The 1,153,433-nt window shown below is 41.8% G+C and overlaps 11 protein-coding genes, 1 non-coding gene and 3 pseudogenes across 31 annotated transcripts; 7 read left to right on the forward strand and 8 right to left on the reverse strand.

Annotated features, from left to right (window-relative positions):
- Positions 1 to 31,210: 31,210 nt before the first annotated feature.
- TARS1 (threonyl-tRNA synthetase 1) lies at positions 31,211 to 55,917 on the forward strand. Its single transcript, XM_036847696.1, has 19 exons — positions 31,211 to 31,613; positions 35,277 to 35,357; positions 37,217 to 37,407; positions 40,907 to 41,030; positions 42,918 to 43,039; positions 43,538 to 43,655; positions 44,065 to 44,129; positions 44,214 to 44,292; positions 45,348 to 45,494; positions 46,631 to 46,729; positions 48,065 to 48,231; positions 49,220 to 49,382; positions 49,483 to 49,620; positions 49,982 to 50,059; positions 50,706 to 50,806; positions 50,901 to 51,005; positions 52,560 to 52,632; positions 54,196 to 54,310; positions 54,746 to 55,917. Exons 1-19 carry the CDS (start codon positions 31,596 to 31,598, stop codon positions 54,892 to 54,894), a joined length of 2,133 nt encoding a protein of 710 aa, XP_036703591.1. The 5' UTR covers positions 31,211 to 31,595; the 3' UTR covers positions 54,895 to 55,917.
- Positions 55,918 to 119,237: 63,320 nt separating this feature from the next.
- On the reverse strand, positions 119,238 to 535,019 carry ADAMTS12 (ADAM metallopeptidase with thrombospondin type 1 motif 12). Of its 3 annotated transcripts, XM_036846885.1 has the most exons (24): positions 534,680 to 535,019; positions 519,353 to 519,714; positions 378,474 to 378,624; positions 286,126 to 286,322; positions 285,298 to 285,381; positions 273,254 to 273,378; positions 269,236 to 269,385; positions 263,613 to 263,756; positions 262,875 to 263,019; positions 258,044 to 258,136; positions 256,425 to 256,570; positions 253,602 to 253,771; positions 240,353 to 240,486; positions 233,198 to 233,318; positions 226,504 to 226,748; positions 224,909 to 225,047; positions 204,844 to 204,970; positions 196,846 to 197,056; positions 186,443 to 187,585; positions 178,051 to 178,203; positions 164,222 to 164,398; positions 154,672 to 154,815; positions 144,197 to 144,356; positions 119,238 to 123,019 (listed from the first exon to the last, which is right to left on the reverse strand). In XM_036846885.1, exons 1-24 carry the CDS (start codon positions 534,804 to 534,806, stop codon positions 122,841 to 122,843), a joined length of 4,827 nt encoding a protein of 1,608 aa, XP_036702780.1. In that variant the 5' UTR covers positions 534,807 to 535,019; the 3' UTR covers positions 119,238 to 122,840. The 3 variants fall into 3 exon arrangements, with proteins under 3 accessions (XP_036702780.1, XP_036702782.1, XP_036702781.1); XM_036846887.1 differs by lacking the exons at positions 378,474 to 378,624; positions 519,353 to 519,714; positions 534,680 to 535,019 and adding an exon at positions 375,245 to 375,369; XM_036846886.1 differs by lacking the exons at positions 378,474 to 378,624; positions 519,353 to 519,714; positions 534,680 to 535,019 and adding an exon at positions 364,593 to 365,640.
- Positions 535,020 to 558,914: 23,895 nt separating this feature from the next.
- Positions 558,915 to 564,872, forward strand: RXFP3 (relaxin family peptide receptor 3). Its single transcript, XM_036846075.1, is given in 4 exon segments — positions 558,915 to 559,107; positions 562,903 to 563,138; positions 563,459 to 564,307; positions 564,309 to 564,872. Coding segments are annotated over 4 exon segments (1,842 nt in total).
- Positions 564,873 to 570,612: 5,740 nt separating this feature from the next.
- SLC45A2 (solute carrier family 45 member 2) lies at positions 570,613 to 604,309 on the reverse strand. 3 transcript variants are annotated; one of them, XM_036846866.1, is made up of 7 exons: positions 603,690 to 604,309; positions 601,299 to 601,475; positions 583,867 to 584,192; positions 579,540 to 579,683; positions 578,782 to 578,866; positions 574,199 to 574,413; positions 570,613 to 571,555 (listed from the first exon to the last, which is right to left on the reverse strand). In XM_036846866.1, exons 1-7 carry the CDS (start codon positions 604,072 to 604,074, stop codon positions 571,331 to 571,333), a joined length of 1,557 nt encoding a protein of 518 aa, XP_036702761.1. In that variant the 5' UTR covers positions 604,075 to 604,309; the 3' UTR covers positions 570,613 to 571,330. The 3 variants fall into 3 exon arrangements, with proteins under 3 accessions (XP_036702761.1, XP_036702762.1, XP_036702760.1); XM_036846867.1 differs by having other exon boundaries at positions 578,743 to 578,866; positions 584,107 to 584,192; positions 603,690 to 604,304; XM_036846865.1 differs by having other exon boundaries at positions 571,306 to 571,555; positions 578,743 to 578,866; positions 603,690 to 604,304.
- A 9,051-nt stretch (positions 604,310 to 613,360) lies between these two features.
- Positions 613,361 to 627,704, reverse strand: AMACR (alpha-methylacyl-CoA racemase). Its single transcript, XM_036846868.1, has 5 exons — positions 627,273 to 627,704; positions 624,946 to 625,089; positions 623,421 to 623,581; positions 620,486 to 620,672; positions 613,361 to 613,835 (listed from the first exon to the last, which is right to left on the reverse strand). The coding sequence occupies exons 1-5, from the start codon at positions 627,529 to 627,531 to the stop codon at positions 613,426 to 613,428; spliced, it is 1,161 nt and encodes a 386-aa protein (XP_036702763.1). The 5' UTR covers positions 627,532 to 627,704; the 3' UTR covers positions 613,361 to 613,425.
- An 8,354-nt stretch (positions 627,705 to 636,058) lies between these two features.
- On the reverse strand, positions 636,059 to 660,377 carry C1QTNF3 (C1q and TNF related 3). 4 transcript variants are annotated; one of them, XM_036849397.1, is made up of 6 exons: positions 659,974 to 660,327; positions 654,034 to 654,145; positions 651,784 to 651,938; positions 647,212 to 647,341; positions 639,747 to 639,846; positions 636,059 to 638,187 (listed from the first exon to the last, which is right to left on the reverse strand). In XM_036849397.1, exons 1-6 carry the CDS (start codon positions 660,235 to 660,237, stop codon positions 638,028 to 638,030), a joined length of 921 nt encoding a protein of 306 aa, XP_036705292.1. In that variant the 5' UTR covers positions 660,238 to 660,327; the 3' UTR covers positions 636,059 to 638,027. The 4 variants fall into 4 exon arrangements, 3 of the variants coding, with proteins under 3 accessions (XP_036705292.1, XP_036705293.1, XP_036705291.1); XM_036849398.1 differs by having other exon boundaries at positions 636,137 to 638,187; positions 660,154 to 660,377; XM_036849396.1 differs by having other exon boundaries at positions 636,982 to 638,187; positions 659,935 to 660,377.
- Positions 643,486 to 643,589, forward strand: LOC118893682. The gene has a single exon (XR_005019539.1). It is a non-coding gene; the product is annotated as a U6 spliceosomal RNA (small nuclear RNA).
- Positions 660,378 to 739,786: 79,409 nt separating the features above from the next.
- LOC118892046 lies at positions 739,787 to 742,480 on the reverse strand (annotated as a pseudogene).
- Positions 742,481 to 860,984: 118,504 nt separating this feature from the next.
- On the reverse strand, positions 860,985 to 862,975 carry LOC118893108 (annotated as a pseudogene).
- An 11,817-nt stretch (positions 862,976 to 874,792) lies between these two features.
- RAI14 (retinoic acid induced 14) lies at positions 874,793 to 1,024,699 on the forward strand. 9 transcript variants are annotated; one of them, XM_036845762.1, is made up of 18 exons: positions 874,793 to 874,967; positions 906,694 to 906,776; positions 970,078 to 970,208; positions 990,377 to 990,465; positions 999,408 to 999,472; positions 1,003,865 to 1,003,922; positions 1,004,651 to 1,004,721; positions 1,006,280 to 1,006,386; positions 1,007,022 to 1,007,200; positions 1,007,461 to 1,007,489; positions 1,008,715 to 1,008,801; positions 1,010,155 to 1,010,241; positions 1,012,638 to 1,012,695; positions 1,015,358 to 1,015,476; positions 1,016,136 to 1,017,671; positions 1,018,866 to 1,019,015; positions 1,021,961 to 1,022,026; positions 1,022,832 to 1,024,698. In XM_036845762.1, exons 2-18 carry the CDS (start codon positions 906,741 to 906,743, stop codon positions 1,022,907 to 1,022,909), a joined length of 2,946 nt encoding a protein of 981 aa, XP_036701657.1. In that variant the 5' UTR covers positions 874,793 to 874,967; positions 906,694 to 906,740; the 3' UTR covers positions 1,022,910 to 1,024,698. The 9 variants fall into 9 exon arrangements, with proteins under 9 accessions (XP_036701657.1, XP_036701658.1, XP_036701663.1 ...); XM_036845763.1 differs by having other exon boundaries at positions 874,794 to 874,967; positions 1,012,641 to 1,012,695; XM_036845768.1 differs by lacking the exon at positions 1,008,715 to 1,008,801 and having other exon boundaries at positions 874,832 to 874,967; positions 1,012,641 to 1,012,695; positions 1,022,832 to 1,024,699.
- Positions 1,024,700 to 1,032,278: 7,579 nt separating this feature from the next.
- TTC23L (tetratricopeptide repeat domain 23 like) lies at positions 1,032,279 to 1,090,233 on the forward strand. The gene is made up of 13 exons (XM_036846076.1): positions 1,032,279 to 1,032,538; positions 1,034,025 to 1,034,099; positions 1,034,764 to 1,034,822; positions 1,036,721 to 1,036,818; positions 1,040,898 to 1,040,938; positions 1,041,273 to 1,041,355; positions 1,049,445 to 1,049,601; positions 1,050,981 to 1,051,106; positions 1,061,957 to 1,062,134; positions 1,064,135 to 1,064,243; positions 1,073,105 to 1,073,232; positions 1,081,510 to 1,081,592; positions 1,090,160 to 1,090,233. The coding sequence occupies exons 1-13, from the start codon at positions 1,032,498 to 1,032,500 to the stop codon at positions 1,090,209 to 1,090,211; spliced, it is 1,230 nt and encodes a 409-aa protein (XP_036701971.1). The 5' UTR covers positions 1,032,279 to 1,032,497; the 3' UTR covers positions 1,090,212 to 1,090,233.
- Positions 1,090,234 to 1,090,329: 96 nt separating this feature from the next.
- RAD1 (RAD1 checkpoint DNA exonuclease) lies at positions 1,090,330 to 1,101,303 on the reverse strand. 3 transcript variants are annotated; one of them, XM_036846536.1, is made up of 7 exons: positions 1,101,148 to 1,101,302; positions 1,100,420 to 1,100,685; positions 1,099,424 to 1,099,532; positions 1,097,799 to 1,098,057; positions 1,095,792 to 1,095,890; positions 1,095,408 to 1,095,462; positions 1,090,330 to 1,091,540 (listed from the first exon to the last, which is right to left on the reverse strand). In XM_036846536.1, exons 2-7 carry the CDS (start codon positions 1,100,612 to 1,100,614, stop codon positions 1,091,529 to 1,091,531), a joined length of 729 nt encoding a protein of 242 aa, XP_036702431.1. In that variant the 5' UTR covers positions 1,100,615 to 1,100,685; positions 1,101,148 to 1,101,302; the 3' UTR covers positions 1,090,330 to 1,091,528. The 3 variants fall into 3 exon arrangements, with proteins under 3 accessions (XP_036702431.1, XP_036702430.1, XP_036702429.1); XM_036846534.1 differs by lacking the exon at positions 1,090,330 to 1,091,540 and having other exon boundaries at positions 1,091,555 to 1,095,462; XM_036846535.1 differs by lacking the exons at positions 1,090,330 to 1,091,540; positions 1,095,792 to 1,095,890 and having other exon boundaries at positions 1,091,554 to 1,095,462; positions 1,101,148 to 1,101,303.
- A 3-nt stretch (positions 1,101,304 to 1,101,306) lies between these two features.
- Positions 1,101,307 to 1,109,960, forward strand: BRIX1 (biogenesis of ribosomes BRX1). The gene is made up of 10 exons (XM_036846533.1): positions 1,101,307 to 1,101,579; positions 1,104,109 to 1,104,220; positions 1,105,584 to 1,105,627; positions 1,107,219 to 1,107,289; positions 1,107,428 to 1,107,477; positions 1,107,583 to 1,107,656; positions 1,107,816 to 1,107,866; positions 1,107,993 to 1,108,094; positions 1,109,135 to 1,109,263; positions 1,109,507 to 1,109,960. Exons 1-10 carry the CDS (start codon positions 1,101,421 to 1,101,423, stop codon positions 1,109,774 to 1,109,776), a joined length of 1,062 nt encoding a protein of 353 aa, XP_036702428.1. The 5' UTR covers positions 1,101,307 to 1,101,420; the 3' UTR covers positions 1,109,777 to 1,109,960.
- A 3,257-nt stretch (positions 1,109,961 to 1,113,217) lies between these two features.
- DNAJC21 (DnaJ heat shock protein family (Hsp40) member C21) lies at positions 1,113,218 to 1,145,792 on the forward strand. Of its 3 annotated transcripts, XR_005019350.1 has the most exons (14): positions 1,113,218 to 1,113,479; positions 1,121,179 to 1,121,272; positions 1,125,882 to 1,126,005; positions 1,126,318 to 1,126,440; positions 1,126,816 to 1,127,120; positions 1,128,350 to 1,128,501; positions 1,130,464 to 1,130,551; positions 1,132,740 to 1,132,898; positions 1,133,307 to 1,133,349; positions 1,137,566 to 1,137,738; positions 1,140,555 to 1,140,630; positions 1,141,149 to 1,141,543; positions 1,142,732 to 1,142,817; positions 1,144,505 to 1,145,792. XR_005019350.1 is itself a non-coding variant. In XM_036847769.1 (12 exons), exons 1-12 carry the CDS (start codon positions 1,113,383 to 1,113,385, stop codon positions 1,141,311 to 1,141,313), a joined length of 1,599 nt encoding a protein of 532 aa, XP_036703664.1. In that variant the 5' UTR covers positions 1,113,218 to 1,113,382; the 3' UTR covers positions 1,141,314 to 1,141,630. The 3 variants fall into 3 exon arrangements, 1 of the variants encoding a protein (XP_036703664.1); XR_005019349.1 differs by lacking the exon at positions 1,142,732 to 1,142,817; XM_036847769.1 differs by lacking the exons at positions 1,142,732 to 1,142,817; positions 1,144,505 to 1,145,792 and having other exon boundaries at positions 1,141,149 to 1,141,630.
- LOC118892810 lies at positions 1,123,674 to 1,124,264 on the reverse strand (annotated as a pseudogene).
- Positions 1,145,793 to 1,153,433: the final 7,641 nt, after the last annotated feature.

Below are 1,153,433 nucleotides of genomic sequence, written 5' to 3' on the forward strand. Positions count from 1 at the left end.
GACAGTCCAAAATTTGACATACAGATGATGGAGCCAATAACTAATTGAGATATCTGTTTCTTTAAACCCCAAATCCAGACATTTCCTTTCTGATTCTATCAGTGTTCACACAGTACAAACAACACGAAATGAAAGATCATTTCGTGAAAGATCGCTTACCTTTTTACCCTCCCCCTGAACTTAGGGTGCATCCCTCAGAGAATAGTCCGGGTTCAATGTTGAGTCAACACTTGGCTGGACTGTCTTCTAGTCAGCCCCTCACCATGACCAGAGGGAAATATTCAAATGCTGCAGAAGTCAGCCTTTCTATGATTTAAGACCTTCAGTACATAGTTCTTGAGAGAAAAATCTCATCAGTGACTTCCTTTTTATTATTTCAATGCAAAATGTATTTTTAAACCATTTCTATCTGCTTGATGCCATAAGATCTATAAAAATAAAATACTTGCAATAGAGTTAGGGGTCTAAAATGTGTAAGAGGAACAACTGAGTTTCTCAGCAGCAGAGACAGAGTTTTCACTCTGTAATCCTGGAGGCTGGCCTGATGAGTGGTACTCTGAAAGTGCCTAATGAGTGTGAAATGAATTGAATCAGAGTAAAGAGTAAGTAAGTCAAATATAAGGAGATGAGTGGAACCAAGAAATAAAAGATAGTCTGACGACCAAGTTAGAGAAGGCCTTAGGGATGGGGCAAGCCTGGTCTTGAGGGACAGCTAGGTGCTCAATACAGAGAGGGTATTTTATATCAAGCAAAAAGCAGAAATTAGAAAAATGTGTGTTTTCAGAAGAGGAGAGAATTTTGTAAAAGAAATTGTGAAAGAAAAATCTAGAAAGAGAAGTTTAGGAAGTTTGGGGAAGTTTTCAAATCCCTGGCTAAAGAGTCAGGCCTTTCTTCTATATGCTGAAGAGTCTTTCTAGAAAGCAGAGATGTTGCTACTACCTCTGCACCTCGTAAAAGACTGTCATACCTCTGATAGCCTTCCCATTGTAACTTCAGCCCTACATTTACTACAAGGTATTTTGTAAAATATGTAATAAAAAAACTTTGTCACTAAGGCTAGGAAGCAGATAGGCAGGTGTTTGTGTGTGTGTGTTTACTTAGGAGGGAAGTTTCAGAGTTATTGCAAAGAATCAGAAAATCCATATTCACAAACTGTACTATCTGTAAAATACACAAATAACACCTCACAGATACAAGTATCACTATTTTCAAAATGTATATATATATAAATATTGTTGGTATTAAAAAATATAAATTAGTCTAAACATGTGACAATTAAAATAACTCTTCAGTTATTTCCTCAGTTTGATACAGCTAATATCATGTAAGGCTCTGTGAGTTCTTTGTTATTAGAGAGAAGTCTTCAACCTCAGGAATCTTGAGAACCACTGTACTGAGGAAAATTCTTCAACGTGCGATCTCATGGGTCATCATAATCCCAGTATATGAATACACACATTGTAAAGAAGCAAATTCCCCTTCTCTGAAATTGTCAATGCAGGGATTATCTTTGCAAGAAGAGGTAGCCAGACCTGTCAGCCCCAAATCTTCTAGTTCAGGATTCATCTTCTACTTAAGGAAAGCAGGTAAAGAATAATTGGGTAATTATTGGATAATTGTTGCACAAGTTAATGGGAGACAGAAAAGTGAGAGGGGACATGAGCTCCACCACTGTGACAGGTTGACTGCACTAACGGCCCTGATTTTTCACCTGTCCAGGCCCTATAACTCTGGTCATGTGATTTGCTTTGCCCAATAGGATGTTAGTAGATATGACATATGTAGAGATTTCAAGATCACTTATATGCTTCTGCTTGTTGCTCTTGCCCTCTGCCATGCCATGAGATGGACATGCCTAGGCTAGCATGCTGTAGGATGAGCAAAAAGTGAAACCAAAAAAAATTCCCAGTCATTCCAGCAGAGGTCATCCTCTATCAGCCAATAACCAGCCAAACTCCAGACATGTGAGCAAGCCTAACCAAGACGACAGAGCCACATAGCCATCCCAGAGCCGGCCACAAGAGTGAGACCAGCTAAAATAAGCCAAGTCCAGATGACATTAGCTTTACCCCACAGACTCATGTGCAAAAACAAATGTTTACTATTGTATGTCAATGAGGTTCTGTGGTTGTTTATTATACAGTATTATTGTGGCAACAGATTATTGAAACTACCACTTACCAGTTCTGTAACCATCAGCTACAAAGTGGAGGTGTAAAGGTACTGACTTCAAGGACCGGCACGAGCATTAATTGAGACAATACGCATGAAGTTCTTAACACTGTGTTTAGCACCTAGCCTGTACTCCACAAGTGTTTAACAGTGTATGGAGAGCAAGAAAGTAAGAGTGGGAATGAGAGAGAGAGAGAGAAAGGGAGGCAGGGAGAGAGAATGAATTACTGCTACCCCCATCACTCTGACCTCAAGGGGCATTACTGTTTTTTGACTCAAATGGCATAGCATAGCCAAGATCAAGTTTAAGCATTCAAATAAAACTTTTGCTGCAGGTTCTCAGATCACCAAAGGAAAACAGAGTAATATGACACAAGATAATCTATCTTCCAGAATATCTCCAGCTGTGTCTTCCAAAATATCTTCTGTGGGAGTGTCTCTTGGTGTGCCCCCTCTGACTCCAGATAGAAGTAAAAATCTTTCCTCAGTACTCGGTAAGGCCCTCAAGCCCATCTCAAAGTCCAGGCTCACAAAGAAGCACACTTAAAAGAAGCAGGTGTTGTCTCCCTGTCTACGAGCTGCCTCCGGAAAATTAGGAGAATCAATGTCCGGTCAGAAGAGTGATCCCTTCCACAGATGTTGTACTCAAAGACCCATCCCCCTTTAGAGGGGGACCCCATTACCTAGTCATGGTAGAGTAGCCTTAACAAAACAACCATGTCAGAACACAGTACAATAGTTCATACACCTGTACAAGATGTACAGACAGGCAGGGGGCATTGGGGAGATGAGTCCACAGATAAAAGAGAATACAATGCTCATGGAGCCTTTGTTCATTACATCTTCTACCTGCAATGCCAGGTCCCTTCTCTCCCTCCCATTTCCACTGTTCAAATTCCAGCTGGTACTTCAAGGCCATCTCATATGGTCTTGTCTCTGAAGTTTTCTCTGACTGTCATCCCAGTTCAAACTTCTGTAGGCATTTGTCCATAGAATAATCACATAGAAGAGGGGGAAAATATAATTTTGACAGTCAGAATCCCAGCTATGCCACTCATTCTCAGTAGAACCTTGGGCAAGTTGCTTACTCCATCTGAGTCTCCGTTTCCTCTTCTAAAAATTGAGATGGGGGCTTCCCTGGTAGCACAGTGGCTAAGAATCCACCTGCCAATGCAGGAGACACAGGTTCGAGCTCTGGTCCAGGAAGCTCCCACATGCGCGGAGCAACTAAGCCCACGCGCCACAACTGCTGAGCCTGCACTCTAGAGCCCGTGCTCCACACCAAAGAGAAGCCACCACGATGAGAAGCCCACGCACCGCAACTAAGAGTAGCCCCTGCTCACCGCAACTAGAGAAAGCCCGCGCGCAGCAATGAAGGCCCAACACAGCCAAAAGTAATAAATAAATAAATAAATAAATAAATAAATTTATTGAAAAAAAAATTGAGATGGTAATAGCACCTACCTTGAACAATGAGGAAGTTTTCTGTTAAAGTACTTGGTACAGTCTGGCATATAATAGATATTATTATCATTGAAATAATTATCTTGTAGTATATGGAGTACTAGCATAATATCTGGCACACAGTAGTGAAATATTGTTTTTTTATTATTGAAGCATTTTATAGCCTATATTTTCTACTTTTCCTCTAAGGATTCTTAATTCACACTGAGGACCTCTTTTGTAGTTAGTCACTTACCCATGTTATGAGTCTAAACTCTTGAAGGCACGTTATTCCAAAACATCTTATCTTTGGAGGGCAAAGAAATTTGAGGTATTCATAGTTTAGTGTTATTTGCTCTCTGGTCAGCAATTGCTAACCTCCCTCTTAATGAAAAAAATACCACCCTTAAATGCAAGTCCAGCTGTGCTGCCCTGCAGGGGTAACTGAACTCTTGGAGGGACACGTGGTCTCTTTTTCCATTAGCAACCAGGAAGAATCTAAATTAATGTATCAAATCTCCAGCATTCCCTAGGCAGCCAGACACACAGACAGCCTGGAGAGAGGGACTGTCATTAAACGAGTTGTGACTAAGAAAACAAGAACTTCTTCCCACATTAATAAATATGGCAAATCCCAGACAGCCTGGGTGCCTAGGCTCTGGGCAGAAATTGCTTTAGAATTTTTTTCCCAGTGAGTCATAATTGTCATGGTCCTAACACCTGTCACTAGGAAAAGAAAAAAATCAGTGTAATCACCAGAGCAGTTGCCTCAGGAATGCATTCTTTGAGTAATTTGTTTGGAGGAAGTTCAAGAATGAAAGTGATGGGTTAGTTTCAAATGTAGAGTGACCACAGTTGCCCTAAGTGCTGAGCTCTCTGAATTTAAGGGCAAGGGGGGGGGAGGAAAGAGAAGTTATAGTATTATTAACAGCACAAAATCAAGTTACTGAAGATTCATTCAGTAATGAGTAAAATCAGCTCTGATACCAATCTTTCTAGTCCACATGAAAATATGAAAAAAAAAATTGTTAGATTCCCCAACCAAGCAATTAGTGATGGGGTTGGCCTGATAAAAAGATAAGAATTAATGGCCTAGGGGCTTCCCTGGTGGCGCAGTGGTTGAGAATCTGCCTGCCAATGCAGGGGACACGGGTTCGAGCCCTGGTCTGGGAGGATCCCACATGCCGCGGAGCAACTAGGCCCGTGAGCCATAACTACTGAGCCTGCGCGTCTGGAGCCTGTGCTCTGCAACAGGAGAGGCCACGATAGTGAGAGGCCGGCACACCGCGATGAAGAGTGGCCCCCGCTCGCCGCAACTAGAGAAAGCCCTCGCACAGAAACGAAGACCCAACACAGGCAAAAATAAATAAATAAATAAATAAATAAATAATAATTAAAGGTGCTAAAAAAAAAAAAAGAATTAATGGCCTAAAGAACGATGGTCTGGGATTACACCCACCTTTTAAAATAAAGCCAGATGAAAAGATGACTAAGCAGGGGAAGGGTGTTTAGGTGGTAGGGTAGAGCTTACAGTTGATAGCACACTGCTGGCAATATTATTTTCTTGTTGTCCACGTTATTAAATTCCTTAAAGGTCCCATAGGCCATCTAGATGAAACTAAAACCACAAACCAGTGTAGTCATCTTGTTCCTAGACCACCAACAATGAAATTCCTGTTGCTAATGGTCAATTTCCTTGAAATCATTTTAGCAAATCAAATTCTAATAAAGAACCTCCAGTTTTGATGTTGGTCAGCTTTCAAGCCCTACCCCTCCTACTGCCTCTTTTTGTCCCACACCAGAGCAAGCCATAACAGGGTACACACACTCTCTCCCTTGGCACCAACAGACTATTCAAACCACACAAATGTTGGCCAGAGATAACACTTATCCTGGCCCTATCCCCTAACCCTAATAAAAACCAAAGTTACTTGTCTCTCCTTTCACTCAAACCATTCCACACACGCCTGAGTACCAGGCCTATCCTTTCCCAGGAAGAAAAGACATAAAAGCATACAGATTTGAAAGGAAACATAAAACTGTCTTTATTTGAAGATGGCATGATTATAGAAAATCCTAAGGAATCTACATGAAAGGAACAGGAAGTAATATGTGAGTTTAGCAAACTGGCAGCATACAAAATCAGTAAAAAAATCAATTGTATTTCTATCAACTAGCAGCAATTGTAAATGGAAAATTTTTTTAAATTATCATTTACAGTAATATCAGAACCATAAAATTCTTAGGTATATACCTAACAAAATATATGTCATGACCTGCACATGGAAAACTATAAAGCATTGCTGAGAAAATTTAAAAGACATAAAGAAATTGAGAGATATACATGCTCATGGATCTGAATATTCAATAACTCAATATTGCTAAGATGTCAATTCTTTCTAAATTAATGTATAGATTCAATGAAATCCCAATCAAAAATCCCAGTTGACAAGCTGATCCTCAAATGTATATAGACAAAAAAAAAAAAAATGTATATAGACGTACAAAGGAACTAAACTAGCCAAAATCATTTTGAAAAAAAGAACAAAGTTAATTTCATAACTTACTATAATGCTACAGTAAAAAAGAAAGAATGTTACTGGCATACAGTTAAATATATAGATCAAAGGAACAGAATTAAAAATCTATAACAGATAAATTTATTCTATAAATATAAAGTATATATATACATCCAATTGATTTTCAATCAATTGGATTGAAACAATGTTCCAAGGCAATTCAGTGAGGAAAAGGAAATCTTTCCAACAAACCATGCTGAAATAACTGATTATCAAAAAAGAAAAAAGAAACCTCTCAACTCTTAAATTCTCCACTACGTAAAAATTAACTTGAAATGGATCACAGAACCAAATATAGTTTTAGTAAGAGCTAAAACTATAAAATGTCCAGAAGAAATCATAAAAGAAAAATCTTAGTGACTTTGGTTAGGCAAAGTTTTCTTAAGTTGGATACAAAAAGCACAAAATATTGAAAAATTGAAAAATTGAATCCCATCAAAATTTAAAACTTTTGCTCTTCCAAAGATACTGTTAAGAAAATGAAAAGCCAAGGCTTTTCCACAGGCTATTATATGAAAATATTTGTAAAACATATATCCATTGAAGGACTTTTTGTATTTTTAAAAACCCTTAAAATTCATGAAGAAGAAAACAACAACAACAAAAAGAGCAAATGTTTTGAACAGACACTTCACCAAAGGAGATATATGGGTGGCAAAAGAGTCTCAACATCATTAGTCATCAGGGAAATGTAAATTAAAACCCTAATCGAATACTACCACTCATACTCTAGAACTCTAGAATTTCTAAAATCAAAAAGACTGACAATGCCCAAGGGTTGGCAAGAATGTGGGGCAACTGAAATGCTCATAAATTTGGATTTCTTAAAGAGTTAAGCATACATTTACCATATGACCCAGAAATTAAAATTCTAAATATTTACTCAAGAAAAATGAAAATGCATGCTTACACAAAGACTTGTGCTCATATATTCATAAAAGCTTTCCTCATAATAGCCAAAAGTTGGGAGAAAAAAAAAAATCATCAGATGGGAAATGAAATAAACATATTGTGATATACTCATACCATAGAATACTACTCTGTAATAAAAAGAAACAGACTATGATAAACCCACAATATGGATGTGAATCTCAAAAGCATCATAAGTAAGTAACAGAAGTCAGACCAAAAAACAAACAAACTACATACTGTATGACCTCATTTATATGAAATTCTAGAAAAGGCAGAACTAAAGTGAAAGAAAGCAAGTCAGTGGTTAACAGGAGCCAAGAAACAGGGAGAGGGGATGGACTGCAAATGGACACAAGGGAACTTTCTGAGATGACAGAAATGTTCTCCATCATTCTTACAATGATTGTTACACAGCTGTGCATATTTGTCGGATTTCACCAAGGTGTGCATTTTGTCCCATGAATTCTATTCTAAAGACCTGTTCTAAGGAGAAACCTTTGATATGTGGAATGAGTTTGCCACAGTGGTTATTTATTGCATTTTTTAAAATAATAGCAAAAACTTGGGAATAATGTCCAACTGTAAGGAATTTAATTAAATAAATCACGGTATATTTACAAGATGGATTGCTTTGAAGCTATTAAAAAATGATGGTGTTGTTGAATATTTAATAACACAAAGATATATGGTTACTTTAAGGTAGACAACAAAGCAGTATATCCATAGTCCATTTTATTATCCATTTATGTGATTGTTACATGGGCATGTGAATATATATGAGCCTATACAGATATTTAGATCTCTATATATTATTAGAGAGTTATGCAACATTATATTAACTGTTTGTTTTTTTCATTTTGCTTGTTTTTTAAGTGTCTGATAATGAACATATATTTCCTTTGAGGGAAGAGAAAAAACAAAAGTCACTATTTAAAAAAAATACATGTCTTGCCTTTAAAAGACTTACAGTCTAGGTAGAGAAAGAGACATGTAAATAGCATAATACATGGTAGAATGAAATGAGCACCCATGGAAATATGGGACAATTGGTTGGATCAAGTATACTTTCTAACCAAAGCTGGAACCACTGTTCTCTCCAACATCCAGACAATTACCATGAGGTTCTATCTGAAGCACTGAGCCCACTTTCTTCACTCATGATGATTTTCTCTCAGGGGATCCATGATTCCGGACTGCCACCCTATCCCCTAGCCCAGTGCATCAGACAGGAGTGTCAGTATTTGAACTTCAGTTGTAGACTGAGTGCAAGTTCTATCCCACAACAAGCCAACGATATACTTGGACTCTTGCTGCAGTGTCCTTGAACTGCAGGTCAAGGACAGTTTCTAGAGGTCCTCTGGAAATTCCGTGATAAAAGATGACCTGCTTGGGGAAAAAAGCACTTCTGAAAGGCATCATATGCCCCAATGCCTGGCACACAGTAGGTACTTGGTAATATTTGCTAATTGTTCAGTGGATATATTGAGAATAAAAGCATGGGCTCAAGATTTTATCTTGAGGCTGGTTTTTGCCCTGGCTTAATCAGGGAGGGCTTCCTGAAAGAGCTGTAATTCTTTGGTTTGAAGCAATGTCTGCACACTGCCTCCACCCTTGTTGTGCTCTTACATTTGGGGTAATTCCAGAAACAGAAATGTTTCCTGCTGGCCACTAGGATGCTTTCCATCTCACCAGTTGGGATATTTGTAGACTAAACCTATTTCCAGTGTTTTCTACCAAACTTTCCTGTAGTGCTGAGCAGGGCTGATCAAGTCAAGCAATGAACAGTTTGGTCCAAATTCTTCAACTCTTTTTCAATATTCTAGATTCACTAAAACCCAAAACAATCCTACCTGGAAATTTTGTCTTTCATTTTTCAACCTCAGTGGGTCTTCAACAAACTGAATCCCTGTTGCAGATTGATTTATGCTCTAGTCCATCCAAACTCGACTTCGCCAGAATTAGACTTTGCCTCCTAATTAGAATTAGCGATTCTAGTTAGAAGCCTCCAAAGCCTCGTGCTGAGGAAAGGATAGCAAGGCATTCCAATTTACATTCAGACAAACTAAAAGTGAAAAAATCAAGTGCGGATAGAGACTGTGTAGTATAATAAAATCCAGATCATGAATCTTAATTTATGGTGTAGGAAAATGAATGCTGTGTTAGGAGTGAGAGGCTGAGTCCAAAATCTGCTTTTATGGCCTGATTGATTAAGCAGGTCACTTAAATTTTCTGGGCCTCAGTTTCCCTCTTTCTTGTCTAGGGGAGATGGTTTCTTTTATTTGGGCCACTAAGTTCCCTTTAACTCTAGTATTCTGTGATTTTGTAATGTTCCCTTACAGATGCTTGGGGGAGACAGTCTTTGGCAAGATGCTTTTGCCGTCCCTGCCTTGTCTCATTGCTTGTCAGTGTGTGCAACAACAATAAATAACCCATTGGTTGCAAGAAAAGCACGTATTGGATCAAGCTGGTGTGTCAGCTCTCTGCCTTCTGGAGAGGAAACGGGAGGCTTTGATGTTGTCAGAATGGGATCCACATTTTGACCTGGGGACCCCTCAGTTCCAAGTGGGCCCCATTGCCAAGCAGTATTACGCAAAAATTACCTTCAATGAAAGAAGCATTTCGTACGTCCTTCAAAACTGCCAGAGCTATTTTATTTTAAAAAGAAAGAAAACTATAATCCCAAAGATCAAATCCCTGATCTGGAAATGGAAAAAACAAAAACAAAAAAGAGCCAGAAACCTGCTCTTTGTATACTGTTCCTGTTTAATAGCAGGCAAAGAACAGGCTCAGGGATGCAGCCAGTCTGTCTGTTAATATGGAGCTAAACCAGATTCTTGGTTTATAATGGAGAAAACAGACATGAAACACTGTGTAACCCCACGTGGCACCCAAAGGATTGAGGCCTTTCTCTGCTCAACCCTGGTCTCCAGATCAACCCTTTCTTTGGGCTGGGGCTTTGTGATGGCCTATGTGATTGGTTTCATACAAGATGCAGTGCAATTCCTGTCACATGAGAATTGATACTTCTCTTCTCCTTCCCCAGATGTGCTGTTAAAGATATCCAAAGGCCTACTTTCCTCCACATTCACTTAGCTCCATTAAAGTAGAATAGCATTTTCTGGAATGTGTTCTATGGAACTCTAATCCTGACAAATAAATAAAGTGATACATGTAAATACTAATAAATTTGAGATGTGCTGCATAATGTCGCCTTCTCTTGAGGTCCACTTATAATACCAAAGGCTCTAAGAAGTTCCACACACAATAAATGGTAGTTTGTTACTGGCCAGGGAGAACAAAGACTATCGCACCAAAGGAGTACTTCACTTCTCCGTAAAGATTGTCCGTATTTCCTGATCCCAAACTTCCTTCCTGACTTATCTCTCCTGACTGTTACCATAGAAGACCTTGTACATGAGAGGAATCTATACATGCTTGATTAAATGGATCCATCAGTCTAGAAGTTAGCATCTTCTAAATATCCACACCGTCATTGGCAAATAACAATGGAATGTATGTAAATTCTTAAATCATTAAAAAAAAACAGTACTATACTCAACGCTAAAGTTGGGAAAATGAAAATATTAACACTAAAGGCAGAAGTGCCAAATGTCTCTCCTCTCTTCACTCACTAATTCAATGACAAAAAAACTTGATATCATCACTCTTTCATCTTTAGGTCTGGAAATATGCTTCATATGCATGAAATTTATTTACCATAATTGAACATGACTTCAGGGGGAAATGTCAATTTCAGGAAATTCCCTATAAAGGGATTATATTATTATTATTTTTGTGTTTGTTTGGTTGGCTTTTTTTATATTATTATTTGTGAACAGCATTATGCAGGCTCAATATACAGAGAACTATGGTATTAAAGGCTCAGATGCCAAACTTTGTTAGAATGGTGTTTGTTTTAATTTTATATTCTTGTTATTTAAAAAATACCAAATAAAAGATCCACATAGATGATCAATTTTGAAACAATTTTAGTTCCATAAAATATGCCTAATATTAAAACCAGATTGACAGAATTAGGTCAGTTTTTGGAGGATGGGAGGAACAAGTATTGAGCACTATGGAACAAATATGAATAAGATAAGATCTTTACCCTCATTAGGCCTACCATACAGCAGGGTTTCTCAACCTCAGCACTATTTATATTTTGGAACAAAAAATTCTTTGTTGTAAGAAGCTGTTTTGTGCATTGTGGAATCTTTAATGGTAACCCTTAACCACATCCACTAATGCCAGTAGCACTTCCCTAATTTTGACAATCAAAAATGTCTAGTCATTGTTACATACATCTCATAGGGGATAAAATTGCCCCAGTGGAGAAGTATTGCCATGCAGGAAGAGATCCTTAAAATTGTACAGGGTTTTAGAGTCACCTTTTAACCACCAATTCTCATTTAACAATCCTATTGGATGTAGGAAATGTAGAAAACCTTGGGCTAATTGTAGACTGAGTCCAAAACACAACAGTAAGTGTTTGATATTAATTCCCCTATTCAAAGATGAATAGAATAAAAAGTAAAATATTTGTTCTTTCTGGGGGTTTGAATCAGCCATTAACTATTCATTTAATGAGTTCTTCTTTGCATACAGCACTTAGCTAGGCATGAGGAAGATAGAAGGATCTGATATGGTTCTGCATGCCATTAAAATCTCCTTGAGCTGCAGGAGTAATAGAATTAAATTAAAAGCCATCTTAGAGATGATCTACATACTCTCCTGTTTTTTATATGAGAAAAATAAGACCCAGAAAAGTCAGAAAGGCATTATGACCTAAGGACATCTACCTAGTAAATGAACTTGGGCTAAAACTTTAAGTGTCTTGACTTCCTGGCTTCAGGGAAGGGCCAATCGTATCTTTTCCATGGCCTTGGTGTCAAGCTGGGAATGACATGAGAGGAGACAGAGAGGCAAGACAACATCTGATATGAGCCAGGAACTGAGTTCACACAAGGAAAAATAAAAATAAGATTTGGGATCATTTTCAAAATCATTCTGAGGAATCCCAGACTACCTTCTTTTCTGGGGATCATCCCCACATTTGTTCTTCAATCTTCAACTGTGAATACCCTACTGGCCCAGAGAGGGCCTTTGGGAGCAGCTTTACTAGAGGTGGAAGGCATCCCCAAGTTTTAAGCACCCTTGGAGCTGCCCAGCCCAAAAAGGCATCATCTTTATGATTCAAATTATGAACTCAAAAAATTCTCACACACCAAAGCACCAGCAACAGAAACAATTATTGTGCTTCTAAAACCGCAACTTTCATCACCTCCTTCCCTTTAGTATTTGACCTTGAACACTGAAGTGGACTTGATTCCTTTTGCCTTACACGAGCTAAATTTTCCCTTTGTATCAAGGGATGAGTCTGTCATCAGTGAATGGATTATATAAATCATAAGAAAAGTGAATCTGACTGTATGGTTTTATAAAGTTGAATTAATCCAATACCATAAATAAATAAATAAACAAACCTGAAGCATGAAAATTTCATCAAAACATGAAAAAGATCCATTGACAAGACTTCTTCAGGAAAGAGCTGAGGGAAGTCAGCTCACTAATATTGTCAGCTTCTCAGGAAGATTACTGGGAGAAAAGAGAAAGAGAGAAGCCATACCTCACTCTTTTAGTCCATTAAGCATAGAGGTGATCCTTCTAATGTGTGTGTGCACACATACATGTGGAAAGTGAGAGAGACAGAGAGAGAGAGATTCTGGGATAAAGGAGCGGCATGGATTTCAGAAGGAAAAAATGAAGAAGGTAGCTGGCCTAGCTCAGGTTAAAAAACAAAAATGCAGAGAGGCAAGTACAGCTCCAAATAACCAAGGTAAATAAGGTAGTATCGTCTTTCTCCCACTTTCTCAGGCAAAACAGGCCACTAAGGCATTGAGGTGATTTTGCCCACTCTTCAAGCCTTCTAAACATATTGGCTGAGTACCAACTGTGTAATTCCTTTTCTCTCTTATGACCAAATTTCACTTGTGTGAAAACTTTTGGAGAGGAGAAATCAGGACACACAAATCCAGAGAAGATATCATCGTGCCTGTTTCAGATATTATTCCCAACCTTATGACTGAGTCCAGGGAAGGGGAGACTACAGGCAAAAGCTGTAGGAAATGTTTGTACAGGGACTCCATGAGGTGTGGAGACCTGCTCAGTAAGGCATTGATGCTCTGGGTGACAAAGTGTGGCACAGAGCTGGGAAGCGGGGCTTTCTCTACACCTTTGTGTGAAGCATCCCTCCAGGACTGTGAGAACTTTGGGAAGCATATGGAGACTGCACTCTTTGTGGGTCAACAGCTTCCTCAGAAAGAGTACCAACAGTTGGGACACTGTTGGGGCATGTCTCTCAAGGAGACTTTGTATTTATTGAACACCTCAATAAGTGCTTATGAGCAGCCTCTGTGCCAGTCATTCTTCTACATTCTGAGGATACTGCAAGAAGCAAGGGCAGAAGAAAGCAATCAGAGAAATAGAAGAGCCCATGAGAAATTATTGGAGCTCTTTTGGAATATCCCAGAGGCTCCCAGAGCTGACTAGGGTGAAGTGGAGCAGGAGGGCTACAGTTGAAGGCTGAACTATGCAGATGGGGACACAATCCAGTTAAATTTTGGTTCATATTCTTACTGTGACCCCACTCGTATGTGCACACTAGTGTGTATGCACCGTGTATCCATGCATGGATAAGGGCTGGAAGGAAATATACCAAAATGGTAACAGTTGTTATTTATGGGCAGTAGGATTATGAATATTTTTATATAATTTCATATAATAGGATTATGAATATTTTTATATAGTAGGATTATGAATATTTTTATATAATTTCATATAATAGTGTCTTTTCCAAATGTTCTATGGTGGTTATATATATATATTATTATTATAACCAGAAAAAGAATTTTTTCTTTTGTAAAGGAGGAGGTGGTACTAACCTGTCATTTATTTAATTTGCTTTGGATAGCATGATTCTCTAAGGTAAATTCTGACCATGCTATAATTTTAAAAGAGGTGTCTTTCATGATAAACTTATGAAAACAAGAATTGACAAATTTCTCTGCTGCTTTGTAATTTTTTTTTTCGTATAAACTCTGGTTTAATCTGTGTCAGATGTTCCCTGGGATGGTGCTAGCTAATGAGACCGGCCATGCCCCCATGCAGGGGCCTTACAGCCGTCCTCTGGGGCTGTCCCTTCGGAGTCCTTCCTCCTGTGTCCTCCTTCAGCCAGTAATAATAGTAATAATAGTAACGGTGATGGTTACTGAGCATTTCTCGGGTTGGGGCCTGTACCTACATCCATGAAAACCCTATGACAGTGGGGTCGGGGGGCAGGGACCGTGCACTGCAGGGAAGCCGCTTTCAAATTCTCTGATGATACTCTCAGGTGGACGGGTGTAGGGATGCTGGTTTTGGTTTTTGATTGTCCTTTCTTTCTTTTTTAAAAAATTTTTATTAGAGTGGAGTTGATTTACAACGCTGTGTTTGTTTCAGGTGTACAGCAAAGTGAATCAGTCATACATATACCTGTATCCAGTCTTTTTTTTTTTTTCCCCCCCATATAGGCCATTACAGAGTATTGAGTAGAGTTCCCTGTGCTATACAGCAGGTTCTTATTAGTTATCTATTTTATATATAGTAGTGTGTCTATGTCAATCCCAATCTCCCCATTTATCCCTTCCCCTCTTATCCCCTGGTAACGATAAGTTTGTTTTCTACATCCATGACTCTACTTCTGTTTTGTAAATATGTTCATTTGTACCCTTCTTTTTAGATTCCACATATAAGCGATATCATATGATATTTGTCTTTCTGTGTCTGACTTACTTCACTCAATATGACAATCCCTAGGTCCATCCATGTTGCTGCAAATGGCATTATTTTGTTCCTTTTTATGGCTGAGTAATATTGCATTGTATATATGTACCACATCTTCTTTATCCATTCGTCTGTTGATGGGCATTTAGGTTGTTTCCACGTCCTGGCTATTGTAAATAGTGCTGCAATGAACACTGGGGTGCGTGTTCTTTTCGAATTATGGTTTTCTCAGGGTATATGCCCAGGACTGGGATTTGTAACTAAATGTTTAATCTTATTTCATCTTTTACTCCTTCCAGAAAAGTAAATTTTACCAGAAATGAAAAAGAAGAGGGTAATTACCTCTCTCTGGGAACAATCATAAAAATAAGCTCTGTAATTCCTTGGAAGATATATTCTACATGAATAAGTAGATAATTAATTGAACTCTCCAGATAATTGAAGAATTTAATTACCACATCATTGCCCTGGTGTCTCTATAAAGAGATGAAATTGTTTACATGTGTGCCTTGTTTTATATTCTGTTACCATAAACGTTGAAGTTCTAGTTCATTTGTAAGTAGTTCCCCTTGAAACATCTGGTCTTCAAAAGTTTAATGTTACCTCTAATGTAACCATGTACCTTAATGTTTTATATACATAAATGTTTTATTCTCCTGGAGAACTTTAATTCAATCTAATACCTGATACAATTGATATTCCTTTGTTAGAAAAAAAAAAGCAATGAGAAATTTTATCTAATTTTTTCCCCTTCAGATCTAATTGCAATTTTTTAAAAAATGGCAGATTAATTTTCTTAAAAACAATGCAATGAGACTTTATGCCAACACAAGAAACATGTCTGTGCCAGGATTAGAGAAATGAATATGAAATAGAGATACATAGCAAGCCTGGAAAGGCCAGGCTTGAGTGGGGCACACAAATGGGGACCCCAAAATGTGGAGATTCCTGGAAGTGAGAGACTCTGGAAAGAGAGGTGATGGTGCTGATGTACATTGTTGTCCAAACGAATCACTAATTACTGCTTGATGATGGTTTTAGTGGCAGCTCTGCACCTGAATCACTACTCCCAGAAAATAAACTATAAACGCTGATTTGGTCGAACCCAACCTTCAACAGAGTTCATCCAAGAAGACCTTCAGAGAATTGCCAAGGACATTTACTGTCCACAAAACATGCATGACTCCAATACAAACTCCAGGGCAAACTCGCCAAGCTTCAGAAGCCAGAATGTCTCCATCATAAAGAAAGGATGCTCCAGGCGACCTAGCCATGGAAACATACATACATGGATATGCATGTATACTTTGTTCTGGAAGCCCAGATCTTGGGGTCTGTTTGTGCCCTCCAGACCTAACTGGTCAAGAGTAACCTTTGAAGTGAGGAAGTTCACCTTCCTAGGTCAGGTTCATTGGGAATCTTTGATGTACTACAGACCTTCCTTTGAGCACATGTTTCCTTTCAGAGGCCCTCTGATAAGATCTCCTGGGAAATCTAAAAGAAGAGTTGTGAAGGGCATCACAGATCACAGCCAATGTACAGAAAGTCTTGACAGTTGGTTCTTTCTACTACATTAAAAATATGGGAACTCTCCAGTCAATACTCTGCTGTTTTCTTATTCAGTCCCGGCCTGCGCTGAGAGCCAGGCAGAGCCAGTTGGAAGACATGAGGTATTGGGGAGCTCTCCCCTCCCTGATGGAGATAAACCAACTTGGATTCTCTGTATACTTCTAAGTCTTGCCAGACGAGCTGTTCTGCCTGAGTTAACAGTCCAACAACCTTACTGTAAAAATGCATTCACTTTCCACGTTACAAACACCAGACAGCTAAAAACACAAGCCCTTCAATGACTGTCAAATCGCACAAGAGGATGCGGATGGCATTCATGCTGAATTACAATACAATTCACCATCTTTATGGTATTTGCCAAAGCTTTCTCATTGTTTCTGTTTCTTTTCTTTTTTCTCTTGGGGGGAAAACAGAAATAATATGCTTTGGGTTTTTTTCACTTAAAATGAGGAACTCAGATCTAAGTAAACAGTACATCTTAACACTTCTTCTCTTGCTTTCAGGGGAGAAAAACAAGTGGAAAAATTATTAAATACATTTGGAGAGAAGAAGAATACCTCCCTTGTAAGCTAAAATATGAATGAAACAAATAGAGTTGTATATCTGAAAAAAAATTATTTTGACCCCTATTACCAAAGCTAAACCACAAGAATCATCTGGAAAATATGTTTGGTGGCAAAATATACTATGGCACACACCAGTTGGAGTTATTAAGATTTGGGTCACATTTCCCAGTCTACAGTGATGTAGCCTAGCAGTTCTCTTATGGAAGCTCTCTTAGGTAGGTAAGTCTGTCTTGAGGCTGAGGCAGGTGGATGTGATACCAGCACTCAGCTCTGCCATTTACCAGCTACATGTGTTCTTGTGCAAGTGGATTAACCTCTCTGAGCTTTGGCTTCCTCATTCATAGGCTGATGACAATAATAGTACCTTCCTCGGACTTCCCTGGTGGCGCAGTGGTTAAGAATCCGCCTGCCAATGCAGAGGACACAGGTTCGAGCCCTGGTCCTGGAAGAGCCCACATGCCGTGGAGCAACTAAGCCCCTGCGCCACAACTACTGAGCCCGCGCTCTAGAGCCCACAAGCCACAACTACTGAGCCCATATGCCACAACTACTGAAGCCTGCACGCCTAGAGCCCGTGCTCCACAACAAGAGAAGCCACCGCAATGAGAAGCCCGCGCACCTCAACGAAGACTAACCCCAGCTCGCGGAAACTAGAGAAAGCCTGCTCGCAGCAACGAAGACCCTACGCAGCCAAAAATAAATAAATAAACAAATTAATTAGAAAAAATAGTATCTTCCTCATTAGATATACTAATGTATGTAAAGCAGTCAACACTGTGCCTGGCACATAATAAGTATGCAAGCATGCATTAAACGCAGAGTCAGCGAATTACGGCCTGCAGACCACCAGTTTTAGTACAGTTTTACTGGAACACATTCACACTCATCATTTACATATTGTCTATGACTGCTTTCTGTTTACAACAGCACTGAGTAGTTGCAGCAGAGACCATGTGGTCTGTAAAGCTGAAAATATTTGCTACTTGGCCCTTTCCAGAAAGAGTTTCCAATTCCTGGATGAACAATAAAAAACAACTATTATGATAGTGATAGCTCAATTTTCTTTTCTTTTCTTTCTCTCTCTCTGTGTGTGTGTGTGTGTGTGTGTGTGTGTGTGTGTATATAGAAAGGAACTGACTTTCAAAGAAGTATAGCAACTTACTGAAAATCACCCAGCAAGGTGGTGACGGGGATTCTCTTATCACCATTCCCACCCCATATTCCTTCCTGCGCTTACAGAACCTTAAATGAGGTCATTTCTTTCAGGAAGCATGTTTAGCTTGGGGTCCCATAACACATTTGCTATTTTTTTCAACTGAATCGCTTTCAATTCAAATTGAACTTACTAAAACCAAACATTATCATTTAGGGCTTTGAAGATGATTAAATGTTGTACATAGCTTTGTTCATCCCAAGAACCCTACCCCAAAATATTCTTGATAAAAATTTGGCTCAGACATCCCCCCACTGTGCTTATCGCCCTCTGCGCTCAGTTTGCTTTGAAGTCAGTGAATGCAGAAAATGTCCCCAGGGGGAGTGTTCCCAACTGGAGGCTTGATCTCTGAAAGTAAGTTCAACAAAAGCCTCAGGGTCACTCCAATTATCAAGCCCGCAGGTTAAAAACTGAAGAGTGCAGACAAATTGGCAGTTACAAATTAGGTGTCCAGAAAGACAGTTCAACTGAAAAAAGCATTTTATTTCTACAACCCCCTGGGCTCACGTACTGATAAGCTCTAAAGAGACACTTTTACAAAGTGAATTTGATGTGTAGCTTCGTTCTCTTCACTTCTATCCCCAGAACACCCTTGCTATTAAAATAAAAAGTAGAGTTTGAACTAAATCCTTAAAAAGGGAAAACATATGCAAGTAACTCAAGAGAGAAAAGGTTAATAAACAGGTTTAATAATCCTGCTTACTAAACCCCCTCCATGGGTTTATCACTGAGGTTGAAAAAAGACAGCATCAGAACACACATAAATGGTTTCTCCTGGCCCATTGTGTTGTCTGCCCTTCTACTATGTAACCCTTACAAAGCTACTTTGTTAAAAACAAGAAACTTTTACAAATAGAATTATTTTCTCACCCAGATGTTATGTCGGTTTATTTGCAGAGATACAACGTCTTTCTCTGATCCAAAGATGAACTTCCAAACTATACTAAAAGTCATATAGAATGACAGAACTTAGTGAATTCAAAAATTATGCTTTAGGGTTTGGAGTTGATAAAAAAGAAAAATAGCAACTAGATTTGAACCATTGGAGGTTTTGATGTTAATTTTTTTTTTAATTTTTATTGGAGTATAGTTGATTTACAATGTTGTATTAGTTTCAGGTATACAGCAAGGTGAACCAGTTATACATATACATATATCCACTCTTTTTAGATTCTTTTTCCATATAGGCCATTGCAGAGTATTGAGTAGCTGTTAATTATTTTGACTCTTTAACGTTTTATTCAATTTAAGGTAAATTTATTTTCTTCTTTCCTAAATGGCTCTGGGATTAAGAGCAAGTCTCAGACTTGAGGCAGTATTTTACAGCCAAGTTACAAAAGCCTGACAAACAAAGTTTATAATGGGAACACACAACAACATGACCAGCACTACTATGATGGAATCAAAATATGTGGAAAATTAATTTTTTTCCAGTAATATACAGGAGAATATGAAATTCTCACATTGAAATAAAGCATATTTGCTGGTTATTTACTAGGAATAACCAGTATTTCTATGTTGAGGGAATACAGAAATTCAATCAGCACATGCCTGAAAAATGCGAACACAGGTAATGGCCAACTTGTCTTGCTTCCTCATTGAAACCAAATGGAATTTGCCTACAACAAGCAACTTATATTTTGTGAGTATAAATTCAACAAGCGATTTAAAAAGAGGGAGAAAAAGACTGAAGCCAGACTACATAAAATAGGAAAAACAGCAGAATACCCCAGTTGTCCAACCCAGGGCAGATATAAAATAAAACTGAAAATAGCTTAAGGAAGGTGCTATACAGGTCCTGGTGTTCCTTCATGTTGCATTTGAGCAGGAATAAAAAAAAAAAATGGGGAGAATACAAGATCTGGTCCCTTAGCTTCACAAAGCTCCATCCCAGCTGGAGAGCCATAGTATTACATGCATTCATGAACACAGATGGGTCACACCTCAGTACTGGTTCAGAGTGTCCCCATTTTCCAATCCCTGGCAGAATCTCTCTGATCATTTCTTATCTTTCAGAAAGTAGAAGATCAGTCCTGTTATTTATCACCACAGAGAAGTTAACCCATGGCCCACCCTCCTTTCTGTTCTTCTGTCTTGTTAAATTCTGAGCTCTTCTGTTTTCTCAGCTCATCTCCCCACAGAGAGCTTTTCTTGGGAGGGCATGTGCATTCACTTTTCCTTACTGTCATCGTCTTAACAGCTTACAGTTATGTAGCACTTTCCACTTTCCACACTTTCAAACATCCCATAGTGCCCCTATGCAGCAGTAGTATTATTCTCAATTTACTCAGGAAATGAAACCAGTATTAACAGACTCATTGTTTATATACATGATCCATTCCCAGCCCCATCCCGAAAAAAGGATTTATTATAACTTCTCATTTATAAGCATTACATAAATGACTTTCTCATATAAACAAAACATTCCTTTTGGACACCAAAGCTCCATTTTAACCATTTTGTAAGAAATCCTTCTCAAAAAACTTATATGTCATAAAGGATAGTCAATGCAATTTAACCTTTTCTTGAAGAGCCGAATATAAATGTAAATATCATTATTTTATAATTATGTAATATAGTTTTGTTTCTTTGAGTCTAGCAATTCTCCCCCTTATTCCTTTCAGGCTATCTGCTGTAACTTCCTATTTTAGTGGGCCTGCCTCTTACAGTCCCATTTCTGTTTCAAATACCCTGAAGTCATCTAAACCAAGAATTGGACAACCGTGTTTATTAAAAACTGCATGTCAGATAAGGTTCAAGGAATGACATAGAAATTATTAATAAGTTGATTAATTGTTAATAAGTTTGGTGCAGAGATCTTAAGAAAGCTATTTCACTTTTCAAAGAAAGCCCTTTTCAACTTTTCTATCCAGGACCATGTTAAGAAAGGAAAACCTGAGACGGCCAAAGTCTAACCTTCAGATAAGCTAGGTGGTTGTGAACTTTGATTTCCATTTTCATTCACATCTACCCAGTTTCTTATATCCTCCTGTGAGTTATCTGCCAACAGGTCTCAAAGCAGAGTAGGAATCTATGAACAATATTACTTTTTTGCCCAGTGTTACTGGTACTACATTAAATCACAACAATTTGAACAATTTACTCCAGACCCCCAAAATTACTTTGAATAATTTGAAGAAGAAAAAGAAAAAAAGTCAAAGTTGATAACTGATGCAAAAACATCTTTTCCAAGATTTACTTACTTTAATGAGAGGAAAGTCCACTGGAATAGAAGTCAAGAAATCTAGTTTTAATGCTAACTAGCTATGTGATCTTAGCTAAATCACTTGATTTATCTAGTTCAAATAGTCTATTTTTGTTTTTAATTAACTGACATGATTGAACAACATGAATTTTAAGGTCCCATTCAGCTTCCCATATATCCTGGCATTTAAAATAGGGTTTGATAAGCAAAATCTATGAAGTGTATGACATCTAGTGGCTTCTCAGTTCATGTACATCCTGACTATCCAACAATTCCAATGAAGTCACCATGGATTAGTACAATCTCATACATGCAAATATTTAGAATTTTAAAAGAGCGATCTAGAGGATAATCTAGTTCAACCTCCTCATTTTACACTCATGACAACAGAACAAATAGTCATCATCCTTGCTTAATTAAGGACCCAGAGCTAGAGGTTACCCACAGTCTGTTGACTCTAAATCCAGTGTGTTTGTCTTCTTTATTTTTATGTTCCCCACAAATGCCAGAAAAGGCAAGAAATAGTACCATAAAAGACCAAGAAGGATTTTATTCCTTTATGCAAGATCATGTCAATGAAAAATTAATCAGTTGATCTAAGAAAGAAATGGAAAATTTTATTCAAGCCAAATTGAGGATTTTAACCTGGAACAGCCTCTCAGAAAGCTCCAAAAACTATTTCGGGTGTTAGAAGTCAAAGCACAGTTATAGGGCTTCCCTGGTGGGGCAGTGGTTAAGAATCTGCCTGCCAATGCAGGGGACACGGGTTCAAGCCCTGGTCTGGGAAGATCCCACATGCCGTGGAGCAACAAAGCCCGTGTGCCACAACTACTGAGCCTGCGCTCTAGAGCCCGTGAGCCACAACTACTGAGCCCGTGTGCTACAACTACTGAAGCCCGCGCGCCTATAGCCCGTGCCCTGCAACAAGAGAAGCCATCGCAATGAGAAGCCCGTGCACTGCAACAAAGAGTAGCTCCCGCTCACCGCAACTAGAGAAAGTCTGCATGCAGCAACGAAGACCCAATGCAGCCAAAAATAAATAAATAAAATTTTAAAATTAAAAAAAAAAAATTACCAAAAAAAAAAAAAGCAGTTATATACGTTTTTGAGATGGGGCTATACATTAAATGATGTAGATAGTTTGCACAATCCAAATCTGAAAATACAAAATGGTGGATCATTGTGACCCTTTACAAGATTGTAAGGAGACAGGTTAGGGGGTCCCCTGAGAAAGAGAACTGGAAATGGCTTTCTTGACATAACAGAATCCATTTTGGCCTAAGCCACTTTGTGACCTAAGCCTGGCCACAATGCTTGCCCTTAAACAGGTCAAAGTAATTAATGATTTTAAGGGAGGGAATGCAGAAACTAGGGAGGAGCAGTCAAGAAACAATAGTGCAGCCTTGGGGTGGGGTCCTGGTTCCTCAAAGTATATACATATCTTTGAGTTCTGCAGGAACTAAGACCCCCCACCCAGGTGGAGGATAGAATGATGACTTCAATCAACCTGTGCCCCAATTCTATGCTGAATTCTCCTCTGCTCAAGCCCCTTCGTGAATATACATGTACCCTTAGCTTAAAACTTCCCCAATTTTGCTGTTTGGGAGACGCTGCTTTGGGAGCGATCCCCAGTGTTCTCCTTACTTCCCGCAAATAATAAATCCTTCCTTCTCCTGATCTTTAGCTTTGTTGTGTCTACTGGCTCAACACCCACCAAGAGGAGAACCCAGTTTTCAGGTAACAAGATCAAGAAGGAATATTATCTTTTAAGGAGTTGTTGGTGCTAGGAGAAAGTTGCTCTTTATGGTTGAGCCAGTATTTCTGCCAAAAGGGAGGTTTGGTTGATGCATAATGCAGCTACACAATGCACAGTAGAGGCAAAAGAGGAGGCCAAAGGGCAGAGAAAAACTTTTATGTTTAAATGTTCCTTAACTTGCCTTAGAATATGAGTTTTTATTTCGCCAATCATTATCTGTCATCATACCTGTTAGTGATTATCACACTGTTTTATAATGGTTGTTTACTTGTTTAAATTTCCTCATTAGTCATGAGTTTCATGAGACTAAGAACCCCAGGTCTCACTCATTTTTGTGGCCCCGGTACCTACAGTTATATTGAGCCTATCACTGATGCTAAAATCTATATATTTACTATCTACCTATCATCTATTTATCTACCTACTTATCAATCAAGGATTGGTAACATATTGTCAATATATCCTTTTCAAATGTAGTGAAGAGTGTGTAATTTTATAAAATAAAAATGTAATTGTGTATTACTTGTGTGGCCAAAAAGAAGATAAGTTTATTGGACTGTTTTCCCCACCGTCCATTGGAAAACCATTTATCTTCATTCGGCATCACTTGGGTGGGTCTCCCTTGTCCCCAGAGGAGATTCAGCCCCAGAAGTTCATGACCCAGGCTTGGCCAGTTTGTCTTCCCCATTTTTCTGGGTGTGTCTGTGAGGGTATTTCTGGATAAGAGTAACATTTGAATGAGTAGACTAAAGCAGATTGCGCCTCCCTAATGGAAGTGGGCCTCATCTAATCCATTGAAGATCTGAATAGAATAAAAAAGCTGAGTAAGAGGAAACTCCTCCTGCCTGATTATTTGAGGTGGGACACTGTCTAGTGGAAACTCAATTTCCCACTGATTAACAGGATTAGGCATCCTGGCTAGTACAGTAATGTGGGAAGTTGGGTGGGGCTGGGGAAGTAAAGCTAGATCCCAAATAAGGGGGACCAGATCACTCTGCTTCCAGCTTCACTCCACTACAATCCACTCTCTCTGGTACAGCCAGCGTAACATTCCTAAGACAAATCTGATAGATCTAATCCTTCTTATGTCTCTTCATTGGTCCTGAAAAAAAGTGTAAACTCTCTATACATTGGCCATCATCTCTAAATTCTGCTTCTCTGTCCAGGACCTTTTTTTTTTTTAACCACTACCCCATTTCTACGTGGCCCGTTATAGACACACAATTTTAAACATCTTTTGGTTTGGTTTTGTTGTTTGTCATGTGCTGAGATCACTCTTCACTTGCAAGATTGTCACTCAGTGAAGAAAAATTAGAATTATGATCCTAGTTACACTATACATAAAAAAGAAAACAGGTAAAAGAAGCTATTTATTCTTGAAAACCTTTCTGGAACAACTAACCAATAAATATATGGTAAACACATGCTATGCATTAAACCCTTAGTAAAGGTGCATTGGCTAATCCAGTGACACATAAAACAATGTTTCTGTCTTGAGTTAGCTTTATAAAGAATATGGAGACAATATTTCTAAATATTAAAATAAAAATTAAAAATGATAAAAGAACAAACACTAAGATCAACATAACAACAGGAATGCCTTCATATGCTTTCATGTGATAGTCCGTGATTGCCAGGAAATCACCCAGTGTTGAGGTAATGCAGTTTGGAAGAGTGGAAGAAACATACATTTCGGAGACAAATAGACCTGTGGTCCACTCCTAGCCCTGCTTTTACTAACTCTGTAACTGTGACCAAACCACTTAACCTCCCTAAATCTGTTTCCAAAATGATGAGGTACCATGCAGAATAACTACGGGGATTAAATAAGTTGTTCAAAAGTAGTAGAGATTTCCACCTGGAACACAGATGTTTCAATGTGAAGCACCTAGGCTGGAGCCTCTGGGATGTAAATGACCATCCTACAGCCAGAGGGCCCCTGAATGGTGAGGAACTGGAGAAGTGGTGTTCCTTGAGCTCTGTGCTGAGATAAAAGAAGCAGATCACAGAGCAGGAAAGGACCCAGAAAACACAGGTGAAGGAAGGAGAATATTAGAACACTGCAAAATTGATCACGTGTCTCCCTATTTGCTACCTCTGTCCTCTGTCATTCCCCCATCTACTCTCTACAAAGGCAAATGCAAATGCTTAAAATAAGAAACACTATGGACTTCATTTCAGCGACATACTCGAGAGAGTAGGTGAGAAGAATCCCATCTCACAATCTGTCTCGGAGGAAGAAAAGTCTCTGGAAAGAAAGTAGCTTCTGGCATCTTCAGATAAAAGGGAAGTAAGCTGAGTCCTATGAGCCTGCACAGAAAAAGGGAGAGGTGAGAAACGCTGAAAATGTGGCCCTTAATTGCCATGAGGCACATTCAGGTTCCCAACATCTGATTAACTTCCAAGAGAAATATATGCCCAACATATGCTCTAGACACAAATGGTAACTATGAGGTTTGCTAAGGCCTTATGCTGGGCATGGACAAATGGCAAGATTTAGATGGATCTGAAGGGCTAAGATCATGAGCAAGTAAGCAAAGGCCAGGACACAGAAAAACACTGTCATCTCTCCTGGGGTTCATCTATTTCGCTGGAATTTATGAGGGCAGAGAAGAAACATAAACTGGAAAGTTACTAGGGTGTAAGTTGTGAAAGTTCTTTATTGCTAGGATAAGGACAACCTTTGCTCTAGGCAATGAAAAATCATTGTAAGGTTCTCAGCAAAGAAGAGATATGACAAAACTGAAGATTAATTCAGGGGGAGTTTTTAGGATAGTTCCTAATGAACGTAGAGTAAACCTGAGAGGGTAATTAGCCAGAACATTCATTTCCCCAAACATAATTAACTTTTATAGCCCTTTAGAGTTTGCAAAGGACTTTTCATACATCTAGTTTCATTTTATTCTCCCAACAAGTTCCAGAATCACGTGTTATTCTTATCTCCATTTTATAGCTGAAGAACATGAAGATATCAGACAGGGTCTGTAGGATCTGCCTGAGAGAGTGGCTGCGTCAGTTTTTCCATGCACTAAACATTAGGCTGGGGCATTCTGTCAAGTATTGTCAAAAGGAATAATATTTGCTTTTTATAGTCTTTTTCTGCCTATGTGCAGGATATTAAAGCACAAAGGCAGCTAAGATACACACGGACTATAGAGCACTGCTCTATGGTAGTACTAGGACTAGCTGTAGTTTTAGAACTAGGTCTAGGTATCCAGAGCTAGATCAGCTGTCCCAAATTCCACTCCTCTTTGCATGACTTTTGAACTGTATTTAAGGATAAAAGCCTGGAAGGAGTGACTTTTTTGACTTTTGTGGTTTATCCAGCGATTTCACCACCTATATGATCTTAAGTAGACTCTTGAGAATTAAAAAAAATTTTTTTTAATTAGTATGTGTTATTGACAAAAAGTCAAGGATATAGGCCTTTATTACAAAGACAATATGTTCTTTTGGGGGATTGCAATAGAGAAACAATTCAATTAAATTATTGCAAGCCCAAAGGTGAAGAAGGTAATTAAAATATTAAAAAGACCTGTGTCTGAAGTCTCATTCTCAGGGAAGCAGGTGTTCGTAGGAGACCAAGAGGAAAGAGAGTTGCTTGAAAAATACACTTCAGTTTTAGTGTTGGAAATCCTCAGTGTTACACTGAAAGTAAAATAAGAGAAGACAAGCCGATTAAGCTGCAGAAAGAGAGAGATTCCCTTAAGAAAAAAATTACTATGGTAGAGGCAAGAAGGGAAAAAGTGTATCTTTAAGGAAAGGATAGATAGATAGAAAATGTAGTAACCTCAGAAGGTAGAAGAGAACTAAGATATTCTTCAAAAAAGCAGTAGAAAATGGGGAATGTGTTAGATGTTATTAGGTCAAAACAATGAGATCCACTGAAAGAAAATCTAACAGGATGGGAAGCAAAGCCACTAAACAAACTGGAAAACTCAGAAGAAACCAGGATTCAAACACCACAGAGTGCCCTCTTCAAGGTGTAGATAGGCTTTCTATTTTGGAAGCACCTACTAAAGGTTGACACTGTCATTCAAAATGCCCATAGAACATTTGGACAGTTTTGAAAAGTAAACCAGAAACATTGGTGTAAAATACTCAAAGAGTTAGACAGTGAGTTTCAATTTGACCAAGTAATTATGCTTGTGCCCTGAGTAAACATATGGTTTTATATACATAATGCATATATATATATATGTATATGTATAATAAATCTGCATCAGCAGTATCTTCTTGCTGTGGTCTATAGTGATGTTATATGCTATGAATCTGCATAATGATTGGTATCATCTTCAACAGCATTCACAATTTTAACCATATTTTTCAGATACAAAATGATTTGCAGGATTAATTGCAAAGAAATCAGAAGGGAAAAAATTCATATCAGTAAGGACCATATGTCTGATAGCTCTAAGGATTTCAGACTAAAACATAAGCCAAGATTTATTTGGGAAGCATTATGTCACTCCAAATGTGACTGGTAAGTAACTTTATCATAATAATGAACACCTTATAAGCGGTGTCACATTTTCCAAAGTGCATTGCATGGAACAACTAGTTTTGTCAGATGTTGTTAGAAGTTAAGCACCCTTGCATCCCCTCCCCAACAAAAACCTCCATAAAAACACCCTTTTAGTTCTTTTTAAGTGAAATAGCACCCAGATTCCTTTATAGTAACTGTAAATACTGCCGAATGAATCACAAACACGTTTTGCCTTAGAGATAACACTCATAGCACCTGTCATGCTCAGCATCTCCTTTTAAAGGTGCCCACAGACCATGAGGAAAACAGCTGATCCCTGCAGCACGATGGCTAAACCACACGACCAGCCCCTCAGCCGTTACAGATAAGACCAGGGGAGGCACCCGACCTAAGGAACAACCAATCCATCCATAAGTTGGCCTGTGACTTATGATGATGTGGCTTGGTAATTAGACAACTACTCTGATTCTCCCTAGTAACTTGAACCAGGACATGTGGAATAAATTGGCCAGCTGGTAATAGGAGGAGGAGCAAAAGACAAGACTGACCGAATCTTGTTACTAGCAGAGTACTAGAGTTCAAAGGCACAACTTCCTTATACTACAGAGCACCTCGGATTCTGATCAACCATCAAGTTGCAGTCTTTGCAGCCTTGCATGAGGCCCAATTGTCAATTATTCCTGCAATCCACCTGGCCTGGCTACACAGATGAGATTCTCCTTTCCCTTTCTACTTCATGTAGTTTAAGAATAAATTCCCTATTTGTCACAATCACCAAATGAGTTTCCTTCTTGCAACCAAAAGACCACACCTCCTCATTCTCACTGTAATCAGATTCATTCTTACCTGGTTATGTTCCAGCTGAATGTTTTCCTAAGATGTACTAACAGCAAAGGAGAACTTTCCATGCAATCTTCCATTGTTACACACCCTCTGTACTTCCTTTTTTTTTAATGTTCTTACATGAGTGAATAAGAGATTATAGATCATCTTCAATCTTCTCTAATTCATATTTCTAAAAAGTTGATTATGTGCAATCTTTTATTATTTTTAACATTTTTTGTAGCATAGCTCTTAAATAATTTTGTTCCACTTCTCAAAGCAGAGATGTTGAGAATCACTGTCCTAGAAAGTATGTAGAGTAGTAGGCATAAATTATAACACTGTATGTCAGTCAATATTTTTTTTGTTGGTAAATACAAATAAAGTTACATAAGAGCATGTTGTGCCCTGGATCTGAGATCTGTTGGAAGCTCCCATCATCTTTGCTTAGCCCTTAATGTGCATATGATGAAAGTACCCCTTCCTAACACCAGAGGGCACTGTGCCATCAGGATACTGCCAGCAACTGATTCTTGCAGCTGCTTCTATCAATACATTCCTGCACCACATTCAACCTTTCAGAAAAGCCTTCTGCTTTTTCTTTTTGCCATTCTTAGACCAGGACTGGTTCTGAAGTTACATGAGAACAAGGGGTTAAGAGAGGCTGCTAAAGACCAAGTTTCACAGGGATAAGAACAATCTGCAATTTTTTAGCCATTATTATTCTGCCTCTAGCAAATTCAGTGTCTTGATCTTTCTGGTCCTCATTATTCTCATTTAAAATTAAGATACAATTCCGGCTTCCCTGGTGGCGTAGTGGTTAAGAATCCGCCTGCCAATGCAGGGCACACGGGTTCAAGCCCTGGTCCCGGAACATCCCACATGCCGCGGAGCAACTAAGCCTGTGCGCCACAACTACTGAGCCCACGTGCCACAACTACTGAAGCCTGCGCGCCTAGAGCCAGTGCTCCACAACGAGAAGCCACCACAATGAGAAGCCTGCGCACCGCAACAAAGAGTAGCCCCCCGCTCACCGTAACTAGAGAAAGCCCGCGTGCAGCAGCAAAGACCCAACGCAGCCAAAAATAAATAAGTTGTTTTTAAAAATTTAAAAAGTAATTAAGATACAATTCGGGAAAACATGTCTAATGAGCATAATAAACAGTTTTGCATTAGATGGTAAGACTAGATCCTGTTGATTCTCATTGCAATTTAAATATGGGAAGTAAGATTGGTTTACTTAAGCCTATAAAACTGTGTCTAACTACTGGAACTTCTTAAAGAGAATACCCACCAAGTACTACCAATAATCTACTCTTATTATAAAGCTTCTTCTAAATCTCATTAGTACAGGGGTTTGGGCTTCTTTCTTTCACAATCCAGATTAAGAGGTAGTTTTTCAAGCAAGGATTGTCTCAACACTCATTAATTCCCTCAACATGTATTGAACATCAACTGTGTGCCAGGCTTATATCTGCTAGATGCTGGCAAAAATACACAAGTTGTGCTTTCGTGAAGTTTTCAATCTGAGGCAATAAAATAATTTTTTAATTGTAAAACTGAACTGATAGGTGCTATAAAGAGAGCTCCAGGAAGCTACCAGAATATATAACAGGGAGACTTGCCCCATCTGGTAAGGGTGGTCAAGAAATGGTTCCCCTAAGGAAACGATTCTTGAGATCTAACAACTAAGTATGTGTTAAATATGCAAAAAAGGACGTGGGGCAGGCAGAGATGAGGATGGGGAGAATAATCTCAGCAGGTACAAAAAAATCTGTGGGAGAAGACCTGAAAACTAAGGTCACTAAGGTTCAGTTCGGTGTACGGTGGGGAAGTGAGAAAGCAGGGCAGAGGCCCTCAAAGCCATGACTATTTTTATACTGAAAACCACTTAAGAATTTTAAGCTGGAGGTTGCCATGATCATATTTGTATTTAAAAAGACTATTCTGGTGCCATGTGAAAAATGAACCCAAAGTCAGGTTAGGAGGCTACTGATTATTGAGCTTCGTGGAAGAATGACCCTGAAGGTGGCAAGTTGTCGAGGGCTGATGTTGAGAAAGTAAAATCCACAAAACTTGGTGACGGCGTATTCAAACTATAAACCAGCTCATTGCGCTTCTGATTTCAAATCAGCAACTGTTTTAAATTGGCTGGTAAAACAAATGAAAATAGAGCCATTCGATTACAAACACTGAGACCTCTGCGTAAGAGAATCCCTGGGGTCGGCGTGGTTATTTTCTTAAGCAAAAGTTTCGCTGCATTCTCATGGGCTCTGTGCAAATGCTCCCCGATGCAATATAGATTGGCGGTGGCGTGTACAAAGGAGTGTCCGAGGAAGGGCGCTCGCCCCTGGATCACCAAGGCTTGGGTCTTGGGAACCCTGGACTGCAATAATGAGGGCTCGTTCGATTCACCGCCACCGACTTCGGGGCCCTGAGTAGTCCCCAGAACTCAGCAGTCACACCAGGTCAGGTGACGCCGAAGCAGCAGGGAACTTTGGCCTCTATTCCGGTGTTCATCCCACTGCCAGGGACGGTATTCAGTTTGCCGGAAACTTGCCGGAAGCTCAAGACTTAGCCCCTCTTGTTCGCTACGGTGGCCGAAAAGGCCCTGGAATAATAAGCCGAGTCAGACCAAAGAAGGCGCACGCGCATTGCAGACTTCTGGGATCTGGGGAAGGCCCAATACCTCGCGGGCAGAGAGTGCAGGTTTAGCGTGTGTAGTTTCCTCTCCCGCCCCGCCGCACCCTGATTTCCTAGAAGGGTTGTCGCCCGACAAGCTTGGTTTAGAGAAAGGAGGCCCCGCCATTCCCCGTTGTCGATTAGCTGCCCGTCATCCATCAGGTTAGGAGGCGGAGTTTGGGCGCTTTCCTGTTGCATCAGCTGGTCCCTCCCGGCCACGTGGCGCAAGCGCAGTGTTCCTGGGCGTTCCAACCCACCTCTGCCTGGCGACCACTGTCCTTTCCTCCTGACCGAAGTTTTGGGGTTTAGTTTTCTCTTAGTGGTTTGCCAGTGTCCGAGGAGAAGGCCAGTAGCCCTTGAGGGAAAATGGGAGACGAGAAGTCGGTGAGTGGGTTGAGTGGAGCCTGGTGGCCGGGCTGGGGCCCTCCTGGTACCCGTGTTGCCCAACCGGGGGAGGGAGGGGGTGGAGAAGCCCGAGGCGGGCGATGGAGCTCCCGGACAAGTCAGGACCCCCTTTGGAGAGGAATCTCAAATTGATAAAGCAGGGCGGGGCTTAAGATCGTCTCTGGGTCCATCCTTTTTTTGTAGATGAGGACACTGAGACCTTGAGTGAGTGTCTTGCTCAGAGCCACACAACTAATTAGAAGCCGAGACATAATTAGAATCTAGGGCTTCGGACTCCTAGACTAGGGTCTGTGGCTCACCTTAGTCGGGAAGAATGTTGCAGAGCCTCATTTACTTTTAAAACCACGTACGGGTAAAAAGCCCCAGTTTAAGGAAGGGAAAACCAAGTCATCGAGATCTGCCCAAGTTTAGGGTGGTTTATAATAAATGGTGGAGACCGGATAACCCCAGCTGACAAACTCTAGAAAAGTTACACACTTCCCTGCGTGGTGGTGGAGGCATGCCTTATCCCATTCATAAATGCTCATTTCACCTCTGGACTTTCCCTTTAGTGTCATAATTTGCTTAGGAACATCTTCCCAATCCTCTTCTGTGTACCAACTTTTGGGTTGAAATTTTAGATTGCTTTTACGTAGACATATAATATGTAAACTCGCCCATTTTTGTTTTGTTTTCATTGGAAGTAAAGAACAGTTGCCCATCATGATTTCACTTGTTATAGGAAAGGTGAAATGGGCCTCAGGGTTCCAGAGAGATCCATTTTAACGCCCTGGCTCTGCTATTTACTAGCGATGTACAAATGGGAAATTACTTACTCTCTTTGAGCCGTTGTCCTCATTTGTAAAATGGAGAGGTATTTAGAAGACAAAAAACCTTGATGTTAAGTCTCTTCTTCTTTACCATTATTCCTGTTCATTTAGCAAATATCCATATGACCAGAACCAAAAGCATTTAATCAGAGAAATAGAATTATTTCCCTCTCTTTCTGTTTTAAATCTATACAGACTTGCAATTAATTTTTATCCCTTTTTAAAAAAATTATTTATTTTATTTATTTATTTTTGGCTGCACTGGGTCTTCGTTGCTGTGCACAGGCTTTCTCTAGTTGTGGCGAGCAGGGGCTACTCTTCGTTGCGGTGCGCGGGCTTCTCATTGCGGTGGCTTCTCTTGTTGTGGAGCACTGGCTCTAGGCACGCGGGCTTCAGTAGTTGTGGCACGTGGGCTCAGTAGTTGTGGCTCATGGGCTCTAGAGCACAGGTTCAGCAGTTGTGGCTCACGGGCTTAGCTGCTCCGCAGCATGTGGGATCTTCCCGGACCAGGGCTCAAACCCGGGTCCCCTGCATTGGCAGGTGGATTCTTAACCACCGCGCCACCAGGGAAGTCCCTTTTTACCCTTCTTTTCACCTGTTATATTTGACTAGTTACATTAATCATATAGTATGGTGAAGGCATGCAGGTAATCTTATAATGTTGGTTAGTACTTTACTTGATTAGAATGGACTTAAGGTGTGTTCATTGTTCATCTATTGACTATAAATGAACCTTAAAAGTTCATTAAATCGTGAATTCCGGAGTGGGGGAAGTGTTAGCTCAACATGAAATTTGGAGTCATATTTTTAAAATTTGTTTTGTTTTTTAAATTATACAAGTCATAAGTTTTATGAAATTGAAAACAACAATCAGTATGTCCACAAGGGATAAATGGATAAATAATGGAATGTTATTTGGCAATAAAAAGGAGTGAAATACTGATACTTGTAACATGGATGATCTTGAAATCATTATACTAACTGAAAGAAGCCAGTCACAAAAAACCAATATTGAATGATTCCGCTTATATGAAATGCCCAGAGTAGGCAAAGCTGTAGAGACAGAAAGATTAGTGGCTGCCAAGTGCTGGGGAGAGGGGAGAACAGGGAGTGACTGCTAATGGATACATGGTTTCCTTTTGGGGTGATGAAATTGATCCTGGTGATAGTTGGGCAACTGTCAATGCACTAAAAACCATTGAATTGTATGCTTTATGTGGGTGAATTTTATGGTGCAGAAATATATCTTAATAAAACTTTTTTAAAAATTAAAAAGATCAAAAAAATATATGAAACAAAAGTCCCCCCGTCACATCCCCAGTTCTACCCGCAAAACTCCTTCACTGCTGATGATAACATCCCCCCTTAGAGCTGACCACTGTCAACATCTGGGTGGGTATCTTTTTTTCCTGCCACTTGTAGGTTTTCTGAACCTAGAAGAATCATCTAACTTTTTAAAAATTTAATCTTATCTATAAAATGGGAATAATAATGATTGTCATCTCACAGTGTTTCTGTGAGAATCAGATGTGATTGTGGAGAAACTTTGTAAACTGTAAAACTTTATGTAGTGAAATTTGCATTAGGATGTTTCTATCTGAGCAGTTACAAAGAGGTAAGTAATTTGTTTCTGAGAAGATACTCTTTGGAGTATCCCATAATGTGGTTCCGTGTTTCTCGACCTCAACACTCTTGACACCATGGACTGGATAATTCTTTGTTGTGGGAATCTGTCCTGTGTGTTGTTGGATGGTTAGCAACCTCCCTGGCCTCTACCCACTCTCTGCCAGTTGTACATACCACACCACACCGCCCTCCCCACCTTCCCCCTGCTCCTCACCCCTAGTTGTGACAACTGAAAAGGTTTCCAGATATTGCCAGGTGTCTGCTGGGGGCAAAATTGCTTCTGGTTGAGAACCACTGGTAAGACCAGTTCTTGCCATTGGTTGCCTTTTTGCACAGGACTTACTGTAAAACTTCCTATGACTTCCTGGAATTGAATTGAATTGAATTCTAATTGAAGTCCACATCTTTATGGTAACTTTTAGTGCTTGCTTCTGTCTAAGCCCTCGTCTGTCTTAACTGACAGTGTTTCCTAAAAGGTTTAGTAATTTTCTCTCTCTCTCTCTCTCTCTCTAACATTTCCAACAATAATTTTCTGTGTACACCTAGAAAGAAATTTCCTCCATTCTCAAAATCCAGCCTGTTGAAATCTTCTCCATCCTTTAAAGTCCTTTAAACCCCTAACAGTTACTGGTGTCTTAGCTTATCTGACATCTGATCAGAGTATACAGCTGTGTTCTTTTCTCCTTCAGGAGTTTCTCACATATGTATGCCTTAGTTTCCCCAAAGAGATTAAGTTTGTACATGGTAGGGATTGGGTCTTATGTTTGCTTCTTCTACAGGGTTTAAAAAAAAATACTGTGAGCACAGAGGCTCTGGGTAGTACTTGTGGAATGGATGGATATATATTGCATTAGATTTCTTTTTTTCTGAAAATACTACTGAATAAATTGCATGCTTCTTGTGGCTATATATTTAGTATACGTCCATTTAAACCTGAAGCGAGAGTCATGTGAACAGGTAAAATGAATGAAATTTGAGGACTTGAATGTTATCAAGTAACTCTTCTACTTTTTTAGGGCTTGTCTTTATTGTAAGTTGTTAACTTGTCTTTGACAGTGGTGAAATTTTCTAGTCTTTCAAAATCAGATTTCCACTTTAAAAAAAATAGATGCTAAAATAACATCCTCAAAACTTTTCTGGAGGCAGCATGAATGGGTGTCAAATGAGATTAAAATGTAAAACCTTCATGTCTTTTTTGCTTATTTAGGTAGGTGCCAGTGAGGAGAAACGAAAGGAAGGAGGCAAGAAGAAGAACAAAGAAGGCTCTGGGGATGGAGGTCGAGCAGAGGTAAATGTTTTCAGGGCTCTGTCATCAAAGATTCACAGAGGCAGGGAGCCGTCTCAGACTCATCCTATGCGAGATTCTAATGGTTTTCGTGGGGTTTATAAGATGGCACTAGATGGAAAAATCAGGGAGAAGAATTAGGAAATTCTGAGAGGGGAAGAAAGACTTGCAGTTACTTGTTATTGAAAAAGGAAAACAACTGAAGTATGATTGTAAAATAATCTGTGGGATTAGATATGAAAACAACTGAAGTATGATTGTAAAATAATCTGTGGGATTAGATATTAGAGAGAACAAAAGTTGGTGAAAAGAGGACTGTGGTAATTAGTTGCCAGGTCAAATGCTAGCTGTCTGACCATTTAATTCAATGAGACGTTAAGAGACTTGGTGTTTGGGCTTTTACTGACTACAACAGAAACCAAAGAAAGCCTTGTTCCTTCACCCCATTAGCACTGTTTCCACCTGGACCTGCCACTGGAGTTTGGTTTTAAGCCAGGACAAATCTCCTTGATGCCTCTCAAGTATAGAGAAAAGGCTTTCAGTTCACCAGGCTCACACTAAAAGGAACTGGCATTTCAAGAGTCATCCCAGAATTGACCTGGTTCCTGGGTCTTGCTTTAGGAGGCAGTTAAGCTTGTCTTCCTACTTAGTTTTTGAAGTTGAACTGCTGTGAACCGTGCTTGACTTTTTGCTTTTGTCATTGCAACCGTTTTGTTAGAGACTCTTTAGAAAATGACCAGAATGCAAGACAAAGGAATAGGCTTTTAAGAGGTATGCTATAGCACAGTAAACTGACTTTAAAGAGCTGTTTTTATAAATGTTGCATTGCTAAATTTATAGTGCTTCCACTTAATTTAGGGTAAGTTTGTAGGTGATCAAGAATAACTAAGTGTTGCCGAGAGCCCTGCATAACCACTTCTGTTATGTTTTGTCTATTATATCCCATTGTAATTGTGGGAAATTGTTGATTGTGAATTTCAGAATTTGCAAGTAAGTAAGAAAATGCATATGTTCCCTAATTTCTTTTTTGTACTTTTAATACAAGTAGTACATGCTGTTCTGTTACAGCTTGAGACTTAGCCTGGAAATAGGAAACAAAGGGTATAATTAGAGGACTTTTTTGAATAGAGAATTGTGCATGTGACATGTGGTTGATTATATATGTTTTAAATGATCTGTCTGGAAAAAAGGTGTACAGTGAGATGTCCAAGACCTTTCCTCCTCCTCCGTGCTCCCATCATTTGTGTACTTGTCTTGTTCCCCTTCTAAGGGCAGTGGGCAGGTCTTATTCTTCTCTTGCATCCTCAGAGCCAGGCAGAGAGAGTATCTGCTCCATGAATGTTGAATAAATTAAGTTTGACACTAATTTCTTCTGATCAGGAAGTGCCAAATGGATGTGGAGATAAACTGCAGTAAGATACAGATGGTCATGTGGGTGGGTAGGACTGTAGTGATGTCTGAGTATGTGGGACCAGGTAATGTGCTTTGGCCTGAGGGATTCAGAGCAGGGTTGTAGAATGATAGGCTCTGAGCTTTTAGTTAATTTCTTGATGCTTCTTCATTGAGGATTATGGACCCCTGTGACAATTTAATGAAAAGCCCCCAAAGAGCACCTAAATGACTAAAGAAAGGGAAGGACTGTGGTCGGAGGGAATTATAAAGATATTAAGGCTCTTCCATTTAAAAAATTGAAGGCCAAGAAAAAATATGATTGAAATGAGAAGGAAATTTTGTATAAGGGAAAAACAATAAAAGCACTTACTTCATATAAGATAAACTTTGTTTTTATTATTTCTTCCACTTTTCTAAAAAGGAAAGCAAGTGTGTACTGATCATTTATTTCTTCATTTGTTGTCTTGCAGTTGAATCCTTGGCCTGAATATATTAACATACGTCTTGAGATGTATAATAAACTAAAAGCAGAACACGATTCCATTCTGGCAGAAAAAGAAGAAAAAGATAGCAAGCCAATTAAAGTCACCCTGCCTGATGGTAAACAGTTGGATGCAGAATCCTGGAAAACTACACCATATCAAATTGCTTGTGGAATTAGGTATAAGCTATACCTGTCTTGACCTTCTGTTGTTTGTAACTAAACATTTTTTTTTTTTATCTTGCCAAGTTTTATCCTCATAATATTTTTATGTTCCTGGTCAATGTTTTGATTGTTTAATTTACCTTATTTGGGATTTTTAAAAAATCAAAATAATGTAGAGCTTTATAGTCAAGATTCAAAGTTAATATCTGAAAGAGTCAACTTTGGTCTTATTTTACAAAAGATTTTATATAATTAGTTCTTCTACTTTGATCATAAAATGTCACATAACCAACTAGAGAGTACTTCATCTATTTTGACTAAAAAGTCTCAGTTTTAAAGTTAAAAATGAAGGTAGCTCATCTCAAAATGGGAAAGTTAAGAAACTAATATATGAAATATATTATGAAACTATATATGAAATATATGAAACTAACACATGAAAAAATGTACTATTTTTATAAAGCTAATGTTAAAGCTTTTGTTGGGCTGGGGAGAAGTTATTTCAGGTAACTGAGAATTAGATGCATACTTCGTAATAGAGTAAATGCTTTCCTAATCTAATATGATTGGGATGAATAGTTGGTAAGTTTATCAAAAAAATGATAAAGTTGGGAAGGCATAAATTGATACATGTATCTTCTACCAAGTGTTGGCAAACTGGTCATAGCCTGTTTTTGTACAGCTCAAGAGCTAAGAATCGTTCTTGTGTTTTTAAATGGTTTGAAAAACATAAGACAACTTAAAAAAAAAAATAAGACAACTAAGAATATGCAACAGAAACCATGTATGGCCTGCAGTCTAAAATATTTATATGGCTCTTTACAGAAAAAGTTTGCCAACCGCCATTTAAACATTTTAACTTAAAACGTATATATACATTTATTCACTAATATGTATATAAGGCCAAAGTTTGGGGGGTGGAGTGCTAATTAAACTTTTACATTATCTTAACACACTTGAGAAGCCATCTGAGTGCAGAATCCTTCCAGATTTTTATGTAGTTGTTTCATCCACACCTGACTTGACAATATTTTTTTAGTGACTTCCCTTTATCAAGCCTTCCCAAACATTCAACTTGGTTTGAATGTAATTCAAACCAAGAAACTGTAATTCCCTCATTGTATTACTTATATATTTCTATTTATTTATAGTAATTACATATTGAGCTGAAACAAATGAAATCATGTATGAATTGTCAAAAATGGTTGATGGGCTTCCCTGGTGGCGCAGTGGTTGACAATCTGCCTGCCAATGCAGGGGACATGGGTTCGAGCCCTGGTCTGGGAGGATCCCACATGCCGCGGAGCAACTGGGCCCGTGAGCCACAATTACTGAGCCTGCGCGTCTGGAGCCTGTGCTCCCAACAAGAGAGGCCGTGATAGTGAGAGGCCCGCGCATCGCGATGAAGAGTGGCCCCCGCTTGCCGCAACTAGAGAAAGTGCTCGCACAGAAACGAAGACCCAACACAGCCAAAAATAAAAATTAAATTAAATTAAATTAATAGGAGGATTCTCAGCCATTGGTCACTGGGGATGCTTTAAAAAAAAAAAAAAAAAGGTTGATTATCATCAATTTCATATTGTTGAACCTAAGACATAAAATAACAAGTACATAAACAAATTTGGGAACCATCACAGCTGATTCTTGGTAAGCCTACTATGCAACTGGTGGGAGTCGGAGCAGTTAGGGCCACGAGCTGTGTACTGGTATATGCCCTGGCCTTTTTACAAAAGGAATGGAATGTTGCTGTTAATTTGACAAGTACTTCTACCTAAAGTACTTCTACCTTACTCCAAAGGAAGTAAGAAAGTTGAATGTTAAGCAAGTTTCCATGTGAGATCATAAGTAACTAGATAGACCTTTAAATATCAGTTCAGCCTCTCACTTGAGAGAGAATTTCGCAGGTGAGGTTAAAAGATTCCTCCGTTGTTGCACAATGAGATTGTAGCTGTGTCAGTACTAAACTCCAGGGTCCTGTTAGTGCAAGAACTTTTTCTCTACATGCTACAATATTGTTCTTCAGATTATGTTGTAATTTATCAAGTGGCCAATTGGAAAATAATTTTCTCTTTTTTTGAATTAAAACTTTTATTGCGGTGTAAGTGTCATAACATATTAGTTTGAAAATATTTGAGGTGGGAAACTGCTAGACTATTATAGACTGTCATTTCTCTAGCTGCACATTCACATCTATGATCTGACTAACTTTACTCAATTCTACTTGAGCCACGCAGCTTCCTGAACCTCTCCTAACTTATATCTCTGCTTGCATCCATGCCCATTCTCAACATTTGAAGTGCCATCTCCTCTCCTTTTCTTCCTGTCCAAATCTTTTGATGCTTCATCCCCTCATTACTTTATTTTTTAAAGCCTGTCCAGACTACTCTGACCTGTGCTGCTTTCCCCTCCTCAGAACTACTGCGACTTCTACACTTGGTGGGTCTGACATCTCATCACTTGAGGAGAGAGTTGTCTTTTGTACTGTGTCCTGTATATTTAGATGACATTTTATCCGTATTATAAAATGTTTCATTAAATAGTATTTCACTTCACCTATATATTTGTTATAACTAATATCATCTTAGGCATTTGCAGAATTCTGAGATTAGCATTGCTTCTCAAAGGAAAGATCTGTTATAGATTTCAAGCAGGATAAAAGCAGAGACGTTATTTAGAAGTACCTCCACCCCCCTTTTTTTCCTTTGGAATCGAAATAGCTTGGCTTTATGGAAAAGTAATTTTGGAGAAATGTAAAGATAAACTACTGGAAATTGTTACTGTTTATCACAGTTGCCATGTCTGCTTAAACAAGAAACATTAAATGAGGTCAAATAATAGTGTTCTGAATTTTCAGTATCTTCTAGTTATATTCTTAGGGACTTCTTTGAATTTTGTCACTTTTTCATTTTATTTCAGAAAGATAAATGTACATCTATATATAATATACAGGCATACCTCAGAGATATCGCGGGCTCAGTTCCAGACCACCACGATAAAGCGAGTATCACAGTAAAGCAAGTCACACGAATTTTTTGGTTTCACAGTGTATATAAAAGTTGTTTACACTGTATTGCAGTCTATTAAGTGTGCAGTTGTTTGTCTAAAAAAAAAGTACATGTCTTAATTTAAAAATACTTTATAACTAAAAAATGCTATCATCTGAGCCTTCGGTGAGTCATAGTACTAACATCAGAGATCACTGATCACAGATCGCCATAACAAATACATAATAATAATGAAAAGGTTGGAAATATTGTGAGAATTTACAAAATGTGACACAGAGACACAAAGTGAGCAAATGCTGTTGGAAAAATGGTGCCGATAGGCTTGCTTGATGCAGGGTTGCCACAAAAAAAAAAAAAAATGCAGTATCTTCAGAGTGCAATAAAAGGAGAGATATGCCTGTATATAATGTTTATTTTCCTGTTCTTCTTCTCAAATTAACTGTTGTGCTGCAGAAAATTCTTTTTTAGAGTCTTGTGTTTTTATACATGTGTGTATGTTTTTTAAAAAGTCAAGGCCTGGCTGACAACACTGTTATTGCTAAAGTGAATAAAGTCGTCTGGGACCTAGACCGTCCTCTGGAGGAAGATTGTACCTTGGAGCTTCTCAAGTTTGAGGATGAGGAAGCTCAAGCAGTAAGTTTTTATTCAGATTCACATTTGCAGTCTTTTCCAGCTTATTACTAAAGCCAGTGAGTGGCTAAAGTTGATTGATGTCTCATTGTCATATTTGGAATCTTCATTTTGTCTTTCATGTAGGAAACATAGTAAAAGTGCTTGTCTTATAAAATTAAGAAGTGCACTTATTCAAGTTTATTTTTACTCTAGATACTTCAGTGGGGAAAAAATGCTGGGAATTTTATTAAAAATTGATTAAGCAAGTAAAAATTGTTTTCTACATTATTAGTCAACACTTAATCAAGATGCATATATTTAACAAACTCAAACATGATTTAAAGTTCTCTTCCTATTGGGCAATTGATTTCTGTACTTTTCTTACCTTAAAATGCAGATCTGCTGAAAGCACTGTAAAAATCAATCTGCATTTGATGGCAAAGTTTTCTCCTTATTTCCCCATGATGGAATACCATATAAGAAGAAGTAAAATACGTTGTTTTAGTGACAATGGTTTACTTACGTATGTGAATCAGTGGTTTTCAAATGTATTCTGGAGTCCTTAAGTTTTTTATGAGAATTTAATTTTACTTATTATTTATTTATTTATTTATTGAAGTATAGTTGATTCACAATATTAATTTCAGGTGTACAGTTTTTATGAGAATTTTTAAAATCTTTATTTTGGTACCTTACTAATTAATCTTAAAAACATTGCTTTGGGTATATTCTGTCTCATCTGAATTACCACCTTAAAACCAAGTACTACCTTTTGATTTCAAGGCCCGTATGTTTGTCCTTGGTTTTTTGTTTTTTGTTTTTTTTTTTATATAAATCTGATTTTTTTTAAATTAATTAATTTATTTATTTTTGGCTGTGTTGGGTCTTCGTTTCTATGCGAGGGCTTTCTCCAGTTGCGGCGAGCAGGGGCCACTCTTCATCGCGGTGCGCGGGCCTCTCACTATCACAGCCTGTCTTTTGGAGCACAGGCTCCAGACGCGCAGGCTCAGCAGTTGTGGCTCACGGGCCCAGTTGCTCCACAGCATGTGGGATCTTCCCAGACCAGGGCTCGAACCCGTGTCCCCTGCATTGGCAGGCAGACTCTCAACCACTGTGCCACCAGGGAAGCCCTGTCCTTGGTTTTATAATTGTATTGTAGGGTCAAGTTGTACCATCTTAGTTTTGTTTGGGCCCAATAAGAGAAAAGCAGATATAATTCTTAAGTGATGTTCCACAGCCAAGTAAAGGCCAGAGCATAGCCTTTACTAATTTTGGAGAAATTTAAAGATAAACCACTGGAAATTGTTATCGTTTATCACAGTTGCCATGTCTGCTTAAACAAGAAGCATTAAATGAGGTCAAATAATAGTGTTCTGAATTTTCAGCATCTTCTAGTTTTATTCTTAGGGACTTTTTTGAATTTTGTCACTTTTTCATTTTATTTCAGAAAGATAAATATACATCTATATATAATATACAGGCATACCTCAGAGATAATGCGGGCTCAGTTCCAGACCACCAACTCAGATATTTTGAGTCAGTTCCAGGGATTGACTCAAAAGACCCTGGGGCCATGGCAGTTCATAAGACAGTCACATTGTGAGTGCCTGTTGTTTTCAGGAAACAAAATCCATCCCGTTTAATAATAATGCTAAATTTGTATTTTAATTAGTTTGAAAACAACTAAACCAGATAATTTTTAAGGTACAAATACAATTTAGTAATTAGAATCATTTTAAATTATTTTGGCTCTAAGTAGAATCACACTGCAATCTATAGACTTGTAGATTTAGATTTTCACGTCTTAGGTTTATTTATAATAAACTTTATATGTCTTTCAAAACAAACAAATTAATTTACAGCTTGTATGCCCAGACTCAAACCATCCCATTTTTCTTTGATTTTCAGGTATATTGGCACTCGAGTGCTCACATAATGGGTGAAGCCATGGAAAGAGTCTATGGTGGGTGTTTGTGTTACGGTCCACCAATAGAAAATGGATTCTATTACGACATGTACCTTGAAGAAGGGTAAGTTATGTAACTGGATAAAGAAAAATAAAATCTGAATTACTATGGGTCCATACATTATTTTTAAAGAGTTCTCAATTAAGGAGGAATGATATAAAACTTATTGCTTCATAGTCACCAAGTACTCCCACTAACAAAACTTGAAGTGTTGTAGTAACTCACGAAGTAGTAGAGAGCTCTCTTCTAGATCAATGGAGGTGGAGCCCTAAGCTATGTCGGGAAATAAAATGAAGCTTGGACCTCTCCTGTTCTTTAAACCCAGTTATAAAGTTAGAGGAGTGTTCACTAGTCGGAATGGTCTTCATGATGACCAAGGTCAAAGCCACTGAAAATATGAAAATAGTTTATAAAAAGTGTCTAGTTTAAAATTCTTAATAAATGATGCAGAGGTCTAATTTTTTATATTAAAACCCTTGAAGTATTCTAAAGAAATGTTCCCCCAAGCTGCGGTGTGAGTGGAATGGAATGGAAAGAGATTAATTATATTTTCTTCTTCAGGGGTGTGTCCAGCAACGATTTCTCTTCTTTGGAGGCTTTATGTAAGAAAATCATTAAAGAAAAACAAGCTTTTGAAAGATTAGAAGTTAAGAAGGAAACTTTACTGGAAATGTTTAAGGTAAATTGAACTGTAACATGGCCTCCACTTTTATTTCACTCATTAATGTTACATAAAGTACATTGGGCTCTACTCAATGCTCTGTGGTGACCTAAATGGGAAGGAAATCCAAAAAAAAGGATATACGTATATGTATAGCTGATTCACTTTGCTGTATAGCAGAAACTAACACAACATTGTAAAGCAACTACTCCAATAAAAATTAATTTAAAAAAATAAAGCACATTGGGGCTTAGTGAACTAAGTTCTTTAGAAAAATTTAACAGTTTTTAAATGTTTTTAAAACATGAAATACTGACATTTATATTCATACGGTGCTTAGGTGTACTTTGAATTGTATTTTAGCTATAGTATTTAGAAGTAAAAATTAAAGGATGGTTATTTAAAAAATAATTTTTCCTATTTTCAGTACAACAAGTTCAAATGCAGGATATTGAACGAAAAAGTGAATACTCCAACTACCACAGTCTATAGGTGAGAATATCAAGTGTCATTAAATACCATTGATGTATATGTCATTTTAAGTCTATGTTAAAATTCCTTTTAATTTATCTCTAGGTGTGGCCCCTTGATAGATCTCTGCCGGGGTCCTCATGTCAGACACACTGGCAAAATCAAGACTTTGAAAATACACAAAGTAAGCAATGTAACTTTGAAGGCGCTATATAAACATATTTGTCTACTAAAGATGTATGTTTAAACTTGCATTCATTTCTCTTTTCAGCCATTTTTCTCTTGCATATTTAAGGGTGGATTTTTTTCTCGTGCTGCCTACTGACTGTGGGCACTACGTGTCACTAGCCTTTTTTTTAACTGAAATTCTCTCAAGCAGTGACTGAGTGACTCCACTCGTCACCAGAGCACACGGGGATGGAGATTTGGAGGATTTACAAAATCACAGTCATGGGCCATCGTGGCTCTAAAAGCTTTGAGACTCACTGTAGGAGTGTGTGCCCTTGCCTTTTGTATGTCTAAGGTAGTAATTACCTAAGTTGTTCTTTTTTAACCAAACTAATCCTGCCAGTCAGATTTTTTTTTTCTTTGGCTGGTTGGTTGGTTTTCCATTTTTGCTGAATCATCTTGTGGGAGATGCCCCTGCAGTCAGTCGTGTTCGTGGAGTTGTGGTGTGAGTGGGTCTTGAGGGCTGGGCAATTTCAAGGGCATTAAGCAGCCGGCTTTGTGCTGTGGATTGAGTACAACCACCCTAGCGAGGCCTCAGCAACTGAGATGCTTACTACGTGTGCACTTTTTGTGCCATTTTTCTTGTCATAAGGACTAAATATGAATTTGACTCATGATGTGACTGTGGGAAAAAACGTCTAACTCTTAAAATAAATGAGATATTAAAAAATTTGGGGACTTCCCTGGTGGCGCAGTGGTTAAGAATCTGCCTGCCAATGCAGGGGACACGGGTTTGAGCCCTGGTCCAGGAAGATCCCACATGCCACTGAGCAACTAAGCCTGTGCGCCACAACCACTGAGCCTGTACTCTACAGCCCCCATGCTCCACAACAAGAGAAGCCACCGCAATGAGAAGCCCGTGCACTGCAAGGAAGAGTAGCCCCCGCTCGCCACAACTAGAGAAAGCCTGCGTGCAGCAACGAAGACCCAACGCAGCCAAAATGAATAAATAAATAAATTTATTTTTCAAAAAAATTTGAATATTATCTCATGGTTATTCCTTCTTTTCAGAATTCCTCCACCTACTGGGAAGGCAAGGCAGATATGGAGACTCTGCAGAGAATTTATGGCATTTCATTCCCAGATCCTAAAATGTTGAAAGAATGGGAGAAGTTCCAAGAGGAGGCTAAAAACCGAGATCATAGGAAAATTGGAAGGGTATGTTTAAAAAGAATAATGATGTGTGTAGACTGAGTTTTCTTTATTTTCATTTGAATTGAAATTGTATTACGTACCAGGAATTTACTTCTGCAGAGATGCTGTAGCTTTCAGTAGTTATTGTACTGTCCTGTGAAAGCTGTGAATTACTTATTCATTGTCCACTTTATCTTTCTAGAGTGTGTTCAGTACCGCACAGAAGTTCATTTTGACTACTCCTTTTATTGAGAACAAATGCTGATGACCTACATTTTTCTTTAAAAAAAGTATAGCAGCATAGCAGCATTTCATAGAGCCGGGAGATGCTTTAGAAATCCCCTGGTCTCACTGACTTATTTTAAAGATGTGGAAACTTCAGTCCCAGGAGGATTCATCTGCTTGTTGCCCAAGATGACACAGCAAGTCATTGATGGATTCTGTGGTGTCCTTTTCTTTATTCTTCTACCCCTGAATGTTTTCTAAGCTGGCAGTTAGGTTTGGTAAAAATACTCCCTTCTAGAAGAGTGCTTACTCTGTGCTGGGCGTCAGGTCACGGCTGTTAGGTTGTGAAGCTTGAGCAGGAGGCAGCATCCACTGTCCTGTGCTGCTGACTGCCTGAAATAAGATCCAGCAGGAAGGAGGCCGGCAACAGTTGGTGGGGTCCCTCCCTGAGGACTTGGGCATTTGGTGGGCAAGAAGGTAGGAGGGTGTGCCTCTTTCACCATGACCCAAAGTTAGCCAACTTCTTCTCATCTTCTATTTCATTATCAGTGTCTTTTTCTCAGTCTCCTTCCTGCTGTTCTTACTTTAAAAAAAAAAGAAAAAAAGGGAGGGAGAATCTTTGAGCTTTGAGGAATTAAGACTCTGAAAACCCCTGCTGTGCATAGTAGAAGAGAACTAAGACCCTTGCTCCATGTGACTCTTGGGTAAACTTGACTGGATTCAGGAATGTAACAGTCAGAGAATGTCAGAGAATGTACTTGTGCTAAGTGGTAAAGCACCTGCAACACCAGAAATGTCGACATGTTTTCCTTGATTTGGGAATGGCACCAATTATAATATGAAGCATCATGACCATATTCTAAACTCAAGAACCCTGAAATTTATGTTGATATTATATACATATATAAACTTTCTTTTGCTTTTGTTTTACCCAGGACCAAGAACTGTATTTCTTCCATGAACTCAGCCCTGGAAGTTGCTTTTTCCTGCCGAAGGGAGCCTACATTTATAATACACTTATTGAATTCATCAGGGTAAACCATATTCATTACTTTCTCCTGTAGATTTAAGACATAAGTTGATTTTATTAAATAAGATCTGCCAAAGGGAAAGATAATCTTTTGTTTGAGACGAAACATTTCAAATAATAAATGAAAATGGACGTATTAGGTCTCATAAAATGTTTAAAAAATTCTTTCCCCCTAATACATGATCTTGTCCACATACGTGGGTGTGCACGCACGAGACAAGCTGGTGAGCTTGAAGTGGGGCCTGTAACCCTTTACAACCTTTAACACTGTGGCTTTCTGACCGTTCATTTCTTTTTTTTTTTTTTTTTTTTTTAATTTTATTTATTTATGGCTGTGTTGGGTCTTCGTTTCTGTGCGAGGGCTTTCTCTAGTTGTGGCAAGCGGGGGCCACTCTTCATCGCAGCGCGCAGGCCTCTCACTATCGCGGCCTCTCTTGTTGCGGAGCACAGGCTCCAGACGCGCAGGCTCAGTAATTGTGGCTCACGGGCCCAGTTGCTCCGCGGCATGTGGGATCTTCCCAGACCAGGGCTCGAACCCGTGTCCCCTGCATTGGCAGGCAGATTCTCAACCACTGCGCCACCAGGGAAGCCCTGACCGTTCATTTTTATCTTCCTAGAAAAAGCAAGTTAATCTTTACATTGCTTTTTTTCTTTGTAAACTATGAAGTGTTTCAAGCATACATTTATAGAGAATAATACCACCAACATCTCTGTACTCACCACCTAATTTAACACGTAACTGCATTGGGTTATATTTGCTTCAGATTTTTTAATTGAGGTAAAGTAATACGTATGTAGTAAGGGGGAAAAAACCTCCCCTTTGAGACCCCTTTCTGATCCATTTCCCTCCTTTCCTAGAAGAAACTACTATTTAGAAGTTAGCATGGATGGATCCTTTTTGTCCATGTTATTTTTACATCTACCCCATAAATATGTACCCTAAATTATGTGTTTGTTTGTGTGCTTCAAACTTACATACATGAAGTCTCATTGTGTATCAGTCTGCACTGTGATTTTCATTTTAGATAGGTACCGATCCAGTTTGTTTCCAGTTGTTAAGTATGAGTCTGTCATACAACTACCACAGTGTTCACTTCTTTCCTGGGGGAACTGATGTACTTTCCCGTTCTCCCGTATTACCAGCTGTGCTGCAGTGGTCTCCTTATGTGCATGTGCAGGAGCTTCCTCTCTGGTGTATACCTCCAGGTGGAGCGTCTAGACTATAAGATGTACATCTTGAACTTTACTACATAGTATAAAATTGCTCTTGAAATTTTTACTTCCACCAGAAGTATAAGCATCTATTCCTTACACAGGCATTGTATTTGTTTTCTAACAGAGTGAATATAGGAAACGAGGATTCCAGGAGGTGGTCACCCCAAACATCTACAACAGCCGACTCTGGATGACCTCGGGCCACTGGCAGCACTACAGCGACAACATGTTCTCCTTTGAGGTGGAGAAGGAGCTGTTTGCTCTGAAACCCATGAACTGCCCGGGACACTGGTAATTCTGCAATTTTGAGTTTCTATCAAAGATTTCTTGGCAATCAGTCCTAGATTGTTTTCCCTCCTTTGAAAGTATTTTGTGAAAAACAAATTATGTAATCAGGAGAGTATTTAAATGCATCATCGTTGTGGTGTTGTAACATCTTCTGTGCCCAGCTAGATCCTCAGATCTACAGATATTCAAGAATGGAACTGGGGTAGCAGCAGTGAACAGGCAGGATACAGAACAGGGGAGACTGAATGTGGGGCACAGCAGATTTTTTTTTTTTTTTTTTTTTTAAAGAAACATGTATCAAAATCTACTGCTGATGAATTGACCTCCTTGGAAAATCTTCCTTGCCTTGAGGCCGCTCACTTTCTATCCTTGAAAGTTGGGTGAAGAGCAGCGTGGCGGCAGACTAGGGAGAGCTGTGGCTGTAGGTAGCTGCGTCATCTCTCCTAGCACTGCTCCCAGTAGCAAGACCTCAAGGGCAGAGGGGTGAGACAGAGGAGTCTCCACGAGGGGACTAGCTTGTAGGTCAGGGAACCAAGGTCAAGTTCATTCTGAGTTTTCCCAGATTCTTCAAAGTTTCTGAAGCACTTTCAGACTAAGAGGGAACTGAAGCACTTTTGGGAACAACAAGAAAGTACAGACTTTAGTTTCTGCTGATAGAAATGATTTGTATGTAGCTAAGATTTTCTTTAAACCATGAGCCTTAAAGGCAGTCCTCAAATTAATAGAGATTGAGCTCAAGGCTATGACTCGAGACTTATGGGAATACATTTTTTATTTTCTCTTAGTTACGGATGGTTGTATTATAATTTATTTGCTACTTTATTCATGCAAGTGCTTACATTGTTGTATGAAGCCCAGACTTTGAAAAGTGTTGTTTGTGTGAACAACTAGAACCAGTAGCTTTTTGACAGCCTTCCTTATAGTATTACAGAAGCAGTTGTATTCTTGTGAAATTAGATATCAGTGGATTTTACTCTTCTGTTTTCTTTAGCCTCATGTTTGATCATCGGCCAAGATCCTGGCGAGAGTTGCCTCTGCGAGTAGCTGATTTTGGGGTGCTTCATAGGAATGAGCTGTCGGGAGCGCTCACAGGACTCACTCGGGTGCGAAGATTCCAGCAGGATGACGCTCACATATTCTGTGCCATAGAGCAGGTATGAGACTCTGGGGTGAAACACTTTGAAAAGAAGTGTCACAAAACTTGAGGAAAATTAATTACCGCTGTGTCCCTTTTTTTTTTTTTTTAATTTAAAGATTGAGGATGAAATAAAAGGTTGTTTGGATTTTCTGCGTACAGTATATAGCATATTTGGGTTTTCTTTTAAACTGAACCTGTCTACTCGCCCGGAAAAATTCCTTGGAGATATTGAAGTATGGAATCAAGCCGAGAAAGTAAGTGGTGATTTTCAGCGTGCTTCAATATTACTTGACTGAAATTGGCTTGCGCCATAATGTGAGAAAGCAAAGCCTCTTTAAATGGATAAAAGCAAAAGAAAATTGGAAATGGTTTCTAGGTTTGTATAAGCTAGTGTTTTTTTTCTCTATGATTTTGTATTTCAGAAATGGTTGAATGTTCTTTCAGTCATCAAGCTGTAACCTTTAAAGGGGTTTGTGTATGAGTATGTCTAGGTGGACAAAATGGTAAAACAAAGAATAGTGACGCATGAAAGTAGCTGTAGTATTTTTAGTCTCAAATTAGGCTGGAAGAAGTTGCATTTGAACAAAAGTTAAAATCATTTTGCTTTATCCTTAGCAACTTGAAAACAGTCTGAATGAGTTTGGTGAAAAGTGGGAATTAAATCCTGGAGATGGAGCTTTCTATGGTCCAAAGGTCAGTACCAAAGTCCATTTGAGAGTAATATGTCTTTCATTTTTGGGTGAAGAAGAGATTACTTTAAAATAAGTTTAAAAAAATTCAACCCTATTTCATCTTCAAGAAATTCATGGAAAAGACTCTGACAAGTACAGGTTTCTGGTAACTGACTGTACTGCTGAACTGAATGAATAAGCATTTTCAGAACTCTAATGAAAAACTGATGAACTCAAAAGTGCTAACAAAAGATCAAGATGAAAAAAAAATTAATTACATGGGACTGAGTGAACTGATGAGGATGAGTATAATTTTTGTGACTTTCTGTCTGAATTTAAAAAAAAAAAAAAAAAAAAAATCCCACAAGGACTCAGAGGCAAAGAATATACAAATCAATTTTCACTGCAAAGTAAAGGAGCTGTTACAGTGGAGGATTACTGGACTGAATGTCAATATTATGACATAGTATGAGTGTGTTTCATGTTTGGTAATTGCAATCATTGTTGCTTTTGTTGTGGTCATCCATGTACAATGCTTGGTGTCAGTCTATTTATGTCTTGTAAAAATAAAATACAGTGTGTGTGTGTGTGAATAAAAAAAAAAAACAGCAAAAAAAAAAAAAAAAAAAAAAATTGAACCCTAATACAACCCAATCTTTGCTTCTTAGATTGACATACAGATTAAAGATGCCATTGGTCGGTACCACCAGTGTGCAACAATCCAGCTGGATTTTCAGTTGCCCATTAGATTTAATCTTACTTTTGTAAGGTGAGTTTCTAGTGTCTGCTCTGAATATTCTTCTTCAAGGACATATAAAGGAATATATATATATAATAAAGCAAAACAAATCTTTTCTTTCTAGCCATGATGGTGATGATAAGAAAAGGCCAGTGATTGTCCATAGAGCCATCTTGGGGTCAGTGGAAAGAATGATTGCTATCCTCACTGAAAACTATGGGGGCAAATGGTAATTTTTGTCATTGTTTCCTTCTGTTTTTGTCTGGACCGTGTAAGCTGACTGTCAGAAATGTCTGCTGTCCAATTTAGTTATGTGATGGAAAGGAAGAATGATTCTAGTTGGTGACTTCTAATTAATGATAAGTGTTCACTAAAAAGTAAGGAATCACAATCTAAACCCAAACTTTTTAGCTCTATGAATGTTTGTTATGAGTAATTATTTTTATTTTAGCACTTGATTTGTTTGAATATTATATAAATGCTTTCTAACTAGGAATTATTATTCAGTAAGAAGCTTATTGTTTTGATTGCTTTTCAAGTAACTCTGGGAATTTATAAACTTTGATGTTTTTGTCTGAGTAAACAAGAGTAGGCTTTTAGCAATACTTTGTTCAGTGTTGCTGATCATAATAAACAAGTATTTTAGATGCTTTAGAAGCCAAGGGTTTTTTTTGATTGAAAGTACAGACTCCAAACTGATCACCATTTCTGTGTCCTATTTCTAGAAGCTTATGTTTCTGCTGGCAAGATATAAGCACATGACTTGCATTTTATTTTCTAAGCAGCTTTATCTGGGCCCACATTTTGTAAAGGCAGTTGAAAACAGCACATGGTTATAAAACACCCATTTTGTAGAGCCTGACAGACTACACCGCAGTCATCTCAGTTTCATTTGTAATTTGGTTAGTTCAGACATGGGGTGGGGTGGTGGTGTCATACTTGTAAATGAAATAAGCTAATCTCCTTTTAGTTATATTTCACGAAATCAGATCAAATGTGGGCAACATCCTCTATGCACAGTCTAGAGAATAGGGGGATCCTCAGATAACTGCTCTACGAAACCTGTAGTAGGTGGGGGAAAGCCCACAGTTTGGGTAGAATTTAGTGCCTACTCCAGCCTTTTCCCTAATGCAACAAAACAGCTTGAACATAGAGGAGTGACGAAGAGAAACTCTGGCCTGATGTCTGCAGCATGGGGAGGGGCTGGACACCTGAAATACCTGAAAGGTAGAATTGAGGATGGGGTCACCTTTTAATAAGTAGTGAAAACACACTCATTTTTACCAAGTACCATCACCGGTTATTATCGGTTCCAATTTGTTGAATCCTGCAAAATGGATCTTTAATAAACTGAAGGTACAGTCTTTGTCCCCCAGTGAAGAAAAAGTAATAACACTTGAACAAAATAACTTTTTGGGTAAAATAACTTGAATCACTAAGTGTTTCTTAATCTGTATTAAGCCCTCTAGCAGCAGGCATATGGTGTTCTGTTACCTGATGTGTTGAGTTGTGGGGTGTAGTCCCTGCCCTCTGTTTGCTTTGCTATATCTGCTTAGCAAGACAAATTAAAGACAAGCAAGTTACAGATTTTCCTGATTTAGGGTTAGTTTTCTGCTCCTGAATCTCCCTTTAGTCCTTTTTGGATATTGAAAAAAAGCCAAGTTTTTTAAAGTGGGCCTTGCATGTTTCAGGAAATGGTACTGAAGAGTCAACTAAGAAATGTGCCATCCTTGTTGAGGAAAGTGCCCAAATCCACATTAAATGTTTTTAATTTCTTCTAAAGGCCCTTCTGGCTGTCTCCTCGCCAGGTAATGGTAGTTCCCGTGGGACCAACATGTGATGAATATGCCCAAAAGGTAATCCTTAAGTATGACTTACTTTAAATTTAAGAGCTGTCGTTCAGCTTTTCAAATCTCATAAACTATGTGTATTCTTGGTAAATCATGCTGCTTGCGATATAGAGAAATGTTTCTATTTTCAGTCAGTGGTAAGCCTCAGTAGATCATATTACCTCTTTAATGGTTTTTTATGTGGTTCCATGGTTAGTAGACTTAATTTAGAGAGTGTTTTGTACATACTTGTATTTTTTAGTTTTTAGCATTAGTAAATAGCACATGCCTCAGTATGACATGTAAATTCAAATGCATAGTGCAGTTTAAACTGCTCTTTGACTCAGTAATTTTGCTTTGTTTCTATGCACATTTCTTTAATTTGAAACTTTTTTTCAGGTTAATGGCATGACAGAGCAATGTTTGCCTTACCTACCAAAAAGCTACCTTACTAACAGATGTACAAATATCCATTCATACTTCATACCTTAAAGACTACAACAATCTGTTCTGTTATAGCAACAATTTCATACTAAGGAATTTCAAATTATCAAAAGCTGTGTTATTAAAAAAAGCATTGTTTCATAACTGGCAAAGTAATAAATTGCCTAGTTAAAACAGACAAAAATCTAAGTGTCAACGAATAACATTGTACCATCAAAACCACCATGTTTTCAGGTCATCAGAATAAATTGCACTCGGGTCTCAACTGTCTTTAAGAAATAAATGATCATTAAACCAGCTGATAGGCAAACCATTCAAGATATACTGTGTTCCTATTACTGCACACGGTAGTTTTAGTTAGAAATGATCAGAATCAGCTATGCTCCATGTTTAATGGATTTTACTTTATCGTATTTGCATTAAGAAAGCTCACACAGTAGGAAAAAAGTCTGTATTAGTTAATCACTTTTCAACTGGAGATAGTACTGACTTTCTCCTTTCCATCTGGGGGTGGGGTAGCGTTTAGAATTATGTCGGGTGGATTTTGGTTATATTGAGTGGAGGAGAGGGTGAGCGCTGCTATTGATACTTAATGACTAGAGACCACAGTTGTTAAACAGCCTAAAATTACCAGGCTTCCTCCCCAATTACAGAATAGCTCAACTCACATGTGCAGAGGACTCATGTTAAAAAAAAAAAAAAGACACTGGTGCTTTATTCTTTAAAACAGGTTACAGTTGAGAGTGTAGTCTTATCCTGGCACTCTAATAAACTAAGTAAGAACCCTTCTGAAATTTGCATACTTACAGAATCCCAGGAGGTTCATTGGTTAATGATCATTAAGGCACAACAACCTATTAGTGAAATAAAAATGGTTCATTCAGATCTTTTTGTCATATTAGTGGTAATTGGTTGTCGGATGGAAAATTTAAGCTAGTTTATTTAATTTAATTCACAATTTATCTCTCGAGCAGAGTATATAGTTTTGTAGTTCTAAGTCACAATAATATATGCTTCAGTATATCTATTAACATTCCTTTTTAATGCTGGCATGATTATCCAAATTGTTTGTTAAATAAAATCATTTAAGATCAAAGTATAATTCTGATTTTAGATCTGAAGAATCCTGTATCTCTATTTAAATAGGTACGGCAACAATTCCACGATGCTAAATTCATGGTGGACATTGATCTGGATCCGGGCTGTACATTAAACAAGAAGATCAGAAACGCACAGTTAGCACAGTATAACTTCATCCTAGGTAAGAAAGGAGACTCACCAAAGAAAACCTGCCAAACTTTAGGAAAACTTGAAATGCTGAGACTTAGGCTTAAGAGAACTGCGGTCATCAGTAGTTCTTTCCAGTCCTGATCTCAAACTGTATGCTTGTTCTGTTGCAAAGAAACACTTTGGTTTGAAAAAGAGTAATCCTGAAAGGTTTGTCTAAAAATCTCCCCTTCACCTCCTATTTTTTCATATGGTGAATTTTTATTAAGTTGGCTGGATTAAGTGACTTGGTAAACACAGCAGTTCTAGTCGTTGCAGAATGGTGAGTTGGGGTTTTTTGTTTTGTTTTTTAACGACTAGATTTGGTCACCTGTACATTTTAATGAATCCGAAGCTACAGGGTGGATTTCTGTTCCCATATTCAATAGGAGTCCTTTCACCTAACAAAACTTTGTGGGTTTTGGTTTAGTTGTTGGTGAGAAAGAGAAAACCAGCAGCACTGTCAATATCCGTACCAGAGATAACAAGGTGCACGGAGAACATACTATTTCTGAGACCATCGAGCGGCTCCAGCGGCTCAAGCAGTCCCGCAGCAAACAGGCAGAAGAAGAATTTTAAGGAAGAACTTTGCCCACATTGGCTCAATGGAAAAGAATGATCGTGTCTCCTTAACAGTAACTTTGTACAACTGAAAACATCAGCTTCTACTGACCTTGGAATAGTTTGGCAGAGTCCGCAGAGATGGCTGCAGGATCAACCTTTTTTGACCTAGACAGATTTTAGAAAATATGTATTTGAGGGAGGTAATTAAAAGTGACACAGTAAAGTGATTTTATTCATTAAATTTCTGAGCACTGGAATAAAAACAGGAATGCTCTGATGTAATGTGGAAGAATGTTTTTGTAAATTTAATACAGCTAAAATAAAATTTTTTCAAATTTGATTAATGGAAAAGAAAGATTAGAATTGGATTATGATATAGAAATAAAAACTTTCATTCACGTAAGTTTCAACCGCTCTGTCCCTTGTGTCCATGCAAACCTACCTGGAACAAATTGCGTGATTCAATATTTATCTTTCATCTTTTATAATACAAATGATGTAAGTTGGGTGGAGGGGTAAAATCTGTAGTGTACTGCTGTTCTCAAACTGGGGTATGAACCAGGTGCCTGCTTCTCAGTCATAAGGTGACATCGTGTAGGAATGTCACTTAACGGTTTTGGAATACAAACCTTTTAAAACAAATTAAAACCAACCATGAAGCTAATTTAGAGTAGATTTGCACAAATTTTTAAGAAGAAGGATGAGTCTTCAAAGAAATGCATGCTTCACAGATATAGAGAACAAACTAGTGGTTACCAGTGGGGAGAGGGAACATGGGAGGGGCAATAATAGGGGTAGGGGATTAAGAGGTACAAACTATTAGGTATAAAATTGGCTACAAGGATATATTGTGCAACACAGGGAATATAGCCGACATTCCATAATGAATATAAATGGAGTATAACCTTAAAAATTGTGAATCACTATATTGTACACCTGTAACTTATATGATATTGTACATCAATATAATATAATAGTACAATATAATGTACATCAGCTACACTTCAATAAAAAAAAAGAGAAATGTGTGTTTATGGCAGACTGTTCTGGGCCATAGAATCCTTTATACAAATTCCCTGTTGTCTCATAAAAGATAATTTATGATTTTTTTTTTAAACCATTGAATGGTGTTTGGGAGAACACCACAAAATAAGGAATTTCTTATGTGGATACGTATCAATTCCTCTTTAGTTATTTTAAAAAGACAACATCTTGTCAGTTCGCCAGTAACTCCAGCAGTTTGTTTGCTAGGGTCAACTTCAAAGCAGAGCCCATTTGCATAAATTAATCCTCACTTTAATAAAGGAGATAAGATCTTTAATCATAGGGATTTTTTTTTCCTGAAACTTCATAATTAAGCCTTGCTTATGACTGTCTTATAACTTAGCCTTTGATAGGTTTGTAATTAACTTCTATGCTTATCCTTGGGAAACTAATTTTGTATTTGAACCAGAACTTTGCACTCTCAAGTCATGACACCAAAATTTCTGATTCATTTTAAAACTGTATTTGACTTTTATTTTTTTTTAATTCACAGTATCTTAGTTTGGATTTTTCCTCAGTTTTAAAAAACTCATATTACAGCATTATTTTAAATGGCTTCTGTAATAACATAGTCCAAAGACCAACTACGGTTTATGTAGATTTTTTTAGTACCTATTTTACACTTAAAGCAACAAATGGCTTGTATATTAATAATTTTCTTGAAATATTTGGAGGAGCTTCATAAATCTTACAAAACTTAAGATATAAAAGTATAATAAAGACATAGGTAGGCAGGACTGGGAATCAAAGACTCCTCTTTGTAACTGACACCTTAGCTTCATGCCCACTTCCAGTGGAAGCATAGGGGACCACTCTCTTATCCCATCAAAGCTCTTATGTCTGTAGTTCGCTTTGTTTTCTTTTCCTTCTCTTTTCTGGAGAGCAGAGACTTCTATCGTTGTACTCTTCTGATCTCTTCTGGTATATAATGAAGAATTGACTGAACCCGATTGCTGGGAATTCCCTGGCGGTCCAGTGGTTAAGATTCCATGCTTCCACTGCAGGGGGCACCGGTTTGATCCCTGGTCGGGGAACTAAGATCCCACATGCCCTGCAGTTCGGCCAAAAAGAAAAAAAAAAGAAGTGACAGAACCCAATTGCTATGACTATCAAGAGTTATATGATCTGGTAATGAAATACACAGACAGGAACTATGTGAGAACAATGACATCTGCGAAGACAGATTTTGTCAAGTAAAATAGGTACCAAAAATAAAGTAGGTACCAAGATGTGTAAAACAGGCACCAAAACCACAATCAGGTTAAACCAGAATCTGTAGAGACGTAACATGAAGTCAGGAGTACCGAACAGGCAGGTAAAGATGGTTTAGGCAAGTGAAAGGGCGAAGGGCCTGGGACGGTGAGCTGAGGTCACACCTGAGCCCCTGGTGACCTCGTGTGCCCAGTGCATCCACTTGCTTCACTTCCTCACCTTTATACATCCCCAGACATCTGCGCTGTGACTGCTAGACTGTGTTTCTCAAATTGTACTGGACATGGGAATCAGCAGGATAGAGCGTGAAAATGCACATTCACTCTGTAGGTCTGGGTCCTGGGATCCTGCATCTAATGAGCTCCAAGTTGATGCTGAGCACAGTCTGAGGAGAAGGTAAATCAAATTGTAGTAAAAGGCCTATAAGGAAACCAGCCTATTGTACTTTGGACCCTCATCTGATTCCCATGCTCCCAGGCAACCACTTTAGCCATGCTGGTGTCGGCTTCTGTTCCTGTTTCTAAATACATTACTCTCTGATTCATCACTTTTGGAACCCTTCTTCCTACTTACTGTTTTAGAAGACGTGGATTTTAATTTACACCTGTTTATTTCCTCTCTCCATCCTAATATATCTCAACTGTTTGTTAAATCCATAGTAGGTGTTATTGTTACCATGTCCACAAATATTATGGTCTAATAAATCATATTCTGTGATTACATTTTCCTAGTACAACTTTTTTTTTGGACTTAATTTTTTCTTTCTTTTAAAATGTTTTCCTTGAGTATCTGACTTAAACAGCTCTTTTTTATACCTTTCATTACAGTTTTCCCAAAAGTCAATTTTCTCCCCAGCTTTATTGAAGTATTGACATACATGTAATAAGTTTACGATGTACAGTGTGATCATTTGATACACATAAATATTGCAAAATGATTTACTGCAGTAAAGTTAGTTAACATCTCCATCCCCTCTAATTACCATCCAAAAGTCAAATCTGACAGACAATTCACTAGTTCCATTTATCTTCCAAGACAAGTCTCTTCTAGAATCTTCCAGTGTCCTGCTCATGGCAGCCCTCACCTGGGTCAGCTCCCACCTTCCCTCCATGTTTGATCCTCTTCCCTGGATTCCATGTCTTCCTTTCTCTTTGTTTACTACTTCATGTTGGTGGACAGGATTTTCCAGCTGCTTTTCAAAGAAGGATGCATGAGGTTAGGTATAGAATCCTTGGTTGAAAATAATTTTTTTTCTCAGACTTTGGAAGACATTGCTGTCACTTGCTTCTGCCTTCTAGTGTTTCTCTGAGGAATCCCTTCCAATTCCCAGTCCTTTGTGTGTTACCTGTCACTTTTTTCTATGAAAAGTTTAGATCTCTTTTCTTTAGCCTTATTGTTCTGAAATTTCACGGCGATGGTGTAGGTCTTCTGCCTTCCATCCTGGCGAGCAGCCTTTTCATTCTGGAGATTGGTGCCCTGCAGTTCTGAGAAATGCTTTTTGTGTTGTCTTTGATGGTTTCCTCCCTTACCTCTGTTCCTAATGGGCCTTCTATTATTTAGGTGTTCTACTTTAGGAGAGATTTCCTTAACTTTCTCTTTCCATTATTTCATGTGTGTGTGTGTGTGTGTGTGTGTGTGTGTATGCACAGACTGGAGAACTGTACTGAATTGTGATCTGGTGGGCAGTTTATTTTTCCTTCTGTTCTTAGTGGAATTTCTATCATTTAGGTGATTTACTTTCAGGAGTTCTCCTTAACTTTGTCTTCCCATTCATTCTATTGATTTTTTAAAAAAGGTTTCAACTGTCACTTTTTTAGGTTTCCAGCATTCTTCTTTGTTCTCAGCCTATTCCTTATATAATAACATACTGTAGGGGTTATAAGTTTCTTTAGAATAGTTTCTTCCAATCTCCTTGCAAGGTAAGCCTATGGCTTTTTGGCGTTGCATGCAGGAAGGGTTTGGGAGGGGAAGTCTTATCATTCAGTATGCAGACTGTAACTTAATTCTCCCAATCTCCAGGCAGAACCTCATCCTTGTTCTCCTCAGACCCTGGTGTCCCAGAAGGCTGCAATCTCTCTGATTCTCCAGAGAATAAACCAAACAGTCTTCTGGGAGGTGCAGCATGGAACAATCACCTGACTGCGCAGGTAGGGTTGCAGACAGAGGTCTAACTACTCTTTATGCAGACTTTGAAATAGTACCCTTATATTTAGTCCCCTTTCTTCCATTGTACCCAGTGCCTCTAATTCATGAGACTTCCTGGGTTCTTCAGGGCAAATGATCTTGCTCTTTCTACCCTTTACAGGCATTTAAATTTGACCTTCCTTTTCTCTGCTGCATCATATACCAATGCCCCATTTACCTTCTGTTACCACAAAACTGGGTTCGCCTCTTGATGGGTGTTGAGCCAAAAGACACAACCAAGCCAAAGATCTGGAGAAGGAAGGATTAATTACTTGCAGGAAATAAGGAGAACACTGGGAATCTCTCCCAAAGCAGTATCTCCCCAACAGCAAAATTGGGGAAGTTTTAAGCTAAGGGTACATGCATATTCATGAAGCGGTTTGAGCAGAGGAGAATTCAGCATAGAATTGGGGCAAAGGTTGACAGATTCCAAGCTTTAGTTGAATGAAGTCACGAGGGTCAGAAAATGTCAACATCATCATCCCTTAGGCTCCAGTTGATCTGGTGGTTGAGTGCTCAAGGGGGCTTTAAATTCTGCAAAAATGTGCTTCAGGCTAATCCTTACCATTGAAGCAGAACTGGGATTCTTTACAACTGATTTATTAATCTGTAGATACTATCCTTAAAGCAGACATTCCCCAAATGCAATTATTCCTAAAAAGTTTACTTAAAAGCTCTTATCTCATTTACCTCTCTTTTATTTACTTAAAAGTTTTTGACAGCCAAAAAAAAGGAATTCCCTAATTCCCTGGCTGTCCAGTGGTTAGGATTCCATGATTTCACTGCCGAGGGTGCAGGTTCAATCCCTGTTCAGGGAACTAAGATCCCACAAGCTGCGCAGCGTGGCCAAAAAAAAAAGTTTTTGTCATATTATTATTTTCCTTGCTGGCAAAATTTGTAACAGGAATAATAAGGTCTTATTTGATTTCAGTAAACCTAGGTACAGTAAAAATATTATACTTAATGTTGAGGACTCTGAATTAATCAAACCAACAAGCTTAAGCTAATGTTAGTACCAGGTATTAATTCAATACTGAATATTTCCCAGATCACGTGAACCTGAAATTCATTCTGGCCAGCTTCTTTTATATTTCTTGAGTAAGTGCTTAATTTCCTTTAAGCCAATTAAATAGACCTTTCACAGATTAATTTTGACAACTCCATACATCTACAACACACACATAGATACGTACAAACACACAATCACAGAGACCATGAGTTCTCATTCCAAAATTTCAGCCATGAATCAGGCACAACAATGTAAAACCCATCAGTTACAAAGGAGGTTGGATTCAAGTTGGGTTTCCGGTAGATGGAACAAATTAAGGTCACCTGTCTAGATGACTAAACCCTCTCTACTAATATTTATGGAAAAGACCCCCATAATATATTTGCATTTTAAAAAGCTGGCAGAAATAAGTGTTCCTGGAAAAGTGCAGGTAGAACACTTGCATCTCAGAGGCATAGGAGGAGAAAGGCAAGTTCCTCCTTGGAAAACTTTGTTTCCTGAAGGCCAGAAAAAAGTCTTTTTTCCTCAGTACTTACAAGCCTCTTAAAATAAGTAGGGGCAGTTTGGGGAGTGGTAAAAGCATTGATGGGTTTTCAGATTATTTCTGGAGCCACACCTCTGGTCCCATAAAACTAGATTTGTAAAACAAGGACAGTTCTTTTTTCCGGGTCGTCACCTCAATGAGATCAAAGGACTGACACACCCATTCCCTGTGTTGGAATGCTTTACTCTCCCTCCTTTTGCTTAGCAGAGAAGGTCTCCCCACCAAATTCCTATCAGGCTCCAAATATCAGCTATGGTCAGTTTAGTCAGACTGGTGGCCTTGCATTTTGGTAACCTATTTACAACCACTTTTGGGGGTCACACACCTCAAAAGTGCTGTGTGATCCCAGAAAAATTTCTGGGTTTAAGAAATTCTTCAACTATGGCCCTCAGTTTGGCCTTTGGTCTGAAGAGATTTGCCTACAGCCTCAGGTAGTCCCATTTCCAAAGGTAACTGTTTAGTAGTGTCTTCAGAGTGGGAAGGCAATCAGACAGAAGATCACTAGAATGAGTGCTCAAAGAAGGATAGAGGGGAGCGGTGGTTAAAGTTTTAGGTACCTTTTATACCATTAATCTTTCACTAGCCTTCTACAACAAATCTTTCAATGAGGTTATTTTGGAATTTTGAAGCCCTTTGGGGCTTCTGCATACCAATTAAAATAGGTACAATCGTTTAAAATGAGGTCTCTCTAAAATTTTAAGTTTAGATATCTCTCCAATTCAAAGGATCCTTGGAGTTAGCTCTATAAATATTTTTCCCTGCTAATAAAAGATGAAAATGAAACAGGAGGGAAGGTCAGGGGACAACCTTTAAAAGAATGACATAGTCATAGGACATGACAAAAACTGGTTAAAACCAACTAGGTCCAAGATGGCAGAAGATTCAACTTCCAGTAGAACTTGAGCCTCATTATATGCTCATTGTAATACATTAGCATATGCTAAATGACACATCCACTAGCACCATGACCGTTCTGAGGCCAACTATAAAAGGTCAAGAAGTGGGCGGTGGCCCAATTCCTGGAGATCTCTGCCCCTTCCCCCCGAAATAGTTGGAATAATCCTCCCACTCATTAGCCAATGAAATTACCTAGCCCATAAAAACTAACCACACCATATTTCAGGGCTTCTCGCCTTCTGAGATGGTCCACACTCTGTCTGTGGAGTGTGTATCTCTCTAAAGAAATCCACTTCTTACCTATCACTTTGTCTCTCACTGAATTCTTTCTGAGATGAGACATCAAGAACCTGAGCTTCATTAAATCCTGAGACCAGATGTGCGATCTCAATTAAAAGACCATGGGTTCAAGTCCCAATCTGAATTGCACGGTTTCAAAAACATTTACTACTGCTGTTTCCAGTAGACCCTGCAGGCACAGATCCTGAAGACTGATGGCTTTAACTGTGTGCTCAAAATTGTTTTGGAGTGTCAAAAGAACCCCAGCTTGGCCATTTCAGGGCCTGATTTCCTTTAGTTCCCAATTAAGTACTTGCAAGCATACATAAACCTGGCTGGTATTCCCATAGGTGGCTGTTTGCACCAGAGCTGTTTGGCTTTTGTGGCACAATTTCCGAGTATTAATTTCATAGTTCAATTCAGATATGAGATATCCGAACAACTTTCTGAGGACAGTGTAGTGGATCACACATGTGCTGCTTCTGAGTCTAGCTCCCCAAGGAGGGTTGGTTTGACTTTTATGAGCCTTGGTTTCTCCCAATGACAGCCTAAAACCATCACGGGTGCTCAGAGGCGCTCGGTAATCAGTTTCCATCAAGCCCCCTAGACGAGCACTATTTACTTAGTGGTCATGGTGAGGGTTCCCCTATGGGACCACTGCGCGTTGCGAGGATTGACCCTCAGACACTTCTGCAAGGTCCTCAGTCACCTGAGGATGCTGTGTGGCTGGAAGGAGAAAAATATCCTTTTATTCTTCGGAGCTGAATAATTCAGTCTCTCATTTCACTAGCAAAAGTTTTGTTCAGGCCATATATCAACTCATTTTTTCCCAATTTAAGCCAAATTTAACAAAAACCCGGCCACCTATGTTTCCCTGGGCCTCTTGCCCAGACCCCCTAGGCCTTGCCTAGGAAAAGCACCAGTGCCCCTTAAGATTCCAAGTCTTAAAACCAGCTCAAATAAAATTTTGAGGATCATCCCCCAAACAATAAGATCCAAATATCAGGAGAACTCACCGGAACACCTGAGGAGTACTGAGACGCAGTGGGGCCCAATGGGCCCATTCTGGTACTGAGGGCCAGTTCCAGGTGGACTCCAAGTGTCCTCTGCCAGGTGTCTCTGAGATCCTGCCGACTACACCAAGCATATGTCAATGAAAAATAAATCAGTCGATCTAAGAAAGAAAGAGAAATCTTTATTCAAGCCAAATTTGAGGATTATAACCTAGGAAGAGCATCTCAGAAAAAGCTCCAAGAACTGTTCCACCCATCAGAAGTCAAGGCACAGTTATATAAGTTTTTTGAGACAGAAGCTGTACACGAAATGACATATTATTGACAGTTTACACAATCCAGATCTAAGCACCATGCGACCCCTATCAAGAAGGAATGTTATTTTTAAGGAGTTGTCTTATTAATGGTAGGAGAATGTTGCTTTTTATGGTTGAGCAGGTATTTCCACTGATGGGGGAGATTATGATTGGTCAATGCATAATGCAGACACACAATGCACAGCTGGGGGAGAGAGGAGGCCAAAGGGCAGAGAAGAATTTCTACTTAAATTTTTCTTGTCTCACCATAAATATGAATTTTATTTCACACAAGAAAGAAGTGACTGGACATGGAAGGGAGATGGGATGGGGGTAGTTTTAGGGAATAAGAGGCAGGGATGCTGTGGAATTGAGTACGGAATGACCGAGGGATGGTGCCATCCTAGGAGGTACTGCATAGATAATTGTATTTAGATTCACAGTGACCTGTGTGAAGTGACATTTATATGTTGGCTTTGAAAATACGAAGTCATGTGCTTTCTAGAGGCTCTTAAAGATAATCAATCCGGAAGAGATTTAGGTAAAACAATTTCTTCAAGGTACGACTTCTTGGAGTTTTCAATATCTCAAAGTTCATTATGAGTCTCCAATGATGCCAGAACTTCATTTACACAGGGAAAGCCTGATCTATGAAAATGCACATCTATTTTACCTCTAAGCAGCAGAGGGCAATCTTGCCCTCCTTATGCAGATTGACCTACATTTGACAAGGTTGAGATAAATCAGCTAAAATAACCTTAGCTAGTTGCCCCTTCTCTACAAAGACAGAATTAAATTCTTTCATACAGTCCAGGCAGGGCTTCGAAACCCTCTCCTGATAAAATGTGAGGCAGAGAATACCTGCTTCCTGGACTAGTTTGTTCTCAAGAGGAAGGGGATAGGGCTGATGGGACACAACTGGCTCTTTCTCCTCTATAACTGTCCCCTTAGTTGGGGAGTGGGGAGTGAAGTGAGCTGAAGAGAGGGACCAGGACACTGAGTCTAAATAGGAGAAGGGAATAAACATCCCCTCTTAGAAATTGTTTAGATTCTTATTCCTATTCAAAGATACTCCAGCCAGTGAGAATGCCCAGGTAGATAAGAGAGAATTCACACACGCATATTTTGGCTGCAAAGCTCAAAACTTCAGCCCAGGTCTTTTCTCTGAAATATAAGTGAGACTCTGAATTTTTTTTCTGTAGCCACTATTTTCAAAAAGCATCTACCACTTGGAACCTCAATTATCCTCAATTGACTGCATACACAGAGGCCCAAGGTCTTGGTTTATGTGATCTGGAATGAATAAATTCAGTACACCGACAAGTCTCAGCACCAGCTCATGCACTAAGAGAAGACACAGCACTTATGTGATAAAACCTCCGTCTGTGGCTGATCCTGGGCAATGTGTAAGCTGGACATGGCGGGGGGGTGGTGGGCGGTGGGGGGGAGCGGAACTGAAGGGGAAGGCGGGGGACCTGGGCTCCAAAGTCCAACTAGAAGTGGTCGAAGCCCTTCCCCTCTGCGGGCTTCAGTTTCATTTCCTGCATAAAATGAGAGGTTCGAATATGGTGACATCCTTCCACCTTAACACGAGTTTTATTTTAAATGTACAAAAGGAATAGTTTTTTACTAACGACATGCCTATGTTAAAAAAAAAATCAGCAAAGTGGATGTGATGACATTTCAGATAAAGAATAAAGGTTTGTAGATGGCAGAACGGACAATTACTGTTCTCTATCAAGATTCTTAGCAGAGGGACTTCCCTGCTGGTGCAGTGGTTAAGAATCCGCCTGCCAATGCAGGGGACACGGTTTCGAGCCCTGGTCCAGGAAGATCCCACATGCCGCAGAGCAACTAAGCCCGTGCACCACAACTACTGAGCCTGCGCTCTAGAGCCCATGAGCCACAACTACTGGAGCCCATGAGCCACAACTACTGAAACCCGTGCGCCTAGAGCCCGTGCTCCGCAGCAAAAGAAGCCACCGCAATGAGAAGCCCGCGCGCTGCAAGACACAAGTAGAGAAAGCCCATGCGCAGCAATGAAGACCCAATGCAGCCAAAAAATAACAATAAATAAATTAATTAATTAAAAAACAAAAAAAGTTTCTTAGCAGAAAACAGCAGAACTGGCTCTAGATCTGGTGGAGAAGAGCTCGTTAAAAGATACTAAGTATTTACTTCACAGAACCTCCAGGTAAGGATTGGGGTTGGACGTGGAAACTGTGCAAGAAGGAACAGCCCAGAGGGCAGTGCTGGATTCCTGGTGGAGCCCTTGCTGCAGCCTCCAGAGGACTCCAGCTCACCGCACCTGCGCTGGGGCGGGGCTCCGCCTCGCACCTCCACCAGGGCTGCCTAGTAAAGCTGGGCATCTCTCTGCCATCATCGTCCATTCCCCTCTCTTGGCCAGCTGGATTCTCAGGGTGCCTGCCTCCTTCTTCCCAGTGAAAATCTTGCTCCCTGTGCTCTAGTTTCAAGGGAGGTTGGTAGAGGGCTTTGCCTCAGGGAGGTAACATGCATAAGGGAGTAACTGCCCAGATGTAGGAACAGAACTCAAAAATATTGCATTACCAAAGTGTATAGCAAATGTCCCTGCCCGCTGTTATTATATCATCCTACAGGCAGAAATCCAGGAAACTGAGATTTAATGCATCACTTGATGCATTTGACTTGCTTGTGAATGCCCATACATCATGGGACCAGAGAACCACCCTATGTTAATTTGCCATCACATGATACATAGTTATTTAAAAAATCAATTCTGGGAAGTGAAAGTTGCTACTGTGCTCATGGCTCTGGAAAAGGACGTGTTATGTTAAATGACCCATTGAATACTAATTCAATGTGCAGCTAAATGGAGAGGTTGGTTGAATAAGCTGTCTTAAAGAGGATTTTTGAGGGGAGGAAGAGTAGTTGGGCAGAGGGGTCAGTCAGTTCTTAGGTGTTTGTTTTGCAGTGGTTAGCTCTTTTAACACATTTCAAAATCACCTAGGGTCCTTGTTAAAATCTTAGGCTGATTCCTGACTTAATGAATCGATATCTGGGGAATATCATCTGGAATATACGATGATTATAATGGTGTGAAAACAATACACATTCAGTAGAAACAGTACTTTGAATTTTGAATTTTGATCTTTTCCTGGGCCAGCGATATTTCGTACGATCCTCTCTTGTGATGGGGGCAGCAACAGCCAAAACTCCCAGTCAGCCATGCGATCATGAGGACAAACAACTGATACAACCATTCTGTTTTTCACCTTCAGTACAGTATTCAATAAGTTACATGAGATTTTCAACAATGTATTATAAAACAGGCTTTGTGTTAGATGGTTTTGCCCAACTGTAGGCTAAAGTAAATGTTCTGAGCGCCTTTAAGGTAGCCTAGGCTAAGTTATAATTTTTGGTGGGTTAGGTGTATTAAAAGAATTTTCAACTTATGATATTTTCAACTTACAATGGGTGTATGGGGACGTAACCCTATCGTAAGTTGAGGAAGACCTGTATAGTTTAACAAGCTCCTTAAGTGATTTCTTCCATATACCAAACCTTGAGAACTACTGCTTTACATGGGAAATATAGGTACCTTGAGGAAACAAAGCTTAAAAATTTTAAACTTATTAATTAATTAATATAGCAGTGTACCATTAACACTGTATTATTTTTTCTAGTCTCTGTTGATTTGGTCTAATATCTGCTATTTACGTTGTAGTCTACAAAATCCGAAGTGACAGTGTTTTACTTTTATCAGTACATTTGAATTTCAAATGTCTAAACATTTCCTAGGAGTCCTTAGTCCACATTTTTCTAAGCCAATCAACACAATCATGGCACAGCTTCTTACCTAAGCTTCTAAATCATTGTCTTTGATAGCAGAACTGGAAATAGGGCTTGTTTCCCCTCCTACTGGGCTTTTAGCCTCGAATTGGCATTTATTTTTTGAAATGTAAAAGTCATCCTCCTTCAAGGAAAAATATTCCATCAAATTTTCCCATTAGCTAAGTTTTTGAAGCCAGTACTTCCCAAACTTAATGTGCATCGGAAAAATCTAGAGAGCTGCGGAGTCTGCAAGGCCTCTGACTGAGTGGGTCTGGGATGTGGGTGGGGTCTGCACACTGGGCACTCACCCCAGTGCATGCTGGTGCACGAACCACCCTTCAAACTGCTCGGACTGCCCCAGATCCCCTTGTGATTATCCTTCTGTCATAATCACAGGAGGATAGCTGAATTGTGTAAGACAGTTTCTAATGAGTGAGTCTCAGGCTCAGGAAGAATGCAGAAAAATTGGGGTGATCAAAGTGTTGCATCATGTGTACAGAAATTCCAGGGCTGTGCCCCTGTGTTGGCTGTACCTGCAGAGACGCTGCAGTGACCTGCGGGGGCGACATGGAGCCCAATTGTTCATCATCATTTCTCACCTGTGGGCTGTGCTTGCTGAGGGCAGTGATATGTAACCACCTCTTACCCAGGGCTTTAGGAATTTAATACTTTGCTTATTCCTTTCAACAACCCTGTGAGGAAGGCATTATTTTTATCAGCCTCATTTTAAAAAACTGAAAGTCAAAGAGGTTGTCTTGCCCAAGATCATGGCCTGAAAACCATCACCAGCTACCAGTGAGGAGGGATGAACTCCTTAGGGAGCCTTGGCACATGGCTCTGAGCTCAGGCCACTGGCAGCAAAGCTCAGGTGAGAGCAATTGAGCTGCCCTGAGCAAGCCAGCAGAGCTTCCCCTTACCTGGGAGGGAGATGCGGCCTAGGGTTGACACCTGACCCCTCCTAACAAGGCACTTGCAGGTGTGGGACCTTGGGAATAACCCTCCTCTCCTCCTTTCCCCGAAGGCACGTCATAGGGTCCGAAATCTCTCCAAGGAGTATTTTTTCCCTTTGGATTTAAATAGAGCCCATTTGGTCTTTAAGTGTTATCTGTAAGGTATACCATTTCAAGACCCTGCAAGTACCATTTCCTCTGCAGAAATGGGGACCCAGGATGGCACCCGGCCCATAAGAGGTAGGTACATCCTGAGACTCCCCAGCCTTGAGCTTGTCTGTGGTGGGCTTAAATTTGTGGTGGCTAGTTAAGGTTAGAGGCGCAGGCAGTGGCTATGAAACAGAGGGGTGTTGATGAGTAAGGATAAGGAAAGACAGGTGCCCAGCCTCAAGACAGGGGAGAACTCATTCTAGGTATGCTCTGGGCTGAATTAGAAAGACTACGGAAACTCATGCACCAGCATTCGGGTAAGGCTTCTCTCTCTCCCTCCCTTCCTTTCTTCCTTCTTTCCTGAATAATTTAGTCCAAATATCACTAGGTAGGACTGAGAAAAATTGGGACCACCTATTGTAAGGAGAGGGACAGGACCAGAGCAGGGTGTCAGAGCCTACACGGGGTGAGGGAGGCATTTGTGTGGGTGAAGGAACGAAAGGAGCAGAGGCCCTGCACCCCTGGTAGTCTTGGCAGGGTGAAGAGGGCGTCCGTATTGGGTAGCGGTGGTGACCCAGAACCGGAAGTCAGAGCACAGGGGAGGGGGGGGGGTCAGTGGGAGGTGGGGGGAGGTGGTGGTAGGAGATGGGGGAGGAGCCAACAAGTACATTTATGGAGGAGAGTGGGAGTCAGGGAGTTACAAATATGAAGGGAAACTCAAATCAATCTGCGATACTGCTTTGGAACTGGAGATATCATTGTGGACCCATGATTTTCAGTGTATATAGATAGGTATGAAAATAAATATAACTATGAATGTTCATGTGTACATACCCACACTTACACAGACACCACCTCAAACAAGTGATCCAAAAAAAATTTGTTTTGGTTGCGTCTCATGTCTTGCTGGGTCTTAGTTCCCCGACCGGTGAAAACGCGGAGTCCTAACCACTGGACCGCCAGGGAATTCCCAGGTGATCAAAATTAACATTACTAACAATGGGGCAATTTCAAATGGTGTGCCCCCGATAGGATTCAATGAGAAGATTATATCACTTCTGTGATATTCCTGCCAAAAATCATAACCTGAATCTAATTATGAAAAGTATCAGGCAAATCCAGATTCAGAGACATTCTACAAAGCAACTGGCCTGTAATCTTTGGACGTGTCAAGGCCATAAAAGTCAAAGAAAAACTGATGAATTATTCCAGACAGAAGGAAAATATGATAAGTAGATGCAATGTGTAATTCTAGATTTGATCCTTTTCTATAAAGGACATTACTGGAACAATTGGTGAAACCTGAATGGTGTCTGTGGATTGGATGCTGGATGGGTATCAAACTTGAGTTCCTGACTTTGATGGTTGTTTTGCAGTTATACAGGGGGAGGTCCTTGTTTATGGGAAATATATTGAAGTATTCAGAAGTGATGGGGCATCAGGTCAGCAACTTATTCTCACATGGGTTCAGGAAGAAAAGTTCTTTGCGCTATTATTGAAACTTTTCTGTAAGTTTGAAGTTATTTCCAAAAAAACGATTAAAAGATGTATGTATTTCTTTAAAATTGCTTTTGAGATTTAAGAAGTTCCTCTTAACTTTTTTTTCTCACTGAGGTATAATTTACATGCTAAAAATTCAGCCCTTTGGGTTGTATATATCAATGAGTTTTTGACAAACATATATAGTCATGCAACCACTACGAATATATAGAAACCTTAACTGTGTACGCCTCTGACTTTTAAAACTATTAAGGAATTAGTTGGGCTTTTAGAAACGCTCTAATTTATTTTACAGGTATAAATATTAAACATTTTATTACAATTCCCTTTCAAATATTCAAATATGGAACATGTAATACTAAAATATGTTTGACTTTCTTAAACAGGTTAGAAATCGTATGATAAAACAAGCAAAGGGGCATGGCATGAAATCTGCCCTTCACTGCAGAGAATGTTTGCCTCTCCTGTCCTTTCCCCATCAACGCGGAATTAGTGCAGCATGGGGAGAGGGATGTACCTCTGCCAGGAAAAGCCTCATTGGCAGCAGGGAGAAGCCCTACCCACCTGCCCGTCGGCTCCCCAGGCACCTTCCTCAAGATGCCACTCTCCCCACGGCTAAAAAACACACCTACATGCTCCACTGTGGTCTGCAGGCACTTAACTTCCTTGTCCTCCAGTCAGCTAATGGGCTGTGAGGTACGGGCTAACACTTGCTCAGACACAGCAGAGACCAGCGCTGTGAGCTGGGGCTCAGCTCTCACGGTGGCTTGGAGGGAAGGAGTCAGAAATGGATCATGTTCACTGCAGCTCTATTTACAATAACCAGGACACAGACGCAACCTAAGCGTCCATCGACAGATGAATGGATAAAGAAGAGGTGGCACAGATATACAATGGAATATTACTCAGCCATAAAAAGAAATGAAATTGAGTTATTTGTAGTGAGGTGGATGGACCTAGAGTCTGTCATACAGAGTGAAGTAAGTCAGAAAGAGAAAAACAAATACCGTATGCTAACAAATATATGGAATCTAAAAAAAAAAAAAAGGTTGTGAAGAACCTAGGGGCAGGACAGGAATAAAGACACAGATGTAGAGAATGGACTTGAGGACACGGGGAGGGAGAAGGGTAAGCTGGGACGAAGTGAGAGAGTGGCATAGACATATATACACTACCAAATGTAAAATAGATAGCTAATGGGAAGCAGTCCCATAGCACAGGGAGATCAGCTCGGTGCTTTGTGACCACCTAGAGGGGTGGGATAGGGAGGGTGGGAAGGAGACGCAAGAGGGAGGAGATACAGGGATATATGTATATGTATAGCTGATTCACTTTGTTATAAAGCAGAAACTAACACACCATTGTAAAGCAATTATACTCCAATAAAGATGTTATTTAAAAAAAAAAAGAAAGAAATGGATCACTGAGCATGAGATTCATAAGTTCTTTCCTTAATTCATTGTCTAGCTTCCCCGCCAACATTCTTGCAGCCAGACAGAAAAATTCAACTCGTCACAACTCAGAGGTTCAGGGAAAGGGAGATTATTTTTTCTGTAATTGGAACTTTCTCCTGAGCCCTGTCCTGTGGGATACTAGGCAAAAATTAATTACATCTCCAATCCTGTCTAAAGCGTATTCCCTTTAAGTGGGGTTCAGTTTCCATTAGTTAAAAATGGTCAATCCCTCATATAGCTTCTCTTCCCATCTTTATTATTAAGATTGTGTCTGATTTTGAAGAATATAGCTTACTTGACCTTGTGACTCTGCAGGGAAGTTGGGGTCCCCAGGAAGCCCTAGAGACCTGTGCTGCCCAATAAATCTCCTGGTCTCTGGATGATTTGTCTTTCCTGCTGGGTAACATCTCGGTGGGTATGACTCAGGGTTGTTATTGTTCCATAGGCAGTGCACTCAGAGGTGCTTTCTGGGTGGTCCTATTTCATCTCAGCTCCTGCTGGCACCATGAACAACTAGAGAGCAGGCTAAGACACTCATTTGTCTCCAGCTTCTGCGTTTTGTCCTGCAGGATTTTCTGCAGGACCCCCTTGCCCCAATTAAGACAACTCCTTCTGGCAATTTCCTCAAGACAGACAGGCAGGTATGTCCAGGTCCTGTGCAGCTCCAGTGGACAGGACCATGGACCTGGGATGCTGGGGAAGTGGCTGAACCTCTCTCTCCCTAAGATTCTTCATCCATAACATGAAAATAACAGTAGCTAATGTTAATTGAGCACTTACTATATTTGGCACTCTTCCGTGTTCTTTATAATATACCAGGTAGTTCCCAAGTCAGTACCTCTCAAATTCTCTGAGAATGACTAGTTTCAGAGAAACAAAGAAACAAATGACTAGTTTCTTCTTTAATTTCCAATTTGACACAGAGCAATGTTTTTGCAAAATACAATAAAAATAAATTAATGAAAAGTTACATAGAAAAACACTATAAAACTTGTACATATTGTCCATTGAAAGTTCAAGTGACTAATACAATCATGATTCTATTATTAATATCTTGTTACTTCACAAGCATAACTTCACAAAAAGTTATGAGTAGAATAGTGACTCCCCATATTAAGGGCCTTTATACATACTTTGAATAAATGCTGTATGTGTCAATATTTAGAGTTTGTAATGTGACAAATGAGCTTTCTTTTTGTTTATAAACTCATCGATCTAAGTTTCTCTACTTAACTATACTTTCATATTGATCTAGTTGCAGACTGGTAGCAAGCAATTTGTGGATGGCATTCGTCCATAAAATACTCTTTGTTTTTTGTTTTTGTTTTTGGTTTTTAAGAATTATTATTATTTTTATTGAAGTATAGATGATTTACAATATTGTATTAGTTTCAGGTGTACAGCACAGTGATTCAGTTATACATATATATATATATATATTCTTTTTCAGATTCTTTTCTCTTATAGGTTATTACAAAATATTGAATATAGTTCCCTGTGATATACAGTAGGTCCTTGTTGGTTATCTATTTTATACATAATAGTATGTATATGTTAATCCCAAACTCCTAATTTATTCCTCCCCCCTTTCCCCTTTGGTAACTATAATTTTGTTTTCTATATCTGTGGGTCTATTTCTGTTTTGTAAATAAGTTCATTTGTATCTTTTTTTTTCTTTAGATTGCACATATAAGCGATATCATATGATATTTGTCTTTCTCAGTCTGGCTTACTTCACTTAGTATGATAATCTCTAGGTCCACCCATGTTGCTGTAAATGGCATTATTTAATTCTTTTTTACGGCTGAGTAATATTCCATTGTATATATATACTACATCTTCTTTATCCATTCATCTGTTGATGGACATTTAGGTTGCTTCCGTGTCTTGGCTGTTGTAAATAGTGCTGCAGTGAACATTGGGGTGCATGTATCTTTTCGAATTATAGTTTTGTCTGAGTATCTGCCCAGGAGTGGGATTGTAGGATCATATAGTAACTCTATTTTTAGTTTTTTAAAGAACCTCCATACTGTTCTCCATAGTAGCTGTACCAGTTTACATTCCCACCAACAGTGTAGGAGGGTTCCCATAAAATACACTTTGAAAAGCACTCTTTCATATGTTTTTACATGCATTAACTAATTTAATTATCACAATAAGTCTATGAGGACAATATTATTATTATACAGCTAGTGAATTCATCTAATAAGTGTCAGAGTTTGGGGATCCAGGTTTTGAGACTTCAAGGCCCCTGTTCATACCATGTTGTGAAGGGATGAATGGACGTGCCAGGTAGGTTTTTCTTTCCTGGGTCTTGGAGACCCCTGGTGGAGTGAGCTAATGATCAGTAGTCTGGGGAAACCAGCAAACGAGATGAGGTAGTTAAGGGCATGGGATGGAATTAGAGTGGGCTGGGGTGGTCTCTGCCCTCCAGGACCAATGAAAGTAATGGGCAAAATCAAAGAACCTGTGGTGGGGTCCCAGCTCCTGGTCCTGGGGGTGTGGGGAGGCCCAAGACTAAAGAGGCCCCTGTTGTTCAGTGTTGATTATATCATTCAACCAGAAGATAAGGAGTAAAGCATGCAAAGGATTGCCATTTGTTCTGCAAACCAAATGGCTGATATGGACTGTTGATTGTAGATAGCAGAACAATCGGACTAATTAACCAAATGCAGCTGAAAGAGATGCTTGACCCAGCTCTCCATCCTGCTGCATTCCTCATTTAGAAGGGAGGCTTGGCTCCTAATAAGTCTTTATTTCTAGAAAGTTCTAGAAACTCCCCTTTATAAAGTAAAGTGTTTTAACGGAAAGAGAATAAAATGTTTCCAATACTTTACCTTACTCTTGCAATTTAAATAAGATCTTAAGGATTTGGGAAACATCTTCTCCATGATAAAGCAGATAAAGAGGTAGAGGGTATATTTCCTGACTTGTCTTATCAAAAGGAGTCTGGGTTAGAAACAGGTGATGCTATTCAAGCTGTTCTTGCCAAATGCAGGGAGGTGGAAAGAAACCAAGAGAGGGTACGGTGTGTGTGTGTGTGTGTGTGTATGTTTCTCCACTCTGGGGGCAGCTCTCTGACTTCCTCACCAATAAACTCTGATCCAGCCTGACTCCATAGAAGTAGAGGTGACTGCGAGTCGGCAGTAAGTAATGGGACTATCACTGCGAGTCGGCAGTAAGTAATGGGACTATCACTGCGAGTCGGCAGTAAGTAATGGGACTATCACTGCGAGTCGGCAGTAAGTAATGGGACTATCACTGCGAGTCGGCAGTAAGTAATGGGACTATCACTGCGAGTCGGCAGTAAGTAATGGGACTATCTCATTTACAGAAGACTCTCAACTTACTAGGGGTAGACATGAGAGAAGCCGAGGTTTGAAAATTGGGGGTACAGGTGTCCATCTGAAGTACTGCACCTACAATTTCTCCTCCTCTGTTCCCTGGACAGGTCTTTCTCCAAGACCTAGTATAAGGCCCAGGTCTGGAGTTCCATTTGACAGCACCCCATCCCCATGCCAAGCTACAGAGGAAAAAGAACACACCAGTTTAGCCTAAAACACAGTATGATCACTTGCTTTAAACCCTTTAATGACCCTATCCTTAGGCTAGAGTAAAAATTTCTTTAAAAAAGGTGACAAGGCCCATTGTAATCTCAACCTTTATGGTAGGCAGAATAATGGCCTCCCAAAGCTGTCCGTGTCCTATTCCGAGAGCAACCCGTGAACATGTTAGGTTACATGGCAAAGGGATATTAAGACTGCAGAGAAAAATTAAGGTTGCTCATCAGCTGATACTAATCTAGGGAGAGTATCCTGGGTTATCCAGGTGGGTCCAGTGTAATCACAGGGTCATTACAAGTTGAAGAAGGAAGCAAAAGAAGAGAGTCAGAGGAATGTGATGTGAGAAGAACTTGTCCAGCTGGTGCTGGCTTTGGAGATGGGAAAGGGAACAATGAGCCAACGCACGCAGGCAGCCTCTAGGTGCTGGGAGAAACAAGGAAATCATTTCTCTGCTAGAGCCTCCAGAAGAAACAGCTCTGCCAACACTTTGGTTTTAACCCAGTGAGACCTCAGTTGGACCTCTAACCTACAGAACCGTAAGATAATATGTTTTTCTTGTTTTAAGCCACCGTGTTTGTTGGAGGATTTAAGCTCAGCTTCCAAAGAGGAAAGCCAGCAGTAACTTTCTCTTTTCTTTTTTCTCTTCTGTTGTAGTTCTATCATCAGTTTTGCCTCTCTCAATGCACGGTTAAATGAGAGAAACATCCTAGAGCAGGTTAGCAGGTTCTTTCCAGTACTAGGTGGGAGAGTTATTATGAAAATTATTCAAGATTATGAATGTAAAAGGATTCATTCCAGAATGCCTGTGATACCCAGCAGATCCTATAGGTAAAGCGTAGTTCTATCCATTTAAATGTATTTGCTCTATTGCTCTCTGGAATTGTAAGCCTTGGATGTGGGTCCTGGTTTGAAATGCCTCATGTAGACTGACCTTGGTCAGCGGGGCTGCAGGAAGCAGCCCAGCTGAAAATGATGAAGCTGAAAGGAACGAGGATATGTCCTTATAACAGGCTTAGTAACAGCCCTTTGCTGACAGTTGCAGAAGGGTTTTCAATATGGTGGTAGGACCAGGGAGTATCAGTGGCAGTGCTTTCACTTCTGACTCCCCAGCAGGGATTGCCTTTCCCAAGACAATGGAGTTCTGAGCTCGGCAGTGAGCTGAGCTTTCTTCCCTGCTGTACTGCCCCCAGCTGGCCCCTCAGGGCTTTGTTCCGTTAAAGGGCTGTGTGACCTCAACCTTTCTGTGGCTGAGTCTCCTCTTTTCTCAAAAGGAAGCTAGAACCTCCCTCCCAGAGACCTGAGAGGTTAGCTGTTTGTAGTACCCAGGGAGCAAACGCTGAGGGCTGGGTTGTATGCGATTAAAGTGACGATGATAATGGTTCTATATAATTGATTCAGTCATGTTCTTAGTTACAGTTGTCATGTGCTTCTCTGTTCATATGAGATCTGTTTCTTTTTTTTCTTTTATAATTTTTATTGGAGTATAGTTGATTTACATTGTTGTGTTAGTTTCAGGTGTACAGCAAAGTGAATCAGTTATACATACACATATATCCACTCTTTTAGCTTCCTTCCTCCCTTCCTTCCTTCCTTCTTCCCTTCCTTCCTTCCTTCCTTCCTTCCTTCCTTCCTTCCTTCCTTTCCTTCCTTCCTTCCTTTCTTTCCTCCCTTCCTCCCTTCCTTCCTTCCTCTCTCTCGCAGGATCTTAGTTCCCTGACCAGGGATCGAACCTGTGCCTCCTGAATTGGGAGCACAGAGTCTTAATCACTGGACTGCCAGGGAAGTCCCATAAGTTTGTTTTCTATATCTGTGACTCTGTTTTGTAGATAAGTTTATTTGTACCATTTTTTTTAGAGTCCACATATAAGAGATATCATATGATATTTGTCTTTCTCTGTTTGACTTACTTCACTCAGCATGACAATTTCTAGCTCCATCCATGTTGCTGCAAATGCCATTATTTTGCTCTTTTTTATGGCTGAGTAATATCCCATTGTATATACGTACTTCTGTATCCATTCTTCTGTTGATGGACATTTAGGTTGCTTCCATGTCTTGACTATTATAAATAGTGCTGCAATTAACAGCTCATGCAGCTCAATATCAAAAAAAAAAAAAAAGAAAGAAAGAAACTGTTTCAATAGCAACCTAGATGGAGTGATCAGGGCTTCATCAGCTGTTCATCTACTCATTTACTCAACAAATATTTATGAGCCTGCACTATGTGCCAGGCAGCATTTTGTGCACTGGTGACATGGGAGAGAACAGACAAAGATCTCTGCACTCATAGCATCTACTCTAGTGAGGGATCAGTAATAAACAAAAATAGGACAAGTGCTGTAGAAAAATAAGGCAGGGAAGAGGCTAGAGGATTCCTAGAGAAAAGGATAGTGAGGGAGGCCTCTGTGAGAACTGAGACTTGAACGAAGACCAGAGGATGTGAGGGAGGAAATTATGTGTATATCTGGGGGAAGAGTTCTCAAGGCAGGGGGGCAGCAAGTTCATCACCATCAGTCATTATCTGTTAATCAGAGAATTGTTAATATTACTCCCTATCCTACTCTCTGTACACCAGGGCCAACCACTATCTGGTCAAACGTTCTGGGCTTGGGTCAGTCTCTGTTCCTTAGCTTCCAAAATCTTACATTCACCTGCTCCCCAATGTCTGAAACATTAGATTGAACCATATGAAATTGCCAATATGCAACCATTTTTGACCCACAGAAATGGAAGCTTCACATGGTTCAACCTAATACATTTGGCAAGGTCCCAAGCTGTAATGAAAAGTAAGTGTAAAATACAAGCACCCCAGAAGTGGCTTGGAGGAGGCATTTGATGTATGTTATCTCTCTTCTCTTACACTTTCCTCTCTGAGAAAGTCTGGTGATTTAACTTCTTCCACACAAATGTGTAGGGAGCTGATAGTTGAGCCTTTTCTACAAGCTGGCATTAATGATGGTCGCTCCAACTTTTCCAAGCATGTTTATGCTTTAAAGTTTATGTTCCCTGGGTGGTTGGCCATAGGGAACTCATATACACACCTACCCATGGCGGGCATGGTCTTATCCAACAGGTCAACCAACATCTCAATACAATTGGCTGTAAGGGTTGAACACAACCGCAGGCAGGCAACCCTCCTTCCAGCTGCTTTGTCTCATGTCTCAATTTTTCTCGCTATGGTCCCAGCTAGCTGGGGGGCTGGACCAAAAAGACAGTGCACAGGAGCTGGTGAGAAGAGCTGCCAGTGGATGTTGAACTTCCTCAAGGCTTTAGGTCTGCTCTGATGGCCCTTCAGGACCATTATACACGTACATTGTACCGAGCGAGGCTGACCTCTTCAGGGAGGGCTTCACATTTAGACTTTTGCTGTTTACCCCAAACGCAGTTGAATGTGTGTGTGTATACACCTATTTTTATAAACATTCAAAATTTACAATTTTCATAACTTTGCTTCAACATTCTTTCATTTTTGAAAAATATATTGGAATCCTTAAAAAGTCACTTAGCCTTCTTTAAGACCTTTGTGAAACCCTAGGTCAATTTCACTGACAGGGTCAGGGAAATGAGAAAGTAGAGGACTTCTCTGTGACCCTGGGACCATCTGGATCATTATCACCTGCAAATTCTGGGGCCTTCTCCTGCCTACTGAGTCAGAATCAGTGGGACCGGGGCCAAGGAGCCTACATTTGAAGAAGTTCCCCCTTGTAACTTATACAAACTCCAGTTTGAGAGCGTAGGGCTAGAGAATTGGATGGGTCATTAGACATTGGATTTCCCTAGGAAAGGACTAGGGCTGAGAATGGAAGGAAGTCAAAGACCCTGATGAATCTGGGGCAGTGACTAATGGTGACAGAGATGAGGAGTGGAAGAGTGATGTTAGGTGGATGGCATGACTCTCAAGGAGGAAGTCTCTCCCATGAGTGGCCAAGTAACAATGGATGTATCTTGGGCCCACCAGATTTTCCAGGCCCTTCCCTGGACGTCATCTTGTTGGAGCTCCACAGCTGCGCTGGGAGGTTCTGAGGTAGATCAAATAATATCAGAACCACCTTACCAAAGAGGAAAGGGGTAATAAACACGCCCTCTCCTGTCCTTATCCCGAGCTCCCTCCTTGACGTCCCACTTCTGCTAACACCCAGATGGACACGGCAGATGGGAAACTCCCACATGGTTCTGCTCTTATTTTAATCCCCAAATCCATATACTATGCTTGATGGTGACTTGATACGGAGTTACTGATAGTTTAGCTTCCTAGAGTGAAATGTGGGAGCTATTTGTGAAATCCCAGCAATTTATTAATAATTCAGGATGACCTCTCATCAGGATGAAAATTGGCTTCTTTGTCAAGTGCAGAGGAAGGATAATTGGTGTATTTGAAATAGGCCTTGTCCACATAGCCCCTCTGCCCACTTCTTTTGCTTCTGGGCCTTCTGTGAGTCACATCCTTGACAGTGGGCAGAGCCAGTAGGCAGGACAGAAGGGGAACACACATCAGACTTTGAACTCAAGATACCCTGGGTCTAGCCTACTGATCCCAGCCTGGCAAGTCACAGCCACAACTTAGCCGGTCTTCCTGGGCGGCTTTCAGAAACCCAGGCTTCTGGACTGGAGTGACTCAGCTGCCCGCCGGCCTTGTTGAGGCAATGTTCCCCGCTCACTCAGCTATCCCGTTGTCCAAGAGAAGCCTGGACCTTACCGTTCCCTTTCCTCAAGGGTCTCTGCTCCCAGCTGTGAAATTCCCGTGAACTGCAGTGCTGTGGGCAGCAATGTCCTTAGGCCTGGGCAGCAGGGGCCCCTGGCCTAAGCCTTGACTTCAGAGGGACATGTGACAAACACTGAATCACAAACACTTCTGCCTTTGTGGTCTAGTAAGGACATTTTTAAAAAGTTTTGGAACTAATTAAGTAAGAGTTATCAGAAAGGAATCCTGATGTTTTTTCGGATACCAAATATGTCACTCCAACAGCAACTGGCTGACCTACAGTGTAATTCAATTTTGACACTACTTGGAATTAGCACAGACTCCACAGGTTAAGGGTTCAATCCCACCAGACTGTCCCCACTTCATATGCTAGTCACAAATGGGCTCTGCAGGCACCTGCAATTCTGCCCAGCTGACTACAAATTCAGGGTTTCCCATAACCCCCTCTTCAGGTTCCATAATTCACCAGAATGACTCACAAAGCTCAGGAAAGCACTTTACTTACAATTACAGGTTTATCATAAAGGAGACAAGTCAGGAACAGCCCAATGGAAGAGATGTACAGGGCAAGGTATGGGAGCTGGCACAGAACTTCCATGCCTTCTCCAGGCACGCCACCCTCCCAGCACCTTTCCTTTTTTTTTTTTTTTCTTAATAAATTTATTTATTTTGTTTATTTATTTTTGGCTGCACTGGGTCTTCATTGCTGCAAGTGGGCTTTCTCTAATTGCGGCGAGCGGGGGCTACTCTTTGTCACGATGCGCAGGCTTCTCATTGCGGTGGCTTCTCTTGTTGCGGAGCATGGGCTCTAGGTGCACGGGCTTCAGTAGTTGTGGCTCGTGGGCTCAGTAGTTGTGGCTCGAGGGCTCTAGAGCGCAGGCTCAGTAGCTGTGGCGCACAGGCTTAGTTGCTCTGCGGCATGTGGAATCTTCCCAGACCGGGGCTCGAACCTGTGTCCCCTGCATTGGCAGACAGATTCTTAACCACTGCGCCACCAGGGAAGTCCCCTCCCAACACCTTTCTGTATTCACCAACCCAGAAGCTCTCTGAATCTCGTTGTTCAAGAGTTTTTATAGAAGCGTCTTTATGTAGGTGTGATTGATTAAATCACTGGCCATTGGTGATTGAACTCCATCTGCAGCCCTTCTCTCCTTCCAGGAGGCCAGGGGAATGGAGTTGACAGTTCCTATAATTTTGGACTAGCACCCTGCCTCCCCGCTGAAGCTATCTGGGGGCCTTAGCATGAGTCATCTCATTAGCATAAACTCAAGTAGGGTTGAAAGGGCCTCTTTATGAATAACAAAAGATATCCTATCACTCAGGAAGTTCCACATTTAGGAGCTCTGTGCTAGGAACCGGGGATAAAGACCATATATTCATTTAAAAAAAATTATTATACTACATATATACACACTGGCGTCCCCAGGCCAGAGAAGAATGCGGGTCTGAGAACCTATGAATTCAGGCTAGGGAGGTGAAAATCACAGCCTGGACCCAAGGAAACCAGAGAGAGAGAGAAGCTGCTCTGGCTTAAAGGTGGACACCCCAAGGCACATAGGGAACATCTAGGGGCCCTGGGCACACCTGGTTTCCCATTAAACTGTGTTCCCTCTCTTCTCTCTGCCCTAATGGTGTGGTTTGGGAAGGTGTTTAGAACTGGCTGCAGATTATGAATTGGAAAAGTAAGACACAGGGGATGGGAACCCACCTGTCCTGACCTTCTGGGGAGCTTGATCAGGTCAGTCGCCATAATGAATTTGGGTTCAGTCTTGGGTCTGGGCCGCCAGCGTCTCTGCAGGTAGTGCTGGCCCAGAGATGGCTCATTTAGGCTCTCAGTCATGAGAGTGATCCTGGGGGATTGGGCAGGGCCCAGGACGTAGCTCATTTGATAACTTTTAAACATTTAGACTTTTGGTATGTGGACCTTCAATCGTTCTCTCTCTCCACGAGGCCCCACAAATGCTAGGAGGGAGCCTAAAGCAAGCATCTCTCAGGGCCTAGAATGGGCAGGGAGGACACCAACCTCTTGCCTGATGGACTAACCTTAGGCAGTTTTAGAGAAACTCCGCCATATGCCTCCCTCTCCTGCCTGGGTTGCAGAAGGCGGGGATTAGCACAGACAGGAGGATGGTGCAGATTAATGCAAACACCAGGAGGAAGTACACATCCAGTCCACCCTGAGATGGCCCCGGCTGTGTCCTTGGTCTCCTGCCATGGTCAGTGGGTAGGGCAGGACACTGTGTCTGCATTTCAGCCTCTTTGGCATTCCACTCCTGAATTCTGCTCCTCGACCCAGTACACACACCCATCCACCCACTGTGCTCTCCATTCCAAATGGGCTGCTTTCATGTTCATAAGCATAACCTGGGCATTCTTGCCTCTGCCTCCTCCCCCTCCTCTGTCAAATTCCAACTTTTTTTTTTTTTTCAATTAGTAAGTATTTATTGAGCATCCGCTGGTGTCCCATGAGCAACCTCATGGGCTCCAAAAACAGTGAGCAACCCAGACGGAGAGAGAAGACCAGTATCTGAGACACATTTGGAGAAAATCAAATGTTGATGTGTGGGGCTGGGATTTTAACCTTTTTTTTGTTTGTTTGTTTTTAACATCTTTATTGGAGTATAATTGCTTTACAATGGTGTGTTAGTTTCTGCTTTATAACAAAGTGAATCAGTTATACATATACATATGTTCCCATATCTCTTCCCTCTTGCATCTCCCTCCCTCCCACCCTCCCTATCCCACCCCTCTAGGTGGTCACAAAGCACCGAGCTGATCTCCCTATGCTATGCGGCTGCTTCCCGCTAGCTTTCTATTTTACATTTGGTAGTGTATATATATCCATGCCACTCTCTCACCCTGTTACATCTTACCCCTCCCCCTCCCCATACCTTTAAGTCCATTCTCTATTAGGTCTGTGTCTTTATTCCCATCTTGCCACTAGGTTCTTCATAACCTTTTTTTTTTCCTTAGATTCCATATATATGTGTTAGCATACTGTATTTGTTTTTCTCTTTCTGACTTACTTCACTCTGTATGACAGACTCTAACTCCATCCACCTCACTACAAATACCTCCATTTCATTTCTTTTTATGGCTGAGTAATATTCCATTGTATATATGTGCCACATCTTCTTTATCCATTCATCTGATGATGGACACTTAGGTTGCTTCCATGTCCTGGCTATTGTAAATAGAGCTGCAATGAACATTTTGGTACATGACTCTTTTTGAATTATGGTTTTCTCAGGGTATATGCCCAGTAGTGGGATTGCTGGGTCGTATGGTAGTTCTATTTGTAGTTTTTTAAGGAACCTCCATACTGTTCTCCATAGTGGCTGTATCAATTTACATTCCCACCAACAGTGCAAGAGGGGTCCCTTTTCTCCACACCCTCTCCAGCATTTATTGTTTCTAGATTTTTTGATGATGGCCATTCTGACCAGTGTGAGATGATATCTCATTGTAGTTTTGAGTTGCAATTCTCTAATGATTAATGATGTTGAGCATTCTTTCATATGTCTGTTGGCAATCTGTATATCTTCTTTGGAGAAATGTCTATTTAGGTCTTCTGCCCATTTGTGGATTGTGTTGTTTGTTTTTTTGTTATTGAGCTGCATGAGCTGCTTGTAAATCTTAGAGATTAATCCTTTGTGAGTTGCTTCATTTGCAAATATTTTCTCCCATTCTGATGGTTGTCTTTTGGTCTTGTTTATGGTTTCCTTTGCTGTGCAAAAGCTTTTAAATTTCATTAGGTCCCATTTGTTTATTTGTGTTTTTATTTCCATTTCTCTAGGATCTGGGTCAAAAAGGATCTTGCTGTGATGTATGTCATAGAGTGTTCTGCCTATGTTTTCCTCTAAGAGTTTGATAGTGTCTGGCCTTACATTTAGGTCTTTAATCCATTTTGAGTTTATTTTTGTGTATGGTGTTACAGAGTGTCCTAATTTCATTCTTTTACATGTACCTGTCCAGTTTTCCCAGCACCACTTATTGAAGAGGCTGTCTTTTCTCCAATGTATATGCTTGCCTCCTTTATCAAAGATAAGGTGACCATATGTGCGTGGGTTTATCTCTGGGCTTTCTATCCTGTTCCATTGATCTATGTTTCTGTTATTATGCCAGTACCAAACTGTCTTGATTACTGTAGCTTTGTAATATAGTCTGAAGTCAGCGAGCCTGATTCCTCCTGCTCCATTTTTCATTCTCAAGATTGCTTTGGCTATTCGGGGTCTTTTGTGTTTCCATACAAATTGTGAAATTTTTTGTTCTAGTTCTGTGAAAAATGCCATTGGTAGTTTGATAGGGATTGCATTGAATCTGTAGATTGCTTTGGGTAGTAGAGTCATTTTCACAATGTTGATTCTTCCAATCCAAGAACATGGTATATCTCTATCTATTTGTATCATCTTTAATTTCTTTCGTCAGTGTCTTATAATTTTCTGCATACAGGTCTTTTGTCTCCTTAGGTAGGTTTATTCCTAGATATTTTATTCTTTTTGTTGCAATGGTAAACGGGAGTGTTTTCTTAATTTCACTTTCAGATTTTTCATCATTAGTGTATAGGAATGCAAGAGATTTCTGTGCATTAATTTTGTATCCTGCTACTTTACCAAATTCATTGATTAGCTCTAGTAGTTTTCTGGTAGCATCTTTAGGATTCTCTATGTATAGTATCATGTCATCTGCAAATAGTGACAGCTTTACTTCTTCTTGTCCGATTTGGATTCCTTTTATTTCTTTTTCTTCTCTGATTGCTGTGGCTAACACTTCCAAAACTCTGTTGAATAATAGTGGTGAGAGTGGACAACCTTGTCTTGTTCCTGATCTTAGTGGAAATGGTTTCAGTTTTTCACCATTGAGGACAATGTTGGCTGTGGGTTTGTCATATATGGCCTTTATTATGTTGAGGAAAGTTCCCTCTATGCCTACTTTCTGCAGGGCTTTTATCATAAATGGGTGTTGAATTTTGTTGAATCTTTCTCTGCATCTATTGAGATGATCATATGGTTTTTCTCCTTCAATTTGTTAATATGATGTATCACGTTGATTGATTTGCGTATATTGAAGAATCCTTGCATTCTTGGAATAAACCCCACTTGATCATGGTGTATGATCCTTTTAAGGTGCTGTTGGAATCTGTTTGCTAGTATTTTGTTGAGGATTTTTGCATCTATGTTCATCAGTGATATTGGCCTGTAGTTTTCTTTCTTTGTGACATCTTTGTCTGGTTTTGGTATCAGGGTGATGGTGGCCTCGTAGAATGAGTTGGGGAGTGTTCCTCCCTCTGCAATATTTTGGAAGAGTTTGAGAAGAATAGGTGTTAGCTCTTCTCTAAATGTTTGATAGAATTCGCCCGTGAAGCCATCTGGTCCTGCACTTTTGTTTGTTGGAAGATTTTTAATCCCAGTTTCAATTTCAGTGCTTGTGATTGGTCTGTTCATATTTTCTATTTCTTCCTGGTTCAGTCTCGGCAGGTTGTGCATTTCTAAGAATCTGCCCATTTCTTCCAGGTTGTCCATTTTATTGGCATAGAGTTGCTTGTAGTAATCTCTCATGATCCTTTGTATTTCTGCAGTGTCAGTGGTTACTTCTCCTTTTTCATTTCTAATTCTATTGATTTGAGTCTTCTCCCTTTTTCTCTTGATGAGTCTGGCTAATGGTTTATCAATTTTGTTTATCTTCTCGAAGAATCAGCTTTTAGTTTTATTGATCTTTGCTATTGTCTCCTTCATTTCTTTTTCATTTATTTCTGATCTGATCTTTATGATTTCTTTCCTTCTGCTAGCTTTGGGGTTTTTTTGTTCTTCTTTCTCTAATTGCTTTAGGTGCAGGGTTAGGTTGTTTATTCGAGATGTTTCCTGTTTCTTGATGTAGGCTTGTATTGCTATAAACTTCCCTCTTAGAACTGCTTTTGCTGCATCCCATAGGGTTTGGATCGTCGTGTCTCCATTGTCATTTGTTTCTAGGTATTTTTTGATTTCCCCTTTGATTTCTTCAGTGATCACTTTGTTATTAAGTAGTGTATTGTGTAGCCTCCATGTGTTTGTATTTTTTACAGATCTTTTCCTGTAATTGATATCTAGTCTCATAGCGTTGTGGTCGGAAAAGATACTTGATACGATTTCAATTTTCTTAAATTTACCAAGGCTTGATTTGTGACCCAAGATATGATCTATCCTGGAGAATGTTCCATGAGCACTTGAGAAAAATGTGTATTCTGTTGTTTTTGGGTGGAATGTCCTATAAATATCAATTAAGTCCATCTTGTTTAATGTATCATTTAAAGCTTGTGTTTCCTTATTTATTTTCATTTTGGATGATCTGTCCATTGGTGAAAGTGGGGTGTTAAAGTCCCCTACTATGATTTTGTTGCTGTCGATTTCCCCTTTTATGGCTGTTAGTATTTGCCTTTTGTATTGAGGTGCTCCTATGTTGGGTGCATAAATATACAATTGTTATACCTTCCTCTTGGATCGATCCCTTGATCATTATATAGTGTCCTTCTTTGTCTCTTGTAATAGTCTTTATTTTAAAGTCTATTTTGTCTGATATGAAAATTGCTACTCCAGCTTTCTTTTGATTTCCATTTGCATGGAATATCTTTTTGCATTCCCTCACTTTCAGTCTGTATGTGTCTCTAGGTCTGAAGTGGGTCTCTTGTAGACAGCATATATATGGGTCTTGTTTTTGTATCCATTCAGCCAGCCTGTGTCTTTTGTTGGGAGTATTTAATCCATTTACATTCAAGGTAATTATCGATATGTATGTTCCTATTCCCATTTTCTTAAATGTTTTGGGTTTGTTATTGTAGGTGTTTTCCTTCTCTTGTGTTTCTTGCCTAGAGAAGTTCCTTTAGCATTTGTTGTAAAGCTGGTTTGGTGGTGCTGAACTCTCTCAACTTTTGCTTGTCTGTAAAGGTTTTAATTTCTCCATCACATCTGAATGAGATCCTTGCTGGGTAGAGTAATCTTGGTTGTAGGTTTTTCTCCTTCATCACTTTAAGTATATCCTGCCACTCCCTTCTGGCTTGCAGAGTTTCTGCTGAAAGATCAGATGTTAACCTTATGGGGATTCCCTTGTGTGTTATTTGTTGTTTTTCCCTTGCTGCTTTTAATATGTTTTCTTTGTGTTTAATTTTTGATAGTTTGATTAATATGTGTCTTGGCGTGTTTCTCCTTGGATTTATCCTTTATGGGACTCTCTGTGCTTCCAGGACTTGATTAACTATTTCCTTTCCCATATTAGGGAAGTTTTCAACTATAATCTCTTCAAATATTTTCTCAGTCCCTTTCTTTTTCTCTTCTTCTTCTGGGACCCCTATAATTCAAATGTTAGTGCGTTTAATGTTGTCCCAGAGGTCTCTGAGACTGTCCTCAATTCTTTTCATTCTTTTTTCTTTATTCTGGTCTGCAGTAGTTATTTCCACTATTTTATCTTCCAGGTCACTTATCCGTTCTTCTGCCTCAGTTTTTCTGCTATTGATCCCGTCTAGAGTATTTTTAATTTCATTTATTGTGTTTTTCATCATTGCTTGGTTCCTCTTTAGTTCTTCTATGTCCTTGTTAAATGTTTCTTGCATTTTGTCTATTCTATTTCCAAGATTTTGGATCATCTTTACTATCATTATTCTGAATTCTTTTTCAGGTAGACTGCCTATTTCCTCTTCATTTGTTAGGTCTGGTGTGTTTTGACCCTGCTCCTTCATCTGCTGTGTTTTTTTCTGTGGTCTCATTTTGCTTATCTTACTGTGTTTGGGGTCTCCTTTTCACAGGCTGCACGTTCGTAGTTCCCATTGTTTTTGGTATCTGTCCCCAGTGGCTAAGGTTGTTTCAGTGGGTTGTGTAGGCTTTGTGGTGGAGGGGATTAGTGCCTGTGTTCTGGTGGATGAGGCTGGATCTTGTCTTCCTGGTGGGCATGTCCACATCTGGTGGTGTGTTTTGGGGTGTCTGTGGCCTTATTATGATTTTAGGCAGCCTCTCTGCTAATGGATGGGGCTGTGTTCCTGTCTTGCTAGTTGTTTGGCAAAGGGTGTCCAGCACTGTATCTTGCTGGTTGTTGAGTGAAACTGGGTCTTGATGTTGAGATGGAGATTTCTGAGAGATTTTCGCCGTTTGGTATTACGTGGAGCTGGGAGGTCTCTTGTGGACCAGTGTCCTGAAGTTGGCTCTCCCACCTCAGAGGCACAGCCCAGATGCCTGGCTGGAGCACCAAGAGCCTTTCATCCACACGGCTCAGAATAAAAGGGAGAAAAAATAGAAAGAAAGAAAGAGGATAAAATAAAATAAAATAAAATAAAATAAAGCTATTATAATAAAAAATAAAAAAATTATTAAGAAGAAAATTTATTAAGAAAAATTTAATTTTTTAAAATGAAAAATATGAAAAAGTTATTAAGAAAAATTTTTTTTTAATTTTTAAAAATAGAAAATAAGGAAAAAATTATTAAGAAAAAAATTAAAAACAAACAAACAAACAAACAAAAAACGGATGGACCGAACCCTAGGACAAATGGTGAAAGCAAAGCTATACAGACAAAATCTCACCCAGAAGCATACACATATACACTCACAAAAAAAGGAAAAGGGGAAAATTTAATATATCCTGCTCTCAAAGTCCACCTCCTGAATTTGGGATGATTCGTTATCTATTCAGGTATTCAACAGATGCAGGTACATTAAATTGTTTGTGGAGCTTTAATCCGCTGCTTCTGAGGCTGCTGGGAGAAATTTCCCTTTCTCTTCTTTGTTCGTACAGCTCCCGGGGTTCAGCTTTGGATTTGGACCCGCCTCTGCGTGTAGGTCGCCTGAGGGCATCTGTTCTTTGCTCACACAGGATGGGGTTAAAGGAGCAGCTGCTTCGGGGTCTCTGGCTCACTCAGGCCAGGGGGAGGGAGCGGTACGGAGGAGGCGGGGCGAGCCTGTGCAGCAGAGGCCGGCGTGACATTGCACCAGCCTGAGGCGTGCCGTGCATTCTCCCGGGGAAGTTGTCCCCAGATCACGGGAGCCTGGCAGTGGCGAGCTGCACAGGCTCCCGGGAGGGGAGGTGTGGATAGTGACCTGTGCTCACACACAGGCTTCTTGGTGGCAGCAGTAGCAGCCTTAACGTCTCATGCCCGACTCTGGGGTCCGCGCTGATAGCCGCGGCTTGCGCCCGTCTCTGGAGCTCGTTTAGGCCGCACTCTGAATCTCCTCTCCTTGCGCGCCACGAAACAAAGAGGCAAGAAAAAGTCTCTTGCCTCTTTGGCAGCTGCAGACTTGTTCCCGGACTCCCTCCTGGCTAGCTGTGGTGCGCTAACCCCTTCAGGCTGTGTTCACGCCGCCAACCCCAGTCCTCTCCCTGCGATCCAACCGAAACCCGAGCCTCAGCTCCCAGCCCCGCCCGCCCCAGCAGGGGAGCAGACAAGCCTCTCGGGCTGGTGAGTGCTACTCGGCACCGATCCTCCGTGCGGGAATCTCTCCGCTTTGCCCTCCACACCCCTGTGGCTGCGCTCTCCTCCTTGGTTCCGAGCTTCCCCCCTCTGCCACCTGCAGTCTCCGCCCAAGAAGGGGCTTCCTAGTGTGTAGAAACCTTTCCTCCTTCACAGCTCCCTCCCGCTGGTGCAGGTCCCGTCCCTATTCTTTTGTCTCTGTTATTTCTTTTTTCTTTCGCCCTACCCAAGTACGTGGGGATTTTCTTGCCTTTTGGGAGGTCTGACGTCTTCTGCCAGCGTTCAGTGGGTGTTCTGTAGGAGCAGTTCCACGTGTAGATGTATTTCTAATGTATCTGTGGGAAGGAAGGTTATCTCCACGTCTTACTCTTCCGCCATCTTGCCCAGTCAAATTCCAACTTCTTGACCACACATCTCTCCTATGAATTCATGAACAGAAGAAAAGATGTTCTTAAAAGATGTTTAATGACGGAAGTTATTAAATTCTTACTATATTCCAGGCACTATGTTAAACATTGAAATTCTCAGAACATATTATCCCTACCAGTCACTTGCCAAGTGAAATCAGGAAGAGTAGAGGTTTTGATGTCATAGTGGGTGGTCACACTGGGCCTCAAGAGGTGGCATTTGGGGCAGAGGGATCAGTAATAGTCCAAGGTCTGACCTTCAGTTTAGAAACAGAATTTTACGTGATTTAGAGGTATTGACTTATACTAACCAAACTCACAGGAAATTGATGTATAAACCAAAACGTCAATTTACTATATTTCCAGGAGTACTTTTTCAGATGATGGTGATAGTTGTATAGGGCGATGAATGGTTTTTTTCTTTTGGAAAGTGGTGGAAAACCACATGTGTAGTTTAATCTTTGACTGCCTCCTCTAGGCACTATGAAGAACAACCACTGCTTTTTCCATGTTTCTCCCTCAAGAGATCGATTTATCAATTGGGCCTCAGCTGGCTCTCACAGTTTGGCATAGCTAGGCTGGATTTCCATTTCCAACTCAATGCTTCAGCTAGGAAAATGAACACAGATTTTGTCAGGGTTCCATCAACTCAAACCTAAAGCTAGATACTAGTGAGCCTTTTGCTAGTTAGAAGTGAATAAGCTAAAATAGGAAAAAATTATCATTTTCTTCCAAACATTTTTTTCCCTGAGACATAGGTGACTACTATTCCTTCTTTGCAAGGAAAAGATAGCAGAAGCCAAAACAAATGAACATGGAACAAACACATATTAACAGATGATCCTTCTGCTTCACTCAGACATGTGTACGCATTATGTTTATAGCATGTGTTATAGAGTATGTATTGAATTGATTAACATTCTTAAGACTATTAACCAAAAGTAATAGGTTTAGAATTATTTGGCTAAATCACAGTTCAAATGTTGGAATTAAATATGAATCTTAAATGATATTCTTCTGATAGAGCATGACTGCCAGTGTCTTATCTCCCTGACCACTTCTGATAGTGTATAGCCCAAGACAACTTCTACAGGTGGCCAATCCCATCCACCTTGTGATCTTACTAGTGACGGGAAGAAAGTTGATCAATACTGTCATGTTCCCTTTCCCCTACTACACCCTAAACAAATAGGCTTCTGAAGAGCACTTGTGTTTTGTTCTTGTCTCCTGTCCTCACCCTCCAAGGAGAGTCCTGGCATTGACGAACCCTTGCCTGGGTGTTAATGCTCTCAAGTGAGGGGAGTGGTTAGGTAGACTCAGGCCTGGAGAAGTTGGATGAATAGGGAAGGGCTGGGCCCTCCTGACACTTCCTCCTGTGGGAAGAATTAGTTTGCAAAAGCCTCTCTGAATGTGAAACAACTGGAAAGGAGATGAAAGTACTGTTTTAAACATAGCTGTAGCTTTTAAGTTACACTCCTTCAAGCTCTTTGGGAGAGGCTAGCAGAGTTTGAAATTCCTTTCCACTTGCGTTTGGTGGTGGGACTCTATTCCTTTGAATGAGACACTGAGCAGAGACTGGGTTTCTCAGATGATTTTTCTCCCTGTGGGTGATCTTTCCAAACTGTGATGGCTTGTGATTCTGATTCTCTATGTACTAACTATTCTGCTTAGTGGTGTATTTTGAATTATTCCCTTTTACAGTATTTTACTTTTGAATTTTTCTTCTTAGAAGTTTGGGTTAGCTCTCTGCTGGATGGCAAACTCCTTGAGGGTGGAGACTTGTCTTAATACTTCTTTGAATCGATGAGAGCTTAAAGTACAATGCTGGTTGCATAATGGGAAGTCAATAAAATCTTTAGTGAACAGGTGAATGAATGCAGGAACGAGGGAATTATGTCAAGGCTAGGTTTCCACTGTTTCACTTACAGTCCTACATGACAGGAGGGTAGCTCTTATTCACCGAAGACCCTGGACAATGCTATGCCAAACTAGACATGGCCCAGAGGGTCGTCTGCCATATAACCTGATAGCAGCCCCAGAACACCCTTCTTTGTTTACTTGGCCAGAGTGGATATTTTCTCCTCCTGCTTGGGACCTCAGAGGTCATGAGCAATAGACAAGTAAATGCATCTTGAGGGAAGCTGGCCTTTGGAATTGTCTTATAAAAAAGTATAAATATGAGCCGAGGGATACTGTGGCACAAATGAATAATCAGCAAGATTTCAATTTGGTGAGTATCTTGAAGAAAAAAAAATCCCAACAACGGAGGCCCATAGCTGTACCGCCTTCAATTCTGATCTCCCTGCTCCAAATAATCTGACAATTTAGTTAAAATTGTTCTCAGCATTGTAGCTCCCTAAGTAAGAAGGAAGGAAGAAACGTTTGTCCGTTTGTATCTTCCTTCCTCACCTTCTGAGGTTCAGATGCATCAGGTGCCCATGTCCCAACCACCAGACAAGTGAAGAAATGTTTTCTTTTTCTTTTTTTAACTTTTTGGGTTTATTTATTTATTTATTTATTTTATTTATGGCTGTGTTGGGTCTTCGTTTCTGTGCGAGGGCTTTTCTCTAGTTGCGGCAAGTGGGGGCCACTCTTCATCGCGGTGCGCGGGCCTCTCATTATCGCGGCCTCTCTTGTTGCGGAGCACAGGCTCTAGACACGCAGGCTCAGTAGTTGTGGCTCACGGGCCTAGTTGCTCCACGGCATGTGGGATCTTCCCAGACCAGGGCTTGAACCCGTGTCCCCTGCATTGGCAGGCATATTCTCAACCACTGCGCCACCAGGGAAGCCCAAGAAGAGTTTTCTTAATGCTCTGCTCTTCAGTGGGTCACAAAGGCAATAAAGGACAGTTGGCTCCCCAGCAATACATAACTAATCCACTTCTCAATCCACAAGGGCCAAGGAGAGCTAATTTAACCTCATGCTTCATCAGCTATTCCCTTGTCTGAAATCAAAACCAAATGCAAGACAATCAGCCGAAAACAAATCGCCATTCTGTGCAGCCACAGGTTTAAGCTGGTCCCCTGTGGCTCCACCCATCGGACTCTGTTTGCAATTATTTCCACCGAGTTGGAGAAAGGGGTTCCTGCTTATTATCTGATCAGCATCGTCCTCATCTCCCACTCTAATTGCTCATCCCAAGGGGCTTGCTTTCCTATTGAGACTCGTGTTCCTTTTTTTTTTTTTCCAGAAATTTTATTTTTATTTTAATTTTTAATTTTTAATTTTTAATCAGTCACCAATTTTATACACATCACTGTATACATGTCAATCCCAATCGCCCAATTCAGCACACCACCATCCCCACCCCACCACAGTTTTCCCCCCTTGGTGTCCATAAGTTTGTTCTCTACATCTGTGTCTCAGTTTCTGCCCTGCAAACCGGTTCATCTGTACCATTTTTCTAGGTTCCACATACATGCGTTAATATACGATATTTGTTTTTCTCTTTCTGACTTACTTCACTCTCTATGACAGAGACTCATGTTCCTTTTAAACGAGAAGTGCCAGCTCCGTGAGTGGCCAGGGGGGCACAACTTTTTCTCTTCCTGAAGACAGACCACCAGGGGCAGCCACGCATGACCAGGTCCAGGTTTGTGACCAAGGCGATAAGGATGACCTGGGGCCATGTGGAACTGAGTAGTTTGGCCATGGATGTCTGAGATGAGGCAAAACCAGGAGAGGTTTGGGAAAGGAAGGCAGTTAGGAGGCCAGGAGGACGACCCTTGTCCGGGAAGATGCCTAACGACAGTCTCCAGAGCTGCTTCGTGAAGAGACAGGGAGGGGAGTGGACATGTGAGTTTGTGAGCCTGGCCGCCTGGGTGTGAGGGCGGAGGGCACCCAGGGCTGGGCTTGCTGTCCCCGAATACCTCCTCACTTTGGGTTGATAATACTGCATTCTCTGGATTCCAGAGAGTTCTTGTTATTGTTCCTGTAAGTATTGATAGTTTCTGCAATTAATATTTTGGGATTGGGGTGAGCCTGAGATACAGAACCCCCCGAGGTCTCAGAGTGGGCAGGCCCGGCCATAGCTGGCTGCTAGTGGCCTCATCAGTTTACTGCAGTGGGCTGTGCATGTATGATCATCTTTCTATGTTCCATATCTGAAGAGGTTGGGAAATGCTGTTCTAACCAATCCTTTCCCTGACAGACAAGGGTCAGGCAAAGTGACTTAATCTCAAGGAAACAGGATCTGCTTCTGAAATTTCAGGCATTAAATTTGTGATCAGGAGACTTTCAAAGGGGCTCAGAGATCAGGCAGAGCATCTGGAAAACTAAAGGTCCGAATCCAGGGAGTGTCCAGAGAAATAGTCCAGAGAAATAGGCATGACTCACAAGCAGGAAGATCAGAGCTTGATACCCAGCCATTCATACTCATCCCTGCAACCCTGGACTCTGACCCAACCAAGACCAGACTATGAGAGCAGGTACAATAGATCCTGGTCTGCAGAAGAACCGAGTAGGCACCCTAGGTTCAAATAGAAAACACCAGATCTAATAAGGAGGCCGCACATCCAAAGCCATTGTCCACCATCTTTCTTTGCTATACAATGTTAGGTGCTGCCCTTGTGATCATATTCAGCATCCTTTCATCTCCCAGCATACACACAGTTATCTTAGTTTGGGTTCCCCTACGAGCAGAGCCTGAGACAAGGACTCGGATGAGAGCTGTTTACCCATGAGGTGACCTCAGGAAACAGGTGAGGGAGCAGCAAGAGTGAAACAGGGACAGAGGAAAAGCCAGCCTCAGGGTGTGTTACAGAGGTTGTGCTGTGGGCACCTGGGGCTCAACAATGCCAGGACCTCTGCGAAGCCTGCAGAATCCTCTAGATTTGTGCACTCGGCAGATGGGGGCCAGAACATTTATTCACTACTTTATTCTCCAACTGTTGAGTATTGCCGCCAGCAGTCTTAACTCCCCTGTACCTCAGAGGTGCACGTACATGAGGGCGCTCTGGAGCAGAAAGCAGACCCATGCATGGCACGAGCTTTGAAGCAAGATGACCCTGGGCTCGTATGGAACTGAAGTGGGGCCTTGGGAATGTGACGAGGGCACCAGAGCTGTCTGCTATATCAGTCAAGCAAGGCTAGGTTACAGCAGCTGTTCTTAAAGTGAGATCCCCAAAACTAGCTGCATCAGCATTACTTAGAAACTTATTATTGTTATTAGTTTTATTTATATTATTATTTTTATTTTATTTTTAAAAATTTATTTATTTTATTTATTTATTTTTGATTGCGTTGGGTCTTTGTTGCTGCACACAGGGCTTTCTCTAGTTGCAGTGTGCGGGGGCTACTCTTCATTGCAGTGCACCCGCTTCTCACTGTAGTGGCTTCTCTTGTGGAGCACGGGCTCTAGGCACGAGGGCTCTAGGCTCGTGGGCTTCAGTAGTTGTGGCATGTGGGCTCAATAGTTGTGGCTCTTCGGCTCTAGAGCGCACACTCAGTAGTTGTGGCGCACAGGCTTAGTTGCTCTGCGGCATGTAGGATCTTCCCGGACCAGGGCTCGAACCTGTGTCCCCCACATTGGCAAGTAGATTCTTAACCACTGCACCACGAGGGAAGCCCTATATTATTATTTTTAAAAGAAATTTTATTTTATATTGGAGTGTATTTGATTTACAAAGTTGTGTTAGTTTCAGGTATACAGCAAAGTGATTCAGTTATATATACATCTATTCTTTTTCAGAATCTTTTCCCATTTAGGTTATTACAGATTATTGAATAGAGTTCCCTGTGCTATACAGTAGGTCCTTAGATTATCTATTTTATATATAGTAGTGTGTATATGTTAGTCCCAAACTCATAATTAATCCCTCTGCCTCACCTTTCCTTTGGTAACCATAAGTTTGTTTTTGAAGTCTGTGACTGTTTCTGTTTTGTAAATAAGTTCATTTTTATCATTTTTTAAGATTCCACATATAAGTGGTATCATATGGTATTTGTCTTTATGACTTACATCGCTTAGAATGACAATCTCTAGGTCCATCTATGTTGCTGCAAATGGCATTATTTCATTCCTTTCATGGCTGAGTAATATTCCATTGTACATGTGTACCACATCTCCTTGATCCATTCATTTGATGGACATTTAGGTTGCTTCCATGTCTTGGCTATTGTAAATAGTGTTGCAGTGAACATTGGGGTGCATGTATCTTTTCGAATTATAGTTCTCTCAGGGTATATGCCCAGTAGTGGGATTGCTGGGTCATATGGTAGCTTTATTTTTAGTTTTTTAAGGACTCTCCATACTGTTCTCCATAGTGGCTGTATCAAGTTACATTCCCACCAACAGTGCAAGAGGGTTCCCTTTTTCCACACCCTCTCCAGCATTTATTGTTTGTAGATTTTTTGATGATGGCCATTCTGACTGGTGTGAGGTAATACCTCATTGTAGTTTTGATTTGCATTTCTCTAACCCTCAGCGATTTTGAATATCCTTTCATGTGCCTCTTGGCCATCTGTAGGTGGTCTTTAGAGAAATGTCTCTTTAGATCTTCTGCCCATTTTTTAATTCGGTTTGTTGTTTGTTGTTTTGATATTGAGCTGCATGAGCTCTTTGTATATTTTGGAGATTAATCCCTTGTCAGTTGCTCATTTGAAAATTATTTTCTCCCATGCTGTGGGTTGTCTTTTGTTTTGTTTATGGTTTCCTTTGCTGTGCAAAAGCTTTTAAGTTTAATTGAGTCCCATTTGTTTGTTTTTGTTTTTATTTTCATTATTCTGGATGGTGGATCCAAAGAAATATTGTTGCAATTTATGTCAAAGAGTGTTCTGCCTATGTTTTCCTCTAAGAGTTTTATAGTATCCAGTCTTATATTTAGGTCTTTAATCCATTTTGAGTTTATTTTTGTATATGGTGTTAAAGAATGTTCTAACTTCATTCTTTTACATGTGACTGTCCAGTTTTCCCAGCACCACTTATTGAAGAGACAGTCTTTTCTACATTGTATATTCTTGTCTCCTTTGTCATTGATTAATTGACCATAGGTGTGTGGGTTTGCTTCTGAGCTTTCTAGCCTTCTATCTGCTTCCATTGATATGTAAGTCTGTCTTTGTGCCAGTACCATACTGTTTTTTTTTCTTTTTGGCTGTGCCATGCAGTTTGTGGAATTTTAATTCCCCAACCAGGGGGATTGAACCCAGGTCCTTGGTAGTGAGAGTGTGGAGTCCTAACCACTGGACTGCCAGGGAATTCCCAGTACCATACTGTTTTGATTACTGTAGTTTTAGAGTATAGTCTGAATCAGGGAGCCTGATTCCTCCAGCTCATAGAATGAGTTTGGGTGTATTCCTTCCTCTGCAGTTTTTTGGAATAGTTTCAGAAGGATAGGTGTTCACTCTTCTCTAAATGTTTGAAAGAATTCGCCTGTAAAGCCATCTGACCCTGAACTTTTGTTTGTTGGAAGTTTTTTGTTTTTGTTTTTGTTTTTTAAAGTCACCTACTTTATTTATTTATTTATTTATTTATTTTTGGCTGTGTTGGGTCTTCATTTCTGTGCCAGGGCTTTCTCTAGTTGCGGCGAGCGGGGGTCACTCTTCATCGCGGTGCGCAGGCCTCTCACTGTCACGGCCTCTCTTCTTGCAGAGCACAGGCTCCAGACATGCAGGCTCAGTAGTTGTGGCTCACGGGCCTACTTGCTCTGCGGCATGTGGGATCTTCCCAGACCAGGGCTTGAACCCTTGTCCCCTGCATCGGCAGGCAGATTCTCAACCACTGCGCCACCAGGGAAGCCCTGTTGGAAATTTTAAAATCACAGATTCAATTTCAGTACTTGTGATTGGTCAGTTCATATTTTCTATTTCTTCCTGTTTCAGTCTTGGGAGATTGTACCTTTCTAAGAATTTGCCCATTTCTTCAAGGTTGTCCATTTTATTGACATATAGTTGCTTGTAGTAGTCTCTTATGAGCCTTTGTATTTCTGTGGTATCTGTTGTAACTTCTCCTTTTTCATTTATAATTTTATTGATTTGAGCCCTTTCCCTTTTTTTTGTGATGAGTCTGGCTAAAGGTTTATGAATTTTGTTTATCTTTTCAAAGAACCAGCTTTTAGTTTCATTGATATTTTCTATTGTTTTCTTCATCTCTATTTTATTTATTTCTGCTCTGATCTTTACAGTTTCTTTCCTTCTACTAACTTTGTAATTTGTTTGTTCTTTCTCTAGTTGCTTTAGGTGTAAGGTTAGTTTGAGATTTTTCTTGTTTCCTGGGGTAAGATTGTATTGCTATGAAATTCCCTCTTAGAACTGCTTTTGCTGTATCCCATAGGTTTTGGACTGTTGTTTTTCTTTTCATTTGTCTCTAGGTATTCTGTGATTTCCTCTTTGATTTCTTCAGCGACCCATTTGTTGTTTAGTAGCATATTGTTTGGCCTCCACGTGTTTGTGTTTTTTTTACAGTTTTTTTCTTGTAGTTGATTTTTAATCTCATAGTGTTGTGGTCAGAAAAGATGCTTGATATGATTTCAGTGTTTGTAAATTTACCAGGGCTTGCTTTATGGCCCAGCATGTGATCTATCCTGGAGAATGTTCCATGTTCCCTTGAGAAGAATGTGTATTCTACTGCTATTGGATGGAATGCTCTATAAATATCAATTAAGTTCACCTGGTCTAATGTGTCATTTAAGGCCTGTGTTTCCTTATTGATTTTCTGTCTGGATGATCTGTCCATTGATGAAAGTGGGGTGTTAGTTTACCCCAGTATTATTGTGTTACTGTTGATTTCTCCTTTTATGGCATTTAGTATTTGCCTTATATACTGAGGTGCTCCTATGTTGGGTGCATATATATTTACAAGTGTTATAGCTTCTTCTTGGATTGATCCCTAGATCATTATTCAGTGTCCTCCTTTGTCTCTTGTAACAGTCTTTATTTTAAAGTCTACTTTGTCTCATAGGGGTGTTGATACTACCACTTTCTTTTGATTTCCATTTGTATGGAATAGCTTCTTCCATCCCCTCACTTTCAGTCTGTACGTGCCCCTAGATCTGAAGTGGGTCTCTTGTAGACAGCATATATACGGGTCTTGTTTTTGTGTCCATTCAGCCAGTCTATGTCTTTTGGTTAGAGTATTTAATCCATTTACTTTTAAGGTAATTACCAATATGCATGTTCTTATTGCCATTTTGTTAATTGTTTGGATTTGTTTTAGTAGGTCATTTTTCTTCCCTTCCTCTTTTGTTCTCTTCTCTTGTGATTAGATGACTAACTTTAGTGTTGTGTTTGGATTCCTTTTTCTTTTTTGTGTGTGTATCTATAGTAGATTCTTAGTTGGCAGTTACCATGGGGTTTGATATAGCAGTCTATATATATACAAGATTGTTTTAAGATGCTGGCCTCTTAATTTCAAATGCATTTCCAATATCCTGCATTTCTACTCTCCTCTTCTCATGATTGCTGGGTTTGATATCATATTTGTGTGTGACTGATTTTCTACCTTTACTGTATGTTTGCCTTTACCAGTGAGCTTCCCCATTCGTAATTTTCTTGTTTCTAGTTGTGGCCTTTTGTTTTCCACCTAGAGAACTTCCTTTAGCATTTGTTGCAAAGCTGGTCTAGTGGTGCTGAATTCTCTTAGCTTTTGCTTGTCTGTAAATCTTTTGATTTCTCCATCAAATCTAAATGAGATCCTTGCTGGGTAGAGTATTCCTGGTTATAGGTTTTTTCCTTTCATCACTTTAAATATATGGTGACACTCCCTTCTGGTCTACAGAGTTTCTGCTGAAAAATCAGCAGATAACCTTATGGGAATTCCCTTGAATGCTATTTGTTGCTTTTCCCTAGTTGCTTTTAATAATTTATCTTTGTCTTTAATTTTTGTCAATTTGATTAATATGTGTCTTGGCATGTTCCTCCTTGGGTTTATCTTGTATGGAACTCTCTGTGCTTCCTGGACTTGGGTAACTGTTTCCTTTCCCATGTTAGGGAAGTTTTCAGCTATTATCTCTTCAAATATCTCAGGTCCTTTCTCTCTCTCTTCTCTGTATGGGACCCGTATAATGCAAATGTTGGTGTGTTTAATATTGTGCCAGAAGTCTCGTAAACTGTGTTCATTTCTTTTCATTCTTTTTTCTTTGTTGTGTTCCATGGCAGTGATTTCCACCATTCTGTCTTCCAGCTCACTTATCCATTCTTCTGCCTCATTTATTCTGCTATTGATTCATTCTAGTGTATTTTCATTTCAGTTATTGTATTGTTCAACTCTCTTCTTTATATCTTCTAGCTCTTTGTTAAACATTTCTTATATCATCTTGGTCTGTGCCTCCATTCTTTTTGTGAGATCTTTGATCATCTTTACTATCATTACTCTGAATTCTTTTTTGGGTAGATTGCCTATCTCTACTTCACTTAGTTGTTCTTCTGGGGTTTTATCTTGTTCCTTTGTCTGGAAAATATTTTGTCTAAATTTCTGTGTTTATGATCTTCGTTCTGCAGGCTGCAGGATTGTAGTTCTTCTTGCTTATGATGTCTGCTCCCTGGTGGGTGAGGCTGGTCGAAGAGGCTTGTGCAGACTTCCTGGTGGGAGGGACTGGTGCCTGCCCACTTGTGGGTGGAGCTGGGTCTTGTCCCTCTGGTGGGCAGGGCAATGTCAACTGGTGTATTTAGAGGCAGCTGTGGGCTCAGGCAGACTTTAGGCAGCCTGTCTGCTGATGGGTGGGGCTGTCTTCTGCCCTGTTGGTTGTTTGGCCTGACATGTTCGAGCACTGGAGCCTACAGGCTTGGCTTGGGCCAGGTTTTGTTTTCAAACTGGGCACCTCCAGGAGAGCTCACACCAGTGAGTACTCCCCAGTACCTCCACCACTAGTGTCTTTGTTCCCACAGTGAGCCAACGCCCGCCCCCCAGCTCTCTAGGAGACCCTCCAAGACCAACAGGTATTTCTGGCCCAGGCTTCATTGCTTTTTACCCAGGGTCCCAGTGTACACGAGATCTTGTGTGCACCCACCAAGAGTGGAGTTTCTGTTTTCCCCAGTCCTGTGGAATTCCCACAATCAAGCCCCTCTGGCCTTCAAACCAAATGCTCTGGGGGCTCCTCTCTCTGATGCCAGACACCCAGACTGGGGAGCCTGACATGGGGCTCAGAACTCTCACTCCTGTGAGAGAACCTCTGTGATATAATTAATTTCCAGTTTGTGGTCACCCACCCGGTGGGTATAGGATTCGATTGTATCGCATATGTGCCCCTGCTACCATCTCGTTGTGGCTTCTTCTTTGTCTTTGGATGTAAATTATTTTTGGTAATTTCCTGTCTTGTTTGTTGATGGTTGTTCAGCAGATAGTTGTGATTTTGGTGTTTTCATGAGAGGAGGTGGGCTCAAGTCCTTCTAGTCTACCATATTGTCTTCGACCTCTGGAAACTTATTAGAAATGCAAATTCTTCATTCTGAATCAGAAATTCTGGGGGTGGAGCCCAACAGTACTCCATATGCCTCTTTCTAGTCAATCTCCACCCCCGCCCAAGCCCTATTCTGAATTTTTCCACTGTAAGTTGGTTTTGCCTGTTTTCAAATTTTATTTTAAAAAATTATATAGTATATATTCTTTTGGATAAATCTTCTTGTCTTCAGCATAACCTCTTGAGTTTCTTACATATCATTACTTGTATCCACAGTTCATTCCTTTTTATTGCTGAGTAGTATTCCATTTTATAAATATATCACAGTTCATTTGTCCATTCTGCTGTTGATGGACACCAGATTGTTTCCAGTGTTTTGAATATTTCGAATAAAGCTGTGTGAGCATTCTTATGCAAGCTTTTTTGACTGGTAATGTACTCTTGCAGGTTAATGTTAATAGAATACAACGTGAATACTGTACTCCAACCCTCGTGGTTGTATAATGCATGTTCTGTGGTGATTACTCTAACCTAGTATTTTCTCAGACTTGAGCACATCACAGCCACCTTGTTCTTAGGAACTCCAGACAGCACTGCACTTGGAGACCATTCTAAGGAGTGAAATCACCAATAAAAAGCACTAAAATGTGAAAAACATGGCACTAAATAGACCATGAAACATGTGTGGGTGACTCACATTTTTTGCAGCTTTGTACTTGTCCTAGAGCATGGCTAGTATGGGATTTTGGAGTTAAAAAATACATTTTAAAAAAATAGGCAAATTCGCAAATGTGGAATCTGCAAATAATGAAGTTCTATTGTCTATAAAGCTTGGAACTTGGTGCATGTGGTAGTTTTAAATCAATTATTTGGCACTTTTTTCTTTGAGAGGTTGGTCGATGTCCTCTCCCCTTGAATATGGGAAGGGATCCCTGTGTTGTGAGCTCAATTCCAATTTGTGTAGAGGTGACTCCTGGAGAGTGGGGGGGGGGGCAATGAGTGGGGGCTCAAGCAGAGAAGGAAGTGAAAAATTGCTAAAATCAGGTAGAAGTGTTGGTTAGTGTCAATGTGATTAGGTCATCTATGTCTGCTAACTGGCATTTTTCAAAGTTAGGCTTCTACCCTCCCACAGAGACTGGGAGACAAGTGTTTTATCCTTCCCAATGATTACTTTTCAAAGGAATGGCCTTCAGGTCCTTGACAAAGACACTTCTGGGTTATAGGTGATACATATACATCTCAAAGAGACAGAGGAAGGATTTACATTAGTAAGTTTTTAATAAATGTTCTGAGAAAAGGGAGGTCAGGGGCCTACCTATCCAAGTGTTGGCTGGAACAAATGCTTAATTCTTTTGGCATGCTTGAGCTTTTCCAGACAGGAACTCAGCAGGGGCTGGGTCATCCCAGGGACACGGCCTTAAGCTGCTGGAATCCATGCTAATGTTTTGTCAAGTCTCTTGCTGCAAGGGTTTGGACAGAGTCATTCATGCCAAGTTTTTGCAGTTCTCAACATCATGGAGCAGAGACAAATTATCCCTCTGTGTGCTCTCTGAATCCCTGACCCACAGAATCTGTGAGCACAATAAAGTAGTGGTTTTTCTTACACCACTAAGTTTGGGGGTAGTTTGGGAAACAGCAATAGTACCTGGGACATTTATCTCATCTCGTAGCAGTGACCCCACAGCCTTCTGCCTCTCATCAGTGTAAACAAACCAGCCCAGCTGGTTAAAGGGCCTTGGATGGGTTGCTCATTCCATCCTCAGTCATGGTATAAAGAACACTCAGCAGTTGGCTGCCATGGGTTGAAACAGGAAGAGTACCACTGTTTTGATGGGCATCCTGCCCATGATTAGCTCCAGGGTAGTGTAGGGTGGTGGAGGTGAGGCGGGGAGAGAAAAAGGCAAGTCAGCAGCCAGCAAAGCATTATTGACTGTGCCAGGAAAATTTGGATTAGCAAGTAAAGAGCCCTTGATGGAGAGATTGCAGTGAGGAACTGTGTGGCAGGGGAGGGACAGAAGGTGATGTCCAGTGGCATTTTCACAGTGGCCAGATTGTGAGAAGTCATCATATTACAGAATATCAGAGCAGATCTGACTTCAGAGGGCACTGAATCCAGCCTTAAGCATTTCCACCAAAGAATCCCTGAGGCATGAGAGAGGCCCAGAGGCTTGACTGAAGTGGCCTCCACGATTGAGGAAATGTCCTTGAAGTTTCCTATTTTATGTTAAAAATTATACTCCATATTCCACAACATATATTTTATTTTAAAAATTCTTCCCTTCTCCAAACTTTGTGCCAAATTGATGATTTGGAAACTGCATCATTTTTTTCTGTGCTTTTAACATCCCTTGGACACTTGGACTTAGTTCAACACCCTTGTTTCATCAGTAGAGTCATCCACACATCCATTGGTTCAACTTTACCGGGCGTCCTCCCCGTGTCAGGCATGGCATTAAGAACTGGATGGATGATGATGAATAAGAAATGACTCTTGGGGACTTCCCTGGTAGTCCAGTGGGTAAGACTCTGAGCTCCCAATGCAGGGGGCCCGTGTTCAATCCCTGGTTGGGGAACTAGATCCTGCATGCATGCCACAACTAAGAGTCCACATGCTGCAACTGAATCTGCATGCTGCAACAAAGATCCCACATGCCACAACTAAGACCCAGCACAGCCTAAATAAATAAATAAATAAATATTAAAAAAACAAAAAAGAAATGACTCTCCAATAGGGAGCTGATCATACACTGGGAGAGACAGAAATGGAAGTGAATTATTGCCTGAGACATGACCAATGTCCACAACTTGGTGGTGGCAGAACTGAAAACTAGCAACCAGTTCTTCTGCCCCCAGTTTAGTCAGCTTGCTTCTCACCATACTGCCTCTCCTTCAAACACTGGGAAGACCTCAGAAAGAGGATTAGCATCAGACATTAGTAAAGTAGAAACACTGGGCTCATAGTTTCATCCCCTGGATCCTACACAAGAAAGTATTTTGCAAGGCACATCATGTTTCCCAGTACTGTGGAGTTACAAAGAGTTGCTTGAATGTTTCAGGTGTCTATAATTAATTGATTACTAGCTATGAAGATTAGCTTAGCTCTGTGTGTTGGTTCTGAAAGGATTACCAAGTTCAGCTTCCAGAATAATCTTCCATTTCTCAGTTGCTAAAAGCCCTTCATGTGTTCCACCAACTTAATTACCTTGGCATCAACACATCTTTATTGAGTACTTACTATGCACTAGGCTGTGGGCTATGGGTCTAGGAACAGAAATACCAGACAATAGTGTCCCTCCTCAAAGGGCTGAGTCTAGAGGAGCAGCATGTACGCAATAATATTGTTAGAAGGGTCCTTGCTAGCCTGGGTTTAAGAACACAGTGTTATTGATGGTTGAGTTAGTTTTTCCCTGGTTCTGTTTCTACTTGCTCTGAGGGAATTCCAGTCTCTGTAAATTCATCCCCAGTAGTTCTGGGAGCAACAAGAGAATGTCTCCTGTGGACTAGCTCTCTCTCTCTTTTTTAAAGAAATGTTTTTGAAGTATAGTTGATTTACAATGTTGTATTAATTTCTTCTGTACAGCAAAGTGACTCAGTTATATATCTATATATATATCTATATCTGTATATCTGTATCTGTTCTTTTTCATATTCTTTTCCATGATGGTTTGTCACAGGATATTGAATATAGTTCCCTGTGTTATATAATAGGACCTTGTTGTTTATTCATTCTCTATATAATAGTTTGCCTCTGTTAATCCCAAACTCCCAATCTTTCCCTCCTCTACCCACCTTCCCCCTTGGCAACCACAAGTCTGTTCTTTATATCTGTGAGTCTGTTTCTGTTTTGTAGGTAGGTTGATTTGTGTCATATTTTGGATTTAACATATAAGTGATATCATATGGTATTTGTCTTTCTCTTTCTGACTAACTTCACTTGGTATGATAATCTCTAGGTCCATCCATGTTGTTGCAAATGACATTATTTCATTCTTTTTGATGGCTGAGTAATATTCCATCATAGATATATACCACATCTTCTTTATCCATTCATTTGTCAGTGAACATTTAGGTTGCTTCCATGGCTTGGCTATTGTAAATAGTGCTGCTATGAACATTGGGGTGCATGTATTTTTTCAAATTACAGTTTTGTCTGGGAATATGTCCAGGAGTGGGATTGCTGGATCATATGGCAACTCTATTTTTAGTTTTTTGAGGAACCTCCATACTGTTCTCCATAGTGGCTGCACCAATTTACATTCCCACCAACAGTGTAAGAGGGTTCCCTTTTCTCCACATCCTCTTCAGCATTTGTAGACTTTTTAATGATGACTATTCTGATTGGTGTGAGGTGGTACGTCAATTGTGGTTTTGATTTGCATTTCTCTAATAATTAGTGATACTGAGCATCTTTTCATGTGCCTATTAGCCATCTGTATGTCTTCTTTGGAGAAATGTCTATTTAGGTCTTCTGCCCATTTTTGGATTGGGTTGTTTGTTTTCTTTAATTGTTGAGTTGTATGAGCTGTTTGTATATTTCGTAAATTAAGCCTTTGTCAGTCATATCATTTGCAAATATTTTCTCCCTGTCTGTAAGTGGCTTTTTGTTTTGTTCATGGTTTCCTTTGCTATGCAAAAGCTTATATGTTTGATTAGGTCCCATTTGTTTATTTTTGCTTTTATTTCTATTGCCTTGGGAGACAGACCTAAGAAAACATTTGTACAATTTATGTCAGAGAATGTTTTGCCTATGTTCTCTTCTAAGAGTTTTATGTTTTCTTGCCTTATAGTTAAGTCTTTAACCCATTTTGAGTTTATTTTTGTGTATGGTGTGAGGGTGTATTCTAACTTCATTGATTTACATGAGGTTGTCCAACTTTCCCAATACCACTTGCTGAAGAGACTGTCTTTTCCCCATTATATATTCTTGCCTCCTTTGTTGAAGATTAACCGTCCATAGGTATGTGGGTTTATTTCTGGGTTCTCTATTCTGCTCCATTTATCCATATGTCTGTTTTTGTGCTAATACCATGCTGTTTTGATTACTGTAGTATTGTTTGAAGTCTGGTAGGGTTATCCTCCTGCTTCGTTCTTTTTCCTCAGGATTACTTTGGCAATTCTGGGTCTTTTATAGTTCCATACACATTTTAGTATTATTTGTTCTATTTCTGTGAAAAATGTCATGGGTAATTTAATAGGGATCACATTAAATCTGTAGATTGTCTTGGGTAGTATGGCCATTTTAACAATATTAATTCTTCCAATCCAAGAGCATGGACTATCTTTCCATTTCTTTGAATCATATTTAATTTCCTTTATTAATATTTTGTAGTTCTTGGCATATGTCTTTCACCTCCTTGGTGAGGTTTATTCTTAAGTATTTTATTTTTTTGATGCAATTTAAAAAGGGATTGTTTGTTTACATTACCTTTTGGATATTTCATTGTTAGTGTAAAAAATGCAACCGATTTCTGTATGTTAATCTAGTATCCAGCTACCTTGCTCAATTCGTTTATCAGTTCTAGTAGTTTTTGTGCAGAGTCTTTATGGTTTTCTATATATATTGTTATGTCATCTGCATATAATGACAATATTACCTCTTCCCTACCAATTTGAATACATTTTATTTCTCTTTTTTGTCTGATTGCTGTGGCTAGGACTTCAAATACTATGTCAGAGAGAAGTGGTGAGAGTGGGCATCTTTGTCTTGTTCCAGATTTTAGTGGGAAGGTTTTCAGCTTTTCACCATTGAGTATTATATTGGCTGTGGGTTTGTCATAAATAGCTTTTATTATGTTGAGATATGTTCCCTTTATACCCACTTTCATAAGGGTTTTTATTATGAATGGATGTTGAATTTTGTCAAATGCTTTTTCTGCATCTATTGAGATGATCATGTAGTCTTTGTCCTTTCTTTTGTTAATGTGGTGTATCACATTGATTTGCATATGTTGAACCATCCTTGTGACTCTGGGATGAATACAACTTGGTTGAGGTGTATGACCTTTTTTATGTGTGGTTGACTCGATTTGCTAATATTTTGTTTAGAATTTTTGTGTCTATATTCATCAAAGATATTGGTCTGTAATTTTCTTTTTTGGTAGTGTCTTTGTCTGGTTTTGGTATCATGGTGATGGTGGTTTCATAGAATGTCTTTGGGAATATTCCTTCCTCTTTAATCTTTTGGAAGAGTTTGAGAAGGATCAGAATAAGTTCTTCTTTGTATGTTGGTGGAATTCCCCAGTGAAGCTATCTGACCCTGGACTTTTGTTTGTAGGGAGTTTTGTTTTGTTTTTTTATTACAGATTCTATTCCATTTCTAGTGATTTGTCTGTTCAGGTTACCTATTCTTCTTATTTTTTCAGTTTTGGTGGGCTGTATGTTTCTAGAAAATTGTCCATTTCTTCGAGGTTGTCAAATTTGTTGGCATATAATTGTTCATAGTATTCTATTATGGGTTTTTGTATTTCTGCAGTGTATGTTGTGATTTCTCCCCTTTGAGTTCTTGTTTTGTTTATTTGGGTCTTCTCTCTTTTCTTCGTGGTGAGCCTGGCCAGAGGTTTGTCAATTTTACCGTTTCAAAGAACAAGCTCTTGATTTTATTGACTTTTTTCTATTGTTTTCTGACCTCTATTTTTTATTTCCTCTCTGATCTTTATTATCCCTTTCTTTCTGCTGACTTTAGGTTTTGTTTGTTCTTCTTTTTCTAATTCTTTTAGGTGGTAGGTCAAGTTGTTTATTTGAGATTTTTCTTGTTTCTTAAAGAAGTCCTGTATCACTATGAACTTCCCTCTAAAAACTGCTTTTGCTGCATCCCATAGATTTTGTATGGTTGTGCTTTCATTGTCATTGGCCTCAAGGTATTTTTAAATTTCTTTTTTGATTTCATTGTTGACCCATTGGTTTTTTAGCAGTGTGTTTTTTAGTATCCATGTAATTGTTTTCTTCTCATTTATTTTTCTGTGGTTGTTTTCTATTTTCATGCCATTGTGGTCAGAAAAGATGCTTGAAATAATTTCTATACTCTTAAATTTGTTGAGGCTTGTTTTATGCCCTAGTATGTGGTCAATCCTAGAGAATGTTCCACGAGCGCTTGAAAAGAATGTGTATTCTGCTTTTTTGGATGTAATGTCCTGAAGATATCAATTAAGTCTAACTGTTCTATTGCATCATTTAGGATCTCTGTTGTGTTATTGCTTTTCTGTCTCAAAGATCTGTCCATTGATGTGAGTGGGGTGTTAAAGTCTCCTACTATTATTGTATTCCTGTTGACTTCTCCCTTTATGTCTGTTGGTATTTGTTTTATGTATTTGGGTGCTCCTATGTTGGGTGCATATTTGTTGATGAGTGTAATATCCTCTCCTTGTACTGATCCTTTTATCATTATATAGTGTCCTTCTTTATCTTTCTTTATAGCCTTTGTTTTAAAGTCTATTTTGTCTGATATGAGTATTGTGGCCTTTGCTTTCTTGTCATTTTCATTTGCATGAAATATCTTTTTCCATCCCCTCATTTTTAATCTATGTGTGTCCTTTGCCTTAAAGTGGGTCTCTTGTAGGCAAAATATTGTAGACTCTTGTTTTTATCCAATCTTGCACTCTGTGTCTTTTGATAGGAGTGTTTAGTCCATTGACAGTTAAGGTAATTATAGATAGATGTGTATTTATTGCAGTTTTAAACCTTGTTTTCCTGTTGATTTTATATTTCTTCTTTGTCCCTTTCTTTTTCTTTTTGTTTTTCCTTTTGTGGTTTGATGAGGTTTTTTTGTATTATGCTTATGTTCTTTTCTTTTTGGTTTTTGTGAATCTATTTTATGTTTTTGATTTGTGGTTGCCTTGTTTTTCAAGTATGTTAACCCCTTCCTATGTCTATTTGCTTTAGACTGGTAGTCATATAGGCTCAAACACATTCTAGAAAAAAATCCTACATTTTCTTACCCTCCTCCCCCACATTTTATGATTTTGATGTCCTCTTTTGCATCTTCATGTTCATCATTTTGCTGTTCATTGTGGTTATCATCACTTTCAAAGAAGTTTTTTGATTTTTTTTTAAATCTGTGTACTGGCTTATTTAAGTGATTTACTTTCCATTTATGATGTTCTCTTTCCTATTGATTCTTACTACTTTTCTTTTTTTTTTTTGGAATTTACAAAGGGATAGGTTTATATAGAAACAATGTTAAAAGTATTTACCAAAATTGAAAAAAGGTATATGTCACCAGATAGAAAATAACAAAGTGTCAAGATAGATAAATACAAGTAATTTCAAGGACTTCCAGTAAAGTGTGAAATTGCTAATATCCCCAGTATCCATTCTTCACTTTGTTCTTTTGGTTATAGGACACCTGAGTTTTATCTGGGTTCATTTTCTTAAGTTAATTAAACCAACATGCGTGACAAAAATCAACTTCTATTCTCCATGGGCTTTTTTCTCACTGTTTCCTGATTTTTCTTCTTGTTAGAAGGAATCTTTCAATTGTTCTTTTAGTGAGAATCTGTGTGTACTAAATTCTTTTAACATTTAAATATAAGGAAGTGTTTATTTTCCCCTACTAATAAGTGACAGTTTATCTGGATATAATATTCTAGAATTACAGTAATTTTCCTTCAGCACATTGAAGATTTTATTCCCTTGTAGTTAATATGGGACTCCATTGTCCTAATCTGTGGCCAGGACCCAATGCCTTCAGGGTAATGGGAACCAGCATCTCTTGCAGTTGATGAAGTCTGTTGCCAATCCAACCATTGTTCTTTTTTTCTTCTTTTTTTCTTTTTTTTTTACAAGAGATAAATAAACTGACACAAAGCATTGTACATGGATGACCACAACAAAAGCAACAATGATTGCAATAACCAAACACGAAACACACTCATACTGTGTCATAATATTGACATTTAGTCCAGTAATCCTCCACTGTAACAGCTCCTTTACTTTGCAGTGAAAATTGATTTGTATATTTTTTGCCTCTGAGTCCTTGTGGGATTTTTTTTTTTATTCAAACAGAAAGTCACAAAAATTATAAGCATCCTCATCAGTTCACTCAGTCCCATGTACTTAATTTTTTTTCATCTTGATCTTTTGTTAGCACTTTTATGAATTCATCAGTTTTCCATTAGAGTTCTGAAAATGCTTATTCATTCAGTTCAGCAGTATAGTCAGTTACCAGAAACCTGTACTTGTCAGAGTCTTTTCCATGAATTCCTTGAAGATGAAACCCTTTTATAGGAACACTTTTGCAAAAGCATCAGAGTACACCCAGAACTCTTTGTAAATGACCAAAGAATTAAAAATGACCACGGTTAAAGATTTGATGAAAGTTCATAATAATGCAATTGACAAGGAAATTTATTTATTTCTGAGATATACATTTTAAAGTAATAACTAGAATTATGACTTATGACATTATACAAGAACATAAAACATTTTTAGAAATTTCATGTAATGTCTGAAACATTTATATTAACATATTCCATACAAATAACCCAAAGAAAGTTTAGTATTAGTTGTTTTTTTTGTTTGTTTGTTTGGTTTTTTTATACTGCAGGTTCTTATTAGTCATCAATTTTATACACATCAGTGTATACATGTCGATCTCAATCGCCCAATTCAGCAGACCACCATCCCCACCCCACCGTGGTTTTCCCCGCTTGGTGTCCATATGTTTGTTCTCTATATCTGTGTCTCAACTTCTGCCCTGCAAACTGGTTCATCTGTACCATTTTTCTAGGTTCCACATACATGAGTTAATATACGATATTTGTTTTTCTCTTTCTGACTTACTTCACTCTGTATGACAGTCTCTAGATCCATCCACGTCTCAACAAATGACTCAATTTCGTTCCTTTTCATGGCTGAGTAATATTCCATTGTATATATTACCACATCTTCTTTATCCATTCAGCTGTCGATGGGCATTTAGGTTGCTTCCATGACCTAGCTATTATAAATAGTGCTGCAAGGAACATTGGGGTGCATGTGTCTTTTTTTTTTTTTTAATTTTTGTTTATTTATTTATTTACTTATGGCTGTGTTGGGTCTTCGTTTCTGTGTGAGGGCTTTCTCCAGTTGCAGCAAGCGGGGGCCACTCTTCATCACGGTGCGCGGGCCTCTCACTGTCGCGGCCTCTCTTGTTGCGGAGCACAGGCTCCAGATGCGCAGGCTCAGTAATTGTGGCTCACGGGCTTAGTTGCTCCGCGGCATGTGGGATCTTCCCAGACCAGGGCTTGAACCCGTGTCCCCTGCATTGGCAGGCAGATTCTCAACCACTGTGCCACCAGGGAAGCCCGCATGTGTCTTTTTGAATTATGGTTTTCTCTGGGTATATGCCCAGTAGTGGGATTGCTGGATCATATGGTAATTCTATTTTTAATTTTTAAAGGAACCTCCATACTGTTCTCCATAGTGGCTGTATCAATTTACATTCCCACCAACAGTGCAAGAGGGTTCCCTTTTCTCCACACCCTCTCCAGCATTTGTTGTTTGTAGATTTTCTGATGATGCCCATTCTAACTGGTGTGAGGTGATACCTCATTGTAGTTTTGATTTGCATTTCTCTAATAATTAGTGATGTTGAGCATCTTTTCATGTGCTTCTTGGCCATCTGTATGTCTTCTTTGGAGAAATGTCTATTTAGGTCTTCTGCCCATTTTTGGATTGGGGTGTTTGTTTCCTTAATATTGAGCTGCATGAGTTGTTTATATATTTTGGAGATTAATCCTTTGTCCGTTGATTCATTTGCGAATATTTTCTCCCATTCTGAGGGTTGTCTTTTCGTCTTGTTTAGGGTTTCCTTTGCTGTGCAAAAGCTTGGAAGTTTCATTAGGTCCCATTTGTTTATTTTTGTTTTTATTTCCATTACTCTAGGAGGTGGATCAAAAAAGATCTTGCTGTGATTTATGTCAAAGAGTGTTCTTCCTATGTTTTCCTCTAAGAGTTTTATTGTGTCCGGTCTTACATTTAGGTCTCAAATCCATTTTGAGTTTATTTTTGTGTATGGTGTTAGGGAGTGTTCTAATTTCGTTCTTTTACATGTACCTGTCCAGTTTTCCCAGCACCACTTATTGAAGAGACTGTCTTTTCTCCATTGTATATCTTTGCCTCCTTTGTCATAGAGTAGTTGACCATAGGTGTGTGGGTTTATCTCTGGGCTTTCTATCTTGTCCCATTGATCTATATTTCTGTTTTTGTGCCAGTACGATATTGTCTTGATTACTGTAGTTTTGTAATAGAGTCTGAGGTCAGGAAGTCTGATTCCTCCAGCTCCGTTTTTTTCCCTCAAGACTGCTTTGGCTATTAGCGGTCTTTTGTGTCTCCATACAAATTTTGAGATGATTTGTTCTACTTCCATAAAAAATGCCATTGGTAATTTGACAGGGATTGCATTGACTCTGTAGATTGCTTTGGGTACTATAGTCATTTTCAAAATATTGATTCTTCCAATCCAAGAACATGGTATATCTCTCCATCTGTTGGTATCATCTTTAATTTCTTTCATCAGTGTCTTATAGTTTTCTGCATACAGGTCTTTTGTCTCCCTAGGTAGGTTTATTCCTAGGTATTTTATTCTTTTTGTTGCAATGGTAAATGGGAGTGTTTCCATAATTTTTCTTTCAGATTTTTCATCATTAATGTATAGGAATGCAAGAGATTTCTGTGCATTAATTTTGTATCCTGCAACTTTACCAAATTCATTGATTAACTCTAGTAGTTTTCTGGTGGCATTTTTAGGATTCTCTATGTATAGTATCGTGTCATCTGCAAACAGTGACAGTTTTACTTCTTCTTTTCCAATTTGGATTCCTTTTATTTCTTTTTCTTCTCTGATTGCCGTGGCTAGGACTTCCAAAACTATGTTGAATAATAGTGGTGAGAGTGGACATCCTTGTCTCGTTCCTGATCTTAGAGGAAATGCTTTCAGCTTTTCACCATTGAGGACAATGTTGGCTGTGGGTTTGTCATATATGTCCTTTATTATGTTGAGGAAGGTTCCCTCTATGCCCACTTTCTGGAGAGTTTTTTATCATAAATTGGTGTTGAATTTTGTCAAAAGCTTTTTCTGCATCTATTGAGATGATCATATGGTTTTTATTCTTCAATTTGTTAATATGGTGTGTCACATTGATTGATTTGTGTATATTGAAGAATCCTTGCATCCCTGGGATAAATCCCACTTGATCATGGTGTATGATCCTTTTAACGTGTTGTTGGATTCTGTTTGCTAGTATTTTGTTGAGGATTTTTGCATCTATATTCATCAGTGATATTGGTCTGTAATTTTCTTTTTTTGTATTATCTTTTTCTGGTTTTGGTATCAGGGTGATGGTGGCCTTGTAGAATGAGTTTGGGAGTGTTCCTTCCTCTGCAATTGTTTGGAAGAGTTTGAGAAGGATGGGTGTTAGCTCTTCTCTAAATGTTTGATAGAATTCACCTGTGAAGCCATCTGGTCCTGGACTTTTGTTTGTTGGAAGATTTTTAATGACAGTTTCAATTTCATTACTTGTGATTGGTCTGTTCATATTTTCTATTTCTGGTTCAGTCTTGGAAGGTTATACCTTTCTAAGTATTTGTCCATTTCTTTCAGGTTGTCCATTTTATTGTCATAGAGTTGCTTGTAGTAGTCTCTTAGGATGCTTTGTATTTCTGCGGTGTCTGTTGTAACTTCTCCTTTTTCATTTCTCATTTTATTGATTTGAGTCCTCTCCCTCTTTTTCTTGATGAGTCTGGCTAATGGTTTATCAATTTTGTTTATCTTCTCTAAGAACCAACTTTTAGTTTTATTCATCTTTGCTATTGTTTTCTTTGTTTCTATTTCATTTATTTCTGCTCTGATCTTTATGATTTCTTTCCTTCTGCTAACTTTGGGTTTTGTTTGTTGTTCTTTCTCTAGGTCCTTTAGGTGTAAGGTTAGATTGTTTATTTGAGATTTTTCTTGTTTCTTGAGATAGGCTTGTATAGCTATAAACTTCCCTCTTAGAACTGCTTTTGCTGCATCCCATAGGTTTTGGATCATCCTGTTTTCATTGTCATTTGTCTCTAGGTATTTCTTGATTTCCTCTTTGATTTCTTCAGTGATTTCTTGGTTATTTAGTAACGTATTGTTTAGCCTCCATGTGTTTGTGTTTTTTACGTTTTTTTCCCTGTAATTCATTTCTAATCTCATAGCGTTGTGGTCAGAAAAGATGCTTGATATGATTTCAATTTTCTTAAATTTACTGAGGCTTGATTTGTGACCCAAGACGTGATCTATCCTGGAGAATGTTCCGTGCGCAGAATAAAGTGTAATCTGCTGTTTTTGGGTGGAATGTCCTATAAATATCAATTAAATCTATCTGGTCTATTGTGTCATTTAAAGCTTCTGTTTCCTTATTTGTTTTCATTTTGGATGATCTGTCCATTGGTGTAAGTGAGTTGTTAAAGTCCCCTGCTATTATTGTGTTACTGTCGATTTCCTTCTTTATAGCTGTTAGCAGTTGCCTTATGTATTGAGGTGCTCCTATGTTGGGTGCATATATATTTCTAATTGTTTTATCTTCTTCTTGGATTGATCTCTTGTTCATTATGTAGTGTCCGTCCTTGTCTCTTGTAACATTCTTTATTTTAAAGTCTATTTTATCTGATATGAGTATAGCTACTCCAGCTTTCTTTTGATTTCCATTTGCATGGAATATCTTTTTCCATCCCCTCACTTTCAGTCTGTATGTGTCCCTAGGTCTGAAGTGGGTCTCTTGTATACAGCATATATATGGGTCTTGTTTTTGTATCCATTCAGCAAGCCTGTGTCTTTTGGTTGGAGCATTTAATCCATTCACGTTTAAGGTAATTATTGATATGTATGTTCCTATGACCATTTTCTTAATTGTTTTGGGTTTGTTTTTGCAGATCCTTTTCTTCTCTTGTGTTTCCCTCTTAAAGAAGTTCCTTTAGCATTTGTTGTAAAGCTGGTTTGGTGGTGCTGAATTCTCTTATCCTTTGCTTATCTGTAAACTTTTGGTTCCTCCATTGAATCTGAATGAGATCCTTGCGCCCCTCCTACCGTCTCGTTGTGGCTCCTCCTTTGTCTTTGGATGTGGGGTATCTTTTTTGGTGAGTTCCAGTGTCTTCCTGTTGACAATTATCCAGCATCTAGTTTTGATTCTGATGTTCTCACAAGTGAGAGTGAGAGCACGTCCTTCTTCTCTGCCATCTTGGTTCCTCTACCCTACTTCTTTTCTATTTAGAGAATACCTTTCAATATTTCCTTTAGGATAGGTTTAGTATTGCTGTGTTCTTTTAGTTTTTGCTTGTCTGAATAATTCTTTATCTCTCTTTCTATTCTAAATGATAATTTTGTTGGGTAGAGTATCCTAGGTTGCAGATTTTTCCCTTTCAGGACTTGGAATATGTCTTGCCACTCCCTTCTGGCCTCCAGTATTTCTGTAGAGAAATCAGCTGATAGCCTTATGGGGGATAGCCTTGTAATTAATTCTTTGTTTTTATCTTGCTGCCTTTAGAATCCTTTCTTTATCTTTAACTTTTGCCATTTTTATCATAATATGTCTTGGTGTAGATCTGTTTGGGTTTATCTTGTTTGGGACCCTCTGTGCTTCCTGTATCTGGATATCTGTTTCCTTCTTTAGGTTTGGGAAGTTTTCAGCCATAATTTCTTCAAATACATTTTCAGTCTCCTTTCTCTTTCTTCTCCTTCTGGGATTCCTATTATGTGTAGATTGACATGCTTTATATTATCCCACAGGTCTCTTATACTGCTTTCATTTTTTTAAATTTGGGTTTCTGTCTGCTGTTCTAATTGGGTGATTTCCATTATTCTATCTTCTAGATCACTTATTTGTTCTTCTGCATTATTCATTCTGATATTCATACCCTTTAGTTCAACTTTTATCTCTTCAAATGAATTCTCTAATATTTCTTGGCTCCTCCTTATACTTTCTAGTTCCATTTTACAGTCATCTGCATTTCTGTTGATAGCCTTTCTTAATTCCTTCAGTATTTTCAGTATCTCCTTTTTGAAATTGGTGTCTGTTAGACTGAAGAGGTGTGTTTCATTGTTCTTTCAGGGGAATTCTCTCCATCTTTTAATTGGGAGTGGTTCCTCTGCTTCTTCATTTTACTTATATTTGTCTTGCTCTCTGAGTTTAGGAGAAACAATTATCTACTGTGGTCTTGGAGGGCTATTTTTATGTGGGAATGTTCCTCTGTTACCTGTGTGGGTTTAATATTTTTTTGGTGCGCGGGCTGTTTTTAGTATGGATGCCTGCCACCTCTTTCCTCAGTGTATGCTGGCCGTTATCGCCTTGATATGAGGTGTGACTGGCGTTGTGGTGACCAGAGCTTGCACTGGATATTGAGTGGGGCCTCCTCTTTGCTCTGTGGTTGTCAGTGTCCTGTCAGGGACAGGGTCTGCTCCCTAGTTGTTGGAATAGAAGCCCCCAGATCCATCTTAGGTGTATTTCTGATCTTTGGTGCAAGGTACATGGGATTGGAGCATTCTCACTGGGTGAGGAGCCACTGAGTATGTCTCCACTGGGGCTGTTTACCTGTTAGTGTGCTCTGTTGTGTCACCTTGCACCCATTGTGCAGATTCACAAAGTACACTGCTGTTGGCATTGCCCTCAGCCCCACCTCAACCATGGGTATGCCGGCAGTTGGCCCTCATGCCTCTCAGGCTTTGTTTTCACAAGGCTACTAGCACAGATCCACTGAAGTCAGGTCACAGGACTGCATAGTCGCATACCTGGACCCAGTGTGGGAGATGTGGAGGCAGACTCTGGCCTGGCCCAGTCCCCACATGTACGCATCCACAAAGCCCACAGCTGCTAAGGCCAGACCCGTCCCAACCATGGGAGCATCCGTTGTCTGTTTGGATGTTCTGCAGGCACTGAATTTACAAAGCCGGTGGTGGAGGTGTAAATCCGTGCTTTGCACAGCCATGGCGAGAGATTTCAGCTCTGCTTCCTAAGTCACACAGCCCTTGGGGCTCAGCTGTGATTTCAACCCCACATCTGCACGTGGGCGACCCACTGGTGTCTGGTCCTGGGCTGCCAAGGTGGTGGCCGGAGCATGCAAGCCTGCTCGGGCCGGAGCCTCTCCTGGAGCCCGTGGAGGCAGGGGCCAGCGGGTGGGGTAAGCGGCTGCAATGGTAGCCCCATCCCTCCCTTTGCATGCCACTTAACAGTGTCACTTTGCTTCTATGCTGGCCTGGGCTTCTTCTGCGAACACCCCCGGTTGTGGCGCTCCACACTCTAGCTCCTTCAGGCTGTCTCTGTGCAGCCAGCACCATGCACTAGCTCTCTTTATGTCTTTCCTGCCTCACTGTCTTCCTGTCTTGACACAGCTGTCTGTGGAGATGTTTCCCAGTTGTTGTAGTACCAAAGAGGAAGCTGTGCAGTGATGGTGCCAGAGGCACAGCCATAGCTGGCATTTGGGCAGGAGAAACCCCAGCTGGTGGCTGCCTGATGTCAAGTGCCAGCTGGATTGTGCTGCCTGTTCGGGAATCTCTTGGTATTACCTTGGCCCCAGGTACCATATCCCATCACTGCAGAGTCTGCAGGAACCATCAGTGAGGACCCCTAGTCCTGGCCACATCCCACGAAACGAGCTGGGGGTGAGTCAGGCTGTACCACTAAAATGAAGGAGCCGGGGTGCTGTCCAGTGAGGAAGTGGGCAGTGCTTGGTAGGGGAGTGAGCACAGAAGGCAGGGCCATTCTCTCATTAAATTCTGTGTCTTGCTTTTACACTACTTATTCCAAGTCTTTTCATTATGATCTTAAAATCACATCATCATTTAGAATTTATGGGAAAGGAGCCATTTTTAGATAATGCTTCCCCTCCCATATCTTCCATTCATGCTAACCTTACCTTTCTTACATAGAAACAAAAAGACTCCACTTCCATGGTGGAGGAGTGTTGGGATATCCCTTTGGGATCTTTGATAACCCTGTCAGCCTCCTCCCAGTGCAGGAGGGAGGGCTACTATTAGTGATCGTTTAATGACCATGGATACTTCAATTAACAGAGTTTAATGGGTTAAGTGGTCCATTTCTATCTCCTCTCTCCTCTTTCCCTCTCCCACCCCGTCCCCTCCCCCACATCCCTCTTGAGCCTGAAACCTGTAGGTGTGGAGAAAGCTAGGAAAGCCCTTTTCCATTTGCCTCCAAAATATGCTCCCCAAGCCACCTTCACTATTAGTAAAGCTGTTGTTTCGATCTGGCTGATTATGTCTATTCTGTTTGGTTAGAAACCTCAGTTGGAGGAGGATGATTATTCCAAACCCCGAATAGGTCACTTTTCCGTTTTTGCCACTTTTGGTTTATTCCCTCTGACTCTAGGATTGAACACCTGAACCCCCAGCAGCTGATTCAAGACTCTTTTGGAGCTATGCTCGCTATCCTCTCTCCCCTCTGTCACTGTGATTTTACCAAATTAGTAAGCTTTGAACCCCGATATATATTTTTTCTTCTTTGGAAGTTTTCTGACCCACCTCATCAGTTCTTTGTGAGGTCTGAGTGTTAGGGTAAGCTCAGTTTTACTCAACCCAGCAATCCTGATACTCACTCTAGGGTGATAATTGTTCTAGTGCAGAGCTTTTCACTTCAGAACTATTGACGCTTTGAGCCACATAATTCTTCATTGTGGGGAGAGGTGGTCCTGTAGGAAGTTTACCAGCATCCCTTGGCCTCTGCTCAATAGATGCCAGGAATGCCCTCCAACCCAAAGTTGTGAAAACCAAAAATGTCTCAGACATTGTCAAATGTCTCCTGGGGACAAAACTGTCCCCAGTTAGGGACCACTCTTCTAGACAAAAATGGACACAGTGAAGAAGGAGCAGAGAAATGCCTCGGTCTTTCTGGCAGGGTTAGTTTAGGCTTCTCAGAGAACAGTATTTGAGCTGAGCCTTGCAGGATAAGGGTTGCCTAGTGGTCATAGAAAGAGTTTTCAAGGTAAAAACAGGGAGGTGTGCATGGCCCTTTGTGATTTCTTGACCCAAACCAGATTCCTACCACCCCTGTACATGCCTGAAAATATTCTAGGGATCACCTGTGGATGCCTCGCTCTTCCCGTCTCAATGCTTTTACTCATTCCATGTGAGTGGATTCCATGTCCATATGTCCAAGTTCTACAATTGCTGGTTACACTCACCATGCTGTGAACCGCTTTTGAAAAAGGACTGGATTTCCAAAGCAAATTCCTCTTCATCATTGTTATTACCTTCTCTTAAGCATTATGTCTACACTTTGGATAGATTGAGGGACTAGATTATCCTGTAAGCTGCACTTATGAATACATTGGATCTGGGATTGTGGAAGATTTCAGGCATCACTTCAGATTATCATATGGTGGATTGTGTCAGTTTTTGCACAATCATTCATGAGAAGAGACCTCAGTTCTTCCTCACCTGGGATGCGACTCATCTCATGACATACTGATTTAGGGGTGGAGCAGGAAGGAATGTGCAGGGAGTGGGGCAGGAAGGATTGACAGCATCCTTCTCCAGGTTGCTGAATTCCAGGGTTGCTCTGGTGGGTGGTGGGAGTCTCGCAGTAGGGGTAAATGAATCACATGGGAACATCAGTGAGTTTGGCCATTTATTGATGCCACACAATGGCAGGCTATGGTTACAATCTGGTTTTAAATACTGAGGTACCCACCAAGGTACCCCTTAAGGAGGCTGGGCCTGGCAAAGCAGCAGAGATGCAGAGAGGGCAATGGATGAGGCCGTGTACCACATACAACCACTTTGGAGGACAGTGATAGGTAGAATTGTGCTTCCCCCAACCAGGTTTTTTTTAATGACATAACTTAAAAATAATACTACTAATAATATTTGAACTAGCAATACAACAGAAAAAGAGTAGCATCAAATATGTTGGCTAAGTTTTAGCACCAAACAGTTCATATCACGTGGTCTCTCTCTTGAAAGTGAATTGCTATGCACGGATTCGTTGTCCCAGGGCTTGATCCTGAAGTCAGAAGGGAGAAGAGCTAAGACCTGTAATCTCTGGGGTAGCAATGTGTAGCTTTCAGAGTTTGGAGGATTTTAGCCAACTGATTGGGAAATTATGATCTGAAACAATATAAATCCCTCAACTTGTGTTCTAGAAATGTGATGAAGGTTATCAAAAATATTCACTAAATATCCGAAAGCATCACACTGGGATGACTCCACCAAGTAGAGATGGGTCAGGAGATTGGATGGAGCTGCACTCTTGATTAAGAAAACCAAATATTAAAACGAGTCATTCCTACAAAGGGGCCATTGCTTGTATCACAAAATGATTTCCTGTTTTACAAAAATAGTCACTATTTAGTCTCTTAAAATATTGTTTCCTTGTGGTGTGTTGAATTATGTTTCGATGTTTAAGAATTAAATTAACCTACACCTTTTCAGAGAAGAGCTAACTCTACCACTGGGAGAGGCAACGTAAACCAAATTGGGTTTGAGAACCTTCATGTATTTAAGCACCAGGCCCTGTGGCAGCCTCTCTGATTCATGGTAGATGTGTATCCAGTGTCTCTTGCTATACATCTCAGTTGCTTGTTCAAGGTGGGAAGGAGGCCATGGAAGAAATAAACCAACAACACTACTTCATGTTGGCCTACATGAGCACCAAAAGGATGGTCAGATACCATTTAGGCTCTTGCCTTCAGAGTCTCCCTGTTAATCTGAGGTCCCTCTCTTATTGCAAGCACGGGGACCTGTCAAAACCCTGATGACCCAAAGCTGCATGATTGTCAAGGCAACAACCATGTCAAATGACTCTAGCAGCAAGTGCTGTCTTGATTCTGGGGTCCAGAAGGACAGCTGCTACCCAACTGTCTTACAACACAGCCCCACACAGGAAGTGAATGTCCATGAGGCAGGGTTAGGGGCCAATATTCTGCCTTTGAGAAACTAGAGAAAGGCCTAGAATGGAGCACCTGGACAGACTCTTCCTACATTTCTACCATCTTTCTTTGCCACATGGGTCATAAATAACATTTTGCATATTGGGAAATCTGGCCTAGTTTAGTTTGCTGAGGTCAGTAGGAATCGGAGTTTGTTCCTGAGTTTTGTAAGACTGGTCATATCCAGGTCTCTGATGACATGCATGATCCTAGGATAGCAGAGTACCAGCTTAAGTTAAATCCATCCAACTTACTAAATTAATCTCCCTGAAAGCCTACACTATACTTCAGGGGGTTTTTGAGAACTGCCTCATTAGAAAAAATCAGGTTCTTTTCTACTCACATCACTGACAATGTAAGCATCTTCTTGCTAAAACTTATTTCACCAGAGACTGTCACTGGCCAGCAATGTTTAGATTTAAAGACAGAATACAAGAACATAATTAAATAGAAATAAATTCCCTGGTTTTGGTAAACATTTCTATTCACCTCCTGTTTCTGCTCTATTTCAAATTTCATCCCAACCCCAGTGTTTTATTTTCCACAGGCATTTATCAGAATAATACACAGTAATGGCTTGAAAAAAAAGCGCATAATATAAAAAATTTAAGCTTCTGGTATCCAAGCAATAGAACTGGCGTTGGCCAGCAACACCATTACAAATTTAACAGAAGATGTATGTGGACTTGCCCACTTGTACATCTATCTATATGTTTATATTTGTTGTGCCACCAACTAGACATTAGCACCATTTTTCAATAGCACCATTCTGCTGAATGGATAGATAATTCAAGGGAGAGATGGAATACTGTGCTCCATGGTGAATGTTAACGGTACCTGTGCGTGAGACTGAAGACACACTGCCCATTACGTGAAGGCCACTCTCCTGCCTTCCCCTCTGTCAAGAGCTGATTCTGAGGGCTTCTTCCCCTGGGGGCTCCACACCCCCCATTTTCCACGTTCAGTTCATATAAATACCTCCCCTTACAAACCAGGAAATTCACCTTGAATCTGAGACCACAGCCTACTTTGACTCCTGATGGGTGATGATGGGAACATCCAGAATAAGCATTCTAACTTTCATTTCACTTTTTTGGACTACCTGACTCACCTGTTCACCCCAGAAAACAGGTCCTCAAAAGTAACTATTGGGTGCGCTAGAGAATAGATCAGATTTACCTCACTTTTCAAGTTTTTTTTCTCGAGACTATAAGTTTATACTAAGTTTTTCTATACTTAATACAATTTACCTGGTTCTCGGAAATATTTTAATCTAGAGCTCCATTTTCCAACCTGAGGGTAGGTGGGGGCAGGTTGCAGCTGTGGACCTGGCCGCAGCAGTTGTGGTGTGTAAACCCCTAGTGGTGAAAAGACGTTCACCCTGAAGACTCAGGCAGGGAACACGCTAGAGAAGGGGAAGTCACACAGGAAGACTCATTTGCTCTCCTGCAAAGGAATAGGTATTTGCCAAGGAAGTGGAAAGAACAAAAAGCCCATGTTCTCTTCCTTATACTAGCAAGAAATCGATTTCTGTTCATTTGCTTTTTAAGAGTGTTCATAGAAATTATCCTTAAGTCAGAAATGTCTTCTGTAGAACTAACCTAAATCCCTTAGGTTTACTAAAGCCTACAGTTCCTGCCCATGTCCTCTTCTTCTAGTGTCTCCAGGAAGGAATGGGAGTCTAAACAGCCCAGATGAAGAGTCCATAGGGATTAGGGACAGACTGAGGGTGAAGCCAGTACTTTCTCTTCCTGCCCCAGTTGAACACGGGGTGAAGAAAGCGGTCCCCTGCCGGATGAATTACAAGAATGTTCCTGAAAGCTCTCCCATGACATTTTAAACAGCAGCTGCCCCAAGTAGGGAGACAAAAAAAGGGTGATTTCACCAAGGTAAATTAACAAGATTATTTGTTCCCTGGATAAGTGTGGCTCTGTTTCCTGATACTCTTGAGGTAGTCTGGGAAAAAATCTGGTCTCTCTCTGTTTTTATCTTTAAGGGAGGAACAAAAGACATCATTTCACAGACTTGCCCACCTTGGCACCTTTCCCACGAGCTGATCTCACGAGAGGCCCGATTCTCCTGGATACCTCACCTGCCTATCAGGGAACGGTGAGTATTACAGTCCCATGTCTCCTATGTGGGATGTTTTGTGGCTAAAGAACAGTGGGCTTTGTTTAGTTATGAGCCAAAGTTGAACCTGAAATACACAGAGTAAAACCGCAATGAAGTGGTCCCTGGGCCTAGAACATGTCACGGTCAGCAGGCTGCTGCAGTCTATGGTGGAGGGTGGCTTTCTTCTGGACTTAGGGTACTCTGGGGTTTTTGAGTGGCTGTCGCTTTCTTGGCCTTTGGGTGTGGGCGATGTGTGTCTGGGCACACGAGAGGCAGCACTGAGCCCTCACGGTGGGCACAGAACATTTCTTCATGGTTTTTAGTGTCTGGCAGAAACTGGCTGATAACTTGTCCTTGGTGCAAAGTAAATCTGTGGGAGGAGAAAAAAAATAGGTAAAAAACCAAAGATTATCCTTTTGTAAGTGAATAAGTGCGACTTCTATTAATGGAAGACTTTATGTGTCTCCTGAGAAAAGCTCCATAACAATTCATAACGGTTGACATCCACTGACATTCACTCCTGGGTAGCAATGTTATACATTCCCACCCTTGCCATGGCCACCCGGTGGTGAATACTTCCCCACTCCTGGACTTTGGGTTCAGCCCTCTGACTTGCTTTGGACAATGGGATGTTTGTTAGTGGACATGATCCCTGCAGGGCCTTGGAATGTGAGGGAGGACGAGGCTGCCCTGATGAGCTTCTGCCATCACCGTTAGAAGACTCTGGCTCATGCAGCCACTGGACCAAGGAGGATGAGACACATGGAGCAGACCTAGACCCAACCTACAGCCTGCAGCCGAGGCCAACCACAGCCAAGCTAGATCAGCTGAACTTGAGCTGAGCAAAAAATTCACGCTTGTAGTTTTAAAGCACTGAGTTTAGAGATGCCTTGTTATGCAGGATTGTTATGCAATAGTTGAATGCAATATTTTACATGCATCGCTTCATTGAATCTTCACAGCAGTAACTATCAGGTAAATACAACTGTTCTTTCTATTTTACAAAAGGAGACCTAAAGCCTACAGAAGTTAAGAACTTGCACAATGTTATCCAGCTGATAAGTGGCATAGTCAGATCTGAACATGGGCAGTTTTGACTCTAGCTCATGCTTTTATCAGTCATATCATCCACAGCACCAAGCAGTCACCCCGTCAGCCAACTAACCAATGCTTCCTGAGCAAAGGATATAGATGTATAAAATGTGGTCACTGCCCTCCAGAAATGTACCATGTAGATGAAGGCATAAGACTTGCACAAATAATTCCCAGGGTAAGGATAAAATTAGTTACTTGGGTACTAATCCTTGTTCTACCCTAACTCTGGGCAAGTAAGTTCCTGAATTATTTCGGCCCTCCTTTCCTCATACATGAAACAGGGAATTGGACTATATTTCTCAGGGACCACCCTTGCATATTCTATGGGTGGTACTCAGACTGCACTGGCCCATGTACTCCTGGTCTGGAAGGAATTCAGTAAGGCCCCAATAGCACATTTTTCTTTTATAAAGTGAAATTGTTTCAAACTTTGCTTCAGTGCCTCTCAGAGCTCTGGTTGATCTTCTTTCTCCATTACAGAAAAGATATGAACAGTCCTAAAGAAAAGCTTTTGCCCAAACAGGCTGCTGTCCTTTGTAAATAGAACTGTCAGTAAAAGTAGAAATTGAGGTAATATTCTCTTTACCCAAATCTGTGACAGTATTTTTGCCTCTCCATGCATTTTTCACCTTCAGGTCATGAAGGCAAAAAAATGCTTTTTATCTTCTCAGAACTCATCATTTCCTTGACTGTGCCTTGTATTTTCATGAAGAAATGTCTCCTGTTAGCTGTCAGAATTCCATTTGGTTTGCAAGTGTTAAGTGCACTTGGGAGTAGGTAACATATAATGCTCCTAGAACCCCAAACCTCTTCATTGCTGATTATTTTCTTCTTCAGGCCTCTTCCTAAACATTTCATAAAAAATCAGTGCCCTCTAATCCCCCAGGAAACTTCTGTACATGATCTGACATTTCAGAAAGAGTACACATTTCTGCCAAGTGTTCCTACTGTGGAATAGAAATCTGAGCTCTTCATCTCCCATGTGCCCACCAGAGAAGCAGGTGTTCTCCATGGGGCTGCTGTTCAGAACAAGGCAGGGCTTCCTCCCTAGGCTTCTGGCATTGGGGCAGGGCCCAGCATGGAAGCCTAGGCATCATAGGGCTGCTCTGATTTCTTAGCCAGCCTCTCCTAAATTCCTTATGGATGGTGGACAGAGAAGGTGCATCTGGGGTAGCTCTTTGCCCCACATTCTCCCTGCCATGAGTATGTGAATGCTCTGGGGCTACTACAAGAAAAGAAGACAGAGGAAGTATGAAGGCTTAGCTTCCATTCCTTCTCTCCACAAAGCTTCTTTGGACCACGTTGGACCACATGGATCCCTTCTGTCCCAATCTCCAAACTTGTATTATTATTGTTAACATTTGCTCAAACATGGCACTATGTTCTATCTTGAACTGTTCTGTAAATGGTGTTGAGCCTTTTCTGCTAAAGGCTGAAGTGTGACCGCTCTCTAGGGTGTCTACTGTTCTAAAAAGGCCTCTTAGAGGACCCTAAAGTCTTTAACTTTGTTCTGGGTTGAATTGGATCCTCCAAAGTTTAAGTGTTCCCCCAAAGTTGAAGTCCTAACCATTGGTACCTGTGAATGTGACCTTATTTGGAAATATTTCCTTGCAGATGTAATTATGATGTAAATTAAGATGACTTAATCAACATGATTGTGTCCTTATAGAGAGAGAAGAGCTAGACACACGCAATAAAGAGAAAGCCATGTGACGACACAGACACACAGAGGAAGATGGCCATGTGATGACGGAGGCAGAGATTGGAGTTATGCAGCTACAAGCCAAGGAAAGCCGGTGACTACCAGAAGCTAAGAGACAGGGAGCATGGCCCTACCAAGAACCGTGGTTTTTGGACTTCTTGCCTCCAGAACTGTGAGACTAAATTTCTGTCGTTTTAACAACACAGATAACAATTTCTTAAGCACTTACCACACACTAGGCAATGTGCTTGGCATATGCTATCTCATTTGATCTTCATATAAATTTACTTATACCTATTGTTCTCCCTTTAAAACTGAAGTTCCACAGAGGCTTAATAACTGGCCCAGTGTCTCACAGCTGGAACACAGATGGTGGTGCTGGAATCTGAATGCTGCCTCAGTGCCTCTAAAGCACTGCCACCAAGAAAATGAATATCTTGTGCTGGTTATGGGGAAGGAGGGGCCCACATGGACAGGTCTTCCCTGACTAGAGCAGCTTCATTTGTTCAACCAAGGGCCCCCACTTGTCAGGTCAACATCTACGTGACTGAAAGAGGCTCAGACAAGCCTGGTGTCCTTGCCTGATCTTGGGAACCACTGGATAATGAGCCCAGCTTTTCAGTGGTCCTCAGAGCCCTGGGAACATGTGGGTCCTGGAATCCTCCTGTTTGAAAGTGGGAAACTGGAAGGAAGAGTGGAGGATAGCGGTGACCTATATTGGGAGCCTGTGCTCCAGACCTATGTTTAGCAGCTCATTTAGACAATGACTGGGAGCCCAACATCACGGCAGGGCTTAATTGCACCAGTTCTCGTTATTATTGTGAAACAATGAAGGATGCTGTGTTCATCAGCCAACTGGATCCCAGCTGAAGCACACAATGCTTATAATTGGGGGCAACTTAGGACATCCCAATTTGCCTATGCCTGTTTAATAGAAATCATACTTGGAAATGTAAAGGGACAGTTATAAGCTTGTTGCCCTGCTGTTGGCTATGTCTAGGTTGAAGGGATAATATTTTGCCCACAAAAGTTGGAAAATAATTTCAATGTTGTTGGCAAATACAGTGTCTGTAAGACTTTGGGTTTCGTGAGGCCAGGGAATGTGTCAGACTCATTTCTGTGTCCTCAGTTTTTAGTACTTGCCTGAGACGTATCTTGTGATCAGCAATATTTGCTGAATAAATGAAAGTTCTGTTCATCTGGAAGAATATCTTTCAGTAGGAAGATGCTAAGCTCACCTCTGCCCACAGGCACACCAAAATTACAACTATTTACAGAGCAACTATTGACGTGAAAGAAAGATTGGAAGACTGGCAGAAAAGCTCTTCTACGACTAAAAATATAAAGAAGGAGCCACAACAAGACAGGTAGGAGGGATGGAGATGTGATATAGTCAGGACCCATACCCCTGGGTGGGTGAACCACAAATAGGAGAATAATTACAATTACAGAGGTTCTCCACGAGCGAGGGGCTTGAGCCCCACATCAGGCTCCCAAGCCCAGTGGTCCTGCACTGAGAAGATGAGCCCCCAGAACATTTGGCATAAAGGTCAGTAGGGCTTAATCAGGAGAGCCAAGGGCTATGGGGAATAGAGACTCCACTCCTAAAGGGCACACACAAAATCTCACAGGACCCAGCGCAGAAGCAGTAATTTGAAAGGAGCCTGGGTCAGACCCACCTGCTGATCTTGGAGAGTCTCCTGCAGAGACAAGAGGCAACTAGAGCTCACCCTGGGGACACAGACACTGGTGACAGCTGTTTTGGGAAGCTCGTTCTAGCACGAGGACACTGGTGCTGGCACGCACCATTTTGGAATCCTCCCTCCAACACGAGGACCAGGCTCCAGCCACCAGTCTGTGAGCACTGGTACTGGGATGCCTCAGGCCGAGCAACTAGCCGGGTGGAGACACAGCCCCACTCACCAGCGGGCCTGCTGCCTTAAAACCCCCTGAGCTGCTTTAGGACCTGGCCCTGTCCACCAGAGGGCCTAGGGCCCAGCCCTGTGGGTGCTGAGACTAGCCTCAGGACTCCTGGGCCCTGGAGCCAGAGACCCTGGCTCCACCCACCAGTGGGCAGACACCAGCTCCAGGACCCTCAGGGCCCTGCAGCCAGAAGTCTGAAGACCATGTTTCACCCACCAGTGGGTAGACACAAGCCCCAGGACTACTGAAGCTTGCCATGTCAATACTCCCTGGGCCTGACCATCAGCAGGCTAACATCTGCTCTGAGACACCTTGAGTCCCTCAACCAGCAGTCCCAGGATCTGGCCCCACCTACCAGTGGGTTGACACCAGCTCCGAGACACCTTGTATCTCTCACCAGCAGGCCAGCACCAGCTTTGGGACACCCTGGAACTCACAGCCAGCCATGTCAGGAACCGGCTCTGCAGTCACCCACTCCTGAACCCAGGTCTGCCTACAAGCTGGCTAGGACTACCCAGGGGAATCCCGGGACTCTGCAGCCAGCTATTTCATGCCCTGCCCTGCCCCACCAACTAGCAGTCTCCACACAAGGCAGAGCCTCACACCAACCTAGTAGGAAGCCAGCCACACCTACCAGACCACCCACAGTAGTCAGCCCATCACAAAAAGAAGGACCCATGCAGCCCATGTAGGGGGCACCCCTATAGCATATAGCTCTGGTGACCAGAGGGGAGTATGCGGCTGGGACACACAGGATGTCTCCTACAAAAGGCCACTTCTCCAGGGTGAGAAAACATAATCAACCTACCAAATACATAGAAATAAAAACAGCAAATTAGGGAAAATGAGGCAACAGAGGAATATATCCCAAATGAAGGAATAAGATAAAACCCCAGAAGAACTAAATGAACTGAAGATAGGCAACCTATCCAATAAAGAGTTCAAGGTAATAATTGTAAAGATACTCAAAGAACTTGGGAGAAAAATGGCTGAATACAGTAAGACATTAACAAAGAGAAAGAAACAGAGCTGAAAAATAGAAAAACTGAAATAAAAAATACACTAAAAGGATTAAATAGTAGATTAGATGATACAGAGGAATGGATCAGTGAACTGGAAAGCAGAGTAGTGGAAATAACTGAAGTTGAACAGAAAAAAAAAAGAATTTAAAAAATGAGGACAATTCAGAAACCTCTGTGATATAACATCAAGTGTACTAACATTCACATTATACGGCTCCCAGATGGAGAACAGGAGAGAAATGGGAAGAGGACATATTTGATGATATAATAGCTAAAAACTGCCCTAACCTGGGATAGAAAATAGACAACCAGGACCAGGAAGCATAGAACCCAAAACAGGAACCCAAAGATGATCATACCGACACAATGTAATTAAAATGGCAAAAATTAAAGATAAAGGGAGAAAATTAAAATCAGCAAAGGATGCTGGAGAGGGTGTGGAGAAAAAAGGGAACCCTCCTATATTGTTGGTGGGAATGTAAACTGGTACAGCCACTATGGAGAACAGTATGGAGGTTCCTTAACAAACTAAATATAGAACTACCATATGATCCAGCAATCCCACTCCTGGGCATCTATCTGGAGAAAAGATACATGCACCACAATGTTCACTGCAGCACTGTTTACAATAGCCAGGACATGGAAGCAAGCTAAATGTCCATCAATAGAAGAATGGATAAAGAAGATGTGGTACATATATACAGTGGAATATTACTCAGCCATAAAAAAGAAAAAAATAATGCCATTTGCAGCAACATGAATGGACCCAGAGATTGTCATACTGAGTGAAGAAAGTCAGACAAAGACAAATATCACATGATATCACTCATATGTGGAATCTAAAAAAGGCTACAAATGAACTTATCTACAAAACAGAAATAGAGTTTGGGACTTCCCTGGTGGTCCAGTGGTAAAGAATACACCTTACAATGCAGGGGACAAGGGTTTGATCCCTGGTCAGGGAACTAAGATCCCACATGCCGTGGGGCAACTAAGCCCATGCGCCACAACTACTGAGCTTGCGTGCCTCAACTAGAGAGAGAAAACCTGCACACCACAACTAGAGAGAAGCCTGCACACCACAACAAAAATCCCGCATGCCTCAATGAAGATCCCACGTGCTGCAACTAAGATCCAATGCAGCCAAAAATAAAGTAAAGAATAAAGAAATGTTAAAACAAAACAAAACAGAAATAGAGTTACAGATGTAGAAAATAAACTTATGGTTACTGGGGGGTATGTGGTAGGGAGGGATACATCGGAAGACTGGGATTGACACATACACACTACTACATATAAAATAGGTAACTAATAAGGACCTACTGTATAGCACAGGGAACGCTACTCAATACCCTGTAATGGCCTATATGGGAAAAGAATCTAAGAAAGAGTGGATATATGTATATGTATAACAGATTCAGTTTGCTGTACACCTGAAACTAACACAACACTGTAAATCAACTATACCCCAATAAAAATTTTTTAAAAAATCAGCAAGGGAAAAGCAGCGAGTAGAAAAGAACTCCCATATGGCTATCAGTTGACTCTTCAGCAGAAACTCTGCAGACCAGAAGGGCACAATATATTTCAAGTGATGAAAGGGGAAAATCTACAACTAAGAATACTCTACCTGGCAAAGCTTTCATTTAGATTTGATAGACAGATCAAAAGTTTTACAGACAAGCAAAAGCTAGAAAAATTCAGCACCACCAAACCAGCTTTGCAAGAAATGCTAAAAAGAACTTCTCTAAGTGAAAAAGAAAATGCCACAGTTAGAAATATGAAAATTATAAAAGGAAAATTTAAGTGGTAAAGACAAATATGCAATAAAGGTAATAAATCAACCATGTATAAAGCTAGTAGAAAGATTAAAAGGCAAAAGTAGCAAAATCATCTATATCCACAATAAGTAGTTAAGGGATGTACAAAACAAAAACATAAAATATGTCAAAAACAGTAAACATGGGAGAGGGGAGTAAAAATGCAGGGTTGTTAAAATGCATTTGAACTTAGAGATCAGCAACTTAAAATAATTATATACATATGGCTATATATAAACCTCATGGTAACCACAAACCAAAAATCTATCATAGATACGCAAAAAAGAGAAAGGAATCCAAATATAACACTAAAGATAGTCATCAAATCACAAAAGAAGTGAAGAAAAGAAATGAACAAAAAAGAACTACAAAAACAATTAACAAAATGGCAACAAGTACATATCTATCAATAATTACTTTAAATATAAATGAACTAAATGCTCCAATTAAAAGAAATAGAGTGGCTGAAGGGATACAAATACAAAACCTGTATGCCTATAAGAGACTCACTTCAGATCTAAAGACACAGACTGAAAGTGAGGGGATGGAAAGAGGTATTCCATGAAAATAGAAGTGAAAAGAAAGCCATGGTAGCAATACAGGTATTAGACAAAATAGACCTTAAAACAAAGATTGTAACAAGAGACAAAGAACATTATACAATGATCAAGAAATCAATCCAAGAAGAAGATATAATAAAGGTAAATATATATTCACCCAACATAGGAGCACCTAAATACATAAAGCAAATATTAACAGACATAAAGGGAGAAATTGACAGTAACTCAATAATAGTAGGGGAATTTAACACCATGCATACATCAGCGGGCAGATCATCCAGAAAGAAAATCAGTAAGGAAACACTGGCCTTAAATGGTACATTAAACAAGCTCCCAGAGGAAGCTGATACTACTGGTTCACGGACCACATTAACACAGATTGGAACAGGGTCCAAGGACAAGATGGTGGAGTAGAAGAACCTGAGCTCACCTCCTCTTAAGAAAACACCAAAATCACAACTAACTGTGAACCATCAACAAAAAAGACTGAAACCTACCAAAAAAGATATTCCACTTCCAAAACAAAGAAGAAGCCACCCACAACGAGTTGGTAGAAGGGGTGCATCTGTGATACAATCAAATCTCAAACCTGCTGGGTGGGTGACCCACAAACTGGAAAATAATTATATCACAGAGCTTCTCCCATAGGAGTGAGAGTTCTGAGCCCCATGTCAGGCTTCCCAGTTTGGGGGTTTGGAATTGGCAGGAGGAGCCCCCAGGGTATTTGGCTTTGAAGCCCAGCAGGGCTTGATCGCAGGAACTTCACAGGACTGGGGGAAACAAACTCCACTCTTGGAGGGTGCGCACAAAGTCTTGTGTGCACCAGGACCCAGGGGAAAAAGCAGTGACTTCATAGGCACCAGGGCCAGACCTACCTGCTGGGCTTGGAGGGTCTCCTGGAGAGGTGGGGGGGTGGCTGTGGCTCACTGTGGGGACAAGGACACTGGTGGCGAAGGTACTGGGGAGTACTCATTGGTGTGAGTTGTCCTGGAGGCCCCCATTTTGATGCCAAGACCTGGCCCTACCCATTTAGAGAAGAGTTGACACCTATCCTTCTGAAATTATTTTTAAAAATTTTAGAGGAAGGAACACTCCCAAACTCATTCTATGAGGTCACCATCACCCTGATACCAAAACCAGACAGATATCACACACAAAAAAAGAAAGAAAATTACAGGCCAATACCACCAATAAACAAAGACGCAAAAATCCTCAACAAAATACTAGCAAACTGAATCCAACAATATATTAAAAGGATCATACACCATGATTAAGTGGGATTTATCCCAGGGATGCAAGGGTTTTTCAATATCCACAAATCAATCAGTATGATACACCACATTAACAAAGTGAACAATAAAAACCATATGACTATCTCAATAGATGCAGAAAAAGCTTTTGACAAAATTCAACACCCATTTATGATTTAAAAAACTCTCTGGAAAGTGGGCATAGAGGGAACATACCTCAACATAATAAAGGCCATATATGACAAACCCACAGCTAACATCATATTCAATGGTGAAAAATTTAAGGCATTTCCTCTAAGATCAGGAACAACACAAGGATGTCCACTCTCACCACTTTTATTCAACATCATTTTGGAAGTCCTAGCCACGGCAATCAGAGAAGAAAAATAAATAAAAGGAATTCAAATTGGCAAAGAAGAAGTAAAACTGTCACTGCCTGCAGATGACATAATACTATACATAGAAAATCCTAAAGATGCTACCAGAACACTACTAGAGCTCACCAATGAATTCAGTAAAGTTGCAGGATACAAAATTAATACACAGAAATCTGTTGCATTTATATACACAAAGAAAGAAAGATCAGAAAGAGAAATTAAGGAAACAATCCCATTTACTATTGCATAAAAAAGAATAAAATACCTAGGAATAAACCTACCTAAGGAGGCAAAAGACCTGTACTCTGAAAACTGTAAGATACTTATGAAAAAATCAAAGATGACATAAACAGATGGAAAGATACCATGTTCTTGGAGTGAAGAATCAATATTGTCAAAATGACTATACTACCCAAGGTAATATACAGATTTAATGCAATCCCTATCAAATGACCAATGGCAGTTTTTGCAGATCTAGAACAAAAAACTTAAAATTTGTATGGAAACACAAAAGACCCCAAATAGGCAAAGCAATTTTGAGAAAGAAAAACAGAGCAGGAGGAATCAGGCCCCCTGACTTCAGGCTATACTATAAAGCTACAGTAATCAAAACAGTATCATACTGGCAAAAAGACAGAAATATAGATCAATGGAACAAGATATACAGCCCAGAAATAAACTCACACACCTACAGTCAATTAATCTATAACAAAGGAGGCAAGAATATACAGTGGAGACAAGACTGTATCTTCAGTAAGTGGTGCTGGGAAAACTGGACAGCTACATGTAAAAGAATGAAGTTAGAGAATGTACTAAAACCATACACAAAAGTATACACAAAATGGAATAAAGACCTAAATGTAAGACCAGATACTATAAAACTCTTAGAGGAAAACACAGGCAGAACACTCTTTGACATAAATTGCAGCAATATCCTTTTGGATTCACCCCCTAGAGTAAGAAAAATAAAAACAAAAATAAACAAATGGGACCTAATTAAACTTAAAAGCTTTTGCACCACCAAGAAAACTATAAACAAAAAGACAACTCACAGAATGGGAAAAAATACTTGCAAATGAAGCAATCGACAAAGGATTAATCTCCAAAATATACAAACAACTCATGCAGCTCAATATCAAAAAAACAAAAAACCCAATCAAAAAATGGGCAGATCTAAATAGACATTTCTCCAAAGAAGACATACAGATGGCCAAAAAACACATGAAAAGATGTTCAACATCACTAATTACTAGAGAAATGCAAATCAAAACTATAATGAGGTATCACCTCACACCAGTCAGAACAGCCATCGTCAGAAAGTCTACAAACAGTAAATGCTGGAGAGGGTGTGGAAAAAAGGGAACCCCCTTACACTGTTGGTGGGAATGTAAATTGGTGCAGCCACTATGGAGAACAGTAGGGAGGTTCCTTAAAAACTAAAGATAGAGCTACCATATGATCCTGCAATCCCACTCCTGGGCATATATCTGGAGAAAACCATACTCCAAAAAGATACAGCCACCCCAATATTCATTGCAGTACTATTTACCATAGTCAAGACATGGAAGCAACCTAAATGTCCATCAACAGGTGAATGGATAAAGAAGATGTGGTATATATGTATAATGGAATATTACTCAGCCATAAAAAATAATGAAATAATGCCATTTGCAGCAACATGGATGGACACAGAGATTATCATACTAAGTGCAGTAAGTTAGACAAAGACAAATATCATATGACATCACTTATATGTGGAATATAAAAAACATACAAATGAACTTATTTACAAAGCAGAAACAGACTCACAGAGTTAGAAAACAAACTTACGGTTACCAAAGGCAAAAGGTGGGGGTAAGGGATAAATTAGGAAGTTGGGATTAACATATAGACACTACTATAAATAAAATAGATAATCAACAAGGACCTACTGTATAGCACAGGGAACTCTCCTCAATATTCTGTAATAACCTATATGGGAACAATCTGAAAAAGAATGGATATATGTATATGTATAACTAAATCACCCTGCTGTACACCTGAAACACAACACTGTAAATCAACTATACTCCAATATAAAATAAAAATTAAAAAAAATAAGTATAAGAGCTCTAAAAAAAGATCACTGATCACAGATCACCATAATTTAGTAATAATGAAAAAGCTTATAATATTGTGAGAAGTACCAAAATGTGACTCTGAGATACTAAGTGAGCAAATGCTGTTGGGAAAATGGTGGCAATAGTCTTACTCAACTCAGAGTTGCCACAAACCTTCAATTTATAAAAATGTAATATCAGAGAAGCATAATAAAGTGGCAAACAATAAAAAAAAAGAACACAGCATGGATCAGCTTGACTAGAGAATATGTACTTCACATATGCTCTTTGACTTTGGCAATGGTATCTTGTGATTTAAGGGTTTTCCTTTTGGTTGGCTGGTTTTTCTTCAGATGAACCTATCCTTGATGAAAGTGAAATCTTAATGAAACCTTAATTCAGACACTGCAAATCACAAACACACTCTATGTATGAAAGAAACAGATAAATATCCCCACATTTCTTTCCCAGTTCCAATTACCCATTTCAGTAAAAAACATTTTTCCTTAAAAAAAAATGATACATTAAACCAAATGGAGATACACACACACACACACACACACACACACACACACACACATATATATATATATATACCTTCCATCCAAAAGCAGATAATAAACATTCTTTAAAATGTACATGGAACATTCTACAGGATAGATCACATTATGCCACAAAACAAGTCTCAGTAAATTTAAGATAACTGAAATCATATCAAGCATCTTTTCCAAATACAATATATGAGACTAGAAATCAGCTACAAGAAAAAACTTCAAAAAACACAAACATATGGAGACTAAATAACATTCTGCTAAGCAACCAATGGATCACCGAGGAAATAAAAGAAGAAATCAAAAAATACCTATAGACAGACGAAAACAAAACACAAAGATCCAAAGTCTGTGGGATGCAACAAAAGCAGTTCTAAGAAGGAAATTTTAGCCATACAAGCCTACCTCAGGAAACAAGAAACATCTCAAAAAAAACCCCAACATTACACCTAAAGGAATTAGAAAAAGAAGGACAAACAAAACCCAAAGTTAGAAGGAAAAAGATCATATATATCAGAGCATAAATAAATGGAGACTAATAAAACAATAATAAAGATCAATGAAACTGAGAGCTGGTTCTTTGAAAAGATAAAAAGAGGGCCCAAATCAATAAAATCAGAAGTGAAAAAGAAGTAACAACTGATACCACAGAAATACAAAGGATCATAAGAAATTATATGAACAATTATACACCAATGAAATGGATGACCTAGAAGAAATGGACAAATTTCTAGAAATGTACAATCTCACAAGACTGAATCAGGAAGAAATAGCAAATGTGAATAGACTGATTACCAGTAATGAAAATGAATCAATAATAATAAAAAAAACTCCCAACAAACAAAAGCCTGGAAGCAGATGGCTTCATAGGTGAATTCTACCAAACATTTAGAGAAGAGTAACATGTATCCTCTTCAAACTATTCCAAAAAATTGAGGAGGAAGAAACACTAACAAACTCGTTCCACAAGGCCAGCATTGCCCCGATATCAAAACCAGATAAAGAGATCACAAAAACGAAAATTACAGGCCGATATCATTGATGGACAAATGCAAAAATCCTCAACAAAATATTAGCAAACCAAATTCAACAATACATTCAAAGGAGCATACACCATGATCAAGTGGGATTTATCCCAGGGATACAAGGATGGTTCAGTATTTGCAAATCAATCAATATGATACACCACATTAACAAACTGAAGAATGAAATCATATGATCATCTCAACAGATGCCAAAAAGCTTTTGATAAAATTCAACATCCATTTATGATAAAAAACTCTCCAGAAAGTGGGTTTAGAGGGAACATACTTCAACACAATAAAGCCTATATAATAAGCCCACAGCTAACATCATAGTCAATGGTGAAAAGCTTAGCGCATTTCTTCTAAGATCAGGAAGAACACAAGGATGTCCACTCTCACCACTTTTATTCAGCGTAGTATTGGAAGTCCTAGCCACAACAATCAGAAAAATAAAATAAATCCAAACTGGAAAGGAAGAAGTAAAATTGTCACTGTTTGCAGATGACATGACACTAAACATAGAAAATCCTAAAGATGCTACCAGAAAACTAGTAGAGCTCATCAATGAATTCAGTAAAGTAGCAGGTTACAAAATTAATATACAGAAATCTGTTGCATTTCTATAACAATGAACTATTAGAGAAATTAAGGAAACAATCCCATTTACAACCACATCAGAAGGAATAAAATACCAAGGAATAAATCTAAGGCGGTAAAAGACCAGTACTTGTAAAACTATAAGACAATGATAAAAGAAATTGAAGATGACACAAACAAATGGAAAGATATCTTGTGTTCATGAATTGGAAGAATTAGTATTGTTTAAGTGACTATACTACCTAAGGAAATCTACAGATTCAGTGCAATCCCTATCAAAATACCAATGGCATTTTTCACAGAACTAGAACAAATAATTCTTAAATTTGTACGGAAACACAAAAGACCTCAAATAGGTAAAACAATCTTGAGAAAGAACAAAGGTGGAGGTATCACGTGACCTGATTTCCAACTATACTACAAAGCTATGGTAATCAAAACAGTATAGTACTGGCACAAAAACAGACACACAGTTCAATGGGACAGAATAGAGAGTCCAGAAATGAACCCACTGTTACATGGGCAAATAATCTATGACAAAGCAGTGAAGAATATACAATGGAGAAAAGACATCTTCATCAACAAACAGTGGTGGGAAAACTGGACAGCTACATGGGAAAGAATCAAACTGGACTACTCTCTCACACCATGCACAAAAATAAATTCAAAATGGATTAAAGACTTAAACCTAAGACTGGAAACCATAAAGCCTCTCAAAGAAAACATAGGTAGTATGCTCTTTGACATCGGTCTTAGGAATTTTTTTTGGATCTGTCTGCTTAGGCAAGGGAAATGAAAGCAAAGATAAACAAATGGGAATACATCAAACTAAAAAGTTTTTGCACAGTGAAGGAAAATATCAACAAAATGTAAAGGCTGCCTACTGAATGGGAGAAGAAATTGATATTTGCAAACAGTGTATTTGATAAGGGGTTACTATCCAAAATATACAAAGAACTCATACAACTCAACATCAAAAAACATAAAACCTGATTAAAAAATGGGCAGAGGATCTGAATAGAAATTTTCCAAAGAAGACATACAGATGGCCAACAGGTACATGAAAAGATGCTCAACATCACTTATCAAAAGGGAAATGCAAATCAAAACCACAATGAGATATCATCTCACACCTTTCAGAATGGTTTGCATCAAGAAGACAACAAATAATACACATTGGCCAGGATGTGGAAAAAAGGGAACCCTTGTGCCCTGTTGGTGGGAGTGTACATTGGTGCAGCTACTATGGAAAACAGTATGGAGGTTCCTCAAAAAATTAAAAATATAACTACCATATGATCCAACAATTCCACTCCTGTGTATTATCCAAAGAAAACAAAAACTCTAATTAGAAAAGATATATGCACCTCTATGTTCATTGCAGCACTATTTACACTAGCCAACATATGGAGGCAACCTAAATGCCCATCAATAGATGAATGGATAAAGAAGATGTGGTATATATATACACAATGGAATATTACTCAGCCATGAAAACGAATGACATCTTGCCATTTGCGACAATATGGATGGACCTAGAGGTTATTATGTTAAGTGAAATAACTCAGAGAAAGACAAATACTGCATGGTCTTACTTATTTGTGGAATCTAAAAAACAAAACAAAACAAAAACAGACTAATAGATACAGAGAACAAACAGGTGGTTGCCAGAGGGGTGTGGGGTAGGGGGAGGAAAGATGTAGGTGAGGGAGGTTAAGAGGTACACACTTCAGTTATAAAATTAATGAGTCATGGGTATGAAATGTACAGTGTGGGGAATATAGTCAATAACTATGTAATATCTTTGAATGGTGACAGATGGTAACTCGACTTATCATTGTTATCAGCTTGAAATGTATAGAAATATCAAATCCCTATCTTGTGTGCCAAGAACTAACACAGTGTTGTTATACTTCAAAAACAAACTCAGAAAAATAGATAAAATTTGTGGTTACCAGAGGTGGGTGTAGGGGAGGGGGAAGTGGAGGAAGGCAGTCAAAATATACAAATTTCCAGTTACAATACTAAGGATGTAATATACAACATGATAAATATAATAAGCACTGCTGTACAATATATATGAAAGTTTTTAAGAGTAAATTCTAAGAGTTCTCATCACAAGAAAACAAATTTCTATTTCTTTAATTTAGTATCTAACACAGTAAAGTTATTGTGATAGTCAGTCCCTAATGTATGTAAATCAAATTATTATGCTGTACACCTTAAATTTATACAGTGCTATGTGTCAGTTATATCTCAATAAAACTGGAAGAAAAAATTTTAAGTCTGATGACTCAAATGTTTATTTGTATCAACTTTAAGTACTATCCTTATCACTTTCCTTATTTTTCTACTGCATTCTGTACCCCTCATTCCCCAAATTAAACAACAACAACAACCCAAGAATGGTGTGCATAAGAGTTTTGCTTTTGTTTTTTAATCATCATGAATATAATTCCTAGAAGATAGCTGATATTCAGTAAATATTTCTGGATGAATTTTTTTGACTTTTTAAAAAATTGGGGTATAGTTGCTTTACAATGTTGTGTCAGTTTCTGTTGTATGACGAAGTGAATCAGCTACATGTATACATATATCCCCTCCCTCTTGGACCTCCTTCCCACCCCTCCCTCATCCCATCCATCTAGGTCACTGCAGAGCACCGAGCTGAGCTCCCTGCACTATACAGAAGGTTCCCACTAGCTATCTGTTTTACACATGGCAGTGCACATAGGTCAGTCCCAATCTCCCAATTCATCCCACCCCCACTTTCCCTCCTTGGTGTCCATACATTTGCTCTCTACACCTGTGTCTCTATTTCTGCCTTGCAAACAGGTTCATCTGTACCATTTTTCTAGATTCCACATATATGTGGTAATAGACGATATTTGTTTTTTTCTTTCTGACTTACTTCACTCTGTATGACAGTCTCTAGGTCCAACCGTGTCTCTACAAATGACCCAATTTTGTTCTTTTTTATGGCTGAGTAATAGTCCATTGTGTACATATGTACCACATCTTCTTTATCCATTCATCTGTTGATGGACATTTATGTTGCTTCCATGTCCTGGCTATTGTAAATAGTGCTTCAGTGAACATTGGGGTGCATGTTGCCCTTTTGTTTTTGTTTTTTAATATCTTTATTGGAGTATAATTGCTTTACAATGTTGTTAGTTTCTGCTGTACAACAAAGTGAATCAGCTATATGTACACATATATCCCCATATCTCCTCCCTCTTGAGCCTCTCTCCCACCCTCCCTATCCCACCCCTCTAGGTCATCACAAAGCACTGAGCTGATCTCCCTGTGCTATGCAGCAGCTTCTCACTAGCCATCCATTTTACATTTGGTAGTGTATATATGTCAGTGCTACTCTCTCACTTCGTCCCAGCTTCCCCTACCCTGCTGTGTCCTCAAGTCTGTTCTCTACATCTGCGTCTTTATTCCTGACCTGCCACTAGGTTCATCAGTACCGCTTTTTTAGATTCCATATATGTGTGTTAGCATACAGTATTTGTTTTCCTCTTTCTGACTTGCTTCACTCTGTATGACAGACTCTAAGTCCATCCACCTCATTACAAATAACTCAGTTTCGTTCCTTTTTATGGCTGAGTAATATTCCATTGTATATATGTGCCACATCTTTATCCATTCATCTGTCGATGGACACTTAGGTTGCTTCCATGTCCTGGCTATTGTAAATAGAGCTGCAATGAACATTGTGGTACATGACTCTTTTTGAATTATGGTTTTCTCAGGGTATATGCCCAGTAGTGGGATTGCTGGGTCGTATGGTAGTTCTATTTTTAGTTTTTTAAGGAACCTCCATACTGTTCTCCATAGTGGCTGTATCAATTTACATTTCCACCAACAGGGCAGGAGGATTCCCTTTTCTCCACACCCTCTCCAGCATTTGTTTGTAGATTTTTTTGATGATGGCCATTCTGACTGGTGTGAGGTAATAATACCTCAATGTAGTTTTGATTTGCATTTCTCTAAAAATTAGTGATGTTGAGCATCTTTTCATGTGTTTGTTGGCCATCTGTATGTCTTCTTTGGAGAAATGTCTATTTAGATCTTCCACCCATTTTTTGATTGGGTTGTTTGTTTTATTGATATTGAGCTTCATGAGCTGTTTGTATATTTTGATGTTTTTTTAACCCATATGCTTGGAAAGAGTTCTATAGCCCCCACTATGGAAATAATAGTTCTGATTTAGATTTTAAGTCATTAACAATTTAGACGGCACATAAAGAAAGTAAAATGGCCTGGAGGAAAACAAACCTTACATGAATTCATACCTGATTTTACAAGATGGGTATGGGGGCATGTTTACTGTGATGGCTGGCTGGCTGAGAAGAATCTGGGCATTGAATGGCTTATTTTCAAAGCATTTTAGAGGGTACAGGGGTCAGGGTGGGTGGTTGGCTTTTTTTAAATCAAGGAATTTCTTGCAGCTGCTCTTTCCTATTGTTTCTATATGAGTAAGCATGACTTTGCCTTCGAGAGAAACTTGTAATTACTTTTTGTTGCCCTGATAATTTTTGGTGAGTGGAATTCTTTTTTTTTATTTACATCCATTGTCAGCTAACCATTAGTCGTCATCTCCTCAATGTGAGATTTCAATGTAAAAAATACCAGATATGCATTTAACCCAATTTTGAGGATTGACAATTGTCTTCAACTGTCTTATTGCTGGGCAGTGCAATGTATATATAATTTAAAAATAACCAATAGAGACTTCCCTGGTGGTCCAGTGGTTAAGACTCTGCAATTCCACTGCAGGGGGTACAGGTTCAATCCCTGGTTAGGGAACTAAGATCCCGCATGCCGTGTGGTATGGCCAAAGACAAAAACAAAACAATAACACTAGGCATGGTCAACCAAGACTGTGTTGCTGCCTCAATTATATAAAAACCATCACAGCTTAGAAGGATTCTATACTCTCAGCATTTTAAAAACATGGTACCAAAGAGTGTGATGAGATGACATGAAAGGAAGTGTCCCAAATTGACCCCTTGGTCTAGAACAGGGTGCTTCTCATGAAAAGATGCTCATCACCGCTAATTATTAGAGAAATACAAATCAAAACTACAATGAGGTACCTATAGATTATCATACTAAGTGAAGTAATTCAGAAAGAGAAAGACAAATACCATGTATCACTTATATGTGGATTCTGAAATACGACACCAATGAACCTATCTATGAAACAGAAACAGATTCAAAGACACAGAGAACAGACTTGTGGTTGCCAAGGGGGAGGGGGGATGGGGGAGGGAAGGATTAGGAGTTTGGGATTAGCAGACACAAACTAGTATATATAGAATGGATAAACAACAAGGTCCTACTGCATAGCACAGGGAACTATATTCAATATCCTGTGATAAACCATGATGGTAAAGAATATGAAAAAGAATATGTAAATGTATAACTGAATCACTGCTGTACAGCAGAAATTAATGCAGCATTGTAAATCAACTATACTTCAATTAAATAAAAAAAATAGAACAGGGTGCTTCTCAAACTTTAACATGCATCCAAATCACCTGGGAATCTTGTTTAAATGCAGATTCTGATTCAGTAGGTCTAGGGTGAGGCCTGAGATCCTGCATTTCTAACAAGCTCCCAGGTGATGCCCATGCAGCTAGTCCAGGCACCACACTGAGTAGCAAGAGTCTGGAAGGCTAAAACTTAATAATACCTCTGAAAATGAGCCCTAGGTAGCTCTGTTTGGAGGTTCAAGTAAGGTCAATGATAGCCAGCCTCAAATGCAAGTTGGTCAGAAAGAAGTTGCATGGGATCATCAGACCTGAAGCATTTTCCCCTCAGTGCACTGTGTTCAGGATTTCCAGCCCACACTTCTCTCCTGACCTCTGCACCTGTGTAAAAACCAATCACAGACCACTCCTACCTAAATGATTTATCTGCTCAACAAACATGTCCCAAACAGAATGCATTACCTTTCCCCATTCCCAAACCCACTCCTGGGCTTCGTCTCTCACAGAATGTTAGCTTCATCTACTCAGCTGCCCAAGTCGGAAATCTGGGCTTTGTTCTCCCTCCTCTTTCCCCGGCACAAAGTCCTGTCTGGTGTCTCTTTTAAGTAGCTCTTGAATCCACTCACTTCTCTCTATCTGCGCTTCTGCTGCCTTAGTTCATGCCACATACATCTCCTGCTTGGGGTGCAGTGGTAGTCTCCGAACTGGTTCTTTTCTCTATCTTCCACAGTGCAGCTTGCATGACTTTCTTATCATCACTCCCCTGTTTGGAATACTTCAATGGCTCCCTTCTGCCCTAGGGATAAAGTCCAAACTCATCGGCGTTGCTTCATGAGGCTCTTTATCCTCTAGCTGCAGCTTACCCCTCTAGCCCTACTGTTTCCTAACTCCCCTTGAACTGTGTACTGAATTTAGACTTATATGCCATGACATCATCTTCTTCCTGCTTACTGCAGACACTGAAAGCTGCTCCTGGAACCTCTCCCCTGACCTCTCTACTCATCCTTCACTTTCTCTGGAGGCCTTTCCTCCTCTCCCCAGTTTACATATGATGCCCTTCCCAAGTGCTGTCATAACACCCTTACCGCCCTGATCAGTATCTCACTGGTTGGTGATTTTGTTCCTTGTTTGACATTATGTTTAACACAAAGTAAGTGCCCAGCAAATATCTGTTAAATAAATACATGATTTGTAAATAAACAATCCTTAGGGAAACTCTTCTCAGGATATTAACTCTGACAGCAGTCTCTGTTGAATGCCAGCCCTCAGTGCTTGGAAGGAGGTGAGAAGCAGATTAATAAACAGCAGGATTCACTACCTGTCATCCTTAAGAATCTTTGGAAGAAGACTACCACTGGTAGAGAGCCTTAAATACCTGCAAATCCACTTTCCCTGGGCAGCTGTTGGCCAATGGCTGAAAGGTGTGGGTATGTGAACTCCCAGCTCACTGGCCTCAAGAGCAGACAACTCTGAGATATAACTTTCACCCTGGAGCTTCCCTGTGGGAGCAGGCTGAAGCTAGGAATGTGCCTGAGATGGCAGCCCGGCTGTGCTTCCTTCCTTTTCTGTCTTGTTTCCCTCTCCCTTAGCTATCTTCCCTGGGAGCACTTCCTTAATGAATCCCTTGCACACAAGTTTGCACCTCAGAGTCTGTTTCTACGGAACCTGACCTCAGACAGCAGTGCAAGATTGATAGAAAGGTCCATTCAGTACTTGACTGGGTTCCTGAGAAAGGCTAGAGCATTTCTCAGAAATCTTTGAAAAAATAGAAGTGATTCTCATTTGTGTGGGATGAAGTCAGTGTAAACATGCTTTGAGATAGGAAAATGGATGAGATAATCCCTCAAGGAAATAATGTCGAACTTCACGGAACCCGACAGATGGCTCCCAGGGGAGCTGGCTGGCCTCTTCAGCATTAAGATTCTTAGCTCTGTAAAAGGGGGCTAAAACTACCCACAAATCAAGTCATGCAGGACAACTTATTTATGAAAAGCTCTGTTCCCCTGAGCAAAGCCATTCACCTACCAGCGTTCTTCCTGCAGGCCTGCTGGTTGCATTTTTGGAATTCTGGGGGTCTGGGTTCGTGATCACACAGGCATCGGTCCTGGTCTTCAGTTTTATTGTTCTCTGAGGCAACACAATGGACAGTCCTCTTCTGAAAGCCACCTCCACAGGATGCAGTGCACTGGAAGAGACGGGCACAGGGAGGGAGTCAGAATTCTCCCCCAGGATCACCAGGGGAACTCCAGCATAACTGCTTTAACCCCACGGTTGTCAAATAGGGGCAAGCCATCACCACAAGGCTTTTTGAAGGAGTCATAGAATAAAGGCACTAATAATTTGGAGATGTGAATTTAGGAAGAGTTTATATTACAGATTGTGTGAACTGAATTCGTCTTAATTTACAATTGGGTTCTCTGAAGAATGTGGACAGAGGGTGAACTGCAAGCAAAATAGAAAAAAAATTTCATATCTGGACTCTGGTGCCTCAGCAATCCAGTTTCTCTGAACTGGTTTTGATTTGGGGCTGGGAGTCAGATGTGAGGAGAGGGGACAGAGCTACGAGGAAAGCTGAGAGAAGATCAAAAGGGAAGAGGGAGAGGAAAAGCAACGTGGAATGGAGAGGGAATTTGGAACGGACCTAGCTGTACCATGTGTGGCCTCAAGCCACCTAACAGACAAGATTCATTTAATGTCATGATGTGGCTTCCTGGAAGCAGAAGGGAGAGTCTCTGGCCTGGGAAACCATCCTGGGGATGTAAGAAAATGTGTCTGAATTTACTATATATACATACACTCTTTAAAAAAATTTTTTTATTGTGGTAAAATATATAAAACATAAAATTTACTATTTTAACCATTTTTTCACTCTACAGTTCAGTGCCTTAAATACATTCACATTGTTCTGTAATCATTACCACCATCCATCTCTAGGAGTTTTTCATCTCTCCAAACTGAAACTCTGTACCCCCAACCTACCCTGCCCCAGTCCCTGGCAACCACCATTCTATTTTTTGTCTATTTGACTATTTGAGGTACCTCATATAAGTAGAATCATACAATATTTGTCCTTTTGTGACTTGCTTCTTTCAATTAGCATAATGTCTCCAGGTTTCCTCCATGTTATAGCATGTGTCAGAATTTCCTCTTTAAGGTGGGATAATATTCCATTGTATGTAGATACCACATTTTCTTTATCCTTTCATCTGTTGATGGACATTGGGTTGCTTCCACCTTTTGGCTATAGTGACCCACATATACTCTTATGGTTTACATTCTATTTCATGTTTTACTACTTTTCGCCTCATCTGTCTTATATAATCAAAATCTCCCAGAGGGCAGAAACCAGTTCCTCTTTCTTTGTTCTGCATGGTAAGTAGGTGAGTGCTAAACGCAGCACGACCATTCAGTAAATACCCATTGATTGGCCGAAAAAGACTGCTGCATGGTAAATTATGGAAAAATCTCCAGGCCCTAAATATCCCATTTGCCATTTGAAATATTATTGGTCAACAAGATTACTAGACTTACAAAAATATCCACACTGGACACCACTGAAACTCAGAATACTGTTACCAAACACTGTTTCCCATAAAACTCCAATGTGGGATAAGAGGAGAAACATCAAATTCTTCTTAACATCCACTGCTTTATTTTACTCTACTCTTCATAAAGCCTAGAGCAAGGCGATCAGCATGGAACTTTATGTCTGTTTTATAAATTCAGAAATTACTCTGATTAAACCTAAAGGTAATTTTATTCAGTGAATTCACATCAAATTTTCCATGGATATGGACAAGAGAAAAGTAAGAAAATAACTACTCAACTGATCCTGAGTAAATAAAAGTGTGCAACAGAGGACAGAGGGAAGAACAAGGGAAATTAATCAAGCCAGAATATGATAAAGGGTACTGGAGGCACTGGGCCAGAATTCAGGAGACTTGGGCTTTTTCACTCACTACGCATTGTCCTGGATCTCATTCAACCTCTCTTTTTCTTCCTCTGTAAAACAAGGTTGTTACAGGCAAGAATATACAATGGAGAAAAGACAGCTTCTTCAATAAGTGGTGCTGGGAAAACTGGACAGCTACAAATAAAAGAATGAAATTAGAATACTCCGTAACACCTTGCACAAAAACTCGAAATAGATTGAAGACCTAGATGTAAGACTGGATACTATAAAACTCTTAGAGGAAAACATAGGCAGAACACACTTTGACATAAATCCCTGCAATATCTTTTTGTATCTTCCTCCTAGAGTAATGAAGATAAAGACAAAAATAAACAAATGGTACCTAATCAAACTTAAAAGTTTTTGCACAGCAAAGGAAACCATACACAAAACAAAAGACAACACATAGAATGGGAGAAAATAATTTGCAAACAATGCAACTGACAAGGGATTAGTCTCCAAAATATACAAACAGCTCATGCAGCTCAATATCAAAACAACAAACAACCCCAATCCAAAAATGGGCAGAAGACCTAAATAGACATTTCTTCAACAAAGACATACAGATGGCCCAAAAAACACATGAAAAGATGCTCAACATCACTAATTATTAGAGAAATGCAAATCAAAACTACAGTGAGGGATCACCTCATACCGGTCAGAATGGCCATGATCAAAAAATCTATAAACAATAAATGCTGGAGAGGGTGTGGAGAAAAGGGAACCCTCTTGCACTATTGGTGGGAATGTAAATTGATACAGCCACTATGGAGAACAGTATGGAGGTTCCTTAAAAAACTAAAAATAGAACTACCATATGACCCAGCAATCCCACTACTGGGCATATACCCAGAGAAAACCATAATTCAAACAGACACATGAACCCCAGTGTTCACTGCAGCACTATTTACAATAGCCAGGTCCTGGAAGCAACCTAAATGTCCATCAACAGACGAATGGATAAAGAAGATGTGGTATATATATACGATGGAATATTACTCAGCCATAAAAAAGGAACGAAATTGGGTCGTTTGTAGAGACATGGTTGGACCTAGAGACTGTCATACAGAGTGAAGTAAGTCAGAAAGAGAAAAACAAATATTAATGCATATATGTGGAATCTAGAAAAGTGGTACAAACTGGTTTGCAAGGCAGAAATAGAGACACAGATGTAGAGAGCAAACATATGGGCACCAAGGGGGGAAAGGGCAGGTGGGGACAATTGGGAGATTGGGATTGACATATATACACTAATATGTATAAAATAGATAACTAATGAGAACCTGCTGTATAGCACAGGGAACTCCACTTCGCTGTATATTAGAAACTAACACAACACTGTAAAACAACTATGCCCCAATTAAAAAAAAAAAAGATTAGGTACATATATACAATGGAATATTACTAAGCCATGAAAAAGAACGAAATAATACCACATGGATGGACCTAGAGATTATCATACTAAGTGAAGTAAGTCAGACAGAGAAAGACAAATATCATGATATCACATGTGGAATCTAAAACAGTGATACAAATGAACTTATTTATGAAACAGAAACAGACTCACAGTCTTTGAAAACAAACTTATGGTTACCAAAGGGGAAAGGTTGCGGGGAGGGATAAATTAGGAGCTTGGGAGTAACATATACACACTACTATATATAAAATAGATAGTCAACAAGGACTCACAGGGAACTGTACTCAATATTCTGTAATAACCTATATGGGAAAAGAATCTGAAAAAGAATGGATATATGTGTATGTATAACTGAATCACTTTGCTGGACACCTGAAACTAACACAACATTGTAAATCAATTATACTCCAATATAAAACAAAAATTAAATTAAAAAAACAAAACAAACAAAAAAGATGGAAGAGCTAATTCCAAGCCAAGCACAAAAATAAGCAGAGAGGTCACTGCCCGTGCATTTATTAGCTAATTTAAATAACTTGTGATGGAGAAGATGCATGAATTTGTGTTGTATTAAATTAGAGGATTAAGCAGGAAGCATGGTTACTGATTTGGGTTTTGTTAATTGTGGTAATGCTGTGAGTTTGGGGTTTTAGAGACAAGGTAACTCTCTTAATGCTCAGTTCCACTTCTTTGTATCCAATAAAAATAAGGGATCTTTGTGCAGAACTGAGCACCCAAAATAGGGATGGGGCTTAGTTGGGGCTTAGCTCTAAGCTAAGATTGCTGAGCAACTGAATTGATCGCACCCTACACTGAACTCTGAACTATCCTCTTTCAGTCCTGGATGCTTCTCTTCAGCTTAAACTGCCCTGTTTGGAAAAGTTGATTCCCAGGGCTCAGCAGATGATCAGCAAAGACTCTCTGTGAGAACCTATAAAATAGACACATGAAGACTGGACTCTGTTAGTGCTATCACTCAACCAACATAGATCAAATGAAGAAACCATTTGATGATTTAAAACTGGTACAAACTAATGCAAGCATCTCAACTGAATAATTTTCTTTTTTTAAAAAAATAAATAAATTTATTTATTTATTTAATTTTGGCTGCATTGGGTCTTTGCTGTGTGCAGGCTTTCTCTAGTTGCGGTGAGCAGGGGCTACTCTTTGCTGCGGTGTGCGGGCTTCTCATTGTGGTGGCTTCTCTTGTTGTGGAGCATGGGCTCTAGGCACGTGGGCTTCAGTAGTTGTGGCACACGGGCTCAGTAGTTGTGGCTCGTGGGCTGTAGAGTGCAGGCTCAGTAGTTGTGGTGCACAAGCTTAGTTGCTCCGTGGCATGTGGGCTTTTCCCGGACCAGGGCTCGAACCCGTGTCCCCTGCATTGGCAGGCAGATTCTTAACCACTGTGCCACCAGGGAAGTCCTTTAATAATTTTCTTGCACTTACTATTAATATATGTCAGGCACTGTAAGTACATAGGCAATATCCTTGAGTTCAATTCTTGGAACAATCATGTAAAATAAGATTTGTTTTCAGGTGTTGTAGAATCAGATATTCCTCTCCTCTGACTTTTTTCCTTTTTTCATAGCATTTAATGAAGGACATGGAGACACATGTCCTTCAGTTTTGGAAAATTTTTCTTATATTAATTCTTTGATAATTTCCTCACTTCTATTCCATCTCCATCCTCCCTTTTTTTATTATTATTTTTTTAATTTTTGAACTTTAGTTTATTTTTTTTTTATACAGCAGGTTCTTATTAGTCATCAATTTTATACACATCAGTGTATGCATGTCAATCCCATCCATCCTCCCTTTCTGAAATCTTATTATTTTGATGTTGTGCCTGCTGGCTTGATCCTCTAATTTCCTTATCTTTTATCTCATTTTGTCTTTGTCCTCATTTTCTTGAGAGATTTCTTCACATTATTTTCACAATCTTATGTTTGAATTTTCACTTTTGCTACTCTAAAAATTTCTAAATTCTCCTTATATTCTCCTTATATGCTTTTTATATACCTTTAATAAGAAGCTAGCTCATGGATATAGTCTCTTATTTCTCTAAAGAGACTAATTATATATACTTTATGAGGAGTTCTTTCATTTCTTTCATGGTCTCTATTCCTTGGAGTTCCTTTTGTTCTGTTCATTTTGTTATTTCGTTCTTGGTGTGATAGGTTTTCTCAAATGTCCAGAAATCCTACGCTATCTATGTATATTTAAGATGAGGCACCAATGATCTGACTGGATGTTCCATGGGTGGCAGGTGTTGAGACATGGCTTTATATAAGGTGAGCAGGAAGAGGTCTCTTATGTAGTTTTTTCCTCTTGAGGCTAAGCTGGCCCCCTGCCTTTGTGGAGCTCAGTCGGGGAGGGGGATATCACACTATTTACTGTGTGTATTTTCATCACTTAATCACTGGTGAGACAATTAATCCTTTTGCCCTGATCAACTATGCCTGATTACAAGGTATCAGAGAGAAGACCTCCAGGCTATGGTTGGGATGTAGGAAAATTTCTAAAGATCCAACTGCTTCTCTTACAAACTTTCAACCAACTCCCATTTTCCCTTACCCTCACCTCTGCCTTCAGATGTACCTGGAAATCTCTGCTATAGACAGTTTTTAGCTTTCTCTGACATGCTACTAAGTCAATTGTAAGTTTGGGTATCTACTTTTTTTTAGAAAATAAAAACTTAATTTTTTCAGATTTATAAGATAGTTCCCATTACATATAACATTATGGTCAAGGACTCTACAGCCACAAATGCCCGCAGTCACATAAATATATCCAATCAATGCCTTTTCCTGCTAAATGAGGCATCTGAAGTCCAGAGGGTCACGTTTTGAGTAGAAGTCGTCCTTAATGGGATGGCTCCCATCAGTGCATTAGGAACTAGCCAAGTAACCTTGCTTGCTAGAGCTGTCTGACTCAGAGGAGAGGAACGGACAGATGGCCTGCTGATCAGAGGTGGGACAGAACTAGACTTTCTCTCGTGGTTTAAGATATTTCAAAATCTCAGAATTCAGATTTGGTTTCTACAGCGTATTTGGGGAGTTCCAACTTTTGGATGAAAAAGGAAAACAATTTAGTGGTAAGAAATAGAAGACTGCTTAAGAGGGGTCCTAACTGCCCCCTTCCTGCAGGAGTGAGGAGAGGAAGCCCCCAAGCTCACCGGCCCTTGGCTTAGACCATCGTTCTCCCAAGAAGAGGGAGAGCATGGCTCCGCCCCTCGACTCCTCTCCCCCATGGTTCAGTGGCACTGACACCCATTCAAGGTAGTGAACATCTAGAAGTTCCATATGCTGCAGCTGGAGTTTGCCAATCAGATTCTGCTTGGAGGTTTAATGTGAACAAGTTTGTGTAAACTGCAAACAAGCCGTGGCACAAGTCTCCTGGGGCACTAGCTTTGCTCCCCCAACTTGCAGAGCAGAAGACAGGAATACCCCAAACCAAATAAAAGCCCAAATAGGCATCTAAATCTGGAGCAGACATTCATTCTCCTGGACACCACCAGCTGCCCCAGGTGATGCTAAGGCACAGTCAGTTTTACATTAGAAAGCAAAGCCACCTCTTAAACCCAGGACATAGCTGGCTATCTACTTCTATCTTCCAAAAGTGTATTGACCCCATCCCTTTGTGTTGTCTCCTGTCCTCTTCTCTGTCTTTGTGGGTTTGTGCCACTTTGAGCTGTTTTTTTTTCTTCTTCTGGCTGTTTAATGGAGTTTGGGGAACAGAAGCAAATGTATATATCCGATCCATCCATATGTCTTACTTGAACTCTGGTAACTTCTCCTTTTCGCTTAATAATAGGTAATGAGGTCAAGGACAATCCTAAAGGCTGGCTTGGTAGGTGGAGCCACCTCCATTGCCCCCTATTCTTTGATATGCACAACTGATGAATTAGTAGTACATGGTTCTTCCAAGGAAACTTTAACTCATCTCCACCTCCAAGAGACTGCTACTTCTACCTCCCTCTAAGGAAATTCTGTACTTCTGCTGTTGGAAATTTTTACATCTCAGAAATACAGGTCTACCTCATTCTTAAAAGGGCAGTACTATAATAAATTAATAAATTAACCAGTTCCTCCATCAATGGACATTTAGATTATTTTCAGGAATTGCTATTATAACAAGATGGCAATGAGCATTCTTTATAGTTATCTAGGATTACATCTGGTGGTATATCTGTGGGTTAAATTATTAAAGGTAGAATTACTGGGTCAGATAGTCTGTGGATTTTAAGTTTCTCACTGATTTTAATACTTTCTATTCTAACTTCATACAGATGATTATAACCAAAGAAATGCGCTGGAAATCTGGGTAAAGAAAAACCACACAAAATTTCACAATTTACAACCTCAGTGTTACCTAACACTGACATTACCTGAATGTCAAAATGAGGAGCAGCCTGCATTCTTACAGGAAAATGGGAATGTTTTTGACAATTTCCTCTTCTCAGTGTGTACCCTGAGAGCTTCTGTTTCACACATCATTACTATTGTCATATTTACTGGGATATCATCATCATTCTTGCCAGAAAGAAAACTGCATTATCCAAATTTCCTTTACAACGAATGATAAGGTACTAGAGCCTCGGGGAGTTGACAGTGACACTTAAAAATGTTTATCTGTAGTTTTTAATCTATAGGATTTTGTGCCCCTGAATGGGCCAAAATTTATAGCATTTTCATGACAGTTCAAAGTATATCAAATTTTCTTTTCTGATGGTCACATTTGATTTGATTAGTGATGCTTATAATTGTTACACAGGGCTTCAGGGTATTTATGAAAAGCCTAATCCTGAAACACATCTTTATCTGTTGAGGACAATTTTTTCAGGTTGTGAAATCAAAGATGGATGAGGAAAGTTGGCTTTAGAAATAACTGAACCTCCAATAAATAGGAAATAAAGTATATTTCCAAGGGAGATATTGTAAGATGCTTAAATATAAATTAAATTTTCTTCACATGAAAAATAATACAACTGTATGACATTGTTTTCTGTTGTTCACATGACCCATGGGGGTAGGGTGAAAACTGGTCCTGGACCTGGCAGGCAGCTTAGTAGAATGTATAACCAGAAGCTTGCCCAGATGCCAGAATCTCATTTGGCAATTCATCATGAGTCAGAATTAGATGCCAATGAATATAGGGCATTCATAGAAAATACTATGGGTTCTGTCTAAGGGAATGGTTGATGTCATTCTTCATTGTCTACTAGGCATTTTTTAAGCTATAAAATAGTAAAATATGTATTTTTTATTTGTTGTAGGCTAACTGATTAATGTACAATATTCCTTTAGCAATAATGAGTCATCTTGTTCTTCCTGGACTTGAGTGGGAAGAGACCAATACAACCTTGAGTTGTATGCACCAGCAGGAGCCTTTTTTAAGAGTACATGCCACGGGACTTTCCTGGTGGTGCAGTGGTTAAGAATCCGCTTGCCAATGCAGGGGACAGGGGTTCGAGCCCTGGTCCGGGAAGATCTCACATGCTGCGGAGCAATTAAGCCCGTGCACCACAACTACTGAGCCTGCGCTCTAGAGCCCGTGAGCCACAACTGCTGAGCCCATGTGCCACAACTACTGAAGCCCACGTGCCTAGAGCCTGTGCTCCACAACAAGAGAAGCCACCACAATGAGAAGCCCGCACACCACAATGAAGAATAGCCCCCGCTAGCCGCAACTAGAGAAAGCCCGCGCGCAGCAACAAAGACCCAACGCAGCCAAAAAAAAAAAAAAAAAAGTACAGGCCAGCATTCAAATTGATCATGGCTATGCAGGTATAACTACACAACTATAACAATGACAACTGTTAAGAACATAGCAACCTAAAAATATCTTGGGACATTATGTTTGGTAAAATACTTCATTAGCCTCTGTTATCATTATAACCATCAAAATATACTTAACACAAGAACAAGTTACTTTAAAAAATATTAATAGTTGAGGGGTTAGTGTATCAGATCCTCTTGGCTCACCCGTCTCCCAGCTGTTGGCCTTTGATGGGCCCCAGCTGAGGTGGCAACCAGCTGCATGGAAGCACAACTCCTTGGCCTGAACCTCATGCATGCTCTTGCTGTGTGCCTCTTACCCTGACAATGGATTTTCTTGTTGCCAATGAGACATGAGACACAGTGGGACCTGCCCACACATAAATAACCCAGGACAATGGGGTATGCTACCCATCTAAGGGGAGACTTTTTACACAATCCTGGGAGATAGGAGCCGGTAGATAATCTCCTCTCTTCCTGCCTCTGGACAAACTGCTCCAAGAGACAGTAGTTCAAACAGCTTTTAAAAGATCTTTTGAGAGCAGGCAATCAGTTGCTCTTGACACCAAGCAGTGGTCAGTTAGGAAAAATGGTCAGCCTGGTAATGCACCACCTCATACTTGATTCTCCTTCCCTGCCTCCTTCCTCTTTTCTATCACTCCTGCTTCCCTGACATTGTATTTCCTTATAAAGTATTAGATTTTGCCTCAGCTTTATTTTCTAGAGAACCTAGGATACAATAAGTCAGAGTGATGGAAGAATCTGTCTATGGAAGATTTTTTTTATTTTCAGTGTCACTGATAGTTTTATTTCTACAATAAACTTTGTAAGAATCATAAATCTTTCTCTCATTTACAATTTAACTATTTCATTTGTCCTTCCATCAAACATGCTGGCCATCTAGAAAATTGATAATCTGCAGGCTGACAAGAGACGTGGAATTCACTAAATCATGCTAAGCCTCAAGCTTCAGGGCACATGCAACTCCTATTTGCTCTGCAAAAGGCCAGAGGATCCAAGATGTTAGGACCCCAAATCACTTTTCCTTAGGCTTTGTGCCTCTGGGCTAGTTTTAGGCATTTGATCTTTTCTCTTTTGAAAGTATTTGATCTTTTTCTCTTCTGAACTCAGGACAGTTAACACTGACCACCACGTCAGCCATGGGTCAAGTTTTAGCAGACTTAGAGGTATTAGAGAGCAGAAAAGTAAAATACAGAACTGAAATATATAGAAACACACTTTAAATCAATGGATACATTAAACATTTACAGGGATTATATATGACTTTTAAAATCAAAAGAAAACAAATGCTATTTTAAAAAAATAAACGAAAGAGATTATAACTGACTCTTACCAGGTCCCAGTTCCCAGTGGCCCAGTGACAGCAAGGGTGCCCACTGCAGGGTGCAATGGATGTGGGCCTTTTCGTCCAGTCACACAGGCCTCCTGGACAAATCACTCCTCTCTTCTGAACTCCGCCTCCACATGACCTGGAACACTGGTCCACAACAGGGACAAAGTCAGGTAAAAATCACATGGTGTCATTTTCAGAGATAAAGGGTAGGGACGTGTCTTTTTTCACTGTATCTTCAGTGCCTGACACTGCACCTGGCAGATGTGAATATTCAGTAGATGCTGAATAAATGTTTACTTTATTTAGAAAAAATACTTGACAGTTCATCTCTAGTTCCACACCCTGTATGTCAACCCATTGCCCCCTAATTATTTAGTAAGAGGGTTCTTTCTTCCTTTTTCAGTTTGGAAATAAAAAAATGAATGTTTCAAGTAAGTCTGGAACAAGCATTTTTTTTTTTTACTATGACATATTATTAAGTTACAAAGATATACATGTATATAGTATAAAATATAACCTATCTTTAGGGCAGAAATTCCCATGATTACTGAATATTTCAGGTGGGGATTAAAAAATCAGTTTGGTAATCACTGGTTCAGCATTACTTGAGACAAGGCCTAGCTTATTGCAGTACATCACAAAGTTGGTAGCAACAATTAGGCCCAGCTGTATTAACTCCAAATCTAGGTAGCTTCGTCTAACCACCGAAACATGTTCCTAGTGTCTGTCTGAATTCACAATCATCTGTATTTAGATGTTTTTCATCAAAGTATGCTAGAATAAAGAATTTAGATTGCCAAAACAGCTATTATTAATTTTTAAATAAAGAACTCAAGAAAAGACAGAAAAACTCAAGAGAATTATATTTTCTTTAAATGCTTTTACTATTATTTTTGCTGTGTACACTGTTATTAAGAATATGAGTATCTCTATTGGAATCTGGAACATTTGCACCAGGTTCCTTACAATGACCACTCTGTCATTTCAAATGACAAAGGTGAAACAAGCCCCAGGACTCAGCCCTTCCACCAGCAGGTGAGCTCCAGACCCAGATCCCACAGGGCCCACTGCCACCTGCACTGGAACCTTGCCCCACCCACCAGTGGGCCAACAATAGCTCCAAGATCCCCAGGCCATGCAGCTAGCCATGTTATGAGCTGGCCCTTCCCATCAGCATGCCAGCAGCCACCAGATGAGGCAGGGCCTAGGAATCAACCAGATCAGGAAAAACCCCACCTACCAGAGCTCCTACAGTAGTCGGTCCCATCACAGTAGAAGGGTCCATGCAGCCCACATAGGGGGCACCCCTAGGGCACACAGCTCTAGTGACCAGAGGTGAGTGTGCTGCTGCCCCACTGGACATATCGTACATAAGGCCACTTCTGTAAGACCGGGAAATGTAACCAACCTACCTAACAGATAGAAATACACACAGAGAATTAGGCAAAATTAGGAGTCAGAGGGATATGTTCCAAATGAAGGAACAAAACAAAATCTCAGAAAAAGAACTAAATGAAGTGGAGGTAAGCAATCTACCTTGTAAAGAGTTCAAGGTAAAGATCATAAAAATGCTCAGCAAACTCAGGAGAAGAATAAATGAATAAGGTGAGAATTTCAACAAAGAGTTAGAAAATATAAAGAAGGACCAGACAGAGATAAAGAATACAATAACTGAGATGTAAAGTACATTAGAAAGAATCAACAGTAGATTAGATGATACAGAGGAACATATCAGTGACCTGGAAGAGTAGTGGAAATCACCTAAGCTGAACAGAAAAAAGAAAGAATTTTTAAAAATGAGGATAGTTTAAGAAACCTCTGAGAAATGCAAATCAAAACTACAATGAGGTATCACCTCACACCAGTCAGAATAGCCATCATCAAAAAATCTACAAACAGTAAATGCTTGAGAGGATGTGCAGAAAAGGGAACCCTCTTGCACTGTTGGTGGGAATGTAAATTGATACAGCCACTATGGAGAACAGTATGGAGGTTCTTTAAAAAACTAAAAATAGAACTACCATACGACCCAGCAATTCCACTACTGGGCATATACCCTGAGAAAACCATAATTCAAAAAGAGTCATGTACCACAATGTTCCTTGCAGCTCTCTTTACAATAGCCAGGATAAGGAAGCAACCTAAGTGTCCATCGACAGATGAATGGATAAAGAAGATGTGGCACATATATACAATGGAATATTACTCAGCCATAAAAAGAAACGAAATTGAGTTATTTGTAGTGAGGTGGATGGACCTAGAGTCTGTCATACAGAGTGAAGTAAGTCAGAAAGAGAAAAACAAATACCGTATGCTAACACATATATATGGAATCTAAAAAAAAAAAAAAAATGGTTCCAAAGAACCTGGGGCAGGACAGGAATAAAGATGCAGATGCAGAGAATGGACTTGAGGACATGGGGAGGGAGAAGGGTAAGATGGGATGATGTGAGAGAGTGGCATGGACTTATAAATACTACCAAATGTAAAATAGATAGCTAGTGGGAAGCAGCTGCATAGCACAGGGAGATCAGCTCGGTGCTTTGTGACCACCAAGAGGGGTGGGATAGGGAGGGTGGGAGGGAGATGCAAGAGGGAGGAGATATGGGGATATATGTATATGTATAGTTGATTCACTTTGTTATACAGCAGAAACTAACACACCATTGTAAAGCAATTATACTCCAATAAAGATCTTAAATGAAAAAAAAAGAAAATTACAGACCAATATCACTGATCAACATAGATGCAAAAATTCCCAACAAAATATTAGAAAAAAATATCTAATGATACATTAAAAGGATCATACACCATGATCCAGTGGGATTTATCCCAGGGATAAAAGGATTGTTTTTGATTCAGAATCAATCAATGTGATACACCACATTAACAAACTGAATAAAAATAATCATGATCACATCAATAGATGCAGAAAAAGCTTTTCACAAAATTCAACACCGATTTATAATAAAAACTCTCAACAAAGTGGGTACAGGGAACATACCTCAACGTAATAAAGGCCGTATATGACAAACCTATAGCGAACATCATACTCAACAGTAAAAAGCTGTAACCGGGCTTCCCTGGTGGTGCAGTGGTTGAGAATCCGCCTGCCAATGCAGGGGACACGGGTTTGAGCCCTGGTCTGGGAAGATCCCACATGCTGTGGAGCAACTGGGCCCGTGAGCCACAACTACTGAGCCTGCGCGTCTGGAGCCTGTGCTCCGCAACAAGAGAGGCCGCGATAGTGAGAGGCCCGCACACCGCGATGAAGAGTGGCCCCCGCTTGCTGCAACTAGAGAAAGCCCTCGCACAGAAATGAAGACCCAACACAGCCAAAAATAAATAAATAAATAAATAAATTTATAAAAAATAAAAAAACAAAGTAAAAAGTTTATTCTAAAAGAAAAGCTGTAACCATTTCCCCTAAGATCAGGAATAAGACAAGGATGCCCACTCTTGTCACTTTTATTCAACATAGTATTGGAAGTCCTAGCCACAACAATCAGACAAGAAAATAAGAGGAATCCATATTGGAAAGGAAGAAGTAAAACTGTCACTGTTTGCAGATGACATGATACTATACATAGAAAATCTTAAAGATGCCACCAAAAAACTACTAGAGCTCATCAATGAATTTGATAAAGTTGCAGGATATAAAATAAATATACAGAAATCTGTTGCATTTCTGTAACTAAAAATGAACTAGCAGGAAGAGAAATTAAGGAACAATCCAATTTACAACTGTATCAAAAAGAATAAAATAACAAGGAATAAATCTAACCAAGGAGGTAAAAGACTTGTACTTGGAAAACTATAAGACACTGATGAAAGCAACTGAAGATGACACAAACAACTGGAAAGATACACCGTGCTCATGGGTTGGAAGAATTAATACAGTTAAAATGACTATACTACCTAAGGAAATCTACAGATTCAGTGCAATCCCTATCAAAATACCAATGACATTTTTCACAGAACTAGAACAAATAATTCTTAAATTTGTATGGAAACACAAAAGACCTCGAATAGGCAAAACAATCCTGAGAAAGAAGAAAGGTGGAGGTGTCACATGCCCTGATTTCCAACTATACTACAAGGCTATGGTAATCAAAACAGTATGGTACTGGCACCAAAACAGACACATAGTTCTATGTAACAGGATAGAGAGCCCAGAAATAAACCCATACTTATATGGTCAACTAATCTATGACAAAGGTGGCAAGAATATACAATGGGGACTAGACAGCCTCTTCAGGAAAAGGTGTTGGAAAAACTGGACTACTTTTTCACACCATATACAAAAATAAACTCAAAATGGATTAAAGACTTAAATGTAAGACCTGAAACTATAAAACTTCTTGAAGAAAACATAGGCTGTACATACACTCTTTGACATTGGTTTTAGTAATATATATATATATATATATATATATATATTTTTTTTTTTTTTTGATCTGTCTCTTCAGGCAATGGAAAGAAAAGCAAAAATAAACAAATGGGACTACATCAAACTAAAAAGCTTTTGCACAGTGAAGTAAAATATCAACAAAATGAAAAGGCTGCCTACTGAATGGGAGAAGCTATTTGCAAACAATATATTTGATAAGGGGTTAATATATAAAATATACAAAGAACTCATACAAGTCAACATCAAAAAACATACAACCTGATTAAAAAATGGGCAGAGGACCCAAATAGAAATTTTTCCAAAGAAGACATACAGATGGCAAACAGCAATGTGAAAAGATGCTCAGCATCAATAATCATCAGGGAAATGCAAACCAAAACCACAATAAGTTATCACCTCACAGCTGTCAGAATGGCTAGCATCAAAAAAGACAACAAATAACAAATCTTGGCCAGGATGTGGAGAAAAGGGAACCCCTGTGCCCTGTTGGTGGGAATTGAAATTGGGGTAGTCATTATGGAAAACTGTATGGAGGTTCCTCCAAGAATTAAAAATAGAACTGCCATATGATCCAGCAATTTCACTCTTGGGTATTTACTGAAGAAAACAAACACCAATTCAAAGAGATATATGCACCTCAATGTTCACTGCAACATTATTTACAAAAGAAGATATGGAAGCAATGTAAGTGTCCATTGATAGATGAATGGATAAAGAAGACGTGGTGTGTACATGTACACACACACAAAACGGAATACTACTCAGCCATAAAAAATAAAATCTTGCCACCTAGGACAACATGGATGGATCTAGAAGTGAAATAAGTCAGACAAAGAAAGACAAATACCACATGATCTCACTTACATGTGGAATGTAAAAACAAAACAAACAGACAAAACAAAATGAAAACAGACACATAGATACAGAGAACAAATTCTGGTGTTTGCCAGAAGGTAGATGTGTGGGGTATGGGGGAAAATAGGTGAAGGGGATTAAGAGGTACAAACCTCCTGATGTATAATAAATACGTCATGGGGATGTAATATACAACATAAGGAATATAATCAATAATATTGAAATAACTTATTATGGGGACAGATGGTTACTAGAGTTGTAATGATCATTTCATAATGTATGCAAATGTCAAAGCATCATATAGTACACCTGAAATTTACATATTATTGTATGTCATCTATATTTAAGTTAAAAAAAGAGTCATCAAGACCTGAATTTAGGGTGGATTATTAAGAACAAATAAAATAAACAACCACCACTACAACAACAACAAAATTAAACCTTTCACACTGCCAAGATACATACGCTGCTAGTATCTTTGCTATGCTTGTTATGGGCTAAATTGTGTTCCCCCCAAATTTGTATTTTGAATTCCTAATCCCCCAGTACCTCAGAATGTGATGTATTTGGAGGAAGAGTCTTTAAACAGGTAATGAAGGTAAAATTATGTCATTAGGGAGGGCCCTAACCCATTATGACTGGTGTACTTATAGGAAGAGGAGATTAGGACACAGACACACACGGAGGGAAAACGACAGAAGACAAAGGAGAAGACAGCCATCTACAAACCAAGAAGAGAGGCCTCTGAAGAAACCAATCCTGCCAACACCTTGATCTCAGACTTTTAGCCTCTAGAACTGTGAGAAAAAAATATTTTTGTTGTTTAAGCCAAAAGGCAATAACAGAAACAAAAACAGTGGTGAAACAAGACTTAAAGAAAGGAGACTGATAAAGAAAATTCTGGGGATAAGAGGAGGGGAAAAATATCAGAAGATGCTAAATAGTTCAGTATGTCAAACGGAAGGAATTCTGGTCTAGAAACCAAAATGTAAAATGTAGATGTTTTTATTCTGATTAGTTCTGACAGCCCTAATGGAGAGCATACTTCTACAATGCAATTTTGTTCATCTCCTATTAAAACAGGATTCAGCCTTCCTTCCCCACTACATAAAGCTTTAGAATTAAATTTGTCCATCTTTGGAATAGTGATGTTGATAGGTTTTCTAAGGGTCTGATGAACTGGCTGTAATGCTCACAAAATAAATTTGAGATGACAGGTTGGATTCCTGAAGGGATATAATTCTAAAACATGTCAAGTTTTTGCTCACTAGAATAATTTTCTAAGTTGTATTATCTCATTTTCCTGAGATTTCTAAGAGGAAAGTAGATAATTCACCAAGAATCTTTGAAGAATGCTTTTGAGTACTTGAAAAGTACTTTGAAAGATCTTAGTACTTTGAAAAATCTTAATTATGACATGGTAACAACAACAAAACAATTATGATTGTCAATATCATGCCTATCACGACAGGCACTACATGTGTGATGGTAACCATAGAAAACAGAGAAATTATATACAATTAACATTTTCTGCTCAATAAAAGAACTAATCTATTGTTTTCACGGTATTCCAACATGGATCTTTTCCCACTTATTCACTGTTTTTAACCCTATATGAGGAGGGAAGGAGAGGAATTCCACACTTGGGATCCTGTTGCATACCTACATTTGTGCATATAGATCCAGGGCCACCTGGCCAAGTAACCTCCAGGAAAGGGGGGATAAAGAAGGTATAAACTAGTGGTTCTTAAAGTGTGGTCCCCAAAGCAGCAACTTCAGCATCTCTGGGTACTTGTTAGAAATGTGAAACTTCAGGCCCTACCCCAGACCTCTGAACTGGACACTGTGGGCGTGGGGTCCAGACATCAGTGTGCTGACAAACCCTCCAGGTGATGCTGAAACATGCTAAAGTTTGCTAAAGCTTGAGAACCAGTGGAGACATTTCTACAGTTGAAATGCATCTTCCATTGCAAGTAGTCTGGGCTGGCTGACATTCACTGCAAGGCCCCAGAACATTCCCACGAAGGCATCCATTAGATAGTATGTACAGACAGAGCAGCATCATGATGGCTCAGGGAAAGCACCCAAAGGTGCTCAGTCCCTAAATAGTCCCTCAACATTCCCAGGGAAATGTTCAACCAACTTCAGCATTTTCTGTCTTTACTGCTCCTTCAGAGGGAAGTCTTCCAACTTTGTGGTTTGCTCAGAACAGAGCAATTTAGAAAGGAGGGTGTTGGGAGGCCTTCAGGAAACAGGCTCATGATTGGGCTCCCAGAAGCTACTGAGGAAGCATATAGAATACATCTTTTTCACAACCAGAGAGCATATATGATTGCTCATCTTGGATAACTTGCAAATGCAATTTCTCTGACAAGGCAATCTAAGCGCCTCTGCAAATTCCAGGATTCTGGAAGCTGTCACCAGGCCCAGCAAACATGGAGGCCTAAGTTCAGAGCATGGGAGTAGCAGGTACTTTATGTCCCCCAGAGCTGGACAGGGAAGGAAGCGGAAGAGGGGACAGTGGTGGTTTTTGCCCCAGAAAACACCAGGTATGGGCCCAGGGCCTCAGGAATCAACATGGCTGCTTGACCCAGCAGACAGTAAGAAACTTGAGGGGGCTCAGTCTTCCAGGGTTGAACACTAATTCTGTATCCTACACTTGTGGTTCTCTATCTTCTCTTCCTTGGCATGTGGTAAGTTTCCCCCCAAATACTTATTGACTCACTCTTTCTCCTCAGTTCGCTCTTTGCTTCATGTCCACTGGACTAAATTCTACAGTAGAAAGAGTACAGGCATCAGAGTCAGCCTTAAGCTTGAATTTAATACTCCACCGTTTATTTTCTAGTTGTGTGACCTCATGTACGCTTCTTAACCTCTGAGTCTCAATTTCTTCACCTATAAAACGGAATTAATAAGGCCTACCATCCAGGTTATTGTGATAATTAAAACAAGTATTATAGGTAAATTGTCCAGTGTATGGACACACTCAAAACATGCTGCATTCTTTCTTTCCCTCTTCTTTCCACCATGCATGGGTATAGTTGGGAGTATTTTTTTTTTTTTTTTTAGCTATTGAGGCCAATAGGCAAATGAAATCATTATATCTCACCAAGGAAGAGTAACTTGTTTTCATGTACTGAAGTAGGACAAAGACGCAGCAGAGCCTCAGCCCTCACAAAACAGGATGGACACACACACACACCCTTCTTTTTATTTGTGTAAACGAGGATCTGGGTATTTAACTGAGAGGTGGAACTCTGAAATTAAATACTGTGTGTGGAAAGGATCTGACCATTGCCCCCAGCCCCACTGCAGAAGCCTAAGAGGGGCATGTGATGCTCTGTCCTAAATGCCTCTCATCACAGTGGTACACGTACATCTCCCCAGAGGGACCCCAATTCCCCAGTATATCCATTGAGACTAGGTTGTAATAAACCATTGAGCAGTCACAGTTTAAAGCACACAACATAGCCTTCAAGTTGTTGGACCTGCCCAGCCTCCCCACCTGTCACTGAGCAGGACCCTATGGGGCTTTCCCAGAACAGCCTCGCCCCCTCACTCCATCATGTTCGCCACCTGCCTCTTGTCTATAGAAACACTTTAGCCTCCTAGGCCTTCCCTGATCTCCAAAGAGTAAATTTAATCATCGAGGTGAGAAAACTCAAAAAGGAGAACAGTCAAGCGAGACAAAATAATAACAGTTTAGCTATTAAACAAAGTCAAGGACCTTTAGTTCCTCCTCAAGGACTACAGATAATATTCTGAGCCACATCTTTTGAGCTGTTTTGCAGAGACTGAAACACCCACCAGGTGGAAGAAGTTAACTGTATGGTGCCCACAAGCACGTAGACCTCAGACGGTTGGAACCAGAAGGTTTGTGATGCTGATGATGTTGACTCTCCATTACCGCACCACCAACCAATTGGAAGAATGTCCACAAGCTGATCACAACCTCCCTCCCTCACCCTGTCTTTAAAGACCTTTCCCTGAAAGCCTTTGATGAGTTCAGGCCTTTTAAGCACTAGCTGCCCTGGACTCCTTGCTCGGCGCCCTGCAATAAACACTGCACTTTCCTTCACCACAATCTGGTGTCAGTAGATCGGCTTTACTGTGTATGGACAAGTGACCCAAGTGTGGTTCAGTAACACACCCTGTGGAAGGTGGCTGAATGGAGGCCTGGCACTGGCTTGATACACATGTGGTCTTCCCCAACATCTAGACTCACAAGGTAACACAGAGATTCATGGTTGCCAGGTTGTCCGGATGGGGTACTAGGCGCCGTACCTGGCTCCAAGGCTCCACCTGCCACTCCTCGCAGGGCTCCAGGTTACAGCTCATGCTCAGTGGAGGAGGAGGGCCAGCCAGGAACTGGCAGTGAAATGGCCTCAGGCTCCGGTGGTCCCGGCTGTCCACACACTGAATCTCCCGGATCTGGAAGCCCCCGCTGCAGTTTCTGGAGCACTGTATGGAGAGTGAGAGAAAAGGGGATAACTGAGTCCTTGGCATCAGACCGTCCACGCCCGGATTCCCAGGGATTTCACAAAGCATCACGAAGTTCCAGGCTTCCAGTCACGAAGAGGGGTTAGTAAACTGTCTCCCTCAGAAAGGGAGGCACTTGAGCAGCTCCACAAGAGGGGCCTCCCAATGTCAGAAAATGCAGGTGTGGAAGGGTGAGAACCGGGTGAAAAGTCCAGTTCTGTCACTCACTCATCGTGAGCCCTTGGGCGAGTTGCAGAAACGTTCTGAGCCTCAGCTGTCATATCTGTAAACTGGGATAGTAACCGTTACCTATGGGGCTGTCGCGAAGATTACAGCCGCGGGGGTGGGCTTGGGGTGAGGCTGGCGCAGCATCCTCAGTGGGCGGCCGTTCCCTAAGATGCCTGTGTTCATTCGAGGCAAACGGAACCGCTGTTGGGGGAGCTCTCTGCAAAGCTACAGCCAACTGTCCCTCAGAATCCTGCTGAAAACCCCTTTTCTCCCTGAGTCTGAACGCAGGATGGGTTACCTTGTTTCAAGGAAAGGGCCTCTATAAGGAAAATAAGCTGAATAACTGCTCAATGGTTTGATTCAGGGAGTGGGCCAACCCTATCCTTGCCTCTACTGCCAGGCTTCCCCCTACAGCACCATCGCCCACCATCCTTCCTTCTATAGCCTCCATCACCGAGGGTTTTCTCAGCGCGTGCCTGCAGCAAGCCCTTACAGAGGCCCCTCTCACGCCCCCTACCCTGTGCCTGTACCTTGCGCAGCGGCCCCTGCACCCTGCTCTCAGTAAAGGGCACTGTTCATCCGCAGGCTGCTGATTTCCTTAAGATCATGATAAACACGGCTGAGCCTGGGTCACCTAAAACCAGAGTCTATGTGGCCTATTCTGGAGGACTTCTTTGGTTCACTCTCTGACCTCCTGGATTCTGGAAGCTTCTCCATCCCCCACCTAGTTAGATTTTACTTAATCATAACTTGAGATTCCAAGACTTGGTCTACAGTCTGTGTAGAAAGCTAGTGCCATCAGTTTCCCTTCAGCTCATCTTGCCTGTGCATCCTAGTCTCTCAAGGCCAGTCCTGGCCTGTCCTGTCACTGCCCACACTCAGGTGGGGACCCAAAGTAGGTGGCATGGAGCCTGACCCTTGTGCTCCTCAGCCCCTCTCCCCCAGATTCTCCGTGGATTAACAATATGTCCTGTGGTCCTTGTGTCCCGAGTCTTCCTTCCTCCACCCTTCGCATTACTTGCTACTGCCCTTCCTTTAAATTAGCGTAAATGTCACCTTCTCTGTGAGGCCTTCCTTGAATACCTTCTCCAAAGGATACCTATGCCACTTGTTATTTATCTCAGATCCTTCTTTGTTTCCACCAAAAGAACTTGAAATGTGAAACAACTTTTATTTATTCTGTCCATCCTTTCTATTAAACTATCACTGCCCTGAAGTTGGAAGCCTAACTGCCCTGGTCACCATTATGTCTTGAGCATCTAGCATGGGGCCAGGAGCAGCACAGATGTTCCCCACGGCTTGCTGAATGAATATATGAATTCTGAGAAAAGAGCAACTGGGGGCTCCCAGTGGACTAAAGAGATCTGTGGTCACTGTGGTCGCTATAAAGAGCATCCTTCTTCACCCTCTCAATCCTTCCACTGATGATCTCATTACAGTCTTGGCTGAGAAAATGCACCACCACAAAGGTGTGCCCATTGCTGTAAGGTATATGTTCATCTGGCCCCCTCTCTACATGGTAAAATATAATGCTCTCTTTCTGGCTATGGTGGAATAGTCATAACTGTAGGGCTGTGGATGGTGAAAGAAAATTCCTCAAAACCTTTCAGTAGAGGTATATCCCAAAATACTGATCCCCATTCTTCTGTCACCGGGCAGATGGCACAAGTCACCTGACATCAAACCTTGGGCTGTAACATAGAAGATGTGGGCCCATATGACAAGGGGGCAGATGGATGCTCTAATGCTTCCATAAATCAAGTGTGTTTAGCTTCTCAGAAATAAGCAACACTTGCCAGACAGCCCCCGCAAAAGCAAATTCAAAACTTCATTTGCCTGCCATGCTGTAAGAACACAGAGAACAAAGTAACTTCCAATTTAAAACCAGCCACAGAACAGGAGCTTCTGGGTTGGTGAACACATGGAGGTGCTGGGAGAGTGGTGCGCCTGAAGAAGGCATGGGAACTCTGCTCCCATTCCCCGTGTCTTGCCCTATGCATCCCTTTCATCTGGCTGTTCCTGAGTTATATAATTTTATGACCAACTGCGGATCTACCGTGTAGCTGCCAGGGTCTTGGTGCTCTGGCCGGGTGTCAGGCCTGTGCCTCTGAGGTGGGAGAGCTGAGTTCAGGACATGGGTCCACCAGAGACCTCCCAGCTCCATGTAATATCAAACGGTGAAAGCTCTCCCAGAGATCTCCATCTCAACGCTAAGACCCAGCTCCACTCAACAACCAGCAAACTACAGTGCTGGACACCCTATGCCAAACAACTAGCAAGACAGGAACACAACCCCACCCATTAGCAGAGAGGCTGCCTAAGATCATAATAAGGTCACAGACACCCCAAAACACACCACCAGACATGGTCCTGCCCACCAGAAAGACAAGATCCAGGCTCATCCACCAGAACACAGGCACTAGTCCCCTCCACCAGGAAGCCTACAAAACCCACTGAACCAACCTTAGCCACTGGGGGCAGACACCAAAAACAATGGGAAGTATGAACCCACAGCCTGTGAAAAGGAGACCCCAAACACAGTAAGTTAAGCAAAATGAGAAGACAGAGAAACACAGAGCAGATAAAGGAGCAACGTAAAAACTCACCAGACCAAAGAAAAGAAGAGGAAATAGGCAGTATACCTGAAAAGAATTCAGAATAATGATAGTAAAGATGATCCAAAATCTTGGAAATACAATGGAGAAAATACAAGAAATGTTTAACAAGGACCTAGAAGAACTAAAGAGCAAACAAACAATGATGAACAACACAATAAATGAAATTAAAAATTCTCCAGAAGGAATCAAGAGCAGAATAACTGAGGCAGAAGAACGGATAAGTGACCTGGAAGATAAAATAGTGGAAATAACTACTACAGAGCAGAATAAAGAAAAAAGAATGAAAAGAATTGAGGACAATCTCAGAGACATCAGGGACAGCATTAAATGCATGAACATTCGAATTATAGGGGTCCCAGAAGAAGAAGAGAAAAAGGAACTGAGAAAATATTTGAAGAGATTATGGCTGAAAACTTCCCTAATGTGGGAAAGGAAATAGTCAATCAAGTCCAGGAAGCACAGAGAGTCAATACAGGATAAATCCAAGGAGAAACACGCCAATACACATATTAATCAAACTATCAAAAATTAAATACAAAGAAAAAATATTAAAAGCAGCAAGGGAAAAACAACAAATAACATACAAGGGAATTCCCATAAGCTAACAGCCGATCTTTCAGCAGAAACTCTGCAAACCAGAAGGGAGTGGCAGGACATATTTAAAGTGATGAAAGGGAAAAACCTACAACCAAGATTACTCTACCCAGCAAGGATCTCATTCAGATTTGACGGAAAAAATTAAAACCTTTACAGACAAGCAAAAGTTAAGAGAATTCAGCATCACCAAACCAGCTTTTCAACAAATGCTAAAGGAACTTCTCTAGGCAGGAAACACAAGAGAAGGAACAGAACTACAATAACAAACCCAAAACAATTAGGAAAATGGTAATAGGAACATACATAACGAAAATTACCTGAAGTGTAAATGGGTTAAATGCTCCAACCAACAGACATGGACTGGCTGAATGGATACAAAAACAAGACCCATACATATGCTGTCTACAAGAGACCCACTTCAGACTTAGGGACACATACAGACTGAAAGTGAGGGGACGGAAAAAGATATTCCATGCAAATGGAAATCAAAAGAAAGCTGGAGTAGCAATACTCATATCAGACCAAATAGACTTTAAAATAAAGACTATTACAAGGGACAAAGAAGGACACTGCATAATGATCAAAGGATCAATCCAAGAAGAAGATATAATAATTGTAAATATTTATGCATCCAACATAGGAGTACCTCAATATATAAGGTAAATGCTAAGAGCCATAAAAGGGGAAATCGAGAGTAATACAATCATAGTGGGGACTTTAACACCCCACTTTCACCAATGGACAGATCATCCAAAAGGAAAATACATAAGGAAACACAAGCTTTAAATGAGACATTAAACAAGATGGACTTAATTGATATTTATAGGACTTTCCATCCAAAAACAACCGAATACACTTTCTTCTCAAGTGCTCATGGAACATTCTCCAGGATAGATCATATCTTGGGTCACAAATAAAGCCTTGGTAAATTTAAGGAAATTGAAATCATATCAAGTATCTTTTCCGACTATAACGCTATGAGACTGGATATCAATTACAGGAAAAAATCTGTAAAAAACAAACGGAGGCTAAACAATACACTACTTAATAACCAAGAGATCACTGAAGAAACCAAAGAGGAAATCAAAAAATACCTAGAAACAAATAACAATGAAAACACGATAACCCAAAACCTATGGGATTCAACAAAAGCAGTTCTAAGAGGGAAGTTTATAGCAATAGAATCCTACCTCAAGAAACAAGAACATCTCAAATAAACAATCTAACCTTACACCTAAAGCAATTAGAGAAAGAACAAAAAAAACCCCAAAGTTAGCAGAAGGAAAGAAATCATAAAGATCAGATCAGCAATAAATGAAAAAGAAATGAAGGAAACAATAGCAAAGATCAACAAAACTAAAAGCTGGTTCTTTGAGAAGATAAACAAAATTGATAAACCATTAGCCAGACTCATCAAGAAAAAAAGGGAGAAGACTCAAATCAATAGAATTACAAATGAAAAAGGAGAAGTAACCACTGACACTGCAGAAATACAAAGGATCATGAGAGATTACTACAAGCAACTATGTGACAATAAAATGGACAACCTGGAAGAAATGGACAAATTCTTAGAAAAGCACAACCTTCCAAGACTGAGCCAGGAAGAAGAGAAAATACAAACAGACCAATCACAAGCACTGAAATTGAAACTGTGATTAAAAATCTTCCAACAAACAAAAGCCCAGGACCACATGGCTTCCCAGGTGAATTCTATCAAACATTTAGAGAAGAGCTAACACCTATCCTTCTCAAACTCTTCCAAAATATGGCAGAGGGAGGAACACTCCCAAACTCATTCTACGACGCCACCATCACCCTGATACCAAAACCAGACAAAGATGTCACAAAGAAAGAAAACTACAGGCCAATATCACTAATGAATACAGATGCAAAAATCCTCAACAAAATACTAGCAAACAGAATCCAACAGCACATTAAAAGGATCATACACCATGATCAAGTGGGGTTTATCCCAGGAATGCAAGGATTCTTCAATATATGCAAACCAATCAATGTGATAAACCATATTAACAAATTGGAGAAAAACCATATGATCATCTCATAGATGCAGAAAAAGCTTTTGACAAAATTCAAGAGCCGTTTATGATTAAAAAAAAACCCTCCAGAAAGTAGGCATCGAGGGAACTTACCTCAACATAATAAAGCCCAAATATTACAAAACCACAGCCAACATCATTCTCAATGGTGAAAAACTGAAACCATTTCCTCTAAAATCAGGAACAAGACAAGGATGTCCACTCTCACCACTATTATTCAACATAGTTTTGGAAGTTTTAGCCACAGCAATCAGAGAAGAAAAAGAAATAAATGGAATCCAAATCACAAAAGAAGAAGTAAAGCTGTCACTGTTTGCAGATGACATGATACTATACATAGAGAATCCTAAAGATGCTACCAGAAAACTACTAGAGCTAATCAATGAATTTGGTAAAGTAGCAGGATACAAAATTAATGCACAGAAATCTCTTGCATTCCTATACACTAATTATGAAATATCTGAAAGAGAAATTAAGGAAACACTCCCATTTACCATTGCAAAAAAAGAATAAAATACCTAGGAATATACCCACCTAAGGAGACAAAAGACCTGTATGCAGAAAACTATAAGACACTCATGAAAGAAATTAAAGATGATACAAACAGATGGAGAGATATACCATGTTCTTGGATTGGAAGAATCAACATTGTGAAATGACTCTACTACCCAAAGCAATCAACAGATTCAATGCATCCTTATCAAACGACCCATGGCATTTTTCACAGAACTAGAACGAAAAATTTCACAACTTGTATGGAAACCCAAAGACCCCGAATAGCCAAAGCAATCTTGAGAAAGAAAAACGGAGCTGTAGGAATCAGGCTCCCTGACTTCATACTATACTACAAAGCTACAGTAATCAAGACAGTATGGTACTGGCACAGAAACAGAAATATAGATCAATGGAACAGGATAGAAAGCCCAGAGATAAACCCACACACACATGGTTACCTTATTTTTGGTAAAGGAGGCAAGAATATAAAATGGAGAAAAGACAGTCTCTTCAATAAGTGGTGCCGGGAAAACTGGACAGCTACATGTAAAAGAATGAAATTAAAACACTCCCTAACACCATACACAAAAATAAACTCAAAATGGATTAAAGACCTAAATGTCAGGCCAGAAACTATAAAACTCTAAGAGGAAAACATAGGCAGAACACTCTATGACATAAATCACAGCAAGATCCTTTTTGACCCACCTCCTAGAGAAATGGATATAAAACCAAAAATAAACAAATGGGACCTAATGAAACTTAAAAGCTTTTGCACTGCAAAGGAAACCATAAACAAGACGAAAAGACAAGCCTCAGAATGGGAGAAAACATTTGCAAATGAAGCAACTGACAAAGGATTAACCTCCAAAACTTACAAGCAGCTCATGCAACCCAATATCAAAAAAACAAACCTAATCCAAAAATGGGCAGAAGACCGAAATAGACATTTCTCCAAAGAAGATATACAGATTGCCAACAAACACATGAAAGAATGCTCAACATCACTAACCATTAGAGAAATGCAAATCAAAACTACAATGAGGTATCACCTCACACCAGTCAGAATGGCCATCATCAAAAAATCTACAAACAATAAATGCTGGAGAGGGTGTAGAGAAAAGGGAACCCGCTTGCACTGTTGGTGGGAATGTAAATTGATACAGCCACTATGGAGAACAGTATGGAGGTTCCTTAAAAAACTAAAAATAGAACTATCATACGACCCAGCAATCCCACTACTGGGCATATACCCTGAGAAAACCATAATTCAAAAAGAGTCATGGACCACAGTGTTCATTGCAGCTCTATTTACAATAGCCAGGACATGGAAGCAACCTAAGTGTCCATCGACAGATGAATGGATAAAGAAGATGTGGCACATATATACAATGGAATATTACTCAGCCATAAAAAGAAACGAAATTGAGTTATTTATAGTGAGGTGGATGGACCTAGAGTCTGGCATACAGAGTGAAGTAAGTCAGAAAGAGAAAAACAAATACCGTATGCTAATACATATATATGGTTTATAAAAAAATAAAAGGGTTCTGAAGAACCTAGGGGCAGGACAGGAATAGACACAGATGTAGAGAATGGACTTGAGGACACAGGGAGGGGGAAGGGTAAGATGGGACAAAGTGAGAGAGTGGCATGGACTTATATACACTACCAAATGTAAAACAGCTAGTGGGAAGCAGCCGCACAGCACAGGGAGATCAGCTTGGTGCTTTGTGACCACCTAGAGGGGTGGGATAGGGAGGGTGGGAGGGAGACGCAGAGGGAGGAGATATGGGGATATATGTATATGTATAGTTGATTCATTTTGTTATAAAGCAGAAACTAACACACCTTTATAAAGCAATTATACTCCAATAAAGATGTTAAAAAATAAAATAAAATAAAATCAGCCACAGAACAAATGCAGAAGCATGCTAATAATTTCTACACAAAGCAGTCATTTGTCTGACAAACAGATTTCCAGGAAATAACCCATGGTTAAAACAAGAGGGCTCTTTATTAGGAAGAGGAATTCTCTAAGACATAAGTATACAATGGGGTTTTGTTTTCTTATTTTTCATTTGTTGCTACTATCTGTTATTCCTAGATTTTTCAAATTTGCATTACCTTTTTGTCAAAGAGTACATTCACATTCAGTGGGAAATGAAATTTATTAATATGGTGAAGTAAATAATAAGGGAAGATACTCACTAAATCTGTGACTCTTTTGTTTCATTTTCAGAAGGGCCTCTGATTCAGTTAGCAGGAGTGAAGTGGCAGGATATTAAATCACTCCACTCCAGAAACTGTTTTGCCTTTGTTTGCTGAATGCCAATTATTATATTCATTTTCTTATTGCCCTAAAGGAGGGTCATTTGTATTCTAGTTTTCCTAACCTGGAGTCTGTGGACCAGACTGAGGACAGGAGCCAGACTGAGGAGAATAAAAAGACTGGCTAATGCCCAGTTGTGTCCAAACAGGCCTAACCATTTTCTGGTTCTCACACCAGTTTGTTTAACTGATGTGATCAGCAAACCAGATGGAGTTAGAAAGAAAATTCCTCTTAGCTTACAGGAGCCACTGGCAGAGAGAAAATGAAATCATAACCATTTCTTCCTTGTGTTGTTTCTGATTTATGGAGTCATCCTGATACACTTTCCACGTTAGACTGCTACCAAGTGTTCAGATGAGTATAATGAAGTTAACCAGTGTGGGATTGGGAGGTCAGCAGATTGCATTCAAGTATGACCCTGACACCAAGTGGCTACGTGACTTTACCTGTCTAAGCCTTCGTTTCTCCATCGGTATTAAAAGGAGCATAAGCTGGATGGTTAAATTCTCCCAGCATTCTAGAGTGATATGTGTCTGGGATCACTGGACTTGTATTCTGCTTTGATTTCAGAATACTTTCTTGCTCTCCAAGTACTAAACCAGGATATGGAAATAATTCTTTTCTGCTCCTTTCCTTATGTTAAACAGATTCATAAGACCCTTAAGATCAAATAATTCATTACACAAACTCTGTGTTGAACCGCACCAAAATTCATCTGTCCGTCTTCCCCCCACCCCATTCCCACTTCACTTCCTCCCTGTTATTGGGCACTTAACTATATTCCAGTTTCTGTATCCCAATCTAGCAGAAGGAAGAGGTCACATAATGAGTAGAAGTCGTAAAGATTATATGTCATAAGTCATTCATGATCTAGTGAGGGAACAAATGAGGAGGTGGTCAATTTCACCTGAAGAAGCCAGGCAAGGCTTGAAAAGAGGAGCCAAAGCTTGGGCTGAATCACGTGAGATGAGTAGATGCTCACTCAGCAGGCAAAATAGCGTGGGGGACATTCAAAGTGGGGGTAATGGCATATATGGGCGCAGTGCCATGAAGCAATAAGGCTTGTTCAGGAACATGTCCATCAGAATGCTAGAGTGGAGGGAAGGGGTGGACAAAGAGAGATGGGCAGGGGCCATGATGGAGGGCCTCACGGTCTGGACATCAGTCCTCAGCTAGAGTCGTCTTGGGTTCATGCTTTCTGTGGTCCTAAAGGTTTCCATTTGATTGCTGTTCTTTTCTCTACTTGGGGATTCCTTCATCTAAAACACTTGGGGCTTCCAAGAGTGGGTGACAGTTTAGATGTACAACAAATTATATCAAGAGAAAATAAATGCAGTGATTTTGAGTGTATTATTCACCTTCCAGCTGGTCAGTTTTTGCTTTCTGGGCACAGAAGCTCCCCTATAACGTGCAGTTCTGTTTTGACTTTTGCACATTGGGCTTCGGTGTATTTTTCTGGGAACACATTATGTATGAAAGTCAGGGACAGTATTTAGCAAGACGGGGCTCTTTCCCTATTTTATTCATTTGTAAAAGTTCAGATCTAAAAAAAATGTAGCACTGAATATTATGAAACTCAAGGCCATAAGAAAAGGCTGCCACTTTTATTTTCCAAAAAATGCTACAGGTAATAAGGTCAGCTACTGCTAAAATAAAATTGCAACATTACCTAGATGGGAAGACAGATCATTCCAAGAAAACGTAAAAATCTTTGATTCATTTCAGAAATAATCAAGATCTGTTAGACTTAACTACAAAAAGTTATTATCATTCTAAGAAAGATAATAAAGTTTACAAAACTGCAGGAGGTACAGGCAAAATGTTCAATCAGGAAGTGTGTGAGGCTCTGAGGATGCATAGCTTTGGTGTCAAACCCAGGTGAAGGTTTTTTCAAGTTCATCTTTATCACTTAACTGCATTTCTTCCAGCACAAGAATCACTTTTTTTTCTTATGCAAATTTTAATGTTCTGAAATTGGCATGTGTCTTACAACTGATGTACATATTTATTGTGTAGTGTTTCCTTTCTTTCTGAAAGGCTGTCATTAAATTGATGACCCGTCCCCCAGTTGATGGTTTCTCAGAACTGAGAGTATTAGTACTAGTTGATCATGTGTTAGTGATTTAAACCCTCCAAGCCTTCATTTCCTCAGTGGGAGTTATAAAGAAGGTCGTTTATTGGATAAAAATAAAATTGTTTACCTAAAATTCTTGTGCGGTGTCGGGCACTTGGTGATATTTGGCGAGTGCCAGGATGCAAGGTAGGTCAAGTCCTCCAAAGCTCATGGTTCACCTTGTCTGCTTAGTCCTGGGGAGTGGAGACCTGATGGATGGACAGGACTTACTCCACTGCCACCTTTCCACAACACCCCTGCCCCAAGTCCAGGAAGCCAGAAGTTAGCGAACGCCTGAGAACTACTCCTAACCTTTACCCAGAGCTCAGAGTTTGCCCAAGGCTTCATTTGAATAGTCTTTTACCATTTACAAAGTTGTTGCACACACACTCTTTTGATCTGTACAACTTTATGAGATTAGTAGACGCCGTAGGACCCACTTCATTTCTCAGAGGTGAGAAAACTAAAGCTCCTAAGAGGTTGGAAGAAAGGACCAGCATTCTATGCTGGTGACAAAGTGGAGCTGCCAACCCAGACGTGTCTGATCCCAGGCCCAGTGCTGCTTCCAGGATTCAATTCTGCAGAACTACGTTTTCTCAAGTACACCTCTGGGACAAACTTGAGGACTATGACCTGGGATTTGTTTCAGACAGATCAATGCATGAAGAAGAAGCAAGCCATTCCAAAAAAAACAACTTCTAGACTTTTTAAAGGTAAAGATCTGAATGTACAGGCTCATTGTACTGCCACATGTATGAGAAAATGTCCATAGCAGTTGTATCAGGGCTCTATCATGGAGATGAGTGGTGCTGGAAACAGAAGCCAGTAAAACAGCTACAATTCAGACAGCACACACAGCAGTGGGGAGTTGCTGGTGAGTAACCCGGGGCCTCAGGTGTGATCCCTGCGGGTTCAGGTGAGGCTGCAGAATATTCTTAGTCTTACAAGATTAAAGTGCCTCTGGATCTGGGGTAGTGGTCAGTGGGATAATGCAGAAAGATTCATGATCAAATTAGAATTCTTCCCTCGGAGAAAGTATTTGTGAAAAGGTAAACCATCAAGTTGGCAGAATCTAAACCCTCTGGATATTTAAAGGCAAAACCAGGGGGTCTATTTTCCTACTTTAGGGTTTGGAGGTTGGCCACTGAATAAGTTTAAGAGTCCCGATAGAATAGTGAAACTAAGGAGGCCTTCAAATCTTTCCTAGTGTATGATTTGGACTTTAGACATCCATATGAACTGGTTAATAATGTGGTAGTCAAAAAGCTGTATCATTCAGTCACCAAAATTTAAGATAACATTTAAATCAACATCCCTAGGAAAAATGGAAGTCATGTATTCAATGTCCCCAATGATAGAAAATACAGAAGTCAGGGCAATTGACTATCAGTAGTTAAACAGTGTCTTTGACATAAGGTTTATCTATTATCCTGAGAGAGGAGATATTTTCCTTACTGATAGGAATGGAGTAACTTTGAGGATTTGAGTTTAGATGGGGTGGTTACTACATTCTGGAAGAACTTGGTGATGTGTCAGAGACAGCTTCTACAAAACACCAGGAGTCTACAGGGGTTAATAAATACATCTACAAGCCTCCCAGCCATGAGAGAGAAGAGACCCAGAGACAGACACGGAAGGTATGAGCTGGCAGAGCAGGGCTTTCTTTAGGGGGTCTGACCCCAGAGAAGAGCTACTGGATCTCCCACTCAGGCTTTTATATCAGCTGGAATTCCTAGAATTTTACAGTGGAGGGACCTTTTTAAAAGTGTGAGCTATTTCACACATCTGTCCTTTCTACGAGCCATGAAATTTCCAAGGAAAGGATTAGTCCCAGGGATGGGAAAGTGGAACTTTAGGACTTGGTCAACATTTGGCAAGGTCAGGGATAGAAATGTTGCTTGAGATTCTTCTGGATATGGAAGAGAATTTGTAGCCAGGCATTTAGTCCTTTTTTGATCTTGAGTTTGTTATGAGTTGGAAGAGAAAGAAAAAGGAACCAGCATTTGCTCCGGAAAGAAAAATGGTATGAAAACAGAAAAAGGGAGGTTGGCAGGCATCAACGAAATGCGTGGTGATTTTCTCAGGGAGTTGCACTACTTTCTCTTGCCAAAGACCAGAGCCTTTCTTTGGGAAAAGGGGCCTGATGCAAATAAATGACATTCCACACTCCTGTCTGTCAGAGAAGTCTGCCAGGAGAACTAGAGACGTCCAGTGGGACACCTCATCGTCCTGCTTGTCTGGGGACGGGAGCTTTCTACAAGATGAGGGCGCTAACATCTAGAGGGGACGCCAGCCTCCCCAAACTTCTGGGTAGCTCTTCTCCCTTCTGTGTCAAGGCCATCAAGGGAAACTGGCTCCCCAGAGAGAAGACAGGAGCCTGCAGGGTGTCTTACAGGTGGGTGTGCTTCACAAACAGAAGGTGTATGCATAGCTCATACCTCTCACCCCTGCTGCCAAGCGGCTCCTAACTGCACCTCTGACCAATGTCTCTACGACCTGGCTGCATCTGTATCCCCCAGGGGCTGTCTTAGCCCCATCAGGGTGACAAGCAGGTTGGGCCTGATTGGTGCCCACAAGAACCAAGCCTGACTAATCCTAAAACCTGATAAAGCCTTTCACGAGGGACTATGCAGGCAGCACAGAAAAATGAGTAACCACAGCTAGATTAGCAAGGACAGGAAAATCGCACTTCGAAAAGATCGGTATAGGACATCATACACTTTTAAAGACCAAATGTGTCTTTATGTTTCAGCTTTCTTTTCATTTTGAGTCTGGCAGATTCAATGTTATACTTGCTTTGTGAGCAGCTGCTGAACGATGATTTAATTACACTTGTGCTAACGTATCATTATTAATTATAATGCTACATTTAAGCAATTTAGAAATAGTGTTGCATGCTGGACAAGCCATTAATTACACAAATTAAATTTTCTTTTTCTCTCAGTTTATCTGGTAAGGGAAGACGGGCAGATAAAAACATGTGGGCTACTGAAAACTCTACTTGTTCTCAGGCTACTGTGTAACTTGAAGCAGGCCTATGGTAACACCTGATGTACGCATTCACCAGTTTATCGAAGCAAAGGGCAGAAAGGAGGCAGGAAGGGAGGCAGGAAACCTGCTTTAGCAAATGACGCTCGTAGAAGTCCCTCCCCGCCCCCCTGACGCCCCCAACGCTGCTGAGACTCGTCAGTTACCTTGCTCCAGTTTCCCACTTTCCAGCCAGCGCAGGGACGGAGGTGGCACCTCTTAGCAGGGTCAGGTCTCTGCAGGGCGGCGCAGTCGGAATCCACGTGGGTGCTGCACTGCACGCTCCGCCAGTAGGCCCCCAGGCCACACGTGGTGGAACACTGCCGGGGGGTGGGGGGGAGGAGAGAGAAGATGGAGGCTCAGGGCCGCTTTCTCAGACACACCCCACCCCACCCTGGAGTCGGGGGTCCTCAATCTCGGCTACTCACTAAAACGGCCTGCAGAGCTTTTGAACAAACCAGCGCTGAGGCTCCAACCCCAAACAATCTGAACGCCTGTGGGTAGGGCTCAGGCAGGAGTATTTAAGAAACAAATCCCAGGTGATTCTAATAAGCAGCCAGGCTTGCGAATCCCTGATTTCTCTGTGGGAGGAAAACCCAGTGCAAATGGAGATGTGCTTCCCTTTAAAAAGTATCCTGGTGGAAGGACCTAGAGTCTGTCATACAGAGTGAAGTAAGTCAGAAAGAGAAAAACAAACACCGTATGCTAACACATATATACGGAATCTAAAAGAAAAAAAAAATGGTCATGAAGAACCTAGGGGCAAGACGGGAATAAAGACGCAGACCTACTAGAGAATGGACTTGAGGACACGGGGAGGGGGAGGGGGAAGGGTAAGCTGGAATGAAGAGAGTAGCATGGACATATATACACTACCAAATGTGAAATAGATAGCTAGTGGGAAGCACCCGCAAGGCACAGGGAGATCAGCTCGGTGCTTTGTGACCACCTAGAGGGGTGGGAGAGGGAGGGTGGGAGGGAGGGAGATGCAAGAGGGAAGAGATATGAGAACATATGTATATGTATAACTGATTCACTTTGTTATAAAGCAGAAACTAACACACCATTGTAAAGCAATTATACTCCAATAAAGATGTTAAAAAAAAAAAAAGTATCCTGGTGTGAGGCCTGGGGAAGGGGGTGAGCTGCAGGCACTGCCGCATTTCACCAATGCTGCTCATAGAAAGGGAAGAGCAGAAAATAGCCTCGGTCAACATTTTTTCAATTGGCTCATTTATGGAGGTAAATTCTCCTCCTTAAAATTCTTTAGGATTGGATTTGAATCTCTCATAATTTCCTAGCTTTTTTTCCTCTGTACTATATTATGCGTGTATATATATGATATACATATATATATGAGATAATAACAGCTGAAGTGCATAGATTGATTGCACTAGTGGCCCCATTGTTCACACCCATGCTCTTTTCAATGGACTTCACAGCTCCTCTCATCATATGGTGGAATGTATTTCCCCAGCTGCTGAATCAGGACTGTTCTTGCAACTTTCTTTTGCCAAGAAATTGCAGTGGATGCTGTCGTGCCAGTTCTCAAGAGGCCTTGCTTGTTTTGGTTCTCTCTTGGACCCTTGTCTCTGCCATGAGAATAAAACTGGGCTAGCCTGCTGGAGGATGAGAGATCATGTGAAACCCAGCTGGGTGACCCAGCCGAGCCCATCTCAGACCAGCCAGCCTTCAGCTGACCCTTCAGCAAATGCATGACAAGCCAAGCTGAGGTCAGCTAAGCTCAGCCCGGGTCAGCAGATACTCCTAGCTGACCCAGAAACTCATGGACAAAAATTAATGTTTGCTGAGATATTGTGGTTGGTTGTTATATAGCGTTATTGTGGCAATGGACAACTGATACAACTACACAACAGGTACCTTTCCTATATTTTCTCTAACCTCTGAGACTCAGGATACAATTATAATTCTGCAGCTGACTAATTGTGCAATCTTTTGCAGTTTCCAAACTTCCCTAGCATGTGAAACTGGTGATAACACTAAGACCTCAGTTATTAAGTTGCTGTGAGAACAACAGAGGTAATTCACACACAAAGTGAGTGCTCTACAAATGTTACCTATTAAACATAGCATACCTGCAAGGTCAGCGTTATGAGTCCCACTTTCCAGATTTCCGGGGCCCAGAGAGCTTAGCAGTCATGCTTAAGGTCACACAGACAGTACAATGTTAATTTCACATTACGACATGGAGAAAAACATGACGTTTGCCCCAAACCCAGGACAGGAGCTAGTGAGACCAAATTCCCAGCCTACTGATGACCCTGGTACATCACAAGTGATGTCTACAGTTCTTTGTACCATATTTATGTTGTAAATAAACACATGTCTCTGGAGCTCTGAATCTAGTCCTGTTAGATTCAGATATTGTGAGTAGACATTTGTTTAATTCCTTTTTGACAATTTCTATTTAGACAGCAAATGAGTCCAAAGGTGAAGCTGACAGGAGGATGTCCATGGAAGGCAGTAAGTAAAAGGGGATTCCACTGATTGTCTCTTAAGTTAGTTTCAAATTAGGAGTGCAGTGGGGGGTGGGGGTCAGAGAAGAGAGGGGGACCCTAAGGAGGCAGAAGGGACAACTTGCTTGTTCTGGGAACTTTCTCCCTCGTTACAGCTAGTGACCCTGTGACAACCGATTTACCAGGTCAAGGAGCAGGTTTGGGGGTGTTCAGAACAGGAACTGATGTGCAGGGCTACATCAGAATCCTGCGAAAACTGCTGTGAAAGGCTGTGGAAAATTTTACTGTCACTTCCATTTACAGGACTGCACAGCATACATTTCACTGACTGGCCCAAGGGATCCGACTGAATGAGGAGGCAATTTGATGAGAGGTGATCTTCTGTCAAAATGAGATCCACGCCCATGCATACTGTGAAGCACCTACATTTTCTGTCTTATAAATAGATATCAAAGCCAATGCTTACTGAGTACTTCCTATGTGCCTGACACTCTCCTACACATAGTTATTCCTTTCATCTCATAACAATCTTATGAATCAGGCATCGTCATCATCCTCATTTTAAAGATGAGGAAATGGGTGAAGTGAGAACATACAGTTAGTAAATGATGGAGCCAATACTCAAACCCAGAACATCTGCTTTCTAGATTTATGTCTATTTACAGTGTTAACTCGGTTTTTATATCAATTCTTTAGTAATTTTCAAAATCACAGGTAGTTAGAGGAACATGCTGTGTATGCTGGGGGACATGAACACCCCTTCAACACAGGACAGAAAGGGAGGACACAGAGAGAGAAATTTCAGATCGAATGCTAAGGAACTTTAGAAATGACAATACTTCCAATCTGAAAGAGCAGGAAAGGCTTTATGGAAGAAGAAGCTCAAAGCTTGATACTGAAGAACAGGTAGAACGTAAAAGGACAAAAAGGAGAAAGAGAAGGAAATGCCAGGCAGAGGAAACAGCATAAACAAAGGCATTGAACTGAGACGAGCAGGTTTAGTGGAAACTGAGCAGTTTAGATTTGGTGAAGCTTACGATGGATGAAGTCATAGGAGGTAGTATGTTGAAAGCGGAATTATTCGAGGACCTGAAGGTTGTTGGATATTAGAGTGGATTTTATCTGATATGTAACGGAGAGACATTAATGATTTGTGATCAGGAGTTTGGAATGATTAGAAAATTCCGTTCAGAAGAGTAATATGGCAGTCTTACATCTCTTGTGACGACGTATGGAAAGCATTGGGGAGGAGAGAGAGTGGAAGTGCCCAGACCAGTAAGGGCAAAGGCAAGAGTCCTAACAAGAGTAGTAACCAAGGGTTCTCCATTCTCGACTATTGGGGCACTATTGGTATTTTGGACTTCCCTCAATGTCACAGGACCCTCCTTGTCTTTGGCTCTCAGACACTGAATACTGGTAGCAGCCCCCGTCCCCCATCATTGTAACAGACAAAAGCATCCCTACTCTTTTCCAGCTGCCTCCCACCGTTAGATTGGAAACTCCTGAGCCTAAACTGACAGGAAATGAAGAGGAGATGACAGAAATGATGAGATGACACAGACTTGAAAAACTGTTAGGGTTTTTCTAGTAGGACAAGGGAAGACTGATACCAGTGGTGATCCTGGGGTTCCTAAGGTGTGGTGATTGAGTGGCCAGTGATGCCATTATAGGGAGGGACAATCCTAAAGAAACAACTTCAGATATGGGTAAAATAAAAAATCAGGGGAGAGTGGGAAACTCAAAACCCAAAGTTTTCATTCTGAATCCTGAAACTCTCAGACAATTCTGTGTATTAAACATTTTGTCTCAAAAGATGCATAAAGGGGGCAGGCACCAAGCCCTGTCATGAAGGGGACTCCTGCCAAATGTGGAACTCTGTTCTTGTAATATCCTTGTAGCTTTACAAACCTCTGCAATCTGGGCCAATTCCCCCTTTCCAGCCAAACTGCCTAGAATTAATAGCTCTCAATGGCTCCAGCACGGTTGCCAAATTTTTGGTGAGCTATGATGTATTCAATAAGAGACTTTATTTCTGTCAAAGTCAAAGATATGACATGAGATAGAATTAATTTTTGTATCTTGATCTACTAAAATCAAAATGCGTCCGTTAACCTCTGGGCTCAAACAGTCATCAGGGTTGATAGGTACTTTTATTTAGGTTTAGTTTATTTGGATATAGTAACTTCTCATTAGATCAATTAACAATTAACATGTATTAAATATCCTCAGGACAAAAGCATTAAAACACATTTACATAAGAGTATGGGAAAGGAAACTAATTTCTGGGTCATCCTAAAGCTACTTTTTAATGAAACTTTTGTATGAATTTGTGGACTCAGAAGAGCTGTCCATCTTTATTAACAGCCCTAATGTGGGGACTGTCCCATCTGAGAACTGTGATAGCCTCCGAAAGGGTCTCTCCTTTGGGCTGCACTTTGGTATCTCCTTCCATCTCAATACTATAAATGTTCTCCCCAAAGTCACCAGTGACCTTCTAATTGTAAGATCCATTAGGTCCACTGTCAGTCTTCATGTTCCTAGATGTCTGTGGCACCACATTTCTTGATTTAAGCCTTAAATATTAGACTGTTCCTTACCAGTCTTTCACATGGAATCTCTTTGTCAGCCAGCTCCTTAAAATGTTGGTGTTTTCCAGAGTCCCAACCCTGGACCACTCCTCTTTGCGGCCTACAGGCTGTGCTTGGGTGACCTCATTCACTTCCAAGGTTCTAACTTCTACCTATTGATCATGGCTACCAAATTTTATCTCCAGTTTTCACCTCTCTCAAGAACCTCAGACCCATACACACAAACACCTGCTGGTTATCCTTTGGATATCCCACAGTCCTATCAACTAAACTTGATCTGTAACTGAACTCATCATCCTTCCTTTCTTTGTCTCTTTTGAAACTTACTCTTCCCATACATTGTACTATATCTCAGTTTATAGGAGCATCACCCAACAGACACCCAAGATTCCAACAGAATAGTCATGACAAACTCCTCCTCTCCTCTCTCCTCTCCATACCCCACGTTCAGTTCTTCACAAAGTCCTGCTGATTTTAAGTTCTCAGTGACTCCTGAGTTTACCTTCCCTTCTTCATCCCAAGCATTCTTGTCCTAGTTCTCATTCCTCATCTGGACTACTGCAGTATCCTCCCAACAGGTCAAATCCCTCATCCTCACTGCTTCCAGGATGAGCTACCTAAAACCCACAGTGGGCCGTGTCATTCAGTGGCAGAGACTGCTAGATACTCACTATATTCCTTTTTCCTCTTCTTCCTGGGTGCACAATTAGATTACATTTTCCATCCACCTTGCTGTTTGGTTTAGTCATATGACTGATTTCTAGACAATGGAATGTGAGTAGAATTGATAAGTGCCCCTTCTAGGCTTGGCCCATAAAACCTCCCATGGGAGTGCCTCTGTGCTCTTTTCTCTTTCTGACTGTGACTAGAATGGTGACCCCAGGGCAAATTTGAAGATGGGAGGATGGCAGAGCCATTGTCAGACTGGATTCCCAGCATCATTTTCTACTACCACCACTGCAGACATGGAATCACCTTGTATTATTATGCTGAGTGAGAAATCAAGTTCTGGCGAACCATAACTTGTTTGGCTCTATTTGTTAACAACAGCCTAGCCTCTGTGTGTGTGTGTGATTTCTAATTACGTACACATACTGTACACATGTCATTCATACTTTATTCTGATATTGATCCCATACATATGCCTTTTATCATCTACACTTTCACACTATGTTTGAGCTAGCTTGTATTCTTCTCAAGGCCCACAGTGTCTTTAATGGTAGGTACTTTCAGACTTCATCTCCATTGGCTAATTAACAAAATCCTACAAATTATCTAGTAGCCTCAGTTTCCATAACTTGTTCTCTTTGTCTTTGAGTATGGACACACTGTCCAGACTGCTTTCTTGGATGCAGAACAATAAGCCTATTTATCTGTCCCCACGCTTTTGGAAAGAAAGATACCTTTGGGTGGTACTACTTAAAAGGATATCATTCATAAAACCTAAACAGAACATTTTTATTTCAAAATATCTAGGCTGAACCCACTGCAGTGACCTTATAGGCACCATTTGCCCCTGTGAACTCAAAAGTAACCACGGAGCCCTCAATGTTATTTTAAGTACCTTCTTGTGAACTATGTGATTTTCTCATCTGTCTACCCAGGGTCACCACATAACTGGCATTGTTTTTATGTCATATGACCAAAGAAGAAAGAAAAATAGCAGAAGGTAGAGAGAGTGGTGATGTTTTCTGATTTGCAAAGCAATGGATCATAGGCTATGAAGTCTGTCTGCTTGGGTTCAAATCCCTGCCGTGTCACTCATGAGCGTGTGTGATTCTGGCTAGCTACTTCACCTTTCAGCTCCAGTTTCCTTATCTCTACAATGGGGGCCAATATTACCAATCTCCTTGGGCTGTAGTGAGGATTCACGCATTCACATGAATGCATGTGAATTAGCATAAAATCATGCTATAAAGCATGGCACACATTTTATAGATGTTCATTGCCAACATCCTCCTCATCATTAAGAGCCCACTAGGACTTTCCTAATGGAAAGAAACCTGACTAAAATGTCAGGGATCATGAGACCCACTCCTCTCCTTTTTTTCAACAAATTGGATTACTCTTAAGCATGAAAATCTTTTCTCCTCCTGAACCTGGATTCTTTACTTCCAAATGGGGATAATAAGATGCCCCTCCATTGACAGAAAATGAAATGAATGTGATTTCACTTTAGAAATCAAAGTAAATCAATGTGAAACAGAGTTCAAATGCAAACAAAAAATTTTGGAAGTTTGAATACACCTATTTTTTTTTTGGCCAGTATAGTCAATTTCAGGACCAATGATGCTGATTAATTTACACAAAAGAATTTTATACAGCTAAATTGTTGATTGGTACTGAAATTCACTAGAGAGACAGCAGATAAGAGCAGAAAGATTTAGAAGATTCATCATCCAACTGACATGTCCATAGACAAGTTACTTAACTGTTAAAAATCTTAGTTTTTCTCTACATAAATTGGTATAAACAAGACCCTACCTACTCCCCAGGACTGTCAAAAAGAGAAAATAGTAGACTACATATGGAAGTGGTTTGGAAATTAACATGCTTCATAAATGAAATATATTGTTATTTTATATTAGCTGTTAACACTTCTTTTTAGCTAGAGAGATGAGTCATGCATTGTCATCAAAAATGCTGAATGACATCAACATGTGACTATTTTGCCACAAAGTCCTCTTTTGCATTGTCAAGTTATTTTTAACAAGTTCAAATACTGTGCATTCAAAATTCAAGTGGGTGAGAAATGATTTTGATGCTTCAAAGGATGTAATTAGTTCTAGAAATGGAGAAACAAATATCTAGCCAAATTCCTCAAACCTGAAAACAGGGACCAATGCTTTGTCATCATGTTTATTTCCTTCTTCCTCTATCTTCTAATCCTTTTAATAATCCAAAAAGAATTTTTTTTTAATACAGGCAAACACTGAGTCCAAAAAGAAAAGAAATGCTTGATACAGTGAGCTATAGAATTCTTTTAAAGAAATTTGTCATAGATTTCCATTCCAATTGTGATTGCTTGACAGGTTTAAACCAGAGTCTCAACACTGGTTTTCTGAATGAAATATGAACTCAGGTCCTTCCAGTGGTCCCTCTTCACAGCATCATTACAGTTTGTAGCTGGAAGGGACACTGGAGAGGAGCGGTGATCTACACTAGTTCCACTGTTCTGTAGATCAAAAGCAGGCTCAGAGAGACAGACTGAATTCTCCACTGTCACACAGCTGGCTGACTCAGGTCTCCTGATTTAGTTCTAGGTTCTTTTCACTATATCTCACTACATTTGTTCTCCTTCCCTGGATTTTTTTTTTTTTCTTTCATTTTTGGAGTTAAGGAGGTGAAGAGGGAGGTGAGGGCATGGACCTGTTTGCTTCCCTTTTTTGTACATTAGACTATGTTTTACACAAGTCCATTTTGAAATTTGGAATGCAACACCCCTAGCTAATTTCCATATAGAATCAGGCCTGGGTAAGAAATAGAACTCCTACCTCGCTCCAGTTTCCAACGGTCCAGTACACAGGGCTGCGGCCCGTTGAGAGCTGCTTGTAATCCGAGGCATTCAGCAAAAACCCTTCAGCAATCAGACTTGTTGCATCTTCCTCGGTCAGGACTGGTCCGGAACTCTGTGTTAGATTTGTGTTGCTTGGAAGTTCTCGGGGGTGATGGTATACTGGCTTTTCTGAGTATGCTGGCTGGTGGTCTCCTCCCAGAGGGAGTGGAGTGTCAGCTGGCTTTTCAGTGACCATCCCTTCAGCTCTGGGTGCACCATTTTTGAGAGTGGTGGGCCTTTGGCTGGGCACCAGTCCTTCCGACACTGTGCTGAAGGGTGGCCACAGGGGTGCCCCTCTAAGATAAGGTGTTGGCGGAGGTCCAAGTGGCATTTCTGTACTTCTTTCCACTGGAGCATCACTTCCAGGTACTCTGATCTGGGTCCATGTCACAGAGCTGTTCTCATCTTTGTTCTCAGGTTGTTCACGGTCTTCCCCTGAGCCACTGTGAATCTCCATTTCTGGCTCTTTGGTCAAGGGATTATAAAATGGAGTCACCTGCCATGTCACAGGATTGCTGGAAGTTGACAAATCAGAACCACTCATTGTTGTGACTACCAGGTCTCCCTCTGAGGTGGGACCAGTGTCTGGATTGGAAACATTCTCTTCATTTGGCTGGGTACTCAAAGACCAGGAAGTGAGGATGGGCTGGGAAGTACTTCCAGTGGAAATGACATAATGGGAGTCCAGTTCAGTTTGGGTTGAACTATTCTGCCACTGCTTCCCATCCAGGTCTACTTCTTTGGAGGCTGTGGTAGGACCAGGGCTGTTGATTGTCAGAGCACTTGTGCTCACAGGCCCAGGCACTGTGGGTGTAGTCAGCACCCTAGGACTGGGTGTAGTCAGCACCCTAGGACTAGGTGTAGTTGGAGGGATGGGCTTGAATGGGTCAGTTGTTGGTAGCTTTTTCCCATTGGAAATTGTGCCTTTGTTGGGTTTTAGAATTCTCCGGCTAGATGGGCACTGCTGGAGGCCACATAGAGCTCGGCTATTGGGTTTCCTTGTCACGTCGCAGGGCTCATTGTGGTTCTTGGCACACGTGACACTGCGAATCCGCACTCCGCCACCACAGGAAACAGAACACTGGAAAAGAGAGACGGCTATTAGTCTAGTTTGGTGGAAAGATGTGTTGGTTCTCATGCTAAGGTTTATGGCAAATCAGGACAGGCCCAGTAGAAACTGAACTGTGCAGCTAAAATCGTTCTCTATCTTTGTATATGGTTTCTGTGCAATTTTAGTTTCCCATGGAAATATGTATCTCCGGGAGACCAGCTAAGGCTCAGGACTAACCATTTACCTATCACAAACTGAAAATGCAAACCATGAAATAGTAAAACTGAAGTCTCCCTGGGCTATGACTGTTGGATAGTAGATCCACAAAGAGTGCAATGATTTAAACAGATCACCTAATTTTAAAAAAGAGATAGTAATATTATCTTCCCTAGGGTTTGATGCTATTAAATTAATGTAAACTGTTTACGTATTTTTTGGAATCTATTAATTTCATGATATGAGCCTTTCCCTTTATATCCATATAGCCACATAGCCTCACTCAGGCATCCTAAGCTCCATTTTCTTGCCTGTGTCAGATGGACTCAGATTAAAAGCTAGACAATAACCATACTCACACATGTATACAGATCCAGGACCTTTTATGAAATTTAAAGGTGGGTAGTTAACCAAAGGTGGGGAGATACCATTTCCAAAGAGTTAGGGAGTCCTGTAGCATGGCGCTGATACACACATGGACGCCGTGGCAGGTCCCCCTCCCTAGTGGTCCCTCCAGGCTCTGTAGGGCACAGGCAGCTAGACTGCCTTTGGGGGAAACCTAACAGGACAGTCATTTCTCAGGATTCATGGTAAAGACTATGTCATCAGTCTTAGCAGCTGCAAACCACACATAGTTGCTACATAACACTAAATTTCTTGATATTTTGAAAAAAATCCGTATTTTTACCAAACTGCTCCATTTTTAGCCTTCCTTTCCAATGACATTTTAAGTTATCCGCCAAATACTGGTTCTTGAACATGGACTGTTCAGGAGTCTGTGCTGACTGTTTCACATTCATCTGTCTTACATCTCTGACCCTAAAGTAGCTTTCTTGAAGATGGGGACTACATAATGTTTCCTGGATTTCAAAGGGCTTCACAGCCATTATTCTGTGTGATACCCTGTGAATATGAGCCCTGTGAGATTTATAGGGCTGTGAGATTTACAAGGCTGGAATTATTATTCCATCTCTTACAAGAGAGGAGGAAGCTGACACCCAGGAACCTGCTTGAAAGGCTCTAAGTCAGTGGCAGAGTAAGAATTAGATTAATTCCATGCCCCTCCCCACCGACAAAAAAAAACCCTAGCACAGCACAGTGGAAAGCAGTTTGTCTACTGAATTCACTTATTGACTTAACCAAACTTTTGATGTCTGAAAATTTACCCAAAGGCAGAAACTGTTTCTTATCCATAACTGAATTCCAGGATAGTTCTTGGGATACAATGATCACTTACTACATATTTATTACATGACTGTTCTACTTGGAAAATAATCAGGAATGGGAAAATTCTTCTCCCTGTGAACTTATGCATTTTTCAGCTTGAACTTCTCGCCTTCTCAAGTCCTGTTTTCAATTTCCCCTGTATTGGAAAATAACTTCCCTCTTTACTTTGTTCCAATCCAGCATAATCACTCACTGATGTATGATAGCTCTGTTGAAATCAGCATATTTGAAAAGCAGGAGAGACACGTGAGCACAGAAGACTGTGCAGCTCAGGGAATGTTCAACTGCAGGTTTGGGGTCAACCAATAAAGCTGTGAGTTTAAGATGTCAACAAACACTCAAATGCCCAGTTCTAAGACTGAACTTCCAAGTTCTGATATAATAATATTAATCTTTGGTGGGAACAGTGCTTCATGGACCAAGAAATGCACACTTATTTCCTACCAAATGGAGACTACCAGCTAAAGCTCTCAGATCTCAGTGGTGAGGAAATGGTTTCTTCCAGCACTTTCCACGACTCACTTCACTTTGGAGCCTGGGACAGGCAGGCTGGGGGTATTTATTTTCCTGGTTTACTACAGTATTTCTGCTCTTCTTGTGTATGGAGACACTTGATGCTCCATCCATTTTAGTCATCCTGAGTCACTTCTCCACTTGTTACATTCTGATCCCATCTCCTAGGGTTTTCAAATCTCCACTTTGTAAAAATGTATCAGTCTAACCAAATAATCCTCCATGTATGTCTGAACGTATTTCCACGATGGCAACCTCAGGTAGGCTCTGATCAAGAGGTGATTCATAAATGAGGACCTTGCTAGCACTAACGCCAACTATTCTCAAGCTGCAGCTGTACTCTGCTTTGGGTTTTCTTTCCAAGAAATGTCAGAGTAGACAAAGCTCATAGTAGGAAACTCTTTGATTTTTCTTTTCTTTCCCTTTTTTTTGTTTATTTTGATTTGCAATGCCCCTAATACCCACAGACTTTACTGTACAACTTTACAAGCATTTCTAAAAATCCAAAAATATATGGGTGTGTGCCCTCCACCTCATGTTGAACTATGAAGTAAAAGAGCTATAAAACCTGTAAGAAATAGCTTAAAGCCCTCAATATGCCATTATTAACTCCATGCATGATGCAGGGACTAAGCCTCAGTGCTTCCTCATCTAGAAATTGAAAGTAATACTCACCTTTCCAGGCTGCTGTGAATATTATACAAGAAAACAACCTTAACATAGTACATAATATATAGAAGAAATTGGGAATTGGAAGTTATTATTATCACTGTTATAATATTGATGCTGATAATAACAATAGTAATAGTAATAACAAAGGGCATGGGGGTCCCCAATTTCTGCTATCCTTGTGAAGCACAGACTGACACACGGACCTGTCTTAGGGCATGCTGTGAAGTGAGCAGGTGTCTGAGTAAAGCAGTTGAAGGCACAAGTCTAGAAGACACCTGTAAAGGCCCATATATCCCATGGGTTTATTGCTGGATTTTCTTTTAGATTCAGGTTTCCTAGGACTAATAGATGGATAAGTTTTTTATTTTTAATTTACAAATTACAAGTATTAAATAATCTTATTCACTGTGAACTTGTTCAGCCTAAAAGAATAAAGCAGGAGTAAATAATCACTATCTAGGTGGTTGCTTAATTAAAATACATTAGCTTTTGATCTTTCAAAACAGAAGATTATTCTAGAACAGAAATGCCAAAGTGGCAGCCTAAGGGCTACATGTGGCCCATTGGCATGTATTCTTTGGTCTGCTCAACCTCAAAACAAACAAGCAAACAAACAAAATACAAACACCAAATTAGTGGCCAACATTTAAAAATGAGCAGATGTCATATTAAAACTCCAGGTTTTTAGCTTCTCTTGAAAAAGCAGATGATCTGTAACTATTGCCCCATTCCAAAATGGCAATTCAAAACTTCATGAATGGATACCTGGGTCTGGAAGAGTTTATATGTTTTCCACCTACCATTCATTCCCATCTGCTTTCCTTACTCAGGAGACACGGAATCTTTCAAATAATGGATGGATGCCATTCCTTCACATTGGGCCATATTGTGCCCAGTGAGAGGGTCAGTGTTAACTATCTACCAAGTATATTGGGCCTAAAAACTCAGTTGCCTTTTCTCATAGTCACAGCAAAACAAGCAGTGTTGTTGTGCCTTCAGCCCATGCTTCTTCCAGTACATCTTCCAACTGTGTTTATCTCCTTAGAAGCTGTCAAACCCTTCAGATGAGATAAATGCAGGACACAAAGCCACACTTAGAACTCATCTCAACTGGTAGTTTCAGGATTCTCAAAACCAATTTCCGCTAGGATTATCTTACACCCTTACCTTATAATTTTGAACCTGGTACCAGGCAAATAGCTTGTCAATCTGTTTATGTCCTCCCTGGGAGTTATCTTGCCCTCATTTGCCATCAATCTTAGATTAAGGTCTCTGGGGGGAGCCCACTGAGAAAGAGGTCTGCTGCTAAATTAGTCAACTCTATCCATCCGAGGTGCACTGTGCAGTGGGGGGGACCCCCAGTTGGCTCAGAGCTGTAGTGCTAAGAGAGAGTTTATTCAAAACCACAGTTGAGGTTTCTCAGAGAGCTTGGGCTAAAGGGATGAGCAGGGAAACAGCTAATGCTTTGGGCATAAAAACATTTAATGCATAGTCTCAGGAATTTATAAATGAATGATTGGACCTCATACTAAAACCATTTTGAAAGTAAGCTAAAACCCTTAGGTACCTGTTATTGGCTGAACTGTGTCCCCTCCAAACAAGATATACTAGAGTTCTAACTCTGGCTCACCCTCTTCACTCATACGTCAGAATGTGGTCTTATTTGGAGATGGGGTCTTTACAGAGGTAATCAAGTTAAAATGAGGTCACTAGGTTGGGCCCTAATCCAAACTGACCATTGTCCTCATGGAAAGAGTAAATTTGGATACAGAGACACACATATAGAGACAATGCCACGTGAAGATGAAAGCAGAGATGAAGGTGATGCATCTACAAGCCAAGAAACACCAAAGATTATGAGCAAAGCACTGGGGGTTAGGAGAAAAGCATGGAAAAGATTCTCCCTCACAGCCCCCAGAAGGAGCAAGCTCTGCCCACACACCTTGATCTTGGACTTCTGGTTGCTGTGAATGAAAAATGTTGCCTGCCATATCAGTAAACAAAGGATGTTGCAGCTGTCAAGCCACTACAGCCGGCCGATGGTGAGCCCTGAGGGGACTCAGGATGGGGAAGAATAGGATCCTGGCTGGAGATAGCTGAGGTGCACATCAAAGGCATGCTTTCAATGAGCCTAGACTCCTGCATCTTCCCATACATAGAAAAGTGCTAAATTCCTTAACTTGAGATATCTGGTTTTCTTTAATTAATGGTAATCTTTAGATGTTCCAACTACCTGGTCTTTGTCACAAAAACCCCTATATATGTCAATCCCAGTCTCCCAATTTATCCCTCTCCCTTTCCCCCTTGGTAACCATAAGTTTGTTTTCTACATCTGTGACTCTATTTCTGTTTTGTACAACATTGTAAATCAACTATACTCCAATAAAAATTTAAAAAAAAACACAAAACCCTACATATCCTGGCTCGTCCCTTACCTCTTTGGAGCAGTCCCTCAGAGCTACCTGAGAGGCCGTGTCCCAGGCTTAATGCCTCAGTTTTGTCCACCAAATAAAACATAACTCTCGACTTTTAGGTTGTGCATTATTTTCAGTCAACATTACAAAAATGGTGAGACAATACATTTCTATTGTTTAAGACACCCAGTTTGTAGTACTTTGTTATGGCAGCCCTAGCAAATGAATACAGTACTCTAGATAATTAAAAACAAATCAGACATGATGCAGAGAATCAGCATGGCTCCAAATTGGTTTTCTGTGAGTAGCTGTTTCAGACAAGGGTGCTCACATGTGTTTTCCAGGAAACCTGGCAAAGCATGGGCTGCTGACATCTGGGAAGGACTGAGATGTTGGCACTTGCCGAGGTCCCATGCCAAAAGAGCAGGCGGTCGAGGCTAAAGCATCAGGTGTCCAGCCTCACAAGAGTGTCCTGGACCTTGAATGAATCTAGGAAATACTGAGGGTAAGCGACTCAGAGATGTCTCCTCACCTTCCATGCTCTGTCTCCCTTCAGTTTGCAGGAACTCCTATGGCCTTCACATGAATTTTGTTCGCCTGTTTGTTTTATTTTTCATTTAGCTATAGATAAGCCACTGGCACTTGCTGCAGTGCCTTCTGTTTGAAGAGCCAGGAGAGCTTGTTTGTGAAACATTTAATCTATCTGGTCACTTGTGCAAGCCAACACCCGAGTGAACAGCTTTGCACTTAATACATTCTTAGTAGCTGGGCAAATTAATTGCTTTGTTCATTTGTTTGATTGTGTGCTTTGGTCAGGCACAAAAAGGGTGGATTAAAGATCTTTGCAGACCCTGGGCAGGTCTGCTTTCGGAGGTTCCACCCTACAGCCCATCAAATATATTAAAAAGCATCTCTAGTTTCAAGTGAAATATAATCTCCTTCTGTAAAAACAATTTGAAAGGCTTTTTATTCTTTTGCTTTTGAAAATAAATATTTGGTGAGGCCAACTCATTTAATTTATGAGTGGCTCTCATTTCTCAGCAATCATTACGCAGAGTCTGGAATTCCAGCAAAGTGAGAAAAGCCGATCTACAAATTGTTTCCAAACATAATACATTTTTTATGAATACTGAGAGCTGTCAAATTGTTACATTTTGCAGACTTCTGAGATGCTTTATGCCACAGCGTTCAGAGTAAAAGCGCTGTTGCCTGCCTTCAAACCCTAGCTTCATCACTTGGAGGCTGTGCGACCTTGGACAAGTTTCTAAATATCTCTAATGCCTCAGTTCCTTCACGCATAAAATGGGGCTAATCAGGCCATTGTGAGATACTGTGCTAATACCTATAAAGGTGCTTAATATACATACTAAATGTTTGGTAAATCTTTGCTTTTAATATGTAATTTAATATTGATTTCTGATTTTGCAGTGTCCTTTGCTTTACTGGAACAATACATTAGTTGTTTTCTTTCCCCGCCCCCCCCCCTCAGGTCTCAAACATTTTTGCAGGCTCATGAAAAACTTGCAGGCTCTAAGCCCTGTGCGTACAGCGCTCCCCGCCTAAAATGGCCCTGAGCTCAGGGAGGGAGTTAGATGAAAATGCAGGGGCCACCGATCAATTCTGTCAGGGGACTTGGGTGCCACTGACTGGACAAGACTTGCAAAATTAGAGTAGCGTGGAAAACAGACCCTTGTTTTCTTGCCTGATAATAAAGTTTCTATTTAGTGAATGCTTACTGTTTGCTAGGCACTATGTGAGGGGCTCACATGGATTATCATCAAACCTTACAATAACTCTTGTCTTTCTAAATGAGTAAAGGCTGGGAGAGGTTTAACACTAGCTCAGTTAGGGCTTGCCAGAGCTGGAAAACCTTGACAGGGAAGGGCAGCTCATGGATTTCCCTCTTCTGCTTTCCACCTCGGTCAGCCCAGGGAGGACAATTCTACAGGATTCTAGGAGCCTCACAGTTCTTGGGTCTTTTGACCCAGTTACATTATAGCTTTAGACTCATCCAGAGTGACCCAAATGGCCCAGTACAGACCAAGTGATCAGGTATTGCTGGAACACTACTTTTCATCAATTAATGTTGATCTCAAGACAAAATCCAGACCATAAATACTATGTGTAGCAAGAATCACTACTATATCATCTCTTAAAAAAGTATCCCAGCATAGAATGTCAAAGACATTCAGCATATTTCAGCAAAGCTCATTAGAGGGCTAATGTGTACAGACATTAGCAAGACAGCAAAGGGAAGAAAGGAAGACCCCATTCAATGAATATTTTGATGCTGATTTAACTAAAAGCACCTCTCCTGACGACATCTCTTGAATGAAGGCAGCGGCTCAGCCTCTCTGTGGACGCTGGAAACTGTATTCCATGTCTGCTGTCACTATACTATGCAGTGGCCTCTATTTGGAACAACAGACTTGCGTACTTGTCACATCGTGCCAACTTTTCAGGCCCTTGTTCTCCAATTAGGCACATCATTTTGCTCCCCAGAAACACAAACACAATGAAAAGAATTCCTCAGCCAAATATGTAATTGCAGTCCTTTGAAAATACGTGAAGATTCTGGCAATTAGTAAATTCTACGTGACAAGAATTATTAACTGCTTTGGATGCAGCCAACGCACGTTTGGTAAACAGATTTAATGGACCAGTCACAAGACCCCATTCAGCCTTATTTTGACAACACTGTAATTTACGGCAATCGAGGTTGGCAGTGGACCAACAGGTCAGGCCAGCCACAGGCTGTGACTGTACCTTCCAGGAACAGCAGGGGGGACATTCTGGCCTATTACTGATGTGTGCACACGCATCAGTAACACGCCTGTATTAGGCTGTAGGTATGTTTTCTTTGCGTGTATACCTTTGTCTTTTCTTTCTTGGGGTCCTAGCTCTCCCATTGGATAAGTTCTTACAATAAGGGGACCATATCTTTTTTATTTTCACCCAGGTGCTCCAGAGAATATTCTGTACAGAATTAGAAACTAAATAAACCTAAACTGTGACTATGAGCTAATGAAATAGTTTTGGAAATAAGGTTATCAAAATGGCTGTATTCAAATGAGTGTTTTCTGCTTTCAAATAGTTATCTTCAGAAATGGAACCTTTGCTTATACAAAATTTTGAATTCTTCTTTAGATAATACTTCATAAGCTATGAAAAGCAATTGCATTTATTTATAATCAAGTAGCACTTTAAACACAAAGGTCTTATCCAAATGGATCAGATTACTCCTTTGTCCATCAGACTTAATTCTAATCAACTTTCTGTGGCATTCTCCTGGATCAAATATTCTCCATTTCTCTAAAGGTGAGTCTGAGAGGAATTCCTAAGACTCTGGTCAATGGTAGCATTATTGTGGAAACCATGTGGCTTCCCAAGGAAGCTCATAAGAAGTCAGCATCCATCGACCAATTCTGGCCTGTTGGTTTTACAAAATCATTTATTTTCTAGTCATTCCTTAGGTAACTGACAGAAATATGCATAGGGAAGCAGAGCAAGGCCCCTGGAGACTCCAGCACCCTTGGAGAAAGCAGAGGTCTACTTCTACTACAGACTCTGGGAGCACAAGGCCTGATAGTTCTGGGTCCCATGGTGACCCAAAGAAAATTAAAGCCTGGGAGTCTTTCATGACCTCCTAGCCCATGAATTTCTAATTATATGCAGAGAATTAGATCAGATTAATCTTGGGGAAATGCAACACTATTTGAATTTATGTGGCTAATACTATTACATGTCCTAAACCTTGATCAGGATTGAATAGATGGATGATGTGAGGGGCTTCTCCAAGTGGCAAGTAAACTTACTGTCTATCATGCCAAGTAGAGTGGCCCGCCTTTGGTTTTTTAGTATGAAGCCTAACTACCAGTAAATGTTTGACAAACCAACTCTTGGGGTAGGTGGGGGAGCCCTGATTTGCTACCAATGGTTTAATAATGGGCCAGCAAAAATCCCGAGGATTTTTCAGTTATCTGTCGTGAGTCTGAGCGAGCAAGATCCAGCTCATCCCTGGCGGGTATTTGACCACTGGGCAGGCGAGAGGAAGATTGTGTGAGAATGGAAAACAAGCACGATAGGATACTGGGAGGTGGGAAACGCAGGAAGTAGGCCAGAGGTTATAAACGCTGGCCATTGTGCACTTCTACCCCGGGTCACTTTGGATTAGTTAGTGAAGAGGACTGGGTGGGGGGCTGACGAAGCATGAGTAACGCTGGCCTTCCTTTTGATCCCTGAGCTCACCTCACTCCAGTTGCCCACCGTCCAGTCCGATGGACACGAGATGTCTCTGTTGCAGGAGGTGAGGGTCTTGGGCTTCAGCAGGTGCCGGCAGTCGCGCGCCGGGAGCGCCTGTTCATCAGAGCCCACGGTCCGGATGCACAGCACTGTTCGCTTCTTCTCTCCGTGGGGCCCACATGTCGCCGAACATGCTTCCCACTCCCCTGCCCACCACCTGCAGACACACAGGGACACGTGAGAGAAGATCGCCCGGAGGAGACACACATTCAGTTCAGCCACTGGCAAGAAACTGGGAGCAGACGCTCTGATTACAGAACTGGGAGGTCCCTGAAGATGCTCCATCCCAGCAGAGGGAGCTCTGCGGACAGGGCCACGGCTAGCTTGTCCAATCACAGCTCCGGAAGCCAGCAGACTACTTGGCATAAGTAGATGCTAAGTAATGATGTCTGTAAATGGAAAAAAGAAAAAAAAAAATCCCTCTCTTTTCGGTCAAGAAAACTGAGGTCCAGTTTTCTGTTGTGCAACCTCAGGAAAGTGTAGGCCTTACTCTCCACATATGTTAAATGGATGTAACGACACTGACTTTAGATGAGTGATGTGGATGAAACGAAACAGTTTATGTACAGTGCATAGGACAGAGCCTGACATAATAGAAACTCGATCATTTGTAATTATTGTTCTTTGGACTTCTGCTTTTGACTAAAAGAATCCAATCAGAATCTAAGCCTCCTGGCTCCTAATTGAATGTTTTTCTATTTCAGTGTGAAGCAGGTACTTAAACACTTACAAATTTTCAATTATTTAGGAGATGATCAATCAGGGGCATGGCTTTCATTGCCACCCCTCCCCCATCTCCTTCAGTCTACCTGTTAATATTCTCACTGGTCCCTTTAATAAGAAAGGAGTAGAAAAACAAGAAACTTATGAAATAATTTCGTTTTTTGTCAGCTGTTCTTGATAAGTTGAATAGTTGAAACTGTTGGCTAAATTAATATTCTCGATTCTCTATGGAAAAATGAAGATGTGTGCTCTTTTTCTACGTGTTATCATGGAAGATTGGCTCAAGATTCTAGGATGTGGGTCCAGTGGTTTCACAGAAGTTGCTTTTGAAAGTGGCAAGGAACCCTCTTCGGAGCCCCCTCTTTTCTTCCTTCCCCATCATTGTGCAAATCTTCCTCAACACAAAATACAGAACAGGTGTCTTGACCCAGTGTGGTTTGGGTCCACCTTTGCTACAGATGTATTGTCTGCTTATTCACCCCTCTATGCAGGAATAAAATGGAATATTTGTTTTTCATGGGAAAACAGTACAGCATGTGAATTCCTTCATTCCTGATTTTAAGGAAACCTTCTGACCTTGAGATAGTATTGAATTTTGGAGAAGATTAAACTTTGTACTATTACTTATGTTTACAAAATATTGGATTTATTTAGGTAGAACTTCTTTGATTCTTATACTTTTAATCTCTGGTTAAAAATATTAGAAGAAAATAAAATATTAGAAGAAAGCTCTTCCTCAAGTCTATTATAATCTTCAGTTAATAAGTAAGATTACTTATTTATTCTTTGGTGTTTAACATCTGGCCATCTGGTGTGGACAAAGAGCTAATATTGGAACCATATGATATGACACCAAATAAATGCCCAGTCTCTTATTCTAATTACTCTGTCCTACCTCTGACATTTCTAAGGGAGGCCAGACACACTATCGAATAGATCAAATGCCATTCTGGAAGGGCCTAAATGTGAGCTGACTGAAAGTCTAATTTATCTAGTTACTTGCTACGTACAAGGCTTTCTGCTATGTCACTGCAAAGTGATAACAGACTTCCTTGTTTCTCTTTCTGAAATTTCCTCCACAGTCTCCTGGGGACATCTTGCATATGTTTGTCCCTAGTTTAAAGTGAAACCCATCCTCTTTATTTCCCTGCAAACGTCTTCCAGGCCCAGGACTCAGGAGCTATTGCCAAATTGTTCTCTGTTGTCCATCTCATTGTTTTCAGTGTCTGCCATAATCACACCTCTTCTAGGAGATTTATAACAGAAGACTGTTTACATGCTCTGAGTGATTGGTGAGAAGGACAATATAACACACAAAGAACTCAGCAGGACAAAAGGCCAAGCGCACCCATTTATTCACCCCCAATAAGACAACCTTTCTGGTTTCATCAGCATAGAATCAACAACAACTTAATATGACTTTTTCCATTTTTGCCATTGATTTTTCTCTTGCCAAGAAGTCCATGACACCTGTCAAACCTAACGTACAATTGGATAATTGATCATGCATTGTCTTGGATTTTTTGTTAGTCCCTACAATTAGTCAATCTTATCATTCCAGTTACTTTGTAAAAGTCCTAAGGACTGGGTCTCTATCAGTGATTCTCACTGTATCATCACCTGGAGAGCTTTAAAAAAGTTATCAGTGTTCAGGCCCCATTGCTATATTGGATGGCCAGAATCTCTTGGGCATAGGGCCAAGGTATCAGTGTTTTTTAAGAGTTCTTCGATGACTTTCATATGAAGTCAGGATTAGAAACCACTGGTGTGATACCAAATAAATGGATTTGATTGTTTATCTTTAAATTTTCCTACCAAAAACAATGGACACTGTGGTTTTAGTATGAATTATGTATAAAACAGAAGTGTGTGTGTGTGTGTGTGTGTGTGTTTCGAGACCCTCAAAGAACCTGTAGTTACCCCGGAAAAGTTTACTATAGTTTGGAAATCAAGTACAAAAGATCTGTATCTTCTACCCACACCCATACCAGTGCTTGCTCAGGAAGCTCTGACTACCAATAAACCAATAAGTTACAAAAATTAACTCTTTCTAACCCTAATTACTCAGAAAACTGAAAGTCCTAATCTGAATTTGTTAAACTCTTGCTCAGAATAGTAATTTCCTTAAAAATATCAATTTTTATAATTACTATCTTTGTACTAATCTTTTCCCTAATAGCATTTACGTACATCCCAAAATCCAATTCAATTGGCATTCCACATTCCAACATAACAATCTTTATTACAATATAGGCACTATTGCTTCCTTGATCTTTATACACAGTGTATCCACATTCTCACCGTATCCTGTTCATTCCACCTCATTTTCTCTAGCTTGCTTGCTGTCTCCCATGCACACCATGCTCATTCCTCTCCCACCTCTCATGGACTTTTCCCAGTCTCAGTGACCCCATTCCCTTCATTTAGATTGGTGGTTCTCAACCAATGGAGAGTCCCACAGCCACCTCCCCAGGGGACATTTGGGAATGTCTGAAGACACTTTTGGTTGTCACAGAAGAGGGTGGAGGTGTGCTCTTGGCATCTAGTGGGCAGAGAACAGGGATGCTGCAAAATATCCTACAATGCACAGGACACCCCCCACGGCAAAGAATTATCCAGCCCAGAGTGGCTCTAGTGCTGAGGCTGAGAAACCTGAATTTAAATCACGAGCCATTCTTTTGGCATTGAAACCTACATGCAGCTGCCAGGGTGGAAATAATTTATGGAGTTGGAGAGTTTATGGAGCATTTGGATATGCTGGGCACCATCACAGCTGTAGGCTAGCAGAGCTTTACTTTGCTGTAAACCAAAGTTCAGAGAGAGGTCCATATAAAGAAGAGACTCAAGTGACCTCTTTCTGGAGTCAGATACACTTTCAATACCAAAGAATTTCTTTCTTGACAGGCTATTCCATCCTGGAGTGTGCTGCACAAGACTTTCATTCTGAAAGCCATTGACCATATAACACATATTTCTTTATATATAATATATGTATATATTTTTAAAAATTTTTTAGTTTTAATTTTTTGGCTACGTTGGGTCTTTGCTGCTGTGTGTGGGCTTTCTCTAGTTGCAGGGAGCAGGGGCTACTCTTCGCTGCGGTGCGTGGGCTTCTCATTGCCATGGCTTCTCTTATTGCGGAGCCTGGGCTCTAGGCGCGCAGGCTTCAGTAGTTGCAGCACGCAGGCTCGGTAGTTGTGGCACGCGGACCCCACTAGTTGCGGCATGCGGGCTCTAGGGCGTGCAGGCTTCAGTAGTTGTGGCACGTGGGCTCAGTAGTTGTGGCTCACAGGCTTAGTTGCTCCGTGGCATGTGGGATCTTCCTGGACCAGGGATCGAACCCCTGTCCCCTGCATTGGCAGGAGGATTCTTAACCACTGCACCACCAGGGAAGTTCCCAACACATATTTCTTATGTTTAGATTACCAGAAGCTTTTATTAAATCTTTAAAATCTGTCTTAAGTACCCATTTGGGAAAGAACACAGAATGTCCAAATTGGATGTAGAGACAAATCATTACTGAAGGACAATAAACCAGAAATAAAAGATTAAATCTTGCACATGAAATCATTTTAGGAGGGGGAAATGACAGCTCTGAATGATGGGTATGAACTTCTCAGATAGCATGAAAATTAGGTGATAGAGGAAGATATTGCAACTTGAAATTCATATCCAAGGAAACTACTGGACTAAGCTTTCAAAAACAAATAATATTAACACAGTCATCGACATTTATTATTTATTCTTTAAAAAAGCAAATTAACTTAATTTCCTTTCTTTAATCCCCTTGTGAGTTTGCAGGCATGATTTAGCTTTGAAGTTAGAACTTTCTGCTTGTTTATAACATTTTCATTGTGTTTTAATATGTGAGAAATATTGTAAATTTTGGGAATCTGATTTTACCAAAAGCTGTTCATCCTGAGATCCTGGGCAGCAACAAGGTGTACTAGCACCAGCATAGAATTCTCAGTAGACCAATCTAGGTTCAAATCTAGACTCTACCACTTATTGCTAAGTGACTTGGGAAAATTTTTGTGAAGACTTTAGTGTCCTCATCTGTACAATGACATAAAAGTATCTACCAATCTGGATTGCTAACATGAAAAAATTGTTTGGTAATATGGAAAGGGCTTGAAACAGAATGGGTTCTCAATCCAGAAATCACACTCCTTGGTATTTACCCAAAGGAGCTGAAAACTTTTTGTTCACACAGAAACCTGCATATGGATGTTTACAGTAGCTTTACTCATAATTGCCAAAGCTTGGAAGCAACCAAGACGTCCTTCAGAAAGTGAATGGATATTCCATCCAGACAATGGAATATTATTCACACTAAAAAGCAATGAGCTATCAAGCCATCAAAAGACACGGCAAAACCTTAAATGCATATTACTCAGTGAAAGAAGACAATTTGAAAGGTTATGTACTGTATGATTCCCACTATATGGCATTCTGGAAAAGGCAAAACTATGGAGACAGTAAAAAGATCAGTGGTTGCCAAAGGAGGGAAGTAGAGATGAATAGGCAAAGCACAGAGGATTTTTAGGTAGTGAAAATACTCTGTATGATAACATAGTGATGGGTACATGTCATTATATATTTGTCAAAACCCATAGAATGTACAACACCAACAGTGAGAACCCCATGGTAAACTATAGACTTTGGGTAATTATGATATGTCAATGTAGGTTCATCAATAAAAAAGTAAATAAATAAAGCAAAAGAAAAAAGTAAAAATAGTGGGTTCTTAAAAACTGTTAGTTACCTCTCTACCACCTGGGAATACTAACCACCTCTACCCCCTGACTTTATCATGAATCTTTTGGGAAGCTGAAATGCAATCATAAATAAGAAGGACTTCTGTAAATTAACCATTATGTTGGAATATTTCATGGCATTCTATTTAGCTTATCATATGCTACTTCAGAATGCATTTTCAGAAATTGTACCTGTTATGTGCTGTATTTACTTAACATTTTCAGGAGTCAAATATCTCTAACTAAGTTAGAGAGCCTTATCTATTTCAACAAAAATGAACTGCATAAGAGAAGCACCATAGGTGAATTTGCCAGTTGTTATTTTGATAAAGATTTAGTCCAGATGCATTAAATAAATACAGATTCAGGGAAAAGAACACATATACAATACTAGGACAAATAAATATTAAAAATGAAATTTCAATAAAATTAGCTAGCTGGGGTCAAGTACAGGTACCATAAATTTTAAACATAAATGTATGTATGTATGCATGTAATTTTGTGTGTGTGTGGTGTGTGTATCACATTCAGTATAAAAAAAAAAAAAACAAGGGCATACATTTTACTTTCCAGTTTAAGAAAACCACTACTGGGGGACTTCCTTGGTGGTCCAGTGGTTGAGAATCTGCCTGCCAATGCAGGGGACACGGGTTCAATCCCTAGTCCAGGAAGATCCCACATGCCACAGAGCAACTAAGCCCGTGTGCCACAACTACTAAGCCTGTGCTCTGAAGCCCACGAGCCACAACTACTGAGCCCATGTGCCACAACTACTGAAGCCCACTTGCCTAGAGCCCGTGCTCTGCAGCAAGGGAAGCCACTGCAATGAGAAGCCTGCGCACTGCAACGAAGAGTAGCCCTGGCTCACCGCAAGTAGAGAAAGCCCACGCACAGCAATGAAGACCCAACGCAGCCAAAAATAAATAATAATAATAATAATAAAAATAAATTAATTACAAAGTTAAAAAAAACACAACACCACTATTGGGATCATTAATATCCCTCTCTGAAGGCTGTGCCTTTAGCCTGAGGTCTGAACTGGGTAAATTCAGGCTTGATCTGCTAATTTGATTAGATAAGGCTAGCGATAAGAAACGTTCCTCTTTCCTGGCTCCTTCTTCCCTAAGAAGAATTTATAGAAACTGCGATTACATACAAAACCTAGAGGGGCCAAATCCCGTGCTCAAGTCCCTAGTTCTTCCCAGCAAGAGAGTTACAGGGAAGAGCGGCAGCGAGGTGAGGGGACAGCAGCACCCCTGTCCTGCCTCAGTGGAGGTGGGTCCAGCTCTGGACCTCTCAGCCCGCTTTGTACCTGGAAGAAACCACAGAACTGGAGAGAGAATCAACCTGACTGAGATGAGAACTCCCTGGCCTCTGGGACCTCGCGTTCGAGCCTGTAAGAGACTGACACTGTTTGCCTTAACTGACTTGTCTAGACTCTTCTTTTTGACCTACTTCTCTGGCATTTATCCCATTCTTCCAGCTCTTCTTTAGAATTCAGCCTGTCACGTGGTAGATTGATTATGCCAACTAGCTCCCTCCCCTTAAACTGAACTCTTCTTAATATGTCTTCTTGGGACTGGAGTGGAATCTGCAAGCGAACTACATCCCTGTTTAAGGACAAGAGAGAATGAAGACACTCCCCAGAATTAGTTCTTTCCTTTCCTCTCTCTTTTCTTTCTCTCTCTCTCTCTCTCTCTTTCTTCCTCTCCCCCACCCCTCTTTCTCTCTCTTTCTAACAAAAGCCCCTCATAATAACATCCCAGCTACCTTCTAGAATCTTGAACCAATACGATTAGGAGCAAGTGAATACCTGTATAACATTGGTTCTCAACCAAGGGTGATTGTGCCCCCAGGAGACATTTAGCAAACAATGTTTGGAGACATTTATGGTTGTCACAACCTGGATGGGGAAGATGGAATGCTACAAACATCTAAATAGACGCAGGCCAGGGATGTTGCTAAACATTCTGCAATGCACAGGACAGCCCCCTACAAGAAAGAATTATCCAGCCCCAAATGCAGCAGTGCTGAGTTGGAGAAAGCCTGGTCTGTAAGTCCACTCTTTCAGGCAGCGATCTGAAGGTGTCAGCATGTAATCTGGAAGCTTCTGTTGCACTGGTTGGTAAATGCTCTTGGAAAAGCCAAGCCCAATTAGCTAAAGAATTTTTGGATGATTTACATACCATTCTCTTTAACAGCGCTTTGGGACTTAAGTCTTACCAAATAATTAAACACAGATCACACAAGCTTTGTAAGAAATACTGCTCTCTGGGGAGAAAATGTCCCCTTCACAGCTTGTCACAGTTTCCAACAGCATAGCCACAGAAACCTGTGACAGCTTTCCTGTATTTATTCTAATAACAAAGCCACACAGCCGTCTTGCAGCACCGAGCCCTGGATTACTGTTAAACCAGCCACCACTCTAGGCACACACAGATCTCCAGCTGTTACCGACACTTACCTGGGTGGACAATCCTTTTCATGGCACTTCTTCTGTCTCCCATTGGGTTGTGTTTCTGGGTCACAGAACGTAGCTTTCACCATCCCGCGACCCTTCTTCACGCAATGGGCAGTCTGGCGGCGTATACCTGGGGGTCGGGAAGAACGGTTCACATATATTAAATCCCGAGCCTACATTCTCAGTGTCAGGTGAGGCCCCTGGTCATGCCTACAGCTGATGGGAAGGCTGTCCATAAAGTATTTGGTTTTAATGTAGGGATGAGGAATGGGGACCTGCTATTCTCTCTGCTCATGCTGCAGAAGGCAATGGGTGGAAAAGATCTTGCTTAGGAAGGACCACGGATAATATAGGCAGATTAATATATAGTCTAATATAAAGATTACAATCTAGCTTTGGAGACAAGACTAACATACATATGCCAAAAAAAAAAAAAAACCTGAAAAAAAAGCAAGGTGAGATTTATATAATGAAAGCAGATACCATCACCAGTTGTTATAACACAATCATACATTATTATTTTAATGAAGGAATGGAGGAGTTGGGCGCTTTATATTAGTTGGAGTTCATAAACTCTGAAAGACAGGAATAAAATTCAAAATAATGTTGTGAAGTTTGAGAGGTTATGTTTTTTAAAGTAGAGGGTTTTGATAGCAGGGATTGATACTACTGCTGCTTTCTGAAATCGGGCTGGTAAGTAAGTAAATAAGAGAAGCACACGGGAATGGCCAGGTCCACAGGCAAACAAAGCACATGTGTGGGCTGGATTTGACTTTGGATATATAACAATAGTTAACACATGTGGTACTTGCCTTGCCCAGGGCACTATTTGAAATTGTATATGTGTATGTGTATGTGTGTGTGTGACTACCTATATATGTCCCAAATATATATACATATATGTGTGTGTGTGTGTGTGTGTGTGTGTATAATGTAGTACCTATTATCCATCATGATATATAATGACTGAAACCTCACAACAATTCAATGAAGTCAACACTATCATTACTGCTATTAGACAGAGGAGGAAACGGAGGCACAGTGAAGTCACATAGGTTGAGAAGGGAAAAGAAAGGATCACTGGCTTTGCTAGCAGCTAGGACATCATTAGCAAGAGAACGCAGAGGAGTGGCCAGAACCTCACGGACTAAGAGGTAAAGGGCAGTGAGAAAGAGAGTCATCAGCTCTCCCGAGAGGGCTAATGCTTTTTTCCATGTGAAATGTGAAAGGCTGGGTGAGAAGACTGAAGACGGAGGCCCCAGGGATGGTGCCATCAGTCTGCACGGAGGGGGGCACCCTGAGCTCTCAGGGCATCCAGGCCTTGAGTGGGCTCACTGGTGAAGCCCAGAATTGGAAAGGCCACGAGTGCACCAATAAGCTAGTCACCTCCTCACTTCAGCGCCAATGACCTGGAGGGGCTTCCCCACAACCACAAGGCTGGCGGGACCCGAACTGGGGCAGCTCCCCTACCACCTACCACCTCACACTCCCTCACGTGGACTCCTCCAGTCTCCCGGGCTGGCTCGCATACTCAGACGCCAGAGATTGCATCTCGCCATTTAAAAATGTCAGAGGGAGTTGCAGAACAGTAAGTGAAGCCTTTAAAATGAATCAACGATATTTTATTGTTAAACCAATGCTATTTTATTCTTTTAAAGAGATAGGTAACCTTTCAACCACTCAGGCTTTCTCAACTGATAGACTACGTGTTCTTTTTCTTTTGTCATATAAATAAAGCACTACGAACAGCTGGAAGCAACATTATGAAAGAAACTTTCATGGCACAATGAGTGAGTCATTGTCTGGAAAGACACGAACACCAAGTCTTAGACAATATGAGTGGAGTGGAGACCGAAATGGTTGAAGCCAGGAAAGCTGACATGTATCTGCCATCGTAGAAGAGAAAAAAGAAAAAGCTTAGCTTTTAGAAGTTTCATTAAAACTTTGGGTACTTTGGCAAATTCTTGATGTCAAGAATAAAAGGCAACTGTCAGGTGACTCTCAGAGGTTGGAAACATCCCCAAAAAGCCTTGTTTCTGCGCATGAATAGCAAAGATAAGCACGCTCAGGGCTTGACTCCAGAAGTAGTAGGAGGGCACAGAACATTATAAAAAGTCTCCGCCAGGAAGTTAATAACATTTCATGGGCCAATCTGCTGGACCAGCAGCCAGATGAACAGATGGACGGGCCAGGCAGATACTGCCAAGTGCATGGAGGAAAATTAATAACAACGTGTCAGGGTTTTTCTGTTGGAATTAACGGTCGTGGTGACCACTAACCTTCTATTCTTCTAGCTCTTGAGTTCTCAATTGACAGATACAAAGCTAAGCCCAAACCCTCCAATGAAGGGCTCCAGCTCAGAAGCTTGATTTCTCCCATGTTATAGGAACACAATACCTGGCCAGGTGCTTCTGCCTCTACTTTGATGCTTGTGTGTTCATTTGGTAAAATTTAATCTATAATTTCATTCCTTATCAAATTCTGGTTAAATAAATAAAACAAATAAATAAAATCCAAGGGTCCTGGGTTCTAGTCTCTACTTTTCCTTCTACCCATCACTTGGATAACTGCAGGAAAATGAGAATAATGACATTCAGACTGTTTAAGGGCAGGATGCTGAGTTAGTTGATTTCTGGGAGTGTCTTCCACATTTAAAAATCTATAATCCATGATGGGAAGATAAAGTTTAATCATTGAAAACATTGGCTAATAAGAGGATTCTGGTTAATGTAATTTTACCATTAACTTGGAAAATAGTTTGTTGCAACTGTTGTCAGAAAGTTTCAAAATTATTAGTTCATATTGCCTTAGTAAATGTGAATATGACAAGGTGTATTTTCCAAAGATGGCTGCAACAATAATCTCTCATCTGGCATGTTGTTCTACAACGTGACCATGATATCACTCCATCTCGACACAGAGTCTAGTTACCCTGGCCTGGGACTGAATGCAGAAATGAAGTTGTGTGAGTTCAGAGGCTAGGTCATAAAAGACCATGCAGCTTCTATCCGATTCTTTTGGATCTGTCACTCTCAGGAGCCTCCGCGGCCATGGGGTAAGAAGACTACACCCTTGGAGAGGCCAGGTGTAGGTGCTCCAGTTGACAGTCCCCGATGAGCCATCCAGCCGAGGTGTCAGTCATCTGAGCACAGAAGCCTACAGATGACTCCAGCTCCCAGGCATCTGAGTCATTCTTAGCCATCTAGGTCTTCCTAGGTGAGGTGCCAAACACTGTGAAGCTAAGACATACCATCCCCACTGTATCCTGTCTAAATTTCTGACCAGGAGCATAGTAAAATGATGGTTGTTTTACTATACTAAATTTAGGTTGATACGTTATATAGCAGTAGTAAGTGGAACAGTACTCAATAAACGCTAGCTTTCCTCCTTTCTCAAGTCAAGACCCAGAGCTACCATCCAGCTTGGCTTGCTAGGATACTAGCCACTACTGATTTTATTGACTTTTCATTTCATCCTCTCCTGTGTTACACTTTTTCTGTTTCCACTCCAGATCCCTTCTGCAGCTGCTCGGAACCCTGGGAAGCTGATGCTATAGATTGCTGTGGCTTCCAGTTGGGTTCGGGGAATGGAGGCGCTGTCTCTTAGGATAACTGCTCCTTCTTTTACTTCTTCAGACCTAGGATGGTAGCCTTGTTCCCCCAGTCCTCTACTATTAATGGACAGAGGTAATGAATCATCTTTCTTGGTTTCCCTAAGTCCTACCCACACCTTTGAAAGTAGTCAAGGTATTCCGTTTGGGTGCGCAGGGCACCCTGACTGATAATGTCTCCTTTGCAGTAAAAAAAATCAAACCATCAATCTTGAGTGACATAGTCATTAATTAACTTTGTAAACCAACTGCTGGAATAACAGAATCTTTCTTTGACATAGGATATTGTAATACCTCTTGTGGAGGGGGTTAGAATGAGGTCATCCTATTAAGAGCAGTGATCATGATGTAGCACTGCAAATGCAGAAAGTAGAAGAGCTTAAGGCTGAAAATGTATGACCTTGACATTTCCCTGGAATTCAAAAAAGACAAACGATATTGGCTTTTAATCTGGCTTTGCCTTTGGCCCCTTTCTCTTACACATTGAACACAGCCCCCAAAGAAATTCTAGTTAATTAAGGATACCAATCAATATATTGGCCCAGAACTAAGTTAGCTGCTTATCTAGAAGTATTTACTTGAAAAGGGCATTAAGTGGAAATCAATCACATTCTAAAATATATGACAATCAAATTCAAAATGTTATTTATAGAGGATTCTGAGTTGCTTTCTCCACATAGCAATGAGAGCGTTGCCACGCAGCTGTAAATATTTGGTAAATCTTATTAGATACTAGCAGTGAGAGATCAGTTAAGACCTTTTACTTTTTAAGAATTATCTTCAGGAATTAATCACCAATGCCTAAGAATTTAATCAACCATGCCTGTGTAGTGAAGTCACCATTAAACTCCAAAAGGAGGGGTTTCAGAGAGCTTCCAGGTTGGTGAAGCAGAATGCCTCCATGTGCCACCGTGCTGGGCTCCAAACTCCAAGAGGATTGAAGTTTCTTTGTTCTCGACCTAACGCTATGAATCTCTTCATCTGGCTGTTGGTAACTGTGCTTTAAAATCCTCGGTAATAAACCACTCATCTGCCGCGTGGTTAACAGGGTCTTGGTGCTTCGGCCGGGTGTCAGGCCTGTTCCTCTGAGGTGGCAGAGCCAAGTTCAGGACATTGGTCCACCAGAGACCTCCCAGCTCCACATAGTATCAAATGGCGAAAGCTCTCCCAGAGATCTCCATCTCAGTGCTAAGACCTAGTTCCACTCAACAACAAGGAAGCTACAGTGCTAGACACCCTATGCCAAACAACTAGCAAGACAGGAACACAACCCCACCCATTAGCAGAGAGGCTGCCTAAAATCATAATATGGTCACAGACACCCTAAAACACACCAACAGATGCAGTCCTGCCCACCAGAAATACAAGATCCAGCCTCATCCACCAGAACACAGGCACCAGTCCCCTCCACCAGGAAGCCTACACAACCCACTGAACCAACCTTTGCCACTGGGGGCAGACACCAAAAATAATGGGAAGTACGAACATGCAGCCTGTGAAAAGAAGACTCCAAACACAGTAAGTTAGGCAAAATGAGAAGACAGAGAAACACACAGCAGATGAAGGAGCAAGGTAAAAACCCAGCAGACCAAACAAATGAAGAAGAAATAGGCAGACTACCTGAAAAAGAATTCAGAAAAATGATAGTAAAGATGATCCAAAATCTTGGAAATAGAATGGAGAAAATACAAGAAATGTTTAACAAGGACCCAGAAAAACTAAAGAGCAAACAAACAATGATGAACAACACAATAAATGAAATTAAAAATTCTCTAGAAGGAATCAAGAGCAGAATAACTGAGGCAGAAGAACGGACAAATGACCTGGAAGATAAAAGAGTGGAAATAACTACTACAGAGCAGAATAAAGAAAAAAGAAAGAAAAGAATTGAGGACAGTCTTTGAGACCTCTGAGACAACATTAAACGCAATAACATTCGAATTATAGGAGTTCCAGAAGAAGAAGAGAAAAAGAAAGTGACTGAGAAAATATTTGAAGAGATCATAGTTGAAAACTTCCCTAATATGGGAAAGAAAATAGTCAATCAAGTCCAGGAAGCACAGAGAGTCCATACAGGATAAAACCAAGGAGAAACATGCCAAGACACATATTAATCAAACTATCAAAAATTAAATACAAAGAAAAAATATTAAAATTAGCAAGGGAAAAACAACAAATAACATACAAGGGAATCCCCATAAGGTTAACAGCTGATCTTTTAGCAGAAACTCTGCAAGCCAGAAGGAAGTGGCAAGACATATTTAAAGAGATGAAAGGGAAAAACGTACAACCAAGATTACTCTACCCAGCAAGGATCTCATTCAGATTTGACAGAGAAATTGAAACCTTTACAGACAAGCAAAAGCTAAGAGAATTCAGCACCACCAAACCAGCTTTACAACAAATGCTAAAGGAACTTCTCTAGGCAGGAAACACAAGAGAAGGAAAAGACCTACAATAACAAACCCAAAACAATTAACAAAATGGTAATAGGAACATACATATCGATAATTACCTAAATGTAAATGGATTAAATGCTCCCACCAAAAGACATAGATTGGCTGAATGGATACAAAAACAAGACCCATATATATACTGTCTACAAGTGACCCACTTCAGACCTAGGGACACATACAGACTGAAAGTGAGGGGATGGAAAAAGATATTCCATGCAAATGGAAATCAAAAGAAAGCTGGAGTAGCAATTCTCATATCAGACACAATAGACTTTAAAATAAAAACTATTACAAGAGACAAAGAAGGACACTATATAATGATCAAGGGATCGATCCAAGAAGAAGATATAACAATTGTAAATATTTATGCACCCAACATAGGAGCACCTCAATACATAAGGCAAATGCTAACAGCTATAAAAGGGGAAATTGAGAGTAACACATTCATAGTAGGGGAATTTAACACCCCACTTTCACCAATGGACAGATCACCCAAAATGAAAATAAATAAGGAAACAGAAGCTTTAAATGATACATTAAACAAGATGGACTTAATTGATATTTATAGGACATTCCATCCAAAAACAACCGAATACACTTTCTTCTCAAGTGCTCATGGAACACTCTCCAGGATAGATCATATCTTGGGTCACAAATAAAGCCTTGGTAAATTTAAGAAAACTGAAATGGTATCAAGTATCCTTTCCAACCACAATGCTATGAGGCTAGAGAGCAATTACAGGAAAAAATCTGTAAAAAATACAAACACATGGAGGCTAAACAACACATTACTTAATAACCAAGAAATCACTGAAGAAATCAAAGTGGAAAACAAAAAATACCTAGAAACAAATGACAATGAAAACACGACAACCCAAAACCTATGGGATGCAGCAAAAGCAGTTCTAAGAGGAAAGTTTATAGCAATACAATCCTACCTCAAGAAACAAGAAACATCTCAAATAAACAACCTAACCTTACACCTAGAGCAATTAGAGAAAGAAGAACAAAAAAACCCCAAAGTTAGCAAAAGGAAAGAAACCATAAAGATCAGATCAGAAATAAATGAAAAAGAAATGAAGGAAACAATAGCAAAGATCAATAAAACTAAAAGCTGGTTCTTTGAGAAGATAAACAAAATTGATAAACCATTAGCCAGACTCATCAAGAAAAAAAGGGAGAAGACGCAAATCAATAGAAGTAGAAATGAAAAAGGAGAAGTAACAACTGACACTGCAGAAATACAAAGGATCATGAGAGATTCCAAAGCAACTATATGCCAATAAAATGGAAAACCTGGAAGAAATGGACAAATTCTTAGAAAAGCACAGCCTTTCGAACTGAACCAGGAAGAAATAGAAAATATAAACAGACCAATTACAAGCACTGAAATTGACACTGTGATTAAAAATCTTCCAACAAACAAAAGCCCAGGACCAGATGGCTTCACAGGCGAATTCTATCAAACATTTAGAGAAGAGCTAACACCAATCCTTCTCAAACTCTTCCAAAATATAACAGAGGGAGGAACACTCCGAAACTCATTCTACGAGGCCACCATCACCATGATACCAAAACCAGACAAAGATGCCACAAGAAAGAAAACTACAGGCCAATATCACTGATGAAAATAGATGCAAAAATCCTCAACAAAATACCAGCAAACAGAATCCAACAGCACATTAAAACGATCATACACCATGATCAAGTGGGGTTTATCCCAGGAATGCAAGGATTCTTCAATATATGCAAATCAATCAATGTGATAAACCACATTAACAAATTGATGGAAAAAAACCATATGATCATCTCAATAGATGCAGAAAAAGCTTTCAACAAAATTCAACGCCCATTTATGCTAAATACCCTCCAGAAAGTAGGCATAGAGGGCTCAACACAATAAAGGCCATATATGACAAACCCACAGCCAACATCATTCTCAATGGTGAAAAACTGAAACCATTTCCTCTAAGATCAGGAACAAGACAAGGTTGTCCACTCTCACCACTATTATTCAACATACCTTTGGAAGTTTTAGCCACAGCAGTCAGAGAAGAAAAAGAAATAAAAGGAATCCAAATTGGAAAAGAAGAAGTAAAGCTGTCACTGTTTGCAGATGACATGATACTATACATAAAGAATCCTAAAGATGCTACCAGAAAACTACTAGAGCTAATCAATGAATTTGGTAAAGGAGACGGATACAAAATTAATGCACAGAAATCTCTTGCATTCCTATACACTAATGATGAAAAATCTGAAAGTGAAATTAAGAAAACACTCCCATTTACCATTGCAACAAAAAGCATAAAATACCTAGGAGTAAACCTACCTAAGGAGACAAAAGACCTGTATGCAGAAAACTATTAGACACTGATGAAAGAAATTAAAGATGATACAAACAGATGGCGAGATATACCATGTTCTTGGATTGGAAGAATCAACATTGTGAAAATGATTATACTACCCAAAGCAGTCTACAGATTCAATGCAATCCCTAACAAACTACCAATGGTATTTTTGACAGAAATAGAATAAAAAATTTCACAATTTGTATGGAGACACAAAAGACCCCGAATAGCAAAGCAATCTTGAGAAAGAAAAACTGAGCTGGAGGAATCAGGCTCCCGGACTTCAGACTATACTACAAAGCTACAGTAATCAAGACAGTATGGTACTGGCACAAAAACAGAAATATAGATCAATGGAACAGGATAGAAAGCCCAGAGATAAACACCTGCATATATGGTCACCTTATTTTTTATAAAGGAGGCAAGAATATACAATGGAGAAAAGACAGCCTCTTCAATAAGTGGTGCTGCGAAAACTGGAGAGCTACATGTAAAAGAATGAAATTAGAACACTCCCTAACACCATACACAAAAATAAACTCCAAATGGATTAAAGACCTAAATGAAGGCCAGACACTATAAAACTCTTAGAGGAAAACATAGGCAGAACACTCTATGACATAAATCACAGCAAGATCCTTTTTGACCCACTTCTTAGAGAAATGGAAATAAAAACAAAAATAAACAAATGGGACCTAATGAAACTTAAAAGCTTTTTCACAGCAAAGGAAACCATAAAGAAGATGAAAAGACAACCCTCAGAATGGGAGAAAATATTTGCAAATGAAGCAACTGACAAAGGATTAATCTCCAAGATTTACAAGCAGCTTATGCAGCTCAATAACAAAAAAATGAACAACCCAATCCGAAAATGGGCAGAAGACCTAAATAGACATTTCTCCAAAGAAGATATACAGATTGCCAACAGACACATGAAAGAATGCTCAACATCATTAATCATTAGAGAAATGCAAATCAAAACTACAATGAGATATCATCTCACACCGATCAGAATGGCCATCATCAAAAAATCTAGAAACAATAAATGCTGGAGAGGATGTGGAGGAAAGGGAACACTCTTGCACTGTTGGTGGGAATGTAAATTGATACAGCCACTATGGAGAACAGTATGGAAAAACTACAAATAGAACTACCATACGACCCAGCAATCCCACTACTGGGCATATACCCTGAGAAAACCATAGTTCAAAAAGAGTCATGTACCAAAATGTTCATTGCAGCTCTATTTACAATAGCCAGGACATGGAAGCAACCTAAATGTCCATCGACAGATGAATGGATAAAGAAGATGTGGCACATATATACAATGGAATATTACTCAGCCATAAAAAGAAATGAAATGGAGGTATTTGTAATGAGGTGGATGGAGTTAGAGTCTGTCATACAGAGTGAAGTAAGTCAGAAAGAGAAAAACAAATACAGTATGCTAACACATATATACGGAATCTACGGAAAAAAAAAAAAAGCCATGAAGAACCTAGTGGCAAGACGGGAATAAAGACACAGACCTACTAGAGAATGGACTTGAGGATATGGGGAGGGGGTGGGGTGAGATGTGACAGGGTAAGAGAGTGTCATGGACATATATACACTACCAAATGTAAAATAGATAGCTAGTGGGAAGCAGCCGCATAGCACAGGGAGATCAGCTCGGTGCTTTGTGACCACCTAGAGGGGTGGGGTGGGGAGGGTGGGAGGGAGGGAGATGCAAGAGGGAAGAGATATGGGAACATATTGTATGTGTATAACTGATTCACTTTGTTATAAAGCAGAAGCTAACACACCATTGTAAGGCAATTATACTTCAATAAAGATGTTTAAAAAAAAAAAAAAAGAGTCATATACCACAATGTTCACTGCTGCTCTATTTACAATAGCCAGGACATGGAAGTGACCTAAGTGTCCATCGACAGATGAATGGATAAAGAAGATGTGGCACATAAATACAATGGAATATTACTCAGCCATAAAAAGAAATGAAATTGAGTTATTTGTAGTGAGGTGGATGGACCTAGAGACTGTCATACAGAGTGAAGTAATTCAGAAAGAGAAAAATAAATATTGTATGCTAATACATATATATGGAATCTAAAAAAAAAAAATGGTCTAGTGGCACGACAGGAATAAAGAGGCAGACGTAGAGAATGTACTTGAGGACACAGGGAGGGGGAAGGGTAAGTTGGGACGAAGTGAGAAAGTGGCATGGAATTATACATACTACCAAATATAAAATGGATAGCTGGTGGGAAGCAGCCGCATAGCACAGGGAGATCAGCTCAGTGGTTTGTGACCACCTAGAGCGGTGGGATAGGGAGGGAGAGAGGGAGACGCAAGAGGGAGGCGATATGGGGATATATGTATAGCTGATTCAATTTGTTATAAAGCAGAGACTAACACACCATTGTAAAGCAATTATACTCCAATAAAGATATTAAAAAGAAAAAGAATTATCTTCATATACCCCTGAACCTGATCATCTCAAGTGGAAATTATACCTTGATATAAGAACAAGTAAAGTTTCTTATGTCCAAAACCAAAACGAAATAAAAGTGACATAGCTCATCATATTCTCAATTCAATACTGAGACTGTAAAATAATGGGAGCCTGTTATATGGTTAATTTAGTTCATATAAGATTTTTCTGGCTCAAAAATTCAAGTTAGGAAGGGTATAGAGAAAGCAACTAAAGACAACTTATTGTTATCACCTATGGCAGAAAATGCAGTATTTCCTACTATATCAAAATTTAAGATCAAAGGTACTCAACCACTGAATATTTAATCACATCACCTGAAAGAGATTCAAAGTACTGTATACCTGGTTTTTAAAATACTGACAAATACCAAGATCTCTTTTTATAACCACTTGAGTACAAGTTAAGCAGTATAAGTTAAATTTTACACTAGGACATAATCTGTAATTCTCCTAAAATTGGATATAACATTGATTTTAATAACGTGAGATGATAAAAATTCTATGACTCAATAGAGGGCACTGCCACAATTCCCTTACAATATACAGAAATAACATGTAACTTCATAGAAGATGGGAAGAGTAGGAACTGTATAACCATATATCTTATTGACAATTCCATCCTAAATCTACCAACTTTCAATTTCAGTTCCCACTAAATATTTACTTTGTATTTTCTGGCTCTTTGACCCCCTTCATCTCTGATTTCCTTGATCAATGAGTTCAGATCTATCCTTCATAATGAAGGCTCAGTCAAGAAGAACTTGAGTCCCATCACTGCAAGAGCTCAAACACATTGATTTTATTATCCATTGCTGAAACCCATACTTCTCACAACATTGGTAAGACTCAAAGCCAATAGTTTTTTCCTCCCTGAAATCCCAATGAACTGATTACATACATTGACTGTCATGGTCAGAAAGAAATTATGTAAGAAATACTTAAGAAATGCTCAAACAGGAGCATCGCTGGTGTTTGAAGAATGCTTAATGGAACTAGGTAGGAACCATTTTCAAAATTTACCATGATCAAGAAGTATTCTTTCCTGCTTATAACTCCTCTTCTGCAGCCACTGTGTACAAATCAGGCAAAGCACACACTTAGGGAAAGTCAGAGGCCTGCAACGTCTCACAAAACTCACAGGGTTAACAAGAAAAGCAGACATTCAGCATTTTACAGGGTACACTGAGCAAAGCAAGCCTTCAGAGAAACCAACTGAGAAATCCCCAGCAAGTGCACTAATAGGGAACAAAACTAAGGCCTTGGAAACAGGGGAGGGACTAATCTCTGCTGGCTGCATGTGATAAAAATGGGATGGGATGGGACTAAGACGACCAGTAGAATAAGAGAATATTAGATTAGCCACCTTGGAAAGAATTCCGGTTAAAGGTTCCACATGTAAGGAACTTGGAAGTTGCCACTCTGTTGTAATGACAAGCAAAAAGCTGAACAGACTGAAAAATCAACAATTCTTCTTGGATATGAGAGAGGAAAGGGCACAGGGCAAACTGCTGCTCCCAAGACTGGAGAGACAGACGAGTGAATAGAGGGAGTCAGAACTTCCCAACTTTCCAGAGTAGAGACTCAGAAGCTGACTACCACGGGAACCTGAATTTCGGCAACTTAATATCAGAACCAAACCGTGGATCCAGGATACCCCAAAACAGCAAGTATAATAAATGCCCAAAAAAACCCCCAAAAAAACTACATCTAGGCATATCACTTTCAAATTACAGAAAATCAAAGACAAAGAAAAAGTCCTGAAAGAAGCCAGAGGGAAAAAACACCTTACCTACAGAGGCACAAAGAAAGAACTGCATGTGGCTTCTCAGAACTCACGCAAGCAAGAAGAGAGCAGAGTGAAATATTTAAAGTGTTGAGAGAAAAAAACCCACCAACTTAGAATTCCACACCCTGTGAAATTACCATTCAAAAGTGAAGGAGAAATAATTTCTCAGACAAACAAAAACTGAAGGAATTCGTTGCCAATAGACCTGCAGGAAAGAAATGTTAAAAGAAATTCTTTAGAAAAAAGGAAAATATTAAAAATCAGAAACTTGGATCTATATAAAGAAAGGAAAAACACTAAAGAAGCAATAAATGAAGGTTAAATAAAAACTTCCATTTTTCCTATTCGGAGTTGATCTAACAGAAAACAGTTTGTTCAAAATAATAATACCAATAATGTATTCAATTATTTTGATTATGATGCTTATGTATATATGATATATATGTATATGTGCTTAGGTACACATATAGAAATGAAATGAATGACAAAAATGATACAAGGGACGAGACGCAGGAACCAGGATTATTTTGTTATTATAAGGTACTCATACTGCCTATAATTTTGTTATTATAAAGTACTCATAACACTGAAGTGGTACAGTGTTATCTGAAAGTGGATTGGATTAGCTGTAAACATATATTGCAAACTCTAGGGCAATCACTAAAAAAAAGCAGATTAGCTACTCTGGGCTAAGAGTTTTCATTAGTTCATTAGTGAAGTACAACTGGAAGGTTATCAGGTCTCTACTGTGAATTACTCGTAGTTTATTTTACATATTTATGCATGTGATAAACTATATAATCCTCATTCCATAGCATATGTTTAAATGCATCTCAATAAATCCTATTATTTTTATGAAGTCCTACATATTAAAAAAATCCTCCAGATATTTTTAGAGATCAATATCTGGACTTGGTTGATCCTACCTGACAATTATAGAGGACAAAGTCAGACGGAGTAGCGCCAAGATGAGTGCAATTTTAAAAAGTCAAGGAAGTATCTGACTCTGATTTTCTGTCCTCTAAACATCACTATATGGTCACCCATCAGGATCAGAGTGAAATACGTGCCCTTATTTATTATTCTCACGCTTTATCAAGGATATGTGGACGTATCTCAAATGCACGTGATTATTTTGAGCCTTACTAGGAATACTGTCAGACTCTGTAAGAACTAGTTTCAGTGATGTAAGTATCTGTTCTACATGTATTTATTTCTAATGAACATGATCTAGTTTCTAAGGCAGCTTAGAACAGTTCAAGCAATCTCCAAGAGCTTCGCATGGTCTTTGGAGTTTTCTTTTTGTTTCTTTTAATTGGGGTATAGTTGTTTTACGATGTTGTGTTAGTTTCTACTGTACAGCGAAGTGGAGTTCCTTGTGCTATACAGCAGGTTCTCATTAGTTATCTATTTTATACATGTTAGTGTATATATGTCAGTGGAGTTTTCAGTATTTGCCTTTTCCTATCAGAATGTGACGTTCCTTAAACAAAGGAACAATGACTACGGTCCAAAGAGAATTCAGCCAAGCAGGGTGACGTCCAGGGTGGGGCAGGAGAAAATGTTCCCCCTTTTGTGCAGGCCATTGTTGTGCTTCTACACCAAAAACACAGCACAGAGGAGACAACAGAGCACACAACTGGCAAAGGTTACATTCAGAAGTGATGACCCATTGTCTGACAGTAGTGCCATTGCTGTTTTATAAGACACATGGGAATTCTGGTTAGAATATATTACAACTGACAGATTCCTGAAGTACTAGGGTTGCCATTGGGCAAAACTATGGCTTTTACATTTTTAGGAAAGTGATCTTGAGGTTTTGCCATAATATTTTTTTGTTTAATAAGGACTCCTGAAGCTTCCTATTGAGACCAGCATCTGTGTCAAGCCATTTCTGCAGCTGTTCCTCCACAGATAATCCATTGGTTGCACTTTCATGGTTGATCTTTGGATGGGTGACCGGGGTAAATTTTCTTCAACAAGCCTCTTGTAATGAATGGTAGCACTTGCTATTCCATTCCCTTCCAACCTTTCCCAAGGCACAGCTAGTCCTAAATTCTCCCAGAGTCACCCCAAAGTCATGCCCCACAGATAAGGCAGGAGTGAAAGCAAATATGGTGGAGAGGACAGAAGAATGAACACTAGTGGAGAGAGAGGCCCGTTGCTGGTATACTCTTGAGTCCTCTTTACCTTGGAAAAGCAGGCTGTGGAAAATAAGTGGGCTGGCTTTGATGACAGTTAGCTAAATTTATAATATACTCTTGCCAATTTTTCATATGGATTTCTGCTCTTGAGCAAAGATGATAAAAATTTTTAAATAGTCAAACTAAGGAAATAACATCTTGGTGAATTTTTTTTGAATCATACATTTTATTTTATTTTAAATAACTTTAACTACCTCAGCTGTTAATAAAATAAAAGCAGAAAGAACAGGCTGCCTTTTTTCCAGATTTAATCACAAAATTGTGTCTACAATAATCGACATAACTCGCTTCTTGTCCTTCACCCATCTCATCAAAAATTATTGCATTTTCCCTCAAATTGTATTTTTTGGATTCCTCTGTGAATATACTCATTTTGTCCTCGTTCCTGGAGGCACCTTGGTTTAAATCCATCCTTTAAAAAAGGAGAAGGGGTACATATGTGGAGGCAAAATATTCTCTTGAGGCAAACAGATACAGAGTTGCTAGAAGAAGCTGATTGTAAACACAAGCTGCCTGGTTGGGAAGGGGAGGGCTGTTGATTTAGAGACATGTGACAGCCTTTGGTGGACGGGCACAGGCAAAGCCCCACCGGGCCCTTCTTCCTTGGCAGGGTCAGGACTGAGCCAGCGGAGGTGGAGCTTCGTCTTCCCCTTGGAACTCGTTGTTTCGGTTCTCCTCCAAAAGCCTTCATCCAGATAAGAAGCCAATGACTGATTACATCTTCTTGAATTTATACTTAAGCAGCTCTTTGCTCCAAATGCACAATGTAAATTATATGTAAAGTATAAATTATAAAAGATATTAAATTATAACTATATAAAAAGGGAAGACCAAAATGTCACAATGCTTAAATGTAGGTAAACATCCCGGCAAAAGGGTGAGCAGGACTTAGGTGAAGAGTTTGCCGGGCTCTCAGCCAGAAGCTGTTGGTGGGTGGTGGCCACGTGCACAGCCCCCGTGAAATCTGAGGGCTTTAACTGCTCCACCTGAGATGGGAAGGAGACCACTATCACCACAAACTTCTTAGAGCCTTAACTCTTGTTGACTTTCAGGCCTAGGAAGGTTGCAAAGTAAGGACTCAGCTTCTCATGCGAGCGCTCAGCCAAGCTGCCAGACTGGCTCTGTGATAATTCCTAACGTATTTTCAATGTCACTAGGAGAGGCAATTTTGAACCACCTTAGCAAGTCCTGTCCTGAAATGAGGTCCCACAGTGTGGTCAGGAAAAAACTGCAAGAACTAGAAAGAGTGGGTGCACACAGAGAGAAAAAGGGAGGAAAGGGACAGGAAAGAGAAAAATAAAAGAAACTAGAAGGAAATCACACTCAAATCAAGCCTGTAAATTATTATTCCAAAATCCATAGAGAAATATAATACCAAGAAAGACAACAAAATAATTACAACAGGAGTTCACTCTGGATAAAATAAGTTTGTTAGGACAGTGCTATGGAATGAATGTGACCCCTTAAAATTCATATGTTGAAGCCCTAACCCCCCCAGTGTCATGGTATTTGGAGGTGGCACATTTGGGAGGTAATTACGTCGTGAGGGTAAGGTCCTCATGACGGAACTGATGCCTTTATAGAAAGAAAAAGGGACATAAGATGTGAGGATACAGCGAGAGGGTAGCCATCTACAAGCCAGGAAGAAGATTCTCACTAAGAACTGAATCTGCCAGCACCTTGATCTTGGACTTCCCAGCCTCCAGAACTGTGAGAAATACATGTTTGTTGTTGAAGCTACCCAGCCTATGGTATTTTGTTATAGTAGCCAAACTGACAAAGATAGGCAGTCTGACCTACTTTTTAAAATAAGCATGTTACTTACTGCCTTTGGGCATTTTCACCTGGAAATCTCATAGGCACTTTAATTGAACTCATATCATCATAAACTCCTCTTGGGATCTGTTTCCTGTCACATGTTCCCTGTTTCAGTGAGTGACACTACCATTTAGCCAGTTATGCGAAGGAGAACACTGGGTGTCACCCTTCAACCCTCCCTCACGCACAAACCACTCTCTATCAAAAGATAAATGGAATCAACCATTAAGTTCAGTCTACTACAGCTCCTAAATATCTCCACATTTGCATGATTTTTCCATCCGTACCACCTTAACTTTAGTTCAAGCCACTATTATTACTTCCCTAGACCACTGCCAAGATCTTCTATCTCTTTTCCTTCCCTTCTAGCGTTTCTCCCACATGGAAATAAAACATTGACCCTAGTTAACTCTGGAGGAAAAGGAAAGGGAGTAGAGTTAGGCAGTGCTCTTCAAGTGTATCTGTGCAATTTCTTACTCTTTAAAAATGAAGATTGAAACAAACATGACATAATAAGATCTGATAAAGTTGTGTGGTTGATTTACAGGAGTTTGTTATTGCATTCTCCTATTTGCTGGGACCTTTGCAATATTTTCCAGTGAAAAAGTGTAAAACTAAAATAACACGATAACAAAATAAAATAAAGTAAAATAAAATAAAATGATTGCTACTACTTGTTTGTAACCTTGGGAATCAATGGGAATCAACTGATGGGAATCAATGTGGTAATAAGTTTCTTAACATTTGGTATAAGTATGTTACTTTTTGAACCTAGAAATTCCATCTACAAATTAAAATTTAATGAGATCATTCTTTACATGGGCCCAAAGATGCTCATCAGAGGATGATGATCAATAAGGAACTGGCTGAGGGAATTTTGTTTCATCTCGCCAGTGAAATATAATGTATCCACAAAAATGATAGCTATGGAGACTGAGTAACACATGGAATGGTACCCACGTTATGATGTTAAAGTGAAAACATATGTATATGTACATAAATACATCCATATGCACACAACTATATACATCTATGATGAGAAAAAATAATATCGAAAGGCAATGAAGCAAAGTACCAAAGTGCATGTATGTTAGGGTGGTGACTTTAATTTTTCAGTAACATATTTAACTTAGTTTTATAATATAGAAAGTTTTAACTTAAAGGAAATAAAAATACATCATTGAATGATTCAGTGTTTCAGGCAGTCTTCCATCTTTATATTTAGCAGTGAGTGTCTTATGTGAATATTAGCATTTCATTCTCTATGTCTGAGAGCGTGAAGGTAGCTATGCTGTCATCCTTCTCTGCCAGAATTAAGAGAGCTCACTGCCACTCAAATAGATAGCATGGTTGAAATTCAGGTAAGCACATGGGCACTATGATAACTTCTGTTAAGGTTTAATAACCAGAGTGACATTTGCCCAAGTCAGGCAGAGATGCTCCTGAAGGTTCAGGCTGTATCAAAGCCAAATGCCCGCTGTTTGGTAAGGCTGTTTCACTTCCTTGCTAAATACGAATATATCTTTATGATCACTGCACAAATCAGCCATTTATAATATATTTCCCATGCTCTGAAATACTACACAAGCAATGCAAAGAATTCGGCCCATGCTGAAATAGAAGGGGGGGTGGAATGGATAATCTCGTGTTTCTCTGAGAAGGCCCTGCTCAGGCAGGACTGGCTGAGTTTCTCTCCGTGGTGTCCCGGAACAAATGATTTAAACTTAAAGCTTGAACCAGTACATCATTGCAAAAAAGAGAACAAAAGGGATGCAAAATCGAAAAAGTATTTGTTAACTACAGTCCCGATGACTTCATTTTCCTCCCAACTTCTCCTCAGGGAAATATTTTTCACCAACTTATTTTCTGCTTAAATTGCTTTTGCTTCTCAGCAAAAAGATCCCAGCCCTCCTGGGCAGCAGTGGGAAGAGCAGAGCTGACTCTTACTGATGCCCTTTACGGCTGCTGCCAGATGTGACCTAGACAGATTTCCAGAGGCTTAGGATTTTCAAGATGTCACACATTTTGAAATGAACACATGATTCCTGTGATTTCTAAAAGTGAGCTGTTGGTTTTCTATACTGAAGGAGGGAAAGAAAGAAATTAGTAATACAAAAATTGTTTACAAGGCTGATGGGCCACGACTCAATGTCTGTCCCTGGACCTCTTTCCACGACTACCTCCTGGGGGGTGGGGGTGGGCGGGTGGAAGGAGCAAGTGAACAAATGGAGCAAAGTACACGAGAGGGTAGCCAGGGGGGAGGAGGCTGTGTTCTCCTGACCCCTTCTCTCCATCACTTTGATTCCCTTTGCTATATTGCTGATTCTGGCACTTCAGCCAATAGCTGCCCTAGCTTTATAGGCAGCAGTAACAGTAGAGGCAGAAAGGTCCCGAACAGACTTGGACAGGATCCAAAAGGAGAAAGCGAGGCAGAGTCTACTATTAAAGCTCCCAAATGAGCGAAGAGCCCCAAGTACCAGAACAGCCCCGACCCCTGCCCCCAGAGGCCCCAGAAATGTTCATCTAGCACTGCGGCCACAAGAGTCCACACTCTACAAACACATACTCCTTTACAGTTCCCAGCCTCTCTCTGCAGTGGGATTGTGCCCACAGGGCTGAGGCCAACCAATGAAACATGAGCAGAAGTGGTTTGCGTCACTCCAGGCCAAGGCCGTTATAAGGGCCAGTCTGCCTCTTCAATTTCTCCCTTCCCCTGTGGGGCAATTTCAGATGTCTCAGCTACAAGAGGAAGCAGGGCCATCTAATCTGTGCCAGATTTAGACTGGGTTAAAAATAAACCTTCATTGTGTTCTTAAGATTTTGATTTCTTTGTTACCATAGCAGAACTTGTCCCATCCTGACATACTTGACAGCAAGGAACCTCTCCAATGCTTGATTTATGAGAGAAAACTGTTTTTCTTGTAGCTATGAAAAACTGGTAAATTGGAAACAGAAGAAGAACACTGGGCTAGGAATTAGGAGAGACGGTTATGGTCTGGATTTGGCCGTGATTTAAAGGATACCTCTGGTGGGTGGTTTGACTTTTGTGGTCCTCAGGTCCTCAACCAGAGAAGTTATAAGCCTTTCTGGTCTGCTTTTTTAAAAAAGACATGTAACCCTTTCTGCAAACAAAACCTTTCATGAAGGACAGTATGTAAAACTGATAAAAGAAAAAGTGCCTCTTTCTTTAGATCATGACCAACACATTTACTCCCCATAGAGGCCCCTGGGCCATCTTTGCGGAACCCTGCAGACCTAGGGGCGAGACTGCAAACTGCTGGCTTAAACTTCCTCCATGGCCTATTCTGAAGCTGACGTGGATTCATAGAGAGAGGTGGTGTTCTCACCCGTCCCACACGTTACACTGCACTCTGTCCAGCGGCCATACTGCCAGAAATACACCAGCTTCTCCACGTCATTGTCAAGGCCATCTTTCCGGATTGTGTACTCATACTTGATGCCAGGGTTAGTCACCTGGAATAGAAGCTAAAGGACAAGAGCAGGGTCATGTCAAACTCTGTTGTGACTTTATACTGCAAACCACAGTCCTATAAAAATGCTGTACAATGTCCATCATCTTAAAGTAGTCACGGAGGTGTGCATTGGAATACATACCATTAAATAAATACCTCTACTTCCACCTGCATGTCTATATATGTCTATAGTTAATCTGCTCCTATTCTATTATTTCTTGACTGAATTCTCATGGGAATTCATGGAAGGCCTAATCATACGGGAATTACTCTGAGGGAATGACCAGAGTGTCCTTTCCAACAATAGGCTGGTAGGTCACCTTGTGCCCTTGCGTACTTACTAACTTTGTGGTTATGGGTAAGTTACTTAATCTCTTTGTGCCTTACTTTCCCCATCTACAAAGTGAGGATAATCATAGCATGACTAATAGGGTGCTTTTAAGGGTTAAACAAATAAAAGTAATGTGACTAGATATGATTAGATCGGTGTCTGGCATATAGCTAGCACTCAGTAAACAGTAACTTTTGTTGCCACTGTTGTTGCTTTATGGTGCCCTTCTCTAGCTCTCAGGCTGATTAGTTTTCTTGAAAGCATATATTTCTGGGATTAAAATGGTCATGGGTTTTAGCCAAGGCATAAAATTGGAGACAGAATTTGGGACCTTCCCCTCACTTCCCTCTCCTGCAGGCGATCTACTTACCACATGTTTGTAATGGATTAATCTCACGCTTAGAGGTGGTAGATGGGTTGCTCCACGGGGTGGGCCTATAAGATGTAAGGTCTCCTGACATTTATGGACCATAGCTGTCAAGCACTGACCTCCAGCTTCTGTGAATGCTCTGATCTCTGGCTCTGAAATGACTTCCTTCTAACTTCTGAATATAGTTAGATGTGACCGTCTTGGGCCATCCATCATCCCCAACCTGCCTTGGTCTGCTGGTATAATTACCCCACTCCTTTTCTACAGTTCTTTGCTAGTATGAAAGACAAATCACTTGTGCCTTTGAAGAGCACATGCTACATCTTAACCCCTCTCTCCTCCAAGAGTTTCACGAAGTCAAACCTTTTGCCTGAGGACAACCACATGATAACATGTGAAGGAACCATGTCAGTTCATCACCACTGCTGGAAAGCTGTTTGGAAACTCATGCCAGGCTGACATAGACTGGTAGCACCGCTTTTATACCTGAGGAACACTCACTCTGAAATAAATAGCCTGTCAACCATACTGGAAACTGAATTCAACAGATGATTTTAGGGCCCATGGCACTTCATCACAAGGGTTTTGCCAATTTTAGGCAATAAAGGATTAGCAGCATAAACTAATATCTCACTTCCCTCCCTGTTCCTTGCTAAAAGAAGGTTTAAGCATTCTTAATGAATATCCCCTAGCAAACACCTTGGAAAAGAAAATTAGAAAGATCCTAACTAGTGCACATGTCAGCAGTTCCCTTTGCTTCTGTGTTACCTGGATCCACACTGACTCATTGGTGGGACCTGTGGCCATCAGTTTCTCCAGGTCTCCTTTCCTGTCATATTGAAAGACGGTCCCTGCCAGCTTGTAGTTCCCATTCCACTGGATAATAAATCCTCCATTGAGGTAATATTTTTCAGGGTCTTCACTCCTGATGGCCAGAAAGTTTCCAGCTCCCTCAACCTCCATTACCCGTATGTCCCTGGCTCCTTTTGGAATCAGCCCGATGTCAACATAACCTAAGGAGAGAAGAGAGGCGTGCAAGCTTAGCTGAACACAGTCTGTTTCTGACTCATCATCCATCCTCTTCCCAGGATCTCCATCAGTTAGTGCCCTTGCCTTCCTGCTGGGTGGTTACTGGGACTGGCACATGCACTAATTACGGGGAACTTTAAAAGCTTGGCCAAGAGTAGAATTCTCAGGAGCCTTGTGACTCACTATGTAATCAGTTTTATGAGAGGAGAGGTGAAATAAATGCAGATTGAACACTGAACCTTTTGTGGTTGATCCAGCATTTATTTTTCTGTGATTTTCTGTTAATAGTTCAAAATGATACAGCCCCTAGCCAGCTTCCCATTAGCATTTCTGCTTCTGCATTTGTTGCTGCTATCAGATTAATCTCCCTAAACATTGCAGTGGCTACATCCTTTCGCTCATCCTCATTGCCTGAAAATTAAAGACAGACTCTTAGAAGTAATTTAATCATAGCTTAAATTCATTAAGAGAATTCTGGAGGGAGTCTTGGATTGATTGCCACCTGGCACTCTTGAATACAGCTTGTGATGAGAAACTCAGCTCTGAGCACAGCTTTTTATATTGCTGGACAATTATATTCATTAGAAAGGTTTTTTTTTCACATTTTTTCTTATGTTTTGATGAAATATAAACTTATGTTGTTCTCACGTGTTCTAGCCCAACATTCTGAAAAAGCACAGAGGACAATCTACTTAAAGACCATGATCAATTCTAGCTACAGTCTTATCCTTGCTTATTGGTTGTTATGGTAGGAGACCTACTGGGGAGAAATGGAATGAACACATAATGGCTTCCTCTCTTTGCCAGACTCTAGGCTAAGCCCTTTATGCATTCATCCTGTTTATGCTTCAAAAGAACCATCATCTCATAGCTGTGATAGAATGGAAAGACGCTGGGGATGGCATTGGGCAAGGAGTACTGGGGCATGGGAGTCAGACATCCGATTCTAGTTTCTGCATTGCCACGAATGAGCCCCATGATGTCCATTGACTTATTTAACTTCTTTGAATGTCATCTGCACAATGAAGGACGTTGAATGAGATGAGAGCTTGAATGAGATGATGTCTGACATCCCTCCCAACTCTGCTAATCAATTATTTTGTCCTTTTCTAAGCTAAATTTTCTCTGTTCCTTTACCTTTTCCATACAAAACTTGATTTTAAGACCTTGATCATTTTCCACTGGATATACACTAAGTTTTTTTTTTTGACTAACAAACACACCCTCATCTCTGTCACCTAAAAGTGCCCTGACTACTCTCTTTCCCTCAGACATTAACATAGCATGGGATCCTGGGAGTTAAAACCCATGTCTGGCCAGCAGGAACGATTTACTCAGAAGCTGGGTACAGGCCACAACCTCAGCTCAATTTTTTCAAACTGGCAGCTCCCATCCAAAGGAAGTGAAGTATGGGGCCTGAAGTACTTGATTAAATTCCATTGGGCCCTCACGCACTTGCCTGAGACAGCTGATTGAAACTATTAAGTTACAAGTAGCTCAGGGAAAATATTTAATCACATGTAATTGAGGGTGATGCAATTGTTTAAAATGCCTTTGGAGCATTGCTCCCTGCAGCATAGCAGAGTTTCTCATAGCAGAGCTCACGCATAAAGTCAACTAGCATTAAAGAATATGGCAACCACCATATCCCTTGTTTAAAAACAAACAAATACCAAGCCAAAACAAAAAACAGTGAGAACTGATGAGAAAAAAACCCTAAAGAATTTGCCTTTTATCTTCCACTTAAGAAAATCTAAAATTAGAAATATTTATTTTATATAGATTCTGTCTTATCAAAAGGCAAAGTACATCAAATTTAAAATAAAAGCTTTCATTGAATATAATTGCTGCTTCCGAACAGTTTGTAGAAAGAAGATGTAAACGGAGGCAGATTTAGCCATGAGCAAAAGCAGTACATATTTGTAATATATTTTTGCAAAAGAATACCTAAGAGGAACCCAAAAGATAAAATTGTGGTGTTTGGAGTCGAAAAGAACCATAACATAGCCACCAGACTCCTTTACACATGACAAAATAACCCACAATAGAGAGGAGTATAAAATGAAAAGTAAAAGTTTCCATTTCCCTCCACCCAGAGTCGTATGTCCCAAAGATAATTACAGTTAATAGTTTCTTGCATTCTCTTCCAAAACCTTTCTTTGCATGTATAAACACACATACACATACTTTTTTAAACAAGTGAGATCATACTATGTGAACTATTTTAACTATTGCTTTTTAAATTTAATATACCTTACATATCTTTCCACATTTTTTTTAGCATTTCAACAACTGCCAAAATGACATAAACCCATTTATTTAATCAGCCAACTGTTAATGGGCATTTAGGTGGAAGGGAATGACCATCAATCTCTTTATCTATAAAATGAGGAAACTGAGTTCCCAAGAGAGGAAGAAATCTATGCCACAGCACATGGCCAGACACACACACACACACACACACACACACACACACACACACACACACACACACACACACACACACACACACACACACACACACACACACACACACACCTGTAACCAGGCTTTGCTAACCAACTCCTAATACAGCGTTTTTAATGAAAAAATGTGACTGGTAGAAGAGATGAAAAAAATCCCCTTGAATGTCTCATCCTCATGGGTCTTCTTTACAGAAATGAGAATCATATTAAAAAGTTGTAGGGGGTGAAGGATTATTGAGACATTCATTCTATGTCAAGGTCAGATTTTCAGGGTTGGTAAGAATATCTCCAAAGTATTAAGAACAATGAATATATTCATTCAGTAAATCACTTTTCTTCCATTTTCCTTAGTAAACACGATTCTTTCACACCAGTATTGGGGGAAGTGGAAAACATAATCTTGACCTCAAAGAAGGAGCCTCTAGACCCATGGAGACCACCTGGAGAAACCATCCCATTACTGAGTCTTGAACACCTTGAGCTAAAAGAATATTCAGGGCCTTTGTGGATGGAGCAGAAGACTGGCTTCACTTCTGAAGACATACCATAAGAGTGACAATGGATTATTGGTGCTAATGTGCATCTTATTCAACTATTCTAAAAAAAGGATTTACCCACTGGCATATTTGGTTTCCAGTCTGTCACTTCAGATAAAAATGTGTTTATAAAGAGGTCATACTATTAACCCAGGCAATTTAACTACAACTACCAGCTTGTCTTTTTTTTTTTTACGCTGTCAGTGTGTGGCAAGCAAGACAATCCTCACTGCAGGCCAAGATGCCATGGTTTCTGCGAGGGGGCTCCTGGGAAAGATAGATCCATCTTCTGAAGCCTGGCTTGACAGCAGTGATGCGTTGCTGTCTGGTTCAGATCCAAAACTGCATTTGACCTGCTCACAAATCACAGTGAGGAAGAGCTACGTACAAATACATTTGCCAGGCAGATGTACTGAGAACTAAACTGCTCTGGATTTGGAGTTTTAGCCTCAATTATTTCAAAAGAGGGTTGTAGGGGGCCTGGAATCTTGGAACACACTGTGAGCAACCATAATCCTCTTGCTAGAAACCAGTGGAAACATAGCAGAGGGAATAGACACCGACAGGGGCTTCCTGACCCTAAATGCTTCCTCACAGCCCTGAGCCCTGGAGGTCTTTCAGCTCTTTTGATGGGAAAACTCCCGTGTAAAGTGTCCAGTCACTCTCTCTACCCCTTCCAACCCAAGGTTTCCTGGAAAGCATGACACAGGACAGTCTCCAAGTAAGGTGGTATTTTGGTAAACATGGTTTCAAGAAAGCCATGTCCTCTCTTATCATTATGTCCTCCCTTCTGCCTCTGATTCTGTCTCTGGAATGTTTTCTTATATGATTCTCATCCCCTTTACATGAACTTCTTTAGTCCAGGCCCTTATCTCCTGAACCTGGGTTAATGTTTGGGTTCCCAGCGCTGGGCTCTCCTATTCCGGGCAATTCTGTATGTTGCTGGCAAACCAGTCTTTCTAGGACACTGACCTCCTCACGTCGTTCACCCTCCCTAAAATCTTAGAAAGGTCCCTATTCTCTCTTGAATCTACAGCAAAGAAACTGAACCTTGCGGAACAGCCTAGGAGCAACTTTGAGTCATGAAGCCGTATCATTTCTTCCTAAAAGTGTCTCATGTCCCACCGCCCGGACTTGTATAGACCCTACACCCACACTGCGGCCACAGCCCTCCGACCTGTGCTGTGAGTGTTCTTAATGGGTTCCATTCATTCATGATCATTTTTATTTTGTCACAGAGCCTAGGGAGCCACCAGCAAAAGTCCAGAACATGCCTCATTATGGGATTAAGATGGTAATTTTAGCATAATTTGTAACTGTTGTCAATTCCTAACTCTATATGAATTTAATCTTTTGACCATAAAGATTAGTGGCAGAGCCTAGGGAGCTACAGCCGGAAGAACTAAGCACATAAACACACAGAATCAATAAGTAGATGGGATCCAGGCGGTCAGGTACCTACATAATTCCAGGCAGCTGCTGCTTTTACTCTATTTCAGGAATCTCCTATTCTAAAGATATGGATACTGGCAGCAAGAGTTGAAGAACAGGGACATTCTGTGTCTTTCCTCTGCTTTTTAGATTATAGATTTTTTTTTTAACATGCTGAATTGTAAAAGTAAAAAATTGTATGTGAGGTATATCAGACAGTGGAAATTGAATTAACTTCTTGTGCCAAAAGACTTAAAATTACTATGTGCATCAAATCTACTCAATAGATAAACAAATGTATCATTTAAAATGTAAAATTAAAGGTGAATTTTATATGGTAACTGTTCTAGTTCCATAAAAAGATTTCAAACAAAAATTGAGCACATTCCGGTTGTGATTAAATAAAAGAGGTAGGAATCAAGGCTGGTGGTTTGGGCACTGAGTTAAGTGACACAATTAGTCGTAGGAGAGTTCCAGAATGCTCAGAAAATGTGGTCCCTTGTTCCCAGCATCAAAACAAAGCAGGCCAGTGTGAATAAGACCAGGACTTGATTCAGTGGTCAGAGGGCCTGGCATTGGTGAGGTCTAGAGAAGCCAATTAAGGCCAGAGGAGTCTAGAGTGGTAGTTTTGGGAAGTCAATGGATTAAGTCCAAATTTTGGGGATGTGTGCTAGGGAAAAATAGGTCATTTAATGACCACACCCGATACTCAGGGGCATACTCAGTAACTTCATCCCGGGTGTTAAGCAAGTCTAGAAGGGAGGTGCCCCACTATATCTGACTTCCACCCTAGGCATCGCCCCAGCCCCAGCGTGGGATACTGCCCCATCCCCTCTGGCTCTAGCTGGGTGGCGCACCCTGGCCACCCTATTTCCAGCACCTGCGTTCCTTGGAATTTAGAGAATTAACAACAAGATCCCCCCACCTCCCCAAAGCAGCGCCAAGCAATGACTAATGGGAGCTGGTGTGTACTGTCTCAACGCCTTCCCTCCTGGGCGGGAAAACTTTGGAAGTACAACTTCTACACTGGCTCCTATATAATAACTGGCTTAATGACACTCCCTTTCTGGCTGCCTTCCTTTCTCTGTTTCACTTCCTCCAGTGCCCTACTGGTGTTTCCCAGGATTCTCTGACCTCCAAACAAACGCATGGTACCTGAATTCTTGTCTCAGGGTATTTCTTGGGGAGGAGGGGACGAGGGGGACTAAACTAAGATGCTCTGAGTTGTCTTCATCATCTCCAGGCCTAACTTAGCCTCCTCCCAAGACGCCTTCAGCAACTGCTGGTGCCAAGGGATCATGGGAACTGTCTTTACTGAAGACAGTCTGCAGGGTCACAGCTGATCTGGGATGAGGATGGGCTCTCCATGCCCCGAGGATTATCAGTAGCCCAAAGCTGCACAAGGAAGAAACCTCGAAAAAGGTAATCATGGGAAAGGAGTAGTGCGATGTGAGTAAGGAGGGCATGTTAGGTGGGAGAAGCCACCTGGAGAGCCTTAAGGCACCACTGGCTGGGACCCCCTTACAGGGAGGAACTGGGAATAAGAGCAAATTGAAGCAACCCTGCCTTGCCTCTCCTCTGGTCCTGAAGCTACACCCCGACGCTTCTGCCTTTAAACCCACTGTTGGCTTCTCTGCCCTCAGTTACAGAATTTGCTCCTATGTCTGCATCCTCCTCAGCCAGCTTTTCATCTCTTCTCTCCCACAGGTCTCGGTCCATTGGCCTTCAGCCCTGGATCCTCTCCAGGGATCACACTCTTAAACCTGGTCCTGTGCACAGCCACTAAACCATCTTAGATCCCTAGTGCAACGTGATGCTTCCTGTAATTGCTTAGCATTCAACCCCTTTCCTAAAACTGCCAAGGAACCTTTATCCCTTTGTAGTGAAGGCTATACCCATTTTGAATTCTGTGAAAGTCACAATCTGCTTAAAAAGAGTAGCACTCCATCTTGACCTTCATTCTCAGTCCCCTGCCACTTCAATTATTTATTTGTTTATTACCAGATCCTTCTTTCTGTTGAAACACCTTCTTCACGGTCTGACAGGCTGAGCCATCCCCAAGGCACACACCACAGCGATCCTCCGTGGCGTTGGAATCGATCTCATAGTCACAGCCGACCATCTGCGGGGAAGAGAGGTTGAGGACGAATGACACAGGCAGGAGAGGCCACACCTGCCCTGGGCTTTTGACTCCTCCTTCCCCCCCTTTGCTCTGGATGAGATTGCGGCGGGGGGCAGATACAAGATAAATGTTTCCTCTTCCTGGTGGTGGCCAGAAGAATACCCAAAGCACCCACTGATGGTAAAGGAAATACTTGCTTTGAGCGGAAAGAGGTACACACTGAATGCATCTGCAATTTCCCCTGAATGAGAGGCAGAATTGAACACACTTCCAAAAATGGAACCATGAAAATGTCTTGGAATCATTGTCAGGGGAGCAGCAAATCCCTTTCAGATGTGCAAACCTCATGCCCCCTCCTCTCTAATGAGATTCCCAGGGATGATGGAATGACTCCACCGATACTTAGTTGTTCACTCCCTTTACATTCCTCACTGGGGATATTCTCTCTGGCTCCTGTCTGAACTGGCAGCCCTGGGGGAAAATGTGGCTTCATGCCGAGACCATTCCAGCCCCGTGAGGGATGAGATCTCGGACCTGCAGGCCCATCAGCAGATCCTTTGGAGCCTCCTATGACCCCAGCCCCACCACCTGTCACATGTAGCCGTATCCCAGCCATCCTGACCTCCTTCCCTCCAGCTGCAGAGGAGGAACTGGTCATTTCTCCCCTGAGCCAGGCCTAACCTTGTTCCTGTGCTCTGGACCTGACCACTTCTCAGTGTTCTGTCCACTGGTCCTCCCAAATCATCATCCTTCCCTCTGCACTGGTTCCTTCTCCTCCACCCACCAATACGGCCAAGCCTTTCCCATCCAATTCCCATTCTGGAAAAGGAGAGTAATTAAACTTGGGGTGTTTGGTAGCATCAGATACCAGCGAATCGTTAACACTCAGATGGAAAGTCATGGAAAACACGTGAACTTCCACTGAAGTCCTTTGTTCCTTGCTCTCTTCCACGGCCTATATTCCTTAACCACATTTCAGTGGTAGAAGAAAGAGGAAAAACTACACCATATTATATATATTTTAAAATTTTTATTTATTTATTTTTGGCTGCGTTGGGTCTTTGTTGCTGCATGCAGGCTTTCTCTAGTTGCAGCGAGCGGGGGCTACTCTCCTTTGCAGTGCGCGAGTTTCTCACTGTGGTGGCTTCTCTTGTTGCGGAGCACAGGCTCTAGGCGCGTGGGCTTCAGTAGTTGTGGCTCGTGGGCTCAGCAGTTGTGGCTCACGGGCTCTAGAGTTCAGGCTCAGTAGTTGTGGCACACGGGCTTAGTTGCTCTGCAGCATGTGGGATCTTTCCGGACCAGGGCTTGAACTCGTGTCCCCTGCATTGGCAGGCGGATTCTTAACCACTGTCCTACCAGCGAAGTCCCTACACCATATTATATTAATTGGATTTTTCTTTTCTGTTTGGGAAGAAGAATTGTGCCCAGGTAGTTTTTTCTCTCTCTCAAAGATAATTCCCTTTCTTATTTTAAAGCCACCTCAAATCAACTGAAAGGAAGAACCATTTAGGTCTTTACACCCTCCCTACACCATCTAAAGAGATAATTAAGGCCCACAGACAAAAAATAGCGCCATTACTCAGGTTAACCATGTCTAACTTCCTTTAGATCCAAAGACGGTGCTACTTGACCCAGCTGGGAAAAATAAACTGCTAAGAGATTAAAAAAACTTAACAACGCTAATCACAATGGAAAAGAAAGAAATTGTTTGGATGTGTGCCTTCACTGGTTATAAGCAAAATGCCAACCCGTCACAAGTGATATGTTTACGTCAAGCTTGAGCATCCTCTAATAAGCTGACCTTTACAAATCCTATTCTCAGTGACCGTCATTCCTTCACTGATTTGGAACCAGCCAGGGAAACATACTTTGCAACATACTGAAGTGTTTAAAAAAAATCTCTACCAAGAGGGGATGGATAAAAAATGTGAAGGAAAAAAGAAAGCCAGAAAAACAAATACCTTGAGCCCATCTTTCTCCTCCAGCAATATTTGCCTGCATCCCTGGGGGGCAGGGGCGGGGAAGGAAACACACACACCCCAGTAGGCTGGCCCACGGCATAGCGCGTGGTTCTTGTGGAGACTTCACCCTTCTGTTCCTCCATCAGCTGCGCACAGCACAGTCAACACCGAACTGAGTACATAAACGAAGGCCTAGGATGGCAGAAGTCTGTCCTCCTTGCTATACATAAAATGTAAGGCTCTCAGGGGAAAATGAACAGACATTCCTCTCTTCCACATCCTGTGCTCTGGCAACAGGGCCACAGCAATACTGTCTTTCTGCCTTCAGCCAGATCAGAGGGGCTCTGATCTAGTATGGCTCTCCTCCGACGTGCCTCTAAGGAGGCCAGATAGCCTCCCAACACGCTGCATTTCTTTTTAAAAAAAGAAAATCCCTTTAATTTCCTATCATTATTTCTTTCTTTAAAAAACAGCTTTCTTGGGGGTGTAGCTGATATATAGAATACTACACATATTTAATTTTATAATTTGATGAGTTTGGACTCATACAAACACCTGTGAAACCATTGCCACAATCAAGGCAATAGACATATCTATCAGCTCCAAAAGTTTCCTTGCGTCCCTTTTGTGTATGTGTGTGGTAAGAACACTTACCATGAGACCTACCCTCGTCACAAAATTTTAAGGGCACAATACAGTGTTGTTAACCACAGGCAATACGTTGTACGGCAGAGCTCTAGGACTTATTCATCTTGCATAAATGAAACTTTCTACCCGTCGAACAGCAACTCTCCACTGTTCCCTTGACAACTACCATCCTCTTCTCTGCTTCGATGAGTTAGACTATTTTAGATTCTCATATAAGTGGAATCTTGTAGCATTTATCCTTCTGCGACTGACTTGTTTCACTTAACATAAGGTTCTCCAGGCTCACCCACGTTGTCAAAATGTCAAGATTTCCTTCTTTTTTAAAGTTGAGTAATATTCCATGGTATATATATGCCACATTTTCTTTATCCATTTGTTGATGAACATCTGGGTTGTTTCCATCCGTATCTTGGCTAGTGAATAATGTTGTTATGAACACGGGAGTACAGATGTCACTTCAAGATCCTGATTTCATTCTCTTGGATACATACCCCAGAACTGGCATTGCTGGGTCATATGGTAAAAATTAAATATTTTTAATTTAATTTAAAAATAAATATTTTAATTTAATTAAAATAAATATTTTTAATTTTTTGAGGAATCTCCATACTATTTTCCATAGTGGCTGCACCATTGTACATTCCCACCAACAGTGCACAGGTTTTCAATTTCTCCGTATCCACACCAATACTTGTTATCTTTTGTGTTTTGGTAATAGCCATCCTAACAGGTATGAGGTGATATCTCATGAGTTTCACCTGTATTTCTCTATGTTTAATGATGTTGAGCATCTTTTCATATACCTGTTGGCCATCTGTATATCTTCTTTGGAGAAACATCTATTCAAGTCCTTGGCTCATTTTTAAAATCAGGTTATTTGTATTTCTGCTGTTGAGCTGTAGGAGTTTCTCATACATTTTAGATATTAACCCCTTACTGTATATATGGTTTGCAAATATTGTCCCCCATTCTGTAGGTTGCCTCTTTATTCCGATGACTATTTCCTTTCCCGTGCAGAAGTGTATCATCAATTCTTGACCCTGTCATTTGAACTGAAGAGCATCCTATCTTGAGTATTACTTAGAGAAGTCAGGTCCCAGTCTTCCACTAGGCTTTCAGCCCTACGTGAGTGAATAAGTAATACGTATTCTTACCAATTCTCATTTCTTCCTTATGAGTTTTACTGTTTTACTTAGTAAATTCTCAAGTAACTGAGGACTGAAATACCAACTGGCGCCTTGACCTGATCCACTTAGAATGTCATCATTTCTTTCTACAGTCCCTTGGCAGAGGTAGAGACTGGAAAAATGCCTGGTTCCAAGAGGAGATTCATTCCCAGCTAATGAAACTTTAGTGTGAAGATAATGTCAGTTATGCTTAACTGAGAAGAACAGGTAAATGATATTGTCCTTTAATAAATGGGACAGCAGCAATAATGCTTTCCTCACCATAAGTTTAAGGGCCAAGAGATAGGACCTGGCCTTCTAGAAAGACATCTGGCCCAGAGAAATTGATTTTGGGGTATTCAGTCAATCGCTGAGATGGCCAAAATGGCCTTGAGAGAGAACAAAGAAGGTTCAGGACAGTTTCTGAGAGCAATGAGGAGGGGAGCTAACTTAGGGCAGGTAGGAAGATTGTCAAGTAAGGTTAAGGACTTGGCTGGGGTTGAAGACATTGACTTTGTAAGGGCACAAATTCACAAAGTTGAATTATTATTTTAAGAAGTGTATAGTAGACTGATTGTAAGAACAAAAAATCATTGTGGTTGGGTTGGTCAGAATCAGGGCCGTGAGGAAAGAGGTTGATGGAAGGCTAAGAGGAGAAATCTAGGGGATGGCTGATGTGCTAGTTCAGGGCATCTAGGCTGTTTGGGGAAGAAATGAAGCCAAAGCTTTGCTGACTCGGAGAAAAGGGACGAGTGAAGGAACTGAAAGTCAAAGAACTTGTTACCAAGAGAAAGGGGTGAGCGAGTTGGATGGTTAGCAGCCTGTCTTAAGACAGCAGGTAAGACTGCAGAGCTGGGACAGTTGGAAGAGGGGTGGGAATATCTGCTCATATATTTAAAAGCTTACTGCATGTTGTACTTATGATTAAAAAAGGAAAGGAGAAAATAATTTAACTGTAAATACCACTTTACTTAAAAATCTTAGCCTTGTGTAGATACAGTAAGTAAATGAAATAGTAGAAAAAAAGTCAACAAATAGAAAAAAAGCAGCTTAGGAGTTCAGTACAAGTTAAAAAATTGGGGGAGGGGCACAGACAGATACTTCCTAAAACAAATTCAGTTCTGATCAATGTTCGATAATTTCCTCGACAACAAAATCTGCAAATCTAAGATGCCAAAATGTTGGCAAATATCATAATTTCCAAATAGACAGCTAAGTATATGAGTATAAGCAAATACAAGTATTTATATGAATATAAGCAAATATTTTCATATCCACAAAGAAGATGAATTAGACACATATATATTTTTTTCTGATGGTGTAACTTTTTATTTCAATACACGTTCAATTCCCTTTGAAAAAACTGTGGTAAATGAATAAGAAGACTAACAAAAGCTAGAAAACACTACAATCTGGATCTTTAAATGATAAATTGTATTTAGGCTATTAAGGTAAACTTGATTTGACATATTTTTTTCTGCTTAAAAACTTAACTCAGGGTGGTGTAGACAGAAAGTAATTAAAGGTTCTAAAAGGGCTTAACTGGTTTCCAGAAAGAAAAAGGCAAGCTGAGAGAATTTGGCTTATTCTATTAAGCTGATTTAACTGGTTTCAAGAGAGACACCCAAGACCCCTTATGTTTTGTTCAGAATATCTGTTTTTTCCATCACAAGCTAAAGATACTGTCTCTATGCATGCAAAGGTATCTAGGTCTAAAAGATAATTTTAGCATCACATTCATTTTTTGATGACTAAAGTTCTCAGCCCTAGCAGCATATGGCAATCACCTGAGGAGTTTTAAAAATACCAATGCCCAGGACCCAAATCACAGCTATTCTGAATTAGTAGAGTGGAGATAGAGCCAGGCATCAGTAGGTTTTAAAAGCTCTCCAGCTGATTCTAATAGGCAGCCAGCCCTGAGAACCACTGTATTAAATGGCAATGGGGCTGTTTGGGCCTAAATTAGCTAAATAAACTTTTTCCTGCTCTAGGGAACAGGTCTAACCTAAAATATATTAATTATTTTTGGCTCTTTGTAGCTACAGTGGTAATTAGTGTGTCAGGAAGAGAATTCTGCCTGAGCTCTTTCCAATTTAGAGTCTGATTATGGCTTTTTGTTAGCTCACTCAGTCCTGGGAATCATCATGTTGCCTCCTGTGCCTTGGTCACTACTGGAATAAGTCCATCAGTAACTGCAAGGTGATAAATTCACCTTCGCAGGGTGCTAACAATTTATGGGCAGGAGTTTTCATGGCAACAATTTGGTCCAGTGAAAAAAATTGTGATAATTATTTGCAAAAACAAATAAAATATATTAAGAGTTTATTGTGTGCCAGGGGCTCTGTTAAGGGCTTAACCTATATGACCTTATTTAATCTAAGATATGTTAATATCCCAATTTTATGAAAGAAAACTGAGTCTTAGAAAGATGTATAGAGTTATACAGCTAGGAAATAGTGGTACTGGGTTCATATTCTAGAGCCTGAGCACTAAGCCATTATGCTTTACTAATAGCTAATTGAGTATTTTTATATAGTTTCTTTTTTCACTGATTAAAAACACCTTCTCTTTAAACTGAGATTTATGCCTGAGTGTTGGATCACAAAACTCGTTCGTCAGTTCCTTGCAAAACAGACTGTGAGCAATGGGGATAAATTCTTCAATGTTTGTACACATAAAAGCATTAAAAAATCAGATCTAAGTACTTTATATAAAGGCAGAATTTTTTAATGGAGTCAATGTGAAAAAGTTAAATCGAAATCAGAAGACCTGGTTTATAACTACCTGTCATGCCATCTCTCTTCCTAAGGAGCTCGTGTTGGTGATCAATGGAGAATGAAATGTCAAAATGCTCTGTGAAAAACTCTATACGATTATTAATTTCAGTTTTTCCTCAAATTTAACTAACTCTGTTGGCAAGTAACCAACAAACAATTCAATACCACTGAAATAATCCGAGTTGCCTTTTCCTAGTAATTCCTCCTTTAATTTGGTTCTTCTTCAGCTTGACCCAGCTTCATGCCTAAAATAATACCACAGAGCACATCAACAGATCAAGAAATGAAGACGACAGCAGGAGGACATTCAGTTCCTAACTGTGATTTTGATGAACACTGCAAAGTCTTGTCTCACAGACCATATTAAAAATACCAGACCACATGCAAATACCGCGAAAGCAAAAGATTAGAACATCTGACTTCCCGAATTAATAAAAATCATGGTTTTATAAAGTTGTAGATTAAGGAAACATACCCAATACCTTACATATGCCATTAATACAGACATTTCTGCTGTTGCCGCCTTCAAAGCAAGGGGTACCGTCAGTGACAGCATCCAGCATTTTCTCGGAAAACTGGCCATCTATGGGTCGGCAGTAGAGCTCACAAGGACGTGCTGAAGTGAAAAAGAGACAAGTCCTTGCAAGTTAGCTTTCTAGCTCAGCACCCTTCCCCCAGGATTTTGTACGTATGAATCCCCAAGTGTCATTCATCTGGAGATTCCCATCTTTTACCTGTCTGTGACACATGCTGTCATGCAGGCTTCTTTCTTTTAAAGCGTTTTACAACAAATTAAACTGGGAAGACTGCTTTAAAACGCTATGCCTTTTGTTACAAATGATGAGACCTTTCAATCCAATGTTGAACTGTGCTTATAAAAATAAGGCAGTGAGCATCTGGGGTTAACCTAGAAAATAAGTCATAGCAACCAGTGATGCAGGACTCCAGACAAGTATCCAGACTCCTCACCAAGATAAGAGGGAAAGCTAGAAGACTTGCTAAACTGTATTCCTGGGAGCCCCAGTTCCAACCAAAGAGATAAAGATGGCAGCTTCACTGGGTCAGGCTTCCGGGAAGGATTTTAATTGGTACTGACCAAGCTGACCTCGGCCCCCTGCCTTTCTGCCTTTCACTCTGCCCTCGTGCTGCTTGGGGTACAGCAGTCCTATCGCAACCATGCTGAGATGGCTGAGAGGAAGACAGAAAGAGTATAGCCCCTGGATTTCATGTTATGTGGGAAAAATAAATTCCTGTCCGTTTAAAACAAGGAAGCAAAATTTTTTTTTCTTTTTCTTTTTTTTTTTTGCTACTTGCAGCGAAACTCATTACTAACTGATAATGAGAACAGGTTATATTAAACTTATATCAGTATTTGTTCTGTGTAGGTACTTACACTCAACACTTCATATGCATTTCCCTAATTTTATCTCCACAAGAAAATCCTACATGGAAATTTAAGGTTTTGATCTAATTCTTACGGATATGCTAATAGATTTAGAGAATAAGTAACTTCTTAAACTCAGACTGTACAATAAAGCCAAGAGTTAGCCCTGGCCTGACTCTGCAGACTAAATATTAACCATAGAAACAGAGACTGGGATAGGCCCATTACCCTAAGAACAATGCATTGAGTTTTGAATTTTACCTAAGGTGATGTTCATGTTTTTTAAAAAAATAGATGATTTTCATCTCACACCGGTCAGAATGGCCATCATCAAAAAATCTATAAACAGTAAATGCTGGAGAGGGTGTGGAGAAAAGGGAAACCTCCTGCACTGTTGGTGGGAATGTAAATTGATACAGCCACTATGGAGAACAGTATGGAGCTTCCTTAAAAAACTAAAAATAGAACTACCATACGACCCAGCAATCCCACTACTGGGCATATACCCTGAGAAAACTATAATTCAAAAAGAGTCATGTACCACAATGTTCACTGAAGCACTATTTACAATAGCCAGGACATGGAAGCAACCTAAATGTCCACCCACAGATGAATGGATAAAGAAGATGTGGCACATATATACAATGGAATATTACTCAGCCATAAAAAGAAACGAAATTGAGTTATTTGTAGTGAGGTGGATGGACCTAGAGTGTGTCATACAGAGTGAAGTAAGTCAGAAAGAGAAAAACAAATACCGTATGCTAACACATATATATGGAATCTAAGAAGAAAAAAAAAAAAAAAAGGTCATGAAGTACCTAGGGGCAGGGCAGGAATAAAGACACAGACCTACTAGAGAATGGACTTGAGGATACGGGGAGGGGGAAGGGTAAGCTGTGACAAAGTGAGAGAGTGGCATGGACATATATACACTACCAAATGTAAAATAGATAGCTAGTGGGAAGCAGCCGCATAGCACAGGGAGATCAGCTCGGTGCTTTGTGACCACCTAGAGGGGTGGGATAGGGAGGGAGGGAGACGTAAGAGGGAAGAGATATGGGGATATATGTATATGTATAACTGATTCATTTTGTTATAAAGCAGAAACTAACACACCATTGTAAAGCAATTATACTCCAATAAAGACGTTAAAAAAAAAAATAGATGATTTTATGGCCAAGGAACTCTGGTAGGAGGAGAAGAGCCCCAAAAACTGTTTGTATTATGACAAATGCTAGGTTTATTAAACTTATGTATCTTGCCTTTGGAAATCAATTTTTTAAACATTTAAGCATTCTGACAAAATTATTACGTTTAGTAAACAATTTATAATAAGTTGCAATTCCAAATTTAGTGTCACAGTTCCTAACCATTTTAACTAAAAGACAGAACATAAACGTACAGTAAATAGCAAACATTGCTACATTTAGTCTAGTCTAAAACATCAATGAAGTGGGTTTAATTCATTTTTAACAATTAATTCTATTCCTGTTTTCATACCTTTCTATAGTTATGGTAGAATATATTAATTTTAATGCCTTCTTATGTTTGATGTGTATTTTGATATATTTGGAGATTACAATATTACCTTATCAGAAAGTAAAAACAATACTATTTTAGACCAGCCAAAGTTACAGAGTTTTGGTAATTATTTGACTGATTTTTGGTTGGGTTTTTGGTCAGGACTTCTTGTTTGGTTTTGTTTTTGTTTGTTTGTTTTCCCTCAAGCTGATCTGAGCCTGGTCATTAAACTGGGCTTCTTTTTTAAGTTAAATGTTACTTGTTAAAGCAATAAAACATTTTTAAGTTATGCCTTTTGCTAAGGTTTAGTATTTCTTAAAATCTGGCAAGGAACTGCACACATGCACATCACAAATCTCTTCTGCTCGTGCACGTGCTCCATAGTCCAATCAGACTTCACTTACAAGGCACAAGTTCAGACGTAAAATTATTAAGAGTTTTAAGACAGTGACAACAGAGCATTCAACCAAGTGTGAGGCCCAGGGTGACCGCACGGGACTCACACCCAAGGAGCCCTGCATCTAAATGGATTTTAGAAACTGGATTTTTTAAAATGGTGAAACTCAAATTGCAATCTACTCACAGAACATGAAATGCACCCAAATTTTTCCTTGACCTAAGAAATAATTTTTATCCTTCTTAGCAAGTTTTAGCTTTCGCTTCTAATGATCACTTCGTAAGTTCATTATCCAAAAATGTTGGGCCGCCCTATTTTAGCAGAATTGAAAATTCAGCCTTCGATTCACTGAGTTCATTCAGTTCCCTAAGCTTCCTTTGAGAGGATTAATCAGACAGTGTGAGGGGAGAGTTCACCAGTCCATTTGTTTTAGAGTTTTCACTCAGCTGAAAAAATGGATTGAAAAGCTAGAAGAAAAAAATCACACAAGCCCGACGAAAGGATGTGTCTAGGCAGGTGAGTGTACCTGAGACGGTGAAACACTCAACTCTGTGGATATTATGGAACCGATGAGGTTGGTGTCTGGGAGAGAGACTCTCTGATAGTCGGGTTGACCTTTGAGAACTAAGACCAACCGTTGCTCCTCCTGCCTCTTGGGGCAGGGCCCTGTGTCACAGGGGCACCTAATGACATACCCAGAGCACCAGGAAAGACAGAGAGGTCAGAGGAAAGGGCAGGGAAGCAGGACTTCAGAGTCCACCTTGTAAACTGCTTCAATAGCCCTGAACCTTCAATTCACAGTGGCCGCTTTCGAGCACAGGGTTCCTTCTGGCCTTGGGCACGCCTGTGGGTCATAGGTGTGCAGGCGCCTGGGGGTCATAAGTGTGCAGGCGCTGGGGGTCATAGGTGTGCAGGCGCTGGGGGTCATAGGTGTGCAGGCGCCTGTGGGTCATAGGTGTGCAGGCGCCTGTGGGTCATAGGTGTGCAGGCGCCTGTGGGTCATAAGTGTGCAGGCGCTGGGGGTCATAAGTGTGCAGGCGCTGGGGGTCATAGGTGTGCAGGCGCCTGTGGGTCATAAGTGTGCAGGCGCTGGGGGTCATAGGTGTGCAGGCGCCTGTGGGTCATAAGTGTGCAGGCGCTGGGGGTCATAGGTGTGCAGGCGCCTGTGGGTCATAAGTGTGCAGGCAGCTGTGGGTCATAAGTGTGCAGGCGCCTGTGGGTCATAAGTGTGCAGGCGCTGGGGGTCATAGCTGTGCAGGCGCTGGGGGTCATAGGTGTGCAGGCGCCTGTGGGTCATAGGTGTGCAGGCGCTGGGGGTCATAGGTGTGCAGGCGCTGGGGGTCATAGGTGTGCAGGCGCCTGTGGGTCATAGGTGTGCAGGCGCTGGGGGTCATAGGTGTGCAGGCGCCTGTGGGTCATAAGTGTGCAGGCGCTGGGGGTCATAGGTGTGCAGGCGCTGGGGGTCATAGGTGTGCAGGCGCCTGTGGGTCATAGGTGTGCAGGCGCTGGGGGTCATAGGTGTGCAGGCGCTGGGGGTCATAGGTGTGCAGGCGCTGGGGGTCATAGGTGTGCAGGCGCCTGTGGGTCATAAGTGTGCAGGCGCTGGGGGTCATAAGTGTGCAGGCGCTGGGGGTCATAGGTGTGCAGGCGCCTGTGGGTCATAAGTGTGCAGGCGCTGGGGGTCATAGGTGTGCAGGCGCCTGTGGGTCATAAGTGTGCAGGCGCTGGGGGTCATAGGTGTGCAGGCGCCTGTGGGTCATAAGTGTGCAGGCAGCTGTGGGTCATAAGTGTGCAGGCGCCTGTGGGTCATAAGTGTGCAGGCGCTGGGGGTCATAGCTGTGCAGGCGCTGGGGGTCATAGGTGTGCAGGCGCCTGTGGGTCATAGGTGTGCAGGCGCTGGGGTCATAGGTGTGCAGGCGCTGGGGGTCATAGGTGTGCAGGCGCCTGTGGGTCATAAGTGTGCAGGCGCTGGGGGTCATAGGTGTGCAGGCGCCTGTGGGTCATAAGTGTGCAGGCGCTGGGGGTCATAGGTGTGCAGGCGCTGGGGGTCATAGGTGTGCAGGCGCCTGTGGGTCATAGGTGTGCAGGCGCTGGGGGTCATAGGTGTGCAGGCACTTGGGGTCATAAGTGTGCAGGCACTGGGGGTCATAGGTGTGCAGGCGCCTGTGGGTCATAACTGTGTAGGCGCTGGGGGTCATAGGTGTGCAGGTGCCTGTGGGTCATAAGTGTGCAGGCGCTGGGGGTCATAGGTGTGCAGGCGCCTGTGGGTCATAAGTGTGCAGGCGCCTGTGGGTCATAAGTGTGCAGGCGCTGGGGGTCATAGGTGTGCAGGCGCCTGTGGGTCATAAGTGTGCAGGCGCCTGTGGGTCATAAGTGTGCAGGCGCTGGGGGTCATAGGTGTGCAGGCGCTGGGGGTCATAGGTGTGCAGGCGCCTGTGGGTCATAGGTGTGCAGGCGCTGGGGGTCATAGGTGTGCAGGCGCCTGTGGGTCATAAGTGTGCAGGCGCTGGGGGTCATAGGTGTGCAGGCGCTGGGGGTCATAGGTGTGTGCAGGCGCCTGTGGGTCATAGGTGTGCAGGCGCTGGGGGTCATAGGTGTGCAGGCGCTGGGGGTCATAGGTGTGCAGGCGCCTGTGGGTCATAAGTGTGCAGGCGCTGGGGGTCATAGGTGTGCAGGCGCTGGGGGTCATAGGTGTGCAGGCGCCTGTGGGTCATAAGTGTGCAGGCGCTGGGGGTCATAGGTGTGCAGGCGCTGGGAGTCATAGGTGTGCAGGCGCCTGTGGGTCATAAGTGTGCAGGCGCTGGGGGTCATAGGTGTGCAGGCGCCTGTGGGTCATAGGTGTGCAGGCGCTGGGGCTCACAGCAGCAGGTCTGTGTGCTGCTGTTTTTAGCACAGATTATTTACTAGGTATTCCTAAGACTCCATAGACCACTGTACTTATATTCCCTAGAAATCTGTTTCTTCCTTACTTCAGTTAACCTGTCTAATCTTGAAGGATGTACAAATTCAGTATCACAGAAGCAAGATAAAGGGAAGTCTCAAAATGAGGGCCTCTCCTCATAGAGATGTGTCATGATTATCACAGGGGAAAGGAGACCTTTCCAGTTTTCTTGTTTGAGGGCCAAGGCGTTATTTATAAAATGAATATATGCTTCTTATAAAAATCCAGGTGTATACAATAGAATGAAATAAAAATAAATTCTTCTTAGCCCACCACACTTATTCCTCAGAGGCGAGCGTTGTTAACAGCAGGTTTCCATTTGCACACAAATGGACTCATACTTTGCCAGTTCTGCAACTTTTTGACTCCTGGAGCAGAACACCATGGCATTACGGCTCACCTCATTCCTCTTAGCGACTGCATAGCCTTCCATTATGTAAATGCAACTTAATTCATTTGTCCGTTTCTTCCTGGATAAATAGTTAATTGCTGCAATGAACATCCTTGACCTCTGTCACTAAGGTCAAGGTTCATTTTTATGAATGAGTTGATAGTCTCTTAGGATCAAGTTGATCTCTTTGCCACTTGGTCCAAAGGTTTCTCCCTAACAGTATCAATCATTGCCATGTCAGTTAATTAGTAAACATGGGTTACGAGCCTTTGTTGAGTGTAATGATCTGCTAGTATTCATTAGGAAAGGTTAATGGTAATAACTACCACATTAAAACAACTGTTCTATGCCAGATACCTTATTAGAGGTTTCAGTGTGCTATCCCCTGACAATCCCCTCTGTGCAGAGACCAAGAAGGCCTTGGGCAAGATGTAAGAGTCAGGGCTGGGATCTGAACCCCTGTGCGTCTAACTCCAGCGCTCATGTGAAGGAGAGCCGCCTCCTGTGCTTTTCAGTCTTCGCCAGTGTGTGTCTGGCTCCTCCTTCTCACACTGTGGGCGCCAGTAGCAGCTGATCAATTTGAAGATGACTGGGGTGCCCTTGAGGACATTGCAGTTTGCTTGAGGAGCTTGTAAAATCCATAGTCTTGGAAGCATAGAGCCGGGAGGACCTCAGTAGGCATTGTACCAGCTTTGAACCAGGTTCATAGTCACAGAAAAGGAAAGTCGTGGAACCACGTACTGACCTAGCAGGATATAGAATTCTTTATGCTAAACTGACAAGACAGCGATTATTTAGAAAATGGTAAAACAAAGCATGATATCAGTGCACGATTGATTAGAAATGGCACGATGGAGTAATCTGAAGGAGAAGAGGATATTTCAGGAAAGATTAGTATATGTGTGGGAAAGAGAATTGAGCCAGCTTTTGACTGCTCTGAAAGAAGATTGGAATGATAGAAGCACAGCTTATGGGGTAACTGCAAGGACCTTTAGAATTCACCAGGTCATGATAAGGAGGTGAAATCAGCAACCATAACAACTGTCACTTGTCAAGCACTTACTGTATACCAGGTACCACGCTGAGTGCTTGACATACAGTCTCTGTCTTAATCCTCACTATTAATTACCCTGCAAGGTAGATATTATTATCCCCATTTTTCAGACGAGGAAACTGAGTCACAGAAAGGTTAAGTAACTTAAGGTAATATTAGACTTTCATGAGCTAGAATTTTTACATCTGCTCTCTGTAGAACTAATGGCTCCAGAGGCTAGTGATTCTCACCATATTTAAGACCCATGAAAGATTATTAAAATGGAGTCCAGTGGGTATTCTACCAAGTTTGCTTCTCAGATATAATCCATGAATAAATGCATTGCCTAATAACACGAAGAGTGGTTACTTTAAATATCTCATCAAAGCATTTGTTTTTTGTTAAAAATAATTCTGTGCCTGTAGGTTAGGGGTTAATAGCGTGAGCTCTAAGCTAAACCATCAGCTTCTACTGTACCACTCACACTGTGAGATCTTGGAAAACGTAATCTCTCTGCGCCTAAATTTTCTCTTCTAAATGGGGATAATAAAAGAACTAACATCATAAGGTGGTTGTGATAGTTAAAATGAAATCAGATAACCACTGCAAAGCACAAGAAGATCTGGGAAATAATGTTCAAGTAATACATTGGCTGTTATTTTAACAAAGCTCACTAAATAAACAAGACCAGCAAAAGCCTCTGGGTAGTTTCATCCTTCAGGGAGGGAGTCAAACAGCACAAGCCCAGAGGGAGTAAAACTAAGGCAGACATTGGAACTTCACCATTCTGGAATTCAGTGCAATGCTTGCCTTTGGATGGGGGTTTACTTGCTGTGAGGACCCGTTTTTTACAACCCTGAGAGTGAGCGCCGCCTTAGAATTCACACCCTCAGGCACCAGCCCTCCCCAGCAGGCTGGAACAGGTAATTCCTTTAGAAAAGCTCCAGAATAATTCAGGGCTGCTTCGTCTTTGTGCTTCATGTGTCCAAATAGAAAATCTCAAATCTAAATTCTAAAGCTCAAATCGAAGCTTTTGAAAAAGTGTTTCCCCTGCCTCCATCCTTCTACTTGATGTTTCCTGAAATGATTCCCTGGACTCAGCACACCTGGATGGATGCTCTCATCGCTCCGGGAGCAGAATTGCTCCCAGGTGGCTCCCTGTTCCAGTTCAGGCAGCCACAGAGCTGATCATGCTGCCAGGAGTGACGATTTACAGCAATACTGAATTATGCCTTGTCTCCGGAGTCTGCTGGCCCTTTTCCGGTGGCACTTTGTGATCTCTCCAACTCATTTTAACTTTATTCACTTTCTCAGACAACGTATCCACTGCAGTTTATATAAAATCAGTTGGTATTATTTATTTGCTTTTACCTTTCTCCTTTAAGTTTTAAACAGATGCTTTAGAAATTGTCTCAAGTTCCTCCAGAGTTTCAGTGTTTGAGTTTTACTCTGTTATATTTGTGTAAGTTGTACACTTTTCTTTCTCTACCACATGGATCATTGCATCCTTGAGCAGCCGTACACGCTGGCCTTGCATCTGGGGTCCATCCACGCTGAGGTGGGTCCAAGGCAAACGGCCTTACGGGTGGTCTCATTGAGCCCTCAGCTGGTCACACCACCAAGAAATTAACAGCCCTTCCCCCAGTAAACAGACCCGGAAGAGATCCCAAAAGGATCTTTCTGAAGAGGATATTCTCAAATTTTTCACTTAAAGAGGACAAGACGTAATACTCAAAGAAAATTAACTATTTGAATTCTTATCATATACAGATATTACCTATTACAATTTTTAGGACAATTTATGTTTTAAAAGTTACCTCTTTTTCTGGTTATTCGAAGTACCTACGTATAGATACACATTTTATTAAGTAAATCTTTAGAACGATTCTGTGCAGGAGATCACTCACAAGGGAACAGAAAATTGAACCTTTAGAATGGATTCAGTGCAGGACCCAGCATGATGGGATGGACCACTATGATAAGCAAGGTGGCTTCTGCTTTAGCAAAACAGCAGATCTTTTGTTTCTATGTGGTTGTAAACCTATGTCCAAGGACTTCTTGGACTTGAGGAGAACAAGGGAGAATATTTGTTGGGGTTGGTTTATGATAGTGGCAGTAGTGTTAGTAATGAGGCAGTAGTGTTAGTAAGAGGATGGTGAAGGGGTTGTGAATGGCTTTGGGGTGTCTGCAAACATCATCCTCATTATTCCATCATTTTCCCTCCTGAAGCCACAGATTCCTAGCCTGTGAAATGAGAGGCTTCTGGCTAGAAGATCTCCCAGGTTGCTTCCCGCAATGACACTCTCTTTAAAGGCTGTTTCTTTCTAAACACCAAGTACTCTTGTAATCAACTCTGTGCACGGCGCCCAGGTCCTCCCAGGTGTCCAGTTCCTGGGAGTGCTGCCAGCACTGGCCCTCAGTTGTCACCTTGGCCTAAGAGAGCTTCCTTGCCCAAGGACACTCACTCCTTCCTGGGGCAGACCACACCCAATGTCTGGGCCACGTGGGGCTTCAAGGACTGGTTGCCCCACCTCAACTGCAGCAACTCTGAAGGTCCTTTGAGCTGTAGAGCTTCCCGAGGGGTGGAGAAGCCCTCTGCTGAGACTGTGCTTTGCACCCCAGCTTCTCCCCTTGCCCAACCCCTCTTCCTTGCCTCTCCTTCCGCACCTGTTGAACTTCCCACACGCTAGTGTCTGTCTTAGAGTTTGTTTCCTAGGGAACGCAATTGCAACAATTCCTTACAGATGTCCCTGAAGGATCCTATCCCTCCAGGAGGAGCAGACTGTTGTCTTCTACATATGCTGGAAACCTCACTGGCAGCAAGCACTGATAGGGCTGAAATATTCAGAAGCAACAACTAAAAAATTAGCCTTAATGAGGACTTATTTGGGGGTTCTGAGAAAAACATCCAAAAAGGAAGAGAGATTCCAAGAAAGTGATGGCACCAAGATCAGGTTCTGGCCATTTCCTGATAGATGATGCAGGATGTAAACATATTTCTATTCACATAGGCTAATCAAGTCCCTAGGAATGTAAGTTAGTATAAGTATCTCAGCTTCTTAATCAAACAGACTGTATTCTTCAATTCCAGCTCCATTATATAAGACACTATAACCCAGAATAAGTCACTGTTCTCTCTGAGACTACGTTTCTTCATCTCTGAAGGATGGGGATGGGTGTAAGTGAGAAAATGTATAGCCTCAGCTCTTCACACTGGTGCTTCCATGAATATGATCAAGTGGAGTTTGGATGCCTTTTTTTTTTTTTGCCAGGAGTATTGATAAAGGAAATGCCTATATTGGAAAGTAAGTTGATTTAAATTAGTAGTTTTCAAACCCCTTAGGCAGAAGAATTATTTTTCTTTTATCAAGATCTTGCAAATGAAGCAGATAAAAATCAGGATTTTATTAAGCAGAAATTTTATAAGTTCAAGTATATGATGCTTAAAAATAGTTCAGTGGGATCCAAAGAGACTATTAAGATGAACAGAAAATTTTGAAATCAAGTTTACAGATGGCAGTTACAGACATATGGCAGCAGCACCTAATTTTTTTCTGTGGGTTTTTTTGTTTGTACAGCATTGAAAAATCTTGACTCACACAAACAGCTGTAAATGATAACAGTTTAGAACAACTTGACCTGTAATCTCAGGATATTTCTCAATTAAATTGTGTTGATGGGAGACTTTTATTCTAAGGTCTGTAGAAAACCAAATTAATTTGTGTAAGTTAATGTATTGGTGTTTTTTGATATGTTAAAACTCAATATATACTGTTTTTGAGTGTAAGCATTGTTCTTTATTGCACTTTTAAAAATAGTTTAAATTATTTCTTTTGGAAAATGAAATTATAATAGAATCAAACATTTTTGGAAGCCCTGGAACGGAGTTTGAAAACTATAAGGTTTGATGGAGATTCTATGCTTATTCCAAATGTTTGAATCTATGATTCTTCTTCTGTCATCGGCTACTTAGCAAATTGCCAAAGGTCACTTACTAAGACACTTAACACTGTCTACTGAGTGGGTAGAAAACTCTGCTGTAAGTTAGTTTATCCCCTGGTGGCTTCTAAGGAAAGGCTGGGAGGGTGTAAAGTGCTCAATGCTTGGCACAGATTAAGTGCTCTGCACAGAGCTGTTGTCATGAATGCCACATTGCTGTCACCAGGGATGCCCAGAACTAAGCAAATAGCAGCTCTGTAGGATAGAGTTTGATGGGGGAAAGAAATCAGTGTGTTGGTCAAGATGGTAGTTACTTGGGTTAGCAGGTAAGTCATTATGCTCAAATAATAGCACAGGAGCCTGTAAGAAAACCACTGGGATGGAGAATGGAGGCTTACAGCCCAGGAAGATGGTGAGTTAAGCAGATGGCACTCAACTAAATTCCCTCACATGGTTTATACAGCCTCAGTACAGATGCAAACCGATCACTCCAAAGTGAGTGAAATCTGTGTCTACTTTTATAGCTCTCATTTCTTTAACACCTATTGCTAGGCTATGCAAAAAGTGGGCACACGATAAATGCTTGTAAATCAATGAAAAGTCAAGCTGAACCAAATCTTTTCATTCTAAATCCAGCTACTTGAGCCATCAGAGTCCAGCAGACACAAATTCAACCCTGAATCTGGCTTGTGTGGGGATCCCAAACTAAGCACCTGTCACAACACTGAGGCAGCTATGCCATTTTAGTCCTGGAAGAGTGCTCATTCAGGGTCTATAGTACTACTGACTCAACTAGTTCCAACAAAACAGAATGTCCAAAATACAGGTATAGGTAGTACCAACTGGCTATACCTTTCATAACCATCGGGTTTTTTTTTTTTGCACCCATATGAGTATATACACGAGCTTTCCTGTATTCGAGTGCTTGGATCATAAAGTAAAATTGCACCAAAAACCAAATGACTCACTCCCCTAGAGCATGAATGATGCTAAACAATGGGAGACAAGGAGCAGACGTTGCCCATGACAACCAACAGCCATCAGGGTATTTTGGAGACACAAAGAAGGAAAAGCACTTTTTTTTCCAAAAGCAATTGACTATATCATTTTTCTAACAGTCGAAATATGTAATTTTCATTCATTGACTGACATCTACAAGTCCTCTTCTGTTCTATCCTGCTGCATTTCAGAAACTGAATAATCACAAAAAACGTGGTTACTTTTCACCATCTTGTCTCAAATCTCCTTAACTCAGGAAAATCTTTCTTTCATTCTCTGTTTGAATAACAACAAATAGCAGAGATACTCTTTGAGGCTAATCTATAGCTAACAGTCAATGATTCTTCCTCATTTTCAGGAGAGAATGCGTCACTGGTGCTGATTCAAGGGAATCACTGCCAAAGCTGCTGCTTCATTCTCCAACTCTGTTATGCCCCCATCCTCTGATATGCATCCTGTAGATGCTTGATTTTACTTTTTACCCTTCTTATACTGTTCTATACATTAAAAAATGTTGATTTCTGGCCCAGAGCTGGCTTTTACTCATTTCTGATCAAGTTTCTCATTCATTTTCTACCATCTTGTCTTTCCTTGTGCTTTTCTCCTCTCACTTGGAATTGATGACTCTATTTTGAATGCCTTGTCCTTTCCTTATGCCAAGAGAAAGACTACTCATGCTGAAGAATCATCAACTACTTCCTTGGAAGACTTCTTTGAAATTACTCCAAAACCATAATGATCTTCTTTTCTTAATTTCTGCCAAAATTACATTCGGTTCCACAGGCTCATCAACAAGCACTTTCATCAGTGATTAGTTTCTGAATCCCTACAAGCCCCACTTATTGCTTAGTTGCACCTCAGCTGTTTTGAAGTGAGCCATCATGTTTGATAAACTTCTCTTTTATCTCCAATAGAGCTCAGCATGGAGTTGGAATATTCACCTTCAACATTTACTGATCCACTTAACCAGGTCAGTGTCTCCACCTCCTAAAATATAAAACTCTTGATGGCACAATTCTCTTTTTGTTGAACTTTGCAAGGCACCACAGGTACCCTGACAGATAAATGCTTTCTGATAATGGCTATAGTCTTAGATCTGGAATATACTGTTACAGCTCCTTACCTGGATTAAAAACTGGAAACCAGTGGTAGAATTCATTCTTGTAGGGAACAGTGTCAAACTCACTGCACTGCATCTGCCGAAATGTTGGTGTATCCGGGCGACAGGGGTGAACGTTGCACAAGCGATAGCGTTTTCTTTCTCCAGTGCAGTACTTCCCTCCAAACTTTGGTCTACACATGAAACACACAAACTCTTCTTTAATTTCCTTAAAGGCCAGCATTTTCTGTTAAAAATCCTCTGGCATCCGGCCATGCCCCTTCCTTGCCAAACCATGTCCCTCTCTAGCCTCAAAACTCACCGTTTGAATAAATTCTTCAAATTTCCCACATTTTTTGCTGTTGCCCATGAACATTCAGTCCCAAGTATACAGTTGCCTGTTTTGAAATAGTTTGACCCCATAGTCAATTAGCTGCCTGGTCATCAGTTGTGACTTTAGTTTTGTTTCCTCCTTTTCATTCCCACCATCACCAAACTAGCTCACCCCTTATCTCCATTCCTGTCTGCCCTCTTTTTCCTCATTTAACCTACTGTACACACTCTTCTCTGGCTAATTTTTATGATTGCCTTAATTATTTTAGTTTCCTCTTTACAAATCTTTAATGGCACCCCATGTCCACAGAATCCAGTCCAGCCTCTTGAGCTTGGCATCCAAGGCCCTCATGATACTGACTTACCTCACCTGAACAACTTTTCTTCCCACACTCCTCCTCATTTGCACACTGCTCCCATGATACAGGCTGACTTCTTTGCTTTTATTTTTTCTGTGCCTCTAGATAGATTTCCGCTCTCTTAAGTCTCTAAACATCTACATACTGCCTGTGCTTTAAGGACCAATAAATGCTATCTCCATCTCCATCATGAATTCTTCCTGAATTCCTGCCAGAAGTAATCTCCTTCTCCTCTTAAATGACACTTTATTATCCTACTGTAGGCACTTCCTGCATTAATCACACCCAAAGATAATTCTTTGACCAAGGCAGTTCACATTCATTAACTCCCTGTAGGCGGGACTAAGAATTGTCCTTGAGAGTTGAGGGTAAGCTGGCTTCCTATTTGTGATGATGGAGTGACACTCTATGACTTGGCACCTCTCCAAGTCATGTCCATCCAAGAGCCTTTTGTGAGCCAAGCCCTGCTGGGTTCTCACTAGACAGCTGACCGATACATAACAAGGATACCGTCTCAGCGTTCGTTGGTAATGCACTGACCTGAGTCTGTGACCTGAATCACAGAACTGAATCTGTTACTGTGTTTCCACTGCTATGGTTCTCAGTGAACTTAAGCAAACCAGCTACTGAGATCAGACATGGTCACTCATCCAAGGAGACTCTAAGACAAACTGTAGCCTCTGAGATGGGAGTTGGGACCATTTTTTCCCCCTGAAGCCAAGTTAGAGGATCATCTTTCATTTCCTCAACAAGGATGTTCCTTTTCTGACAACCGCGGATCACTGACCGTCCTCCCAGGAAGGCTACGGACTGGTAGTGGCTGATACAGAACACTGACAATAGGTCCTAGAACAAATCACCTGTGTTTCCTGATCTCTGAAATGGAAATCACTTTTCTGATCACATTGAAACAAACTATAAAATAAAGATATTCTGTAAAGATACTTTTTAAGGGATTTCTGGTTTTGAATTTTTGAAGTCACAGGAACCTTGTATTTAAACAAAAAGGCAAGATTTTAAAACAATTTTGTCCAAATTCCTCAAATGTACACTTACTTATATGCATGGGAGATGGTAAAGATAGCATAATAACTACCATTTACTGACAATTTTATGTAGTAGATATTGTGTTAAACTCTTCATAGATGTTAAGTTATTAACCCCTAGGAGAAATTATATATATATATGTATAGTTTATATGTATATATATATATATATATATATATATATATATATATATATATACACATGCATATAGAAATATATTTATTAATAAAAAGGAGAAGTAAGATTTGGAACTGAGACACTGAGAGAATTATAACCATATTTATCACTTTTAAAAAATGTGACTCTTACTCTTTAATGCAGACTAATGTAAATCTAGGTAAAAGAAGTTCAATACATTTTCTACTTACAGGAGGCATTGTATGTACACTTTCTAAAAATTATACTTGGGAACTAGTATACTGAGAAATAATGAAATTAAGAATGTAATATATATTTGGAAATCAAGGAAATACAAATTTAATTCATATCATTATACAAACTTAAAATATGAAAAAATTAAGTAATTTGATTAAAAAATTGAAAGCCACTTGTGAAATAACGTCTATGGAATCCTTGACAGGCTAATATGGAACTCTAAGGTTTACAAAATCCTAATCTAAAACATTAAAAATAATTATCCTCAAAAAATGTGCCTAGCTATTTAATGAGTCACCTAAGGGAAGAAGAATATTTTTATAAAATTATACATTCATTATGATGGAAAGAAAGCTGCCATCTTATCAGCAAAATTGGGTATAACTAATCTCCACTGATAGAATGGGGTTATTTAGAAGGATTTAATTGTGTAATCTCCTAAAGTCTTTCACATAGATTGTACTTTTAAAAAAATTTTGCTTATTTCTCCAAATGATGGAATCAGCTTACTTACCCAAGTTCTAGTAAGAATCCAGTGCCAAGCCAAAATGAAACAAAGCAAAAAAGAACCACCTTTTTTTTCACACTCTATGAATCTTCCTCCTGGCTCCCTTTCATCTTTGGGAACATATTTGACTTCCTTCAGGAGGCTTGGGGTCACTGAGGTCATGTTATCCACGACTAGTCTCCCAGTGCTCATGGAAGGAAGGGAACTATCTTTGGCTGGACTTACTCAGGGTTGTTGCAGAGCCTCTCTGCACTCTGGGCTCCAGCTCCGCAGGTCCTGGAACAGTGGGACCAGGGTGACCAGCGGCCCCAGCCTCCGGGAATCCTCTCTGGTTTCTTGCCCACTGTGATACACTTGCCAGCCATACACCACTGGAAAGGGAAAAGGCAGGAGATGCATAAGTCAGGAAGGTTCCCATAGTAAGCTGAGTCAGGAAACCTAGCAGTCTAAACCCAGTTCTCCCAGAGCAAGCAGACTTCCTACAAGTCACACATCAGATGTAGCACAAAGAGAGCCTCACAAAAGAATTTCCCCCAAGAGTCTTCGGGTTTTAGAATCAGAGAATTTCAGGAATTAAAGGGAACTTTACAGTGCCTAGTTGCAGTGAATGCAGGAGTGTTACTCAAAGTGTGACTGGCAGATTGCACCCCGGAAGTAAATCAACACACCACTTCCTTCACTGAGAAAGTCTCGCTATGGAAAGCATGTCAGCTGAGTATGCTTAGTAATATAGTTGTTCAGTAACATAATTGATTTACTTTCTGGTGCAAGCTTCTTATCTTGTTGAAGACCATAACAAACATTTTGCAGACTGGCACTGTGATAACACTTCTCTATAGCCTCTATGGGTATTTAATGTTTGCAACAGATAACATCCTCCTGCAAAATGTCCACTCATTGCCAGAAAACACAAGTTGTTAAGAAGCTGAAGTTAGGCATCAAGAAAAATTTCTGCTTTCCTATAACTCTACCCATTGTTTCCAGTTCTGATGTTTCAAGTGGCTCAGGAAAAAGTCCACTCTCTGCCTCTTCAAGGGAATCCTTCAACAACTACCAGTTTAGGAGGGTGAACACAGGAAAAGGGAAACAAGAAATGCAGGTTGGTTGTTAGAAATGGCCACATTTCCTGGAGGATCTGGGCATGTTTCATCTGCTGGTCTTCTCTTTCTCATTATTTCTGGTCACTGTATTCTGATATTCTGAAGTTCTGTAATCTCAGTGATGGGTCATGCCACACTCAAGCTGTGTAAAGACACCCACTAAACACATAAATCCTAGGCCCACAAGGAACCCAAACGGTGTTGTTGAGCAGCACGTACTACCCTGTTCTTAGGTAGTCTGAAGGGTATCTAACATCTCTGAGTTCTTGGGTATATGGCTTTCCTGCTCAGTAAGGTGCGTAGGACTTCAAGAAATGCAATCAGGTCAGATGATGAGAAAGAAGATAACAAGTGGTCTAAATTCAGCATCTTTGGAAAAAAGCCACTGGCTTGTCCTTCCCAATGTTCAATATGGAGGGGGGAAAAAATATCAAAATGAAGGTTGATGATAAGCCCAGCAGATGTTACTGACCACAAACTCCACAGAAATTCATCGGGAAAAGATGGGCCAGATGTTTTATAATTGGAGCGTGGCCCTCTCTCCCTAACTACTTGTTTCCAGTGAAGGCTCAAAAGGAGTCGCGGAAGTGGAATCCTTTCCTTTGGCAAGTCTGACTGCGGGATGATCTGCCTTCACCCAGAGGCAGCTGCTCTCCAGGGCCTTCTCCTCTGCTCTCTCCAAGAACGCTAAGCCCTTCACCCACCACCTTCCTTCCTCAGCCGGACACATCACTGACACGTCACCTTCTTCTCACCACATCGCGTCCCGTCTGCAGCAGCGTCCAGCTTGGAGCGACAAAAGCCTTTCACAGAGCACCACAGTGTCTGGCAAACATTCTGGAAAACAAACATGAGATTGTACTTTTTTTTACTTTCAAAACTTGCACAAAAGCATTTCTACGGTGATGGTAAAATGTACACACACTCACCCACATACCCACAATAAATGCTGCGGTTGTTAGTGAGTAACGTGATGCAAAGTAATCACACAAGAACCCTCAGTTTAAACTTAACTTGGACTTTGTCATCACTCATAAACAGTGGTCTATAGGCCATTCTAGGCAATATGAAAATGGGAGGTAAGACACATTTCCCAAGAGTTGAATTTCTATACGTGTGGCACAGTATCCAGCACTCACTGCCCGTAGGCAGGGCAACTGGTGACAGTAGTCATCAAAGAGCAATCCAGACTGTGATGGAAGGTGACCTGATTACAAACAGCTGGGCAGTTATAACTTGAGACTGCTCATGAAGGAAAGTGAAACTATTCCATCCAGAAAACCTCAGCTTATTTACTTATTACCCAAAATAGCCAGCTTGTCTTAGCTGCCAGGGAGTGAACTGAATATTCCCTCACATTTCTCCTCCTGCAGTATGAACAAGGGAAGGTTGACAAGATTCTTACATAGCATCTGAAATGGCTCAGCTGCTTCCATCCACCTTTTAGTCTTTCTTCTATCCACCCATCTGCCATCATTCCATCTACTTACTGTACTCTATATTCAATATGCTCCTTCATCATAAGATCTTGTATTTTTAACTATTTTAGAAAATTCTTAATTTTTATCTTTCTAAATCTTGCCTCTCCATGATTACAACTTTTGCAACTATTCTCTCCTTTTGCAACTCATAATTAGTGTTGATGGACCTTCCTATTCCGTCCTTCATGTTTCAACTTTACTTTCGTATTTTTTAGCTCTCAATTTTCTTATACATAAAAGTTGAAAAAGCCTGGATTTCTATCAGGAAAAGGCCAGCCTCTCCTCCATCACACAACTCTGAGAAACACTCAAGTGGGATGGGAAGTAATTTTCTCAACTCTAAACTTCAACTGATTGATTTTCTCTTCAGCTCTGGCAAGTCTGCTGTGTAACTCATCCACTAAATTTATAGTCAATCAGGGTATTTTTCATTTCTAGAGGTTGTAATTGTTCTTCACATCTACTTTAAATATATCATATAGTGCTTTTTTTCCCCTTTTCTTATATAAAACCCCTCTTTTATACATCTATTTTATTATCCCTACCTAAAAAATTCAATTATCCAAATCTCTTGAAGGTTTATTGTCTTTCCTCATTTAGTTGAAGATAGACTGTCTTACATTTTTAATTAGGTGCTGAATTGTGAACTCAACTGAACAAAGCTTTATCTATTGGGGTTTTGTGCATCCTTAGCTGAGTGTTGGCTCCTCCAGGGCAGTTTTTCAACCTTTGTTTCTACCAGGCATCCCATGGTATTATCAGGTCAGAAATATTTTCATGTTAATTTTTTTGGCATAGGGGTTCTCAAACCATGCGAGAGTATAAATATGAACTCTAAATTGGCATGAGGCTGGCCCATGGTAGGAAGTTTCGAGTGAGAAAGTTATCCACTAGCATCCTTCCCCCTCAAAACTCAGGCTGAGATAAAAGATGCTTCTCTGTCATCTCCCTTTGTTGGTGGTGGATTTCTTCTAATCTACTCTGTCATGGAGGTGTAGCTCTTAAAGGCTCCCAGCTTCAGGTAGGGGTCTCAGCCCTAACTCACTGTGCTGCTCAAGGTGAACATCTCATTGTCTGTTGCCATTCAGATGTTAAAATCAAAGCCCTTTAGTTATTTGATGCTTATCACTCCTTTTTTGTCCCCCCCCCAGGATATTTTTAAACTTTCTTTTAAATTCATAATGCATTTATAAAGAATGATATTCTGGGTGAGGATACACAAGAACTCTCTGCACTATTTTTGCAGCTTCTTTTGAGATGTAAACTATTTCAAGATAAACAAAAGTTATAATAAAGAAGGATGATGCTACATTCTCTAGTATTTTAGGTTTGTTTTTTTTTTTTAATATTGAAAATGATTAGGTTATCTTGGCTGCAATATGCAGGGATTTGAAGTCTTCATTCACTTATTGATTGAGTGCCTACTATGTGCTAGGTACTACTGAATGTCAGGAATAAAAATTCCCTCAGAAAGCTTACAATATAGTAGGGGAGGGTATAAACAAGTAAGAAGCAACTATAATATAGTCTAGTAAAAGCTTTGTCAAAAAAATACACAGATGTGAACAATAGGATGTGAAGTGATATTTAAGCTCAGACTCAAATGATGAGTAGGAGGGATGGTCCAAAGGAACCAGAGCATGTAAAGTTCTGGAGGTAGTGGAGAACTCAGCATGTACAGGGAATGAGGTTGTTCAGTGTGGATAAACAGAATATAAAAGAAGATTTGACGAGAGATAACCAGAAAAATCCTTACCTCTATAAAACACCTACAATCCTGGAGAAAATATTCTAAATGTTTTAAACACATTCCTGAATTGGTAAGAAAGGGAAATCCTCAGAGGCTAAAAATGTAGGAGAAATTGTTAATCTGAAGATACAAACCTAGTAACTTAGATTTTAGTTTTGATGGTCACTTGGGCACTGGAGAAAATGCCTCACGTCTATGTAGGGCAGGAAGTTGGATTTGATACCTCATATAAGGCCATAACCCCAAAGGACTACCCCCTGACTGAAAGAAACCTTGGAAAACAGCTGGGAAACTTGTCTGTTTTGACTTTAACTCTAGAAGGAGTGGTAAAATGTTACCCCTGAGAGTTTGTATCCATACTGGCCCTGATCTCACTCATGTAGGTAGTCAAACAACATCCAACCAATAATTTATTTTAAATGGACCCAGGGATGGCAGTGAAATTTCTCTCTGAAAGAATGTGCCTGCCATCTAAACCCTAAAGAATAGCCTGACATGAAGTTTCATAACCAAGAGTTCCCAATAAAAGCAGAAATTGACAAAAGGAAATAATACATAATAAGTGAGACCCTGAAGAAACCCCAAATAGGAGAAGCAGACCCACACAGACTCTGGACATCAGAATTGTCCATTATAATTTGCAATTATAAATTGCAAAATAAATGTGTCTTATATGATTAAAGAAGGAGAAGATAATATTGAAAGTCTGAATGAGAAATAAGATCATAAAAAAAGCAGAGAATATCTAGAAAAATAACAAAAGAAACTGTTCCAAGTTAAAAAAAGTACCATATAAATGAGATTAAAAAGTCAATAGACAGGTTAAACAAAGGACTGGACATATCTGAAAAGAGAACTAGTGAGTTGGAAGGGAAAGAGGAAGAGATTACACAAAATGCAGAGATATGAAGAGATGCAAAATATGAAGGAGCGATTTCAAGATACGAAAGATTAGTGATAAAATCCAACATACATATACTTAGAATTCCAGGTTAGAGAGTGGAGGGTTAAAATAATATTTTAAGAGATAAGGCCAGAGAGTGAGAGAGAGGATGAATCCTGAAGCCCCTTTTAAACCATTTTAGAGAATTTGAATTTTACTGTAGGGGCATAGGGAGGCTGTGAAATATTTTAATAAGAGAGGAACACAATCAGATTTCCTTCATAAAGGTCAATTTGGCTGTGTTTTGGAGAGTGGAGCAGAGTTGAGGGGGAGTGGTCAGAGTCTTAGAAAGGAGACCAATCAGGGGACTACTGAAATCATAGGAACAGGTGGACTTTAGGATATTTTGGAGGAAGAATTAGCATAACTTGGCAACCAGTTCGAAGTAAGCTGAGGGATTTTTGCAACAACCTTACCTTCTCTGCTGTCTTGCTTGTTCTGTCTGAGCAGTTACTTCCTCTTCAGCGTTCTCTCTCTATGTCTCTTTTTGTATTTATCTGACTGTATTGATATTTCTCTGTCTGCCTCCCCAACCAGAGAATGAGCTCCTCAAGGTCAGAGAATTTACCTTATTCGTTTTTGAGGTCTCATCTTTTTCACCCTATTCAGTACACAGCACAGAATCTGGCAGGGGTCAGTGAGACCTGTCTTGTTCTTGTCTGTGTATTAACACTGACACTTGCGCACTAAAAGGGATGATTTCAGAGAATAGGCAAGATCCAGATCACAAAGGGATGCCATACAAAGGAGTTGGGACTTTATCCTGTGGTCAGTGAAGACCCTAAGAGCAGAGAAGAGCCACAGTTAGATCTGTGTCTTTTTGAAATAACTTAAGCAAGAGTGTGAAAGAGGGAGAGGTTGGGTAGGAGGTAATTACACTAGTAAGGAGAGGTAATGAGAAACTGAATCAGGAGAACAGTAGTGAGAATGAAGATGACAGGTCAGAGCCACAAATGCCATCAGAGGTTAAATGTCAGGGCTTGACTTATCACTTGGATGTTGAAGAAAATAAAGGAGAAGAATGAATTAGGGATAAATCTTATTCCTACCTTGGCATCTGGAGGTGCTCTTCAATCAGAGAGGAAATTCAGGAAAGGGGGAAACTTTAGGGATTAAGTTGGTTGCTATGGAGTCTGCAGGTGTGAATAACTGTGATTCTTGAAAATCACTGTAGAATTTTCTTTACCACCACCCAGTTGCAAAGGATACCAAGGAGGTGGGTCAAGGAATATAAATGGCCTCAACTTCAATCCTTCTGCCTTACAGACATCTTGCCATGAATAGAAAGTTTCCATTTCTGGATCTTCGGATTTCCAAATATTTCCCTGGCCCTTCCTTTAGCATGATGGATCTCAAGCCCTGCCCATACCCACCAGAGGCACCAATATACCCAACACTTACTTCTACTTCCTGGCAGAAGGTAGCATTGGGGCCATACTGCAGCTGGCATTGGTGATGAACATCATAGATCACTCCGGGGGCAATGACGTTGGACTTCAAGCCTTTCTTTTTGGGGTTGTCATCAAGACAGAACCCCCAGCCTCGGCTGAAAACAAGTTAATAGAAATGAGAGCAGTTGCTTATGATCTCCTCCTAAATGAAAGATTTAGTCTTTCATTCAAGAGAAACTTCCATTCCTCTAGTGTACTCTGTCCTTCAAGACAACTTTATTTCTATCAGGCGCAAGGTGAGAGTTGTCTAAAAGGAAATGCAAATCGCATCTCACACCATTTGTTCAGATGTGATCTAAGAAATACAAGCAGTGGTAAAATGAGAAAATCACCATCTTACCCTAAATGGGGTACAGTGACCACTGACTTGTCCTGACTTGTCCTGGTTGTTCCTGCCAGTCCCCAGGGACTTAACTCACGATCAGGTCATAAAGAGCCACCTTCAGACTGGAGCAAGCTGAAGGGGGGGTGGGGGGAGATGGAGTATTCACCTGGCTGAGGCTGGAGGCAAAACCCACCTAGATCTCAGGGTCAGAGAGCAGCAGTGAGGTCCACCCCTTCTGTTGCCACCCTCATACTGTGACCTGTGAGAGGAACTGAGACTTTTCCGGGCCTCGGGTAGAACTCAAAGTGACTTCCGGTTTACAGAGAGCCAAGTGAGGCTGTCCTGAGATGTGTGGTCACTTACTCCAGGAAGCGGGTGATGTACTCCTTGCTGCACTTGGACCACGTCAGCGGGGTGGGATTGTACTGGAGCTGGCGGGACATGATGGACGGGTGCCTGCCCACAGGCTCACAGTCATTTTCCTTCCCGTCATGCTGGATGCCGAAGCTGCAGGGGGCACAGACACAAGGATATCAAGGAGGCAGGCGTGAAACAAGGAGAAAACCACAGTTTCTCCAAGGTGAAAATAATCCACGGAGAGCCACCTCTGTACAGAAGGCATTTGATTACAAAGCGGGCCTTTGAAGTTGGAGGGGTCTAGCTAATTTTCAACTCAAAAGCACAGGAAACATTTCAGGCACGGCTTTGTTTCAAATATGCAACCCTGGGAGCCATGTGGCTAATTCAAAAACTTCTGTTTGGCAGAAAGCTAAAAGCTTCCAGTTTGGCTTTGGCTTCTATGAGACTAGAGTCGGGGGGCAAATCTTGTGTCCAGCTGCCCTCTTTCTCCTGCTGTAGCAACCGTAGCACAAAAGAGCAAAACCTTCCTCTTCCCTTTTCATCATAATTTAAGGGAGAGCATGAGAGGGGAAGCCTATGGAAGACTTTGTCAAAGGCCACAAGCTTGGAGGGGATGGATTCCTTTCTAGCATTGTTATGAGTCCTCCAACATCACAGACATTAGGGAGACCTTACAGTCCAAGGGTTAAGAGCAGGGTATCTGAAGACAGATGATTTGGATTTGAATTCCAGCTCTGCTACTTAAGGATCTGTGAGTTACTGAAACTTGCTGAGTTTCACTGAGCAGAAAATGGAGTCATCATCAGAGTCCTGGGATGAGATTTGAGTGGAATAAAGTTTGAAAATCACTTAGCAAGGTGCCTGGCATATATATATATGTTGTATAAATGACAGAAATTTTTTATTGCTGTTTTTATCATTGTCTAGCTAGCTTATTTTCCTTCTCTAGATAAGTAAGTTGAGAGTTTGAGATTTGTCAGAAGTCATGAGCTAGTTTGTGGCAAAACTAGGTCTTCTGCAGATCTTTGTGCTTCTAAATCAGTGCTTTTGTCTGTGTCTTGCTCGGTTGGCTCCCTGGCCTCCCACTGCCAGGGATGACCAGGTGAAGCAGCCTTGAAAGGCCCTAAAGTGCTTAACTGACTCCCATGGCAAGGAGGTGCCTGGGAAAAAGGCAGACTGAGAAGTGTCAGTTTATAAGCCAAATCCTCAGGATCACCATCAAGATGACTTCTGAGTCCCCACAAGACCCCTCTCCGCTGGAATCTGCTTATTGGACACTTACAACCTAGAGATGTTGGCTCAACTTTCCAAATCTGAACAGAGGAAAGTATGATGTTTTACTCTGCTAGTGAAATTCAATCCCTCTGACAGAGAAGCTCATATCTAACTTTAATAAAATCTCCTGATCAACATTAGCTACTCTTGCAGAAAATAGTCTTTGGGGGATTTAGGGATTTTCTTGTCTTGTATTATTTTTAATGCATTAAGATGTTACCAACTTACTTACAGACTCTGATCACATTCTACATGAATACAAAACTCACAAAGGAGTCAGAGAATTAATCTACAGAACTCTCACCACCCAACCACAAAGAATTTAATTCAATGGAAGTTGGTTTTTTTTCCCCCTTGAGCAAGCCTTCCCCAGCCTGTTGCAAATCCAGTCCTACCCAGTTCATAAAGTATTCCACAAGTTCACCTGTTCAATAATTAGGAAAAATCCTAAACAAGCATGGTTCTAAAAATATCCATGAATAATTGTTTTTCTAGCATTGGCTATTCCAATAAGACAAGCCATATGGCTGGATCCTATATACTGAGTGGCTTCAAACCTATACTCTAAATACATTAGTTCCCCAAAAGGAACTGATTTTGTTCCCTCTAAAGTTTTTAATTCATTAAAGCATTCCCCTTCCAGCTTTATCACTCCTCTGTGCTCCCATCCAACAAAAGAAAAGCAGTGCTACTAAACAAAGGTCCCTCTGGACATGCCTACTTTCTCTAAATGGGGGGAGCACTCCTGTCACATGGGATCAGTGGGTCCATGAATAATGAGAGACAAGGAAAGCACAAGGGGTCAAAGGGGTGGAAGGTGTTTCCAGGAAGCTACTTTGCAGCAGGTGGGATGAACCTCAAGAGCAGCTTGGAGTAAGGAGCCTACGACAGTCTGAAACAACTAACTGGGCTGTTGGATTAGCCTGCTTTACTACATCTTTGTTTTGTAATTCCTGTTAGATGCATTTATGAAATTATAGACATGAAACAGTAAGCTAAGTCACTGCCTGGGTTTCAGGGTATCACTTGGTGAGACATTCCTTGCCTTTTACTGTTTATTTTATGGTGGAGTAGAACCAGCAGAGAACAAGAATCATCAAAGTATGAATGTGAGCTTTTCTAATGCATTCAGAAAATATCAATTTGGTATATGCAACAAGCAAAGCTCTATAAATGAAATACATGGAATATCACAATCCAGAAGAGTGGGATATATTGGGTGGATATTGCATTTTAAGTGTTCATCTCTATCGTGATATTTTCATTACTTAAAGGAAAAGGATGCTAAGTCTCAGAGAGGTTTTTAACTTTCCTGCTGGAATTCCATCTTCATTTTTGGTAACTCACCTAAGAAGGGATGAGAGCTTAGGTATGGATGATAGATATAATCCAGGCTTCTCATAAACGGAATTTAAAAATTTTTTTTTCTCAGAATAAAAATCAAATTATTTATTTAGGCCATAGCACAAGTTAGTTAACTTCACTTTCTATTTTGCATCCTATGCAATCAGTGATGAAACAACTAAGTTTTCGAGAACGATGGGGTATCTTTGTTATTGAACTATAATGAGTATCTTCTTAGGATAGTAGCTTATTGTATTTTTCTTTTTCCGGGCAGCTGCAGGCCATTTCATTGATCTGCCCAGTGTTTCTCAGTTTGGTCCACAGCTAGTTAGAACTTTACACCTAAAGAAAGAACTAAATACCTCAGAAGCATCTTTAGCTATGAACAAGTTTCTCAGGACACTCCAGGACACTCCTAATGTCTTCTCTTCTTCAGTTTTGTGTCTTACCAAAGCATTTTTTTCTATCACTCAAACTCAAGGTTATATGTCTTCCTTCAACTTTGTCTTTCTTATCAGTGACCCAAAACTTTTCTTTTTGCCATTTAGAAGACAGTGTTCTATTTAGGTCATCTGTACATGGCCCAATACCCCCTTTTAAAAATTAAACTTTTAATTTATTATATTTATATATTAAATTTATATTATTATATCATTATAGATTCAGATGCAAGTTGTAAGAAATAATACAAAGAGGTCCCATGTACCCTTTACCCACTTTCCCCTCATGGTAACATCTTGCAAAACTGTAATACAGTATCACAACTAGGATACTGATGTTGATACAGTCAAGATAGAACATTTTCACCATCACAAGGATTCCTCACGTTGCACTTTATAGCCACACCCACTTCTTTCCCTCCCCCATTCCCTCCTCAAACCCTGGCAGCCATTAATACGTTCTCTATGTAGATAATTTTGTTATTTCAATAATGCTGCGTAAATGGAATCTTACAGTATGTAACCTTTTGGGACTGGCTTTTTTCACTGAGCATAATTGTTCAAAGATTCATCAAGGTCACTGCATGTATCAATAGTTGGTTCCTTTTTCTTGCTGAGTAGTATTCCACAGTATGGATCCACCACATTTTATTTAACCATTCACCATATTGAGTTGAAACAACCCCTGGGTTTCTTCCAGTTTTTGGCTATTAAGATTAAGCCTCTATAAATATTCATGCAGAAACTAAAACAACATTGTAAAGCAATTATACTCCAATAAAGATGTGAAAAAAAAAAATTCATGTATAGGCTTTTTGGTATGAACATAAATCTTCATTTCTCCAGGATAAATGCCCAGGAGTACAACTGCTGGATCATATGGCAGTATTACCACCAGTTTACTTTTTAAAAACTGCCAAATTGAATTAAGTATATAAAGGATCCATTCTTTGGACACAAGTGGTGAGCATTTGAGAATGTCTTCTCCACTTTTCTTTAGCTTGGGCATACCATTGCTGGGAATGTCTTGAGCAATCATAGCAATTGACCTAGTTATATTCACTTGGCATTGCTTGGTCAGCAGATGCCGCTGATACCAATGACTTTATTGGAAGCTACAAGGGACAGTCCTTCCACATATCAGGATTGAGGATGCCTATACATTTGCACATACTAATAATTTTCATTTTGCCAACTTATTATCAACATGCCAACAACTATGGCCTGGTCTTTTCAAGACCTAGCATTCTGTCCTCAATCATTATTTAATCATAAGCAAGTCCCTTAACCTCTTTGTATTTGAATTTTTGATAATTAAGGATACTAGAATATATCACATTTATCTCCCAGGGCTTTTTGGTAAGGATCAAAGACATCACAGTACCTAATTCAACCTACTCATTTCAGAGATAAGGAAATAAGCACAAAGAAGTGAAGGGAATCCTCTAAGGTCATAATACTGGTTGATGGAAAAGCCAGAATAAGCACTCACTTTTCTGAACTCCCAAGCCGATACTCTGGTTTTGTACTTCAGGTAAAAAGTATTTTGAAAAGTTCCAATACTATATGAGAAAAATGGTGGGAAAGCTCAGGCCAGAGAGGCTGGGCCTTGAATAATCCAGTCAACAGGGCTCTTCCTAATCCCACCTCCTTTTCTGGCTGGATCCTCCGAACATGCCCAGTGTTCTGCTTCCTTTTTGGAGGGAGGAGACCCAGGCTGGTGGTTACATAACAGGCAGGGGTATAGTTGAGACATTTACAATGACTCCCCACTCTGAGCTTCCAGTCAGTATGCTGTTCTCTTATTTGTGGTTAATACATACACCGATAAATTAAGTTATGGATAAGCTAAGATCTTTCCTCCATGGGAACTTCTGATACCTAGAGAATCCAGAATCCTCATTATTCCTTTATTCAACCTTTCTGAAACCTGCCTTCAATCAATTCACCTAATCAAATTCACACGTTTGTGCGACAACTTGGACCTTCTGTTAACTGGTGTTTGTCTGCTGGGCTTTCCAAGTTTATAGCAGTTTTCCATTTTTTTCTTTGTTCAGTGTTCTCCTTTAATACATATAAGTAAAATGGGACTAACAATAGTATCTACTTCATAATGTTGTTGAGAGGATTCAGTGACACAATGCAAAGCGTCTGGCATAAAGTAAGGGCACAAAATGTTAAGGTTTATGACTTTTTAGTGATATTAACAATATTACAATTTCATAAGGACTAAATAGGGATTGTTACTCCTGAATTAATCAATTAAGTTAAAGCTTATCTCCTTGTTTCTGCTCGCTTCATTCTAACTCAGAGAACTGCAGTGGCCTCTTTGATTCTGTGATGTCGATGGTACAAGGGGTCAGAGCAGAGAAGACAGTGGAATCTTTGTCATGTGTGATTCCCCATTCCCCCCTTTACAGATGAGGAAGCAGAGATTTAGGAGGGTGATTCTCAAGCCACGATGCAATCAGATTCTCCTGACACCCTGTTTAAGTTTCCCTCCATTCCCTCTACTGATACTGATGCATGAACATGAGGAAGAGATCTCAGTTTCCTTGGCCCTTTACCTGTGTCCAAGCTCATGGGCAATTGTGAAAGCCAAGGGGAGTCCAGAATCTTCATTGATGTTACAACTCCGGTGAGGCTGGCACATTCCCGACAGGTGGGACAGACCCAGAGTCTCACAGGGGCGATTGACACCAGCACAGATGTCTTTTCTGAAAGTAGAGAACAGAGATGAGTAGGTACCCAAAAAAACATCTGGAAAAATAAAACCAAAAACCTCCTGGAAAAAACCTGGGTATTAATTCACATTCAATATGGTCTGTAAAGCATGATTAAAATTGTTCTAATAGTCCATACGAATTAGGGAGCAATTTTGAATTCACTAGAAGTATTCTGATTTCACCACTTGATGATTGAATCTCACTAACACCTGAAAAAGGTAGGAAAATGTGGCAAATGTTTTACTTTGAGTTGCTTTTGCTCTTAATCTCAGGAGGCCAAATTATATTATTTGACCCATAAGGGAAGGATTTGATTGAAAACTGGAATTAATTTGAACTTTTAAATAGGGAAGAGACAACCGTCAGTGGCTGAGGTTTTTTCAAACATGAAACACCTTTTTGGTCATTCTGAGGTCTGTCATCAAAACTCATCTGAGAATTTTTAGTCATTCATGAAAAAGGGAATTGGTCCCATCAACCCATCCAGAGATCAAATTAATGGTCTCTCCAGTTCCATCACCCTAACAATACTGCATATGGGAGGGGATGGACACACAAATAAACACTCCTAGGGTCTTACAAAATACTAGTTACAGCTTTTAAATATAAAAATGTGCTCCTATATCCTAGTAGGGCTCATTTCAATCAGTGATAAGAGTTTTGAAGAGTCGTTAATTAGTCGTATGGTTTTCTTTAGTTCAAGAAGTCTTTGCCAAGAAAGACTAGCACAAATGCCAACAGGGTTCTGAGCTTTAGCTGGTTGCAGACCTTCAGCTCATGGGGTTTGTGTGGGTGCGATTTCTGGCAATAAATGGTCTGCTTTTTGTGTCCATTGGGCCATAGAAAAGGTTCAGGCTCTGAGAACCCCCATAAGTTCTCAGTTCTCCAAGAGGCAATGGCTGGGACAATGGAACAGGAGAAAGCAACTGTCATCTCCCAGCATGCGCAGCAGACGTGAATCCACACCCCTACTAGCAGTGGTAGTTCCGTGTTGGAGAGCTTGATTGGATCATATAGCCCAAGCATTTCAAATAATTTCTGAGTCTATGGGAGGACCGACCAAACACTTTTCCACCCCTACTGCTACATATACTTTTTATTATTTCATTAAAAATAAAAGTCTAGGTCTGCATGGAGCTGCTGGGAAAAGATGAATGATGCTTTTTGGTAATCTACCAACTTTCTGAAAGTGCAGGAAGTTGGATCCCTTAAACAACTGTTCACTGAGTGCCTATTAAGTATCCAGCACTAAAGAAGATAAAAGCAGGTAACAAAAGGATTGTAAGATAGGGGTGGTCTTGCAGGCAAAGAGCTTAAACTCCCCGTAGGAGATCAGCTCCACCTCCACCATGCACTGGGGATAGTAAAAGAGAAAACACGCCTTGGCATGCAGCCACCAGCCCCATTTCACAAGGCGTGTTCACACCAAACCCACCTTCTACTGAATGCACCTCTATAGCGAGCTCTGTTGAAGTGGATCTCAGCATAGTCCTCCAGAGGCAAGTTCAGTCTTATACTTCCCTCCCTTCCTGAGCCTACCTATTTCTTCAGAGCAGAGGTTCTCAACAGGGGTTGATTTTTGTTCCCCGCACCCTCCTAGGGAACATCTGGCAATGTCTGGAGACAGTTTTGGCTGTCACAACTTGGAGGAGGGTGCTACTGGAATCTCATGGATAGAGGCCAGGGATACTGTGTTTTGTTTTGTTTTCTTCTGATATTTATTTATTTATTTTTGGCTACGTTGGGTCTTAGCTGTGGCATGCAGGATCTTTTGTGGCGCGTGGGCTTCTCTCTAGTTGTGGTGCGTGGGCTCCAGAGTGCGTGGGGTCTGTAGCTGTGGCACACAGGTTTAGTTGCCCCATGGCGTGTGGGATCTTAGTTCCCAGACCAGGGATCGAACCCACGTCCCCTGCATTGGAAGGTGGATTCTTAACCACTGGACCACCAGGGAAGCCCCCAGGGATACTGTTAAATACACTTCAATGCACAGCCCCTCACAGCAAAGAATTAGCCAACCCAAAATGTCAATGGTGTTGATATTGAGAAATCCTGCTTCAGAACTTGAAATTCTCTCTACTGTCTAGGAGTTGGTGAGGTTCATAAAAGCTTGAAACCTGACCCCTGTTCTAAGGAAGAAAAATTATCACAGTAAGAAAAAAAGGAGAACAGATCCTTCGTATTCTTACTGGGTAATAGTATGGCTATTGGGGTCAAGCTACCTGGATTTAAGTCTCTACTGTACCTGTTAAAAGCAGTGAGATTTTGGGCAAGTGACATAATTAAGCCTCAGTTTCCCCATCTGTACAATAGGAATGATTGACCGTAATGAACTACCAGGGTTGTTGTGGGGATTAAATGGAATGATGATTGTTCTAACAGATGTAGCATAGGGCCTGGCCCGTATCAAATACTCCCTAAATGCCAACTATCATTAACTCACTGATTTATGCATGTGAGAATGAGAGGAGAAACTATTTCTGCTTTCAGGGAAAGAAAAGAGACGGTGCTGAGACACAGCTGCCAGATGGCCAATGCTGGTCCCATGATCCAGGGTTCTTCCCTACAGCCAGGTCCTGCCTAGACCGAAGTCTTCCCCTGGCCACTTGCCTGGGTCCTCATGTTTCCTGGCTGCCTGCTGGCTCCCCAAAGCCTCTGTGCTTACATTCTACACCCACACCAACCTATTTCCCAGGGGAGCTATGATCAACCCAGGTGTCATAAGACCTAATGAACCTAATGTAATAGGTTTATGCCACGGACTTATTTTGGAACGTATTTGCATTCAACCGAAGTTTTGATACTATCACTCAGAAGAGTGATTCTGATGATTGGAATTTTGGGTCAGGGTAAGACAGAAATTTGGATAAGGTGGGGGCTGACTATCATCCCTTGTGCATAACCTATGCACTGGGATAATCCTGTCAAAGGGACAGATGACAAGCCAAGATGTTCAGGGGCTGCCTGTCCTCCCCAGGGACAACAAACAGACACCCAGGGCCTTTCCACTCATGAGGTTCTCTTCAGCTGGAGGGCCAGGCTGAAGGGCCTCTTCCACTACACATCCCTGGATTTCAGGATGTCTCTGAATCTGCATAGGAATGCCCAGTGAAAACTTACTTTTCCCCCATTAAGAGCTTCATTTGTCTAGATTAAAATAGTGTCTGTTACATAGTAGGTACTCAAAAAATATTTATTCAATCAATGAGCAAACATAGCATTCCAAGAGCCTAGGTTGATCAGGTAAATTCACTAGCTTTTCACAGCTATGAATCCTAGAAGGTCTGATGGTTCTTCTTTAGCACCATAGGGTCTCTCTGTAGTCAGAACAAATAGTATCTTCATGAGAGTAAAAGGGAGAAAGGCACAAGCAAACCACTCTGCCTATTCAGGGGAGGACCTTCTCCCCATATTCTGTCTTCAACATCAGTCAGAGATGGGTTACAAGGAGGACTGATTTCTGTAGAGATAGTTGCAGGTTCTAATTGGAGGAAATTTTTAAAAGAAAACTAAAGGATGAGAAATTCCATGGTTAAGAGTTAAAGGAGCCTTTAATGAGGATCTGCAAAACAAGCTTCCTGATTGTTTATAGAGCTGCACCGAAAAGCCAGTTTTAAAGATGAAATCATCACTGGGATAGGAAAGAGCAGATGCAGTTTATTAACACAGAGAGCTGTGCGCATTTAGCAAGCTTGCTGACTGCTCCCTTACTGGTATGGGAGTCAGGAAGTGTCTAGTTGACAGACGCTGCCTTTTAAATGACAAGAGCAGCAAAGAGCAGAAGAATCTCATGAGGTTGAATACCTGGCAACCCTTTCATCCGCCAGCCCTCCCTGCCTTGCAGCCCCTGGCTCTGGGGTACCTGGTGAGAAGGACGGCCACATCATGATGGGCAGGGTTGAGGTCACTCTTGGGATTGATGCTCTTCTGCCACTTACAGAAGCTGGACAGTGTCTTCTCTGCATGGTGAACTATTTTCAATCCTTGCTGGAGAAAGAAGAGGAAGAGATTGGCATGGGTGATTTTTCTGTGGTCAGAGCCCATCACTTTAGTCTTCAGAAGCAGCTAAGTGAGATGAGCTCTGGGTGGGTGTCCCAGACATCTGGCGAGAATTTGGGGAGGCCAACGTACTCCTCTGGGCCAACCCCCTGCTCTAAACACTATCATTCCCATGACTTCCACTAAAAGAACGTAAAGGGGAGAACTGCAGGATAGAAATTATCACTGGGACAAGTAGCCCTTGAAGAAAAGCTAAAAATATATTAGCAAAGACCAAGATCTGTTTGAAGTTCTATTTCTACTGGTTCTCTTCTTCCTAAGCCAATACAATTCCAAAGAGACATTTTTATTTGTAATGCAAAATGAATAGAGTTTCAACAAAAAACGTCTTCCTTTCATGAGGTGTCCTGCAAGGAGGTACTGGATGTTTCCTTGCCCATGGTTTCCATCTTGGTTTGACATCTGTGGGTAAAGGGCAGAGGGTGACATAATCTCTCCAGGCTTTTAACCAGTTAGGATCATTGATTGTCTGACAACAATTAGGACGCTGGGGTAGATGCACCAGCCTGCAACTTCAAGGGCTCCCGAGTCATATCTAGCTGGCCCGCAGTTACTACTGGAGATGGAAGGAGAGGGCTTGTTCCAAATTAACTGGATGAACACTTGTCAAATGGGAGAGAAGAAAAAAGGGATAATCAGCCCTAGAAGGGCTCCGGTTTAATTCGAATTTCTAAAGGAGAAATTCCTTTCCCTTGCCTCATTTCTTCGGGGTCTCTATATAGAGCCATCTCTTATACAAGGTGGATTCTACATGGAGAATGACCACCTCCCTTGGCTTACTCTAATCCGAGTCTATTACTCTGGGCTCGGCCCAAGATCTTCAGGGCTGTCTCTACATCAAACTATGAGCTTGCTTCTCTATATTCTGTATTTTGCTAAGGCCCACACCCAAATCCAACAAGGCCTGAGAGGCTTCGGTTGCTTGTCAGAGGTACTCCCAGGTCCCCCCACCCATGCTAACTGACTACCATAGATCACCTTCCCTTCATGAAAACACAGAAAGGTGGCTCATCGCTCATAAAAACTCACTGAACTCCCTAGTGTAAAGAATTTAAATAAAAGCAACAGACTTCATTATTTAACAATCCTCATCATTATGTCATCCATTATAGGGTATATGGTGGTGGAGGGAGAGAGGTTCTGGGGACGAGCTGGGCACAGGTGAGTCAGTCTCCTATTCAACTAGTCAAACTGTAGTTAGAACAGGAACCCTACTGGAACAAACATCCCACACCCACCATAAAGAACTGGCTAGGTGGCATGAATTACGAATGGAAAGGAAGAAAAGAGGAGGAAAGAAAGGGAGTGAGGGTGGAGGGAAGAAGGACGGGAAAGGAGAAAAGGAAGGAAAGAAACATTTCTTGATCGTTTACTTATGTGTCAGATATTTTCACATAAATTCTCTTTTCTAATTTAATTTCATCTTCTCAGCGTTACTTGTAAAGAAAGCATTGTTATTTTCATTTTATAATAAGAGGAAGTTAAACCTCAGAGAAGTGAAGAACTAGCTGAAGGTCACTCAGGTCAGTTACTGCATCAAAGACTTTGAGAACAGGGGCTCCTTGATGAAGCTGTGCTTCTAATTGGTGACCAGCCTCATTAGAAAGGTGCCTTACTTCCCCTTCAGACAAGAAGGCAAGTTATCAAACAAAACATCAGCTATGATTAGATTGCTTTGAGGTTTGTTTTAAACCCTACATTTGTTTGTTTGTTTGTTTTGGGGGGAGGAAGTCTCTGAAAGAATACTCATTAATTAAAAAATAATGCCATTTTGCATTGTTCCAAAGAAAATGAACGTGGTATAAATCTAACAAAACACGTACAGGATCTGTATCTGGAAAATTCCAAAATTCTGAGGAATGACATGAGTCTTGATCTAAACTGCACACCTTATACAAAAATTATCTCAAGATGTATCACAGACTGAAACGTAAAATGTAAAACTATAAAACTTTCGAAAAAAATCATAGGGGAAAATCTTGGGTCCCTAGGGAAAGAGTTCAGAGACTGGATACTAATCAGATGATCCAGAAAAGGAAAAACTGAAAAATTGGACCTCATCAAAATGAAAAACTTTTGCTCTGAGAGACACTTGTGAAGAGAATGAAAAGATGAGCTACAGAGTGGGAGAAAGTATTTGTAAGCCATATAGCTGTCAAAGGACTTGCCTCTAGAAAATCTAAAGACCTCTCAAAACTCAACAATAAAAGAACAATGAGAAAACAGACAAAAGGCATGAAGAGACATTTCACTGATGGGGATATACAGACGGCGAATAAGCACAACAAAAAGATGTTCAACCTCATTAGCCATCAGAGAACTGCAAATTAAAACCACAATGAGATATTACTACCTGCCTATCAGAATGACTAAAATTTTAAAAAGTGACAGCACCTAAACCATGGCAAGGATGTGGTAAAATTGGGTCACTCATACACTGCTGGTGAGAATGTAAAATGGTATAGCCGCTATGGAAAACAGTTTGAAGTTTCTTAAAAAATTAAACATGCAACTACCATATGACCCAGCAATTACATTCCTGGACATTTGTCCCAGAGAAATGAAGACTTATGCTCACACAAAAGCCTGTAGTGGAATGTTTATAGCAGCTTCATGCATGATAGCAGAAAACTGGAAACAACTCAAATGTCCCTCAATGAGTGAATGGTTAAATAAACTGTTATATACCATGGAATGCTACTTAGGACCAAAAAGGAACAAACTCTCCATACACACAGCTTGGACGGATCTCAAGAGAATTACACTGAATGAAAACAATCCAATCTCAAGAGGTTATATACTGTACGATTCCATTTATATAACATTCTTGAAATGACAAAATTATAGAGACATAGAACAGATTAGTGCTTTCCAGGAGTTAGGTTGGTAGGCAGAAGGGAGGTACAAAAGGGTAGCATGAGGGATCTTTGTAATGGAACTGTTCTCTACTGTGGTAAACGTTCCAGAAATCTATACATGTTAAAATTGCATAGAACTAACTGTGAATACACACACACACACACACACACACATCAATTAGTGCTTGTAAAACTGGTGAAATCTGAATAAGGTAGGTGGTTTGTATGAATATCAATTTATTGGTTCTGATGTTGTACCAAAGTTATACGAGATGTTACCACTGGGGGAAACTGGGTGAAGGGTATATGGGATTCCTCTGTACTACTTCTTACAACTGTATGTGAATCTACAATTACCTCAAAAAATTTTTTAATATCTTAAAAATAATAACTGATCTGAATCAAGGCTAGAGGGTTGCAATAGAAGGTCTTATAAAGCAGGGGTCCCCAACCCCCAGGCCATGGGCCGGTACCAGTCTGTGGCCTGTTAGGAGCCGGGCCACACAGTAGGAGGTGAGCAGCGGGCAAGCGAGCGAGTGAAGCTTCATCTGCCGCCACCCATCGCTCCCCATCGTTCGCGTTACCGCCTGAGCCCCCCCTGCCCTGATCGCTGGCATCACCGTCTGAACCATCCTTCCCGCCCCCGTCCATGGAAAAATTGACTTCCACGAAACCGGTCCCTGGTGCCAAAAAGGTTGGGGACCGCTGTTATAAAGCACTTTTCAGTATGAGTCTATGTGGGTTACTTACTAATTAAATATGTGTGAGTTCCCAGAGTTTTGAATCAAAGGGAACCTATAATCTTTCAGATGGGTTACAGTGGGTAGGAAGAGCCCACACATCACACACCCACATACCTACACACCCACTCTGAGGTTCAGTTAAGTTCCCTATTTAAATAGCCATGAATGTAAAAGCTTGTTAGAGCCAAGGTGCCCACACAGGCAGAAGCGGATGGAGCCCCTCTCTAAATGTTCTCCTGCGGCTCACAGACCCTGGAGGGGGCACACAGCTCAAGGTGGGATATTGCCAGACTGGAAAAACTCAATTTTTTGCTTCGATATTGTCCTTTTATACATTGGCTGGACTCACGATTTTGGAAGAATGTACATACCAATCCACACGTGTCTGTTTGAGGAAAAGTGAATGCTTACAAACATCCACTGTCCCTGGATTCTGAGCCAATTCAGTGTCAGCAAGGACATATCTCCACTGTCACGGGGAAAGCAGTCATCTTCCAGATGCCGCAGCATAAACTCTGCCTCCAATTTTCCCATCGTTACTATGAGCCCATTTCCCTGAAGGATCTTAGGAACTATAAATCCAATCCTCTCATTTAAACAATAAGGAAATACAGGCCAGAGAGGGGAGTAATTCAGCAGGTTTTGGCAGAGCAAGGTTGTGATGCCAGGTATGCAGCTACTAATCCAGGAATGGTGGTTTCCAAACTATTGAAGACTTCTCTAAACCTTTTGCTTTGAATAACTGGAAAGATTTAGCAACTCACCTATCAATGATTATCGCTTATTTATCTCCCCCACCTCATACTCCCACCACCAGGAAGGAGACAAACACAGGCAGAGACCCTCTCCTTCCAAGATCCCCAGCTCTCCTTCCTCGTTTTACTCTCTGGCCACTTTTTGGGCTCCTTTATGGGTTCTTCTCCTACCCTGCTTTTGGCTCATTGCTAGTTCACTCTCAATCACAGTTATAGTTTCGGAAATCACCTATACACTATTAACTCTCAAATCTCTATCTCATTCCAAACCTCTCCTGGAGTTCAAACTCATGTACCCCAATCTCTTGATGGACACCCCTTTCCAGATGGCACCACAGGTACCCACAGCTCAGCATCCCTGAAATCCTTTCTCCCCACGTTAACCTGCTATTCTTCCTGCATCCTCTTAGTTACAGGAACCACCATCAGTGTCCTCCTGCTGGTCTCCCCTCTCTCCTTATTCAGCATCCCAATCTGTCACGATGTGCTGCTAACTTTACCTCCTCTCCATCTTTACTCCCAACTGCCCTAGCTCAAACCCTCATCATTTTATGCTTGGATTAATTCTTACAGCATCTCTTAACTGTTCTCCTTCTTTCTTCTTTCTTCTCTTTAAATCTATCCTCCCAGGACTTCCCTGGTGGTCCAGTGGTAAAGAATCCGCCTTCCAATGCAGGGGATGTGGGTTCGATCCCTGGTCGGGAAACTAAGATCTCACATGCCGCGGGGCAACTAAGCCCGTGCACCACAACTACTGAGCTCGCGTGCCTATTTATTTGAGTATGTGACCTGATTGGACAGGGAGGTGACCTAGAGGAAATCAGTGGTGGCTCACAGAAAGAGTCCCAAATGGGAGAGAGAAAATGATTTTGCAAGAACATGGCTTTTATTATAAATTGTTCTCTTTGTAAGCTCTTTATAATGAAAAAAAAATCATGTATTGATTTCCTTGAGAATTTGCAATTCAACACACAATCTGATCATGCTCTGCTAGCCAGGCTTAGGTTCCTGGAAGAAAGAGAACAGGCAGAGAAGGGAAAAGCAGTAAAAAGGAATACCTCATCTGATGATCAAAGGAAGAGATACTTGATTTTTTTTAAATTAATTAATGAATTTATTTTTGGCTGCACTGTGTCTTCATGGCTGCGCATGGGCTTTCTCTAGTTGCGGTTAGCGGGGGCTACTCTTTGTTGCAGTGTGTGGGCTTCTCATTGCAGTGGCTTCTCTTGTTGCTGAGCACGGGCTCTAGGCGCGCGGGCTCAGTAGTTGTGGCGCATGAGCTTGGTTGCTCCGTGGCATGTGGGATCTTCCCGGACCAGGGCTCGAACCCGTGTCCCCTGCATTGGCAGGAGGATTCTTAACCACTGTGCCACCAGGGAAGCCCGAGATACTTGATTTTTAAAAAAAGTGATGAATGTACTAATTCATTTACCATATTTTTGACATTTATCTTGAAAAAGCAGCAGTTCTATAGGTTATAACAGACCCACAAATCACCCTGGGGGCAGGGTAGTCACCAGCCTGAGTTGCCAGAGTTAACAGGCTTTCAACCCCAGAGGCTCACAGAAGTGAACCCAACACTAAATCACTCTGAGACCGAGAGGGAAATTCTCTGTGAAAAGTCATCTCCCTCCCGTCTGTCAGCCCTACTTGCTGCTCCTTCAAGCCAGCCTGACACCCGCAGGCTCTACCCCCCAATGGCACAGCGACCTGGGGCTCATCTGGCTGGCGTCAACCCAACTCGCTCCCATCCCAGTTTTGTCTCCATCCTGTTCTTAAAAGAAGTCTCCAACCTCTTATGATTCTAATCTTCTCCTTTAGGTTTTTTGTTTTCTGTCAAGGACTTTGGTACAGTTTCCCCATCTGTGAAATGCGTATTATAGTAACAAGTTTCCAGGGTTGTTGTGGGACCTGACGATGATGACAATGATAAGAATAAGAATGATACTGACAAGTAACACTGATGGAGTGGTTTCTACAAGCCAGATACGAGGCTGACTATTACATGAATTAACACGTTTGATTCTCATAGCAACCCTAGGAAGTAAATACTCTTATCCTCACTTTACCAAATGAAGAAATGGAGGCACAGATAAGTAACCTACCAAAGGTTACACGACTAGAAAGAGGGGGGACTGACTATAAACCTGTGCTCACTACAATGTTAACTGCTCACAAGAGTAGGAGGGAAGGGAGCAATCCTATCCGTAACCCCAGCCCAAAAGTAGAGCAGGGAGGCCATTGAATGAATTGGTCTAAAGTAGAAAGGGCTAAAGGTTAAGTTTGTGTCCGAGTCCTTGAGGGAGAATGGAAGTTCAAAGGATAGGATTAGGGTCATAAAGTGGAAATGAGAATTTGATTTAGGGCTGGATGGAGGCAGGATAGGACAGAGAGCAAGCTGGCTCATCTCTGAAGCCACTCTGATTGTTTGGCCCCTGATGTCTTTTTTTTTTTTAATTTTTAAAAACTTTTTTATTATGGAAAATTTCAAACATATACAAAAATGGAAGGAGTAGTGTAATAAATCCCCATGAATCTGTTAGTTAGCTTCAAGAATTATCAACACGTAGCCAATCTCATCTCACCATGATGTCTTAATATGCTAGACAAATCTTTCCCGCTCATGGTTTTGTGTACCTAAGTTTCCACTGGTCCAAAATATGACCCTCTACTCTTTGAGACGTCTCCAGGATGCTCCAAAATTAGTATCGCGTCAGACTAATTTATTCTCAAAATGTGATGAAATTCCACAGTGGTTTTTCACATGGCAGTAATTGACATAGAGAAACTGTATTTTATGTATGTAGGTTAATCACCAAGTCTCTGGAACCCACCACAGAAAATGAAGTCCAAAATGGTGTTAGCTGTCAGGTATGACTTTGAATAAGAAAGATGAGAGCCATAGAAAGTCACTGATGGAAGAGACCTACCTCAGTGTTCCCCACCTCATGTCACTTCCCACAGAGCCCCAGAGCCATCTCTCTAATGCCTTTCTCTCCATTTCATCTCTCAGTTTGGAATCATCCAGAGACTCCCACAGGATTAGATCCAAACCCCTTTATGGGGCCACAGGCTTGTCATGACTTGGCCACTTATCTTCACCCACTGACTGCTGGCCTCACTCATTCACTCCTTTCTCTTATCTGTTATATACCAGTAGGGCTAAGTGGTGAGTTAACACCAGACCCAGCCTCTGCCAGACCCAGTCTTACACACTAACGGAGGAAAGTGTGTCAGGCAAATAGATGTAAAGTTACAACTCGGATATGTGCTATGAAGGAGAAATGCAGTATTGTGGGAGTATATAATAAAATATTACTGGACATAGACATCAGGGAAGGCTTCCCCAGCCAAGAGACACTTGAGCTGAGATCTGAAGGATGAAGGTGTTAACTAAGTGAAGTCAAAAAGGAAGACAGTCCAGGCAACAACAAGACCAGCAGCAGGAGACAGCATGATAAGTAGAAGACTATCACTGTATCTCAAGAGCAAGGAGGGCATAGTAAGTGATTAGAGAGGGAATCAGAAAAACACTGGATTGCTTTAAACCAGGGATGGGCTTTGGAAAGGGGTGTCAGGAGGGTAGAGATAATCAGGTTACCATTTTGAGATCATCCTGGCTGCAATGAGAAAACAAGATCGAAAGGAATCCAAGCAGACCAGGAAGTACATACAACTATAGCCCAGGAAAGAGATAACTGTATCCTGAATTAAAGTGATGAAAATGAGACAGTCAGAGAAAACTGTCAGTACATGATGATGGGCTGGATACGGGGTGGAGCAGGGAGAAGGAGGTGTCATGGACGCCTTCTGGGCCTTTGGCTTTTACAACAGGAAGGATGATGATGTCACACACAGAGACAGGTAACACTGGAACAAGACCAGGTGTGAACGGAGGTGGGCAGGTTTCCATCGGCTGTTTTCTCTCCTGCCTCCGACAAAATCTCATTGTTTCCTTTTTTCACAACAAGGTTTCTGAGCCTCCCATTTTGTGGTTCATGATCTGTGATGTGTTCACAGCCCCTCACAGATAAAGTGCTAGTTTAAGCACTAAGACTATTGTCCCTATTTCTACGTTCCCCTACCTGGGATGTCCTTCCTCACTGGTTAATTTCTTCTCATCCTCTAAAACCCAGCATAGACATCCAAGTATCCTTCCTTATCCCAGGTACTCTTTTGTTTTTCTTTGTATTCATGACAATCTCAATTTGAAATCTTCTATTCTGTGCCTTTGTGCAGGAGATGCTAAGCTCCTCAGAATCAGGAATACGACTTTGATTCATATTTGTACCCTCACCAGCTAGCACAGCATGTGACATACAGTTGACATACCACAACTTGCTTCTCATTTACAGATGAAGAAAAAGGAGGGATGGAGCAATGATGTGACTTTCTCAGAGTTACCTACGGGATGATGACAGAGTCAGGACTCGAACTCAGGTCTCCTTGCTCAAGAGCAGTCACCTCCCAATACCTCACACTGTACTTTCTGCCTGTGGCTGCTACCCTGATGTAAGTTAAGGGCTGGAATCATTGCTGTTTGCTGTGGATGGGGCTGCTCATTAGTCCAAGATGTGAAGAATAGCTAGAGCCGTGATCTGGGAATCAAGAAAATGAGAACTGTGAATTGCAACTCTCCAATCAGCTGGCAATTCTGTTGTCAAATTATGAACCTTGTACCACTTGGAGATTCTATAAAAGCTTGAATGAGGAAGATATTTGGCAAGTGGGAGAAAGGAAGCCATGGCTTTTTTTGCAGCAAATCATTTGTGTCTCATTGCACTTGTGAAGTGAGGAAGGGAAGAAGAAAAACAATGTAACTGTGATGGGGTCAGAGAGGTAATGGCCAATCAAGATCTTTCAAAGGATTCCACTGGAAGCAAGACTTTGGTGGCATTGTTTCCTGGGAATGAAGAGTTACAGAGTTAAAAGGGGCCCGACCCACAGAAGCCACATGTTGAGTTCCTACTAGTGTTGCTGTTGAAACTGCAGAGGGTAAAGGTTTTTCCTTCCCACACCCAGAAGAACCTTCCTTTTTTCCCCCTGTAGCTAAGCATGCATATATGCTAGACCATTATACAATAGTGAAAATTTGTCCTCCAAGGTATCCAGGTATAATTTTCAAAGAGTTAAAAACATAATTCTCATACAGATATATAGTGAGCACATGTTCAAGATATATTTAACTCACTAATAAGGAGACAGGCAAGATGGCAAAGCTGGTTCGAAGGCAGATACATGAAACTGATGCAACTATAGTCAGTTAAAAAAAAAAAAAGAATGCTGGACTAAGACTGCTACATTAGATACAAAATTATATCATGTTCCACAGACCAATAAAACCATAATCTTTGGAGTTATCTTCTTGCTGGACACAAACCGTTTCCATCTCTACTGGCCAAAACCCATTTGTACTCTATCAGTTTCCTGCATGTGAACACCTAACTTTACCATGTCTAGACCCTAATCAATCATGAATAATAATCAAACAAAGTTACATTCCCATAGAGTGAGATAGGTCATGTCAGACACTGAAAGGACACATAGTTTTTGTTTTGCCTGGTTTCTAAGTTTTGGGTAAATTTTCTTAACAAAAGGTTTACAGGAAGGGAAACAATATATCCATCCGTATTCCAAGATACCCAAAGTATATCTTGAGTGACTAAGGGAAATAGGGGTGGTAGAGGGGAGAAGAAGGAAAAAGGATCAGGCTCCAGATATCATTGTTTTAAAATCTTCTGCCTGGAGGCTTCTACTCAGAAAACAATCAACCCTGCCTTGAGCATTTTGACCTCAGATCTCTTGCTGATGAAGATTTGAAAGATGCCCTTTTCCACATATCTCAGCTGCTGGCTAAGTGCTATAGATTGCAAAGTCATTTCATCAGGTTGGCTGGTGCAGTCATTCATTAAATTTTACTTCATTCATTTATTTATTCATTCATTCATGGCCAGGCACTGTGTTCAGTGCTGGAGACAAAGCCAAGGATAAAGGGACATAGTTACTGCTCTCATGGAATTCACGTTCTGATGGTGGCTGAGATAAACAAGAAAAGAGTAAACAAATACACAGAATGTTAATGAATTGCAAGAGTGGTATCAATAAAGGAAGTAAATCACTTTCTGTGATGGAGAACGGTAAGTGGGACCAGCTTTGGGTAGGCTGGTCATTGAGACCTCTCTGAAGAGGCAGCATTTCAACAGAGGCCTGAGAGGTGAGAAGGTGCCAGCCACGAGCAGAGCCGGGGCAGGGGTGCTTCAGGCACTGGGAACCTCAAGTGCATAGGCCGTGAGGCTGACGAGGGCCTTGCGTGTTCTGGAACCTATCTGAAGTCCAGTACGGGGTGCGGGGCGGGGTGGGGGGATGTGGGGTAAGCGAGGCAGAGAGTGACACAAGGAAAAAAACAGAAAGGTAGATGGAGGCTAGACCATGAATGTCTCTGCAGGACGCAGTAAGAAATGCTGAATTTGTTCTAAAAACAACATAAATCCATTAAATAGTTTTGCTCAGTGGAGCAAATCAATTTGTATTTAAAATTGCCATTCTAACTGCTAAGCAGAGATTGGATTAGGGTGCTGGGGGTGTCAGGGAAGGCTTAAAATAGGAAGAGCATTTGGGATCTCACTGTGGTAGTCTAGGCAGGATATGATAAAAGCCAAAACCAACACAATGACTGTGGACATGATGAACAGTGGGTGATTTTGAGATGTACTTTGAAGGCAGACGCACGGTGGGCCTTGCTGTGGAACATGGAAGATAAGAAAGGAGGGAATCAAGAGTGACTCCCAGGCTTATGTAACAGTGCACAATAGCACCGTTTACTGAGATGAGTAAGATGGAGGGTAGGGGAAGGGTGGAAGGCAGGGCTGAGATGATTCGGGCAGGGAGTAATCGAGAATTCCACTTTGGACTAAGTTTCCAAGTTCAAGTGGATTAGAACACATCCAGGTTGAGATGTCAAATAAACAACTGGATGTAAGTCTGGAGCTCAAGTAGGAGGTCTGGGCTTGAGGTATCAATTGAGTCTCAGCATACACATGCTCTCTAAGTCTCTGAGAAGAGATAGAATCCCCAAGTAAAAGCGCAGAGAGACAAGTGGGCCCAGATCCGAGAGACATGTATTAATATGCAAGAGGTAAATAAACGGTATAAAAGGTTCAGTATTTCCATGTCTCTCCTAACTTTTATTGAAATCACCCAGCCATAACATGATTTAGTCTGTTTCCACTGTGGAACATTCTCAGTCACTGTTGTCAATCTGATTTGTGAGTTACTAGATACAAAGGCTGTCAGATGATTTCAAGTATGTATATCTTGGAAACGTTCTCTATCTCCCACTTGACATCACCGAATTCCCAAGAAAATAACACAGATGGGCTTCCAAACATCTTTCTGGTACCCTCTTTCTTGTCCATCAACAGCTCTTCTGAAGGAAGCAGGTAGGGAGTGTGAGGTCCAGGTCACAAGACCGGTGGGGAAACTATTCCTTACCTCTTCTTCTTCAAGTAGAATGAGCCGAACCACAACGATGTGAATTGCATTGCCAATGCTTGGGTTATGGAACAACCCGGTGACCTAGAGTCAGAAACGGAAAACCGTTAGCCTCACATGAACAGAGAGCAGATAAATGCTGGAGGAGGGGAAAAAACAGAACTGTAATGTACTTGAAATAATTCCTTATCTTATAGATCAGGAATTTTTGGTGGAGTGCAAAGATGAGTGAGATACGCCATGTGGGGAAGCAGAAAACATTACAAGGCAAAACGGAAGCTTCAAATTAGGGGTCATTAACTTTATTCAATTCTAGCTCCAACTACCTTGAAGAAATCATGTTCTAGTTCTTTGCGTCAGTTTCCTCACTTGTGAACTTATATAAATCAGTGAGGAAAAAATCATACTAAAATGACTGAGTCACTAGATAAGTAACTAGTAGAAAATGTACATGATAAATTATAAGTTTTCCTAGGATACATGTTTTTAAGGGAAAGAATAATTTGTCCTGAATTATCTAGGCATGGAATATATTTATAAATATAAATACAAATATATATATATATATATATATATATATATATATATATTAAAAGGACCAGGGAATTCCCTGGCAGTCCAGTGGTTAGGACTCTGCGCTTTCAGGGCCAAGGGCCCGGTTCAATTCCTGGTCTGGGAACTAAGATCCTGCAAGCCGTGCAGCCAAAAAAAAATTTAAAAAAAATAAAAAAAATAAAGGGATCAAAAGAAGGTCTCTTATTTGGGGGATGGAGCATCTCTAGTGGTATCTAGTCACCAGCTGCCCCGTCCCCACGTGGTCTGACGTACCATGTTCATGATGGTGAGGATATAGGACTCCACATTCTCGCTCCCATGGTACTCAATCATCTTCGTGTCGGCCACCACCAGCGTCTCCACCCACCTCTCCTTGCTGATGGAACGCCGAGAGAGGCTTCTGCCTGGCAACCTGCTCCTTTCCCACTTCTCTCGCTGTAGCTCTTGCTTCTGGGAGGTGCCAAGACTGTCTAAACATTAACCAGAAGATAGGGGGTTCATTCTCTATCTCTCTCACATATTACTCACTTATGTTTATAACGATGCAAGGCTGTTAAGTTTAAGTTATGTTTAATAATGCGTGAATACAACGTTCTTATCTATTTGACTGGAATGGAAGAAGAGATCAGTTTAAATGAATACGACCAAGATAAGTGAAATTGGAATATGACAGGGAGGTTTAAATGTACTGCTCTGAAATAATTATTACCTGTTTCATTAAATAGGTCCCTCATTAAAAAGATATTATAATCAAGAATGGGAACTTTCTTCTCCTTCTCCGGCTCCTCCTCCTCTAAATTATTCAGGGCTTACTGAATGCAAGGCAGGGTACTAGGCTTTAAAATGCTAAGTTGTAGGACTTTCCTGGTGGTCCAGTGGTTAGGACTCCACACTCCCAGTGCAGGGGACCCGGGTTCCATCCCTGGTCAGGGAACTAGATCCCGCATGCTGCAACTAAAGATCCTACATGCGGCAACGAAGATCCCGCGTGCCTCAACTAAGACCCAGTGCAGCCAAATAAATAAATAAATATTTTTAAAAAAAATGCCAAGTTATTTATCCTCATGAACATCTGAGGTGCATACTGCTATCTCCATCTTGCAAATGTGGAAACTGATGCTCAAAGTGGCTCAAAATAACTCCCCAAAGTCACACAGCCCATAACATCAGTGGAAGATCCAAGATTTTCTATGCCCTAAAATCATGCATTTTCATATACACCACAAAGTCTCCCACAGAGTAAATATGCATAAAACTGCAGAAATGTAAGCTGGAAAAGCTGCATGTGGTTCAGGATATCCTACTTCACGAAGGTATTTTTAAAAAAGCTGGAAAAGATCTAGCGAAGCACAGTAAAACTCTCAAGGCGACCCATAGGTTTAAGTATGGAAAAGACAATATATGAGGATCATAGTCTGGAAGGCAAAACCCAGAAGAGGCTATAGAATCATGAAGAGAATTAGAATCATTCTCAAACTCCCAGAAGTTTGAGAAGCACCTCCTTGAAACTTGAAAGAGGTCTATTTAAAACCAAAATAAGAATAAAGTGCTACTTCACACATTGGGAAGCTTAACCCAAGTGGTGGTTAAGTCTAAAAGGTTTCAATGGGCTCAGAATGGTTTAGGGAGTTGACAAAAGATCAATTTACCAAAAGAGTAAATGAGGAAAGGAGCCTGGGCTGATGGAGAAGCAGACTCTCAGTCTTTGAAGATTTCCATCAGGAAGACAGCCACACACCTGCTACCTACTCTCATCGGCACCCTGGACCGCTGGCCGGGACAGAACAGGAGAGCAGGACAGCAAACCTCACACCCCCTTCCTCCTCTCTGGTGATGGCCACCCAGCCTCAGCCTGAATACTTCCGGTGCTAGGGGCACGTACCAACCCCCAGTTCTCTCCTGCAGTGAGCTGGAATTTCCACTTATTAGTCTGGTCCTGTTCTTCCGAGCCGTCTACACCTCCCCCTGAGGCCCTGCCTCAGACATGGAATAGGGACAACTAAAACCATATCCTTCCCTCTCCCCACAGTGTTCTCTGGATTGTACAGCTGATGACACTGGTTTGCTATGTAACCCATCCTGGTTCCTCAGTTTTGCTTTCTATGTGAAGTTAGAACACACTACGCTGAGTAATATTTACAAAAGAAACGACACATGACCATAGGGCTAAATAAATTCAAATTCTATTATTGTGAGTTTTCCTTGAAAATAGTAAAGCTGTACTTTGATATGAGACTTTTGAAAAATAATTCAGGATTGCAGAAACCTTAGGGGGAAGTGCTGTGAAGACTTACAAATGGGGAGACGGTTAACCCCTCATCTGCGGTAGAGCAACTTCCTATCTTCCTTCTCCACTTACTTTGCATGGGTAAGTATGACTTCCCTAAGGACCCTCCAGAGAGTTGACTGATGGTTTCTAACTCTGCACCCCTACTGACCTCCTGTCTCTCACCCTTTCACCTCTTTCTGAAGCTCATGGGAACATCTTCAAACTACAACCTGTTTCCAAATCTTTCTGCATAAGCCAGGGAACCAGCCACCCTGAGCCCAGGTGGGGGTCTGTGCTTCTGGGAGGGGTATCAGCAGACTGGGCCAAGTAGAGGAACCTTACCAACATGGGTGAGGTGCAATCTCCTTCTCTCGGTCTCCTGTCCTTGCCGTGTGGGGATGGGTCTCCTCCAAGGTGCAAGGATGCTCAGTGCTCTCCACGAGCTCTCGTACCCGGGCGACCCAGTGCCCTCACAAAGCCCTTGGTCACACAGTCCCCTCCTCTCCCTTGGCTCCCCAGGCTCTGCATCCCTTCCCTGGGCGCTGGCCCCCTCGTATAGCCCTCAGCTCACTGCAGTTGGCAGACACCGTGCAATATGCAGCCCTTTCATTAAAGAGGACCCTGTGCTCCAGGCCGCAGCCTTGGATCCCTGGCTGGCTGTGGTTCCCCCCTCCCACCTCCTCAGGCTCAAACGTGTCTAAGGTCAGGACTGGCAGGAGGCCGGCACAGGTAAGACACTGGTAGAATAAAGGCGATTTCTCCGCTTCCCCCAGTCCTTTCTTTCTTTTCTCACTTCTCCTTCTCTACTCTCCCTCCTCTACCTTTTATCTCCTTGATATTGAGAAACAGAGTTTAAAGCCCATCAGGTTATCTTCATTTTTCCAGCAAATAGGTGAGTCACTCAGTAAATGGTCTTGTAGGAGGAAACATGGAAATGAGAGACGGGGTCTGGTAAAGACATATATCAAAAAGTTTTCAACAAGACCTACACCAAGCACTTGCTAAAGGCCAGATCCTGTGCTAAGCACTCTATACACAATGCTTCATTCATTGTGCCAGCAAATCCACCTGATACGCCCTAATATTATCACCGTAGTACAGATGAGGAAACCAAAGCTCGAAGAGGTTAAGTAATTTTCCCAGAGTCACGTAGTAAACCACAGAGCCTAGATCCAGCCAAGTCTGTCTGATGACAGCAACAACAAACATTTATGGACCAGGCTCTATGGGCAAGCCCTACTCTACCTTCCTATGAATAGAGGAAGAGGCAAAGAAATTAGTGACATGATCTTTGCACTTATGTGACAGTCAATCTAATTGTGGGTACGATAACAAGAACATATGAAAATGTCATGATCAGGTTTCAAATAATTCCCAAGGAGAGAGATATCAGTTCTATTACAGATAGTGCCAGAAGTGGTGGGATTTGAATTGGGCCCTGTTGGGACTGAGTTGAGAGACAGGACTGTACATATCCAGGCTGACTTTGCTGAGTCCTGAGGAAGTCATCCCAGACTTGGCTAAGAAATTTTATAAACTACAAGAAGTCAGCCCTACACATTTATCTTCAAGGCCTGATGACAAAGCCAGAAAGTCCTTCGGGGGCAGGTGAAGTGCCAACAATTCTGGGAAGCTCCTATCTCCCCACCCCCCCACCCCACTGCCCCTCAAACACACACACGTACTATCTTAGCTCAGGCTGCCACAACGAAATACCATCAACAGAAATTTACTTTCTCACGGTCCTGGAAGCTGGAAGATCAGGATGCCAGCATGGTCAGTCTCTGGTGAGACCTCTTTTCCTGGCTTGCAGACAGCTACCTTCCCACTGTGTGCATGTGGAGAGAAAGAGGGATCTCTTTTTCATCCTCTTCTCATATGGCCACCAATCCAATTGGATTAGGACCCCACCCTAATGATTTCATTTAACCTTAGTTTCCTCCTAAGAGCCCTATGTCCAAATACAGTCACACTGGGGGTTAGAGCTTCAACATGGGAAATTCAGGAGGACACAGTCCATTCCATACCACACACACTCCGTTTAGAGATCCCTCTTCTGGGCTGGGATAGCTTCTGAGCACTTTCTACCCTGCTGTGATATCCTGCTGCTTGGGGAATGTCCAGTGAGGCTTTAAGTACCTAAAGGGACAGAGCTCCATTAGCTTTGTATCCAGTGCCTAATACTGTGCTTGGCAAACAGTGACACCCAATAAATGCTTGATGCATGGGTGAAGGAAAAACTAAAGATGAATTAGAACAGATTTATGAATCACAAATAAAGAAGAACTGCAAGAGTTGTTTACTTTTCTCCCTGAGAGGACTGTTTCAGTTAGAGGATTCTCCACACTGAGATTGGGAAGTGTTTGTTTTAAGGCAAGAAATCTAGCCAAGTGGGCAGTGTAAGTACAGATGATTTCCAGTCCTGACACAGGACTGACTTCCCTAAACTGGAAGCTAAGGAAGAGGAGTGATGTGTCCAGGGTCCACTGAGATGTCCAGGACACCCTGAACACTAGCACAGCAGAGGCCCTGAAGATCCCTGGGAAATACAAATAATTCAGCTTTTTTTTTTTTTTCTCTTTTCTCAAATGCTTTAGGCAGCTCTTCACAAAGCTCACTCTCATTTAGAGCTTTCTCAGGTAGCAGAGCCTTTAACTGCCGCCTCTCTCTTAGACTCAGGGTCACCTCCAGACAGGAACAGACCAAGCCTTGAGGAAGTTGCCTGGAGGCGGCTCGAGTATTATCAGGTAGCAGGAAAAGTGAACACAGAGCAGAAGACTCTGGAAATTATAGTTTCCTGTACTTTCAAGGGTGCCTTTTTAGCATGCTGGTAGCTTCTAGAAGCTACCTCTTCTGCTTAGGGAATTGCTCCAGGCTCTGTCTCTTAACCCAACTCAACTCTTCCCTCATCTGGATTCTCTTCTGCTGCCTCATATGCAGGGCTCCCACGGAGAAGGAAGATTTCTGACTAGCTTAGAACTGTTTACCATTAATTGGAAATTGGCCATGAACTGTACCGACTGCCAGGTTTGAGATCCAGTTTCCCCCAAGAAGATCCTCTCAAGTTAATCTTTGCCAGACCACACTCTATAGCTTCCAGATAAATGAGACCTAGTACCCTTGTTCCCACCTTCTTGCCACCAGCATGAGTGAGTTTCCTGAAACACAACTCAGCAAGAACACAAACGCTAACGGCCACCTCTGACGGAGCGCCTATCAAGAGCCAGGCCTGTGATGAACATTTTTTCAGATCTGACATTTATTACAGTCACCCTTCGGTATCCACAGGGAATTGGTTCCAGGAGCCCCTGCAGATGCCAATATCCATGAATATTCATGTCATTTATATACAATGACATCATATTTGCATATAACCTATGCACATCCTCCTGTATACTTTAAATCATCTCTAGATTACTTATAATACCTAATATAATGTAAGTGCTATGTAAATAGTTATAAATACAATAATATGCTATGCAAATAGTTGCCAGTGAGCAACAAATCCAAATTTTGCTTTCTGGAATTTTCTGGATTTTTTTTTTCTTTTCTGGAGTATTTTCCATCCAAGGTTGGCTGAATCTGTGGTTGGCTGAACCTTCAGATATGGAGGGCCAACTGTATTTAATTCTCAACAAGTTTTGAGGTAAGTCTTACTATTGCCATTTTTAAGTGAGAAAAATGAGATTCGAAGAGGTTATATTTATTCAAATTTGTTCAAAGTCTCATAGCCACTAAGCAGCAGGTGAGCATTTTAGGTGAGTCAGTCTGAATCTTATTTAGATTGGTGGCATAGAGATGGGGGTGGAATTCCAAGGTGTCACTTGCCTGGAAAAGGGAAGAAGAATGTCTTAAGTCTGACAGAGCCTAGACACCTTGTCCAGGCCCACTATTGACTCACTCCCTATGGGCCTGGCCTGAACCACTTCTGCACTGAGCCACTTGCAAGTCCCGTGACTATGCACAAATGTTCTCATCACCGCTCCCCCCAACTCCACCTCAATGTAATGAGGAAAATGAACTGAACTCCTACTTTAAAATTTTATGTCACTTATGGAACCCTTTCTTCAAACAAAGATTATGCAAAAAGCAAAGAAAAGAAAGTGGCTGTGATCACTGGGTTGTGGCAGATGACCCTGAGGGGCATTCCACACAACACAACTTTAAGCCACCAGATGCCACCATCACTCAGGGACCTGTCAGCTCTGGTGTTGTCGGAGTTGAGCCAACACACCTTTCCATGGCCCACGCACAACTGTCAGCACTTGGCTGCCATCACACACTTGCAACCAGATCCCCTTCTTGGCAGAACACTGTGGCCTTTCCCAACAGAGCTGAAGGTCAATGCTGGAGCCACGTCCTTTAGCAATGATGGCTGAGCTGCCAGACCTGTTCATCTCTTCAGGCTGGCTTTGGATAGATTTACAATGCCTCAGCCAGGGAGCTTATTTTCACTAAAAAAAAAAAAAAAGTTTACCTCATTCACTAGGGACTAAAAATATTTGTACACTTTGCTAATAGATTATCCATTTCTCAAAACTGGTCACTATTAAAGTAAAAACAGCTGTCTTTAAAGACAAACAAGTGCAGTTCCATAAACTAAGTGTTAGTAACTAGTGTATGTCAAAAGCAAGAACCCCCCAGGTTTAGGACTGTGGACATAAATAAGAGCACCAGAAAAAATAAAATGAAATATACTCTCCAAAGGCTGACTGGTCTTGCCTTACAAAGCCCTCACTTTATTCAGACATGCCAAAAAAAAAAACAAAACAAGAGGAAATGATGGACCATTTTGGAAATGTGAAACTTCCCAAAATAACAACATAATCAAATCAAGTATAAGTGAAAGGGAGGGTTTAAGATCTCTCTGGAGAGTCAATCAGAAAGAGAATTCATAAAACAATTTAATCCATTAGTATATTATTTAATTAAATAATTTATTTTTTAACATCTTTATTGGAGTATAATTGCTTTACAATGGTGTGTTAGTTTCGGCTTTATAACAAAGTGAATCAGCTATACATATACATATATCCTCATATCTCCTCCCTCTTGCATCTCCCTCCCATCCTCCCTATCCCACCCCTCTAGGTGGTCACAAAGCACCGAGCTGATCTCCCAGTGCTATGTGGCTGCTTCCCACTAGCTATCTATTTTACGTTGGTAGTGTATATATAAGTCCACGCCACTCACTCACTTTGTCCCAGCTTACCCTTCCCCATCCCAGTGTCCTCAAGTACACTCTCTACGTCTGCGTCTTTATTCCTGTCCTGCCCCTAGGTTCTTCAGAATCTTTTTGCTTTCTTTTTTTTAGATTCCATATATGTGTGTTAGCAAACAGTATTTGTTTATCTCTTTCTGACTTACTTCACTCTGTATGACAGACTCGAGGTCCATCCACCTCACTACAAATAACTCAACTTAGTTTCTTTTTATGGCTGAGTAATATTCCATTGTAGATATGTGCCACATCTTCTTTATCCATTCATCTGTCAATGGACACTTAGGTTGCTTCCATGTCCTGGCTATTGTAAACAGAGCTACAATGAACATTGTGGTACATGTCTCTTTTCGAATTATGGTTTTCTCAGGGTATATGCCCAGTAGTGGGATTGCTCGGTCATATGGTAGTTCTATTTTTAGTTTTATAAGGAACCTCCATGCTGTTCTCCAAAGTGGCTGTATCAATTTACATTCCCACCAACAGTGCAAGAGGGTTCCCTTTTCTCCACACCCTCTTCAGCATTTATTGTTTGTAGACTTGTTGATGATGGCCATTCTGACTGGTGTGAGGTGATACCTCATTGTAGTTTTGATTTGCTTTTCTCTAATGATTAGTGATGTTAAGCACTCTTTCATGTGTTTGTTGGAAATCTGTATATCTTCTTTGGAGAAATGTCTATTTAGGTCTTCTGCCCATTTTTGGATTGGGTTGTTTCTTTTTCTGATATTGAGCTGGATGAGATGCCTGTAAATTTTAGAGATTAATACTTTGTCAGCTGCTTCATTTGCAAATATTTTCTCCCATTCTGAGGACTGTCTTTTCATCTTGTTTATGGTTTCCTTTGCTGTGCAAAAACTTTTAAGTTTCATTAGGTCCCATTTATTTATTTTTGTTTTTACTTCCATTTCTCTAGGAGGTGGGTCAAAAAGGATCTTGCTGTGATTTATATCATAGAGTGTTCTGCCTATGTTTTCCTCTAAGAGATTTATAGTGTCTGGCCTTACATTTAGGTCTTTAATCCATTTTGAGTTTATTTTTGTGTATGGTGTTGGGAGTGTTCTAATTTCATTCTTTTATATGGAGCTGTCCAGTTTTCCCAGCACCACTTATTGAAGAGGCTGTCTTTTCTCCATTGTATATTCTTGCCTCCTTTATCAAAGATAAGGTGACCATACGTGTGTGGGTTTATCTCTGGGCTTTCTGTCCTGTTCCATTGATTGATATTTCTGTTTTTGTGCCAGTACCATGCTGTCTTGATTACTGTAGCTTTGTAGTATAGTCTGAAGTGAGGGAGTCTGATTCCTCCTGCTCCGTTTTTCTTTCTCAAGATTGCTTTGGCTATTCGGGGTCTTTTGTGTCTCCATACAAACTGTGAAATTTTTTGTTCTAGTTCTGTGAAAAGTACCATTGGTAGTTTTATAGGGATTGCATTGACTCTGTAGATTGCTTTGGGTAGTACAGTCATTTTCATAATGTTCATTCTTCCAATCCAGGAACATGGTATATCTCTCCATCTGTTTGTATCATCTTTAATTTCTTTCATCAGTGTCTCATAGTTTTCTTCATACAGGGCTTTTGTCTCCTTAGGTGGGTTTATTCCAAGGTATTTTACTCTTTTTGTTGCAGTGGTAAATGGGAGGGTTTCCTTAATTTCTCTTTCAGATTTTTCATCATTAGTGTATAGGAATGTAAGGGATTTCTGTGCATTAATTTTGTATCCTGCAACTTTACCAAATTCATTGATTAGCTCTAGTAATTGCTGGTAGAGTCTTTAGCATTCACTATGTATAGTATCATGTCGTTTGCAAACACTGACAGCTTTATTTCTTCTTTTCCAATTTGGATTCCTTTTATTTCTTATTCTTCTCTGATTGCCGTGGCTAAAACTTCCAAAACTATGTTGAATAATAGTGGTGAGAGTGGGCAACCTTGTCTTGTTCCTGATCTTAGAGGAAATGGTTTCATTTTTCCACCATTGAGAATGATGTTGGCTGTGGGTTTGTCATATATGGCCTTTATTATGTTGAGGTAAATTCCCTCTATGCCTACTTTCTGGAGGGTTTTTAGCATAAATAGGTGTTGAAAATGGTCGAAAACTTCTTTTGCATCTCTTGAGAAGATCATATGTTTTTTATCCTTCAGTTTGTTAGTATAGTGTATCACATTGATTGATTTGCGTATATTGAAGAATCCTTGCATTCCTGGGATAAAACCCACTTGATTCTAATGTATGATCTTTTTATGTGCTGTTGGATTCTGTCTGCTACTATTTTGTTGAGGATTTTTGCATCTATGTTCATCAGTGATATTAGCCTGTTGTTTTCTTTCTTTGTGACATCTTTGTCTGGTTTTGGTATCAGGGTGATGGTGGTCTCATAGAATGAGATTGGGAGTGTTCCTCCCTCTGCTGTATTTTGGAAGAGTTTGAGAAGGATGGGTGTTAGCTGTTCTCTAAATGTTTGATAGAATTTGCCTGTGAAGCCATCAGGTCCTGGGCTTTTGTTTGCTGGAAGATTTTTAATCACAGTCTCAATTTCAGTGCTTGTGATTGGTCTGTTTATATTTTCTCTTTCTTCCTGGTTCAGTCTCGGAAGGTTGTGCTTTTCTAAGAATTTGTCCATTTCTTCCAGGTTGTCCATTTTATTGGCATATAGTTGCTTGTAGTAATCTCTCATCATCCTTTGTATTTCTGCAGTGTCAGTTGTTACTTCTCCTTTTCCATTTCTAATCCTGTTGATTTGAGTCTTCTCCCTTTTTTTCTTGATGAGTCTGGCTAATGTTTATCAATTTTGTTTATCTTCTCAGAGGACCAGCTTTTAGTTTTATTGATCTTTGCTACTGTTTCCTTCATTTCTTTTTCATTTATTTCTGATCTGATCTTTATGATTTCTTTCCTCCTGCTAACTTTGGGGGTTTTTGTTCTTCTCTCTCTAATTGCTTTAGGTGTAAGATTAGGTTGTTTATTTGAGATGTGTCTTGTTTCTTGAGGTAGGATTGTATTGCTATAAACTTCCCTCGTCGATCTGCTTTTGCTGCATCCCATACGTTTTGGGTCATTGTGTTTTCACTGTCATTTGTTTGTAGGTATTTTTTGATTTCCTCTTTGATTTCTGCAGTGCTATCTTGGTTATTAAGTAGTGTATTGTTTAGCTTCCATGTGCTTGTATTTTTTATAGATTTTTTTCCTGTAATTGATATCTAGTCTTGTGGTAGCATTGTATTCTGACCATAGCATTGTGGTCAGAAAATATACTTGATACGATTTCAATTTTCTTAAATTTACCAGGGCTTGATTTGTGACCCAAGATATGATCTATCCTGTAGAATGTTGCGTGAGCACTTGAGAAGAAAGTGTATTCTCTTGTTTTCGGATGGATTGTCCTCTATCAATTAAGTCCATCTTGTTTAATATGTCATTTAAAGCTTGTGTTTCCTTAATTATTTTCATTTTGGATAATCTGTCCATTGGTGACAGTGGGGTGTTAAAGTCCCCTATGTTTGTGTCACTGCTGATTTCCCCTTTTATGGCTGTTAGCATTTGCCTTATGTGTTGAGGTGCTCCTATGTTGGGTGCATAAATATTTACAATTGTTATATCTTCTTCTTGGATTGATCCCTTGATCGTTGTGTAGTGTCCTTCTTTGTCTGTTGTAATCATCTTTTTTTTAAAGTCTATTTTGTCTGATGTGAGAATTGCTACTCCAGCTTTCTTTTGATTTCCACTTGCATGGAATATCTTTTTCCATCCCCTCACTTTCAGACTGTACGTGTCCCTAGGTCTGAAGTGGGTCTCCTGTAGACAGCCTATATACGGGTCTTGTTTTTGTATCCATTCAGCCATTCTGTCTTTTGGTTGGAGCATTTAATCCATTTACATTTAAGGTAATTATCGATATGTATGTTCCTGTTACCATTTTCTTAATTGTTTTGCATTTGTTTTTGTAGGTCTTTTCCTTCTCTTGTGTCTCCTACCTAGAGAAGTTCCTTTAGCATTTGTTGTAAAGCTGGTTTGGTGGTGCTGGATTCTCTTAGCTTTTGCTTGTCTGTAAAGGTTTTAATTTCTCTTTGGAATCTGAATGAGATCCTTGCTGGCTAGAGTAATCTTGGTTGTAGGTTTTTCCCTTTCATCACTTTAAATATGTCCTGCCACTCCCTTCTGGCTTGCAGAGTTTCTGCTGAAAGATCAGCTGTTAACCTTATGGGGATTCCCTTGTATGTTATTTATTGTTTTTCCCTTGTTGCTTATAATATTTTTTCTTTGTATTTAATTTTCAATAGTTTGATTAATATGTGTCTTGGCATGTTTCTCCTTGGATTTATCCTGTATGGGAATTGCTGCACTTCCTAGATTTGATTAACTATTTGCTTTCCCATATTAGGGAAATTTTCAACTATAATCTCTTCAAATATTTTCTCAGTCCCTTTCTTTTTCTCTTCTTCTTCTGGGACCCCTATAATTCGAATGTTGGTGCATTTAATGTTGTCCCACAGGTCTCTGAGACTGTCCTCAATTCTTTTCATTCTTTTTTCTTTATTCTGCTCTGCAATAGTTATTTCCACTCTTTTGTTTTCCAGGTCACTTATCCGTTCTTCTGCCTCAGTTATTCTGCTCTTGATTCCTTCTAGAGAATTTTTAATTTCATTTATTGTGCTGTTCATCATTGTTTGTTTGCTCTTTAGTTTTTCTAGGTCCTTGTTAAAAGTTTCTTGTATTTCCTCCATTCTATTTCCAAGATTTTGGATCATCTTTTCTATCATTACTCTGAATTCTTTTTCAGGTAGACTGCCTGTTGCCTCTTCATTTGCTTGGTCTGGTGGGTTTTTACCTTGCTCTTTCATCTGCTGTGTGTTTCTCTGTCTTCCCATTTTGCTTAACTTACTGTGTTTGGGGTCTCCTTTTTCTCAGGCTGCAGGTTCGTACTTCCCCTTGTTTTTGGTGCCTGCCCCCAGTGGCTTAGGTTGGTTCAGTGGGTTGTGTAGGCTTCCTGGTGGAGGGGACTGCTGCCTGTGTTCTGGTGGATGAGCCTGGATCTTGTGTTTCTGGTGGGCAGGACCATGTCCGGTGGTGTGTTTTGGGGTGTCTGTGACTTTATTATGATTTTAGACAGCCTCTCTGCTAATGGGTGGGGTTGTGCTCCTGTCTTGCTTGTTGTTTGGCATTGGGTGTCCAGCACTGTAGTTTGCTGTTCGTTGAGTGGTGCTGAGTCTTAGCATTGAGATGGAGATCTCTGGGCGAGCTTTCACCATTTGATATTATGTGGAGCTGGGAGGTCTCTCGTGGACCAATGTCCTGAACTCGGCTCTCCCACCTCAGAGTCACAGGCCTGACACCCACTCAGAGTACCAAGACCCTGTCAGCCACATGGCTCAGAATAAAAGGGAGAAAAAAAGAAAGAAGGAAACAAAATAAAATAAAAGTTATTAAAATAAAAAAAGTAATTATTAAAAATTTTTTAAAAATTAAAAAGTAAGAAAAAAAAAAGAAGGAAAGAGAGCAACGAAACCAAAAAACAAATCCACCAATGATAACAAGTGCTAAAAATTATACTAAAAAAAAAAAAAAAAAAATGGACAGACAGAACCCTAAGACAAATGGTAAAAGCGAAGCTACACAGACAAAATCACACAAAGAAGCATACACATACACACTCACAAAAAGAGAAAAAGGAAAAAAATATCTATATCATTGCTCCCAAAGTCCACTGCCTCAATTTTGGGATGATTCATTGTCTATTCAGGTAGTGCACAGATGCAGGGTACATCAAGTTGATTGTGGAGATTTAATCCACTGCTCCTGAGGCTGCTGGGAGAGATTTCCCTTTCTCTTCTTTGTTCGCACAGCTCCTGGGGCTCAGCTTTGGATTTGGCCCCGCCTCTGCGTGTAGGTCGTCTGAGGGCGTCTGTTCTTGGCTCAGACAGGACGGGGTTAAAGGAGCAGCTGATTAGGGGGCTCTGGCTCACTCAGGCTGGGGGGAGGGAGGGGTACGGATTGCAGGGCAAGCCTGTGGCAGCAGCGGCCAGAGTAACATTGCACCAGCCTGAGGCGTGCTGTGTGTTCTCCCTGAGAAGTTGTCCCTGGATCACGGGACCCTGGCAGTGGCGGGCTGCACAGGCTCCCGGGAGGGGAGGTGTGGATAGTGACCTGTGCTTGCACACAGGCTTCTTGGTGGCTGTAGCAGCAGCCTTAGTGTCTCATGCCCGTCTCTGGTGTCCACACTGATAGCCACGGCTTGCGCCCATCTCTGGAGCTCGTTTAGGCGGTGCTCTGAATCCCCTCTCCTCGCGCACCCTGATACAATGGTCTCTTGCCTCTTCAGCAGTTCTAGACCTTTTCCCGGATTCCCTCCCAGCTAGCTGTGGTGCACTAGCCCCCTTCAGGCTGTGTTCATGCAGCCAACCCCAGTCCTCTCCCTGGGGTCTGACCTCTGAAGCCCAAGTCTCAGCTCCCAGCACCCACCCGCCCCAGCAGGTGAGCAGACAAGCCTCTCGGGCTGGTGAGTGCTGGTCGGCATGGATCCTCTGTGCGGGAATCTCTCTGCTTTGTCCTCTGCACCCCTGTCGCTGCGCTCTCCTCCGTGGCTCCAAAGCTTCCCCCCCCCCCCGCCCACTCCTCCATCTCCGCCAGTGAAGGGGCTTCCTAGTGTGTGGAAACTTTTCCTCCTTCACAGCTCCCTCCCAGAGGTGCGGGTCCCATCCCTATTCTTTTGTCTCTGTATTTTCTTTTTTCTTTTGCCCTACACAGGTACGTGGGGAGTTTCTTGCCTTTTGGGAAGTCTGAGGTCTTCTGCCAGCGTTCAGTAGGTGTTCTGTAGGAGTTGTTCCACATGTAGATGTATTTCTGATGCATTTATGGGGAGGAAGGTGATCTCCACATCTCACTCCTCCACCATCTTGAAGGTCTCTGTAGTATTTTATTTTAAATTATCAATTTCATTCATTGGTAACATTTGGTATGACAAGGAATTCCCCTGATTTGAGATCTAATCCCACACACTTTCTTTCCATTCCTCATCTTCTGATAGAAATGTACTGATGTATTTCTCACAATTAAGACCAGATATGGAGGAGGCAGCTGGGGGCAGAAGGAAGACCAAGAAAAACTGAATAATCAACCAAGTGGATAATGAGTCCCAGCATGCTTAAACATTGATAGAACTCTGGTGACACATTTTCCTCAGCTTTGTGACTGAAGGATTGGTGAATAACTCAGGGACCTTCACGCTTCACCCAAGGCACCATGAAAGGCTTCTAATAGGCTCTAAGTCCTCAGTGGCGAGCTCTCCTTTTCTGCAGGTATCAATAGTTTACTCCTGCACAATTACATTTTCATGTAAGGTATGGAATTTTGCCAGCCTATAAAAACTAATTATACTGTGAATCTCCAAGTGGGGAATTTGGTACTCTTGTTTCCCAAGTCTTCTTGGCCTTGGGACTCGTTTTCAGAGCTCCTGTTAATACCTAGACTTCATGGCACATTACTTGGGAAACACAGCTTTAAGGAAGAGAAGCTCAGGAAGGAATTTAGATTCAATTACTGCCAAAGCCTCTTTAGATTATGAGAATCTCTCATTCTAAAATTAACTGCATGAAAATAAAGAAAAAAATGTCTTTTCCAGGAGCTACAGAGTGAGAAAAGAAACCCAGGTTGTTTTAAGTAGCTTATGCTTTCTTTCTAGGTCTTAATGAGGGTTTACATATTGATGGACCAGAAAGACCTATTACATAAGTAGAGCCACTGAGGCAGTGGGAGAGACCAGAGGGCAGTCTCTTGGAGAATGGAGCTCTCTTCCATCTGTGGGGATATGGGTGATGGACCAGCATGAGGCCATCTTACAATTTACCTAGGGCTGGTCCTGAGCCTCAGCAGGACCTTCCAAGGAAAGGGCCACTCTGAAACTCTGTATCTACCTCCCTACACGTTCTGGCAGTACTTTTTAAAGATTACTGAGCTCTCTAAACATAGTATGTGCTCAATAAATATGGTGCAAACTACTTAACAGGCTTTTCTTAATGGTAAGATGGACCTACAGGCAAGTGTTGACACAGAAGGAAAAATGAATCAGTGAACTCCAACAGATCTAGGCCACTCTAAGGTGGTGGGCAACCTAAGGTGGGTACCCTCACAATGCCCCTTCTCCATCTGTCCCTTCTCTGTTGTTTGTGTCAGGTCCTTAAAACTACCATATCAAGCCTAAGGCAACTTGTGCCTGACTTTATGATGACTGTGTCAGACTACCAGTTACCACAATATTTTTTCCTCCTCCTTAATTTTTTGCTGGGCACACAGCCTCCTAGAATATAGACTAAATGTCCCAGCCTCCCTTGTGGCTAAATTCTGACCAATGGGACACAAGGGGAAGTGCTACATGTAACTTACAGAACTTAAAGGGAAGGCATGGATACCTCTTTTATTCTTTCTCCTTCCTGGTCTGAATCTGGATGGTCTGGACAAGGAAGTGGAAGCCAGATGTCAAAGAAGATAGAACAACAAGATAGAAGACAGATGATACGAGTCTGAGTTCCTGATGATTGTGGAGCACTACACCAGTCTTGGACATTTTATCTCCAAATTTCATTGATGTGAGCGATAAAAGTCCATTTTTCAACTAGAATAAAAGAGGGCTATTTGGTCTGTATTATTCACTCCTTTATCCCCAGCACCTAGAATAGTTCTTTGCAGTCAGTAACAACAATAGTTTAAATGAGTAAATCTTATATGGGGTTTTCTGCTACACATAAACATATCCTGAATGATATGATGACTTAACCACCCCCTCTATGTTTGTAAGCACTATCTCTTCTCATCCATAACCCTCAGAGGGTGGGCTGCTTTCACCACCAAGTGGTAGCATTTGATCCAACCCCTCAGCTCAGCAAGTTGATTAAACGTAAATAAACAGTGGGTTCTCTTTTAGTACCTCCACTCTGTCACTAGCAGGAATAAGACTGATCTGCCCAACAGCTTCCAGAAACAGTATGTTCATAAACGTTACATGCCTACTCTCGTTCTGGAGAAAACAAACCCATAAGTCCTATGTATGGTCATCTTAAGAGATCTGAAGGTACCAAGGTTTTGTGGAAAGGGGACGAAAACACTATGCATGGTTGGGAACCTTAATTTACATGCACTTTAAAATGCAGCAAGAAAATTCTGGGTGATGGCTACTGGATTGTTCATTTATTAACACTCTATCCAGCGGCATCAAAGGCTCAGCGCATCTCTTAATAAGAAACCTAACAGTCAGCTATTTTTGCTGCTGCTGCCTCCCCAGGTCACACATAACTGCTTGATATTTCACCCACTTGATGCCAGGGCTTAAATAGGTCTAAGCTCTTCCTGCACCTCCAGAGTCCCTGAGTAAAAAAAACATCGTTAATTTGGCGAGACAGCAAGAGTCAAGCTGCAAGTCATGAGTAGAGAAATCTCTGAGCCCTCTAATCAGAGAAATAGATCACAGAAACCTTGAGAAACCATGTGTCTCATTTTTGAGCAGAAAGCAACAGAACAATTCCACCCTGATGAGATAAATTTTATTATATTTATATCTGGTCATATTTACATAAGTATGGGTGTATAACATATGGACATATGGACATATTTGCAGTTCTTTCCCTCTACTTAACAGCAAACGTGCACACATATCAAAACTGGGCAAGTTTTGTTTCCTAAAGGAAACACTATTCTGGAGTCAGGTGCCCTCCTCACTCTAAGGGACAAGGGAACTCACAAAATAACAAGGTGTTCCCCCTTCCAATTTGAAATTTCTCAGAAGCTCATTAGAGCAAGTGAGACTGTGGGTAATTTTTCTTTTATCCACTCTACTGTATTTTCTATATTACTTTTTAAGTTAGAAAAATGAACTTTAAAAATAAGGTGAAGGGTGCACATTCAAGATGGTGGAGGAGTAAGATGTGGAGATCACCTTCCTCCTGACAAATACATCAAAAATATATCCGCATGTGGAAAAACTCCTACAGAACACCTACTGAACGCTGGCAGAAGACCTCAGACTTGCCAAAAGGCAAGAAAATCCCCATGTATCTGGAATCGTGAGGGAAACCTACACGCAGAGGTGGGGCCAAAATCAATGGTGAACCCCAGGAGCTGTGCGAACAAAGAAGAGGAAGGGAAATCTCTCCGTGCAGCCTCAGGAGCAGCGTATTAAATCTCCACAATCAACTTGAGCTGTGTGGCTGTCAGGGTCTTGGTGCTCTGGACTGGTGTCAGGCCTCTGCCGCTGAGGTAGGGGGCCAAGTTCAGGACATTGCACCACCAGAGACTTCCCAGCCTCAAGTAATATCAATTGGCGAGAGCTCTCCCAGAGATCTCCATCTGAACACTAAGACCCAGTTCCAGCCAATGGCCAGCAAGCTCCAGTGCTGGACACCCAATACTAAACAACTAGCAAGACAGGAACACAACCACACCCATTAGCAAAGAGGCTGCCTAAAATCATACTAAGGTCACAGACACACCAAAACACACCACTGGATGCACCCCTGCCCACCAGAAAGACAAGGTCTAGCCCCACCCACCAGAACAAAGGCATCAGTCCCCTCCACCAGGAAGCCTACACAAGCCACTGAAGCAACCCTACCCACTGGGGGCAGACACCAAAAACAACGTGAACTATGAACCTGAAGCCTGTGAAAAGGAGACCCAAACACAGTAAGTTAAGCAAAATGGGAAGACAGAGAAAAATGCAGCAGGTGAAGGAGCCACATAAAAACCCACCAGGCCAAACAAATGAAGAGGAAATAGGCAGTGTACCAGAAAAAGAATTCAGAGTAATGATAGTAAAGATGATACAAAATCTTGGAAATAGACTGGAGAAAACACAAGAAACATTTAACAAGGACCTAGAAGAACTAAAGAGCAAACAAACACTGATGAACAACACAATAAATTAAATTAAAAATTCTCTAGAAGGAATCAAGAGCAGAATAACTAAGGCAGAAGAATGGATAAGTGACCTGGGAGATAAAATAGTGGAAATAACTGCTACAGAGCAGAATAAAGAAAAAAGAACTAACATAATTGAGGACAGTCTCAGAAACCTCTGTTACAACATTAAATGTATCGACATTTGAATCATAGGGGTCCCAGAAGAAGAAGAAAAAAAGAAAGGGTCTGAGAAAATGTTTTAAGAGATTATAGTTGAAAACTTCCCTACGATGGGAAAGGAAATAGTCAATCAAGTCCAGGAAGCACAGAGAGTCCCATTAAGGATAAATCCAAGGAGAAACACGCCAATACACATATTAATCAAACTATCGAAAATTAAACAGAAAGAAAAAATATTAAAAACAGCCAGGGAAAAGCAACAAATAACATACAAGGGAATCCCCATAAGGTTAACAAATGATCATTCAGCAGACACTCTGCAAGCCAGAAGGGACTGGCAGGACATACTTAAAGTGATGAAACGGAAAAACCTACAACAAAGATTACTCTACATAGCAAGGATCTCATTCAGATTCGAGGGAGAAATCAAAACCCTTCTAGACAAGCAAGAGTTAGGAGAATTCAGCACCACCAAACCAGCTTTACAACAAATGCTAAAGGAACTTACCTAGGCAGGAAACACAAGAGAAGGAAAAGACCTACAAAAACAAATGCAAAACAATTAAGAAAATGGTAACAGGAACATACATATCGATAATTACCTTAAATGTAAATGGATTAAAAGCCCCAACCAAAAGACATAGAATGGCTGAATGGATACAAAAACAAGACCTGTATATAGGTTGTCTACAAGAGACCCACTTCAGACCTAGGGATATGTACAGACTGAAAGTGAGGGGATGGAAAAAGATATTCCATGCAAGTGGAAATCAAAAGAAAGCTGGAGTAGCAATTCTCACATCAGACAAAATAGACTTTAAAAAAAAGATGATTACAACAGACAAAGAAGGACACTACACAATGATCAAGGGATCAATCCAAGAAGAAGATATAACAACTGTAAATATTTATGCACCCAACATAGGAGCACCTCAATACATGAGGCAAATGTTAACAGCCATAAAGGGGAAATTGACAGTAACACAATCATGGTAGGAATTTAACACCCCACTTTCACAAATGGACAGATCATACAACATGAAAATAAATAAGGAAACACAAGCTTTAAATGACACATTAAGATGGACTTAACTGATATTTATAGGACATTCCATCCAAAAACAACCAAATACACTTTCTTCTCTAGTGCTCATGCATCATTCTCCAGGATAGATCCTATCTTGGGTCACAAATCAAGCCTTGGTAAATTTAAGAAAACTGAAATTGTACCAAGTATCTTTTCCGACCACAACACCATAAGAGTAGATATCAATTACAGGAAAAAATATCTGTGAAAAATACAAAAACATGGAGGCTAAACAATAAACTACTAAGTAACCAAGAGATCACTGAAGAAATCAAAGAGGAAATCAAAAAATACCTAGAAACAAATGAAAATGAAAACAAGACGACCAAAACCTATGGGATGCAGCAAGAGGAGTTCTAACAGAGAAGTTTAGAGCAATGCAATCCTACCCAGGAAACAAGAAAAATGTCAAATAAACAACCTAAACTTGCACCTAAAGCAATCACAGAAACAAAACAAAAAAACCACAAAGGTAGCAGAAGGAGAGAAATCATAAAGATCAGATCAAAAATAAATGAAAGAGTCAGCTCTACCCACCACCAGAGCCTCCCATAAAGCTTCTTAGATAGCCTCAACCACCAGAGGGCAGACAGCAGAAGCAAGAAAAACTACAATCCTGCAGCCTGTGGAAAAAAAAACACATTCACAGAAAGATAGACAAGATGAAAAGGCAGAGGGCTATATACCAGATGAAGGAACAAGATAAAACCCCAGAAAAACAACTAAATGAAGTGGAGATAGGCAACCTTCCAGAAAAAGAATTCAGAATAATGATAGTGAAGATGATCCAGGACCTCGGAATAAGAATGGAGGCAAAGATCGAGAAGATGCAAGAAATGTTTAACAAAGACCTAGAAGAATTAAAGAACAAACAAACAGAGATGAACAATACAATAACTGAAAGGAAAACTACACTAGAAGGAATCAATAGCAGAATAACTGAGGCAGAAGAACGGATAAGTGACCTGGAAGACAGAATGGTGGAATTCACTGCTGCGGAACAGAATAAAGAAAAAAGAATGAAAAGAAATGAAGACAACCTAAGAGACCTCTGGGACAACATTAAACACAACAACATTCGCATTATAGGGGTCCCAGAAGGAGAAGAGAGAGAGAAAGGACCCAAGAAAATATTTGAAGAGATTATAGTCGAAAACTTCCCTAACATGGGAAAGGAAATAGCCACCCAAGTCCAGGAAGCGCAGTGAGTCCCATACAGGATAAACGCAAGGAGAAACACACCAAGACACATAGTAATCAAATTGGCAAAAATTAAAGACAAAGAAAAATTATTGAAAGCAGCAAGGGAAAAACGACAAATAACATACAAGGGAACTACCGTAAGGTTAACAGCTGATTACCCAGCAGAAACTCTACAAGCCAGAAGGGAGTGGCATGATATACATAAAGTGATGAAAGGGAAGCACCTACAACCAAGATTACTCTACCTGGCAAGGATCTCATTCAGATTCGATAGAGAAATCAAAAGCTTCACAGACAAGCAAAAGCTAAGAGAATTCAGCACCACCAAACCAGCTGTACAATAAATGCTAAAGGAACTTCTCTAAGTGGGAAACACAAGAGAAGAAAAGGGCCTACAAAATCAAACCGCAAAAAATTAAGAAAATGGTGATAGGAACATACATAATGATAATTACCTTAAACGTGAATGGATTAAATGTTCCAACCAAAAGACACAGGCTTGTTGAATGGATACAAAAACAAGACCCATATATATGCTGTCTACAAGAGACCCACTTCAGACCTAGGGACACAAACAGACTGAAAGTGAGGGGATGGAAAAAGATATTCCATGCAAATGGAAATCAAAAGAAAGCTGGAGTAGCTATACTCATATCAGATAAAATAGATTTTAAAATAAAGAATGTTACAAGAGACAAGGAAGGACACTACATAATGATCAAGGGATCAATCTAAGAAGAAGATATAACAATATGCACCCAACATAGGAGAACCTCAATACACAAGGCAACTGCTAACAGCTATAAAACAGGAAATCAACAGTAACACAATAATAGTGGGGGACTTTAACACCTCACTTACACCAATGGACAGATCATCCAAAATGAAAATAAATAAGGAAACAGAAGCTTTAAATGACACAATAGACCAGATACATTTAGTTGATATCTATAGGACATTCCATCCAAAAACAGCAGATTACACGTTCTTCTCAAGTGTGCACAGAACATTCTCCAGGAGAGATCACATCTTGGGTCACAAATCCAGCCTCAGTACATTTAAGAAAATTGAAATCATACCAAACATCTTTTCTGACCACAACGCTATGAGATTAGAAATGAATTACAGGGAAAAAAACCGTAAAAAACACAAACACATGGAGGCTAAACAATACGTTACTAAATAACCAAGAGATCACTGAAGAAATCAAAGAGGAAATCAAAATATACCTAAAGACAAATGACAATGAAAACACGACGATCCAAAACCTATGGGATGCTGCTAAAGCAGTTCTAAGAGGGAAGTTTAGAGCTATACAAGCAGACCTCAAGAAACAAGAAACATCTCAAAAAAACAATCTAACCTTACACCTAAAGGAACTAGAGAAAGAAGAACAAACAAAACCCAAAGTTAGCAGAAGGAAAGAAATCATAAAGATCAGAGCAGAAATAAATGAAATAAAAACAAAGAAAACTATCACAAAGATCAATAAAATTAAAAGCTGGTTCTTTGAGAAGATAAACAAAATTGATAAGCCATTAGCCAGATTCATCAAGAAAAAGAGGGAGAGGACTCAAATCAATAAAATGAGAAATGAAAAAGGAGAAGTTACAACAGACACCACAGAAATACAAAGCATCCTAAGAGACTACTACAAGCAACTCTATGACAATAAAATGGACAACCTGGAAGAAATGGAGAAATTCTTAGAAAGATATAACCTTCCAAGACTGAACCAGGAAGAAATAGAAAATATGAACAGACCAATAACAAGTAATGAAATTGAAACTGTCATTAAAAATCTTCCAACAAACAAAAGTCCAGGACCAAATGGCTTCACAGGTGAATTCTATCAAACATTAGAGAAGAGCTAACATCCATCGTTCTCAAACTCTTCCAAAAAATTACAGGGGAAGGAACACTTGCAAACTCATTCTATGAGGCCACCATCACCCTGATACCAAAAGCAAAGACACTACAAAAAAAGAAAATTACAGACCAATATCACTGATGAATATAGATGCAAAAATCCTCAACAAAATGCTAGTGAACAGAATCCAACAACACATTAAAAGGATCATACACCATGATCAAGTGGGATTTATCCCTGGGATGCAAGGATTCTTCAAGATACACAAATCAATCAATGTGATACACCGTATTAACAAATTGAAGAATAAAACCCATATGATCATCTCAATAAATGTAGAAAAAGCTTTTGACAAATTTCAACACCCATTTAGGATAAAAACTCTCCAGAAAGTGGGGATAGAGGGAACCTACCTCAACATAATAAAGGCCATATATGACAAACCCAAAGCAAACATCATTCTCAATGTTGAAAAACTGAAAGCATTTCCTCTAAGATCAGGAACAAGACAAGGATGCCCACTCTCAGCACTATTATTCAACATAGTTTTGCAAGTCCTAGCCACGGCAATCAGAGAAGAAAAAGAAATAAAAGGAATACAATTTGGAAAAGAAGAAGTAAAACTGTCACTGTTTGCAGTTTTGTATGATACTATACATAGAGAATCCTAAAGATGCCACCAGAAAACTACTAGAGCTAATCAATGAATTTGGTAAAGTTGCAGGATACAAAATTAATGCACAGAAATCTCTTGCATTCCTATACACTAATAATGAAAAATCTGAAAGAGAAATTAAGGAAACACTCCCGTTCAGCAATGCAACAAAAAGAATAAAATACCGAGGAATAAACCTACCTAGGAAGACAAAAGACCTGTATGCAGAAAACTATGAGACACTGATGAAAGAGATTAAAGATGGTACCAACAGATGGAGAGATATACCATGTTCTTGGATTGGAAGAATCAATGTTGTGAAAATGACTATACTACCCAAAGCAATCTACAGATTCAATGCAATCCCTATCAAATTACCAATGGCATTTTTTACAGAACTAGAACAAATCATCTTAAAATTTGTATGGAGACACAAAAGACCCCGAATAGTCAAGGCAGTCTTGAGGGAAAAAAACGGAGCTGGAGGAATCAGACTCCCTGACTTCAGACTATACTACAAAGCTACAGTACTCAAGACAATATGGTATTGGCACAAAAACAGAAACATAGATCAATGGAACGAGATAGAAAGCCCACAGATAAACCCATGCACCTATGGTCAACTAATCTATGACAAAGGAGGCAAAGATATACAATGGAGAATAGACAGTCCCTTCAATAAGTGGTGCTGGGAAAACTGAACTGATACATGTAAAAGAATGAAATTAGAATACTCCCTAACACCATACACAAAAATAAACTCAAAATGGATTAGAGACCTAAATGTAAGACCGGACACTATAAAACTCTTAGAGGAAAACATAGGAAGAACACTCTTTGACATAAATCACAGCAAGATCTTTTTTGACCCAGCTCCTAGAGAAACGGAAATAAAAACACAAATAAGCAAATGGGACCTAATGAAACGTAAAAGCTTTTGCACAGCAAAGGAAACCATAAACAAGACGAAAAGACAACCCTCAGAATGGGAGAAAACATTTGCAAACGAATCAACGGACAAAGGATTAATCTCCAAAATATATAAACAGCTCATTCAGCTCAATATTAAAGAAACAAACAACCCAATCCAAAAATGGGCAGAAGATCTAAATAGACATTTCTCCAAAGAAGACATACAGATGGCCAAGAAGCACATGAAAAGATGCTCAACATCACTAATTATTAGAGAAATGCAAATCAAAACTACAATGAGGTATCACCTCACACCAGTTAGAATGGGCATCATCAGAAAATCTACAAACAACAAATGCTGGAGAGGGTGTGGAGAAAAGGCAACTCTCTTGCACTGTTGGTGGGAATGTAAATTGATACAGCCACTATGGAGAACAATATGGAGGTTCCTTAAAAAACTAAAAATAGAATTACCATATGATCCAGCAATCCCACTACTGGGCATATACCCAGAGAAAACCGTAATTCAAAAAGACATATGCACTATTTACAATAGCCAGGTCATGGAAGCAACCTAAATGCCCGTCGACAGGTGAATGGATAAAGAAGATGTGGTACATATATACAATGGAATATTACTCAGCCATAAAAAGGATCGAAATTGGGTTATTTGTTGAGATGTGGATGGATCTAGAGACTCATACAGAGTGATGTAAGTCAGAAAGAGAAAAACAAATATCGTATATTAATGTATGTACGTGGAACCTAGAAAAATGGTACAGATGAACCAGGTTGCAGGGCAGAAGTTGAGACACAGATGTAGAGAACAAAAGTATGGACACCAAGGGGGGAAAACCGCGGTGGGGTGGGGATGGTGGTGTGCTGAATTGGGCGATTGGGATTGACATGTACACACTGATGTGTATAAAATTGATGACTGATAAAGAAATGAAAAAGTAATGAAGGAAACAGTAGCAAAGATTAATAAAACTAAAAGCTGGTTCTTTGAGAATATAAACAAAAATGAAAAAACCACTAGCCAGACTCATCAAGAAAAACAGGGAGAAGACTCAAATCAACAGAATTTGAAATGAAAAAGGAGAAGTAACAACTGACACGGCAGAAATACAAAGAATCATAAGGGATTACTACAAGCAACTATATGCCAATGAAATGGAAAACCTGGAAGAAATGGACAAGTTCTTAGAAATGCACAACCTTCCAAGATTGAACCAGGAAGAAATAGAAAAATAAACACCCCAATCACAAGCACTGAAATTGAAACTGTGATTAGAAATCTTCCAACAAACAAAAGGCCAGGACCAGATGGATTCATAGGCAAATTCTATCAAACATTTAGAGAAGAGCTAACACCTATCCTTCTCAAACTCTTCCAAACTATAGCAGAAGGAGGAACACTCCCAAACTCATTCTATGAGGCCACTATCACCCTGATACCAAAACCAGAAAAAGATGTCACAAAAAAAGAAAACTACACACCAATATCACTGATGAACATACATGCAAAAATCGCGAAGAAAGTCCTGGCAAAGAGAATCCAACAGCATATTAAAAGATCATACACCATGATCAAGTGGGGTTTATCCCAGAATGCAAGGATTCTTCAATATATGCAAATCAATCAATATGATACACCATATTAACAAACTGAAAGATAAAAACCATATGATAATCTCAACAGATGCAGAAAAAGCTTTTGACAAAATTCAACACACGTTTATGATAAAAACTCTCCAGAAAGTAGGCATAGAGGGAACTTACCTCAACATAATAAGGAACATATGTGACAAACCCACAGCTAACATCATTCTCAATAGTGAAAACATAAAAACATTTCCTCTAAAATCAGGAACAAGACAAGGATGCCCACTCCTACCACTATTATTCAACAGAGTTTTGGAAGTTTTACCAATAGCAATCAGAGAAGAAAAAGAAATAAAAGGAATCCAAATCAGGTAAGAAGAAGTAAAGCTGTCACTGTTTTCAGATGACATGCTACTATACATAAAGAATCCTAAAGATGCTACCAGAAAACTACTAGAGCTAACTGGTGAAATTGGTAAAGTAGCAGGATACAAAATTAATGCACAAAAATCTCTTGCATTCCTATACATGAATGATGAAAAATCTGAAAGAGAAATTAAGGAAACACTCCCATTTACCACTGCAACAAAAAGAATAAAATTCCTAGGAATAAACCCACGTAAGGAGACAAAAGACCTGTATGCAAAAAAGTATAAGACACTGATGAAAGAAATTAAAGATGGTACCAACAGATGGAGAGATATACCATGTTCTTGGATTGGAAGAATCAACATTGTGAAAATGACTACACTACCCAAAGCAGTCTACAGATTCAATGCAATGCTTATCAAACTACCAATGGCATTTTTCACAGAAGTAGAGAAAAAATTTCACAATTTGTATGGAAATGAAATGACCCCGAATAGCCAAAGCAATCTTGAGAAAGAAAAACGGAGCAGGAGGTATCAGACTCCCTCACCTCAGACTATACTACAAAGCTACAGTAATCAAGACAGCATGGTACTGGCACAAAAACAGAAATATCAATCAATGGAACAGGACAGAAAGCCCAGAGATAAACCCACACATGTATGGTCACCTTATCTTTGATAAAGGAGGCAAGAATGTATAATGGAGAAAAGACAGCCTCTTCAATAAGTGGTGCCGGGAAAACTGGACAGCTCCATGTAAAAGAATGAAATTAGAACACTCCCAACACCATACACAAAAATAAACTCAAAATGGATTAAAGACCTAAATGTAAGGCCAGACACTATCAAACTCTTAGAGGAAAACATAGGCAGAACACTCTATGACATAAATCACAGCAAGATCCTTTTTGACCCACCTCCTAGAGAAATGGAAGTAAAAACAAAAATAAATAAATGGGACCTAATGAAACTTAAAATCTTTTGCACAGCAAAGGAAACCATAAACAAGACCAAAAGACAACCCTCAGAATGGGAGAAAATATTTGCAAACAAAGCAACTGACAAAGTATTAATCTCCAAAATATACAAGCAACTCATGCAGCTCAATATCAAAAAAACAAATAACCCAATCCAAAAATGGGCAGAAGACCTAAATATACATTTCTCCAAAGAAGATATACAGATTGCCAACACACATACAAAAGAATGCTCAACATCACTAATCAGTAGAGAATTGCAAGTCAAAACTACAATGAGGGGCACAAGCCTCTTAGATAGCCACATCCACCAGATGGCAGAGAGCAGAAGGAAGAAGAACTACAATCCTGCAGCGTGCAGAACAAAAACCACATTCACAGAAAGACAGACAAGATAAAATATCAGAGGGCTATGTATCAGATTAAGGAACAAGATAAAACCCCAGAAAAGCAACTAAATGAGGGGAGATAGGAAACCTTCCAGAAAAAGAATTCAGAATAATGATAGTGAAGATGATCCAGGACCTCGGAAAAAGAATGAGGGCAAAGATCTAGAAGGTGCAAGAAATGTTTAACAAAGACCTAGAAGACTTAAAGAACAAACAAAGAGAGATGAACAATGCAATAACTGAAATGAGAAATACAGTAGAAGTAATCAATAGCAGAATAACTGGGGCAGAAGAATGGATAACTGACCTGGAAGACGGAATGGTGGAATTCACTGCTGTGGAACAGGATAAAGAAAAAAGAATGAAAAGAAATGAAGACAACCTCAGAGAACTCTGGGACAACATTAAATGCAACAAAATTCGCATTACAGGGGTCCCAGAAGGAGATGAGAGAGAGAAAGGACCCAAGAAAATATTTGAAGAGATTATAGTTGAAAACTTCCCTAACATGGGAAAGAAAATAGCCACCCAAGTCCAGGTAGCACACAGAGACCCAGGCTGGATAAACCCAAGGAGAAATTATGCTGAGACACATAGTAATCAAACTGACAAAAATTAAAGACAAAGGAAAATTATTGAAAGAAACAAGGGAAAAACGACAAATAACATAGAAGGAACTCCTATAAGGTTAACAGCTGATTTCTCAGCAGATACTCTACAAGCCAGAAGGGAGTGGCATGATATATTTAAAGTGATGAAAGGGAAGAACCTACAACCAAGATTACTCTACCCAGCAAGGATCTCATTCAGATTCGATAGAGAAATCAAAAGCTTAACAGACAAGCAAAAGCTAAGAGAATTCAGCACCACCAAACCAGCTGTACAATAAATGCTAAAGGAACTTCTCTAAGTGGGAAACACAGAGAAGAAAAGGACCTACAAAAACAAATGCATAACAATTAAGAAAATGGCAATAGGAACATATGTATCAATAATTACCTTAAACGTGAATGGATTAAATGCTCCAACCAAAAGACACAGGCTTCCTGAATGGATACAAAACTAATACCCATATATATGCTATGTACAAGAGACCCACTTTAGACCTATGGACACATACAGAGAGAAAGTGAGGGGACGGAAAAAGATATTCCATGCAAATGGAAATCAAAAGAAAGCTGGAGTAGCAATACTCATATCAGATAAAATAGACTTTAGAATAAAGAATGTTACAAGAGATGAGGAAGGACAGTGCATAATGATCAAGGCATCAATCGAAGAAGAAGATATAACGATTATAAACATATATGACCCCACATAGGAGCACCTCAATACATAAGGCAAGTGCTAACAGCTATAAAACAGGAAATCAACAGTAACACAATAACAGTGGGGGGGGTTTAACACCTCACTTACACCAATGGACAGATCATCCAAACAGAAAATTAATAAGGAAACACAAGCTTTAAACGACACAATAGACCACATAGATTTAATTGATATTTATAGGACATTCCATCCAAAAACAGCAGATTACACTTTCTTCTCAAGTGCACATGGTACATTCTCCAGGAGAGATCACATCTTGCATCATAAATCAAGCCTCAGTAAATTTAAGACAATTGAAATTATATGAAGCATCTTTTCTGACCACAATGCTATGAGATTAGAAATCAATTACAGAGGAAAAAACGTAAAAACCACAAACACATGGAGTCTAAACAATACGTTACTAAATAACCAAGAGATAACTGAAGAAGTCAAAGAGGAAATCAAAATACCTAGAGACAAATTACAACAAAAACATGATGATCCAAAACCTATGGGATGCAGCAAAAGCAGTTCTAAGAGGGAAGTTTATAGCAACACAAGCCTACCTCAAGAAACAAGAAAAATATCAAACAATCTAACCTTACACCTAAAGGAACTAGAGAAAGAAGAACAAAGAAAACTCAAAGTTAGTCAAAGGAAAGACATCATAAAGATCAGAGCAGAAATAAATGAAATAGAAACAAAGAAAACAGGAGCAAATATCAATAAAACTAAAAGCTGGTTCTGTGAGAAGATAAACAAAATTGATAAACCATTAGCTAGACTCATCAGGAAAAAGAGGGAGAGGACTCAAATCAATAAAATTAGAAATGAAAAAGGAGAAGTTACAACAGACTCTGCAGAAATACAAAGCATACTAAGAGAATACTACAAGCAACTCTATGCAAATAAAATGGACAACCTGGAAGAAATGGAGAAATTCTTAGGTATAACCTTCCAAGACTGAACCAGGAAGAAATAGAAAATATGAACAGACAAATCACAAGTAATGAAATTGAAACTGTGATTAAAAATCTTCCAACAAACAAAAGTCCAGGAACAGATGGCTTCACAGGTGAATTCTATCAAACATTTAGAGAAGACCTAACACCCATCCTTCTCAAACTCCTCCAAAAGTTGCAGAGGAAGGAACACTCCCAAACTCATTCCATAAGGCCACAATCACCCTGATACCAAAACCGGACAAAGATACTACAAAAAAAGAAAATTACCACCCAATATCACTGATGAATATAGATGCAAAAATCCTCAGCAAAGTACTAGCAAACAGAATCCAACAACACATTAAAAGGATCATACACCATGATCAAGTGGGATTTATCGCAGGAATGCAAGGATTCTTCAATATATGCAAATCAATCAATGTGATACATCATATTAACAAACTGAAAAATAAAAACCATATGATCATCTCAATAGATGCAGAAAAAGGTTTTGACAAAATTCAACACCCATTTATGATAAAAACTCTGCAGAAAGTGGGCATAGAGGGAACCTACCTCAACATAATAAAGGCCATATACGAAAAACTCACAGCCAACATCATTCTCAATGGTGAAAAACTGAAAGCATTTCCTCTAAGATCAGGAAAAGACAAGGATGTCCACTCTTGCCGCTATTATTCAACATAGTTTTGGAAGTCCTAGCCTTGGCAATCAAAGAAGAAAAAGAAATAAAAGGAATACAAACTGGAAAAGAAGAAGTAAAACGGTCACTCTTTGCAGATGACATGATACTATACATAGAGAATCCTAAAGATGCTACCAGAAAACTACTAGAGAAAATCAATGAATCTGGTAAAGTTTCAGGATATAAAATTAATGCACAGAAAGCTCTTGCATTCCTATACACTAATGATGAAAAGTCTGAAAGAGAAATTAAGGAAACACTCCCGTTCAGCATTGCAACAAAAAGAATAAAATACCGAGGAATAAACCTACTTAGGAAGACAAAAGACTTGTATGCAGAAAACTATAAGACACTGATGAAAGAAATTAAAGCTGATACAAACAGATGGAGAGATACAGCATGTTCTTGGATTGGAAGAATCAATATTGTGAAAATGACTGTACTACCCAAAGCAATCTAGAGATTCAATGCAATCCTTATCAAATTACCAATGGCATGTTTTACAGAACTAGAATAAAAAATCTTAAAATTCGTATGGAGACACAAAAGACCCCGAATAGTCAAGGCAGTCTTGAGGGAAAAAAACGGAGCTGGAGGAATCAGACTTCATGGCTTCAGACTATACTACAAAGCTACAGTAATCAAGACAATATGGTACTGGCATAAAAATAGAAATACAGATCAATGGAACAGGATAGAAAGCCCAGAGATAAACCCATGCACCTATGGTCAACTAATCTATGACAAAAGAGGCAAGGACATACAATGGAGAAAACACAGTCTCTTCAATAAGTGGTGCTTGGAAAACTGAACAGATACATGTAAAAGAATGAAATTAGAACACTCCCTAACACCATACACAAAAATAAACTCAAAATGGATTAGAGACCTAAATGTAAGACCGGACACTATAAAACTCTTAGAGGAAAACAAAGGAAGAACACTCTTTGACATAAATCACAGCAAGATCTTTTTTGATCCACCTCCTAGAGTAATGGAAATAAAAACAAAAATAAACAAATGGGACCTAATGAAACTTAAAAGCTTTTGCACAGCAAAGGGAAACATAAATAAGATGAAAGACAATCCTCAGAATGGGAGAAAATATTTGCAAATGAAGCAACTGACAAAGGATTAATCTCCAAAATATAGAAGCAGCTCATGCAGCTCCATATCAAAAAAACAAACAACCTAATCCAAAAATAGGAAGAAGACCTAAATAGACATTTCTCCAAAGAAGATATACAGATGGCCAAGAAGCACATGAAAAGCTGCTTAACATCACTAATTATTAGAGAAATGTAAATCAAAACTACAATGAGGTATCACCTCACACCAGTTAGAATGGGCATCATCAGAAAATCTACAATCAAATGCTGGAGGGTGTGGAGAAAAGGGAACCCTCTTGCACTATGGTGGGAATGTAAATTGATACAGCCACTCTGGAGAACAGTATGGAGGTTCCTTAAAAAAATAAAAATAGAACTACCATATGACCTAGCAATAACACTATTGGACATATACCCTGAGAAACCATAATTCAAAAAGAGACATGTACCACAATGTTCATTGCAGCACTATTTACAATAGCCAGGACATTGAAGCGACCTAAGTGTCCATCAACAGATGAATGAATAAAGAAGATATGGCACATATCTACAATGGAATACTACTCAGCCATAAAAAGAAATGAAATTGAGTTATTTGTAGTGAGGTGGATGGACGTAGAGTCTTTCATACAGAGTGAAGTAAGTCAGAAAGAGAAAAACAAATACTGTATGCTAACACATATATGTGGAATCTAAAAAAAGTAAATAATGGTTCTGAAGAATCTAGGGGCAGGACAGGAATAAAGATGCAGATGTAGAGAATGGACTTGAGGACACGGGGAGGGGGAATGGTAAGCTGGGATGAAGTGAGAGAGTGGCATGGACATATATACACTATCAAATGTAAAATAGATGGCTAGTGAGAAGCAGCCACATAGCACAAGGAGATCAGCTGGGTGCTTTGTGACCACCTAGAGGGGTGGGATAGGGAGGGTGGGAGGGAGACACAAGAGGGAGGGGATATGAGGATACATGTATACATATAGCTGATTCACTTTGTTATACAGAAGAAACTAACACACCATTGTAAAGCAACTATACTCCAATAAAGTTGTTTAAAAAAATACATGGTGAAGACTCTTTCCTTCTATTTTCTGCACAATTTTATAACTTAATAGCAACATTTTCTGACTTTCTTCTCTAATTCTCTTGTTAATATCTGTCCTTTTAATTGAGTAACCAAAGGCTATTCTCCTCAACCATCTAAAATGCTGCCCTAGCAACAGTGATCACATAATAATCACCTATGTAATTATTGAGAAGTATAAATCTACTCAATTTTTCTATTCATTAATTTTCTGGTTCTCCAAAGATACAGAAATAGACCTGGGGAAACTGCAAAATCAAGGGTGAAAAAGAAGGAATTATCACCTCTAAGGAATAAGCCAGCTATTCTTCTATGAAGGTATGTGGCTGGTAAAGAGCTTGGAAGCTATGAGCCAGCTTTTCCATTAAGGAACTAGAGATACATGAAGTATAAAGGGAGACATTGAACTTAGCCAGATAAACACTTCCTGGGGCCAGATAAACACACTTCCTGGGGCAAAGTGGAAAGAACACCATGGTCCAGAAATGCACAGGACAATATACAGCCATCAGCCACATGGGGTCATTGAGCACTTGGAACATGCCAAGCGAAAATTGAAATGTGCTGTAAATGTAAAATGCACCTTGATTTCAAAGCATTGGTGGCTAAAAAAAAGAATGTTAAAAAGTTACATTAATTACATGTTGAAATAATAATATTCTGGATATCTTACGCTAAGTAAATTATTAAAATGAATTTTACTTGTTTCTTTTCATTTTTCTCTTTTTTTTTCTTGGCTGCTAGGAAATTGAGAATACATATGTTATTTGCATTTGTGGCTCATATTATATTTTTATTGCATAGCACTTGTTTAGAGCTCAAGGTACTTGGATATTAATCCAGGGTCTTTTAATTACTGCTGTTTGTCTCAATATACAATGGAATATTACTCAGCCATAAAAAGAAATGAAATTGAGTTATTTATAGTGAGGTGGAGGGACCTAGAGTCTGTCATACAGAGTGAAGTAAGTCAGAAAGAGAAAAACAAATACTATATGCTAACACATGTATATGGAATCTAAAAAAAAAATGGTCACGAAGAACCTAGGGGCAGGATGGGAATAAAGACGCAGACCTACTAGAGAATGGACTTGAGGAAATGGGGAGGGGGAACGGTAAGCTGGGACAAAGTGAGAGAGTGGCATGGACGTATATACGCTACCAAATGTAAAACCGAAAGCTAGTGGGAAGGAGCCACACAGCACAGGGAGATCAGCTCGTTGCTTTGTGACCACCTAGAGGGGTGGGATAGGGAGGGTGGGAGGGAGGGAGACACAAGAGGGAAGAGATATGGGGATATATGTATATGTATAGCTGATTCACTTTGTTATAAAGCAGAAACTAACACACCATTGTAAAGCAATTATACTCCAATAAAGATGTTAAAAAAAAAAAAAGTAAGGAAGGAATAAATTAGAATGTGCGATGAACATCAAGCATAATACCTGCCAAGTCCCCGAGTCACAATAAGTGTTATTTTGTTTTCTTCAATCCTATTTACAATGAAAGCTATGATGTTCATAATAGGTCAAAACTCTAGTTCCTCTCATTTTCAGTTATGGCTTATTTAATTCCACTGGCTGGGGAAAGCCATGACTTTAACCTCATCCCTGCCCTCACCTTGTTAAATATCTTAAGTACTCACCCACTAGAGCAAAGTGACAAGGAAGCAGCACTCAGAAGCAAACAATTTTCACCTATTGTTTTTCCATACTCTTTTTCTCGGGGGGGGGGGGTAAAATTCTAACACTGAGATTTATTTTAAAAACTAACTTCCTGTCCATCGACAGATGAATAGATAAAGAAAATCAGTATATACATACGATGGAATATTATTCAGCCTTAAAAAGGCAGGGTACAGAGGATCGGTGCCGACCAGCACTCACCAGCCCGAGAGGCTTGTCTGCTCACCCGCCGGGGCGGGCGGGGCTGGGAGCTGAGGCTCGGGCTTTGGTCGGATCGCAGGGAGAGGACTGGGGTTGGCTGCGTGAACACAGCCTGAAGGGGTTAGCGTACCACAGCTAGCCGGGAGGAAGTCCGGGAAAAAGTCTGCAGCTGCCGAAGAGGTAAGAGACTTTTTCTTGCCTCTTTGTTTTGCGGCGCCCAAGGAGAGGGGATTCAGAGCGCCACCTAAACGAACTCCAGAGACGGGCGCGAGCCGCGGCTATCAGCGCGGACCCCAGAGACGGGCATGAGACGCTAAGGCTGCTGCTGCCGCCACCAAAAACCTGTGTGTGATAACAGGTCACTCTCCACACCGCCTCTCCTGGGAGCCGGTGCAGCCCGCCACGGCCAGGCTCCCGTGATCCGGGGACAACTTCCCCGGGAGAACGCACAGCGTGCCTTGGGCTGGTGCAACGTCACGATGGCCTCTGCCGCCGCAGGCTCGCCCCGCATCCGTATCCTTCCCTCCCCCCTGCCCGAGTGAGCCAGAGCCCCCGAAGCAGCTGCTCCTTTAACCCCGTTCTGTCTGGGCAGGGAACAGATGCCCTCAGGCGACCTACACGCAGAGGCAGGTCCAAATCCAAAGCTGAACCCCGGGAGCTGTGTGAACAAAGAAGAGAAAGGGAAATTTCTCCCAGCAGCCTCAGAAGCAGCGGATTAAAACTCCACAAACAACTTGATGTGCCTGCATCTGTTGAATACCTGAATAGACAACGAATCATCCCAAATTCAAGAGGTGGACTTTGGGAGCAGGATATATTAATTTTTCCCCTTTTCCTTTTTCTGTGAGTGTATATGTGTATGCTTCTGGGTGAGATTTTGTCTGTATAGCTTTGCTTTATAATAGCTTTATTTTATTTTATTTTATTTTATCCTCTTTCTTTCTTTCTTTCTTTCTATTTTTTCTCCCTTTTACTCTGAGCCGTGTGGATGAAAGGCTCTTGGTGCTCCAGCCAGGCAACACGGCTGTGCCTCTGAGGTGGGAGAGCCAACTTCAGGACACTTATCCACAAGAGACCTCCCAGCTCCACATAATACCAAACAGCGAAAATCTCTCAGAGATCTCCATCTCAACATCAAGACCCAGCTTCACTCAACGACCAGCAAGCTACAGTGCTGGACACCCTATGCCAAACAACTAGCAAGACAGGAACACAGACCCATCCATTAGCAGAGAGGCTGCCTAATATCATAATAAGGCCACAGACACCCCAAAACACACCACAAGACATGGACGTGCCCACCAGAAAGACAAGATCCAGCCTCATCCACCAGAGCACAGGCACTAGTCCCCTCCACCAGGAAACCTACACAACCCACTGAACCAACCTTAGCCACTGGGGACAGATACCAAAAACAACGGGAACTATGAACCTGCAGCCTGTGAAAAGGAGACCCTAAACACAGTAAGATAAGCAAAATAAGAAGACAGAAAAACACACAGCAGATGAAGGAGCAGGGTCAAAACACACCAGACCTAACAAATGAAGAGGAAATAGGTAGTCTATCTGAAAAAGAATTCAGAATAATGATAGTAAGGATGATCCAAAATCATGGAAATAGAATAGACAAAATGCAAGAAACATTTAACAAGGACGTAGAAGAATGAAAGAGGAACCAAGCAACGATGAAAAACACAATAAATGAAATTAAAAATACTCTAGACGGGATCAATAGCAGAATAACTGAGGCAGAAGAACGGATAAGTGACCTGGAAGATAAAATGGTGGAAATAACTACTGCAGAGCAGAATAAAGAAAAAAGAATGATAAGAACTGAGGACAGTCTCAGAGACCTCTGGGACAACATTAAACGCACCAACATTCGAATTATAGGGGTCCCAGAAGAAGAGGAGAAAAAGAAAGGGACTGAGAAAATATTTGAAGAGATTATAGTTGAAAACTTCCCTAATATGGGAAAGAGAATAGTTAATCAAGTCCTGGAAGCACAGAGAGTTCCATACAGGATAAATCCAAGGAGAAACACGCCAAGACACATATTAATCAAACTATCAAAAATTAAATATAAAGAAAACATACTAAAAGCAGCAAGGGAAAAACAACAAATAACACACAAGGGAATCCCCATAAGGTTAACAGCTGATCTTTCAGCAGAAACCCTGCAAGCCAGAAGGGAGTGGCAGGATATACTTAAAGTGATGAAGGAGAAAAACCTACAACCAAGATTACTCTATCCAGCAAGGATCTCATTCAGATTTGATGGAGAAATTAAAACCTTTACAGACAAGCAAAAGCTGAGAGAGTTCAGCACCACCAAACCAGCTTTACAACAAATGCTAAAGGAACTTCTCTAGGCAAGAAACACAAGAGAAGGAAAACACCAACAATAACGAACCCAAAACATTTAAGAAAATGGGAATAGGAACATACATATCAATAATTACCTTAAATGTAAATGGATTAAATGCTCCCACCAAAAGACACAGACTGGCTGAATGGATACAAAAACAAGACCCATATATATGCTGTCTACAAGAGACCACTTCAGACCTAGAGACACATACAGACTGAAAGTGAGGGGATGGAAAAAGATATTCCATGCAAATGGAAATCAAAAGAAAGCTGGAGTAGCAATTTTCATATCAGACAAAATAGACTTTAAAATAAAGACTATTACAAGAGACAAAGAAGGACACTATATAATGATCAAGGGATCGATCCAAGAGGAAGGTATAACAATTGTATATTTATGCACCCAACATAGGAGCACCTCCATACAAAAGGCAAATACTAACAGCCATAAAAGGGGAAATCAACAGCAACAAAATCATAGTAGGGGACTTTAACACCCCACTTTCACCAATGGACAGATCATCCAAAATGAAAATAAATAAGGAAACACAAGCTTTAAATGATACATTAAACAAGATGGACTTAATTGATATTTATAGGACATTCCACCCAAAAACAACAGAATACGCATTTTTCTCAAGTGCTCATGGAACATTCTCCAGGATAGATCATATCTTGGGTCACAAATCAAGCCTTGGTAAATTTAAGAAAATTGAAATCGTATCAAGTATCTTTTCTGACCACAATGCTATGAGACTAGATATCAATTACAGGAAAAGATCTGTAAAAAATACAAACACATGGAGGCTACACAATACACTACTTAATAACGAAGTGATCACTGAAGAAATCAAAGGGGAAATCAAAAAATACCTAGTTGTCAAAAAAACAAATGACAATGGAGACACAATGACCCAAAACCTATGGGATGCAGCAAAAGCAGTTCTAAGAGGGAAGTTTATAACAATACAAGCCTACCTCAAGAAACAGGAAACATCTCAAATAAACAACCTAACCTTGCACCTAAAGCAATTAGAGAAAGAAGAACAAAAAAACCCCAAAGCTAGCAGAAGGAAATAAATCATAAAGATCAGATCAGAAATAAATGAAAAAGAAATGAACGATACAATGGAGAAGATCAATAAAACTAAAAGCTGGTTCTTTGAGAAGATAAACAAAATTGATAAACCATTAGCCAGACTCATCAAGAGAAAAAGGGAGAAGACTCAAATCAATAGAATTAGAAATGAAAAAGGAGAAGTAACCACTGACACTGCAAAAATACAAACGATCATGAGAGATTACTACAAGCAACTCTATGCCAATAAAATGGACAACCTGGAAGAAATGGACAGATTCCTAGAAATACACAGACTGCTGAGACTGAACCAGGAAGAAATAGAAAATATGAACAGACCAATCACAAGCACTGAAATTGAAACTGTGATTAAAAATCTTCCATCAAACCAAAGCTCAGGACCAGATGGCTTCACAGGCAAATTCTATCAAACATTTACAGAAGAGCTAACACCTATCCTTCTCAAACTCTTCCAAAATATTGCAGAGGGAGGAACACTCCCAAACTCATTCTACGAGGCCACCATCACCCTGATACCAAAACCAGACAAAGATGTCACAAAGAAAGAAAACTACAGGCCAATATCACTGATGAACATAGATGCAAAAATCCTCAACAAAATACTAGCAAACAGAGTCCAACAGCACATTAAAAGGATCATACACCATGATCAAGTGGGGTTTATTCCAAGAATGCAAGGATTCTTCAATATACGCAAATCAATCAACGTGATACATCATATTAACAAATTGAAGGAGAAAAACCATATGATCATCTCAATAGATGCAGAGAAAGCTTTCGACAAAATTCAACACCCATTCATGATAAAAGCCCTGCAGAAAGTAGGCATAGAGGGAACTTTCCTCAACATAATAAAGGCCATATATGACAAACCCACAGCCAACATTGTCCTCAATGGTGAAAAACTGAAACCATTTCCACTAAGATCAGGAACAAGACAAGGTTGCCCACTCTCACCACTATTATTCAACATAGTTTTGGAAGTGTTAGCCACAGCAATCAGAGAAGAAAAAGAAATAAAAGGAATCCAAATCGGAAAAGAAGAAGTAAAGCTGTCACTGTTTGCAGATGACATGATACTATACATAGAGAATGCTAAAGATGCTACCAGAAAACTACTAGAGCTAATCAATGAATTTGGTAAAGTAGCAGGATACAAAATTAATGCACAGAAATCTCTTGCATTCCTATACACCAATGATGAAAAATTTTAAAGTGAAATTAAGAAAAGAATCCCGTTTACCATTGCAACAAAAAGAATAAAATATCTAGGAATAAACCTACCTAAGGAGACAAAAGAACTGTATGCAGAAAATTATAAGACACTGATGAAAGAAATTAAAGATGATACAAATAAATGGAGAGATATACCATGTTCTTGGATTGGAAGAATCAACATTGTGAAAATGACTCTACTACCCAAAACAATCTACAGATTCAACGCAATCCCTATCAAACTACCACTGGCATTTTTCACAGAACTAGAACAAAAAATTTCACAATTTGTATGGAAACACAAAAGACCCCGAATAGCCAAAGCAATCTTGAGAACGAAAAATGGAGCTGGAGGAATCAGGCTTCCTGACTTCAGACTATATTACAAAGCTACAGTAATCAAGACAGTTTGGTACTGGCAGAAAAACAAATACATAGAGCACTGGAACAGGAGAGAAAGCTCAGAGATAATCCCATGCACATATGGTCACCTTATCTTTGATAAAGGAGGCAAGCATATACAGTGGAGAAAAGACAGCCTCTTCAATAAGTGGTGATGGGAAAACTGGACAGGTACATGTAAAAGTATGAAATTAGAACACTCCCTGACACCATACACAAAAATAAACTCAAAATGGATTAAAGACCTAAATGTAAGGCCAGACACTATCAAACTCTTAGAGGAAAACATAGGCAGAACACTCTATGACATAAATCACAGCAAGATCCTTTTTGACCCAGCTCCTAGAGAAATGGAAATAAAAACACAAATAAACAAATGGGACCTAATGAAACTTAAAAGCTTTTGCACAGCAAAGGAAACCATAAACAAGACAAAAAGACAACCCTCTGAATGGGAGAAAATATTTGCAAATGAAGCAAGTGACAAGGGATTAATCTCCAAGATTTACAAGCAGCTCATGCAGCTCAATAACAAAAAAACAAACAACCCAATCCAAAAATGGGCAGAAGACCTAAATAGACATTTCTCCAAAGAAGATATACAGATTGCCAACAGACACATGAAAGAATGCTCAACATCATTAATCACTAGAGAAATGCAAATCAAAACTACAATGAGATATCATCTCACACCGGTCAGAATGGCCATCATCAAAAAATCTAGAAACAATAAATGCTGGAGAGGGTGTGGAGAAAAGGGAACCCTCTTGCACTGTTGGTGGGAATATAAATTGATACAGCCACTATGGAGAATAGTATGGAGGTTCCTTAAAAAACTAAAAATAGAACTACCATAAGACCCAGCAATCCCACTACTGGGCATATACCCTGAGAAAACCATAATTCAAAAAGAGTCATGTACCAAAATGTTCATTGCAGCTCTATTTACAATAGCCAGGACATGGAAGCAACCTAAGTGTCCATCGACAGATGAATGGATAAAGAAGATGTGGCACATATATACAATGGAATATTACTCAGCCATAAAAAGAAATGAAATGGAGGTATTTGTAGTGAGGTGGATGGAGTTAGAGTCTGTCACACAGAGTGAAGTAAGTCAGAAAGAGAAAAACAAATACTGTATGCTAACACATATATATGGAATCTAAGAGGAAAAAAAAAAAAAGGTAATGAAGAACCTAGCGGCAAGATGGGAGTAAAGACACAGACCTACTAGAGAATGGACTTGAGGATATGGGGAGGGGGAGGGGTAAGATGTGACAGGGTGAGAGAGTGGCATGGACATATATACACTACCAAATGTAAAATAGATAGCTAGTGGGAAGCAGCCGCATAGCACAGGGAGATCAGCTCGTTGCTTTGTGACCACCTAGAGGGGTGGGTTAGGGAGGGTGGGAGGGAGGGAGATGCAAGAGGGAAGAGATATGGGAACATATGTATATGTATAACTGATTCACTTTGTTATAAAGCAGAAACTAACACACCATTGTAAAGCAATTATACTCCAATAAAGATGTTTAAAAAAAAAAAAAAAGGCAGGGTATTCTGACATACGCTACAACAGGAATCAAACTTGAGAACGTTATGCTAAGTGAAATAGCCAGTCAACAAGGGGACAAATACTGTATGATTCCTCTAACATAAGGCGCCTAGAGTAGTCCAATCCATAGAGACAGATAATAGAATGGTGGTTGCCAAGGGCTGGCAGGGGAGGGAAATTATGGGGAGTTATTGTTTAATTAGTACAGAGTTTCAGTTTGGGAAGATGAAAAAATTTCGGGAGATCCATAGATAGTAGTGATGGTTGTACAACAATGTCTAAATGTATTCAAGGCCACTGACATGTACACTTAAAGTAGTTAAAATGGTACATTTTCTGTTATCTATGTTTTACCACAGTGTAAAAAATAAACGAAAAAAAAAGTAACGTCCATGGTAGATGGTGAGTGTTGACATGAACTCAGATCCACCCAATCCCCTGCATTTTCTATCGTGACATCCGTAAGTCCCTCAGTGACCTTTAGGTCCTAAGAAACTCAGTCACTCATCACTGTTTCACGATCACTGAAGTGTGCTTAATAAGGCGTTAACATTTCAACATGTGGGGTTATCAAAGTAAATCTTTTCTAAATAAGCTTTAATTAACATTTTAACTAGCCAGAAATTCCACTTCCCAAAACATTCCAGTGAAATGAGGTTTGACAATAACATAAATTAATCAGTTCTTTCCCTGGACCTTTCCTGGACCTTTGACTGCAGCCTGGCAAGTCCTGCCCTCTGTGACTTTCTCCCCTGTCCCGGGACTATAATCACCCATCAATGCTGACAAGCCAGTCTTGGCTTAACTTTCACATCTGCCCACTTCTGCTCTCTTAAGGCTATTAGAATTTCCTAGGCAGCTCTTTCTGGTTTAATATTGTCAACCTGAGATACTGTCCTCTGTAGGTACACCTGCCTTTTTGGACTATACATTTCAAGCATCTAAATTTTGCTCTCTAATCCTCCACCTAAATCTTTGCCCCCAAAAGAGAACTCTCTCATCACACATCTATCCCATATAACTCCTCTCTGAGATGCCACTTTGGGCCTCTCGGCTTTTGAGATAAAGCTCTGGAACTTTCGCTTCTCAAAAATGTGAGAGTGAATTCAACCGTGATATTTCATTAGGCATAAGGTATCGTGCATGTATTCAGAACCTGCCCAGCCGGCACTAGCCTCTCTGGGGAAAGAGAACGTAAAAATTACATAGCTCTTAACTTCAAGAGATTCTCTCATTTATTGTTGAAGAAAAAACCATCAGCAAGAAACATAATCATACACACAACACATGATTAAATGTCAGTAAGAATGATGATAGGAGTTTAGAGGGAAAAGGGATCAAAGAAAGCTGGATTCAATGAGCACCTGCTATTCTCCAGTCACCATGCCAGATTGAAATTACAGAGATGAATACAATCACCTTCACTTCACTGAGGCACCCTCTGTCTAGTTAGCAGATGGAACAGACTTACCTCTCAAGGTGATAAGCAGGTCTTTCAGGGTAGGTAGCATGTAAGTAGACAGAGGAGATAGGAGAGCAGAATGGGTAAGCAGGATGAACAAAGGTGCAGAGGGAAGGATTGGTCTTGTAGCCTTTCAAGAATTCAGAATGGCCTGGATATTTCCAAACTGCCTAATCCTCAACTGTTTTCATTTGTCAAGTGATTAGGGGACATCAGCTCTCATTTATTTTATACTTTGCTTATTAAATTGAGCTTGCATTTCCAAACCTACCCAAACAGGGATGGTGGGAGGAATCCAGAGATCCTGCAAAAGGGCTGCAGATGGAAGCTGGGCAAGTGTTCTAATTTTGCTGCAAAGACTCCACAACGTGGACATTTCCCACATCCATAACTCAGTGGTAACTCGTCATGGTTCCCGGCATATGAATATGAAAACTGAACAGTGACAACCAGATAAGGTGAAAGAATTTAAAGGGAATGAGTGAAATGTGTTTTTCCCAATAACAGCATGTACCTTCACACAATCATAGTTGCTTTACTTAACAACCTGGGAGTAGGAGAGGAGGTATTCCTAACCCCATTTTCCAGATAGGCCAATTGCATTTTAAAAAGCTTAAATTAAAATCACAGACACATAGATCAATGGAACAGATTAGAGAACCCAGAAACAGACACACATGAAGAAGCCTAACTGATTTTTGACAAAGGTGCAAAGCAATTCAATGGAGGAGATGCTGGAGCAACTGGACATCCATAGGCAAAACAAACAAACAAACAAACAATCGTGACCTAAGCCTTACTTCTTATATAAAAATTACTTCAAAATGTATGAATGTGTGGACTTAATCATAAAATGTAAAACTACAACATTATTAGAAAAATAGGAGAAAATCTTTGGGATCCAGGACTAGACAGAGAGTTCTTAGATCATCCTTAAAAGGAAAAATTAATAAATTGGACCCCATCAAAATGTAAAGCTTTTGCTCTGCAAAAGCCAATGTGAAGTACAGAGCTTCACTTTGGGGTGATGAAAATGTTCTAAAGTTGACTGTGATGATGGTTGAATCCCTCTGTGCATATAATAAAAACCACTGAATTGTACACTTTAAACGGATAAATTATATTTATGTGGATTATGTCTCAACGAAGTTGTTATTTTTTTTAAAAAACCTATGTGAAGAGGAGAAAAGACAAGCTACAGACTGGAAGAAAATATCTGCAAACCACATATCTAACAAAAAACTAGTATCAAGAATATATAGAGAATTTTCAAAACTCAATAGTAACCAAAAAAAAAAAACACAACCAACCAAAAATCAAATTAAAAATGAGCAAAAGTCAGGAACAAACATTTCACTGAAGAAAATATACAGATGTCCAAAAAGCACATGAAAAGATGTCAACATCATTATCTATCAGAAGATGCAAATTAAAACCACAATATCACTACATACCTATCAGAATGGCTAAAGTTAAAAATAGGGACAATGTCACTATTGTGGTATTGGATGTGGAGCAACTGGGTCACCCATACACTGCTGGTGGGAATGTAAATTGATACAGCCTCTCTGGAAAACGGTTTGACATTTTCTTATAAAACTATGCATGTATTTAACGCATGAGCCATCAATCGTATTCTTGGGCATTTATCCTAGAGAAATGATGACTTATGTTCACCCAAAACCCAATAACTAGGTACAGGCCAGCTGTCCTTCAAAAGGTGAATGGTTAAACAAGTTATGGTGTATACACACCATGGAATACTACTCAGCAATACAAAGGAACAAACTATTGATACACACAACTGCTTGGATGAATGTCTAGGGAATTATGCTGAGTGAAAAAAGCCAACCCCAAAAGGTTACATACTGTATGATTCCATTTATATAACATTTTGAAACGAAAATATTTTAGAAAAAAAATTTTAGAACAGATTAGTGGTTGCCAGAGTTTATGAATGAGGGACGGTGAGCATAGGAGGGAGGCGGGTGTGGTTATAAAAGCACAACATGCGGGATCCTTCTGGGGACGGAACTATTCAGTATCCTGACTGTGCCAGTGGATTATCACAGTGCCACATGTGATAAAATTGTGTATAACTAATTACACATACACATAAACATACACATGGGCACAAGTAAAAGTGGGGGCATCTGAATAAGATCAGGGGATTATGTCAATGTCGTTATGTTGACTGTGATATTATGCTATCATTTTGCAAGATGTTACCGTTGGGGGAAACTGCATGAAGGATACAAAGGATCTCTTTCTGTTACATTTTACAACTATATGTGAAACTACAATTATCTCAGTAAAATTTTGTTAAAATAAATTATTTGTTCAAGCTCGTACAGAGTAGTAGAAAAGCAAAAACTAAAACTAAATCTCCCAATTCCTAGTCCGGAGCCAGTGGCTCACCACTACTCCTCTGGCTCAAACAGCCCTTCTGAGCTCCTGATCTGTGCTTCCTGCTTGAGTGAACTCAGCACCAAGCAGAGCAACTGCTGAGGAACAGGAGTAGCGGAGAGACAGGGAAAGTGCCCATAATAACACCAGTTTGCATGATATAATCCCAGGTATGGGGAATTAGAGATGTGTGCATAAAGAAATAAAAACAAACAAGATGAAGGTAACTCAAATACAATCAGCCTAAAAGAGGCCTAGCTGGGCTGTCACCTGCTAGCAGAATTTCTCCAGGTTCTGCTTCCCAACATCTGAGCACCCTTAGAAACTTCAACCTCTTCTGGTTTCCCTGGTGAGGTGAGGCAAGGCTACTGCTCTCTTCTAAAATCTTTCTTCATACCTTCCTCCCTTCCTCCCTCCCTTCCTCCCTGCCTCCCTCTCTTCCTCCCTCTCTTCCTTCCTTCCTTCCTGGGCCTGTGGCTGCCTGGCTACTCCTTTTCTTAAGATGACCCAATGAGCTCCATCTGTATCCATTATGGGCCACACAGCAGTGTTCACTTCTTCCTCTTGAGCTTCCCTTGAAGTGGCATTGACAACCCACCCATCCATCCCCACCCTGTCCCAGTGTAGCCCCTGGAAGCAGGTCTGGATCGGTAAGAAGTTATCCTAAGCTGGATCCTAGAATTACTGAGAAGCTCTCCTCAGATTTTATGTGTTCAAAATATAGAAGAAAATTATACAAAATTAAAAAGCTCTGAGGTTCTCAGATTGCCATACAAAGCGGTAGATAACCCACGGCATTGACCTTCCAAAAAACCACATTGAGAATTGACAATCAGGACAGGGACTCTAGTGGCTGGTTCCACTGCCAGCTGGAGACCTACCTTGTGGGGATAAAATTGAGGAACCACACAACCATCAGCAAAATACCTTTCCCATAGTCTTAAATGGCCTTAAGCCATTGGAAATGAAGATGGAAAATCCCCCAGAGCCACAAAACCCAGAACACCCCTGTCATTTTCCTTTTTCAGGTTTCCTATTAATGTCAACCTCAAGGACAGTGACAACCACCAACAGCAACTTTTAAAGGATTTCGTAGTGCATGCACCAGATCAAATGGATTTTCTGGGTATTCACAGATGGCTAAAAACAGACAGATTAAAGTCTCCCATAACGAATCCCACAGAAGTGTTATTAACATGACACTTAATGACTGTGTTCACGGAACCTTAACAAGCACAAAGTTCAATCTGATACATAACTGGGGCATCATTCTCCCCTGAGACCCCCTTTTTTTTTTAACAGGAGAAAGAGAATTGGCCAAACGATAAAGGCATTGATATCAATAATTTATATAAAGCAACTTCCAGCATTTGTTCTAGAATCAGCCCAGCTTCCCTACAGGATATTCTTTCTTCTGCTACAGTGTTACATCGATGGTGACCATGAGCCTGTGAGGCTCTACCCATGCCGTCTCGATCATCAAAGAAATCCTATGCCCAACTTTCTCCTGTTGAATACTTTCTATCACCTTCTGTGTTTTTAAACATTGAGGATGTGTGGTGACACAGACAAGAGTGTAAGTCAAATGGAAGGTGCAATTTCCCTGAACTCTGCATCAGCGAACAGTTCTGGATAAAGAAGAGTCTACTGTACCATGGGTTTCAAGTGAGCCGACTTAGCCAAGACAAAAGCAGTGATCAAAGTGCAGGTGAGTGGCAACTAGCACTGATTCTATTTTTTTACCTCAGTCGCCACCAACTCTCCTAGGTGAGAGCTGTTTTCTTTTATGAACTAACTATGCATTTCTTTTGAAATCACAGTTTCCCTAGGACCTTCTCATGGTACTCTTGAGATCTAGAGAACTTGGTGGTATTGGTGCTGGTTCAGTAGAAACAATGAGCTGAAATCTGCAGTTTCTCAATGATGTTGGCAAGTGACGTAAGTTTGCCGTCTGCAAAAGAAGGCTAAAAACAGCATCCATGTCAGGGCTGGGTCTAGCACAGAACCTGGTATATAATAAATGTTAAATAAATGGTAACCTCTCCTTCCCTGAATCCCATATCCTCCTCTTGAAACCAGCCCAGTCTGTCTTTCTCCTGCCTACCTAATTCTCCAGCCTATTTCCTCTTCTGCTCCTTACTCTCTGAACTCCATCCTCACTAGCCTTATCTCGATTTCTTGAATGTGTCCTGCTCTTTCCCACCATAGGGCTTTTCTATAGGGTATTCGTTCTGCCAGGATTGCTCTTTCCTTCCTCCTTCATCTCAGTGACTCCCAGTCTTCCTTCAGATCTCAACTCAAATGTCTCTTCCTCTCTAACTAGAATAAATTCCCTATAAATGTGCTCTCCTCCCACTATCCTACCTTTTGGAGCACTTATCACACTTGTAATTTTACATTTCTTAAAGTGTTTTTACTTTAACATCAATCTTCACCACTAGACTGTAAGTGTTTTGAAGGCGGGGACCACATTTGGGGGCCACAACTACACCTGCTTTTTGTTTTCTAAACCTGTCACTTAGAAATAACTTCAGATTTATAAATCATCTGCAAAAGTAGTACAAAGAGTTACCATATACCCTTCACCCTGCGTCCCCGATATGTTAGCATCTTACCTGACCACAATACAATGGTCAAAGCCAGGAAATTAACATTGACATACAGTGCTGTTACTCTACAGACCTCATCAAATTTTGCCAAGGTCCAATTAATGTTCTGTGTCTATTGTAGGCTCCGATACAGAATCCCACATTGCATTTAGTTGTCACGCTTCCTTAGTGTCCTTAAATCTGGCTCAGTTCTTCAGGTTTTGTCTTTTATGACCATGACATTTTAGAACAGACCTGGCCAGTTATTTTGTATAATAATAACCCTCAATTTGGGTTTGTCTGGTTTCTTCAGGTTTAAATTAGATTATGCATTTGGGGCAAAAATACCACAGGCATGATGCTATGCCCTTTTCAGTACACGATATCAAGAGTCAGATGACTCAGTATATCTCATTATTGATGATGCTAACTTTCCTCACTTGATTATGGTGGTATCTGCCAGATTTCTCTACTGTAAAGTGACCGTTTGTCCCTTAGTAATTAATAAGTATTTCATAGGGAGCTACTTTGAAATTATACAAATATCTTGTTTCTCATCATACTTGCACCCACTAATACTAGCAAACACTGGTGATTCTTGCCTGAAACAATTATTGCTCTGCAGATAGTGATTTTCTATTTCCATCACTCCAGCTACATTTATTAATTGGAATTTTACTGTAAGGAAAACCTAGCCCCTTCACCACCATTTTTTTCAATTATTTATTTATAACAGTTTGGACTTATATTTATTCTGTGGGCCATGACCCAATACTATCATCATTTATTTTGTTGCTTAAATTGTCCCAGCTTTGGCCATTGGGAATTTTTTCAAGTTGGCTCTGTGTACTCTCAATATGTCCAACATTTTCAAGTACTTCCTTATTTTCTGGCACCATAAGATGGTCCAGGTTCATCTTGTATTTTCCCTGCCCTAGACATGGAATCAACCACTTTACCAACAAACCCAGGTTCTTTTATTGGAGAATGGTATTAGAAATCAAGATCTGGGTGCTAGATGTGCTTGTTGCTACTGGGGTGTCACTGCTTCTAGGCTTTCTCATCAGAGAGAGCTGGGAAATATATGTATGCACACATCTATATCAATGTCTATATCTATTTGTCTGCCTATCTATCATTCCATCCATCCATCCACCTCTTAAAAACCATGAGTTCTTACTGATACCTCTGGGTAACCAACATCATTGGGTTTATTTTAGCTTTCCTCTTTTTTTTTGTTTATAACTTCTTTCTCCACCACTGAGAAACCTAATTCTTATTATCCACAATATATTTACTTATCTGCTCAGTTCTCTAGTACATGTAACATAGTTTCAGATTTGCTAACCCATACCCTGTGAAATGTGAAAAACAAATCTACTAACTAGAGTACTGTATTTGTGTGTTTTGTTGCGGTCTTTAGGCTTACAATGCTGTCAAAACACTGTTTTTCTGTGTTAGGTTAGTTCTTTTCTTCCCCACCCATTCTACTGTGGTTATATCATGCATTTATAATATAGCTAGGTTTATTTGCTACTGCTTGTATTCCATTTTGATTCCTCCCACATCCCAGTTGATTTTAGTTCTTTCTTTCTTTCCCTATTTTTTTGAAAATGTGAAACGTCTCTATAGTTGTAAAAGTCAGAACTATACACAAAGGCATACTCAGAGGAGAAAGTGAGAGGGACTTCAGGGACACAACCAAAGTTACGGACACAGAAAAAGATCAAAATTGCATAAGTGCAATCTACCATGAAAATAACATATACACATAAACAAAACACATATTGTCTGAAAAAATGCAATAAAAAGAGCAATCCATACAAACCAAAGGTCTTGTATTCTGATCCCATCTGACAATGGGATAGTCTCTTAAACTCTCCAAGGTTAGTTCCTCAGCTCTGAAATGGGATTAAAATTGTGTGTCCTGTCACTTCCCAGGGCTGTTATGGTAATCCAAGGATATTCTAGGTATGACCATTCTATGACAAGTTCTATATACATATTAGGAATTAGTAACTGATATTACTTCATACTTATTCTTAAAGGTTTACATTAAAAAAAAACAACAACAACTCTGGAAGTCTCACACAGCCTGTTAAATCACCGATCAGATCAATTTTCTGCTTCTTCACTCAAGTGTACACGCCAACCATCATCATAAAGAGAGCCAGAGAATCTGCGTGTAGAAATGATTCTGAATTCAGGTACTGCCACTGGAGCATGGAATCAAGAAGCCGAAGCTGTAGGTTGGATCCCGTCACAAACCATTCCCAAGGCTCACCATGCCTCTTTTTTCTTCCTCCCCCTGCCTGCCTTTGAAACAAACATTCATTAAGCACCTACTCTGAGCTCATCACTGTACTCGAAGCTGAGGAGACAGCAGTGAGCAATACTGACATGGTCTCTGGCCTCATGGAGTTTAGAATCTGATGGTGAAGAGTCACTATAAATAAGTGAGACAAACCGATTAGAGGTTGTAATATGCACCAGGAAAGACATGACAAGCAGGCTGATGGGAAAAACAGCAGCATAGGGGAGGAATGTATTTTAGACCAGATGATCAGGAAAAAATACTTCGAGGGAGTGACATTTAATCTGAGACTTAGATGATGAGAAGCCCATCTGAAGACATAGAGGGAGGATATTCCAGACACAGGAAGGATCAAGTGTGAACTCCTATGACTAACTAGAAACTATCAGAAAGGATTAGCTGGGACATAGTGAATGTGGGGCAAGTGGCATAAGAGATTACCCTGAACAGAGGGCAGGGCCAGATGATACATGGCCTTGAGAGATGACAGCCAAGGAAGCACCTTAGAGATGATGTGATCATTTCTGCCTCTTATCTCTTGCACTGAGGATTCCAATAAAAACTTTCACCCCCATCATTTTCAAATGCCATGTTCTACCCCCTAAGCCAGCTTTATCCTCCGCTTAGGAACCAGCCAGACAATGTCCGTCACATCCACATCAGAGCCCGGTGAGTAACTGACTCACCCTACTCAAATTATTCCCAGCACCCTGAAATTCTTTTCCCTTCCAGCCCCACCACGGCCTCCCCATTCAAATTAACATGGAACTTTCCAAGGCACTTTGTTATGGATTCCCCACAGGGGTGACAACCATTGGTAACCTGGCCCCATTGTTAGATATCATACAATTTTTACAGCTGATTTATTGTCTGTGCTTCCTTTTCAATGATTATTTTGAAATACATATGACATACTTTGGATGCAAGTGGTTGAGGAAATTCTAAATTAAAGTCCTTACCGAGCTTAGCTGGCACAGACTTGGGGTCTGTGCTACACAAACAGACTTTGGTTCCCTTCCAACTATACTACACGCTCCAAGCAGCACTCCCTAACATCAGTCTCTGAAAGAATGAAATTATGCCAACAGATACACAAGCAACACCCTCCCATAGAAGCAAAATGTAAAATTAATGCCAGTAAGTAAACATCATCATTTGCCTTCCTCATCGCCCTTCTAGTTTCCTCTTTGAAAACGTCTACAAAGTTAGAATTGCAGTATGTATTACCTTCTCAAACTCAGAGGTACAAATACTACTTAAACACTGAGAACACAATAGACCCTGGAGAGATGGAGTGACCTTGAGGACATGTGCAGAACACAGAACAGTATCTTAATCTTAGTTCTGACCACAGAATGCTGTTTACGTGCAGAACTTCAAAGCCAAATTAGCACTGCTTCTTAGTAACTCCTGCGTGACTCTGGATGATTTATTTGAATTCTCTCTGCCTCAGTTTCCTCATCTGTAAATTGGGAAGACACTGGAATTTAACTTACAGAATTATTACAAGCATTAATGAGTTGATGCATAAAATACCTATAATAGTATCTGGCACACTAAAAATGTAATAAATGTTATCTATTACTATTAGTAATTGATCCCATAAATAAAAACTGGCTGGAAAACTAAAAAGACTCAATTAATAGCAAATTGGGCTTTGGACGATGACAGCAATTTTTAACACATCCCCCAAATGCACACACTGCCCCAGAGAGCTAAAAAGTTTTCAAATGCTCATGTTTGGTAATTGCAATCATTGTTGCTTTTGTTGTGGTCATCCATGTACAATGCTTGGTGTCAGTCTATTTATGTCTTGTAAAAATAAAATACAGTGTGTGTGTGTGTGAAAAAAAAAAAAAAAAAAAAAAAAGAAAACTTGGCCTTAGGTAGGGTTGGCCAGTAGCTTCTTCCTAGGTTTAACTTTTAGTTATGCCGTGAACTTGATATCTTCTCTGTGCCTCCCTATTTCCCTATTTGGGGAAGATAATTAGAAAAAGATGACAAGGATGGGAGCAGAGTGGCAACTAGCATCCTGCACCTTCACTACTTAGAAAAGCAAGTCATGAACAGAAAAAAAAAATAAGTATAAGAGAATCGGGACACACCTCAGTCCTCCTCCCCTAGAGATGCCACCTATTAAAGAAAATGCACTTCCCCCTGCCCCGACAGTAGAGGGCGCTCTTAAACTAAGAAAGCTATTGAACCATCCAAACCTGTCTGCTACATTTTCTAATGATCATCCAGTTAAATCTAAGACATTTAAAAACAGAACACAGGCAAGATCCATATGAAGTTATTATATAAGAACACTAAAGATGGGAAATAATTGATATAAATACTCTAAGGAAAGGAAAAGCAGAATAAAACTGTACACAACATTTCAACACAAATCGTATGCCATTAACAACCATTTGCAGATACAGGAGGACACCTCAAATAAGAAATCCAGTAGAGAATGGGCAGAAAATAGGAATATGTGAAATAGACACCCAAACTCAGGAAATAATTTGAATAAAAAGAAAAACTATATCAGAAATAGACTAAATTGCAAAGTCGCCAAGGGAAAATCAACTCGATTAAAAATAAATTAAGAAACATTGAGGAAATGAATAAAAAGTTAACATAAAGAAAGTGAAACAACAGATCTGAGAAAAACTATAAGTATTCTTGGAATAAGGATAACTGAAATCCATGAAGGAGGGAAACAGAACAGTGGGATCTAACTAATGTTTAAGAGTCTAATCCAAGAAAATACTCCAGGAGAAAAACATTCTGGAATGCACATATTGAAAAGGACCACCACATGCTCAGGGCTGTCAACTCCAAACCACAACTTAGAAAAAGTTTAGACTTTAGGAGATAAAGAAAAAATGACATGAGCCTCTCAGTAAAATGATGGAGTCACTGGTAAAGGATAAAAATTCAGGTTTGCGTCAGCAACGTGAAAAGCCAAAGAAATTGGACCAACATTTTCTTAAAACTGAAAGTAAGAAATTGTGAACCAAGGATTTTTTTTTAATTCAGGCAAATTTCTAGAATCAAAGCCATTGAAAAACAAATTTAAACACGTAGGAACTTAAGGAATACTGTATTCCTAAATTCTTGAAAAATCTACTAGAGGATGGCCAAGAGAAGATTGGAAAAATGTCACAATTTTGAATGTATGTATGTAAATATGTGTGTGTTATATCTATAAGCACATATAGACATATATTACATATATATTTGTAGATCTGAGACAAAAACAAAGCTAGTTGTAAAGATGGGAGATAGTTTGTAAATGTTTTGTTCTGATAAAGTTGAAACAGCACAACTAAAAAATTAGAGAAGGGAAAAAAAGAAAGTAGAATAAGCACATCGATTATCACTTAGGTAACAGGTGAGGTACAAAGGATATCATTTAAAGATGACAAATCAAATAGTAGAAAGCTAAGTAAGAAAAATGGAAAATAACAAGGAAAGGTATTAATACTTAGGTAATACTACAACAAAAATACAAACCCTTTCTAAATACCAAAAAAAAAAAAAAGAAAATTTTAAAGCAAAAACAGACTACCTACAGAAAAAAAACCTCACAGGAATATGTAACAAAATACACAGCAGATCTAAGCACTTTTCAGTGTGGTCTTTTCTTTCTCCCTTTTTGTTAATTCCCTACTCTGTTTTTTCCTTACCACATCCTCACAGAGCTCTTCCTCTCCCAAGGTAGTCCATGCATGTGTATTTCCATTCCCATGTGTGTTTCCACACTTATGTCAAGTATAAACACACACACACATTAATACACATGCATACATACATATTGGGAGGGCTTTTAAAATGTACAAAATGAAATGTATTAGTCACCCCTTTCTGTATTTTATTTTCCTTCTTCAAGCAAACCTCATGACAGTATCTCCATGAAAAACTCTCACTCACTCATCCTGAGGCTACACAAAATACCAGGGTGTAGATGTTCTGACTCATTCATCTGTTCCCCTGATAGTTTTGTGGCCACTGGAAATAATGCTGTAAAAACATATGAGTACACACATCCTTTTATTTCTATAGGATAAATTCCAGAAGTGGGGTTTCTGGTTTGAAGGATACTCATATTTTTTATTTCAATAAATGTTTCCAGATTGGTTTCCAAAACAACTCTAACACATCGTATCCCCATGAGGCAAGAATACTATCTCCCTTTTAAATCTTAAGAAATTGAAGTGCAGAAAAAGTCAAGAATATGCTGGGACCCAAACTACACCTGCCTGCCTTCCAAACCGGTGCTTTCTCCACCCCGTACTCAGCCTCCCACGTGACCCGCACTTGTCCTTCAGTGGCCAAGTGTGGGTGCTTCAGGGAGAAGAGCTCGTCTTTTCTTAAACCTCCCGTGCACGCAGCTGGCAGTGCCCTCATTGTGGCCGCGGGGCCACCGCTGCTGGGCTTGTGCTATTTACAACATATAATGGCCCTCTCATAAAAGTATAATGATATAAACTTTGTAAGAATAATGATACTCCAGGAGCGAAAGTGGCTACTAGAGCTTGATGGTACTAAATTTTACCTGAGAGGTCACAAGAGATTGCTAGTACAATGAAAAATACAGGGACTCTTCTGCCCGATTAAACACATTATCCCAGTAAAGGCGGTGGGAAAGCAGAAGGGGAAAGAGAGGCAGGTCCCGGGGTCAGTTTGGTTACTACATCTCTACTCTTTGAGTTATTATGTTCTGCAAATAACTAAAGAATGTGCCACTCACTAAATCCTACTTACTTAGTGGGGAGAGAGAGAGAGACAGAGAATGAAAGCAGAAAGCGGCATTAATTTTAAGAATAAACAAGCTGAAGCACCAAAAAAAAAAAAAAAAAAAAAAAAAAAAAAAAAAAAAAAAAAAAAGTTTTCAAATGCCCTTCAGAGGTGGGCCTCAAATATAGATAAGGATAAAAGTTTGGGGATGGAAAAGAACTACATAGAGGAGAGAAAGCAGGTTGTGAAAAGCAAGTCACAAAACCCTCAGCTTTGCAGTAGAATTGCCTCTTGCAGGGGCGGGATGAGTTTATAGCACTAAGTTGCATGGATTCAGGTGAGTATGAGTGAAGAGGATACCATAGGTTTTAGGGGTTTCAGAGGTGGGAAAAAGAATCGATGAGGCTTGACACGGTTAAAGAGACAAAGCCAAGGCCAATACCACTGAAGTTAGGTGAGAAGCTATGATGATTTATGTAATAAACTAGCAAAGGTGAACTAGCTTGGCCTCTCAACTCAAACCGCACTCCTCTTGAGCCTACCAAGTCCCTCTTGGACAAAGAGATGAATCCAGACGAGATAAGCTAATATAGTATCTGCCTGCTGGACCCTGGGACTTTGGCACATTCAGCACAACACCTGGCCTTTAAGATCACGAAGTTGCCTGTGGACCACTGGCTGGGTCATGGCCTGGACCCAACAGCAATTCAGGTCATCACAGAACATGGGGATCTAGCTACATTCATGTAGTTTGGCCTCATTTTAAAATAAATTTGGGACTTGGTAGGGATTCACATCTTGATTTTAAACAAGTACTAGTCAAATACCCCAAATTCCACACGAGATATGTAACTGTGGAAAGCCCATAATCTGGGGCCTTAGGACTCTGAATTGATGTTTCTGAAACTAAGGAGATGTTTTCCACCCAGTTCTTAGAGTTTGATTCATAGTGTGAAATGCAACAAAGGGAACAATCAGTATTATCAGAAGGGCCAATCAGGGAGCTATACTTACGACTCCTCAGTGCATACTGTTTTATCAAGATTTATTGTATATAGATGTGTCCAGTCAACAGCAGCAGTGAGTCCTATTAACTCATTGCTGAGGAAATCAAGTTCTAGGGAAGCAAACACAGAACACAAAAAACAAAAACCACCAACATACAAAATAATGTCATTATCTGTTCTCACAAGAGCTTTTGGAAAGTACAGATTTAAAGCTAGAACAACTTTTTCTTGTTCATTCTAAAGCATTTTCAATCCTCAAAACTACAGGGGCATCACAAACAGAAATTTGGAAATGGATCCAGTATGGGAATTTGATTGATATATATATACCCTGTTTATTTCACAAAGGAGTTATTCATGTGCTTCCCAAATATAGACACTACGACCAGATAACTTAAATTAGAAGACAGCAAGAAAGAAACAAAAAATAAGAGGAAGAAGATAAAATGAGTGAAAAATGATGAGACTAATTTAGAAAACAATTCTTATCTTCTGTCTTTCCTTGCTTTGTTTGGTCCACAAGCTTGGCTTCAGTTCTAGTCATTACTGAGAAAAGGGAAATGTGATTAGTTATTTGCCTTTCACTGTTCATATGACAAAAACCCACTGGTTAATAGAAGCAAAACTATTTCTGAGATCTGAAAAAAATGTTAAGGTCTAGTGATTCTGCTTATTATCATTCAGAGTGAGAGTCTCAAAGATCTAGTTTGACAACGATCTCCTTTCCAAGGTGAGAGCATAGGCAACTTGGTTGGACACCTGTCTGCCAGGTAGAGACTAGAAGCCTGGTTGTGGACTTTGGTTCTGCTATCACTTGTTTGTATCTGAATGTCTGATTAAATAATGGCCCCCAGCTATGTGTATGCTATGGGGAAAGCCTCTCTTAAAAAATGTAGAGTAATTATCCATTCTCACGGTCTGCTGATCTTGCAGGGCTTCTTTTATTTTTTATTTTTTTAAACTCCAGACAGGAGTTGGTTGGTTGGTTGGTTGGTTTGATTATGTATCTGTGTCTGTATCTGCATTTCACCAAGTTGTAGAACTGAAGCTGTAAGCTCCTGGCTCCTGTATGTGTTAAACAGATGTGTATGGCTGTACTACGTGGTGTTGCTTGTGTTCATCAACTTTGCTAGTCTGTTAGGATGCTTCTGTATAACAGATGGTTGGTTCTTAAATATTACCTCCCAGTTTTCAGTATGAAAAGAAATGAGTTACTTTAGTTAAAAGCTGTAAATAAGATGAGTGGTTGAGACTACACCGAGAACAACAGTGCCTAATAAATAGGTATATATGTATGTAAGATAGCAGGCTGTGTTTTGGTTTACTAATGAAAAAGGTAAGTAATTCTATCTTATAGTAAAATATCTGGTTGTGCTAGAATGTGAAAAAAGATGGCAAAAGCCAAAACCTGCATGGGAACAAGATGCAGAGGGTTCGAAGAAAAGGAAATTTTGCCTCAGTTATAAAACCTGCAAATTTAAGACTGAAAAAAAGAAATTTGTTTAGAATGTTGACAAAGCCTGGTTCGATTTTCATTTTAAAAATGCTCATAAATTCTTTACTGTTAGATACTATATTAATGCAAAATAGAATGTGGTATTCTTTCCACTAAAATGATAAATTACTCTTGAGTTCCCTGGTGGTCCAGTGGTTAGGAATTGGCACTTTCACTGCCATGGCCCAAGTTCAATCCCTGGTGGGGGAACTAAGATCCTACAAGCTGTGCCATGCAGCCAAAAATTAAAATAATAATAATAATAAAATAAAATGATAAATTACTCTTGGAATATTCTGTCTGTTCTTAACAAGAGGTAATTAAATTTATTCTTTATCTTTCAGGTAATTTGTTCAGATAATAGAGATTCTGCTTCTCCCCAGAATATTTTTGTGCTTTGTGCTGATTTTGTATGGCCTTGATTTTGAAAAGACAAAGAAAAGGGTGCTGAAAGAACTAAAGTTCCTTACAATTATGTTATTTTTGACATATTTATCGTTAAGTATTGGATTATCGTTCTGGTAAGTAGGTAGCAAAGCAAAGCCATTCACTGTTGTTTGGTACCTAGGCTTCTGTTTGAATAAAGTACCTGCTCTCCTTTGATAGTTCTTTTTGATGTTACCTTTTTCAAGATAAGACCCTAAATTCAAAAAAAATATTATTGCCGAAGTATTTTTAAGAGCCAAATCATTTTTGGCACTTACTATATGGCGAAAATGCCAACAACCCACTTCTTAATCTTGGCACCAATGCTATTACCCTCTTGTGGCAAGATATGTTATTTACATAGATTATTAAAAATCTGTCCTTTTTTTTTAAACAGAGATATAATTGAACAAATTGATTAGTAAACTTTGGCCATACCTAGAGTGTCATACCTGAGTTAAATCTCATGTCACCTGGTAAGACAAGCAACAAAAGTTGAGTATCATATGTGGACCTAATGTCAACAAAGCCATGCTGGGAAACTGGTATGTGCTTACAGGGGTCTAGCCTTACAGGCAGTAAGGAGGATCACTTCCTGGCAGCCAAGGAACTTTAGCAACATGGGGTACCTCGAGAAAAGAAGAATTCACGTGCAGTTGTAGGCACTGTGGGTGAAATCCAGATGGAAATGAACTTCTTAATTTTGTTTCTCTACCTTCGGAATAAATAAGCATATAAGAATGATTGAAACAGACATTTGGGGAGATAATCTTTGTAATAATAGAGGTTACGGAGATGCAATCCTAGATTCTTTACAAAGTTTCCAGGACAAAGCTAATTCTCTGGCTTCTGTATCGCTTGGCTTCTCATGGTTATAGATTTGCTGGCTGCACAGCAAGAATGGTGGTATGTGTTATACATGCTGCTCCTCTGAAAAGGAAGGAGGCAAACAACACAAAACACAGTGAGACCAGCCTTTTTTGCAATAAAAAATAATCTTAGAAGACTGTTTACGACCACACAAAGGACTATTAAGAAAAATTCCCCAAAACTTGGAAGAAAAGCAAAAAGATAACTGAGGGAGTTGTCTAACAAGCCCACCCAAGTTTCTTCGGACTCTAGGCTTGGGGGTAGCTTTGCTTGACTTACTATTTACCATTGATAAGAGGCCAGGCATTTTACAACTATGTAAAAACAGATGTTAATTTGTAGAAAACTTATAAACTACAAATGCTTTTTGTCCAATAGACAAGATAACCTCAAAGGTTATGGTTTTATTGCCCTGTAGGAAATGAACCAGTTGTGCATCAAACTTAGCAGTCTTATTGCAGTTTCTTCTTTACTGCGCGTTCTTTTTCATTCTTCCTTCGCTGGCTATATACATGTTAGTTTCTCAGGTCCTCCTATGAATCAGCTTTGTCATCCTGCTGGTTCCCTCATGACTGCAGTAATTAAAACCTTGCACATGGTCACCATAATTTTTATCAGAATGTGCTTTTTTATTCATTGAAAATTATATTTTGATAAGAACAGAGGATCACAGTTCAGCCACTAACAAAAGAAATTTATAATAACTCAAGCAATTTACTTGCAATGATGAATCATCATGACAAGGATCAATCCCTAAGCTCATAGCATCCCTCCAAAATTGCCCTGGAAATCTCCTCCCCTAGCCTTAGCCTAAGCCCAAGCCCAAGGGTTTCAGATTCTTCTCCATTTTCACTTTCCTCCTGATTCCACTTTACAAAAGCCCCCAAAGAGCTGGTCTAGTAGGACTAAACCCTACTCAAAAGATAAGGGGAGAGTCACTGAGCTTGCCAAAACAGAATCCTTAATTTATTGGTTTGGGGAGGGAAAAATCTAAGAACATGCATACAATTTTGGTCCCACCACAGAGTTAAAGAAACTCTATGGATTTAGAGGCTGGAAAGTCAGGTGTAAGTAGAGATTGAGAAAGAATTCTATATTTTTTGGCTTTTTTTGTGCACACCACACAAGAGAGGTGCTATGGGCCAGGAAAGGCTGCAAAGGAAGGTTGTCCTGTGTCCTGGCATCATGGGGATTTGCATGGCTTATATTTCCTTGCTGAAGCCTTGCCAGATGAGCCATGAGGAGGAAGAAAGAGGTACCCATTTTATGGTAGCCACGGTGTCCATCAACTAGTTAAAAACTGAGGCTCGTGCAGGCAATATTTTTAAATAGATAAGACAAAATTTGTATCTCTTCTTTGACACTTTCTTTTAGCACCATCCTGCCTATTGTTTCAAGTAGAAAAGCTCCATTATTTCAAGTAAACTGCCTTTCTATGCATCCAAATTTCAGCTAGTCTTATGAAGGGAACTCAGAGCAGAATTTTCAACTTCTTGTCAATGGAATAGTTAAGTGCATTAAAGAAAAGGAAGCAATGAACTAATAATAATAGCCCTAAACTAATAATAATGGCCCTGTGCCAGATCCTATTAGAAGTGCTTTGCATATATTAAGTTATTTAATCTACACAATAAATCTGTGAGGCAAATACAACTATTATCCCCATTTTACAGAAGACATAGGTTCCTGAGCAGATGTCACACAGATAGTAAGCAGTAAGGGTAAGGATTTAAACACTGGCAATTTGGCTCTTAACCACTGCACTGTCTCTCATAAATATTCTCCCCCCCCACCAACCATCCTGTACCAAATAAAAGACCTTGATCACTGTAAATAATTTAACAGTCCTAACCTTGATATCTTTATCATTATACAGGTGTTCCTTAACTTGCCCAATTTGTCTATTTCATAAGTTATTGTGAAATTAAAATTGTACATAAGCCAACTCCACAAATGAGAACTTAACAGTTCTTCCCATCCACTTGGGTTTTAATTTAACTCTTAGGTAGGAAGGTAGATGAGTTGGGTGGATGGATAAAGTAGATAGATAAATAAGTAAGCTGTAAAAACGTGCAAAATATGAGCCATAGAAAAGAAAAAGATAGATGCCAAGGAAATGCAAAGTGGAGCTGTGAAAGGAGGACTTCTAAAAAGAAGTCAAGAGCAATTTATTTTTATGACAGGTTTTAAAATGGGTGATGAGAGAAAGAGATACTCTGGTAGACTGTGGATTGAGTGAAAGGTGACACAACCTTCCTGGACCACAATCTGGCAATATTTCTAAAATTTTTAAATGTACCTACTCTTTGACCTAGCAATTTCATTTCTAGAAATTTAGCTACAAAATAGTGGCATACATGATTAACTTGCTCTTCTGACCAGGGAGTCATAAGATGGTCAGATGGCTAGGTTGTCCAATGAGTATCTATTAAGTCCAGTGGTTTCACAGCACTGTCAATTTCTAAGAATCTTAAGGGGGTTCATCATGCAACGTGGCATTTGAAATCCCTTTAGGCTGAATATCTTACCCACAGGACAACTCCTAGCCACTGGCTTTTGTCATCTTTTCTTGCTGGAACTGAATTTATGAGTAAAAGGCAGCATGGAAAACAGAAATTTTACTAGTTTCCTTAAAAGTAGTTACTATGATAGATGAATGCTATATTTAAAAAAAAAAAAAGTCTTTTGCCAAAAATCCAATAAAGACATTGTTAATTATTGAAAGATATAATTTAAATACTCAGAGAGAATGGGAAGAAGAAGTGGGGAGTCAAAACACTTATATCCAGTTTAAATATTACTTGCTGGTTGATTTGTATGGTGACCTTAACCATCTACAACTTCAAATCCAAACTATTGCAAATGTTTGGATCTACAACTTCAAATCCAAACTATTGCAAACGTTTGCCAAACATTCCACAAGAAAATATGCTGCCTGTAAAAATATACAAACGAACATCCACAATGGAACCTAACCAGAGACTTCTAAAATTGTCAACAACTCATCCAATTGGACAGTGGGATTAAAATGAATTCTTTGGTGAGAATGAAAGAGATTTCTGGCATCAACATATCGTTTCTTAAATAGGCTCTTAATAGCTTTCCTTCCCCTCAAAAAAGAGCAACTGTCAATTCCAAAAAGTGGCTTCATTTCCCAACTCCAGTATGTGTTTTTTCCAGATTCAGGAATAGGCATTCCAAGTCCTTCCACCCTTCTTGTTATAAATAGGTTATGAAGACTGTCCTTCGATGGCAACCATCAAGAACAGATGCTCAACGGGATTCTCAACGGTCAAGGAAAAACCAAAACCGAAGATCAGATCAGTGTTTATATTACTAGGGACTTGATGGCTCCAAGGATAAATCTCATCAGTCAGACAGAGAGCAGCTGAGGTGAGCGGCCACAATATTAGCTTCCATTTTAAAAAGAATGTGAAGTTGCCTATTGGAAGTAGGATTGTATGTTGCATGTTATATGTGCTTACTCCATGTGCAGCCTGCCATCCTGGCCCTAGGATCTAGGGAGACAAGAGTTGAATGGAAAGCAAATGGAAACCCCATACTCTAAACTGATACAACCATTTTATAAAACTGCCAGTACCAACTGAAGCTGAACATATGCGTATTGTATGACCCAGCAATTCCACTCCTAGGTGTGAAGGGAGTATGTGTATATGTGTGTGTGTCCCCAATGCACACACATATATCCTCCCAAAATGTGCACGTGCATTCATCAAAAGACATGTACTAAAACATTTATAGCAACACTAGTCAAAAAGCCCAAATGGAAACTGCGAAATGCCCATCAATGGTATTCACATGATGGAATTCTCTACAGTGAAGAATGATCTCCAGCCACACACAACATTATGGATGAATCTCACCAATGCAATGTCCAGGGGAAAAGCCAGGTACAAAGAATACATATTGAATTATTCCATTTATAGGAAGTACCAAAAAGGCAAAAGCAATCTATTCTGTTAGGTTTTTTTTTAAGTTGAATGAATTAAAAAAAGCTTAAAAATTCCATGTCCAGTCCATCCATTGGAATAGGGCAATCAGATCAGGACACAGGATAAATCAGGAGAGCGATCCTTGCCTTTTCCCTTCTCTACAGCTCCAAGGTGGCTGGAGCAAAGGGCTCCATGGTCTCCCAATATGGCAGGGTTCCTTCTCCCTAAATCTGGATTTCTACCCAGAAGATGCTAAGCATCGGTATTTTAAAGGCTTCAAGTTTGGTAGTGACAGAGAAGTGGCAAGATAGATGATATTGGGCTTCCCTGGTGGCGCAGTGGTTGGGAATCTGCCTGCCAATGCAGGAGACATGGGTTCGAGCCCTGGTCTGGGAGGATCCCACATGCCGCGGAGCAACAGGGCCCGTGAGCCACAACTGCTGAGCCTGCGCGTCTGGAGCCTGTGCTCCGCAGCAAGAGAGGCTGCAACAGTGAGAGGCCCGCGCACCGCGATGAGGAGTGGCCCCCACTCGCCGCAACTGGAGAAAGCCCTCACACAGAAACGAAGACCCAACACAGCCAAATAAATAAATAAATAATAAAGTTCCGAAGCATTAAAAAAAAAAAAAATCACAATGTACTTACATTTAAAAAAAAAAAAAAGATAGATGATATTGCTGAGAGAGCAGAGAGAACATTCAATGCAGGCATTTCTGTCAATGCCAGAGTAAATATTTTAATTCTGCATCCTGAGTTGGATTGATCTCAGCTTTCCTGGGTCTATTCCACAGCTTCCCCCCGCTTCACCACCTGCATCTTCCCTTGTTTGTTTTCAAGCAGAAGCCTGTGCTGAGAGCCAAAACCAGCAGATCAGCCTCCCATCTTACTAAATGAGACTGCCCTTCTCTCAGTGGTCCTCTGAGCCTCCAAAGAGCTCATCCCAGATGCTATGGTCTCTGCTCACAGGGATCTGACGCTGAGATTTCTTTATATAAGCAAGCATCAGGATGAGTGTGTGAAGACTTTTCCTTTCATTCTGATGGCAATAAGATTTCCCCCTTATCCCGGCTTCAATAAAACTTTCCCTTGTGACTTGAGATAAAAGCAATTCTTTGGTCACAATATTTCCCATGGCAAGAATATAAAACTGCAGTACGACTGACACAGCAACCACACTCCCATCAAACTCAGAAGATACCTTTTTATATTTGAACCTAATGAAATGCCATTATAACCAAAATGGCAATATGGTCCACCAGTAATTATTTGCTATGAGAATAAAGCAAAGCAGTGACACAGATTTTTATAATGTGCAAATAATAGAACCCTTATCACTACTGACCCCGTGTTTAGGAATGATACACTAGGAACACTTGTGTGTTTAGGAACAATAATGATGATGGTAAACAGTTATATTATTCTTACCACTGTTCTAAGTTTTAGCTATATTTTATCCTAATGTTTTAGAGATATTGACAAGTTTTAAGGTTTAGAAACACACTATGAGGTAGAAACTACTACTATCTCCATCTTCCAGATGAAGAATGAGTGAGGCCCAGAGAGAGTAAGCAATCAGCGTAAAGTCTCAGAGTTCATTGGGGTAGAGCTGGGAGGTGAACCCAGGCAGCCTCACTGCCTCTCCTAAGAAGGCTGGATCTTCCTAATTTTTTCTTAGACCAAATATCAAAATAAGCTTGATTCTTTTCAGTGGATCTTAGCTATGCAGAGTTGAGGACTGTTGTTAGCAGGAAGGATGAAAAGCGTACAGAGGGGACAGCTACTCTATTAACAAGAATTCATCAGGAATAATTCCGGAAGCAGGTGGGTCAAGGCAGGCAACCGAGGGATCACTAAGTCAGGACGATGGTCCAAGCAGTGACCACCAAAGTCTGATGACACTGGAGCAGCAAACTGGCCTCCCCGAGGCAGGGCAGGTTGTGTGCAAGGGGAAAGTGCCCAGCATGCAGTCTCAGTAGCCACAGAGAAGCCAGGGACGGTGGTAACAAGGAGGGGCAAGGTGACGGGGGAGCACAGGTCACACGATCCAGTGCAAACCTGGGGCATCTAATTACTCTGCTCTTTTCCTATCCTCTCAGTGTGGGCAGATGCCTCCCCTCCCCTTTGTATTTTCATTTGTCACTGTAATCACAGGTTTTGTATATAGGCTCCATTGATCCCCGTATTCAAAGGATCTATAAACAACTCTCTTATTCTTCCTTTTGTGTAAGAGGAAGAGAAATAATCCCATCACTTTCTGCTTGCTAACATTTTACCTGTGCTTTTAATCCTATTTTTCTCACTAAGATCTTATCCATCTTCCTTCAACCTCCTGTCTATCTGGTCCTGCCTCTCTGCCTCCAAAGTGGGGATCTCTTCTCCCTCACAGCAGTCCGGCTTTGGCCACCTCATCTCCCACATCTCTTTCCCTAACAGGACGGGAGAGAGACAAGAGCCCTAATCTTCAGTCGGATCTGGGCTCACGTGCTGGCCACATCAATTCCAGCCTGTGTGGCACTGGTCAAGTGGCTCATCCTCGCTGATCAAGTTTCTCCTCTAGAAATTAGGGGATAAAAACAGCAGAAGATGAAGCAGGCGTGCACCCCCAAATCCTGGGCAAGGCATAGGTAGTCAGTGTCCGCCGAGTGTTTCCTGGGCTCCCAGCCTCCCTTGAGGTCAGGTTGGGGCCAGTGGCCTGCACACAGATGTGACCTGGGTTTTCAACTGCTCTGGAGTTCAGGGCCAGTGAACCAACTCCTTCGCCTCTTCCTCCACAGCACTTCGGAGACCACATGTTCCTGGTGGGAAAGATGGAAGACTCGAGAAAGCTGCCTGACCCCTTCAGATGTGATATGAGGGGGAGACACCTTTAGTGGGTGCTGCTGAGATTTGGGGAGTGACCTGTGGCTGAGCCCAGCATCGCTGTCCTGACTGCCCCAGGGCCGCGGTACAAGGTGAGGCTGCTCCTCTTCTGTGCTATGAACCAACGGTGTGACTGTGGGCAAGTTGTATCACCCCTCTGGACTTCTGTGTTCTCTTTGCTAAATGGAGATTTTTATGTAGATCTGGTTTCTGAACGCCTTTCAAAACATAAAGCCCTTTCTTTCACTGAAATCTGATGTAGGGAACCAAAATAGAACACGGACAACTGTGCAGGTGGTCTAGTTGACTGAGAAGGCAGGGGAGGGGCAGGGACTCATACAGCAGCCACTCCCCTGGGTCCTAAGAACTGAAGCCCACATAATCCCCTTTATTTCTTTATGCTAAACAACACTGGAAACAGACATACTTTCCTTTTCCTATCTTAAACAATTCTGAGACCCAGGGGGGGAATACGCTAGCTGTGTGTTCTGGACGTTTCTTTTCCTGGAGGGTAAGGCTATGAATCATGACTAACAGCTTGCTTATCAAAATCCATTTTAAGACACTCGCCTTGCTGAGCCCACCAATACCAAGCTATTAGGTCATAAACTCTTCCGAATCCCAACCACTTCCTCCCTTACAAGACCTGCCTTGAAATCACCCACCTCAGGCCCCCAGATCCCATCAATGCCCTGCCCCTTATGCGATACCACCGAGCTCTCCTTTACCCCAGCACGTCTAATCAACCTGGCTTTGCTTGCTCAGCAAGCTGGTGGTCTTTGAAAAGCGGACAATCAGCAACGCTGAAACAGCCCCTCATGTGGTTCTGCAGAAACACTAGTTTTTAAAAACCCCTGAGTTGGATGATCTTTAAGCCCCACTAGCTTTAACATTCTGCTTTAAATTCCAATCCCGATTTCCTCGCACTGAATCCTCCCAGGTTGCCTGGCTCTCTAGACAGTTTCTCTTTATCTGATAATATAAGGCCAAACATTAAAGGAAGGTATTTAGCACAAGAGCCAGCCCTTCCTTCCTTGCCTTATCATCTCATCCAGCCCTAGAGAGTGAGATTTTTCATTACTCAGAACTCTCCCCCTTTATAATATCAAACTGTTGCCATCCGAGAGGTCAGAACTCTCTGAAATATTTAAAGCTCTGTATGTCTAAACTTGACAAATCAGAGGAGGGAGGAAAAGAGGGCTGAGATGAAGCATCTGAAAGTAGATTGCATCAATCAAACGACAGAATCAGGAGCTAGGCCCCATGTAGAGACCCCCAAGAAAATAGGCACAGGACCTGTAGCTGTGAAAGGCCTTGCCAGATGGGTCAGTGAGAAAACCCTCACTTTGTGGAGTTTACAATCACAGCTATAACTCAGCTTGAAGATACCTTAGGAACATTCCATCTCAAAGTAGACTCCCAGGACCAGCAGCATTGGCATCCCCTAGGAACTTGTTAGATATTCACATTCTTGGGCTCCATTCAAGACCTACTGAACCAGAAACTCAAGGAGGACACCCAGAGATCTGTGTTTCAACAAGCCCTCCAGGGGATTCTGATGCATGTTCAAGTCCAACAACCACTGCTATCTTAGAAAATACATCCCTAACTCTTTAATTTATAGCTGAAGAAAAAAAATGGAGGCCCAGAGAGGCTGAGTCACTTGCCCCAGACCACACAGCTCATTAGCACCAGGTTCAGGCCAAGAACCCAGGTCTTCTGTGTCCTGTTCTAGGTCACCTTCCACTACATGGCCTAAGCAATGACCATCAAACAGACTCAGTGTACAGTGGTCACCAGAAAGTCTATAAACAAGGGGCTTGAGGCAGCAATCTAGTCAAAAGGGGCAGGTCCAGAGGGCTGTCTTGAAGCCCCCTCTGCTCGGTGAGTACACTGATTTCTCTCACATTGGAGGCTTATTTGAGGAGGCCTGGGCGAAGGGCGAAGGGCGGCAGATATGGGCTCCTAAAGAAATTCAGTGGCTGGGCTCCAAGTCTCTGGTCAGGTGACCACCTAGAAATCATGAATCTGTCTTCAGTACCTTCCTAAAAATTATCCCTTACGCTTCTTTGGTGTTCTGGACTTTATGAAGTGCCTTCGCTTTCTGAAGCCACATGAATCCACCCTTTTGGAAGGCCAGGTCCAGCAATCTGCCTGTCAAGGCAGCACGTCCTTGACTTGGCTCTCTGCCAGCTGCTGTCTTCTCCCTGTGGCTCCAGAGGAAGCTCCAGATCTAATCAAGGCAGTTCATCACTCCATGGACAGAGGCTCCCACAAAGAGTCCTCTCTCCTCTCCCTCCCTTCAAGGGGTGTTTCCACCTCACCCGCTGGGGCACCATGAATCAGGGCTGCCCTGGTCTTGGAAGTCTGGGTCAAGGTCAGGTCCAGCCTGGAGGTCTGGCCTGGGATGATACATCCATGTATGTGTCCCTGCATTTCTGAATAAACTCTCAGTGACCCAAGAGCAGGTCATTCAGGTTCGTGCCTCTTTTCTTTCTCTTTAGAGGCATCTCACAGCTTTGCAGCTGCCTCTCTAGAGAAAGAGCAGTTCTCTGACTGTGAGCAGTTCTACTATGAAGAGAGAATTATTCAAACGTTAGCTTTACGGATTGTGTTCTGAGGTCTCAGTTTCTTGGGCATTTCCATTTTCCAAACTTTCCAAGGCCTTCAATTATTATAGATACATGAGGGATAGCTCAGGGCTTATTCAAGGGGGCTCCTGGCTCTCTCTCCAAGCTCATTCCCTTTATCATGTCTCTCTGGTCACACAAGCCTTCTTTCAATTCCTAAAATAAGCTCAGCTGTCTGTGCTCAAGGCCTCTGCTCATCTTGCCCCCGGATTGTGAGTGGATGTCTCCTACCATTCCATTCTCAGCCCACGAGCGCTGCAGAGCATTCTAGCACCCCTTTGTCCTCTACTGCCCTATGTTGCTAATTCCATTTCTCCTTTTTATTGGTTTGCATTTGTTTTTTGTTTATTTGTATTATTTATCTCTTTCTTTATCAGTCTTCCTATGAGACCGTGGGCTCCTTGAGGACACACTGCCTGTTCACAATCCACCCCCAGCATCTAGAATGCAGGCACTCAATACACATGTGCAGACTGATCGAAAACACAGAGACTGAAATTCCTCATATTTTCTAAAGAAAAAAAATGAATTTAACAAAAATTGACTCAGAGTCCTGGCGTGTCCATGAAATGCTCAGGTGGCAGTTCAATGAGTCTTGGACATCCTGCCCCCCCCCCCCCCCCGCCCCGATCCCGGGCAGCCTGAGACCACCCTCCTCTCCCAGAAGGAGGCCCCATTCTTTGTCTGCCGCCCAGATTCCTTAAGGCTGGAGGAAGTTATTCTACTTGCGATGTTTACTGAAATAATACATTTCAGCTGAAAACTTCACAGGCTAAAGGAGAAGAAAGGGAGAGGGGAGGAGTAGAGCCAAAGCACCGCCTAAGAAAGGCCCCTACGAGGAAGGCCTGGGAAGGAGCCAGTCTCCTGCCCGCTGGGCGCTGTCTGCGGTGGGTGGGACGCTCCCTCCAGGTCCCTGGGTGGAGGCGGATCTGCCACAGACTGTGAGGCAGACAGAACGAGTTTTCAGTGCCCCCCGCCTCCCAACGGTGCCCCTTTCCCTCCACAGAGTTGTGACCCCTAGACTCACAAGCCCTCTGCCTGGTGGCCCTCACATCCTCTCAGCATGTGGTCTGTGCAATCAGCCCGTCCCTGGACCCTCTCTGCTGGGGCCATTTGCTCTTGAAGCCTCGCTTCCCCATAGTGAGGGAAGGACAGCATCCCTGCCAGCAGGGGTTCAGGCCTCCGGCTAGCACAGGCTCTTCCACAAAACCGGTTTTCACCCCAGGCTGGGAAAGGCCACCCAGCCTTGTGGAGAGCTTATGTGTAACAGAGGGAGGGCCAATGGGAGAGAAAGAATTTCTAGAATCAGATGACTAACCAGGAACATCAGGTTCGGCTGGACAGGTCATTTAACTTCTCAGTTTATAAAGTATCTCATTACAAAGTAACATGCATCACGTATATCTATGTCGTGTGTGTGTGTGTGTGTGTGTGTATGCATATACACATGGACATACACATGTGTATCCATACATGTATATATGTATGTATGCATAGGAAAACTGATGCACATGAAATATGAAATGTTAATATTAGCTCCATGTGATACGAGTACACCGATATTTTATATTCTTTATACTTGTATGAAGTTTCCAAACGTTATACTATGCAGACATAACTTACACAATCAGAAAAAGAGCTTAACGGGATAATAATTTCCAGCTCATGAAGTGCATAGGTAGATATGTTATCCAGTGGGATCATGCTCTAAAGTATTCTGAAGAATGAGAAGCATCGCCCAAATGAACATTTGGGATTTTGGCAACTGGCAGGTCAAGCACACCCTGTTACTAGCACATGGCAGAGTCTCCCAAAGTTTCCTTCCAAATGAAAGGAAGAGATACTAGCAGTGGTGAGACCCAGAACACCCAGTTTCAGGTGGTAGAGCAAGAGGGTTGGAAACTGTATGTGTGTGTATTTTGAACCATTGGTACAGAGTATATGTAGCTTTTCAACAAGTACTTATTACATACCCAACTTTTCTAAATACATAACAGTTAAGGGTGTGTCTATGGGTAAAAGTTCAATTCTGGAACTACAAGCAAGGTCACAGAATAGAAGACTCCTTTCTCCCACCCTGATGCTCTTAACAATGTCCTTCACCACCCACCCAGGGTTAGAAGTGAGACCCTTCTAGCATAGGATCAATGTAAATCTTTCTGTGTGAAATAGGATTATACACAGTTTATGCCAATAGTTGCAAAAACAGCATATCTGTGACATTCTTTAAGTATCAAAATTGCACAAGGCCACAAGATGGCATCATTATGCTATCAAAGTCCGATGGGGTGTGTGTGTGGTGTGTGTGTGTGTGTGCATGTGCGTGTGCATGTGTGTGTGTGTGTGTGTGTGTTAAGAGTTAATCCTCTTTGGAAGGGTAGATGGACAGAAAAGTGAAAGGTGGGAAGGATCACAGAATCTTTCCTACCCTATGTCTCCTCCTGCTCTTGTACTTATCCCTATATATGGTTAAAATATAGTTTAAACGCCTGTCTTTATTTTTCACATAGAATTTTGATTCATTATCTTAATCTCTAAGGGAATGGATAAAAATCTGTAATTTTGGGCTTCCCGGTGGCGCAGTGGTTGAGAATCTGCCTGCCAATGCAGGGGACACGGGTTCGAGCCCTGGTCTGGGAAGATCCCACATGCCACGGAGCAACTAGGCACGTGAGCCACAACTACTGAGCCTGCGCGTCTGGAGCCTGTGCTCCGCAACAAGAGAGGCCGCCATAGTGAGAGGCCCGCGCATCGTGATGAAGAGTGGCCCCCGCTTGCCGCAACTAGAGAAAGCCCTCACACAGAAACGAAGACCCAACACAGCCAAAAATAAAATAATAAATAAATAATAAATAAACTAAAAAAAAAAAAAAAAAGTACAAATAATTTTTTTTTAAAAAATCTGTAATTTTGTTATTTTTTAATAAGAGGAAAATATACTAAAATCAATCAGCAGTCTTCCAAAGACTGGTTCCCACCACTGATCTACAGGAAGCAAGTGTCAAAAACAGAACGGTCCCTCTTCCACCTAATTACACAGCAGAGATTGTTTCACTGGGAGCCCTTACTTCATATAGTGTTTTCCATAGTGGTATGATATCATTAACCTCACTGATATATTTTAACACATTCCTAACTGTGGCCATGAAAGGCAACTCTACATAATCCTCTAACTTTGCTCATTTAGGATAATCTAATTATTTTCCTGACGCCCTTCAGCAATGGTTAATAGCTTAGGAGTCAGACTGACCTGGATACAGATCCCAGCTTCACACTTACTAATTGGAAGATCTCTGACCTGCCTTGGTTTCCTCATCTATAAATAGGGATATTTAAAATGGCCTCAGAATGTTATTGTGATAATTAAATATATGATATTTGTACAGGATTTAACTCAATGTCATGCATACAATCAATGGCAATTTATTTTTAATCATCGTTATTATGAATTAACAAACACCAGTTTCCCCTCTGCTGGTTTTCTTTTTTTTCTCTACAGTACAGTGAGTACTGAAGACAACAGGCATACATACAGAAGCTCCTGCTGCCTTTTCATCCAATCCCAAGCTTCATTCAGATGTACTCAGATATGGCCCTTAGCTAATGCCTTGAAAAGGTATGAGTGATAATGAGGCAAGACGGCCAGGAGAGGGCAGGTCATGGTATCCAGCCCCAAAAGAGGGGCCAGCGGTGTCCACTAAGATGAGAGATCAAGTCCTAAGACATCAGAGAAAGCAGAAAGGAGCAAACACCTTCTTGAGGACCACACTGACAGATCCAGAATTGAGGCCAGTTGGAAAGGCAGCACGAGTGATAGGAATAAGATGCTCTGTCCTAGCAGAGGCTGTCCAGCAGAAAGATGCCAGAAATATGCAGATGGCTTGTGACCCTGACCAAGAAATGTTAAGATTGCACATTATTAGACTGTGTGTTATTATGAGCAAGACTATACATTATTCCACAAATATACAAGATTTATAGGATACTAAGGATTTTAAATCTATTCATCCATTGTCAACATCAGAGAATTTGTTCTTCAGTAGAGATGGCGAAAAGGTATAATCTCATGGTCCAACTCTGACTGGCTGCTTATGGCTAGAGCTGCAGCTGCCCTGAGAAATATTCTAGGGCTGCATCCAGGCTGAGCAGGATAGGATGCTGTGATAGATTAGTAATGTCTGGCCAGACACCAGGAGCCAGAAGCAGCAATGAATGTGCCATATACCCATCATCTCTCTTCTCATTCAAAATCCAATTATAAGCCATGAAGAAGGTACCAGGAAAAGAATAGGTGAATACTTATCTGATACTAAGGTGGGAAAGAATTTTGTAAGCATAAAAGGAATGGAAAAAATTACAAAGAAAAATATCTAAGCAAAATTCTAAAATATCTAGGTATCAAAAAATATTAAAAATTTAAAAAGCAGAAAAAGTATTTTTCACAAATGACAAAGGTATTGTATATTTATATAGGAAGCTCTCTTGTGAATTATTAAGAAAAATGTTAATGATCCAATGGAAAAATGACAAACGAATATGGAGAGATGATTCTTAAGGAAGAATTTTAAATGACTCAAAAGCTTAGATTACAAATGTGCATACTTATATTCAAAGAAACAATAACTAGAGCACTCATGAGATAACATATTTTGCACATAAAATTAGAGAAGATTAAAGATACATTACTCAATGCAGGTAAGAATATAAGTAGATACTTATATGTTGCTTTAGGAATATACATTGCCTTTTTGAGAATACTTGAAAATACGTCCAGTAATTCATCTATAGGAATCTAATCTAAGGAGTATTTTTAAATGGTGGCAAAATTTACAACACAAGAATAATAATCATACAGAATTTTATTATAACAAAATTTGGAAAAAAATCTAAATGTCCAAATTAGAAAATGGTTAAATAAAATTTGACTTATCCAACAGAGGAGTTTTAATCAATCCTTAAAATTGCTTTGGAATAATTTTCCTGTATAACCTACATGAAAAGATTTTGCACATCCCAATTGTGTGTTTCGTTATCTATTATAGCATATTATATTTTTATCCAATATTAAATTATATTGTCATGTCATATATGTCATGACATATCAAAAATAAGTAAAATATCCACAAATAGTGGTTATTTTTGGTTGTGTGATTATGAGTAATTTTTATTTTCCTCATTTTATTATTCTATGTTTTCCTAGTGGAAAATAATTTATATTTATTATTTCTTTTTTTAATATATTTATTTATTTTTTGGCTGCATTGGGTCTTCGTTGCTGGGCACGGGCTTTCTCTACTTGTGGCGAGTGGGGGCTACTCTTCGTTGCGGTGCGTGGGCTTCTCGTTGTGGTGGCTTCTCTTGTTGTGGAACACAGGCTCTAGATGCGCGGGCTTCAGTAGTTGTGGCACATGGGCTCAGTAGTTGTGGCTCGCGGGCCCTAGAGTGCAGGCTCAGTAGTTGTGACACATGGGCTTAGTTGCTCTGCGGCATGTGGGATCTTCCCAGACCAGGGCTCGAACCTGTGTCCCCTGCATTGGCAGGCAGATTCTTAACCACTGCGCCACTAGGGAAGTCCCTATTATTTCTTTTAATTGGGAAATTTTAAATTCTATTTGATTAAAACTGTCACATGAAATTTTTTTCAAGCAACCTAATCATAGAAAAGAATCCTGGAGCGTGGTGGGCCAGAACAAGTTCTTTAGTCACACAGACCCTTGACACCTTTAACAACGTGAACTTGGGTAAGTCACTTAACCTCTCCAAGCCTCAGTTTTCTTGTCTGTGAAATGGGGATGATAAGAGTGCCTACTCATAAGACAGCTATGAGTCTTAAGTAAGAGATACCCTCAAGTGGTTAGTATGGCTCCTGGCCCCTAGGAGGTACTTAAAACACTCATCACTAGCTACTCTGAGGGGAACTGACCACCGGCTTTGGATGAATTAGACTCAGCCAGTGAAAGTGGCTATGGCACCCTGTGTCCTTACATTCCAAATGCATGCCTACAGGGCCATGCTTTGTGCAAGCCCAGCTGGCTTTGTGGTTGGCCAAAAGAACCCATGTTAGCTGGAGTTTCCTGAGAATCATCGTCAATGCCATTTCATAAACCATCTTTCCACACGTCGTCAAGGAGATGCGTCAGTGAGACACAGCTGCTACCAGCCCCCGTAACAGAGGCCAGCACTCACTGAGCCCTTCATCCTCTCCAACTCATGCAGACACTGAGCCAAGCGAGGACCATGTGCATTTTACAGATGAAGACAATGAGGCTCAGAGAGCTTCAGAAATTTGCCCGAGATGACAGAGCAGCTCAGAGTCAAGATTTCACACCCATATCCATGTGATGTCAAAACCCAGACTCTCCCACCACCATCAACACACATACACACACACACACACACACACACACACACACACACACACACACACACACACACACACACACACACACACACACACACACACACACACACACTCAGCTCTTAGCGTCAAGATTCCTCCGAAGATGGCTTGAGCAGTCAGGGAGGGACACAGCCCCTGAGCAGGGGTCAAGTCGTCAGAGACGGTAGAGAGGCCCCAGTTTCCTCCTTTCTCTCCTCCACTCTATAACCAAGGGATGTGTTCCCTGCCTCTCCTCCTGGTAACCGGAGATCAGCACCCCTGTCTCTCGAGTGAAGTAGTCATCACTCTGCCACCCTGGAGGAAAGCTGCCTCCACAGGCAAAGAGGGACCCACCCTCAGGTGCTGCCTGAGATGCTCCAAGTGCTCCCGGGTCAGAGGGGGGGACACAGCCTTGCAAAGCCAGCCCTCAGGAAACACAGCCAAGGACGGAGGCCCAAAGCCCGAGGGAGCAGCAGCATGAGCCAGGAACCTCAGCTGACCAAGAGAACTTTCCGCTTCTCTTGACTTTAACCAGCTTGACACTTAGTCACCATGTTTTTGAATAGCAATCACAAACTTTAAAAATTACAACGACAGCAGCTAACATGTAGCACATATTCAATTCACCGTGCTAAAACATATAGAGCTTTGAAAATTCCCTACAACCACCTATCCCTAGAGTGATTTTTATGAGCCCAATTTCCTGATAGTGATTCATGACGACAAAGTATGTGTGCTTACGTCCAAGGCGGGTGAGGAAGTGGGACCCTGCTCCAAAGAATGAAACCCCCCAGAGGCCTGACAGGAAGGGTGCTGGTGCCACAGCGGGGGAAGAGGGCTGGAAGGGCACTTCCTTGGAAGAAAGAGCAGTTGGGGTGTCCGGTCAGGGCTGGAGACACATCCCAGAGCCTGGCTGGAGGAGGACCCGTGGGCCACCCCGATGGGGTCTGCGGCCCTCAGCACCCGATTTCTAGACCAGTATCCGAATTCCTCCAGGGCATACCTTGCTGCAAGGTACCTTGATGAGTTCTAATAAAATCTCAGGTCTCTGGTAAGTTCTCTTGATTTTTAGCTGACCTCAGATCTAATAAAAATTTTTTAGTAACAATAAATGTGAAAGAACCACTACTATGCATTGAGCATTTACTTTAATATGTTGAACATGCTTAGCTCTTTTAATCCTTACAAAAACACTTCCTGATAAAGAAACCCAGGCACACCGAGGTTAAATAATTTGCCCCAGGTCCTCTTTTTTTAAGGAGTAAATCAGTGAACTCATGAAGGACAGCACTAGCCGTCTCCATCAGTGGTTCTTAGAACTTTAGCCTGCAGCAGAACCGTCCAGAGGGCCAGTTAGAACACAGATGCTGGGCCCGACCCTCAGAGTTTCTGATTCAGTAAATCTGGGGTGAGGCCTGAGGATGTGAATTTCCAACAAGCTCCAAGGTGACGCTGCTGACCCAGGAACCACTCTTTGAGAACTAACGGCCTCGACGAGGAGCCAGCAAATTTTTTTATGAAAGAGCCAGTGAATAAATGCTTTAGGCTTTGAAGATCAAGGGGCAAAATCAAGGATATTACATGAGTACTCATGCAACCATTTTAAATGTAACCATTTAAAAATGTAAAATCTATTCTTAGCTTTCAGGCCAAATTTGACCTGTGGTCTAGACTCTAGACTAATTCCTGGTCTTGGCCCCTCCGTGCCCCACCCTACACCTGTTTTCTTCTTCTTAAGGTCCCCGCAGACTAATGGCCTCGTCAGGAAAGGGAACCTTAGCTTCCAGTGGCTGAGAGGCCAGGTGGTGTCCAGCGCAGGCCACACAGAGGCAGTGATGGGGTAGCAATGCCACTGAGGACAGGAAACCTGTTCCGGAGCTGACCCCAGGCCTCTGGCGCTCAGGGGCACCCTGGTCACTGTGGACTGGGAATGTTCCATGTTGATGTTTGGAATCTGACAATTTGTTTGATTTTTCTGGGGCTATATAACACGAAAAGTTCTGTATTTAGTGTTGTTTTTTGGGGGGAATAGAGGATTTCTTACAGCTTTTTAAAAACAGTAATGATGATAATAAAGACACCCAAATTAATGTAATCTGCTTTGAAAGCATATCACTCTTTGCATATTTTAGATAACCCCAAAGTGGAAGATCTGGTACTAAGGTTTTTCCATATTTGTCAGGAGTTATCCATGTTCTGAATTTTCGTGTCCATGGGCTTCCAATTTTTCAAGCACCCACTTTTGTCCCTGGAGATTATCAACAGGGAAAGAAAGCATAAGCCCCCTGCAGAGAAGCACTTCTCCATTACCCACCCACCCCTGGAAGTTCACGAAATGGGTGGTGCAGAGAAGACATTCCAATAACGATGCTCGGCTACTGATGGGTTTTCCAATGATAACCTTGAGGAGCCCTTCACTCCCACATGATCAGAGACGTGTGAACAATTTCTGAACTCATTCCAATTAGAGAGAACATGACTCAGAACAGGTCCCTGTGCTGAGCTCTGCTGGGGAATAACAAAGTAAGTGGTACCGCTTTTCCTGACATGCCTGGAGAGTTCTGCAAAATGGAGAAATCCAGCTTTAAAGTCCTCCATTGAGGTCTCAATGGGCGGTCGGCATCTTCCCCACAAGTTCAGTCTCTGTGCAGGTTTGAATGCTTTCTCACTGTGAAAGCATACTGTATCCTGTTCCATGGCATGGAGCTAAAAAGCTGATGCCACCACCAACTGCCAATGCATGCCCCTCGACTTCCCCAGAAAGAGTCAGATTAAGGGAATGACAAGGGGGAGAAAAGGGAGAGTGCATTAAGTACTGCATTCCAGTACCCACACTCTCTTGGCTACTAGTCACAATCTGGTGGCACTTGTTCTCCGTGCTTTGCAGTTTTTTACAAATGGGCACCCAATATGGGAAGCAGACTGATGTAATAAGAAGACCCCTGTAAGATCAGAGGAACTGGGTTCTCCAGCATGACTGTCTCACAGGTGGTGACATTCCCCGTCCTTAATTAAGGTCCACAATCCCTTATCCAAAACTTTCGGGGCCAGATGTGTGTTGGAACTCAGGATTTTTGCAATTATAAAAGTAATCCGGAAAGTAGAAGGGTGGTTGACAGGGGCTGGGGGTAGAGGAAATAGGGAGCCGTTGTTTAATGGGGATAGAGTTTCAGTTTTGCAAGATGAAAAGAGTTCTAGAAATTGGTTGCACAATCATATGATGTACATAACATTACTGAACCGCATGCTTAAAAATTGTTAAGATGTTAGATTTAATGTTTTGTGTATTTTGCCACAATTTTATTAAAAAACAATTTGGATCATTTTCTCTGTATTACTGAACATCCCTAGCAGGGTCTATGGTGGTACCCCGAAATCAAACACATTGGTACGTCTGCAACAAAACGCACAACTAGTCTCACTAACTAGGATAAATGAAAATCATACAGCCTCATATCAATTCAGGTAACATTTTGCCACAGAGTAAGTTTACTGAATATTCACTGAGAGACTTTTGGTTTTCAGCAGTCTCTGGAATTTGGAATTGCAGCTTAGGAACTGCGAGCCTGTAGCTCCCACTGACCCCACCCTACCCCACCTCAGTATGAAATGTGCATTATCCACAGTTTACAGATGAGAAAATAGAAACAGGATGCAACAGGAATAGGAAAATAGCCACTGACCAAAGGTCGGTCAGCCTGTGGAAATGCAAACTTGCCTAGTTCAACTGCTGAGGCTTCACCTTGACCCCAGGCTAATGTGGACACAGACATGGTCAACAAAAAACGGAATCCTAAAGAAGTCCCTTGAAACTCAGAGAAAGATCCCAGAGAATCCATGCCAATATGGTGCTAGTGGAAGGTGTGTGAGACGGAGCCATTGCGTTTTGACACTGACCTCTCCCCTTGGAAGGCCACGACCCGCACTCTTACCAGACTCATGTCACTCCTGGAGCCAGAAACATGAGCAGGACAAACCACTACTCAGTCCCTGGGGACTGTGCTTTGATCTTTTGCTTCTCAGGCCTAAAGCTCTGATCAGTGAGCTTTTGCTTCCCTTCTCCCCAACACTAATCGCCCACTTTTGATTGAAGCTGTTCCCCAGAAGTAGAAGGTGTGCAGATTAAAAGTGCCTTTGATTCTCTCAATCTGGCACATCTCCTATGTATTCCTAGGAGAAATGAGGCCAAGAGAGATCTGAAGCCTGATAGAGCTAATGAGAAAAAAGCTTCTGGCCCTCGTTGTTCACGTCCGAGGTCAGCCCTGTCCCTTGGTTAGGGAGGCTTCATAACTGCAGATATTGTATCAACCGATCTTCGTAGCAGACATGCATTGACATCTGTCTGTCTTCTGCACATCAACGTGGGCACCACGGGAGTCACTGCAGGGCAGGCTTCGCATCAGGGCGCTGAACCGGCTGAGGAAGGACAGTCCTCAATGTCTCAGTGCTCGCTGGCCCCGTTGGGAGAAAGCACCAAAGGGCTAAGGTTTGGGGTTCCAGAGCAGCTGACGAGAGGGGCTGACTCGTGACTAAATGTTTCCTGAGGGTGGAGTGGGGAGGAAGTGGCCTCATGGACCTTGATCCTTCTGTCCCTTTCTGTGCACTTCAGCAGCTGCAATCCCTGGGGAGATGCGGCCGCCATGCTGGGTGCTGCTGGCAGAGTTGACACTGGCACTATTCCTCGCGTGATTTCTCAGCAAGGGAAGCCTTTTTTTCAGAGGGGCTTGGACTCTCCCTCCTCAGTTAAATTAAACAAAGAACTCCTCTGTTGACGAGAGAATACGTTGGGCTTTCAGCGTGGAATATTTAACGAGAATGGAAAGAACGTCCATAAAGCCCTGAGTCATCACAGCTGAGCAAGCTGTCTTTGCCTCCTGGGGCCAAAAGTGTGTGATGGGTGTGTTTAAACACATCTACACACAACACACACACACACCACTCAGGCTGAATGTAGCTAAAACATAAGGTTCTGAACTTAGAATAACAGGCCCACTGTACTTGACATCACTTAAATATATATGGTGCTTTTTAACTAAGCACCACATTTCAAGAGAAATGTGTGTGTGCACGCATGTGTACGTGTGTGTGTGCACGCACACGCATGCTAGAGCCATGCCTGGGTAAGTAGACCCTCTAATCTTGCTACCATTCATGCCCTCACCTCTCTCCTCTCCCAGGTATTAGATCTCGGGTCCAGACTCGGTTCTGGACTGCCCCTCATTCCCTTTGATACACTGACTCATGAGGATGGACCAGAAACATCCACTAACTCAGGACCCTGAAGTTCTGTGGCCCCAGCTTAAGGCCTCCAAAATGCTGGTCCTGGCTGGCTCTCCTGGGTCAGGGGAAGGGTGAAGGGAGGGAAGAGTGAAGCCTGTGCTTCTGTTCCAGGTGTGGCAGTTTGGGATGGGGCAAGGGTGTAAAGGGGCAGAAGGCTCGCAAGGAGAGAGCACTTGGGAGCCAGGCCCTAGGGATACCTAAGAGATGGGTCAAGACCTTCAAAGTTTGAAGATGCTCAACATCGCTACTTATTAGAGAAATGCAAATCAAAACTACAGCGAGGTGCCACCTCACACTGGTCAGAATGGCCATCGTTAAAAAGTCTACAAATAACAAACGCTGGAGAGGGTGTGGAGAAAAGGGGACCCTCCTACACTGTTGGTGGGAATGTAAGTTGGTGCAGCCACTATGGAAAACAATATGGAGGTTCCTCAAAAAACTAAAAACAGAACTACCATATAATCCAGCAATCCCACTCCCGGGCATATAACCGAGGAAAACTGTAATTCAAAAAGATACATTCACCCCTATGTTCATAGAAGCACTGTTTACAGTAGCCAAGACATGGAAACAAGCTAAATGTCCATAGACAGGTGAATGGATAAAGAAGATGTGGTACATATATACAATGGAATATTACTCAGTCATAAAAAAAGAATGAAATAATGCCATTTGCAGCAACAACCTAGAGATTGTCATAGTAAGTGAAGTAAGTCAGAAAGACAAAGAAAAATACCAATGATATCACTTATATGTGAAATCTAAAATATGACACAAGTGAACCTATCTATGAAACAGAAACAGAGTCACAGACATAGAGAACAAACTTGTGGTTGACAAGGGGGGTGGGGGGAGGGAAATATTGGGAGTTTGGGGTCAGCAGATGCAAACTATTACATACAGAATGGATAAACAAGGTCCTACTGTATAGCACAGGGAACTATATTAAATATCCTGTGACAAACCATAATGGAATAGAATATAAAAAAGGATGTATGCATGTATAACTGAATCATTTTGCTGTACAGCAGAAATAAATACAACATTGTAAATCAACTATACTTCAATAAAATATATAAATATATATATGGGCAAAAAGATCTTTGCTGTTTAAGTGGGAGACGCCAGTGTGTACAAACCCTCGTGTCATGTTAAACCACACTGGTATGAATGAAGAATGTCAACGATGCTTTGTTTCTAGATACCGCAGGATAGAAACAGCAATATACTCATAACATATGAGAGTTAAAAGAATCTGCTAAGATCTTCCACAACCCCTTCATCTTACTGATAAGTGAACGGAAGCTGGGGTCCTGTAACTTATCTAAGTTACAGAACGACAGAGGTGGCACAGACATGGTTCTCCCAATTTCCAGGCCATTCCTCTCTCAGTTCTACTGTGAAAGGAGAAACATGTAAAACTCGTTTGCCTGTATGTGAGCAAAACTAAAAATAATGACGCATAATGATTGCTTTCTACCTCTGGCTAATTATAAGTAATCTCCATTAATATGTGTCAGATTCACTTTATTTCTGCTTTGCAGATAGGTTCCTCTGTACCATTTTTCTAGGGGCGATCATTTTGCAGTATATACAAACGTCAGATCATTATGTTCTACACCTGAAACTAAATGTTATATGTCAGTTGTATCTCAATAAAAAATAAAGTGGGGGGAAAAAAATATGTGTCAGATTCACTTTAATCTTTGGCAAGCAAAGCAATTTTAAACCCAGGGCCAGCCACATGATTTGCAGAGTGCATCGCAAAATGAAAACACAGGGGGCTTCCCTGGTGGCGCAGTGGTTGAGAATCTGCCTGCTAATGCAGGGGACACGGGTTCGAGCCCTGGTCTGGGAAGATCCCACATGCCACGGAGCAGCTGGGCCCGTGAGCCACAACTACTGAGCCTGCGCGTCTGGAGCCTGTGCTCCGCAATGGGAGAGGCCGCGATAGTGAGAGGCCCGCGCACCGCGATGAAGAGTGGCCCCCGCTTGCCACAACTGGAGAAAGCCCTTGCACAGAAACGAAGACCCAACACAGCCAAAAATAAATAAATAAATAAATAAATAAATAAATAAAGTAGCTATAAAATTAAAAAAAAAAAAAAAAATGAAAACACAGGACCCTGGCCAGGGGCAGGGACCTCAGTCTTTCCTTCCCACGGCCCACCACCCGAAGCCACAGCAGATGGGCGACCACCAAGGAACTGCCAACACCACCCCGGGACATGTTCAGTACCTGAACGCGAGGGGGATGAGCAGTCCCCTTCCTGGCCACCTGCCGCATGCCAGCCTGGGATGGGGAGGACTGCTGTCGCCTCACCTCAAGACACCGCGGGGTGCACGCTCCAACCTGAACCTCCGGGTGCGTGCCCAGGCTCCCGCTGGGGGGCACAGGGCACACAGGCCTCCACCCTCGCCCAGGCGCCACCTAGTCACCGCCTTGGCAGGGCCGCAGTGCAAGTGGTGTCAGGGTGCAAAGCGGGAGGCCAGGAGGGACTGGGTACAAAGGGGCAAGAAAGTGGCCAAGAACCCATCCTAGGAAGGCAGGGAAGTGGCAAGAGTCACCTGTAAGAGCAGAGGCTCCAGGCCCACAGCACTTGCTGCATCATCCTATCAGACTTTGCTTACGAGGTACCAATTCGAAGATAAAACCATTAAGAATTTCAAGATGGCAGACCTCTTCTGAGTATGGCCCTGTGAGACTACACTAGTCACCGTGAAGCTAGCCCCGACTGAACTTTACTGTTGTGTGTACAATCTTCTGTTGCTCAGACAGCTAACTAACTGCTCAAAGCAGCCCGAAAGACCTAGAGGATCCCTGTGCAGGTAGCCTAACAAATAGACACTGTATTAACCTGCTAGGGCCACCATAGCAAAAAAGTACCAACAGGCTGAGTAGCTAAAACAACAGAAAGTTATCTCTTCACAATTCTGGAGGCTTGGAATCCAAGATCAAGGTATTATCAGGGTTGGTTTCTCCTAAGACCTCTCTCTTTGGCTTGTAGCTGGCTGTCTTCTCCCTGTGTCTTCACATGGTCTTCCCTCTGTGTCTGTCTATGTCCAAATTTCCTCTTGTTTTTCCTCATACTGGATTAGGGCCCACCTTAATGACCTTGTTTGAATTTAATTACCTCTTTAAAGATCCTATCTCCAAATACAGTCACATTCTGAGGTACCAAGAGTTAGAACTTCAACATACGAGTTTGGGGGGACACAATCAATCGATAACAGACACCATTCCTCAAATGCTGGATACTCTATAGAAGTGATCTCAGGGAAAACAGCTCCCTAAGAACCTATACGCAGTCTATGGCTTCTCTCAGGGAGGCCTTCTCTAAGCCTCCTGATCAATCGAGTTCCTCCTGTAGTCACTCTTATAGCCACAATGCTCATGCACACTAATTTTAGAATTTTTAAATTCTCCTCCCACTAGATTATAAATTCGTGAGGGCAGGACCCAACTTGGAATGTTCAGAGCTTTGTCCCTTAGTATTTGGTCCCTAGGCAGCACCAAATTAAAATTTTCTGAAGGAAGGAAGGCCAATCAATGACACACAAACCAATGGAAATTAAACTGGAACCTTCTAATCTTTGGCTTCTTGGCCCAGGAAACAGCCTGGGGATCCACTTCTTGGGCCTTTGGAGGAGAGAATTTAGAACATAAAGTGTATAGATAATTTCCTCAAATATTTAATTTCAAATCTAACAAGTAAACGTCCTTCCCCATAAAGAAACAAGTTTGTGGTTGTTTAATGAGACTTCCAGCTGCTGCACAGAAATGGGACTGTGCGGGGGTAGGAATGTTTGTTTTCCCAAACACTGGCATTAATCAAGCTGTGGGACGAACACACAGTTAACATTAATCACTTCCAAAAGAACACATTTGCCTTGCCTCAGTGACTCAGAGCACTCCTGGAATGCTGAGACACACTAGCCCAGGTAAGATGGGTGTCCTGCTCGCACCTGCAGGACCCCACTGCAAATACACATCATGCACTCATTCAATGGACAAACGTTTATCAAACAAACGAATATTATGCATCAGACACTGGCCTTAGGATTCAAGTGTCCCTGACACTTGGGCTGCAAAGATGAGTCTCGTGGTGAAAACAGAATACAAGTTCAACAGAACAATCATGAATGAAGCTATGATTCATTTGTTTATTTACTCATTCATTCAACATTTACCAGGTGCTTACTATGAAAGGCTCTGTCCAAGGCAGCGGGGATACAGTAGAGTTCAAAAGTGAGGAAGGGTTTGCTCTGGTGGAGCTTACATTCTTGCTGGGGAGAGATGGATAATAAACCAATAAATGAATAAAGAGATAAAATAACATCAGAGGATGACAAGTGCTATGAAAATAACTAAAGCAGGAGAAATGGTTTACAAAGTGACACAGAGAAAGCTATCTAACTTAGCGGTGAAGGAAGGCTTCTTTGATTGGGTGATTTTGAGCAGAGACCTGAAGAGCATGAGAGAATGAGTCATGAAAAAATCTCGGGGAGGTGTATTCCAGGCTGAGGGAACAATATGTGCAAAGGCCCTGGGATGAGCCAACATCCAGGAATGCCTAAGAGGCAGAGAAGGAGGGGGACAGTGGCAGGAAGGAAGGTAGAAGGCAACCAGGGGCCACATCAAGATGCAGAGTGAGCTCAGGAAAGGGGCACATCAGTCCTACATGGGGGTGGGGGGGAACCTCACAAGGAGGTAGCATTTGAAATGAAACAGAAAGGATGCCAGCAATTTGCCTAGTGGACCAGCTGAGAACTTGTCTTCCCACTCTCCACAGGAAGCTGAAAACCATGTGTGCCCTAGGTTTGGAGACCAGCAGTTGGAGTGCTAGCGTGGCTGCAGATGAATGACCTGGTTCTCTCTGACGCACTCATCTTCCAAGGCATCTGCTCTTCTTTACTCTACCAAGAGATCACACCTGTTCCTCCCTAGCTGATGGGTCTCTCAGGTCCCCATCTCTACATTCCTGCCTGGACTGATATTATGTTCACCATCGCATCCCCAGTTCTAGAACAGTCTCTGGCACAAGGTAGGAGCTTGTTGAGTAGATAAATGTCACTTGTTTTTTCTTATTTATCCATCCATCCATCCACCCATTCTTCTTCTTCTTTTTTCCAAAACAAGAATTCAAAGTAGTTGTCTTCAGCTACATCCTCAGGCCACATCTTTGTCTTACATATTCCTGTTCAACCGCGAGGTATCAGAGTATCCACTAAATTCCTTCAGGAAGGCATGGATATTCTCAGGGCTTAAACTGGCTCCACTGAGGTAAAATGTAAGTATCCAATAAGCTGCCAAATGCAGCACAGATGGTCAATAAGTTCAATACTTAGAAGTTCAACATTTTTAAGTTCCTACCCTGGCCAGAGACTCTGCCAGATCTTGGGGACACACCTGTGAATGAGCAGATGTGATTCTTATCCTTGTTGATCTTATTGCCTAGCGAACGACACAGACAGATGTTCATTATATGATAAAGCCTGTGGCAGGGTAAGTAGCCGGTGATAATAGTCACAGGAGAGGCACCTAATGCAGACGGAGGGGTAGTCTAGAAGATTTTCTAAAGGAAGTCATGTGTGAGTCCTAGTGAAAAACAGAAGTGAGTCAGTAAAGCATTAGGGAGAAAATGTTTCAGAAGAAGGAACATAAGGGCAAGGGTTGGAGGCAGCTTCTTTGAGGAATAAACACTAGTTCAGGATGGCAAGGCTATATTTGGAGTGATAAGAGATGAAACTGGAGAAAAAGGCAAAAGTCACACAGAGAAGGAGATCCTAAAACTTACTAAACAGCTGGGTCTTTATTCTGAGGGTACACTGGAAAGCTTTCAGCATGGGAGAAAGGTGAGCTGATTTATGAATTAGAAATATTTCTCCGACTTATAATGGGCGAGATCAAGGGCACGGAGACTTTGCAGTAATTCAAGTGACAGGTTATGATGTTGAAGGCAGACATACTTAGAAAACTATTTAGGTGGCAGAAATGACAAGACTTGATAATGTGGGTTGATTGAAGACACGAGTAAAAGAAGAAAACCCAGGAGTTTGTTTGCCACACAGAGCTTTGAAGCTAGAGACTGAGTCATCCATTTTTTAGGGACAGTATTACTGTCCAGTAAGGGCCACTGATGGCTCCAGTGGTGAGAAGACCAGAGTGGGATGGAGCGATGAGACCACTGTCTCAGTCTCTGCAGGCAGCAGGAGGAAGCCAGAGGTTGGTCAGAACAGGATGAACCTCCTCCCGTCCCCACCCAAGGCACACGGAAGCACAAGGATGACCAAGGGCAAAGCCAGGAGCCACTACTCATCAAGATACCTCACGTGTTTCCCTACAGAGTTGTGGGAAGTGAAGTAGAGTTTAATAGCTAACAACTCACATAACATTTCCTCAAACTTAAAACATTCTGCCCTATAAGAGAATCATCTTTTAGTTGAAACTGATCCTTTGCTCATACTGATCCAAAGCCCCTTCCCAGCCTAGCAGGCACTCCCCAGTGTTCTCGGCCTTTCCAGATTCTACCCAAACTTTGGTGCAGTCCCAGCCACTCTGAGAGCACATGCTCAGCGCAGAGCACTGCAGGAGGTGAAATGAGCAGATGTCATGTTTCCTAGGGAAGCTGTTTCCTGTTTGGGGAGTGGGAATGTATGTACCTGAAATGAGTCAAAAGTTGTCAAGTGCTGGGAAAATGCAAAGAAAGGAATTACTGTGGTGAGGTGTGGCTAATGAATAAAGGCTTTGGACTGGATAAATGAGTATCTCATTGCCACAAAGCAACTGTGCTGAGATGTCGGCGCTCTGAGTTCCCGTAGTCTTGGTCTTGGATTTTACTAAGCAAACAAAACTCACTGGGTTACCATTTTATCTTCCCATACACTCACACATGAAGTATTTCCCCAGATTCTCTCCAACAGTTTTCTCATTCCTCTCACTAGTAAAAGCTTAAAGTACTTTGCCAATCCTACCAGTCTTGAAAGCAGGTAATCAAAAATAACATGACACAGGGGCTTCCCTGGTGGCGCAGTGGTTGAGAATCTGCCTGCCAATGCAGGGGACACGGGTTCGAGCCCTGGTCTGGGAAGATCCCACATGCCGCAGAGCAACTAGGCCCGTGAGCCACAACTACTGAGCCTGCGCGTCTGGAGCCTGTGCTCCGCAACAAGAGAGGCCGCGATAGTGAGAGGCCCGCGCACCGCAATGAAGAGTGGCCCCCGCTCGCCGCAACTAGAGAAGGCCCTCACACAGAAATGAAGACCCAACACAGCCAAAAATAAATTAATTAATTAATTTAAAAAAATAACATGACACTTCACTAAAAGAAAAAATTAAAAGTACAGAACAACAATTAAAATATTAACTACCTCATAGCAAGGAATAGCATGGATCACTGTAGAGCAGCTATAATCATAAGGAAATCAGGTAATCAAGAAATTCAAGACAAGTCTCAGGCAGGTTGTACCAAGAAAGTTTGCTGTTAGCCAAGGAAAACTAACAGTGCATTTTAGACTCAGCACGGAGTATGGTGATTGCTTAGATCTTCAACTCACTCAATTTCCATTAAATCGGAACAAAACTATAAACAACACCTTCCCAACACGATATCAGATTAGTGATCTGATATGCTAATTCTAATGAGTAATTGTTAATGTTATTATAATACTTAATATTTGTGCAGGCCACTTAAAAAGCAACTCAAAGATTTCCAAATGACTTAGGTAAGAAATCCACCCAGGACTTCAATATGGTAGACTAGATATCCTGAAAAACTCTCCCAGTATTAAGCCCCTAACAAAGCTTACAGCATTAAGAAAGGGAGTAAGCCCTTAGAGGTCAAAAATCAAAAAAAGAAAAATACAAAGAAATCAGAGAAACTCAGAGAGAAAAGTAAAAGATGCAGTGTGATGATCTTTTTCATGTGTCAAGTCGGCTAGGCTACAGTCCCAGTTATTCAACCAAACATTAATCTGGGTGCTGCTGTGAAGGCATTTTGTAGCTGTAATGGAAGTCCATAATTGGTTGACTTTAAGATTATTCTTGATAATCTAGTAGTCCTGGTTTAATCAGTTAAAAGACCTTAACAGCAGAGCTGAGACTTCGTAGATGAAGAAATTCTGCCCATGGACAGCTGCTTCAGCCTGTGCCTGAAAGCTGCAGCCTGCCCTTCCTGACAGCCTGCCCACTGATTTTGGATTTGCCTAGCCAGCCCCCACTATCATGTAAACCAATTTCTTGCAATAATCCTCTTAATATCTACTTCCTGCTGGTTCTGCTTCTCTGGCTAACCCCAATGGATGCATGGAGCTCACTGCTGATCTGGGGCAACTGCTGCTCCCTACTTCTGCTCTGGAGAAAAGAGGCAATTTTAGGACTCACACAGGTGAAAAGTCAGATTAGGATCCACTAAGTGAAAATGTGAACCAGAAAACAAAGAACCAAGTAAGCAAACCTAAACTTGGCTCTCAGGGCTTCAACTCTGGGTACAGGGTAGAAAACTATTCATGGAGAATCTATAGCCACAAGCCATAGATTTGGGACCCAACTCCACCATGGAATATGTGTAACTTCAACACTGAGCATAAAGAGATACCACTTCATATTCACCAGACTGGCAAAATTTATAAGTGAGAATATCAAGTATTAGACAGAATATGGAACAATAGGAACTATTAGATTCACTGCTCTTGAACAACTTTGGAAAGCAATTTTGCATCATCTGGTAAGGTCATAGATGTATATATCCTATGAGATATTGATTTCATTCCACTACTAGGTATATGCCCTGGAAAACCCTATGAATCTGTGTTCTAAAAAACATGTACAAGATGGTCTGTGCAGCATAATGTATAATAGCCCCAAACTGGAAGCGGTTCAGATTCACTCACAGGAGACTAGTCCAAGTGGAAGAGTCATATAATGGACTATGTACAATGGAGAAAATGAATGAATTACAGCTACATGTCCTGGCACAAACACAATGTGGTGTAACAAAAAGCCCAATACATATATTAAAATTTCATTTCCTTTCATGGTCTTATCACATATTTTAAAGATAAAATCTGGACCAGATCCCTACTTACCCACATCCTATATCCAGGCTGTCAGCTCTTCAGACCAAGAATTATATCCTATTCACAACTGTACCCATAGAACCTAGGAGAGCACCAGACATAAAGAAGATACCCAACAGATACTTGTTGAATGAATGAATAAATTTTGAACACAAAAACGCACGCCAAACCTAGGGTCAGGACAGGAATAAAGACGCAGACATAGAGAATGGACTTGAGGACACGGGGAAGGGGAAGGGGAAGCTGGGACGAAGTGAGAGAGTGGCATGGACATATATACACTACCAAATGTAAATCAGATAGCTAGTGGGAAGCAGCCGCATGGCACAGGGAGATCAGCTCGGCGCTTTGTGACCACCTAGAGGGGTGGGATAGGGAGGGTGGGAGGGAGACGCAAGAGGGAGGGGATATGGGGATATATGTGTATGTATAGCTGATTCACTTTGTTATAAAGCAGAAACTAACACACCATTATAAAGCAATTATACCCCAATAAAGATGTTAAAAAAAGAAAGAAAGAAAAAAACGCATGCCAGGAAACAGACCCTGTGTTTCTAGCGTAGTGTCCTGATGCATGAAATCCCAAACCCCGATTTTACCTACCTGGACCCCTTTCTGCGGTAGATGACCCTGCAACTGTTGTCATCTGACCTATCTGACTCCCCTTCCCCAGGTTCCAAAAACCACACTTCCCCCGGATACTTCCATCTAAGAGCCACTCAAGTCCCAGTGTGATACACTGCCACCAAAAACCCTAAGAGAAGGGAGCTTGTCAATGTCAATAAAATGAGGTTTTGAAATGTGCTCTAGATTTAATTCCGGCAAGTTGTATTTTCCCATGATTTAACATGGATTCCAGAAAGTTGGAGTAAACAAGAGCTTTGACAGGGCTCAGCAAATACAAGGTTCAGAACAGCAAACAAAACTGGTTAAGAAATTTTAGTTCAAATTGATCAAATCGATAACAAAATAGCATCACATTAAAGTTCTGGGGGGAAAAAAAAGGAGTTAATTACATTGGGCCATATTGAAAAGGGACTTATTATGAAATTCCTGAGTACCTTTCTATTTGGGAAATAAACATAAGTGAAGGGACACGTTTTAGGGGAAAGTAATTGATACATTTTCTCTCCTGAAGTACTAGAGTACTTTTAAAGTACATCTTTTTTTCAATACCAAGGGTGTTCCTGTTTTGAACATTAAGAAGACTGAATGTTTTACACAAGGAAAGGGTCTTTCTTGATACAATCACAGTAATTCAATCTGGCAGCAGACTTCCCTAAGCACGAGGTGTACCTTAACGTGGGCTAATGACATGGTTAGTGTTGGTGAATTTCATCCCCTCTGCAGGGTAACATGGTACAAGAACACTGCAATTACCTGTTTCGGGGAGACCAAGCACATTTCAGTATACCAAGATTTTTAAATTCCAAATGTCAAGTATACTTTAAGAATAATCACAAGCACATTAGCTTATTCAGCAATCTCTAGCTGTCATTTTAGTATTGAGTCACAATTACTGTCTCAGGGAGGGAGATCGTCACAAAGAACTGACACTTCCTTAACATCTAGAAATCGCACATTTCTTTTTTCTGTTATGTTATGTGGACCGGATGCCAGCACACTCTAGATTCATCTGTGTGGCTACAAGTCACTCTTAATTTCATTTCAATGATTTACTGATTTTCCACTTTGCACCTAACACTATGTTACATACTGTTTGGGAAGGGAGTTCCTGCTCTAATGGGGCTTTCCAGATAGTTGATAAAACAAGATTTATATTCAAGGAAGACTTAAAGAATAAACATGACAGAGTATAAAGTCCAAGGTATAATAGAACCTTGACTTAGGAGCTTGGTTATATTCTGAACACCAACTGCCTTGATGCTTTTGAAAATTCACTCCCTCCTCTGAGCCACAATTGCTTCTTTGGTGAGAGAAAGAGGCTACATTAGGCACTCTCAAAGGTCCTTCTGACAAAGCTGTTCACTTCTGACATTCTGGGTTTTAAAGAAGTATAAGAGAGTATCTTTTAGAAGATGTGTGTGGAGAAATTCACAATGCAAAGATTGTTCCAAGGTGGGATTAATCAGAGACGGTTTCATAGTAGTGGTAGGTCTTAAGGTTGGCCTAGAAGCACAATGATGAAATGGTATTGCAAGCACTATAACTGTGGTATTGTGTGTGACCTATTGGGGGCATGACATTTGTAAACCTCATTCTTTTCCTATTCATCTCTTCTGCCTTTATGACTAAACACACACCATTCTCAACACATTATTACTCAACTCTACCTCAACAGGGGAGTTATAAAGGAGAGAATGGGTTCAGGTGGGTGGATGAGGAATAGCCTAACTCATTTCACAGAGCAACCATGCCTACAGGAGCAATTACCCAGCCAAATTCACTCACTGCCCTAGTAACTCCCTCCGCCATATTAATTACCTAGTGATCCAAAAACTATCAAATCACACGTACAAAGTGTCATCCATCACCCAAGATTAATAAGAATTGGGCAATTATTAATAGGAATTGGGCAATTATTCCAATTATTCCAATCCTTCCGGATGATTGGATTGGTGACAGAGTCCTAAAAATTCACACTGAAACTAAATTATCTGGAATGGTACCTCAATCACTCAAACCAACCAGATGATGCGTCTCTTCCCTTGGTGCTTTCTGGAAGGAGATTTAGATAGTAAGTTATCTAACTTAGGTCAGAGTTCCAATAGCTTACTAAAGTTAAGGAATTTAAGCAGCTGTCCATTTTTGTATACAGGAAATATAGACTCAAAAATTTCTTATTGTTTACATACTCTGCTAAGATTACGGAAGAAACTCCCAGGAAAGTTACCATCTATCTTAGGGTCTGGATGATGTCTGCAGAGAAATTACTCCTCCCCTTGTCCTTTCTTTCTCCTACTTGGCAAAACCAAGTTCTGAGTCCTCTGAAACCCTTATCAGAATCTACTATCCCTAATTCCTTCCTCATCTATTTTCCCTTTGAGGTCCATGGTTTCTAAATCCTTAAGACACATAAATAATATTATGGATTCCTTTTGTTAACTGTCTCCCTAGTCCACTATTTTTTTTCCTCTGAAGAAAGGAGAAACTAAATCATATTTTTTAAAAGTCCCAATTTCCAGTGGCCCTTTATGCATAACTATTATCTCCTACATATTAAAGAGAATATGGGCGTCGCAAGGAAATAACTTGGGTCAGTTTAGCTCTGAAAACTACCTGAAACTCTTTAGTACAAGGCAGAGAGGAGCAGTTCAGATCATTCCCAAGGCACAGGGGCAGATAACATACCTTGTAGTGGACTACAGACAAAACGCAGCCTAAGGAACCTTGGTTGAATTCATCACTTGATAACATGTTGGTATTTTCTCAGTTTTCTTCACACATCACTATCAGCATCATCAAATATTTAAATCTGCTTTCCATACACAGATATGACAAGCTGTCTAGTAATATTCCATGCTAACGTATTATAACATTGCTGATACTGCAAAGCATTGTTTGTAATTTAAACTATTTTCCTCCAAGGAATTCAGAAGAAGCTTAAGAAAAAAATGTACCATTATGAATACCATATAAATATCATCAACTAATGTGGCAAGGATGTAAGAGAGATACCTTTTTCCTTTCCCGTTAAGAATACAGAGACTTGAGTACAGAGAAGTGAAGGGTACAAGGGGACATATTTTCTGGCCACAGAATGGGGAGGAGATAACAGATTTGAAGAAGAGCAGGTCTTGTTGTAAAAAAAAAAAAACAATAATAAAACAGAAAAACTCCTCCATCCAGTGAGGAGATTAAGTCACAGTACCCTTTAATCCGCAGGCTGGCTCCTTCGTCTCTGGGACGCCCGGCCTCTGCCTCCTGTACATGACATGTGGGTGGTACAGTCCCTCAGCCAGCAGATGATTTTTGACAGGCTCAATGAAAAAGTCTCCATGTGGCAGATGGAAAAATCCAGTCTGTAAATACATGCAATACAAAGGTTTTATTTGAATCAATTCTTTACCAAGGCAAAGAAAATTAGTAAAGTGAAAATTATATAGATTATGATGAGCCCTGAAACTCATAAGACCGGTGCTTTCATCGTCTGCCATTTGATCTCACAGAAGAGCTACATGTAAATAATTTAGTGAAATGTCTTCATAGTCACAGTTATTAAATGTTTTGGGGTAATGATCCCTTTGAGACGCTAATGCAAAAAAGTGTATATATACACACATATCCAAAGGTAGCATACAATTTTTCAGGTTCGTGGATTCCCTCCACCCCTGTAACTCATTGCTGGATATCTATGAATCTTAAATTAGGAACCAGTGTTTCCTGGTTGCCCTGTTATGGAACCGGTACTTATAATCCATATTTCATGGACAACTTTTGGGAACATTTACCTGTAAGTGAGTAGCAGTTTGACTTGAAGTGTGTAATGCCATTCTGCTCTCAAGGAAACAAAGAAATATAATACTAATTTCCTGATCTGAGCCTGAGTTTCCAAGAGTCTAAAGAGGGCACTCTCATTTCACAGATACGGGAATCAGCCATAAGTTGGAGAATGCTGGGCAATGAATAACTCTTTTTGGAGGTCAGGTCTAGAAGCGGTATAGCCGACAACTCTGTTTTCTCTTTGGGAAAATTTCCTAGTGCCCAGTTAAGATGTTTAGGAATTGCTTTGCCAGTGATCTCCTAGGATGGACTTAACTCTCAGGATCTGAATTCTATATTGATGAAAAAGAGGGCTTGCCCTCGACTCCCTCCTTGCAGCTTCACCTTGAGGTGACCAAGAGCTCAGACTCTGGAATTAACCTGGCTTCACATCCCAGCTCCTCCACTTTTTAGCTCTGTGATTTGGGACAAATGACTTGCTCAGGTTAAGCCTTCTCACTTGAAAAATGGGGATAACCAAGGGATGCTGTGAAGATTAAATGAGTTAATACATGCGAAGCTCCTAGAAAAGGGCGTGGCCCACAGTCTTATCTGTTATTAGACTCTTGCCAGATCTCAGATTTTACGTCTTTTCATTGTCTTAGGGTCTCCGGAGTCAATATAGCAGTTCAATGAATACTAAGTTTGCAAAAATAAACCTGGAAAGTTTGAGGTTAGGAAAAAGGTGAATGGGTCCCAAAGTTCAAGGTCCCTCACCACATGTCAGCAAGCTGGGGATGCTCTGCTACACAGACGAGTCTGAAGATGGGGTGAGCGGCCCCCGGGGTCAGGAGGCAACAGGGGCTCTGTGAACGGAGATGCTCTCTGCTGAACAGGCTTTAACTTGGGGGTCTTTCCAAAACGTTTGCTGCACTGTACCAGTAATACAACCAGATCTAAACATAAACCTCACAATTGGCTTCCTATTTTGATTACTGACCTTAAAGTATCTTTGATAACAGGGAGAACAGAAAAAAAGGAACACTTTACTGAAAGTCATACAAATAGCTCTGTGACCTTGAATGGGTCACCCAATCTGTAAAATGTGGATAATGCCTACCACCTCATAGGGCTGTTAGGAGAAGCAAATGAGCTGAAGCTTATCAAAGTGCCATGTGAACTGCTTTACAAATGCAGGGTGGTATTATTTTAACTACCAACTCCAGAAGCGGTTATATCTGACTTCAAATTTGCTGGCATTTCTTAGGAGACATGACATTTTTTTTCCTCAGCCTCTTTCTTTGAGGAAAAACCTCTGGGACAGGAATCAGTGACAAGGTCCAGACTACAATAAATTAGCTGGAAACAGACTTATGCAGGACTGAGATTGGGTTATATTTCTACTCTGAGACAAAGACCAGGGACACAAAGAGACGGTGGGCCTATTGCTAATGAAGCTCATTTGTTCCATGGAAACAAAAGAGAAGGCAAGGACTCCTCGGGGATGGCTGGTGTGGGGGCCATTTGTGCAACTGCCATCAACCTAATACTAAAGTCCTTGAAGAAAAAATAAATAACATCAACAAGAAGGATATATTGGTATTTCTCCAGCCTCAAATTTTGGACCCAGGTGGTGCAGAAGAAACAGATGGGGCTCCAGTTGAGAACATAATAACTATTTTATGGGCAAGACGAATGAGGGTGCCTGAAAGCCAAACAAGCATTTTCTTAAAGGCTTCCTTCCATTTCCGTTCCTGCACGAGGCCAGCTTTGCCAGTGTATACCTGGAAATCACGTGTACAGCCTAACTATTTCTCAGAAGCTGGATGGAGACTTAGGAGAGCAGGGTGACCCACCAGCTGGAGGGGAAACAGAACATCTGCTCATATGCAAGTGGGGCTGTTGGCCCCAGGACCCCGTGTCTGTCGCAGAGAAGGGAAGGGACAGGATAGGGGATGACGGGACATCACTGGTTCACGGAGAGTGAGGCGGGAAGATTTCCCAGCTGAGCTCTGCACCTCCCCTCTCCCCCAACATATAAACACAGAGCTTTGTACACCTGGTACCCAAGTGGCCATGGGTCACTGGTCCCTTCTCATCTAACCAGAGCCAGGTCATGCTCTGGTTAGAGGATACACTGGTTTGCTTTCCACCGGAAGGAAGGACTGGCTCCACGCTTTCCCTGAAGCTAACTGCCCAAGAGAACCACCTTCTTCCACTGCCAGCTCTGGATCTGGACCAAAGAAGGCGCTCTTCATTCCAGTCTTCTCTACAAACTGCTCACCTCTTATATCTTTGAAGGAGAATGAGAATGGACTTGAGGAAAAGGTATCTAATTCACTGGGGGCTTGAACAGGTTCCCAGAAGAACCAGAGCAGGATGAGCCCCAGGCAGAAGCTCAAAGCAGACAAGTTTGCCCTTTGACCTCCGTCATCTCCTCTTCCTCCTGCCAGTATCCAGTATCCCAGCACACTGCTAACTGTCCTTTGGAAATAAACTCACCTCCTTGTTTTAACTAAGTTATAAATATCTGTGAATGCTTCCTGAGGCTCTCTTCTAAGAATTGTTTTAAATAAACTGTATTTTGAAGCATTATAAAAATACAGAAAGATATGCAAGTTATAATTGTAAAGTCCCCTAAATCTTTCATAGAGGGCACACCTAAATGCAGAAACAGAACATTCCCAGCAGCCAAGCAACTTCCTGTTTCCCTTCCCAGTCAATATCATCCCCAAGGGTAACCTTACTCTGGTTTCTAACACTAATACATTTGTTTTAAACCTATCCTTAATTCTTTACAGGAAGCATTACTTGATACAAAAAATAATAATAATAATGTCTTCTAGTTTGTTTCGAGTGTTAGGGACTGGCCAATGGAAGAAATTTAAGGCAGGGGAATTTCTTAAGGTCCATTAAACCAGACTCTTCATACTGCTTCCTACCAGTCCCAACCAGTGGGGATGAGACAAAGGACTGAGCTACCTTAGCAAGAGTCATTTGGCATTGAACCTCTACTGCTCTCTGCTAAGGAAGGAGGGGGAAGAAGCTTAAGAGTCTTTAGTACCAATTTATTTTTCCTAGTCTCCCACTGAAAATAGTTGCCTACAACCTCTCCTCCTTTTCCTCAACTCCCATCAAAGTATTAGTCATCTTGATGTACTTGACGTTATACTTCAGTTGGTGCAATGATTTGGGGTCCAATGGGAAACTGGTAGTGTCTTACAAGCAATTTGTGAATAGAATGTTCTAGAATTGCAAAGCCCAGAGACCTTGAAGAGTCACCTAACCTATGCTGTCATGCCTTCAGGTTTTACCACAGGTGAAAATGGCAGACCAAAGAATAAAAACAATGGTATTGTAAAAGACATAGGGGGAAATTATCAAATTCAACACTCAGGGCCCTGTGTTGCACAACTCAAGGGGGTGTTATTCACATAGAAAAAACTGTGAGTGGCACCCCCTGGAGGTGTGCAGTGGAACATTGTCACTAAAACTCATCAACCTGTCCTGGAAAGAAATGCCTTTTTCACTTGAAAATTTCAGAAGTTAACAAATCAATTTGTTTCTTCCCATGGTGATGAAGACAACATGATGAACATATTCTGAAATCAAGAACAGAAAAAAACTAATTTGGGATAAAGAGGTACCCAAGATACTCAATTATAGTGCATGGATCACTGGGAAAGATATCACCTGTCGCTCACTATATACACAGGACAGAAGATAAAATCAGACCCCCAAATCACCCTTATGGATTATCAATCTGCATCTATCACATGGCCAGCCCAGTGCTAAGAGCTCTCAGAGGGGCAGTGACCCCTGCCTTCGACGTTTACAACCCAGCCAGGAAGACAAGACTGATATCCATAAAATAGCAGAAAGGAGAACAACAAAGCTCTAGAATGTTTGTGTTTAAAAAGGTATAGTGCTCACACGTCCCGAGACACTAGCCCATAAGCTCTGATGCCACTGGGCCTAGAGGTCAGAACTTGAGTCCTGTATCACAGACCTTTCCCCACCTCACACAGCATCTTTGCAGAAGGGGAGGGGAGGTACCTCCCTAGGTGATACAGATTCCAGTGCTGTGTCCCAGGGGAGACAAAGGCCATTGAGGGCAGATGCTTTTCGAGGGCACAGACAGAAGACTGAACTTCTACAGTCTCCAATACACCTGGTCCAGTCCTAAAGCCATTACAGCCTTCCAGAATTATTAACTTTTTTGTTGCTGGGTTGCAAGACGCAGAAAAACTTTCTATCATTTAATACGCAGCCAGGACCCTAAGTCAGAAGTCAAGGGATGACAGAAGCCTCAGCATACAGAGATGAGACCACTGGGAAGATTCCTCCAGGAATAACCCCCCCTCTGCTCTGAGGCCAAGAGCTCCCTGACTGGCCCTCATGGAGCCAAAGGGGAGTGTAACCTGGTAATGTCATCGATTCACAAAGATTTTGCATATTAGTCTTGGCAGCCCTAGGTAAAGCTCAAGCCAGGAAGACATTCTCTGGTGCACCACCTGGTCGCACATGTGCCAGGCAGGTTTTGCAACAATACAGATCTGGTCCCTACCTCCTAAAACAGTGCTGTCAAATAGAACTTCCTGTGATGACAGAGATGTTCTGTATCTGCACTGTCCAACTCAATAGCCACTAGCCACATGTGTCTATTGAGCACTTGATTTGTGGCTAATGTAACAGTGGACCTGAATTCTTAACTTCATTTAACTCTAATTATTATCTTTAAACAGCCCCAGGTGGTTAATGGCTACCATATTGGACTGCATATTTCTACAGAGTGGCTGACTAGTGAAGGAGAGGGATCCATATGTGTACGCATCATACAGTGACGAGTACTGGAATCCAGGGAAAATTTGAAGTTTTGTCTTAGAAGAAAAACAAACTGCAAAAATGTGACATTTCACTATAATAGTTTGTTTTTTTGTGATCAAGCCAATCAGGAGCCAACTTGGAAACACCAAAGTAATGCACACAGCAGAGAACTGAAAGAAGCAACTAGGTATAAAAAATGTAACATTTACCCAAATTAAAATGAATCAGGTTGAGTTCATTTTTGTGTATGGTGTTAGGAAGTGTTCTAATTTCATTCTTTTACATGTAGCTGTCCAGGTTTCCCAGCACCACTTATTGAAGAGACTGTCTTTTCTCCATTGTATATTCTTGCCTCCTTTATCAAAGATAAGGTGACCATATGTGCATGGGTTTATCTCTGGGCTTTCTATCCTGTTCCATTGATCTATATTTCTGTTTTTGTGCCAGTACCATACTGTCTTGATTACTGTAGCTTTGTAGTATAGTCTGAAGTCAGGGAGCCTGATTCCTCAGGGAGATCAGCTCAGTGCTTTGTGACCACCTAGAGGGGTGGGGCAGGAAGGGTGGGAGGGAGACGCAAGAGGGAGGGGATATGGGGATATATGTATACATATAGCTGATTCACTTTGTTATAAAGCAGAAACTAACACAACATTGTAAGGCAATTATACTCCAATAAAGATGTTTAAAAAAAAAGTGAAACATGGGGAACAAATCTGGCAGGACAAGGGTTGTGTGAGGGAGCTGCCATTGTCCTGAGGCCAGAATGGAAGCGGCATGGAGGTACCAGGAAAAGCCAGGGACTGGGGTTGTGATCATACAGAATCAAAAGCCAAGCTCTACTTCGAGAAGGAGCTGTCCCCGTTAGAGCCCTAGAATATCAACCTACATGTCCTCATACCTCGCCGATGCTCTTCGGAGGAACCTACCCAAACCCTAATATACACAAGACCACATCCCACACACTGGCTGGCAGTTCAGAGTCCAAGTAGTAGAAAAAAAAATCCCTACATTAGAAAGTTGATAAAATGAGTTCAAAAAATATATAAGATCAAAAAGTTATGACAGGGTTTAATCAAAATAGCATGAGTTGTGGTCAAATTAGTTAAAACATTGAGCCCCAGTTTTCTCATCTGTAAAATGGGGCAAAATCTATCTTAATTAGCATGGTTGTAATAACTGTCAGAGACACTGTATTAAAATGCCTAGCAGAAGGCTTGACATATATATGGTAGGTAGTCATAAATGCACAGTAGCTCATTTTATCATAGCATCATCCACAGTGAACACGATATAAAGGGGTGACTGAAAGCAGGTATTCTCAAGTCCAGCCATTTGGTTCATCTCTTAGCTGCACGTAACTTAAGCTCTCTGGGCTTCAGTTTTCTCATGTGAAAAATATAAATAGAGGTAGTAACTTGTTAACTAGCTTATTAAAAAGTGTCATGTTTACTAAATGAGTTAGTGTAAAGTGCTTGGATGAGTGTCAGCACGTAGTATGTACCTAATAAGTGTTAGCTATTAGCTATTATGATAGTCTAAGGAACATTCCCCCCAGATCCCTGATGTGATGGATAATTTTATGTTTCAACACAACAGGCTAGGAGGTGCCCAGATTAAACATTATTTCTGGGTGTGTCTGTGAGGGCGTTTCCAGATGTCATCAGCATTTAAATCAGTGGACTCAGTCGATTGCTGTCCCCAATGTGGGTGGGTGTCATCCAATTTCTTGAGGTTCAGATCTTCTCCAGCCCTCAGACTGGGATTTACACCATCAACTCCCCTGGCTGTCAGGCCTTCAGCCATGGACCAAATGACACCATGCCTGTCCTGGTTCTCCAGCTTGCAGATGGCAGATTGTGCAACTTCTTAGCCTCCATAATCGTCTGAGCCAATTCTTCATAATAAATACACTAATTAGGGGAGAATCAGTGGTGCCTGGACGTACATTGAACTGTCTGGAAAAATCTGAGAGGAGACAGAATTAATAGCTTTCTCTTTCTTGCTTTTTGATAGTCTTAGAGCTGGAAGCGATGGTGGAAGCCTTCGAATCAAACTTCACACACCACTCAGCCTGGGAGGTTGGTTTTCAGGGCATCGCTCAGGAAGATCAAGGCTGATTCTCAAACTGGGATTTCTTCAAATGAATTAAGGCTGAAATCTTCAATAAACTTAGTTTCCAAGTCTCTAGGTCAACCACGGGAGCCAGGTCCTGCCCTCCCCCTTCTCCTACTGGAAACAGAATCTACAGCACAGTATGTATTCCACTAGTGGAAAAGCCAGACTTTGGAGACAGGGCTGAGTTCAACACTCAACTCCAGCACTAGCAAGCAGGGTAGTAATTTGCACAAGTAATTTGGTCTCTCTGAGCCTCGGTCTCCTCATCTGTAAAATGGCGACAAGAACATATTCTTTGTTGAGGAGTATTGATAAGAACAGAATAAAGTAATATATAAAAATGAGCCTGAACAGTGCCTGGCCTGCTGTCCCCATGGTTTTCCTCCAGGTGATGGTGCTTGGACTCTTCCCTGTGACTCAATCAATCACTTCCTCATCTTGCAGCATGCTTAACATGGTTGTTTGTTTCTGGAAGTACTCAGTTTGGGGTTCCAGAAGAAAACCTTCTGCTCACATAAGGGTAGAAAAGTTGTCCCTTAATTAATTTTCTTTGCTTCTTACTTCATAGTACTTGAAACTGAGTGCATTTATTCAATTACAATTCCCAAGAGCTGTTGCCACAGATTCACTCACTATTTTTCTTATGGGAGGTTGGATAGAAAGAGAGATAAGAGATAGAGGTAGAGAGAGAGAGAGAGAGAGAGAGAGAGAGAGAGAGAGATAGGACAGCCACTCAGCCCAATAAAGTGGATTTTTAGAAATTTAAAATGTAACCACCAAAGAGAATGAGGCATCAGATGACCCACTTATCTCTAATTTTAGCATGCAAAAGAACCACATGGAAAGCTATTAAAAATGCATATACCTGGGAGCCTTGTCCAGAGATTCCAATCAGTAAATCTAATGTGATACCCAGGAATCTGCATTTTAGTAAGCACCTTGGGGTTGTTGATATAGATAATTCATGTATCATACTCTGAAAAACACTACGCTATTCCATTAGGTAGTGCTGGATTGTTTTTAACTTCTCTCACCATCAAACTGGCATAACACTACAGATATGGCGAAATACTTGTCATGGCCCTAATTAAACATTTAGTTCACCTCAATCAAAAGAAGTGTCAACAATAATGATTGCTGATTGCAGTTTGTATAGAATATCCCCCTGAATCTGAGGTTCGCAGAGAAGGCCCTTAACATCTTGGCAGATCAGGGAACTTAAAAGATCCCCAAAAATAAAGTTTAAACCATTCTAGGAAGTAGGTGAATAAATGTTTTGGATTTGAAATGTGAAATAAATGTGAAATCATTTCACACCAAGAAGAAAACGTGCAGTCTGAAAGAAGCTGACCTGACACAAATGCTAAAGAATCCTACCAAACCTATTATTCTCAAAAATTAAAGAAGAAATTTTCATTACATCTGGAACCATGTGTTCTTAGATAAGCCAACAGAATCAAGGAACATCATCTACGAGTCACTGTAGCAACCAATAACTCAACAGAACTTCTCTCTCATGCTGTCTTCAGGGACAGGGTGGGAGCCTCATAGATGACAGTGTCTTAAAAAATGGTCTTTCTAATCCCATCAGACACTTAAGGTCATTTCTGACTCATTCTCCCAATAATCTTCTATCAGACAATTTTTTTGTTTCTCAAAATTTCTCTATGTGTTTGCTTTTTTTGTCCCTCTAAGCAGCAATCCATGTTTGTCATCACTAGAAAATGAGAAGCCCAACTAAAAGGAAGGGGAAAAAATTAGCTAGTACCTTGAGAGCCCAGGAACCATGTTATTAAGGAGAACAAGTGAAAGCACTTTCTTCCACGGGGAGCAGAAAACCATTATCGTAGATTTAGCCAAGACACAACACTATTCTTTCATGAAGCCCCAGCAGTCCATCATTCTCCAGTCAGAAAACACCCTCCACTGTAAGGATGCAAAGCCCCCACCCCCACCCCTGGGCTGTGGAGAACACGACCCTGGCCCTGCTTCTCCCACTGTGATGGGTGACAATCCCTGATGGGCAACAATCCCTGATCAGGGAGAGCTCCCACTCCTGGAGGGAAGAGCACAACAGCCTGTCAAGACTGTTGATATGGCCACCAAAGTGATTTTGAACTGAAACAGAGCATTCCAGGGTTGTTTACCAATGGCTCAGGGCCAAAGGGGAATGCCTTGTCTCATGGCTTAGTGATGGGAGTTGGCAAACCATGAGAGAATTTGATGGCCCGTTAACTTCACTAAGTGTCATGGCAGAGAAAGGGGGAAAAAAGGAAGAGGAGGTCTAGTGTGCAATGCTAAAGACATGAATGTGACCACTGAGAAATATTTATATCCTCATTACATGTCTAGAACAAAATTGGTTAAAGGAAGATTTGCCTTCCCAAGGGCTCTTCATGAGAGTGTAAGTCCACACTCACTGTCTCTACTTTGTATGCCACACTAAAGTCATAACTATAGTGGAACAAATTTATTTTAGTTACTTGTAATCGCCCACTACCCTGTGAGGAGAACGGGTCTGGGTTAATACAGTACTTTTAGGCCAAGGGCAAAAGAAAACCTTCCTACTCAGTAGAATAGACTTTGACCTACTTGAAGACAACATTAAAGTGGTATGAGGAAGGGAAATAGCAACTGAGGAAGTCCTAAATAAGGGTGTTTAAGAAAGAAGGAAGGGCTTCCCTGGTGGCGCAGTGGTTAAGAATCTGCCTGCCAATGCAGGGGACACGGGTTCGAGCCCTGGTCTGGGAAGATCCCACATGCCGCGGAGCAACTAAGCCCGTGAGCCACAACTACTGAGCTTGCGCGTCTGGAGCCTGTGCTCCGCAACAGGAGAGGCCGCGACAGTGAGAGGCCCATACACCGCGATGAAGAGTGGCCCCCACTCGCCACAACTGGAGAAAGCCCTCGCACAGAAACGAAGACCCAACACAGCCAAAAATAAAAATAAATAAATAAATAAATTTATTAAAACAAAAAAAGGAAGAAAGAAGGGAGAAGCTGGGAGTCCCAGAAATAATCCAGATTTAGATAAAGCGGCACCTGGAGATGGAGAGGCTAGAAAGGAAAAAACCCATAGAAGAAGATGCATCAGCTGGCGGCCAACGTGAAAGATGTGCAAAAAAGAAAATGGGGATTTTTGCTTGGAGCATCATAGGAAATGTACAAGGTAAACTCCTTTATCTTTTTTACCTATGAAACCTTCAGTAAAACAAACACTGTTCTCTAATACTTTTTTTTTGTGACTAGAAATACTGTATCCTCCCTCAAAGGTGGCACAGGGAGAAAAAGAGAATCACTGAAGCAATGTATATGAGGAATCTCTTTTTCTCTTTAAGTAGAGGGTAAAATCGTCTACTTGAGGCAAGTAGGAAAGGCATCTGGGAAACTGCTCTGAAGAATGGGAGAAGGCACCAACCTTTGACAGAGCCCAGTTGAAGCCTCAGCTGAGATCGTGAGCCACTGAAAAGCAAGTCAAAGGAGATGACAAATGAGGCAAATGCAGAAGAGGTTGTGGTCAGAAAGGGGAATATTAAAGTTTAAGCATTCAGGGTTTGTAAGGCAAGCCTAGTAGGGTAGGATGAATATGGCCCCCAAAGATGTTCACATCCTAATCCCTGGAATCTGTGCATAGGTTGCTTTACATGGTAAAGGGGACTTTGCAGATGTAATTAAGTTAAGGATTTTGAGATGAGGAGATTGTTGACTCAGTGTCATCAGCAGAATCCTCTAAGAGGGAGGTGGGAGGATCAGAATGAGTAGTAGAAGAGGTAATGACAGAAGCAAGAGGCTGTAATGAGACAAGGAAGAGGCCACAAGCCAAGGAACACAGGCAGCCTCTAGAAACTGAAAAAGGTGAGAAAACAGATTGCCCTGAAGCCTCCAGAAGAAAAGTGACCCTAATGACACTCATTAGTCATGACCTTCAGAACTGTAAGAGGATAAATTTGTGTTGTTTTAAGCCACTGCATTTGTAGTAATTTGTTACAGCAGCCTTAGGAAAGTCATACACCTGGGGAGTGGTCATAGGAATAGGTCATCAAAGGGAACCCAATCAAAGAATTCTAGGGAAGGGAAGTCAAGAAGGTGAAGGGTTCATGAGGTTAAGGTGTTCACCTTGACCTGCAGTCAAAAATACATTTCACATTGTGACCCCAGTATATAGCCGAAACATTTCAGGAGGCAATGCTTCCCTCTTTTGCTATGTAGGTGGCATTCTGATATATTCCATTCTCTGTTATTCAATTTAAATTCTGGTTCTAACACACTAAGTTGATTTCACATCCATGTAATGGATTACAATCTGCAGATTCAAAAACACCAATATGGTGGGGAGAGCTTGGACTTTATTGCTAAATCTGGATCTGAGTTCTTATCCTGGTTCTATGCTTTCTTCCTATGTGACCTTGGTCAAAGTAGTTGACTGATGAGTCACCAGCTGTTCATATGAGAAATGGGGATTGCCTACTTGCTAAAGCTGTTAAGAAGAATAAATGAACTGTTGTGAGGAAGCACCTATTAAAATGGCTGGCGTGTAGCATTCATTCAAAAATAGTGGCTTCTTATAAAATTAGAGAATCTTATCCTAAGACTCTTCGAGGGTCAATTTTTCAGCAGATACTGGAATTGCTTCCTCACCTCCACTCACCCACATCATAAACGCTCTTCTAATGAGGAGAGATACTTCTCAAGGCATCTGCTATTGCTAAAATAATTATTAGAACTCTATTCCCTTTATGGTGTTAAAAGTCTGTGTGCCAGCAAAGGAAACAATAAACAAGACCAAAAGATAACCCTCAGAATGGGAGAAAATATTGGCAAATTAAGCAACTGACAAAGGATTAATCTCCAAAATTTACAAGCAGCTCATGCAGCTCAATAACAAAAAAACAAACAACTCAATCCAAAAATGGGCAGAAGACCTAAATAGACATTTCTCCAAAGAAGATATACAGATTGCCAACAAACACATGAAAGGATGCTCAACATCATTAATCATTAGAGAAATGCAAATCAAAACTACAATGAGATATCATCTCACACCGGTCAGAATGGCCATCATCAAAAAATCTACAAACAATAAATGCTGGAGAGGGTGTGGAGAAAAGGGAACACTCTTGCACTGTTGGTGGGAATGCAAATTGATACAGCCACTATGGAGAACAGTATGGAGGTTCCTTAAAGAACTAAAAATTGAATTACCATACAACCCAGCAATCCCACTACTGGGCATATACCCTAAGAAAACCATAATTCAAAAAGAGCCATGTACCAAAATGTTCATTGCAGCTCTATTTACAATAGCCAGGTCATGGAAGCAACCTAAGTGCCCATCGACAGATGAATGGATAAAGAAGATGTGGCACATATATACAATGGAATATTACTCAGCCATAAAAAGAAACGAAATTGAGTTATTTGTAGTGAGGTGGATGGACCTAGAGTGTGTCATACAGAGTGAAGCAAGTCAGAAAGAGAAAAACAAATACCGTATGCTAACACATATATATGGAATCTAAAAAAAAAAAAAAAAAAAGGTCATGAAGAACCTAGGGGCAAGACGGGAATAAAGACACAGACCTGATAGGGGCAAGATGGTGGAAGAGTAAGACGCGGAGACCACCTTCCTTCCCACAGATACAGTAGAAATACATCTACACGTGGAACTGCTCCTACAGAACACCCACTGAACGCTGGCAGAAGACGTCAGACCTCCCAAAAGGCAAGAAAATCCCCACGTACTTGGGTAGGGTAAAAGAAAAAAGAAATAACAGAGACAAAAGAATAGGGACGGGACCTGCGCCAGTGGGAGGGAGCCGTGAAGGAGGAAAGGTTTCCAGGCACTAGGAAGCCCCTTTGCGGGCAGAGACTGCGGGTGGCAGAGGGGGGAAGCTTCGGAGCCGCGGAGGAGAGCGCAGCCACAGGGGTGCGGAGGGCAAAGTGGAGAGACTCCCGCACAGAGGCTCGGCGCCAACCAGCACTCACCAGCCCGAGAGGCTTGTCTGCTCACCCGCCGGGGCGGGCGGGGGCTGGGAGCTGAGGCTCGGGCTTTGGTGCTAGCCGGGAGGGAGTCCGGGAAAAAGTCTGCAGCTGCCGAAGAGGCAAGAGACTTTTTCTTGCCTCTTTGTTTCGCGGCGCGCAAGGAGAGGGGATTCAGAGCGCTGCCTAAATGAAATCCAGAGACGGGTGTGAGCCGCGGCTATCAGCGCGGATCCCACAGCAACAGGGGCGCAGAGGGAAAAACGGAGAGATTCCCGCACAGAGGCTCAGCGCCGAGCAGCGCTCACCAGCCCGAGAGGCTTGTCTTCTCACCCGCTGGGGCAGGCGGGGCTGGGAGCTGAGGCACGGGCTTCGGTCGGATCGCAGGGAGAGGACTGGGGTTGGCGGCGTGAACACAGCCTGAAGGGGTTGTCGTGCCGCGGTGAGCCGGGAGGGAGCCGGAGAGGAGGTCTGCAGCCGCCGAAGAGGCAAGAGACTTTTTCTTGCCTCTTTGTTTCGCGGCGCGCAAGGAGAGGGGATTCAGAGCGCCGCCTAGACGAACTCCAGAGGCGGGCACGAGCCGCGGCTAACAGCGCGGACCCCAGAGACGGGCGCGAGCCGCGGCCATCAACGCAGACCCCAGAGACTGGTAGGAAACGCTAAGGCTGCTGCTGCCGCCACCAAGAAGCCTGTGTGCGAGCACAGGTCACTCTCCACACTGCCCCTCCCGGGAGCCGGTGCAGCTCGCCACTGCCAGGCTCCGGTGATCCGGGGACAACTTCCCCGGGAGAACACACGGCGCGCCTCAGGCTGCTGCAACGTCACGACGCCTCTGACGCCGCAGGCTCGCCCCGCCTCCTCCGTACCGCTCCCTCCCCCAGCCTGAGTGACCCAGAGCCCCCGAAGCAGCTGCTCCTTTAACCCCGTTCTGTCTGGGCGGGGAACGGATGCCCTCAGGCGACGTACATGCAGAGGCGGGTCCAAATCCAAAGCTGAACGCTGGGAGCTGTACGAACAAAGAAGAGAAAGGGAAATCTCCCCCAGCAGCCTCAGAAGCAGTGGATTAAAGCTCCACAAACAACTTGATGTGCCTGCATCTGTTGAATACCTGAATAGACAACGAATCATCCCAAATTCAAAAGGTGGACTTTGGGAGCAGGATATATTAATTTCCCCTTTTCCTTTTTTTGTGAGTGTATATGTATATGCTTCTGGGTGAGATTTTGTCTGTATAGCTTTGCTTTCACCATCAGTCCTAGGGTTAGGTCTGTTTTTTTTTTTTTTTTTTTTAGTTAAAAAAATTTTTTTTTCTTAAATTTTTTTCTTAAAAATTTTTTTCTTATTTTTTACTATAAAAAATTAATAAATCTATTTTTATAAATTAAAAAAAATTTTTTTCTGAATACATTTACTCTTAAGTTTTTTTCTTATTTTTTATTATAATAGCTTTATTTTATTTTATTTTATCCTCTTTTTTTCTTTCTATTTTTTTCTCCCTTATATTCTGAGCTGTGTGGATGAAAGGCTCTTGGTGCTCCAGCCAGGCATCAGGGCTGTGCCTCTGAGCTGGGAGAGCCAACTTCAGGACACTGGTCCACAAGAGACCTCCCAGCTGCACGTAATACCAAACGGCAAAAATCTCTCAGAGATCTCCATCTCAACATCAAGACCCAGCTTCACTCAATGACCAGCAAGCTACAGGGCTGGACACCCTATGCCAAACAACTAGCAAGACAGGAACACAGCCCCATCCATTAGCAGAGAGGCTGCCTAAAATCGTAAGGCCACAGACACCCCAAAACACACCACCAGACGTGGACGTGCCCACCAGAAAGACAAGATTCAACCTCAACCACCAGAACACAGGCAATAGTCCCCTCCACCAGGAAACCTACACAACCCACTGAACCAACCTTAGCCACTGGGGACAGATACCAAAAACAACGGGAACTACGAACCTGCAGCCTGTGAAAAGGAGACCCCAAACACAGTAAGTTAAGCAAAATGAGACGACAGAAAAACACACAGCAGATGAAGGAGCAGGGTCAAAACACACCAGACCTAACAAATGAAGAGGAAATAGGTAGTCTACCGGAAAAAGAATTCAGAATAATGATAGTAAGGATGATCCAAATTCTTCGAAATAGAATAGACAAAATGCAAGAAACATTTAACAAGGACGTAGAAGAACTAAAGAGGAACCAAGCAACGATGAAAAACACAATAAATGAAATTTAAAATACTCTAGATGGGATCAATAGCAGAATAACTGAGGCAGAAGAAAGGATAAGTGACCTGGAAGATAAAATGGTGGAAATAACTACTGCAGAGCAGGATAAAGAAAAAAGAATGAAAAGAACTGAGGACAGTCTCAGAGACCTCTGGGACAACATTAAACGCACCAACAGTCGAATTATAGGGGTCCCAGAAGAAGAAGAGAAAAAGAAAGGGACTGAGAAAATATTTGAAGAGATTATAGTTGAAAACTTCCCTAATATGGGAAAGGAAATAGTTAATCAAGTCCAGGAAGCACAGAGAGTCCCATACAGGATAAACCCAAGGAGAAACACACCAAGACACATATTAATCAAACTGTCAAAAATTAAATATAAAGAAAACATATTAAAAGCAGCAAGGGAAAAAACAACAAATAACACACAAGGGAATCCCCATAAGGTTAACATCTGATCTTTCAGCAGAAACTCTGCAAGCCAGAAGGGAGTGGCAGGATATACTTAAAGTGATGAAGGAGAAAAACCTACAACCAAGATTACTCTACCCAGCAAGGATCTCATTCAGATGTGATGGAGAAATTAAAACCTTTACAGACAAGCAAAAGCTGAAAGAGTTCAGCACCACCAAACCAGCTTTACAACAAATGCTAAAGGAACTTCTCTAGGCAAGAAACACAAGAGAAGGAAAACACCTACAATAACAAACCCAAAACATTTAAGAAAATGGGAATAGGAACATACATATCGATAATTACCTTGAATGTAAATGGATTAAATGCTCCCACCAAAAGACACAGACTGGCTGAATGGATACAAAAACAAGACCCGTATATATGCTGTCTACAAGAGACCCACTTCAGACCTAGAGACACATACAGACTGAAAGTGAGGGGATGGAAAAAGATATTCCATGCAAATGGAAAGCAAAAGAAAGCTGGAGTAGCAATTCTCATATCAGACAAAATAGACTTTAAAATAAAGAATATTATAAGAGACAAAGAAGGACACTATATAATGATCAAGGGATCGATCCAAGAGGAAGGTATAACAATTGTAAATATTTATGCACCCAACATAGGAGCACCTCAATACATAAGGCAAATACTAACAGCCATAAAAGGGGAAATCGAGAGTAACACAATCATAGTAGGGGACTTTAACACCCCACTTTCACCAATGGACACATATCCAAAATGAAAATAAATAAGGAAACACAAGCTTTAAATGATACATTAAACAAGATGGACTTAATTGATATTTATAGGACATTCCACCCAAAAACAACAGAATACACATTTTTCTCAAGTGCGCATGGAACATTCTCCAGGATAGATCATATCTTGGGTCACAAATCAAGCCTTGGTAAATTTAAGAAAATTGAAATCGTATCAAGTATCTTTTCCGACCACAACGCTATGAGATTAGATATCAATTACAGGAAAAAATCTGTAAAAAATACAAACACATGGAGGCTAAACAATACACTACTTAATAATGAAGTGATCACTGAAGAAATCAAAGGGGAAATCAAAAAATACCTAGAAACAAATGACAATGGAGATACGACAACCCAAAACCTATGCGACGCAGCAAAAGCAGTGCTAAGAGGGAAGTTTATAGCAATACAAGCCTACCTCAAGAAACAGGAAACATCTCGAATAAACAACCTAACCTTGCACCTAAAGCAATTAGAGAAAGAAGAACAAAAAAAACCCCAAAGCTAGCAGAAGGAAAGAAATCATAAAGATCAGGTCAGAAATAAATGAAAAAGAAATGAAGGAAACAATAGCAAAAATCAATAAAACTAAAAGCTGGTTCTTTGAGAAGATAAACAAAATTGATAAACCATTAGCCAGACTCATCAAGAGAAAAAGGGAGAAGACTCAAATCAATAGAATTAGAAATGAAAAAGGAGAAGTAACCACTGACACTGCAGAAATACAAAAGATCATGAGAGATTACTACAAGCAACTCTACGCCAATAAAATGGACAACCTGGAAGAAATGGACAGATTCTTAGAAATGCACAAACTGGCGAGACTGAACCAGGAAGAAATAGAAAATATGAACAGACCAATCACAAGCACTGAAATTGAAACTGTGATTAAAAACCTTCCAACAAACAAAAGCCCAGGACCAGATGGCTTCACAGGTGAATTCTATCAAACATTTAGAGAAGAGCTAACACCTATCCTTCTCAAACTCTTCCAAAATATTGCAGAGGGAGGAACACTCCCAAACTCATTCTACGAGGCCACCATCACCCTGACACCAAAACCAGACAAAGATGTCACAAAGAAAGAAAACTACAGGCCAATATCACTGATGAACATAGATGCAAAAATCCTCAACAAAATACTCGCAAACAGAATCCAACAGCACATTAAAAGGATCATACACCATGATCAAGTGGGGTTTATCCCAGGAATGCAAGGATTCTTCAATATACACAAATCAATCAATGTGATACACCATATTAACAAATTGAAGGAGAAAAACCATATGATCATCTCAATAGATGCAGAGAAAGCTTTCGACAAAATTCAACACCCATTTATGATAAAAGCCCTGCAGAAAGTAGGCATAGAGGGAACTTTCCTCAACATAATAAAGGCCATATATGACAAACCCACAGCCAACATTGTCCTCAATGGTGAAAAACTGAAACCATTTCCACTAAGATCAGGAACAAGACAAGGTTGCCCACTCTCACCACTATTATTCAACATAGTTTTGGAAGTGTTAGCCACAGCAATCAGAGAAGACAAAGAAATAAAAGGAATCCAAATCGGAAAAGAAGAAGTAAAGCTGTCACTGTTTGCAGATGACATGATACTATACATAGAGAATCCTAAAGATGCTACCAGAAAACTCCTAGAGCTAATCAATGAATTTGGTAAAGTAGCAGGATACAAAATTAATGCACAGAAATCTCTTGCATTTCTATACACTAATGACGAAAAATCTGAAAGTGAAATTAAGAAAACACTCCCGTTTACCATTGCAACAAAAAGAATAAAATATCTAGGAATAAACCTACCTAAGGAGACAAAAGACCTGTATGCAGAAAATTATAAGACACTGATGAAAGAAATTAAAGATGATACAAATAGATGGAGAGATATACCATGTTCCTGGATTGGAAGAATCAACATTGTGAAAATGACTCTACTACCCAAAGCAATCTACAGATTCAATGCAATCCCTATCAAACTACCACTGGCATTTTTCACAGAACTAGAACAAAAAATTTCACAATTTGTATGGAAACACAAAAGACCCCGAATAGCCAAAGCAATCTTGAGAACGAAAAATGGAGCTGGGGGAATCAGGCTCCCTGACTTCAGACTATATTACAAAGCTACAGTAATGAAGACAGTTTGGTACTGGCACAAAAACAGAAATATTGATCAATGGAACAGGATAGAAAGCACAGAGATAAACCCACGCACATATGGTCACCTTATCTTTGATAAAGGAGGCAAGCATATACAGTGGAGAAAAGACAGCCTCTTCAATAAGTGGTGCTGGGAAAATTGGACAGATACATGTAAAAGTATGAAATTAGAACACTCCCTGACACCATGCACAAAAATAAACTCAAAATGGATTAAAGACCTAAGTGTAAGACCAGACACTATCAAACTCTTAGAGGAAAACATAGGCAGAACACTCTATGACATACATCACAGCAAGATTCTTTTTGACCCAGCTCCCAGAGAAATGGAAATAAGAACACAAATAAACAAATGGGACGTAATGAAACTTAAAAGCTTTTGCACAGCAAAGGAAACCATAAACAAGACCAAAAGACAACCATCAGAATGGGAGAAAATATTTGCAAATGAAGCAACTGACAAAGGATTAATCTCCAAGATTTACAAGCAGCTCATGCAGCTCAATAACAAAAAAATGAACAACCCAATCCAAAAATGGGCAGAAGACCTAAATAGACATTTCTCCAAAGAAGATATACAGATGGCCTACAGACACATGAAAGAATGCTCAACATCATTAATCATTAGAGAAATGCAAATCAAAACTTCAATGAGATATCATCTCACACCAGTCAGAATGGCCATCATCAAAAAATCTACAAACAATAAATGCTGGAGAGGGTGTGGAGGAAAGGGAACTCTCTTGCACTGTTGGTGGGAATGTAAATTGATACAGCCACTATGGACAACAGTATGGAGGTTCCTTAAAAAACTACAAATAGAACTACCATACGATCCAGCAATCCCACTACTGGGCATATACCCTGAGAAAACCATAGTTCAAAAAGAGTCATGTACCAAAATGTTCATTGCAGCTCTATTTACAATAGCCAGGACATGGAAGCAACCTAAATGTCCATCGACAGATGAATGGATAAAGAAGATGTGGCACATATATACAATGGAATATTACTCAGCCATAAAAAGAAATGAAATGGAGGTATTTGTAATGAGGTGGATGGAGTTAGAGTCTGTCATACAGAGTGAAGTAAGTCAGAAAGAGAAAAACAAATACAGTATGCTAACACATATATACGGAATCTAAGGGGAAAAAAAAGCCATGAAGAACCTAGTGGCAAGACGGGAATAAAGACACAGACCTACTAGAGAATGGACTTGAGGATATGGGGAGGGGGTGGGGTGAGATGTGACAGGGTGAGAGAGTGTCATGGACATATATACACAACCAAATGTAAAATAGATAGCTAGTGGGAAGCAGCCGCATAGCACAGGGAGATCAGCTCGGTGCTTTGTGACCACCTAGAGGGGTGGGATGGGGAGGGTGGGAGGGAGGGAGATGCAAGAGGGAAGAGATATGGGAACATATTGTATATGTATAACTGATTAACTTTGTTATAAAGCAGAAGCTAACACACCATTGTAAGGCAATTATACTTCAATAAATATGTAAAAACAAACAAACAAACAAAAAAAAAAAAAAAAAAAAAAAAAAAGACACAGACCTACCAGAGAATGGACTTGAGGATATGGGGAGGGTGAAGGGTAAGCTGTGACAAAGTGAGAGAGTGGCATGGACATATATACACTACCAAACGTAAAATAGATAGCTAGTGGGAAGCAACCGCATAGCATAGGGAGATCAGCTCAGTGCTTTGTGACCACCTAGAGGGGTGGGATAGGGAGGGTGGGAGGGAGACGCAAGAGGGAAGAGATATGGGAACATATGTATATGTATAACTGATTCACTTTGTTATAAAGCAGAAACTAACACACCATTGTAAAGCAATTATACTCCAATAAAGATGTTAAAAAAAAAAAAGTCTGTATGCCTATAACTCCCACTCATCGTCTTAGTTCTGCCTTGTGGAGCTATACCAGCTATGTCTAATATCTTTTATACATAATATCTACTTAAGTATATTGGAGAACATTTATCATGTGCCACTAAGACTTCTCTTTTCAGCCTAAATATTTTCATTTCCTTCAATCATTTTTCGTTTCTTATTGTGCTAATCCTTTAGCAGTCTGGTTAATCTCCCTGACTACAGCTTGTCAATATTTCTCTAAAAATGACACCAGAATTGGGCATTGAGAGCCTAGCACTCCAATGCCATCAACTTTGGAGAAAAGAAACAGTGGGAAAAGTATATAAATTTTTTCCCTTCACAATAATCAAATTCTTCAGGAAAGAAATTGGTAAGGCAAAAATTTGGTCTAATAAGGACTTACTTCTTTTACTAGGGCTTAACGAAATGATCTATTTTCTCCATGGTGTTACATGTAGTCCAGGAAATGGGCTTCAGAATTGGGGAAAATACATAGTGACAACACTGAAGACAGAATGTCTCAGTACTCCCTGAAGTTTAATGATTTTTTTCTTAAACAACACCCTGAATTGACCAGACATCTTCTTCATTAGAGTTCGATTTCCCTGCCATTCTGACCATTCTTTCAGCATCCAAGTGGAGAAGGTCGGTAAACAGTTCATGGCGGTGCTGTTTGGGATATGAACAGACCACACCAAAACTAGCCCTCCGCAAACAGTTCCAATCTCTCTACAAAATGGGCTGGCAGTGCCTGGATGTTACTGCAGGGGAAAAGTTGGACTAAGAGCACATGTAAGTGATTTTTTTTTCTTTTCCCAACTGTTTATTTAGAAAAATTTCGTAAGTACAAAAAACCTCAAAGAACGGTATAATAAACATCCATATGTCCCCACTTGGATTAAAAAATATTAATATCCTGCCACTTCTGAAATATATATGCTGCACTATTTGAAGGTAACTTGCAGACACTGTGGCAATTCAGCCTTAAGTATTTTATCAAGCCTGTCCTAAGAAGCGGGCACTCTCCTATGTAACCACAGTTCCATTACCTCACCTAAGAATTAGTAATCATTCCACAACATAATCCTAATTTCATTCCATGTTCCAATTTCCCATATTGTCCCCCAAAACATCTTTTAGAGCTATTCATTGTTTCTTTCTTTCTTTGTTAGTAATCTAGAACTAATCAAGTTAATACAATGCAGTTTGATTGTTTTATAATAAATTATTATTATTATTATTTTAAACCTCTGGAATGTATCATTTTATTGGTATACGTTAGACACACTCTTGGATCAAGAGTTTTAGGTTGGACTTTTAAATTAACATCCACTGAAACATAATTTTGCCAAAGTTTCTTAAATTCGCAACTTACAATATATTGATAGTCTCCTATCTCACTAGGTAGCTGATGTTTTGTAAAATCCCCTCCTCTGAGTTAGATTCATGCCTTCAACTTGTTTATATTATTATGCTCTTGGGCTATTCAATAACCAGACATCTGTTCAGAAATCCCTCTAGAAAGTTTCCTACATTATTTATGTCACTGCTAAAGCTATTTCCCCTCCCTTAAAAAACAGCTGCTTTACATACAAAAGAAAAATCATTATTTAGCCAGAATGTTGATAAATGATTCTAGTTTCTTTTCTCTGACCCATCATTGCCTTTTATACACTGATTGGCTTCCTAAGCCTCTTCTGCTCATATGTACCTCAAGCACATAGCTTAAAAAGTGGACTATTTCTTAAAAGCCTGTTATGAAAAACAATAATATTTTGTTCTACCTCTCCCAATCCCCAGAGGTAATGACTCTTGACTTTTTTACCTTATTCTTCTGCAAGTTATCTCTATATTTTCTCAATAACATGCTGCTTTTAAAAAATAATCAGTTTTAGACATTATCAGAAATACTGTCCCTGCTATAATAGATGAGGATTGGCATCCTTACACAATGACTCTGCCATTTTCCCAGTATCATTACTTTCATCAAACCAATATAGGTGACTGCATTTACATTTCTGAAACAATGCAAAGGCAAACCTGAAACTCAGCCAGTAGATACTGACACAACTTACTGGCCAGTATCTACTATAATAGGTTGGTCTCTAAGCCATACAGGGTACTAGTATTTCCTTTCTTGTATAGCATTTTGTTTTTCTTGGAATTTCTGCTTATCTTTCTTTTCTTATTGCATTGTCTTCCTTGTTGTTACAATCCATTCTTTTTACATCCTCAACATATCAGCACTGTTCTATGGAGTCCCTTTTTTTCTTGGAGACATCCCTGGAGCTCGCCATCTCCCTGCTGCTGCCTACCGGCTCACAGGCCAGCCCTGGGCTATCCTATCCAGGGACTTCCCTTGACGGCACCTCCAGGTTAGAGCTACTGATTTATGGCTCTCACATCTGTATGTTTGTTTGTTCCAGCACCCATTTTCAAAACTGAGAAGTTTTTCTGAATATCAGTCCTTTCTGGGTGGCCACTCCCTCTCTCCCCAAAAGGTTTAGGGTCATCTCTTTACCCATGCTCTTTCCCAAATTTCAAAATTATGTGCCTTTGAGTGAGTCTTCTCTCATCCATTGTTTTGGACACTCAATAGACCATCTCACTCTGGATACTGAGTTTTTCAGCCCTTCAGTTATGAAAAAATACTCTTGGATGTTGGATCTTCTGGACTGCTCCTCCATTTTCCTTAATTTTTTCTCTCATCTTTTCCAAATCTTAGTCTTCTTTATCTTCTGTTTGGAGATTCTCTTGGCTTTATCTTCCAACATTTCTATTGATTTCCTATAAATTTCATCAATCGTTTTTTCAGAGATCTCATTCTTGGCCTCTAGCTGTTCCTTTTTCACAGTATCCTCTTCTTGTTTTATGGACAAAATCTACTCTAGAATACTTCCAAGGACACTATTTACAGGTTTTTGAGGTTTGCCTATTTGTTTGATGCATTCCTTTCTGTTTCTTGCATTATCTTCAAAGTTAATTTTTCCTATTTACCTTGCTCTACTTCTTTCTTGTTGAAGTTTTCCTAAAATGTCTTGACATCCGTCCATATATATGAGGGAGTGCTGAAAAGCTGGTGAAGTGCTCTGTGTATGTATGAAGGACTTTTGACTATTCAAGTGGGAATCTGGTAGGTACCTAATAATTATGGCTGGAGGATTTCCTAAATGCCAGAATGTAACAGTCTTTTTTTGTGGACCATTTAATTCCTGCAGAGAAGAAAACTCTAGTCTATAGTTTAAGGGATAGACACCTGCCTGTAGTAATTCTGCCTGAAGTACTAGAAGCAGACAACCATTTTGTTTTCAGCCCCATGCCTCCACTCTCCCTGCCTGCCCTCCATCATATTCAGCACTTCTAAGTCCCAAAATGCTCTGTGGTTCCTGGGTCAAATCAACTTCCTTCTTGTCTACATCCCACCAGTATGCACACTCTGGGGTCGGGCTCACTTGGCCAGGAAACATTGGTTATTACTTGTCCCACTTTCCATCCTCTAGAATTCTGTCTAAATCTCATGCCCTAAGAAAGCTCCTCTCTTACTCTCTGTTATTATTAGGAAGGAGAGGAAACCTACTGTGCCATCTGTCATCTTTAACAACTTTTTGATGGTTCCAGGAACATTAAAAATAAAAATAATTAGCTTAATAAGATATACTTTTTAAAAAGTTATTTATCTTATTTATTTATTTTTGGCTGCACTGGGTCTTTGTTGCTGCGTGTGGGCTTTCTTTAGTTGCAGCGAGTGGGGGCTACTCTTCATGCGGTGTGCAGCCTTCTCATTGCAGTGGCTTCTCTTGTTGTGGAGCACGGTCTCTAGACACGTGGGCTTCAGTAGTTGTGGCACACAGGCACAGTAGTTGAGGCTCGCGGGCTCCAGAGCGCAGGATCAGTAGTTGTGGCGCATGGGTTTAGTTGTTCCACGGCATGTGGGATCTTCCCAGACCAGGGCTCAAACCCGTGTCCCCTGCATTGGCAGACAGATTCTTAACCACTGCGCCACCAGGGAAGTCCCCGATGAGACATACTTTTAACAGATTTAAATAAACAATGAGTTAAACCTTCACACCAACATCAAAGAGATTATAACATGAAATTCATCCTTTTTTTAAACTCAGAAAAATAAGTCTACTTTTGTTTTAATTCACCATTTAAATTTGTTTATACCCAAAATAATTCATAACATAGAAATGATAACTGGCATAAAATATTAAAAAATCCCTACCAATAGAATAATTATACACTAAAATAACATAGCATTCTTGTCAAAATCTATACAGCACAAACAATTTACTCAATTCTGGAAAGCATGTGGTGAGTTCTACAGAATTTTCTGAGGTACCTGAATGACAGCTGAAGTTTATCCACCACTTGTGACCTTTGCAGTGACCTTAACCTTGATGAGGGTGATGTTCTTGGAGATAAACTGGCCTTATGCAAATGTCAACCTGTCTGACACTTAATTCATGACCTCCCAAATTACTAATGAACAGTAATTATTAAGCAAAGCACAACAGTATAATCAAGAGTTTCTGATCACAGCATTGACACCAAGAAAAGGGTTATTTTCTCTTTTATACTTTTTCTATAATTCCTAAATTTGCTACATTTGATATATATAATATATATGTATATATGTATATGTGTTATATGTATGTATATATGTTTATATATAAAACACACATATACATATATATATACATTTGATATATATTTCTCTTATAAACAAAACAATTATTCTGAAAAATTTACCAGTGGCTATCTCTATGTGACATGCTTATTTTATAAAATTAAAAATACAAACTTCTTCCCCTGTAAAGAAGAATTATAGGAAGTGTGGGTGAATATTCTTCATTCCAGGAAGTGGCACTTAACTCCCCCTACCCTAACCCTGCCTTTAGTGTAGCCTGTGTTTGGTGACTTGGTTTCATATAGTGGCATACTGAAAGGGAAGAAAAAAAAGTAACTTTACAATGGAGAATCACAGCCAATGCTACTCCAGCCAGGCAATCAAGGATAGCATCATCAGTGATAAGTTACATTGACAGCATATGCCCTTGATATGAGGTCATGAGAAGGGCACTTTCTGTTGTGGTCTTCCCCAAAATCTGTAACTCCAGTCTAACCATGAGAAAAACATTAGACAAACCCAACTTTAGGGATATTCTAGAGAATACGTCTCAAATCGTCAAGGTCATCAAAACCAGGTTAAGCCTATGAAACTGTCAGAGCCCAGAGGAGGCTAAGGAGATATAATGACTAAAATGTAATGTGGGGTCCCGGATGGGATCTTGGAACAGAAGACTGATGTTAGTAAAAACTAGCGAGCCCTACATAAAGTGTGTAGTTTAGTTAACAGTAATGTACCAATGCTGGTTCCTTAATTGTGACAGATGCGCCATAATATGGTTAGATGTTAACAATATGGGAAACTGGGGGCCAGGTATACAAGAACTATAGGTACTATCTTGGCAACTTATCTATAAATCTAAAACTGCTCTAAAATAAAGAGTATCCTTTTAAAAATTACAAACAACTGTTAAAATTGATGGAAGGTGAATCCTAATCGAAATCTGGGAAGAGAAATTAGAATTTTTTCCATCATAAAATTGTGCAATTCTTCTGTCAATATGACCCCTCCTATCACAGTCAGACAGACCCTCTCACACTTCAGAGGAAGGGAGGGAGGACAACCTCTGACATTTGGGACAATATGGATTGAGAGCCTCAGAAATGCCCATTTTTGACCCCAAACTCCACTTGTAAAATTAGTTCCTAAATAACTGGTTCAAATAAGGAAAACAGTTGGTGCACAAAGATATCCATCACTGATTTATTTATAATGATGAATAAGAGGACACAACCTGAATGACCAGCAACAGAGAACTGGGAAATAAGTTGTATAGCATCTATATAAGGGGACATCATGTAGCAAGTAAAAAATGTGTTAGGTTTTTAATGATATCGAAAAATGTTCATTATATGACATTAAATGAAAGAATACAAAATTGTACATTAAGCATGCTTTCAACTATGTAGAAATATAGAGAAAATATAGGAAAGAAATATATCTTTTAATGTCAATCATAGTCATTCCTGACTGGTTAGATAATGGTTATTTTCTCTTTTATATTTTTGCTGAAAACTCTGAATTTGCCACACTGGATATATATTTCTTTTATGGTAAAATAAAGTGATCTTCAAAACATTTGCTAGTGCTTTTCTTTGTGTGATTTGATTACACATAATTTTTATCTTCCTCTTTGTGCCTCTCTGAATTTTTCTAATCTCTATATTGGCACATGATATTTTAAAAACCAGAGAGTATGTATAAAATGTTTTATTATACTCTGTAAATGCAATGGTTTGAGTGGTAACACATATTTTAGCTAGGGAAAACCTTTTAAGGATACTGAGTGCTATACACAGAGTATGATGTTAGGGGATATTTAATTAGGAAGCATGATTTTAAAGTGCTTTTAAAATACATTCTGTTCCTGATATCAGTCACCAGTTTGTCCAATTACATTGCTAACTACAGGTCTACAGGTGAAGCAGCTGAGAGCTGGGAAGAGGGGGTGGGGTTGGAGAACGTGCAGGGGGAGGAAGACAGAGAGAAGAGGGAGAAGACAAATACAACAGAAAAGAAAAAAGGAATTACAGAAAAAGAGGTAAAGGGAAGAGTGGGAAAGATGGAAAGAAGGCAAGAAAGAAAGAGCAAAACATGTACTGCTCTCAAATCTAGGAAGTAGGAAGTTGGAAATTACATGAAATAAACTCACTAAAAGGCAATAATAATACAGGGTTAGAGATGTTCTTAATCAGTCGATAAACCAACAGGGTTATATCAGGAACAAATTTTGTTTAAAAATGTTTCATAGCTGTGAGAAAATGTCCTGGGGAAGAGACCATTCACGCCTGCGCTAGTCAATATACAAGAGCTCTGTGTGTAAGGAGACATACAGGTGGTCCCCATGTTGTCCTCGGAGTGGGTTGTTCTGCCCATTAATGGTGCTCCAGGTCTCTCCCACTTCCACTTCCTTTCTCAGTTTCACTTGTTTACTTCACAGCGCACGAGGGAGAAGTGTAGATAATTTCTGAAAAGTAAATCTCTAAAGTCGGAGGGGTGATTTTGAAGACAACTGCTAACCACAGGGAAATAATAATACCATTAAGCTTTTGGAGGCTTTGGGTGATCAAAATCACTATTTCAAAAGTCCTTCTAAATCATAAGAAAGGGAAATTCTTATTACCTAAGTATTTTCTGAGTGTCTGACTTGCCAAGATACTAGTTTTCTATCATATGTAAATGATGCAGGAGAATTGTACTTTGCCTGCTTTATAATTTTTGGTACATTGAAAATGCAAAATGCAGTTATTGGACACAATACATTCACATTTGTTTTATAGGGTTTATGGTTTAATATTATTATTCCAACTAATTTAAAAGGTTTTTTAATGTTTGTGCTTTTCACTTTATAGCATATTGTGGGTTTTAGCTATAATTTATTTGGTTTAAATATTCCTCATGGGAAAATAGAATCCCACGTATTACCACGTTCAGGAACATTTAGTGGCGCGATAAGAAACTACCCAAGTTGTTATACACTAAAATGCACATTGTTAAAAGGAGACAACTAGAAAACAAAACAATGTATGTGTGGTACGCAAAATAATGTCCTCCCCTACCAAAGACGTCCACGTCCTAATTCCCAGAAACTGTGAATATGTTGATTACATGGCAAAGGGGAATTAAGATTGCAGATAGAATTAAGGTTGCCAATCAACTGACCTTGAGTTTGGAAAATTAGCCTGGATTATCCAGGTGGACCTCATGTAATCCAAAGGATTATTTTTAAGTGGAAGAGGGAGGTAGAACTAGAGAGATGGCAGTGTGAAAAAGACTCGGCCCAGTGTTCCTGGCTTTGATGATAGAGAAATGGAGCCATAAACCACGAATGCAAGTGACCTGTAGAAGCTGGAAAAAGCAAGCGACTTGTTTACCCTCAAGTCTCCAGAAGAAATGCAGCCCTGGTGACGCCTTGCTTTTGGCTCACCGAGAACCATTTCAAACTACTGACCTCCAGAACTGTAAGGTAAGAAATCTATGTTGCTTTAGACCACACAGCCTGTGATAATTTGCTAAAGCAGCAAACAGGAAACAAATACAATATGGTTACGTACATCAAGTGCAAAAGGACAGGCTGCCAGCTGGAATTGGCTTGCCAGCTCCAAATAAAGGAAGATTACCTAAACTTCTATGGAAGATAGTACCTAACCCTCAGCCAAAAATAAATAAATAAGATAAATAACTTTTTAAAAAGTATCTTATTAGAGGGGAGGAGAGAAGATGGCGGAAGAGTAAGACGCGGAGATCACCTTCCTTCCCACAGATACAGTAGAAATACATCTACACGTGGAACTGCTCCTACAGAACACCCACTGAACGCTGGCAGAAAACGTCAGACCTCCCAAAAGGCAAGAAACTCCCCCCGTACTTGGGTAGGGCAAAAGAAAAAAGAAATAACAGAGACAAAAGAATAGGGACGGCACATGCACCAGTGGGAGGGAGCTGTGAAGGAGGAAAGATTTCCACGCACTAGGAAGCCCCTTCGCGGGCAGAGACTGCGGGTGGCAGAGGGGGGAAGCTTCGGAGCCACGGAGGAGAGCGCAGCCACAGGGGTGTGGAGGGCAAAGCGGAGAGATTCCCGCACTTCCCGCACGGAGGCTCGGCGCTGACCAGCACTCACCAGCCCGAGAGGCTTGTCTGCTCACCCGCCGGGGCGGGCGGGGCTGGGAGCTGAGGCTCGGGCTTCGGTCGGATCGCAGGGAGAGGACTGGGGTTGGCGGCGTGAACACAGCCTGAAGGGGTTAGCGCACCACAGCTAGCCGGGAGGGAGTCCAGGAAAAAGTCTGCAGCTGCCGAAGAGGCAAGAGACTTTTTCTTCCCTGTTTCCTGGTGCGCGAGGAGAGGGGATTCAGAGCGCCGCCTAAACGAACTTCAGAGACGGGCGCGAGCCGCGGCTAACAGCGCGGATCCCACAGCAACAGGGGCGCAGAGGGAAAAACGGAGAGATTCCCGCACAGAGGCTCGGCGCCGAGCAGCGCTCACCAGCCTGAGAGGCTTGTCTGCTCACCCGCCGGGGCGGGCGGGGGCTGGGAGCAGAGGCTCGGGCTTTGGGCTTCGGTCGGATCGCAGGGAGAGGACTGGGGTTGGCGGCATGAAGACAGCCTGAAGGGGTTAGTGCACCACAGCTGGCTGGGAGGGAGACCGGGAAAAAGTCTGCAGCTGCCGAAGAGGCAAGAGACTTTTTCTTGCCTCTTTGTTTTGCGGCGCGCAAGGAGAGGGGATTCAGAGCGCCGCCTAAACGAGCTCCAGAGACGGGCGTGAGCCGCGGCTATCAGCGCGGACCCCAGAGACAGGCGTGAGACGCTGGGGCTGCTGCTGCCGCCTCCAAAAATCCTGTGTGCGAGCACAGGTCACTCTCCACACCGCCCCTCCCGGGAGCCTGTGCCGCCCACCACTGCCAGCGTCCCGTGATCCAGGGAAAACTTCCCCGGGAGAACGCACTGCGCACCTCAGGCTGGTGCAACGTCACGCCGGCCTCTGACGCCGCAGGCTCGCCCCGCCTCCTCTGTACCCCTCCCTCCCCGTGGCCTGGGTGAGCCAGAGCCCCCGAAGCAGCTGCTCCTTTAACCCCGTCCTGTCTGGGCAGGGAACAGACGCCCTCAGGCGACCTACACGCAGAGGCGGGTCCAAATCCAAAGCTGATCCCCAGGAGCTGTGCGAACAGAGACGAGGAGGGGAAATCTCTCCCAGCAGCCTCAGAAGCAGCGGATTAAAACTCCACAAACAACTTGATGTGTCTGCATCTGTTGAATACCTGAATAGACAACGAATCATCCCAAATTCAGGAGGTGGACTTTGGGAGCAGGATATATTAATTTTTCCCCTTTTCCTTTTTTTTTGTGAGTGTATATGTATATGCTTCTGGGGGAGATTTTGTCTCTATAGCTTTGCTTTATAATAGCTTTATTTTACTTCACTATATTATAGCCTCTTTCTTTCTTTCTATTTTTTCTCCCTTTTACTCTGAGCCGTGTGGACGAAAGGCTCTTGGTGCTTCAGCCAGGCATCAGGGCCGTACCTCGGAGGTGGGAGAGCCAACTTCAGGACACTGGTCCACAAGAGACCTCCCAGCTCCACGTAATACCAAACGGCAAAAATCCCTCAGAGATCTCCATCTCAACATCAAGACCCAGCATCACTCAATGACCAGCAAGCTACAGTGCTGAACACCCTATGCCAAACAACTAGCAAGACAGGAACACAGCCCCATCCATTAGCAGAGAGGCTGCCTAAAATCATAATAAGGCCACAGACACCCCAAAATACACCACCAGACGTGGACGTGCCCACCAGAAAGACAAGATCCAGCCTCATCCACCAGAACACAGGCACTAGTTCCCTCCACCAGGAAGCCTACACAACCCACTGAACCAACCTTAGCCACTGGGGACAGATACCAAAAACAACGGGAACTACGAACCTGCAACCTGTGATAAGGAGACCCCAAACACAGTAAGATAAGCAAAATGAGATGACAGAAAAACACACAGCAGATGAAGGAGCAGGGTCAAAACACACTAGACTTAACAAATGAAGAGGAAATAGGTAGTCTACCTGAAAAAGAATTCAGAATAATGATAGTAAGGATGATCCAAAATCTTGGAAATAGAATAGACAAAATGCAAGAAACATTTAACAAGGACGTAGAAGAACTAAAGAGGAACCAAGCAACGATGAAAAACACAATAAATGAAATTAAAAATACTCTAGACGGGACCAATAGCAGAATAACTGAGGCAGAAGAAAGGATAAGTGACCTGGAAGATAAAATGGTGGAAATAACTACTGCAGAGCAGGATAAAGAAAAAAGAATGAAAAGAACTGAGGACAGTCTCAGAGACCTCTGGGACAATATTAAACGCACCAACATTCGAATTATAGGGGTCCCAGAAGAAGAAGAGAAAAAGAAAGGGACTGAGAAAATATTTGAAGAGATTATAGTTGAAAACTTCCCTAATATGGGAAAGGAAATAGTTAATCAAGTCCTGGAAGCACAGAGAGTCCCATACAGGATAAACCCAAGGAGAAACACGCCAAGACACATATTAATCAAACTGTCAAAAATTAAATATAAGGAAAACATATTAAAGGCAGCAAGGGAAAAAAAACCAAATAACACACAAGGGAATCCCCATAAGTTTAACATCTGATCTTTCAGCAGAAACTCTGCAAGCCAGAAGGGAGTGGCAGGATATACTTAAAGTGATGAAGGAGAAAAACCTACAACCAAGATTACTCTACCCAGCAAGGATCTCATTCAGATGTGATGGAGAAATTAAAACCTTTACAGACAAGCAAAAGCTGAGAGAGTTCAGCACCACCAAACCAGCTTTACAACAAATGCTAAAGGAACTTCTCTAGGCAAGAAACACAAGAGAAGGAAAACACCTACAATAACAAACCCAAAACATTTAAGAAAATGGGAATAGGAACATACATATCGATAATTACCTTGAATGTAAATGGATTAAATGCTCCCACCAAAAGACACAGGTTGGCTGAATGGATACAAAAACAAGACCCATATATATGCTGTCTACAAGAGACCCACTTCAGACCTAGGGACACATACAGACTGAAAGTGAGGGGATGGAAAAAGATATTCCATGCAAATGGAAATCAGAAGAAAGCTGGAGTAGCAATTCTCATATCAGACAAAATAGACTTTAAAATAAAGACTATTACAAGAGACAAAGAAGGACACTATATAATGATCAAGGGATCGATCCAAGAGGAAGGTATAACAATTGTAAATATTTATGCACCCAACATAGGAGCACCTCCATACATAAGGCAAATACTAACAGCCATAAAAGGGGAAATCGACAGTAACAGAATCATAGTAGGGGACTTTAACACCCCACATTCACCAATGGACAGATCATCCAAAATGAAAATAAATAAGGAAACAGAAGCTTTAAATGATACATTAAACAAGATGGACTTAATTGATATTTATAGGACATTCCACCCAAAAACAACAGAATACACATTTTTCTCAAGTGCTCATGGAACATTCTCCAGGATAGATCATATCTTGTGTCACAAATCAAGCCTTGGTAAATTTAAGAAAATTGAAATAGTATCAAGTATCTTTTCCGACCACAACGCTATGAGACTAGATATCAATTACAGGAAAAGATCTGTAAAAAATACAAACACATGGAGGCTACACAATACATTACTTAATAACGAAGTGATCACTGAAGAAATCAAAGGGGAAATCAAAAAATACCTAGAAACAAATGACAATGGAGATACGACGACCCAAAACCTATGCGACGCAGCAAAAGCAGTGCTAAGAGGGAAGTTTATAGCAATACAAGCCTACCTCAAGAAACAGGAAACATCTTGAATAAACAACCTAACCTTGCACCTAAAGCAATTAGAGAAAGAAGAACAAAAAAACCCTAAAGCTAGCAGAAGGAAAGAAATTATAAAGATCAGGTCAGAAATAAATGAAAAAGAAATGAAGGAAACAATAGCAAAAATCAATGAAACTAAAAGCTGGTTCTTTGAGAAGATAAACAAAATTGATAAACCATTAGCCAGACTCATCAAGAGAAAAAGGGAGAAGACTCAAATCAATAGAATTAGAAATGAAAAAGGAGAAGTAACCACTGACACTGCAGAAATACAAAAGATCATGACAGATTACTACAAGCAACTCTATGCCAATAAAATGGACAACCTGGAAGAAATGGACAGATTCTTAGAAATGCACAAACTGCTGAGACTGAACCAGGAAGAAATAGAAAATATGAACAGACCAATCACAAGCACTGAAATTGAAACTGTGATTAAAAACCTTCCAACAAACAAAAGCCCAGGACCAGATGGCTTCACAGGTGAATTCTATCAAACATTTAGAGAACAGCTAACACCTATCCTTCTCAAACTCTTCCAAAATATTGCAGAGGGAGGAACACTCCCAAACTCATTCTACGAGGCCACCATCACCCTGATACCAAAACCAGACAAAGATGTCACAAAGAAAGAAAACTACAGGCCAATATCACTGATGAACATAGATGCAAAAATCCTCAACAAAATACTAGCAAACAGAATCCAACAGCACATTAAAAGGATCATACACCATGATCAAGTGGGGTTTATCCCAGGAATGCAAGGATTCTTCAATATACGCAAATCAATCAATGTGATACACCATATTAACAAATTGAAGGAGAAAAACCATATGATCATCTCAATAGATGCAGAGAAAGCTTTCGACAAAATTCAACACCCATTTATGATAAAAGCCCTGCAGAAAGTAGGCATAGAGGGAACTTTCCTCAACATAATAAAGGCCATATATGACAAACCCACAGCCAACATTGTCCTCAATGGTGAAAAACTGAAACCATTTCCACTAAGATCAGGAACAAGACAAGGTTGCCCACTCTCACCACTATTATTCAACATAGTTTTGGAAGTGTTAGCCACAGCAATCAGAGAAGACAAAGAAATAAAAGGAATCCAAATCGGAAAAGAAGAAGTAAAGCTGTCACTGTTTGCAGATGACATGATACTATACATAGAGAATCCTAAAGATGCTACCAGAAAACTCCTAGAGCTAATCAATGAATTTGGTAAAGTAGCAGGATACAAAATTAATGCACAGAAATCTCTTGCATTTCTATACACTAATGACGAAAAATCTGAAAGTGAAATTAAGAAAACACTCCCGTTTACCATTGCAACAAAAAGAATAAAATATCTAGGAATAAACCTACCTAAGGAGACAAAAGACCTGTATGCAGAAAATTATAAGACACTGATGAAAGAAATTAAAGATGATACAAATAGATGGAGAGATATACCATGTTCCTGGATTGGAAGAATCAACATAGTGAAAATGACTCTACTACCCAAAGCAATCTACAGATTCAATGCAATCCCTATCAAACTACCACTGGCATTTTTCACAGAACTAGAACAAAAAATTTCACAATTTGTATGGAAACACAAAAGACCCCGAATAGCCAAAGCAATCTTGAGAACGAAAAATGGAGCTGGGGGAATCAGGCTCCCTGACTTCAGACTATATTACAAAGCTTCAGTAATCAAGACAGTTTGGTACTGGCACAAAAACAGAAATATAGATCAATGGAACAGGATAGAAAGCCCAGAGATAAACCCACGCACATATGGTCACCTTATCTTTGATAAAGGAGGCAAACATATACAGTGGAGAAAAGACAGCCTCTTCAATAAGTGGTGCTGGGAAAATTGGACAGGTACATGTAAAAGTATGAAATTAGAACACTCCCTGACACCATGCACAAAAATAAACTCAAAATGGATTAAAGACCTAAGTGTAAGGGCAGACACTATCAAACTCTTAGAGGAAAACATAGGCAGAACACTCTATGACATAAATCACAGCAAGATTGTTTTTGACCCAGCTCCCAGAGAAATGGAAATAAGAACACAAATAAACAAATGGGACCTAATGAAACTTAAAAGCTTTTGCACAGCAAAGGAAACCATAAACAAGACCAAAAGACAACCATCAGAATGGGAGAAAATATTTGCAAACGAAGCAACTGACAAAGGATTAATCTCCAAGATTTACAAGCAGCTCATGCAGCTCAATAACAAAAAAACGAACAACCCAATCCAAAAATGGGCAGAAGACCTAAATAGACATTTCTCCAAAGAAGATATACAGATGGCCTACAGACACATGAAAGAATGCTCAACATCATTAATCATTAGAGAAATGCAAATCAAAACTACAATGAGATATCATCTCACACCGGTCAGAATGGCCATCATCAAAAAATCCAGAAACAATAAATGCTGGAGAGGGTGTGGAGGAAAGGGAACTCTCTTGCACTGTTGGTGGGAATGTAAATTGATACAGCCACTATGGAGAACAGTATGGAGGTTCCTTAAAAAACTACAAATAGAACTACCATACGACCCAGCAATCCCACTACTGGGCATATACCCTGTGAAAACCATAGGTCAAAAAGAGTCATGTACCAAAATGTTCATTGCAGCTCTATTTACAATAGCCAGGACATGGAAGCAACCTAAATGTCCATCGACAGATGAATGGATAAAGAAGATGTGGCACATATATACAATGGAATATTACTCAGCCATAAAAAGAAATGAAATGGAGGTATTTGTAATGAGGTGGATGGAGTTAGAGTCTGTCATACAGAGTGAAGTAAGTCAGAAAGAGAAAAACAAATACAGTATGCTAACACATATATACGGAATCTAAGGAAAAAAAAAAAGGCCATGAAGAACCTAGTGGCAAGACGGGAATAAAGACACAGACCTACTAGAGAATGGACTTGAGGATATGGGGAGGGGGTGGGGTGAGATGTGACAGGGTAAGAGAGTGTCATGGACATATATACACTACCAAATGTAAAATAGATAGCTAGTGGGAAGCAGCCGCATAGCACAGGGAGATCAGCTCGGTGCTTTGTGACCACCTAGAGGGGTGGGATGGGGAGGGTGGGAGGGAGGGAGATGCAAGAGGGAAGAGAAATGGGAACATATTGTATATGTATAACTGATTCACTTTGTTATAAAGCAGAAGCTAACACACCATTGTAAGGCAATTATACTTCAATAAAGATGTTTAAAAAAAAAAGTATCTTATTAATCTAATTATTTTTATTTTTAATGTTCCTGGAACCATCAAAAAGTTGTTAAAGATGACAGATGGCACAGTAGGTTTCCTCTCCTTCCTAATAATAACAGAGAATAAGAGAGGAGCTTTCTTAGGGCATGAGATTTAGACAGAATTCTAGAGGATGGAAAGTGGGACAAGTAATCACCAACGTTTCATGGCCAAGTGAGCCCAACCCCAGAGTGTGCATACTGGTGGGATGTAGACAAGAAGGAAGTTGATTTGACCCAGGAACCACAGAGCATTTTGGGACTTAGAAGTGCTGAATACGATGGAAAGGGCTAACTTTGCTCCCTGGAAATTTTAGTTACTTGGTCCAGACTAAAGTGTTTGAAAGAACTTAAAATGAGGTCATTGTATTCACCTTAAATCAATTACAGTGATGCGAGTTCGTCTCAGCCCTCCAAGTTTTTGCCAAATCAGCACAATGAAAATGCCAAGGTTATTAAGGTTGAAAACACAATTTCTACTAGGAAGAAAAATTAGAAACAGCATTAAGATATTTAGTTGTCTTTCTAGAAATCTTAACATGATTTGGGACTCTGAGGTGGAATGCAAGGGGTGAAAAGAAAGGACTTAAAGGACGCTGGTCTAGCAATTAGGAGATGCAGTCGTACCCTGGTATGTGACCTTATGCAGTCATGGAATCTCTCGCATCTCAAGTTTTGCAAATGAAAAATGAAAATTATAATACCGGCCCTGACTTCTTCCCATGGGTATAGTGAAAAGCAAACAAAACTATATATATGAAGCTGCAAGTAATACATATATATATATAACCTTATATTAGTCTCAGTTTAATAATCCCATTTATTTTGTGCAAGATAAATTATGATTTTCTGCAAATCACAATTATGCTTTAGTAATAGTTTTCTTTCAAATAAACTCATGCCTGGAGATGCTGGGTGGTTGCTTTTTTATAACGTGACAGTCCATCTGACAAAGTCTCATCTATGGAAAGCATGAGTTCATGGTTTTAAACATGTCTTCATTCCAAAGGCTCCAAAAAGACCTTCCCAGAACCATCTGTTAAACCTCAAGGGCCTTAAGGAGGAAATGGCCCTTATGCGCTGGGTCCTGGTTGTTTCCAATTATGAACTGAGTATAGGAAAAATGTGAAATCTGTGGGGAGCAAGAGAGCCCATTCAGATCAAGTTTTAACCTTCCTGCAGCCCACTGGGAAATTGTGGGCACATCGCTAGATCCTTTCTCACTGTTTTTTTTTAATTTGTAACTTGTACATTGTTTGGGAGAAGGAGGAGTTTTCAACTGCCTGTGATTCAGCTTCTCCCAGGACATATTAGGAACTCTGAATAAGTCCAGCTTTCATTGACATACGTCCACAGCTTTTCTGGGGTTGTGCGGCAATGTAAAGTGTTTCTCAAACCTGTCTGAAATATACATTCAAAACAATTCAGGGGTCTAAGCAGATAGTCAGCTGTGAATTAGACCCAGGCAGGATGATTGAGATAATGTTATTTCATGGTCCTTGTTGTGCCTTCATCCCCCTCCCCCAGACATACGTGCGCTTATGATGTCATCTTCTAGAAAGTCCTTCCCTGACCATGCAAACAAAAACGTAGACAGCCCCCACCCTAGCACTCCCTACCCACTCTCCTTTATTTTTCTTCAAAGCACTTATTACATACTATACATAGGCATGTATATTTACCACTTTAATCTTGTCTCATGTCACTCTCCATGCTAGAATTCAGTCCCATGATGGAAGGAGTTTTTAGCTATTTTGTTCAACCCTATATCTCCATTGCTTGGAATACAACCCAACACATGGTAGGTGTTCAACATATATCTGTTCAGTGATGAATGTTGACTGATGCCTAAAATCCATAATTAAATCTTTATTCCTTTGGCTTAAGGTAAATAAGGAATCTGTTTCCTGAAAAATAATTAAAATGACTTTGGAAGCAGTATCTTAGTAAGTTTTTTAATCTGTATGAAGGAGTGGGTCTCAGTCCTTTTCTTGGAACAGATGTTGATAAATCAGAGACAAACTAAGTCACAGCCTCAGTGAACAGAGAGGCATTCACCAAGACATTAATTGTACCATTCTAATGATATTCTTCCTCTTTCTTATTTTCTTGTATGTTCTAAATCTCCTAAAGTGATTAGTTTTTATTATTAAAATTTTTAACTAAAAAAGAAATACCCAAAATAAGTACAAAAGAGGCTTCTAGTTTCCGGTTCTGCAATGTAAGGAGCTTGAAAGCCACCACTCCATCCAAACAACACTTAAAAAGCTGAACAGACTGAAAAATCAACAACTCTTCTTGGATCCGTAAGAGAAGGGAGGACACAGAGCAAATCACTGCCCCCAAGACTGAAGGGACAGATGACAAGTACAGGAAGTAGTGGCTTACCAGAGCAGAGGCTCACAAGTGGAACCCACCATGGGAACCAGTGCCGAGGTAGAAAAACCTGAACTGTAATTGATGAATTGCTGGAGGCTTAGTGCGGACAACTCTGTTAACTCCAGGGGGACCCAATTACAAAGGGCCTCTACAATACTGTGAGACTTACATCCAGGAGCTCAACCAAATTCCCACGGTAAATACCAGAGAAAAATCCTATCGTGCTTCCATCAGGAGGAGGGCAAAAGGAATCATTTTAAAATATGTCACTCTGTTCTTAACAAGACCTGCCCTCAGGGGGAGAGTAGACAAGAGCCTAACCTGCCGGGTATGATCAGAGCCTAACTGACCTTGGGGAAGGGAAATACCCAACTCTAAACAGCTCTAGCCTTCTACATAGCAGAAAGGAAATATTCAACTCCAGCCCACTCTAGTTATCCTGTCCCACCTAAGGGGGGAGAAAAAAACTGAAAAACACTTGTTAAGCTCACAATCCAGAAGCACAGGCTCACTTAAACACTGAGACACCTAAGTATTAGACTGCAAAACACTTCCCCTTCTCCTACACCTCACCACCATATTACTAAAGGCCTATTTCTTGCAGTTCCTTTTACCCCATACATAATGTTCACCTATCAAGAAAAAATTACCCCCCCAAACATAACTACATGAGGAGATAGATATGTTAATTAACTTGACTATAGTAATCATTTCACTATGTATATGGAAACATCATGTTGTACACCTTAAACATATACAATTTTTTTTTTAATTACAAGACATACCAAAAGGCAAAAAAACACCATTTAAACAGACAAAGCAAGCATCAGAACCAGACATGGCAGAGATGTTGGAATTATCAGACCAGGAATTTTAAACAGCCATAATTAATATGCAAAGTGCTCTAATAGGTCATGAAGACAGCATGCAAGAACAGATGGGCAATGTAAGCAGAGAGATGGAAATTTTAAGAAAGAACAAAAAATTGCTAAAGATAAAAAACACTAACAGAAATGGAAAATGACTTTGATGGGCTTATTAGTAGATTAGACACATGGCTGAGGAAAGAATCTTGAGCTTGAGGATATATCAATAGAAACCTCTAAAACTGAAAATCAAAGAGAACAAAGACTGAAAAAAAAAAACAAAAACCCCAGAATATCCAAGGACTGTTGGGACAAATACAAAAGGTGTAACATTCACATAATGGGAATGCCAGGAGAAAAAAGAGAAAGGGACAGAAAAAATGTTTGAAGAAATAATGACAGAGAATTTCCCCTAAGTAATATCAGACACCAAACCACAGATCCAGGAAGCTCAGAGAACAACATGCAGGGTAAATGCAAAAAAACAAAAACTACACCTTGGCATATCAAAAAACACTTGATAAAGACTATCTACAAAAAACCTACAGCTAACATCATACTTACTGGTGAGAAATTTAAAGCTTTCCCACTAAGATTAGGTATAAGGCAAGTATGTCCTCTCTCACCACCCCTTTTTGACATTCTACTGGAAGGTCTAGCTAATGCAAAAAGACCCCCCCAAAAAAGGAAATTAAAAGTACACAGATTAAGAAGGAGGAAATAAAACTGTCTTTATTTGCAAATGAAATAATCATCTATGTAAAGAATCAAAAAAAAATTCCTGGAACTAATAAGTGATCATAGCAATGTTGTGGGAAACACTTTACAAAAGTCAATCACTTTCTCGTATACCAGCAATGAACAACTGGAATTTGAAATTAAAACACAGTACCATTTACATTAGCACCCCCAAAATGAAATACTTAGGTATAAATCTAATAAAATATACACAATACCTATATGAAGAAAACTACAAAACCTTGAGGAACAAAATCCAGGAAGAAATAAATGGAAAGATATTCCATGTTCATGGATAGGAAGACTCAACATTGTCAAGATACCTGTTCTTCCCACCTTGACCTATAGATTCAATGCAATCCCAGTCAAAATTCCAGCAAGTCATTTGTGTATATCAACAAACTGATTCTAAAGTTTATACAGAGAGGCAAAAGGCCCAGAATAGCCAACACAATATTGAAGGAGAAGAAAAAAGTTAGAGGACGGACACTACCCAACTGCAGTAATCAAGATAGTGTAGTATTGCAAAAGAACAGACAAATAGATTAATGGAACAGAACAGAGAACCCAGAAAAAGACCCACATAAATATAGTAACCAATATTTAACAAAGAAGCAAAGGTAATCTTTTCAATAAATGGTGTGCTGGACACAGACCTCACACCCTTCACAAAAACTGACTCAAAATAGATCATGGACATAAATGTAAAATGCATAACTATAAAACTCTTAGAAAATAACAAAGGAGAAAACTTAGATTACCTTGGGTATGGTGATGACTTTTTAGATACAATACAAAGGCATGATCCAAGAAATAATTGATAAGCTGGTCTTTATTAAAATTAAAAACTTCTGTTTTCCAAAAAAAAGTCAAGAAAATGAGAAAACAAACTACGGACTAGGAGAAAATATTGCAAAAGACACATCTGATAAAGGACTGTTATCAAAAAATATACAAAGAACTCTTAAAACTCAACAATAAAAACAAAAAAAAAAAAAAAAAAAAAAAAAAAAAAAACAAAAAAAATCTGATTAGAAAATGGGTCGAAGACCTTAACAGACACATCACCAAAGAAGATATACAGATGTCAAATAAGCATATGAAAAGATGTTTCCCATCATACATCATTACAGAAATGCAAATTAAAACAACGATATACCACTATACACCTATTAGAATGGCCAAAATCTGGAACACTGACATCAAATGCTGATGAGGATGTGGAGCAACAGAAACTCTTTCATTCACAGCTGGTGGGAATGCAAAATGGTACAGTCACTTTGGAAGACAGTTTGATGGTATCTTATAATACTTAGACATACTTTTACCATACAATCCAGCAATCACACTCCTTGTTTTTTACCCAAAGGAGTTGTAATCTTACCCACACAAAAACCTGCAATTGGATAGTTATAGCAGCTCTATTCATAATAGCCAAAACTCGGAAGCAGCCAAGATGTACTTCAGTAGGTGAATGGATAAACAAACTGTGGTCCATCCAGACAATGGAATATTATTTGGCATGGAAAAGAAATGAGCTATCAAGCCATGAAAAGACAAGGAGTAAACTTAAATGCATATTACTAAGTGACAAAAACAATCAGAAAAGGCTACATACTGTATGATTCCAACTATACAACATTCTGGAAAAGGCAAAACTATGGAGACAGTAATAAACTAAGTGGTTTCCAGAGAATGGGGGCAGGGTGGGGGGGTTGTTGAATAAGTGGAACACAGAGGATTTTTAGGGCAGTGAATATACTCTGTATGATAACATAATGATGGATACATGTACATGTCATTATACATTTGTCCAAATCCATGGAATGTACAAAACCAATAATGAACCCTAAAGTAAAACTATGGTCATTATGATGTGTCAATATAGGTTCTTCAATTGTAACAAGTATATCACTCTGGTGGGGGAGGCCATGCATGTGGTGGCAGGCACGTGGGTATATAGGAAATCTCTGTGCCTTTCTCTTAATTCTGTTGTGAACCTAGTGCTGTTCTTTAAAAAATTGAAAGTGCATAAAAAATGTACAGAGTTTAATAGGTATAAAGTTTCAGTTTTGCAAGATGAAAAGCGTTCTGTGGATGGATGCATTCTATTCACGATACGAATGTACTTAATGCCACAAAACTGCACATGTAAAAATGGTTAAGACAGCAAATTTTATATTATGTGTATTTTACCACAATATAAAAAAACTGCAGAAAAAGAGAAAAGAAATATCCATTGTCCTTAAAATAACACTGTCAAATAAAATTGTGTTGCAGAATAGATAGGCTGTGTTGTCCCTTTCAATAAGTAAATTCTGTCTGGTTTTAATTTTAGACTCTCAGCAGCCACCTCCTTGCACAAGAGCTACCATAATCCATCTAGACCAGAGACAGCAAAAGCCTGGTCCCCACACTGCCACCTGCCTCACCTACATGGCCCTGTACTGTGTTCACAGCAGTCACTGCTGTTCATTCGTGGCACACCGTCCACACCTTCTACTCACCTTATAGACCCTCTCAACAGTGGTTCAGGCATCCTCTATCAATTAAGCAAATCTGACAATGTGAGATGAAACTTACTTACCACTGTGATCTAGACATAACTCCTCCTAAGGTGTTCTATTACTCATTTGGAAAACATATGGGAGGTCAGGAGATTGAGCAAAAATAATGGCAGAATTTTAAAAAATACTCTAGGAAAAGAGATGGAGAGAGTTCCCATATGTGCCTACATGCATATGTAATAAAGTGTATACATGTGAATGAAAAATGAGATCCTCTCTCTCCAGGTTCTTGAAAAGGAGCCACTAGGCTGTGTTTCAGCCTTTTGCATAATGAGAGTTCTGTCTTAAAGGCAGGTCTGCACAACTCTTAAGAAATTGAGTTAGCACTAGATATGATTCCACTGGATCTGATTTATTTTGAGCAGACTCTTTGAAGTGCATTAAGGTAAGCCCCACCACATGTGATGTGTATATGAATAAGGCTTGTATTTTGCCTTCTAGGTACAGACATGAATAACTAATTCAAAGTGGGTTGTGAAAAGGAACAGATCCCACGCTGTGGAGGTTCTAATGAGAAAGCAATTGATTCCATCTGGGAAGGTTTCATAAAGGAGGTGTCTGCAATCTGGGCCTTGGAGAATGAGTAGTACTTTACAGTTTGGGAATAGAATCTTTTAGGCAGCTGAAAAGACTCTGCACAAAGCTCAGATATGGAAGGTAGAAGGCATAGCCGAGATTCCAGAACATAGAAGCTGTTCTTGATTGAATCTCCTGCACCAATTCGTCTTTGTCTTGAGAACAGCTTTTGCTACTTATCTTTTTGTTCAATGACAGTTCAGGCTCTAAAGCTTGTCCCTTTTTGAATTTAGGCTCAACACAGTAACTCTTTGGCCAACTTTCCAATAATCAGTCTACTCAATGCTAAGAAAGGTCACGATCTTGACATTTGGGTGGAAGCTTGGTAGAGAGCCGGCAGAGAAGTTTTCACAGCTTTAAGAACCATGCTCCCTAGAGTTTTCATTCTTCTCACTTAGGGAGTTTAAAGTGAGAACTGGCTGCTGATGGGGGAACTATGGCCTTTATAAAATGAAAGCCTGCTGCCAAACAGTTTATGGCCTGGCGTGTGCTCTAGATGTACATGTGTGTCATCTACCGAGCCTCCTTCCTGGCTTCTCAGAGCTCCACCACTGTGGCCATTAGGATGATGAACTAGGGTCTATTTTTCTATGTGAATTAGTCATTAGACTCAGAATTACCTGCCTCCTAGTAGTAGAATGGACCTAAGTATATGCATAAAACTGGTAAGAAAAGAGAACAAAAATACTAGTTTTCTTTGTCTACCTTACACCTTGTATCCTGGTTAACCCCAAGTAGGTGTTGATGATGGTGAGTGCTTTCTTTCCAGAAGCTAACACAGCACCATACACACTGAGCTACTGAAGAAAATAGCTTTTTTTAGAATGCTGGTGATGATTTTTTTGCAGATGCACAAATAACCTTCAATCCTTTCTGTTGATAGGGAAAAATAGGGTTGAGTTGGCCCTTAACATTGTTAGGAAGTGGCTGACCATCAAGCATTGCCCTAGGAAAGCAGCTGGCTAGGCTTCCTCTGAATCCACTGTATTGGACTTCTGTTTAACTTCACACTAACCTGCTCTGAGCTCATCACTTTCATCTACCCAATCTAGAAGCATTTATTAGGTGTTTCCTGTGCACCAGCTTCTCCTTCAGAGCCCTGAGAATATAACACTGAACAAACTAGACATTCCTGCCCTTGTGAAGTTCACAGTCTACTGAAGAACACTAGAATTAAATAAGTAATTTTAATATATATATTGTAATAAAAGTACTGATAAGGAACATGTGGGATTCTGTAAGAGCACATGAGGGCTTCCAGGAAACTGACACTTAAGCTTAATTTGGCACCAAATAGCATGCTTTGCTTGTATGTGGGTGAACTATGCTGTCTTTTTCTAAGCATGGCCGTACATAATGTTATGAAAAATTACCCAAAACTTGGAAAGAATGCAAAAGGATAACAGCACGTCCTTGTGATTTCACACTGGCACATTGTCAAACAGGCCCACTAAAAGGTTGTCTAATTCTCTAGATGAATGTACTCTTACTTGAGTTACTTTTTACCTTTGATAAGAGTCCAGACTCTGTGAAGTTAGAATTAACTTGTAGAAGATTGAAAAGTTGAAGTGATTTTTGTCCAATGGAAATGTAAATGGTTACGTGTCCAGTAGAGAAGAGAACCCTGAAGATTAATTTTTATTGCCTTATATAATATTAGACAATTTTGTATCTGGCTTGACATTCTTATCCCAGCATTCTCTTTCATCATTAACTCTTACTTATGTTCCTCTTTTACCAGCTTCAATTATGCTGCTTGTTCCCTCTTTAATGAATTAATTAAATTTTTAAATTAAATTAATTAAAGATATAAATAAATATATATGAAAATCATGTTTTCAACTTTCTGAAAATGACCCTATGACAGTGAAAATCACCTAGGGGAGGGAAGGCAAAGTTATAGGACACAAGATCAATATAGAAAAATTAATTGTATTGCTACGATTTTTAAAAAGTATTTCTATACTAGAAACAAACAATCCAAAAATGAAACAATTCTATTCACAGTATCAAAAATAATTGAAAAATTACACATCAATTTTTAAACAGATGTGCAAGAATTATACCCTGAAACCTATAAAACAGCACTACATCACTGAGATGAATTAAAAATTTCTAAATAGTTGGAAAACGTATAATGTTTAAGGATTGAAGACACAATTTTGGGAAATTCTCCCCAAACTAATCTATAGATTCAACACAATCCCTATCAGAATTTCAAGTGGCTTTTATTGGGGGGGGGGGCAGAATTATTGAGATTATCCTAAAATTTATACTGAAATGAAAAATACCTAGAACAGCCAAAATAACTTTTATGAAAAAGAACAAAGTTGGAAATTCACTACCTAATTTCAAAATTTACTATAAAGCAACAGTAACCGAGACAGTGTGTGGTGTAAGGAAAAATACCCAGATCAATGGAAGAGAACAGAGAGCTAAGAAATCAACCCTGGGGCTTCCCTGGTAGTGCAGTGGTTGAGAATCTGCCTGCCAATGCAGGGGACACGGGTTCGAGCCCTGGTCTGGGAAGATCCCACATGCCACGGAGCAACTGGGCCCGTGAGCCACAACTACTGAGCCTGCGCGTCTGGAGCCTGTGGTCCGCAACAAGAGAGACCGCCATAGTGAGAGGCCCGCGCACCGTGATGAAGAGTGGCCCCCACTTGCCAGAACTAGAGAAAGCCCTCGCACAGAAACGAAGACCCAACACAGCCAAAAAATTAAAAAATATAAAAATAAAAATTGCAAAATGATTCTATGTTGCATTAAAAAAAAAAAAAAAAGGCGAGCCTTCTCTTTGCTTTCTAGGGTACCCCGTGTGCTGAACAAATTAAAGAGTTTATTAAAAAAAAAAAAAAGAAATCAACCCTTACTCTTAGGTCAATTAATTTTTAATGAAATTGCCAAGGCAATTTAATGGGGACAGGATAGGTAAAATGGGAAAGGAAATGGGGCTGAGACAATTGGATATCCACGTGGAAAAGAACGAAGGTGGACATCTACCTCACACCATATATCAAACTAAATTCACAATAGGGCTTCCCTGATGGCGCAGTGGTTAAGAACCTGCCTGCCAATGCAGGGGACACGGGTTCAAGCCCTGGTCCGGGAAGATCCCACATGCCGCAGAGCAACAAAGCCCGTGCACCACAACTACTGAGCCTGCGCTCTAGAGCCCGCAAGCCACAACTACTGAGTCCATGAGCCACAACTACTGAGCCCACGAGCCACAACTACTGAAGCCCACGAGCCACAACTACTGAAGCCCACAAGTCACAACTACTGAAGCCCACGTGCCTAGAGCCCGTGCTCCGCAGCAAGAGAAGACACCGCAACGAGAAGTCCGTGCACCACAACAAAGAGTAGCCCCCGCTCGCCCCAACTAGAGAAAGCCTGTGCACAGCAATGAACACCCAACACAGTCAAAAATAAAAATAAATTTTTTTTTAAATTCACAATATACCATAGACCTAAATGTAAGAGTGAAAACTGTGAAAACTATGAGAAAATCACTGTGACCTTGGATAAGGCAAAAATTTTTCTTATATATAATACCAAAAGCACAACCCATGAGAGAAAAAATTGATAAACTGAGCTTCACCAAAATTAAAATTTTTATCTTCAAAAGATATCTTTTAGAAAATGAAAAAGCATGACACACCCAGGGAGAAAATATGTGCAAAACATGTATTTGATAAAAGACTAATACCTAGTATGTGTATGTGTATATACACATACATACATACATATTTCACATAAGACTATATATACACACACACACACACACATATATATATATATACTTAAAACTCAATAAGAAGACAAACCAATTATAAAATTGGCAGAAGATCTGAACAGACACATCAATAACAATATGAGTTCCTACTAGGCTCATGAAAAGATGTTCAGTAACATTAATTATTAGGGAAATGCAAGTTAAAACCATAATTATATACCACTACATACCCATCTGAATGATTATAATCTAAAGGACTAGGAATGCCAAGTGTTGGCTAGGATCTGGAGAAACCAAAACCCTCATATATTGCTGGTGAAAACGTAAAATGGTACAATTATCTTGGAAAACAGTTTGGCAGTTCCTCAAAAGACTAAACATATACTTTTCATATAACTGAGCAATTCCACTCTTAGGTATCTACTAAAGAGAAATGAAAGCATATATTCACACAACGCTGTGTATGTAAATATTTGCAGCAGCACTATTCACAATAGCGCAAAACTGGAAACAATCCAAACATCCAGCTGGTGAACATATAAACAAGTTATGATATATCAGTACAATGAAATATTGTTCAGCAATAAAAAGAACGAACTACTTATAAATGCAACAACATGGACGAACCTCAACAATATTATGCTAAGTGAAAAAAGCCAGACACAAAGACTACATCTTATATGATTCTATTATATAAAATTTCTTTAAAACGCACATCTCTTAGAGAAGAGAACAGTATTTGCCTGGGGCTGGGATGGGAATGGGAACTGACATGCAAATAGGCATGAGTGAACTTCTGGGGGTGACAGAAATACTCCAAAAATGTATTGTGGTGATGATTCCACAACTGCATAAATTTACTAAAAATCTTTGAACTGTAAATTTATAGTGGGTGAATTTTATGGTATGTAAATGATACCTCAATAAAGCTACTGAAAAACATTTCCCAAAAAAATCATTTCCTTTATTGGGCTAGTGGTTCTCCAGTGAGGGTACGTGGGGATGGGAGGGGAGGCAGGGAGGAAGACAGGAGGCAGCATATTACAATTATCTAAGAAGTTTTTTTTTTTTAACACGCATATACATATTTGCTCCTCCCTACAGTATAACACTAGAAATCAAAGAATATCATCATCTATTATGGGAAGGCTATATGTAGTTTGCAAATACTCTCCCAGATGATTCTGATATACATTACCCACACATGTACCCTTGAGAATCTCTTCTTGATCACATTGGGTCCCAGAAGTCTATGTTTTCAATAAGCAAAACAGGTGATTTTTGTGATAAGTTTAAGAAACTCTGCCCATGTTCTACAATGCTAGGAACCTTCAGCATCATGGCAGGGCACAGTGGAATAAATGTTACTCTGGGAAGACCTATTTTCTGACCCTTTTTTAATCACGTCTACCCAGGCCACCTGCAGTGCCAGACACTGGGGACAGCCAATACCTAATGATTTTAGTGAATTAAACCAATAATTAAGACTCCCAATTCCTCCACCTTTGGTGGGGATTCTGGTCCATTGAAAGGAATCCCTCTGAGCTCAATACCAAAAAGGCCAACCATTTTGTTATGATTATGACCTAATCATACTCATAACACATATTAGCTATGAGATAATCTGCTATGTATGTGCCTAGTTGTGGTCCCCTAGGTTGAAAAGTGCTTTGGGTCTTGCCAATTCAGTGATTATGAGACCATGAGAATATACTTCCCCTTTTAAAAAGTTTTGTCTTTTCCTTTGAAGCATTTTGTCATTCCTTAGTCAACAGAAGTTTCCCATTCTTAGAAGAATGTAGGAAACAAAAAATACACAGCATTTGCAGTCATCTCCTATTGCTTTATTTTCCTGATTGTCAAGTTTGCCAGAAAAATCAGATTGCTAGAGATGAAGGCTAAATGTTCCTATTATTTTTAGAAAAAGGACAGCTTTGTAGCAGAGAGAACATGGGGACTTCAACAATATAAAGTGCTACTGCTATCCATCGAAGGGTCACTGCCAGCTCTATGCATGTCAACAAGGTTCCAGTCTAGCAAACTGCCTGAAATCCCTACCATTGTTTAGCGTGGTGGACAAAACCTTCAGCATTCCCATGAAGGCTGGTTCATGATGAACGCGTTTCTTGAGAGAAGAAAGCAACTGTGGGCACTTTAATTACCACATATATAAGGGTGCTTTGGTGGTAACATTACTCATGGGAACCATGAATTGAACGGCATCAAGTCAACAGGACCCCCTGTGTTGTGGTCCATCCTTAGGAAGGCCCATTTCCTGGTTTCCACACGAGCTATCCACACCTAACCGTCCCATGTTCTGGTCCCTGGGGGACCCTCAGACAGGACAGCTTTTAGGAATCGTTACTACATCCCTGTGTGGGGATACAGAAGAGTCTCCCATATAGAAATGGGAGTGATAATTTTTTTCAACATGTTACAGAGGCCCTGGGAAGCAGGGTAGAAAACAGATGTTTTCTTCTGACTCCTCTACACGAATTAAACAGACACTTACTGAGCGCCTACCATGTGTGAGGGAGCGCTCCAGTGTGAGACAAGTGAGATAAACATAACACAGTCCCTGCCACCAAGGAGCTCCCAGCCTCACTCCATGGGAAAGAACAGGCAACTTTTAGTCACCTTCAATCAAGATGATCTCATAAGGATGCCAATTAATTCCAGAGCAGATGGGTGCCCCGTCCTTGCCTTGATCACCAGCTAATGGCTGTCGAACGTGTCCAAGTCTTTGCATTGCAATCTGTTCTGGGACATGAACACCTGCCCACGGATGGCTCCTTCTGAACAGTCTGCAGTGGTTCCCATCACTTAACAGACCTCGGACTAACGCACCTCCTCTCACTGAAACGAACAAGCAACTTTGGGAGAGACCTGGATCTCTCTCTCTCTCTCTCTCTCTGCCTATCAATAAATGAGTACATATCCAAGATGACACATGTAATTAAATTTGATAACAACCCACTGGAATGGTATAAAAATGTACCAAGAAGTGAGACAGGCTGGGACCTGGGACCCTTTACTGCAGTGCTTGCACCTGGACAAATGCCTGCTCCAGCAATAGAATACAAAGAAACTATAAAGGACTAAAAATAACTGCATGCGTGCTAAGTTGGGGCAAATTATGAACAACAAGGTGCAAAAAGACCAAAATCCCAACTGCCACTTCTGAGGTATCCCGAGCAAAAGCAGGGTACGGCGCATGATCCCTCACATAGCACCACCAAGGGGGTGGGCGGACCATCTAAGCCACTCCTCCAGCCGGACCCCTGAACCCGCCCCTACCCTCACCCTATAAGGGACCAGCTCACCCCGCCTCAGCGAGTGAGCAAGGGAACCTGTTATTTTTCACTCCCTCGTGCTGCAGCACATAAAGCCTTGCCTGGCCTCTTATCAATTTCTATTGATTAAAGAGTCCAAAAACCCTGGTCGGTCTCAAAAGGAAGGAAGAAGGTAAGAGAGAGAGGAAAAGGAGGAAGGGAGGGAGGGAAGGGAGGGGAGGAAGGAAAAGCGGTGACTACTAAAATATACCAAGTGGAGGTGCAAGAAAAAACAAATGTTGTCTTTCTCTGGATAGTTCCATGGGATTTCATTTTCCAGGGACTCCAGCTGAGTTGGTGGGGAAAGGAATGGGGCACGATTAGGAGAAAACCCGGAAGTAGGTGCACCAGGCAGCGATTGTGAATTTCTTCAGTTGAGAGCGGATCCTTGGATCACAGCCTTAGAGAAAGAGAGGGGCTACTTAAGAGGAGGAAGCGACTCTCGCCATACGCAAGTCTAGTCCACGGAAACCCCGCGTCACGTGTGCAGAACACTTGCGCTTCGAAAGCACCGCTACGCACATTCTCCTTCGTTCCCCCAATAACCCTGTTAGAGAGGCAGGGCAGGCATCACCACCCTCTCTGTACAGACGCAGCAGCTGAATTTCCTCCAGGCCCTCTGACAGTCCCCACAATGCTCTGCAGGGGGTTCTCCACTCATTCCAGGAGCCTGGAAACTCCAGTCTCTCAGAGTGAAGTCCCAGCTCGCCGAAAATGTGATTCAGGGCACGGAAGGCTGACTCATGCAGACACACACACTCAGGATGCACGGATCCTGTAAACCAAGGGTGGTTTTGCTCTGAGTAATGCTCAAGATCCGTGGGAACATGGGAGCTCTAGTAGGTTGTGGACACTGTGTGGGTTCCCTACCGGATAGACGGCCACACACACTCAGCCAGGGGACAACCTGACAGCTGCCAGGTCTCAGGCCCAGGGCCTCAGATCCCCAGTGGACCAGCTGCTGCCCCACGTGGGTGTCGTGAAATGTGGATAAGGACACATCTGTCATTCAAACGCCAGCCGGTGCTGCCCACACATTCCGTCCTGTCCCCGGGCTGCGGCGGGCCACCCCCGAGGGGGATGAGCAGCGGAGGAGCCTGCACTCCCCAGGGCCATGGAGAAATCCGTGGGAGCCTTCCGTGGTCCCCCATGGGGCCCTCAGGCAGGAAAGCAGAAAGTAAAACGCGGTCCACGGAGGAGCGATGCTGCTGGTGGCCAAGGGGAGCCCCGCAGCCACATTCCCAGCAGGTTTGAAAAGAAATAATGAACGTGTCTGCAGCAGCGACGTTTTGAAAGTAAAACAGAAACAAGGCTCCTGACACCCTGTCACTGGCATTTCAGCGCAATGGTTTGCTTTCCTCTGTTTTGAAATTACTTTGACGCTCCTGACAAATTGACCAACTCAGGGGAAAGGACATTTCCCGCGAGCGTTCTCAAGTCCACTCTGGGAGGGGAAGGTGTGCTGGGCTCTGCGGCCTCCTCCCTCCAACTGGACACCTCAGTCCCGCCCCTCGCACCCCCTCTTGGGCTGAGAATAGGTCCACACTGGTTGCTGAAGTATTTTTAAGCAAATCCCAGACATCATGTCATTTCATCCCAATGCTACACTTAAATTTATGGGCATTTTCAAACATAACCACTATGCTTTCATAACACCTAACAAAGTTAAGAAGTAATTTTCGAGTGTTATAAATAATCCAATTTTGCAATTTTCTCAAAAAAAATCTCTTTACAGTTCATCTGTTCACATAAGGAGCAGACAAGGTCCACACTTGGCATTTGGTTGTTTTGTCTTTTACATCTGTTTCATTCTAGAGCAGGTTAACCTGTCTTTCCTTCCTGCAGAAACCAGGTCAATTGTCCTTTAGAACATCTCATATTCTGGATTTTTCTGTTTGCTTCTTGGTGGTTTTCTTTAATCCTGTTCTGTAAACCGGTAAATTGAGTTAGAAGCTTGATTAAATTCAGGTACATGGTACATGTATGTGTGTGCGTATAAATACGTGTGTGTGCATATATTTACACACACACACATATATATCTGAATCAAATCAAGCTTCTAGCTTGATACATACATATATATGCATATATATACACACACACACATATGGCTAAATAGTGGATACCAGCTACTTTTACATATATATAGGCAAGAGTCATATATACATATACACGACCAAGAACACCTCATAGTGGTGCTATGTTCTTCCTGCTGCATCCCACATGAGGTATCCCTAACATCTAGCTAGGTCGCCCACGTTTAGTGATGCAAACACTGATCAGAGGGTTACCAGGTGATCCCCCCACTGTAAAGTGTGAGAGCAGGCTCTAATGATGAAGGCAAATCAAGCCCGGATCTAAAAGCCTTCCAGGAGATGGAGGGCAACACCTCTGGCCTAAGCTCTGCCCCTGATTCCTCACCCCACCTGGTCACAACTTCTCACGTGCAGGGCAACGTAGCCAGCCCCTAACCCCTGGCTCTCAGCAAGAATTAGCTATCTGGTAGCAACTGGGTTGAAAGAGCCCATAGGAGTAATCAGGAGTTTTAAAATCTTAAACTACCCAAAGGAGAGGGCCTGAGCAGCACGGAGAATAGGAAAGTTTGAGATCCTAAACCTAACCCTGACATCCACATGCTCTGTAACCCCAGACAAGTCACTTAACCTTCTCTGAAACTCCAACCGTAAGATGAAAAAGTTGATCTCAGTCTCTTCCAGCTCTAAAGCTAAAAATTCCTAAAAATAAAATTCCTAAAAAAGAAAAATTTTTATTAATCCTTTACATACACATCCTTGCTGTGTCCAGACCCCTTAAAAAAAGCAAAACAAAACAGGGAGGGCTCAATGAGAAAAGAACCCAGAGGAGTGTTCGAGCCAATCAGATTTTTATCGTCTGAGAATTAGAACTTGGCACGCCTGTGCGGTGACTGTACAGTGGCAGCTGAGCCACGTTAACGGAAATCCTCTGGAGAACATGTCCACAAACACTTGTTGCTTTGGTTCCTGAAATTTCTCACTCTTAGTTGTTCTATCCATCTGTGCTTCTCTGAGATACCCCAGATATCCTTCCAAACCTTCCAATAAATTCCTTTTTTTTTTTTGGCTTAGGATAACCACGTTGGTTTCTGTTCTTTGCTACAAAAAAAAACCTTTACTGATATACTGCCCATCTTCCAAGGCCCCGCTCAGACTCTGACGCTTCTTGAAGACACTTAGGCTACATCAGCCACGGTGACAGCTCTCTGTCCATATATTATGGGGCTAATTACCTGTGCAACTCACCTACATCATCTGAGGTATTCACACCCAGACTTAATTCCCATGTGCTTCCACACCTCATTAGTCCCCTAGATGGGGAACAAAGTGACCCTATACCACAGAGGAAATCCCCTTGACGCCCAGAACGTGCATTTCATGTAGGTAGCTCCCGTCTTCCACCCAGTTCCCATTCTCATAAGAGGCTGGACGAAAATTGTTATCATCTGTTAAGTACTGGTTTTCACTGACCTTGCAACAACACAACTCCATCTTTTACATGATTGAAGATGCACTCCAATTACTGCATTGGGGAAGTTTCCTATACTTCTCTTTATCCCCCAAAGAGCCTTGTGCAGTGGTGGGCACACAGGAGATGCCTGGCAGATACATGTTGACTCAGCTCTCCTGCCACTGCTGCTGTCCCTGATCCTGTGTGGAGTCATCGGTGACGGGTCTGGGAGGAAAAGTGACAAATCTATAGAGTGCCTGAGGACTCTGAGTACTTCTGACCTGTCCTGAGGCTGCTGCAAGACCGTAAGAAGGATCAGAGGCTTGCCCCTGGGCTCACTGGCCTTGGTTACCAGGCTGCCTCCACAGGGATAGAGCAAAGTCAAGAAGCACAGTGCCCTTGAAAAGCTAGTCACAGCCTCAGCGCCACTCTTATGTAAAATTTAAAAGATGCCCCTTCCTTTCTGTACCTGCAATCCAACCCGTGGGGAGCAACGTGGTGAGCAGAGTATGAGCTGGATTCCAACCTCCACTCGTCCTTTGGCTGGTGTCTTTGTGCAGAGCACCGTCTGAGCAACCAAATACAGTCCAGTCCTGGTACCCTTGAACTGACCCCAAAGTCAGCCTCTCCAGGCAGCCTTCCAGGATTGAGCCCACGCCTCTGTTCCCTCTTCCCAGGGCACTCCCTAAACACCAGGCTCAACTGCGGACTCTGGGCCAATCCATCCTCCCTCGGGCTGTGCCCTGGGGGCATCAGACACCTCTTCTCTGCCACTTCAGATGATCTGGGCTTCACTTGTCTCAGGGCTTGGGCCACTTGTTCCAGCCCCTGCCACCACCCTAATGACCAGTTGCCCAGACTGTGATCAACTCCACACAGCACAGCCAGACAGCGCCCGATAACGGCTTTGCCTATGTCTCACCTCCTCTTCTGAGACTTCTCTGTTGACTCTCAGGTGAGAGATGCCACGGCACCCACTCTTGACACCCAACCATGCATACTCTGGAAGGGCAGGGGAATAAGACCTCATGGGAAGATCTCTGAGCAAAGGAAGACAGAGCCAGCAAATACATTTGTTTCCCCTCTGTCCCTAAGCAGACTGCCCTGAGGAACAGGCCTCTGTGTTGTTTCTCAGAAGCAGCTACTAGACACACGTGATGCCAAGGGCTTCCCAGGGTGGCGGTGCACCCCCTTCCTCCCCTGCCTCACTCTGTTCCCCTACTCCTGCCCCCAGAGACTGCAGTCCTGAACAAGGGAGTGGCACGGAAGCCTTGGCCCCAGGCTGTCCTTTCTGAAGGACCCAGGAGAACGCCAGCTTCCTATTTCTTTGCTGGGTTATTTTTGGTGTTCCATCTTCCCCCCTCCCCCAAACTAAAAAGTTCTTGAGGGCAGAGGCCAAGTGTTCAGATTCCTTTATAACTCCCCAAAATACGTGCCTGGGCCCTTGTGCTCCCTGCCTTCACAGGCAGGCAGCAAATGGCGAACAGAAGCTGCAGTAGGTGTGAAGGGCCTTCCTCTCCCAGGCTCCTCCGCGGAATCGCCCCTGCAAGGACAAGGCAGGGGGGCTCTGGAGACTGGCTGCCCCCAGACCTCATCCTAGGGCAGGGTAGCAGAGGAGGATTGAAGGAAGGCAATCCCGCAGGGGATATACCTGAGCTCTGCTTCCTGGAGAGGAAGGAATTCAGACATCACCCTGCATGCGTGCAACCCTTCAAAGCAAGGTGCACTGCGCCCTCAGGTGTCCCGGGCGTCACCTTCGCAGTCCCTCTCTCCTGCTCCTCACTCCCACTCAACACGGCAGTCACCATGTGAACTTGGGCAATTCCTTCATCTCTCAGAACCTATCTGTAAAACGAGGGATATCTCTCTCCCTCTCATTCTCTCCCTCTCCCTTACCCCCAGCTCCCTCCCTCTCTCATCCCCTAGATCTATCCCTCACTCTCTTTCTCTGGAGTTTTGCAAGATTTAAATGATATAACTATGAAGAGGCCCTTCCTTGACATCTGGTGTGTGCTCAATCCTTCTGCTACATTCACTTGCATCTTATCCACTCCCTGGCCTCAGAACTCAGACACAAAGACCCTCCAGTTCAGAGGGTCCACTAACTCCATCCTGTGGTCTCCTGATTGGTTTCCCCAGCCCTCTGCCTTGCCCCACTTCAGTCTATTCTCATCACGGTAGGTGAAATAAGTTATATCATGTCACTGCACTCCTCAATCAGCCTGCCATGGCTCCCTAGCTCCCTCAGAGTAAAGGCAATGTCCTAACAATGGCTATGAGGGCCTAGGAATCTCTACCACCACCCCCTGCTACCCAATACCCCACTCATTCAACTCCAACTACACTGGCCTCTTGGCTGTGCCTTCAACACCGGTCACTCTTCTGCCTCAGCAAATACTGTTCCTTCAGTCAACAGAACCCTTTCCCCAGATACTTTCATGGCTCTCTCCCTTATCTCCATGGGTCTGGACTCAAAGTCATCTTCTCATTGAGCCCTCTCTGGCCGCCCTATCCACTTCATCATCCCCATAACTCTTTCCCTCCTTGCCTGCTGTGTTGTTCTCCTCGGTACTGATCACCATCAAACAAAGTAGATATTTATCATGCTTACTTCCAGGCTATCTTCTTCAATATGGACGCTCTAGGAAGGTATGAATTCTTACCTTGGTTTTCTAGAACACTACCTGTCACTTAGCAGGTGCTCAGTAAATCTCTGCTGAATGAATACATCCCTCTTTTCCTCCATTATGGCTACACATATATCTCTACTGTGTCTAAAATGAAGAATAATCTTATTTCTATGTCCATTCCCACAAAATGAGAAGCTGTTCGAATTTTTAAAGGAAAATGTCAAATGTTCTTATTTGTTTCAATTAGGAATTAAAGTCGTATACAATAAACTTCTGTTTTTTTCATTTCTTAAGAACAATCTTCTGAATAGTTTAAAATCCTGAGAAATCTAATGAACATCCAGCAGTAGAAGTTTTAGGCAGGTAGGTTTCTTAACATCTGGATGGACTATGCATTGATATAAGTGGAAGGCTGTCTAATCATTTTTTAAAACTGAATTTGAGGTTTTTCAAAATGAGACTAGGGCTTCCCTGGTGGCGCAGTGGTTGAGAATCTGCCTGCTAATGCGGGGGACACGGGTTCGAGCCCTGGTCTGGGAAGATCCCACATGCCATGGAGCGGCTGGGCCCGTGAGCCACAGCTACTGAGCCTGCGTGTCTGGAGCCTGTGCCCCGCAACGGGAGGGGCCGCGATAGTGAAAGGCCCGCGCACCGCGATGAAGAGCGGTCCCCGCACCGCGATGAAGAGTGGCCCCCACTTGCCGCAACTGGAGAAAGCCCTCGCACGAACCGAAGACCCAGCACAGCCAAAAATAAATAAATAAATAAAAATAAAAGTAGCTATAAAAAAATTTAAAAAAAAAAAAAAAAAAAAATGAGACTAGATTGAGCTATTTTACCCAATTTTACCCAAATTTCTTCTTATTTAATACATTTCCACATGAAGCTCCATATGTTATCCTCATATTCAACTTGATATCCATAACTCAATGTATTATTGTATTTTCACTATAAGACTTCTAGAGAATATTCTGTTTGTCAAACAGGGCCCTTTCCTAAATGAATCTCAAAGTCTGGTACTATTAGCAAGATGGTACCAGCAATAATTAGTTACTGCATGACCCTGGGCTCTAAAATAATATAGCAGTAGTAAATACAGTCTTGACCTCTTAGACCAGGAGAGAAAAGACACATGTAAAACCTGACCAAGACCAATCGTCATGGAGCACTAACCATCATCAGTGTTAATAATCAGGGACAAAATCAGCAATGCAGGCCTCTTAGGGGGAGTGGAACCGAGAAGGAACCTTGAAGGAAGGATACAATTTTAAAAAGATACTGGGGAAGGGGAATAGGAAACTAGAGGAACAACTGGATTTAAGACCCAAAGAAAGAAATGGCAGAGAAGAATAAATATCTGGGCTTGATCAGAGTAGAAGGGGCTGTCAGAAAGAGTGAAAGATTAGTGTGGAAGAAAAGGTGGAGATTAACTTCTAAGCAGCCTTGGCCATCTCAAATAAACTCAATATTCATAATTGGGGGAAAGGTTGACCAGACGATCCTTCAGCAAAGCCCAGCAATTCTCTAGTACAATGTGTAATGCATTTCCTTTCCCTCTGAGCACACCTGTCCTTGAGGAGTCATGGCTGATGCACGGAACACGAGGGGAACAATAAAATACAGCATGTAAACAAGTGTCAGAGTGTGGCACAGACTTGGAAAGTTTCAAGAGAGGACAGATATGTGTTTTTGGGAGAGTCAAGGAAGAATTCCTGGGGGAAAAGAGACTCAGCTGTCTCTTCAAGCATCCTTATTATTTAAGAAGAGTGCAGTTGAGGGCACTCACCTGGTTAGGGGGGGAAAGCTGGAAAGAACCTTGTTTCTTTGGATCCAGCCTGGTGCATGAGCTGACTCTCACTGTGCTGTACTTTCTTCTCAATCTACAGCACAGCCACTCAATCAAGTAAACCAAGTATGTGATGTCCCCTGGATTGGAGACCGTGGTGCAGGTAGAGAGTGGTGTGCCTACCGCCTAGTTGATGCCCTTCCCACACTCTGTTGCCCTTCGGACCTGCTGCTGTAGGTGGCACATTAGTAGCAGAACAGGCAGCAGCTGCCCGTACAGATGTTGTGGAGGTTCTCTCAACAGCCTCTGGTTTGGCAGGCATGTGAGGTGCACACTTGAATATTTTCCTCAGAGTCTGCAATGGGCCAGCTCCCCAGAAGTTGAGGGGAAAGCAAGAAGGCAGTGCACTTTCCAATTCTATGAATCACGTCTCGGGCTGTCACCTGTCAGAAATTCAGCTCCAGAAATAACTTCATTGGCAGCTTGAAATATTCCTCAAGGGACAGCTCTCCAAGGATGTCCTTTTCCTCCCAGAGACACTGATATTTACATCTTGCTTTTAGTAACTACAAAGTTCTAAATGTTTTAAAAAGACACTTGAAAAGTTGGTTGCTTTCGGGCAGCCGGTCGTAAGAACAGACTTTCACGTACAGCAAAGTCTGGGTTTTATTTGGAAACTCTAAAGGCATAGCAGAGGAAAGCTGGGAAGAACTTTCTCTATGTTTCCAGCCCTAAAGCAAACATGATAGGACCCATGGGCTGAAAGATTCAAGTAAATCCTTTCTGTAAGCATCTGCCCTGGCTCTCGGTGTGCTTACAGCGGCACTGCCCTAGCAGTAAAGATAAGAGAATCATTAGGCTGGCAAGACTTAGCGATTTGAAATGTCTCAATATGTTATAATACACCAACCTTAATATAACATTCTGCGGGAACAAAATTAAAAAAAGTGTCACCCGCACCTAATGCCCTACGATGGAGGACACTAAATACACGAGAGGAATCTGGGAAAGACAGTGCAGAAACAAAAACAAATTACAGCTCTCCAGACCCCCTAAATCATATGATATGGATAATTTAATATGGGGGAAAAATCTACTCACAGGACTAAAATGAGGGAACAGTCTGTCTTTAATCAAAAATTTGGATAAGTGTCTACCATGGGTAAAACAGACAGCTAGTGGGAATCTGCTGTAGAGCACAGGGAGCTCAGCTCGGTGCTCTGTGATGACCTAGATGGAGGGGGAGGGAGGTCCAAGAGGGAGGGGATATATGTATACACATAGCTGATTCATTTCATTGTACAGCAGCAACTAACACAACATTGTAAAGCAATTATACTCCAATAAAGATGTTAAAACATTTGGATAAGTGTCATCCAGAAGCACGTTTGGGAGCGAAATGAAAGAGGACTCGAGGAAGGAAGCCATGCAGAGGAGCAGCAGCGGGCAAACAAACTCCTAGAGCTCTCTGCAGGGGAGCCGGGATGCAGGGGTCCAGCAGAGATGCGTAACGCTCCTCTCAGAGCCCCTCCCTCTCAGTCAGTAAGAGCCACTGCAGCCCAAACAGGGAGGGCTCTGAAAATCTGCCATGTTTCCCCCACCATCTGAAGTAAAGGCTGAAGAGAATGAAGGGACCAAGTACCTTAGGCGAACTGCTTCGGTAGCAATTAAATGCTGAAGTAAACTGAGGAATAGCCCAGCAACAAGCACCTGGAAATTCCACTTGGAAAGCCCCACTGTACAGAGTCCCACTGGCGCCTCCATTACAATAAATAGAATCTTTCTGGGCATGTAGAGAACCACTAGGATTCACAATTTATTCCCCACTGTTGGCGAGAGAGAAAAACTTGCACAAGTGCCCAAAGATATATGCGCAGTGGTGTTGCCTACGGCATTATTTGTATTGTCTAAATGCCCGAACAATAAGGACATCAACAGGACAACATTGCGGTACATACCCACAGTAGATACGCTACACAGAGGCTGCACAGAGTGCGCCATGAGGGCAAGGGCTGCCGTGTCCATGGTATTCACTCCAGCACCCAGCAGAGGGCCTGGTGTATGGTAACACTGGAGAGATGAATCAACAAATACAATAAACACACTATTGTGCAAACTTTAGAATAAGCAAGAGTTTCATATACGGACATCGAAACATGTCAAGGTATACTGCTGCATGAAAAGCACCAAGTTATAGAACAGTATGACTCCATTTTCACTGTTAGTGATATATACACATTTATTTCTTTAGATCTTTTTCATTCTAAAATTACGTATGTTCACATAGATATGGAGTATTTATACACACCTGTAGTCACTGTGTTGTTCATTGATGTCCATACTCCTCTCCTTCCAGGCACATGGAAAGCTGAATTTCCTGGCCCCCTTAAGTTGGGTGGGGTCACATGTCTAGTTATGACCAAGGAGTTGTGAGCATAAGTCACATGCGTCACTTCCAGAACAGAGCATTTATATACCAGCATGTGCCTCAGACTTCTCTTCCCCCTCCCAAGTTTATCTTGAAAGTAAGTGTTGAGATCAAACCTCCAGCAACTGGGATCTTGAAGTGACTATAATGAGCAGATCCCCTCAATATGCACAAAATACGGGAGTGAGAAATAAACTTTTGTCGTGTTCAGCTGGGTTTGGGGTTGTCTGTTACCCCAGCATAATCTAACCTATTTCTAAAAACCACAAAACACACAGACACACACACATATATATATATACACACACACATCTATACATGTATGCATATATGTGTATATTTACAAATACATATGTGCAAATATCAAAATGCACAAAAAATCTGGAAGAATAAAGAACAATCAGATAAGAGTTTTATCTCTGAAGGCAGGATTAGGGAGAGGGGCTTTAGCTATTTCATGTAACTCTCTATTTTAAAAATTAAGTTTTAACTCTATGACATAAATCACAGCAAGATCCTTTTTTGACCCACCTCCTAGAGAAATGGAAATAAAAACAAAAATAAACAAATGGGACCTAATGAAACTTAAAAGCTTTTACACAGCAAAGGAAACCATAAACAAGACGAAAAGACAACCCTCAGAACGGGAGAAAATATTTGCAAACGAAGCAACTGACAAAGGATTAATCTCCAAAATATACAAGCAGCTCATGCAGCTCAATATCAAAAAAACAAACAACCCAATCCAAAAATGGGCAGAAGACCTAAATAGATATTTCTCCAAAGAACATATACAGATTGCCAACAAACACATGAAAGGATGCTCAACATCCCTAGTCATTAGAGAAATGCAAATCAAAACTACAATGAGGTATCACCTCACACTGGTCAGAATGGCCATCATCAAAAATCTACAAACAATAAATGCTGGAGAGGGTGTGGAGAAAAGGGAATCCTCTTGCACTGTTGGTGGCAATGTAAACTGATACAGCCACTATGGAGAACAGTATGGAGGTTCCTTAAAAAACTGAAAATAGAATTACCATATGACCCAGCAATCCCACTACTGGGCATATACCTGAGAAAACCGTAATTCAAAAAGAGTCATGTACCACAATGTTCATTGCAGCTCTATTTACAATAGCCAGGACATGGAAGCAACCTAAGTGTCCATCGACAGATGAATGGATAAAGAAGATGTGGCACATATGTACAATGGAATATTACTCAGCCATAAAAAGAAACGAAATTGAGTTATTTATAGTGAGGTAGATGGACCTAGAGTCTGTCATACAGAGTTAAGTAAGTCAGAAAGAGAAAAACAAATACCATATGCTAACACATATATATGGAATCTAAAAAAAAAAACAAACAAAATTGGTTCTGAAGAACCTAGGGGTGGGATGGGAATAAAGACACAGACGTAGTAGAGAATGGACTTGAGGACACGGGGAGGGGGAAGGGTAAGCTGGGACGAAGTGAGAGAGTGGCATGGACATATATACACTACCAGATGTAAAATAGATAGCTAGTGGGAAGCAGCTGCATAGCACAGGGAGATCAGCTCGGTGCTTTGTGACCACCTAGAGGGGTGGGATAGGGAGGGTGGGAGGGAGACGCAAGAGGGAGGAGATATGGGGATATATGTGTATGTACAGATGATTCACTTTGTTATAAAGCAGAAACTACGACACCATTGTAAAGCAATTATACTCCAATAAAGATGTTAAAAATATATATATATGAATGCATTGAGTTATATGAAGGGTAATAATAATTCAGTTTTTGTGATTATTGCATTAAATAATTCATACACAATAAACTAGATGTTGATTATGATCCAAAAAAACAACAAAAATAAAAAAAATAAAAATTCAGTTTTACGCTAAACACAATCACATCTGTAATTAGTAATTTTGATTGCTCCTAGCTCTTGACTTACTTGTCCATGTGTAAGGCCAAATCAGCCAACATGCAATCTTAACCTGTAGCTCTCTTTCAATTTCTGATGCCTTCATCTCCTGGCATCAGGCAGCTTTAGAACAGCTGGAAATCGTTTAACTGAGCAGGTTAGAATGGCGGGGAAGCTTTCCGCCTGGGCCAATCTAGCAAAAGTGAGATCTGAGAAGCCTGTCTTTCCTTCTTTCAGCTTTCTTGTCTGTGCCTTTCTCTTCTCTGCTCTTTCCTTGCTTTTCTTCCCTACCTATCGTCTCTACTCCCAAGCTACCCAAACACCCTATGCTTCTCCTCCAGCCCCATCTAAACTTCCACTGGCTCCTTCCTCTAAGCCACTGATTCTTAGCTCGGCTGTACATCAGAGTCACCTGGTGAGCCTTTAAACATCCCAATGTCAGCTGCATCCCAACCAACTGAATCTGAATTCCTGGTGGTGAGACGGAGGTGCCAGAAGTTTCCAAAGCTCCCCAGGTGATTCTAACATGCAACCAAGGTTGAGAACTGCCTTGGAGAAAGGAGCTGATGGAGAACCACTGCTCTAAACTGAAAACAGCTTGGACAGTTTTGTGACTGCCTCCACGGAGGAAGCATATTTTAACAAGAAACAAAATCTGAAGCTAAAAGACTGAAGCTCAAAGGGAAGACACAAAATGGAACCTGCCCCAAATCTCCAAAAACCAAAAGCTGTCTCTCCCATCTCTCCTTGAAGAATAGAGAAAGGGAAAGATGGGAAGAACTATTTGTCTGACAATGAAGAGGCATCCTGATAAGCCAAACTTTGCCTGCTACAAACTGGAATCCTTTTTATTGTACATCAAGTTATGTCACTTCCAACTTTGTAATTGTTAATATCAAGAGTGCTACTTGCCATTCCAATTCCATGACAAAGCTGTGGTGCCAAGGGCAGTTTCAAAACGCCATCCCAAGCCCAAATCTCAGCCACATCTTCATTTTATTTAAGAGGTTAAAACTGGGGGGCGGGTGGGGGGGGGCGGGGAGTGAAATGGTTGAAGGAGGTCAAAAGGTATAAACTTCTAGTTACAAAATAAATAAGTCATAGGGGTGTAATGAACAGCATGCTGACTATAATTAATAAGACCGTACTGCATATTTGATGGTTGCTAAGAGAGTAGATCTTAAAAGTCCTCATCACAAGAAAAAACATTCTTTGTAACTATGTATGATGACCGATATTAACTAGCCTTCTTGTGGTGATCATTTCGAAATATATACAAGTAACGAATCATTATATTGTACACCTGAAACTAATATAATGTTCTATGCAAACTATACCTCAAAAAAATAAGTAAAAGATCAAAATTATGTGATTTCAAATGAGCATTGTGTAGATTTAACTGCCTTTGGGAATGGAAGACTGGATGATGGGTAAAACTTTGCGACTACTGATGGCCAGAGTCCTTCAAAGCAGCCTGACCTCTTTCCAGCTATTACAGGATCAAATCACGTCCAAAATAAAAAGCAAAGAATTCACAGAAGGCAGGATTGACAAGAATCTGAGAAACCTTCTTTTATAAAAGAATCCCTAAATTCAGGCATGAGAAGGTAATATTTTTAGCAAGCAATCCTTCAGCTTATGTCATATCAACAAATTTAGACGCCTAGGCTCCCACAGTCCCAGTACCAGTTGCTAGACAAAAAGAACTTACCCTTCGCTTTTATACTGTTAAAAGTGGTCAAGGATCTGTAGTCTTCCTGGCCAAGCGTGTTGAGGAGGACTCCTGCCCTGTAAAACTCAAGGAAACGCCATTCGTGTTGTAGTCTATTTAAACGCTATTGCCTGAAACTCACACACCTGCTAGGCATATCCTCCTAACACCTAACACCTGTTAAGTTAGCTATCCCCTCATACCTGTTAGGATAGCTATTATCAAAAAGAGAAGTTGATGGGAGTGTAAATTGCTACAACCATCATGGAAAACAGTATGGAGGTTCCTCAAAAAATTAAAAATAGAACATATGGTCCAGCAATCCCACTTCTGGGTATACATCCAAAGGAAACGAAGTCATTATCTCAAAGACGTATTTGTAATCCCATGCTGACTGAAGCATTATTCACAATAACCAAGGTAGGAGAATGACCTAAGTGTCCATCAATGCATGGATATAAAAGAAAAAGTGGTATGTATAATACACACAAACAATGGAATATTATTCAGCCTTTAAGAAGAGGGAAATCCTGACACCTGCAACAACATGGATGAACCTGGAAGGCATTATGCTACGTAAAATCAGCCAGACCAAAAAAGATAAATACCAAATGGTATGTATCACTTATACGTGGAATCTAAAAAAATAAAAAGTCGAACTCATAGAAATAGAGAATAGAGAAGTGGTTGCCAGGAGCTGGAAGGTGGGAGAAATAAGAAGAGGTTGATAAAAGAGTACAACTTTCTGTCATGACGTGAATAAAGTCTGAGAGTCTAATATATGACATGATGACTCTAGTTGATAACACTGTATTGTATAATTGAAATTAGCTGAGAGAGTAGAACTTAAATGTTCTCACTAAAAAAAAAAAAGGTCAGTATGTACGGTTAACAGATGTGTTAATTACCTAAGTGGGGGAACCCTTTCACAATGTATACATGTCAAATCATGACATTATACTTTAAACATCTTACAGTTTTGTCAATTTTATGTCAATAACACTGAAAAAAAAAACCCACTATCTCCTGGAGTTACAAGAAATAAAGGTTAGTCAACTCTGGGATTAAAAGAGTTATGAACAGCATATGTAACTGCTCACAGTTTGATAAGCCTTCTCTCTAAAATACGACCCCCTTCCAACCAGTGTGAAATAGGGTCTCCCAGGAGAAAGATTCTGGGACCCAGAGGAACACAGCAATATTGATCCCTAGGTGACCACAGCTGAGCACAGAAGCCAAAGTGAGCTGGCTTATAATGCCCGAAATTATAGATGATGGTAGGGATAGGGTTCCCCACAAGAGAAATCCAGCACATTCTGGACTACTTTGGACTATGGATGCATTCTCTGTAAAGTGGGAATTATAATACCTGGTTTACTGATTGACCATCCATATTCATTAGGCACCTTCATTCCCCAACTATTTTATGTACCTGCTGACTCACTTCTTTGGCCGTTCATGAATCTCATCATCCATAAAATGGGGATAAGGCCCCACTGGCTAGGTTGTCAAGGGGATTAAATAGAAAGCTATGTCATAAACCAAGTAGTCCAATGCCGACATAAAGTATATGTTTAATGTGTTTCCTCTTTCTTTCTTGGATGATCAGAAGCAAGATTGTGAAGGCTGGTAAAAGGGGCTGTGTCTGGTCAATGCCCTGGATCCCACAAAAGACCAGGAGGGCATCTCAGAGTGCACCGCTTTTACAGGCTGCATGCACCGTCTCCCCCCTCGACCCAGGTAGAGGGGAACTGGGGCGAGGTCACTAGATACAGGAGCAGCAGAGAGCAGAAGGCCATGGTATGTTCCAGGACTAGAGGGATGTGGGACCAACATTCTTGAAACTGCTCTTGGCACCAGGACTGTGGCCTCCCATGAGGGCCCAGGCAACACAACCTGTGCCAACCAGGCGCTGGAACCAAAGGAGATACCAATATGATACAGGACTTGGTAACTTTAGAAAACTACAAGGCCTGTGCAAGTTTTCACTCATTCAGCAGTCTCACACACATACACACAGACACACACTTCACTTTGGTGAGGGCCTCAGTGACTTGGTACAGAACAAAATAATCACGGAGGCGTTAAGTTCAAGGTACTGTTCTAGCCTTGCAGAATTGGGTGCAGGGAGAAGGTCAGGGGTAATGAGGAATCCTAACACACAATCCTTGCCCAACGAGCTTAGTCTCATGAGGAGGATGAGACAAAGGACATGAGGAAAAACAAAAACAAACAAACAAAAAAACTCGGAACTGGAAAATCTGATCTGAGGGGAACATTCAGAAACTGAATCATTGCAGATATGTGGGTTTTCCAAAGTGCTCAATACTGTGTACATTTTGGCCATGACCCATTAAACCCTCTCACCAAGCTACAAGTTTGGACCATGTTCCTGAGCCTTCAATTATTTGTCTCTACAACTGAAGGTTTTTCCTAGAAATAAACAACCAACGCAGTTTTACATTAACTAGCTTTTGGGTTGTAACTAAGGTCTCTTCTAGACAATTCAGGAGTACTTTTTAAGTACTAGCTCATACTGGCTTGTACCAGACTGAGGATTGTAGAAGATACAAATTAAGGAGCAGCCCCAATCTTTTCCTGCAAGAAGCTTACATTCAGCGGTGTCCTGAGCCCCCTTGTACCTGCTGTGAGAGCCATTTGCTAAATAATCAGACACTTTGTGAGCTGGTTGTTAAATAGAGGTATGGTTGCTTGAATAATGGCCCTCCAAAAGATATCATGTCCTAATTCCTGGAGTCTGTGAATGTTAATTTATATGATAAAAAATAAAACAACTTTGCAGATGTGTTAAGGATCTTGAGATGGGAGGATTAGCCAGGTGGGCTCTAAATGCAATCATATATAAATGCTTATGAGGAGTGCAGAAGGAGATTTGATACACACAGAAGGGGAAAGGCAACGTGACCACCATGGCAGAAGAGGAGTGCAGAAGGAGATTTGATACACACAGAAGGGGAGAAGGCAACGTGACCACCATGGCAGAAGAGGAGTGCAGAAGGAGATTTGATACACACAGAAGGGGAGAAGGCAACATGACCACCATGGCAGAAACTGGAGTGATGTGGCCACAAGCCAAGCAATGCCAGCAGCCACCAGAAGCTAGAAGAGGCAAGGATCAGATGACCCCTTAGAGCCCCCAGAGGGAGCATGGTCCTGCTGACACCTTGACTTCAGCCCAGTGAAACTGATTCTGGACTACTGGCCTCCAAAACTGAGAGAGAATAAATTTTTGTTGATTTAAGCTCCTAAATTTGTGGTAATTTGTTTCAGCAGCCACAGGAAGCTAATACGGTGGGTGGCTTGAAATCAGCCATGATGGAGTATTTATACCACAGAAATTGGCAATGCTACAAATCACGGCTTTTGGTTTCACAGAGCTGGTGTGCACCCACACTATAACTGGGTAGTTTGGCCTGAGATAAACAACTAGAGAACATGCTTCATGACATGACATGGCATGAGGTACTATGATGTGATGTCATGTGACATCATACACCAGAAAATGCACTTAACTTGTGACCAGGATCTTCATTCTGATTCTTCCCCAAACAGATTCCATCTGTCCTCACATAGATCTCTTTACTTTTCTTTGTGGTTTCCTTCCTGAAAAATAAGAGCCTCAAAACAAACACATTCACTCTAGAAACATTTACTAAGCACCTACTGTGTACCAGAAGCAGCACTGGAGGTACAAAGATGAGCAAGACACGATGCCTGTCATTGAGGAGGGGACGCTATTTGTGACATTAGATAGCTAAGTGACCAAAACAATGCCTGTGGGAGGTAAAGGTCAAAGGTGACTGCTAAGGTATCCCATCTCCGTGATGTTCACTCTTTCCGATCCCAGTGCCAAATCACTGAGATATTTTGTCACCGGGGAGTGGACCTCTCAGCGGGAGATGTTTTCCCAGACTAATCAAAGAGCTTTCTGAAAGGGGATAAATTGCAAAGTTTGTTTCTCTGTTGAACACATACCCAAGCTACTATCTCCTAGAAAAACTAAACTGGGCCAGGTACAAAACTGGATCCTACGTACTGGCAGGTCTCATTTGTCAAACAAGAGGACGCCACCCACAGTGTCACTTATCACCAGAGACACCTCTGCTCCATTGATACTATGGTAAGAGCAACGTGCAAACCACGGCTCGGATGGCCACCTGGGTCCGTATTCTCTGCACCTTCCCCCATTACTCCTCATAAATGTCCTCACCCACTCCTCTGCTTAAAGTTTTATGAAGACTTCAGGCAATTTCCTCTGGTAGCATCTGAAGTTAACACGCAGGGGGAGCTAATAGAAAACAATCTAACTTTCTCTAAGACAACACATCTCTGAATCCTCACCCTCCCCTCCTCCCCCCACCCCAATAAACCCCTTGGACATTCTTTCAAGCTATAGATGTTAGCAACAGCCAAGCAGAGTGAATATCCCATGACTTGATTTTTATGGGAGAGGTACTGTAATTGCTATTATTGTGTAGTTTGCACAGGGTAACAAGTTTACTCCTCCAGGTATGGGACCTATTTGCAGCAAAATCTTGTCTATTCATTCATTTAAGAAATGCTTATTGAGGAATTCTATATGCCAAGGATTGAACTAGGTACTGGAGATTTAAGACAGTTAAAAAGCAACCCCTGCCTTCAGAAGGAGACTTACACAGAATCAGCAAGGGTCACTGGTATTATGAGATAAAGATATCTGGTACCGTGGGGTCCAAAGGAGGTGGGAGTGAAGTACTCTGGAGCAGGGATCCCCAACCACTGGGCCGCGGACTGGTACGGGTCCGCGGCCTGTTAGGAACCGGGCCGCACAGCAGGAGGTGAGCATGGGGGCCAACGAGCAAAGCTTCATCTGCCGCTCCCCATCACTCCCCATCGCTCGCGTTACCGCCTGAACCATCCCCTCCGCTTCCCCCCACCCCCGTCCATGGAAAAAGTATCTTCCACGAAACCAGTCCCTGGTGCCAAAAAGGTTGGGGACCACTGCTCTGGAGGATCAGGAACGGCTCCGTAAATGATCAGGTGTATAGATTCTGGGAAGAGGGAAACACTGATGGTATTGCTTTTGAATCTCCCCAAATTCCCCATAAAAGGAGACAGACTAGAATAACCAAACCCAAAACCCACAGACAAAATTACAACAAAACCCAAAAGAAGATGATGGGGACAAACAACTGGCAGCATCAGAAACATTACTGGCAACAGGACATAAACCCCGTCAATGAGAAGCTGACACTTCGAGAGACAGACAACTGAGGACACGTTCCATGCAACCTAAAGCATTAAGTGCTATTGCCAGGGAAGAGGGCAAAGATGATCACACAAGTTCACTCTTAACAGCGTGGAAGTTTGTGATGTACCGGCCTGAGCCATTCTGGCTTCCAATGTTCCTTAGGATGCCACCAACAAATGACACTGAGAAACACGCACAGCCACGTTCATGCTCTCCAGTGGCAGCCCAGAGGGCAAAGGTCTCTGTGATTCATGGGAGATCAGGTGGGGAATGAGACAAGGCAGGGGAAGAAGATAGGAGCCCAACTGTCATCTACGGACTGGACAGCCTTTATCAAATGTCTTTAACCTCTTTAAGCTTTAACTGCTCATTAAAAATGGAGGCAGATATAATAGGTACCTCACAGGGCTATTGTAAGGATTGAATGACAGTTCATTTAAATACTGATGTATCTTCATAACAGCAACAGAAGTCATTGAATATTAGTTGACAAGGTTAAAATAAAGACATCTTCACAGATATTTAAGAAAAGTATAGGTAACTCTTCCCTAAAAGGTCAGAAAATTAATGTACACCCATGATTAGTAAATAATTAGCCTCTGTTTTTAAACCATGTGAATCACAATTCTCAGATCATTATATTAGGATAACAAGAATGCTTCTGAATTCTATTAATCTGTATTTTTTTCCAGTAATGTAGATTTATTTTTATTCAGAAATACTTTCATATTCACTAACTGTTAAACATTTAAAAATTCAAAAGGGATACAAAAAATTACGTGTCTTAGAAGCTATGTCAAACGTGCGAGTTTTAAGAGTGACATCTGTACAGTGTAATTTAGCCCCCATAAGTAAGTTTCTTATAATCAAATTATTACAATAGGAACACAAACATACCATATATTACTCTTTAGATTTTTGTTTTACAGTATGTTCTTGTCAATGGGACACTTCAAAATGTTTAAACCTGACAGAAAAGCATTTTTTAAAAAACGTACCATGGAAGAAAAAAAAGCATCAGAAACACTCCTGTCCTCTACATGGTGTGGAGATGGGAAATATTACAATAAAAAACTCTTATTCCATTCTCTTGGGGAGCTCTTCCTGAATATTTGCACTTGGGTCTATTGTTCTTTAAACAATTTTAGATTCAAAATCAATTCTTTGTTCCCAAGTGAGAAACATGCTCACTTTCAATATTCATTTTCATTAATATCATCTGAATTTTCCTCTTAAGTGGTTGGTTTCTGGGTCAGAGTTCAGCAGATACACACATTGTATAAAGGAAATCCTGCCTTACAGCTAACGACACACACTTAGCGGTGACAATAATGAGTTAAACTGCTTTAGGAGTTAACATGGGAATCAGAACTATCCCTAGGATATTGTAATTTGGGGAAATAATCCTGGATTTGACATTTCGGAAGCTCTACGTTTTGGAGAAGCAGCCTCAAGAAGGAAGAAAGAGATGGCTCCTCAGCTCAATGGACCAGTTCGTCCTTCCTTACCTCCTCAGCTCCCACTGTGACAGGCCATGCCAGCCTGGCCTGGTCCTGCCCACTGGGATGGGCCTGAATGGGATTAATCTGTATTTTGATCTAGGATCATACAGTGGATTATGAAAGAATTTATTTAGACTATTTGTGAGTTTAATAGATTTTAATTAATAAAACTGAATGGTTTGTAGCATGTTAAAAAAAAAAAAAGTGGGTGGAGGTCTTTGCACAGTAAAAACTGCTCCAAAATGCCCTTTCACTCATAGCCCGCAGCAGATTAGGTTATTGAACATATTCTCTCCCTCTCCCTCCATCTCCAAGCAAGGAGACACCTCTCTGCTCTTTGACTTTGGGCTTGTCCACATGACTTATTTTGGTAAAAGGGATGTAAGCAGACGCAGTGCAACCAAATTCGTGAACTAAGCTTGCACAGTGGCGCTCATGCCACTTCTTCACCTCTGCCACTGCCCTGGAAAGAGCTTCTCCCAACAGCTGCTGCCCCCCATCCTGGCCCCAGAAGGCTCATACATGGAGCAGACCTGAGCTCTCCCCGCATGGGAGCCACGCCCAGCACACTCCCAGCCGACCTGCAGATGTATAGGCAACAATAAAGGATGGCTGTCTTACACCAATCAAATTTTCACCTTCCTCCTCAGCATGACAGGTCCTAGGAAATGGACAGCACTCTAGAAACCATTTTGAGAAAATGTCTGCAATGCAATTCATAAGTGAAAAGAAGAATGTTTTGGCCAAAAGGAGGAAATGATCTAAGGCAGCGGGTGGGGTAGGGAGTGGTATCAGAATCACTTGGAAAGTTCACATTACACATACCTGACCTGCTCAACATCCCCACTCCCCTCAACCCTGTGAGCTTGACCTCACTCCTGTGAATAAGGAGGGAAGTGGACACAACACTGCATTCTGATAAGTCCTATTAAGAACACACAATAGAGAAATATTTGTAAGTCAATGGGAATCATCAGCACAGCCAAGATGAAGCTCCTATTCTTCACAGGGTACTTTGTCCCCTCAACCACACAAACAGAACTAGGACCAGTGTATTCACAAGAGCAAGTGTTATGAAGTATGTAACTTACTGTAAGATATCTCCGTCTAGTCAGTATAATACTGTGTACGCACCAATTGGTTAAAGTTTAAATTCCAAGACTGGCCAAGCTGACGATATGCTTGATGTGCAGCCCAGGGATGGTCAGCTGGCATTAAAATGAAGAGCCACACTCGCTGAGTGGCTCCCACTAATCCTACTCTTTGGGTCAACATCAACAGTCTATACCTTGCTAATTAGCACACTGTACATTAAAAAAACCACTTGTGAGATTAGGGTCTTGTTAATTAGCATAATGAGTATTAGAAATGCAATCTCCCTGAAGAAATGAAAGAGGTTGAAAATGTATAAACTGCTAAGATAGTTGAGCAACGCTCTCTGTTCTTACATGAACAAAGTATAAGAATCCAGCACAACCAGAAACATGGACAGGGCACGTAGGGCTTAATCTTCAATCAGACTCACAACCACTGATGGGATTAGGAGGACGACTGACTGCACAACATCCTGCCTTGTAATGCGGCCACATCTGCCTGGAATGAGGCGGTTTCATATAGAGAGGGGGCAGAGCACCTAAGAGGAGACAGAGCTTACAGAACAGATCTGTGCACTGTTTTGTGCCTGCTTGTTAATTAATGTTTGTCTAATAAATGTCTGCATGTGTGACAGAAAAAAGAAGTTATGATGTCTATGCTCTACAAGAAAAAAAAAGCCTTTTCTAATTTGGAAAAAAATGGCTTTGTAAAGAATGTAAATTATAGAACACTTAAAAATAAATTAAATATAATTACGTTTAATTAGAGTCTACTGCAGTCTAAGGAGTAAATAAGTACAAATGTCTAAAATTAGATTTTTTTTTTACAATTCTAAATAAGATGCTGAAATATTAAAAGAATTTGTGCTTTAAAGTCATATAAATCCTGGTTCTTCCATCAACAAGCTACAGATCTGCTGTGAACTTCAGCTTTCTCATTTGTAATACTCCTATATCTTAAAGGAGTGCTGTATTAAATGGGATAATGCATTATAATAATTACAGAGTACCAACTAAGAGTGCTTAGAGTAGAAGGTCTCGAACATAGGAAGAAGCACTGTGCATTTTCAAAAAGTATTAGCTCCCTCTCTCCCCTCGCCCCCAATATATAGAAGTCACTAAAGAATCTAGAAATGTACAGTGGACACTACATATCTGCGGGTTCCACGTCATCCGCTGATTCAATCAACCACAGATCGAAATTTGCTGAATTCTCGGATGCAGAACATGTGGACACCAAGGGCCTACTGTACCAAGCCATTTTATATAAGGAACTTGAGCATCCAAGATTTTGGAATCCCCCGTGGATACCAAGGGACGACTGTATTCAGTATACACACAAAGATATAATTAATGGAAGCACAGTCTCTTAAGGATGTAAAGATCATTCATGATGGCAGCCTAGCTAAATCCTTTCTCAGTACTGGTTTATGGAATGAAATGACGCTGGTCAGTCACAGCTGAAAGTGATTGTAGCCTTTTAATATCCTTACATAGAAAAGTAAAAACATCAACAATCTCATGCCAACCTTTTACTTTTTAAAAACTATGCACTGAAATCCGAGTCGAGGAATCCCAGGTCTAGTCAAGTGATAGAGTTGGTGCTAAAACTCCCGTCTCCATGCTTCCTGCCAAGAGTACATTTCAGGCTCTGTCTGAGCTTTTTTGGTGGGAAAAAACACATTACTGAGGCAAAAACCCAGAGGAACTTTTCGCCTTGTGACCAAAGAAACAATGGTTTTTAGTGTAGAATCTAGGTTCTAAATCCTCTAAATGTGCTAGTTACTATAGAACTTAGGGAAGAAAAGTTTACACTTTAAAAAAAAATGAATATTCTCATGTTACAGATTTCCAATGTATCCTATTTATTTGGATCATACTCCTACAGGAAGAAGCACCACCTGGGTGACCCTGAGCAAGTTAAATCTCTATGTGACTCAGTGCTTCCCTTCCTGCCGTGGGAGCTGACAGGCTTTGTGACTGGGCCATACTGTGGAAAGAATGCTGTCTGCAGTCTGGTAACCTGGGCTCAGGTCCCAGACCCACCCCTGAATTTTAGCTATGTCACTCAAAATGATGTGCCTTTGGTGAGTGCTCAATTCCTCTGAGCCTCAAGTCTCAGTGAAAGAAGAAGCTGATGGAGATTGTGCCTAATATTTTTTCCTCCACAAATATTGCATAAGAATAAATTGGTTAAAAATAGCTACATGCTAATTTGGTCTATTCAATCTGGATAAACATTGCTTATGATGGCTCTCTTTGAATTCCATACAATTTTCTATTTGCCCATGCCCTGTTATGTACTTATTGATCTTTCACTGGATGTAAGTAATTTACTGCCCATTTTTGAAGTGGTTCCATATTCCACTTGAATGAATTACTTATGGCATCATTTTTATGACTGCATTAGATTTAAATTCAAAGAACCAAGAAACAAGCCAACTGATGCTGATGATGATGATGATAATTAAATCAACAACACAATGCCAGATTTTCATTTAATGTTTACTACGTGCCAGGCTTTGTAATAAGAATTTTACATCTACCATCTCATTTCATCCTCACAGGTACCCAATGATAAAGGTTCTACCATCATCTCCATTTTACAGATGAGGAAAGCGAGGATTACAGAAGAGTTAAGTCATTTGACGAGGGTCGCACAGCTAGTAAGTGATGCAGCTAAAAGTTGAAGTTAATTGTGTCTGATCCTAGAGCCACGCTATTGTCTTTCTTTGTTTTACTTTGAGATTTTAGTTGTTTTCTAACGAAGAAACAGATGAAATTTCCACCGGTAAGTCGCTTCCTTCTTCTGAACTTTAGTTTTCTTACCTGTAAAATGACTATTTCAGGTAGAGGGAGATAAAAAGCAGCAAGGACAAAGACCCAAAAGTCAGAAGGGAATGTGGAACTCTGGAGGAGATAAAAGTCCAACATTGTTGAAACAGAAAGAGAAAAGAAAAAATGATTGGAGACACAAAGGAGCCAGAGGGAAAAGAGCTGTATAAGCTGTGGGAAAGGGTTCAGACTGTATTCTGAGGTCATGGAAAGACATTAATGGGTTTTAAACAGGGAACGACACGAGCAGATATACATTTTCAAAATACACAGAGGCAGTAAGTGGAAAATGAATTCCAGGGGTTAGAGAGCAGGCAGGAAGCAATCTTAAATCTGCAGTCATGGGGTGCTGGGCAGCAGTGGGAAGATGGTAACAGGATGGATGACAGTGATAGTGAAGAGAAATGTAAAAGGTAGAATCAACAGGATGTAATGAGGCATCATCTGTGGGAGATAACAGAGGAAAGAGTCGGGAGGAAGTGCAGGATTCTGGCTTGTGCCACTGGGTGATATTGGTGCCATTTACTGAAATAGGAACTCTGACAGAGAAAGGGTTGGAAAGGACAATGAATTCAGCCTTGGACAAATAGAGTTTGTATGACATCCACATGGAGATTATCAGTAAGCAAGCACTTGGAGCTCCAAACAAAGATCTAGGGCAAAAAAATAGAAATTTACAAGTTATTTCATATAGGTAGAAATGGGGGAAGATGAGATAGAGAGCGTGGCATAAAAAAATGAAATGAAAGATATGGAACAAAGCTCAGAGGAAGATGAAAGCCAGTGGAGGGGTGGGTAATACGTGGGGTCGGGGAGGGGTATGAAGTGAACTGAGTACTAAGAAGCAATTTAAGAAAGCGTGAAACTCTTAGAAAACCAAGGGAGAGCCTTGAGGGGACAGGCACAGCTGACAGCATTAAATGCTACTGAGAGTTCAAGCAAGTTAAGCCCTGAAGTGTGTCCATTGAACCCAACAGTCTAGGAGGCACTGGTGACCTTGACAAAAGCAGTTTTGATAAAAGGGGCAGATGTGGAAGGCAGAGGGCAGTTGGTTGATGAAAGGTTGGAGTGGGAAGCGGGTAGCAGACATCTCTGTTTACATGGGAAGTTTTACTACAAAAGAGAGAAAAGAGGTGAGGTGGGGGAAATCTTTTTCCTCTGGTGATTAGGGCATGCTGAAATGTCCAGGAACAATGGGATGGGGATGGAGCTAGTAGTAGAGAGAGCAACGTGGAGTGCAGGATGGAGAGGTGAGGTGATAACGGATTCTGCAAAGTACCCAAGGGAGTGAGGATGATAGGATCCAGAGCTTAGGAAGAGGGCAAGCATGAACTTTAGATAGGAGGAAGGACTCCTCTTCTGATGTAACCGGAGGAATTAGACAAATGTACATCTTTATGTACACTACTGTGACTTTCTGCAATGGCTGTGGGGAGCCACCAAAAAGCAGAGCCTGGGAAAAGCTATTTCCATTTGCAAAGATGCTTCAAACACAGGGGATTCTCTGTCAACCGTGGTTCTCAAAGTTGTCTTAGCTGTGGACCACCTGGGAAGCTTTTAAAACGCCTGACCTCAGGTTACATGCCATACCAAAGCTAAATCAGTATCTCTGAAGTGGGACACAAGCATCAGTAATTAGCAAACAACAACCACCCAAGAGATTCTAATGTGCAGTCGAGTTTGAGAACCAGTCATCTAGAGATAGTATGTGATTTAACATTTACCATTAAGAATGAATTATATATGTTTAGACCCAAAAAGAGCTTTAGAGAGCCTTCAGTTTTATCTTTTTCAAATCAAAGCACAGCAGCCAATTTATAAAGGAAACAGAATAGAAAACATCCAAGTGCACTGCCCATAGAAAGGAAAAGCACAATTCTGATTAACATTTTGTTTAATTGCATAGGTTCGTATTTCTTATTGCGGGTCAGGGTCAAACGAGTTTGAAAAACAGTGACTTAAACTCCTTTCACAGATGAGAAAATTGAGGTTCAGATAGATTAAAAGGCTCCTTTAAAGTCAAACACATACATGCACACACAAAGCACACCCACAAATGATGGCCAATTTCAGACTAGAATCTAGTTTTCCTGACAACTACTTCAAGGGCACCTTTGATCCTCTGTTTCCTGTGTGTGTTGGTTTCCCTTCTCAGAAATATGGTAATACTCCCTGAGAGTAAGGATTATGTCTTTAGGTTTACCCACATCGGCCAATTTCTTTGTTTCCCACATCCTTTTTCTTTCCTGTGGGTTAAATTTCCTTCTTATTGAAGTAATTTTTTTAGCAAGTTTCTCTTATTCTTGATTTGAAAATCTGTTTGTTTTGGTCTCACTTTGAATAATTTAGTTTAAGGAGTCACAAACTGTAACGAGCATATAAAACACCTGGGTATCTTATGGAACTACTGACTATGATTCAGTCAGTCTGGGGTGGATCCTGCATTTCTCACTTGCTCCCAGGTGATTCCAGTACTGTGGGTCCTTGGATCACACTTTGCGTAGCAAGGGTTTAGCAGATTCAGAATTCAATGTTAACAGTTATTTCCCCCCAGGGGCTCTGAAGATATGGTATTGTGGTCTGACCTCTACTGTTGCTAATGCGAAATTCTATACCAGTCTCGTATTTGTTTTTAAGAATTCCCTGCTTAAAGGGAAGAATCTCATTCCCTTTGGTGACTTTAAATTTTTTTCTCGTTGTCTTTGGTGAAATGCACTAGATTTATGTTTATTTGTCCTACTTGAGACCTGGGATACTTCTTCGATCCGAGGATTGAGTCTCTTGTCAATTCTGGAAAATCATCAAGTCATTGCTTCTTCCCATATGGACTTATGGATCTTACACTACATTCCAGCAGAAGACACACAATAAGCACCAAACATAAATAAGTAAAATGGTAACTTAAGAGTTGAAAGGTGCTATGGGAAAAAGAAAAAGTTGCTATTTGGGTGTGGAGGAGTGCAATATCATATTTGACTGTCAGGGTCGGCCCCACTGGGAACATGACATTTTAATGAAGATATGGAGGCTGTCAAGGGGGATAGTGTTCCAGACAGAGGGAAAAGCCAATACAAATCCTCTAGTGGAGGTGGTCTGGGGCTGGGGGCCATGTAGGTACTAGCTTGTAGACCACGGCAGGAGGATTTTGGCTTCTACTTAGGAGGGGATGAGGAGCTATTGCAGGATTTTAAGCAGAAAGTGACATAAGCTGACCTATTTTCAAAGGATCACTATGACTGCCAAGTAGGGGAGCTTCTTTTAGAAGCAAGGAGACAAGTTGAAAGTTTTCTTTCAATAATCTTTGTAAGAAATTACATAGGGATGTTAGCATGGGGTGTAACCATGATATTGGCATTGGAATTGGTGAGAAAAAAATTGAGGTCAGGATGTTCCAACTATCAGCAGTCTTCTTGAAAGGTAGAGCCAACAAATTCCTAATGGCTTGCACGGGGAGAGAGAGAAAGATAAGGGAGGAATGACTCCAAGGTTTTTGGCTTAAGCAACCAAAAGGATGTAGTCATCAACTGAGATGGGGAAAGCTCTGGGTAGAGCAAGTTTAGGGAGTGAGGAGTGGGGAAGTCCAGAGTTCAGTCTTGGATGGGGTAAGTTTGAGATTTCTAGTAGACATCCAGGTGGAGATGTTGAATAATCAATTCGATGAACATGAGTCTGAAGTCTGAGGGAGAGGAATACGGACTGCCGATATTAATTTGGGAGTCCTTAGCATATATCAGCCTATATTTGTGATTGGTGACATCACCAATGAGTAGAGACAGAGAGGACTAAAAGTTGGCTAAGGGTTAGTTTTAGAGCACACTTACTTTAAGAGGTCAAGAGGGACTAGCAAATGAAACCAAGAAGGAGTGACCAACCGTACAGAAAGAGTTTGGTGTCCTGGAAACTATGTGAATACACTGTGTCAGAAAGGAGAAAGAAATAATTTGTGTCAAATGCTGCTGATAGGTTCACTAAGACTAAAACTGACACCTGACTACTAAATTTATCACAGTGAAAGTCATATGAGAAATGGGTCATTAACTGTCCCATTCTACAAAAGAGGAAACTGAAGTTCATGATTTGTAAGCGTTGGAGCCAGTACACAAACCAAAGCTTCTTGGCTCTAAATCTCTCACCCAATATAATCCTAGATGAGAATTCAAGGTCAAATTTTGTCTTTGATCTGACTTTACAGTCAAACTCAGTTGACAGATGGCTGAAGACTTTGTAGCTTTTAAAATATTGGGGGCCTGTAATTGAGGGAGTACAGAAGAAGTGGAAGACATTTCAATCCTCAAGAAGTTTAAATTTAACTTGCAAACTCAAGTTAAAAGCACTGAAGACAGTGATGCACAGAAAAAGGCTAGGTCACGGAGTGCTAAGAGCGCTTAGAGCAGCAGCAAGAAAAAACATGCTTTAAAATAGGTCTGTAAAAATAAAAATCCACTAATGAAGTCAACATCCCTTAAATAAGATTTGCGTGATGGGTTCCTTTTAGATTGCATACCCCTAAAATTTCCACGTCCCTGTAACCAAATATTGAGCATGTTTTAGTCAGGCAATAACTGCTACTTTTCATTTTCTCTCCAGCTTTCAGAATGATGAAAATCAAATGTTCCATTTACAGTAAATTCACTAGCAAAATATTTTTTTGGCTTTTTACATCCCGCCCCTCCCACATACACTATTTATCTTTCATGTTTATGCTACTGGTCCTCTTAAATCGTAATCTATCTCAAATCTATTTATAAGGAAAGTTGGAAGGAAAGAGTATAAAAATATAAGTAAAATAATCTAGAAATTTGGACCTGATTCTTATGTAAATACTACGGAATATCTGAGACCAGTAAGAGGTCTGTGGGCACCAGCAAAACAAGGAATAAAGCTGGGAGGCAACCTAGATGTCTATAGACAGAGGAATGGATGAAGAAGATATGATGCATATGTATGGTGGAGTATCGCTCAGCCAGAGAAAGGAATGAAACTGTGTCATCTGTGGAGATGTGGATGGACCTAGAGACTGTCATACAGAGTGAGGTGAGTCAGAAAGAGAAAAGCAAATATCGTACATTAATGCATATATGAGGAGTCTAGAAAATGGTATAGATGATCTTGTTTGCAAAGCAGAGATAGAAACACAGACGTGGAGAATGGACGTATGGATACTGGGGTGGGGGGGATGGATTGGAGGATTGGGATTGACATATACACAGCTGTGTATAAAATAGATAACAGCCGCATAGCACAGGGAGATCAGCTCGTTGCTTTGTGACCACCTAGAGGGGTGGGATGGGGAGGGTGGGAGGGAGGGAGATGCAAGAGGGAAGACATATGGGAACATATGTATATGTATAACTGATTCATTTTGTTATAAAGCAGAAACTAACACACCATTGTAAAGCAATTATACTTCAATAAAGATGTTTAAAAAAAAAATAGATAACTAATGAGGGCCTGCTGTGTAGGGCAGGGAGCTCTACTCGGTGCTCTGTGGTGACCTAAATGGGAAGGAAATCCGAAAAAGAGGGGATATGTATATACGTATGGCTGGTTCACTTTGCTGTACAGCAGAAGCTGACACAGCAGTATGAAGCAACTATATTCCAATTAAAAAAAAAAAAAAGTAACATGACAGACGTTGCTTCACAGGGAACTTCCCCACATAAAAGATATTTAACAGAGGGAGTACGTGATGTGTGAGTTTTTCACACTGAGAAGTCTACCAATATTTAAAATATTAATCTAATTGCCAGTTTCCATCTAATGGAGAAAACGTTTCAATGTAACTGCTCGATTGCCATGCAGATTACTGAAATAACTGTAACCTATAGAAAGCCACAGCTTTTAGCTTCATTTTCATCCACAACACCCTATTTTCTTCTCCTTATAGTAAACAACACAACACAATAGTTTTAACAAGTAACACACAAAAAATACACATTCCAAGTTTTTTTAGCTATGGACACAAATAAATAATCGTACAAGTTTAGAAGTTGAAATCTATGATGAATGTTTAGCAGTTTAAGAGTTAAGAGACTGGGGCTTCCCTGCTGGCGCAGTGGTTGAGAATCTGCCTGCGGATGCAGGGGACACGGGTTCGAGCCCTGGTCTGGGAAGATCCCACATGCCGCGGAGCAACTAGGCCCGTGAGCCACAATTACTGAGCCTGCGCGTCTGGAGCCTGTGCTCCACAACAAGAGAGGCTGCAATAGTGAGAGGCCCGCGCACCACGATGAAGAGTGGCCCCCGCTTGCTGCAACTAGAGAAAGCCCTCGCACAGAAACGAAGACCCAACACAGCCATAAATAAATAAATAAACAAATAAACCCAAAGTTTAAAAAAAAAAAAAGAGTTAAGAGACTGGAATTAGGAATATAAAAATACCTTGGTTTTAATAAACCCTCATATTTACTTCAATAGTCTTTATTTCAAAAGTGCAAACATAAAATGTAGCTTTCTGACACAAATGCATCCTAGCACCTATACCCAGAAAGGTCATTTAAAAAAACAATTTTTTTTAACAGATTTATTGAGGTATGATTTACATACCATAAAATTCCCCAATTGTAAGTGTACAGTTTAGTAATTTTTATTAAATTATGGAGTTATGTAACCATCTCATAAGCCAGTTCTAAAACATTGGAATATCTCTCCATTTATTGAGATTTTCTCTAATTTCTCTTAGCTGTGCTCTATAGCTTTTAGTGTTCAGATATATTGCACTGCTTTTGTTAAATGCATTGCTAAGTATCTTATCGTGAATGAAATTGATTTCTTAATTTCATTTTTGGGTTGTTTATTGCTTGTACACAGAAATGTAACTAATAATTGCATAATAAGCTGTGTCTTGCAATGTTGTAAAATTCATTAATCCATAATTAAAGAAAATTTTACTTACAAAAAAAAAAAAACAAGGAATATAATATCACAATCCAGGAACTCTGCTCTGAAATTGAGGGATTTGGTCACTAAAGGATCTGCCCTTCTCTTGCTCCACTTCCAGCCTCTGGACATGGAATCAAGCCAGGACTGTCCTTACTTGACTCCACAGCAGTCTCTGGGGACAACGGGCTAGCTACCTCTTAGCCAGGGTCCGTCATTTTTATGTCCACATACTCACCACCCCCATCCTGCTTCATAACTAAATTAAGTCCTGGTCACTTCCTCTGCTCCTTGGCCCACCTCTTTGCTGGGCTCCCTCCAATCTCTCACCTGCCCTTTAGTTACAGCTGTTTGCCATAGGGGATGATACAGAAAGAACACCGGCCTTGGAGTCAACTCCTCGAACACTAGCATACCAGTCTTGGCCCTGCCACTTTCTAGCACCATGACCTTGTTCTCTAAGCCTCAGTTTCCTCATCTCAACAAACAACAAATTTGGAGCTAATGGCATATGTTCTGCCAACTCACAGGGTAAAATCACACTCGATAACAGGATGCAAAAGCACTTTAAAAGCAGAATGGTCAGAACTAGAGCTTCCCAAACTTCAAGTTGCTTCAAAATCCCCCAGGGAATTTGTATAAAGGGGAAAGACAAATAATATGCATAATAAATAAGGAAAATATATAGTTTGTTAGAAGATAAGAAGGACAAAGGTGAAATGCAAAACACGGCAGGGGACTACAAGGGAAGGGTATTTTAACTAGGGTGGTCAGAGTAAGATTCATGAGAAGGTGAGGTCTGAAAAAAGACTTAAAGAGGTGAAAGCCATGCAGCTTTCTGGGGGGGCGGAAATGTGATCAGGAAGAAGAAATGGGAAGGGCAAAGGCCCTATGGGGAGGGTGCACAGGCTGTGTTCAAGGAACAGCAAGAAGACCAGAGTGAAACGTAAAAGGATGCAAGAAAAACAGCAAGGAAATGGGGCCACACCCCCCAGACCCCATAAACCACGTTAAGGACTTGGGCTTTTACTCTGAGTGAGATGGGGGCCACTGGAGGAGTGCCGAGAAGTGACCTGGGTGTTGAGTGGATCACCTGGCTTCAGTTCTGAGAACCAGCATGTAGCAAGGGTCAGAGTGGAAGTTGAGAGACCAGTCAGGAGGCTATAATGGACCAAGGTGTCCTGGACCAAAATGGTTCCACTGGAGGAACAGAAAGTGGTTGGAAGCTAGACCTATGCTGAATAGCCAGTAAGATTTACAGATGAATTTGGGGTGTGAGAGGAAGAGAGAGTGAAGTCAGAGATGACTCAAAGGATAGGGGAGCCATTAGCTCAGATGGGAAGATTTGAGTAGTGCAGGTTTTGGTAGGAGGATGAGAAGTTCAGTTTTAGACAAGTTACTATCTTTATCTCAAGCAAGCATACAGAAAAATGCACGTATCTTAAATGGACAGCCCAAAGAATTTGTACACAAAGAACATACGAGGGTAATCACCACCAAGATCAAAAAACAGAGTATTTTTGCTAACACAGAAGCTTTCATCATATCCCCCCTCGTCACCACTCACCCCAAAGGCAACTGTTATTCTGACATCCATCACCATAGATTAGTTTTGCCTGGTTTTGAACTCCATATAAATGAAATCAAAGAATAAGAACTCTTGTGCCTGGCTTTTTTCATTCAATATTAACTTTGTCAGAAGCATCCACATTGTTAAGTATAGCAATAGTTTGTCTTTTTTATTGTTGTATATTATTCCATTGCTTGAATACACCACAATGTACATATCCACTCATTGTTGATGTATATTAGGTTTGTCTCTAGATTGAGACTATTACTGATACAGCTGTTGGGAACATTCTTGTACTATGCACCTTTTGTTGCACATATATATGCATTTCTTTGGGTCCATATCTGTATGTACATATATGCTGCTTCCTCTCACTTGGAACCCAGCCACCATGCTATGAGGAAGCCCAGGAAGCTGCATAAAAAGACTCAAGTGAAGAAGAATTAAGTTCCCTAGCCAACAACCCCAGCTGAACTCTCAAGGGACAGCCAGCACCAACCTGCAGGCCATGTGAGTCATCTACAGACCATGCCAAACAAATTCCTAATGTTGTGTATTAATTTAAGTTTCCAGCAGCAATATTTAAGAGCTCGTGTCATTCTACTTGCTCACCAATGGCTATAAAGTGTGTTTGTTTGTTTGTTCATTTTAGCCAACTGATTGATGTGTAGTGGTATCCTGCAATTTTAACTTGTATTTCTCTGATAACAAATGTTATTGAGCACATTTTCATGCCATTGGTAATGCTAATATCCCTTATTCACAAAGTACTTGTTCAAGTCTTTTGCCAATCTTTTAATTAGATTTTTTTCAGTGGATTAAAGATGACAAAATTTGTTGTAACCATCCCACACACAGTGAGAGATAGAATATACTTCTCTATTCCCCTGAATCTGCACTGAGTCATTCAATATTTTGCTCAGTAGGATAAAGCGGAAGTGATGCAGTGCCAGTTCTGGGCCTACCCTTGGAAAGGGCTGACGGCTACTATGTCCTCTCTCTTGGAACCTAGCAACCATGCTGTGAGGAAGCTCAAGAAGCCATGCAGAAAGACCCATATGGAGGAGAATTAAAGTCTCTGGCAAACAGCCCCCTCTGAATTCCCACGCGACAGCCAGCACCAGTTTGCAAGCCTAGGAGTGATCTATTTTGCAGATGCGTCTTCCAGCCCCAATCACTTGATGCCACATGGACCAGAGGTGTGGTGTCTCCACTGAATCCTTCCTGAATTGCAAAATTGTGAGTAAATAAAACATTCTTTTTTAAGCCACTAATATTTTTAGGTCATTTGTTATGCAGCAGACAATAAGTTAAATGACTTTCTGTCTTTTCCTATTAATTTTTAGGAAATTGTTAACATGCTGTATATAAATCTTATGTTGTATGTATGTTCTGCAAATATCTTCTTCCAGTCTGTGGCTTGCTCTTTCCTTCTCTTAATTATGTCTTTTGATGAACAGAAGTTCTTAATTATAATGAAGTTCAATTTATCAACCCCTTCCTTTATCTCAGTGCTTTCAGTGTTCTATTAAAGGAATCATTCCTTCCCCCAACATTATGAATATATTCTCTTATGTTATCATCAAGAAGTTTGATGGTTTTCCCTTTCATCTTAAAACCTAAACTTCATCTGGAACTGACTTTTCTTATGGTGTGAGACATGGGTTGAGATTCACTTTTTTTCCACATGGATATCAACTTCACCAGCACCAATTATTGAAAGGACCATTGTTTTCCTGACTTCAGTATCACCTGTGTCCTAAACCAAGTGATTGCATATGTGATACTCTACTTCTGGGCTTTCTCTTCTGTTCCATATGGACAAGTTAAATTTAAGTTTTCTATTAAATCATCAAGTAGAGAGTTCAATTAAGCAGTTAGATATATGAGTCTGAATTTCAAGGAAGAGGTACACAATGAAGATATAAATTTGGAGATCGTACATGCATAGGTTTCTTTAAAGCCATGAAACTGGATAAAATCACCAAGGAAATATAAGAGGGGAGAGGTGAGGTCCAAGGACTGAGCCCTAGGACTCTCCAACATTAAAAGGCTGGGAAAAAGATAAAGAACCAGCAGAATGGAGAAGGAAGTATACAAAAAACAAAGTGAAGAAAGTTCTTCCAGGAGGACAAAATAATCAACTGTGTCAATGATGCTGGTAAGTCAAGAAAATCAGGACTGAGATTTACCATCAGCTTTATCAATGTGGAGACCTTTGGGACGGACCAGAGAAACTGACAAGACACTCCTTGAAAGGAGGAGTGATAGAGGCAAATGCCTTGGAAGAGTTCAGGAAAGAATGGGAAATGGGAGACACAGGTGACTTCGGGTTCCTGGAAAATAACTCAGGCAAGCATCATATTGTTTAACCTATCTGCCTATTGGAGGACATGCATGTCTCAAAATGACCTTGATTAGTGAAGGCAGGTGAAATGGCAAGGGGATTAATGTCCTTATAAAAAAAAGAGGAGAAACAGGCGTTCTATCTGTGTGTGCACCAAGGAAGGCATGGTGAGGAGGTAACCAGGAGGAGGCCCCTCACTGAGAACCTGACTGTGCTGGCACCATCAGCTTGGATTTGTAGCCTCTAGAACTGGGAGAAATAAATGTTTGTTGTTTAAGCCGCCCAGTGTAAGACATGCTGTTGTAGCAGCCTGAACTGCCTGAGACAGCACCTTTATCATTATCCTGGGCACACAGGTCCAAGAGGCCTGTGACCCTCAAATTCACTCCAGTGGCTATCATTCAGGCCCCAGGGAAATGCTTCTCCTGCCTCCTTTCCTTGAAACTAAAGACTACCCGTGACCAAACATGAAGGCTTGAGGTCTGCTGCTGTCAGTGTCAGAAAAACACACTGCCTTACAGTGCGAGGAGGATTCGCAGAGCAGGAATGCCAAAAGACAACCTAGGTCAAATCCAAATTGCCAGGCTTCCCTGGTGGTGCAGTGCCTAAGAATCCGCCTGCCAATGCAGGGGACATGGGTTCGAGCCCTGGTCCGGGAAGATCCCACATGCCGGGCAGCAACTAAGCCCATGTGCCACAACTACTGAGCCTGCACTCTAGAGCCTGTGAGCCACAACTACTGAGCCCACATGCCACAACTACTGAAGCCCGCACACCTAGAGCCCATGCTCCGCAACAAGAGAAGCCACCACAATGAGAAATATGTGCACCACAACAAAGAGTAGCCCCTGCTCACCACAACTAGAGAAAGCCCACATGCAGCAATGAAGACCCAACACAGCCAAAAATAAATAAATAAAATAAATAAAATTATTTAAAAAAAAATCCAATTTGCCACATACTTGGTGTCTACTACTGTGCAGTTGAACATCACTGGAAAAACGCACACAGCAATGTAGCTGACGGGGTTTTGGTGCTCCGGCCGGGTGTCAGGCCTGAGCCTCTGAGGTGGGAGAGCCAAGTTCAGGACATTGGACCACCAGAGACCTCCTGGCCCCAAATGATATCAATTGGTGACAGCTCTCCCAGAGATCTCTGTCTCAATGCTAAGACCCAGCTCTACTCAACGACCAGCAAGCTCCAGTGCTGGACACTCCATGCCAAACAACTAGCAAGTCAGGAGCACAACCCCACCCATTAGCAGAGAGGCTGCCTTAAATCATAACAAGTTCACAGACACCCCAAAACACACCACCAGACGTAGTCCTGCCCACCAGAAAGACAAGATCCAGCCTCGTCCACCAGAACACAGGGACCAGTCCCCTCCACCAGAAAGCCTACACAACCCACTGAACCAACCTTACCCACTGGGGCCAGACACGAAAAACAACAGGAACTATGAACCTGCAACCTGCGAAAAGGAGACCCCAAACACAGTAAGTTAAGAAAAATGGGAAGACAGAGAAATATGCAGCAGATGAAGGAGCAAGGGAAAATCCCACCAGATCAAACAAATGAGAGGAAATATGCAGTCTACCGGAAAAAGAATTCAGAGTAATGATAGTAAAGATGATCCAAAATCTTGGAAATAGAATGGAGACAATAAAAAAACGTTTAACAAGGACCTAGAAGAACTAAAGAGCAAACAAACAATGATGAACAACACAATAAATGAAATTAAAAATTCTCTAGAAGGAATCAATAGCAGAATAACTGAGGTAGAAGAATGGATAAGTGACCTGCAAGATAAAATAGTGGAAATAACTACCACAGAGCAGAATAAAGAAAAAAGAATGAAAAGAATTGAGGACAGTCTCTGAGACCTCTGGGACAACATTAAATGCACCAACATTCGAATTATAGGGGTCCCAGAAGAAGAAGAGAAAAAGAAAGGGACTGAGAAAATATTTGAAGAGATTATGGTTGAAAACTTCCCTAATATGGGAAAGGAAGTAGTCAATCAAGTCCAGGGAGTGCAGAGAGTCCCATACAGGATAAATCCAAGGAGAAACATGCCAAGACATATACTAAGCAAACTATCAAAAATTAAATACAAAGAAAAAATATTAAAAGCAGCAAGGGAAAAGCAACAAATAATATACAAGGGAATCCCCATAAGGTTAACAGCTGATCTTTCAGCAGAAACTCTGCAAGCCAGAAGGGAGTGGCAGGACATATTTAAAGTGATGAAAGGGAAAAACCTACAACCAAGATTACTCTACCCAGCAAGGATCTCATTCAGATTCGACGGAGAAATTAAAACCTTTACAGACAAGCAAAAGCTAAGAGAATTCAGCACCACCTAACCAGCTTTACAACAAACGCTAAAGGAACTTCTCTCGGCAGGAAACACAACAGAAGGAAAAGACCTACAAAAACAAACCCAAAACAATTAAGGAAATGTTGATGGGAACATATATATTGATAATTACCTTAAATGTAAATGGATTAAATGCTCCAACCAAAAGACATAGACTGGCTGAATGGATACAAAAACCATATGATAATCTCAATAGATGCACAAAAAGCTTTCGACAAAATTCAACACCCATATATGATAAAAACTCTCCAGAAAGTAGGCATAGAGGGAACTTACCTCAACATAATAAAGGCCATATATGACAAACCCACAGCCAACATCGTTCTCAGTGGTGAAAAAATGAAACCATTTCCTCTAACATCAGGAACAAGACAAGGTTGCCCACTCTCACCACTATTATTCAACATAGTTTTGGAAGTTTTAGCCACAGCAATCAGAGAAGAAAAAGAAATAAAAGGAATCCAAATTGGAAAAGAAGAACTAAAACTGTCACTGTTTGCAGATGACATGATACTATACATAGAGAATCCTAAAGATGCTACCAGAAAACTACTAGAGCTAATCAATGAAATTGGTAAAGTAGCAGGATACAAAATTAATGCACAGAAATCTCTTGCATTCCCATATACTAATGATGAAAAATCTGAAAGAGAAATTAAGGAAACACTCCCATTTACCATTGCAACAGAAAGAATAAAATACCTAGGAATAAACCTACCTAAGAAGATAAAAGACCTGTATGCAGAAAACTATAAGACACTGAAGAAAAGAAATTAAAGATGATACAAACAGATGGAGAGATATACCATGTTCTTGGATTGGAAGAATCAACATTGTGAAAATGACTATACTACCGAAAGCAATCTACAAATTCAATGCAATCCCTATCAAACTACCAATGGAATTTTTCACAGAACTAGAGCAAAATATTGCACAATATGTATGGAAACACAAAAGACCCCAAACAGCCAAAGCAATCTTGAGCAAGAAAAACGTAGCTGGAGGAATCAGGCTCCCTGACTTCAGACTGTACTACAAAGCTACAGTAACCAAGAGAGTATGGTACTGGCACAAAAACAGAAATATAGATCAATGGAACAGGATAGAAAGCCCAGAGATAAACCCAAGCACATATGGTCACCTTATCTTTGATAAAGGAAGCAAGACTATACAATGGAGAAAAGACAGCCTCTTCAGTAAGTGGTGCTGGGAAAACTGGACAGCTACGTATAAAAGAATGAAATTAGAACACTCCTTAACACCATAAACAAAAATAAACTCAAGGACTTCCCTGGTGGCGCAGTGGTTAAGAATCCGCCTGCCAATGCAGTGGACACGGGTTCGAGCCCTGGTCCGGGAAGATCCCACATGCCACGGAGCAACTAAGCCTGTGCGCCACAACTACTGAGCCTGTGCTCTAGAGCCCGCAAGCCACAACTACTGAGCCTGCGTGCCACAACTACTGAAGCCCACGTGCCCAGAGCCCATGCTCCACAGCAAGAGAAGCCCACGCACCGCAACAAAGAGTAGCCCCCGCTCACCACAACTAGAGAAAGCCCGTGTGTAGCAACGAAGACACAATGCAGCCAAAAATAAATAAATAAATAAATAAATAAACTCAAAATGGATTAAAGACTTAAATGTAACGCCAGACACAATAAAACTCTTAGAGGAAAACATAGGAAGAACACTCTTTGACATAAATCACAGCAAGATCCTTTTTGACCCACCTCCTAGAAAAATGGAAATAAAAACAAAAATAAACGAATGGGACCTAATAAAACTTAAAAGCTTTTGCACAGCAAAGGAAACCATAAACAAGACGAAAAGACAACCCTCAGAATGGGAAAATATTTGCAAATGAAGCAACTGACAAAGGATTAATCTCCAAAATATACAAGCAGCTCATGCAGCTCAATATCATAAAAATAAACAACCCAATCCAAAAATGGGCAGAAGACCTAAATAGACATTTCTCCAAAGAAGATATACAGATTGCCAACAAACACATGAAAGGATGCTCAACATCACTAATCATTAGAGAAATGCAAATCAAAACTACAATGAGGTATCACCTCACACCAGTCAGAATGGCCATCATCAAAAAATCTACAAACAATAAATGCTGGAGAGGGTGTGGAGAAAAGGGACCCCTCTTGCACTGTTGGTGGGAATGTAAATTGATACAGCCACTATGGAGAACAGTATGGAGGTTCCTTAAAAAACTAAAAATAGAATTACCATACGACCCAGCAATCCCACTACTGGGCATATACCCTGAGAAAACCATAATTCAAAAAGAATCATGTACCACAAGTTGAATTATTAAAACATATTGGTCAGACTTCTCCCGAAAACAGCTGCTTAGAGGACAAAAGGAAGCATCCCATTCTGCCTTTCAGAAAGGCAATGGGAATGTAAATTTGTGCAGCCACCATGGAAAACACTATGGTAGTTCCTCAAAAAATTAAACACAGAACTACCATATGATCCAGCAATTCTCTTCTAGGTGCTTATCTGATGGAAATGAAATCACTAAGTTATAAAGGTATCTGGAGAGTTCCCAAGATGGCGGACTAGGAATACCCTGAGCTCACCTCCTGTTGTGGGCACACCAAAATCACGACTATGTACAGAACACCTATTTATGAAAAAGACTGGAACCTATCAGAAAAGATCTTCTACAACTAAAGATACAAAGAAGGCACCACAATGAGATGGGTAGGAGGGGCAGAGTCATGGTACAGCCAAGACCCATACTCCCAGTCAGCAACCCACAAAGGAGAATAATTACAATTGCAGAGGTCCTCCCCAAGGAGCAAGGGGTCTGAGCCCCACATTGGACTCCCTAAGCCTGGGGATCCTGTGTCAGGAAGATGAGCCCCCAGAACATTTGGCTTTGAAGGTCAGCAAGTCTTACTTTCAGGAGTCCCAAGGGTTGTGAGAAACAGACACTCTACTCTTAAGAGGCTCACACAACATCTCACATGCTCTGGGACCCAGGGCAGAAGCAGTAATTTGAAAGCAGCCTGGGTCAAACCTACCTGCTGATTTTGGAGAGTCTCCCAGGGAAACAGGAGGCAACTGGAGCTCACACTAGGGACAAAAACACTGGCAGCAGCCAATTCTGGGAGCTCATTCCACCACGTGGACACTGGTGCTGGCAAGGACATTTTGAAATCCTCCCTCTCGCTTATTAACCTCAAGACACAGCTCCACCCTCACCCACCAGCCTGAAGGCACCAGTACTGGGACGCCTCAGGCCAAGCAACTTAACTGGGCAGCCCCACCCGCCATCCAGACAGGCTGCCTTAAGACTCCCTGAGTTCACAGCCACCCCTGGTGTGCCTCACACACCAGTGTGTAGGCACTAGACAGGTATCCCCAGGGCCCTGCAGCCAGAGAACCTGGAAACCAGCTCCACCCACCAGTGGGCAGGCACTGACCCTAGAATTCCCTGGGCCCCATCCCTGCACACCAGTGAGCCAGCTCTAGCCTCGGAAACAGCGTCATCCACAAGTGGGCAGAAACCAGCCCCAGGAAAACTGCAGCCCCACACTCTGCATTGACAGGACCCAGCCCACACACCAGCAGGCCAGAACCAGCCATGAAACAGACCGGGCCATGGCTTGGCACACCAGCAGACCAATATTAACTCTGAGACACCTTGGGACCCTCAGCCAGCCATTCTGGGATCCAGTCCACCCACCAGGGGTCTAACACCAGCTCTGGGAACCCTGGGCCCTGCAGCCAGACCCACCAATGTGCCAGCAGTAGCCCCAGGATCTGGTTTCACCCACTGGTAGGTGGGTACCAGCTCCAGGATCTCCTGGACCCCAACCAGCCAGCACTAGAGCCAGGGACCCCCAGGATTCCATAGCCAGGCACCTTGTAACCCAGCCCCACCAACCAGCAGCCAGCAGCCTCTGCACAAGGCAAGGCCAGGCAACCAACCAGATCTGGGGCCAGCCACGCCTACCAGACTGCCCACATAGTCAGCCTGCCACAACAGAAGGACCCACACAGACCACTTAGGTGGCACCCCTAGAGCATATAGCTCTGGAAACCAGAGGGGAGTGTGTTGTGAGTATACATAAGACATATCCTACAAAAGGCCACTTCTCCAAGGATGGGAAATGAAACTAACCTACCAGATACACAAAAATAAAAACAGCAAATTAGGTAAAATGAGGAGACAGAGGAACATGTTCCAAAAGAAGGAACAAGATAAAACCTCAGAAGAAGAACTAAGTGAAGTAGAGATAGGCAACCTACCCAAGAAAGAGTTCAAGGTAATGATTGTAAAGATGACCAAAGAACTCAGGAGAAAGAACAGTGACCAGAATGAGAAGTGAAAAGTTTTTAACAAAGAGTTAGAAAATATAAAGAACAACCAAACAGAGATGAAGAACACAATAACTGAAATGAAAAATACACTAGAAAGAATCAACAGTAAACTAAATGATACAGAGGAACAGATCAGTGAGATGGAAGATAGAATAGTGGAAATCAATGAAGCTGAACAGAAAAAAGAAAAAAGAATAAAAAGGAATGAGGACAGTTTAAGAGATCTCTGTGATAACAACAGCTAAACTAACATTTGCCTTATAGTGGTCCCAAAAGGAGAAAAGAGAAAGGGGCAGAGAACATAGAAGACAAAATAGCTAAAAATTCCCTAATCTGAGAAAGGAAACAGACATCCAAGTACATTTAGCAGAGAGAGCCCCAAACAGGATTAACCCAAAGAGGAATACACAAAGACGCATTGTAATTAAAATGGATAAAAGTAAAGATAAAGACAGAATATTAAAAGAAGCAAGGGAAAAACAACAAGTTACACACAGAGAGCTCCCATACAGCTATGATCTGATTTTTTCAGCAGAAACTCTTCAGGCCAGAAGGGAGTGATACAATATATTTAAAGTGATGAAAGGGAAAAAACTACAACAAAGAATATTCTACCTGGCAAGCCTCTCATTCAGATTTGATGGAAAGGTCAAAAGCTTTACAGAAAAGCAAAAGCTAAAAGAGTTTAGCACCATCAAACCAGCTTTATAAGGAATATTAAAGGGATTTCTCTAAGTGAAAAAGAAAAGGCCATAACTGGAAACATGAAAATTACAAAAGGAAAAAGCTGATCTGTAATGGCAAATATACAGTAAAGGTACAAAATCAACCATGTGCAAAGCCAGTAGGAAGGTTAAAAGACAAAAGTAGTAAAATTATCTATGTCCACAATGAGCAGTTAAAGGATACACAAAGAAAAAGATGTAAAATATGCTTTCAAAAACAGAAACTGTGGCAGGAGGGGAGTAAAAATGCAGGGTTGTTAAAATGTGTTTGAAATTAAGAAATCAGCAACTTAAAATAATCATACATATATCTATATCTATATAGATAGATAGGTAGACAGATAGATAGATAGATAGAATGCTACATACAAACTTCATGGCAACCACAAACCAAAAACCTATAGTAGATACACACACAGAAAAGAGAAAGGAATCCAAACATAACACTAAAGATAGTCATTGAATCACAAGGGACGAGAACAAAAGAAGAAAGGAGCAAAAAGAACTACAAAAACAACACCAAAACAATTAACAAAGTGGCAATAAGTACATACCTATCAACAATTACTTTAAATGTAAAGGGATTAAATGTTCCAGTCAAAAGACATAGGGTGGCTGAATGGATACAAAAACAAGATCCATATATATGCTGCCTACAAGAGACTCACTTCAGATCTAAAGACACACACAAACTGAAAGTGAGGGAATGGAAAAAGGTATTCCATGCAAATGGAAATCAAAAGAAAGCCAGGGTACCAATCAGACAAAATAGACTTTAAAACAAACTGTTATGAGAGACAAAGGACATTACATAATGATCAAGGGATAAAACAAGAAGAAGATATAACCACTGTAAATACATATGACCCAACATAGGAGCAACTAAATACATAAAGCAAATATTAACAGACATAAAAGGAGAAATTGACAGTAACACAATAATAGTAGGGAACTTTAACACCCCACTTACATGAATGGATAGATCATCCAGACAGCAAATCAATAAGGAAACACTGGCCTTAAAAGACACATTAGAGCAGAAGGACTTAATTACATATATAGAACATTCTATCCAAAAGCAGCAGAATACACATTCTTTTCAAGTGCACATGGAACATTCTCCAGGGTCGATCACATGCTGGGCCACAAAAAAAAGCCTCAGTAAATTTAAGAAAATTGAAATCATATCAAGCATATTTTCCAACCACAACACTATGAGACTAGAAATCAACAAGAAAAAAACTGCAAAAAAATATATATCACATCAAGACTAAACAATCTGTTACTAAACAACCAATGGATCACTGAAGAAATCAAAGAAATAAAAAAATACCTGGAGATAAATGAAAATGAAAAAAAAACAATTCAAAAATTATGGGATGCAGCAAAAGTAGTTCTAAGGGGGAAGTTAATAGTGGCACAAGCTTACCTCAGGAAACAAGAAAAATCTGAAATAAATGACTTAACCCTATACCTAAAGGAACCGGGGAAAAAAAGAACAAACAAAACTCAAGACTAGTAGATGGAAAGAAATAAGAAAGATCAGAGCTGAAATAAATGAAATAGACACTAAGAAGCAATAGAAATATCAATGAAACTAAGAGCTGGTTGTTTGAAAAGACAGACAAAATTGATAAACCTATAGCCAAACTCATCAAGAAAAAAAGAGGGCCCAAATCAATAAAACCAGAAATGAAAAAGAAGAAGTTACAAACAATACCACAAAATACAAAGGATCTTAAAACATTACTATAAACAATAATATGCCAATAAAATGGACAACCTAGAAGAGTGGACAAATTCTTAGAAATGTATACTCTCCAAAGACTTAACCAGAGAGAATTAGAAAATATGAACAGACCAATTACCAGTAATAAAATTGAATCAGCAATTAAAAAAAAAAAACCTCCAAGCAAACAAAAATCCAAAACCAGATAGCTTCACGGGTGAATTCTATCAAACATTTAGAGAAGAGTTAACACCTATCCTTCTCAAAAAATTCCAAAAAAATTGCAGAGGAGGGAGTGCTTCCCAACTCATTCTATGAGGCTGGCATCACCCTGATACCAAAACCAGACAAAGATATCACAAGAAAAGAAAATTACAGTCCAATATCACTGATGAATAGAGATGCAAAAATACTCAACAAAATATTAGCAAATCTTATCCAACAATATATTAAAAGGATCATACACCATGATCAAGTGGGATTTATCCCAGGGATGCAAGGATCATTCAATATCCATAAATTAATCAATATGATACATCATATAAACAAACTGAATAAAAACCATATGATTATCTCAATAGATGCAGAAAAACTTTTAATAAAATTCAACATCCACTTATGATAAAAACTCTCCACGAAGTGGGTGTAGAGGGAACATACCTCAACATAATAAAGGCCATTTATGATAAGCCCACAGCTAACCTCATGCTCAATGGTGAAAAGCTGAAAGCATTTCCCCTAAGACCAGGAACAAGACAAGGATGCTCAGATTCCCCACTTTTATTCAATGTAGTATTGAAGTCCTAGCTACAGCAATCAGACAAGAAAAAGAAATAAAAGGAATCCAAATTGGAAAAGAAGAAGTAAAACTGTCACTGAAGATGACATGATACTATACACAGAAAATTCTAAAGATGTTACCAGAAAACTACTAAAGCTTATCAGTGAATTTGGTAAAGTTGCAGGATACAAAATTAATATACAGAAATCTGTTGCATTTCTATACACTAACAATGAACTATCAGAAAGAGAAATTAAGGGAATAATCCCTTTTATAATCACATTAAAAAGAATAAAATACCTAAGAACAAACCTAAGGAGGTAAAAGACTTATACTCAGAAAACTGTAAGATGCTGATGAAAGAAACTGAAGACAACACAAACAGATGGAAAGCTTACCGTGTTCATGGATTGGAATAATTAATACTGATAAAATAACTGTATTACCCAAGGTGATCTACAGATTCAATGTAATCCCTGTCAAAATGACAATGGCATTTTTCACAGAACTAGAACAAATAATTTTAAAATTTGTATGGAAACACAAAGGACCCCAAATAGACAAAAGAGTCTTGAGAAAGAAGAACAGAGCTAGAGGTATAATGCTCCCTGACTTCAGACTACACTACAAAGCTATGGTAATCAAAACAGCATGGTACTAGCACAAAAACAGACACACAGATCAACAGAATAGAAGAGAGAACCCAGAAATAAATCCACACACTTACGGTCAATTAATCTATGACAAAGGAGGCAAGACTATGCAATGGAGCAAAGACAGTCTCTTCAATTAGTGGTGCTGGGAAAACTGGACAGCTACATCTAAAAGAATGAAATTAGAATATTTCCTCACACCATATATAAAAATACACTCAAAATGGATTAAAGACCAGAAACCATAAAACTCCTAGAAGAAAACATAGGCAGAACAGTCTTTGACATAAATCATAGCAATATTTTGGGGGGAATCTGTCTCCTAAGGTAAAGGAAACAAAAGCAAAAATAAGTAAATGGGACCTAATTAAATGTAAAAATTTTTGCACAGCAAAGGAAAACATCAACCTATCAAAATGATAAGACAACCTACTGAATTGGAGAAAATATTTGCAAATTATAAGATTGATATAGGTTAATATCCGAAGTATATAAACAGCTCATACAACTCAATATCAAAAAACAAATAACTTCATTAAAAAATGGGTAAAAGACCTGAATAGACATTTTCTCAAAGAAAACATACAGATAACCAATAGGCACATGAAAAAATGCTCAAATTGCTAATCATCAGAGAAATGAAAATCAAAACCACAATGAAATATCACCTCACACCTGTCAGAATGGCTGTCATCAAAAAGACCACAAATAACAAATGTTGGTGAGGATGTGGAGAAAAGGGAACCCTTGTACACTGTTGGTGGCAATGTAAGTTGGTGCAGCCACTGTGGAAAACAGTATGAAAGTTCCTCAAAAAACTAAAAATAGAACTACCATATGAACCAGGAATTCCACTACTGGGTATATATCCAAAGAAAAGGAAATCACTAATTCAAAAAGATACGTGCACCCCAATGTTCACAGCAGCATTATTTACAATTGCCAAGACATGGAAGCAACCTAAGTGTCCATAATGAATGGATATACACATACACACACACACACAAAATGGAACACTACTCAGCCATAAAAAGGAATGAAATTTTGCCATTTGCAACAGCATGGATGGACCTGAAGGGTATTATGCTTAGTGAAATAAGTTAGAGAAAGACAAATACTCTATGTTATCACTTCTACATGGAACCTAAAGAATAAAACAAATGAATGAATATAACAAAAAAGAAGCAGACTCACAGATATAAAGAATGAACTAGTGGTTACTAGTGAGGAAAGTGAAGGAGGGAGGGGCAATTTAGGGGCAGGGGATTAATAGGTACAAACTACTATGTATAAAATAAGTAAGCTACAAGGATATATTGTACAACACAGGGACCATAGCCAATATTTTATAACTATAAGTGGAGTACAATCTATAAATGTTTTGAATCACTATGTTGTATACCTGAGACTAATATTGTAAATAACTATACCTCAATTTTAAAAACCCTTAAAAATGATAAATAAATAAATAAAATGGGGGGAGGGAGAAAAGATATCTGCACCTCCATGTTCACTGCAGCATTATTTACAATAGCCAAGATACGGAAACAGCTAAGTGTCCATCAATGGATGAATGGATAAAGAAGTTGTGGTATATAAATACAATTGAATATTATTCGGCCATAAAAAAGGAATTCCTGCCATTTGTGACAACATGGATGAACCTCAAGGCATTACGCTCAATGAAATATGTCAACAGAAAAAAAGACAAATACTATATGATCTCTCTCATACTTGGAATATTGAAACAAAACAACAAAATAACCTAACTCATAGATACAGAGAACAGATTGGTGGTTGCCAGAGGAGAGGGGTGAGGAATGGACAAAATGGGTGAAGGTGGTCAAAAGATACAAACTTAAACAAAAACAGAAACAAAAAAAAAAGAAAGGTGAGTCAAAATGCAAGTTCAAAGCATGTGAAACTCAGAAGGGAACCTGGACTACAGAGTATGATGTTGAATAAACGAGTAGGAAACCCTGATCTGGAAACCTACAGGTGGTAATTAGTCTGTGTTTTACAGGAGGGGCTAACTTGAACCTCACTGGAAACTGCCCTGCACTAGAATCAGAAGAACCACATTTGGTTACTAATTCATTCATACCTTCAATTTATCATTTTTCAGTCAAGAAATATTTATGATACTGCAGAATGGAATTTCCCCCACCCTCCTCAGTCCTCCCTCTCTAAGCCCTGAGTATTCAAGGAGCTTGAGCTCCTGCATTTTCCATTAAACATCCTAATAGGAGTTCTTTACCTTTTTCATACAGAATATAGCATTACATTACAAACATTACAAAAATAGAATCATATAATAAACCTCCATATACTCATCACCTACTTTCAACAATTATCAATTCGTGGACAATGTCTTTTAATCTATACTTCACCCATTCCCCCACCCCATGCCCTGGATTACTTTGTGGCAAATCTCTGACATCAGATAATTAAATCAGAAAATACTTTAGTATGTACCTCCAAAAATACAGATTTTAAAAATATATATATATATAACTACGCTATTATCATGCCTAAAGAAATGAACCATAATTCTTTTAATTGTATCAGATATTCAGTGTTTAGATATTCCTCATTGTCTCACTATTTTTTTTAAATGTGTAGCTTTTTCTCCCCTTGTTTTTTTTCATTTAATGTTACATCATGCAAATCATCCCATAGTACGATACAGAGATATTTAAGCAAGGCTTTTCTTTTTTTTAATTTTATTTATTTATTTATGTATTTATTTTTGGCTGAGTTGGGTCTTCCTTACTGCACGCAGGCTTTCTCTAGTTGTGGTGAGTAGGGTCTACTCTTCGTTGCGGTGCACGGGCTTCTCACTGAGGTGGCTTCTCTTGTTGCTGAGCACTGGCTCTAGGCGTGCGGGCTTCAGTAGTTGTGGCACGTGGGCTTAGCTGCTCCATGGCACGTGGGATCTTTCCGGACAAGGGCTCGAACCCGTGTCCCCTGCACTGGCAGGCAAATTCTTAACCACTGAGCCACAGAGGCTTTTCCTCGTGAAAAGAAAACTGTATCAGCAAGATAGGGATTTACTTGTCCTGTAGATGCTCCACTCAAAAGAATCTGAGAGACCCAAATACTTCCCACACGAAGCATTGAGGAGCCATCCCAGAATGGTGTCATCAGTGATGTATATACTTCCTATTCTTGACTTGGGTGGGTAGGGCAGAGGGGCAGAAAACAGAAGAGGAGGGAGTACAGAGAGAAAGAAGTACTCACATAGAGCTAAAAGTTGACCAGCTGGGAAGGGAAAAGGAAGAGTCACCATTCTCTGGCCACCATTTTGTATTTGTGATTATCTAGTAGTAATTTCACTTCCTTTCTGTTAATGGATTACACATGCAGGCCCCTTAAGATGTTGTTGGCCATAGTGGGCTGATATTTATTTAGGCATCTCTGGCATTGGCTAACTGTGACCTTGGGAAAATACTTTTATTTCTCTGGGTCTCAACTGTACCATCTATACATTCTGAGACTTTTCAAATGCTAACATTCTATGCTTTCTTTCAAAAAAAAGTGAAACAAAAAAATTGAAATCGCTATAATTGTTGGTGATATTTATAAAATAAAAAAACCAGGGCTTCACCCCGCAGGGGAAACTTCACTCTTTGAAACCAAGAGCAGTAGATTTAAGTTAAATACAGAGCAGACTGTTAACAATCTAGCTATTATCATGTTGGAAAAGATTGAAAGAGCCACATGGATTGTTTGCTTCTAAGAATGCTTTATGTGTGGCCCGTCTGGAAACTCTTAGAGAACAGCTTTATACATACAAGCTTTAAAAATGTATTCAGTAGATCATGTTCGGCATTTGCACAAGATCTTAAAACAACTGCAAAATACTTAATGGGTAGAGGAGATAATAAACTGCTCTGTAGTCAACAGAACTAAAGCCAGTGTCAGCTGAGAGAAGAAATTTCAGTTTGATTATGGGGTTGGGTTTTTTTTATTACTGAACTATAAATTTTTATTGCTAAATTATAAAGAAAACTTGGGAAATATAGCTTAGGAAAATAATATCAGGTGATTATAATACCAGTAACGACCACTGATGACATTCCTGTAGCTTTAGTAATATCTATGGTCTTTATAATTTAAAATTTTGACTCATATCATGTTGTTTCTCACATTTAACAATATTATGAATTCTTTTCTTCATCATCAAATAATCACCCAAGATACTGAGAATGGCTACATAATTTTCTATTGTATGAAGATACTCTGATTGTTTGAGCATTTCCCTATCGTTGGGCATTTGGTATGTTTTCGATGTATGTTTTTTGTTATTATGACCAATGCTTTTGTAAATATTCTGGTAGCTGAATTTTAGAGGATACACTGGAAATAAAATCCTAGAAATGGAATCGTTAGGTCATACATCATACAAAATTTTATTTTGATCTGTATTTACACACTGCCCTCTGAACACTGGTACCATAGTCCATTCCAAGCAGCCGTACATGGGTGTGCCCTCTCCCCTACCACTGTCAATACTCATTAACTTTAAAGTAATTGAAATCTGATGGTCAGCAAATACATTTTACTTTAAATTTTAAATAAAAAAAGAGTCATTCCTGTGGCTTAGCTACTCCAAGCCATATTTTTACTCAAATCCATCAAAGTGCTTCCTTCCTTTCTCTAGCTTTGAACGTCCTCTGCAGATCCTAATTACCCACCTTCACTCCTTCAAAAGCTTTACTGAAGAGTTTTCAATACAGTAATGGATCTCTGCCAACCAAGTCATTGATCACTAAACTCCAGCTCTTCCTTTAAAATTGCTGGATTTGTGATTTGCCGAAACTGTCTACTCTCTGTTTAGACTAAGATAGTAACACATGTTATTTTGATTAAGATTTGGGGGTCCTCAAGTCATGTTCCGTTTCATTTTTACAAATGTTTCTTTATGATATTACTTCTAAATAACTATTATATTTTTCCCTCATCCCTAGTCCCCTCTCTATTCTTAGAATCTACACTTATCATCATGGAATAGTCCATCTTTCACAGTTACAGACCTCCTGCAAGTCTTTTTTCATGGCACTCTGGGGAAATGCCTTAAACCTTGATCACTTTCATTTTAATGCCTGGAAAATAAAAAGCCACATGATGCTCCATGTGGTCTCTAACCCTTCTCTCTCCGTGGCAAACCTCATCCTGGGGACATACAACTGCCTGCTTGAACACCCAGAACACAGAAGCACTGCTCTGGGAGGTAGATGCGAGTCCTAGCTTTGGTTGTGTGATGTTACTCACTATTCCTCTGGGCCTCAGTTTTTCTCATTGGAAAATGAGGGAATTGGGTTATATGCCCTATAAGACCCCTTTCATCTCTATGGTCTTCTCCAAAAGTCCCTAAGTTCCCAATGAAAGGGGAATTTCTAGACATCAGTAATTAAGAAATGTCACTGCACAGCAATTCAACTCAATCAAGAAAAACACAAAGCCCTCCTCCAGACTGCCCATAATATTTACCACCCTATATATTGTGGTACTTAATGATATTTGATTAACATCTTTTTCTCCCCAGGTAGCCAGCTCAATTACCTTCAGGGGACAAACTGGTAATATAAATGAGTGAAGCGTGCTGGCTTTTATTCTTTCAAAATTGGCACATGCTTTATACTTAGATACAGGAATGGTCTTCACTTTCACAAAGAATTATGCTTTCTCCCATTTTCCTGACACATTTAACACCATTGGTCTATCTTTTGTTTCTCTCTTTTTTATACAGTTATGCACGAGAAAAACAGTATCACTCAACAATTAGAAAACAAAAGTACAAAAACAATGATAAATGGTGACCGCCCCACCTAAGCCTTAGTGTCAGGTGAAACACAGGAAGTGGTGGGGCGTGCAGTGAATTTGACAGGAGTCACCTAACCACTAGGGGAGAGAAAAACACTCAGCCCCCATTGACTCTGGCCTCGCTGGCATGCGGGCCTATTCTTACAAGATCTTCTGGTTTTTTGAGTAACAGGAACTTCACATTTTCAGACAGAAACTCCTGATATTTTACCTGCTAGCTCTGGTTGATTACAGTACTATGCAAGCCAGATAAAATATGTCATGTGTCTTTGTACAGTCAGTTTAGGACTTACCCTGTTGAAAAAAAATTAGAGAGAACCATCTGATGAGACAAAGGTGTCATTTTAGGATCAAAAAGTGAGAGTGAATTGGGGCAGAAAGGGAGAAGCATGAAGAAAACCAACCTCTAAAGTTTGAAATTAAAGATCCCAAAGCATAAGTGGGTCAGGCAACTCACCCACTGAAGAGAACCTCTTCCTTCTAAATAACGACAGACAACAATGACAAGAACTAAGATATACTAAGAACTGTATTCCAGATACTGTGCTAAGTCTTTACATGGTTAATTTCACCTGAACCTCAAATTCAAACAGTTTCAAGTGCATGACCCAGGACTCAAACCCAAGACCATGCTCTTAACTTCTATGCTCTACCCCATGAAGCCCCCGGCCAGAGGAAGGGAGCAATGTGGGATAACTTGTGGGTTCGTAGGAGCCCCACTGAAGAGCTATGGATCTCCAACAGCCCTTGAAGGTAGCCTCCTTTCTCCAGTAAAGTTCATTTTAGCAGAGAAAATGGCCCCTACGTTTACAGTTTTGCAAGCTTCAATGAGGCAATTCAGTCCACATAAAAATAAAAAACAAATGAACAATAAGACTATAAACCTGTCTGAAAAAATAGGTTCCCCCATTCTAAATCAGTCAGTCTTCATCCAGAGCAGAGGAGAAGCAGAAGAGCGCCCTGCTGGTTGCCAAAGGAGAGGAGACAGTCAGCTGGCTCTTGTTAAAGTAATTAAACAAGGAGGCCATTAGACTGAAGGGGCTCCAGTGCCGTGGTGGTCCATGTAAGCAAACCAAAACCTAAGCCTGTAAATGCCTCAAGGTTATGACATTGAAACTTAAGGATAACCAATCCCAATCAGTCAACTAGGCTTTAAGCTACAGCCAATCAGATAATTTCCTTTCTTTGCTTCCACACCTTCTCTGTATAAGTCTTCCCCCTAGTTCCTGTCAGCAGAGCACTCCTATCCACTTCCGGTTTGGTGCTGCTTGATTCCACCAATTTTTGCTCAAATAAACTCTTCCAAATTTTTTTTCTGCATAACTGAGGGTTTTATTTTACCTCAGCTTTCCTTTGTCTCTGTAATACTTTTTTTTTTTTAATTTTTATTTATTATTTATTTATTATGTTTATTTTTGGCTGTGTCGAGTCTTCGTTTCTGTGTGAGGGCTTTCTCTAGTTGCGGCGAGTGGAGGCCACTCTTCATCGCGGTGCGCGGGCCTCTCACTATCGCGGCCTCTCTTGTTGCGGAGCAGAGGCTCCAGACGCTCAGGCTCAGTAGTTGTGGCTCACGGGCCCAGTTGCTCCGCGGCATGTGGGATCCTCCCAGACCAGGGCTCGAACCCGTGTCCCCTGCATTGGCAGGCAGATTCTCAACCACTGCGTCACCAGGGAAGCCCTATAATACTTTTGATTCATATCCTTTTTTATTTCTTTTTTAATTGAAATATAGTTGATGTACAATATTATGTTAGTTTCAGGTGTACTACATAATGATTTGACCTGTGCATACATTATGATACGATCACCATGATAAGTCTAGTAACCATCGGTCCCCATACAAAGTTATTACAATATTATTGGCCATATTCCTCATGTTGTATATTACATCTTTGTGACTTATTTACTGTATAACTGGAGGTCTGTAACTCTTAATCCCCTCACCTATTTCCGTCAGCCCCCCGAGGAGCTCCCCTCTTCTGGCTATCACCCATTTGTTCTCTGCTTCTATGAGTCCGTTTTTATGTTGTTTTAAACTCTTCCAAATTTTAACATGCCTCAGTGTATCTTCCAGCACTCTGAAGAACGGCTGTCTAGGGACAGGCCATCAGTTCAGGAGTACAAATGTGAAAGACAGGTCCTGCTATGGTATTTGTGGCTAAGCCTTGCCTGTCTGTTCACCAATCCCATTTCCTCTTTCTGGCCACACAAGACAGCCTCCCTTCCCAGCACCCCTTTCTCTGTGAAGTTATGTAGTCATGGCTAGGATGACACTTCCTGATCTGGCCCCTAAAATCTCCTCAGCTCACAGACCTTGATAGCTTTTCAGCGGGTGGGAAGTAAAGGACTCCAACATGGCAAAGCCACATGATGAAGGAAGCGAGATTCCCTGAGTCATCACTGGAAGGGGAGCCATTTTTTGGAGGAGAGCCATACAGAAGAGATGTTGACCCAGACTGGGCAATGATGTGAATAAGAAACAAAACATTGTGATTAGCCACAAAGATTTGGGAGCTATGTGTTAAAGTAGCTGGCAAGCATATCCTAATAGAGTTCCCAAGAAAACTAGAGTGATTTCATCTAAGCCTAACCAAGGATCCAGTGTGCACAAGCTTTTCTGCCCTTCAAATGATCAAAGTTCTTACTCTCGACGAGGTCCCCAGAAATGACCCCACAAAACCTGCTGAAAATACCCTTACCTGTGTAAAGAGTCAAGTCACCTACTGAAATTCCAGACAAGCCCTCCTTGGGATACCTACAGATGCACTGTGGACCCAAATTCTTCAGGGAGGGAAACTGGGCTGGCTGATAGGCCATTTCACTGGACAGGAGTTTTAGTCAGTGGCCAAACTTTGATGACTTTCAACTGATAAAGCAATGAATGTGGCAGAAGCTTCTGCCAAGAGGGAAGTTTATACATCCAGGATTTGTATTTCAGATGCCACACAAAACCAAAAGCGTTGTTTTTAAAAAAGCATACAAGGCTCTTAACTAGTTACATAAAACTATTTAATCAAGATGCAGTACTTTAGGGCTTCCCTGGTGGCGCAGTGGTTGAGAATCTGCCTGCTAGTGCAGGGAACACGGGTTCGAGCCCTGGTCTGGGAGGATCCCACATGCCGCGGAGCGGCTGGGCCCGTGAGCCACAATTGCTGAGCCTGCGTGTCTGGAGCCTGTGCTCCGCAACAGGAGGGGCCGCGATAGTGAGAGGCCCGCGCACAGTGATGAAGAGTGGCCCCCACTTGCCACAGCTAGTGAAAGCCCTCGCACAGAAACGAAGACCCAACATAGCCATAAATTAAAAATAAATAAATAAATAAAAATTAAAAAAAAAAAAAAAAAAGATGCAGTACTTTAAAAAAAAAAAAAAGATCAGATGATTTCCAATGGGTAATTCTAAACATAGGGGTTTTGCTCAGCAAATTATGATTGAGAAAGAAGTAATAATTGATTACATGAAAACTGTTTGGAAGTGAGAGAGAAAGTTGGACCAAACAACAAGCAATTCTTCCCCATATGAGTCCTTGCTCAACTCTTCTACAGAGAAATCGCTGGAAGCACTTCTGTCATGTGGGTCCTCAATTATGTAAGCTGAAGCGTGTGCTCCAAACTAGAATCAGGCTTGGTCTAGAGAATGAGGCTGGACCAGGTCACATCTGCAAACTGGATTCAGAAAATGTCACGCTGGAACAGATCCCTCCCTGGCCACAGCTGAATAGGCTGGATGTATCATTTGCCGCAGTTGTCTGACTGCAGGAAGGGGAAGTGTTAAAAAATAAAAAGCTCCCTCCAAAAGAAAAAGGAGATGAAAACATATGATATTTTCACCTGTGTATTCCTAGATATCTGTTGGTGATAAGAGAGACATTTCCAAGTGAAGTCAAGAAATAAATTGGTTTTTCCACTTGTTTTCTAAAAGATTTTATTCAATTTGTGCCTATTAATAAGGTCCATAATAGTGTGCTCAGAAAAAAAGAGCTCTCCTTCCTGAGCCATGGAACTGAAACTTTTTTTTTAATGGCAGTCTACTTGGAGGGGGCAAAAGATTCACCACTCACCCAACTCACCCATTTTGTTTTAATTGTTAATGGAAAAAAATGTGATAACAGTACTAGCAGATTTGGGGGAGATTATACACATCGGTTTGAACAACAGGGTATGGGTGGTTCAGTTTGCACCTCAGTATATACATGTATATACATTTATGTACATATAGACGCCTTATAGTCTAATTGTTTGAAAACATATGTCAAAAATACTCTTGATAAAATGTGTACCACTACACATTATTTGATTAACTATATAGCAAATAACAAACTAAATTAATAAGTGCAATTTGTAATGAAAAAATCAAGAATAGTAGCAAATACAAAAAGTTAAGTACCACCCTGATCGTAAACTGGTTAGAAGCTTCTGTCCCAAAACTGCAGAACTGCAGCCACCGACGTGTTTGGAGGGCAGTGGGCCCCCTGCTACATTGCCAAGCATTACAGGGCCACCGGATTTCTTAGTAAAATACTGAATTAGAGTCCATAATAAGCTCCAGTAATGCACTAATTTGAGTTCATGAATACTAAAACTTAACAACCCTTAATAACACACGATTGGTTGCTATTAAATAGCTCTCAGTCATCCACAAAAAATTAAAGCCGATGGAACTGCATGCATCACTCCCCTCATAAAGACCTGGCCCTTTCTCAGCTCATTAAGAGGCTGTTCAAGGCTGGCAAGTGGGCCTGGGGCAGCACTTTCAGGGTCAACCCTGATGAACCCCCCCCAATCCTGACCATCATCAACCAGGATCAGGTCTCATAGAGAGGTAGGAGCAGGGGAAGGTCAGTCTTATTTACCTCGAAGAAATGGATGAAAAGATACAGCTAGAACCTTGTACTTGTAGCTCAGGAAGATTCTATTTGCTAGTCAATCCACGATAATAAAACATAAGACCCAAATGTTTTTCTACTTAATTATTTCTTTAGCGGTAGTCAGGAGAAGTTATAGCTCAAGGATAAGAGCTGAGTTCTGAAGTCACAAGGGAAAAGCAAACCTAGCTTTTTCTACTTCTTAGCTGTGTGAAATCAGGCAAATAAGTTAATTTTTCTAGGCTTTAGTTTCCTCATCCATAAAGTGGAAATAATAGTAATAGTCTCTACATCTAGGGTTCTTATAAGGATTAAATGATATAAATTCAAGGGTTGGCAAACTCTGGTCCATGAGCCAAACGCAGCCCACCTGTTTTTGTAAATAAAGTTTTATTGGAGCACAGTCACGCCGGCTCATATATGTATTGCCTATGGCTGCTTTCACACAGCAACAGGAAAACTGAGAAACTGTGACAGAGACTACGTGGCGCCCAAAGACTACAAAATTTGCTATCTAACCCTTGACCCCAAAAATATGCTCTCCTCTAACAGAATCCACGTACATCATTTTGCACCACTCCTGGCAAATAAACATTTAGCTATTGTTTTATGTTTAGGCTTTTGCATTCTGTTACTTACAAAAATTAACTTGTGAATTGTAAGGAGATATGAAGCAGAAGAGAACAGTCAAAAACAAAAACTAGATTCTTGCACCAGGACCTCAGAACACTTGACTTCAAGGAAAAGTCACCCAGACATACAAACATATAAAATGGTTAAAAACAGAGTTGCATCTGCTAACCCCAAACTCCCAATCTATCCCTCCCCCAACCCCCTGTCTTGGCAACCACAAGTCTGTTCTCTCTGTCTGTGAGTCTGTTTCTGTTTCGTAGATAAGTTCATTTGTGTCACATTTTAGATTCCACACATAAGTGATAGCATATGGTATTTGTCTTTCTCTTTCTGACTTACTTCACATAGTATGATAATCTCTAAGTCCATCCATGTTGCTGCAAATGGCATTATTTCATTCTTAATGGAAAAGACTATAAAAAAGAATGTGTGTGTGTATATATATATAAAAAACTGAATCACTTAGCTGTATATCAGAAATTAACACAACATTCTAAGTCAACTATATTTCAATGAAAAAATTAAAAGTTAAAAAAAAAACAGAGCTGCTTTGATTGAAGCCATGGTGGCGAGCCTGGAAAAATATTATATCATACATACATAATTATGTAGGCACTCCTTAGAACCTACAAAAATTAACTGAAACACAAAGTCCAAAGTCTAAATACCAGACAGCTTTTTCTTTGATCCTCATGTGCATTTTTATTCTCATCTATTACTCTAGAAAGGTACAAAAGCAATTAATAGCAATAGCATAAGGTAACCAAATCCCTGATATCCCTCCTAGAATACATGGAGATGAATCAATGGATTCTTAAGTCACTCTGGCTGCATAAAAGTCTTTTCCTTACCTCATATTTTCTACTCTATGCACTTCCAACAGAACTACTTTGCAAAAAAATACATGGGTAGATGTTAGACTTGCTTGACAACTCCTGAGCGTGGACTCGGGAGGAAATCTTGACATCTCAGGCAGGATCTTTATTCTGCACAGTCAGGAGGCTGCATTTCTGATACCAAGCAAGCAAGCACTAGAAGATGATGATGCAGAAGAAGGCTGGGTACCCAGAAGGCCAGGAAAACAGCCCCGGGCTAGGAGGACCTGGAAAATGTAACCAATAAGCTATTCTTCAAAGCCAGTGGTGAACAACATTCAACCCCTTCTTGGGGGAATGCACCTGCTATACTTGGCAAGCTGTTGGGAACAGATGACGCAGCCAGACAAAGTCAAGTCACTCGCAAGAACATGGTGTTTTTGTAATGTTTGGAACACAGACTTCAGCTTGATAAACCTAAACTGGCTTCCTATATAGCAGGACTGCATGCAGCTCATTATATTCAAGGCAAGATCGAGTTCCTCATAGCACATTCTATATTTACTCCCAGACCAAGTCAAGATTTAAGATGAGGATGAAGTCCCTGCAGGCTAAGAATGTCAAATGAGGGCTTCTCCAGTGGCACAGTGGTTAAGAATCTGCCTACCAACGCAGGGGACACGGGTTTGAGCCCTGGTCCGGGAAGATCCCACATGCTGCAGAGCAACTAAGCCCGTGTGTCACGACTACTGAGCCTGCTCTCTAGAGCCCGCAAGCCACAACTACTGAGCTTGTGCACCACAAATACCGAAGCCCGCACACCTAGAAACCGTGTTCCACAACAAGAGAAGCCACCGCAATGAGAAGCCCGCGTGCCGCAACTAGAGAAAGCCCATGCGCAGCTACGAAAACCCAATGCAGCCAAAAATAAATAAATAAAATAAATAAATGTTTAAAAAATAAATAAATAAAATTCTTTAAAAAAAAAAGAATGTCAAATGAACAAACTAATGAACAAGAAATGTGAAACTCTTTCCAGATCAAGGACTGTGAAAAGAAAAATATCTGATCCCAAGGTCAGTGCAGTAGGTAGACATCAAAAATGGTCCCAGCCCACTTCAGAAGTTCACAGCTTCTCCCAGTTATTCAATGGAGCACTAATCTAGTGGCTGCTGTAAAGGGATTTTGATGACATCATTCAGGTCCCAAATCAGTTGACCTTAAAATACAGAGATTATCAGAGTGGCCATGATATAATCACGTGAGCCCTTTGAAAGTTTTTTCTGGCTTGTCACAGGGGAAGAAATCAGAGATGGGAAGCATGAGAGAATTTGATGTGTCACTGCTAGCTTGAAGACAAGAGGGGGGCCATGTGGCAAGGAATGCAGGTAGAGTCTAGGAACTGGTAGTGTCTCTGGCTTACAGCCAGCAAGTACCACAGTCCTACAACCACAAGGAACTGAGCTTAGAGACAGACTTTTCCCCAGAGCCTCTAGACGAAAACTCAGCCAGCCAAACACCTTGATTTCAGACATGTATTACGCTCAGCAGAGAACCCAGCCAAGCTGTGCCAGGTTTCTCACCTACAGAACTCTGAGTTAATAAATAGGTGTTGTTCCAAAGCCACAAAGTTTGTGACAATTTGTTTTAGCAATAGAAAGCTAATGCCTCAGCAAATTTCCTTTGAGCCTCACTCCCCTTCACTCATAAGCAAACTGCTCTGTTTGTGATTGACATGTATATTTGAATTTGTACAGGTTCCTTAAAAATATATATATATATGAATATATATATATTCATTCTTGTTTTGTATATGTAGCTTAATTTATATCAATAGTATTGTGCCCTGTATGCCATGCTATTTATTAATTTTTTTACAAGATCTATCTTGTTAAGATCTATCCATGTTGCTGTGGGTATATCTAGTGAGTTCCTTCCAACTGCTGTGAAGTATGTATTCCATAGTATGTAACCACTACATTTTTATTAACACATTCTTCTAAATTGGCCTTCAATTCCCTGGTACCAAAACCAGCACTATGATAAGCATCCCTCATAGATGTTTCCTCATGATCTTGTCTAAGAATTCCTCCAGAGTACATACCGAGGAATAGGATAAATAGGTCACAGGATATATGACAGTTAATTTACCTGTGCGTTATCAGATCACTCTCTCAAATGTTACACCAGGCTACTCCCCTGACAGTGCAAGGGTTCCTGTTTTCTATCTACCCCTTCCAAGATTTGACATTACCAACTTCCTAATCTTTGTCAATCTCCAAGGTACAAAGTGTTACCTAGTTCATTTAATTTGCATTTCTCTGAATCAGTGATTTTGAGTGTTACTTCATATATGTATTAACAATTTGGATTTCCCCTCTTGTGAATTTCCTGCTCATATTCTTTGCCAATTTTTTATTATGTTTCCCATCTTTTTCTAGATTTGATTTGCTATTGATTCTAGAAATTGATTTCTAGAAAGTTCTTGTATCTTTTGGAGACCAGATTCTTCTGGTATCTCCCAATGTAATATTTTCCTGTTAACTCAGAAATTCTCAATTTTATATAAGCACATTCATCAATGTTTTGCTTTATAGCTTGTGCTTTATTGGAATCCTTATTAAGAAATATTTCCCACCACTAAGTCACTAAAATAGTATCCAGTATTTTCTTCTCTTGACTTCATATTTTTACCTTTCACATTTCAGTCCTTAATCTACCTAGAGTCCAGATTTGTGAGACTCTAGTTTTACTCTTCTCCATACTGTAAGCCAGTTTTCTTAGCACCATCTGCTCCACAATACCCTGGGTAAAAGTAAGATGAGAAATGCAGGTGTGGGTGGGGGTGGAAAGCCAAAGTCATCCCACCATCCTCTGGAGAAGGGCATGATGCAGTGACTCAAGATGTTGGTGGTGGGAAGAGATAAAGGGAAGGGTCCATCCCAGGAGATACTCTCCTGAACATCCTATCTGGCCCATGTGTTATAATTACTAATCTCTGATTTATCTTCTTCTGTTGAAAACTAGAGTTCTTTTCCACTTGGGGGGTGGTAGAGAAAGGGTCATGCTGACATATACCATGTAAGCCTTGATTACATCAGCAGCTGGCATTACCCACGCTGCACTGGATGTGTTCCATTCCATCTTCAAATCTTTTTCATCACAAAATTGATGAAGTCCCAATAAGATAAACAAATGGTATAGTTCCTTAGGCCAGAGATGGGAGAAGAACCCATTAAAAGGACCACACTTGTGAGCTGCACCTCCCCAAGCTGGCCCTCCCTAAACATAACAAGACGGAAGACTCTCGGGCCAACTACAGGACTTGGTCTTAGAGATCAGGCGTCCTGACCTGCCTGGTTAAAAAGGCCTTCACAAGACACATCTTTCATGATATACTTTAAACTCACTGCTCTTTTTTAAAGCTTTGTGGGAAAGTTTTTCATTCCTCTTCTCATTCAGCCAGGGTATTCCCTCCCCACCTTTCCAAAGAGCACACAACTGACTTTCTGCTTTATCTGTTTCCCTCAACTTCTAATTCTGCCTGGAAGTTCAGAAGTGATTTCCCAGGAACTACATGGAAAGAGGATCTGACCCCTGGCCTTTGAGCTGCCCCTGCCTTCTTTAACCCCCCTGGGCTTTAATAATTAGTTCCTCTCGAGGCCTCTCTATTCCCTTGAACTCATTCCCTGGAAACAGCTCCCCTATACAGCTGTGAGCAGATTCCACTGAGTTAACCAACCACAGTCAGCAAGCACAAAGCCTTATGGAAGGGCCCTTTCCAGCCCCACTAATGTCAACCAGCTCTCTTTAATTTCATGGAATTCAGCCTTGCTTTACTGAGGAATCCATTTGGCACCATAGATGGAAAGTCCAGGCCCTTCCCGGGCCAACAGCTTCAAGGCTCCTCGGTGGCACTCAGAGACCCCTCTCCACTACCTTCTTGGTCAGCCTCTACCTCTGACCCAATAAAATGTTAGCATCCTAAACCCTAACATTATGAAGGAAGGTGGGCATGATATCCCAGACTAGAAAGAGGCCAAGGTCATTGGATATAAATCAAAATCAGGAAGAGGATGCAGCAGCCATTTCTGGCTACCCTATGGGAATGGGGATTTGATGGATTAAAGGGGAAGAAAGGGTGGGATAACTGTGGGGCGAAGGGGAAGGATCTACGAGGAAGGCAGACCTGAGTGAAATTGCCCAACTAGAGGGGTAGAGGGGAGGAGTGATACGAAGAGACTAGTGGCAATATGGGTTAGGACAACTGGAATGCAAATTTGATCTGCATCACAATTTGACATAAGGCCAGTCTAATTACATGATAATATTTATTTTCAAAAAAAAGATAATCAGAAAATGGTCACCCCACCAAGAAAGTAGTTGATTGATACAGAGCAAAGAAAGGTCTAGGGGCAGGGGGTCCTAACAACTTCAAAGCCACTTATTAAAGAATTCTGCTTTTCATCAGTTTCTGTAAAAAAAAAGACCACACTGTAACTGTTGACAGTTGCTGACTTGATGCCTCTGGTTCCTGATTTAATTCCATTTTCAAAATGATTTCCATCATAATATGTGACAGACTCTTGCCTTATGAAGTAGACACACATGCACACACACATAACTCAGAACACACCCAGAATCCGAATGGAAAAAAATAATAATTGCAATAATAATAAGAGAAAACAATAGATAATATTTATGACATTCAAGACACTCTTTTAAGCACATGTCATGTGTTAACTCATTGAATCCACACCCTATAAAATAGTTACTATTTACATTCCCATATATCGAGGCAGATGGAGATTGAATATCTCGTCTAAGATCATACAGTGAGAAGGGGACAGAACTGGGATTCCAATCCATGCACTCTGGCTCCACAATCTATCATTAAAACCACTCTGTTACACAGCCTCTTCAATAATGGGGATTTATCTGCCCGGCAGAAATAAACAGTGACCTTAAGTCAAGCTTCATTGTGAAAGATTCCTCATTAATAGCTGCTAAGGGCAAATATTTTGCTTGACTTATTGCATCTTAAGTAACTAATAGCAAGAGACACAACATGGGTTCCAATCGAAGGGCGCTCTTTCCATCTTCTGTCTTGGTGGTCCTCACCCTGGACGATTTCTCACCCCCTCAAACCACATGGGAGACAGCTCTTCCAAGCCAAGAGCGTGCCTCCATCTGCATTCCCTTGTACTGCTTAATTACTGACAGAATGCTAGGCACAAATTAACCTGGCTCCCTCATTATCTTCTTTTCATTCTGGCTACTCTCCCAAATACTAGCCCACCTACCTTCCCAGGAAACAAAATATATTGCCAGGGCAAATGAATAGGTCCCCAAGATGAAGACTCCAGGTGGCAGAGACAGTCACGAAAGCCCTGCCCCAAAGCCAAGGCCACTGTGGGAGCTAGAAGCATGCGGGTCCTCTCAAGTACCTCCTGACACCCAGGGAGAGTCCTGCCAGGAATGATAAGGTAAGAAGTGTTCCCTATCAGGAGACAGGGGGTTCACAGGATCCCTGAAGGGGAGCTGGTACCAAGCATAGCTCCCCGCCTTTTGAAGAATGCAGCCATTTCCGCGGCTTTCAGGTGATCACCAAGACCACCATTCGTGACCTGTTGCTAAAATTATCTGGGCAATTTCGAATGGAAGAAGGGGAAAGAGTATCTGCCACTTACTCTCTAAAGGCAAAATCTGGAAGTCTGTGCGAGGCTGTGGAGATTGGTGTTTAGGGTAATTAAAGAGGAAATGAGATCTTTTATTCATTTCTAAGTTGTACCACTGACTCGTGTGAGCTTCATCAAAATCTGAAAGCTTTCCATGCCTCAGTTTCCTCATTTGCACTATACGAGGTTCCCACTTGACGATGTGTTTTGCAAAGAGAGTGACCTAATAAATAAATGAACATTTTGTGAGGGAAAAAAAAAAAAAAAACAACCTATGGACGTGGGCACCGTACACCCATTTAAAGTTACAGCCTGAAAACCGAAAATAATCAATGTAGTTGGAATTTTCACAAACGCAAAGTGGAATTTCCTTTTCTTGTTTCAATTGAGTTCCATTCAACTGACATGCAGGCAAATGCATTATGCATTAAAAACTTTACAACATGTAATGTGGACAGTTTCTCCCACTTGGTACAGTGCATGCTCAGAAAGAGAATTTCCACTCAGCATTGGATGGGTGGTGGTGTCTTCCCTTGGTACATTTTGATTTGGGGACAATGATTCGATGTCTGCTTATTTGGAATGACTGTTTACAAAAGAGCTGGATTTCCCCTTCTTTAAATATAACCCATATGAGTTTTCCCATATAAACCCATATTTTGCCTCCACTTAAATCAGTCTAAATATAAGGCTCACTCTGTCTGACTCTCACTTGTGTATCAGAGACAACCATGGGAGTCAGGGGCCAGACTAAAAGGGTGGCCTGCATCCAAAAAGGCCACTTGCTTATTTCTCCATCCTTTGGAGAAACTTTTCTTCTTCCTTTTTTTTTAGCTTCAAGTCAATACAGTCCTCTTATTAGCACAGACTCCAGGAACATACTTGTTTCTCTCTAATAAGAGATCTTCCAGGAGCACAATGGCTATGAATAAGTCCCCATGAATAAAAGTACGAGATGTGAGGCACTATCCCCATCATTTTATAAAGGCACAGGAATTAGTGTGAAATGATAAGGATGAATAACGAAGGTGGGGATGTGATGGCGGAGGAGAGGAAATAAAATTTCTGTTCGAAAAAACTTTGTTTTGCAAAGTTCCAAGTGTGCCTCAGGCCATAGAGCGATACTTGCTTTTTTAGTTCTGAAGTCGCTACACAAATTGGCTTCATCGGACTTAAGGTCATAAAGACGTAGACATAGAGAATGGACTTGAGGACACGGTGGGTGGGAGGGGGAAGCTGGGGCGAAGTGAGAGTAGCGTGGACATATATACGCTACCGAATGTAAAATAGCTAGTGGGAAGCAGCCGCATATCACAGGGAGATCAGCTTGGTGCTTTGTGACCACCTAGAGGGGTGGGATAGGGAGGGTGGGATGGAGACGCAAGAGGGAGGGGATATGGGGATATATGTATACGTATAGCTGATTCACTTTGTTGTACAACAGAAACTAACACAGTATTGTGAAGCAATTATACTCCAATAAAGATGTTAAAAAAGAAAAGAAAGTGGCGGGATAAGGGGCGAATTTCATTTTTCTCTCTAGTATTTTTATGAATGTTTCAAATATTCTACAGTGAGATGTGTTACTTTTATATTTAGAAAAAACAATGAAGGTTATTTTTAAAACAAGTTCTTCTCATTCTTGAAGAAAGGAAAAGCTTTCCTGCAAAGCTGCCTCCTTAACACTGAGCTGACTGCCAGGTATGTGTCAGGGAATGACTTACCCCTCACGTGGGAACCCATGACCGGCTGTGAACCCTTGGCTCGCGTTCCAGAGGGTCTGGGCCTGCCCTTCTCCACAAAACTCCACTGCAGGAGTCAGAAGGGCAAAGCCCATCCACCAAAGTCAGATCAACCGCTCTTAACCCCCCTGACCTCACACACGCACGTTTCACCCAAGTTCCCTGGGCAGATAGGAATTTAGGACAGATGTCACCAGTTCCTTGGAGGGTTAGGACACTGTGTTCCAACTGTGAGACACACATGCTGCTGTTGGCCAAGAATGCAGCTTTCAAATGCCTGCTTAAAAATACATATTTAGGCCACAAGTAAAAGGATCAGAGCCCAAGCCTATCTCTAGAGCCCCATTCATATACATCCACTCAGGAACATAAGCTCCACAAAGGCAGGTCCCCAGTGGGGTTCATAAAGAGTATCTGTTGAATAATGAAAGAAGACCAAATAGCCTTCCCCCCCAACACACAAATTTGTATCATTTACTGAGAACTGACAGTGCCCGGTAAGAATCTGTCAAGTATTATCTCTAGTCTTTACACTAATTTTGCAAAATCAGTATTATTATCCCCATTTTAGAACTGATATAACTGAGGCTTGGAGAAATTAAGTCTGTGCAACATTCTCAGGATTGAAAAATACAGCAGTACAGGATTTTCCCCCGCCAGTAGAGAATTTATGATCAAATTGAGGAAAACATCCATCCATTTATTTATCTACCTACCTACCCATCACCTATCACCTATCTATCTATCACCTAGCTAGGCAGTTTATGCTGAGACCCAAATGCAAGACATGTGCTGCAGAACCTAAGTCCAGACATAAATATTCCTGGTTTTGTTTGTGTTTTCTTGAAATCTACATCCCCTGTACATTAGGTTATCACAAAGCATTCCTCCAACTGAGAAAGCCGAGCAAATGTGAGTGCAGAATCTGGAAACCACTCGGCCACACCTGCCGTGGTCTGGCTGGGTGGAGGGAGAAGGCTGTTCACCAGCCACAAGACCCCCTCAGCCTGAGGGGCAGGTGGTGCCAATTTGAAATGGCTTGAAAGCAGTCAGGCAGCTGCTCCACCCCTAGAAAATGTCCCTCCCTTCAACCCTGACTTTCTCCAATGGGTGATTCACTCCCTGAGTTGGCGCCAGCCTTCTCCAAATATCCTCTTTTAAAATGCAAATCCCCAAGTGGAGTGGCACATTAAAATTCTGGGAGGGGAAGATAAGAGTCAGGACAACCAGGGAGGCTGGAAACAAATTCATTCATTCAACAAATCTTTAATATTCACTAGATATTAAAGATATAACAGAGAGCATATGTGAACAAGACAAGGATTCCACCCCTGGTCTTGGGGGAACTTGCATTCTAGTTGGGGCGAGGGGGAGACAGACAATAGGTTTCAGGCAATGAAGAAGCAAAAATTACATTCTCTGCTGGGAAAGACAGCAATGCGGAAATGAAGCAGCGAATAATAAGGTGGGGCAGTGCTCGGCTGACTCTCAAAGGAGGTGATAAGTGAGCGAGTGAAGAACTGAAGGGCCAGAAGGAACCAGATGCAGGTAAAGGAGGTTCTGGCCAAAGACAGCAGCACGTGCACAGGGCTGGGGGTTGGGGGGAAGAGCTTGAGACATCCCCAAAACATCAAAGGCAGGCAGGGCGGCTGCAGCCCTGAGGAGCAGCGTGCAGAATGGGCAGACCAGAGCCTGCAGAGAGAGGTCATGCTCGGCCTCTGCAGCAGTGGGGATTTTAGGCCAGGAACAGTGGGGAACCACAAGTCCAGTTTATGTCTTTAAAAGGTCTCTCTAGCTGTTCTGTGTAGAATGAATCATACAGAGGTTATGAGAGCAGGTGGGGTCAGGGAGGGGTGGATTAGAGTGAGAGTGGACATGGGGAGAAGGGAAGGACTTGATCTATACTTTGGAGCCAGAATCAACGGGGCTAAGGATGGCCCCAGCTGTGGTGATGGACAGGGGAGGGGAGATCCCAGTCCCCTTGCATTCGGCCAAAAATGAATCATAAGAAAGTCATGTAAGAGCTCTGCTCACCACACCCACACAAATAAACAAATTCTTTTGACAACTGACCACCTGGGTCCAACAAGAAGTTCTTGAAAAGCATCCATTTCTTGGAGGAATCTGACCCCGTAGGGCATGTCTTTGTTTCCAGATGAATGGGATTCCTGGGTTGAGGTACAAGTATTTCCCACTACCTTCCCAGAATCTGCAGATGCTTTCCTGCTTGGTGCTCCTTGGAGGGTATTATTATTTTGTGAAAGAAAGTCTTGAAGAATGTGTGGAGGATGGTAATAACACAGCTAAGTAGACAGATCCAGGAAAGTGACCACCTGGATGCAATCACTGAATTGTCAGCACACACTTCCTACACCCAGAACACTGCACAGAAGGAATTATTGAAAGAAACCTCACTTAAAACTTTTTGCCAGAGAAACAGATTTCCTACTGAGCAAGACCTGCCTTTCAGAAAACTTATTAAGAAGTTTAAAAGTTGTATACAATAGAGAATATGATATAAAAACTATCATTTACTAAGAACACTGAAATGCCACAATTAAATTAGATCAGTACTTGTGGTTCAGCTTAACATCTCTCATTTTTTTTAAAGAATTGTCATGAAAAATCACATTGCATTTTAATTACTCTCCACAACATCGCCACAGAAATGCTCACACAGAAATTCCCCCGATGCCTCATGGGGACTCACACGGGTGTCTAGACTTCCACGATGAGGAAAGACTACACAAATTTAGAAAATATGAAGCAATGGAGTCATCTTTCGAGAGTCTGAAGGATTAAAGATGTTCAGTCACAAGAACTGTGTCAACTACATTGTTTCTTAGACCCCATCAGCCAGACTCAATGGAGTCAAAGGATAAAAAAGAAAAAATTTTAAATAGAAAATGACAGTATCAGAGGAGAAGGCAAGAAAAGAAAAGGGAAGCAGAATGCAAACAAAGAGAATTGTGGAGAACAAAGGTATTAGAGGAGGAGAAGAAACTGGGGAGAGGAGGGAGGGAGAAAGGAAGAAGCAGAAGCGGGGGAAAGATGGCGAGGGAGAGGAGGACTGGGGAGGGGATGAGGGCACAGAAATGTGTAGGAGGAAAAAGGAGAGAAGAAGAGCTTACCACAGAACACGGAAGGTCATTTCCTAAGAGAAGATGTGTCCCTAAACCAGACGATTGACTGACACACTTGGAAAGATAGCATGGTTGCAGTAACTTCCTCTTCTTCTGACTGAAAAACAACTGGACTCAGAATGTGCCAACGCTGACGTTAACCTGACAAGCTACCCCAACTGAGTCCAACCTCCCTCAACTGCAGTTCCCTCATCTATAAAGTGAAGCTCCTACAACAGGTCTTTTCAAACTTGACTCTTCTGTGATTTAAAAAAAGGCAGAACAGTGCCAAGACTAAGACCACAGGAACAGGAAGTCAGCTGCTTCAATCTCCTCTCGACGTGTGCCCTTTAGAAAGCCACTCAACTTACTTGTGCCTCAGTTTCCTTGCCTAGAAATGGGAGGTGATGATAATATTTACCTGTAGGGTTCTAGCGAAGATTAAGTCAGAATGGAGCCTGGTCGGAAGAGTGAACTATCTATTGGCAGGGATCTTTTATTCCAAATTTCAAGTATCCACTAATCCATATGGGGCGTGTGGGCTAACCATGTTTTAGATCAGAAGTTTGCTGCCTGCTCTTGTTAGACGTTTTACAGTCACACTAATTGGCACGTGCTCTTCCCAAGTCTACACATTATTGAGTCACACTGAGGCAAGGTGCTTCCCATTCTTTAGAGGATCCCAAGCCAGTCTCCCTGACGTGTGGTTGGTTGGTCCCCTGGCTCCAACCTTGGGAGGGAACAAGAGAATGGATGTCTGCACTCCATGCTGAGGGAAGCGGACGGGACAGGGGGTTCCTTGCTCGGTTCCTACTGAGGTCAAGCTTCTCACCTCCTCGGTTTGACTATCTGGCCACTTCAAACCCCCTTCTGCAAATACTGTGCTCTCCCGCCCCTATCTCCACCATCTTGCTCATTCAGAAAGGTTGTATAAAGCTCTTTACTGAAACACAAGCAGTAAAAACATAATAACTTAGCCCTGCTCCCCTGCTTTTGTCCACCCTTTTAGGTTCACTATAAATAAACCACAGTATTTTGCTTGGTACTTTCATGCAATGGGAAGAAGAAAACTCTCCTGCATTTCAATAGGGTCGAATAAAGTGACTAGCTGTGAGGGAGAAAGATAATACAAAACAAAGATGGCTTTGGCATTAAAGAATTCAAAGCTATTTTCCTAAATGTAGTTTGATGAAAAGATGATTTTTTTCTAAGCAAACCCCTAATTCCCCATTCACTGACATTCCTGTATGGATCCTAAGTGGGTAACATCAGCAGAAAGATGCCAAACTTTGATGAAGGAATAAGTGACCTGGAAAGGTGTTACTTAATTTATTTTCTCTAAAGCTTTACAAAAGCAGCGAGATCCAGGTCCGGGACTCAAAAGATTAGCATGGCCTATTTTATTCCTTTTCTTTCTTCACCTCTGTCTTTATAAGAGCTTAATTTGGGGCTTCCCTGGTGGCGCAGTGGTTAAGAATCTACCTGCCAATGCAGGGGACACGGGTTCGAGCTCTGGCCCGGGAAGATCCCACATGCCACGGAGCAACTAAGCCTGTGCACCACAACTACTGAGCCTGCGCTCTAGAGCCCTCAAGCCACAACTACTGAGCCCAAGTGCCACAACTACTGAAGCCTGCACACCTAGAGCCCGTGCTCCGCAACAAGAGAAGCCACGACAATAAGAAGCCCGTGCACCGCAACAAAGAGTATCCCCCCACTCACCGCAACTAGAGAATGCCCGCGCACAGCAACAAAGACCCAACACAGCCAAAAAAAAAAAAAGAGCTTAACTTAAGACATAACAATGCTCATACCCTAGGGTCCCACTGCAGTGTTCAAATTCCTCTCCCCTCACTAGCCATGAACTGGCAGGTTTCCTACCCTCTCCCTTGCCTCAGTTTCTTCACCCCACCTTTGAACTGATCGTGGTTCAGTGTGGCATTTTCAGAGCTCAGGATCAGCGACCCAACAGCCTGGGTTTAATCACCGCTCAGCTGCTTACTAAATGCAGAAACTCAAGCAACTGACTTAACTTCTCTGTGCCTCGGTTTTTTCTTCTAAAGAGTGGAGATTATCATAGTACCACCTCATAGATTTGTGGTTAAGGTTAAATGAAATAAAGAGGTAAAGCACCTAGAATAGTGCCTGACACACACAGTCAAGCGTTCAAGCTGGTGATAGTCCTAGTAATCACAGTATTAGCTCTCTGCCCAAGACCCCAGGAATGCAGTGGCCTTCCTGCAGCCCTGGTCCTCTGCACGCTGAGACTCTGGATCCCCAAGGCCAACCAGCAGGGGTAGCAACGATCTTCAGCCCTCAGACGCAGCCTCTGTCCAGTTTCTCATCCAGCCAGTGTATCCGCCTCAAGCCCCCAGCTACCAAGGCCTGTGGTTTAATGCAGAGGTTCATGAGGCTAGAAACTTCCATGTCTGCTAATCTGAGCTGCCTCCACGCCCAGTCCTGGCATGCTCGCCTAGTCTTCGTGGCTGGCCTTCAGCACAGTCTCTTGGTTCATAGGCCAGCACTGGATTTTCATGGGCAGCTCCAGACTACTCAGCCAGGCCCTGATACCCACAGAACTTTATCAATTCTGATGAGGGTTCAGAGGCTCTGGGCACTGCTGGAGCTCCTTCACTTCCTGCCCCCAACCTCACACTCTCTGCGTCTTCTCCCACCTTCACTTCCACCCTCCCTGTGTTAGCAGAAGGGATCAGACGCTGGTGTCTGGCACCTCCGTGGCCACTGGCAGCCCGGCTGCACCCCAAGCCCTTGTCCTGAACATGCTCTGCCTGCCCTCGTACATCCTCGCACCTTAGCTGCGCCCCGTGAGCAGGGAGCCGTACATCACCTGCAGGAAGGAGTAGCTGGCCGGCCTCGTGGGCGCCACACTGGCCTCCAGCCTAACCTGCCGCTGCACGCCCGAGGGCGCGCGGAGGAGGGAGGTCTGGAGCCTTCTTGAGCCCCGCCCCTACCAAGCCAAGCAGCTCTTTGTCCTCGAAATCTAAGCGAAGATGCGGCAGGGGGAGACCTTGGTCCAGGCTGGGGACAGCCCCCAAGTGGACGCATGTCCCTCAGGGGCCAAGGTTCCACGGGAGCTGGAGCTGGGGAGAGAGGGGCGCAGCCACGAGCAGCGGCTGGAGCGCATCCTCCAGAGGGGGGCCCTGGAGGAGTTACCTGAGACGGACTTCTGCCGTTGTGCAGGCATCATGAAGGCAGCAGCCCAGAGAGCAGGACACGCAGCCCCGAGATCTACGCCGGCCGATCTGCATAGGGACTCTGCGCACGCGCTCTGCGCATGGGCGCTGCGGAGGGTAGGAGGGACGTCGGATTCAGTTTCAGGCGAGCATCTCCAAGGCCGTGCGATGCGACCTGCTGCAGCCCCGGCCCAGGCCAGACGCCCCCGAGGTCCACACCAGACACTCCCGTCCACGCCTGACACCCCTGCTGCATGCCCGATGCCTCGTGTCCACGCCCAATACCCCGGCATTGCTTTCTCTCGGCTAGAAAATGTACAAAAGCACAGACACCCTCAAAAAGTCATTATAAAAATCACACCTTTAAAAAGTAAAAAAAAAAAAAATTAAAAATTAAAAATTCCCAACTAAGGCAAAGTCGTCTTCTCACTGTGCTCTGAGTCTTGGACCCCGTTATTTCCTCAGGGTCCATGGTTCATCAGCTGTCCTCTCTCTGTATGGTCAACCTCTGGCTCCTGGTGCCTTCTCTCAACTCTCTCCCAACTTCCAACAAGAAAAGTTAGTTCACACATAACCCTTTCTTTCTCTCTGTCCATTGACGTGTATTTTTCTTTCCTTCAGGAAGAGTTGCCTACAGTTGGAGATTCATTTCCTCCTATTCACTGTTCTGTGTAATACATTGTGGTTTCTGCCCTCCCCACATCACTGTTCATGCTCACCACGACATTCCAGACCCTGACGCCTCTTCATTTTCCTCTTACCCCACCCCCTTCCTGACTCCTTAATCTTCTTACACACCTGGATGCCCAGGTGAAGAGAATTAACAACATGCATGCATCAGATAATCCTGTCATGCCCCTTCAACCATCTCTCAGCAATGCTTCTCAATTGCCAGAACAAAAGAATTATGATTTTACTTTGTTAGGACATCTAGGGATATAGGCCCAATAGCTAATTGGATAGGTTCATGTGTAAGTCACAACAGAGAGAAAATATTGGGTGATCCTAAGCACAGAAATGTAATGTGTTCTCCTCGTGCCCTTTCAATCTCCATCTCCCTTTACTGATTCCCATTCTTCCTTTTCAGTGCTTACATAAATTTAAGGGTGCTTTACTTAGGGATATATTTCAAGTTATACAGCTGAATCGATGGTCAAATAGAATTCACTTTGGGGATGGCTCCAGTATAAGTAAACTTACAGGGTTGCACCTACCCACAAAGGGAGGGTTAACAAAAGTATGTCTCCATCTCATAAAAGCTTTTTAGAGCAAAAGGAATTTAAAACAGGAGTTGTCCACACTGCGATTTTTAAACAGACCTTTCACGCTGAAACTAGCATAAAACGTACTTAATATCCACAGTGCTTCATAAAGAACTCTTGAGAAAACTCCAGGGGCAGCTGGAAAAACACAGGGAAATAGGAAGCAGGCATGGTGCCAGGACCTGGGGCAGCTAAGCCCTGTAACATTTGGTGGAGGGGCCCTGCAGATGACACATATAAGGACAGAAGACCCCAAGATACCAAGACAGTGGGCCTAACACCAAGAGCCAGGGTAACAGTGAGGTGTGAACACTAAGGATGGAAGCAAAGGCCAGGACAGCTACCAAAGGCACAGCCACACTTGGTGGGCACACAAGAAATACCAAGGAAGAACTGGGAATCTGTGACCAACCCAGCATGGGGTCACAGAATATCTGAATTGGAAAGGTACTTGGTGATCACCGAGACAAACATGGTCAAGTTACAGACAAGGTGCCCTTCTCTCTCCTTACTCTCTCTCTACTCTTCTCTTCCTGAACAATTCAGTTCTAAAGCCCTTAAGTAGGGCAGAGTAAAGTAGGCACCTGCAGGGCTGGGGTAAGGAGGCTGGAGGCACAGGGAGAGCTGCGGTGGAGCAGAGCAGAATGTCAGTGCCCGAGCAGAGTGAAAAGGATACCTGGGCGGGAGGGATGCATAATGCATCCATGTTGATGGAGAAGTGGTGCAGTGCGGAGTTTCAGGGCCTAAACAAAATGAGGTGACCACCCCACAGGGAGACAGCCTAGCTAGGAAAGCAAAGCCCAGCGGGTTGGCATGCGGGTCAGAGCCCAAGCAGGGTGAGGAGGGCACTCACATGAGGCATCTGGGGGTAGCCAGCATGGAATGGAGGAGGCCAGTTCAGGTAACAAGGGCATCCACACAAGAAAGGAGGTGGCCGTAGCAATGAGAGCAATGGGATATTGCTTATAAAGAGGGGGACTGATCAAATGAGTAAACATGCAAAGAATAATGGGAACCAGTTTTGTCATGGTCAGAGAAGATAGTTTTACAAATTTGGAAAGAGAGAAAACTAGAAGAAATCCTATTGTTGGACTAGAATTGAATGTATTGATGTAAATTCATAATTTTCTATATGTATAGATAGATGAATAACTATAGATGTGACTGTGTGTTTTGATTTACACACACGTATGCATGTGGACATATATATTCCATTGAGTGGGCCTGGAACAGCAACGCCCAATACTAGTGAGCACATCTAGTGCCCAGATCTTTGCTTCTACATACCGCTCTTCAGGAGAGGGAGAAAAAGTTCCCTGACAAAATGACTGATTTTAGGGCTGGGAACATACAAGATGAGCCTAGAACATCTTACTGTACCCCAAAACAACAGAGTGCTCAAATAGCGACGGGTCAAGTCAAAAGGACACAGAAGCCGGATAGAAGGACTTCCACTGACCAAATTGAGACAATTGAGCATCACAGTAAATAATGATTTATTAGTATGCACACAAGTTCATACTAATATAAATAAATGAATGGACAAATTGAAATTCTATGAGAAAGAGAATGTTTACATAGTTTCAAAGTTTTCTTTTCCCCCTAAATATTTATTAATCAGAGAGAGTAAAAAGACGTTCTCTCTGCTTTCCAGCCACACCCCTTTCTTGCAGTTCCTCCAAGGGGCTTCCTTTGCTCCTTCCTGCCCCATGGCCTGTACACATGTTCCAGAAATGCTGTCTTCTACCTTTTTCTCCCATTTGTCCTTCAAACTCAGATTAAAAATTATCTTCTCATGGAAGCCTTCTCCAAAATCCCAGACCTCACTGTGTCCCTCTTTTATATGCTCCTATAGCATTCATAGCACTTATGAATATCCAAATTATATGTTTACAATTAGTTATCTAATATCTAATACCAACAGCTAGGCACAATGACATCATTCTGATATGGTGGACGTTTATTAATGGTAGCAGTAAGATGCTGATATTTGCACTTCTCCATGTAATCATTCGCTGTGGAATGTTCCCAAGGTGGACATTGACAAAATGCACAGAGGACCTATAGAGAATAGTCAAGGGGTCCCTTACTGAACCTAGCTGTCAAACCCAACTCCTTGAAGCAAGCTACAGTCACAGGCTTAAAGTGCAGATCTTCTGGCTCCAAGTTCAGAGCTTGGCCCTACTATGCCACAAGGCTCCAGCTCTGGTCTGGGAATTCCATGGTGCCTAATTTACATGCAACTTCTGTTCTCCACAGAGACACTGAGATTTTAAAAGTCTACAGTAAGAATTTTCTTCCTTTTTAAGGCAATTGATAGCTTATACTATTCAACCTTTAAAGGAAGTATACAAACGGCCAACAGGTATATGAAAAGATGTTCAACATCATTAATCATCAGGGAAATGCAAATCAAAACCACAATGAGATATCAACTCACATCAGTCAGAATGGCTATTATAAAAAAAAAAAAAAAAGCTAACAAGGTTGGGGAGAATGTGGAGAAACTGGAACACTTATACGCTGTTGGTGGGAATGGGAAACAGTGCCACCGCTTTGGAAAATAGTATGGCTATTCCTCAAAAAACTTAAAAATAGAACTACCATATGACCCAGCAATCACACTTCTGGGTAGATATCCAAAAGGAATGAAATCAGGATCTCAAAGAGGTATCTGCACTCCCACATGCCTTGCAGCATTATTCACAAAAGCAAAAACATGGAAATAACCCAAATGTTCATCAATGGATAATAGACAAAGAAAATGTGATATATATATATAGAGAGAGAGAGACACACACACAAATACATGCACACGCACACACACACACACACACCACCATGGAATAATATTCAGCCTTTAAAAAGAAGGAAATCCTACCATTTGGGACAACATGGATGGACCCTGCATGGTAAACGATAGTATGTTAGTGATCATAAGTACCTTGGCCACAGACCGGTCACAGTGTCAGTGGTCCTGAGTTCTATGAGATCATGGAAATTGTTCAGCCTTCATTTCACAGACAAGGAAGCTGGAAGCTTGAGGAATTAAGGGACTTGCCTCAGAGCTCCTGAGAGCCAGGAGCAGTCAGACATAAAGTAGAGGTTTTTCAACTCCAAGTCCAATGTTTTTGATTAATAAAATACTCTTCTTAAACCTACATCACAGTGGACTGGACTAGAGATTGAATTAAAAGGGAAGAAAAGCCCACTTGTCAAACTTGCATCTCTTTATTAAAACAGTTGAACGGAAACAGAATTAACCAGTAAAAGACTGAATCATTTCCAGAGCAAGGATGTAAAGCATTTATCAGTAGATCTCAAATCCTTTCCTGTTCATTTGTCAAGGCAAATGCCATCACAACCTTCCAGAGAGAAAAGAATACCCAGTCAGAAGAGAAACTAGATGAGTGCCTTCTATCCATCCTCCAAGATCAGACGTGCCCTCCGCTCCAGTGCAATTTCAAACAAATGATGGTCAAGGATGTTTTACATCTTCAGCTGTAACAGTCGCTGTGATTTCATCCATCTTCTGAACCACAGCTTCAGATAAAAGTTGCTTTCTGTAGACATTCTCTATTAGCTATCTCCCTCCCTCCCCCACTCCTAATACACACACGCGCACACACACACACACACACACACACACACAATCTGCTCCTCTACCTGCAATAAACACCAATTTGTCTGGAAATTCTGCTATAAGCAGCTCATTTCCAATGTTCTTTCTCTATCAAGTTATGTAGAGGTTGGAAAAGAGGTAAGAAATTTATATAACTTATATAAGCTAAATAACTTATGTTATATGTTATATGAGTTAAATGTATATATTTAAAATTATATATAATGTAAACATATAAAATATATAAATTATTTTCAAAGCTAAATATATATATAAGTTTTATAAGTTAAATAAGCCTTATTCAATGAACAGCTCAACCTCATGTGTTCCTTCTGCAGATGTGCTTTAAAAGATTGTAAAAATAACTAAAATACAGAAAAAGCAAGAAAGAGAAAGGAAAGCCAAAGAGAAAGCCCAGAAAACTCACAACCGGGGAGGGTCGGGAGATTGGTCATTAAGAGATAAGCCGAGAATATTGGAGGATCGGAAAGAGAGAAGTTCAGTGGTAAACTTAAAAAAAATTTTTTTTTTAATTTGCTAGAAGAAAGGAAGCCTGCTTGGAAGGAAAGTAGTGCTATCTGATGACCCAGTCAGAGACTGGAAGCTGTGCATTTTTTAATTGTGTGACTCATTCTTTGGGGCCAAAGCAGAAATCAAGTGAGGAAAAAATTTCCAGAGAAAAATCTGTCTGTAAACAGGGTGGCGGGTGGTCAGGGGAGGGTGGATTGGTGAAGGGGGGAGTCAATGACATGAAATGGGACCGTTTAGTATGAACTTTTGTAACTGATAAATCTGTTTCTCAGAATAGCTTACGGTCATCCAAGCCAATTTCACTGCAGAACCATGAAGGAACTGCAGTGAGAATGTGTGGTCTGGAAGTCAAAGAAGCTGGGTCTGGAGGGAAGCACTGGTGTAGTGCTCACTCTTTTTAAGTGAACTCCTGGATTATCTCAAGCAGGGAAATCAGCAAATCCAGCAACATACACCATTGGGGAATCTCAGTTCATTTTTTTAATGGGTTTGTTTAGAGGAAGATTTTCAGTTTTTGACTATTTGTAAAGCCTTAAAAGCAAATAACCAGGTATAATCTATGAAGAAGGCAAACAGGACAACTGTGGTGTTAACAAATGGTTACGGAGAAGTGGAAAGAGAAACGTATGCACACTTCCTCTAAGGCCCCAATGTATTTAGTCAAGGATATAGAACTTAATAGAAGTAAGGTGGCCAGGCCCAGGAGCAGAGGCCGTGTCTCCTGTCCCTGTGGTCTAGGGGGTGCGCTGCTGTAAGTGGTCCTCTCTGCATGGAGAGTGTCCTCCCAGAGCTGAGAAAGGAGCCCCGTTCTTGCTTTGCCTTTTATACCTAGACTTTCACAAACATTCTGGAAAATGCCACACTTATAATCTCTTAAGGGAATATTTATAAACTTCAAGGTCTCCTCATTCTTAACCCAAACTTAACATCAACAAGGCTCCATCCCTTTGGGAAGGGGACGAAAGTCTAAACAGTATCAGTTGTTATTGTCTCTCCCAGCTTTCCAGGGCCCAGAAAGCTTGTCTCTTCTCAACAGTTTAGATGAAGACACAGAAACAAGAGATTGCTACTTAGCACAGGCACCAGAGAGATGAGAATGAAAGAGCCTGAGAACCACCAGAAATTGTCCTGGTAAGAGCTGCCATGCCAAAGACATGGGCTCTAACATAACAAAACACTGCAGAGGACAGAAGAGCAGCAAAGGATGACAATGGGTACACCTGACCACTATAACCCATCTTATTTGGCTCCCAGGGTCACATGTACCTTCTCAGTCTTTTTCTGGGTCACATTATCTAAGATTCCTCTTCCATCCTTTCACTCATCAACACCGATTAGAATAGCAGCATCCCCCGCCCACCGCTTCTATGCATCCTTAGGCATTTGAGCAAAAAATTTGTCAAAAGGATGCAATATGTAAAAGACTGAACTCAAATCGAATTAGGGAAGCTGGGTTTGATTGGCCAGTGCCTGTCAAATTTTTATGCACATACAAATCCCATGGGGATCTTGTTAAGATTTAGGTTCTGATTCAGCAGGTGAGAGGGGTAGGATCTGCGAACCTGCATTTCTAACAGGCTCCCAGGTGGTACTCATTCTGCTGGTCCATGGGCCACACATTTAGCTGCAAGGACCCAGTCCACTCAAATAAGAGACCCAAAGGGGCAAAGGATCCCATCTAAGGTTACATCGTCAGTAAGTATTGAGCTTGGACTTGAACTCAGTTCCTGTGACTCCCAAATCCAGTGGGACTGCTCCATGTGAAAAATATGCCATTCTCCCCCGACTTGGCTGTGTCTCTCCGACATGGGTTATATGGTGGTTAAAATTAAATCAGTCCTATCACCCTGAAAGATCATCTCCAAAAGTCAAGTTAAAACGTTTTTTTCAATTACAAAACCTAAAACCCAGGCCTCCTGTTTTCTCATTTTTCAACATCCTTATTAACATCTGTCAGTCAATGGAGACATTTTTGAAAAGAACCAGATCTTTCCGAAAGCTAATATTTAAGCTCCCTTGACCTATGATTCATGCTGGATCAAAAAAGAAGAGAAATATTAATATATGAACATCTAGTGAGAAACTCTGGACACCTAACCTTCAGTCTCCATAATGAAAACAGAAATGAGATTCAAAGTAAAGTCTCCGGAGAGGAGAGGAGTAACGTCTCTATGCTGCACTTGTGTGGACCCGCCAGTAAGCCAACTAATTAACCTGATAATAAACGGAACGTCCAGCCGCTCACCTCCCATCACAGCTGAGGGTCATTCCTCTCCTGGACCGTAGGGAGGATCCCTAATTCACAATCAGTGCTTCTTGAACTACTGATTCTTCAAGTCTCTCCCTCACTTTCAATCTGTCAAGCTGGGAACTCACAAAATGAACCTGATGAATTGAAAAATAAGCAGAAAGACAAAAAGGGAGAGAAGTGGGGGGGGGGAAACGCTCATATTTATGAGCCTGTAACACAAAGCATCAACAGTGAGGAGAGGAATCTCCCGCCTGCTAGAGGCCCCGTTCCAAAGTCTCATGTCTGAGTAAGCATGGGTCTTTCCAGGCAACCCCCAAAGGTCAGGGGTCACGGAGAATTCCTTGGCCTGGGAGCAGAGTTAGGAGATACACAGAGCATTTCTTTCCCTCCCCCCTGGCGAGGAACAGCAAACTCTGACACACAGGCACCTCGCAACTCAAATGAGTGCTTTCTGCAAATAAGCCACCAAGTTCCACATCGGGAAGCAAGGCAAGAAGCCATGCTGAGAAAGTTTTCCCACACAGCTCTGCCAGCGGGTTTCATTCCTCAGCTACATCACCCCAAGCTTCAGCTGAGTTCAAGAACGAGAGGGCAGAAACGGTTGCATTTTTTGATTGTATGTTACAGGAACGAGCAGGGCTTTCCATCTGGGCCAAGAACTCAACAGCGCTCGAGGGAGTGACACAGTATAAAGTATATCCCTCTCAATAGAGGCACCATCATAAAGCAGAGACTTTTAAACGTCACTAATCTCATTTGTAGCATTCACGTAGCAAAACGCAGAGAACACTTCATTCTTGCATTTTTGGACATCAGAACCTAACAAAATTTAAACTGTTAAAATTATTGTAACAGCCCATCCTAGCAAAAACTGATACCTTGCAGGTTAGAAGCTGGAAAACGATTCCAAAGTTCCATACTGTCCTGCATCCGAAGATTGAATTTCTTTTCAGAGTATCCCTTCCATTTGTTCTGGTGACAAAGATTAAAATTCTATTCACTTCAATGTGAAGATGGCTAAGCAAAGAAGAAAAGGATGCCTTCAAACATGACTCTTGGGTATATATTTCAGCAGAAATGTTTCACTGCAGTTTTGGGTGTCTGTATGGGAGCAACGTTTTTTCTCTACACATATTTATAGAAACTGAGCCTTTATGTATCAATAATTGTTTCTTCTTGAGAAGACCCCCCTCCCTTGTGTTCCAGCTCAAGCAGTTGTTCACTAGAGATCAGTAGCAAAGACCCCCGAGTTTCAGGAAATAGAACAGACTTGTTCTTCACCTTGAAGCAAAGGGGAGATTGGGAAAGGCACTCGGTCAGGACTTGCTGCAGCTCAGTGGAAAAGGATCTGTTACTAATGCACACACCCCCCATCTCTCCACACTGTTATTTGAAACTGAATACCTCAGGCTTTGGGAAACACACTGGCCGTGGATTGTTGTGTTCTCCTATGATTGTCAGTTGGGGGCCACAGAGCCAAGTCCTATGGGAAGGGGGCTCCAGGGCTACTGCAGTAGCACACATTTGTGCAAATTGCAAGAGGGGGCAGTTGCAGGGGAGGCAGATGAAATTTTAACAGATGCCCCCTCCAGACAGATGAATTTTAAAAGGCACCGCATCTAAGTAGACAAATTACAAAAAGATGCTCCTCTTTGAGCAAAGGGATTATAAAAATACCCCTTTCCCTCCTGGAGCCAGGACATGGTTCGGCTGGCAGAGCCTGAGATGGATTTCAGCCCCAACTGGTCCCCTGGATGGGGTATCTTTGTAGGGTTTGTAACACACAAACTGCCCAGTGGAACCCAGCACCTTTAGGTTGGGCATCCCTCTGAAGAAAGTAGATATTCCTTGAAAGAAACTCCTGGAAAGGAGAACTAGAAACAAAGATGGGCCTGAGGCTAGGATGGGGGAAATTTCCTCCTTTCCCAGCGGCCTCATGATTGGGCCCGGGCCTCAGGAGAGAACTATGTTTCGGTGCATCCCTTACCCTGGAGATTGCTGTAGGGTGATTCTTGCTACACAATGAAAGCCCAAGTGCTTGGTTAGAGATGCTCTTGAAGTTCAGCCTAGGCTCTAAGCACAGCCAAGGTGAGTAGCAGTTTTAGGTTATTATTTGTGTTGTACTTCTCTTCCTTTTACATGCAAACCTTCAAAGAAATCTTGCTGAAAATTATAGTTTGGACTCTGATGTGTTTTGCAGAACTAAGGAAAGGCCTGAATGAGACGCAGAAGAGAATAGCAAAGTTGATTGCAGTGTCCCCTTGCCAAAGTCAGCATGATGGTGGCAGTCACCATGCTTGCAGAGTGATAGACCCAGGAGGATCTTGTAGCAGAGGTAACATCACCCAGCCATGATGGGGAGCCAGCACCCTGGGAACCCATCAGAAGTGGCTCAGGGAACATTTAAGCAGACTGCATCCTAGAGTTCAATAGATGGCATTCAAGCCATTGCTTGGGTAGCTGAGGAACTATAATCTCATTGTGAAGCCACAGGCTGGGAGGGTCTACAGAAACTTGGAGCAGTATAAAGACTAAATACTGAAATAAGCACATCCATTCAACCACTATTTACTGAGTGTTTATTATGAAACATAGCTTAACATGTACAAACAAGACAGGGTGAGAGGAAGAAAAGTTAAGCAAAAAAGAGAAGAAAATATCAGGTATTGTAGGTTTTTTTAAAAATAAAATAGGCAATGCGATAGAATACCAGAGGAGTGTAGACTTTGTGTAGTCAGGGAAGACCACAAGCTGGGATCTGAAAGACAGAAGAAGAAGAAGGAGCAGCTAGCTATGTAGAAATCCGAGGGAAGAGTGTTCTAGGCAGAGGAAACCGTCCATGCAAAGACAATGAAGCCAGAGTGTGCCTGATACTTTGAAAAACAAAGAGACGGTCAGTGTGGCTAGAGGACTCTGCAGGAGGGCAACATGGTGGGAGAGGGGTGCAGGGAGGTGGGTCCCCCAGATCAGAGGGAGCTTTGGAAGCCAGGGCAAGTTATTTGGATTTTCTTGAGGGAGGGAGGACCAAGCATCATGGACTTAAAACCAGTAGAAGATTTTAAGCAGAAGAATGCACTGTTCTATAAATGTGTTTAGAAGTCCAGTCTTGTCACTCTGTGAGTAATGGCTTGTAGGGAGTTAAGGGAAGAAGCAGAGGAACCACTTGGGAGGTCAATGCAATGGTCCAGAGGAGAGAGAATGGTGACTAGGACTAGGGCACGGTTTCTCAGCCTTGGAACAATTGCCATTTTGGACCATATAATCCTTTGTTGTGGGGCTGTTCTGTGCATTATAGGAAGTTTAGTAGCATCCTTGGCCTCACTAGATGCCAGACACAATCCTCCCCTCCCCTAGTGGTGACAACCCAAAATGTCTCCAGACATTGCCAAATGTCACTTGGCGGGCACAACCAGCCCTGCTGAGAATTTCTGGACTGGGGGTTAGCTGTGGAAGTGACAAGAGTGGTAAATTCTGAATATATTAATATTTTGAAGGAAGAGCTGATAGGACTTGTTGATAAGAATAGATACAGAGTGTGAGAAAAAAAGATGAGTCAATGATAGAATAATTCCATGGGTTTTTTTTTTTTTTTCCATGGGTTTTTGACCTGGGCAACAGGAAGAATGGAGTTACCATGTACAGCAATGGGGAAGAGTGTGGGAGCAGGGAATTGAGGGTGTTGCTTTGAACACATTAAATTTGAGATTCCTGTTAGGCATGTGGAAATGGCAAATAGACAGTTGAAGTTCCAAGAAATGTCAAGAGTTAGATATACAAATATAGTAGTTAGTCACATACATATACATATACAGAGATAGAGATAGAGGATATAGATGATAGATAGACAGACAAATAATTAGATGATTAGATTGATAGATATGATGATAGATAGATAGGTAGACAGATAGATAGATAGACAGATAGACTGCAAAAGGCATGTTGGAATGAAAACAGTCACTAAAAAGAAGGTTCTTGCCACAACTTTCCAGATAGGTTGCACATTTAAAAGCTTATAAAAAGACAGTCAAATTAAAAGGGCACTGAAGTCCTTCAGACTGAAAAGAAATCATAGATCATACTACTGAGGCATAGAAACTTATGTTACACCAGGACACTCTTCTCCAAGCATGTCCTAAATCGATGAGCCAAATCTCACCTATGAATAAAATGTGGTCATCCACCAGCCCCTGTCTTTCCGTGATGGGGAGACAGTGAGGCTCAGCACAGAAGAAATTGCTATCATTCTACCAGACTAATTTAGAATCAGGAAACTTTCCAAAACAGAATATTTCAAGAATTAATATGACCAAACAAACCAGGGGAACAAAGTTGCAAAAATGGTTCACTATTTTTTTTTCCCAAATAAATTCTCTGACCCAGAGGGGAAAAAAAGGCAACTGTTGGAGTCTATTTAAGAGACTCATTCTCTACTCACACTAACTACCCTACGGGTGGGATAGGTCTGCTGCCCCACAAGGACAGCCCACCCAATGGGTGATATTATAAGGGTGATGGGCTGGAAGATTTCCTGTGAGAAATGCCATCAGAGTGGGATTTAGAATTCCTCCAAAGAAGGTTATATAACTCTCACCTTGGGAAAGAAGGAGGACCAAGCATCATGGACCTTTCAGTTCCACCAGTCAACCTAGATAGGTCTCATGGGCAGAATTGGAAGAGACCTACCATGTTCATGGATTGGAAGACTAACATAGTAAATGTCAATTTCCCCAAATTAATATATAGGTTTAATATAATTCTTGTCAAAAAAAAAATCCCAGCAATTTTTTATAGTCAGATTATTCTAAAATGTATATGGAAAGGAAAAGAAGTTAGAATTACTAAAACAATTCTGAAAAAGAAGAATAAAATGGGAGCGATCAGTCTACTTGATTTCAATACTGTTTTAAAGCAATAGTAATGAAGCCATAGGAATGAAAATCCTATTGGTAGACTAGAACATAAAACTCAGAAATAGACTCACAGAAATATGTCCAACTGATTTTTGACAAGTGCAAAAGCAATTCAATAGAGGGAAGGTAGCCTTTTAAAATATGGTGCTAGAGCAATCAGACATCCATAGGCAAAAAAAAGAGAAGAAAAAGGAGGAAGGAAGGAAGGAAGGAAGGAAGGAAGGAAGGAAGGAAGGAAGGAAGGAAGGAAGGATGGAAGGGAGGGAGGGAGGGAGGAAGGGAGGAAGAAAGGGAATGAACCTTTACCTAAGTCTCACACTTTAAACAAAAGTTAACTCAAAATGATCATGAACTTAAATATAAAATGGAAACATAAGGAGAGGATGGAGGCAGGAGGGAAATGAGTGTGTCTAAAAGGACAACATGAGTGACTGTTTTGATGGTAATGTTGGGCATCTTGACTGTATCAATGTCAGATCCTGTCTATGATATTATATAGTAATTTTGCAAGATGTTACCACTGGGGGGGAAGGGGACCTCCCTGTATTGGTTCTTACAATGGCATATGAAACTACAACTATCTCAAGATAAAAAGTTTAACTCTAAAAAATCTAAAAATAACACCTTTTCAAAATTTTAATCCATAGTTGAGCTTGAAACAAGACAGGAAATCTCAATAGGCCCAAAGGGAAAGCGAAAGAGAGTTGAGTAGGAGTTGAAGTTGAATAACCCTGCTATTCAGATTAGGGGTCAGCCTTCAACTCCTCAGCAGGGCCTGGAATTGAGGCTAGGGTTTAGGATGGAGCCAAGAACTATATTCACTTTAATAAAGACTGAGCTGAGAAATACTGTGCCTGACTGTGAGTAAAAATTAACAATATTTTTTTTACTGACTCAAGTATGCAGTCTAGATAGTGGGTGCCTAGCCCAAGCCCCTTGGTGGAAGTGGGGTACTCCATGAAGAGGCAGAACCCCAATCCTGTATCACACGTAAGTGTAGAGTCTAACACCTTGCACTATCCTCCCGGTCCAGAAATCTAAACTGAAATACGAACGGCAAACTAGCCTGCAACACATCCTGTAGGGCCCTTGGTAACAGCAAATCCAGCACCACCCCAGGGTTCTCACAGGTAACAACTCCCACCGCGGATGAATTCCGAATCTAATCGATTAAAGAATACAGTTTCTCTATCAAAGAGCATAGAATAAAACAAATCAACTAAACTGTTCAAAAGAAACAAATCCCATAACTTCAAAGTTTATAAAAATGTTGAGGGGAAAAGATGGTGAAAATGGTGAAGATGACAGAGGGAAAGTTGCTGAGCCAACTTTCAGACGGGGGCTGGCCCGGTCTAAAAGCAGCTTCCAAGAGGATGGGTACCAGAGCCGTGTGAGGGGATATTAACTGGAGGAAGGAGGTCATCCCACACCTTGTCATGGGTGACCTTTCTTGGGTCTTCAGTTTGTAACCATCTGAGTCTTCTCCAAGGGAGACTAGATGAACCTCAAATTATAGAAAACTCCAAGAGAACACAGCCTCCAACATTAGGATGACCCCGTCTGAAGCAAAGAATATGCCAGCCCTGAGCCATAGGAACAAGAAGCAAATGTCCTGCTCCACACAAGAGGGTTTCCTGCCTCAGAAAGCCTTCCCCAATGCCACCTCTGTCCCTAGGAGTGCTTGGAGGCTTAGAGCCAGCATATCCTAAGCCTGCCATCCTGTGAATCTGAGTGTGGGGTCATCCCTGGGTGAAAAGGAAAATAAATATCCTGGAGATCAGGTCCCAGACAACTGGCCGGGAGAAATCAGACGCAAGTCCAACCACTACCTTTTGACTAGAACCACTGTAGATGCGCACTGTGAAATGATGGCACATGAGCAAATGAGCTTGAAGCCAGCCAGCTTGTGTGCTCACAAAAGAAACTCATTTGGCTTTTGGTGCCTTTTTTATAATCATCCATTAATTGTCCAATGATGTGTGAAAAGATCCAAAATAATCCCAGTGGACTGGTTCTCCTGGCAAAAAATCATTCAGTGATTTAGATCTAAAACTTTCCATCATCTTGGCCACCACGTAAGTCTATGAGTTCACATTTGTTTCTTTGTGCTCCTGTGCTTAGCATGAATCTGAAATCTGAATCTGAAAATGGCCACATGGTGGATCTTGCAGCTCTCTGGGGCCATTAGAAATTGCAAAGCTCCCAGTATTCTATTCCCAAGCCTGGAATAATGCTAAACAATATGCAATTTCCCTTGGAGAAAATAAGATGGAAGTAGGGAGAAACTGAGGGCAATGGTCCTCAACCCTGGCTGCACGCTAGAATCACCTGGGGTGAGCAGCTACTTTAGAGCAATATTGGCTAATACTGCTAATTAATACCCACTCACACTAATCCAGTGATTGGCAACACCTAATGCACATCAGAATCTCCTTTTAAAAATACTGATGCCTGGGCTCCACCCCCACTGACCAGTCAAATCAGAGCATCTGGAAGATGAGGTTGTGGCATGGGTACTTTTTTAAAGCTCTTTAGGTACTACTATACAGCACAGGGAATAACTATTCAGTAACTTGTAATAACCTATAATGAAAAATAATCTGAAATATATATATAACTGAATCACTTTGCTGTACACCTGAAATTAACACAGTATTGTAAATCAACTATATTTCAATTAAAAAAAAAATAAAAGCTCCTTAGTTGATCTAATGTTCAGCCTGGGTTAAGAATGACTGCCCTAGTCCAGGCCTTCTCAGACGTTAGGGAGCATCAGGGTCTCCTGAAGAGGTCAGTAAATCAAAGGTTTCAAATAAAGCAGTTAACAGACACCAAAAGTAGATTTGAGGTTCCCGAGGAGGAGGGGAGATGGGAGGATTGGAGAGTGACTGCTAAGGGGTTTCTTTGGGGGCTAATGAGAATGTTCTAAAATCTACTGTGGTGATGGCTGCACAACCCTGTGAGTATATTTAAAGCCATTGGATTGTACACTTTAAGTGGGTAAATTGTATGTATGTGAATTATATCTCAGTAAAGCTGTTAAAACACACTCACATAGGTTTCTGCCCATCCCAAGAGATTCTGATGCACTGGTTCTGAAGTGGAGCCCATGAATCTGCCTTTTTAATGAAATCCCAGGTGATGTTGATTCTGTGAAGTCACAGACCAAACTGCTCTAGGCCACAGAAAGGCAATGGCATTTAAACTTTCCAGGATTTTATGAGCATGATAACGGTTTATGAATGGTTAACGGTTAATGACTATATGTGGGTTCCCCCATCAGTGTTCTCTGGGGCAGTGCGGCTTTTGCATGTTTGTTTTGTGGATCACTTCACTCCTATGTGCCTGTCCTTCTAGAACAAGGGCTCTTTCTTCTGTTACCCTAGTCGTAGAGGATCAGGTGACACTGATGCTTCCAGGGTTGTCTCATAGAAATGAAAGCAGAAATTGCAAAGGGAAAATGTGATATGAACCCAGAGGAAACCCAGAGGATTAGGACCATGGAGCCAGGAGATATCCCCTGGTTCAGCCGAGCACTGTATGAGACCCTGGGAGAAGAAGAAAAGAATAGGGCATCTTTTTTTATTTTGTGTCATTTATGAAATGATAAAAGCTACATATGAAAATCTAGATTTACCAAAAAAAGGCAAAGCAAGACTTTCCACTTGTCGTACAAAACGATTCATCCCCAGAGGTCCTTCAGAATATTGAACTTTCTTGGTACCTTTAAACTGATGTACAATGTTTTACATTAATTAAGGTGGTTAAGAATCCACCTGCCAATGCAGGGGACACGGGTTCGAACCCTGGTCCAGGAAGATCCCACATGCCGCGGAGCAACTAAGCCAATGTGCCACAACTACTGAGCCTGTGCTCTAGAGCCCACGAGCCACAACTACTGAGCCCACGTGCCACAACTACTGAAGCCCATACGCCTAGAGCCCGTGCTCCGCAACGAGAGAAGCCGCCGCAATGAGAAGCCCGCGCACCGCCACGAAGAGTAGCCCCTGCTCGCCGCAACTAGAGAAAGCCCGCGCGCAGCAACAAAGACCCAACGCAGCCAAAAATAAACAAACAAACAAATAAATAAATTTATTTAAAAAAAAAAAACAAAACAGCCCAGGTACAGGTGCCAAGGCCGATGCCCAAGTCTCTGCCATAACTGTCCGCGGGACTCCGGAGGCTTTCCGCCCGCAGTCAGTCCCTAAGTACCCTTGGTTAGTGCTGGTGCCTGCCTCCTACTCCAGCATGACAAAACCTCAACATAAGTCCTAGGCATTGTTCGCCATGCAGCTGCCAGTGGGGCTGTCACTGTTGTCACTGCTAGAAGTAAGGGGGAACAAAGGGACCACTTTTTTTTTAAGGTTTAAATTTTGAAAAACAAGCTTGGTCACATTTTGAGACGCAGCACAGAACAGTTGAAAGACTCGGGCTCAAATTAACAACAGCACGGTTAAGATATTCAACATCTCCAAGCTGCATCATCTGTTAAAACATAGCTAAACTGGTGGCGGGGTGGGGGGACATCGTAGAGAGGACAATGTGCATAAATCACATAATAAGCCACACATTCCAGTGCCTGGCATATTAGAAATATAAATAATAATAATAGCAGCCAATATTCATTGAGTGCCTATTATTTACTAAATACTCTTCTAAGATTTATATATATATATGAATTCATTTAATTCTCACAGTACTCTATTACAGGGGTCAGCAAACTTTTTCTGCAAAGGCCAGATGGCAAATATCTGGGGCCTCGTGGCCCCATACGGTCCCTATCCTGACCACTCAGCTCTGCTGTTGTAGGTCAAAAGCAGCCGTAGACAATATAAACACATGGGCATATCTGTGTTTCAATAAAATTTTATTTATAAAAACAAGAGGTGGTCCAGATTTGGCCTGTGGGCTGTAGTTTGCCAACCCCTGCTCTGTGAGTTGGGTGCTATCATTATCTCCATTTTACAGAGGAGAAAACGGAGGCACAAAGGAATCAACTGACAGCCCAAGGGCCCACATGAAATCTGATTATAAGCTACCCACAGTCAACAATTAGATCATAGCAGCTGCTGCCATCACCATCCCATCTGTAAGCCTCGCACTCAAAAGGGGCTGGCCAGCCAGTCAGTCACCAGCACGCTCAGAGCTGCCTCAGAGGTTGAAGACCCAACTCCGATCCCCTCCTCTTCTTGCCCTGATATTCCTGGTTGAAGTTCTTCCTGGACCCTCAATGTCCTTATTCCCCGTACCACCCAGACTGATTTTAATTTTATGCATTTTCTCCCCAGCCTGTTTGGAAGCCCATACCATGCACATCACAAGTGCTCAATTCCTATGTGTTAAATGCATCTACGAACCCACTGGCAGTGGGTGTGCAGGCCACGACAGTCAGGGACTGAGGGCAGAGAGGTAAGGGGACTCACCAGTCCATGGCAGGCACTGAGGGCTGCAGTCCCAACCCTGGTGCCTTGCTGCAGAACTGTGCCCCTGAGATGGCAGGGGGGACCCAAGGAAGCCTCCATCTTCACATGGGAGAGGTTCCCATATCTCCTCTCCACGATGTAGCTTTTGGAAAGTAATCCCTGATTGACCGTCAAGTTAAAAAACAGGTCCTTCTCCTCATGGGAAATTCTATAGTACACCCGGTCCTCTGGGCCATCCAAATCTCTCTTCCTCCTGCTGCTGGTGACAGGTTGGTGCAAGCCATAAGACAGAAAATGCCCGCTCGCGTCGACTCGGACAGGAGCCACCACGTGGTATTCTGGCAGGGCCTTGACAAAATGCTCTGGAAAAAAAGGAGACGCAGAATAAGCCTAAGAGATCCCTGCTGAGTCTGTGGCAAGACAAATACACCTTGTTTGGAACTTAGATTTTACCCTGTTGACTGCAAAATCCCACTGTTGAAGCGTAGAGATTGTTTCCACCATACAAACACCATCAATATCAAATTCCCCGAACAACACAAATTTACCCGGGGCTCTCTCATAGATGACAGGTGGCTGTCTGAGCTGACACCAAGACATAGCTCTGGATGTCAGATGTTTTACTGGAGACAAACTAAGACAAGAATTAATTCATGAGGAACATGGTTAGGAAAGGGGCAAGATCATTATGACAAACAGGAACATTTCAGGTCTAGAGTTCATTAATACAAATCACAGGGCTTCACTGTTTATTATAAAGGAGAGTAAATGCCTCTGGAATTTCCAGTTAAGTCACGCTGGAGGAAAAATGCAAAAGCACAGTGAACTCATCATGTACACTCTGACAAACCTTGCACGGTTACAGCACAAGTGTTCTGTAATGTATCAATGAGTACTTAAAAGAACTTGGGTGTTTCTTTTTTATTTTTATAAAATATACAACATAAAATGGTAAGGGAACGTATTAGGATCAGAGGCATGGGGTCAAAATATGAAAATTGCCACTTTAAAACTGCAAGACACGCACACTTCTTCCTTCCTTCCACACACGAGAACACAGACACCTTTCGACTTCCTCAAATTGAAATCCCCACCACTGCCTCTTCATTTTCCTGTTTGAGATTAACAAGGAATCTAACTAGTAAGGAGTAAGCATCAGGCTCTGGATTACAGACTACTTAAAGCAAACCATTAACCACTTTCGCAGATAAACTAATCTTTTGCTTCAGGCAAAAAAAAAAAAAAGAGGGAAGGAAAGAAAGAAGAAAACAAAAGGGGAAGGAGAGGGAGAAGAAGAGAGAGAAAGGGGGGGAAAATTCTACTTTTTTCTACTTTTCTATTTCCACCTCCCTGCTGTACCTCTTGCACTTTGTAACTTGTGTTACTTTGTTCAAGTTACCTCCCCAACTACAATGTCTTTCACACTCTCTATCAAAATCTTATGTTTAACATAATCTTATGCTTATTTTTTAAAGTCCCAACTCAAATTCTCCCTCTTCTTTTTCCTAATGTCCTTGCTTAAAATTCTTTCTCCCTCCCCTGAATCCCCATGTCCTTACTTTCTGTAGCTCCCAGAACAGCCCAATTTTACAAAGCCTTTTGTTTATTATATTATTTATAATAATATGGGACAAAGTGAGAGAGTGGCGTGTATATATATACACACTACCAGATGTAAAATAGATAGCTAGTGGGAAGCAGCTGCATAGCACAGGGAGATCAGCTCGGTGCTTTGTGACCACCTAGAGGGGTGGGATAGGGAGGTTGTGAGGGAGACGCAAGAGGGAGGAGATATAGGGATATATGTATATATACAGACGATTCATTTTGTTATAAAGCAGAAACTAACACACCATTGTAAAGCAATTATACTCCAATAAAGATGCTAAAAAAAAAAAAAAGATATAGAATGGCTGAATGGATAGAAAAAGAATACTCATCTGTATGCTGCCTACCATAGACTCACCTCAGACATAAGGACACACAGGCTGATAGTGAATGGATGTAAACTGATGTTTCATGCAAAGGGAAACCAAAGAAAGCTGGTATAACTATATTTATATTGGACCAATAGACTTTAAAATAAAGACTCTAATAAAAGACAAAGAGGAGGATTACATGTTAATAGAGGGGTCAATCCAACATGTGGGGATTAAACAACATGCTACTGAACAACAAATGGATCAACAAAAAATAAATAAATAAACAAATAAATAAAGAGAAATTTAAAAATACCTTGAGACAAATAAAAATGGAAATACAATAAACCAAAAATCTACGGGATGCAGCAAACACCATTCTAAGAAGGAAGTTTCTAGTAATACAGACCTACCTCAAGAAACAAGAAAAAATCTCAAATAAATAATCTAACTTTGCACCTAAAGAAACTAGAGAAAGAAGAACAAATGAAGCCCAAAGTTATAGAAGAAATAAAATAATAAAGATCAGAGAGGAGATAAATAAAGACTAAAAAGACAATACAAAGAACAATGAAACTAAGAGCTAGTTCTTTGAAAAGACAAAAATGACAAACATTTTGCTAGACTTGCCAAGAGAAGAGTCAGAGCTCAAATAAATAAAATTAGAAAAGAAAGAGGAGAAATTACAACTGATATCAAGGAAATACAAAGTAACATAAAAGACTATTATAAACAATTTAACAACAACAAATTGCACAACCTGGAAGAAGTGGATACATTCCTAGAAATACACAATCTTCTAAGACTGAATCATGAAGAAATTTTTTAAAATAATGATTGATTATTTAGAAGGAGGTTGAGTCAGAAAAAAATAAAACTCCCACCAAAAAAAAAAAAAAGTCCAGGTGAGTTCTACCGAACATTTAAAGAATTAATAGTTACACTTCTCAAACTATTTAAAAAAACTGAAGAAGAGGGAATGCTCTCAAACTCATTTTACAAATCCAGCATTACCCTAATACCAATCCTAGACCAAGAGACCACACACATTCATACACACACAAATTACATAGATGAACATAAATGCAAAAATCCTAAACAAAATATTAACAAGCTGAATTTAACAATACATTAAAAGGATCATACACCATGATCAAAGGGGATTTATTCCAGCAATGCAAGGATGGTCAACATCTGCAAATCCATCAACATGATACAGCACACTAACAAAATAAAAGATAAAAATCACATGCTTGTATTAATAGATGCAGAAAAAACATCTGACAAAATTCAACATCTGTTTATGATAAAAACTCAACAAAGTGGGTGTAGACTAAACATACCTCAATATAACCTAGGCCATATATGACATACTCAGTGGTAAAAAGCTAAAAGTTTTTCTTCTAAGATCAGGAAAAAGAAAAGAATGCTCACTCATAGGACTTTCATTTGACATATTTTGGAGTTCCTAGCCAGAACAATTAGGCAGAAAAAATAAGTAAAATTTATCCAAATTGGAAAGGAAGACGTTAAACTGTCACTATTTGTGGACCACATGATGCTATATATAGAAAATCTAAAGACTCCACCAAGTAAACTATTAGAATTAATAAAAAAGTTTCAGAAAAGTTTAAGGGTACAAAATCAATATACAAAATATGTTGTGTTTTATGCACTAAGAATGAACTATCAGAAATAGAAATTAAGAAAAAAAAAAATTTCATTTACAATTGCATCAAAAATAATAATATACCTAAGAATAAATTTAACTAAAGACATGAAAGACCTGTACACAGAAAACTGTAAGACACTGATGGAAGAAAATAGACACAAATAAATGGAAAGATATACCATGCTTATAAACTGGAAGAATTAATATTGTAAAAATGTCTGTTAACCAAAGTAATCTACAGTTTCAATGAAATTCCCATCAAAATTCCAAGGGAATTTTTCACAGAAAGAAAAAAAAACAATCCTAAAATTTGTATGGAACCACAAAAGATCTCAAATAGACAAAGCAATCTGGAAAAAGAAGGACAAAGCTGGAGCCATTACATTCTCAGGTTTCAAAGTATATTACAAAGTTAAAGTAATAAAAAAGTATGGCATTGGCATAAAAACAGACACATGGATCAGTGGAACAGAATAGAGGACCCTAAAATGAACCCATGCATATACATCCAATTAATTTACAACAAAGAGGAAAGAATATACAATAGGGAAAGGACAGTCTTCAATAATTGTGTTGGGAAAACTGGAGAGCCCCATGCAAAAAAAATGAAACTGGACCACTATCTTACACCATATGCAAAAATTAACTCAAAATGGATTAAAGACTTTAATTTAAAACCAAAAATTGTAAAACTCCTAGAAGAAAATTTGGCAGTAAGCTCCTTGACATCTCACTTGGCAATATTTCTTTGGCTCTGACACGAAAGATAATGACAAAGAAAGTAAAAATAAACAAATGGGACTACATCAAACTAAAAATCTCTGCACAGCAAAGGAAACCATCAACAAAATAAGAAGGTAACCTAATGAATGGGAGAAGCTATTTGAAAATTATATATCCAATAGTGGTTAATTACCCAAAATATATAAGAACTCATACAAATATGAGCTCAATAACAAATAAACTATCTGATTTTAAAATGGACAGATGATCTGAATAGACATCTTCCCACAGAAGACACACTGATGACCAACAGGCACATGAAAAGATGTTCAGCATCACTAATCATCATGAAATGCATATCAAAGTCACAATGATATACCACCTCACACCTGGTCAGAATGGCGTTTATCAAAAGAACAAGAAATAACAAGTGTTGGTGAGGTTGTAGAGAAAAAGGAACACTTGTACACTGTTAGAGGGGATGTAAATTGATGCAGCAACTAGGGAAAACAAAAAATTAAAAGTAGAAATACCATATGATCCAGCATTTCCACTTCTGGTCATTTATCTGAAGAAAAAAAAGCTCTAATCAAAAAGATATATGCACCTTATGTTCATTCTGGCATTATTTACAATAGCCAAGATATGAAAAAAAAAACTGTCAATCAGTAGATAAATGGATATGAAAGATATGGCATATATATATATATATATATATATATATATATACACACACACACACACACAAAAGAATACTACTTAGCATTAAAAAAGAATATAATCTTGCCATTTGAGACACTAATGGACCTTGAGGATATTATGCTCAGTGAAATAAGCCAGACAGATAAAGGCAAATACTCTATGATTTCACTTATATGTGGAATCTAAATGACACAACAACTGAAAAAACAGACATAAAACTGAATTCATAGATCTACTGAACAGATCGGTGGTTGCTGGATGGGAGGAGACTTGTGGGGTCGGGCAAAATGGGTGAAGGGGATCTAGAGCTGTAAACTTCTCATTACAAAATAAATATGTCATACGGACGTAATGTACACTATGGTTACTACAGTTAATAATACTCTATTGCAAATTTAAATGTTGTTCTCATTATAAGAAAAACAATCTTTAACATTTTATGGTGACATATGTTAACTAAACATTGTGGTGAAAATTTTCACTTTATACAAATAATTGAATCATTATGTTGTACACCTGAGTGGAATGTCATATATCAATTATACCTCAATTTAAAAAACATTTGCATAAAGTGGTGCCATACTCTATCTAGTGTCTTGGTGAGGTGATAAAAGAGAAACAGACATGTGAAGTGCATAATCACTAAAAGTCCGATCTTTTAAGGAAGCCTATTTGCTCTAAAATACTGGGGGTGGAGGTGGGAGTGAGGGGGGATTATAGATGAAACAAAACTGGCCATAATTTGTAATTATTGAAGTATTGGGTAATGGGAGTTTATTATATTATTTTCTTTAGTGTACATTTGAAAATTTCTGTGATGAACAGTTAAAAATAAATAAAGGCTTGTTTTGTTAACATAAAAAAAATGTGGGGGAAAACCACATGCCTAGGAATCAATGAAGCACAATATTTGTGATCATGTCTTGCTTCTGGTTGACACTGGGCCTGGAATCAGAGGACAGACCAAGTTCTCGCTCTGCCACTCACCAGCAGTGGGACCTTGGGCTCATCACCTAACTTCTTAGCTTCTTCAAGTATAAAATGGAGATATATCAGTTCTGTCTACCTTACACGGCTGTTTGGAGGAGCTAATGAAACAATGAGAGTGAGAGGGCTTTGCAAACTATGGTGCCAAATAAATGTACACGTTTAAAGGAAGAGGATTCCAAGTCTATAAGGCCTCTGAAGGCAGGTTCTAGGCGTGATTCACCTCTGTATCCTCCACCAGGTCTAGCTGCATCATTCATACAGTAGATGTAAAGATGACCATTTGTTGTTCCTATGGCTGCCTTGCACCTGAACGTCTTTACCACATTTGGGGAGTTCCTTATCATGAGTCTTGGGAACAGAGCCCACCTCCCAGGAGAGAAGATGCAAGTGCAGGAAGCATGTCCCTCACCAGTCTAGCAGCTCTGGAGCACCCCGTACACTCATGCTTCATTCATCAGAGGCACTGCCTAGACTTTGAATCCAGAAGCAGTGATACCAAGAAGCAGGGATTATGGTAGCGGCCCCGAGACGAAGGAGGAGCTGGGGCTCGCAAGCAGCACCCAGCATCCAGACCCAATGGATGAGCATCACAAGGTGAAGTGTCTAGGACACGGCAGAGGCAGTGGCAGCAGAGGCAGTCATATTCTGACCTTTGTTCCTCCTGCAAAGCATCCACACTTGGCTCTCAGCTCTCCCGGCATTTCTTCGAGCGATCCAGGATCCCTTTAATAAATTCTTCTTCTGGGCTTCCCTGGTGGCACAGTGGTTAAGAATCCGCCTGCCAATGCAGGGGACACGGGTTCAAGCCCTGGTCTGGGAAGATCCCACAGGCCGTGGAGCAACTAAGCCCATGCGCCACAACTACTGAGCCTGCGCTCTAGAGCCCATGAGCCACAACTACTGAGCCTGTGTGCCACAACTACTGAGGCCCGCACACCTAGAGCCCATGCTCCGCAACAAGAGAAGCCACCGCAATGAGAAGCCCGCGCGCTGCAACAAAGAGTAGCCCCCGCTCGCCACAAGTAGAGAAAGCCCGCACGCGGTAACGAAGACCCAACTCAGCCAAAAATAAATAAATTAATTAAATAAATTTTAAAGAATAAAAATAAAATAAATTCTTCTGCTAAAATCTAAAATAGTAATAATAATAATAATATTGTCATATCTTTGTATGGTGACAGATGGTAACTAGACTTACCAGTGATCATTTTGAAATGTATAGAAATATTAAATCACTATGTTGTGTACCTGGAACTAACAGAGTGTTGTAGGTCAATTATACTTCAATAAAAGAAAGAAAGAGGGAAATATGAGACAGAGCACAGTTTTCACTCTTAGGTACTAACCAATAGTCTCAATTTTTAAGAGACTATTAAAAGTCCAGACCCTTGTTTCTGACTGCAGCAACTAAGAGCAACAGAGCACAAAGCAACATGAACAAACCTTAAAAACAATGCTCAGTGAAAAATAAGAAACAAAACAAGTTAATACAGAGCCATTTACATTCATGGAAATTACACGCGGAAACAATAACACAGAGTTTGCCAGAACATACGTGAACAAAAAAATACACATGGAACCCATTAAAATGGTTTTCTATGTGGAGGAATGGGAGTGGAGAATGGGGACCAAAATGCATAAATAAACAAAACAAGAAAGGTGTTTTGCACAAATTAATAATGCTAATGTACCACGCACTAGGAGTCAAATTGACTCAGGCCTCTGTACTGCCTGCTCCCCAAGGAATATCTGGACCTGGTTGGTATCAGAGCTTCACTGCCCTTCAGAGTTCAGACCTCAGGGGGGAATGGGCAGGCTGGCTGAGGTTGGATGTAGTCAGCTTCTCTAGTATTTCCCTCACGTTGTTCTTTTCTTCTATGACTTACAGTGATGTCTCTGGCTCTTCCAGGGTTGGAGCAGTGGGGAGCAGTAAGGGGCAGAAAAAGTCTTATTCAACTGAATACGGCCATTATCCTGCAATGGTACCCCCTGTACGTGGTCCTGTCCTGATGCTGACTCCTCTCAAGAGAAGCTTTTATGACCCTTATAGCAGGGGTCCCCAACCCCCGGGCCACGGACCGGTGCTGGTCCGCGGCCCATTAGGAACCAGGCCGCACAGCAGGAGGTGAGCAGGGGGGCCAGTGAGCAAAGGTTCATTGCCGGCTCCCCATCATTCCCCATTGCTCGCGTTAACTCCTGAACTATCCCCCCTGAACTATCCCCCCCATCACTCGCATTACAGCTTGAACAAACACCCCCCAACCCGTCCGTGGAAACATCGTCTTCCACGAAACCGGTCGCTGGTGCCAAAAAGGTTGGGGACCGCTGCCTTATAGGACCTGTCTCTGAAGATACATCTCAAAGAATTAAACATGATTTAAATATAAAATGAAAGACTAACTTGCCTAAACCCCAGCACCTACTGCCCAAAGAATAAAAGAGCAAATACATATACAGCTTTTGACCCAGTTACTTTTGATCTAATGTGCTTTTAAGAGAGCCAGCATAAGCTGGCTGTATTCATATAATAATTCTAGTAACCATTTCATGAACACTTGCTACAATACTCCTCATTTAATACACACAACGACTCTGTGACACAGATTCAGTTACTATCCCCATTTCATAGAAAAAGAAACAGAATGTAAGAGAGGTCACAGAGCCAACATGCAATGTTACTTGGATTAAAATCTTGTGCTTCCTATTTCAAAATCATGTTCTTGGCCACTGCATTTTGTGTACATAAGCAGTTGCACTTGGCAGCGGGGATAGCAGAGGAGAGGTCATAGCACTGCCCCTGGGGATGATGATCTGACAAGAAAAGAACTGCATGACTTCTTTAAGAGGCCTCAAGTCACTCAGCAATAAATAGAGAAAATAACTGCCTCTTTATCGGGTGAAGTAATGGGAGATAAGACCAGTTTCACCACTTGATTTTACTGCAAAGGAAGCGGCTAAGCCACATCTGACAATAGGTGTGGATGGAAACAGGAGGCCACTTACAGAGTGTGGCTTCCGTGGGTGGCCCAGCTGCACCTGCCTCATCTACACAATGGGCATAACAATAATAGTATTCCCCTCCTAGGGTGGTTGTGAGAATTCAATGTATTAATATATGTAATAGATTTGGAACAGTGCTTGACAGATAACACTCACTCTCTAAACACTAGCTACTTACTCTTGGTATTAAAGATAGAAAATTGGGGGAGTTCCCTAGCGGTCCAGGGGTTAGGACTCTGCACTCTCACTGTCGAGGGTTCAATCCCTGGTCGGGGAACTAAGATTCCTGCAAGCCGCGAGGTGCAGCCAAAAATATATATAAATCAAGATAGAAACTTGGCTACTAGGGAACTCTGTGGCCTTAAATACATGTAAGCTCCAGGCGATGGGGAGAGGCTTGCACTCATCTTGGCTTTCTCTCAGTAGGTGTTTAGTTTGGAAGATTAGCTAGCTATCATCCTGGCCAATAGAAAGCAGAGCTCAGAGGGGATATGACAGGGATGGAGAAATAAGATGTCAGGAAATAATAATAACTCCTAAATTTTACCATTTCTATGGTCAAGCATGGCATTTAGAGTATACCAACTTGGTCTTGGTCATCCTCACAATTATCTGGGATATTATTAACCAGTGTCCCTTGTCTTAGCCTTCATCCCCACCTCTGTAAAAAGACAATAAAGAGGAGTGAGGATTCCTGCTGCGGCAATCTGACCCCAGAGCCCACCCTCCTAACCTCTGCTCTCACTACTTCTCAAGGGTCAACCACTGAGAGCCAGACATCAAGGTAGGGTGTCAACAAGGCTGGGGCCGTTGTGGCTCACAGGTTCAGTAGTTGTGGCTCGTGGGCTCAGTAGTTGTGGCTCGCAGGCTCTAGAGCGCAGGCTCAGTATTTGTGGTGCACAGGCTTAGTTGCTCCGCGGCATGTGGGATCTTCCCGGACCAGGGCTCGAACCCATGTCCCCTGCATTGGCAGGCGGATTCTTAACCAGTGCGCCACCAGGGAAGCCCTGTGAAGGCTCTTCTTACATTAAGATCTGGAATCATTTCCTCCTTGCAGAAGTTATTTTTTGCAAATGGCATAAATACATGATTATGACATTGGTCTTGAAACGCACTGCAGTGCTCCCTCGGTTCCGTCCAAGTCTGCGCAGCCTGGAGCATGTCTCTAACATGGGGTGAAGTGCCGGCCCTCTCAACTTCATGGAGCTGTCAGCAGCAAAAGAGATCATGGAAGTGACTGGTGACTTGTAAGCAGTACAGGGCAAAACGAACCTGAGGGGATATCGTCAGCTATAGAGGAGAGGCCATGTGTTGTGTGCAAGATTAATACTTCCTATTGTTCTGATACTTGGTTGGGAGCCTTGTGGAGGTCATCACACAACTGTGTATGTCACCACTGAGCAATGTGGAAGGAATAGTGGGCAGAGATTGCCCAATCTACCTGTTTCTAGTCCCAGAAAGGATTGGATTTATTTCCATGGTCCTTCCTATATCTAAAATCCCGACTCTGCCTGCCCCTTAGAACTAGAAGGAACCTTAATAGTCATGGAGGTTCTGAGTTGGCCTCCTACTGCAGAACCCTGTGTGACTCCCTTGATGCCGTTGCTGGAACGGCAGTTAGTAGGTGCTCAGTAAATGCATGTTGACTGACGGACCAGTTGGGCCTCTCATTCCTCATCTGCAAAAATAAGGAGGATGGCAGACATGACATTTGAAGTAATTTGAAAGTTTAAATGGTCAGAATTTGGATGCAATTCAAAAATGTTATCAGAGTGGAAATGGAATTCTAGGGAGATTGCTTAATTATGAAGCAGCAAGCAGGTCATGTGGAGGCAAAGCTCTGGTCATCCTATTGCCTGGAAGCCTTAAGGATTTCCTTCTCAATGCAAATCAAAACTACAATGAGGTACAACCTCACGCTGGTCAGAATGGCCATCATTAAAAAGTGTACAAATAACAAATCCTGGAGAGGGTGTGGAGAAAAAGGGAACCCTCCTACACTATTGGTGGGAATGTAAATTGGTGCAGCCACTATGGAAAACAGTATGGAAGTTCCTCAAAAAACTAAAAATAGAGTTGCCATATGATCCAGCAATGCCACTCTTGGACATATATCCAGATGAAACTCTAATTTGAAAAGATACATGCACCCCTATATTCATAGCAGCACTATTCACAATAGCCAAGACATGGAAACAACCTAAATGTCCATCAACAGTTGAATGGATAAAGAAGATGTGTTATATATATACAATGGAATATTACTTAGCCATCAAAAAGAATGAAATAATGCCATTTGCAGCAATATGGATGGATCTAGAGATTATCACACTAAGTGATAAGTAAGTCAGAAAGACAAGTAAGTCAGAAAGACAAAAACAAGTACCATATGATATTACTTATATGTGGCATCTAAAATATGACACAAATGAACTTATCTACAAAACAGACACAGACTCACAGCCATAGAGCATAGACTTGTTGTTGCCAAAGGGTTGGGGGAGGGATGCGTTGGGAGTTTGGGATTAGCAGATGCAAACTCTTATGTAGAGAATGGATAAACAACAAGGTCCTACTGTATAGCACAGGGAACTGTATTCAGTATCCTGCCATAAACCATAATGGAAAAGAATATGAAAAAGAATGTATATATATGTATAACTGAATGAGTTTGCTGTACAGCAGAAATTAACACAACATTGCAAATCAACTATACTTCAATAAAATTAAATTAAAAAAAAAAAGAATTTCCTTCTCTAACTAGCTTGCCCTCATTCTCATTCTCATTCTCTCACTTCTCTTGCTCTCTCTCTCTTAGTTCCACATGGAAATCTGCTCAGAAATTTCTCTTTTGCACCAAATGGGGATTACTTGTAAATCCACTGGTGAGTTGATTGAGAACAAATATTTTGGTGAAAAGACTTTTAAAAATCTGAATTTTTTTCTGGTTTAATTTTATTTATTTATTTATTTGAAGTTATTACAAAATAATGGCTATATTTCCCTGTGCTGTACAATACGCTCTTGTAGCTTATTTATTTTATACATAGTAATTTGTATCTCTTAGCCCGCTACCCTTATCTTAACCCTACCCCTTCTCTCCCCCACTGGTAACCACTAGTCCATTCTCTATAATTGTGAGTCTATTTCTGTTTTGTTATGTTCATTCGTTTTATTTTTTAGATCCCACATACAAGTGATATCATATAATATCTGTCTTTCTCTGACTTATTTCACTAAGCATAATACCCTCTAGGTCCATCCACATTGTTGCAAATGGCAGAATTTCATTCTTTTTTATGGCTGAGTAGTATTCCATTGTATATATATACCACATCTTTATCCATTCACCTGTTGGTGGACACTTAGGTTGCTTCCATACCTTGGCTGTTGTAAATAGTGCTGCTATGAACACTGGTGTGCATGTATCTTTTTGAATTAGTGTTTTCATTTTCTTCCAATATTTTCCCAGCAGCGGAATTCCTGGATCATATGGTAGTTCTATTTTTAGCTTTTTGAGGAACCTCCATACTGTTTTCCATAGTAGCTGTACAAATTTACATTACCATTAACAGTGTACAAAGGTTCCCTTTTCTCCACATCCTCACCAACATTTATTACTTGTTGACTTTTTGATGATAGCCATTCTGAAAGGTGTGAGGTGATATCTCATCGTGGTTTTGATCTGCATTTCTCTGATGATTATTGATGTTGAGCATCTTTTCATGTGCCTGTTGCCCATCTATATACCTTCTTTGGAAAAATGTATATTCAGGTCTTCCGCCCATTTTTTGATTGGGTTGTTTGGGTTTTTTGATATTGAGTTTTGTTTTTTGTTTTTTTTTAATTTTTTATTTATGTATTTATTTATTTATTTATGGCTGTGTTGGGTCTTTGTTTCTGTGCGAGGGCTTTCTCTAGTTGCAGCAAGCGGGGGCCACTCTTCATCGCGGTGCACGGGCCTCTCACTATCGTGGCCTCTCTTGTTGCGGAGCACAGGCTCCAGACGCGCAGGCTCAGCAATTGTGGCTCACGGGCCTAGTCGCTCCGCGGCATGTGGGATCTTCCCAGACCAGGGCTCGAACCCGTGTCCCCTGCACTGGCAGGCAGATTCTCAACCACTGCGCCACCAGGGAAGCCCCTGATATAGAGTTTTATACATATATATATGTGTATATATATATATATATATATATATATATATATATATATATATATTTGGTTTTTTTTTTGGATCTTAACCCCTTATTGGTTATATCATTTACAAATATTTTCTCCCATTCAGTCGGTTGTCTTTTCATTTTGTTGATGGTTTCCTTTGCTGTGCAAAAGCTTTTAAGTTTAATCAGGTCCCATTTATTTACTTCTGCTTTTGTTTCTTTTGCCTTAGGAGACAGATCCAAAAAAATATTTCTACGTCTTATGTCAAAGAGTGTTCTGCCTATGTTCTCTTCTAGGATTTCAGTGGTTTCAGGTCTTACATTTAGGTCTTTAATTAAAATCTGAAAATTTTTTTGGAAATTATTTTTTAAATCTATATATCTGTGCATCACTAAAAAGCTCAGAGTACTGTACAGCTATTTTTCGGTATCAACTCCTCTCAGCCCATAACCCTAAAGGTGACCAGGAAAGACAACCATCTCTCACTTTCTAGAGAGGAGAAGGCAAGTCCCAGTGGTGTCTGTTCCACACTAAGCTGAATTCGCTTACAAAGATGCGGAGCAAGCAGAGCTGAAAACCAACCCAGGAGAATGTGTGTCTTTGAACCAAATCATCTCCAAATGCCCTGGGAAGTGCTTGCAGGCTTTGTTTGTGCTGCCAGCAAAAGAGAGACTTTTCACAAAAGGGCTGTTTTTCAAAGAACAACAAACGCTATTTTAAACTTGGGGGTGGGAGATCGTATCTGGACCGTTTACACAAGCGAGTGCTGGCTGACTGACATCTCACCCCAGTGTTTGCCCGTTCCGGCTTCCCAGGAAAGCAAAGGGACCTGCTTCTGATGGCTCTGGAAGTGAGCAACAAATGAGGTCTCCAGCAGTATTTGAACTTTGCAACGTAGGCAGAAACCCTCAACAAGGTCAGGCTGGTGATGTTTGCCACCCAAGTGGTCTTGGGCATTAAAGGGGGTCAGGAAGCTATGGAAGCTTCCCGAGACTTGAGCACTGTCAGCAGACACAGGACTTAACGGATGCTAACCCCATGCTATCTGTGTGTGTGTGTGTGTGTGTGTGTGTGTGTGTGTGTGTGTGTGTGTTGTCCCTATTATTGTTCTAGGACAATGCTGCTTGACTGTAAGAAGCCAACCTCTGGAGTCTGGCTACCTGGGTTTAAAACCTCACGCCACCGTAGCTAAGCCCATAAACTTCCCAAGCTTCAGCTTCTATGGGTGTAAAGCAGGGATGGTAACAGTGGTCCCTGCACCCCAGGCAACTGTTGTCAGTGGTCAAGAGGGTGACACACCAGAGCACCTTAGCGGTCCTGGCACATGGGACACGGTCCAGCCACACAGGTCATTGCTGCTGCCATGACTGCTTCCCCTCAGAAGTCCAACGAACTCCCCACCAAACAGGAAAGTGTGTCTGACTCTTGCAAGTCCGATAAAAAAAACAGAGGCAACAATACCATCCTGCTCAGGGTGTTAGGCTTTAAAAATATATAATAATAACAACAACAACAATAATAATAACAAATTTTCCATCACAACTCTTCCAGTGCTTTCTATAGCATGAAATTCTGCAAGAGGAGCAGCCAGCTGTGACCAGCAAGGCAGGACAGGGAAAGGTGCGCCCCTGTGGTAGGAAATTTTCTCTAAAAGGTCTGTTACTTTTACAACACAGCCCTAAATCTTTCCAGGAAAACACAGTCAAGCTCACTCAGCAGGGGGGTGGAATCACATTTCCCCTTACCTCACCAGAAGTTTCAAACTAACTAAAAACATGGCAGTGACTGCCAGTGGCCGGTTGGAACTTTTTAAAAAAAAAATCATTTTCCGTTTTCAGAATCTGAAAAATAGGGATTGAAACAGTGCAGCATTCAGAAGAGACAAAAGAGACAGTTGGGGGGTGGTTCCTAGCTACCTCTAGAGTCTTCACTGCAGCATCCTTAGTGTAAAAGAGATGTGGATCCTCGCCTTTCGGTAAAAAGTAAGGAATCTACACCTTAAGCACTGAAATGCAAGATGCTCCCAGCCCAGATTTCCTCGCAACTCAGCCAAACGGCTTTGCGGAGTTCAGCCGAGTGGGGGAAGGGAAAAGAGAGCAAGCAACTTTGCACGCGTCTTACCCCTGAGGTTTTCAAAGGAAATAAAGAAAAGCCACTAACCTTGCCTCCTGTCCGGGAAGAGCACAGGGCCCGGCTGAGGTTGTCTCCCATAGCAAAGGGCCCCCAAGTTCAGGAGCTGAGCCACCACGGAGAGCTTTGCAAGCCAGCTCCTCTGTGCACATGGCATGATTCAGTTGTTGCGGCGAGAAAAGTCAACAAGGTTTAGCTCAAGAAATCAAGTCCTCGCCTGTGGCCGAGCAAGAAGATGCAGGGGTGCATGGTCCCGGAGTGGGGAGGGGGAAGCTGCAAGGTTGCCCACGATCTCCCTTTGCTCTTTTAAGCAGAAAGGGGCTAGTTACCTTTCCGTCCCCTCCCTCCTCCCGAAAGCGGAGTGATTCAGCTGACAGCGTCTGCTTTCCGTGGGGTGCGGAATGGGTCAGAGCGGGAGGGCGCAGCCCACCCCCGATCCCCACCCCTCTGCCTTGGGCGCCAGGCCTCCTCGCAGACAGCTCCGCGCATCTTGCTCCGGGACTCCCACCCCCGCGCTCCGCCAGCCCCGCCCAGAGCCCGGCCAAGCCGGCCAAATAGGGAGCCCCGGGGAGAGTCACCCTGGGTGGGACTCCGAGTGAGAGGCCCCCCCAGGCCAGCCCCTCATACAGGCGGAAAATGTTGAGCGCAGGAATGGGGCAGAGAGGACCCCACTCCCTGACCCTCCTCAGCTCAGTGCTGCCCCCTTTCCGGCCTTTCCCAGTTCCCGAACTTTTCCTACCATTGCTCTACCAAGACTCCTCAGCCGGTCTCTGCGATTCTCTTCCAGCCTCGGCTAGGGCTTCCATTTGAGAAAGTAACATGCAATTTTTCTCTTTGCCAAGTCACACAAAGGGAAATGGTCTGTTCAAATGCTAGTTCAACCCTGGACAAGTCCCTTCGTCTGTACCATGAGGCTATGCATAGGACCAAACAACCATGAGCCACTCTGAGTCTGCAGGTCTCTCTAGTGCTTTTCTAATTTCCTAAGCCTACCTCCACTCACCCAAAAGGAAACCAGGAGAGCAGAGGAAGTAAGTCAGCCCAAGGAGGTGTCAAGGTATTTCTCCAGTTCACCTGCACAGGCTGCCCTTGGAAGGGGAAACCATTCAGAGGCTCAAGCTTTACATCAATGAACGAATGCTGCAAGCTAGGGTGCTTGCCAGGCATCCTGAGAATTTCCTGGGATAATCCAACCAAGGTTTTCACCTCTGGGCTGAAACAGGCCTCCTTATTCCATTCAGGCGGAATTTGGCCCCGTATTGGTTCTCCATGGCTTCCAGCCAACCATATGTGCTCAGTGAGAGGAGGACGGCAGGGTACCAACTCATCCAACCTTGCCCAGGGCCAGTGCAGCCAAGTCAAACAGTGATCCAAGGGCAAGGTGGTACTCACAAGCCTGGGGCGGGTAGTTTGAAGGACTTCAGACTGGATACATACACACCACGACATTTCAAGGGGTAAGTATAAGACTCCTGTTATTGTCATTACAAATTCCCAAAAGTTTGGTGACTCAAAACAACACAAATTTAGTATCTTACAGTTCTGGTGGTCAGAAGTCTGAGATGGGTCTCACTAGGCTAAATCAAGGCATTAGCCCAGCTGCATTCCTTTCTGGAGGCTCTTTCCTTGCCTCTTCCAGGTTCTAGACGCTGCTCACATTCCTTGGCTCATGGCCCTCTTCCCCCATTTTCAAAGCCAGTAAGGGCCAGTTGGGTCTCTTAAGTCGCATCATCCTGACACTATCTCTTTTTCTTCCTTTTTTCATTTATAAGGACCCTTGTGATTACGTTAGATCCACCCAGATTATCCAGCTTAATCTTTTTATCTTATAGTCAGCTGATTAGCAACCTTAATTCCATCTGCAACCTTATCCTCTTTGCCATACATTACAGGTTATGTTGTGCTGTCATAGGCCAGTCATAGAACTGCTCTGAGCCTCTTGTCCTGTTACATAAATATTAGGCAAGAAGAGCATAGCTTGAGTCCAAAGGAAATACAGAGAAGACAGGCATGTCGAGTGAAATGTCATGAAGACCCAACAGAGGGGCAGTTGCAAAGGCACTGAAGAACCACTTTGGGCTAGAACTCTTTGTTGCTTTCCCTTTTCTCCTCTTCCCCTCCCCCTTGCCCTTCTCCTCCTCCTCTTCTTCCTCCTTCTGATTCTTCTTCTTTTTTTTTTTAATTGGAGTATAGTTGCTTTACAATGTTGTGTTAGTTTCTGCTGTACAGTGAAGTGAATCAGTTCTTCTTCTTCTCCTTTTAACAGCAAGCAGGGTCTCACCTGAAGGGTGAGAAAGGGAGTTTTCTACTGGCATTTAGTGAGTAAAGGCCGGAGATACTGCTAAACAGCCTACAATGCATAGCACTTCTCTCCACAGCAAAGAATATGCCAATAGTGCCGAGGTTCAGATACCTTTTTCTAGATACATGTATGCTAGTCAGAGCTAGGCTTCTGATACTCAGTTCTTTTATACTTTTTGCCATTGAAAGGACATTCTTTTTTTTTCTTAATTGAAGTCTAGTTGATTTACAATGTTGTGTTTGTTTCAAGTGTACAGCACAGTGATTCAGTTATATATATATATATCTATTCTTTTTCAGGGTCTTTTCTCTGCTTTTTTTTTTCCAAGTACTGTGGAAGAGACTCACATAATTGCACCTGCTGGTGCAACTACCAATTCATGTCTCCAATTTCAGCAAGTTTTCAACATGGCTCAGCACATATATGCATCCTGCTATTATTCCAAGACTGAGTTCCTCTTACTCTCTCCAGAATTTATAAAATTTCTCCAAAGCCTGGTGTTACCTCGGGGTAGAGGGAAGAATTAATCCTCCTCAACTTTTCCTCTGCCAGTGGGAAAAGGAAACAAATCCTTTTGGTGACCAAGGTTGGTAGCAATAAAAAAGCCAACTGCCTTTCCTGATATGTCCTCTATAGAGAGCACAGCTGTGAAGCAGTGCATAGTCTCCAAAATATCCCATGGCTGATGCAAATATGCTACCATTGAAGAAAAACTACAAACACATGTAAAATCCAACTGTTAAATAAGAGGTAGGAACAGCAAACATTTACCACATGCTGACTATTTACTGGGCATTGCCCTGTATCTGCATTACTTTATTTAATCTTCACAAAAACCTATTAATTAGGCAGGTAATATTATTATCTTTGGTTTGCAGATGAGAAAACAGACACTGAAAGGTTAATAACTGCCTAGGATCACATCACTGTGAAGCGGAAAGCTAGGATGAAGCAGTGAAGGTCAGAGAAATGAAAAGACTTAGCCGAGACACTAGGTAGAATCAAATATAGATCTGTCTTACTTACATGTAATGTCTTCATCCACAAAGAGTGAAGGGACTAAGAATACCAACATATAGACATTATCATAGTGTCTCAGGTAGTGGTTTAGTTCTTATGGTAAAGTGTTTTCCATGTAAAAAAACAAATTGAGACAAAATATCTAAAATGCTTCACAAAGAGTTTCCTCTGTTACATAGGCAAATAAGGCATAAAAAATTCATACTTTCCTTAAAAACCTGTAGAAGAACAAGGGATGGCTGAAATTCAAGGAAAATTAGCTCAAGGCATTTTTCACAGCTGTCATTAACACTGGAAAGACAAAAAACTGACATCGGCCAAGAAAACCAAGCCTGACTTGGCCCCAAGTATCACAAATGAACATGCCACAAAAAGAGAAGTAACATCTGTTAATCCTACCCAAATACCACAACCACCACCTCATAACGGCAATCATAGTATCATACTCTATAGTTTACAAAGTTCTTTTCGTAAGCCAAGTCAGAGGATGGAAGGGAGAAAAGTCTTCCTCTGAGGTTTTTGAGTGTAGTTAGACCTTAATTCTGCTTGGAAGTCAAAAAACATTGCCTTCAAAAATCATACATTTTAACATTGTTGTCACAAGTACTATTTTCTTTTAAACCTCTCTGCAGTCCTTGAAAGAAGATGGGGATGGTATTTGTAACCCTCAGGACTGTCAGTTCACTTTTATTCTTCCACCCACTTGTATTCAACGTATAATTGGATCAATAATCAGCACTGCCCACTCGATACATTCTCAACACCCAGGGAGTTTGTCTTCCTGGCTCAATTTGAAGACCCTAGAATCTATTCATTGCAGATTTTGTAAAGCTACTTGGCTTTGTATTAAGTGAATGCCATTGGACCATTCATCAGACATTGTAATTAATCCATTTGATTAAAGAAACACTGTCATGCCAATGCCCCTTTGAAAGCCATGGCTGAGAAGGCTATGGATCCCTGATTATTAAAACATACTATTGGCTGAAAGAAAACAGCATCTCAGAAAAAAAATGTGTAGCAGTTGGATCAAAATGTTGCAGCAAATTGAAACTAACATCATTTGGGATAAACTTAAGCCTAATCAGAATGAAATGTAACTGAGGGTTTACTAGGGTTGGTGGAAGGAGATCCACATGGGTGGGCTGCCAGAGGGAGCCCAGGTGGGGTGAGGGGGGATAGGGCCTGTTGAAAGGGGTCAGAGCCTCAGCAATGTAAAAAGGACATCCGTGTAGGACAGCTGCCCAATGCATTGTATCAGAGCCAGAGCAGAGTGAGAAGGGCACCCACCTAAGAGGGGATGTCCCAGCAGGGTGTTGAAATACTGGCAGGGTAAGGAGGCGTGGGGTAATGGTGGCAACTAAGGCAGTGACTGGAGGTTGGTTACATACAGGGGGATTGATCAAATAAGTTAACACAGCAAGGATAATGGGAGCCAAGCTTCTCACTGCCAGTGAAGAGAAGTACCAGTCAGAAAAGAGAAAAACGTAAAATGAACTCTGTGATGTTGTATTGTAACTGAATCCATAGTTGGAACCCATAGTTGTTGATGTATGTATCGATGTATACAGAAATAAAGATATAAATGTGCATAAGTGTTAGGTATATGTGTGTATGCGTACATATATTCCCTAGGCCTGTCCGTTTGAGTATGTTGGAGCAACAACACCCCAAAAGCAATGAACACATCTGACATTCAGATCTTGGATTCTAAATACCATTCTCCTCTAAAGGAACTAGGACTCCTTAAAGAAATGGCTTAGAGAAAACAAAAGATGAGCCTGAGTCATTTTATTGCTCAAAAAACAAAAAGACAAACAAAAAAACAACAAAAAAAGCCAACAACAACAAAGAAAGACTCAAAGAAAGATGAGAGCACATCGAAAGGAGAGAGGAGCTAGCATGAAAGAGCACCCACTAGCCAAATCTAGGAAAGTTTAAGCAAAAATACACAATAGTAACAAATTATTAGACATATAATAAAATAAGAACCATGAATCCAAACTGATACAAATAGATAAATGAATAGAAAGGTCAATGACAGATGGAATCTTTATATAATTTTAAAGTACCTCCTCCCAAATATTTATTAATTATAAAGTACTCAAAAGAGTAGAGTGCAGAAGCCAAACAGGTATCACCTTAATCGAGTTAACAAAGTAAACAGAATCAGTGAGGTGGAAAATCAAAATTGCACACTCCCTGATAGGCTTCAGTGAGAACAACATCACTTGTGTGAAACCTCTGCCAGAGATATATAGCCTGAATCTAACAATGCGGAAACATCAGACAAACCAAAATTGAGGGACATTCTACAAAATAGCTGGCTTTTTATCTTCAAAAGGCCATGAAAATCAAAAGAAAACTGAAAAACTCTCTAGATTGAAGGAGACCAAAGAGATATGACAACTAAATGCAACACATGAGTCTGAATAGGATCCTTTTGTTACAAAAGACATTGTTGGATCAATTAGTGAAACTTGAAAGGGGACAGAGGATTGGATAGTAGTACTGTTTCACTTAATTTCCTGATTGTGATTGTTGTGGTTTTGTAGAAGAAAGTCCTTGTTTGTTAGAGGTATATACCTTAAAGTATCAATATTTGAAGGTGATGAGACATCTAGTTGACAACTTAAATAATTTAGAACACAAAATGTTTTCTGCTTTTTTTTTAACTTCACTTCCAACTTTTCTGTAAGTTTGAGATTGTTTCTAAATAAAAAACATCAAATGTAACAATCTGTTCTCATTCTTTAAAATAATTTAACACTTGGTGGAGATGCTATAGAATTGGAAATTAGAGAAGCCTAATAATGAGAGGTTAGTAGTCAACTAAGTGCCCATGTATGGTAGTCTCTGAGCACCCATGCTGACAGCTGTGGATGTTACCATTGTCAGACTGGTCCTATGTGGGTCCTGAACCACATGGGCACCAGTCCTTTTCTATCACTCTGCCTTAAAGATTAAGCCTGAATTAAAGAATAGTGTGCTCATTGTTCCCAAAGAGAGGAAGAAATTAGGGATGGAATGTATCAGGGAACCTTTGAATACTACTACCTTAGCAAAAAGAGAATACCTCATTTATTCATTCAGCAAATATTTATTGATTGCCTACTATGTCCAGGCATTGAGATTATAGCAATGAAGGAAATAGAGACTCTTTCCTCATGCTTGAATATGTCCTAGTTTGGGGTTGTGGGAATCAGGAGCAAAGGAAATAAATAAACAAACAAATATATACTATGTAAGATAGTGGTAAGAGCAGCAGAGAGTAATAAGCAGGCTAAGGAGGACAGTGAGTGACTGAGAGGGGTGGGTTTCTATTCTATATAAGGGGGCCAAAAATGGCCTCCCTACTAAGAAGATATTAACAGAAACCTGAAAAAAATAAGACTCTGAGGAAAATAGCTGTCTTGGAGAAGAATATTCCAGGCCAAGGAAACAGTAATAGCAAAGATCCTCAATTGGGAAGAAATATGCTAGGAGGACATGGAAAATTGAGGAGTGTGGTGTGGCTGGAGTATGTGGGCAAGGGGAGAGTGGTGGGAGGGGGAGAGAGGGGAAAGCATGAAGGTCCCTAGTGGGGACTTTAAATTTTACCCTGAGCAATTTAAGAAGCCATTGCTGGTTTTGAATAGAGAAGTGACTTAGGATTTACAAGGATCTCTTTGGTTGCTGGGTTGAGAATGACTGTAGGGAGGGAAAGGCAGGAGCACAGAGAGCAGTTAGGAGGTTATTGAATTAACTCTGGTGAGAGATAATGGTGGGTTACATCAGGTGGTAGCAAAAGACATGGTGAGAATTACTCAGATTCTGGATTTACTTTGAAGGTAGAGCCAACAACACTTTCTAATGAATTGGATGTATGGTATAACAGAAAGAAAGAACTCAAGGATGATTACAAGGTTCAGAATTGCCAATAATTGAGATGAGGAAGATGGAAGGTAGAATAGGTTTGATAAGGGTGGGGAAATCAGAAGCTCAGTTGGAGACATGCTAAGATGTCTCTTAGACATTTGAAAGGAAATGTCAACGAGGCCATTGGATATACAAGTCTAGAGTTCAGAGAGGTTCCGATTGAAGGTGTACGTATGGACATCATCATAGGTATATGGATGATATTGACAGCCATGAAATAGAATGAGTGAATGTAGCAGAGAAGAAAAGAGACATGAGGACTGTACTCTGGGCACTGTAGACTAAATATTTGTGTCTTCCCAAAATTCATATGGTGAAATTCTAACCCCCAATGTGATGGCATTAGGAGGTGGAGTCTTTGGGAAGTGATTAGGTCATGAGAGTGGAGCCTTCTTGAATGGGATTAGCGGCCTTATAAAAGAGAACCTGGAGAGGCCCCTCACCCATCCACAATGTGAGGACACAGCAAGAGATGGCTGTCTCTGAACCAGGAAGCATGTCTCACCAGACACTGAATGTTCCATTGCCTTGACCTTGGACTTCCCAAGCTCCAGAATTGTGAGAAATAAATATCTCTTATTTATAAGCTACCCAGTCTATGGTATGTTTGTTACAGCAGCCCTGATGGATTAAGACATTGGTGGGGGGATGAAATAAAGAGGAATCAGCAAAGAAGACTGAGGGGTGGCCAACAAGGTAAGAAGAGAATCAGGAAAGTGTGGTATCTTCAAAATCAAGATACCACAGTGATTCACTAGCTCGAACTGGAGGTAAGGACAGGAGAGGAGTTCTTGCTCTCTATACCCACCTGTGTGGAAGAAAAAAATGGAAGAAAGAGACCAAAGACTGAGTTTGTTCAGTTAAGAAACAATAACTCCACCCACTGATATTGGTTGGCCAAAAAGTCCGTAACATCGTACGGAAAAACCTGAACGAACTTTTTGGCCAACCCAATAACTGTAGCTCAGTCAATGTCCTTGAAACTTGACCAAATTAGAAATTCTGTCATGGAGAGTGGTGTCAGGAAGGGATGGGAGTACCAAGGAATGTCCACAACCCTAGCCCACCTCACTCTTTATATTCTCTGAACATGCTGAGCTCAACCAGAGCCTACGAGTAGACTGGGCTGAGGTTCTCGTCAGAGACCAGCTAAGTGTCAGTATTTATCACTGTTCTTTGATCTCTTCCTGGGATCATTGAGAGCAGAACATCAACTGTGTCCTTAAGAAACTTTGAAGTGAGTAAATGAGATTAGTTCAGGTAGCAATAAGGATATATAGTAATAGTACCCACTCTTTTTTTTTGTTGCTTTATTGAGGTATGACTGACATAAAATAAACTGAACATGTTTAAAGTGTACCGTTTCATGTGTTTGTACATACACACTTGTGAAACCATCACCACAATAAAATTTGACATATACATGTGTGTGCAGGCCTGTGTGTGTATGTGTCAGACCCGAAGTTTTCTCCTGCTCCTTTGTAATCCTTTCCTCCTGTCCCTACTTGCATCACCCCCAACCACAGGAAGCCACTGCCCTGCTTTCCATCACTGGAGATTAACATTTTCTAAACTTTTACATAATGGAGTCATATAGTATGTACTCACTTTTATCTGTCTTCATTCACTCAGCATAATTATTTGTATGTTTTGTGTGCCAATACTCTGCTCCTTTTTATTTCTGCATAGTATTCCATCATATGGATCTACTGCAATTTGTCTATTCATTCATTTTGTTATTCATTTATCTGCTAACCACTGGAAAAATGCTGGAGATAAAGCTTGGTCATAGGCACCCCATCTAAACTCAGGCAGATGTGTGCATACCACTAGTTCATGTTAGAGATCTTTCCTCGACATTTATGAAGGTCCCTAATTGCTCAAAAAAACTTTATTTCCATGGACAGTATATATTTCTCCTCAGGATGAAGTGCTTTAAAAATACACATCAAAATAATGAAAAATCATCTTTGAAGTTGACCCTGGATTAAGATAAAAGATCTCTTGATGGTGTTGTAGAGATAACCTCCCCTGCCAGACCCAAGGGGAGGTTATCTTCACAGACATGGGATGAGTCTTTGTAGCACTTTGATTCTCCAGAGCACGGATAGCCAGACTCAGTGCTCTCGCGAGGCCCAGGGGATGGCTGGCAGAGGGCAAGACGCCCTGCTAACACCTTTATCCACCTTGGCTATTCTCTCCAAATGGTGCTGCCAGGGTTGCCTCCTTGGTAACGAGAAGGCCTCCTTTGTTGCTTCATAGCCCTCTGAGTGTTGCTGATAACACAGACTCACACTATTAGTTACTTGTTTTGCTGTCCTACTAAATCTGTACCAAGTCTCCTGAGAGGTCCCCAAGAGCAAAGGGTTGTATTGATTCAGTCACTGCTTCCTGCAGTGGCCGTGATCAGATTAAGGTGCTGCGATTCATCTTTTGAAAGGGAGAGAGGTGATATGTGTATGGATAGGCGGATGGAGCCTTTGAAACCCAGTGTGAGAAAATTCAGTGCACAGGCTATGTTTATTGAACATATGGCTTAGTGTGTAAGGCAGGCAGAAGTCTATGAAAGACTTATAGAAAGAAGTGATGTTATCATGTGGTGAATTAAAAAGTGACAACTGGAGCTGCATTTCCTGCAGTGAGATTCAGGTTAATGAATCTTATGTTATGATTGATTTTCCACTTGATTATAAACTGAAGGTACAGACTATGTTTTATTTCTGCATTTCCCTCAAATATAAAAATGGTAAATGAATATTTGATCGGAGGATGGGTGTGTGGGTGGGTGACTTACTGGAGAATATTCTGGGGAATGATCTGCCTTGACGCCCATGGAAACACCCCTCTGTTAAGAGTTGGCTTCCTCTCCGCAGTCCCACCTGACCTTGGGAAATCGATTCTGGTCTTAGTATTAGACTATCCTCTCCTCTCTTTGCCCTCAGGAATAAGTACTCTCTTGTGTGTATTCACTAAAAGCAAACGTAACAATAGAAATCACCAGTCACTGCAGCAAGGAGAGGTTTGTTAGCACTGATACTTGTTACAACAGAACACAATATGTACCTCAGCAGAAGGTGGGGCATCAGCCACTGCTCAGGGGACTGTGGCAGCGCTCTGAGCACCCCCTCTCTGTCACTTCTGCATGTGGTCCTGGCTCCAGCATCTAATCTTGGCACATAGACAAGAAAGAAGAACCCCTGGCTGGCGCTCTGCTGGTGAGGATTTGGAAAGTGAAACCAAAATCCCAGGTCCACAGGCAAATTTTTACTGGGGAGAAGGGGATACAATATCTACAATTTACTTCAAAATATTTTTTATCAATAATATTGGTATGTATTACTTTTAATGTACACCCTAGAAAAACGATATGAACCTTGAGAAGGGTTAGGTAATATTTAATCAAGAGTTCACACTGGGACTTCCCTGGTAGCACAGTGGTTAAGAATCTGCCTGCCAATGCAGGTGACATGGGTTCGATCCCTGGTCCAGGAAGATCCCACATGCCGTGGAGCAACTAAGCCTGTGCGCCACAACTACTGAGCCTGCGCTCTAGAGCCTGCGAGCCACAACTACTGAGTCCGCGAGCCACAACTACTGAGTCCACGTGCCACAACTACTGAAGCCTGCAAGCCTAGAGCCCGTGCTCTGCAGCAAGAGAAGCCACCGCAATGAGAAGCCCACACACCGCAACGAAGAGTAGTCCCCACTCGCCACAACCAGAGAAAGCCCGCCCACAGCAACGAAGACCCAATGCAACCAAGATAAATAAATAAGTAAATAAATTTATTTTTAAAAAAAAGTTCACACTAAAGTCAGCAATTAAAAGTACTTCAACTATCTTTATCTCTGATAAATGCCAGATGTTTTTAAACTAGAATCCTGAAGATATGTGGCTTGAGGAGGATATTGTAGAGACACTCCCAACCTTATACAAACAGGATGTAATATCTAGGAAAAGGGATTTCCAGTTTCAATCTTGATGGGGTAACAGAAATGCAATTTTCCCTTTTGGTATAAATGACTAAAAATATAATGGGCAAAATATATGAAACCATGGTTTCAGACACTACAACAAGCAGCACAGGACTACAATCCCTGAAAGAAGGCAAACAAGTGATGTGAGCCCAGCAATTACCCAGATTACTGCCTAGAGAGAGTTTCCAGGCTGCAGTGCAGGGAGGGGGACCCCAAACAGCTTAACGGTCTCTCTGAAATGAGGATGCAGTTAGGAATTTGAGGAAGCCAAAGTAGCTACGAGTTTGCAGGACAGATTATGGAAGAGGAGAGACAGGCACAGAGAGGTCTGCTGCATGTAGAGAGAGTTTCAGAAATGTGTAGCAGATTCCCTGCAAGCCTTTAACTGAGTACTTCTCAGCCCGTGCATGGGAATAAACTATCTGAAGCAGGAGGAAAAATTTTTAAAAAAAGAAAACACTGGAAAGATTCAGGTGGAACAACTCCAGTGATTACACAATGCTAGAAATAGTTTGCTTTCCCACCAGTCAAATTGGAAAATAGTCTTACAATACACAAGGCATCAGAAGGATGTTGCCTCAAGAGTGGAACAAAATTATACCTGGAATAAATGTTGTCCTGGTCTCACTTAGCAAAACTTAAAAGCAAGCCTTCATGGAATTAACATATACACACTACTACATAAAAAATAGATAACCAACAAGGACCTGCTGTATAGCACAGGGAACTATACTCAATATTTTGTAATAGACTATAAGGGAAAAGAATCTGAAAAAACAGAAATATATATATATATATATATATATATATATATATATATATATAATGATTTCAATAAGTGATGCTGGAAGAACTGTATAACTGCATGAAAAAAATTAACTTTGACCCTGAAATCACAACATATACAAAAATTAACTTGAAAGACATCATATTTCTCTTTCAAGTGAAATTTAAGAGCTAAATATATCGAATTTTAGAAGAAAACTTGGGAGAAATCCTTCCTTAACTTGGATTTGGCAAAGATCTCTTAAATAAAACCCCAAAGCACAAACTCTAAAAGAAAAGAAATCAATTAATTGGCCTTCATCAAAAAACACTGTGATGAAGATAAAAAGGTAAGTCATGGACAAGGAGAAAATATTTACAAAACATATATCTGAAAAATGGCATGTCTCTTAAATATATAAAGATCTCTTACAACTTAGTAAGAAAAAGACAAACAACCAATAAAAATAGGTGAAATATTTAAATGGGCACTTCACAAAAGATAGCTAATAAGCCCATGAAAAGATTATTAACATCATTTTTCATTAGGGAAATGCAATTTGAAACTACAAGATATAATAAAAAATGGGCAGAAGGCGTAAAAAGACATTTCTCCAAAGAAGACATACAGATGGCCAACAGACACATGAAAAGATGCTCAACATCACTAATTATTAGAGAAATGCAAATCAAAACTACAATGAGGAGACAACTCGGCGCTCCTTCCATTAGCTTGGCGTCTATTGCAGACACCACTGCATCCCTGGGATATCCTGCTCCACCTGCGCGTGAGCGCCTCCCACTTCCAGGTGTAAATAGAGACCGGGTGGAGGGAGATCGCAGACTGCAAGAGGAATGACCGTAAGGAGGAGGGAAATTTGGACACAGACACCCAGGAAGAATGCCATGTGACTACTGAGGCAGAGATTGGAGTTATTCTGCCTCAGGCCAAGGAATGCCAAGGATTGCTGGCCAGCAGCAGAGGCCAGAAGAAAGCCATGTGACTGACAGGGTCTTGGTACTCTGGCCAGGGGTCAGGCCTGTGCCTCTGAGGTGGGAAAGCTGAGTTCAAGACATTGGTCCACCAGAGACCTCCTGGCTCCACATAATATCAAACGGCAAAAGGTCTCCCAGAGATCTCCAGCTCAATGCTAAGAGCCATCTCCACCCAGTGACCAGTAAGCTACAGTGCTGGACACCCTATGCCAAACAACTAGCAAGACAGGAACACAACCCTACCCATTAGCAGAGAGACTGCCTAAAATCATAATAAGTTCACGGACACCCCAAAACACACCACCAGACACGGTCCTACCCATCAGAAAGACAAGATCAAGCCTCATCCACCAGAACACAGGCACCAGTCCCCTCCACCAGGAAGCTTACACAACCCACTGAACCAATCTTAGCCACTAGGGGCAGGCACCAAAAACAACAGGAACTACAAACCTGCAGCCTGCGAAAAGAAGACCCCAAACACAGTAAGTTAAGCAAAATAAGAACACAGAGAAACACACAGCAGATTAAGGAGCAAGGTAAGAACCCACCAGACCAAACAAATGAAGAGGAAATAGGCAGTCTACCTGAAAAAGATTTCAGAATAATGATAGTAAAGATGATCCAAAATCTTGGAAATAGAATGGAGAAAATAAAAGAAATGTTTAACAAGGACCTAGAAGAACTAAAGAAACAAACAATGATGAACAACACAATAAATGAAATTAAAAATTCTCTAGAAGGGATCAATAGCAGAATAACTGAGGCAGAAGAATGGATAAGTAACCTGGAAGATAAAATAGTGGAAATAACTACTGAGAGCAGAATAAAGAAAAAAGAATGAAAAGAACCGAGGACAGTCTCTGAGACCTCTGGGACAACATTAAATGCACCAACATTCAAATTATAGGGGTCCCAGAAGAAGAAGAGAAAAAGAAAGGGACTGAGAAAATATTTGAAGAGATTATAGTTGAAAACTTCCCTAATATGGGAAAGGAAATAATCAATCAAGTCCAGGAAGCACAGAGCGTTCCATACAGGATAACTCCAAGGAGAAACATGCCAAGACACATATTAATCAAACTATCAAAAATTAAATACCAAGAAAAAATATTAAAAGCAGCAAGGGAAAAACAACAAATAACATACAAGGGAATCCCCATAAGGTTAACAGCTGATCTTTCGGCAGAAACTCTGCAAGCCAGAAGGGAGTGGCAGGATATATTTAAAGTGATGAAAGGGAAAAATCTACAGCCAAGATTACTGTACCCAGCAAGGATCTCATTCAGATTTGAAGGAGAAATTAAAACCCTTACAGACAAGCAAAAGCTAAGAGAATTCATCACCACCAAACCAGCTTAACAACAAATGTTAAAGGAACTTCTCTAGGCAGGAAACACGAGAGAAGGAAAAGACCTACAATAACAAACACAAAACAATTAAGAAAATGATAATAGGAACATACATATCGATAACTACCTTAAATGTAAATGGATTAAATGCTCCAACCAAAAGACATAAACTGGCTAAATGGATACAAAAACAAGACCTGTAAATATACTGTCTACAAGGGACCAACCTCAGACTTAGGGACACATACAGACTGAAAGTGAGAGGATGGAAAAAGTTATTCCATGCAAATGGAAATCAAAGAAAGCTGGAGTACCAAATGTCATATCAGACAAAATAGACTTTAAAATAAAGACTGTTACAAGAGACAAAGAAGGACACTATGAAATGATCCAGGGATCAATCCAAGAAGAAGATATAACAATTGTAAATATTTATGCACCCAACATAGGAGCACCTCAATACATAAGGGAAATGCTAACAGCCATAAAAGAGGAAATTGACAGCAACACTGTCATAGTAGGGAATTTTAACACCCCACTTTCACCAATGGACAGATCATCCAAAATGAAAATAAATAAGGACACACAAGCTTTAAATGATACATTAAACAAGATGGACTTAATTGATATTTATAGGACATTCCAACCAAAAACAACAGAACACACTTTCTTCTCAAGTGCTCATGGAACATTCTCCAGGATAGATCATACCTTGGGTCACAAATCAAGCCTTGGTAAATTTAAGAAAATTGAAATCGTATCAAGTATTCTGACCACAGCGCTATGAGACTAGATACCTATCACAGAAAACAATCTGTAAAAAATACAAACACATGGAGGCTAAACAATACACTACTAAATAACCAAGAGACCACTGAAGAAATCAAAGAGGAAATCAAAAAATACCTAGAAACTAATGACAATGAAAACACGACAACCCAAAACCTATGGGAGGCAGCAAAGGCAGTTCTAAGAGGGAAGTTTATAGCAATACAGTCCTACCTCAAGAAACAAGAAAGAGCTCAAAGAAACAACCTAACCTTACACCTAAAGCAAATAGAGAAAGAAGAACAAAAAAACCCAAAGTTAGAAGAAGGAAAGAAATCATAAAGATCAGAGCAGAAATAATGAAAAAGAAATGAAGGAAACAATAGCAAAGATCAGTAAAATAAAAGCTGGTTCTTTGAGAAGATAAACAAAATTGATAAACCATTAGCCAGATTCATCAAGAGAAAAAGGGAGAAGACTCAAATCAATAGAATTAGAAATGAAAAAGGAGAAGTAACAACTGACACTGCAGAAATACAAAGGCTCATGAGAGATTACTACAAGCAACTCTATGCCAATAAAATGGACAACCTGGAAGAAATGGACAAATTCTTAAAAAGCACAACCTTCTGAGACTGAACCAGGAAGAAATAGCAAATATAAACAGACCAATCACAAGCACTGAAATTGAGACTGTGATTAAAAATCTTCCAACAAACAAAAGCCCAGGACCAGATGGCTTCATAAGCGAATTCTTTTTTTTTTTTTTAATGTGTTGCTATTTTTTTTTAATTTTATTTATGTTTGTATGTATGTATGTATGTATGTATGTATGTATGTATGTATGTATGGCTGTGTTGGGTCCTCGTCCCTGTGCGAGGGCTTTCTCCAGTTGCGGCAAGCGGGGGCCACTCTCTTCATCGCGGTGCGTGGGCCTCTCACCATCGCGGCCTCTCTTGTTACGGAGCACAGGCTCCAGACACGCAGGCTCAGTAACGGTGGCTCACGGGCCTAGTTGCTCCACGGCATGTGGGATCTTCCCAGACCAGGGCTCGAACCCGTGTCCCCTGCATTGGCAGGCAGACTCTCAACCACCGCGCCACCAGGGAAGCCCCATAAGCGAATTCTATCAAACATTTAGAGAAGAGCTAACACCTATCCTTCTCAAACTCTTGCGAGATATAGCAGAGAGAGAAACACTCTCAAACTCATTCTACAAGACCACCATCACCCTAATACCAAAACCAGACAAAGATGTCACAAAGAAAGAAAACTACAGGCCAATATCACTGATGAACATAGATGCAAAAATCCTCAACAAAATATTAGCAAACAGAATCCAACAGCACATTAAAAGGGTCATAAACCATGATCAAGTGGGGTTTATCCCAAGAATGCAAGGATTCTTCAATATATGCAAATCAATCAATGTGATAAACCATATTAACACACTGAAGGAGAAAATCATATGATCATCTTAATAGATGCAGAAAAAGCATTCGACAAAATTCAACACCCAGTTATGATAAAATCCCTCCAGAAAGAGGCATAGAGGGAACTTACCTCAAGATAATAAAGGCCACATATGACAAACCCACAGCCAACATCGTTCTCAATGGTGAAAAACTGAAACCATTTCCTCTAAGATCAGGAACAAGACAAGGTTGTCCACTCTCACCACTATTATTCAAAAAATTTTTGGAAGTTTTAACCACAGCAATCAGAGAACAAAAAGAAATAAAAGGAATCCAAATCGGAAAAGAAGAAGTAAAGCTGTCCCTGTTTGCAGATGACACGATACTATACGTAGAGAATCCTAAAGACACTACCAGAAAACTACAAGAGCTAATCAATGAATCTGGTAAAGTAGCAGGATACAAAATTAGTGCACAGAAATCTCTTGCATTCCTATAAAATAATGATGAAAAATCCGAAAGAGAAATTAAGGAAACACTCCCATTTACCACTGCAACAAAAAGAATAAAATACCTAGGAATAAACCTACCTAAGGAAACAAAAGACCTGTATGCAGAAAACTATAAGACACTGAAGAAAGAAATTAAAGATGATACAAACAGATGGAGAGATATACCATGTTCTTGGACTGGAAGAATCAACATTGTGAAAATGACTCTACTACCCAAAGCAATCTACAGAGTCAATGCAATCCCTATCAAACTACGAACGGCATTTTTCACAGAACTAGAACAAAAAATTTCACAATTTGTATGGAAACATAAAAGACCCCAAATAGCCAAAACAATCTTGAGAAAGAAATATTGAGCTGGAAGAATCAGGCTCCTGGACTTCAGATTATACTACAAAGCTACAGTAATCAAGACAGTATGGTACTGGCACAAAAACAGAAATATAGATCAATGGAACAAGATAGAAAGCCCAGAGATAAACCCACGCACATATGGTCATCTTATCTGTGATAAAGGAGGCAAGAATATACAATGGAGAAATGACAGCCTCTTCAATAAGTGGTGCTGGGAAAACTGGACAGCTACATGTAAAAGAATGAAATTAGAACACTCCTTAAAACCATACACAAAAATAAACTCAAAATGGATTAAAGACCTAAATGTAAGGCCAGACACCATAAAACTCTTAGAGGAAAACATAGGCAGAACGCTCTATGACATAAACCACAGCAAGATCCTTTTTGACCCACCTCCTAGAGTAACGGAAATAAAAACAAAAATAAACAAGTGGCACCTAATGAAACTTAAAAGCTTTTGCACAGCAAAGGAAACCATAAACAAGACCAAAAGACAACCCTCAGAATGGGAGAAAATATTTGCAAATGAAGCAACTGACAAAGGATTAATCTCCAAAATTTACAAGCAGCTCATGCAGCTCAATATCAAAAAAACAAACAACCCAATCCAAAAATTGGCAGAAGACCTAAATAGATATTTCTCCAAAGAAGGTATACAGATTGCCAACAAACACATGAAAGGATGCTCAACATCATTAATCATTAGAGAAATGCAAACAAAAACTACAATGAGATATCATCTCACACCGGTCAGAATGGTCATCATCAAAAAATCTAGAAACAATGAATGCTGGAGAGGGTGTGGAGAAAAGGGAACACTCTTGCACTGTTCGTGGGATTGTAAATTGACACAGCCACTATGGAGAACAGTATGGAGGTTCCTTAAAAAACTACAAATAGAACTACCATACGACCCAGCAATCCCCCTACTGGGCATATACCCTGAGAAAACCATAATTCACAAAGAATCATGTACCAAAATGTTCATTGCAGCTCTATTTACAATAGCCAGGACATGGAAGCAACCTAAGTGTCCATCAACAGATGAATGGATAAAGAAGATGTGGCACATATATACAATAGAATATTACTCAGCCATAAAAAGAAACGAAATTGAGTTATTTGTAGTGAGGCGGATTGACCTAGAGTGTGTCATACAGAGTGAAGTAAGTCAGAAAGGGAAAAACAAATACCGTATGCTAACACACATATATGGAATCTAAGAAAGAAAAAAAAAAAAAACAAAGTTCATGAAGAACCTAGGGGCAAGAAGGGAGTAAAGACACAGATCTACTAGAGAATGGACTTGAGGATATGGGGAGGGGGAAGGGTAAGCTGTGACAAAGTGAGAGAGTGGCATGGACATATATACACTACCAAATGTAAAATAGATAGCTAGTGGGAAGCAGCCATGTAGCACGGGGAGATCAGCTCGGTGCTTTGTGACCACCTAGAGGGATGGGATAGGGAGGGTGGGAGGGAGGGAGATGCAAGAGGGAAGAGATATGGGAACGTATGTATATGTATAACTGATTCACTTTGTTATAAATCAGAAACTAACACACCATTGTAAAGCAATTATACTCCAGTAAAGCTGTTTAAAATAAATACATGTTTTGCATGATTTCAATCGTTTGAAATTTGTTGAACCTTGATTTTGACCCAGCATATGGCCTATTTTGGTGAATGTTCTGTATATAGTTGAATAAAGTGTATATTTTCTGGTTGGTGAGAATAGAGTGTAGAACTTACCATTAAGATGTGCCTCTTCTGGGGTTTTAACTGAAAGCCTGGACTATTTACCTATTCTCCTCCAGTTTATTAGGCTTGAACTTCAATCTCTGTTGCCCCAGCACCTTGTGGCTGTTGAAATATCTGCTCAGCTGAGTAGCCCTTCAACTCTTGTTTTCTGCTGGATATTGTGAGCACCTGCCCTGTTGTAGTAATCAGTCTTTAAGATAGTCTCAACGACCCCTGCTTCCTAGTAATCATACTCTTGTATAACTCCCGTCTCCTTGAGTGTGAACTTGATTTACTGACTTGCCTCTAAAGAATAGAATATAGCAGAAGTGGTGGGCATGTCTCTTCTGATGTTACGTTCTAAAAAGACTCCAGCTTTCGTGCTGAGTTCTCTCTCTCTTCCTCTCTCTCCCTCTCTACCCTCCCTCATCACTTGCCCTGGTGGAAATCAGCTGCAGTAAGGTGAAGCAGCCCTGTGGAGAATCGCACATGGTGAAAGTTGAAGATCTGCCAGCAAGCATGTGAGTGAGCTTAAAGGCAAATCCCTCTCCCTAGCACTCATGCCTTCAGATAAAACCACAGCCGCAACTGATACCTTAACTGCAACCTCAGGAGAGACCTTGAGCCAATGACACTATGCTGCACCTGGATTCCTGACCTACACAAACTGTGGAATAATGTTTGTTTTTTTAAGCCATAAAGTTTCAGCATAAATCATTATCTCAGAAGAGATAACTCATGCAGAGAGAAGTGAATAAATGGGAAGAAGTAGATCAATTCAGGAATTTTTTGGTCTTCGGGGGTTTTGTTTCTGTTCTTGAGAACAGGGTAACAGGACCTACTAGATTGGGTTAGACTGGGTTTATGGGAAAATGAGAAATAAAGAATTACTCTTGGATTTTAAGCTTGAACAGTTAAGTGAATCGTAATGCCATTTACTGAGACTGAGAAAACTGAAGGAAAATCAGAAACCATGTAGAAATGTCAAGCAGCAGTTGAATTTACAACTCTGGAGTTCTGGGGATAAAAGTCTGGAAATCAGATTTGGGATAACAATAGTATCAACCTCACCCATTGTGAGCGTTGGGTGAGATAATGCAGAACCTTTGGCACAGTGCACACGGTTGTTATCTGTAGTGGGTAGAATTGTGTCCCCAAAAAAGATATGTTCAAATCCTAGCCCCTGATTCCTGTGAATGTGATCTTGTTTGGACATACGGTCTTTGCAGATGAAAGTAGTTAGAATAAGGTCATCCCGGATTAGAGTGGACCCTAATTCAATGACTAGTGCCCTTATAAGGAGATAAAATAGAGACACAAAGATAGACACGGAGAGGAGAATGCCATCTGAAGACAGAGACAGAGATGAGAGTGATGCAATTACAAGCCAAGAAATTACCTTCGACCCCCTCAGAAGCTAGGAGAGAGGCATGGGATGGTTTCTTTCTCGGAGCCTCCAGAAGGAACCAACTTTGCCAACACCTTGACTTCTGACTTCTAGCCTCCAGAACTGTGAGATAATACATTTCTGTTGTTTTAAGCCACCTGGTTTGTGGTAATTTGTTACAGAAACCCTAGGAAAATAATACAGCGTCCAAATAAATGTGACATGTGATTGTTATCATCACTTTAATTATTACTCATACTGTGTCATTGATGTTTTTGTTGTTAATTGTCCAAACACCTAATACATTGCATTGCACATAGTAAGAACTCAATTTGTAATTACGGTAGAGCAAGAGATGTGATACTTGCAGATTAAGAAGAAGTAATGCAGAGTGAGCGGTGCCTGTACATACTCCAAAGGGATCTTGAGAGGATGGATCCTTTTCTCCTCTCTCTTATCTGAAAGCACACTTTGCTTTGTAGAATCCCAGAATCTAGAAGTTCTGATTATATATCTTCTCTCTAATCTGACTCTGGGAATAATTTCCTGTTCTCTTATCCAGATCCAGCTCAAGTTCTTCTGCCCAGCAGCAATCTTCCCAGAACAAACTACCCCAAACTCACATCCTAGACTTTATTTACCCGTTAATTATAGGTTACATTATTTGGATTATAACTTTACATATTTACTCAACTTTTCACATCAGTATATTATCTCTGTGCTTATGTACTGAAACATGTCTTTATACTTGTTTAAAAACACAGCAGAATGACTCTCTTAGACATAATGAATGTTACTACATCTTTACCAGACATATTTCCTCATTATTACATCTTGAAACCAAAAAATGAGGTCATACTTTTTATTTATATCTCCAGTGCTCATTTTCTAAGCCCTATCCCAAGGACTGTGAAAAATCCATCCCTACCTTGTATTCCACTTGCAAAGAAACCACAAGAATCCAGGAAGAATGCTTGAATATTCCACAAATCCACCTGGTGGTTGTTTAGCCCCTTCTGCCAACAATGTGAACTTCAAATGAATCATCCGTGACCTTGGAAAATCAGGTCACAATGTACAGTCCTATAACTCTTTTCCAGGCTATTTTTCTCTCCCAGCACCAATCCACTGTAGGCATGAATTCAAATCTCTCCTTTCATTCCCACTTAAATCCAGGTGATGGTTTTTAACAACTCTTCTCTCAACACTTGGAGAAGGAGTTTCACAGAGGACTGCTTATCCTGCTACTAGCCTTGGCTACTCTTTTGAGGCTCATAATCTGAGTATCTTAGCCCAACTCCTTCCACAGGGAAGTCCAGCCCACCCAGACATCCACCCAGCCTAAAGTCCAGCCCTACAATTGCCTCAGCCCAAGTGTAGATGATGCCTCCTCTTCTACAGCCTATGGTTCAGAGCTTGTTTATTGACAAAGAGGACATCAGGGAAGAAAAGAAACATCATTTCCACTTCAAGATGAGTTCTTCCCTCTTTGGGTCCAAAGTTATCACAGTGGTTGGCATCAGAGGGAATGGAAGAGTGTAGGGAGTAGGGGGGAGACCTGGATCTTGCGCTCGCAAATGGCATCAAACTTAGGCTTTTTCATCTTCTCAGTCTTTACTTACATTAAAATACCAAATTTTTAAATAGTAAATATGTAAATTATAACAATATTATTTTGTAATTTGTTTTTGTCATGTTTTCGTTATAGTACCTATCATTATGTAAACTATATCTATATCTGTATTTATCTATATTAGGAGCCTTAGGAAAATATTGGAGGAGTCCCAGGCCTCTCTTTATCTGTGAAGGACCCCAGGTAATAGTATATCACTATTTTCTGTATTTAGTGAAAATATTTATCACATTCTTCAAGGTCTAAGTCCTAGTAAACATATGCTCAACTTTTCTTTTTAATATTTTCTATTTGTCTCTATTATCCACATTCAGCTTGGTGGAGATAGTTCCAGTTTTCTCCAAGAGAACTAATTTTTAAAATAGATAATAAAATTAAAATGTTCCTTCATAATAAAACTTCCTCCAAAAAAAGTCATAGAAACTTCATCTTAAGAAACTGACTTTCCTGTACCACCCATGTTGGCTCAGGTCTTCTTTTCTCTGCTCTCTCTCCTTGAATGATTTCATCTGTTCTTATAGCTTTAAATACCAGTCCAGTCCTAATTTGCAAGCTCCACATACCCATGTTTTCAACTGCTTGTTTGACTTCTCCAACTGGAGGTCAAAAAGGCAATATGTCCATAAGAAATCTCTTGATCTTCTACCAAAGTCTTTCATTTTCCAGTCTTTCCATCACACTAAATGTCTGTTAACCACCTAGGATGAGGTCATATTGGAAACTACTTTTCCTCTCACCTCTAACCCCTTCCAACCCATCATCATTACCACATCCTGGTGATTCTACTCTCCAGATAAAAATTCAAGTCAGGACTTCTCTCCACCTCCACAGTCACCACCCTTAAGCTGGACTGAATGTTTATGTCCCACCAAAATTCATGGGTTGAAATCCTAACCCTCAGTGTAGTGGTATTAGAAGGTGGGACCTCTGAGAGGTGATTGGGTCATGAGGGTAGAGCCTTCATGAATGGGATTAGTGCCCTTATAAAAGAGTCCCCAGAAAATTCTCTTGCCCCTTCTGCAATGGAGGACCCAGCATAGAAGAATAGAAGATGACCTTCTATGAACTAGGCCTTCACCAGACACCAAATCTGCCAATGCCTTCATCTTGGACTTCCCAGAATCTGGAACTATAAGAAATAAGTGTTTGTTGTTTACTTTACCTGGTCTCTGGTGTTTTTGTTATAGCAGCCTGAATCGACTAAGGCAAGCTGCCACCATCTCCCACCTAGACTGTTGCAGTAGTCTTTTTCCAGGCTCCCAGTTTGCACCCTTCATGCCTTATAACTGTTTTACCAATCAGTATGGTCTTTATAATGTGTGAACTGGATTGCATAATTCCCCTGCTGTCCTGATTTGGACTCCCCCCAAATCAGATCCAGAACCAAAAGTTCTAGTGAAAGTAGTTTATTTGGAAGGAGACCCTTGAAAACACTGAAAGTTAAGTGTGATAGGGAAGGGGAGAAACCCAATAAGCATGTATTGTCAAACAAGTTGCCACTCTGCCAGCTAAAGCTTATCTCTAAACTCTGGGGAATAAGTTAAAACGCATAATCAGAGTTACTCTGACAAAGGGACAAGGAAGCTGGGGTATTTATACACCAACCTCCATCAGTCATTTGTTGTAGGCTCCTCTGAGAGGTGAGAGTGGGAGATTAAGTCCCCACCACCTATAGGCAGCCCCACAAACAAGCAAAGCAGCTTCAGAGAAAGGCCACTGGGAAAGAGTCACAGGAGCTGGTATTTGAAGGTCAAGTTGGCAACTAGGGAAATGGCATGTGAGGAGGGGAGATGGGCAGGGCACCAACAGCATCTCTAAGCCTATTTAAATCCCTCCAGTAGCTTGCTCTTGAGTTTCGAATGAAATCCAAACTCTCAGTCATGGTCTCCTAGGCTCTGTGTGATCTGACACTTGCTCGTCCTGGTCTCATCACGTGCCATTCCTTCCAGCATGGTCTCCCACACGGGGTCAACTTTGGTTCTTTGCTCTTCGCCTGCTGGAACAACCTACCTAAATCTGTTGGCCAACTAGTCTTTGGAGTTGGAGTAAGAGGACTTTCAACCACCTCCAGACATATTACCCTGCTGTCTTCCTTGTTAAAACAAATATTCTTCTTCTGGAACCCATGAAAACAAACTTGAGTCCACGTCTGTCTCTCTCTGCCTCCGATATCGCCATTGAGAGGCCTGCAGGAGAAGATGACACCTTTTGGCATGGAGCTGCATATGTGTTCGGCCGATGGCTCAAAAAAGTTGAAGGAAGAGATCTGGTGGCCATTGCAGGAGCTGTGACCCCAGCTGCTGCCCAATGCCAAAGAGGTGAGCCAGCAGATCACTGAAAATGTGGGCAAGACACAGCAGTGCCTGTTGTCCTAAGTGGAAATAGCTGCTGCTTCACTTCCACCTCTGCGTCTCTGAAATCCTTGATGATAACACTTATTTCTCCAAGATTCCTTCAGGTAGGTGGTATGGTTTTGGTTTACTATTTTGGTAGGTAGAAGCAGTTCTAGTAGCTTCTACTTGGTCTTTCCTACCTTAGTAACAAAGATAATTATTAATTCCAATGGAGACAAAAAGTTGTGAAAGAAAAGAATAACAATCATATACTATATATGGCTCAATTGTTAATGTTCACATAGTCATTACAGTGAAAATGCTGGGGTCGGATCTTTCAAAAGTACAATATAACTAAACTAGGGGGTGTCAGGATGTTGGGAGAAGTGGAAGGAAAGGATCGGTGAGAAAAAAGTTAAACTTTCACCTTCCATGGTAGGGAGTAAAATATTAATGCCTACAATGAGAAAATAAAATACCAACATAAGTATTTCAACCAGAGTTATGCAGTATATAGCAAAAGAATCAGTTAAAAGATTTGAATGTGCCTCTGGGCAAAAGAAATATGGAGGGTCCAGCTGTAGGGGAGCTGCAATTTTTTATAATAAGCCCTACGGAACTACATATCTTACTCTTAACAAATGATTCCCATTTTATTGGTGTAAGGTCGGCACTGGGCATCAATATTTTTAAGTGGTTTTAATGTGCAGGTGGCTTTATAGATGGAGGTCTAGCTTAGATAAAAATGAAAGGTTTTTTAAATAAATCAATTCCCTTGAGTTAGACTTGGATATTCTATAGGAGTAGATAGTTAGGGGAAACTTGTAATTTACCTTTTAAGGAATTGCCTTAGTAGGAAGATTGCATCTGAATGCAGAGTCCAATCAATAAGTGTGTCCTGTGCCCATACATGTGAAAAGTCTGAGCTCAGCACTAAGGGCAAACAACGATGATGATGATACACGCTCTGCCCTGCCAGGCTGACACTCTTAAACAAGATGCGAAATATTCAGAAAAAGCCGCAGCACTTCTTGATGGGGAGGCATGCCTTAAGAGATGCGCTGATAGAGGGTTCTATGATAATTGAGAGGGGAAAAGATCGATACCTATTCCTCAGAGAATTCAGAAAGCTTCCCCCCAGACAGTAACCTTTTGCCAGTAATATTAAACAGTGTAAGTAACATAGAAATATGTTGAAGTGGGGGAAGAGAGAGATGAGAATAGAGGAAGAACTCGCAAAAGAACATTGTTAGCAAAGGTACTAACTTGGGAAAACAGACTGGCACGTGTGGATCCTCAGTAACAAAACTTGACAAACAATTAGATTAATGGGGCAGGGGGAGGGGTAACAGCTGGTTTAAAACCAACTAAAAAAGCCCCTCTTTTAATTTTTCCATAAGGTTGATCCTTATGGATCAACATACAATTTGACAACATTGTCAATTTTCCAAATTTTACGTTGGGAATGTATATGGTAAGATTTTGGTAATATTTTAACAGTATACCTAAATGATATTTGACCATGACTGATATGCCTCTCTCTTTGAATATTTTAGATGCTGGTTGAGAAAAACATGACCCTTGCCTTTAAGAAAAATGGTCTAAAATATCTTAAGGTCATACTGAAAAAGAACTTATTTGAAAAGGGACTTTTTCTTCCGTGACACAGACTTAATTGATACTATAAATTCCTGCTCACAACGTGTGCTTCATTTTCAGAGAACAGATTTGGAAATGAAGAGCCTTCTAGGCTCGGAAGCACTCTGGCAGCATTCTCTGGGAGTCACACTTGGGAAGAGCCTCTCCTAGGGGCTCAGTCTGAGTCCTGCTGCTGAGTACTCAAGGCCTGGCAGACCTCAGGAGCACATGGTCCCCTCTGTCCTACAGTGAAGAAAATACCACTATTGGGCCTAAATGTGATTTTAAGGAAACTTGTTGAGACCTCCTTCTCTTCCTTTGCTTCCAATCCTAGTATGTGATCAACCACCAGTGGACATTAATATTTCTTTGGGACTTGAAGTTTTTCACATGGAGAGACAGAAAAGGAATAAAAATTAATCCAGATGTTCCCAAACTTGGGGGAAAATTAGTATCACCTGGAAGAATGTTTTTAAAATGTAGATTGTTGAGCCCCTTTCTGACTCCACTGAGAATCAGAATCTCTGTGGCCGCATGGGGCTGGGAGGAGAGCAGCAACTTATATTTTAGCAAGCTCCCCAGCTGACTCAGATGTCACCTGCTCAGCACCTATCCTCAGAATATTTGAAAACCACAATTCCTCCCATGTACATACTAGGAAACCGAGGCAAAACGCTTTCAGGGTATGCCCTAAGCTTCCTTGTTTTTCAACAGAACCTTGAAATATTTTTTAAACTTTTTTTAAAAAAAGGAGAAATTAAAATATGATGGAGAAAGAGTTAGTAAAAATTTGAGTGAAAAGTAAACTTGAAGATGAGGCTACTAAAGCAGGGATAAGAGATGTACACAGAAGCGACCTGTGTATCGGTCCCGCGCAGAGCTGAGTTTCTCCAGATCAGAACTTCTCAAAGGAAGTGGTTTGGTTTGGTTTTGTTTTTATTAAAGCCTTTGCGCCCTCTAGCGGGTAAACGGAGTAGACCAGAGACTATCGTGAAGCGTGTTCTCCGGAGCTGTGTTCCCGCTTTGGAATCAAGATTGTTTCCGTTTCCCTTCATATGTTTTGGGTACCGCGTTTCTTTTTCACTATGCTTTTTCTATTACCTCTGCTTTAAAGTCACAAACTCTTTATCTCTGTAAGTAAAGTCACGAGCTCTGCAAGAGTGAGGACAGTTACGCGTAAGATACTTTTGTTTCAGTTTAGCCCCGGACAGTGAGGAAAACATTTCAAATTTCTTAAGTTTATCCTAAGAAATGTACATTTTACACCAGAGCGGTTGATCTGGCATTTAAATAAACTGCAATTTAAGAAGTAGTTCAAATGGTTTATGTTGGTTCCCCTTGCCCAAAGGAACTTAAAAGATTCCTTAGAATTTACTTCCACTGGTCTGAAAAAAAAAAAAAATCACTGGTTAAGAGTTCTGATTGTAATAGTAGTGGAAATAGGGGGCTGGTGGCCAAAAAACAGCCCTATGAAATCCTCTATTCCAACTGCATCAAGGTAGAGTGTGGTTGTATATGAGTAAACAATCTGTTGAAGAGCTCTGGGCTGAGAGCTAAACATCTAATGTCTGTGAAGTCGGCGCACCAATTACATGCTCTGCTTCGCTTCAGTTCTCAGAATACACCAAAGCAGAGGACAACACCTGAACCCAGAGTTTTGTTATGTGAAGACGCTTTGAAAATCCTGACAGTCACAGACACCAATTAAAGTGGTCAGCTAATTCATAAGGGGAAGTGGAGCTGGCGTTTGTGTATTCAGGAAGAGCCCTCATCTGATTCAAGGTCTGGGCATGAAAAAAGAGGCCACTATCATTGCTTTTAAAAAGAAAAATGGGCAGAAGATTGTGCATTTGGGAGTGAGAAAGAAAAAATTCTAATAGTTATGTTTGAGAATAAGAAAGGAAAAGCGATCGCAAATCAAAGCCGACTTTCTCCAGCAACATAGGAAAATAAAGGGTTAGGGCCATTTCCTTTTGAAACTGAAGAGGAAAAGGGAAATTGGCCGCTGGGCTCTTCGTGCCGCGCACCTCTCCCCGCTCCCCCGCGGCGGGCGCGGCGAAGTTCAGCACCTCGGAAAGCGCCCCCTCTCCCGGCGCGGGGGTTACGCAGGCTCCTTGGGAGCCCGCGGCCTCGGTTTGGCAGGTGGGAATGCAACTCGCGGGAACGCTGCGGGCAACTCCCTGGGAGCTGACAACAGCGGAGAGACGGAGACGCGAAGCAGCGAGGGCAGCATCGAAAGTCCTCCAGAGAGTCAGAGCGAGGTACAGAACTCTGTTCAGAAATCTCGTCCGCCCAACTGCGGAGGAAAGCGACAAAGGTATTTGAAAGAGGAGAGGGCCCCCAATAGCGGCCTTGAGCGGCAGGGCGGGTATGCGCTAGTGACCAAGTGACAGCGGGAAACGCAGGGGGCAAAGTCTGACTCTTACAGTAGGGACCCGGAGACTGCCACCTTGGCTGGAGAACCTTTAGACGCCGACCGCTCGCCTTAGGAGCTGTGCTCCTCTGCTCTCGAATTCCCCTTCCGAACAGACGCTCAGCGCAACTCCCGCGCCCAAGGCCAAGCTCCGCTCGCCGGGGACGCGCCTGGCGCCCTGGTCCTAGGCGCTCTCTTTCGCGGCTGCTTTGAAAGCCCCCAGGCACGCCGGAAGCCCGGGAGAGCTGGACTCCCTTAGGGCTTATCTCCCGAAACCTGACCTAGAGGCACCTGCACAGGCAGGTGGCCGCTGCAGCCGCGAAAGCCCCCATGAATAAGGCGGCTGGCGGGGACGAGCTCGCAGAACTCTTCAGTCTGATCCCGGACCTTCCGCAGGTGACCAACACTAGCGGCAACGCGTCGCTGCAGCTCCAGGACTTGTCGTGGGAGCTGGGGCTAGAGTTGCCGGCCGGCGCGGCGCCAGGGCATCCCCCGGGCGGCGGCGGGGCAGAGAGCGCGGACACCGAGGCCCGGGTGAGGACCCTCATCAGCGTGGTGTACTGGGTGCTTTGCGCGTTGGGGCTGACGGGCAACCTGCTGGTGCTCTACCTGATGAAGAGTAAGCAGGGCTGGCGCCAGCCCTCCATCAACCTCTTCGTCACCAACCTGGCGCTGACGGACTTTCAGTTCGTGCTCACCCTGCCCTTCTGGGCTGTGGAAAACTCCCTCGACTTCAGACGGCCTTTTGGCAAGGCCACGTGTAAGCTCGTATCCACAGTGACGTCCGTGAACATGTACGCCAGCGTCTTCTTTCTCACCTCCATGAGCGTGGCGCGCTACCAGTCGGTGGCCTTGGCTCTTAAGAGCCACCGGACCCGAGGGCACGGCCGGGGCGACTGCTGCGGCCGGAGCCTGGGGGACAGCTGCCGCTTCTCGGCCAAAGCACTGTGCGTGTTGATCTGGGCCTCGGCCGCGCTGCCCAAAGCTATCTTCTCCACCACGATCAAGGTGATGGGCGAGGAGCTGTGCCTGGTGCGCTTCCCGGGCAAGTTGCTGGGCCGCGACAGGCAGTTCCGGCTGGGCCTCCACCACGTGCAGAAGGTGCTGCTGGGCTCCGTGCCGCCGCTGGGCATCAGTCAGCCTGTGCTATCCGCTGCTGGTGCGCTTCACCTGCGACCGCCGCGTGGCAGGGACCGAAGTAGGAGCCTCAGCAGCCAGGGGAGGCCTGGCCAGAGCCAGCTCCCGGAGACGCTCCAAGGCCACCAAATCAGTGACCATCGTGGTCCTATCCTTCGTCCTGTGTTGGCTGCCTAATCAGGCACTCGCCACCTGGAGCATCCTCATCGAGCTCAACGCGGTGCCCTTCAGCCAAGAGTACCTCCTGTGCCAGGTATACGCGTTCCCGGGGAGCGTGTGCCTGGCGCACTCCAACAGCCGTCTCAACCCCATCCTCTACTGCCTCGTGCGCCGCGAGTTCCGCAAAGCGCTCGAGAATCTACTGTGGCGCCTCGCGTCGCCTTCTCTCGCTAGCATGCGCCCTTTTGCCGCCGCCACCAAGCCGGAGCCCGAGGCCCAGGGCCGGCAGGCCCTGGCGCCTCTCCACCAGGCCGCGGAGCCCAACATGCTCTACTATCCGCCCGGCGTGGTGGTCTACAGCGGGGGGCGCTACGACCTGCTGCCCAGCAGCTCCGCCTACTGACGCAGGCTGAGGCCCGGGGTACGCAGAAACTGCCAAGTGGCCTTCCCTCGGCGGAAAAGAGTAGAGCGGATTAGGGGATGCTGGGGGCACCCGGATCAAGAGGTAGGAGGGACGAGGAGAGAGAGAAGCACAAAAGAGCAGCCTATGAAGTGGCCGGGGGACCTTGTCCGGAGAGGGGAGGCTGCGAACCCAGGTGGAGAGAGGAAGGTGGCAAAGTGGCCGAGACCAGCCTCAAAGGACCAAGCCACCAGCCTCCGTCCCCCTTGTCTCCACGCACACCCCTTCCTCTCCTTATGCTGTCAACGCTGGGCAATGTGGGGCGCCCAGAAGCGGGAAAAGGCATCGGGAATGTAAAGCAGTTCGGGGACAAGGAAGAGGGCCTCAGCCAAATGGTCCGCAGACAACTGAGCGCACTTATTCCAGCGACTCCCCCCACCCCCGCCCCGGCTCTTGAAAGGGACCTCAAGGTGCATCCATTCGGGTGAGCCACTCACAAAACCTTTGCACCTTGGCTCCGGGACTGCCCGGGCGCGAAGGTCTGATTTGCTGCTTGGCTGAGCGGAGAGCCTAGAGTATGGGACCAGGAAACTTCTTCGGAGTTGGAAGAAAGCAGTGACAATCTTGTTCCGCCCTCAGGAGAAATGCACCACGAGAGAGCCACCTCCCCCTCCCGTGGGGCGTATGGTTTATCACTTGGGATGGGGACAGCGGACACACGCGGAGCCCGACTGAGACCCTGCACGGCCTCTGCGCTCACAGGTCGCCGAGACCAAAACCCTCCGGCGTGCGTGTGAGAGCCCCTTCGCGGGGGAGTGGAGTCTCTGCGGGAGGGAGCGGACGCAGTGTAGTTCGAGGGGCTGAATAGAGAGACCTCTTCAGGCTACGACCCCTAAAGGAGAAAGGGGGCTCTCTGGGTCCCCCAGCAGCGACTGCGCCGTGCGCTGGAAGCTGGGCGTCTGGGTTCCCCTGAGAGCCGTGTGGGTACCTGGAGACACTCCTTGCGTTCGGGGCTGCGCGCTGCAAGTGAGCTGTGCCCAGGAGCAACTTGAACAGGTCTGAGTAGACACGTTACTGGGACTGGGGACTCTTCTGCAGCCTCTCCCCCCTCACTCTTTGGGAATCGGAATGCCGGTTTGATTGAGGCTCTGGACCAGCGAGTAGGGGGATCGTTCGGCCGCGTTTTTCGTTGGCTTAGATGGAAGATTAAGAGATGCTGTAGAAATGTGGTTCCTGAAACCCGAATTCCTGGAAGCTGGAGTCTGATCTTTCAAGGGGAGTTGTGGGGTGGGAGACTCAAGTAAAATCTGTCCTAAAGGGAAAAGAGTACTGAGAGTCTGTTTTGAGGGGATTGCCAGGATTTCAGGTGTGGGGTTTCTTATTGTTCATAACGTCGAGGAGAGAAGGCAGGGAATCAGAATTCCCATAGGACTCTACCTTAACCGAGTTCCATTCATTCTAAGGAGTGCCCAGCACGTTGACATGCACGATGAATTCTTCCTTAACCCCCAGTGTATGGGACCATCTGAAGGGTGACACATTTCTCATAACAATTCCGTTCTGGTCACGGCAGAGTAGTCCTTTCTTGAGGCTGCTCAGAGAGCGGGGATCGAACAATCTACCCATCCAGCTGCCAGTTTTGACAGAGGTGCTACTGTTGTTCTCTTTGGCGACCTAGTTTGGGATCAAGAAACAGATAATGTAGGCACCTACTGATGTGCTTATTTTAATACCATAAATAATCATTATACAAACATGTCTGCTTAAATAGCCTCTGGAACTGTCAATTGTTTTGTGATTTTGTTGGTAATTCCCAGTAGCGTCTGAGATTTAAGGCTCAGAATGTGAACTGCACAGCCCCAGCGTCCCTGGCCCTGCTTTCTGTTAACACACACAGTGCAAACACTCAGACCTTGCCACAAAAACAAAAGCTGCCTGATATTCTCAATCCTGAGTAGCCTTGAGAAGCTACCTTTTTTAGAAAACAGAAAAATGCTTTTGTTTAAAAGTAGTCAAATTAGTCTCTCTTTGCCCTTTAGAAAGAAAACTTACTGATATTGATATTGAGGACCAATGGGCTAATAAAAATTGAACTGTAAGCCCTCCATGTCTCCAAAATACAAAATAAATGAACAAGTAAACACCCACAAAGAACAAATAGTAGCATGGTAGTGTATCTATGTGTAACGCTGCTTTTAGACATTTATGGAGAGATTCTCTTTATTAAAGCAACTTGCCATTTCAATTTTGACGATAAAATAAGGTGTGGGTAGCCCAGGATTTTGGGGAAAATATGTTGAAGTGTGTGCTTCTGGTATGATGGGCACTAGAAAAACAGAAGGGGCTGGGGGTAAGGACTTCATGAAAAAACTCTATGAAACAAGTCACCTTGTCCCCATCCAAACCTGAGGACTCCTGAGAACACGGCTGGAGGGAGCAAAGACCAAGATTTCTGTCTGCCGCAAGGACAAAAGCATCAAGGAAATAGTCAAATCCAGTTGACATCAGCAATTTATTTTTTGAATGCTTGTTGTGTGCCTAGCTCTATCCTGAGTGCTGGGATCACAAACACATTCCTGACATTTAGAAGGGGACAGCGCCATGTACACAAGGCAAATGAGTCATGGGACAGTGAGTTGAATGTCATAGTAAGGGCTAAAAGAAAGTGCTATCTACAGGAACACAGGGATGGAAAGCTTGATTCTACTGGGGGATCAGAGACTTCCTGGCCAAAGCAGTATTTGAGATGGACCTAGGAATATAGGTACAATTTAGATGGGCAGATCTGGCAGTTGAGACAGGGAGTGGTCATATAGAGAGGGCGTCTGACGCTGAGGAAATGCAGTGATGGAAGGCTTTGAGGTTGGAATGCCAGGTGCATGGTGGGGGAGGGAAGCAAAGCAGTGTGGCTTCCCTTTCTCCTGCAGGATTTCCTAGGATTTCTGTGAAGAATGTAGATATCCCTATACTTGCTTTATTTGTCTGGGAAGGAGACATTTTTGTCTCAGAGAGGATATGTCATTGGTATACTAAGAACAAGTACTTAGGTTCCCAAAGGTGGTTAAAGGCTTTTGAAACTGGATTCTATTCACTCATTCAAACCTCAATGAAGTTAAGGGAGTAAAGTATTTGAATATTTGAGTGTGACTGTGTGTGTGTGTGTGTGTGTGTGTGTGTGTGAGAGAGAGAGAGAGAGAGAGAGAGACAAAGGCTGTGTGCTCTAGCTCCCTTCTTCATCCTATAACCCATCCAGTGTTCCATCTGAAAAGAGCTTCCCGTGTAATAAAGACCAGGCCCTGATGCCCTGTGGTTGGTCAGAGATGACTACTCTTGACTTCTTGGGGGTCCAGGTAAGAGGACCCTCAGCTGTAGGTCACCCTCCCGGCTCACCCAGTCGTTCATTTCAAAATCTTTAATCACCTGAGCAGTCCTTGGAGAAATGATCAGGAAATAAACACTGAACTCAGCAAATAATTCCATTTCCACAGCTTGCAGAGGTCAAGAAGAGGTAGGTGAAGCAGGAGAGGCGGCTGGGTGCTGTTTCTTTCATAATGCTGGGTGCTGTGTCACGTGGGGTCCCGGAAGCCCTGGCGCCTCTTCACCCCACACTGTGGGGTTGGGGGCAGGTGTTCTCCCTGGTCACTCCTCTAAGTCAGTCATGACCCTGCTGTGCTCAGATGGATAACGTGAGGCGGACAGGGAGGAAGGAAGACTGGGAAAGATGGAATATTTTTGCATGTGAATGTGGTAACTTCATTTGGGAGTGAATATACCAGTAGAAGGCAGGGGGACCGGATTGGGGGGCAGAAAATAAGTGCCGCTGTGGAGAGGAGGAAAGCAGGGCGCAGAGGTTGATAAGTGAAGCAATAGCACGCTCAGTTCTGAGGAGAAAGTTCAGCCCAGTCTGGAAAAAATTAATCTGGAGAAAATGGGATAAACTGTGGGAGCCCAGAGAGCCTGTGGCCAGATAAGCGAGCTGCGTGTTCTGCAGGAGGCAGGAAGGAGTGACCGCTTCGGTGTAAGTCCCTGCCTTCCTTCCCCTCACCCCCACACACACACAAACTAGAAAGGCCCAGATCCACAGGGGTGCCCCCGATGCACCACCCCACACGCTAGCACTGCCCCAGCCACGACCCAAGAGGAGCAGAGATCAGGCTCTTAAAACAAAACGGAGGCAACCAAGAGAACTGCAGCAGCCTGGAAGCCCAAAGGAGCGAGAGGAGAGTGAGTGCAAGAGAATACAGACCCAGCCTGAGACCACTGGAGAAACTGGGAAGGAGAGGGAGGCTGCCACGTGGTGACAGTGGATCTGGCCCTGCCCTTTGGCTGGTACTCTTTGGTACTCCCCTCAGACCCGGGCAGCCAGGACCCCTGCCCTGGCTCTGATTATTAGAGGGCACTGCTCTGTCCTCCCCTCCCACCTGTACCCCTTCTCACATGGCAAGGAATCCAGAGCCGCCTGGAGCCTGAACTCCACACCCACACCTTCTAGATTACACTCCGGTACCCAAGACGTCAGAATTCCCCATCTAAGTGGCCCTGAGTCTACAAGGGCTCCGGGGGTCCTGTCCTCCGGAAGGTGAACGCCGCCGCTGAGCCTCTGCACACTTAGGTGTGAGGGGAGGCCGAGGGCAGCTGTTTGCAGGTGTGGTAGAGGCTGGAGGGGTTGGAAGGCTGTGGGTGTGCAGGTGTCCAGGTGCACACAAGGGCCCTCACAGTGCTGGGTGGGGCTAAGGGTTGGGGGAGGAGGGATGGGCCTTCATCAGCGTTCTCACCCTGGGCCCCGGAAAGCAGAAGGTGGCAGTGGGCCTGTGCCCCTTGTGCCCCCAGCAGTTTTGCGAAAGAGAACCCAAAGAACCCCCAGAGCACGGTTCCTCTTCTCAGAAGCCCTACCTCCAAATGAGCTGACACTGCAGGGGCCTGGCCACGCTACCAAACCATCCGTCCTGCTACACAGGAGAAAAACCAGAGAACAGCCCAAATCCCCATGTTCCTGTTCTCAGAGCAGCTCATTTCCTTTCTCCAAATTCCCTCCTAACATGGGAGGTTTTGATAAGCTAGAAATTCACCAGAGGCAACGACTACACTATCAGACTCTAAGATGAGGCAGGAGGAGGAACCACAAACATTTTTTTAACCTGTCAAAACATGGGGGCACATCGTTCTGCAGCACTCAGGCACATCTGGTGTTATTCAGACAAACACTTATGAAAGACTGCGGATGGCAGGATCGAGGTCTGGGAGAGCAGGATGGTGAGCCTTCAGAAATAGTGACAATGGCTATCATTTCTCTAGTGCAGACCGACTGCCAGCCTAAGCGCTGCTCTTACCGGAAACAGCAGAGCTGGAGAGCCTGGGGTCGAGGCCCAGCTCTGCCACTTAGGAGTGGCGTAGCTTCCGACGAGTTCTGTAATGCCTCTCTGCCTCAGTTTCCTCATCTGTAAAATGGAGATCAGTAACAGCAGCCTCTCTCAAGATTGCTGTGTTAACACAGGTTAAACGCTGAGAATGGTGGTAAGCACTCCATAAGTGTTACGTATTACAAATGGTCACAACTCTCTGGGGTAGGAATCATTACCCCAAATGTACAGATGAACGAGTGTGGCTTGGGAGGGTCTGTAGTTTGCTGGGGAGCGGCAAAGCCAGGATCCCAAACCAGCCAGGCTCTAAAGCTCATGGTCTCTCTATTAAACCACGCTGCCGTCAAGAACTCTGGCTTCACCTGGAGAAGAGAAATGGGAGGCAGTTCTTTGAAAGGCTTCCATAGAGACTCCAGTGGCTGGGACAAAAGTGCAGAGTGGAGAGAAAGATTTTTACTGTGTCAATAATATGAGCTGTTTCAAAGCAGTAAATCCTCCAGCGTGAGATGCTCAAGCAGACTTGTCAGGGATATTATAAATTAGCATGAATTAATTATGAGCCAGTTAAATATGAATTAAAGATGAGTGAATGAATATCTTTAAATAAATCATTGGCAATATTTTGAGTTACAGTGAATTTGATGAAAAATATGATCCCCCCAGCCGACTATACATGGACACCAGGTTTTAAAAAAAATCACATCACAGAATAAATCCCAGCATCACAGGGACGTGCTAGTCTGCTTCTCAGGTTTCATCAAGGCCTGAAATGCCCTGTGGAAAACAGACCCTGCCTCTCCATTCCGCTGCACTGAGACGGAGGGAGAAAGGTGCGGGGAGGTTCTGTCACCCACACTAGCCCTTCGCCCCCAGTGAACGGAGGCATAGCCCAGTCTCTCCTAAGACAAATGATGCCTGAAATAGGGAAACGGATGTGCAGAGGGCTGGCTGAGAGTGAGGGGTGGGCAGATCACCGCAGCTGAAGTCATAAGACGCAGCATCCAATGGGCAGATACAAACAGTGCAGAGCTCAAGAAAAGATCGATTTCCTGCCCTGTGCTCCACTGTGTCTGGGGTTAGGAACGATGTCTCTTTATTGACCTAATCCATATATCTAACAAAGAGAGCCACAAAGCAACAGCCGATCAGTGCCACTGCGGAGGCTGTGATCACCACGACGACGACGCTCCCGGCCGTGTTGACCAGAAGGCCCAGGCCACCTCCAACCAGGATCTGAGCCAGCTGCACCATGCAGGTGAGGGTGGCGCAGTCCACGCCCTGCCCTCTCGTGCTGCCGTCCGGGCCCCCGCCCGGGGCCTGCTGCCTCTGCAAGGGAAGCACAGGAACAGCATTTGATCTGCACCAACTGTCCTTCAGGGCAGAAGGCAGCAAGCAAACTTTTTCTATAGAAAGCCAGATAATAAATACTTGCAGCTTGTGGGTTGTATGATCTCGGTTGCAACTACACCACTCTGCCGTTGCGGGGCAAAAGCAGCCACAGAACATAAACAAGTTGGCATTCCAACAGAACTCTATGACACAGGTATTTAAATTTCATGTAATTTTCCCTTGTCACAAATATTATCCTTCCACTGATGTTTTAAAAATCATTTTTAAATTGTCAAAGAATTCCTAGAATTCCTGTCGTGTCTGTACACGACAGGCTGTACAGAAAAGCAGGTGGCAGACCTCGTTTGGCCAAGAAGACAGTTTATCAACTCCTGATTCAAGCTCCACCCTACTGCCTGCACCTTTCTTCCCCACCTGCCACAAAGTCTTAAATTCCACCGTTCACACCTATGGGAGCAAAATGGTTAAGAACGCAAAATTATCTCTTCCTAAGAAGTCAGTAAATACAGTGCGGTAGAAGCTCAATAAATACCCCATTCCTTCTCTTCCTTAGTGTTTAAAGTTCAAACATTTTTAGAAGGATGTTGAATCACAGATATGTGTAGGGGAAGCAACATAAAAAAGCAATTCAGGGCTTCCCTGGTGGTGCAGTGGTTGGGAATCCGCCTGCCAATGCAGGGGACACGGGTTCAAGCCCTGGTCCGGGAAGATCCCACATGCCGTGGAGCAACTAAGCCCATGCGCCACAACTGCTGAGCCTGCGCTCTAGAGCCCGCAAGGCACAGCTACTGAGCCTGTGTGCCACACCTACTGAGGCCCGCGTGCCTAGAGCCCGTGCTCTGCAACGGGGGAAACCACCGCAATGAGAAGGCCGCGCACTGCAGCACAGAGTAGCCCCCACTTGCGACAACTAGAGAAAGCCCGTGCGCAGCAACGAAGACCCAGGGCAGCCAAAAATAAATAAATAAATTTAAAAAAAAAAAAAAAAAAAAGCAATTCAACCTTTCAAAATATGGTTGCTTTTTGCTTAGTAGATTAATATTTGATTACTGTTTGATATTTGGTCAGAATTGGTTGATAACATTGCCATTTATTGGGTATCATATATGTGCTAGGCCTTGTGCAAGGCTCTTTTACCTACACTATCTTGTTTCATTTAATTTTCCAACAACTTTCTAAGGTGGGTGTGTCATTCCCATCTCATTGATTAGAAAACTAAGGCTCTGAGAGTCTGAATGATAATTCCTATACTATTAAATGAAAAAAAATCATTGTGCAGGAAAACGCACATTATCCTTTGAATAAGAAAGGGGAAATAAGAAAATAGATTCATAATCGCTGGATTTTCATTAAAAGATACTGGAAAAATAGACAAAAACCTGATGAGAGTGGTTACATGTAGGAGCCCAGGGTGGGGAGGTGGGGACAGGGAACGAGTGGAGGGAGCCACATGAGGCACACTTGTATGTCACTGTGGTCGTTGAACCACGTGATTGAATTACCCCATCTAAACATGAACTCATTTTGAGTGATATCTAATAAATAAACGAATAAGATCCCCAGTATCACAAAGCTGTCAAAAGGGGGAGGCAGGATTTGAATCCAGGGTTCTCTGAGTTCAAAGCCTCTGTGTTTTGGGCCTAGTACCATCCAACTCCCTCTTGGAGGGATAGTTCTTTATGATAGCTGTCTCTTTAGCAGCAAAGCACCTGCCGTGCGCTGAAACATTAGTGACCATGTCTGCCAGGGAAGATGACAGCTACAACTCTTGTTTAAAAGGTTTTAACACCTGGTGCAACTCTCTCCTGCTGTGTTTACCAGATCAAATGATGAAAAAGGAGGCCAGCGTTGCAGTCACATGGACACGTGTTCAGCGTTTTTGCAGTTTCCTACTGTGATGGATTAAGCTAATAGCCATCTCTTTAACTTTTACAGTTAAAGAAATGTAAGCCTATTTTCAGGGGGAAAAGTTGCATATTTGGATAAGAAAACGTGGTAATCTTAGAGCAGAAATACCAAACCTAGTGCTTTTTTAGGGCAACATAGGGTCTTGCCCTCTGGCTTGAGTTCCGAGATGGAGATGGGGCGGGCCTCCCTTGAGGCAGCTGGTGAGGTGACCACCTGCGACCAGCTTTCCTCCCTGCACACAGGGCATGACTTACTAAAACCCGGACTTCCGAGGAAAACGTTGCTCAACCAGTAACTCCCGGAAATTGCACCAGGCACCTCCGCAGTGGTTGAGGGCCGGGGCCCTCGTGTGGCATCCAGAAACACTGCAGGTACGCTGGACATGTCATGAGCCCAGTTTCCCTTGCTTTGTCTCTGTGTGATTGTGGGCTGGTTTCTCAGCATTACCAACCCCACCTTTCCTAATCTGACAAATGGGAGTAATGGTACCTGCCCGACTGCTCCCAGGTGCACAGGGCTTCAGAGTAAGGAGGGGGTGGGCTGGGAAAGTGGTCAGGCCTTGGCTAGACCATCGTTACATCTGGCTGGACATTTTAGTGCCGCTGTTTCAAGAAGCCCTGTTTTCCAGCTCTGCTCTACATTTTCCTAGCAAGTTCCCCCAGCCTCCAGGTGAGTCCGGGCGTCACTCAGTGCAGAGGTTCAGCAACGCACCTGCTTCTCCTGCTCCTCTCGGTGGTACGCGGTGATGAGGTTAAAAGGCACGGTGTACAGGGTGCTGGACATCACGCCAAACAAGGTGCATATGACCAGGGTGGAGTAGACATTCGGGAAGAGCCCGATGACGCCCGTCCCCAGGCCAAACAGCAAATACCCCATGAAGTAAAGACCCTTTAATCCGATGTAGGGAACCAAAGCTTTCTGAAAGTCTGTGTGTGGGGAGAAGAGAGGGAGAAATTACAGCTGGCAGTGCCTCACATCATCTCATAATTTCAGACAACCTTTCCTTTTGAAGATTCACTTTTTTTAGCCTTCCTTTAATACTGAGTCAGGAACAGAAGAACCTCTTTTTCTGTGCTTGAAAACAGCTGGCTTTTGGAATAAGTTTTGAATCCTTTGTGTAAAGAAGAACTGGAGATTGCCTTGCTGGGTTGATTTTCTTTTCTGCAGGGAAGGACCAGGCACTGTGTACTGGGCAGCTGAATAGCAACGGGATGCAAAAGAGGCAACTGAAAAGCCCGCCTTGGTTATGGGACCCTGGGGCTGCAAGCCATGGAAGAAAAGCGGGGATCTTTCCGATTCACAGAGATCTAGCCTAACAAGACCAAAATGACAATCCAGGTCTCTATTAGCCCCACAGCCCAAAGTCAGGTTGGAGGAAATTAACACAACCAGATTGCACAGAATGATCCAACTCATTCAGTTTCTTTGCCCCACCTGAATGCCATCTGCACAACCTGAGAAGGAAGTAAAGAACGTACATCACCTGTAGATGCTCTCCCTGCCTTGCCAGCCCTTCCCAGGCTGGTCAGGGGGTCCTGCTGCACCGGGCAAGTCCCCCTCACTGGCGCCTTCACCCTCTATGGGCAAGTTCCACAACTTCTCAAACCCTCAGTTTCCTCAGCAGAAAATGGAACTAATAAAACCCTTCTTGGTGGTTGTTATCAGGATCAAACGAAGTAAAACGTCTAGGAAATCACCCAGCCCAGTGCCAAGCACACAGAAGACATCCAGTTAATGGTGGCTATCATTACTTCAATAAATACAGAGTTTGCTGAATATGGTTGACTCTTAACTGGGGTCCCCTCCCAGCAGGTAAACTTGGCTTGCTCATAAAGAACTCATGGTAGAGCTCATTTTTTAAAATTGGAAATTCAGCTTAAAACATTTTACTATGTTTTCCACCACAGTAGGGAAAGTCCCTAAAAAAAAACCTTTATCTTCCTTTTTTAATCAGTTATTTTTCTTTTTTTTTACTTTTTATTTTATATTGGAGTATAGTTGATTAACAATGTTGTGATAGTTTCAGGTGTACAGCATAGTGATTCAGTTATACATACACATGTATCTATTCTTTTTCAAATTCTTTTCCCATTTAGGTTGTTACATAATACATGTCGATCCCAAGCTCCCTAATTATCCCTCCGCCCTCCCCCTTCCCCCCCTGGTAACCATAAGTTCTTTCTCTAAGTCTGTGTCTGTTTCTGTTTTGTAAATAAGTTCATTTGTATCATTTTTTTTTAGATTCCACATATAAGTGATATCATACGATATTTCTGTTTGTCTGACTTACTTCACTCAGTATGACAATCTCTAGGTCCACCCATGTTGCTGCAAATGGCTTTTAATCCGTACTTTCCTTATCTTTCCTCTGCCCTATTCTTCTGGAACATGTGGACCCAGGGGATACACAAATGATACTAGAAATGTGCCTCTTCAAGAGTGAAATTTTCCATATCCATTCAAATAATGATTGGATTTACATTGCATAGACAAGAAACCTAATATTTATTACATTTGTATCAATTACAGAAATCTGAAAATGTTAAATGGGCAACATTGCTTCCTCTATTAAACTCATGCCACGCTTGGAGGGCTGTTGTCAAGGTTGAGAATAAAACCATCATAAATTTAGGTCAGTTTCTGTTTGCTTAATGATTACATTTATGCGGAAAATGTAATCTGAGTTGTCTCAGTACCTAAAAGATACCATCAGTATTCATTAGGGAAATGCTCTCACTAAGTGTATAGGCCAGCCAGGAAGAAGGCAAAAGAGGATAAAGAGATATTTGGAAACATAACTAACTTCACTATGGAGACGTAAAGTCTGGCAAAGAATGCTTTATTCATAAAGAGAAAGCAATAAGTTTAAGGGCCAAGTTGACTTGTCCTCTGCTGGGTCTGACACCAACGCATACTGTGCCTCTCCTTAGGACTGTAGGGAAATGATTGATTTAAGCCCCAGCTATGGATAGTAGTGTATGATATGAACAATTGGCTATATTTCAGTACTCAGCGTGGCTATTCTCATTGATCTAAGTGTGCCTGCTGTGCAAAGGAGCTTAAAAACAAGTCCCTTATCACCATTCCCCATGCCCCGCCCAGCAGCCAGATAACCCTGCTAAGCTCTGTCTGGATAGAAATTCTGGGTCTGCACCTGATGTTGTGTGATGAGTCCAGAATACAGGGTTATCGCGTGTGCTCTGGAATTGAGGGAAATGATTGATTCTGCCCACAGTGGGTTGGAGTGCAGAGGGAAAGACTTGAAAGATTGCACAGAGAGGGACCTATTGGAGTTGGGTCTGGGTGGGGAGGTAGAAACAGCAGTTCGGGTGGAAGAAACCAAAAGCAAATACACAGAGGTGAGAACGTCTGTGCAGTGGGTCATTGGAGGAGTTCCTGCGTGGGAGTGACAAAGGTCCAAGTGTGAGCCCAGCCAAACTGTGAATCCCGGAGTGCCAAGATCAGGACTTTTACTCTATCTTATGGGCACGAGAGCCCCTGAAGATCCTTGGGCAGGGCTGGTTGGTATTTTATAAAGGAAATTTTAGTTCTAATTCACAGTGATAGGGATCCCATAGATTTATACATTAATATAACTTTGGAAAACTATTCAAATAGTAGGGATTCTTTATACACAGGGATTTTAACTGGAAAGGCCCTAAAAAATAACATGCTTTTGAATTTTCAAATGCCATGAAATTCATACAGGAACTTAGACTAGACTAATGGAAGGGTCCCTAGAAGGGATTTTTTGAGGAAAACAAGTTAAACTTGACACAAAATTCAAATACTAATGACTTTTAGAAAAATGTTTTCCTCTTACAAGAATGAGAATAGTAGTAAATATTCCCCCCACCTCTTGAAAGCACAAAGGGATTGAGATGGATAATTTATTAAATCCTTTCAGTCTAACACTCCCTGATTCTAGGTAGTTGAAATCGTCCTCCTGGAGTTTTCTTTTCTTTTCTTTCCTTTTAGTATATGTGCTGCCGAAGCAAGCACCTTGGAGTTTTCTTAATTCGTACACTCTAAGGGGAAAAAAATGGGTTTGCTGAGGAAATGTAAGCTTTAAGCCACCACTATTTGGTTACCATAAATTTGAAAGTAATGAATTTTATGGTTTTATGATTATTGGGCTCATGAATATGCTTATATTAGGTCCCCTTTTCCCAATTGTGCTATACTTTGAAGAGATTTTTCTTGATCTCGAAGCAGGTTTCCCACTGTGCTATGGCTGGGCAAAGGGCTAAATGCCAGACTAGGGGTCATTATATATATTCAGCCTCCGTCCCCACAAGAAGCACAGTTCAGTGACAGAATGATGGCCCTGAGAATGGTAACAGGGATTGTCCCCTACTGCCTCCCCCCAAGCCTGGGCCATACCCCTGCTGTCCCCTGGGCCTGTCCAAAGCCTGGAGCTCTGCCCTGGGGACCAGCTATTCTCCCCACAATGCTGGAGAAGCTCTCAAATTTCCACTCCAAATGGGGGACCTGCATACATTTTATAGGCCAGAGTTTTTACTTAATTCAATGTGTAGAGCACTTGGAGATTTCCATACAAATTAGCAAGCACAAAACGAGCCTGTGTGATGCCCTAGAGTTGGAGTACATCTGTTTGGACTTATTTAAAACCAATCCCAGAAATCCCTTTGTTTACAGTGTCCTCACAGGTAATCTTAGCCAAGGGGGGTTAATAGACTCCAGACCCCATGGAAAGCTGGTGTCTGAGAAGGAAAGCTGTTGTTCTCAATCTGGAAGAGTGGTCCTGTAACATACCACCCCACCCATCTGAGCTTAAGTTATTTTATATGTTCATTTTGTCACCTAGCTTATTAACCAACCCTCTTACTTTCTGTCAAGACTGATAAGCACATCTATGAAACGCTACCAGTGATCTTATTCCAGCAGAACACAGACCTACCGTTAATCAATAATCTTGGCTGTGACTATCCCTCATCCATCCAATACTCCACCATATTGTTTACAAGATTTCCTTTTACTTTCCAAAGCATTTTGATCAGGATCCCACTGATTGCAAGTACAAAGTAATCACTGAGGAAAATGATACCCAGAATTCACTAGGGAAAAGGCTACTTGATGTGGTCCTTTCTAAGGAAATAGTTTTTCCTGACCTCCATATATTTATCAAGAATCTGGCATTTTAGAGAGCAAAAGAATAAATATAGAAATACAGAGGTATAAAATCCAAGATTCCGCTAGCCCTTAGAAGACACCCTTAGGAGGAGGAGACTCACAAGAATAAAGTGAGGAAAACACAGAGTTGATGCACAAACCCCAACATCCAACCTCGACCCCTCTTTGGTAGATGAGGAACTCTGTGGAGTTGTGTGCGCCGTAGGGATCCCCGTGGTACACGATCTGCAAGAGAGATTTGGGGCCACTGAGTTACCAGTGCAGGGTGGTAAGGAGCCCTTCTCACATGTTCTGCTTCTTCACCCCTTCCTGCGGCACAGACCTCATTCTCCCATGAGCACATCACCCTTTCATCCTTTCAAACCTCCATTCAAGGACCCTCAGGAGGTCTTAATGCATAAAGTCTAAACAACATCCCCCTGGATTTTTAACACCCCTCCTTCCGCCTAACAGCTGGCTCCACCCGCCTTAGGCAACCCGGCCACCCACATTCTGGTACAACCAACAGGCTTCTGACTCATCTCTACACATGCCATTCCTATCCCTGCCTAGAATGTTTTCTCCTTCACCCCTCCCTCTCCAACTCCTTCTCACCTTTCAAGATCCAAATCACACCGCACCTCCTTTGTTAAGCCTGCTGTGACCGCTACAGTTCACCTTGATTTTTCTTCCTTATTTGTTGTATTTGATCAAGTGCTGGTCCCATCGCATAGTGTCCTCTAGCTGTGTAGGGTATAGTAACTTCCCTCTGGAACCTGTCTGTAAGCCAGCTCCTTGAAGGTACTCTTTCCTACACTCTTACTGTGCCCATCTTAGAGGCTGGCTCAGAAGCTCCACAGGTGCTGATGGAGGGATTGGTGTGTGAGATAATGAGCGTGTGCACAGACACGTGCTTTACCTGGCCCATGAAGTCTGTGAAGAAGAGCATGTTGGACAGGAAGGCGGTCCATCCAATGAGGTGGCTGACGCAAAGGCAGCGGTAGTGGGGAGGCATGCTCATCAGCGCCCTCAGCAGTGACTTCGTGGTCATTGTCCTCCGAGTCTGGAATAAAACACCAAACAGGTGTGACGTTCAGTGTAGACACACAGCCAGCTGTGGGAGCAAAGCATACAGCCATGTTACATATCTGTCAGTAGACTATCACAAGAGGTCGCACTTCCTGGGCATGGTGCCAAGGTTTCCATGGAGTGTTCTCGTAGGAGGTGTTCTGTTAAGTACGTGCAGCTACTTAGCAGTTTCAGGTCAAGAACAGGGCTTTGGGGACATAAGGGTGAAGGGACTGGAAACAGAGCTTGCTTTGAGCCAAGATGTAAGACACATCTAGCTTCCTATCTTTGAACAACAGACCCACTGCTGAGGATGAACCTTATAGATCTAAGCCAGCCCCTAGATGGTTATAATTCTTAGATTTCTTGACTCTTTTTTTTTTTTTTTTTTTTGGCTACGTTGGGTCTTTGTTGCTGTGCATGAGCTTTCTCTAGTTGCGGTGAGAGGGGGCTACTCTTCGTTGAGGTGCGCGGGCTTCTCATTGCGGCGGCTTCTCTTGTTGCGGAGCACGGGCTCTAGGCACGCGGGCTTCAGTAGTTGTGGCTCATGGGCTCTAGAGTGCAGGCTCAGTAGTTGTGGCGCACGGGCTTAGTTGCTCTGTGGCATGTGGGATCTTCCCAGACCAGGGATCGAACCCATGTCCCCTGCATTGGCAGGTGGATTCTTAACCACTGCACGACCAGGGAAGCCTCTTTCTTGACTCTTAAAACCTAGCAGTCTGAATTCCAACATGGACTCTATGATCTCCATCCTCATGATTCTGTTCTGTTACATGGCAAAAGGATTTTGCAGATATAACTAAGGTTACTAATCAGTTGGCTTTGAGTTAATTAATAGGGAGATTACCTGGGTGACTCTAATCAAGTCACATCAGCCCTTTAAAAAACATAGAGTTTTCTCTATGTTTCTCCCAGTTGGCTGGGAGCAGAAGGGGAAGCCAGAAAGCCTCAAAGCTCAAGAATTGCTGGCTTTGAAGGTGGAGGGGGCCACATGGAAAGGACCTGGGTGTGGCCTCTAGGAAATGAGAGTGATCCCTGGCGATCGTCAGTTAACAAGAAAACAAGGACATCTACAGCCACAAGAAGCTGGATTCTACCTGCATGAGCTCGAAGCTGATTCTTCCCCATTGGAGCCTCCAGATGAGAAGGCAGCTTTACCAACACCTTGATTTCAGCCTTTTGAGACCCTGAGCAGAGAATGCAGCTAAGCCCACCCAGATTTCTGACCTACAGAACTGTGAGATAATAAATGGGTATGGCTTTAAGCTGCTAAATTTGTGGTAGTTTGTTATGTAGCAATAGAAAACTACCACATAGAGCCAATCAGCTCCCTGCTCTGGGCCAGGTACCTCCTCCTAATTTACTTCTCTGGATCCTGCCATCAGCCAACAGGTGTAAACAAGCCCTATGTCAAGTCAGAAGTGAGAACATTGTAGAACACACACACACACACACACACAATGACTACATATGCCCACAATTCTTTAATCTAGACTTAAATTATGTTAAAACCAGAGGCTATAATTTATTGGTATCAGTAGCCTTGAGAGAATGAAAAATTTTGAACTATTGACACAACTGTTTTGAAATACAAAAAAAGGAAAGAGCCTTTAATAGCTTGTCATATGAGAGAAGAAAGAAACCTCAGGAATATTAAGCAATCACCTGCCCTGAAGACACTGAGACAATAAACATTAACCATGATGGGGTAATGGGTCTTTCTTGTCAGATTTTTATTTATTCTGAGTCTTGACATAATGATATTGGGTCCTGGCTAGTTTATTTATAAGACAGTCTCCTGAGATTTTCTCTTTTAACTATAATAGCAAATTGTTTTATAGCTCTTAACCTTATATGATAATGCTTTTTCTTCTTTGATGCAGAAAATTATATTTACTCATTGTAGGTTTGTGGTACAAGTTGATTTTTTTAATTCATCAGTTTTGTAGTATTTATGACCATGCCTCAACTGATTTTTTTATACTTAATCAGTATTAAAAAGTATAGACATTACCTTGGAGTTAGGAAAAATAAACATTTCCTGCATGTAGAATATGGTATTTGTCAAAATAAATGGTGATCATAACAGAAATCCAATGAAGAACTATTACTTTTTTCCTTGACCACAGGAAGAAGCAATTAAAGGTATAGACTGAGAAACAACAGCCTGATTTTCATGCCTCAGACTAAGTGATTTATCTTCACTTTCTTTCCTTTCTTTCCAAACATTCAAAATTTTAAAAAGTGAATCTGACCAGCAAGTATTCAGTCTCATTCCAAACATTAATTTATGCTTCTGCCTTATACATAATTTTCAGCCTGCTTTCATTGTTTACCTAATTTTTTTTCTTCCAAAAATAAATATGAGCTTCAAAATTGTGCCTAGTCTTTCTGTAAAAGCTGTGAATGTAAATACTTAAAGTCCGTTTGGGTATTTTAATTCAGAATGAAAATTCAGCTGGCATCTTATTCACTGACGCGTCAATTCCCTTTGTGAAGCCCTTGCAATGATTCTGAGCCGTTGGGAACTGTTTTACTGCATACGTTATGCACCTTTGTCAACTCGACATTGGGTGGTGATGGATTTATAAATGAAAAAGGCACAGAGCCATCAGGGGGAGAGAGAATTGTACAAAAGTGCCACCAGAAGGAGACTAAATATTGAAGGGAGCAACTGATGGCATGGAGGAACTAGAGATGGATTTTATGGTATCCAGTTTGAACAATAAATGAAATAATTCAGGCCTCTTGCCATTAAAAAAAATCCCAGTTCTCAAATTGCACAGCCACCCTCGTTTTGGAAAGTAATGACTTTGACAAACAAGATGGCCAAGGCCTTGGCCCTGACTCCTTGGAGACACCCATTGCTCAGCTGGAAGCTCCCAAGATGCACTTTTGGAATGGAGAAGTCAGATGCTTGGCTTTGAGCCTAAGATATGTTTCTCTTTTTTTTTTTCTTATGTTGTTTTGCTTTTATTTTTTAAGTCACATAATAGAACCATTCAGAGCCTACAGTGTTGTGCGTGTGGCACATACTAATACAAGTTAATTACATTTAACGCATTTCTTTTCTTAATGGTGTGGAGGGTTTTATGCCTTTCAAAAGACTTCTACTCACTTGATTTCATTTGATCATCACTACAGCCTCGGGGTAGAATAAGACAGCCTCTGCTGGGTGACTCTTTGAGGACAAGTCATAATCTATCAATAGGGCAAAGGGGCAGGCATAATCTATAATAGCTACTTGCCTTTCGTAAACCCTGCCTTGTTTTGTTCCTTAAACCCTGACATTATTTTTCTTTATTTTCAAAGTAACACTTGTCTATTATAGAAATGTTGAATATACTGAAGGGTTTAGAAAAGAAAATGAAAACAACCTGTTAGCCCATCACCCAGAGACAATAACTTCAATTAACATTTTGGGTATATATCCTTTCTATTTTTTCTCTGTATCTGTGTAGCTTTTCCCACAATGGAGATCATTTTGTATATGTATGTGTGTTTTATCTGATATATCATGTCTTAAATAAATCTTCAAAAACACACAGATCTTTTAATGATCAAATGGGTTCCATTGTATGGCTCTTCCATGATTTCCGTGCTGCCTTGCAGAACTGCACAGAAAGGGGGCTCTATCCTAACTGAGATCAGCAGGGAGTGTGAGTGTTCTCCCCCAGGTAGCCTGGAGCCGCAAAGGTTTAAGCAGGTCTCCGGAAACCTATATTCTCATATTTTCTCTATTTACTGTGTGATCAAGATAAAATGAAGGCTTCATCCCAATAACCTCTTAGTTCCTCCAGTTCCCTACCCAGGGATGCTGTTATTTGGAATACAAATTTATAATCCTAATCTAAGAAGTGAAGATACTTCTTGTGTCCTGAGGATGATTCAAGGCTTCTCTTATGGCCTTATTTTTCAACTGGCTTCATCTTCCCTGGTTTGATGGTCTGACAAGAGTAAGAGACAGGAGGACTAGAAAAAAATGCACACATTTTTCTATTAGGTGCAAAGTTTTAATTCCAAGGGATAACAGCTACTGGGGATTTGAGGATTCACAAGACTTTTCGCATCAAATAAGCAAACAAAACAAAGACAAAGAATAATTTTTAAAAATATGAACAAAAGGCAAGAACAAGAATATTTTTCCTAAGTTAATAAAAAAGAATTTGCATCTTTACCTGTTCAGCAGGATTTTTGTTTTTTTCTCCCTGCAGCGCCAGCTCTGGGTTTACATAACCATTTTTAACTTTCTCAATAGACCCATACTCATACATTCTGTCTGATGACAATGCAAGGTCCTGAGGGCCTTGCTGTGGGGGAATGTCCTTGGCAGCATCTCTCAGTGGGGCTTCAGGGATACTGCACAGATGGATAATAAAACACAAAGTGAGCACCAACGAGGAGAAGAAGAACATGACCTGGAATTCTGTGCCCAGCAGTCTTCCCAGTTCCAGGTGGGCCCAGTCGATGGCACCCAAAAGGTAACCCAGGGCACCTCCTAAACCTGCAAAGCAAGAAAGAGCTGTATTAGCATTATTTAGAAGCATCTTCTCTTTCCATTTCCTTCAGTGGGAAAGCTCCCTGAGGACAGCGTAGGCAGCCTGGTTATGATGGGAGAAGCTAAGACACCTTGGCCAGGAAGCATGGGTTCAAGGCCTGGCTCTAGCATGCACTTGCTGTGACCTTGGACTTCCTCACTTGTCATATGGGGATGATAATAAAAAAGCAACCTACTGGTAGGGTCACGACTGGAAAACGGACTAGTGCCAGACACATAGTAAGCGCTTAGTAAATGTTACCACCATCTGAAGTCCTACAGCTTTCTAAACTGCACTCTCAACACTGCTTAAGAACTAAAATTCCTGGCCCTAAAGGGCTCCAAAGAAAACCAGTTTCTGATTGCAATAAAATATAATTATGTATTGTTGTTGATCTATTAATAAGCTTCTTAGAGTGACACAAGTTTGCAGAGACCTAACAGCCTTAGAATCTGTCTTCTTTCATCTATGAAAACCTAAAGGTGTGGGTGGAGGGATGAATTAGGAGTTTGGGATTAACAGATACACACTACTGTATATAAAATAGATAACAAAGACCTACTGTACAGCACAGGGAACTATATTCAATATCTTGCAATAACTTATAATGAAAAAGAATCTGAAAAAGTATATATACATATACATATATGTATAACTGAATCACTTTGCTGTGCACCTGAAACATTGTAAATCAACTATACTTCAGTAAAATAAAATAAAAAACAAAAAAAAAGCTAAAGGTACTTGTTCCCAGTTGACAGCCACAGAAAAAATAAAAACAAAAGCTTAAACATGAATTTTTAAAAATCTTATCCTCTCACAGGACCTGGACCTGAAGTCTTCCTGGTGTTTTCTTTACCCGCTTACACTTAAAGACAGTGTGACCTGAGGGAGGAAGGACTTCTCAAAATCGATCCTGCCCTTATGGTCTAATATTTGAAATTCTACCATTAGTGATTCATTCTTTTGGGTTCCTGTTTTAAAAAGCAAGTGCTCCTGGTACAGACAAGACATTGCATGTCTCAGCGCCAAAATACTAAGTGCTCCTCAGATGGTCCTTCTGGCAGCAGGCACCAGTGACGTCTGAGAACACCGGGCTGCAGCGGGGATGTACCATGGGGTGGGAGGTTGTCCAGGGAAGTAAGCAGATGAATGCCAAACACACCTTCTACCTACATCACAAGCTTTCGTAGGGCTGATCCTCTGGCAAATACCTTTACATATCAACCTCTCATCATGCCTTACCAAAGACAAATATCTACCTAGTCAGATCAGCTTTCTGTTTGTTTGTTTTTATTTTTCTTGTGTGAGTGAAGGCTCCATTTTATTTCCCAGATAAAGACAACATCCCCACAAATCAGAGAATCAACGAAGAAAACAGAGCTTAAGGAATTCTCTATCTCTAACCCTAAACATTTAAACTTACATAAACTCTGACCCCAGGAACACAGATCTGAACGCCAAATAATATGAATCCTAATTTATCCAGAATGGTGGAAGAATGGATGATCCTGGTGACTTCACATTCTGTCTAGTTGCAATTTATCATAGAGGATATTTACAGACAAACAACTGTTTAACCATTGAATTCCAAAAAGATGGCATCATTATGATGCCCTGAGTGACAAAGCATTTTAAGGTAGAATTATGGGAAATGGTGGCCAATGGGCTGCAATGAAGAAACATGTTCTCTGCCAGCAAGGAATATGTGGCCTAGTTATGGGTGATGTGCATATATATAAACAGATCAATGGCACATACAGTGACCTGTTTGGACGGTGGGCGCCCTGGTAGGCTCCGAGAAGGGAAGGCCCTTGAGGTGGTCACACTGTTGCTGATTCAGAGGGCAGCTCTGGGACATATGGTGTGTCTGGATCGCCATTAGACAATGATGCTCTTTATTCAACCATGGAGATGCCGTGGATGTCAGAGGTCGTGTGCTGAGTCAAGCACTCAACTGAAAAGAATGTACTAAAAGCCCAGCACTATTTGAGGGTCTATCTAAACCAGGGTTTCTCAATCTCAGCACGACTGACATTTGGGGTTGGATAATTCTTTCTTGGAGGCTGTTCTGTGCATTGTAGGATATTTCGCAACATGTCTGGCCTCTCCCACTAGATGCCAGTACAACTTCTCCACTGGTTTTGACAACCACAAATGTCTCCTGACATTGCCTAATGTCCCTCACGGGGCTAAATGGGCCCCAGCTGAGAACGCCTGATCTTAATTAACCCTATGAAAAACTTACACATTCCGTTTTCAAAACTATCATTTGTAATTAGATCAATGGTTGTCATACTGCCATTAAGTTCTCCTATCACGTATGCCTCTTTCCTTCAAACTTATTGTTCCACTGAGCAGAGAAAATATAGAACAGAGGACCCCTGCCCATTTGAAAGAATTGATGTGTGAAATAAATCCTCCACTGTGCAACAGAATGGTGGCTTTATTTTATGAATACAAATATGTGGATATAAACATAATGGATTTATATTAAATATTGACTCGAACACTTGAGTCCTACAATTGAAGGGTTTCCTAGTCTAGTTTTGCGTCCACTAGTGTCGTGTATTTCAATAAATATTTATTGAGTACTAAATATATATTAAAAAACGCTACTAACTTCTGGGGATATAAACATAAATAAGCCACAGCACCCCAATCGCCTCCTCCCCAGAAGATAGTTATAAGCAGAAGAAGCAGATAAGTAAACAGCTGCTTTAAAAAAAACTGTAAAAAATGATGTGAGAACTGTGGGCTGGGTACTCAAACAGTAGAGAGGAGCTCTGAAGAGTTTATTTATTATTACAGAATTCCTCTTAATTAGCAGTGAAGCTCATAAGAGTTCAATATATCAAGGAATCCGAAGATTTTAGAGGTAGAAGGATGTGTGTAGCTCGTCTAGTTGAATTAGATAAGAAAACCGCAGGCTACAGCGGGTAAGTGACAGGAGACCACGTAGAAGGAAGGGTTTGTAATTATGCTGATTTCAATGCCCACCTGTGTGTTTTCTAATCATGTGACCTTGGGCGCTTCTCTGAAAATGGGGGCGGTGATCCCTCCTTGTATGAGTGTTGTGAGGGTTAACATGATAATACGTGTAAAGCACCAGCACATATAGTGGCAGAACGAGGTCCCAAACCAAGGGCCCTGTTGACGTCCTACAGAAACCCTAATCCCAAAGCCTCACCCAGAAGCTGGAGAAGCTGACAGCTGCACGGAGGGTGACGATCTGCCTGGAGCTGGCCGAAAGGACTTCGTCATTCTAGGCCCAGTGACTAGAATCGGGGGCTCATTCTGAGGGCTGAGACCTGAGCTAACCCCTGACCTAGTGTGGCCTGTAGCAAGTACCGTGGAAAAAATATGTATCTCAAACCTGGAAAGAGTTAGAACTGTTTAAGAGCCTGATCTTTAAAAACATCGTTACAAAGCAGCACTTCTGAGACTTCAATGTGCACGTGAATCACACAGATGTCTTGTTAAAATACAGGTTGTCTTAGTCCATTCGGGCTGCTATAACAAATACACCATAAACTTGGTGGCTTATAAACACCAGACATGTCTTTCTCACAGTTCTGGAGGCTGCGAAGTCCAAGATCAAGGTGCCAGCAGATTTGGTGTCTGGTGAGGACCCACTTCCTCATTGACAGCCATCTTCTCATTGTAATCTCACTTGGCAGACGTGGCAAGGGAACGTTCTTGGGCCACTTTTATGAGGGCACTAATTCCGTTCACGAGCCTTCCTGACCTAATCACCTTCTAAAGGCCCCATCTCCTGAGAGCATCACATTAGGCAGGAGGTTTTCAACATATGGATTCTGGGGGGCACAAACATTCAATCTATAGCACAGGTTCTGATTTTAAACATGCAGGTGTAGGCTGAGGCTCTGCGTTCCTTTCATGCTCCCCAGTGATACCACGGCTGCTAGCCCAAATATCTCTTTCTGAGTACTCAGGTGATAGAGCAGTTTCCAAGCAACCTGCTCCACCCTCATCTGATATTCTTGGGAATGAGACTTTATTGTCATAGGATATTTGACCAACAAGCCACAACTGATAAAGCACAATAATGTGCAGTCCTGTAAAACTAAGGATAATTCGCAGATATTAATAGGGTTCTATGATTTGTAACCATGCTTTCGTAACCTGGTAGAACTATTACAGAGGAGTTATAGTTATATTGCCTTGTAGAAGGTTAATCAGATTTGTATCTAACTTAGTATTTTTTTTCTTTTACTAAACACACACACATACACATTTATCCTGCAAGAACTTGGGGAAACTGTTCTTTATGTCTTCCCTGTCGGTTCCCTCACTAATCAGTTAAGTAAAACATGCTACAAGTATCTGAAAGTATTTCCAATCCTCTCTTCTCTCGGGGAAGGGGGGAAAAATAAGCAAAATGATTTTGTTTGTCCCAAAGCTAGTGGGAGACATAACTAAAAGTTAGAACATGCCTTGAAGGAATAGTAGGCCACTGGGGACATTATTTTACTAGGCACCATATTAAAACTCTGTATGGAAACATTTAACTTTATCTATTCACACCTTCAGGTATGATGAGGGCCAGCAGAGGGTTGTAGGAACTTACTGAATGCTTTACTTTTTACTGCCTCCGCTTAAACTAAGAATTTTATCTTCAAAATAGTCTCCTAAACAAAGCCTAGTCGTCGCAGCCGTAACAGAGGTTAGCATCAACTCCCACGTCTACATCCAGGTTACATTTATCTCTGCTGCCAACACCAGCCTCCCTGGGGCTCCTGGAGTCAATCCCCAGGCTACTGGCCAAATCATAAGCTGGAGCATCCAAAGGGCACCTGCTGCCACGTTAGATAACCAGCCTTTACGAGGAAGGGCCCACAAGTGGTCCAGCCTTCTTTATAAAGAAGGCCCCTCCTTCACAGAGCCAGGCCGTGATGTCAAACTCACACCAGAGCCAACCCCATGAGAGTGAATGGCTCGGCAGACAGGTATTGTATTTCATAACTAATGATACAGGTTGAACAATGGTTCCTCCTGGAAGACGTCCAAGTGTATAGAAATATGTATTATTTTTTCTTTTGTTCACAACTATAATAGGTAAAATAGGAAACTGGGAGAGTTTCAGGACCAAGGAATCTAAAGAGAGTCTGTCTGAGTCAAACGCGGCACATACCACGTGCCTGGAACTGCTTCCCTGCTTCAGGTGTGTGACTGAACAACCTCCACGCTGATGGAGAAAGAGTTCAAGGTGAGAGAGCTAGCAGTGTGCTGCCAGCTTCCATACCTCAGCAAGGTGACAGACGAAAGACTTCCACATTCCCGGGAGGCTCATGAGAGAGTCGTTCTGATTCTTTTCTACGTGTTCAGAAAATAGCAATGAAAGTGTCAGACTAGGGGCTTCCCTGGTGGCGCAGTGGTTAAGAATCCGCCGGCTAATGCAGGGGACACGGGTTCAAGCCCTGGCCCGGGAAGATCCCACATGCTGCGGAGCAACTAAGCCCGTGTGCCACAACTACTGAGCCTGCACTCTAGAGCCCGTGAGCCACAACTACTGAGCCCATGCGCCTAGAGCCCATGCTCCGCAACAAGAGAAGCCACCGCAATGAGAAGCCCACGCGCCGTAACAAAGAGTAGCCCCCGCTCACCACAACTAGAGAAAACCTGCGTGCAGCAACGAAGACCCAATGCAGCCAAAAAAATAAAAATAAAATAAATACATTTATTAAAAAAAAAAGAAAGTGTCAGACTAGGTTCCTACCTACACCAAACACATACACACTAAATCCCAGAGAGCTAACATAAGTACCAGCTACTAGGTGTGTATGAGTGTGTGTGTGTGAGAGAGAGAAAGAGAGACCTTGACCCCATTTGTTTCTCAGTAGAAACTGATGAAGCACTACTCTCACCAAGAACTGTGCTGGGAACCGGAGATACAGCAATGAACAACACAGACACGACCTGCGCTCCTGGAGGCTCAGTGTACCAGAAACAGAGAGAAGACACAAGCAGACCTGACACTCCTTTACATTTACAAGGCAACTTGTCTCTTAAGAGATGCGAGATAATACATCTAAAGTACTCACAATGGTTTCCGTCTGCCCACAACTACCCTGGTATTTCCCTGGGCCCTTCCTTCACAGTCAAGCTGAGCCAGGATGCCTCATTGCTTGGGGGACGGACATGAAAGTAGAAAGCAGAGAAACAAGAAGGTATCTCCTTGCTTCTGAGTTTCAAAAGCCCTTAGGCTCCAAAGGCATAGATGGTAGATTCAGTAGAAAATGTGATTTAACAACAAGGCTTCCGCCAGGAAGCCAAGGTAGCACAGGTTCAGGAGTGAGAGCGAGTCCTTCCTTCATGATGGTGGGTCTGAATGTGCACCACGGCGTCCACCACAGCCTAACCACTGAGCTGCTCACGTGGGCCTCTTGGAGGAGGTTCTGCGAGCAGCCCCTCCAGGACCCCAGGAAGCGTCTCATGCTGGAATCCATCCTACATCCTGCTCACCCTCAGCTACCAGCTCTGCTAGGCCCAGTGGATTACTGTGATCACACAGTGGCCCCTTCTCCGAGAAACCTAGGCCTTGGTCACCGTGACCGTCTGGGGGCAAGAGTGCTGCACATGGCCATTTACCATCAAAATTGGGCAAGAGGGGGCCTTGCTCCTGCCCCATGTGGAGCAGCCCTCCCTCCTCCTGCGGACCAGAGTCAAGTGGCCCTGTCTGTGACCCAGGCATGAGAAACAAAGGGGCATCCAGAGATCTTAGGTCAATGGCACCTTTTTGAGTCACCTGAAGGAAGCTCTGGGAAACAGAACTTCTGAACCCACAGAGCCCAGAGCAGCAGGGCTAGAGAGCATGAAGTCACCAGTGGTCCAGGAAACGACAAGAGGCAGAGCTGCCCAGCCCTGCCCTGGGGTCCTGGACCCATGTATTCCACCTACAGGCACACAGCACCTCATAGAGGCCTTTGACCTGAGCGCTAACTGGAGCCGGGAGGGGTGCCCACCCTCTGCTTGGTCCAGTGGGGTGGTAAGGTGTGGGACGTGACTGGCAGACCCAAGCCCGTGCTCCCATCACTGGGGATGACATATGATGTGGACTCCTGAGCAGGGTCAGCGCTCCGAGTTCCTGAGGGGGGCAACTGAGGTCTGGGAGCAGTACTGGCAACCACACCCAGGTACACGCTTCCCCTCTGGGGACAAGGGTCCAATGAAAGTAACTTGCTTGCAGCTCTGCCCTTCACCCTGGTGTTCGGGCCACCCCTGAGTGGGCTGGAGTGCAGGCCCCATCTGCGGCCAGCCATGTCCCTCACACTGAGCTGACCAATGGAGAACCGGGCTGGGAATTCTTCCTTCCCCATCATCTGGTCCCAAGGGGATCCCCCTGCAGCCCCAGGTGTGAGCCGAGGGACAGGCCTTGGAAAGCAGTGGTGGATGACACAGGGTCAGGACAACCTGCTTGTTTGACCTGGAATGCTCCACGTCCATCCTTGAATGCATTGCTGCTGGACTAAACTGTCAACCGAAAGACAAACACACAACGCAAGAGCTGTGAGATCTGTAGGAGCCTTGTGATCCAGCCTGCTGAGCAAGCAGAAGAACAAAGAAATGCTATGCTTCCCTGATGGCCAGGCGGCTCCAAGAAGTCTGCAATCTGCCTTCACCCTCAAATCTCAAATCTTCCCGCTTCCCCTTTTCCCTTCGCACAAAAGAAGCCCAAATTCTACCCCGAATTAAGATGGTTCTTTAGGAACCATCTTCTTGGTTTGCTGGTTTCTGAATAAAGTCACTATTTCTTCCCCATCAAAAATAAAATAAAATTTAAAAATTTAAAAAAATTAAAAAAAAAACCCAAGGCTTCCCAGGGTAGGCAGGGCATTCATGATGGGTGTGCATATATTGGCGAATCCCTATGGCAGTGGTGGCTGTGCTCCTTCCTCCTTGGGCTTAGTTGGGGTGGGAGGATGGGAGGTGGGGAGCAGAACCTCCTGCAGGTAGCTTGGGGGACCCAAGAGCAGAAGGGACCAGTACTTTATTTCCTGGGAAGACCCCAGGGGGACATTAAGACCTCAAGAAAGAAACGGCTATGCGGTGGATGGAGACAGATGAGCTTGTGTGTCAGGCTCTGTCCTAGGTGCTTGACATTTACGACTCATACAATCCTCAGAACAACCCTTTGAGGAAGGTACTACCACTGATTCTTATTATTAGTGGTAGTTACGTTCTAGAAAGTCTCCACAAGCCCTGAATTCGTGAATAGTAAACTACTGCTCTGAGGGGAAATACAGTGTTAAGTTCCTGTGAGCCTCTAGTCTCATTTTCATCAACTGATCAACATACAACCTTGTTTTACGTGTGTTTCTGCTTAAAGATATCTTATTTAATATACGGTAGTTTCATTAACATGGAACCCATGGCTAACAGCACTATAACCCACACCTGAACAAAACTTATTAAACATATTTTCTCCATAAGACACATCACAACGTTCTTGCACTTATGAATCCGAGACAGTGCTTTCAGCATCACATTTAGGGCTGCTGTAAATAGTGAAATCACCAAAAAAAAATGCAAAGAAAAAAATTGGCACTAAATATACCAGTAAAGGGACATCTGTTTACAGTGTGAGAATCAAAACAAGAAGTCAGAGTGTCACCTTGATCAACCACAGCCGGGAACAAGCACATGGGGCAACTCAAAATTTTTCTCCTGCACTCTGCAGATGCCTGCAATGATCTCAAACAAGCCGCAAGTATTGATTTTGACGGCACAAGTAAATTTTAGTGAGCAGATGACTTCACATACACAGAATCCATGAATAACGAGGATCAACTGTATTTTTATCTCTATTTTAGAGACAAGGAAATCAGAGCACGGAGAGTTTGCAGCTCACAGAGCTCCCCTCATACGGGCAGGCGTGGGAAGAGCAGAATGGCATGGGGGTGGAGGGAGCCGAGAATCCCTGGGTTCTGAAGGGGCCCTGAAGACAAGGATGAGAGCGAATGCAACTGTGACCAGTTTAGCCTGACCACTGAGACACTGTGGGACCAGCGACAGCCCAGTAAATGCCAGTGTGAACACATGATGCTAAAACCCAGATCCTCCCTGCCCTGAAACCTTTCTACTCTAAGCTCTCAGAATTTAGATGCAACCCTTGGGGAAAGGGGTGGGAGAATAAATATTCCAAAGGGACTGACACTAAGTTTTCTCCATCCTGTGCCAATGGGGCTTAACACAGACGCAATTAAATTAAGTTTGGGGTTTGGGATTCACACCCATTTCAGACATGAAGATTCACCCAACATTTTCCATTACTGAGCATCGGTTATGCTGTAGGCTAAGAAATTTGCAGCAAAGCAATGCCAGAATCATATACTTCTTAATCAAACACACGCACGCAGAGAACTGGGGGAGTGTCTGCCCCAGAGGGTAAGAGCACTGAGACCGCACTTTGTGTTCCCGTGAAAGCTGCTGACATGTCTAATGCAATAATGGTTCCCATAAAAGCATTCACCTTATCTCAACATTTTCTAAAGGCAAGTTTCTTGATTTGAGTCTATGAATGACTACTGCTACCCTAATTCAGAGAAGGTTCTTGAAACTTCTCATTTTCTGACATGACATGTAAAATCTGACTCCTGTTCGTGCTTAAGGATTAGAAATAGTCAAGTCATTAATTGGCCCGATTCTGGAGCCATTTGTGGCTTCCATGAGTTTTCTTTAAGTCTGCAGAACTAATATTTTAGTTCTGAGTTGCAACAGCTCATTTTACTCTAAGGTAAATTGTTGAGCACTTTGCAAAATGCTTTAACTCCTCCTAATGGTGACCAAACAACATGGAGCACCTACGCTAGAGTGAAAATGCTCAGGACTAAGTCACGAGCTGGATCAGGCAGCCCTGGTGGACACGGCAGGTCCTCTCGGCACCCCCGTCCCAGTCCTTTCTCCAGCAGCCGCTGCGGTGACCAGGTCTGAGCTAGCCTGGGCCCTCTTTGCTCAGGTACCTTGCCCTGAGGGAACCCACACTCAGGTGGGGCAGCACTCACACAAGGGAGGTTAAAACCCATGGGATCACCCTTGGCCGGCGGAGACTGGAGCCAGTGCATTCAGCTCCCCCACTTGATCCTCCCAGCTGGAGAGTTCCGAGACGCACTTCATAAGGCTCCTTGGAGGGTCCTGGTGAGATAGAGGCAGCCCCTGAGAGCAAAGGCCAACTCTGTAATGCTTCCTGTACTGGCCTGTTCTGCTCCCCCCATTCGCTCACTCTCAACCTCTGGAATCCTTTCCCCGATAAGCTATGTGCGTACAGACCTTCCCTGGGGCTCAGCTTTGAGGGGAATCCAAACAAAAGCATGACCCAGGTCTTTGGTTGGCTGGCTGGCTGGCTGGCTATTTGGCTTCTGCCCCTAGTCTAGTCTACCGCTACTCAGCTCTGTGACCTTGGGTTAGTCACTTACCTCTCGGCAACACAGCTTCCTCATAGGTAAAATGAGGAGGTTAAAATAGAATATTGGTCTCATCAATATTTCTTCAGCCTATTCCCAGAACTATTCTAAGCACTGGTGATACAGCAACAAACAGGAAAGATAATATTCCTGTCTTCAGAGAGCTTATATGTTGGCTATAGAGGCAGACAGTAAACAACAAACAAATGAACAAATAACATATTATCAGGTAATCAGGAACACATCACTGAGGAGGGGCTATGTGACCAGATTGTAACAAAGAGTGAAAGCAAACCAAGCTGGCCAATTGGTATCTGGGGAAAGATTTCTGGCAGACAACAAGTCAGGGGAAAATGCCCTCAGGGGCTCCCTTCTCTAACCTGCCTTTGAGATTCTTTGAGAGGTAGGTGCTGAAATGGGAAAAGAGATGGCTGTTTGGAGACATTAACTGTTTTTTTTTTTTTTAATTGCAGTTTTTTTTTTTTTTAAAGAAATTCACGTCCTTTATTTATTTATTTATTTATTTATTTATGGCTGTGTTGGGTCTTCGTTTCTGTGCGAGGGCTTTCTCTAGTTGCGGCAAGTGAGGACCACTTCATCGCGGTGCACGGGCCTCTCACCATCGCGGCCTCTCTTGTTGCGGAGCACAGGCTCCAGACGCGCAGGCTCAGTAATTGTGGCTCACGGGCCCAGTTGCTCCGTGGCATGTGGGATCTTCCCAGACCAGGGCTCGAACCCGTGTCCCCTGCATTGGCAGGCAGATTCTCAACCACTGCGCCACCAGGGAAGCCCCATTAACTGTTTTGCCCTAAGTTTTTCACGTCACCCTCAAAGTTGAAGTTTCTGTATCCTGGCTTCTGCTCTGGCCACATCCTCTCCAAGCTGCCTGAGTGAGGCGATATGAAAGTTCACCGGGGGCAGAAACTTCAAAGGGAACCCAGCTGATGAAAGAAATCCACTCATGCAGCAATGAGTCCTAAAGGAGAAGTTAAAACCGACTCTAACATGAAACGTGGCTTCTTTCCACTTGTATAGGTTTGGTCAAAGGGGCCCATATCTGAAATTTATTTTTAGGACTCATTTTGTTAGTTCTTAATTATTTCTAATCTGAGCACTTGTTTCACTAGCATTTTAATGCATACTTTGAAGTATTAAAGAAACAGAAAAATCAAAAGAGGCTGAGCCTAAGAAGTTACCCATTCTTCTTCCAAAGATGTACATGGGGCAAGTTTCTCACTGAGTCATTATATACAAATAAAACTTTCACAGGTCCGGCGGGAATGGAGGAAATCTAGTACATATAAACATTTGGTGTTGAATCCTTTTAAATGGTTTCTTGCTCTGGACCTGGGACCATTTGCCAGGATACTAATAAGTAGCATTGTGTAGAGATTCACACCGCTGTGAGGAAACAAAAGTTCAGAAATACTAAGGCGACTCAGCAGGAGGAGCCAGGATGTGAACTGGGACGGCCTTTACCATCATGTCTGGTCCCAGCCTCCTGTGGTGGGATGGAGCCCGCTGCTAAGGAGAGCAAGGCCTTGGGTTAATTTAGCAACATAGTCTTGGTGAGAAGCATTCTGACACAAGGCAGGAATCTCCTTCTGGTGAGTGTGGGTTCCACAGCCTTAGATGCACCCAAAGGTGAAGGCATGGGGTGAAGGGATGAGGGTGGATCCACTAAACACAGCATAGCTACCACATTCGCCAGGGATGGAGGGCAGATAGAGTTACCCTCACACATAAGAGACAGAAGAAGCTGGAGGACTAAAATGTCCTTCTGGAAGCCAGTAGGGTCTTTTCTTAAAAAAAAAAATCAGAAATATGCTGGAAAATATTTTGGCAGTGAACCCTTTGACACTTACTCACAAAGCATTTGGAATTGTTGGGCCTGGACTACAGCTCTGAAATAAGTAAAAAAGAATTTCGGGCTTCCCTGGTGGCACAGTGGTTGAGAATCCGCCTGCCAATGCAGGGGACACGGGTTCGAGCCCTGGTCTGGGAAGATCCCACATGCCGTGGAGCAACTAGGCCCGTGAGCCACAACTACTGAGCCTGCGCTCCGCAACAAGAGAGACCGTGACAGTGAGAGGCCCGCGCACCGCGATGAAGAGTGGCCCCTGCTTGCCGCAACTAGAGAAAGCCCTCGCACAGAAACGAAGACCCAACACAGCCATAAATAAATAAATAAATAAATAATAATTAAAGGTGCTAATAATTAAAAAAAAAAAAAGAATTTCAATTTACTCGAATGATTGGATTCCTCAGGTAAATGATATCTTGCTGATGATGAAAATCAAAATGGGCCCTAAAACTGAACATGACTTTATTATAAAATGCTTGTTTCAAGCAGAATGTTATAGACATCTCTTTGCCAAGTTCAAGTAAATTCGGGAGGTCTGGCATGTATGCAAAAACTAAGCAAAGTGATAATGCACTGCTCATTATTTTTCTCTCCATTTTTTAATGTGGTCTACCATTCAGAGCAAGGACACCACAGTGGGGTCACACATCCATGTTTAACTCAACAGAATTCAACGATTCACACTTTAAAAAGAGGGAGAGAGAGAGAGCAAGAAAGATAAAAAGAACATTTTAAATAATATGGGTTATCCTATCTGCTATTCTGTGAATCGAGCCCATGTCCAGAAGTAAACACTAAAGAGGAGATGAATCTGCAGATGTATTTACCTGTATCCATCACTATGCAGATCTATATACACAAAACGAGGTCTACTGTATTTTATGAATGATCTGAGAGGTGTTTACAAATAATGTGGACTCTCTGTGATTATCACTTAAGCAGGGACTTTAGAATCAAAACCTTAAATAAGGTGAGACTTACTTGTTTTATACGAGGAAGGTATTTTAAGTTGTTTTTTTCTAGTAGAGGAAAGAACTTGCTTTGAGCCATCCACACACCCTCGGGGGTCCCCCTATAGCCAGAGACAGTTGACTGAGGTTCATGCTGGTCAAGAGACAAAGCAAGGTAACTAAATAAGCATATTCATCCGATCGCTGCAATTTGTAAAACTGCCCGAAATACAAGCAGGGTTATAAAACCTAGAGTCTCTTTTTACATAGCTAACACTTCTAAGTGTCTGCTAATGGCAAGGCAATGAGTTGGAAGCCATGGGAGTTTGCAGGTGAATCTTCATGTTTTTACAAATCTTGTAGTTTACAAATCTTGTAGAAGAGACGGATAAATCCACTGTGAGTTATAATTCAGGAGAGAATGTGAATATAACAAATGTGATCAGGTAAAAGTGTGAATATGACTTTCAAATGTAACTACCTCTTCATTATTCACTAAGAGATTGCGATTTGGAAGCTCTGGCTGTCACTTTCTTACAATAGTCTTGGTCTTTAATTGTTCTCATGAGGCTAATACTCAATTGTGTTTGTATTCTATGTGGTAGCTACTAGTTTTGGCCTATTCAGTATTAATAACTACCCCTTCCTCCTGGCTAACAGAACCCCAATTTGATTCAGGGATATGCTCCCCACCCCCCAAAATACCCTCTCTTTTTTCCAACCTCCCAGGCCCCTGGGTGCTCATGTGACCTAATTCTGCCCCATGGCAAAAAAGCAGAAGTCTGTGGGGTTCTAGGAAAGCTTTTGCTTTCTTCATTAAAAGACATATGTTGAAGCCCTAACCCCCAAAGTGACCATATTTGGAGACAGGGCCTTTAAGGAGCTAATTAAGATTAAATGAGGTCATAAGAGTGGGGCCTTAATCCATAGGACTGGGGTCCTGATAAGAGGAAGAAGCGGTACCAGGAGTGCACGCACAGAGGAAAGGCCGTGTGAGACCACAGCGAGAAGATGGCCGGGAGCGAGCCAAGAAGAGAGATCTCACCAGAAACCAACCCTCCTGGCACCTTGATCTTGGCCTTCCAGCCTCCAGAACTGTGAGAACATAATTTCTGTACTTTAAGCCCCCCAGTCTGTGGTATTCAGTTATGGCAGCCCAAGCAGACCACATAGGCCACAGGGGAAGTAAAATTCAGGCTATGTGTATGGTGAACTGTAGCCTCCGCTATCTCTTCCTGCGGGAATTATCCATTTCATTGACACCTGATGAACTTTTGTGCTTTGATTATGCTGTGGGTGGAGCCTCTGACCAAATTAGAAATTAAGTTTGCCTGCAATCTGGAAGAGAATTGAGGGGCCTTCTCTCTAGGAAGTGGGTAGAAGAAAGTTTCTAAGCAGCTTTGATTTCCAAAGGGAGAAAAGGGGGAAGGGAATTTCAGTGTGAGTAAAGCCCCAGAAGCTGGAAAGGAAAGGGCAGTCTCCTTGGTTTGTTCCATTAATATTCACTTTGAGCACCTACAATATGCCAAGCAGTGGTGGCGGTACAGGGATACAGTGAGTAAAACAGACCTGGATTCTGCCCCTGGGAACACGCTGGGGAACTGCTCAGAGCACAGAGGATGTGGCGGGAGTAACGGGAAACGAAGCTTGAAGTGTAGGGTGGGAACAGATTGTGGGGAGTTTGAACCCTGTCCAGGAATGTGATCTTGATTCAGTAGGCAAATGGGGAGTGATGAAATAAAATTCATATTTTATGGCAAGACGAGAAAAATTTAAACATAAAATGTTCTCTCTGCCCATTTGGGCCTCCATCCTCCCCTTCAGTGTGCATCGTGCATCTGTATTATACATTAACCAGACCGCTGTATAAGACACAGGAATACTTGCTCGATAAGGAGCAATTTTCTCCTGGCACCAGCAAGGTAACCCCTTAGGAGATAACATTCCTTTCTTAATCCTGTAAGTGGTCACGATGACCCACTACTCACCTTGTAATGTGCAGATCTGGACTATGTAAACTGTCAATACGTCATCTGATGTATAACTCTTTGTCTCAGATCTAACTGTGCTCTGACCTCTAATGGGAGGAACAGTTTTAGAGCTCTCTGAGAGACTGTCTCCCGGTTTATAATCTTCAGGTTGGCTTGACTGAAATTCTCTATTTCTTTCTTAGATTGACTGTCGATTAATTCATAATTTTTCAACAGGAGCCACTGCAGGTCATTGAACAGGAAAGTGCCCGGTCATAGCTGTCTTTTAGGAATATGAAGCTGGAAGCTACGTGTTGTTTCAGTTGGAATAGGAAGAAATTAGACACTGGAAAATCAGTTAAAGGATAAGTACGAAAGATACAGTGAAAGCCTAAACCCAGGTCACGTTTGCTGAGACCACTATACACTAGTATCAGTAGAAAACTTCGAGACATTTTATCGAACTCAATAGAAATACTACCATGTGTTAACCTTGGAAAAGTTCCCAAAATACAGGGCTCAGTCTTCTAACACAGAGGCAGCAAAGCAGAGGTTGTTTGGCCAAGACTAACACTGATGTAAGCCGGGAAGGAGTGGCCATATTGCCCAAAGTACTTAGAGCAATAAGACTCTCAATGTGTCAGGTTCAAAAGCCAAGAAGTCTCCCATGATGTTGTTGTAAGTAATTTGCAGATTACGATAAAGCAGCAGGAACTGTGGGATTTCAGTTAGGAAGATGCAGTTTGAATCTCTATTCTGGGACCTTCTAGCTGTAGACAGGGGGCTCGGGGGCCCCACAGACGGGCTGGACTCTTGCTCTCTGTCTGCCCTGGAGCATGGAGGAAATACCCTCTGCTGGGCAGCCCCATCCTTCCAGGGCTCACCAGCCAAATATTTGCTCTAACAACAAATTACTGAGCCAACGGCTTCCGTGCAGGTGCCGCTCTGGGCTGCGGAGACACAAACTGGACAAAACTCAAGATTTTGCTTTTCATGGGACCTACCTGGCCATGGGAGGAGACAGAATATGTTAAAACATAAAATATATTGGCTGGGCGATGAAGACAATCAAATAGAGTCCCCACGAGTAGACACAGAAATGCTCCCAGGCCAGGATCATGCTGTCATCTTGTGCATGACACCCCAGTCCTAGAAAAGTCCTAACTGGAGCTCTATAAATTCATGCTGAACATCAGTAGCATTGCTCTAAATGAAGGACCCAACAGCAACCAAAGGAAGCCGGCAATGGCCCCAAGAAATGGAGAGAGCCTTCCGTTGTCCTCCTGGCATGGCCTTTTCCAAACCAGGAGGTTGAGGAAATGCTAACTCTTTATACAACTAAGAAACCTTTAAGACTTGGGGCTTTTTATTTGCTTGGTTTGTTTCTATTTTTGTTTTTAAATGTGATTCTTGGGATACTTGCCACAGAATCATCTGGGGTAGTCATTAAAAATGCAAATTTCTAGGCCTCACCTCAAACCCACTGAATCAAAATAACTGGAGGAGGGGCCCAAGAAGCTGCATTTTTAACAAGCTCCTAAGTAATGCTGATGCTGCATATAACCGATTAAAAAATAAAACAAAACAAAAAATAAAGTCAAGTCTACAAGGCCTCTTTTCATTTTAGTTGTAAAGGTCTCCACAAATGGCTCTTCAGAAAGCTCTTGTATAAACTTCCTTTGCAAAAACTCCACAGCCTGGTCACAAGAGAAATGCACTGGAGGACAGAGCCCGCGTGATGGGAGCAGTCCATCAACGGATCCATTCATTGAAAAAGTCTGAGTGCTGAGACACTGGATGGCTTCAGTGGTAGAGCCTCCCTATCTGGGGAGCCGAAGGATAGACTTTCTGGAATATTCCCTACCTGTGAAGAGGGCATGGTAGTGGAGGCCCCTCTCCTTATCTCGATGGGTGCAGACATCAAATAAGTAGGCTTTGATAGGCCCATCAATGAAGTCAGCAGCAAAATCAAAGAGAACCACACCTATCATGGTGATGCTGATGGCCCAAATCAGCTTCGTCCTTGGGTCAGCAATCAAAGCTAAAAGAGAAACAAACATTGGTCTCCTAAATCCTGGTTTAGAATGATCCGCATTTTTATTTCCACCCAGACCTCCTGTCATCAAATTATTTCCCTTTACTTTCATTTTGCTTTGCTTTTCCAAATAAGAAACAGCTTCATTATTTTTTCAAGTTTTAAAAATGATGCAGCGAATGTCCAGAAAAGGCAGCTCTCTAGAGACAGAAAGGAGACTGAGCAGTTGCCTAGGACCGTCAGGGAGAAGGAACTGGGGAGTGACTGCTAACGGTTACCAGGTTTCTTTCTGGTCGGGGGGATGAAAATGTTGTGTAATTAGATAGTGATGATGGTTATACAACCTTGAGAATGTATGAAAAAGCACTGAGTTGTACACTTTTAGATGGTGACTTTTATGGTATGTGAATCATCTCTTTAAATAAAGCTGTTTAAAAAAAGTATACATGCTGATTGTAAACCATTCCAACCATACAGAAAAGCTGGGGAGATGCTTCTAGATCCCAGCCCCTAGATCTGGTCATCCTTCAGACACCCCTTTACGCACTAACGTAGAGAGGTGTGCACCTGTGCCCTTATGCAGTGCTTCTCAAACTTCAGAGTGTGTAACCACCACTTGGACAACTTGTTAGAACAGATTGCTGGGCTCCACCTCCTGTGAATCTCCTGCGATTCATCAGTAGGTGGAAGGTGGGGCCTCTAGCAGCCCCCCACTGAGGCTGATGCTGCAGGCCGGCCCCAGGGACCGGTTCTGTGGATGACAATTTTTCCACGACGGGGAGTGGGGGGTGGAGACGGTTCAGGCGGTAATGCGAGCGATGGGGGGGGATGGTTCGGGGGGTGACAGGAGCCACGGGGAGCGGCAGATGAGGCTTCGCTCGCTGGCCCCCCTGCTTACCTCCTGCTGTGCGGCCCGGTTCCCGACAGGCCGTGGACCAGCACCGGTCCGTGGCCCGGGGGTTGGGGACTCCTGGGTTGGAGGACTCTCCTTTGAGGATCACTGACTAAAGGGATCGTGTTGTATATGAGCGTTTCAGGTGATGAAGAGCAACTTCACAGTGTTAACAGCTAAATAATATTCATCCTATGGCTGTGCCACGGTTCACTGACTCACGCACAACTATTTCCGTTGTTTTCAGTTTATTTTTTAAACTTTAATATGTAATATATGCACCTTTTTTTTTAACATCTTTATTGGAGTATAACTGCTTTACAGTGTTGTGTTAGTTTCTGCCGTATAACAAAGTGAATCAGCTATATGCATATGTATAACCCCATATCCCCTCCCTCTTGTGTCTCCCTCCCATCCTCCTTATCCCACCCTTCTAGGTGATCGCAAAGCACCAAGCTGATCTCCCTGTATGTACCTGTTTTTAAAAATACAGTAAAAAAATAAGTGAAAAATAAGCCTACTCTCCCTCTCTCACCCCAGCCCTTTAGTACTCCTTCCCTATCGGCAACAGTTCTTTTCAGGTTTTTTGTAATTTCTTCCAGAAATGCCCTACATTTATAGATGTATGCCCTCTTTTAAATATATACAAATGATAACTGATTATCCTGTCTCATTATCATCCATTCTGCTAGCCTGAGAGTTAATGCTCAAAAAATGTGTGCTATTTTTAAGTTTAATGATTCTTTTCTCAATGCAATATGTACTACCACCAATTACTGACTAATTGGTGGTGGCTGATTAATGGCTAGAAAAAGTGCTCACCATCAGGTTTATGTCCATAATTTGCAGTGCAAAAATGTCCCCTTGAGCTACCAGGCTGATGCCCTGTACCTATTAAAAGACTCCACAGAAAGCTGTGAACATAATTAACTCTCATCTGGACACAAAGTTACATTTATTGTAAAAATTTATGGAGCCATTTGGCAGCTGGTTAATTTGAGAAAGTACTAAATAAGGTATAATGGGCACAAAAAAACCCCTATAATTGATAAATATGTAAAAATATGTAATTTAATAAAATAGGTAAAAGTATAATCCTATTTTCAAATTCTCACAATTGAAAAATAATGTATCCTGATGTTTCTAAAAGTAAAGGTGCCTAACCACAGAATTTGGGTCACTCAAAGGTGGAAACAGTGTAACTTAGGAGACAGAATTGGTTTATAACCAATTTCTGACTGTGGCGTAGAGAAATCTGCATTCTCCTTTCAGCGAGCTGCATAACAGGACCCTTCTCCCGGCCTGCCCACCTTGTGCTGCCCACTGACCTGATACGATAGCGTCCCCGTTAAGGTACATAGCCATGCCCAGGAGCATCACGACGCCCAGCGTGAGGATGTAGGGTCTCCGCCGCCCCCACCGGGCCCGGCAGTGGTCACTGGCCAGTCCCACCACGGGCTGCAGCAGGAATCCCAGGACAGGGCTCAGGAGCCACACCATGCTGTAGAGACTCTTGGGCAGGCCCACGCTGAGCAGGACTGGGGTCACGTAGGCCGCCTCCACCGCATAGCAAAACTCCCGGCCGAACATGGCCATGCTGTGCATGACCAGGCTCCCCGTGGGTCTCTTGGGCGGCTCCACAGAGCCGAAGGGGCCCTCCTCAGCGAGGGATTTGTAGGTGTGGATGCCAGGCTGCCCACTGCTGTCGCCCATGGCCACTGGGTGAGGAACCAGCCTGCAAGCCCACCACCTCTTGCGTGGCCCTGGGGTTTGCGCTCCCAGCTGGATTTGACGTGGAGCCTGGCTGAGCGGCCAACAGAGATGGTCAGGCTGGGGGAGGGGCTCAAATTCTTTCACGCCTCTAAGATCACAAGTTATGATGAGAAGGAAGGGGGGTGGGGCCTGGAAAGCATGATGGAGATTAGCTGCTGTGAGCCCTCTGGCTCCTTAGAGTGTTTTTCTAAAAGAGTCTTCCTTTGTACTGTTCTCTCTGCTTCTCTCTCTCTCTCTCTCTCTCTCTCTCTCTCTCTCTCCCCCACACACACACACACACACACACACTCTATGACACACAATCACATACAGCTTTGAGACAATAAAGCCCTATAATCCAGATGTTAAGTATGAATGAGTCGATATCTTTTTCTAAACTTTTTCTAGATATAAATATTCTGTCCTCTCCTGAACACAAGTTTTCTACACACACACATATAGTCAATTAACTAGACTTAAAACAGTAGGAGGTTGCCCCTTCCCCTAAATCACTAGCTCTCTCACAGCACTGTGATATTTTCCTTCAATGCACTTAACACACTTCAGATAGTTCATGTTTATTCTCCTTCTCCTCTGTTGGTCTTTGATCCCCTTATGAGCAGTGATCTGGTCTGTTTTGCTCATTATGGCATCTAGCATGATACCTGGCACCTAGTAGGTCCTCAATAAACATTTGCTAAAGGAATTACAGAATGAATAAAGTGTATACACAACATTTTGTAATGCCAGTCAACTGCCTGTTTGCTCAGATCCATTCCCTCCCCCTCATACTATGCTCTATACCATAAGGGACTACATTTCCCAGGTTCCCTTGCTCTCTGGCTTCTAGGTAGATTTGTGCAATCAGAGGCACTGGTGGGAAGACCGGGGGCAGGAGAAAGGAAGAAATCAGGATACTTCCTCCCCTCTCTTTCTCCATCCTGAGATGTCTCTGGCAGTGGCTGCACCTCCACTGTGGGTCCAGCTGCCAACCTTAGCTTCTGGGTCCCTATAACACTACCTTTCCCATCGATCCTGAAGCTATGGGAGTGGTCTTGGCTTCCTGTGGTTGCTCGTATCTGAGTTGCCTCACTGTCCCCTGGGCTTCTCATCTCTTTTATCACCAATGTAATTCTCCATAATAAATTTCCTCTGTTTTAAAGACTCTGAGTGGGTCATATTTTCCTTGTTGGACCTTGAATTCAAATGAAAATTTGAGTGGCAAGGGAAACATGATCTCATAGGAAAGGCCCTAAAAATGGTTTAACAGCAAGACTTGGAGTCAAAACATTTAAGTTTAAATTCTGGCTCTGCCTCCTTCTACCTGTATTTCCCTGAGCAAATCACTTAAAGTGGTATTTCCCAAACTGTGTGCCAAGGTGCCCCAGGGTACCACAGTGAACTCAAAGGGGTATCTCAGGAGATTTAAAAATTTAAAGAGAGTAAACTCAGAAAAACTCAACATCTTTCAGATACTACATGGAGTAAGAATGAAATAGTTCATACTTGTAACATAAGACTGTACTACAATCCTTTCAATGACTTTAGATTTTTGTGAGGCTGGGTTTTCCGCAGCCATGATAAAAAGCAAGTATTGTGGGACTTCCCTGGTGGCGCAGTGGTTAAGAATCTGCCTGCCAATGCAGGGGACACGGGTTTGATCCCTGGTCCGGGAAGATCCCACATGCCGTGGAGCAACTAAGCCCGTGCACCACAACTACTGAGCCTGTGCTCTAGAGCCCGCGAGCCACAACTACTGAAGCCCACGTGCCACAACAACTGAAGCCCACGTGCCTAGAGCCCGTGCTCCGCAACAAGAGAAGCCACCGCAATGAGAAGCCCACGCACCACAATGAAGCGCAGCCCCCGCTCACCACAACTAAAGAAAGCCTGTGCACAGCAATGAAGACCCAATGAAAAAAAAAAAAAAAAAAAGCAAGTACTGTATGAATATCAATGTGGAGCAGAAAACGAGGGTAGTGACATCCAATCTGATTCCAAGGCACGAGAAGCTGCAGTGCCCAACAGGTGCCTATGACCCATTAGTGACTAAGAATGAAATAAGGAGGGAGATCAAGATGGTGGAGTAGGAGGATGTGGAGCTTAACTCCCCCCACAAACACATCAGAAATACAACTACATGTGGAACAATGCTCACAGAAAAGCAACTGGAAACTGGCAGAAGATGTGCTATACAACCAAAGCTGCAAGAAAGATCTCCATGCAACCAGGTAGAATGAAAAAAAAAAAAAAAAAAAGACAAAAAGGCACCAGAAAGGAGAGAGAAAGAATTCCTCAGACAAGCAAAAACTGAAAGAGTTAAGTAATACTAAACCTACCCTAAAAGAAATATTGGAAGGTCTTCTCTAAATAGAAAAGCAAGTAAAGGGGAGCAAGTATAGGAAAGGTAAATATATCAAAGGATTGAAGATCATTTAAAAAAGCCAGTACATAGATTAAAAAAAAAAATTTAAAATTTTGTAAAAGCAATTATAACTACAATGAACAGCAAAAGGATAAACATGAAAATGTAAAATAAGACATCAAAATCATAAAATGTGGGGGAGTGGAGTAAAAAACTGTAGATCTTTTAGAATGTGTTTGCATTTGCATGACTATCAGTTTAAAGCAAGTCGATATAGTTATGGGTCAATATATACTTGAACTCCAGGGTAACCACCAATCAAAAACATAAAATCGATTCACAAAACCAAAAAGAAAGGAACTCAAGCATACTACAAAAGAAAACCATCAAACCACAAAAGGAGAAATAAAAAGAAATGAACACAGAAGAATTCCAAAATCAACTGGAAAGCAAAGTTTAAAATGGCAATAAGTACATACCTATCAATAATTACTTTAAATATCAATGGAATAAATGCTCTGATCAAAAGACAGAGTGGCAGACTAGATTAAAAAAAACAAAAGCCCACCATATGCTGCCTGCAAGAGACTCACTTCAGGAAGAAAGACACAGACTGAAAATGAGGGCATAGAAAAAGATATTTCATGCAAATGGAAATGACAAGAAAGTGGGGTAGCAACACTCATATCAGACAAAATAGACTTTAAAACAAAGGCCATAAAGACAAAGAAGGACATTATATTATGATAAAGGGATCAATACAAGAAGAGGATATTATACTCATTAGCATATATACACCCAGTACAGGAGCATCTAAATATATAAAACAAATACTAACAGACATAAAGGGAGAAATTGACAGGAATACAATAATAGTAGGAGACTTTAACACCTCACTGACATCAAGGAACAGATCATCCAAACAGAAAATCAATAAGGCAACAGAGGTCTTAAATGACACAATAGATTAGTTGGGCTTATTACAGAAAAAAAACAGAATACACATTCTTTTTAAGCACACATGAAACATTCTCTAGGGTAGGTCACAAAACAAGCCTCAACAAATTTAAGAGAATAGAAATTATTTCAAGCATCTTTTCTGACCACAACGGTATGAAACTAGAGATCAACCACTGAAAGAAAAACGAGAAAAGAATGATTACATGGAGACTACACAATATGCTACTAAAAAGCCAATGAGTCAACAATGAAATCAAAGAAGAAATGAGAAAGTATCTCGAGACAAATGAAAATGACGACACAACCTCACAAAATCTATGGGATGCAGCAAAAGCAGTTCTAAGAGGGAAGTTAACAGAGATACAGTCCTTTCTCAAGAAACAAGAAAAATCTCAAATAAACAACCTAACCTACCATCTAAAAGAATTAGAAAAAGAAGAACAAACAAAACCTAAACTCAGCAGAAGGAAGGAAATAATAAAGATCAGAGAGGAAATAAATAAAATAGAGATTTAAAAAACAATAGAAAAAAACCAATTAAACCTAGAGGTGGTTCCTTGAAAGGGTAAACAAAATTGACAAACCAAGAAAAGAGAGAGGACCCAAATAAAATAAGAAATGAAAGAGGAGAAATGATAACTGATAATACAGAAATACAAAAAATTGTAAGAAAATACTACGAACAGTTATATGCCATCAAATTGGACAACCTAGAAGAAATGGACAAGTTTCTAGAAACATACAGCCTACCAAAACTGAGCCAAGAAGAAACAGATAATTTGAACATCACTAGAAGTAAAATAGAACCTATAATTTAAAAACAAACAAACAAACAAACAAAACTCCCTGCAAATAAAAGCCTAGGACTGGACAGCTTCACTGGGGAATTCTACCAAACATACAAATAAGAACTTACACCTAACCTTCTCAAACTACTCCCCAAAATTAAAAAGGAAGGAACATTCCCAAAGTCATTCCAAGTAGCCACCATCACCCTGATACCAAAACCAGGCAAAGACACTACCAAAAAAGAAAATTACAGGACAATATCTTTGATAAATATAGATGCAAAAATCCTCAATGAATATTGGCAAACCGAATCCAACAATACATAAAAAGGATCATACACCACGATCAAGTTGGATTCATTCCAGGGCTGCAAAGATGGTTCAACAAACACAAATCAATGTGATACACCACATTAACAAAAGAAATGACAAAAACCACAGGATCATCTCAATAGACACAGAAAAAGCATTTGACAAAATTCAACATCCATTCATGATAAAAACTCTCACCAAAGTGGGTATAGAGGGAACATATCTCAACATAATAAAAGCACTTAAAACAAACCCACGGCCAACATAATACTCAACAGTGAAAAGCTGAAAGCTTTCTCGCTAAATTCAGGAATAAAACAAGGATGCGCACTCTCACCACTTCTATTCAACATAGTACTGGAAGTCCTACCCACAGCAATCAGACAAGAAAACGAAATAAAAGGTATTCAATTTGGAAGGGAAGAGGTAAAACTGTCACTATTTGGAGATGACATGATACTCTACACAGAGAACCTTAAAGACTCTACACAAAAAACATCAGAACTAATTAATGAATTCAGCAAGGTAGCAGGATACAGATACAGAAATCTGCTGCATTTCTTTGCAGTAACAATGAAATATCAGAAAGAGAAGTTAAAAAACAATCCTGTTTAAAATTGCATTTAAAAATACATAGGAAGGGCTTCCCTGGTGGCACAGTGGTTAAGAATCTGCCTGCCAATGCAGGGAACACAGGTTCGAGCCCTGGTCTGGGAAGATCCCACATGCCACGGAGCAACAAAGCCCGTACGCCACAACTACTGAGCCTGTGCTCTAGAGTCCACGAGCCACTACTACTGAGCCCACATGCCACAACTACTGAAACCCGCATGCCTAGAGCCCATGCTCCACAACAAGAGAAGCCACTGCAATGAGAAGACCATGCGTCACAATGAAGAGTAGCCCCTGCTCACTGCAACTAGAGAAAGCCCGTGCACAGCAACAAAGACCCAATGCAGCCAAAAATAAATAAATTAATTTTAAAAAATACCTAGGAATAAACTTAACCAAGGAGATGAAAGACCTACATGCTGCAAACTATAAAACACTGATAAAGGAAATTGAAGATGATTCAAAGAAATGGAAAGTCCATGCTCTTGGATTGGAAGAATTAACATTGTTAAAGTGGTCATACTAACCAAAGCAATCTACAGATTTAATGTGATCTCTATCAAAATACCCATAACATTTTTCACAGAACTAGAAAAAATAATTCTAAAATTTATATGGAACCACAAAAGACCCAAAATTGACAAAGCAATCCTGAGGAAAAAGAACAAAGCTGGAGGCATAACCCTTCCAGACTCAGACAATACCACAAAGCTACAGTTATTAAAACTTCACACTATTGGCACAAAAACAGACATGTAGATGGAATAGAATAGACAGCCCAGAAATAACCCACACACCTACCGTCAATTAATCTATGACAAAGGAGGCAAAAATATATACAATAGAGAAAAGACAGTCTCTTCAACAAGTGGTGTTGGGAAAGCTGGACAGCTACATGTAAATCAGTGAAATTAGAACACTCCCTCACACCATATACAAAAATAAACTCAAAATGGTTTAAAGACCTAAATATAAGATGTGACACCATAAAACTCCTAGAAGAGAACATAGGTAAAACATTCTCGGACATAAATCGTAGCAATATTTTCTTAGATCAGTCTCCCAAGGTAATAGAAACAAAAGCAAAAATAAACAAATGGGATCTAATCAAACTTATGAGCTTTTGCACAGCAAAGGAAACCATTAACAAAATGAAAAGACAACCTACGGAATGGGAAAAAATACTTGCAAATGATGCAACCAACAAGGGCTTAATTTCCAAAATATACAAACAGCTCATACTACCCAATAGCACAAAAACAAACAACCCAATCAAAAATGAGCAGAAGAGGGGCTTCCCTGGTGGCGCAGTGGTTGAGAATCTGCCTGCTAATGCAGGGGACACAGGTTCGAGCCCTGGTCTGGGAAGATCCCACATGCCGCGGAGCAACTAGGCCCGTGAGCCACAACTACTGAGCCTGTGCGTCTGGAGCCTGTGCCCCGCAACAAGAGAGGCCGCGACAGTGAAAGGCCTGCGCACCACGATGAAGAGTGGCCCCCGCTTGCCACAACTAGAGAAAGCCCTCGCATAGAAACGAAGACCCAACACAGGCAAAAAAAAAAAAAATGAGCAGAAGACCTAACAGACATCTCTCCAAAGAAGACATACAGATAGCCAATAGGCACGTGAAAAGATGCTCAACATCGCTAATTATTAGTGAAATGGAAATTAAAACCACAATGAGGTATCACTTCACACCAGTCAGAATGGCTATTATCAAAAAGTCTTCAAATAATACTGCAGACAGTGTGGATCAAATGGAACCCTCCTACTGTTGGTGGCAACGTATACTGGTGCAGCCACTATGGAGGGTATGGAGGTTCCTTAAAAACCTAAAAATAGTGCTACCATGTGATCCAGCAATCCCACTTGTGTACATACCCAGAAAACACGAAAACTCTAATTCATAAACATACATGCACCCCAATGTTCATAGCAGCACTATTTACAATAGCCAAGACATGGAAACAACCCAAGTGCCCATCAGCAGACAATTAGCTTAAGGAGATGTGGTATACATACACAATGGAATACTACTCAGCCATAAGAGAATGAAATGTTGTCATTTGCAGCAATATGGATGGACCCAGAGATTATACTTAGTGAAGTAATTATATGATATCACTTATACATGGAATCTAAAAAATAATACAAATGAATCTATGTACAAAACAGAAACAGACTCATAGAAAACAAATTTATGATTACCAAAGGGGGAAGGGGTGGGGGAAGGATAATTTAGGAGTATGGGATTAACAGATACAAACTACTATATATAAAATCAACAACAAGGATTTACTGCATAGCACAGGGAACTATATTCAATATCTTGTAATAACCTATAATGGAAAATAGTCTGAAAAGTATATATACATAACTGAATCACTTTGCTGTATACTAAACACAATATTGTAAATCAACTATACTTCAATTTTAAAAAAGAATGAAGTAAAAATAAAAAATGTCTTCAATGTACATGTATTATATTTTTCAAACAGCTAATAAGTTGTTAGGACATAAATACTTCAGTTGTTGGGACCTAATTATTTATAAGTGGAATGGTTAGGTATTTCTTCTGACCTAGGGGCACCATGAAAAAATTACTAAGACACTAAGGGAGATGTGAACTAAGAAGGTTTAGGACCATCTGAGGCTTGTGTCCACATCTATAAAATGGAGAAACCTGCCCTGCCTTCCCCTTGTGATCACTGAAGAGCAACTGAGATACTGTATGTCACAGATGTAACATCTGTTCTCCACTCCCCCATCCTGATGGGACCTGGACTAGCTTCAGGAATCTACCCCTCCCTCAAATACCCACGTGCTTCCAGGAAGTTGAGTCCAGGGGAGCTCCAGGAGCAGGTTGGCTTTATCTAAGGATAAGCCTACCCTCTCTGCCAAAGACTGGTGCAGGACTGGCTTGTGACTTATCTAGATCCATGGAGACACAAGACAAGGTTTGCTGAGGGCTCCTGAGACGCTCTCTTCTTCTGGATGTTGCTGTGTGTAGAAATGAGATCCAGAACTTGCTACATGATGGGGAAAAAAATGAAGGTGAAAAGCTGGGTAGGGAAGTTGAACAGTAGTCCAGGGAAGAGGTAATAGGGGTCTGGATGAAAGCAGCAATGGGAGATGGGCAGAAGGATGGATATGGGAGCTCTGAAAGTGGAACTGACAGCACTTCACTATTGAGTTTCAGTCCTTTAATAAATATTCACAAAGTTTCCAGTCATGGGCCAGGCACTACTCTAGGAACTGGGGACTTAGCAACGAAACCTAGCAGTGAAACCTACAAGGTCCTTCATAAAGCTTCTGCTCTAGCCTGCACTGGTTAAGGAGTGAGGGCTGGGGTCAGTCAGCATGTCAGCAGTGATACACAGTGTGAAGGAAAATAAAATAGGGTGAGGGGAGAGCGAGTGACAAGGCAGCTGCCATCCTGGACAGGGGTCAGGAAAGGACTCTCCGTAAGGGACATGTGAACAGTGGCCGAATGAGGTGAGGCGTAAGCCGTGGGGGCCTACTGGGGGCAGAGGGCTTCACTTTATTACACAGAAGTGGAAGCTGGAGACTGGTAAGAGGAGGAAAAGTCTAGTAACACTTTCAAATGCATGATGGTGGAGTTTACTGATAAAGAGACACATTTGGATGATACCAACAGGCAGCTACACACAGGAGCGGGTCTCGATGGAGAGGTGGCAATTATCTGAAGGAAACCTCAAGGACATTTTCTAAAATTCCAGTTCCAAGACACTGGCTGAATGACTTCCTTACCAAATTAAAAGGATCAGACTTTTCTATCTAAGGACATTCATTCTGGTTAACAGTAGAGACTAAAATATTTCAAGGAGTAACAAAAGGCGATTTTAGTGCCATTTAAAGAACTTTCTTGAAAGTTTTTCACAAACTTAAAAGCATGAGTAAACTTTAGGGGGAAAAAAGCTTTATTTAATAAAAAGCATTATATTAATTCACTTAAAGTATATTATAAATATATAAATATTTTAAATCAACAAATATAACCAATCAAGTAAATTGGAAGGCAGAAAAACTGCCACAATTTAGTATAGACAAACTAAAAATATTCCTAAGTCAAAAGCCATGATGTTAACTGTTTTCAGAATTCAATCATCACTCTATAATCAGCCTTGTTTCCTGATTAGAATAGTTGGACCACTGTGATATTGTTTTTTCATGTTTCCATGCATATAATTTTTTGTATTATTCTATAGTGTAAATGCAATATTCAAATTCGTTTGAGTTGTGGTGCTTAGAACTTAGAGATTAGCTCTTGGTTTATTACTTTCAATAATTTTCTCTGACTTAAGCTGACTGATCTCTTCCTGGCTGAAGCCAAACTCTTTGAGTATCTCTTCAGTGTGTTCTCCTACAAAAGGATCCCTTTTGGACGAAGGGACAGCTGGGGTGTTGGACAGCTGGGGTGCAGGGCGGGGACTTACACCCTGCTCCCTATCAATAATAAATGAGCCCCGATCTCTGTGGTGACCACAGTGGGTAACCTCTTCAAAAGTCAAAACAGGAGTCACGCAGGCATCTGTGCCGTCAAAGATCTGACACCACTCTGCCTTTGTCTTCTTTGCAAATATATCTGCAAATTTCTTCTTCATTTCTGGCCAATCAGTTATGCTCATCTGACTGGGAAGTTCATCAGACTTTAGCCCAAGTCCTGAGAGAAAAACACAATTTCTTAAATTAGTATGCTTTGGGTAGAGTAAATATAATCAGTGAAAATGAGTTTTGAACTCACTATGCTCGCCCAAAACAGGATGTTCTATAGGGTTTCTCAAATGAGTCAGAAGAAGAAATTCAAATTCTACTTGAAGTTGGAGCCAAAGGCTGGAGAAGGTAGTAGGGGTAACAGGACTCAAAACAGACTTTCCAAGTCTTTGTCAAGATTTTATTATTTACATTTCATTCAAAATAGTCTATTTTTAATGGTCTAGTTTCCAGAAACTGACTTCTTCCTTCTGAGTAGATTTTTAAAAAGAAATTTCCTCATGATGTTACTATCTGTCATATTGAATTAAAATAACTCCATGTGCTTCCCTGGTGGCGCAGTGGTTAAGAATCCGCCTGCCAATGCAGAGGACACAGGTTCGATCCCTGGTCCGGGAAGATCCCACATGCCGCAGAGCAACTAAGCCCGTGCACCACAACTACTGAGCCCGCGTGCTGCAACTACTGAAGCCCGCGTGCCTAGAGCCCGTGCTCTGCAAGAGAAGCCACCGCAATGAGAAGCCCGCGCACGGCAACAAAGAGTAGACCCCGCTTGCTGCAACTAGAGAAAAGCCCACCCGCAGCAACAAAGACCCAACGCACAGCAACAAAGACCCAACGCGCAGCAACAAAGACTCAACGCAGCCATAAATAAATAAATAAATAAAATAAATTTATATTAAAAAACCCCCATATTTCATATACTGCTCCCAAACCCTACAAATGCTAAAATCTAAACACATTTATACAAGACTACTGGCAGACCTCGTTTTATTGTGCTTCACTTTATTGCACTTCACAGACACTGCATTTTTACAAATGGAAGGTCTGTGACAACCCTGTGTAGAGCAAGTCTATGGGTGCCATTTTTCCCAACAGCATTTGCTCACTTCGTGCCTCTGTGTCACATTTTGGTAATTCTTGCAATATTTCAAACCCTCCACCAGCAAAGAGATTACAACTCATGGAAAGCTCAGATGATGGTTAGCATTTTTTAGCAATAAAGTATTTTTTAATTAAGGTATGTACATTGTTTTTTTAGACAATGCTACTGCATACTTAATAGACTGCAGTATCATGTAAACATAGCTTTTATGTGTACTGGGAAACCAAAAAAATCATGTGATTTGCTTTATTGAGATAGTCTCTTTATTGCAGTGGTCTGGAACCCAACCCACAAAGTCTGTGAGGTATGCCTGTACCTCCGTTTTCAAGGAAGAAGTATAAAGATAAATGATTAAATTCAAGATTGCAATTTTATAAATACTGTTCATTTCTCTTTATTTTCGTCAAATAAAAGAGCTCTAGGAGGGCAGCGATATTTGACTCATTACTCTCTTACAACCCTGCTGTGACCTAGGAACAAAGGACTTGTAAAGTAACCAAAGACACATGCAAATTGTTCCTACAGCAAACAGGACAGAAAATTATCAGCCAGCCAATCAACAGGGGGCACAGAGCCTTTTTTTCTCTCTCAAGCATGAAGAACCTTGAAGGGCCCATCAACACAAGGGACAGAGAGGATGAAAGCATCTGCCAGGGGATATCACAGGAAGGATGGCTTCTCTGGCCCATGACCTGATCTGTGCTTCCTTTATTGACTACAAGCACCTACCCCTGTAGATACAACCAAACTCCAGTGCTGATTAAATTTTACCCAAGGGGACACTTTGTTGGGGTTTGGTGTAACTGTCATTTTTATTCCCTCTTGTAGAAGAGGGTTTCTAAATTTAAATTACGCATAATATTTTGCATAAGTTTGGCCAAGTTAATCAAGTAATTCTCACTTTTATCATCCTTTCTTTATCTACCATGTTGAAAAACAATGACCAATTGTCATCTGTTCTGAAGATGCAAAAGTGCCTATGGAGGTAAGAAGACATGAATACTGCAGGCTCTTCTTAGTGTTTTGAGGGATATGAGGAGAACTCACATAGTTCTGAACAGCTGTGAAAAAACACCTGTGGGATATACAAGTACATTTTTCTCTCTCTGTAGCCACATGTCCCGTTCAAAACCAGGAAAGATATGGAGCCATAGTTTCAGGTTTATCACTATAATCTATAAGGAAATGTTTCTAAGGGTGTCTTTCACTTTGCTTTCTCTTTCCTGATAGCCCCAAACTCTGGGATTAAAAAACACATAAAACGAGCAGTTGGCCAAAAGCATTTAAGTAGACCACAGCTACTGCTGGAAACGTATTTGCATGCTTTTTTACACAGTTTTTTTTAAAAAAAAAATCAGAATGTGATCAGAATCACAAACTAAATAAAACTGGAGTCAATAGTTCTCCAACAAACACTATACTTGAGATTACACAGATCATAGTTTGTATACTGGAAAATACTAGAAATCAAAAGACCCCAGGCTCTACCCCTAACTCTGACACGCCAGCTCTTCCATGGTCCTATCACCCTTTCTCAGCCCACAACTTCCCATCCAGCTCAGGACCCCGCATCAAGGCCCCAGGATAAACTTCCAGTGGTTTAGGGTGGGCTGCTTCCTGTGCTCCTGACAGCCTATACGTAACTCTGAATCCACTTCCCCACAGAACACAATTATAGATTGTGGCTAGTTTTTATAGTACAATCAATATTAAATTTCTGCTATTATAAGTCAAACAGACTTTCAGAGACTGACCTGGGGACTCAGACACCATTTAAAACTTGGGAAAATATGTTTTGATTTCCAAAAAACTACCTTACACGTACATGTATACACACACACACACACAATTATACAAAATATTTATTGTTTTAAGTACACATAAAAAACTTTCTGCTCTGTAACACATTAGGCGCATATTAAGCAGTCAGAAATGCATGCTGCCAAGTATGCAATGACATATATACAAAGATTAATGCTTATTAATAAACAATAAACATTATGTGTTATAATGTAAACCTGGAAAAAATGTAAATTAACTTGAATAAGGAAGTGGTTAAATAAATTTTAGTACAGGTATAGCACAGAATATGGCATGGCTGCTATATAAAGAGGGTGAGGCTGAAGATCTTTGGTACTGACAAAAAAGGATGTCTTAGCTATATTTTTGAATAAAAATAGTTACTAATTATAAATTTATATAATTAAATAGATTATATATAAATTGTAAAAAAATTTTACTTGTGTTTGTATGTGCACAGGGAAAGTTCTTCAAGGCCACATCCCAAACTTTCCCAAAGTGGAAGGACAAGGGAGAATTTTTACCTCTTACTTTACAAATTCTGTATTGTTTACATTTTTTTCATTAAAAAAATACATTTTGAATATTTTTCATTTTTTTAAATTGTGGTAAAATACACAAAATATAAAATTTACCATTTTAGTCACTATTAAGAATACAGTACTGTATCATTAAGTACATTCATATTGTTCTGGAACCATTACCACCATCCGTCTCCAGAACTTTTCATCTTCCCGAATTGAAACTCTATACCCATTAAACACTATAACTCTCTATTCCCTGCTTCCCCAGCTCCTCGCAACCACCGTTCTACTTTCTATGACTTTGACCACTCTAGGTATCTCATATAAGTGGAATAATACAATATTTGTCCTTCTGTGACTAGCTTATTTCACTTAGCATAATGTCTTCAAGGTTCATCCATGTTTAGCATATGTCAGAATTTCTTTCTTTTTGTAAGGCTGACTAATATTTCATTGTTTTTTATATATATCACATTTTGTTTATCCATTCATCTGTTGATGGACACTTTGGTTGCTTCCACCTTTTAACTACTGTAAATAATGCTATGAACACGGATGTACAAATATCTGTTCAAGTTCCCACTTTTAATTCTTTTGGATATATACCCAGAAGTGGAATCGCTGGATCATATGGTAATCCTATGTTTAATTTTTTGAGAAGCCACCATACCATTTTCCACAGCGGCTGCACAATTCTACATTCGCAACAGTAATGCACGGGGTTCCAATTTCTCCACATCATTACCGACACTTGTTATTTTCTGGTTTTCTTTTAATAACATTTTGAAATTTTAAAACAACTTTAAAAAATTCTCTATTGCTTATCTGATTTACTACAAGAGTCTCAAGATGTCATGAAATTCTCAGTACTTTCACATTTCTTTGCCCTGGAAAGCAGCAGGGGCATAGCACAGAGGAGTCGAAGCCTTACAAAAACCTTGTGTATTTATGTTCAGACACTGAGAACTAAATAAAGGTATGTTCTCAAAGATCTCAGTATATAAGGTGAAATAAATAAATTAATACTACCTCAAAAAATCATTACAGGGCTTCCCTGGTGGCGCAGTGGTTGAGAATCTGCCTGCTAATGCAGGGGACACGGGTTCGAGCCCTGGTCTGGGAAGATCCCACATGCCGCGGAGCAACTGGGCCCGTGAGCCACAACTACTGAGCCTGCGTGTCTGGAGCCTGTGCTCTGCAACAAGAGAGGCCACGATAGTGAGAGGCCCATGCACCACAATGAAGAGTGGCCCCCGCTTGCCACAACTAGAGAAAGCCCTCGCACAGAAACGAAGACCCAACACAGCCAAAAATTTAAAAAAAAAATCATTACAGATATGGGGGTTTGTCCGGTTAGGCCTGAGAGAGAAATAATGTGTATGTGACAAGTAAAAGTACTATTTTTGCAAATCAATATTGTAGAATCAAGAAGATGCTGAGGCATTTCGGCATGGACTATGTAGACTAAACAAAAGCTGACTGAACTTGCTAAGTCCACCTAAAGCACAAGCCACCTGCCAGCTAAGGATCCTTAGTGAACTTTAAAGGGAGAGAGGACATGAAAGATACCACAAAAGGCCGTGACTGCAAAACAACTGGAGGGGTTACAGAGTTTAGACTCAGAAAGAGGAAACCAGGGAGAAGATGATCACAAGTCAAGGGCTGGAGCAGTCTGCCTGCTATAAAATGAGGTGGAGTGTGGATGTTAGAAATGATCATTCTAAACATGTATGTTTTTAAGAAAACAACAAAATACACCACAGAGAGGAGTTAAATTCTGAAATGACAGAGCAAGGACCTTCAAAAATTGGCTCTTGCATGAAAGCAACAAGAACACTGGCACAAATTGTCAGAATCAACATTTTTGTAACTCTAGAAATTAACTAAAAGCTTGCAACAATCTAAGGAGCATATTTAAGACAAAAAATGACTGAACTCAGTAAGACCAGTGAGCTTTGTGGTGTTGTTAACTTAGGCTAATTTCCTCCCTCTCTCCCCAGCTCTGTGATGGCCTTGAAAACCAACAGGCTCTCAACAATGGTATTCGTGAAAACCAGTAGGTTAACAGCCAAGGAAGAGGAGGCAAAATGAGTTTGAAGCTCCCGCAAAATCCTACCCCCAGAGAAGCGCCATTGTTTGGCCTGTCTGACAGCTCCCAGAAAATCCCCATCCCCAGGGCTTGTCTTTATTTGATCTGACTCAGAGCTTACACTGCCCTATTCCTGAGACATTTGTCAAAAAAAAAAAAAAAAAAAAAAGGCAGTTGCAACTGTCATTTAGAATTGCCTGTGCATGGTGATAATAAAATTTCACTGAAGATTAGTTAATTTTATTATTATATTTAAATTCCCTATAGACAAAAACACAAGGTTTTTGTAAGGCACAGACTCCACTATGTTATGTACCTGCTGCTTCCTAGGGCCCTGCACCCCAGAGTGGGAGTGTTGTTCCCACCACTCAGCCCCTCGTATAGCATTGTTCTGCCCAGAATTTTGAATTGACCTCTAGTCTTAGTCTTAATTTCTGGATGGAAAGGCATCCTCTATGATCTAGATAAACCATTTTGTTCTATGGTTTCTCTAACTTATAGTTAAGTTGGTGAAGTTAATATAGTTGATCATAGAATGCTTTCTGATGCTAGCAAAAACAATCATTTCAGCGATATACAAATAACTCTGAGTAGCACTGCGCATCTGAAAAGCTACCAAATACAGCGATAAAACTCCAAACTTAAAGCTGAAAGATAAATGTGCTGCAACCAGCTTGTCACACTGCTTCAGAGTATATTCTAAAACTTCTTAGATACTAAATTATCTGTAAACTTTAAATTCGCATTTCACAGGAACAAAGTAACTTCAGTGCAATTATCAATTAGGGAAGGGGGGATCCCAAATTTTCCTGCTAACTTCTGGCAACATGTCAATAAGACAAGAATCTGCAAGAAAGGTAAACTGCAGAAGCATCAAGTGATGGTAACATATTCCAACAAATTCTCATTCACCAAAGTCTCTCTGTGCTCTGGTGACCCCATCACTGAAGTACCATGAGGGACATCTATCAAGGAACAAAAACTGGTAGAACCAGTAGATCATTTCTAGGGAAGAAAAGGATGTGGGCACACATGGGCAAGATAAATATCCAATACTACGGAGTATGAAATGTGATAAAAACACTGAACTACCACAAAAAGGATTATTATTTTTTTAATCTGAGCTATTTTACAGACTTGTAAAATTACTTGTCAATTTAAAAGATGAGGGAAGTGCCCCACAATATAATGATGGCTATAATTAAGTTAATTATAAAGTGGATATATAATAAAAGACATCATGAACTTCAAAAGACTCCAAAATAGAGTCTAAAAAACATCCACAGAAAAGAGGTACTCACCCTTGAGCAGCAGCTCATAGAACTGGGGCTCTAATGCTCCAACAGCCATGAACCCCCCATCCGCCGTCCTGTAGGTTGTGTAGAAAGGCGCTCCACCATCTAACATGTTCTGTCCACGAGGCTGTTCCCACAGTCCTGTTTGTTGGGTTTTCCACAGAAAAGAACCTAGATATGCTGTTCCTTCCACCTTTGAAGAAACAGAATACAGTACGAATCCAGACAATTCAACTATAAAAAGCATGATCGATTTCTACTTGAGTTTTTAAAAAATATTTGTATAAAAATGTTTATCTTAGAATATAGGAGGATTATATCTAATTATACAACTTCTTTGATATTTCAAGAAAGTGAGTTAGAGCAGGCTTATGACAGAGTGAGTTTCTGCACTATTCAGATCAGGGAATACTGTTCAGAAAAGACTTAAAGGAACTACTTTTGTTCTTCCTTTCAAATGAGATTGGCAGAATGTTGATAATTTTTGAAGCTAAGTGAGGGTACATGGAAGTTCATTATACATTCTCTTTACTTTTATATATGTTAACAACTGTCAGGATAAAAAAGTTGAAAACAAAGCAAAAAGATTTTTTAAAAAATCTATCATCTGATCTCAATACCTACAAACACATACACACAGATATATGAAGCATATCACATTTTAAAGGTAAATCACATGACAGCTAAATTTAGTTTGTTCTAGTTTGACTCCAAGCCCAAGAAAACAAATTTGAGTATTTCATATATCTTAACTTTAATAATCACTAGAAAGTTACAAAATAAACATAACAGTATGGGTGGCAGGTATATGGGTTTTCAGAGTACAGACAAACTAGTTTGGGAATGCCAACTTCCCACTAGTCCTGAAGTAACGGGAATGGATTCACAAACTCAGGTATGATTATCACAAGGCTGGATGCACTGGGCTATCTAAAGAAGACTACTTCCTTATCCTTATGGCTTTATGATCCTTATGATTCTGGCACCACAGGGAGAAGGCCATCAAAGCATCCTTGTCTCTGAGGTTACCAACGGAGGGGCCCCCTTCCAACTGTGAGCATGGGACTTCTCACAGATTCTGGCTGTAAAACAAACACGAAATATATCTTTAGATACATCCCAGTTTTCCCGTTTAACTTGAGGAAGCTCATGCACACTTCAATTCATGGATCCGACATTTGTTGTCACCAAGTAGTGGAGTTTGTATAAGTGGCCTGTGGTGGTGCTTTTTTTTGAAATGGGGTTACAGAGATCTTAGAGTGTCCCCACATTTAGATGTACACACACAAACACACAAATACGACACACACACACACATAAACATACATATACATATATAACCTCTTTTACACACTGGATGTACTGATGAGTCTATTGAAAAAAGATGTCCTAACAGTGTTATGGGTCTGGTTTGGCTCACTCAGGATACAAACAGGCTCTAATTTAATTCCACCTTTACTTGGTGTCATAGGAGGATATAGGACAAGAGACACAGCAGCTATAATCCTCATCTCATCATGAGGCTGCCCAGCACATACTTCTCTTCTCCCCTCACCCACATGTAGTATGTGCTGCCACAGACCAGAGCCTCTGACACAGGGAAACTGCAGTCTCAATTTCCCAACCTTTTATATTGTTCTCATCACATAGGCCTAATGGCCTGCATGCCAACACACAGCCCCCCAGGTCAGATGAGCTCCCCCAGATCAGGAGTAAACACAGTAAAACGGACTGCACATTCCACAGTTACCTTAACTCTAGTTTCTAAGGCAACAGTCTGATGAAGAGACAACTCCAGGTCATCATAGGCAGGCCTGGATCAAGGATTCTGCTGCTAAAGTCATTTGGAAACCACTGACCCAAAAGAATAAGGTATCTGGGGACTTCCTTGGTGGTCCAGTGGTTAAGACTCCATGCTTCCAATGCAAGGGGTGAGGGTTCGATCCCTGACTGGAGAACTAAGATCCCACGTGTTGTGCGGCACAGCCAAGAAAATTAAAAAAAAACAAAAATTTAAAGAATAAGGTATCTATTTCCCCCAATCAGCCTCTTCCTTCAGCAGTCCTCCCCGGGGTGCCAGGGCCACCATCCACCGGGTCTTCCAAGCCAGAGATGGGGGAGCCATCCTTGATTCCTCCCTCTCCCTTCATTGCCAATATCTCATCAAATCCCAGCAATTTTACATCTCAAATGTAAATCCTTAAATCCAGACCCATTCTACCATTAACCATTTTAGTACTCGCCTTTCTCTCTCAGCGTCGTCTCCATCCAATCCATCCACCCTACCGCCAAAGATCTGTCCCAACGCAAAGGTAAAGTGACACTGGACTGGGCTCTCATCAACTAGCTGTGAGAACTCAGGCAAATTTCTGTGCTTTACTTTCCTCTTCATTAAAATAACAGTGTATTCCAAGTGAAATTGTTGTTTGGGGGATTAGGAGAAATCACACAGGAAAAGTGCCTAGGATAACATGAGGCAAGTGTATGAGGGTAAAAACACCGAAGCACCATGACACTTGAGTCTCCCCTACACAATGCAGCAGGAAGGTCTAGACTGGTCCATTTTACTTGAGCATCATTAAGAATCTTCTCTACCTGCTAAGGGAGACTTCCTGAGCCCAGTTTTGAATGAAGATTTCTTGAAAACCATATTCTAAGTACAAGAGACAGCACGGGGAAAATTGTTGAAACACAACATAGAAATCAGGTGAGTCATGAAAAGTTTAGAAGATTGACTCCACAAACAGATGATCAAAATATGACATTCTGACACATGTCAAAGATATGAAGCTATTTTAAAGAAAAGGCCACCCTTGGTAACTTGGATTCAAATTTCAAATCCCATTTATCTCTTGTCTTGTTCAGAAGAGGATTTGAGGCAGCCATATATCGACCTCAGGAACAACCAGGAGGCTTATCATTTCCCCCAATCAACACTTACCATGTTTGCATCAATGACCTGACCTTTGCCAGAGCGCGTGCGTTCAAACAGCGCCATCAGGATGCCCAGTGTGCACATGAGGCCACCACCACCAAAGTCAGCCAGGAGATTCAGCGGGGCATACGGAGCCTCACCACTCCTGCCAATTCTTGATAAAACACCTATACCATTAAAAAAAATTGGGGAACACTAACTGTAAATTTAATGCCTCTTTTAAATAAATACATGAACATCTTAGGGGGAAAACCAATCTCTGTAGTTACTAGTTGTAAGTGAAAACTAATAACCTAATGCTTTTCTAAACCTAAACCTGTTCAGCATATTTATAAGAAGGCTTTCCTTCTAACCACGTTCCTTGTTTGACTTTTTTGCTTTCTCTAAAACTTTATTCCAACTAACATTCTCAGAATTCTGTTGCTAAGTTTTTATTCACTGGGTTTTGGGGGGGAAATGGTTGCTATCCACTTAGCACTTTATGGCTTAACAACAGTATAATGCACTTCCATTCTTATTAGAAAGAGATGCAAGAAAATAAACACAAGAAAAAGAAAAGGAATTAAATTTTTAAATAGATGAGAAAAGCCAACTCTACACTCACTCTTTTCCTCAACCTTTAAATGTGTACACACAAAATTTGAGACTTCCTTGACTCAGCAATGCAGTTCTTAGAAATCTAGAATTAGGCCATTCTAAGATATGTTCTTTTTTTTTTTTTTAATTTATTTTTGGCTGAGTTGGATCTTCGTTGCTGCATGTGGGCTTTCTCTAGTTGCAGTGAGCAGGGGCTACTCTTCGTTGTGGTGCACGGGCTTCTCACTGCAGTGGCTTCTCTTGTTGCAGAGCACAGGCTCTAGGCATGCGGGCTTCAGTAGTTGTGGCGCGTGGGCTCAGTAGTTGTGGCTCGTGGGCTCTAGAGTGCAGGCTCAGTAGTTGTGGTGCACGGGCTTAGTTGCTCTGCAGCATGTGGGATCTTCCCGGACCAGGGATCGAACCCGTGTCCCCTGCATTGGCAGGCAGATTCTTAACCACGGCGCCACCAGGGAAGCCCTAAGATATGTTCTTACAGGCAAAAACTCTAGTAAGGTGATATTATGACCTGAAAACCATGGGCTTTTTCTACTATTCATAGAATTTCTAAAATCATGACTCAGTCAATGATTCTCAATAAAGTGAGGGAGGAAGGGAATCAAAATCAAACTATATCTTTGCAAAATACACAGCAACCATTTCTACTACCAACAAGTCTCTTACTTCCTAGCAGGGGCTTGCTGGAGAATTAACTTCACAAATGTAGTCAGTAAAGGTTACTAGTGAGCACATTACCCCTCCTATGTGTGAAGGCAGGGGGAGGCTGAGAATGACTGTTCCAAGACAAACCAACCCTTTTAAACAACCACATGCTCTTTATTGATTCCAGTAAATATTTAAATCTTCACTCTAAAAAAATTCTTTTTAATAAGTGTAACTGTAGATCTTGACTGGGAACAAAATAAAAAGTGTAGAGAAATTATTTTTTTCAACATACCTGACAAAGCCAAGTAGTTGATGTCATGTCCTGCTACCCTAGAGAATCTTCCTGATTGGCCGAATCCACTCAACCTGGCATAGATAAGCTTTGGATTCTCCTTCTGCAGAATCTCTGGGCTGAGCTGGAGTTTTTCCATCACACCTTGAGAAAAGTTACAATTTTTTTTTTTAAGAGAGCATGAACTGAGGATGGGTATAATCCCTTCTTTGTGGCAAACATAAAACAGCACTTTTGCAAGGAAAACTAGTAACATTTGTTGTGGGTTTATAGGGTATTGCCAGTAATTAAGGACCCAGAGAGTGCAGCCCCCATTTCTGGAATGTGTGGCTTCCCCCCGACCCCCAGAATGCTACTTCCCTCCAGCACTGCCCTGCATCCCTTCAGGCATACCCAAGCATCTTCAATCCTCAGAGTGGACATTTCGTCCCTTTATTCAGGCCCTTTATAGTTCCCCAAATTCTCTCCTTAGTCATTTATTAGAAATGGTCTGTTCTTTTGGAAGTTACTCTGGGTCTTTGACAAAAAATTCACTTTTGTAAGCTGCTATTCCTTTCAGGACCTTTTCTATGTCTATATCTGCATCAGTGCCTGCTATACTTACGTATGTATATATTCCATCTTCCCTATCAGCTCAGAAGCTCCTCTGGCAGGATTCATGCCTCATCTCTTTCCACAGGCTTATAACGTGCCTCTACCTCCATAAAGCTATGGTAAGTTACAAAAGAACTCTGTTCCTAGAGTGGTGGTTGCCAAGGGGTAGGGGGTTGGGAGAGGGATGGATTGGGAGTTTCGGATTAGCAGATGCAAACTGGTGTATACAGAATGGATAAACAACAAGGTCCTACGTATAGCACAGGCAACTATATTCAATATCCTGTGATAAACCTTAATGGAAAAGAATATGAAAAAGAATGTATAAATATGTATAACTGAGTCACTTTGCTGTACAGCAGCAATTAACACATTGTAAATCAAGTATACTTCAATAAAAAATAAAATAAAATAAAAAGAACTTTATTCCTCTATCTAGATAAACATCAGCCACAATTCCCTCCCCTGGCAGCTATGTCTGTATTCACAGCTCTACCCTTCTCCTAATTCCAAGATTGTGGACAAGTTATTTAACCATGCTGAACCTCCTTCAACTTCAAATACGGTATTATTAAATTATGACATAATCCTAATTACTAAATTATTAGTTATAATCCTCAAATCTGAGGGTAAATGAATTGACACATTTAAATATGCCTGGCGCCCACAGACGTTCAATTCATTCACCAAACATTTACTGCCTTCCTGTTATATACCAGGCAAAGCTCTGTATTTGTACTTGAGCAAGATGACGGTGGCAGTTGTCTAAGAATAGATCGGAGTGGTGCTACACCCAAACATCAGCTTTAAAAAAGCTGTTAACAACGCTGCCAAGGAAGCTGCAGCAGGTATGAAGAGAAAGAATCCTGAGTCATAGAAAGGAGGAAGAATGATGGGACTGGTGATAACTGAAAGCTGGTAGGGGGAAAGGAAGATTTGGAGTCCTGGTTGAAGTACAAGTTTCTGATTCAGGCAACTGGGTGGACATTGGTTACATTCACTGAAATACAATACCAAGAGGAGATGCCATTTTAGTAGGGAAGATGATGAGCTCAGTTTGGAATACGTGGAAGCTGCAGGGCCCGGGGGAAGGCCAAGTAGAAATGGACAGGAGCTGGGTATTCCGGAAGTCTGTGGCTCTAAAAGGGGGTACAGTTATAGATTTGGCCAACATCTGCCTGTAAAAAGTAAAAATAATAGGAATGGATAAGGTGGCTCCAAGAAGCAGAGTGTAAAGGAAATTGAGCAGAAGCTGGAACTTGGGAACACCAGCATTTAAGGGAGGGAGTTGTCCTGGGTCCGTGGATGGCCTTATGAGGTACACCAAGCTCCAAACGGTAGCAAAATGTCTATGTACCTATATGCAGCTTTCCAGGGAGAGAATCTATGGCTTTCGATCGTTTCTCATAGGGTTCACGATCCTCAAGTAATTAAGAATGGCAACTATAATAGGGTGACTCAAAAAAAGAGAAACTGGGAAGGAGTCAGAGAGGTATGAGAAAAGCAAAGGCAACAGCAGTATCTCGGAGTCCAAGTATGGAAGACCGTCTCGGGGGCGAACGATCAGCAACAATATCAAATGCAACAGAAAGGTCTAGACAGACAGGGACGGAAAAGGCTCGGGTGGCAACAGGGAAAAGGTGTGCCAGGCCAACCCCAAATGTCCGGCGGCCTCCCTTCTTCTGGGACCGCCCCTCGTTCGGTCTCGCGTCGCGTCGGGATCTGGGGCTCACCAGGGCGGAAGGATTCCAGCATCACATCCGCCCGGGCGCACAGCGACCGCAACACCGCCGCTCCCCGCGGCCGCTTCAGGTCCACGGCCAGCGAGCGCTTGCCCCTGGCCATACGGCTCAGGTCGCCGCGGGAGCCCGGCCGGTCCACACGCACCACCTGCGCCCCGAAGTCCGCCAGGACCATACCGCAGAACGGGCCCGGGGCCAGGCCGGCCAGTTCCACGACCGAGACGCCCTGCAAAGCCATGGGCACCCGCATCTCCTTCCGAAGGCGTAAAAGACGGAGCGGCCCCAACCTCAGCCACTCGGGCCTGGGGCCCTCTTCTGTCGCACGCTCCCTCCGTCCCTCGTGACCCCGCCCTCGTGGCCTCTCCCTTGTGCGCCTGCGTGCGGCCGCGGAGTCTGCGCATTGGTGCGTTTCTTGGCCCCGCCTCCCCGGGTCCGGGTCCGCTAGTGGGCCGGCGGAGGGATCGTTTTTTTAACTTTGCGGGATCCTAAATCGTGAGCGGGCTTGACCTGGAGAGCCCGTGGATGGTCACCGACTTCTCCGGACGCTTTTACTCTCGCTGTTGCGATCCCAGCTGTTGTGCGCTTTGGGTTCGTAAACCTCTCCGGCCCTGGAGAAATTAAAAGTACATAAATATTTAAGAACAGTGCTGAAGTATTTTTTTCGGTGGGCTGCAGACTGTCTTCTTCACCGTTCTTACTTCTTTCTTAGCCACCCGATGATTCACCCACAGATGGCTTGCGTATAGTGGAATATCAAAAGAACAGCTGAGCGTGTGGTGCTCATCAGAGCCAAATCAGAGAGGTTTAAAAATATTTTTAAATTTGTCACCTGCCATTTCTACAGACAATTACGGCTTGGAGTTTTAGATTTTAATGCACATTTTTTAAAACTACAATAGAATAATCACAGATAGGCCTACTCCTTTCAGTTAAGGGTGCTCCAGGAACTAAGGAGAGACTTTTATAGAGTAGAGGCAAGGCAAGGAAATTATTCATTGGCTATACGTTAAAGCCTAGTTGGCTGTTTGCGTTTGGTTCTTAGCTTTGATTTCCGAAATTTGAGGCATTTACAGGGTTAGATTCGGCCTGCTTACAGAGGCTGCCCAGGGCATTAGAGCCACATCAGTTTAATGGCTTCCTTGTTTAATTCATTTAACATCTTTTTGTCCCCCTCTATCCCATGTTCCTACCTTTGCTCAAGCATAAGTTTCCTTACCCCTATCCTCTTGTTTTATTTTTATTTTGAGAAACTTAAAGAAAGAGAAAATTACAAAAAGTGCTATAGCAGACATCCAGATGCAGGCACTAATATTTTTTAATAGTGGCTCCCAGTCTATTTTTCTAAAAACTAAACAGTACAGATACAGCTGGTGCTAATGCCGAGGATCAGATTCACATGAATCAGATATCTTACCAGCATCAAGCTTTACTAATAAGGTCAAAGATGCAGATCATGGAGATGATAAATGGAATATCTCCTGCCTAACTGGTAGACAAAGGATGTCACAGTCATCAACGATTACAGCCACTGCCAGAGCTGGTGGCCCTGAGGGAACTCAGGAAGGGAAGAATACCTGCCATCTAGCAGCCATCAGGCTGCAGCCACTGCCTATGGTGAGCCCCAAGGAAACTCTGGATGTAAAAACACAGGATACTGGCCCCAGATAGCTGAGGTGCATTTCAAAGGAATGATTTCAGTGAGCCCAGACTCTTGCATCTTCCCATACATAGAAAAGTGCTAAATTCCTTAACTCCGGATATCTGGTTTTCTTTAATTAACAGTAATCTTTTGATGTTCCGACTACCTGCCCCTTGTTGCAAAAACTCCTATATATCCTAGCTCTCCCCTCACCTCCTCAGAACTCCTGAGCAGTTCTCTCAGGGTTACTTGAGATGCTGCCTCCCAGGCTTGAAGTCCTAAAAATTCCTGCCAAATGAAACATAACTCTCAACTTTTAGGTTGTGAATACTTTTTTAGTCAGCAGAGACATGATCAGACAAAGTAGAGGTCTGGGAAATCTCACTTGACACTACAGGCCCTTCCTTCCTTCACTGGACACATACCCCCTGTTACAAGCTGAATTGTGTCCCTTTAACATTCATATATTCAAGTCCTAATCCCAGTACTTAGAATGTGACTGAATTTGTGTTGCAGCAAAAATAGAAATGAAGTTTTCCTTTTCCTGAGAGCAAGGAAAACAAAGGGAACAGTGAACAAGCTAGAGAAGAAATGTAACCTGGCCTGAAAGTGTTGATCACTCCTAGTTTTATTTTAACTGTCACTAATCTGTAGTATCTGTAACTAGATTTGTACTTCACAAAATTAACCTCACTCCCTGACACTATGTAAATTACATTCTGCACCTATCACCCCTAACTCTGCGTGAGTTACATCCTGTGCCTATCACTCCCTAACCTTATTACATCCCAGGGCTTACATTCCCTATGCCCCCTTGTAACAAATCACTCCCTGTAGCTTTTGCATTTCAGAGAGAAGGTTGCTGGCCGATAAACCAGAGACAAATGAACCCAATTACCAGAATGCCGGACCCCAATTACTGGGCTGCCTGACGTCAGCTATGACTGTTTTTTTTTTGTTGTTGTTGTTTTTTTAAAGTAATTCTTTTTTTTTTTTTAATTTTTTTTTTTATAGCTACTTTATTTATTTATTTATTTATTTTTGGCTGTGTTGGGTCTTCAGTTCGTGCGAGGGCTTTCTCCAGTTGTGGCAAGTGGGGGCCACTCTTCATCGCGGTGCGGGGACCGCTCTTCATCGCGGTGCGCGGGCCTTTCACCATCGCGGCCCCTTCCCGTTGCGGGGCACAGGCTCCAGACGCGCAGGCTCAGTAGTTGTGGCTCACGGGCTCAGCTGCTCCGTGGCATGTGGGATCTTCCCAGACCAGGGCTCGAACCCGTGTCCCCTGCATTAGCAGGCAGATTCTCAACCACTGTGCCACCAGGGAAGCCCATCTATGACTGTTTTGAAATAATGCAAAGGAAAAAGAATGCAAGACCTTCACTACTTTGATCCTTATCACATACCCCCGGACTGCGAGCCCCCCACGTATAAAATCTTCTCCGATTCCCCAAGGAGGGGGGAACAGTTCTTGAGGCACTAGCCTGCTGTGTCTTCCCTTCTGCCTGGCAGAAAAATAAAGCTATCTCTCTCATCCTTCAAAATCTCTGTCTCTGTATTTCTGTTTGGCATCAGTGCACAGAGAAGCCGAGATTTCGGCAGCATTTGGAGATAGGGCCTGTAGAGGTAATTAAGATAAAATGAGGTCATATGGGTGGGTCCTAATCCAGTATGACTGGTGTCCTTATAAGAAAAGATTAGGACACGGAAAACACAGGCCAAGGGACAATCTTGTGAGGACAGAGCAGCAGGCAGCCATTTGAAAGCCAGAAAGAGAAGCTTCAAAAGAAACCACACCTGTTGACCCTATGATCCTGGACTTTTAGCCTCCAGAACTGTGAGAAAATCAGTTTCTGTTGTTTAAACCATCCAGTCTGCGGTATTTTGTTATGGCAGCCCTAGCAAACTAATACACCCTCTGACCCATGATTATAGATGAGGTCTCTAATGAGGTTCTCAGGTCACCAAACAGACTATTTTATATCCCAGAGAGTGACTTAGCTATGGAACCATACTTCCTAAATTCTGGATTTATTTAGCATAGTTAATCCTGTGGCCAGGGATGATGCCGAAAGCTCAGCTTCTCTGTACACTGGTGCCAAATCAAATCTCGGAGACAGAGTTTCGGGTGAAGTAGAAAAGGATAGCTTTATTACTTTGCCAGGCAAAGGGGGACACAGTGGGCTCCTGCCCCGAAAAGTTATGTGTCCCAACCCAGGAGGATTTGATGAGGAGATTTATGACAATACTTCCCAAGGGTGGGGTTGCTGACAAGATTAGGGTGTGTGCAGGGTCTCAGGGTCTCCTAATCTTGAGGAGCTTGCCTCGGGTGGTTTCCTGTCTGCTCCTCTCTTGATTAGCAACTGTTTGAATCTACCCTGTGGAACTCAGGGAAGGTCATGGAGGCTGGAGTCTTGCCTACAAGAAATGGGGGACAAAAAGAGGCCTCCGTGCTCAGGAGCCCCACAGGGCCCCGCTCGGTTTCACTCCCCCCCTTTTCTTTGATACTCCTCAATCTTGAGGAGAACAGATGTTGGATGAGAAAAGGGAACAATTGTTTCGGATAGAGATGTTAATCATAAACTCAGCAGAGGAGCTCAGTTTTAGGGGGACTCAGTTTTAATCCCCACTTCGGTATTATCTTTCCCCAAATCTTTCAGGGAATGGGGCTACCAGTGCTGTGACTACTTCCTGCTGAGATGGGGCGTAGTCCTGAAATAGGAGGGAAGGGGGCAGGGCACAACCTTCGAAAGAATGACATAGCCCAAGGACATGACATAAACTGATTAGAATCAAATGGGTCCAAGATGGCAGACAAGTCGACTTCCACTGGACCTTGAGCCTCAGTATATGCTCACTGTAACACATCAGCAAGCTAAATAACACACCCACAGGCACCATGACAGTTCCAAGGCTGACCATAAGGATCAAAAAGTGGGCGGTGGCCCAATTCCTGGAAATGCCCGCCCCTCCCTCTCCCCTCCCAAATAGCTGGAATACTCCTCCCACTCATTAGCCTATGAAATTACCCACCCCTATAAAAACTGATAACCCCATACCCTGGTGCCTTTCTCACCCTCTGAGATGCCCCACACTCTGTGGGGTGTGTTTCTCTCTAAATAAACCCACTTCTTACCCATCACTTTGTCTCTCACTGAACTCTTTCTGCAATGAGACATCAAGAGCCTGAGCTTCATTAAGTCCTGAAACCAGGTGTGTGATTTCAGTTGGAAGACTGCAGGTTTTGGCTAGGTTTGAGTCCCAGCTGCGTGGGTTCAAGTCCCCATCTGGGTTTAGGCTGAGTTTTAGCCCTGGCACGTGGGTTCATGTCCCAATCTGAGGTTTACGGTTTCAGTCCTGCCTAAATTTGGGGGAATAGATACCGAATTAGAAATATTTGAGTTCCAAGTCCTGGATCCAAGTCTTATATGATTAAGATCTCAAACCCTTGTTCCGCTGTAACAGGGAAGAGCCAATTCTGACTCCATGTTGGATCTGTTCCTTTTACTTTAACCTTTGCTTTTCATTGCTTTTGTTATTATAATCACTGCCTATAGCTGTAAGCATACATAATGGCCTGCCATAGGGAACCGTGCCCCTTTACCTCACAGAGAGACATTCTGACCCTACCCATTTGTGAATGGCTGCAGAAAAGAAGAAATTAACACATTCCCTCCCCATGCCGTGGGAGGAGATGTTTTGCAAGATAAATGGCCTTTTTACTTTACATCCTCACCTCCTCCCCCTTTCTGTTCTATAAAAGAAACTGGCATCCACACCCTTTTAAGATGGTTTTTCCGGGACCCTAGTCCGCCATCTTCTTGGTCTGTTGGCTTTCCGAATAAAGTCGCTATTCCTTGCCTCAACACCTCGTCTCGGATTTATTGGCCTGTCATGTGGTGAGCGGAGCGAGCTTGGACTTGGTAATACTGCCATTTTGGTGCAACAGACCCAGTTAGAGGTAAGAGGAGTGACATCCAGAACTTTAGTAGACAGAATAGATCTCATTTCCTTAGGAAATCAGAGAATAAGTCTGAAGCCAGTTGTTTCCAAACCATTCCCTGTATGGGGAAAACCCTTCAAGGCAATCCCGAAGACCTGGAAATAGGAAGCTGACCACATATCTAGCAGTTAGAATTGTCGAAAGGACCCGCATATGAATCTATAGGTAGAAGGTATGAGAAACGATAAGAAAACAGAATTTTCATTCAGTTTGTCAGAACAAATACTTAAAGTTTCCCAAAGGGTGAGATGTCGGGAGTCTGCTCACTGGCTCTAGGCTGGCTCGGCTGGTCAGTCGCTGGCAATCTTCTTGCTCTGGTGTGATGTACCCATGGTTTTGAACTTACTGTTTAACTTTTACCTCCTGTGTTAGAAATGTTTCTCTTTCTTTACTCTTAGGAGCTAAGAGTGAAACCGAGTGGGGCCCTATGGGGCTCCCAGGCATGGAGGCCTTTTTGTCCCACATCTCTTGTAGGCAAGACTCCAGCCTCCATCACCTTCCCTGAGTTCCAAAGGGCAGATTCGAACAGATGCTAATCAAGGGAGGAGCAGCCAGGAAACCACCTGAGGCAAGATTAAAGGGAGCAGAAAAGCTCATCTAGATTAGGAGACCCACCACCTGAGACCCTGTACACACCCAAATCTTGTCAGCAACCCCACCCTTTTGAAACTCTGCAGAAGAAAGAAGAATGCAAGACTGTTACCGTGTTGATCCTTATCACACACCCCTGACCAGGAGCCCCGACTATAAGACCTCTCCCTATTCCCAAGGGAGGGGGGCACAGATCTTGAGGCGCTGGCCTACTGTGTTCCCTCTTTGTCTGGCAAAGAAACAAAGCCACTCTTTCTTTCTCCTCCGTAACTCTGTCTCTGTATTTCTGTTCGACATCGTTGAACAGAGAGCCAAGATTTTGGCATTGGGAGTAGTCCCCTGTATATAATTCCATAAGAGCTCAATCCTAGCCCACTTCTAGGGGCCACCAGCATACGGAGAGCAATTGGCAAGACCTTGTCCCATTTTAGATGAGTTTTCTGGCATAGCTTTTTTAGGGGAACCACTAACAAAGCTAACCACCTGCCCTGGCCAGTCAAGATAGTAGCCACTAGCATGAGTTATCTTACAAAAGGAGGTCCTGGTAAGGAATGTGGAACTAATAAGCTACCACCAACCAGAAGAATTTGGGAAAGTTCAAAAGGAGAGAGGAGTCGCCAGTCCATATGTCCTACCAACCTCCCAGAATCCTTCTTGCTGGAATCCATCTTGGCTGAGTGATGTATGCGCCACCAGAGAGGACCCTGAGTCAGAATGATTGGTCAGAGACAACTTGGAAACTAATCCCATCACCATAAAACCCGAGACTGAGAGCCTCGTGGCAGAGCAGTTCTCCTGGGTTCCCTTACCCTGCTGCTCTCTACCCTTCCCAATAAAGTCTCTTGCTTTGTCAGCACGTGTCTCCTCAGACAATTCATTTCTAAGTGTTAGACAAGAGCCCACTCCCAGGCCCTGGAAGGGGTCCCCCTTCCTGCAAAAAATGACCACTCTGGCAGGATCTCTTCTTCTCTACGACTGACATCCTGAGCACTCGGAGTAGTCAGGGAACAGTTTGCCTGCTGATGGACCAGACTCAGAGGCCGCAACCAGGACCGTTTTATCCTTGGTCTCCTCCTGGCTCAGACGACTGGCCAGAGAGCCCCGACAAGGAACTCTGGGTAAGGAACTTTATTGACCTCTTTCCCCTTCCCTCTCCCTTTCCTCTTTCCAACCCCTCCTATCCTACCCTTTTTTCTTCTGTCCTGGTCCTGGACGCAGGAGTCTGGTTGAAGGGCCTCAGCCTGACCTGAGGGATGGAGGCTGATCACCTCTGGTGGGCAGAGAACTCGAATTCTGGTCCGGTATCTGGTTTCTAGTTTCTGGCAGGGCTGAGTTCCCATCCTCCCTTCCTAGAAGACTGCGGAAAAGTCCCGTAACACCTGGGCGTCTGCAGGTGACAGGTGCCTTTGATGTGCACCTTAGCTATCTAGGGCCAGGATCCTGTTTTTCTCCATCCTGAGTTCCCTCACAGCTGCAGTAGCTGATGGCCTGATGGCTGCAATATCCTTTGTTTCCTGATGTGGCAAGTGATATTCTGATATTCTTCGTCCACACATCCATGCACTTTCCCCTTTTTACTTATCTTCCTTCACTGAGTTGAAAACTCATGGAAGGTAAGACTTGGACTTTAAATGCTGAGTCACTCCTGGAATACCACAGTACCTTTGCACAGAGTAGATGTTTATCAATTCCAGCCAGACCCTTTGTAGTTTACATTTGATCATTCTATCCTCTGTTTGAATATTATTGACTTCGGCTTTTACTCACAATATGCTCAATAAAATTCCTTCAGTATAAGTTATTCGTTGTCCAAGGTTCAAATGTAGCCTTTTCTACACTGGAAAATCACCCAACCTAATCATTATGTGAAGCTATTCTACCCTGTACTGCATTTCTGCAGCAAGCAGACACCCATGTGTTTTATTTGTAGAGTTTGCCTTCATTTGGGGTTTAGAATTGTAAAGTTGGTTGCTTAGATGATACATTTAAATTTCCCATGACACCTACTTACCATCTCCTTTTCAGAGCCTCAGTTTTAGGAAGACTCATAAAATCAGTCTTCCAGATATAACTCTGGTCGTTGGTGAAATTATGAAACTCTGATAATTACCTTGGCCTTCTCCCACCATCTATACTACCCACTCTTCTTCACACTTGGGACTTATTTGCCAGCCCAAAGTGCTTTCTACCTGCCTGCAACCAGATCTTGGGTGTCTCTACCAAGGTGAAAACTGGAATTTAGGCATCAACATAGAAAGACTTCAAGTGTGTGATGAAGGTCCCTTCCCCTCAGGGATACTGATTTCATCACAGGACCCTCTAAACATCGGAGTCTTAAAGACCCAGAGGGTTGAAGTTAGAACAATAGAATAACTGAAAAGTAGAGTTTTTTGTAGACAGTGACCCTGTTCTGTGCCCACACCATTGATTCTATGGCTGTTTACATCATCTGCATGAAAATATTTTAACTTTGTGTTAACAAACCATAGTGACTTATAATTGTATGACTATTCAACTGTATTAAAAACATTCTAAAACAGTACATTTAACAAAAGTGGGTTTATTTCCATATAATGCTTATTACAGTTTTCTTGCTTCAGTTTTATCTAAAGCCAGGCCAATATCTTACTCTAAGTCACTTTATTAGTAATGCATGCTCTTTAGATATGAAGTCCTTTTGGGCAACATGCAATATTCAGTTGTCTATTGTCAATGCACTTCTAGAAAGTTATGACATTTGGTAAGAGTAAACTTCAACCCCATGACCCTATACCGAGGTGGGGTGGGAGAGGGAGAATATACACAAAACCACAAAAACATTACCAGTCAAGCATATTATAGCTAACATCCATTCACTTTAAAATAGCATTGTATATGGATTCAGGAAGAGTTTCAAAATATTTGTAGATCAAAAGGAAAGGGTCAAAGACTGGTATGAATGTGGAACACATTATTAGCTAAAAGGGCAGCTCTAATTCATTATCTCTGCTTCTAGCTATAGGGGGTAATCAATACAAGTAAACTCATAGTTAAAAATCCTTTGTGGAAATTCAAATTGTAACAGAAAATAAATTAAGGGCTCATTACTTCTAAGGGAATTCATTATGTAATATTTGTTAGATGAACATCTCTGTAGTGCATTTTAAATATGATTCAACATCAAGGTAAACGCATATTCCAATGATTCTTTGCTTAAAGTAAACCAATTTGGGGTACTGTCATCAGAACTTATGGCACATTCTCATGAGTATCTTTTTGGTGACAAATTTAATCCTTTGAGAATTGATTTTTGGGGAGGTATAGGCAAAAGTCAAGTGGCACAGCTGCTCTGTGAATATTGATTAAATATGATAATCAAAGAAGTCACATAATTTTTTAAAAAATATACGGATTTTTTAAATTTTTGGCTGCGCTATGCAGCTTGCGGGATCTTAGTTCCGTGACCAGGGATTGAATCCAGGCCATGGCAGTGAAAGCACCGAGTCCTAACCGCTGGACCACCAGGCAATTCCCATATATATTTTTATTTTTTTTAAAAAAAGATTAAGCAATTTTATTATATGTCTCCTAAGTGAAATACCCTTATATTTTGTATACATTAGTTTGGCTGTATATGTTTGGGTTTACAGCTCCTTAAATATGCCATGTCAGTGTGTGTAAAGTATATTAGGGTAATTTCTAAGCTGATAGAAAAGTGGGTGATTATATCCGTACTGTATGGACCTACACTCACCGCAGGCCAAAGTCAACAAAGCTCTGCTGTAATGTAAGAGATGCAAAGGAAAAGAGTCAATCTGATAATCCAGATCTGGTAAGCCCAATTCTGGATCACAGGAAAATTCTATTTCTAAAAATATAAGGCATTAGAAGTCAAGATTTAATTATAGCACTATCCTTATAAAAAAAGGAGGAGTCAATTATTTTTGAGCATTGTGAATACTTCTGCTATCTTAAAGCTATCTGGAGTTACTAAAAAATATCTATACTTTATCCATGAATATTGACCCACTGGATCAAAGTGTTACTTCCCAGTCTAGACTTTACAAATATTTCTGGTACCTTGATCCAGGCAAGTGCCCCCTATTCTTTCCTTGGCCCCATCATAATCACTGCATCCTGTTCTCTGAAAAGTTGTAAAGAATGAGGAACCCAGACCCTCAGGGGTTCCTGAATGTTGCTATTAGAGCCGCCAAAACTCTTTGCAAATGACTTCTGTGATGGGAACAATTATTTCCAACCTGTATCAAGAAGGGAACTCTCTTTTAGGTGCCTAGGAGTGATAAAGGTTACTGGGTATATTAGTCAAGGTCACTTGGGAAGACTGTTTTGTGGTTTATTCTTCTGAGCTCCTGAGTCATCCCGCATTACTGATGTACCTGTAGTATGATTAACAATGTAACCAATAAAAAATTTTTTAATACAACATGTAGAACCATCAAATCTAAAGTCCCTCAGATCATGACAATACCAGCTCAGCTATAATCTTCCCAAAAGTGGAGCTGGTCTATTCATACTTTTACTTAGTTTCAAAGAGCAGGAAGCCTGCAAAGGTGGAGAAGCGCTGGTGGTCCCCGTGAAGAGCGCCATTGCCCATTCTCAGCCAAACCTCATCCCCTTTGGCCAGCTTCAGCACTGCATGGTTGCTGGATGTATCTGATTTCCCCTTTGTTTCATAACTAGAAAGAAAAAAAAAGGCACCAACGACTTAATCTTTGCAGTAAACAGCCAGCTCTTTACCAAAATCTGTCCTCCCTTCTCTTCCAGAGTCTCATACAATTACGTATAGTCCTGGGATTAAATTCTCTAAATGATGTGTGAACAGAAATGACATGTGCCACTTATATATAGGATTCACCAATACAGCTCTCATAAACAGCCCCCCTGCTCCTTCCTCATTATGACTGTCTGGAATGCTAATGGCAATGACCAGCATGACCTTGGTAGCCATCTGTTGAAGCCCGAGTGTTTGAAGACTGTGCCATGAGAAGAAAAGGAACTTCTATCATGTTCAAGCCCTTGGACCAATGTTATAGCAGTTCAGTCCACCTTAACTAATTTAGAATTTGGTTCTAAAGAAGGGTGCTGCCATAACGCAAACTAAAACATGTTGCATCAGCTCATGGTCAGGCAGAGAGCAGTGAGGAAACAGATATTGTGGGCTTGAAAGTTGGAGATCCCTGTCATGCTAGAGCAAAACATTTAGGAAAATGTGATGACTTGGAATAGAATGCCTGATGCATTAAAATGTCCACAAGCTTGGTGTTCTTTCCTCCTTCTGACCGTGGCAATGACAATGATGTGAGAATTTGGGAGTCAGTTTTATAGATGGCAGAAATGCTTTCACCAGCCCACATCCCTCAAAAACCTGGTGGAGCAACCCTCCTTCCAAACTCCACACAATTCCCTCCTCCACCCTTTCCACCCCATCCTTCCCCAACCTGAAACCGGCCAAGAAAAATTGAGTTCTAGTGTGTTCGAGCCACAATATTCTGGATCTCTTTGTTGCAGCATTTCACCTACCTAACTCATCTTTTTCTCTTTTGGCTTTTCAAAGCCTCTTACTAGAGGCCAGGGTCCAAAAGAAAAAAATATGGCAATCCCCACAAGTCATCAAAAATAACCAAGAAAAGATAACAACCACGAAGTTTTTCACAGAGTTTCGCAATACCCATTTATTTAATTATGGGAAAGGTGTTGGCCTCTCTTCCCTACATCTTAAGCTTATGTCAGAGCAAATTGCAATATTTCTTTTTTAAATGAACTTTTTTCCAAGGTGCCTAAGGGCCAGGTTGCTAAGGTAAACATCAGAGACACAACACAGCCTAAAGAAGGAAACCAACTCCCAACTCTTAAACTGCCAGCTCCAGGGATGATAGAGAAGGCCATCAAAAGGGCTAAACTCTAGGCAAAGGGGGCGGAGAGCAGGAAAGGAGAAGAAAAGACTGAGAGGGAAGGAAAGAAAGAATGAGTTGTGAAAAGAATACAAATGATTAGTTATGGGGAGTGTTGCTAGTCATTAGTTCAAGACCTCTTATCAACCTGCTTATGCTCAAGTTTATCAGATTCACTGCTTCCCAAACAGTAATGATAATCTGGCCATATATTGTACATGGGAGCTCTCAAGGACAGCAAGGTTTATACCAGTCTCTGTTGATTCCCATATACCTCCTGGCATTGGCCATCCTTTGAGCGAACAATGGCAGCATAGATACATATGATAGAAAAGGTCACTCACCTATACATGCTGAAGACCGTGTTGCCATTGTGCATGAGGTACACATACACTTCCTCAACGTCCTCATGCTTCATCATGCTGAAGGTGAAGAAATACACGCCTGAAAGAGGCCGATATTTATCCACATTTATATTAACTATTGTACATGGAGGACTGGGAGATAGCAGGGAGATATGTTGCATGACTTCACACTTTTGTTGCTATTCTACGTGGTATGTAGGTTCTTCTTGGCTTTTATTTCTATGAGTGTCCCTTTACCTGCTCTCACCTTCAAACTGCTTTAAATTTTTTTGAGACTTTCTCAGTGTGTATACCATGTTTCCCTAACAAGAATACAAAATCTTTAAAGGCAGGATTTGGCTGTATCTCATGGCCTCTCCTTGCCCCTAACAAAGTGCAAAGTATATAAACCCATCCCTAGGTTTAGATTAACCATCATTCACACCTTCCTCAGGACACATATGGACAAAGTAGAGAGCCCTGCATGGAGGCACCCATGGTCTTCTGTGGCCTAACAAAATGACCCAAGTGCAACATTGTCATTAGCCAGAGATAAGGAAGTACTGTAGCACAGTGAAATGTTCATCAGTTCTAATAGCTCCAGCAATTTCTCATGCTATTCATTGTAAGTAGGTGAAATTATGTACAATAAATAGAAAGATTCAAATCTGACTCAGCAGCATGACCTTGCTACTAAAAATATGAATCCTTTTCATTAAAATAAGACCAACGTATTTTAAAATATGTTAGTTTTCTTGTAAGAGTCTAGGGCTCCTAATTGAAAGTAACTTAATATACCTGATACACTTTAAATGCCAGTGTAGAAAATACCTTCACTGAAAGATTAAGAAGAATTCAATAGTAGAGAGATGAACGAAAAGGAAAATCTTCCTAACTCTAAACGATCTTGGTTTTGAGAGTGCATTTTGGAAAGATGAATGAATATAAATCATCAAAATCTTATTGATTTTCATGCTACATTTTTAAACTAATGGCCTTGTCTTAAGCCATTTGAGCTGCTATAACAAAGCACAACAGACTGAGTAGCTCATAAATAACAAAAATTTATTTCTCACAGCTCTGGAGACTGGAATTCCAAGACCAGGTGAGGGCCCTCTTCCAGGTCACAGACTTCTGGTTGTGTCCTCACATGGCAGAATGGGCTAGGGAGCTCTGTGGGACCTCTTCTATGAGGGCACTAATCCCATTCATGGGAGTTCATGTGATCTAATCACCTAATTCCATCACCTTGGGCATCAGGTTTTCAACATGTGAGTTTTAGGGGGACACAGTCAGACCATAGTAGATTTTGTAAAAGAAAAACCCAGAAACATCTAAAAAAAAAAAAAAAAAAAAGCACCGCATAGTTCTATGCTGTTTTCCAAAGGTACAATCAAGTAAAATAGAAGCTCTAAGGTTACCATGTTGCTCCATCTGCCTCTGAGTCAAGTTGAACCAAATAAAGATGTATGATTATGCTTAATTTAGTGCCAGGCTTGCATATTCAATGTGCTGAGAATAAAAGATACGATATAAAAATAAGTCATGTCCATTCATATGCCTAAAGATTGGCCCACAGATGAAAAGTAAAGGCAGATAGAAATTAGAGACTCAAAGAAAGTAATTTATATGTGTGCAGTTTTTCACATTTTATAAAACATCTTATTACATGCACACACAACAATTTTCAATGCCTCAAGAAGATAAAGTGGGAATCAAAATGACAGAAAAAGGGACTTCCCTGGTGGCACAGTTGTGAAGAATCAGCCTGCCAATGCAGGGGACACAGGTTCGAGCCCTGGTCTGGGAAGATCCCACATGCCACAGAGCAATTAAGCCACAACTACTGAAGCCCGCCTGCCTAGAGCCCGTGGTCCGCAACAAGAGAAGCCACCACAATGAGAAGCCCACATGCCGCAACTAGAGAAAGCCTGTGTAAAGCAACGAAGACCCAATGCAGCCAAAAATAAAATATAATAATAATAATAACAAAATGACAGAAAAAGATATTACTTTTCCCGGAAAAAATGATGACTATTATAAAAAATAGATGCAGAAGCATTTTAGAAAGACTAAGAAACCAAATGGTGAATAAATGAAATGACTATAGAGTTGGAAATATAATACAAAAGTGAATCTATATTATATCCACACGTGGCTTTCCTCTGCAAGGGAAGGTACTAAAACCAGAGACAATACATTTGAACTCTGGTTTTCAGGTCTTTGTGCTACATAATTGTAAAATTCAGCCTTCTCTGTCCTATCACTTCCAGAGTTAAAAAGTATGAAAAGGTCATTTTATAATCTATTGGATGAAGTTTAAACAGTAAAGTGGGAGTCAAATGATGGCTGTTATTGTCTGAATTATGTCCAGCCCAAGAGAATTCTAAAAAACAACTAAATCCTTGAGCTTCAATTATAAAGCCATTGAAAGCAATGGAAGCATTCATTGGGCATATCTACGCATCTATGTAATTTGTGGCACAGACAGTGTTTAACAAAATAGTTATAGGAAAATTATAACATAAGCCTTCAGAGCAGAAAATCACATAAGAAGATTTAAAGCTGATTGAAGCATGATGAAAGATTGCTTCTATCACTTCATATGCCAGTTCATTTCTGACTTCAGCTGGGTAGAAAAATAAATCAAGGCACACATTAAAAGCATTTGTGACGGGACTTCCCTGGTGGCACAGTAGTTAAGAATCTGCCTGCCAATGCAGGGGACACGGATTTGAGCCCTGGTCCGGGAAGATCCCACATGCTGCGGAGCAACTAAGCCCGTGTGCCACAACTACTGAGCCTGCACTCTAGAGCCCACGAGCCACAACTACTGAGCCCACGTGCCACAGCCACTGAAACCTGCACACCTAGAGCCCGTGATCTGCAACAAAGAGAAGCCACTGCAATGAGAAGCCCATGCACTGCAATGAAGAGTAGCCCCCGCTCGCCGCAACTAGAGAAAGCCCGCACGCAGCAACGAAGACCCAACACGACCAATAAATTTGAAAAAAAAAAAAAGCATTTGTGACAAATCTAACATGGCCACTGCACCCATCAGAATTTTCTTTTTTTTCCTTCTCAATACCATATACAGAGACAAGGAAAATTGACAACAAACACCAAAAAAGTATCCATTCTCTGCAAAACTAGGATACAAAAAAAAATCAATAAACTTAAAATATCAGTTAAGTGCTGTCACATGTCACTGACAGCAGGCAGAGTCACGGAGAGGCAACATGGAGGGCAAGGAGTTTTGAGGAAGCCAAGCGGCAGCAGATCTCAAACAGTGCCCAGAAAAACGCACTCCCTGATGCACAAGGGCCACTCTGAAATATAGATGCTGAAAAGAAGCTCCTGTGAGCAGGGCTGAGATAAAGCAAAAGTTATGTTTGGGGAGAAGGTTGCTAGATAAAGTACAGAAAGTGTGGAAAGCCATCCTGCAGTGGCGGATCTCAGAATCTGCCAGCAAACATAAGGCTCCTAAAGGCAAAGGAACTGGCAAGTGCAAGGCTGGTTTCAGAAGTTTTCCTAGACCCAGTGCAGTCTGGGGAGACAGAGAAGTGTGGCCACACAGAGAAAACACACAGAGCGGCTGTAGTTAAAAGAAGTGGCGGGGCTTCCCTGGTGGTCCAGTGGTTAGGACTCTGTGCTTCCACTGCAGGAGCGCAGGTTCGATCCCTGGTCGGGGAAGTAAGATCTGGCAAGCCCTGCGGGGCAGTCAAAAAAGAAGTGCAGAGTGATCACTTCAGCAGCGCATACACTAAAATTGGAACGATACAGAGATTAGCATGGCCCGTGTGCAAGGATGACATGCAAATTTGTGAAGCGTTCCATATTTAAAAAAAAAGAAAACAAAGAAAGAAAGCAAAGAAATGGGGAGTCCCCTGGCAGCAAGGAAGGAACCACCAAGCCACCAAGCCTGGGAGTGTGCTGGGGTCCCTCCCCTTCCCCAAGAAACTACTGCATAGAGCTGATCTAGGACAATTCTTCAACCATCAGTTAACTTTAGAAAGTAGAAAAGAACAAAAATTACTCACCAAGAAGAAATGTTATCATGTGGTAGATGAAAAATGTAAGCAAAGATTCCATCATGGGTTTGAAATATATTAATGAAGCAAATCCCTCTATGAAAGAACATTGTAAAACAGAATGCAGAAACCCATGGTAGAAATGACCAGACAAGAGGAGGAACTGAAAACCAGGACATCATGACTAATGTAAAACAAAGAAAACATTAAAAAAAAAAAAAAAAGAAGTATCACAGAAACAAGACAGAAGAAATTGGAAGAAGCAAAAAGGAGAATTAACCCCAGAAGATGCAATTTTAAGCATATGCAGGGTAGAAACAGAAAAAGCAAACAACATGAAATGGAAGTAAAGAGCACCAAAAGATTAGAGAAAATAATACATACAGAAGACAGACTAAGAAAAGTTAAAAACAAAACAAATAAAGTGTACTTGGAGTTCTTAAAAAAGTTAACCAGTGGTGTACTAAGGTGCAGGGGAAGGGGCTCAGGGGAATGAATGCTTGTGAGCGGTCCACCCCACAGGGGAGGAGCATTTTATCACTGACATGTTTAGAACTGCTGGCCTATTATGCTAATAAAAAAATCTAGCTAACTTTAATTGGCTTTATTACAGTTTTTAAATATTCTATAGACAATATATCCCCTGTTTGCCTAATTTCCTAACACAAGTCAGACTGCTCCCAATGCCACCTCACCTTAGTACAACGAGAAGAAAAAACTTTGTTTATGTTTCAAAACATAATTCAAAGAAGCTTTCCCGGACAAAAAGAAGGCTTACACACACATATTGAAAGGACACAGCAGGAAAATTTGACCCAGAATGATTAACACTTCTTCTAGAAAACTCACTGGACTTTGAAGATAGAGAAAGAATTCTTTGGGAAGTCAAGCAGAAAGATTGTCACTTATAAGATGAAAAAACTCAGACCTATGTCAGAGTTCTCCAGACCAAATGCCAGAAAACAGGACCAAAAAAAAAAAAAAAAACGTAAGCCAAGGTTTTTATTTGCAGCCAAGGTTATAACAGTTTAGAGCATGTAAAGTCTCAGGGAATACTGATGGCATAAGCTTTCTTGAGAAAATTAAAGGATAAAGTTTAGCTAATAAAGAGATGTCTGGGAAACTTTGGCAAAATGACTAATGGTGAACATTGAATATATTTAACTGCAAGATAAGTCCAAATCATAGGAGGGGATAATGTTGACAAACTAAAATGTAATTGTTTTATACCTTGACAGTGTATAAATGATTCAACCACCAAAAGTTAAAAATTAAGAAAGAGAGAAGGTGGGAGACAGAATAAGCTCATTGATTGGCTTATTTGTAATATTTGGGAGATATATATACATATAAAACACTATCCAAAAGAAAGCTGGGGAAGCTATAATATATCAAACATAGGAGACTTCAGAAATATTATCAAGGATAAAGAGAAACATTATATAATGATAAAGGGTCAATTCACCAATAGTCTAAATGTCTTTTAACTCATGAGTGGATAAACAAACTGATATATCCATTCAACGGAATACTACATAGCAAGAAAAAGGAAAACACTATTGCTTCATACATAGACATGGATAAACGTTAAATGAATTTTGCTAAGTAAGAGACATATTGTATACATTGTACAATTCCATTTATATGACATTTTGGAATTCTAAGGATGGAAAACCGATCAGTCATTGTCAGGGGTTGGAGTACACAGGGGTTGACTACCAAGGGATAGCACAAGGGAATTTGGGGGATGAAAGAACTGTTCCATTTGATACTATGGTGGTGGAGATATATCTCTATGCACTCGTCCCATAGAACTGTACACCACAAAGAATAAATTTTGCTCCTTGCAGAGTTTTAAAAACTCAACTAGAATATGAGAAACTCAAGATGAGATTATGACAAATGAATCTAACTGTATTACAAATAAATGAAGTAACAGAACTGAAGGGCATGGAGGAAAAAGATGATCTAAGGGCTTTTAAAGACACTGTTTTGACTGGACGGTAAAAATTAAAAAATTGGACACAAACATTACACCCTAGTTGGTAACTTTGTTTCTCATGGCACACGGGTTTGCAATTTTTTGACTACTTTATTTGTATACTAAGGTTCAACAAATAAGTAAATATATTATAGATTAAGAGAGCCAGGGTTCTCATTGTCAAAGAAAGAACTTACAAATAAATAAAGAGAATGCTAGGATGAACTCAGTGGTGCTGGATTTGAGTCAGATGTATCAGAATGAACTCATGTTTTTTTGTTTGTTTTTTAACACACAACATAGATAGATAGATAGTAGGAAAATAAATACAGATATGTATGCATGCATGATTAGTATACATGTGTATTTCCTAACTCTGTCCATTGACAGGACCCAGAAGCAGTGACCTCCTAATAGCGATGAGTACATTTAGCACCCAAGTCTTGGTTTCTAAATAGTACTCTCCAATAAAAGGAACCAGGACTCCTTGGGAAAATGGGTATTTCCAGAGCTAGGACAGGGGAAAATGCAATATGAGCTTGAAGCAGCTTGTGGCACTAGAACGTAAGAAAGTTGTTGGGGACTGAATAACAGCCCCCATGTATGCTCATGTCCTAAGATCCCCAGGATCTGTGACTGTTACCTTATATGGCAAAAGAGATTTTGCAGGTGTGATTAAATTCAAGGTTTTGAGATGGGAAGACTATCCTGGATTATCCAGGTGGGAGCAGGGTAATCACTCTGTCCCTATAAAAGAGCCAAGGAGGTCAGAATCTGAGAAGACAAAGTGATGTGACAGTGGAAGCAGAGATTGAGGTGATGTGGCCAATAGGCAGGGAATGGTGACAGCCTCTAAAAGCTGGAAGAGGCAAGGCCCTAGAGCTCTCCAGAGGAACCAGCACTGCCCATACCTGGACTTTAGCCCGGTTGGACTGATTTTGAAGTAATGACCTCCAGAACTGTTACAGAATAATTTTGTGTTGTTTTAAGCTTGGTTTGTAGTAATTTGTTACAGCAGCAATAGGAAATGAATACAGAAGTACTCAAAAAAAATTTTTTTAATGTTTTTAAAAAAGGATACGGCCTTCCTTTGGGTGGTGGCAAAGGAGAAGGGATGAACTCAGTTATGACACATTTAAACTGTGAGAATAAGGGCTTTTCAAGGCAGAGTTAACTATGCCCTTAAGGTTTATTTGGTTCAGTTTGAATGAGTTAATAATCTAAGTAGCCCATGGTTGTCATCTTTTTTTAAAATGTCTCTGTCTTTTCATATATATATATATATATATATATATGTTTTAACCAGAATCACAAAAAACTCTTGATTCCCTTAGGGTCTTTCTTTCTTTGTTCCCTCCCCCTTCCTTCCCTCCCTCCCTCCCTCCCCCACTTCCTTCCTTCTTTCTCTTGGTTGCTAAATTGATAATTCCAGTCATTTATTTTTACCTCTCACCTGATACTGGGGCCCCAAATCTACCGGTCATGACATCGAAGAAATTTCCGATGTTGGTTTCGACACTGCTGAAGATAATCCCACTGTTCTGATTGCTGAAGTGAGTTGCCAGAGAAGCCATGAATGCAATCTAAGCAAAGAGTCGGTGGTTAATTAAAAGGCAATTTATCTTAGAGGAATAAGGTTTTGATACCAGTAAGTTTATTTCACCAATATTTGTAACAGCAAGATTGGAAATAATTTAAACATTAATCAGTGGAGAAACATGAAATAAATCATGGTGATTTCTAACATTTTTATGCTATGCATCATTAAAAGTATATATCAACAAACAGTTCTGAGCATGTGTTTCAATGAACATTAGACTTTAAAGTGCTTTTTGAGATATTAAAATTCCATTATCAAATAATACTGGCAAATTTGGATGAAATCTTCCACATATAGCTATTAAATGCCCATTAGCATATACTAAAGGATCCGAAAAGTCCTGCAGCCAACTTTTTAACTTTGTGTGCCCTGTGTTATTTTTTCCATAAAAGACACCTGTGATATCATGATTTATAATAAATAACTATTTAGTATTCGCCCCCAGTTCTGGCAGAGAACTCCTAAAATCCTCAGAATTTCCTAAGTGTTGAGGACAATCAAGGTGTCTTTTGTTATGTTAATGAGGTAACTTTGGCAAAGCCCCTCAGAAAGGTCTGGTTGCCTGTGGAGCCAACCACGTGATTAGAGAGCTTTGAACTCCCAAACCTCCCCCATCTCCCCCTTCCCAGCCCCTGCCCCCAAACCTCCTCAGAGGAGAGATAGGGGCTGGACAGAGAATCAGTCACCAATGGCTAGTGATTTAATTACTATTGCCTAAGCAATGAAGCCTCCATAAAAACCCAAAGGACAAGTTTTGGAGAGTTTCCCAGTTGGTGAACGCATGGAGATTTGGGGAGAGTGGCGCTCTCAGATAGGGAATGGAAGCTCAGTCCCCCTTCCCCATACCTTGCCCTATGCATCTCTCCCATCTGGTTGTTCTTCAGTTACATCCATTTATAATAAATTGGTGAGCAAGTAAGTAAAATGTTTCTCTGAGTGCTTCTGTGAGCTGCTTTAGTAAATTAATCAAACCCAAGGAGGGGGTCATTGGAAGACAGAAGCACGGTGATAACCTGGACTTGGATTGGCGCCTAAAGTGGGGGAAGGGTGGGGCAGTCTCGAAGGACTGAGCTCTTAAGTGTCAGAAGTGAGCTGAATTGTAGGACATCCAGCTGGTGTCGGAGAATTGCTTGGTAGTATGGGAATAGCCCACACTCGGAAATTGTACCACCATTGGAGAGTTACATTTGAAAGTCAATGCCAGTCCCCTGTCCAAATGAGTCATTGAAACTGAGTGCGAATTAGATCAATAAATTCTTTAACTTGCTGGGATTATCCATCTTGAATGAATGGAAGTTTTAAGGGAGAGGGGTGAGAGAGGAGAGAGCAAATAATTTGAAGTTCTGGAAGACTTGGGGTGTGGGCAGGGAGGCAGGCCTGGGAGAATCAACACAGAAAAGATGGGGGCAGTCAGAAGGACTGTGTGAGGGCACTGGACACAGAAGACTGAAGAAGGGGTGACACCGGAGGAAGAGATTTAGAAATGGGGATGAAGGGGCCGGAAGTCACCCTCCGTTACAATCTGCCGGGGACCAATCTTGTCTCCACTTTAATGCCTCCTTCAAAACATGTGAAAGTAGTTCTCCCTAATGACCGTAATGTGGTTTTAGGGTTAAAAAGCTGATGGAGCAAATGTAATAATTGCCCAGGTGTTCTCCATTAAACTGGCTACTACAAGGCCCCTTAACTAGGATATAACCATTCACAGATTTGGGTTAGTTTCTAGCTTTGAGAGCCATCCATCTTATTAGGTACCTATAACCTGGGCGATGGCATCTGTCTCCTTTTCTTTGTAAATTTATACTGGCACACAGACCGCAGGTTGCTAAAATTATTAAGCAGCAGTCATTAAAAAGTTACAAAAAAAAAAAGACGTTACGAAACCACAAAAGCAGGTTGAGTAACACACAGGAACTCTTAGTTTACCCTTAAAATAACTTGATTCCCCCCAAAATGATGGACTTTATCCAAGGTCAAACAACTACCACATGTGCCCAAATAAAGGGTAAAGTTTTCCCCCACTGATATTTCAGATAGAGTTGCTGTACCTTATAGTTCTTTAAAAGTTTCTCGTGTTATAGTACTGTCCATGAAAATATTAATCAATAATCAAAGACAGAAATTGGAAAATTTTATTAGAGCCAACCTGAGGATTATAACCCAGGGGACAGTCTTTCAGAAAGCTCTGAGGAATGTTCTGAAGAGGTATGGGGTTAGGGGGAGAAACCAGTATATATGTGATTTTGGTGAAGGGGTACATGCAATCAAGCACACATCTTGGTAGAAGGTTACTGCTATTCACAAGGAACAGATATCTTAGTTAATGGTTTCAGTGCTTTTCTAAGTTAATGGTAAGATGCAAGAAACTGGGTTCATAAATTTCTCTCCTGAAAAGATTTAACTGTCTGAGGGCCAGTTCTGTCAGTTTTCCCAGACCACAAAATGCCTCATCCTGATCTTCGCCCTGAATTCCTTTCACAGTGTATTTATTGTAAGTCAGCGACTGCAGTGCCTAATGACTTGGTTCTTATAGAACTGGATGGTGGGCAACATGTTTTATTTTACAATCCCCTCCCTTTTGTTCTTAATTTCAACCAAGGTTTGGGAGGCATTTTGTGACCAATTGTCCCACTGCACTAGGAATGCTCATTCCCAGGTCAGGTGAGGATTTCCTTGATAGGACACTCCATGTGCTATTACTGGACCAGACCCAGTTAACAGTAGCCAAAAGCCTCTGGTCCACCTGTGTTACTAATCTGTTACGGTTCAGGAAATGGCTCCCTCTTGCTGCTTCTTCCTATATCTAGAGTTACACTATTAACAATCATTGATCTTACAGAACTATATATTTGGTCAATTGTTTCAAGTCCCCTAGTCATCATTATTTTTATTGGAGGCTCAGTCACATACTGGTAATGAAAGAAAAAATAATCTTATAAAATAGGCAGAATACAAGTAATATAGCTAGTAACATTAATAAGGTTGTAAGTACGTAATGTTATCTTCTAAGGAGTTACATGTCTGGCATCAAAAGAAGAGAAATTGATCTTTATGGTTGAGCAGTTATTTCTGCCATTGGGGAGGTCTGGTTAATGCATAATGCAGATGCACAATGCACACTAGAGGGGAGGGAGGAGGCCCAAATGGGCAGAGAAAAAATTATGTTTAAATTTTTCTTGTCTTGCCTTAAAATATGAACTTTATTCCATCAGTATGTTCTCTCAGTTACTTAATTTTAATCACTAGTTACTGTTTCAGGAACACATACCAGCCAGAAACAAGCAATAAAAAATGCTAGTTTTCAATGTTGATAAGAGTCCCTTGGAAGAATCCATCTTAAAAATATTAGCCAAATAAATAATCCAGACTTAGTAATTTTCTTGGTGTGACCTAACCTCACATCTCACATTTGCAAGTTTTAGGTGTTACTGACAACAGGATTTTGAAGATCACTTAAAAGAGAAATAAAGAACAGATAAATGGGGGACTTCCCTGGTGGCTAAGTGGTTAAGAATCTGCATGCCAGTGCAGGGGACACAGGTTCAAGCCCTGGTCCGGGAAGATCCCACATGCCACAGAGCAACTAAGCCCGTGCGCCACAACTACTGAGCCTGTGCTCTAGAGCCTGAGAGCCACGACTACTGAAGCCCGTGCGCCTAGAGCCTGTGCTCTACAACAAGAGAAGCCACCGCAACAAGAGAAGCCAGTGCAGCGCAGCAAAGAGTAGCCCCCACTCTCCGCAACTAGAGAAAGCCCACGCACAGCAATGAAGACCCAACACAGCCAAAAATAAATAAATAAATTTATATATTAAAAAAAAGAACAGATAAATGGGTAGTGGGCTTGAGATAAAATGTCCAATGATAGCCTCATAAATGAATTAAAAAAACTTTAAGCTGAAATGAATATGGTCTCATGACTCAAAATAAAATGCCTCCAGTAATAAAGAAGATACTGATGAGAAAAGCTTTAATAAAAATTAATGTCACGAAATCTGATTTGATAGAATTACTTGTATATTAATATCCATATATGTAATTTAAATATGCAAATGTAACAAAATTGATAAATAAATGGAATGGTCAAATGTCTACTTAATAATATTTTATGCATCTAAACGTTTACATATTCGAGTCGCCAAAAACCTTTTTATTGAACATATCTCCTCATTTGGAAAATGGAGATTAGCTGATGTTCAGGGTTGCTTTGTATTTGGTCTAATAAGGGTGTTGAATTTCACCCTTCGTACATTTCTCCCTAAGAATGATTTCAAAGCACGTTGACAGCATAGGTCTTCTGCAAACACCCTGTGGTGGAGATGAACAAACTGAGACAGGTTTACTCAACACTGAGGATGAAGAAGCACTCAAGCCTTCTGATTCCTGGACCCTGAGGGTCATCTGGAGACACGCCAAGACGATTTACCTGCAGTTCTGGTGGGATCCCCGGGTAGCCCTTCTCTCCTTTGGGGCCATGCTGCCCGCGCTCCCCTCGTGGCCCCAGATCACCTTTGTCTCCTTTCTCTCCTTTGGCCCCTTCGTGGCCAGTGGCTCCGTTATTGCCATTGTTTCCATGGTTTCCTTAAACAACCAGACATCATCACATGAGAAAGACCAGTCACTCATACTCACCATCTATTTTTATACAAATGCAGCTCCTTTCTTCAAAAATGCACAGACTTAATTGTAAAAGGGGACCATTTGAAACAAACTCAAACACAACCATGGTGACATCATTGGATGGGATCACTTTTAAATGGGACACTGAAAACAGCCTTAGATACTCTTAAGGCTCCAGGCTCCAAAGCCTGTTTTTCCTATAAAGCAAGACTTGGATGAAAAATTGCATAGAGACATTATAAAGCATCCTTTATAATAGCAAAGATTTGAAACCACCTAAATGTCCATCAATACTGAAAGGGCTAAATTAAAAAATGGTACATCCCAGTAAATGATGTTATATAGTCACAAAAAAAGAATGCTGAAGAAAAATATTTAATAGCATGATATTTTTAGATAAAAAAGGTTATGAATCAATCAATAGTGATAGCATGATACTATGTATATGTGTATATATATATATGTAATATAATATAAAATATGTACGTGTTTTATCCAAAGGGGAAAAAGACTAGAACAAATTACATAAAAATATTTTGCAGTGGTTTATTTTTTTCTAAGTGGATGAAGCACAAATGATTTTTGTGTCATTCTATACACTTTTCTGCATTTTTGAAATTTTCTACAAAGAACACGAACTACTTTTATAACTGGAGGAAAAGTAAAATCATTGATAAAAAATTATTACAGTAATCTTGAACGCAAGACTTGGATAATGATTTCAACTCTTCACTTTACTTTGCTAAGAGATAATTTCTACACCTCTCCCTTTATTTTTATATTTGTTGAATTCCAGGCCCTTTTGTTGTTTATTTTGTGTGCCACCTTTGGTCAGGTTTCATACCGAGCTTGCAATTTTTCCAGATTAATGAACTTTGACTGGGTTTACAAGTTAATGTGCTAGTGACAAAACTGTTCCTGATGGGAAGCACGTAGCCAAGGCCAGCCTGTCCTGTGACCTCAGACGATTTTAGACCTAAGAAGATTTTAGTGGAATCTGAAAGTCCCCTACCCGTAATCACTGTACCGGCTGCCTGCTGCCCTTGATGTTCAGTGACATAGATTCCAAGCTACTGATCATAAAGTCTAACAGAGCACTTTCTCATTCTAAATTTGGTTTCATTTGAGAAGCCACTCAAAAGTATTAAGAAAAATTAAACCTCATTTGTTAAACATTAACATCAGTGGGAGTAAGTCAGAGAAGAGCAAGCAGACATTTTCCAAACCCTGAGAAAAAGTTCTATCCCCAGGAATTGACCTGGAGACAAGAAAGTCAGTTAAACCCCCAGATAGATTTGGAGGTCCTGGGACAGAGGGCACCTGGGCTGCCCTTTCCTTGGCTGCCCCAGGAGACTAGCAAGTTCCCCAAATGATCCATGTCTGGGGTGCCACTCAGTAGTAGAGACGGCTGAACAGTGGGTCTAGAGGGACCCAGTGGAGCTCTACAGCATGCCCCGTGACACCATATGGTGCTGGAGCCCAAAAGTGTCCCCATGAGTCCAAGAGAGGCATGAAGGTCAACTGAGAGACAGCTGAGCATGGAAGGACCTGGGGGTTAAGGGAAGAAAAACTCAGCTAGACCTAGAATCAGACAGAAAGATGTGTAGCTCAGTAAAAGAGACTGTGAAGATGACTATATCCCAGACCAGCAAGCTCTCCTCCCCACTCTCACTTCCCAAATCCCCTGAAGCCTAGATCTAGTGTGCTGTATGGAGCACATGGTGGCAGAAACACTGAAACAAGAGTATAAACCTGTTAAGCTCCAGTGGTTCCAGACTCCATGCTGGGGAAGGGCCTCCTGGCCTGTAAGCTGGGGCCCCAGCATGCCTAACGCCTGTGGGATTCTGCAAGCAGTATGGATAATAAATACTATAGTTTATACAGTTCCACCTCATTAACTCAATAAGCCCAGTTCCCCACCCAACTCTCTTTTGGATTTTCCATGCATAAGCCTTGGATCACACACAAGTGATTCCAACTCACTGAGCTTCACCCCTGGCTCCTGTTTTGGCAGTCTGCAATTAGACTGGAAACAACGCATCTCTCTCATCCTTACCTGGAATGCCAGGGAGACCAGGAGGTCCAGGGGGGCCTTGGTAGCCTCGAAAGCTGTAGTCTCCATGACAACACTTGCTGCAGTCTGGGGGCAGTCCTCCAGTTTGTGGAGACTTTGAAAAAATACAAAGAGAAGCTTCAGAAAAAGGTACATATGAGTAATTAGAACTTTCGAGCTTCCTCTGGCCACAGCCTCTAGGTAAGCTTAATTCCAAACAGCCTACGACAACATCAGAAAAGAAAGTGTGGGGTGACTTATGTCATCTTATGTCAATGGCAAAGGAGTCGGGAGCAGCTAAGGTGAGGTGAGAATCAGAAGGCAAAGGAAACAGGAGAGTCACTAGAAGAACAGGCTCTTTGGAAAGTGGGAGTGGGAGTGGAGGATTGGGGCTGTTTCTGGGAAGTATGTTCCTGCTGCTACAGGAAAAGAGAAAGCTCCTTCAGAAAGAGAAAGCTCCCTTTCTTTTCCAACTGCCAGTAGTCTCAGACATAGCTAGATTGAGTAGATGACCCTCAAATGATAAAAATTACCAACCTCAAATATAGTTATTAAGTCTATCTATATTCATGATACTGGGTAAAGAGTTCTTAGAAATTCTGAATTGTATCACAACACACATAAACTGCCTTAGAAAATTAAGGAAAGAAAGGATTCATTAGTCCAATAAATTCTTATTAATTATCTACATCCTGAAACAACTTTAACTCCCTTTTTTTAAACTTCCACCTTTAACATGCTGTTCTGTTTCATATTCCACTTGAAAATTTAAAGTGATTAACGCATTATTTGAACCGAGATTTCATGAGTACTTAATGGATATTAAATGTATTCAAATAGGGCACTCAGTTCAACGCTTCTTTATTCAATGATAAATTTCTAAAAAACTTGTGCTTACAGTCAAGGAGCTAGAGATTTGGCAGAAGTTGAATGGCAGAAGAGTTAGAGTTGCTCATAAAATTTGGAGTCTCTTCTAAATTGGCAACTTTTTAAAAAAATTATTTAATTTATTTATTTACTTGTGGCTGCGTTGGGTCTTCGTTGCTGTGCACGGGCTTTCTCTAGTTGTGGCAAGCGGGGGCTGCTCTTCGTTGCGGTGCACGGGCTTCTCATTGCGATGGCTTCTCGTTGCGGAGCACCGGCTCTAGGCATGTGGGCTTCAGTAGTTGTGGCACACGGGCTCAGTAGTTGTGGCGCACAAGCTTAGTTGCTCTGTGGCATGTGGGATCTTTCCGGACCAGGGATTGAACCCGTGTCCCCTGCATTGGCAGGTGGATTCTTAACCACTGCACCACCAGGGAAGTCCCCTAAACTGGCAACTTTTAATGATATCTTACAAAAGACTCGTGGAAACTTTCCTCGACACCAATTATAATTCAAAAGTTTTTTGAAAATAGCATACTGTTGCTAAGGGATTCATTTTTTAAAAGGAAAGGATGGGGTGAGAGAGGAAGGACGAGAGAGAGACAGAAAGGGAGAAAGGGAGGGAGGAAGAAGTCATTCAAAATTGAAGTTTTCTCTATCATTAGAAATCCAAGCAGAACAATGGATCAAGGCTTCACACTGCTACACCTCTAGACTTTTATAGCACAGGAAACTCTACTCAATACTCTGTCATGGCCATGGAAAAGAATCTAAAAAAGAGTGGATATATGTATATGTACAACTGATTCACTTTGCTGTGCAGCAGAAACTAACACAACATTGTAAATCAACTATACTCCAATAAAAATTACTTAAACAATTAAATTAAATTAAAACAAACAAACAAAAAAATAAGCTTGGGCTTTTTTCCTTACTCTCATTCTTTTTTCCTACAGGTTTCCACCTAGCTATTAAGAAAAAAATGCAGAACAGCATCTGTAGTCCAAGCAATTGCCTGCAATGGCTCAGAGCTCAATCTCAAGTTTTCAGTAGCTAGGATTTGGAGCAATCTCCTAGTCTAGTCTTCTGTCCCCCAGACCCAACCTTGGACAGGTATGGGAGTCTATGAAAACCTTTTATAAAACTGGCAGAGGAAAAGAAAATCAGCGAAAGCAATTGGTCTGAGACAAGGGATTTCAGACACTTGGAAAGTCAGACATCACAGCACCACCCCACCTTCTAATCCAAAGATGCAATCTGAGAAATAGGTATTCTGTAATTTCCTGGTATGATTTTGCTAATATGAAATACAGCTGTTTAAGCTCCAAGAAATCCTAAGCTCTGCCAATAACAAATTTTAGGGAAGGAGAAGGGTGGGGAGGGAGGGAAAGTACTGAAATGGAACCATTTGTTTAAAAATAGAATTGAAAAACTGAGATGCTAAGAATGTCAAAAAGAGAAGTTGACTGGAACCAGAACTCCCATCATAGGTCTGTGTGACTTTTGTGAAGTCACTTTCCCCCAGACATCATTTTTCTTGTCCACTAAATTAGAGGATAGGGTAAAGATGGTCATGAATTTTCTTTCCAGCTCTATAATGCAAACAAGGACACTGAAGTCTTTCCAAAAGCCTCAAATTGTGACTTAGAAAGATGTTGTTTTGAAATCTAGTGTCTGGGTATGAGGCGTTAGTGCCAGGAGATGGGGTGCATACCCAACCACTTTGAGAGCATAGCGCTGCCGCCAAAACAGGGAGAGACTTCTGGTTATTAAGTGGGCCCCTTCCTGAGAACTGTCCTGTGACATTTCACAACATGGTCCTCCCTCTAGCCTGGTCTTTCAGAGTTCAGTCAAATGAAACCATGTTCATGAGCCTTAGAACAAGTTGGACAGGATGTGTTCATTGAGAAGTTTTCTCCCAGGTAAGGGAAAATGACATTCGAGGTAGTTCTCTATATCACCCTCTTAAGTTTATCAACTCCTTTCCCCAAATTAGGTCACATTTGAACACCAAGTTCATGCAAATGGACAGCATGGGAAGAAGAAAGTCCCTAAGACAAGTTCCATCCATTTTGTAGATGGAGGCCTAGGGGCAGCTACTGAGAATGAAGCTCTACTATTGGGAGATGACTTCAGGAAAGACAGTCCACAGCTCCTTCCTTAACTTAAGGAAGAGGGAAGAGAAAGAAGGTGAAGGGAAGTGGAAGAGGGAGAGATAGGTGTCCAGGAAGAGGAGAGGAGCTGGATAAAGGTGAATAATGAAGAGCTACAGAGAAGAAGATGCCAGGAAAAGAGAGTGCAGGTCTGCTCAGCCCACCTCTACATGGCTCCACACAAATGCTATGGCCAGAGTCATCTTTCTAGAACACACACTTGATCACCTCACTGCCCTGCTATGCACAAACAAACAAACAAAATTTTGCTGGCAAAATAAGGTCTAAGCTTCTTCACCGGCCAACGGAATCCATCAGGTGGCACTAAAATCACTGGTGTCTTCCTCCTATAGCCCAGCTGTCCAGCCACACCAACTCCTCAAGCCTCCCTCAAGGCTCTTGCTGTGGTGCATATTTGTTTATTTTATTTTTTCCGGGGATGCCCACCCTTTTCATCTCATCTTTTGAGATCTGACTCAGCGGCCACCACCATTCTGCCCCTTTTCCCCCAACAGTCTTTTGTGCCTTTACTTTGTTTATCCCATGGTACTTAATTACCTGTTGATTTATCCCCACTAGAGCCCTTCAGCATTGTTCAGAGAGAGAAGCTTGAGTGTATTTATCCCCATCCTAAAATATGACTCATAGTAGAAGCACAGGAAACAATTGGTAAAGGAATGAATGAGGGAAAAGGAGGATTAAAAGAAAAGAAGCAGTGTGGGAAGTGAGGCAAGAGGGAAGAACACAGAACAATCCTAAATTCAATGTGGGTCTCCATATCCACCGGCAGAGAGTTGTACTGAAACCTCTAGAATATCGGTGGCTAAATCTCCTCACTATCTCCTGTTGGGGGCTGGTTTGGAAATACTTCAGGAACCCAAGGGAGTTGGAAAGCCCCCCCCCCCGGCTTAAAAAAAAGAAACCCCAGAAAGTGGCTTCTTTTCCCCCTCACCTGATTTCAACATGCTAGATGCCTAGAGGCACTGGAAGTTGGGGCAGAAGAGAGATGTAATTTGGATTTCAGGGGCCTGTCAAGAATTGATGACCAATGACAGCCTACATCTGCCTTCTGCTGCCTCTGGAGGCTCACATGCCATGACCGGGAAGGATCCAGCAAAGAGCCCATTTTTTGAAGTAGAAAGTCCAGATCAAGGCTTGGACAAAAGCACAAATACCTTTACCACTGAGAAAAACACAAATGAGTATTACTTACTCTTCAGCCAAAAGATTGTCAGATGAAAGAACAATCTCTAAAAGCGGCTTTCAAAAAGGAGGATTGGATTTAGAGGTTATCATTTCTTCCACGGCTCTGCAAAGGAGCAATTTTTTCTTGACCAGGCCCCACAGAATAGTTTGGGCAACTGCATTTGTGGTCAAGTTAGAAGTCCCAGGTTTGTCCCCGATCTACAGCTGCTTCTGCCTGTGATCTTGGTCTGATCACATTACCAGTCTCAACGCAAACTTTCGATCTGTGGTCAGAGGGGTTTAGGTTTCAGCTGCATGGACTTTGTCAGGGTCTATTCAACGCATAGAAGCAGTCAATTCTTGTAGTAAAACTTATTTGTTCAAAGATCATATAATTCAGGGGGCTTCCCTGGTGGCGCAGTGGTTAAGAATCCGCCTGCCAATGCAGGGGACACAGGTTCAATCCCTGGTCCGGGAAGATCCCACATGTTGCAGAGCAACTAAGCCTGTGTGCCACAACTACTGAGTCTGGGCTCTAGAGCCCAAGAGCGACAACTACTGAGTCCGTGCACCTATAGCCCGTGCTCCGCAGCAAGAGAAGCCACTGCAATGAGAAGCCTGCACACAGCAACAAAGAGTAGCTCCCACTCGCCGTAACTAGAGAAAGCCCGTGCGCAGCAACGAAGACCCAATGCAGACAAAAATAAATAAATAAAATAAATTTAAAACAATGTTTAATTAAAGAAAACACAGAGATCATATAATTCAGAATAACTCCCCTTGCCCCTCATCTGATTTCAGCATGCTTGATACCTAGAAGGCAAATCAAAATCTGCTTCTTCCTTATGTTGTACACTTGAAGGTAACATAATGTTATATGTCAATTATACCTCAATTAAAATTTTTTTAATTAAAAAAATAATAAAGACATACTTGAAAACCTGTTTCTTCCTGTTCTTAATGTTTTCAATTAAAATGAGTCTCATCAATTTGCCATTCACTACACTGAAACCTTAACTCACTCCCGTACTACCCTGAAAGAGTTAAAGATTTTTCCTTAGATGCTGTGCTTATACTCAGCATCTTACACAAGTCCTCTGTGATTATCAGGCATTAAATCATACAACAGAATCAAGTCTGCATTTTAAACACAGACAGTGTGTTTTTGTTTTAACTCTTTGGTCCTTTTTTAAACAGAGTGAACGTAGAGACTTAGCAACCTAGAGTGCTATAAATCAAATAGCCAAGTCTGGCATGAACTGTCACAGTAAACTCGCAAATCAAATGAAAAACTCAAAGGGCAGCTTCTCTCTGCTGGGAAGAATTAACGAAGTCCAACTTACGATCTGCAGATGATTATCTCTAATGATCTATCTGCAAAGGTCAGCTCTCCTCCATTCCGCATCAACAGAGCAAGAAAGAAACCAAATCACAGCAGAGCAGGGCTGGTTGTCCCTGCTCCCCTTTCTGATGGGGCAGCTGTGGCCCCTCTTTATCTCAGTCTATCGGCGCTACCTCTGCTGATTTTCTAACACAGACCAGCCTCGTCCCTAGTATCCCACAGCAACCCGGAGACAGACCCACAAGCAGCTCAGTCAACTTCTGGAAAGCATCGAGCCTAAGAATCATAGCTGAAAAAAGAGCAAAAACAACAACACTCATTAAGCTTTGACAGTAATCCTTAAAAGAGAATTCCGAGTACCTGGCCCCAGAATGGGGTGATCTGGGCTAGGTCATCTACCTCGGGGTGCGGTAGCTCATCTGGTCTCAGGGGTTTTAGGTCTGTAGAAGTGTTATTATCCACAGTCCCAGTTTTAGGATGGCTCCGCTCTCTCACTTTCTCCCTCTTGGAGCCGCTACGGCCAGTCTGCTGATGGCTTTGCACTATTCTCGCCACCACTCTATTAGCTCTTCCGCTCACCTCCATGTATTCATCTTGACACAGGCAAAAAGGGAGGAAAAGCAAAGCCAGCAGGTGCCAACAGACGAGCTGCCTTCCGAGCATGATTCTCAACAGAGCCACAGAGCCTCCCGGAGAAGACGGCTAGGGCTCCGGGTGCCGTGGTCTCTTCTGGCAAGTGCCAGGGCTGGAGATGAGACTTGCAGCCGGCCAGGCGGTTTTATACTTCGGTATGTAATAAATAAGGCTGCAGGCCAGAGGGAGAGCAGTCCTCCTCCGCGGGCGGAACGGCCCCCATTCATTACTTTCCCACATCACAGGCAAAACGGTTTGTGTGACAGCTCCCAGTTGGTGGGGTTCATAAATGTCACACCTTGGCACGTTTTTTGTTAAAGTGTGAAGAAAACATGCACAACCAGCTGGAAACAGGCAGCATGTGTCCAGTGGTTTGCTTTTGCTATTAGACATGGAAAGGCTGTGCCTTTGCGGTCTAAGATGCCTTTTGGGAAAACCTCCTCCAGGGCTTGCCAGGAAATTCGGGCTTAACTGCATCAATTCCGTCTGAAATGGCAGTGGGAACGTGTTCAGGGCCATCACGAGAGCTCTGCACTCTCGTTGTACAGTTAATATTTCCCCACTGTAGCCGCCACTTAAAGGAACTCATTTCTGCCTCTGGCACTGGAAACAGAAGGCAGTTGGGTGACTCCAGAACACTGAGCTGGATTCAGGTGCAGAGTGTCTGGGTTTAGCAAAAGCATTTCCCCATCCTAGGTTTCATTTCCTTTTCCCTGGAGTTCCCAAAAGCCAAAGTTAGATCAAAGTGGACCAAGTCGCTTTATTGCCAGATGAAGATACGACATCCTGCTTCATATTAAAAGAAGGTTGTCTGTCTCTGGCTCCTCTTCCTTCTGACATATTCTTCATTAAATTGAAGAAATCGAGGGACTTCCCTGGTAGCACAGTGGTTAAGAATCCTCCTGCCAATGCAGGGGACACAGGTTCGAGCCCTGACCCGGGAAGATCCCACATGCTGCGGAGCAACTAAGCCCGTGCGCCATGACTACTGAGCCTGCGCTCTAGAGCCCACGAGCCACAGCTACTGAAGTCCACGTGCCACAACTACTGAAGCCCCTGCGCCTAGAGCCCCTGCTTTGCAACAAGAGAAGCCACCGAAGTGAGAAGACGGTGCACTGCAACAGAGTAGCCCCCGCTCCCGCAGCTAGAGAAAGCCCGTTGCACGGCAACGAAGACCCAACGCAGCCAAAAATAAATAAATAAATTTATATATAAAAAAAGATGAATCAGATTTTTTAAAAAATAAATAAAAGATAAATAAACTTGAGGAATTGGAAAGCATCAAACCAAACAACCTCCCCCAAGCAGATCAGGATGGAGAGAACTATCATTTCCTTTAGGATACTTGCTACATTTTTAAGAATTCAGCCAAAGAGAAAATGGACATTCCTAACCTCTTAGTGATAATAAAGAGAACTTATATAGCTTTGCCATTAAAAATTGCTTCTATTTCCATATCATTTTATTGAATATTACTCATTCACTCACATAACAAAAAGTCACTGCCCTCCTCCATGAGGACTGAAGACACCCTGGGACTTAAAAGGCAGTGAGTGGCCAGTATGTGACGCTCAGAGGACAAGGGTGGCAGTGTAAGGAGCTGAAGCTGGGGAAGCTGGGCCTGATGATGAGGCGACAGAGCAGCTGGAGGGAGGAAAGTGGCGAGAGGGCTGCTCTCAGCTGCCCTCCTCGCTCAGCAAAGGGGCCTGGGAACCAAAAGCCAACTCTCGATGCAAGATTCATCACTCCTGCCACTGCCAGAACAGCTGCTTCTAGACCTCACATTTATACATGAAAGGACTTGGCATGGAGGATGGAGTGAGAGAGTGATTCAGTAAAATAAAAGCTCTTCAGTTCACAAATGCAGTGGCCCTGGGAGTCATGCTTCTTCTAAGCAGGCAGCTCCCACCTAGCGGGGTGTAAGGAACTCTGCCATCCCCATTTCATAAGTCTACCCTTGGGTGTCCAGGATTTCCCCACTGGAGGATGTTTTGAGTTCTGTGATGAGCACTCTTGGGCAGATATCCCTGAGGAAGGTAGCACATGAAGCGGTTATCTGGCATCAATTCTTACTGAGGATTTTTGAACAGACCCGGAGCAGGAGACTGGGGACGGACAGCTCTTAGGTGTCCTTGGACGAGCAAGTGGATGGGATATTGCTGTGGGAGAAAAGGCCCAGGGCTCCATCGTCAGGGAAGCCTGGAAAAAACTTTAGGGAGACCACAAAGCAAGAAACGTCTCTGAAATCTAGGTCACCTCATTCACGAGTTTTCTAAGAGCTGTCTGTGGCTGTTCCCACCACCTGGACCATATGATAAGTAGCTCCAAGTCAACCTGTTCTGACTTTCAACTGTATTGAGACTTTCCACTGGTGTTTTCCACCCTTTCATTTATTCTAGTGGTTCTCAATCTTGTCTGCATAATAAAATAAACCAGGGAACTTCTAAATATATCAGTGCCTGGATCCCATCCGAGACCAATTGATTCAGAATCACTAGTGGGGCCTGGGCACTAAGAGTTTTTGAAAAGTCCCTGAGATGATTCTAATGTGCAGTCAGGGTTAGGAATCACTGACCCATCCTTTCCTTGACTCAGTAGGAATAAATAACAATAATATCTCTCATTTGTTGAGCACTTACCATACGTCAGCCAAGTATTTCTTTGCTTTAGCTCACTGACTTCTCTCAGTAAACCTATTGTTCTCGTCTTATAGATGAAGAAACAGAGGCTCAGAGAAGTAAAGTAACTTGCCTGGTATTGCACCGTTGGAAAGGGGTTATTAGGATATGACTCCATATGTCTTCCTCCCTTCTACAGCAAAGCAGAAGACCAATGTCAGGCTGACTGCAGAGAGAAGGCCAGCTCCATAGCGCCCAGGACAAGAATCTGGAGTCCGAGTGTTATGTGTTGAATTGTAGCACCCAAAAAACATTGAGGTCCTAACCCCCAGTACCTATGAGTATGACTTTATTTGGAAATAGTCTTTTCAGACAATCAAGTTAAGATGAGGTCATTAGGGTAGACCCTACCCAGATATGACTCTGTCCTTATGAAGGGGAAGAAACTAGACATAGAAACAGACACGGACACAGGGAGAACACCATGTAAAGATGAAAGCAGAGATGGGGTGATGCACTTACAAATCAATGAGTGCCAAAGATTGCCAGCCAACCACCAGAAGCTAGAAGAAGAGCATGGAAGAGATTCTCCCACACAGCCCTCAGAAGGAACCAACCCAGCTGACATCTCCATCTCAGACTTCTGGCCTCGAGAACTATGAGACAATAAATTCCTTTGTTTAAGCCACCGACTTTGTGGTAGTTTGTTGTGGCAGCCCCAGCAAACCAATACAGAAAGCATATAAGGAAGCCTTAAAAAACTCCAGACCTCATCATCTTACAGACAGGGAGATGGCAGTCTAAAAAGATTTAGCCAATTCCTCAAGTTCATGGACAGAGAATAGCAAACCTGGCCCAGAGAAGAGTCCCCAGCCCCTTAGTTTGTGTTCTCTGGCACCTTCCCCTGAAATGCATTTTAAACCTTGGCTTATTATTAAATCTTACTTGGGGTTATCATTTCATAATGCTCTGGCAATGTCCCTTGCTCAAAGATGTGAATAAGCTCTGTGGAAACCTAAATGGGAAGGAAATCCAAAAAAGAGGGGATATATGAATAAGTATAGCTGATTCACTTTGCTGTACAGCAGAAATTAACACAACATTGTAAAGCAACTATACTCCAATAAAAATTAATTTAAAAAAATAGATTCTCTCTTGAACTTTAAAAAAAAAAAAGATGTGAATCAGAGCTGGGCATAATTTCTTTTCTTTTTTTGGTGGGGGGGAAGGTGGGCATAATTTCTTAACTGTGGACTGAAGGTTGAGAACATCTACCCCCAGCAAACTCATGGAAGGTGCCAGAGCCCCAGTTCTGCACAGCTGTCTCTGGCTATGAAAGCCCACAGTAAATGCCTGGGGACATCTGGCTGCTATGATGTACCAGGACTGCCACTGAATCTTGCTCGCTTGATTGGCTCCTAGGCTACAGCCAGGACGTTGGCACAGATACCACCATGAACCACAGAGGTGCAGACACTGCGAGTACGTGTGAAAAGTCAGCTCCATAGATCTGCTCTGCAAGCCAGAGGCAAATATTTGCTTAGCTTCACAGAGGAGGATGTTATGTGATGTGTAGGGGCCCTGTGGCCTCCCCCAGGACGCTCCACTGTACCCTTGGTCAAAAGGAGATCAGCTCCGGTGTGGCAAGGGACAGTCAAGAACTGTGTGCGATAGAATGTGTCTTTATATCAGTGCCAGCTGAAAGGGTAGCTGAGGAAGGCATGTGTTTGCATCATTTCCAGAAAGGAGCAGCTGGAGTGTGACCCTCCTCTCTCCTACCCCTTCCCACTGAAAAATTCTCCCTACACTCAGCTCAGTGAATTCTGCGATTCTAAACTCAAGGCTTGATCCCTTTGATTGGAAGCAATTAGAGGTGAATTAAAAAGCAAATAAAATTAAAATACTTCCTGAGATGAGATAGTTTAGCTATACTGGTCATTTATATCTTGATGTTGAAGACCTTTTCAGATTATTTCCAGAGAAGTTTTGTTTGAGAAGAATTTACAAAAAGGAATATAGTGTGTTCAGAAAGGGCCCATTGTCTCTCAATATTAGCTGGTGCTGGGACTTCCCTGGTGGTCCAGTGGTTGAGAATCCACCTTCCAATGCAGGGGACGCAGGTTTGATCCCTGGTCGGGGAACTAGGATCCCACATGCCACAGGGCAACTAAGCCTGTGTGCTCTAGAGTCCACACGCCACAACTAGAGAGCCCTCGAGCTGCAACTACTGAGCCCACACTCTCTGGAACCTGCTCACCACAGCTAGGGAGAGGCCCACAGGCCACAAAGAGGAACCTGTGCACCGCCGCAATGAAAGATCCTGCATGCTGCAACTAAGACCAGATGCAGCCAAAATATATAGATAGATAGATAGATACATAGATAGATAGATACATAGATAGATAGATATTCGTTGGTGCCATTTTAAGAAAAATAGGTTTGTGCTTGGCACCAACATGAAGCAAAGTCAGGGGAGGAATTGTTCGGCTAATCAGGGTGTCATCACCTTGGTGGAATTACACATTTTAGGGTCTGACCCTCATTAGGCAAGTGCAGGAGACCCATTGCAAGTGTCCCAGGAATGGATGTGTCTTGATGGCCAAAGGAAGGCTGTCAGAGGCTGATTTGTTTTGTTTTGTTTTGTTTTTTGACCACACTGCATGGCTTGCAGGATCTTAGTTCCCCAACCAGGGATTGAACCCTGGTTCTCAGCAGTGAAAGCACTGAGTCCTAACCACTGGACCACCAGGGAATTCCCCAGAGACTAATGTTTAAAAACCAGCATTCAAACATTCTCACTTATAATCAAGAATATAACTCTCAAATGGACTATACATGTTGTACATGTTTGCTGGACGACAAATGTTCACTGTAGGAAATCTACAAAAGAAGCCAAATTCTAATCTGAGAGGTGTGTGATAAGCATGAAATTGTGTGTGTGTGTGTGTGTGTGTGTGTGTGTGTGTGTGAAATGAAATTTGCTATTTAATATTTATGGCTGGTATCATCATGCGTTTGTGTCAGTAGTTAGGGTCCAAACAGAAAATCAGAAACCATGCCGGATATTTAAACAGAGAGAATTTAATACAAGGAATGGGTTAAACACAGAGATAGTAATGACAGGAAGCAACCATCTCTTAAGGCTGGGAGAACAAAGGGAAGAGGGTGATGGTACCAGAATTCAGAAGCTAGAGGAAAGGGCCCTGCAGAGCTGGAACTCAGATGTCTGAGGAGGCGTCACCGCCCAGCTAAAACTGGTACCTTTATCAGGGTGCAATGAGGTTCATTCTGGGAATATAGAAAGATGCTGGACTGGAGCCAACTATAGCTACCAGGGTGAAGGGCCATTGCTCAGATGACACAAAAACAGCAAGCAAAAGAAAAGAGTAAATGTCTTCTGGGATACTCCTCCTTCCAGCACCTTCTTCCAGCACCTCCTACTGGTGGACAAAGGAGAAGAGTAATCTGCAGAGTCACAGTTCCAGCATCACAGGACAGATTATTTGAAGCTGGGTTGGAGCCAAGAGACAGCTGCATGGCTTGAACAGAGGGGCTGCACCAGCCCCGTCTCTAAGAATGGTCCTGCTACCGGAGCAGAAGTCAGGTTACTGATGCAGCACTTGAGACCCATCACTCAGGCGGATCTGATTCTCCTTTTGTGAATTTTATTCAGACCATCTCATTTTTCCTAATAATTTCTTTCTGCAGGCAGAGACAATCAAGAGCTTTCTTATTTCCCCTGGAGGCTGCACCCAGAACACCTGGATTGGCTTAGGGTATTCATAAATGACCTTTGGAGTCTTTCTCTTTCAGGGAATAGTGGACACTGACATAATGACCTCCCCCAGGACTGGTCAGCCCAAAGTCGTTTTCCTCATTCAGAAACTGGGGTTTCACTTCTGCCGATGGAGGCCAAATGAGCTTGATCCAGATGCTGAAGAAGCCTGAGGCAGAAGCAGCTGACACTCAGGAACTCCATTTCCCAGCAAGGGCCATGCCATGCCATCCTCCTGGTAATTTGAGGCAAAGTACAGTCACATAATCAAGGTGAGACAAGTGTTGTTTTCTCAGAGATCTTGCTGGGCTAGAGCAAGATCTAACAAATGGAATATATATATATACATACATACATATGGAGAGAGAGAGATTTGGATGCATATACACATTAACAGAGATTTACTTTAAGGAATTGCCTCATGCAACTGTGGAGGCTGAGAAGTCTGAGACCTACAAGACAAACCAGCAGTCTGGAAATTCTAGCAAGAGTCCATGCTGTGGTCTTGAGTCCAAAGGCAGTGTGGAGGCAGGATTCTTTCCTTCTTGCGGACCTCAGTCTTTTCTCTTACGGCCTTCAGCTGATTGGATGAGGCCCACCTGCATTATGGAGGGCAGTCCGCTTTACTCAAAGTCTACGGATTTCAATGTTAATCACATCTTTAAAAACACCCTCACAGCAACATCTAGACTGGTATTTGACCAAACAACTGGACACCAGAACCTAGCCAAGTTGACGTGTAAAGTTAAGCATCATAAGTGTCATTGTAGAAAGTGAATAGATATCTCAGGAGAGCTGAGTACTTTTGGTAACCACAAAGAACAATCCAATAATACTTGAGAGTCTGGAAGAGAATTTTCTCATCCTGCAATATTCCAGGGAGGATTAGCACTAGGGGACGGGTCTGTGGAGATCCCTCACTCTCCCTACCTTCAGTGTCTCTAAGCTTCAGCCTTCCTTAGGCTTCCATAGATGTCCCTGCCCCCGCCCAACCCTTCCTTCCGTTGCCCATCAGTCCTTATATGTTCCTCTCTCCTGGTCACTATCTCCTTGCCTGAAAAGCCTCTCTGATGCCAGAGTCCCTCTTCACAGTGTTTTGTCGGGCTTATTCAGATGACACCGCGATGGGCTCTCTTGCTGTTATAATAGATGTCTGAACACTCATTTCACACTTACCATCATCTCCATGGCAGACACGGTTTTGTTTAGGGACTGACAACTATTCTCTTTCTTCCTTGTAATGAAATCTTGATTTTGTTCTTCTTTCTGAGGAAGCAAGTCTCAGCCACGGGGAGTAAATCAGGATTGGTGTCATCTTTTTGCCAGTGATTATCTGGGGTGTTGACTTTGACATAATCCAGTGGGAAAGGAATCTGCTAGGGTCTTTGACATAATCCAGTGGGAAAGGAATCTGCTAGGGTACTTAGGGGAAGGACTCAAGACTCCTCGCTCTTAAAAAGGGACATGCAAGATGAAAATGTACTTTTTCTGTCTCTTCTTCCACTTAATCTTGTCATGTTTACAGATGGAGTGGAACACCACAGACAACCCCGAGGATGGTAGAAGGGAAAGATATAAAGAATCTGATCCTTGAGGGCATCCATGAGCCATTGATTCTAATCTCCAAGCCACTCAACTGTCTTGCTCTGTGAGAGAATACATTATGTATTGTTTATGCCTTTGATAAATGATACTGTCATTATTGTGTTATTACTTAATAATCTCTGCACATTTGCCTTTTTTCAACTAGATTGAAGATCCTTGAGGGAAATAATAATACCATGTTTATTATTGTACAGAGCCTTATTCTGCAGCTTTCACATAGTAAACACTCCATAAATGCCTTTCATTGATAGAATAAATAAATGGAAAATATAACCCAAATTAATAGATTACGTATGGGTTGATTAGTTAAAGCTCCCCTGAGCTCAAAAAAGAAGCCAAGGGATTTAGAGGCTGGAGAATTCTGCGCCCATTTGTGTGTCCCTCAGTACTTCCTGAAGAGGCAGTGTACCCCCTCCTCATGTCAGTCCCTTTTTTCCTCAACAAAGCCTTTTATGACTTTTCACAGCAGAAACGGTGCCCTGTATTGCCATTTCATTGTTCTCTTCCTAGACATTTCCCAGCTTCCTTTGCAGTTCAACTGGGACCAGGTGACTGGATTCTGGTCAGTGGACATGGGTGAGATGAACCACTTCTGAACTTGGCCTTGAAAACCTTCAGTGAGATTATCCTACTTTTCTTCTCCCACACTGACCTTGGAGGCCATGTGTTCCAGATGGGGGCTGTGACGGCAGAGCCTCTGTCAGCCTGGGTCCCTGAATGACTGGGTGGGGGAGAACCCTGCTGACCCTTGTAAATCGTATACTCCAAGTAAGTGATGCACTTCGTTGTGTTAAACCACTGTGCTTTGAGGATGAATTTGTTTTACAGGCAGTCTATATCTTACCTCACCTAATAGGCATCCTTAACTAGATCAGTTCCTTCTCTCTTATGTTGTTGGAGCACTAAAATCTCTTCTTTGTAGTACTTTCCCAGTTAATATTTGTGTTTGTTTGTTGTATTCTTTTTTTTATTGAAGTATAGTTGATTTACAATATTGCGTTAGTTTCAGGTATACAGCAAAGTGATATGTACATATATATCATATCTTCCTTTTCCATTCATCTGTCGATAGACATTTAGGTTGCTTTCATGGCTATTGTAAATAGTGCTGCCATGAAATGAACACTGGTGTGCATGTATATTTTCAAATTAAAGTTTTTGTCTTCCAGATATATGCCCAGGAGTGGGATTGCTGGATCATATGGTAATTCTATTTTTAGTTTTTTAAGGAACCTCCATACTGTTCTCCATAGTGGCTGCACCAATTTACATTCCCACCAACAGTGTAGGAGCATTCCATTTTCTCTACACCCTCTCCAGCATTTATTATTTGTAGACTTTTTGATGATGTTGTATTCTTTTATTAATGTTGTTCTCTTCACTAGACTGTGTATTCCATGTGAGATCATTTGTTTTCTATTATATTTTTAGTATCTAACATTGTGCCAGGAATATAAGTGCCAATAAATATTTGCTAATGATGGACAGATGGATGAGTGAATGGGTGGATGATCGATGGATAGATGGGTGGGTGGTTGTATGAATGAAAGGATGGACAGATGGATATTTGTTTTGGCTTCAGAGTCAACTTGAGTTTGATTCCCAGCTCCCAACTTTCTAGCTGTGTTTCCTTAGCCATTCTAAGTCTCAGGTTCCCAATTAGAAAAGTGAGACTAATGATATTTGTCTCCCATGGTGGTGGTGAAGATTAAAAGAGACGGTTCTGTAGTGAGGCACTGTCTTCCCAGCACAGTGCCTGGCACCCACTAACTATCATTGTAGCTCAATAATAGAAAAAAAAGGGTGGAGCTGGAGGAAATGATTAGAAAGAAAACATCTGGTCAATATAAACTTTATTATACTTCCTGCTAGTGAGTAAGCAATTAAAAAGAGCATTTGAGTCATTAAACCTATTAAGAGGTTTCAGATCAATAAAAACAATTTGTTTCTTTTGTGTCTTTTTTTAAGTGCTGGGAGAAATTTTTCCTCCATTGAATTCAGCTTGTTGGTGTCCAATAAATAGTTTGGGAGCCCCGTGTAATTTTAAAAGATATTTCATTAACTTCTTTTATTTCTCAAAGATGCATTTGAGAAAATAAAGATAGATTTCTTTTCTATGCAGAAACAGAGACAAACCTCCAGAAGGAATAAAGCTCTACAGATATATGAATAACTCATAGAAAACTTTTAAACCACCTTGAAAATTAATCATTTGGTTCAGCAAGTAATAGGGCTGCCCTGTCCTGCCTGCTTTCGTGGTTTGCCACAGTTCGTTCCAGGATCTCCTGGAGGTATTAAAGAGCAAAGTGTTTCCACATGAGTAATGCTGATTCCAGACACTCCACCCCAACCACAGAGGGGAATAGATCTGGGGTTGGCGTCCCAAATACATTTCTTTCCAAGCCTGAAAGTAGGCCATACAGGAAAGGCAGTCTTGGGTTCTAAACCAAGAGTCTACCCAGCCGTGTCCGCGAATGAGTTTCCTCATCCCATTGGTTCCTGTCTGCTGGTGTGACATGGTGCGCTCACCTTGCAGAGCCATTTGTCCCTCTAGGCTGCCGGACTTCCAATGAAGCCAGTTGAATGCTCATGCCCTATGACTGCATCCTTGGCTGGCCCCACTGAGAATGAATTTGGGTGCAAAATCATCCAGTTTTTATGCATCTAGCTGGGATGTGCATCCATGGAGAGAGAGGTCACGTGTTTTATGAGCAACAAGATCCTAAGAAGAGCAGAGCCAGCTACAGCTCATTTCATCTAATTCCCCCACCCTGTTATGTCCGAGCAGATAATGGCCTGGGAAAGGAGAAGCAACGTGCCCAAGGTAACGGAACTAATTCGTGGCAGTGTTAGAACGAAAACATGGGTCTGCTGACTTCTAGACCGGTGACTTCCGGGCTTCATCGTGAATGGTGTGGTATGTTTCTAGCACAGTGAAATGCTGCTCTTCAGCATTTAGGTGCTGAAGGAAGAGTAAATAAGGCCTTTGCTTGGCTGGATCTCACTCAGGCTTCTGAGGGAGACTCAACACCCACCACCTCCTTTCAGGCCTCCCTGATGAGATAGAATGGCAGCGGAGAGAGCGCTCGGCCGGGTATGGGGAGACTTGGCTTTGGGCCTGTTCTCCATTACTAACCAGCCTGTGGTCTTCAGCACTTGGCCTCCCCATGTTGCCTCCAGAAGCAGCCTTGGAGTCCCCAGAGCAGGGCCCCTGGGGAGGGAGGACATAGAGCTGCTTCCACCTTCTCTACCTGTTTTGTTCCTGTCCTCTAACAACACAGATCCCAGGCCACTGAAATAGTGCAGGCCCATTGGGTTAACCTTCAACATGGGGAAAGTTTAGATGGGAAGGTTGGACATCTAGGGAAGGAGTGAAAAATAAGAGGAAAATATATTTCTGTATTTCATTTCCCAGAGATTCAGATGTTCCGTTCTAGGGGTCAGCAATCTTTTCTGTGAAGGGCCGTGTAGTAAATATTTTAGGGTTTGCTGGCTGTTACAATCTCTTTCTCAATGACTCAGCTCTGCCATTGCAGCTTGAAAGCAGCCAGAGACAATACAGGAATGAATCAGCATGACTGTGTCCTGGTAAAGCTATTTACAAAAACAGATGGAGGCCCTCAGGTCACAGACCCCTGGTCTATTCTAAGCCTGATCTCTCCAGGGTCTTCTTGACTGAATTCAGGAACAGATTGCTCTGTAACTTACAGGAAATATTATCAGTACATGGAAAGATACAATAAAAAAAAAAAAAGACAACAAATGATGCTTCTATAAAAGAGCTGTGGGAATCTGAATTTTTCACTTGCTTCATAACCTATTTGTCTTTTTTTTTTTCCTATTTGTCTTCTTTTTGTCTTCATCTATATCTTCATGATATTTTTATCATCTCCTCTTCCTCCTCTCTCTCTTCCTCCTCCTTTTTGATCACCACTGTCACCGTTCCCCACCATACAGAGACCAAAAAGCATGTGTATCAATCAGGGATGTGGATGGAAGCAATGGAAACCATCACAGGATGTCTTCGGCAGAAAAGGCTCACATTGGAAAGTTGTGAGATGCTCATTCAACTGACTGACAGCTAGAGGACCAGACCTGGAAAACATGTTAGAAAGGCAGTATAGAGGGTCCTATACAGGAAGTTAATTGATTATCTTGCAGGAAGAAACATAAGGCTGTAGTGTCACTGTCCTGGGGTCCGATACTGTGTACTCCTGAATACCCATGAAGCCACTATGATTAAATATTAACTGACCCTTTGTTCTTTGTCACTTACTCCAAATCTAAGTCCTGCCTGATTCTAAACAACACACATACCCACTCCGTGGCTAGCAGAGGGTAGGTAGGAGAGGAAATCTCTATACTTCAAGGGTTACAGTGGACAGTAGGGCATTGAGCCCCACCAGCACTACACACAGTGAGGACTTCTTCCCATATGGACAGGGTAGAGACATGGGATAGCCAATACAATGACAAAAGTCAATTGGCACAAATGAGAAATTCAAAGCCAAAGTTGACCCCTGGGTGAAATACCCAATTCACATCTGTGGACTGACATACGAGGGGTGGCTTGTAAACTGACCAGAGTGTTCTTGCCTGTGTTCTGCCTGTGGGCTCAGGCACGAGGGGGAGGTATGGGTTGTCAACATAATCAGACTCACATTCCCCTGCTGTAGAAGGATTTTCAGTTCATGGCAGGAAGCTTAAGGCTGCAGATTAATCACTGACATGGGTTTATACCCCTGTTGTTGCTGGGTGGTCTGCATCTGTTTTCTAAGTCCACGGGGCCTTTACCAATAAATCGAAGCTCCAGAGACAGACACAATGCTCCAGCAGTTATGCCCATGAAAATCTCATATTTTCCAATGTGCAGTGGGAAATCTGCATACTTGCATCTGTCTTTAACGCTGAAACACACAGCAGCTGGGAGACAGCTGCTCAGCCTTGGGGTCATAGAGTTCATTGCCCCCTGACAGCCGCTCCACATAATCTGGTCAAATGGTCCTGGTTCTAGGTAATAAGCTACTCTGGGGATGTATCACCTAACCTGGTCATTGTCACTAGAATTTCCGGGACCGCTCTTCTCCAATTTAGGGGCAGCGTTCATCAATTTTACCCTGAAATGCATGATTTAACACTTGTTCCAAAAAAATTTCATTAGTTTACCAGAAAAGATTCTCTGCTTTGATTGAAAATTATGCAAGGCTTTGATGAGTTCCAATCCGTTACTTTGTGGTTTCACAATAGACAACACACCGGAAAGGGAGAGAAAATGGGGACTGAGTGAATACAGAATCAACAAAGTACAATTTGTAGGTATTCATCATGTTACAGCCTCTTTGCCCTTCTCTTAGAACTGCTTGTGCATATTTATCACACTCTTGGTTTTACCTGTCCTGGAACACACACATTTATATCCAATATTTACACAGAAGTCCTAGTTCACCTTTTTACAACTTTTGACTTTATTCTGGGTTGTAGAATTTTGCTTATTAATTTTTATCATGATTTTTTTTAAATTAGGCATCAATTTTATACACATCAATGTATACATGTCAATCCCAATCGCCCAATTCAGCACACCACCATCCCCACCCCACCACAGTTTTCCCCCCTTGGTGTCCATATGTCCATTCTCTACATCTGTGTCTCAACTTCTGCCCTGCAAACTGGCTCATCTGTACCATTTTTCTAGGTTCCACATACATGCATTAATATACGATATTTGTTTTTCTCTTTCTGACTTACTTCACTCTGTATGACAGTCTCTAGATCCATCCACGTCTCAACAAATGACTCAATTTCGTTCCTTTTTATGGCTGAGTAATATTCCATTGTATATATGTACCACATCTTCTTTATCCATTCGTCTGTTGATGGGCATTTAGGTTGCTTCCATGACCTGGCTATTGTAAATAGTGCTGCAATGAACATTCGGGTGCATGTGTCTTTTTGAATTACGGTTTTCTCTGGGTATATGCCCAGTAGTGGGATTGCTGGGTCATATGGTAATTCTATTTTTAGTTTTTTAAGGAACCTCCATATTGTTCTCCATAGTGGCTGTATCAATTTACATTCCCACCAACAGTGCAAGAGGTTTCCCTTTTCTCCACACCCTCTCCAGCATTTGTTGTTTGTAGATTTTCTGATGATGCCCATTCTAACAGGAGCGAGGTGATACCTCATTGTAGTTTTGATTTGCATTTCTCTAATAATTAGTGATGTTGAGCATCTTTTCATGTGCTTCGTGGCCGTCTGTATGTCTTCTTTGGAGAAATGTCTATTTAGGTCTTCTGCCCATTTTTGGATTGGGGTGTTTGTTTCTTTAATATTGAGCTGAATGAGCTGTTTATATATTTTGGAGATTAATCCTTTGTCCGTTGATTCGTTTGCAAATATTTTCTCCCATTCTGAGGGTTGTCTTTTCGTCTTGTTTATGGTTTCCTTTGCTGTGCAAAAGCTTTGAAGTTTCATTAGGTCCCACTTGTTTATTTTTGTTTTTATTTCCATTACTCTAGGAGGTGGATCAAAAAAGATCTTGCTGTGATTTATGTCAAAGAGTGTTCTTCCTATGTTTTCCTCTAAGAGTTTTATAGTGTCCAGTCTTATATTTAGGTCTCTAATCCATTTTGAGTTTATTTTTGTGTATGGTGTTAGGGAGTATTCTAATTTCATTCTTTTACATGTAGCTGTCCAGTTTTCCCAGTACCACTTATTGAAGTTACTGTCTTTTCTCCATTGTATATCCTTGCCTCCTTTGTCATAGATTAGTTGACCATAGGTGCGTGGGTTAATCTCTGGGCTTTCTATCTTGTTCCATTGATCTATGTTTCTGTTTTTGTGCCAGTACCATATTGCCTTGATTACTGTAGCTTTGTAGTATAGTCTGAAGTCAGGGAGTCTGATTCCTCCAGCTCCATTTTTTTCCCTCAAGACTGCTTTGGCTATTCGGGGTCTTTTGTGTCTCCATACAAATTTTAAGATGATTTGTTCTAGCTCCGTAAAAAATGCCATTGGTAATTTGATAGGGATTGCATTGAATCTGTAGATTGCTTTGGGTAGTATAGTCATTTTCACAATGTTGATTCTTCCAATCCAAGAACATGGTATATCTCTCCATCTGTTGGTATCATCCTTAATTTCTTTCTTCAGTGTCTTATAGTTTTCTGCATACAGGTCTTTTGTCTCCCTAGGTAGGTTTATTCCTAGGTATTTTATTCTTTTTGTTGCAATGGTAAATGGGAGTGTTTCCATAATTTCTCTTTCAGATTTTTCATCATTAGTGTATAGGAATGCAAGAGATTTCTGTGCATTAATTTTGTATCCGCAACTTTACCATATTCATTAATTAGCTCTAGCAGTTTTCTGGTGGCAGTTTTAGGATTCTCTATGTATAGTATCATGTCATCCGCAAACAGTGACAGTTTTACTTCTTCTTTTCCAATTTGTATTCCTTTTATTTCTTTTTCTTCTCTGATTGCCGTGGCTAGGACTTCCAGAACTATGTTGAATAATAGTGGTGAGAGTGGACATCCTTGTCTCGTTCCTGATCTTAGAGGAAATGCTTTCCGTTTTTCACCATTGAGAATGATGTTTGCTGTGGGTTTGTCATATATGGCCTTTATTATGTTGAGGTAGGTTCCCTCTATGCCCACTTTCTGGAGAGTTTTTATCAGAAATGGGTGTTGAATTTTGTCAAAAGCTTTTTCTGCATCTATTGAGATGATCATATGGTTTTTATTCTTCAGTTTGCTAATATGGTGTATCACATTGATTGATTTGCGTATATTGAAGAATCCTTGCATCCCTGGGATAAATCCCACTTGATCGTGGTGTATGATCCTTTTAATGTGTTGTTGGATTCTGTTTGCTAGTATTTTGTTGAGGATTTTTGCATCTATATTCATCAGTGATATTGGTCTGTAATTTTCTTTTTTTGTAGTGTCTTTGTCTGGTTTTGGTATCAGAGTGATGGTGGCCTCATAGAATGAGTTTGGGAGTGTTCCTTCCTCTGCAATTTTGTGGAAGAGTTTGAGAAGGATAGGTGTTAGCTCTTCTCTAAATGTTTGATAGAATTCACCTGTGAAGCCATCTGGTCCTGGACTTTGTTGGAAGATTTTTAATCACAGTTTCAATTTCATTACTTGTGATTGGTCTGTTCATATTTTCTGTTTCTTCCTGGTTCAGTCTTGGAAGGTTATACCTTTCTAAGTATTTGTCCATTTCTTCCAGGTTGTCCATTTTATTGGCATAAAGTTGCTTGTAGTAGTCTCTTAGGATGCTTTGTATTTCTGCGGTGTCTGTTGTAACTTCTCCTTTTTCATTTCTGATTTTATTGATTTGAGTCCTCTCCCTCTTTTTCTTGATGAGTCTGGCTAATGGCTTATCAATTTTGTTTATCTTCTCAAAGAACCAACTTTTAGTTTTATTGATCTTTGCTATTGTTTTCTTTGTTTCTATTTCATTTATTTCAGCTCTGATCTTTATGATTTCTTTCCTTCTGCTAACTTTGGGTTTTGTTTGTTCTTCTTTCTCTAGTTTCTTTAGGTGTAAGGTTAGATTGTTTACTTGAGATTTTTCTTGTTTCTTTAGGTAGGCTTGTATAGCTATAAACTTCCCTCTTAGAACTGCTTTTGCTGCATCCCATAGGTTTTGGGTCGTCGTGTTTTCATTGTCATTTGTCTCTAGGTATTTTTTTATTTCCTCTTTGATTTCTTCAGTGATATCTTGGTTATTTAGTAACGTATTGTTTAGCCTCCATGTGTTTGTCTTTTTTACGTTTTTTTTCCCTGTAATTCATTTCTAATCTCATAGTGTTGTGGTCAGAAAAGATGCTTGATATGATTTCAATTTTCTTAAATTTACTGAGGCTTGATTTGTGACCCAAGATGTGATCTATCCTGGGGAATGTTCCGTGCGCACTTGAGAAGAAAGTGTAATCTGCTGTTTTTGGATGGAATGTCCTATATATATCAATTAAATCTATCTGGTCTATTGTGTCATTTAAGCTTCTGTTTCCTTATTTATTTTCATTTTGGATGATCTGTCCATTGGTGTAAGTGAGGTGTTAAAGTCCCCCACTATTATTGTGTTACTGTCGATTTCCTCTTTTATAGCTGTTAGCAGTTGCCTTATGTATTGAGGTGCTCCTATGTTGGGTGCATATATATTTATAATTGTTATATCTTCTTCTTGGATTGATCCCTGGATCATTATGTAGTGTCCTTCCTTGTCTCTTGTAACATTCTTTATTTTAAAGTCTACTTTATCTGATATGAGTATAGCTACTCCAGCTTTCTTTTGATTTCCAGTTGCATGGAATATCTTTTTCCATCCCCTCACTTTCAGTCTGTATGTGTCCCTAGGTCTAAAGTGGGTCTCTTGTAGACAGCATATATATGGGTCTTGTTTTTGTATCCATTCAGCCAGTCTATGTCTTTTGGTTGGGGCATTTAATCCATTCACGTTTAAGGTAATTATCGATATGTATGTTCCTATGACCATTTTCTTAATTGTTTTGGGTTTGTTTTTGTAGGTCCTTTTCTTCTCTTGTGTTTCCCACTTAGAGAAGTTCCTTTAGCATTTGTTGTAAAGCTGGTTTGGTGGTGCTGAATTCTCTTAGCTTTGCTTGTCTGTAAAGCTTTTGATTTCTCCATCAAATCTAAATGAGATCCTTGCCGGGTAGAGTAATCTTGGTTGTAGGTTCTTCCCTTTCATCACTTCAAGTATATCATGCCACTCCCTTCTGGCTTGTAGAGTTTCTGCTGAGAAATCAGCTGTTAACCTTATGGGAGTTCCCTTGTATGTTATTTGTCGTTTTTCCCTTGCTGCTTTCAATAATTTTTCTTTGTCTTTAATTTTTGCCACTTTGATTACTATGTGTCTCGGCGTGTTTCTCCTTGGGTTTATTCTGTATGGGACTCTCTGCGCTTCCTGGACTTGGGTGGCTATTTCCTTTCCCATGTTAGGGAAGTTTTTGACTATAATCTCTTCAAATATTTTCTCTGGTCCTTTCTCTCTCTCTTCTCCTTCTGGGACCCCTATAATGCGAATGTTGTTGCGTTTAATGTTGTCCCAGAGGTCTCTTAGGCTGTCTTCATTTCTTTTCATTCTTTTTTCTTTAGTCTCTTCCGCAGCAGTGAATTCCACCATTCTGTGTTCCAGGTCACTTATCCGTTCTTCTGCGTCAGTTATTCTGCTATTGATTCCTTCTAGTGTAGTTTTCATTTCAGTTATTGTATTGGTCATCTCTGTTTGTTTGTTCTTTAATTCTTCTAGGTCTTTGTTAATCATTTCTTGCATCTTCTCAATCTTTGCCTCCATTCTTATTCCGAGGTCCTGGATCATCTTCACTGTCATTATTCTGAATTCTTTTTCTGGAAGGTTGCCTATCTCCACTTCATTTAGTTGTTTTTCTGGGGTTTTTTCTTGTTCCTTCATCTGGTACATAGCCCTCTGCCTTTTCATCTTGTCTATCTTTCTGTAACTGTGGTTTTTGGTCCACAGGCTGCAGGATTGTAGTTTTTCTTGCTTCTGCTGTCTGCCCTCTGGTGGTTGAGGCTATCTAAGAGGCTTGATGGGAGGCTCTGGTGGTGGGAAGAGCTGACTCTATCATGACTTTTATATTCCAGTGAACCAGTCCAGGTAATTGATGCATTTTTATGAATTGGGATATAATATAGATAAAAAAGAAACAATGAAAAAAATGCAAATTTGGGACTTCCCTGGTGGTCCAGTGGTAAAGAATCCGTCTTACAAGGCAGGGGATGTGGGTTTGATACCTGGTCATGGAATTAAGATCCCACGTGCCCCGGGGCAACTAAGCCTGAGTGCCACAACTATTGAGCTCATGAGCCTCAACTAGAGAGCCCGTATGCTGCAAACTACAGAGACTACGTGCCCTGGACCTCACACCCCACAACTAGAAAGAAGCCTGTGCGCCGCAAAAAAGACCTCACATGTCACAGCTAAGACCCAACGCAGCCAAAAATTAATAAAATAAATAAATAAATAATAAATCTTTTAAAAATACAAGTTTAACAAGCACTAGCAACAACCTACTAATGCCATCAGCTGACTCCAGCCTCATCTTTAACTGAAACTGAGCAGACCAAGATCAACCTTGGGTTCCCTTACAAAGTATAACACTTATTAACAATGCTGTGGTATTTCTGGGCTAATACTCCATCTTACATTTCAAAATCTGTGAAATTTTTGTACACCAACTTATTTTTTTCTGAAACTGTCACACCACCTGCTAACCATGTGATGGAGATGTGACAAGCGGTGGTCCAAAGACCACACTTTGGAAAGTACTTGGCCTTCTTGTTGATGAAATAAAATTTATATTTGAAGGCAGGAGAAGAAAAAATTAAACATAAAATTCTCTCTGAGTTTGTTTGGGCCTCCTCCCTTCATCACTAATGTGCAGTGTGCATCCGCATTACATTAACCAGAGCTCCTCATAGATGGTAGTGCCTGCTTGACCATAAAGATCAATTTTTATTTTCTTCTGATGTTAGCAATGTGATTTCTTAAAAGAATAGTTCTTTCCCAGCTCTGTATGGGGGTCATGGTGACTTGCTGCTAGCTTGTTCCGTGCTTACCTGAACTATGCATCCTTGGTGAACTTTATGTAAAACATCAGTGTGTCATTTTAATTACGATTATTGATCTCAAAAATGTATATGCCTGGGCCTTTGACTTCTAACAGGTGGAACAGTTCTCAGAGCTGTCTGAGAGTCTGTTTCTCAGGTCATAATCCTCAATTTGGCTTGAATAAAATTCCCTCTCTTTCTTCTTAATTTGATAGTTAATTGAACTTTCATCAACAATGTCAAGCGGTAAGTAGAGCAGGTGGCACAGAAATATTTAGAGCCTAAAATCACTGACTTTGGGGTTGAAAGGAAATATAGGAATCATCCACAACACTGTTGAAGGTCATGGGCCATGTGAATGGCTAATTTTATGTATCAACTTGCCTGCACCACGGTGCCCAGATACTTGGCCAAACATTATTCTGGAGTGTGCTTTTAAATCAGTGGACTTTGAGTAAAGCATGTGGTTCTCTATAATGTGAGTGGGCCTCGTGCAATCAGTTGAAGGTCTTGAAAGAACAAAGAATGACCCCCCCCCAATCCCCCACAAGCAAGAAGGGATTCTGGCAACAGATGGCCCCTGGAATTGAACCACATTGACTCTTCCCTAGGTCTCTAGCCTGACAACCTACTGTACAGATTTTGGACATGTCAATTTTCATAATTGCATAGCCAATTCCTTAAAATAAATCTCTGTTTCTCTCTCCATATATTGGTCCTGGTTCTCTGGACAACCCTAACACAACCAGTAAGGATGACTGTGTGAAACTAAATCAAGCAGAGGAGAAAGGTGACAATGAACTTGTAATAATAAGAGTTTTAGGTATGGCTGGACTTCTTCTTCAGGAAATAGTTTGCAGGGGGACAGATGATGTACAGAACTTTTATCTTCATGCTACATGTCATGAGGACAAAAATGTGCAGCCATCTCCTAAGCCATTTATTCCCAGCTTACTTTTGCCAGTTGACAGATCTTCCCTATAATCCTCTCCCTCATAATCCATTCTTTGGGAAGACGCTCCCTTCAACAATTCTAGAATGCTTATAAATGTGCTTTCTAAATCATTTAGCAGCAATCCTTTGCTAAATGCCTTTTTTTTTGATGACTAGGGAAAGTTTCTCTGGATCCAGGAAACTTGTCTTTATAGCAATGAGGAAGGCTAGGAGCCTGAGGCATATGCTTCATGCTGACCAGTTTTATTCAAGGATAATGAGGCATCCCTGTCTGTGAAGTAAGCCGGGAAATACCTTGAGTTCCTAGAATCCACGGTTCCTCCAACAGAGCCAGGTAAACACTTTTCTTCCCATTGTAAACATGCCAGTGGATACTTTCAGTAAATGGCCTTTGGATGAAGCCCTAAGCTGTTTTTCTGGGCAGGAGGCAGGCCTCCCTTGGCTCCTCAGATGCCTGGGCTCCAACCTGGACCATCCTTGATGAGAAGGAAGCAGATTGCCTCTGGCTTATCTGCTAAGATGGCTCAGTCTACTGAGCAGACAGAGCATGTCTGCGAGTTTCCAGACACTCTTACAGAACAAAGAACAGTGTCAGTGACAGGGAACCTCCTCTGGAAAGTTTCAACCTGATTTATTTCCCCATCATATTTATTTCCCCTCTGTGGATGTCATATGAGGCTTCTCTTCACTTCAGACCAAATTCCCCCACCCCTTTACCCTTGCCCATCTTCCCTGAAGTTGCCATAAAGACCATGAGCTCTTCTTGAATTCTGATTCTGTTGTCATCAATTGAAAGTTGCTGATTTGGGGTGGAGGGTGGGAGTAGAGCAAAGTGGTGGTGGGGCTGGAGAGAGAGAGAGAAGCAAGGAGTAAGGCGGAGACCAGTTTAACTACTTTCCTACTAGAGTTCCTGCCAAAGTCTATATACTTACCCATACTTTGTTTCCACGGCTCATTGAGCAGCTACTCTGTACACATCCAAACACCCCAGGAGGCTCAGCAAAATGTCATTCTCATCAAAATATGATACCTTCAACCCAGGCAAAAGCCTAAGTCAGACAAATGATGGGCCGGCAAGGGAGGCTTGGCCGACTCTCAGTGCATACCAGAGAACGGAGAAGATGGAAATGTCACCAGCAAGCTAGCTCTGCGTTTCCCCCTTTCTCTAGCAGTTGGTCTAGTTCAAAGCCTTAGACAGTGTATTAAGTTGCAGAAAGTAGACTTTCAAAGCCCACTGTTGGAATCACAAATGTCCTAACATGCTGTCTGCCATGAGACACAGTCAACTGCCTTGTCTATTTCAACCAGTAAATCTAAAAGAAGATGCTTAAGGCACACATAGGAGCCCCCTCTTGCTCTCTTAGGGGTGGAAGATGGGCACAATTTACTCTCCTTCCTTACTGGTCCCAGCAGTTTTTTCTGTTCATAACAGCATTGTCACATTGCATTGCAGCATATATATTTACTATTCTGAACTCCTAAGTTCATTTAGGTAGGGAAATCCATGCTACCTATTTTGTTTCCCTAGAATCTACCCTATCACTCTAATTTAGGTTACAATAGTGACTGTGCATTACTCTTTAAATGAACAAATAATTATTGGCACAAAGTAGGCTTTCCATAAATATACTTTGAATAACTGAAAAATTAATAAATGCTGACATCTTCAGCACTGACAGCCGCAAAAGTCCCCAATGATACTTCCCCCAAATCTTCACAATGGAATCAAAGTGCTAGGCGTTGACCAAAACATAGTCCCTCCTCTCCAGGGACTCACAGTCAGAGGAGGAGGCCATCAGGAGACCAAAGAATTACAGCCACATGAAAAGTTACTGTGAAGGTTTGAACCGGGCGCAGGAAAGCAGAGGGGAACCTGGAGATGCCAGCTAGTTCTCCGCCTCTTAACAGCCCTATTGGTCTGCTTGAGCCATCACAACAAGGTACCACAGGCTGGGCGGCTTAAACAACAGAAATTTATTTTCTCACAATTCTGGAGGCTGGAAGTCTGAGATCAAGGAGCCAGCAGGTTTGGTTATCCCTGAGGCCTCTCTCCTTGGCTTGCAAGGGCCGCCTTCTTGATGTGTCCTTACATGGTCATCTGTGTGCATCCAAATGTCCTCTTCTTATAAGGACACCAGTCAGACTGGATTAGGACCCACAGTAAAGGCCTAGTTTTAATTCAATTACCTCTTCAAAGGCCCTTTCTCCACATTTGGTCACATTCTGAGTTACTGGGGGCTAAAGCTTCACCATGTGAACTTTGGGGGCACACAGTTCAGCTAATAATAAGAATGATGACCCACAAGGAGCCTGGACCACACCTCAGGCACCAGCATTCCTGCCTCCAAAATGTGACGAGTCCACCACAACCACCACAGGCCCTGGGCTCTGTCCTCTGTCTCCCCCAGGATCTCTGAGGGTATTATTACATGATGGGGAGTAGCCGCCTTCCTCAGTGCCTGATGGAAGGGTTGGTCATGTCCTTAAGTGATACCCTTCTAAAGATGCAATCAGCCTATAAAATGTGACTATTTATACCAGCTTGGTCACAGAGGCCTCTCATGCAAATATTTCCTCATTTATTTATCTACTTATTTTTAACATCTTTATTGGAGTATAATTGCTTTACAATGTTGTGTTAGATTAGGCTGTATAACATAGTGAATCAGCTATACGTATACATATATCCCCATATCCCCTCCCTCCTGCGTCTCCCTCCCACCCTCCCTATCCCACCCCTCTAGGTGGACACAAAGCGCCGAGCTGATTTCCCTGTGCTATGTGGCTGCTTCCCACTAGCTATCTATTTTACGTTTGGTAGTGTATATATGTCCATGCCACTCTCTCACTTCGTCCCAGCTTACCCTTCCCCCTCTCCTTGTCCTCAAGTCCATTCTCTACATCTGCATCTTTATTCCTGTCCTGCCCCCTAGGATCTTCAGAACCATTTTTCCTTTTTTTTTTTTTTGATTCCAGATATATGTGTTAGCATACAGTATTTGTTTTTCTCTTTCTGACTTACTTCGCTCTATATGACAGACTCTAGGTCCATCCACCTCACTACAAATAACTCAATTTCGTTTCTTGTTATGGCTGAGTAATATTCCATTGTATATATGTGCCACATCTTCTTTAGCCATTCATCTGTCGATGGACACCTAGGTTGCTTCCATGTCCTGGCTATTGTAAATAGTGCTGCAATGAACATTGTGGTACATGACTCTTTTTTGAATTATGGTTTTCTCAGGGTATATGCCTAGTAGTGGGATTGCTGGGTCATATGGTAGTTCTACTTTTAGTTTTTTAAGGAATCTCCATACTGTTCTCCATAGTGGCTGTATCAATTTACATTCCTACCAACAGTGAAAGAGGGTTCCCTTTTCACCACACCCTCTTCAGCATTTATTGTTTGTAGATTTTTTGATGATGGCCATTCTGACTGGTGTGAGGTGATACCTCATTGTAGTTTTGATTTGCATTTCTCTAGTGATTAGTGATGTTGAGCATCCTTTCATGTGTTTGTTGGTAACCTGTATATCTTCTTTGGAGAAATGTCTGTTTAGGTCTTCCACCCATGTTTTGATTGGGTTGTTTGTTTTTTTGATATTGAGCTGTATGAGCTGCTTGTATATTTTGGAGATTAATCCTTTGTCAGTTGCTTTGTTTGCAAATATTTTCTCCCATTCTGAGGGTTGTCTTTTCATCTTGTTTATGGTTTCCTTTGCTGTGCAAAAGCTTTTTAAGTTTCATTGGGTCCCATTTGTTTATTTTTGTTTTTATTTCCATTTCTCTAGGAGGTGGGTCAAAAATGATCTTGCTGGGCTTCCCTGGTGGTGCAGTGGTTGAGAATCTGCCTACCAATGCAGGGGACACGGGTTCGAGTCCTGGTCTGGGAAGATCCCACATGCTGTGGAGCAACTGGGCCCATGAGCCACAACTACTGAGCCTGCGTGTCTGGAGCCTGTGCTCCGCAACAGGAGAGGCCACGATAGTGAGAGGCCAGCGCACTGCGATGAAGAGTGGCCCCCGCTTGCCACAACTAGAGAAAGCCCTCGCACAGAAACGAAGACCCAACACAGCCAAAAATAAATTAATTAAAAAAAAAAAAGATCTTGCTGTGATTTATGTCAAAGAGTGTTCTGCCTATGTTTTCCTCTAAGAGTTTTACAGTGTCTGGCCTTACATTTAGGTCTTTAATCCATTTTGAGTTTATTTTTGTGTATGGTGTTAGGGAGTGTTCTAATTTCATTCTGTTACTTACATGTGGCTGTCCAGTTTTCCCAGCACCACTTATTGAAGATGCTGTCTTTTCTCCATTGTATATTCTTGCCTCCTTTATCAAAGATAAGGTGAACATCTATGCATGGGTTTATCTCTGGGCTTTCTATCCTGTTCCATTGATCTATATTTCTGTTTTTGTGCCAGTACCATACTGTCTTGATTACTGTAGCTTTGTAGTATAGTCTGAAGTCAGGGGTCTGCTTCCTCCAGCTCCATTTTTCTTTCTCAAGATTGCTTTAGCTATTCGGGGTCTTTTGTGTTTTCATACAAATTGTGAAATTTTTTGTTCTAGTTCTGTGGAAAATGCCATTGGTAGTTTGATAGGGATTGCATTGACTCTGCAGATTGCTTTGGATAGTATAGTCATTTTTACATTGTTGATTCTTCCAATCCAAGAACATGGTATATCTCTCCATCTGTTTGTATTGTCTTAAATTTCTTTCTTCAGTGTCTTATAGTTTTCTGCATACAGGTCTTTTGTCTCCTTAGGTAGGTTTATTCCTAGGTATTTTATTCTTTTTGTTGCACTGGTAAATGGGAGTGTTTCCTTAATTTCTCTTTCAGATTTTTCATCATTAGTGTATAGGAATGCAAGAGGTTTCTGTGCATTAATTTTGCATCCTGCTACTTTACCAGATTCATTGATTAGCTCTAGTAGTTTTCTGGTAGCATCTTTAGGATTCTCTATGTATAGTATCATGTCATCTGCAAGCAGTGACAGCTTTGCTTCTTCTTTTCCGATTTGGATTCCTTTTATTTCTTTTTCTTCTCTGATTGCTATTGGTAAAACTTCCAAAACTATGTTGAATAATAGTGGTGAGTGTGGACATCCTTGTCTTGTTCCTGATTTTAGTGGAAATGGTTTCAGTTTTTCACCATTGAGAACAATGTTAGCTGTGGGTTTGTCATATATGGCCTTTATTATGTTGAGGTAAGTTCGCTTTATGCCTACTTTCTGGAGAGTATTTATCATAAATGGGTGTTGAATTTTGTTGAAAGCTTTTTCTACATCTATTGAGATTATCATATGGTTTTATCCTTCAGTTTTTTAATATGGTGTATCACATTGATTGATTTGCATATATTGAAGAATCCTTGCATTCCTGGGATAAACCCCATTTGATCACTGTGTATGTTCCTTTTAATGTGCTGTTGGATTCTGTTTGTTAGTATTTTGTTGAGGATTTTTGCATCTATGTTCATCAGTGATATTGGTCCATAGTTTTCTTTTTTTGTGTGACATCTTTGTCTGGTTTTGGTATCAGGGTGATGGTGGCCTCATAGAATGAGTTTGGGAGTTTTCCTCCCTCTGCTATATTTTGGAAGAGTTTTATAAGGATAGGTGTTAGCTCTTCTCTAAATGTTTGATAGAATTCGCCTGTGAAGCCATCTGTTCCTGGGCTTCTGTTTGTTGGAAGATTTTTAATCACAGTTTCAATTTCAGTGCTTGTGATTGGTCTGTGTATATTTTCTATTTCTTCCTGGTTCAGTCTCAGAAGGTTGTGCTTTTCTAAGAATTTGTCCATTTCTTCCAGGTTGTCCATTTTATTGGCATATTGTTGCTGGTAGCAATCCCTCATGATCCTTCATATTTCTGCCACGTCAGTTGTTACTTCGCCTTTTTCATTTCTAATTCTGTCGACTTGAGTCTTCTCCCTTTTTTGCTTGATGAGTCTGACTAGTGGTTTATCAATATTGTTTATCATCTCAAGGAACCAACTTTTAGTTTTATTGGTCTATGATATTGTTTCCTTCATTTCTTTTTCATTTATTTCTGATCTGATCTTTATGATTTCTTTCCTTCTGCTAACTTTGAGGTTTTTTTGTTCTTTCTCTTATTGCTCTAGGTATAAGGTTAGGTTGTTTATTTGAGATGTTTCTTGTTTCTTGAGGTAGGCTTGTATTGCTATAATCTTCCCTCTTAGAACTGCTTTTGCTGCATCCCATAGGCTTTGGGTCGTCGTGTTTTCATTGTCATTTGTTTCTAGGTATTTTTTGATTTCCTCTTTGATTTCTTCAGTGATCTGCTGGTTATTTAGTAGCGTATTGTTTAGCATCTATGTGTTTGTATTTTTTACAGTTTTCTTCCTGTGATTGATATCTAGTCTTATAGCATTGTGGTTAGAACAGATACTTGATAAGATTTCAATTTTCTTAAATTTACCAAGGCTTGATTTGTGACCCAAGATATGATCTGTCCTGGAGAATGTTCCATGAGCGCTTGAGAAGAAAGTGAATTCTGTTGTTTTTGGATGGAATGTCCTATAAATATCAGTTAAGTCCATCTTGTTTAATGTATCATTTAAAGCTTGTGTTTCCTTATTTATTTTTATTTTGGATGATCTGTCCATTAGTGAATGTGGGGTGTTAAGTCCCCTACTATGATTGTGTTACTGTCGATTTCCCCTTTTATGGCTGTTAGCATTTGCCTTATGTATTGAGGTGCTCCAATGTTGGGTGCATAAATATTGACAATTGTTATATCTTCTTCTTGGATTGATCCCTGGATCATTATGTAGTGTCCTTTGTTTCTTGTAATAGTCTTTATTTTAAAGTCTATTGTGTCTGATATGAGTATTGCTACTCCAGCTTTCTTTTGATTTTCATTTGCATGGAATATCGTTTTCCATCCCCTCACTTTCAGTCGATATGTGTCCCTAGGTCTGAAATGGGTATCTTGTAGACAGCATATATATGGGTCATGTTTTTGTATCCATTCAGCCAGTCTATGACTTTTGGTTGGAGCATTTAATCCTTTTACATTTTAAAGTAATTATTGATATGTATGTTACTATTACCATTTTCTTAATTGTTTTGGGTTTGTTATTGTAGCTCTTTTCCTTCTCTTGTGTTTCCTGCCTAGAGAAGTTCCTTTAGCATTTGTTGTAAAGCTGGTTTGGTGGTGCTGAATTCTCTTAACTTTTCCTTGGCTCTAAAGGTTTAATTTCTCCATTGAATCTGAATGTGATCCTTGCTGGGTAGAGTAATCTTGGTTGTAGGTTTTCTCCTTTCATCACTTTAAATATATCCTGCCACTCCCTTCTGGCTTGCAGAGTTTCTGCCGAAAGATCAGCTGTTACCCTTATGGGGATTCCCTTGTATGTTATTTGTTGCTTTTCCCTTGCTGCTTTTAATATTTTTTCTTTGTATTTAATATTTGATAGTTTGATTAATATGTGTCTTGGTGTTTCTCCTTGGATTTATCCTGTATGGGACTCTCTGGGCTTCCTGGACTTGATTGACTATTTCCTTTCCCATGTCAGGGAAGTTTTCAACTATAATCTCTTCAAATATTTTCTCAGTCCCTTTCTTTTTCTCTTCTTCTGGGACCCCTATAATTCGAATGTTGGCACGTTTAATGTTGTCCCAGAGGTCTCTGAGACTGTCCTCAATTCTTTTCATTCTTTTTTCTTTATTCTGCTTTGTGGTAGTTATTTCCACTATTTTATCTTCCAGGTCACTTATCCGTTCTTCTGCCTCAGTTGTTCTGCTATTGATTTCTTCTAGAGAATTTTTAATTTAATTTATTGTGTTGTTCATCAGTGTTTGTTTGCTCTTTAGTTCCTCTAGGTCTTTGTTAAAAGTTTCTTGTATTTTCTCCATTCTATTTCCAAGATTTTGGATCATCTTTACTGTCATTGCTCTGAATTCTTTTTCACGTAGACTGCCTATTTCCTCTTCATTTGTTTGGTCTGGTGGGTTTTTACCTTGCTCCTTCATTTGCTGCATATTTCTCTTTTTTCCCATTTTGCTTAACTTACTGTGTTTGGGGTTTCCTTTTCACAGGCTGCAGGTTCGTAGTTCCCATTGTTTTTGGTGTCTTCCTCCAGTGGGTAAGGTTGGTTCAGTGGCTTGTGTAGGATTCCTGGTGGAGGGGACTGGTGCCTGTGTTCTGGTAGGTGGGCCTGGATCTTGTCTTTCTGGTGGGCAGTGCAATGTCCAGTTGTGTGTTTTGGGGTGTCTGTGAACTTAGTATGATTTTAGGCAGCCTCTCTGCTTATAGGTGGGGTTGTGTTCCTGTCTTGCTAATTGATTGGCATGGGGCATCAAGTACTGGAACTTGCTGGCTGTAGTGTGGAGCTGGGTCTTAGAGTTGAGATGGAGATCTCTGGGAGAGCTCTCACTGATTGATATTACATGGGGCCAGGAGGTCTCTGGTGGTCCAATGTCCTGAACTCTACTCTCCCACCTCTGAGGCTCAGGACTGACACCAGGCCAGAACACCAAGACCCTGTCAGCCACATGGCACAGAAGAAAAGGGAGAAAAAAAGAAAGAAAAAAGTTTTTTAATAAATAAAATAAAATAATAAAAGTAAAAAATTATTCAAATAAAAAAGTAATTAAAAAAAAGAGCAACCAAACCAATAAACAAATCCACCAATGATAACAAGCACTAAAAACTATACTAAGCTAAACATAAAAATCAGAAACAAGTCAGTTGCAGACAGCAAACCCCAAGTCTACAGTTGCTCCCAAAGTCCACTGCCTCAATTTTGGGTTGATTTGTTGTCTATTCAGGTATTCCACAGGTGCAGGGTACCTCAAGTTGATTGTGGGGATTTAATCCACTGTTCCTGAGGCTGCACAGAGAAATTTCCTTTTCTCTTCTTTTTTTGCATGGTTCCTGGGGTTCAGCTTTGGTTTTGGCCCTGCCTCTGCTTGTAGGTCACCCTCAGGCATCTGCTCCCGCCCAGACAGGACTGGTTTAAAGCAGAGGTTGATTAGGGGGCTCTGGCTCACTCAGGCTGGGGGGAGTGAGGGCTACAGAATGCGGGGTGAGCCTGTGGTGGCAGATGCTGGCATGACGTTGCTACAGCCTGGGTCGCGCCGTGCATTCTCCTGGGGAAGTTGTCCCTGTATCACGGGACCCTGGCAGTGGTGGGCTGCACAGACTCCCGGGAGGGGAGATGTGGATAGTGACCTGTGCTCGCACACAGGCTTCTTGGTGGCGGCAGCAGCAGCCTTAGCGTCTCATGCCTGTCTCTGGTGTCCACACTGGTAGCCGCAGCTCGCACCCGTCTCTGGAGCTCATTTAGGCGGTGCTCTGAATCCCCTCTCCTTGCGCACCCTGAAACAATGGTCTCTTGCCTCTTCAGCAGCTCCAGACCTTTTCCTGGACTCCTCCCGGCTAGCTGTGATGCACTAGCTCCCTTCAGGCTGTGTTCATGCAGCCTAACCCCAGTCCTTTCTCTGGGATCTGACCTCTGAAGCCCGAGCCTCAGCTCCCAGCCCCCTGCCCGCCCTGGCGGGTGAGCAGACAAGCCTCTCGGGCTGGTGAGTGCTGGTCGGCACTGATCCTCTGTGCGGGAATCTCTCCGCTTTGCCCTCCACACCCCCGTGGCTGCGCTGTCCTCCGAAGCTTACCCCCCGCCTACCCCCTGTCTCCACCAGTGAAGGGGCTTCCTAGTCTGTGGAAACTTTCCCTCCTTCACAGCTCCCTCCCAGAGGTGCAGGTCCCATCCCTATTCTTTTGTCTCTGTTTTTTCTTTTTTCTTTTGCCCTACCCAGGTAAGTGGGGATTTTCTTGCCTTTTGGGAGGTCTGAGGTCTTCTGCTAGTCTTCAGTAGGTGTTCTGTAGGAGTTGTTCCACATATAGATGTATTTTTGATGTATCTGTGGGGAGGAAGGTGATCTCCATGTCTTACTCCTCCGCCATCTTGAAGGTCCCCCCTATTTCCTCATTTAAATGACATCACTGTCTGGCTCTGTGGGGCTGGCCTTGAACAACTTTATAGAGCCGATAACGTGCTTCTCCACATTTGCCTCAGCCTTCACTGGACCCTTCTTCTTCCCTATTCTCCAGAAAGGTCTGGTGTTTCCACACAACCCCTTTCTCTATCTGAGAGAAGAGGCCCACCATGTTCGCTGATAACCCAGCACTGAGGTGTTAACCTTCCCACAATGGTTACATTTTTCCAAAGGAAAGGACAGGGCGATTTTTAACTCAAAAGAATACATGACTGTGATGCTTTTCACGAATTTCACCAAGGGCTTTTCCTAAACCTTAAATATTCAAATAACTCCTTTTTGAAATGCCTCAAGAGTCTTTCCTTCTTTAATTGCTAATATTCTCTCTCATCAGAGGTGCTCATTTATCATTGGTTTTGCTGGGATATAAGAGGTTCCCTAATAGCATTTTATGGACTTCATGAAACCCTGGACCTTTTATAGTATCTGCAATGTTACTTTGAGATCAACTTGCCTGGTATTTGCCTTCTGTCGCATTAGCTAAAACTCTGGGAGAGGCTGAAAGACAGAGTTGTGAGGCGACTGGCAGTGACAGAGGCTAGCATCAAGTGAGGAGGGAGTAACAAGTGGGGGTGAGGTTTCCATATGGTTAGTTCATTAGTGACCTTTAGCTCCTTGTTTGGGGGCTTAAATAATGAACGTTTGGATAGCAATGCCTCTCTGCATTTCTTTCACACCTTCCTGGGCATATATGCAGCTTACTAGAGATCACTTTCCTCAGCCTGAAGGTAGGAGGACTCAGAAGGAAAAGTGAAAATAATTTTAGATTTAGATCTATGGCAGACTACTGGTTTCACTACAGTATCTGTTCTCCCCCACTTCTTTAGTAATAAGAACATGTACAGGGCATAATGGCCACTTAGAATAGGGATTACATTGCCCAGGTTCCCTTGGGGTTAGGTGTAGCCATATGAGCAACTTTTGGCCAGTGATATATAAGAGGTCTTACGTGTGATGTCTCTATCTTTCCTCCTTCCTGCTGATGGGAATGTGGATGTAATAGCTGGAACTCAAGCAGCTATTTTGTACCATGAGGTGGAAGCCATACGGGGAAAGTGCCTCAATTAACTAAAAAGAACCTTGGCTATTGCACCCCCCAAGTTTCCTTGACTATTGTGGAGCTAATGTACCAGCTCTTGGGTACTTAATTCTGGACTTCATTGATATGAGAGAAATGAACTTCAGTCTCGTTTAAACCCCTTTACCTCTTTAAAGGTTAAATTTTCTGTCACCTGGAGTTGAACATAATTCTAACCGATACAAGATTTTTCCAGGTACATTATTCCCCTCAATCCTCAATTCTATGTTCTTGTGCACAGGGAGAACTAAGTGCCATTTCCAAACTAAGGTTACAGCTGTGGTCCTTGTTTTTTCCTTAAGAGTTGACCTCAGGATGGAGGAAATCTGGAATATGTGAGGTATGACTCAGGTAGAACAAAACAAACAGATTTATTGTAATGTTATCTACAGCTAAAATAAGAGCAATATGAAACTGAATGACCAGAAAATTAAGGCAATTAACATTTATAAAGCAACTAACTATATGCACATATGATACAAAGCACTGGGTCAGGTGGAACAGTCCCCAAAGATGTTCATGCCATATCCCTGGAACTTGGGCAAACACTACATTCCATGGAAAAAGAACTCTGCAGATATGACTTAGATTACAGACGTAGAATAGGGAGGGGCTTAGAGTTGGTTGGGGGCAGAAGAGATGCAGCAGGAGGGGAAGTTGGAGAAATTCCAAGTGTGACAAGGTCTTGACACACTTTTGCTGGCTTGAAGATGGAGGGGTCAACTGACCAAGGAATGTAGGTGGCCTTAAGTCGCTGAGAAGGGCTCCCAGCTAAGAGAGATTTCTGGCTGACCACCAGCAGGGAAAGGGGGTGAGTGAGTAAATGATGATGTGGCCATGGCTATTAAAAATGAAAAGCTTTTTATTGACAAGGAAGATTCTCACAATATATTAAGCATCAAGAAAAGTCCAGTGAAAAAACTGCTTATACAATAAGCATATGTGTGCCTACAGTGCAAAATTTTTCAAAGTCACAAAACTCATCTGCAAAACCTACTTTTTATATTTGTTCCAAACCTAAACTCAATTTGTATCTTGAGCTGCCATTCCCTTTGGAAGTAATATTTCCAGTACAAGACATTTGATTAAGTTAGTAATAATTCAATCACTTCATGTATGAAAAATTTCAGTTTCAGGAAGCTTCCTGAAATTTCCCCATTTTCCCCCCCAGGGTGACAGCTAAGTTCTTGGGAGAAAGGTTATACCTGAAAGCTATAGCTAAAGTACACCCTTAGGGACACAGGAAACACCGGTTTTCTGTGCCCCTCTGGGGCCAGGGCAGCCGCTCAGGGGATTCTCTTGGGCTCAGATGCCAGTACGTACCCGGCAGCCATTTCTATTTTCACCACAGATTCTTCTCTTTTGGTGTGTGCTTCCATGTGGTTTACCCTGAACGTCGGACAGAGTGTTTCTCTATTTTCAGAAGTAGTGAAGGAAGGAAGGAAGGTTGAGTGGAAGAGTTTGGGGCTGCAGTACTTCCAGGGAAGTTTGGTAAGGCCAATGTGGAGTCCTTGAACCAATGTCACCCATCCCAGAAACGGGCCTTCCTGCTGTCCCTGCCATACCGGGTCATCGCTGGGAGCAACCCATGAAAAGGCTGGTCTCCATGGGAACCCAAAGATGTATTTCAAGTATGGCAGCTCGATGTTGGTCATTTATGAGATAAATAATGAGATCCAAAATATTTCCAAAGCCTTGTATCATCCAGATTGAAAGGTCAGAAATTTTTAAAATTAATTAATTTATTTATTTTTGACCGTGTTGGGTCTTCTTGCTGCGCGCAGGCTTTCTCTAGTTGCGAAGAGCGGGGGCTACTCTTCGTTGCGGGCACTGGCTTCTCATTGTGGCGGCTTCTCTAGTTGTGGAGCATGGGCTCTAGGCACGCAGGCTTCAGTAGTTGCGGCACCTGGGCTCAGTAGTTGTGGCTCGTGGGCTTAGTTGCTCCGCAGCATGTGGGATCTTCCCAGACCAGGGCTTGAACCCGTGTCCCCTGCATTGGGGGGCGGATTCTTTTTTTTGTTTGTTTTTAACATCTTTATTGGAGTATAATTGCTTTACAGCGGTGTGGGGGTGGGGGCGGATTCTTAACCACTGCACCACAAGGGAGGTCCCTGAAAGGTCAGAAATTTTTGAAAAAGCCATTTATAGCTAAAGCATCGTAAGGAGCTGAAAATATATTTGATAGCTGGAAATTCTTCATTTTTTCCTTTGGTCAGAAAGTCATTCTCCTTTTCCAGGCTCCAGTTGACATTATCCCTGCACTCAAGGAATGTACACTTAGGTGGAGAGACAGATATTAATCATCAGCACAAGTACAATTGCAAATACATTTATACAATCAAGTGTGTATGCATACACATTTTTAAGATAATTGGGGCCATGTTTTAGTCATTTTCTATACATTCTTTTATTGAATTCTTTAAATTGGGGTGGATTTATGTCTCTATAACTAAGAGTTCTTGCAATGATGACAATCAAATGCCTCTGTGTCTATGGAAGTTATTTAAAATATGCCTACCGCACAGCCCGGGGGTCCCCTTTCTTGTGATGGCCACCTGGAAGATGCTGGTACATGGCTGAGTTCCATGACAGCAATGAACAGGATCAGAATATGCTGTTCTAAATTTGCCACATTGGCTTAAGGATTATTTTGAGCTGAAGGCAATTGATAGGCTGCAGACTGACAAAGAGTCTCTCCTTGATCAAACTTTAGTTAGGCGCCTCTGAGCCCTCTCCTCTGCTAACCTCGACTTTTGTACGTGTGTGTTGTCTCTATATTGTCCGGTTAGCAATACTGCAGGTCAGTTTAGCTAGAATCCCCACCTTCGCTATCTGATCACCCTCGACAGATATCTAACCAGGTTCCCCATCCTCCACCACTGTCCAGGTGATGTCTGATGGCTCTGGCTTGCCTTCAGCAAGAATTGCACCCCCCAAGTTTCCTCTTAGTAATTTTCCTTCCACTGACCCCACCCTGCTCCTTGGCTCTAAGTCTCTTCTTGCCTCTGCTATATTTGAAACTGAGCCCAGTTCTATATTGAGGTCTCTTTTTCCCTATTGCAATAGCCCTGAGAAAAACCTGTTTTTATCACTTTACCATCCAGTTCCGATATTTCTTTAATGAGACACAGAGACACTCTCTATTTGCCTAAAAGCAGGGCATAAATTTCCCTTCATGGAGGGATCCCCTCTCTCATACCAGGAAGGGCAGAACAACTCTGAATCACCATTAATCCCCGGAGAAGACTCTAGACTCTTATCAGTCCAGAGACACAGGGGAGGAATCCGCATAACAAATCTTACTAATCAACCCTTATCTTCCATTACTTTCCTCCATGTATTTACTTTTCCACAATTTACTGCCTCTGAAAGTTCAAACTCCTTTTCCTGTCTGTCACGTGTCCACAGTTTTATCTCTTTTTGGTAAAAATGATCTATAAGCTCTCAGGCCTAACCTCCTCTGAGGGTCTTTATTTCTTTTATATGAAGGTTTCCATGCACACATAAAAAAATTACCGTCAAATAAAATGTGTATGCCTTTTCTCCTGTTAATCTGCCTTTTGTCAGTTTAATTTCTAGGGCTCCAGAGGCAGAGCCTAACAGGGCAGGAAAGTTTTCTTTTTCCTCCTCTACAGCTTAACAAGGCTGAAAATCGCATGGAATGAGGAAGAGAAAAGGCTCTGAAAGGGAGCGTCATTCCTGGCATCAGTATTATCTGTGAGAAGAGAGAGTTTCGCTGTGTTGCGACCTAATGGTTATTTGCAAACTAGACTCTTTCTTAAATAGACTCTGACATTTGAACGTGAGAATTGTCCTTAAATGTATACCATTGACGTTGGTTGAACTTTGGGTTGATCTGCCCATAAGACCCTGGAAACAGGTGGCCGCTGATTGGTTGGTTTGAAAGTTTCTTTGACCGCTGTTTAGTAAGGTGGGCCTGCCACAAAATACACAGCCCCAAGCATCCATTTGTCTCTACTTATTAAGGTGATGGCTATTCCCAGAGTCATCATGGACCAACTTTGTAGAATGTTTTATTTATCTGGATCCCCCGAGTTGAGTCCCTATGGGTTAAGGGTCCTGCCTCCTGCATCCTCCATGGATTCCCACTGCCTGATCACCAGGATTAGAGAAAGCCAAGCCCCACCACTTTACTGGGACAAGGAGATGCTCTTATCTACCTCCTTTGTCGCTTGCAGGCTTTGTTATCGGGGGGAGCACACTCATTGCAGTTTGTGAGGGAAGGCTCTATGCAATCTGGCTTTCTGGCTCTCTGACCACAGCCATGAAGTTAGCTTTCAAATGAGATTCCCAGCTGCTCCCTCTGACTTGACCCCAGGCCACATGGCAACTGGCTAACCCAGTATCAGAGCCAAGCCACTCTCGGCGGTTCATCTGTGAATCTTATTCTCCTGGGATTATAGGAACATCTGCAAGGTTCATTGTACTCTGCAGAGTAAGGAAAAGAAAAATGCCACATACTGGCTTGTTAGTTAGAAAGGAAAGACTTTCCTTGGAGCTGGGCCGTTTGCTTCTGAATAGCAATGTAAATGAAGTCATTCTGCAGCTGGAGCATGTGAAGCCACTGGGCCCAGGCTCAGTGACAACGATGTCCGACCAGGTCCTATCCTGGCAGATGGGAGGATTTAAGGGTAAGCATGCCGAGTCATCGGTGTCTGTTCTGAGCCCCCGACACTCAAAAAAGTGGGATTGGGACTTCCCTGGCAGGCCAGTGGTTGACTCTCCGCTTATCCCACGTGCCGCGCAGCATGGCCGAAGTAAATAATTAATTAATTAAAACAAAATTTTAAAAGACACCTACATTAAAAAAAAAAAAAAAAAGGGGGGGGGGGCTTCCCTGGTGGCGCAGTGGTTGGGAGGCTGCCTGCCGGTGCGGGGGGCGCGGGTTCGGGCCCTGGTCTGGGAGGATCCCGCGTTCCGCGGAGCGGCTGGGCCCGTGGGCCACAACTACTGAGCCTGCGCGTCTGGGGCCTGTGCTCCGCGGCGGGAGGGGCCGCGGTGGTGAGAGGCCCGTGCATCGCGGTGGGGAGTGGCCCCCGCTTGCCGCGGCTGGGGAGGGCCCTCGCGCAGAGACGGGGACCCAACACAGCCAAAAAATAGATAATAAATAAGTAATAAATAAATTAAAGAAATCACTATTAAAAAAAAAAAAAAAAGTGGGGCTAAAGTAAAGCAGGAGACATGTGAAGGTCCGAAGAACTCCCAGACAGTCAGCACTGTAAAACCCTGACACAGACAGCGAGTTAGGAAGAGCATTAAGACCTCGTGACCCCTACATCCTCAAGAATTAAGGACCCACTCTGTTCTCCATCCAGAGGCAGCACACTCCCCTAAGACATTCATCTCTACGTCACAGCCTTCTTCTTGGTTCTTCTCTGGGGGCCTTTCATTTGGGGTTTCTGAATTTTATGATACGTGCCCATTCCTCCAGAAAATTATGGCAAACGTAATAAACAGGTTTGAACTGTCTAGAGATGGCAGCTAGCCTGTGGAAGGTGGTTGCAGTCATCAGGCGGGTGAAACCGCCGGTGGAGGATTTGCTTCTCATCGATGCAGAGTCTGAAATTAAGGCTCTCTCCTGGTATATGCTGAAGAATGCGTCCTGTACAATTATAAATACACCTGAATTGTGTCTCACAAAATGATAGGTTGAAGTCTCACCTCCCTGTACCTGTGAATGGGATGTAATTTGGAAATAGGGTCTTTGCAGATATCGAGGAAAATTTAATTAATAATCAAAAAAAGAAATGGAGAATGTTATTCGTGCCAACCTGAGGATCATAACCCAGGAGACAGTCTTTCAGAAAGCTCTGAGGACTGTTCCAAAGAGGTAAGGCGGGGGAGGCCAAGTATATATGTGATTTTGGGGAAGGGGTACATGCAATCAAGCACACAGCTTGGTAGAAGGCTACTGCTATTCACAAGGAACAAATATCTTAGTTCATGGTTTCAGCGCTTTTCTAAGTATGGGAAAATGCAGGAAACTAGGTTCATAAAGCTTTCTCCTGAAAAAATCTAACTATCTGAGGGCCAGTTCTGTCAGTTTTCCCAGAGCACAAAGTGCCTCATCCTGATCTGCACCTTAAATTCCTTTCAGGGTGTATTGTAGGTCAGTGACTTCAGTGGCTAATTCTTTTAGAACTGGATGGTGGGCAACATTCTTTATTTTACAGTCCCCTCCCTTTCGGTCATAATTTTGACCAAGGTTTGGGAGGTAGTTTGTAACCAATTTGTCCCACTGCACTAGGAATGCTCATTCCCAGGTCAGGCGAGGGTTTCCTTGATAGGACACTCCATGTGCTATTACTGGACCAGACCCAGTTAACAGTAGCCAAAAGCATCTGTACCACCTGTCTTACTAGTCCGTTATGGTCCAGGAAATGGCTCCCTCTTGTTGCTTCTTCCCATACCCAGAGTTACACTATTACAATCATTGATCTTATAGGACTATATATTTGGTCAATTGTTTCAAGTCCCCTAGTCATCATTATTTTTATCGGAGGCTTAGTCACCCATCTGGTAATTCAAGAAACAATACTCTTGTAAAATAGGCAGAATACTACTGGCATAAATATTTAAGCTAAGAACTTCCATTAGGTGTGGCCCAGTATCTCCCCAGGTCATCTGACCCAGTCCGTTCCTTACCAATCACTATTTTTAAGGGAAATTACATATTGGACATTGCACACAAAGTTCACCAGAGATTTCTGCACTTACATGGAGAGTGGTGGGTCATCATGACCCCTTACAAGACCAAGAAAGGAATGCTGTCTTCTAAGGAGTTATATGGCCAAAAGAAGAAAAATTGAGCTTTATGGTTGAGCAGATAGTTCTACGGTTGGGGAGGTCTAGTTAATGCATAATGTAGATGCACAATGCACACTAGAGGGAAGGGAGGAGGCCCAAACTGGCAGAGAAAAATTTTATGTTTAAATTGTTCTTTTCTTGCCTTAAAATATAAATTTTATTTCATGACAGGTATAATTAAAGTGTCAGTTAAAATGAAGTCATACACTTCCTCCTATTGAAGCAGGGCAGGCCCTAACACAGTGATTGATGGCCTTATAAAAAGAGGCAAATTTGGACACACTGGAAAATGCCAGGTGATGACAGAGGATGAGATTGGAATGATGCAGCTGCAAACCAGGGATGGCCAAGGAATGCCAAGTATTGACGGTAACACCGGAAGCCAGAGAAAGGTGAAGAGTGTTCTGCCCAGAGACTCAGGTGGAGCATGGCCTCACCCACACCTTGATTTTGGACTTCCAGCCTCCAGACATATGAAAGAATACATTTCTGTTGTTTTAAGCCACCCAGTCTGTAGTACTTTGTTACATCGGTCCTAGGAAACAAATACAGCACCGTACTTTTTCTTTTCCTCTTTTGATGGGAATCACATGAAATAGAATTTAACAGAATTCCTGTGTTTGCGGACATGAACCTATAGCAGTCCTGGAAGCAGTAAATGTATGGAATCACATATTCTATGCATCCTATCAATCATAATATGCACATTTAAATAAATCATGATGGAGTAAACATGGATCTTCTTTCTATTGTCTCTACAGAAAATGAAATTATAAAATTATTGTCACATGGAGAGGCAGTCAAATGGTATACAGCCAAAAATTTTCAGAAAAAGTATTCAGAAGTGTAAAGTATTCAGAAAAGTATTCAGACAGTTATTTAATAAAAATGTAATGTTATCTTCCTGACATTTGTGATGTTTATGGTATTTGTCAGTGTAGTAGGTTGAACAGTGGTCTCCAAAAAGAGGTCCACATCCTAATCCCCAGAACCCATCAAATTTACTGTATATGGAAAAAGGGTCTTCGCAGATATAATTACGTAGGGTCTTGAGATGAGATCATGCTGGATCATCCAGATGAGCCCTAAATCCAATGACAAGTGTCCTCATAAGAGACACACAGAGGAGCCAAACAGAAGAGAAGGAGGCAACGTGACCACAGAGACAGCGATTGCAGTGATGTGGCCATAGGCCAAGAAAGCCAGGGCCTGCTGGGGAAGTTCCCAGAAGCTAGAATAGGCAGGAAAGGATTCTCTCCTAGAGCCCCTGAAGGGAGGGAGTGTGGCCTGACTGAGAGCTTGATTTCCAACTTCTGACCTCCGGAACTGTGAGAGAATAAATTTCCCTTATTTTAAGTCACTAAGTGTGTCGTAATTTGTTATGGCAGCCACAGGAATCTAATACAGCCCACTGTTGACATTTTGTAATTTGTTGTGATTTCTGTTGTTCTGAATAAATGATCACTTCCATGCCTACTTGTGTATTCAGAGCCTGGTATTCGTTTTCTTAAAGAGCGCTCTCCAAGTTTTCCAAGCTTCAGACTCCACAAACTTGGACTTGTGTGTTGTTGTATTTATTTAAAGGCGGTGGGAAATGCAACCCCAGGCATATCTGGGGGAATCCTTCCCCCTTTCTAGGGTCAGACAAGTATCCAAAGAGCTAACATTTGGAAACAGGAACTCTGTGGTTGCTTCCTGGTCATGCTGAGGGGTGGCCCATTTGAAGTCAGGAGAGTTGGGTGGCTTCATGTCCTCCGAGCTAAGCAAAGAAGCAGGAGTGTTTTGCGTCAATCTCTAGACCATCATCGCTCTTAGCTTTCTTCCGTACTCGATCACTTCAGAAGTCCCACACTTGTCTTAGCCAGCTGTGTGGTAACAGGGCACAGGCCTCCCCCATTCTCAGAAACTCCCCAAAAGCCAAGTGACCACGGCCATCAGTGGGAGGCTGTCCTCTCTCCACTGGGCCACTTGCTTCTCCACTCTCAGCACCCGCCGCTTCTCAAACAGAAGGCTGGCTGGGAGTTTTTCCTCGCCACGTTATTATTACTTTTTCAGCTGGTGACGCTGAGGTTTTCGAGGTAAAGCAGCCAGGTTGAGATGAGATTTAAGTGGCCTGGCCCCTCCCTGGTGGTGGGTACAGTGCTATGGCGGAGAGGAGGGGACCTGGCCAGCCTTCCAGGAGCCCCTCCTCCCTCCCAGGACCCCACCTCTGCCCTCACAGGAAACTCAAACTTGAAGAGCTGGCGTCCACCCTCCCTTCCTTTTCCAGACAGATCTCCCCATCGTGTACAATACAAGAATGATGGCAGGCATTGCAGCAGCTGGGACACCTCAGAATCTTCCCAGCATCCAGAATGAAGTCTGAAAGGGCATGACATTTGTCAGAAACATCAACTACCCTGGGACACATTGTCTCCTACTGGCATTTGCCCGGACATTTTGAGGAAAAACATGTCTCAGGCGTAAAAAGACAAATGTGCATTGCTGGAGGAATAGTCATTGGCAAGCTGCTTGCCTGAGTAAAACTCCTTCTTCCCCTGAGGAGAGGGAAGCAGTCACCCGATAGAAGTCATCAGTTACTGGAAGTTTCTGGAAGCCGTAGAAGAATTCTTCGTAAGCTCTTTTTAAAAACGGCCCTCTATTAATCCTGTTTGTGTTTCTGTTATTTCACATAGGCGGAAAAAACAAAAATCAGGAGACTTCCCCTTCAAAATATATGTTAGTTCCTTTCACCTCTTCATCGCCATTTTCTACAGCTTTATTTAAGCCCTTCAGGGCCTCAGTCCAGATGGTTGCTGGTATGTCCAAATAAATCCCCTGTCTCTAGGGCTTCCCTGGTGGTGCAGTGGTTGAGAATCCGCCTGCCAATGCAGGGGACACGGCTTCAAGCCCTGGTCTGGGAAGATCCCACATGCCGCAGAGCAACTAAGCCCGTGCACCACAACTAGTGAGCCTGCGCTCTAGAGCCCGCGAGCTACAACTACTGAGCCCGTGCACCACAACTACTGAAGCCCTCGCGCCTAGAGCCCGTGCTCCGCAACAAGAGAAGCCACCGCAATAAGAGGAGCCCGCGCACCGCAATGAAGAGTAGCCCCCGCTCGCCGCAACTAGAGAAAAGCCCACTCGCAGCAACGAAGTCCCAACACAGCCAAAAATAAATAAATAAATAAATAAAATAATTAATTAAAAAAAAAAAATCCCCTGTCTGTCTCTCCTCTGCAGTCCATCCTCCACAGGGCTGCCAGGGGCCCTTTCAACACCTCTGCTTTCAAAATGGTTTTCCCTGCTCAGGTGGAGGACAAAGGGCCAAGGAGTCAGGCCTCTGACATCGTGGCCAATTGAGGTTGTGGATTCTTCGACAGAACACACGCAGTTCAGGGGAGAAAACTTCTACTGAGTCTTGCTTTGGCCCACCCCCGTGTTCTGCACTGTGAATTAAGAGTGATTCGTGAATAGTTTAATTACGATGCTAATGGCACAATTATGCTGCACTGCACTTTTCATGTAACGAGCATTTAATTCATAAAAGATAAATATTGGAACGTGGCACTGTAGTAGATCCCATGTGGCATTGCTCTCATTTCCAACATACGCGTTTTAAATACCTCAAAATAAAAGCCTCGGGACTCCTGAGATACTCGGCCCCAAAAGCTCGGCACCGGAGGGATCGAAGGGCCTGATTTTCAGCAGTGCTCAGCACTACTGTGTCAAATGAGCGAGGCTGCGGGATCCCCAGCTGCATCCGCACCCTCCCAGGTGAGTGGGCGCTGGTTCAGGAGGGTGCTATCTGGGCCTGAGGTGGTGCTGGTTCCCGGCTCCGGGGTATATGGAGCTGAGCTGTGCGTGATTCCTCAGCCTTTGGTTCTTCTTACCCTTCACGTGGGTGTAACCTTTCAGCGTTTGCAAAGTGCCTGCAGAGCTATTCTATTGTATTCCCCCAATAGCCTTGAAAGGGCGGAAACTGACACTCAGAGGGGATAACTGGCTTCCTGAGGCTCGCCTCGCTGGCAGGTGCAAAGAAAGACTGGAATCAGGTGTCCTGACTCCAAACTCAGTGCTCAGTGACTAATAAATAGTAATGGCGATCATTTAGGGAGCGCCTACTGTGTGCCGAGCATAGCTCTCAGCACTGACTGCATTAATCCTCATACCAACCCTAGAGGGTAAGTTCTCGGATCAGCTTAGGTTCCCCAAAAGAAGACCTTGAGATGAGGACTCAAGTGCAGGCTGTTTGCAAGGTGATCTTAGGAAGCAAGCCGCGGGGAGCTGGAAAGGGAGACAGGGAAGGGGGTGCTAATAAAAGGTGCCACTCGCCGAAGGGGTTACAGGAGCTTATTCCTTCTGAGGAAACTCTAGAATCCGCGTAGAACACAGAGCAGATTTCGTCACAAAGGGGCAAGAGAGCTGGGGTTTTGACACACCCATCCGAGCAGTCGTTGTTTGGGGACAGCTGTCGTGTTAGGGGGTGAGGACAGGGCACTTGGACTCAGGAAGCAGGCTTTGACAGCCAGAAAGAGCAAAGATGTCAGGGAGGAGAGCCCTGAAGGGACTGAGGGGCATTTGGGCGGCGCCAGCTGTACTACTACTACTTGCCCCGTGAGAATTTTAGAGATGAGAAAACGGAAGCATAGAGAGTTTAAGCCTCTTGCCCAGGTCACAGACACAATAGGTGGCAGAGCCCAAATTTAAGTAGTCAGACGAGAGCCTGTGCTCTTAGCCAGCAGCCGCCTCTCTTCCTTAGCCCAGGAATTCCCTGTGCTTTTCCTCTCCCATCCTCCAGGTCCTCCCTGACGCCCCTCCTCCAGCCTCCGGCGAGCCCAAGCTCCACGTGCTCCGCTGTCTCTTGACCCCTACCTTCCCACTGCACAGTTGCAGGACAGGGGTTCAATTTTACAGGGATCAGAATCCCCAGGGGCTGCTCAATCATAGCCTGAGGGTCCCCAGCCCCAGTCGGATTCCAAAGGTCTAGGGAAGGCAGGGAACTTGCGTTTCTCTCAAGTCCTCGGGTGAAGCTGCTGCAGGTCAGAGCCAGGCTTTAGGTACCACACTCAGGGCGTGACTGCTGTCTCCTGATCCGTCCCAGAGTGTGTGGGTCTGAGAAGCAGAGGAAGCTGGAGATGAAAGGGAGCACGGAGTTCCTGGGGTCGGGTCTCAGGTCCCGGATGAGGAAACCAGGTCCATGTGGGCTAAGTGACACCCCCATGGTCCCTTCTGAGGTTCTGAGCAGTGTAACAAAAAGAAGTGATGGGCTCCAGGCAGAGGAGGGAAGGGATCACTCTTGCTACCCCCTTGGGGCCGATCTTGGATGTGAGAGGCAGGAGGAAGAGACTAGAGGAGCAGAGTGAGGTCCCCTCCAGGAGGCAGGACCCACCAGGCACTGGGGAAAACACTGGGCTGGCTTCAGTCCCAGCCAGGGCCAGGCTCACAGTGACCCGTCTCCAAGGGTCCCTGTGGGGAAGAAAGTCAAGTAAGGAGAATGGGAGAGCTTCTGGAGAGCTGAGGGGGAAAGGGCAGTGTTTGGTCAATACGTTTATTGACTTCATCCTTGTGATCTTCAAACAAAGAGCCGATTCAGTTAGCTGAGTTTTAAAAAGATCAGTTAAAACAGTTAAACATTATTTAGTGCCTCATAAGCTAAACAGCCAGTGGACTGAACTTCTCAATAAATTTTGACATTGAATATATATCAGTTATGATTCAAAGATATTTATAGGCACCTACTATGTGGCAGGCAGGGATGCCACAGGCCCTGGAGAGACGATGGTAGACCAAAATCCCTGACCGTTTTGACCAATTGAAAAATCCTGTGTGTGTATGTGTGTGTGTGTGTGTGTGTGTGTGTGTGTGTACCCCCTTTGGTTTTTTTTTTTAAGATGTACAGCCCTCACTGTTCTACTGCCTCCACTGTCCAAATTCCCTTTGCATTCTTGCAGTGTTTGCAGACTTGGTCTCCTAAACACAAGAATGACACGCAGTCTGTGTGCAACAAAATAATGCTGCCCAAACTGTCATCTTATGTGTTTCTTTGGGCTCCACCAGGATGTTGAATTACCCAGTCCATACAGCATATGTTCAGCAGAGATCCTGTTGAAAGCAGACATCTCCACCACAGCAGAGCAGGAAGCTGAAAAAATAAATTCAGTTTGGGATTGCTCAAAATGATGAATTTTCATAGACTGGAGTGGGAGGGGATGATTTATTAGATTGGAAAATGGTTTAGTACTTGAATGTAGTTTCTGTTGGGCGACAGCGCCCTCTGTTAGTGCCTTTAAGGAAAACAGGCAGCGTTTTCATTGACAGCGTGGTTAGGAGAGCTGTACTACAAGGTCCTGGTGGGAGGTTGCCAGTGGTTTGTTTGGGGACTTGTCAGGGTGTTTGTCTCCAGGATATTCTCTTATTCACTCCAACAGCTGTGAGAGCCACCCCATCACTCAGAGTCTGCCTACGCAGGTGTGTTATTCTCAGGCTGCTCAGAACTCCCAGCCAGGGCTGCTTCCCTCACCTGTTAACATCCATACTGGCTGCCTATCTCCCTTTCGGAACCTGCCTGTACCGTATCCTCTCAGGATGGTGGTCCAAGGCCTTTGGCTTCTGCAAGATCATTGTACTATGGGACTGATGGATACAAACAAGACTAAAGACCTCCCCTCCACCCCATTATCAGTCCAAAGACATTCATGGGCAACTTCTTGAGACAACAACCTAGACTTTGCTATCTGGCCAGAGGCTCTGAATAGGAAAGAGATTTCAGGCCAGGAAGAAGGGAGAGAGATATCATACATCATAGACCCAAGGGGGAAACACTTCTATATGGTTTCCTCAAATTAGAACTGTAGGCGGCAATGACTTTGTAGTGATGGGACATGAACATTTCAGAAAAACATCTTGTTTGTTAAGAGTGGTAATTAAACAAGGAGGTGGCTCTAATGAGGTGGTGGACTACTTAAGCAAACCAAAGTCTAAGCCTGTAAATGCCTCAAGGTTACAAATCAAAGCACTAAGGACCACAGATCACAAAGAGCCAACTAGGCTTTAATCTACAGCCAATCAACAATTTCCTTGCTTTGCTTCTGCCTTTTCTTTATAACAGTCTCTCTATAGGGGCTTCCCTGGTGGTCAAGTGGTTAAGACTCTGCGCTTCCACTGCAGGGGGCACAGGTTCAATTCCCTGGTCGGGGAACTAAGATCCCACATGCCATGAGGTGTGGCCAAAAATAAATAAATAAAAATTAAAATAAAAATCTCTGTATAGGTCCAATCGGTGGAGCACTCGTAACCACTTCTGGTTTTGCACTGCCCTGTGTGAACCAATTTTTGCTCAAATAAACTCAAAAATTTTAATACTCCTCAGTTTACCTTTAACAAGAGTCAGAGATTCCTCTTTCATAAAACTTCCGTGGTACCCCTCCCGGAGGGCTCAGAGCGCTCTTGAATACATCATCATAATATCACGTCTGCATGAACTGTGCAAAGCTGGCTTGACCAGACTCCCTTACACAGATGTTTTCATGTCTGGTAGACACAAACCCTTTCTGTAATTCATCACTCAGCCTAACTCCTGTTGAAACGAGCTCCTTGCCTCAATTAGAGCTGAAGGTTTAAAAGAGTAAAGACTTGCTTGTAAAAATTTTGTTGTAACCTCACGCGTCCCCAGGCCCTGCACTACGAGAGATCAACAGCTGACCTTCATCCACAGGGGATGCTGTGCAGACATCTTGCTGGGGGCACCCGAAGACCAAAGCCATAGCCCCCCGAAAACATTGCAGGGAACGTGCCTCAGCCCCCAAGCACACAGCTCTTCTTCCTGGTTGGCTTACTCCATTGCTGCCCTTTAGCATCTTCACGTGAGGTCCATGAAGGGGAGGTGGTTTCCAGCTTTTTGGGGACTCAGGGGACCTGAACTCTAATTTTTTTAAATGAATAAAAAAAGGAAGAAAGGGTAAGAAAATGTTCCAATCTTTTTTTTTTCTGACTCAGTAACATTCACGTGATATTTTCTCCTCCGCTTCCCACTTGCCCAGGGAATTCCAACCTGGGTAGCTCGGGTGGCGTCACTGAAGCCTTAGAATAGAAGCCAACAACACAATTAAGGTCCATGTGGATTCGTGCTGGGGTGAACCTGCTTAAGAATCCCTTATTTTCCTGCAACTCTCCTCAGTCTCACAAATGTTTTCTCTCTGGATACCAGCAATTCCCCTGAGCCGGAAGTGGATTGGATATTATTATTATTCCCAGTTCATAGTCGACGGGAGGGAGGATCAGAGGGATCAAGGGATCTACTTGGAAGTGGTAGGTAACAATGTCGCAATGCCCCCCATTCGGTTCGCTTCCCATTAAACAATGCAATCAGGTCCACCTTACAGATTAAGACAATCAAGGCAAAATAACTTACTCAAGAAGGCTGCCAAAATTCCATCTTTACTTCAGTGATTTTTGATGCCACCTTTATGATTTACTAAATTTCCATATGCAGTTGGGTCTGTTTCTGGACTTTCTATCCTATTTCATTGGTCTGTGTTTGCATGCACTAGTACTGCACTGCTTTAATTACAGAAGCTATATTAGCTGTTTTAAAGTCTGGTAGACACCCACCTGTAGCTTTTCTTTTTCTGTGTTTTCTGGCTATTCTTGCACATTTATTTTTCCACATGAACTTCGGTATAAACTTGTCATTATATTGCATAACAAAAGCCTGCTGGTGTTTTTTAATTTTTTTAATTGGGATTGAGATAAATTTACTAATGGGGAAATGGCATCGTGATAATGTTGAATCCTTTTATTCAAAAACAAGGGATATCTTTCCATGGGTTTAAGGCTAATTTTGTATCTTTCAGAGAGGTTTTATTATTTTCTTCATTTTGACAACACATTTCTTTTTTTTAATATAAATTTATTTATTTATTTATTTATTTATTGGCTGCGTTGGGACTTTATCGCTGCGTGCGGGCTTTCTCTAGTTGTGTCGAGCAGGGGGCTACTTTTTGTTGTGGTGCGCGAGCTTCTCATTGTGGTGGCTTCTCTTGTTGCGGAGCAGGGGCTCTAGGCATGTGGGCTCATTAGTTGTGGCTCGAGGGATCTAGAGCACAGGCTCAGTAGTTGTGGCGCACGGGCTTAGTTCCTCCGTGGCGTGCGGGATCTTCCTGGACCGGGTATCGAACCCACGTCCTCTGCATTGGCAGGCGGATTCTCAACCACTGCGCCACCAGGGAAGTCCCTTGACTGCACATTTCTGATTATGTTTATTCCTAAGTGCTTGATGTCTTTTGTAGCTATTGTTCATGGTGGGGCTCTATTCATGTAACTGGAAGCTCTTTATTGTTTTTAATAAAATTTTAATTTCAGAATATTTTAGAATTACAGAAAAGTTGCAAAATAGTACAGAGTTTGCATACACACCCAGTTTCCTCTAAGATGAACATGTTACATTTGTCTAAACTTAGAAACCAACATTTCTACATTACTGTCAAAATCCAGACTTTATTCGGCCATCACCAGTTTTTCCACTAATATACTTTTTCAGCTCCAGGATCCCACCCAGGACACTACATTACATTTAGTGGTTATGTTTCTTTAGTCTTCTCTGATCTGTGACAGTTTTTCAATCTTTCCTTGGTTTTCATGACCATAATAGTTTTGAGGAGTACTAGTCATGTGTTTACAGAATGCCCCTCACTTCAGATTTGTCTGATATTTTTGGAGTGTAGGTTTTGGGGAAGCATATCACAGAAGTGACATGGCCTTCAAGGTGACTGATTTTGCACATGTTAATTTTACATCCTGCTACATTGCTGAATTCTTTCACTGTTTGCATTAGTACTATCATTGATTATTTCGTTTCCAGTGACATTGTCATGTTAGCACCCAAAAAGGATAGCTTTACTTTTTCTTTTCCAATTCTTATGCCTCTAATTTTCCCCTTCCTTTCCCCGACATTTCTTTCTTGAAGTCTTTCTCCCTGGAAGCCATCTTCTCCAAGGTTTCTGTCTCTGGTCCCCCTGGTTTCAGGGCCCCTTCCACTGGTCAATGTTGTAAGACCCCCAAGTACTAGGTGGGGCTTCAGTACTCCAGCACTTAGAGCCCAGCTTTCTCCTTGTGGGGCTGATTTTGTCTAGGCTTCAACCACACCCTTACCCCTCCTCCTCTCTCCCCTACACCCCGACATCATGGGATTTCCCTCCCCACCCAAAGGACCACATGGCAGCAGGAGCTCTCGCTGCATCTCTGTTGAAGTCAGGTGTTTATTTCTCTTTCTTCAATTTGAAGTTTGTGATAGACCTGTCTCCTAGAAATGCTGCAGGTAAGATTTTGTCTGTGTTCCATGTTGACTTTATGGCTGGAGGGAAGGATGTGTGAAAAGATTCAGACTCAAGCAGTCACCATTTACCTAGGGCCGATCAGAGCTCTTCCAGACATCAAGTCTCAGGGCTCTGGTCTTTGACTTACTGGTTTCTGTGTTTTTGAAACCAGTTCAAAATGGCTTAACTGAATGGAGGGCTACCTTATAACCTCTGAAACCAGATGCTTGGGTAGAGAGGCAGCTTCCTTAAGCTGATTTCTGGCCATGGGCTAGCTTCCATGGTCTGGCAGAGAATTCTTAATAGAAGATGCTAGAACCTCAGTTTGCACTACAGCCTTTCAGAGTGCAGTGGGTAAAAATTTAACTAAATGTCTTGCTGCTGCAAAACAAAGATCCCCATGTTCTCATTCTACAGTATCTGAGTCCTCACTGCCCTCTTCTTTACCACTTCTAATAGACCATTACTAATAATTTACTTTCTGTAACATGCAAAAAGCCATTTCTAGGTATCAACTGATGTATTAAACAAAATATAAATTTATTTCTCTTCCATATAAAGTAGGTCTGGAGATAATCTGGGGTTGCCATGGCAGCTCATCAATTATCAAGGACTCAGGACTTCTATCTTGATGTTCTGCCAACTTCAACAAATTCCTCCACCTCTTGGTTCAAAAGTGGTTCTTTGAACTCCAGCCATCACACTCACATTCCAGCTAGTCAGAGGAAGTTGCAAATAAGGGCAGAACTGAGTCATAGAATCTTACCAGAAAGGGAGGTTGAAAAATTAGATCTTTATCTTGGGATTCCATGTGGCAACTATGAATTAGGAGATAAATTTCTTAAGAAGTGGAGAATAGATATTGGGGAATGCCAGATCATAAGCATGAACTCTTAACGCAGTATTTATTATACAACACCTCACTTCCCACTCCCAAGAGTGTTATAGCAATTCTTGCCTGGTGAGTATAAGAACAGGGTTGGTGAATTGTTTGTTAATTGCGATGATTTTGTAAAAAAAAAAAAAAAAATCCTTATTCTGTAAACCTATTAACACATTAATTTAAGTACTTCTGATTTCTAGAGGGTCTGGGAGACATTAGAATTATAATGCTACCTTATTGCCCATTTCCAGCCCTTTTTAGAAACTCTATTTTTGGAATAGAGTATCTTTCACATGTTTGTTATTTTATGTAGTATATTTCTATTATTTTGAATTTCTGCAAAAAAGAGCAAAACAAAGAATACTGAGCCTTAGGTCTGTGGGCAAGTGCTGTTATGCTGTATAACCACTAGATGGCGAACATGTTCAGGCTGCTGGAAGTCATCCTATCCTTTGAACACACTCCCTCTCCAATCTCAGAGAAAAGTTTAAAACCAAATCTCTTTCTGAAATAATGCAGTGGGAATAAATCTCAGTCCCCAGACTCTAGGGTGTGAGAAATACTAACAGTCTTTATTTTCATGTACTACTTCAAGATCCAAGGAAAATTAAACTTCAGTCATTCTTGGGGCTGTTCCCTCTTCCACTCAACCCCAGGAGAGGGCAAAGGTACCAACGTTCAGGGTTCCACCAACACACTGGGTGCCCCCTGCTGGCATTGGCAACTGTCCACACTTAGGATCACTGAGAGGTCCTTTGTTCAGACTCCCATAACCCTGTCTGGCCCAGACCTGCCTTGTTTTAGTGCCACTTTTGGAGCCCAGGCACATTGGGGAGTTTGGGGACCCAGGAACCTAGGATGAGTCTCTCTGATGCCCAACAGGGTCCATCACTCTGAGCTCCTTTCACATCCTCAGGGCGCTGTCATGGACCAGGGCACGGATACCTTCTACTCACAGGACCCCAGGCCCTCTCACTGCCCTAGGTTGCACTTGAATCCCCACCTCTCTCTCCAGGCTTCCTTCAGAGGTTCTTTCACTCTCACACCCTATTCTCCTCAAAGGATTTAGGCATTTGTAGACAAATCTAAGAGGAGATGGTTTGCAGGCAACACTTTCTTTCAACCTGCTATAAATCTTCCTAAAAGCAAGGAAGCACTACCTACAGAAGAAGTGAAACATAAATTTACAACCCTTAAATTTAAGCATCCTGCCACACCAATTAAGCATGCCTCTGTAACCAGCTAATAATATATGCCTCTAAAATAATTTCCAATGCAAAACCAAAATACTAAAATCTTCTACTTACTAGAAAATGCCTTCCTTGGCTGCCTCCTCTCCGTATACCATCTCAGGGATATTGCTCAGCATATCAAGTGCTCAGGATGACAAGTGTCAATTCCACAGACCAGATTTGTCAAAAAGTAACTGATCTCAGGGCAGCCCTGCTTATGCAGAGAGAAACTTCGCAAACCATGCTTCAATTCACCTTAGCAACTATTCATTGAGTTTTTCCAAATGTAGAACAAACAAATGACCACAGTGTTCATGTTATAAGATTTACCCCTAAAACTCACAGATACAAACTAGTGGTTACTAGTGGGGGCAGGGGGCAAAATAGATGAAGGGGATTAAGAGGTATAAACTACTAGGTATAAAATAAGTAAGTTACAAGAGTGTAATGTACAGCACAGGGAACATAGTCAATATTTTATAATAACTTTATATAGAGTATAATCTATAAAAAATATTGACTCACTATGTTGTTCGCCCGAAACTAATAGAATATTGTAAGTCAACTATATTTCGATTAAAAAAAAAGATGTACTTCCAACCTACAGGAGCTTATGATCTCAGGGGAAGACTGAGACTCACATCCCTAATTGTGAGAAGGGCTACAGTGTAGGTTCAACAGCTCCAAAAGGATAGCTGATGTTATAGGAAGTTAGACTCGATGGATCCTGTTGTCTCAGTATTTCAGCAGTGGCCTCCAAGGGTGAAAACAGCAAGTGCCAAGTTTGGATCAAGGCTGAGAACATTCACACAGGACTTGCCCAGGAGCTAGCACCAGGTTGGTTTTGACGGCTGCTGTGGACTGAATTGTGTTCCCATAAAATTCATATGTTGACACCCTAACCTCCAATGTGACTGCACTGCAGATAGAGGTTAAATGAGGTCATCAGGGTGAAGCCCTGATCTGATAGGATTTGTGTCCTTATAAGCAAAGACACCAGAAAGCTCCTTATCTCCCCCCACCCTACTTTCTTTTTCTTTCTCCCTCCTTCCCTCTCTTGCCCTTCCTCCCCATATGTACACTCAGAGGAAAGGCTAGAGCTCTCACCAGAAACCAAACCTGCTGGTACCTTGATCTTGGACTTCCAGCCTCTAGACTTGTGAGAAATAAAATTCTGTTGTTTAAGCCACACAGCCCGTGGTATTTTGTTATGGCAGCCTGAGCAGCCTAAGACACCAGCATTACCTTATCACTCCCTAGAAGGATATTAAAAGGTTGAGATTGGTGAGTTCTGGGGTGAATATTTATGTGGAAGATTAAGAGGGAAAGTCACCAGAGACTAATGTCCTTGGCATATATCCCTGGAGGTTTAGAGGACAATAGGGATTAGTGTCACACCCACCTGAGACAGCTATCTTTAGGGTCTTCTTGGAGCAGAAGAGAGAGAAATGAAAGCATTGGGGGCAAGCTGGGCATCCACCAATGATGGGACAAATGTGTACACCTCCTGGGGGATCAAATACAACATGGTAAAGCAGAGCTCCTCCAAAAGGCCTGCATGGGGTGTGGCATGGGACCCCAACAGTGGGACAGACAACCAAAGCCCAGAGACCGAGGGAGGACTCAGAATCAGGCAGAGGGGAGAGGCGTGGCTGCTTCAACAGATCTCTGGTGGAATGTCCCGTGGGAGATCTGTGCGGGTCTCATATGACTGCCTATGAGAGAGTCTGGACATCTGCTGTGCCCAGAGGGTACCAACCCAGATGCAACTGTTCATGCACTTGTTATGGTTGAATCGTGTCCTAACCCCCAGTACCTCAGAATGGGACTGTATTTGGAGATAAGCTCTTTAAAGAGGTAAAGAAGTTAACAATGAGAAGTTAAGGCCATTATCCAATCTGACTGGTGTCCTTACAAGACGAGGAAATCTGGATGCATCAAGAGACACTGGGGTACACGTGCACAGAGGAAAGACCACGTGAGGACACAGTGAGAAGACGGCCATCTGCAAGCCAAGGAGAGCGGTTTTAGGAAAAAGCATGCTTCTGACGCCTTGATCTCAGACTTCCAGCCTCCAGAACCGTGAGAAAATAAATTACTGTTGTTTAAGCCACACAGCCTGTGGTACTTCATTATGGCGGCCGGAGCTGACTGACACACTGCCCTGCACACAGCTCTGGTGGGATGAGCCACAGTAAAACTGGGACGCCTGGCATGTCCCTTCCCCAAAGCAGGTTGCTCAGGCAGAGAAAGCTGGGACAAGTTGGTGAGCATTTAGGATTTTGACAAGTGCACTGATTCTGCAAGAATCAGTATAAAATAAGTAAGTTATAAGAGTGATATGATTCTTAGACCAGATTGGACTTTTGTCAACTAAAAGAACCAGAAATATGAAGAAACTGCCTGATCCTTCATCAGCAGGGCAGGGAAGCATGACTCTCCAGGGTGGCTCTGTAGGAACAGTTGGAAAAATAAAGGGCTGTCTTCTTTGCCCTCACCAATCCAGCTTACTTCACGGAACAGTTAAGCTAATATGGACTCTGTGCTTTCTTCACCAGGCGATTTTCTAAGCCCTCTGCGTGAATTAATTCCTCGACTCCTCCTCATTCACACGTGAGGAAACTGACACACAGGCTGTCACCCACTTTGCCCTGGTGAGGGGTCAGTGTCAGGGTGCAGGCGGCCTGGCCCTCACTACACTGACTCCAGGCAGTGGGGCCAGGAGGAAGGGAAGGATTAAACCCATCTGGGCCAATGGAGCAAGGCCTTTGGAGGAGGTGAGGTTTCACTGAGCCTGGAAGTGCAGAAGGATTTTGACAGGCAGATAAGAGGAAGAAAAGCCTTCCAAGCTGAAGGGACTGTTAAGAGGTGAACAGAGGCACATGAAAACGTCTAAGAAGGTATTGGAACAAACGTGGATTGGAACCAGACAAGGCTAAACCAGAAGTGGTGAGGGGGACACCCCAACCAGGGGCAAGACGTTTACAGAGAAGACCCGGGAAGGGAAGCAGGGACATTATTGCGTGGCTATAGTTTCAGCAGTTACCTTACCTGGGAAGGCCGGATGTCTGCGATTGGTTGTCCTTAGGTTTCCAGTTCATGACCTGGAGGTATTTACAGGCTTAGGTTTTGGTTTACTTACATTGGCCAGGATGGCTTTAGAGCCCATCAGTCTAGTGGCTTCCTTGTTTAATTAAACAGAACAGTTTGAAGCAAAGACACAGAGATGGGAAAGAGCAAGGTTTATTCCAATATGTCTCTGAGGGGTATGGATGTAGGGAATCTAGCGAGACTGTCGCAGGAGAATCGCGGGATTAGAGGGGTAGGAAGCGAAGCCAATATTCCATGCGGGAATTGCTCGTTTCACTGCACACACTCACACAGCACGACATAAGTTAGTCATGCAAATAAGGAGGAGGGAAGGGAGTAAAGAACCACCCAGAAGAGGGATCCGGGAAGGAGGCCTCAGCAGGACCATCGTCCCAGGTCCAGCAACGGGTCTCAGGACACACGTGAGCGGGAAGTCACCCTCTGTTCCCACGGAGCCTCCGCAGCTCCGTCTGGAACAGCTCCTGGGCCACATAGAGTCAGGTCCTGGGAGGCTGGGCTTTCAGACCACCCCTCTCAATGTTCTCATTTTAAGGGGTCCACCCGAGAGTGTAATGGTTACGCCCCAGGGGTCTCTCATCGGTCTCCCGTTCTGCTCCCCGGAAGTCTTTCCATGGATGTGGAACCTTCCTTATCCCTATTAACACGCAACATCTCTCACTTAAACATTGGATGCTTCAAAACAATCATTGAGGTTCCCATTGGCCATTGTGACTCCATTTGGAACTACTTAACACAGCCTGAAGTCATACAGGAGGAGTAGGAATCACATGATTAAAATTACATCATAACAACCCACCCCTTGATTCTGAAAATCACAGTGAATCTAATACCCTTCAACATCGTAAACTGCCCCAGTTTAACAGCTTGCTGCAGCTCTTTGCAAGCCTTGCTTCCTCCAGTGTACTTCCCCCCTTTTTCTTTTATTTCTTTTTACTTTAAAAAAATCACACAGAAATTTCACACAAAAAAATTATTTTTCCATTCAATGTCAGTATTAACCCTTTTATTTTTATTTTTTGGCAATTGCAGTGTATGGCATTTATTTGGATTTTTATCTGAACAAACTAATTTTTATAAGTGTTAGGCATTTTTTCAGAAAACCTCAGTGATGTTTTTGTGGTTATTAGATAATGAATATGATTTTATTCTCAAATATTTTTCATTGCCCAACTTTCAAAAGTTATATTTGATGCCTTTATTGTTTAGAATATCACCTTATTTTGCCCCTGTACCAACATTACTTTCCTTCCTTATAGTGGGAATTTCTTTCACAAGCAACGACTAATTAGAGATGTCTGTCATCTCAAAGTGATCTAAGTAATTTATTGAGAATTTAATTTACTGAGAAATGACAGTGTTAAAAAACGGTCTGTATAATAAAAAAGATAAAAATAGAAACTTATTTCTATTTTTTAAGAATCGAAACTTATTTCTAAAAATTAATTTTAGAAAATTAATTTTAATTTCTTAAAAATAGAAACATTTCTATTTTTTAGGAATGCTATTGGTATACATTTTTTAAAATTAATTAATTTATTTATTTACTTATTTTATTTTTGGCTGAGTTGGGTCTTCATTGCTGCGCGAGGGCTTTCTCTGGTTGCAGCGAGAAGGGGCTACTCTTCGTTGCGGTGCGCGGGCTTCTCAGGCTCTAGGCACGTGGGCTCAGTAGTTGTGGCACACGAGCTCTAGAACGCAGACTAAGTAGTTGTGGCACACGGGCTTAGTTGCTCTGCGGCATGTGGGATCTTCCCGGACCAGGGCTCGAACCCGTGTCACCTGCATTGGCCAGGGGGTTCTTAACCACTGCGCCACCAGGGAAGCCCCTTGGTATACATTTGAGGTTGCTCAATGTTATTATTATTTGTATTGAATGTGCTTTGCATAATAGGTTTTTTTTTTTAAAGAGCAGAAAATTATTTTTTTCCTGTTTAAATTTAAAAAAAATTTTATTGTAGTAAAGTTGATTTACAATGTTATGTTAGTTTCTGCTGTACAGCAAAGTCATTCAGTTATACATATATAGATATCCACTCTTTTTTATTGATAGATTCTATTCCCATATAGGTCATTACAGAGTACTGAGTAGAGCTCCCTGTGCTATACAGTAGGTACTTATTGGTTATCTACTTTATATATAAATATTTTTTATATTTTATATAAGTGTGCTTATGTCAATCTCAGTCTCCCAATTTATCCCCCCCTTCTCCTTTGGTAAAAATAAGTTTGTTTTCTACATCTGTCACTCTATTTCTGTTTTGCAAATAAGTTCATTTGTACCATTTTTAAAAATATTTATTTATTTATTTTTGGCAGTGTTGGGTCTTCGTTTCTGTGCTAGGGCTTTCTCTAGTTGCGGCAAGCGGGGGCCACTCTTCATCACAGTGCGCGGGCCTCTCACTATCGCGGCCTCTCTTGTTGGGAGCACAGGCTCCAGACGCTCAGGCTCAGTAGTTGTGGCTCATGGGCCTAGTTGCTCCGCGGCATGTGGGATCTTCCCAGACCAGGGCTCGAGCCCGTGTCCCCTGCATTGGCAGGCAGATTCTCAACCACTGTGCCACCTGGGAAGCCCCATTTGTACCATGTTTTTAGATTCCACATATAAACGATATCATATGACATTTGTCTTTCTCTGTCTGACTTACTTCACTCAGTATGACAATCTCTAGGCCCATCCTTGTTGCTGCAAATGGCATTACTTTGTTCCTTTTTATGGCTGAGTAACATTCCGTTGTATATATGTACCATGTCTTCTTTATCCATTCCTCCATTGATGGACATTTAGGTTGCTTCCATGTCCTGGCTATTGTAAATAATGCTTCAGTGAACATTGGAGTACATGCATCTTTTCAAATTATGGTTTTCTCTGGCTATATGCCCAGGAGTGGGATTGCTGGATCATATGGTAGCTCTATTTTTAGTTTTTTAAGGAACCTCCATACTGTTCTCCATAGTGGCTATACCAATAACCCCTTGATTTTTAAAATTTACTTCTTTTTTTTTAGTCCAGCAATGCATATGATATGTATTAGGTTTTTTCACTGAGATAAATCCCAAATATTATAGCAAGTACAACAGCCAGGCCTTCCTTAATAAGGCAACCAAACCAATTATTCCGTAAAGAAAAGTTGAAAAAATTGCAAATTTTCCACTTTTTAAACCATGAGGATTATGTGCCATGGCAATTTTCATGTTTAAACCATGCTCTGGATTGCCAAACGGAGCATGTGTTTTCCTTGTTTGAGTCAGCCATACTTAGAACGTCTGCATTCATTATGGCTACAATTTTAGGTAAGTTAGTGAGCTCGGTATCAAATTTGTGTAATTCTCTTTTAATCTCATCTTTTTTGGTTATCCTCTGGATCAAATGGGATAGTTTATGTTCAAGATGAGATGTATTGATCCATGGTACATGCTCTGGTCTAATCTCTCAGTGAGTAAAGTGTCTGGGAAGGACTCTGGTTTCAGTGTAATATATGGCATTAGAGTATAGTTTCATTATTGTAAATGATGTTCATAACGTGTTCAAACCATATACTTCCGCTACTCAAAGTAGGGTAGCCCTGGGTATAGTTCCCCAGTTACAGTGTGGGTATTGCTATAATGTCAAAAGCAAATATTCTTTCTCCTCCTTCTTGTGTAAGGACATAGAGTTTACACATTCCTGCATAAATACATCTACTATTACCCAGAGGGTTCAACATTGATCTAGTAGGGTTGGCTGAGACAGTGGGTTCCCAGTTATAATAATAAAAGTGCAATTCCCAGTGTGCATATTGAAGGTGATGTTGGCCTGATTTCATGTCTAGCATTGTTTCTAAGAAAACCCGTCTTTGTTGTAAGTTATTTGGTAAGTCTGTTGTAGGTATTGTAAAGGGTATTCACATCTGAAATGATCGTCAAATAGACAGTGAGTCCCTTTGGGGAAGTATGGTGTATAAGGTTGGTTGCTGGAGTGAAGTATTAGGTCATAGTTCTTTTCATGTAACTATGGACCTGCCTTTATCAGAATATGGTTGGTTAATAATACCAGGGGTTGTTTTTGTTTGTTTGTTAAAAAGGAGGTGCTGGGCAGGGGCTGGCACTGGCAGAGGAAGACTCCTTGTGCTTTCATTTCCTAACAGTTTTGCTGAGTATCAGCCCTGGTGATTTTTTTTTTTTTTTCTCCTGCACTATGCGGCTAGCTTTATGCAGTTAGCTTTACCTGAGACGTCTCATAGGATCAAGAGAAGAATGAGACGTCTACGGCCTGAGAAAGCAGCTGCTGGGAGTTCACGGCAGGAGTCCGAGTTCAATTCACACAACTCAGATCAGTGGCTCTCACCTCCTGTGTCTCTCAATTCCGAGTTTCATCTTCCATCTGGGATCAGAGGCCCAGCCCTGGGTCAGTCAGCCTTGGACAGGGGATGTGTGTCTATAGTGGAGACATGGCTACTGAGTTCCAACACAGAGAAACGGAAAAAACACAGGTTCTAGTTTTGTTATTCTGATCTTGATACCGAGCAGGACCCTGGTTCCCCATCAAGGGATACACATAACAACATCTTTGAGCTGTTTTGCAGATACTGAAGACCCCACCAGGTGGGAGAAGTTAAAGGTATGGTGCCCACAAGCACATAGACCCCAACCAGAAGGTTGGTGATGCTGACTCCCGATTACCTCACCACCAACCAATCAGAAGAATGTCCACGAGCTGACCACACCCTCTTTGAACCATTACTACAAACCTTCTCACTACCCATTCCAGGTCGGGACACACAGTTTTGAGGGGATTAGCCAGCTGTTGCACCCTTTGCCCGGCAAAGCAATAAAGCTCTTCTTTTCTACTTCACCCAAACCTCTGTCTCCGAGAATTAATCCGGTGTCGGGGTACAGAGGCCAGATTCGGCTCCAATCTCTTCTCTGAAAAAGGACCATTTGTTAATGTTCTCTTTACAGTGTGAGGCCAAGTGCTGAGGGTGGATCGGACCACGCAGAGCAGGGGACTGTCACCTTCCGATTCTGGGCTCCTTACTTCTATATTACTGTGACCTAAGATGGTGAGCTTTTTTTGATTCACAAGACTCTCCTCAGCTGTCGTTATGTCACCTCCATCTTGTTTGTCAGCTATTTGTTCTGGTGACTTACAGGCCAGCTCATTACCCCAAGGATTTTCATCTGTAACATCTGAGTTACTGTTCCAGCCTGCCAAAATCTTTTGCATTTTGATTCTATCACCCATTAGCATTCCTGGTGAATTTGAGGTTCTTGATGTCTCATCGCAGAAAGAATTCAGTGGGTAAGAAGTGGATTTATTTAGAGAGAAACACACTCCACAAAGTGTGGGCCATCTCAGGAGGCGAGAGAGCCCAGAAATATGGCATGGTTAGTTTTTATGGGCTGGGTAATTTCATAGGCTGAGTGGGAGGATTATTCCAACTATTCCAGGGAAGGGGTGGAGATTTCCAGGAATTGGACCACTGCCCACTTTTTGACCTTTTATGGTTGGCCTCAGAACTGTCATGGTGCCTGAGGGTGTATCATTTAGATGCTAATGTATTACAGTGTGTGTATAATGAGGCTCAAGGTCCACTGGAAGTCAAATATTTCACCATCTCGGACCTAGTTGGTTCTAACCAGTTCTTGTCATGTCCTATGTCTATGTCATTCTTTTAAAGGTGGTGTCCTGCCCCTTCCCTCCTCTTTCATTAGGGCAGAAAGTTATGCCAATATTATTTTTGGCCGTTAATTTAGCAAAGTTTTGTTTTTTAAAAAAACTGAGTTTGTCAGGAGAATGAAACAATAGACTCACTGAGCTACCCAGAGAAATTGTTGAAAATGTGTAAGAGAACTCTTTACTTTTAAGAATTTATCATACAGAAATTGTCAGCTCTATAAACACAGATTTGAATACTTAGGTTTTTTTCTCATTATTTATAATTGCAAAAAACATTGGAAACTTATTTATTGCCCAACAGTAAGGGAATGCTTAAATAAATTTTGATATACTCATTCAATGAAATATTCTTGCCACCAATAAATATTTATTTACAAAGACTTCTTTAAGATATAGAAAAATATGTATATGTAATATATTTTACATAAATTTAGCAGAAACTTATGTTCTAATAATATTTTGATTTTTTCCTTTTCTTTTTTTTTTTCAATTTATTTATTTTAAATTTTTTTGTCTGCATTGGGTCTTTGATGCTGCACGTGGGCTTTCTCTAGTTGCGGCGAGCGGGGGCTATTCTTTGTTGCAGTGTGTGGGCTTCTCACTGCGGTGGCTTCTCTTGTTGCGGAGCACAGGCTCTAGGTGCGTGGGCTTCAGTAGTTGTGGCTCGCAGGCTCTAGAGTGCAGGCTCAGTAGTTGTGGCACACGGGCTTAGTTGCTCCGCGGCATGTGGGATCTTCCCGGACCAGGGATCGAACCCGTGTCCCCTGCACTGGCAGGCCGATTATTAACCACTGTGCCACCAGGGAAGTCCCTCCTTTTCTTTTTAATAGAAAATAAACTGAAAGAAATATACCAAAATGTTAACTGTGTCTTATCTCTGGGTGAAGACATTTTGGTGATATTTTCTTCTTTAGACTATTCTATATATTTTTTCACTTTTATGATGAGTAAGTATTTCTTCTCTTATGGAAAATCTATTTCATGATCATTCTCAGTTCTTGATTATTGAGAAATTCTTTGCATTTTTAAGTCTGAGGAACTTTCATTCTTTTAAACCGTCACGTGACACAGGGTTTCCTTCACTTTGTCCCTCTCAGGTATCTTTTACAGTAGAACCACCCCGACTGCGATAATTAGCACTTCCTGTTGAGCCAATCTGCTGCCTTGGGACCCTCTGTAAGAAGGAGTCTGAAGCCCAAGCCTCTATGCTGCTGTCTGTGAAATGGGCCCGTACTAACCTGGGACATCTGCAGTGTCAGCTCCTCAGAGTCACTGTGTGCCATTAAGTGCCTGACAGTAAGCTTCTTTGATTGTAATGTAAGGATCTGACGTTAAGCTTTTGATAGCTGGGGCCTCCATTTCAAAGACATCCGTCTGAAATAAACATATTGCTTTCAACACAACTAGATGAAGTGCCAGGCCACCCCACCCTTGAAGTTCCCCTTGTAGGGAGCCTTGGGTGACGTAGATAACTGACTGCCTGAATGGCCCTGCTTTTCCCTTCTAGCACCCCAATCCCCGCTCTTACATTTTAAATTCACCAATAAAGAGTGAAATCCTAGGCAACCCACCTTGGACACCAATAAAGGCAGACCCCCAGGTCTGCGCTCTTTCTCTCTCTCTCTCTCTCTCTCTCTCTCTCTCTCTCCCCATGACCTCACTGTGTGGCCCCAGGTGTGCTGTGTACCCTCCAGGACTTAGGAGTAATAAACCTTTTTTGTTTTGTTTTGTTTCAAAGTTTCCTGATGGTTGTAGCTGAGGTGCATCTTGCGATCATAAAACAACAACACAAGGGCTGGTCCAGCCAAAAACGCTGGTTACAGTTGCTGGGTACTCACCACAAGTACAATGGCACAGGTGAATGCCCCCAGGGATTCCGGATAGCATCACTAGCCAGAGGCCGAGACCAACAGGAAACACGCTGTCATTGGTGTCCTCTACCTGGAGGCTCAGCTTTGCTACTTTTCTGAGTATATCATGGGAGTAGCAGAAAAAACATCGGCATCGGAGCATCAGATGTAGTGGGACCTGGAATTAGATCACAGGCCAGGTCTAAGATTCTGGGAATGAAGCCTGGATGTCAGGGAGGTTGAAGCAGAAGGATTGCTGCCACTGCTCCTCACGGAACTGAGCTTGGCCTCATTTCCCTCCCACTATCACTGTACTTCCACACTGAGACTGGCCGTGGGGCCCCGACCTCTTTGGCTGGTGTCCTGTCACCCCATCCAGGTATTACCAGTGGCCCCTTTATCCCCTCCCCTTTCACGCCTTACCTGAGCTCCTCAAGATCACCCAGAGCCGATAGCACCTGCCACCCGGAGATGCTCCTCACTTCCGCCCCCTGCCAGACCGAGCTCTCGTTGCGATCACTTTCTCAGCCTCTACCCTTCTCGTCTGAGTTTCCTCCTCCTGCCCTACCTGCCTGAGAAATCTAGGACCCGGGACACCTCCTGCCCTGCCCCCCAAGCTCCCTATGACATTGTTAAGTCTGGTGGGCACGTCTGGCGCTGGGAAAATTGAGGGGACGGGCAGAAGAATTGGGGAGAGGGGACCATCTTAAAATGTACTTTTTATTATAAAAACAGAAAGTAAACATTATAATCCTCTCACTTAGGAATAACCTTCACTCCTTAACATCTTATATTTTCTTCTAGTTTTTTATGTTGTTATGTCATTTTTATAGCAGTTGAAATCATATAGCAGTTTTGTATAGTAGTTGAAACTATTTCAAGTACCCTGGAATGGCACTCCTCCGCTTTTTTTCTCTCCCTTCCCTTTTCTCCCTCCCTGCACTTCCCTTTTTGGTTATTGGTTATTGAGGTAAGCTCATATGAGAGGGGAGGTGTGATCAGCCCCCTCGTTATCCCCGTTTCTAACTGCGATTCCTTAGTTGTGTTGCCTCATTTGGTCTCCGGCCTCTTTGCAGGGTGGGAGTCGGGTACCAGCATTCATCACCTTCTACATTTGAGGAAACTTAATATTTAAGGAGCTTTAATGGCTTGACCATCATGACACAGTTAGCCAGAGGCAGGGCCAGCACTGAAGCGCAGCCTTCAAAGCCCAGTTTCTGTGTCCCTGTTGTAAGCAACGGGTCCGGGGTAATTTGACAACGATCTCCTCGGGGTTTGGTTTCAAGTGGGGGAAAATAAAGGTAAGTGAATGGAGCTAGAAACAAAAGCAGCAGCAAGAAGAGAAGCCGGTGGCAGGGTGGGCTGTCTCCCGATGAGCCTACTGGGCTTGGGGGGGCACTCCAAGGAGCCCGGCCTATTTTCCCAGAGGATAGTTGAGCCTACTGGGCTTGGGGGGGCACTCCAAGGAGCCCGGCCTATTTTCCCAGAGGAGAGTTCCCGTTCATGTTCTTAGCCACAGACTTTGTTTTCAGTCTATCTGTGCCTTTCTGCTGGGCCATCGATCAGAGGGACAGCCATAAGGCCCACCCTGGAGAACAAGGTTTACCTTTCTCTGGATTCTGTGTGTGAGTGGGAAGGGGGCCCCATCACACCCAGGGTACAGCAGAGTCCCTGGGGCTGCCACGAAAAGACCCAGAGTCTTTGACAGGGGCAGTCCTCGGGCACCACTGCCCATTCTGCCATCAGCCCCTCCCAGACCTTCTCCTTGGGTTTCTAAATGACCCTTCATTCCTTTTTTCTGAAAAGAAGAAGAAAGTAACCTTAATTGCACTTGTCTCGGTGTCCACCCCCTGGGAGCCCCCCATGTGTCCTAAGGGAATCCCTGCCCTGGAGCTGGAGAGGCGAGGCGGCTTTTAGTGAGCCAGGCCCTGCGAGGGATGCCAGGACGACAGGCATCTCAGCACGTAGCCCCGAGGAGACTTACGTGGGCCTTGCGATGAGCCATTCATTTCTTATTCCACAAACATTTAATCGGGAGCTACTAAGTGCTGGAGAGGGAGGGGACGCGACCCCTGGCAGCTGTCTGGTGACTGGATCCAGAGGCAAAGCTTTGAGAGTCTGTGCCTGCACAGCAAGTCCCAGCAACAACTGCCCACATCGCAGACGGGCAGGCAGCGATGGAGAGAAGGGGAGACGAAGTCGTTGGGTGCTGGTGAATTTCATTCTGCCGCAAAGTCCTTTCCCTACCTCCGGAATGACCCCAATTCTGTTGGACGCCTTCCTATAAATAAACAACGGAGTTTATCCAGAGTGCCGACAGAACCTAAAGGCAGAATTGATTTGAGTCAGAGGGGATTATGAAGGTTTATTATGTTAAGATAAGGAAGTATGAAACCGGATGCAGCACCGAATAATCATCATGACTTTAAGGCTGTAATAATTACTTTGTGCAGGAAAGGAGAGAGATGAGTTTCTTCCTAAACATAAAGATTAATGTTCCTTTACAGTTTGTAAGCTCACATTCTTGACAGACCACTTAAAGGAAAATTGCGTAAACTCTGATTTTTAGTTGTAATTTTTCTGCATCTCCAAAATTTAATATATTTCCCATAAACATAAATATTAAAATGTACATCATTTATTAAGTCTCTCGTAAGGAGGATTATCCTTTTTTCTGAGTTTATGTGCTTTGCAATTAGGTGTTAAAATGAAAGTGAAAGGATGATGATAGTAAAGAATAGCTGCTTTTTAAAATATCCTTTTGAGATAAAATAAAAAGTTGACAATCCTATGTTAATCCCCCATATTTGTCCTTAAATTTTTATTATTCTTTATTATTATAATAATATCATATAATGTATTTTATTTATTATATATAGTATTAAATAATGTGATTTATTATATAATATTATAGGAATGTTATTGTTATTAATCTAAACATTTATTATTATTTAAATGGCAGAGCAAATATGTAACTAACTGCCTCTTTCTTCTTAGAAAATCACCACCACCACCCCACACCCCCAAAAATCAAGAAACAGAAATGCAGCTTCCTCTGTGATGAAACTAGGCAACATCTGTGACCCCAGGTGATCCCAGCTGCAGTATCTGGAGAAAGGCTGCCAAACCTGCTGCTATTCAAACACGAGTGCATGGAGATGGTTACAGAGATGGTGGGAACCAGAATCAGCAGAGCCAGGTTTGTCCCTTACAAGAAGTTGAGGGAAAAAAATAAGAAGTTTGGAATGTGATGCTGGGACAGGATTCACTCAGACTCCCCATATTTGCAGGAAGCAGCCTGTTGACGAGCCAGGATGGAAGAGTTTCCACATTGCATTATGAAGAGCCCCATAGCAGTTGCTATCTGCTGGCTGGAGAGAAACAAAGGCTAACTACTCACCCACTCAAATAAGCTCAAGTCTTTAGAAACTGCCCTGCAATTCAGGGAGAATCCTGTGTGTCAGGAGGCCCAGCGTGTCAGATATCAAGTGCTGAGTAACAAAGAATCCCCAACCTAATAGCTTAAAAGAACATCCATTTTATTTGCTAAAGATCCTGGGGGTCAGCAGTTTGCACTGGGTTCAAAAAAAAGTGGTCTCTCCTGGGGTCACTCATGAGGCAGAAGTCTTCCTGTTGTTTGGCCGGAGCTGGTCTTAAATGGTGTCCCTTGTGTGTCTGGCAGTTGGAGCTGGAAAAAGAAATTCAAGGAATTCGGTCTGCCTCAAACTTTCTCCATAACAACTTGCAAGATTAGAAGTCAATAGAGCAATGCCTTCCAAGTTTTAAAAGGAAAAAGTGACCTGGAAATAAGCCTACAGAAAAATGTTTTTAAATGTACAAGAATTCAAGGAATATAGCTTCCATATGCTTTCTTTGAATTAATCACTAAAAGGTGAAGTTTAGCCAACTGTCATAGGCTGGATTGTGTACACCTCCCCCCTCCCACACACAACATATTTATATATTGAATCCTAATCCCCAGTGCCTCAGAATGTGACTGTATCTGGAGATTGGGTCTTTAAAGAGGTAATTAAGTTAAAATGAGATCATTAGGGTGGGCCCGAATTCAGTGTGACTGGTGTCCCTATAAGAAGAGGAAATTTGGACAGAAACACATATAGAGAGAAGACGATGTGAAGACACAGGGAGAAACTGGCTGTCTACAAGCCAAGGAGTGAAGGCCTCAGAAGGAACCAACTCTGCAGACACCTTGATCTCAGACTTTTAGCCTCCAGGATAGTGAGAGAATAAATTTCTGTTGTTTAAGCCACCCCATCTGTGGTACTGTGTTATGACAGCCCCAGCAAACTAATACACCAACTAAAAAAATTAGGGAAATTAATGAAAAAAGAAGTGGGATGAGCATTGAACCATTTCACCACAGGGCTAAGTCTAACACAAATGTGGTCAAATGTTACACATGGCCTGAACATTTGTAAGTGTATAAATCCGGCATTAAGGGACTTAGGTTCCACTTGCGCCCAGGCCCCCAAGTAACTATCACATTGGGCCAGCCAGATGGGTTCACTGGGCCACACTGGCCTCCAGGATAATGAATAACTTTCAAAGCAGGCTCTAGAGTTCTAGGCATTTGAAGCAAGAACCTCAGGGACTTCCAAGAAAATGAGGAGGTGACTCTGTGGGGTCTAAACCCTGCTCCACTTCATGGGCAGCCCCAGGCCTGCTCAGTGAGATTTCATGGAGGGGGGTTTGCTGTGACTAAGGAAGCCCTGAGCCCCAGTGACCTGGCTCATTCCTGAGTTCCCTTCCAAGTCAAAAAGCTATTAGCATCTTCAGGTGGTTTCACCGCATTAACCTTAAAGTAATGTAAGGACATGTTGGTAACTTCTATAGGGTTTGTCACCTCCCATGCTTCTAGCCAAGACCCACCACCGGGGCACAAGCTTGGGTCCTCCTCCCTCAGGACAGACCTGTCACCGGAGATGGATGCCGCTGCTGAGGACAGAGTGGGGTGACCCCAGGAGCCAATTAGGGAGTGAATCCGGGCGCCTCAGTGGAAGGATCAGAGTGACTGCCAGCCCTGATGGACAGGACTGGGCTCTGTTGGAGGCATTTTTGCCAAAGCAAGTATTTGTCATTGTCACTCTTCTCCCCCCTCCTCAGCCAATGGCTTGAATCTAGCAACCAGACCTCAGTGGGGACAGAAATTTTCCTTAACAAGCAAACGAACAGCAAAAAAGCTTTCGCAGCAACGTGAATGGACCTTGAGATAATCATACTAAGTGTAGGAATTCAGAAAGAGAAAGACAAATACCATATGCTACCACTTATATGTGGAATCTAAAATATGACACAAATGAACCTACCTACGAAACAGAAACAGAACCACAGACTCAGAGAACAGACTTGTGGTTGCCAAGGGGGCGGTGGGGGGAGGGATGGATTGGGGGTTTGGGATTAGCAGATGCAAAGTAGTATATATAGGATGGATAAACAGCAAGGTCCTACTAAATAGCACAGGGAACTATATGCAGTATCCTGTGATAAACCGTAATAGAAAAGAATATATATCTGTATAACTGAGTCACTTTGCTGTACAGCAGAAATTAAACACAATATTGTAAATCAACGATACTTCAATAAAATTAAAAAAAAAAAAAGCTTCTAAGAGGCTGACATCGAAGTTTTCCTCAAACTCTCCTTAAGGAGCCTCATGGAAGGCAACACCCTTCACATAAGAGGTACCATCACACGCTTCCCTTTTTAGGGGGAGAAGTCTTCTCTTCCTCATCAGGAGCTCTGGAAGCCTTTTACTGGAGGACAGGGATATGTTCTCAAGGTGTGTGGTGTGCAGGGTGAAGGAAGGATGGATGGCCAGAGAGCGTGAGTGAGAATTGTGTGAAGAGAGACTGCCAGAATGTTCCTCTGGGACTCACGTTCTGGATGCAGCAGTTGTTTCCCTTCCAGGAAATTTCAGACAAGTTCACAGACCACCATGAGCTTGCAAACAAACTGTTAATAAAGAGGCTTCCAGCTGGGCCGGAGCAGGAAAGGGAGAGACCCTGAGGCCATTCGCCAAACAGAAACAGACAAACAAGTGGTCCTCCGAGGACAGGGGGCTGAGCATTAACCTGTGAGCTGGGGAGCCCAGAGGTCACAGGAAATGGTCAGGGCTCCACAAAGGCTTCAGAGGCGGACGACCATTAGGCCCTGGAAGGCAGCCAGGGTGACCGAGATCTATTTTACTGGGTTTCTAATGGCTCCTCTGAGACGCAGCTTTGGAGGAGAATGAGTGGAGCAGACAGTTGCCTGATTGAGTCTCCACAGCGCAACTTGGACGTACTTTTCAAGTGATTTAAGAGCCTTGGTTGCCTCTGAAAGGGAACGCAGTGCAGCTGGCCCATAAAACTGCTGCACTTCGGGGTTTGGAAAAATCCTCTTCAGAGAGAGTCAGAACAGCCCCAAGGGGTGACGGGGACCAGAGCTCAGGCTAGTCAGGGAAGCATCTGTCACCAGGGTGGCGGGGTCAGTGAGCAAGACACCTAATCAGTGCTGCGGATTTCCAAATGGGTGGGAGCGTGCGCTGTGGTCCCTCACAGAGGCTGATTTCCGTTTCCTGGGTGGCCTGAGACATAGCAGTCCCCTCAGAGGACGCAATCGCTGTGTCTGTTGTCTGGGAAGCAAAGCAGGACATTCTGGGGAATGGTCCATGCAAGTCCCACGCTTTGCCATGGAGGATTCAGTTCTAACAGACCCCACAAGTGGGTTCAGATTTCAACTCCCAGCTGAGCCAGAGACGTCTAGCTGTCAGTTCTTCCTGGAAGCCAGTGCTCTTGCAATGGGCTAGTTTTAGTTACCAGGTTATTCTGCTACTCCTCCCCCCCACTGAGAACATCACTTGGTTATTCATTTATGTATTCATTCATTCAACGAATACTTCATACCCCCTTGGTGTAAAACAACAGCCACGAGGGCGACAGCAATGGTGACATGGTCTGGCACTGCGCCAGCTGCTGTAGTGACAGAACAGAGATGGGCACTGTCTTCCTAGAGTATTAGTTTGATGGAGGAAATATATGTTATTTCTTCGATTTATTTAACACTCACATAGTGAGTGTCCTGTTGTGCACAGGGCACTGTTCTAAGCACCTAACACATTTAATCCTCCTCACAATCTCATGAGATAGGCGATATTAATATCCCCATTTTACAGAGGAGAAAATAGAGGCACCAAGACATTTAAGTAACCTGCCCAAGACCACACAGCTAGGAAAAGTTTAGTGGCAGACGGTCTGGCTCTAGCACCCATGCCCTTAAATGTTACATCATTAAGCAGATAAATGAAAATCTATAGACAATACTGGAATGAAGAGTCTTCTCAGTGCTTGGAAAGAACAAAATGGGGATTTTTCGCATAGGTTGGGAGTCAGCGTGGATTTCTCTCAAATGGTGACAGAAAGGGGACCATCTGTTCCACGAGAGCAAAATTACAAAAGCAAAGGCCTGGGGTGAGAAAAGTCTTAGTGAATTCACAGACCTTGGAAGGAGGTCCGTGCTATCAGAGGAAGGTGGTGAGCACCGGGCAGCCTGGGGAGAGATGAGGTTAGAGGGTTAGAGGGTAGGCAGGGTCAAGCCACATTCAGTTTCGTTTGGTAGATCACAAGGTAAGGTGAAAGAAAGGGGTGAGGGGGTCTGTCTTTAAGAAAGCATGCATACATAAATAGAATGATCACGTAGGGAAGTTGCCAGTATTCATTTTGAAAAGGGCCCCGTGGCACATTTCACATATATTTGATCCTCCCAACCACCCTGTAAGGAAACAGATCAAATTAACCCCTTTGTGACTGCACTCCACCCTACCCCTCCCTGATATCCACTCCCTCTCCTCTGTTGCTGCTAGCAGAGCCTCAGTTCTGTTTCGGGAGGCCATGCATCCAGCCCCAGCAAACACCCCCTGTCCTAGCCTACCCCGTGGCCAGGGGTGGCCGTGCACACCTTCCTGGCCAATGAGACATTGGTGGGGATTCTGGGAAGCCTTTTGCTTTTCCCAGTTAGAGGTATAAACGTGAGTCCATCACCACTTTCTCTTCCTCTCTTCCTGGAAAGGGACAGGACGTCTATAGCTACAAGAGCCATCGTGCAACTGTGATACAACAAGCATAGGAGAAAAGCCAAGAGACTCTGAGAAGCTGCCTCTGAACCAATGCCAACAGCCACCTGCAGCTAGACTTGTTATGGGGGTGAGGGGTCAACCTTTATTCGTTTCAGCCATTTCTGTAACTGAGAATTCTATTAGTCGTATGCTCTTCCTAAAGAAAACAGCTATTACACTCTAAGCAAACCAAGGATGAGAAAATATTAGACTTACAGAGAAGAGATTTAAACCCCAATTCACCTGAGTCTGCATCCAATGCTCCTCCGCTATACTTGAAAGAATTCTTACCTTGCCTTTACGGATTTCTATGTGTGTTTAACTTTCTTGGCATAACACTTGCCAGGCCCCAAATCTGCATTGCTCAGAGCTCCTTCCAGGAAGCCATGATTTGAATCAGGTGATCCCACCCTCTTCTAGGGACCAGACAGAAGTCCCTGACCCAATAGTGTCAATGCACACACTAGTCAAAAACCCATGACATGGTCTGCTCTGGAAAAGATGAATTGGCCAAATAAGGATTTCTTTTGCAGGGATTTGAGTTCTGGGAGATTGAGAAAGGAAACAGCGGAGCTGAAGTGGGAAGGTGAGACCACCTGGAAGCATCTCGTGTGACCTAAGTTATGAGAAAGCACAAACTGTGAGAAGTGGAACTTACAATGCAAAGAAAGAACATCTAGAGCAAAGAAGATGGGCTAATGAACCAAGAGCAGGGCAGTGGGAACAGTCAACCCAGGGCAGGCATTACCTGGACAGAGTTTAAACACAGTCATGAAACCCACCCCTAACTGATCTGCTTTTACTATCACTATGCCCTGGCAAGTCTAAACAAAATCAATAAAGAAAACTTTTGTTGGTCTAAGTTCTGAACTATCGCTGTGATTATTGTTGAGTTTTAATAATATATACGGAAGCTTCTAATGAGTATGCTTTTCATAACTAAGCCTTTGAGAAACATTATAGTCTATGTATAAGTTAATTCAGAGAACTTCCAGGTAGTGGTCAGTCCCAACATGTGTAGATTCAGCTACACATATTCGTTTCAAGGATAAATTTTTTAACAGTTTAGAACTGTTGAAGCTCTCTTAGGATATAGCTTACTCCTCCGAAACGCTGGAGTATGACATCTGTCTGCATTTAAATAGTAAATTCAAAATAGACCATGACAGTGCAATCTTTGTAAAGAAGAAGAAACACAACTTGGGTTACTGCAATTCTCTCACTGCCCATGACCACTGGAGTTTTAAATTTGTGTTTAAAATCTAAAAGCATGAAGTATATTATTTTTATTTGGTAAGTGCAAAATTAAATTCATTCGTATATTTTACTGAATTTGAATGATAGCTTTACACTGAAATATATTCTTCTTTCTAAATTGTGAATTATTTGTTTTGCAACTAAAAAATGAATCAAGAATAAAATAATTATTTCTGACGATTATTGAAAATGTTTGTCGTATAGAGGAGTGTAGTGTTTTATGTGATCTGGTCTGTGTGTCAAACATCCCAGGTGCGCTGTGGGCTGGATCTCCTCTGCTCGCCCCACCAGTTCGACTTTCCAGCTTTCCTCAACCTGGCTGGACACCAAGGAAGTTGTCCCGTGAGGACCACCTTCATAGCAACCTCACAGCTGGCTTCCCACTGGGCTTGGCCAGTGGGAGCTCTCAGAGGAAGTCAGGAGGTCAGGAGAGGGAGAATGAGATTAGGCTATTTGTTCCCTCCCCAGTCACCCCATGGGCTGTGTCCCTCTACAGAAAGCCACAGCTGGGACTGTCTCCGGGCAGCTACCCTCTCTGATTCCCTGTAATGGTGCCGCCCTTTTCCTCTCGTGCCTACACTGTCTCTCATCAGGGTCCCAGAAAGACCGTGGCACCTTAAATTAGGTCGACATGAGGAACATCTAACAAAGAAACTCTTTTCAGAAATGGCAACAGGTTCTTGAGAACCCACGTAGGATAGCAGCACGGTATTCTGGAACTGACGCCAGCCAGGTGATGTTGTCACCCGATGGCCTGAAGGGGCAAAGAGAAGGAGCTCTGGGAAAGGACCCGCAAACCCACAGCCAGGGAGTTAGGTGAATAAATAAATGCCTCAGCCTCCCTCGCCTCCTCTCCTCCCACCTCTCACCAGCGCTCAGAAGCTGGGAAACCAGGCAGACTGTTGTGTCTCACACAGGCCAGCAGCCCGGGCCACTGAGCAGGGGGAGAAGGGTGGAGAGGAGCTCTCAGGGGACAAAGGGAAGAAATCCAGCACGGGAAGGTAATGGCTGCCCTCTGTCTCCAACCCCAAGACCCTTCACAGGGCCAGTTATCGAGTTATTGCTTCTCAGTTTCAAACGCACGCTGCTGTTCTCTGCTCTGTAACGCTGGGCCTGGAGCTGGGGCTTCTGCTCTGCCGTCTGGCTCTCTCTTTGGCTCTGCTGATAGGAGCTCTACTGGCAAACTGGGAGTCTGAGAAGGAAGAAGAGACTTGCTCCTTCCTGTTTGTTTTTGGTGGGTTTCCTGTTTGTCTCCAATTCCTGCCAGCATCACCCAGCCTTGACCTTCACCCCAGCAGAAACAGCTCATTCCTGCATCAGCAGCTGTAGACTCCAGTTTGCAATTTTTCTAGTGCTTGCAGAACTAGCTTCATCGTGCCCCATCCAGGACAGCAATACCAGCCGGCCAGCACCCCTCCTCAGAGGTCTGAGTCCCAGCTCTGCGGGGCCCTTTCTCCAAGCTTATAGACAGCAGCAGCAATTAATTGGTGGCAGGTCCCGAGTTTCTGCTCTGTGGGAGCCCTCATATGTTTTACTACTTTCAGCTTCTTTCCTCTGTTTCTCCAGCCCTATGGGAAATGGGTTCTTTCTACAGTTCCTTTGCCATGATTACCTCATGTCCTCTTTTTGGCACAGATGAAAGAAGCCTGGCTCCCTGAGTCATCAGATGGAGGAAAGCTACCCACCACTCAAAAGAACACAATCACTAAGCTGATATTCAAGCGAGAAAAACCCTTCAATTGTATAAAGCCACTAAAATACAGAGATTCTTTCTTACAGCAACTAACTGTATATAACTATTATGCCTAAGAGCTTTTTAAAACACATGTTTCTAGACTCCATCCAAAGCCTACAAGATCAGAATCTTCTGGCACTGTGTCTGATAATCTATAATTTTAAAATGCTATTCTGCCTGGTTTGCAAACCAAAGCCTAAATCACCCTGAAGAGATAGATATATATTAGCATTCACCAAGTAGCAACTACCCAAATCATAGATCTGGTACTTAGAAAGAGTTATTCCGTATCCCCAGAATTAACCTTGTGTTTTTAACTGCTCTGCATAATAGAAATATTACTAGTAGACTCAAGCTAGAGGAGATCAGCACAAAGTGAGCTGTAGAGGTATTTGCCATTCCCAATAGAAGAGGGTTTTCAGATATACTGATTACCTGCCAGCATTGGCTGCCCTTGAAAACCAGTGCTTTTGCCAAGTATGCAGCAGACATTGGGCAAATTTACACGGTGACGGACAATTGCTGGGGCTCCTTGACCCAGACAGCTCAGGAACTCCCAGCATGAGATGGTCTGACACAGCTTTTCATGCTCCCCTGATTCACACACTTGCTTTAGTCCTTGTGGCTGTTTCCAGGTGACAGCAGTAACTAAGTCATGTACTTGGTGACAGGCATCTTCTTCCCAGGGGTCTCCCACAGGCTTTTGTTCCCAGGCCAATTGGCAAGATTTTCTGAATGCAAGTGATAGCCTGGAAGAGAGAGTGAAGGAAAAGGCAGAGCCTGGCTGGGAGACTTCATCCGATGACAGAGGATTATGGTGAATGATGCTGATGGCCGGCAAGTACCAGCACCATCCCTGGGCTTCTCAAGGGGCTCTAAGTGATGACTGTGACTGTGTGTCTATACTTAGGGCAGGAGAGCAGAGCAGCTCAAGGGAAAGCAGCCCCTTGACAGGCTCCAGGCAATTCCTTCATAAGGACTTCATCCTTAATAGAGACCTGGAGAGGTCAGAAAGTCCACCCTCTGCCTTCAAGCAGGATGCCCACTTAAACAATTCACACTGCTCAACAAAAGGGCTCCTGGGAAGCTTACGAGCATGTTCCCACAGCAGCTTGGAATGCCCAAATTAGCAGTAATTATGTCTGCAGAGAGAAACATAGCTTGAAAGAATTATGGGTGTGACTTTTGGCAGGTGGAATGGAATAGAATCAAATATAGAAAACCCTATGCATTCCAAAACCCACAACAAAAACACACAAAGGCTTTTAGCATATTGACAAAGTCCCTATAGCCTGGACTAACAAGAGACTGAGATGACTGGGACTTCCCTGGTGGCGCAGTGGTTAAGAATCCGCCTGCCAATGCAGGGGACATGGGTTTGATCCCTGGTCTGGGAAGATCCCACGTGCTGTGGAGCAACTAAGCCCGTGTGCCACAACTACTGAAGCCTGTGCTCTAGGGCTCACGTGCCACAACTGAGCCCATGTGCTGCAACTATTGAAGCCCATGGGCCTAGAGCCCGTGCTCTGCAACAAGAGAAGCCACCGCAACGAGAAGCCACCGCAACGAGAAGTCCGGGCCCTGCAATGAAGGATAGCCCCCGCTCACCACAACCAGAGAAAGCCCGTGCAGCAATGAAGACCCAACGCAGTCAAAAATAAATAAAATTATTTTTTAAAAAAAGAGAGAGACTGAGATGACTTGAAATATAAGAAGACCGTGGGGTCCCTGACTTTCTGCAAGAAGGAAACGGGTAGTGAAAGTTGCTTAGCCACCCAAAACGGCATATTTGCCCTCATCAGAAATGGGCAAGGGGCATGATGAGGAAGCAACATCTTCCAGAGCCACGGGGGGAAGCAGACTTGGGAACTACTCCCGGGAGAAGAACTGGGGCAGAAACAAGGAACTTTACCTACTTCCAGAGGGGGACACCCGACAACAGTTGCCCAGGAGGCTTCAGAACCACTGTGGACCAGTAACTGCTGTGGCCTCACATCCTTCCCCTGTTTAAATAAGAATATCCTTTCTGATTATGCCCTCCCTGGTTCAGCTTTAATCTTTGGTGTATATGGAGCAATTAACTAGTTTTTTGAGTCATTAGGTATCTATATGCTGCTGTTCAAGATACTCCCTGTGGATCAGCTTGGTGCTTTGTGACCACCTAGAGGGGTGGGATAGGGAGGGTGGGAGGGAGGGAGATGCAAGAGGGAGGAGATATGGGGATATATGTATATGTATAGCTGATTCACTTTGTTATATAGCAGAAACTAACACACAATTGTAAAGCAATTATACTCCAATAAAGATGTTAAAAACATTTTTTTAATAAATAAATTATCTTTTTTTTTTTTTTTTTAAAAAGATACTCCCTGTGGTAGGCAGAATTTTAAAGATGTTCCCCCAAGACTCCTGTCTCCTGCTGTTCAATCAAATACGAATCCAGTTACTGCTGTTAAGGGTCTTTACAGATGTCATTAAGACTACAGCTGGTTCTAACATGGAGAGATTATCTTGGATTATGTGGGTGCACCCAATCTAATCACACGAGTCCTTAAAAGTTGAGAATTGTCTCCAGTGAAAGCAGAGATGAGACAGAAGGGGAGGTTACAGCATGAGATGAACTTGAGCTACCATTGCTGGCTTTGAAGATGAAGGAAGACAAGGAATGCAGGTAGATTCTAGAAGCTGAGAATAAACTTCAACCAACAACCAGTGAGGAAACAGGAACCTCAATCCTACAACCGTATGGAACTGAATTCTGCCATCAACCAAGTGAACTTGGAAATAGATACATTTCCGGAGCCTCCAGAAAGGATGACATCCCTGCCAAAACACGATTTCAGCCTGGTGAGTCTCTAAGCAGAAGACCATGCTGTATCTAGACTCCTGACAGGCAGAACTATAACTTAATACATTGATATCATTTTAAGTGACTAAATTTATGATAATTTGTTAAGGCAGCCATAGAAAACGAATACACTCCCTCTCCCATAAATGGCTCTCAAGAAATGACCTCTAGGTCTAGTCGCTTGCCTCTTTCACTTAAAACTCAACAGAGCTGCAAGATTCCGATGAAGAAAGATGAGCTTAGCTGATATGTAAGTGGCAACAATGAGAGAGAGCTAAGAAACAGTAAGTCACAAATCTGATCTCACTGACTGACGTGAAGACTTCTACTGTCATCATTTAAGAACTGTGAAGTCTCCACATTTGTTCAGGTGGGATAAAGGTAAAATGTGTTAGCAGATGGGATTGCGTACAACCCTCATATCTATATGTTTACAGGGAACTGAAAGGCAGTGTTTAAAGCAGGTTGCTTGCATTACATGTAGCCTGGAAGAGTGGAAAAAGCACCATGTTGTAATTTCTAAGCTTCAGTTTTACCTTCTGTAAAACAGAGGTGAAATGATCTCCACCATAGATTACATGTCTTACTGTAGAAGATCAGCCTCATGAAATTTACCCAACTTGAGTCATCTAAGCAAAACTTTTGTAATTTTTACCATGTCTGCATGCTACCTATTCTATTCTTTACCTAATATTTTCCTTTAATTCACACATTTCGTATTTTTTTCACTTTTTAACATGCAATAAAATAATCATATAGCTATTAAAAGTTTAAAACTCCATCCATGTAATTCCTAAAATTATCTCACATGCTGTTTTTTGAGAAGCCATAAACTGAGACAATCAAAATGTAATAAATAGTAGCATATCCTATACAAATGTAAAGAATGAGTTATACATTTTCAAGCATTATTCAGAAATTTTATTTGGGAATAACAATTCAAAAAACAAAAGCACTTCCAGGGCCAGATATATACGTTCATAACATCCTGATCACCTAAAGATCTGTACATTTGTTCAACAGAGACCTTGTGAGCATGTAGTATCCGTTAAGCACTGCGCAAGGCTCTGGGGATAGGAATGAACAAAACAGATGCAAATCCACATTCCGGTAGGACAACAGAAATCTATCCAGAAATTACACAAATGATTATTTAATTACAAATGTTACATGTGCTGCAAAGGACTTGCATTTCTAGGTATTTGGTGGCTGTCTCCCCAATTATATTTTGCAGGTACACTAAACATTCTATGGCAGTTTAAACCATGTCTGCAAACATTTTGACCCTCTTCCCACTGAGTGCCTAGGTCAGTGCCGCTCCCCTTGAATCTGAGCCCTTAACCAATAGAATGCAGCAAATGACGTTCCATGACCTCTGAGGCTTGGTATATCAGTCACCTATCGCTTCACAAGAAATTATCCCCAAAATCAGTGACTTAAGGTAACCAAGATTTATTATCCATAGTCTCTATGGGTCAGGAATTTGGGAGTGGCTTAACTGGTGATTTTTGTTTCAGGGTCTTTTATGAGGTTTCAGTCAAGATATCAGCAGGGGATATAGTCATTTGAAGACTTGACTAGGGTTGGAAGACCTGCTTCCAAGATGTCTCACTCACATGGCTGGCTGGCAGGAGGCCTCATTTTCTTGCCATGTGAGTCTCTCCATAGGATTGCTTGAGTATCACGGTAGCTGGCTTCCCCCAGAGCAAGTGATTCGAGAGAGAGCAAGGAAGAAGGCCCAATGCCTTTGTGTCCTAATCTCGAAAATCACACACACACCATCACTTCTACAATATTCTATCCATTAGAGGTCAGTCACTAAGTACATTCCACACTCAAGGGAGGGAAATTAGGTGCCAATTTTTGTTTGTTTGTTTGTTTGTTTGTTTAAAAAGCCTTTATTCATTTTTGATCAGGGAAAGGACAATCTCAATGTCAACTTGTCACTTAATCATAAATTTGAACTTACAGGATTCACTGCCCTAAAGACACTGCACCTACTGACTTTGACAACATAACTTAAAGTGAAAATCTCCTTTCTGTTCCCTAAGGTTGCATGCTGAAAGAACTAAACAATCCCTTGCAATAGCCAGAATTGGTACTTGGCCTAGGTGTAAGGTCAAATGGCAAAACAGGAGCAAAACAAGCCCAAAAGCATGGTAACTTGATAGCCCAGCAAGTACAAACATCATTGGAACAAAGAAAGTTGCAGGCACCAAATAAAACAAATAAAGGCAGGTTCATTAGTATAAAAAAATTTGCACTTGGTTGAAGGTGAGGTCAACTATTCCACATGTGAATATGTATGCCAATCCTAATGGCTAGCATGGAACCACAGAAAAAAAGACAAAAACCTTAAATTCAATAACTACACTGAATGTAAAATTCAAACCTTAAATTTACCCAGGACATCCTCCAAAATCTAGAGCTGAACCGTTTTTCTTTTTAATGCACTAGGAAGATCTGTTGTAATGACATGACTTGGTCACACTTAGATTTGCATTTACATAAGATTTAAGGAATACCTTTGCCCACTATTCCTTCTTATGTCTGAATATGGATATGCTTAACTACTGAGCTCATGCACTAACTGCACTAAAAATGATGATACCTGCTACCATGACTTTTTCCAAGAACTCACACCACATCACAGTTAACAACCAGTATAGCTTCCTAACAATGTCCCAACAGAAAATATATTGCTCAGTTTGGTGCTTGCTGTGACATAATACCAATACTAGAATACAATAGAATACCAATACAGAATAGTATACAATTTAGCTACTCAGCCACTACTTCAAATATTTTAATCTAACTTTTGTTCAAACTTTAATAACTTCATACTTATTTGCCAAAATCCTTGTGTTAAATGTAACTACATCTGATATTCTTAAACTGTAGCTCCTATAACACAGTTTAAGTGTTTTTCCCCTGGGTGTATGTGGACATTTTAATCAAGAGAACAAAGTTATGGTATTACGATTAGCCAAAGATCTTTCTAGCAGACCACTGAATACAGCAAATCATAACAAACGCCTTTCCAGAGACAAGAACGAAGTAAAATATTTTCTATTCATCAAAGGAGCTAACAGCATGCTTTGTGCCATTAAAAAGTTACTTTTCGGACTTCCCTGGTGGCGCAGTGGTTAAGAATCCACATGCCAATGCAGGGGACACGGGTTCGAGCCCTGGTCCGAGAAGATCCCTTGTGCTGCGGAGCAACTAAACCCATGTGCCATAACTACTGAGCCTGCTTTCTAGAGCCCACAAGCCACAACTACTGAGCCCACGTGCCACAACTACTGAAGCCCGCATGCCTAGAGCCCGTGCTCCGCAACAAGAGAAGCCACCGCAATGAGAAGCCCATGCACCGCAACGAAGAGTAGCCCCCGTTCGCTGCAACTAGAGAAAGTCCATGCGCAGCAACGAAGACCCAATGCAACCAAAAATTAAAAAAATAAAAATAAATTAAAAAGAAAAAGTTACTTTTCAAAATAAAACCAGAAGACTTATGGTCCACTAGAAGGCTTCCACTAATCAGAACGCTATAACTACACCACGGAAACTTTCGTGACAAAGTCTCCAGATATACAGAGAGGAAACAACATTACTTAAAGGTATGATGGAAGCCTCAGTTAACAGGGAAATGAAGCCTTAAAGCATGGAATACACCTAACAAAAGAGGGGAACAGGGTAGACACTGTAGCTGGCTATTCATAAAGCACCACAATTTCTCCCTATGGACCAACAATCCCTACAAAACAAACTGTGCCTTAATTATTGCTTATTTAAAATTACACTTTTACAGAGTTCTTTAGTACCTGACGCAGAAAAACAATCACATAAGGAAGCATTTATTTGAGGTTTAACATGAAATCATACAAACAAAATTTGTATAAACATAAATCCCCATCGAGTCGTAACACAGATAGCAAAAGACAAAGTAAAAACAAAGAAAACTAATTGGTAGCCATACACAGTTGGACACAGTTTTGTCTTGTACACTAGAAAGTTACAAAATAATCATCTTAGATCAACAGAAGACCAATCTTCAATGTCGTCCTGCAGGATGGGTTACTTTAGCAATCTCTGCCTGTTTTCTCCAACATCCCCCTTTAGTATGGCTGGTAATTATTTTGGTGACTGCCACCCCCTCGGGATGCCTTGCCACAAACGCTGTGTCGGCCTCGGCCACGACCCCTAGTACCACCTCGTCCACCAGCTGCAGCACCTCATCCTCCTTTTTGTTGCTTCTGTTGCTGCCTATGTCTTGGGTTGTGCCCCTTTGATTTCACACTTCCCAGAACCAGTTTGATGATATCTGCTTTCTAACAGTTTACTGGTTCTTCAGCTGTATATGTAATAAAACAAAATCCTCTTCTTTCATTTGTTTTTGTATCTGTGGAAGTTCAATATTTTCAATCTCTCCAAAGGCTCCAAAATATTCTTTAATTTGTTTTCCCAAAGTATCTGGGCTCAATCCACCTACTAAAACCTTTTTGGAGGGTTCCTTCCCTTTTAAAGCTTTGGCCCTTTTAACATCTATGAGTTTGCCATCCAGCTTGTGTTCTTTCAGTTCCAGTGTCTTATCAACAATATCACCATCTCTGAAAAGCACAGATCTAAATCCTCTTGATCTTCCAGCGACTGGATCTGTTTTAATTGTGCAGTCTACAACTTCTCCAAATCGAGACAGATATTCAGTCAGATCTTTCTTGCTTGTATCCCAGCTCCAGCCTCTAATAACCATTTTAGCGTCACCCTGCTGATGCTTGCTCCCGTTGATCTTGGATCCCTCTGCGAATTCCTCTCTGTTGCTGTACTCCTTCACGTCTTCATAGCGGCGGAGTTGTCAGCCCGGGGGTGCTGGTCTGCAGTCCGAGTCACGGCAGTGGCAGCCTAGGTGCCACTCTTTGAAGGAAGGAGTATCAAAATATTGGTGGACCTATTTTAATACTACCATACCTTTCAGAAAAGTGATGCAGCTTCCATGCAGCTTGCTGGTTAGGCCAAAGTTACATAAAACACTTTCTCCATAAGCTGCCATAAAAAATATCCACATCATCTAAGGTGGCCATGCTGTGAGAAAGCCCAGCCCACATACAAAGACCAGTGGGTGCAACAGTTGACAGTCCAGCTTAGGTCCCAGCAAGCAGTCAACATCAATGAAGGAAAGATGAATAGAGGCTTCCAGATGATTCCAGCCCTCGATTGTTGAGACACCCTCAGCCATCATCTCTCCTAGGCATTGAATTTTCCCAGCTTCCCAGACATAAGTCATCCCTAATTCTAAAATCAGATTCTTCTCAGTATAGAAGGGGTTACAGGATAGCACAGGGATTACATGCAGAGGCTCTGGATTTCCAGGGCCAAGATGCACTTTCTGCGCTGCTGCTTCAAGCCACATGACCTTAGGCAATTTGCGTTAACTCACTGTGCCCCCAGGTTCCTCATCCTTAAATTAGGAAAACACGTACAGTTGGCCCTTTGTATCCTCGGATGTGGAACTCATGGGTACAGAGGGCCAACTGCAAGGGACTTGAGCATCCACAGATTTTGGTATCCACGAGGGTTCACAGATACCGAGGGAGGACTGTAAATAAGTAAGTGGGTTTTGAAGATTGAATGGAGTAAGAAATTCAAAATTCTCAGTACATAATGTATGCCAGACATTGTTATTATCATTATTTTGATTATTATTTTTTTTAATTCTCATTAAATCTGTTCCTCTTCTGGTATTTCCCATATCAGCTCATGTCACTCCAGGCTCAACATTAAAAACAACAACAACAACAACAAAAAAACAACTTCAATTCCTCCTTCTGTTTTACCAACCATTTTTCTGGCTTTATTGATATATAACTGATAGATAAAAATTATATATAATTAAGATGTACAACTTGATATTTGATATACATACAATCACCACAATCAAGTTAATTAACAGATCCATCACCCCACATAGTTACCATTTTCCTTCTTTTGTGTGTGTGTGTGTGATGAGAAACTTAAGACCCATCCTCTTAGCAAATTTAAAGTATACAATACAATATTGTTAACGATAGTCACATTGCTGTACATTAGTATGTCCAGCACTTATTCATCTTGCATAACAGAAACTTTGTGCCCTTTGACCAACATCTCCCCATTTCCTCCTCCCACTACCCCCTGCTTCTATGAGTTTGACTATTTTAGTTCATTGCAGCATTATTCACAATAAACAAAATATGAAAACAACCTAAATGTCCATCAAGAGATGAATGGTTAAAGAAGATATAATGCATATATACAATAAAATGTTATTCAGCCTTTAAAAAGAAGGAAATCCTGCCATTTCAACAACATGGCTAAACCTGGGGCTGGTGTATGCTGAGTGAAGTAAGGCAGACACAGAAGACAAATATGAACTCACTTATGCGTGGAATCTAAAATAGTCACCAACTATTTATAATTGGTTGTCAAGTCTTGTTGATTCTACTTCCATAGTTTCCATTATCTTCTCACTCTCAAAGCCAATTAAGGAGCAGGCCAAGTTCTCCATGGACACCAAGTAATGGAAAAGGGAAAATAAACACCACTGGGAATGATGAAGGTGCTCTATCTACCAGAAAGACAGTACAGAGCATAGTTGGAAGGAAGACTTGGAGAAGCCTGTGGGGTGGTCGTGAGATAAGCTCTCATCAAAAGATTGTGAGGGGAAACGTTCTGAGTAACTTCTGCCTCACCTGCTTAAAAGGGATGACTTGCTTGAACTTCTTCTCCAACCTGTGATCTGGAACATGAATATGGCTGAGTCTGACTTTGACCATGGAGAGGAAGAAATACATATTTTAAGGGGTGGTAGAATAATCAATTGGAAGGAGCCTCGTTCCCCGAATGATGTCACGAAGCAGGTTGCCCAACAGCCCTTACGGCCCAGATCATTACATGGGAGAGAGAGAAATAAACTTCTCTTGGTTTTCAGAATCCCTGTGTTACACCAGCTTCGCCATTCTGCTAACACAAGGGTCACTGTGACCTGCTCCTTCCATTGGCTAGGCAGGTTAGGCAGGGGCAGGGCTGGGGGAAGACAAACCACTTTCTTAGATACGGTGCTGGTGGGTCAAGAGTAGAAAATGTGCACATATCTAGACTGACAGCCTGAGACAGCCTCACATAGCGCTATCACCTTGGCAAGGAACAGGCGCGGTACAATAACCCCATGTTCCCCGGAGGAGCACAGGAGCAGCTAAGAGAACTCGAAAGAGCCTGACAGAATCTGTGGGGACACCACCCCACATCAGGTGGGAGTGAGAACAGCAGAGCAGATACAGTGTGGAGAAATATAGATGTCACCTGAATCTCAGACATAATCCCAGGGTGAGGGCACGAAAACTGAAATGACAGAGATTGTTTCTGCTACCCAAAGGAGTAAGAATTTAAAAAAAATAAAATAAAATAAGACCAGGTATAGAAGCAGAAAGAAAGTTGAAGTTCTTGCACATCTAAATTCAGCAACTGAGATTTGTATGCAAACTGAGATTTTACAGCATTTGTATGCAACTGAGATTTTACAGCAACTCTGAGAGGACTGGCAACCATTTGTTGAGAAATGACTGTGTTCTTGACACTTCAGTCATGTTGGTATCATTATCTGCCTACTCTACGCATGAGAAAACAGAATCTTAGAGATGTTATGTAACATAGCCAAGACCTCCCATTAGGGAGTGGCCCGGCCAGGATTCCAACCCAAGCCACCTGATCTGAATCCCAGGCTCTCAATTAATTAACTAAAGTTCAAAGGTAAACACAACTTCAGGTTATTCAGAGGTTCTATTATTTGAAGTTGGATTGCTATTGTAAAGGATTGCTATTATGTAAACTTTTTGGACATCAAATACATTTACAGAAAAGTGCGCGTAAGTGTATGACTCTATGAATTTTCACAAACTGAACAGCACCCATATAATCAGCACCCATTACAAGAAAAGAACATGAGAAGAACCCCAAAGCCCCTCACTGTCACCCTTATAGTCACTACCCCCACCCCAAGGCCAATCCTTCTCCCTGGGCCCACTATTCTGTGCTCCACAGAATCAGAGGTTAGTTCTTGCAGACTTTTCCTTTTTGGGTCTGGCTCGCAAAACTAGAAGTCTCCATTCCTCTGTTTAGAGTTACTTCATCACAGAGAAGAAACCAAAGCTTTGCATGCTCAACTTATCAGCTTTCCTCTGTCTGTCAGAGATTTTTAGGTCAATTCAACCTGGCAAACATTTACTCAGCTGTAAGCTGGGCACTTTGTGTTTACTGAGCAATGGGTTAGAGAAACAAATTAGACAATCGTGTCCCTGCCTCCTAAAATAGCAAAGGAATATGACTGGGTACCAGTGTGCTCTTAAACCTCTTTGGAGACTGTAAAGAGCTAAATACAGGGGGTTTCCCTGGTGGCGCAGTGGTTGAGAATCCGCCTGCCAATGCAGGGCACACGGGTTCGAGCTCTGGTCTGGGAAGATCCCACATGCCGCGGAGCAACTAGGCCCGTGAGCCACAACTACTGAACCTGCGTGTCTGGAGCTTGTGCTCCGCAACAAGAGAGGCCGCGACAGTGAGAGGCCCGCGCACCGCAATGAAGAGTGGCCCCCGCTCGCCACAACTAGAGAAAGCCCTCGCACAGAAACGAAGACCCAACACAGCCAAAAATAAGTATAAATAAATAAAAATTAAAAACAAAAAAGAGCTAAATACATGCAAGATGGTCTTACGGATTGTATATGGCTGGTATGCAGATGCCTGGTAAGGTGTGCTTGGCATCTTAAGGTGTCTGGACTGAGTGCTTTTACAAGGATCCCATAGATTCCCTGAGTGATACTGAATTGGAGAATAGGTTCAGATATATTTGGGGTTGCACTTTTGGGGGCATATTTTCCCAGACAGCTGATGATAAACAGTTAAATTTCAAATTGTCCTTTGTGTTTTCCGAAAGTTTTGGGTTATTATGAAAACGTCTCAGGGGCAGGAAGTAGGCCTAGATGTAGCCACTTACTGTCTCATAGCCTGTTTCCTGAGTGTATCGATCACTGTCCCCTGTAATTCTCTAGGCAGAACCAGTATATAGACTACCTGTAAGTGTGTCATGTGTGTGTCTGCAGAAAAATGCAGACTCTATAGACAAACACAATTTTCACGTTAATTTCCACATTTAATGAGAATCTTTTCCCGTTTCCAGTTTTTAAAATTCATGCTTTACAACCTAAGTGTCCATCGACAGATGAATGGATAAAGAAGATGTGGCACATATATACAATGGAATATTACTCAGCCATAAAAAGAAAGGAAATTGAGTTATTTGTAGTGAGGTGGATGGACCTAGAGTCTGTCATACAGAGTGAAGTAAGTCAGAAAGAGAAAAACAAATACCGTATGCTAACACATATATATGAAAAAAAAAAAAAAAAAAAATGGTCATGAAGAACCTAGGGGCAAGATGGAAATAAAGATGCAGACCTACTAGAGAATGGACTTGAGGATATGGGGAAGGGGAAGGGTAAGCTGTGACAAAGTGAGCGAGTGGCATGGACATATATACACTACCAAACGTAAAATAGATAGCTAGTGGGAAGCAGCAGCATAGCACAGGGAGATCAGCTCGGTGCTTTGTGACCACCTAGAGGGGTGGGATAGGGAGGGTGGGAGGGAGGGAGACGCAAGAGGGAAGAGATATGGGGATATATGTATATGTGTAACTGATTCACTTTGTTATACAGCAGAAACTAACAGACCATTGTAAAGCAATTATACTCCAATAAAAATGTTTAAAAAAATTAAAAAGAAAATTAAATAAATAAATAAATAAAAGTCATGCTTTGTAGTCATTACTTCCCAGAAGACAGAGCCCACCTTATTTTTCTTTATCTCTGAAAAGCATTTGACCTGCTTGTCTTCAGTTTGTCCAACAGACCCCTCTTCCTCCACCTTCCTCTGTGCCCCAAGAGGAGACCTCTGGCTCTGCCCCAACAGGCCCCCTGGGCCTCTGGCTGCATAGTTGGGTTCCAACCATGGGACACAGTGCCAGGAGGTCAGAAAGAGGGAAGAAAGAGGGCTGGCTGCATCCCTCCTCCACACACTTCTTGTGCTCTTTTTCCCTCTCTCTCTCCCTCTCCTCTTGCCATCTCCATCTCTCCCCATCTCTCTCCATCTCTCCCCATCTCTCCCCATCTCTCCCCATCTCTCCCCATCTCTCTCCATCTCTCCCCATCTCTCCCCATCTCTCCCCATCTCTCCCCATCTCTCCCCATCTCTCTCCATCTCTCTCTCTGTGACTGCTCTCTCTTCTCCTCCCTTCAGCCTTCGGGCTGGCAAAGTGACCCATCACACTACTCTGTTGTCCTTTTATAAAACTTTCCTCCAAGTACCTAGACTGAATGTGCCAGCAATATCCTGCTAGGACATTAACTGATACAGTAGCCAAATCCAGCACTGAAACCTGGGTAGCTCGGCTCAAAGCATGGTTCTTCCAGGCTTGTTGATAAAGATACTATCTAGCCTCCTCAACCAGGAATTATTTGGAGGTTTTTTTGGTCTTCATAAGGGTCCCGGGCAAAATGATGCCTTCTGTCTTCTTCATGTGCATGAATATATTTTTTCCATGGGTGGGATAGGTGATCTTTCACCTTTAGGAAGGGACTTGCAGGAGCCAAAGCAGCTTTTCTGAGATTTTATAAAATCTTGAAACTTAAAAAAAAATGCACGCAGAGAGGAGCAGACAGGGGCCAGTTGGATCACTATTGAAACCTATTAACACTTTAGGGCCTGAATTTGTGCGTGTCTTCCAACCTCTGCAATTCCAACTGCCCATGTTTATGCAGCCCCTCTCACGTGTGCCTGGACTGCAGGGGCGCACACAGGACACACCATGAAGAGGGATTCAGCACCAGTGCTGCCAGGCTGGACAATTTCCAGAGGATATAAGCCCTTGTGCCCAGTGGGGACTCAATAATAAAGTTGACGACGGAGATGTAGATCTACTGGGATGACTGAATTTCTAAAACGTCCTTTTTCATCGTCGATCTTCCTGGAAATTATTCCAGGGCATCTCTGCCCACCTCTGTGCTCTTCCAGCATTTGGGGGGTTTTGAAATGCAAATTCATATCTGCATCTGGTGATTGTTAGGGTCGCACAATATTTTGGCTCCATTCAGGTCTATAGATTTATGAATATTTATACATAATATATACATCATTTCTACGTACTTTTAAAAAGTTCTCCTCCATTGCAAATTGCCTTTAATTAAGAACCTGACAGCAGTATGTTTATTTTTTTATTTTCATGAACTGGTCTAGAAGTAGGCAGGAGGAGAACATATTTATTTAAAAGACATAGTAAAGAAAATTTAGCAAATAGACAAAAGCAAGGGGAAATGCCACCCAAAATCTCCTCGCCCCAACAAAGCCGTTCTAATATCTCCATACATTGTACTCAGATATTTTTCTAAGTAGAGGTATGTTTGTTTCGCATACAGACTGTAAACTGCACGTACTGTGTTGTTTCTAACATTTTCCACTTTATCAAACATTTTTAAAAATTGAAATATAATTGATTTACAATATTAGTTTCAGGTGTACAACATAGTGATTCAAAATCTTTATACATTATACTCCATTTAAAGTTATTATAAAATATTGACTATATTCCCTCTGCTGTACAACAGACCCTTGTTGCTTATTCTATTTACCAAGCATTTGCCTTTTATAACAGAATCATAATTTAACTTTTTAATTGTTTTCTCAATACTCTACAGTTAGATATTCTAAATCTATTCTAATTTTTTTCTATTACAAATAACTTCTTGATGAACAACTTAATTCAAAAAGCATTTCTATGCAAATCAAAAGTACAGTGAGGTATCACCTCACACCGGTCAGAATGGCCATCATCAAAAAATCTGCAAACAAATGCTGGAGAGGGTGTGGAGAAAAGGGAACCCTCTTGCACTGTTGGTGGAAATGTACATTGATACAGCCACTATGGAAAACAGTATGGAGGTTCCTTAAAAAACTAAAAATAGGGGGCTTCCCTGGTGGCGCAGTGGTTGAGAGTCTGCCTGCCAATGCAGGGGACAAGGGTTCGAGCCCTGGTCTGGGAAGATCCCACATGCCACGGAGCAACTAGGCCCGTGAGCCACAATTGCTGAGCCTGCGCGTCTGGAGCCTGTGCTCCGCAACAAGAGAGGCCGCGATAGTGAGAGGCCCGCGCACCGTGATGAAGAGTGGCCCCCACTTGCCACAACTACAGAAAGCCCTCGCACAGAAATGAAGACCCAACACAGCCATAAATAAATAAAAATAAATAAATAAAATTAAAAAAAAAAAAAAAAAAAACAAAACTAAAAATAGAACTACCATACGACCCAGCTATCCCACTACTGGGCATACACACTGAGAAAACCATAATTCAAAAAGAGTCATGTACCACAATATTCATTGCAGCACTATTTACAATAGCCAGGACATGGAACCAACCTAAATGTCCATCAACAGATGAATGGATAAAAAAGATGTGGCACATATATACAATGGAATATTACTCAGCCATAAAAAGAAACAAAACTGGGTTATTTGTAGTGAGGTGGATGGACCTAGAGTCTGTCATACAGAGTGTAGTAAGTCAGAAAGAGAAAAACAAATACCGTATGATAACACATATATATGGAAAATAAAAAAAAAAAAAAGGTTCTGAAGAACCTAGGGGCAGGATGGGAATAAAGACGCAGATGTAGAGAATGGACTTGAGGACACAGGGAGGGGGAAGGGTAAGCTGGGACGAAGTGAGAGAGTGGCATGGACATATATACACTACCAAATGTAAAATAGATAGCTAGTGGGAAGCAGCCTCATAGCACAGGGAGATCAGCTCGGTGCTTTGTGACCACCTAGAGGGGTGGGATAGGGAGTGTGGGAGGGAGACGCAAGAGGGAGGAGATATGGGGATATATGTATATGCATAGCTGATTCACTTTGTTATACAGCAGAGACTAACACACCATTGTAAAGCAATTATACTACAATAAAGATGTTTAAAAAAAAAGCATTTCTAATGTTTTTATTTATGATTATTTCCTTAGGAATCTTCCCCCCCCCCAAAAAAGAAAAAGATCAGATTATGTTCTCACAGCTCCTTTTATATCACAATCATGTATTATATATTGGAATCATTACTAGATGAATGTCTGCTGTGTCTCTTACATTATAACCTCCCCAAGTGTGGCACATTGTCTGTTTTGTTCATCATTTAATTTCCCAGCACCCAGCACAGTGCCTAAGACATACTAGGTGCACAATAAATGCGATATTGAGACAATGAATAGGCAAATAAGTCAATAATGCAAAACAGATAGCCTAGAAAACAACCCTAATGTATACAGGGACCTAAATATTTTTGTAATGTTATTAGGACAACTGAATAGCTATTTTTAAAAAAATTAATTAGATCTTTACTATTACCATATGTCATAATAAATCAGAGATTGATTAAAGAGTTACATATTTAGAAAGCAAGCCACACACATCCACAAATAAGATATGAGTGAATATTTGTTCTAAATTATATAACAATGAAAGAAATCTGAAAGGTTAAATTTTCTGGATACAAAATACAAAAGTATAGAATTTCTACACATCAAAAATATCACGAACTGGACTTCCCTGGCAGTGCAGTGGTTAAGACTCCATGCTTCCACTGTAGGGGCACGGGTTCGATCCTTGGTCGGGGAATTAAGATCCCACAGGCCCTGCGGTGTGGCCAAAAAAAGTCACAAACAAAATTAAATAAGTAGGATTCCTAGAACAATACTTGCTCAGGTATGGAACATGAAGGATTAATATCCTTCTTCTAACAGCTGTCTGCATGCATCTATAAGAAAGAAAAATTTTACACTAGTTGATAAATGGGAAAAGAATGTGAACAATTTACATATGTCAGAAAAATTACATATGGAAAATAAACATATAAAAATGTTTAACTTTAATAGTAGTGGAATAAATTCCACTTAATCAGTTGCCATTTTCACATATCAAGACTAGAAAAATCTATTAATGTTCAATGCTGATGAGAGTCTGTTAAAGAGAGTCACATAATTTGCTGGAAGGAGCCGACATTGGTACAATCTTTCAAAATCTTTGATAAGCTTTTCTTCAATATAGGCCACCTCTCCTCACCACTGCCTTGTCATTTTGTGTCCTTATATTTACTTTGTATCAATGCAACTGTATGTTGACTTATTTGTTTTCCCCCATAGCATAAGGATATACACATGCCCATCCTTAAGTAAAAATATTTTTTAAAGTATGAAGTTTTTTCCCATATATTTTCGCCACAAACAGCTGCTATTATCAGCATTATTATTTTTGAACCTTGGAAATCATGGTAATAGTAGAAATTAATTTCTTAATTTAGTAATGGGTGTGCCACTGTTCTCAGCGTTTCAGCGGCTCTTACCAAGCTGTCTTTCAAGGGCTTCTCTCGTAAGGAACTCTTGCATCCCCTGCCAGGAAATAGAAAGGGATAGAGTAAAAGTATCTGGGATAAGGAGGGGTTTTGCCGAGTTTAGGCTCTCTCGAACTAGTGGCACGGAGACGTGAAGAAAAATGGTGTTAGAGAAGATAAATGAGTGACTTTGCATTACTTTAAAAACAGAACTAAGGGGAGGTACAATAAAAGAGAATGGGAAAAAGAATTTGTATTGAGGTCAGCATTAGCAGAGCACGACGCAGTTGTCCTCAACAATGGACATGGTAGGCTGCAGAATTCCTGGACCCTCTAAGTAAAGATAATGTTCGCCAGTAGGTGGCAGTCACACGTCTAGAATAGCCCAGGACATCGCAGACCAAGTAATTAGCCTTACTGATGTGTTTCCTCTGGCCACCCAGAACCGTGAATTCTTATTTCAGATTGGGCTTTGGATGCATTTTACTATTCCATGCAATTTGTCAGTGCTCATGACAACTGGTCAAAATCATGGCCCAAAGTAGTTACTGCTGTCGAGGTTACCAGTGTGGTTTTCCTTCCATTGTTTAGGAATCTACTGTTAGACCTCTCTATTTTTTTTTTTTTTTCTCCTTGGGAACTTGATACTACTTCTGCCTTAGAAATTATCATAAATGATATCCCAGACAAACATTTCTTACAAAAAGAATGAGTAGTACAAGGAATTGGCCAGCTGGGGTTTTGCTTTGTATTGGTTTGGTTTTCTTGTTTGGTAGATTTAAACAAAGTTTTCCAATATTTTCCTTCCCAAGCAAGACTAACATTGAACAAACCATGTTAGATCACAATGGTATGAGATGCTAACCTATTTTGACAGATGCTTCTGTTGTAGGTTCTCATTCTATTTAATGTGCACATAAGTCTCTGAGTTTGCCCAGCAAGATATCAGAAATACAGATACCACCCTTCTATAAAAAGCTTTGTTCTCAAGACAGAGAACACTGTGCATGCAGTGTTTACATATATTCATACAACTAGAATGAACCAAATATAATGATGCTAGCACTGACCTAGATTTTCACAGCCATATTACTTGAGTGGCTTATGCCCATGTTTCCTACTAAGAAAGGATACCCAGTGGAGACCCACAGGGTCAGATGGGCTCTTCAAATGAGCCAGTGAATCATCTTCAGCCCCAGGATCTCTCCTGTTATTTTTCACAGGATCTGCAGCCACGCAGGAGAACAGGTTGCAAAGTTCAGAATAGCTGCATTTACATGGGGAGCTGGGTGTTTGGAGGTTCATTTTGTGGGAGAAAGAAGTTTCTCTGAGAGCTGCCACATCATATGATGGGAAAACATGATAAACCACTATTTCATGTGACGGAGCCTGCAGCAAGGTCAGTGACTGAATGTTGGTTATGCGTCACTCCTCGCCTGAATCCACAGGAACACTTCTCTCTGCAAAGATCTCTGACTCTGGCCCCAGGCCATCATCAGACTGTGTCCTAAGTTGCCATGTTTGACAACTGTCTGCAAAAATAAACCATTTTAGCTGCCGTATAAGATAAAGAGGTTCTCAGTTTCATAGTATTGACCTCCGCAAATGAAGAATGTCCTCCAAACTCTAAAACAAGAAGTCGTTCAGAGGTTATATATAAGCATGAGTTATCTACAGATACATTGATTACAGAACATGTTACAGCTGAGTCCTAAGTGCTATTGAATTCACAGTAACATCAACTCTGGTTTATGTTTCACCAGTCCCTATGTCCAAAGGGGAAGCCAGTTGTTGGGGAATAGTAGTTAGTGTAAGTCAATATTTCAGAGGAAAAGCATCAGGGATAGACCTTTTTAGCTATACCGTCCCCACTCACCAAACACTCTTCTTTTTTTTTTTTTTTCTCAAACACTCATTCTTGACTAGGAACAGTTCATTATGGAGGACAGTTTCACCCTTCACGGTGGTAGAAACTTTCCCTGTGTCCTTCACTGCCCATTCTTTGTACTTTATCAGGAGTTTATTTGGTACTTTTCACCCTCTTTCTGTACTTAGTTTTCAGTCTTGGTTAATGCCCAAAATGAACCACCTAATTTCAAAGTCATTTAAGTTCATATTATATAGAGATATGTTTGAGCATATATACATATGATTATCTTCACATATATAACTATTCACATATTTATGTTTACATCACTCGTATATGGATGCATGTGTAGAAGAGGATTTGGCCCTTTTTATTTAAAACTAAGAACATATTATGGACTGAATATGTGTGTACCCCCCAATTTCATATGTTAATGTCCTAGTGCATAATATGATGGTATTAGGAGGTGGGGCTTTTGAGAGGTAATTAAGTTTAGGTGAAGTCATGAGGGTGGAGCCCCAAGAGGAAGAGATACCAGAGCTTCCTCTCTCCACCGTGAGGACACAGGGATAAGGTGCAAGACGGTAAGAAGGTCCCCATCAAAAACCAAATCTGCCCAGCACCTTGATCTTGGACCTTCCAGCCTCCAGAACTGTGAGAAAGAAATGCCTGTTGTTTAAGCCACCCAGTCTATGGTATTTTGTTTTAGTACCCCAAGCTGACTACGACATAATATATTAATATACATGAAGAGGACACAGCGTGGAAGGCCATGCGCCTACCTGTCAACAATAGTGATTATGCATTGTGGAATTGCTTCCTTTGCTGATCGCTCTCTCTTTCTTTTTTATCTGTGTTTTCCAAGTTTGCTGTAATAATCAAATATTACTTTTATAGTTAGAAAAAAACATAATGCAACAGTTTTTGAAAAGAAACATCTGATTGGAATAATAAAGCAATATGTTCCAATAAAAAAGGAAAGGTGTTATTGGTCTTAGAGCCTGTCAGCTCTCAAGTCTGTCTACCAGGCGCTGACTCGGCCAGTATTACTTGAGTGTTTCCTCACCTTAAGCAGAGGTGGTAACACGTGGCTGATCCTATTCAGGAACGTTGAGCAAAGGAGAGGGTTATAAGAAAGCTCTGTGTATGTACCTAGACTGCCTATGTGAAAACGCGCTGACTCACTTGAGTTACATTTGCACTTTCTGGGAACCGGCTGTGCGCCTCCCATTATAAGGAATTCCCAGCAGCTGGGGCCATGCAGGAGCCCTCCTGCGGAACTCCCCGAAGCCCCTGTTCAGATCTTGCGAACGGTAACAATTTGGCAGAGCTGCCAAAGTCAAGACTGCAAGAGCCCCAGACTTCATTCCAACAGTCAAGAGTCAAGGTGTGTTTCATAGGATATCCGGACCACGGAATTCCAAAGCAACTGGGGTTATCAGCTAAAATACGGGGCACTTGGTTAAATTTGAATTTCAGAGAGAGATGCACAATAATTTTTAGTATATGTCCCAAATATTGAACAGGATATACTTATACTTTTTTTTAAATTATTCATTGCTTATGTTGTCGACTGAAAAAATGCACAACCGAAAAGTTGAGAATTATATTTTATTCAGCGGACTTTTGGAGGACTTCAAGCCTGGGAGGCAGCCTCTCAGACCTATCTCATATAATGCTGAGAAGCTCCTCCGAAGAGGTCAGGGAGGAACCAGGATATATGGGAGTTTTTGCAAGAAAGACCAGGCAGTCGGAACATCAGAAGATGACTGTTAATTAAAGAAAACCAGATATCTCAAGTTAAGTTACGCTTTCCTATGTATGAAAAGATGCAAGAGTCTGGGCTCATTGAAATCATGCCTTTGATGTTCACCTTAGTTATCTCCAGCCAGGATCCTGTTCTTTCCCACCTGAGTTCCCTTAGGGCTCACCATATGGGGCATCTGTAGTGGCTTGATGGTTGCAACATCCTTTGTTTACTGAAACGGCAGACAACATTTTTCATTCACAATCTGAAATTCAAATTTAACTGAATTTTTTATTTGTTAAGTCTGGTAACCCTAATGGGTAACATTCACCCTCCCCCTTCCACTTTGGTTTGTTGGTTGGTTTTTACTTACTAAACTCAGCTACTTAATAGTTTAGGTTTTACAAATACATGCTGAGCCTTTCAGGAAGGCACCACTGCAGGTAAAGCTGGCATGCAATAGACAATGGGAGGCCACCTCAACAGCGTCAATGGTGGGGCAGGCTGGCTGGAAGCACAAGGTGTCTGTCAGGGCTCCCCTGGGCCTTCTCTCAAGACACTGTAAACTGTAAAGAGCTCTAAGTGTGACTGTTAGGGCCACATCTTAGCCTTCCTTTGGCCATTGTACAAACGGAGCACCTGCAAAATGCAATGAGCTCACCTAGCTGTAGACTGAAGCCATTGTTCGGCCCCAGTGAAACTTGCCAGGGGCAAGGAAGAACTGGGAAACAAGAAAGGGCAGCCCAGCATGGGGTCAAGATTGTGCCACAGCCTGACTTTCCACAAGGACTCTCTTGTCTCTGGATGGTGGGAGCGTTGATGTAAGGGAGCCTGGGATGGAAAGTCAGGTTTCCCTGTAGGTGATTCAAACAGCCAGCCAGGTGGCAGGGCTCATAGGCTGAGAGTGTGAGGGGCCTGACCCAGTGCCTCTTGGCCACCAGCCAAATGCCTCAAATCCCCGCTGTTGGTCTCATACTCTGGGAACAGTTGAACATTTGAACTAGAGGATAGCATTCTCCTGTCTAACAAACACATTCAGAGGAATTCCTATATCTGGCAAATGATTTCCTAAGAGTCAGACAACAGAAGCGAGGGTTCAGGATAAAGATGGAGCCACAGATCAGGAGTCAGGAGTCCTGGCTGTGCAGCTTTAGTCAAATCTCTTCCCCTCTCACCTCAGGTCCCTCATTTATGAATTAAGAGGTAGAACTTGATGACCATGGAGGCACTTCCAACTCTATAATGCTGATAAATGAGTGAGATGCAGGATCAGTAAACTCTGGTAAGGGAAAGGATTCTGTGACAGGTTAGACATATAAAGCTCAGTTCAGGTCTCAAGATTCGCTTTCGAATGGCGCTCTAAGGTGACGGGGTGGGCTGAGATCACCGAGGAATAGCAAGGGACGTGGGGCAAAGGGAGAGCCCAGCCCTCGGAGACCCACCCCCTGAAGCTCTTCATTCCACTCCCGTAAGGCCCAGCTGTTAATAATAAGGCCACATGGACTATATGGGAGAAACTGATGCTAAATTCAATAACCATTTAGTATGTCCTTTCTCCAGGCAGGACAAAGTCTTGGCACCAGAATATAAACTATAACTAGCTGCTCATATGGGCTGAATTTCTCTCATTCATTACTAATTCAACAAATATTTATGGAGTATCTACTGCATGCCAGGATTGTTGTAAGCTCTGAAGAGAGTATTGAAAGCCCCTTTCCCCGCTATCAGCAGAATAGAAGGCAATAGTCCACAGGGCATCACTGCGCTCTGGTTGCTAGCTGAGCAAAAGCAGATTCCATGCTACTCCAGTGTTTTGTTTATCTTCCTACCTCGTTCCCCGTCTTCACCCAACCATGTTGGTTCGAATCATCCCTAGAGAAGCAAGGAGAGTTATGGGTTGAATTGTGCCCCCTCAACACACAAATGTGACCTTATTTGGAAATAGGGTCTTTGTAGATGACCAAGTTAAGATGAGATCATGAAGGTGAGTCCTAATCCAATATGACTATGTCCTTACAAAAGGAGGAAATTTGGACACAGGGACATGCACACAGAGAGAATGCCTCGTGAAGATGGAGGCAGGGATCAGGGTGATGCATCTACCCGCCAAGGGACACCAAAGATTGCTGGCAAACCACCAGAAGCAAGGTGACAGGCATGGAGGAATTCTCTCTCACAGCCTCACCAGGAACCAACCCTGCAACCCGTGGATTTCTAGCCTTCAGCTGTGAGACAATAAAACTCTGTTGCTCAAACCAACCAGTTTGTGGTGCTGTGTTTTGGTGGCCATAGGAAACTAACACAGAAAGCCTTGAGCAAACGGTGCTGCTCTCTTTGCTTAAGGTTGGCAGAGGTAGAAAGAAGGAAACTATGGAGAATGGAGAGAGGAAACGGATTAGGGTATAAGTGGATGTGTGTGCTTCACGGCAGCCTCAGAACACCAGGCCTCTAACGTTACTCGTAGTCCTCAGTTCAAAGGCTCAGAGCTTTTTGCAGAGTTGAAGAGACTGAGGCAGGGTCTGGGGAACTGCCAAGGGCTGGTGCTTTGAGGACAACCTGTTCACTGATGCCGGCGGCTCTGATCTCATATGTGCTCCACTGACCCTCTTCACCATCTTCCCTTGCTCTTCGTGGATTTGGGGTCTCACCTTGGGCCTCCCAGCACCTCTCATACTCAATCCAGGCCATAGGCCCACTCCACCTCTGTTTGAAGACTAAGTTTTAGCTTCATTTTGTCTTCCCCTGACCTCCAGTTTCTGGCCCAATCCTGACCTTGCCTTGATACAGAGAGCTCGTGGAGGCTGTGCCCCAATTTAAACTGATGATAGGACAAGCATATTGGAGGCTGTTTAGGGATCATGGAGGGGAGGAGAGGGGAGCAGGGAAGGGACTTCATAAAATAAGGATGCATTTGGCTCAGATCATAGGGAAAGGTCATAAGCTCTCACACTTAGATTTTCCCTAGCGCTTTCGTGTGTATCGCCTTCGAGTTATATAACCACCTGAGAGACAGTTGAGACCGATGTCATAATTATCTTTATCCAATCTCCATGTTACAGATGAAGAAACTGAGTCTCACACAGGCTACGAAACTTGACCTAAATTATGCAGCTGATGAGTGAGGCAGCATCTGGTTCTAATACAAGTTCTTTCTGCCCTGCCAGGCTCTCTCCTGATAGATCGGCACTCAGAAACTGAAGGAGGATGCAGAGTCAGGCTGAGGTGCTGCAGGCAGAGGCAGACCAAAACTATCATTGACTTGGCTCTTCCTCCTTGTCAAGTACAAACCGGCCAAATACCACACGCTAATAACAAAACACCTCGCATTTAGGCAACACCTCACAACTGACAGTGTCCTTCCAAGCATGACCTCATTTGATCCTTACAAATAACCCTGTAAGGTAGGCATGGTGAACCTGGTTATCCTTATTTTACAGATGAGGCACCTAAGCAAAAGAGGGTTAAATGCCTGAGCCCTGGTCACAGAGCCAGGGGGTGGAAGAAGTAGGACTCAAGCCCAATGTTTCTCTGCAAGTCCATCTTCTTTCCTATCACTCAGGAATGGGGTCCAGTCCAGGAATGGCAAATACCTGGCACACATACAGCCCTATCTCCCACCATACCCCAGGCAGACGTTATTAATCAAACACAGCATTGTGCTTGATTTGACCTCAAGTTCCTTTTCAAAACAGTTCTCCAGGCGGCCATTATCAGCTCAAACTGGCCAGCAAGATGAAGATTATTTTCCAGACTGCTCCAAGCAAGGCACAGAGACCTAATGCAGAGTGCAATTCATCTGATTAGAGATCTGGTTCAAGACTCAAAAAGACCCTAATAATGTGACTGTTCCCGTACAGTCAGTCTTACCTATTAATGTGTGACCATAGCAACAATAATAATGGTTAAGGTTTTTGGAGCACTTACTGTGTGCTAGGGCACTATATTAGGCACTTTACATGCATTTTCCTACAGAGTAAATCCTATCATTCCCATTTTGGAGGTGAAGGAATGGAGGCTTTGAGAATTTAGGAAACTTGCCAGATGCGGCCTAATCCTGCCAAAGCCCGCAGAATCCCCACCTTGCTGTACTGTCTCCTAGACTGTAGACCAATGGGTTTTTGATTCTTTGTGAGGAGAAGCATTTCTTATTTTCCCAAACCCTTAAAATCAGAGAGGGGAGTAGATGCCAAGAGTAAAGTTGAGCAAAGCAAGCTCCCTGAGAGGTGGCTTTGAGGAGGAGAGTTTGCAGTGTGGACAGAGCTTGGCCATGCGAGGTGGAACATCTGTGCACGTAGGCACAAAGCCCTCGGCAGTGCAGGACAAGCCAATGGTAAGAAACCGGGGCCAGCGGCTAGCTCTCCCACACTGCCACATTCTGGCATGTTCTTCAGGGGTGTTCAAGAACCTAAATTTGACTCTGAACATTCACATTGCTATGAAGGTATGTTTGTCAAGGTAGGAGGGTAGAACATATTTGTAGCTTGATTTGTAACTTGTGGCACTTAACTCATATGGTCAGTGGGCCTCCGTTTGTACTTTTGCCCAGTGACCTGCATTTGTTAAGGGTGGATTTGGTAAAAATGAGGCTTCCCTGCTTCTGCTGTTCTTGCCGCTTCCGCAGGCAGGCCGCTTCTGTTTTTGGGTGTTGGTGGGAGCAGTGGCCCCAGCTGTCAGTCACGGTCTTCCTGAGGTCAGAGCAGGTGGTTTGCATTCATTTAGTGGTGTCAATTGCAGCAGAACCAGTAAGGGGGTGGCAGTGGTTCCTGACCGAAGCAGCCTCCTGATCTTGGCAATGGCGGGGGGTTCTGGAGCCAGCTCCCTGGTTGAGAAGGCAGCCTCCAAATGCAGAAGAAACTTCAGCTCCCTTGGTGGCCTGATTCTTTGGCGTCACTTAAGGAGTTGTTCCTGAACCTTAATTTTGAGTCAGCTTCTTCAGCCTTCTCCATGATTCTCTAAACCATATAAATCCCTGAAATAAATCCTTTCTGCATGAAACAACTCGAATGGATCCTGCTCTATGTAACTAACCTCTACAGGGCACTTCATAGCCTGCCTTCCCTGACTAAGATGCTGGTATCTAAGGAAACACACCTTTAGCTACATTCTGTGGTCTCATTGCTCCATTGAATTGGCTCCTTTGGTAAGGTTTGCTCAGTCTTGGTCCTGTACCTGGATTCAGCCTCTCTGATTTTTCCTTCAGATCTCTGTCTGCCTGACTTGGACAGTGTGCTTCCTGATCTTTGTCTCTCAGGTCTTCCTTGGTGCCATCAAAGCCCAGGGGCCAATCCCAGCACCACCCCCTCCCCAGCCTGGGTTCCTGGGGGCCTGGACCAGGTCCAGCAGCACTCCAGGGTCTGCTGTCTCAGACGAAAGATCAGACAAATGTATGGCAAGGCTGAGTGCAGAACAGCTCGGTGAGAGCCATCTGAGGACATCTGAGGACGGTCACTGGAATTGTACACGAAGAGAGTGCATTTGAAGAGAGGGCAGGAGGGACTATGGAGATAAGCCTGACCTTGGTGACCCTGTTAAGTACTGAGAATGGCACTCCCTGAAATCAGAGATTGCAAAAGTAAACGGCAAGTGTTCCTTGTTTTCGAGTTCTTCTCCTACAGTTTCTCCGAGAGTCTTTCAAGGGCTTGGGTAAAACCAAGCAGTTTCATTTCACTACAAGTCCCTGCAAGGAAGTCTCCAAATTCCAGTGGCCCAGTTTTTCCACTTTCGCCTCTTCGGGTTTGAATGATCTTATACAGACTTACAGCAAGTCCACTTGAAACCATTTTTGTCTCATCGGGTTTCATCTCCCAGCTCATGAGCTCACGGGTTTTGCATGATTTCAATATGAAGTCATCAGCTCGTCCCTAGATTCCCAGACAGGCTCGAAAACCTCAGGATTCTTTGAATAAGCTAGAGGTAAGCCCCATGGTTTGCACTGAAACCTGAAACCCAGACTTTCTCCCAGGTGCTCTCACGTATGTATATTTATAGTTATTATATGGTTCAAATCTTTCTCTCTTTCTTAAACACTCAAACTTTCCATCTTGCTTTTTTTCTCCTTAGCCTTTGCATCTGCCCAGTCAGAAAAGGATAAGGCCCAGAAGGAACTCAGTCCTGGAGAAGTCAAATGGTCAAAGCTCAGGAAGTATTGAGCCCTCTGTTTTACAAAGGATCATGTAAGTACACGCTGGGAGCTGAAGCAACACTGAGATTCTGGTGGGAGGAGAAAAGAAAACTCCACCCTAAGACGCCTGCACAAGGAGTGGAAAGTGGTATATATTTCAAGTATCCATTAATAGAGTCAACATGCTGGAAACAAGCCAGAATGTGTAGGCCTGGAATTCTGGAATGTGTATTGACAGAACATTTCTGATTTCCAAAGTCATAGCCAACAACAAAAATCCCATTGTGGTATCAGAGCTTCCATTCTCTCTTGTGTACCCATGGGTTCTCTCTGAGCATAGACCATGAAAGAGTTTATAAAAAATAACAAGAAAGTCATAAAGACGGCAACTTTGAGTTTATATCAGTAGTTTGAATTTTAAGAAAACACAACTCCTTCATCAAATGTAAAAATCCACATTACTCCATCTAATTTGATTCAAACAAGTACTATTAAATGAGCCCCAGTTACATTCTCAGTGCTGAGTAAAGTTGCAGGAAATACAATAGAACTATATTAAATTATTCCTTTTCTTGAGGAGTAAGAGAGACAAATATTAAACATAGTGAACTTATTAGTTAGAGAGCAAAGCCAGGGAAGACAACCTGAAGCATGTTACTGACGTGAAACCTGGTAGGCAGTGAACACAAGAAAGAACAGGGAAGTCAAACAGGTGGGTAAGTATTAACTGGAGACAAAATCCTTGAAATAGTCCTTGAGGTTGGGGTAGGATTTGGGAGGTTTCTGATCTAATGTTAATATAGGTAACTTTGCTCTGAAAGGAAATGAATCTAAATATAACTTGTCCCAAGGAGAGTTTGGGGAGTGGTCAAGTAGAAAGGAACAAGACTCGATACCCATCTCCTGGATGAATTTGAGCTGCTCCAAGGACTGGAAAGCCCCGAAGTGAGAAGATTGTAAACCCAGTGGAAAAGTGGAAGGGAAGCCAATGTGGGTAATTAGCCATGGCAGAGTGCCAGATCCCACATCTCGGCCACTTTATCTTTGCTTCCTGTCTGTCCTTGGAAGAGATATTGTCAGGAATAGTATGAGCATCTAGGATGAGGAAGGAGAAAGACCTAGTGGTGAGAGGTGAATGATGTCTGAGAAGACTGGGTGGATATAAGTCATTAGGTAAATTAACTCCTACACGACTCTCACGCACATTAAAAGTCCAAAACGGAATGAATTGCCTCTGCCATTTTCTCCCGAACACTGGTCATCTTTCTATGTTGCCCATTGTATTTAATGCCACTTTCATTATGTCGGCCATTCAGAATGGAAATTCCTCTCTTCCTTTTGTAGAAGAGGAAAAACTTTTTTTTGACTCTCCTATGTTTAGTGGCTGGGGCCTCTGAGTTAAACTAACAAAAGACAGACTAACAGGAAAAACAGTTTATTTGCATGTGCAACGTGCATAAATGCAGGAGTGCTCAGTGATGAGTAACTCAAAGCGTTGTTAGAATCAGTAGATTAGAAAAAGGGAGCAGGGCGAAAGACTCCTATGGGAAGAATAAATAGGCTTCTTTAGAAAAGACAGGTTTTTTAGGAGAACAAACAAGAGATAAGAAAGCTTGTGGTAATATTTGTCTCTACAGGTATGAGCAGTCTTTCTGACTTCATCGGGGTCAAAAATTCCCCCCAGAGAAGGGATTTATGGTAGGTTTACTCTTGGTCTCTCCTGGGGGCAGACCTGTCCCAAAGAGAGAATTTATGGCAGTCCTCATTTCTCAGAAGTTTCTGCCTTTAGTCAGATAAGGGAAGCTCTGAGAAGGCTTCTTTCTGTATCTGTTGAATCTCAAATGTCTTCAGCTTAAAATAATCTTTGTACCAACCCTAGGGTTCTGAGTGGGTTTCCACACCTGCAGCTCTGCTTTTAGTTCATAGTCTAATCCTCTGCTAAGACTATGAGTTTCTAAAGGATATTATTAATCATTTATCCCCAGAATCTGGCATATGGTTTCCCACTCATTAAATAAGTTTGAATGAATGAGTAAATAAAGTACAAGAATACTGTTTTCCTAATATTTATCAAAGGGCAATAAACAAAAAACTCATGACACCTTTTACAGGACAATTCCTGGAGATGTCTTTAGCCTTGATCTGTCTCCTGAGATACCCACCTGTATTCTCAACTCTTTGTAGCCCATCTCCACCAGGTTTCGTGGGCATCTCAAATTCAGCCTATCCCACTATGAACCCATTGTCTTTCCTGAAAACCTATTCTTCATATGTTTCCTAATTCAGTGAATGGCATGTCACCAGACACCCAACTGCCCAAGCTTTATAAGTGTTATTTCTCATTAACTCTCCTCTTTTCCCCTATAGGGAATCATCACTCAGTTCTACTGATTCTACCTCTAAAATACCTCTAGAATAAGCACTCCTTCTGCCCCCATTCTGTTCCCATTATCCTCGCCTGGTGTTCCAGCAATCTCTTAACTGGTTTCCTATTTCGAATGTCTTTGCTCTCTAATCCATCACCACATTTTCCAAAACCGGTCACCAAACAGTCTGCTCCTGAAAATCCTCTAATACTCCAGTGCTCAGGAGTCATCTTTGCTTAAGTATGAAATGACATTTTTGAGACCTCACCCTGCATCACTGCCGGACATAGTCTCCCCATCACACTTTTAAGGGTCACAGCCCAGCTCTTTCTCTGCTTCTTTCCCCACTCTGGCTCCTCAGCTCTGCTCCCAAGTCACGTTCAGATCTTGGCCCTCTTTGCTTCTGGTCACCTTAAAGAATTTCGGAACTACTATCTGCTTTCTTCATGTTCTATTCCATTAGGCAAAAACAGATTTTTATAGAACCTCCAGAAATGAGAGAGCATAATGATGGCACAGTCAAAGGGACCATCAACACCATTGTTTAAAGATATTTATCTGGTATTTTCTATGTCTCCCTAGCCATGATCCCCTCGAGGCCATGACCTCACACTCTTCCTTGTTGCTCAAGACCTTCCCTCTCCAGAGCAGAATCTCCTCCCATCTTCTCTGCCAAAGTCCTAATGACCCCTACCCCAGCTCTAGCAGACAATACTGAAATTCCCATGTTTATTAAACAAACTCTTCATGTGAAGCTGCTTCCATCTAGACTATGACCACCTGAGCTCACCTTTTATAACCAATCAGTTCCATTAAGCTATTTTCCAGAACAAAGCTGCAGTTCTCTCCTTTGGAGGAATTCTGCCATCCCCTTGGGCCAATCAGCTCAAATTACAGTTAGCTTTTACAAAAATGTGCTTTGTTGGTGTATTATTGGGGTTAACTCAGATCATTTTTTTTCCCCCAACTAGTTAATATTTTTAGTTCTCTCTTGTCCAGAAAAGTGGTCTCCCAAGTGGAGAGAGAACCAAAGGTGTTAGGAAGAAATTCCACTGGGATATGCAAGGAAATTATTGATATTAGAAGTTCTTTATTTATTTTTCAATTCTATTTTTGTTTATATTTATATATGTTAGTCTATATACAGTATACAGTATACTATATTTATATGTCAAGGCAGGGTGGCTAAAAATATTTGCTGACAAAGGTGTGAAATCAAAAAGTTTAAAGACCATTGTTCCAGAGGGCAAAACCACGATCTTAGTGCAGCTTCTAAGCTCTTTGCAAACAGTGCCCAGCCGTATTTAATTTGTTAAAAGATAATTAGTTTTTTTTAAAAAAAGACAAAATTATGACCCTCATATAGATATAAAATGAATACATGTTAAAGATTTTATTTAACTCATTATTAATGAGGGAAGAGAATTGGAGAATCCAAAGAACAGGCATATTTATAGATCAGGAATACTGAAAGAAATGTACAAATTCAGGTAAGACTGCCTTCTTCCAAAGTGGGGGAAGGAAGTCAATTGGAACTTCCCAGGATCAAAACTTTACATCTCTAGGGTCAAGAATTATTTTGCATTGCTATCATTTGTCTATAACTTACTGAGTTGTAAAATAGTTCAAATGATAGGCTCAGAATCTGTAGAAAATCAAAATCAGGAAGGGTGTGCTCCAGACCTGGGCACCTAAGGCCTGTAGGCCCAATCCGGCCAGCCAAATGTTTTTGTAAATAAAGTTTTATTGGAACACAGCCACACCCATTTGTTTAGGCATTGCCAATGGCTACTTTCCAGCTACAAAGGTATTCTTGAGTAGCCCAGACAGAGAAAGAAAAATTTCTTATCTGGCTCTTTACAGCAAAAGTTTGCCAACCCCTGCTCTAGAAAACAATGCACAGGTTCCCAACGAAGTGCAAAGATTTCTCTACACCTTCTTTATCCCAAGAGGGGCTCCCTCCCAATGGTCCCAGCTGCCACCATAGCTTATATGCTGGTTCTCCTGAAAGATTCTTGGGACTCTGCACTAGTGAACCTCAACACATGAATCATGAGCCCCCAGAAATTTCTCTCAATGGGCCTCAGACTGATTCCAAAGGCATTAGCTCTCTCTGTTTATTTGGCATTGGGACCTCTTGATAGTAAACTGGAGAACTTCTGCCAGAGCCTGTTAAGGGCTGAATTGTGTCCCCCAAAGATTCACATGTTCAAGTCCCAATCCCCACTTCAGAAAGTGACTGTATTTGGAAATACAGCCTACAAAATGTGATTAAGTTAAAATGAGACCTTTATGGTGGGGAGCCTCATCCAATATAACTAGTGTCCTTCTAACATGAGGTGGTGACACCAGGGATGCACACACTGAGAAAAGGCCATGTGAGGGCACTGTGAGAGGGCAGCCATCCTGAAGCCAAGGAGAGGTCCCAGGAGAAACAAAACCTGCCCACACCTTGCTTTTGCACTTCCAGACTCCAGAACTGGGGAAACATAAATACCTATCACTTAAGCCACCCAGTTGGTGGTACTTTGTTATGGTAGCCCAAGCAAACTAAAACAGGGTCGTTCATATTACCTGATCCAAAAACTGCAGCAGGGCTTGGAAATTAGCCTGCAGACATCTGGCAGATACCACTCTATTCTTTGGGGACTGAAAGCAGTGATCAACCGTAGACTGATCCGGACAGAGTCAGCCCATTTGTGGTGACTAATGCTAGAGGATATTTTCCCCAGACACTCAATCATTAATTCATTCATTAATCCTTTATAAGATGATGTGGCCATAGAGGGAGGGATGCATATGTGCCAATGGTGATGGTGAGAGAGGGGTGAATAGAATGAATTCTGCTCTGGGGATTCATGGTCTGGGAATGGAGACAGACATAAACACAGCGAACTGTCTCAGATCCCCTGTAGACTAGCCTGAGGGTATAAAAGAACAAACCAGTAAGAAATCACAATACCAGGTAACAGGTCCCGTGAGACAGGGATTTTTTTTAAGTGATATGGGAGCCCAGAGGTCAAAGGAATTGATGCTGTCAGAGCAGAGGAGACAAGGAGGGAGAAGGGGGTGGTCGTGGAGGGATTCAATGAAAGGAGTCCTGGTGGAATGAGACTTGATGTGTGAGGGGAGGTTCAGGGTTTTTGCTCGAAGGTTCCCGCACTGTCCTATAGCCTTGAACATTCATGGTAGGCTTAAAAGAGATGTTCTCACAATTTTTGCTTAGTCAAGGCATAAAACCCTAGTATCATGCATGCCATCCATTCCCTCTTTCTTAGGGGCAAAAACTCAAATGGGAAAGAGAGAGACACAGAAATGAAATTCTTATGTACTCCTGAAATGAGACTGATGTTTTATTTGTGAAAAGAAAGTCCTAGCCACATTTTAGTGGCCCTTACTAACCCAGTAGGTTTCTAGTCCGTAGCCCTTATTGAAATCAAAGTTGGTTATATAATTTGATGAGTCTGGGGACCCCCACCAAGTATGTCCAGAATACTCTCCTGATATAATTTATCTGCGTTGATATCAATGGGCAGCTTAACGGTGACTCCACTGTCCAAATTTCAACTGCATGTCGTACTGCCCCTTTTATTGGTAAGAGCAAAGCAGTGGTGGTTTTTAATCCTACAGCTTCTGTTTCTCTCTTTGCTCTTGTTTTGTCAGGGTAAGGACTGCTTCTCTTTTTATATTTTCCATGATGAAAATAACTTATTAATCTAGTTATATAAATGACCAGTGTAAAAACATTCAAATGATACCATTTAATCTTTACCCTGATGACATCATCAGAAATCTTCTGGACCAGATAGAATGACAATGTACATTAGCTTTTCCCCTCATACCACTTAAGAAAGCTCTCACGCAAAGTTAGCAACTCTTACAAGAAAGAGGAACTATAAATTATTTTTAAAACAAAAGTAAATTTTGGGGAGGGATGGGTAGGGTGGGAATTATGTGGCCAGTTTTTATGAACTCCAGGGAAGCAGCTGGTGAATTAGCCACAGTATTTGATCGTGCTCAAACAAAGCAAAACAGAACTCTTCAATTACATTGAAGTGTCTTGACTTTTCTAAGGAAAAGAGAATGGTGTTTGGTAATTGCAGGGTTTTGGTTTGTGTTTGTTTGTTTTACTAACTTGTAAAGTTTTTGAGATTGTATTCTAAAAAAAAAAAAAAAGAAAAAAATCAATAAATAACACTAGATTCTTAGCTCTCATTTCCAGGAAAAAAAAAATCAGCTTGCCCTCAAGTTGAACCTGCATCCATGTGGTCATAATTAAATGCCTTAAAAGAACTGAAAATCATCTGAGAACCATCTGACCACATTGTGAATGTCCAGCTACACGCAAGAGAGTGTCACTGGACAGCAGATTGCTGTTTCTTAAATGGCATCTATAGATGATGGGGAGAAAATGCTGAATAAACATCAGGACCAAAGTTAGAAGGAAGGAGTTTTTTTGTTTCTTTTCATCATATATCTGAGTCCAGGTGCTCAAAAGCCATAAACAGAAGGAACTTGAAATTGTAATATGAAGAATTCAGTATGGTCTCCAAAACATCCTGGGGGCCTGTAGGATGCTGCTCTTGCCAGATGTAGAGCAATGGAAAGACAGATACAGCAGGAGGGAGCTGGAGGAGGAAGGGCCTTCTACTGGGGGCATCCAGAGAGGCTTTATAAGTAGCAGTCAAGGACATAAAGGATGGAGAGGGTTTGGAGGGGCAGGAAAGTGAGGACAGGATCTAAGATGGGCAGGACATGCCTTGTACAGCTGGGAAGATAGGTGGGTTCCAGGATTGTTCCCTAGACAAGGAGAAAAATAATGCAGGGTTTTATGTATGAAGGGAAACAGTCAGGTTCGTATTTTTAGACGCATAATACAGGTAACAGCGCAGAGAATGAATTGGAGAGGGGAGTCTTTGGAAGTGAGGAAATGGGTTATAAAGTTAATGCAATATAGGCCTTGAACTGTGGCAAGGACCAAAGGAGTAGAAATTAAACGTAGGCAGACCCTAAAGTTAGAACAAGCACTATTTTTTTTTTTCCCCTCAAAGCAATTGTTTTCTCTGTCCACTGATGTATCTCGGCCCCGGAAACACTCACTTCACTGATGAAACACTTTCCCTTGTTTCCGAACCTTCTCCCCACCCCTCCTGCCACGGGAGAAAAACCAGGGAAATTCCTCTTCCCCCACAAGGGCAGGAGGGCATGGAGGGCGGCACTTTTACCCTGCATTGCAGCGACGGAAAATAGTGTCACTGGCATGCTGGCTTCTGCTCGGGCTCCCCAAAGGGCCAGTGGGATCAAGAGCAGTTCTGTTCTAGATTCCTAGCCATACACTAGTTTGTTGCTTGCTAAATGCCATTACTCTCCCTTTCTAGCCCTCTCAGGATTGCTTCAATGGCAAGAAAAGGAATGCAATCCAAATACCTGTCTTCCAACAGCACGTGTAAAACGTAACCTGCGCATCCCACGGTGGTGAAGAGCCAAGCTGTCTGGATTCAGATCCTAGCTGTGGCAACGTCCTCAGCTAAGCCGGTGACTTCACGTCTCTGTGCCTGCTTCCCCACTGGCCCACGGGGGAGAGGATGGTACCTCCCTCATAGGGTTGTTAGGAGAATTAAGTTAATATACGTAAAGCACTTGGACCAGTGCCTAGCACAGAGTAAGTGCTTAATAAGCGTTAGCGATTATTATTATATATCAAAATATTCATTTCTCTTTTCTAAAATGAGAACAACAGTAGGTGAGAGAAAATCTCAGCAGGGAGATGGTTCTACCCTGTAGGCAGCATGGGGATGCTAGGGTATGAGGAGGAAAGGGGGTTACTAGTGCAGTCTAATGTGGGGACACCTTTGGGGAGGGGTATTGAGTGGAGGGCCACTAGCCCACAACAAACCAAGTTTGGTACCACGGCTGTACAGGACTCCGTGATACATGCCAATTGGTGTTTTCACTGGTTGACCAAAACTACCACTCCAGATACAGGCAATTACTGAAAAGATCTTCCTCCCCAGCACAAATGGTTTGTGTAAGATATTCCAGGTTATTTAAATGAGAGTTAAGAAAAAAACAGTTCTTCGTGTAAAAGCCCACACCTCGGTGGAGCCAGCCAGAGTCTGTTTCTGTTTTCTAAATAAACTCATTTGTATCATTTTTTTTAAGATTCCATATATAATTGATATCATATGATATTTGTCTTGCTCTGACTTACTTCACCTAGTATGATAATCTCTAGATCCATCCATGACCTAGAATCACTTTGCTGTACACCTGAAACTAACACAACATTGTAAATCAACTATAATATGAAATAAAAATTAAATTTAGAAAAGAGATAATGGGGAAAAAAAAGATTGAGGCTACTTTTTTTTTTAATTAATTAATTTATTTATTTATTTATTTTTAGCTGTGTTGGGTCTTCGTTTCTGTGCGAGGGCTTTCTCTAGTTGCGGCGAGCGGGGGCCACTCTTCATCGTGGTGAGCAGGCCTCTCACTATCGCGGCCTCTCTTGTTGGGAGCACAGGCTCCAGACGCGCAGGCTCAGTAGTTGTGGCTCACGGGCCCAGTTGCTCCGCGGCATGTGGGATCTTCCCAGACCAGGGCTCGAACCCGTGTCCCCTGCATTAGCAGGCAGATTCTCAACCGCTGCGCCACCAGGGAAGCCTGAGACTACTTTTAATAGAGGCACAGAACTAGAATCTTAGAACTAGAAGGAAACACAGATCCTTTAGTTGTTTTCTGGACTAAAACTATTCTTTTAGCTGAGCCCTTTATTCAAACAAAAATTTTCTTGGAATCCTTATAAATACAACAGATAAGCACAGATCTGCGCTGGGGAAGCAGTGTGTACAAAGGTGGGAATTGGTGGGATCAGTCTGCCTGAATTGTCCACCCAGGGGACAGGCAAGAGGGGAGTGTTTATTTGTAGAGAACTGAAAAGCAACAATGAAACCAGTGAATACTTGGTCTGCTTTGTGTTATCGCTGTGCGCTGACACTTCGAAGTAACATCAGCGATCGGATACTCCCGTCTGCCAAGGTGGACCACCAGGCACACCACTGGGTGAAGTGAGCAAGAGGGGTCAGCAATCTGCCAACTTCCCTCCCAACCCCCCAATGCGAACATGCCTCAGTGGCTCCATGGAATCAGTTTTAAAAACCATCAGTCCAGCCCGCTCTGCTTATCTTTCAAACCCAGAAAGGTTAAATGACTTGCCCAAGGCCGCCAAGCTAGAGTAACACACAAAAGTGACATTGAAATTCAGAGTCAGTGCCCTCTGTGTGTCTACTTTCCAAAGGCTTCATCTGGGTGAAGAGGAGGACCACCTTGAGCTTTATTTCGCCTGCTTGATTCCCTAGTGGCACGGGTTGAATTGTGTCTCCCCCACCCAGAAGTCCTATATCGAAATCCTAATCCCCAGTACTTCAGAATGGGACCCTATTTGAAAACGGAGTCATAGCAGATCCAATTAGTTGGTCATAATATGAGGTCATTTAGGGTGGGCCCTAATCCAATATGACAATTGTCCTTATGAAAAGGGGAAATTTGGATATAGAGACACATACATAGGGACAATGCCACTTGAAGATGAAAGCAGAGATCAAGGTGATGCATCTACAAGGCAAGAAACACCAAAGATTGCTGGCAAATGACCAAAACCTAGGGGAAAGGCCTGGAACAGATTCTCCTGCACAGCCTCAGAGGAAACCAACTCTATTGACCTTGATCTTGGATTTCCAGCCTCCAGAGCTGTGAGACAATAAATTTCTGTTGTTTAAGCCACTCAGTTTGTGGTACCTTGTTATGGCAGCCCTAGGAAGCTAGTACACCTAGTAAATGGGGAATCAATGGCACATTGCACCGGTGGCCACAGATGTGTCCTTACTTAGGCGAGGCCCCTGGGACATCACTGCAGAGCTGTCCTCAGAGTAATGCACACCAGTGAGCTGGGATACAGGTGGAAAGAGCCCCAAAATTCAAAGCTGCAGAGCCTTTTCAAAGCTTCAGTAATTAAGTCCTCAGAGATGGTTTCCAGTCAGTTGCCAGTCACAAACCCAACTTCATGGGACTCAAAGTGAGATCGAGTTATTGTCTCCCACAAGCAGGAAGGACAGGGAAGTGTCTGGGGAAGACTGGAGCCTGAGCCCAAGTTCCCCAGGACCCTCTGTCCATCACTTCTCTGCTGTCAGCATCATTGTCTTCTACCCACATGCAGGCAGTGCGGCCCCCCAGGCCACCCCTAACAGCTTTGGGCACCGAGAGACAAAAATGAGCCTCTTTTCTATCAGCTACAGCCAGGAAAGCCCCTGGGGAGAGTTCTGCTTGACCCAGCAATGTGGTCATCCGTGAGAGCAACGCTAGCCTAAGAGGGGGGTAGGTGTGCTTGGCAAGGCAAAGCCCACCTCCCAGATGCTCTGGGACCCATACACTGTCCCCGGCAGAATTTTAGGACTTGGGACCATTGTTCCTCCCCTGTGGAAGTACCTCCATTTAAAGACATACCACACTCTCCTTACTTTCTCAGAAATATGCAGACAGTGATTTAGACCATTTGGACCACCCATGAAAGCCATCTGTGCGTAGGAGGAGAGGAAATGTCCATGCAGGTGCTGGTAGCACTTCCCAGAACCACAGAGCGCAGAATCAGACCAAAAGAACTCCTCAGAGGAAGCTGCCTTCTCCTCCCTGCCATGGGTGAGGGCAAGAGGCTGTATCGTAATCTGTAGCTAAATCCAGGGAAGTGCTCCCAAAACAGCATGGGATTAAGAGCACATACTCTGAAGCCTAGATTCAAATCCCAGCACTGCCCCTTAAGAGCTGTGTGATCTTGAGCAAGTTCCTTAATGTCTCTGTGTTTCAGTTTACTCCTCTGTAAAAGGTGGGATCATATTACTACTTTCCTCCTATTGTGAAAATCATAGGAGCTGATTTACATAGACTCCTCAGACCATTGCCTGGCACGCTATAGAGAGTTTGCTGTTTTATTATTTTGGTTGTCGTTATTACTCCAAGGAACGTGAGCTTGAAGTGGACAGCCGTGGCTCATCCCATAGCTCTAACTCATACTAACTGCAACCTTGGACAAGTTGTTCAAACCAGCTGATGTCTCAGTTTCCCCACCTCTAAAATAGGAGTGATAATAATACCTTCCTCCTGGCGTTGCTGTGAGAACTTACTGTGATCAGACATTCCAGGTGCTAATTAGGATGGTGCCTGGCACATGCTAAGCACTCAGCAAATGTGTGCCGTTGTCACCCTGCATTTAAATGCATTCAGCCCTATCAACTCAAGCAGTTATTAAGACTTACTACGTGCTCTCTATGTCTGGGGCTATGTACTAGTACCTCGGGGGATACTGGGAAGATTAGGACTGGAAGAGACCTAGGAGAGCTTGTCCAACTTTGTTATTTGTTGGATTTTAACTCCGAGCTCTGAGCAACTACATCTTCATCTGCCGAAAGGGACAGGACCCATCTGCCAGCTCCCAGGAGAAGCGAAATTGGCGGCAACTCAAAAACTACGAGACTGACCGGGAAGATGATGTGTGTTGTACCTCAGAAGTGGCTGGGTTTGCTGGCAGCAAGCAACTCATTACTTGAAAAATCTGTGGGAAAGCAGAGCAGTTAATATCTGCAGAGCAGTGAGAGAACGGCCCGCTGTGAGAAAATGTCAACGACGTATGGGATTGGAGATGTGTCAGTATTAGGCAAGCTGTTCTCCATCCTAAACAGTCCTGCTGGGTGAGACTTAGTGGGCGTCATAGTGAGCCAGAGAAGCAAGTTTTTGACTTAGCTGCTTTTTTTTACTCCAAGTACTGCTGTAAGTTAGCATATGGCATCTCAGATGTGTGAATGAACTGTCATTTGTATTTGGGATATCTGCAGCTTGAAGTGATCTATTTGGGAAAGAAGAAAAAAAAAAAAAAAAAAAATTACAAAATATGATAGAGACCTGGGTGTCTTTAAAGGGAATAGCCTTCAGGGTCCTGAAAACAAGCTCTGACATGCAGGTGCCTTACCAAAAATTATCCCAAGCCATCCATCTCCACGGTCCCACTTCAACGTTTGGCAAAGCAGGAATAAGGCAAGGCAGCACCTCTACCGTTCTCATGCTTCTGTGGTTCCAATAATGACATCATCTGTTACTGCGTTCCCCTTTCTATAATGGAAATCAGACTTGGAAAATCACAATTACTCAGAGTCAGCTACTTTTTCAAACCCATCTCTCCATCTATAAATATACACAACCAGTTCCTCAACTTTAAAAATCATTTTATTTTTAAAGAGAGGGCGTATTGGAGTGGTATAAAAGGGAACAAGGATGATATACCCAGAAACATCAATCCAGAACGCCTTTTGCTTGCATATGTAACCCTCTCTGCCTGAACAACATCCTTCATAAAAGCCTCACGTTCCCCTCAGGCGTCCTAGATGTTCAGACCTGTTGGTTTTTAATATTTTTTTTAATCTGGAAATTATTGTTTCTCATCTTGTGAGAGAATGTACTTTATAAACCAATGCTCACTATCCTTTTGGGAATTAAAAAGATGAAGACAGTGTGGTCCAGATAATTTCTTCTATTAAATTAATTAAACAAGGAGACCATTAGACTAAGCAGACTCTAATGCCTTGGCAGCCTATGCAAGCAAACCAAAAGGAAGCCTGTAAATGCCTCAAGGTTATGAAACCAAACACCAAGGACAACCAATCACAGTCAGCCAACTAGGCTTTCTCTATTAAGGTAACTGCTTAAGCGAGAGCCAATCAAATCATTTCCTTGATTTGTGTCCCAAGTCTTCTCTATAAGGCTTGCCCTTAGCTCCCTTGGGTGGAGAGCTACTAACCGCTTCCTGTTTGGTACTGCCAACTGGAATTGATGTTTGCTCAAATAAATGCTTAAAAACGTTAGGATGTCTCAGTTTATCTCTTACCACCACTCCCCCAAAATAGATGGGAGGGGAGGTGAAGACCATGGGACAATGAGTGTCACCAGCTTGACACTCTATATTCCACTCCCAGCGACAGCATCTATTGGAATGGAATAGAATTTAGTGTCAGCATCCTCATTAGTGGACAGCATCCATTTCCGCCAGCGGTGTCTAAATATTCATTCACTCATTCATTCATTCATTCAAGAACTGTCTATGGCATACCCACTCTGCCCTAGGCACTAGACAATGATGACAAATCAGCCCTGGCTGCTCTTCTGTAATAAATAGAAAGGTGTATCAGGGCAAAATGAACATTTGTCCTCTGTGGTATTAAGCCCCAATGGTCTACATGTACTTTGAATGGAGCTTTTATCCACACGTGATTTTGTAACATCATATACTGGTCATCTGGAAAATCTTGATCTCCAAAAGGTTGACACATTTTATTATACAACATCAATATCATGCCTCCTAGAATATGTCCTAGGTTCCCAGGTGCTTGACAGTCATTGTTACTGGCTATAGTAAGCATTTGTTCCCCTTTTTTGGCAGCTCAGCATCTGAACTGTTCTTCAAGATTAGGGGCTGCCCCTCTCAATATGTTTTGGTGGAAAGCAGACAGCACTCCCCAATGCCAGAGTCAAAATTTCCCAGCCTCCCTTGCAGCTTGACGGAGGACAGTTACAAAGTTCTGGTGATCGCAGCATCCATGCTGGATTGGGACTTGGGATGCCAGAGCCTGGCATCCATTCTAGTCCTAGTGGAGGCAGCTCGTTGGTGAACTCCAGGGATAGTCACACCAAGGGGGTGCAAGCAGTGGAGTCTTCTTATGACCAGATCTGCTATGATTTGGGAGGTTTACCCTGGCCACGTGGTCTCTACGCCTAGTTTTCTGGTGCTCCTGGAAATTCAGTGACCTAGTATTTTAATACATTTCTTTCTGCTTAAATTAGCCAGGCGTGGTTTCTGTGACTTGTACTAAACTTCCCAACATCTGTAGCCCCTCCAACTTGAGTCTATAACACCGCCACTGCAAACACCTCTCAGCACCCAAGGGCTGGAAATCTAAAGTGTGTAGGAAGCTGTCCGCCCATAAGAGAAAGCTCTATTCGGCCTCCTGCTTTTTATGCTATCACTGCTGGTTGGCCATAACACAATCATCATCTTCAAGTCACATAATTTTAAATTAATCAAACTGCATTTTGGAATTCCTATGGATCCAGTAATCCCACCTCTAGGAATCTATCCTGAACACATCACCGGTTGTTTCACTTTAAGGATGTTCATCACAGTATTATTGATAAAAACAATAAATCAGAAACAACCTAAATGGGCATCATTGAGACATAGCAGTGCTACTAAAAATAATGTTTTCAAAGAGCAGTTAAGGTCCTGGAGGGTACAAAACTTTATACAAAGTAAGATCCCAATTTTCTGTAAAACTTTCACTTTATATGGATGACATATGTCCTTGAAGGTGATAGATCAAAATATTGATAGCCATTATGAGATTACAGGTGCTTTCTAATTAATTTTTTTAAACTAGAAAACAACTAGGTACTATTTATTTTGCAGATACTTATTTACTTTGTGTAATTTAAAAATTTTCTGCAATAGGTATGCATTAGTCTTAAGAAAAATGTTAAAATATACAAATATATATTACAATAATTACAATATGTAAGTATGTTTGGGATTCTGAGTTTTCACTAATTCAGACTATTGCCCCACCAGTATTTGTAGATCAGTGAGGTTCAGTCATATTTGCAAGAGCACATCAAGACAATGATGCTGGTAAATTAGGACGCTTCACTATATCCTATCAACAATAGGCATATATTGTGACCATCCCTCACACTCTCCTCCAAATGCAATAAGGCACGATTCTGGCCTGTGAGGAGCTTACAGGACCTATTATGGATTTTTAAAAAATTATTTTAAAACAGAATGACAAGATAAGGTAACGCCAAGTGACAGATGAGTAATACATACTTAAAGTCTACAGGAATTCAAGAAAAGGTTGCTCACCCCAATCGAATGGTTAGACAGTTTTCCTGAAGGTGGTGGGACTTTTACTCGAAGCCAGTGGCTCTTACTTTTTGCCTTCAGAACTTCTTTATACCCTTGAGAATGATCAAAGACACCAAAGATCTTTTATTTGCATGGGTTATAGAGAGAGATTTATCCAGCTAGAAACTAAAACAGAAATTTTTAAAAAATTTTGTTTATCAAATCATTTTAATATAATAATAATAAACCCAATTCCATGCTAACATAAATAATATATTTTATGACAAATTACTGTATTTTCTAAAACAAAAGGAAAATTAGTGGGCAGAATGGTATTGTTCTCTATTCTGCAAATTTCTTTAATGACTTGTTTAATAGAAGATAGCTGGATTCTTATATCTGCTTTTGTATTCAGTCTGTTGAAACTTTGTTTGGGTTGAAGTGTATGAATAAAATACGGCCAGGTACAGAAGAGTAGTTGGAAAAGGGGAGAGTACATAACCTTTTCCAGATAATTATGAGTATCGTTTTTCTTTGATAAGATACCAAATCTCAACAAGTAGTAATCTTTTTTTTTTTTAATTAATATCTACTTTATTTATTTATTTTTGGCTGTGTTGGGTCTTCGTTTCGTGCGAGGGCTTTCTCTAGTTGCGGTAAACGGGGGCCACTCTTCATCGCGGTGCGCCGGCCTTTCACTATCGCGGCCCCTCCCGTTGCGGGACACAGGCTCCAGACGCGCAGGCTCAGTAGTTGTGGCTCACGGGCTTAGTTGCTCCGCGGCATGTGGGATCTTCCCAGACCAGGGCTCGAACCCGTTTCCCCTGCATTGGCAGGCAGATTCTCAACCACTGCGCCACCAGGGAAGCCCAGTAATCTTTTAAAGTCAGTTGCAAGGTGGAATCTGAAACCACATCAATGAACATTTGTTCTCTGTTATATTAAAACCCCTTGGTCTATATGTACTTTGAATGTATCTTTTACCCCTGCCTGATTTTGTAACCTCACGCACTGGTCATGTGGAAATTTTGATCTTCAAAATGTTGACATATTTTATTATACAATAATAAAAAAGTCATGTTTTTTAATATTACCACGGATCTCATCAAAAACTCTTCCATTAGTGGGAATCTGTCAAACTCACAGTTGTATACAAGTTTTCCAAATTGTAATTTTTGCTGGAAAGCCCCAAGTTTATCAATGGCAACAAATCTTGTCAGTTGTTTTCCTTGAAGTGACAGATTCAGTTCATTTTTGAGAAAATGTTTGCCAAATATCCAAATTTGAATGATTATAGTTTGTTCATGAGTTATTCTTTCAGATAAAAATGCTGTTCCATGAAAAAAAGTGGCAGTTCAACTCACAGTTCAATTGCACAAATACTTTTCCTCTAGACAATCATTGACTATCCACATGCAGCAGAAGTGCTTTGTGCATGTTTCCGATTTCATCATACAGAATATTAAAAAGATGTGGACTCAAAGGTCAATATTTAATATAATTAATAATTTTTGTTTCTTCAAGCACATTCTTATGTGAAACTGGTATTCTTTTCCCCCTATAATTGGGTCTTGGTAATGAATAAAGGATTACTGGTAATCTTGCTTTCACCCACCAGTGCTTTTTGCACCACTGGTGCAAATGTTAATACAGTGAAAAAGGAAACCAAACAATATCTTAGCATTATTATGATAATAATTTTGACCTCAGGACCCTCTGAAAGCATCTTATAGCCACCTGCTCCTCCCGCCCATGTTTCCATAGATATAATCTGAGAACTGCTCTAAACCTTGAAGGAAGGGAAGACTTTGACAAGTCATCAGGAAATGAATGCCCACGGATGTTGGCTGCTTAGTGAGTGGAGGGAAGCCAAAGCAAAGGCTGGAGAGCTAAGTAAGTGCTAAACTATGGAAAGCCTTAAATACCAGGGAGTGGAGTTTGAATATTATCCCATGGCCAATTGGGAAACTTTAAAAACCATAGCTATCATTTATTTAGCGCCTACTGTGTGCCTGGCATTTTGCACACATTATTTAATTAACACTATCTTAATCCTATGAGACACGTATTATCATCCTCATTTGGTGGAAAAGGGAACTGAGGCTCAGAGAAGTTAAGGAATATACCTTAACTCACACAGCTAGCAAAAGTAAAGAAACCCAGGGAGGTGAGACTGCAAAGCCTGGAGAGACAAATTCCAACTTCCTGCATTTCGAACTTTCTTCCAGGCCACATTTTTCAACTCTGCTAGGTAGGATCCTGGAATGCACATGTTCCTAACACATCTAGTCTGCCATGAAGCGCTCTGACTATAAATCTTGCATGTTTACTCTGGTTTCCCTAAGGGCAAGGGTCAAGTCTGTTTATATGTCCGGAACACTGTGGTCACTTAATAAATCTTTAACCATAAAGGTAGTGATTTTTATGAAGCCCAGCTCCACCAAGTTTCCTTTCACCTTTCCCTGAGTTTAACCTGCACATACCAGAGTAAGAGGATTTTTTTTTCTCCCAAGAGGAACTTGGAGGCCCATGTTTTCTGAACTTGACTCTGGCCTTCAGTGACCACAACAGCTCTCTCTGCACAATTATTACCGCATATTCGTATGGTAAGCAAGGTTTGTCTCCTTCGCCTTCCCCCTTCTTGGAGGGGTTGGATCTTACTTTGGAAAGAAAATGGGCTTTATAGCAGGCTGACCTGAACTCAAATCCCGGTTCCACCACTGACAGACTGTGTTACCGTGGGCAAATAATATAACCCCTCTCAGCGTCCGTTTCTCTCCTGAAAATGTGACTGTAATAGTGTCTTCTTCAGAAAGTTGTTGAGACGAGTAAACGAAATAGTGTAAGGACATCACCACTCCTGCGGCCTTTTCTTTCCCCTACCACTCCAGTCTGGTCCCACAGAGCCCTTCTCCAGCCTCCTAGGGTCCCAGGCTTTTTCAGAGTCAGGGAGGCCTGGCCTGACTTACCAGCTCCTAGCCCGTGACGAACTGCCCCTTTTGATCAAATATTCTCTGTTTTCACACCTTGGGTTAGTGCTCTCTGCTTCAGAGATTATCTAATAAATGAAACAAACAACAAAGAAAACCAAAAACAAATGCAAAGCCTTGTTTACCTCCACAGGAATTCCAAAAAGTGTTCCTAATTGCAAACAGTATGAATGGTTTTGCTGGTCAAATAAATTTGAGAAACACTGAAGACTAAATCCCCCTCCTTGGTTGGAGCTGTTTAGCCTGTTAATGGTTCTGAGAATTCCCAAAGAAAAAGAGAGCTCTGCTACTTCATAGCACAGCCAAACAAACTATGTGCACCGATGGTAATCATCCATCTCACCCTCAAGAAAAGTTTTCCCTAATACTATTTTGAGAAGCACTAGCTCACTCTCAAACCTATGATTCCTTAAGGAGGGGCATTGCGGGCACCGGGCAGTCTCCATGCAGACTGAGACACACTGGCCCGTATCTCAAGAGGTCTGTGAGTGCTAGGTCTAAGAACAAATGCTAAAGGCTGGCACAGGCAGGAAATAACACTGATTTGAGGAGAATTCAAATCCAATACCTAAACCTCTACAGCACTTTTCAGCGTACAAAGTATTTAAATATATATTACCTCCTTCAAATCTGCTGTCTCAATTTATCCCTAAAAAAGCCTTACAAAGCAGCCAGATACGGTTATCTCCTTTCTAGGTTCTGAAGTTAGGGCTCAAAGAGATGAAATGACCCCCCAAGCCCCTCAGCCAGGAAATCTCTGAGTGATGCCAATGCAGCCTCTGGCCGGACTCGTGGGCCACTGATGCATCTGAGGGACCAGAGAAGGACAAATGAGGGAAGAAGAAGTAGGGGGAAAGGGAGGTACAAAGGACAAATGCAAGCAGTCCTGTGGGTCATTCACTCTACTTGTGCACACTGTGTCCACATACCGGTCTACCCCAGCACCTTCTCTTCTCTCAGGAGACCCAGAGCCCCAGGAAGCAGAAGCTGGGACTCAAGAACTGCCAAGTCCCCACCAAACATGAGGCCTGGAGGCACCTCTAGGGCATTGGAGGGAGAGACTGCCACCTTCCCCACCACCCCAGCTGCCAGCCTGGCAGTGAGAAGGCACCTCTAATGCACAGTTAGCTCCAAACCATCTCTCTTCCTTCCCTCCCCTGACAGCGTTTCCCCAGCCTCCCATCAGACTTGCCAGTGGATGTCGGCCAGGACCGCGTGAATCCAAGACTTCAGACGCAGTATTTCTTGTTAAAATATTAGATGTCCTCTTCTGGGTCTCCCATGCTCTTCCTAGAAGCCAAGAGAGGAAGAGGAAGAGAGAAGGAAGAAAGGAGAAGACAAATACGAGAGGCAGCGATGACTTGTGGATTGGACTCATTTTCCTCTTGAGCTCAAGGCCGTTTTCAGGATTTTGTAAACTCTACGCTAACAGCTCAATGATGTCATCTTCTAGTCCAAACGCTTTACGTGAATTGGTTGTCATAAATCTGAAATTGCCCCTCTCTCCTTAGCAGTCTCTGGAGTGCTCTCACCTGTTGGAATAAACTATAATGAATGTAATGAAGACAAAGAATGGATCACAAACATGGAAATTCTGACATGATATCTCTGAAAATAAAACAATACTGGTCATGGGCACTGCTGTGTTTGGGTGCTCGCCCAGAAACTTTCCATTCCTGGGAGGAGAGATTTCCCAATAAACTTCATCTTGCTTTTTGTGTTAACAACAGTATGCTTTTACTTTCTGGTTCTTTTGACAAGAAATTTTTGGGTTTCTTTCCAAAGAAGTCAGGGTTGGGACAATTAGGAAAGATTTTGGAACGTTATCGGCACGGCTGAAGCTCACATTTTCAGGAAGTAGAGAGTGACTGTTTCTTTGTCTGGGGTAAGGAGGCAGTTTCCTACATGGTGGTTAATAAAACGGTATTTCTTACTAGAGAAGCAAGTCAGATTGCCTACTTTAATCAAAAAAAATCTAGAGTTAGGAATCCTGAAAAATTACTAGCTGTTAATTCCCACCCCAATTACAAGTTAAAAAAAAAAAAAAAGGTATTCACTGTACCAAATTTCTATTCCCTTTCTGTATCCTAATATACCTATTTCACATATGTAAAAATTTGCTTTTTAATCAAAGAAATATATCATTTTTATTCTATTTATTTGTTGACTCCATGGATAGGGTTAATGATAGAAGACAGAGAGCTGAAGATTTTTATCTTTCTTTTTTTGCTATTCCTTTTTTTTCCCTCAATTTATTTATTTATTTTTTTATTTTTTATTTTTTATTCTTTAATTAATTAATTACTTAATTAATGGCTGTGTTGGGTCTTCATTGCTGCGCACGGGCTTTCTTTTTTCTTTTTTTTTTAATTTTTGAATTTTATTTTATTTTTTTTATACAGCAGGTTCTTATTAGTTATCCATTTTATACATATTAGTGTATATATCTCAATCAGTGAGCGGGGGCTACTCTGTTGCGGTGCACAGGCCTCTCATTAAGGTGGCTTCTCTTGTTGCGGAACACAGGCTCTAGGTGCGTGGGCTTCAGTAGTTGTGGCACATGGGTTCAGTAGTTGTGGCTCACGGGCTCTAGAGTGCAGGCTCAGTAGTTGTGGCACATGGGCTTAGTTGCTCCGCAGCATGTGGGATCTTCCCGGACCAGGACTTGAACCCGTGTCCCCTGCATTGACAGGCAGATTCTTAACCACTGCGCCACTGGGGAAGCCCTATTTTTATTTTTATTTTTTTTTCTTTTTTTGGTCGCACCTCGAGGCATGTGGGATCTTAGATCCCTGACCAGAGATAGAACCCACGCCCCCTGCATTGGAAGCGCGGAGTCTTAACCACTGGACCGCCAGGGAAGTCCCTCAATTTTTTATAAGGAATTATATTAGTTGCTAGAGCTGCCATACGAAGTACTACAGACTGGGTGGCTTAAACAACAGAAATTCATTTTCTCACAGTTCTGGAAGCGGGAAGTTCAAGATCAAGGTGTAGGTAGGGTTGATTTCTTCTGAGGCCTCTCTCTTTGACTTGTAGATGGCCATCTTCTCCCTGTGTCTTCACGTGGTCTTCCCTGTGTGTGTGTCTGTGTCCTAATTTCCTCTTCTTATGAGGACATCAGTCATATTGGATTAGGGCCCATTCTAATGACCTTATTTTAACTTAATTACCTCTTTAAAGACTCTGCCTCCAAATACAGTCATATTCTGAGGTACTGGGGGCTAGAACTTCAACATAAGAATTTGGGGGGAATACAATTCAGCTCATAACAGGAATCATCGGTCATAAGAAGTCCGTGGGTGACAGCATAATGGAATGAGAAATTCAATGAGGAATGACAGAAGCAACTAGATGAGGAATCATAAGAACTGGCTTCCAGCCCCACCCTGGTTACTCACTCGTTACAGGACCTTGGGCAACTTTCTTACCCCCTCTGGCTATCTGATCCTTCAAAGTCAAATGAAGAAAGAGAAAATGCCCTAGATGGTTTCAGAGGGCCTGGGCAAATCCATCAGTTTGTCACGACTGGATAGTAACGCAAGGAGAGGCAGAAGCAATAACACCCTGCACTGATTTCTTGGTGGCCGGTGGGAGAAGTTTGCACCTCAACCGTGGGACACGGTTTCTTCCAAATGAGCACCAGAGGAAAGTCAGCGGAATGCTTTACACGAATGCTCAATCGCAATCAGCAAGGTCTGCAACAAAGTGTGAAATCCGATTTTGCACACCCTGGGGTGTCAAGAATAACAAAGGGCACGGAACACTTTTAAGACTGAAAGAAAATGAATTTTCATTCACCTTTAAGTTAAAAATAGGCAAGTATGGGGTGGTGAAAGCAAATAAACCGTGATAGGAAATAGCAACTTCAAGGGAATCCCTGTGAAGGCTTGAATCCTATATATTTTTCATTTAAAAAGTTTAAATCCCTAGATGGCTCGAAGCACTGCTTGAAAGAGTGAGAACCGTGGAGTGAGTGAGTGCAGCTCCCAGAGGGGCCCACCTTCTCTGGGAAAGGGTTGCCCCTGGGCACACACCCTCTGCACTGCTGACACCTTGAGAGCCGTGAGTGCTTAGACCTCCCGGAGAGCTTTCACCTGCCTGTCCCTGTTGACCTTCACATCAACTGTCCTAAAACAGGCTTTACAACTTACACCTTCGTCCAGATCAGAAGCAAAACTCAAGCCCTGTGTCCACTACAACCTCCCTGCCCCGCAGGACACGACCCAGTGCATGAACACTGCGTGTGGGTCAAGACCTTGACATTCTATGAAAAGGAAAGGGGATTTTTGTACCTGCAACCACCTTGGTTTTCCCAGATGCTGCTCCCCACTGCCCAGGGTTGGGTCTCCCTAATCAGGCTGTCTTGCTGGCAATGCTCCAGGTTCCAGACCTGGCCCTCTTCTCTGCCCCCTTACCAATATTTGCTGAATACTTAAAACATGCCAGGTTCTGTGCTAGGTACTATGGATAGAAATAAAAACAGATCCAGGTGCAATCGTTTCAAGAGCTCACAGTGGTGGGAGAGACGAACCAGCAAATCAAATCTCTGTTCAGTCCCGTGAATGCCACCTGGGCTGGATCCTGAGAGCCATGGAAGAACAGAGAAGGTGGATGGGTACACAGGGGGCAGGGCAGGGGTGGAAGAATCCAGCAGGAGGTGGTACTTGAGCTGAGACTTGAAGGCCCACTGAAGCCGGCTAACAAGGGGGACAGATGACCCAGGTCACACTTAGGAAATATCAGGTAGTTTGGGATGGCTTAGGATTGGTCTAAATGTAGGAGTCTGGAAGAAGATAAGTCGTAAGACTGAAGATGGAGCCCCAACTATACACTAAGGAATTTAAACTTAACTGTGAAGGTCATGGAGTCAAATCAGACTGCCCCAATCTGCTCATCCTAGTGGCAGGGCCTTAGATGAATTGATTGAATCACTGTGCATCAACTTTCTCATTGTGAAATGAGAATTATAACATATCTACCTCACAGGGCAGTTGTGTAGATTGAATAACATCATCAATGCAAAATCCATAGCACATGAGGTCTTAAGCAAAGCCATTCATTTGCATTATTGTTATTGTTATTATTATTATCATTATCATTATTAGTAAAGGAGTGACATGGCAAGCTTTGTGTTTTAAAATATCTACTGATTATTCTCTGCTTGCCCCACCAGATGCATTTCCTTCCTTTCCCTGCCCTGCTGTGTCCTGAAAGGCTAACCCCCAAACTGCATCTCCAGGCTCCCTTGTTTGCTGGTTTCTGGCTGATTGGGCTAATAGGAGGCACCAACAAGAGTTTACAGAAGAGAAAAGAGAGAGGAGGTTGGGGTATTTCTTCCTGAAGCTCTCCCTGATTCAGGGCAGCTCTTCTGGTTGTGGCTGTGACTCTCCACATCTTGGATGAGCTGGTGTGCAAGCAAAGCCTGAGGCAAGGACTTGGGTTCTGGAAATTCATTTGGAAGGAGATTCCAGGAGAGAAGGGGCAGGGAGGGTCGGACAGGGGAGGAAGAAAAACAAACGGAGAGCGTGATTGAGATCACTGCTGTGAGTAACTGCAACGCGCGCCTCTTCGGGGACCTCTGAGAAGGGTACAGGATGCCTCTGGGATTTCTGCCAGAGGGTGGAGGCTCCTGTGCTCCACCCAGTTTGCTGGGTGCCCCGGGGCATCAGCACCCCGTGCTTTCCTGCTGCACTTTCAAGCAAGCCAAGCAGGTGCAACTTCAGAGAAGGCCCTTCGAAATAAATTAGGACTCTCGCCCCGCTTCTGGTGCAGAGCTGTCAGGGTGAGACCACAGCTGCAGCTGAAGTCGCAGGGAGGTTGAGGGGATGTGACAGACACACAAAAGCCTTTGCTATACATGCCAAACATGGTTTCTGCAGGGCCACTCTCTCCTCTACAGTTTCAGGGCCTTCCTTCTTAATTTTTTTTTTTTTTTTTTTTCCTTTTAGGCCTAGAAGAGGTCCCCCTCCCATGCTAATCTCCTTGCCCACAACTCCTGCCCATGCCCTGGTCCCGATGCCACTTCCGTAAATACTTCCTTCCTTGAAGTCCTTCTGCTGTACCAACAGAATGGGACTCTGCTTCCTGCTGGGACCCTCGCAAATACAGACAGGTTATTCTGGCTGCAAAACTAAGGTTGCCAGGGCATGAGATGATGATCCCAGTTGAAGCTGATGAAGGCGTGAAACTTGACCAAGGCAGAGGAATAGGGGCTGGACTGGAGTTGACATTTAAATGAGCCCCCCACCCCTACCCCAAGGAGCTGCTGGAGGCTTGGCTAACCTGGGAAACCGAGCTGCCACGCTGATCAGGCCTTAACAAGGAACCTCTCCTTAGGATACGGAAACTTGAGCAAGGGCCACACAAAGGCTTTGATGTCAGAGCAAACTTGAACAGTGGATTTTCAGAAATGGTGAAATCAGGAGCAGGAAAGCCTTGGGTGAGGAAACAGCATCAAGTTCATCTTTGGATCCTTTCTCCTTAAATCTCCACTGCCAGCCTCCCACCCTCTGCACCTATAGGCAGACGACAGATGTTTGCTGAATAAACCTCCGTTTCTAGTGTTGCTGTCTTTCTCATATTTGTCAATAACTATCTTATAATATAGCATTACTGCTATGGACTGAATGTTCATGTTCCCTCCCAAACTCAAATGTTGAAGCCTTAACCCCCAATGTAATAGTATTTGGAGGTGGGGCCTTTGGAAAGTAATTAGGTTCAGATGAGGTCATGAGGTTGGGGTCCCTATGATGAGATTAGTGCCTTTTAAAAGAAGAGGAAGAGACGTTAGAGCTCTCTCTCTCTTTCTTCTCTCTTTCTCTCTCTCTGCTATGTGCGATGCAGTGAGAAGGTGGCTGTCTGCAAATCAGAAAATGGGCCTGACCAGGAGCAGAACGTGCTGGCACCTTGATCTGGGACTTGCAGCCTCCAGAACTGTGAGAAAATATAATACACCAGGGAAAAAGAGGGTGCTCTCAACCAAGTGAAATTTAGAGTTCAGATATTGCACTGGATTTCACTTTTTGTAATCTAAAATTTTCTGGAAAAGCAGTGAGTACTGTCTGAGATTTCCTCCAGGGTAGGGAACATACTATTAGTTTCCCAAGGAGGGTAAGAAAGAATTAAGTTGGCTTGTCTTATTCCCTTCCAGCTTGTGCTCATTTCATAAACTGATTTCACTTATTCCCAAGAGTTAGTCCTTTGGCGCCTTCCTTCCGCTGCCCTTTTCGCCTCCATGCTGGTAGTTCTGCCAACAACCCAGGAACTAACCCGTTGCTCCATCAGGTCACTGACCAGTGGTCCCGACCCCTCCCCGTGCAGGACCATGGCTCTGAGCACAGGTCTGGGGCCATGTGCCAACCCCAGCTCCACCCCTCACCAGTTGCATAACCTCAAGTTCTCTGTGCCTCACTTTACTCATCTGTAAAATAAAACACAATAGGCCCTACTTCACAGAGCTGCGTGGTTCACGTGACATGAAGGAGGGTTTATGCAGCCCGGTGAGCGACGCTGATCCTTATTTCTGCCCCAGTCTCCAAGGCCCGGCAGACAGGAAACTCCGATCAAGCCCAGCCCCTCCCGCCACAAACGAGCCACAGGCCTCAATGACGGGACCCTCCATTCCCCTCACTTCTAGTAGCTACCCCTCAGAAAAGAGGTGGGGGAATTTTGCGCTTATTTTCCCATCACTCTACTTAGAGACAACAAAATCTGTTTCCTTCCAACTCATAATAACCACCCTGTGTGGGAGAGAGGGGATATGGAAACAGAAAGTCTGCTAACGGAGCTTGAAATCAGTCTCCTAAGGGGTGTTAGGTGCCGGGCAGATGCAAAGACGCATGAGGTGCCCCTTGTGTAACACAGAGTTTACAGATGATAAGGGACGCAGTCCCAGCCCTGGTTCAGGGACAGCACAGCACAGTGTGCGATTCAGGGTTAAATTGTGTCGGGCCGAGTGGAGTTGGCTGAGAGACTCCACGAAGCCTGAAGCAGCCTAGAGGCCACATCCTGGCCATGACCATCCCACCTAGTCAAGGACACCAGGAGTGTCCTGATTGTGGGTTTTTCTTTCCCAGAGGATGTATATACATCCTGGGCGTGTCCGGTCATCAGGTCTGACGCATATCTTTTGGCTGGGGAATCACCAGATTGTCAAAATAAATGACTCAAACCTTGACCAGCTTTGATAACACAGGGGTGTTTCCTTCTGACAGTGTCCCTTTCTCACGGCTGCCACCACCTGCCTGGGATTCCTTCGAGGTGCCAATTTGGACAGCTTGGATGAAGCATCTCATGGGGACCTGCTTGAGCCCCAGCAAAGCTGTTCAGCGTGGGTGCGGGGGAAAGAAGCCGGTCCCACCAGATGCTCCTCGTGTCTCCTCTTCCTTCCCCAGATAGAATCTGTTGCCTTGGAGCATTAATTTAGCCACGGGGACCTCATCATACGCCAGAAGAGTTCCCCCCAGAGGAAATGGAAGTGTTTTTCCTGGCAGCCTGCCAAAGCATTCAGCTGCAAGAGGGGAGTGGTTCCCTTTGGCAATGCCATGCTGAGCCGCCCAGCTTCCTCCTTCAGGGCCCACACACTCATTTCCCCAATGGCAGAGATTGTCGGCTGCTGATAGCTCACAGCCAACTCCCTCTTCAGGAACTGCATTCTGCCAGAGGATGTGGTCTCTCCTCTGGGGACAGCCTGCATCCAGAGACTGGTCTATATGGGATACAAAGCCCTGTCCCCCCAGCCTCAGTTGGGACAGCTCTGTAGGGCCGTCCCCGCAGATGCTCTAGAGCTCTCTGCAAGACCAGCTAAGGCCTCTGTCACAGCTCAACTTCTCCCTTTGCCCAATCTGACTTCCCTTACCCCCTCAACAGGAGCTATTCCCAAAGCACTCTTCAATCAATCTACATGCAGAGTTCTGAGGCTCAGGGTCTATTCTTTGGAGACTCCAACCTGTACCAGTATGGCTGCCTGGAGGCTCTCCAAACCCCCTCTGCAGCTAGGCTTGACCCAAGTGAGGGTGAGGTATTGTCCCAGGAGTGGCAGCAGAAGGACATTTTTCTACTTCTGGGTCCACAAGACCTTGGCAGGGCTGATTCAGGGGCCAGACGTCCACCCCACTCCCCAGTCATGTTCCTTCTGACTGATCAACACCAGTAGTAGCATGTTTTGATATCACCTCTGCTTAAGCATCTTTCTTTACGATGGCCTGAAGCCTTTCAGGGCAGCCTCCTGAATTTCCATTACAAGTCTACAGAGCTCAGGAGCCCAGCTACCTCAAATGTCTGAAACAAAGTGCAAAGTCTTGCAACGTCCAAACTCCAAAGTCCCCGAAGTGCTCGAAGAGCCAGGCCTGCATCCTCAAAGGTTTGCGACATCAGCTAGCCCTGTACTCCACCTGCTCTCTGGCCCCATCTTGGCATCTAACTGGCTATGAGAGCTGGACACCTCACCTCTCCTCAGTAATCCTTAGTTTCCTCATTTGTAAAATAGTGGTAATGAAGAGCACTCCATTTCTAAGCACTTTCTAGAATCATCTAGTCCAACACCTACTGAAGGTGAGAATTCCCCTTGAACATGGTAACCAGTTTCTGCTTGACCAGCCCCGGGACCCCACAATTTCATGACGCCCCCAGTTTATTGCTGTTTGCTCTAGTTCTTAGAAAGGTTTTCTTTATGACAAACTGGAATTTACCTCCCTGACTTTCTACCACTGGACCTAGTTCTGCCTTAGGGGCCGTAAGAAATACATTTCAGGGCTTCCTTGGTGGCGCAGTGGTTGAGAATCTGCCTGCCAATGCAGGGGACACGGGTTCGAGCCCTGGTCTGGGAAGATCCCACGCGCCACAGAGCAACTAGGCCCGTGAGCCACAACTACTGAGCCTGCGCGTCTGGAGCCTGTGCTCCGCAACAAGAGAGGCTGCGATAGTGAGAGGCCCACGCACCGTGATGAAGAGTGGCCCCCGCTTGCCGCAACTAGAAAGAAAAGCCCTCGCACAGAAACGAAGACCCAACACAGCCAAAAATAAATAAATTAAAAAAAAAAAAAAAGAAATACATTTCAGCTTTGTTCTACATGAAAAACTTTCAAATACCACTCCCTTCCACCACCAACCACAAAAACACCAGGTTTCTCTTTTCAGGCTAACCTTTCTTAATCCCCTTTTCATATAAGTTCCAGGTTCTCCAACATCCTGGTTGTTTTCCTTCAGGAAACTTCTAGCTTCATCTTTCAAGGTAAGGCCTAGAATGTAACTCAATATTCAAGATGCTTTCTGGATAATAATTTCATTTGTGCATTCAAAATAATTTTCAACTGGACTTCCCTGGTGGCGCTGTGGTTAAGAATCCACCTGCCAATGCAGGGGACGTGGGTTCGATCCCTGGTCCGGGAAGATCCCACATGCCACAGAACAACTAAGCCCGTGCGCCACAACTACTGAGCCCATGCTCTAGAGCCCGAGAACCACAACTACTGAGCCCATGAGCTGCAACTACTGAAGCCCACAGGCCTAGAGCCCGTGCTCCACAATCAAAAGTAGCCCCTGCTCACCGCAACTAGAGAAAGCCTGTGTGCAGCAACGAAGACCCAACGCAGCCAAAAATAAATAAAAATTTTAAAACAAAACTTATTAAAAAGAAATTCAACTTGCATCAACTTCTTTACATCTATCTGTTCAGCAAGATGTTTGTATATTAAATATATTATGCCACTGCAAACTTAAAGATTTTCTTAGACTCATGGGGTTTAATGGGGTTAGCATGCATCTGGCTGCAGTGATGAACACCCAACAAACAGTGGCTTAAGCAATAAAGATCTCTGATTATCTCACAAAATGAAATATGTACTCAGAGATTGGTGATTTGGGTTTTGTGGAGTTTTTTTTGCGTGTAGTTTTTGTTTTGTTTTGTTTTGTTTTGATTCAGGTTTGACGAGGGGCACTTCTGATTGCAACATTCTTATATATGTATTCTTGTGTGTGTGTATATATATATATATATTCTTGTATAATCACATTAAAGACAACAAAAAAAGGCAGGTCTCCTCACCCTCCCTTTCTTTATCAGGGAGCAAAATCCTTCTCAGAAATTATGCCAGTTGACTTCCTCATATGTCTTATTGGCCATAACTAGTCATTGTGCCCGACACTAAACCAATCAGTGGTTATGGGAATTAGGATTACATACTCAACTGAGACCAGTCAGGGTGTATCCTGCTCTGACCACCATGGCCCCCCACTGCCCCCTGAGTTGGGGATGAGTCTTTCTTCCCTGAACATGCTGCCAAAGGAGAAGGCAGTATGGCATTGTGTAACACTCCACAGTATCTGCCATAGAACCTTAGGATACACAGTCACTTTAATGTAACCTAACCACCTTTCCAATAATCAAAGCTTCAAAGCTCTACTTAAATAAATGGGGACACAATTCCCCAAGAAACTATTAGAGAGTTTATACTTTATTCTTTATAATTTAATTCTAAAGTCTTCTCTGTGTTGCTTAGGTCACCCAGAATAAGAGGATTTTCTCTTCCAAAAAGTGGACTTTCCAATAATTAATGCCTTTTTCTCCCAAGATAAATATAGCCAATCCTTCTCCCGTCTTCATCATATGGTTTTGAAAACTTGCACAATACTAGCCATTCTTCTACAAATGTCTTCCAGTTTTCCTGCCTGGTGCCCACTAAATTCCAGGTTCCAGTATAGCACAGAAACCAACTATTGCTTCTGTTGTTTTAATTTAAGTTAATCTAGATTTAGCAGCAAAGGTAATGTATATTTACTGTACAAATACTTTAACAAGCTGGTGAGCTTTCAAAGATCACTATAAGATATTATCCTCTTTGGAATATTTTCTTCCCCAGTCTATCCTGAATCCACCCATCTCTTCAAGTTTATTTTCAGCTTTGCACCAGCATTATTCCTCTTCAATACCAGCTACCTAAAGCCATTATAAGATCGCATGTGTGTTTCCAGAAACAGTGTTGACTCCAGATTTGAGAATATTCTCCAAAACCAATGGATTTGACTACTCGATTAATTGGTTCTCCCTTTGGCAATTTTGGAATTACCTTCCCTGTTTTAGATTCTATTTTTCTATTAATATAGCCCAAGATCACACTGGCTTTTCAGGCATCAGGTTTTTTAAATCCCCCTCATCACAATTTCTTGATTCAGCTTATTACTACTGATAACAAGTATATATGTGTACTGCAGTTCATCCATGTCTCCTCCTTCTTGTAGAATTTGTTCAGCTGGCTCTGTGGGCCAAGTACATGGCCTTTAATCTATGCCTATAACATTTCATCTTCTTGGATTTGACCCATTGCTCTAACAAAAAGGTCTTTGGATACTGATTCTGCCATACAACAAAGTCAGTATCTCTCTGTTAACAAAGTCTAGGAACTGCTGTGAAGAATGTTCTGTAAATGTCAGACAGTAATATGTGACTCATGCCTGCTGCCAGGAATTTCAGACAATTTCACACTACATTTGTAGCTAAGCCTTTCAAATTCATGACCAAAGAGGGCTGCTTTTTCTGCATCTTCCTCTCCATTTTGCGTGCCTAGTGAAACTGGCAAAGAATTTAGAGAAAACAGCTCTTCTAGGAATTCAAAAAAGGTAGGATGACCACAATTCCCTGTGCCCAGGAGGCTGGCCTGTACGATGTTGCCTACCTGAGCCCTCATATACAGTCCTTTGTGAAGCCTTTGTTTCCAGTGGTTTCCGCTCAGCCTAGATACCAAGTCCAAGTGCCTTTTCCATCTCTTTCCCCGGCTTTCACTTTCCTGCTCCCCCTGCCTCAAAAGGCCCGATAATGGGCTTAATAATGACCCCCAAAGACATCAGGTCCTCATCCCTGGAACCGGTAAATGTTAACATCTGTGGCAAGAAAGGATCTTTGCAGATGTGATTCAGTCAAGGATGTTGAGGTGGAGACATTATTCTGGATTATCTGTGTGGGCTTTAAATGCAATCACAAGTATCCTTCTAAGAGGGAGGCAGAGGGAGATTTTACTACCCACAGACAGAAGAGGAGGGGGCAGTGAGACCATAGGCAGAGACCAGAGGGACGTGGCCACAAACCAAGGAATGCTGGCAGCCACCAGAATCCATAAAAGGCAAAGAACAGATTCCCGCTTAGAGCTTCGGGAGGGAGCGTGACCCTGCAGACACCACGATCTAGGCCCAGTAAAACTGATTTCGTACTTCCTGCCTCTAGAACAGTGAAAGAACATATTTCTGTTATTTAAGCCAACAAGCGAAGTTTGTGGCCATTTTTTTAAAATTTATTTATTATTTATTTTTGGCTGTGTTGGGTCTTCGTTTCTGTGCGAGGGCTTTCTCTAGTTGCGGCAAGCGGGGGCCACTCTTCATCACGGTGCGTGGGCCTCTCACCATCGCGGCCTCTCTTGTTGTGGAGAACAGGCTCCAGACGTGCAGGAACAGCAATTGTGGCTCACGGGCCTAGTTGCTCCGCGGCATGTGGGATCTTCCCAGACCAGGGCTCGAACCCGTGTCCCCTGCATTGGCTGGCAGATTCTCAACCACTGCACCACCAGGGAAGCCCATGGCCATTTTTCATAGCAGCCATAGGAAACTAGTGCGGACCCTAAGGACCCCTCTAGGAAATGCTCAAGTCCTGATCCTTTTCTTCCCACTGCAGGTGCGTTGGAATTCCTCCTACATCCCGCATTCTGGGGTGCTTATATAAGCTTTTTTTTAATGCCCCCATATTTTTTCTCACAAATACTTTTCATGCTCTTTTCATGCTCTTCAGCCCACCACATCACTGCTCCTTCACTCCTTTACCAGGAAGACCAGAACTGCAAGACTTGAACTCCCTCACATAGCTCCCTCTGCACCTTTTGATTAGTATCAGGAGCTATGCCTGGAAGAGAACTGCTCATGGCACAACTCCATGGGGCACCGTTCACATTACATCCTGTGTGAACGATGTTCTCTGTGGCCCGCCTGGAGGATGGACACACACACACACACACACACCCCTCTATTCCACCTGTCTGTGTTTTAGCTGACATATCTCACTTTGCTTCCTCGATCACTCTGGCAGGAAGTGCTCTTTTTCTTCTTTATCTCTTTCATTCTTCTTTCTGAAGTTATGAAGCTCCACGTTTCTTCTCCTATTAAGGCATTCCTACTATAGTTAGGACTTTGCCTCTCAGTATCGTCAGCTCTCAGGAGATAGGTTAGATTCCATAAGCCTCTGTGTCCCCAGCGCACTTTTCCGTAGTTGCCCCCATTACAGGGAGACCTAGATGTCAGCAGCCAGCCCATGGGTTTGCAAGTCCCCTAGCTTGCTGGCCTTTACGATTTATTCAAGATGGACGTAAACTCCAAGCTCACAAAGAGTGGGACGAGATGGGCGTAGGTGAGCGGTCAGAAAGGTTTATGGGTCCTGGCTCCTCGGAATTCTGCTCCTTCTTCCATGCTTCCCTTTCTGCGCATCTCCTTTCTGTATAACATCTCCCCATTGTGCCTTTGAGGCTACTTCCTTCTTTTCCCCAAAGAACAATTAATACAGGGCTGCACGTTCAGGAAACCTTTTCTGATGATTTGATGCAACCAGATGGGGCAGTTACATCCTAGTCTCCCACGGCCCAGCTTAAAACTGAACATCAGTCATGCCTCTTCTTAAAAGACACTGGTCAAGCCCACTGTCCAAGGCCCTCGGCAGGGTGGCCTCTCTCGTCTCATGTGCTCCTCTTTCTCTGCCCCTCGACAATCTTTAAGCAAAACGTCTTATTCTCAGTCATGCCAAGAAATTGAGCAACCTCCAGCTTTTTCCTAAACCCAGACTCCAGCCCATAACTCTGCTTACAGTCAGTCAAATGATTTGCCGAACAGGCCATGTGAGCCAGGTCTCCACCTCTAAGAAGCAACAGAGCAGACGTTTGAAATTACAGTTCTCTCTTTTTTCACAGACCCATTCAAATTCGTAGTCTGGGCTGACCTCTCTCCAGCCCCTACTCAGCCCCACGCTCCCCCAAAAAAAGAGGCAGAAGGAAGGGCACCTTTGCAATTTGCAGCATTATTGGTTGAAGATGGGCTGTCCAAGCAGTCCATCTCTGGGGACTGGTTTTACTTTACCAAGAGATAATGGCCCATGGGGCAATCTCACTCTATTTTAATCTGAGTGGGTTGGTTTTCTGTGAGGTTTAATCAGTGAAAGAGGAAATGAGCTAATGCAAAACTAAACCCCCCAAAGCCTCAGATCCTTAGGTTTTTTGAGTCATCGGTGCAGTGCTTTCCTTCACTTCACTGGAAAGCAGAGAACAGGGAAGAAGAGGGTATGTTGGTTTCCTAGGGCTGCTATAACAAAGTATCACAGATTGGGTAGCTTCAAACAGAGAAATGTATTTTTCCAGTTACGGGGGCCAGAAGTCTGAAATCAAGATGTCAACCAGGTTGATTCCTTCTGCGGGTTCCGAGGGAGAATCTGTTCCAGTCCTCTCTCCTGGCTCCCTGTGGTTTGCTGGCAATCCTTGGCATTCCTGGGCTTGTTGAGGCATCATTCCAATCTCTGCCGCTGTCTTACATGCCTTCTTCCTGGGGACGTGTCTGTGTCCAAATTTCCCTCTTCCTCTAAGAACACAAATCATCCTGGATTTAAGGCCCACCCTAATCCAGTATGACCTCATCTTAACTAATTACATCTGCAAAGATCCTATTTCCATTCTGGGGTTCTGGGTGGACATGAATTTAATGGGGGAGACATTATTCCACCCAGTACAGAAGGGAAAAGGGGTGTGGGCATGGTTGGCAGACTGCTGAAGTCCTCTCTTCTTTCCCATCAGCTGGTGCCCATCCTGAAGATGCATTTAAAAAGCAACATGGCAGAGCGGGTTAGATTCCAGACTCTCGTTCAGGGTCTGCGTGCGCACTTCAACCCTGCCTTCATATTATGTGAGCTGCTTCTCTTTCTTTGCCTCTGTCTCCTCACCTATAAAATGGAGATAATAAAAGGCGTACTTCAAAGGCTTGTCGTGAAGATCATGTGCATTCATCGATGTGGAATACTTGGAACAGTTCCCGGTACATGATTTGTGCTCAATAAATGTTACCAGCTGCCCATATTTTCTGAGTGCTTTTTGCTTGCAGGAGCCATTGGAGGAGGCATTAGGAACAAAAACTGACAAGCAAAGCTTCTGCCCCAAAGGTACTTGCCATCTAATAGCAGAGACTTTAATGATAAATGATACAAATTTTCATATGCTCATGCTAAGTGATGGGTGGCTTTGCTGGTAACTGAGAAGGAGGACAGCCTATGGCTTGGTAGCCTGTGTCCCCTCTGGGGACAGAATTCATAGAAGCACTTTCTACAAGGAGCAATGCCCTTCAGGATTCACGAGGATACTCAGGCAATATGAAACATTGACAAAGAGACAAGTACTTCTCCAAAGATCATCTCAAGCAATCCTCCCAGTGACCTCAGGCTGCGCTTGTCTCATTTTACAGCTGGAGAAAAATGAGAATCAAACAGGTTAATGATTTCTCCAAAGTCACCAGGCAGATCCCGGTCTCGAAGCCAGTACTCTTTGCCCGATGCAAAAAATCATTCAGCCAGACAGGCCCTGGGCCCATGAATGAGACAGCTGCCTTAAAGGAGGAGACGTCACTGGCTCCAGGAACGCTGCATCTCCTGATAATGACGACAAAGGTGACAAAGGTGATGTTGTGCCTCAGTTGTGTCCACCCTGGGATTTTAAAAGTAGTTTGGGAATCGCTGAGAAAACTTTCCAAATAGGTTTCAAACTGAACTTGGCTGCTCATCTTGTTACTGAATAAAAAGTGGCTGTCATTAAATAAGCCATTGAATGCCGAGTGCATCCTGGCAGTGGGGGAAGGGCTGCTCATCACTTTGCCTGTGTTTGTGTCATGGAGCTTTGCTAGAAAAGTCAAATGCACATGATTTTGAACATCAGATTGTCTTCCTAAGAAACTCTTCCTCCAGATTTGAAGACCAATCCTTCTTAAACGTTTAACTTTAAGCTCCTTTTTATTCAGCCTTTCTGGTCGTTCATGATCTATAAACAAGCTACTGAAAGTACAAGGAACACAGCTCTTTACATAAAGAAAGGAGCATTTCTGTGTAAATGTAAGAATCCTTCCATAATACACTAACCCTGACTACATAGGTTCAAGTTCCAGCTCTGTCACTTTGGTAATTTATGTAAATTTTCTTTTAGAAATAATAATGTCTACCTCTTTGATATTAAATAAAGGATTAAATAAGGCAATATATAAAGGCTTAGAACACTGCTTTATTTCTGATCAAATGTTAGATTTTATTATAGGTCACAGTGCACTGATTATAAAATTTGTATGGAACCATAAAAGACCCCAAAGAGCCAAAGCGATCCTGAAAAAGAACAAAGCTGGAGGCATAACACTTCCTGATTTCAACAAAGCTATAGTAATCAAAACAGTTTGGCACTGGCATAAAAACAGGCAAATAGATCAGTGGAACAGAATTGAGAGCCTAGAAATAAACCCTGGCATGTATGGTCAATTAATACTTGACAAGGGAGCCAAGAATACTCAATAAAGAAAAGACAGTCTCTTCAATAAATAATGCTGGGAAAATTGGATATCAACATGGAAAAGATTGAAACTGGACTCCTATCTTACTCCACTCACAAAAATTAACTCAAAATGGTTTAAAGACTTATATGTAAGACCTGAAGCCATAAACCTCCTAGAAGAAAACACCGGGGGAAAGCTCCTTGACGTGAGTCTTGGAAATGATTTTTTGGATATGACACTTAAAGCACAAGCAACAAAAGCAAAAATTGACAAGTGGGACTACATCAAACTGAAAAACTTCTGCACGGCAAAGGAAATAACCAACAAAATGGAAAGGCAACCTACAGAATGGGAGAAAATATTTGCAAGCCACATATCCAATATGAGGTTAATATCCAAAATTTATAAGGAACTCATCCACTCAATAGATTCTGGAGTTTTCTTAAAGGGAGGCAATGTGTCTCCTCTCTCCATCCCCTTCACTGCCCCCAGTACTGTAGCAGAGGCAAGTTGCCTTGGCAAATTGGGAGCCATGGTTGTTGACTTCAGGACCTCTGTGCCTAGCTGGACGCTGCCTGGCCTCCACACTCTTCCCAGTACCATTTATAGGCACTTGGAACCAGGTGGTTTGCAGAACTAACTTGAGACATTACGTGTTTTAAAGAGTTGGAAGAACCAAAACAGCGAGAGCAAAAACAACGTGAGAAGAAAATTATCCCAATATGAGCCTGCTGCCCTTTGAGATTGCTTGGCTACCACCCCGTCTATGTCCACAGGGAAGCAACATCCTGATGAAACACTCTTGGGAGGCAGCCAACATCCAAACATCCGTCACCAAGGCGGCTGGAGATGAGCTCAGTGAGACCCGCTTAAGGAGCAGCGGGCTTGCCTCCTGAATGCCATGCAGATGCGCCCACGACAGCCCTCATTCCTCTTCTTTGGCAGCTTCTTAATTAACCATCCTTTTAGTGAATTCAGCTGTGTGCAATTCATGAGCCACGGGCACATTTTAATGACCTTTAAATAATAGTGTTTATAAAACCAGCGTCAGAAATGAAATGAGAAACCTCTGCCTGAGCCTTCCAACTACAGCAATCAGCAAACATCAGCTGAGATTCCCGTATGATGTACAGAGTTCAGGGACCTGATCCTTTTTCTCCCCCCTAAGTTGGCGCAGGTAATTTTGAACCTCTGCAGAGCGTTTCTTCATCTGGGGACCGACAGACCCATGAGTGTTCCATAGAGAGAATTCAGCATGTTCATGAAGTGGGATGGAAAAAATTACAACTTTATTTTCACTAACCTCAAAAAGATATTTAGCGTTTCCTTTAATTATAAAGGTTGTCAACAGTAACAGTCCTTATAGAAGTCCCTACAACTTTTTTACTGGGAAAAATCAAAGATATTTTCAAATCAATAGGGAGTTGTTGCAAGTTGTTATCTTGAAATAACATTTACCAGCATCACTGCCTCTAAAATAATTCCAGACCCACCACTAGATCTTATTCAATGCATTAGCCAAAAAAGCACGTGCATTTTATATTACAAATTTGTCTATGAAGCATTTTGATAACTGTATTTCGACATCATTGCAGTCTGCTTTGGAATCCTAGGAATTTTATTTCATACATTATTAAAACATTATTCTGAGAAAGTGTCTCTGGGTTTCATCAGGCTGTCAGGGATTCCAGGGCAAAAATAAAGTTAAGGACCCCACAGCTGGACCTCCTGATGGGCCTCGTTCCTCGTCCTGATGCCCACCCATAGCACACCTTTCTTCTCTCATCCTCATGTGCAACTTCTTTGTGTCCTTTTCTTAGCTGCCCTGACTCCTTCCCCACCCCCAGGCACTACCCTGGGCTCCATTTCTGATAAATCTTCCAAAAATATAAACTACAAGTATAAGCATTGCTTCATAAGCATGCAAAACGTGCACCCTCAGAGGGTTGTGGGAATGTTCATTTGGAGCTCGAAAGTACCAAAAGTGCCTTCTAAGTGCAAAAGAATGAAGCTATGCTGCTGGACCAGTAGGCAGTGGGTTCACCTGAGGGCAGTGGCCAGCACTCCTCCATATGCTCCTCCACGAGGCTGGGAGACTTGGGTCTACTTAAGTCAGCCACAGAGGTCCTCAGCGAGTGAGTGACACTCCTTCATGGCCACACAGATGCACCATCCTGGAATTTAGCTCTTGGAGAAGGTCTTGCAATTAACCTTCAACATGAGTTCACTGGACCATTGATTGCATAAATGACACGTGACCAGATTTTAAAAGTTAATGCACAAAATTATATTGCCTTTAGGGTCAAAGAGTGGCTGACTCATTAAAAAGGCTCACAGGGCCATAAGCCTTTAAGAGGCTCCTTGGCGTTAAAATTAAGTTCTTACATCTTGCTTCTCTTTTTTGCCTTTCTTTTTTCCTCCTCTCTCTCTCCCTTTTCCTACACCCTTCACTGACTATCTCTCTAAGTTTGTGTTTTAAGAAACTTTCTTAAAAGTGTTGCCTTCGGGCTTCCCTGGTGGCGCAGTGGTTAAGAATCTGCCTGCCAGTGCAGGGGACACGGGTTCGAGCCCTGGTCCAGGAAGATCCTACATGCTGCAGAACAGCTAAGCCAGTGAGCCACAACTACTGAGCACTCATGCCACAACTACTGAAGACTGCACACCTAGAGTCCGTGCTCCACAACAAGAGAAGCCACTGCAATGAGAAGCCCACACACCACAACGAAGAGTAGCCCCCATTCGCTGCAATTAGAGAAAAAGCCCACACGCAGCAACGAAGACCCAACGCAGCCAAAAAAAAAAAAGTGTTGCCTCCAGTGGGGTTCGTTCTCTGTTTCATAAAAGAAATGAGTTTTGAAAGGAGGTCTGGGCCCAGACTTTGTGGATTGGTGAAGAGGAACAACTTGACTAAAAGCCCAGGATGTAAAATGTAGCAAATGCTCTGGGATTGAGGCCACGTGTCTGGTAGTACTTAGGGCTGGAGACCAACCCTCTAAACATTCACAAGGATGAGGCCTGGCATCTTGGGCATCCTCACATGCCCCACAATAGTGCTGCCTTTGACAGAAGTGAGCTGTTGCCTGAAGACCAGCAGATCTGACATTTTCATCTCATATTTAATCTTTTTATTTACATATTTTTTCTTCCAGTTTTATTGATATATAATTGACACACAATACTGTATAAGTTTAAGGTGTACAGCATAATGATTTGACTTACATACATCGTGAAATAATTACCACCATAAGTTTAGTGAACATCTGTCATCTCATATAGGTACAAAATAAAAGAAAAAGAAAAAAAAGTTTTCCCTGCAATAAGAACTCTTAGGATTTACCCTCTTAACAACTTTTATATATAACATACAACAGAGTTGATTATATTTATCATGTTGTACATTACATCCCTAGTACTTATTTATCTTCCGGAAGTTTGTACCTTCTGACTGCCTTCATCCAACTCCCTGTCCTCCCATCCGCCGCCTCTGGTCACCACAAATCTGATCTCTTTCTCTAGTAGTTTGTGTGCTTGTTCTTTTTTGAAGTATAATTGACCTACAACACTACGTTAGTTCCTGGTACACAACACAGTGATTCAATATTTCTGTACATTACAAAATGATCACCGCTCACCTCACATTTTAATGACAGAACAGGACCTTGTAAGGACAGACAGACAATGCTGGTCAGAAACCGCAAACTGTTGTGAGCTTGTGTGAAGAGAGGAAAGAACGTTGATCAGAGTATAGGGAATCGGGTCCTGCTCCCTTCTCTATCCGTACACACCGGGAGGCCTCAGCAAGCCTCAGGCTCATTTATTAAAAAAAAAAGAGACAGAGAGAGTATCCACAGTTATCATGAGACTGTGAAGAAATAGTGGAGGTGAAAAAGAAATACTTGGAAAAGTAGAATTTTTCTGCTCAAATGGATTGCAATTTTATTATACTTTGAAAAATACATTCTTCATGTTTGGTGAACTCATTTTGAAAACCAGCATTTTCCACAATTTTTGAATGACTCACCTATAACAGTAAAAGTTTTAAGGCACACAAAGATCATGATACGTGTCTTAGGAATATGACACCCTCCTCAGGGTTGCCATTCTTTTTTTTTTTAATTTTTATTTTTGGCTGCTTTGGGTCTTTGTTGCTGAGCGCGGGCTTCCTCTAGTTGTGACGAGCAGGGGCTACTTTTTTGTTGCAGTGCGCAGGCTTCTCATTGTGGTGGCCTCTCTTGTTGCAGAGCATGGGCTCCAGGTGTGCGGGCTTCAGTAGTTGCAGCACGCGGGCTCAGTAGTTGCGGTGTGTGGGCTTCAGCAGTTGTGGCCTGCAAGCTCTAGAGCACTGGCTCAGCAGTTGTGGCACACTGGCCTGGTTGCTCTGCGGCATGTGGGATCCTCCCAGACCAGGGATCGAACCCGTGTCCCCTGCATTGTCAGGCGGACTCCTAACCACTGAGCCACCAGGGAAGTCCAGGGTTGCCATTCTTATAATGTGGAAAGATATCATTGTTGCAATTTACATTGACTTTGACATTCTACCGATAGAGACCAAAAATTAAGGTTAAGTCAGAGCCAGATTACTTTAAAAGCTAATCAGGATTATGAATTTGGTCCAACAGGTAAAAGGGAGCCATTGTATGTTCTTGAGCAGGGGAGTGGCATGAAGTACCACTTAGGAGAGCAAAATTGGCAAGAATGAGCAAGCTGAATGGAAGGGACAAGAAACTGCAGTCAAAGCAGTGCAATGGTAACCCCAATACTCCAGCTACAAGGCGCTTCCTCTTCCTTGCCTGAGAACAGGGCCAGCAAGATAGACTTTTGAAGTCAATGGATATTTTTATTTCTAACATCATTCGTCTCTCAGCCTCTGAGCCTCAGAATATAGAGTACCTCATGCTATCCTACGAGCTTCAGTCAGCGCCCATCCACATGGGTCCCACACCATGAAAGATCCCCCCTTCAACTTTGCTTCCAACTCCCCTTCCCCACCACAGAGAGCCCCTTCTCCAGGTGCAGCTCAACCCAGCTGGGGCCAATGAGATCAGTCCCCTTGCCTTCAACCTACAGCAAACAGAGACGTTTACTCCTTCCCAGAGGACTTTGACTTTCAAAAGAGAATCCACGTTCCCACAAATAGATCTGCAGTCCATGAAATCTCATGCTGTGTGACCTCATAAATCGCAGGGGGGTGTGTTCTTGGCAGGGAGCCTTAGGGGGGCTACCTCCGCAAGGTGCGGCCCCTGAGCTCATCCTGTGTGTCATAGCTCTTTCCCGTCCTCTCCCAGGATTCCTGGCTTCTCTAACAGCCTATACATTCAGAATAGGGACAGCCTGTTACTCGGACAAGGCCGGTGCCCCATCTGCCACAGTGGATGCTGGGCTTCCCTGAGAGAAGTGGTCCCAGGCCTGAGGCAGGCAAGCATGGGCTCCAGCTGCTGACGTCATAGCCTCACAGAGGCGTGAGGGCAAGAGGAGAGACCAGCAGCGGGAACAACCTCCCCAGGCCAGGAAGGTCCTTGCCACCAGCTAGAACCCTTTCTTCATCAGGAAAATGAAGCCCTTTCAGCTACAATATTCTAGGAATCATTGAATTTCTTAAGGTAAGCTAGCAAGGCACAATCTCTGGGTCATTGCAGGTCACCTGCCATCACAGCTAAAAGTAAAATTGGCCAATTAAGCTGTTACTTCCCAGCAGTTGCCTCATGGAGACATTGATCAACCCACTGGTTAACAGATTTTTAAGTCTCTTCTCGACTGACTGATGGATTTTACCAAAAAAAGAACTCAAAGCTCAGCTTCCAGCCTAACAGGCAGTCACAGTCTGGGATGCCAGAATCAGGGATGAAAACAGCTTACCTAAAGGCAAGTGCTATGTAATAGAGTCCAGAGTCCATAAGGGCTCAGGTTGCAGGACATGCATTGCAGGAACAGCTAGAGAAAAATCAGGTTGATCTGGAAAGTTCTTGTGAAGCACAGGGTCTCAGGCCGGGGCCTGCTTCCCTTTTCTTTCCACCTACCAGTGAGCAGCATAAGATCTGGGGAGAAAGGGACAGGAGGCAGGCTTGGGGCCAGCCATTGCAGAAACCACTTAAAATGGTATGTCCTGTGATGGCACGGGCACCCTCCAGAGCCCTCTTTTTCCATAAGAGCCTCCGGGGATCACCCATTCCCCTGCTCACTCTGACAAGTGTCCCAGCCCAGCCTCAGGCCCCTGGGCCACTGCGGAGCTGCAGGAAAGCATTACAGAGTTTCTCTCAAATGACACTCTCTGTCCCATGGCTGATGCTGTGGTTGGGGATTTTTATTGGGCCCATAAATTCTTTATAGCTGTTCTTGTTTGTTTTGAAAACATTGGAGTTATCAGTCGGATCCTGAAAGAGTTTTATTTCACTCTGCAGGCAGGCCTTATTTTTGGCCTGGCAACTTGGAGAGCAGAACCCCTTCATGAAAAGGAAAAGGAGCCAAAAAGAAATGACTTTTCTAAAAAGTTTCAAGAAAGAAAAATGGTGTTGGAGGTGGAAGTCCACCTAAGGATGGAGCAGAGCGCAAAGGCAGCAGGCCCCGTCCAGGGGTTGCACTGGGGCCTGGTCTCAGAAGGCCCAACGCTTGTTTAATGCATGATCGTCACCATCTTGAAATTCTTTAAAAGTTTGGAAGAAGGGCGTCTTCATTTTCATTTTGTACTAGACCTCACAAACGATGCAGCCAGTTCCAGCCAGCTGGTCTGTTTTCTAAGAAGTTCCTCCTCCTGTTCTCAGAGGACAAGGAGGGAGCTCAGGGGAGAAAATGGCCATCTCAGATGTAAGGCTACAAGCCAAAGCCCACCTGGGACACAACAGCCTTCAGGCTCACCCCCCAGGTTCCATCTGGACCTGGCTGGGCCTCCTCTGGGAGAGCAAATCTGTCCTAGAGCAAAGGTCCTTGTTTAGCCTGGGGTGTCCATGCTGAGTCCACTCACGCCCCAGGCCATGTCCTGAATGACTTTGGACCCTCAGGTAAGACAAGCCTCCTTAGAGGACCCAGGATTCATGTGGGCTGCGGAGCTGTATTCATTCCGTACAGCTGTTGTAACCACTGCCCACTGGAGATCTTAAAATGACACAACTTTATTCTCTTACAGTTCTGGATACCAGAAGTGTGAACTCAGTCTTACCGGGCTTAAATCAAGGTGTCTGCAGGCTCCAGGAGAGAATCCCATCATTGTCTCTTCCAACTTCCGGCGGCTGCGGGCCACCCTTGGCTCATCATGTGACCTCCTCACTCGTGCCTCGGACTCTGTGGTCACAATGTCTCCCTCCTTTCTGTATTAAATTCCCCTCTGCCTCCCTTGTATAAGGATGCTTATGATTACATTTAGGGACCACCTGGTAATCTCTCCCTCACAAAGGAGGGATTAATTACCTCTGCAAAGCCCCTTTTGCCGTATAAGGTAACATCCACAAGTTCCAGGCCTTTAAGGGTGGCTGTCTTTGGGGGCCACTGTTCAGGCTGCCTCAAGGGCAGTTGTGAGTTGGTGCTCTGTGGGAGAAACTCGGGGTCTGCCTGCTGCCCCAGGCTGCTCTACGGCTTCCCTCCCTGCAGCTCCCCACCCGGGTCCTGAATTCCAGAGGGCCCTGGCAGCCATCCACACCTCTGCAGGGCCCCCAGCCCCACATCCACCAAGATGTACCTGTAAACAAACACGTTCAGAGAAGGGAAAGAGAAGCGAGGTGGGGATGGCCCCAGGACCTTGCTCCTCGCTTCCTTGGCTACCAAGATAAATCGATTTGAGCCAAGATGTGAATCACCTTTAACACTGGCATGCATAATCTTAATACCTAGTTAGACCCAAAGAAAGGATGAACAAAGTAATTTCAGGCCCTGGAGAGGCCCATGAGGAGGAGACCTTTGGTTAGGCCCTGGAGGATAAACCATATCAACTTACCAATAGGCAGGGACAGGTGACCAAGACCAGTTAAAGAGAGCAGCTTGAGCTCTTTATAAATACAGTGGCATGGCCTAAAATGAGCTCTGTGGGGCTGGGTCAGCCTCTGTTTAGCCGCTGAACTTGACTGAGGACAGAACAAGGCAGGTAGGAATAGAGGTCAAGTGGCCGATTATCCCAAAGGCTGCTCTTTGGCCGTCTCTGACTGGACAGTTTACACACCGGAGAAAATGGTCTCAAATGATTCACCAGCAGTAAAAAGCCTTGACGATATTGTCCCTTGGAAATGGGAGTAGCACTCTCAGTGGAATTGGGCCTAAAGCAGGTGCTGCAGGGCCTGCCATGAGCCCCCATGAGGTCTATGGAGTTTCCCTCTGTGTCCCTCTTGTCCCCTAAGAGCCCTTCTAATCCCCACCCTGCCTCGCCAAGGTCCCCAAACATGCAACCCACAGTGCCCGATGCTGTCCCCATCTTTAAGGGTCCTGTCAGGAAGGGTTCAGGGAACAGTGGAGGAAAATTAACACATTTTTAACAGAAAGGGTGAATAACATACTAAAAAACAAATGAATGATGTACCTAATTTGTATCAAAATTCAGGAGGAGAGGTGCTTTTGTGAAGAAGGCGGTACTTGGAGTTGGCCTTGGAAGGTGAGTTAGACTTAGGCAAACAGAGGTTGGGGTGGTGGGTGGGAGGATTAAGGAAGAAAGGGGAGAACCGTAGGAGAGAGTTAGCGAGAAGGCCAGTTGCCCTGAAAGGAAGGGGCTGGAATCAGGGGGTCTATGGAGGACATGGTATTACCATAGCCTGGTCTTCAGAGGACAAGGCCTAAACTAAGGTGATGGCTATAAGGATGAAGGGCAATGGGAATAGAGGTAATATGGCCCAATGAGAGCCATCCTTCCACCCACCCACCCTCAAATGTGTTCTCCTGGCCCTCCCCTTGCAAATGATGCTCTCACTATCCCCCAACCCAGGAATCGCCCTTCATTCTTTCCTCTTTTCCTCAGAGCCCTGTAGTTAAACACCAACAGCTCTATTTTTTTCTTTATTTTAATATTTAAAAATTTTTATTGGAGTGTAGTTTATTTACAATGTTGTGTTAGTTTCAGGTGTACAGCAAAGTGATTCAGTTATACATACACCAATATCCACTCTTTTTTAGATTATTTTCCCATATAGGTCATTACAGAGTATTGAGTAGAGTTCCCTGTGCTATACAGTAGGTCCCTATTAGCTATCTGTTTTATATATAGTAGTGTGTATATGTCAATCCCAATCTCCCAAGTTATCCCTCCCCGCCCTTTCCCCCCCGGTAACCATAAGTTTGTTTTCTATATCTGTGACTCTATTTCTGTTTTGTAAATAAGTTCATTTGTACCATTTTTTTAGATTCCACATATAAGTGATATCACATGATATTTGTCTTTGTCTGACTTACTTCACTTACTATGACAATCTCTAGGTCCATCCATGTTGCTGCAAATGGCATTATTTCATTCCTTCTTATGGCTGAGTAATATTCCATTGTATATATGTACCACATCTTCTTTATCCACTCCTCTGTCCATGGACACTTTGGTTGCTTCCATGTCTTGGCTATTGTAAATTGTGCTGCAATGAACATTGCGGTGCATGTATTTTTTCAAATTATGGTTTTCTCCAAATATATGCCCAGGAGTGGGATTGCTGGATCATATATGGTAGTTCTATATTGAGTTTTTTAAGGAACCTCCATACTGGTTCTCCATAATGGTTGTACCAATTTACATTCCCACCTACAGTGTAGAAGGGTTCTATTTTCAAAATGTGTCTTGAATCAGATCACTTCTAATCACCTTCACTGCCATCCTTCTAGTTCAAGCCACCATCTCTTGTCTGAGTTACCAAAACAGTCTGCTTTCCATGTATCATTTCATGTGAGTCATTTAATTCCTTCCTGTGAGGAAACAACCTTATGAGTTAAATCCTATATCCTTATCTTACTGATGAAGAAACTGAGACACAGAGAGCTTACATAAGTGACAGGTCTGGGGCGAGACCCCTGGCTCCCCGTTATGCTATACCCTTCCCCATCTTCTGTGACCAGCTGAAGAGATGGTACAGATCTAGGAACAAACATGGAAAGCTGCTCGGGATGTATTGCAAAGTGAGAAAATAAGAACTCCATGCCTGTACAGGCAGGAATGCATCTACCTTTTAAAAAATGGTATATGTTCATACATGCATTGAAAGTAGTGTAAAAGGATACCAACGAAATGTTAATATTAAAATGGGAGAATGGGTGCTTTCTGTTGTAGTTTTTCTCAAATTTATAAGTGTTTTTTTGCTTGTTTGTGTTTTTCTTTAGTTTCCACAATAACCTGAAATAGGTCTTTGCTCACATTTCACCTTCTGGGTAAGGCTTCCCTAAGACCCTTACACCTACTCTCACAACTCACCCTTTCCCTCCCCTACTTTATCTTTCTCCATGGCTCTTATCACCACCCAGTAATTAATTATTTTAGTGATTCTCTGTCTCTCCTCTAGAACGTAAATTCCCTGAGGGTGAGATTATTGCCTGTTTTGCTCAGCCCTATATTCCTAGTCCGTAGAACAGATAACTCATAGTAAGCACTCAGTTTGTTGAATGAATGAATGAAATAGTTGAACGAAAGGAAAAAGCTTGTCATTTCTGTAAGCAAACGTCATAGGCAAACTCTTCTCCTAAGGCAGACAGACCCAGAGGAAGCTGAGACTGACACTTCCGTGGCTCAGGTGTCCCTATCAGCTTGGGGCAAGGTGTTTGCTATCTCAGTGCCACACCCCCAGCGGGTATTACTGCCAGAGGGCAGCCAGCTCTTTGCTGGAGTGGTAGCCTGTGGTGTTACCTGCCCATCCTGTTCTTTCCTCTGTGTGTACAGAAACCTGTAGCACCTGGAGATTTCACGCACAGCCAGCTTCGTGTAACTTTGCTCACCGCCTTTGGTGGAAGTGGTCCAGATCTCTCCCTGGCCACAGTGGAACAGCTGATCAGGGCACTGTAAACAAAGCCAGGTGCTAACTGCTTCCTGCCCAATAGCGATATTCAGAGATTTAGCTCAACTCTCAGCCTCAAGAGTCTACGGTGCAATCCGCATCCCACCTTCAAGAACTGTGAGGGAGAAATACAACCCCCATAGCCATCGCATTCGACATAATCCAAGAGCTGAAATTTTCTGTCTTGCAAAACAGCGTGGGGACTTTCCTGGCCCCATCAACTTAACAGACAGTTTGGTTTTACAATCAACTGGGGGAAAACCTAGAGAATTCTTGCTTCTGAATCTCCTGGAAAAATGTTGTTGTTGTTGCGTATGTGAATGTTTTTAATTTGATTTTTCAATTGTTAAAATATTATTATAAAAACACCAAAGAAAATCCATCAAGCATCACCCCACCATCCCAACATTACAGTTCTCATTTTCCAAGGTCCCCTTCCTGTCTTTGCCGGAATATCATCATCACACCTTTATAGTCCTGTTCCACACACACGTTTGCGCTCTGTGTCTAAATTTTTTTTTTTCTTTATAAAAAGATGTTTTTAAAATCTTCCTAAGTCCAGTTTCTAATGTTGGTATTATATTCTTCAAAAGGTAAGGTGTGAGAGAAGATGGAAGAGAATCCCTAAAGCACCAACCAGCCATACATTCCTGCCACTGCCACCCCATTCTGTGCTCAACCAAATGTCCTAGCACAGCAGTTCTCAAAGCTTTGTTTTCTGGAGTATTTTATTCTCTCTCTCTTTCTTTTAAATTGCAGTATAGTTGATTCACTCAAACCTTTGGCTTAAAAAAAAAACAAAAACAAACAAAGAAAAAATACCTTTGGTTTTGTGACCTCATCACACTCTTAACAATTATTGAGGACCTCAAAGAGCTTTTGTTTGTGTAGGTTATAGGTATCAATATTTGCTAGAGTAGAAAATTGGGCTTCCCTGGTGGCACAGTGGTTGAGAGTCTGCCTGCTAATGCAGGGGACACGGGTTCGAGCCCTGGTCTGGGAAGATCCCACATGCCGCGGAGCAACTAAACCCATGAGCCACAACTACTGAGCCTGCGCGTCTGGAACCTGTGCTCCGCAACAAGAGAGGCCACGATAGTGAGAGGCCCGCGCACCGTGATGAGGAGTGACCCCCGCTTGCCGCAACTAGAGAAAGCCCTCGCACAGAAACGAAGACCCAACACAGCCAAAAATAAATAAATAAATAAATTTATTAAAAAAAAACCCAAAAACTGTGAAATTTAAAAATATTTATATGTTCATTAAAAAAACAATGACATTACATGCCATCATAAATAACATATTTTTATGAAAAAGTAACTATACTTTTCAAAACAAAGGAAAATTTAGTGACAAAACTGGCATTGTTTTGCATTTTTGCAAATTTGTTTAAAGTCTGGCTTAATAAAGGACATCTGGATGCCTCATAACTGCTTCTGCATTCAGTCTTTGTAGTATACTCTTTTGGTTGAAGTATATGAAGAAAATCCAGCCTCATCCAGATGTGTAATTGGAAAAGGGAGGAGTATTTTAACAGTCTTTTAAAATAATTGTGGATGTTCTTCTTTGTTCCTATCCAAATCTTGACAAGCGGAGTTTATAAAGATCAGCTGTAATGTGGAATTTGAAATGATATCAATAAACTTTTTATATCTGTCACATAAAAAATGTATCTGTCTATCTTGCACTTGGGATCGCTCTTTTACTCATGCATTATTTTGAAACATCATACATTGGTCATTTGGAAGATATTGGTTCACTGAGTCATACGGAGTTTCCTTATGTTGACATAATTTATTATAAAGTATTTTAAAAATCACATTTGTTCATATCACCACCGAGTTCATCAGAAGTCTTTAAGTATTGGGAAGCTCTCAAGCTCATAGCGAGAACACAAGTTTTCCCAAAAAAACAGTATTTTTTTTTTTTGCTTAAAAACTTGAATTTTATCATTAGCAACACATGCTATCAGTTGTTTTCCTTGAACTGAGACTCACTGCATTCATTTTTGGAAAAATGTCTGCCAAATACTCTAATCTCAATAACCATAGTTTGTCAGTCATTCTGTCATTTTTCTGTGCTCCATGAAAAATGCAATTAGTTCAGCTTGTAACTCATTCAGTTTGCACAAGCGCTTTTCCTTATGACCACCAGTGTCCTTAGCTTTGTATCAGAAATGCTTTATACTTGCCATTTCATCACACAGCATATTAAAAAAGTTCTCATGTGAACTTGATTCTTTTTTAAAAAACTATGACTGTATGGTGGTAAAAAATACAGTTTCAATACCACACTGTATTAAGGCATAAAGTCAACGCTTTCATTGATATTGTGGTGCCAAAGAGTTTAATCCACAATTGCTTTTGCACCATTCAGTAAAAAATGCAAATAACATCATAGTATTATTATGAAGATGGTTGAGCTTGGAAACTTTCTGAAAGGGCCCCAGAGACCCCCTGAGAGTATGTGGATCATAACTTAAGAACTGCTGCTCTAGGAAAGCTTTGGGATGAATCACTCTGGGCAAAGGAATACTAACTACTCTGGCGTTGGCCTCAGACTCCTATCTTGGGTGAGCTGAGTGAGACATATGTGAGTTATGAGGACTCTTGATCTTTCTACTCTGAGACTATTCTAAAAGAGAACCAAGGGTACTTGGCCACTTTCTCCTCAGTCATACCCTTTTCCTCAACCCCCTAGGTCTTACCAATCTGAAAGAAGCACTGAAGATATCCCAGAGTGACATCACCAAGATGGCAACATGAGTTGTCCTGACTTTACTCCCCCTCACAGGTACAACTAACAACTATTCAAGAACAAGACACCACTGAGAGAATCCTAGAACATGGGGGTGAGGCTGAGACACTCCCCTGCACCAGAGAGACCAACAGAGATTGCATTAGAAAGTAAGAGAAACAGCTACATACTGACTGCCTTGCCCCTCTCCCAGGCCAATGCAACCTCCAGTTCCTCCAGTGGGAAAAGAGAACCCAAGGGGTCAACCAGTCATCCACAGCATTGTGGATGGCTTTGCTGAAACCCCTACTCTGATCTCGCCCCATGGGGATTTCAGGAGAATCTGTGGGGCTCAACCCCTGGGAATCTGACTGTGATGGAGAAGGGAAGGGCTTGCAACAGCTAACACAGGTCGTTGGCTGACCGAGTTCACACCTGTGGTCCCCAAGTAGTAAACGCAACTAGCAGCTTCGCTCATCTGCAGAACCAAGTCAAGGGAGCCCTCTGACCAGGGAACTCAGCGGGAGTGGAGATCTGCCTGATTCAGGTCCTCAAATGAGAGGTTCTGCTGGCCCTAGAGCCGGGTTTGCCCACTCTCAGGCAAGGAGTGGATTCACAGCCCCACACACTGTGGAGAGTGTCTTCTGGCCCCATCTGACGAGAAGGGCTGGAGACAACTCAAGCAAGTTGTGCCGCCCAGCAGTGCTCAAGCTGAGAGGCGGGCAGGCCAGAGCCAATAGTTTGCAGAGCAAAGCCAGTGACCCTGCTCAGCCAGGGAACTTGGGGTGGAGTTGGCCTGAGTTAAGACAACAAAGATCTTGACCAATTTTAGAGCTGCTTCTCCCACTATACCCAGGTATGGAATCTAATTCGTACCCCCCAGTTATTGCTGAATACAGCCCTCAGTCTCTCTGACCAGGGAACCTATCCAGAGCACACAGGAAGCTGCACAGCCCATTCAACAGCCCTATGTACAGTGGCACTTGAACAGAGAGCATGGCCCATGGCTCCCCCCATTTGCAAAGAAAAACTGGTAGCCTCAGCTGACCAGGGAATTCAGTGCACACTCTGGCCTGATTCGGGTTCCCAAACAATTGAGCTGTCCAGGCCCTGAGTCTCATCCTGCTGCCCTGCCAGAGCAGGGAAGCTAATTCATAGCCCCGGCTACTGCAAATGTAGTACCCTGTCCTGACCACCTAGTAAGCCCAACCAAAGAATCCAAGTAACTGCAGAGCTTCCCTTAGCCTCACTTAGGACTTACCCACCTGCAGTCCTATCCAACTGTTCTCAGCCAGTGACACACACCCTTATCCCCATCCCTCAGAGCTCAAACAGTTGCCTTGCCCCAAAATAGACCATTACATCAGAACCAACCTGCCCAAGGACTTTATCAGTAAGCACGCTCAGAAACCCAAACTGAGCTGACTGGTGAAGAACTGTCTCTTCCAAAGTAAACCTGTAAAGTCAGGAAGAGGAGCCCAATTACTCAAACGCGTAGATATCCAATGTAAGGAATCAAGGATCATGAAAAATCAGGTAAATATGACACCACCAAAGGAAACTAATAAAGCTCCAATAACTGACCCTAAAGAAATGGACCTACGAACTGCCAGGCAAAGAATTCAGAATAATCCTATTAAGAAAGTTTAGTGAACTACAAGAAAACACTGACAGCAACTAAACAAAATTAATAAAACAATGCATGAACAAAACGAGAAGTTCAGCAAGGAAACAGTAACTGTAAAAAAACAAACAGAAATCCTAGAGTTGAAAAATACAATAAGTGAGCTGAAAAATTCAGTAGAGTTTCAAAAGTAGACTTGACCATGCAGAAGAAAGAATCAGTGACCTGGAGGGTGGGATATTACCTGGCCAAAGGAGCAAAAAGAAAATGAGTGAAGAAATCCTATGGGACTTATGGGACACAATGAAAAGAAACAATATTTGCATTACGGGAATTCCTGGAGAAAAGAAGGAGAAAAGAACAGAAAGTATATTTAAAGTAATAATGGCTGAAAACTTCTCAAACCTGGGGAGAGAAATGGACATCCAGATCCATGAGGACCAAAGGACCCCAAGTAGGTTGACTCTGAATAGGGCTATCCTGAGACACATTGTAATTAAATTGCCAAAAGTCAAAGACAAAGAAAGAATTTTAAGAGCATCAAGAGAAAAGAAAGAGGGGGAATTCCTTGGCAGTCCAATGGTTAAGACTCCATACTTTCACTGCTGAGGGCACAGGTTCAATCCCTGGTCGGGGAAACTAAGATCCCACAACCCGAGTGGCACGGCCAAAAAAAGAGAGAAAAGAGAGAGTTTACATACAAAGGAACCCACATAAGACTACAGGCAGATTTCTCAATAGAAACTTTCCAAGCCAAGAGGGATTTTGAAAGAAGATAACCGTCACCCAAGAACTGTATACGCTGCAAAGGTGTCCTTCAGAAATGAAGGAGGGATAAAGACTTTCCCAAACAAGCAAAAGCTGAGAGAGTTTATTACCACCAGACCTGCCTTACAAGAAATGCTAAAGGGAGTTCTTTGAGTGGAAATAAAAGATCATGAATTAACATCATAAAAACATAAAAAGACAGATGTTAGTGGAACTTACTGAAATCATTTCACAATATATGCAAATCAAACCATCATGCTGTATGCCTTAAACTTATACAGTGATGCATGTCAATTATTTCTCAATAAAGCTGGAAAATTTTTCTAAAGAATTATGTATATCCCAAAGAAAAGGCTTTGTCCCTCAGACCCTCGGCAGAGTTCCGCTAACCACTTACTCCTTCCTCTAGGCTGTCCTCTGGTCTGGCTAATCTTTCCCAGGGCAGGAAATCCCCACAAGAGGGAACAGCTCCCAGCTTGCCTAATCCCCACTTACCTAAGGCCAAAAGTATGGACAAGAGTTTTTAACACTTTGTTCCCTCCTACTGAAAATACATTCCCTAAGGACTTTGTCCAGAAATATGCCTTCAACCTTTATCAGAATGCAGAAATGGGAAGCTTAAAGCTCTCCCCACTCAGTATTTGATGAGTGACACTCATACTAGCAATTCCGCTTTGTTGGACATTTGTGCTGCTCCTAATAGTTCACGACTAAAAATAATGCAAAAGCAAATACCTTGAAATATACATATTTTTATCTTTGAAATTCTTTCTTAAGGTTAATCATTCTACCTGTTGGTTTTAGCCAGCAGACACCTAGCATCTGGCAGGACAACACTTTTATATTGTGACATTTGGTTGGCTACTTGGGAACCCTATAACTTGTGTGTGCTACACTCTTGATTGCAAAATGAGCTGTGCGAACTGTTCCTTTTCCACAGGAAATGTTAGTAATACAAATGGTGTTAAGTGGCGAACAGATGTTCAGTTACTAAGACAGAGGGAACCAAGGTAATGTTGGGGACCAGAATCCAAATAACAGGAAATAGTCATATGATGTAGAAGGTTCTGAGGTTCTGTGCAAATTGGACTCTATAATGAGGTAGGTGGGCAAAGAGTTAAAATACCAGATTTGAAGATTAAAGCAAGAAATCATTCTCTAGGCAAAAAGTCTAGTGTAGTGTTTAACAAACATGGGTTTGGAGTCACGTGTATCTAGACTCAATTTCCATCTCTACAAATTGTATGTGTGACCTTGAAAAAGTCACCTAAACTGTCCAAAGCTTGGTGTCTTGTCTCTAAAATGGAAATTGTAAATGTTACTACCTTGATAGGGCTCCTGTGCCCTCAGGCTTCCTTTTGGGTTTGGCCAATGGGAGAACCAACCAATGAGAAGAAGGGAAGAGAAGAGAAAGAAGGTCTCTTCCTTCCTTGTGGGGCTGTGGCCATGGCCCTCCACAAAACATTGCTGTTCTTCTCCAGGTCACCTGCTCTACAGTACTTGCTTCTCTTCCCGTTTCCAGTAGCCTCTCCTTCCCCACGTCCCCTTGGCCGCAGGGATGGGAGCAGTTCTGGTGCTGCTAGCCCTAGGATCCACAGCACTAGCCCTTGTGATTCCCCTATTGCTCCCACATACTTTTGTAATTAAGCCCTTAGTAAATAGACCCTCCTCAAATTATCCTACTTTTCTTGTGCATACCTGATTCCCTTTGGGACCCACACAAATGCAAAGTCCTTTCCCTGCTTTTCTCTGTATCACAGGGAACTACACTCCCCAGGCGCTCTGGCTTCCAAGTGAGTTCAGCCAATAAGGACAGTGGTAAATACTGGATGATGGAAGGCAGGGACTTGCCCATGTGTGTCCTTCTTTGCTTTCAGTGGCGCCCCTGTGGTTCCAGCTTCTACCCTGTGCTGGCCTCTGAGCTTCCATAACTCAACCCTTTTTCTTTTGCTTCCTGTTGCTGACCTCTCAGTTGCCTCATCATTGCTATTTGGGTTCTCACCTCTTCCATCACCTGCAGAACTAGTTCCCTAGATCGAGTATCTTTTGTTTTCAATACTCAGAGGCTTTCTGTTTCCTGTTGGGTTTCTGTTTCTGATTGATACATTCTCTAAGCCTTAGTTTCCTCATCTGTAAAACAAAGGTAATAAAGAATACCCACCTCTGAAGGATATTGTGAGAATATCAAAGTGTGAAAACTACACATAGTGTATATAGTAACTGCTGAATATATATTAACCATTATTTGTCTTCTCAGAGTTTCTGGTGGTCTTTGGGATAAAGTTCACCCTCTGCAATATGACTTGGAAAGTCTGGCCCCTGTCTTCCTTCCAGCCCATGGTAGGTCAGGAATCCAAAACAGTAAGTCATGGGTAAAGGTGTACAGAATACCTACTTGTCACTAGGAAGCAAAGGATCAGAAATCCGGATGGAAGACAGTGCAAGGCTACACAAACGGAGGAACCATGCAGTGAGCGTGAAACTGAGATAAGTTTCCAGTTCTGCTGGAACAGGAAGCTGCCCCACCTCCTATTATGCAAAGTTAGAAAGGCAAATGGCGGCATCTGGTTGGAAAAGGAGAGAAGGGGAGTATAGGTTAACTAATTCTGACAGAAAGGTTATAGAGTGCTGGGCATGTCCCTTGAGTTAAGTGATTCAGGTGGCATTCAAAAGTCCTAGTATGTGGGGAAAATCCAGAGCCCTCTCTTTTATTTCTCCTGTCACCATGGAGCTGGGTTTCTTGACTGGGCTGTCTACACCATCAAACCAACCAGAGACCTAATCTCTCATCTTGGTGCCCACACCCCACAGGAGGGAGGCTGGTTAGCTCCCCCTTCTCCCCGAAGCTGGTAAAGACTGGGTGGGTACGTCTTGTGTTCCTGTTGTGAAATGGAATGTACAAACAGGGGATGTGATTCATGTCTGTAGACACATAGTATTCCTGACAGCTAATCAGGAAATGCCTTTTTATGTCTGGTCTTGCAAAGTCTTTTCGAAAGTTTGATGGAGGCTAGATGGGAGCCATCATTTAACAGAGAGCACTTGTTATCTCTCCAAGGACTGACGCCACACGCCGGTCACCACAGAGCTCTGAGAAAACTCTACATCCCCCCTCCTCTTCCTCTGCCCCACGCCTGTCCTTGCCCTGCACCTCCAATGCATACACACACACCCCACACACACATTCTTTGGAAGAAACATCACATAACATGAGAGATTCTTGAGACTGAAGTATGTTGTTTGTTTTCAAGGAAGAATAACAGTTTCCCTTAATTTATATGAAATAGAGAGAAATATTTAAAAGGCTTGTAAGAACAAATAAATCCAGCTCTCATCTGGTGCTCAGTAAATGGGGATGAGGGGAACAGGTAGGGAGAAGAGTCATCTATAAATCAAGTGCATTTAACAACTTGAATTGTGGCTTCCCCAAAAGGAAATAAAAACTGTTCCTCTGATCAGAGAAGCAGAGCTTATTAGTTTATCTTTCATTAATTAATTAATTAGTTTTGCAGGGAGGCACCTAAATTAACAAAAAGGGCTAGATGTCAAGGAAATACAAGATTTTCATGGAAAGATGATGGAAACCACAATTTACTGGTGGCAATAGTTTACTGGAAACCATTCCTTAAACATCTGAACAGAAATGAAAGTCAATATTTTAATGAACTTAGGCCAAGGGAAGCGATGTGTTTAAAACCTTTCCAGGGTCAGGACTTTCGCTCAATGAGTAAATAGTGTTTGATTGGTTGATTAATAAGGATGTAGTTTGAATTCCTTGAGATTTAACAAGACAACAAATTGGGCTTGTTTAGATTTCTCCTTTGGACCAGCAAGAACACTTTGACACACCTCCCCCATAGGGAGGAGGGGGAGGGAACCTCCTTGAACCCTTTCCCAGACTCTGAGTCCCCCAACCCTGAAGTCACACACAGCTCAGGAGATACAGAAGGGACCTCTGAGTTGAGAGAGATTTATTCAACGCCTTCTTGAAACTATCAGATGGGGAGATAGAGGAGCTTTTTGTAAAACTAGGTATCCCCTCTCCCCTACAAAAAAAAAAAAAGTAAAATTTGCTTCTCTGATCAGCGGGGCAGTTTTTATGTCCTTTGGGGGAAGTCTCCATTCAACTGGACATACGGATGACTCTCCTCCCTCTCTGTTCCCCCGTTCCCCCTTTTTTGAGCACGATGAAAACAAGTGAAGTCATCCTTGTCTCCTCTGCTCTATTTTCTCGCCAAGTCTGGCCAGCGCTTTTGAAGGGGGGGCTCCAACTTTCTCTTATCTCGGTCCTTGGGACTTTGCACGAGCATGTTCAAAAAAATAGCCTCTCTTCCCCTCCTTTCCTCCTAAAGGATGAAGCTTCCTAACACTCTTCTTTCATGTGCCGCTGTCCCTCCACAACTGCCTTTTGCTTTCACGCTGAGTCTAAACTTCTCTTCAGAGCTCTCAGCCGCTCTCCCGGTCTTCTCCAGCCTCCTCCTCATCTGTGCTCCCTAGTCCTCCCTCTAGTTCCATGGGTTTCCTCCTCCACTGGCTGGGCTTCTTTCTGTCTTCCTTCTCTTTCCCCACGGATTTCACCCTCCGTGGACGTTCCTTCCCTCTCTCTGCAGAGCACACCTCCCCATCCAAGCCCTGCTTCTCGAGGACTTCGTTCTCATATTCGTCCCTTTCTCGAAGCTCCCTCAACATGTAGAGTCTGTGATGCTCAGTTTAGCACCTGATTCACCACACTTAACGGATCGTTTCCAAACTGCTCCATTTGTGTCAATCTTGTCTTCCATCGGTATGATAAGGTTTTCAAGGATAGAAATCCATTTCCTCTGCTTACCTGTATTGACTGTAGAAAAAGTTTAGAAGCGAATGCATGATTCAAGATGGATCCATTGACATCATCGTGGGGTGGAAAGGCCTTTGGAGTCAGACTAATCTCGAAGCTGCCACCTCCTCACCAGGTAGCTGAAACCTGTGAGTCTCAGTTTCCTCACCTGTAAAAAGGGGACACTAATACTTGGCAGAGTTGCTTAGAGTATTAATGTCATGAAATATTAACGAAAAAAAAAAACCCGAACGAACTTTTTGGCCAACCCAGTACTAAGGCTTCCTACATACTGTTTGGCCCATAATTAGATGCCCAGGAGATGGTAGCAATTTCTGTTATTATTGAACTCTGGAGGAAGTAGGTGGCAAGATTCAATTCTGGAACTGAATGGGACTCACTGTAGGAGACCCTTGCCCTTTGATCCCTAACTGATAGGGAGAGAGGAAGCAAGTGTAGGTTTGCTGTCTGCTCAGCCCAGACATAGTTGACTTGTGTCTAACTCTCTGAAGGAGATTTACTTTATAAGGTGAGAATGCAAGTCTTTCCAGATGGGACCAGCATACCAGAGGCTCATTCCCTGTGCCCAACTCATAAGCTCCTTGCCTCAGAGATAATGCAGGGCCCAGTTGTAGAGGTCAACGTGTCATCCAAGAGCAATACCCCAGAGACAAGAAGCAGACATTTGGCCTTGGCAGAGAGATTTTCCAGGCAACAGGCTGGTGCTAGACACATAAGGAATGGCTCAGTCAATCCTGCAGCAACCTGGATGCTGAAAGGCACAGAGAAATATGAGAGTTAGAATAAAGTAACAGACTCTGAAATAGTGCTTACTACGTGCCTACATAGCGCTAAGAATTTCTATATAGCAATTTATTTAATCCTCACAACCACCCTATGAGATAGATACTATTATTGAGCTGGATCGTCTCTGTCTACCCACCTGCCAGTCTCTGCCCTTCTTTTATAGATGATGGCATTGAATCCCAGGGAAGCTGAGTAATATCAAGTAATTGGTGGGGCTGGGACTCAAACCAGGCATCCAGACAGCCTGGTCCCAGAGTTGAGCTCTACATTCTCCTCCCAACATAGCTTATGGGGCTAATAACCAAGATGTGACCAGTGCAAACCCCACGATTGCAGCTTTGTACTTTCTTGGCCTCTTAGGCTACCTCCCCAGATCAGTTCTCAGTACTCAGGCCATCAGGCTCACATTGTGGCTGTGGCAACTTACTGGTCATTGCCTCCTTCTCTAAGAAATATGCAAACCCCTTCCCAGGCCAGTGCCTATTCAGAGTGGTCTTGCTTATATCAGTCTGACTCCAAATTGGACTGAAGGCTTTGGAAAGAAGTGGAGAGGAAGAATGCCACAGCCTCCCCAGGTCCATTGCAAAGGGATAGGGCATGGGATCCTTTTCTGTTTCTTTATACTCCCTTTTCCTCCCTCTGAAGATGAGGATAATTCACAAAGATCCTAATGAAACTTTGGATGTAGAGGAAGTCAAGACTTTTGCTCTCTGTGTGGGATAACATTGAACTCAGTTGGTAAAAACAACTAAAAAATAAACACAATTTTGCTTCACATGCTTGCCATTTCTTTTTGAGGGGTAGGGGGCTCCTCTTTGAGTATCATACAATCACATTTTTCTCAAATGTGAAAAAGTGAACAAAATATTAAATGAATAGATTCACATTTTAATGGACAAGAAAAGAGACATCCAGATGAGTGTTCACCAACTTTCCTACAGACATTGATACTGAGTGAAGTACTATTCTATAAAAAAATTAACACTTGACCATAAGGCTTGTAAAGTTAGAATCATTTGATTCTGAGACTGACTTTAAGGATATTTGGGGGGAAAAAAAGCCTGGAGAATTCTCTAGTGGTCCAGGAGTTAGGACTCGGTACTTTCACTGTCAGGGCACGGGTCGATCCCCGGTCCTAGGAGCTAAGATCCCACATGCTGTGCGGTGCAGCCAAATGAAAAAAAAAAAGGACATTTGGATCCTTTTTCTCCTCTTTAGCATCCATTATATTTAAGGAATAATTCTTTGTTTCACATGTAGCGGTTAAAGTCATGGACTCTGGGGCCAAACTACATGGACTCATATTCTGGATCAGCCACTCTAGGAATCTGGGTTCACCCAGAAGCTGGATCTGAGATAAGGATTTGGGTACAAATGGCTTATTTGAGAGGTAATGCCAGGAAGCACCAGTAAGGGAGTGGAGAGGTGGTTCAGGAAAGGGAAGACAGACAACATGGTGTTCATTAAGGGGCAGGGTACCTAGGGGTGTCTGGGGTTCTAGTCCAAGGGTGTTTCTCTGGAAAACTGTAGAGAATGTGATTCAGAGGCATCCCACCCAAGGGGCAAAGAAGCTGAGTATTTATCTACCATCTCCCATCTTTCATTGGCTGAGGGCTACCCCCTAGTATGTGAATTCCCTGGGATTTCTGGCCTTCCCCCTTACAAGCCAAGTTTGCTCCTGTGGCCACAGAAGCCCTCTGGCAGGAGTGGGGACCTGCTTGTCTGCATGGGACCAGTGAGAACCAAAGGATGGGGGTGGAGGACCAACAGCCTCTGCTACAGTCCACCCCTCTCATCACACAAATCTATTCATGCATCTATCTTGTCACTGAGCTTTGAAGGTGGCTGGTCACAATTTCCAAGGGGAAAAAAACAATTTATAACAGGCCCATGGGTGAGATAAGCCACAGCCCCTCTGCTGCAGTTAGTCCAAAGGATCTAATTCTGCTCTTCATCATCTGGTTCTTCTACCCCTCACTCTGAATTCTCCTGACCCTCGTCCAGTCCTTCTGCTGGTCTAGGTTGTGTGCCCAGTGGGATAAGCTACACCCGCATCCCTGCGGGGTCTGAACCCCAGGTTTCCATGTCCTTGTCAGGGTGTAGTTGCTACAATTGCCCATCCACAGTCTAGATGCATCAAGAGGGGACCCAAGCTGTCCTCTGAGTTCCAGACACACTTCTTCCTGTTCCCACTGTGTAGAAAGAAGCCTGCTTCCTTATGATAATCAAGGTCAATTATTCCTGCCAGTATAAAAACTTTTTTTCTTTTTCTTTTTTTTTGGCTTACTGGATTGTTGACTCAGGAGTTTTAAATGACCAGGTGACAGACACAGCTTTAAATTTAGTGAAGCCCTGACTAAATTTGTACAGAAGTTCCTCTCACCTCCGTTTACTTCAGGAACCAGGGTCTTTAGTCTAGGAGAAACCAAAGTTGCAGAAACAGGAAGTACAACCTCTCCAAGTAGGTCACTAGGAATGATGGCGAGAGGACCACTTCCTACTTTTGTTTCCTGGATCTGTGAATTCTACCTCCCAGAATAATGCATATACCGTACCTTGAAGGTCAGTGTCCCAAGCCCATGGTGTATCATCCCCAGCTGGCATCGTAGCTAAGTCTTTATGAGGCCATTCCAAAACTCCACCTGGCCAGCAGCCTCCAGACGATGGGGTGTATGGTAGGATCAGTAGATCCTGTGGTTGTGTGACTGTTGTCTCGACTTCACTGTAAAGTTTTTCCTTTGGTCTGAGGTGATGTTATGTGGATTCCCATGTTGGTAAACCAGACATTCTGTGAATCCTTAGATAAAGGTAGACAGGGAAGTTAAATCCACCCCCACTAAGCACGGGTCTGTGTCTCCTGCCAAGTGGGATGGGTCTAATATAATCAACTTTCGACCAGTGGTAAGTTGACTCCTTGAGGGATGGTACAAAACTGAGGGCTCAGCATCAGTCTCCGCTGTTAATGGGTCAGGCAGTAGATGCGGCAGTAGCTAGGTCAGCCTTGATAAGGGGATCCCATGCTGGTGCCTCCATCCCTGTCATTCTTATAATCAAATTATAGGCCTGGTTTTCAGCAGTCTGCCCTCCAGCTGCAGAAGATGTGAGTCTCTTTATACACCAGCATAGAGGACTCCTTACCTTCTTCTTCTTCACTGACATGAGCCTGTGAACTTCTTTTTTCAGAGTGACTACTGCAAAGAGCAGAAACCAGCCCCCAATCTTTGTAGTTACCATTGCCCCCAAATCTTTCAAGTGCTGGAGCTATGGCATAAGCCAGGGCATCCCTTTCCATCCGTACTCCATCCCAATCCCCCATGGGTGAGTCTTAGTAACTATAATACTCCAGCACACAAGGGGTTTTCACCACCTAACTTACCACCAACAAAGGATGCTTGTTACCTTCTGGCCAGTGAACTATCAGGTTCCAAATCACACTTGTAGGTCTGTTTTCTTGGGCCACTTCCAGTTCATCCAACTGTCATGGTTGAGTTTCCAAAAAAACAGATCCTGAGACAAAGATTTGAGTGAAGTATTTTACTTGGGAGCTGAAACCAGGAAGAATTATTTAGTGATAGATGCAATGGCAAAGAGCAAATACAAGGTGTGTTAAGGAGCATTTTAATGTTGTTGGCATTGTGGACACAATAACAATGGGAAGCTCTAGAAGACCATATAGAGTGTGCTGCAGAAGGGTCCTACTCAAGGTGAAAGGATGCTGGGCTGTTTATCCTCCAGCTTCATTGGATGAGGTCTGTCCCCAGGGCCATTAATTCTCTGGAACTTCCAACCCAAAGGAGAGTTGGTAAATACTCTCCTGTAGGGTCTACATTCAGATGATAAAAACTAATGTGAGACTTCACATGATGAAACCCAAAGTAAGACAACTCTTGGCAGTTTTCAAGTTCAACTAGGTTGAATGCTTCAAGTTAAGGACCAAAGCCATGAGGTTGTCTTCCTTTGCAAATGAGGTGACTGGTCTCCCAAAAAAAGAAGGGGGAGATTACATAAGCAAATTACTATTTCTTAAGATGTATGAATTTCCACTGTGGGAGAGATTCCACAATTTTGGTGTAAATTTCCTAGTCTTGCCACTGACAGCTCCTTTCCATCTTCCCATCACATGGCCCTGTAGTCTGGGTCAAAGCTGTATGAGAGATGGAGGTTGGAAGACCTGAGTTCTCTTCCCTGCTCTGGCATCAGCTCATCATCAGATATTGGGTTCTGCTCTCAACCTCTCTGGACCTCAATTCTCTCATCCATAAAATATGGGTAAAATAACTTCATCCATTACTTTACTGATTAAATAAGATGCTGTGTATGTGTGAAGGGTTTGTAAGGTTAAAAATGCTATTTAAAATGAGTTTATATTAAAAATAATTTTCAACTCTGCAAGAGGTGGAACCTGGGCCTTTGAATGCAGCTTTTGGAGACACACATCTGTAAGAATCATCTCTGGCACTAGCCTCTCGCTTTCACCCTGGTCCATGATACCTGGCCCGGCTAAACTCATGTCTTTCTTCTCCTCTTCAGCTGCCTCCCCTGGGCTCGTCCAGGTCTCCATGCCCTCACTCTGGCCACTGACTCTATTCATTTGTACCCTGTGTTTGGTGTAACATTTGTACCCTGTGTTTGGTGTAACACCCTGGGAACATCTTGTGTCACATTCCGACACTGCATCTCCCTTGATTTGAGCTTGAATGCCCTGGCTCTCTTCCTGCCTGAATTCTTCTCCCTTTGCCCAGCCTCCCACACTAGGACAATAGCTCTGCTGTGATCCATTTTTTGTTAATATAGATCCTAGATGAGGGAGAGAGTATGATTTTAACTGGCCCACTTGAACCACCAGAGTCTAATTCTCGAGTTACACACACAAAAATAATAATTCAATTGAAAGAAGGGTTAGGGTATAGTTTATAAGTCTCATTCCACCAGCCACAACTGCTAGGACTTCCTTTATCTTCCAGGGCATCTGGACACACTACACAAAGGGAACCCACACCTCAAGGTAGCTGAAACTTAAATCACAGTAAAAACTCACTAATTTGAAATTGATTCTGAATCAGTAAACAGTAGGATTCCTGTGCAAAAAGCATGAGACTGGGTGCCTGGCACATACTGAGGGCCCAATAATATTTGTTGAATGACAGAATCAGAGTCGTAATATGTGATTTTTGGCCCAAGCTTCACTGATAATTATTCACAGTATAGTTCTGGATAAAGGCTTAATCCCCCAGGCCTCAGTTTCTTCATGAATAGAAGGTGAGCATCTCTGTGGTCCCTTCCAGATCTAAAATCCTCTTCTATGTAACTGGGCTAAAGTTCACTTTTGCACCATCAATGAAACAGATGTTTCCTTCAGTTCTCTGCTCAAATGTCTCCTTGTCAGTGTGACTTTTTTGATAATTCTATATTAAATAACATCTTTCTCCTTCCCCTGTCACCCTCTATCTTCTTACTCTGTTTTATTCTTCTTCATAGCACTATCAGATATTTACTCATTATTTGTTTATCATGTGTCTCCTGCTACTAGAGATTAAGTGCCTCCAGAGTAGAGATTTTATTTGTTGTGTCTGTAGCTGTGTGCCAGCACCTAGAACAACACCAGACATGTAGGAGTCTCTCATTACATAGCCCTTGAATTAATGCGTGATCTAAACAAGCTACAAGGAATATAAATTGAGAAGAATATGTACCCTATTAAGAAATCAAACTTTTCAAGTGCTCTTGACAGCGTTTCAGAATTACTCATTTCCTTTGAAATTAACACAACTTACTGCAAGCCACCCCCCTCCTTTCTTAAACCAAGCTCCCCCCAAATCGTCTCCCAGGAAATGCTTTGCAATCCTAGTCCTAATTATTCTTCATCTTGAAGGTAACCCAACTGCACACATTTTTAATAGTTAAAATTCAGTTTTATTTGTTCAGGCTGGATTTCCCTGATTACAATATTCCAAACCAACAAGTTCAGTAGCAGAGAGTTTATGGGTACGTGCTGGCCTTCTGTACCATTTGAGAATATGTTTTAGAACATAGTGGTGCCTTGAGACTTCATGAGTTTGAATCCTGGCTCTGCTGGTTGTTACCTGAGTGATTTGGAGCAAGTTACTTAGGCTCTCTGTGTCTCCATTTCATTTGTAAAAGGGAGATAATAATTATTCTGTTTTTCTCCAGTTGCCTTTGCCATTCTCTATCCTGATCCATGTTCTAGGACCCTAAGCTCTATGGACTTCAGCCCCTGGGCTCTCTTGAGTTGGGCCACGGGGAGGCCTTGGGCAGGAGATTTGAGGGCAACAGGAAAGGGGGTTGAAACATTTAGCCTCCACACCCTCCCTCCTTACCAGGATTTGGCAATGACTGTCTTCCTTAACCGCTGTATCTGACAAGTGGCCCGTCTGCCATGACTGAAGATGTAACTTTGTCTGTGACTCTGTCCTCCCTCCCCCTGCTCCTTGCAGCCTGAAATGCTAACAGCTTCCTGTGTTTGCTATTTCCAGACATATCCATATTTCTTGAAGATCCCCTTCATCCTATCCACACCTCTGAAAGCAGTCCCTTCATTAAAATCTCTTCAGCTAATCCTCTGAGTTGGGCTTTCTGCCTTCTGCCAAATCCTAACCAAAGCAGCATGAATGCACCACTAGGTATCAAACGTGTGAAGGCATGTAAAACAACTAGATCTTTGCCTGACACCTTCAAGTTCTCAGTTCATGTTAATGATTATTATCTACATAACAAGATGAGGAGAAATTGTACAAGACAGCATATGTGAAACACATCATTCAGAACTGATATACATTCTTTTTGGTGAGAAAAAACTGACATTGTATACAGTCTTTTGTGTATGATCCGGAGTCAGTTAAGAAATCTCCCAGACTCATATGGTTGCTATGGGAATAATAGAAGATGATGTATATGATAAAGATAAGCACCATGCCTGATAAATTGTAGACACTCATACGTACCAATCAAAAGGGGCAGGAGGGGTGGGCCAGCTTCACAAGTGTGTGATCTGTCCTTATTCAGGACACCACACTTGGTTTAATACTCCTCAGTTGCCATTTTGAAATTCTTAGTAATTTTTGAACAAAAGAGTCCTGCATCTTCTTTTTGTAGAGAGCTCCACAAATGATGTAGCCAGTCTGGGAGGGAGGGCTCACTTTATTTTTCAAATCATTGATGTCACTCTGTAATTGACAGTTTCTTTTTGTATCAGACATAAACTCATCAACAACTAACTAAAAGGAAATGAGACTCTTAAAAGGTGGCATCTGGTGTTAAGACACTATTAATCAATTAATAAATACCTGCCAAAGAGCTGGTATGTGTTAGGCATCGAGCCAATACCTCTTTGAGCCTAAAATTTCCTGCCTTGTGATTCCAGGCTGAGTTGATCAACATGTGATGGGATTGGAACTGACCTTTCTGTGAACGTTTCAGTCATATCTATGGCATCTGAGCCTTGGGAAAAAAAATTGTTTCTTATTTCATCACAGAACTGTGACTTGGATTTGGACAGTGAATCATATAAACTCAATTAGAAGAACTGGCAGCTAAAATCCTCCAGTTAAAGGATTTTAAAGTCCAGGAACACCATACCAAATTTGGTATGACTTGAGGGATGATGCATAACTTTTCCAGGATCTTAAGTCTACAAAACTGAAAATGCAAAGAAGCTCCCAGAATGATTACCTTCTCAAGGTAACATTTTATACCCAGCAGGTGTGCTGTGACCTTGACAGAGGGTGAAGGAGTAAAAACAGGATATAGGTTTGTCCATTTAAGGAAAAAATGACTCTGCCAGGCATCAGGGAAGGCAGGACTGCTCCCAGTGCATCCTGATGGCAGCCTAATAATATGCACCACTCTTGGGGATGCTTCCTGCCCATTCCTTGAGTAGAAGTATATCCTGAATCAAAGATGTCTCCCAAACAGGCAGCACATGATAATTTCTCAGGTGGAAGAGGGAAGGCTAAGAAATGGGCCTTGGGGCTTCCCTGGTGGAGCAGTGGTTGACAGTCTGCCTGCCAATGCAGGGGACACGGGTTCAAGCCCTGGTCCGGGAAGATCCCACATGCCACGAAGCAGCTAAGCCCGTGCGCCACAACTACTGAGCCTGCGCTCTAGAGCCTGTGTGCCGCAACTGCTGAGCCCGCATGCCACAACTGCTGGGGCCCGTGCACCTAGAGCCCGTGCTCCACAACAAGAGAAGCCACCACAATGAGAAGCCCGTGCTCCACAACAAGAGAAGCCACCACAATGAGAAGCCCGTGCACCACAACGAGGAGTGCCCCCCCCCGCTCGCCGCAACTAGAGAAAGCCCGCGTGCAGCAATGAGGACCCAACACAGCCAAAAATAAATAAATAAATAAATTTATAGAATAAGAAAAAAAGAAATGGGACTTATATGTTTGGCTGGAATCTAAAGGGATTGAATGGAGCAAAATCTAGAAGCTAAGGGACAGGTTTTCTTAAAAATGAACCATTAAATTAGAGCACCTCTCTCCTGTTTACAAATTACAAGACACACACACACACGCACACACACACACACAGCCAGTATACCCACCTTTACAATTCTAGTTAATGCCATCTCTAAAATACAGTGAAGTAAGAGAATTAGAACAGATATGGGGGGGAGGGGGGGCGAGAAATAGGAAGCTGAGAGAGATGGCAGCTCTCTATTTGTGTAAGTAGTTCTAAAAACAAAGAGACTAGGATTCTTCTATATGATTAATAAGTTTTCCAGGTTGTTTTTCTTTTTTTTTTCTTTTCTTTTTTTGACATCTTTATTGGAGTATAATTGCTTTACAGTGGTGTGTTAGTTTCTGCTTTATAACAAAGTGAATCAGTTATACATATAGATATATCCCCATATCTCTTCCCTCTTGCATCTCCCTCCCACCCTCCCTATCCCACCCCTCTAGGTGGTCACAAAGCACCGAGCTGATCTCCCTGTGCTATGCGGCTACTTCCCACTAGCTATCTATTTTACATTTGGTAGTATATATATGTCCATGCCACTCTCTCACTTTGTCCCAGGTTACCCTTCCCCCTCTCCGTATCCTCAAGTCCATTCTCTAGTAGGTCTGTGTCTTTATTCCCGTCTTGCCCCTAGGTTCTTCAGAACTTTTTTTTTTTTTACTCCATATATGTGTGTTAGCATACGGTATTTGTTTTTCTCTTTCTGACTTACTTCACTATGTATGACAGGTTCTAGGTCCATCCACCTCACTACAAATAACTCAATTTCGTTTCTTTTTATGACTGAGTAATATTCCATTGTATATATGTGCCACATCTTCTTTATCCATTCATCTGTTGATGGACACTTAGGTTGCTTCCATGTCCTGGCTTTATAAATAGAGCTGCAATGAACACTGTGGTACATGACTCTTTTTGAATTATGGTTTTCTCAGGGTATATGCCCAGTAGTGGGATTGCTGGGTCATATGGTAGTTCTATTTTTAGTTTTTTAAGGAACCTCCATACTGTTCTCCAAAGTGGCTGTATCAATTTACATTCCCACCAACAGTGCAGGAGGGTTCCCTTTTCTCCACACCCTCTCCAGCATTTATTGTTTGTACATATTTTGATGATGGCCATTCTGACTGGTGTGAGATGATATCTCATTGTAGTTTTGATTTGCATTTCTCTAATGATTAATGATGTTGAGCATTCTTTCATGTGTTTGTTGCCAATCTGTATATCTTCTTTGGAGAAATGTCTATTTAGGTCTTCTGCCTATTTTTGGATTGGGTTCTTTGGTTTTTTGATATTGAGCTGCATAAGCTGCTTATAAATTTTGGAGGTTAATCCTTTGTCAGTTGCTTCATTTGCAAATATTTTCTCTCATTCTGAGCATTGTCTTTTCATCTTGTTTATGGTTTCCTTTGCTGTGCAAAAGCTTTTAAGTTTCATTAGGCCCCATTTGTTTATTTTTGTTTTTATTTCCATTTCTCTAAGAGTTGGGTCAAAAAGGATCTTGCTGTGATTTATGTCATAGAGTGTTCTGCCTATGTTTTCCTCTAAGAGTTTTATAGTGTCTGGACTTACATTTAGGTCTTTAATCCATTTAGAGTTTATTTTTGTGTATGGTGTTAGAGAGTGTTCTAATTTCATTCTTTTACATGTAGCTGTCCAGTTTTCCCAGCACCAGTTATTGAAGAGGCTGTCTTTTCTCCATTGTATATCCTTGCCTCCTTTGTCATACATTAGTTGACCATAGGTACGTGGGTTTATCTGTGGGCTTTCTATCTTGTTCCATTGATCTATATTTCTGTTTTTGTGCCAGTACCATACTGTCTTCATTACTGTAGCTTTGTAGTATAGTCTGAAGTCAGGGAGCCTGATTCTTCCAGCTCCGTTTTTCTTTCTCAAGATTGCTTTGGCTATTCGGGGTCTTTTGTGTTTCCATACAAATTGTGAAATTTTTGGTTCTAGTTCTGTGAAAAATGCCATTGGTCATTTGATAGGGATTGCATTGAATCTGTAGATTGCTTTGGGTAGTAGAGTCATTTTTACAATGTTGATTCTTCCAATCCAAGAACATGGTATATCTCTCCATCTATTTGTATCATCTTTAATTTCTTTCATCAGTGTCTTATAATTTTCTACATACAGGTCTTTTGTCTCCTTAGGTAGGTTTATTCCTAGGTATTTTATTCTTTTTGTTGCAATAGTAAATGGGAGTGTTTTCTTAATTTCACTTTCAGATTTTTCATCACTAGTGTATAGGAATGCAAGAGATTTCTGTGCATTAATTTTCTATCCTGCTACTTTACCAAATTCATTGATTAGCTTTAGTAGTTTTCTGGTAGCATCTTTAGGATTCTGTATGTATAGTATCAGGTCATCTGCAAACAGTGACAGCTTTACTTCTTCTTTCCAATTTGTATTCCTTTTACTTCTTTTTCTTCTCTGATTGCTGTGGCTAAAACTTCCAAAACTATGTTGAATAATAGTGGTGAGAATAGACAGCCTTGTCTTGTTCCTGATCTTAGAGGAAATGGTTTCAGTTTTTCAACATAGAGAACGATGTTGGCTGTGGGTTTCTCATATATGGCCTTTATTATGTTGAGGTCCATCCCCTCTATGCCTACTTTCTGGAGGGTTTTTATCATAAATGGGTGTTGAATTTTGTCGAAAGCTTTCTCTGCATCTATTGATCATATGATCATATGATTTTTCTCCTTCAATTTGTTAATATGGTGTATCACATTGATGGATTTGCATATATTGAAGAATTCTTGCATTCCTGGGATAAACCCCACTTGATCATGGTGTATGATCCTTTTAATGTGTTGTTGGATTCTGTTTGCTAGCATTTTGTTGAGGATTTTTGCATCTATGTTCATGAGTGATATTGGCCTGTAGTTTTCTTTCTTTGTGACATCTTTGTCTGGTTTTGGTATCAGGGTGATGGTGGCCTCGTAGAATGAGTTGGGGAGTGTTCCTCCCTCTGCTATATTTTGGAAGAGTTTGAGAAGGATGGGTGTTAGCTCTTCTCTAAATGTTTGATAGAATTCGCCTGTGAAGCCATCTGCTCCTGGGCTTTTGTTTGTTGGAAGATTTTTAATCACAGTTTCAATTTCAGTGCTTGTGATTGGTCTGTTCATATTTTCTATTTCTTCCTGGTTCAGTCTTGGAGGTTGTGCATTTCTAAGAATTTGTCCATTTCTTCCAGGTTGTCTATTTTATTGGCATAGAGTTGCCTGTAGTAATCTCTCATGATCCTTTGTATTTTCTGCAGTGTCAGTTGTTACTTCTCCTTTTTCACTTCTAATTCTATTGATTTGAGTCTTCTCCCTTTTTTTCTTGATGAGTCTGGCTAATGGTTTATCAATTTTGTTTATCGTCTCAAAGAACCAGCTTTTACTTTTATTGATCTTTGCTATCATTTCCTTCATTTCTTTTTCATTTGTTCCTGATCTGATCTTTATGATTTCTTTCCTTCTGCTAACTTTGGGGTTTTTCTGTTCTTCTTTCTCTAATTGCTTTAGGTGTAAGGTTAGGTTGTTTATTTGAGATGTTTCTTGTTTCTTAAGATAGGATTGTATTGCTATAAACTTCCCTCTTAGAACTGCTTTTGTTGCATCCCATAGGTTTTGGGTCGTCATGTTTTCATTGTTATTTGTTTCTAGGTATTTTTTGATTTCCTCTTTGATTTCTTCAGTGATCTCTTTATTATTAAGTAGTGTATTGTTTAGCCTCCATGTCTTTGTATTTTTTACAGATTTTTTCCTGTAATTGATATCTAGTCTCATAGCATTGTGGTCGGAAAAGATACTTGACACGATTTCAATTTTCTTAAATTTACCAAGGCTTGATTTGTGACCCAAGATATGATCTATCCTGGAGAAGGTTCCATTAGCACTTGAGAAGAATGTGTATTTGGTTGTTTTTGGATGGAATGTCCTATAAATATCAATTAAGTCCATCTTTTTAATGTATCATTTAAAGCTTGTGTTTCCTTATTTATTTTCATTTTGGATGATCTGTCCATTGGTGAAAGTGGGGTGTTAAAGTTCCCCACTATTATTGTGTTACTGTCGATTTCCTCTTTTATGGCTGTTAGTATTTGCCGTACGTATTGAGGTGCTCCTATGTTGGGTGCATAAATATTTACAATTGTTATATCTTCTTCTTGGATTGATCCCTGGATCATTATGTAGTGTCCTTCTTTGTCTCTTGTAATAGTCTTTTTTTTAAAGTCTATTTTGTCTGATATGAGAATTGCTATTCCAGCTTTCTTTTGATTTCCATTTGCATGGAGTATCTTTTTCCATCCCCTCACTTTCAGTCTGTATGTGTCCCTAGGTCTGAAGTGGGTCTCTTGTAGGCAGCATATATATGGGTCTTGTTTTTGTATCCATTCAGCCAGTCTATGTATTTTGGTGGGAGCATTTAATCCATTTACATTTAAGGTAATTATCAATATGTATGCTCCTATTACCATTTTCTTAATTGTTTCGGGTTTGTTATTGTATATCTTTTCCTTCTCTTGTGTTTCCTGCCTAGAGAAGTTCCTTTAGCATTTGTTGTAAAGCTGGTTTGGTGGTGCTAAATTCTCTTAGCTTTTGCTTGTCTGTAAAGCTTTTAATTTCTCTGTCAAATCTGAATGAGATCCTTGCTGGGTAGGGTAATCTTGGTTGTAGGTTTTTCCGTTTCATCACTTTAAATATGTTCTGCCACTCCCTTCTGGCTTGCAGAGTTTCTGCTGAAAGATCAGCTGTTAATCTTATGTGGATTCCCTTGTGTGTTGTTTGTTGTTTTTCCCTTGCTGCTTTTAATATTTTTTCTTTGTATTTAATTTTTGATAGTTTGATTAATGTGTGTCTTGGCATGTTTCTCGTTGGATTTATCCTGTATGGGACTCTCTGTGTTTCCTGGACTTGATTAACTATTTCTTTTCCCATATTAGGGAAGTTTTCAACTATAATCTCTTCAAATATTTTCTCAGTCCCTTTCTTTTTCTCTTCTTCTTCTGGGACCCCTATAATTCGAATGTGTGTGCGTTTAATGTTGACCCAGAGGTCTCTGAGACTGTCCTCAATTCTTTTCATTCTTTTTTCTTTATTCTGCTCTGCAGTAGTGATTTCCACTATTTTATCTTCCAGGTCACTTATCCGTTCTTCTGCCTCAGTTATTCTGCTATTGCTCCCTTCTAGAGGATTTTTAATTTCATTTATTGTGTTGTTCATCACTGTTTGTTTGCTCTTTAGTTCTTCTAGGTCCTTGTTAAACGTTTCTTGTATTTTCCCTATTCTATTTCCAAGATTTTGGATCATCTTTACTATCATTATTCTGAATTCTTTTTCAGGTAGACTGCCTATTTCCTCTTTATTTGTTTGGTCTGGTGGGTTTTTATCTTGCTCCTTCATCTGCTGTGTATTTCTCTGTCTTCCCATTTTGCTTAACTTACTGTGTTTGGGGTCTCCTTTTCGTAGGCTGCAGGTTCGTAGTTCCTGTTGTTTTTGGTATCTGTCCCCAGTTGCTAAGGTTGGTTCAGTGGGTTGTGTAGGCTTCCTGGTGGAGAGGACTAGTGTCTGTGTTCCGGTGGATGAGGCTGTATCTTGTCTTTCTGGTGGGCAGGTCCACGTCTGGTGGTGTTTTTTGGGGGTGTCTGTGGCCTTATTATGATTTTAGACAGCCTCTCTGCTAATGGATGGGGCTGTGTTCCTGTCTTGCTAGTTGTTTGGCATAGCGTGTCCTGCACTGTAGCTTGCTGGTCGTTGAGTGGAGCTGGGTCTTGGCGTTGAGATGGAGCTCTCTGGGAGGTTTTTGCCATTTGATATTACGTGAAGCTGGGAAGTCTCTTGTGGACCAGTGTCCTGAACATGGCTCTCCCACCTGGGAGGCACAGCCCTGACATCTGGCTGGAGCACCAAGAGCCTGTCATCCACACGGCTCAGAATAAAAGGGAGAAAAGAAAGAAGAAAGAAAGAAAGAAGAAGATAAAATAAAATAAAATAAAGTAAAATAAAGTTATTAAAATAAAAATAATTATTAAACAAATTTTTTAAAGTAATAAAAAAAAGAAAAGAAAGAGAGCAACCAAACCAAAAAACAAATCCACCAATGATAACAAGTGCTAAAAACTATACTTAAAAAAAAAAAAGGACAGACAGAACCCTAGGACAAATGGTAAAAGCAAAGCTATACAGACAAAATCACACACAGAAGCATACACATACACACTCACAAAAGGAGAAAAAGGGAAAAAATATATATATATCATTGCTCCCAAAGTCCACTTCCTCAATTTTGGCTGATTCGTTGTCTATTTAGGTATTGCACAGATGCAGGGTACATCAAGTTGAGTGTGGAGATTTAATCCGCTGCTCCTGAGGCTGCTGGGAGAGATTTCCCTTTCTCTTCTTTGTTCGCACAGCTCCCGAGGTTCAGCTTTGGATTTGGCCCCGCCTCTGCGTGTAGGTCGCCTGAGGGGGTCTGTTCTTCGCTCAGACAGGACGGGGTTAAAGGAGCAGCTGACTCGGGGGCTCTGGCTCACTCAGGAGGGTGGGAGGGAGCGGTACGGAGGAGGCGGGGCGAGCCTGCGGTGGCAGAGGCCGGCATGACGTTGCAGCAGCCTGATGCGCGCCGTGCGTTCTCCCGGGGAACTTGTCCCCGGATCACGGGAGCCTGGCAGTGGCGGGCTGCACAGACTCCCGGGAGGGGCAGTGTGGAGAGTGACCCGTGCTCGCACACAGGCTTCTTGGTGGCGGCAGCAGCAGCCTTAGCATCTCATGCCCATCTCTGGGGTCCGCGCTGATCGCCGCGGCTCGCGCCCGTCTCTGGAGCTCCTTTAAGCGGTGCTCTGAATCCCCTCTCCTCGCACACCCTGAAACAATGGTCTCTTGTCTCTTCCGCAGGTCCAGACTTTTTCCCAGACTCACTCCTGGCTAGCCGTGGCGCACTAGCCCCTTCAGGCTGTGTTCACGCCGCCAACCCCAGTCCTCTCCCTGGGATCCGACCGAAGCCTGAGCCTCGGCTCCCAGCCCCGCCCGCCCCGGCGGCTGAGCAGACAAGCCTCTCGAGCTGGTGAGCGCTGCTCAACACCGATCCTCTGTGCGGGAATCTCTCCGCTTTGCCCTCCGCACCCCCATGGCTGCGCTCTCCTCCGTGGCTCCAAAGCTCCCCGCCTCCGCCACCCGCAGTCTCCGCCCGCGAAGGGGCTCCTAGTGTGTGGAAACCTTTCCTCTGTCACAGCTCCCTGCTTCTGGTGCAGGTCCCATCCCTACGCTTTTGTCTCTGTTTTTTCTTTTTTCTTTTGCCCTACCCAGGTACGTGGGGTGTTTCTTGTCTTTTGGGATGTCTGAGGTCTTCTGCCAGCGTTCAGTAGGTGTTCTGTAGGAGTTGTTCCACATGTAGATGTATTTCTAATGTATTTGTGGGGAGGAAGGTGATTTCCGCGTCTTATTTTTCCACCATCTTGAAGCTAGGCTTCCAGATTGTTTTTCCATGAGGCTATGGGCTACTCAAGGTCAACACTTGGTACAGAGTTGGTCTCCACATGGGTTTAGACTCGAAGAAAGAACAAATGAAATGCAGTGATCTTTTCAACCTCCCATGAACACAGCTGAAACCAGTATGGAACACCTTTTCCCTGTGAGAGTGCCTTTGATATTCTGATACAACTGAAGAAAGATGTTGGAAGAGGGGAAATAGGCACAGAGGGGGATATGTTCTGGGCTTCAAACTCCCTGGAGTGCTGTCTCTAGATGGCAACAGGGAGAGAAGCTGAAGCATGTTGGTTATCTTAAACTTTTGAAAGCACGGCATACTGAGAGAAAAAAAGGACCCAAGTCAGGGAACATCAGCCTCCGAAAACCCCAGAGGCAGACAGGGGTGGGAAGCTTTCATGGACCAGAGGTCAGTGGTGAGTCAAAGACGCAGCCTTATCAAAATGCCTGTGGCTGCATGCCATTTACCGCCAGTGTTATCAGACTTTGTTCTTCTACAATATGCAACAGGAGACGGGTGTGACTAATCCATATGTTAATGAACCCTCTGATAATAGAAAGTACAATAAATGTTTGTTGAGTGAATGTTGTTGAGTGGGCAGGGCTATAAGGAGTCACATACTCATTATGAAAAATACTCATTTGTACTTACAGGTTAATTCTTGTCGTAAAGACTGGAATACCCCACCCTGGGTCGAAGGTGAGGGGTTCTAAGTCTCCCTTGCCTAAGGGAAGAAGTGCTCCTGGTCCTCCTCGTCATCCTACTGTTCTGTATTTACTTCATCCTCATAACTTCTCCTAACCCTTCTCTTCTTTGAGAGCGGATGTAGTGTCAGAGAATCGGGGTTAAAGTTGATTTTGCCTGACAGGAGAAGGAAGGAGGACCCTTCACCATCTCCTCACCTCTTTCTCATCCTCTCTGTCCGCTCCTCTCCTCTCCGTACCATCTGCATCTTCTCCAATGCCACAGTGTCCATCTTCTCCTTTATATCCTCTTGTTTTTCCATCTCTATCTCCTCTCATCTAATTGCTTTACCATACTCAATGTAGGTGTTGTTGAGAAAGCTAAATAACAAATGTCATATGAACATGCATGTTTCATGTTTTCCAACAGATTGGATATTATTTTATTAAAGGTAATACTTGAAGATATTTTTGGTACCACCCCTCTGTTCTGACATCCTGGGACATATTCCTTAGTCTCTCACATTATTTCCAAATTCTGGTGTTAGAGTTTCTGTCATCGAGGTGTTTCTCTGAAACCAACCTATTTTTCTCCATTACTACAAGCTCTTGTTACATCAAAACAGTTGTTAACAGAAAGAAAAAGCACTATACAAGTTTAAAGGAAGGAGAAATTGTTGTGGGCTGGGAAGCTTATGGAAGACTTTACTTAGAAGGGCAAACTTGAGTGGACCTTTAAAAGTGTGTAGGGTTCAAGTAGGCCAAGAAGAGAAAGAGAGTATTTTAGGTAGAGGAAATTATGTGAAATAAGGAATGAAACAAAAATATAAGGTGTGAGAGGAGGAAAGAAGGCAGACTTGTATGAATGAAGCTCCGTGTATGATGGCAGGGGGACATGAAGATGAACATAATACATGAGGGCCAAATTGGGGATGATATTGGATATCAAGCCAAGGGTTTGAATTTTAGCTTTGCCTTGGCCAAGGTGGTTTTAGATACAAATAACAGAAAACCACTTAAATGAGTATAAGCCCCAGGGAGTAAGGTAACCTAAAAACAAAGGGATCTGGAGGAACTCAAGGGCAGAATGAACAGATGGGTCTCCCCAAGGGCTGGAACCAGGAATGAAAATCTACCAGGAGCTAGAGCTACAAGTTTCCTAGTCTCCATCACACAACTCCACCCCCCGTCATATACTTCCTCACCTCAGCTTCTCTCTGCATATCTGCCTCATCCTTTTCTCTCTGTGCAACAGACTTGTCTGCTCCCCATGAATGTGGTATAAGACAATCCTCCCCATAACTCACATGCTTACATCTCTTCAGTTCAAATGACCAGCAGAGGCTACCAGCATCTTTGACTTCCAATTCAAATTTCCGTGAAAGAGAATCTGATTGTCTATTCCTAGTGCAATAACAGAAGTGATGTCACATTGAATAAACATGGCTTTCTGGGGCTCACCTCCAGGATGAAGCAGTGCTCAGAGAAGGAATATTGGACTGCAGCCTGGACAGATGCCCTAAGGGATGTCTTCAATACTTTTAGAGCCAAATGAATGTTTTGGCGGTGGGTGAAGAAATAATGGAAGTGATCTCAGGAAGCTTCAGCAGGGAGGTGAACAGCTTAAAAGTGAAGATTCTCAAAGCAGGAAGACCAAAAATGAGCTATTCTAATCTAAACATTGAAAACTTAAAATAATGTGGTTATGGTCAACTCGACCACTATTCTCTAGAAAAATATACTTGGTTCAACAAATATAACTTTGTATTTAGTCATGAGAGGAACATTTCTTATTTCATAGCTCAGAGCCAAGCCTGAGCTATTTGATAATATGTACAAACACCATTATATGTTGGCAGTTGATCTATCTTTATCCAGTGGTTGCCCAACTCCCTGCTTTGAAGTTAGAACTTGGGATAACTTAATTAGTAGGGGGAAACCCATAAAATGAAGTCGGTTCCATGCTGTCCTATTCTAACTACTACATAGGACGTTGTAAATTCTCATTCTCTGAAGCTGGTCAAAATTTGTTTTTCATCTGTTGCTAGTTAATTTGATTGGTTAGCTGAGGTCATAGTCATTGGTCTAAGCCCACACATGGGACCGTCAGCTTCACTCTGTCCCTTGACCACAAACCATATCCTCATGAGGCTCCATCCTCAGGTCCAGCTATGGGAGGGTTGGGAGAGCAGAAACCAAAGCTCTACCCTAGTGTCTGGAAAAAAATAAAAATGCTACCACTCCTCTGACATCTTCAGCTTCCTACTGGTTACTAGATGACATGCTACTCCTTGTGTTATGACATTATTACTTCGGATGACCCTCTGTGTTTTTCTGACCTTCAGTGTTAGATATTATAGCTACATCTCCTATCTTCAGACTTGCTTTCATTGTAATAGAATAATATTGTTGCAATATCTTTTTGGATTTTTTAGCAACTCTGCTAGAATAGAATAGAAAACCCCACTTAAGTGACTTAAAAAGCAAAAAATTGTATGGCCTTATATATTAAGAAGGCCAAAGGTAGGGCAGTGTATTGGTTTGTAAGAGTTGCCCTAACTAAATAGCACAGACCGGGTGGCTTAAACAACAGGAATTTATTTTCTCTTAGTTCTGGAGACTCAAAGTCTGATATCAAGATGTGGGAGCTTCGGTTACTCCCAAGTCCTCTCTCCTTGGCATGCAGACAGCCGCCTTCTCTTTGCACTTGCATCTCTGTGCCTCTCTCTGTATGTCCAACTCTCCTCTTCTTATCAAGACATTAGTCTGATTGGATTAGGGCCCACCCATAAGACTTCATTTGACCTTAATTACCTCTTTAAAAGGCACTATCTCCAAATACAGCCATATTTCAAGGCACTGAGAGTTAAGACTTCAACATATGAATTTTGGAGAGACACAGTTCAGTTCATAATAGGCAGCTCTGTGATTGGTTAATTCAGTGTTTCAGGCCCTAGGGGTTGCCATGTCTCTGCTCAGTCATCTTCAATGTGTGGATCTGATCCTTAGCCTAGCTCCTCATGTTGTACAATGACTGCTGCAGTTCTGGGCATCACATTAGATGGGATAAGCCTAGTAGAGTAATAAACTGTGTCTTCCTAGGTATCTCTCTTTATAATTCTATTCAAAGGATCCAGCATAGACTTCTCTTTTCTCACTGGCCAGAATCTCTTCATGTGCACTTGCTTAAACTAATTCTCAGTGAGAGAGAGAGAGACTGCTATGCTTAGCTTAGGCCAGCCACAATTCATCCCCAGCCTCCCTGGGAGCACAGTGTTGCTTTTTTTAAAAAAAAAAAAGGGAAAAAGGGAGCTACCTGTGCAAAATCAGGATCCTACGAGGAGCAAGGAAGGGGCAAAATGGAAACCAGCATTGTCTGCTGCAACAGTTTGCCCTCTTGTTTTCCCTGGACCATATCTCTGAATTTCACCATGACTGTAGACCCTGTGATTTTCAGTCTAGATGCTGCTGATAAAGGCAATCTTTGCACCTGCAATAAAGAACCCTATAAAGAAATATCAGTTTCCCTGGGCTGACTCACCTGGAATGGGCAGTCTCCTCCAGCTTGTGTCTTCTCTTCCCCAAACCCGTGACCCCACCCCATGCTTAGCTGCATCTTTTTGACACAGCCAGTATCTTATATTCAGCTAGCAACCCAGATCTCAGTTTCTGTGCAGAAGACGTAAGAGCTCTCTCCTTAGCTAGTCATTGTGCAAATATGTATCACTGAGAACAAGAGGAGCTGGATAAGAGAATAGGGATCACTCAGAGCAAACTCATCACCAATATTAAGAAAATAACTTGAAAGCTGTGTCATACAAATGGCAGGTTACTAGTTGGAACATCATTTACATGTGCTGGTTAACACAGGGCTCTTTATCAATATCATTTAAAAACGATTCCTTTACTGCTGACAATTAATTAATTTTAGAAGGACATTCTACTTTCTTGTTGCTTTCGTTCTGGTATTATTTGCATCAAGAAAGGAGAATGGGTAGGAGGATAGGAAAGATGTTTTTTAAGGATACAAACTTACAACAAGTAGTAAATAAGCCCTAGAGATCTAGTGTATAGGGAATCCAGACAACAGTATTGTATTATAATCATCAAACTTGCTAAGAGACTAGAACTTAATTATTCCAACCACTAAAAAGAAAAAAATGTAATGTGATAGAGGTGTTCATTATTGTAATCATATTATGATACATAAGTGTATCAAATTAACATGTACACCTTAAATTTACACAATGTTATATGTCAAATATTTTTTCAATAAAATTTCAAAACTGCAAAAAAAGAAAAAGAAATAAAGGGTTGTATTTTACTAAATATTAAAATAGGTTATGACTACATCTATAAATATTTGTGATATTGAAAATGCATTTACTTATGGTGGCTAATATTAAAATTCATATAATTTTTTCAGAAAGGAGATTCTTTTGCTTTGTTTTCCCCCCAGACCATCCAAGAAGAACTTAAGAATCTCTCACGTGCTGAAAAGATGCTCAACATCACTAATTATTAGAGAAATGCAAATCAAAACTACAATGAGGTATCACCTCACAACGGTCAGAATGACCATCTTTAAAAAGTCTACAAATAACAAATGCTGAAAAGGGTGTGGAGAAAAGGGAACCCTCCTACACTGTTGGTGAGAATGTAAGTTGGTGTTGCCACTGTGGAGAACCATATGAATGTTCCTCAGAAAACTAAAAATAGAGCTACCATATGACCCAGCAATCCCATTCCTGGGTATATATCCAGATAAAACTATAATTCAGAAAGATACATGCACCCTTATGTTCATAGCAGCACTGTTTACAATGGCCAAGACATGGAAGCAACCTAAATGTCCATCAACAGATGAATGGATAAAGAATATGTGGTACATATATACAATGAAATACTACTTAGCCATAAAAAAGAATGAAATAATGCCATTTGTAGCAACATGGATGGACCTAGAGATTATCATACTAAGTGAAGTAAGTCAGAAAGAGAAACACAAATGCCATATGATATCACTTATATGTGGAATCTAAAATGTGACACAAATGAACTTATCTAAGAAACAGAAACAGACTCCTGAGCACAAAGAACAGACATGTGGTTGCCAAGGGAGAGGGGCTTGGGGGAGAGATGGATTGGGAAGTTGGGGTTAGCAGACATGAGCTATTATATATAGAATGGATAAACAACAAGGTCCTACTGTACAGCGCAGGGAACTATATTCAATATCCTATGATGAAACATAATGGAAAAGAATATTTTAAAAAAAGAATGTACATATATGTATAACTGAATCACCTTCCTGTATAACAGAAATTAACACAACATTGTAAATCAACTATACTTCAATTAAAAAAAAAGAATCATATATATGCAATGTATGATCTCAGTTTCTGCACAGAAGAAACTATTTTTAATCTCCCACAAGTCTCTGATTCTCTGACAATTCAGTTTATTATTTGAGTTTGAAATGGCTTTGCTGCCAAGAAATAAAGGTTATTTGTTTTGCTTTTCGATGAGCAAACGGCAATGTGTGAATAAATAGTACAGAAAGAAAGCTTGCTTTCTTCTATAATTTCTACTTAATATTATCAAATTCTTTTAAAATATGAGCTTCCTATGTCCCTGATCACTTATTTAGAATCACTTTCTCTACCGAGGTCTCCTTTGGCAAATGACTACTACCCAGGATTTGATTCTTATTTGTGTGCCCATATATATTTTTCTCCCATGCCAACTAATCACAACTTCAGCCTTCTGCTTTGGGCATTTGTTTCTGATAAGCATGGAGCAGAGGGATGAAAGGGGTCTTTCTCTGGAATGAACTGAGCCAGGAAATGTCGAAGAGAGCAGATCACAAGAAGAACTGCTGGCTGGTGTGTCTCATGGCAAGTAAGAGGAAAGGGGCCAGGAGGGTCAGGGATCTGGGAACCAAGTCTTGGGTTTAAGACATCAGGGAAATTAAACTTGAAAAGAGATGGAAACCTTGATAACTACCTTGAGGCATTTTTCACGAAGAGAAAAAGAAAATGACGATAGTAATAGCTAAATTTTACTGAGAGCTTACTCAGATGAAGATTTCAAAGAAGCAAACTATGCCCAATCATGAAAGACAAACATAGCCATCTGAGGCTAGAGCGGACTCCCTGGTAAATTGCTGCCGCTGGGGTTTTCCAATGCAAGCCAGGTGCTTCGCTGTCAATAATGCCCTAGAAGGGACTTCTCTTTTGAAGTGGGATGTTGAAAAAGATGATTTCTAATTTTCCTTCGTGCTGAATCTATGACCCCGTAAAAGTCAGGAAAGCTACTTGATGAATAGCATTTTCTTAGAAAACATTTAATCCAAGCACCACCACAATACAGAAACACCCGCTGTGGTATCTCTGGATGCTCTCCTAAATTCCTAACACCAAAACTGTGCCTCCTTTCTCATTCACTCACTCATTCATTCATTCACTCTACATAAATGTCATGAGCTCCTGCTCTGTGCTAGGCTCTGTGCTAGGCACAGCAGACACAACGTGAATAAAGACACAGATCTGTCCTCAGGGAGCTCATAGCCCATTAGAGGAAACAGACAAAAAAATCAAGTAGGTAAATAAATTACACGGCTTTGGGTAAGTAAAACAATCAGAGCATGCACTTGGCAGAAAGGAAGTTATGGACTTTGTCTCTGGGGTCAGTGCAAGCTTCCCAAAGAAATGAGAGCTAAACTAAGTTTGATAGAAACAAGTTCAAATATTTCAAGTAGGCAAGGGAAGTGGGTATTCCAGAGAGAGGGAGCAGAGCGACCAAGGAATCAGGAATGAAACAAACACTGAGGCTGAGTGGAACATTGATGGCCACAGTTTTGCCAAACTAAGAGACTTGGAGATCATCTTGTAGGGGGATGGGAGCCACAATCAGACCTGCATTTCTAGAACTGATGCTCATTTCAATCGACTGCTCTGTCTACTCTGGCCAATCCACCTACCTAGGTTCCCTTTCCTGTCTATTTCTAGTCTTCCCATTCTCAGCATTCACAGCTAGAAGGAAGACGATGGCTCAGTGGACAGTCCTTTCCCTCAGACATATAGACCTTTCGCCACTGCCCCAGGCACGCTGCCTGGACAAATTCCATCTCATGATAAACCTTACTACTCCACACCTAGACACAGACAAGATTGGAATTCATGAATAACTTTCTAATCATCCCATAGGTTTTCCTGAGTTTTATGGGCTGGCCTCCCATCTCTTATTTCTTTGAAAAATAAATGCTACTTCATCTCAGCAGAGGTGCTTTGCTTATTAGTGATAGGTTCTATCATTTTGCAACTAGTTAGAATAGAAATCTTTCAAATAGATGATCAGAGTTGTTGCATGACTGATAGTTATAAAACTAAATTTAAAGAGTAATAGAAAAATAGCCCAGAAAAACTTTTACCTTGGCCCAGAATAGCTGGGTCAGGATGACTTCATGGGTTATTATTTCACTTCTAATTTCTAGATTGCAGGATAATTTCAATAAAGATAATGCTGGGCAGTTACTGAGTCAGCCATACACTTGAGTTACTGCCTTTATGACTTCTACAATGGAGTGAGGACGTGAGTCACATCTTATTCCAGAGCACTTGTGTTTGATAGAGCTTCAATCCATCAGGCTATGAAGAAGTCAAGCAAGACAAAATATATCCCAAGGAAACCACAATAGAGGGAAAATGATAGAGAGAATATCCTCGTTAACTCCAAGCACTGTTACATCCCCCGAAGTTTATTCTTAACCTATTATGAATGTTTTAAAAGACAAAGATGATCTTAAAATGTGAAACATATTGTCAACCTAATTTAAAGGAATATAGTAAGGCATTTTTTTTTCCTGTTTTAAACTGGCAGATTGTGTTGCTTAAGTCTTGTGTTAGATCTCTCAGTTGTGAGCAAATGCATAAAAATAGCTTTCCACTCTGTAGTTGGGTCTAAGCCAATTAATAAAAATAAGGAAATGACTCAGTGGAGAGTCTGAGATACTGAACATTTTAGAATTCATATTATCCCCTACACGCACTCACTTAAGAATGGACTTGAGCAAGACCTCAAAAAAGTATAAGATGTTCCTCTCACATGGATATCTATGTTCCAGAGACACTCCAAAAGAGAGACACACGTCCAGTGATGATTAAGACTCACAAGCAGAGGGAACTGTTCCCCACACGAAACACATCTCATAACCATTCACTGTTCCAGAATTCTTTTTCAATGCTCCTTCAAGTTCTTCTCACTCCACAAATGAGGGAGCCTCTCAGGGTGATCATTTGAGTTTAACACCTCTCTTTAAATATCTTTTGCGTTCTGATCAGTGATCTCAGGGCTACTAAGTTCCCCTTTGACAAGAAGGATGAATTCTAGTTCAAAACATCCATAAAGAGCAGAAACGGTGAAAGAGAAAAAGGGGGTGAAGCTGGTGATAAGAATGTTCCATAATGTTTAAGAAAGCAACACTGAGAACTCAGAAACACACATCTTGAACCTCCACGTCCCTGGTGTCTTCTATACAGAACACAAAACTGTTCCATGACTGGGTTGATAAAAGAAAGAGCTGAGGATTCTATTCAAGAGAGTCAGTAATCTAGGATAAACTGAAACTATATAAACTGAAACTATAATTTCCTTTTTGAGCCTGAGAAGAAAAGACTTTCTTCATCTTAACCATGCCGCAAACCTCAATTAAATGTGACAGGCCCGGAGAAAAATTAGACCGCTGGGAGAAAAATGAAAATAAACAAGGTTTGGTGGAAAAAGCAAGGGAGAGAAGCTAAGCAACAATCACGAGTGTAAAAGGAAATGTGTTGGAGTTGTTACAAAGGAAAGTAAAAAGGGCTGTAAGAGTAAGCTCTGAAAGCAATGAAAATGAGTGTGGGCAAGGAGCTGGGAACAGAAAACAGGGCTGCGTGCAGGAGAAATGGAAAGAAGAGACAGAAGCAAGAAAATAATGTATGCTACTACTAATGAGAAGTGGTTAATTCATATTTAATGCATTTTTAAAAGAATGAGCCACAGTACCATGGGAATTCTAAGACTGCCCACTGCAGAGGTTATATAATCCATTGCGTTTTTGTGTAGGAAAATAAACACACCACAGACCCAAACCACTAGTCACTGAAAATGACTATCAGCATATTGGTGGGTAATGGTTCTTCCTGACATTAGCATGTTTTCCTGGAGCATCACCCATAATCCACGGGGGAGATTTATCTTCAAAGGACATTGTACATCACATATCCACTCACTAGAAAGTCTCTGTGTAGCCTATAATAGTTTTTAAGAACTTTGATTCTATTCTATATCTATCACCCCTATAGTACAATAATAAAATCGTTGTTGACTCTAAGAAATAAATAAATGTAAAGGGTCCTATGATTGACCCAGCCTCTAAATCCAGCTGCACTTCTGGTAGATTGACTTATGTTTCCTTCTTATTGATTTTTTCCAGAAGCAGGCCTGCCTTGTAGAGAAGGATTACAAATGGATTCCCTAAAGAGAAATCTGATACAAAATGGGACTTGGGGGTTATGAAGCTCAGTGTTTATAAATACAAAAGAGATCTGAGCTGAAATTTTTATTTACAAAGGAAGCTGAAGATTAAGGACCTGACTTGTGAATGGTCAGACATAGTATATGACCTCTGCTTCTCTACGTGACAAAAAAGAAAAATCTTAAAGGTATCTGGAAGGGGAGGGGGCAGGGAACCCAAACAAACCAAAAATTATTAATGATTAAATAAGGAGCAAAAAAAACCAAAGTCTTGTTTTATTTTGTTTTTTCAAATTATAGAACATGGGTTCAGTGCAATTTTTATAAATTCTTGATTCAACACCATGTGATTACACAGTTACATAAAGCTAGAAGGTGCAATCATATGCAAGCAGAATATTTGGGCGACCTCTTGGTGGTAATCTCTTTAGGATGATTTTCACCCATACTGATTGCTAGACACCAAATCATAAAAAGTACCGCCATTTGCACGCCCATCCTATTGACCACTTGCGATTCTAGAAATTCCATAGATTCCAGAAGGATCCTCTTCTAGGTGTGAATCACAACCTCCCACCCACCCACAAAACCGAGTCTCCATAAGACTCTAAGAACATGTCCCAAACTCATCTACACTGCTGGTGAGAATGGAGATTGTTTCAACAGTTCTTTGAGCCAACTGGACAAAGATCTCTCAATATGTTCACATCTTTAACTCAGAAAACTCACTTCTAGTAAATTATTCTAAAGCGGTAGTCATGGATGATTGCAAAAATAGCTACATGCCTGTTCATCACAGCACTGTTTAAAATAGCAAGGAATGAGGAACAATTTAAACATCAAACTATAGAGGTTAGTTCAATAAACTATAAATGTGGTTAACATCATGGCAGATTTAATGGGATGAAGTAGTAAAATATATAATGACATGGGAGCATGTTCTCAAAATATTAAATGAAAAAAAGCAACTAAATGATTCCATATACAGCATAATCCTATTTTTTTTAAGTATATATATGTATATATGTACATTAAAATATTAACAATGATCATCTCCTGGGAGTGGGACTCTGGGTGATATTTACATTTTTTTCCTGCTCATCAGTAATGAAATACTGTTTCTCAATGAATATTATTCTATGATAAGTAAAAAGGTTAACATCTAAAAAATAAAAGTGCTTTCTAAACCAAAAGGGTTTTAAAAAAATCCAAAAGCTTGCAGCCTGTTGGATACTGAACCTGTTTCCCATCTGACCATGCCCAACACTCTGTTAAGTAGATTAAGTAGGTATGTGGGCCCCAAACAAGAGACTAGTATCCTGGGGGCATTCCATATCTTCTTGGCATTTGGGGTTGGGTGCCAGGCCTCCACCTCATTGGCTTCAACTAGGATGGAACCTTCTGCCAGGTGATGGGCAGCACCCTGTGCCGCTGCTGAGGACTGGGGGCTTTGTGGCACCCCTTCAGTCCTGACCCACACTCTTGGATCTGTCAGCAGTATATTGGCTCATCCCCAAGCTCTCTCAGGAGACCTCAAATCTTGGCAGCGCTCTGACCTGGCCGGATCGCTGTCTCTGAGGCTCATATCCTGAGACACCAAGCAGGACCGGCTGCATAATTGGGAGGACTCAACACAAAATGAAAATGCAGAGCCCCTTGTTCAAAACTTAGTAAGAATTCCAAGATGGCAACAGCTGAGCATTAACCGAGAGCAGGCCCTGTGTGACTGCACGGGTCACTCATCCATGGGGCCCCCCGGCACCAGCCTTCTTGTTTCTTATCAAGTCTGCTCAACTGTAAAGCGTGGGCAAGTTAGTTTGTTCTTGACCCTGAAAATGTGACTCCAGAAAGAGAGGCAGCTTAAACAGAGCCAAGACTACTGTCAAGCTAACATAATTTATCTTCCGACACCCAAGGACCAAATTCCATACCATGGTGTTATGATAATGGTCACATTGTTTCAGAGTATGTCTGTGTCCAAATGGAAGGGGCATAGGGACAAGGAAAACCTCACAACTATCAAATCAGCTTCCTTTTTCCCCCTAGAATGACCAGGCATAGATTTCACACACCCTTAAAATGAAAACAACTAACTTCCAATTATTTAGCAGCTTGTTATCCAATGGCAGGGTTATCTTGGCAGATTCATTAACAAGTCAAATTAGAAATTTGTTACCAGGAATTCCGTGGTGATGAGGCCTCGGAAGTGATATTATGTGATTAGCACTTTCTCTTCCTCCAACTTGAACATTTCAGAAAACTCCACCAAAGGGATGTCACGATGTGGTCCAGTCCTGTAGGGGAAGCCCCCAAAGCTGCCAGTGGAAGGCCTCTGAGGGAAGCAGGCTGCAGGGTCTGAAAGCAGGTTTGAGTTCTTCCTCTGTTACTGATGTTCTGGGTGGTCTGGGACCAAAGACTCAATTGCTCTCTGCCTCGGTCTCCTCAATTGTAAGCAAAGATAACAATATTCACAGAGCTTTTGGGAGAATAAAATAATATACATCTGTACATGTGTACATCTGTATAGAACGTTTCTTTAAAAAGGAAAATATCATCCCTTGTATCCTTCAGCCAAAGGTATATGACTGCCTTTTGTTCTGGAAATTGGAAAAACCTAATAACCCCTCAACGTTCAGTATCACTATAATAAATGATGGATTAGGGGAAGGACTGCCTGCCCACCCATAGCTGTAACTCGTTATTTCAGGTAATGTTTCAAACTGCCTTATGATAGAAGACTTTGGACAGGCCTTAAAGGATGACTTAACTTGCACTCCACCCGATTTCATAAATGCCTTTCCCAGTATAGACCTAGATTACACACACTCAGACCCTATGCACAAATTAGCCCCGGGTCACTGAGGGTTCTCAAGGTGGTATTAAGGGAGGGAGCCTTGTGTTACTATCAACATTTTAAAACTCGTGCAAGAAAACAACTAAATCTACCCACGGTGAGGCTACACATGGAAGTGAAGCAAAAATTCATCACTTTTGACTGGAATCTAATGAAGTCCACATAAAAATGCTAGTTATGGGCTTCCCTGGTGGCGCAGTGGTTGAGAATCTGCCTGCGAATGCAGGGAACACGGGTTCGAGTCCTGGTCTGGGAAGATCCCACATGCCGCGGAGCGACTGGGCCCGTGAGTCACAACTACTGAGCCTGCGCGTCTGGAGCCTGTGCTCCGCAACAAGAGAGGCCGCGATACTGAGAGGCCCGCGCACCGTGATGAAGAGTGGCCCCCGCTTGCCGCAACTAGAGAAAGCCCTCGCACAGAAACGAAGACCCAACATAGCAACCAATCAATCAATTAAATAAATAAATCTTTTAAAAAAAAATGCTAGTTATATAAAAGGATCAAAAACTGATTGGCCATTGGACCCTCTGTGTCCGGGGAATCCACAATGGAAAAAAAAAAAAAAGAGGCATCTTTGTGAGGAAAACCTCAGAAACCGCTGTTCTAGATGAAGAGAACTTGACCCTTCAGCAGCCTGTGAGGTGTGTGTGTGTCATACACAACTTGATTTAATCAGCCTTTTGATGATTCTGTTTTAAAGGTGACTCCATTTTCTTATGAAAACCACGCTGTGACGGTAATGAAGTAAAAGCTTCATCCCCATAGACCTGAGAGTGGCCAACTGGGACACAGCTTGGGATTCCCAACCTCTCTGGGCTGCTTTCTTCCTCTGTAAAACGGGGTCATTTCTTCTTTAACAACTCCACAGGTTGTGAATGAGATCTGTAATTCAGATGTGTTTTGTAAACTGCAAATATAGATATGTAGAGCAGAGGAGGAGGGAAGAGTCTCATATTTGCTGATTGCAAAAGCATTGTGCGAAAAAAAGCAATTTAAATTCCTCTTAAGGTGAGCTGTATTCCTAGAACTTGGTGTTTCTAGTCACAAATATCAGAGGGGCACATTTTAGAATTCTAGGCATATGTAATATTCTGTTTTAAGAACCAGAAGAGGGACTTCCCTGGTGGCGCAGTGGTTAAGAATCCACCTGCCATTGTAGGGGACACGGGTTCGAGCCCTGGTCCAGGAAGATCCCACATGCCACGGAGCAACTAAGCCTCGCGAGCCACAACTACTGAGCCCACGTGCCACAACTACTGAAGCCCACATGCCTAGAGCCCGTGCTCTGCAACAAGAGAAGCCACTGCAATGAGAAGCCCGCGCACCGCAACGAAGAGTAGCCCCCGCTCAACACAACTAGAGAAAGCCCGCACAAAGCAACGAAGACCCAGTGCAGCCAAAAATAAATAAATAAATAAACGTATAAAATAAAAAACATTTGAAAAAAAGAACCAAAAGAGAAGCCAGAGAAAGAGTAGTAAACTTGAGTTGCACTTGAAGTCAGCTATCCAAAACCGAAAACCAAAAAACCCCACAAAAACATTACTATGAAGAGAGATCTAAAGTATGTGTTGCTACTAGAGACATGGTTGAACAGTAACATACGGATGTCACAACTGGACTTACAAAATGGCAACCCTCCATAGCAATAAAATTTTCCAATGTTTCACATTTACCATTTGACAAGTGGAAGTCCTCATAATATGTTAGGTCCTGTTTAGAATATACTCCTCTTAAGAAAGCTGGTACAAATTTACGGAAGGGATTTAGGAATCATAGGGCTGGAAGTGGGAGGATTCCCCAGGAGGTATGGATTTAGAGTCAGGTCCTAAAGGAGCGGGAGCCAGCTTTCCTAAGCCCTGAAAGACAAAGGACCACATAATTTAAGGGACTCAGTGGCTCAACAAATATTTACTGCTCAGGACCCAGTGCTGATCAAAATAAAGTCCCCATCCTCATGACCCTACATTCTATTAGGAGGTGATAGAACACTACACCAGAAAAAATAAATAAGAAAATGAGAGGATTGCAATTAGTGGTAAGTGCTACAAGGAAACAGTCAGGCAAGATGGTAGTGAGTGATTGGGGGAGGGGGTCTGCCACATCCGATGAGGTGGCCGGGGAGGAGCTATCTGAGGAGGTCTGAGATGTAAAGGATGAAAATAGTGAAGATGTAGGGAATGCTCGTCCAGGCAGAGGGCACAGTGAGCGCCAAGGCCCTGAGGAGGAAAGGGCTTGGCATGTTGAGGGAAGAGAGAGAAGATAACTCTTCTGGGGCCCGGAGAGCAAGAAGAGACTGGTGTGAGGTGAGGTGCAGGGAAGAGAGCGGTCAGATCTTACAGGGTCCTGCAGGCTGGGGTGAGGAGTTTGGGTTTGATTCTGAGCATGATGGGAGGCCACTGAAATGTTCGAAGCAGGAAATTGATTTACGGCGCTTGAAGATTACTTTGGCTTTGGGGATTGGGCAGGAGAGGTGAGCGCAGGGAAGAGGAAAAGCAAAGAGACTGGTGGGAGGTTCTGCAGTAGCCCAAGTGAGAGTGGAAACAGAAGGGAGAATTCCTTAGAAGCCAGCCACAGGCCGTTGAAATCCGTTCTGCCCTATTAGCCTATTTGAATCTACTATGAACCAAAGACTCCTCTGCAGGAATACCCAACCTTTTCCTGGACAATTTCCCCCAATGTGTGGGCAATGTGTACCTGGAAAAGACCGCTGATTGCTAAGAAAGGCCATTAAGGGGAATAATGGACAAGCTGTGGCTACAGTGTGAGCACCTCCTCAGGCTGGAAATTCTAGAAGCCCAAGGGGTAAGGAAGTAGAACACGGCGGGGTCCGCAGACTGGAGATTCACAGTATGAGGTTCTGAGGTCAACGTGTAGATCAGAGTCAACATGAGGGGCCTCTGCACAACATCCTGAGGTGGGGATTCGGTGTGGTGGGCCACGGCAGGATCTATAGAGAGAGGTGATTTGCACCCATGTGGAAGTGACCATGTCCTATCAACACCCTCTGTTCTCTTTTATAGTTAACTCAAATTTATTTTTGGTGGTTTGTAGACTCCCCAGAGACACTATATATAGCATGTTCTAAACTGATAAAATGATAAAATTCTCATTCCTTTCTCTGTTTCCAATATACTTTCCTGAGGCCTTATTCCAACATAGGCTGGTGAGTTTACTTGGCTGCAAAGTAGAAGGGAAAGAATGTAAGTTCTGGAGTTGGAGAAGAATGTGTTCAAAGCCTGGCTCAGCCATAGTCTGGCTCTATTGTCTTGGTTAAGTCATTTGAACTCCCTAGTCTCAGTTTTCACATCTGTGTAATGGGGGTTGTAAGGATCATGAATAGTAGTTGTAATTTTCCGGTCCCTGCTAGACACTTGATAAATATCAGTATTATAATTATAAGGCCAAGGACACAGATTTTTTTCTCACATGAAATGGATATCTTATTTCAAAGAAACCTCTTTTCTACCTCTGCAGATTGTATCAAACCCTGATGTACACAAGCAGCTACACAAAAGAGGTTCTGGGTGAGAGAGTACAAGTGGGCGCAGACCCTCTCCTACATCCCTGTCGTTGGTTCACTCAACAGCAACAAAGGCTCAGGAGCACAATCTAATCATATCTGCTTGTTATTTTTTACCTTCCTTTTTGGGGTTATGGATGGAAACTATTAGAGTTAGGGAAATGACTGAAATATTTTTCCCCAGTCATGAAATTATTGTCCATATGAAAGTTCCAAGAACATTCAACGGCCTCAAAGCTCACCACGGTGGTGAGCCGGAACTTACTTGCTTTTGAAACATAAACAAGGATGGTTCTTTAAATGTAACTTCTCACTGTGCCCAGAAATGAAAAATTCCAGCTTGTCACTGATCTCTTACAAAATTTGGAAGAAGCTGCTTCTTTTGTAGGCAGGAGTCACATAAAACAGCCCAAGTCAGCTCTCATTCCTTCGTTCGCTCCATGTTTGGTTATAATTAAGTGTTTCATTCTTGAAGTCCTGTATTCACAGAGCCTCCCTGTAGAAGAAAAGTTATCAGAGGCTTATTTCTGCCTTTGCAAAGCAGGGGAGAGGGCACCCCTCCGCCCACCTCTGTCTGAACATTAAATCAACAGGCGCTAGAAGTTGGATGGGGCTCCACTTTCCAATCCTTTGACATTCCTTCCAGTATCCCAGTGTGCAAGACACCAAACCCAGGAAAACTGTATGTAATTTTTTGAATCACTGTTGTTTATTTAGTTGGTGCCTATAAGTAGTATTTCCTTCTTCAACTTTCCTCATTTAGGTTAGACCTTGGACAGTCAAGCAATGTGTGGAAGAAAGAGCATTGTGAGAAAATCAAATATCAGAAGTAACTTTTATTTTTGGAAGTTTTGAAAATAAATAGAGGAGAATGAGATACATCCAGGATGGAGATCAAGAAGGAAGATCTGGAAGAGACTGAGTACTTTCCTCATTTAGGGAGAACAGAGTATCATCATGACTTGAGTTGGGTGTTGTGACTCTTGGCTGGGAGATGATGGAACATGGTTGACTTTTAGTCAAGCAAGTGGGTCACCCTGCGGAGAAGAGGAAACTTGGTTTCTTCCGGTGGCCTCCCTTACAGGTCTGCCCGCAGGAGTGCTGGTCCCCCTGTCCAGCCCAATCCCATAAAAATGGAAGAAAGGGTCCCAGAGCAGGAGATTGAAATGCGGAGATGATACAGGCTTTCCTGAGAATATCATGAGTGTATCATGGCCCAAAATTAGGTTATAAAGTGAACTCAGGCAACCATTTAAGTGGTACGATTGTAGGGACTCAGAAAAACAACCTGTCCTCACTTCAGCCCAAAATTCTTACCAAGATTCTCTTCTGTGAGTTAGCTCATTCTAACTTCCTGGCAAAAGGTATGAGCTCTCTTGGAGGAGTAAGCACAATGCTATTATTGCTTATCAGAATTTTAGTATGACTTGGTTTCCCACATCAAGGCCACGGGACAGAGTGTAAGCAAGAGGACAGTGGACTCTGGCATTCTGATGATAACCGGTAGGGATGGTCGGGGGTGGTTTGCTGCAGGAGAGCACCTGGGACAGACAGGGGCTGTGCTACTCAGAACTTTGCATGCTGCTGGCCTGAAAGATGAGCCCTCTCTCCTAGGATTCACAAATCAGTCATTAAGCACTTCCTGGGGGCCTCTTATGTGTCAGACACTCTACTGTGGACCTGAAGAGTATTGAAGCTCCATTCCTCAGGTTAACAGATATTTAGGACACCACATGTCTGCCCAACTCTGCATTCAGTGACAACATGATAGGCAGGTAAGTGCAAAAGCAGAGCTGTATGCAGGGTACCATGGGGACCGAAGGAAGGGTGCTTAGCCCAGCTCCAAGGGAGAAAGAGAAGATGGTTGGAAAGGCGTCTATTTCTGAGGAGGAGGAGGAGGTGATAGCTGAGCCAACATGCTTTCTGTAGCGGAGATGATTCTAAGATGCACTGTTTTCCACATTGTAACATCTCCAAAACTGAGATCTGTCTTATAATTGATGGAGGCATAGTAGCTATAGGCCAGGCAAGCTGTCATAACATAATTGTCATTACTGCACAAGAGCAACCTTGGTCATTTTGTCATCAGTTTGTCTGAGTTATTTGCAACATTTAATGTGGAGTTTAATTGCCATTTAAAATGTCTTCTAGAAATTACATATGATTTGGTATTACAGAAAGAAGCTCTTGTCTACATAGAAAAGTATGGGAACACAGTAAAAGACCATACATTGGACACAGAGAAAGCAGATATGTATCATTGGAAGAATGACCACAGTTCTATATTTTCTCCCAAAAAAACAAGTGTTTTACAAGACTCAAGAAAAAGAGATACAAGTAAATGAAGCTCTGTTACATTTTGTTACTAAGATACCAAACAAAGAATCATCTATCACACACTAAGCAGCACAGCTAAAGGCAGGATAAATTACTAAAACCAGAGAAATAGATACAAGAAATTGTTAAAGGAGCAAAGGCTGGTGGTCCTGATTCATGCATGACACAGGACAGCCCTTAAAGCATTACGGCATAGTTTTAAAAGTAGAGTGTTCTTTCCTTTATTGATGATCAATAAACTAGCCAATAAATGATGTCTTAATCTGATATAATATAGTATTTGGTTGCAAGGAATGGGAACCCACCTACTTTAGCTTAAGCCCAAGGCAATAGTGAGCTAGAGCCAGCTTATACAAGCTCACAAAAGGCACATCTCCCCCACTCTGCATTCAGAGACATCATGATAGCTTGAAATAGTCCACGGTGGGAGTATTTACACCTTGGAAATTGGCAGTCGCTATAAATCAGGACTTTGCTGTTTGCTTTTTAAGAGCTGGTTGACCAGCATCTCACTGCCAAAGCGGGGATTTGTGGATTATACAGGAGCATCTTGTGGAAGCCTTGCTAGGGTCTGGAACCAGGTAATGTAAAGTTACCAAGAACAGAGATAATTTCTGTGTTTTCATCAGTCTTTCCAGAGCCATGTGGCCTCCTATTTTTCCTTAGGCCCACACATCTCTTCATTTTTCTCTCTCTCTGGATTTCATAGCCACCTCTGGTACGATCAGGTTCAGGGAAAGTCAGGTAGCGTGTAGACCTGCCTTTTTGAGAACTATGGCTAGGGTAGGTTCTCAGGAAGGGTATATGGGGGCAGGACAAAAATGATGAGCATCTCAGGCTCATTCTTAAAGGAAGTTGGTTTGGGTAAAAACACTAAGATGGAAGGATATGAGCAGAAGTAACTGCTTTTAGAGTTGCTGGAACAAAAAGTGGAACCCAGGCATGGTAGAAGATGAGGCTGAAGAGATGTACAAAGGCCAGGCGTGGGAGGCCTCATGTATCATGTTAGGTGGGGGGGGTTGGGGTTAGTTCTACACATGGCAGGGTTTCAAAGTCCAAAAGTATCCAGCCTGGGAGAACTGAAGTCTAGACAGTCCTGAAGGCATGCAGGGTCCTGACTGGCATCCAGCTCGTTGGTGGGAAGAGTATTGACAAGGCAGTGGAAAGCTGGAGCTGTAGATGTGTCCATTGACTGACACCTTCCATAGCTTGGGCAAGTCACTCATCCTTCCAAAACCTCCGTTTCTTTATCTACAAAGTGGAGATAAATAAACCTACCCTCTGTCTACCTCAAAGGGTTGTTGGGAAGGCAAATGATACAACTATATGAAAACCCTCTTAGGACTGTAAAACAAGGTCCAAGCATATGGTATTTACTCATCTGTAAAATGAGGGGGTTGGCCTAGATGGGATCTAATGTTCTACTTTTAAAGTTCTACAACTCTGTTATTATCTTTATTATCTGACGGTTATGCTAAAATTATAGGTTTTATGGACATGAAACACCCTTCTCTCATCTTGCCAAGAAAACTTAAGGCGAAGCTCTTAGGCTGAGAAATACCACTTCCTAGGTGGTTGTTTCCACAGAAACACCAATAACCATAAACTTATGCAGGAATGTGAACTGTTTGGGTTTAAATAGGAAGAGGAAATTGATTTATAAATAGAACCAAACCCCTAAAAAAGAATAGAGTTTCTTTCTGTACATTATATGTAATTTAATCCCCCATTTTTAAAACACTGCTTTTTAAAATATTGCATATTACGCTACTACTGAAATGCCAAATGATTTAAAAGTGGTTTTAGAAAAGTGTGGATAAAACTTAGAGGCTTAAAATGATGAGGTCTGGAGATTTTTTTCATTCCTGAATAGCCCTTCAGCCACAGTGTTTAGTGTTCAATAACTCCCTTGTGTTTTAGAAAGGAAAGAGGAAACATCGTCTTCTTTCTAGAAATATATCACCAAAACTGGTGCAGTTAATGACCGATAATAGATTAGAACCACTGCTGACACTCACAGAGGGTTTCCTATGTGTCAGGCACTGGGCTGAACGATTTACTTGCATCTTCTCATTGAATCCTCACAAAATCTCTAGTGAGGCAGGCACTCTTTTTAGTCCCATTATACAGATGAGAAACCAAGGCACAGGAAGACAAATTGCCTTGCTCAGGGTCCCACAGCCAGCAAGTGGTGGCACTGGGGTTCAAAGCCACAGACCCTAGCTCCAGCCCTAATCCTTGCTATCACCTGTGCTAGCTTGCTTCTGACTACTTAATATGATTTTTTAAAAATGGTTTTCCCAAAGCAAAAGATAGCCTCATGACATATATTGAGGGGTGATTAGAAAGGATCTCATCTGAAATAGAGGCTTGGTGATACTTCATTTACAAGAGTTAAGAATGAGTAGTATGAGGCCATTAAAAAAAGAACAAAATTTTGCCATTTGCAGCAACATGGATGGACTTGGAGGACATTATGCTAAGTGAAATAAGTCAGACAGAGAAAGATAATTTACTGCATGATACCACTTATATGTGGACTTTAAAAAATACAACAAACTAGTGAATATAACATAAAAGAAGCAGACTCACAGGGCTTCCCTGCTGGCGCAGTGGCTGAGAATCCGCCTGCCAGTGCAGGGGACACGGGTTCAAGCCCTGGTCCGGGAGGATCCCACGTGCCATGGAGCAGCTAAGCCCGTGCGCCACAATTACTGAGCCTGCGCTCTAGAGCCCACGAGCCACAACTACCGAGCCCACATGCCACAACTACTGAAGCCCGCATGCCTAGAGCCCGTGCTCCACAACAAGAGAAGCCACCGCAATGAGAAGCCGGTACACCACAACGAAGAGTAGCCCCCGCTCGTCGCCTCAACTAGAGAGAAAGCCCATGCACAGCAACGAAGACCCAACACAGCCAGAAACAATAAATAAATTAAATAAAATAATAAAGTAAATAAATTTATTTAAAAAAAAGAAGAAGAAGCAGACTCACAGATATAGAGAACAAACTAGTGGTTACCAGTTGAGAGGGAGGGGCACTTTTGGTGGGAGGAATGGGAGGTTCAAACTATTGGGTGTAAGATAGTCTCAGAGATGTATTATACAACATGGGGGCTATAGCCAATATTTTGTAATAACTGTAAATGGAAAGTAACCTTTAATAATGTTATTAAAATTTTTAAAATTTTTTTAAAAGAATGAGTAGTATGTTCAGTGTTCTCAGCACATACAAACAGTCCATGTTTTCCAGAATGGCCAGCTGAAAACATTAGAGGCATCATGTCTCAGGAAAGGCTCAGACTTTCAAAATGCCTTTTGTCCCATAAATAAATGGGAGGGTTCCTTATCTCAACCAGCAGGGATTTGGAGAGAAAGCAGGAATTCTTCATCCAAAATTTGGCCTCTCCTTAGCAGTTGACCGAATCATCAATTGCAGCTCTTTCTTCCTATAGTTCGGAATTGGTAAAACTTGTTGAAAGTGAAGGAGACCCTGTGGAAAAGATTCTGTCCCCATTTTCCAAGCAAAATTCTTCAATCAAATATCTTTCTGCACATGCATTCAGACTTTAAAAATCCACTTAGAGAAAACCAAAAAATTACATTCCATTCTCCTTTTCTTAGGTTAACCATAAATGTTTGTGAGGCACAAAAGTGCATAGTGGGGAGGAAAATAATAATCCAGCTCAGTAATAGACTTCTATTTCTAGAACATAATTACCAAGGAGAGCGATCAAGGGGCAGGCATTTATTGAGCATTTACTAAGTGCCTCCATGCGTGGGATCGAAAATAAAAGCAGTAAGATCTTAATTAAAAGATCCCTGGGAACCAAACATTGTAAAAACTAAAAGCACACAAAGTTTCTATATAAACTGTGCAAGCAAAGTTGCCTAAGGGAAGGAAAAACCATTAAAGGGTTGAGGAATCATGAAGCTGATCCTTTTTTGCCAAGTCTTTGGGGGGTCCTTTCTCCCTCAGGGGAGAAATATCTTCTCTCAAATCTCTTCACATTCTCTTCCACTCAACACACTGGTGGGCTCCCTGCATCTCTGGCCAGAAGCTAGGGAGGCAAAGAGGAACTAGATCCCACGAAGAAGTTACAATTCTAGCCAGGATTTACACAAAGCCTCTCACTCTCCTCCTCTCCCCACCTCTCTAGACAAAACAGACTATGATCATCACTCACACTGATACTTGGATTGGCCAGTGACAGTTCAAACAAAGCTCATTCACACTGAAATGTGACCTCCATCATGCTTTTGCATTTTAAGTCTGTTTCTTCCAATTGTGGATAAGGAGTTTCAGATACGACTACAGAGGTTTTAAGAGGAAGAAGGGAAACTACTTAAATGTCCATCGACAGATGAATGGATAAAGAGGATATGGTATATTTATACAGAGGAAGATTTATGGCTGCATCTTAATTCATCAGGGTGAGGATGTATAACCCTCTCAATATTTGTGGGAACTTTATAATTACCTATAATCATTCTGTAAGTACTTGTGTTAAGAGGAAAAGTAGTGGATTAGGATCAGGGCCATGGGTACTAATCCCAAGGAGAATTGGATCCACAGGAATTAAAGCCAGAATGAGGGGCCTCTTTCCTGAGTTCTACCCCCTCAGGTACCCTGGGAAACGACAGGCTCCAAGTACCATTGTTTTTAGAAAACCAATGGAATCTGAGATAGGCTGCAATATTCTATCAGATACGTAACTAACTTTAACATTTAAAACTCTATTGAGACCAAAATAATCTAGCAAATGATATCAAAACAATACTCAGGAATTTAGAACTTTTTGAGTGGCTTAACATGGGTCTGCAGCTCTCAAGGCTAAAAAAGCTCTCCCCAGGTCCAGCTGCAGTGGGAGTGCTCTACATTCCTTCCCGGATGGCAGCAGGCCTCTTATGCAGAGCAGAAGAAATGTTTGTCTCCCGAAGTTTCCATATCTGGGGTGGGGAATTGTCTGGCCTGGGCTTTCAACGTCTTATTCATCTCACTTCTAGAAATCAACGCAAGCCCTAGAGCCAACAAACTGAGCATCTGGGGTATAGTTGGGGCAGAGAGCAGCGTCATGGCACAGCTGGGGAAAATCAGTCTTTTGCTCTTTGGGAGTCCTGGGCGAGAAAAAGAGCACAAGGAGGAATTCTATGGAAAGAGAAGAGGAAGATCTTTAAGGATCTCCCTCGGGCCCAGGACTGAACTACTTGCTGGTGCAGAGCAGCGCATGGGCATCCTAGGGGAGAAAGAAGGGAGTATACTTTCTGTCACTTATCCGGAAGACGAATTTTGACCCAGAAAAGTGAAAACTTCATGTCCAGTGACAAAAAGCAGAGCCTGTTGATGAGTGTTACCAACGGAGGGAAGGCATGCACTGAAAAGAAAAAAGTGGGTTGTCTTAGTTTGCTAGGGTTGTCATAACAAAATACCATAGGCTGAGTAACTTAAACAACAGAAATTTATTTTCTTGTAGTTCTGGAGGCTGGAAGTCCAAGTTCAAGGTGTTGGCAGGATTGGTTTCCTCTGAGGCCTCTCTCCTTAGCATTCAGGTAGTCACCACCTTCCTGCCTCTTCACGTGGTTGTCATGAAGTGCATACACACCCCTGGTGTTTCTCTGTGATGAGGGCCCACCCTAATGTCCTCATTTCAACTTAATTACCCATTTAAAGTCCCTTTCTCCAAAAATAGTCACATTTTGAAGTACTGGGAGTTTAAGGCCTCAACATATGAATTTAGGGGAGACAGTTCAGCCCACAATGTGGACTCTTAGCAGGTATATTAAAAATACCTGAAACTTCTCACCCTGCTCAGATCGATAATGGATATTGAGTATGACTGCCCTGAACTCCCTGCCTTTCACTAAATCTCCTCTGGCAGAACCTCCCCAACACTGTGTGTGTGTACATATGTGTGTATGTGTGTATCTGTGTGCAACTCAGATGTATTCTCAAAAACAAAACAAAAAAGAGGGGTGTGCAGAAGGAATGGCTAGAATCTCAAGATAAGCACAGTGTCATCTAACATAGGGAACCTATCAGCCTGAATACTTTTTAAAATGTTACCAATGTGATAAAATGTAGGTACAGCACTGTCCATACTTTTTATGACCATGGAGAGTTGAATGATATAGAGACAGGCATAGAGAATCCCCTGAAGAGGCTTAAGAGTTCCCAGCGTATGAGGCTATCCTCCCACATTCTTCTGAAAATGTCTCTTTTTGCCCCATGTCCTAGATGATAGTTTAGCAGGGTATACAATTCTAGGGGCAATTATTTTCTCTCCGCACTTTGAATTGTCCCCCTGGATTCTGAATTCTCTTGTTGCTGTTGAGAGGGCTGGTATCTAATTATTCTTCCTTTTTGGGTAATCTCCTCTTTATCTCTGGTTCTTTTTGTGATTTTTTTTCTTCCTTTTTTCATTTTGTTTTGTTTTTAGTTTTCTAAAGCTTCATTATGATGTTTGTAGTAATGGGTTCATTTTTATTTATCTTGCTTCAGATTTGATGTATTTCCCCAATCTAAGAATTCAGGTCTCTCACCAATTCAGGCTTTTCATTATTGTTTTGAATATTGCCTTTCTTCCATTTGTCTATTGTCTGCTTCTGGAACTCCAGCTAGATATATTTTGAACAGCTATTTTTTTCCTCCACATCTCTTAGCCTCAATTTCATAGTTTCCATGTCTTTCTCTCTCTGTACAGCATTATGAAGTGATTCTTCATCCCTCTCTTCCAGTTTAGTAATTCTCTTTAGCTGTGATATACCTGTCATTTAATTCACCCATTACATTTTAAATTTCAATCATTATATTTTACATTTCTAGAAATTCTATTTGGTTCTTTTCAAAACTGCCCATTTATCCATTTTTTTAAAATTTTAAATTAACATTAATTTACTTTTTATAAGCATTTTATTTTTTTAAATTTTTATTGGAATATAGTGGCTTTACAATGTCGTGTGTTAGTTTCTCCTGTACATCAAAATGAATCAGCTATACGTATACATATATGCCCTCTTTTTTGGACTTCCTTCCCATTTAGGTCACCACAGTGCCCATTTATTCTTGATGGTCTTTTGTTCATTTCTTATGGTTACAATTCCCTCTGTTTCTTCATAAATATGTTAAGCACACCTATTTTACATTTTGTATTAGATAATCCTATGCCCAAAGTTCTTGTAGTCTAATTCTGTTCTCCATTGTTTCTGCTGAGCCCAGTTTGTGGTGGCTCTTTTCTCATGTGTCTCTTATTTTTGCTGTCAGTTCAAATAAGGCTCCTCTTAAATGTAAGAATCCTGAAGACTCTGGGTTGAAGCTGCATCCTTCCTAATACCAGGCGCCTTGGGGTGTTATGAACTAGATGTATTTTTAAAATAATTTTTCTACCTGGAGTTTCCTGGACCATGCAAGTAGAGTAAATACTAAATCACCATGATGTCAGGCTTGGGATTATAAATTCACAGGCGAGACCTACTTTGTTTTCATTTTTCATGCCTTTTACCAAGGCTGAAATAAAGACATTTCCTTGTTGGCTTTCTTTTTGCTAGAGGATGGATTTTTTTTTTTCCTAACCCAACTTTTGACTTGAGAATGTAGATGTGTGAGACCCCTAGCTTTCTCCACGGTCTCAGTTCCCATCCCAACAGGCCTGTAGTCCCTGCACAGAGAACCAAGCTCCCTGCATCAGCAGATGCCCCAAGCAGCCCCATTCTTCAGGGTCTGCTAGCCACTCTGGTTTCAACTTTTTTTCTTGCTGCCTGTGAATCTCACTTTCTTACAAGTTTAACTGTGCTTTTAAAACCAAATGCTTGGTGTATAGTACCCGGTGTTTCTACGTGTCTGTAGGGAAATTTTTTCAGAATTTCCAGTCAGCCATGTTGCTGGAGGCCAAAGTCCATTCCCCAGCTCTGTAAGCTGGGGTTTCTGCAACCACTTAGGCCTTTCTCAGTTACGCCTGAAGAAACTGTGCTCTTGCTTCAGTTTAGTGGGACAGAGTGCACCCTCTCCTTTGGGTGTCTATGAGATTCCAATAATCCATGGAAATATTGTAGTGTAGCAAACAGATCCAGGGACCAGGCCTCAGAAAACTGGGGCTCTAGATTTTTTTTTTTTTTTTTTACTCCAAGGAAGGTTCAGTTTAATGGGAAACTGAAACATGGACAACATAATGCCTTCATGTACATATGCTACAGCTTTGTTCTCTTGCAGTTTAAAAGGACAGTGTAATTATCTTAAATTTACATAAAACATTATGAAACATGGTAGTTGTTCATGATTAAAATAAAACAGCAATGTCAATTAAGTTAACAGTGTTAAATATATTCACATGATCACCACTGTGATTCAAAGTGGCCACGAATGAAGTTACACAGCGATCTACGCACACAACATCTGCCACAACGATGCTCGCCAGTTTGACTGTTTTGCAGACCAGGTAATTTTACGAGACAAATAACCTTGCATTGATTCTTTCATATGACGAAAGGAATTAAATGTTGTAAGTAGTTTCATTCCTCTGGGGGAGGGGGAGGGGAGGGCCTCTAAAAAGTCAGTGCAAACTGAAGAGAGGTCTCCCTTCTTGAATACTGGAACTTGTTGACCAAGATACGATTCCTATAAGCTGAGGATAAACAAATCTTAAGATATCAAAGAATCTCATAACGTTGTCATCGGCATTTAGCAGATATTTACCACAAAGAGGAATCCCAGTCCTATAGCAGGGCCTTCTGAGCGTACGGCTGCTGGGGCGGAGGTGGCTGATAGCTGCCTCCGGGCTGGGGCAGCGCTGATGTTAAAGTGTAGTTCGGCACCTGGGACAGGCTGGTCCCTGCGTTCTGGCATATCATGACGACGGGGGCGGCAGCGACGGCAGGGGGAGGACAGTACACTGAAGCCTGGCTGGGCTACGTGCTTCCTTGAACACAACTGCCCATTGTGTTGAGGTAGGAAGCCTGAGCCTGCTGACTAGGAAGGGCTGGGCTCGCCGGCAGTGGCACTGTTGCTTGGCTGAGAGAAGACAGCTGCTCCGGGGGAAGGCTGTAGCTCTGGACGTGGCTCTTCTGTGCGTTCCCTGCGACCGGGTGAGCACCACGCTGAGGAGGGCCTGGGTACACCTGAGAGCCAGAAACACCAGATGACTGAATATAATCCTGCTGATTCTGTAATTTTGCACACATGGAATACATTGGATCTTCATTCATTAACTTGGCATACAAGGACAGGGCCTCCATCACTTAACATCGAGTTCTGAATGTTCTCTATCAATATCTTCCAGCTTCTCATCAATGAGAGGTCCCATCTAGTGACACACGGCTTCAAGATGAAGTAACTCTGGAAGATCTGGTTGATCATCACTGGGATCCGTACTCTGCAACATCTGTAGCAACTGGTCCATTTTATCTTCATCCATGTAGGCTTGTTCCGGCTCCGGTTCTATCGTTTCTACCTGAATATCATCACTAAATTGTACCATCTTCTTCTCCGTTTTAATCATTTCTGGTTCAGCAGTGAGATCTGCAGTCACAAAATTAGAGGGGAATAACCCCAGGCCTTGATGGGTTTCACCTTTCCACCAGTTGGGGTCACTGCTATCAAGAACTGTAATAATTTCTCCCACTTTAAAAGTAAGTTCATTATCTTCAGCAGCTGCCAAGTCGTATACAGCACGAACTTTTCGGCCTTCGTGTTGGTGGTTAGTTAAGAGATTAGATGTGTTTGGATACAAACTGGAAAGGGTGGTTGACCGCTGCCTTTGTTCCTTCAGTGACAACTCAATGGCTTTCGCTAAATCTTCTTCTTCTTTTTTGTTAGCCACAGTACCAGGATCTTTGCCTACCAGAACTGGGCTTGCTTTTGCTTGTTCTGCAGCCTCAATATAAAACAGAAGGCAGGATCAGTGTAGTGGAAGGAACACTGGACTGAGAGTCAGGAGGCCTGTGTCCTAGTTCCAGCTCTGTCAACTACTAGCTGTGGCCCTGGGCAAGTCACTTAACCATTCTGGGTCTCAGTATCCTCATCTGAGATCCAATAGCTCGAAACATAACACCTTGTTCCTTAAGGTTCTTAACCATTGCTGATATTAGACTAAGCTGTGGATGATTCTTAAATTCATCCGTCCATTCAACCATAAGAGCCTTTACTTTTTCACACACTTTAGGGTGACCCTTGTTTAATACGTTGCTTATTTCACTAGCAAAATCTCTTGAACATACTTCTAAGTGAAAATTTTTGCCACCATTTGATACACATGCTCCTAGAAAAGTCAGAGCCTGCATAGCAACATGAGGACCTTTATGGTTCACTCTCCTCATAATAGACCGAAGACAATCTTTAGGTCTGCATGGTGTCCACTGAGGTCTGCTGCCCACAAGGCTGGACAAAAAGTGACTGAGAGCTCTACATTGAAGGGTTCCCAAAGCTCACACAGCTGTCAGAGCTCATACCAAAGTGGACAGTCCTTGCAGCAGAGCGTTTAGGCCTTGGTGATGGGGCTACACCATCCCAAAAGACTATTCTAAATCTATCCAATAACCACCAGTGCGAGACTGACCGGCTTTATCACGGATATCCAAAATGAGGCCCCAGTCCTCAGCAGTACTCATCTCACTGGTTGCTTTCTCGACATCCTGATCGAAGGGATTGGTGGCAAAGAGAGGCATCTCCACTGCGTGTTGAGGTGTCCGCAGGGACTCCCCGTCGACACCACGGGAGTCAGGGTGCGACCGAGGAAGGAAGGGTCCTCAGGCAAAAACAGCGACCGAGACGGACTCTCCCGGCTCCGCGACTGCTCTCCCCGACCCCCAGCTACCGCGGCAGCGGCGGCAAGAGCGGAGGAGCCGGGGCTCTAGCTTTGAGTCTGCTCCTTAGACAAATCCCTAAAACTCTGTGTAACTTAGTTTTTTTTATTGCACAATAGGACAGCAATTATTGACTTATTTTTTATAATGGGGGGGTAAAAAATGTGACAGGTGGGTGTAAAACTCCTTTGTTAACGCTAAAGAGTGGTATCGATGCCAGCCACCGTGTAGCTAAGGTATATAGTATCGGGCTCCGCTTTGCAAAGAGAATGCACTTTGCTCTATACGCCTCCCAGGGCGGGGCGGCGGGGGGATCTGCCTGAGGAAGGTATCCAGATTCATTTGCAAGGATTAAACATGTACTTTTCTGGGGAGCTAGCACACAGCGTATACTACCAGTATCTTCCTTCTGCGTATAAACAACATAAAACCACAGCAAAAAGCAAGGGTTGAAAAAAAACCACACACACACACTCTTAAAATACAAATTGTGTATTTTTGCACCTTAGGAGATCAGCCTGTCTAAATATTTGTGTTCATTCAGTTCCATTGATTTTGCACCATCTGACTCTTCTGAGTTTCTTCAAGCTCTATAACGATGGTCTGAACTCCTCAGGCCAGATTCATCAGAAAAACACCTTCACTCTATCCTGTTGCACTTGCCCATCAGTCTCACCTTGACTGGGGAGCCTGCCCTGGATATCTCTAAGCTCCCTCTTTTGCTACTGCGCCTGTGTCTTTTATCAATGACCTGTCCCTTTGGAAAGGGCAGTGACCTTCTGTCTCTCCCACAGTTGCACCGAGGGTACCCCCGCCTCCACTTCCACTGTGTTTGTCTGCCTTCCTATGTTACAACCCAAAAGGGTTTGTTTTGGTTTTTTCCCTCCAAGGTTTTTAAAGCTTAGCTACAAGGTGTGGGGCTTGGTTCTTCAGACCAGCATCAGGGCTGGGAACTTGTTAAAAAGGCAGAATTTCAAGCCTTTCTTCAGACCTACTGAATCAGAACCTACTTTTTCAAGAGATCTCAGGGGATTCAGACGCACATTAAAGTTTGAAAACCAGGGCTTCCCTGGTGGCGTAGTAGTTAAGAATCCGCCTGCCAATGCAGGGGACACGGGTTTGAGCCCTGATCCGGGAAGATCTCACATGCTGCGGAGCAACCAAGCCCGCGAGCCACAACTACTGAGCCCATGTGCTGCAAGTACTGAAGCCCACGCACCTAGAGCCCATGCTCCTCAACAAGAGAAGCCACGGCAATGAGAAGCCCATGCACCGCAACAAAGAGTAGCCCCAGCTCACTGCAACTAGAGAAAGACCACATGCAGCAATGAAGACCCAAGGCAGCCAAAAAAATAAAATAAAAGAAAGAAAGAAAATAAAGAAAAATTTTTAAAAAGTTTGAAAGCACTGTTTTAAAAATCATCATACTGAAAGAACATTTTTAAACCAATAATTTGCAAATGTACTGTGTATAAGAGTCCCTTGGGATGCTCCTTAAACATGCAGATTTTCTGATCCACCCAATGGAGAACCTGAGTCAGTATTTCTGTGGACAGACTAGTGCAGAGGCCACACTTGGAGAAACTCGCTTTCAAACAGAAAAAGTAGAGCATCTTCACTGTGCTTTTCATCAGTGGAAGGTGTTTCTAGCATGTTAGGGTGATTCGCTTCTGACACACTTGTCGAGGTATAAGGGCAGTAAATTTCGGGGTTTTTTCCCTTTCAGAAACCTCCTAGATTCCTTCATCGAGGCTCACAGGTGTTCAGACTTCTTCCTCAAGTTTTCCCAGGGGCAACTGTAGCCATCCCAACTTTACCTGGCTCATGTGTGCTTTCACCTCTGCTTTCCGCAGTGTGTACTTGGGGAAGAGGGGCCCAGCGTGCATTAGACCACCTGCCCAGAAAGCAAGTGAGCATCTCCTCAGTACAGTCCTTCTGCCTTGACTCTGATGGGCAGGGATATGTCACTCTTCTCTCTGTACCTGCTACCGGAGAGGATGAAAGATAATGGTATTTAAAACATGGGGGAAATCTCTCTTAAATGGCTATTTTATTAGATCCCTGTCACTTGATTTCCTCCCATCTTCCTGCAGCCAGAATGTGCTCACAAACCCCTGTCCAAGCTGAATATTCAGACTGGGTTCAAATTCTAACCCTGGTGTTTTCTTACTATGTGACCTTCAGCAACTTTCTTAAGCTTCCCTGATCTATTTCCTCATCTCTAAATGGAAATAATAAGAGCATATACCCCAGAAGGTTGTTGTGAAGATTTTCAGAGTTAATGCTTGCCAAGTATTGTTCTACGTTTGCTGCAAAATAAGCATTGATAAATTTTAACATATTATCAAAAAAGATGCTTTGGCAGAGATAGCTAGATGCCTACCTATGGTGAACTGGTACTTTGCTGGTCCCCTGTGAACCCTGCTTCCTGGATTTTGTGCCTTTGTGTAATTGCTTCCCACTTTGACTTTGGATTCGGCCAGGCCATGAGCTTTGGCCAATGGGACCATGGCAAGCATGGTATAAGTGGAGGCTTGATAAGCACTTGCACATTGAGGTGCATGCCCTCAGAACGTTCCTTCTTGGAACCCAGCCACCAGTCCGTGAGGAAGCCCAAGACACCACGCAAAGGAGAACCAGTATCTCAGCCAACAATCCCTAGCTGACCTCCAGCCAGAGACCAACACTAACCACCGGCTCTAGGAGTGAGACCATTTCAGGTTATTTGGCCATTCCAGAACCACCTGGTCAACCCACAGAATCATGAGAAATAATAGATAATATTGTTGTTGCTGTTTGAAGCCACTAAGTTTTGAGGTTGTTTGTCTCACAGCAACAGATAAACCCAATATCCATTCTCCCCATTTCCACATTAGCAGAACCCCAATTTTATTTCATGTACAATGTACCCAGCAAAAAAGTCTGTGTTTCCTTCCCTTCCTTTCAGAGGGGGCTGGCCATGTGATACAGTTTTGACCAATAAAATTAAGAAGTTGGGTGGGGCTCTCAGAAGATCTCCCTAAGAGGGGCGGGCCACACTGGCTGTCCACTCTTCCCCTTCTGCCTGCCTGGAACACAGAATGGACGCTGTAGGCAGGTAAGCTGTCTTCTGACAATGAGGGGAACAATCTAGAGAATCACAGAGACCTCAGACCTGACAACCTTGAGCCACTGATCTAAATAAAGCAACTTTTCAGAATATGAGAAAAACAAGCCCCTATTTTGTTAAAGCCATTGTTACCTCATAACAGGCACCATTATCACTGTAACAAGCAGCTGATTCCAATGCTCATGATGTTTCAGTCACATTATTTACTAGCACGGAAGCTGCGTAGTATAGTCATTTTCAATCCAGGCTGCACTCTAGAATTGGAATCTCTGTGGGTGGAGGTGGGTTTACTTATATTTTGGTTCCCATAGCACACTGCTTCATAATAGTTCAGCAGAATAGTACGCCTCGCATCTTCAAGGGCACAGCTTGCCTGGCAACATGGCTTGGCAAAGCCACAGAATAGTGCTAAAGAGCTAGAAAGCAACATGAAGGCATTTGCTGTTTTCTTTTGATGACTCTTTGTCCATGTATGCCTAAGGTCATCTCTCCAAATAGGCTGGAGGTCAAGGACATCTCATATTTCTTTTTACTATGTGTGTTCAATGCTGTACCTTACATATTAGCCAATAATTTTCCATAAAGATTTAGCAAATTGTGCCCTAGAAGTGTTTAAACTATATCCTATGACCTTTTTTAGGTTAATTATTGATATTATCTATTTAGCTCTTACTCTGTGCCAGGGAACTATTGTACAAGCTTCATATGTATTAATTATTTAATTTCCAAAATATCTCAAAAGGCAGGCACTAATATTATCCCCATTTTGCAGATGAGGAAACTGAGGCCAAGAGACATTAAGTGATCTGCCCCAAATTGCACTAGTAAATGGAGAAGCCAGGGCTCAACACACAACCTGACAGTATTTCTTCTTTTTTGTTTTTTTAAAAAAACCTCTCTCATTTCTCATCTTTACTCCATGTTTGAAAACGAAGAGAAAAGAAGAGGTCAATCATGATTGCTGCCCAGTAGCTGACAAATGCTTTGGGCTGAGAAGCCCACTCTCCGGGCCACGCGGGGAGGGCTCCTGCCCAGATACAGCTTCTCTGTTCTCACTGGTCTTCTGCAGGTCTGGCCTCACACACAATATTCTAAAATTTCCCAAGATGCCTCTCCAACCTCGAATTGCTTTCCATCCCTCTGAACCGAACATGCAAATAAGAATGCGCAGACTTGAAACAGAAGGCAGTGTGGTCAGGGAGGTGAACTGGGATGAGAGGGAACGCACTGAATGTTCTCATGATTTACGTTTCTTTTTTGTTTTTTTTTTAAATGGAACTCATCTCATTCTAATAACTTAGAGTTATTTATGTTCCCCAAAGCTTGTAAGCTCCTTAAGGGCAAGATTCCACTTTTTTAAAAAAATTTTTATTTATTTATTTTTGGCTGTGTTGGGTCTTCGTTTCTGTGCGAGGGCTTTCTCTAGTTGCGGCAAGTGGGGGCCACTCTTCATCGTGGTGCGCGGGCCTCTCATTATCGCGGCCTCTCTTGTTGCGGAGCACAGGCTCCAGACGCGCAGGCTCAGTAATTGTGGCTCACAGGCCTAGTTGCTCCGCGGCATGTGGGATCTTCCCAGACCGGGGCTCGAACCCATGTCCCGTGCATTGGCAGGCAGATTCTCAACCACTGCGCCACCAGGGAAGCCCTTGATTTACGTTTCTTAATATGAGCGTGTTATGTTTGATGTGAATGGAGAGTCCTCTTACGGCACACAGTTTAAATGCAATGTTTTAAAATACTTGCTGGAAGCCCACAAAGCAAATATGAGACCCGCTCAGACCTCCACCTCTTTGTCCCAGAGACTTGGGTGTTTTGGTGGCAAATTTCCCAGACTAACTCTATGCTGACCTGGCTTTCCCAAATGGCCTCCAAAACTCCCTTCCCTGTTACATAATTCAAAAGGACAAACTCCCCTCTACCTGGCCAGTGGTGACCTCGGTATCCTTAACACCAGAACCCGGCCCTCCTCCCTTTTATTGGTCTATTATTGTGAAGTCAATTTGTCATCTTGGCATTTGTGTCCTGAGGGTTGTGGGAACCCACGGCGGGCAGTCACCATGGCCTCTTTCCCTGCTTCTGCTGGCTTCTGTGCCCCTTCCCCATCCCACATCAGCTCTGGGGAAGGACTCTTCACAGCCATCTTTCTGGCTCCCCTCTGGTTGTGCCTCTCTCTTCCGGCATGACATAGGATAGTCAGGAACATTTTCATGGCCTTAATCTTCCTGTTCTGAAACTCAAACAGGAAATCTAGAACGAAAAGTTACAGGACTCTCCTTGAAGAAGGTGAAGGAAGAATGATAACTTGACCTTAGAAGAACCTCCACCTTGAATGTGAGAAACCTGCTTACGGCACATATTTAGATCACTGAGGAATTTGTATTAAGGCAAAGCAAACAAGGGGTTTGTGGAATTTTGGTAAATTATCTTCACTGTAGTGTAGTTGTATATCTTAAGCATGAACAGTCTGCCGTGGAAAGTGTCTCTTAAAAATGTGTTCTCTCGCAAAGTCAAAAGACAAATTTTGAAAACAAGAAGCAAACTACTTCACGTCATCTTCTAAGGATTTTAAAGAAAGCAATAAAAATGGAAACATGAAAATGAATAACAGAAGACAAATGGCTACCAAGCCTTTGAAAAACATAAACAAGAAGCCATAACAGATGCGAAATAACTCATCAGCCAAAGTAGGACATAGATGTATTATGGGTGCACTATTTGGATAAGAAAGAAACACGAATTAAAATACCTCATAAGCAGAAGTTATCTCAACAAAGAGGACAAAATTCTGGAGCTCAGGTTTAATGCCATGACAGAAAACAAGTGGACCAGGCCAACAAAAACAGTGGCTTGTTTTAGAATCACTCTATCAGGAGATCATTCTGGAGCATCAACTTTTGTGAGGTCTGTTGCAAGAACCACCCCACCCTCTTCACCTAATCTCACTTTGCTTGCGATGCTAAATCAAGATCCAGATGCTGCAGGCACGGCTGGGACACCCAAGACAGCCAAGGTCCCACTTGTTGATAATCTAAGGAGGGAGTATAAAATACCAGTGCCTGGGCCCCATACCAGACCACTTTAACCAGTATTCTAAGGCATGAGGCCAAGGCAATTGGTGATTTTTAATGGCAGGTGATCCTAAGGGGCTGCTAAGATTGTGACCCATGGCAGAGGAAGCCAGAAAAGCTGCTACTGGCACATTTGTGGAAGGACATGCCACGTTATTGCTTCTGACTGTGGAGCTTTGTGAAAGCCCCTGCTCTTAGCCTTTTTTTTTTTTTTAAAGGAACAGCCTTTTGTTTTTTTTTTATTTTTATTTACTTATTTATTTATTTATGGCTGTGTTGGGTCTTCGTTTCTGTGCGAGGGCTTTCTCTAGTTGTGGCAAGCGGGGGCCACTCTTCATCGCGGTGCGCGGGCCTCTCACTATCGCGGCCTCTCTTGTTGCGGAGCACAGGCTCCAGACGTGCAGGCTCAGTAGTTGTGGCTCACGGGTCCAGTTGCTCCGTGGCATGTGGGATCCTCCCAGACCAGGGCTCGAACCCGTGTCCCCTGCATTGGCAGGCAGATTCTCAACCACTATGCCACCAGGGAAGCCCTGCTCTTAGCCTTTTGATAATCAGCTGCCTCCTTGATGTTTGTGAGCTCTTCACAATGCCCTCCTCCACGGCCTCAATGGCAGATATTTTCTGGAATTTCTGACATGCACAGCAGAACAACCAATGTGGCACATGGATGGCTCTTTGGAGTATCTTAAAGTGCTCCTTCCGAGAAAGAAGAGGCCAAGAAGATTGAGTTTTTGGTATTTGTTCCAAGGTGATGACACCTGGGTTCTCATCTTCTCTTATCCAGTCCTCCACCAGAACGGGGAGAAGTGAGATCAATATGAGAGTCGTTTATAAACAGAGGTGGCCTGAAAGCAATACGACATGGCAGTTAAGAGGACCTCTCTGGAGTCGGGCATCCCAAACCTCGATTCTTGGCTCCATTCTTTCTGGTTCTAGGATTTGGACAAGTTGCTGGATCTATTTAAAGCTCAGTTTCTGCACTGTAAAAACAGGATAATACTCTGTCCAAGTTGCTGTGAGAATTAAGGAAAACGGCATCTACTAAATCCTCTATCCATATTTAGCTCTTGAGCAGAGAGTGGTGCACAGCAGTTACGAGTGAAGGCTCGAGAGCTGGACTGCCCTGATTTGAATCCCAATACTACTACTTCCCAGCTGTGTGACTTTGGGCAAGTTACTTAATCTCTCTGTGCCCCAGTTCCCTCATATGCCCAAAGGGGATAATAATGGTACTTATAGGTTTGACGTAAGGATTAACTTGACCTAACATTAGGTGGGCCTGACATCTCAGTTTGCTCAGGACAGTTCCGGTTTATGCCTTTTGTCCGGTATCCTGGCTGGTTTAACATTTGCCTGCTCTACTTCACTCTCAGAAGTGTCACAGATTGTATAATTAAGTATATGACCACCATAGTTAATGTACATATCACTTAGAAGAGTGCCTGGTACACAGTAGATGCTAAATGTGTGTCAGCTGCTAATATTAGCCCCCATAGCAGTGCTATCCAATAGAAATACAATGTAAGCCAGATAGTAATTTTTAAATTTTCTACTTAGCTACATTTTAAAAAGCAAAAAGAAATAACTGAAATTAGTGTCTATAATATATTTAACCTAATATATCCAAAATATCAGCATTTCAATGTGTAATCAATATAAAAATTATTTGTGAGATATTTTTCTTTTTTAGTCTTTGAAATTTGGTGTGTATTTTGCATTTACTGCACATCTCAATTTGGACTAGTGACATTTCACATGCTCAGTAGCCTAGTAGAGTAGTGACATTTCAGGTGTTCACACGTGGCTAGTGGCTGCCGTACTGGACAAAACAGTTCTGCAGACTTTCCATTCCTCATTGGAGATGATGGGCCAGACAGTCTTAAGACCTTCTCAGGTCTGTAGTGTCAAGGTTCAGATGCTTAGCTTCTCTGCCATACTCCTGCAATCGGGGCTCTGATGCAGGGCTGCGGAATGTATTTTTACCAAACATCTTAGCCTCCCCTCCCCATCAGGTGCCCAAGGTCACTGAGAAGGAAAGGGTAGTAACCTACCCTTGGAGAAATTTCTGCTGGCTTCCTGGCAAGTGGAGAAACCATGGGCTAATCAGTGTTTGCACGCTACTTTATTACTATGGTCTTACTAAATTATGAAAAGCAATGCCACACGTATTAATTTCTCCCATGTCACAGTTTCCTCCTATTTGGAAACATCGTCAAGAAAACACAAAAGGTGGTTTTGCTATGAATATTTGGCCTTTTCCCCGTAGATGATCTCTCTCCAACCTTCTGATTGTGTTTTTGTTCCATTCTCTGGACTGGGTCCAATATCACCACATTCCTCTAAATTATGCTGCCTCTAACTAGACCCAGAAATGCAGTCAGATCCTGACCAAACACCAAAGAGCGGAGGGGTACTTTTTGACTCTGGTACTTTTCGGCTATCTCTATCTCCTCCTTCAGGGACAGTTTCTTTTTATCCCAACAAGTCTTAGCTTTGGTTTCTCAAACTTAAGAAGTTTTTAATCTGGGGAGAACTGATATTGGTGAGAGATGGAGCAAGAAAGAAGAAATGTAATATTATTTAATTTCAAAAATGAAAATTGAGCCCTACCAATTGATGAATTTCATTTATGGATCCTGCTAAGTACTGGATAGCAACACTATTAGGATCTGCTAGAACGGACCCTTTGCCATAACATGTGGGGACAACGTTGCTTGTGAAGGCTCTTCAAACTAAGAGAATGGTCTTAGGATGTTAGAGGCCACGTAATTCAACGTTCTCTTTTACTGATTGGGAAAGTGGGCCAGGCGAGATTCAAACACGTGGTGCAGTTCAAATGGCAAGTTAGTCAAACACAGGGGTCAGGAAACCTGGTCCCCTGGCTCTTATTACTCCTAGTATTGCACATCACACCACAGTTGCTTTGATCTGGGGGTACCTCTCCTACTGAAATTCAACATGCTGTTCATCCCCAAAAGGTTCTACCAACTTTATGCAGTTTATGTGGTCATTTTATCCTTGCTTCCATCTCTCAAACACTTTCACGTGGGTCAGCTCTCCATCCAAGGGTGGTGTTCAATGTATCCTGAACCCAATTAGCACTTTCTAAAAGGCCTGGGCAATAAAACCACTTGGTGGTCAAGTATGGGTGTTCAACCCCATACTTGACCACCAATCTCCCTGCAGGTGGCAGAATGTCAGCTGTGGTCTGAAGCAGGTGGTTTGAGTTTCAGCGGAGGGTGGGAGCTGGTAAAGGGTCTTGGCACATGGATTAACTATGAGTCCTTCCGTCCACAACAATCTCTCACCCAGACTAATGTAGATGGTGGGATTATAAATTAAGGAGAATAGTGGCGGGGTGGTGGTGGTGGTGGTGTGATGAATTGGGAGATTGGGATTGACATATATACACTAATATGTATAAAATGGATAACTAATAAGAACCTGCTGTATAAAAAAAATAAATAAAATTCTAAAATTTTAAATAAATAAATAAATTAAGGAGAATAAGTACACAAGCCACCTATGGGAGCCTCAGGGCTGACAGGGGCCTACCGGCCCCCAAGCAGGTAGCTGGGACAGGGCCTGGCCATGTAGAAGAGAAAAAAAAAAAAAAGAAGAGGGACAGGGCCCCTATGAATAAAAGGCTGATGACCCTGCCTTACACAGTTTTGTTTGATATTTTAACTCCTTCAGCTACAGAATACACACATGTTAACTTTCCAAAGCAGCACAGTACACCCTGTACCCCGTTCCAATGCCCACCTTGCCGGCTGCCACCACTTGAATGAGACTGACCTGCTGAAAGGGGAACAGAAAACTCACACGTGGCAGTACTGTTCCCGATAAATACCCTATGCTACACCATTCATATGAACTGCAATGAAAAACTGTATTGTGGAAATTGCCAGCACTAAACCAAAAAGAAGTTTACCAGTTCACGTGTCTTTTAGAGGGTGATTTGAGAGGGATAAATGACAGGGAGAGGAGTGTACATCTTGCTTTAAACGTGCTCTTCATCACTTCTCTAAGGAATCTCTGACTTATGATTTAGGAAGGGAAGACCATGCAACTAGTTACACAGCTTTTGCTCTCTGTTTGATAAGTCACCTGTTAAAGCTAAGACAGGCTGTTCCCTTGGCTTGGCCATGGGTGGGGGAGACATGGGTACAGACGAAGTCTGACCTGGGGTCGTGGAGATCTGACCAAGACATTATAAACTGAACTCAGGTTAATTTCAGTTTTGTTGGAATTAAAAAAAAAATCAATTGATTGAGTCAATCTCACCAAAAAAAGGACTCATACCACTTATTTATTCTAGAAAACTTCCTGCCCTGTGCAAAGGACGTAGAGCTAACAGGGGGAACACAGGGGCTTTGGTGAATAAAGACTTCTTTTTTTAACATCTTTACTGGAGTATAATTGCTTTACAATGTTGTGTTAGTTTCTGCTGTATAACAACATGAATCAGCTGTATGTATACGTGTATCCCCATATCCCCTCCCTCTTTAGCCTCCCTCCCACCATCCCTACCTCACCCCTCTAGGTTGTCACAAAGCACCGAGCTGATCTCCCTGTGCTATGCGGCTGTTTCCCACTAGCTATCTATTTTACACTTGGGAGTGTATATATGTCCATGCCACTCTCTCACTTCGTCCCAGTTTACCCTTCCCCCTCCCCATGTCCTCAAGTCCATTCTCTACGTCTGTGTCTTTATTCCTGTCCTGCCCCTAGGTTCATCAGAAGACTTTTTAAGCCACAGCTGGTTAACATGATCAAAATGAGCGGCAAAGCCGTCCCAAATTTAATGGGAGGTGGAGAGCTTTGAAATCCTTGGAACTACAGGAGGAGCCCATCACGATTCAAACGCCGGGCTCAGCGGGCTGGGGAAGGGAGAGGGGCTGTCGGCGCCTCCTTTGCATCCCACACCCTGCAGGGAGGGCGTTCCCCATGGTGCCTCTCAGTTCAGACAGTAGGTTTCTCCTTCCTAACTCTCCGAGCAATACTTAACGCTGGTAGTTTTCTCCTGCCACCTGATGAGCGTTACCGAACATATTCCAACCAACTGGTTCAGTCCAGAGACTACGAGCATGTTCCAGTTTACTTTCTGTTCAGTAATTTTGGAAAACATGACCGATTTGATTCTGGTTAGAAAGCGCTTGGATCAGCGACTTTAAAACACCCCACGACCGCAAACGACTTTGGACGTTAACCAGAAATGCATACTATTCAGGATCTCATCCGTCCTAAACCCTGGGGTCAGAGCACCGGTGGTTTCCATTAACTTCAGGTGATGATGATGAAAGATCCACGGGGGAGAATCCCACGATCCGTCGAAAACTAAAAGCAAGCCGCGGACGCCCAGGGCGCGCGGGCCGGGAGTACCTCCCGCAGGTCCGGATCACCTGACTCGCGGAATTTGGGGCCGCGCGGGGTGGAAGGGGAGGGGAACGGTTAGCACCTCCCTTCCCGCTCCCGCGGGATCCGGGTCGGCGGGGGCCGGCGCCGGGCGGCCACGTGGTGGTGCTGCCCCCGCCCCGCCCCGCCGGCCCAGCCCGGGAGCCGCGGCGCCCACTGACCCCCGCAGCGGGGGAGGAGGAGGGACCGAGGCGCAGGAAGCGGAGCAGGAAGCGAGCCCGGCGGCCGCGTTTTCCTGGGGAAGCGGCGGGCGGGGTGGCGCAGCCAGCGGGGCCCGGGAGCCGCCGCCGCCGCCTAGATGGGGTGAGTGCGCGGCGCCGAGAGTCGGGAGGCTCCCCGGAGCGGGCTCCCGGCCTCCGGTCCCCGCCTTTGTGTCTGGGGTTCGGACGAGGGAGGCGGCCAGGAGGCGCGGACGGCGCGCCGGCGGAGTGGCTTGGCGGGGTGGCAGCGAGGGTCCCGCCACCCGTCCCTTGTCCCCGCCGGCTGCCCACTGTCTGCAGAGGGCAGACTGAGAAACACAGGAAGAGGAGGATGGTGGGCGTCAGAGCAGAAAGGGAGGACGAGCTAAGTTAGGAGCGGGGTTTTCTCCTCCCGGGCCCCGCGACTCGCAGGCCGGCTGGGGCAGGGGTGGGTGCGGCGGGAGCGCGGGTGGGAATGAATGACCAGTCCCCGGCGGGGCGTTCTGAGTGCCCCGCGTCGGCTCCCTGTCCCACCTGCCTGGCCCGCCTGCGTCTGGCTCCCCCCGCTCCCCGCTTCAGGGCTCGACCCGCCTCCGCGCTGAACTTGGAGGAGCTGGGGAGGAAGGCGCGAGCGGGAGACTCGGAGGGCTCGGCGACCGAGCGTCCGCTATTGTTCTTTTTCTGACTCCGGGAGCCCTCCGCTGGCCCAGGGGTGCTGGTGGGGCCGCTCCGGGCCTGCGACTGACCCCGCTCCCCGTCCTGCCTTGTCCTTTTCCCCACCGCAGCTCCGAGGAGGGCCGGGAGGAGAGATGCTGGAGTTCGGGCAGCTGGGACTTTGGGGGGAGGGAGGATGTGGAGCCGCGCGCGAGAGGGGCGCCCGCCCGCCATCTACCCCAACCTCTGCCCAGGAGGGTGGGTACCCTCCCTAACCCACCCTCCCTTCGCTGCTGGCTCGGCAGGTTTTTGTGCCCGCGGTTTAGTTTCTGCAGTTTGCAGAGTACATCTGCTAACCCCGGGCTCACGCTCTCCTTTGCGTTTGGACCTCGTCCCCCGCTTTTGTGGAGGGGGGTGGGCCTCAGAGCCGGGAGAGACAGCAGACGCGGCAGACGCAGCCCAGGGGAAAGTAGAGGCGCTGCAAGTGATCTCCCAGCGCCTGGGCTCTGTAGCCAGGCTTGGGCTTCTCCAAGGAGCCCAGCTCAGCGCAACTTTGTTTCCAGTGATTGGGGCACATCTGCGGGCTCAAGGCCGCTCACCTGAACCAGCGGCTTCCCTTGGCCACAGGCTCACAGGTGACTTAGATGGGTTTCTCTTTTCCTTCCGCGGGAGGAGACTACCGAGCGCCCTGCCAGTTCTCTGGAGAATGTCATCTCAAGACCGTCAGGGCCTGGCAGAGGGAGGAATTGATTTTACTGATCGGTGAGACTTAAAAGAAGCTCATCTTAGCGAGGAGAGTCTCACCTCCTTGAGGTCTGAACAAAGTTGGAAAAGAGAGAGTGTATCACAAGGAGGCTGGATTTTGATTGCTCTGTCCCCAGCCTGCAGAGTCGTTGTTTACAGGTGTGGCTGGGAATTTTATTACTGATGGATGTAATCAGATCATCCTTTCTTAATGATGCTTACTTAACCAGTGTCATATTTTTCCCTTCGGCTTGTAAGATAATAGATTTTATGTGAGGAAATTTATCCAGTTCTTGTAATTTTTAACCAGTGCTCGCAGAACTTGGATTGGGAGAGGTGCTCCCATTCTGGGCTGTCTCCATTCATTGAAATGCTTCAGTAATGAATGTATTGTATCATTTACACTCCTTAGATGTGTTTTTATGGCTTTTTGGGGGGAGGGAGGGAGGGTTATAACCCTGATGAAAAATCTTATTACTATTATCTGTGAAATTGAAATAACGTAATGGATGCTGGGCCCTGGAGATTCAATGGGGACGTGATGTAGTGCCCCTGCCTGCTAGTAGTGTATCTGACAATGAAGCTCTGTCTCCAGACTGCCACTTGCATAGCATCTTTGAGGCAGGCACACCTAGTATCACTTACCTTTTAAAGGTGAAGAACCTGAGCGTTGCAAGTTAGGGGAACTCGGCGTTGGAGTCACTGGAATGTGATGAAGGAGCTTTGTCTGTCTCTCTGTTCCTTCCTTCTAGCCTTCCTTTTTTTTCAAAATAAAAGTATGAAAAATTTCAAACGTACCTAAAGGGAACATAACATAGTAAGGCTTCCATTTTTCCACTACTTATGTTTGAGTTGCTAATCTTTCCATATTTGCTTCATATCCCCCCCACCCCCCACAACCCGGCCCTTAAAAATAAACTGTAACTGAAATATTTTATCCATCCTTCCTCCTCTGCCTCCATCCTCAGGTAACCACTAATGTGAAGTCAGTCTACAGAGTGCCCAAAGGTGTTTGGTACTTCGGTATTACATATCCGCAAACTGTATCCGAGAGCTTGTGTGTTTAACATTTTACTTAAATGGCATGATTCTATATACACACGGCTTGCATTTTTAAATTTGTCATTATGTGTTTGAGGTACATGTAGATCTTATTTACTTTAGCTGCTACAGAGAATTCTAGTGTATGAATAAATTATAGCATACTCTTTTCCTCACCAAGAGAAAATTTGCGTTTCCGGTTTTTCACTGTTACACTTTTTCTGCAGAGGACAGTTGATCTTGCCCACTTTTTTACTGTAACAGTGCTGCAGTCAACATCTGAGACATGTTTCCTTGAGTAGTTTCTTTGTTACACACCTATACATTTGATTGCTGGGTAGTGAGATCTAGGTAATGATGCATTTATTATTCCTTCCTCAGCAATATGTAGGGTGTATGTAGGGTCTCTCTTGGTTATTTGCTGAATGAAAAGTGAAATTGATCAATTTTTAGCTCTAAGAGTGTTAGTTGGCTGGATTCTTTAGTTTTTTCAATTAAAAAAAAATAAGAGTGCCTCTTAATTATAAAGTTGGAGCATGAGACAGAAGTGTGGGGCTGAGTTTGGGATACTTGTGCTGAAGCCTTTTCTTCGCCAGTCACTGGTGGTGTAACCCTGGATTACTCACTCTACCTTCTCTTCCTCATTTGTTCAGACTTGGAAAGATTAAGGGGCTTGAGTATGCATTTACAAAAGCACATTCCTGCTCTAAGTGTGTATGAAAATATGGCTGTGTTCATGACATTTTGCCCCGAATTGTAACCTCATAATCTGGAAGCAGTTCAAGGCATTTAAACCCATTGGTTTCCTCATTATTCCTTCAAATTGCCAGGCACACTCCTGTCTCAGAGCCATTGCATTTACTGTTCCCACTCTCTGGACTGCTCTTCCCCTAGATGTCTCCAGGGCTGTGCCCCTCAACCCTAAGGCTGGGTCATGAGTTCCTCACCCCAGGGACAACATTTCAGCTCTTCACTTAGACATCACCTTCTCAGCCCATCTTCCCTGGCCGCCCCCTTCCAGCATGTCCTGCTGCTCTTTTCTCCTTTATTTATTTATTCAGCCATTTATTTATTTATTTATTTATTTATTTGACCAGGGGTCGAACCCGGGCCCCCAACAGTGAAAGCACCAGTTCCTAACCACTGGACACAGAGAATTCCCTTTTCTCCTTTATTTTCTTCCATGGCACTTAATTGCCTTCAAACTTGCCAGAAGTTTGTATTAGTTTGGTTCATAGTAGTAGTATGTCTGTCCTTACTAGAATATGTGCTCCAGGAAGACAGGGGGTTTGTCTCTTTTTGTTTACTGTTGAATCCCTAGTGTCTAGAACATTGTTGACGTACCGTAAGTACTCACATGTTTGTTGAATGAAAGAATTTCATGCTTTTTTGTTGTGATTTTTCTACTTAGAATTTCTCCTAGCACATATTGGATATCCTAAATGGTGCTGGCTCTTCTCCCAGCTGTAATTGAGTGCCCCAGATGTCATATTTACAGGTTCCATCAGGATAAAAACACAGGTTCTTATACACAAAGCACTTTATTTAAATCTGTGTGATCTATCCCACAAAGCACTTGTGTCTTCATATTTTTCTGCAGCATTTACCTAAACCTGAATTCAGAAGAAAACATAAGTAACACGGTGCTCAGAAGCACACCCATCTTTCCGTTTCTTGGTACCTTAGCTTTCCCACATTTTAAATGTGGAAGATGTATAAACAAGTGATGTTCATTCTCCATTCCATACAGGATCCAAACAGACTAGAAATGGTCTCGAGTAACACCCACCACACTGAATTTCTAAGAATAGAAAGTGCATTTCTCAGAATTGTTGCAGAGGGTTTACTCATCATTGCTCTGATTTTGTGCATTCATCCTGAGGTGTTGTTTTCTTTTTTCTGTGGTTGGGGGGAATGGTGACCTTAATCTGAAGATCCAGGAGAAACCAGTATATATAGTAGTGTACCCAGAAATACTTAAAAAACTGTCACATCATAAAATCCTTAACTCATGGTACTGAAAACATTCACTGTTAGTGCCGTGCATTATTTTGCTAAAAGCCAACTGGATTTCCTCTATGTAGGAGAAATGATGAATATAGGAGTTGACAAAACAAAGCTGAATATATCAAAGGCCTCTTGGGTATGTTTTAAATAGGTGATAGGGAAAAGGATTCTAGATTTTTTTTCCCCATTATTTATTTATATAGGTATATGATACTGATGGTATCCTTTTAAAAAAATCATTAAGATGCTGCATGATTTAGAGATTATTTCTTTTTGTTTTAGTGCTACCCACGAGCTGAAAAGTGTTGGTTTAATGAAAGAGAAATGTTGTTAATCAAACCTCAGTTTCCCAACTCTAGCCATCTACAATGAACAGACTGCTTTAGCCTTTGATATCAGACTCACTGGTTATTAGTCAATTTAGTCAATATTTTAATAAGTAACTGTAACTGTACAGACTTAGCCATTTGTTTTAAAACAAAACATTTTTCTCTTTGAAGTGTGCCTCATTCTTCAATCTTATATTGTGTCCAATAGAGTATCTGTCACATAGTAGGTGGTTAACATTGAACTACACCACACACACACACACACACACACACACACACACACACACACACACACACACACACACACACACACACACACACACCCACACACACCCACACCCACCCACCCAGGGCCATAAAGTCCTTAAGGGTGGTCATCAGATACTGAGCTTTCAGAGTCTAGAAGAGAATTTAAACAGTAATCAAAAGGCCGAGGAGTAGAGGTAGTTAGCAAAATGCTAAGGTTGAAGTTCAGAAGATGTAGTTCTCCTTTCTCGGGCAAGTCACATCACCTCTCTAAGCCTTGGTTCTCTTACCTATAGTTAAGAAACCCCTTTCTGCCCTATCCACCCTTTGGAGCAGATACTGTGTCTTAACTGCTTCACCAGCTGGTTTTGTGTGATGGGTCTCACCTCATTTAACCTTACCTGGGACCTAGTCCAGTTCTTTCTGTAGTAAATGGCATTCACTGGAAATAGTGTCTTGCCTTATAAATTCCACAACCATTGGTCACCCCTGGGTGAGGGGCAACCTTTGGGGAGTTCATGGCTTATCCATCCCTGCTTCTAAATGAACGGAATCCAGTTGTGAGAAAAGTTGATTGCAGTCCAAGAAGTGTATTCTACAGTGGAAGAAAATATATACTTTTTTCCTTTATTTTTTTCTTAAATTGACATTTAGTGAACACCAAAGTGTATCATCAAGTAACCAAACATAAGCAATTCATCCTCTACTATATCAATTTCCCTCAAAATCAATTACTACTTTTAAACCTCAATTCAACTTTTCTTATCCCTGTTAAGTATTGCAGTTGGTAAGAGCAGTATCAGTCTTTTGTTTTTTGTTTTTTTCTTTGCTTACTAGATGAATTCAGTTTGCTGAATCCAGAATGTTTTCTTTTTAAAGAGCTACATGATTCTAGAATTAACAGCCCAGCAGCATCTCTCTCTTTTCACTTTCACTACGTCTGTCCAGTTCCCTTTGCTGGCTGAAGTGACAGAAACCCAGCCAGGAAAAAAAAATCTCTGGCAGAGCTCACTGGTGGGGAGTAAAAGGCTGAGCAGCTTCCTTTGCTCCAGGGCAGCACAGAGTCAAGTGTTTTCCTCCAAGAGGAGTTCATTTTGCAAACCGAGGCAGGCCATCTAGCAGTGATTCTTAAATATTTTTGAGTCAAAGATGGACACTTTTGCAAATTGGATGCAGGTGTTGGACCACTTTTCCTAGGGGGAAATTCACTTATATGAAATGATGCCGTACATTTGTAATCTTTGTCAGTTTCAAGAGGTTCATGGAAGTCCCTGTGTGAAGCCCAATTATGAACCTCTTTGGAATCCCCGGGTTAACCCAAGATCTATTGAATGTACCTAGAAAATCTTGTTGCCTTTGTCCTGTTTACCTTTAACAGCCACCTTATAAGGATCAGGAGTACAATGACAGGGGGTCTGTTTTCTATCATGTGCCACTGTTCCCCAGACCTGACAGCCTATCATACATGAGTGAAAAGTAATAATTGTGGGTTTTATACCCTCAGTAGGAAAACCAGTCTCTAGTTGCTTTACTAACCAGTCTACATACCACTGACCATTTTTAGGAACTATTTCTATTGGATGCAGTAAGATGCTATTTAGAAGTAATAAAAAGCAAACCTGTCATATGACTATTGCGCAGAGATGTGATGGATTCTAAGGCTGGGTCATGAGTTCCTCACCCCAGGGACAACATTTCTTGGTCTAGCATTGGACCTGTACCGTTTTCTGCTTTCCAGGTGGCAGCAGTTTCCTCCCTTTGCTGTTGCAGGAGGGAACTGAGATGTGCCTGGGTCCAGCCCACGACACTTCTAAGCTCACGGGGGTCGATCTCTGACTGCTCAGCCAGGTGGGGGGAATATCCTGACTGGCTCTCTGTTCTGTGCTTCTCATCTCGGCCTCCTAGCCTATGGGGCTGCCTCCAAAGGGACTCGAGGAAGACAGGGCCACGTTTCCTAGTTGGGGAGCTGGCCCTCAGCTGGAAGCCTGCTCTGCCAGAGGAACTCGCCCTTCTGTGGGAGGCAGCAGGTGCTGGGAGAAGGTACTGCTATCGTCGACCATGCTCAGGAGCTTGTCTGTCCCTCCATCTTAGGTGACATTCTCCATCTCTTCAGCCAATAATGGGGCCAAGAGGGATGCGGGCCTACCTGTTACAGGGTGAATGATGCAGGTTCTTTCAACGAGTTGGTTTAATTGAACTGAGCGCCGTCTTGGCTCCAGTCACTTTGCTCCTAGGCTGGCAGCTTCCGGAGGTGCGGGCCGTCTCACGCGGTGTCCGATCCCCCTTGAGCGGCACGTGTTGGTGGAGTCATTGGGCGGTAGACAGAAGGTCCAGGGATGAGCAGCCTGCCTGCCTTCATGGAGCTTCGAGTTTTAGAGGTTAACACATTCTCACTCCACTGGGGCACAAGGCTCCAGTGGTGGGAATGGGATGGCGGTGGGAACCCATTTTACAGCGGAGACTGAGGTCTAGGGAAGAGAAATGACCCCTTGGAAAGTGGCACAGTCAGTAAGAGGCAAAGCTAGATGTGAACCTTAGCTCTGGCTGCTCTTGGCACAGGGCTTCTAGGATGCTGTCCATTTCCGTTTCTCTCGGATGTAGACAGTGACCTTGGGAGCCCCACATGGAGCTAATGATAATTGTTGTCCGTGAAGAAGACTGGTATAGACTTGGACAAGCTGTGTTGGAGACTAGTGGGGAGTCCTGGGTGGGGCAGATGGCATTGAAAATGCCATCTGATGGTTGGAAAAGGAACTGGAACCCAGTCCCCTAGCATCCTGCTGGGTGAGACCCACATAAACAAATCTATTTGTCAAGCTTTGTCAGTGAGTTAACAAGTTCTATGCTGAGCCTCCTAGTTTGATGAGAATGCTCACATAACTTGACCATCGCCTCCTACGAGAGTTGACCTGCTGGTGACTGATCGCTTTTCAAAAGTGAACGGGAGTGCTAACTTTCGGTGCATTTTAAAAAAAAATTTAATTAATTAATTAATTAATTAATATATGGCTGTGTTGGGTCTTCGTCGCTGCACGCGGGCTTTCTCTAGTTGCGGCGAGCGGGGGCTACTCTTCATTGTGGTGCGCGGGCTTCTCATTGTCGTGGCTTCTCGTCGCAGAGCACGGGCTCTAGGCGTGCAGGCTTCAGTAGTTGTGGCACGTGGGCTCAGTAGTTGTGGCTTGCAGGCTCAGTAGTTGTGGCACATGGGCTTAGTTGCTCCGCGGCATGTGGGATCTTCCCGGGCCAGGGCTTGAACCTGTGTCCCTTACATTGGCAGGCAGATTCTTAACCACTGCGCCACCAGGGAGGCCCCCTCGGTGCATGTTTTGACCCACAGTCATTTCACTGGTGGGAGAAGCAGCCTGTTCTCAGTAGCCCCCTCCCAGCTACCCCAGAGGACGTGGGAACTGGTGAGCCACAAGGCTTATGGACTGATGGGTTGCTTTTTCTTTCTTCCTTGCCAAAGGCAGCCAGAAGAAAAACACAGTTGACCCCTGAACGGTGAGGGGGTGGTTAGGGGGATTCCCCTTCCCACCAAGTTGAAAATCCATGCATCACTTCTGACTCCCCCAGAACTTAACTTCTAATAGCCTACTGTTGACCAGAAGCCTTAATGATAAGGTAAACAGTCGATTAGCACATACTTTGTATGTTATGTATATTATGTATTGTAGTCTTACAATAAAGTTAGCTAGAAAAAAGAAATGTTAAGGAAATAGTGTAAGGAAAATACACTTACAATACTGTACTGTATGTACTGATACTGTAAGTTTACGTTGTCTGTTTATATGATGAATCGTCTGTCAGTATCTACATCGGGATTGTCTTATGATACAAAACGCTGTAGATGTTATGCGTATTACTAACACTAGACATCAAAAATGAAAAGATGTGAAAAAATTCATATTTATAGGAACAAGTGGCCATGTGATTGCTTTATGTTAGCCTAGTGTAGTCGATACAATTGCTTCATGGTAGTGTAGCCTATACACTAATGAACGAATCTTGATAAAATTTTATGATATATGGTATTACAGTCACATTAATAATACAGTATTGGAAACATCTTTCCATTTTTTAAAAAACCACTTACCTGTGATGATAGGCTGATATGCAGATTCTCCAGTTATGAGAGACAGAGGCATACTCTACAGTAATATAATTCTTTGACAGCAAAGTTACAAAACAGTAAGAAAACGAACACATTTATTTTATATTAAATATCACTCACGTTATGCCTATGTAAGGATGGACTAGTATCTATACATTTTATGCATTCATGACATACCATTTAAAATTTTTTTGTATTTCTAGGCTACACGATTCATTGGTGGGTTTTTTCAAATTGTCGCAAATCTCCCAAAATTTTTCCAATCTATTTATTGAAAAAATGTCACATATAAGTGGACTTGCACAGTTCAGACCTGTGTTGTTCAAGGGCCACAAATATATGTAGGGCCCTGAGGTCCCGCATTGAACCATGTCAGGAAGGCCTCGCCCAGGGCTGTGTGGGGAGTAGTCTACCATTCTCTCTCAAGCTGAATCTTATTTCAGGCCCAATCCACATTCGTCATGGATGCAAGCTGCTTCGAATACTCTCAGAACCTTCTTGAATCTTTGTTTAAAAAAAAAAAATCCTTAATTTTCTTTGGGGCTGTATCAGTTTTCTCTTTTGAGAAAAAAGTTTCACATTTCTTTCCTATGAGCTTTTTTTAAATTGGGAAAAACTTGAAAATATAGGCATGGAAACCAACCCATATCTGTATACCATCTGGGATTTCCTAGGAGGTTTTTTTTTTTTTTTTAAAGAAACAACTCATTTCTGCCACTAACCTTCTGTATACATCCAGTCAGCAATCTTGATCATCTCCTCAGTAATTAGATTCTTTCTATGCTATACAACTGTACACCATGTTGGTGTGCTGTTTGTTGACTTTTTCTATTGCTTTTCCTCTGGAGTCTCTCAAAGCTAGAACAAGATTTCTTCAGAATGACTCCTGTCCCAGCCTGTCTCCTGGCCAATCTGTTGACGGCTGTTACTGTTTGTGCCTTGTTTGGCAACAAGCTTGCTTTCTTCTTCTCCTTTAAAACAACCCCTGATTATTTTAAGTGCATACTGCTAGGAACAAAGCGCGTTTGATTCTCATTACATTGCAAGCGGGTGTTTATATCCACGGTGGCAAAAGAAACAGAAAGAGTAGCTCACCCTATCCTGGTGATATCTGAGGTGGCAGCCTGCCGGCTGCAGGTGCTTCTATGTGTGGCTTCCAGAACAAATGTCACCTGCCCCCCCCCCACCGCCCCATTACTGTCTTGCTGGTGATTGTTTTAAGATACACTTTTATTATGATATTGGTGCTTTTAATTGTCGTAAAGCATTGTAGTATTTCATTGTTTTATAGCTTGGAGAGAGGTGTTATACAGGACATTAGAATAATTTCTTAAGGAACAGAAATGTCCTAATGATGGGGAAGCATCTAAATATCTCGAAGTTCTGCTCCTCCATATTGTTGCTAAACTGTGGAAACCTCCGCCGTAATCTGTAGTTTGCCAGCTCAGCTGAGTATAAAAATAGCCACTTGACTTGTCTGTAATTATCTTTACATTTTCTGTTATTGACTCGGTATCTGTAGCAAAGCTATATGGAAAAGGATTTTTCTGACTGGTGAGTTCATTAGATTTATTCATTATGCATATGCTGCATATGTTAAAATGACAAAGAAATAAAAATGCCACCTTTCCCTGGAATGTTGTGAGGACAGCCAGCCAGAAGGAATGCCTTTTTTCATATTGGTCCATTCAGACTTCCTAGGGGGAGCTCTGTATGTGCCAGTGGCCGATCTGAGGACTGTTCCACCTTTAAAGACAACTAAATTTTTTTGAAGTTGTAAAACGGTTGGTTTGTTGGCCAGACTTTTTTTTTTTAATTACTAGTGTTGTCTAATATGCAGCCCAGTGTTGTATTTTGGGCTTGGGAGCTGAATCTGAATCCAGCCTTCTCCATTTTTAAATTGTGCCACTTTGGCTAAGTAAACTTTCTTGGCTGCAATTTCCTAATCTTGAAACTGAGAATAAAAGCAATAGCATCTAATTTCAAAGTGGTGTGAGCATTAAATGAGATAATACTCACTTACAATTAAATAGTAAAAAAAATAAAATAAAATTTTGGAAAATAAAATTTTGCAAAATAATAATTTAAATAAATGATAGCTATTGTGGCTGTTATTACTATTGCTAATGTTATCATGTTCCTTATCATCCTACCTCTGAAGAACTGCTGATAGATTGGCCAATATGATTGTACCTGCCATTGTAATCTATAGCTATAAAGACGGGTTGCCCCCATATGTCACTGAAACACATCTGCCGGGCATCTTCTGTGTAGTTCAGAACTATGTTTCCCTGTGTTATCATTCCTCCATTTAGTCCTTCTTTATATCCTTGGGTAATGTGGACAATGTAAAGACACATTTCCTTTAATCGTGACCAGTCCTCTTCCCAACTGTATTAACAAATTCCTCAGTCTCACCAGACAACTTGCCTTGTTTCAGTCATCATCTAGGCACAGAGCAGTAACGTAGTGGTTAAGATGAGGATGGTGATACTTAGAATGAAGAAGTTAAATTCCCTGTTGAATCCTTTGGAAAATTGTCCAACTGTTGGTAGAGAAAAATAGATATGTTTTCTGAACCATATATAACAGAGTAATAGTTTGCATAGAAGTCTGTCAGTTTTGAAATAAAATTGTTGATTAATCATTCCTTCTTCATGTGGCAGAGTGAATCTTTTAAACTAACTTTCAACCATTATCAGCTTGCAGGATTTACTAGATCTAAGTTTTATGATTTGGTAGTAAGTGAATATTAAACATGATAACATGTACATTTTTTCTTAATTTTGTGCCTGCCTTATAAGTAATAAGAAAATGCTGGTATTGTTAATTGGATGCTGTCATCAGTCCTTGAAAGGAAAATCTAAATCATCACTGCCTAATAGAATATAAGCAAGCCACAAATACAAGCCACCGTAAGTCATTTAAAAGTTTCTAGGGCTTCCCTGGTGGTGCAGTGGTTGAGAATCTGCCTGCCAATGCAGGGGACACGGGTTTGAGCCCTGGTTGGGGAAGATCCCACATGCCGCGGAGCAACTAAGCCCGTGTGCCACAACTACTAAGCCTGCGCTCTGGAGCCCTTGAGCCACAACTTTTGAGCCTGCGTGCCACGACTTCTGGAGCCTTGCGCCTAGAGCCCGTGCTCTGCAACAAGAGAAGCCACCGTGGGCTTCCCTGGTGGTGCAGTGGTTGAGAGTCTGCCTGCCAATGCAGGGGACACGGGTTCGAGCCCTGGTCTGGGAAGATCCCATATGCCGCGGAGCAACTAGGCCCGTGAGCCACAACTACTGAGCCTGCACGTCTGGAGCCTGTGCTCTGCAGCAAGAGAGGCCGCAATAGTGAGAGGCCCACGCACCGTGATGAAGAGTGGCCCCCCGCTTGCCACAACTAGAGAAAGCCCTCGCACAGAAACGAAGACCCAACACAGCCATAAATAAATAAATAAACAAATACTTTAAAAAAAAAAAAAAAAGAGAAGCCACCGCAATGAGAAGCCCACACACTGCAACGAAGAGTAGCCCACACTCACCACAACTAGAGAAAGCCCGCGCGCAGCAACGAAGACCCAACACAGCCAAAAATAAATAAATAAAATAAATAAATTTATTAAAAAAAAATTTCTGGTAGGCACAAAAAGGAAAGTGAAGCAAATGAAATTAATCGTAATAATTTATTTTATCTAGGCTATCCAAAATACTATCAACATATATTCAGTCAACCTATTAATGATATAGTTGACATTCTTTTTTCATAGTAAGTCTTTGAAATCCGTTGTGTATTTTCCACTTACAGTTCATGTCAGCTTGCACTAGCCACGTTCTAAATGCTCAGTGGCCACGTGTGATTAATGACTACAGTATTAGACAGCACTGGTCTAAGTAATATGTCATTGTAGGTCCTGTAACCCCAGTAACCACCTGACACGTAGAATGCCCTCAATAGATGGATGCTTGATTAAGTTTCCCTGCATCTCTACCCAGTTATCTGGAATTTTGCCCTTAGCTTTCAGTGTTTCCTTAGAGAAGTACAGTAGCTCAAAAGCTTCATCACAAACTGATTACACATGGAATAATGGATATTTGTGTTCTTGGTTTACAAGTCTGTCTCTCTCTGCTTTCATGCAAATGCATTCATCTACATGGGCCTATTTTTCTTTCTTGTAGGCAGGGATTGTGTATGGGCCCCATTTCTACATCCCCTATGTACTTGGCCCAGAGTTGGTATTCAGTGTATATGAGTAAATAAAACAGTATAAGTTTCTTATTTTTCCTCTTAAATTGCAAGTTCTTGAGTAGGCACGATATTTGTACTCTGTAGACCCTCGTAGGATCACGTGCAAGCTATGTGAGTTTGTGGATATGTGTGGCGCCCAGGGTTGGGGGGAGAGTGTTTTAAATCTTTGTAGCAGTTGATAGAAGCATTCCCCATCCTTTATGCTAATGCTGTTTTCTTCTTATCCCTAAACACAACAAAAGCGTTGAAAATTGAAAGGTAGAAGGTCCAGGGTATCAAATTCAGTCAACAGGAGTTCGTGTTCACTGGGCAGGCGGTTCTAGGCCCCTCACAGAGCCCAGGCATGGAGCAGTCTGGAGCTTCTACTGGAAGGGATCTGGAAGGCTTTTCCATTTGCGCTGCCAGGACAGTAGTGTGGCAAATCCAGGTTGGCATAGCCCCTGGGGAGTGATGCCGTGGTGACTGAACCACTGTGTTGGGCTTCTCTTCCACGTGTCTTGTTTAGAATAAATTAGCATGAGTGAGAGGGATATTCAAGGATTAACTGCTCCAAGCATTATCCTTGGGCCGCGAGGTCTCCTGGTCCAGCGTTGCAACCCCCTACTCCAGGGCAGCTCCCCCGCTGTCTGCCCCTCTCTCCTTGTCCCCAGCTGTCCTGAAGTTTCCTTCTTCATCCTTAGCCGCAGCACTGGGTCCCTCCAGGACCCAGCTGTTTGGATGGCTTTTTATTTCATGAGGGTTTTTAAAAGTCTAATGCTATTCATTTCCAGTTACTCATGATTGTTTTCCTTGTTGGCTGGTTCCTGTAGGAGAGCCAAAGAGCTATTCATATTTTCAGGATGGAAGTAGCCCAGAAGGTGGGGCTTGCTGGCCAGGTCTTCTGTGGTGAAGAAAGAACGGAGTGCTTGGAGGTGGAAGTGGGTGAGGCAGTGCTGCCAGATCAAGGAGCACCTAACAGCCAAACAAATGAGTGATCAATATGCCCTCCCTAACCTGTGGGTTCCGAGGGGACCTCATAGGTCCCCCCATTGTATTCAGCCCAGTTAAACTCTGGAGAGTGTGTATTTCAGTTCCGTAGGTTCATGAAGTGAATTGAGCTACTGACTTCAGAAATGAGCAGAACAGACAGAAAAGCAAGCTGCAGCAGTGCTGCTGAGGTTCCAGGCTCCTCTTTTATGGCGGCATCTGAGGTGGCATCTCAGGCATTTTGTGCCTGAGCAAGATCGACTAGGTGACAAGGCACCAAAGGATTTGTCAGTACTCTTAGATTGCAAGTGACGGAAGCTCAACTTGAACTAGCTTAGGAAAGAAGGGGGAGCGCCTTGGCTCATGTGATGCCAAATCCTGTGCTAAAAGGGTGTCAGGGCCTCTGGGATCCCTGGAATCAGGGGCCTTCCTGGTTCCCTCCCTCAAACCAGCTTTCTGCGCTCGGTTAGGATTGAGTCTTGGGCAGCCGCCAGGCTCACATTTTTCCAGTTTCTCTGCCAGAGAGGAAGGTCTTGTCTTCCCTTTTTCTTCCCCCTTCCACTTCCTTCTCTTTTCCCTTCCTCTTCTACTTCCCCCTTCTCTTTCCCCCTCCTCTTCCCCGCCCCACCCCCAGAAATCCCAGGGAAGGTGTCTGAATAGCCTTGCTAAGGACACATTCCCATTTCTAGGGAACAGCTACAGTCAGAATATAACCTGGTTGGAGTGGTGATGGGGAGGCAGGGGTAGGAGGACAGTTTTCTAGAAGAGGAGTTCAGAAGAAGGCGGGCACAGAGGATCACAGGTCAGACAGCGTGCATGGTAACACGTTATGTTAGAGAAAATGCGGAGACCTGCCTTCAAGTGAGCAGGGACCCCGTCCCTGTTGGACTAGAGATGAGACTATATGATTTATGAATACATGATGTTCGAATGACATCCAAACATGGTAGCTGGGGCAGCAGAAATAATCATCGTGCTCTCCATCTACTCCCCCACTCCTGCTCCTAGGGTATCAGAGTTCACAGAATCCATGTTATTAACTTATTTATCCCTTATTCTCAAAAGTATTTGAGGCACTGGATGACTGGGTGGGGATTCATCAGAACCATTGTGATCATCGTAAATGACATTTCCTACATTCTAGAATGTGGAGAGTCCAAGTTATCCCATTTTAAAACCGAGTCAAAGAACCGATGACGTCACGGTAAGCCAACATTTGGGAATCAAATATAACCATCCAGGGAGCTACCCTTTCACTCTAAAGATGTTTCTCACTACCTAACAACTTTCCATATGGACCTCCTTTTGACTTTTTGTATTTCGTCTTTTCAAAAACAGCTTCATTGAGGTATGATTTACATTCCACAAAATTCACCATTTTTAGTATACAGTACTGTTCAATTTTTAGTAAATTTATAGAGTTGTGGAATCATCACCACCATTGAGTTTTTTTTTTTTCCACACACACACTGTATTTTATTTTTACAAGAGATAAATAAACTGATACCAAGCATTGTAAATGGATGACCACAACAAAAGCAACAATGATTGCAATTACCAAACACGAAACACACTCATACTTTGTCATAATATTGACATTCAGTCCAGTAATCCTCCACTGTAACAGCTCCTTTACTTTGCAGTGAAAATTGATTTGTATACTTTTTGCCTCTGAGTCATTCTGGGATTTTTTTTTTTTTTTTATTCAAACAGAAAGTCACAAAAATTATAATCATCCTCATCAGTTCACTCAGTCCCATGTAATTAATTTTTTTTCATCTTGATCTTTTGTTAGCACTTTTATGAATTCATCAGTTTTCCATTAGAGTTCTGAAAATGCTTATTCATTCAGTTCAGCAGTATAGTCAGTTACCAGAAACCTGTACTTGTCAGAGTCTTTTCCATGAATTCCTTGAAGATGAAACCATTTTATAGGAACATTTTTGCAAAAGCATCAGAGTACACCCAGAACTCTCTGTAAATGACAAAAGACTTAAAAATGACCACGGTTAAAGATTTGATGAAAGTTCATAATAATGCAATTAACAAGGACATTTAGTTATTTCTGAGATATACATTTTAAAGTAATAACTAGAATTATGACTTATAACATTATACAAGAACACATAAGACTTTTAGAAATTTCATGTAATGTCTGAAACATTTATATTAACATATTTCCATAAAAATAACCCAAAGAAAGTTTAGTATTAGTTTTTTTTGTTTTTTTAATACTACAGGTTCTTATTAGTCATCAATTTTATACACATCAGTGTATACATATAAATCCCAATCGCCCAATTCAGCACACCACCATCCCCACCCCACCGCGGTTTTCCCCCCTTGGTGTCCATACATTTGTTCTCTACGTCTGTGTCTCAACTTCTGCCCTGCAAACCGGTTCATCTGTACCATTTTTCTAGGTTCCACATACATGCGTTAATATACGATATTTGTTTTTCTCTTTCTGACTTACTTCACTCTGTATGACAGTCTCTAGATCCATCCACCTCTCAACAAATGACCCAATTTCGTTCCTCTTTATGGCTGAGTAATAATCCATTGTATATATGTACCACATTTTCTTTATCCATTCGTCTGTCGATGGGCATTTAGGTTGCTTCCATGACCTGGCTATTGTAAATAGTGCTGCAATGAACATTGGGGTGCATGTGTCTTTTTGAATTATGGTTTTCTCTAGGTATATGCCCAGTAGTGGGATTGCTGGATCATATGGTAATTCTATTTTTAGTTTTTTAAGGAACCTCCATACTGTTCTCCATAGTGGCTGTATCAATTTACATTCCTACCAACAGTGCAAGAGTGTTCCCTTTTCTCCACACCCTCTCCAGCATTTGTTGTTTGTAGATTTTCTGATGATGCCGATTCTGACTGGTGTGAGGTGATCCCTCATTGTAGTTTTGATTTGTATTTCTCTAATAATTAGTGATGTTGAGCAGCTTTTCATGTGCTTTTTGGCCATCTGTATGTCTTCTTTGGAGAAATGTCTATTTAGGTCTTCTGCCCATTTTTGGATTGGGTTGTTTCTTTAATATTGAGCTGCATGAGCTGTTTATATATTTTGGAGATTAATCCTTTGTCTGTTGATTCGTTTGCAAATATTTTCTCCCATTCTGAGGGTTGTCTTTTCATCTTGTTTATGATTTCCTTTGCTGTACAAAAGCTTTGAAGTTTCATTAGGTCCCATTTGTTTACTTTTGTTTTTATTTCCATTACTTTAGGAGGTGGATCAAAAAAGATCTTGCTGTGATTTATGTCAAAGAGTGTTCTTCCTATGTTTTCCTCTAGAAGTTTTATAGTGTCTGGTCTTACATTTAGGTCTCGAATCCATTTTGAGTTTATTTTTGTGTATGGTGTTAGGGAGTATTCTAATTTCATTCTTTTACATGTAGCTGTCCAGTTTTCCCAGCACCACTTATTGAAGAGACTGTCTTTTCTCCATTGTATATCTTTGCCTCCTTTGTCATAGATTAGTTGACCATAGGTGTGTGGGTTTACCTCTGGGCTTTCTATCTTGTTCCATTGATCTATGTTTCTGTTTTTGTGCCAGTACCATATTGTCTTGATTACTGTAGCTTTGTAGTATAGTCTGAAGTCAAGGAGTCTGATTCCTCCAGCTCCGTTTTTTTCCCTCAAGACTGCTTTGGCTATTTGGGGTCTTTTGTGTCTCCATACAAATTTTAAGATGATTTGTTCTAGTTCTGTAAAAAATGCCATTGGTAATTTGATAGGGATTTCATTGAATCTGTAGATTGCTTTGGGTAGTATAGTCATTTTCACAATATTGATTCTTCCAATCCAAGAACATGGTATATCTCTCCATCTGTTCGTATCATCTTTAATTTCTTTCATCAGTGTCTTATAGTTTTCTGCATACAGGTCTTTTGTCTCCCTAGGTAGGTATACCTAGGTATTTTATTCTTTTTGTTGCAATGGTAAATGGGAGTGTTTCCTTAATTTCTCTTTCAGAATTTTCATCATTAGTGTTTAGGAATGCAAGAGACTTCTGTGCATTAATTTTGTATCCTGCAACTTTACCAAATTCATTGATTAGCTCTAGTAGTTTTCTGGTGGCATTTTTAGGATTCTCTATGTATAGTATCATGTCATCTGCAAACAGTGATAGTTTTACTTCTTCTTTTCCAATTTGTATTCCTTTTATTTCTTTTTCTTCTCTGATTGCTGTGGCTAGGACTTCCAAAACTGTGTTGAATAATAGTGCTGAGGGTGGACATCCTTGTCTCGTTCCTGATCTTAGAGGAAATGCTTTCAGTTTTTCACAATTGAGAATGATGTTTGCTGTGAGTTTGTCGTATATGGCCTTTATTATGTTGAGGTAGGTTCCCTCTATGCCCACTTTCTGGAGAGTTTTTCTCATAAATAGGTGTTGAATTTTGTCAAAAGCTTTTTCTGCATCTATTGAGATGATCATATGGTTTTTATTCTTCAATTTGTTAATGTGGTGTATCACATTGATTGATTTGCGTATATTGAAGAATCCTTGCATCCCTGGGATAAATCCCACTTGATCATGGTGTATGATCCTTTTAATGTGTTGTTGGATTCTGTTTGCTAGCATTTTGTTGAGGATTTTTGCATCTATATTCATCAGTGATATTAGTCTGTAATTTTCTTTTTTTGTAGTATCTTTGTCTGGTTTTGGTATCAGGGTGGTGGTGGCCTCATAGAATGAGTTTGGGAGTGTTCCTTTGCAATTTTTTGGAAGAGTTTGAGAAGGATGGGTGTTAGCTCTTCTCTAAATGTTTGATAGAATTCACCTGTGAAGCCATCTGGTCCTGGACTTTTGTTTGTTGGAAGATTTTTAATCACAGTTTGAATTTCATTACTTGTGATTGGTCTGTTCATATTTTCTATTTCTTCCTGGTTCAGTCTTGGAAGGTTATACCTTTCTAAGAATTTGTCCATTTCTTCCAGGTTGTCCATTTTATTGGCATAGAGTTGCTTGTAGTAGTCTCTTAGGATGCTTTGTATTTCTGCGGTGTCTGTTGTAACTTATCCTTTTTCATTTCTAATTTTATTGATTTGAGTCCTCTCCCTCTTTTTCTTGATGAGTCTGGCTAATGGTTTATCAGTTTTGTTTATCTTCTCAAAGAACCAGCTTTTAGTTTTACTGATCTTTGCTGTTGTTTTCTTTGTTTCTATTGCATTTATTTATGCTCTGATCTTTATGATTTGTTTCCTTCTACTAACTTTGGGTTTTGTTTGTTCTTCTTTCTCTAGTTCCTTTAGGTGTAAGTTTAGATTGTATACTTGAGATTTTTCTTGTTTCTTGAGGTAAGCTTGTATAGCTATAAAGTTCCCTCTTAGAACTGCTTTTGCTGCATCCCATAGGTTTTGGATCATCGTGTTTTCATTGTCATTTGTCTCTAGGTATTTTTTGATTTCCTCTTTGATTTCTTCACTGATCTCTTGGTTATTTAGAAACGTATTGTTTAACCTCCATGTGTTTGTGTTTTTAACGTTTTTTTCCCTGTAATTCATTTCTAATCTCATAGCGTTGTGGTCGGAAAAGATTCTTGATATGATTTCAATTTTCTTAAATTTACTGAGGCTTGATTTGTGACCCAAGATGTGATCTATCCTGGAGAATGTTTGTGCGCACTTGAGAAGAAAGTGTAATCTGCTGTTTTTGGATGGAATGTCCTATAAATATCAATTAAATCTATCTGGTCTATTGTGTCATTTAAAGCTTCTGTTGCCTTTTTTATTTTCATTTTGGATGATCTGTCCATTGGTGTAAGTGAGGTGTTAAAGTCCCCCACTATTATTGTGTTACTGTCGATTTCCTCTTTTATAGCTGTTAGCAGTTGCCTTATGTATTGAGGTGCTCCTATGTTGGGTGCATATGTATTTATAATTGTTATATCTTCTTCTTGGATTGATCCCTTGATCATTATGTAGTGTCGTTCCTTGTCTCTTGTAACATTCTTTATTTTAAAGTCTATTTTATCTGATATGAGTATAGCTACTCCAGCTTTCTTTTGATTTCCAGTTGCATGGAATATCTTTTTCCATCCCCTCACTTTCGGTCTGTATGTGTCCCTAGGTCTGAAGTGGGTCTCTTTCAGACAGCATATATATGGGTCTTGTTTTTGTATCCATTCAGCAAGCCTGTGTCTTTTGGTTGGAGCATTTAATCCATTCAAGTTTAAGGTAATTATCGATATGTAGGTTCCTATTGCCATTTTCTTAATTGTTTTTGGTTTGTTTTTGTAGGTCCTTTTCTTCTCTTGTGTTTCCCACTTAGAGAAGTTCTTTTAGCATTTGTTGTAGAGCTGGTTTGGTGGTGCTGAATTCTCTTAGCTTTTGCCTGTCTGTAAAGCTTTTGATGTCTCCATAGAATCTGAATGAGATCCTTGCTGGGTAGAGTAATCTTGGTTGTAGGTTCTTCCCTTTCATCACTTTAAGTATATCATGCCACTCCCTTCTGGCTTGTAGAGTTTCTGCTGAGAAATCAGCTGTTAACCTTATGGGAGTTCCCTTGTATGTTACTTGTCATTTTTCCCTTGCTGCTTTCAATAATTTTTCTTTGTCTTTAATTTTTGCCAATTTGATTACTATGTGTCTTGGCATGTTTCTCCTTGGCTTTATCCTGTATGGGACTCGCTGTGCTTCCTGGACTTGGGTGGCTATTTCCTTTCCCATGTTAGGGAAGTTTTCAACTATAATCTCTTCAAATATTTTCTCTGGTCTTTTCTCTCTCTCTTCTCCTTCTGGGACCCCTGTAATGCGAATGTTGTTGCGTTTAATGTTGTCCCAGAGGTCTCTTAGGCTGTCTTCATTTCTTTTCATTCTTTTTTCTTTATTCTGTTCTGCATCAGTGAATTCCACCATTCTGTCTTCCAGGTCACTTATCCGTTCTTCTGCCTCAGTTATTCTGTTATTGATTCCTTCTAGTGTAGTTGTCATTTCAGTTATTGTATTGTTCATCTCTGTTTGTTCTTTAATTTTTCTAGGTCTTTGTTAAACATTTCTTGCATCTTCTTGATCTTTGTCTCCATTCTTTTTCCGAGGTCCTGGATCATCTTCCCTATCATTATTCTGAATTCTTTTTCTGGAAGGTTGCCTATCTCCACTTCTTTTAGTTGTTTTTCTGGGGTTTTATCTTGTTCCTTCATCTGGTACATAGCCCTCTGCCTTTTCATCTTGTCTATCTTTCTGTGAATGTGGTTTTTGTTCCACAGGCTGCAGGATTGTAGTTTTTCTTGCTTCTGCTGTCTGCCCTCTGGTGGATGAGGCTATCTAAGAGGATTGATGGGAGGGAGTGGTGGTGGGTAGAGCTGACTGTTGCTCTGGTGGGCAGAGCTCAGTAAAACTTTAATCCACTTGACTGTTGATGGGTGGGGCTGGGTTCCCTACCTGTTGGTTGTTTTGCCTGAGGCAACCCAACACTGGAGCCTACCTGGGCTCTTTGGTGGGGCTAATGACAGATTCTGGGAGGCCTCAGGCCAAGGAGTACTTCTGAGAACTTCTGCTGCCAGTGTCCTTGTCCCCTCGGTGAGCCACAGCCACCCCCGCCTCTGCAGGAAACCCTCCAACACTAGCAGGTAGGTCTGGTTCAGTCTCCCCCGGCGTCACTGCTCCTTCCCCTGGGTTCCAATGCGCACAGTACTTTGTGTGTGCCCTCCAAGAGTGGAGTCTCTGTTTCCCCCAGTCCTGTCGAAGTCCTGCAATCAATTCCCACTAGGCTTCAAAGTCTGATTCTCTAGGAATTCCTCCTCCCATTGCCGGACCCCCAGGTTGGGAAGCCTGACGAGGGGCTCAGAACCTTCACTCCAGTGGGTGGACTTCTGTGGTATAAGTGTTCGCCAGTCTGTGAGTCACCCACTCACCAGTTATGGGATTTGATTTTACTGTGATTGCGCCCCTCCTACCATCTTATTGTGGCTTCTCCTTTGTCTTTGGATGTGGGGTATCTTTTTTGGTGAGTTCCAGTGTCTTCCTGTCGATGATTGTCCAGCAGCTAGTTGTGATTCTGGTGTTCTCGCAAGAGGGAGTGAGAGCACGTCCTTCTACTCCACCGTCTTGGTTCCTCCTCTCCCACCATTGAGTTTTAAAACACCTCTCTCACCCCCAAAAAGCCCTCATGCTCATTTGCAGTCCCTCCTTGTTACCATTCCCAGCCCTAGACAACTGTAATCTACTTCCTGTCTATAAATTTGCCAGTTCCGGACATGTCACAGAGATGGAATCTTACAATATGTGGCCTCTGTGTCTGACCTTCACTTAGCACAATGGTTTTGCGCCGCATGTATAAACACTTTGTTCCTTTTTGGTGCTGGAAAGTACTGCATTCCACTGTGTGGAAATGCCACATTTTGTGTACCTAATTGATGGATATTTCAGTTGTTTCCACTTTTTCACGATTATGAATACTGCTGCTATACATTCATGTACAAATCTCTGTGTGGACGCGTGTTTTCATTTCCCTTGGCAAGATACATAGGAGTGTAATTGCCAGGTTGAATGGTAAATTTATGTTTAACTTAAGAAGCTGCCAGACTGCTTGCCACAGTAACTGTTTGCTTTCCACATTTTGTATTTTAACTAGTAACGTTTGCAGGGTGGCCCTGTCTTTTATTTTTTAATGTAAATTTATTTATTCATTTTTGGCTGTGTTGTGTCTGCGTTGCTGCGCGCGGCTTTCTCTAGTGGCGGCGAGCGGGGGCTACTCTTCGTTGAAGTGTGCGGCCTTCTCGTCGCGGAGCACAGGCTCTAGGCACGCGGGCTTCAGTAGTTATGGCTCGTGGGCTCAGTAGTTGTGGCTCGTGAGCTCAGAAGTTGTGGCCCACAGGCTCTAGAGAGCAGGCTCAGTAGTTGTGGTGCACGGGCTTAGGCTTCACGGCATGTGGGATCTTCCCGGACCAGGGCTCGAACCCGTGTCCCCTGCATTGGCAGGCAGATTCTTAACCACTGTGCCACCAGGGAAGTCTCATACCCTGTCTTTTTAAACTTGATTGGTTCTTTTGGATCTTAAGATGGGGAAAAGCCAAGGAATGGACTTGAGATGAAGAAGGTAAGGTGCTTAGCACATATGCTTGCCGTTTCGGGTTGATTACTAGGTGTGTACAGGGCAGCTTTTTTGCTTGAGAGATGGACACGTGGTGTGTTTCGACAGAGCTGTTGATACCAGCATTAAAGATTTGGAAACGTACACTAGGAACGGCATTTTAGAGATCATCTTAAAAAATAACCTCAGGGACTTTCCTGGTGGCACAGTGGTTAAGAATGTGCCTGCTAATGCAGGGGACACGGATTCGAGCTCTGGTCCGGAAAGATCCCACATGTCATGGAGCAACTAAGCCCGTGCGCCACAACTACTGAAACTGCGCTCTAGAACCTGTGCTCCGTAACAAGAGAAGCCACTGCACCGAAGAGTAGTCCCCGCTCGCCGTAACTAGAGAAAGCCCGTGCGCAGCAACGAAGACCCAATGCAGCCAAAAAACAAATAAATAAATGAATTAATAAAAAAAATAACCTCAACATGAGGGATAATCACATGGAATTTCTTAGTCCTAGAGTGATTTTTATATTCCAGAGGTAGCTTGTTTTGATTAAGCCCATGCTTTTTAAATGGGATGGATTTAGGGCACGAGGTAACCTTGGGGCTTTCCTTTGGTAGGCTTATCAGAGCATGTGAGCAGCAGATTTGACAGCCCAGATAGTAGTGTTGCCAGAGCCCCGGCCAATTTCGTATCAGTGCTGGTGGCTCTGACTGATTCATGGACCAAGATCGGTCCTGGTTGATGGCAGGTTTTATTTTTAAAGAAGAATGATGTATTTGTTTCTCAAAAGAAATGTCATCCCCGGATAAAGGCAAGTTGTGAATATAGGGAGAGAGATTAATGTTCTTAAGTGTTTTACTTCATGATTATTATGATACAATATCTGAATGGCATTTACAGTTTTAAAAGAATGTGATCATTTTTTGGAGGGAGGAAGTAAGATATTGGAGTATTTTAGAAAAGATTCATTGCCAAAATGAAGCAATTGCTTATGTCTTTTTTTCCCCTCTTACCTTTCCCTCTTCCTTATCATCTGGGGAATCTTTTAACACACCTGCACCTTAGTGAATTCATAAAAGAGATGACATATGTGAAAGCATCTAGCCCATAATTAATGCTTTAGTAAAGTTTGCGTGTGTGTTGACTCATTCATTCATTTATTTATATGTATCTTTACTGAATAAATAAGACACCTAAGATGTGATCATAAAGCAGCTTTGTTTGTGTCCCACTAACACTTTAAAATTTATTCAGTGAAGTGAATCTATCTCTTGCTTCTCGATGAAATCTATAAGTTTTCTGATTAGATTTTTAAAAAATTCTACAGTCAGTTTCAATTGCTAAATACTCTTAGTTTAGAATTTGGAATGCCCGATTTCAAATAAAAATTAAAATTTCAAATTTGATTTAAAAGAAAATATCTTTCCTTTTCTTTCTTTCCCTGCTTTCTCCTGCTCTTCTACTGCCTTCATCTAACGGTCATGTTTTGTTCCCACCACGCCCCCCCAGGGTTGCAGTGGTAAACCGGGGGTTGGAGTGGGGAGATGCGAAGTAAGAGGGATAAGAAATTTCTTACTTGACAGTACATAGCAAGATAGTGCTGTCCTCTCTGAACCTGATAGATGTTTTGAGCTGACTCTCGCTCTTGGGGTCTTTTGGGGGGAATTATGGTTTGGACTGTGTCCTCCTAAAATTCATATGTTGAAGCCCTAACCCCTAGTACTGCGGAATGTGACTGTATTTGGACATAGGGTCTTTAAAGATGTGATTAAGGCAAATAGGGGTATATGGGTGTGGCTGGTGTCCTCATAAGAAGACAGTAGGACACAGACACACAAAGAGGGAAGGCCATGTGAAAACAATGGGAGAAGAAAACCATCTACAATGAGGGAGCGAGGCTTCAGAATAAAATCAAAATCATCCTTGCTATTACCCTGATTTTGGACTTCTGGCCTCCAGAACTGTGAGGATATAGATTTCTGTTGCGTAAGCCACCAGATTGTGCTACTTTGTTATGGCAGCCCTAGCAAACCAGTAGAGGAGGGCTTTGGAGATCCCTCTCCCCTTCCTTGTTCCACTCCTGGACCATCACTGGGGACCCCTCTGATTCCCTCGATGCAGGTGATGTACTCACCTCTGCTTTGTTGCTTCTCTGTCTGGGAATCAGCTTCTCCCTGCTCTCTTCACCCTCTAATCCACTCTGTTAGACAGGATCCACGACAGCTTACTACCGTCTCTCATGAATTGTCTACATCTGGTCTACAGGAGGCGTACATCTGTGCTCAGATAAACTCCAGCGTTCAGGCTGATCACAGCCCAGCAGCCGCTGCTCCTTTTTTTCCCATCCTCACAGCTTAGGCCAGTTTCTCTCCCACCTTTTAGATTTTCCAGGCAAGGATCAGACACCCCTGTCGTCTCTCCAAGGGGTCCTGTAGGCCTTTCTGGTGAGGTTGAGTAGGCGTGATGGGAATCACTGCATAGTTCTCTCTGAAGAAAGATCCTCCCCCATTCTCCACGTGCTCCGATCCTTTTAAACCCCGGATGTGAGTGAAGGTTTGAGAGTCCTGTTACCAGTTTTCAGCTAAATCCTTTGAAAATATGTGTCCTGGACTGGCAGCTTACTTTGGAATGAAATGTCTGTTCTATCTTTGTGCTTCCAATTTGACACTCAGTGCTTGGTCGCTCATCCTTTCTCTCAGCCTCGGTGAACTTCTGCTGAGTGTGGACCGCGCAGAGAGTCCTGCTGAGGTTAGTGGTGAAGACTTGGGCGTGGCTAGGATGGACTTTTTCCTTGTTGAGAAGCTCCCCGACTGGAAGTGGTAGAATCTCATGCAATAATAATAGACGGGGCATGTAGATTTGGGAGAGTCCTTGGCCTGCTTTGTATCAGGCTGATAAAATCTCTATCCTAAGCGCTTGCCCCCAGGATTCTAGTGGATGGTCCTTGCTCTCTGTTGACTCCTACATTCCATTCCTGAAATGGTCAGCTCCCTTGGCTGAGCTCAGCATGTGGTTAGGGAGATGCTGCCGGGGTTGGGGGGTGGGCACAGCCATGAGAGAGGAGAGGCAGGCAGGACGGGAAAAGGAGGGGCAACCTGGTAAGATTCATAGGCCAAATTAGTTGGTGGTTTTGGTTTGTTTGTTTTTTTTTTAACTTCTTAATGTTTTCACATGTAGATGTGAAAACTGACCACGGAGTTTACTCAAACCCCAGTACAGCTAACTCAGTCCATTTGGGACCAAAGAGAGCCTTGCTGAGGTCAAGGGCAAAGTCTAAAGGCTACCCAGGCACCTGACCCGTATCTTTGTCCTACACATTCCTTCAGGAAACACTTACCGATTTTATGCCAATGGCTAGCACCCGAGTAATAAGCAAAATGAAAACTCTACCCTGAAAATCCTCCATTCCAACGTGAACAGCCTGAGATGTACATTTTCAGATTTGTCCAAAATTGGTATTGGGACTCTTGAACCCCTCGCTCACATCCAAGGTCTAAAAGGGTCAGGGTGTGTGGAGATTGGGGTAGGATCTTTGGAGAGAACTGTGCAATGCTTCCCACCATACCTACACAACCTTCTGAGAGAAGCTTCTAGGACTGCTGGCAGAGCTTGGACAGGTGTCTGACCCTTGCCTGGGAAACCTCAGATGGGTATGCCCCATCTTGCGGGAAAGGCCTGATAAGGTGCCCTTTTCTCATCAGCTTGCCCAAATCCTGAGTTTCCTTTATAGCCACTTAGACCCTACCCCTATGGTGAAGACTTCTCTGATGCTGTGAAAGTTCTCTCCAGATAAAGATGTCCCTGATGAGAGAGCCTGTCATGCCATCCAAACTGCTCCTTGGGGAGTTACCTTTTATAGTATTTGTCTTGCCAGATTGAGAGCATTGAGCATTCATAGCTTTTGGTTCAAATTCCATGTTTGTAGGAGAGAGATGATTGAGAAAACAGGTACTTCAGGGGGAAGAGGTAGTAGATGCTGACAAGGCGAGAAGTATTTTAATTTTAGTTTCTTGCATTGGTTCAGTGTCCTCTTCAGTGCTTTGGATTTTAAGTCTGATGTTCTTTTCACTTGGAAGAAAAAATCCTGAAGCCTGTCTGGGGTACACGTTAGTGTTCTGGTGTTACTGAGGATTCCGTGGAGTTACCTCCACAATTCCACTACTGACGGATGAGTTAGAGTGAGGACACTTATTCACTCTGCTCCTCTAATGCTGTGGTGATTCACAGGGAATTGTTTTAAACCACTGCCCTTGAATCCTGGGGTATGGCATCTTGGATGCTAATACATTCCTGTGATTCAGGAAAATGTACATGTGTGTACCACTGCCATCTGCCTTTGCGAGTTCATATCGTTTCTTAGTGGCCATGGGTAACCTGCTAGTTTCTCTCCTAGATTTTAGTGTAGAGGGCTCCCCTCTCACCCCACACAATATTTTGAAAGGTTCAGTCAGTGCTCGAAAATGTTGGTCTATTATATCTACTTATACAATGTCTCTAGATTATCTTTAATGAAGGTGTCAATTATAGGTATGGTATCACTGAGTCTAGAACAGTGGTTCCCAATCTAATTGAGCATCCAAATCACCTGGCAAGTTTAAAAAAAGAAAAATTACAGATTTCTGAGCCTCACCTCTGATTACAGAATCCAAATACCTGGCTGGAGCTCCAAGAGGACCCTTATGTGCTGACATAATTGCCAGCGTTGTCTTATGAAATAATCTTTGCGTCATATGTCGGGGTGGAAGCGGGGGCAGGTGGGAGAAGGAGTGGTTGGAAGATAGAAGACAGGAGCGTTTTTTCCTAACCATTTCAGCTGGGGGTGGCTTACGGTAGAGAAATGGCTAAATAAAGAGAATCTAGGAGCAACCACATGTTAGCACTAAGGGCACTGCTTGTTTAGCCTTTGTTCCTTCGAAGTTCATTTTCAGTCAGTCCAGACGTTTCTAACCTGGAATTTTTTTAACTCTAAGGATCGGAGAGGTAATGGAGATTATTAAGCTTCTGAAAAAAAACAACAGCTTTGTTCAGTCGCATCCTCCTCAACTTGCCCATTTGAATTATACAATTGAATGGCTTTTGGTACGTTCACAGGTTGTGCAGCTATCATGGCAGTAAATGTAGAACATTTTCATCACCCCAAAAGGAAGCTCTGTATCTATTGTAAGCCATTTTTAATACTCAAAGAAGTCTAACTTGTTAGTTCATACTGTAGCCCTATAGGCTAATATCAAGCTTTTTTGATTCAGGCTAGAATTATATCAGATAAGGTAGCTCATGTTAAGCTTTGATTGAGAGTTACATTATTTTTAAAGGGAAAATGGATTAACAAACCCCGTTTGTTGGATCTAGTATTTCAGATGAGAGGGCAGCACGTTTGTGCATCTCTGTCCTACTCCATCCTCCGCGATGGAGTGACGTCACATGATGACGGGTGACGAAGCTGTGTTTCAGTGACTTATTCTGGGTTTGCGCAGGGAGCAAACTGACTAACATTTCTGCTCAGTGGGTAGACATGCTTGAAAGGGGAGAATGTGATTCAAACACCCTTTCCCATATACGTGAAACATTTCATCCTCTTTTTGAACCATTCAAATGAGACTCCCGTGCAATTAATTTGGCTTCACCGCAACTCTTTTGATCTAAGCATCTTGATTAAGTGACTTTTCCAAGGACTGCTAGTAGTGTAGCCTGGCTAAATTGATAGATGTCACTTTATCCAGTCTGGCCTTTGGAAGTTTGAATTTGGGAATTAGAGCTGTAAGATTCCAGCTGACCCAAGGAAGGCAAGTCGCTGATTGACTCGTGGGTCCTCTTGGGGAAGAGGAGGAGGTATCGAGGCAGAGCCCAGCATCATTTCAGGGGCAGGTGACTTCCCCCTAGTCCTGGCTTCCAGGGGTTAGGTTCTTTTTACCAATACTGGGAAAGCTGTGATCTGTTACTAACTTGAATTACCCCCAGCTACAGTTCTTGTTTCTGAAGGTACTATTCTGTGGGTTTCTAGAACTTCTTTACCCTTGACCCCTATCTCTGTCATCCTGGAGTTATGCTCTTGGACCACCCAGCTCTCACACACCCAGAGCCTTGATTCCAGGAAAACATTCACTTCACAGCTAATACCTCCCCCTGGGAATTTTTGGAATTACTTGCTTTATTTACTTAATCCTCTTAATTGTTCGTTTGCATACTTCTCACTGCCATGCTGGGGGGCTGCGGACACAAAGACAAACACCCAAAAAAACTAGCACCACACCCATGAACACCCCCCCTCCCCCACCAACGTGACCTCAAACAAAAATCCGACCCAACTTCGCCTAAGACATTGTGTTCTTGCCTGAAGGAATGCTTTGGGTGGTTCCACCTTGATGGGCTACACAGTTTGTGGATTATCTAAGCCTGGGTTTCTCTTTGCTTCTTTTCCTGCTGCATGGATTTGGCCTCTTTTCTTGGTTATTAGCACTTCACCCAGAGGGTGGAAGGAATTGAACTTAAAGGGCGATTTCCATTTTCTAGCTACTTTTGATGGAGAACCATGAGCCAGTGACAGGTTGGGAACATCTGATTATCATTATTTCTACTCGGATTCATCAACGGTGGTTTGCTTTGACATGAAGAAGGGCTGTTTTATAAACCAGCGCTTTGATAAGGAGAGTTCCTGTTTCACGTACCTTATTTCTAGGTTCTCAAACTTGTATGCCAAATAAATATTCAACCAAGGAGGTCCCTGGGCCCTGCTCCTGAGATTCAATTTCCATTGACTTTTGCATTTAGCAAACTGTCCCCAGGTCCTTCTGATTCAGATTAAGGAGGGGGCCAACCTCCAGAAACAGTCTCAGAGTCTGTACTTTGCTGTTCAGGTATCAGCCCAGCCTTCTCTGTGGTTAAATACGTGGCAGTTAACAAGGTGTAATTACAGTGTGTGTGGTTTCCAAGGCAACACACATTCTGTCACCCCTGCTGAGGCTGGGAAGATTGAAAGGGACCACTGGGAGGCCGCCTAATGGTGTGGCCTGCAGATTAATGTCATTGAGGTGCTTTATGATGACCGGGTTTTCATACTGTTCACCCAAGGGCCCTGCTTAAGGGCAGCAGAATGAAAGTAAACAAACTAGAAGCCAGGGAGCTGCTGGACCACTTCTGGAGGTGTCGATGAAGACCTGAGGAGGGATGAGTCCAGACTTTCAGTTGCTTGCATTTCCCCTGCTCTATTTCCTCAAATCGGTTTAGTCCAGAATGATAAGGATGGTGGAGAAACATGATGACCTTGAAAGGCTTTTGAAAAATAATGGTCGACTGTGGTCAACATCCGACCACCCTTCCTTAGTCCTCAAATGGACAGGACTGTTGATGGTCCCCTGTTCTCACTTTGTCAACTGAGGCTTGAAGTTACATTTCTGGAGCGCTTACTAGGTGATGGGAACTTGCACATAGATTTTTCTGGCCTTTTTGACCTAAACGTGAGGGTTCCACACTGTACATTTTCCAGGTTTAAAGATGGAAAAGATCAAGTTCGTACCATATTTTAGCACAGGAGTTTACTTTTGGGTTTTAGTTTTAAAGCTCTAGGGCAGGGGAAAAGGCATTCAACCATCAGTCTGACTTTGGGGTCTGGTTCTGAATTTTATCACACAGAGGTTTTGGGAATGCAGACAGGTTTCTTCACTTCTCTGAGAAGGCTCTGTCTGGACCTCTGGAAAATGAGGGGCTTAGACCCCTCTGGAAAATGAGGGGCCGAATCTGATGAAAACAGGAACTTTCTTCTCTTAAAAAAAGTACATATATACTGTCACTCCAAAAATTACCTTCACTTTCTAAAGGGACCACAGACCCCTCCTAAATGAGGTGGTTTCTTAAATCTTTTCCAGCTCTGGCTCTGAATCACTGGGTCCCACGACGACCTGGAGGGAGTCTTTCACTGTTTTGAGTGGCTTCCTGAGGAATGAGGTATTCAGTGAGGGAGGTTTTGTTGTTTCTTGCATTTTTCACTCATTGCCCTGTGCATCTAGGAGGGGGAAGAAAAGAAGCCACACTGAGAAAAATAAATAGGGAATGAATGGCATCTGGAATATGAGCTGTTTTCCTTATCATGCTTCACTACTGTGGCCCTTCCAGAGGAGGCTGAGGGTATAACTATAATGTGAAGGGTGTGGAGAGGAGTGAGTTAGGCACGTGGATACTGTATTTTGTGCAGTGACAGGTCAGCAGTTACTTAAGCTGTTCCTACTTTGAATGGGAAGTTGGGATAAAATTTAAAGTTTCGGTTAACTTGAAAATGTCAGAAGATTCCAGGTAGTATCACGAATGGGAATAACATATGTTCTTTACCACTTCCCAGCCCTTAACCCTGACCACCTTCCTGACTCAACCCCAGTCGCCTACCCATGGCCCGAAGTCCTAATCCATTCAGGAGGGAGTATCTACAGTGTTTGTTTGGAAACCTAGATACTTAATTTCTTCTTTTCTTCCTCTGGTTAGGTGCTGAAAGTCTCCTCTAGAGCTCTGGAAGGCTGAATGGACTAAACATGAAGAGCTTGAAAGCCAAGTTCAGGAAGAGTGACGTAAGTGGTCTGGCTGTTCCCCCCACGTTCCTGGGGCTGCAGCAAGCAACACCCTCCCTCGAACCGTGATAAGGTGCTGGGTTAATCAACTACAGAAGCCAGAAGCGCTCCGGGGCCCAGCTCAGGGTGGCTTTTGTGAACGGTGTGTTCTAGGTTCCTTGCTCTTTGTGTGTATAGCTTCCGAAAATGACTTTTTTTTTTTTTTACTCCTGGCATCTGTGCCTTGGAGAGAAAGGAACAGTCAAATTAAACATCTTTTTTCCCCCCCTTGATTCTCTATAAAGTGCCAGAGTATTCCTTTTAAAATTCTAATGAGATTACTGCTCAAACCCTCCCCCCTCCACCCACCGGCTCTGCATCTCACTTGGAATAAAAGCTAAAGTCCTTAAAACAACCTACCAGTCCTCATACCGGCTGAAATTAAACATCTTAACAAAAAGAATCAGTCAAATGCCTCAGCGTCGTTAAAGTCCCCCCAGATCTGATTCATGATGTCATTTTTAGAGGAAGCTAGTCTCATGAAAGTGGTTAGGAATTACGTGTTAGCAAGGTTTGTCTTGGCGTTTAGAAAACTTTTAAATTCTGTTAGGCTCTTGTGGTGAAACAGCAATATCTATTGCTGCCTGCACCTTTATTCCCCCAGCATTCCTGGGGTTCTTCCTCATTTGTTATTCATCATAAAAGACTGGATTGGAGGAACCAGTTATGATGTCAGAATTACGAGACAAAGTCTCCCAGAGGAGAAAATGGAGAAAGACAACATAGCAGCGGGATTATACGTGATGCTATTGTAACAAAAGGTCACCTCGTAAACCCTGCCGAGGTTCCAGTCTTGTACTAGCTGCACTCCAGATGCTTGGAGCAGAATGGTTGAATGGGAGCAATTCATGGAAGGGTGTGAGATGGAAGCTCAGATGTGTCACCCTCCTACTGGGTTTGCTTGGCTGTCATTTTACATTAGGTAATTAAAGGTGAACCTGGATTTTACTTCTGTGCCATGAATTATATGACAGCTTGGTACAGCCGCATTTTTGCAATAAGTGGAGGCGGTGTCTTTTATGGCTAACATCACACGCACACGCACACACACGCACACACGCACACCCACACACACCTCCTTTTGGCTGAAGCTTATCTCCTGAGGCTGCATCATGACATGTAACTTACTGCCCTGATAAGGCCCAGACCAGATGAGATGCTTGTGGGATGATTGCAGAATCTTGTCGTGCTGAAAGGAAGTTAGAGCTAGAAAGGGTTTTTAGGAAAAAGCGGGCCTCACCTTCTCATTCTTCAGGTAAGTTAACTACAACTCAGAGAATGTGAAGAGACTTGGCCGAAGTCGTCCACCTAGCCTTTGGCCGGAGTGAGAGCTTTGGTCATCTGACTTCCTTCACCCCTTGCACCTGCCACTCCCCAGAGAAACCCCCTTCCACCTCCTCATTTGCTGGCCCAATGATGCTACAACCTGCAGACCTCATTGGACTTTCAGTTAAGAAGGGAAAGGCAATTAAATGGAAAATGTTGCCCAGTCGAGCAGATACGGGTTTGTAAATTGTGTGACCAGGTTAACAAATACCTTTTCCATTCCAAGGGAATTTGGGCAGCTTCCATTTGCACAAGTTGAGATTGTTTTAGCAAAATTTAATCAGTCTCGAATTCCATGATATATGAACAGGGGCAGGGGGAAATGATAGGAGCGTACACTTTTGGTTTAAAAATTAAAAACTGGTGGCCTTAGGGAGGGTGTTGCTGGAATCTAGTTTTTAAAATAAAAACTGAAATATTTCCATGATTTAGGGAAAAAAGTCACAGGAATAACACTATTAAAAGCGTCTGAGATTTGGCCGCAGAAAGGCCGTGGTTTTGGCAGTTAGTACAAAGGGAAAAAACGTTAGAGGAGCACGCTTGGGGGAGGAGAGCAAAAGAAATTGGTATTATGGGGCCAGACAGTATCAGATGGCTCCCCAATTTCATCCCAGATTGCTTCCCCGAGTGCCATCACTGTACTGTGAGATGGAGGGAATAAAAGCAAGAAAGAAAACCGTTTCAAACCCCAGCTTGAAGAGCTAACCATTATGAAGTATTTACTATATGTCAGACACTATGCCAGGCTCATTACGTGAACTTCATTTAATCTTGCCACAGACCTGACGTGGTAGGTATTATTGTCAGGCTGATTTTCCAGATGAAGAAACTGAGACCCAGGGAGCTCCAGTCCCTCGCCTGGGCCTGGGTTCTTCTAGCTCAAAGTTGTATAGCCAGTTTTTGTGCCAAAGTAGCCTGATTCCAGAGCCCAGGTTTCCTGAAAGAGGAAATTTGGATGGAGGTTTGATTTTATGAAACAGAACAGTCCAGGCAGTAGCTTGGAAAAGCGACCTTGGATCTAGGTCTGTGGCCTTGGGCAAGTCTCTTCCCTTCCCTGAACCGCCAGGTTTCTCACCTGAAAAGCAGAGAAAATAGTATTAGCCTCACGAAGTTGTTGTGAAGGTTAATATGCTGGTGCCTGTAAGGCACACATCTTAGGCCTGGCACTCAGGAGATGCTTGGTAAATCTTTCTTCCTCTTAATCAGAAACCCACGCTATAGTTCAGAGGACTTCAGCGCTGTGGTTGGCAGACAGGTTCAGACTCACTACAAGCTTGCCTTGGGAGGGTTCCTGCCTCCTGCTTGGGTATCGTGAGGGGTCTTCAGAGCTCAAGCCTGGGCAGTGAGGGCCTCCTCTCTCTCTTACAACACGTATTTCTCCATTTAAGCAGTAGATTTGAGATGAAAACGATACCAGAGTGATTGTAACATGAAAGAAGTAACTAGAGTTCTCTCAATTCTGTTATTCTACGTGACCATTGGGAATTCTTATTTGTGTCTAAAATTTAAAATAGTCAAATAGGGCAAACAGCAAAGTAATATTTTTGTTGGTGCCAACTTTATTTCATGTGTGAAATATTTTACTGACTTTGAATATTTTTAAAATTGAAAATTATTTTAAAATTGCTCATTTAATTGCTAATTAAAAGTAAACAATGAGTCAATAGTATAATTATGGTTTTAAAAACAGAAATCCACGATGAAAAAAGTAGGCTGAAAAGTGTATGTGGTCTGGAGGACAGAATAATCTGCTAACACTTAGCTGCCTCTGAGGAGGGATACAGAGCTAAGAGTGGGTGCGGGAGGGAGCTTTGCTTTTCACTGGGTGCCGTGGGGTTTGCATTTTTTGGTATATGTGTATGCACCCACGTGTACCACTTACTACAAGGAAAACAAGTTTTAAACGGTTTATATTCAGTTCAATGAGCCAGACTATAATCTTCTTTACCTGAAGTGAGTGGTCTCTCTCAAAGAACAACCCTAAAGCCTCAGCCATCAAATGTTCCTGCTTGTCTTTGTGTGAGGCTGAAAGGAGAATGGGAAACAAAGGGCCCTTTGTGTTTCTGGGGGGGGGTAGGAAGAAGAGGGGCAGCAGATCATGTTCGGGCTCTCGTAAAGAGAAGGCAGGTGACCCGCGGGCATGATCATGTTTCAGCCAGCCTGTGTCTGGGAGGTCTGCAGCCAGATGAGTTTGTGGCCACTGAGAGCAAATCCCAGGAGTGAGAAAGGACAAGTGTGGCCCAAAGGAGCCCCCCCGTGGATGGCCTGAAGGTCATTGTGCTGCACCAAGACCATCAGGCAGGTAGAGATTTCCTCCGGGTGTCCTTTTCTGGAACACTTGATTCAGACAGCTGCTAAGTCAAGGGTGGGTTTTTGTGTGTGACCTAGGGGAATGAGCCCGATTCCCTGGGCTGTGGTTAGATACTGTCCTTGTCTCCTTGCTTTAATCCCTAAACATAATTGTGAGCCTGCAGTTAATCCACAGAGGCCAAAGAAATCCTAACGTGGATGACATTTTCCAGTTCCCATTTCTAATTTGATTTTGGGCATCCTTGAACTTGGGTTAGATACTGGAAAGGATACAGGAGAAACGTGAGGGATGGTTCTTGTCTTGAAGAAGCTCACAAGCCGAGGTGGGAGGAGAAAAACTACACACAGGAAATAACTAAGGCAAAATACAGATCATGTATAATATAGATATTAAAAGGATCTCCAGGATGATATAACCACTTGTTGAATTGTGAGACCTGGATGATAAATGCTGTAGATTTTCAGAGGGGTAAATCACTGGAAATGGGAAAATTGGGGGGAGCTTTATGGAGGTGAAGCTTCTTCCAGGCCTTGGGGATGCATAGGATTTGCAACGCTGGTTAGGAGAGGAGGAGAGGAAAGGGTAATGCAGGGGAGCCAGCCGTGAAGCACAGTGGGTAGACTCTGTTTCCAAAAATTGCCCTTGATATGCAGAACAGTGAAGCTTCAAGAGCCCAGGAAAGTGCCCACGGCATGGCTCTGAGTCTTTTCGTAAGAACGCTATAAATTTTTCATTCTAGTTTTAAAAATGGATGTACTTGACTTTTTACGCTTATAAAGTAAGCACAGAGTACTAAATCATCATTATTTATTTCTTTTATGACTAGTTTGAAAGTAGCTTCTTTACCTCTTTAAATATTTGCCGCAACTAGTACGTGGTTCCACATGGAAAAATGAGCTGTCATCATGAGAAATGAGGCCAAGAAGGTTGGGATTTCCCTTTGCTAATAAAATGCTCAGGCTTCTGGAATTTCTTTGTAAATGCCAATTTTTAGTGCCTTGAGTGAAATGGGTGGAGGCTGAGGGATGGGAAAAAGGGTTGAAAGGTCTTTGTAACAAATCTTGAGAACTGCCTCTCAAACATGATCGAGGCCTTCAGAGTTTACTTTGTGGGTGTGTGTTTAATTTTATGAAAGATTTGTTCCCAATTCTGTTTTCCATTATAATAGGGAAGCAGTGGACGTTCCATTTAGGGAAACAAACAACAAAAAAAGGCAGCCAGTTGAAAATGGCTGACTCCATGAGAGATTAAATTGATGGTATTTCTTTCTGCAGCAGCTACTAACGATTGCAGCTTTCAGCCAAAGAATGCACGTACCCCGTGAATCTTGAGGAACCAGATACATCCTGCTCAGACAGGAGTTTGAATTTGTTGCCTGTTGAGAGAATAGCTCTCATGAAGGTCAATAATCGACGTCTCTGCCAAGGTATTTTTGCAAGGAGTTTTTCGTCATTTATAATAAGTTTTTACAGATGCCCAAGACTCCCTCCCCCACCATACATGCAAAAAAAATGAGAGTATTTAAAATCCGAGCCTCTTGACGGAGGAGCCTTGGCCAAATCTATTGTAAAGCTAAGCCTCTTTGTTTTCGTCGACGTAATTTAAAAATACATCAGAGGTGACCTTTTGGGATGGAGGTCTTGAGACTCTTGTAAACTTCTGCAGAGAATTTGGTCAGGTTCATGTCATGCTACGTAGTTTCTCCAGGTCTTGTCAGCCCGTCTTAAGTGGGGAATCTGCTTGCTGCCCGATTTCACCTTGTATAAGTTTCCTAGGGCTGCCGTAAACACAAATTGAGTGGTTTAAACAGCCTTAGTGTATTGTCTCACAGTTCTGGGAACTAGAAGTTTGAGATCAAGGTGTTGGCAGGGCTGCTTCCTGGTGAGGGCTGTGAAGGTGAATGGGATCCATGCCTCTCCCAGCTTTGTCTGGTGGTTTGCTGGCAGTCATTGGCTTGGAGATGCGTCACCCTGATCTCTGCCTTCATCTTCACATGGTGATCTCTGTGTGTGTGTGTCTCTCTCTTCAAATTTCTCCTTTTTTTTGTAAGGACACCAGTCATATTGGATTAAGGCCCACCCTGATGACATCATTTTGATTTGATTATCTTTATAAAGACCCCATCTCCAGATCAGGCCATATTCTGAGGTACTTAAGACTCCAACTTATCAGTTTTGCAGGGTGTGTGTCAGGATGGGGCACACAATTCAACCCAAAACATACCTCCATCCTTTTCTATCTAGAGCAGTTTCTCGGGAGCCCTGGCACTCCCCCACTGAGCATGTGCGCTCATAAATGTTAACTCCACAGTTTCTTCATCTTTTGGACTATTTTCAGTGTCTAATAGAGTGAGGCTAGAGTATCACATTTTTTTTAGTGGGTGTCAGTGCCTAATACATAATATTAATCACAAGGGTAAACACATAATATTAATCACAAGAGTAAACACGTATTGATCGCTGACCTACTGCAACAGAAATTAGGAGAAGAGTTCTCATTGATTGAATGCTTACTGTGTGCCAGGCACTGTAGCAAACCCTTTACGTGTAATGCTTACAAAATTGTATCCAGTAAAGACCATTACTATAATAGCAATTTACAGAGGGAGAAATTAAGGTTGAGGGAAGTTAAGTAACTTGGACAAAGTCGCACATTCGATAAATGGCAGAGAGATCTGAACCCCGGTTTATCATGATGCCAGAGCTTGTACTGGCAACAGCTATACACACTTGTTGGCACAGGGCATTCCCTTTCCTAAGCTCCAAAGCTGAAAACTGCAGGAAGTGAATTCTGCTCTATTGCCCTAAGCAATAAAGACCCATAGAATGACCTTATTATTATCAGTGCTCTCCACAGTGGCAAAGCTCCCCAACATTAGTGTCATTACCCTGGGCAGGGGAGGATCTGGGAAAATCTTGGGTTGCTTCGTGAGAGGCAAATGCACTTCAGACTGAACTTTTAAAGCAAGAGAGGACAGATGCTGCTACTTTCTGCTCTCCTGCTGCAGTTAGGAAAACTAATTCTAATTCTAAATGGAGCCCTATTGCTGGCTAACTGGACCACAGCCTCATTCTATTGTGTTGGCCAAAAAGTTCATTTAGGCTTTTCCATAAGATGTTATGGAAAAAACCCAAAGAAACTTTTTGGCCAACCCAAATAGTTACCCCAGACCATAATTGCAGGAATTCTTGGTTAAACCTGATACCATTCCAGCTGCAGCTGGAGACCAATATGAAACTCAGAACCTGGCCTCTAAACTTGGGGAAATCTGATCGTCTACATAAGCAATGACTCATCTAGGTTATTACCTATTATCTCTTTATTCTGAATTAACTATGTAATCATTTCGAACTATTGCTGACCTCGATGTTTTTTGCTTGATAAATTCTTGTATGTAACTTTTCCTCCAGAGTGAAATAGGAATTGCTTCTGAATTCATTCCGTGGAGATTTTCAGTTGTGTTTCTATCCACAGATCTTTGCTGTAAGAGGTGGTTATTTTCATTTCTATGGCAGCAGGTGTTAGCATGAGTCGAAGGCCCAGTATCTATAAAGATGACATTAGTGGGACTTCCCCAGTGATCCAGTGGTTAAGAATCCACCTTCCAATGCAAGGGACTCGGGGTCCATCCCTGGTCAGGGAACTAAGATCCCACGTGCCGCAACTAAGACCCGATGCAGCCAAAAACATAAATAAATAAATATTAAAAAAAAAAAAAGATGAGGGCTTCCCTGGTGGCGCAGTGGTTGAGAATCTGCCTGCCAATGCAGGGGACACGGGTTCGAGCCCTGGTCTGGGAAGATCCCACATCCCGCGGAGCAACTAGGCCCGTGAGCCACAATTACTGAGCCTGCGCGTCTGGAGCCTGTGCTCCGCAACAAGAGAGGCCGCGATAATGAGAGGCCCGCGCACCGCGATGAAGAGTGGCCCCCACTTGCCACAACTAGAGAAAGCCCTCGCACAGAAACGAAGACCCAATACAGCCAAAAATAAATAAATAAATAAAATGTTAAAAAAAAAAAAAGATGACATTAGTGACGAGCCTTGACTTTCCTTTTGAGTCCCCACCTCCTTTTAAACAAGGAAAGTCAGTGTGTTCTGATTGACTTGGTTATCCAATTATTAGGTGTTATCACGTGAAAATTTTTTCACTTTTTGAAAAAGCACTGCCTGAAGGATTTCATTTTCGGTTTTCTCAGGAGGCTGAATGGTACGGTCTCTGCTTCCCTCCTTCCTCCTGGGCTGTCCAGTGGGCTGACTGACCAGGAGGTGTAGAGATTTATAATGTGGGAAAAGAACAAAAAGTCTGAGGAACCACATGTTCTCCTGGGAGGGAGTGTATTTCTCAAAGCTGAGAATGTTTCCTTGGTAATTTTTCAAACTTGGGCTACAGTTTTGGAGGGTTTTTTTCCCCCCATGGGAGTCGGTGTCCATTCTTTGAAGGGTTGTTTCATAACTGAGAAGCTGCAGGGTCCTTCAGTGAGACCCCAGAGAACGTATTTATTATGATATGGGGTGAGCTGTGGTAACAAAATACCCTGAAATCGAATAAGATAGAACTGTTTCCTTAAGTAAAGGTTTCAAGCACTCCAGAGCCAGCAGGACAGGTCTGCTCCGTGGGCTCATCAAGGGCCCCAGGTTCTTTTACGATGTCCTTCTGCTGCCCTCCAGAGCTGCACTGCATTGCTGTAGCCAGTTGGCACACGTGGCTCTTGAGCATTTGAAATGTGGCTAGTCCAAACTGAGATGTTCCCTAAGTGTGAAGTACACACCCGTTTCAAACACTTAGTACCAAATAAAGAATGTAAAATACCTTATTAATAATTTTTTATAGTTACACATTGAAGTGCTAATATTCTGGACATGATGGACTAAATAAATTTAAAATTCACTCCACCCGTTCCTTCTTATTTAATGTGGCTACTAGAACCTTTTAAGTGACTTTTAGGTCTTGCATTGTAATTCTGCTTTCAAGTCTTACGGAATCAGAAAGAGGGAGAATGAACCCCAAGCATCTTCCTTTTTTAAAGCATGTAACCCTGAAGGTGCACAAATCATTGTTCCCTTGCGTGGAACTGACTGGAGCTTAGTCACATGCCCCTACCTAGCTGTAAGGGAAGCGGGAAGACACTTTCTCTAGCTGGCAGCCACGAAACCAGCTAAACCTCAAGGGGCAGGAGGAATGGGTCCTGGAGAAGATTAACTCAGTGTTATGGGTTGAACTGCTACCCATTCCCCAAAAGATATATTGAAGTCCTAGCCCCTACTACCTCAGCATGTGACCTTATTTGGAAGTTGAGTCTTTGTAGAGGTAATCAAGTTAGAATGAGGTCATTAGGGTGAGCCCTAATCCAATATGACTGGTGTCCTTACAAAAAGTGGAAACTTGGACATAGACCTGTGCAGGGGAAAGACTATGTGAAGAGACACAGGGAGAAGAACACCACGCGAAGATGAAGGCGGAGACCCGGATGATGCACCTATAAGCCAAGGAAACACCAAAGATTGTCTTCAAACCACCAGAAGAGAGGAGAGAGGTGTGGGGCAGATTCACCCTCACAGCCCTCAGAAGGAACCAACCCAGCTAACACGTTGATCTTGAGCGTCTAGCTGCCAGAACTGTGAGACAATACGTTTCTGTTGTTTTAAGCCAGTTAGTGGTACTTTAGGGTGGCAGCCCTGGGAAACAAATACACGTGGCCACAGGCAATTTCCACAGTGAGTCTCAGCTGAAAGAGTTAGGTGATAAAGGTGTGCCAGATGTTCTATGTTTTGATTACTTTTACCCCAGAAGTGAACACTGGTTGCTATTTCCCATTGTTCTGTTGGTGGACATGCTGTTCACGTGAAGTTAAATGCCTTTTCCATGTTTGAAATGGAAACTGCTCCTGAGTGTTGCCAGCTGGTGATATTAGGTTATCAATCAAGCTTTTCCTTTTAGTCCAGTAATATGTTGGGTTTGATAAGAAGTGGGATTATCAGGGCCTGTGTTAAGTATACCATTTACGGTCATCATTTTGGGATTGCTTACATAGATGGGAACTGTGGCGACCTGATCCCACACCTTCACGGAAAAGTTTGGGAGTGATGTCAGCCTACAATTATACATTATAAACTTAGTTTTAGGTTACGCTAAAGTGCATACATTCATTCGGTCAGCATGCAATCTATAAAACTGTGAAATATGAGGATTCTTAATTATATCAATTTCATTTGAACATATATACCAGTTTGACTTACTTTCAAATTGGGACTTAGAATTCTGAGCAAAACATTAGATTTGTTGCAAAAAAACTTGAAATAGTGGCATTTCCATTTCCCAGAAGTAGCTTTATTACTATAACCTGACATAATATTAATTTTTTTTTAACCCACATTCCTCTCTTCACTCATACTCAGTGTACTGTTTTTGTTTTTTTTTTAAATTTGTTTATTTATTTTTGGCTGCACTGGGTCTTCATTGCTGCACGTGGGCGTTCTCTAGTTGCGGCGAGCGGGGGCTACTCATCGTTGCGGTGCGCGGGCTTCTCATTGCGGTGGCTTCTCTTGTTGCGGAGCACAGGCTCTAGGCGCGTGGGCTTCAGTAGTTGTAGCACGTGGGCTCGGTAGTTGTGCCTCGCGGGCTCTAGAGCGTAGGCTCAGTAGTTGTGGCTCACAGGCTTAGTTGCTCTGTGGCATGTGGGATCTTCCCGGACCAGGGCTTGAACCCATATCCCCTGCATTGGCAGGCGGATTCTTATCCACTGCGCCACCAGGGAAGCCCCCCTACTCAGTTTACTGTTGATTCTTTTCTACCACTGTTGCTTGCAAAGGCCTGTCATTCTCTTTGTGTGCTTGCACTGTTGGATATTTGAACCCAAATGCGGGACACTATGTTTATCCCAGTTAAATTTTATTTTCTTAGTTAAATTTGTTCAATAAATCTGTTGCTCTGATTTTTGCATTAAATTCTGACTCATCATAATCACATTGAGTCATCCACAAACTTAGTAGGGGCATGCCTGTTTAATCTAAGTCATTAATGAATGTAATGTACAGCTCTGTCTTCAGATACGGATAACCAAAGACTGAATTAAGGCATTGCCCATTTGGAAGGATGTCAATGGTTATTTCATATATATATATACACACACACATATATATATATATATGGCATTGTCATATAATATATATATCATATACAGGCATACCTTGTTTTATTGTGCTTTGCAGATATTGCATTTTTTAAAAATTGAAGGTTTGTGGTAACCCTGCCTTGAGCAAGTCTATTGGCACCATTTTTCCAACAGCATTTGCTCACTTTGTGTCTCTGTGTCACATTTTGGCAATTCTCACAATATTTCAAACTTTTTCATTATTGTTATATTTGTTGTCATGATCTGTGAACAGTGATCTTTTATGATACTATTGTTTTTTTGTTTTATAATTTTTCATTGTTATATACATTTTTTTTTAGACATAATGCTATCATATACTTAATAGACTACAGTATAGTGTAAACATGACTTTTATATGTACTGGGAAAGCAAAAAGTTCTTGACTTCGCTTTATTGCAGTATTTGCTTTATTGCAGGTCTGGAACTGAACCCATAATATCTCTGACGTATGCCTGTGTGTGATAATTATTGACATCCTTCCAAATGGGCAATGCCTTAATCCACATTCTTTGGGGTCTGGTTACAGCTGACCCATTATACTATTTCTCAGCCCTGTTTCTCTGTCTTGTCCCAGTTTTATCTATTACTATCTATGCAATCCTGGACAAGTTACATAATCTCTCGTCTTTAGCTTTCTCATCTGTAAACCAGGGTGATGCCAGCACCTTCCAGCATCATCGTGAGGATTAGGATAAAATCTGGCACACAGTACATTTTTTTTTTTTTTTTTTTTTCCAAAGTGGCATATTTTGAGGTGGCATTTTTTTTTTTTAAATTTATTTATTTTTGGCTGTGTTGGGTCTTCGTTTCTGTGCGAGGGCTTTCTCCAGCTGCGGTGAGCGGGGGCCACTCTTCATCGCGGTGCGCGGGCCTCCCATTATCGTGGCCTCTCTTGTTGCGGAGCACAGGCTCCAGACGCGCAGGCTCAGCAATTGTGGCTCACGGGCCCAGTTGCTCCGCGGCACGTGGGATCCTCCCAGACCAGGGCTCGAACCCGTGTCCCCCGCATTAGCAGGCAGAGTGTCAACCACTGTGCCACCAGGGAAGCCCCTACATTCTTGATAAATGGTAACTAATGGTACCCATTACCCCGATGCCTTGCCCGGTGCCTCGCATTAGTAGGTCTTTAGTAGTGTGTGATGAATGAATGGACTCTAAGTTTACTGTCTAGTTGAGATACTGTGCTTGACATGCATGAAACAGGTACAGCAGCAGCACAAGGCTTTTGTCATTCAAAACAAAATCAGGCGTCCAGGCGGTAAATACTATAGGAGTTTAGGGAGGGCTTCATTGAAAAGGTGAATTTGAGGCTGGGCCTTCTTGACTCGTAGGTTAGGATTAACAGAGGAAACCAGTACTGGAGAGGGAACGTCCAGAGTCAGGTGGGGGTGAGGAGAGACCAACGGAAGAGGGAGATGCACAGAGTAATCAAGTTAGGTGGGAGGGGTGGACTTCTGCACAGCATTGGAAACTGGGGGTGGGTGATGTGGGTAAAACGGAAGAATGAGGTTTGAAGATGATTGCGCTTGGGGCGCTAGGACGACTCGGGGGTTTTGAGAGACTAACTGGAGGAAAGGACCAGGACTAGGGCCGAGGCTCAGGTGGTGGCGACCGTGGGGAGGGAAAGAATGAGGTGCCTTGAGTGGGTGTGGGATGAAGAGCAGGGAGGAAATCGAGACTCCTGTCGCTCCACAAAGACCACGCCCTGCCCTGGGCACGCCAGCCAAGCGACAGTGTGCCTCATCTCCTGAGAAATCTGGCGAGGGCTGTTATCACACTCGCCTTTTACTACGCAACTTGGTGGGAAGAGACATTAGGAAACCTCAAGAGGTTAAAAAAAAGAGTGAGAATCTTCTTGATTAAAAAAGAACGTTTGGAGAATATTAACATTCAAATGCACTTCTCTGCCAGGCATTATTCTAAATACCAAATTGTAATCTGTTTATTCTCTCTGTTAGAGGAGTACCCTTCTTATCCCATCTTACAGATGAGAAAACTGTGACATAGTAACTTGCTATGTTAGTTTGCTAACAAAGTGGTCTTAAGTGGAGTGGTTTAAACAACAGAAATTTATCCTTTCATATTCTGGAGTATGGGAGTCCGAGATCAACGTGTCAGCAAGTTGGAGGGCTGGGAGGGAGAATCTGTTCCCTGCTCCACCTCCTCGCTTCTGGTGGTTTGCTGGCAGTCTTTGGCGTTTTCTTGGTTTATACATGCATCTCGCAGATTTCTGCCTTCATCTTCACACGTGTTCTCTGTGTGTGGGTCTCTGTTCAAATTTCCCCTTTTTGTAAGGACAGCAGTATTATTGGATTAGGGGCCCACCTTTCTTCGGAATGACTTCATCTTAGCTAATCACATCTGCCACAACCCTATTTCTAAATAAGGTACTGGGGGTTAGGACTTGCACGTATGAATTATGGGAGGACACAATTCAACATAACACTTATCCAAATCACAGAGGCAAAGCAGGAACCTGGACTTGTGCCTGGGGACTCTGGCCTCTGAAGCCACGCCTCCCCCAGTCTGTGATGGCTGCTGTGCACGGGTGTTTGCTGTCAGAGATGCAAAATATGATTCCAGCCAGCCAAGTAAAGGCCTGGAATTGGATTTCAAATTCTTCTTTCCATTGTCCAGTGGCAACTGACTGATGATAATTGTGGATAAACTGTGACCAGAACATGTTTTGGTGAAGCCCACCAGCCAGATTCACACTGATCGGGTCTGAAAGCCTTTGGTGCCAGAGATAAGAGGGGGGTGGAGAATATGGAAAGCAAAGCAGCTAGCCCTGTTTTCTGGAAGGATCGGGCAGTGGAAAGGAGGACCTAAAATGCGCATTGGGACCTGAGGCTTAAGGAATGTTTGCACAGTTTTCTGTTTTTAAAATAACGAAGGGCAGCACTTAGACTGGCCTGGCTGTGTTTGTGACTGTTTGGGACACAGTTGTCCCCTGAGTGGTGGATGTGGCACTGGGACAGGTCTTAGGGCATCAGCCGTGCCCCGTGAGTAGCTGGAAGATGGGTTGTTTGGTAAGTTCTGGTGAGTGTTCGGCAAGTAAGTCTTGCAGTCAAGGGACTCTGGTACTGTAGACCCCTGCCTTTTCCAGTGCATTTGGAAAGCCACCTCTACCCTTCCCCCGCAGTGAACTGATGCATTTGGGTGACAGGAGGCAGCTGGGTCAAGGTAGGCAGGATGAGATCGTTTTCCTTGCTCTGTCTGCAGCATCCAGCCCAGCTTCCTGCTCCAGGGAGTGTGATGAATGAATGAATGACTGAGAGCAGCAGGGAAACACTGACAGTTCAGTGTCACCCCCCTCATTCCTCCGGCCCTTCTTTGCTCAATATTTACTACTCTCCCCATGTCATGGATGGAAACAAAAGGGCCGAGGGGTTTTCTGGGTGGGTTTCCTTTAGAGTGGTCTGAATGTCCTCTTGGCCACCTCTGGTCGTGTTATGTGACATTAACAAGCGTCATCAGAGGGCCTGGCTTGTAATGTACAACCTACCTGGGTTTTGTATCCAGGCTGTGAAATTATTTGGTGTCTGTAGCTCATTAGCTGAAGTGGTTAGAGAACCACATCAACAAGACCAGTCATGAACTTGGACCTGGTGTAGGCTAATTAGCTTGTGTCCTAGGGGCAAAAATGATCTAAATTTAGACCCAGCTTACTGACTGTGTCTCTTTGGTCATGAGAGAGCCTGACTGCTATTGATTAAGAACACGGCCACTCGATACCAGAAACAAAACAGTGCTTAGGTCCTGGTTATGATGGGGCAGCTGTGCCAACCTCATTTAAAGGAAACCATAATATCATTATTGTTCAATTTTTTTATACGTTTCTGAGTCATTTAGCCAAAGTTTGTCAGAAAGAGTCTGGACAACTTGCTCCTCGCTGGGGAGGAATTCTCTAGAATAGTCAAGTAAGCCCTCAAGACAGACACAGGTCTCAGTTCATGGCTCCGGGTATAATGTGGTGAATGCTACTTATCTTCGAGGCTCTGATACTTTCAAGCCCATTGTGAGCCCTGTTCACACATTTCATGTCTCTACCCTAAACCTGTTTTATGAATAATCTATTGGGTTAGCCACTGTTATAATTTTTGGCCCACTTAAGGGAAGCTATGTGAAGAAAAGAATCTAAAACGTGGAGGTTTTTTTGTCGTATTATTTACATTAATAAAAAATGGAGAGTAAGCCATATTTTGGAGGAGTAGGCAAATAAATTATGTTACATCCACAGAGAGGAATGTTCTAGAGTTCTTAAAAATACTAAGCTTAAAAAATTATGTAGCAACTGGGAAAGTGCATTTAATAAATTAAGTGGAGAGAGATTCAAGTTACAAAATTATATTACATTATAATTACAACAAACGAAAAGCAAATGCATATGGTACATATCAACACTTAGAGTAATACTTAGGAAATAAGGATGGGCAAAAATATTTAGCCTTAAGGATATTCACCATGGTGATACTCTTAAACTAGAAAACACTTAAGCATTATAGTAAAAAAAAAAAAGATTGGCCAAGTGTATTTTTGGGTACATATTACAAAGCCATTAAAACGTTGCAGAAATCTATTAATGAAAGCTGTTTTGTATATTATTATTATTGAGAGATAAAAGCAAGTTCTTAAACATATTTGTGATGTTTAAAAATTTTTAATGTTTTTCTATTCCTAGAATAAATCTGGAAGATATGAACAGGGTAAGAGGCCTCCAAGGACAGATCCAAATTTTGTGGAGCCTGAGGTTTATACAAAAATATATGGGAGTCCTTTTAAAAAATACCCAAAGATTTTACTTTACAAATTTTACAAAGACAACAAACAAACAAAAATATATGTACAGGGACTTCCCTGGTGGCACATTGGATAAGACTCTGTGCTCCCAATGCAGGGGGCCTGGGTTTGATCCCTGGTCGGGGAACAAGACCCCACATGCATGCTGCAACAAAGGAGCTGGCGAGCCGCAACTAAGGAGCCCTCCTGCCACAGCTAAGACCTGGTGCAACCAAATAAATAAATAAATATTAAAAAAAAATATGTACATGCTCTGGGAGCATATTGCCAGGCCTTGCGAGGGACCCATACAAGTGAGGGGTCCCTGAGGTTTAAGCTTCAGTAGCTTCTGGATAAAGCAGCTCTGGGGCCTCGGTCTGCATTTTGGTATCTTCTGCCCTGAAAGTAGGAGGCTACAACCTGTGGCATCCAGCACATCCCAGATTCCAGCAGTGGTCTTCTAGGCCCTCCGCTGCTATGATCCCGAGCCTAGTAAATTGCCCTACAGAACAAGGTTCTTAAGAAAATTTGTGGTGGTTCTTTTCTTTACCTCATTTAAGTGCATTTGTCTTTCTTATAGTTCAGTCATTCTTTAAGTGCAATGCCTGGACCGTCAGCATCAGCATTCCTGGGGAACTTGTTAGGGATGCAGATTCTGGGGCTACCTTACTAGAAATTCTGGGAGCGGAGACCAGCCAAGCCCCCGACCCCAGGCAATTCTGGTGCAAACTCAAGTTTGAGGTCCAATCGGGCTGTGTAGCTGTCAACCCTCACTGTACATGACAACCACCTGGAAAGCTTTGCAACTGCTGATTACTAGGACTCACCCCCAGAGATTCTTTTGTCCTGTGAGAGAGAACGTTGCCTCACCACTGAAAGTGAAGGATTGATAGTTTACGGCACTTTGAACAAAAATGGAGAGCTGTGTAGATGAACACTTCAAAACACTTCATCAGCGTGCTTTGTCTTTCCTAAAATCTACAAGGGATCAGTATCCAGAATTACTTGACTGGCTGGGCAATGTTTTGTACACAGAATCCATAAAGTTATCTCCTAAGAGTTAATTTCATTCATTAGTTAAGCCCAGTTTCTGTGTGCTTCACTTACTAGCTCTAGCCTCTCTCAGCCTCTGATTCCTATTCGGTAAAAGGGGAATATGAGAAAAGTACCTGCCTCCTAGGATACTGTGAAGATTAAATAAGATTAAAAATGCTCAAGATATTCAGATCCCTTTTCCAAATACTTTCTAATTCTGTTCCCAGTAATAAACTCATCTATCAAATCTAATTTTTTTTTAATTTCTTCCATTTCTGTACTCCATAAGCTGAATTTCATGGCGGTTTTGGATAATGAAGGAATTATTTTTTTCTCCCTATGGACTGACATTTGCTTATTGCCCAGCTTTTATATTCCATGGGAAGTTGGAAAGAGAAATGATTCCTGTGAGGGTGGGACAGGGATGTTTGTATGAGACCTGTGTTGTCCCCTCCTGTAGCCACTTGAAACATGGCTAGGGTGACTAAGGAATGGAATTTAAAATTTTATTTTTAATTTAAATTTTAAAATGGTTACTCAGTTGAGATGTTGGAAACTTTTCAGTTTGGAACAACTTAAGTTTGTGAATTTACCTGTTCAAGAGTAAATTTCATGAAATCTAAATACATGTCAAGTATTTCTGATAAAAAAGTAGCATCGGAATTGAGATGTACTGTAAATGTACAGGATTTTGAAGACTTAGTATAAAAAAAAAGAATGTAAAATATCCTGTTAATAGTTTTCATGTTGATTTCATGCTGAAATGATAATATTTTGGTTATATTGGGTTATATGAAACATTCTTCATTTCGTCTATTTCTTTTTACATTTTTTAAAATTTGTTTGGTTTTTTTTTTGGCTGCACCGTGCGGCATGTAGGATCCTAGTTCCCCGACCAGGGATTGAACCTGCGTCCCCTGCATCGGAAGTGCAGAGTCTTAACCACTGGACCGCCAGGGAAGTCCCACTTTTTACGGTTTTAAATGTGGCTCTCAGAAAATATAAAATGTGGCTTGCATTATATTTCTCTTGGACAGCACTGTGTTAGACACTAACAAGAAACAACAGAATTGAAAAAGCAAGCCACACACCTGTAAGACAAGTAAAATGATAAAACTGGTCACCCAAGTCATTTCTTTACATTAGCACAACCAGCTCTGAGTCTTCACGCTTGGGAGCACCCCGCTCACTTAAATTTGCCTTTGTGGGACCGATTTACAGCCCCCCTCCTTTCTTCTTTTGATGTATGCTAACAACCTCTGTGTTTGAAAAGTCATAGCCTACCATTTGCCCTCCAAACTTAAGACGAATTTGAGTTGTAGCTGCTGGTTTAGCCACAGTAATTTCAATATGGAGCATCTCAATGAAATGCATTTTTTTAAATACTGTGATTTTGGCCTTTGTGTGTTTTTTCTGTTAAGTGTTCTGTTATCATAGGAATGTAATTGTTCTGCCCTAACGTTTTCTTCTGTCCATACAAGGGAGTTACCATTCTTGGAATTCAGATTTATAACCACTTCCTTATTTTTGTAATGCCTCCTAATATACTTTTTAAAAGGGACTTGACCTTCATATAATTCATATTTTTCCTTGAAACGCTAAATCACCCACTTCAGCAGCCTTGGCTTTATGACCCATGGAATGTGTGTATCTTCCTGTATTAAAAGCTGCTCATTAAACTGAGCACGATGAAGATTTCTTATAAAGTAAACGTAAATATAATGCCCCTTAAGGATTATTTTCTGCCTTTATATGGCTTTTGTCCTATTTGGAGGTCCCTTTTACTCAAAATATCTCTGGCTGAGTAATGGATTTGAGGCTGATCTTCAGACACTTACGTTGTCACTTTAAAGATGACACTTGAGCCGTGGAGTTCTGAACTCGTGGAAGAAATTTTTATTTCAGAACATCATTGGATTGGTGTTTTGCTTGTTGTATCGTCATGCCATAGCACTAGGTACTGCAAGCTTTTTCCCTGATCTGTGTGGTGTACTCTTTGTTGGTGTCTCAGCTTGAAACCCTAGGTTATCTGTGCCATCTTCTGGGCACAGAAGTAATGCTTGTGCCCCCTCTGGATATGCCACACATGGTTCTTTGACCTTGAATTTTTGTACTGTGAATTGCTTGTCATGAGAAATATCCTCTTTCCACTCCAGAAAAGCTTTTTATCTTCTTAACAAGAGACAGTAACTCAATCAAGACCTCCAGCTCTCACCACCCCTGCCATCAATTATAGCATATTAAGAGACGATAAATATGCAATACATGAGGCCAGAGAGGCAGAAAGGTTGTTGGCTCAGCGTTTTACTGTTTCTTCTGAATGGCGTCAAGACTTGGCAGCCGATTTGGTGGACAGAGCTGAGGGTTACATTTCCTGATCTTAGCTCTGCCAATTCCATGTGTGAGACGCCTGCAAGTCAGTTCACCTCTCTGGCTTTCCACATGGGTAAAATAAGATGCTCTCAAAAGTCTCATTAAGCTTTAAAGTTCTGTATTTCCTGTTAAAGTCTCTTTCCAACCCCCTCTGCTCTCCCATTCATCTCTGCATCCACTGGTAATTGCTTCTGTAAGAGAGTCGGAAAGCAGTACATTTATTTTTACTGGAGTTGTGCAAAGTCCCATGGGCATCTGGAGAAAAAGAATACACATCTTAATTGAAGTGTGTTCAAGTCTCCCCCAGTACCTTGTCAGAATGTACGCTCTTCTTCCTCTTGCCCCTGGCGTTTCTTGTAATCTCTACTAATTAAGAACGGAGGGGAAAGAATGTGATCCTATTGTATATAGTGATTATAATGACCTTCTTTTGAAATATGCAGGTCTTTTTTCATGTTTCCTTAAGCACAAAGCAGAGCCTTAGACAGGAAATCTGTCTCTGACCTTGTCTCCAAGGGAAAAACCAAAGCTTTGAAAAATGGCGAAAGAAGAAGGAGATTGAGATAGGAAGAGAGAGAGAAAGGAAGGAAAGGGCTCTTTATGTCTTAGATGTCTACTGTATTTATGAATTTGTGTTGTTTCTGAAGTAGAATAAGGAAAGGTTATCTTGTCCAGAAAAAGCTCAGGTCCTCCTAAGTTTTATCTACATGTAATTGAAGATATAATCTAACACGCTCTTTAGAACCATATTGAAAGTAATAAAGCAACTAAGTAGAAAGAAATTTAACAGTTCTTAAGAAGTCTGTAGAGTTCTGATCAATCGAATAAACATGCCAGCTGCTAAACAGTTGTCAACGAGTTACCTTGCCCTTTTCACCAAAACGAAAGAGAAAAAACTTTTCTTAAATGTATTCAGGACATATTTCATAAGTGCTGGGTAGCTTTGGATTTAGATATTTGGCTATTTTGCCAACTGGCAATAGTGAAAGTATCAGTAGCTTAAAAAAGAATTAAGATAAAATTTTTACTTTCTGTTAAAACTATGGAGGGTGGGATTGAATATCAAAGACTCTTATGTGCCACAGATAAAATTGGATGCCTGAGCGCCTGCCTGGAGCCATTTAGCCAATCAAACCGTGATGGAACAATTATTCATATGGAAATTGATCTCTAAAGTCAGCTTTCAGAGTCTGGCTATTGAGTGTGAATTTCCCACAGGATGGGTTTTCCTAATTATGTCTGAATTTTGGACGCCCACCCCAGCCACTGATGGAAAGAAAGCATCACTCCTGTAATATTGGGGCATTGTTCTTAACTCCCTCTGTACATTAAAATTACCTGGGGAGCTTAAAAACACCCAAGCCCCAAACTATTTCTGTTTCTCACCCCCTGCCCCTGAACCAACTGAATCAAAACTTCTGGAGAGGAGCCTGGGCTGGGTGAATGTCCTGAGCAGAAAGTGTTCAGAACCACTGATCCAGGATGGCAAGTGGTCACGTAGCAGGGAAGTAATATGGTAGATATTCCTCATCTGAGAGGCACCACAATGAATCCCCTCCATCTTCACCCACAGCCTACTGCCCCCCCAATGATAAGAAGTAGAAAAACCTGGGTTTTTTTCCTGGAGAAAGCAAATGCAATTGAAAGCCAGCATTTAGATGCAATTTCAGTTATTTTCAAGTGGACTTTTGCAGGGGTTTTTTGTTCTGCTTTCAGACTGAGTTGTGCTGGCAGATAGCTTCAGTCTTACATCAGGGACATTGAATTTGACCTGGGTGAAGAAATACATTCTCACTAACCAATTCCATTTGTTTGCTAGGGCTGCCATAACAAAGCTCCATAATCGGAGGGACTTAGAACAACACAAATTTATTGTCTCACGGTGCTGGAGGCTAGATGTCTGAAAGCAAGGTTTACAAGGTCATGGTCCCTCTGAAACTTGTCTTCTCTGTTTCTTCCTGATTTCTGGTAGTTTGCAGGCAATCTTTTGCATTCTTTGGTTTGTAGATGCATCATTCCATTCCTCTGCCTTCCCTCCAGGTGTCCACATTTCCCTTTTTATAAGTCCATTGGATTAGGGCTCACTCTGTTGACCTCAGTTTAACTTAATTACCTCTGGAAAGACCCTATTTACAACATTCTGATGTACCAGAGGTTAAGACTTCAATAGGACTTTTTTTTTGGAGAACAAAATTCAAACTGTAACAACAAAACATGAAAAAGAATCTTCCTTTAACATGTTTATTTCATTCTTTTATTCATTCTAAAGGTATAATTCTTCACTCATAAAGAAACATCAGACTAAATGTAGGTTGGAATCATTTTCCTCTGTGGAAAGGTCATGGCAGATAGAAGCAATTTCTGGTGTAATTTAGGCCCCTCCACCTCAGCAGATTTTTCTCACTGTTAGCCTGGGTTAGACGGCAAATGGAATCAGAATCCCCCATCAGTCCCAGGGTTCATTCGTGACAGCAAGTTTGTCCTTGGGTCCACCTTGGTTCCAGAACTACTGGGATGGTAGAATACATGGTCCTTAGTACATTTGTTTGGAGGAAATAAATGTTGCAACGGACAGGGAAATTGGAGTACAGATCAGGAATAGGTGACTTCTAAATGTTAGAAGTAAGTGAGAGTGCACTCCACCTTTGACCTGTAGCTTTACTTTAATCCTCAAAGAGAAACCCATCCAGTCAGAGGCTAAAGACCTTCAGCCAACTTCAGGCAACCTTGCTGGAGCTTCCTGATGCACCACAGGGCACCCCGGAGCCTGGGAGGCTTTGACACTTGTCGAACTTAGTCCCAGTTGGTAAAGTATGATTGAAAAAATTAGAGAACCATCATTCTAAAGCTTTCTGTAAGGAAATGGGCTGGTTTTGTATGATCATGTTAAGAAAATAAATTCAGCCAAGTAAGTTTGAAGATCTAATTGGCTTTTTTAGGTGATTCATGAATGGGATAGCATCCCATCCAGTAGCCAGAAGGATGTTCCGAGGGATTGTACAAAATGGAAGGTTTTTATAGGAAGAAGGGGCAGGGGGCTATTAGCCAGGGGAAGAAAGGATGATTTTTTTAGGCCAGGACATCATCTTCTTAGGGAGGGAAAAGGGAAGGGCAGGGGTCTTTATCATGCAGATTGCCACCCCTTCTTCCTCTGGGGGTGGGAGGGTGTGTGTGAGAGAGGGCCCAGGTGGCACAGATGACCTCGGTGCTGATCAGAAAATTCCAGACTGGTTGATTAAGATTACATTTCTGGTGAAAGTCGAAACTGCTGTTAGTTAGTATTAAATCTAGGTTTGGTATTATGGGCTTTGGCACAGGTAAAACCATTCTTAGGCCTGTGGTTTTTCTCTTTAGCAAGCATATTTGTTCCTGTGATAGAGCTGGTTGGTTAAGGCACTTGGTTGCCCAATTCATAATTACTTTGGTATAATTCCATAACGGTGAGGCCCCCTCGGGTTCTTCCTGTTAGGTTGGCTCTTTGATGGAAGTTGTGTCAGTAGGAGGAAGAATGTCCATGTCTCTCGCTGCTCAAGGATGGACTGACTGCCTCTGGAGCCCCAAGACTCAGGAATTTGCTGAGACTGCCAAGTTGGGTGGAAGATTGGATTTCAGTGGCTCCCAAACTTGCTTGATAAGAATCACGTAGAGTGCTTGTTGAAAACAGGGATCCCTAGGTCCTCTCCCTGGAGATTCTGGTTCAGTAGATCTGGGTGGAGCCTATCTACCCCTCCACCACCACCCCACACACATGATTCTTATCAGTGAACTTGAGAAACACCGGACTAAATGACTTCTGACCAGCATCCTAAGATAGTAAGATTCTAACATCGTATTCCTTCTTCTTGATAGAGATTGCTAGTGGACTACCCAATATCCATTTTCCTGTTCTTTCTTAGTAATAGAACTTCATTTTTAAAATTTGGGATTCAGTGTACTCAGCCCAAATACCACATTTCCCAGCCTTCTTTGCGCTGGTTTTGGCTGTGTGACCAATGAGAGTTTGACATGGGGGTCTGGGGTAAGTTTGCATAGGGATCTGACCACTCTGCTGAAAGCTACATGTTTTTTGCCTATTCCATCATCATCTTTTATTTTTCTGCCTGGGATCAGGACTTGATGGCTAGCATTCCAGCTGCCATTTTGGGCCCTGCGGTGACCTTAAAGATGGAAGCCTTGTATTAAGTTGGTGGAACAGATAGAGGGAGCCCCAGTCTCAACTGTCTGTGGGGCTCTCTTGTCAGCTCTGGACTGACTCCTCTCAGACTCTGTTTGTATGTAGAGACTTCTATCTTGTTTAAGCCACCTTTATTTTGGGTTTCCTTTCATATACAGTTGAACCTAATCCTTATTCATGTATCTCTAAATTTGGAACTTTGAGTTTCCTGTAAGCTAAAATCACATTACTGACCAAGTCACCTAATTTCTGTGTGTCTCTGAGGTAGATTTCCTGAAACTAAAACCTGCCTTTTTTCCCCCCCAAGGGTAAAGGGAACAATTTGGAGTTTGTATCTGAGGACCCTCTCAGTTCCAAGAGGTGGGAACAAGTCCCTTTATGGGAGAAATAAGTTGTCACATTGTATCCTTAGTGACTCAGAGTCCTAAAGAAAAGGAGTTTTCAGTTGATAGATGCATGAAGGAAGGAATGTGATTGAAAAGTCGAGGGGGTTGGAGGAAAGGAAGACAGAGTTTCCCTTCTTTATAATTTCCTACTATATAAGTCTGTCTATTGAGGGAGTTCAGTCATAATAATGTGTTGAAAGTGCCTTGTAAACTGTAAAATGTCTCACATATGTTACTTACTGAGCACTTTATATACAGAATGTTGTTTCAGATACTTCAGGACAGTTTCCCCAAGTGGCACTGCTGAATTTTAACAGGCGTTATAAGCAAGAAAAGTTTCCTGTGTCAAATAAGTTTGGAGAATGTCCCGTTCAGCAAAATAAATAGGTTTCTTTATTACAGGACTGCTTGGTGCCTTTAAGCTGTTAATGTACATTGTAAATGTCTAAAAAAGGGGAAGGTTGTATGTGGGGTGGGGGGAGTATGCCACATGGTAATATTCTTTACTTCACAGCCCTTGGGAGTGCAGCTTGAGGAACAGAACAGCCTTGGAGAAATGCAGCTTTGTAGCAGAAAGCACATAATATGTCACAACACACATTTAGTACCTGCCAGATGCAAGGTCCCGGATCCATACATAAATTGGGAGACATGGTTCTTGCCTTTGGGGAACCTGCACTTTTCACTGGGGGGACAAGACATTTACATGTAGAAGAAGAGTATTCAGAACAGAATCTTAAGTGCTGCATGAGTGATGTAAAAAACTTTAAAAGTTCAGATGAAGGTACAATCTTTGTGAGGAGAATTTTAAGGTGAATGTAAGTATTTCAGAGCACCTTCAGTGAGTGCTCCAGAGGATGCTAAGGTGCTCTATTTGAATTTTATTTTCTTTTTGAGTAATGAGTTTTAGTTCCATTAAAACTGTTTAAATTCTTCAGATAGATTTCTAAGTTTCAACCATAAAGGCTCCATTACCAGATTTCTCTATCATTTTTTTTTTCTTTTCTTTTTTTTTTAGTTGCAGCATGCAAACTCTTAGTTGCAGCATGGGGGATCTAGTTCCCTAACCAGGGATCGAACCCGGGCCCCCTGCATTGGGAGCACGGAGTCTTAGCCACTGGACCACCAGGGAAGTCCCTCTACCATTTTTAAAGCATCCATTAATAAATCATTTTAATCCTCTACTTGATGGTTTCTGTTCCTCAACCTGTGTTCTTTAGACTAGCTTTAAAAGTCACATTAAACACAATTGAGGTTTGCAAAATAATTTCAGATTTTTAGAGAGGCAACCGTGTGAATGTGACATTAGGTTAATTGGGATGGGAAAGTGGAGGGAACCAAAATTAAGTATATGTACTTCCTAGTGGACATTCCAGCCGAGAAGCCAGAAAAATGATTTTCTGTTTGATTTTCAGGGCTGAGTGGTTTCACTCCTTCCTGGACTCAAGGTCATACGATTGTGATCACATGTTGCCATAAGTAAGAAATATTGGCCTCTAGTTATTGGACAGGAAAGGAAGCAAGAACACCCAGCTTAAAAAATCTAATAACATATAATAATAATTAACCCTCTTTTGTTGAGTACAAGAGCCAGTAGTGTTTAATATGCAGTTAGCAATACTATGTCCAGATACCTTCCTGGCATTGTCAGAAATTCTCAGCCTTAGGATTCTGTTTTTCATCTATTTCTGTCCACCTCTGGGATAGGGGGCATGGGTGGTGTTTGCTGATTCTATTAAGATTAGATCTGCAATAAACCGACCTTGAAAACAACACACATGTAATGAAAGTCAACTCCAGCCATCAAAGAAAAGGTGGGCCAGAGAAGGGGACCTTAAGGCCATGAAAATTCTCCTGGCATCTCCCTACAAGAATGTTGTTGTATTGGGGGTCAGGGATATTTGGGTTAAAAAAAATCCTCTTGGGCTTCCCTGGTGGTGCAGTGGTTGAGAATCTGCCTGCTAATGCAGGGGACATGGGTTCGAGCCCTGGTCTGGGAAGATCCCACATGCCGCGGAGCAACTAGGCCCGTGAGCCACAACTACTGAGCCTGCGCGTCTGGAGCCTGTGCTCCGCAACAGGAGAGGCCGCGATAGTGAGAGGCCCGCGCACCGCAATGAAGAGTGGCCCCCGCTTGCCACAACTAGAGAAAGCCCTCGCACAGAAACGAGGACCCAACACAGCCAAAAATAAATTAATTAATTAATCAATTAAAAAAAAAATCCTCTTTTATCTTTGGTTAAAAAAGTACCCCGGGATTGTATTAGGTGCTTATATATAGTGTTTCTACCTTTGCAGTGAAGGTGGTATTATCCCCATTTTACAGAAGAAGCTGAGACTCAAAAATTAAAACTTTTCCCTGAGGTCACACAGCTAGGAGGCGGCAGAGCTGGAGTTTGACTCCAGGCCTGTCTAATGCAAATGCCCTCATCTCTGCGTCACATCAGCAGAGCGTAGTAGTTGTATCTTCAAAACAGGTCCACAGACTGACTGCCTCTCATTGTCCTGACTTAACAGAATTGGTCGCAAGTGATCCTTTTTGTCACTCTGTGCTCAGATCCTTTTGGTGGCTTCCCATCCCACTCAGTAAAAGCAGAGTCCTTTCCAGGTCTATAAGCCTCCCTTGCGTTTATTCTGCTCCAGACTTGCTTGTAAGTTCCTGAGCCCACCCAGCCTTTTCGCGTGCCGTTCCCACCCTGGAAGGCTTCTCCCCAGGCATCTGCAGGGATCCCTTCCTCCAGATCTATCTGCTCAAATGTCACCTAGAGACATCTTCCCTGACCCCTCCCCCCTCAAATCACACACTCCTGTCACTTCCTATCCTCACTTCCACTTTTTAAACATTCATCACCCTTGACGTGATACCTGCATCTTTGTGTCGGGCCCGTCTCTTCCCCGAGAGCAGCAGCAGCCCTTTGAGGACATAGGCTTCGGCTGGTTCACTGCTGGATCCCCAGCCTGGCACATAAGAGGTGCTCAATAAATCTCTGCTGAATGAATGAATAAGTGGGTGAGTGAATCACAGTTACCTCAGTTATCAGTTAAGAATGTTATCATCCATCTTCCCATTAAAAAAAAAAAGGATTTCCTGGCAGAAATTTATGTCTTTGTATGCAATATTTGGGTAATTGCAGTACAGTACAAGAAAAACAACCGTATTTCCTGTCCTCTAGGAATTTGTAATCTGTAAAGAACTCTGCCCTTGGAAATGCCTGATAGTACACATCTGGAGTTGTCTTTGGCAAGCGATGAGGCAGACAAATATTCTGTATGTATAGGAAAGGCATAGGTTTTAAAGGATAAGTATGGTTGGATTCACGGGACCCACATCTTTTGAGATAATGGGAGTTTGGAGGTGATAATCCAGGTGAAGCAGAAGCTCCTGGCTGTGACCAGTTCCCCTGGGGGCCCTGCACCTCCTAGATCAGTGATCCCACCTCCATTCAGAAAATAAAGTGAAAGTCAGAAACGTCCGCAGCTTTTGTCATGTGGCTAGCTAATTATGAATTTGGGGTTAATTTCTTAACATATCTTCTCTCCCACTTCTTCTACCCTTCCACTTCCTCCGCTTGCTTTCTAGGTTCTTTTCTAGGTTCTTTTTGTTTGTTGTTGTTGTTTTTTTTTAATGTGCCATGGTAGTGTTAAGATAGTTTTTTTTGTTTTGTTTTTTTGTTTTGTTGTGTTTTTAAAAATTAATTAATTAATTAATTTATAGCTGTGTTGGGTCTTTGTTTCTGTGCGAGGGCTTTCTCTAGTTGCTGCAAGCGGGGGCCCCTCTTCATCGCGGTGCGCGGGCCTCTCACTGTCGCAGCCTCTCTTGTTGCGGAGCACAGGCTCCAGATACGCAGGCTCAGTAATTGTGGCTCACGGGCCTAGTTGCTCCACAGCATGTGGGATCTTCCCAGACCAGGGCTCGAACCCGTGTCCCCTGCATTGGCAGGCAGATTCTCAACCACTACGCCACCAGGGAAGCCCCTCTAGGTTCTTTTAAAAGGAAAGGGAGAGAGCCTGGGTAGACCAGATGCCTATCCGGGAGACTGTCTTTCCCTGCTGCCTTCTGCCAAGGTTGGGAGATTGATGAGGTTCTAGGAGAGAATGGAGGACCCTTCGGGCTAAAGCTTCTTCTCCGTGCTTGGGAGATATGTTCTCTGACTGTTGGTGACCAGTATGTGAATCTTAAAAGTGTGTGTGTGTGTGTGTAATGGATCCTAGTTGTGCACTTAAGATGAAAGACATACATTTCTTTCATTTATGAATTAAGCAGTGGTTAATTGGTAGTTCATTTCAAGACTGTTTAGTTTGAAGAGTTACCACCAAAAAAAATCCTTAAATTTGAATTTCACATACCTAAAGTTAATGATAATAAGAAATGTGTGTTCAAAAATCTTGAGTCTTATTTTATTTTTTTCCCATTTAATCAGAGCTGAACAGCTCACAAGCAGAAATCACGGGTTTTGGTATATAGGCACATAGTCTTTAAAAAAAAAAATCAAAGTGCGGTTTTAATAAAATGTGGTTTTATGAATTGGAATTTCTTTGTTGTTTTGGCACCAACCAACTTCATTAGATATTGTAATTCCCCTCCTTTATCTCCCCCTTTTGGGGAGGAAAGAAATCCTTGTGGAATGCAGTGATTTAAGAGCTTAGGGCAGGGGAGAGTAGCCTGGGGGTGGTCACATGGTAGGGCTTGCCTCCCAAAGCCAGGCCTTCTTGAGGGTATGAATGCTGATGACTGCAGCTAAAGAAAAGAGTCCTGGGAAGAGAGAGTGCATCCCACCCACCCCGTGCATGCCCATTTTTCGAAGGCTGGAGGTGGCCCTGTGTGCCTTACTCAGCCTTCCATGTGAATGTGACGGCAAAGGACTCTGGTGAAGTTGGCTTTCTTTTCTGAAAGAAGCCTTTCTATGGCACATTAAGTACCAGCATTCTTGCCTCTTTGGCACAGATCTGAATTCAGCGGGCTCCCATTTCTCTAGGAGGCAGTGAACTTGCCCTACATTCCTGATGGGTAATGAAGTTGTTCCCCCATCTATTACCACCACTCCCTTCTCATCCCAAGGGAAGCAGATGCCTGCTTAGGAGGATACCCTGAAGGACAGAGGCAAGGTGAGGCAAGGCCCCAGACAGGTCCATTCTTCTCTGCCCGCCATCCCTGTCACGTGCCTGTGTATGGAAAGTGGGAAGGCACATACATCATCATTAGCTAAAGACAGATTGCTGGCCAGCGCTCAGTGGGAGAACGGTTAGCAAATTTTTTTAAAAAAATAAATTTATTTATTTATTTTTGGCTGTGTTGGGTCTTTGTTGCTGCGCACAGGCTTTCTCTAGCTGTGGTGAGCAGGGGCTACTCTTTGATGCGGTGCGCGGGCTTCTCGTTGTGGTGGCTTCTCTTGTTGCGGAGCACGGGCTGTAGGTACATGGGCTTCAGTAGTTGTGGCACACGGGCTCAGTAATTGTGGCTCGCAGGCTCTAGAGCGCAGGCTCCGTAGTTGTGGCGCACAGGCTTAGTTGCTCCGTGGCATGTGGGCTCTTCCCAGACCAGGGCTCCCCTTGTCCCCTGCATTGGCAGGCGGGTTCTTAACCACTGCGCCAACAGGGAAGCTGCATGATTAGCAAATTAATGAATTGTGGCTGGGGGGACCCTCTCCTCTCAGTGCCCACTATTTAAGAACGATCCCTTGGTAACCACCTTCATTAAATCAACACAGATGGAATGTTGGTCATTCACAATGCTTGAGTTTTCCCGTGGTAACGCAGTTGTCCAACTTACTAGGCATGAATGTGAATTCTGCGCACGGAGGTGTATGGTTCATGGTTCCCAATGTTCTTAAGTATGAAAACCCTGTCCTAATATATGTGTAAGAAGTTTACAGACCTTTAACTTCTAGTAGCTATTCTGTTATCATCTGTTAGTTGAGAAGATACGTAATCAGTACCAAAATCATAATCAAAACGAAGATCAGTAATGTGTGAAATGAATTTGAATTGTAGTTATTATGGAATTTACTGTATTTGAAAAGTGTGTGTTTGTGGTGGGGGTGAGAGGGTGTATGACATACAGTGACTGGTGCTCATGGATTAACAGAACTTTCTCATTGCCACTAAATTGAGGCTTCTTCCCCTACTGCCCCCCCCAACCCCCCATCGCCACCCAGGGTCAAGGCTTCCAGGTTGGGCTCCACTGGGAGAGCAAAAATATTGTGAGTTTTAGAGTCAGGTAGATATGGGATCAAACTGCAACTCTACCACTGCCTGTATGATCCTGGATAAGGTACTATACCTTTCTGTGCCTCAGCTTCCTCATCTTTAAATGGAGATCACACTTAAACCTCACGGGGATTTTGGAGCAGTTGAAGTGTTGCAATTTTCTCGTACTTGACATGGTGCCTGGCACAGGGAAGGTAGCACTTAAATGCTTGTGTTTCTGCTTCCTGCCTACACTTTCCTACCTACAAGAAGACCCAAAGCCAGACATGTATAAAATCATATTAATCAATGAATTCTTAATGCCTCTGGGTATTAATGTACATTCCAGTTACTAGGGCTGTTTAACAAATGACTACTAAATTTAGTGGCGTAAAACAAACATTTATTATACTCACAATTCTCTGGACAGGGTACACTGGGGCAGCTCGTCCCTGATCCATGATGTGGGAATTAGCAGGGGAGACTCAAGGGCCGGGGGTGGGAATCACCTAGTGGCTCATTCACTCATCGTCTGATGGCTGATGTAGGCTAACACCGAAGACCTTCACTGAGACTTTCAGCCAGGACATTTCTGTCCCCTCCATGTGGCTTGGGCTTCCTCACAGTATGGTAGCTGGATTCCAGGAGAAGCATCTTGAGAGAGAGCCAGACAGAAGCCACATCACCCTTTATGACGCAGCCCTGGAAGTTAACATGGTGTCACCTCTGCTGCATTCCATCAGTTGAAACCATCACGAAGTCTTGCCCAGATTCAAGGGGAGGAGAAGTAGACTCTACCTATTGACGCAGGTGACAAGGTTCTGGAGGAGTGTATGGGACCAGAAATCTTGCAGTGCCATTTTTGGAAAATATAATTTGCCACAGTATATGAGCAGTTTATAAGCTTATAGGCAAAGGAGCTCCCAGAAGATTCTAGCACTGGTGTTCCTTGGGTTACTGCATTAGCACACCAGCAGGTGCACTTACCAAAAGCTGAGACCTGAACATAAGAGCCTGGACTTTTGAACTCTGTCCCAGGACAGGTATCACCTTCCAGCTTTGAACTTGAGCCTGGGTTTTCATGTAAAAGCCACTGAAATGTCTGGTTGTCAACGGCGTGTTGGTAACTGAACTCAAAGGTGTAAGACATACTCAGGAAGCCAGGGACTGACCCTTATCCTAGTGCCATAACCTTATTTTATTTCCAGCCAAAAGCTGAGTTACCTGTACCCTACCTCATACCCATTGATAACAGTTCATCAACTTTTTTTCCTGAGATTTATTTTAAACTCATTTAGATTTTTCTAGAAAAGTGGTAGTGTTTGGAACCTCTGGAGGGGGAGAGCTGACTTCTACTTTGGGATAAGAGTTCTTCCGAGTATTATCACTCTCATTTTTCCTAGTAAGTAATCACGTATCTATCACTTTTCTCTCAGAGCTTGTTTGCAAGAGAGATATCTTTAAAGCTAAACAAACCGAACTCTCAGGAGTATAAAGCCAAAAAAGAAATTTTATAGAGAAAGCGTGAACACAGAGTTTAAAAAACACATATAAATCACATAGTTTGATTATGTACGAACCAGAAAGCTTAAGGGAGGGATGGTGGGGTGAAAAAAAAAAATTGTAGTTGTTTATCATTTCTGTGGAGTAGCGTTAGTCTGTAAAATGTTCAATTGCTTCCAGTCTCTGCAAGTCACTTCAATGACTCTGTCTCAGATTTTTTAAAGTTTGTCAAATAAAAATAATAGCTCTGTCGACTGAAAAAAATTACGCAACCTAAAATTGAGAATTATGTTTTATTCGGCAGACATCTGAGGACTCCAAGCCCAGGAGACAGGAGTCTCAGCTAGCTCTGGGGGACGGCCGAAGAGGTCAGGGAGGAACCAGGATATACAGGGGTTTCTGTAGCAAAGACCAAGCAGTCGGGACATCAAAAGATAACTGTTCATTAAAGAAAACCAGATATCTGAAGTTAAGGAATTTAGTGTTTTCTATGTATGGGAAGATGCAAGAGTCTGGGCTCACTGAAATCATGCCTTTGATGTGCACCTTAGCTGTCTCCGGCCAGGATCCTGTTCTTTCCCATCCTGAGTCCCCTCAGGGCTCACTGTAGGGGTGGCTGTAGTGGTTTGATGGCTGGGACATCCTTTGTTTACTGATATAGCAGGCAACATTTTTTTAAAAAATTATTTATTTATTTATTTATGGCTGTGTTGGGTCTTCGTTTCTGTGCGAGGGCTTTCTCCAGGTGTGGCAAGTGGGGGCCACTCTTCATCGCGGTGCGCGGGCCTCTCACTGTCGCGGCCTCTCTTGTTGCGGAGCACAGGCTCCAGGTGCGCAGGCTCAGTAGTTGTGGCTCACGGGCCCAGCTGCTCCGCGGCATGTGGGATCCTCCCAGACCAGGGCTCGAACCCGTGTCCCCTGCATTGGCAGGCGGATTCTTAACCACTGCACCACCAGGGAAGCCCCAGCAGGCAACATTTTTGATTCTCAGTTCCATGAGGTCTCACTGGGCTGTTTGGGGTACGTGAGGAATAACAGAGGTGAAAATTCTTTGGAAATGTACACGTGCTATTCCTATGAGAAGCTCTGGCATTTTTTGTTATTAGTCAGAGGTGGGACCTGACATGGTGCAGTGCTACTGAGAGAGGAGGGACAAAGCCCCACCTTCCCACACTGTTCCCTTCCCATTTCTTGTCTTTTCCCTGTTTCTTCCTTCCATCCCCTTTCTTACCTCTTTTCTTCTTTGTCTTCCTACTGCCAGTTTTTCTTCCTCTGTCTTCTCTAAGGCCTTCGGTCTCCACTGCTGCCTGCTGATGTTGTTAGATTAAGCACCGAACAACTTACGGTCAAAACTGTGTCTTTAATATCTATTTACAAAGATTTCACATCACGCCTACCACATCATTCCTGGCCCCAGGCTTAAGAGGGTTTGGTAACTGATTTTATAATTACTGTCTAGCCTGTGGGGAGACTCACTAGCCAGGCTCAAATAACTACGTCCTTGCTGTTTTCTACACCTAAGCAAGATGTAATATATTATCAATGTGACAAATCAGTGCCTAAAATTCAGAGTGTCTGCCTTGATGCCTTGGATTTGGGACTCTTCTTTAAAATCATCTCTTTATTTTCTCTGCCAACCAGTTTTGAAATATATTTGCATGTTTTTTCAATTGGACACTTCTGACCGATCTAGAGGAAGTCTATCCCTAAATTGCTTTCCCCAAAAGTGAGTTTTATGTATGCCGTGTAGCCTAATATTAAATCAGATTTTTTTCAGATAGACCCTCTGTTATGGGCTGAATTGTTGAAGCCCTAGCCCCCAGAACTTCAAAATGTGACTGTATATGGAGATACGGCCTTGAAAGAGGTGACTAAGTTAAAATGAGGCCTTTAGAAAGGTGGGCCCTAACCGCATCTGACTGTTGTCAAAAATTTGGACCCATGAGGAGACACCAGGGATGCTTGCACACAGAGGGCATGTGAGGGCAGTGCACGAAGGCGGCCACCTGCCAGCCTGCGAGAGAGGCTTCAGAAGAAACCAAACCTGCTGGCACCTTGACCTCTGGCTTCCCAGCCCCCAGAATTGTGAGAAAATACATTTCTGTTGTGTTAGCCACCCAGCCTATGGCATTTTGTTACAGCAGCACCAGCAAGCTAACAGGCTCTCTAACTTTAGTGAAAAACTTGTAAAGCCAAGTTTGTATAATGTGGGAACAACCAGATAAATATAAACTTAATTTCACTTTTATAGCTGTAGAGTGATGGTGATGGTGTGTATTGGTTAGGGTTCTCCAGAGAATCAGATTTGATAGGATCTCTCTCTCTCTCTGAGTATAAATGTGTGTATATATGTCTGTGTGTATATAGATCTGTCCATCTATCTAGAAATTCTAAGGAATGGGCTCACATAGTTGTGAGGGCTGGCAAGTCTGAAATCTGCAGGTCAGGCTGGAGACCCAGGGAAGAGCCGGTGCTGCAGTGTGAAGTCTGAAGCCAGTCGGAAGGCAGAATTCCTTTTTGGGGGGATCTCAGTCTTTTTAATTTTATTGAAGTATAGTTGATTTACAATGTTGTATTCATTTCTTCTGTAGAGCAAAGTGACTCAGTTATACATATATGTATATTCTTTTTCATATTCCTTTCCATTATGGTTTGTCACAGGATATTGAATATAGTTCCTTGTGCTATACAGTAGGACCTTGTTGTTTTTCCATCCTTTACATAATAGTTTGCCTCTGCTAACCCCAAACTCCCAATCCTTCCCTCCCCTACCCCACCTCTCCCTTGGCAACCACAAGTCTGTTCTCTATGTCTGTGAGCCTGTTTTCATTTCATAGATATGTTGATGTGTATTGTATTTTAGATTCCACATGTGATATCATATCGTATTTGTCTTTCTCTTTCCGACTTACTTGGCTTAGTATGACAATCTCTAGGTCCGTCCATGTCGCTGCAAATGGCATTATTTCATTCTTTTTGATGGCCGAGTGATATTCCATTGTATATAAGTCTTTTATGGTCTTCAACTGTTTGGATGAGGCTCCCCTACATTATGGAGGATAATCTACTTTACTCAGTCTACTGATTTAAATGTTAATCACATCTAAAAAAAATACCTTCACAGCAACATCTAGATCGGTGTTTGACCAAACAACTGGGCACCAGAGCCTAGCAAGTTGACACATGAAGTTACCCATCACATGGCGGTAATGCAAAAGTGATACCCTGGGCTCACTGTATAAGAAAAGTGGGACTTCAGAAGCTAATTTAATAAAAGCTAACTTTCAAATGGTATTGTTATTAATGATGTGCTTTTGCCATGTGCTTTTGCCGCATTTGATCCTTTCAACCAAACTTTTTTCCCCTTCCAGTTTTATTGAGATATAATTGACATACAGCAGTGTGTAAGTTTAAGGTATACAGCATAATGATTTGATTTACATACATCATGAAATGATTATCACAATAAGTTTAGTGAACATCCATCATCCAACCTCTTGATTTAATACACGTTCAGTCATAATGTACTCATTCCCCTAAACTTCTGTTGATGATTACAAGCATTAAGTGTGATATCAACTGTGAGCTGGTATTTGCACAATGCTTCAGCATTTCAACACTCTTGCTACACTTGTTTTATAAATCACTTAGTCTACGCTTTTTTTTTTCCCCTGCCTCGGCGTCTTAAGCAGAGTATAGAAAACTGGTGAGATGCGTAGCTTAATTTTCCTTGGGACTTTGCATCATAATCCGACTTTGCTACCGTGGGAATTCCTGCTTTAAAAAAAAAATCTAAGCTGTAGTTGAGGTAATAACTTGAGTTTTACTTTTCTTCTGTTACTCCTACTGGCCATTCGACTGAGGCTTAGAAAAGTAGCCGTCTATTAATTGAAGCTGCTTTTCTGAGAGGACAGGCTCTGGTAGAAAGGAGAGATGGGGTCTCCTAGGTAACCAAACTTGTACAGCATAAATTCCCTCCTTTTAAAAGGGCCTGGGTCTATTTAAAATGTGTTGGTAACTGTTAAAGAAGAAACCATTAACCCTACCCCACCCCCCAACTTCATTGTGATTTAAATTAATCCCTGCTTTTCATTCTTGCAAGGAACTAATTAACACCCTAATTAGTTAAAGTGCTTTAAGACCAGGTGACAGGGCTCCCCTTTCTCTAGAAGGGATTGGAACTTTTCTCTGGGAGCAAGTGGAAATAAATCTATGGGTAGTTTACCAAGGGATTCAAATCATTTAGAAATATATCACTATTATAAAAACTCCATTCTCTTTCTGTGTCTGTGACATAGGGGTCATGGAGATAAATTCTGGGGTTTATACAACCGAAATAGCTTTCTGAGTATATGACCTGAATGTACTTAACAACGCAGATTACTTAGACAAACCAGAAGAAAATGGTTTTGAATATTCATTAGATCTTTGAAGGAAGGGAGGCATTCTGAGCTTAGAAGCAGTAGAAGGAGTCACAAAGTACACTTAAATTAGAAAGCTTAAGTTCACTGGGTAGTAGGTGGACATGAGGGCAGACTGCCTCACTCGAGCTTCCATTAGTAGGTGAGTAACGGACTGAGAAAATATTTGTAACAAAAAACGGTCATCAGTCTTTATTATTGTCAACCCATCAATTTAATTCTAAACAAGCAGAGGACACCAGAAGGTAATTCACAGCCAGTAACCGAACACAGTAGAAATGTTCTCACTCACCGATAATCCAGTGCTGCAAATTAAAATCAAATGCCAAAAATATCTCATAATACAATGGAGGAAATGTGAATACTGATCAGATATTTGATATTAAAGAATTATTAAAAATCTTAGGTTTTATAGTGGTATTTTTTAAAAAAATCACTGTCTTTTAGAGATATACACTAAAATATTGAGAGATGAACTTATATGATGTCTGGGATTTGCTTCAAGTTAGTCTAGGTTTGGAAGAGAGAGAAGTGAGTGAGGGTGTGGATAAAATGGAACAAGGGAGAGGGAAGCCAGTGAGTTGTTAAAGCTGGGTGACAGGTACATGGGGATTCTTTATATTCTTTTCTATCCCTTTGTTTGAATTAAAAAAAATTTTTTTAAATTGTTTATAATGTTAAAAAAAAAAAAAAACCCAAAGACTCCACAAAAAGAGGAAACCAGACATTTTGTGCCTTCCGATGGAAGTACACAGCACCTTCTGTGAGGTATTTACTGTTTGCAAAACATTGAACTTGAATCTGATCAAGCCTTTATATCTTCCTGCTGATTTACAGGAAATAAGGAGATAGAGGAACATGTTATAAATGTCATTATGAGATGCAGTCAGTACAAACTCTGTAGGACAGTTAACCTCATTTCTTCAAAAAGTAAATTAAAGAAAAAAAGAGGTGGGGAGGGAGGGGAGCCTACAGATGAAGAGACTGAAGAGGTGGAGCTGCCATTTACAATGTAAGGACATTATTTGTGTCCTTCCCAACAAACCAAGAAAAATTTACCATCCAGTTGGGAAAATTTGGATTTTGTCTGGATATTTGATGTATTAAGGCATTAGTATAATTATTTTTTAGGGCTCGAACCTGAATATTCAGCTTGGACAGGGGTTTGTGAGCACATTCTGGCTGCAGGAAGATGGGGGAAATCAAGTGACAGGGATCTAATAAAACAGCCATTTAAGAGAGATTTCCCCCATGGTTTAAATACCATTATCTTTCATCCTCTCCGGTAGCAGGTACAGAGAGAAGAGTGACATATCCCTGCCCATCAGAGTCAAGGCAGAAGGACTGTACTTACTGAGGAGACGCTCACTTGCTTTCTGGGCAGGTGGTCTAATGCACGCTGGGCCCCTCTTCCCAAAGTACACACTGCGGAAAGCAGAGGTGAAAGCACACATGAGCCAGGTAAAGTTGGGATGGCTACAGTTGCCCCTGGGAAAACTTGAGGAAGAAGTCTGAACACCTGTGAGCCTCGATGAAGGAATCTAGGAGGTTTCTGAAAGGGAAAAAACCCCGAAATTTACTGCCCTTATACCTTGACAAGTGTGTCAGAAGCGAATCACCCTAACATGCTAGAAACACCTTCCATTGATGAAAAGCACAGTGAAGACGCTCTACTTTTTCTGTTTGAAAGTGAGTTTCTCCAAGTGTGGCCTCTGCACTAGTCTGTCCACAGAAATACTGACTCAGGTTCTCCATTGGGTAGATTAGAAAATCTGCATGTTGGGACTTCCCTGGTGGCTCAGTGGTTAAGAATCCGCCTGCCAATGCAAGGGACACGGGTTCGAGCCCTGGTCCAGGAAGATCCCGCATGCAGCAGAGCAGCTAAGCCCGTGTGCCACAACTACTGAGCCTGCGCTCTAGAGCCCGCGAGCCACAACTACTGAGCCCGCATGCCACAACCTCTGAAGCCCGTGTGCCTAGAGCCCGTGCTCCGCAACAGGAGAAGCCACTGCAATGAGAAGCCCGCACACTGCAACAAAGAGTAGCCCCCGCTTGCTGCAACTAGAGAAAGCCCGCTCACAGCAACAAAGACCCAATGCAGCCAAAAATAAATAAATAAATTTATTTTAAAAACCCAAACATTTGTTTTCCATAAGGGACACCAGCAAAGTATGAGGGCACTAGGTATCATCACTGTAGAAAATGTTTACAATTATATAACAATGAGCAAAAACTGGTATTTTTTTATGGAAATATTTAAACATATCCAAGAGTAGAGAAAATAATTTATACTCCTCTTCCATGACTATCAACTGGTGCCTGTATCATTTCACTTATCCTCCCATTTTAAATACTTTCCTCCCCAGATCATCTGAAGTAAATCCCAGACTACATAGCATAGCTTCAATAAATATTTCAGCATATGTCTCTAAATGATAAGAACTTTTTTTTTTTAAGAACACAAGCACAGTACCATATCACGTCTAAAAAAAAATTACACTAATGCCTTAATACATCAAATATCCAGACAGAATCCAAATTTTGGTGACTGTGCCACCAGGGAAGTCCCTATGGAAAGCAGTTTTATCCGAGATATTTTTGAAAGCTGTATGCACAGATACGTTTCTGGCTGTGTTCTTTATGTCACTTTCCTGAAAATATAACCTAAATACTAAACAACAGAGTAATGTTAAGTTAATTTTTTCAAAATAATTTAGGGAATTTTGTGTTTCCTATAAAATCACAATGTATTGCCCTATAAATTTGCTTCTAATACATTAGTGTGAAAGAAAGCAGGGCAAAACAGGGCAAAAATCAGTTATGCTAGAAGGAGATGCTTAGGAAAATTGACTAAAATGAAATAAAACTAAATATTTGACCTTATTTTTAGCGGAGTATCAAATTATGGGCGTCGATGTACCTCTTGTGTGTCTCTTTATAATTTTCTCTTATGTGGTTATATTTTGTTTTTAAAACCATAAGGTAAACAGATTAAAATGTGTAATGTTGTGAACTGAGAAAATATACTCCCATACATATATTTAATTTTTATTTATTTATTTTTGACTGTGTTGGGTTTTCGTTTCTGTGCGAGGGCTTTCTCTAGTTGTGGCAAGCGGGGGCCACTCTTCATTGCGGTGCGCGGGCCTCTCACTATCGGCCTCTCTTGTTGCGGAGCACAGGCTCCAGACGCGCAGGCTCAGTAGTTGTGGCTCACGGGCCTAGTTGCTCCGCGGCATGTGGGATCTTCCCGGACCAGGGCTCGAACCCGTGTCCCCTGCATTAGCAGGCAGATTCTCAACCACTGCGCCACCAGGGAAGCCCCCATACATATATTTAAACTACACTATTTATGTCCACCTAAAACAAAGATACTGTATTTAAGAAAGTAATATCTTGGGGGTTTATTTTATATTTTAAGTGAATGGTAAATTATTTGGCAATTATATGCCCTAGAAAATGCTTCTATAAGATGTTTATTTATTTGCATGTTTGTACATTTACTTATTTATTTTAGAATGAGCAAGAATGAGTAGCCTTGGTACTTTCGACCTGTGGGAGGTTTGTGCATTTTCTGACCCGGTACGTGGAAGCTGTTGGCAAAGTTGTCTTACACATTGCTTTTCCATTTTCTAGTTTCTTGGTGCCCAGCTACCTAAGTGCTTCCCTTTTGCAGGACCAAAAAGAAAAAAAAAAAGGGAAATAGCAAGTGGCATCTTGTAAATAGTTTGGGGGAAAAAAGAATTTAAGGAAATAACTAGTGAAGTTGCTGATAATCTGGCAACCTTTCTTTGTAAATGTTGTCATCTCGGCTCCTGTTTTGATAGAAGACAGTTGAAAGCATGGGATTGCACCGGCTGGGTGAAGTTTACATGGATTCAAAGCAGGAAAGTTGAGGATTAACTAGTGACAGATGGCCTGACGTTCCCCAAGTCCAGACACAGCCAGGGTGCATGTTGTACTAAAGCACTAAGATTGGGGGGGGATGGTGAAGCACTGCCTCACCGCCCCCCCCACCGCCCCCACGACCTGTTTTCTGCCTGTAAAGAAAGGAGTGAGGCAAGGAGTGAATCACAGGCCCCGGAGTGGAAGTGGCCCCTGGAAATGACTTAGTAAGAAAAAGCAGAGGCTGGGTCCCAGCCTGGGTGTGCTCAGGGGCTGCCAGCCCCCCAGGGATTGCCCAGGAGCCTGTGACCTGAAGGCGTAGCCTGCTGGGGCTGCCCCACGGCAGGAAGGTGGCGTTTGGCCGTGTGGTGGGTTCTCATCTGGTCTGTAGTGATGCTGAGCTACCGCCCATGGACCAGTGCCCACGAGGGGCCTGACTCTCTTCAAGTACCCAAAAAAATCTGGCTCATGGATTTGATGGTATATATAGACACAGCCCTAGTACTAGATGTGTTGAATTACCATTGCTAATTTTACCAAGACAGTTCTTCGTAGTTTCTCCTACCTTATAAAAGTACTAGTGCTTACCATTAATTTCGCAAAATATATAGCCTGCTGGGTAAAGTCATTCATGTAGATTTTTTGGTACTTAGAGGACCTTTTCCTCCTTATATCTAGAAGCAGTGGCCATGAGGCTAGAATTGACCCACAGGAGGCGAGCTGTTACTGGCCTCCCCTGCAGCCTCTTGCCCTCCTCCGCTTTGAGAGCCTGGCGTAACTTCTCTGTGTTTAGAAGCCTCTGTGTGACTTGCGCTTGGGTTTCTGAAACACAAGCTGTTCATCTCAGTTTAGCTGTCTAAAGTGTGTTGCTAAAATTAAAAACAACAACAACAACAAAAAGATTGTTTTATTGTAGTTAATTTCCAGGATTCTTAGAAATTTATTAAGGAGGCAGGTGGAATAGGAGGAGAGCAAGGTTCTCTGAGGAATCCGAGGCCCAAGAAGGTTCATTCAGAGAGTTTCCCAGAATCGCATATTTTCCCGGAATTTAACTTCCCACAGCACAGGGCTTTTCTGTGGGTCTCGTTCACAGCTCTGTCCAGTGCACTGGAGGTGCTCAATAAGTATCTGCTGAATGAATGAATGAATGAATGGGCCAAGCCAGGATCTGAGCCCAGGCTTGGGTCAGTACTGTAGTGGCCCTGTAGAACATGTGCGTTTTACCCTATTTGAGCTGTAATTGATCTGTTGAACTGACTCAAGTCCGTGAGGTGTAAAATTGAAAGGGTCTTCATTGCTCTTCGGTCCTTGCCTTCAGCCATGCCCATGCCATCTCCCTTTCCTGTCCCTTCACAGCGTGCAACCTCCATCAACTTCCAGAGATGAGTCCAGTTTGAAAAATCAATTTCCAACAGGATTTAAATCTTCTTTTCTTTCCCCCAGTGCGGCTTGCCCCTGTCTCGAAGCACTGGAAGTGAGGGAGACGTGGAGTACTCTGGCCCCTTGCTCTTTGGGGATCGAGCCCCCATCCCCTGCCTCCCCCTGCGTGGGGCAGGGACAGGGAAGAAGCACGGGGGTGGCGGGGAAGGTGAACAGCTCTATACGCAGCTAGGGTATAGGGTGCAGCTGTCGCCCTCTTCTCACTGGTCAAGGCTGTTTCTCGCCAACAGCTCGCCCAGAGCATGGCCCAGGTCTCAGCCCCCTGAATCAGTGGGCTCTGCCTCCAGCTGGCCCTTTTCTATCCCCTCTCACTACCCTCTTGCTGCTGACGTCCTCTCACCCCAGGACAGCCATCTCAGTCAGGGTACCAGCAAGATGGCCCAAGTAAGGCTTCATAACGTGGTGTCCACTTAAGTCCCAGGAGGCTCACAGGTCCTTGCCTCTCCAAGCTGTGGGTGTGTCGGCTGCTTTCCTGGTGCTGCCTTCCTCCTCTTCTGCCCCGCCCCCCCTTCTCTTCATTTCTCTTCTCTCTTCTTCTGTTGCTCAGGACACAGCGAAATCGGCCAGTCCGCTGCCTAAATAGATGGGCAACCAGTGGAAGGGATGTTTTTTTCTTCTTGGAGGCACCCCCCAATCTCTGCAGGATTCTCTTGATACCCCACCAGCTGTTAGGGATGGGGAGTGAGCTGGGCAGCTGGGGTGCCGGGAAACATGGGCACTGCCCTCCCCTCAAGGGACTCTTATTGTCCCCCCTCCCCTAGTTCTAATAGAGACTAGGGAGCTGATATTAACGGGGCTGGCTCTGTTACCTTTTTATTAACTTCTGGAGGAAGTATACAACCCCAATTTTTTTTTTTTAGAAGTTTGGTCATTTAGTGGTTTCTTTTATCCTCATCAGTGGGCTTTTGTCTTTAATGCTGAGGCAATAGGGAAGATCACATCAAGATTTTAGATGTTAAAGACATTGGGGTAAGAAGGAAGAGCACTTATGTTGAATGACACCATTAATGGTCTGAAGGGCTAAAAAAACCTGTAAACTTATGAACTGGGGCATTAACTGGCAGGCTGGGAAGATTCTAGCAGTATTTGTGCCTTATCTCATTTATTCTTGAAATCACACTACGCTATACAGACATGAATGTTCAAAGATGTTCAAGCCAGAGCTGTTTATAGTCATGAGAACCTGGTAACAACCTAGATGTCATTACCATTTCGGCTGTGAAAACTTTTGCTGTAGCTCGTTATTGATACGGGAAAATGTTTAGCATATATTACCTGGTGAGAAAAGCAGGTCATAGAACAAAATATTTGCTTTATGCATAGAAAAAATATGGACTGGTACAAAAATGTAACAGGTTTGTTATTCTTGAATGATAAGATTGAAAGTGATTCTGTAAGTTTTATTCTTTTTAATTCTCTGTAGTTTTTGAACTTTTCTGCAGTGAATCTGTTTACATATATAAAAATGTTTTTTAAAGAGGTTATACTATTAGCTTAATGAAAAGCTAGAACATATACTTGTCTCAGCTCTTTTGTCTTTTACATGTCCTACATCCTTAATTACTGAAGAATTTATATATTTCTTATAATATCTGAACTTTGAGGCTTTTAGTCAGTTTTTCTCTTACTTGGTCTAATAGCTATTACGTCATTCCACAATCTGGCTTATATTTCAACAACTGAATGTCCTAAATATTATTTGGCATTTATAAAGGTACATGGTAATTTGGAAAAATGCCTTTATTACAATATAAATCTTCCAAGTAACTTTAAAAATGATGTTGTGGCCTTCATTTTGAAGACCAGAAAATGTGAACACTCTAACTTGTAGAAAGAGCCTCCAAATGCTATTTGTCTTATATCTTGACCATTCTGTAATTTATGCGAATCACTGAAGTGTTTCAGGGAAATTAATTCCACAGGGTTTACTTAAGTGCCTAGGGCTTAATAAATTAGAATGGAGTTTTAGCAGGCAGAGAGCAGGCCCCCATGGGGGCCTGGCAAAATGCATGGTACATGATACAGGTGGTCATGATAACAGCAAACATTCACTCAGCTCTTGATGTGTACAAACCACACCACTGTGTGGTCTTCATGCATTATCCTGTTTAGCCCCCAAAACAACGCTCTGAAGAAGGTGATTTTTAATCTTTTCTGAAGGGGGGGGCAGGTGCAGAGCTCGAGTGTGTATAGAGTGATAGATGAGAAAAATGCTAGTAGTTTGGATGCCAAGCTGGCCTCAAATTCCGTAGTTACAGACACACCTTGGAAAGCCTTTTGATTAAGTTAAAGTTCAGGTTAAATTAGACCGTTTTTATAAAAGTCTGTGTACAAAGTGGGTTTGCATAAATTGAGATAACAGAAGGCACAAAAATTCTTTAGTGTTACGAGAAAACGTCATAAGAATGGTCTTTTTAACGGTTGCCACATTTTACTTTATTATCTAGAAATCTGTAGAATCCCCCTCTATGTTCTGAGTACTGTAATTGGTGTAGTTAGGATACTAAACAGAGCAATTCAGAGGTAAGATAATGTAGTGCAGGATATGTTGGGGGTAAAAGTGGTGGCATTTAAGCTGGTCTTGAAGGGTTTTTGACAAGTTAAGGAAAGTAGTACTACCAGCATAAAATTTTGGAGGCAGATCTTGAGAATGGTTTGGTTTTTTAAAAACAATCTGGGGAACCGTGCAGTTATTTGAACGTATACCTGTCGTTCATTCCAAGAAGATCACCATCTCCCAGCAGGATGCTCTTTATGGAAGGAGAGTGTATTGGAGGAAAATATGCTGTCTTGAACTTTGAAATGTCAAGTCTAAATGTTTAGTTTCGAGTGATGGCAATCAACATTGCATTCTCGTTTTCAAGTTCCAAGATTATCTACATCTTCATTGTTTTATAGCCATATTAACCATTTTCTTCCTTTTGCTACACAAGATTTATGTCAACCAAATTTCCTAGATTTGGGGGTTCTTGTTTTGATTCATTCCTTGGTCAAGGGGACCATGGCTTTGAAAACTTTGAACGAGCATTTAGGTAAGGGCATACTCATGCTCTGGGTGTCTGAGAATGAGTTTCTGTCTTCCGCACGTCTGAAGGACAGTTTTGCCAGATAAAATTGCCACAGGATGCTCGGTTCCTCTCAGAACTCTGTTGGTCGTGGGCCACTGCCTCCTGGTGTTTAGTGTTTTGGAGAAATCTGAGCCAGCCTGATTTGGGGAGCCTTTGAAAATAACCTGTTTTCTACCTGGATACCAGTAGCATTTTTTTCTTTATCCTTCAAATTAAAAAAAATGTCAACAGAATGTGTCTCAAGATACTGGTCTCTTTCCCCCTGATCCCCCTCACTAATCCTAGCCACAACTTGGAGAGTCATTGCATTTTGTAGGCAAGCTTTTCTTTAGCTCAGGGTAGTTTTCTTTTATTAATTCTTTTATTTCTTAACTTTGCTTAGATTTCTACATCATATATTGCCTGGATCCTTTTTTCCTTTCCTTTGTATTGTCTTTTTTCTTTTCCTTTGACTTAAACTTGTCTCTTACTTTAGCTCCAACTTTCCTAGATTCCTCAGCCTGCTGTTCACTGTTTCTAACACATTTTAAATATGGCATCTTCATGTAGTCGTCTTTGATTCCAGATTGTTCTATGGAGCAGTTTCTTAGACATATTTTTCTCCTGAATCTAGTTGAAAAAGCACATATTGGAAAACCTCTCTGGTTTCTTAAAGAGTAATTCTGTTTCACAGGAACAAATGTGCTCTGATTTCTCGAAGAAATTCGCCTCTTTTGGACTTGCTGGAACTGTTCTTAGGACGTGTGTTGTGCTGGCAGCTAATATTTATAGAAGGACGGCTGTGCTCATCCCGAAATGAGGGAAGAGATGGGTTTTATCAGATACGATAAGATTCCTACTCAAATATTTCAATCCAAAAAACAAATAGAAGGAGGTCTATGGTTGTCATTCTGTTCTTGGCCATTTCAGAAGCCTAGCAGCCTGAGGAGTGTGTGAATCTGAGGCGATTGTAGCAAGGAACTCTTGTCTGTGTTAGAGTTCAGTGTCAGGGGCAGCCTGGAATTCACTGGGGCAGCACCCCTTTCTGGGCTAGCCACACGTGCCTGCACTGTTGGCCTCCCATGCTTTTCAGCGTCCTGTTGTCATGTGGTGTGCTTTGGGGTAACACGTAGGGGTCATCCTCACCATCTCCCTTTATCCCTCTGAATTAGGCGTCATGAATGGAGCTTGTTGGAGTCTCTTCCTGGCATCTTCCTGACAGGCAAGAGGGCAGCTGTCATCATTGGTCCAATTGGCCGTTCTTCAAACTTGTCCCATCTGACCCAAAACTATAAGAAGTTCCCTGAAGTTTCTGGCTTGTGGCTGTCATCTTTCCATGGTTTCCTGTGCAGATACAAGTTTTCTCTTAATTTTATATTCTGCAGCTCATTTTAATGGGACACTGATAAATTGGTCAAGATATTTATGACATTGTTGAATTTTCCCGAGGTCCCAACCACTTTAGTAGCTTAGCTGAGAGTTGCAGCTGGAGCTTCAGGACTTGTAGACAGTCTCATATGTGCTGTAGCCATCAGTCAATCTGGGATTGGCCATGGGAGTGTATTGTGAATGTGGACATCAGCCAATAATCCTAGAGGACGAGAACCGCTGTTCAAAATAACAAAGGGCGTTCCCTTAGGAGTGTGAATAATAACCATATTAGCAAACTCATACTGAATGCTTACTGTGTGCCAGACTATGTTCCAAATGTCTTGCAAATATTTGATTCATTTAATTCTCACAATTACTCTATGGTAGAAGCGACTCTTACTATCTCTTATTTTACAGCTGAGGCACACAGGAGTTAAGGAACTTGCCCAGGGTCATGGGGCTGGAGCTGGGCTGTGACCCCAGGCAGTCTGGCTTCCGGGTCCATGCTTTAAAGCACTATATTATACTGCGTTTCAGTAAGCGGCCATGAGATTGGGGATCTGATAGAGAGAAGAGTTTGGATTTGTTAGAATAGATAGAAGGGAGTCCGTTGATGGCCAGGAGTCTAGGGAGGTGTCAAGATGAAAATGTCAAGATAATAACTTTTAAATAGTTGCAGTGAAGAGGAAAGACTATCTTAGGAGAATTGTGAGGGCTGGCTACTTCCTCAGTGATTTTAGTAGCAACACTATCTTTTAAAAAGCCCAGTGCTTTGCTGGAGTCTTTCACTGAGGCAAACATTCATTCACTTGATGAACGTGTATTCATCACTGGCCACGTGTCAGCCCTGGTGCGAGGTGCCTGAGATGCAGATGTAAAAGCCAGAGCCCCTGTCCTTGAACTTCACAGTCTGTGGGACACCACTAGATGTACACCCAGCAACTTTCAGTAGAAATGGACTGTGGGTGACCATAAGTTGTGTGTAACGTGCCCTGGAAAATGGAGTTTCAGAATTTCAAAAGCATCTGCGTTGTCTATTTTTATTTCATTGTTTTATCAATAGACTCATTCATTTCTAGTGTGTATGTCCAAACTGCAGACTCCTGACATCTATATTAGATGAAGGTCAAAACCCATAGCCCAAGACCACACATCAGAGTTCTAACATTGCTTGACTAGAATTTTCCCTCTTTTGGTGCCTTTTGTCTGTGTTTTTTTGGCACTCGGCATCTAGCTGAATCATAAAACTCGAAGACAAGACATTTTTCTGGGAATCCCTTCTGGGCTCTAAAAGGATAATGAATGAGGCTTTACATATGGGAACTTTGATGACTTTTCCAAAGTTCTTTGTATCTGTCAGTGTCCTTGGTTTTGACTTGTCCGTTGCGCTTATTAGGAAACGTGCAGTTACGGGCTTCAGTCTTCTTGGGCTCTCCTTGGGGGCCCTTTGTCTTGGGGGACCGGGGAGGCAGTGGTGCAGGAGGGCCATCTGTACACATGCTCATGGGAAGCCTCAGAAAGATCAGACTGATGATAAACGTCATGGCCCCTCGTCTTGTGCTCTTAAAAACTGCTGCCCTCTGCCTTCAGACGTCAGGCAGAAATAATTTCTTGGAACAAGATTTTTCCCCTGTGGGTGGATATTGGAGTTTATTTTGGGTTGGCTATTATCGGAGTGTAGAAAAGCTATAACAGATATGCCCTTTCTTGAGAACTACAAGAATTTTGTTGTAAATAAATCAGTGGTATCTCTTGCCTAAAATACATGAAAATATCCAGACTATTTAAAATTAACCTCTGATAACATTAGACAGTGCACTTATGTGTGTGTAGTGTTTTGATTATTTAAGTCACCTTCTGGTTCTTGAGGCTTCCAAACCCAGTTGCAGCATAGATAGAAATTTGGAGTGGTAGTGATGAGGTGGAACCCAGGAATGTTTCCTCCAAACTGGAGAAGGTTTATTTTAATGTATTGATTCATTAAAAAATATCCAGATAACTACAGGGGCAGGGGGACTGTGGAAGAATATGAAATTTTCTGCCATCAAGTACAATCTCATTGGGGAGTCAAATATTTTTAAATGTGCTGTTATCTTCCATTTTACAAATAAGGAAACTGAGACATAGGGAGTTAAATGACTTCTCCAGGGTACACAGCTAGTAAGTGGTAGAGCCAGGGTTTGCATCCAGGAGCCCAGAATCCATGCTCTTAGCCCTGCACTCTATCTTCTCTCTGTGAGACATGAAATGGGAAAACCATATACTTCAAAGGCTAGTGTAAAACTTTGTTAAAATAGAAGGCAGGGAGCAGCTTTATGCCTCCTTGGCAGAGAGAGATGGCAAGATAAAAATGAGAGAGGAGAAATTACTTAAGTAATTTTCACATAGAAAGGGAAAGAATAAGTTGGATTCTGGAGCCCAAGAGCTTGGCTCAAGTGGAGCGTTTGTGTAGAGCCATGGTGGGGGCCAGAGGGAGAGGTGGGCAGAGTGGGACTGAAGGTTTGAAACTGGATTAAGAGAAGCCTTCCATTATATGTGTGTGTGGAGGGGCGCTAAAGAGTATTGGGTCTCTTGTTGGCCATAGACAGCCATGGGTGATTTTGTATACGAAAGTGAGCCAGAGCAGGAGGCAAGAACATTTAACCCCCAGGGAAGATGGCATGGGAAGAAGGAGGGCTGGGGTGGAGGTGGGTGGAGGGTGTGGGACTGGAGGTAGAAAGGCCAGTTAAGAGGCTATTGAAACGTCCCAGGTAAACAATGATCCGTGTCAGAACCTCTTCCCTGGTTCTCCAAGTATCTGTACCTGTCGGTGTGCCCAAAGAGGAGGGCCCCATCTGAAGCATCCAGCATGATGCCTGACAAAAGCAGGTGTTTGTGGAACTGAACTGGATTAGTTAAAGGCATCGGCTGTAGGATGGAAAACAAGTCAATGCAAGGGAAACCAGAGAAGCAGTTGTCAACAGTTGTTGGTGAGTAATTGGCTGGGGTGGTGGAGGGAGAGAAGAGCCAGGGTCTTTGGCTTGACTGATAATATGATTCTAGTACCAATTACAGTAGACGGGGTTTTCCACACACCTTCAAGCAATTCACTGACATCAGCTGGGTGTCGTACTCTTCAACCCAATTCTGACACTGTCTACCTGGAGACAACATCAGATTCCACAGGTTAGGGACTCAGTTCCTCAAGACTGCCCCCACTTTAGATGCCAATCGGAAGTCCAGGTCTTCACCTGTACCTTTGACTGTCTGGCTATAAATCAGAGGTTCCCACAACCGCCTCTTTGGGTGTGATGAATTTACTAGAGCGGCTCATTGAACTCGAAGAAACATTCCATTTACTAGATCTCTGGTTTATTTATAGAAGGAGATGACTCAGAATCAGCCAGATGGAAGAGATGCACGGGCGAGGTATGGGGAACAGGCACGGAGCTCCCTCGCCCTCCCTGCACCTGCAGGTATTCACTAACCCGGAAGCTCTCTAAACCCTGTCCTTTGGGTTTTTATGGAGGCTTCCTTACCTAGGCATGACTGATGAAATCATTTGCCATTGGCAGCTGATTAAACTTCAGCCCCTCTCCCCTTCCCTGAGGCTAGGGGCGCAGAACTGAAAGTTCCAACCCTCTAATCACATGGTTGTTTCTCCTGGCAACCAGCCCCCATCCTTAGTTGTGGTCCAAAAGTCACCTCATTAATATAACAAAAGACACTATTTTTTTTTTTTTTTTGCTTTCACCACTTAGAAAATTCCAAGGATTTTAAGAGCTCTGTGCTGGAAATGGGGACGGAGATCAGATATATATATTTTTTTTAATAAATCACAATATCTCAGATGAACTTACCACTAACCAAGGCACAGGCATCAGGACAAGGGACCCGTCGGAAGGAGGGTGCAGTGAGTTTGGTTAAGGTCCTTTTCTCTCTGTGGGGCATCTCGATTGCCTGTTGGGACTTGTTCCATCTTTATGTGCAGAAAGGTAGGGAATGTTGAGATTCACCCTCTCGTCTAGTTAAGCATTTTAACAGAGACAAATGTGGTTAATATCAGGCTAACGTGTCATCTTCATTGTTGCCCAGGGAAGAATAGTTCTGGCTCACAGTAGAATCACGTAGAGAATTTTTAAAAGTTAACACTCGTATTTTTTCCAAGAGACTTAGGTGATTCTATTATGTAGCCACTTAACCATGCTCTTTGAAAAACATTGGGTATAAACAGGTACATTATTTTTTTTTAATCATAAAAAGTTTTTCCCTCTAAAAATTTTGAAAAACTTAAAGAAGTCGATTTTTAAAAATTTTAAAATTTGGCCATTCCACCAGCCTTGAGATAGACGCTAGGTACAACCACCTTACTGCAGGTTCCCCATTTCTGTGTCTGTACCCTGCTGGCTGTGAACAAACAGGAACTGAATCAGTGTCATCTGTGGGTCCCCCAGAAGGTTTCTGTTGACCTGCAGTCAGTGGGGATAGAGTCCTGTGTGGGCCATTTTGTGCTGGTTAAGCAACGCTCTTTCCATGGGTCACTGTCTTAGATTCCTAGGGCTACCACAAACTGGATGGCTTAAAACAACAGAAATTTATTCTCTTACAGTCCAGGAGGCCAGAAGTCCACAATCAAGGCCCAGGCAGGCTTGGTTCCTTCTGGGGGTCCTGATGGAGAAAATGCCCCATGCCTCTCTCCTACCTTCTGCTGACTGCTGGTATTCCTTGGCTTGTAGACACATCACTTTAATCTCTGCCACCATCTTCACATGGCCTTCTTCCCCATGTCTCTATCCTCACTTCTTATAAGGATACCAATCATTGGATTTTGGGCCCGTTTTTATCTCAAAATCCTATTTTCAATTAAGGTCACATTCTGAGGTTCTAGGTGGTTATGAATGGGGGGCATTATTCAACTCACTATAGTCACTTGTGACTTGCACATGGTTAGGGGACTCTAAGTAGGGGGAGCTGCCTTGGTCTCCTACCCTAAACTTGAGGTTCTCAAATGTTCTTAGTCCCAAAACAAGAAAACGAGTCATTGGCAATGGAGATATCCTGGTCCTGGGTCGACACCTACCCCATTGAAGATCCCAGCTTTCACCTGCTGAACTGACTGGTTCCAGAAGGAAGAGTATGGGGTGGGGTACCAGTGCAGGGAGTGGGGAGGGGGAGCAGAAAATACAGAGCAGAGAACTCTCGTGGAATCTGTAACTTCAAGGACTGTTTCCACTGCTCGTAGATTTCTTTAGCTATCATTTTGTCCCTCGGTCATCATTTGACATCTATAAAGGGCATGATGCCCGGGCATGATCAGGGCAAGGGACCACCCTGATCCTCTTCTCTGACCATTTAGGCACTTAAAGTGCACTCAAGTACTTGGCTTAAGACCTTATGGGTGAATCATTTCGTCTGGATACTTCATGTGAAATCTGTATTGTGCCCCTTGGGTAAAGAGCAAAGCTCAGGGGTTTTGGCTGCCTATTACGCTCAGATGCATGCCAAAAATACTTGGCATGTGGCGTGTGCTTGGATTATAGCCAGACATGTCCACAGGTGTCCTGTCTGTGTGCAAGGAAAGCCTTGCTCAGGCCTTAAGGTATTCATTGTTACACATGTATCTCCCTTTAAGTAATGAATATTCTTTGAGTAAATCAAGTCTCATTTACATACGATTCATAAATAAATATATATCTGAGCTTACTATTCAAAGAGACCTTACTGTGAATATGCTTATAAATAACCATACTTTAAATGCTTTTGTATAACCATAAAGTTCATGTATCATATTGAGTTTGCTTTAGTGGGGTTCCTGCTTTTAGAAAGGATTTAGAGCTTAGAGTTTCCAGTCTTAGTACCACCAGACTGAGGTCTGTCCCTCTGTCTCACATGGCCCACCATGCCATCATCTGTGTTCTACCCGGTCTTCCCCAGTGCAATGAACATATGTGAGGGGCAGGACTGTGCAGTGGAAAAGGTACAAAGGTCTGGGGTTTGAATCCTTATCCTCCTACTTTCTGACCTTGTAACTTTGGCCAAGATACTTATATTTTCTGATCTTCAGTTTCCTCATCAGTAAAATGAGGATAATGATAGGTATCTCACTGGATGGTGTATTAATTTCCTAGAGCTGCCATAATAAATACCATAAGCCAAGTGGCTTAAAACAACAGAAATCTATTCTCTCACAGATCTGGAGGCTAGAAGCCCCAAATCAAGGCGTTGACAGGGCCATATTCCCTCCAAAGGCTCTAAGGAAGAATCCTTCCTTACCTCTTCTAGCTTCTGGTGGTTGCCAGCATTCCTTGGTTAATGGCAGCATAACTTCAGTCTCTGCCTCTGTCATCACGTGGCCTTCTTTCTGTTTCCTCTATGTCTTCATCTCTCTCTCCTTGCAGGGACACCAGTCACTGGGCTTGGAGCCCACCCTAATCCAGAATGACCTGCTCTTAACTTGATTACATGTGCAAAAACCCTCTTTCAAAATAAGGTCACGTTCTGGGGCTTGTGGGGGGGGGGGACATGAATTTTGTAGTGATACTATTCAGGCCAGTACAGGTGCTTAGACCGAAATGAAGTCAATTCTTGAGGGCACCCGGAAGGGACTGGTACACAGTAGAAACTCAAGTAAGTCACAGGAAGCCGTTTCTATATAAGGCGTGTGCCATTTGCTCTGCAGCCTCATCGCTCCTTTCTCTGTTGACCGTCACTCCTTTTGGTTACGCTGGGCCACCCTCATCTCACTTTCTTCATCATCTTTTGGGGGCTCTTTTTCTAGGAATTTAGCTGCCAGCTCCTACTTTTCCTTTCTGCTATCATCACGGGAATTCTAACATTCGTCTAAATGACCCATCTGACAACCTGCCTCTGGTCTATAAGACTATGTCCAGACCTTACCCTTCTCTGCCCTGATCCCATAGTCGTTTCAAATACCTGTTCCCTGGTACTTCCTGCCCTCTTGACCCTGGAATCTCTGCTTTATCTGTCTTCCCAGTCTCCAGGCATGGATCAAGCTACCCATCCCTTGCTCCCGTCCTACCTAATGCTTCTAGTGAAAAATCACACACCACCACCAAGTGGTTTCTTTCTGGAATTATAATTCCTGCTCTCAGCTGGACCTTCAGGGCTGCTTGAAAACCCCTTTACTCATTCCAAGTGGGTTTCCTTTCTCATTTCCCCCGGGAGCTATTGGGAACATTAGCTACTGGGAACATTTCTCGAGCTCCTTAGCCCACCCCTGACCCTGCCTACTTTACCTCCTGTCTCCCCGAGAAAACAGAAGCTATAAAACACAGACTGATGTCCTCTCTACCACAGTCTCTGCTCACCCTTCTCTTCCTCCTTTCTGTCTCTGAGCCATAACATGAGTTAATTAGTCTCTAACTCACAGAGATCAGCCTTCTGCCTGGGTTGAACCCTCACTTCCTCCCCCCACTCCTTATATTTTGCCCTCCTCCTTTCTCCACTGACCCCCTTGCTTGCCTCAGTCTATAAATACGCTTAAATCTTGCTCATCCTAAGAAGTGTCTTCATTTTCTTTAAAGTGAACTGCTTTAGCGTTCTTCTCTTGAGAGAACCAAGAGTAGCTTTTCATGCTTCTTAACATCTCAGTGCCTGTTTTCTCATCTGTCATACGAACTCATGATGGTACCTGCTTCATAGGGTTATTGTTAATATGAAATTGTATTTATATTCTTATGTTGTTACAGTTTTGTAATATTAATGTAATTGCAATTATGTAATATTAAGTAGGAACTGTAGTGCAGTTCCTGGAACGACACGATTTTAGCTGGTTTTGGTTGTAATAGCATCCTCTCTGGGCTTCAGTAGGACTCAGTTCTCAACACTGTCTGAGCACTGACAGATGATGATGTAAGTAGTTATTGGGTGTGTTTCTGTCCTCAGAAGTACATGAACTTCTTCAGTGTCCACATTACTTCATGTCCATCTTTTTATCCCTAGGACTTTCCATGGTACTGTGTGTGCGTGTGTGTGTGTGTGTGTGTGTGTGTGTGTGTGTGTGTGTATGTGTGTATGTATATGTATATACACACATACCCCCCTGTTTGATGTATGTATATAAAATAAACAAGTACTTGAGCCCAACTGAATTGGATGGAACCATTTTTCTCCCTGAAGGGTAATGTTGGTTTGACCTATTCCCAGATTTATCTCTGTTCCCTTGAGACTGTTTTTACCTGATGTGACATGGTTTTAAGTGTAGAATAATGTTTTAAACTGGTTAACGTAGTCAAAGGAAGGAATTGGATAGGATTATGGAGCCTTTACATGCATTTGTGAACTGAGACAAAGGCATCAATGGAGAAGATTAATCAGTACGGGCTCCCAAGGTAGAAGGAAGGAGAACAAAGCTGTTGAAGGAACAGCTCTGAATTGAGCCCCTACCATCTGGCAGGCAGTGGGCCAGGGGCCAAGGCTTTATGATGAACAAGATAGATGCTGGGCATTGGCCGTGCCCTGGAAATCCCAGTCCGGTGAGAGGTTGACAGGCCGGTACTTTAGGAATACTGTGTAATTACAGCTGTGCCAAACGCCGTGGAAGAGAAGCGCGGGAGAGCCTAGGCGGGGAAGTGACCGGTCCAGGTGACTAGCGGTGAGTGGGGGTCAGGCAGCAGTGAGTAGGGTGGTTTGTGAAGTGGGTCGGGCAGAGGGACTAGCCTGTTTCTGGATGGAGGTGTTGATAATTATGTGTTAGGTCCATGACGCAGCATTCGGCATTTATGTGGAAGCACATAACACAGTCTGTTGAAGGGACGCTGACAGATTTCAGGGTGGTTCACAGAGACACTGGAACCTGCATGTGTGAATAATCTGACATAAAAATGTGGGGAGAGGCAAACTCGTTATAGATGAACTTATGTTTTGGTCTGAAGTAACTGACATTATATGGAAAGTAACTGACATTATATGAAGCTGCTGGGCTTGTTAAAGACAGGAGAATGGTCAGATTTTTAAGTCCTGGTCTATTGGTAATTTCCTGGGTTTTCCATGGATGCCAAAGAGGACAGTCTTGGAAGGCCTCACTTGGATCAGCTCACTATTTACACTCTTTTCTAAATACATCTTGCATTTTTCAATTGTTGTGTCTTCTTTCCATTAACCTAAATATTACTCATTCCAAGACTTAGTTCATCATCCAGTCAAAAAGCCTTCCCTTCCTGCCCAGCTGAAAGTCGTCCCTCCCTTTAATTGGACTGATTCCCCATTTCACTCCTTTTACCACTCTGAGTCTTGTTTTGTATTGTTGGCATATTTCTCATATTGCTGTGTTTTGACTCAACTGTATAGAAAATTCAGTAAAGACTATGCCAATCATGTAAAAGGCACTGAGTTTGAATGAATGAAAGAACAAATACATGAATGTTAACATCTATAGAATTTCAAATGTTACTTTGTACCTAGTAGGTAGATATCTAATAAGTACTGGCTGGTGGAGTCAGCAGGGGAAAGTATCATCTGGCCCGAAGCTTGCCAGTTTCTTGTCCTCTGTCTTAAAATAGGAGGTGTGTGCTCTTTTTTTTTTTTTTTTTTTCCTGGATGGTATGAATCTGAAACCTTCCCAGTGGTGAAAACACTGTCTACTTTGTCTAACGTTCATTTTAGCCGAACTGATTATTTTGGCAAAACAGTCTACTCTCCGTAAACTAGAGAGAGAAAGGCAGTCTTTCCAAAGATAAACTCTCAAATAGACTCCTCCAGATGGCTGCTCAAGCTTCATCCAACAGGAGCTACGTGAATTTTTGATCCGTAGGGTTTTTAGCATTTTTCCTAAAGGAAGTCAAAGAAACTTTCTCTTCCTGGATTGCTCTGTGCCTCTGGATTATTTTGGTTGGGTTGGTGTATTCCAAAACTCAAACCTGCCCACTAGTCAGATGTCTGACACCACTGAGTTTCCACTGGTTTTTCAGTTCCCAGTGATTAAACCAAGAGAAAAGAAGGTGATGCCACGTCTGGCCGAGGGCAGACATTGCCAGTTGCCAAAGCCCCAGCGTTCATCACGTGGTTGACAGGGTCTCTGCAACCCTCGCAGGAGGCAGGCAAGTCTTTCAAAAGGGCCAAACTTCAAGGAAAAGCTCTTAAGTAAGAGTGTCATTTGGAAACGATTTGACGAATAGGACACTTACCCACCAGCCATTGAAAATCCCATTTGTGATATATTAGCAGGAATGTTTGGAGCCCACATGGAAGGTAAGGTCTGCCTTTCCCACATGCTGCCCTTCACAGCTGACACATTACACATGTCTCCAGAGCGTAACATATGGCTTCCTGAACTTGCAAATGGGGCCCAATGTGCTCTGTTGAAACAGTGTCTGTTTAAACAGTCTCCTGGAGAAGTGATCCATAGTCACTAAAATAGTTAATTTCATGTCTGTGAGTGTTGTCTCTAGAGCCCTTTAAAATGTGATTCTTAAGAAGCATAGTAGAAAATTTGCAAAGTTAAGGCGTTATCTGCCTCTGAAAGGGTAGTGGACCATCCGTCCTAATTTGTACATTTTGGAAGACTCAGAGCGTAAACCAAAAAGGGAACCGTGCAGATCATCTAATTCAAGCCTAATCATAATCACTATTTTTTTGGTACCTAATATGTGGCAGGCCCTTTATGTACATTGCATTTAATTCCCAGGGTAATGTGCAAGTAGGTAGGATTTCTCCCATTTTACAGATAAGGAAATAGAGACTTAAATGTGGATGACCTACTCCAGACCACCTAAATGCGAGGTGGTGATGCTGGAATTTCAACTCAGAAGCACTTAAAATCTGAAGCCTCTTTCTCTCTCTATGCCAGGAATTCTTAATTTAGGCTTACAGATGGGCCTAGGGGTAGGGGTTTATGCTGGAGAACCCTCTTTGAATAATCATTTTTTTCTTTCTTTTGGCCGAGGTGCGAGGCTTGCGGGATCGTGGTTTCCCGACCAGGGATCAAACCCGGGCCCCCTGCAGTAGAAACACCCAGTTCTGACCACTGGACCACCGGGGAATTCCCCGGAGAACCCTCTTTTGTATGCAAACGTTTGTGTGTTTGTGCATTATTCTGAGAAAAGTCCATACGTTAATCAGATTCTCCAGGGGATTTGTGAGGCCTCCTAAGAGCCACATTCTGGCAGCAGGCGGCCTTTATTTTAGAGACGAGGAGACAGCAAGTGAGAATGCAGACTGTCCAAAGGCACTTGGTCTGGTGATGATTTGACCAGAAAATGAACCACAAGACTTCTTTCTAAATTCTGTGTGTGTGTGTGTGTGAGAGTGTGTATTTGTGTGAAATAAATCACGTATAGAGAAGAGTGCACAAAACAAGAACGTAGACTTTAACAAGTGACCATCTGTACAGGCACTAACCAGGTCAGGAAATTGAGCCGGACTCTAGAATGCGCCCAGGTGTCCCTTCCTGATGAGATGCCACACACACCCACCCCAACCAATATCCTGACTTTTATGGTGACCTTGTTCTTTTCTTTATGGTTTTATCATCTATATATGCATCCCTAAACAATATGGATCCATTTTCTCCGTTTTCATCTTTATATGGATGGGTGCAGTCGTACCGTTGTGTTCTTTTGTGTCTTGCTACTTTCACCAATATTGTTTTAAATATTCATCCGTGTTCTTGCATGCAGTTGTGGTGTGTTCATTTTCACTGCTGTGTGATATTCCGTTGTTTGATTATATTGTAATTTATTTATCCATGTTCTGTTACTGGATGTGTGATTATTTGTCATTCTTGCCTATTATGAACAATGCTTTCATTGACATTTCATACATGTCTTATCCACAGGTTGCACATGCAACTCCTAGAGAAAGCCTAATATTTATTAAGCTTTTGTAGGAAACAAAATACCTAGTTCCGTAAGGAAAAAGTGAAGAAGAATTCTCTTCTCCCATCCCTGTCCTTAATAACGCCTTGTGGAGGAAGAAAATTCTTTCAAGTAAATTCTCTGCTTAGCATGGGTTCCCATTGTCCCCAAACTTGCAATCCAAATCAGAGCAGTCGTTGAACCTGGGTCAGTCCAGGGCCCTCTGCCCACCCTACTCCCCAGATCACTGGGGCCAGAATCTCTCCAGGATGGGACCTGGGAGTCTTGTGTATTTAACCAGTTCACATGCGGTTCCCCTGACTGGGGGACACTGGGTTCACCCTGATGGATTGATGAGGCGTGGATCCTTGGTTGGGAAGAGATTTGGAGAAAGTGTACCTATGATTCAAATCTCGGAAAAGTGGCCTTAGAAAAGTTAATGGAGTAGAAAAGTTGAGGGAGCTGGATTTGTTTAGCTTGTTTAAAAATAAAATCTGAAACATGATTAAATAGTTGTTTGCAAAAGGATGAAAGAGTTTCAGAAATGAAGAAAGAAATATTTGCCAAGTCAGAGGTTGAAGCTGATCAAGAGGAAGAAAGTCCTACTAAAATCAGACACTGAGCGTTTACTAGGCACCACGGGGCTAAGAAATAAAGGCTGTTGTCAGTGCCTTGAGGGAGCTGGAGACCAGGAGACAAAACGAGCACCCGCTGAGCTGGCGCACAAAAGCCGGGACGCGATATTTCATCAAGTCTAGACTGTGGGCTTCAGTGGAGGTGAGTGGGCGGGCCCTCGGGGACTGACAGGCGAGAAGCCCAGAGAGGTCACCTGGAAAGGCTTAAAGAGCCTGCAGGGTCCACTGGGCTTTAGAAGGCAGCCTTTCCAGAGGCGGACGGGATGAGTGCATTCTGAAGCAGTGGCATCCATCGTTTTTTATTGTGATTCCCCAGTAAGAAATATATTTTATATCACCACCCACGACACACTTACAAGTTTCATAGAACGTTTAACCTTATTAAATATTATTCATCTGATGTTTAAATTTTTTTTTCTATTTTATTATTTTTTTAAATGTTGGATTAATCCACTAAGAGGTTAAAAACACTGTTCTAAGGGGACCAGGAGCCCAGTGTGGAGGCAGAGCTGAGCCTGCCCTGTGGAGGGAGTGCCAGTAAGGGGGAGGGGGTGTATTGATGTGATGGTGGTCTCCGGAAGCCTTCCTTGATTCCGGAGTATGAGTGAATTACTTTGGAATGTTATGGCAAAATTTCACACTTCATCTATCCTGTGATCTATTTCTGACACTGTTACCCGAAAACCGCATCCACCTCTTGGTGGATGTCGAGCCAATAGACAGAGCCAAGCCGAAGATCAGGAAAAGGAAGGATTGATTACTTGCAGCCAGTAAGGAGAACCCCGGGGATCTCTCCCAAAGCAGCATCTCCCCCGAACAGCAAAGGGGGGGAATTTTTTTGTTTGTTTTTTTAAAGTATTTGTTTATTTATTTATTTATGGCTGTGTTGGGTCTTCATTTCTGTGCGAGGTCTTTCTCTAGTTGTGGCAAGCGGGGGCCACTCTTCTTCGCGGGGCGCGGGCCTCTCACTATCCCGGCCTCCCGTGTTGCGGAGCACAGGCTCCAGACGCGCAGGCTCAGTAGTTGTGGCTCACGGGCCCAGCTGCTCCGCGGCACGTGGGATCTTCCCAGACCAGGGCTCGAACCCGTGTTCCCTGCATTGGCAGGCAGTTTCTCAACCACTGCGCCACCAGGGAAGCCCAAGTGGGGGAAGTTTTATGCTAAGGATACATGCATATTCATGAGGGGGCTTGAGCAGAGGAGAATTCAGCATAGAACCGGGGCACAGGTCAACTAGTCCAAGCTTTAGTTGATTGAAGTCAGGAGGGTCAACATCATCATTCCATCCTCCTCCTGGGTAGGGAGGGGCCTTAGTTCCTGCAGAACTCAAAGATACATTATTATGTATATCCCTTGAGGAGGAACTAAGACTCTGCTTTATCACTGCACTATTGTTTGACTGCCTTTTCTTTGTTTCGGAATTCCTTTGTTCCCTTGGGATCATTAATTACTGAGATCTGTTCAAGGGCAAGCATTATGGCCAGGCTTAGATCACAGAATGGCTTAGGCCAGAATGGCTTCTCTTATGTCAGGAAAGCCATTCCTGGTTCTCTTTCTCCGGGGACCCCCTAACCTGTCTGCTTACAGCCCCGGATGCGGGCGGGGGTGGAGCGTTCCGTCATACCAACACCCCCAGTTCTTCAACTTCCCTGGCAAAGTGGGTGTCCAGCGATGCTGTTCAGTTCTGACCCTAACGCCCTGGAGTTAGCATCTGGCCCCACAGGTTAAGGTCTCAGTCCCACGAGAGTGCTCCCACTTCAGGTGCCAGTTTCAGGTCCTGGGCCAACCGTGCTTCTCATTGACCAGCTGTAAAGTCCAAGGGTCCCACAACCCCCCTCCTCAGGTTTTTGTTTGTTTGTTTGTTTTAAATATTTATTTTATTTATTTGGTTGCGCCTGGTCTTAGTTGTGGCAGGCAGGCAGGCTCGCTGGCTCCTTAGTTGAGGCATGCAGACTCTTAGTTGTGGCATGTGGGATCTAGTTCCCGGACCAGGGATCGAACCTGGGGCCCTTGCATTGGGAGCTGGGAGTCTTAGTCGTTGCACCACCAGGGAAGTCCCGCCCTCCTCAGGTTTGATAACTTGATTGAAAGGCTCACAGAACTCAGGAGGGCACTTCCCTTACTATTATAAGTTTATTATAAAGGATACCATTCAGGAGGAGCCAAATGGAAGAAACGCCTAGGGCAAAGTATGGGGTGGGTGTGTGCACGCGTGTGGGAGCTCCAGGCTTCCGTGCCCTGTCCTGCAAACCCACCCTCCCAGCACCTTTGTAACTGAGCGGGACCCTGGGCCCTTCCCGCCACAGACCCCTCTCCCATATCCTCTGCTGTAGCTCCTCTCTGAAGTACTCAGATAATGGTATCTCTTACACATTTCCTGGGCTTTTCAGATGCTGAGAAACCACCACCAAATGGAAGAATTACTGGATGATCTTGAGCACATAGCCCCCAGACCTTCTGGTGCCTAAGCCGCCCATCAACCAATCAGAGAGAATTGTGCCCGAGCTGATCACATACCCTGGGACGCCCCTGGCCTTTAAAAATGCTTTGCTGAAACCCTTCAGGGCGTCCGGAGTTTTGGGGGGCACGAGCCACCCTTTCTTCTTGCATGGCCCTGCAATAAACCTTTCTCTGCTCCAAACTCCCGACATTTCGGTTTGTTTGGCCTCACTGTGCGTTGGGCACACGAACTTTTGTCCGGTAACAGATCCACGTGTAACTAATTTTAGGGACCCCCTGCAATCAGATTTTTCTCTGCCCAAGAGTTGAGTGCCTTAGCGGCACTGAGAAGGAAAATCCTATCATGTGGCCTTTCTTTGCTTAGGTACTTTCAATCACGTCCTCTGAGATTTAATATCCTTTTGATCTGCCCAATCCAGTTTTAATTTGGTCAGTTTAAATTAAGGAAGGATTTTAAAAGACAACACTAGTAATAATGCAGCATTTGGGATAATGTAGGTAGGAATAACTGGTCTGAAATGTGCTTCAGTAAACTTTTTTTGTTTTGTTGTGGCTAGTAAAATGCAGTGGGGGGGAAATAAGCAGATCTGTTTCGTGGTGTTTGCTACATTTTGTTGTTAAGTAAAGCTTGCTATTCCACTAACAAATGCTTGTGCCTTGGGCAGTATGTTTGTTCCATTCCCCTTCAATGGGAAGCCTGATTTGTAATTGAAGAGAAAACCTAATGTCTTCTTTGTGAGTAAATTGATTGTTGTAGGAGAATTGGGGATGATTTGGCCCAGACACATTCTTTCTTTGTTAAACAATATTTAGAGAGCCTTCATGTGAAGCTGTGCTGTTCTATATGATAGCCCCTAGGTACTGGCACTTGAAGTTGAAAATTAAAATTAAAAATTCAGTTCCTCAGTCGCATTGGCCACATTTCCAGTGCTCAATAGCCACATGTGGCTAATTCGAGACTGGCGTTTGGGGCCAGATAATTCTTGGTTGGGGGGAGGGAGCCATCCCGTGCATTGTAGGGTGTTTAGCAGCACCCCGGGCTCTACCTACTGGATGCCAGGAGCATTCTCTAGTCATGACAGTCAAAACTGTCTGTTGAGATAGCTAAATGTCCCTTGAGGGGCAAAGTCACCCCTGGTTGAGAATCACTGGCCGAGTGGCTACAGTTTTGGACAGTGCAGATATAGAACATTTCCATTATCACAGGCAGTACTGTTCTAGAATCATTCCTAGCACTGTTTGGTGTGGGACATTTTATAGATTAAACCTTTTAAGCTTTAGAGGAATCACAGTGGTCATCCAGTTCAAAGCTTTGGGAAACTGAGGCAGAGAGGTTTTTTTCCAGGTGACTTAAGATCCATAGCATGTAAGTGTCCATCTAGAGTTCCGGACTTCACGCAGCCTAGAGGACAGACTTGTGATTTTCATTCAAACCTACCTCATGCTTGCTGTGTGCTTGCACTCAGTGATGGCAAGAAGGAGGAGGACTTCTTCCTTCATGCGGGAAGGCGGGAGTCCTGAGAAATGGAAGACACCCCGCCCTGAGACTCTCAGAGAAGCAAATTCCTGACTTGAACCCTGGGTTATACCTGTTGTACTCCTCCACGGCCTGTGGCTTTCTCTAAAGCCCTGCCTCTAGGCTAGGGTTGGAGGGGTGCTGGGGACATCTGGTGGCCTCACCCTTGCTCTATGAGAGGGCACAGTCCTATTGGGTTTCCCAGTTCCATGCGTACAGAGAGATGTGAACACACTTCTGGCCCATAGAAGACTGCGGTCCTTTAAAAGAGTCCCTCTCGTTAGCTTTTAAATCTCCAGAGTCTCCTTGCATCTTCCTGGAGGTGGTCCGTGGCAAAGCCTTTAATATGAATTACCTGGAGATTCTTATTTTGGGGTCACAGGGAAGCAGCCAGCCCTAGAGACCTGTCTATAGAAAGCGTTGGGGAGGGAAGAAGATTCTCTTTCAGGGTGGTGGTGTCCACAGCTGGAGAGGCCAGAAAGTAGGCTTAGCAAGGGCTGGGGTGGGGCTGTGTCTGGAGGGCAGGCTGGGCCTGCAAAGTTTCCCAGGGGCTTTGATGTGTCCCAGGATCTCCTCCCCCTCGATGAACTCCCCATGCTTCACATACCTCCCATTGACTCTTCTTCCATCACCGAGTTTATTCTCTCCTCTGCTCTAAAATCTTCAGTGGCTCACTGCTGCCCTTTCACGTTGGACAATTCTTAGTACTCAAGGCTCTTTTTGCTCTTGTATTATCCTCTTTCCCTTCTAAGAGTAGAGACTAGTTTTTGTGCAGCTGAAAGCTTTACTGTTACTGCGGTTTGCAGAATTATTCTCTTGGGGCTGAGGGTCCACGGTGGCGGACACTTTGCTCAGAGCTATTTGATGTGTAATAGCTTGTTCAGGAGGAGGTTTTGCTTCTGGTGATACTCTGTTGAGTCGGAAGCCTAGACAACTACTTAAAATCAGCATACAACTCAAAATTCCAAGTCCAGTAAACAGGCCAGAAGGAGGAACAACAAAAGCAGATGGAGGATCGCATGTGTAAATCCCCAGGTAACCTTGGGCTCCTGGCTGCTTGGCCCTGTAACATCAGGAGCCCAGCGAACTGCTGACCAGGTCCAAGGTCAGTGTTCTGCGGCGCCAGCTGTCAAGTTTAGCTGGAAATAAGCTGATGTGTAAACTGGCCTCTTGGTCTTTTTAAGTTGCTTCATCTTCCCCATTTCAGTTGAAAGAAGTTGCTTTTCTTTCAGAGTTTGGTGACTGGCCGCTCTTTCATCGAATTGTGGATGTTTTCTTTTGGGAAACCGGTCTTTTTGGGTGTCTCCATGGTGAAGGGAAAGGTATTTTTAAAGTTGCGCATTTGGGGGCAGGTTCTGATTTGAGCGATGGGAGGCTTGGGGAGTGGGGAGGACCGAGGTCCCGCCGGCTGCGTGGCCGTGGCCGCTATTAATCACTGGTTCTGCGTCTCCCCTTTGCTCCACAGACCAACGAGTGGAACAAGAATGATGACCGGCTGCTGCAGGCCGTGGAGAACGGAGACGCGGAGAAGGTGGCCTCGCTGCTGGGCAAGAAGGGGGCCAGCGCCACCAAACATGACAGCGAGGGCAAGACCGCGTAAGCTAAAGAGACTGGCTTCTGTCGGCCGCCTCTGGGTTCTCTACCTGTTCTCTGGAATTCCCGGCGTCCCTGGGGGAACTTTGCCAGTGCATCTATGGGGACTTTGTGAAATTACTGCCACCACCGCACCCCGCATGTTAAAATGTATAAGAGGATATTTTAATCCAGTTCCTTTCTCTTTAAGCTCCAAATTACATATTTGGGCTTTACCTTGAATGGCTACATTTGCTCCCAGGTATGACTGGAGATTTTGCCAGAGAAGACATAGCACCAGGCTTGCAGCCAGTTAACTGATAGGTGGGAAAAGAGTTCTGCCCCAGATTAGAAACAGCGTAAAAGAGAAAGTAATTTTTTTCATAACCCTCAAATCTTATTATTTATAGTATTATTTCTTATAAAACCCCTTCCTTCACATAGACCTGTAATTTTGTATGAATTTTGCTTTATGATTTGCCATATGTGGTACTTGTGTCCACCATAATTAAAACTATATATTTAAGTATTTGTGTGAGTGTGTGTGTGTGTGTTTGCTTGTTTGTTTGTTTGTATCCATCCTTACTCTGGTCGTACTGTAGAGAGATCTTTAGACTTCTCATCTGGACTCTTATCACTTAGGAGTTGTGTAGTCCTTGAGTTTCAGTTTCTTCATTGTACAGTGGAGATGACAGTATTCAACCGCTAGGGCAGTTATGAGAATAAAACAAGATACTGACTTTGGTTGGGTGCCCCCAGAAGCAGGCTGTGAGGTGAGGATTTGAGTGTAAGTGGTTTTTATAGCCCGTGATCCCAGGAAGTGCACAGTAAGGGAATGAAGCCTCTATAGCATGTTATCGACACGATACTGCTCTGGGCAACTGAGACTCATTCCCACTAAGGACCTCTGGGAATCTGTTTAGATTTAGAGCAGGGTGTGGCCCACTGTGGCCCCCTGTCTTTGTAAATCAAGTTTTATTAGAATGCAGCCACACCCATTCATTCAGCATTGTCCGCTGCTGCTTCTGCACCGCAAAGGCAGATTTGAGTGGTAAGACAGGACCGTATGGCCCACAAAGCCTGACATATTAACTGGTTTGCTTACCCCAGGCTTAAAGTATGCCTCGGAGTTATCCCACCCGAGGGGTAAGGAAACTGGGGCATCTATTCCTGATCTCCTGTCCCTCCCAAGGTTGAGTGCCTCTCCTAGGGGCCGTAATGCTCGTGGCCAGAACAATTCCAAGACGTTGAGGAAGGGGCACCACAGCCATAGACACCGTATGTAAAGAGCTGCATAGTGCCCAGCCCACGGTAGACACTTGATAAAGCCAGCTCCCTTCCTTTCTTGTCCTAGATGAGTGGTTCTCAATCCTGGCAGCTCCTGCATTAGACTCTCCTGGTGTGCTTTTAAAACATGTTGATGCCATGCCCACCCCAGATGTTCTGAGTCATTTGGTCTAGGGAGAGGCCCAGGAATCAATATTTTTTAAAGTATCCCATGTAGGTTCAACCAGAGAGAATCATTCTCTGGAAACTAGATTGACTCTAGATTGAAGGATAAGTATCAGGCATAACTGGCAAATTGTCAGGAGAAAATTGTCACATTTTAGCATACTTTGCCAGTTAACCCTCTTCCCAGCACCCAGTGGATCCCGTAGTGTAGACATCGACCCTGTTGTTTTGGGAACCGCAAGAGAGCTTAAGGGGCTGAGCTTTGTGTAGAGACCAGGCTAGTTGGTACACAAAGAGAAGAGGGACGCGTTCTCACGCAGGTCGAAATCTGGTCCTCTAGGAGCTGGGCTTGTCCTCTGTGCCAGTCACCCCAGGTTGAGCTCCACCTCACAGCCTCAGTTTGACTTCCTCCTTGGCCTGTCTCAGGTGTGGGGACGGGGCCATATCCCCGGGAGCTCTGACTCGTTAGGATGCCCAGTAGTAGGTGGGCTTTGGGTGTTGGCTAATATTTTGTTGCGTCAGTTGCCTGCTCGGCCTTATGTAACTTTTGGTTCTTATCTGTCTTGCCCTCTAGATTGTAATTTCCTTGCTAGAAGGGACTGTGACCTTGTAGTTCACTGCTGTAATTATATCATCTAGCCAGCGGCTCGGTTTGTGGTAGATATTCAGTAAATATTTGTTGGATGAGTCAGTTAACCTTTTCCTGTGATGCCACATTTGGAGTGCGTGCTCTCTGAGCTACAGTGGCAGAGACCACACTCCTAAGCCTGTCCTGAGGCTTTTGGCTGTAGGCGTGGTGCTTTTGTATTACTCTTCGTACCACTATACAGCTTCCCTGGCTCCTCGTCCTCCTCCCAGGCTGGCTCTGCAGGTGTCTGCACAAGACGAACTTTGTAGCCATCTGAGAGAAAGGGGAGGGAACTGCTGGTGATAGTTTTGTCCAAGACAGTACTCACTAAAAAAAGATAAAAAATTTAGATGAGTAGTTTCGCCACAATTGTGATCACCTTGATCAATTTGTGTCTTTTGTTAATAAGACATTTATTATGTATAGAATAGATGGCCAGACTGTTATTTTCTATTCTCTCTCTTTTTTAATTGTAAAATATACACATCATAAAATTTACCATTTTAACCATTTTAAAGTATACAGTTCAGTGACATTAAGTACCTTCATAATGTTGTACAACCATCATCATCTAGTTCCAGAAACTTTTCATCACCCCAGAAGGAAACCCATACCCATTAAACAACGACAGTCCTCAACTTCCCCTCCCGCTCTCCCTGGCAACCACTAATCCGCTTTCTGTCTTTATGAATTTGCCTATTCTGGATATTGCACATAAACGGAATCATACTATGCATACGGGGCCCTTTGTCTCTGGCTTCTTTCACTTAGCATAATGTTTTCAAGTTTCATCCTTATTGTAGCATGAATCGGTAGTTTATTCTATTTTTTTTCAACTGTAGAAATGCACACAGCAGTTATAAAAAATCACCACCTCCATTTGGAAGGTGATAAAACTAAGGCCCACATGATACATCTCTCCCTGAATTAACCCTAGAACCAGTTCTAACATCTCTACCTTTGCACTTACAAGCCACCATCTTTCCCTTCAGTGACACTTAGGTAGAAAACTAGAGGAACTCTATGGAAAAGGAAGAGAGGAGGTAATTAATTTTTCTGTGCAAGATTTTCCATAAGTCATCATCTGCTAATGTTTAACTTTTCTGCTTGGGCTATTCCTTTTGATGATTAAAGTTATTAACTGATAACTATGAGAATTTAATTTTCAAAGGCACCATGGAATTAAATCTATCTGGTTTCATATTTTCATTCACATCTAATGGCCCTAGTATTGAGAAGGAGGGCTGTGCTGTGGCATTGGAAACCATCTCTCCTGTCCCTTTTTTTTTTTTTTAATAAATTTTATTTATTTATTATTATTATTATTTTTTGGCTGTGTTGGGTCTTCATTTCTGTGTGAGGGCCTTCTCTAGTTGCGACGAGCGGGGGCCACTCTTCATCGCGGTGCGCAGGCCTCTCACTATCGCGACCTCTCTTGTTGCGGAGCACAGGCTCCAGACGCGCAGGCTCAGTAGTTGTGGCTCACGGGCCCAGTTGCTCCGCGGCATGTGGGATCTTCCCGGACCAGGGCTCGAACCCGTGTCCCCTGCATTGGCAGGCAGATTCTCAACCACTGCACCACCAGGGAAGCCCTCTCCTGTCCCTTTTGTACCTCGTCATTCTGCACGGCCAAGCGTGCTGTTGTGAGCCCCAAGCAGCGTTGTTCCCTTGGCTTCAGCCTTCTCACCTTGGAAGTCTGCGCTTCTGGATTTGGGTTAGTCCAATCTGTGCATTCCTGCCCGAGTGTACACGTGTCTCCCTCAAGCTGCGGAGACTTTGCAGTTCTTGCTCCTGTTCTTTCCCACGGGCATTTGGTTTGGTAGCAGGTGTACTGGGAACCTCCTAGGAGCAGCTCTGAATTCATGGCGGGCCAATGCAGTGTGTCCCTCCTGCCAGAGGTCTTGGGTTTACCAGCCCGGCGGAGCTCACAGGGCCAGCATTCGTCGGTGGACGTGTGTGTAATGTATTGCATTTGTCTCCGAAGGGGAAGACTAAATCACACACCTAAAGTTAGGTCCTTGGCAGGACTTGGCCTCATCCTCTGCCTGCTCATTAGGGCTTACCCTTTGATTTATATACACCTCCGTATCAAAATTAATTTGGAGGCCTATTTTCTAGCTAGCTTCTGTGATAACCCGTTTTGTCAACTTGCTCAGTGATGCACCATGTTTTCCTATTGCCTGACAGCCTAGAGTCCTGATTTTGGCTTTCAAGGGCCTCCCAGTGGCCCTGCCCTTACTTAGCTAACTGTTTTCTCACACATTCCTTCTGCTGGAGGTGGCGCTGTCTGCCCCCTGCCCTCCCGTCCTATAAGACCATCAAGGTGTTTGTCCCAGGTTCTCTGGTCCAGAATGCCTTCCTCCCTGATATTCTCAGTCCTTTTTTTTTTTTTTTTTGATTCTTCTTCTCTTTGAAATACTAGAATCTTGCTTTAGAACTTGATGTTGTTACAACAACAGAAAAGTCTCTATAGCTTAAATAAGATCTGTGTTTTCTGAACGACTTGAATCCCTTGCAGCAGGGGTCCCCAGCAGAGGACCCCCGGGCCGAGGACCAGTAGCGCTCCGTGGGCCTGTTAGGAACCGGGCCGCATAGCAAGAGGTGAGCGGCGGGCCAGCCAGCGACGCTTCATCTGCTCCCCGTCGCTCGCGTTACCGCCTGACCATCCTCACACCCTGTCCTGTGGAAAAATTGTCTTCCATGAGACCGGTCCCTGCTGCCAGAAAGGTTGGGGACCGCTTCCTTACAACACAGAAGCTCCCTGAGGACAGGGATCGTATGATTTTAGTGGTTGTGTTGGTCTCTCCCACTGTTCCAGGCATAGAGGAGGCATTTGGCTGGTGTTGGTGGACGTGAACTTTTCAGCATGGTTCTAATGGAGAAAACACTCTCTTTCTGCTGGTACTGTCTCACGGGTAAAGTTATTAGGGGTGAGTTAACTTGGGGGTTCAAGAGGCAAAAAGCTATCCTGGTGAACGTCACAACATGACACTTGTCTCTCCCAGCTTCCAGTGAACTTTCAGTAGAGAAATACTCAGCTTTCCCTACCTAGAGAACCGGACGACCCAGAAAGTCCCAAGAATTTGGCAGCCATCTCGGCAGACATTCTCCAGAAGCCTCCATAACCCAAGGTCAATAACCAGATGGGTGGTTTGGTAATTCTTCAGACTTTTCAGTTCTTGCTGGAATATTTCCTTTAGGGAGAGATAAGAAACCTTGTCCGAAAATTTTCTCCCTCTAAAACTGATCAAAGAGGGGTTAAAAAAAAAAAAAAGTGAAAGCAGTTGAATGACTGGAATTCACTTTGCAAAGAGTAAAACAGGGTGGTGTCTGGGGTCAGGAGAGAACAAAATAGAGCAGGGCAGAGAGCCACGGCTGCAGGCTGTGTTTGTGGAATCAGGCTTGGCTTCCTGCGGCCCCTCCATTCTCTTTCCACCGTGGAGGTGAGGAAGGGGGAGACTGCCATTGCCCTGGAACCTCTCACCGTAGAGCAGTCTAATTGTTTCAAGATGGTTTCCCCTACATTTGGATGTGCATTTCATTAAAGTTATGTGTGTTTGTTTTAGGAACAACCAGACTAAATAAAATCACTGCTGGGACTGTAGTATTTGAAGAAATACCACCCAGCCATGTGTGTATAGAGATAAATATATATATATATATATATATATATATATGTATGTTGTCTGTATCCAGAGCCCGCGTTTCAGAAACCTGATCTTTTTGGCTTTGAAAACAAGAACTTGTGCTAGTATTTTTAGATGGCGCTGTGGAGCTTACATGTGAAATAGGGGAGGCCGTCCTTGAATTCTGCAAGTCAGGACAAGAAGGGGCTTCTCTGGCGGGTGGCTTGTTGTACTTTTGACTCTTCCTGTTTTCTCAGAATAGGGATGGATACAGGGTTTTCTCCGTTCAGTCTTGGAAATCAAGTCATACCACCTGGTCGCCTTCCTCCGGTTCTTCCCACACAGCTGCCAAATTCATTTACCTAAAACTGCTGTGTATTTTATGTGTCACTGCGGCCTCCTTCCCAGCAAAATGACCTTCCAGGCAAAACTACCCTGTGTCTTGTCTAAATCTTGTCAATGTTTGGCAGAGGGATGAACTGAACGCTATAATTTCTATATGGCATATCTGCTCTGCTTTTGGTCAAGTAGATTTTCGAAGGCGACATAACGTCTGTTCCTGTCTTGCAAATGTGCCCAGATGTTTGCTTCTAGTTGGGAGGTACTAAAATGTTCCAAACTCTGTTGTCTAAAATGCTCCAAACTATCGTAAGCACGTGCAAAAGAAGGAGAAAATGTGGTCCTTGCCCACAAGATGCAGAGCATCTGGCCGAGAAGACAAGACCAGTGGATGTACTGGAGAATAATTAAGTGCTGAATCATAAAATACTAACTTGTAAGGGGTTCAAGGTGGGAAGAGGTGGTGAGACGCAGGAGTAGCGAAGGAATGCTTCCTGCCTGAGGTGTGAGGTGTGATGCAAGGTGGGCCTGAGAGAATGGATTGGGAGGGTGTGGGTGGGGACAGAGGAAGTGGAGGACAGTGTGGGTGCTGGTAACAGCGTGATGGAGGCCATCCCAAGTTGAAAAGGAGAAACAACACCGTGCTCACTGTTTCCTTCCCTTCCTCCAGAGTTATCATAGCAGTTCAAGGTCAGGGACCCACTTGACACTAGATCAGTGGTTCTCAACTCCCATTAGAAGCACCTGGACAGCTTTGAAAAGTGCTGTGCTGGGTGTCACCCTCTAAGATACCTATGTAATTGGTGTGGGGTGCAGTCTGGGCGTGAGGTTGTTTAAAGCACCCAGGTTAGTTGAATGGTCAGTCCAAACTGAGAACCACAGCGCTGGACACTCCGCAGTGAGACCCCAGGCTTCTTAGCCCAAGGCTTCTCAACAGGTTTTCCCCATGATAGGTTACAGGTAGACTGAGGAAGGCCCACGGAGCCCAGGTGGAATTTTTTCTAGCATACACACACATATATATATGTATATATAATGCTTGTGCACAGAATAAAATTTAAATGAAAGGTAAATTCTGGCATAAAGTAAATTATGTTAAACTAATTCACAAGGGTTTTAAAGGGAAATGGTGTTGTAGGTTAAAGCGGAACAGATCATGTTGCAAAACTGTGCTTTGGAAGGAAGACTTGTAACCAGGGAAGTGGTGCAAATTGATGAGAATAGATTTGGGGATTAAGAACGGCACTGATTAAAATATTGGAGGGATGACAGGATTTTTCATTTTAAAACTGTTTGCAAAGCAGGCTTAAGGAGATTGAGAAGGAAGGATTTTAAACACTCAGTTGGCTCATTGTTGCCCGGGGTTGCAGCAATGTGGCTTTTCCGTGCCCTCCGCCGGCCCGGACCTGCCCCCGCATGCGGAGGTCAGGAGAGCCTGGGAAACCCGAGTCGGCTGTGTTAGAGGGCGGAGCAGGGGCGGGTGGCCGGCCGCACAAGCAGGCAGTGACCTCCGCTCAGCCTAACCCCGTGAGAGGAGGGGGCACCTGGGGCGGGAGGTTCTCACGCTGGCAGCCACCAGACAGTTCAAGGGTGGAGGCGCACGAAATCACTCGACACGTGCCTGTCCTTTAGAAATACTCCTGCTTCCCTGAAATTCACGCCTTCCGAAACGCCGCCGCCGCCCCGCCATGCTGCCGAGTCGTTCGAGGTCCAGTGTGCCGTCTCTTTCATGAAGCCTTTTCTAAATTCCAAAGGGGGTGAGCTCGATCCCAACCACTGCCTCTCTTAAAACACCTAGGATTTGATGGGTCTCGGTTACCTATGTACTTATCTTATCCCTGTTATTAGACTATCGGGGTTAGAGCCCAATCTTACCCAATTAATAAGAAAGGAATTGTTATTAATCGTGTTAATATTAAGTGCCCAACACTGGGCTAGGGGCTTTCATATGTGTCATTCATTCAACAGATAGTTGATTCTTTCACCCATTTTAAAGACCGTGTCAGTTTCCCTCAGGTATTTCTCATCTGATGCTCTCAGTTACCCTGGAGTAATTTGTGAAGAGGAAAGTGTGGGTCAGAAAGGTTTGGAAATTGGTACAAATCACCCATTCTGGGTGGTAGAGTCTGGGGGTCTATCATGAGCACAAGAGACAAATCATTTGCCCTAAAGAGATTTCATACTGCCCAAGTGCTGTTTTCCTACTGCATTTGTGAAACCAAACAATCCCGAAGAAAAAGAGCTAACTCTCAGCTTAAGTGTCACGGGGTTTCTTAGCTCTGAGTATGTGATCTTTCATCTCAGCCTCTCCTCCTCCTGTCCCCAGGAGATCTCTGTCCCCAGAAGCACGGCTGATTCCATTAGCACATCGTGGGCACTTAAGGGACAGTAATCCTATTTTTACAGCCTTTATTTCTTTTATGCTAGTCACCATTTATTATATCTATCTGAAACGTTTAGCAGGAGAAGGCCACCAGTGTTCCCATTTCTCAAACTGCCTGCCACCTCAGTTTCTAATAGAGGCAGTGATCAAAGTCCCTGTTGCAGCTGCCTTTGAAATAGCTGAAAGCCTGGCAGCCCTATTACTTCTCTGCCAGAGGCGATTTCTCTTAGGCCCATAGGGTTGATCCCTACTAGTAGAGTATAATTCGTTTTTCAACGCGTTTTTGACTATAAGCTATTAGACAGTGATGCCTTCCTTACCCTCGGATTATAATCTGAAATGGGAATCCAGGTCTTTTAGGATTAAGGTTTGTCCCGCTGAAATACTCAGGTGTGTGCTAAGCCTCTTTTGAGCTCAGTGACCTCATTAGAATTTAGATGTTGCAGCAAGTAAGTGCCAGGAAACAATTGGTAGGCTGGGTTGGAATCATAGACTTTGGAGCTGAAAAAGGCTTCAGTGGTCATGTGGACCAGATGAATAAACTGAGGCCAGTGAATGTGAGCGACTTTAGCGTTCCATACTTGGGGATGGCAGAACTGAGACCAAGACCAAAGAATACTGACTTTTACTTCATGCTTCTGCCTCCTGTGCCAGTGGTCCTAAAAATGGGACATGTATGAGAATCACCTAGGGGGCTTGTTAAAACACAGATTGCTGGGCCCCTCCCCTGTGTCTGGGCAGGATGCTCAGAATCTGCATTTCTAACAAGCTTCCAGTGACACTGATGCTGCTGGCCCAAGGGCCACACTTTGAAAACCACCATATGACTTGATGTTGGGAAGCAAAATAAAGCTTGTAATAACGACATAAAGGACACAGCCTCTCTCTCAAGAACTTATAGTACAACCTGAAGAAAACATGGTCATGCCAGTTTATGGGTACGCCTTGGTTTAAGGAAATGCAAAATAGAAACTTCAGATGGAAAAGCCAATTCAAAACTGAAGACTTGCATTCTCCGCCCCCGCCCCCCAACCCCAAATCACTTCTCTGTGCCAGGAAAATTGCAATAGGCAAGACAGAATCTCTGCCCTCATGGAACGTATGGAAGGTATAGTCTAACGGGACACTCAGACAAGAACCACATGCCTCTTTAATGTAATATCAGGTGCATTGAAGAAAAAGCAGCAGCCAGGGGCCACTTTGAATAAACCTGGGCAAGAAAGGCCTCTCCGAGCAGACATCTTCATTTGAGCAGATTCCTGAATTGGAATGAGGTGCCAAGCCTGCTCTTTCCTAGAACTGCTGTCCTGGTGGAGGGAACAGCAAGGCGAATGCTCTGAGGTGGGAGGGTACTTGATGTGCCCTCAGCGAACAGGGTAAGAGCTAGAAGGTGAGATCACAGTGGGAGCCAGGACCTCCTCATATAGAGCCTGGTGGGCCACACGAAGGATTTTGGATTAAATCCTAATTCCAAATACTTCATTTCTCTGATTCATTTTTATATGATTTAATATCATTTTTTCCCCCTCCAGAAAGTTGTCTTACAAAAGCCATGCAACTAAAGTATAGGCGATTATAGGTATTTGGGAAACGCTGAAGCTCTCAAGGGATTATGAAAAGTTGGTTATTACCGCGAAGTATTTCTGAGTCTCACCAACCGTGGTGATCCCTCTTGTAAATAAAGGGCTTTAAAAGGAAAGAAGGACGATGTGGGTTTCGCAGGGAGGAACTGCTCTTAGAGTCAGGGCAGTGAGCTCAAGTCCTGATCTTTTGCACATTTCCTAACCTCTCTGAGCCTCAGTGTCTTCATCTGTGAAGTGAGGATGTTGGGCCAGTTTATCCTTCTGGAACCTTCTAACACGCTGGGATTCTGGGTGTGTCTCGTGCTGGTAGGGTTTGGTGTATGGGCGTTTCTTTGTGGCTTGATTGACTTGGGGAGTGTAAAATCGGTTGCCGAGCCAGTGGACGGGACTGGAGAGTCGCTGGTGGTGGCCAGCCTGTTGCGTTCCCGACCTCACTCGGCTGGCCAGCTCTTTTGGTATCGGGAGCTGGGGTGCTCGTAAAGGGCGCAAGAAAGAGTTTGGTTTGAGTGAAATCTTCTGTGAATGAATACGCCTAAAAAATCCAAGTCTTCTGAAAGTAGCCTTGTGAGTTTGTGTTTCCTCCAAGTATGTGCTTCAGCTGGCAATCAGAAACCAGAAGAACTGTGTTTGTTGTTACTCTGAAAGATGGAAGGAACTTTCCCAGCCATCAGTCACGGGCTTTTAAATAGTAATAGTTCAAATCCCCTTCGGGTTAAGGGCCTTGAGAAACATCCCGGCCTTGTCCCGAGGCATTGAAGGCTTGTACAACTTGCTGAGCAGTTTTGTAGGAAACGTTAAGCCTCTGTTGCAGGCTCTGTTTGCTGCAGCGCTTGGCTTACACTCCTTTCCATTTGAGACCACTGGCGACCCTAATCAGCCCCAATGAGAAGCCTGTGTTTGCTTTTTGGCCAAATACTTCGTTTTTTTTTTTAGTTTAAACTTTGTTTTTTAAAGAGCGGTACAGCTAGTAAGTTATATTATGTGGTGTTTCACAATTTGCAGAGTGATCTAACAAATAGTGCAGTTTCTCAGCATGGTGTTGAAGGGCCAACTCTGCAGGCAGAATGCTGAAGTCAAATCCAGGCTCCCCTACTTACTGGTTCTGGGACTTTGGGCAAGCTTACTGGACGCCTCTGTGTCTCAGTTTCCTCCTCTGTAAAATGGGGATGATGATAATTACCCCTCCCAAGGCTGGTTGGGGGATGTAATGAGTTAAAACATAACTAGTGCATTGTATTTCAACAGATAAGCTGCTATTATTATTGATGCTGATGTTTTTTAGTTGCCCAAACATGGTTTAGAGGTGAGGGAACTGAAGTTAGGTACCTCAGCCAGGATGACACAACAACAACGCAGCAAACCCAGCCGTGGTATCCCGGCCTCCTGGGCTCCTCACTGTGTCTCTGCTGGTTCTTCCTCTGCACCTTCAGGATGCCATCCAGCTGCTGTCCTGGGGCTCTCAAGGTCATCTTGGTCCTCTCTTGGGAGTGGGAGGGAGGGAGGAGGAAGAAGAAGCGGGGTGGTTGGTGGGGGAGAGATCGGGAGCCGCAAAACTCTTAAGCACAGAAAGCTTGGGAACTTTCCAGGTGACAAAAACAGAGAAATTCCAAATATCAATAAGCAGCAGAGGGATCAAAGGATCATGATGTAAATCTTCAGGCCATTCTGCCTTTTAGTTACCCCTCTGTGAAAGGGCCCAGCTGAGTTTTATAAGCAAAGCTAAGCATTGCCTATTATAATGAAACTTAAAACAGCATCGATTCCTTTTTTGTGGGACATATCCACAAGATTGCTTTCAAGGCTTAAGGGGATTATGTTTTCAGAAGCGGTTTGAAACAATAGGTACCTTGGTAAAAAGGATGGTGCGAGGTTCTTAACTCGTCCTCCATTTAGAGCAGCGCTTTGCAAACAGTAATGAGTACGGGAATCAGCTGGGAAACTTGTAAAACACAGCTTTTGGGTCAGTGATGGGGGGTAGGGTCTGAGAGCCTCCGTTTCTAACAGCTTCTGGTCTGTGGTTCACTCTGTGAGTATCCAAGACTTTTAGGCTATATTGAAGTGCTGTCACTTCGGCTGCACTAGAATCTGGACAGCCACCCTGCTGTATCCCTGGGCAGTGACGAGTGTCCTTGTCACTGGGCCTGGAGTTAGAGGGGTGGATAAAGGTTTTTATACCCCTCCCATCTCCACTGAATTCTGAGACCTGTCCAAATGAAGAGGTAAACAAGCCAATAGGACCTCTCATAAAATATATTGCTATTGACTCTTGAATGACATTTCTTGTCTTTAAGAGGAAAGGCCACACTTTTTAATTAGGTGTAAAAGCCTACAGAGACAAAGCCAAAGGATGTTCTGAATTTGTTTTGCATTCACTGTTCTATTCCTCTAAGGGGAAATTTCAGCTGATAATTAGCTGAAATAACGACCTCAAAGTGTTCATTAAGAAAGACTTAAATGTTTCTTCTGTGGAAAATTTAGGTGTAATTAAAATCCTCATCACTTAAAATTTGCCAGACAGTAATAAGTCCTGGCTAGGATGTGGACAGATTGGAGCCCTCATGTTGTTGATGGGGATGTAAAATGGTGCAGCAGCTTTAGAAAATAGTCTAACATTTCCTTAAAGACGTCAACCCGGTTACCATATGGTTCAGCAATTCCACTCCTAGGTCTATACCCACTAGAATTGAAAACAGGTGTCCACGCAAACACTTGTACACAAATGTTTTAGCAGCATTATTTTCAATAACCAAAAAGTAGAAACAACCCAAGTGTCCATAACCGATGAATGGATAAACAAAATGTGATCCACCCGATGGAAGGAATAACATACTGGTACGTGCTACAACGTGGATGAACCTTGAAAACAGGCCAAATGGAAGAAGCCAAGCACAAAAGACCACATATTGTATGATTCGATCTTGATGACATGTCCAGAATAGGCAAATCCATAGTTACAGAAAGTAGATTAATGATGGCCAAGGGTAGGCATGGGAATGGAGAGTGAATACTAATGGGTACAAGGATTTTTTTTAAGCTGGTGAAAATGTTCTGGAATTAGATAGTGATGTTGGTTGCACAACTTTGTGAATATACTAAAAACAACTGAATTGTGCATTTTAAAATGGTGAATTTACGTACCATTAAAACATATCTCAATAAAAAGATTGAGATCTGCTCATGCTGTTTTTGCTGTCTTTGTTTAATTTGTCTTAATAGAATTATATCGCAGCATCATGCGTTTGTATTAAATGGTTTATCACAGAGTTTCTCAACCTGGGCACTACTGACATTTTGATATGTTGATATTACTGACATTTTAGACTAGTCAGATAATTGTTTGTTGTGGGGCCTGTGCATTGTAGGATGGTTAGCAGCATATATGGTCTTTACACATTAGACACCAGGAGAATCTGCCCACTCCCTACCCTGTGAATAATCAAAAATGTCTCTGGATGTTGCCAAATGTCCAGATGCCCCTGGGTGGGGCAAAAATCACCCCCAGTTGAGAGCCACTGGTTTATCTTTAGTCTTCCTACTAAAAGCTTACCCACTAGAATTGAAAACAGGTGTCCACGCAAACACTTGTACACAAATGTTTTAGCAGCATTATTTGCAATAATAGATCCATGAGGGCTTTTTGTTATTCACCATGTGTTTCTCAGTGCTTAGAACCGTGTCTGGCACATAAATACCCTAGTATAGTAAGTGTATGAGTGAATTAATATATTTAGCTATAGCAATTTATAAAAATATACAACTATAGAAATATCAAAATTATGCCATTCTTGGGTTAGGTCTAATGCCCTAGAATTAACATTGTCAAGAACAGTCTCTGTTTGGGGGCGAGGGGGGCCTGTTAATCAGCCTCCTACTTTGCCTGCCCGCCTCACCCCAATCTGCAAACTGTCTTTATCCAGAGGTGTGTTGTTTTACCAGCTCTCCAGGGCACGGGCCGTTAAAGGCCACCAGCCATGCTCTTCATTAGTGGTGTGCTGACCTGGGGCACCATCTACTCCCTGAGCCTGAGGTCACCCCACAGAGGCCCATCTGCCATCCAGACCAGCACCCACCAGTCACGGGGACTGCTGCCTTGAGGGGACTGCCGCCCTGAGGGGACCGCGTTTATCAGTCCCTGCAGAGGAAGGGAAACCTACTCGCTGTCATTTACAAACCCAGGTTCTGTCAGTGACTAATCATGTTTTCCCACCCAACTGAACCCAACTTTCCACTTGAGTATCTTATTAAAAGTTGGCTCTGCTTCTCGTTCACATTCAGAGGCTAAATGCTAATGACTTGTTGCTACCAAACCCTGCTTTGGGGATTATCACTTCTATGGAAGGCGCCAGAATGTTAGCAGCTCAAGTGTGAGCATTAGACAAGGCTGGTCTCAGATGGCTTTTTTTTTGGTCATCTGTGACTGTCTACAACTCTCTCTTTCTTGCTTTCCTCTTCCTCCTTTCTTTCCTTCTTTCTTCATTTCTTAAGCAATGATGGTTCTGACCTAATTTCTGCTAACCTGTCTTTTCTGAACAATGAGACAAATCCTTTTATTAAGCGACATGTCTCAGACTCTGTGCCTTGTCTTGTGTTGATGAGGCTCTGATAATTGGTGGTATTTTCTTGGATGTTTACTACATGCTTCACATTTTGCTAGTGCTTTTACATATATCTCATTGACTCCTCACAGCCCATTTTACAGGTGTGATGATGGTACTGTTATCACATTTTTGTAAAGAGCTATTTTATTTTAGAAATACATATTGAAATATTTATGAATGAAATGATATGACATGAGATTTGCATCAAAATAATAATGGTAAGGGTGTAGATGAAACAAGGTTGTTTCGCATTCAAGTTAGACATGGTATTGGATACAAAGGATTTCATTGCGTTATTATTTTTCCTTTGTAAAGTGCGTATCTTTTAAGTATATGTGTAGAAAAGTTCATAGACGAAAAGATATAAATGAGATTTGCCTCAAAATAATCCAGTTGTGGCAGGGGAGGAGGTAGGGTGGGTGAGTTTATAGATAAAGATCTGTGACTTTGAGTTATTGTTGTTGGGTTTCTATTTGTTTTCTTTTTGTTTTAGCTAAAAAAGGTACTGTTTAATTCTTATCCTCTACTTATAAATAGTTCTTTTACCTTGGCCAATATTTTAATAAACTTCTTTATGATGTTATTACACATGGCCTGAATTAAATAAAAAATTCATAGGAATAAAGCAACTAAGAAGTAAAAATATCTAGTTGTCACTTTTTTAATACATTTTTTAAAAACTGGATGTTTGTATCTTTTGACTGCCTTCATCTAGTTCCCCTTTTCCCAATCCCCTCACCTCTGGTAACCATAAATCTGATCTCTTTTTCTATGAGTTGTTTGGTTGGTTTGTTTGTTTTTGAAGTATAATTGACCTACAACACTGTTAGTTTCTATTACACAACATAGTGATTTGATATTTCTGTATATTCCAAAATGATCACAATGATAAGTCTAGTTACCATCTGTCACCATACAAAGATATTACATAGTTATTGACTATATTCCCCACGGTGTACACTTCATACCCCTGACTCATTTATTTTGCCACTGGAAGTTTGTACCTCTTAATCTCCCTCACTTATTTCTTTCCTCCCTCCACCCCCGTCCTGTCTGGCAACCACCTGTATCTGTAAGTCTGTTTCTGTTTTTTTATGTTTGTTCATTTGTTTTTTAGATTCCACATATAACTGAAATCATACAGTATTTGTCTCTGCCTGACTTATTTCACTTAGTGTAATACCCTCTAGGTTCGTCCATGTTGAAGCAAATGGCAAGATTTCATTCTTTTTTATGGCTGAGTAATAGTCCATAATGTATATATATACCACATCTTTATCCATTCATCTACTGATGGATAGTTACGATGCTTTCATATCTTGGCTATTGTATATAATGCTGCAGTGAACACTGGGGTGCATATATCTTTTCTAATTAGTGTTTTCATTTTCTTCAGATAAATACCCAGGAGTGGAATTGCTAGGTCATATGGTAGCTCTATTTTTAATTTTCTGAGGAATCTCCATACTGTTTTCCATAGAGTCTGCACCAATTAATATTCCCGCCAAAAGTGTGCTAAGGTTCCTTTCCTTTACATCCTTGCCAGCACTTGTTCCTTGTTATCTTTTTGATAATAACCATTCTGACAGGTGTCAAGTGATATCTCATTGTGGTTTTGATTTCCATTTCCCTGATGAGTGATGTTGAGCATCTTTTCATGTGCATGTTGACCATCTGTATATCTTCTTTGGAAAAATGTCTATTCAGATCCTCTGCCCATTTTTTAATTGCTTTTTTTTTTTTTTTTTTTTTGATGTTGAGTTGTATGAGTTCTTTGGATATTAACCCCTCATCAGATATACTGTTTGCAGATATCTTCCGTTCAGTAGACGGCTTTTTGTTTTGCTGATAGTTCTCGTTGCTGTGCAAAAGGTTTTTAGTTTGATTAGGTCCCATGTGTTTATTTTTGCTTTTGTTTCCCTTGCCTGAAGAGACATAGCCAAAAAAAAAAAACATTGTTAAGATTGACATCAAAGAGCATACTGCCTGTTTTCTTTTTATAGTTTCAGGTCTTACATTTAAGTCTTTAATCCATATTGAGTTGATTTTTGTATATGGTGTGAGAAAGTAGCCTAAATTGATTGTTTTGTGTGTAACTGTCCAGTTTTCCCAACACCATTTGTTGAAGAGACTGTCTTTTCCCCATTGTATATTCTTGCCTCCTTTGTCATAGAGTAATTGCCCGTATAAGTGTGGGCATATATGGCTGTCACCAGTGTCTGTGTCCCCAGGGTGAGCTCCAGCTGCCTCCTGCCTCTCCAGGATCAGCACCTGGGTCTGACCCAAGCTCCTTTCAAATGACTACTTCTGCCCTGGGTTCCAGAGCATGTGAGATTTTGTGTGAGCCTTTTAAGAGTGGAGTCTCTGTTTCCCACAGCCCTCTGGCTCTCCCGAAAGTAAGCCCCGCTGACTTCAAAGCCAAACATTCTAGGGGCTCATCTTCCTGGTGCAGGGCCACTGGGCCAGGGAACCCAGTGTGGGGCTTGGACCCCCCACTCCTTGGGGAGAGACTTTGCAATTGTAGTTATCCCCCTCTTTGAGGGTTACCCACCCAGGGCATGGATCTTGACTATAGCACATCTCCGCCCCTCCTACCTGTCTCATTGTGGTTCCTCCTTTATATCTTTGGTTGTAGAAGATCTTTTCTACTAGTCTTCTGATCTTTCATTAATAGTTGCTCTGTAAATAGCTGTAATTTTGGTGTGCCCGTGGAGGGGAGGGTGTTTCTACTCTGACAGCTTCTCTAATCAAAACATTTTTTAAGGATGAATTTGCCCTTATAAATATTTAATCCGATAATGTGCACAGAAACCTAATAGTTCTTCCTGTGGATGATCACACGCAAAATACCTAACACTGGGATCATTCAAGGTCCCAGTAGGAAACAGGTAGCACTCACATAGGATAATTGATGAGTGGTTAAGAAAGGAACTGTTTATACACATGTGGTCAGATTAAACCAGCAAGGCTGGAAAAGCAGCCCTGGCTAGTAACAGTGGGAAATATTTCACCACCACCACTACCCACACCTGAAGAGGCAAGGAGAGAAATCAGTTACCAAAACCCAGAAAGAGCTGCAGCTGTAGCTTTGGAAGAGCTGGCCCACAGAGCTGTGAACTTCACAGAGGAAGTAGAGGAAGGCAGCCAAGTCATCCATAGAACAGCATGTCGTGTTCATCAGAACACATTTATCAACATGCAGTAGTGGCCTACAGTAATGCTTTGTTGTCACATGTGTCTGCAATTTCAATCCCCTATTAATATAGCGTGCAATCCAGAGGTAATCCAGGAAGCCTCGGAGTAGAAAAAATATAAATATTACAGGGGGAAGAGGGTTAGTAACTCAGAGGGGCACATGAAGAGCTTCTGGGTTGCTGGCAGGAGACACGAGGAGGGATTTTGGGTCTCTGGCCAAGTTCTGTTTCTTCAGTATCAAAGTGAAAGTGGCATGTTCCATTTGTGAAGTTTTAGCAGGCTATACAATTACGGTATGTGTAGCTTTCTTTATATATGTTAAACTTCAATCAAAACTTCTGTATCTATACATACTTTTATGTTTTGTGTGTGTGTGTGCGCGCACGCTCGCGTGCGCATGCGTGTGAGTGTACTAATTACTAATCCTGGTACTTTTATCTTTAGCAAAAGATATGGCTGTCCTGATCATTTTGATTGAGTTCTCCCTGGTCATAGGAGATAGCAGAATGAATAGCTTAGAAGCAAACACATAGATATTAAGAAAAGAAGATAAATATTAATAAATATTAGGGCTTAATAATGCGGGGCATTTAGAGTCATAGCCTTGAAAGCAGAGTTCAATAATTGAGGCTCTTAATGGTGATATCATGTCCTCAAGAGCAATTTAATTATGTAACATATACTGTTACTAAAACTGGGGAGATTTTAGAAACCTTCCACTATGATTGAACAATTCACTGCTTAAAGATGAACTTTACTTATTGTAAAGTTAAGTTACCCCAACAATGCTGAAAACAGAGGTATTATTGTAGTGCCTTTTAGGGAGGTTCTTCGGGTTAAGCCGTATTTAATCAGGAATTCCATTTAAACAAGTCACCACGTTCCCAAGTCATTCCAGATGATCAGAGTTTCACCGTAATGCGTAATCACCTACAGAGTGGATTTTGACTGTAAAGAAACATTACACATAAACTGCTGCACAAATGCAGAAATAGTCGGTGTGACCAGAGCCAGATAAGCTTTAATTTATCATTTTAAAGAATGTTAGAGCCAGAGGGACCATCAGATATCATCTGAATCAATCCCCACATTTTACTGTGGAGGAAATTTAGGCTCAGAGAGGTTAAACTGACTTCCCAAAGACACATAGCTGACGTATGGCTGATTTGCAACCAGGACTGACCTATCCCCAATTGCTGACCTGCCCACCTTTACTCAGCCTAGCTCTCCAGAACAGAGGTGCTGGGTCAAGCTGACTTGGGTTTGAATCGGTTTAGCTCTTGGATTTGCTAGTTGAGTGTGACCCTGGGCCCCGGTGACAGGTCCTGTCCTATGAAAAAATATTGCCTGGGTATTAATTCAGAGGTACAGACACCAAGGTGCCGCATGGCAAGTATCTTGAGAAGTTAAGTCCCTAAGATAGAACTGAGGGAGGAGGAGAGCTGGGAGGATCCTTAACCTCCTTCTATAGGAAGGAGGCTGTGAAGAGGGAAGACCTCTGCAGTGGAGACCTTCCTGGGGTTTTTGCCTTCTCAGCCTCTGGGCCTGAATGCCCAGTGGAACTGTGCTTTCCTTCTGCCTGCAGAAGTGCTCTTTACTCCGGGATCTGCGGGGATAATGGGTATGGCATTTGGATGTTATCCCTTTCTACTGGCAAGTCTAAACATGCTGAGCGTGGTTTGTACTACCAAGTGTCATGGAATTCTGATGCCTAGTTGTGGGCTTTCTTTAATGCTGTTTGCACCTGACTGAGTGTAGACACCTGCCGTCTAATGGAGACGGTGTTAGGACTCACCCCAAAAGGCTTTTATGAGAATGAAAAGAGATAATGTATTAAAGTGAGTAGTTGGCACACATTAGCCACTTAAAAGTTGTGTACAACTACTGTTATTCAGCTAGAACACAGCAATGGATTTGACCTTGATGCTGTTCAAGAACCTTGACCATTGTTTGACTTAGACAGATTTCCCTTCATAGAGTGTATTACTTAAAAATAATGGCTTTGGTGAAAACACTAGACAGCAGAAAAAAAGTTGATAAATTACTTCTTATTTAGGAATCCGATCTAGTTGGGACTCTGGCTATTCTTTCCTAAAGGGACAAGGAATGTAGTTGTGTCTTACTTTTTTTCAAGCTTTGTCTTTACGTTGGAAGACCTAAGATCTAGCTCCTAATCCATTACTTAATGAAAAGTGTCAATGAGCAAATTATCAGACCGCTTTGAGCCTCCGTTTCCTCCTCTTTAAAATGAGGTTGATAATAATACCTACTCACAAGACAGTTGTGGAGCTTAAGTGAGAGAAAGTGTACACAAAGAGGCAAAAACATGGTCAGAGATGAACTCTGAAGAGTGGAAGTCTTCAGGAGATTATGTTACCTCTTTTCCAGTTTTCATCTTGCTGCTACAAAAGGACACGTGGAATGCCTCAGGGTCATGGTTACACATGGCGTGGATGTGACAGCCCAAGATACTGCCGGTATGTAGTCTTTTTCTCTTAAGTCAACAGGCCAGCCGGAAAGTAGGTATCACAAAGGTGATACATATTCATTGTGGAAAATGTACAATCTATACAGATAAGCCAAAAGAAGAACATAGAGTCTACTCCATTGACCAGGCTCTGACATGGCTTCGTTATTCGTGCCTTTACAGGTGTTTTCATCTTATATGTGGTTAGTCAACTAGAGACTGTATGCTTTTTATCCCCCATTTAAAAATTTTATTTTCTAAGATTACATGTATGGACCAAGCACCTTTCCCTAATTTTTGTTTTTATGAATCATGGTATGAAGTGATGAATGGAGTGAATTGTGTAGGCGCTCATTTTGTCAACTAGCTGAGTTGAGCTCTGTGGACAGAAGCCAGGATCCTAATGTGGACCAGCTGCCCATGGTCTGCACCCCTTACTGTGGTTTAGTGCATCTGAATCACCTGGGAACTGGAGGGGAGGAAGGGAGGGAGAGAAAGGGGCAAAGGAGAGGAAAGAAAAGGATAAACAGTGCACGCGCGCGCGCGCACACACACACACACACACACACACACACACACACACACACACACACACACACACACACACACACACACACACACACACACACACACACACACACACACACACACACAACCCCACACACACACACAACCCCACACATATATACCCAAATTCTACCTTCTGAAATTCAGGTTCCATTGTCCGAACATTTCCAGCCAATTGGTATTTTTTGTAAAGCTCCCAGGTGATTCTAATGTGAAGCCAGTGTTGATAGATGATGATCAAGGCAAATAGAAGAGGAAGTGTAGTCTTGTCTTTTATGAACGTTGTTTTACAGGAAGGAGCCCCTGGGGTCTCCAGCCTGGGATTCTGCCCCTGTTGGCCACACCAAAAGATCAAAGCAGCTACTGATGGCTTTTCATTTCTATATTGTACTTGAAAATCTGTCTTCTAATAGGCTTTTGGTGGTTTTTACTGGAACATAAAATCAGTCTATTTCATAGTCTTTATTTAGGCTTTTCATTAATCCGTAATGGATCACTTTCCCTTCCCCAAATCACTGACCCCTCACAGTAGTCATCTTGGGGGCAGATTAGTCGATCAGGTATTGTGAAAATATAATTATTTCAAAATATGGCTGGAACACTTGTGTTTTGGAATTGTTTTCATAAAGGCCGTGGCATTAAAAAGAAATAATCTCAGTGTTTGGGGACCTTTATTCTTTGAGAATAGATTTGTTTTTTTAGGACAGGCCAAGAGCCACTTGAAGTCAAGTCAGGTGAATGAGGTGTCAACCTGGTAAAACCATTTTTGGTCAAAAATAGTGAGTGATTGAAGTAACCGAATGATTTTCCTGAGCAGTGCCACAGAAAGCTCCAGAAAAATATTTTGAGAAATGGCAATACCAACAGAAGAAAGAATGGTTTCCCTAAGTGACCACCTTGAAGGAAACCCTAACTTATGTTGCTAATTAAAATCATCTTTAATCCCAAGACCCAGTTATTTTGTTTTTAAAGTTTATTGTTACTACTTTTTAAGTTGTACCACATACACTTAGAGCAGTATGAGTGGCTACAGTCCCCTTGATGAAACATACGTCCTCTTAAGTAGACAGGGTTTCTTCTCGAAGAAAATCATAATCTAGAAGAATTTTCTTAGAGTGAATATATTTGAGCTGTAACACAGTTTTGTTTAACTGCATTTGATGTTGAAAGATAGATTAGACAGGAATCTGGTTACTTCCATCATAACCAAACATCTCTCCCCCATATTTTTATTAAAGGGAAAAAATGTTTCTTTAATACATGCTCATTGTAGAAAATTTGGGAAATACAGAAAACTACCAAGAAGATAACCGATGCTTCTACTCCAAGAAGAAAAAAATTTTACTGTTTAGCTATATTTCCTACCAGATTTTTATGGCACATTTTTACATAGTTGAGATCACATTATATAATTAAATCCTGCCTTTAAAAAAAAAAAAAAGATTACCATGATCATTTTCTGCACTAAAACCTTTTAAGAAGCGTCGTTTTTTTGGCCATCTAACACCACGTGGGCAGAGTTTGTGTTTACTACCAGAGCCCTCACTCAGTTTCTGAGAGTCTGGGGAGTCGGGCAGTGAGACCTGGACACCCCAGCGCAGTTCCCTCTTCCTTGCCAGCTGAGATGACAGTGCCCTCCAAGAAGCTGGAGGGGAGGACTTCCCTGGCGGTCCAGTGGTTAAGACTGCGCTTCCACTGCAGGGAGCATGGGTTCAACCCCTGGTCGGGGAACTAAGATCCCATGTGCTGCAAGGCGTGGCCAAAAAAAAAAGAAGCTGGAGGGGACACTGCAGACCCATCCTGGATGCTTCTCTGCTGGTCAGTGGGAACTGCCACAGCCCATTTGTTTCAACTCTGATTGAAACTGGTAGAATCCACAGCACTTTGTAGCCCCAGAACATCATCCAAACATCCCATGAGTTGGAAATGTCTCAGAGCTGCCGGTCACTTCCCTCCTGCCTGACGTTTTTAACAATGAGGTCAGCACTCTGGTCCTTGGGCTTAATGTTTTATTTTAGTCTGAGTGAGGCACTGACTTCTTGTGATTTCTTGAAAACATGCAAAGGGAACACAGGAACAAAAGAAGGAAAAGCAGCATGGATAAAAGTGCATAGAGAGTCTGTTGTGTTATGTAGAACAACACTTCTCAAACTTTTTTCTGTTACAATGAACCAGATAAACGTGATGGCCTTTACTGCTCACATCCTTCCTGTCGGCTATATCACCCACTCCCATCTCTCCCTCTCAAGAACACGTATCAGAATCCAAGGGAAGGACAAGGACATAAGTCACTGTGCTTTAGTGGTCGTCATTTGCCCAAAACGTTTGACGAATGAATTAATTAAATGGCTCCACTCTCATAGGTGCTGTCTTTTCAGTAAACCTATCTGAAGTTTTGCCGTATTATTACTAAGATATAGTCGTCTTCAATCCCAACAGCCACTGAGAACTCGTATGAAAATCTGTTACCATAAATCCAACTGCCCTATAGAGTTTCTGAAAAAAACCTGCTTTCAAAATATATCATTACACTGACCCTTTTAATTCTTTTTATCCACAAAGTCTACAGGATGATTTTAAACTGGTGATTGGATTTAAGTTCAGAAGCAAAGGGTTTTTAGCATCTATTTCTTTATCAACTATCCTTCCACATAAAATGCTTGGAAGTCCGACCAGAGTATTTTTTTTTAAATTTATTTTATTTTATTTTTATTTTTAGCTGCATTGGGTCTTCGTTGCTGTGTACGGGCTTTCTCTAGTTGTGGAGAGCGGGGGCTACTCTTCTTTGTGGTGCACAGGCTTCTCATTGCGGTGGCTTCTCCCGTTGCGGAGCACGGGCTCTAGGCATGCAGGCTTCAGTAGTTGTGGCTCGCGGGCTCTAGAGCGCGGGCTCAGTAGTTGTGGCGCACGGGCTTAGCTGCTCTGTGGCATGTGGGATCCTCCCAGACCAGGGCTCGAACCCGTGTCCCCTGCACTGGCAGGCGGATTCTTAACCACTGTGCCGCCAGGGAAGCCCCTGACCAGAGACTTTTCGTAAGTGCTTTACAAACACTCTTAGGAGCAGAACACTGTCAGAAGATAAGGCCTTGGGTATAGTACAATACATCTCAATAATCATTTTAGATGGCCTTTGAGGCTTAGGTGAGATGATACGTGTGGGCATCTTAGCGCCCAGCACGCAGTGAGTGCTCACTGTGTTTGGCTCCTATTTTATGATGATTATTGCTACTTCATCCACATCACCTTTATTCTCTTTTACACATCAGGCTTTTGCAGAGGTTTCACATCTTAAAAAAAAAAAAAATTGTGATCATCACCAAGCCAAATACTCTCGTAGTACAAATCAGAAAAGAAATTCCAAAACTGGCAGAAGCTCATGACTCATGTTTTTGGTTTGGGGGGTTCCCCCCATTCCTTATTGCCTGTTTGCCAAACAACGCCATAGGCGTATATATATAGCAATCAGCTGGCAAAGTCCACGCCTAAACCCATAGCGCTGACTCTGAACAGGGCCTGCGTAATTGTCCAGCACCTCTCGTTGCTTTGTTTGCTCTTGTTCTTCACTGATGTAGGAAGTGGCATTTCTGTCTGTTTCTTTAGAAATCACTTCTCCCAGGTTTCTAGGCTTTTTTTTTTTTTTTTTTTTAATGGCTGCAGTTAGCACCTGGGAGGATGAGATTGGATTAAACAGAAGCATTTACAGAAGATTGAAGACCAAAGAATCTTCTGTTTGTTATCAGTGCTCATCTGAAGCATGAGCTTTCAGACCCCCTTTATTAGCAAACGTATGCATTTGACACAGTGTGATCCAGTGGCTTAAACAAGGTAGACTTTTCTGTCTCTCAGTTGAAAGTCCCAAATTGGTATGGCAGCTTGGCTCCACACCAAGGGACCCAGACTCCTGTTGCTCCACCATCCAGGGTGTTGCCTTGGTCCTAATGGCCCAGGATGGCTCCCCCGAGTCTGCATCGCAGTCACAGTGGGCAGAAGGGCAAGCCCAGCCCACAGAGTGATCTGTGGCCACACCTGGCTTTAAGGGCAGCTGGGAATTCTGGGCAGCAAATTACCCAATTAAAAATAGAGAAGGTTTTGCTGTAGAAGGAGGTGGAAACAGATTGAAGGATGATGTGCAATTTCCGTCACACTCCCATATCTTAAATTTTCCCTGATTACTTTGCACACAAAACTTCTTTTCTCATAGAAGAAGAGAGGCTTAGGAAAGTGAGAACTGAAGTATGGAAATACCATAATGCACAGAGGTCTCAGGAGGGGGACACTTGAGAACCCTTACTCTTTTCTAGGGTTTCGGGTGCTGGTTTAGCTTTTGTTTGGATTTCTGGGTGGCCCTCCATTCCATTATGCCCCTAATCCCACTTACATATGGCACCATGTGAAGACACAGATGGTAATATTCATCTTAAAATTCAGGCACTTGAGAGAATGGGTCATTTAAAATGTTAATTGCAAATTATAGCCCACTGAGTGTATTTTGTATTTTCAGTTGGATTAAAGGCAAACCAAGAAACGATTGTATGATTTATAGTCCTTTATTTGCTGTTCATGCATGTGTATGGGATGTCAGGAGGGCCAACCGTATACAGTTGATCAGCATGACCTGGCCATGAAAATATTTCAGATGATACACCCACCACACACAAAAAAATCTTTTGATTCTATATAAAACAATATGCACAGCTACTTTGTGGAGATTAAGGGATAATTCAAAACTCTATTTAATAGTAAGAATGGTTATTAGAAATCTCCTCTATATATGTATATGTGTTTGTGTGAAACTGAATCACTTTGCTGTACACCAGAAGGTAACACAACATTGCAAATCAACTATACTTCAATTAAAAAAAGACAAATTTTTTTTAATGATTTTTTTATTGAAATATAGTTGATTTACAATATTGTGGGGTCTTCTTTTTTTAACTTTTATTTTACATTGGGGTGTAGTTGATTAACCATGTTGTGTTAGTTTCAGGCGTACAGCAAAGTGATTCAGTTATACTATACATGTATCTATTCTTTTTAATAAATAAAATTTAAAAAAGGAAATACATCTTTTATACCCTGATCTCTCCCCTGGAACTATAACTAGGTGAATAGACTTCTGCTTCAATGATTAAAAACTTGATGTAAAGATAAGCATTTCTAAGAACAGTGTTGTTTAAATATATTTGAAGTTGTAAATAAGAAACAAATTAATTTATACTTTTATTGTTTATATTCAGCATTCTGAAACTCTGGTTCTTAAATAGATATTTTAAACCTTATCTAGTCGAGTATCATTTAATTCTCTTTCTTTTTCTAAATGTCTCCATATTATAATCTGAAACTATAATTACTCAAACTTCAGCCTTTTGGTGCTTGTTTGTCATGTCTTTGTGTCTTATGACCTCATCGGTTTAAAAATTTGTCACCTACACTTGAAGACTGTGTTCTCAGTCCCATCAGTAGTTCCTCCACTCTATGAGTGAGTTCTTCTCTGTTTCAGCAGCAATCTTAAATCACTGAATAAATGGTTGTTGTCTGAGGTAGGTTGGAGGATGGTGTTCGTGGCTACAATGGCTAGGTCATCCTTCTTAGACTCTTTCAATAACAGGATTCTTAAACCACCTGGAATAGCCCACGACTCTTGACTTATAAATAGCCCTGGTCTTTTCGCTTATAGAGTTCTGCTGAGATGCACTTGAATTAGGGTTGCCCTGTTATTTTCCTATAGGGAAGTTTCTTCCTGATATTCCAGACAGATCCACAGCTGAGTGGGGGCCAGACTTATGCACTGGCTCGTTTCAGTGAGGTTCTGTCACTAATATAATATATTCTCTCCAGGAAATGTTGCATTTGGAAAGAGAATTTTGTTTTAATGGTAGCAGTGAGAGACATCTCACTCCAGTGTCATGTTGTCCAGGGAATGATGCATCATTTGAATTTTTAGACTTTTAAGTGAAAAATGCTTTTGTGCTCCTGGTTAGGAAAACACATCACAGGGCCAAGGAATAAGACAATTTTGTTTCTCTAGAAACACAGTGCTCACTTCCAGGTATGACTAGAACACTTGGAGTGAAAAATAAAAGCCTGTTATTTATTTTATGATGAATTGTTTAAATCTCCCTACACTCTTGTCTTTGGAGAACTGTGCCTTTTTCCAGTGGGTGCTATTTATGTAGAAGAGCTTTTGTCCACGGGGTAGACAAAAGTTAAGGCATTGCATACACGACATAAACAGTCTTCTACTTACAATCAGGATGGGTTCCAAAAGTTCATCTGTAAGGCATTTGTTTAAAACACAGAATGTGCTTGTCCTTAGAAACACTGGAATAAATGATGGTTGAGGGCCAGGCTAACCCACCAAAACCTATTTAACACATAATGTAACTGAACTCACTATTGTGTGTTATACATCCTGAAAGGAGGGGGTCTCCTGCGGTAAAAGGAGGAAGGGGAAGAGAAGATCTTTGTCTTCCTGCTTCCAAGGGTCTCAGTCCCTCATCTCCTGACCTTCCTCATCCTCATCCATTTGGGAGGATGTCAAAGGATTCCTTGCCTCAGTGTTCTACCCCCATCAATTAACTCCCCTCACACATACCCTGAAAATCTCTGTGCAGCCACTCAGAAAAGAAGGAATCTGATCTTTTGACCTCACACATGCTTTTGTGCAGCTCACTGGGGTCCTAAAACCCTCTACTTTTAAATATGGTATTTCCTAGCCATATGATAACCTAATAATTAGTGGATTTCTGGTCAGTGTTATTATAAAGACTAATTCAGAAAGGAGAAATGGTATTTGGAGACTGGACCACCATATAATAGAAGCTGTTCCTCTAAGCCAGGGGTTCTCAACCGGGGGTGATTCCCACCCATCCAGGGGATATTTGGCAATGTCTGGGGACATTTCTGATTGTCCCAACTGGACGTCCAGTGGGTAGAGGCCAGAGATGCTACTCACCATCCTATAGTACATAGGACCACCTGACCAGCTTCAAATGTCAAGAGCAGTAAGGCTGAAAAACATGCTTTAAGCCTGTTATGGCTTAAAGTATGGGTTGCTTACAGGTGTTACATTGGGGGTATCTTGGTCAAACAGTTTACAAATGCAGGATTTAGGAGTTTCCTAGGTGTATTGGGTTGGCTGGCAGTGGTAACTTTGGTTCCCTCCCTCCAAATCCCCCTCCGCAGACATCTGTAGTGGACATACCCTCTAATTCAAATTAACAAATGTGTATCGAGAGCCTATTATGTGCCAGCAGTGCTGTAGGCTCTTGGGATATAGAGTTTATATTCTAGTGGGGAAAGAAGAGCAGTTAGACATAAGAGTGTGTGTGTGTGTGTGTGTGTGTGTGTGTGTGTGTGTGTGTGTGTGTGTGTGTGTGTGTGTGTGTGTAGGGAGAGAGGAGTGGGGTGGAAAGGGAGAGCTGAAGGTGCTGGGTGCTATGAAGGATAAAAGAATGAAGCAGGAAGTAGGGATAAAAGAGGTGGGGGAGGAACTGGAATTTTAAGTGGTGAGGTCAGGAAAGGTCTCATCCAGAAGACCGTGTTTCAGTGGCATCCGAGGGAGGTAAGAGGGCAAGCTGGGTGGTTATCTTAGAGGAGGAGGGTCCAGGCCAAGCAAAGAGTAATTTGCCAGGGCCCTGGGGTGGGAACCTGCTGGTCTGGTAGGGCTGCCTCTAGGCCCCTCTTCCATAGAAACTCTATGGGCCCATTCGGTGGTAGCGGGGAGGGACCTGGGTATAGCGTTAAAATTTCCTAAAGTAATCTGGCCACAGAAACGTCAGAGAGTCTCATGTTGTTGTAATGTTCAGTGAAGGGAGAGTGAAGAGATGCTACTTTGCTAGTGTGTTGTTTTTATAACCCTTTTCCTTCTTCCATGTAAGAACTTGGGACATCTGAACTCCAGGTAATTTCCATACAGAGCTGGAGCACATTTGGGGGAAGGAGAAACGAGAGGTGGAAGTGGGGTTTCGTGCGGGCGTTTGGTGTGCCCCCTGCTGGCTCACTGGCTGCCTTTGCTGGGTTCCTGGGCCAGTGGCAGTCGTGGCCTGGTGTGACTGTTATGGACGCGGGGCCTCTGGCACCCGTGCTGACAGCTGAAAGCAGAGCTTCCAAGGTGCATACCAGGAGTCCACCGCAAGCTTCTAGCCCAGAGCTTGATTGTACCCCAGGAGGACAGCAGCTGGCATGGCCTCTGAATGTTATCCGGGGGACGGGATGCTCTGTGTCCTCCCCACTTCTGTCACACTGAACTTTGCGGAGAAGAAGTTGAGGCCTCATTCTCAAGAGGAACAATTCCGTCTTTGTCGGAGAATAATTTATTTCCTCGTAGTTGTCTTCATTACAGAGATAAGAGATTAAAAAAAATTTTTTTTTTAATCCATTTAGGACACAGTGCTTTGCACCTTGCAGCCAAGAACAGCCACCATGAATGCATCAAGAAGCTCCTTCAGGTAAAGTGGAACAACAGAAAATTATAAATGCATCATTTTTAAAATTTGAAAGTAACCTTGTGTGTGAAAGAACAAACACATACACACATACTCCTTCAAATATTATCCCAGAACCTGGGTTTCCTAAGAAGCTTCATTATAACCAAGGAGAAGATTATTTCCATAGCAGTTGCACTGGTAGAGAAGAGGATCCTAATAAAAATTTGGAGTGTCTTTCTGGGATCCAGCCCTTTTCTCCGCTTTATATTCAGCTCTTTTTTTCTTATTGGAAGGACTTGTACCCTTTACATAGTCAGCTTGAGAAAAAATTTTCATGCTGTTGGAGATCCTTATAATACAGGATCTCCAGTATCCTAGTATTTATTCTCTCTCAGTCATTAGTAGAATGCAGCTTTTCTTTTTTTTATTATTATTAATTAATTAATTTATTTATTTATTTTCGGCTGTGTTGTGTCTTTGTTTCTGTGCGAGGGCTTTCTTTAGCTGCGGCAAGCGGGGGCCACTCTTCATCGCGGTGCGCGGGCCTCCCACTATCGTGGCCTCTCTTGTTGCGGAGCACAGGCTCCAGACGCGCAGGCTCAGTAGTTGTGGCTCACGGGCCTAGTTGCTCCGCGGCATGTGGGATCCTCCCAGACCAGGGCTCGAACCCGTGTCCCCTGCATTAGCAGGCAGATTCTCAACCACTGCGCCACCAGGGAAGCCCCAGCTTTTCTTGATAAGCAAAATTTCAACCACTGTTTCCTTGTATGTAACTTGATGAGCCTTTAGTTCTTAGCTTTTGTTCAAGTTCTTGGTTTTATTCTTCTTTATAATTTTAGGTCAACTCCCTGGTTTGATAACCTTGCCAGGAAGTTTATAATGATTGCTTCGGGTGACTTCCGTATATCTTTAAAGATGAATAGTTCATGAAATCCCAATAGCAGTTTGCACAGTAACTTCCAGCTGTTGCCAGTCAAAATGCAAGCTGGCTGTTTTCAGGAACAGCACAGAGCAATAAAATACGTGTTTGGAGTAATGTCTGTTCTCTTGAGCTGTTGTCCTGGCCTTCCTGAGCATCGTTTGGGACGCAGCATCTTGCTTTAATTTGGCTTTGCAATTCTAATGCAGCAATATGGGCACATTCTTCAACTTGTCCTGGTCTGTTGATCACACAGCTTCTTGTCTTGCATGACCTGATGCAAGCTACCACCAATGCCAGCAATGCTTAACCTTAAGAGGTCTTTGAAGTGAAATTCAAGAAACATAGATCAACATCTGTGATGATGATGATGATGATTTTTTTTTTTTTTAAGATTTATTGATTGATTGATTGATTGATTGCTATGTTGGGTCTTCGTTTCTGTGTGAGGGCTTTCTCTAGTTGCGGCAAGTGGGGGCCACTCTTCATCACGGTGCGCGGGCCTCTCACTATTGTGGCCTCTCTTGTTGCGGAGCACAGGCTCCAGACGCGCAGGCTCAGTAGTTGTGGCGCACGGGCCTAGTTGCTCTGCGGCATGTGGGATCTTCCGGGACCAGGGCTCGAACCCGTGTCCCCTGCATTAGCAGGCAGATTCTCAACCACTGTGCCACCAGGGAAGCCCGATGATGGTTTTTATTCTGAGGCTCCTCTCTAAAGACAGTTACAATAGAACTTTTCTTCCCTGCCTCCACACCCATGGTCTTAACCTTAAATTTTTGTTTAACTTATTTGTATTTTAAATCTCCATTCCCATCCTGGCTTGGCTATCCAGACTTTGCATCTGGCTCTGATTTGAAGGAAGAATGAACTTGACAAGCTGGAAATCCTCATGGGCAAGGACCAGATATTCTAGCCTCTAATGTAATTTTATATCTGGTTATGCAAATGGATTGGTTTTTCCCTGGAATCTTTGAAGCCTTTAAACAGTTCCTTGTGCTGTTCTAAAATTAGGCCAAAACATGGTAAGCTGTAACGTGATCTCTATTCTTCTTACCACTGAAGGGCAGACAAACATTTCCAACATTGCCTGCTCTCCGCAAATTGTCTGAATTCTGTTCCTCTTTCTGGATAGCTGTTAAAACTGGAGGCTTTGACGGCCTCCTAATGGGCTGCTTACCTTGGGTCCTGCACCCCTCTGGTAACTGCTTCACTCCTCTCGTCTGGGCGACCCATGCCCTCCGTGATGGGGCCACTGCCATCTCGTGCGCCCCTCACCCTGCGCCCTCTCTCTCCGGCGTTTTGCTCTTACTGTCTGTCTGCTGGAGAGACTTCCCTTCTCCAGTGGCTACCATTTCAAAGTTCCACCTCCTTAAGGCAATGGGCACAAAGAGAGCCTTGTGAGAGTCTTCAGATGAACTCTCCCCCTTCCCCGAGAGCCCACCACTCCCCCCCACTCTCTCTTGTAGCAAGTGGTCCCTGGGCACCATGCACCTTGTCAAGCAGTGAGTATTTACTCACAGAGCAGCCCCTATCCCGCTGGAGCTTGCCATCTGGTAAACGAAGACAGAAATACACATGACCGATTGCACATCACTGGGAAGAAAACTAACAGAGTATTGTGAGAGGGGAGTGAGGGGGGATGTTCAGGAAGGCCCCGGGGAGGAGGTGTTATTTAAGCTGAGTACTCAGCGGGGCAGAGAGCCAAGGGGAGAGCATTCCAAGCAGACAGAACAACAAGTACAAGAGGCCTGAGGTAGGAAAGTCACTAACTAGCTGGGGAGGAAAGCAAGCCAGTGGATGGGCTGGGGGCAAAGCGAATGAGGAGCAGAAAGAAGGGCCCAGGGGACTTCCCTGGCGGTCCAGTGGTTGAGACCCTGCGCTTCCACTGCAGGGGGCGTGGGTAATCTCTGGTCAGGGATTCCGCATGCCGTGCAGGGAGGCCACCAAAAAAAAAAAAAAAAAAAAAAGAAGGGCCCAGGTTGCAGCCTTGTGTGTCACGATGGGCAGACAGTGATTCCTCAAAGTACAGTGTGGAACTGTGGAGGACTTTGAAGTAAAGAACAACACTGCCAGTTTGGAAGTTCACTCGATTTGTGTAGAGAATTGACTAAAGAACTGAGGACAGCCAGGTGGCCCTCAAGGCTGTCCAGGTGAGCAGGTGTTGGCTCAGACCAGGTGGTGACAGTGGAGAAAGAGAGGAGAGTAGATCAGGGTGTGTTTTGGGGACAGAATTGACAGGACGTGGTGGTAGGTTAGACGTGGCAGGAGGAAGAGGAGAAGAAATCAAGGATGACTCAGTGGTTTCTGGCTCAGTGACTAGACCGATGATAGCGCCGTTGACAGAGGCAGGGACGGCTCGGGAGGATCCGGCTGCGTGTCGGGGAGGGGAAACCAGAAGTGTTGGCTGTGCTGCGTTTCAGACGTCAGGCGGAAATGTGAAATAGGCTGTGGGTTGTCAAGCCGGGGGCTCAAGAGATGCCATCTGCTGTGTACAGAGATGAACACTGGCTGTAGCCCAGCCTGTCTGGCTTTGAATCCTGGCTCTGCCACTTACTGTGACCCGAGCAAATTACTAACTTCTTTGTACCTCAGTTTCCTCATCTGTAAATGGGGGTAATAACAGTATCTAACTAGGATTGTCAAGAGCCTTAAAACAATTCTTTGAACAGTGCCCGGCACATACTAATAGCCAATACTTACACACTAGTGCTGTCACTGTTAAGATATACACTCGGGAAGCAGTAGCTTCTAGATGGGATTTCGAGCCATGGGTGTGGGTGAGATCACCGAGGGAGAGAGCTTAGAGAAAGAGCACCCAGGAGCCCCACAGTTTTATGTTTGGCTAAAGGGGCAGGCGTGGCCAGAGCTGCGGGGGGAAAAGCAAGATCGGATGGGCCAGGCAGGGCTCTCGGGGCTGAGAGGAGAGAGTGTTTGGAGAAGAGGGAGGGGATTGCCGGGGAGAGGTGGGTAAGAGGAGGGCAAGCATGTTTGCCGTCGTTGGAAACACCAAGGTGGCTGGCCACCTGGATCAGGGCCATCCCTGTGGAGTCTTGAGGGCAGACGCCCAACTGCAGTGAGTCCAGGAATAAATGGGAGACGAGGAAGCATGGCTTGTGTGGGACAGTTCTTAACAGGAAGTTGGTTTTGTGATGGGGGATAGAGAATTAGGGCAGGAAATGGGGGGAAAGGTGGGATCAAGATGAGAAATCCTAGAGCATGTTTGTTAGCTGGTGGGGATGATCTGTTGGTGACAGAGCTGATGGAAGAGAGAGGGGACGGTCAAAGCAGCCAAGAGGTGACGGTTCACCTGTGTCATGATTACTTGGAGATGGGTCTCCCTCCCCATGAGACCCTGGGCCCCTGGAGCACAGCAGTTGGGACTTATTCATGTTTATTATACTTTTCTTAGGAAGTTGCATCATAGCTTGCAGGAAAAGGATGAACTGAATAGAACTGAATTCTATTATACGCATTTATTGATTTTTGTCTTACAGTCTAAATGCCCAGCCGAAAGTATCGACAGCTCTGGGAAAACAGCTTTACATTATGCAGGTAATTTTCATTCTCTTATTTGTCTTCTTCTGCCATGAGAAACAGTAAGTGTTCGTTTTCCTTATTTAAGCCATTAACCTTACCATTGTTATTCCTGATGCCATTTTCTGTCATCCTTCCTAGACATCATTCCCATTTTCCTCAGTTTGCAAATTGTGTAGGGTTTTACAGAGGAATACAGCTAGAATTCGTCAATCGCCTGCCAAACAACTAGTAAAAATTGTCCTGGTTATTATATTTTAATTAACGTGAGGTTCTTGTTTAAGAGATAGTCATGAGCATTTGTAGATTTCAGGTAATGTGTGATACAGATTTTTTTTACTTGGGAATCAAAAGGAACATCAATGAGTTTTATTTATCAACATTTGGTTTTACTATCTGTCACACAGTTTCAAGTGACGAAGACATTGGTACTGAAGTCCAGGATGATGAGATTTGCAAATTTCTTTTAGTGCTAGTTGTGGAAAAGCTAAGTCCCACGAGAAGCTAAACCAAAGGTTTGCCTAAAGGCAACAACTGGCAAGCACTGCCTTTAGGTCTGGTTGACACTGAAATTAAACAGTAATTTAAAACACCACTTACTTAACCATTCCGACCTCATTTCTCTTCAATGCAACGTATGCAAACTGGGTGGAAGGTGAACTTTTCCTTCATAGAAGTGTTTGATGCCCCTGGCTGTGAGAGTAGCTTTGTGATTGGCTGTGGTTTCTGTGTCTTCCTTCTCTCAGCTGCACAGGGCTGCCTTCAAGCTGTGCAGGTTCTTTGCGAGCACAAGAGCCCCATAAACCTCAAGGATTTGGTAAGTACCAGGTGACCACTAGAGGTGCAGATGGACACTGGTTTCTAGAGCACCATGGGCTACTTCTGGGAGTCACGAAGACCTTAGAGACCCAAGCATTTGGTAAAAGTCTGTTGCTTTCCGACCTAGATCCTCTTGTGCAAAACAGATTTAAGTATTATCCCCGTTGGTCCTTAAACCGTTAATAAAACGTTTTGCAGCATGCACTTCCTGTGTTTGTTTCTAAGGATAGACACGTGGCTTACCATCAACCTAAATACTAATAAGGCTTAATTTCTTGATTTTTATAAATAAAAAATAAGTCTAAATAGAAGTTCTATTTCTTTTTGCACCCCATATATTACCTTTGGTACTAGGGTTTTCCAATTTTAAAGACCACTTGTAGCCTATTTTGACCTTGCTGGTCTATTTTGAGAATAAACTGACATGCCTATTGCTCCTGATTATAGGGTTAAATTTCCTGCTGTAGCATGGGACTTGGCATGTGTAAGTTATACCTGATGGGGACATTGCGAAGTGAGCATTTAGAATCTGTAAAAAAATTCACGCTCCCTGAATCTCGGTACTTTATAACCAGAAAGTATTATAATTTCACAGAGATGATTTTCTAGAAATTCTGAAGTTCAGCTTTGAGTGGATACTTAATCTTTAAGCAGCAATTGTATTTTTAAATATCCCCATGTTAAAATAATTGGATATATTGTAACTTTTCTTTTCCTTTGCCTATTTGAATACGTCCACCTTAAAATTACTGTCGACCCCATTTGTGGAGTATGTTCAAGGCAAGAGCAGAATAAAAGCCTCTCTTTATGGTTTACATAATTTGAGTCAGACCCCACTTCAAACTAAGATTCTGGAAATTGTCACCTATAAATTCTTCTAGTATTTTTTTTCATTCGGTTCATACTGTAATGTTGAGGTTCTTAATCCATTTTACATAGTTTGTATGAGTTGGGATCTAATTCTTTTTTCTAAAGGAATTGCCAATTGTTATAACATATTAAACAAATCATTCTTTCCATCAGTCCCTTTATCTAGTCATGTGTCAGTAATGAACAAATAAACTCTTAACATATGTTTCGATACCTAGTAAGATTATGAAAGGGTATGCTTTCTGAGAAGACAGTGGTGGCATGGCAGGATACTAGGATATGTGTAGTTCACTCAGAAGAAACTGCTTAGAGAGCGGTGGGACCTACTAATGCCATATGGAAACAACCCTTCATTTCTCCAGAACCATGGAGAACCATTTCTCAATAAACATGGTATACTTGCCTCGAGCCTTTACATACTTGGCGTTCCACTCTCTCTCACATCATAGTCGAGACAACAAGCAGCCCGAGAGACTGACTCCTGAGGAAAAGCCCACAGTCAGTGGGATTCCATAACAAGGGTAGTGTTAGGGTGTGACGTTGGCCTATTAGGGGACAGACTACTTTGGTGGGTCAAATGTAAGACCAGCAGGGCAAGTCAGGAATAAATGTAGAAGGAATAAGGACCTTTGCAGTTCTGGCATTTGGCATCTAAGTTAAAATCTTAATCTGAATTTGTCTCCTAGGATGGGAATATACCACTGCTTCTTGCAGTACAAAATGGCCACAGTGAGGTCTGTCGCTTTCTCCTGGATCATGGAGCAGATGTAAATTCCAGAGACAAAAATGGAAGGTACCGCAGAATTAGAAAGCATGTTATTTCAGTGATATCCACATTCTGAGAAGCTTTCAAAATATCACAGCTGTATTTTGGATCATTTGTTTTAAAGCAGTTTTAATTTCTTTCTTTTACTGATTTCTGCTTTTTTGGATAATTAAGAATCTGTTTTGACTTAAAAAATATTTTCCCCAGACCTCTGGGAGCATCATTGCTGACTGTGTCTGTGATGAGGTTATTAAATGCTAAAATGAATAGGCCGTTTCCTTTGCCTTTTCATGCAAAATAAAAGTAAACATATTGGTTGTTTTTTAAAAACAGTCTTAATAATGTTATGGGTTCTTTAAAAAACTTGATTTGAAAAAAAGGCAAGATTTGTGCCAATCGTATTAAATTCCATCATATTTAGAAGATTATGTCTATGTTATTTGACCTAATATTTAATGTTCTGATTTAATCTGAAGTTTTATAAAACAGCAACCCAATTTTATTTTGATAGCATTCCATTTTGAATTTCCTAGAAAATTAAGTGTAGTACAGGTTTAACTGCACTTAGTCTTCTTTCCTCTGTTTTTAAGGCAAATGAAATGATTTCCTAGCAAAAAGTTTTCACATCTTGTGTACTAATTTTTTGTCTCCTCATTCCTTAGAACTGCTCTCATGCTGGCTTGTGAGATTGGCAGCTCTAACACTGTGGAAGCCTTAACTAAAAAGGGTGCAGACCTAAACCTTGTAGATTCTCTTGGACACAATGCCTTACATTATTCCAAACTCTCAGAAAATGCAGGAATTCAAAGCCTTCTATTATCAAAAATCTCTCAGGATGCTGGTATGTGAAAGAAAATAGCCAGTGTTGTTTTAAATTTATCCACTCCATTTTCCCCAAAGGTTAAAGGAATTTGTGCAATATATTTTATTATTCTTTTGAATATATTTCTGGAGAAAAATAGTGTTGAATATTGTGTATGTTGTGTGTATGGGTGTGTGTGTGTGTGTGTGTGTGTGTGTTTATATACCCCGCCACCCAAAGTGGATATGAGTCATTATGGTTCTTATAGTTTTTTTTTTTTCCTCACTTTTCTTCTATAGATTCAAAGACACCAACAAAGCCAAAGCAGGTATTTATCTTTGGGGATGGAGATTCTTTTTCATCATTGCCTGTGCGAGTTTGAACATGTTCTAATTAAACCACTCTGTGGTCCATTAGGAAAGTGATAAAGACTATGCTGAAACTACTTAAGGAGTAAAATATCTTTGGATTAAATGATTCATTGTAAGGTGGTAAATATTTTCTTAATGATTTACCCTATTTCCAAAGCATGTAACTTTAAACTTGCTACTTATATATTCATCTTTTTCTGAAATATACTAATATTTCCTACTGGTGTGAAAAGGTTTGATGTGATTTTAACTCTGAGAACAACAGTATTTTAACTACTTGTAATATCACAGGAATTATAGAACTCTGTCCATAGCCATGTTAGACAGTTAATGAAAGTAAGAGATTTAGCATTTTCTTTCATTTTAATTAGAGCTTTTCTAAAATGTCATTCATTTTACACAGATAGAAATTGAGAAGTTTACCCTGTTACTTTGGAGTTTTTCCTAAAAACATAGTCACTGCTGTTTATTAATGAGATATATATTTGGCTGTTTTATTTATTTATACATCAAGGTTCTTGAAAAAATTATCATAATCGGCAAATACTTGATAACTGAATTTATTTTGTACCAATTGTGTTATATTTATCCATAACCTTCAGAGATGAGGTTTCCCCCTTTTTTCCCATATTTATGGTCATTCCTTGGTATCTGCAGGGAATAACAAAATCTGCAGAAGCTCAAGTCCCTTATATAAAATAGTGTGGTACAGTTGGCTCTCTGTATCTGCAATTCTGGGATATGCAGATGGTTGAATCTGGATGTGAAACCTGTGGATATGGAGGGTAACTGTATATTCTTTAAGAAAAGGACTGGAAGTAATGAAAAGGTCGGGGAAATACCACTGCTTTGCATTAAGATGGAAGCTAGACTATGAATGTATTCTGGGTTCTAAGTTGTGGTAAACACCCCCTTATTTTCTACTTTCCCAGTTCTCCATACCACCTTAATCTGGTTTTGTCTTGTGTTTTTTATTTTCTTGCTTTAAAGCATGGGCTGCTAGAAGAAAACTTGGAGCATGCATATTACTTATTTTTATGTTGGTAGCAGATTTCAGATCTTGATAAAGTAAGAAATGCATGAACTGTTGAGGTTTTTCTCATTTGTTTGATGAAGCTATTTACTCAGACTTTACTAACCTAACTAACCCACCTCCATTCTTTGGACTGTGATAACTTTCAGCATGATCAAGTCTCTAAAATAAGCTCAGAGAGAAGTGGAACTCCAAAAAAACGCAAAGCTCCACCACCTCCTATCAGTCCTACCCAGGTAAAAATAAAAGAAAACCAACAATGAACAAACATATAACAACAAAGCCATAATTTTGTCATTTTGTGTTTAGGCCAAAAAGAACTGTTTTAAAATTGACCCTTAAGTGCACATTTGAAATTTTCTGTAGTGGTTTTAAATTACAAATAGTGGTATGAAGAATTTTGATTATTAGTATGGAAATAATGTTGATTCTTATTTCAAAACTGAAGAATTGAACAGTATCTTTTTTTTTTTTTTTAAACATTTATTATTTCTCATGATTCTGTGTGTCAGCTGGGTGGTTCTTCTGTTCTGGGCCAGCTCAGTTGGATTAAATGGTCTAGGATTGCCCTTTTTTTTTTTTTAAAGAAATTCACGTTCTTTTATTTATTTATTTATTTTTTTATGACTGTGTTGAGTCTTCATTTCTGTGCGAGGGCTTTCTCTAGTTGTGGCAAGTGGGGACCACTCTTCATCGCGGTGCGCGGGCCTCTCACCATCGCGGCCTCTTTTGTTGCGGAGCACAGGCTCCAGACGCGCAGGCTCAGTAATTGTGGCTCACGGGCCCAGTTGCTCCGTGGCATGTGGGATCTTCCCAGACCAGGGCTCGAACCCGTGTCCCCTGCATTGGCAGGCAGATTCTCAACCACTGCGCCACCAGGGAAGCCCCAGTATCTTTTTAAAAAACCTCAAAATTCTTAAAATCTATGACAGGAACTTTTTCCTCAAGATAATGAGCTCAGTCTATTTTCAGAGCTCATATTAACAGCTCTAGTAAAGTGGGGGAGAATGTGTAGCTGGTGAGGCGTTAGTTGAAAATGAATTTTAGTTGGTTTATTAAACGTTGTTAAAATACATTTGCCTTTCCTATTACACTTAAGGTTGACTAATATTAAAAAACAGCTTTCATTTCTGAGCTTATAGTGATTACTGAATAGAGGAGGAAGCTTGAATATCTATGAAATGGTAAATAAAAACAAGCCAGGGTTTGTTATTAAAAGAATCATAGGCCATAAAAAGAATAATCCATATCAAATATTTGAGCAGAATATCTCATCCAATAAGTAATGTTAAATACATTAGCATATTCATTAATAATATTCTCAATCTGCAATAGAAGTTTTATAAATTTTTAACATTAATTCTAGTGAATAAAGGAGTGAAGTTCCGTAGTTAATTCTACTGGGCAAACTTTCAAAAAGTATTTGAGGTAGCTGAATTACACTGAAAATATGTTATCCTTGAATTAATTGAAACTAAGGATAATTATTGTTAGGTTTATTTGCATTGGTTAAATAGGCTAATTCTTTGGCACTGTAGAAGACTTTGAAAAAGGACTCTTTATTGATGGTTTTCATTTTTGTTTTTTAGTTGAGTGATGTGTCTTCCCCAAGATCAATAACTTCAACACCACTTTCAGGAAAGGAATCAGTATTTTTTGCTGAACCACCCTTCAAGGTATTTCCTTTCTGTGTCCAACTTATTATTGAATTTTAAGATACACAATAGATTTGATTTAATCTATCAAAAATCTATCACTGGGCAGAACAGAATATATTTCTCAGTCATTGGTTCAAACCTTTTCATCATAAAGCACCCTTTGATTATTTTCCCTAGCATGGGCTCCATACAAAAAGAGTAGCATGAATCAATTATATTTGTTAGCTAATATTTAATTTTCTTCATTAAAAAAGGACAAAGATAAGACTTTAAGATCACCAGTCATCTTACCAAATTGAGTTGCTATAATACTAATCAAAAAGAAAGAAATGGTTATTCTCTGATGTCTTACTAAGAAGTAATTGTATATTTTTAATTAAACTTTTTACTGACTATAAAAGTAATATGTATTTATTTTAGAATTTTAGAAAATCCATTAGGTCTTATTCCACCTGATTCTCTAGACTTGTGGTTGGAAAGTATTTTAAGGAATGGGAGGGTATTTCAATTTAATATCTGTTTACCTAACAATCACTAGGAAATTGTACTTGGAAAGAAAGTAAAATTTATAATTGTTAAAATGAAATTTCAATGGCATAATTGTTTATTCTTTTCTCCCTTCTAAGAATTACTAAAAATGAATTTTCTTTTAACTTGGATGCATATTGATGTGGAAAAGATTCTATCAACCTATCATTTCCCTTGCTTTAACTAGATTTTATTAAAATACAAAGCAAGGAAAGGAAGTTATGCTCTTATAATTACTACCCTAGTATCTTCTAATATGATTATGGCTCAAAGGAGGCAATGCGTTCCAAAGAATAATATCACAAATTATGTTTTTCAGAAATAGAGTGTAAAAAGACTTTTATTTCTTTAAAAAAAATCACAAAAAGATAAAAAGGACACAATTTAGAATAGCTAAAGTTTAAAAAGATTAAAAATACAAATTGTTGGTGATGATGTGGAAGAGTTAGAACTTTCATACTCTGTTGGTAGGATGTAAAATGGTACAACTACTTCGGAAAACCATTTGACAGTTTCTTGAAAAGTTCAACATTCCTAACGTATGATCTAGCCATTCACTCATAGACGTTAACCCAAGAGAAATTAAAATATCAAAAAATCATATACACAAATGTTTATAGCATCTTTATTCAAATATCCCCAAACTAGAAACGATCCAAATGTCCTCCAACAAATGAATGGATAAAGATAATGAGATACATGCATATAATTAAATATTACTCAGCCATAAAAGAGAATGAAGTGCTGGCCAAGCAGCATGATGGATGCATCTGAAAACCATCATGCTGAATGAAAGAAGCCAGGCTCAAAGAAATTCATCCCCTATGACATTCCATTTATAGGAATTCTAGAAAATGCAAAAAGGAGAGTAGTGGTTGCCTGGGAATGGCAGGGATTGGCTGTGATGAGGCATGAGGAAACTTTTAGAGGTGATGGGAATATTCTGAATCTTGATTATAGTGGTGGTTCCTTGGGTGTGTATCTGCCAAAACTCCTCAAATTGTAAGCTTCCGATGGATGTAGTTTATTGTACCTTAATAGAGTTGCAAAATAAAAATAAGCATTTAGTTTTTTAAGTGAAAATACAGCTTTTTTATGATAAGCACTTGCCAAAAATGAGCCACTTCATTTTTAGCATTTGAGCCTTTACAAAAGTTCCTTTGCTGAACAATTCTCTCTCTTATCATGGTCTGCGGCTCATCTAGATAAAACATGGCAATTTCTGGCAAGTGACTGTATTTCGTTTTGGAATGAGAATCTGGCTTTGAAGGTAAAGAATTTTTCCAGTATATTAATGGACAGAGATATTCAGGGATACAGGTTTAGAGGAAATCTTTAGGGGATTGTCAGTCCACAGCCATAAGAATTTTTATTCCCTTATAAAATTACCTTTATTTTCTGTGACAGGTCTCATTTACTACTATTTCCCTTAAAAATAATTAATAATAATATATTAATAGTTAATTTATGAAATGATAAAGCTGAAAAGTGCTTCTAATGTATTTTAATGTATTACCCAGATAAGTAAAACTTCTATTTGACTCTGTTATGAAAGTAGTATTCACCATCTCAAGCTTTAGCACATAGCCCACTAAATTAGCTATTATGTAATTTTATTATACTCTTCAAAGATATTTGTAATATACTTACTGAAATTTCTAAAAAATATTTTGAGAATATACCCTCTGGAACCTCTAGGTAAAAACTGTACCTCAGGAGATAACTGTCACTTTTATTGTATTTTAAAATACCTTCTTTCCTGGAGATTATCTGTTTTTCTAGTAGGATAGCACCAACTTGTATAAACTCAAGGAGGAAAATTTGCTTGATTCTTTTGTAGAGTGTTCCATTCAGGAATATTCTTTTAAGTCATTTTTGTGTTCCAGCAGGCTGAGATCAGTTCTATACGGGAAAACAAAGACAGACTAAGTGACAGTACTACGGGTAAGATGAAGGGGCATTTTTGTTCCCTTGACCGATCTCTATTTCATGTTCCTCTAAGAGAGCAAAGGCCAGCCAAGCAGGGGTACCCTGTCTGGGGAAGTCGGAGAACCCAGGGTGCCACCCTAAGGCTGCCAACACTGCACAGCCTGGTACTCGCTACTTCAAGGGGCTTTCACCTAGATTAAGGAGTCCCTGAGCTTGGGTGTGCAATATATCTCTGTTTTCATCTGTTCCTAATTTAGCATTAGCACTTCCTTCAATTATGAATATAGGCAATAAGCCCCAGTGGTATTAGCAGATCAGTGATTCTGACACCAAGAAAATTCACAGATACTATCATATCCCCTCACTGTTATTACAGATACCTTGAAAGATCATTTACAGTATCTCTGCTAGAAACTATGGCAGTTATTAGACCTGCTTCCAGATCTTGTTATTTGGTGTGTTACAAAGAAGGTCGCCAATTACTGTAACCTGTACATTCTATTTTTTTTTAACATCTTTATTGGAGTATAATTGCTTTACAATGTTGTGTTAGTTTCTGCTGTATATCAAAGTGAATCAGCTATACATATACATATATCCCCATATCCCCTCCCTCTTGCGTCTCCCTCCCTCCCACCCTCCCTATCCCACCCCTCTAGGTGGTCACAAAGCACCGAACTGACCTCCCTGTGCTATGCAGCTGCTTCCCACCAGCTAGCTATTTTACATTTGGTAGTGTATATATGTCAGTGCCACTCTCTCTCTTCATCCCAGCTTATTTGATGCATTTTAAAACATCGTTTTGGGATGAGGTCCATAGGCTGTAAGCTGCCAGCTAGCGGCCCTCCTTACAACTGAGCGGCAGGTTATTTCTTGAAGGGAGAGCCAACTGAGCACCTCCACGGCTGCCACAATCTAACTTTTCTACTTTTGATTTTTAAAAGACACATACAAAGAGTGTTAATGAAATCACACACTATCATATTGTCCTTCACCAAGACAGGGTTTAATTCATTGTATCGAGTCCATCCTGTTGCTTTATCTTCTAAGAATGTAGGACGGTGTATGCAGAATCAATTTGAAATGTAGAGTAGATTACTTCAAAGGCCCCTTTTTGCTCCAGCATTCAGTTTCTTATTCTGTTATGTATTTCATATGTGTTTGGAGCCCTTAGTTTACAGAATTTAGAAATATTAAGAAATATTCCTGGCAGAGAACAATGTTAATATAACTGAACAGTTGTTACATTGTATACTTTAAAAGCCATCCATCGTGGCTTAGAAGTAATTTTTGTTGCTTAGAATTACCCTCATGCTCCCAATCCCCTGGTTCATTCCAAGCTGACCAGACTCTTTGTCAAGAACACTCATAAAGCTGTGGTTTAGGCACCAGACATGATTAGTAAGCATTTCTATGAAGAAATGTCATTTTGTATCCTTCCAAATTAAGATTAAAGTTTTCATCCTTGCATTAAATGGCTTGAGAAAATTTTTAAATAACAGTAGAAATTTGGATCAGTGCTATTCAGAGTGTGGTCTCTAAACTGTTGCCAGTCTAAAATAACTAAGGAGTTTAGAGCAGAAAGTCATCCAGCCAAGCACACTGTTTCGTCCACCCGACAATTTTTTTTCCATAGGAAGACTTTCTGGATGAAGGAAGCAGTACATTGAGTGACATTCTGGAGGATGTTTCTTGTCTTGTCTCAATGAGAACTTTGAGTAGCATAGCTTTAAATGTTATTTCAGCATGATAATCAGTAGAATCTCAAATAGTTCTGGTTTACCAACAGTGTATACTTTGGGATTCAGAGAAGGCTGTTTCATGCTGGGCTGGTCAGAGAATGCTTTAAGGAAGAGGCAGAGTTTGCCATGAGTCTTAAAGGATGCCTAAGAGTTATCTAGCCAAAGACATGCTACAAGGGCAGTCGTATGGATGAAGAATTAAAGAAGCAGCCTTGTGTTGAGAATACAGAGGGTGTGATAGAAGCCTTGAATCTGACGAAAATGGGATACTAGAGAAAAACATCAGGAGTTATAAACCTGAAAAAAAGTAGATTGGAGCCAGATCCTAGAGGCCTTAATCCAGATAAAGGAATTTGGAGGTTATTTTTAGAGGGAGTGCAATTAAAGCACTTGAACCAAAGGAATGGCCCTGTCAAAGTATGTTTTAGGAAGATTAGTCTGACAGTGTTGTTGGTACAGGCTGCATTTTCACTAGAGGAGAGAGAGAGAGATTTGTTAGGAAGCCATTTGTAGAGTTACCAAGTATGGTGATGAAGTTTGAACTAGAGTGATGGATGTGGAAATAAGAAGTGAACCAGATTCCAGAGATCTTTCTAAAAGGATTCACAGAATGGGATGTATTAGGCATGGGAGGAACAAAAAACAACCAAGGTGTGGCACTTGATTAAGTGAACGGAAAATGTGTGACCAAATCCATCAGTTTTCAGATGTGCTTATTTGTATCCAGGCACCTAGTATTGTGCTAGGGAAACGCCAGTAAGGAAACCCCAGTACCTGAGAATTGCTATTCATCTATCCAGCTGGAGCGGGCTTTCATTCATAGTCTGGACTAGGAAGAAGAACTGGATTGGGTAGAAAGTGAGTTTGTTAGAGGTCAGAGAAATAACAGTTTAATTTTTTAAATATTATTTTAAATTGCCTGTCTCTTTTCCAAGGTGCTGATAGCTTATTGGATATAAGTTCTGAAGCTGACCAACAAGATCTTCTTGTCCTACTGCAAGCAAAAGTTGCTTCTCTTACCTTACACAATAAGGAATTACAAGATAAATTACAGGTAGGTAAATAGATTGCTAACACAGTCTATTCTGTAGGGTCAAGCTATTGGGTTTTTCAGGGTTAGTCAGGTGATATTTTGTTTTAGACATCGACATTAGTTTCTTTTTAAAATATAATTAGCCTTAAGCATTTTATAGTTTCAAATTATTTGTTTCTTGAGAGTTTATTCATTAACTATTTTTGTAAATTGGTAAATTATATATGATTATATACATAGTATGATATATATGACAATATATATACATATATGTACATACACATATATATGATTAGTCAGTTATTTACTTAGTAAAGTTGATCATTTAGCAGATTTAAGAACTTGATAAGAAGTAGCTGTACTAAGCCTATTGTCCCTCTTGGCAACTACAATAATATGAGAAACAAAGGAAAAATTTGAGTCAGAGGCTCTTCAGCCAAAACAAATCTCACATTTTTAAAGTGGCACACATAATCTGTCCTAAGAGAGCACAGAATAAGCTTAGAGTCATTAGTCCGACTCTCGTGTCCCAGACCATATTTTTTCATGGGGCAAGAGGACGCATGCAGAACGATCCTGCAGCTCCCCCAAATGTAAGGTTTGGAATCGCTCTCTCATTGCAGTTGCTTGCTCACCTAACCACACCTTTGGTGCCATTTCATTCTTGCCTTTTTTTCCAGGCCAAAACACCCAGGGAGGCGGAAGCAGACCTGAGCTTTGACTTTTACCATTCTGCTGAAACTGACTTGGCCCCATCCCTGGGCAAACCTAGTGAAACCCCTCCCCCAGACTCCAAACCATCTCCATCTGTCTTAACACATTCCTTGAGTAAATCCACTATCGACAGCGATGTCAGAATCCAGCAACTACAGGAGATTTTACACGACTTGCAGAAGAAGTTGGAGAGCTCTGAAGCGGAGAGGAAACAGCTGCAGGCCGAGCTCCAGGCCAGAAGGACAGAGTCGGTGTGCTTAAACAACTCGGAGATTTCAGAGAACGGCTCCGACCTCAGCCAGAAACTTAAGGAAACTCAGAGCAAGTACGAGGAAGCTATGAAAGAAGTGCTGAGTGTGCAGAAGCAGATGAAACTGGGCCTGGTCTCACCGGAAGGCATGGATACTGACTCGGGCCTCCGCGAGCTGAGGATCACCGAGGAGGAAATAGACGTGCTAAAGCGGGATCTCCAGAACGCACTGGAAGAAAGTGAACGAAATAAAGAGAAAGTGAGAGAGTTGGAGGAAAAGCTTGTAGAGAGGGAGAGAGGGGTGGTTATTAAGCCACCTGGGGAAGAGTACGAGGAAATGAAAAGCTCATATTGCTCGGTGATTGAGAATATGAATAAGGAGAAGGCATTTTTGTTTGAGAAATACCAAGAGGCCCAAGAAGAAATCATGAAATTAAAAGATACACTGAAAAATCAGATGACCCAGGAGGCGGGTGATGGAGCTGGGGACATGAAAGAGGCCATGAACAGGATGATAGATGAACTCAACAAGCAGGTGAGTGAGCTGTCCCAGCTATACAAAGAGGCCCAGGCCGAGCTGGAGGATTACAGGAAGAGGAAATCTCTAGAAGACGTCACAGCTGAATATATCCATAAAGCAGAGCACGAGAAGCTGATGCAAGTGACCAACATATCCAGAGCAAAGGCTGAAGAGGCACTGTCTGAAATGAAGTCGCAGTATTCCAAAGTGCTGAATGAGCTGACCCAGCTCAAGCAGTTGGTAGATGCACAGAAAGAGAACTCTGTCTCCATGACGGAGCATCTGCAAGTGATAACCACGCTGCGGACCGCTGCCAAAGAGATGGAGGAAAAACTAGGCAGTCTTAAAGAGCACCTTGCGAGCAAGGAAGGAGAGGTGGCAAAGCTGGAGAAGCAACTCCTAGAGGAGAAGGCGGCCGTGACCGACGCGATGGTGCCCAGGTCCGCCTATGAGAAGCTCCAGTCGTCTTTGGAAAGCGAAGTGAGTGTGTTGGCCTCAAAATTAAAGGATTCCGTGAAAGAGAAAGAGAAGGCCCATTCAGAGGTTGCCCAGATGAGAAGTGAGGTCTCACAAATGAAAAGGGAAAGGGAAAACATTCAGACTCTCTTGAAATCCAAAGAGCAGGAAGTAAATGAACTTCTGCAAAAATGCCAGCACGCTCGGGAAGAGCTTGCAGAAATGAAGAGAGATTCTGAAAGCTCTTCAAAACTGGAAGAGGATAAAGACAAGAAGGTTGGTGAGACCGTATTGCTGTTGAATTTCGAGCTAGTATACGCTAGGACTTTCAACCTTCATTTACTGTGGTGAACGTTTTTACCATTTGTAAGCACTAACCTATTGTGAATGGTCAGAGGTTCCACACATGACTCCCCCTGTCCCCAAAGGGGACACATTAAGAATAGTAGGGTGGACATTTATGAAAAAAAAAAAAAAATTCATCTTCTACTGCTTCCCTCATACCAAAGCATTTTCACATGTGTGGTACGTGTTTTCCCTTTAAAAATTATTTTACAGAAGCCCTGCCAAGTGTCAGGGATCAGAAGTGAACCCACCAACTGAGAAGCATTTGTGACCCATCTTGAACTTCTACTCTGTGGGAATCCAGACAGATTCCTCTGTCATATGAAAACCCACTTACTCCCAGACTTGATACTGCTTCCCTAAACCCCACGAGCTTTCCTCTGAGTCAGTATAAAAACCCTCCCTGGCCCCCATTTTCAAAGGTGTACAGGAGAATAAGGCAGGAAATGTGAGGGGCAGGTGATTCGAGATGGGCTGGGTGGGGAGGAAGGAGGAAAGTAAAGGGAAAAGTGGATGGTGCTTCTGTGCCTGGATCTGCTCTGCATCCCCGGTCTCCTGGGTCAGATGTTCTGAATGACATTCATTAGAGCATTTTTAATCTTTTTTTATTCCTTCATTATAATGAATGTTTCAAAAGAGCTCCTGAAGCCAAGGAGACAGGGGGTGGAGGTGGGGGGTTGTCTTCACTACGAGGCGAGATGCCCGAGATACCAGGGTTTCTAAAACTTATTCCTGACTGCTCACGTCAGCAATATGGAGCAAGACCTAGCTGTCTCCAAATAAGGAACACCTGAAATCCTGTTTCTGATTTAGTTTTTCAACCGTCCCCCTTTTAAGGGTGAACGAAGGAAATCCATGTCACAGCTTTTGTTACCTTCAGGCCCCAAAACACAGTCTGACATTCAGGGGCTCTTGTCCGCATGGAATGGCCTTAGAGGGCTTTGTTTGGTTTGCCTGATATTATCTGATTTTATGTTTCATTTTACGGCTTTTCTTTTTAAAATAAAAAAGGGATTGCTGCAGTCCCAGAGGCCAGGAGAGGCTATCTTCCAGGTTGAGAAATAGGTGGAGTTTTGCTTCTGCGGCACGCTCTTGCCTACTGATAGAGCTTTCCTTTCTCGCCAGATAAACGAGATGTCGAAGGAAGTCGCCAAGTTGAAGGAGGCCCTGAACAGCCTCTCGCAGCTCTCCTACTCCACGAGCTCGTCCAAGAGGCAGAGCCAGCAGCTGGAGGCGCTGCAGCAGCAGGTCAAGCAGCTGCAGCAGCAGCTGGCTGTGAGTGGGCGTGTCTCTGCGGCCTGGCTGCGGGTGTGGGGAGGCAGACGGCACAGCGGGGGGAGCGGGGAGCCAGCGGGCAGATGCCCAGCCTGAAGGCGTGTTGTGCTTCAGTGAGCAGCTGACTGCAGACTTCTTTGATGAAGGCCAGAGAGGGAGCGGATGGATTTCTCAGTCATTGCCTGCAATGCGATGGGTAACATGTGTCAGTGGGAAGGAAGGGAGGAGTCCACAGGACAGTGGGAGGAGGCTTCTTGTTCGCTCTTCCACTCGCTTTTTACCCTTTCTTCATTCTTCTGCCATGGTAGTCACTGTCTCTGGCAGCGGCGAGAGCTGTTCCTTATTAGGGGCCAGGATCTCTGGTAGTTGTATGTCTACATGTCTGAAGCCGCTTCTTGGCCTCTCTCCTGATTTCACCCAGGAAAGCCCTTTCATGTCTGTATTCGTTTCCGATGGCTATTGTAATAGAGCAACACAAACTTGGTTTAAAACAACACGAACTTATTACTACAGTTCTCGAGATCCATACGTCCGAAGAAACCAGTTTCGCAAAAGTAAAGTCAGGGTGTCAGCAGGGCTGGCTCCTTCTCGAGGCTCTAGGGGAGAATCCATTTCCTTGCCTTTTCCAGCTTCTAGAGTTTGCCTGAATTCTTTGACTCGTGGTCCCTTTCTCCATCCCCAAAGCATATCACTCCAGCCTCTGATTCTGTCCTCCCATCTCCTCCTTCCACCTTTGACCTTCTTGCCTCCCTCTTATAGGACCCTGGTGGTTACATTTTAGATCCACCCAGATAATCAGGATAATCTTCCTTTCTATCTCAAGATCCTTAATCTCCAAGTCCCTTTTGCCTTATAGGTCACACTCCCAGGTTCTACGGATTAGGACGTGGGCATCTTTGGAGGGCTATTAGTCAGTCTATCACAATGTCTGTAAAGTTTTAGTCACTGAGGGTATGTTACATTTTGCACGTGAAGGTTAGTCTATCCTGGACTGTCTCTAGCTTCCATTTACAAACAGGACCTGGATTTTGTGATTTCTTCAGTACAGACTCGATACTGGTGAATTCAGGTTTCTACAGTCCTTACTCCGGCTGGCCACAAAGTACAAAACCAGCTTTTTTGTGTGTTGCCAGCTCTACTCGAGCAGTGGAGGAGTAGTCAGGGGAGGAGAAGTTGCTCTTGACTGTGTTTTGCAGGTCATTTTTCTGATCAAGTGATTATCACAGACTTGTAGATAAAGTACTAATGATTTATACAGTCATTCTTACAGTTATTCAATATGCGTTTAATGAGCTTTTATGTATCAGTAATATACGAGGTGCTGATGATATAAAAATGAATAAGACACAGTCCCTGCCTTCATGGAACGTATACTCAATGTAATGGCTTACCATATACTCAGTGTAGTAAGCGTCCACTGATAGGTGCCCAGCGTGCTGTGGGCACAGAGAGGCAATGTGCTCACCCAATCTGGGTGAGTCTCTGAAGGCTTCCTGCAGGAGGCGATGCTTGTGCTGAATCTCAAAGAGATGAGTAGGAGGCAGCAGGGACTGGGATGTGGCATTTAGATGGCCCGTGGTAGCCATGGCAACCACAGTTCCAGTGGAGGGGTGGAGTATGGATGGCCGAGGCTGGCTGCTGGAGAAGTGACTAAGGAGCTAGGCATCTGCCGGGGCTGAAGAGCCACAGCAGGAGGCAGGGGAAGCCTAAAGCAGGTTTGCTGCAAAGATGGGAGATGGTGGTGAGGGAGTGGGATGCTTTCAACTGAGATCTCAGAGGTAATGACTGAGGCAGGGCTCTGACCATAAGAGCGGGTGGCTGGAAGGAGGGACAGGTCATGAAGCTGAGGTCGAGGGACTGAGAGGCCAGGGTGGTGGGTGGCTCATCCACGAGGATACTGAAGTCAACCAAGTGATGACAGAAGCAGGACCGGAAAGGAAGACGGTAATCAGAAGACAAAGCTATAAATGATGGAGTGGAGGCAACCAAGAGGTGGGAGGAAACAGCACAGAGAGAGCTACCAAGCGTACCTTCTACTGGCAGGAACTTCAAAGACTGAGGTTTCAAAGGGTTTCCTTGAATAGGAAGGACGCCTCATATCTGACACTGTTGGGGAGGAGGTGAGACTGGCTACTGATAGACTTTAGTAGATTTTTAAAGTGATCCATATATGATAGTCTCAATTTCCATCACGACGTAGGCAGAAAGGCCTCTTCTTAGACGAGTTAAGAGCTGAGTTGAGATCCTTTAAATAGTCTCTAGGAGGAATTGGAATTATAGCTCAACAAGGAGAAATAAAATCATTAACAGCTGTGCTGAGGGACCATTTGAGGTTGGTGCCGTCACCCTGTTCACCTCCTTGGTACGCTGACAGCTAAATCATTGAATTCCCCAGGGATTATATACCACTGGCTATATAGAAGGTGATCGATAACTCTCTTTAAAAGAATAAGTTTTTAAATTAATAAATATTTGGTCATTGTATACGATAGAAAAGTTGGAAGATATAGAAAACTGTGGAAAAGCTACTATAAATTAAAACTGCCTATAATCCAACCACTCAGAGACAATAACTTTTTGCATTTGACAAAGTAAATAGTTCCTTGCACTGTTTACTTTGTGCGAATATATCTGTATTCTTTGCCTGAGTATGTATATATATTTTTAAACAAATTTGGGATTATCCTATCTACTTTTTACATGAATTTTCTTCTAGGGTTGACATACCAAGATATGAAACAGGTAGTTTTTTTCCCCTAAGAATATTGACAAGCATTCCAAACTACACAATCCTCTGAGTCCACAGCAATTTTAAAAGCTTCCTATGCTAGTTGGTGGAAGGAATCACTAGGGTAGCATTTGGCCGCAGCTTTCTCCTAGTTTTCTTTGCTTTTTTTTTAAAGGTCTCCTAAGCTCTTGAACAATGTCAAATTGTCTCTTTCTAGGAGTGCAAGAAACAACACCAGGAAGTGATATCAGTTTACAGAATGCACCTTCTGTACGCTGTGCAGGTAATGGTGTCTGGGGATCCTAAAGAGATACCACAGCAGGTCTCGCCCAAATGCCCATTGTGAAACTACTAGAGCAGATGAGAATTTGAGAAGACAGCTCTTCATTGGAAAGCTTTTTAAAACACCTTCTGCCTTGCTTTGGATTTTGTGTTGGGAGCCCCATGCCCTGTTAACCAGGAGCAGCCTCCTTTGTTGAGAGCTGAAGGAGGGTGTGGGGGCAGCTCCCCATCAGGAGGAGGAGTCTAGGTGTTATTTTCCGGGTTTGATGATACTCTCAGAGCTATCCGTACCATCTCACTACTGTAACTGTTGGTGCTTTGGCTGGCTGGGCTCACATTTGCTACTGAGATGCCAGAAACCCTTTGCTGAGGACTCTGGTAGGAGACCCAGCCTCCTCATTCTCCGGAGGAAAAAGAGCAGGGTCGTGTCTTTGACTCACTTCCCCCTAGAAATGTGGGAATGGGTAGGGCTAACATTTCCTTGAAGGTCGGGGCGGGAGGGCAGTGGGGAGCCAAGGGCTTATCCCAGCCAGCCATCTCATTCCCCAGGTGAGGCAGATTTAGGTTCTGAGTGTTGTTTTGTATTAAACCTTTTTGATGTTATTTTTCTAACAAGTGTTTTAGTTTTTCAGTGTTCAGCCTCCCCTCTACCTCTGTTGTATTCTGCATTTTGAAGTTCCTGTGGGGCAACACCCTCTGCCCTTTATTCACCTCCTTCCTCGCTCCCCCATGGTCCTGTATGATTTGTGTCCACGTCATGATATCATAGGTTATTCTAATGAGTGTCTTTTGTCGGAATTTCCTAGGGCCAGATGGATGAAGATGTCCAAAAAGTACTGAAGCAAATCCTCACCATGTGTAAGAACCAGTCCCAGAAGAAGTAAAGCAGGACACTGGCCCCTTGTTGTCCACCTCATGTTAGATCCGGAGTTGCTGGCAGCCACTGCCATTGTTCTCTTTCGTGGCATCACTGTGACCCTTGTAATAAAGCTTCTTCCCTTTCCAGAGGCTTCTTTCTGAGGATGGGTCCCAGGAGAAGACTGTCCTCCTCAGAACCGCTTAGAAACTTCAAAGCAGCAGGGGTGAAAGATGCTGTCATCCCTGCTGATTCCAGAGCTGGGATCGTCCACGCTCAGGAGTCAGGTCCCTATGCTGGTGGCCGGCATCCTCCTTGGCACCTGCCCAGCTGAGGGACTTCATCACTGAGTGACACATGGATGCGCCACGCAGCCGTGCTTCCGTTCCTACGCTCAGGCTGTGCCGCTCAGCGCAGCAGTGTTCTTTTTGCCTTTGGTTTCCTATCCCCAAAACATGACTTAATTTCTAACCAAATTAGTATGGCACTAGTTATGAGCTGCATGCTTTAGACCCTTTATCGTGATATCTTGTGGATTTAAAAACGCTAATTCCATCTCTTTTTTTCCCCATCTGCCTTATATTTCTCACCGCCCTGCTTATCAATCTTATAGTTTGATGAGCACTGTTAACTTAGATATGAAGTTTTAAAACAAAAGCAAATTGTCCTTAAAAGTTCTTTTTAAGTAAATCGCTGACATATTGCAAATTTTCTATGCAAACTTGCCTCCTGCTGTTTGTTATGCACGAAGCTCAGGAAATCCAAACATTTGTGTTCAACAAGGGATAGTAAATTGCGTGTTTACAGCCAAAAGAAATGCCTCATAGTTTCTAACCTCAATTTTTTAAAAGTGTTCTTTTTCCTCTACAATATTTTTATTGGCTCTTTAAGGTGTTTTCATATCTAAATCCCTAAGTAAGTGAAATTTACATTAGACTATATCAGCAAAATATTTTTTAGGTAATCATGTTTAAGACTTTAAAAAGTATATAACTTTTTCCTCCAGGTTTTCAGCTACAGCAGGAGGTGGTTCTGTATTCCAAACTCAAAATGAGCTGCCACCAACACCCCTAGGCTTCCTGCCATCGTGTTCTCAGAACTGTAGCACGTCTCTGAATATAGTAAATCCTCTTTTACCCACTGAATATTTTTGAATGCCCCAACTCTACCAGCACCTGTAAATTATCTCTGGAAGGGCTGTTAGTACCAACGAGTTTTTCAACTTTGAAGCAAAAAATTCTGGTAAACATTATGGTGCCTAGCTGAGGTCTTGGGAGAAAACATTCCTGTTCACTTTACTTTCAGGTTAACTTGCTTGCAGCTTCCCTTACAGCCTTGATCTTATTGAGAGATGTAAACTGAATACGGAAATCTCTAAAGTATAGAACCGAAAGCATAGGCCAGCTCCGAAAGGGCCGCCTGGGCTCAGAGGTCACTTGGTAGCACTGTGTTGGATGAGGACCAACGACAGCAAAGCAACACCGGCTTTCGAGCCTGGTGTTACCTTTCTTAAGTTGTTTATAGTTCGGCAATTTCAAACACGCTCCAAAGAAAAATGTGAAAGGACTTTCTGTCACAGCACTTAAGAAAACACAAGACCACCCCCCTCCCACCTCCACACAGAAATGCTGCAGAGTGTAAAACTTGAGAAATTTTGTAGGACGCCGGACAAAGTGTAGCCTTTTATCTTGTTTCAGGAAGCATATTTATTACAAGTACTCTGGTTAAATATTGAAAAGTTACATGCTGTAGTTTAGCATTTTGCCTTTGTAATTTACAGAAAGTATTGCAGAAAATAAACTTTTGTTTCATTTTGCATGTCTGTTGTTGATTTGGGGCACCTTCGTAAGCATGCCTGTACAGCTTCTGAAGTTCAGCTAACTAGCATTTCGGGGCAAAGGTTTTTATACCCTGTGCTGTGCTCCACCGGCGGCCGTTGTCTGCAGTCTCTCACACAGTGTGTCATATCATTTCGTCCCCTAGCTCCTGGGGTCACCTTGAACTCTACCCCAAGCAACACCCACTTTTGGGCACTTGCATCACAGTTCTTTCATTTAAAATTGCCTCTCAGTTGATCCGTAATCTTTTTTTTTTTTTCAACTATTTAAAAGCTTCCAGGGCTTCCCTGGTGGCGCAGTGGTTGAGGGTCTGCCTGCCAATGCAGGGGACACGGGTTCGAGCCCTGGTCTGGGAAGATCCCACATGCCACGGAGCAACTAGGCCCGTGAGCCACAACTACTGAGTCTGCGCGTTTGGAGCTTGTGCTCCACAACAAGAGAGGCCGCGACAGTGAGAGGCCCGCGCACCGCGATGAAGAGTGGCCCCCGCTCACCGCAACTAGAGAAAGCCCTTGCACAGAAGCGAAGACCCAACACAGCCAAAAATAAATAAAAATTAAAAAAAAAAAAAAGCTTCCATTAGATTTTTTTTTCTCTTTTTTTCTTTGCTTTTTTGAAAAAGTAATACATACACATGGTTTTTCTTACATTATCCTATCACATTAGAAGGTTAATTCATTCCTGAAAAAAACTCCTGTAGGGTGAATTGTTCCAGGTTGAAAGCATAATTAAAACACCGGATGACAATGAAATGGGTGCAATTATTTAAGTAGCTAACATGGTTCTTCATAACACAGCATAACGAGGCCATCTCCCTTCATTAAGGCCATTTCCCTTGCTAACAATACGACTCTACTGCCTCTCTTTCAGCTCCTGTTGCCAAGGCATACCATACACACTCAACTGAACCCTTCCTCACGCCCCACCTCTGGGAAGAAAAAGGACAAAAGATATCAATGAAAATAATGCAAATAGTGTCTGAGGTTATTACTATTTTAAATTATCGAGTGTGCACCCTGAAAGGAGAACTTACCTCAAGAGAGGCCAACCATTCAACTCAGAAGATGATTTCTTTTTTTTTTTTTTTTTGCCATGCCTCCCAGCATGCGGGATCTTAATTCCCATACCAGGGATCGAACCTGCGCCCCCTGCAGTGGAAGTGTGGAGTCTTAACCACTGGCCACCAGGGAAGTCCCAGAAGATGATTTCTTGGTGACACTCAAATGAGCACTTAACCTAGATAAATCCAAACCAGACTTCTTAAATGGAAAGAACTGCCTCATATGCCAAAGGCAGGGTCTGAAAAGAAACTGTCATCCTGCAGCAATGGTTATATGTCACGGGATATAATTGTAGGATAAATGAGAGAAACTGAAAATAAATCTCTCCTCCTGATTCTTAGTTTACCACCCCAGAAGCAACAGCTATTAAGTTTCTTGAATGACCTATGTCTATATGTACATGCAGGCATGTATTTTATTTTCCCCTTTAGAAACTTTTGGACCATACATTTTCCACTTAAAACATCCTGGAGATTGTTCTTTTGTCAGCACACACACCCTTTTTAACTGCTGCATAATGTTTCATAGTACGTGCTTTTTTTTTTTTTTAAACTCCTCATTGATGGGCATTTAATCTGCTTCCAGTATTTTACAGCCCTAAAAATGATGTGATGACTATACTATGTATGCATATGTGTGAGGATCATTTGGATAATTTTCAAATTGCCCATTTTCACACTAGCTTCCATCATGTGACACAGGAATCAGAGGAAAAAAGGTAGAATAGCATACGGGTCATCACAGTGAGTGAGCAAGAATGGCCTTTTTCTTCACATTGGTTACATAAGAGTCATCAACTTGTTTTTCTTACATAAACTTTCAGACTGACTCCAAAGCCTTTAATAATTAAACCCACCAATCTTAAGATAAACACATGATATGCCATGTGGGGAAAATGCTCCCAGAACATGTTGATGCACAACCTTTTGCCATGTGGCATAACTGTGGAATGCTGGGTGCTGACAGCAGTAGAAACACCATCCAGCAAAGATGGGGGTGATGCAAGGTTTAAAAGGCAGACTGCAAGGCAAAGAGTGAGCTGGAGAAAGTAACAGACGGAGGCATTCACAGGAGCAATTTCTGTTCACCTGTTCAGGGCAGAGAACAGTCCAGCATGCGGGGAGTGTGTGGCATATTAGTGAAACAAAGGACAAAAGCTCAACTATGACGGTCGCCATAATTGGGCCATAGGAGCTGGTTGAGGGAGCAATCGAAGTGGGTTCCAGGAGATGGAAAGGCTCCCTTGAGGAGTAAATCCCCGAGAGATGGAGGTGAGTAGAAGAGAAGGAAAGAGACATTTCTGTACATTCAGTATAAACCAAGCCCTAAAAATGGGAAGAAACAGTATTTCAAGAACGGCGACTGGATGTACCAGATGATTAGTGGAGGATATGGAGGGGGGAGAGAGGAGGGGACACAGCCAAATAATGTAAGCTTTTAACAAAAGAGTTACCTATGTGTCACCCTCAGATGTTTTTAAACCTATACTTTTTTTTTTTTTTCCAAAAAAAACCTTCTTGAGGAAACGTTATTGAGATCAATACTTCAGTTTCAAAATCACAGTAAAAATGGAGAGTTTGTTTCAGTTTTGAATTTTTCAAATTTTAGGAAAATTTTTAAACAAAATTTGAGAAGATTTTACACTGAACATCATGTGGTCATCACCTAGAGTGAAGCGTTAACATTTTACTAGACTTGCTTTGTATGCGTGTCTACCCACTTATCTATCCCAATTTCCATCCATTATTCTATGTTTCTTTTTGAGACATTTAAAAATAAGTACAGAACATCCACACAGGCTACCCTGAAAATTTCAGTATGCATATCATCAACTAGGTTTTAGTATTTGTTTGAAATTATTTCTAGGTAAAATTTACATACAATGAAATGCATACATATTAAGTGTACCATGTGATAAGTTTTGACAAGTAAATATGTCTGGGCAACAAACCCTATCAAGGTATAGAACGTTACCATTAGCCCAGAACACCCTGTCGCCCTCCTTCCTTAAAATTAGCAAAGCCTGAAGGTATATGGGACAAAATCCAGGAGAAACAAGGCACACACTTCCAGGTACCCTCTTCCAGTGGAGTTTACATGGATATAGCTAATTGTCCCAGCAGTGATGTGTGACAACACTTCGGAAGTCTGGCCAGTCAGATTAGCCCACCCAAGCCTTGGTATCCAGGACTTTATTGGGGATCTATCATGAAGGCTGAAGTACCTGCATAACAATTTCAGCTATTCAGATTCCAGACCCCCCAGAGCAAAGACATGCATTCATCATACATCACATTTTAAGAATGAACTATTTAATCGGATTTGTACCACTTGGCCCAAAATGTCAAGCATACAAAAATGTTCTTCTCAGACAGAATATTTTAATGGATCAGAACTCATTTCCCAGGAGCCAGTCTGACGCCATTCCTGAAGATATAGGCATTTGTAATGAATATGCAGGTTTTGAGCAACCCAGACACGTAAATTAATCCTTTAAACCTATACATTTAAATCAAGTTAAACACTCTGGTAGGCAGAATAACACTCCCCCAAAGAGGCTCGTGTCCTAATTCCCTGGAATTTAAATAGTTTATGTTATATGGCAAAAGGAGAATAAAGTTCGCCGATAGAATTAAAGTTGTTATTCAGCTGACCTTAAAACAAGGAGATTACCCTGGGTTACCCTGGTAAGGCCTGATGTAATCAAAAGGGTCTTTTAAAGCAGGAGAAGGAGTCAGTTAGAGATTTAAAGGTGCTACACTGCTGGCTCTGAAGATGGAAGAAGAGCCGTGAACCAAGGAAGGCAGGTGGTTTCTAGAAGCTGGAAAAGGCAGGAAAACAATTCTCCCCGAGAGCCTCTAGAAAGAACCGGTCTTGCTGATACCTGATCTCTAGGCCAGTGATGGTCATTGCAGACTTCTGACCTCCAGAACGAGGAGATAATAAATTCTTGTTGTTTTAAGCTGCTAAGTTTGTGATGACTTGTTACAGCAGCAATAGGAAACCAATATACACAGAGAGGCCAGAATCTCTACTAATGGAGAGTTCCTGAAGATTACTCAGTTTATTAAGTGTTACTGAACACTAGTAATAAGCCAGGCACTGTGCTGAACGCTAAAGGCTCAGTGGTGGATATAAAGCTCCTGCTCACAAGAACCTCACATCTGGTCAAACAGGGCCTGCCACCTAGCAGATATTCAGTATTCACTGGGTGGGTGGGTAGGTGGAGATGTAGATGGATGGATTGCCCATAAGGCCCTGCATGACCTCCTCTTCTGCTGACCCACTCTCCTGTCTCTCTTTTCATTCTTTTTTTTTTTCTTTTCATTCTTAATTGAAACTTTTTCTGTTCTTGAACCCAATAAATTTGCTCCTGCCTCAGGGCTTTTGCACTTGCTATTAACATCTTACAATGCTCTTCTCGACATTTGTGTCATTTGCTCCCTTATTCCCTTGTGGTCTCTGCTCAATGCCACCTTGTCAGAGAAGCCCTTCGTAACTACACTGTATAAGCCAGTATACCCCTCCCCACATCCACATCACTTTCTAGATCCCTTGCCTGACTTTATTTTTCTCCATATAATTTGTTACTTCCATGTCAGGTGGTTCATCCCTTTCCCAAAGCTGGACCCCTTAGCAGGGGCCTGAGACTGGCTGGAGGAAGAGGCTTTTTCCTAATTCACACAAAGTTGCTGCCTATTCCCTAAGCCACCTGCCTTTTTCTAACTTGCAGAGATGTCATATTGTTTACTAGCAGCCCTGGTAGAATAGAAGCTCTAGGAGAGCGACATCTGTCGCTTTGTTCGCTGTTGCTTTCCCTAATGCTTAGAAAGAACAGTGTTGGGCACATAGCAGGTATTCAATAGGTATTTTTCCTTGGATGGATGGACAGATGCATGGAAAAACTCAAAAGTAAATGGAGTGCCAATAGACTTGTGAGTGTCACTATGAGACTGTGGATGGGATACCGTGGGAGCTCAGAAAGAAGGTATCTAGCCCTGCCTTGAGAGGCTGGAAAATGTGTTTTAAGAAATTACACAGTCCAGGGACTTCCCTGGTGGCGCAGTGGTTAAGAATCCTCCTGCCAATGCAGGGGACACGGGTTCAAGCCCTGGTCTGGGAAGATCCCACATGCCACGGAGCAACTAAGCCCGTGCGCCACAACTACTGAGCCTGCGCGCCTAGAGCCCGTGCTCCGCAACAAGAGAAGCCACTGCAATGAGAAGCCCACGCACCGCAAGGAAGAGTAGCCCTTGCTCACCACAACTAGAGAAAGCCCACGCACAGCAACGAAGACCCAATGTAGCCAAAAAAAAAAAAAAAAAAGAAATCACACAGTCCAAGAGAAAGTTTATTTGGATTTCCTTGTTCTTAGGTTTCACAGTCCTTGCGTTTGGAATCATTTGGAGGTAATCACATTTGATTGGGTGTTGGAAGAGTCTAGAAGTACCCTATACACATGATTCCTCTGTGTGATTTCTGCAATAGCAAAGCTTACGGTAATCAGGATCAAAGGAGGGTACGTGAACCCGCTGTAAAAGCACTATCCCCAGATTACTAGCATTCCATTCCAGAGTTAGTGAACAGAACTAAAGCACACTTACCATTGAGACAGGAGGGAAAGGAGCAGGATACAAATGCTAGATAATGAAGAAAGGGGGCAGCTGTTGGGATGTGATAAAGACTGGCTGGAACCAGCTGAAACCAAGGTGGCTTTGAGAACAGTCCAGTCTTTGACTTTTAGCTCATTATACCTTCATTGTAATTCTAAAAATCACTCTCCGTTATGCCATGACCATTCCGAGGTAGACCATAAAAGGCCAAATAGTGGGCAGTGATCCAATTCCTGGGAAATCCCCACCCTACCCCAAAATAGCGAGAATATTCCTCCCACTCATGAGCCTATGAAATTACTTAATCCATAAAAACCTAGGACCCCAGGCCTCAGAACCACTCTCACTTTCCAGGATGACCCCATGCCCTGGGGCTGCTCTCACTTTCTGAAGCAGTCTGCATTCTGCCTATTGAATGTGTATCTCTCTAAATAAATACCCATTGCTTTCCCTTTACTCTGGCTTACTCTTGAATTCTTTCCTGCATGAAGCCAAGAACCCTCCCTTGGCGATCGGTCCTAAGGACACCTGCAGGTCCCAGGATGTGACATTTCCCCCCCTGCAACTCTATAACTAACTTTACATTTGCAGCCAGGGTTAAGATGTAAGGAAAGAAAAAGTGTCACAGAGGTTTAGAACTCTAAAAGTCTTTAAAGTTCTTTTCATTTGATTTCTAATTTTACAGATGAGCTAATTAAATGGAAGCGGAGCCAGAGTGTTGGCTTTAGGAATGGGAACTCAGCGACTGTTCTGGTACCACACGTCCCCCTCACAAAGATCAGCAGAGCAAGTGTTCAGGAAAGAGAAGGTATACTTAATACACTTAGAAACAACTTCATAGCCATTTCCTAGAATGACAGAACATTAAAGCTTTCCATTTCATTGAAGACCAACTTGTAACAAGGATAAGGGAAATAAGTGTTAGAGAACAGGAAACCAGTTCTGCCCTTTTATCCCCATACATGTTAAATATTCATATTCAATATTCAATATTATGTTCACAGAATCATAAAAATCTGTGGTTTATCCTCACAGAATCCTGGAACTGGAAGGGGTTTTAGAAAGCAAGTGGTACAAATACTCTCAATGTACTGGCAAGAAAATTCAGTCCCCTAGGCTGTGACTTGCCCCAAGGCACACAGTCCAAGCAGAACCCTGACGCCCTGAAGCCCAGCTCAATGCCCTCATCATCCTTTCCTGCTGAGGGTTCTTTTAGAAAACAGAGAATAAAAGGGGTGGGGGGTCTTTCTAAAATTTTGGCTCAGGAGCTTGAGCTCCTGGCTCAGGGTACAGATTTCAACTTTAATAGGCCATCCAGGTTTTAGTTAAGAGATACTAAAGCAAACTCACTTAAATAGCTCCTCCAACCTAACTTCAGAAAGGCTGTCTTGGCAGTCTTGGATCAACAGCAATTAAACTTCAGCCTCAGAACTGGAAAGAACAAACACTGAATGTAAACACCACCTGTCAAGTTCTTGGTAAATATTTTCCTTTTCTTTCTACTGAGCCTGCTCTTGTTTGAAAAGGAGAGGGACATACCAGTTCCAACTTGACTTGTCACAGCCCTTAATTCATTGTGGGGTTCATGACAACACCCTGAAACCCGAGGCTGCTTGAGCCAGTGATGTTCATTTGGTTTCTAACCACAATTGCCCCTGTACCCGTCAGATCTGAGTTACTGGTACCACTGTGGGTATTTCAGGCCACTGAAGATGGGTAGGATAAGGATACATGGTGCATAACTTAGGGCTATGTGGTGTTTGACAAATGTGCCCTCTACCCTCGAAAATATTCTCTGAACTGCTAATCATTAGCAGAACTAGTGGTCCATATCTTAAGCTACGCACCTCCTGCACTCCGCTCCCTTACTCATGCGTAGCTCTAATCTTACCGGGAGAGGAAACACAGACGGTGCCGGCACCGTCAATAGTTCTGAGCCTTTCCTCGCGGGCCCGGAGGACCCGAACACCTGGGCAACTGTGAGGGTGCAGGGCGCGCGGAGGGGCACGCGGGGGGCGAAGGGTGTCGCCGAATACAGCCCGGTACATCGTCGCAGCTTTAAATTGGTAAGGTCGTGGAGCCGGACGCCCCTTCCCATCCTTCGATGGGATTTACCTCCTCTTCCGGCGTCGTTATCTCCGAGAGGTAAAGTCCCTTTAAGAAAAACAGTAGTGGACCGTTCAGCCGCAGCAGAGGGAAAGTGTGGGGACGAAGCTAAGGTCGCCCGAGTCTCGCCCGCGGGGACCGTTAAGGCAAGGGTACTGTAGCAGCTATGGTTTGCGGGGGTGGCCTGGGATTCCGCTGGGCCGGAAGTGCCCCTCGTCGCCATGGCTACAGGCGCGGGCGCCGCCCGCAACGTTCAGTTCCCATGGTAACCCCATTGTCTCAGTAGCCAGAATTCGTGCGGTGGGCGGGAAAGGTAAAGCTAGGTGAGCGTCCTTCTTCCGCAAAGCAATCCAGCGGCGCCTTGAACGAGGTCCGAAAAGGCCAGTACACTGAAGCCGCCGGCGGAAGCCGAGCTGCCAGGCTGAGGGAGCCGGGAAGCCTAGTTCTGGGCCGTGGCTCCCCTGCCCTCGGCCAGGTGCGCCGCGCCCCGCTTGCCTCTCGGCCGCCCTCGCCCGCTTTTCGCGCTAGAGCCTCTGCGGCCGGGGCACCGCCCACAGGAAAGAAGCCAGGGGAAGCTCGGACGTTGCTCGGAATGTGGTGCTAAGGTTTACAAAGTTAAGGCGAGACAACTGCAGAAAATAAGGAAGCGATTTGCACTTGAGAGAGGGGGGGCGATAGTGGTGTTACAATTCAGGGCCATGTGAAACCGCACGGGAACAGAATTTAGAAGATTGAGACGTCAGAACCCCTCGCCCTGGCCACGGTTTTGAAAGTAGAGATGAGAAGGACAAATTAGTGAATCTTCCCTTCTGGTCTTTGGATTGTGAATGTTGTGGAGTCTGAGTCAGAGAGCTACTCAGGGCTCAGGTGGGAATGAGTGACATTCTGCAGGGTGAAATGAGGAAGGACTTGGTGGGTACCAATGTTCAATAAATAACTGCATTCGAGTTGGATCTGATTTAAGCGACAGGGATAGCCATGAGGGTTCAATTTAGCAAATAATTACAAATCAGATTTTTTGCCATGAGTTTCAGTCATTTCCCCCATCAGCTAATGACAGCAACCAAAATAGACGCATGTGTTTCAGCTCCTTAACTAGGATCACCTATTAAATAGTGAGATGGCCCAAGGGACACGGAGAAGAATTAACCAACAAATGCACTGTTAGTAGTGAGAGCTGGTTACCTGCAAAAACAGTATCTGACTTGAGTAGGAGATCATAGTTTTGTTGATTCAGTAGCTGTTAATGTGTTGGCTTAAGGGGTAAAAAAGGTAGGGTTTTGGAGGTAATGTGAAGTAAAAATTAGAGGAAGGAAATTTAATTCAGGGATTTAATTTGGCAAATGTCTTTAATTTCTGCTTTCCACAGTCTCCATACATGAGTGTGTGTCTATTTGTGGATTTAGGATGGGTTATATATTTGGGCAGTTTCATTTTAATGCTAATAGCATCCAACAAAGGGAAAACAGAACAGGACTTCTAAGCGTTTTCTTTCAAAGCTGACCTCACATGTGATTCTTGGTAGGAAGAAAATGCGAGCCAGCCCCATCCGCATCCCGACTGTCAGCAATGACACCGACTGGGACTTCTGCTTCCATCTGTAAGTATCACACTCACTCAGTGGCCTGAAACGTTGGGACCTCCATTTAAGGCAAACCTTGGTGAACTTTGCATGCATATTATATAGTAGAGAAGATTGAGCTTCTGTGTTGTATTCTAATAATGGTTCTGCTCTAATGTCCATTTGTACTTGTGCAACCTATGCAAGATGGAAAACAAATGTTTTTTCCTAACTTAAGGGAAATTTCAATTTTTTTTATAAAGATAGGTTACTTAGAGCAAGATTGGTAAAGTCATGGAGAATTAAATATAGAAAAATTAATGAGAAATTGAAATTGTTTCATGAAATAGAGACAATAAGTAAATTAAAAATTTCACATCATAACAGCTAATACTTATTGAACAAATACTATGTGCCGGGCACTGTTCTAAGTACTTATGCATATTAACGCAACTAATTCCCCCAAAACCCTATGAGGGAGGTACTGTAATTACCCCATTTTTTAGACAAGGAGTATGAATTAAAGAGAGGTTAGGCAATTTGCTCGAAGTCACACAGCTAGTAAATGCTATTCAAACTGGGCAGTCTGACTCCAGAGTCCATTCTTTAACCACTCCTCTATACCAGGGTTTCTCAAGCTCGACACTATTGACATTTTGGATCAGATAATTCTTTGTTGTGAGGGCTGTCCTGTGCATTGTAGCATCCCTCGTCTCTACCTACGAGATGTCAGTAGCACTGTCCCAGTTGTGACAAGCCAAGGTATCTCCAGACATTGCCAAATGTCCCCTGGGAGCAATATCACCCTTGGTTGAGAACCATTGCTCTATACCAATGCTATCAAGTAGAAATATAACGTAAGCCACAAATGTAATATTAAATTTTTAAGTAGCCATATTAAAAAATAAAAAGAAACAGGTAAATTTAATTTTAACACCATATTTACTTATCTCAATATATCTAAAATATTACATAACGTAATTCATGAAATATTTTTTCTTCAATTAAGTCTTTGAAATTCGGTGTGTGTTTTACACCTGCAGCAGATCTCAGTTCAGACCAGACACATTTCATGTGCTTAATAGCCACATGAGACTAGTAGTTAACGTATTAGTGCAATTCTATACCATCTCATAAAATATCTTAAGGTTAAGGGTTATACAAATATAAAATTGAAGTTAAAAATGTAGAGTTTACAGTAGAGTATCTTGGAAATAATCAGATAATTCATATTTAATTTTACTCGTCAGAATTCACATTTATGATGGCAACATGTAGAAAAAGTTAGAAACCTAGCAGATCTTTCATTTAACTGGCCTAATTTTTTTATTCTGACTATCCTTCCAGATATCTAACTGGTCAATATTCTCCAGGCATGTTTCTTACCTTTCATAGCAAAATGTTCAAAGCTAGTTCAGGGCTTGGCAGTCTCAAGTCATTTGTCAAGACCTCAATGTTTCTACTTCCTTTGAGGCCCTGCTGTTGAAGCTTGCTCCCTTTCGTCTCAGCTTAATTTCGTTCAAGGCTGAAATTTAAATATTTAGGGCTTATAATTTTTTTTAAAAAAAATTATTTATTTAAAGTTATTTATTTGTTTGCTTATTTATTTATTTTTGGCTGCATTGGGTCTTCGTTGCAGCGCACGGGCTTTCTCTAGTTGCGGCGAGCAGGGGCTACTTTTCGTTGCGGTGCGCCGGCTTCTCGTTGCAGTGGCTTCTCTTGTTGTGGAGCACGGGCTCTAGGCGCATGGGCTTCAGTAATTGTGGCACGCGGGCTCAGTAATTGTGGCTCGTGGGCTCTAGAGTGCAGGCTCAGTAGTTGTGGCACACGGGCTTAGTTGCTCTGCTGCATGTGGGATCTTCCTGGACCAGGGCTCGAACCCGTGTCCCCTGCATTGGCAGGCGGCTTCTTAACCACTGCGCCACCAGGGAAGCCCCTGGGGCTTATAATTTTTAATATCCAAAATTAGTAATCTCTTTGGTGACCCCAGTAGATTGAACTTCTGCTTCAGGTGGGTGAAATATGCAGCCTACACAAAGCCTTCTATTGAGGGACTACGCTTTCTTTCTGTGAGTTTTCTTGAGTTATGATCTCTTGTCACAGATTTCCTCCACCTTCAGTCTTTTTCAGGTATCCTAAAGACCTTACACTTTCTTTTTCCATTCATTTGTTTATTATTTAACCAGCCATTATTTGTTTTTACTGTGAGCCAGGTATCAGGGTTTCTTAGAAACAAATGAGACTCAGCCCCAGCCCTGGTGGAGTTTACTGGCTAGGAAGCAAAGAAGACTCAGAAACAAAAACATTTTGAAAATGAGACTATTGCGTGATTTGCACTATAGTAGAAGTTGGAGAAGACTTTTGCAAGCCCTGTAAAGGGTGTTTCTACTGCTACGCTAGTGCTAGACCTCCAGCAGAGGTGACATTCGAGTTGGAGGAGGAGTACGGAATTCACTAGGCAGAGAACAAGCAAGTTTAGCACCTGTCTCCTGATCCCAGGGCCGCGCCAGCCTTCCCTGGCGTTTCCGTTGAGTTTGCATGTCTTCTGAAAGCACACTTCTGTTTGTGGGCAGAAGGCAGTCCTGCTGGGGCCTGGGCTTGGGCCTGAAGGAATGTTGCTCTCCTGTCCACATAACCTGGTTTGCCCACAAACCCCATAGACCGTGTGTCTCTTCCCAAAGAGAAACTGGCCCAATCCCAGAAGAAAGTAGCTCAGCTGATTAAGGGAAAAATGATAATAAAACAAAAAACTCACTGGGTTTTCCATTTAAAAATACGTCCATGACTAGAGAAGTTCTTCCTTAATTGCAGATCGAAGGGCATTGCAGATCAAAGTAGAGGAAGGTGTTGTATTTCTTTATGAGTGGAAGAAAACAAAGCAGAGCGTAGTTGGTAGCCAGCCGCCTTCGGGCTCCACACGTGGGTCACCGTGCCTGCCTCCTTGGAGTGTTTGTGCTCCTGGCTTTAAACTAAAAGTTAATGTTTGGTTCTTCCTGTTGCTGTTTGATTACGTTAATTAAAAAATCATCTTTTGATTTCTCCTGAAAGGTTTCAGAATAATATCTTTTGGGTAAGAAGAAGGCCAGGATAGTGAGGCTGAGAACAAGGGTAGCCCGGCAGAGTCTAGGCTCAGGCCTGGCAAGGATACGGTAAGATGCCTGTGGTTACAGTGGAATCATAAGCAAACCAAAGGACCGGAAATGGGCGGTAGCAGCAGGGGTCAGAGAGTGTAGGTATCCATTTTCAAGAGCAAAGCAAGGACTTGGGAACTAGGACCTCAGAGCAAGCGTTTAGCAAGAGTGTTCAAAATGTGGGAACCCGAGAAAGCATGTCAGGGACCCTCACGATTAACACACAAGCACCGGCCTGCTCCCAGAGCCTTATTTATCAACAAAGGAGTTCATGTGCTGACTTACTGACTTCCTGGCCATTCCTGGCTAAAGGAAAAAATGATCTTAAAGTACATGTGTGAAAAAAAACCTCTGCAGATGGCTCAGGAAAGGCTGAGAGGCACTTCAGCGGGAGATGATAGAAGCTGATACTTCCCCAGATGGATGTATTTATAATATAAAGTTATAAAGTATTTATAATATAAAGGGTAATTTACCTCTGTAAATTACCCAGAAACTTGCAAAGGACCATCATCCTGACCTGGATCTAATAGTATTTCATGAACCCAGGCTAGAATGATCACTTCTGGAAAGACAAGTACCAACTGCCATGGAATGCAAGTGTGGGCTTTTAAGACTTGACAGCTCCTCGGGACTTCCCTGGTGGCGCAGTGGTTAAGACTCTGTGCTCCCAATGCAGGGGGTCCGGGTTTGATCCCTGGTCCGGGAACTAGATCCCACATGCATGCCACAACTAAGAGTTCAGAAGCCACAACTAAGGAGCCCGCCTGCTGCAACTAAGACCCAGCACAACCAAATAAATAAATATTAAAAAAAAAAAAAAAAAGACTTGACAGCTCCTTGACCAGTTTGGATAATGACAAAGATTTAGATTTAGGAGTTATATCTAGCCCAGCTCCGTGCTCACAGCCCTGAAGGGCAGGGAGATTGGTGGCAGGAGCAACAGCCCTGGATTGACCTCTAGAGCCCATACTGGTTGTCTCAGTTTCCCCAGGGCAGGAAGTGTGGGGATGAATGAATACAGAATGTCCAGAGCCAGGACAGAACTCAAGGCTTCGGACTCTCATTCCAGTGATTTTTCACGATGTTATGCTTCTCCCTCAGAATAGAACTTAGTATTTACTGTGCGGTCAGCCCATGCAGAACTCTCCAAAATTCTGACTGCATGGATGTTTTTAAAACACGAGGGGAAATGTCCCTCTAACACTGTTTGCGTCTGTGTGTTTGAGCTGGGAGGGGTGAAGCATCAGGTTAGGAAGGAGATGGGGTGGGGGGACGAGGGTCACGGGGATCAGAAGGGAGCAGTCCTTGGGCCACTCTGTCTGTGTGTTACTCTGTAAATGGGTACATTCAGATAACACGTAACAGATTTGGATCACTTTGATGTTGACTCACTTTCCCTACAGTAACTCCATGAGGTAGATGGTATAGATTTCCAAATAGAAAAGGAAGCTGGGACTCAGGGTGATCTTGCCCCAGACATCACAATCAGTAAACATTAGAACGAGGGTTGAAACTCCAGGCTTGTGAGTCCTTGAAGTGCCGTTTTCGCCTCACCAGGAAATAAATGCCTGACTTTGTCAATTAGTGCAGCCAGTTGACGACTGTGTTTGTAAAGTGACTGACATCTGTGACCTGAAGGTGCAATTCTCTGATTTCTTAGAGAGCTCTGCCTATTAGTTCCACAGAGCCAGGGGCTCTCTCCCCGCCTCATCCTCATCTTTGCCAATAGAGAGATGATTTATTCAGCAAATACTGAATGAGCGCCTCCTCTCTGCATGGAGCATACAGCAGTGAACATGAGAAATAAGCTGTTCTTTTATTTATTTATTAAATTTATTATATTTATTTATTTATTTTTGGCTGTGTTGGGTCTTCATTGCTGTGGAGAGCGGAGGCTACTCTTTGTTGTGGTGCGCAGGCTTCTCATTGCACTGGCTTCTCTTGTTGTGGAGCACAGGCTCTAGGCATGTGGGCTTCAGTAGTTGTGGCACGCAGGCTCTAGAGCGCAGGCTCAGTAGCTGTGGCTCATGGGCTTAGTTGCTCCGCGGCATGTGGGATCTTCCCGGACCAGGGCTCGAACCTGTGTCCCCTGCATTGGCGGACAGATTCTTAACCACTGCGCCACCAGGGAAGCCCCAGGAATAAACTGTTCTTGAGGAACTTATTTTCTATTTGGGGAGACAGATCATAGACAAGCAAAATAATAGTTACTGCAATATCAGAGAGAGGTAAATGCCATGAAGAAAAAAGTCAAATAGGTAATGGGATAGTAAGTGATGGGGTGAGAGTCTGTTTTAGGTAAGGTGGCCAAGGAAGGCCTCTCTGAGGTGAATGCAATGAAAATGACACAAGAGGGTAACGATGTGTGAGAGTGTCCCAAGCTGGGGGAACAACAGGTGTACAAGCCCCAAGTTAGAAATTAGTTTGCTGTGTTCAGGAACATCAGATTTGTTTAAAAATCCAGATATGTTTATTAATAATACTAAGAAGAAGAAGAATGATAAATAACTAGCTATTTGGTCACTATTGGAGGATGCTAGTGAATGAACTCTATTTGGAAAGCTGATAAATAAAGAGAATGATTAAATCATGTATCCTGTCCTTCTGATATGAACTGTACTATTGGGTAACTAAGAAGGAGATGAGAGGAGATTTCTTTTTATAAAGTTATTCCACCTAACATATGAAGAGGGAATGATAGAATTAGGATATCAGTGTTTTATAGTCTTTTATAGATTAATTCATGTAGTGTGCTTTTATCAGAAAGAGACAACCCAAGGTTAGGTGTCTTCTGATGGTAGAACATATGAAGTAGTTTTGCTTAAAAAAAAAAAAGCTAAAGTTAACCAAACTTCTAAATCAACCACCAATATAAAGGCAGAATGGAGACTGGAAGGACATGTTGAGTGACACCATAAAGATTCAACCAAATTTCCATTTTTGGGAAACACTATAAACCAAATAACTCAGTTTCTTCAATAAATAATTTGCAGTGAAAAGAATTAGAAATGGAGGTGGAACCCATGGATGAAAAGAGACTCAGGAGACTGATCTCAGTGTATGGACAATTAAACTGTATAAGAAATATTAGATTTATGAGGTAATTATTAGGTTTATGAGACTAGGTATTTGATAGTAAGGAATCATTAATATTTTGGTGAGATAATGATTTTGTGGTTATATTTCTAAGTCTGTATCTTTTGGAGATACTTATGAAATATGAAATGACTTAATATCCTTGATTTGCTTCAAAATCGTAGAGGGAGAGGGTGGATGCATGAGGAGCATAGATATGAAACCAGATTGCCTGGGAGTGATGAAGCTGACTCATTCTCCATGCTGTTTTTGTATGCTGTTAAAGTTTTTCACAAAAAGAGGTTAAGAGAAGCCACTCTGGCTATGATGTAGAAAGTAGACAGACTATGGGGGGCAAGAGTGGAGGCAATTAGGAGGGGCTGTGGTCACCCAGGTCAAAGATGAGGGTGGCTTGGACGAGGTACACATGGCAGAAATGAGAAGTGCTTAGCTTTAGGACTTAGGAATAGGGTGGAGCCAAGAGGACTTGATGGATTGGCTGTGGGATGGGAAGGGGGGAGGAGAGAAAAAGATGACAGTGGATGCAGTCCTGTAATCCAGTGATAAGATACAGGCTAGAGATTTTCCTCCTTTCCAAAAAGTGTAATGACTTGTTTGCTCTCTGCAGAATACCCAAGCAAATAAGGAGACGATTCGCTGTGTCATCCTTTCTCGAATTATTTTTTTTTTAGAGATTGGAGTTTATTTATTTATTTATTTATTTATTTATTTATTTATTTTTGGCTGTGTTGGGTCTTCGTTTCTGTGCGAGGGCTTTCTCTAGTTGTGGCAAGCGGGGGCCACTCTTCATCGCGGTGCACGGGCCTCTCACTATCGCGGCCTCTCTTGCTGCGGAGCACAGGCTCCAGACGCGCAGGCTCAGTAATTGTGGCTCACGGGCCCAGTTGCTCCGTGGCATGTGGGATCTTCCCAGACCAGGGCTCGAACCCGTGTCCCCTGCATTGGCAGGCAGATTCTCAACCACTGCGCCACCAGGGAAGCCCTCTCGGATTATTTTTGGGGAAGAACCCTGGAAATGTGCACAGGCTTTGGCCACCCTGGCTTATGGCTACCTGACCCTGAGAGGTACTCGATTTCCCCGGCTGGGTCTGGGGGGGCCGGCCACACTGAGCCCACACAGAACCACAGTCGGGGTGGGGATGCCCAGGGGAGGGTCCATCCTGTCCCCAGCTCACACCTTGTCAGGAGGAGGGGACGTCCATGGGTGAGGCGGGCAGTGTGACAGGGATCGCAGAGGTAAAGGTAATAACGAGGGAAGGAAAGCAGAGGACAGAAGCCTGGAGGACAAGAGCGTTAGGATTGGGTAGCAGAAGCGGAGCCAGCAAGGAGATAGGATCAGGAGGGGCCGAGTCATGGAAGCCAAGGGCGGAGGAGGGGTTTCAAAAAGAAGTGCAGTGTGGTTTCAGCAGGGTCAGATGGCAGAGGGAGGTCAAATGAGGAGAAGGCTGAAGACAGACCCATGGATTTGTCAGTTGGCAAGTCATTGACACTTGGTTTGGCACCAACAAGTATACTCCTTGGGCCCTGGGAGAGCCCAGATTCAGGGAGACAACTTAGGTAACTATTTTTTTTTTCATTTTTTGCAAATTCTTCTCTTTCTTTTCTTTGGTAAATTTATTTATTTAATTTATTCATTTTTGGCTGTGTTGGGTCTTCGTTTCTGTGCAAGGGCTTTCTCTAGTTGCAGCAAGCGGGGGCCACTCTTCATCGCGGTGCGCGGGCCTCTCACTGTCGCGGCCTCTCTTGTTGCGGAGCACAGGCTCCAGACACGCAGGCTCAGTAGTTGTGGCTCACGGGCCTAGTTGCTCCGCGGCATGTGGGATCTTCCCAGACCAGGACTCGAACCCGCGTCCCCTGCATTGGCAGGCAGATTCTCAACCACTGCGCCACCAGGGAAGCCCAGGTAACTATTTTTGAAATTCTGACTTGAGGTGATGGCAGCTTGAACCTGAGAGGAAAGTACCAGAAGCGTTTGAGAGGGATGTTTGTCTGAACCGAGGGCAGGCAGACACGGCCTCCCTTTCTTTAGAGAGATTACTATGGTAGGTCTGTGGAAGGAGGTTGGCCTTCATCTTCTGAAATCAACCCTTTCTATGAATAACCACAGTAGACTTTGAGTTTTGCTTTTCCAGTGACATTCCAAACTAACTCAAGACAAGTAAACAGGTTATATTACAAAAGATGGTGGGAACACCACCCTCTTTTCCCTAATTCACAGGTCTTCCTGCCACATGAATGGAGAACCACATTTGAGTAGTAGGTTGGAGGGGAAAAAATTTTCCTGTAAAGGAAGGTCTTTTTGTGTGTTTGTTTTTTCTAGATGGGAAAAACAACTTCCTGATTAGCTGAAGTGCCCACATAATATAACAGCACTCAGTCTTGAACCCAGACTTTCTGAGGCCTAGCCTAGAGTTTTTCTAGAATAGGTTTTGATTATGACCGTACCTTGAGAATAGCCTAGGGTCTCTTATTTCAGGTATAGGCCTTACCCACTTTCTTCACTTTAACTTTTTTTGAAGTCTGTGCTCCTTCAAATAAAACAACGAAAGCTTTGAAAAATCACAGACCTTCAAGAGGGATGAAGTGCTTGCTGAATTCCACTTAGTTTTGTTGTCATTAATCCTGCAACTGCTGTAAAATGGACAGAATTTATGAGCCAGGCTCCCGTGTAGGCGGGACGTATGCGTCTGTGTGTGCTCACGCCTCGCTGCACATGTGCATGCTTTATGGCCAGCAGACCTGCCTGCCTCATTTCCCTGGGAGCCTTTTCCAGCACTGGGGGAAGGGCGTCAAGCCAGAAGGCTGATTTCTCTCGATAAATGGTCTTCCAGTAAGTATTTAATGAGACACTTGTATATGTGAAATTCTTTGACGAAGGCTCTGGGAACTATAAGGGACAGAAGGCACAGTCGTTGCCTTTGGAGAACTTACAACCTCGTGTGGAAGGTGAGCTACCTACGGACAGCTACGATAGAAGGCACCAGAAGGCCATGTGACTGGTTTAAATACAGGGCTTTGGGGGGCGCTGGGTGAAATCATTTCTGACTGAAGGTAGTAAGTGATAGATTCAGGAAGAGGTGCCATTCAAGAAGGCCCTTTAAAAATGAGTAGGGTTGGGTAGGCAGAAGAAGGGGTGGGCATTTCTGATGAAGAACAAGGCCTGGCAGACGCATGGAGGTGGGAAAGTGCAGCGTGTGTTTGGAAAGTAATCAGCAGCACTGGCTAGACACGGTGAGGACCGCTCAGATGAACCTGGAAAGGAGGGCACTTTGGGCAGGCTGAGGAATTAGTCATTTATTTGGTAGACAAGGAGGACTATTAGAGATTTAACAGCAGGGGGATGAGTAAATCAAAGTGTGCTTTTGGAAAGGTCAGTCTAGCGATGATAGCTAGAATGGAAGCTATCTCATCTAGCTGTTTACATCTAGGTGTAAAACCAGGCTGGTGACAGGGGGCACGAGTGAGAAGGTAAGGATTTAAGAGTCTATGAAGGACAGATACCTTTACCTTTTAAGCCAGAAATCCCACTTTTGGGACTCTCCTGAATACACACTTAAATGGATGATATTATTCTTTGCAGCATTGTTTATGATACTAGAAGATTGGAAACAACCAAGTATACTCGTCACTGAAGGACTAATACACACTATGTGGTATATACAGCCTTAGAAAGGGCATGAGGAAACTTATCTACCACTAGGGAAAGATCTCCTGGATACATCTTTAGGCAACAGAGAACGCACAACGCAGGACCGTGTTTGTAACATACCTCTTTTCAGGTAAGAAGGAGGGGAGAGAAATGAGAATATGTGCTTATATTCACATCAAGAAACACTGAAGGAAACACAAGAAAGAAACAAAAGTTACCTAGAGGCTGCCTGTGAAAGGGGATAGAATTCGAAGTGAGACCTCTCAACATTTACCTTTTCATATAATTTTAACTTTCGAACCATGGGAATGTATTACCTATTCAAAAATGATAGTTAAAAAAAGGCTGTGAAGGAAGAATTGGCAGGACATGGCATTGGATTTGGGGTTGAGGAAAAGTGAGGCCCCAAAATGACCATGAAGTTTCAGGCCCCTGAAGGTGCCATCATCAGAGATAAGCCGGTCAGGAAAGGAAGCGAAGTGGGAGAGGAATGGTGGGTCTGGTTTTTGATATATTGCTTTTGAATTACAACAGAGAAATCCACAAGTATATTTTTACTAGGTGCTGGAAAGTTGGGACCAGAACTTGGGGGGAGAGAAGGGGAATCATAAGCATGGAAGAATATTTGAGACCAGAACTAGGGAGGGGAAATGGAAAATTATAAGCATGAAGGCCAAGGTTGAAGTTATAGGAGTTGATAAAACTTCTGAGAGGAGAGAGAAGAAAAGGAAGAAATGGAAAGACAGACCCTTGGAGAATGGACGTATTAATGGAAGGGAACAGAGGACCCTGGTCGAGTGAGCAAAGAGTCAATTGGAGAAGGTTTATCAAGGAGAACTGAGTTAGAGCGGTGCCTGGGGAGCCAAGAGGAGAAGCCAAGCAGCTGAGGTGTCTGATGCTACCATGAGATGGGGATACAAGAAACTGCGACCGCACTTAACTCAGTAAGACGCCCTTGCGGACCTCACGGGAACCATTTCTGCAGAAGGGTTGGAGCAGAAGCCGGACCCCAGGGACGAGGGGGAGGCGTGGGCCGGTAGCCTAGGCTCTGTGTGCTACAGCCTGCATAGTGAAAGGGATGAGGGGAAATAGGAGGGTAGCTGGGGAAGGCAGAAAAGTCATTTGAAGCTAATTTCATAAGAGGAGGAGACCTGGGAACATTTTAGGCGATGAAGAAGGAGCCAGATAGAGAGTCTGAAGGTTTTAAAAAATGGAGCAATCGATGCAGCGGGGTTCAGGGGTCAATAACAAAAAAAACGCAAGGCCTTTTGTGACACAGAGAGTGTAAAAGGCTGATGGTTGGTGAAACAGAGTGAGGGACACTAGAAGTGGAACTCTGTCACCAGCTGACCTGGCGAGAACCCTCCCGAGCCTGGGGCTTTAGTGGTTGAGAAAAGGGCAGGTGGAGGCGGCTGGTCACCTTGTGACCACTGTTTCCACGTGTTCAGGAAGGAGAAGACAGTAACATGGGCAAGCAGTTTCCTGAGGTTTTGCCTATTATTAATGAAGCAATGAATTAATTTGTTAGCCTGTTATTACTGGGAACCTTCCAGGTATCTGGAGCTCTAAGTGTTGCAAAAATCTCGAAAAAGAAGCATAAGTCATGAACCCTACCTTCTCTGTCTAGTTGGTAAAAAAGCTGGTACAGGAACAACAGGGAATGATAAAAAGCAGTTGATCTGACCTGCAGGAAGCCTGGTATCTATCTGAAGTGAGTGTGCGTTTGAGAAGGCAACCTTTTATAGAGATTCTGTAAGCAGCTTTGTGAAGAATGTCCAGAGTACATAAGGACAAGTATAATAAATTGCTTAAGGGGAATGGACCCTGGTCGTAATGATGATGATAACAGCTAATATTTATTTAAACTCATTTCATTCCTGTGTGCCAGGCACTATTTAATCCTTTTTCATAAATTAATTAAATTAATCCTTGCAACAACCGTACAAGGTGGGAGGTATTTTCATTGCCATCTTATAGGTGAATAAACTGATGTACAGATAGATTAAGTAACTCATTCAAGTAGTAAGTGGCTAAGCCAGCTTCTGTACCTGGAAGTCTGGCCTTAAGACCCTGCTGTCTTAATCACTGTACCACGAGAACTTCTTAAATATAGGTGATGGTCAAAGGTGACAGCAGCAGCCTCCAAAGACTGAGTAGCTCCGAGAAGGTTCTCTGTGGCCTGAGTCAGAGTAACAGAAATCAGTGGTGGAGTCTTACCCCAAACTAAAGCAAAATGATCGATACATTTGGTGGACAATCTCAGGACCGCTTTTCCAGTTCATTAATATGCCCTTGTGATTTCTGAATCTCAGGCTCCAGAAGCAGGTCTTGCTGCCACCCTGATTTTTACTTCTATAGTTTCTGCCCTGTTGGTGCAGGGAGAAGGCTGGTGTCCCTGGCTGGGGAGGGCAAGTAAAGGAAAATGACGTGCTCTTGGCACAGACATCGGATTCAGGGAGGTGGGACTTGGAGTTAGGGAACAAGGTCACCGATCTGCGCGCATCCTCTAGAGAGAGAGGAGATGAGTCTTACACAGACACGTATATGCAGAGTATTATTTTTACGTAAAAGAGGGTGTTCTTGCAATTAGTGAAAAGCAAATTCATTTCAAAATATTAGATTCTGACTCATCATACTTTGTCATCCTGAATTTTCTCATGCAGGAAGTGCTATAAAAATATTATCACAGATTTTTTTTTTAATGAAAAAGGAGCTTTTTCATACTTGAAAACTTTAGAAAACATTTGTCTAGAGCAGTGGTCTCTAAACTCTTGAGAATTAGCTCTCTTTTCACAAAAAATGTTTTGAGCACTCTCCATAAATATGGATTTATTATGAACTATGTACAATAGTATTAAATATTATGTAATATTATATTCATAAAAATAGAAAACAAAAAAGATTGTTTTTAAAAGCAGAGAAATTTTTATTTTTTCCCCACACCCTTATGGCATCTTGCATACCCATAGGGGTACACGCACCCCACTTTGGAGACCAGAGTGGATTCTGGGAAGAGTAAAGGAGTCATTTTTTTCCTTAGGGCTGACTTTAAAGTTGAATGAGCTGTTTTAAATCAAGATCCTAGTTCAGTTTACTTAAGTCCCATTGGTTACCAGCTCAGCTTTTTCATCAGAAGGACCACAGTGCAGGGCATGGTGAAGGGGAGACAGGGAACTATATAATTAATTAGCTGCTGAGTTTAGAGGAAAAGGGTTCCTCTTGGGGATTTCACAGCCCGCACTGGGTCCCTAGGGCTGGGGTGTGGAGCTGAGGGGACAGCCTTGCAAAGCCTCAGAACAACTTTAGGATTTGTTTTCTCTTTAGGAGCCCAGAAGCAATGTTGTGCTGATTTGGGGGTGGTTTTCAGTGGCTCATCCAGTTTCACTTTTCTCCTTCCTGTAGACCCAGGGAAGCATCTAAATGTGGTTCCTGCACTCCTTATTGACACACTCCCAAGGGCCCAGATGGTTGTGGAAAGTACCCTATTTGATAAAAAAGACTCTCGGTTTCCTACTTTGGTGTCTTGGTCTGATTCCCTGGCAGAGTTTTCTGTTGCTGCTGCCTTCTCAAGACCTATGAAGACTCCCTATTACCTAGCAGATCAAGTCCAGCTTCCTCAACTTGGCACCCAAGACTCCATTTTCTCCATCCAATTCATACGTTATGTGTCTTTCAACTTAAACCTCCCTTCAGGCAGACTGGTCTTCTTACAGCCTTCCAGCACCCCCCAACCCCACCCCACCAGTGCACGTCTGCACGAGTGTGCTCGTGCGTGCACACACACACATGCTTATTCTGTCTTTACGGCCTCAGGCTGTTTACTCCAAGTGGAAACCCGTTCTCATTCTTCTCCATCAGTCAAAACCCTACCTACTGTTCAGGAAGGAGATGAGTCCCACTTCCTGTATAAAGGCTTTACTAACTCACTGTTTCTCCAAATGTGGTCCTCAGGCAGCCTACATCAGTATCACCTAAGATAGTTGTCATAAATCTGAATCCTTGGCTCTCACCTTAGAACTCGTGAACCGTAACTACTGGAGGCCCAGGAATCTGCATTTCAACAGGGCACCTGTGACGCTGCATGCAGTTTGAGGACCACTGTCATCTGGTAGCTTGAGATGCAGCCCTCTCTTTCACCACAGAGTCCAGTCTTCTCTTCAGTTGAGACCTACAGAACAGGCATCTCCGAGCGTTCCACAAAGACTTCTCGGCTTCTGGGTCACTTTTAGGGCTCTTGCAGAGAAACTGTGTTCCCATTGCTGCAAGTCACTAAGGACCTGCACATCTGGAACATATGAGGGCTGTAGGCATCAAATGCAAGTCCTTTCAAATTATCTCTGTTGCCACTGACTGCACCCGTACTGTGAAAGCGGGCTCCAAGGGCCAGAGGGAGAGCAAACTGAGGGCCGAGGTGTGAGGGGGGCATCAGAGGCACAGGGGGCCTCCCCAGAGTGGCAGGGGTGAATGTGTTTCTCAGACCCTGGGGGCTGCCGAGAGGAGAGCCGAAGCAGCCATGGCGGTCCTCAGTAGGGTGGAGGAGAACCCCTGTGTGTTCTCTGCTGGCTTTCCTCTTTTCTCCAGAGTTTCCCTTTCCCATCAGGGATCACTAGACATGAGCTAGGCTAGAAGATGAGGAAAGAGTTCTGTAAACTGAATACTCCCAAGTCTCCCTCTGTTAACTGGACTAATAGCAGTTCAAGTTAAGTGCCAGGAATACCAGCCTTTAGTTAGAAGATGAGGGGAAACATGCCCCATGTTCTGTCTAGCAGAGATTTGGTATCCCCTTTGTCTTCTTTCTCTAGAGAGGGGCCTCACTGCATTTAGAAATTAGGTCTTTTGTGCGTGTGTGTGTGTGTGTCTGTGTGTGTGTGTGACCAATTAGTATCACCAGGTTCATCTTGGATTGAAAAAAATCCCCAGATGGAAGTAATTGTATTCATAAGCCCTTTGACTTTATAGAATGCCTTTTCCAGAAAGCTCGAATGGAGCATAGCACTCTGTGGCATAACCTAGTTCATTCCTGGACTCTCTCCATGTGTTTGGTAAAAGGGCAGCTTCTATAATTTTGTTATCATTTTACATTTAGAGGATGGAGAAGCTTTGTGGATTGAAAAGGTCACATGGCATTAGCAGTGGATTGGGAATGGGATACTCAGCTTCCACTCCTGACTCCATCAGTGATTTCCAAACCGAGTCCATAGACGAATGCCAGGATGGCTGCATAAGAAACATTTGGGGAGTTAATTCAAAATATAGAGTCCCGGACACTATTCCTCTAGAGATTCCAACTCAACACGTCTGGGGTGAGGGGCAGGATGGGGGGAGCCAGGAACCTATATTCTTTACAAGCATTCCAGATAATTCTAATGCACTGCCAATTTGGGGAACCAATACTAAAGACCAAATGACAACCACACTGCCCTCCTTCCCCCTCCCAGGAATGTCTTTGACTGAAAAACCTTTTTAATGTTTCTCATCTTGCCATCCACCCTCAAACTTCCCCAGGCCTCCCACCTCAGGCCAAGAAACATGCTGAATCTGCCAAGAACACACTGATGACCTGGAAGGGAAACACGACCTCAGACAAGGAGAAAAAGGAAATCCTGGAGACTCTGGTCATGCTCTACTACACTGTGGGGGTGGCCTGGCTCCTACAGAACTGATATCCTTCCCTTCCCAGCGGGGTCTGGAGATCAGGGCCAGGGGCCACCCATGCCACATGGGTCGTCTCACACAGGGTGAGAGGTGAAACCAAGGGCTCGTAGCTCCATTCTGACATCCAGGTCTTCCACAAGCCTCTGCTGTCCATCTAGAAAGTACGAATGTTCCTCCTGTGTCTATTCATATGAGCTCTGAGTTAAGCCATGGGAGTGTTCTCACTGGGGACACAGCCCCTGGCCAGCTGGAAGTTTTTGGAGCCTGTCCTGCTCCTCGTAGAGCGCTCAAGACAGTGTTAGCAATGAGGACGCAGGTGATAGCGGTGGTGGCCATGTAGGAAGATGGAAAATGAATGGTCATTTAAAGCACCGTTTGTCAAAGTAGGCTGCGCATTGTAATCCCCTGGGGGAGCTTTCAGAATTATTGCTATTTGGGTCCCACCCCAGAGAGTTTGATTTAGTAGGTCTGGGGTGCATCTGTTCACTGAGATTTTTAAAAGCCCCAGGTGATTGTAACATACAGCCAAAAACCTCTGATTTAATGTACACGTGATCATTTTAGTTTTTCTGAAATGCCGTTGAGAACACTGCCCATGAAACCAGAGGCCAAGCAAAATAGACAAAAGAAATAGTTCTCCATATTTCCGGAGGGGAACTGTTATATATGCCTCTCCTTAAAAACCTTGTGATTTTGACAGCTCCTTTTGGTACCACCATCTCCACTTGAAAACTGTTCAGGGTCTTTCATGTTCATGAATAATCATAAGCCCTCTTTGAGCCCATGTGTCCCCAGTCTCTCCTCTCTACACATCCCCCTCTCTACTTTTTTGGTCTTGATGCTCAACTTGCAAAATCTGATGTGTTTCCTTCCTCTCTTATGCCCTTAGTAGAGGGCTATTGAAAATGTGGGATAGAAGGATATTTGGGAATTAAGGGGATTTTCTTTCCTGCTATTTGCCTCTCGCCAAAAACCTGCTTTGCTTGGACTTTCTAAATGACCCAGAAAGTCCCTTTCAGCAGAATTAGTTCCTCTCTTTCACCATTCACAGAAACCCACTTGGGAGAAATGAATAATTGTTGTCACACAGTAGATGCCTCTAAGGAAATCCAGTGTAATTTACGGTTTCCGTTCACTCCAAACGCTCACCACCCATCCTAGCCCTGGATTGCTGCAATACCACAGGACACCCAGGGCCCTGTTCCTTTTCTGAAGAATTCTCCCTTCTTGACAACATATATAGATGGAAAATAGAGAACATAGGGAAGGGTGCATTTTCAAATACTGCTTCATTTTCCTAAGGGCCCCTTTTGTTTGCTTACTAACTGCTGCCCCTGGTCAGTCGGGGGGGGTTTGTGTACCTGGCATTCTCCTTGACTGTTTCACTGGCAGAGAGGCTTATTTCAACCTGCAGAAGTCAGAGAGAAACATGAAGGAGCTGAAAAAATCATATAAGGGAGGTGCTTGTGGATTACAGGTCTCAGAGAAAGACCTAACAATTGCTTTGGGCAGGTAAGATCTGGGCTTAGACAAGCTTGGACTTTTATGGCTAAGGCCTGGAATTACATGATTGTCTTGTGCTCTCTATATAAAGGGAGAAAAATATTCAGAGCAAAAGACCCAGAGACTCAAATGATAGTAAAAGAGGCTCATATTTGCCAAACGCATACACCATGGTCTAAGCTTCGTGTGCTCTGTCCCATTTAATTCTCACAGCCACCACTGAGGTAGTTGGTGCAACAATTATGTCATTAGAGAGAGGGCAAAGAAACTGAGCTGAGGTTAAACAAACTGTCCAAGGTGAAGCTTTTTTTTTTTACTATATAAATTTTATTTATTTATTTTTGGCTGCGTTGGGTCTTCGTTGCTGCACGCAGGCTTTCTCTAGTTGCGGCGAGCGGGGGCTACACTTCGTTGTGGTGCGCGGCTTCTCATTGCGGTGGCTTCTCTTGTTGCGGAGCACGGACTCTAGGTGCGCGGGCTTCAGTAGTTGTGGCACGTGGGCTCAGTAGTTGTGGCTCGTGGGCTCTAGAGCGCAGCCTCAGTAGTTGTGGCGCATGGGCTTAGTTGTGCTGCGGCATGTGGGATCTTCCCAGACCAGGGATCGAACCCGTGTCCCCTGCATTGGCAGGCAGATTCTTAACCACTGCGCCACCAGGGAAGCCCCAAGGTGATAAGCTTTAAGTGTTGGATCTGAACTTGATCTGAACTTACAGACTGTTAGCCCTTCCTTGTGCTGCCTCTCATACTTACTGTAAAATTATATTTTTTTTCTGAATTGCCACCTACTTTTGTCATCAAGTATGACAACTTAAAAGATGAGGAAGGAACAGTTAATGTAGACAATTTATTGGAGGTCCATGAGTTATGCATAGCACGTGCATTTTAAGGGAAAGTTGTATTCCATATGGAAACAAAGTTCATGGAATTTGTTCAAGCCGGAATGAGACTTAACTGTTTCACAGTTGAGTTAGGGATCCTCTGAGAATCAGAATATTTAGATACGAGAGTGGGCCCCATCAGATTATCAGAAGAAAAAAAGAATAATAAAAGGTTTACTATCCCCTAGAGTTTTCAAATATCTTCACATACTTAAAAGCAATCTGTTTCCAAAACTGTAAGCACTTGGCATGGTAGGGCAGGTGACGGAACGGTAAGGAAATGACATGAGTCACGCCTGCCTCCTCTAAAAAGCCATGAATCTAGAAGTCAAACGGGAAATGGCAGGGAGATGTCCGAACGTCCAGAGTTAAATACTGAATTAAGTCCACAGGCCCATAAATTAGAGTCTAGTGAATGTCTACTGCTGTCACACGGGGCAGTGACTAAGGTGTTTGAGCTTGTGTGAAAGATAGCCTTGTTCCTCTTTCAGAATAAATTTGAGTGCATATTTCATTCATCCATTCCACACTGTTGACCTGTTTTGTACATGCATTGTTCTAAGTGTTGGAACGTTTACTAAAGTATAACTACATCCTAGACACTGTTCTAAGTGCTTTACATAATTTATTTCACTCAGTCTTAGACCACAAGCCTATGAGGTAGGTATTTTTCTTTTTAATTTACAGATAAGAAAATTAAGGCATGGAAAAATTAAGTAGCTCAGGGTGACAGAACTAATAGGTAGGAGAGCCAGCACTGGGTCGTCTGAATCCCTAGCTCACCTTCTATGACACACTGAGTTATGTCTGATACCCACCAAATATCTAGGAAGGGCAAATCCTTTTTCCCATTTGAAGAGTGGGGAAAATGAGGCCAGATTGTTCAGGCAGGTCAGACAACTTGGCTGATTATCTCCCTACAAGCTCTTGATGAAAGGCATTATCATTCTATAACTTCTGCTCTTACGGTCAAGGGAAATAGTGGTCTGACTGACAAAAAAAAAATGTGTGTGTGTGTGAAGAATTATCAGATAACATGCCTTATATATTCTTTTGACTGAAAATTCTAATCTTCAGAGGAGGGAAAAACCTTCCAGCTTAAAATAAATTGTAACTATTGCAGAATGCCTTATATAAAATAATTTTATACACACACTTATATTTTTAATTCAACTTGGGAATACAAAGATGGGGGCATGGGGTGAGGGAGAAGAAATATTGATTGTGTATCTACTATATGTTAGGCAATTTTACATATTATTTTTAATCTAATCTTCATAACAACCTTGTAATTTAGGTATTCTTAACCTTCTTTTATTTGGAAGGAAATAAAGACTCCTGGAGTTTGCCCATAAAGCTAATAACTGTGAGAAGCAGCTTTGAACTACTCATGTTCTTCTCTTTGTGTCTTGCTAACTCTAGAAAGATAAACCTAAATGAATGCTATTTTATTATCATTAAAAAATTATATTCCCCATTGTTTTGGAAATTTGAAAGAACAGACATATATGAAGAAAATAAAAGTCAATTGTAATGTCACCACCCAAACATAACTGCTATGAACAATTCAGTTATCTCTCTCTCTCTCTTTCTCTCTCTCTATATGTTTAAATATAAATATATGTGTATATACACACATATATAAACACACACACATATATACATGTCAGGATTATATATATATATATGTGTATGTATATATATATATACACATACATACATATATATTTAACATCTTTATTGGAGTATAATTGCCTTACAATGGTGTGTTAGTTTCTGCTTGATAACAAAGTGAATCAGCTATACATATACATATGTTCCCACATCTCCTCCCTGTTGCGTCTCCCTCCCACCCCTCTAGGTGGTCACAAAGCACCAAGCTGATCTCCCTGTGCCACCTGGCTGCTTCCCACCAGCTAGCTATCCATTTTACATTTGGTAGTGTATATATGTCCATGCCACTCTCTCACTTCGTCCCACCTTACCCTTCCCCCTCCCCGTATCCTCAAGTCAATTCTCTCTGTCTGCGTCTTTATTCCTGTCCTGCCCCTAGGTTCTTCAGAACCATTTTTTTTTTTTTTTTTTTAGATTCCATATATATGTGTTAGCATATGGTATTTGTTTTTCTCTTTCTGACTTACTTCACTCTGTATGACAGACTCTAGGTCCATCCACCTCACTACAAATAACTCAATTTCGTTTCTTTTTATGGCTGAGTAATATTCCATTGTATATATGTGCCACATCTTCTTTATCCATTCATCTGTCAGTGTACACTTAGGTTGCTTCCATGTCCTGGCTATTGTAAATAGAGCTGCAATGAACACTGTGGTACATGACTCTTTTTTTTTTTTAATTTTTAATTTAATTTAATTTTTTTTTTATACAGTAGGCTCTTATTAGTTATCCATTGTATACATATTAGTGTATATATGTCAATCCCAATCTCCCAATTCATCACACCACCACCACCCTCTTGCCACTTTCCCCCCTTGGTGTCCATACATTTGTTCTCTACATCTGTGTCTCAATTTCTGCCCTGCAAACCGGTTCATCTGTACCATTGTTCTAGGTTCCACATATATGCATTAATATACGATATTTGTTTTTCTCTTTCTGGCTTACTTCACTCTGTATGACAGTCTCTAGATCCATCCACGTCTCTACAAATGACCCAATTTCATTCCTTTTTATGGCTGAGTAATATTCCATTGTATATATGTACCACATCTTCTTTATCCATTCGTCTGTCGATGGGCATTTAGGTTGCTTCCATGTCCTGGCTATTGTAAATAGTGCTGCAATGAACATTGGGGTGCATGTGTCTTTTTTTTTTTTTTTAATTATTTATTTATTTATTTTTGGCTGTGTTGGGTCTTCGTTTCTGTGTGAGGGCTTTCTCTAGTTGTGGCAAGCGGGAGCCATTCTTCATCGCGGTGCACGGGCCTCTCACTATCGCGGCCACTCTTGTTGCGGAGCACAGGCTCCAGACATGCAGGCTCAGTAGTTGTGGCTCATGGGCCTAGTTGCTCCACGGCATGTGGGATCTTCCCAGACCAGGGCTCGAACCCGTGTCCCCTGCATTGGCAGGCAGATTCTCAACCACTGCGCCACTAGGGAAGCCCGCATGTGTCTTTTTGAATTATGGTTTTCTCTGTGTATATGCCCAGTAGTGGGATTGCTGGGTCATATGGTAATTCTATTATTAGTTTTTTAAGGAACCTCCATACTGTTCTCCATAGTGGCTGTATCAATTTGCATTCCCACCAACAGTGCAAGAGGGTTCCCTTTTCTCCACACCCTCTCCAGCATTTGTTGTTCGTAGATTTTCTGATGATGCCCATTCTGACTGGTGTGAGGTGACACCTCATTGTAATTTTGATTTGCGTTTCTCTAATACTTACTGATGCTGAGCAGCTTTTCATGTGCTTCTTGGCCATCTGTATGTCTTCTTTGGAGAAATGTCTATTTAGGTCTTCTGCCCATTTTTGCATTGGGTTGTTTGTTTTTTTAATATTGAGCTGCATGAGCTGTTTATATATTTTGGAGATTAATCCTTTGTCCATTGATTCACTTGCAAATATTTTCTCCCATTCTGAGGGTTGTCTTTTCGTCTTGTTTGTAGTTTCCTTTGCTTTGCAAAAGCTTTGAAGTTTCATTAGGTCCCATTTGTTTATTTTTGTTTTTACTTCCATTACTCTAGGAGGTGGATCAAAAAAGATCTTGCTGTGATTTATGTCAAAGAGTGTTCTTCCTATGTTTTCCTCTAAGAGTTTTATAGTGTCTGGCCTTACATTTAGGTCTCTAATCCATTGTGAGTTTATTTTTGTGTATGGTGTTAAGGAGTGTTCTAATTTCATTCTTTTACATGTAGCTGTCCAGTTTTCCCAGCACCACTTATTGAAGAGACTGTCTTTTCTCCACTGCATATCCTTGCCTCCTTTGTCATACATTAGTTGACCATAGGTGTGTGTGTTTATCTCTGGGCTTTCTATCCTGTTCCGTTGATCAATATTTCTGTTTCTGTGCCAGTACCATATTGTCTTCATTAGTGTAGCTTTGTAATATAGTCTGAAGTCAGGGAGTCTGATTCCTCCAGCTCCGTTTTTTTCCCTCAAGACTGCTTTGGCTATCTGGGGTCTTTTGTGTCTCCATACAAATTTTAAGATGATTTGTTCTAGTTCCGTAAAAAATGCCATTGGCAATTTGATAGGGATTGCATTGAATCTGTAGATTGCTTTGGGTAGTATAGTCATTTTCACAATATTGATTCTTCCAATCCAAGAACATGGTATATCTCTCCATCTGTTGGCATCATCTTTAATTTCTTTCATCAGTGTCTTATAATTTTCTGCATACAGGTCTTTTGTCTCCCTAGGTAGGTTTATTCCTAGGTATTTTATTCTTTTTGTTGCAATGGTAAATGGGAGTGTTTCCATAATTTCTCTTTCAGATTTTTCATCATTAGTGTATAGGAATGCAAGAGATTTCTGTGCATTAATTTTGTATCCTGCAACTTTACCAAATTCATTGATTAGCTCTAGTAGTTTTCTGGTGGCATCTTTCAGATTATCTAAGTATAGTATCATGCCATCTGGAAACAGTGACAGTTTTACTTCTTCTTTTTCAATCTTTATTCCTTTTATTTCTTTTTCTTCTCTGATTGCTGTGGCTAGGACTTCCAAAACTATATTGAATAATAGTGGTGAGAGTGGACATCCTTGTCTCGTTCCTGATCTTAAAGGAAATACTTTCAGTTTTCCACTATTGAGAATGATGTTTGCTGTGGGTTTGTCATATATGGCCTTTATTATGTTGAGGTAGGTTCCCTCTATGCCCACTTTCTGGAGAGTTTTTATCATCAATGGGTGTTGAATTTTGTCAAAAGCTTTTTCTGCATCTATTGAGTTGATCATATGGTTTTTATTCTTCAGTTTGTTAATATGGTATATCACATTGATTGATTTGCGTATATTGAAGAATCCTTGCATCCCTGGGATAAATCCCACTTGATCGTGGTGTATGATCCTTTTAATGTGTTGTTGGATTCTGTTTGCTAGTATTTTGTTGAGGATTTTTGCATCTATATTCATCAGTGATATTGGTCTGAGTCTTCTCCCTTTTTTTCTTGATGAGTCTGGCTAATGGTTTATCAATTTTGTTTATCTTCTCAAAGAACCAACTTTTAGTTTTATTGATCTTTGGTATTGTTTCCTTCATTTCTTTTTCATTTATTTCTGATCTGATCTTTATGATTTCTTTCCTTTTGCTAACCTTAGGGTTTTTTTTTTTGTTTTTCTTTCTCTAACTGCTTTAGGTGTAAGGTTAGGTCGTTTATTTGAGATTTTTCTTGTTTCTTGAGGTAGGATTGTATTGCTATAAACTTCCCTCTTAGAACTGCTTTTGCTGCATCCCATAGGTTTTGGGTCGTCGTGTTTTCATTGTCATTTGTTTCTAGGTATTTTTTGATCTCCTCTTTGATTTCTTCAGTGATCTCTTGGTTATTAAGTAGTATATTGTTTAGCCTCCATGTGTTTGTATTTTTTACAGACTTTTTCCTGTAACTGATATCTAGTCTCATAGTGTTGTGGTCAGAAAAGATACCTGATACAATTTCAGTTTTCTTAAATTGACCAAGGCTTGATTTGTGACCCAAGATATGATCTATCCTGGAGAATGTTCAATGAGCACTTGAGAAGAAAGTATATTCTGTTGTTTTTGGATGCAATGTCCTATAAATATCAATTAAGTCCATCTTGTTTAATATATTATTTAAAGCTTGTGTTTCCTTATTTATTTTCATTTTGGATCATCTGTCCATTGGTGAAAGTGGGGTGTTAAAGTCCCCTACTATGATTGTGTTACTATTGATTTCCCCTTTTATGGCTGTTAGCATTTGCCTTATGTATTGAGGTGCTCCAATGTTGGGTGCATAAATATTGACAATTGTTATATCTTCTTCTTGGATTGATCCCTTGATCATTATGTAGTATCCTTCTTTGTCTCTTGTAATAGTGTTTATTTTAAAGTCTGTTTCGTCTGATATGAGAATTGCTACTCCAGGTTTCTTTTGATTTCCATTTGCATGGAATATCTTTTTCCATCCCCTCACTTTCAGTCTGTATGTGTCCCTACATCTGAAGTGGGTCTCGTGTAGACAGCATATATATGGGTCTTGTTTTTGTATCCATTCAGCCAGTCTATGTATTTTGGTGGGAGCATTTAATCCATTTACATTTAAGGTAATTATCGATATGTATGTTCCTATTACCATTTTCTTAATTGTTTTGGGTTTGTTACTGTAAGTCTTTTCCTTCTCTTGTGTTTCCTGCCTAGAGAAGTTCTTTTAGCATTTGTTGTAAAGCTGGTTTGGTGGTGCTGAGTTCTCTTAGATTTTGCTTACCTGTAAAGGTTTTAATTTCTCCATCGAATCTGAATGAGATCCTTGCTTGGTAGAGTAATCTTGGTTGTAGGTTTTTCCCTTTCATCACTTTAAATATGTCTTGCCACTCCCTTCTGGCTTGCAGAGTTTCTTCTGAAAGATCAGCTGTTAACCTTATGGGGATTCCCTTGTATATTATTTGTTGTTTTTCCCTTGCTGCTTTTCATATTTTTTCTTTGTGTTTAATTTTTGAAAGTTTGATTAATATGTGTCTTGGCATGCTTCTCCTTGGATTTATCCTGTATGGGACTCTCTGCATTCCTGGATTTGATTGACTGTTTCCTTGCCCATGTTAAGGAAGTTTTCAACTATTATCTCTTCAAATATTTTCTCAGTCTCTTTCTTTTTCTCTTCTTCTTCTGGGACCCCTATAATTCGAATGTTGGTGCGTTTAATGTTTTCCCAGAGGTCTCTAAGACTGTCCTCAATTATTTTCATTCTTTTTTCTTCATTCTGCTCTGCAGTAATTATTTCCACTATTTTATCTTCCAGGTCACTTATCATTCTTCTGCCTCAGTTATTCTGCTATTGATTCCTTCTAGAGAATTTTAAATTTCATTTATTGTGTTGTTCATCATTGTTTGTGTACTCTTTAGTTCTTCTAGGTCCTTGTTAAATGTTTCTTGTATTTTCTCCATTCTATTTTCAAGATTTTGCATCATCTTTAGTATCATTACTCTGAATTCTTTTTCAGGTAGACTGCCTATTTTCTCTTCATTTGTTTGGTCTGTTGGGTTTTTACCTTGCTCCTTCATCTGCTGTGTTTCTCTGTCTTCTCATTTTGCTCAACTTATTGTGTTTGGGGTCTCCTTTACACAGGCTGCAGGTTCGTAGTTCCCGTTGTTTTTGGTGTCTGCCCCCAGTGGCTAAGGTTGGTTCAGTGGGTTGTGTAGGGTTTCTGGTGGAACGGACTGGTGCCTGTTCTGGTGGATGAGGCTGGATGTTGTCTTTCTGGTGGGCAGGACCGCGTCTGGTGGTGTATTTTGGGGTGTCTGTGACCTTATCAGGATTTTAGGCAGCCTCTCTGCTAGTGGGTGGCGTTGTGTTCCTGTCTTGCTAGTTGTTTGGCATAGGGTGTCCAGCACTGTAGCTTGCTGGTTGTTGAGTGGAGGTGGGTCTTAGCGTTGAGATGGAGATCTCTGGGAGAGCTTTTGCCATTTGATATTATGTGGAGCCAGGAGGTCTCTGGTGGACCAATATCCTGAACGTGGCTCTCCCACCTCAGAGGCACAGGCCTGACACCTGGCCGGTGCACCAAGACCCTGTCAGCCACACAGCTCAGAGGAAAAGGGAGAAAAAAAGAAAGAAAGAGAAAAATAGAATAAAAAGAAATAAAGTTATTAAAATAAAAAATAAAAAAATATTAAAAATAAAAAGAATTAAAAAGTAATAAAAAAAAAAAGAAGAAAGAAAGAAAGAGAACAGCCAAACCAAGAAACAAATCCACCAATGATAACAAGCGCTAAAAACTATACTAAAGAAAAAAACAAAAAAACTGACAGACAGAACCCTAGGGCAAATGGTAAAAGCAAAGCTATCCAGACAAAATCACACAAAGAAGCATACCTATACACACTCACAAAAAGAGAAAAAGGAAAAAAAATATATATCTATATACAAAAAAAGGAAGAGAGCAACCAAATCAATAAACAAATCTACCAATGATAATAAACTCTAAATACTAAACTAAGATAAACATGAAACCAGAAACCAGTCAGTCGCATACAGCAAATCCTAAGTCTGCAGTTGCTCCCAAAGTCTACTGCCTCAATTTTGGGATGGTTTGTTGTCTATTCAGGTATTCCACAGATGCAGGGTACATCAAGTTGACTGTAGAGATTTAATCCGCTGCTCCTGAGGCTGCTGGGAGAGATTTCCCTTTCTCTTCTTTGTTCGCACAGCTCCTGGGGTTCAGCTTTGGATTTGGACCCGCCTCTGCGTGTAGGTCACCTGAGGGCGTCTGTTCCCACCCAGACAGGATTTGGGCACTCTGGCTCACTCAGGCCGGGGGGAGAGAGGGGTACGGATGCAGGGTGAGCCTGCAGCGGCAGAGGCCAGCGTGACGTTGCACCAGCCTGAGGCGTGCCATGTGTTCTCCTGGGGAAGTTGTCCCTGGATCACGGGACCCTGGCAGTGGCGGGCTGCACAGGCTCCCGGGAAGGGAGGTGTGGATAGCGACCTGTGCTTGCACACTGGATTCTTGGTGGCTGCAGTAGCAGCCTTAGCCTCTCACGCCCGTCTCTGGGGTCCACGCTGATAGCCGTGGCTCGCGCCTGTCTCTGGAGCTTGTTTAGGCCGTGCTCTGAATCCCCTCTCCTCGCGCACCTTGAAACAATGGTCTCTTGCCTCTTTGGCAGCTCCAGACCTTTTCCCGGACTCCCTCCCGGCTAGCTGTGTTGCACTAGCCCCCTTCAGGCTGTGTTCACGCAGCCAACCCCAGTCCTCTCCCTGCGATCCGACCGAAGCCCGAGCCTTGGCTCCCAGCCCCCGCCCACCCCGGCGGGTGAGCAGACAAGCCTCTCGGGCTGGTGAGTGCTGGTCGGCACCGACCCTCTGTGCGGGAATCTCTCCGCTTTGCCCTCCACACCCCTGTGGCTGTGCTCTCCTCCGTGGCTCCGAAGCTCCCCCCTCCCCCACCCGCAGTCTCTGCCCGCGAAGGGTCTTCCTAGTGCGTGGAGACCTTTCCTTCTTCACAGCTCCCTCCCACTGGTGCAGGTCCCATCCCTATTCTTTTGTGTCTGTTTTTCCTTTTTTCTTTTGCCCTGCCCAGGTACGTGGGGAGTTTCTTGCCTTTTGGGAGGTCTGAGGTCTTCTGCCAGCGTTCAGTAGGTGTTCTGTAGGAGTTGTTCCACATGTAGATGTATTTCTGATGTATTTGTGGGGAGGAAGGTGATCTCCACGTCTTACTCCTCCGCCATATTGAAGGTCTTATCAGGATTATATTTTAAGTATAGTTTTATAACTGTATTTTGAACTTAACACATTTAAAATTTTTCTCCATATTAGTCTAAAAAGAAAACATGATTAATGTCTGAAGTATTTTATTGTATGATGTACCATAATTTATTTAACCGTCCCCTTTTGGTGGGGGAATATTTACGTTGTTTTCTCTATCCTCTCTCGTTTTTAACTGAGGAGGAATAAACTAAACTAAATCAAACAAAGAAAATCCTCTGCTGTGGCCTAAAAGAGAGGGAGCCAGAGGTAATAAAATTTTATTTTGATTTTAAAAGTCTTTGTTTATGGGTAAATTATCCCATGTTATGAACTGCCGGAAGCCATTTTTTCCATTTGCTTTTTTATAAAATTAGACTATTGCATGATATACTAATGGGTTTGATGAATGGTAGTCAGTGGAATCTGGTGGGTAAAATGCAGGTTAGTAGGAGTTTGTTTACAACAAGGCTAGGTTTTGAGCCAGCCACTCAGATGATTGGCCTATGAAGGCCAAATCATTTAGTTCTTAGAATCAGCTCCTTTTGCATCTACAAAGCAAGTGGCCTCTCTGTGACTTTCCATTCTTGTCCCTTTTCTTATAGAGCCCCCTTGGCCAACCGCAGGTTAAACCTAGCTCTGGCATACTTTGAAAAGGCAATTGACAATGTTATTGCTGCTAAGGGTGATAGGACATCAGATCTGGTTGGTCTTTACGAGGAAATTGCTCAGATCAAGCAGCTGAGGAGGAACCATGACCAGGCCGTCCAGTACTTGCAGCAGGTAGGTGGGTTGGCTGAAGCCCTGGTCAGGTGGGCTTGTTTGGCCCCAGGCCCAGTTCCCAGGGCCAGGGACGCTTGGGCTTCTCAGAACAGGGGATGGGATCGATTTTCCTCCAGATCCACGCAAGAGACTTTCCTCAACTTTAAATGACCTGGACAGAGAACAACGACTCACAGTGGGCCTATCTGCTGTGTGACCTGATTTAAGACAGCACTTCCCCTACCAGGCTTCCCTCACCTCTGTCTGTGCTGGGAAGAGGGAGCTGAGAAAGTCTACTCCAGGGAAAAAGGCCATAGGGGCAACTGAAGTTAAGTCTTTAGCAAATGCAAAGGACTTTTTAAATGAAAATTTATGATATTTTGGTGCAGTACCATCATTTGTCCGTTAAACTAGTCTAGCTGGTTGTATCTCAAAGTTTATGGTTAAACCACCATAAGTGTGTTTTGCTTGTAGGTAAGTAATTTGACAAATGCAGAGGGGAAAACAAAACTAAACATACAAAGGAATGTTGAGTTTATCATAATGGAAACAGAGTAGGGCACTATATGTATAATGTACTTGAAACGTCCCTTGAAACTGCTAGTTAAATTCACCTTTTCTCTCCTCAAATGAGAACCATGCTCATGGCCTCAGGTATCTCTCATAACCAAAAACAGATCACAGTACTGGATTTCCTGTATCACAGAAAAGGTGTAATGCCATCCAACAGTGTATGTGGAAACAGTCTGCTACTGAAGAAAAGGCATTGCAGACAATCCAAAAATCCAAGGTTATTAACATCACACAATGGAGAGATGTTAGGGAATGCTGCCCTGAAAGCAGGGAGTCCACTGCTTACAGAGAAAGCCAATCTGGTGTGTCCAAGACTCTCTTAAAGCAGTGGTCAGATCAGATCAGAATGGATAAAACAATAAATAATCAGTGTTTCCTAATAACAACAAAAATAATAGTTCAAATTTATGGAATGCTTTTACCATGTGCACTTGAGGATATATTAATTCATTTAATCCATGAAATAAGCATATGAAGTAAGTGCCATTTTTTTTTTTTTTTTTTTATCTTAAGGATGAGGAAACTGAAGCCCAAAGAACTATAGCTAATTCAGTTGAAGTTGTGTAGCTAACAAGTGGGGGGGTAGGGATTTGAACTCAGAAAATTTGACTCCAGAGCCTGTACTCATAACAACTCTGCACAGTGTCTTAGCTCTAAAGTGTTGTCTGATAATCTCTGGAGTTCCTTGAAACACCTCACGGTGTTTGGCCTGTGACAAATGAAGTACAGGTGGCTCTTCTCTTGCTGGTGCGTGTGGACTGGATGTTTTCTGTCTTCTTTCTCTTTCCAGGTTGCTACTCCTTCCATTTCAGTTCAGATAATAATAATAATAAAATCTGTACTTCTCTAGTGCTTACTACATTCCAGGTGATATTCCAAACACTTTACATGTATTCATTTAATCTTTACAACTGTTTGTGATAAATACTATTTTTGTCACCCCTGTTTTATAGTCAGAGAAATTAGTGACTTGCCTTATGTTACAGTAAATGGCTGAGCTAAGATGGGAACCCAGGAAGTATGGCTCTAGGATTCATGCTTCACTAGACTTTTTTTTGATACTGAGCCTTTGAGAGGCTGAGCTAAAGTTATGATTTTATTTCTGCTATGAAATGTAATAAAAATAATCATAGCTGACATTTATTGAGAACTTACCATGTGAAGGGTACTGTGCCCGGTGCTTTGCGTGCACCATCTCATTTAATCTTTCCCAAACCCTAATCAATGGAAACTAAATATTCCTTCTACATATGAAGGTAAAATTCCTTGCTCAAGACTCACAGCTAGGAAGTAGCAGAGCTGGGACTCAAACTCATCTCTCATGTAACTTTATGATTATATACATATCAGCTTTCAATCAACTAACAATTCTATGAGAGCTACTATAAAATCCACAGTGAAACACTGTCATTTGGGTACTTACCTTGTTATGATTTTCTCTATTCCAGGCCCGTTCTATCTGTGTTTCTTTGTTCACTGAAGTCAGCCCCCAAGCTGCAGAGGTGAGTGCGTTACTAGCCAAGGCTGATGCCACATCTGGAGAGGCCCAACACAGGGGTAGGTAGAAGAGGTGGTTTCGCAGATATTAACATTTCCCGGTCATAGGAGGGAAGCACATTGGCAAATGGAATGGTCTATCTATCAATATGGACAGATTATAAGTAGCTATTCATGTCTGTGATGGAAAGATAAGACTGGCTACCATTTTGTAGGAAATCATTTAGGCATGAATTTCGGCACAATCCTATCTCCCCAAATTAGTTGGAACATCAAAACCAGTAAGATCAACTGATTTCCATTTCCTTTATTGCCTTAGAGTCTCAGCAAAACTCACCTGCATAAAGAGCAGAAATCCTCCACGCTATGAATGTGACCCGAGATGTATCAGTTAGTGAGGAGGTCCAGTGATAAAAGAGAAAAACGTTGGCTCCTCCCCTCATCTTCCTCCACTCTCAGCCTCCTTGACTCTTCCTCTGGCTTATATGAGAGAATGTTTGTAGCAGCTAGAATTTTCTTGATTTATATTCAAAAGTGAGGTACTGGGGGTTCTAGAGGAAAGCCAAGTCATGATCTCATGCAACAGTAGTCCTTCCTTAGGCAGAGTCATCCTTTTCAAAGTGGGCAGCTTTGGGAGAGACGCAAAGGAACTGGTAAGGGAGGACACTGTCCCATGCTCACCCGGCTTGATCCAATCAATGGACACGAATGTATTCAGTGGTTTATCGGGAGGAGTTGGGGATTTGTAAAGAATGTAACTTAAATATTTTTTAAATGTTGATTTTCTGTGCTTATAAAAGTAATCCATTTTGGTGGACATTATTTTCCAGTCATATATGAGAAAAAGAGAGAGAGAGGAAAAGTGTGTGTGTGTGTGTGTGTGTGTGTGTGTGTGTGTGTGAGAGAGAGAGAGAGAGAGAGGGAGGGAGGGAGGGAGGATATTATAGGGAAAGCTTTGTGTCCTACTTTTTTCCACTCTTGTATTCCCCCATGTTATTAAATAAACTTTTTTTTTTAGTTTTCAGAAATTATTTGGATATTTTGAATATTGTTTTCTTTAGCATGAATGTTAATTGAAGCTTCGTATTCTGTGTTTTCTAGCTAATCCTCTTGCTCATTTAAAGAATGTCCTTGTGAATACTCACAGTATTTGTGCTCCATCTATATATTTGATTTTTAAAAAATTGGTGGGAATGTAAATTGATACAACCACTATGGAGAACAGTATGGAGGTTCCTTAAAAAACTAAAAATAGAACTACCGTATGACCCAGCAATCCCACTACTGGGCATATACCCTGAGAAAACCATAATTCAAAAAGAGTCATGTACCACAGTGTTCACTGCAGCACTATTTACAATAACCAGGACATGGAACCAACTTAAATGTCCATCAACAGATGAATGGATAAAGAAGATGTGGCACATATATGCAGTGGAATATTACTCAGCCATAAAAAGAAATGAAATTGAGTTATTTGTAGTGAGGTGGATGGACCTAGAGTCTGTCATACAGAGTGAAGTAAGTCAAAGAGAAAAACAAATACCGTATGCTAACACATATATATGGAATCTAAAAAAATTCCGTGAATGAATTTTTGGACTCATTCTGATGAACCTAGTGGCAGGGCAGGAATAAAGACGTAGACATAGAGAGTGGACTTAAGGACATGGCGGGGAGGGGAAAGCTGGAGCGAAGTGAGAATAGCATCGACACATATACACTACCAAATGTAAAATAGATAGCTAGTGGGAAGCAGCAGCATAGCACAGGGAGATCAGCTCGGTGCTTTGCTATACCTAGAGAGGTGGGATGGGGAGTGTGGGAGGGAGGCTCATGGGGGAGGGGATGTGGGGATGTGTGTGTGCATGTGGCTGATTCACTTTGTTGTATGACAGAGACTAACACAGTATTGTGAAGCAGTTACACTCCAATCTATTACAAAAAATACAAAAAAAAATTAGTTATGGTTATTAAGAAATTTAATCTATTTGTGAATATGTAAAATTTGTTTTTTATGAGAAAAAGTTTATGATTATAGAGTTAGGAGATTCCAAGGCCACCTTATTCTTTTCTTGGATACTAATTTTTAACTTTAAGGAAAATCTGGATCATCACCTCCTAGCATTCACTAAATTCCAGATGGATTAATATTTTTTACATCAAAACTAAAAAATATAAATTAGCCAGAAGAAAGTACAGTACTGGAATAAAATGTACTGAAGTTAAAAATTGGAGGAAAGAACTCTCTGAGCACACAAAGATATACCAGAAAAGAAGAGATTGATAGGTTTAATTATAAAAAGACCTAAGACTTGTGCCTGTCATGAAATACCATAAATAAAATAAAAAACAAACTCAACCAAGATGAACAGATAACCCAAATAGACCCTAATTATTAAAAAAAAAAAGATTTGTAGTTAACTTTCTGAGAAGGAAATCTCCAAGCCCAGGGGATTTCACTGGGTAATTCTACGTAACATTTAAAGAAGAAATAGCACCCATCCTACATAATCTTTTCATAAAATTGAGGAAGAGGGATTACTTCCCAACTCATCTTATGAGGCCAGCATCACCCTGATAACAAAATCAGGCAAAGACATTGGAAGAAAAAACAAAACCAAAACAAAAAAACCAACTATAGACCAATACCTTTCATGCACATAGATGTAAAAAATCCTCAACAAAATATATAGCAATATATAAAGAAAGAATAATACACCATGATCAAGTGAGGTTTTTTCTTTGAGAATGTCAGGCTGGTTCAGTATTCAAACCTGAATCTTGTCAATTGATGCAGAAAAAGCATGTGACAAAATTTAACATCCTTTCATGATGGAAGGGGAACTTCCTCAATCTGATAAAAGGCCTGTACAAAAAACCTACAGCTAACATCATGTTTAACAGTAAGACTGAATGCTTTCCTCTTAAGATTAAGAACAAGGGGAAGATGTTCACTCGCTACTCTTACTCAACATAGTACTGGAAGTCTTAGCCAGTGTAATAGGCAAGAAAAAGACATACAGCTTAGAGGAAATAAAATGGTCTCTATTTGTAGATAACATGACTGGCCAAGGAATCTAGAATTCCAAGGAATCTACAAATCTCCTAGATCTAGTAAGTGAGTTTAAGCTTCGCAAGGTCATAGGGTACAAGATCAACACACAAAAACCAGTCATACTTCTATATTAGCAAGGTACAACTGGAAACCAAAATTTTTAAAGATATCGTTTACAATGGTCCCCTCCTCCCAAGTGAAACACTTAGGTATAAATCTAACAAAATATATACAGGATCTATGTCCTGAAAACTACAAAATCCTGATCAAAGAGGTCAGAGATGACCTAAATAAATGGAGACACACTGTGTTCTTGGATTGGAAGGCTCAATATAGTAAAGAGGTCAGTTCTTCCCAAATCAGTCTATGGATTTAATGCAATTATGATCAAAATCCCAGCAGCAATTTTTGTAAATATAGACAAGCCGACTCTAGAATTTATATGGAAAAGCAAAGAAACCAAGAAACTAAAGCAATTTTTAAAAATAGTACAGTTGGAGAGAATCACACCACTTGATTTTAAGACTTCCTCTAAAGCAACAGTTAGCAAGAGTGGTATTGGTGAAGAGATAGACAGAAATCAGAATCATTGGAACACAAGGAGAGTCTAGAAATAGACTTAATTAATTAATGGCCAATTAATTTTTGACAAAGGTGCAAAAGCAATTCAATGTGTAAATGATAGTCTTTTCAGCAGATAGTATTGGAACAATTGGTATCCAAACACCAAAAAAACCCCCCAAACACTCTCATATTGTACATAAACATTAACTCAAAATGAATCATTGTCCTAAATGTAAGAGCTAAAATTTACATTTACTTTACAATAATCAAGAAATAATATAAAACAGGAAAGATGCCAATTTTCTTCTATCAAATTGTCAACATTTTAAAAAGGGTACCATTTGTGATTGATGAGAACAATTTGATTACAAACTCCCTGAAGGGCAATTTGGCAGGATGTCACACATCTTACAACTATGTATATTTTAAAACTGTAATGAGATCAAGCTTTCACCCATCCTATGTGAAAATTTTAAAAATTTGAAAATATCTAGCTTTTGCCAGACAGTGGGTAAACAGGTCTGCTCATTCATACCTGTTGGGAGTGATAGTGTAAATTGATATGAAATTGGGGAACCAATTTGATATATCTAGTAAAATTGAAAAGGAAACATGTATAAGGATGTTCACTGTGGCAGTATTTGTAATTGTGAAAAATTAGAAACAACCTTATCAATAAATGAAAGGAAAATTTGGTATATTAACTAGATAGAATCTTGTAGTGTTTAAAAGGGCTAGATTTTGGGAGTTCCCTGGTGGCCTAGTGGTTAGGATTCCAGGCTTTACTGCCACGGCCCGGGTTCAATCCTTGGTCGGGGAACTGAGATCTCGCAAGCCGCGCAGCGTGGCTAAAATAAAATAAAATAAATAAAAGGACCAGATTTTATAAGTAAAGAGAAGGTTAATTTTAAAAAACAGCATTAAGGAAAAAATAACTTGAATTTTTAGGACACAGAAAATACTACTGTTTATAGTTACTTATATGTAAACATGAAAAATGAACTGCAAAGTAAGTAGAACTGCATCAAAATGTACATCAAAATGTAAACAGAGGCAGAGACTTCTGGCTGTGGCTTTGTAAAGAGGTCTGTATACACTCTCAACATACACAGCAAATGCACACACACACACACACACAAAGTAAATAAAATGATCAAAAACACCCATTTCAGGGCACTGGAAATAGATAAGCAGCAAACAGATTGCAAATCATTCTCAAAAAACTGTTAGAGCTTTAGATAAAGAGAGAGTCTTTCTGGCATCTTGCGTGGGGCTGCTCCTGTCCATCCGCTGCCCCAGCTTAGTCCTTGAGAATAGCAATTCTATCAGCACAGAGCTAGCCAAGAGAACCAGCAGCTTTGCTGGCAGAGGAGACTGCTGACTCAGTTTAGAGCAAGGGGCAAAACCCTACAGATTTATCAGATAAAAGTGGCCAACTTAGTAGGAAATGAATTGGGGATTGCCTGATATTTGTTAGCCTGAATTTGCTGTACTGGTTGGTGTCAGTCGCAGGCCAATCATAAATTTTAACCGGAGGAACCTTGAAATGAGAGAGCCATAGAAAGGCTAGATGAGCTTTCCAACATCCCTGGCCAACTGGGAAACCACATACACATGCAGGGGACATTGGAGAGTCCAGCAGAAAGTAACAAGCAAAGGAGACTTGAAATGTGGCAGAGCTTTAAATGTACCCCCCAATCTACATACAGATCACTCAACAGAGGATGAAAGACATAGACCACAGTGGCCATAACCAGGCTGGCCTTGGTGAGTGGGAGTCCAAGTTGTTGAGCCCACTCCTGGTACCAAAATCTGTGTTAGAGTTCTCCAGAGAAACATAACCAACAGTATATATAGATAGAGATATAAAAGAGGAGCTTTATTATAGAAATTGGCTCATACATGGTTATGGAGAATGAGAAGTACCACAATCTGCCATCTGCAAGCTGAAGAACCAGGAATGCTGGTGGTATAATTTAGTCTGAGTCTGAAGGCCTGAGAACCAGGGGAGCTGATGGTGTAAATCCCAGTCTGAGGCCAAAGGCCTGAGAACTGGGGGACGTGGGGGCCCACTGACGTAAGTCTTGGCGCCCAAAGGCCCAAAGGGCAGGAGTAGATGGATTTCTCAACTCAAGAAAAGAAAGAGACAAATCGCTCTTCCTTTCCCCTTTTTTGATTCTATTCAGACCCTTAATGGATTGGATCATTCCTGCCTATGTTAGTAAGGGTAGATCTTCTTTACTCAGTATACTAATTTAAATGCTAATATCTTCCAGAAATATCTTCACAGACACAGCAGAAATTATTCTTTACCAGCCTATCTGGGATCCCTCAGCACAGTCTAGTTGACACACAAAGTTAACCATTGTAAGTACATATTTGGGGGCAGGGTTATATTGGAAATCTCTGTATTTTCCACTCAATTTTGCTGTTAATGTAAAACTGCTCTAAAAAGTCTGTTAATCAAAAACGAAAACAAAAAACAAACGCACACAAAAATAACACCAGAGCAAAGACATTAGCCTCCAAGCTCCATGGGGGAGACAGATTCTGTAGTTTAAAAACAAAACAAAACAAAATCCCACAAAGATGTATCAGAATCTGTGATTGCTCCTATGTATTATCTAAAATGTACAGTTGTCAGCAAAAAAGAGACAAGAATACAAGGAGGCAGGAACCTGTGACTCAGAAAAATTGACTCTAGGGAATTCCCTGGCGGTCCAGTGGGTAGGACCCCGTGCTTTCACTGCTGAGGGCCTGGGTTCAATTCCTGGTCAGGGAACTAAGATCCCACAAGCTGAGCAGCACAGCCAAAGAAAAATAAAGAAATAAAAATAAAGAAAAGAAAAGAAAAAGGAGGGCTTCCCTGGTGGTGCAGTGGTTGAGAATCCGCCTGCCAATGCAGGGGACACGGGTTCGAGCCCTGGTCTGGGAAGATCCCACATGCCCCGGAGCAACTAGGCCCGTGAGCCACAACTACTGAGCCTGTGCGTCTGGAGCCTGTGCTCTGCAACAAGAGAGGCCGCGATAGTGAGAGGCCCGCGCACCGCGATGAAGAGTGGCCCCCACTCACCGCAACTGGAGAAAGCCCTCGCACAGCAACGAAGACCCAACACAGCCAAAAATAAATAAATAAAAAAAAAAAAAAAAAAAAAAAGAAAAGAAAAAGAAAAGAAAAAGGAAAAGAACTTGACTGTAAGTGGGCTGGATGTTGGATTTAGCAAAGGCTTCAAAGTAGGTATCATAAGTATGTTCAAAGAATTAAAGGAAACTGTTCAAAGAATTAAAAGAAAATATTATGAAAATTACTTAGTAAATAGGAAATCTCAATAGAGAATATAAATTACTTTTAAAAACCAGCTAAAATGGAAATTCTAGAGTTTTAAAATATAGTAACTGAATGAAAAATGTGTTAATGATCACATCAGATTTGAGATGGCAGAAAAGATAGAGATAGCTCAAAAGTAGGTCACTAGAGATGATCCGATCCAAAGAACAGAGATAGGAGATATTGAAGAGAAATGAACAGAGCATAAGAGATCTGTGGGACAATGGCAGATGTACCAACACTCACGTAATGAGAACTGCATAAGGAGAGGAGAAAGAATGAGGCAGAAAAGCATCTAAAGAAATAATGGCCCCAGAGTTCCCAAATTTGATAAAAATGTTATCCACATATTCAAAAGTCTCAGTGCCAAGTAAGGTAAGCACAAAGAAAACCATAATTAGACACAAAGTCAAATTGCTGAATGAGGGCTTCCCTGGTGGCGCAGTGGTTGAGAATCTGCCTGCCAATGCAGGGGACACGGGTTCGAGCCCTGGTCTGGGAAGATCCCACATGCCGCGGAGCAGCTGGGCCTGTGAGCCACAACTACTGAGCCTGCGCGTCTGGAGCCTGTGCTCCGCAACAAGAGAGGCCGCGATAGTGAGAGGCCCGCGCATCGCAAAGAGTGGCCCCCGCTTGCCACAACTAGAGAAAGCCCTCGCACAGAAACAAAGACCCAGCACAGCCAGAAATAAATAAATAAATAAATTAATTAATTAAAAAAAAATTGCTGAATGACAAAGAGAAAATCTTAAAAGCAGCAGTGGAAAAACAACTCTGTACGGGGGAACAACAATAGGATTAATGGTTTATTTTTCATCAGATAAATGAAGGCTAGAAGGCAGTGGAATAATATGTTCAAAATACTGCAATAAAATTCAACCAAGAATTGTACATCCAGCAGAACTATCCTTCAAAAATGAAGGTGAGATAAAGATATTTCCTGATTAACAAAAACAGGGTTTGTTGGTAGCAGTCTTGCCCTAAAAAATACTAAAGGAAGCCATTAGGCTGAAAGAAAATGACAGCAGATGGTAACTCAAATCCACAGAAAGGAATGGAATTGGAACTGATAAGTATGTGGATAAACATAGTAGACTGTATACACATACACGAATATTCACCAACTTGTGAATGTGTAAACAAAATGTGATATATCCATATGATAGAAAACTACTCATCAATAAAAAGGAGTAAAGTACTAATTCATGCAACAACATGGATGAACCTCAAAAACAGTATGCTACATGAAAGAATCCAGCCTGAAAAGACTATATATTGTGTGATCACATCATGTATCATGATTATATAACTATATAAATTTACTAAAACCTTATCAGACTGTATAATTACAATGGGTGAATGTGTGGTATACAAATTACACCTTAATACAGTGGTTAAAAAAATGTTAGTGTCTGTTCCTGAGTGATGTGTATGGAGATAATGTTCATTTTCTTTTTGCTTCTCTGCATTTTCTAGATTGATTACATAAACATCTATTATGTTTGGAAAAAAAGACAACATTAGAAGTAAATTTTTAAACGATAACAACTGTATATTTAAAGTTCTTTGAAAATCAGAACTCACCCTCTCTCTCCACACACACATACACTGAACAGAAGCCCCGGTAAGCAGTAATCTCCATCAGATTTTAATTTAGCTAAAAACATAGTCCTGCGTTGCACTTGGGAGTTTAATATGATGGTTATTTTAGGTCTCAGGATAAGACTGTTCAGACATAAGCTTTCTTTTCCTACAGGAAGTCCATGCATTTCATCAAGAGAATAAAATCAGAACATCATCTGATATGCCATCAAATTATATCTCAGACTTTTTGAGGCTTTTATGAGTGCTGGAAAGAGGACAGGCATGGGCTTTAAGCATGCAATTGTCTAATTAATTTAGCTAAAGCTGAAATTAGACACTTGTAAAGGCTAGCATATTGCCTTAAATAATTGTTTCCCTTTTTTGCAGATGCTGTTGAGATATATTTTATAAAAAGCATCACTGCATATCAAACAACATTGGGCCCAGAGGATTATGAAACACTGACGACCATTGAAGAATTTTGCAAATGGCTTGTGCAAAATGGGGAAAAACAGGTAAATGTTATCAACTCATAAATGTAATTGCTAGATTGTTTATTAGATTGGGACAGCCTTTTTCATCTCGTAATTCCGAAACTGGAGCTCAGAGAAGGCTCAGGTAAAGCCAGCAGTAAAAATAGGGCTGGTGCAGCTTGCAATATTAGTAAAGAAAAAAAAAGTATTTATCTTGTATCTTGAAACATGAGGTCCTTCAAATCCTGGACACATATAATCTCTGGTCCTGTAAATTTAATATTTTAAGTCAAAATTGGCTTTTATCTTTGGATATAGCTGATAGTTTCTTTTTCTCTTGATATATTATTTCCTTCTCAGTTTCCGGTCTTCAATTCTTTATTAATCAAACTTTTGTTTTCACATTAAAAAAACAGTTATAGAAAATGCTTTTGATTGCTGACCTTTTACTTAGAAGTCCCATGAGTCTAAACTGTTACTCAAAAACTCAAAAACTTTATGTACTGAGTTCAGCATGAAAGCAGTGAAGACCTTTATTCGTCATGAGATCCCATGTGACTTTGACCTGACCAAGCCAACTTTATTCTTCCTCAGGCATGTGAGAAACAGGTGTGGATCTGACATGGTCTTGTTGGCCATGTGACAACCAGTTTAAGAGTAAATTTCTAGGCACTTAATAAGTATGAATTTTTTTTCAAGGAATGAAGAAAAAGCTTTTTTTATTCCACATTTGAACATTTTTATAAATGATGACATCTTCTTTAGTTCTATTTTAATTGCCACTTGTAGAGGCAAAAAACCTTGTGGTGGTTTGTGACTTTTTTTTTTTTTTTTACAGTGGCTGCAATATTTTTTGTTGGTTCCAAAGATTAATGTAAAGCCACAGATTGACCTAATATTTTAATTTAGTTTCCAAGAAAGTACTTGGCCAGAATCTCATAGCTTATCCTTGTTATGTTCTGATACAGTGAACATCTTGACTTTGTGATAAGACACCAGTACCAATGCCTGACAGCTGTCTGCTTCTAACCAAGTGTACCAAGCTCCTAGACAGAGATGCAAAAGTGTCTTGAGTGCCAGGTGGCTCTGAATCTAAACCACAAGCAGGACTGTGGACAGGTCACCTTTACTACTAGGAAACAAGCTCCATGAGGACAAGGGTTTTGTCTGTTTTGTTCACTGCAGTGTCCCTAGTGTCTGAAACAGTAACTGGCACATAGTAGGTGCTCAATAACTATTGAGTTACTTTGCTGAATTTTATAACACATTTCCTGTGGGATAATTCCATTTTAAAAGGAGCTTTTTCTCCCAACCTCAAGCCTGAGATGAGACTCTCAGCCTGTTCTAGAGGACCATAACAGAAACTCAGATGATTTGGGAATTGTGTTCCCATGAAATATAACATTTTTTTTCAAACAGGGGTTTAATCTGCCACTGATAAAAAATAAACAGGATCCATTGGCCAGAACTGCCATCTTCCAGTAATTCCTTAAAACGATGAACACAAAGGGAAAGAGGAGAGGCATCCATTATATGTTCTCTAGGCCTTTTAGAAAACATGGAGTTATTTCTTTGGCCACATCCTTGGGGATCTACAGGAAAGGTAATCTTGTATACAGTAAGGGAATGGGCATTGTTCAAAAAGCAATGCCCAGAAATGTTACCATGGCAAAATTGGAAGAGTCTACAATGTTACCCAGCTTGCTGTTGGCATTGTTATAAACAAACAAGTTAAGGGTAATCCTCTTGCCAAGAGGATTAATGTACATATTGAGCATATTAAGCACTCTAAGGGCCAGGATAAATTCCTGAAATGCATGAAAGAAATGCATGAAAGATCAGAAAAAGAAGGAAGCCAAAGAGAAAGTTACACGGGTTCAACTGAAGAGCCAGCCTACTCTACCCAGAGAAACACACTTTGTGAGAACCAGGAGCCTGAGCTACTGGAATCAGTCCCAATGAATAGCTAGACTAAATAAGAACAACAGAGAGAAGACTCAAATAAATAAAATCAGAAATGAAAGAAGAAACATTACAACTGATGCCACAGAAATTAAAAGGATTACAAGAGACTACTATGAACAATTACATTCCAACAACTTGGATAACCTAGAAGAAATGGATAAATTCCTAGAAACATACAACCTGCTAAGACTGAACCATGAAGAAACAGAAAATCTGAATAGAACTTTAACTAGTAAGGAATTCAAATGTGCCAACAAGAAAAGCCCAAGATCAAATGGCTTCACTGGTGAATTCTATGAAACGTTTAAAGAAAAATTAACTCCAGTACTCCTCAAACTCTTCCCAAAAAATTGAAGAGGAAGGAATGCTTCCAAACTCATTTTATGAGGCCAGCATTACCTTGATACCAAAGCTAGGAAAAGACTACAAGAAAAGAAAACTACAGAACAATATCCTTGATGAATATAGATGCAAAAATTTCAACAAAATACTAGCAAACTGAATTCACCAGCATATTATAATGACCACACACCATGACCAAGTGGAATTTATCCCTAGGATGCAAGAATGGTTCAACACATGAAATACAATCAATGTGATACACTACATTATCAGAATGAAGGATAAAAATCACATGATCATTGCAAGAATACAGAAAAAATGTTTGACAAAATTCAACATCTTTTTATGATAAAAACATTCAACAAACTAGGAATAGCAAAGGTCATATATGAAAAGCTCACAGGTAACATCATACTCAGTGATGAAAAATTGAAAGCATTTTTTTCTAAGATCAATAATAGGACAAGGATGCCTACTCTTGCCCACTTCTATTCAATATAGTCCTGGAAGTACTAGCCAGAGCAATTAGGCCAGCAAAAGAAATAAAAGTCATCCAAATTGGAAAGAAATAAGTGAATTATTTCTATTTGCAGATTATATGATCTTATATTCTTATATGTAGAAAACACTAAGGATTTCACACACACACACACACACACACACACACACACACACACGAACTGTTAGAACTAATAAATCACAGGATATAAAAAAATTTCAGGGGGCTTCCCTGGTGGCGCAGTGGTTGAGAATCTGCCTGCTAATGCAGGGGACACGGGTTCGAGCCCTGGTCTGGGAAGATCCCACATGCCGTGGAGCAGCTGGGCCCGTGAGCCACAACTACTGAGCCTGCGCATCTGGAGCCTGTGCTCCGCAACAAGAGAGGCCGCGATAGTGAGAGGCCTGCGCACTGCGATGAAGAGTGACCCCACACTTGCCGCAACTAAAGAAAGCCCTCGCACAGAAACAAAGACCCAACACAGCCATAAATAATAAATAAATAAACAAATAAAGAGTGCATCCTGATATAAAAAAAAAAAATAAACAAATAAAGAGTGCATCCTGATATAAAAAAAAAAAAAAAATTTCAGGATACAAAATCAACATACAAAAATCTGCTGTGTTTCTATACACCAACAATGAACAATCTGAAAAAGAAATTAAGAAAACACTCCCATCTACAAAAGTATCAAAAAGAATAAAATACTAAAAAAAAAAAAAAAAAAAAGGATAAAATACTTAGGAATAAACTTAACCAAGGAGGTGAAAGACTTGTACACTGAAAAAATAGGAAAATCTACTTATATGCATGTCTTCCTATTCTGAAAAATGCAAAGATAATATAGAACCTTGAGACTCCTAAATTATTGGCAATGTTTCCTGGAAAACAACAACTGACATCCTTTTTATGTTTGTTCTGACTTGCCACCTATGAGGATGTTGATTACATGTTCAACCCAGTTCCAAAGAAATGTTCTATTTATAAATGTCAACATAGTTAACACAGGCAGAGGGTGATGTGCCATTCTTGAGGGTGCCAGCAATAACTATACCTCTTCACTCCCTCTAAAGAAAGCACATTGGGAAATCCAATGAGTACAAGCCATGTTGTTCTATAAATAACTTCCAATGTATACTTAATTTTTCTCTAAATCATATGCTGTATAGTAAGTAGTTAAGAGTGAGAGTTGAGCTGAAAGACAACTGGCCTGGACTTTAAAAAAAAAAATGCCCATATTATGAAAGGGCAGAACTGCTACAGATTAAAGAAGACTAAAGGATTGTGAAAACTAAATGCAATATTTGATTCTTCATTGGATATTAGATTTTTAAAGTTATAAAGAACATTATTGGACAATTGGGAAATTTGAATACAGAGCATATATTAATATTATATCAATGTAAAAAATTTTGAGAGTGATAATGTTATTATAGTTATGTAGGAAAATGTTCTTGTTCTAAGAAGATACATGCTTAAGTATTTAGGGGTAAAGTATCTTAAGTACAACTTATTTTCAACAAAAATATATATGTGTATGTATTTATGTATGTATATAAAAATGTTATCTATTACATATACGTATAATTTTTTAAAGAGAAAGCAAATGTGGCAAAATGATAGCCAATTGGTGAATCTAGGTTAAAATATTATGTGTATTCATTCTACTATTCTTTCAGTTTTTCTGAAGGTTTGAAAAGCTCATGGAATACAACCAGCGTGCTCCTTCAGAATTACCAGGTGAATTAAAAATATGTACATATTTTTTTATCCCCTAGGAGGCTTACAGACTGCTAAAGGCTTTATTGAAGTCTCAGGTCATCAGCTATGGTGACTGTAGTAAAAAAGTGGCTGAAACTTTTTATAACATGGGCAGGATCTGCTTTACCAAAGGAGAGCTCAGAAAGGCAATTCAGCTGCTAAGGAAGGTGAATACTGGCTGGTTTTTTACATTTGCTCCCAGGCCTGTAAGCAAAATGTGAGGGGAGATGTGTGTGTGTGTGTGTGTGTGTGTGTGTGTGTGTGTGTGTGTTTTCCCTTTCCTTCCCTCTCTCTCTCCTTCCTTTTTTTTCTTCTCTTTTTCTTTCTTTCTTTTTTTTTTTTAAAGTAAAGTATTCTCTTTTGAAAATTCTTCACATTCTTAGATGTGCTAAGGGAGAATATGACTACAGAAACTTTTGTTGTGTCTGTGCCTGGACCAGAGTTTTAGAAGAGTAATACCCTAAAATCCTGGAAACTTGGTATGGCAGTAGCAGAATCTTGTGAAAGCACCAAAGGTTGTGTTGGAATAAGGAACACCTTGTCTAGCCATCATTACCTGAGCACTGATTCCCCTTCCAGGGAGCTCAGACAACCCTGGAAGCTCATTGCCTAGTAGTAGGATGTGGCAAGAGGTGTGACTAACAGTTGTTCAGCCAGTCAGCATACTAACAGCCCAAGCTAAAGACTAGGTAAGATCGGTAGTGATGTCTCTACATAAAACCCAAATTAGTTTAATGTCAGAGGAAAAGTTGGTAAAGATCAACTGATATTCAAGAGGGCAGAGTCAAAAGCAATCCACACATGGGAATTCCCTGGTGGTCCAGTGGTTAGGACTCTGTGATTTCACTCCAGGGGCCCCAGGTTCAGTCCCTGGTTAGGGAACTATGATCCCGCAAGCTGTGCAGTGTGGCCAAAAAAAAAAAAAAAAAAAAAGCAATACACACACACACATATCGGCAGGTGTGGAGATATTTTATATCATTTCAGGTTAACTTAATGTAATAAGTATGAAAATAGTAAATAACAGAAGAAAGGGGACTTCATTTTGAAGATTCAGAGAAAAAGAAAACCCTTCAAAAATAAGTTATAAGGATCAGAATAGCTTCTTCAAGGGAAGCATAAACACATGGATGGCAGCTATGTAATGGGATTATAAACCTGTAAGGAGAGAAAACTTTAAAATGAAAGGATGACAGTTTGAGGCCAAAAGATGAGATGAGATTAAAATGCTAAGGCTGAATTAAGAAGGAATTTCAGGGAAACAGGGAATTCCCTTGTGGTCCAATGGTTAGGACTCCGTGCTTTCACTGTTGGGGCCTGGGTTTGATCCCTGGTCAGGGAACTAAGGTCTCACAAGCCATGCAGCATGGCCAAAAAAACAAAAAAAAAAGAAAGAAAGAAAAAGAAAAAAAAGAAGGAATTTATTTCAGGGAAACAAGAAATTTAAAAAATTCAAATCCACATTGAAAATAAGGAAGAGCATCTTAACATGCTGTAATGATGTTGAACAATATTTTCTCAGTCTAGAATTGCAAGAGTCAGTAAAAAACAAAACAAAAATGAAACAGAAAACAGACTCCTGAGTCCCACCTCAGACCATCAAATCAGATGTTCTTAGTGTCCAGACGACACTAAGTGTCCAGAATCTGCATTTTTAATACTTCTAGAGGTGTAATATCCTGTCAGTTTTAAGAAACAGTGATTCATATGACAAATTTGAAAAGCTTTCCTATAATGCAGAGGACAAGGAAGAATGTGTATAATGAGAAAGTAGCTGATGTGGAGGACAAAGTAGAGATTCAGCCAAAGAATTCTCTGTTTTTCTGAAGAGGAACTATAATACTTGGAATAGAAACAGTAATCAAAGAAATCGTTGGAGATAACTTTCCTGAAATGAAAAAAGACCCCAGCATATACACTGTACGGGCTTACCATGTTCCATACAAAGTCAATGAAAGAGAGCCCCATCTGGATTTTAGCGGCAATGAGTGTTTTTTTTTTTTAAATTAATTAATTATTTATTTATTTTTGGCTGTGTTGGGTCTGCGTTTCTGTGCGTAGGGCTTTTCTCTAGTTGCGGCAAGCGGGGGCCGCTCTTCATCGCGGTGCGCGGGCCTCTCACTATCGCGGCCTCTCTTGCTGCGGAGCACAGGCTCCAGACGCGCAGGCTCAGTAGTTGTGGCTCACGGGCCCAGTTGCTCCACGGCATGTGGGATCCTCCTGGACCAGGGCTCGAACCCGTGTCCCCTGCATTGGCAGGCAGATTCTCAACCACTGCGCCACCAGGGAAGGCCAACCAGCAATGAATGTTTGATGGCATGTCTACATCCTCCATCTGGAGCAGGGATTCAACGTGAATCTTTGTTTGGATGCCGGACATTGTGTATTTTACCTTGTTGGGTGTTGGCTATTTTTGTATTTCTGTAAGTATTCTTGAACTTTGTTCTGGAAATCAGTTAAATTACTTTGTTGTGGAATTCAGCTAAATTACATTTTGGTCCTTTTAGGTCCTGCTTTTAAGATTGGTTAGATGGGAGTAGGGCTGCGTTTAGTCAAGGGCTAATTAACCCCCATTACTGAAGCAAAAGCCTCAGTACCTCTGAGTAGCCCACCCAATGCTCCATGACAATGAGTCTTTCCAGTTTGGCTGATGTGAAGAGGCCACTATACCTGGCCCTGTATAAACACAGGGCACTGTTCCCTCCAGTACCTTCAGATGATTCTTTTCTCAAGCCTTGGGCAGTTTTTACAGCTCTGTGTTAATCAGTACTCTGCTGAATACAGTTGTCCCTCGGTATCCATGGGGGATTGGTTCTAGGACTTCCCACCTGTCCCCCTCACCAACACCAAAGTCTGCAGATGCTCAAGTCCCTAGTATAAAATGTTGTAGTACGGTCGGCCCTCTGTATCTGCAGGTTCCCAGACTGAGGGCCAACTGCACTTGAAGGGGACACACTGCAGATACAGATATTCTTATTCTCTTTCTATGCAGCTGTCTCTCCTCTGTTACTCTGCCCTGAGAGTCTCCTGAGACTCTCAGCTCCATATCCTCAATTCAGGGCGTCTGCTGAGCTCCACTTCCCTGCATCACAGCCTGGAGATGGTCTCAAGGCAGTAATCTGGGGCAATCATAGCGTTTATTTCACTTGCTTTCCCTCTCTCAGGGAACACTGTCCTTTGTTGCCTAATGTTCATTGTCTTGAAGATCGTTCCAAATATATTTCGTCTACTTTTTCTTTTCTGGTTGTTTCACGTGGGAGGGCAAATCTGGTGCCTATAATTCCATCTTGATTGGATAGAGAGGTCAGCAATAAAATTTACAATGGAAAACTGCCTAAGAGTAAAGTTATGTAGCATGAGAATGCAATTCAAGTTTGGGACACGTACACTGATTTCATTTATATCTACCCGTTTGATTACAGCTATTTGGAAAATCCTGGTGGAAACCACTGCGGGTTTTAGGTAGGCATGCTGTCGATTTTCAGGCCTGTTACTTTGGTTTTCCACAGCCACATATGGTAGTGGAAGCTTCAGTGAAGTGGAATGATACAGGTGCAGCACTAGGGGGACAGAGCCTTTGATTCAGAGTCCTTCCTCCTTGGAAAGGAACCAGGAGGAAGAGTAGTAGAGGCATCTGAAATGTAAACCTGTGACATCTCAGTTCCACTGGTGCTCTCCTGAGTCTGGTTTATAATGAAGGTGCTTGTTATTTGATTCTCTTTAAACTGTTATGCTTCACAACTCGCCTACAGTGTCTGATAATTCAAATCCTCATATATGGACACGAGCACTGTAAAAGCAGAGACACAAAAAACCTCCTTACCCTAATGCAGAGGTAAGTTCTGACCCTGATCATCAACCAGCTCTTCAGTGTGGATATATGGATAGCTTGGCCTCACCCAGATTCATTCATTTAGGGGTGATTCACCTGTTATTCTTGTTAGTAAGGCAAAATGCCAACCTGTACTATGGATCTGGCCAAATCCTAAACTGCAGGTACCTAGTCAATTTCTAGTAGTCTCTCAGAACCCGATGTTACAGGGGTCTGCTGCAATATTATTTAGTATTTATGTCTCTTTCAATGCTGAGCATTGTAACCAAGTCCTACAAGACTGTTTCAGCTAACAGCTTGTGGTAGATACAAATTGGGTTTATAACAAAGCAAGTGAAGGAATTCCCTGGCGGTCCAGTGGTTAGGACTCCATGCTTTCACTGGTGAGAGCCTGGGTTCCATCCCTGGTGGGGGAACTAAGATCCTACAAGCCGGGGGCGCGGCCAGAAAAAAAAGTAAGTGAATATGTTAAACTTATCTTTCTTGCTAAACACACAAAATCTAAGTCCCTAAACATAAGGCAACTTTTGGGGGGAAACAGTTGTCTCCAAAGTTAAAAATAAAAGAGCCTCTTCAGATTCTTCTTAAAAAATGTTTAGAATTTCAGCCAAAGAAGAGTGTTTTGTGTAGACCTGCCCCCTTCTTGACCCTTGGCATATCACTGCTGTTTGTTCATCTCAGAATGATATTGATCCTGAACTGTTCTCTTTTGTTGAGTGTACACTAAATCCCTAAAACTGAGCTAGATCCTACTCATAAAGTATTTAATTTTTACAAATACCCTACATGATAGTTCTCATTTGACAGAAGGGGGCCTGATGTTCTATAAAAGAACATGCCTAAATTCACTTAAGTCTTGGAGGTTTGGACCCAAGCAAGTGTGACTCTAAAGGCCATGTGCTTTCCCCTTAGAGCCCTCTGACAAAGAGGGGTGTCATTATGGGGTGAGAGTTAGGACTCTGATTGCATTTCACTGGAGGTGGCTCACAGTTAGTACTTTCTCACTACGCTGGCCGGGGGGGGGACAAGATGAGCACAGAGAATACATCAGCCCATCGTGTCCCCATCCACCTCAGTCAGAGCCACACCTACAGGAGGCCCAACAGCAGACTGTCTCCTGCTTGATCTCACCCAGGAGAGAATGTTCTCTAGCCTCTCTCAGTGATGCCCACGGTAGGAGGGTATATGGGGAACTTTGCCCTCTGCCTGCTGGTGTATATGAAAGTATGTTTTCTTAGTCAGTAACTGTAACAGTATTAATAATAACGATAAGGTAGAACTTCTTCCAATCCCCTGATATTGTAACATACATATATTATTTCTGATTCATAAATAACCCTATTCTGTAGGTTGTTTTTTTTGTTTTTTTGTTTTTTAAGTAAGCAGTACCTTATTTTATTTTATTTATTTATTTTTGGCTGTGTTGGGTCTTTGTTTCTGTGCGAGGGCTTTCTCTAGTTGTGGCGAGCGGGGGCCACTCTTCATTGCGGTGCGCGGGCCTCTCACTATCGCGGCCTCTCTTGTTGCGGAGCACAGTCTCCAGACGCGCAGGCTCAGTAGTTGTGGCTCACGGGCTGAGTTGCTCCACGGCATGTGGGATCTTTCCAGACCAGGGCTCGAACCCCTGTCCCCTGCATTGGCAGGCAGATTCTCAACCACTGCGCCACCAGGGAAGCCCCTGGTAGGTATTTTTATCTTACATGTTCAGGTGATGAAACTGAGACTCAGAAAGTTTGAATATCTTGTTTAAAATCATCTAGCTGGTAAGTGTGGTAGGATTTGAACCCAGGTCTGTCATAGTTCAAAAATACACTGCCTTTCACTACATTAATAGGGATTCTGACTTTTGAGGAATTTGAGACTGCATATGGGGACGCCTGATCAGCAGGCAAGTCCCCAGAACCTCGTTTTACATACGGGGGAACTGAGGACAGATATGTTCAAGTTGAATTACCCAGGAGGAGGCGGAGCTGGGATGGGAACCCAGGTCTCTAACTCCAGAATGTGCTCTCCGTGGGCAATGTAGCTTACTCTCTGAAGGTAGGCTGTCCGGATTTTAAATCAGGCTCTCTGACCTAGGTGAACTTACTTAACCTCTCTCAGCACCTTTATTCATCAGTGAAATAACAGTACCTTCCTCAAAAAGTGGATTTTCTGAGAAATAATAAGATCACATATAATACAGCACTTAGATCAGGGCCTGACAGGTCTTAAGTACTCAATAAATGTTGGCATAAGAATAATAAGAAGAAGAATTATCTTTTTGAGATGCTGGAGATAATAGGTCAGAATGTTTCGATAAGAAGCTTCTATATATCACGCTATTATTATTTTATATTAAGAGTGATGGGAAAAGAGTATATATTACTGGAGTCAGCCCTGTCATCTTAAACCTGCCTCTGCCACTTAATAAGTATATGACCTTGGAAAAATCACTTAACCTCTGAGCCTTGTTTTCTCCATCACTAAAATGCAAATAATAGCATATGACATAGAGTTGTTGTGAGTTTTCAATAAAATAACATATATAACATGCATAGGCCAATGCCTGGCAGAATATGTACTCAATGAATGTTAGCAAAACACATTTCCTTCCCCCTTCTTCTGCAGTACATGCCTTTTGCTTCCAGGGTAATAGGTCAGAATATTTGAAATCCTAATTGTGATTGATCGTTGGGCAGTATTAACAATATGTTTGTATGTTTGAGAATTAGATTGAGAATTTGAATCTTTGAACATATCTAAAGTACATTTTGTACACTGAAGGTAATAATAATGAAACTAAAAGTATAAAACATATAACTTCAGACAAGAAATGCATGTGTCCTCAAAACTGGAACAAAAGTTCTACTCAGCTTGTATTTAAAAAGAGAAACTTCAGAATAGCTGGAGTGAATCCATTTCCTCAGTAGCTTGAGGTTGCTTTTCCCTCGAGTTTTTTTTTTTTTTACTGTTCCTGGTTCCTTGTCCATGATTTGAAAAGAATGATAGGAGGAGGAGAAATTAGGAAGCATTGGTATAACCCAATTCAGACCCCAGGTAGTATGAGTTTCTTTTGGTTCTCAGAGGCTAATTCTTCTCTCTGTAAATGACAATGAGACCTAGACCTACCAAGAAAGCACATGTAAGGGGAAAAGAAGAGTCTTTTGAAGGACTCTGCTGTAGCAGAAGTCCAGTCAGTAAGATGTGAGCCCTGAAACAAGCTCATATCTCATTCCTCAAGAATTGCTGAGCAAAGCCATAGGCGTGGCTGCCAAAGCCCAGATGTCAAACAACACCACCACCACCACCAAACAAAAAACCCCACAAAAAACCCAGTGCAGGAATTGTTCTCTTGGCTTGAGCATCTTGCTGGAATAATCAATCCCAGATGTCCTGGAACTCTGCTAGTTTCCTGATGTGCTCTTGTGCTTTCTACCCTACCTCCTCTGGAAACCCAGTGACAACATTCACCGAGCTTTCATTGCCAAGAGCCCAAATTCTTGGCTTTTGAAGCCTCTGCAAAGAAGTGAAAGCAGAACTGGCCCCATGAAATAGGAGTTGGTTTCCAAGGTTAAATGTTAGTTGCAAGGGCCTCAAATAAGATTTCAGTGTAAAGAAAAGGCACAGAAAATCTCAGATTTGGAAGTAAACTTTGAGATTGTTTAGTCTGACTTTTACCTAAGTCACAAATGGACTTCAGTTTTAATCATTTACATATCAACCTCCCTCTAAGCTCTAGAAATACTAAGATGTTTAAGATACAGTCCTTTCAAGAAAACAGACACACATGACCAGATTACAAGTTAGTCTGTAGTAAAGCTTTAATAGAAATATAAACAGAGGACAAGTAATAAATTGTAGGGCTGGAAATGCAGGTGGAGACAGTGTGTACGCAGCAGGCAGGTGGCTGGGTCTTCAAAGAAAAGTAAAACATCAACAGGTAGAAAAGCCAGAGGAGGGCATTTCAAGTAGCACAAACAACAGCATAGTGGCCTGGAGAGACTTGATATTTCTGAGGAGAAGCAAGTGGCCTTGAGTTGTTGTAGCTGGAGGTACCTGAGTAGGAACGTGCTGGAGATGAGTTTGGAAAGATAAATTGGGGTCAGATTATGGAATGTAAAACATAAATTATATAATATGGTCATTCAAAAGCATGAAGTAGAGCTTTGAAGACTCATGGAAAAATATCCCAGATATATTGTTAGAGGTAAAAACACACACACAAATAGATATTAGTATTATATATAGTATAACCCATAAATATACGTAACTATATAATTAAGGAGGGTAACAGTAATCTCTGGGGTATGGAATTATGGAGGACTTTCAACTTGTGTTGAAATAATGTATATTATTTGACTTTTTTTTAAAACAACAAATATGTATTATACCTCTGATAATAAAAAAGAATAAAATTTTAAAAAGAGTATCACATACATGTCAAATATTGAGACAATATAATGTAGTGTTAAGAGAATGGACTAGAGCCAGATGCCTGAGTTACAATCAGTTTATTTATTAGCTGGGTGAGCTTGCCACAAGTCACTTTATTTCTCAGTTTTCTCACCTATAAAATGGGGATAATAATACCTACTTCATAAATGAGTTAATGAGTTAATGTAAGTACAACTCCTCAGAAAGATGCCTGACACATAGTATGTGCTAATTAGAGGTGATGATGATAATGATGACTAATAAGCAGCCATACAGGCAAACAGGAAATCATCCCTGACATTAGAGTGAGCTGTGCTGGTAGAACAGATTTTTAAGATTACTGTTTGTCCAGTACCTGTTGAAACACCTCCTCAAATCAGGAACTCACTCATTACCTGTCCAGGTGGCCCTTTCCATTACTGGACAGTTCTAACTGTTAGAATACAGTAGTCAAGGTCATGGACTTTAGAGTCAGACAGACCTGTGTCTGAATCCAGGCCCCTCTACTTTCTGTGTGCCGTAGGGCAAGTTATCCTAAGCCTCAGTTTTCTCTAATGAGGATTAGAATAGCATCTATAATATGGAGAGATAATAAAGAGTAAATGAGATTATTCACATAAAGCACTTCGCATGGTGTTTGGTATATGGTGAGTGCTCTGTAAGTATTAGCTAGTGTTGCAGCTGTAGCCCGTCACCCAGACTTACCGGAAGTGTGACGGCACGGAACATGAGCCTCATCTTTGTCCTTGTTAGACACCTCTAGGACAGCTGCATGCAGAAAACTTATTTTGGTATAACTTTTGATAGGTCTTAAGCTGTAGGAGACAATAGAAGGAGCAAGGAAAACCATCCTTTTCTCTTTATAGGAGGGGGAAGAGGGAAGGTGCCTCAATGCCCATTAACCTATTAGTGATCTACCGTCTTCTTGGTCATGTGAACAAAAATAGCCTTTTCTGGGCTGAGGGGATGGGGAGAGAAAGCCAAAGAAAAGCAGGGTGGAAAAGGAGGATTTGGGGTGATTATTTCCAGAGAGAACTGCAGTTAAGTAGGAGAACAGGTGATACACTCAGTAAATTTTGTGTCAGCCAAACCAGTCTTGGGCAAGACCTTAGTGATGAAATTTATGACCCATAAACTAGATTGTTTCCAGGCTGCTGCATTCATATTCTTTCCTATCACTAGTAAATATTCTAACACTGCCTCTACAAAATTAAAAGAGAAAATATTTGCCAAACCTTGGTGTATGAGTGGGTGGGGAGCAAAATCTGCTCTAATATCCAGGTGCCAAGGGGCAGTGGCTTTTCCAAATCAGGATTCTAGGAATGGCTGGCAACACTGGGGCAGATAGAGAAGTGAACATTTAGCAGCATTTAGCTCCCCCCCACCAGGGTCTCCCTGAAGGGGAACAGAGGCTGCGAAGCCACAAAGAGCCAGCTCAGGGTGCCTGGTCTTTAGCAGAGCACTGGGGAAACTCTACAATCAACAGCCACTCCGCCATGCCCACAAAAACAGATTGACAGGAGGTATAGCGTAGAATAGGGCAAGGAGAACAAGTATATTTTACCTCCTGGGCCCACGCTGGTAGTGGTTTCCTGGAGTGATGCTTGAAGTTCCAGAGCGAAAGGCTGGGTTTGGTGGAGCCTGGTTTATTATTGTCTGTCATGGGGCATGGGTGGGGGAAGAGCTAAACTTCTGCTACAAATTTGCTATTCATGCCCAGTGAAACAGCGGTATACCTTGAGTCAAGGCGCCTTGTGTGTGAGTCCCAAACTCTGCTATGAAACAGCAGTGTAACCTTAAGTTGCTTAAACATTCTGAGCCTCACTTTCCTCAACAGTCCTTCAACAAATTTATCTGGTGAGCTCCTACTAAGTGCTAGGTGCAGTTAGAGCTGCAGGTGGTAATAAAATAAAATAAGATAAATAAAACACGGCCATTACTCTTAAGGAGACAACAATCTAGTGCAAGAGACAAACATGAAAAATAATGAAAATGTGAAATATAGATTCTCTAATAGAAGTCTCAGAGCACTAAGAGCAGCAAGGAGAGACAGTCTAAGAAGGCTGGAGAAGACTTCATAGAGAGGGTTACATTTGAGTTGTTTCTTGAAGGGCGAGTAACAGTTCATCCAGAAGGAGAAGAGAAGACATTACAGGAAGAAGGTACTCTATATGCAAAAGCACAGAGGCATGACAGAGGGCAGTGTATGAAAGGATGGTAAGTTCTTCAAGGCAGCTGTACCAGGCAGCACTTCCTAAAGGGTATTTCAATGTTGATTCCAAGGGATGGAGGAAGAACGGCTCTGTGAAAGAACTCAGTTTAGGAGGAAACCAAACTGAATTAAACAAAGTGACACAGGTTTACTTCCTGAAGGACTTCTCAGAACTTTTGACATACTAAACTTCCCTACTGGCATGTTGGGAACAAATTAATTTTTAAAAAGCCACTGTATTTATTTATTTACCTGAATTCTTTTTAATTAAAATGGTCAGTGATTTAAATTTTGGCAAATAAAACCTTATTTAGAGCCATAGAGAAAATATCTTAGGTCTGGTTTTATTTAAAGCAAAAGGTATGTAGAGCACTGTTTGAACTGAGGGTACAAGAATACTTGTGGAGTTTGGTAAAGGATTTGGGCCCCACTTTAGGACATAAGTTCTTTCTGAACAATGACTACCTCACCAATGAACTATTTTATCTGATCATAGAAACATGACTTCAACACATCCCTATGAACTAATTTTTCTTTATGATTCATGGTGGTTAAGAGCTCTAGCTCTGGAGACAGACAAGCCTGCTCAAATCCCAGAACCACCACTTTCTGGCTGTGTGTAATCCTGGTTTTCTCATCCATAGGATGGGGATGAGAATAGTACCTATCTCTTGGTGACGCTGCAAAAATGAGATAATGTATGTAAAGTGGTTATCATGTAATAAATAAGTTCTTTTCATATTAACTGAAACCTGGGCTTTGACTTCATTACCTTCTAGCTACACCATTGGCAATGAAGGAAAATGAGATAGGGGCTACTAACTGTGAAAAGCTACCACTACGCTGGTGTGGAAAACATTTTGCTGGTTAATCTCTCAAAAGTGAGCTAGCGCTTAGCCCCTGGAAACATAATATCATAGAGGAGGCAGTCCGATATAATTACTTATATGCAAAGACGATGATGATATGGAAGTCAGTGTTCTTTCAGTAACCAAAGATTTCAGGCAAGGGGAATTGTGCCACCTTGTGGTGGGAGAGCACTAGGCCCAAGGCTGATTTCTAGTTGCTGTGCCTAGCAGAGATCCCTCTCTGATCTTTGCTGACCCTTGATTTTATGAGACCTCTGGGCAATTGACTTAATTGGTGCCTATTTCTTCTTCAAATTTGGAATCACAGTATCTCTTGGTTTACTGACAAGGAAGTTAAAGTGCCAGATAGCTTTCTGTATTTTATATGGTCCAGTAGTAGAGAATGAATCAGTCTTCAGTGTGACGACTTGCATGTAAAAAAACCTCAAGTTGCTCATAAAATTTTGTAGCTCATATTTCTATGGAACAAAATTTTTTTTTTTTTTTTCGAACAGGGGCTATGCAAACCACACTTGTTGCAGGCTTGTGGTCTAAATAGGAGGTAACTGAAGAACACTTAATAGAAACCGGGTTTCTGGATCAGTCTTTTGGACCAGATTATTTCTAACTCTTGCCCAACTTCTCCAGTATTAAGAAAACGGAGTATGGAAATCTTAATGGCTGGAAATGGGGATGAAAGATCCTCTTTTTAGCATTTAAGCGCCTCTGGGCTGTAAATCTCTGTGCTCAGGAGAAGAAATCGCCTGAAAATCATGAACACTATAAAAGGCCCTACATTACATAAAAACTTTCAGCTGTGATTAAAAGCAATCCATGTATCCTAGATATCCTTGACCTGCCATCTGAATCAAGCAAAAGGTTCCCTGTTCTTTAGGGAGAAGACCCAAGACTCTAGTACCATTTCGGAGGCCTATGAGCAGAGTCAGCATTTTAGGGGGATGGTCACATGGTGAAATAGTTGCCTCAGACTGAGGTCAGCCTTCTAGGTCAATAAGGCAGTGATTGGTGCTAGCAGGAGGGAGAGAAGGCAAGAACCAAGAAAAATGCACAAATGGTTTTCTCCTTTGCTCTAGGTCTTCCGTAAACAGTAAAGAGAAAACCTCTACACAAGCTAGCCAACAATAAAGCCAACCTTAATAACAAAAATTCTGGACCACAGAATATATTTACCAACACTGACAGCAGTGGCAAATCAAAAGCAGAACAAAGGACTCTGGAAAAAAAAAAAGGTCCACTTAGCAGCATTACAGGTAAAGTACCCAAGAACCATTAGAAACCAGGATCCTGTCACTTGGGAGAAGAAATCTTTAGACACATGCTTTAAGTTAGTTTTTCATGTTACTAGGACTCATATTATCTTCCATTTCCCTTTTTCTAACTACTTTCATTCTTTTCAGTTCTTTTCAAGAAAATCCTGCAATACCTAAGTATTATAGTTTATTTGCAAACATTTAAATATACTATTTGTAAGAATTTTTAGCCATAACCTGTTTGAGGTCATTAAAACCGCTTTGTGAGGAAATGTTTGATCTTCTGAAACACTGGCCTGATCTGGTTTACTGAAGTCAGGAAGGCCATTTTGATTCTTATAAATGAAAAAACCAGGGGTACGAAAAATTGATTTGTTCAAGGTCAATCTGGTGATTATAAAGCAGACTCTCTGAATCACAGATGATTACTCTTTCCATCCCACTACGCTGCCCCCACCAAACTGGATTAAAAAGGCTCGTTTTAGGAAAGGAATGCTCACCAAGGTTGTTAAAAAAAATCCTGAGCCCCTGAACAAGTGTATGTCTAGGAAACAGGCAATCTCGAATCATATTCCTTTGTGTACCCAGGGACAAAGGAGAAATCAGATTCAAGTTTATATTATAAAAAGCTTTTATTTTTCCCTTTTCATCGCTCCTCAGTTACCTGAGCTGATTTAATAGAGCTCAAACACATGTGTATTTGGGGATCCGAATTTGTCTCTGACAACATCTCTGTCACTCACTCAGTGCTTCCAGAGCCACATCTTGGTTCTTCATTTAAGAAAGTATTTTTTCATTTCAGCCATTTGTCCAGTGTGTAAATCCTAATAATCAGCCAGTACCCAAGGCATCAGCAGTGAGCAGTGTTCTGCTGCGGCAGGAGTACACATACACCAGTTAGTTAATCCAGTGGCTCGTCCTCGGACTGCCAGGCTTCCTCCTTCCTGGCTGCAGCCGCTCTCCCTCAGCTGATTCCCAGAATGCTTTAAGCTTGGCACTCAGGACTGAGGTCTCAGGTTGCGGCCCTGGCTGAAGGCACCTATATTCCATTGACCTTCTCTGCAGTGCCTATGAACTGGTCACCCAGTCGGTCACTGCAGATTTTAGCCCTGTCTGGAGATGGGACTGCTGCTCTTCTTGCCCAGAATGCTCTGAATTGACTAAGGCAGCCTCAGAAGAGTTGCTTCCATTTTCACATATCCAGCTGAAAATGGATTTTCAACATTAACTGTGATAAAAACGAAGTATCAGAAAGAAGTGGCCATTCAGACTCCATTTTTGGGTGGCACTAAATTAAAATTTTACTATTTTGTGAGACTCCAAAATCTTAACATCTCCAAACTGACAAACCTATATACAGAAAACAAGAGCACAAAGTATAGCACTGTAAAATAAAATGTTATGGTGTAACCCTCTTGTTTCATTTGAAATTATTTTTAATATTTCCAGTTTTTCTTTATTGACAGTATAAAATTGCTAACTGTCCACTCTCTGAGATTTTGACTTTAAAATGTTTTATGAAATGGTAGTAATAATGAATGTTAGTTATAGTTTTAATATCCTCATATCTGACAAAATAGAAAGTTGTCACCTATTTTGGTTCCAAAAGTTTTAAAATTTTACTATTTTGTGAAATCCCTAAGTTTTAAGAAACTACATTGGAAATGTTCAGCACAACACAACTTACTACGAAGTTTCACTCGTGGCAGACTGTAGATGAGAACTAAACTACTTTCTAAACTCATTCAGTGGGAAGCAGCAATCTGGATAACAGTCCAATCAAACACCTGATGTTTCTAGCTGACCTAGTCAATAAGGTCATATACAACTTTTACATTCTTTTAAATTAGCTACTGGCCACTGAAATTTGAGGTAGATAAGAAGGTAGTTAAAAAAAAAATCAAGCCCAGATCAACTGTCCCACATACAAATTTTAATAAACGTTCATTAGCAAGCATGCAAAGAGTTTATGCAACCTGTTTCATAAGCTCAGTGAAGCCTTACTTCTCTGTTTCGGCAGTTTACCCACCACTTTCCATGAAAGGTCCACTTAAGGCAAACCTGACAATATTCCAGAGGAGGGATTGTCCTAATCCATTCAGCAACAAGCAACCGGCAATCTTTGGACAAAATGGCAGGAAGTAAGACCATTTAGGAGGGTCAAGCCTTATACACCAGGCCTAAGGGTACAGGCTACAGGCCTCACTAGATTCTTGTATCCTTTCCATGCAAGGATGGGGAACTACTCTGAAATAATTTAGTTCACATATCCTGAATACCTCTAGTTTTACCAATGAGAGCCACTACTATTAGCTATTATACTGATCAATGAGCTATTAATTTCCAAAAGAAAACCTACTTCAAACATTTTCTCTGCTAATTACCAAAACTTCTGGCCGTGACTAAGATATGGATGCCAGAAACACCTGTAACAGCCGCCTGTGGCATTTCTGATTAGAGCACGAGCTGTCCACTGCTGGAGTGAGAAATCCACGGTAGAGCTGCCAACTGCCTGCCGCAGGGGTGCACGTAACCTGACACATGTATAAAAACACTACTAGTACATACTTGGGAAAAGAGAAAATACTATACAATTTCCCTCATTTCTCAGGACCCAACAGCTTTTGTTTCACGTGGGGACAAGGGCCAGCAGTGTGAAGACAGGAAGGGGAGCAGGGAGTCTACACTGTTCTGAAAACCCCTCACTCTAAGCTATAGGGAACGCCAAATGCTGCCCTTTCAGCAACTGTAACTAATTCTTAGCAGGACTACTCGATAGCACCACAGAAATCCTGTGGCTTCTTGTAAAAATGATTATGTTACAAGACTTATTTTTATTAGAACAATAGAATTTAACAAATCATTTTATTTTTATTGTTTTGAATCATTCATTCTAGGTGGAAACACATCATCATCAAGTAGGGAATAAACGAATTAAAAAACGGAAAAAATATTACCTACCTATTCCTGGTAAGCACAATTTTACTGGAAAGAATATGAGATAAACTTCAAAAAGGCAAAGATAATCTTAAAAATAAGATCATAGTCTTCTATACGTGACACATGAACTGAATTTGTAGACACCAAAGCATCCTGCTCTGCCTGAGGAACTGCTCCCCCTAGTGGTCTTTCATAGGAACTTGAACAAAGTTAAACTAGACAAATAGAGCACGCATAAAAAGAAAATTCTTTATTAAGTCACACCTTGATGTCAGGGTGATTTAGAAAGAATTAAATTCATTAGTTTCTGAATTCTAAATAACTCAAGATACGTGCGGCTAAAATAATAGTCTTAAATGTGCAAAAAAGTCTTATTAAGTCGATACATGTTTTAAATTCTTTATAGGTTCAACTTGAAAAAAAATACATTAGGTCAAAATAAATTCAAACCTAAATAATGGAATTAAATAGTGACTAATAATCTGAAAGTGGAGGTTCTTTCACCTAACAAATATTATTGCATCCTAGGTTCTAGACATGCCAATGAAGAAAAAAACAACCGCCCTATTTTAAATTTAAAGGAAAACTGTAGTCCTTGAAATGTTCACTGATTCAGTATTTTCATAATTATGTTTTAGACTTGTTTTGATCTTGTGTTTATCCAGACAAAAAAATATTTGGACATTTAGTAGATTTAATCATTTCCTTCTCAAACATATACTATACTTTACAAAACTCCAACTTCTTTTGTACCAGCTGGGCACCCTGAGATTGCCTGGAAGATTTATTAGTTATCAGGTACTCACCCTGGACTAGACACCCAGAATTGCACAAATTGTACACGTGCCTGGGAGCAGTGCCTACATAATGTTCTGGAGGAGCTTTTCCCTGAAGTGCTTTGCTGAAATACTCTCCGAAGGCCAAAAGTGCCTGGCCACTGAGAGACACTGAGCTGCTGTCGCATGGTGCAGAAACTTCATTTTAGTTATATACTTTTTCTAATAGAAAACAAGTTAGATAATTTAGTGTTATATTCTCTTAACCTACATAGCACAAAAATTATTTCATTGAAAACTACCTAAGAAAGTATAAAATCACTTAATACATGGTTTTGTACACCTTGGTTTGACTGAGAAACTCTTATAGGCAAATAGAAGGTATCTAATAAGTACTTACTACACTAAACAGTTTTCAGAACAAGATGAAAATCTGTAACTCTGAAGACTGTTTTATAGCCTGTTCACAGATGTCTTCAAAATGTACACTTGAAAAATAAATCATAATAATTTATTCAGACTTAATTAATTAAGACTTAATTAATCTGAATAATTTATTCAGACTTGTTTGACGAAGCCTAAACTTCAGAACATTTGTGAAGAAATCACAGTTAAAAGCAGTCACTTCAATGCAATTAAAGACTATTTTTTAAAAAGTATCCTTTAAAACAGTGGTTCTCAAACTTGAGCACTTATCAGAATCTCCTGGGGGGAAGCTTTTTAAACTGCAGATTGCTGGCCCACCCCCAGAGTTACTGAGAAGTTTCCAGGTGATCTAGGCACAACACTCTGAGAACCACTGCTTTAAGACAGATTCTCCAGAATTCCAACTAGGGAGGGATGCCCGTATGCCATTGCTTTTTCTAACAGTAAATAAATAAAAGAACATTTCAGATATGGCTTCATCAAACTTTAAAGTTTTAGACTCTTGGAATGTCCTGCTTAAGTAGAATAAAACATAAAACTTACTCATCTTGGCTCATAACGATTCCCATGAGTTCAAAAGACAGAACCACAGGCTAGTCCAGTACTGGATAATCTGACTACATGAAAACATTACTTATAAAATATACAGCAACTATTAGGGGGCAGGAACTTAGCTCCTATCTCTTCCATGCTTCTTCCCCTTAGAAAATCCAATAAGAAATCACAAAGAGTGCTGCACTCAGAATGAGAACATGACCAATCATGAATGTGTACATAAATAGCACAGTGGCTTGCCATACTTAAGACTAAGATTCAGGAACTTCTTCATCAGGACAGCAGTAATATTCTACAAAACATATTTGTCCATCTTCATTTCTAATCATATACTGTAATGAGAGGAATCCTCGGTTATCTGTTCGAATAGATACCTTACAAGATAGGACTAATGCCTTTGTAGAGGGTTTCAGTAAAGAAATCTTGTATCTGTAGAAAAATAAATAAAAAGCTGTTATTTAGACACACTTAAAGCAGTGCTCATAATTCCAAGTAAAGGACAAAAATTAGCCAAGAACTACCAAGTAGCAAATATAAGAATAAAATCAAATACTTGTCCAATTTGCTAGTATTTTCTCTTCATTTTAAAAATTTCATCCACTATTGCAATCCAAAATCCCCAACTCAGCAACCTGTTTATTTTTCTTAATGCTATACTTTTATCTATACATTGAAAGTTTTAAAAAATTTATTTCATAGAAATGTGGTATTTAACCTCAACTTCATCACCAATGGCAACCTCTATATTAAGAACTGACCTGTTGACCTGGGTCTGATTACAGTGAAATGATTCCATCAAATCAGAATCTTTGGGATAGTCAAGGTGGGAGCTTCCTGCATTCCCAAAAGTAGATAACCTATAGTAGAAAATGAGCAACTCATTTATTCATTGGTCCAACAATAAGCCACATTAGGATCCAAATAAGAAAACACTTCCTTAAGAAGCTCATTCTGGTGAGTGAAACAGGTATGTAAACACCTGTTGACAAGACACTATAACAATTACATAATAAAGATTCCTGTAGGATGCTGTGGGAGTACAGGAGAGCTAGCAACTAATAAATGGCTTTGAAAAAAGCCAGTCACAAAAGGAATCCATAGGGATTTGCCTCAATTTCATTACCTGAATTCTACTCTGATATTGTCCTTTCCTCCTCCTGAAATCAGAACCATATAACAGGAGAGAGCTGAGGAGTGACAGAAGACCCTGATCTTCATCAACTGCAAGCCTGGGGTCCTGTTCCCTGTCTCTACTGCCCCACCAAGCAATTAGGGCTTTTCTGTATCCCAGACTGTTCTTCAGGCTGTTTTATGGTTTTCTTTGCTTGGTAATATCAGCAGTTTGTAGACAATTTATGAATGTTTATATGTTTACTTAACCTGCATGAACTTACTGATCATTTGCTTTGGGGTTAACGTATGGATGAGACTATATGAGCACAGTGATAAAGACCTAGGTGCTGGCTCTCCCCAGGATCCGTCTTTTCTCTCTTCTAACATCACCTCTTTCTCTCAGCTATGTTGTCCATGCCCAGCCATGCTGATGGCTCCCAGATCTAAATTTCCAGTCTAGACTGATCTCCTGAGCTCTAGCTCTGTATATCCAACTACTCCCTAGTGTCACAGGCTCCTCAAGTTTAACGTAGCCAAAAAAAAATATTTCAACTTCCAGTTCCCCACCATCAAATAACTTCCTATACGGGAGATGAAAGAGATCATGATCCATCTAGTTACTCATGCTGAGAGATCATTTAGATGGGGAGCCTCTGGAATACTCTGTTTAAGTGCCTGGAATTTTAATTCATATCACTGCTTAAGAAGGGTTCCACTGATTTCCATTTTGATTAATATTTTAACCAATCTTGAGCCAAATTTTTAACTGCCTAACCTATGAGAAAGGCCTGCAGTTCTTCTAAAGTAGATACAAAAAGAACAATTACACCTCTCATACTGTATGTATTTAACTCCTTTACTCTTTAATATTCTGAAATATTTCAAAAGAGAAGACATTTAAATTCTCTCTCTAAATTGATTCTGATCGTGAAAAGAGTTTTGCCATTTCATAATTTGTTGGGTCAAAACATGAGAAGCAGCTTGATAGTTTCTGACACTGTATTCCTGATGAAAATTGCCCTCTCTTAGGAAGCTCACCTTGACCATTCCTGCCTAAGTGCTGGTTCCCTAAGTATTTATGTATATTATTTTGGAACTTAACGGAATGTAATTTTGTTCCCTCTGAGCTGTTTCACATATATCCTTGTCACCTTGATTTTAAGCTGTTCATTCCTGTAGTGCTTAATAAGGCAAATATGTACACAGTAGGTGATCAATAGATACTTAGTGAATGAACCATGTATAGAAAACACCTATTTCCTTTTGCATCCTGTACTAACTTGAAAGGAAAGAAAATGAGATACCGTATACTACAAACACCTTTTCCAAAAGTTTAAGCCCAATTTTCCTCACGATGCAACCTATCTACAACAGTAAGTAGTACAACAATGAAAAGACCACTAGGTTATGAACTAGGAGACTGGGCTACTCTTCTAGAAACCAACACTACCTATGAAGCTTTAAATAGTGAGTTAATCTTCCCGGGTCTTCCTCGTGTCCTGACCTAAAAAAGTATGAAGTAAGAGTAAAAGCTCTCTAAAGTTCTGAAAATTCTAGTAACCTGGATAATAAAAATTCTGCATCCTAAGCAAATGTGTAAGTAGGGAGATGGAGTAAACTACATTAACTATAACTGTACTGCTTTCAAGTACCTGAAATAAGGTTTATCTGGAGACATGGTGATCTGTAGGACCTCACTTGTCATATCCAATTCGGAAAATGCTTCACGGAGTCCCTCTGACTGCAGAATAATTTTATTAATGACATTGGTGCTGCAGAAATCAAAATCCAGAGTCTCCTCGGGCTCCTGAGTGTTGATTTTACAGACTGTCACCACTCCTCCTTCTTCCAGAAATAGCATCAAAGGGTAACCGTAACCTTGGTAACACATCCTAAGTGCAGTTAAAGTCCCTGCAATGGAAGCAAATCATACTCAGGGCTCAGCTTATAGCTCTGGGTTCAGCTTCTCCTCACATGATGCCTAAAACTCCTCAAGAATATTTTATCCTGTCCATTTCTAGCATATATGTATGTATATCCTTATAAGAAGGGATCACATCTTCCCTGATGATAGCTGTCTGTAGACAATTACAAAAATAACTGTAAAAAATTGGGAACAAAATGTAATGTAACTCTTTGAAATCGTTTTCCAGGTTGCCAAAAAACACCTCAGAAATAGTTGATTATATATATACAACTTCAGGATGGAGAATCTACATGGTCCAATACTGGCATGTAATAACTGTTGTGGACTAGGCTATGCTATTCGTGAAGGTTCAATTTGTGCAACGATGGATTGCTTTGATATATTGTCTTACTATAACATCAGTGTATTCACTGTGATAAGGACCCTTCCAACCTTTTCTATTGGGAGATAGTCTTTACATTTCCTCAAATTTTAAGGTCTAATTGGGAGAAAAAGGATGGTTACTGGTGGTTAGGGTTTTACCTCTGCAAACCACTAGAGAGGAGGAGGAATATGACAGGACACTCTAGTTCCTCTTCCTTACTGGGTGGAGAACCACAGTGAGGAATGGGGGAAGGCAGATGCTTTTATGGAAAACCAGCTGGGGAACACTGCATTAGAAAATATAATTTTAACCAATTCCAATAATAATGGAATTGTCATTACAAAATTAAAATATATTTTCTAGAAGACCATAACTGAATTTTCCCTAGCAAATATCCAGATTCCTTTCCTATGAAATAAAAAATCATTCTTCTAGGGATTGCTTGTTGTTTTATATCTAGAGCAACCAAATTCACTATTCCTAAAAATATATAAATATTTTAAAGGAAAGCATTTAAGAAAATAAACATAATTTATAAACAGGGATTAAAGAAAAAAAGCAAACAAATTTCGAACACAGTAAACTGGGAGTCAGGACAATTGGTATCTATTTTTTCTGCCACTAACTGTAATTCTAGACAAGTTAGAAAAAAGAAGCAATTAAAACATATTTCTCAATGTTAAAGATATTTAAGACATGTTCAAAGTCTTCTTTTGATTAGTTCAAATTTAAAATCCTAAAAGCTTCATAAATTAAAACAAAGATGAATGTAAATACTTTTGCAAATATGAAAAGAACCATAAGCACACTTTCTATTAATACTGTGAAAAATCAGAATCCATGATTGTGGCAAATGAAAAATGAATTGGCAATTAATTTTCTAAACAAATGTTTATATTACTTATATTCTAATAACTTTGCCTGTATTTTTCTGACCATTCTGTATAATGCTTTTATGTTGTTATAATGATAATAAAATAGTTCACCTGGCATAGGGTTTGATCCAAAAATAGATAAACAGTCTAAAAGGACAGTTAAATTAATTCGAAAAGTAACAGACTCTTCTTGAACTCGAAACTCTTGAAATATTCCAGCCTATGAAAAAATGTAAATGTGAAAATGTATATACATTAAAGAATGAAAACTCAGATAAGGTTCTAGATTTCACTTTATATGTTTTTAAAATAACAATATTGTGCTAACCCCATGAAAATAATTTCTGATTATCAATCAGAACATCTTAAACTTTTTCAATTGTGATCCATTAGAATACTGCTACTCAACAGTTGAAGGTGTAACTGATTTCAGTCCCGTGCGAAACTTTATGAAAGGTCCTTCATCTAGCCTCTTGGAGCTAAACTATCCTCCACATGACCCTCCCTTCTCTCCGTTTTGTGCCCATCATTTCGGCGAAGGTCATTTGGAAAACAGCCAAACAGACACCGCATGAGTCATACCGGTTTTCAATTTCTTTTGAGGACAGGAACCATGTCTTATTTATCCCTCTGTACCTGAGGTCACACTGTGCACTGAGGTGTTCTAAAAAAAATGCTGAATTAAATCTGAAATCCTATCTGAACCATACAAATATTACTTTGTAAGAACAAATAGATTATAACCAATACAAGGAAAAAAATTAATAATAGGAAGGTAGTGCAAAAGAGCACATACTATGGAAACAAGTGTTCTGGGTTCTCATCCCAACTATGCCACTTGCCAGCTGCAGGACTGTTGGCAACATATAAAACACTCAGAAAAGTGCTCGCCTATAGTTTAGCTTAATATATTTTAGACATTATTATTATTAACCATTATCTCTGTAAAACACGATGGGGAAAGAATTTGTTACCAGAAGAGAAAAATAATTCAAATAATGATATTTTGTTCTCTAACTTAAATGATGTCTATTAAGACCCTTGGAATTCATTGAGCTGGGTGAAGAATATCATATGTCACAGGCTTAAAAGTGCCTACTTCCATACCTGAATAAAAGCATTTGCTTGCACACACTTTGCGTTTTCCACTGTAACCTTGATTCCATTTTTAGTAGCGAAACACGTGGCATGTTCTCGGAAATGAATGGCCTTCAAGATAGTGGAGAGATTCCTGACGTTGTCAAGGTTGGCCACTAAGCTGTAATCATTCTCATCTGGGATCTGCTGGGTTAGGAGGGGCATGGTCCACGGCGCATTCGGCTCCGAGGGATGCTCCAGGGGCCAACACCCGCTCCCGCGGGGTCACGAAACACCTGATGAGATGCGACAGATAAAACTCCGCGTCAGTGCTGACGAGGCCCCTGATTTCAACCGGCGTTGAGCCGAGTGCAAGAGGCCTAGACGTTGAACTCGGCGGAGCAGGGATTGAACCCCACCTCTGCCACTTAACTGTCTCTAATTTGGGGGGAAATTACTGTCTGTAAGCTACGGTTTCGTCGTCTTTACTAAGGAGACAGTAACACACGAAAAGTTACGAAGGATAAAAATAGGCCAACTAACACGGTCATTCGGGGCCAGCTTCAACCAAACTGGGGCTACGTATCCCCCGGGTCGGTTTTGAGGTGTCCGCGCCTCCAACCTTACTCCTAACAGAACAGGCGATAGAGGGGCGGGCTTGAGTCCTCGGAAGGTCCTCGAAGAGTCCTAAACAGCGCGGCTCACCAGCCCACGGCACCCGCTTACTAGTCTCGGGATCCCGAGCACCCAAACGTTACCTTTGCGCCGGGCCAGGACGCAGCTCCCGGAAAACTGGGGAAGAAGTGGCGCAACTCCCGCCACTCTTTTCAGATGGGCCGGCCAGCTCGGCCACCGTCACCACAGAGATAGACGAGGCCTAGAGAGCCGAGCGAGCCGTACCACAGAGACGGGAAAGAGGCACCATAGAGCAGGAGGAGGACGGCCGAGCCGAGCCCCGGGACCATAGAGATGGGAAAGCGGAGCGAGCGGCCGAGCCGGAAGGAAGGCCCAGAGTGAAGGCGGGGGGCAAGATGGCGGTGACGAAGAGGAAACGGCGTGGAGGCGCGGCGTTTCAGGCGAAAAAGCTAAAAAGAAACGAAAAAGATGCTAAGCCGCCTGCTAAGCCGAGCGACGTAGCAGAGGAGGCGGAGGAGGAAGAGAGAGATCGTATCCCAGGCCCGGTTTGCAAGGTAGAGGAGGCTCTGCGGCCGTGGCTTCACGCGCCTTCGTTGGGGCTGCTTACCACATGATGGCTCTGCGGGTTTCCGAGTTGCAGGGGTGTTTCGGGAGGTCGGTCCCATGTCTCCCGGCGGGGTCCGCTACCGCGTTTACATTTAACCCTCGTGCACGTGGCCGCAGTCTTGGAGGCTGCGGGCTGAGCAACGGGGCGGACTTCTGAGCTCTTACCCGGCTCACAGGAAGCGACTTAACGGGGGCTCAGTTACAGTGTTTGGTCTTCCAGTTACTCCATTTTTTGTTGTCGTTGGAGGGTAGTACTTTTTCCCTAAAGTTGTTTCTCGCTCTCGAGTATATCCCTTCTAGTGATGAATTCCAGTGAATCCCTTCCAGAATTCCACATTCTGCCATAATGAGCTGCGGTCAGTTAGGGATCCTGAAGCTTGTTATGCGGTCGTTTAAAAGTTGCTCTGCTCTGGGACTATGATTTTGATTTGTTTGATCTTTAACTCTCAAGGGGTAACGAAAGCTGGAGTAGATAGTATGACCTTTACGTATATTCGACAAAGTTTTAACGTGCCAGGCACGTAAGAAGTTAGGTTTCCCCTGCTTTGGGATTGCAAAACTAGAACATGACCACTTCCTCCTAACATGTTGGAGTTTAGAAGAAAACTAAGAACTCATATGAGTTGATGGTTTTTATTCAAAAGGAGGTGAACACAAGTTGTTGGGCTTAACTTTCATTCAACTGAGAGCTCTGTAAGCTAGATCAGATACTGTGGAGACAAGAATTGTGTTTGATTTCTTAATTTCTGTCTCCCCCCGCTCCCAAACTTAGCGTAGACCTCTGTCTACCACGTAGTGAGTGATAGATAAATGACCCTTTGTGGTGGAGTGGCAAGCACTGGGAAAGGAGTTAGCTTTTAGTAATGAAAGATGAGCTTGAATTCTAGCCCTGATATTAATTATCAGGGACGTTTTGAACTCTTTGCTCACCTGCAAATTAAGAGCAAGAAGATATGATTTACTTTTTGTGAAAAATAAGCTGGACTTCTTGTAGATTTTCTGTAAATGTTAGTGTTCTCACTCTTCCCTTTAAGAGCTAGAAAGAAATATGATAGTAGCTATGATCTGAGTCACAATATAAAAAATATTACTGAAGTGCAAGAGATAAAGATTACTTTAGGTTAACCAGGTAAGAGATCATGAAGGATTTAGCCTTTGAGCTGGATCCCAAGGTAAGGGCAAAATTCTGATATTCAAAAATGAGAGGGAACAATATAAGAGGGAGAGAGCGAGAGAGACAAAAAAACTAATCAGGGGCTTCCCTGGTGGCGCAGTGGTTGAGAATCTGCCTGCTAATGCAGGGGACACGGGTTCGAGCCCTGGTCTGGGAAGATCCCACATGCCACGGATCAGCTGGGCCCGTGAGCCACAACTACTGAGCCTGCGCGTCTGGAGCCTGTGCCCCGCAACGGGAGGGGCCGCGATAGTGAAAGGCCCGCGCACCGCGATGAAGAGCGGTCCCCGCACCGCGATGAAGAGTGGCCCCCACTTGCCTCAACTAGAGAAAGCCCTCGCATGAACCGAAGACCCAACACAGCCAAAAATAAAATAAAATAAATAAATAAAGTAGCTATAAAAAAGAAAAGTGCTTTAAAAAAAAAAAAAAAAAAAAACTAATCAAAGATGTTGAAGTGGACGAAATGCTGACAGTTTAAAAAGTATAGCCAAATTGGCTAAAGTGTAGGGTTTATTTGGGGCAATAGTGAGGTAGAAATATAGATGTATTTTAGAATCCAGTGTTAAAGCTGTGTCATTTTGGACTTTGTTTAGAAAACCCTGGAAGGTAAAGATGTGATTAGAGCATGTAGGTGGTAGTCTGCCTTGTCTGTTGGAGGAGCTTCTGGCTGGAAAGACCAGCATTTAGAAGATTTGCAATTGATATGAGATTAAAAATCTGAAGCTTGAAGGCAGTATCACTAGGAGAGGACTAAGTTGCTGCAAAGAGAGATTGATAGAATTTACTAGTGCTTATGATATGAGAGAACAAGGGCAAACAGAAGAGTCAAAGCGTGGGGGACTGAAATGATGGTGACATCATCAGAAAAATAAATAGCAAGGAAATTTACCGGATTTTAAGGGTTGGTATTCTAGAGTTGAATTTGAGGTAAGCCAGATACTTGGATTATTAGGGCTAGAAAGAGTTCCTTACCTTTCTGTAGAGTTAGTTGACAATCAAAGCTGTGAGAATGATTATGAGAACTCTGTCCTGGAGAGATCAGAAATAAAAAAGAGGGCTGAGAAAGAATCTTTAGAGTCAGGAGGAGGAATTGGAGAGATTGAAGAAAAAAAACAAAAAGAAGGGAAGCCAAGGAGATTTCTGGGTAGCAGCCGGGGTCAGTGAGTGCTACAGAGATATTGAATTAAAAGGTTAAGGTCAGGATTGCTTGGCTTGCTACTTGGAAGCTTTATCTGTAAACAAACAAACAAGATAGATTCACTATGAAATGTTAAAATTCATCTCACTTTTTTTTCTTTAGGGCAAGTGGAAAAATAAGGAACGGATTCTCATCTTTTCTTCTAGAGGAATAAATTTCAGAACAAGACATTTAATGCAAGACTTGAGAATGTTGATGCCTCATTCTAAAGCAGGTACCTTTACATCATATACTTTAAAACTTTGTGTTTGTAAACTTTCCTGTTTATATGTTTTCACTTCGAGTCACACTTTGTTCGTTCAGCATGTCAGGTAAAGAACCATGACTTCTCAGAAGTGTATCTGTTCAGTGCCAAGATTTTTCCAATTAATATTTTGTTAGAAATTCTTTGCAAAATTCATTAAGCATTCTCTTCACTTTCTTAAACAGATATCCCAACTAGCAAAACATTTCTTAAAGGTCCAGGAATGCCTTCAATGTAATGTTCTCAGAGGTCATGAGCTGGTTTGTCCTTCTAAATGATTCGGGACTGCCATGTATTGCTTTCTGCATTTAAAAAAGCTTTTTATTAAAAACTTAATGGGTTAGGAGTAGGATTTCAAGCACCTTCAAGTTGGGACTCAGTCTACTCCTAAGTGCCAAGCTTTTCTTTTTAGTAATGGGGTATCTTACAGGCAAGTGAAGAACATCTAGTTTGGGGTTTATAACTGTGACAGCGCCCTCATGCAGGTGTTTTTGTGCCTGTGTTGGGAGGTGCTTTTGGTTTTAATTCTAGGTAATAACAGTTCTTTAGACCAGTGTTTCTCAAACTGAGGTCTGCTGTTACATTTTCAGGTCTCTGAAAATAATGAGAGAATTTTAATTTATGAGCTCTAAATGTGGTTTGTGAGAATTTTCCCATTTTTGAAAGGGATTCATAGAATTCAGGCATACCTCTTTTTATTGTGCTTCGCTTTATTGCATTTTTCCCCCATTTGAATGTTTGTGGCAACCCTGCGTCAAACGAGTTTCTTGGTGCCATTTTTTCAGTGGTATTTATTTGCTCACTTTGTGTCTGTGTCACATTTTGGTAATTCTTGCAATATTTCAAACTCTTTCATTGTTAGCATTTTTTAGCACTAAAATATTTTTAAATTAAGGTATGTACGTTGTTTTTTTAGACATAATGCTACTGTACACTTAACAGACTACAGTATAGTATAAACGTAACATTTGTATGCACTGGGAAACCAAAAAAATTTGTGTGACTCGCTTTGTTGCGATATTCGCTTTGTTACGGTAGTCTGGAACCGAACCGGCAGCATCTCTGAGGTATGTCTGTACACAAGTAAGAGACACTGCTTAGAGCTTTATAATTCTTGAGGACTATGTTTAATCACTCATTTTTACATTTCAAAAGAACAAGATTTTTAAAGAGGTCATGTGTTTTCAGGTCTAATCATTTTGAAGATTAATAAAATCTCATTTAAACTGAAGATTATAAAAATACTTAATATTTAATTTCCTAGAAAGTATGTGTGATTTGATTGAAGTAGCTTCGAAATTTTTTGTTTACTTACCTTTTTTTCTTTTTATAGATACTAAAATGGATCGTAAAGATAAGTTATTTGTGATTAACGAGGTAATTTTAGAAATTAATTAAAGTAAAATATTATAGCAACATTGTATTTAGGAACACAATATTTGGAACACTAGAAATAGTTCATTTAAAAAATAAGTCAGTTATTCAGTGACTTTTAAGTTGTTTTGTATAAGATACGCAAATTTTAATTATCTGCCTTTTAAATTTTTTAATTTTTTAATTAATTATCTGCCTTTTAAATTTTTATAGTGCTCATTGTCTATTTCACAAAGTTTAGTGCTTCAGTATATATTATTTCTTGATCATTCTTATATTTGTCTTCTCTCAACAAGCATACTGAAATTTCTTGAGGACAAGGATTATCTCATTCTTTTTTTTTCTCATTATGTCTAGTACATAGTAAATGTACTAAATTCTAAATTCATAGTAGGTACTCATAAAAATTATCAACGTAAATAAAATAAAAAGCCCATTAAATGTTTTAAAAAACTCATTGAAAAGTATTTTGCCAGTTTTAAAAGCGGTGCATGTGATATTTGCTCTTAAGATATTACAAACTAGTAATATGTTAAATTTTCAAAGTATTGTTGAAGACTAAACTTGCGTTTTCAGAGCAGATTTTCTTTTAAAACTTAGAAGAATTGTTTTAAGATAATTCTCTTTAGCTACTAGAAAGGCCTCTGTTATTCATTTAGCACAAATTTTTGAAGTGCTGCTCTATCATGGCATTATTCTATAGAAACAGTGTTTAAAAAAACGTCCCTGTCATCATGGAGCTTACATTCTAATGGGGGAGACAGGCCCTAAACAAGTAGTATAATTTCAAGTGAAGATAGGAGAAATAAACAGGATGTGGGTTGCCAGCAACTAAAGCTCACAACTTAGTGTGTAGTTGTGTTTATTGTAAGATCAGTAAGGAACAAAAGCATTGGACTGAAGAATTCTTTAAGCCTCAGGTAGTGTATATGTATTAGTTTATGAACACTAAAATAATATAGGACTTCATTCCTTTTATTGCTTTTGTATATTTCTCAATTGTGACTTTGTAAATCTTTAAGATGTTGAAGTTTAATTCAACTTGAAATAGGTTTTGTATACATGCCTTTCACCAACTCCTTAGTGATTTTACAGAACCAAATCACAGAAATGGTAGTACAGATGAGGAAGAAAAAACAAATTTCTTGAGCTTAAAATCGAAAAGCTAAAGAGTTAAAAATCAAAGTAACCATTATAAAGGATGTTTTTGGTTCTGTAAGTACTGTATTTTTCTACAGTTGGTGAGGCTAATTGTAATGTGCTTTATCCCTGGGGCATTTGTTTTAAATCTTCGTAGTTTGTACACAGGACCATGGTCAGAAGAAGAGGTTCCCCAAGGGAGGCCAGTAAAAATGCTAGGCCAGAAAGAGTAGCTGCTTCCACCAAAGAGGTGGGCAGAGCACAGTTTACCTTGGACAGAACACCTAAGAGGAACTTTAAACGTTTCCATGAATAAATTTACCTTGATTTAGACCTTTGTAGCCTATTAACCTGCTTAAGTATTTTTGGAGGCATCTAAATATTCATTGCATTGAATTGCTTTAAATCTTATTTTTATTATCCACTTCATTTTTCTATACTTTGCTCCATTTAGGTTTGTGAAATAAAAAACTGCAATAAATGTATCTATTTTGAAGCTAAGAAAAAACAAGATCTCTATATGTGGTAAGAGAATGTATTAAATAAGATTAAAGAATATGTGAATATTATTAGCACATTATGGTGTCTTTTAAACTGAATTGGTAGTAAGCTTTTACTATGTTCTAAATTTTAATTAGTTGAAAAAGCTTTTATATTTTTTAGGCTTTCAAATTCACCTCATGGACCATCTGCTAAATTCCTTGTTCAAAATAGTAAGTTGACTCAATTTAAAAGTTTTTGTGAGAAAATTGAAAATAATCTTTTGGATAATCATGCCAAAGTTATAACTATTTTTGTTGCTGTTATAATTTTTTTAGTTCATACCCTAGCTGAGCTAAAGATGACTGGAAACTGTTTGAAAGGTTCTCGGCCCCTCTTGTCTTTTGATCCTGTAAGTTTCTCATTTAGTGTATGAGGTCTAATTTTCTTACTTTGCATGGTTGGTTTTTGGTGGATATAGTTGTATAATTCAATTTAGTTAATATAAAAACACAAACAATTATAAACAAAACTAATGTTGTCAAGTAATATGTTCACTCTATTTTTATAGGCTTTTGATGAATTACCACATTTTGCTTTGTTAAAAGAACTCTTAATTCAGGTAAATATCTTTACTAGAAACTATTTTTAGTAAAATATAAATGAGTGTCTTCCTTTTAACTTAGCTATCTAAAGCACACATGGTATGTCATACAATACAGAACTAATGTGTCCTTTTTCCCACTAGATCTTTAGTACACCACGGTATCATCCCAAAAGTCAACCATTTGTGGACCATGTGTTTACGTTCACTATTTTGGATAATAGGATATGGTTTCGGAACTTTCAGGTTAGCTTTAATTAACTTTTAAATATACTTTGAAATAAATTAGGATATATTGTTTTTATAGATATGGAAAATGCAAATGATAAATTCTTTTCTTTTCTTTTACATCGCTTTCTTTTCCCCACAGACTTGCAGTAAATAACCTTTATCTCATAACTTAGGTTCATGGCTGTCAGCTAATATGGTGTATGGATTTTCTAACAAGCTACTATATATTGAGTAAAATATAAGTTTCTCTCCCAAGAGGTTAGAATCTACCAGGGGTGAGGTGAGGTTTAAGACTTTGAAAAACATAACCCCTGTAGAAAGCATTCAATGAGAACTATTAGATGAGTCATACAGTGATTCATCCAGGAGGAGAGGTGATTCTGGAAATCTGTGGAGAGGTAGAAGAGAGCAGCAAGGCAAAATTTCAGACAGCTTATGAAGTAAACTGGGCTCTTTTCTGCATGTTGTTGTTATATTGGTTACTTTGCAATGTGAGTTAAACATATCCCCTTCTTAACCCCTGAGGGCAGGCATACCTTAACCAACTATAGTAATATTTGTAGTTCAGAAGTTGCCTCTTAATTCCACAGTCAGTAACCATTCAAAAATAAATTTTGCCAATGTCTTTTTATCTACCTTTTAATCTAATTTGAATTAAATTTATAAAAACAATTTAGGGGTTGATTTAAATTTTGAAAGAGTGCCCCATAGGGTGCTTTAATACATTTTGTTATCATGGTTGCAGTTTTAAATATTCATTTAACCACAATTTTTCAAGAAGACACGCATTGTGAGAAGCAAGATACAGACCAAATTGAAGTGACTCAATTTTAAATACACACTGAAAAAGCATTTATATTTTCCTATGACAACTACCTGTAACCAGTAATGTATTTCAGAAAGTATTGATGATTTGACACTTGCCAAGTTTCACTTCCACCTTAACTTCATTGGTTGTCAGTTATTTTAGGCACATTTGTAATGAGGATATAGCCTCTATACATTTTAGGAGTAGTATATCCAAACCAAAATGAAATGTTTCCTTTTTATTAAAGATCATAGAAGAAGATGCTGCTCTTGTAGAAATAGGACCCCGTTTTGTCTTAAATCTCATAAAGATTTTCCAGGGAAGTTTTGGAGGACCAACTTTGTATGAAAATCCTCACTACCAGTCACCAAACATGGTAAGCTGTTTTTGTTCAGTGGTCCTCGATGTCCCAGAACTCTTGGGCCAAAATAATTCTGTCAAGTAACTGTTCTGTTAACTGTGAAACTGAATTTGGTTTTTGCTGCATACAGTCTTACAAATTGCTTTTTTTTTGATGACGCAGGGTGAAGGGAAGTAGGGTTCATAAGTGAATGTCCTTGCCATATATAAAATGTTTATTTTTATTTCAAAAGCACCTTTAATATTTTTTTGTTTCTAGCATCGGCGTGTCATAAGATCCATCACAGCTGCAAAATACAGAGAGAAACAGCAAGTGAAAGACGTGCAGAAGCTGAGAAAGAAACAACCAAAGACTATTCTTCCCCATGATCCCACTGCAGATGTTTTTGTTACACCAGCTGAGGAAAAGCCGATAGAAATACAGTGGGTAAAACCAGAGCCAAAAGTAGATTTGAAAGCAAGAAAGAAAAGGATTTATAAAAGGCAAAGGAAAATGAAACAGAAGATGAACTGTGGGAATGCAAAATGAATCAATGGATAACTAATTTGTTCTCAGTTTTATATTTATTTTATGTTCAATGTGTAAATACATTTATTATTCGGGACGACCTTGTATCTAACTAGTGTGACATTTAAAAGAGAAAAATTAAGATTTTGTGGCTTTGGTGGGGGGGGGTCCTATGTATTTCTAAATAAAATATCACCAGAACTCAGCACTTAATTTCTGTTTTTCTTTTCAAAGCTTGTTTGTATTATTAAAAACTTAGCACACTTAAGGTTTAGGCCTGCTCTCTTGGATTAAAATTTTGAGTTTAGCAAAGCTGAAATTCAGATTTATTGGATCATTATTACATGTAAAGCAGCATTAGGCACTTTGAGAGCATAGTTTCAGATGGTAAAGTTGGGGTAGACTGCTAGAAGGGAAAGCATCTTACTGAGGTTTGAGTCCCTGAGTCACAAATCAGTGAGGCCCCAGAAAAGCCAACCTCTCATCTTGTTTTCTTACCTTGAAAATGTATGCTAAAAATACTTAGGTTTTGCAAATCAAATGAGTTAATATATGTGTTGAAAGCTTTTTGTAGATTACAAATTTAATTTAGAAGCAGTGCCTGTAAATTACTTATCAAATTAACAGTAAAAGGAAGAAAGACAGGACAGTTGTTAAGAGGGCACCAGAAGATTTGAATTTCTCCTGTTACGAAAGAACTTTACTTGAAGTAAAGAGGGCACTGGGCTTACCACCTTGGAAGTCGATCAGTAATGGAAAGACAAGATTCTGGGTGCAAGTGGCCAGGGATAGGGGTCATGCATGTGGTGTTTTGTCACCCACTAATTTCATGCTAATCATTTTCTCCTGTCTTTTTCTGCAACGTGATTAGTAATTCCATACTATTCCACTCTGTCACAGCTATCTAAGCAGTCCCTTGTTGGATATAGGAGTATTTCAGTTTTATCTTTTTCTGGTATAGGTGCTTGCAGCAAACTTTCTATAGATATTTTGTACAATATTTGTGGTTTCCTATAAGTAGAACTCTGGTCAAAAATTATGAACTTGTTCCCCTAAATATTGTACCTCACCAGAGGTTAGTGTTCATTTCCTTACACCCTTGCTGAGATAATCTTCGTCAATTTGATAGGTAAAAAAATGAATACTGTTTTTTGGCTACATACTGGGTTTTCTTTTGTGTGGTAGTTACATGAATTTGTAAGGGCTCTTTTATATAGTGAGGTTTTTCTAGGCATCTTTCTTAGTTTGTCACTTGGGTTTTAATTTTGTCTTTATTTTAGATCTGTCTGTAGGCAGAATGGTCAGTTTTTCCATTTCACTTTTTCCTAATTTTCTGCTAAGAAAGGCCTTGAGTGTATAATTAGGCTACTTTATCTTGCAATAGTCTAAGTTAAGCTACTTAACCTTGAAATTTAAGTAATTCAAGTCAGAGGGTCACTTGAAATATTCAATACTTGTATGTGGTTAATGAAAGGCAAATCTGGTTAAGTGCAGGGGAAAAAAGGCCATTATTTAAGCGATAGAATATAGGATGAAAATTAGCTGTATATTTCCCTTTCATAATCATTTATATGGATAACTCATTTGAATGAGAATTCCTCATCTCCCAAGTCCATGTTCATTTAGAAGTTAGCTTGTTTAGTGAAGATCTTTCTTTAGACTGAAATTTATATGCAGTGTAATTGTCTTCAAATTTTGATACAATGTTATAAGTAAAAATAGATGCCTTTTTCCCTCAGGAGGGAAAAAAGAGGTAGCAAAACCAGATGGAGTTGGAGGAAGAAAAAAGTACTTTGTTTTTTCACTTTTTGTCCAACCCCCCCCCCCCAATTCCATTCTCAGATGGGGAAAGCTCCTGTTTTTCATTGAACTCAAACTTCTCAATCCCTACCTATTACCAATTCACAATCCAAGACCATATAGTATCTTCCTTCTTTGGAAAAGAGGCAAGTATGAATTTTGAGTAGTGAGTTGGTTGGACAGTGTTGTGCCTAGAAACTTGAGGTTTAGAGTTGGTTGGTTTTGATTGTGCAGGGGGTAGGGTATTAGGGAAGAAAGGGACAGCTTCCTAAACTTTGGATACCCAACCCTGTACAATAGATATTTGTTAGCAACAGAGCCAGCCCTTCTCTCTAACTGTACATGGTTGACAAAGACAGCCTACATCTAACATATATGTAAACATTCCACATTATAGTGAAATATTCTGGTGTACTGAGGCATTTTTTAAAAAAATTTTATTTATTTTTGGCTGTGTTGGGTCTTTGTTGCTGTGTGCGGGCTTTCTCTAGTTCCAGTGAGCGGGGGCTACTCTTTGTTGTGGTGCGTGGGCTTCTCATTGCGGTGGCTTCTCGTTGTGGAGCACGGGCTCTGGAGCGCAGGCTCAGTAGTTGTGGCGCACGGGCTTAGTTGCTCCGTGGCATGTGGGATCTTCCCGGATCAGGGCTCGAACCCATGTCCCCTGCATTGGCAGGAGGACTCTTAACCACTGTGCCACCAGGGAAGCCCTATACTGAGGCATCTTAACGACAATTAGGATACTATTTTGACACCTTACCAAATTGCTTGGAACAGTTGTTCAGATCTTACATCCCATAATACAGTGTATCAATTAGATCAACCAAAACCTATTGGTTAAATACTATCTCTTAACTGCATTTTTTTTTTTTTTTGGGCGGCCCGCTGGTCTTGTGGGATCTTAGTTCCCCTGACCAGGATGGAACCCGGGCCCTTGGCAGTGAAAGCGCCATGTCCTAACCACTGGACTGTCAGGGAATTCCCTTAACTTCATTCTTAAAGTAAACCAATCTTGGAAATGTAGGTTTAGAGGCCAGAAGGTTAGGATTAAAGAGTGATGGATGGGTGGATCAGCACAATTTCGTTCACATTGGTGGTGAAACATTTAGTACTATGTTACTTCAAAACGTGTTGATGCTTCGCTCTTAAATTGTTTCAGTTTAAGTCATTTACTCTTATTTCTCATGCACATTGGTCAGGACAAGCAATATTAGAGATCTCATTAAGTGGTAACCGAAGATAACTGAAAAGAGTTAAAAAACCTGGATTCGATCCAACCGAATCCTGCCACTGATTGGGGAGGCTTGAGCAAACCACTTGCCTGAGTGTCCTCGTCTGTAAAAGCGGGGCTCACATTAAAGAACCACAAGATGTTTTCCAGAATCTCATCCCATGAGACTCCTATCTCAGCTCTCAGGTCGGCTGTCAAGTTGGTGTCACTCTGACTGCCCTCTGTGTCCCTCACAATGACACCCACCGTGGCCCCGCCTCCGTTCTCCTAAGGCCCCGCCTCCCTCCCGCCGCGGCTCCGCCTCCCTCCTGCGCGGCTATTTCCGGAACAGGGTCCTCCCCCAGCCCATGCGGAGCCGCGGCCTCCGGCAACACCCCCTCCGCGCTCCCGCGTGCCGCAGCCGGCGCCGCCTTTCGCCACCGCGCGCCGCCGTCGTCCCGTGCCGCCGTCGCTGCCGCCGCGCTCGCTGGCTGGCCCGGTGCGGGCGCCGGGCTCCTGCCACAGGCGAGAACCACCGGCGCCACCACCACCACTTCGGCCCGGGCCCGGGCACCGGCCCCGCCCCGGGCCCCGGCCTGAGCCCCCCGCCCGGCCGGGCGATGAAGTGTCACTACGAGGCGCTGGGGGTGCGGCGCGACGCCAGCGAGGAGGAGCTCAAGAAGGCCTATCGGAAGCTGGCCCTGAAATGGCACCCGGGTAACTACTCCGCAGCCGCCGTGGCCCCTCGCAGAAGCCTCGGCCCTCGCGACCTTTCTCACCCCTCTCCCTAGGGTAACTCCAGGGACCTGGCTGTGTCCGGAGCTGCCCGCTCGGTAACTCCGCTCGCCCTGGAAATCGGGCCGGCGCCCAACCCGGCGCCCGGCTAGGTGGCCCCTGCGCAGTCCTGGCGCTGAGCGTCCTCGGCTCCCCGGTGGACGCAGCCCTCCACCCCCAGGCTTCACTCGAGCCCCGAGCACCTCGTCCCTTCCTAGACGCCCCCCGCCCCGGTTCCCGCGTGGCCACTGGATGGGGAAAGATTAACATCCTAGAGACTTCCCTGCTCCTCCCACTCCTTCGCAGACGGCCCCGAGCGGGGAGGAGTCGCGAGCTCTTAACCCAGTCCTGCCTCGGGCTTGTCCCTCGCTGGACTCCCCTGCAGCTCGGCTTCCCCCGGGCTTCTCCTCGGGGAAGAAACATTAAAGTTGCTCTTAACTTCATCAAGGAATCCCAGCTACTTAAGACAAAGGAGCTAGTGACATGTCTTTTAAATAGCTATGATTTTTTTCCCCTCTTTTGGTAGGCTGAGTGACCCTGTACTTGACTTCGGATGTTCTGCAGATTAAGAATTTTGAGTGTCTTCCCGAGTGAAGTTCATGTGTTTACTTAGAAGTATGCTTCCTTTGGATGTTGTATTGGGTTGTGTAGTCCAGGCCTTTGTGACCGTCGTGAAGTAATTTGATCTTCTAGACCGGGGAACTAAGACAGTATTTGAATCTCAGCTTTCTGAGGTTTATAAGAGGCTTTCGTATTAGTATTAGTCAGTAAGCATGTTTCTAGAGTCTCTGAAATGCTAAGATGGAGACCTCAGAGTCTTGTTTGGAAAACATGCCTTACACACACGAAAAGTTAAATACAAATGCAAACAGAATAGCATAGCATATATAATTGGTAGTTGTGTTGATGGAACAACTAATAACTGCCCCAGGGATTCAGAGCAGGGAGTTTTCACTATGTACTGAGAGGCAGTGAGGCTCCCCCTTGGCAGAGGAGTCTAGCTGTTAGCTGGATCCTGGAGGAATGGGATTGAGAGAAGTGAATATAACAGTATGGGAAAGAGCACCGTGTGGCCCAAAGATGGCCTAGGGCACAGTTCGACCGAAGGCAGTGTTTATCGGAAGTCTGAAAATATGGGTCGAGAGAAGAGCTGAAGGGAGGGCTTGGGACCCAAAGTCAGAAGGTAATGGTTATAGTTGATGGAACAGGAAATAAAGGTATGGGTTTGTTGCTTAAAGTTGTAATGATGACCAACAGAGGAACTAAAAAAAATCTGATGTATATTGGAAGGGAAGAGGTAAATGAGCTAAATGTTCATTAAGAAGTCACTAGCTATATCCAAAATTAATAGGTCCAAAATTAGTGTAGAGGCATATTCTTAGAGTAATAGGAGTTACCGTTAGAAATCGAGTTAAGAATTTGTTGACTCTGGGTGGGAAAGAGTGGGAAAGAGGATTAATGCTTGTCACCAAGTGCATATATAATTTTGATGACAGTATTAAAACGTTTTTGAGTAGTAGTTTGAGATTAGATTGTAAAGGGCTTTGAATGTTAGGCAAAGGACTGTGAAATTTGTTTATCCAATAGTGGAGAGTTGAGGCTGGTTTTATTAAGATGTCTTGGGAAGGTGCTATGAAGGCAGGTTAGTACTATGAGGAGGGGTGGAGACAGAAGTCAGGTAGAGTCCGTCCGCCTTGGGCACCAATGGGCCAAAACTAGGCTTGGGGTCAGTGGGAGGGGTAAGGCCTGGGATGAAGAGAAGTTGCAAGAGAAAAGTTACCAGATTTGGTGACTAGTTGGAAATCAGTGCAAAGAAGAAGGCAAATGTTACTAAAATATCAGTTAACTACTTTGAAACCAAATGTGTTAGGAACTAAATGTGAATAGCTTCTTGGAATGTCATCAGAATTCGTAACATCCTAAATATCTTGGTTTGAAAATGCCTGTACATATAAGGGATAAATACTGTCCCAGGAGACACATGATTTTGATATGCTTTGCTTTGCTGGCTCATTAATTTGTTCAGTCTGACACTCAGCAAATGTTTAATTTCATTCTGTGTGTAAGGTACTGTGTTAGATGTTAGGTGACATATAGGCTGTGCTTCAAAGACTAATATGTACCTCATATAGAAAGGCTGCCCATTTTCATTGTTAAAAAAGAAAGAGATTACCTTTATTTCTGTTATTGAGGAACTGAGAATAATTTCCAGTAGGGTCAATAGCACTGCGTAGTGAGGTCACTCCTTGTGAAAGCCAGGCTTTCAGTAATTCATCTGATGACTGTTCCCTGAACACCTTACTGTGGAACGAGACAGGAGTGGTCCCTGCCCTGCTGGCCCTGCTGTCTTCTGGGAGACACAGAGGAAAGCAGTCACTTTTCATCCGGTGAGATAAGGGCAGTATGAGGGCAAATACAAGGTGCTTATGAGCACATGTACCAATCTGGACTGGGTTTTCTAGTGGGTGGGATAGATGTGCATCCCTGAAGAAGTGACATCTAGGTCGAGACCTAAAGCGGGAACACAGGGAATACGGGAGGTGGAAGGCAAGAGAGGGCACGGCAGAGTCTAGGAAGGGAAAGAGGTGAGCCTGCCCAGGTGAGCAGGGGCCGGGTCTTGAAGGTTGTGGTAACCTGCATTAGACAGATTGGGTTTTAACCTAAGGGCGTTGGGAAGCATTGAAGGGTTGGAAGCAGGGGAAATGATAGGTTTGTATTTTTCTAGTATCTCTCTGGCTGTAGTGGGGAGAACGGATTGGAGCGGGCAAGGCTGGAGGTAGGGAGACCAGTAGGTCCAGGGACACTGACATGACTAGGATGACGATAGGACCTGGGGGTGGAGACTGAGTCACGTGCTGAAATCCTCAGCGAGTAGGGGGAGCAGTTGGGAGGCGAGTGAACAGTGAGGAGGACGGGAAGACGGAGAGATGGCCAGATGGTCTGAATCTCGACGGAGTGCTGGTTTGTCCTCAGGGGTGAATAGAGAATCAGTGACCAGGAGGGCGTCAGCTTTACCACCAGACCTGCTGTATGACAGCTGTGCTGGAGCCCGAGAAGCCTGTAGGGAAGTGGTGTTCTCAGGGAACCTGGCTTCAGTCAAGGCAGGACTTAAAAGGCACAGTCCATGAAATGTTCTAGAAGGTAGTGTAAAAACGTTTGGGACAAAGTGGAAGACGGTGTGAATGGATCAAGAGAAAAGCACAGAGGATAGTATGAGAATGCCTTTTAAACTTTAATGACTGGATATGCAATACCTGTGGCTTTGCATTTGGCTAATAATTAAGGTGGACTTTCCATTTTTTATGATTGCTTGTTAACTACAGTCATGTTCAACCCCCTATTCAACCAGTTACAAGTATATTTAAGTGAAATAAAAAGCCATATGACAGATTGAAAAAACTTGTTAAAAAAGAAGCTCCAGTAAGTGATTAGATCTTACTTTCAGATGGTACATTGTTGGGTTTTTTATGTTTAAAAGCTTTAGCTCTTACCAGACTTCTTTGAGGGAGGAAAGAAGGGAGTGGGAAGAAACAGGACAACAAAGTACAGTACAGATGAAAAGGTGAAGAAGAACCACCCACCTACCACCCCAAACAGTCACCTTTTTTGTCTCATGTCAGGAGATTTAGTTGCTGGCTTTTTCTGCCTTTCTGCTTTAATTTTTTTTTTAATTTAACATCTTTATTGGAGTGTAATTGCTTTACAATGTTGTGTTAGTTTCTGCCGCATAACAAAGTGAATCAGCTATATGTATACATATATCCCCATATCTCTTCCCTCTTGCGTCTCCCTCCCACCCTCCCTATCCCATCCCTCTAGGTGGTCACAAAGCACCGAGCTGGTCTCCCTGTGCTATGCGGCTGCTTCCCACTAGCTAGCTATTGGAACTATGCTTTTTTGTTTATCTGACCAAAATGTTATTAATGATTTGATGAAGACATAGAAGTCATGAGCTGGACTGTCACCGTGGAGACATATCAGGATTGTGTTCAGCTGCACGTGACAGGAAACTGGCAATTGTGGTCAAAACAAAGAGTCATTTTATCTTCTTCATGTAGCAAGAAATCCAGAGGTGGCCCATCTTGGTAGCTCCAGCTGCTTGATGAAAGCCATCGAAGACCTGCTCCATCGTCCTGACCATAAGACTTGAGTCCTTGCATCAAGTGTAAGCAGTTAAGCCTCAGAGAAGTTCATTACTCTCATGTGGAGGTGCAGAGAGAGGCAGGTGGGCCCCAGTGCAGCAGGTCTCCTCCGTGAGGAGCTGTCAGATGAGGCCTCACTCAGCGTCTGAAACAGCAGCAGGGGATCCCAGGCAGCAGTGTGGAGGAGGAAAGGATAAAGCAGGGACAGAGTGTGTGCTGGTTGCCTTTCAAGGAAGTCTTAAAAGCCACCACAGAATACTTTTATAGATTTTATTGACCGGAGCTTAGTCACATGGTCATGCCAAGCTTCAAGGGAGACTGGAAACAGAGTCTTTCTTTGGAGGATCAGGTGCCCCCATAAAATCAGGATTCAGTTGTTACCGGAAGAAGGGGATGCACTAGCAGTCTCTGCCTCAGTCCTCATAATCTGCCTGCAGGCAGTGCGCCCGGGCTTTGGGCAGGACATGGGGGATGAGTTAAGGGCATAAGGTGAGTGCCACCCAGGCCCATCCCTTTCATCAGGAGAAACAGTCTTCTCCTAGAAGCTTCACTTAGTAGATTTGTGTTTGTATCTGATTGGCTAAAACTGGGTCACCCGACAACCCCAACTTCAAGAAAGTCTGGGGAGGTGAATTTTTTAAGTGTGTGTATTACCACTGTGATCAAAATCAGGTCTTGTTAGGAGGAAGAGGAGAATGGATATCGAGTAGGCAACTAGTAGTATTTGCCACAGAGTAGTAATAAAAATCTAAAATAACTAAATCTAAAATTTTCAAAACAGGATACTGGGTGTCCTGTGTTTAGAATCCAATTGCAGCAGGGCCACAACAAGATGGAATTTGATAGTATGCATTGGAAATAATGGAAAACCTAGCCACAGTGGCTTAGTAGGTTAAGAATTTATTTTTCTCACCACAGGGAGGCTTGGAGGTAGGTGCCTGCTGGCATTGTTTCAGTGGCTAAGTAATGTCACTGTGAATCTCTTGACTTTTCCTTCATGGTCTCAAGATGGCTGCTGAAGCTCCAGCTCTCATGTCCATGTACAAGACAAAAAGAGGAAGGAAAGAAAATACACTAATAGACTTCTGCTTTCATCTCACTGGTCAGAACTGTGTCACGACCCTTCCTAGCAGCAAGGGAGGCTGGATAAGCTAAAATACTTGCTTATTTTTTAGCTTATCCAGCCTCCACAGTAAAGGCTGCAAGAGAGAAAGGAGGGAGAGGTGTTGGATGATCTAACCTTTAGTATCTGCCACAGAATGGATTGAGTACTATATCTGAGTTTAAAAAATATTTGTTATACAGTTATATTGGCTTGTCAGGAATTTTTTTTAAATTATTTATTTATTTATTTAGTTGCTTCGGGTCTTAGTTGTGGCAGGAAACTCTTAGCTACGGCACGCATGTGGGATCTAGGTCCCTGACCGGGGATTGAACCACGGCTTCCTGCATTGGGAGTGTGGACTCTTAACCCCTGTGCCACCAAGGAAGTGCCTCTTGTCAGTAATTAATATGAAAAATACTTGAAACTTTGTCACCTATAAATTCAATATGACTTACTGTGATATTGTTGCTAAAAGCTAATATAATTAGCTATAGTGATTAGAAGTAGAATGTTAAGGAATTAATGAATGGCTCCTTGATGATCACTGTCTTTGACTGCATTTGAAGTAGAGGGTATTATAGTGTGCATAAGAAATGGGAGATTTAGTCCAGAGAAGAGGTAGACTAGGAGATGACCCATGGGCTGCTCTGTGGAAGGGGAGTCAGACCTGCGTTGTATTATACAGCTAGGCTCCTGTGATGGAGTTTTTTTTGTTTCTGTTTCTTACTTTATTTTTTAATTCCGAGGGAGCATGATTCTGTATCTAAAGCTTTTTGTGTTAAAGCATCTTAGTAAAGACATCTGTGGCAAATTGCTGCACTTGAGAAGGTGTTGTCCATGTCAGTTGTTGAGCAGAAGCCCGCTTGAAGGACTGGGGGCTGTGTAATGGTATCTGAAAAGAGGAGGTAGGATACCCTTGAGGGCCTTGTTTTAAGACTGCTTCTGTTATATTTTTTTTCTTAGAGGCAAATATTGAGTTGTAGCTTAAAGAACATTGATGTACTCCATAGTAGGTTCAAAATATTTTGCTTTCTGAGTGTATTAGTTATCTATTACTGTGTAAAAATTACCGAAAACTTAGGGCTTAAAACAACAAACAGCAAATATTTTCTTTTTTTTTAGCAAATATTTTCATAATACGGACTCACACAGTTTCTGGGGATCAGAATCAGAATGGTGTAGCTGGGTGGCTTGGCTCAAGGTTTCTCACCAGGTTGAATCACCACTGTCTGGGAAAACCCACTTTCAAGCTCACCCCCCTAGTAATGGCGGGCCTCAGTTCCTTGTTGGCTGTGGGCCGGAGGCCTCCATTCTTCACCACGTGGGCTTCTCATGGACCACTGGAGTGTCATGCTGTGGCAGCTGGCTACTCCCAGTGATCCAAGAGAGAGCGAGCGCCCAAGATGCAAACTACAGTCTTTCATGATCTAATCTTGGAAGTAACGTCCTGTACCGTCACCACTCCTGCCACCTGCTTTCGGTCACAGAGACCAACCCCGGTGCCATGGGAGGGGACCACACAGGGCGTGAATGCCAGGAGGTGGGGGTCCTTGGGGGCCATCTTGGAAGCTGGCTACCACACTGAGGCAAAGATGCTTTCTGAATTCCACGGTTAAGGAAGCACAACTAAGGGAAAAGTAATTAGTTAGTACATAGTTTTTAAACTTTATGAGATTTATTTTGGTACATGCTGATAAGAAAGAAAACCTTAAGGACGGTGGTAAAGATGGATTAAACATAATCTAGCACTGAATAGTAACAGCCTTTCTATAAATGATTGATTTATATATTTTACTCCTTCTAAAAATAAAATGTGTACTACTCAGCATTTTCTATTTGTGGATATCCAGGTTGAGTGCTCAGTGATGCACTGAGATTTAGAGAAAAGCATGAAATTTCTACTCAAGTTGACACTTATAACAGATCCTGATTATCAGCTGTCATCCATTTTCTCTGTTTTTCCTTAGTTGTTTTTCTTCGTTTTTGTACACTCATCTATTTATGGCATTTCTGATGGAAGAGGTCCCGTTTAGAGTCTGTCCTTTACTTTTTAAAATTTTTTTAAAATTTTTATTTATTTATGGCTGTGTTGGGTCTTCGTTTTCACCCGAGGGCTTTCTCCAGCTATGGCAAGCGGGGGGCCACTCTTCATTGCGGTGCGTGGGCCTCTCAGTATCGCGGCCTCTCTTGTTGCAGAGCACAGGCTCCAGACGCGCAGGCTCAGTAATTGTGGCTCACGGGCCCAGTTGCTCCGCGGCACGCGGGATCCTCCCAGACCAGGGCTCGAACCCGTGTCCCCTGCATTGGCAGGCAGATTCACAACCACTGCGCCACCAGGGAAGCCCCTGTCCTTTACTTTTTTGATGACTGAATTTCTGTGCCTTTATTTTAACAGATAAAAATCTGGATAATGCCGCAGAAGCAGCTGAGCAATTTAAACTAATCCAAGCAGCGTATGACGTGTTGAGCGACCCTCAGGAAAGAGCATGGTGAGCATCACGCTGTCCTTCCTTGTGGATCTTGTTGGGAAGAATGGTCAACAGAGGGTTTTTAAAACATTTAATATGTTAAATGGTTTGGGGTGTGTTCTGAAGCACCAGTCACATATTCATTATATAAAATGCAGTGTGTTGGTAGGAAGGAACCTTAGAGATGATTACTCCAACTCTGATATTATAGACGATGAAACACAAAGCTTGGCAATCGTAGATAGTTTTAATTTTGATACTAATGAAGTGCCTTCTCTTTGAATAAGGTCTTTTTGATGTCTGACAAATTTACTGATGTCAGAAAAGGAAGAATGTTGACTTTTCCTTAAAAAACAGATACAGTGTTTTCATCAAGAATTGTAATATTTTCCCAAGAACTACTTTCTATAAGAAATTGAGTTAAGCTTCTACATCTATGACAGATTCTTTAACTCAGGATGACCTGATCATTTAATGCCATTTCCAAACAAAAATTTCTGCGTTTGAAGTTCTGGGTTTCCAGATTCTCAGTGAACTTTTTGCTACAAAGTCCTGACATAACTGTGCAAGATCCCACAGAGCAGGTGGGTGTTCAGTTCACCCGTGCAAGTCTTCTGTGTGGTAGCATACAAGCACGGCCAGCTGTCAAGAGAGAAAGGCTGTAAAGAAAATTCTTTTTTTTTTTTCACTTGGTCAAGATTTATTTCAAGGCCTGAAAACACTGACTAATTGAAAATGGCCCTACTGCAATTTCTTATAATATATAAATAATATAAAACTTTAAAAAATGTAGACACTATTAACTAACTCCTAAACCACACACTATAGGCTTTTCAAAAGCAATAGTTATTTAACAAAATGTAAGGTGACAATATCAAAGAATTTTCACACTTAATGAGGACACAATCTGTCGCAAGCTACTCACACAAACACAAATCTTTTTTACACTTTCCATGTTTGTTTTTAACTTTGTTTCATAGAACCACTGATAATTGAGGCTTCTTTCAAGTATAGGATTTCTAACATTAAATTACATTTTCAAAGTATTTCTATAAAGAAGAAATGAAAAAGACACATACTACATTGTTTGCCATAAATTCATACACCAAAAAGTCAAACAATCCAACTGAATTTATTCCTGCTTCCCCCTTCTCCAACATTAGCTTTAGATGTTCATCTAAATATTATATAAACAGTTTTGTTAAAATCAGTTCTCTCATTTATGCAGATTAGGGGAAAATGGTTTTATAATGAGTTATCTTTAAAATTATCTTCTAGGCAGCACTCTTTAGCCTTAAATTACATTGTGCACACACAACTACAACAGTTTGATTTGCTCAGGAACATATAATCACATTAAAAACAAATAACTTTGTAGTTCATAGTTTAGTTGGCTCTTAAATAGTTTCCCTGAGAGGGAAACAAGTATTTTGTGTTGTTTAAGAAACTGATATAGATAAATGAAATGCTAGGTGTTCGTTTAAACTTTGAGGAAACCTACAGATGAACTTTTGGGTGTTTTTTCTAAAATGCAAAAGATATGCACTTAATCACTGTTCATATAGTGAAGGGATGGGATGGCAGATACAGATGCAGATGAAACTCTACATTTTGTAAATGTAGAGTTGGATATTCTAAATGGAAGAGCTGACACTGACAATTGTTTACAGGAAACAAAGGTTAAGAAAAATGTTGAAGAACATCTACTCTTAAAAAGAGAGAAGTGTTTTACAACACAAAAATGAGAACTAGAGATTCGAGAAACACTCATTTTACTGTTTTAAAAGAAAAACAAAAAAATAATAGGGAGAGAGTCCAGACCAATTAGAACTGAGGCAGCTGTAATGGAACATAGTACAGTGATTTGAGCCCTTAAAGGAAATGACTAACTAAAATGAAATTTCACAAGTCCTCATGTCTATAATAATATATAAATGCACAAAATATCAAAAATACGAAGTCTGGACTTTTCCCCTTAGGTTTGTAATAAACTGTCAAACCTCTGCTTAATATAGTTACTTTTATAAGCCTTCTGACTAGCAGAGCGTGCTATCCAGGTACATGCATGCTAGAATTTTACCATGAGAATTATAGTTCTCATCTCAAACTAGTGACTTGCCTGTTACCCGTATTTATATATATTTCATTCCCATTATAAAACACTTAAGGCCTTTCTAGTGGTACATTTTAATCAACATATTACATAAAAAAGAATCTTGATTTTTAAAATGAACCTTTTTAGTACTGTAACGTGATGGGTTTAATTGAACAGCTGGAACATAATATGGTAACTACATTGTACTGTTTAATTCACAGCTGTAGGAAAATGTCTGATTTTTAAAATATAACCAAGATGGGACTGTAGAGTTATGAGGAGTAAAATATGAGAAAACAGTGAATGAATAAATACGATGCTTTTCCATCAGTGACCATTCATTATTTTGCTTTTAGGAACCTGGAAGAAATTGTCTTCTTTGAGTTTCAAATGTTCTAGTAAATCTAGTCGTTTCTTAGCTTCCTCAATATCACCTTGAATTGCTGAAATGAGTGACTCTAAAGAATCACAGTTCTTTTCTGGTCTGAGGTAGCGAGAATTTCCCCATAGAAGTCCTCTTTGAAAGTATGCATGATATGAGCTTCCATGGACGTTTTTGTATTCTTGTAGTATGGGTTCCATCCTATGCTCGCCACCATCTTACGGACGTCTCCACTTCCAGCACCGGCCCAACCATAATATATGCCAGTGGATGCATCAGCCGAAAGATTATCTACTACTTGTTCAGGAAAGTTAGCTGTAGGGATGCCCAGGTGCTTGGGGCCGCGACCGAAGCCCCGCACCACCTGCCCGCGGCAGAAGTACGGCAGGTGCCTCATGACGCCGTCCGCTCGGGGTGCGGGCTGCGGTCCAGTCCGCGCGTCTGGCCGAGCCGCCATCAAGGCGGTACCTGGACCCCCCGGACCAGCCGGGGGACACGGGCGGGAGCTCCGCAGTCCGGCCTGGCAGGAGAGCGCATGGGCGTACAACGGGCCGAGCCGTGCGGACCGCACGCCTCGGCGAGACCCTCACGCCGCTGACCGAACAGAAGGTGCCGGGCGACTCAGAGGCTGCGTCTGGAGGAAAATTCTTATTAAATTATCTTTTATATAAAAATCAGAGAATCCGGGCTTCCCTGGTGGCGCAGTGGTTGAGAATCTGCCTGCCAATGCAGGGGACACGGGTTCGAGCCCTGGTCTGGGAAGATCCCACATGTCGCGGAGCAACTAGGCCCGTGAGCCACAACTACTGAGCCTGCGCGCCTGGAGCCTGTGCTCCGCAACAAGAGGCCGCGATAGTGAGAGGCCCGCGCACCGCGATGAAGAGTGGCCCCCGCTCGCCGCAACTAGAGAAAGCCCTCGCACAGAAACGAAGACCCAACACAGCCAAAAATAAATAAATAAATTAAAAAAAGAAAATCAGAGAATCCTAAATTTTTCTCCTCTGAGGAATTTGGAAATCTGGCCTTAGAAATGCTTTTGCCTTCCTTTGGAAACTTTGAAATTCTTTCCTGCCTTCCTTTTGCTCTAGCCCTTCTCTAGATCTTAGGTTGTTTCTTGTCCCGAGGATTCCCTTGTCTTTTTGTTTAAAGGCCCCGCCTATTAACTCTCCTGTCGTTTGGAGGCGGTACTGCACAGCGGCGAGGAGCATGGGCCTTCGGGTGCAGGACACGTGGTTTTGAATTCCAGCTCTGCTGCTTATTGGCTTTATGACTGTGGACAATGTTATGTAATATTGCTGAGCTTCAATTTCCTGTTATATCAAACGAGAGTAATAACTAACTTTACAGAGTGAGGGGCAGTTGTATGTGTGTGAAGCTCCTAGATTGTTTACATAAACATTAGAAGAGTTTTATTCTGGTCCATGTTGGTAAATTCCCAGATCCCAAATGTGTAATTAGTCTGTGGACCAGATGATGTCCACTACTGTCTTATTTAGTAAGGTCTCTTTCGTGTGAAAGTGCAGCTACCTTTCTGGGAGAGTCATGGACATTCCCTGACTCATTAAATTCCCCTCTTCGTATTGGCTAGTACCGTATACTGCCTGTAACGTACTGGGAGTTGCAGTCATAGTTTTAATCAGCACTTCTGTGAAAGATTATTAAGTCTTTGCCTGTTGATATTTTTCTTCAGATTTTTTGGTTGTGGGTTGACCACGTTAAAATGTACAATAATTATTATTATTATTTTTAATAGTTTCATCTTTCTTTTTTTTTAATTAATTAATTAATTTATTTATGGCTGTGTTGGGTCTTCGTTTTCGTGCGAGGGCTTTCTCTAGTTGTGGCGAGCGGGGGCCACTCTTCATCGCGGTGCGTGGGCCTCTCACTACCGCGGCCTCTCTTGTTGCGGAGCACAGGCTCCAGACGCGCAGGCTCAGTAATTGTGGCTCACGGGCCCAGTTGCTCCGCGGCATATGGGATCTTCCCAGACCAGGGCTCGAACCCGTGTCCCCTGCATTGGCAGGCAGATTCTCAACCACTGCGCCACCAGGGAAGCCCTACAATAATTATATTTTGACTGTTTCAGAGTAAGGAATCCTTTTGAATTTTTATTTATTCAGCCTTCACTGATGTCGCTAATTTTTTTTGTGTAGGTATGATAATCATAGAGAGGCTCTGCTTAAAGGTGGGCTTGATGGAGAGTATCAAGATGACAGCTTAGATTTGCTTCACTATTTCACTGTGACCTGTTACTCTGGTTATGGAGATGATGAAAAGGTAAGAAATGAACTCACTGATAATTTCTTATCAAGCACTTAAGTAAGACTCTCAAATGCAAAGAGAATTCTTAAAATTATTCTACAATAGAAGGTGAAAGAATGTTCATTTTGGAAACTGAAAAACAGAGCCTTCATATTTAAACTGTCAGCATATAAAGACCTTCAGTTGAAAACTAGATGTACTTGCAGTGACGGAGCTTGGGATTGTAATTCTGTAACATTAAAGTTTTTCATGTTGCATTTTAAAATCTTATTCTCTAATTAAATTACAAAAGTGTTAAGAATTTGTGTTTCTGTTACTGTTTTTTAGGGCTTTTATACAGTGTATCGTAGTGTCTTTGAAATGATTGCCAAGGAAGAACTAGAATCTTCTTTAGAAGAGGATGTTGAGGATTTCCCAACTTTTGGAGACTCCCAGAGTGACTATGATACGGTAGAAGAAAAATTCTTTGCCATTTTGTAATTAGCATTTGTCAGTGTATCTTTTCCCCATTTCTTTATTTTTAAAAAAAGGGTTCTAGTTCTCTGTCTTTTACTGTGACTCTCTTCCTCTCTTTTTTTTCCTGATCACCTCCGCTCTTTTCACTATTTAGTGATCATCGTCCCATTCCATTAATTTCCTCATCTAATTCATTCTGAAGAGTTATTTTGTAAAGCCTTCAAAGGACTGTCTTCTCTGTTGATTAATAGTAAAGTTGTATATATGAAGAAAGGAGGTTAGATGTTTTGCAGCAGCAATATTTGCTGCCTTACTAAAAAAGAAATCCAAATAAAAATCTAGCATTTTACCTATTTTCTTTGTCACTAGGTAGTCCATCCTTTCTACGCTTATTGGCAGAGCTTCTGCACTCAGAAGAACTTTGCTTGGAAAGAGGAATATGATACACGACAGGCTTCAAACCGCTGGGAGAAACGAGCCATGGAAAAAGAGAACAAAAAGATTCGAGACAAAGCACGGAAAGAGAAGAATGAGCTTGTCCGTCAGCTGGTAGCTTTCATCCGTAAAAGAGATAGAAGAGTGCAGGCTCATCGAAAACTTGTGGAAGAACAGAACGCAGAGAAGGCGAGGAAAGCCGAAGCAATGAGGCGGCAGCAGAAGCTAAAGCAGGCCAAGTATGTGGTGCTGGCTGGACCCTGTCTATAAGTAGGTGCCGGTCACAGGAAGCATCAGTGGATACCTGACGTGGTGCTTTCATGGGGGGTTTAATCCGCATTCTGCCTTCATCCTTTTCTTTTACATCCTGGCATTGGACGATGTCTTTTCATCGACTGTGAAAAAATGTTTCTTTTGAGTTGGATGTTTTCCTTCAGAGGCCCTTTATACTTGAGATTCTTTTCAGACTCTTGTAACGTTTAATAATAACTAATGTTAATCGAATTCTCATTCTGTACAAGGCCCTGTTTTAAGTGCTTTTCTTGCAACAATTCTGTGAAGTAAGTTCTGGTTTTTATCCTCTTCCTTTTGAGGAAATGAGGCCCAAGATCACATAGCTAATACATTGCAGAGGTGGGAATTGGACCCTAGAAGTCAGTCCAGTGCCCTGCTTTTAAGTACCACACAATACTCTACTCTGTCAGTATACTCTTAGATATTTAGTTCATCTCAGTGCCTTTAAAGTTTTGTTGTTTTGAGTCCCTGTAAAGGCACTGTGTCCAGAGCATTATAGCATTCTTTAAAAAACTATTCACTTCTTGAAAGTTCTACCCACCTCATCTTTGAAAAATTAGCACTTTACATGACACTTACGGTTTAAAACCACCTGAAGACTTTTTTTTTAATAAATTTATTTTATTTATTTTTGGCTGCGTTGGGTCTTCGTTGCTGCGCGCGGGCTTTCCCTAGTTGCGGCGAGCGGGGGCTACTCTTCGTTGCAGTGTTTGAGCCTCTCATTGCGGTGGCTTCTCTTGTTGTGGAGCACGGCCTCTAGGCCCGCGGGCTTCAGTAGTTGTGGCTCATGGGCTCTAGAGCGCAGGCTCCGTAATTGTGGCGCACGGGCTTAGTTGCTCCGCGGCACGTGGGATCTTCCTGGACCAGGGCTCGAACCCGTGTCCCCTGCATTGGCAGGCAGATTCTTAACCACTGCGCCACCAGGGAAGTCCCCACCTGAAGACTTTTAGTAAGTTGCAAAGAGTTACATGTTTCAAAACCCGTTATCTAGTGGAGCAATTAAGATCAACCACATAACAGATAACAGATTTAAGTGACTTTGCCTGCTTCAGCCAAGTACAGGTTTTAAGTTTGTAGGCAATGACAATTTGGGAGGAAGAAGCTCTCCAGGGGATGGGTTTTAAGCCCCCAAAATAAATAAAACCAATGCAGAGACTGTGCTGTGTGTGTCTAGACTGGCAGAGCAGTACCAAGAGCAGAGCTGGATGACGGTGGCCGATTTGGAGAAGGAGCTCAGGGAGATGGAGGCGCAGTATGAAAAGGAGTTTGGAGACGGATCAGGTGAAGATGAAGCGGAAGAGCAGGAACTCCAAGACGGACAGGATGGTAACTTCCTCCATTCATTAAGAAACTGCAGGAAGTAAATGCTTTTGTGCTCAGGGGTTGTGCACTCAGGATGCTCCCAGGTGTCCGTAAAGGGCTCAGGTGTGAGACAGCAGGGAATGGGAGGGCAGATGAAAATCTGGAGAACACCTGGGTTCCAGCCGATTGTTGCCAGTTTCATGTTTGTTTGGTTTGTTTGTTTTTAAAGTAAGGCCGGAAAACTGGATTCTTATGTGCCATCTCCCAATTTTTAAATATGGCAGATAATTGAAATGAAAAATAATTTGGCATGGCCAAGTGAAGGTAGTCGATGGAAGTAGTATAATTGCAGTAATTTCATTAACGAACTCTTTTCTGACCATGTTTTGAACCATTTGGCTGCATAAATACATTGAGAAGTGGGCATATTGTCAGGTGTAACTGGTTATTTTTAAAAAATGCAGTTAAGCAGTGGGTCAAGTTTTAATAGTAACTCTTTCCAGAAAAGCCGATACTGTGCAGGAGTCTATCTGGTGTATATAAATTGTCTCATTTCTGACTTGTAGAGGGGCTTCTCCTGGTGTCCTGAAATGTGTCTTTTCTCTTCCTCTGTCATTAGAGCACAGGCATGTGACTACCTTAAAAGGAGAGGATTGGGCATTGTTGAGAATAGTGATTGATATACCTGACTTTCTCCACTGTCTCTGGCTGTTCCATGAGAAATAAAAGTAAATGATCTAAACATAGTTTACTTAACTTTACCTTACTTACAAATGTTGGTTTTCAGACTAACAGCTCAAATGATAAAATGACAGACTTTTATTTATTCCACATGATTAGGAAATGAAATGTTTTCTTAATTAATTGCAAGTAGTATGTGTGAAAGTGCCTTGAGAGTTATGAAGCACTGTGTGAATGTGAGGTGGCATAATTATGTAGAGTTTTACAGTTTATAAGGTGCTTTCACATATAAGATCTTGCTTGATCCTCACACTATGTCCCTTAAATGTAGGTTTTGCTCATATAGTTGTCTCTTTGTTACTGAGAAGCTCTGGCATATGTCTGAGAACATATGAGTGAGAACATTCTTAGATCCAGATTTTGACTTCAAATCCAGCATTCTTTATTAACTATTTGAATAATCAAACTATTTGAAAGTGTACACATAATTAGAAAGTATCTGATACGAAACATTGGAGGTATTTTGATCATTTATGATTTCAGTGAGAATGTCCTTCAGAATCATATTACCATTACTTATTATTAAAAAAAAATGTAGAATATAGAAGAGATACCTTGGGATCTTTATCGATCCCATAGTAAATCCAAAATGGCAATCAGTTTACTTGTTTATTTCTTATAAAGATAGAATATGGGATTGTGCAAAGACTTTCAACTGAGCTTAGATTTTGTGGTCTGTATTGATAATAATTATTCCATTGTAACAAAGCTTCAAGTTTATAAAAGTCTGTAAAGATAATGTTAAACTTTACATGTAATATGCTATTTTATGACCTATCTTTCTAATAATGATGGAATGTCATAAACTAAGCTTATTTAAGCATTGAAGAGTAGATTACAATTATACATGTGTTCACACCAAATGTTGCTCAAGAGATAAACTAAAACACCTTTGTTGAAAAAACTGCTTTGTGGTAGAACTATGAAAGTGACATTTGATTTTCTGAACTTAGCTCACACCTAGGACTCTGAGAATTTTTTGAATTTTCTTCTAAGTAGGCTTATGAAAAGAACTTGAAAGGTAAAGTGATCTGTTTGGAAGCCTTCCCTTATAATTCAGGGCTGCTTTTAAAAGGCCAACTCAAATCCCGGTAACATTGCTTTTTCTTGGTGAGGAAGCAACAAATTTTAGTTTCTGATATGTATGCAACTCTAGATACTTACTGAAGAGATGTTACTTGTTAACAGGTTTTAGATTTATGTTCTAATCAAACAGGATTCTTACTGTAGGCTTCCCTCTCGTAGGTAAAGATAGTGATGAGGCTGAGGATGCAGAACTTTATGATGGCCTTTACTGCCCAGCATGTGACAAATCTTTCAAGACGGAAAAGGCGTAAGTTTAATATCTTTGAACTCACCTCCTCTTTTGAGGTGAAGTGTAACACTTTGAAAGTCCTAAAAAAAATGCTTGTAGCAGTTGGTCACTAGCCCTCACCTGTCATCTTGGGGGATATCTTCCCAGCAGGGGAGGAAGAAGGATTTGTACCAGCAGTTAAGCCTGTTGTACTGATTCTCATTCATGTGATGTTCCTGTGTAATAGCTGCTTTTTAAACCTGTACGCTATCTCCAGAAAGAAACATTGCTTGCTTTGGTGAGGAAGGCAGAGTCACACAGGCAAGGGGGCTAAACTGAGGCTAGTCATCTTTCTCCACAGTTGGTGCAAACTCACTTCCAGCTGTCACGCTCCCGTGCAGACCGTTGTCGCCAGCCCGAGAACTTCAGATGTGTCCTGCCTGTAGTATAGTTGCTGAAGTCAAAGGACTTTATCCTAGGGAGCAGTCACGAAGAGAGAAGTATTAAAAAGGATACTATCGTAAAGCAGGCGGGGAGGGGCCGGCTAGAATATGGGAAAAAATGAGAGTAGAATTAGCAAGGGGAAAAGAAGCAAAACACGTGCAGTAAAGAAGGAGGAGGCAAAGGATGGAAATGGAGCTTGGGAGTCCTAAGTGGTATCACTGTGTAACCCCAGGGAAGAGCGATAGCGTAGCCAGAGGAGTGGCGCAAGGCGGGCAGAAACAAGCAAGGAAACAAAAGCAACGATGAAGGAGGCTTTAAAAATAATTTTTGTATTTGGAAAGGACGTCAAACTTACCGGCAAGTTGCATGAGTAGAATATAGAGCGCCCGATTCACCTCACATTTTGCCCCGTTTGCATGTGCTCGTTCTCTCTCCACACACACGGACAAGGTTTTTTCTGAATAATGTGAGAGTAAGTTACATACATAGTGCTCCTTTACCTCTGAACACTTCAGTATATATTCCTTAAGAATAAGGACATTCTTCTCCATAATCACAGCTGTCAACTTCAGGAAATTTATAACATTGATGTAGTACTTTTATTCCATTTACTGCCTATATTTCGCTTTTGTCAGTTGATCCCGTATTAATGTCCTATGTAGCATTTTCCCAACTTCAATACAGGATCTAGTCTAGGATCATGCATTGCATTTATTTATTTAGTCTCATTTAATCTGGACCATTTCCCTTTTCTGTGCCATTGACATTTTGGAAGAAAACTGACCTTTAAAATGTTTTTTAAAAATAGAATATTTCTCATTTGGGTGTGTCCATTTCCTCATGATTAGATTCAGGTTGTGCATTCCTAGCTGGAGTACTGTGTAACCATGTGTTGCTCTCAGGGTTTCTATCTGGAAGGACGGAAGTCTGTCTGCCCCTCATTGGTGGTGATCATTTTGATCATCCAATCAAGGTGTTGTCTTGTTTTTCCACTGTATAGTTAGTATTTTTTCCCTTGCAGCATGTTTAATATGTGGGGAGACACTTTAAAGCCATGCAAATATCTTTCTCTTCATCAAAATTTCCTTCCTAGATTTAGCACCCACTGATGATTTCAGCTTGTACCAATCTTCACTATAATCGTCTCAGAATGAGGCTTTTCCAGTGCCAGTGCTCTACGTCATAAGTCATCATTTGACCTTCTGCTGTACAAAAAGAGCATTTTTCTGTCTGTTGTCAGTATGAATTTATGAATTTCTTTTCAGTGTTTTAAAATTCATTGCTGCCCTTCTCGTGCTCAAATTTCCCAGTTGTGGTTAGTGAGAATTCCTTCAACGTGGCTCCTGTGTCCTTTTGACATGTCCCAGACATACTTTTGAGCACTTACTTTCTGGCACAAGATGTTCCAATTTCTCTAAGGAACCTCGGTCTTAAGGAGAGAATTTTAGTGGGAATGAAAAGTAGGCAACCCCAACTAGAAAAATCCAGATCTGAACAGGATGAGATAAAGTAGTGACACAAGTCTTCTGCTTTTTAGTTTATCTAACTCTCATAGCTTAAGTGTTGTCAGTTCTGTTTTGTGAAGTGTTACTTAGTTGCCCATGGGGGCACTGAACCAGACATTGCTTATGGAGTTTCACACAGAAGGGTAGAGATGTGTCTTAGTTTACATTTAGGGTAGTGGCAGTGAGAAGGGAGACCCCTCTTGAAAAAAGCGAAAGGAGGTAAACTACTCTTGTGAATTAATCCCGTTGCAGTCACTCATACCAGCTTGTTCTTTCAGCATGAGGAATCATGAAAAATCAAAGAAGCATCGGGAAATGGTTGCCTTGTTAAAACAACAGTTGGAGGAGGAGGAAGCAAATTTTTCAGGACCTCAAACTGATGAAAACAGTCTGAATGCCAATTCTGAGGAAGAAATGGAGGATGCACCAAAACAAAAGTACTTCTAAAAATGTCACTACACCTACTGAGCACATTAGAGATTGCATTTAAATGCTGTTTTATCTCAAAGAAGTTATTCTGTTATGCTAATATTTTCTGCGTTTCTTCTAGTTAAGAGAACTTTATAGTATTGAAATGGTTAAAGACATGATGTCGGATATAATTTTTATAGACTATATTATGACTCTTAAAAGCGGTTTTATAACTGGGTAATTGATATGCTAATTACTATCAGTTGAACCACTGTTACATTTTTCTAAAATGATAATGTGGATATTTTTCTTTTAATGCTTTATGATATTAAATATGTTTTAATATTTTATTTCTATTTGTATCACTAGTATTTCAATATTTTTTCTTTTCACTTAGTCAAGTATTTGACGTTTTGATTTATATTTGTTCTTAGGCTTTCTAAAAAACAGAAGAAAAGGAAACAGAAACCAGCACAGGTATGTTGAAAAAGTTTTATTAACATTTAATATCAAATGTAAAGTTGGAGTGTTCTTGTTTATTCAGTATAATCTGTATTTAGGAGAGGGACTGTCGCTCCCTAATTTCATGTTGATTGCAAAACAGATTAAAAGGCGTTGAAAATATTTTGGTTTTTCACTGCTTTACCTCATCATATATATGTGGTCAATTTACCTAGTTATTGTTGTCTGTGTGTTTAAAAATTTTGCATGTGGAATTCCCATAATATAGATTAGCTGAGGGGACCATATTAAAAAAATATTTGGACATATGTGATGACAAGATTTTTAAATCAGTATAACAGTTCAACTCAGAAATATATGAAAATCTGGGGATTGATCATTGTAATAATGTACATGAAATTTCGGAACGGGAACATTTGCTTACCCACTCCTGGGCATGTATCTGGAGAAAACTCTAATTTGAAAAGATACATACACCCAATGTTCATAGAAGCACTGTTTACAGTAGCCAAGACATGGAAGCAGCCTAATTGTCCATCAACAGATGAATGGATAAAGAAGGTGCAGTATATATACACAATGAAATATTACTCAGCCATAAAAAAGGAATGAAATAATGCCATTTGCAGCAACATGAATGGACCTAGAGATTATCATATTAAGTGAAGTAAGTCAGACAAAGACAAATATTGTAAAATATCACCTATATGTGGAATCGAAAAAAATGATACAAATGAACTTACTTACAAAACAGAAATAGAGTCACAGACATAGTGAACAAACTTATGGTTACCAAAGGGGATAGTGGTGGGGGGGGTGAGGCAAATTAGGAGTTTGGGATTAACATGTACACAGTACTATGTATAAAACAGATAGCCAACAGGGACCTATTGTATAGCACAGGGAACTATATTCAATATCTTGTAATAATGTATAATGGAAAAGAATCTGAAAAATAATATATATATATGTATAACTGAATCACTTTACTGTACACCTGAAACTAATACAACATTGTAAATTAACTATACTTCATTAAAAAAAAAAAGTGGTTAAAAAAAGGAACATTTGCTTAGAAACTTGTAATGATTGTGATTCTTGAAAAAAAATGTTTTTTCAAGCTTAAATATTTCACACTGGGGGGTCCAAACTTAACCTCTTATCTTAAGAATTATTATTAAATAACAGGGTATTATGTTGTTACATGTATAACACAGTCTTGTGGATTTTTTGAATCTATAAAAACAAAATGTACTTGCCCATTTTACTAAGGGTATTTGGTGGTTCTACAGGGAATGGAATTGATTTCTGTGCTATTTTAATATAATCTAATTGTATTTGCTTTTATTAAGTATTAAATGTTAAATGTAACTCTTTTTAAAAATTGGAAATGTTTTTAAGAAAATTTAGGTAACACACTAATAATTTTTCATAAATCTTTAGATTTGGCTTATTTATCCAAATGGCTATAATATGTTTGATAATTTTGTCTGTTTCATATTCCAAAATGATACATGACACATGAGTTAATCACTATTAAAATTGTGACTTGGAACTTTTTGCCTCAGTTACAAAACCACATAGCAAATTATATGTTCCTTTTATAAAATGACTCATATCATCTTCCACCCAAAGACTCTGTAGTCATTAGTTTAGAACACTTTCTCTCTTCTTGTGTGTCAGAACCACTGGAGTAAAGACAAAATAGAATGGAGAGGGACTTATACCTGATAGGTCCTGAAGATTGCAACAATAAGCACATGTATTTGTATTCTCTTACCAAGGAAAATGCTTCTGTTTACCAGCCCATTTTTTCCCTCCAAAGCTATATGTATTCCTTGATGATACCTCTTGTTTATGGTTTCTAATTATATCAGGGAGAAAGCCCCAGTTCAGATCAAGTTTTATGTAGCACTTTCCGTGGATATTTTCTAAGCTCCTTTTGAAGGGGAAGGTAGTGTGGAGACACGTATGGGTAGATAAAAGAGCAGGAAGCAGCAGATACTGAGACTCATGAAACTTCAGATTGGGAGTTTTCTGTATTGTCAAAAAAATTTGCATAAGCCAGCAAAGATTGTAAAAGAAAACCCCCAAAACTGAAATTGAATGTAAACAAACAAAACCCCCTTGTTGACAGCAAGGAAGAATTAACGCAAGAAAGTTTTGAATGCGGTACTCTGAACACCATCCTTGGGACATGCTCTAAAGACAGAATTAACTCTAAAAGAAGAAATCTTGAGCTTTACTTAGGGGATATTTTGGTGGTATTGGTGTGGTATTTCTGAAACTATTTTATGTGTATTGTAGGATAGAGCAAATGAGTAAATACACTAATTCTTGGGAACCAGATTCTCTTGTGGGAGAAGGGAAATACAGGTATCAATTGAGGGAAAGAGAGAGGAAGAACACTAATGTTGGACTGGAATTGGGGGTATCAGTATGAGCTCATGATATAAAAAAATAAATAATACATGCATGAGCAGTATACACTGAGGGCCCAGAAGCAGTGATACCCAGTAGCAATGAGCATATGTAGTTCACACATCTTTGTTTCTAAATCCCTTTCCCCAGTAAAAGGAGTCAGGGTTTGGTCCTTGGAGAAATGGCTGATTCTAGGGCTGAGACAGGGAAAGTACAAGGGGAGCCTGCATTATCTATGCTAGAAATATAAGGGGTATTCAAAAATTGACAGGGATGAGTCAGAAGTACCCAGGAGTCAGCTTAAGGGCTTGCCGAATATGGGAAAATTTGAGTCATCAAAAAGAATAGTGGTCATAGATTTTTAGACATTGATTTTATTTAAAAAAAAAAAATCATGTATCTATACTGAGCCTAAAAAAAGAGAGAGTTGGAGAAAGGAAGCAGATGGGAATGCTTCATTCCAAGAATATGAATTAACACAAATGCAAATGGCAGGACTAATAGAAGCAGAAAAATCACTGTTCTGTATCCACCAATGTAATAAACGGTTCACATAAGAATCATCAGTAGATGCCAGATCCATTGGGTAAATAGTTATTAGGGAACAGGATATCGACACAATCTCAAAGTAACACTCTGCACATATTAAGAAAAGAAAAAGGTACTTAACAGTAGAAAAATCTGGCAATACCATCTTAATCAAATGATGAAACTTTAATCACTGAAAAATGGGAACTGACATTTTCTTCCTGATATAATGTATTGAGGACACAGAATTATCTTTATAATATTCCTGCTAGAAATGTTTAACCTGAATCTAATCATGAGGAAATAATTAGACAAAGTCAAACTATGGGACGTGCTACAAAGCAGCCATCAAACTGTCAATATCATGAAAGAACGAAAAATGGAGGGGGGGGGAGGGGGGGTACTGTTCTGGAATAAAGGTGATAAAGAGATATGACAACTAAATGCAACATTGGTCCTGGATTATATCTACCGTAATCCAGGGGTTACAAAAAAGGACATTACTGGAATGTGAATATGGATTGTGTAACAGACAATGTCAGTGTTAAGTTCTTGAGTGTGAAGAGGGAATTGTGGATATGTAGGAGAGTGTTTCTGTTCTTAGGAGATACATGAGATCTACCTGCAGCTTGCTTTCATAGTTGGAGGGTGGGTGCAGAGGGAAGGAACGTGGGAAGAAGAGAGGGAGAAAGCAGACATGGCAAAACGTTACCTGAGACAAAAACAAACCAGTTGTATTTAGCGAAGATGTGTTAGTCAGGTGTTTTTTCTTTTATCATGCCTGTTTTGTTGTTGTTTTCTTTTTTTCCTGATTGTAAAATAGTTGCTCATTGCAGATCATTTGGAAAATATGGAAGAGTATAAATATCATCCCTGATTCTGCCTATAAATATTACTTAATGTTGAATTGAGTTGTAATCAGAGGTTATATATAATTTTCTCTCTACCATTTTTGCTAATATGTTCTATTTTTGCACATAATTGAATCAGTATCTTTGGAAACATGATTTTTAAGAGCTCTATAATTTTCTTTCATATATTCAACCATTCACTTATTGAATATTTGGATTGTTTCCAATTTTCCCTAATTTAATATTTCTGTAATGGGCATTCATTTTCTTAAGTTATTGTCTGCCTCTCCTTTTTATTTCCTGAAGATATCCTCCTACCAGAGTGCACAGCACATTACCATTGTTTATTATAGCTGTTTGGCAACATAACATAAAAAGCCAGTAGTATTATAGTATTTATTTTGTAATGGCACACATGTTTTCTTACCTAGAATTATGATGATAATTTCAATGAAAATGGAACTGGAGAAGGAGTAAAGGTTGATCCAGAAGATAACAGCCTAAATCAAGACAGTGCCAAAGAATTGGAAGATAGTCCCCAAGAAAATGTCGGTGTTACAGAGACTGTGGAACTGTGTGATGACCCCAAAAGTGAAGCTAAAAGGTAAGTAAGTCAGAGTTCCTTGTTGTTTTCTAATTACTTAATGCTGGTGGTGAGGATGGCTTTTCATCTATCAGTTGAAACCCCCTTTCCCATGACGGACGCCATGAGTCAGATGTATCTGTGATTGACACCTACACACATACGTTTACAGAGGCCGGCGTTGGGGCCGGCGTTGGAGGGACAGTGTGCTGAGACGTTGCGGCAACATGGCCCGAAGCAGAAAGGAGTCACGTGGACCCAGTTTTTGTTCCCCTTATCCTGCTGAGGTTCTTATTTTGCCCAGGGCCAGTAATCCTTGGCACTTGCCTGAGAACAAGACTGCAGACACGACTGTGCCCCATTCGCCTGAGTATCACTGACCAAACCTCCTTGCTCAGGCCAGTCGTCCTGCGTTCAGCCCCAGTGCAGGTCGTCAGGGCATATGTGCACAGCTTGGGGCCCTCGTGCTCTAGAGGCCCAGGAGTCCTGGTGCTGCACAGGCCACAGTGGTTGGCCAGGGGAAGGTCTCACTCAGGGCAGGTGGCATTCCTTTCCCCCTCCTTCCTCTCCTTGCCTGACTTTCTCGCTCCCATCCTCCTCCGTTCCTCTAGAGCGGAATAATTTCTTCTTCCTTGAGGAAAGGTCTGAACAGTAGGCAGCCGCAGGTTCCTGTCACAGGACCATGAAAAAAGAGTTCAAATGACAGAGTGAGGTGGAAGCCTGAGTTGAAAATATTCAACGCTGGAGTAACAGTGAGGGGTGTGGGACTTAGGTGCCATAAATAAGGGGAGAAATGCCATGGAAGCCTAGAGTAGGCCTGGAGCTGTAGGAAAAGGAGGACAAGGAGCTACATAAGCGGGTAAGTGGATGCCTGCCTTTGAAGACTTCGGACAGCGGAAAGCCGGCAGGGGAGGTTACACGCTACTCTGATGCTTGGTGTGTGTTCCCGTGTTAAACAGGAGGAAACTGAGTCTGGGTTAAATGACTTGCCCCAGAACAAAAGCTGGTAAGTGGAGAAGCCGGCATTTAGTCCCATCTGCCTGACTACTTGAAGGACCCAGTTCAGCTAGCTCCACGGGGCCCAAGCATCCTGTGAAGGTCCCTTGGAGGCTGCTTGGGTGTATGAGGGATGGGCCAGAAGGTGGGCTCCAGGCCCCTGAGCACCTCCGTCATCTAGAGCTGAAGTATTTTCATTCATTTTCCATAGTACCTCCACGTGGGATTCATCTGGGGGAGGACAAAGGGTTCTCATTGCTCAAACTCAGACTTTCGCAACTACTCGTGAAGTAGTGAAGTTCAGCTTTCTCACTTAATGATGTGAGAAAAAGAGTCAGAGAATTCAAATGACCTCTTCACTGCTGAGGAGTGGCAGGGCTGGGATAGCTAGCCCGCGCCCACCGGCAGGTGTCCAGACCCCCTTTCTGCGGGACCCCTCTGCTGCTGCTCTGCAGTGCGTGGATGCCAGCTGCCTAAAACACGTGTGTGTATCTAGGGCACATTTTCATTTTTATTTTTTTTTCCTTTTTATTGTTTTATTGAAATATAGTTAGCATACAATGTTATTTTAGTTTCAGGTATACAGCATAGTGATTTGACATTTATATACATTACATTATGCATTGATCACCACAACAAGTCTAGGAACCGTCTATCGCCGTACAAAGTTATGGCAGTATTACTGAGTATGTTCATAGGCTGTACATTATGTACTCTCTAGAGTACTTTTTAAAGATAAGGTCTTAGATAATAGCTTCAGAGATGTAGCTGCTACCTTTCATAATGTAAATTGTTCTTTGGGAATATTATCCTGAATTTTCTTGGATATATTTGTGGCCTATCTGTGATGATATTTTATAAATTAGTAAATGTTAATCTGTTGCCTTTTATGTCATTGTGTCTTTTTCTTGATGCTTTCAAACCTGGCTGAATACTGCATAATGCTGTGCTGAACTCCTAATCAGCATCGTTTAAATGTGTAGGCCATTTAACTTAATACAGACTCCTGGGTTCTGCTCGAAGAATGGAATACTCAAGAAGTGCTTGGCAGCATTATAACTCATTGGTTATAACCCATTCCCTCTGTTCTGTAAATTCGGTTGTGCTCAGATTTTACCCTAAGAATTTGGTCGGCACAAATGAGGGAAAAAGTATGAGAGGACTAAGGAAAATGAAAATTCATATGGAAGATTAAGCAGAGGGATGTTCTGGAGTTAAAGCAGAACAGGAGGAAACTGACTATACTGGTTGGCAACTTCTGGGTTATAGAATACAGGGGAGAAAAACCCGCAGATCAGCAGAAAGGACATAATCTTAATAAAAGGAAATTCTTTACATTTAACAAATGTAATTCTATAAAAAATGCATTACAGTGTTTTTCTCATTTCACTGTGGAACTGATGAAATGTTTGTCATCAACTGGATCAGGTTTAACAAGTTGTGTCTTTGGGGAAACACACTTAATGTCATAGATTATTTGTGAGTACTACTGGTTGGCCGTGAAGATGGTTTGCTTCAGTAAATGGAGTATTAATTAGCTTTTTTACAAAAATACACCATATAAAAGTTCGGAGCTATTTTAGCATTCTTGTTTTAGCTTGTGTTTCAACTTTTAAGTAAATTCCTTCGTTTTTGTGTCAAATTTGATATCTGATGATCTCTAAAGTTGTTTTCTAAAGCTGTTCATTTGAGATGTGAAAATTAATTTACTTGGCCATTAAAATGAATGAATTAGCCTTTAAAATGCATGTCGCTCTTTTGAGTCTTCTTGGGAGCAAGGTGACAGTTAAAAGGGGTACATTATTATTGGATTATACTGAATTCTTTCATTTATTTTCCAGCGTTTCTAAACCCAAAGGAAAGAAAACCAAAGATACTAAAAAATCTGTCAGAGTACCTGCTGAACCACAGACAGTGGTAGGTCAAAATAATATTGACAGCTCTTCAGTGGACCTTGTTGTTTAAGCAGTATAATCTAAATCCTTAATTCTGATTCTGAAGACGTAAGTGTGTATTTGGTGAGCCCTTCTGCACCTGCTGCGTAGATGTGGCCCCATCAACAGTTTTCCCTGACGAACGTAGAATTTATGTATGCGCCACTGACGTTTTCTTCTGTAAAGTAAGCAGAAGCACACTGGACATATCAGATTGTACCAGAACAGTTACTGTTCTGTTTTCCATTACTCTGAAATCCAAAGCCTTATCCATGTGGTACGTCCTGTTGAATGTCTCAGGACCCTTAAAGTTGATGGTGTTGGTTAATGGAACTCGACTTCCAAGAACAACTGCCTCTGTTGAGCCTGTCTTAGTAGCTGTCCATTGTGTTAAAAGGTCTTTATTTTGCAATTATTTGATATTTAATCTCAACGTGAAAGCACTGCTCTCAGATAATAATACTTGCTTTTATTTATGGTTTTTTTTCTTTCCCTTCTCAGAGTGATGTTCTTATCAGCTGTACAACCTGCCATAGTGAATTTCCATCCCGGAATAAACTTTTTGACCATCTAAAGGCCACAGGTCATGCAAGAGCACCTTCATCATCATCTTTAAACAGTGTAACAAATAGTCGAAGCAAAAAAGAGAAACGTAAAAACAGATAGAAATCCTGCCAATGCTTTTTCTTTTTGATTGTCTCTAGATTTTGACACCAAAAACTGAACTGAAATCATCTAAAGAGTTAAAATTTCAGTCATCTGCAATTTATTGCATTGTGGAAGATTATTTTTATCTTGTAAAAACATTTTTTTGTTTAATATATATTTTTTAAACATTTCATTAGTGATTGAATTCTACTTTTGCCATCTGAATTGACTTGAATGTCTCAAAACAGGTAAATATTGTAAAGTATGCATTCTTGACTTCTGTTGGCTCATGTGGACAGAAATGTACAGGGAGAATTAAATTATTTTAACACGTACAAATGCTCCTTTCTGTTTTATTTTGTGAATTTCACATTAAGTGAAAGTATTTTTATATGATAAGTATTTTTATATGATTCAGTGGTTTTGTGTTTTGTTATGCTTCGTGATCTGTTGAAGACTCAGATCATTTTAAAATCGTCATGGATTTTTTCCACCTGATACCATGATTCCAGTTCTGATTTTAAAACTACTTCTAAATAACCAGTTGTTAATTACTGCATTTTTTTCCCCTGAAGGACAATGATAAGTAGAAACTAATTGAACATCTATGGTTGTTTTTCAAGAATAGTTATCTCTTCAAGGTAGAATTATATTGATTTAACTTGAGATTTTACCGGTAATTAACAGTAAGATATATCTTTTGGTTTTTCACTCTGTTTTGGCTCACGGAGATGGAACAAATTAATTTATGGGGTGCGTCCTCCTTAGGCATAGGGACAGCTGTGAAGCATGATGGATCAAGGTAGCAGATGGTTCAGAATTTATTCTATTTAACAAGGAATATTCTGCCTTGGGTTTTCTCACTATTTTCAGAAGTTTTTTTGTTTTTTCCATCATTCAGTGGAGAGAAACTTTTTTAATGAAAGATTTTTCACTAAGGCTGATATTTATGCCCTAGATTATCTACTCTGTAGCAAAGATGAATATTAAAAGAAATACGGAGAATCTTTATAAGTGAGTGTGGTCAAGTATATAGAGCAGTGATGAGTCGGGTTGTAGGGTGGATTAAATAGGCAATGCTTTTAGTTGGTCTTGAAAGTAACTTTGAACTCACTAGCTTGAAATGAGTACTTGCTGTTTAGTGAAGTTATTTCTCTCCTTATATCCTGGAATCTTCAAATGAAACAATCTTCAGTTATGCATAAGCTCTAAAACACAGGGTCCCCGAGGGCGAGGTCTTTTCTGAAAGCTTCATGGATAGTATTGATGATACGGATCATTCTGTGGGATGGACTTGAAAATGTGCATTTGTAGCTTAATTTTTAGTTTGTTTCTTTTTCATTTAGATAGATGTTTATTTTCTTTACCTTCTTCCCTTTCTAACTTCTATTGCTAATTCCGCCTAATTGCTTTCCCCCCTTTCTTGGTCCCTTCAGGTGAAATGCCAGCCAGTTTTCTGCCTTTGGTCTTTTCCTCCCAGGCTTCATCTGAACACTCACCACCTTCCTCTAATTTGAACTAGGTGAATTGGCCATAATTATGAATAGGAATATTAATGAACGGGAGGGCATATTAGTCACATGTTATTTATTGTTCAGTAAAAAATAGGAAGTCATCTTGAGAGGTAGAGAGTGTCCTGCAAATGCCCTTCAGACCTTCCTTGCTTTCCCCTGTACCAACCATGCAGGCATGTTTAAATTTATTCCTGCTACATGTGAGGATTGACTGGGGTTTCTTGTCACTTTTATTCTCATTGACAAAAGTCATCCATACTTTTTAAGAGATCTTCATCAGTTGTGATTGGAAATTAGATTTCAGTTCTAATCCCGTGTGTGATGCTGATAAGTCATTCAACTTCTCTGAACTTCGTTTTCCTTATCTCTAACACAGTTGTTAGCATAATAATATTGTCTCCATTCATCACACAGGATTATTATGAAGATCAAATAAAATAGTACATACGAAAACGTTTTTTAAATACAAAAGCTTTATACACAATGTTATTGAATTTAGATGAGTTAAATCTTTTTCAGTTAAAATATTTGCAGATAGAAGTGTATGTGCTGAATTAAATGCGCTTTAAGTTTTATGGGAATTTCCAATCTACTTCTGAAGAGGAAAACAGAAACATATGTTATGCCAAGGGTAAAATGTTATTTTTGGTGGATCACAGACGTTCGATTTTGTTTGTCTGAGGCAGAGCAGAATATTCAAAAATACATGAGCACATATTTTACGTTAATCTCATTAAAGCTCAGTGGTAACTACCATCTTGATTGAAGTTAGCTCAAGTGTAGAAGGTGCATAGCTTGAGGGTTCTGGAAGGAGAGGGTTAGGGGAAATCCCGTTTATTCCTCCATAATTCATTCAGTGGTACCAAAGCTAGGGTTCTCCATAAAGCCCAGTGAGACTTTCCCTGTTTCAAATAGGAACAGTATCCTTATCAAAAGCACAGCACTATAGGAAAATAGGACGGCATCAAAATGAAAACTTCTGTAGAACAATAGGCAACATAAGTAAAAAGACAAGCCTCAGACTGGGAGAAAATGTTTTGATACATATAACTGACAAAGAATTAGTATCCAGAATACATTAAATGACAAAAGAACCTCCTATAAATCAGTGAGCAATTGACAGTTAGGCATTAATACCGAGCAGTTCTCAAACTTTTTGGTATCAAGTCCCCTTTACACTCTCAAAAATTGAGAACCCCAAAGTGGTTTTGTGTATGTAGTTTATATCTACTGATATTTACTCTATTAGAAATGAAAATAGAGGAATTTTTGAAGTATTACCTTATTTAAAATAATACATGTTAAATAACATTTATGGAAAATAACTTTTTCAAAATGAAAGTTTAATGAGAAGAGAGGCATTTGTTTTACATTTCTGAAAATCTCTTTAATGTCTGGCTCAATAGAAGACAGCTGGATTCTGATAGCTGCTTCTTCAATCAGTCTGTTGCTGTATGTTTTGGTTAAAGTATGTGAAGAAAATTGAGCCTCATGTGGATAGGAAATTGGAAAAAGAAGGGCCTTGTGGACCTCCCTGGATCTCCCAGGGTCCTCAGCCCACACTTAGAACCGCTGCATTAGAAAAATGGGTAAAATACATGAACAGAAAAAGCTTGAATAGTCAAAACAGTATGAAAAGGTGATCATTGTCACTGATAATCAGGGAAATATGACTTAGTTGTTTCATGTTTTCAGATTGGCAAAAGGCAAAAAGTCTCACAAGATCAAGTGTTGGTGAGAATGGAGAAATGGGAACAATTGCTTCAATTTGATGGTGGCTATGAAAGTTGAAGACGTACCCCCTGACCTGACAACTCCAGGGGTATACCTAGAGTCTCACAGTGTCTGCAGAGGCACAGCATGGGCTCTACCTGAGGACTGTCACCCAGGTCCCACTCCGGACCTGCTGAATGAGAATTTGCAATTAACAAGACTTCTCAGGTGACTCACATGCTTCTTGCATCTTGAGAAGCGGTACTCTCAGGAACCCACGCGCGTGTGCACAAGGAGACGTAGTGGCTGATCACAGCTGAATTGCTTGTATCTGGGAAAAGTTGGCGATGGACCCTAAATCTCCGTGAACAAGAAAGTGGATAAATTGTATAACGGACAATAAGATGGCAAACAGGCAGTTCAAATGAGTGAACTGGATATGTAATACCAGTGGCTAGCCTTAAAAAAATATTGAATGAAAACAAGCTGTCAGAAGGTGACATGTATGCCACATATATAGTTTTTTAAAGTACTGTTGTTATTTATAGAGAGAAAATATAGAACCATCAATGGGAAACACATCATTCAGAAAAGTAGTTGCCTCTGTAAAGGGAGGGAGAGGGGTGGAATGGGGGCGTGGCAGCAAAGGGGCCTTATCTGAGCCAAGACTTCTATTTAAGATCTGAAGGAAGATGTTAGCATTGATTAATTCTGGGTGGTGGGTAATGAGGGTTTATTACTCTACTAACATGTTTTCATGAAATACTTCAAATATCCAGAGAAATACAAATTAATGTTCCATTTTTTGTTAATAGAAAATACACTTGCACGAAAGGGGAGATAAAGGCTTTCAGGTCTACATTTTATTCCTAGCATATTCCATAAGCTCACTGTGGCAGAGGCTATTACTTGTCTCTCTCAATATTCATTCTCTCCTTCTTCCTTATAATTCTGATTTTTAATTGGGCACAAAGCCACCTAAAATATTACCTTCCTAGCCTCCCTTGCAGCTAGGAGTCTGTAAGTTCTGGCCAGTGATCTGAGCAACTCTGGGGACATGTCCTTAAAGATGTGGGATGTCCTTATTCCTTCCTCCGCCAGCTTCAATGAACAGGTAATGGTTGGCGCTCTACCCCTGTCTGGGATCATGATTCCTCACAGGGCAGAGAAACTGAAGCCCAGGAGCTTCCATCCTTGACACTCAGAGGGACCCTATAAGCCCCAGACAACCTTCTGCATTCGAGAGAAATAAAACTCCTGCATTACTGAAGCCTCTGTTGTTTTGCATTTCCTGTTGCAGGTGACTCGCGTCCTGATTGCTTTTTTCTTTTTTTAATTGAAGTATAGTTGGTTTATAATGTTGTGTTAATTTCTGCTGTACAGCAAAGTGATTCAGTCATGCATATATATACATTCTTTTTTATACTATTTTCCTTTATGGCTTATCTCAGGATATTGAATATAGCCAATCGCTTCTTATTTCACCGTGTGTATTGTTCCCTCCCCATATGAGAGGTGTAGCTTCAACAGTGGCAAGGACGTGGACTCTTAGCTCTGAGAGACCTGGGATCAAGTTACAGTGGCAGCACTAATTATGTGATCTTGGGCAAGTCATTTAAACTCTTTAAGCCTTTTTTATTTTTTTTTTTTCATCTGTAAAATAAGGGTGAAATCAACCTTGCCGAATTGTAAAGGTGAAAACTTAAGTGTGAGCACTGTGCCTGGCACGTGATAGGCATTCAATAGCTATTAGCTTTTACTTATTTTCAATAATCTCTTCTGCTTATACATTTTCTTGCTTTATTTAACTGTTCACTTTGGTTTCTGAAATCATCTAATGGAATGGTAATTTGCAGAGAAATCCATGACTATATTGATCCTATGGTGTATTTTTTTTTTTTTAAGTACTAGTGTATGTATTGAAATTCTTTCTGGCTCAAATGGAACAAAATTTTTACATGCTAAAGCTGAAAATATGCTATTTCAACGTGGTTGTGTGATACCAATGGAAACCGTCTTGACGATCATTGATCCTAATTATGTTAGAAGACTCAGTGTATTTGTACAGAGAATTACTTTGCCATTAAAATGAGACAGGGCCCCAACATCACTGATGTCCTTTCGGATACAAAATGCCTTCTGAAAACAGGAAGGGTTCAAATTATCCTTCACAGTATAAATTATTTAAATGTCACTTAGAGAAAGTTTCTAACAATTTCTAAAACGAAAAGGTCATGGTGTCTCTCCACATTTAGATAAAATGGCATGTAGTTCATATATCTTCAGGTACTTATTTTCAAATTTAATAATAACTCATACTTTTGTGTACGAGGTAACAGAAGTCTCAGCATATATGAAGCATAACTTCCAACAGTTCCATCCAATAGTGGAATCCGTCTCTTAGGATGTTCCTGTAACTGTCCAGTCAGGCTTCTCTGCTGGAAATTCCATAGAAGGATGCCTGCCCTGGGCGGGGGTGGGGGGGGGGGCGGATTCCCTGAGTGACCGCAGGATCCTGGGCTGGGGTTCTCCACCTGCAGTTCCAGGGAAGCCCAACAGCTTGACGAGCGCTCTGGTGAGTGAGCTCACACCACTCTCCACTGGACGTCTTTTTAAAAAACCGGTGCTGCATGCATATGCTTTCTCTCCGAACTTGAATTGGGTTTTGAAAGCGCAGGGCCGATGCAGATGGCAAATCACTGCAAGGAGATGGAGGAGAAAACTTATCCCAAGTGGGCGGGCCCATCTGCAGGCACTTTTAGCTGGGCTGTGTGTGCTCTGCGATCTGGGCTCACCTGAGAGAGAGCTGTGCCGCTGGAGAGAGACGTCTTTGATGCTCTCCACACCCCCTCTGTAGATGCCTGTAAACCAGGCCCCCTTTGTCTCCCAAGATTCAGTGCCCTCCGGTGGCTGGAGGTGGGCCCGGGGAGATCCAGTCTCTGCTCCCTAATCCCAGCCGCTCCGTCCTGGGGCCTTCCCAGCCCCACTGCCCAAGGACCCTGCCCACCCCAGGTCCTGGGTAACTGAATCCTCAGAACAGCAACAGTTTGAGAATCAAGGTAGGCATGCGAGGGAGCCTCTTGAGGTGCCTCAAAACCAAAAGACAGAGGTGGTATTTCCTCCACTTATACAGGAGATCAGTGTGGAGAGAGTATGGGTCTTGAAGTTAGATTCACATAGGTTCAAATCCCAGCTCCAAAGTTATAAGCTTGTTAACTAGGACATATCACACCAAAGCTTTGAGCCTGTTGCCTTTAAATGGGGATGGTAATATCCATGTCATACGTTAGTGGTTAAAATAAGAAACTCTCATATACAAAGAGCCCAGCAGAATGCTTGCCACACAAAGGCTTGCCCCAAATAGTGCCACACGCTATTAAATCCTAGTTCCCATTCTATTATCTTCCCTTTCCCCGTGAAGTACCCTGAGGAACATGGGTTTAGTTGCCCAGCTCTTTAACTAGTTCCCCCTGTACAGAGTGTTTTCCTTGCAGTTACACTGGGCCCACCTGGATCATCCAGGATAATCTCCTCAAGACCCTTAACCACTCTGCAAAGGCCTTTTTGCCATGTGAGGAAGCATTCACGGGGTTCAGGGATGAGAATGTAGACATCTGGGGGCAGGAGGTGCATTATGCTGCCGACCCCAGGCTCCTCACTCGAGGGGTGGTTGTAGAGGCCGAAGTGATGGTGCCTGTGGAGCACGGCGGTCTGCCTGCTGCACAGCTGCCCTGCTGGCAGGTCTCGGGCTTCAAGTAGACTGTGAACTTCTTGGGGGCAGAGAGGGGCTTGTCCTCCTCTTCTGTCCTCTACCATACCTAGCATAGTGCTGGAACCACGGCACAGCATCAGCAAGCCGCTTGTCGGATATTTTAAGCGCAGAATCCTGGAGTGGCTCCGCTTGCAGGTGGGTCGTTTCCAACAGTCACTGTCACTCAGTGCAGCCAGGTCCTGGCTGTGCTCGCACAACACGGTCATCTAGTGCGCGTGCCCTGTCTCCACCAATGGGAGACAGACCCTCACTCTCTCTATACACGCTTGGTGAGAAGTTGAACCACGAAAACCTCCTGAATATTCAAACTACGAGGTTTGTGTGAAGCTAGCGTTCTCCATCAGGCTCGGGATGGAACACAGGTTCCTCCATCGGTGTCGGCATGACCCTTCCAAAGCAAAATCATGCAGCTTTGAGATTACGGAAGCATCCAATTTGGTTTTCTTTTAAAGGAAATTTGAAATTTACCAGCTGCCTAATATTCTCCTCAAACCCTCTCCTACTTTACAGGAGACAGACTCAGGATCCAAAAGAAATGCTTATGGATGAGTTCTAGAAAAAAATAAAAGATAAATGAAAAATATATGACTTGCATTAATAATGTAACTGGAACAAAATAGAATAGGGAAAACATGACTCAACCACAAGACATGGAAATGAAGTGGGGATTAGAGTCGACGGCAACATCAATATGAGACTGGGTGAAGAGGAATGTCCGCTGCCCTTAGGACGAGGTCCTGCTCTGCCCACCCTGTGCTCAGTTCTGGGTGCTGCACCTAAAGAAGGCACCTTGGGCAGGAGCACTGAAAGTGGCAATGTCAGGAATAGTTGAAAAGTTTGGGAACACTGATTCTAGAGTATAATGGAAATCAATTAAAATACTTAGCAATATTTAGCTGGAGAAATGACATCCCGAGGGAGTCAAACTAGGAGTCTGTTTTGTTCTCTGCACCCCACCCGTCTGAAACCTCTCCTCCTCTCCGCTTTTCCAACTCCTACCCTTCCTTCAAGTCATACTTGAAGTGCAGGCGCACCCCTCGGATTCTGGGACCTGGGGGAGGAGAGCAAACGGACACCCACACACCATATGTTGAAATGTTTCAGAATTATATCAAGCTAACAAACTATTGTGTTAAATATGCTTTACCCTCCTGCCTTGGTCGTTATGACTTATAAGCACCCAAAAGCCCGGGTGTAAACTTTGAGTTCTCAGATTCCTTGCATTTCCTACCAGAACGTGGTGGCATGGAAAGACTTGACCTCTGACCTCTCCTCGCCCTCTCTTCCCACGCTCAGCTCCATCCTGCCTTGTGTGTGTCCATGTAGCTATCCTAGCTCTCATGTCCAAGCATCTAAACTCCTGCAATCAGCTGCGCCAGGAGACCAAGGTAGGCCCTGCACTTGAGCTTGGAGCCATTTGGGCAGGGGCTTCTGGAATTCTGGGGTCTGTGGATTCCTTACTCCCTGGAGAAGGGCCTGGCCAAAGGAGAGCCAGAATGGGACCCCTCTAAAACTGGGGGCCCAGAGCAGGGAGCCCTATTACCTGAGCTTTCAAGCAATGTTATTTAAGTGACTCCTTTTCCATGAAGCTTTCCCAATATCTCCTCTCAATAAGTGTTTCTTCCTCTGACCTCCTTGACCATTTGATACTTACTATATGCTGCCTCAAGAACAAAACAATGGAACTTTTGGAAGGATACACCCCATTCCTTACTGCTGGGGGCCAGCTCTGAAATCACTCTGCACTGGGAGGCAAGAGGCAAACAGAAATACTTAGTGAAGGCTGCTATCTGTTTTGATCCCATGATCCATTTTCAATGGAAACTTCAGCTTCTTAGACCCCGTGTCTTATTTTCTTTAAAATTTAATTAACTGCAAGTTTAATTCTTTATCATCCTATCAGTATTAGCACAGCCATACTTCAGGAGAGAATGCAGTCAGGCCTTCCCCCAAAGTAATCACCTTAGGGGGGAGGGGACCCTAATAATATCATTATACATTTTTTAAATGAATCTATTTTGGAATTGACTTACTGGAATTTTAGGAATTGATTCATTACCACTATGGAAGCCTTAACGTCTAAAGTTTTATTATTTATTTTTCATGCACTGTAATGTTATTAAGCAAAATTTCCCCTTCAGCTTAATCATTTATCATTTGTGTCTGGGGTTTAACTTATGTGCCATAAACACTTCATTACAGGATGAAGTTCTGTGAGACTCACTTTCCAATTTCTCACGTCATTAGCGCCACTCCAGCAATCCTTGCAGTCACTTAGGAGCGTGCCTGTTTGCCAGGAGTCTGCAAAGCCCCGAAGCCACACAGCTCAGACTCTTTTGAGAACTCACTCACTTCCGCTCTGTTTCCAGGAAAGAATATATAGAAGCCCTCTTACTGTGCCATGCTGCTGCTTTACAATTTCAGAGAGTAGCAAAACGCTAGAGCTGATAGGGACCTTCGAGCTTATCTATCTAGTTCAAACTACTCGTTTTACAGATGAGAGAGTTTGCTTTGTTCCTTTCCTTGTTCCAAGAAGGACTGAGACCAAACGTCTGGTATTAAGAAACCCATACATGAAGAAAAGGCATGAGTTCTCTGTGCTACAGTGAACATTTTGCTCACCCAGGTATGGAGAAGTGAGGCCTATTTGCTTTAATGCAACCAAATCTCTCTATCATTCCATCCATTTATGCACTCTAAATCTCTCTATTAATCCTTCACTCTGTCCTCATTGGAAGGAATGTTCTCATACATGGATATATTCTTTAAATTTTTTGGAAAATTGTTGCAAAATTTACCATGTTAACCATTTTTAAGTGTACAGTAACATTAAGCACACTCACAATGTTGCATAGCTATCACCACTGAACCGTTTTCAGAACTTTTCATCATCCCCAACAGAAAATTTTTACCTATGAAACAATAATTTCCCATTCCCTCCTACCCGCAATTCTTGGCAATATTTATCCTTTGTGACTGGCTTGTTTCAGTTAGCAATGTTTTCAAGGCTCATCCATATTACAGCATGTATCAGAATTTTCTTCCTTTTCAAGGCAGAATACCATTCCATTGTGTCCATACACCACATTTTGTTTATTCATTCATTCAGTGATAACATCTGAGTTGTTTCCATCTTTTGGCTATTATAAATTATGCTGCTATGAACATGGTTGTGCAAATATCTGTTTGAATTCCTGCTTTTAATTCTTTTGGATCTATACCCTGAAGTGGAATTGCTGAATCATGGGGTAATCCTGTGTTTAACTTTTTGGGGAGCTGCCATACTGTTTTCCATAATGGAAAACATTCCCACCAGCAATGCACAAGAGTTCCAATCTCTACATATCGTTGCCAACACTTGTTATTTTCTGGTGTTTTTGTTTTTTGTTCTTTTATATAATAGCCATCCTAATGGGTATAAGTGGTATCTCACTGTAGTTTTGATTAGTATTTCCATAACGGATAGTGATGTTGAGCATTTTTTCATGTGCTTATTGGCCATTTGTATTTCATCTTTGGAGAAATGTCTATTTAAATCTTTTGCCCACTTTTGAATTGAGTTGTTTTGTTGTTGTTGAATTGTAAGTGTTCTTTTTAATATATTCTGGAAATTTAGCCCTTATCAGATATATGATTTTTTTTTTTTTTAATAAATTTATTTATTTATTTATTTATTTATTTATTTATTTTTAGCTGTTCGGTCTTCGTTTCTGTGCGAGGGCTTTCTCTAGTTGTGGCAAGCGGGGGCCACTCTTCATCGCGGTGCGCGGGCCTCTCACTATCGCGGCCTCTCTTGTTGCGGAGCACAGACTCCAGACGCGCAGGCTCAGTAATTGCGGCTCACGGGTCCAGCCGCTCCGCGGCATGTGGGATCTTCCCAGACCAGGGCTCGAACCCGTGTCCCCTGCCTTGGCAGGCAGACTCTCAACCACTGCGCCACCAGGGAAGCCCCAGATATATGATTTTGCAAACACATTATCCCATTCTGTGGGCTATCTTTTCACTTTCTTGATAGTGCCCTTTGATGCACAAAAGTTTTTAATTTTGAATAGACCCAATTTTATCTATTTTTTTTCTTTTCTTGCCTTATCTAAGAAATATTGCCAAATCTGATGTCATGAAGATTTGTACCTATGTTTTCTTCTAAGGGTTTAATAGTTTTATCTCTTAGGTTGAAGTCTTTAACTCATTTTGAGTTAATTATTATATATGTTGCAAGGGCAGGCTCCAACTTCATTCTTTTGCATGTGGATAACTAGTTTTCCCAACATCATTTGTTGAAAAGATTATCCTTTCTCCATTGAGTGGCCTTGGCATCCTTGTGAAAAATTAATTGACCATATATGTGAGGGTTTATTTTTGGCTCTCTATTTTATTCTTTTGGGCTACATGTCTGTCTTTCTGCTAGTACCACACTGCTTTGATTACTGTAGCTTTTGTAGTAAGTTTTGGAATTAGGAAATCTTAGTTCTCCAACTTTGTTCTTCTTTTTCAAATATATTCTTTTTAAACTGCATACCTAGACAGCATGCATTTCTGAAAGATATTTTCAAGAGTGCCAAAATCAGAATCTTTAAAACTTTAATACAGAAACTAAACTGTTTTCTTTCCTTTCTTTGCTGCACTAAACAGGCTGAATGACAATACATCTTGCTTCCTTGTTCCAAAACCCACCTCCTCTCCCCACAATCTCTCTGGAAATGTTAGAGGAGTAAGGGAGGAGTTGATTCTGCTTGAAGAAACAGGAGAAGAGGTGAATAGGTAGAGGAAGGCAATGCTCCTGAGAAGGAAACGAGCTCCCTGCTAAAAAGAGGATGGAGGGTAGGATATTGCTAAAAAGAAGGAAGCAGAGGGTTTACTGGAGGTGGCTCCCAGAGTCTAGGAGTAACTCCAGGGATGTTACCAAGAATAAAGAGGACCCTCCTGCCCAGGTTGGTGGAATTGGCACAGGACCACTGAGGAGCAATGGTCAGGCCCCTGTGCCAGGTTCTGGTGCAGTGGCAGTGCTGAGTGGAACTAGTTGGAGACCAGCTCAGCCAGAACAGTGGTTTCTAATGACACCTCTGCTAAATTTCACTCACTACATCGATGTTCCCCATACCCAGTACCATCACAGGAAGAAAAATACTCCTAAAAATA

Source organism: Balaenoptera musculus, chromosome 3 (assembly GCF_009873245.2).
Source record: "Balaenoptera musculus isolate JJ_BM4_2016_0621 chromosome 3, mBalMus1.pri.v3, whole genome shotgun sequence".
NCBI classification, from domain to species: Eukaryota; Metazoa; Chordata; class Mammalia; order Artiodactyla; family Balaenopteridae; genus Balaenoptera; species Balaenoptera musculus.

Excerpts from the sequence above, each read along its gene's own strand:
- C1QTNF3 (XM_036849396.1), bottom strand. The coding sequence starts at position 660,237 with ATGCTCGGAAGGCAGCTCGTCTGTTGGCACCTGCTGGCTTTGCTTTTC. Across the intron at positions 639,847-647,211 it reads ATTTGGGGCCCCAGTATCAG|GCGTGTATTTCTTCACCTTC; the intron begins GTGAGAGGTAAA and ends GGCCTCTTTCAG. Across the intron at positions 638,188-639,746 it reads ACGGTCTTCAGCATGTATAG|TTATGAAACAAAGGGGAAAT; the intron begins GTGAGTGACCTT and ends TTTTCTTTCTAG.
- ADAMTS12 (XM_036846885.1), bottom strand. The coding sequence starts at position 534,806 with ATGCCATGTGCACAGAGGAGCTGGCTTGCAAAGCTCTCCGTGGTGGCT. Across the intron at positions 285,382-286,125 it reads TCCTCACCATCATGAACATG|GTCACCGGGTTGTTCCATAA; the intron begins GTACGTCAGACC and ends TTCTGACTCTAG. Across the intron at positions 273,379-285,297 it reads TTCTACTTGAAGAAGAAGAG|CAAGGATTGAAAATAGTTCA; the intron begins GTAAGGAATAGT and ends TTCTTTCTCCAG.
- SLC45A2 (XM_036846865.1), bottom strand. The coding sequence starts at position 604,074 with ATGGGCGACAGCAGTGGGCAGCCTGGCATCCACACCTACAAATCCCTC. Across the intron at positions 601,476-603,689 it reads CGGGGACGCTATCGTATCAG|CTTTGATTGCTGACCCAAGG; the intron begins GTCAGTGGGCAG and ends TTTCTCTTTTAG. Across the intron at positions 574,414-578,742 it reads GTTTTCCTCACTTTATTCTT|ACTTTCAGAAAGCTTTGGTT; the intron begins GTGAGTCTCCTC and ends CCCCACACACAG.
- AMACR (XM_036846868.1), bottom strand. The coding sequence starts at position 627,531 with ATGCGGGTGCCCATGGCTTTGCAGGGCGTCTCGGTCGTGGAACTGGCC. Across the intron at positions 623,582-624,945 it reads CAACTACTTGGCTTTGTCAG|GTGTTTTATCAAGAATTGGC; the intron begins GTATGTTGAAAA and ends TTAATGGTATAG. Across the intron at positions 613,836-620,485 it reads CTATGAGCTGCTGCTCAAGG|GACTTGGGCTAAAGTCTGAT; the intron begins GTGAGTACCTCT and ends TTTTTCTCTCAG.
- RAD1 (XM_036846534.1), bottom strand. The coding sequence starts at position 1,100,614 with ATGCCCCTCCTAACCCAGCAGATCCCAGATGAGAATGATTACAGCTTA. Across the intron at positions 1,099,533-1,100,419 it reads AAGCAAATGCTTTTATTCAG|GCTGGAATATTTCAAGAGTT; the intron begins GTATGGAAGTAG and ends ATTTTTTCATAG. Across the intron at positions 1,098,058-1,099,423 it reads TGGATCAAACCCTATGCCAG|GGACTTTAACTGCACTTAGG; the intron begins GTGAACTATTTT and ends CTTCCATTGCAG.
- TARS1 (XM_036847696.1), top strand. Across the intron at positions 48,232-49,219 it reads ATGAACTGCCCGGGACACTG|CCTCATGTTTGATCATCGGC; the intron begins GTAATTCTGCAA and ends TGTTTTCTTTAG. Across the intron at positions 49,383-49,482 it reads TATTCTGTGCCATAGAGCAG|ATTGAGGATGAAATAAAAGG; the intron begins GTATGAGACTCT and ends TTTAATTTAAAG.
- BRIX1 (XM_036846533.1), top strand. The coding sequence starts at position 1,101,421 with ATGGCGGTGACGAAGAGGAAACGGCGTGGAGGCGCGGCGTTTCAGGCG. Across the intron at positions 1,107,290-1,107,427 it reads AAACAAGATCTCTATATGTG|GCTTTCAAATTCACCTCATG; the intron begins GTAAGAGAATGT and ends TATATTTTTTAG. Across the intron at positions 1,107,478-1,107,582 it reads TAAATTCCTTGTTCAAAATA|TTCATACCCTAGCTGAGCTA; the intron begins GTAAGTTGACTC and ends TAATTTTTTTAG.
- DNAJC21 (XM_036847769.1), top strand. The coding sequence starts at position 1,113,383 with ATGAAGTGTCACTACGAGGCGCTGGGGGTGCGGCGCGACGCCAGCGAG. Across the intron at positions 1,128,502-1,130,463 it reads ACTCCAAGACGGACAGGATG|GTAAAGATAGTGATGAGGCT; the intron begins GTAACTTCCTCC and ends TCCCTCTCGTAG. Across the intron at positions 1,137,739-1,140,554 it reads CCCAAAAGTGAAGCTAAAAG|CGTTTCTAAACCCAAAGGAA; the intron begins GTAAGTAAGTCA and ends TTTATTTTCCAG.
- RAI14 (XM_036845760.1), top strand. The coding sequence starts at position 969,881 with ATGTTTTCTTTTGGGAAACCGGTCTTTTTGGGTGTCTCCATGGTGAAG. Across the intron at positions 999,473-1,003,864 it reads GCATCAAGAAGCTCCTTCAG|TCTAAATGCCCAGCCGAAAG; the intron begins GTAAAGTGGAAC and ends TTTGTCTTACAG. Across the intron at positions 1,006,387-1,007,021 it reads TCCAGAGACAAAAATGGAAG|AACTGCTCTCATGCTGGCTT; the intron begins GTACCGCAGAAT and ends CTCATTCCTTAG.
- TTC23L (XM_036846076.1), top strand. The coding sequence starts at position 1,032,498 with ATGGGATTTACCTCCTCTTCCGGCGTCGTTATCTCCGAGAG. Across the intron at positions 1,049,602-1,050,980 it reads GCCTGGCTCCTACAGAACTG|TGGCAGAGAGGCTTATTTCA; the intron begins ATATCCTTCCCT and ends TGACTGTTTCAC. Across the intron at positions 1,064,244-1,073,104 it reads TGGAGAGGCCCAACACAGGG|ATGCTGTTGAGATATATTTT; the intron begins GTAGGTAGAAGA and ends CCTTTTTTGCAG.